We start from the raw sequence: 1153433 nt of genomic DNA on the forward strand, positions 1-1153433 counted from the left end.
GTTCATGGTATTATGGAAGAATGCTTTTAGTTTAAGAGTTCTACAAAATTCTGCTAGTTCACTTTTCAATTTAAAAGTATCCAGTCGGGGTGTAGGCACAAAGCTTAGGCCCTTGTTTAGGACTCCTATTTGGTCTTGGGTCAATTGCAACTCAGAGAGATTCACTATGAGGGATTGGTCTTGTTGGTTGATGTGGCTGCCATACTCCTGGTCTGGACGTTTCTCTGTTGATCCTGCCATCTTATGGACTTTTTTCTGCCTCTTGTTGGGTTTTGGCCCCTTGATAAAAAAGGCGTCTCTTGCTGGTGTAAGTTAGGATTCGTGGCCATTTGTTGATCACCTGGCTGTGGCATCTGGTGCATGCCTCGATTGAATGGGTCCATCCACCCCCCATATTGAGGTACAAAAGGCGGGTAGAAGGGCATATTGAAGCCCGGGTAGAATGGTCTCTGCCATCTGTTCCCCCTTCTCGGGCGTTGAGTCCTATAGTTATTACGTCCTCTTCTATTCTATTCGTAGTGTAATCATCCGTACTCGTAACAGAGTTGTTAGAGGAGTTGGTCCCTGTTGATTCGTTGTCAGAACCAGTTTTTTCACTTCAAATCTCTGGACACTGCACCCTAGACCAGAGGTGCCTCGGGTGAGGCTGGCACATTCACTTCAGAGTAGCCAATGATAACTGCCACAACTCTAATGTGGGGCGGACGAACCAGATATACCGCACCTTCCAACACAAAACATAGAGTTTTTTGAGGCTACTCTGATCTTTATCCCTTATACCAATGGTCATAAGGTGTAACTAGTGTCCGTTTCTACTTTTTGATAACTGGCAACTAACCTTGGGGAACGAAACGGAGACATCGATCCCTCATCCCTCTTTTTGATTATTTACTATTATGTTTTAGATGTGTTTTACAAAACTAATGGCAAATTTGATCTTTTGTGCCATCACATATTTGATAGGTTATAGGCCTGTTCCTAGATACTTAAAGCTTGTCACCAACCTTGGTGTGTTTTAACTGTGGAGTTTAGAATTTCAATTAGTATATTGCTTACTGACTTCTAATTTGTATTTTTAGTTTCGAATTACTCTGTATTATTTCGGTACGATCCCTAAACATGTTAAAAAAAATGTCCTAATGTCATGTTTCTAATACCTTAAGCCGTAGACTTCCACAGGTTCCTTATCTTGGCACATTCTTAGGGTGCGATTCACAAATACTTTTTTGTGCACGAATCAGAAATTGCATGAAAAACTGACAGAAAACCAGTGTTGCATGTATCAACATCACATATGAATGTGTGCACTTTTACCCACATGAATTACTTTCACTTTGAGGAGTAATGTGCATTCTGTGTGGGCTGTAAAGAATGTACAGTTAAATGAGGTAGACTTGAGTGATGCAGAAAGTGTGGGAATGGTCATTGTTTACCCATTTTCTCAGGCTTTGTGCAAGATGGGAAAGCTTTATCTGCAAAAGTGTTTCCTTGTAAAGAAAGAAATAAAAGGAGACTCTTCAGGGGCAACACACAACACACTGAGGGTTATGAAAAACAGGCATTAATTAGGAAATGTACACAAATGGCAGGCTCATCTTACATTAGCCAAAAATGAATCCGGTGTACTGTTGTAAATCGGAATAGGCCTATGTCTAAACTGCCAGATATTTAGTCTGTTTTGTAAATTGGGCCCTTACCTTCTGCTCTTCATTGAACAAGTATCACTTAACATTTACGCCATCAAAAAGGGAGTTCTGAACCCTAGTTCTTTAACATATGTTCTGTTGGAAGGCAAGTTGAAATATTTTGTGTGCTTTGGTTAACGTATTTCTGGACAAAGAAAGCTTTGTATTTCGGGAACATTGTATAGAGGTTGAGGTTTTTTGTTACTTTGTAAAAGCTGGGCTCCTTTTCACATTTTTATTTAAGGTCTTGGAAAGCACTCGTTCAGTGATACCAACAGATTTATTAGCATTGGAAATGAGCATCTGTTATGTTATGTTATGTTATTTTTACTTATACCGCGCACAGCTGCCCCAGCAAAGGGGCGTCCTGGCGCTTGAGCATCTCACCACCATCAATAGCCATAGTTAAAAGGCAAATGTTTTATTTGGTTTGAAGAGAAACCAGAGTATCAATAGCCATAGTTGATTCAAAAATCCGCCTAAAAAAAATACATGGTGCAGGTAGTTCAAAACTAAACTTTTAATTCTTTTTTTAAATTTCTGTGTAAAGGTAGTGCTTCAGTGAAAACATTCTACTTTACTGTAGAGTTAAATTCCATGCACCGTTTCTATTGGCATGTTAATTACTAAACACTGATGGGTGCAAAACAGGGCAAAGCTTGCCTGTGATTGTAGGGTATCTTGAGGATCACACGTTCCCAGGGTCACTGCATTAAAATTAGGACATTTCTCAGGTAGTTGTCTGGAATCATTAAAATTAAAAAGTATGACTTTATTATTAAAAATTGTTGTGCAGACCCACTGCTTTTTCTCCTAATTCTCGAGGAAAAAATACCTCAGGATGGAGTGGGCTATGTTGATGATGTAGGCAAAGTTAATTGAACAACAATATTTTTTAGTTTCATTTTTTACTTCATGAACTGAGATAAATATAGTTGGGGGACGCGGAACGGTATTGATATTCTGGAACAGGGGGCCCCTACTGCAGCAATATACTGACAGACACTACAGCAAAACAAGAGTGCAACTTTCCATCATTTAGGGCAAATGGTCACAATCGCAAACTTTTTCACAGAGATCTGGTCCATTGATATCACCATTAGGTTTCTCCTACAACAAAATAACAAGTCTACCGTATGTTTAATGTCTAAGGGCTACCTTGAGGGTCGAAAGTAAAAACGTGCCCTTTCTGGAAATTAAACAAATTTCCATAACCTTTGCCATCTCCTTATTCGCAGCCAAAACAAGAAATATATTTTAAATTTCCCTAAAGAAACATTAATCTAACCCAAACCCTCAAAAATTAAACCTCACCTCGCTTTTCATAGCCAATTAAGGGTCCATAGGTTTCAAAAAATGCATGTCCAGTCCACTGCAAAACAATAGCAGAATTGTGTTGTCTTCCCTGAACGTTTCTTGGCAAATGCAATCACTGTTTTGTTGAATACTTTGTAGACAAATCATTTCCAAAGTATTGTTGAGTCAGGCTTATGACACTTTTGAGCTGTCCACAATATGGGTTGTCCATAATGTAAAAGATTTTTGATGGAGTTATAGTTTCTTTGTTGTTCCTAATCTATCCGTGGCAATTGTCTGTAGGGACTCTACAAACAAGCTGTCCCATTCTTCAAGCATTTTAAGATATTTGATCTCGAGAATCTTCAATTTTGACTTAGTTCACTTTGCAGATAACAACATTCATGGTCTATCGAGTGATATATAAAAAGCTTTGCAACCCTTATAGGATCCCTGTAGGAGATCTACCAAATTATCCACATGGGACTTCCAGCAGATCATTTTTGATGCTTCAAAATATTTGCTGGAACTAGAACTAAGGCCTGAGAGTAATCAAAATAATCTTGAGAAGTTAGTGTGTTTGCTATACTGTTTGTTTGCAGGTGTGCCTTAGTTCATTTGAATATTCATTGAACAGCTTTAGCATTGAATCTATGAGACTATGGTTATCCATATGCTGAAAGGGCTCAGTTGCATAACAACAGGAGCGTTTGTACCTTTCATTTAGTTCAGTGCTGCACTGAACACCGGTTATCTAAAAGAAAGGCAAATAGGCAGGTTTCATTGCCTCTTTATCGAACGAGCATTTTAGCTGCTTGTAGCTAGTCAGATTTGAAGCAGTGTTATAATACCTAGCATAAACGTTGAATGAGTTGCTCTCTGTGACAACAAGCAAATCTGCAGCAGTCCCGAGCACTATGCAAACAATAGATTCATCCGGAAATATTTATGTACTTGAGCAGTTTTTTTTTTAAATAGTGTCTCATACAAGAAGGTATCCTTGTATAGCATTTGCTCACTTCTGGTGGAATGATTCAGAGGCTGAGCAGCCAAAAGCAACTATTGGCTTAGCATCTCCAACCTATGTAGAATATTTTGGTTCAAGGACCTCAGAGTAGCAGAGTAGTGTTATATTGTTACTAAACTGTTACATATGCTCAGCAAGGTGGATTCGTCTTCAATCAGAACAAACTTGGGAAGATTTGTATTAGGGACGTTTACCAAAAATACAAAAGCTTCTCTAACTTGTAATGTAATATAATGAAGTCCTCTCTACCGAACAGATTCATGAAAATATATTGCATCATATTGTTTTTACTCGATGAAGAATGGTTTACAGTTGTTCTCAGGGCGATCATCAGTCCGTCAATAATACTTATACAGAACAACAGATTTGGGCATACTAATTTTAAATTGTGTAAACTAAATGTTCAGTCACCTAATCAGTGAAAAAGTAATTATATCATTTTTTTCCCTCAACTTTATATTGAAAGCAGCAACTTCATTGAATTGTGTTGTTTTGGTGCTCGCCTTCATATCATAGTGAGTTGTTCCTGAACATTTCTTTTGGGTAAACTTGCTAGGTTTTTCGTAATAATAGATCAGGAGCTATGAATTTCACTTTATTGACCTAGTAGGTTCAACTAGAAGAGAATAATCTTTGGTACAGGGTTGTGAATATGGCATCGCATACCCTTGCTAAAGTGCTGCGTAGCTTTGTGCTATGAATCCCAGTACATGTATACATACATTCTTATGAACATACATAGGTTTCTGTAAGTGTCTGTTTTCTGTTTTTTAATCAACATTATCATTCAAATTAGAAACGTATTGTGACTGTTCCTTGCAGGCCCATTGTATCCTGGTAAAAAAGACCTTTCCAGTGAAAGATGTCCAACGATATCTCCAGCCCCACTCTTTATCCGTAATGGCATATGAGTGTATTCAGTAAAGCAGCTGCTTACTTGGAGTAGTTTTTTAATCATGACATTTGTAGCCAGTTTTATCCATTCCTAGAGAATACATTTAACATCCATACTCTTGTGCTCTGAATGCCAGCAGAAAAACTGCCACATGAGCACTCAAGGTTGATATTACGCAGATATCCGCAAAATAGTTTTGGTTCTTGTGGTTGGTACGCATTTGTCTCAAGTTGAGTATACACGTCAGGCTATGGTAGAAATCTTAAAGCAGAACTTAACTAACACCATCTGAGCTTTATTTGCAACAAAATATTCCTTCAATAGTATATATAAGATAGGAGTTTACTAACTAATTATTTTTTAACATTTTTGATTGTATGAAAGCGTAAACGTTTGTGTATTGGGGGTTAACACTTCCTAGAAGAAGTATGGCATTGAGAAATATATATATATATATATATGTGTATATATATATATATATATATATATATATATATATATATATATATACTTTTAAAATTGGATTTATGTGATCGTTGTTGATGATCATATTAAAGACATCTCTTTATTTTACATAATTTATTGGCTGTGTGACCAAAACAGGTAGGAGTCTGCTATGTGGATTAATACATCTGACCATGTCTCTCTACTTTACAGATACTCCAGTAAGTTTAGGCGTCCTCATTGTGGGAACAGTTCCACTGTTTTAAGGCATAACACTGAATAAATGGTGTAATCCTATTCTTAGAGAACAGGTTACAAATGCAATATATAGAGCACAATTTCACATCCTGTGATAGAGAACCCGATATTTGTATGTCCAAGTATTCTTTTTAATGAATGTTTGGACCCTCGTGCTCTGGTAAATATGACATTTTAGCAATCTACGTAACTGGCAGCAAAAATGTAGATATCTTTTGATTTTGCACTCCTTGTTAAATGTATGTCTCTTTCACGTATATAATGTTAGGCACTTATCCTTAACATCACATATTTCGATGTTTACACCTTGTTTAGTTAAATATACCCTAATTGAAAAGGTTACCATTCAAGTGCCTGTAAGTGATTAGAGCCACCTTTTAAAAAGACTAAACAGTACAAGTTTGAGATTTGGGTTGAAACTGTATTTTATACGGAGTTCATATCCAGTTGTCATTCATTTCACCTCCTGCCTCATTTTTCTAGTGGTTACCCCAATTACAATATCCTTAATTCAGCTCCGTTTTTATTTCCTTTATATGTTGAGGGACTACCTTTTCTGCAATGTACCTTTCTATGTCTGCCTATCGGGTACAGCATTCATGTCCAGATCACAATCCAAATCTGCACCTCCACTCAACACTGCCCATTCCCCCCGACCTTGTAATGAGTCGGACCTCTCCTTATTCTCCAGCTTTGTCTGTGGGGTTCAAGTTTCATACATGTTGTCACCTCTTAAGCCCAAACACGAACAATAGAGACTGTGGAAAGAAAACTGGCATTGGAGTCCAGTAAGTCTTTTTACTCTGATTTCGTAAACCCAGGTCTTAATTTTGTTTGTTATTCACTCCACTTTAAAGCAGTCAGTATATTTATTTTTCAAATTATCAAATCACTCATAATGTATTAATCAAGATTATTACTTATTTTCTTTTCTTTAACCAGATTACTTACCTATTAGCCTTGGGTTTAGCCATTTGGGTTTCACAGGTTTCATTTTTACTTTTTTTTATTCATGTCAGCCATATGGTATGCAGTTGCACTGCACCCAATCAAGCATATCATATGGTTATTGGACAGGGTGGTGAAATAAAGAATATCTGCAGAAAATATCCCGTTCCTAAAAAGATCTTTGCAAGTAAAGAAGAGTATGAAGCGCATCAGAGAAAAGTATGTGTCTGGAGTACTCAAATCATTTGAATATCCCTCATATGTAGTTGCCATTTTATCATAGGAATAATGCATGAACAAGTATGGTGCAAAAGTATCACTGTAAAATTATTCTTAACTGAAAAGCTTTTTTTCAAATATCTGAACCCATCATTTTCTAGGAATCATATAATGGTGGCGCCATCTGTTCTTAAGCGTAGTGGCATCCTCATAACATACTAACCTTGCCTACACAGTAAATGCACTGAATGTTTAGAATTCTTACCCTTTTGGTTACTTGTGGACTGGAATCCATGTCCCAATTAGTTTGAAAATCATCAATGCCTTACCACAATTTTTTGCATATTTCAAAACAATAGTATTATGTTTGGCAGTGGTATTAAGTCAAGATGAATTGTGCTTGGCAGTAATCCTCAATCTTGAAGTTCAGCAGTGTTTCTACAATCCACTTGAGTTTTCTGCTCTCTTCCTGAAGGTGGACGTATTTGTGCCCTTTAGGGGAATGCGTAAGTTGATGGTTTTACATGTAGGTTTTTGCCATTTTTAAGTAGAAATGATTTCTCTGTTCGCGGGAGGCACCTACATAATTCTCAATTAAGATAAACAGATAACATTGTTCAAAACTAAGTCTTTCACCAATGGTGTTTTTATGAATTGTTATGAGAAATCTGTATGTTTACATTGATCATGCCTAGCAATCTCCTGGTAAGTGTGGTTGTAGTGACTTTTGTATAGATGCAGAAGGCACATATACATCAGGTTACTTGAAAATGATTGCATCACGGTTTACTGACCTTTGTTTTTGTGTTAAATATTGCACTCAGCATATATGCTAGTATAGTAAAATTTCGGTGAAATATACTGTATGGTTCAATAAGGGAATTGATAATCAAAAAATGCAAAAGGTGTCTAATATTTGTATAGAAAAAAGCACTGAAGTCAAATTATGCTTTTTTATTTCTAAGAACATGTGAACTTATATACACTATTGTTTAGTCTGGTTGTGTTATGTGACTGAAGACAAATTGACCAAATAATTTTCACATCAGTGTTTTACATGGCTCATATTAAATATTTTTCATGTGATTGCCATTAGCTTCTAATGTATAATTGTGTTAGCCTGAGAAATACTATTGTATTTACCATTTCAGGGCAGATACAGCTAAACGCTGTAAATAATTGAACATTGTTTGGTTTTTATTGTGGATCTCACCTGCATATTATTGATCTGTCAAAATTTCTGTAATTTTGGAAAGTGATAAAACATATCATTTATCTATTGCCATTAAGAAATAGCATTTATCCTATTTAGTGTTTAAATACTTGGAATACTCTTATTATTGTCACAGTATATTTGTGTAATTAGTCAGCATAAGACTTTAATTGAATATTATGGAATTTTCACATGTATTAATTTATGAAAGTGGCTAATATGGTTCTGAGTGTTTAAAAGAATGGTGTTTGGAAAGGAATCCTAAATACAAAGTGTATTATTTATGATGTATAATGAGTTACTTGTAGTGAATTGTTCAAAATTGTTAACACTTGTTAAAACATTTTTACAATATAGCATTTATGCAATGGTTTACAGAATTCATGGAATTATTTTTAATATCAGCATTGAAATTAAACTAATTTTTGATCTTTATTTTGTCTCTTGGCTTTTGTGTATGTTTATATTATGAAGTGTGTAAAATGCAAACAAATGTAAAATAAAATGTGAAATTAATATACTATTCCCCATTAGCAAGCAGAACTGATATTCTAACTACCCCTCTTGTCTCCTTGTATGCGCTCATTCATTGTCCCTCTAATGTACCCCTTTCTCTTATGCTCTACCATTGTACAGCAATAACCATGCATACATGCCAATATAATTTGAATACTGTTCTTAATTTTTAGGTCGAGCTGGTGTAGCAGCGCAGCTGTGTCCAGTGAAGCATCTTTTGTTGTCCACTTCATGGGAATGTGAGACAGGGGATGGGCATGCGCAGGGGATTCTCCCATGTGAGCGCGCACGTTCACCCACATGCCGTGCACATCTCCTGTCCCACATTGCCAGGAAGCTGATATAACACACACACAAACACGTGCGCACACATGCACGCACCTCCCACCCCACTCATAGGCTCACACACAGCCCCCCCACCCTACTCACGGGCTCACGCGCACCCACTACTCACGGGCTCACGCGAGCACCCACCCCCCCCCACCTCACTCACCGGGTCTATCAGACTAACGCACGGGAGGGGAGCCCCGCTGGTTTTGTGCGCGTTGGACTTTTTACAAACGTCATGTTTTCTGCCCAGCTGAACCGTTTGCGCACTCTCAGAAGGGAGCCACCGGTCATACCGTCGCCGTAAAGGTGTGAGCCAATGAAAGGACACTTGCCGTTCAAACCTAGTTTTCGAACCCAATCCGACCTGTCACAGTTGAGCTAATGCGCTGTCATCGAGGGTAGAAACTCACATTGTGAAAATAAAAACGTATGTTGGCTTGGGTTTTAGCGGCGTTTGGTCGAAAGAGTCATGACGTCTATTGACGTAGGCGTTCCCTCATTGTTGGGCGGCCGGGGTCTGGTGGCAGCTGGCCCTGTGATTGGTGTGGCTGTTGCGTTTGAGTGGGATGCCGGAGCACATCGCCAGGGCCAGCGCAGCAGCGGTGTGTTGCGGGGCCGGAGTGCAAGCCGCAGACATGCCGCGCAAGAAGCCGTTCACTGTCGAGCAGAAGACGAAGTAGCTGCAGGACAAGCGCGAGCCCAAGAGAGGTGAGTGACCGGCCAACCGCAGGCCAGCACCCCTGGAGCACTGCCGAAGCTGACCAATGAGAGCCAAGCACCCCTATAGACTCTGCCAATGCTGAGCAATGAGCGGCGAGCACCCCCACTCCATGCCCAGCCGAGTGCTTGTCCTTTTGGTTAAAGAAAAGTACTTTTAATCCCCCAGTGGTACTAAATCCGAAGCAGTCCAAAGGAGGTGTACAGTCTAATATCTCTGGTCACGATTCCCCTTTGGGCACCTTGCCCCTCCCCATTTGTTTGAGCTCAAACTCACCGGGCGACTTTGTCGACGGTAGACACCCACAGCAGGGAGCGGACCATGAATAAGGCACAGGTGCAGACTTGCTTCCCCACAAGTTCTGATGTGCACCAGTTCTCTTTGTTTTTACCCCAGTGTTGGAGCAAATACTGAACAGAATTTAGTCTGTGTGTCATGTTCCGCCTTGGTCCTGACTGCAGATGGAAATGTTTAGTTTTGGTGTGCTTCCTGGGTTGCTCAGGGGATGCTGGGTGCAACCTCCATCTGCAGTGCACACGTCCTCTTCAGTGAGGAGCTGGGTGCTGCTCAGTGAATCTATTATTGCGCCCTGCTTCCAGACCACTGATGGATAGCAGAGTAGGTGTAGCCCAACTTGGCCGGCACAGGATTCATGCAACATGAGACTTATAGCCCATCACTGGCTGGTGCAGGTAGTTGCAGCTCAAGAAGGGCCGGTGTAGAAATGATGCAGGCTTAGGATGAGACAGGCCAGTAACCTTCCAGGACCCACAGACACAGGCTTGTAACAGAGCAGCACCCCTTTAGTCCAGCTAACCAGCTAATCACCAGACAGTAGCTCCTGGTGATGGCCGATAACAAATCAACACTGCAGCACAGATCCTCGTGTGATGATGATGCCTTTTGCGAGTTTGTAAATTTCTCCACTAGTGAGAAGTAGTGTGAGCATGTGCACACTAGTAAGAAGTGAGCAGCGCACATCGATGTGCCTGCTGTCACTGCAGCCAGGAAAAAATGGACCGCCTGTGCCAGGGCACAAAACAGAGCCTGATAGATACCCGTTTCAAGGCCTCTTTAAAACAAGCTTTTGCAATGCAATAGGTCTCACATTCACACAAGTTTAAGTTATGGCATTGTAAAAGGCAATGCCTTTTTTATTTGTGTTTTAAAAACCAAAACATAAATAAAAGGCATTGTCATTTACATAGCCAATAGCGACCTATTGCATTGCAAATGCTTGTTTTTTCTTATGGATACTTATAGCTACAGATTCCTCACCTTATGAATATTTCTCCAGGTGTCCGGCTCCGCACCAATGTCGTTCCACTCCAGAAGTGACACCTGGGGCCGCATATGAGCTCCACCAGGCGGCTGATGTCAGGTCCCTTCTTTCCCTACCTTATGACACGGATCAAGAGCTTACTCTTCTCTTTGAGTAATTTTCTCCTAAATTCTCCTTTACCAGTGTGCAAGGGACAGTATGTCATATCTCAAAATGACGGGATTTAGATCTGGTAGGGACTGTCTCAAATATCTGTGATTGATTGCCTTGAGGAATGGCTGTGGTGCCTGGGGGTCAGAGCATGACTCCCGTCCCAGAGACGACTGTGCTTTGATTAATCAATTGGCCGTGGGATGAAACCCTACGCCCTCAAACATCAAAAGACTCCACACTGTGACCAGCCAAATACGAAAGGAAAGTTCCTTTTCCAATCTCCTGAGGAAGCAATTCTGAGTTTGGTTGCAATGTAACCCAAATTACTGGGAGGCTATGCTGCGCACATTCGAATCCATCTAGTCCCCTGTGAAGCGGTGCATCTCTCGGTCTCAAGAATCCACAGAGACCTCCTGGCGGGTTTGCTCTTCAAGCTATCTGTGCTTCTTCAACCTGCAGTGGGTTCTGCACCAGCTTCAGTGCTGTGTTTGGGTCCTGCACCACTCCCTGCACCGATTCCTTTCTCATTGATGCCAGGCTTCGATTAAACTCCAACCGATCCCAGTGGGGAGCAGCCTATAACCAATCCATCAGACTCAGATACCTAACCCTTAACCATGTGGCAGAGCGCATACCATACATTAGCTCATTGGATGTGATTCTGACAAAAACAGTTGCAATGAAGGCAATGAGTTCCCTCCTCAATACAATGAGGACTATTGGTATGCCGAACTACAGGATGCCAGTTGTCTGGACACTTCCCCTGACACTAAACCGGTCTCTTCCCCTGATCCTGCAACTGAGCAGAGTGCCTCTTTTGCGATAGTCATAAGGCGGGTTGCAGAGGTCCACAGGCCTTATCTGTTTTTCATAGTAGGCGAGGAGCATTTCCAGTTTCCTCACGGGTGTTCATAAAAGTGATGGCGGAGGTCAGGATCATCAGCCTGTTGACAGCGGGCTCATCCCAGGCAGTCATAGACCATCTCCAGACAACAGCGAGCCTCCTTAAATCAATGGGGATTTGCTATCAACGTGCTGAAGTTACACTTACTTCCTTCACATACGCTCCCATTCACTGGAACTATCCTGATGTTGCGTCATCTATCCTGAATCTCAGTGAGGATGGTGTTGAGATGGCTGGGTCTCTTTGCAACCTACTTTGGTAGACCATCAAGCCAGATGGCACATACAGGCTCTTTAGTGGGATCGAATGTCCAAGAGGGCACATCACCAAGTAATGAGAAGTGTGAGTGGAGAGCGTAGAAGTAGGAAAGAGGGGGAATTCCCTTTTTGGAACTAAAACCCTCACACACCTAGCAAGCTAGGTGTCATGCTTCATCATATGGGTTCTGCTCCTCGTCAGACTGGCGCTGCAATGACTGACAGGCACCCGTGAAGGGGCTCTTTATCGGAGATCTTTCGTTCCAGCCATATGGTGCATGTGGGTAAGAGGGTCAGAGAAAAGTGTAGTTGTGAGAAAGTGGTGAGGTAAAAAAGGTGGGCCAGTCCACAATGAGCTTTATTAGCGTGGCTGACGCCCTTGATTAAAAAGGTGGGAGGGGAGATATAAGCTAAGAATGTGCAGAGCAAGATACCTACAACCCCCTGGTCAGGTCAACATGTTTCTTGCCACAATGGCAATTCGTCAGGACCTAGGTGTTCAGTACTACACAGTGAATAGAAAAAAGTGTATTTACAACCTTACTCCAAGAGGTCGTATAAGGGCAGGCTAACAGGTCCTGCCAATTTGAAGCGACCCTAAGTGAGATCCTAAGGCGCCCCGCAGTCTGCTCCAGTGGGACCTGCACGTATGGGTCAGGTACCCGATCAGCGTGCGGTCAGAGCCGCTAACACCTACCCCCACCGTCTGGTCAGGACAGAGCAACTGGTTGCTCTGTCCTGACCAGACGGTGGGGGTAGGTGTTAGCGGCTCTGACTGCACGCTGATGAGGTTTTCATGGACAACACTATTGCCATGTTGTACTGCAATAAACAGTGGAGTCTTGGGTCCTGTGTCAGGAAGCTTTGTGGTTTTGAAAGTGACTGACTTGCTAGGACATTTCCCTGGTTGTGAACCACCTGGCAGGATTTTTAAACACCAGAGTGGATGAACCCATTCGCCGATGCCTATGAAGCTCATGAATGGCAGTTACACCCGGAGGTGACTGAGGGCGTTTTCCGGCAGTAGGGAGAACCCTGGCTCAATGTGTTTGCCACTGCTAAGAATACAAAATGTTGGCATTTTTTTCTCACTAAAGCCTCTATCCTCCAATGAAAGCGCTGCTCTGGGAGGATCCACTGTCATAGGAACAAAGCAGGGTCCTCCATCAGAGCTTATGCCCTCTTCAATTCTGACATTGAGCAGCAGCTAGTCTTCTTGGTCGTCGTCTCGAAGTTGTTGATGCGATTCTGGAGGAAGGCAGCCATCTACAAAATCCGGTGTATGCTAGGACATGTTAGTGGCTTTTATCGGCACACGTCGGCTTGACCTTTTACAAGGTAAGTTGTCTGAAGTGCTGTTGTTTGTTGTCATTGGCCCAGCAAAGTTTTGTGTGGGCACTGTTAATGGGTATTTGTTGTACGACCAACACTTTGTTGGCTTCTCTAGAGCAAAGATGGGCAAGGCAGTTCAGGAACAAAACATCTCTAGGTAGATAGTCCTCTGCATAAACATCAGCTATGTACGGATTGAGGGCTAAGTCCACTCGAGCCAAGGCTTCTACTTTTCACTGTCTAGCAGAGTGCCTATCCAGGATGTCTGTCAGGTTGCTACTTCTGCATCAGTGCACATGTTCACATGGCACTATTGCCTTGATAGTCTGGTCCATCGGGATAGACATTTTGCATGCATGTGTGGTCTTGCTTCAGTTTAGTATTATCTGGTGTTGGTAGTGACATGAAATGCAGGATTAAAGTGAGAGCGATTGATTAGCTGAGTATGTTGAAGGAGAAGGGGGTGGGATTGTGTTTGTGAGTTCAGAGTCTGTGTAGTGTGATGGTGGGAGACAAATAGTTTTGAAAGACGGTTGTAAGTCGGGTAGGGGATGAATGTGCCTTATTGGTGGAGGAGAGAGTTGTCATTGGATGTGTTTGCGAATAAAAGGAAGGCTGTGTGTTCAGGTGGTATGATACAAGGTTGAAGGAAAGATTTAGAGGGGGTTCTAGGAAAGGGTAGACAACATTGAAAGTGTTTTGTTTGGAAAGTGAAAGATTTTGAGAGGTTGGATATGCGAGTGTTGTGTTTTATTGGTATGTAAGCCAAATGTGTCTTTGCTTGTGCTATAGTACAGAGTATTGGTTTCTGTAGTAGTATGTAGCTATAAGGGTATATAGACCTGGGTAGAGTTTGGTGAGTGAAAGGTTGAATAACCTTATTCGTTAGTGGAAACTGGTGTCTGTTTTGAGCGAATGTGCACAGCGGTTTGCTGCTGTGTCAAGGAGTATGCTTGTCGGGTGTGAAACAGGTGGCATCTCTATCGTTTGGCCTTAACAGGTGATGTACTTGTCTTCGACACCCCTACCTTAGAAACCCTGGAAAGGGGGTGGTTTGTAAAGGCTAGTGGTGAGGTCAGTTGACTGTCAGCCTCTTCGGCTCAACTGCAGGCTCAGCCACAACAAAAAGCGCACTTGGAGAAAAGATTTGTACAACGCTCTAATCCACAAGCTGTGCCTGGAGAGCGAACTGGAGAAGGCGGGAAAATTGATTTTCAAGCAGTAAAGTTTTGTTAATGGCAGGCGGAAATGCAAAAATAAAACACCAACTTTTACAAATCCACTTTTAGAAACAAAAACTAAAAATCACCAACTTTTATAGTGCTAGATTTAGAAACAAACAGTGACACAGTTTAGCAACACAAGTTCTAAAAAAGGAATACACTGCTAATGGGCTGAAAGGCAGTCTCGGGGAGCCAGCAGGGCCCTGTGAGTAGAGAGTAAAGGGACCAGAGAGAAAAGATGGGCAAACAAAGGAAGACAGTGGCTGCAAACAGAGAAAGCAGAGGAAACAAAGGGGGGCGGAACTCCTAAAATGGGGGGGTGGCGGGCCAGGCGTGCAGAGCGGGATCAGAGAGGAAAAAGGGGTGCAGAGCAGAGGATAAAGAAAGACAGAGGCTGCAAAAAGGAGGATTTTACAGGCTTTAATGCACAAAAGTTTTTTGTGTTATGCAGCAAGATAATGCAAAGCTAACGGGTTCAGAGTTTAACCGGACTACTGAGTGTAATATACATCACAGATTAACATGTATTTCGCTATGTTATACTGGCAAACAGTCCGATCGGGATTAAGGTCAGATTAAGAGAAGGAGAAGGGTCACCCTCTAACCTGCAGGTAGGTGTGTCTGTCTGAAGGGTTCACAAGCTCACTGAATAATCTCAAAACCTAAGAAGAGTGTATTACAATAATTCAGCAGTTGCCAAATTTTCTGGGATTTTAGAGATACAGATGAATCCCATCATTTGGCAATTGGGGTTAATATCTGCCAGATTTATACTAGCTTTTTTGAAAAGTGAGGTGGGGGGGTTTATCAGTGAGTTTTTTTTTTTTTTTTGAGAGGCAGGAACTTCTCTGGCTCTGAAAATCTTTTTTAAAAGCAGATTCGACATAGACAGCAGGTTTGGCTTTGCTGAGCCAAAGGCCTCCAAGTAGAAGTTAGAAATAAACAGTGGCACAGTGTAGCAACACAAGTTCTAAACAAGCATTTACAATGCAACGGTCTCGCCTTTGAAAAAATTAGAGCTATTGCCATGGTAAATGACAACATTTTTATTTATGTGTTGGTTTTGAACACAGATCAATAAATGGCATTGTCATTTACAACGTCAATAGCTTAATCTCTCGCAAATGCCACAAACAAACATACAGACCAGCCCCACACACACAGAGCCCCCCCCCACACACACACACCCAAACACACACACACAGAGCCCGCCACACACACACACAGCCATACACACACACACAGCCACACACACACACAGCAATTTGTGTCCAATCCCCACTGAAAAATTGCACAGAGAATATTGGAGTGAGTGATCTTTACCTCCCAAGGACAGGTTATCCTTGTTCAGCCCATAATTATAGTGGTTGACAAACGGTCAGTTGTCCACCCTGACGCAGTACAGAGTTTACGGCACCCTTCTATGGTCTCCCACACCCTTTCTCGAGCACCTTGGACGCATCGTTTCTCGCCATCCCATTCCGAATCATGTCTATAAACTTCAGGGGCCGTTCTACTTCAACCTCTCGTCCCTCCCTCCCTCACCGTGGCTTTTGTGGTGAGCAGCAACGCGTCCTGGTTGATGTTGGACACATCTGGGGAACTTTTCATGATGACACGAATGCGGGACATTGGCAGCGACATCAGCCGGTTCTCGCCACTGGTACCCTCCATCTTCTTCCTTTGACCAGTAAAGCGAGCAGGCGCAGTGCAGCGGTCGAAACATTACAGCTTAGCCAGTCAGCAGAATACCGTGAGCATTGTGAGCTCATCAACACAATAGAACAAACTCTATGGGCTACACGCTCTAGAGTGCAAACCCGCCGCGTTATAAACTAGAGCCCTAACCGTTAAAAGCGACCATCTTTGGTGTGCTGAAACGTATGAATGGCAAATGGGGTCCAGGCTGGTTACACATGCAATATGGCGTCACAAATTAGTGACTTGCGGCCTAGCTTTCTGGAAGGGCTGGTGTTTTCAACCAGTAAACGAGGAAGAGGTGGTTTGTTTTGGTCTCTACAAATCCGGAAGTAAGAAATTGTGGACAGATCTTTCAATGAAGAAAGAAGAGGAAAATAGAAACTAAAAGGGGACTCGAATGTGCAACTATTGTGTAGGTTGTGTAAATCCTTGCGGCCGCTTTTCACTGAAGGGAGCACGTTTGTTTTGAAGTGTGGCATGCTGTGCGAAAGAATGGACACGCTGCTTAGTTGACGGTAAAACAACGTTTTCGTGGACATTTAGATCGAATTCTGTACCTAGGATGTAATCACATTTTTTACGTGGATTTTTTATGCATGGATTTAAAAGTACTTTGCAAACCTACCGAAATTAACTTTTGAGCAGGTGTTCCTCTTCCTTCCTAACTGCCTCCTGTGCCACGGGCCGCGAACCGCGCAGAACAAAAGAGAAGTTCATGCAGCGCGTGCACTCATTCTCTTCCGCACGCCCACCCGGAGGAGCTAGGCTCCAGCCGCAGCTTTTGGCATGCAATCCATCACTCACAAAGCAAACTTTTCTTGCTTACATTTCGGGGGCCAGGCTCCCGATCGAACTCGCGACCCCCCCGCCCCAGCTCCATGAAAAAATGCCGGCCGCAAACATTTTGAAGAAAAAAAAAAAAAGGAAACACTCACACCTCTTCATGACGGAAAAAAGTGGCGGGATTAAAAAAGACAAAAACGCCCACGAATCTGCTCCAAGAATGATTGACCTCATTCTCTTCCAATGGCTAGCCTCCATGGAAGAGAGGCAGGTAAAGCCCCAGTACTGGAGAACAACATTTCTCGGCTGCGCGACACTGCTGCCAGTCAAGACCTAAAAAGGAATACACTGCTAATGGGCGGAAAGGCAGACTCGGGGAGCCAGCAGGGCCCTGTGAGAGCTGGTTGGATCGAAGGTGAGGCTGCTGTCAAGTGGATGTTGAAGAGGTCTTTATCGGGGCTGTGGAATTTATAGGGAAGAAGTCTCGTGATTTTTTTCGTATTTTGTCAGTGAAGAAAGTACCATTTATAATAGCTACAAAAGATCTCCAATAGACACTTTTCGGCAGCTGGAGATGGAAGAATTTCTGTGAATATTTCAAAGTTGCCCCCGATTTGAAAGTTAAAAAAATTCATATAGGGCCAAATGTATGAAGCTCAAATGGTTTCTCAAATTTCGGCGTTTACGAACTCATTTTCGCTAAATGGTATGTATGTAGCAAATTTGAGTGCAAAATAGGGAATCGCAAATTTGCAATTCCTTATTTTGCAATTGCATTTAAGGAATTGCACATTTTGCGATTCCTTAAATGCAATGTATGAAGCACCCCAGTTGTGCTATTTCTCATTAAGAAATCGCAAATTACCACCAACTTGAAGTTGGTGGTAATTTGCGATTTCTTTCACAAAAGCACTTTTTTGCACTTGTGAAGGTGCAATGTGGCGCACATACATGCCCTTAGGGCATGTATGTACGCACACATGTGAATTTCAGGGGTGCATCAGGGTGTCCTTATGACACCCTTGAAATTATTCTCAATTTGCGATTCTCAAATTGCGAATCGCAAATTGAGAATAACTTCACATTCATTCCCATGGGCCTCCTGGCCCATAGAAATAAATGGGAAATTATTCCTTAATCGCAATTAAGGAATTTTAAGAAATCGCAAAAAAAGCGATTTTCTACATACATACCAATTTGCAAATCTAAAATAGCAATTTCAAAAAAATCGATATTTGAGATTCGCAAATCTGGATGTTGATACATCTGCCCCTTACTCTTTTCTAATTAACATGCCTTAGGTAACAATGATTTGGGTAGGTCCTCTTCCCTAGGTTACCCAAATATTTTAGCTTTCTTGTCCATCACTAAGGTGTAGGGACTATTAGCAAAACGTGGAGGTTTGAACCAAATCCGATGTCTGCCTAGCTTTCAACAACAGAACGGGGCGTTAAATAGCTGTTTATCCATATCATTTTCTGATTCAGGTGATACATCACTATCCACCTTGGCTCTTTTAGAAGGAATCTCCCTGGCCCGGATCGTCGCTCTATTGGTTGCGCTGGCCCTTAAGTGTTAGAAGTATCAGGCACGGAGGTCTACAGCCTTGCTTGGAGTGACCTAAACATCAAGAAATGATTACGACAGAACTCATTTCCAACCAAAATAAACTGATATACTGAAAAATCGTGACTCATCAAATTCCTAGTCTGAAGAGATATTCATTGCCTCTGCATCTGTGTGCTATTAAGGCCAATAGTGATCCCATAAAAGCAGGAATCGTCTGGGAGGAGGGGGGCAGATATAGAATCCTGCATAATCAATGTCGATTCAGCTCCTTATTGAGACCCTAAATGTGTTTAATAACTGGGTTTTATATCACCTTAAAAAGATGAAGAATCTCACAAGGCAGGTCCAGGAGCCAAGGGTGACACCAAGTTTGATCTAGAAATCCTGGTCTCTATGCTGAATAGAGACTTTTTCAACCATTGAAACCTAACATGGGATGTTGTGATGCACAAGTTACTTACCTTCGGTAAGGATATACCTGTAAGAAACATTTGTTCGTGTTAGATTCCTTACCTTAGAATATCCCCAGGCGTCAGACTGGATCCGGAAAGTTTTTGGCAGCAGTACCCCTTCGCGCCGGTAGGTGTCGTCTGCGGCTCCGTATCCGTCGGCGTCGTGATCGCCGGGATTACGCACCTTAGAATAGATACCCCAGCAGAACCAACCCCTGTGGTGGGCCTGCGAACCAAGATCACACCAGGAAGTCCTGGAGAACAGAACGGCCGAAAAAGCCATCTCTCAAGACTTGGCTGTCCAGGCAGTAGTGCTTGGCAAACGTGTGCAGCGAGGCCCACGTAGCTGCCTGACTGATGTCCTGCAAGGGGACTCCCCGACCCAGGGCAGTAGTAGCCGCCGTGGCCAGAGTGGAATGGGCGCGCAGCCCCACAGGAGGCTCCTTTTTAGCCAAGGAATAACAGACCTTGATGCAAAAAACAACTCACAGAGAGATGGTCCGCTTGTGCACTGCCTGTCCCTTCTTAGCGCCCACATAACCAACAAAGAGCTGGTCGTCCACCTGGAACTGTTGTGTGCGGCCTAGGTAAAAGGAGAGTGCACATTTTAGGTCCAGACGGTGGAGCCTCTCTTTCTCTTTCAAAGGATGCGGAGGCGGAAAGAATGTGGGCAAGGTGATTGACTACCCAATGTGAAAGGCCGTAACTACATTGGGCTGAAAAGAAGGACGAGTCCTCAGAACAACTTTGTCCGGATGGATAGAGGAAAGGAGGCTTGGAGGAAAGAGCCTGGAGCTCACTCACTCTTCTGGCAGAGCTGATGGCAACCAGGAAAGCAGTTTTAAGAGTCAGAAGACGGAGAGGGCAATTATGTAGTGGCTCAAAGGGAGCGCACATCAGATAAGTAAGCACTAAATTCAAGTCCCACTGAGGCATCACAAAAGGAACAGCAGGGAAAATGTGTGTGATGCCTTTCAAGAATCTATTTACAACAGGAGACTTGAAAAGAGAAGGCTGATCAGGAAGCCTTAAGAAGGCAGAAATGACTGAGAGATAGCCTTTGATAGTGCCCACAGCAGAGCCCTGCTGGGCAAGAGAAAGAAGAAAGAGGCGAACCTCCGAAAGAGGGGCAGAAATAGTATCCACAGCCTTTGCTGTGCACCATGCCACAAATTTGTTCCACCTGCAGGCGTATACCGTTTTTGTGGAGGGACGCCTGGCTGCCAGAATCACATCACAGACTTCCGGAGGCAAGTCAAATGGCCTCAACTTTCACCGCTCAATCTCCACGCATGTAGGTGGAGACTGGACAGGTTCGGGTGGAGGACCGTCCCTTGTTGCTGTGACAGAAGGTCCTCCTGAAGAGGCAGATGAATCCGGGGAATTGACTGACATACTGAGTAGTTCAGGATACTAGTATCTTCGTGCCCAGTGGTATAGGCGGAAAGGCGTACAACAGACCGTAACTCCACTCGCGACAAAAAGCGTCTCCGAGCGAGTGCCGCCTTGGAAATTCCAACGCGCAGAACTGATGACATTGTGCGTTCTCTTTGGTGGCAAATAGATCCAACCAAGGCTCTCCCCACTGCAGAAAGAGACCTTGCACCACATCAGAGTTCAGACGCCATTCGTGATCCATCATGCACCGGTGGCTGAGTTCGTCCGCCCTGGCGTTCAGGGAACCTGCCTGGTTTTCACCCACCAGGGTGACGCCCTGGTGTTCTAGCCATGTCCAGAGGCGCAGAGCCTCCTGACAAAGGGTCCACGATCCCACCGCACCCTGTTTGTTGCAGTACCACATGGCGGTGGTGTTGTACGTGAACACCTGCACTACACTTTCCCAGACAGAGGGAAGGAATGCCTTCAGTGCAAGTCAGATCGCCCGCAGCTCCAGAAGGTTGATATGGAGGCGGGACTCCGTCAGAGACCAGAGCCCTCTGATCTCCGCCTCTCCCATGTGGCCCCCCAACCCAGGAGGAACGCTTGCTGTGTGCTCCAGTTGGGGTAGGGAGAGGGACCTGCTGTTGACCCAATCGCGGTTCGTTAGCCACCACTGCAATTGTCTTGCAGTGCCTTCCGAGATCAGGACGTGGTCGGACAGGTTGCCCTGATGCTGTGCCCACTGGAACTTCAGGTCCCACTGCAGAGCCCGCATCCGCCACCTGGCGGGATGCACCAGCAGGATGCAGGAGGCCATCAGCCCCAGGAGCCGCAGCGTCATCCTGACCGAGACTCTGGAAGAAGGCCAAAAGATCGGAATCAGAGCCTGAATATCCCGAACCCGCTGCTCGGGAGGATAAACCCGAAACTGCGCCGAGTCCAGAACCGCTCCGATGAAGAGGAGCTTCTGAGAGGGGCACAGGTGTGACTTTGGCACTCACTGGGGTTCTCCATCAAGATGCCTGAGATCAGCCATAGTCTGGAGGTGGGAGACAACTGTCTGGGGCAAGCCTGTCTTCAACAACCACTCGTCGAGATAGGGGAAGACTGGAACTCCTGATCTGCGCAGATGAACTGCGACCACCGCCATCCCTTTCGTGAACACCCGAGGGGCACTGGTGAGGCTGAAGGGGAGCACGGTAAACTGAAAGTGCTCGTTGCCTACCGTGAACCGCAGGTAGCGCCGGTGGGCTGGCAGGACGGGGATGTGGAAATATGCATCCTGCAAGTCCAACGCTACCATCCAGTCTCCAGGGTCTAGGGCAGCCAAGGCCTGAGCTAAAGTCAGCATCTTGAACTTCTCCTTGCGGAGCAAGCCGTTGATGCTCCGGAGTCCCAAGATAGGGCACATGCCCCCTTTGCCCTTCTTAGGAACCAGAAAGTAGGGGGAGTAGCAACCACGTCCTACTTTGGCCCAGCAACGCGCTCGATGGCTCCCTTGGCCAAGAGGGCCATAACTGCCTCCTGCAGAAGCTGCAAGTGATCCCCCAACATGCAGTGGTACTGTGATGGCATGGCTGGAGGGGTCGCCTCGAAGGGGAGGGAGTAGCCCCTTCGGACGATTTGCAGCACCCACCTGTCCGAAGTGATGGTGCGCCCGTTGAGTAGGTGATGGCGAACCCTGCCCCCCCCCGCTGGCGTTGAATGGGCCTGAAAGCTCAGACTAGGAAGGCTTTAAGGCAGATGCTTCGGGAGTGGATGTGGTCTAACTGGGCCTCTGTCCCCCTGCACCGCCACGGCGCTTACAACGTCCGTGACCGCGTTGAGATTTGTTCGGCGGCCTGTGGCTGGGCAAATGTGTGGGGGCTCCCCTTCCTTGGCCACGAAAGGGGCGAAAAGAAGAAGTCTGCTTGCGCTGGCCCGACAGGCCCAAGGACTTGGCCGTAGCCCTGGAGTCCTTGAAACGCTCAAGCGCACTGTCTGCTTTGTCGCCAAAAAGGCGATGGCCATCGAAAGGCATGTCCATGAGCATGTTCTGGACATCCCCCGAAAAATTGGCAGACCTCAGCCAGGCGTGGCGACGGATCGTTACTGTTGTGGAAATCGCTCTGCCTTTCGAGTCCGCATCGGATGGAATACCGTGCCGCATCTCGCCCCTTAGCAAGAGCCTGGGCGATTAGTGTCCGGGCCTCCTCCGGACACTGAGGCCGCACGGCCACCACCGTATCCCTCAGAGAGTGGGTGTAATGGCCCAAAAGGCATGCAGAATTAATGGACCGCAACCCCAAACTGACTGAGGAGAACAGTTTCTTCCCAAACTGATCTAGCCTTCTGGATTCCCAATCAAGGGGAGCAGACGGGCATGCGGTCTGGGACATAGAGGCCTGGATCACCAGGCTCTCTGGAGTGGGGTGCACGGACAGAAAGCAGGGGTCGCCTGGAACTGGGCGGTGGCGTCTGGCCACGTTCCGATCAACAGGGGGCACTGTGGAGGGCCTGAACAAGTGTCCATCAGAACGTCGGCAAGGGCTTCATTGAACAGCAGCATAGGCACCGAGGAGCTTACTGGCAGTTGAAGCACCTCAATGAGGAGATTAGTCCTCACGGCCGCAGCAGGGAGCTCAAGAGCCAAGGCCTTGGCTGCCCTATGCAACACCACACCATATGTAGCACCCTCCTCTGTAGCCACGGAGGGAGAAGGGATGAAACCAGTGTCAGGTGATGTGTCAAGACCATTAGCCTCCCCCAGCTCATCTGCCCAGTTCCGACTTAACTGGCACTGTTATGGCAGAGGGTCCTCAGACCCCCTCCCAGTCCCCCCCTTCATCCATGGCCTGATAAACAGGCATAAAAGGTATGGAGCCGGGTCGTAGGTGAAGGCCTCACCCATCGACACCAGAGACGGCGCAGAGCGGAGGAGTCGTGAGGTCGACTGGCGCCGACCGGGATCCAGGCCTGGATGCCGAGGGGTCCTGCGGCATCGGGACCGAAGTCCCAGACGGCGCCGAAGCCGGTGGCACGCTAGGACCCTCAGTCGGGTCCACGGGGCCTGAAGGCGCACCGGCGGGACTCTACGCGGAAAGAGAGTCCTCATGGCCACAAGGGAATCTTAAATCTCGCCCAGAGTCGCGTGAAGCCCAGGGACCGGACGGTGTGGGGCTGGACGCGACTCCTGCGGCGCCGCGCAGGTGGTGCCACCTGATCCCTCGGCCGAGTCGCACGACCGGCGAGGGAAGTCAGAAGAGCGATGTTGCTTCTTCAACTTACCGGAAGACTTAAGAGTCCGAGCATCAATGGGTGCGGCTCCGCGACCGGTCCCTCGACTTCCTCCTTGACCAGGACCTTGAACGGCGTGGAGCTGCCTGCCGGAGCTCGAGAAGCTTACGGGACTGCTCCCGCCTAGCTTTTGAGGTCAAGGCCCGGCAGTTGGGGCACGACTTGTCGTTGTGGTCGGCCCGAGACAGTAGATACACTGGCGGTGGGGGTCGGTCACCAACATCAGACGGTGACAGGTGTCGCACGGTTTAAATCCAGGCATCTCTACCGGCACCAGGAGTCGAAACGACTCAAAAAAGATAGTCAAAATAGACCAAAAAAGTTAGTGAAAAAGGGACTAAGGGTACTAGCTCTTCCTGGATCAGCGCTTGCTGGCGCGGAAAAAAGAACTGACGTCAGCACGCGCGGGTGGCGTTTAAGTACTCAGACGACGTCATCCCGGCGATCACGACGCCGAAGACTGACGCGGAGCCACCGCCGACGCCTACCGACACGCAGGGGTACTGCTGACGAAAACTTTCCGGATCCAGTCTGACGCATGGGGATATTCTAAGGTAAGGAATCTAACACCAACGTGTTTCTTTCAGATACCGTTGGTGATGAAGTACAGGACCCTGGCACTAGGACTCTGGCTTAATCACCAAAGTGAGTATGTGCGTAAAATTCCTGTAGACTAACTTTGAGGATTTAACTCAGGGAGCCTGATCAGCCCCAGATGCTGCAGGTCTGTTTGGTGCAGTTTTAAAGCAGGAGCACACACCTGCGTTGTAATTCGGACCGGGTCATGTGCAGACGTATCATCCAATACTAGAAGACTTAAAGCACTGACAATCTTTTCAATAGGTGAGACTGGAAGTTGATATCTTAATTGTGCAGCAGAATGTCCCGGAATAGGTTGGGGATCTTACCAGAACTGATAGGCACTTCAAACTCAGATGCTAGGCCTGGTAGAAAATCTGCCTTTGATGTGTGTGACGGCTTCCATCCCACAACAAATCAGAGGGACCTTCTTTGGTATGGATCTCTTCTTGGACACCAATAAGAGTCAGTTTGCCAATGACAATTAAAAAATCAAAATCAGAGGGGCTCTCATAAAACTATGGTGCTGCAGACAAAATATATCACATTTCGAGGGTAAGCTGGCAAATGCACATAAAAAAAAACACGTTACTTCTAGGGTGGGGAGAAAAAAATAAGATAAACAAATAGAAGCGTAAAAAGAGCCACAGGTGGAGGTGGTCCTGCATTCTATCCGATAAGCAGAAAAAAACAAGAACTGGGTGTGGCAGGTGTTGACGCATACATAAAAGGGTGAGGCCTAGTCTTGCAGAGGTATGATTGCTCCTGGAGGGCTCCAAACTATTTTTAAGTACCAGTATACTTTTAGAGAATCTTTTTCTGTTTGTTCCAGCAGGAAATCTCCAAGCAATGGATGGAGGTAGAGAGGGAGAACAGAATCCTCTTTATTTCAAATCCTATTTCTTCCTTTTGATTGAACTTATTCCGAATTGGGGGTCACATTTTTTATCACTTTCTTTATCAAAACTTATTTAGGCAAAGTTGGAAATGGGAGTTTGAACACTGGGCCGTGCGTAGACGAGCTATAAATATCTCTTTTGGGGTGGGCTATACGTTTGTCAGATCTACAGCAGCAATGCATGTAGGATTTACCACTACATCAACAAACTTGAAAGCATGAACTGCTAACTTAATCACATAGTTAATATACCACATTAAAATGTTCACCTACTGCTTATTACGAGTCACCAACCTCCAGATCCTAGAGGGTCCAGCAAATCTGGTTGGGACAATTTTCTTACTTACATATAATATTCTGGGAAGGTCCTCTCCTCTAGATCCAATGCAGAGATCACATCCCACATGCAGAAGACCAGGTACACTTTTCAGGGGTTGCTCTGGAGGGAAGCTGCATGCATTCTCTCCCTACAACCTTCTAAAGATATACCAGCAGAATAAGAAAGGGGGAAGGAGGATTTGTCCTCTGTAGTCAGCATCCACCTTCCATCTTACAACTGGCATTCACACAAAAGTAAATTGTTTGTCAATAGCTACGGGTAACCCTAACAAAAAGTCCCCAAGTAGTGTTTGCAAAGCATTTATCTGAGGATTTGCTCCAATGATCATAAGTTAATGCAAACTTTTTACTCATAATTTTCATGACTGTCCCAAACATTTAAAAATAATAAACATGGGGGGGCGTGGCCAACTGCCGAGCATGGCGGCAGCTTGAAGAGGGAGCTCCGCAAGGCATAACGGCCTGTGCACAAATCCGTACTACTATCCGTGACATCGCCCGCTCGAAGGAGCGACATCAGCTTCAGAACGCAAGCGGCACTCGCTGATCCGCTTCCGGAGAAAGTCCGATGCCGGGAAGTGCTCCGATCTGAGACGGACGGCTAGGGCCTCTAACTGCCCGGCAGCACCGGCCTGGCGGACCCGGGCGGAAGTGCACCCTGCCCGGCTGAAGCGCGCTGACACCAGCCGGCACCTGCAGTGATCCGCAGAAAGACGTGCTTCGCCGCTCCGTGTCACCGGAGTGAGCCCCTGAGGGAGCGACATCGACTGCTTCACCCCGGACTGGCTGCGCCTATCGCCCACACGCGGAGTGAACACCCTCGCAAGCGGGGACGTCCCTGACTACCGGCGACGCCATTTTGGGGATGAGAGGAAGTTTGGGAGTACAGCACCCACTGCGAGGTGAGCCCGAGTGAGCCGGGGACCCAGCAGCACGCCCGCAGATCCGCGCATCGGACATTTGCACAAGCCTACCGGGGGGACGGACGCTGCTCCTTGTCCCGTGGCACACAGAACCTGTCCTGAGGGGGCGTCTGTTGTACACTCCGAAATACTGGACGGAGCTGCAGCCTCTTTGGGAATCCACCCTGGCGCTGCAGCACAGAAACGCGCCGGGAGTCTGACACTACTTACGGGGTGCTCCCTGCCCGGAGAACGCCGGCAACGCAATACAGCGCTGGTGCTAGGCGTGCTACATCGACCACGAAGGAGCGGAGTGCACACGTGGAGGGCCGCACTACAAAAGCACTGAGACCAGCCTCCTAGCAAGTGCGACCCCACGGCCGTGATATACTGGGGCGCTGTGGGTGGCGGTGCAGGCTCCTGTTGACGGTAAGAACCCCGTCCGATCACACATAGCCTGACGACAGGTGAACTACGGAGGAGACCGGGCTGCATGACAGTGAGCGCGACGCCATGGCAGGCAAAGGCACGAGAAGTGCGACGACGCAAGTGAAACTTGATAAATTTGCGTATAGTCAACATGGACACGCTCAGGGTGGCGGGCGCCAATCCTCTGGTGCACCTCCGGACACAGAAGGGACAAAGAAAGTAACCCTGGAAGACATTATGAAAACCCTCACTGAGGTACAAGCAACAGTGGGCACTATTTCCTCCGAAGTTAATTTGCTGAGAGCGGACTTTAGGAAAATGTCAGAGAGAGTGTCCCAAGTAGAGGTGGTCACGAAATCACTCATTGAGGACACTTCGGACCTGCAAGTGGCGATGGAGCGAATGGAAAAGGTCACGAAGCAACTACAGGACAAGCTGGATGATCAGGAGGGACGCTCCAGAAGGAACAACGTCCGCATCCTAGGCCTTCCGGAATCGGAGGGGAAAGGCGCCATGGACCTGTACATCGAAGACCTTATTAAAAACAAGCTACAACCGAAGGGCCTGTCAAACTTTTTCTCTGTTGAAAGGGCGCACCGGGTCCCTGGGGGTGCGGCCAAACCGGGAGCCACACCGCGACCTGTCCTGGCCAGGCTGTTCAACTTCAGAGATAGAGACGCCATCTTGCAGGCGGCAAGGGTCGCACCGCCTGTAAAAATTCAGAACTCGACTTTGGCATTTTTTCCGGACTATACGGCAGAAGTGACCAGGCGCCGGAAATCCTTCACTGAAGTGAAAAATACGCTACGTGACAGGGGCCTGCCCTACTCGATGCTTTTCCCCGCCAAATTGCGGATTGTGGCCGAGGGAAAGACATGGTTTTTTGACACACCGGAGGTGGCGCGAGAATGGCTAGATGGATGGAGGCAGGTGGGCCAACCCCAGCGACCGCACAGGGACCGCCAGAACCAACGTAACGGGAGGACGACGGAGCACCAAACCACTAGCCCTACGACTGAAGAGGGAGCCGCGGGACTGGACTCTGACCTAGAGAGAGACCCTCTCGACTCAGGCCAACCTGTTAGGAGTTGATTGATTGTGCTACATATGGACCGGCACGCTTGCAGCCCTTGGGACCTCGTAGCTGATGGAGCTGAGTAGGGCGGGCATTGGCCGATGCCTGTGGGGGACTCACCAACCCCACGAGCAAGTAAGATAGATAGGGAAGGGACTAAGCACTCTGCCAAGTTGGGGATGCGGGCGGGACATCGTCCGTGGAGCAGGGGAGCAGGGAGGGGGTGGGGGGAACAGTTGTAATGTTATGGTTATCGTTATTGGTCATCACTACTTACATAAGAAACACGGTCACATTGCTGGTCATCCACACTTGGTGCTCCGGCACACGTAATTTCATGCAAGTTGCGCCACACTGCTGCACATTGGCGTCACTGGTCTTGAAAACAGATGGCACGACAAGAGCAAGCTGCACCCACTGAGGGCACCCCTGCGCTGACGATGGTACCCCCACTGAAACTGCTTACGTGGAACGTCAGGGGACTAGGGGATAAAATTAAAAGGGGTTTGGTACTGCAAACCGTCAAACGCCATGGGCCTGAGTTGGTTTTGCTTCAAGAAACACACCTGGCAGGGACTACATGCAGGGCTCTAGATAGCTGCGGGTACACCATGGCAGTTCATGCTGAATTTACTACGGGTTCCAGGGGCACTGGGATACTCCTTAAGAAAAACTCACCCTTTCTGGTTCATAGCCACAAGACGGATGATAAGGGACGCTTTGCGGCGCTTTCTGGCCAGTGGGAGGGGAGAGCCCTTAATGTGGTGTCAGTATACATCCCCCCGGCGCTGCACTCTACAGCACTACCGGCACTTGGGCAATTTCTTCTTGATCTTCCGGAGGGTGACATAATCATTGGGGGGGACTTTAATGCTATCACCGACCCCTTGCTTGACACCTTCCCCACACGAGACCGCCCAAGAGGGGCTGCGGTTCTTCCCAGCTTCCTGAACGCACTGGGCCTCACGGATGCTTGGCGTCAACTGAATCCCACGGCGAACCAGTACACGCACTACTCCTCCACACACAACAGCCTCTCGCGTATTGATTTCTTCCTCCTTTTAGGGATAGGATTGGGCTCCATAGATAAGCTGGAAATCCTACCCAGGGGCATTTCCGATCACTCCCCAGTTTTACTACACCTTACCACCAAAGAGTCGAAACGCGCCAGAATATATCCGATATATCCCAATTATCTTCAGATTCCTGGAGTCAGGAAAAAACTCAAACTGGCCACAACACATTACTTTGCTGAAAATGTAGGAACGGTCTCCTCACCCTCGGTGCTCTGGGAGGCGTACAAAACGGTCCTGCGAGGTGCAGCCATAGCGGCAATCACTGGGCATAAAAGGGACTCCAGGACGGAACTTGCAAACTTAGAATTGGCGCTTGGCGCAGCGAACACTGCCCACATGTTAGACCCCACCCCAGAAACCGCTCATACATTACACCTCCGACAGCAGCAACATCAGGCTCACCTGACAACGGTTACTAAGGGGCACTTAGCAAACACCGCACACCGAATATATAACGTGGGAGACAAGGCTGGGAAGATGCTGGCGTGGTTGGACAAGCGAGGCGGCAGTAACAGAGGTATACAGAGACTATATGATCATGAGGGCAGGATACAGACACACCCGGAACAAATAGTACGCACCCTAGCACGCCACTTTCAGGGGATATACACCCCGGTACGGTCCGTCACGGAACAGGAGGCAATGGCCTCGCTCGGACACATCGATATCCCTGTGCTGCCACACGAAGCGCAGCAAGACCTAGAAACAGACCTGACAGAGGGCGAGATCCAATTGGCGATACAGGCATTACAATCCGGCAAAGCACTGGGACCTAATGGCATACCTGTAGAATGGTATAAAGCGACAGCCTCGGTGCTGGCCAGACCCCTGTTGGATATGTACAATGATAGTATAGAGAGGGCACTGCTCCCACTCGACCAGCGCACGGCCACGATCGTGGCCATTCCCAAACCAGCTAAATCACCAACTGAATGCACCTGATACCGACCCATCTCCTTGCTAAACATTGAAGCGAAGATATTGGCGAAACTCCTAGCCAGTCGCCTGACACAACACCTACACACTTTGATACACCCCGACCAGTCGGGTTTCATGCCTTACCGGAGCACGGCGCTGAACCTGCGGAGGCTACATGGGGTACTGGCGCGGGCGCATCTCCTTACGGACCAAGCTGTGATACTATCCCTGGACGCCAGGATGGCGTTCGACCTGGTGGAATAGGAATACCTGTTCGCTGTCCTGACCCGAATGGGCTTCGGCCCAAAGTATCTTGCTTGGGTGCGGTTACTGTACACATCACCGGTCGCGCAGGTGGTTGCGAATGGTCACATCTCACCACCATTCCCACTGGGGCGAGGAACTAGACAAGGGTGCCCGCTATCGCCCCTTCTCTTTGCTTTGGTGCTGGAACCTTTGGCAATCCTGCTCAGAGCGACGCCACTGTTCCGCGGCATCACCTGGGAGGAAGGGTGGGAGGACAAATTCTCCCTGTATGCGGATGACATGCTGATCTACATGGTCAATCCCACCGAGGGGATCCCTGCCCTATTGGCACTGTGCGATGAGCATGGCAAGCCGTCGGGATATATCCTGAATTGGTCCAAATCCATCATATACGTGATCAGGGGCCCGGCCCCAACGTTACATGACGACTGTCCCCTAAAAATATCGTCCACCTCCTTTAAATATCTGGGAATTTTCATTACTACTGATGCTGCGGAATATTATACCAAGAATTTGCTGCCACCTCTGGCACGCCTACGGGCGGACGTTAAATTCTGGGCTACACTGCCGCTGACCCTCCTTGGACGGGCAGCGCTATATAAAATGATGGCTCTCCCACGGTTTCTATATGTACTTCCCCTTATATCGTGGGCCCGCGATACTTTAAACAAGTCGCTGCACTGATATCCAGCTTGCTGTGGAGCAATGGCCCAGCGCGAATAGCGCATGATAAATTGGTGAAGGGCTGGTATGAGGGAGGGATTGCACTACCCAATCTCCAGCTATATTATTGGGCATCCCAACTTAAAATAATTAATCACTGGATCCACATCCCACGGGGAGACCCCGCATACAAGGCGGACTGGTCACAGCTGGGTACAGACGGCATGCTCGCTGTGCTATACAATTACTCGCAAGTTAAGAACCTAATCGGTCCGCCGTTTCACACGGCGACACTATGGCACACAGCGCAATCGCGTCTGGGTTGGAAGGGGAAAATCACCAGGTTAACGCCGCTGTGGGACACTAAAGCGCTGGGGAACTTGAGGTCCTGTAAGGGATTCACACAATGGGACAACATAGGAATTTCAGTGGTGGGGGACCCTTGGGAGGGGGGCACGGTGCTTGCATTTTCCCAACTCCAACAACAATATGGTTTAGGCCCCACTGAGACATTCAGATATGTGCAAATCCGACACGCACTACTACAGGCAATTCCACCTGACACCACACTCCCGGACTCGTCACCAATGGAGGACAGGCTACTGACGGATTTTATGGAACAGAAGGCAACCTCACTCACATATAAAAAGCTAGTTAACAACTTACCGGACCCCACACAGAAGCTTAAAGAGAAATGTGTGGGGGAACTGGGTGAGATGGATGAGACGGAATGGAACGAGGAGCTTGCATCACCGCGAGAAGTAGGCATATCGGCCAGGTTCCGCTTAGTGCAACTCAAGATTCTACACCGCACTTACTACACTAGACCATTCTACATACAATACAGAGGGCGTCGCACCCTTACTGCCTCAGGGGCTGCGGGGAGGAGGGTACTCTGCTCCACACTTTGTGGGATTGCCCACGGATCCAAGACGTCTGGAGGCAAATTATGCGCACGGTCTCCCAGGCCATGGAAGTGTCAGTCCTGCCTGAACCCCGTAAGTGCCTGCTAAACATTTGGGACCCTAACGACCTGGACAGGTATGGGCAGCTGTGGGTTAAGTTGGCTGTGACAGTGGCCAAACGAGACATTGCGCAAAAATGGGGTGCCCCGGAACTGCCTACGGTAGCTGGGTGGATCAGGAACATGGACCTCCTAATGGTGAAAGAGAGGGCAGTGTATGTGCTACGGGCATGCCCCCGCAAATGGAATAGGGTGTGGACGCATTGGAACAAGTATAGGGGGGAACCGTGTGAACCATTGCCAGAAGGCGGGGATTCGGAGTCTGAGGAAGATGAGGACTAGATGGAGTGGGTCTAACTATTGAGTGCTGATGTATGACGGGAGGGGGCAGGGTTGCAATGTTACACTGGGAATGATACAGCGCATGTGGAATGGCCGACTGCTGACTGTGTAAGGACATAACCCATTGCCAAATGATGACCTTAGTTGGGTTTTATTGTTTTTATTTTATCTAAAAGTTGAAATGTTAGGAGCGAATACACATTCCAAGAGTGAGCTACTCATGGACTAACATGTGGAAATACTATGAAGATACGACAGGTGGTATATACCAGTTATTCACGACTGCTCCATGCACAAATCAAGGTGGCAAACGCTATATGTTGGAACATAACATGTTTTATCCATTTCTCCTGATTGCAAATAACGTTGACATGTAAATGCGGTCTACATATGTTGATGTGAATATGCTTTTTGCCATCCTGACAATAAAGATTTTTCAAAAAAAAAAAATAATAAACATGCAGCGCCCCTCTTTCTGCCCCAAGCCTCTGGAATTATTTTGCACAGGCAAGGCAGGAGGCAACCCCATTGCTCATTTAACCAGCCACGGCAAGTGTGGAGTGAGCCAAGGGGGGCTACCCCCCTCCACCCTTGAGACCACATGGTGGGATGACTAGTCAATGGTCTGCCACTCAATAGTTTCTGAGGTGCCGCCAATGTGATGTTTGTGGAATTTTTCAGGAACATTAGCCCCCTAATTGTTGCCGGAAAGCAAAGGAAAGGGGTACTTTCAGGGGCAAAGGTAAAATGACAAAACAACATTATGAAGCAGACACACCATCATACCAGCAAATCACTCACCTGTACAGTTCACGGCTTATATAGCCCTTTCTGTATTTCTAGCCTTGCTCTGTATTACGGGCAGTATAGTTGTAGTACTATATGAGATTTTTGAGGACTTTTTGTTCTTGCAATCGGGCTTTCCATTAACTCGAAGATTCTGCTCCAGTCAAGCACCATGCACAGTGAACAGGAATATCAGAGGATATACATTGTTTAGTAAACACTTTGTCAGAAGTGCAGTTTTGCAAGTTTTATTGGTGGGTTGAATCCAGATAACACCACAATAAATCACACAACCAAAGGTTATGTTTAATACAGCCATGGTATGTTTGAACAATAATTATTTAATCATTCACAATTATTGGTTCATTACAAACATTTGTAGATTATAAAACATAAATCTGTAAACGAACAGGTTGTACATCATACCTTTACCCACGTTTTTGTTTGGTCCAGAACTGATCCAAGTCCTATCTTGCATTAGCACGGACCTTACCTGTGAACTATCTTAATAACTAACCTGGACTGTGGAGGTCAATAGTGTCTTTGTTTTTAGTGCTTAGCTATGGCCTGGCACAATGCTTCAGCCCAAACATCATTTGCACACATACAACTTAAATACTCCAATTTTGGAATTACTTTTTCCCTGCTGCAAAGGTGTCACTGTTGTCACCCACACATGGTCAGTAGAAATCATCATAGATGCTAGTATCTTGCGTCTAACGGACAAATGCTGAATAAAAAACGATATGCATTGCAATAGCAGCCTTTTCTTCCCTGCTTAATTTAACAGCTAACATGGATTGCTTTGATAGATTATTAGTGGGATGTGCCATTACCTAGCCAAGCAGTGCTGATTTATTATCGTAGTGTGATTAGTTATCTTATATTAAATTAGAAACTCATCCCCATAGGCAGTAAACCGATAAGCTTTCTTTGGATACACAATCAATGTTGAATATACCCATCTTTTGAACATGCAGGATATACCTCACACAGGTTTCTTCCTAAATGTCAGCATTCAAAGTGGATTGCACTCACAGGGCATTTGTGTATGAAACCAATGCAAGCAAAATGTGAAATGCTCCCCTGTATGAGTCCGTCACTTTTCTATAAACAGTGTTCCATTGCAGTACAACGTCCTGAAGACTAGTTTCTCCAGCCAAACAAATTCATTTGAAGAATGTATCCTGATTCAAGTCACTATTTGGTTTTAAAAACCGATCCATTAGGATTCCATTTGTAAGCATCTTTCTTATACGCCTTTAATGTTTCGTCAATGTGGTATGACATCCCGAAGACCAGTATCTCCACGAAGACCCTCATTTTCTCTCAATACGTCCAGATTCGTCTGCTTTGCCTTTTCGTCACTCGCATTTTCATTGCTGGCAGCGTCTGCAAAACAGCAAGAGTCACCCATCAAGTTCGCCATCTCACAGGGTTTTTGTGTATTGTCACAGTAAAATCAATCAGTGGCTGTCTTTACCAATAGATAAAAATAAGCAGGTAAGGAGCCATAGTCCCGTGGCCAAAGTCACTCTAGCAGTCAGGGTTCCAAGGGTCATTGTGAAGGGGGTATGTTACAAACCGCTTTTCAAATAAATTGAAAAAGGATTTAGCCATGTATAATACTGAAATTTTAAAATGACAGCATTTATGGTCCCGCACATTATTTTCTTTGAAATATTTCACATTGTATCAAAACAAGTATCTAAAATACAGATGGCTTACAGAGCTAATATGATCAATGCAGAGAAAGGTAAAAAGGTCATCCCATCAGTGGTTGATCAGCATATATTTCACTGCCATTGGTTCATTGTACTGGTAGTTAATGACATTTGGAGACACAGCACCGGCATACTGCCATTTCATTGGTGTTGCACACTTGGCCCTAATTTCTCGGTCGGCCCTGCCCTAATACAGGTTAGCATGTTCCATCATTTTATTTGGATTTCTTTTGGCAAGTCCTTGTGCTCATCTTTACAGCTCGCTGCAATGAGGACTTGGATGGCATGATAGGAAGGTGGAAGTGTTTTTGATATTGACCTGCGTTGCTCGTGGTCATTGATTCAATCCTTAATGCTCCAAATTGTACGGCGAAGTGAGCCTGGTGGAGTAAACCATATACCCTGCTCGGGCAGTGGCGCACATGTGCATCAATAGATATACTTGTTTTGTTAAACCATTTTATTGGGTTTTCAATATTCAGAAATCATTACATAGGTTTACCATACATGAATACAGGCAAAACGTGAAGGGTGCATTAATGGTACTGAGACATCATTACGTGCAATAATTACAAAGCAGGCTCCAGAGGATAGCAATGAAGTACCTTGGAAGAAGGGATCTCCTCCAAAGAAAGTGTGGCCTCCTGTATTTGTACCCAAGAAGAGAGAAGTAGAGAGATAACCAGCTGTTAACTTGGGGTACAAAACCAGGGTGAGAAACGGGAGGGGGGTTTGGGCAGATGTGTGTTGATGAATCCTGAGTATGTGCATCAATATGTAAAAAAAAAATGTAAATCCAGTATTTGTAAAGCACCCAGCTACCCGGAGGCATCACGGCGCAGGGGGGCATTGGGAAGATTACGCGAGCTATTGCCCAGAGTCACATGGTGCTGGGCTGACCTGCCGCCTGTGCTGGGAATCAAACTGTGAGCACCAGCGGCCGGTGTCAGTCGCCCTGGTCGCAGTGCCACATCTCATACATAGTGCTGTAGCTGCTGACTTTATCAACTAATCATTATTTTGGTGTGCCCAGCATCAATTTTCAACCACTAACAGAGGAGCAGTATACAATTAGACAGACTGGGTGTACCACTTTCTAAGCTCTTTGCGGTGGTGATGATGCGCAATGAGATGGCTCAGGAGGTTGAGTCCCTGCTAGAGTGGCTCCGATGTGTACCCCACAGTACTTTAATCACTCCCGCGCTCATGACGAGCTGAGCTCGTCATGAGCCACGGTTCTTGTCTGCTCATGAGGAAATGAGCTTGTCATGACCGTTAGAACGCTCGCACGCTGGCCAAATACCCCTGCTGTGCGAACGTTCTAATGAAACGGTGTACTGCATTTGCCATGTTTACACGTGCTAAATTACATGTTGACCTCGATTCCATGCAATGCTCTGATCTTCCATTTTGTTGCATAGCACTTCCATTTTGTGCTGCCTTGCCCTGGAGTTACACTTCAGCAGTAACATAAACATGTTTTTCACGTAAACCAGTACAAGCTGGTGCGAGGCATCTCGTGAGGTTATGTTGTACGTTCAGCGTGTTTTTCGTGCATTCTATGCTTATCTCTAGGACATAGGGAGGAGGGCCGTGCAAAGCTCCAAGGCCGGAGACAGGGAAAGGAATGTCTTTTGCCTCGGCACAGCCCAAACAGAATCTGGCCAGGTCTGTCTGGGTGGGTGGGGCTGATGCAGATATGGGGCCAGCACCTGTGAATAGATGGGCGAGAGCGCCTGCTATAGCTTCTCGAACATGTTGATTTAAAATATAAAAAGCGGTGTCTGTGGGGTGGAGCTCAGGTACTCCGTCTTGGAGTGGACGCACTCGCGGGACAACTTTTGTGCCCGAAGAGATTACTCCCTGAGTCCCGGTCTACGGGTTCCCGACTTGGTGTTCAGTGCTTGGCCAGGGATGTTGAAGTCTCCGGTGCTGCAAATGTATCTGATGAGGTGCTTTGGACATTTACTGTTTATATACCTGTATTCACATTTTCATATTTATGTATATAGTGTGGTGTATTCATTGGTTATTGCCTTTCACTCGGTGCCTAAGAATTTATTAGTTTCAGTGACTTAATGCCTTTGCCTACAATATTAATAAAGCTCATTTTTACCTCCAGTGAAGGGTTGGAGTTTCTATGTGAGTAAGTGGTGTGCGTAAGTTTAGATTACGCAAGTGGACAAAGCAATACAAACAGGTGTGGTCATGACGAGCTCAGCTCGTCATGAGCACACGACCACCGTGGCTCATGATGAGCTTAGCTCGTCATGAGCACTGAGGCGCTGTGTGCGCCCCCCCTCCACGGCAGGGGAATGACCCCAGCAGCCAAGGGGTTAATAGAGAAAACGTGTACTTGATGTGACTGTAAATAATGCTGCAAATGGATACTGGTGCACAGTACATGTGTGCCTCCAGCTCTGACCTCTATCTCTAACCCCTCCCCTGCATCCTATTCGTCCCCCTATATGTATCAAAGAGTAAGAGGATGAAACAACCCTGGTTCTCAATGATCAGCCTGGTTCAATGCGACATGAAAGTGCTATCACTATCCCATCTCCAATGATCATACCATTAAGACACCAATATTAGTGTTTAAGCAAGGGCACACCTCAGTTCAGTGACAGCCGATTGCATCCAGATTCCTGGGCTCCTCCACCTCATATACACTGCTCTGTACACATACACTGTGCTGCTCTCACCCTAGACCCTGCTTCTGTACCCCCGAACTTCAGCTCCACATTGCTGCTACTTGCTAACCGGACCATGGACTGCTTTTCTACTCTGCGTGACCAAATTCTGCTCTACCCTTCAGAAACATTACTGCACGCCCTCTTGCTTTCTATGCTGCCCTTCCTTGAACCACGGGCATCGCTCTCATGAGCCACGTAGCTCCTTCCAGAGCTTTTTCCTTTGTGTTTCTCCAAGTGGAATTTTTTTTTTTGCAAAGTTTGTGGATGCTCGTTTTGTTTACCCACCTTGGACAGGTTATTTGAGCCCTTTTCTGAAGTAATTTGACCGTTTCTAACGAAGGAAGAGTGGGAGAGGAGTTTGTGAATGGGTGACCTGACAAGTGTAAGGCGTTCACAAACTTTCAAGAAAAAAAAACACACTTTAAACCTCCCATTCCCCACCCGTTTCATGGGATATCCTACTGCATAGTTGTCTGAAGTGTGGCATACAGTTTTGCAGTAGTAAAACAACTTACGCCTGAGAGGTATTCTTTTATGAACAGCTGTCTGCTGTAAATGGATCCCTTATGTTCACAAACATTGGTCTTCAGCCAGCCGTAAATGGCTTTGTCTATTGAACCCCTTGGAGTTAAACAGACATTGGAATTTTCTAAAAGAAAGACAAGAATGCCGCATTACGTATATCTTAATGCTACAAAAAAAGAAGCATGGTTTGCCTCCAGCCCTCTCCTGAATTCTGAATTCTGATTGGGCAGAAGTTTGAGCATATGAGTGCCCAGTGAGGGCACTGAGATTCTCAATGTGAAGAGGTAAGAACGCACAATGAAGGAAGATGCTGTGTACATTTTGATGAATGCTGGGCCTTGTGATATTGCATAGTGTTTTACTTTCTATATTACATACAGCTGCTTACCAAGTTTTTAGGGAAACTGTGTTGAAAAACCTAATATTTTGCCACTGTTTTTTCACAATTGCCTTTGGGACGGTGAGCTGCAAGAACTGCCTGGCACATGACAAAAGCGCTGGAATTTCAATCTGCATCTGGCAGATGCCCCATTTGGCTTTGTTTTTTCAAACTATTTTTTGTGGGAGACAACCCTGTCAATCCTCTTCTATAGAGGCGGCCTTGCTCACTCGTTTCTACTCCAGGTACACATTTACGCCCCACCTCTTTCATAGTTTACCAGTTACTGCTGGTTCTATAGTTTCAGATGAGCAATATGGTCTTATTCCAGCTAGGACTATGAGCGAGCATAAAAATACTGCTCTGGTGCGCTAGATACTGCCTCCTCAACTGTAATCAGTCCTCTTGACATAGTGTCGGTTTCTGGTAGGCTCAATCAATCTTCTGTCTAGGATTTACCGTCTCTTTCATTGCTAAATGCCTGAGCTTGGAAGAGACGCTTGTTAAAGACTCCCATCTCCATGATTTATTGCACTCTATATTGAATCTACATATTCTCACTTAGTTCCTTTGCCTTTTCCACCACATTCCATGTTATATAAATTGTAAAATATTCAAACAAGTCGAGTATATTATCACTAGCTTCATATGGCAGTCTATGTGTACCACTTGCTATGACAGATTTCTTGATTGTCTCTCCCCAAGCTCACACAGTAACACTAGCCCTTGTCGGCATTCAACCCTGTAACCACCCCATTGATATGCTCATTTGTAATAATGGCAACTACTTCAAAAGTTTGGCTCTTTTTTTCCTACCGCCAAGATGAATTCACTGAGGTGTTTTAAGGTTTGCAAATGACTTAAAGGAACTTTTTTCTTTGTTGTGCATTTCCTACTGAGGGTCCTAGAAATACTAGACTCCAAAATATGCGAGGCTGAAGCTACAGCACTGCTAACATATCTATATATTGACACTGATCTGAATTAGTCTTGGAGATGGCCCCTCCCTCTTTGCATTCGGTCTACCACTTTCTGGAGTTGTAATATATGATTTTGGTAATAAAGTTAGGGCTCCTACGAATTCAGAGTCCTTAGTGTTGTTCTTCTTTTGCTTGCTCAGTACCAAATGTTCCCTAGTTGTTGGTTTATTCAGTATTGAGGATCTCCACATGAGACTGCAGAGAGACCAACAGGAGAGACAAGAGTCCTGCAACTGGTGGTCCCTCAACCTTTACTTTGATCCTTCCTGGGCTCGGTCGATTGCGCTTTACGGAAGTGATGAGTCACTGGCCGGAAGTGACTGATATTCTGAGGAGTCTCTTGAATGTGATTACACTTTGACGTGAAATTCTTCCTGATCCTCAGATATTTTCAACCATAGTGCACACTCCTGAACACTGAGGCTGTCAAGGAGGCACAGGATTCAGAAAGTATGGGGATCTTTGTTAAGAAAAAGAATCGCCATAGGAGATGTAATTCACCACCAGAAAAGTCATCAAGTCTTCTCTAGTGAAAACATTCACAAACAGCAAAACTTACTAAAATGATTTTGAGAGAGCTTACAACAAAAGATTTGTACAATTAAAAAAGAGACTCAAAAGTAGTACGAGTGTCCTTAGTTCGCATAATTTGCTTTGATAAATTATGCAAAACATAATTAAGTCAAATGCAAACCGGTCATTTATCACTATATGTCAGTGTGAAATGGGACCTCACGCCAATTGACACTGGTGTATTGCACACTAAAAAAAGCCCTACAATTGCAGAGAACAGCTGCTTGTGTTCTGGTGGTTTGCCTTATTCCTGTGCTATAATTTTTGTGGAATTTTGGAAATTTTGCATAACAACCAAAACACGAAATTCCCGAAATTATTTGAATTATGCCAGCGTAATTAAAGTTTTGCCTGGGCGTGAAAAAACAGCCATTAGAGGCAATACAGACTAACTGTGGGGAACTATATGAGCAAAAAGAGGCTGGGTGAGAGCAGGTAGCAGGGATGCTAGCATACGAGTTGAAGGCCCTGCCAGCACACGATTTGAAGGCCCTGCCAGCACTGGGGAAGCTATTTCTGCTGCCAAGAGTTGAGTGAGGGACTTCTTTGTCCCATCACAAAAGGCAGAATGTAAATTGCACAGTGTAGCCATCTGTGACAGGTCATAGACTTATACTGATCACACCAGCATTTGCAACCAACAGGTAAAGCGGTCTCTGTCCAGATGCTAAAAAAGGCAAAGCTCAATGTACAGGGATGTTAAATAAATAGAGTGGAAAAATGAGCTGTTAAATCAGTGTTTTCTTGGAATTCCGAACCAACCAGGGGCACTTAACTTCAAATTAATGTAAAGTTCCAGTATATCACTTTGACCACTTTTCTTCCATGTTTTCACTTTCAGAAAACAATCAGGAAACGTTATAGATGCTGCTTCTACATTGTCTACTATAATGTTTAATTATCCCTTTTTAATATAATAAAATAAAAAAGGGAATGCACCCTTGGACAGGCATGTGTATTTAAAGTGTTCTGAGATTACGCACATAGGCAGAACTATTTGAGTGCACAAATATAACTGCAGTGTCAATGACGGGGAAGCTTTATATCTGGTATGCTACCACTCTAAAATAACCCCACTCCCTCTTTCTAGGGGAGCTACTGCAACACAAATCTTTTGTCGATCACGTATGTCTCCTTCTGGGTTATTCCTCCCACTATTTACACAAACTGGATCTCTTGTTGCTAGTATCACTGTGATAATCAGACGTTGAACAACTTTCTTGCCTGCACTGGTAGCATCATGAACTAAAGGTCAATTTGGGAAGTTCATACAGCGGAGGAGGGTTTGAAGCTTTAACTCCAGATCCTTTGACAAGCATGCTTACCATTTCACAAGAAGACCTACTTCTTCACTATCTAGTTAACTCAATTTAGGACACTGAAGAAAACAGAGAAGGCTTTTCTCTGGAACACTTTTTTGTGACCAATCAAGGCCAAACTGTAAAGCTGAGCGTTTTCCCATTAATACCACAAACCTCTCTACTCAAAGGGCAGTTTATGATGCTTTGCGCTTACTTCCACAATACTTTGTGTTCTGGCTGGGGACATATGTGTAAAGAGAATGACAACCTAAAGTTTATCCTTTAAAAGGAAAGCATTCAAAAGAAAGCAAACAGAGTTTAGCAAAATAGTTAGGCTGTTGACTGCCATAATATCTTCAGTTATGACACCCTGGTCATAACTAATCGAATTTCAAATTGCAGCCACTACAAATAAGAACAATGGCCCACTGATAAAACAAGAATTGGAATGAACAATGTATACTACCATACATTTTGATGTATCCATTTACGTTGCAGTCTTCTACTTTACTGAAAGCAATATATACTATGCAATCCGTAAAAAAACATATATAATACTCACCTGATTTGTTTCCATATGAAATGCCATTCTGTGCTAAAAGTTCTCTCAGCCTTTGTACTTCCTTAGTTAGCTCCTCATATTTCTAAAATGTAACACAAACAGGTGAAATGACACTTTCTGATTTATCAGATTTGTACACACGAACATACAGTTCCCACATAAAATCTACACACTCGCCTCTTGATGCTAAAGATTAATTCTACATCTACCTATACAAAAATGAACAGTTTAGATTGACCATTTAATATTTCTCATGGCGTTTGCTGGTAAGGTTTATTGTGTAAAGCTCTTGTGGGTGTGGTTAGTTTTCTCAAGGGGTTTGTACACAGGTAACAGACTGATTGGTGTTCTGAACTACATGAATACCATTGCAAGTGTATTTTGTGGTCTACCTAGCAAGAGTGGAAAAGTACAATTGTGTACAATGCTGTACTGTTGTGTGTGACACAGAATGCATGATGATGGCAGGATTGGCTGAGCAATACACAGCAGAACTTTAGATGCATGCGCTTAAATGCAAGCAAGTGAATAAACAAAGAAAAGGGTTACCGAACCAGCTTTCATCATGTGTGCAACTGTCCGGGAGCTTCATTTACCTGTGATAATTTGGAATTGAAATGTGGGAAGTGAAGGAAGGAAAAGGGTAACTCATCTGTAATGGAAGGTTTGCAGCTTGGTATGTTGTAGATACATTTGCTCGGCTCTCTCCTGGCATCTAAAGCTGGCATCTGAATATCAGAACTTATTTTGATTTTGTAGGCCATTTTGCACTCCGTTTCAGGTGTGCTTTGAATTTCTTGTGCTCATGCTCACTGAAACCCATAAGACACAGGCAAAAAGTCACCTGATCAGATAAGATTTTTTTTGCCACCTGGTTCAGACACGACCCAAACAGTTTCTTAGAAGGACTTGAAGCCTCAGGAGATGGAAAAGGAACCTCCGTCCCACAAGCCCATCACCACCCGGCGTTGGAGAAGTGCCATGCCAGCCCTCAAATCCACCTTTTGCAAGCTGCTCTTAATATGGGAGAGCCCAGTGAGGAGGGTTTAGTTGGTGGGAAGGAAAGGTCTCCTACTATCAAAGAAGACAGACGACAGCAACAGGTTTCTAGAACAGAAGCTGCTGAATGGATCACTGCATGTGCCAAGGTGTGGCAGAACATGAACGGTAGCTATAGAGATAGGAAGGTCACACTAAGCTTGAGTGCTCCAATTACTTGATGGCAGCTCCAAGAGGCAAGTTAATGTCAGGGGATACACAGCAGTTATCCCTGTCAACGAGTCCAAGAGCTGCTATGCCACTCATTAGCATTCATCTCATGAGCACAAGGTCCTAGGGGATGCGGTTGAGCCATGTCAGCCTTTGTAGGCACAGGGTGCACAGCATGACAGAAATGCGCGGATTAAATACTGTCCTCGTACACCTAAACATGAGATGTTAGACTAAGGACAAGGCCTGTAATAGTGAAGGACTCTGTACAAACACAACAGTGGGGGAACAGAGCACACAAGCATAAAACAAAGCCAGGAAGGTGTCCTTGTGCCCAAAGGAAGGATAGGCTTCACCCTTAGGCTCAGTTACCTAAAGGAGATTATTACAAAGCCTGTATCCATCGAAACACAGAAAGCAAACTGTAGTGCTGGTAATCCAGCAGTATAGCATCATCCGCACTTGAATGATTACACGGACGGTGCAAAGAAGACCGTGTCCAGTGGCTCTGGATGCATGGCTTAACCTTTGGTCAAACTGGAGCTCAGTTATACCCATAACAGAATATATAGAGAGAACCCCGACCGCACACCCAATACTGCTCAAATACGCAACTGTCTACAAGCGCTACCAATACACATGCTTCCACTAACCACCCAGCACATCAGCTGGGCAATGGTTATGTGTATCGAGTGAGAAAACATGCAAACGACCTTGTACAGCCATATGGGGGACCTCATCCGACAAACCCAGATCACAACATGGATGACACAGTCTGACACTGGCACACTGATTCGCTCTATCTAATGGCACATATACACAGGCTGAATCGAACTCTGCAATGGACACTTAGGGACAGTCTGGAAATGCTGCTATGGTAGAATATGTACTTAAATAAATGATAAATAACAATGCCAACAATGGGTTCAGGAGCATATTTTTGCTGTGGCCTATTGACACACCCTTCCTACTGATTTGGCAGTGTCCTGCAGTTTTTGCATTAATTTAAGCAATATTAATTGAAATACATCATAAATGTGTTTATTTCAGGACAATTTTGGTAGAACATCTTTACTACCTTTTTGCATGTTTCCAGTGTTTCAAAATGAACAACTTTGTTCTGTGTTTGTTTCTCAGATTGTTTTCCAACTGCCGTCTTTATATAGCCGGCTTCTTCAAAAATTGCTTTCAGTTTTTTCTTGTATCCCTAGAAGCAAAAATACAAGACCACATTACAATTGTTATCTAGTAGCAAGAAATAATTTGTAAGCGCCACATAAAAAGTGGTAAATAATATTTTGCTACTCATTAAAACAATAAATGCTGCATTATGCATCATGGTCTGGCACAAAGATAAACCAATCTTTATCTTTCCCTAGATGACTAGCGTGATTTCCATTTGGTGGCCAGCTCCCCCATAGGCAGGTGTAAAAAAACAAAAAGGGGCATTAAAAGCCAACTACACTATAGCTTTTAATCCACGCGTTTATCAATCAACAAAACATAATTGTGACATTCTATTATCATTCGACAGTTATTTATTTTTTAATTTATCTTTAAATCTCTAATTTTGTATTATTTCGAAAGTGTAACTTTGTTCTGGCTTTACACGCCTGCAGTAAAAGAGATTTTTAAGTTAGGTGTTTGAGAAAGTATGAAATGGCACCTGTAAAGTAATAAGCTCGTCATAGACAGACTGTTCCGCGTCATCCCATTTCCGTCGCAGGGTTTCTTTTAGTGTGGGGTACACTGAAATGTAAAAGAGCTGGCATCAAATGTGTGTGCATACAAATAAAAGTACCACTGAAATAAATGAGGGACTATGTCCTTCACCGAGTAAAATATCTTCCCATCATATTTCATTCAACCTCAGGGGTGGGTGGGGTGAGGATTTTATAAGTCATTCAGCTCAGCAACCATGGTGGCATGCCCTCCTTGTCATACCTAGCAGAGAATGAGGGTGGCAGACCAGAGGCGTCTCGAAGGTCAGAGAGTACACACAGGTACTTGGCTCGGACACTTGCACCAACTTGTGGCTTTTTCCGCAAACAAGGAGAACCTGAAGACGGGTAGAAAATAAGAGACATGTAATTAAAGCGGTAAGAACATAACGGAGGCCACAAAAAATAGTGATTCGATTGTAGTCTGTAACAAAATCAATCATATGCAGCGCTATGATCATGTCACAGGCTACAATCAAATCACATTTGTGCAACAAATAAAGGATTTCTTTTATAGCTTCACATTAATAGACTCTGACGTCATCTGTGCCACTTATGAGTGTGCCGCGTTCTGTTCTTAGCTGCTTAGGAAAATAGCGGCCTGTTCCGGGTCGAAGAGTGAGGGGGGGGGGGGGGTTCTGGTCATGGTGGTAAATGCTCTGTTTTGCATGTGCACCTACACCCAATTTCTCTGCAGTCTGTATTCTTTGTGGTAAAGAACGTGTGTTAATATGCAATTCATTTAGCTGTGTTCAGTCAACGTCTGCCAAAGATTGGTGAAAACCGGATTTTGGTGAGGCTAACAAACTGTCACATGAAGCTTGGTGGCCAATGCAAAACTGAAACATTTATTTTAACTGACTAGAGGGAGATGTGTGGCGCAGCGGGCAGAGTGTCTGACTGGAGCGCAGGGCTCACGGGTCCATCCCTGGTGTGGCGTAGCGGCCAGAGCAGCTGACTCCAGAGCGTGGGGCTCACGCTTCCATCACCGGTGCGGCGTAGCAGCCAAAGAGTATGACTTCAGAGCGCCGGGCTCATGGTTCAGTCGGCGGCAGCTCTGCGTCATGTGACTCTGGCCAATAGCTCACTTGATCTCACCGTCTGCCCCCAGCGCCTGGATACCCTTAGGGGTGATTTGAATTTGAATTTAAAAACACTTATAAAGCGCGCTTTTACCTAGCGGTTTCTTGGCGCTGAGGACTTTAGAACCCGGGTGGCAGCTGTGAGAAGGCTAGGCTGGAAATGCTTGCAGAAAGAGATGGGTTTTTAAGGCCTTACGAAAATTAGGGTAAAGTGGGATGGATCGGATATTGAGAGGGAGGGAGTTCCAGAAAGTGGGGCAGAGGACCGCAAACTTCACCCCCCCATCCTCCTCTTCCTGAAACGATGGACGGAAAGAAGGGACTGGGAGGAGGAGCGAAGCTCTCTGACTGGTGTATAGCTGGAGATTGCCGAGGTTATGAAGGCTGGGGCAGTTCCAGCTCGGGCCTGGAACGCAGTACAGCCCAGTTTGAAAAGGGCCCTCTCCCTAATGGGCAACCAATGCAGGTTCTTCAATACAGAGGTAGCATGATGGGATTTAGGGAGACCATAAATGAGGCGGGCCGCTTGGTTCTGAACCAGCTGTAGGCGTCGGAGAGCATAAGCCGGAACGCCGTTGTACAGGATGTTACCGTAGTCCAGCCGTGATAAAACCATTGCCATCATGATGAGTTTGAGGGCGGGAAGGGAGAAGAATCTAGAGATTTTCCTGATAGTGCGAAGAGTGAAGAAGCAGGAAGACACCACCATACTGATCTGAGAGTGCAAAGTAAGGTTTTGGTTTAACGTGATCCCGAGTGTTTTGACAGAATGAGAAAGTGAAGGGGGGGGGGACCAAGTGAAGGGGGCCAAAACATAGAGGTCCAGGGACTGGATGCACCACCGGTCAAAACCAGCTCAGTTTTGTCTGGGTTGAGTTTGAGGTGGTTAAAATTCATCCAGTCCCTGATAAAGATCATGATTGATTGGAAATTAGAGATAGATTCAGAAGAGTGTGAGAGGTTGAAGATCAACTGGAGGTCATCTGCATAATTAAAGACAGTGACCTCCAGTTGTTGTAGAGCAGAAATAAGGGGAAAAATATAACGATTAAATAGGAGAGGAGAGAGGGAAGAACCTTGGGGGGCACCGCACTGCACCTTACGTGGGGAAGAGGAGAACCCTTCTAGATGGACAGCCTGGGTACGGTCCTTCAGGAAGGAGGTGAGCCAAGCCAGGGGAGGCCCCCTGATACGCGCTGCCCTGACACGGGTGAGAAGGATGGAATGATCAACCGTGTCAAAGGCAGCGGACAAATCTAGGAGGACCAAAGCCTGAGGACGGCCCCCATCCATTCCCTCCCTGAGGCTGTCCAGGACCGAGACCACGACCTTCTCGGCAGAGTGGCGGGGGAGAAATCCAGCCTGACAGGAGGCCAGGTAGCCACTGTCCTCCACAAAGGAACTGAGGACAGAGGCGATGTGGCATTCCAGAATTTTTCCCAAGTAAGGGAGAAGGGAAATAGGAATATAGTCAGGGAAGCAGGGTCAGCACGGGTTTTTTCAGAAGGGGGATGATTATGGCTGATTTGTGAAGCTTTGGGACTGTACCATTCCCGAGAGAATCGTTCAGGAATGCCAAGGGAGGAGAAGGGCAAGCCAGAAAGATTTCTCTCAGGATGGGCGCTGGGCAAACATCTGAAGGGGAGCCTGATTTGACTCTCAACGCAAGAGAAGATAACATCTCTCTAGTCAGTTGGGGGATGTGGTCTAGATGAAACCTATTGGGCGAAGGTTCAGGGGCCGGGGGGAGTGGGGGTGGGGGGGTATGTTGGCCTTAATGGCTTCGATTTTCTCCAAAAAATAGTTGTTTAGGGAGTCGCAGAGGGCTTGGGAAGGGGAAGGTTTTAGGGAGGTTCTGTCTGACAGGGCCAGCTCATGAACGGTAGAGAAAATTTCTCTAGACTGGTTTCCCGATGAGAGTATTTTATCGGAGAAGTAATCAGTCTTGGCTGAAAGAATTGCCCTTTTATGTGCGTTAAGCAAAAGCGAGTAGTGAGCTTTTAAAGTTGGGCAGTAGGAGCGCCTCCTTGCGCGTTCAGCCTGGCGGGCAGCTAGCTTCTTTCCCTTAAGTTCATCGGTGAACCATTTGTTGACATTGTGAGCACGTTTCACAGCAACACGTTTCAAAGGAGCTACCTGATTGCAGGACCTGGATAGCCAGTCATTGATGGCAGTGGCCTGGGAAGACGGAGAGAGTTCCTCCAGGGCTGGGTAGGAATTTTGAAGAGAGAGACAGAGGACAGGAATATCAGCCTTGTTCCAGTTGCGGGCCCAGATGTTCCTGGGGAGGGCTGGGCGTTTGGGCCGGTGAAGGTCTAAGGTGAACGAGATCAGGAAGTGGTCGGACCACAAACATGGTGTAATAGTAGGGAGGGAGACCGAAATATTCAGTGACCAAATTTGATCTAGGACGTGACCCTTTGTAAGAGTAGGAGCGGACACGTGGGAGATAAAATTTAGGCTAAGGAGGGAGTCTGTGAAATTCCTAGATGCTGCGTCTTCCGCAGGATCAGACGGCCAAAAGTTAAAGTCGCCAAGGACTAAAACAGAAGAATTGTTGACTGTTAATGAGGCCAGTAGTTCCTCGAACTCAGTTAAAAAGTGGGGGGCAGGGTTAGGGGGACGGTAAACGAGGACACAAGTGATGGGGGTTTGAAAAGAGGCGGATCGCATCACCAAGCACTCAGTTCCCTTGATGACCGGACAGGAGAGAATTTGGAAGTGGAAGTCCGACCGGACAATCAGAGCAACGCCTCCACCTGCCCTGCCCGGCAGTCGATCAGCCCATAAGGCATAGTAAGTGGAGGGTAGTGATGCAAGGATGTTATGAAGGGAATCTGGACAGAACCAGGTTTCTGTCAAAAATAAAAGATCCGGTTTGTGGCAATCCAAAAAGTCAAAGTGATACGTTACGAATTTCAAAGCTGGAATTATTATTAGTTTTTATTATTACTACAAAGACGAGATCTGTCCCCATAAGATGACATATTTCACCATAGTATGAACTCAAGCTTTAGAAAATGTTACAGACTGGAAGTTGATTTCTATTTCCAGGGCTGAACGTGTGGACTGCCCAAGTGTCTCTACTGTAGGCACTGGATAACACTCAAATGGCCTTTAAAAAATAACTGCTGTCAAGAGAACAGCCAGAGAATTATGACCTACTGATGAGCTTTATTCTATGGAGATTTCTTACTTACTGTACTCGTCTGTTCCACACAAATGGAGAAGTGCAAGGAAGCAGCTGTTCTGCACTGCTGAGCAGCGCATCTTCTAATTCACCAAACCCTGAATCAAGGCTCTGAAGGGGGTATCATTGGTGGCACACAGTTATAAAGCTATATAGAGCACAGAGGCATGGTGAAGGAAATGCACAGTGCAGGCATGTGCAGAAGCAACTACAAGCTACAAACGCAGAGTAGAACTGCAGAGAGAATAAACAAGTGCGGTGGAGATGGGAGGCCAGGTGCAGGAGTTAAGCTGGTGGTGCTGCAGGAAAAAGAGGGCATACAGTGGCGGGCAGATTCTACTCTGCAGCTTCCCTACTGTTTAGTCATGATGGGTTGTATGATGGAACAACTCATGGAAATACTTTGCATGCCTTTACAGCGCATTTGTTTTTGGAACAGCTATTCTTTTACCATGCACGCCAATACCAGGCATATTTATAAAAATGTGTGGGGAGACCTACCAACTTATCTTAAATGCGTGCTAAAAGCATGCATTGTAAAGACACAATGTGGTAAAAACCACACGGTAAAGGCTATTTCCCGTCTCACCCAGGAAGAGTGTGCAGGGGGAGAGGTGGTTAAGGCATGGGCCTGTTCTCGATAATGAACCATAATCAGCCTAGCATTACGCAGTCACTCCCTCTCTCAACTCTTCCCTTACCTTAGTATCAGGGGGCAATCACCAGGAGGCATGGAAAAGGGTCAGAAGGCAGGGTGTCACGGAATGGAGAGAGGGTTAGTGGCCACTCAGGGAGGACTAGATTGTGAGACTGGGGAAGCACACAGAACAGATATCTGATGAGGGCATTCCTTGCGGAGCCGCAGCTCTGGTTGAGTTTTGCCTGCACCTGGTCTAGTCTTTGACACTTCGTGAATCACACTCCCCGAAATACCCAAGATACAGAGTAGCAGGCCTGGCTACGTTCACCACTCAGTGGCTGGAATGATGTCTGGAGGGACTCAATCAAGCTGCACAGTATCAGGACAGTCAACAATCGAACTGGATTTCTGCCGGATAGGTATGCATACCTATGTTCAACTCTCCATACCCTCTGGCCTGGGTTGTTAAAGTTCCCGCCAGTCAAGCTGTCTGATCTTTCCTAATGCTATATTTTCCAAATGCATGGTTAACATCTTAGATCATTTTTCTGCAAAGATCTTCTTGATTCTGCAAAGAACTTCTTGAAATCAATCAACATAAATATACAACAAAAATGGTAGTAACTGAAAGACAAATCTGATGGAGGATAAGCAGAGTGGAGATAGCAGACCCGCACTGGCCACCTTGACTGCTCACCAAGAGGGGAACGTGCACTTCCCCCCGAAGAAGATATGAAGGAGCCCTTGGTGTGAAGCGCTGTTCTCCAGGGAGATGCTGAAGCGGGGCAAAAAAAGGCATGAAGAGGAGCCCATAGAATGAACCAGGATTCATTGGAGAGATGTCAAAGTGAAGTAAGAAGCACACATTGAGACGCACGAGAACCCTCCAACCTGCCCCTCAAATGGTGAAGCCGTCTCTTCCCTGAGAGAGGAGCAAGACGAGGACAGCCCTCTATAGAACAAACACAGATTCCAAGAGAGGTCAGAGAAACTACCCCAGCCCACTCAAGAGCTACACAGTGGACTGAGGGCATGGAGCCTGAGCAGGAACAGCCTTACGAGAGAGGATCAGAATGGCTGCATGCTCCCAAGAGCAAAAGCCTATCCCTGTAGACACCCATTACAAAATAATGGGGTGACCAATACTAGTCCATGGACCGCGGTAATGCTTGGAATAGAAAACAATGGTCCTAGACTAATTTCCTTAAGAAGGTATTCAATAAGTCAAACTCTATGAACATGGTACACATAGAACTCTAGTTACATCATACGTGTACCCCAGTTGTTTCTCAATTAAGTATATCCTCAAAATGACAAGCACCATAGATAGCTTCAATAGTGACTGTTTAATCTCACAGTTATCACAGATCACTGTAGAGAACGTTTCAAAACAGAAAAGAGGGTTGTTCCAGGGGGAGTGTGGAAAAAAGGATTGTGCTTTTGAGAATAGAACAGATGTATGGGGAGGGAAATGAGAGAGTAGATAAAACAATTAATTACACAATCATGTCCTTAGTAAACTTTATTTTGAATGTAGTAAAAAAAAAAAACAAGACATACTCTGTTTCACAACCATGCCTAATATCTTTTATACTTGTGTAGGCCTCAGAAACAAAAATCCTGCACATTGTAAAAAAATAGCATACCTTGGTTTGTCTGTTCTTGTTCCCACAAGAATCACCTTCTCTCATCCACATACCAGCGAACGTGTTGTTTTCGATTTCCCACTCATGCCAGATTCTGGAACACAGCACACCAAAGTAACTTGTTAGATTCAATCAAACATGAAATATTACACAAAACATTATGCAACACACCAAATTCATTAAACCAAAAGTGTTTTCAACAGTACAATGCCAAATGCACTATTATCACATTTATAAATCTAAAACACTTTTTCTTGATCATTATCCCCTTTAGCTTTTAATTTCTAGTCTCCCTGTCCTCAAGCTGAATTTCACTACCGAATGAAATATTTAATTGTAATTTTTTATTTCATTTTTTTCTTATCCATGCTGGTAAAATTCTCACAGCTCTCTGGAGTCAGTTAAGCTTTATTAAACATTCAAAATAATAATACAAAATAATCAAGCACTGATAAAACCAACAGGTGTTGACTTCATAATGTGAGTGCCAAGCTATTGGCCTTGCAAATGCTTGTTCGTAAAACACTATTAAAAGTGTAAGTACAAAATAAATGTCCACGATATTGTAGGAAAAACAAAGACACATCTTAAGATATCCCACAACTGAACATTTAATTTTTTTTCTTCTAAAAACGATGTCCAAGATATTGGAGGAAAAGCAAAGACAAATCTTAAGGTATCCCAAAACTGAACATTTACATTTCTTAGGTCTCGCTAACCGATGCAGCGCATGCGCTGCTCGCGTAGTGAGACTTATTGTCGCCATGTAACTCGTGAAGTGAAGACAGGAGAGTTGCACAAGCTTACCAAAGCCATTGCAGTCAATGGCTGTGACCGCGCGCTTTAGGGGACACGCGCTGTGAACGCTCACCCTTTAGGAGACACGCGCTGTGAACGCACTCGCCTCTTCTCGCGCTCTCCCACACTTTCACTTTCACAGCGCGTCTCCTAAAGCACACGGTCACAGCCATTGTCTGCAATGGCTTTCGTAAGCTCGTCGGCAATGCGTCCCTGAACGAAGATAACACCCCCTGACCCGGATGGAAGCTGCAGGCAAGTCTTTATTTGTTCTTCGTCATTAGTGGGACAGTTTGCACAAGTGGCTTTTGATAGCTCGGCTCGAGATTTGATTTTTGGGGCCAAGCCACACCTCTGGCTCGGCTGCCTTCTCACTTTAGTGGATTGACTTCACGCAGCCCCGGGGTACAGGCAGGATTGGGACCGAAGAATCAGAGGGCGTCATTGAGTGATAAAGGGAGTCCCTAATGGATGCAGGGGGCTAGAGACGTAACGCAGGCCCCGCAACCTTGGCGGCGCAGGAGCCCCCAGTTAACCCAAGGCCAATGAACATTTGCGAGTTATGGGAGGCTGTGTGGCCCTCACCACATTCTGCAAGGTGGGGGGGGAGGCATTAGTCTGCGCTACCCCACTGCAGAGATATCTACCGGCCAAAGAAGGGTTCAGTTAGTGGTAATGGGGCCCACTGATGACACACTCTGTATAAGTGGGTCTTTTTAAAACTTGCACATTTAAGATCTAGTTAATTAATCTTGATCTTAACATATGCGTCTACTTCTCCCTTTGTGTTGTATTTCATTCCTATAGTGCTTCATGCCACATTAGCACGAAGGAAGCTGCCGTATGGCGTGGGGGTGCTTGGATGAAATGTTGCATCAGTCTGGCTATTTGGAGAGAGTGCTGGTGTCCTGTTTGCGTCACCAGAGTGGTGGCCTCCCCTGTTTGGGTTCTACGCCTGGTGTGAGATGGCGAGACAGGTGACAACTGAATACATGCATCTTAAAGTGGTTTATTGTTGTGACTCATTGAACGGGTCTCTATAGACCCCCACCGATGAACGATGAAAGAACAGACCGAGGCAGGCCCTGAATAGAGGGGGTGCCGCAAGCCAGGGTGTGCAGTGGGGCACATTCTACAACCACTGTGCAAAGCTAGCTCCTAGTCAGGAGCAGACTGCTTCGCTAAGACAGCCTCGCGCCTACTCTTTAGAAATGCCGGACAGAGAATGTATGTGAAGGTAAGAAATGATAAAGTGAAGCTCCCAGACCATTTTAGTCAAATTAAAAAGTATTTTATGACTACATTAGCCCAAAACTGGAATTGAATCAGTCATTCGAAACTTATGGCTTATTAAAGCGTCATTCCATTTCACATGGTTTCTCCTTTCTGCATGGGTAGTCCGTGAAGGTTCCTGTGCAGTCCTCTCCAGAGGCCACTTGAGGCTTCTTCTCCCTCCAATCACCCAGCACGACCTCAAGCCCCGGGAAGGAGGCCTTTAGCCTCTAGGCAGGCTGGAGAGGCTGGGTGAGAGTCCGTCATCTTGCGCAGGTAGGCACACTTCACAGCTCCCACACGTCAGAGTTCCTGTAGGGGTATTTCTGGCTCCATCGCCACAGCAGACAGTCTGCCTCTTCAAGTCTGCTTGAGCCAGTAGATAGTGTCCCCTTCATCTCCTCCTCAGCACCCAGTCCTTACTGTGGACTCCGGGTAGCAGCCAAGGTTAGTGCCCTTGCATTTCTGGTGCTTGCTTACAGCATTTTTAATATCTCTGAGTTTCTTGGTGCTCAAATAGGTGTAATTTCTATATGTAAATAAACAAAGGAAGAGTGTCCGTCAGTATGGCGTTAATAAAGTGAAAATAGCACGTAAAATATGAGGCCAGCTGTATGTGGTCAAAGGACTGGACCAACTTTCAAGAAAAAATACATGATTTTTTCAGGAAACCCTCACTCACCCTAGTGGTGACATGCTTCATCATCGGGTCCACTAGGGAGATCGAGTACCTCCCCAGTGTGCTGCGACGCCAGGAGACTGCGGAGCAGGTTTGTGAGAGTGAAGAGTGAAAAAGTTAAGTGTGGTTAAAAATGTCAGAGGTTGTACCAAAAAATCATTTATTAGCTGGTCAACTTGACATATTAAAATTAAATAGACTATGTGCAGGGAAACTAACCAAAAGGAATACTGGTGTTTCCCTGTTAGGGGAAGGTCAACATGTTTCTGCCCTTTAAGTGTATGAATTTACAGGGCTTTCATCAGGACCAGTATGCGAGTGTCGCCTCAACAGGTATGGGCGCGCTAAGGCCCACCCTGCCGAAGGCTGTGAAAGTTAAAAATAGCACTATGCGTAAAAATTGGTGCGTTAAAAGTACAAACCAAAAGGCTGGGGGATTTACCTCTGTTGCGAGGAGCCCAGAAGTCTGTAGACAAATGATAGACAGACAGACAAACAGCACACAAAACAAATAAACAAGAACAAACAACCATTATTGATCATGTTTTATGGCCGTTACACTAATAGTGTGGCGTGATACGTGCTAACAAACCTATCAATGGCCGTGGCCGAGATGGATGACATTGCAGAATAGAAGTTGTGCCCAAGAACCAGGGTGATGGGCCTCAACTAGAACCAGAGTCGAGTAATCTGGCACAAGGCGTTGCACAATTGGTGAGGCAATTTAAATGGAGGCTTGCAGTGCTAAGTCCATCCGTGTGGGAAGCCAGGCGGCTGCCCGTAATTATAACACTACCTGTAGTATGGCGGCGGAGAAATAATCCCCGAGGTGTAGCGTAAAAAACAGTGCTACGTTGTGGTTACTCGTAGCCCTGCTGGCCGTGGAATTAGAGAACTAATTTAGGCACGCAAAGTAATGAAACATATAAGTGAAACAATCCTCACTTGTACTCAATGTGAACCACGCCCCATAGATTCAGGGGGGGGTGGGAGCGACAATGGCACACCCTGTTAAGGTAACGGGAAAAAACAAACACACAACGGAGAGTTTAAGGAATCTGGCAGGATCTCACACACAAACACTTAACTTCAGAGGATGTCCAAAGAGTTGATCTTACGCCCGCAACTTTCAGCACCCACTCGGCACCTAGCTGTCCCCCGCTGGATCTCGTGGATCCCGAGCGAGGGGCAAGCCCGGCGCTAATAGGGGGAGGCGTCGAGGCGTCCGCCAATGGGAGACGCTGATTTGACAGCGAGGCTTGGGAAGCAAGCCCTGTGCTCCCGCGAGCAATGTACTCGAGGCGGCGAGTTCAAAACAAGGCTTGGAATACAAGCTCCGTGCGCATGCGCGCGTAAGACTAGAGGCAAGGATTATTTGGAAACGAGGCTTGGCAAGCAAGCCTCAGAGAATCAAGTGATTGGGCTTTGAAACGGAGGTCCGTTTTAGATTTGCAATGCGGACTTTATTGGCAATAGAAGTTCATGGCTGCAGAATATTTTCTGAAGAATAACTTATGAAAAATTGATTTCAGCAAGTCAAAAAGTAAATGACTAGTTAGGATTACAATGAGTGATGCACCAGGAGTATTATTAGTAGAAATGTGGTACATTGTTTTTACATAGTTAGAGCTGCAGTCTTGGTTGATACCCTCATGTAGAAAAAATCTTATTTTGATCATTGTTACTGTTTCAGAACGCTGGCCCAAGGTATTTGATCATTTAGTCCCTGGATATGTGTATTGAGTCTATAGACCCAGCGCTGCTCTTTTTCAAACAGGATGTTCTCTCTGTTCCTGGGGTTATTGACCTGTTCGATCACTGTCCAGGTCATATCATTGGGGGTATGATTTGCCTGCAGAAAGTGTTCGCTGAGTTTGGTGGTTACTTTCTTACAGCGCACATTACTGCGATGTTCGCCAATGCGTGTCTTGACTTTCCGGGTTGTCATGCCCACATATCTCTTGGCACACGGGCAAGTAATCAGATATATAACATTGGTGGAGTTACAGTTAGTATGAGATTTTTGGGTCCATACTTTGCCCGGTTCCAGATTTAGCTGTTTGGTGTGGGTGGTTAAATGACAGACACTGCAGTCAGTACATGGAAAATGCCCAGTAATGGGGGGTAGGTGCCATGGTTCAGTGACAGATCTGGTAAGTGGTGACGGACATGTTAAAGGTCTTGTATGAACCAGGGCATCCTTAAGACTCCTGCCCTTTTTAAAGGAAAAAAGTGGTTTTTCCCAATCGCCCATGCTACTGGTGATAATTCTCCAGTTCTTATTTATAGACTTTTTAACATTGTCTGAGAGCGTGCTATAAGTAGTCACACATGTTAGTGGTACATCAGTGTCATTTTTCACATTTTCTTCAAGGAGTGCATCCCGAGGTTGATTCCGGGCCCTGGTCTGGCCTTTGTTGAGGATTCCTTGAGGGTAGCCTCTTTGCCTCAGTTTAACAGTTAGGTCCTTTGCCTGTGTTTTATAGTCTGTAGTGCTGCTGCAGTTTCTTCTCAAGCGGAGGTATTGCCCGTAGGGCAGGTTTTCACGCAGTGGCCTTGGATGGAAGCTGCTGAATTGCAGAAGATTGTTCCTTGCCGTAGGTTTGTGATGGGTCACAGTAGTGAGAGATGTTCCCTCGATCCTTATCACTACATCCAAGAAAACTATTGATTCTTTGCTGTGATTGTGAGTGAATCTTAGATAAGGGTCAAGGGTATTGACCCAGCTCAGGAACTCAATGAGACTGTTTTCAGTACCAGTCCATAGTATGAGAATGTCATCAATGTACCTCCTCCATAATCCTATGGAGGAGGCAAAGGGGTTGGATGTAGGCAGGATATGCTTGGTCTCGAAATCGTATACGTACAACCCCGCTACGCTAGGAGCGAAGGTGCTGCCCATTGAGGTCCCTGTGCATTGGAGGTACAGTTGTCCCTTGTATTCAAAGTAATTTTCTTTAAGTGCCATCCTTGCACATTGTAGGATGAACGCCTTTGGCGTGGTGTATTCCCAGTTCACTGTGTCAAGTGCTTGTGCAAGTACCCGTAGTGTTTCTTCCTGGGGGATACTGGTGTACAGACTCTCTATGTCCATAGTGACCAGGATGACAGAGTCTGGTTCAAAAGAGATGTCATTCAGTAGCCTGAGAAGGCTTTTTGTGTCCTTCAGGTAGGTGCTGGAATTTTGCACTATCGGTTTTAGATAGTGGTCGCAGAAAGTGGATAGGGGTTCCAGCACTGAGCCAATGCCAGATACGATGGGGCGACCTGGTGGCGGTAATACATTTTTGTGTGGTTTTGGCAATGTATAAAAATATGGGATCGTTGGACCCCCTGCCATAAGGTATGCCGCCTCGTGAGGTGAGATATGCTCGTTCAGCTCTGCCTCTCGTACAAATGTGGATATTCGTGCTTTCATTTCAGCAGTTGGGTCTGTGGTAAGAGGGGTGTAGTTGGTTCTGTCATTTAGAAGAGTCAAGCATACTGTATCGTAATCCGCAGTATCCTGGATGACAATCCCACCGCCTTTGTCGGCTGGTTTTATGACAATGTCTTTGTCATTTTTCAAGTTCTCAAGGGCTTTGTGTTCTGCCGCTGAGAAATTGTTGAACCGTTTGGGATTTTCAAAGGTTTCCAGATCTTTAGTGACAGCCTGTTCGAAAGTAGTGATTGCTGCGGGTATGGTATGTGGTGGTGGCATGAAAGTCGATTTAGGTCTGAATTTAGTGTCAAACTCTTGTTCATTAGTTTCAGACTGTTCTTTTGACTCAAAAAACGCCTTGAGTTTGAGTTTTCTAAAAAATTGTGCGAGCTCACAATGGAGTCGAAATTTGTCCGGACGTGAAGTAGGGACAAAACCTAAACCCTTCTCTAGGACTTTCGTCTCTTCCGGCGTTAGAATTTTCTTTGAAAGGTTTGTCACAAGACTTAAACCGCACTCGTGCTGGCTGTTGCTGTTCGACGTTCGACGTTTTGAACTCGCCGCCTCGAGTACATTGCTCGCGGGAGCACAGGGCTTGCTTCCCAAGCCTCGCTGTCAAATCAGCGTCTCCCATTGGCGGACGCCTCGACGCCTCCCCCTCTTAGCGCCGGGCTTGCCCCTCGCTCGGGATCCACGAGATCCAGCGGGGACAGCTAGGTGCCGAGTGGGTGCTGAGCGTTGCGGGCGTAAGATCAACTCTTTGGACATCCTCTGAAGTTAAGTGTTTGTGTGTGAGATCCTGCCAGATTCCTTAAACTCTCCGTTGTGTGTTTGTTTTTTCCCGTTACCTTAACAGGGTGTGCCATTGTCGCTCCCACCCCCCCCTGAATCTATGGGGCGTGGTTCACATTGAGTACAAGTGAGGATTGTTTCACTTATATGTTTCATTACTTTGCGTGCCTAAATTAGCTCTCTAATTCCACGGCCAGCAGGGCTACGAGTAACCACAACGTAGCACTGTTTTTTACGCTACACCTCGGGGATTATTTCTCCGCCGCCATACTACAGGTAGTGTTATAATTACGGGCAGCCGCCTGGCTTCCCACACGGATGGACTTAGCACTGCAAGCCTCCATTTAAATTGCCTCACCAATTGTGCAACGCCTTGTGCCAGATTACTCGACTCTGGTTCTAGTTGAGGCCCATCACCCTGGTTCTTGGGCACAACTTCTATTCTGCAATGTCATCCATCTCGGCCACGGCCATTGATAGGTTTGTTAGCACGTATCACGCCACACTATTAGTGTAACGGCCATAAAACATGATCAATAATGATTGTTTGTTCTTGTTTATTTGTTTTGGGTGTTGTTTGTCTGTCTGTCTATCATTTGTCTACAGACTTCTGGGCTCCTCGCAACAGAGGTAAATCCCCCAGCCTTTTGGTTTGTACTTTTAACGCACCAATTTTTACACATAGTGCTATTTTTAACTTTCACAGCCTTCGGCAGGGTGGGCCTTAGCGCGCCCATACCTGTTGAGGCGACACTCGCATACTGGTCCTGATGAAAGCCCTGTAAATTCATACACTTAAAGGGCAGAAACATGTTGACCTTCCCCTAACAGGGAAACACCAGTATTCCTTTTGGTTAGTTTCCCTGCACATAGTCTATTTAATTTTAATATGTCAAGTTGACCAGCTAATAAATGATTTTTTGGTACAACCTCTGACATTTTTAACCACACTTAACTTTTTCACTCTTCACTCTCACAAACCTGCTCCGCAGTCTCCTGGCGTCGCAGCACACTGGGGAGGTACTCGATCTCCCTAGTGGACCCGATGATGAAGCATGTCACCACTAGGGTGAGTGAGGGTTTCCTGAAAAAATCATGTATTTTTTCTTGAAAGTTGGTCCAGTCCTTTGACCACATACAGCTGGCCTCATATTTTACGTGCTATTTTCACTTTATTAACGCCATACTGACGGACACTCTTCCTTTGTTTATTTACATATAGAAATTACACCTATTTGAGCACCAAGAAACTCAGAGATATTAAAAATGCTGTAAGCAAGCACCAGAAATGCAAGGGCACTAACCTTGGCTGCTGCCCGGAGTCCACAGTAAGGACTGGGTGCTGAGGAGGAGATGAAGGGGACACTATCTACTGGCTCAAGCAGACTTGAAGAGGCAGACTGTCTGCTGTGGCGATGGAGCCAGAAACACCCCTACAGGAACTCTGACGTGTGGGAGCTGTGAAGTGTGCCTACCTGCGCAAGATGACGGACTCTCACCCAGCCTCTCCAGCCTGCCTAGAGGCTAAAGGCCTCCTTCCCGGGGCTTGAGGTCGTGCTGGGTGATTGGAGGGAGAAGAAGCCTCAAGTGGCCTCTGGAGAGGACTGCACAGGAACCTTCACGGACTACCCATGCAGAAAGGAGAAACCATGTGAAATGGAATGACGCTTTAATAAGCCATAAGTTTCGAATGACTGATTCAATTCCAGTTTTGGGCTAATGTAGTCATAAAATACTTTTTAATTTGACTAAAATGGTCTGGGAGCTTCACTTTATCATTTCTTACCTTCACATACATTCTCTGTCCGGCATTTCTAAAGAGTAGGCGCGAGGCTGTCTTAGCGAAGCAGTCTGCTCCTGACTAGGAGCTAGCTTTGCACAGTGGTTGTAGAATGTGCCCCACTGCACACCCTGGCTTGCGGCACCCCCTCTATTCAGGGCCTGCCTCGGTCTGCTCTTTCATCGTTCATCGGTGGGGGTCTATAGAGACCCGTTCAATGAGTCACAACAATAAACCACTTTAAGATGCATGTATTCAGTTGTCACCTGTCTCGCCATCTCACACCAGGCGTAGAACCCAAGCAGGGGAGGCCACCACTCTGGTGACGCAAACAGGACACCAGCACTCTCTCCAAATAGCCAGACTGATGCAACATTTCATCCAAGCACCCCCACGCCATACGGCAGCTTCCTACGTGCTAATGTGGCGTGAAGCACTATAGGAATGAAATACAACCCAAAGGGAGAAGTAGACGCATATGTTAAGATCAAGATTAATTAACTAGATCTTAAATGTGCAAGTTTTAAAAAGACCCACTTATACAGAGTGTGTCATCAGTGGGCCCCATTACCACCAACTGAACTCTTCTTTGGCCGGTAGATATCTCTGCAGTGGGGTAGCGCAGACTAATGCCTCCCCCCCCACCTTGCAGAATGTGGTGAGGGCCACACAGCCTCCCATAACTCGCAAATGTTCATTGGCCTTGGGTTAACTGGGGGCTCCTGCGCCGCCAAGGTTGCGGGGCCTGCGTTACGTCTCTAGCCCCCTGCATCCATTAGGGACCCCCTTTATCACTCAATGACGCCCTCTGATTCTTCGGTCCCAATCCTGCCTGTACCCCGGGGCTGCGTGAAGTCAATCCACTAAAGTGAGAAGGCAGCCGAGCCAGAGGTGTGGCTTGGCCCCAAAAATCAAATCTCGAGCCGAGCTATCAAAAGCCACTCGTGCAAACTGTCCCACTAATGACGAAGAACAAATAAAGACTTGCCTGCAGCTTCCATCCGGGTCAGGGGGTGTTATCTTCGTTCAGGGACGCATTGCCGACGAGCTTACGAAAGCCATTGCAGACAATGGCTGTGACCGTGTGCTTTAGGAGACGCGCTGTGAAAGTGAAAGTGTGGGAGAGCGCGAGAAGAGGCGAGTGCGTTCACAGCGCGTGTCTCCTAAAGGGTGAGCGTTCACAGCGCGTGTTCCCTAAAGCGCGCGGTCACAGCCATTGACTGCAATGGCTTTGGTAAGCTTGTGCAACTCTCCTGTCTTCACTTCACGAGTTACATGGCGACAATAAGTCTCGCGCTATTTTCACTTTATTAACGCCATACTGACGGACACTCTTCCTTTGTTTATTTATCTATTGGCTGGGGACTAAGAGTGCCCTTGAACCCTGTCTCTCCCTTTGTTGACGGGTAATTTCTATATGTTTCTGTTGTCTATATTGCTTGGTTTTGCTCGTAGGATAGTGTCACTCAATCTTTCATGCATGCCCATTTAAAGTTGGTGCTATATAAAAATGCACACATTCTACTTGCCACAGCTTAAGGGGCAGTGGTTGTGTACAACGGGACAGTGTACTTCAGCTTTGTCCACACTTATAAATTACAGGACATTTAAAGGAGCACTTGGCTAGTGACCTACCTAATCCAGTGAGGTAGTTCACTGAGCAGTTCAAAGCCGCAGCAGACATCACAAAATACTTCTACTATGTCTGTTGTTCGTACTTGTTAGAGGTTGCGGACTGGGGAAGCAGGGATGTGGGTTTTTCTCCGCACTGGAAGCCCCTTTATATCTAGTGCTTCACAGGCTGTGCATATATGTGTGCATTAATTGCTTATCCTATAAAATACTATTTATATATGGACGACATTTTCAAAATGGAAATTTTTGCATTACATTTGTTTAAGGGGTTGAAGATGTTTCTAATACAACATATGTTTTTAAGTTTGAAAAGCAGAAGCATGAATTGCTGTTCAGAGAGAGTATTTTTGGTATTTAAATGCCAATGTGTTTTATTTAGGTTTCTTTTTTTAAAACAGATAAAATCCATTGTCATTTACAATGCCAAAGTTTAAGCTATTGGCATTGTAAATGACAATGCCATTTATTTATCTGTTTTCAAAACCAACACATGGATGAAGAGTTTGTCATTTACAATGCCAATGGCTCAATCCTTTGCAAATGCGGGACCTATTGTATTGCAAATGCTTGTTTTTATAAAAGGCATGTTTTATTTTTCAAACGTTCTTCAGGCAGGAAACTGAATAGAATTAAAAAGGCATGATCCATGTGATCAAACATAAAAAATTCGGAAGACTAGCTGTAGGTATTTAAAATACACAACTTTCTGAGGCAAAACACTAGTTTCTGAATGTATCGGAAAAGGCTTGCCCAAGGCCACTTGTAACATGAACACATAGTCCACCCACATGATGATCTGCAGCAGCTCAGGCGCTTAATGTGCCTCCTAACTCAAAAATCAGTTGAGTTAGTGAAGTAGCTAGCAGTGCAGTAATGCTGCCTTCATATAGCATGCAGAACATTTAGTTACCGCAGTACATGTACCCAGGTACAGAGCAATCTGATTGGCTGGCCGCAATTATCAACAAACATTTGCAATGCAATCGGTCTCGCCTTCTGGACCTTATATGTATTTACCTATGCAGCTCATTACCCTGAGTGCTGAAACATCTACTGTTCTTTAACATGGAAGGAAAGTAAGCATCAAACTGCTTGACATGCCAGGTATGGGAAAACATGGAGAGAAATATGGCCTTTCAGCGGGAAATGGTATTGTCCAAAGCTCTATTTTTAATATAAAAGCTGGGTCTTCGGTAGTCATATTACTGAAAATACAAGATTTGAAAAAAATATTATTGTCTACGGGTGCTCATGGAAGACTAGTTCTATGGACTGGAATATAGAGAATGCTATAGTGATTCTGGTATTTTACTGACCTCTGCTGGTCGTTTTCTATCAAGACTGTTAAATAGAGGCAATTGAACAGAAAATAAAGTCGGTAACCGGAAGCAGACAAGTCGTAGGGCTGGTCCCCAGAGCCCACAAAGTACATACACATATAAGTATATACTAAAGTATATACAAGAGGTCTCGAATGCTCGACCTAACAAAATGTTGCTGCCACCATTATAGGAGTAGGTCCCTGTGTACTGCAAACATGTTTTTGAAAAACAGCATAAGGGTTTCAATTAGGGAATAATCTGACCCCGACCCCCTAGGCATTTGCAGGTAGGAACCATAGGGACCACCCCTTCCACAGATCATACAAGTAATAAAAAAGGAACAAGAAAACAGACACAAAAAAAATAAATCAATCGGACAGCAGATACAGCAGTACTAATGATGGGATCACTGTACAAGCTTCCATCACAGGGTACCGCAGTACCATGGTGGTGGAAGTTTGCGTTATGGGTACCACAGGAGTACCATGTTAACAGAAATAAGAGAAAAGAAAAAAAGAAGAGAATGCGGGTTTGGTGTGAATGGCCATAGGACATGCGCATGTGGGTTGGACACTGGAGGTAGTTGGGTGCAGGGCCTGGCTTAAGTCCCAGCCCTGTGGCTAACTCCGGCTGCGCACAGCTGAAGGACTGTATGCAGGGGGTTGGGACCTTGCCGATGGCCACTGATGTAATTTAACAAGTCATGAGTGATGTAATCCACAAGGTTATAAGTAGTGCATAGCAGGGGTACAAGTTGCATTTAGCTCAGTAAACTAAGTTCTGAACTTCAGTGGTTCTTTAATGCTAGTTCTTATCTCATTTTAATATCTTTATATAAAAGGTACTTTAACCTTTGTTTTCAGAGATTTTTGTTGTTGTTAACATATACTAAGCTCTTATTACCGTACCTAACTATAATGTCACTTTTTTTTTTATAATGTCACTTTAACCTATTTTTTTCAGTGACAGAGAATTGACAAAGAATCCCATCCTGACGAAGGTGGTTGAAACGTGTTAGTTGATGGAAGGAGGAAAGGTGTAAGTGGAGGAAGAGAGAGGGGACAGGAAAATAAACAGCATGCCTCAATGCAAGCAAACTAAAACAAATACACATTACAAGATTTACAAAACTGTAAAAATCACCATCTTGTCCCACAACCGACTGGCCATCTAGCATGGGCATACACTCAAATCCCTGAGTCAGCCACTTAACCACCTCCAAAGCTAACATAGCAAATCAACAACTAGTCACAACCACTTGCAAAAACACATGCAACTGCTTATACACCACCCTGGGACTCACTGTATCAGTGTGCTGCTTAAAGGTCCTATCAGATGAACTCCTTCGTAAGGTGTTACAGATCAAACCTCCACAGAAGTATTTCTCTGCTCAACTATTAGAGAACATGTCAACCCCGCTCCCTCTATACACAACAAACTTTAAACAATCTGTAGCCTTGATGACAGCATCCCTTTGTTCAGCAGACCCTATGCAATGAATGAACGCCTATGTGGAGGTATCTCCTGGGTCCCAGGTAGGAATCCGATACTCTGGATGCTCTGATAACGTGCCCAATTTTTACCCAGACGGATCATCATAAAGTAAAGATTTATTAACCAAGTTGGCAACACTTTCCACTTCCTGACTTGCAAGATTTCCCAGTATCTGCTGGTTGGCCATGTGGACAAGGTTTTCCACCTTTGCCTCCAACTGCAGGACAGAGTAAGCGGTGTAATTCTGTAACTCTGAAAAATCCTGACACGCTTTCTGGTGCGTGTAATCTGCGGACTCAACCTCCCCCAGTGTCTTGGAAGCGCCCGCCAACGCAGTGGCACAGTCTCAAGTTTGTTGTTTATCTTTTCTAATATTCCCTCAATAAAGGTTACTTTCTCGTCTGTGCTGAGCAATGTGGGTTGACGTAACTTCACTGTGGCCATCAAAAGGACTCATCCTTATAGAGATCCCATATCTACTCCCACTCTCACAGGAGAGTTTCTGACCATTTGAAGGGTGCAAGTTGTAAAATAAAAATGAAAAAGCACTCCTTTATCATGTTAACCTTCTTAGGCAGCATCAAGAAACAGTATCAAACACACTGGCCCTGAAAGCAGCAGTTTGATTGAGAGGGCTAATTCAGGTCTCCTTCATCAGTCTAAATTCCCAGCATGCTTAAGGCCCACTGCCATTAAATTTCAAAGCAGCAAGTATGTCCTCCGATGGATAGCTGCCTCCATGCAAGGTTGCTGGTCAACATGAAGTCTCAACACTGGGTGTTTTTGCCACAGTGGATGGGCAAATGATGAAATGTGCAAAGGCGCTGTGCAAGTGGATGTGTACATGTGAAGAATAAGTACTGCCTTGAAGAAGGAAAACCGTAGCAAAGGGTCTATTATAATAAATAAATAGTGGTTGAGAACAGAGGTGGCTCAGTAAAAAGAAAGAAGTGCCATACTTACGAAGATTCACAGGATGTTCTATCATTTAGCGATATGCCTGGTAAATGCACGGTTAATCGCTCATCAATTAGTTGAAAAATATCTTAAAACAGTGGGTGAACATGTATAATCAAATGTTCTCCATTAAGAAAGACTCATAACAAAATGGAATTATGGGTTATCTGTGATTTAAAAAAAGGTACAGCACTGCGGCCATGAGTGTCGGCGTCAATTTTCTAAATTAACGCCTCGGGGCAGGAACACACAGAAGTGTTTAAAATGGCTGCTGCAGGTCAGGAAAAAACAGAGGTAATAATCTGTAAAGTAAATAAAACAGTATATGCAGAAATTTAGATTAAAGCAAAGTATAGCGTGACTGGCAATATTTTAGAGTGAAGAAATGTGTGTACTAATTAAAAATTAATTTAGAATAGGATTGGGTTGGGTACACTAGTCTACATCGAAATATGTCAATAAAACCACAAAGACGGATGGGTCATATGTCAAAACAACAAATGAAGATTAGACATGCGTGCATTGTCAGTAGTAAAAAATTACAAGTGATCTAGATTTTGACATAGACAAAGAGTTCCAAAAGATGGGACCAGTGCTGAGGATGTACACACTCCTAGATAACTTATAAAAACTAGTCAGTAACTAGTGATATCACTTCATATGAAAACTGAATCATGTTAGTATTTACAGTATCAAGAGAGACTTGAAATATATGTGTAGACTGGAATAAGTTGTGATGCAAAGAATCGTCTATATTTTGATTTAGACTAGAACATACAGTATAGATCAGTATAAACGGTTGACAATGCCAAACAAGCATTGGGAAAGCCAACAACTCTCAACTTACTGATATATTGGCCTTGATAATGCTTTTTGCCTTTGCATCAGCACAAAAAAATAAATTATAAAAAAAGGCACAATGAAGAGTCTGAAACTGCTAGACCATTCCTTCGGCACACATATTGTCACACTTGCACTCGCCTAAGGAATGACATGGCCACCTCATTGTGCCTTTCATTTTTATTTACCTCTCCAAGATGGCAGAAGCTCCTTGGATTAATACATTAAAAATGTGATTTTCAGTGGTATGAAAGCACTTTTTGAACTGTGGACCAGCCCAGCAGCAAATAGCAGTTTTCGGGCATACAAAATTAATTAAGAAAAAAAGTATATATATATATATATGTATATATATATATATATATATATATATATATATATATATATATATATATATATATATATATATATATTTATTTATATATATAGAAGACCGCCTGGTCAAAACGCTTCAATAAAACATCTTTCATACACGGACCCTGGAGTGCGAGTCTTTTGTGTTATCTCAGCAACATCTAACTGCTCCACAGAGGAGTGGATGTGGGAGACAATGGGTAGTGGGCAAGCAACTGGGAGTGGGGCAGGAGGGGTGAAGAAGCAAACTAGGGTAGAACAACTAAAAGTGTGGGTTAAGCACCAAAGATGCAGCACGGGGGAGCACAAAAGAGAAATGCAGCACAGTGCGGGGAGAAGCACACGAGGAAAGAGCTGGAAAACACATCCACTCTCATGGAGTTCTTTACCACAATGAAAAAGTAGTTCCTAAAAGTGAGCAGCGGAAGGGCACAAGTTGGCTATTCAAGAGGAAAGGGAAGAGACTAACTAGATTAACAAGGAAAGCGGTCAAATAAGAAGCAAAGAAATCAGAGTGACAATACACCCAACAAATGAAAGCTGTGGGCAGGCTCTAAACCCACTCTAATTTCTTATCAAATACACAATAGGCCTTTTGCTACCAGACAGCTTGTGCCGTCTGGTGGTGTGACCTTAAAATGGGTCCTACGCGGGATACAGGTTCTAAATATAGAGGATGTGAAATGAATCTATGTGAATATACCATTGTTCCACTCTTCCAGTGTATAAAGGCCCTCCTCTGTTGTATCGCCGCTTCGCAAGTACCACACTGCAGACCTTTAAATCATTTCTCTAGCTATCCACTATTGGTGTTTCTCAGCAGATATTTATTATTTATAATAGATTCATTGCAACTTTGCTCCTTGTTAAAGTAACGCCCTCTTCCTCACTTCCACAGCACTGTTGTACATTAAAATATTGCACTCCCTTAATTATTTGAGTAACTGTGCCATACAGCAATCTACAATCAATACATTTAACATTTCATCCATGCAGATGCTGCTTTTGCTTAGAATCTGCCTGTGCTAATGAGGACCCAAAACTATTTAGGGTTGAAACAGTTGACACAAAAAGCAATAAGATCATATCAACACCGTCTAAACAGACATGATAGATGCATACAATTTATGTTGTACTAACACCCTTACTTATTTGATGTTTTTGCCTTGTTTCATATTATGTACATACACATGCTAGATTATATGCTTCCCTTCACTGTAACAGCATGAAAACCAAGCATTTTAGCACAATAAGTGAAAACGAATGTTAATGGAAATATATACCAATTGTCCTTGGTCATAGACTTGTCTGCATGGCTCTTGTTTCCTAATGAGTCACTGATTTCCTAGGTGCAACTAAAGTGTAAACGAATTGAAAATAATATGATTTATTGAAGTATACCACTGCTGTTTATATACATCTACGCACATCCAGGGCATCTTGAGTAAGGCATTGGGGAGGCAACGTCTCCAGCATGCGGTGGAGGGCGGCGAAAGCTCCAAATGAGCCCTCAAGTGTGATACACAAGTGTAGCTCATTACCCTCCAGTGATCTCACTCTGCAACCCTCCACACTAGAGTCCCGCAGGTGCCCTTCGTCCCAACACAGGAGCTTGTGCCAGAGCCAAGAAGAAATTGGGAGGCTCCTCAGAGTGGCAAGTGCTGCCCTGGAGGATCACTTTATCATGAGTTTGTAAATAACACGTTTGCGCTTTACTATGAATTGCCATGTAAGCAACAAAGTACGTAGATGGACAGACTACAAACTGACCCTCATAATGAAATCAGCAACATGCCACCCCAGATATAATGAAAGGAACACCCTTTCCTCTGCCATCCAGTGGCCCATGTAGAGGTACTCAACTGTCACAGAAACTTTTACTCACTGAAATGCCCTACCCCTCGCAGCCTCCTACTGGTGCCAAACTCTGGGTATGACCCATGGCCACTAGCTCAATCTCTCCTGATCGCTACAGAGTTACCAGTAGAGACTGTGCTACAATGTCTACCCCAGTAGCTTGTGTAGTCACCTAGCAGGTCATCCCCTTCCTGGTGTCAGATATACTTCCTTGACACTGGAAGCCATGGGTACCTACTGATTAGGTCAAATATGAAATACATAGTTTAAAGTTTAAAAAATACTATCCTTAATCAAGCAAGCATTTGTTTATGGGTTGACAATTTAAGGTGGAGTAAAGCCCCTAAAGCTATATTATTTAGACAGCCTTCCTTCTTAGACCAGGCAAGACCCTGAAGCACTTTTACAGACAATAAACCAATGAAGAGGGTCAAGCATCATCTTGCACTGTTCTCCGATCATAGAGTAAAATACATAAAGTCTTACCCTAAAATCCCACTGTAGGCATTCCATCGAAAAGACTGTTCATGCTGTGTAACATTGTGGAAAGGACAAAATTCATATTTATATCTGAAAAACATGGAAGAAAAGAGCTTCTAGAGTGCAGTACTGTGTTACCTCATCAATCCCCCAAATCAATTGTATTAATTAATGTTTAGATTTAAAAAATCTGTCAAAGACAAAACGCTGGTATGTGTTACTTACGTGGATTCCACAAAATTAAAACATTTTCCAGCCAGGCGGAAAAGATGCGGGGGACCTAAGAGTCAGATAAAACTATTTGATTATTATACTCAGGATGAGCAAGTCTCAAGTTTAATTTCATGTTCTTTCACCCACAAACTCCCATCCTGCAGACATGCTGGTTAAGCTTGTACTGCTAGATACATTTTATATGATGAATGAGAAATGTTTAAATCACCATCACTTGCCATCCTGTGGAAATTAACTTTGAAGGTAAAGAGCACCTCGCTTCCTCCAATGTAAGCCTATCTGCTGGCTATAATGGAAAAACATTCAATAATATCAAACTCTTCAGTTGAAAAACTATCCTCGTTTCTCAGAGTGAGTAAAAATGTTAGCTCACTATTTCTTCTTCCTCTGGAGCCCTTTGGACTGGATTGAGGTGCATCAGTTATGACACTGCTACCCACGTTACTGCTCACTTTATTTTGCCCTGTCAGTTGGTGCTTTCTAGAATCTGTTATCGTTTTGAGGCATCCTATTCAACAACCCCAGACTCCCTTAGTACTCTTTTGTTAACCAAGCCACTGTCAGCATCTCCCCAGCTTGTCCAAGATTTCTTATTGTTTCTATTTTTGAGGGCCCTGCCCCTGGGAGAATTTGTCAGCTGAGAGTGGTTTGTACTTGATCCAGTTGCTGGCAAATTCGTTTTCGGTCGTCTACTATACTGTTATGGGGCGAATCCTAGTGTACCTCAGACCTAGTTAATGCAGTTTTTAGGTTTCTGTTGGTATTTTTATTGAACCAGTTGACTAGTCCTTGTTGGTATGAGTAGACTTACACAGATAAATGTATAAAGTCCAATAAGCCAGCCAGAATTGTTTGTAACTTGTAAGCTGAAATGTACCCCCCACCTGCTTGAAAACTACAAAGGTCACATGTACGGCCACTTCATTTTGTGAATTCCTAATTGCGACCTTTTGCGACCCGCAATTAGGAAGACACAAAATACGATGTACTTATGTGTCTCAGTCACATTTAGCAATTCCTAATGGTTCACAATTGACTCACCTCATCAATATTCATGAGGTTGGTCGCAATGTGAGACCCATTGGGAAACGTTAAAAATACAGGGATGGTGGCCTGCTGGGGACAGCAGACTACAATGTCTGCATTTGCTTCTAAATAAAGCTACTTAAAAAAAATTAAAATGCTACTGATTCATTTAAAAAAGGAAAAATGTAATGTTTCAATTTCATCTAAAAAACACGGTTTCGTATCCATTCACAAAGGGGAAAGGGTTCCCTGGGGACCCCTTCCCGTTTGTGAGTGGCTTACCACCTACTTGAAGTAGGCAGTAAACTGCGAATGTTTTCCGACCGTATTCCGGTCGCAAAACATTTATGCATCCTCCTGCGACTCGCTATTGGTAAGGGATGCCCGTGACATGCTCTTTCCTAATACGGACTCACAAATCCTATTTTGCAAGTCCGTAACAGGTTACTGACTCTCAAAATAGGGTTAGTACATGTTAAAAAGCTATTTAGTGGTCACAAACGGCCCATTTCTTCATTTTTAACTGCTAAAACCTTTTTTATACTTGTGGCCCCCAATGACAGGAAATGTTTTGCCCTTATTATGATGTTTCTTAAGTTATTTCTTTCATGGCACCAGCAGAGCTCAGTAACGTCATTTGTCGAGGGAGCCTATTGGTAGTGTCAAAGAATTCCTTCTATTAAAACACTTTAATAAAACTTATTAAAAAAACATATATAAATTAGCAATCTGAATTCTACAATATGTGACTGCTCTGTATACGTTTCACTAATGACCTAACACCTGATGTTTAGGCGAAAGAAAAAGAAGGTACTCCTTGAAAATAATGACATTTCCTTAGAACATACATATGTTAAAAACATTCAATAAAATCCAAGACACAGCTGGATACCTGACATTGAAGAAGGTTCAACCTTTCGTTGCAGTTTACTGGACTGTGGTAAAAATGGATTATTTAACCTAGACCATAGGAAACAAAAAAAATGACAATTTTGAAAAAGGTATACTGCCACACAGCATATATATTTTGGGATCATCAAGTACATGTGTTTATACCACCTTTAATAAAAATGAAATACACGGTTTGCATGTGATGGGGGAACATTTTATGAATGGAAAGGACATAAGTAGTGGGGCTCTATTAGAAAGCCAAACAATATTTTCATGTATGTTGAGGAGATCTCCATTTCTCTCTTATACAATCACACATTACAACACTGAGTACGTTCATGACATACAACGGGTATTTAGAAAGCTTGATTCTAGCTACAAAGCAGCTCAGCACTGTGCAAACAATGGGATACAAGGAAAGTAAAGTACGAGGGATGGAGATGGTAATAACTGTGGGGTGCCGCAAGTACTGGGAGGGGCAGGGTATTGTTGATTCCATGGTTTACCAACAGACCCACAATCTGGCCCTACTCTTTGTCAAAAAATCCACAACAGGTCAAGACAGAAATTTAAATGTTGTGCAGGGTGGAGACACATACTCCTTTCTCTTCTTTTTTTTTTATTGATCAGCTTGTAGCAAGAGGATACATAGCCCCTGAAGGCGGGACCAATCATGTAAGTTGGAACAATAGCGCAATACAAGCATTTTACATTTGAAACAGTACCCAAAAGAAGAGACCCTCCACCATCCCCACCCCCAATACCCGGCACTGAATGTGTTATTCTTGAACCCAGTGCAGTAGATAATCTATACACACAACAATCTTCAACGGCGGTCGCAATCCCACCACACCGAACAGCCAGAGATCATCATTACATTGGTCTACTGTAAATCAGGATTTTCCCTGCAATACAGCAAGTCACTGACCCACTTTTTCACTGTCTGGATAGCTTTAGCACCCCAGCATTGAGCAACCGCCCGCTTGGCAAGCAAAGTAGAGACAGCTACCAATCTCCGATTGCACGATTTGAGGCTATTTACCCAACCCAGTAGGCAGACAGGTACGCACACCACAGTTTCCAGCACAACCTAAGAAAGCACTCATGACATGAATCCAGAATGCATGTATACTAGCACAGTTCCATGCAAGATGCATAAAATGCGCATCATCCTGCCCACACCGCATACACTCTCCAGCAGACCAAATATCCGCAATTGAAGAGGTGGGTAATATAACTGATGCAGGTATTTGAAATGTAGAATGCGGAGGTTAAAAATTCTCCGTCATCTTACAACAAAACTTCCAAGCATCCAGCGACAATGAGGCCCCTAGTACTGTATTCCATTTATTGTAGGAGGGATTGTCAATAAGATCCCTTTCCCTCAGGGAAGCATTATACAATTTAGTTATCAGACCCCTATGTTCTTCGCCTGCAGTGCCAGCAGCGTTCTTGGTTCTGCTGGATAATCAGGATATATAGCTTGCACGGCCTGCCTCACACGTACATATGTGAACCTCAAACTCATATCGTGATCCCGCCCTTTCTGTATATCGGATAACGGCCGGAACTTGCCATGCTTATAGAGGTCACCCAGCCGTACAATCTCCGCAGTTCCCAGTGTGTTCATGGCGGCCTGCTTGTGTCGCGGAAATATGGGGATGTGCAGCAAGCGGTAGCTCTGGGGCATAGAGGTAGTCCAGTTGCACCCTTTTAGCAAGAGTTTTCCATGCCCACACAGTGCATTTAACAGCGTTGATTTCGGCCTGCGGCTCGCCACCTCCACCCAACAAAGTAGCCGCCACCAGTGGCGTAGGGAGCACCAAATCTGCCTCAACTGCAATGTGCGGATGGAACCGCTGCGGAAAGTACCAGAAATGCGCGAACTCCGCCTGAGCGCACAAGTAGTAGAGCTGCATGTCAGGTGCTTCAAACCCACCTCGCTCAAACGATTTCACCAGCACATCCCAGCTACATCTAGGCTTCTTGCCTCCCCATACGAAAGTCAGCAGGGGCTGACTGAAGCATATTTAACAACGGGATATTCAGTCGGATCTGGATGTTGACGAACAAATAGAGAAGTTTGGGCAAAATCGTAATTTTAGTGACTGCTATTCGATCAGCTAGTGAAAGCGGTAACTTAGGCCATTGTGCCGATTGGTCGGTAATCTTAGTAAAGACACAGCCATAATTCGTAGAGATCACCACATCTGGATCTCTATGCAACCATATGCCTAAATACTGCACCGGATCAGTTGACCACATCAGTGAAAAGTCCAATTCCACTTCACGGGTACCGGGCGTCAGCGGAAACACCGTCGACTTTGGCCAATTTATGCCTAGACCTGAATATCTTTCGAACTTCACGTATTTGCGGAGTAATTCCGGTAAATACGTAGCCGGCTTGCGAACATACAGCAAGATATCGTCAGCGTACAACAAGACCACTAGTGGCCGTTGTCGAAATCGCAATGCCGCTGGAGCATGCAGCTGACGCAATTTACAAGCTAAATGCTACAATGCGAGTGCAAAAAGCATTGGCGACAGGGGGCATCCCTGTCATGTACCTCTTTTTATAGGGAAAGCTTCAGACACCCAGCCATTCATGCGTATCCGCGTCATTGCCGCAGCATACAGTAGGTGGATCCATTTAAGGAAGAAAGGTGGCAGACCCATTCACAGCAGCACAGTGAACATATACTCCCACAGCAGAGAGTTGAACGCCTTTGTGGCGTCAAGCAGCACAGGTACCACTTGAAAATCCAAAGCAAAGTAATGCAAAGTGGCAAAGACAGTACTCAAAATGTGTCATCGATCTGGTAGGTACAAATCCAGACTGGTCCGGGAGTACAAGGTTAGGAACTAGGGTCTGGAGTCTACTGGCTATCATTTTTGCCAACATTTTGGCGTTAATGTTAATAATGGAAAGGGGCCTGTAGGAGTCGCATAAATTTGCTGCTTTGTCCGGTTTCAAGAGCATGACAAGGAGTGCCTCTTTAGGTGTGGGAGGAAGGGTTCCAGTTTCATACTTTCTCTTCTCCTTTAAATACATGCAAGTAGCCATTCAGATAAGAGAGCTTCAATTACCTGGAAGTTGCAGGCCTTTAATATTGTTGACTGCTCTATGCTTAGGGTACGGCCATATGTGGGCTCCCTGGTATATAGTGGTCCAGTACTTGAAGGAGGTTACTGCTAGTGCAGCGAGCCCCTTCGTCTAGGCTGCACATCTGTTATATGGACAGTAGCAGTGATACAACTAATTCTTTGATGCAGGTGATTTAACTTAGATTTAGGGTTGAGGCTAACCAGAGTCTGACAAGAGCGTAAGAAGTCTTCTAGATACTTTCCTTATTGAAACACTGCATGTGTCTTAATGAGCAAGATCGGCTAATTTTGTTTTTTAAAATGTATTTACAGTAACTTCTGGATCACTTTCCTTGAAGCTTGGATAGCTGCAAGAGGATGGCCTTTGTAGACAAAAATACTGCATACAAAATTCCAACACAAGGTGCGCTGTGGCCCAGGAGGAAAGATTATGCAATGAACTTAGAACAAAATACTTTAAGTTGATAATTCCTCTCTATGAAACATTGCCTTAATCAGAAAAAGTATTCTTAAATTGGGAAAGAACGCATTTTATTTATTGGCAGGCTACAGGTGTGAGATGGGGTGGCGCCACATAAACCGTTCTCAAGAGCCCTTATAGTTGTTTATTCGGCAAGAAAGGGTTATGAGAAAAAGACTTAAAGTGTCACTTACCCAAAAGTGTTTGGCTCCTCAACAATTTTCATCTTTGCAGACAATACAAGTTGTGCTGTAATACAATATGAAACAGCGGGCATTGGTACTTACGTTTTTTAAGAAACAGGAGCACAATCCTATTGCCTGCTCCATCAAACAAGTGACCCTGTGCTGTGGCGCCAGTTGATCCCACTGCGATACGGTGCTAAAGCATTTATAGTTTGTTTGAATGTTACCTTTAGTGCAGCGTTTCCCAAACTGTGGGTCGTGACCCACTGCTTGGCCGCCAGCCCAATTCTGGTGGGTCGTCAAAGAACAATTAATAAAAATGCTTTACATTTTGTATTTATCTTGTCACGTTTACTGTACTTCAAATACAGAGGTCAAATGTCAGGCTATGTCTTCTGACAAATTGCTTCTTACTCTTAACCTAGGGATTGGTGTTTACTCTTCTTTCTCTGACTGGAAAGTCAGAGGAGTTTTTAAAGTGAACTGTGTGACAATCTTACTAGGGTACATGTAGCGTGAACGCAACAAAATTTAAATACGTGTAAATGAACTGCACACATTTCTGAGAAAGCAGTTAGGAAAGCAAAAATGGAACACAAATTCTAAAGTGTATGGAGAGAGAAAGATTCTAATAGGATCAAAATAAATCAGAACATTTTACTTGGTGATGTGCAAACTATAAATATTCACTGAATCCAATTTCCACACATTATTACTTGTGCGCTATATCGTTTTATCAGTTACAAAACTGCATGTGGCAATGTAGTGGCCATTTCAATGGACAATGTGGTGTCTGTAAATGACAGTGTGCTACTTGCACAATGCTTTAGAATTAGATGTGTGCCAGTGTGCTCCAAATGCAAGCTACTGATTTAATCCCTACCATTCTCCTGCTAAATACATTACCTACACTTTGTGTGAAACTAGGAATTTTTTACACAATCCCTATGACTTCGGTGTTGTAAAATTGGTATGAACACCTCCACTCTGAAAATTGTTCCAGCATCACTGGTGCAAAGGTGCTAAACAAGGCCCCTAAATCCAGTTTTAAAACAAACCCTTGTAAGTGATGAAGCAGATACACTTCTTAACCCTTTAACTGGGATATAATACCGATGACACATTTGAGAGAAAAGATGACAAATGTGCAGCATTTGTGCTAACTGTACATTACAAAAAACATAAGAAAATCTTAAAGACTTGGGGGCTCATTACGATGGCGGAGGGACCGCCACCGTGGGGCCGGCGGTGGCAGTCCTCCGCCATCTGGCTCCCATTTCCCCCAACACATTAGGATGGCGGGGGAATTGTTTCACAAGCGTGGCGGGCGCAAAGAGTGCCTGCCACGCTTCTGCCACAGGCAATCGTTGCGATTGCCTGGAGGAGCGGTACAGACCGGGGATATGGTGGCGGTGCTAGCAGGCACCGCCCGCCGATCTTGATGTTGGCATCAGCCAGCCTTTCCATGGCGGTGGAACTGCCATGGAAAGGCTGGCTTCGGGGGGGCAGTTACAGGCCCCATATGTGGTGGGGGAGCCAGTTGTGCACTGGGAGTGTACCCATGGTACCCCCCCTACATTTCCTTGCACAAGGTGGCAGGCACCGCGTGTTGCCTGCCACGTTGTGCATGGAAATGCACATCATGGTATTTTAACTTTGCGAACGGTGCTGCAGCCACCTGCACGGTCCGCAGTGTTAAAAGGCCAGGATGCGCCCGACATACTGGCGGGCGCATCCTAATTGGGCTGGTGGGCCTGCCGCACGTCAAGCGGGCGGTCCCAGCACCATTATGATGGCGGGCGGACTAATGTCCGCCCTCCATCATAATGAGCCCCTTAGCTACTGCATCGTAAAGAGTAAATTAGATGAGAATTAGTAATTTTGAACAACATAGGTTGTACTCTATTAAATAGTATTAGTGAATCTTTTCAAAACATAATAGAGATAATGTTAAGTGGTAAATTAATATTGTATGAACACTTATGAAGCACTAATGAAACTGATGTAATCTAGAGGATATTATGTGTGTCATTCAGGGCTCAATCTAGACTCCATATCTGCATATGTGACATTGTGCACCAAGTGAGTAAGGAGAGAAAGGTGCTGTACGTCTATATTAAAACCAAATGTTCTGAAACTTTTAGGGAATAATCTTCATACATGTACTAATGTGAATTACTAGAAATTATATTAATAATTTATGTTTTGAAATTATTTTACATGTTTGTACTTTGGCAATGCAGTAATAGGCCATAGTTAAAAGTGTTAATAACAATGAAACCAAAATGCTTTACGAGTGCAAATAAGTTGAAAGAAATGTATAGAATCCCAAGGTTATGAATAAAATGTATATTTTAATTTATTTCATATTCTGCGTCTTAGGAGTCAAATTTAATTTAGTCCTGCATTTTCCTTACTTGCTTGATTCTGTTCTCATGGAAAGGCTCTGTAAACTTACAATGGTAAGGGAAACTATAATACGAGGACTGGTTGCAACAATTTCGCTACTTTGGGTACATCTGCCATGAGAAACTGTCCTCTTGCACTCACTCATGTGCTTTTGCAAAAGGACTATTGTTTGGAAGTTAAACAGACTTGATGGACTTACAGCTTACATGATGATCATTACCTTTTTGCTATAATATGTTTATTTTTAAGCTACTTGACAATCACACTATACAAACTGACCAATGGACTGAGTGGTCTGACCAGATGAGGAAACCCAGTCGGTGTCACCCTGGAACTTGAAGAATATAAAATACATTGATGCGACGGAAAGGAGACACAATTATTTGCGTTTTCTTACTTTACTTTTTGGAACTTCCCTGCGGACTTTATTAGCTTTTCTTGTGGCTGACACATACGCTGTGTGTGCTATTCCCAGACTCCTTTCCATGAAAGAGTACCTTTGAGCTGTTATGGTTCATGTCCCTTCCTGAACTTTTCAAGAGCTTTGGTAATTAATGGCAATCAAAGAAATTGATTTGATTAGCCTGCACTCTTAAATCTTAGATGATTGAGATTGATGTATTCACTCCTTTAAGAATTTTGAAAAACGTAACTTTAACTAAATCCTGTTTCCGTCTCTCCGTGATTGGTCTCCAATAATTAATTGTGCATTCCAATTGAGGTAATAATGAAGGATGGGAATTCTCATAGAGAGATCTCTGGAGACCAGATGCTAATATTATTCTGCAAAACTTTAACTGAATCATCGGTTTGCATGATCATAGTTCAATTGAATATCTTCAGGAGATTTGTACTAGTTGTGATAATACTGTATTTGTATAGCTTAGTTTTGAGAGTTCTAGATATATGAATCAAATTACGAGTTTGTAGGTCAGTTACCCAATTACTGGTCCTAATTGGATAACTGGATTAGATCCCCTATGTCCGACCCCTCTTACTATTTAGATAACACTTACTTGCTTTATAAAGTACTTAATGTGTTTCAAACACTGCCATGAATGCTATCACAACGTTAACTCGTTTTAGCTATACCACAGTGCAACACTTAATAATAGCCAGCTAATATATCTACTTTAGACAACGGTCACCAGCAGTATACTTTCATTTGGCTGACTTACGGATTTCCTCTGTTATGTTTCATATGTCTTGTGTTTTTATTATTGTGTTCAGTACAATGGAGTACAATGGAGTGTAATATTATTCGACATGTGGTTATGATGGCTTTTGGTCTGGGAACTTAATGGTTTCTGGCCACTGCATGGATCACCTTCGTGGTGGACACTTTGACTAAAAGAGATGGGATCTCAAAATGTAACCGTTGCAATATATGTAACCTTTGATTTGGAACTCTTTGGTTTCAGATTAGCCATATTGCCCTTGAAGAAGGACTAGACATCCCAAATGCATCAGGCACTTTAAAAAAATATATATATATCATATAAATGGCCATATCATTGGATGATGTTGATTGAGGACTTATGGAATGAATTAGATTTTGGAACATTTATTCACAAAGGAGAGAGAAAAGTGTGTTTGGAATGCAAATTAAAGCACAACTGAATTTGCTAATTCTGTAGAGTCGGATTTAATGTTCTGAAAAGCCTTGGCCTTGGCCAATGACATCCTGTGCGACTGGGGTGAATACTGTCTACTACAAACAAAGACTAAATATTGTTTGAGTGCCATTGGACAGAAGCGTCCCTGGTCTGTACTAAAGAGTGCTGAACCTCTGCTGCCACTCCAGAAAGAAGAATCATCAACAATTCCTTAAATACCAGAATATTTCCCGAAGAACTAAAAAAAAAAAGCATTTACAATGCAACGGTCTCGCCTTTGCAAAAGTTAGAGCTATTGGCATTGTAAATGACAACATTTTTATTTATGTGTTGCTTTTGAAAACAGATAAATAAATGGCATTTTCATTTACAATGCCAATAGCTTAATCGCTCGCAAATGCCACACACAAACACACAGACCCACACACACACAGCCCCACACACAGACACAAAAGCCCCACACAGAAGGGCGGGGTTAACCTCGCTACTCAAAGTCATTAAATCTTGCAAGCTCAAGTGCGCATCCGACACCACGCGAGACCTAAAATCATAAAATGGAAACAAGAGGCTCATCCCATCAGTAAGGTCAAACAGAGGTGAAGTTACATCTCAAGCCAAAAGAAAACCTACCTTCCTTTTGACATCGGCGTATTTATGAACTTACAGCAACACTGAATAATCACTTTACATATTGCGTCAAATCCCTGGAAGTTACACCTCAAAAACTCCTCCTCCGGGCCGCGAAACTCCAATGGTCTAATTAATGGTGTTGTTCTTTGATCAAGTTCAACCAGAAGAACCTATAACAACAACCTGCAACCAGACTACCTTTGCATGGGAGAACACAAGATGCTCAAAGTTTAGCTCCACCCACTTCCTGTTCTGCATGGAATCAAAAGACCGCTGCAGTAATGTTTCTTGACTTAGGTAAATCATTGCGATTTAACTAAAAAGTTGATTAACACCTGCCTTTGTCCATATCTCCTGCCTTTGTCCATATCTCAACTCACGAAAAAGAAATCCCAGCTAAATACACAATACCATAACTAGACATTATTATTTAATTTCTCTTTATCCCTCGGAGCAGGACACGTATAGGTAATAACAAATGCCTTTGACAGTGGTTCCTGTTCTGGATCACTGCTCCCCAGCAGCAGGGCCTTCCTGGGCTTCAGAATTAGAGTGTGCCTAAACAGGGCAGACCATTAGAACATATCAATATTTCCTCAAAAGCTGACCTTTTCAGTTGAGGCACAGCACACCCCAATTAAACAGATGGTCATCTAGGTTACAGCTACTGCATTACAAGAACAGCCAGGCTTTTTGGTAGCATTGGTGGTAATCCTACGACAGGGGTGTGCTATGCAAACACAACTTCACTACCTCGACACTGCGTCAAAAGTTAACCCGCAGTTTCCTCCGAGGCAGACTAGTACAAGTTGTACAATAAAATGCACCTAATTGCCAAATAGATTCTGCAGGAGGCCATTGAATAACCAAGTCATTCACATTATTGGACTGTTCAGCGAGTCGACCGTGTATCATCACCTTACAAAATAACTTCACTCACAACCTACTCATAGTGCTAAATCCTATTTTAAGCTATGGATTACAGACGCCTATAACGTGTATCGGTGCACATTGTGTTCAGTTAATACATTTAGCCCGGAGACTATCACCTTGTTCCAAAGAGCATTTAGCAGTCAAACACCAACACAACAGCGCCTCTTGGGACCTCGCAGATCTTGCCACACCTTTGTTTTATTACCACAACGCACACGAGATGACACACCGAAATCAATGATGCAAAGGCAGACCGTAGAAACGCAGGAAAACAAGTCAACACATTTAAACTGACCGAAGGCTCTCCAAGAACACAATGTTCAAGTCAAAACGTAAAATCAGCTGATCTGGGCCTATTTTGCAGAGCGTCTTTCATATAAAGCTACAAACGGCGCTGAATTCTTCTAACCTGCGAGAATTGCGGGGCAGCTGTGATTTACAGCATACAGGTTTTCAAGGACCACACTGAAACGCGTTCCATCCGTAAATGGGTCAGCAATAGGGGTGGGGGTAGCCTCGGAATCTCGCATGCTGTAACGCTCACATTCCGGGCTTCCATCGGGTAGTCACCCTGTAAAATGATCGTTGAATGAGCGAATCTCCTCCCCCGTCCCCCCCCCCAATTCCTCCCCCCCCCCATTGCTCGAATCATGAATTCAATGAATGACTTCTGTTCGCTGGCTGTTCATTCAGAAGACCACAAGAGCAAACGCAATGCCGACCTGTTATTAAAAACGGAATAAAAAGACGAAATGTAAGAGTAAGAGCACCTACCACTGCCTCGCAATCTTAACGTTCTCATACAGCCAACAAAGGAGCTTCTACTCCCACACAGCTGTACTGAGCATGCCCGCAGGTTCTCCGCCAGCTCAGCCCCGAGCATCCTGGGATTGGTAGTTTGCCTGCGTGAGTTGTGTGCGTGTAACCTGCTCTAGAAGACTACAGCTCCCAGGCTGGTAAATCATTTTTGAAACGATGCTTGCATTAGTCACCAGTAAATAAAATACAAGGAAGAGCATCCCCGATCCAAGGACAGCTGTGGTGGCAGAAGAATATTATAAAATTGGTTGATATGATGCCCCCGCTTTCCTACCGTCTTCTGTACACACTCTCTAATTCATTTAAATCTAATTTTAAAGCCAACAAGCACTCACCCGAGGCGGCGGTCGAAGAGCTGGGGGGCGTGTTTTTCGCGCTCTCCCCTTCCCATTGGCTGGAAGGTAAAATTCCAGCCAATGGGAAGTGGAGAGGGCGGCACTTAAAAAAAGACCCAGAAACGCCCCCGATTCGCGTTCCGACGGGGAAAGAGTGACTAACAGCCAATCTCTTCCAATGCCTAGCCTCCATTTATGGAGCTAGCCAATGGAAGACAGAGGCGGGACTAAGCCCCACACTGTAGGAACATAAGATTTCGCCTGGGCGGAGCACTAGTGCTCCGGCCGAGGCGAAACCTAAAATAAAAAAGATCACACATACGCTCATTACTGAAGAAAATAAACTTGGACCCGTTGAACCGTGACAACTACAGACCCATTACAAATGTACCTTTCCTGGGCAAACTGATAGAAAGAGCAGTGTTCGCCCAGATGTCATAATTCATTGAAGAGAATGACATACTCTCAGACTTCCAAACAGGATTCCGTCCAGGAAGAGGCACTAAATCTGCCCTCCTTGCCTTTTGGGATGACCTGAAGACTACAGTTGACCAGAACGGGGTTGCTGTGCTACTCCTCTTGTACCTTTCGGCTGCCTTTGACACGGTTGACGATGACACTGAAACAAAGACTCTATGAAACTGGTATAGAGGGAACTGCTCTAGATTGGATTATGGCCTACCTTCAGAACTAATGTCATCCATACCCCACCTTTCTCGTCCAAACCATACTCCACAAAAGCGGGGATCCCTCAAGGTTCTATCATCTTGCCCATGCTTTTCAACATCTACATGAAGTCATTACCCGTACTGATCAATCAATTTCGCCTCACGTGCTATAACTATGCAGCTGACATGCAAAAACTCCTTCAACTGGAATGCTCCAAAGACATTGGAAAATCTCCAATTTTCAGTTGTCTCAGAGCTATAGATCAGTGGATGATTTGGAGCCATCTCAAACTGAATGCTTCAAAAACGGAAATACTCACGTGTGGCGATTGGAAATACTACGACTCGATTGCTGCCAGGCCTGATGAACTGGGATCACTTGAGTATTAAAAGAAGTAAGAAACCTCGGAATGACCATGGATTCCAAGCTGTTGATGAATGCCCAAGAGGACAAACTAGCAAGATCAAGCTTTGTCACTATAAAAACACAGTGACGAATGTTCTCTCATTTGGAATTTCCACACAAGGTCCAAGCTACCATCTCTCCTGTCCAAACTCCATTACGCCAATAGCCTCTACCACGGATCACCTTTAACGACCATAAAAAGACTACAACGGATTCAGAACTCGGCTGCCAGACAACTCTTGCATATCAAACCGTGAAACCACATCTCACCTGCCTTGAAAGCCCTACATTGGTTACCGGTTGCCAGAAGATCCATGTTCAAGCTACTTTGTATCACCCAGAAAGCAATACATGAAATGGGACCACTCTTCATCAGGAATAAAATTACCAAACATATCCAACAAAGGAACCTCTTCGCTCTAAAGGGGCATCTTGTCTCAAAATCCCAAGATACAAGAAAAAAAACATGGGTGGCACATTCTTCTCCGTCCAAGCAGCCAAACTATGGAACTCTTTACCCCCCCAACATAAGATCCACCGACAACCACCTTATCTTCAGAAAATTACTCAAGAATTGGCTCTTCCCCACATAAGCACCATATGTCAACAGAAATTTACAGCATATCCCTTTGTATATAAGCATTTATTTTCACTAAATATATGTACCTATCTTTGTGTATTGCTTTGTATAAACATGTAGAATAATTATGTTGTTGAAAATAAATACATTTTTTTAAAATCATCTCTGGTCTACATGTACTTACTTCCATTGTGCATCTATGTACCTTTCATGTACTTGGATCTGTGTGTCTGTTACTTTTCTCCTGCACAGCATATCCAATGCACTACCCTATTTCTCATCCTGTACCTCTATCAATATCTTTAATCTACATATACTTACCTCCTTTGAGCATCTATATACTTTCAATGTACTTATGGATCTATATATTGATCACTTTCTTCTAATTTAGCATTTCAAATGCACTACCCTATTTCTCAGCCTATACTTCTCTCAATATATCTTCTTGCCCAACCTTCTGACTCATCTCAAACTTCTTTCTACTACTCTTTCCAATGCACTATCATATCTCTCACCCTATACATCTATCATTATATCATCTACATCCACTCTCTCACTTATCCCAAACCCCATACCACTACTATGATCCCCAAAATAACCCTTTCTAGACTCTCTCCTACACTACCCATCCTTGCATCATCTGTCACCTCTTTTACTATACCGATCCCCCAAAACAAACCTTTTTAAACTCTTCCCTCGGACTCTTCCCCTCAAAAAAACCTTTTTAGTCATCCAAAAGCCTTCTTCTGCTATGACCTCAAAAACAAAACAAAAATTGTTCACTCTTCTATCCCTCCACTATCCTTTTCAATCTAAATAACAGACCAACATGTTCACTTCTAAAATTCCATATTCCACTATACTAATTCACCACTAATCCTTCATGGGTTCCAGAGTAGCATGCTACTCGCCAATAAAACTTTTCAATACCCCATCAGGGTTAGCAGTGCTATATGAATGCAAATCTTTTTCCCTTTTCTACCCCTACCCAACCCTTCTCAATCCAAATAACTGACTATCCACCACTCAAATTACTTTCAAGTTTCACCATACTAATTCAACACTAATCCCTATGGGTTCCAGAGTAGCGTGCTACTTGCCAACAAAGCACTTCAAAACACCATCAAGAGGTAGCAAGCGTTATATAAATACAAACCTCTTTCGCTCTTCTATCCTGCAACCTACCCTTCTTTAGCCAAATAACTGAATAACATAGCCACCACTCAAATGACTTCAGATTTCACTATACTAATTTTCAATACTAATCCTTTAGGGGTTCCGGAGTAGCATCCTACTCGCCAGAAAAGCACTTCAACACCCATCGGGGGTAACCGGTGCTACATGAATGCAAATCTTTCTTCCCCTTTTATCCCTCCGCTATCCTTCTCACTCCAAATAACTGACTAATATCCACCACTCAAATTACTTTCTTATTTCACCATACTAATTAAGCTGTAATCCGTTATGGGTTTCCGGAGTAGCGTGCTTCAACAACCCATCAGGGGTGACAAGCGCTATATAAATACAAACCTTTTTGTTTCCTCTTCTATCCTTCTGCTATCCTTCCGAATCCAAATAACTGACTAACCTATCCAACACTTAAAATTTACTTGCATGTTTCACTATAATAATTCAACACTAATCCTCTATGGTCCCGGAGTAGCGTGCTACTCGCTGAAAAAGCGCGTTGGCGCCTCGTATGGGGTAGTAAGCGCTATATAAATGCAATTATGTAGTTAAAAGGACAACCAGATCTTCTGATAAATTACTGCTTTCTTTAACATGGAGATTGGGAGTTACATGCTCCTCTTACTTTGCAGTCAGAGAAAGAAAAGTAAGGTGAATTATGTGACAATTTCTGTAACAAACAAAATGTAAACAACAACACATTCAGCAGCTAGGAATGTTAAAATTAGGCACTTTTTGTTAATCTGTAGTGTGAAGAAAACAAAGATGTTAAATAGGATCTAAACAAATCAAGACACTTTACGTGGTGATGCACAAATACCTAATATTCACTGAAACTCAATTTCCACACATCATTTGCGTGTAATATAGTTTCATCAGTAAAAACAGTATGTCTGTGCAAAAGTATTTGTCATTTCAATGGAAAATGTGCTGTCCGTAAATGAGTGAGTAGAAAGTTAGGGATGCATTGATATATAGGATATCAGTCCTTCGCATCGCTACTTCTAAAATCACTTCGGTTTGCATAATAATAGGCAAACGTGTTTATTGTGTATGTTTAGGTATAGCAACGCTCTCAAGTTTCACAGGTCCATGCGTGCATAGTTCATCCAGTGTAAGTTTGTATTTGCACTCTGTGAAATGCAGTTCTGCCCATAACACAATCTCGAGTACTACTCCCAAAATGCGAAGGATAAAAAAATATCTGAACTGGATAACCTTCTTGCGCATGGAACTGGAAAATAAGAGAACCTGTGTACATAAAAATAGTTAAGTAGTTTAGAATAAAGCATTAAATACAAAATAGTATTAAACCAATGTTAGCCTAGGTATGAAGAAATGATTTCTAGGAAAAAAGGCAAAAGCATTTTTATATAAATGATGAGCTGCAAGTTTAAATACGAATCCATTCACAATTAAATAGGATGTAAAGTATGTTTGACAGGGTTCCACTTTGTGTGTCTCGGCAGATGTTGCAACTAGAGAAAATAATACATATGCAAATTCTAATGTGAATATAATGTGCATAGAAATACATGTTTAAATGTGTATAAAGTAAATCACTGTGATTGCCGAGATACAAAATTCGAGGCCATGAAGTGTTTACCCCGAAAACACAGTGATTAACCTAAAGTTGACCTAAATTTAACATGGTAATCCGAACGTGGAACACGTACTATACTGCTCTGTGACATTTGTGGTGCCAGCAAGCTATGTAGGGCGTGTGATTGACAAGGTGGTGTTTTTTTGTCTTATTCTGCGTAATGCGCACCGAGGTGGGGTTTATCATGTTATGGTATGCAGCTGTGATGACAGCTTGTTTGAGTGTGTACTAGTGAACATTCTCCTACCATAGAAGGTCCAGAGCAGCAGTGACACTGGGCTCAGAAACGTTGTTCTTCTCTGCCCCATCCTGAACTCCGCACTGGCTCGGTGGCTATCCAGAACAGGAGCGATAGGCTGTCACATACCGACCTGCTTCCAAATCCAGGTCACGGTAATCGTCTACTGACCACTTCATTGAAGAGCCTGAGACTAGTTGTCCGTTGTTACTGTTTACAGATGTCGTTTAGTCCCGTGACGATCACTGGAGGGGAAGTCTGATGTCGCGTCATAGATTGACGCACCTCTTATCATAGGATTGGTTATTGGGAATATCCTCTCACATGAAAATGCATCCTCATGTACGATTGGCTGAGAGAGCTTTTTGTCAGTTGCCTATTGGCTGTGAGGCTCATTAAACCGACTCCTTGCAATGTAGTTCAGTGCACTACATATCCCGTCAGTGGGCGGTGTTGGGGGACATGCGTGTATAGGATACGTTTTTTTCCTGCGTGCTGCCCTGTTAGTATTGAAAGGCAGCCTGGGCCCAACGAGCATGCCCTTCTGAGGGATTCTGCACTCAGGCCAGCAGGTACTCTGAGACTGATGGTAGTTAGGCTCGTCAGTAATGCCAAATCAGTATGTCTCTACTCTGATTTAGGCCCTCAGTGGCCTCTTGAGCACTGACAGTCGTATGAGTCATCCGCTCCGTACTTCGAATGCAGTGTGTTGCGTTCAGTTGTTTCGTTCCCTTCCTCTGCCCTGTGCGATAACTTGTGACAGGAAAAAGGGCTTATCTGCAATTCTAACCGTTATGCTATAAGAATGTTCATAGAATGCATGCTTTAGTACTAGCTAGGGGGTGTTTACCCATCGGCATTCATGGTTTGTGGAAGGTACATTCGTGCATGTCATGCAGAAGTGCCGAGCGCCCCAATCCTATAATTACTATAGCGGCCAAGTTTTCAGATTGATTATGTGTGTCATTTCAGATGGCGTATGAGTGACATTCTGCTTTCAAATGTGTGACTCTTGGAGTGACGCTTTTTCACGACCAAATCAAAACTACGACCTGTTTCTGAGTGCCTTCCTGTAAGTTGTGTTATTGTATTTAAACCTACCACAGAACAGTGAACATGTGTTTAACACAGGCTACTCCTGTTGGCGTTGTGAATGAGCTAAGGCAGTTATAATGGCCTCTATTAAAGTCTGGCATTAACCAAGACCCTTTGTTTTTATTAAAATTCTATCTCTCTCTGTCTAATGGCTGGCTTCATTGTGAGTGAACATTCTGCTCTTTCACAAGGAGAATATCAGCACCCAAAGTAGTTTTGTTCAGTGCCAGGAGCTACTGTGGCAATGTGCGGTTTTTGAGACCAAAAATATATATATTTTTGCCAATGTTTGTAATGATGAGGGCTCGGCAGCTCCCACAACAATAACGTTTTACAAAAGCCTTTTACGAGATTCGCATTGACACAACTAAACAAGCATTGGCATAGCCAATAGGTCTCGCCTTTGGGGCATAGCCATGCAGCACATTATCCTGGTTGTTCCAAAATCTACTGTTCTTTAACATAGACGTTTTGACACTAATAGGCAAATTAGCAAATTATAGCACTGCATTTAGAAGTATTTATTTAACCCCTTATTTGCTGCCGCCGGCCATTGGCCGACGGCAGCACTACCTCCCCAGTGCTGCCGTCGGCCAATGGCTGACGGGGCCCCACCCCCGCACGAAAACGCCCGCACCGCGGCGAAATTACCGCCGCGGTTAACAGGTTAAAGTGCTATTTCTGTACAAATGATAGTCTGAACTTGTGATTGAATGATGCTTGTGATTTTTGTAACATTATTGGAACACCAGGGCTCAAAAAAATCCCCAAAAAGGTACTAGTCCTGCAGGACTAGTACCTTAAACAAGCATTGGAAATGCAATAGGTCTCGCATTAGGAAAGTTTGAGCTATTGGTCTTATAAATGATTTTTTTTTAATTTGTGTTTTTTTTTTAAATAGCTAAATTAATAGCTTTGTCATTTACAATGCCAATAGTTATAACTTTCGCAAATGTGACACCTATACCATTTGTAATGCAACATGTTTTGTATTTACGTGACTTATATGTATTGATATTACAAATAACAATGGTTTTTGATTTTTTAAAAATAATTAATACTTTTAATTTATTTAATTTGTAATGGCAATAGCTTAAACTTTTGTAAATAACTTTTGTGAAGATTATGTTAAGTGTTTTTTATTGTGATGAAAATTCAAGAACAGAAGTGAAATATTAACATCTTTTTGTGATTTGTAATAAAGCTTGAAACATTGAAAGAACATATTTGAACCAGTGATGCTGTGGTTGCGCTGAGTGATGCTGTGGTTGCGCTGAGTGATGCTGTGGTTGCGCCGAGTGATGCTGTGGTTGCGCCGAGTGATGCTGTGGTTGCGCCGAGTGATGCTGTGGTTGCGCCGAGTGATGCTGTGGTTGCGCCGAGTGATGCTGTGGTTGCGCCGAGTGATGCTGTGGTTGCGCCGAGTGATGCTGTGGTTGCGCCGAGTGATGCTGTGGTTGCGCCGAGTGATGCTGGGGTGATGCTGAGTGATGCTGGTGAGTGGTGCTGAGTGATGCTGGTGGATGCTGGTGAGTGGTGATGAGTGATGATGGTGAGTGATGCTGTGGTGTTGCTGTGGTGGAGCTGAGTGATGATGGTGAGTGGTGCTGAGTGATGCTGTGGTGCTGCTGTGGTGGCGCTGAGTGGGAGATGGGGAGATGGGGAAAAAGGAGAGCAGGGAGAGGGTTAAGAGGAGAGAGGGGGGGAGATGGAGAGAGAGGAGAGGGAAGAGAGGGAAAGGGAGAGAGGGAGAGGAAGCGAGGGAAAGGGAGAGAGGGTAGAGGGAGGGTAAGAAGAGAGGGGGAGGACGAGAGCGAAGGACTGAGGGGAGAGAGAGGGGAGGGAGAGAGAGGAGAGCAGGCAGAGGAGGAGATGGGGAGAGGGAGAAAAAGGAGAGCAGGGGGAAGGTAAAAAGAGGGAGAGAGGAGAAAGGGGGAGAGAGGAGAGAGGTTAGGGAGAGGGTGAGAGGAGAGAGCGAGGGAGAGGGTGAGAGGGAAGTGAGGGAAAGGGAGAGAGGTAGACAGAGTGAGGGGAGGGAGAGAAAGGGAGGATGAGAGGGAAGGAGGGAGTGGAGTGAGAGAGGGAGTGAAGTGAGAAAGGGAGGGAAGGAGGGAGAGGAGAGGGAGTGGAGTGAGAGAGGGAGGGAGAGAGAGAGGAGAGCAGAGAGAGGGATAGAGGAGGAGAGAGTGAGAACCATGTTATCGTATTCAAGCACCATGAAATACCAGGAAGGCACGTTTGGTTTAGGAGCTTGATGCATAATAAAAAAAAAAACAAGCAAATAAATGGAAGCACTCCTCATGGAAACAGGGAACCTTACAGGCTAGATTTTAATTGGGGTCAGGAACTGTGAATTAAGGGGATTCCGCCACGCAACATTACAGTGTAGAAGTTGTGAATACAACGTAACTGGGTGTAGGCAGAAAAATTAGGTCAAACAAATGATATTCCGGAATACACTTCAGTCTTTAATCCAAAAAATTACCATGCAGGTAGTACACTGTAAATAAACATTTAGGATAATGCTAAGTTTGGCAGGCACATTTTTGCTGAGCAGCCGAGTGCTTTGCAGTGGCATGCTCAGTTTGAGGCAGTACAATTTACACAGCGACTACAACAAGCATTGGGGTGTATTAGTCAAACAAAGACGCAAGCACAGTGTGAGGGTGAGGGGGCAGCGCAGGGGGGAGGATTACAAACGCCACGGAAGAGGGGAGCAATTGGAGTGCGGCGGAAGCATCAAAGGGCTGGGAATGTGTGGGGGAAAGGGGCGCAACACGTTGAAATGGAGCAAGCTGGCCACGCGCACATGCACGCAAGCTTGCAGCCAGGGAAAACAGGGGTAGCAATTTGAAAATCCCCCGTACAAAATGTCGAGCAAGCTCGACCTAAAAAGACCATTATGCTGGTTATATGGAGGGCCCTGGCTATCCAATCCGAGCATGCTGACTCCACCCGCATTTGTATCGGAATGAATGATTCTTACAGCCCTTTAAAACCTATCGTTTAGAAGTTTGTTTAAAGGGACCTTTACCAATCAAGTTTGAAATAATGCAGTACGCGTGGTACTTTCAAGCTGACAAATCATATGGCCAGGCCTTTTGTACAATATGGTTTAATGCATATACAGTCGAAAAAGTATTGTAGACACTGTATTCAAGTTAAAATTACCTTTGTTTAAATGCACGCGCGGCACTGCATCCCCAGATGTTGATCGGAAATGATTTTTCGGCATGGCGTATGTTCAGCCCTCAGTTCCCTGCACAAGAGTAGCGGAAGAAAGGAATGCTGCACTGAACTTTCCATGATAGCTAGCCCTGCAGTGTGTTTAAGACATTAACAGGGTGTTTATGTAACATATGATGCTCTGCTAAATTTTACATTGCGGCTGGCATTGCATCGTATGTGTGACGTTAACGTGACATGTAATACTGGTGAGCAATAGAAGGGAGCTGGTAAATGAATTATCAGTAATATGCTCCTAGATTCACTAATGGGCAACGATACTGGATGCGTGAAGTCGTGGTGCGGTAATGAAATACCCATTCCCGACACTGATACAGCGTATGTGTAGCTGTAATATATAGTTATCACGGAGGTGATGGTGCAATCGGGAAAATGGCTGCGAGGAAGACGGCCTCATGCTTTAATGTAGCGCTTTTATAGAAGCGTCCGTGAAGCAGGGGGCGGGGAGCCAACCCTTTGATGTAGCTCACGGCCTGGCGGCCGTGAAAACAAGAAGCCATCAACACACGCGGTTATCGTGACTGTGCACAAATTCGGCCCAGCCAAGTAAACAGAGTCAGACAAGTCATTGGGCGACATTGCTCGTTTAGCTATAGAAAGTATTTCAAACATGCACCGTCTGCCTGTGTTAATGTTGCAGACAATCAAACCCTAAACTCGGCATGAAGGTGGCTTTCATAAACGCACAAACTTAAAATTTCGCTCACAGACACTGCTTGGAGCTGAATTCAACTGGCTCGGTGAAAGTCATTCTTTGAAGCTGAAACTCTTACCTCCGAAGTTAGCTTAAAAGTTGCAGTTAGCCATAATCAATTACAAAATGTAATCAAAATTGAAGAACGTGGGTGAAAGTACGGCCGGCCGGCCGCTCGATGTTGTTTGGGAGGAGGGAGGGGTGAAAGTGAAAGTACGGCCAGCCGGCCCGCCGTGGCAGTGAATAATTAGAGGAGGAGAGTGAACTGCATGAAATCGCCAGTTTGGTTAAACTCTGGATAAGCCCCTATATCGCTCGCCAGCAATGCGCAAGCGCATTAGCAGGCGAGACCTAAAAATGTCCTCGACCTAACTGCAACCTACTTGACCTCCATCTCTGAAAGCGGAACAAATGTGACAAGATAACGAGATTTAAAGGCATCTTTATTGCTCATTAACTTTGTGAGCAATACAAATGCCTTCAAATCTTGTTATCTTGTCACATTTGTTCTGTCTGTGAAAACGAGATCAAAAGTTGGTTTGTTTTCCTACTCGCCAGAAAGGGCGAGTAGGACCTAAAAATAGATCGACCTTGTTAAATTTAGCTTGACTATGCGAGCGGTCGAGTGGAATTTTCGAGCCCTGACCACCTTCCTTAATGTTTATTAATTGATCCAGTGAACCCACAGGTTAAAGCATTCAACTTGAAGCCAGACAGTTACTGGCGGGGGAGGAGGGCTGGTGTTCTACTTTTGATAATGCATGATGCATAATTCTTAGAGAAGAAAGCCGCTATCTAGTCCGGATAAATAAAAATGAAAACCTGGCAGTGACAGGATATACATTAAAAACAATAATTCATTGAGAACCTCTGATGTCTATAACATTCTCCTACAACACAATGCAGAATACTCAATTTGTTCATAAAATAAGATACGTCTGCAGCTACTGTAGAAATCTATCTTAAGAAAGAGAAACGTTTCACTCTGTGCTGGGTTACAGAACGGGTGTTTTTTCAGCCTCGTTTAAATGATGGTACATCTTGCTGCATTGTTTTCTCAGCAATTTCTCAAGAAGCTTTTTGTGTATCCCTAGTAAGTGATAGAGTTTGCGACTGGCCATCAAACTGCATAAGTATTCGGCCTTACACAATGACCTGTATGTGAAACCCAATTGTAAGGTGTTAAAATGGCTTCTAAGGGTAGTATATAAATACAATAATAAAAGGCCAAGTGGCACAGGCTATGCTTTATGTGTACATGCAAAAGTACAGGAAGCTAGCTCATGGTGTGAAAGACTGAAGCTGCTCCCTTCCCTTTTCTTTTTTGCAATTTTATATACAGCTAGTTCAATCCAAAGGTATTTAAGCGCTTTACCTGAGCTCCAAGGTCAGATTCCTTTTTAGGCACACAAGGTTAAGTGATTTGCCCAGAATCACAGGATGTTGTGCCTAAGCCAAGCCTCAAACCCGGTTTCAAAGTATGTAGCTCTGATTATGCACCTGCTCCAAAGTTGCACCGGAGATATTGCATATTGTTACAGATAGAAGAAACATGGTGTATAAACATTGTGTATAATCTAAAATATGTAAGTATTTCTTATGTAAAACCACCCATTAAAAAAGTAGTCCCTGGTCTGTGTCCCCAAACTGGTGATTGAACAGAGAGAGAGAGACTTTGGCAGAACAATGGATGAAGAGGGCTCACTAAAAGGCGTAGTAAGTAAGCATGCATAGTGCATATATATTTATTTAAAACAAAAGGTGTTGAATTATGCCAAACAAAAAAATGGGTGATCTCAGAAAGAAGCTGTTTACCAAAGAAAGAGAGGAACCAGACAATGTTTTCTAGCAGTGAACCACAATGCAGCACAGGCCAATCACTGGGAAGTGCCCTGAATATGATTTGGTTGCAAGCACGTCTGCATCCACTCAATTAGGTAATGAGAGTGCTGTGCTTATGCTGTAATGGTTCGTGCTGCGCGTGTGGCTGTAACCGGTTCGCACTAATGGCCCATGGTGCTCTGTGCACTGGCAGGCGGCGCCTCTTGGGGTGGGGGCCGGGGGGGGTCAGACTGGTTTTATTAGATTGTTGTTAAGACAGGCTCGGATCAACTTAAAAGTTAAAGATTTAACTAAGGTGCAGTATGTTTAACGCCGAAAAGTTCAACGAGAAGTGTTTTGACTAGGAAGACGGAAATACTTTCACCCCAAATCGATTGCAGACAAAGTTTGTTTTCCCTAAACCAAAGGAAAAAAATACATAAATTATCGACAAGCCTGTGCCTCACATTCTTGCACCCCCGAGGGGGCGTTGGACATTATTATGCTACAGTGCGGTTGCGCGAGGTGTGTACAGTCACATCCTGCTCCAGAAAAAAAAGAAAATACCATATGAATGAAATGAAAAGTTATGGGGCTGTAGAACTTCTAAACTAAGGAAATTGGTGGCCGGGAGAACAGGCTATTTCACTGTGCACTGCCTACGTATGTATAGCCCCGAACGGCTAATAGGGTCACATACCTTCTCAGTGACAACTAGCCACCATGACTGTGCCTTGCTCATCAAAGTGCACGCTGTGGATGTGTGAACACTCACTGACCACTGTTGCCAATCCTACTCTGAAAGCAGACGCTAGAGTCCGAGCCAAACGGTAAAATTTCAGAGTAACGAGTCCGACCATGTAGAGGAGGCACAATGGGAAAGAAGGTGAATTGTGTGTATTAAGGGCGGCAAGTACAGAATGTGTGCGTGCATAGGAAGGACAAAGAACCGTTAGTCTTTAATACTTTTCGCAAGTAATTCCCTATTTGTACACCATGTTACTTAGTAGAGAACACTTTTGCTTATCGGGATTATAATGAACAAGTCCCCTGTAACTCATGCATTTTGTACTACAGAGCCTGCAGGGTTTTCAGTGTATTTGTTTTGATCCAAAGTCTGCTTTCCCTGCGCCCGTAGCAGCAGCAACAAACCGAGGCATCTTTGCCGCCGTAGGAATGTGAGCCAAGGAAACAAAAGTGTGCGGCGTGCAGTCGGGGACTGCATCAAAGGCGAGCATCAAATGACTGAAAGTGCGGAAGGTTCCGCCATGCCTGTCCTTAAGTTTCATGCTGTGTGCTGTGTCAGTGTTCTAACCAACAGAACACCAGCAGGATTAGCGAACTTCCAATGGCAATTAAATCTATCTTGAAGCAGAGTTATCAAAAAAAAATTGCAAGGCGTCCATGTTGGTTTTTAATGAAACAAGCAGGGTCTGGCGCTAAGGGGAATCCAAATGCACTGCGTAAGCACTTATGGCAGGGAAATGCACACACAGCATTTTGTATTCCTGGACGAGAATGCTTTTACATGTGTTAATCAGGAAGTACGAGGTGGGCGGGTGCGGCCTGTGACACCTACATATAGAATGCATGTCGGACAACAATCGCAATAAAAAACAAGATGCGCTCTGTGGCGGGGGGGGGAGCAGTAGGTGAGCCTGCGAGTGGTGCGCGTGGCAAAGGAAAGCCATAAAAGAAAGCCAGGGCGCTGAAAGCTGGCGGCTGTGCACGTAAGCCATAGGCTGCGTGGCAGCACTTTTAAAAGCCCTAACTAAATGTCTCGCAGAACAGCACATGCGCCGACTCAGATGAGACCTAACAACTGTCCACCAATGTCATAACTATTGGCTTTGCCAATGCTAGTTTATTTTCAGGTTTCCTATAATTTTGTTAGCAACTGGTTACACTGATTTTCCATTATGAATACTTTTGGAAATACTAGGCTGCATCTACACATTTTACTAAATGATGCTTCAAAGAAATTACACCTAAAATTTCACAGTAGTTAAGCAAAAGATTTTTTTCCTAGTTGCATTTTTTAATGAACATTTTATTTTGAAAGCAAAGAATCGTCAATCTTGCTTTCAAGCGTTTGCATATATTTGCATCTAATCAGAGCGTCCTGGAAGCATTATACAAAGCCACATATTGTTAAACTTTGCAAACGTGTGTATACATTTTTATACTGAAACCACTGTTGGTAGTGCTGCACATTTCCTTCGAGTGCTCACCCTAATAATAAAGGCTTTGTGTTCATGAACCATAAATATAGGTTCAAACAATATTTACATATAGATGCAAATATTATCTTAAATGCAGATAGTGCCCTTCCTTGATCCATAAACATATTTCCCATTAACAGGGCCATAAACATTATCACTCGCATGCATTTCTACTGATAAAACTATATAGCACATAAACAATGTATGGAAATATGGTTTCCCATTGACAGGGCCATAAACGTTCTCACTCGCATGCAGTTCTACTGATAAAACTATATAGCACATAAACAATGTATGGAAATAGGGCATCAGCAAACATATTTATCATTTGCACATCACCAAGTAAAGTGTTCTGATTTGATTTCATCAGATAACATTTTTTTTCCACCACAAGTAATTGCAAAAATGTGCTTTCATAACTGCTGAAATTCATATTGAAATGTTTGTGCAGTTCACTTATCAGCTATTTAAACGTTGCGTTTGAAAAAAAAGCCTGGCATCTCACAGCCTTTAATTTCACATGCTTTTACAGCACGATTGTCAGACAGTTCACTTTACAAAATCCTTTAACTTCAATGCCAGAGAAAGAAAAGTAAATATAAGACCCACTGACTTTTGACCTCTGTCTCTTAATGCAGAGCAATTGTGACAAGATAAAAGCAAGATTTAGAGGCATATTTAGTGCTCATTCACTTTGTGAGTGAACAGAACAACTGCTAATTGTCAGTTCACCAGAATGGCCAGTAGGCACTAAAACTAGCTGGCCCTGATAAAATCTAATTTGCCACAGCGAGGGGCGTAGTCGATTTCTCGAGGTCTGTCTCACATCAAAAAGACCCAGGCTATATTGAACTCAAAGTGGAATCAAATGTCACCCCTAAGTCAGTCATATTACCAATAATTTAATTAACAGTCTCACAAGTCATCGTTAATTTTATTATTTAGTATTGTCCTTTTAGATTGACCACGTAATTCTTTTGCCATAGAGTGCTCCTTCTTTTTGTACCATTTTGTGATGAATAGGTGAGATGCAACAAGTAGAGCGATAGCTTGGATTTTGGTCCATGTTGACTGAAAGAACCTGGGCCCAATCCTTACTCCCCAGTGTTAAACTCTTTCTGACATTTGGGGCAGTTCACGCTTCAGATTTCATAATTTTTCTCTCCATTAAATGATATCCATGCCAGGTTAATCCAAAATCTCTAGAATATACTGCCAGTGGCAGAAGTCTGATCGTTCTGCATTCCCGCACTTCTCTTAGTAGAGCTTAAAGCTAGATGGTTAGTAAAGGGCATATAGATAGACAGATGCTTTGTCTTGTGAGTACAACTTCTCTACTGACTGATTGAAGTTTAACTCTTATGTGTGAAAAATGATGGATAATGCTCCCCCATAACAACCACACCATGTGGGAGCTGAAAGGCTAATGTTTAAGGTGGTTGGGAGAGGAGTCCTGTCCTGGGAGGGATGCTGCCTGTTCTTAAGTGGGTTCGTAAAAGTGTCATATAAATATTTGTAATCCTAACTCCAAATTTCAGAAAATGGGCAAGCATAACATCTTAGTCGATGCTCATTTCTCTCCATGAAGGCTAGGATGGTTGTCCACTAAAATATTGAGGGTAAAAGTTTCTCGTCAGGCATTTTATATCCCTAAGTACAGGGTAAAAAGCATTGTCTTTTACAGGTATTTAATTACTCAGAAAATAAGGTATGTGAGCAAGTGGCAGCTGACTCCAACAAAATATCATTAGGAAATAATTGCACCTTATTCACCATACTTGAGGGCTCAAATCGTTGTAGCCCTGTCAGAGAAAAGCAATAGTTCTATGCCAGCACATCACGTCACATCAGATTGACAATTCAGAAAAACGACATTTTGTTCTCATATACCAGCCTTCGGGCCTGATTATGAGTTCCAAAGAGGGGCACATGAAATTCATAGTAACTGGTTAAATCTGATACCCCTGAGTTTTAAATTTATAGGGTTCAATACATTTTGCTTATCATGCGCTTTGTCTTGAAAATGGGGCACAGTAGGCAGATTCAGATGCTATCTGCACGTCTTGGTACGTAACAGGCCTTTTTCTGCTGGTAAATTTGAACAAGAACAGTCAATCCATTGCCATGAAGACCAGCCTCCCATTTCCATGTAATTTGTTATAGAAATAACATAAACACATATTCTTGATTTCTGATCGGCCTTTCATTCCACCAGGGGAGGGATAGGAATTGTTAACCCCCATTTGTCCCTCCCAAAGAGGAGATGTACAGTTTCAAAGAGACAGAGGTTTACCCTTTACTCCACATGGATTCAACCTACCTTCTCTGCAATGTAATAAGACAAGCCATTTACCATGGGAGGTGCACAGAGTTGTGGGGATTACTCTCCTGTGTACACCTCAGAGCAGGAATTCATTTGTGAGAAGTACCTTCTGGTAGGCGAGAGTCTGACCTTTCTAACAGTTCATCTCCCGATGTATTGTTTTTTTGGTAAAACATTTTTATTATTTTGCAGTAAAGAAACACACATAACGGGCATGTCATTGTCAAGCAATATCCCCGCGCCCCCCACCCCTTCTCCTCCCCACATCCCTCAAGGCATCGCACTCCAGTGTCATAGATCACACGCTTAGCCATAGCTGTCCCCCAGGTCTCCTGAGCACAAACTCCCGACATCAAACCCCATTCCCCTGTGTGGCAAGTAGAAGTGCGTGCAGTGAAGCACGTCTGGCTGCATTTTTGTGTATGGGGAAGTTTCTAGGCCATCGCAGCCTCAATCTTTGGGCAGCGGTATTCCTTCTGAACAGGTTTTATTCAGAGACACCGCCTGGAGAAAGACAGCTGCGCAGCGGGTAAGAACAGCCTCAGTGAGGCACATTTTGGGGACATTCCCAGGTGGCAAGTACCCTTCTAAACTTGGGTGAAAGTCCCAGTTTGCCCTGCTATCCTCGAATACCTGCTCCCAGTGGGACACAGTATGTATAACTGGTCTTACCCTGCCTATAATTGCTCACTAGCAGCAGGAATCCCCATACATGGAGGGATTTGAGGGCAGAGAGGAATTTATGGAGGAAGAGGTCACGTACCTCCCCAGAGTTGATCATTTCTGTCAGGTGATGGATGCTTCCATCTTTAGGGCTGTATCACAAGTAGTAGCCCCCTGGAGAGGTAAATTACACAACTGCTGGCGCACTGCCTGAAACTCTCGAACTGAAGGAAGATACCTCTGGGCCCAGAGCCCCCATACCTCCAGCGAAGACTGCTACGCTTGCAGTGACAAACGCAAGCTCACAACAACCCAGGAGTCGATCTCGACCCCTTTGCGTATCCTAAAATGGAATATATGGATTCCTAGCCTCCTCAGAATGCACCCCAAGTACCTAGCACCTCAGGGGATACCCTCTTCCTCCCCCTATTGACAGAGGAGATTGTGACAATACCCCAATATTTCGGATGGGGACCCTTTTCGGCCATGGCGCCTGTCCACCAATCCATTCCCAGACAATGATCCTATATTAGTTACAACAAACCCCCTTGTGGTGGACTTGTTGGCCCCAGATGATCTTTTGCGTCAGCAGAATGGTGCCCAGCACCTTAGGTGGCAGCCTACATGCGGACAGGTTAAGGAAGACCCATGATAAGAAGGTAACGAGCTGCCTACGGGCAGAGTGCCCTAGACCATCTCTAGAGGGTAAAATTGCCCTCACACCTGAAATAGACATCAAAATGACTACTTTCCCTGCCAAATTTGTCCGAGATCCCAAGAAGGCCATAGACCGGTCATGGCACAGGATAAACTCCTGAATGTGGACATGGTCGAGGATGCTAAAGCATCTGGCTCTCTAATATCACCCGAGGCTCTATCCAGTTGGGCTCAACAGGCCATCATCTTCCTTTGGGATGCAAGTTGTGCGATTTCCACAGAGCTCGCTTTTGATACAAATTGACCCCAAGTTGGGGGAGCTTTCCACCCTGGAATCATGCATGGTGGCTTAGAGTAATTTCTTTGAGGATCCATTCATTCGAGATCTGGGTAAGTTCGTCAATATGTTCAACTCCCTAGACAAGGCCCAAACATCTATAAAACGTATTTTCATTCCCCTTGTTTTTGTCGGAGTTGGTCGGGGTAGGGGGCACCGGCTGTGCTTTCCAACAAGCCTCCAGGTTCGGAAACCTCTATCCGACGATACAGTATCCCGCTGCTGATGTGCCAGCCCAAAACCGGTCCCAGGATGCTTGTTTCCAGTCCAGCGAAGACCTGGCTTGGCAGTTCAGACTGGGCTGTTCCCATGAGGCACAGGGTCAGGACTGATTTGCTTATAGTTGTGTCTGAACTGGGGTGGCTAAGTGAGCGAAAGAACAATGATGATTCAACCCAGATCCGTGACTTAGGGTGAGTGTCTGAAAAATGTCAGTGCTCCGTCCATCATCTCCTTGTGTTTGCTTTGTTCGCCGTAAGTTGGCAGGGTATGCCCAGACATGGGTCCCTTGCTCACTTTGCCACTGGATTCAAGCTAGCCTGGCTGATGAGGGTTGTTAGCCCGAAACGGGTCCCAGGATGCTTGTTTCCGGTCCTGGGAAGCCATGGCTTGGCAGTTCAGGCTGGACTGTTATCATGAGGCACAGAGTCCAGACTGATTTGAAGATAGTTGTGTCTGAACTGGGGTGGCGAAGTGAGCTAAAGAACGATGATGGGGTTAACCCAGATCTGTGACTGGGGGTGAGTGTCTGAAAAGATTCAGTGCTCTGTCCTTCATCTCCTTGTGTTTGCAACTGCAATTACAACAACTGACAAGGTGAGAGTGCAAAAACTCCCAAGTGGTGCAAATAGGGGGAATGTTAGTGCGGTTTTTCAGCAATTGGGAAGCTCTTTTCCCAGATGTGTGGGTTCTCTAAAAAGTGAAAGGATTTCAAATAGAATTTTATGGTGTTCCAGTCCAACCTCACAAACCCAGATCCCTACTTTTCTCCCAGGACCAACCCAGGCTAATGGAGCTAGGGATTGCACCGCATCTGGCAAAGTAAGCTATTGTCCAAACCACTTGGCACACCAACGATTTTCTGAGACACCTTTTCCTAGTGGCCAAGAGGGAGGGCAGACAGCGTCCTGTCATCAGCTTAAGGGAGGTCAACGAGTGGCTGGTTTATTGCCACTTCAAGATGGAGGACATCCGTCTCCTCCGGGACATCCTGCAGGTGGCCGACTGGATGGTTCTTCTTGGACCTGAAAGGCGCCTGTTTGACAATAGCAATCTTTCCACCTCACAGGCAATTCTCACAGTTTCTGATGGAACTCGGGTATTTAAATTCACCTCCCTCACTTTCACTCTGTCCTCCGCCCCATGGTGTTTCACCAAACTAATGAGGCCGGTGGTCAAACACTTACAAACTTAGGGAGTGAGAATGATTGTCTACCTCGACTATATCCTAATCATGAACCAATGCCTGGTGCGTCTTTTCTCGCACCTACAGATGACCATCTATCTCCAGGAATCTCTGGGTTCACTTGTTCAATCTCTATAAATTCTGTGATTCTTCATAGACCAGGTCAAAGCCACCCTCCGTTTTCCCTGCTCACAAGCTGACAAAGATCAAACATGAACTCAGAAGAAAGCTAGCCAAGTCCCAGGTATGGACATACAAGTCTCGAGCACACGCTATCTCGAGTATACAAGTTAGATTAACAGTCAAGTAATGCACATTGGACAAAATTGTTGCCCTTTGTTGTGGTAGCATCTTGTTTCTTCATTCTTTTCCTCACATTTAGATTATTTTCTAGTTTTTGTAGCCAACACATGTTTCGGACTAGAAGATTTCTTCAGAGCTACAAAACAATAACGGTTTGTTCTATTCAACACAAGGCTATACAATTAGAATATCTAGATGCTCGTTGTCTAATTACATGTATTTTATAATACAGTGGATAGTTACATGAATTGGTGGTCATGCAATATCACTATCCACAAGTGGTGGAAACCCATGTAGAAACAGTCTCGGGAATAATTAATACTATTTCCAAACTATAGATGCCGATCCAGTGAGACCATGGGTAACCTGGCATACCTTGTGTATATGTGAAATATCCAAAAACATTACCAGAAAACTGGTATTCAGTGTGCCAAAACCGTGAGAAGCTTTTTTGTAAGAAACTATTCAACAGTACCAAATACCTGCAATCCTGTTATCCTTGCCAATTTTGAATCCTGTTTAGGAACCAGAGGGCTCTCCATTAGTTATGTTAATCGACTTAATAGGACTCCAAAATAGTCAGTACTTGATTTCTCATAAGATCATCCAACCTGTATACTGGTTTTATATCCACAAACGGTGTAATTAAGTGGCAGGTATCACCATGGCAACTAGCACGTATAGTGGAACTCCTCTCCTCCTCCATTCAGGCCATCTTCCCAAGTCCTCTTCTCTATCATGCACTTCAGCTCCTGAAAATCTCACCTCGAATGGGGTCTTACTTCTTCCCAATTTGTTCTGCTCTCTGCAGAGGCAAGGGAGGAGATTTAATGGTGGTTCTCCCATATTGATGCCTGAAATGGTCGGGCGATTTTCTGTTCCCAACGTGATCTGGTGAAAGTCCGATGCCAGTGGCTCAGTCTGAGGAGCTTGTGGAGAATTCACCACAGGAGGAAAATTATACTGCACCGAACAATCACTGCAGGGGGTGCCTTTTAACATTGCTCGTCTTTTTATTTCGTTTTAATTGTATTTCAAAGATGGTATCATACTCATTATAACCAAATGTACCTAAATTGTGTGTAGTTCGAGCACTCAAAACGTATGAAGCCTTAAAAGAGGACCTACGCCCCATGGTGAAAGACAAACTGTTGATTGCTCTCACTAAACCTCATAAGGCTGTTTCTTCCCCTACGATGGCCAGATGGGTGACTCAAGAGGCAGGTATACATGTTTCCCGCTTTGCGGCATACTTAGTGCCATGGAATCTAAAGCTTTTTCAGTGGGAGCTAAACTTGAGGATATCATCAACAAAGCTGATTGGCCTTCAGATTCAACTTTCAAAAGGTTTTTATTTTAAACCAGTTACCAGCCTGGCAACCCTAGTGTTGGGAAAGCTTTAAACTAGACTAATACTCACCTCAGAGTCCTGACATAGAATGAATAATTTCCTAGCTTTCGTAATGGAAAGTTTCAATTCTGTTAAAGACACGGAGGCTAGGATCACCCCACCAAATATTTACGGGGTACTTATTTGACCCACCCGGTAAATTATGGAGAGTTCAATCTGATCGGAGTATGAAATACATGTAAATGTACATCTAATCTTTTGTTTAGCGTTCTGTACAAATTATCTGTTGGAGTCTTCTCTGCTGTTGGCACATAGAGTTTGATGTGGATGACAGACACTTTGTCTTATACTTCCTTTCAGGAGCAGATATCACTAAACAAGAATTAAGTCTGGAGAAACAGGTTGTGTCGCAAGATGAAAGAGGAGGGTAGAGTCTGCAGTGACCCTTATATGTAGCTCCATTCCTCCGATTGGATGAACAGTTTTTTTGTTTTCCCAAAGATTCTTGGGAAATGTAGTTTATATTTAAAAACAAAAAGTGGTAAATGTAAAACGCTGCTTGTTGATTAAAGTGAGGAAAGTAAAGCCTAATCTTCGCCTCCGTGACCTTAATAGAATTAAAACTTTATTACCATAGCTAGGAAATCTTTCATTCTTGCAAACTACTGTATTTCAACTTGGCAGTCCCTGTAATATGTACCCATACCCAAAATGTTCTGAAACCACCTAATGGTGGTTACAAAAGCTTCTTACTCTGAATAAAGAAAACTATAAAGCTATGGAAAAGTTGACACTATCTATCACAACTGGACGAAGTGGTAATACTGCTGTCTTATTCTCTGTTAGGCATTAGTCATCTGGTCCAGAAAGAAGGCAGACACAATCACTGTTGTCGTCATCCTCGGCATCCCTGACCAAGAGACCAACAGAACCTATCGACAGTGACCACTATCTGCAGCATCTTTGCCAATTGATGGTGATATCAAACTCCAGATCTACCCATCCTGATAAAGGTAAGAATCAACCACATTGCAGCAGTTTTTTTGTGGTAGGTACAGCAGGCCAGCTGGAGCTGTGATTTGCGAGCTGCAGTATGTGCTCTGTTGTGCAACTGACCTGATCCATGTTTTGCACTGGCGGAACATTATTTGTAGTCCGTTCTTCTCACACGTTTTAGAAGCTACAGTAAACGTATTACACTTTTGGGATGTGTACTTGTGCGAAAGGGTATATTCTTTGCTAGCCAGAGTCATTACTGTCATTGCAACTTTAGCTCTTTTTAGGTCTCGGCTTAGAGACGCACGAAGCTCGATCTCGCCAGAGAACTATAGCAATCGTTTAAGCCACAAACCTGACAAGAGCTGGCCATGCGCCCAGCATTGTGAATGGGAGAGGGAGCGACAAGAGCTGGCCACGCGCCACGCTCACGGCGACGGCGTCTCCGCCGCGCGTCGATGTCTGCTCTCTTCCTCAGCAGCCTTTGCCTGGCTACATCTCCCGCACCTGATGTGCCGCACCGCCCTTTGTGCCTCCTGAAGTGTGCGCTGTGCGAGTCTCGCCCCCATCACGACTCGCACAGCCTCTCTGCCTCGCCTGCTCCTTGGGTCACTGAGCGTACGCCAGGCGGCGCGGGCACTGTAAGCGCACTGCCCTACGAGTCGCACCTGCCTAGTACGACTCGTACACTCACTCCGAATCGTACCATCTCCCAAGTACGCTCCTGAGTGCTCGTCTCATGCGGGATACGTGAGACTCGGAAGGTTCGTCCCCCGATCGGCGTATGAGGCGCACAGAGGTGTTCAGGCCTCACGGACAGCGCGTCCCCGCCTTAGGTCTTGAGTGCAAGCTAGGGAGGGCGTGCTTGGAGCCTCTTGTTACCCCCTAAAAGAAGAAACAGTGTCTGAGGCCCAGTAAAGTGGTTTGAGGGGCATTTAACACTGTTTGAAGATTGAACATTGCTAGTAAGAACTGTGACATCCCAAAAAGTAACTGGAATCGTTTTAAAGTGACTGAAACGGGTGGCGTGCACAACCACGCGCTCCGATTCCGGCAGGCTAGTCACACACACACACATACACACATACACACACACACATACACACACACACACACACACACACACAAACCCCCACACCCCCACATACACCCACACACACACACACACACAGACACACACACACCCCCACATACACCCACATACACCCATACACACACACACACAGGCACACAGGCACACACGCAGAGACATACACGCACACAAACACACACTAGCGCACGCATACACACGAGCGCACACATACTGAAACACACACCACCACCCCCCCCGCCGCACACACACTCACCAGCGCACACAGAAGCCCCCTCCCCCGCCGCCCACCCCCCCCACTACAATTAAGCCCCACTCACCTCATCGGCGAAACTCTGGACTTCAGCCACCACCGCGGGGCTCTCCCTCGGGCATGGGAGCCCCGCGTCACCACTGCTCCTCTCCTGACTGCTCCTCTCCTGGCCAGCCACTCCGTGGGCGCGAGCTTCCAGCAGGAAACGGAAGTCCCGCCCCACGGTATTTTTCGTCACGCGCACCACAGCACCAGCAGTAAGCGGGCTTCGGGGGGCTTTATATATATTTTTTTTTAGGTGTATTTTCTTTGCTCTAGTTTAGTAGCCTTTTAACCACTTAAAGCAGGGGTCTCCAAACCGGTCCTGGAGGGCCGGATCCATGCCAGATTTTTAAAATAACTACATGTATCTCAATGGGGATATCCAAAAAATCTGGCATGGATCCGGCCCTCCAGGACCGGTTTGGAGACCCCTGACTTAAAGGGACATTTTTGAGACAGTGAAACGAAGTAAACATGCAGCTGAGGCAGCAAAGTCTTTACATTGAGAAACTTTGCTGCATTTATCCAGCCAGGTTGCCCCCAGTAAAAAGAAGTAAGCACTGTAACAGCTGTGAGCCCGTGCCTAACGTGCATCATCAGAGCTGTGTGAATAATAACAGCTGTGAGCCCGTGCCTAAGGTGCATCATCAGAGCTGTGTGAATAATAACTGCGTCAGCCAGCGTGCGTGAGGTGCATCATCAGAGCTGTGTGAATAATAACAGCTGTGAGCCCGTGCCTAAGGTGCATCATCAGAGCTGTGTAAATAATAACAGCTGTGAGCCCGTGCCTAAGGTGCATCATCAGAGCTGTGTGAATAATAACTGCGTCAGCCAGCGTGCGTGAGGTGCATCATCAGAGATGTGTGAATAATAACAGCTGTGAGCCCGTGCCTAAGGTGCATCATCAGAGCTGTGTGAATAATAACAGCTGTGAGCCCGTGCCTAAGGTGCATCATCAGAGCTGTGTAAATAATAACAGCTGTGAGCCCGTGCCTAAGGTGCATCATCAGAGCTGTGTGAATAATAACTGTCAGCCCCGTGCGTGAGGTGCATCATCAGAGCTGTGTGAATAATATCAGCTGTGAGCCCGTGCCTGAGGTGCATCATCAGAGCTGTGTAAATAATAACTGCGTCAGCCCCGTGCGTGAGGTGCATCATCAGAGCTGTGTGAATAACAACTGTGAGCCAGTGCGTGAGGTGTATCATCAGAGCTGTGTGAATAATAACAGCTGTGAGCCCGTGCCTAAGGTGCACCATCAGAGCTGTGCGAATAACTGCATCAGCCCCGTCCGTGAGGTGCATCATCCACATTGCTCAGGTCACCCAAATTCCTGCACTCTCGACCACACTGCTTTCAAAAACCGCATACTCTTGCACACACTCTCACTGCTCACCAATTCAAAGCTTGCTAAAAATGTTATGCAACGCATTGTCATACACAATGCCAATAACTCAAACTTTAATGCCGCGAGACCTATTGCATTGTAAATGCTTGTTTCCTCCTCTGGTCCCCCCTGAAGATTTGAGGAAAGCCTGTATTTCTTGGCACACAGTTACCTTAGTAGCATGGGCCTGTGCGGCTGAGATCTGCATCGCCTCTCTGGTTTAGGCCTCATCAGGAATATCTCCGTCTTAATCGTTTTGATAATTTTAGAATGCGAACAGTTCAGTAAGGAAATGATAATGGGACAAACAGTGTAAAAGAACAATAGGAATAGACAAAGTCTATTCTGTATGCTGGTTATATATGGTCCAGGCAAATCAGTGTTTTCACTTCAAAACGGCTGTTACCTTTAAGCCGTCTCTTCAGCTAGATTCTTCAGTAATCATATGGTTCTTGAGAGAAACAACAGAGACTAGCGGCTACAGTATGACCATGACCAGGGTGTGTGATTTCTGAGAAGATGGTAGCATTACTACTCCAGATCTAGAACTATTTCATGGGATATTTTTTAAGACCTGTTCTATTGTTCTTATGCATTTTTCATGAACAACAGACACTTCTTATACACATTAATAATTCTTTTTCTTCAGCGCTCAGCCTAGTTTACACCTGACAATTTTAAAAGCCAGCAAAAGAAAAGGACGTAATGCTCAGAAGTCAATCTATATAAGTAACAATAAAAGTGCTATTTATATCTTTTCAATCTTGTCATGATGAGCCCAGATGAGATCCAGTAGTTTACCCCCTAGTCCCCTTAATGCCCAGAAGTCAATCTATATAAGTAACAATAAAAGTGCTATTTATATCTTTTCAATCTTGTCATGATGAGCCCAGATGAGATCCAGTAGTTTACTCCCTAGTCCCCTTAATGCCCAGAAGTCAATCTATATAAGTAACAATAAAAGTGCTATTTATATCTTTTCAATCTTGTCATGATGAGCCCAGATGAGATCCAGTAGTTTACTCCCTAGTCCCCTTAATGCTCAGAAGTCAATCTATATAAGTAACAATAAAAGTGCTATTTATATCTTTTCAATCTTGTCATGATGAGCCCAGATGAGATCCAGTAGTTTACTCCCTAGTCCCCTTAATGCCCAGAAGTCAATCTATATAAGTAACAATAAAAGTGCTATTTATATCTTTTCAATCTTGTCATGATGAGCCCAGATGAGATCCAGTAGTTTACTCCCTAGTCCCCTTAATGCTCAGAAGTCAATCTATATAAGTAACAATAAAAGTGCTATTTATATCTTTTCAATCTTGTCATGATGAGCCCAGATGAGATCCAGTAGTTTACTCCCTAGTCCCCTTAATGCTCAGAAGTCAATCTATATAAGTAACAATAAAAGTGCTATTTATATCTTTTCAATCTTGTCATGATGAGCCCAGATGAGATCCAGTAGTTTACTCCCTAGTCCCCTTAATGCTCAGAAGTCAATCTATATAAGTAACAATAAAAGTGCTATTTATATCTTTTCAATCTTGTCATGATGAGCCCAGATGAGATCCAGTAGTTTACTCCCTAGTCCCCTTAATGCCCAGAAGTCAATCTATATAAGTAACAATAAAAGTGCTATTTATATCTTTTCAATCTTGTCATGATGAGCCCAGATGAGATCCAGTAGTTTACTCCCTAGTACCCTTTACCTTCTCAAATTGTGTGTGGCAGCCTCTTCTGTTAAATACCCGCTCATGTCCTCCACCATTCCATACTAGTGCACCACTCCTCTATCGAGCGTGCATGAGAGCTGCCGCATTTATGTTCAATGTCCATTGGCACATTCAGAGTGCGCAGAACTGCTGTTATTGCCCTAGTTAGAAGTTTGTGTCGAGGGTGATTACACACGAGGAGGGTAGAGAGATTGGGAAGAAAAAAAGTGCCAAATGACAAGGAAGCATCTTGTCAGCCAATTCAGAGCTGGTATGTACAGCACAACCGATCATTTGTCAAAGCATAATAATTTAGATGATATTTGTTTGGCAATTATAAACACAAGACAAGGACTTAAAAGTAAAATTGACTCTCAAATTATACTTCGTAAGAGGTGACCAGGAAACAAAAACTCTTGAGAGAATGACTGCCACAGAAGATGTGAAACCACATCTACAGCCTGGGTAAATCACAACTACTAGTAGAGCTCACAGTTTAATTTCTTGAATAGCAGGCAGAAAATTCAGAAGGCAGTAAAGTAGCATAATATATGCACAGTTGACTTACTGTAGGAAATTGAGGGACCATGCATTAACCGTTGCATGAGATTGGAATTTTGTACATTTTGTACTTGAGGGACAGTGTAATTCATAATCTACTTGTGCTGTTAAATAACCCACTTGTCCCTTTTTCACTCCATGCAGTGAAGTGGCAGTGCTCATTATGTCAGAGTTCTTATAATAGCCTCTGTGATTATGCCGGAGCTCATTTTATATCTGGGTTTGGATCCTAGCAAAGCTCTGCCAATTTAGCGAGAGGATGTGATCTAATGGCTAGGGCGGTCAATCACAAATCTGGGGAACCCTGTTCGAGTCTCGGCAATGAAGCCCAACATCCTGTGATTCTGGACAAATCGTGTAATCTCCAGGTGCCTAACCAAATGAATGTGTCCTTGTATAACACAAATGGTGCTCATATAAAGCGCTCAAGATACATTCGGGTCAAGTTTGCGCTATATATAAAACTCACAAAAATACAGATCTACATACAGTAGATGAAAGTAGTCTGGAAACGTTGGTTCCAGAGCTGGAATGCCCTGTGAGTATGTGCACACAAACATATGTTTTTTTAGAAATTAAACTTTATTGCATTTTGCACAATTAAAAACAACTACTACAGACTCCTCAGCATCAAAATATTGATACCGGACACCCGCCTCTCCCAGTTCGCTAGAATTAATGCACAGCTTCAAGCATCATGTTTGAATTACATTTATGAATTACATTTATGTCTGTACACATTACATAGTTCAAAATTCCTCCACTACAGTAGATTCTGCTATTTAATTGAGTTAGAAGGCCAATCCGCAAGATCTTCTGCTAGTTTATCATCCCTCTAGTAGCTTTCAAATTTTGCTCCTCAGCCACTGCTCAGTTAAGTAAATCATTCTTCCAGGTTGAACATGGAGACCTCTAATGAATTACTGTACGGCACTTGGCCAACACTGTGCCTAATTCTACCATTTGTACCCTCCTTTTTAAGCCCCGGGTGGTAGGAAATATGCCTTGCGAGCACAGCTTCAAAAACTTCTCCGGTAGACCATTTTGATTGTTGTAGACATGCTGCCACTGCCTCCCAAAATTCTGCTACTCTCTAGTAACCCCGTACTAAATGTAAAAATCAGCTCCTTGCATGCTAAATCTAGGGCATGCTGAGGTTCTGCCTGGATAAATCCAGGTTAACTTTTGAGTTGTAAGATAGGCCATGTGGAGGTAATGAAATTGCATTAACTAGAAACGTGCTTTTGGGGAGATGGTTTTATATCTTGATCACATGCTTTTCCCTTAGTCTGCATCTGATAACTGCTCTGGTTCCCCAAGTTACCACCTCTCTTGCGCATCTCTTACCCATGTCAAATACCTGAGCCACGTAAAGGGTCTCAAGCAATCTCCTGCAACTGGCCTGGGATAGAAGCACAGCCATCTCTGTTGAAGGGGCTCCTCAGGAAAAGCAGTCCAAATTCCCCTGGGGTCTGAGCAATGATGCAAGAACTGAACTAACTATTATCTGTACAGATTTCACCAACTGCTCTCCAATCTCTTTCCAGGCTGTAGAAGATTGAAATTTACTCCCGACCAAGGCAAAAGTAAGACTTTTTCCGGGTTGGGGAAAAAAGTGTGGGTTGAACGTATACGCAGAAGTATTATTTAATGTTGCAAAATAGTATAGCAAGTTGTGTATTCTAAGTTATCTTTTTTTTATACACATCTCATTTTTAAAGCAAACAATCAAAAATCTTGCTGTTATGCTTCTGTGTGTATTTGCATATAATCAGGGAGCATATATGTAATACTTTCAATAAAAAAACGAAGGTTTAAGATTAGTTATAGTTAGGAGAACTTCTTATATTATTTCTATACAAACCCAACATAAACTACACAAACGTTAGAAATGCAAAAATTATACTTATAACTTAAAGTTAAAATTTGCGCCCTACCGAGTCATTACTGTAACTTGTGCACCTCATACACTGTGTTATAAACTCGCTGGCCACAATACATTAACTATAACTTGCACCTTCTCCATAGTTTCCAAATGGCCAATGATCTCACTCTTTATATATTTGTTTGTCTGCCTGTGTCTTCCTTATTCTTAGGTCTGTGTACGTGCAAGATGGTTAGGGTTTGGTTTGTGTGCTGGCCACAGTTTCAGTTTGTGGGCCAGACAACATGCTAAGAAAGTAGGGGTTGAAATGGATTAGGTTTGAAAGCAGTTGAACTAACATGGACTGGTGAGAGGTTTGAAATGGCACCCGTAAGTCCCTTTACTTTCCTCTGTTAGTAAATGTAACCATCCCCGTTTTATGGTTATCCACTGTGGTGGCAATGTTGTGGCAATGTTATAGCACCTACTGGAGTTGGATTGGAAATTGAGATGGAGACATTTTCAATCTTGACATATATGTGTATATATATATATATATATATATATATATATATATATATATATATATATATATATATTACATTTTGCAAATGTGTACATTTCCTTAGAGGGCTCACCCTTGTAGTATATGTTTTGCATAATGAATCTTGTATACAATTTCAAACAATTTGTACATATGGATACAAATCTTCCCTTGGTGGCACAGTTCTCTTTCCTACAACACTACTGGCAGTCAAAAGGTTTGTGTTGCACAGGGTTGGCCCTGGCCTACTTATCCGTTGGACAAAAACATTTAAATCCTTGATCCCAAACAATATGACCTGAATTCAGCACTGCAGCTGTTATTTGAGCAGTGGCTGGGATCGGCAGGGGTGCCAGGGAGATCCTAATGGACCACCTGTTTCATACTCCCTGTAGTTCCACTGCATTGACATGGAAACAAGTAAAATCTATTAAGTCTTTAAGAAAATCCAGTGGCATAGATATCCAAATACAAATGTCCCATTGTATGGGTTTTGCTAAAAAAAAACCACACACACAGGATTCTTTGGCTTCCCAAAGCTTAAAAGTCTTTGTTACGTTTTGTGTTGGGAGTGTCACATTTGTGGCTGTGTGCTAAATTCAATCAATACCCATTCTGGTACAGATTGCAGGAGAATGCTGTAGATACCATAGCCTTGAACTCTGTTTTTTATGGATAAGAGTCTCAAGGTAAGAGGGGGCCCTTCCCATTTCAGCACACAATCCATTATTGGAAATGTGGATTCATTGCTCTTAATTTACAGTAGAAGGTAGTGTTTCAGATGTCTCATACCTATGTCAGTTAATTACAGACATTCCACAGCTAGCTGGATCAGTTTTAGTTAGGAACTTGAGTTGGGTGTACCACTAGTGAGTAGGTATTTTACAACACCAGTTTTAGTCTGATATTAATACACCAGTATATGTTAGCTTTGTGAGGTTTTGAGCTCTGTTGGCCTTGTCAGCAAAGACTGGGTGCTTCCGTAGACTTGATGGTGAAAAGTCTGGATATTTAATGTATTGCTATTCTCAAGTTTAGGATTGTGTTTGCTGACTGTAATTAGTAAGAATGCGTGTATTGTTTTCAGTAAGTTACATGCTAGATATATTTGTTTTTATTAGACAGTCTTAGTGTGTTTTCCAAATTGTGCAATTTTATAGTAACACAAATGTTTTATTAACAAATCTACGTTTGTGATATGTGAGCAATTTCCAATGTGTGTGTTTTTTCTGTGGAATATCTCTTTCATATTTATAAAACAAATTGTAATTTGAAACTTTATTGCATCATCAGTGTAAACCTTATGCACGTCATTAGCTGCAATATAACTTCTACCTTTTTATGAGGAACTTTCCCAGTTGTGAAAAGTGCACAGCAACTACATGGATATTAGTTAATCTCCTTTCATGGTCAGTGTCAAAACCTGCTAATGGCCCAATACCCTAGTAGTCTAACCTCTCTGCACAACAAATCAGCTTGGTTATGTTTGTTTTCGGGTACCCTTAGTTTACTGCCCTACTGGCAGAGACTAGCTTGTGATTCTATTTATCGCTCATGAATGTAAAAGAAGATTCACTGATGCAGAAGGATATGTTACTTGTAATGGTACTCCTTCATCGGGTATATCTTCTTGGGATTCCTAAACAGTCCTCCTTCTCATTATTGAACCTAGAACATAGCCGATACTGAACTAAATAAGAAACTAAACTGCTATTACTGACACTGGTCTAGAAACTGGTACAGTGGGACTTCTTGAAGCTTATAAGTCTCAGTGTCATATTCTTTCCAGTGAGTAGCTTCTGTCTAAACCATTTTATTCTCAATGTTTCCATCTGCGCCTTAAAATGAATTTTTCCACAGGCTAAGGATTTTTTAATAGCAGTTTTTGATTCTGATTTGGTTTATAATATGTTTTTTAAAAGAACCACAAGCTGTCTGGATAGGTGTGTTTTCTGTATAAATGTGTCAAAAATGCAGAACCTTTTCGATTTGCAAGATCTGAAATCCCATGTATAGTAGACCTGTTTTATTGTTTATGAATTGAAAGAAGCTGCCCATGATGGAGAATCAAATCCCATTCAAGGTAACTTTTTCTGAGGGGTTCAGCGAGGTACATTGCTTGAACTGAGTAACTAGTTACGGCATTTACCTCAGATGCGGAATTAGATTGCTGTCAGGTTAGTGTGTAGTTGGCAAATCTGAACTCCTGACCACAGCAATAAGTCGGAGTTTAATTTATTTTTTGAAGTCTCACTGAACTACATGCTTGACAGATAGTGAAGATAGTTACTGCTGAACACTAAAACAAGTGTTTGCTTTCTTTTTAAACTTAGGTTGCCGAAGCAGAGGTGACAAATGTTTTCTGTGCTGGTCAACATCACATCTCCTACTGGACTGTGGTTTCAAGCTTGCCAAAGCCTCTTGAGTGGACTCCTCAATTGTAATGACTACTTGTAGCATCACTAAAAAGTTCTGCATCTTTGTCAGTCAAGCGAGCGTGCGGAGAACACTAAGAATACTTGCCTGTTTCTAGTGATTCATTTAACAAAAGAAGTGTTCATATGCTCAAACTACTTTAGTTTCACTTCTGGTACGACCTTTTTGTGATGTATCAAAGACTGCTTCTGAAATTCCTGGTTAGTACATAGTAGAACTGGTTCGAAGTCTGAGAATCTTCCTTTACACAGTAGTGACCGCAAATATGTGAGTGATGGCCAGCACCATTTTGAGTTTTTGAGAAATCAAAGAAAATTTCTTTGCACTCGCCACAGAATACAGGTCTTTCATCACTGATAACTAAGGCGTTTCTGGGCTCCTTTTCATACAGAAATCTTTGTGAAAACATACTACTTTGTTTTTTTGTTGAAACAAATTGCATAATTTAAACGTTATCTTTTGCACACTGAGTGGCAGACTTTGCTCTCTTTCTTAGAGGATCTGTATTGTATTTCTAAGCATTGCCTATTCTACCTGTTTGCGTCGTTCCCCAGGTTTGCTTTTATAAAGAACACAAACACACCTACTTAAAGGAACATTTTCTAAACCTAGTCAGCTAAAAACAGCACTCTTAGAATCTGCAAGCTCTAAAGCTCTGGAACACCCCCTTTCAAAACGGAAAAGTGATCAGATGGAAAGCACAGGTTTATTTAAAGAATAATAATAAAGTACCATATTTGTAAACTAGCCAAACTAGTCCCTCTCCCAGAGTGCAGTGACTGTTAAAAGACCGTTGGTTCCCTTTCTTGGTCTGTGGAGTGGGCTCTCTAAACTAAACTTAAAAATACACAATTAAAAAAGTGAATGTTGAATACACAGGTTTTTTTAAATTTAAAGTCAGAAAGCCACATTCAACTGTTTCAGAGCATTATTTGTATTAAACATCTTCTGCACTGCCTTCACCTCCTTGTTTTCGCACACTTTAATTGATCTCCTCTTAGGTCAGTAAAAGAAAACTGGGGCACAAGAAGTAGAATGTTGCACAATAGATCCAGTTTGAAGGCAACCAGCGCATTTCCCCCAGACTACTCATTGCCAGCATCTTCATCATTGTCCTCGAAAATGAGCCGCCCAACATTGAGACACTCAGCATTGAGGCAAATGCTGTCACGGAGTTCACCATCCAATAGAGTTCTGCTATTAATGGCAAGAGCTAGGCTGTCAAAGACCTGGACATCAAGAAGGTCCTCGCAGTCTTCTGAAAATAGCTACCAGAACAAACATTTGTACTCTGTGCCTCCCAAAAAATCTGTACTTAAGAAATATATTTCAAGGAGTACACCACTAAAAAGTCCTCCAAAACGGAAACTAGGATACACCATCAACACTTTAATACATGCAGCGAGGAAAGTGACAATGAAACGTCTGATAAAAAAATATAAGCCTCTCTCATATCTACAACCACATGCAGTTATTGATTCAACTGTGAGAAAAAGCTACCTAGCTTCTACAAGCACTGTGTATCACCCCAAAAATGACAGCAGGAAGATCTATGAATTCGGTCGAGAAATATGTCACACATCATGTTTGAGCATGAGAGCTGCAAATACCATTGCCGACCTGGGAAGATATCAAAGATCTTTGTGGGAAACTGTGCAGAAATTTATTGATTATCTTCCTATGGAAAAACGGGAAGACTTCCAGAAGATCATTAAAGAAGGTCTTCTTGTATCAAACCATATCATCAGTGCTGCAGGAGATACCTTTGACCTCTCGGCTTTTGGCTATTGCGATGGAAAATCCGTGCAGCGCTTTTCACGGCTCAGCTTAAAACACAAAGACACGCGCTCAGCAGAAGCCTATAGCCCTTCCTTTCAGAGAGCAGAAGCCTATAGCCCTTCCTTTCAGTAGTAACACAGTCTTTGTATCCAAATTGGGTAATGAGATTCAGCACATAAAGGCGTAAGCTGATTCCTCGAAGGTAGTTGATCAGAATAAAAATGCCCACCTGACCCTCCTGAAGAAATCCCTAGCGACACATATCAAGAGAGGTGTACATCAATGGGAAAAGAGCGCCCGCAAGCAACTATCACAACAAGGAATCAGAAAAGTAGTACATTTCAGTCTTGGACCTAAATAAGTGAAGCGAGTGTAGAAAAAAAGGCAAATTCATGCTCGTACCATTTTAAGAGATTATTCTGCAGCAGTTATAGGGGATGGAAATTGCACTGTGTAGCTTTGATTTGGCCTAAAAACTGAAGATAGCGGTATTGCCATTGCACTGCAGAAAGAAAATGTATTTTATTTTACCCAGATCTATTTTGACAAGCTGCTTATTTTTTAGGACAGAGATCAGGGTCAGAGTAAAGATGATCCTTTGAAAAAGAGAATATGTTCTATTATGAAGGCCTCGGCTTGACATATTTTCTTTCCTCAACTTTATGGCCACTTGCATATTGATTTTCCCCGACACACAAGTGCATATGACTTACACCCCCCATCTCATGCCCCACATATTTGTTCCCCCGCACACAACTGCATATGACCTATACCCCCCACCTCATGCCCCACACATTTCTGTTACCGTAGTCCTCTCCACACACTAAAATATGTCTTCAGATTTTGTTCCAGCATTGTAGATAATTTCACTCCCTGCAGGTGGTCAGTTTAGTGGTGGGTTTGGCTGCTGCCCAAGGTGGAATTCCCCTTGGAACTTGAAGAAGCTATTATCACTACAGACTTTGTCAGGTGTTGATCTTGGTTATCCCATAATGGTGGTTTTTCCAGATCACAATGATGAGGTCAAAGTAGGAACGATGATGTGTTAGTTGTATTATTGCAAAGATCAAAATTATTTTTTGTTATGAACCTACAATATTTGGCAAGTTTCAGTGTATCTTCTGCACATTTGTTATTGAAAGTCTGCTTGTGACAGACTGCGTTGTTTTCTTCCACTGTTACCAAATTTCAACCATTATAAGTTTTCTGCTTCACAACCTTCTTTCTGTAGGAAGGATGGCTAAGGTCACATTCTGTACATTAGACTGTTCAGGCTAGATTGCACACTGTGTTAGCTGTCTTAGACTTGTGAATGGGATCTGGGAATGACATGAAAGATGTACTTCTCTTTAACGGGGAAACTGTGAGGACACATGTCTCCCATTTTCAGTGAGGTTTTCAATAATACAGCTTTACACTCCTGTTTTATTGTGCTCCATTGAAAGCCAATAATTACACTTATAATAGAACACCTTCTTGATAATAAATATATGGTAGTATTTCTAATAATGGGCATTTTCCTCCCAATCAGTATGCCTTTCTTAACTTAGGTTAAATAGCAACTTTTCAAGTATTTGCCACAATCATTAGATTAAATTAGAAAATGCCAAATATCTTCTACTTAATTTCTAGATAAAAGTGAACTGTTGGTATTTAATTTGTAGTTCATTACGGAAAATTGAAACATTTGACCATGTCATTTTTCCTTGATCCTAAATGTGTGTATTAGTTTTGTGGTTGAAAATAGTTTTTGTTGCTTTTGCGTACAACACCAACCAAAAATAGCTGGATGGTATATTTAAAAAATGGAGTGGGTCGCTAAAAGATGGCTTGAACATTATAGTAGTTCTACACAGAAAATGAGTAGAATGACAAATCCATTATAAGCGGTACCCATGGTGGCGGCCTTTTGAAACATGTTTTACAGATAAAGGGATATAAACCCAGAGATGTCCAGAAATGTTTTGTTTTCAATTATATGTATATAAGCATGCACATTACAAAAAGTTGTGTAAAATCTATATGGAAATCTGTTATTTACATTTTTGTTTATTAATATTGAATAAAATTGCATTGTCGGAAGCTGCATAGCTGCTTTAATAATCCATTTAAAATCCCCCACTCCCCTTCTTAAAAGAGTCTTGCCTTGTTTCTATGGAGCACGTAAGGGCATGTAACACATTTACAAATTGTGTCTGCGTTGTTTGTGCTTTTCTGGAGTGACTTTAACACCATGCGCGCTAGCGGAATTCCGCTCGCACGCTGGGATTTGCGAAAACGCACTTTACGTGACGAGCTGGGCGAGCAATGTGCGAGGAGGCTACGCCATGACGAGCCCAGCTCGTCATCAGCGTGGAAGGGGTTAACCCAGAAATGTTTTGCTTTCAATTAAAATGATCATACTATACAAGCCCTGGTGGTCTTTCTTTATTTTATTTTTTAAATACACATTAAACTTGGGTTGATGTTCTCAGAGTAGTGGCATTATAACATGCAGTATAAGGTGCAATAATTCATGATTGTTAGTTGTAGTTCACAGTCTAGAATTGGCAACCTGGCTTTTTGGCACTCCCGGGGTATCTCACATCAGGAGCCTATGAGTATCACCGGAATTCGTCTCTCTCTTAATTATACCTCTGACTTTCTTCAATGGACTCCATATTGAACACATTTTTGGGTACATTTTCATGCTATGTAAACTTCCTTCTCTGCCTGCATGCACCAGGTTCATGTTACAGGACCACTCTTATTGTAGGAAGTGTTTTGCATCCCCTTATATGGACTATTTCCCTTTTACCCACCATTAATGCTGTGCTGCAGAACAGTAGCGTGTATCTTGACATGGTTTGCTCACCCCACATTCCCAAGGCTACCACTTGTGGGTTAGGGTCAATGTTTTCCTTCTTGACATCCCTGAGTCTTTGTTTTATACCGTCATAGATAGCATTGATGTGTGGACATAGCCATATGGTGGTAAGTTGGGCACCAGTGATGTTGCACCCCCTGAAGCATATCTCAGTTACCATCATACCCATCTTCAGTAATCTTGTTCTGGTATAGTATGTCCAGTGAAACATTTTAGGCTTATATTGTATCAGGTAGAACCCAGGTCTAACAGCCACCTTTCTCGGTATCTGCATGCCTCTTCCCAGTGGGCATTCTCCAGATCGCCAATTCATGGTCCCATCTGTCTCTAAGGTGTGTCTAGGGATGTCTACTATCGCTTAGGAACAGTGTGTATATCTGAGACGTTGCGTGGCGACATAGAGCTGCCATTAGGATCCTGAACTCAAGAGGAAGTTTGTCTGCAGTGCGTGTTTTAGTTGTAGGCATTTAAAGTTTTGTGTACCCGCCAATTCATAGTCTTGTAATTCTGAGAAGGACAGCAAACCTCTCAGACCCCTACCCATTGCCCGCCTAAAGAAGCCATGTAGTTCTGACTTTAGTTTGTTTGTTTTACTTGTAGCTAACACATTGCCTCATAACATTTTGGAGCTAGGAAAATTCTAATGCCAGCCAAAGGATATATGTGGGAGATCGCGTGAGTGTCACTGTCTTTAAGCAAAGTCATTAATTATGCTCTGTAACATAGGAGTTTGGCACTTACAATTGCCATAAATGGGAGGTATAGACCCAGGACATGTGAAATCCCAGCATTTCCCACACAGCATACTGCGTGCATAGTTGAAACTACTCTAGCCAAGCCTGTAAGGACTGAAGCTCTGAGGCGTATAGGGATACACAGTGTTACGTTGAGACTAAATGCATCTTTTGTAGCGCTATTTGATTGTAGATCCCTGGTTGAGGATGGAACCAGTGATGCACCAAGTGTGCATGGGTGTAAAAAATATTTGGGACCGTAAAACCTCCCCTGTGAATATGGCAGCATCATGATATGTTAAATGTTAAATGTCGTATACTTGTAAAGCGCACAGCTGCCCCAGCAAAGGGGCGTCCCGGCGCTGTATATCGCTGGGGAACCCATCCTGGCTTTCCCTGTGAGATGGTCCGTCCTGGGCATCTTCAAGGTGAAGACCAGCATCCCCGGCGCTGATGGGGCCGTTAGTAGAGATTAAGCAAGCTATTGCCCAGAGTTGCTGAGTGGGACCCATGGTTGGAGTAGGCACCGAGGCGAGAATTATCGAGTCCGCTGACCATGGCCCAAGACCCTGCTGCGTCGGGAATCGAACGGCTCGACGTCTGCTTCCGGGTCTGCTACCTCTAACCAGTGAGCCACACCACTCTACCCAAGCACTCTGGATTTCCTACTTGCCCAGGCTAGCCGAATGAGTTTAGTACTCAGCAGTAGTCTGCATTTTAAAGAAACTTTTATTGAGCGTAGTAATTGTATTTATAGCATGTACTACCCCGGACTAGGTGTTGAAGTGCTTTTCGGAGAGTAGCACGCTAATCTGGAACTAAGAAGTGTTAGTGGTGGATTAGTATAAGGAACTATAAGTTGTTAATTTGAGCGGTGGACGTATGAGTCTGTTAGTTTGATTGTATAGGTTAGAGGAGGGAAGAGTCTAGATCACTGATACTCCAAGTACGGCCCAAGGGCTGCATGCGGCCCTCCTGACCTTTACATGCGGCCCCCTGGGCAGCAGCAGTACTGACCTGCTCTTTAATCAACTCCGCACTAACATTAGGTAAATTGTAGTTAGGGAAAGGAAGTAACTAGGCCCTAAATTTTAGGAACACCTTCATTTTTAAAGACAGCAAACGTGTAAAAATACAAAGTGTATTTCATTACCTGTAGAACCATTTAACCATAGTAAATCAAATTATAGTAGTGCATTCAGAAGTATTTTTTTTTTTAAAGTGATTGTTTTTAAACATGAATTTAGAAACGTTCATACTTCACCTGCCCTGACAAAAATGCCATTAGTGATTATTTCCATGCACAGGAGATGATTTTGTACAGCACGTATCCTGAAGGCATGCATTTCGAGTTCCTCTTATATGTGATAATAAAGAAAAAAGAGAGAAATTGAAATAAATCAATTGCCTAGAGTCACAAAATTAGGTCAAGTGGAGAAGCCGGGATACATCCCAGGTTTTCTGGTTTCACAGTGCACTATCGAGTTAAGCCCCTAGATATACTTGATTCTCTTCCCTTACACCCACTTTATACCCCCCCCGCTTGCACCAGTGCAGCCCTGGGCCACACCAAAGACCAAAAATTGCGGCCCCCAGCAAAATGTTTGTGAGTACCCTTGGTGTTATTTTGGAGATCATATTAGATGAGATGTGGGATGAGTCAAAGGAGGGATAGGCAAGGGACGGATCTAGAAAGGGTTATTTTGGAGATCATTATAAAATGTGGTATGGGGTGAGAGATATATTTTTATAGTACATATCATGTTTGGGAATACTATTCTGATTATTATTCGGAGTGGTTTTTAATACCCACCTCCAGTTCTTTTGGTTTGTACTGCTTACTAATTGGGCTCAAACATGCAAATCTATGAAAGATTCAATAATAGTAAGTAAGTACATTTTTATTTGCATAGTTAATTAACCTCATAGCTGCGTCGGACGTTCAGCACCCAGTGCTGGATGTTTGAATAACGAGCGCTGGCCCGTTGGCCAATGGTCGTGCGCAGCACTGGCAAGGTTGTGCTTGCGACGACCGTTGGCCGACTGCAGCGCTTAAGGGGTTAAAACCATTGCAATACAAACATTAAGACTTAAAAGCAGCAGATCTGCATGCATTAACAAAACCAATATTTCATAAATCACAATTTTTTCATTTCTATTAAAATCATAAAATGTACACTATTGGGGAACTGTGGGTGGAAAGCAGTACAGTCTTGACTTTTAATACTATCTTATAAGCAATTAGGATTCAGGTCTTTGCATTTTCCTTTCCACCACCTTCATAAACTTCACAAGACTACAGTTCAGTTGTGGATCATGGGGTGCAAAGCAGGCAAGAACTGCTTGACTTTGTGAACGTATTCATCGCTGATTAAAATGGCATTTTAGCAGATGCTTTCATTCCTCCAATAGTTCATCGCAGGAGCATAACAAATGCAGCATATCCTCTGGCTCTGAGCCGCATAATCGACTGGAGGAGCCCGCATTGTCCTTTAGCCAGTAAGGAAAATGCCGGATACAGGGTAACTGGCCCAACCGGTACTTTAAAAACTTAATTTTAACAGTTTTAGCATAGCCCAATTCTAAGTAATTCTGTGGTGCTGGTGTGGAATACGAGCTCAGTCACCCAGCCGTGTGACCTTTTCGTGAGGGATGCCTTTTCTTCAACCCACGAAAGCTGTTTGATTGTTTTTCTGACCAGCTTTTTAAGCGTAAAGTGATTTCTGTAGTAGGGGATCTCTGTGTATAGTCATAATCTAGTGAATAGTCCCGCCCATGTGTGTGGACCCCGGAGCAATCAAAAATAATCTCTAAAGTGTCGAAAAAATGCAGAACTGCACAGACACTTAAGAGAGAATTTAAAGACATATAATGCAGCCTATAAAAGGCTACACTGTCCAGTACTTCAGCTAGAAATTCCACAAAAACAGCAAAGCCTGTCCAGATTTCCTTTGTCTTCAGTACAAACCCCTCTGGAAGATAGAGAGGAAGGCATGGACAGACAAGCCCCATAGGCTGCCATTATGTGGCTCAGAATAGGATACTGTGCCTTTAAGAGAACTTTCCAGAACTTCACAGTATCCCAGAATGCCTTGCAGGTCTCTCTTACTTTCAGTTCTTTTTTCCGGCTCCTGCAAGCTGGACCCTGGAGCATTGAGCTCTCCCTTTTCAAGGGTTTTGTTGGTGTTTTTTCACTAAATTCGATTTTGTGTACTTTTAAAGTACTCTGGTGACTTTCTTCTTGGTTTTGTGCACCCTTTTGTTGTCCATAATGCCTGCATTATTTGTCAAATGCCCGGAGTGCTCCAGGAAGAAGGCCAAGACAGACCCCCATGAGGTCTGTATCCTCTGCCTTCCCTCTTCCCACATCCCTGAGGAGTGTGAGATCTGCCAAGGTTTCTCTGGCAGGACCCTGAAGGACAGACTGAAGATCAGGCTTCAGGGACTAGAAGAAAGAGGACCGAAGACGCAAGGTGGGTCTGGAGGGGCTTCATCTGCCCATGCTGAGGCCCCTGGGGGGCTCCCCGGGGGCAGGAAGCCCAGCACACGTCCCCATTCTCCGTCTGGGTCGGTGGCACCCACCAAGACGTCGAGGGGGAAGTCCAAGGCCGGCTCCCCATCTCCCCAGGGCTCTGGGTCAAGAAAACGTCGCCTGTCGACGTTGAGGGACCTGCATAGGCCGCCGTCGAACACAGAGACTTTTGTCATCGTCGCTGTCTTCGGCGTCGACGTCGAGCTCTCGGCGTCGACAGGATCGGCGTTGACGCTCGCCGCCGAGGCGATACCGTCGATCGCCGTCAAGACACAAGGCTTCATCGTCGTCGAGGGGATCCTCGTCGTCGAGCCCGCCGTCGATGCAGAAGCACTCGCCGGCGAGACGGAGGCGTTCGCCGTCGAGGCGTAGGAGGTCAAGGTCGACGTGGAGACGCTCCAAGGCTACGTCGAGGCGGTCGCCGTCGAGGCGCAAGAGATCGCCGTCAAGACGCAGAGGGTCGTCGTCGAGATGGTCTGGGTCGACGTCGAGACGCGGCACCCGTTCGACGCCGAAGAGGAGGAGACGGTCGACGCCGAAGGGTCGCTCGACGTCGAGGGGCCGATGGTCGACACCTGAGCGCCGGTCTGTGGCGTCGAAGGATCGTACTACGCGGCCTAGGGCTGAGGGGGGCTCTCCTCAGCCCGGGAAGGATGGTGGGTCACCGGGATCGGTGTACTCGGAGGTGTATACTCCAAAGAAGTCTGTTCCTCCTCCTCCTCCGCTACCAAGAGGCCCGCGTCCGAGGACTCCTACCCCTCCTCCTTTGCCTCCTCTGCCTGAAAAGCCGCCACCGGTTCCGCCGAGGTCGGTCTCGTTGCCCGATCTCCCGACCCCTCTTAAGAAGACTCCTAAGTCTAAGGAACCACGTAAGCCCAAGTCGGCCACCCCGGAGAAGCCGGTGGACCGGCCGAGGCCCAGGAGATCGAAGTCTCGCTCCAGATGGAGGGAACTATCGAGGAGTAGGCACAGGTCCTCCACCCGTTCCAGACGGCACCGTAGGAGACATAGATCCAGGACCGATACGTCCTCTAGGACCCGTTCCTATTCCCCTACTTTGTCCGATTCACCGGAGACTAGGGTGTCTCCTATCGATGACATCGGTACGTTCCAGGAGGTTCTCCTGAGGGGGGCCGCGAAGTTGGGTATCACGGTGACGGCTCCTACACCTACGACGTCTGTGATATTCGAGACTTTGCACAAGAAGCACCTGTCTCGCCCTCTGTTGCCCTTGGTTCCGGGACTGGTTGAACCGGCACAAGAACTCTTTCTTACTCCGGCGGTGGTGAAGGCCGCCCCGTCTAGACTTTTGAAGAAGTACAGGGCACCGGACTCAGACCCTGCCTTCCTGAGGATGGACCCGGTCCCCGACTCAGTAATAGTTACGGCGGCCAGAAAGCAGCATTCTACCTCCCCGTCCTCCACCGTGCCTCCAGACAAGGAGAGCCGCTGGATTGATTCGGCGGGAAGGAAGGCATGTGGGACTTCTTCCACCACGATGAAGGCTTCCAGCGACTCAGCATTGCTGGGACGATATGACCGTGCGCTTTGGGATTCCATGGAGCAGTTCGCGGACCTTGTGCCGCGTGACAGGAGGGAGGACTTCATGGAAATTGTCAAGGAGGGGATGCTGGTCTCGAACCAGGCCATCAGTGCTGCGGCGGATATCTCCTTGTTAGCTGCACATGGCTACTGCCACGGTATCAACCAGCGCCGCCATGCATGGCTCAGACTTACGTCTCTCAAGCCTGAGGCGCAACAGCGAGTGCCAACCTGCCGTTTTCCGGGGACACGCTCTTCGGTAAACACGCACATGACGAGATGGCCCGGAAGAAGGCCGAGGCAGAAACCCTGACGGCGGTGGGCTTGGAGAAGCCCAAGGACAAGAAACCCTACCGCCAGTTCCAGCGGCGGTTCGGATCGCAAGGGAAAGGAAGAGGACAGTCTTCGGGACAACAGCAGCAGCAACAACAGCAGCAGTTCCGAAGACCTTTCCAAAAACGTCAGAGGGGTAGAGGTGGACAGCAGCCCTCTACCGCGAACAAGGGCCCGGCCGGGTCTCGACCCTGAGCGGTTACTTCCCCGTCATCCGTTACCCTCTCCGGTGGGGGGAAGCGTTCAATCTTTTCTGGCAGAGTGGAGAAAAATTACTCAGGACAAGTGGGTGCTGAATATTGTTTGCAATGGATACAGTCTTCGGTTCATCAGCCCTCCTCCAGCGATCCCTCCGGTCAGCTCGCAGTATCAACTACGCGAGCTCCAGGCGGAGGCCGATATTCTGTTAAGGAAAAGGGCGATAGAAGACGTACCTCTGTCTCAAAGAGGAAGAGGTCTGTACTCCCGGTTCTTTCTGGTTCGCAAAAAGAACAAGAACGAGTTCAGGCCCATTCTGGACTTGCGGCAGGCAAACAAGTGGATTCGCAGAGAAGTTTCGCATGCTGTCGTTGCATCAGATTTATCCTCAGTTGCAACAGGGGGACTGGCTTTGTGCCATAGACCTACAAGATGCGTACTTCCACGTGCCCATCGCGCACAAGCACAGGAAGTTTCTGCGGTTTCAAGTCGGCACCAATCATTACCAATACACGGTGCTGCCTTTCGGACTGAAACCTGCACCCAGGACATTCTCGAAGTGCATGGCAGGGGTAGCGGCACACCTGAGGAAAGGCAAGGTGTTTGTCTACCCGTACCTGGACGATTGGTTGATCAAGGCCTCCTCCTTCTCAGAAGCCCAAGCGGACTTCCGGAAGACGTGCGTTCTCTTGAACAAGTTGGGGTTGCACATCAACATGTCCAAGTCTGTCCCGATCCCGGTCCAATGTATTCAATACTTGGGGGCCACCATCAATACGCTGTCAGCAAGCGTGTCTCCTTCGGAGGAGCGACGGAGATCGATCCTTCGGAAGGCTCAGGCTCTTATGACCGCTCCATCTACAACAGTGAGGACGGTGTCTTCTCTACTGGGGTCGATGGCCTCTTGTATCTTCCTCACTCCTCATGCACGACTACACATGAGACCTCTGCATGAGTGCTTGGAGGACCAATGGGACCAGAGGAGAGGATCTTGGGACGACAAGATACGACTGTCTCGGCATGCTCTTCAGTCGCTGACGTGGTGGTGTTCAGCGGAGAATCTCCTCAGAGGAGTTCCCTTCCACAAGGACATTCCTACTCAGACGATCGTGACGGATGCTTCTCTCCAGGGCTGGGGAGCGCATTCGGGGGACTTACAGATCCAAGGCACGTGGTCTCAGACGGAGTCCACGTATCACATCAATTTCCTGGAACTCAGAGCTGTTCACTTGGCGCTGAAGGCCTTTCATCCGTCCTTCCGGACCAACTCTCTGCTTGTACAGACGGACAATACGACCACGATGTATTACCTCAACAAGCAGGGGGGGTCGAGATCGCGCACCCTGTCTCGGGAGGCGCAGACGATCTAGCACTGGCTTCTGGCAAGAGGATTGACGTTAACGGCTACACATCTGCCGGGTGTGCAGAATGTTCAGGCAGACGCACTGAGCAGACTGATTCTGGAAAACCACGAGTGGGTCATAAACGACGACGTACTAGGAGTCTTCGCAAGGTGGGGGACTCCAGACGTAGATCTGTTCGCCACTGCCGAAAACAGCAAATGCCGAGACTTCGCCTCCAGGTACTACCAGCAAGGGACGCTGGGGAAGGCACCCTGGATCAACTGGTCGAACAGCTTTGTTTACGCTTTTCCCTCTGATTCCGGCGGTGCACATCAAGCTGTCCCGGTCCAGGGCACGAATGATCCTTATTGCCCCGGAATGGCCCAGACAGTGGTGGTTCACGGACCTTCTACACCTGTCCCTCCTTCCACACATACGGTTGCCGTGCAGGCCGGACCTTCTCACGAAGTTCGGGGGGCAGATGGTGCACCCCAACCTCTCATCCTTGAGTTTGGCGGCATGGCTCCTGAGGTAGTGCAATATGGCCATTTGAATCTACCAGAAGATTGCATGGACATACTGAAGGAGTCTAAGAGGCCCTCCACTCGGACGTCCTACGCTTACAAGTGGAAGAGGTTTTGTATCTGGTGTGTGTCCAGGAACTCTGATCCTACGACGTGCAAGGAAGATGTCATCCTTCCCTACTTTCTACATTTGGCGCAATCTGGCCTTAATGTTCACTCTATTAGTGTTCATCTCGCTGCATTGACTGCCTACAGGAAAAGCCCTTCACAGACTTCCTTCTTTCAGATCCCTGTGATCAAAGACTTTTTGGAAGACTTGAAGAAAGTGTTCCCTCCTGTCAGGCTTCCTTCGCCTTCATGGGAATTGAATGTGGTGCTGTCCAGTTTGATGAAGGAGCCTTTTGAACCCATTCATAAGGCTTCGTTGCAGCACCTGTCCTGGAAGGCGGCGTTCCTCGTGGCCATTACATCGGCCCGCAGGGTGAGTGAAATTCAGGCGTTGTGTTGTAATGAACCTTATACTGTATTTCATGCTGCTAAGGTTGTTATGCGTACTCACCCTAAATTTCTTCCCAAGGTTATTTCTGACTTTCATGTCAACCAAACTATAACTTTGCCTACGTTTTTTCAGAACCCTTCATCTCCAGCGGAAAGGCCCTTACATTCCCTGGATGTTCGGAGGGTGTTGAAACTTTATCTGGATAAGACTAAAGATATTCGTAGGTCAGACCAATTGTTTATCAATTACGGATCAGTCAGGACGGGTCTTGCGACCTCTAAGCAGTCCATTTCTAGGTGGATTGTGTCCTGCATACAACTATGTTACCAGAAAGCTAATAAGACCTTAGGGGGTAAGCCTAAGGCTCATTCCACCAGGGGCAAAGCTGCCACGACAGCCTTGCTCCGTAATGTACCGATTGCAGAAATTTGCAAGGCCGCCACTTGGAAGTCGGTTCATACCTTTGCTAAGCATTACTGTCTGGACGCTGATGCCAGAGCAGATGCTCAGGTTGGACAGGCTTCACTGCGGAATTTGTTCGCACAATAGTGGTTGGTTTCTTTTCTCCACCGCGCTTTGGTGTGGGGATGGGCTTGCCATTCTATTCACTAGATTATGACTATACACAGAGATCCCCTACTACAGAAGGAGTAGTTTCTTTTCTGTAACTCCATTCTGTAGTAGGGGTATCTCTGTTATAGTCATAAGCGCCCGCCCTCCTCCCCGGTGGAGAGATGTTCATGTAAAGAATGCTACAGGTCGGGCGTGTTACGCCTTCAAAAAGAACTGAAAGTAAGAGAGACCTGTAAGGCATTCTGGGATACTGTGAAGTTCTGGAAAGTTCTCTTAAAGGCACAGTATCCTATTCTAAGCCACATAATGGCAGCCTATGGGGCTTGTCTGTCCATGCCTTCCTCTCTATCTTCCAGAGGGGTTTGTACTGAAGACAAAGGAAATCTGGACAGGCTTTGCTGTTTTTGTGGATTTTTGGTGGAATTTCTAGCTGAAGTACTGGACAGTGTAGCCTTTTATAGGCTGCATTATATGTCTTTAAATTCTCTCTTAAGTGTCTGTGCAGTTCTGCATTTTTTCGACACTTTAGAGATTATTTTTGATTGCTCCGGGGTCCACGCACATGGGCGGGACTATTCACTAGATTATGACTATAACAGAGATACCCCTACTACAGAACTGGAGTTACAGAAAAGAAACTACTCCTTGTGGGGGATGCCAAAGCTGGTTTAAGCCACTATTCGCCAAGCTGCTTTTGAGGTACTTGGCTGCTGGTGAGGCTGAGTGTTGCTCGAACTCCTTCCATTCAATAATGGAGAAAACACGTTACATGTACAATTTGGCTCTCCCGCATAGACACCCCTCATAGTCACATGCAACCTTCCCTACTCCCCATGGGGGCTCACTACTTCGAATACTTCTTTCATTCTTTTTAGTACACTCACGCTTGAAATCTGAGGTGTGTTGGCCCTGCAGACTGAAGAGGGTTTCATGGGCTGTGCTCAGATTTGCGCATTTTTGGTTCTTATAAAACAATATGAATTGATAACCATTGTCACTTGATCTGGCCATTGTTTTCAATGCTTCATTACACACTACTTATAATTGCATTGATGAAGTATTAGAGAAATTTCGGTTGGACAACCATCTCAATAAGGCTGATGCAGCCAGCCATTGAAAGTAGCAGTTTAATCCATCTAGCTATAAGGTGTTCCAGTTTGCAGATGGCCTGACTGTAATTGAGCGAAATTCTTTCTTCAGAGTTGGTGCTGACTCAGATCTCCAGGTATTTTATAGGGGATATACAATATCCAATAACACCATTCGAACAGGTATTCTTTCACAAATTTGTGACATTGGAAAGATCGCAGATTTACTCCAATATATAGTAATAGTAGATATTTCCCGAACTTTGAGGAATTCCTGAAGTATTTGATTAAGTCCCTCCCACTTTTTCTTCAAAAGAAAAAAAATTATACTCCAATTTTATTGGGTTTTTAACTAACAAAAATTAGAAACAACAGTTCATGTTAATCGGGCACCCTTGCTTGACACGGACAATTCTGAATATCTCGTGCCACCTGCCCTTACAATACTGATAGATGCACATTTACAGTCAAACAGAGAGTCAAGATTTGTTACTACTCATATCCCTGCCTTGCCTAATAGTTCCAGCAGCCCCAACCATTTGCCCCACACTCGTTTGTACTTAGCTGAACATCCATTTCGAGCTCTATATTCTAGTTGTTCCTGCGCAGTGCACCAATCTAAGCCTTTCCTCCATTGGGTGATTGTGAGGGCGAGGGGGCTCTTCCGTCTAGTCGCTATGTCCCTTTTTGACACCACAATGGCCGTACCCAGGAAATGCTTTATCTGCCCTGGAGCCTCCTATACCCTCCAGGATGCCCAGGACTCCACTCACTTCACCAACCACCTACACCCAGTATTTCAATATGGGGCACAGAACCAGGTCATATGGTAAAAGTCAGCAGGCTCCTCCGTACATCGTGGGCATCCTGGAGTTAGTAGAACATCCCGCTCGGTATAACCTGGCAGGGGTGAGATACGTGCAATAGAGATAGTAGAGTTTGATCAGTGTCAGTCTAGCTGAGGTGATAACCCCCCTGGGGGGTGGGCATAAGGGTGTGCCTCTAGTCTTCATCCTCCATAAGTCCCAGCCATCATCCTATCGGGTCTGCAAGTGATCAAATGTGGTGGGGGAATTATTAATGATGGATTTATATATTTGGCTGACTCCTCCCTTTCCCAGTTCCCCCATAAGGATTTTAGCTTTTAACAACTCTGGAAGTGTGGTGCCCCTTGGTATCTGTGTCATAAGCACGTGTTAAAGCGGCAGGTATTTGTAAAATTGCTTAGTGTTAAGGGAGTATGTGTGTTGCAGGTCCTGATATGTTCGGAGTTGGCCTCCCTTCCAGACATCTCCGATATGGGTGATACCCGTAAGGTCTCATTTCTGAAATCCCTCCAACCGTGCCACTTCTCCCACCCACTTACCCTGCAACAAGGGTGTATGCAATGTAATTCTAGCCTCCCAGCGGTTATATCGGAGCAGGGAGCACCAAGCTAGGATGACTGATCTGGTGACAGCAGGATATGGTGGGGGATTGGTGAGCCATAAAGAATTGCTTGGATCTGCGAGAAACCCAGCTACTAAAGCTTTAGTTGGTATGCCGGGTCTGCCCATCCTCCAGAAAACCAATCATTGATCACTAATAGACTTGTGGCTATATAATAGAGGAAGAGGTTGGTAATGCCCATTCTCCCATCATATGGAGCTTTTTGGGAGTGGGTCAGTGCGAATTGTGATCTTGAGTTCCCCCCAGAGGAACGAGATTGATGTTCTGTCCAGGGCGCGTAATCCATACCGCAGCAGATGGAGAGGTATATTCTGCAGTATGTATAGGAATCGGGGGGAGTATCATCACCTTATACAGTGCAATTTTCCCCATCGGATTAAAGGGAGAGTTTGCCCCTTCTGCAGGTCTTCCTTGGACCTTTTAAGCAGTAGGGCAAGGCTAAGGGACCAGGTTAGTTCTGGGTGGATTGTTACCCAGGTAGTGAAAGCTGAGACGTTTGATTGGAAGGTTATTTTGCCACTTAGCGCATTCCCAGGAAATGTGTAGCGGGACCAGGGTGGATTTGGCTGAAGTTTCCCAAAAGAGTTCAGGATTTGCATGCATCAGGGGCCCATACGAGCGTGATCTGCCAGGAATAGTAGTATGTCATCCACATGCAGGACAATACGTTCTTCGTGGGATGAGCTCCATTGCCATCCCTGGATTTGAGCGTCACATCTGATGAGTCTGGCCAAAGGTTCTATAGCTAGTGTAAAAAGTAAGGGGGAGAGGGGAACAACCCAGCCTCATTCCGCAGCTTATGCAGCGTTCTTCTGACAAAACGCCATTGGCCAGGAACCCGGGCCGAAGGATTGGAGTAGAACACCTTCAAAAGTCTTCTGAAGTACAGGCCGAAGCCAGCACTGATCAGTATGGCTTCCAGGTGGTTGCGCCAGTCCACCGTGTCAAAGGCCTTCTCTCGAAGTCTATCAACAATATGGCCAAGTACGGTGGAAGGCGATGATGGGGTGCCAAGGCCACATGCAAACATCTCCGGCAATATCCCGTACTACGGCGGGGCATGAACCGGCATTGATCAGGGTGTATTAGGGTCGAGGTTACCCTCTTAAGGCGGGTCACGAGAATTGTGGCATGAGGTTTTACTTTGGGATTGATACGTGAAATCGGGCGGTAGGCCGTGCACGAAGTAGAGGGAGGGGCTGTGTTGGAAATAACCATGATGGTCGCCACATCAATGTCTCACTGAAAGCTTCCCTTCTCCGCTGCCTCCGTATATAATGCCTGTAGGTGTGTCAGAAACTCTCTGAATGCTAAATAATACTCTGCTGGCTAGCCATTGCGGCCTGGAGCTTTACCCGTAGCCAGCATCTTGATGGCCTGGCTAATCTCCTGCGCGAGGGGCTGATCCAGCAACTGACTGACTATCTGTCTCGGACAGTCTCGGGAGTCCCAGTATTTCTATTGTATAGTGTGATGTCTGTACATATAGAGAGAGAGGTATTTTAATAAATCACACGGCATGTTGCAAATAGTGCTGCCGGAGTTAGAGAGCTCAAAGCACTATTGCATAGAATATTGGGGATAAGGGACATTCCTCTCTAGTTCCGTAAGCTCTGGATATGGGCTCAGATATTCTACCATTCAGGACGAGATTGCATCTGGCAATGTATAAAGGAGTTTGACTAAGGCCATAAATGGTTTGGGCATGCCCATTCGACCCATCACCTCCATGAGATGGTGCCATTCGATTGAGTTAAAGGTTTTTAGGTGTCTAAATAGGCCACCATTGCACTTTCCTCCTGGTCTGTTTGGTGCAGTATAGCAAATGGTGTGCGTAGGTTGGGGGTGGTGGATCTGCCCGGAACAAATCCTGCTTTGTTTAGCAGTAGCAATTCTGGTAGCATTCGGTTTGCAATGACCTTAGCCGGGATTTTTTACAGTGTAGTTCAAATTAATAACGGGTCTGTATGATTCACAGCTAGCTGCCGGTTTGGAAGGTTTTAGTAGTTATCAGGATTGCTTCACGCATGAGATGGCCAGTGTCTAAGGCCTCTGCAAATCCCTCCAGCAGATGTGGCGTCAGTAGTACGGCATATGTCTTATACACTCCTATGGAAGCCCATCAGACCCAGGGGCCCTACTAATAGGGTGTTTATTAATTGTTTAATCGATTTCACGCTCAATAATGGGGCAGGTCTGCATACTTGCATTAAATGAAGATGGTATAAAGTGTGAGTCAAATAGGCAATTGTCTAGTCAGGTCAGTTCAAATAACTTTATTCGATTCTTCAGAATCATAAAAGTTTACATGTATACATAATAAAAACACTTACGGAGTTTGCACATGTTCCCTTCCATAAATCTAAGTATACCAATAGAAATGAATCAACTTTAAAATCATCATACCCTTCCCCAGCAAAATTGATACATTTGACTATTTCTTAGTAGTGCCTAGAATAAATATAAAATTTCGATTCCTTTCACAATTCATAGCGTTTTCTGATTGAAAATGCATTTCTTTTTTTTTTTTTAAACAAATTTGATTTGTCCAAACACACATATAATGCATAGCTCCGACATCCGGAGTCTTCTGCATACATTAATGGAACAACAATAGCCTCTCAGACTTTTTCAGAAAAAAAAACGAAAACACCCACCCCTCCCGCCCCCACACCCCGTTTGCGCTATTGTCACTACTGAGTTACAATAGAATATCTGAGAAAGACATGCCAAGCCCACCGAAACACCCCATAGTCATTGCCGAGGACCCATCAGTCAAGTCGGCTGGAGGGCGGCCCTCTTCGGCAGAGGATCCAAGTCCAGCCCACGGTAGTCGGCCACAGCTTCCAGATTTTAAAGTGCTTACGGGGGCACCCCCGGGCTAGGAGTATAGGCTGCTCAAGACCCATGCAGAAGTCTATGCTGTTCCTCCAAGCGGCCAACCGTGGGGCCTGGGGCGCCTTCCAAGCTTTGACAATGTCTCGTTTGGCCAACGTGAGACCTAACAGTAACAAAGCTTGTACCGGTTGCCCCCAATCCCCTCCATAACATCCAACAAGGTCAACTTCGGGACACAGGGAATCTCCCAGGCCAACACCTCAGATAGACACCTGAAAACCTAGTTCCTGAATCTATGCAGCACCGAGCACCCCAAATAGTGTGCAGAAGTGTACCCTATTCGGTGCCGCACCGGAGACAGTGGGGGGAGCTAATCATACCTGCTCTCCATAAGCGCTCTCGGGTGAAGTAGGTGCGGTGAAAGTATTTAAATTGTAACAGTCGCAGGCGCGTGGAGATTGCTGCCTCTCTTGGGCTCGCCAGCCTTCTACCCAGTCCTCTTCCTCTAAGTCCCCCACATCCCCCTCCCACGCGGTCTTAAGTCTATGCAAGTCGGAGGAGCAGTGGTGTACCAATGTCTGATAAATACGTGAGATATTCTTGTCTGGCAGTTCCCCCATGAACAGTTTAGCCTCTAACGGACTAAACTCGGGAAGTTGCTCTAGGTCTATCCGGTATGGCGTCAGTGCGTGTCTAAATTGAAGGTATTTAAAAAACTGGGAGCGGGGCATCCCAAATTCGTCTTGTAAGTTCTGAAAGGACTTCAGGGCGCAGCCCAGCATCACATCGCCTAGGGAGGAGATGCCAATCGCATCCCACCCCCTGAAGCCCAATATTGCGTCTCTGTGAGGCAAACTACCATTGCGCCAGAGAGGAGTTTCCTGAGTAAGCACGTTCCACCATCCCATTCTGCGCAACGCCTGCCTCCAAACGTGGAATATTACCTGCGTGGCAGAGGGAAGGCTCCTCCGAAGCGGTGCAGAGTACAGCAGTGTATGCATGGACGCCGAGCCCATAAAGTGCCGCTCGACTGCGTGGACTGGGTCTCCCCTATCTCCATACCACCATTCGTTTAAGACAAACAGGTGCTCTGCTTGATAATTGATTGAAAATGCATTTCTAATCAAACTAAGCACTACACTTGAAATTGCAGCCGTAGATCATGCCCTTGGGTAGTCAAAGCTCTCCTGATAGGAACAGGGCCAAATAGCTTTCAGTATAGGCTTAATAAAGCGTGCTCTAGGGTCTGTATAAAGTGAACAAAACAGCATGAAGTGCATTGTACTCTGGCCAGATTATTACAGGTTCAGGGGGCTAGTCTCTCACACCAGCCAACTTGTTTAGGATCGGCCACTAAAAAGTGCAATTTGCCCAACCGAAATCTAGTCATCAAAAAACTCGATTGTACATGCAAAGCAAAAGACAGATAAAATTGCTGGTGGCTTAACGCCCCACCATCTAACATTCCCCGGTCCTGGTTAGACATACTTAATTCAATACAGTATGTATTTTCATGTTAGATTGGATGGTGTCTGGATTATTGTAATATTTATCTAGGCCAATTTTATAAAAGGTATCCTTAACATAACGTAGCCAAGGGAGTGACATTGCGTTATCCAAATTCATACAATCTTTAAAGATACTCCTAGAGAAAGTCAAATCTTCTGAGGATTAGATTTTCCCCCCATAAAATAAGTGGTGCAATATTGATCCTGTCTTTCACATATTCAAGGCCCACCTCAGAATGACAAAATACTGTTGAAGAGCTATTAGGGATCATTAATAATCTTTTTTAAATTGTGTTCTCTAAAACCTGAATCTGATAACTGTTATGGTAACCCCATACTCCGGACCCATAGGTAGCTACCGATAAGCATTTTGACTTGTATAGAGTTATCATTTCTGCTACCGGCTTGTGTCCTAATTTACGAGCGAAACAAAACAGCCCCTCTGTTAATCTACTGGTCTGTTGTGACCTTATCATGACAAGCTCATCCCAATTCAATTTATTATTAAAAACATTGCCTTGATAAGTAAAATTGGGCACCTTCTCAATAGTTTTTCCCTTCACAATAAATTTCCTAGTTTTTCTTTTTTTTTTTCGGACCGCCGACCATAATAAAGGATTTACTGAAGTTTATTTTAAGGTCCAATTCTATAGCAGCCTGCATCGGAGGAAGGGGAAGTAAACAGAATAAGGATAAAACGGGGGGTTACATTGAAGATAATATGAATTAATTTGAGTGGTGGACATGTGAGTCTGTTAGTTCGATTGAAAAGGATAATAGAGGTAAATAAGAGGGAAGAGTCTATAAAGTGTTTTTGGGAGAACATAGTAGTAGAAGGAGGCTTGGACTGAGTAAAAGAGAGATGAAAAAAAAGAGTGCTGGTGAAATAAAATATTTTTTAAAGATCACACAATTAAAGCTAGGAAGCTGGGATTTATCAAGGCTTTCTGGTCTCACTTTGTACAAATCAGCCAGTTAATGGGGTATCTGTCTCTTATCTTATGATAGGGCTTTGTTTTTACCTCCTAGTGTATTTTTTCTGCAGTTTTATAAAGTGCAAACTTAACTGTAAGGCGGAGCGCTTTACATTAGCGCCAGTTTAATTACATAAGGTCACATGCATTGTTTATAGGCATTAGGAGATTAAGTGATTTGCCCAGAATCACAGGATGTTAAGCCGATGCCGAGGCAGGAACCTGGTTCACCAGTTCTAGTTTCAGCATCTCTAGATTTAACGCCACATCCTTGGTAGAGGGAGAAGGAGGCAGCCAGAACCCACATGAAAGCTCTGGGCACCAGGTTCCAACAGGCCTTCGAGCTGAGCCATAGCCAGACTCCAGTCTCGAGCCTGGCTTGAGATTTCAGTGGCTCGCCCACATTTACTGGAAATTATCCTGCTGTGAGGAGTGCGACTGCACAAAGGCTGTCTTCAGAACAGCCTGGAAAGGCACCAAAAAGAAAAAGTAAACGGCCCTGTGTATCTAAAATATGATCATGCTTACCTGTGCACATAATGTTTGAAACATTAATTCAGTTTCTAAATTGAGGTTTGCAAGAGCACATGCTATCTCAAGTTTGAAATCATGTTTATATGTGCATACACTGCCATAAATTTAAATTAATGTTCATGGCTACTTTTGCCATCTGTATCTTCCTCCTGCTCAGCAGTGGCGTCTCCTTCGCTAAGACTGAAGAGCGTTACTGCTTTTCAGGAGTGTAAAAAGGAAAAATAAAAATAATAACACAGTGCCATTATCATTTTATTTTTCCCTGCTGATGGAGTTTTGCAGGGCTGCGCTACTCTGCGTACAGAGCAGGGGGAAGAGCGGTGGGCACTCTTGGGCTGACCAAACAGTCATGCGCACTTAGCATGTTCTCCACCAGGCTGTACCTTGGTGGAGAACCTACACAGGCTTATAGTCCCTGTCTGAGCACCGAACCATGGCACTCGGACCAATTGGCTTAGGGAAACCTGAGTGCTTCCTTCTTCCATCCCGGCCGGACTCGGCTGGAAGAGGCGCGGAGGAGAGACGTGGTGATGAGGTAGGTTTTTTTTTTCTACACCACCCAGCCCTGTCACCCGCGATCCGTGCCAGCCACAACTGCTGCTCCGTGCTACTTTCTAACCAGTTAAGTAATGTATGCAGCACATTAAAAAAAACACAATCGCTTAGTGGCGCTACATCACATGAGCTGACTGTCCAGGCATTTTTTATAATTACAGTCGTTTTGGAGAGGAGCCTGAAGAATAGGTTTTTATTAAGGGCATATCCTTGGATGTTTGTTCGTAAGTTCAGTATTGTACCTTCACACCAGAAATAGTTTATTTAAAATCCGAAATGAAAAGTATGTATGAACTTTTGAGAGCTGGTTAATTGGACGTCTATAAAAGCAATAATTTTAAAATGCTACTCAGTGTGTAAAAGTGTGCGTGCGGAGAATGCATGACCCCAGTTAATCCACCCATCTCCTTAACTCCTCTTTGCGGTGGGCACAGATGGGCAAGTACCCTCTTTACCTACCAAACTTGGTTTCTTCTGCCAGTCACCCTTTGAAGTCTGCTGACATATGCATATTGTGGGACTTGTTGACCAATGGCATCCTACGTGAATATAATGTTTGCTCTTAATTCGGGCTCTCTGTGTGGTACAAACTTTTAAATACTTGTCTAAATTCACTTTTTTCCTAACCTTCAGGAACTACCATCAGTAATGGGTCGGAAAAAGCCTCTGCATAAACCTGAGCGCCCCTCTGCTAAGGGCAAAGATGCTAGACATAAGCGTACGCCAAGATGCCTGGAAACTTTTACTGAAGAAGTTCACGATGCCTTACTGGGTAAGAAGTGCTCAATGCAGAAATCGCTTTGCCTATCGGAAATAAATGGTTTAATAACAATATCTGAAATGCTCTTGGTCAGTAAGAAGTGTTGGTAGTTCCTGTTCCTAAAGGTTTTTGATACCATGCAGTGTGTGACATCTACCGCTAATCCTGACTCTTCAACCACAGATTGCATTATGGGATCTTTCAACTCAAACCTACAGGGGTAAAGTCCATCTACAAGCCCCACAATGTGTCTAGTGCTTTTGGCTAAAAAGTGATACAAGCTGACATCTAAACACAGCACAGGGATCTTTGACGGTCCTTTTCATACAAAGTTATCTCTGCAAAATCAAAAACAGATCAACTTGAGAAAACCGAAACAAATAGAAACATATATAGCTTAGAGTCTTTAAATTTACAGTAATTATACTAAAATAATGCTGTTTTTTCTTATTTGTAGTCCTTAGCATTTTCGCTTGTAAGATACAAAAGCGTTCCTCGCTCTGAAAATTCTTAATGGCCATAACCGATGAGGTGATGGAGAAATGGATTTGTGGAACTGAATCAGACATCTTTTTAAAATGACCAAGTCTGTGACTTTCATAATGCCATTTAAATATGACCTACAGACAAAGGACGTTTTTCAATATAGAGATTAACTGTACCTTTAGCCTGAACACAAATTGAACTATAATTGCCTGCTATACTAATGTATGACAAACAAAAAACACAATATGATCTATAAATTTATGGGAAACAAAAATCACAGCATATATTTTGCTCAGTTACAGACCAAGCATATGCTTTGGACCTGTATTTAACTTAGTGTAAAAATCATTATATCTTAGAGTAGGCAAAAATGTCTAAATAACAAACTATTTCATACTTTTAGATTGAAGCCTACTGAAGTACAAAAGTAGCTGTAATATCTTGTTGAAATCAGTTTTGAATGATTTCAGATTTCTGTTTCATGACTGCTGTTGGGTGAGCGACAGGGTATCAGTTTTTGTCTGAATTGACTTAAGTTTTCTTTCCTCCTGATTACATCTTGTCGGAGTTGGCAAGGCGGGTGTAAAAATGTTAATGCTGGTTTTGTGCTGTATTTGACAGCCGTCGTTAACAGAGATGGAACAGATGAAGCAGATTCCCCACCATTTAAGTTTCCTTGTCCTCTGGCCATGTGGGAGCTCGGTCACTGTGACCCAAAGAGGTGCACAGGAAGAAAGCTGGCGCGCAAAGGCCTTGTGAGGAATCTTCGAATTAGCCAACGTTTTAATGGGCTCATTCTGAGTCCCATGGGTTCCCAGTATGTTTCTCCTGCTGACAGGTATGTATGCCTTTTTAAGGTTCCTTCTATGAACGAATGCCTTTTCTTAGACTGTATTGATGGCTGAAATCCCATAATTTATTTGATTACCTTATATATCACAAAGTTGACTCCTCTTAGATTTGTTTTGTGTTTTCCTTTATGTATGTTACTGTGGTTAGACTCTTCCTTGACCTCAGCACTGGTCTCCAGGAGGAATTAAAGCAAACTTTTTACACTTCACACTTTTGAGCATTGTTTCTCGTAAGCCTAGATAGGATTCGACCTCTGACATAGAGGGATTTAGGTATATTGTTGTGCCTTATTTAAAAGCATTAATACGATTCATGTTTCCTCGGTGTGCAATGCTTTCTTCTGTTAACTAGAATTTACTCTTGGTTCTATACTTTACTGTCTTTTTTTACTGTTTTTGCAAGGGCTCTCGGGTGCAAACTGCTTACGGACTGCCCCCTTACCACACTTGGATGTGCATTCAAAGCAGCCCTTCTCTAAAAAAAAACAGTTCTTCTTAAAGCAAAAGAAAAATCGTTCAAAGATGGCCGCAACACATGCACATGTATGTGTGGTGACTATCTCTAAATGATTTTGTTTGGTGATTAAGAAAAATCCTTTCAAGATGGCAGCTGCACCTGCATGCATACCTGCATTGTCCCTCTAAAGGAATACATGAAAACATTGGTGGAACCAGTAGATTTCACTGGGCGTGACCTATTGCCTTTCTCGACAATTGTTTTCCACTGTGCCCTTTGTTAAATAAATTCATGTCACATTACCAATTTAAACACGGCATGCACTGCTCCTAGGTTCACCCACTTTGAAGATTGAGAGATAAGTGAACAAATAGACGCAAGGTTTCGAATGGGAAAAGCTAAGATTTCCAACTCCTATTAAGCTTCCAAGTAGTCCTATTTATAATAAAAGTCACTTGTACTGTAAAATAAATGTAAAAGGTAATTTTTAAAAACAAAAAGATCATGTAGGAGAAATAGTGTTTCAGAACTGGTATTCTGTAAAACACGTTTTTTAATAAAATCAGATTCAACCTCTCGAGCGGCACTATATCCAAGCCCCTTTTGTGTCTCTAAGTTTATTTGGTAATAGCTTCGAACAGGGACTCAAGATTTAAAAAGTCATCCCACAGCTGTCAGAACCTCTTGCAGAGGACCACGGGGCAAGCAGGAGCTACTGGGCCCAACTGTGGGGGTTGTGGCCATTTACTCCTTTTTGCCAAAGGCCTGGTCTTCTGTGGGCTCTGAGTAACTAGGCCAAGTACTATCCCCTTCAGCACTTGACTCAACGCGGATCAAGTATTCTAAGGCTCTTCTGTCGAAAGTAGGTGCAAGATATGCGAGGACTCGTAAGGCGGAATACCTTCAATGACCCCAACAGAGTGATTGTCCAGTCCAATGCTCATTTTTTCTTTTTAAAGCACTATGCATTACATATGGTAAACACCGCACACTAAGTAATCCACACAATAGTCTCACAAGACTAGCGATCAAGCACTTGTCAAGGCAAAACTCCCCCTAAACTGTGTATCCTCTCGCTTCCAACCTCATCCTCAGGAAATATTCTGCATCATTGGTGGATTGTAGGAGCTGACCCCACACTAGCGATGTGTACCAGTCTGGCTTTTTAAAGTTTTTTTTAGCTGTGCGGACAGTCAATCGTTGAGCTCCAACAAGTCCCATATGTGCCTTTGGCCCTGCTTCCACCTTACCCCAACCATGGCTTTCAGAAGATTCCAGCTGCTTGGGTACTTCCCTGCCCAGCACATCACACTGAGCAGCTCGCACTGCACCCTTCCCGTGGTCGGCGGATCAGCATGCTGGTAAATCGATGAAGAAGCAGTGTTCCTGCAGGCAACATTTGGGTTTGTTCCTGAGCCCTTCTGCTGTTCACAGAGGCACTTCCGACATGGCGACGAGCCCATTGGTCTTAATGTCCCCTTCTGGCTTATGAGTGTCACAGATATGGGTGAAGTCACGATCAGGTCGGATCCTCTGGGCGACTGGCCTAACAGTTTATTTGGTAATAGCTTCGAACAGGGACTCAAGATTTAAAAAGTCATCCCACAGCTGTCAGAACCTCTTGCAGAGGACCACGGTGCAAGCAGGAGCTACTGGGCCCAACTGTGGGGGTTGTGGCCATTTACTCCTTTTTGCCAAAGGCCTGGCCTTCTGTGGGCTCTGAGTAACTAGGCCAAGTACTATCCCCTTCAGCACTTGACTCAACGCGGATCAAGTATTCTAAGGCTCTTCTGTCGAAGGTAGGTGCAAGATATGCGAGGACTCGTAAGGCGGAATACCTTCAATGACCCCAACAGAGTGATTGTCCAGTCCAATGCTCATTTTTTCTTTTTAAAGCACTATGCATTACATATGGTAAACACCGCACACTAAGTAATCCACACAATAGTCTCACAAGACTAGCGATCAAGCACTTGTCAAGGCAAAACTCCCCCCAAACTGTGTATCCTCTCGCTTCCAACCTCATCCTCAGGAAATATTCTGCATCATTGGTGGATTGTAGGAGCTGACCCCACACTAGCGATGTGTACCAGTCTGGCTTTTGCCTTTTTAAAGTTTTTTTTAGCTGTGCGGACAGTCAATCGTTGAGCTCCAACAAGTCCCATATGGGCCTTTGGCCCTGCTTCCACCTTACCCCAACCATGGCTTTCAGAAGATTCCAGCTGCTTGGGTACTTCCCTGCCCAGCGCATCACACTGAGCAGCTCTCACTGCACCCTTCCCGTGGTCGGCGGATCAGCATGCTGGTAAATCGATGAAGAAGCAGTGTTCCTGCAGGCAACATTTGGGTTTGTTCCTGATCCCTTCTGCTGTTCACAGAGGCACTTCCGACATGGCGACGAGCCCATTGGTCTTAATGTCCCCTTCTGGCTTATGAGTGTCACAGATATGGGTGAAGTCACGATCAGGTCGGATCCTCTGGGCGACTGGCCTAACAGTTTATTTGGTAATAGCTTCGAACAGGGACTCAAGATTTAAAAAGTCATCCCACAGCTGTCAGAACCTCTTGCAGAGGACCACGGGGCAAGCAGGAGCTACTGGGCCCAACTGTGGGGGTTGTGGCCATTTACTCCTTTTTGCCAAAGGCCTGGCCTTCTGTGGGCTCTGAGTAACTAGGCCAAGTACTATCCCCTTCAGCACTTGACTCAACGCGGATCAAGTATTCTAAGGCTCTTCTGTCGAAGGTAGGTGCAAGATATGCGAGGACTCGTAAGGCGGAATACCTTCAATGACCCCAACAGAGTGATTGTCCAGTCCAATGCTCATTTTTTCTTTTTAAAGCACTATGCATTACATATGGTAAACACCGCACACTAAGTAATCCACACAATAGTCTCACAAGACTAGCGATCAAGCACTTGTCAAGGCAAAACTCCCCCCAAACTGTGTATCCTCTCGCTTCCAACCTCATCCTCAGGAAATATTCTGCATCATTGGTGGATTGTAGGAGCTGACCCCACACTAGCGATGTGTACCAGTCTGGCTTTTGCCTTTTTAAAGTTTTTTTTAGCTGTGCGGACAGTCAATCGTTGAGCTCCAACAAGTCCCATATGGGCCTTTGGCCCTGCTTCCACCTTACCCCAACCATGGCTTTCAGAAGATTCCAGCTGCTTGGGTACTTCCCTGCCCAGCGCATCACACTGAGCAGCTCTCACTGCACCCTTCCCGTGGTCGGCGGATCAGCATGCTGGTAAATCGATGAAGAAGCAGTGTTCCTGCAGGCAACATTTGGGTTTGTTCCTGATCCCTTCTGCTGTTCACAGAGGCACTTCCGACATGGCGACGAGCCCATTGGTCTTAATGTCCCCTTCTGGCTTATGAGTGTCACAGATATGGGTGAAGTCACGATCAGGTCGGATCCTCTGGGCGACTGGCCTAACAGTCGCGGTGGCCCCCTATTAGAAAACAGGGTGCCACAGACTCTGATGATGGCCCCTTTCCCAGATGGGAGACTGGCAGACCTTGGTCCCAAGTCCTGGTTCCAACACCATGAAGTCTTGGTGTTCATCCGTTTCCTGATGATGCGGTGCTGTTCAACAAAGTTTGGAGCACATGTTCCCATCTCTATAGTCCAAAAACATGTGAATCTGAAAGAAACACGTTAGTGTTAGATTCCTTACCTTAGAATATCCCCAGGCGTCAGTCTGGATCCGGAAACTTTTGCGTAGCAGTACCCCTGCGCGTCGGTAGACGTCGTCTGCAGGCGTCCCCTGCGGCTCCGCGTCCGTCGTCGGCGTCGTGCGCCGTGATGACGTCGCTGGAGTATATAGACGCCGCCTCCGCGCGCTGACGTCAGTTCTTCTTTTTTCCGCGCCAGTGGACGCAGATCTGAAGAGCAGTACTCCGGTCTTTGACCAAGTTTTTCGATTGTTTTTTCTCTTATTGTGCCTGATAGGATGCCTGGGTTCAAGAATTGCGATGACTGTGAGCGCACGATGTCGGTCACGGACCATCACCACCTCTGTCTCCGGTGTCTGGGCCCCGACCACGACGTGGACTCCTGTGTCGACTGCCGGGCCCTCACCAACAAGGCTAGGCGGGAGCGGTCCCGCAAGCTACTGGAGCTCCGGGTGTCGGCCCCACGTCGGGACCGGGAGCGGTCCCGGTCCGGCCGGAGGTCGAGAGAGCGTTCGAGGGAGCGGTCGCGGAGCCGCGCCGAGCGTTCCGGAAGTCAACACCACTCGTCAGGCTCGTCAGGTAGGAAGCACAAGAAGTCGGGGGGTCGTCATCGTACCCCCGACTCCCCCCGACGCTCGCGCGATGCGGCCGGGGGCTCGGGTGACCCCAACCCCGCGGCTCCGCGAGAGTCGCCGGCGCGGCCTGCCTCATACCCTCCGGTCCCTGGGCATGGCGCGACGCCTGAGGAGATCGAGGCGTTCCTCATGGCCATGAGGGCGCTCGCTTCTCCGACGGGGCCTACGGCGCCTTCGGGCCCAGTGCTACCGTCTGGGGGCCCTGGCGGTTCGGGTGTCCCTGCCTCGGCTCCGTCGGGTGCTCCGGCCCCGGCGCCGCCGACGGCTCCGACCCCGGCGCCGCAAGGGCCTTCGGGATCGGCGCCGGCTGGTCTTCCGGCCTCCCCGGCGCCGTTGCCATCGGGGTTACCCCCGACGCCGCCCCCGCGCGGCGCCGGTTCTCCAGTGCCGGCTCCGGCCGGCGGTGGGGTTCCGGCGCCGGCTCCGGGCGGCGCCGTCCCCTTACCTTCTCCGACGCCGGACGCAGCGCCGGACGGGCGTCGCTCGACGCCGGTCCCGGCGCCGATGGGGCCCATGAACCCCGAGGAGCCGGTCTTCATCGTTGACTCCGAATACGGAGAGGATGAGGAGTACGGTGAAGGTTGGGAGGGGTCCGAGGACCCTCTGTCACGCGAGTGCCAGTATGACCCGGACTGGACAGGTGACTTGGGGGATGCCAGTGGTTTGGACGACTCTCCTAACCCTGGTTTGATCTCTCCTCCTTCCGTGGCATCGGTGGAGGGAGCTGCCTATTCTGTGGTGCTGATGAGGGCTGCCAAGGCCTTACACCTTGAGCTCCCCGTCGCGGCCGTGAGGCCTAACATCCTCACCGAGGTCTTCAAACCGCAGTCATGCCCACAGGAGCCACTACTGCCGTTTAATGAAGCCTTGTCAGACGTTCTGTTGGGCACGTGGTCCAGGCCCGCTTCAGGTGCGCCTGTTGATCGGAACGTGGCCAGGCGCCACCGTCCTTGTCCGGACGACCCCAAGTACCTGTCTACCCACCCCACTCCTGAGAGTCTGGTGATCCAGGCCTCGACCTCCCAGTCCGCATTCCCGTCGGCCCTGCCCGACCGGGAATCCAAGAGGTATGACCAGTTTGGCAAAAAGGTCTTCTCGTCCATTAGTTTGGGCCTGCGGTCTTGCAACACCGCTTGCCTCTTGGGCCGCTACACCCACTCTGTGTGGGATACGGTCGCGGAACTGCTGCCAGAATGCCCCATGGAGGTGCGGGCAAAACTCGGTCAAGCTGTGGCTGAGGGCCGGATGCAGCGAAATATTCAATACGGTGTGGTCTTGATACGACCGACTCGCTGGGCAGAGCTATGTCGACGACGGTGGCGATTCGTCGCCACGCCTGGCTGAGATCCGCCAATTTTTCGGCTGATGTCCAGAATACATTGATGGACATGCCGTTTGATGGCTGTCACCTGTTCGGTGACAAGGCGGACCACGCGCTGGAACGCTTCAAGGACTCCAGGGTCACGGCCAAGTCCTTGGGTCTCTCGACCCAGCGTCAGCAAACGGGTTCGTTTCGTCCCTTTCATGGCCAAGGAAGGGGCGCCCCCACACGTGCTGCCAGCCACGCGCCGCAACAATCCTTCCAACGCGGTGGCGGCCGTGGTAACCGCCGTGGTGGCGGTCGGGGACAACGGCGGGGTCAGACCACACCTTCCCCCGCAGCATCTACCCCAAAATCCTCCTAGTCCGTGCTTTCGGCCCCATGTGACGCCAGTGGGTGGCAGGGTTCGCCATCACCACGCTCACTGGCGCGCGATCACTTCGGACAGGTGGGTGCTGCAAATCGTCCGAAGGGGCTACTCCCTCCCCTTCGAGACCTCTTCTCCAGCCATGCCACCGCAGAACCACCGTGTGTCGGGGGATCACATGACACTTCTGCAGGAGGAAGTTACGGCCCTCTTGGCCAAGGGGGCCATCGAGCGCGTTCCTGGGCCAGAAGTAGGGCATGGTTGCTATTCCCACTACTTTCTGGTGCCCAAGAAGGACAAGGGGGGCCTACGTCCTATCTTGGATCTAAGGAACGTCAACGGCTTCCTCAGGAAGGAGAAGTTCAAGATGTTGACGTTAGCTCAGGTCTTGGCTGCTCTAGACCCACAAGACTGGATGGTAGCGTTGGACTTGCAGGACGCCTATTTTCACATCCCCGTCCTGCCGGCCCACCGGCGTTACCTGCGGTTCACGGTAGGCCTGGAGCACTTTCAGTTTATCGTGCTCCCCTTCGGCCTTACCAGCGCCCCACGGGTGTTCACAAAGGTGATGGCGGTGGTCGCAGCCCATCTGCGCAGGTTGGGGGTTTCAGTCTTCCCCTACCTAGACGATTGGTTGTTGAAGGCGGGCTCGCCCCAAACAGTCGTCCACCACCTTCAGATGACGGCAGACCTCTTGCACGACCTGGGGTTCTCCATCAACGTGCCGAAATCACACCTGTGTCCCTCTCAAAAGCTCCTTTTCATCGGAGCGGTTCTGGACTCGGCGCAGTTTCGGGTTTATCCTCCGGAACGGCGGGTTCGGGATATTCAGGCTTTGATTCCCATCTTTCAGCCGCTATCCCGAGTCTCGGTCAGGTTGACGCTGCGGCTGCTGGGACTGATGGCTTCCTGCATCCTTCTGGTGCATCACGCCAGGTGGCGGATGCGGGCTCTGCAGTGGGACCTGAAGTTTCAGTGGGCCCAGCATCAGGGCAACTTGTCCGACCACGTCTTGATCTCGGAGGGCACTGCGAGACAACTGCAGTGGTGGCTTACGGACCGCGATTGGGTCAGGGGCAGGTCCCTCTCCCTTCCCCAACCGGAGCACGTTGTCGTGACGGACGCGTCCCTCCAGGGCTGGGGTGGCCACTTGGGAGAGGCAGAGATCAGAGGCATCTGGTCTCCGGCGGAGTCCCGGCTCCATATCAACCTGTTGGAGCTGCGGGCGATTCGTCTGGCACTGAAGGCATTCCTCCCCTTTGTCAACGGGAGTGTAGTGCAGGTGTTCACCGACAACACCACCGCCATGTGGTACTGCAACAAACAGGGCGGAGTGGGGTCGTGGACCCTTTGCCAGGAGGCTCTGCGCCTCTGGCAATGGCTGGAACGTCAGGGCGTGACTCTGACGGTTCAACACCTGGCAGGTTCTCTGAACTCCAGGGCGGACGAACTCAGCCGTCGGTGCTCGATGGATCACGAATGGCGTCTGAACTCGGACGTGGCGCAAGGCATCTTTCTGCAATGGGGAGAGCCTTGGTTAGATCTATTCGCCACAGAAGAGAACGCGCAATGTCATCAGTTCTGCGCGTTGGAGTTTCCAAGACGGCACTCGCACGGCGACGCCTTTCGGCGCGAGTGGAGTTGCGGTCTGTTATACGCCTTTCCGCCTATACCACTTCAGCACTCTGGGCAGAAGAAGATCAGGCGCGACCGGGCCCAAGTTATCCTTGTGGCTCCGGACTGGGCTCGAAGGTACTGGTATCCCGAGCTACTCAGCATGTCAGTCGGTCCCCCGATCCGCCTGCCTCTTCAGGAGGACCTTCTGTCGCAGCAGCAGGGGACGGTCCTCCACCCGAACCTGTCCAGTCTCCACCTCCATGCTTGGAGATTGAGCGGCGGCAGTTGAGGCCATTTGACTTGCCTCCTGAAGTCTGTGATGTTATTCTGGCAGCCAGGCGTCCCTCCACTAAGTCGGTATACGCCTGTCGGTGGAACAGATTTGTGGCATGGTGCACAGCAAAGGCTGTGGATCCTCTCTCTGCCCCTCTTTCGGAGGTTCTTCTGTTTCTTCTTTCTCTTGCCCAGCAGGGCTCTGCTCTGGGCACTATCAAGGGCTACCTTTCTGCCCTTTCAGCCTTTTTGAGGCTTCCTGATCAGCCTTCTTTGTTCAAATCCCCGATTGTAACTCGGTTCTTAAAAGGCATCACTCACATGTTTCCACCTGTTCCGTTTGTGATGCCTCAGTGGGATTTGAACCTGGTTCTGACCTTCCTGATGTGTGCTCCCTTTGAGCCCCTTCATTCTTGTCCTCTCCGTCTACTGACTTTAAAGACGGCTTTCCTGGTTGCCATCACCTCTGCCAGGAGAGTGAGTGAGCTCCAGGCTCTTTCTGTCCAACCTCATTTCCTGTCCATTCATCCTGATAAGGTGGTTCTGAGGACTAGACCTTCTTTCCTGCCCAAGGTTGTTTCGGCCTTTCACATCAGGCAGTCCATCACCCTCCCTTCCTTCTTCCCGCCTCCGCATCCTTCAAAGGATGAAGAGCGGCTCCACCGTCTGGACCCAAAACGTGCGCTTTCATTCTACATGGATCGCACACGCCAGTTCCGGGTGGATGACCAACTGTTTGTTGGCTACGTGGGTGCGAAGAAGGGACGGGCGGTTTGTAAGCGAACCATCTCTCGATGGGTCGTCCTCTGCATCAAAGCGTGCTACTCTTTGGCTCGGAAAGAGCCTCCTGTTGGGCTGAGGGCCCATTCCACTCGGGCCACGGCGGCTACTACTGCCCTGGGCCGGGGAGTCCCCTTGCAGGACATTTGCCAAGCGGCTACGTGGGCCTCGCTGCACACCTTTGCGAGGCACTACTGCCTGGACAGTCAAGTCCGGAGGGATGGCTTCTTTGGCCGTTCTGTCCTCCAGGACTTTCTGGTGTAGTTTTGTATTGGTTCGCAGACCCACCACCGGGGTTGGTATTGCTGGGGTATGTATTCTAAGGTAAGGAATCTAACACTAACGTGTTTCTTTCAGATGAACAAGTTACTTACCTTCGGTAACGATATATCTGTAAGAAACATTAGTTAGTGTTAGATTCCTTACCGAACCCACCCATCCTCCCCGTTCTGCGAGCTGATACCTAGGGTTAAGGTCATCCCTTTCAGGGCCCTAGTTTTTACATGGCACCAGTGTTGGTTCTCTCATGGCTCTGCGTCTCCTGGCGCGGAAAAGCTGTGTGCAAAGAACTGACGTCAGCGCGCGGAGGCGGCGTCTATATACTCCAGCGACGTCATCACGGCGCACGACGCCGACGACGGACGCGGAGCCGGAGGGGACGCCTGCAGACGACGCCTACCGACGCGCAGGGGTACTGCTACGCAAAAGTTTCCGGATCCAGACTGACGCCTGGGGATATTCTAAGGGAAGGAATCTAACACTAACTAATGTTTCTTACAGATATATCGTTACCGAAGGTAAATAACTTGTTCTTTAGTGTCTCACCTTTGAAATTCGTGTTGGGGTGTCAGCTCCTTAAAGTGCTGTGTCCCCTATACTGCCATACAGCTTCATCAAAAGATCTCTGAAAAAGAGACCCTTCGGGGGACCCGTAGGGCATTGCAGCGCCGGCCCGACGAGGAGCAAAAGCCCAATGATGAAGTATGACATCCTTCGGGGTGAGTGAGGGCATCAAGATGAGGACACACTGCCCCCCACAATTAGAGTAGCACACAACGAGAGTACCTCTGACATTCCTTCTTTCTCTCTCTACTTAGGAACAGTGACTTCCTTTTGGTATGAGGACAGATGTGTGACTTTGCCCAATTTACTTTAAACCCAGAGATCACTGCAAAATGAAAAAGACGTGCAAGAAGTGTCAGATCCACATTTGCATCTCAGACGTATAACAGTATATCGTCAGCATAGGAGACACCACATGAATTTAACCTCTAACGAGTATACCCCAGTGTACGCCGAGGAGCTGAAGACAAGCCGCCAGTGGCTTCATTGCCATGGCAAATAGCAGCAGGGAAAGAGGACATCCCTGACGGGTGCCTCTGCCCATGGGCAAGGAGGTGGAGATGCATTTTCCTATTTTTTTTACCCGGTCAGAAGGACTGGAGTACAGTTTCTGGATCCACCTATGCCAGTGTGGGCCTGATCCGAAAAGCCGTAGCACTTTGTACATTTAGTCCCAATGAATGTAATTAAAAGCATTCTCTAGGTCCAGTGCAATATATGCAGGTGTTGGGTAGACATTTACTTCCTTAACGTGCCACAATCTATTAAGATTAAGGGAAGCATTGTGTCCCATGGCAAAACCTGCCTGACCCTCATGGATTAGATCAGGGAGTTCTGTCAAAAAGCTTCCAGCTAAAATCTTGGCAAGAATTTTATAGTCAATGTTCAGAATTGGCAGAGTGCGATAATAGGCCATATCAGAAGGATCTTTATGTGGTTTCAGCAATGTGGCTATGAGCGCTTCAGTAAGGGTAGGCAGGAGGGTGCCTGCAGTGAATATCGCTTTGTAGAGGGCTTCCAGCCTAGGCACCAGGGACTGTTCTATAAAGGTAAAAAATCACCCGATAGGCCGTCGGTACCAGGAATGTTCCCTCACGGAAGATCCTTTAGCATAGACTTGATCTCTTGCGAACTACTAAGGGTATCTAACAAGCGTTGAGCCTCTGGAGAAACACGATTAAGGTGGATAGGGGCTGCAATCTCTTCTAAAAGTGCAGCTGGTGCACCTTTATAACAAGCTATACTAATCATAGTAGGCTCTGGTAATGGGTGCTTGCATGCAAGCTGTAGCCCCGATATTTGGGGAATATAGAGAGGGGTGGTCTAGGCGACTAGGTTTATCCCCTTAATTGTGAATTTCAGCTGAGAGTTTGTAGACAATCAAAGTATTTGGATAAAGCTGTGCTTAAATCATTGGTTCTAACAGGAGCGGATAAAACAGTGCATTCCAGCTCAAGTAGAGAAGCCTCCATAGCTGCTACTTCCCTGGCAAGGGTCCGCCTAATGCCCACTGTGGTTTTTATGCAGAAAACTCCTCATGACTATTTTAAAGGTTTCCCACTCCATCATGAAGGATGAGGCGGTCCCTTCATTTTCTTGGGAAAAAAGTGGTGATATGGTCAGTGATCATATGACGGAATAATACATTCTCCATTATAGGGGTCTGCAATTGCCAAGTGGGGATTGGAGCAAGCAAAGGCCCTAGTTAATTGCTAATTTTAAGTGGTTATGATCGGATAGGTCCCTGGAATAATAGGACACTGAGATGGCCAGGCTGTGCAGTGATTATGAACAGACAACGTAATCAAGGCAGCGTGTGTTTGGGGAGTAGAAAGAAACTTTGCAATGGGTTGGACAATGGATATGAATTGTCTTCTAGGATCCACTGCACTAGCGACTTCTGAATGTGTGTCACAGTAAGCCGCGCAGTGGTGTAGTAGTAGAGGAGTGGATCTCTCGAAATCTGTGTCTAGGATCCTATTAAAGTCACCGCCCAAGATCCAGGGAGTAACTGGCCTATTTGCAAGTAATGTAGAGAGGTGAGCCCAAAAGTGAAGCTGATCAGTGTGTGAAGCATATATCACCCCTAGGTCATGCGTATTAAGATTGTCTCTGCAATATGGCTTATCCTGAAACCATTGTCTGCTACTTGGATAGTGCCTACCACCCCAACATATGGACATCATTCTCTTCGCCGTTAACAAAACTATTACACAAAACTTACGTTTAGTGGATCGCAACCCTGTTACTAGTCCTAGCAAACGTATTCGAGGTGTGCATTTTATTCCCGTTCTCAGCATATCACTCAACATCTGTTATATCTTCCCAGTATAGCGAAATGTTAGGGCACGTCCACGCCAAAAGCATCAAGTCGGCATTGTCTGTATTACATCTTTGGCATCGAGCGTCGGGTCGAAGCCCACATTTATTCAGTTTTAATGGAGTGTGGTAGGTTTGATGTAGATATTTATAATGTGTAATGCCTAGGTTTCCATTTGGAGTGAGCATATCGGTTAGCACGCAGCATGTAGTCCATTCTTTTTCCTGAAAGTTGTGGGTCTAGTATTTTGTTCCATCTATCTAGTGCTTTAGTGTTTGCGCTGTTTATATCTGCTTGTAGGAGAAGATGTCCTTTAGTGGCAAGATGTATATTATGGGGATTCGTAATAATCATTTGCAATGCCTGTACCACAGGTGGTTCAGCAGGAAAAAAAGTGAATCATAGTTAAATGGGTAATTTTGTAACTGCTGGAAATAACGTGCTTAAGGAAAGACTAGTGGAACTCCTATTAAGTCTCATTTTAGGAGAAGGGATCCCATTAAAGCATTTGTTTATTGTGGTGCACAGAGTTCTTCTGGAGAAAAGCACAGTTGTTCATGAATTCAGTGAAAATTCACAGGATTAGAAACTAGCATTAAAAGTAACCTAACACTATGCTACTGCTTGTTAAGTGTGAAATATAAATGCCTGTGCAAAGTGAAATTTAAAGAAACTTCTTTGGAAGCAACACAATGAATTCCTATTATGCTGGGCTGGCTTGATTCAACCAAAAACTATATATGTTAAATGTTTAAATAAGATTGTGCCTACTATTACCTTATGATGTCTCATCTTCCCAGAATTCATAGAGCCCAGGAAAATATCTTTCAAACTTCACTTCAAACCAGAAAACCATTTAGTATTACGTAATTCAAACATCTTTTTTAATCGCAGAGATTTTTTGAAGTGCTTCACAACTGTAACGCATGATGAATATTTGTACGGTTTTAAATGAAAACCTTTTAACAAATAAAGGTTTATTGAAATGTTTTAAAAATAATGAAAAATATCTATCAGTCTGTTATTTAATGAAGACAACATGTTCCAGTTATGAGGTGTAACAAACTTTTTTTGATTGTGCAAAATCGACCCGTTGACAGCAAATAGAGCTAGAATTGCAGCTGCATTCTGATGCTCAGGGTGCAAATCCATGCCCAGGAGTTTTAGGAAAATCAGTGGAGAGAGAAACATGTTTTGCTGGGAACTCTGGAAGATGGAAAAGCTTTCCTGGTCTAGAATATATTGCAAATGTAGTCCTATTGTGCAAAGCGAAATCTTTTTTGATGTCATGCCTAGTTCCTAGAGTACGATTTGACAATGAAGAAACAACACCCTTCCCTTTCTTTCAGACAGATTGTTGCTGACAGCGGGGTAGCGGTTATTGACTGTTCATGGGCTAAACTCGCGGAGACTCCATTTGCTAAAATGAGAGGCAGTCACCTGCGACTGCTGCCTTACCTAGTCGCTGCTAACCCTATAAACTATGGACGTCCGAGCAAGCTGTCTTGTGTGGAAGCCTATGCTGCTACTTTCTGCATTGTTGGTAAGCACACCTTGGAATGGTATCTGTCTGCTCTTGCCTGAGTCCCATTTTTCACCTGGCCATTGGTAATCTGTACATCTCTGAAACAGGCAGGTTTTATGCTCAATTTGAACTTGCCTGGTCTGCTTTTTCACATTTTGTTGACCGACTGACTTTCCAAGTGTTTGAAAGACAAGAGGCTATACTTTCTTATATTTACCATCTGGCAGAAACAGAAACAATTTTGGTTTTCTAATTTTATGATAAAAAGATAACTCCCCAGATGGTTTCGGCTCTTAATTGTGAAAAATAATTGCCCTGTTGAAAAGATTATTTGTAACACAACATTTTCTTTATTGTCCCATCACAGTGATGCTACTCCAGGTAGCTGTAATGGTGGATAGTTGCTGCTATTGATGGTTCTGTATTAAACTTCCTAATACTTATTTTGTTGTTTGTTCTAACTATCACTAGGTTTTACAAGGTTTGATGTAAAAGTGCAGCTTATTGCATATTTTTCGTGAAATTGTTTGCTTTTTATAGACATAGATACAGACATTTCGGACCTCTGGTTATGGAGAAGCTGTTAAAGCACTTTCACAGCACATGATTTTCCTTGTGATACTTGGTAACCATTTTGTGTAATTTAAATGCCATGTTTGAATTTTGGTAAAATACACAGAAACCTTGCAGTGATGAAAAAAACATTTACATTTTTAAGATTTATTTCACATAAAACATTCTTAAAATCTAGCTGAAAAACATCAGATAGTAATCCTATATTCGTTACAGAGACAATAAAAAGGGTACAATTCTTATACATCGCACTAGTCGTAAGTCAGACCATCTCTTTCTCATATCCCAGGCATATCAAACCTATTTGAGTAGGGTGTTTCACATGTTTGATAGCATAATCTTGAGAGATTGTTTCATCCAATCCATTTATAGCTCTCAGCCGTTTGCATCTTATAGCAGCATAACAGACTAAAACATTACTTTTGTTCTTAACCACAATGACAAATGGGTGCTGGCACAGTTCCTCATTTATAAACAAAAGTAATATTAACCCCTCCCCTGCTGGTGACGGAGGAACCACTCCGTCATCTGCCGTGGTCGCGCTGTGCTGATGACGGAGCGGTTCTGTCACGGCCCGCTCGGCACGCCTGCGCGGATTCCGCGCCTGTGCTGAGCGTTCTATTGAGCGGGCGGGGCCGTGACGGAACCGCTCCGTCATGATCACAGCGCAACCGCGGCTGGTGACGGAGCGGTTCCGTCACCAGCATGCGCCCGCCGCCCCGCCCCCTTAGCGTTGCGGCGGAATAGCCGCCACAGTGAAGGGGTTAAATAAACTAAAAGCACGCAGGTCAGTTCACTCATAAGACTTCTGTCTGCCTACACAAGTTTTATGTTTCAAATAATCTTACCCCAGTATAAACTGAAACAATAAAACAAAATCTGTCACTTCCTTTTTGTCTCCGGAAGATCCCTAACAAGAACTCCAGATCGCCTAGCTATTATAGCAGATCTGACCATACCCCCAAGTGACCTAATTCAACATTATTCCTAAAATAGTTTATCCGCTTGATTTTTAAATGATCGTCCATAAAAAGATGCTCTTTCATCCCTTCCTAGGATACCACCAAATTTTGCAAAGAAACTATTCTTTAATTAAATGGCCTTTTAAAGTGCTTCGTGAAAGCAAGAACCAGCTGCATAATATAGATTTAAAGGATGTTTCTGTCTATCTGCATGTGTCTAAGGAAACAAGAGCTGAAAGCAACGAATGTAGGCAGAATAGTTGAAACTCCCACCTCTTGATTGTTTGCCTGGAAGCTACAAGTGCCATTCTTGTATCATTTTACTTGTTCAGGTAAATTAAATTCATTAGCAAATAAAGATTTTTATTGCCAATTTTGGTAACTTGCAGGCTTCCAGAACATGTTCTTTAAATGATGCTGCTCTTTGGCTTTCAACAACACACTAGTAAACACTTTTTTCCACACCTCGCCAAGTCGAGGATGAGGTATGAAAATTGTCAGTGTCTCAGAAGAGCAGTCAGCCTCTGATTATCCAGCTCCATGTGTGGTGAGCTGTTATTCGGGATAAAAAGTAACACATGAAAGGACTGGAGTACAGATAACTGACAGGTTATCTTTGCTTTATAGTGGGGGAGGGCAATCTATCAAATCCCATCCCTTTCAAAGAGTTGTCCTTTTGTGTTGGCATTAAGATTTGAATTTGGACCAAATCCTGGGACTCCCGTGGCAGCCACAGGATCCAGAGACATGCAGGCTCCTGTGAACTTAGGCGAGAGGGCAGAAAGAAAAGTTTTACTTTGATCAGGAGTCCTACTAGGTTTGAGTTAGAATGCAGAAAGAGCGAATCTGTGACAAAGCTGTATGTTGCTTTTCTGAAGAAGTGGAAATTGTGATAGATATTGTCACAAGGTAACACTAAGTAATTAAATATTTATTGAGCCACAGTTTTTGTAGTTATGAGTGTTAATGAGGTTGTAGATGTATTCCTCTCATAACCATCAAGGCTCATCTTTCCAGAGCTGTGGACATACTGTAAATATTTTTAAAAGACCTCACTCTTGTAGTGTACACAGTGAAAAGGCTGATTTGGAACAAAGACAGGTCCTGAGATGAGAAATCTGTTCTCTCGCATTGTAAGAAAATGGTCCTCATTAGAATGAAGTGAGAAAGTCAGCTTTGCATTGAACATTTGAACTAAATTCCAACTAAATTATTCATGCTAACGCCCTATAAGGTTTCAAAGGCAAACTACTCTTCTGCATTCTGCACAGTCATCAGTAGTCTTTTGAAGGAGCGGAGTATCAAAAAGTAGTATTTGGACTTGAGCAATGTTTGAGATATAAATACCAAATCATTTGCTGGTATTGTCCCATGTAGTTTCTGACTAATTTCTGGCAAGTCCCAGAAGTTATTATCATCTTCAAGAGAATGTAAGTTATAGCCAGATTTCCCATCACCATCTAAGACAGCCTCTTCACTGAATGGGCAACCCTTACCAAAGGCGACACAACGACAATCATGTGGTCCATCCACTCGGGGGGGGGGGGGACCTCCAACAGATCCATGCCGCCCCAACAGCTCCATGCCACCCCCCCCCTACACATCTACCGCCTGGGAACATCACCAATAAGCACCACATCATCAACACCTCCATAACGTCCACATCCTGCTCGGATGACTGGAAAACATGCTGAAGCCAACGCCCCCCTCAAGAAACCATCAGCTGAACCGAACCAACTGAGCAACTTCAGACCTATCTCTCTGCTCCCATACTCCGCTAAAGTGATTGCTAAGGTCCCCCAAGGATACTCCCTCAGCCCTACCCTGTTCAATGTCGACATGATACCGCTCACAAACATCATTCAATATCAAGGCATCAACCGCATCTTCTAGCTAACGACACCCAACTTATCGCCTCCCTGATGGACAAGACAACCGCCACCAAACCAAACTTCACCAACAGCATGACCATGGTTTAGTGTTGTGTGAGTTGGCGTTAGAGGGTAGCAAAATGAATGCAGGTTTAAAACTTTGAGGTTGCGGTTACACTCAGAAGAATAGAGACATGTTCTACTAATTTCCATGTCTGGGGTAGTCAGTGATGAGTACCCATGCTTGAGAGGACGTTACAACTGAGGATGAGCTAGGGGATAAGTAACCACGTGCTGTTGGGCCAATTCGTAAAAAATCAGTCCAGTCCTTTCGCCTGCTTCACACAGGAGCAGCAACTGCAGGCTGTCCCACCCCACACACATCAGGGGCAGTGCCTTCCAGGCAGGTTCCCTTTGAGATCCAACAAGGATCATCTTTCAATGAAGTCTTCGATGTCCCTGAGACTTCCAGCTGGAGACAGCGCACACAAGCCCTTGGAGATTTTCTTCACAAGCAGGATACTACAGCAGTTCAAAAAGAGTCAGTCCACCACAACAAACAGGAGCACAACTGCAGGCCAACCCACCCTCACACAGAAAAGGCAACGATCCTCACACAGTCTTTCCGCTCCTCTTCTTGGCAGGGTCTTCTTTTTTGTTCTTGAAGTAATCTAAAAACCTGGGGTTTTAGGTCTTATACTTATCCCCCATTTTGTTATTGTTCTCTTTGTGGCAAGTTTGTCTGTACCCAGTCCAAACCAGCCTTGTTCTCCCTGGTGCAGCATGACCACAGGGGGTGGAGACGGCATTCTGCAAAGAAGACACTGCGTGTTCAGGTGCAAGTGAAACTCCTCCGACCACTCTAGGTGCAGACCAGGTCTATTCACCCCAGCGATGAGCCACCCAGGCAACCCCCCCCCCCCCGAGACTGTCTTGAGTGAATGCAGATCCCCAGCTCCTGTCACTCTAAAACCAGATGCTGAATACACAAAGGGTCAGAGGCACACAGAATGGGAGAGCAAGAAAATGCCCACTTTTTAAAAGTTATTGTAGAAAGGGATTGGCACTTAGGAATTAGCTGGGGTGGACCACTATAAAATCAAAAAGCTTGCAATGTTCCCTTGCTGGAATTATTCAATCAACACTTTTCCATAAGTTCAAGTAATTTAATTTTCTTAATCTTTTTATGATTTTTCTTTCACACTTTGTTTTTCAAATAAATTTCAAAAAAAGCTAGGTAATATTGAAGATTTACACTTTCTAAAAATGGCATTTTTAAGCACACAATTTAGAAACCACATTTACTAAAAGATGTGTTGGTAAATTCTGAGCTCAGAGAGCCTAAACTCCATTTTCCCATCTTGTCCCAATTGAAAGTTACACATCTAAAATGTTACAGTAGAGCGCCAATGGGACAGACAGCCTTTCAACAGTGAGAAACAAAATAAACAGTATTTCTCGATCAAGACAGGTCACACACACCAGTACATGTCCTACCTTTGACATACACAGCACCCTGCCAATAGGGCTACCTAGGGCCTCCCTTAGGGGCAAGAAAATGGAAGGGTAGGGCCTGGCAAGTAGGCGCTTTTACCAGGTCAACATAGCAGTTAACAACTGTACACACAGACACAACAGTGGTAGGTCTGAGACACATTTCCAGGGATACTCATGTGGGTGGCACAACCAGTGCTGCTGCAATCCCACTAGTAGCATTTGATTTACAGGCACTGGCACACTCAGTGCAATTTACTTGGGACTTACCAGTAAATAAATCAAATATGCCAATAGTGGATAACCAGTCAAATCTACAATTTACACAGAGAGCATATGCAATTTAGCACTGATCAGCAGTGGTGTGACCAGCAAAGGACACATGGTGACTGTCCAACGTCCTGGGAAGTCCATTAAACGAGATTCCTCACATTTTCGACATGTGGCTCATCCCTTGTCAGAAACGGATGTCAATATAGAGATTGGGTCTGAAAGGACCAATTAAAATCCCCTGACTGCTGTTGTTCCTACAATGCCAATGAAGGTCATGGACACTACTATTGACTGTTAACAGTTTCCGAAGACACGGTCAAGACGTGTGATCATAGTGCTACAAAGACTAATTGAAGAACTATGATTATGTATATATTTGTAAACATTTTTTATTTTTTATTTAACAGAGGGTGAGATGTAGTGATGTATGAGTTAGCAATGATGGAAACCTTGTGGCTCTTAATGGACCCCGTAGAACTGTTATGTAAGCGTTAGAGTGTAGCAAAGGTTAAGAATGTCGAGTTTGTGGTTGCACGCAAAAGAACAAAGGCGTGTTATACTAAGCTTGTATGTGGCATAGTCATTGGCGAGTACCCAGGCTTTGTAAGTGAGCTCTCTATCCCAGCTTTGTAAACTTGTGTTTACAGGTGGACGCCTCTCTCTGTCTCTTTTGATGGTTAGCAGAGATCACCTGAATTTCACATCCAGCTCTGATGAGAAATATGTTTACTGTACCTAGAAGCTATTAAATGCCACTACATGTGTCATTTAAAAAAATCATGGGGGTCACATTATGCGGGAATCGTGCTTCTGTTGACTATCTGCATACTTAAATGTAAATGTAATGATGTGCTTTATTGTATGACGCTCTGTTTTCCAGTGTTGCTAAGGCTTACTTCTTGCTGTCACCTTACTCCTAATGAAATCTTCTCAGTGAAACAAGAAGCAATTGGTTGAATGTCTAGTTTTTCTCGCCCATTGGAAATTATTGTGGGTGTGTCCCAGTCCATCATTTTTGATCACTGTGCCACTGCATCATATGCAAATCAGCCTTGCTCCTGCTCCAGTAAAAACAGCCCATCCCAATCTGCCTCCTCCCCCTGAAGGACCACACCGTCAACCCCTGACTAGTCTCATCCACTACAAATGGAGCATGGGTTTACTTATGGATATTCCACATGGTGTTAGACTCCTTGAACCTCTTATATACCAAAGGTATTCGCAGAAGACACTCCACCCACAATTTTATAGTTGCATGCTTCATTATGGGTGCCTCCTCCTTATCCGGGTAAGATAATACCACACAGATGGACTCAACCATTAATAACTACTTGTATCTGGATAAAACAGGGTACTTGTTAAAAAAGAAAAAAAACTGTTCTTTTTCCTGAAAGATAATGTTTCATGCATCATTTTTTCCGCTGGCATGTTTCAGCGATTTAACTCGCCCATATGGGTCACTGGCTCCCTTCAGTGCTCGGACTAGTCTCTGCCTTGTTGGTCCTCATCAGAGAGGTGCAGCTTAATTCATATAGCTCAGTTAGTCACTGGACCCATGTTTGGGCATACTGTTACCATTATGGGTGTCACATTGAGCCAATCATTGGACTTTGTAAATTATTATAAGCTGCTATCAATTACTGTGAGCCACATTCTACCCCCAGCCCCATCACTTTTGTTAATGACATATCCTGGTGCCTGCATTTGTTTTCCTGAAATGGAGATCAGACTGGTCTTGGTGGCAGCCTCAACAGAACAGAGCAGATTAAGTGTTGTGTTGTGAAACACTGAAAAGATTTAGAACCTAAGAACTGTGAGGGTTTTAAAATCTCTTATAACAAACAACCGGTCATTGCTCCAACTTTGCTGCTAAGATTGAGATCAAAAGATTTTATGTGCAGTGTAACGTCACTTTTAATGCAGTTGTGTTGCCGCAAAGTGTCGTCAAGTGATGCAGCATTTCTGTGCTCCGCGGAGAGTGAGTGAAGTCCTCGTAATCACAAGATTTGCTGAAGAGCATATTGTCACTAGAGTAGATGTGGCCTCTCTAAAAGTAAAAGGCAATATCTAACAGAATAAGTGAGACTTGCAGAATCTTCCATGATTGACTCTCAACAGAAGGGCAGCAGAAAGGCCGGGAAGTAAACACAGAGAATGCCTTCAAGCATAGAACAGAAACCAAATGAACAGAGCCTGATCCAAAAGAGCCTTAAAAAGATAAAGCGCCTTAATTACTGCTTAAATTGCTTCTCTGGTGCTGTTGGAAGCAAGTGAAGCAGAAGAAAGGCATTGGCAACATCGTCAAATTTTGTGGATGTTTTGGACTACCTTAACCACCATAGTCTAAAAATGCTGCAACCTCTGGATCAGCCGGATGGAGACCTTCGGTAGCATATGTTGCCTTAATAAATTCTTGATTAAGTCCCACCTGTGGGGCATGCAAATGATGGGGTTAATAGGTAAAACCATGAAGGGTATGCTCTTTCTGAGCAGTTTTATTTCTTGGAAGCAGGAGGGGACCTCAGTTCACATGTTCCCCTCAGATAAGTGTTTGTCAAAATGAAAGGCAAGATTCTTGCCCTTGGAGACGACTGGAAAGTTTGGATTTCATCTTGCTTGGCCAAGTGTTGTTGCCCCACAATTATGTCCAAGCCCAGGATTAACACTTTGTGATTCAGCTGTTTATTACTTATCAGGAATGTATGATGGGTAAACTGGACTCTGAACTGTGTTGAAGTTCATATGGAGACTGATTTAAGTTCAGGATAAGCTGGGTGTCATGTGCATTGGATGCTGAGCCCATGTAATAGCAGTGTACAGTGTCCCTCAGCAGATCTTGAATAAGATGTAGGATAAGCAAGATCCGGGCAAGTAGCAGGGAGGCCGGGAAGCTAAGGACACTGTAGTGCAGGAGGTGGATGACTCGGAGGATGTTGACATCGACCTCTGTGATCAAGGTCATGAACCGCTCTGGGAGTTTGCACCCCTCACTGTGGAGGAATTTAGTTGTTTGGCACAGGTCATCTCCTCTGGATCACCTTTAGATCCTTTACCTCCTAGGATCTGGAAGGAATACAAGGATGAACTATTTCCCTCGCTGCGGCTGATCTGCAGCCAGTCTCTAATCAATGGTGTAGTTCCCCCCACAATGGAAGCAAGCTCTAGTCTCTCCCTTGCTGAATAAGCCCTCGCTTGATCCTGATTGCTCTAAAAACTATAGGCCTATCTCCTTTCTGCCGTTCCCTTCTAAAATCGTTGAACGAGCTGTTAGCAGGACTCTCTCTTCCTACTTGGAACAACACATTCTACTGGAAGAGGTCCAGTTTGGCTTTCGACCGGCTCACGGGACCGAGACGGCACTGCTGACCGTCATGGATGAGCTTCAAAGGCGTGCAGACAGAGGACAGGCAGCTGCACTGATTCTGCTTGACCTGTCTGCCGCCTTTGATACGGTCAACCATGAGATTCTGTTGAGAAGATTGAGCGAGGCAGGGGTAAAGGGTTCTGCCTTGCGGTGGTTTAGATCTTTTCTGCAGGACAGACAGCAGGCGGTCCCCCCCCCCCTCTTCCAGTCCACCTTCTCTAATGTGTCGTATGGTGTTCTTCAGGGTTCAGCTATCAGCCCTATCCTATTTAACGTTTACCTGAAACCTCTGATTGCTATCTTTAAGGCCTATAATATTGATATTGTAAACTACGCAGACGACACTCAAATGATTCTCTCCTTTGAGGGGGAGGACTAGACCACAGTAGAGGCTTTTCACAACTGTCGGCGAGACACGGCCTGCTGGCTACAGGCTGATTCGCTACAATTTAATGCAGGAAAGACGGAGGCTTCTGCTCGGCAAACCGGATCTCTCCTCTTCTTCCTGGCAATTTTTGGCCTTCGGGCATGGTGTCTGCCGTCCTGACCGGTAACTTCTGTCCGCAACTTAGGCATCATATTCGAAGAGAAGCTTACCTTAGAAACTCAGGTCACAAGAACAGCTGCCTCTTGTTCTGCGATCAACAGATCCCTTAGGAAAATGTTCCCTCTACTTCCTCCTCAGGCACGAGCACAGGTAGCCAGATGCACAATTCTCAGTAGGCTTGACTATTGTAATGCTCTCCTGTTGGAATCCCCTCACTACCTGTTGGACAGATTACAAAGAATCCAGTCGGCAGCGGCCAAACTAGTCTTAGGGTGGCCTAGAAGCTCCTCCGCTTCTGCAGCCTTATAAGAACTTCACTGGCTCCCCCTGAGACAGAGTGCAATTTAAATCTCTTTGCCTTGTTTTTAAGGCCCTTCATGGAATTGGCCCCTTGCGCTTGCGCAAAAAATTTGAATGGTATGTCCCGACAAGAGTGTTGCGCTCTTCATCAGCAAGATTAGTGGGGGTTTCCAGGTTTCGAAAGGTTAGTTCAGGAGGCAGGTCATTTGGGGCGGCAGCAGCTAAATTGTGGAACAGTCTTCTCTGGGAAATCAGGCAAATCAGTGAGATCCTTCCTTTCTGGAAAAGTGTGAAAACCTGGCTGTTTCCTAAATCTTAGTGGCCGGTTTCCTGCTTTTCCTCTCTCTCTCCCCCTAGAGCAACTTTTTTCAGCGCCAGGATGCCTGCTAGGTGATAGTGCGCTTTACAAATTAAATAAATACATAAATCTGATTTCAGCTATATGGGAATAGGGCCAGAGACTTGATCTGACAAGGGAGGAATCAAAACCAAAACCGAACACGTGCTTGCAGGCCTAGCACCACCAGGTGTTCGATCATGATGACATTATCCGCTGCATCAAATCCACTGGGAGGATCTAACAAAAGGTGATCCGCTGAGTGGCATGCACCGAGGCACAGCCTCGTGTAGTCTAAAACAGTTACAAGTGCAGTTTAGATCCTCCTGACTGGACAGAAGGCCATCTCTGAGAACTCCAAGATATTTATGGTTTGTAACAGTTCGAGAGCCAATATGCCAGATATTTCTAAATAATATTATTAATTGTTAATAACGAGGAGATATGTTGTGATTTGCACTCAACACTCATCCAGACTCTGCTTCATAAGGGGCTTAATTAGCTCCACCATCCAGAAGTTCTGTGGTACCCTAGAAGGAAAGGAAGTGTATAGCATGGAAGGAAGTGTGGCACAAAGGTTTGAGGAAGATCCTTTAGGACATCAAAAGCAGCTATTGACCCACAGGTAAAGATAATAAAAAGCGAAAAAACCTCGCTCTCTGCAGTGGTGGGGAGTCTCCTATCCAGTGTCCACTGATACTTTAGGCAAGTTGGGAGCTGGAGGTCTGACATGTCCTGGCCTATTTATTGCTCCTGTAGATGGGTTGTGTCTTCTCAATGAAGAAATTAGCCTGTCGCATAGTTGTTGTTGCAGGCAAGGTGCCTGCACAAGACTTTCCTAGTCCCTGTCCATTGAAAGCACTCCTCTTCTGTCATCTAGACTTGTACCCAATCTCTTCTTATTTAATTTCATTAATCTTCTGCTCTTGCTCCCATGTGCTTCCATGTCAGAGACAGAACTCATTTCAAATTGTATTTTTCATTTCTGAACTTCCCCCAGGCCTAGTTGTACTTTACACATCTACTGAATGGTCAGCAGTTTTTAACTTGCTTGTAGAGCACCATGTTGTAAAGCACATTAAAAACATTATACTAGATGTCTTTCAGAAGAAACACCCTAATCTGTTTTCTTATCTTTCATTTCAGGTTTTACAGATTTGGCTGTCATACTTTTAAGGAAATTTAAATGGGGAAAAGTTTTCCTTGAACTGAATAAACATCTGCTGGATAAATATGCTGCTTGTCAGACTGTGGAGGAAGTGAAGCAGGTTGAGAAGGAGTTTCTAGCTGCTGATCTTGAAGAGGAGACTGACGTAATAGGTGCTCATATTTTTCACGATTACTTACATTACAATCAATGTCATGATGAGGACACAATTTTTGGGAGAGGTTTATTATTGCTTTATAAAAACAGTGGGATTTTGAGAGCTCAATGGAAGACAATGAAGTGGTTCACAGCGATTAATAAGTGGTGCAGGTCTGATCCAGCATTTCAATGTTTCTCTTTCAGTTTCTCTCCTTTTAATTTAGAACTTTCTACCCACAGTGAGTGGAATGGTCTAATAGCCTTGTAGCCTTTTTGCCCCGGGTTCAAGGCCTTTAACAACCATTTTACTCTTCTTCAGTGGCTATAATGCTTTATAATAGAATACAAACTCTGCTTTTTAGGTCTTCTCTAAACCGCGCATGTGCTGTCTTGAAGAGACGCGTTGTGTTTAATTTGTGGGCTTCAGCCAACCAATAGGCTTACCAAGTGCTCGCTCCATTGTCTGTCTTATATCCTTTGTCCATGGCATGCATCCGTCATGTTTCTCCTTCTGTTTAGCCCTTGCCCAGTACATGGACCAAAGTACTTGTGTCCATCCACTGCTCCCATTTTCGGAGCTACTTTATTCTTTGTGTTTGAAAACTCCACACAAGTGCTTGGGTTTTTACAAGCTCAGTCTCTTCCCATCTGGGTTTCATTTCAAATTGCTCGCGTATTTCTTCTTCTTTGTGTTCTTTCCTAAACAATGGTTGGATTTCTCTAAATCCAACCAAAGTAAAAGGATCATCGCTATTTTAACTATATTGGTCCTTGTTTTGCAAAATAACACACAAAAAATGCAATACTTGATTGAAGTGGCATTATGCATTTCAATTTGAGCTTTGTTTTACAGTGTGGTGGGTCCCTCTAGTGTCTGAAAATGGAATATCCCACACTGTATCCCACCACTTTCTATTTGTTTTACAGTGCAGGCTGGATCATAGGGCTTTTTTTCAGTCATGCTTAACAGCAGCTGTGCTGCTATTCCGTATGGCTAAAAGACGATGACAACGCCAATAGCTCTCGAATTGCCGAAACCTATTGACTTGGCTAATGCTTGTTTTCTTTGGACCCACTCTTGTCCAGAAGAGTGGGCAAGTAACCTTTTGCATTCCTTTTTGTACTCCGAGAGACAAGAGAAATTAGGCTGTTGTTCATTTTCTTTTTCCTGTGCAACAGGAACTTGTTAAGATATGTGTAGACCTCTACAAAAGTTGATGGAAAATATGCATCTAAACACACCCATAGGAATGAGCAGGGGTTGGTAACTTGAAATATTAGAATAATATATGAGGTTTTTTAATGACTTCATGAATATGGGGTCCCTCTGTCCATATGTGCCATTTCAGAATATGTATAATATAAAATCATTCTTTCAAACTTATGACAGGCAATTAAAACATTAAACTATCGTGGTAGAGTTGGCAGCCATTAAAGTTCATGATGCTTTTTTAATACCTAAACATGGAAGGTAGTGTTTAGGTAGACAGTACAACCTTACAGTCAAACTTCACTCTGGCATTAAATGGCTGGACCTATGTCCCAAAAGCACTATGGTAGGTGACTTGTAGTTCATTTATATGCTATGTGCAGTTTGAATCCCTGAAACCCGGGCACTGCCTTTTTTTTTAACTTGTCTATCTAATTTGATAATTTTCAACACCATTTGACTTGGTGTTCTCTTTCTGTTGTAGCAATATTTTTGTGAGTGAACTTGTTAAAAATTGGGTTCTTGGTTGGCAAAGATATACACCCTACCTAAGCAGAAGCCACAATCCTAGTCCGGGTAAGTAAGATGCACGCTAAACTTTTACCTGTGCTCACCCTCTGGTAGCTTGGCACAGAGCAGTCTGGCTAAACTAAATAGGCAATGTGTAAAGTATTTGTGCAACACACACACACACACACACACACACACACACACACACACACACACACACACACACTAACGCTATGAACACACCACAATAGGACTCCACATAGATTTAGCAAAATAGATTATATTCTGAACAAAACAAGACTAAAACAACAAAAATCCAATGTACAGAATTTGAGAGATTGAATTTTAAAAGAATAAATGCAGTTAATAGCTTAGAAGCAAGTATTGCTAAAGAGGTTACTTTAGGTTGCGCTGTACCAGGGGAAAGTCAAAGTTCGGGCCAACCTGGTGGAAGCGCAGGCTGGCTACAGGACCCAATCCGCGCCTGGTGAAGAAAGCACCTTTCCTGGTCGCAAGCAACGAGATGCATCGATCCTCTCCATGCACCAGGCGTCCGTTCTGAAGACGGGTGCCAGACTCGAGAAGCATAAAATGATGCACTGGATTCGACCACGCAGTCCAGGGGATGCGTGGTTCTCCCCAAGCTGCATTGGTGGTGATATGCAGTCCGATGTATTAGTCTCTGGAGGCAAAATGCAGGTTCTGATGTAAAGCCCCAATGTTACTCTAGCAACTGGGTCGATGCTCCGGTTCTGTTACACCCAGACAGGAGATGTGTTCAAATCCATGTTGCAAGTATCTGGGCCACATCCAGTGAGCCAGGCACAGAGGAAGGGGTAGAGACTCTGATTTCCCTGAGCCTCAAGCAACAAGAGGCACGCCGACAAACACTTGGAAATCACTTGGAGTGAAGGCAGAGTCCAGCTCTCCTCAACAGAATCAGAGAGCAGAAGGCAGCAGGGCAACAATCAGAAAAGCAGGCCTTCCAGATCAGCAGTCCAGTTGAGTCCTTTAAGCGGCAGAGCTTCAGTTACAAGTACAGTATCTGATTTTATGGGGTCAGAGAACCAATAATTCTACCCAAAAGTGCCTTTGATGTGGCTGGGGTGATTTCAAAGCAGCTCTCTGGTGTGCACAGGTTCCCCTTTCAGCCTAGTCCTCTCTGCCAGGCTGTCTATGGGGGGTAAATACGCCCTTTCTGTGGGGACACACACTACCTAATCAAGTGAAGTATTAGCCCCTCTCTTCCATCCTGCCAAGGCAAGGCTATCAGAAAACAGATGTATGTAGATGGGTACTCAGATACACCTTCCTGTGCTAGGACTGTCTAGAGTGAATGCACAAAGTATAGTTGTCACCCACTGTAGACGTGTATTGGGGACAGGCTGTTAGGCACACAGAGTAGTAAATGCAGATAAATGTCCACTTTCTAAAAGTGGCTTTTCTAAAATAGTAATGTTAAATCCAACTTCACCAGTAAGTAGGATTTATCAACACCATTCCAAACATATGAAAGATGAAAAAGCGAAATCTCTCTGACCAGGAATTACAGACTAAAGATATTTTAAGGAATTACCAATGCTAATTTTTGAAAGGATTAGGCCTCACAGTAGTGAGAAACGAAATAGGCTGTTCGGCACTACCAGGGCATGCATAAAATACAAGTACATGGCCTACCTTTTACTTACGTAGCACCCTGCCCATAGGGCTACCTATGGCCTACCTTAGGGGTGACTTATATGTAGTAGAAGGGGAATTCAAGGCTTGGCAAGTAGTTTTAAATGCCAAGTCGAAGTGGGGGTAACCTGCACACACAGGCAATGCAGTGGCAGGCCTGAGACCGGTTTGAAAGTCTACTTCTGTGGGTGGCACAATCAGTGCTATAGGTCCACTAGCAGCACTTAATTTACAGGCTCTGGGTATATGGTATACCCCTTTACACTGTACTTAGAAGTACATTGAATATGTCAATCGGGTATACACCATTTACAGACCCATGGGCCTATCTTGTGTTTCCTAGTTGTGGTAGAGGGAAGTTGTCCCCTGCTGGTCTTTAAACCTCCTCAGGCCTTTTTTTGTTTGTTTATGCACCAAAAACACACAAGTTTAGGGAAGAAGCACTTAAGCACTAATTCACAAGTCCGAAGGCCAACAAAAAGATTCTACAAAATGTAGAGGCAAAAAGATTGGTGGAAGACGACCCTAAGGCTGACAGGTCTAACTGAACTTTACCAACCAATTCACCAGAATCCCTTCATGCCTTTACTGTTTGTAAACTGCCCTTCAAATGGGAGAAAGAAGTGCAAAAAAGACCTTTATGATCTGTGTTTCTTGTGCTTTCCTCACACCCACATGGTTCAGGTGTGTCAGGAACTATACAGTGCTCACTGACGGACCATAAGATTATTTCCCTAATTGGTAAGAAACGTTCCAAAAACGCATTGTTGGGATAGGAATGTCTCCTGCAAGATAAACAGGTGTGTACTCCCACCCTGAGTGCCCAATTGCATGTGAAACTGGTGTCCTGACATTTTTTTGTCTGGCCTGGGCACACACTGATCTGTTGTGTATGGTGAGCCCCTGGCCTGTCTCTGGTAATGCGAGGTTCGGAACCTGTTTTGTGACCTGGAGGGACACACCGAGCATGCTCTGACAGTGGGAATAGAACTAATGTCCATGCATCCGCTGAATAACATAAAACGGTAGTGGCAGAGTACCTTGTTTAATAATCTGTGCTGTGGCAAGAAGTTTTTCTCTGTCGGAGACAGTGCAGTCTAATGCCCCTCTCGTTTAAAGTTCTGCTATCATGTATCTCCCCAGAACCTATCACTGACACCCAAAGTGCAGATCGAGTGCTTGGGCGTATGGTGAATGTGTATCATATGTAAAGTTTTAGGACTCCGTGTGGGATGTGCCTAAGTACCAGGTCCAGTGAAATCAATTTGGGATGCCCCTAGTTGAGCATGGCACAAGATGGAAGATAAGGGCAGCTTTGGAAGTGTTTTCCCTGGATTCTGTTGCCGGAGGGAGGACACTGAGGTGCACTTGTCTGCATGCAGCCAGAAGCCTACAGCTGTCAAAGATGAGTGCTTCTCCGCAGTGCTGTCACTCTTACTCCGTCCAGTGGTCCCTGTTACAACCCAAACCCACCATTGTGGCCCAACAGGCATGAAGCTACCTTTAACCGCCCCCCATTGTAAACCTAGGACTGCAATGTATTCTAGCATGTGAAAGTAGGCTAAGCCTGAGACCGGACCGAGAGACTACAATGCGCAGAAGAATCTGTCTCATGGACTTAATGATTTTCCCCCAAGTGAACGGAAGGGATTAAAGATGTTGAACTGACATCACATCTGATCAGTAGGGTAACTTTAATTAATCTGCAGCGATGGATAGTTAATTCCTGTGTGTGCATATAGTCCATCGGGGATTATAGCCATTATTAGTCATCTGAAGTGGGGAGAAAGTACTTCAAGAGGGTTGTAGCTCCTTCCTGAAGATTGTGCTGTGAGATTAAAGTCATTTATTTAAAAAAAAATTTAATGAGCACTGGGCTGGACAGTATGGTTTTTTCTGTTTGTGCACTGTTGAGATCTGAGCTCTTGTCCCCATTCTACTTCCCTGAGAAGCCATTCCTGCTTGCCCCTGCTATCTTGAAAGTCCAGTGTGAAAGGGGTGTAATCTCCCAATTTGCAGAGCCAAAATAGAATGTTCTGAGGGCACCAGCGCCATATGACCTCAACCACCACGGTTGAGGCTCACTGCTACGTGTCTTCTCTGTGGCCCACAAACCGGGTCTGACACTCATCAGGCAACCATCAGAAGAGCACAGTGAATCTTTAGTGACCGCTCTATAAAGCAATATTCAAAGCATGACAGGAGATCTAATAGCACATCAGGAAAAACATTTCCACATTTCTGCTCAGATTGATGTCAGAAAGCTCTGGCAAGATGTTCAACGTTGAAGAAAAGGAGCCATCCCACTCAAGGTCAAAGCGCTCTACCTCAAGGGGCTTACCATCAAGAAGACATATGATGGGCCGCTGGTCCATGTCGAGTTGGTCGTTGATTCTTTTCAGGATCTCAAACAGAAGAGGTACCTACACCTGATGCCTCACAGCAGAATGTTGGGGAACAGGACTTTTTTTAAAACCATTTGGAGAAGAACCCATAAAAGGGGTAATTCAAAATGGTTATTCCTATGGAAGGATCCAGTATTATGCCTCCTGCGAGAGACATACAGAGAGAATCCTGACCAAACGCCGCATGACAAAACTCCTGGTGAGTATACATTTTGTTGCTTATTCTCCAAGAATATCAATGGCTCTCAACAGAGATAATGTGTCAGAATTGAGATAGAGGTCATATTCTCCTGCATCTCATAATAAAGTAACACCTTGGAAACCTTCAGTCAATGATGTTCTAGCTCTTCTAGTGTTTCTGTTGTGAGGAGAACCACAAACCTGAACCTTGTGTTAAAATTCCGTAAACCAGATTATCCATTGTATTCAGGTTTCTTCTAAGACCACTGATGTCGCCAGTTCCAGGTATGATCGAAGGAACCATGGAAATCTTTTAAAGGGTGGCTACTTCGTTGGCTGCAACCTTATACTTATTCATGTGTAGGCCTCCGGAGGAGGACCCTTCATACCCTGTATCAAAACAGAGCTTGATTGAGTCATTGTCTCAGCAATGGGAATGTAATACATCCTCAGGAACGACCTTAGCACTTCCAAAGAAGGAAAGCTGAAGAATGGATACTGAAGGCAGTTAAGTTATTGATACAACCGCTGCAGCCATTAAGGCAGAACGTTCCCCTGTTCTTTAAATACGACATGCTTGAGATGGTCTAGAAGTTTTCGGTGGAGCTCCACATGGACAGGTTATGTTTTGGAACTGGTGAACAGAAATACGCTCATTTCGAAACGCACCAGAAGTTCTAAGAAGACATGGCAGATCTGCTGGCTTATATTTATTGCCACAACATTTTCTTCCAGTACATGTCGTGATTTCACATTCTTATAGCCCTTGAAAGTAATGTGAAGCAGAAATTAAGGAATGTTGACTTTTGCTGGTAAACCACTGTTTGATGCACATGTTGAGACGATGCAAAATCTGAACCCTTAAGAGCCGCAGGGCTTGAAAAGAAAAAAGAATTGAGCAAAGCTCACTGCAGCACATTGGAACAATGCTGTAGCTAATTGTGTGATCATCAGCCTTATTAGCACCAATCCTCTCAGCAAAAGTAACACAGATTCATTAAAGTGCTCCCTGTAGGACACATCTTCCTATCAAAGGGGAGAGATAGGAAGGCCTTTGCTTCTCTGAAGCACCTACTATTTTACCCAATGTTGTGGAGGGGTTTCTTCATTTACGTTTAAGTATGCCAAAAAGAACCAAGAAAATTGTATATTTTGAATAGTGTCTAACTATGTTAAGAGGTTTAAATCTTCACCTTCAAACAGTAAACTGAACTCACACAAATCGACTTTGTTTTAGCGTAAGGAGGAGTCTGATTTAAATATTTGCAGCTAATTGGTTAAATTAGTCTAGTTTCATAACCTGGTCTCGTACCCTAAAGCCAACCGCATTATCCCCGAGGTCTGGGATGCGACCTGTGTTTATCACTTCACTTCGCAAACTTTCACCCAAGCATTTGCGAGCTATTACGCAAACCCTGTTGCGGCCTGACCTCCAGAGACCACCCTGGCCTTTTTGCTGTCGGAATCAGGGACCCAATTACCCCTCCTCCCTCAGGCGTTCTCAGAGACTTTGGATCTCCCCCTCACCCCAGAAGAGATACACGGGGCCATTTCGCTCCTGCACTACGGTAAGATGCCAGGCCCGGACGGCTACGCCCAAGAATACTACGCGGCCTATAGTGACCTGTTGGTCCCACAATTATTGGACTTGTTTAAACATGTGGTGGACACGGGGTCTTTTCCCCCAGAGACGGATGTGACCACCATTGTGGTCCTCCCAAAGACACAGCCACCCTCCATTGCCTGTGCGGATTACCGCCCCGTTTCCCTCATCGACACCGAGATGAAAATCTCTGCCACCGTCGTGGCTCAACGGTTCCTCCCCTATTTGCACTACAAGGTCCACCCAGACCAAGCGGGTAAATGCCTGCCCGGGGTACCTGGCATTGCATACGCCGCCTCCATCTCGAACTTGCACTTCCATTCTCTCACCCCGTACCTGGCCTTGCTTTTCATTGACTTTGAAAAAGCATTTGACACAGTGAATTACAGCTATCTGGAGGAAGTGCTAGAGGTGTTGGGGTTTGGCCTTCCGTTTCGGCGTCTTATCCGTGTCCTGTACTCCAGTCCTAAGGCGAGGGTCTTAATTAATGGGGTGTTCTCGGAGACGTTCCCCATTCAGAGGGGCACCCGCCAGGGGTGTCCGCTCGCGCCGCTCTTATTTGCGGTAGTGATGGAGCCTCTGGCATCGCTCATACGTCAGGACCCCCACATCCGAGGCTGGGCTTGGGACCCTTTTTGGGTGGACAAGGTCGCCCTCTACGCTGACGACGTCCTCCTCTTCCTAGCAGACCCTGAGAACTCTGGCCCACGGTGCCTGGACGCTCTCTGTGCCTTTGAACGGGTATCGGGCCTCCGGCTCAACCTGGCGAAGTCCACCCTGATTCCCCTACATCCATCCCATGCCTGCTTCGACTGGCAAATGACCATTCCCTTGCGTAGAAAGTCCTTCAAATATCTGGGGGGTTGGGTTGCCTTGCTTCCGGAGCTTGAGTGGGCCCTGAATATCACACCCCTGGTTACCAAGGCCATGGCGGACCTCAAGAGGTGGCAATCCCTTCCACTTAACCCCCTTGGCAGAAGTGCCTTTTTAAAGTGATGGTTCTCCCTCGTTTTTAATATATTCTACAGAATATTCCCTTCCATCTCTCGGGGAGCTAGTTTCGTGAGTTTGACAGTATCCTTACTCGAATTTTTGGGGAGGTGGAGGGAGGGGGGTGTGGTGGAAGATCGCGAATGTCCTTGGCGCACAGCCGCATTCCTCCCTATGTCGGGGGCATGGGGGTAACCAACCTTCACCTTTACTATCTTGCCACGAGACTCCTCGTAATTCATGACTAATTTGCGGGAGGCTGGTCCGACCCGGTGTACCAGGTGGAGCTCCGATTACTGGACTTCCCGCAGCACCGAGCCTACTTGTATGGGACTCCCATACCGCGGCTTCCCCCCCCCCCCCACTATCACCCTGGTGGTCTTATTGGCCTGGCGCACAGCCCTCCACCACACGCAATGGGATGGGAAACCTACCAGGCAGATGCCCCTGTGGTGTGGGGTTTGGCTATGGGAAGCTTCGTCTCTCCGGGACTTCCGTCGGTGGGACCACATTGGGATCTCGCTTCTTTGGAACCTCTGGGTTGGGGACCACATCAGAACCTTTGCGGATTTACAGCAGCGCTTTTCCGTCCATTCTTCCCAATTGTATAAATATCTACAGCTGAGGCATGCCCTTCGAGTGCATATTTCTTCTCCCACCTCCTTCCCTGAATTCAGTTTCCTCGAGGCCCAAGTGATGATGGGGAACCTGGGTAAAGGGGGTGGTGTTGCAGATCTATCGCTCCCTGATGAACAATGGCCCGCTACTCTAGAGTCACTACGTGGCCGCTTGGAGGGTTGGCTGGGCCCCCTAGAAGAAGCGGATTGGAGAGACGCTCTCATGGCCTCCAAGACCTTGACAACCTCCTCCAATCTGCGTCTAATACAACTCTACTGCCTACACATAGCATACCTCACTCCCGCACGCCTCTACAGCGCCCGTCTGCGGCCCTCTCTGACCCGTTCGCGATACCCCCACGCCCCTGCGGACTTCTATCACATAATTTGGCAATGCCCCGTCCTTGCATCATTCTGAGCGAAAGTAGAACTGGAACTTACACAGACCCTGGTGTGGACGGTTCTCCATGACCCTCTGCGCTGGATCCTGGGTGTGTTTGGTGGCCTCGATGGCTCTCTGGCAGATGAGCGCTTCCTTGGAACAGCAGTGGCGGTGGCGAAGCGTGATAAAGCAACACTTTGGTCTCAGGCCAAGCATCCTGCTATACGGAAATGGAGACTCAGTGGATAGGTGGGACTCAAGAGGAGCCCCTGATTGAGGCCCGGGGCTGCCCAGAGCTTTTTGGCAAGATTTGGGGTAAATGGTTCAATCTTGTGCCCTAAGGGGTGTGCATGTTTTCTGTAAGAACTCCAGGTCCCTATCGTCCCTCTTACAGCTGTATCCTATCCACATAATGTGCTGGTTTTTGCTACCAATGTATTTTGTGATTTGTTCTTTTAAAATCAAAAAACTTGATTATCAACAAAAAAATGTGAGTCTAGTATGAATAAATCAAGGGTGGATGAGATCGGAAGAAGAGCAGGGTCTCTGTACGCGGCACTCCTCTAAAGGCGACAATGCAGATCCTTTTTCGACAATACAAATTCAATGGGATGGTGTCGAAATAGTTCAGAATTTTGGTGAAATCAATCCGGCTTGCAGAATAATGTATACAGTATTTAGGGATTCCGACGGTCTTGCTAATTCCCTTTTTCTATAATGTAGTATACACTAGCTAGAATCATTTCACATGGGTTGAGTTATAATTGTCAGCACAGTCTGAATCAGATAGGTACTGGGAACTTATACCATTAAGTGTGTTCGTCCCTCTATGATCTTTAAGTGCGTTTGCTTACTAGTTAGTCAACTGATCAGTGCTAACCTAACGCTGACACCTAAGACTGCCCTTACTGCCTTACCAGCATTGCTCATGGCTTTTTGGCCTAGAGAAGATCATGCATTGTTTCTTGGCACTTTGGCAGCCAGGAGAGTGATGGCAAGAGAATAGAAGGATACAAATCCCCCAGGTGCAGGAGAGTGGAATATTGTAGTTAGGACTATTAAGAGGCGGGAAAGATGCTACTATGGTAGAATAGGCTTAAGTGGGTAAACGGATACCATCTGGGACTTCATTCCTTTCCGATATAGCTGAGGATTGAAAAAGAACATAAGCCGAGTACTGACCACTTTGTTGTATCATGAAGACTGTTGGTCATCACATGATACCAGAAGTCCGGTTACAAATACTGCATGCATATGCTTCGTAAAAATCCATGAATGCCTATAAGCAATTTAAAATGTGGGTATGTAATTGCCAAAGAGACACTGAATGCAGTTCTGAAGATTACCTAACAGCAGAGATCACTGTTGTAAGGAAACTGGTCTTTAGTTGTGTGGCCTTCACACGTAATAGGTCCACATTCACCTCTTCACTAGGAACCAAACACCTTATTGTAGCACTTGAGTCTGTTATGGTAGCAAAGCAGAGAAGTCCGAGGCCTACTCGCTGACACTCGCGCAATAATAACACTCAATAAATGATTGCCTATTCTGTGCTTCTTCTTTAGAAAAGGAAAAGTACATTACATGCACACTTCTTAGTACTATGTAGTAATTTACAAACATACATAAGGCTGGTGGAAATGCCAATGGCAACATTACATTTGACCCCTAACTCCTTCGGTGCTCATGAGTCACAGTGGAGCTGTGCTCATGACGAGCTGGGCTCGTCATAAAGGCTACCCTCCGCCCAAGCGCGATAGGGCGAATTAATCAGTGGGTGGAGTCCTGATGAGCCCAGCTCGTCATGAGCACACCTCTACTGTGACTCATGACGAGCTGGGCTTGTCACGAGCACTGCGGCGCCATGCTCACCCCACCCCCGCACCGTGCGGGAATTACACCCGCAGCGAAGGTGTTGGAGTCATGACCAATACAGCACATAACCATATGGGGTTTTCACTTTTTATCAGGTCAATGTTAACACCAAAATCGCATGTCGGAATAGATAATTTCATCACTGACTATAGTAAGCATAATCCATCTGTGTTCATTATAAATTATAAAGCATTGCAACCATGTGCACACATTCTAATTAACAAAGCATTGCAGCCTTTTAGGAATAAACATTACTGTAACAACAACACCTTTAAAAGAGCATTGTCAATAATACTTTTAAATAAAGCCTTGGACAAACATGAACCATGGCTCTTGTCTTTTTTAAACAACCGTAGGCCACATAACCTGCAGCCATAGAACCAGTCCTAGAGGATGCTCCACTGCTTGCTCTAAAGCTCCATCCTTGGAAGTACTTGAAAATTACAAGTAATGCCTAGGGTCGTCATAATTTCTTTGACCCTCTTAATCTAGGGCCAGTACATTCTTCTCCATTTGTTGGGGGCAGGTGGAGAGCCCTCCCCCTGCTACCACTTTTGAGCGGCATTTCTTGCGCTGCTGTGGCGGTCGCAGGCAGAGGAGCTCTTCTCCTCTGCCTGCGGGCAGGGACTAACCATGTGTTGGCTGCTTTACTCCCCTACGACACGGTCACGGAGAGTGGGGGACAGGCGCTCCCCCTTCTCCAACTTGTGTCAGAGCTCAGAGATGGGGCCCAGGGTCCCTCCTTCTCCACTGGGGGAGGGGGCACAATAGTACTCCCCCAGTTGCCAGTTGCCACGGTGACCCGTGGCAACTGGCAACTCTGGCCCCTGTACTTACTGGACAAGTGGGGATGGGGGGGGGGGGGGGGGGGCGTTCGCGCAACGGCGCTCCTATGGTTTTCATATGGTGGTGGTGGGGGGCACAGGGATGGACTCCTGGCCCCCAGCATATAAAGCCCGGCCCAGGGGATGGGATTCCTGAGACTTCCGTGCTCGGATAAGGGGCCCCTCGCACACCCCCTCCCAGGATTCTTAATTTAAAAGGTTTCTTGTGTCGGCCCAAGCCCTTGAAAGATGAATCATAAGATGTACAGATATCTTCTATCTACTTGAAGATTTGGTTTGCCACACATTTCTCTCTATTTTGATATGTTGATGCACTTTGTAGACCAAAGGGAAGCCTCACTGCGTTCTAAGGCAGATTTTCACCTGTGTGTATAATAAACTGTCAGCGGAGACAAGACGGTAAACCACACTGACTTTCCCTATGAGTGTCTAAAGCCAACCCAGATCAGAATCTAACCTTTCAGAGTCCCCTCTACGCCAAGTTACATGTCCGCAGTTACCGGTGCACGCACAACGGTAGTCTCACACGTGCTGCCCTCCCACTTGTGCACACACGTGTGCACACATATTCACGTGTTACCATCCAAGTGCCTGCATCACAACGGCCTTATCTTAAAAGGTAGAAACTGACGGTAAACACCCTCCCATCTGTTTACCGTCAGTGAGTCACCACTCACAGTAAAAAGGACAAGAAACAGTTGATTAAAAAGCAAAAACTCCAGGTGGATCACATGGGCTGAGCCCATTTCTTTACAACTGTGTAAGTGAATCCAGATACAAGTACTTAATTAAATTATATATGTTTTATTTTTGGCATTGTATTTTTTTATTTTTACATTTTGAATAGAAGTTTTTCTCCATTATACCATTTCAGTCCTTACCTTGTAGAGTAGGCTTCTGCACTTCTATACTTTAATGTTCATGTTCATATGTTTCCATAAGTATTTGTTTACTTGTTAATTGGTAACTACGTTGGTATGACAATTTAATATTTATTCATTTTTGGGGTATAATTGTCAATGTATTTGTATGTTACTTGTGAATTGGTAACTACGTTGGTATGACAATGTAATATTTATTTATTTTTGGGGTACAATTGTCAATGTATTTGTATGTCCTGCACTCAATGACTTAATAAGAAAACAATCAAATTTGGAAAACTGAAAAAACTCCTTCAAGCAGACTCCCACAAGGTCCAGGGAATACCATCTAGACTCTAGAGATTCACGGCTACGGAGAGTTCATTTGTTACAGTAGTTGCAGGCAATTGAGTTTGTATGAAAATATCCGAAGAATAAAAACATTTATTTCAGGATACTTCCTGGGATGAAAACAAGGGTTGTCAGATGTTTATAGCCTCATCTCAGACCTAGGAACAGCATATATGTGGGTAAAGAAAAAATTGTTGAGAATGCCTATACTGGATCTGATTTTCTCATAACTTCAACAGTAAGATATTACTGTGTGTCCCACAGCTACATGGTTTATATTTCAACATCCCTGATGCACAGAGCCACAGGGAACGTCTAAAACTTATGGTGCACAAAAAGCGCTTCCCAATTCAAAATCCTACCTTTCAGCCTCACACCAAGCTCTACTACTCTCTTGCAAGTGCCTGTCCGCAGGGGCATCCCGCCATAAGCAAAACACATTTTTATCTACCTTTTTATGGAAGACTAGTTTCTCGAGGCCAAGTATATGACCAATGGTTTGGGTGTTCCGAGATAGGGGTCAAAGCTATGAAACATTCTTGGCTGATGCATCATCACTATTCATATTCAAAAGCAGAAGTTTCACATGCAACCAGGAAAACCAACAATGGTGTATCATTCAGGTGTATCATTCAAAAGGGCTGTGATTCTTCATTTGGAAGAAGTGTCATTCATCAAGCCTTATTCAAAATGTCTGTTATGAGTTCTTGGCCTTTTGTGTCTTCATAGTTTTGAATCTGAAACTCTGCATAACAGGGCAGGGAAAATCAGAAGCAGAAAAACAAATTGACTCTCCTGATGACTGCTTTGCTATCTTTCCTTGGAGGGGAGTTATATTCACTTACAATTCAATATTTATGTTGGTAACTTCTAAATATTGGTGGTATGAGTTTAAAAGGAGGCTGCTTGTTACATATACATGCTTAGGCTAATGGCTAAATGGCTAGAATAGTTATTTTTGGTCAGTAGAAACGGACAACTCTGTCCTGATGCCAACAAAGCGGTACAAAAGGAGGTGGCGAACGGCCAACAAAGAGCAAAGTACCACTGCGCTGTGTGAACAAACTGAAAAGCATGAGGTCAGGCACTCTTGAGTGCACAGTAAGATGGTGGTAGCTCATCACCAAGATGTAGTACCTCATAGCTTACCACCTTCCAGGACTACAGAATTAGCACAATTACATTCTAAGCAGAATCATCACAAAATCGCAAATGGTCCATTCTGCTCTGACATTCTTAGTTGAGTCTTTCATCAGTGGAGAGAACCTCAGATAGATCTTATAGTAACTGCAACAAGAAAGCAAAATGTCACGATTTTGCATTTAGGTACCACTATGCAGACACCAAAGGGTAATGCTCTTTTGATGAGCTTGAAAAAAACATTACTTTGCACTTTTTCACATATCTCACCCAAACTCAAATGTGATCATTAAGCTGGAAGTTAGAGCTGAAAGAGTTCAAGATGAGAAAGATGTAGCTTGCCTCAGGGTGGCCTTGGAAATGGTGGTTTACAGAACTGCTTCCTTTATTGACATAAAGAAAAAGAAGATTACTATGTAGACACTATTTATTACCCAAGGTAGAGGACGGAATTCTGCACCACAACTGAGTTTCTGATTTTAGCCTGCTAGCCCTTCAATAGCTTCAGTACAGTCTAGTAAACCTGACAGAAGCCTTTTTAAATAGTTAAAAGAAGCCTACAAGACTTCTGTCAAGTCTTCATATGTATTCAAGTGAAAGAGATTTTGGAACTGGGACATGGAGATGTGCATCGGCCTAATGACATCTCCTCCGCCTCTCTGCTCTCTTGCATTGGGGTTTACTGCAAGATGGGATGGACACTATTAATGAGTATCATTTAAAAGTGAAAAAAAGTTACTAATAATCCTAGTTCTCCCTCAACAGTTTTCACTCCATCAATGTACAATCTGCATGCCTACCCGGGATATTAGGGTTGGACTTGGGTAGGCATGTAAGATCTAATGCCTTATTCAAGCATGAAATGCCACTCATCTCGTAAAGCAGTGCCCTCTGCAGTTGCAGAATCAATCCTGAGCAGGAAAGGAACTGTGTAGGTTTTTCTCTCTCAAAGGCTGTAGTTCCTATCTGTCCATTTTCCTTCCTTCCTTCTATTTTAGAGCTAAACATTAGGCCAGGGTTCAGATTACTGCCTCTTTGTTTTGTAATCAAATATTTAATTGCTATCATTTAAAGAGTAATATGCCTTTGATTCAACATATAAGGTGATTTTCTCTTTTTAAAATTTTCTGGAATCCTGCACGTTGGTAGAGCTATCAAAGTTTTAGGAGTTTACGAATGTTTCAGTAATCGAGACCTAGGGTTAAGAGTAAGTAATTGTTCTTCCTTCTCTGGTGGTATTTGATGATTCTTGAGAAGAAGTTGGAGTAACCCTTGCTATGAATGAATTTGCAAGCAAAAATATTGTCCTAAAATTGATGCTACAAGCTATTTGTACCCTATGAAGATATTTCAAAACAGGAGTAATGTGCTCTTGGAGACTTATGTTAAGGAGGAGTATAGCGTCTTTGTTTGGATTGCAAAGCAGACTTCAAGGTACTACACCAAATTAACTGGGCCTTGGGTGTTAACCCAAGATTGTCACAAGTATGTTGAAGGCACAGGATTGGGAAGGAGGGCTTCTGAAGGAAGGAAATGTTATTTTTCACCGTTTGTTACAAAGTTGCTCTACTTCACCCAATTAGGGATCATTTTGGAGACTGGTGATAACACAAATGTATTTTCTTGCACATATAACTATTAAATGTGCCATTCTTCAAATCTTTGAAATTCAAAATTGAACGTCCTGGTGCTCTCAGCCGTTGTGGCCAAGTAGGTTAGGAGAAACAAGGTGTTAGAGTGGAGCACTTTTGACTTCCTTGTTAGTTATGGGGGGAAATGTGCCTATCTAACCTATCGGCACCAATAGAAAATAGAGCACAGATGCTAGCTGTGAAAAATAGAGCCTGCCACTGTACACCAGTCTTCCAGTCGTATCTGTGTGTAAGGAGAATCTGGTTGCCCACTTTGTTGAACAGTGCTGGTAAATAAAGTAGAATAAGAGTGTCCAGCTGTTAGAAATTGAGTTGTTGGTTGACTCGGATGTGAGCCCTGTTCAAGCAGCAAGCACAATCCTCGTCAGGGTGAGGCACAAGCCAACCCTAAACTAACCTATGCTCCACTCTCTGGTAGCTTGGCACAGAGCAGTCCTGCTTATCTTAGAGACAATGTGTAACATATTTGCAGAACACTTCAAAGAGTACTAAAGTGTTACAATACCACTCAAAAAGGATCCCACACCAAGTTATAAAAATAGAACTTCCTCTAATAAATAAAACAAGACCAAAAAGACAAATATGCAATCAGTAGAACCTGAGATATGCAGTTTTAAAGATTGTAACGAGAATAGCACCAAAAAGCACAAAGCACCAACTGTAGATATCTAGATGCATTGGACCAGGACAAAGTCACAAGTTCAGGCTGACTAAGATGGAGCGTGGGCTGGCTACATAGACCCACTTAGGTCAGCTGAACAGAACACCTTAAATCCTGGTTTGTGGAGCGTTGGGAAGATCCGCGCTGAAGAAGCATCGTGCAGCAGAAGTGATGCGTCGGTTCCAAAAGATGCCAGATGCTGTCAAGAATCTTGTTGACGAGGCTTGCAATGTAAAGTCCGGCATTGGCCAATGTGCCAGTTTCAAAGAGCTGCAGGGCTCTGATGAGGAGCTCAGCATTGTAGTCGAGGCTGCCGTCAAAATGCAAGGGCCTAAGCTGAGGGTGTGTCGTACAGCAGTGGTTCCGATGGGCTGCAATGCGATATGAGTCTTTGCGATGAGTGCAGTCCATGCAGCATTCTGTTCTGCTTGGGTTTGCGCTGCACAGTAGAGGAAATTCATCGGTTTCGCAGGACCCACAGAGGCTGGCAAAGCACCTTAAGCCAACTTCCAGGACTGGGATGGCACCACTTGGCAGGGTAAGCTCATAGATGACAGAGACAGGTGCCAAGTTGTTGAAAGCCACATGTCCCTGAGGCTTCAGATCAAGAGGCCAGCCAACTAGCCCCTGGAATCACTCTGGGTTCAAGAGATGCAGGTCCAGTTTTTCCCATCCCGGCAAAAGGGCAGTAGCTCAGCACAGCAGAGCAGCAGTCCTTCAGAGCAGCAATCCAGCACAGTGGCAGTCCTTCAGCAGCACAGCAGTCCTCCTTACCAGAAGTGTATCTACAGGTCCAGAAGTGTCCTGAGGAGTTGATGTCTGAGGTCTAGTCATTATTCACTGTTGTGCCTTTGAAGTGGAGAGAAGCATCTAGAGGCATGCCTTTGATGTTCACAGATGCCCTGCCTTCTTTGCCCTGGCTCCAGACTAACTACAGGGGGTATGCAGACCTTTTATATGGAGAGAGGACCCAGTTTATTCAAGTGTAAATGGGACTGGGTCCAGCTCCTCCGTCCCATCCTCCAGGGATGGCCCACCCAGTCAGACCTAAGCTCCCCGTTGTGTGTGGCTGTATATGAAGGAATACACAAAGCCTAATTATCAATTACACCCAGTCAGGCACCAAATGGCTAAGGCAGGAAAATGCCAACTTTCTAAAAATGGCCATCACCATAAATTAGGATTTTTAGTTACAAACCCAGAGACACCAAACATGAACTGGTTACCTATTCTCATTTGGAAATTACACTTATAAAATATAATAAGGCAACTCCAATATTATCCTGTGGGCAAGATAGGCTTTGCATTCGTGAAAAAACGAATTTAAGAGTTTTTCTCTACCAGGACATGCAAAACTTAAACATGCCTGTCCTACTTTTTAAAATATATTGCTCTTGTTAAATACATTGCACTCTGCCCTTTGACCCTAGGAGTGACTTATATGTATTAAAAAGGCAGGTTTGGGCCTGGCAAAAGGTTTACTTTGCCGGGTCAAAATGGCAGTTTAAAACTGCACACACACGCTTCAATGGCCGGCCTAAGACTTGTTTGAAGTGCTAATTAAGTGGATGGCACAATTAGTGTTGCTGGCCCACTAGTTGCATTTAATTTACAGGCCCTGGATACATGTAGAGCCACTTTACTAGAGACTTAGAATTAAATTAAATATCCCAATTGGGTTTAAGCCACTCTAACACGTTTTAAGGAGGGAGCACAAGCCCTCTGAACACTTTACCACTGTTAACCAGTGCTAGAGTCCTGTGGCCAGCAAAACGAAGTCCGCCAAAACAGGAAGTCTGAAGGCAAAACGGGGAAAACCATGCCAAGGATGCCAGGTCTAACACCGGCTAACTGGCATCAAACGTCTTCAATTCTGTGCATGAGTCGGAACCCTAGTTGAATAGATGATCTCAAACTAACGTTGGAGTTCCCAACTCGCAGCTCCTACATAGGTTTGCTGATGCAAAGAAGCTCACGGAATAGACACAAGCTTTCTGGGTTCTCGGTGCACATAGATTGTTTTGTAAGTAGTAGTGGGATGACTGAATTGGAAATAGGGGGCCTCAAGACAGAGAATCCAGTGGAAGGAGGTATCTGGCCACCAGTTTGCTTCTTAAAGGTTTTGGATCCTTCTGATTTTATCATTCAATGGTGTTTCAGATCCGCAGAGTAGACTGCTGCTGTGCCATGAAGTAGGCTTCTGAAAAGGCTCGCTGACCTCCGCATGGGAAATATGGGCTCTGATCAGAGGTCTTGGTCATAATTGAGATACCATTGATGAAAGATGGTTATCAGGGCACCGTAAAATATCACTTCCTTCCAAAAATCTAAGAATGCGTGATTCAACCTGGTTGCAGTTGAAACTGAAAGAGAGGTCACAAATGTTGGTGCACAATTTGTGACCACTATTTGCTGCCTGGTTTTTAGGACATTGGCCCTTCTATATCGTGTATTGTCTGATTGAAAAGATTGAATATCTAGCATGCTTTCTTAATCAAATTAAAAAAGCATAAATCTAAATCATATATTTATAATAAAAAAATTCTTATTCTATAAGAGAATATAAAACAAGAGGGTTGGTCAAAAAAAGGTAAATACCTGATTAGTGAGTTTGAAAAACAAAATGCCAACGGATATGGCTGTAGAGGTGAATAGACAACATTAACAAGAGAATCTGGTGTGGAAACCTTCAACGTTTTTGCTTCAAATGTATTTAAATTGCTTCAATGATGAAATACAGATTTTTCGAGTGAAGCCAACCCACTTCAGTCATGTATCCAGACATTGTTATGTAGCCTGAATGTAGATTTTCAGAACCTTGCAGTTCCTTTTTCTTGAAATAAGAAGTGATCTAGAAAGGGAGTATTATTGGAATTTTAATGTTTACAAGCCAAGGTCATATGTGGAAAACAGCCTTTTTCCATTATTGCTGACTAAGAATTTTCTTTAAAAAACCCCAGTAATGCATCTTCACCGGTTTTATAGTTCCACAATATTAGCTTACATTCAGATCAGCATAGCCCCACATCCATTGTGCAATTATGTTGTAGTCCTTGAGCTCATACTATTTCTCTGTGGATCTGATTTGTAAATCAGTGAATGTTTTCTTTTTTTGTTATAGATCCATTTGATGTTGATTCAGGAAAAGAATTTTCAAATCCCAACAGGTCAGTAGATTTTAGAGGATAAGTGACTTTTCACTCTGTGACTCTCCCCAAACTATGCTGTTGGGGTACAAACCTGGAATTCTTTATTTCTCAATGTATTGGATTTATTTTGAGTTAAACCTAAATTTCTCAATTTCTTCTCCAGAATGATGCCAGTGACAGGGAATGATACTGATGAAAGTGAGGACACCGATGATGATGATGATGAGGACGATGATGATGAGGAGGAGGAGGAGGAGGTGGAAGATGGTGGTGAGGAGGATGTTAATGAAAAAGAAAAAGACAAGGAAGAAGAAAATGACACTGTTGGTGAAAAGCAAGCACTTTCTAAAAACCCTGCAAAAAAGAGTGAGGGCAGCTCCGATGAGGACAGTGAGAGTTTGGGTGCCGCAGCCCCAACCAAAGAGCCGGATATCTGGAGAGGGATCAAAAAGAGATTGAGAGACTGAAGATCTGTCTGCTGCCATGTCCGACGGGCCAATATTTGAACCTAAGGACCTGATTTTAATTATGGAGGCTGGCCTACTGCCCATCAGCAGAGGTAATTAGGTTTACCATCCTGGTTGGACTCCTCCCATCACCATAATGTTAGATCTCCGCTGGTCCTGTGCCTTCTTCTGAAGCCACTGAAGGTTTGCGGAGCAATTTCTATGTTTCAAGCAGCCGCACAGTAAATTCTCCTATTTTTCAAAAACAACCTCCCAACCCAATAACTTGTTTTTGAAAAACAAATACTAATGACCCTGACATGGAGTTTTCTCCCAGGGCGTGAGTGCCAATTTTTTTTTCTGTTTGGTGGCTGTCCCAAACTAGAAAAATAGGGTGGACGGTCTCGCATACCTACACTGACAACCTCAAGTCTGTCAGATCATCCGTGTAGGGGTGCTGCCAGTAGAGTCAGCGTTGGTACCACTATTGGAAACATGACTGTCCAAGTGACTCAAAATAGTGCACAGACTGCAGGTTTGGCAGAGAGGATACTCCTCCCCGTTAGTGGCGGAGTACCCTGTCCGCCAAAAGCTAAGTCTGGCCCTATGTTATGCAATGAAACCTCTATAGGGCTGTAAATGACTTTGTAAACATTTAAATAAAAAAATCTTGTTTTCATAAAATAGTATGCTTACATTTCTTATAATCAAATTTGCTGTAGGTGGGCAGAATCTTCAGTGAAGACAAGTCAGAAAATGCTTTGGTAGGAGGTAAGTTTCTATTCTCTGACAGGCACTTAGTTACAACCACAACATGCTAGCTTCTATCGGGGTTTCTATCTTCCATTCATCATCCCCATCCTCACAGCATCCACACTCAACATTCTACTGCATGTCCACTCAGCCCATGTATACACAGGCATATCCTGTTACTACACAAAGATTCTGTTACAGATCTTGGAATTGTAGTTGTTTGTCAATTTACAAATGAGCCATTCTACTTTACAGGAATTCCTTTACCTGTTTTGTATCATGAATAACAAAACATCTACTTTTCCGTAATATTTTGCTTGTGCTTTGACAATCCAGGTTGTGTTAGTAAGCTGCTGCTGAGCCCCAATTAAGGACATGAAATCACACTGAATTGCTGATTATCTTCCAGTACAAATAACAAACGCAAGTCAAGCAATCTATTCTGCATTCACTGCAGTTAATGCTTGAGAAGGAATGCAGCACTTGAGGATAATTGTCCTGCATTTTTAGCCTATAATGGGCACATAATGAGATGAATACGAGCAGAAAATTAGCTATGTGAATTCCATTACGGTGCCAAACCTTAAAAATAGTACATTTGTTTAATAGTTTGACACTACTTAGCCGATGCATTCATAGTTCAGTAGCAGGTAATGAGGTTGAGATGAAGTATCATCTTTTTAGGTCTCGCCTACAGACAGCTTTAGCCAACTGGTGAGACCTTATGTGACTGCATGTAACAAGCACGCACAGAGACACAGACTAACATACATGGATGCAAACATACTGAGGGTTTTACAGGGCTGTCAGTCATTGACTACTGTGGATCATTTGGAATTACCCATTGGCTAACCGGGTTATGCATCTGTCTTCCTATCACCCCATGTCATAACACGTATGTGAACTTCTGAAAAAAGTAGTTCATGTCCTCAGTATGCCACGTTCACACCCGCTCCAGAAATATGAGATCCACCCCGCCTGACTCTCTCCAGTGCTGCCCGACCCTTCTCCGTCTCACTCAATTTGAATTTTTTTTTTACTTGCTACTGTAGCTGCAAAATGGTACCTGGTTGCTCCATCTATATTTACAAAGTCCTGTTTTTATTTAACTTTTTTTTACTTTTTTGTAACTTTAAAGTAAAATGGACGCCATCGCTTAATGAAGCACGAGTGTGTATACATGATGCTGTGTATGCTGTAACACTTGTGTACACGTGCACATATGGCAGCTGTTTAGGAATGGTCAGCAAGAGGGTCGCCATATTTGCATATTGTTGCATATGCATCTCGAAGAATGCGCCAGCGTGGACTTTCACATGGGATTAAATTAACTGACATTGGCAAAGCTAATAGATTGGCACTTGCCTTTAGAGGTGAGACCTATTGACATTGCCAATGCTTGTTTTCCGAATGTATTGGTTGGCAATTATTTATTACATTGTTTTATAAATTTCCAATATATTGCTTTTTATTCATATTGGTGCACTGTGCAATATATTGAGATTTATTGGTTGTATTGACCTTTGGAAATTTGGCGCAACTCTCGAGTGTTAGTATAGTCGGAGTGTGCCTGCTTGCTGGCTCTGCTCCATGCATTATGGGGCCTTTTCACAAAAGCATTTTCAACATTAAATATAAGTTTATGGTTGAGAATACCTCCTTTAAGCCTGCTAGGATTGACAAGTGATTGGATGTAAAAGCCTTATCTGATAGAAACTTCTAGCGGCAGATTCCTTACCTTAGAATTATCCCCAGGCATCAGACTGGATAGGAAATATTTCGGGAGCAGTACCCAGGCACGCCAGTAGGTGTAATCACTGGTCTCCATGTGGCATTGTTGGCGCCGTCCACGCCGGAAGTCACGTACGCAGTGCCTATATAGGTGCCACCCAGGGGTGCTGATGTCAGTTATTTTCTTTATGCGCCAGCCAGCGCAGATCCAGGAAGGGCTACCTTTAGTAATTTTTGGCTTTATATTTTTTTGTTTAAATTTTGTCAATGTCTTTTTTGCGGTTTAACTCCTGGTGTGGCAGCAATGTCAATCTAGAAGGCCAGCTTCAAGCCCTGTGGCACCTGTCACTGACAACTGTCAGTGACAGACCCACACCTTGTATGCCTCTGGTGCCTCGAGCAGGATCACGCCTGAAGGTGTGCCCAAACTGCGCCCAAACTTCAGCCAACCTGCGGCGTCATGCACCTCTAGGCCTTGAGGGAGTGATTCCTCAAGCTTATGGTTGCTCGATGTGCGACACGACGACCATCGAGGACCCTGTCGAGAGGAAGAACCTGGAAGCAGTTTCGGTGCCCGAGGTTACTGCCACACTTGAAGTTGTCTAGCCACTCACGTAAAGTTCAAGTCCCAGAAGAAAAAAATGAAGTTGAAGTGTGCTTCGAATTCAGCCTGCCTGTTGACGAAAACGAGGGAGCAGTACTAGTCGAGGCCTTGCTTTGTGATTGAGCCAGCGCTTGGGTCTGCTCCGCACCTCCTCTAGTTTCTGCGACCCCCACCCGATTGAGAGTTTTATCAGGCCATGCACCAAATCTGTGGGCCATTGGTTCCCTTTGATGCACCATTGGGCCCTGTGGGTTTGGGATGGGCCCATACTGTTTCCACACCACTTGCTCCGGCTTCAGTAGGGCCTAAAGGATTCACAGATGGATCCAGATCGTCAGCAGTTGTGCCACCGCAACCTTTCATGGCACCGATCCCAAGGCCAGTGCCACGCCGCCATCCCCATACTCTTCCCCAACACTGAGCCATAGTGGTGTCGTCCGACTCTGACATCGACTGAAGCCATGCCTTCCAGGACTGAGCCAGAGCCCTATTCCTTTTGGCTAGGACTCAGGGAGGGGTCACTCAACCCTGAGAAATACTAGCGTTTTGAGGAACAAATGGTCTGGTGTGAGGATCTGGGTGAATTGGATGCTTTACCAGATACTGGTATGCTTTCTCACCCCCTACCGTGGCTACCGAGGAGGGAGCTCCCTTCGCAATGGTGGTGTGGAAGGCAGCTGAGGTCTTGGACCTTAGCTTGTCATTGGTGGCAGTCAAGACTGCAGTCTTTACGGAAGTGCTTCAGCCGGGAGTGTATCCATACAAACTGCTTCTCCCTTTCAATGAGGCACTTACTGACATCCTGCTTGGTATTTGGTCCAAGCCCAACAGAGGGGCTCCTATGAACAGGGTGAGGTGATTGTCCACCGCACCCCTTCAGGGGATTCAAATTTCCTCACCCAACACCCTACCCCAGAGAGCTTGGTGGTCCATGCCTCCACGTCTTATGTAAATCCCTGCGCATTCCCTACTACACCCCCCGGACTGGAAATCTAAAAGGCTGGACAATCGTAGGAAAATTGTTTTCTTCTGCCAGCTTGGCACTGCAGTCTGTGAACACCATGTTCCTTTTGGTCCACTATTCCCCTCTCTGTGGGATACAGTTGTCCCGGAGGAAGTCCAGGCCATGCTCTCCCAGGCTGTTGCTGATGGGAGGGATGCTGCGAAGTTCACCATCCGCTGTGGACTAGACACCACTGACTCACAAGGCAGAGCGGTTTCGTCAACGGTGGCCCTCATGCCCCACCTGGTTGAGTATGACTGGCTTTTCTGGAGATGTTCTGTCCTCCCACATTGACATGCCCTTTGTTGACTCCCATCTCTTTGGAGATGTGGCGTTTTCAGTGCTGAAGTGTTTTAAAGACAACAGGGCTATGGGCAGGTCCATGGGCCTTTCTATGGTCCCTTGTGACCCTCCATCCACCTTTCACTCGTTTTGTTGGCTCAGAAGGGGCGGCAGCCACGTCTTTACCCACCCAGCCACCGCAGCGTGCAAACTTTCCAGCCTCAATGTGGTCATGGATGTGTTCCTACTGGCCCTGTGGGTCGAGTGGCCAGCGGTCAGCTCAGTCCACCAACACCCCAGCAGGCTCAAAACCCTCCTAGTCTGCACACTTACCATCATGGGCACCCATTGGACATCGGGATTAGCCTTCACCTGCCCCAATGGCAGTCCATAGCATCAGGCTGGGGGGTTTTGCAGATTGTCCAAAAGGCTACTCCCTCCCCTTCAAGACTGCCCCTCCCTCCATGTCACCTACTTACGGCATGCTTACGGAGGACCACTTATCTCTTCCCCACCAGAAGTGATGGCTCTTTTGCACAAAGGAGCCATAGAGAGAGTGCCAGTGCTAGAAGTAAGTTGTAGTGGTTGTTCCTGCTACTTTCTGGTGCCCAAGGAGGACGGATGCCTTTGTCCTATCCTCGACCCGCACTTTCTCAATTTCTTCCTCAAGAAGGAGAAATTCAAGATAGTCACTCTTGTTCTTGTCCTGCCTGCCCAGGATCCTGTAGATTGGACGGTGGCGTTGAACTTGCAGGACGTGTAATTCCACATTCCCGTCCTGCCTGCCCACAGATATTAATTGCAGTTCACAATGGGCCACAAGCATTTTTTGTTCGCTGTACTCCCTTTTGACCTCACCAGCACCCCTTGAGTGTTGACCATGGTGATGGTGGTGGTTGCAGCTCATCTGTGGATATCAGGGTTGCCATTCTTCCCCAATTTTGATGACTGGCTGTTGAAGGCGGGCTCGCCCCAGGCTGTCCTCTCCCACCTCCAGACTATGTCGGACCTCCTGCATTCGCTGGGGTTCACTATCAACGTGCCAAAGTCACACCTGATATTCTCTCAGGCGCTCCTTTTCATGGTAGCTGTTTTGGACACAATGCAGTTTCGGGCCTATCCTCCCAATCGATGAGTCCAGGATATTCAGGCTATGATACCGATGTTTCAGCCTCGATCCTGGATTTCAGTGATTCAGAGGCTGTTGGGCCTCATGGCCTCCTACACCCTGCCTGTGACACATGCCCATTAGCAAATGCGGGCTTCGCAGTGCGAACAGAAGTTCCAGTGGGCGTAGCATCAGGGGAATCTCTCTGTCATGGTCCAGATCTTGGAGGGAACTGCAAAGGACCTGCAGTGGTGACTTAAACCTGCAATTTGGTGGGCAGCAGATCCCTCTCCCTTCCACAACCAGGTCTGACAGTGTGACTGATGCATCACTCCTCTGCAGTGGCAGCTCGCATAAGAAACGCTGTGGGGTGGTGAGGGGGGGCGGGGTGGGGTCGGGTGGGGCGTAGTCGAGTTTGACATACGATGGGAAAGTGAAGAGTAAAGAAATAAATAAATCCACTTACCTTGTGCTCGCCGCATCGCTGACTGGGCGATGCGGCGAACGCAAGGTAAGTTTATTTATTTGTTTCTTTTCTCTCCACTTTCCCATCATATGTTGAACTTCACTACCCCCCCCCCCCCCACCCGGCCCTGCTCCCGCCCCGCTTCACAGCATTAACTGTGCAAGCCGCCACTGCTCCTGGGATAGGACGGATATCTTGGAAAGGTGAAGATCAGAGGACTTTGATTGCCGGCAGAATCCGGACTCCACATCAACCTGTTGTAGCTCCGAGCGATCTGATTGGCATTGAAAGCTTTTCTGCCCTCAATCCAGGGAAGACTAGCGCAGGTGTCCACAGATCCCACCATTGCCATGTGGTACTGCAACAAACAGGGCGGGATGGGGTCGTGGACCCTTTGTCAAGAGGCCCTGAGGGTCTAGAATTGGCTCAAACAGCAGGGCATATCCCTAGTCGTTCAACATCTGTCTAGTTCTCTGAACACCAGAGCGGACAAATTCCGCTGAAGAGGTAGTGCAGGTTCTCTTTCAGTAGTGGAGAGAGTCTTGGTTCGATCTGTTCGCCACTGCTGAGAACATGCAATGTCAACAGTTCTGTGTGCTTGAGTTTCCAAGGCTGCTCTTGCTCGGAGGCGGTTTTCGTCTCCAGTGGAGCTCAGCCGTCCTGTACGCCTTTCCGCCCTTACCACTCCTGCACAGAGTTCTCAAGGAAGATCAGGAATGGCCAAATCATTCTTGTGGCTCTGGACTGAGCACAGAGTCTGGTTTGCCGAGCTGTTGAGCATGGTCATCAGTCCTCCGATTAGGCTGCACCTTCGGGAGGATCTTCTGTCCCAGCAACAGGGCAGGGTTCTCACCTGAATCTGTCAACACTCTGCCTTCTTGCGTGGGGATTGAGCGGGAATAGTTAACAGCTTTCAACCTTCCACTCAAAGTGTGTAATGGTATCTTTGCAGCCAGGCATCCCTCTACCAAAATAGTTTACGCCTGCCATTGTACTAAATTTGTGGCATGGTGTACAGAAAAACACTTTGATCCCCTCTGTCCCCATTTTTTCATGTTTTCCTGTTCATTCTTTCCCTTGCCCATCAGGGCTCTGCTCTGTGCATTGTTGAGGGATACCTTTCTGCAATCTCTTATTTTCTTTGGTTGCCTACCTGCCTTCCCTTTTCCAATCCCCTAATGTGCATAGGTTTAGAAAGGTTTGCAACATACGTTTCTTCCCACTCTTTTCGTTATGCCTCAGTGGGACCTCAATCTCATCCTCACTTTCCTTATGTGCGCTTCGTTTGAGCCTCTGCACAACTGTCCACTCAAGCTCCTTACCATCAAGATGGCCTTACTCGTGGCAATGAGTCAGTCAGTGAGCTTCAGGTCCTGTCATCCAAGCCTCCTTGTCCCAATATTTACCCAGACAGTGATGCTTCGTACGTGAGCTTCCTTTCTTCTGAAAGTGGTTGCTCCATTTCTCATAGGCCAAACCATCAACTTGTCTACATTTTACGCTCTGCCTTAACCCTTCAAGGAAAAGAGGTGACTTCACCTTCTGGACCCAAGAAGAGCATGGTCATTCTACCTTGACCCTACACAAGAGTTCCGAGTGGAGGACCAACTCTTTGTGGGATATGTCGGAGCAAAGAAGGCAAGGCTGTGCAGAAGTGGACCATCTTCAGATGGATCGAGCTCTGTCATAAAATCTGCTACGTATTGGGTAAGTAGCAACCATCTATGGGTTTGCATGCTCATTCCACCAAAGCTAAAGGTGCAACTACTGCGTAAAAAAGTGGAGTTCCGGTCCTGAACATCTGCCTGGCAGCCAAGTGGGCTTCCTTGCACATGCTTACCAAACACTGCTGTCTGGACAGTCAGGTCAGAATGGATGGGCACTTTGGCCATTTGGTCCTCCAGGACTTCCTCATGTGAACTTGGTCTGCAGACCCACCTCCGGGGAGATATTGCTTGGGTATGTATTCTAAGGTAAGGAATCTTTATTTAGAAGTCTCTATCTGATGAAAGTTACTTGCTTTCGGTAGCGCCTTATCTGGTAGAGACTCTATCTAGCCGCAGATTCCTTACTGACCCACCCATCCTCCCCACTCTCCAAACTAATTTCTTGGGACCAGGCTTTTCCCTTTCAGGGCCCTAGTTTTTCACACCAGTGGTCAATGTACCTCGTAGCTCCGCATCCTGGGGGTAATTCTAAGTAAGGAATCTGTGGCTAGATAGTCTCTAAAACCAATGGCACAGCCCAATGTTGCTTCTATTTCTTTTGATTACTTTACTCCTCTTTACTCCTCATATGTTTCATCACACTTTTCACTGTAAAACCAATTTGTTCCACACACAAGGTGATGCAATTTTCAGTGGATTCTCATAGTCCAGATGTGCCCATCCGGACGTTTCTTCAAGAATACTTACTGACGCATTTGTTCATCCAGGACAGTTTTCATTAAGACCCAATGCATTTTGGGGTTCTGGGGCCCTTCGTCAGGGGTAACTGTCAACAAAACCGTCCGTCCGGATGGGCACATTTGAATATGAGGAACCATTGAAAATTGCATCACCTTGTGTGTGGAACAAATTGGTTTTACAGTGAAAAGTGTGATGAAACATATGAGTACATGGAGTAAAAAGGAGTAAAGTAATCAAAAGAAATAGAAGAAGCAACATTGGGCTGCGCCATTGCTTTTAGGGCGGAGGATCGCCCCAAGAATGAAGTAATTTAAATCTCACGTGCCACCAGGGCAAGGCACTGTAACATTGAGCACGCAACGTAGGATGAACAAGTATGAAAACATTGAAGGAACCGTATTTCAAGAGGGTGTGCATTCCTATGATGTATAGATTGTCTCTACCAGGTAAGGTGCTACCGAAGGTAACTAACTTATTCACTAGTGCATACTTCTCGGTCACAAGTGGACAAATCCACAGAAGAAAATCCCCCTCATCGATTGGGATGTGGTTGTTCCAAGATGTGGTTTGTCGTGGAATTTTGGCAACACCTGCAACCGTACATTTGTGGGCATATCTTTCTTTTCAGGATGGGAAGGAGAATGGCTCCACCTAGTTTTCGCTTGGGTTTAGGTGAAGAGATTTCTGCACTGCAAAAAACGTTTTCCCTGTGGAGTCAAAAGTAACCTTGCATTTGCAGAGGATATTCAGTTGTGCTGATATCTCCACACCCCATGTGCGGATTACCACGCTATCTAAATTTCCATACCGTCCTAATAAGAGCCTGCAACACAGTGCTTAATTTGATCCGGTGATTTCCGGTGCTCGGCACCAGCACTTAATTCTCAACACCGCAACTTATGACAGTGTGCCTCATGATGGCGGTGTTTGACTAAATTAAAGACCTGCACAACAACTGTCGTTTGTTAAGGTTATTCATTGTGTTGGTACTGATATTGGCTGTGCTGGTAGTGGCAAAGAATGGTGCAAGCTGCAGTGGCCTCTTGACAGTCACTGCAACAATTATTTTTTTCTCAAATTAAGCACTTCTGCTACATTAGTCATATGACATATTCATATGTCATATGGCTACGCAGGGCCAGCTCTAGTCAGTGCCACCGCACCAGGTGATTACTTAAGGGGACGCCTGTTTGCAAGTTTATTTTGGTTTTAAAAGCACCTGCTGCTGCGTTCCCCCGCCTCCAGCAATTTCCAGGCAACAATAAAAATGTCAAGAAAACTCTGGTGATTCATGTTCTTCCTGGAGAGAGATCGGAGTGATGTCTAGTTCAGGTTTTGACTGATCATAAAATAGCACAGATGATTAATTTGCTTGCTGCAAAGAACGTGCAGCATGCAGATCACAAAGTGCATATAATTTAAATAGGTTAGTGGGTTACTGCTTTTGTAAGAGATCCTTTTGTTACTTGCAGTTTATAAATTAAAATCCTAATATAGAACAAGAAATTGACTGTCATCAAAGAACTGCATGCACACTGCAAAGTATAGATTAGAGCATATATTAATGTTACACAAAGGGTTAATTTGGGTAGAAATCGATTCTTATTAAAAAGAACCCCAACAAAGGAGTTCTGTTTTCAATTCTGAGTTTGTACTTCTCTAGACCAAGCCCTCTTAAACTATACTGCCTACCAGTATGTATGACATGTCACTCCTACACCATGTAGTCCTCTGGCTTATGTAACAATACGTACACATTGATTTATAGACGTATGATTGACTGTAATGTGTAATGTGTGTGTGATGCAAAGTGCGCTGACACCCTACTCTGGTATGAGAGTATCTATACTAATTCACCAGTAATCTTTTATGGGTTCCGGAGTAGCGTGCTACTCGCCGAAAAAAAAATGCTTCAACACCCCATCAGGCGTAACAAGTGCTATATAAATGCAAACCTTTTTTCCCTCTTCTATCCCTCCGCTATCCTTCTGAATCCAAATAACTGACTAACCTACCCACCACTCAAATTACTTTCATATTTCACTAGACTAAATCAACACTAATCCTTTATGGGTTCCGGAGTAGCGTGCTACTCGCCGAAAGAGTGCTTTGACGCCTCTTTAGGGGTGGTAAGCGCTATATAAATGCAATTACAATACAATACAATGAGTGCCGCTTTATAACTAATTAAATGCATCTGAAAGAGAGTGGTTATAGAGCCTTGAGAGGCGATGTTAAAAGGTGGTGGGTGGTGGGAGAATCCGTGGTGGAGGTGGTCACCAGGGTGCAAGGGTGCCTTTGTTGGCTGTAGGCAGCCAATTGTGCGCCTGCGCAGAGGAAAGCACAGGGGTGTTACGTATTGCTGTAAATATGACGCATTTCTGTACTTTTCTAATGACGCAGATCAAGGCACCAAGATAGCTTGCAGCGCTACGCTGGGTCATTTTCTAGTAAATATGCCCCCAACCTGTCCCATACTTATACATTTTTATTGCTGAACTCGGCCTGGTGCGCTTATGCTGGTTGTCGACAACTTTTCATTTTTTGTGGGAATGACAATAAAGTTGGTATGATTTTCACAAATACCCCAAAATAGACTTTCATGCATAATCTAACATTTTAAGTGCAATGCGGACTTTCGGTGCTGTCTGTTGAGAGCCTGAATATTTACAAGCACAACCGGTTTTTTTTTACTCCAGTTTCGGTAAAAACCAGTACTTGCGGTCTTAAATGTATCTGCTGACCTCGACTGTTGCAGAATGTCTCGGTCACTGGTGTTATTGTCTATATTATATGTACGTCATTGGAAAGTGCAGGTAACGGCCTCCTGTGTGTGGGAGGTGTTTTATCCTCTAAAGCGCCTGACCTTCTGGAAGTCATAAGGCGCACCACAGGCTAAGCCCAGAAGTGAGTTGTGGCTCATACAGCTTAGATGAAAATCATTTCTGGTTTAATATCTGCACAGCTTTTGACTTGAATGCTGAATAATTACACGTTGTGTCTTTGACCTTTTTCCTTATCATTAAGGCAAAATACAGAGAAAAGGATGAGTGCTGGTAATTAAAGTTAATACCCATCTGAAATTGCTCTTCGGCATAAAACACGCAGTTTTAAGCAGTTATTTTTGCTGCCCCTCTCTTCAGACAAAGGTTAATGGGCCGAGTGCGCTTATTACACTGTTCTTAATTCGAAAAGGAAGGAATAGAGCTATGTGCTGCATTTAAATTCCGGTCCTTTGGTAGAACGTTGACAGCTCCCTTCAATGGAGATTCTTAATTTTACTAATGTGATAATGTTTTTTATGGGGGGAGCTTGCCGACCGGAAGTGTCGTCAGAGCGTTTTTGCGGGCGTGCGAGTTGACGCCACACAGTGATTGTTCTTTAAATTGTTATCTGTATCTTTGCAGACCTGACACTGCTTAGCGTGAGAAACTCTGTATTAATAATGGAAACTGAGCTTTGCCCCTTTCATGGGAGTTGGCAACCTTGACACAGAAATATTACAAAACTTGGGATGCTGGTCCTTAGTTCAATATTGACGTCACACTCAAATATTGATGGCTTCCATTTCTTGTTAGAGGTATTGTTAGATCCTGCAATAATGCCTTTATGTTTTCCTTCTTCAGTCTCATCTTGTCTTTCTGTGTTGCCATCTATTTGTGGGGATGCTTTTAGTTCCCTTTTTCTTATTATTCTGATCACCTTTTGCCCGCTTGCAAGAGTGTGTTTGCTTTGAAAGCATGATCTTTTTGTATAGGTGTGCAGGGATCTTCTCCTCCTGTGAACTTCTTTCACTTGTAAGTTACCCGCCTGTGAGGTAGTTCCCTATTTTCTTGAGTCTTTGCTAACCAGCTGTAAACCCACCTGTGCGTGACTTTTGCATTTTGAGTTTACAAGTCTAAGATCTGGCTCTCTCATAATTTTTTTATGCTGGTAGACTACTTTACTGTCATCTCTGTAACCTTCTTTCATCTTTATCCTAATAAAAACATTTCAGCTAAGCTCCCCAAAGCAATCGTTATCAGGTCAAGTTTCTAAAGGCGCGTCATGTTTTCTCCCTTCCCTTAATATTGACTTAGGCTTGTCATTTCTAGCACTTTTCCGTTTCTACATGCCCTGTCTCGCCTCTTTCTGGTGCTCTTTCCTTTCTCACCACCGTTTCTTGCATCTAGATAGGCGTCCTCCCTGCTCTGACATCTTGGACTACTCCCATTCTTCGCCTACCGATGTCGACTGACATCGGGGCTGCCAACTGCGCTGATCAGGGTTAGCCAGGATCACTGCTCCTTTCTTTAGTGGCCTCATGAGTTTATCTCGTGTGAGTTATCTCCCCCTGTGTCAGCCTCCTCCCTGCAATCCTTTCGAGTGCTTTCAGGTTTAATTGCCCAGGTTCCGCTGGTCATCCCAGAGCTTAATGTTTGTATCCACCATGTTTATGGGCTTGGTCAAGCCCTCTCTGTACTCTTTCTTAGCAGTTTTCCTGAATGTCACATCATCTTTTGTCCATAAGGAATCCCTCTTTGTCCTCTTGCCTGGATCTGGTTCATCTAGCTTAGCTAGCTGTTGGCCACTTACCAACCTTTATGCTTCTTATATGGTGTAGTAAACCACAAAGATTATTGGATAGCCAGTTCTTCCGTTTGTGTGCAATCTACCTTGGTATTTGGGATTTGATATTGGCCATTTGAGCCCCTTGCTGTTTGGGGAGATATTTATTTATTATTTATTTATTTATTTATAGTATTTATAGAGCGCTCTGCAACCCTAAGGGCATCCTGGCGCTGTGTTCACGTACTTGAAAAAACGCCGTGTATCATGGGTAGAGAGGATATCATTTGATTCTGGATAATTAGATTTTAGGGAAAAGCCATGTTTTCACCTTTTTTTCGGAAAGCCATCAGTTCATCTGTTTTCCTGATGTCAATAGGTAGTCTGTTCCACAGATGAGATATTTCTGGTCAGCTTTATGTGGTCTCATCTGTTGAGTTGTAGGCACAGTCGTGCACCCTGGCTCTGAAACCTTGCTTGAAGACTGTTGCAGTACTTTAATTTGGTGTTGTGAAGGAGGTGATTAGTTCTACTCTAAGATTGGAATCTCTCTGGACTGTTCATCAAAGCAGTGAATAGTCAGCAAATATTGTGCTCCCTTGATAACAGTGCTGAATAGGGGTACATATGATAGGACTGAAAAGCCATGTCCACTTTACTTTAACTTTATCATTCAGTGCTTCTCCTAGCAATGAGGGCCTGGAATTTAGCTTTGTACTTAAAAAGTTTCTTTACAGTAAGTAACATCTCCATGGTATCATTGTTAAGGCAGGAAAAGCTTTCTCGTGTTGTACCTGGATATGGCCAAGGCAATGTGTTAGTGTGTTGCTGTGTTCTCTCAGATGTTTTTTTGCAGGTTATCGTCGTACATCTGGAATTGGAAGTTCTCCATAGTTTAAACTTTTCTAGATTGAAATGCTTATTTGTCATATTACCAGAAGTTAAACTGATAATACTCAGTAAAACCGCTTCAAACTATATGTAATTTTGCCTGAATGCTGATTTGGGTTCATTTTACTATGATCCATAGAGCTTCTTTTCACCTTCGTGCCTTTGTTCTTCAGGTTCTGTAACTCTACCCAATACTCCTCCTGTAGTTAGATTCTTCACCTCATTTTAGTGTGAGCACATCCTTCTCATTGCTTATGTTCTAGGCGACTCTCTTGCAACATTTTATCTGCAGTGGCAGCCTTTTTCTTGTTTATGATCAGAGGTTGAATGCTTCAACGAAGTGCAAGATTTGGACTGAGACTGAACTTCTTTAGCAGTGTGCAAAGAGGTGCAATTTAAGACAATCACTGTCATCTTTATATTTTTATTTCCTTGCAGATTTTGAGGGTTAAAAGTAATATTGTGGCATTTTGGACCTTTAGCGGGCAATTATCTCCTATAAAAAAGTCTAAAATGGTGATAAGTGGCCTTTATTTCGAATCTGTTGTGATGGAGACAAAGCTCCTGCTACTTAGTCTCTAATTCCACACTACAAAAATTCAGCAAGAGTGAAATTGTTGAATTTCCACTCATGCACCTATTCAGAGCTAAATACATGAACGAGTGCTGCAGCAATAAACCTCTGAGCTGTAAAGGGTGTTACTATTACTCAGCTCGGTCAAGCTATCCTCCTTTAAACAGGCGCACCGGGCGCAAACATGAACAGTTCGCCTGATTACAACGAATGCCCTGCCCTCAGGGCAGCCACAACGCAGGGCTGCCCTGGGGAGCAGCACATTCAAGTCAAGTCAAGTCAAAGGATTTATATAGCGCACTACATACCCAGAGGGTCTCAAGGCGCTTAAGGAGGGGTGGGGAATTACTTGTCAAATATCCACGTTTTAAGTTGCTTTCTGAATGCTAGGTGGTTCTGGGTAAGGCGAAGGTAAGTGGGAAGTGAGTTCCAGGTTTTAGCTGCCAGGTAGGAGAAGGATCTACCTCCCATGGTGGTCTTGTTGATGCGAGGTACAGTGGCAAGGGCTTGGTTGTAAGAACGAAGCTGGCGGGAGGGGGTGTAGAAGGACAGTCGTGTGTTGAGGCATTCTGGTCCGATTTCGTCGAGTGCTTTGTGTGCGTGGGTTAGGAGCCGGAAAGTGATCCTCTTATTGACGGGAAGCCAGTGGAGGTTTTTCAGGTGATCAGAGATATGTTCTTTACGCGGGATGTCTAATATGAGCCTGGCCGAGGCGTTTTGGATTCGTTGGAGTTTTTTCTGGAGTTTAGCGGTAGTCCCGGCGTAGAGGGTGTTTCCATAGTCCAGTCGGCTCGTGACCAGAGCGTGGGTGACCGTTTTCCTAGTTTCGGTGGGGATCCAACGAAATGTTTTTTTGAGCATGCGAAGAATGTTGAAGCAGGATGAGGAGACGGCGTTGACTTGTCTGTTCATTGAAAGTGAGGAATCCAGGATGACGCCCAGGTTCCGTGCGTGGTCTGTCGGGATGGGTGCTTTTCCAAGGGCTTCTGGCCACCAAGAGTCGTCCCATGCGGAGGGGGAGGTACCTAAGATGAGGACTTCTGTTTTATCAGAGTTCAGTTTCAGACGGCTGTGTTTCATCCATTCGGCTACTTCTTTCATTCCTTCGTGTAGGTTAGTTTTGGCGGTGCTGGGGTCATTGGTGAGTGATAGGATCAGTTGAGTGTCATCCGCGTAGGAGATGATGTTGAGGTTGTGTTGGCGGGCGATGGCCGCGAGGGGGCTCATGTATACGTTGAAAAGGGTGGGGCTGAGTGAAGATCCTTGTGGTACGCCGCAGATGACTTCAGTGGCCTCTGATTTGAATGTGGGAGGCGGACTTTCTGGGTTCTTCCGGTGAGGAACGAGGTGATCCATTCCAGTGCTTTTCCTTGGATTCCGATGTTTCTGAGGCGCTGTAGAAGGGTGCTATGGCAGACTGTGTCAAAGGCTGCGGAGAGGTAGAGGAGGATGAGGGCGACTGTGTCTCCATTGTCCAGTAGAGTTCGAATGTCGTCTGTTGCTGCGATGAGGGCGGTCTCAGTGCTGTGTTTTGCTCGGAAGCCGGACTGTGAGGAGTCGAGGGATTTGTTGGCTTCGAGGAAGGCGGCGAGCTGGTTGTTGACCGCTTTCTCGATGACTTTGGCCGGGAATGGAAGGAGCGAGATGGGGCGGTAATTTTTGAGTTCGGTGGGGTCCGCTGTGGGTTTCTTCAGAAGGGCGCTGAGTTCGGCGTGTTTCCAGCTTTCCGGGAAGGTGGCGGATTTGAAGGAGCAGTTGATGACGTCTCGGAGGTGCGGTGCTATGATGGAGTCTGCTTTGTTGAAGATGTGGTGAGGGCATGGGTCTGTGGGGATCCTGAGTGGATGGAGTTCATCAGGCGGATGGTGTCCTCAGTGGAGATTGTGTTCCAGTCAGTAAGGATGTTTGAGGGGGGTGAAGGTCCAGCAGATGGTTGGGTGGGTTGGTCTCCGGGTTGTTTGTCGAAGCTGTTGTGGATGTCTGCAATTTTGTTGTGGAAGAATGAGGCTAGGGAGTCGCAGAGGGCTTGAGAGGGGGTGATGTCGTTGGAGTTGGCTGAGGGGTTGAAAAATTCCTTGACGATGTTGAAAAGTTCCTTGCTGTTGTGGGCGTTGTTATCTAGTCGTTCCTTGAAGGCGGTTTTCTTGGCCTTTCGGATCAGTTGATGGTGTATGCGGGTGGCGTTTTTGAAGGCGTCCTTGGTGCTGGTGGTTGGGTCTTTTTTCCAGGCTTTCTCAAGGGAGCGGCAGAGTTTCTTGGATTTCCTAAGATCATCGTTGAACCATGAGGCCTTCTTGCTGCCAAGTTTGCTTTGTCGTTTTTTCAGTGGTGCTAGGATGTCGGCGCTGTTGGATAGCCATAGGGTGAGGTTGGTGGCGGCTTGGTCGGGGTTTGAGGAGTGGGCTGGGGGGTTTAGAAGAAGCGATGAGGAGATCTGGTCGATGGTGATTTTGTTCCAGTTTCTTTGCAGAGTTGGTTGGGGGTGGTTGTTGGGTTTGGGCTTGTTGTAGGTAAAGTGAACGCAGCTGTGGTCAGTCCAAAGGAGATTCGTGGTGTGGCTGAAGGAGACATGATTGCTGGAGGTGAAGATAGGGTCGAGAGTGTGACCTGCGATGTGGGTGGGGGAAGCGACCAGTTGTTGAAGTCCGAGGTTGGCGAGGTTGTCCAGCAGGGTGGTGGAGTTGCGGTCGTTGTTCTTTTCAAGGTGAAAGTTGAGTGAAATACAGAGTAGCTGCTTTAACCCCTTCGCTGCGGCGGCTATTCCGCCGCAGCGCTAAGGGTGTGGGGCGGCCGCGCGGCGGTTCCGTGCTTGTGACGGAACCGCTCCGTCACGGCTCGCGGGTGAGCTGTGCTTGTGACGGAACGGTTCCGTCACGAACCCGCCCGCCCTTTAAATCGTCAGCGCAGGCGCGGAATTCGCGCGTGCAGGCCGTGACGGAACCGTTCCGTCACAAGCACAGCTCACCCGAGGCTTGTGACGGAACGGTTCCATCACAAGCATGCAAGGGGTTAATCAGCCAAGCTGCAGTTCACTGTGCAGGGAGCACTGGCATGTACTCAGACGGGACAGAGATCCCGTGCAGGCAGGTGCAGTGAGTGACTGCACCCGCCGGCAGAGGGATGTTAAGGGGGGTTCAATGGGAACCCCTTCGTCCTCTCCGGAGGACTGCCCTCAGTGGCTGCAGAAGACAGTGTACCTCTTTTTTGTGTCAGTAAACCTCCAGACGGCTACCTTGCTGTTGCACGCCCGCCCATAATACGTCACAAACGCAGAGGCAACGAGATTTCCTCATTTGCATGAGGCCACACCCCCTTGTAAGTGACCGAATAAGCACACAAAATGGTGCTGGCACTGCATGTGCGCCTGCGCCGTCAGTATTACAGAAGGGGCCGTACAAGTGTCTGTGGCTCCTTCTGTAATGCCAAAGTGCCCTGGGGGGTGCACAAAGCAGGCAAACACACAGGGCCATATTATGCATACAGTGCAATTTCTCTATCCTTTCAAAGGGTGCGCCAGATATAAACCGGGGCAGTGCACTGTATTAAAAAGAATGCCCTGCCACCAGGGCAGTTGCAGACTTGCGCTGTCACCAGGGCAGTGCATTCAGGTAAAATGCGGTGCAGGTGCTTCAAAGCCGCTCCCTATTTCACTGTGCAGGCTGCGTACCACCTGCACTTTTAAGAGGGTAGAGCAATCCTTTTGCAGGCGGGTGCAGCAAGTGACTGCACCAGCCTGCAGGGGGATGTCTGGGGGGGTCCAGATGGCCCCCTTTCTCTCCTCCAGAGGTCTACCTTTATGACTCACACTGAACGTTCACCTCCTTTTTGTGGCACACTTTCAATGCGCCGCCTAAGGACATGTTTGCCTTTGCACCCATAATATGGCATGGGCACAGAGGCAAAGTAATTCCCTCATATGCATGGGGCTTGCTCCCATGCAAATGAGGGAATGCCCTCTCATGATAGCACTGATTCTACCTGTGCACCAGCGCTATCAGTGTTACAGCAGTGGACCCACAACTGTTTGTGGTCCCTTCTGTAATACCATTGTGCCCCGGAGGCTCACAAAGCAGGCGCACACGCCGTTGCACTCCCAGGACACAATGTATATTACAGCCAATGTTGGGCCTCCAGGGCACTTGTGTAATACAGCCCCAAAACAGTAGATGAACTAGAAGGTAATTGATATGAAGAATACAGTTTCCTAAAGGTCAGATTTTTTCACCTTAAATATAACTCCAAATTCTGTTAGAGTAAACCTTTCTTCTGAACTCTTCAAGTAGATCAGCCTACAGCTGTTTCTTCTGAAGCTAATTAAAACTGCCAAATGCCGTGGCACTGAAAAGATTACTCTGATGGCTCTTAAATAACCAAGCCAGAATTTTTTCTCTGACCCATTGACCAAGAGCTGAATCCTGCAAAGTAAACTTCCTTTAAATTCCTAAAATAAAATATGTATGCTTATCAGTTTCTTAACTTAAAGGTGTGGTGCCTTAAGCTCTAATATAGAGCTATATGATCCTGTTGAACTGAAAAATAGGAGGTTGCAGGAAGTCAGGAAACACTACCTATGCACATTAGCACTCATCTTTACTTTTTGACAAGGACCATTAGTAAATAAGAATACCGCTTTCTCCTGAGACCTGCTAATTCAATTTATGGCCTATTAACAGTTTAGACTGGGTAGTCAGTCTGATAGTTCATAAGGTTGTTTGGCCGCCACTGGCCCCTTTACCAGGGTCAAACTCTTAATTGCTCAATGAAAGTGATATAAACATTTTATCCACCATTTTATTGCTATTGCAAACTTAAGAGAAATATGTTGGCAAACATGACTTACCATGGTCAAAAAAGAGAGCTATTCTTTTTTACAAGTTACATCTCATCAAGCCATCTAAAGCTCGATCAATAGAATTGGCAATTTTCACAAACTGCATTTTGTAGTAAATTTAATACTACTACAATAGCACTACTAAAGTACTACACCCGCAAGTGTAATTCTCCATCTCGCCTATGCTTTATATGGGAGATCCTCACACATGGAAGTTTACTACTTAGGGGCCGATTCCGATGTAATTCGGAAACTTTTCAGAACGAATCATTTTCTGAATTATTTCTGAATGAATCTGGTCCTGTTAGTCCCAGAGACCGATTAAGATGCTTCCCAACATCATCTGGTCACACTTCCATTGATTTCAATGGGAGCCTGTGTTCTGGACGAGAACACAGGCTGCCATTGAAAAAAGGGGTGGTTGGGGGAAACTTTGCACCCTGTTGCAGGCTCCCCATTGTGCCTGCCGCACTGTGCATGGTTGTGAAGAGGGGTCCCATGGGTACCCCCACGGGACGGACTCTGAAGGCCCCGGCTGAAGGAGGGGCCTGATATGGGCCCACAAAGACAGATTCCGACAGCTGTTTCAAGTCGGCAGACTTAATCAGAACGGCTGTCCAAATCGGTCATCGTAATCGCTCGTTCGGAAACCGTGTCCATAGAGCTGTCCGATTCGGCTCCAAAAGACTCAGGCTGTCTGAATGCCTTTCAGAACCGATTTGAACTGCCCAAACCATTTCCGGGGATCGGCATCGGTCACTGGGAAATGTGCACGATTCGTTCGCACAAGGGTTCCGAATCGGATTCTGCAATACCGAATCCGATCACGAGCATTTCCGAACGACTGAATCGGCTCCTAAGTAGTAAATGTAAAAAGAAGCGGGAGAGTAGATGTTAAATGGGGCATACTTTCTATTAACTGGGAGGGGGTTAGAAAAGACCAATGAAGGGTTTAAGGAGGGACATTTATCAACACACAAAACAGTAGTCCCATTGCAATTCACAAACAACATTTCTAAAGTTACTGCAGCCAAAAAAGGCCAAATGCAGTTGCTAGCTATTATCAACCTCATTATTAAGCCAATCAGATCTGCCAACCTATGGGCCAAGTGATTTTATTCCTCTTTCAAGAAGGCCTCTGCCAACTTGCACAGGGCTTTGAAGGAGAACCACAGAGACAGTCAGAAGATTCAAGTGCTTAGAGTTTAATACAAAGGGAACCTGCGTAGGAGGCACAAGGAGATTAAAATGGAACATTGGGAGATTCTGGTTTAGTCTTGTAGAACGAAGGACGCCAAGACTTTCTGGAAGGTGGTTAAGGACATTGGTTTCTTGGGATCAAGTAATGACACAGTCATCACCACTATTAGCTCAGAGGCATGGGAGGCCCATTTTCGTGCCTCATATTGCTCTGACTGGTCAAGAAGGCCCTGAAGCAGAGAAGTTGGCAATCAACCTGAAATTTACCTTGGAGGAAGTCTGGGACGCTAAAAAGGTCCCAGGACCTGATTGGGTGCCTATGGACATATAATCAGTCCCGGAATCGTGGGCCCCATTATTATGAAACTGTGTCCATGCTTTTACTAGCGCTGACCTCCCCAGATCATGGCACACTGCCATTGTGCCTATTTTTAAAATGGACAACTCGCAGTTTCCAATGTAATAACCCAATTTCCCTGCTGGATTCTGCTGTATATATTGTAGGGAAGGTTGTGCTGGAGTGCTTGTTGTCCTGGGTCAGGGATACAAACCCGCTTTCATAGATGTAGTAAGATTTAAAGGAGGGACTGGATACTGTGGAGCAACGCTTAAACTTTCACTTGCTCATTAGCAAATATACCACCGCAAAGCAGGGCTCCATCTTCTAGCCTTCATGGATTTGTTGAGCGCCTTCAACAGTGTGGTAGGATCTAAGCTGTGGGCATTGCTGGAGGGTATAGGGGTGGACTTGATGCTTGTTACGTTTTATTCCAACCTTCCACTTCAATCTCTCAGCGTCCATTAGGTATGGCCCAGCGGGCGAGCGTACCAATAGCTTCTGCTGGAAAAGAGTGTAGTACGCCAAGGGTGCGTTTTGGCCCCTGTACTATTTTTACTGTACATTAACGGTCTCGAGGAAGCACTCTCTGTTTGTGCTGCAGATGTACCATATGTCGGTAAGAAAAAAGTACTGGCGTTACTCTACACAGATGACAATGTTTTATTTGGAAGAACACATTAGAGCCTATACATTTTTTTCCAGGAATTTGCCAACTTTATGGAGTCCTTAATTCATGAACCACTCTAAACCTTTCACTATGTTCTGTGGCCCCAAATCTCTTAAGATGAAAAGTGTGTTTCTACAAGGTCACCGTGTTGCACCCACCCATGGGTATTTATTTTTGATGCTAAGGAAAACTGGAGTCCTTGTAGATATATATAAAACCTCTCAAAGGTTTGCTAAGGCTGCTGGCTTTATTTACAGCATAACCTTACCTATTGGAAAAAAGCCTGTGCCCCCCCCCCCACACCGGTGGAGGTATTTTAGTAGTAAATGTCTCCTTATTCTTATGTATGGGGATGGTATCCAAGGATACTCCAACACCACTGCTCTCCATACAGAAGAGAAATGGTACTGCAACAACACCTAGATGTACCCCTGGTTTGCGCCACCTATATTGTCCACCAGGAGCTGGCGGTTGAGTATGTTGATGGCCTGATCACACTGGCCCCTTTGGTGCTATGGTGTGCTGGTTGTGGAAACCCAAACCCTGGTTTTAACCGCATCCGTGCGGCGCGAATTCCCCGCCCATGCTGACTCCGCCTTGCGCGGGCGGAGTCATGAAGGAACGGTTCCGTCATCAGCACAGCTCAACCGACGCTGAAGACGGAACCGTTCCGTCATCAGCATCGAAGGGGTTAATAGGAAGGTTACCGCTTGTTGCCTAGCTTGTGGTGGAGGACTGGCCATATCTTGGTTGCAATATGTTAAGCATTAATCGTCTATTTTGGGGAGACCGAAGCACTTCTCATCCTACCAGAGCTTCCATTTGAGCCAGTTTGACTCCACTGATATTAAAATATGTCCCTGTGACAAGTCCTCGCCTCGGAGTTTGCTCCCGTTCACCTTTTTCTCCAAATTTTACTTGACATACTCTAAAAGGTCTTTATTCCCTTTAATCAGAGCTTGCAGCATCAGAAGACTCGCCAAGGGTTAAATCTACCTGCACTCTGTAGTTGCATTTGTTCTTTTCTAAAATGTGCTATAGGTATGAGAAAACAAAGGCCGTTTTAACAGTCTGGTGCCATTTAGATTTGTTTAAGCAATGATAATGGGGCATTGAGTCTCATGGCAGGATGCCCATATTATGTTGTTCTAATGTGTTATTTTGCTGTTTTTAATATACGAATATTTATCTGTTGCTTTTAGATTTGTATTTTGATGAGGTCATGAGATATGTTTTTAATGATTTTTAATGTTTGAATTGTGCTTTTTTGGGTTTGTTTTACTGCCACGATTAAGTATTATCTGATCTGTACCACAAAAGTTGTAAATGTACTTCATTACAAATGTTGTACAGCACACCACATGGCCAAACACTTTTTACTGCAATACTCTGCAATATAAAGTTATGGAGGTAGGGACTTAAAATAGATCCCATAGGAAATAATGTTAAACTATATTATTAAAACGAAATAAAAATATAAAAACATTATTTTAATGTATAAAAATTAACTACATATAAAACATTTACAATTGTATTTTAAAATATTTAATAACCTTTTTTGAATTAAAAAATCTATGTAACACATTTTATTAAAATATAATTAAACTACCTTTGGCTCACTATACATATTACGTTTAATAATTATTGATAGGAAATAAAATATGTCTTATTTTCTCTCCGTGAATTTCATTTTTAATTTACACAAATACTTGTAACCTAATTTATTCAAAATAGTTCATTTTTAAATTTAAATTAAGGGCCTGATTTATACTTCAGATTATAGTAAAGCACTCCATCGCCCTGACAAAGTAACCACTCTCCGAATTTACAGATGTCCAGTGGACATTTCTTATAATTAGGAGGGACTGCGGTCATGGCAGCTTTTGTTAATGTATGAATAGTTTGACAGATGGTTCCATCAAAATGATGGTACCATCTGTCAAACTTTAAACATGTTTTTGTTTTTTCAAAAACAAAATTCCAAAGTAGGAACTAGTGACTCCAAAATCACGGTAGTTGTCTCCCATGGCGTGGCTATCATTTAAAGGTGTTTACTGCTTGGCCACCACTTTTTTCACAGCTGTAAGGAAGAATAAAAACTGCCCATTCTAAATTGGAAGGTTGGTGAAAGGGTCAAAACTCTGGCGTACCCAACTCTGTATGGCCATAAAAAGAGGTAGTCTGATATGGAGCTGGAGTAGTCGCCAATTCTGACATACTTATCGTCTGCCCGTCTATAAATCAGGCAGGCAGACCTTCAGCTTGGTGGAGACGGTACTCCGTCGTGTTGAGCTGTGACCCCTAATTCCAGTTTCACATGCTTGTTTTTGCCTACAGTTGTTTAAATCATTGACATTCAATGAAAAGCCTTCAACATTTCTTTTAATTTAAGCTCATAAAAGTGACAAGCTGTGCACAACACCAATAGCTTAGGCAATACACTATACTCTGCTGACCAATAGCCCCATTCTAAAAGTTATAGTGCCTCCAGTGATATACATTATAATAGAGAAATCCTGCCTCAAAAGTACATTGTGTATGCACAAGCAAAAATAATTGCCTGTAAAGCGCTGCGAAACCAAGAATTAACTAAAAATGCATATCACCTATGGCACCATCTCTAGTCCAAAGTATGCTTTGCCGTCACTCTTATCTAAACGCACAAACTTGTGCACCCCATCAAGACCACACATCAAATTTCTGATTTCATCCTTTACCCCCCTTTTCAACTGCAGCCCCTTCATCCAAGAATACCCACCCTTATTTTTTTTAATAAAGTTTTATGTAGCGCGAACAAGATCCTGAAGGATATCCGAGCGCTTTACAAAAGGGTGGACCTGAGCGCTCGAGCGGGGCCTTCGCCCGACCTCCTGTTCCTGCTCCTCCCACTCTTTAATTGGCTATTGCATCTTGAGACCATAAAAAAGTTCCTGTACTTCTGCACCCCCCTCCTATCTCTTTCTCCCCCTCTCCCAAATTGGTTTGTTAAATTTACATTTTTCCCACGGACCTCAGGAAACTGGCAACATCTTTAACCTAGTGGAACATTTGAAATCTCTCTTTATACAACACATTTTTAAAACAATATGAGAAAAACGGTATTGGTGAAAGGATAAGCACACAGAAATCAATGTATATATTAGTAATTGTCCACCAATTCACAAAGTCTGTACGCTCAACCACAAGGGATCTACCGTTAGGACCCCAATCAAACCAGAAAGTCACTATTACAGCTGAAGGAGCGTTGTGTTATTCAAACATTTTCGCAGGTTCAAAATTGTTGATTCCCAAAGTTCTTTATTGAAGTCAAGTTTATCAAATAATGGCGACAGCGTTTCATCAAAATCAAAGGTTCCAAATTAATCCAAAAGCATAAGGTATACAGATCACAATACAGCCAACGTGTTTCGTCTGGCTACGGACATCATCAGGGCTCCAAGAACAATAACTGTATAAGAGTAGAATCAATGCCGATCTGTATCACTGTACTGTATAGCAGCTGCCTCCTGCCTCCCAAATTAAAGTGTGAACATCTCAAAAAAGAAACACTTGACCCAGTGAAAAGGGGGCCAGTTTTATGTTCAACAGTTCAATAAATTCTTCATTTCAATAATGGAAACCCTTATCAGGCCTGGATACACAATTAAGTTCTATCTTTTCAATGTAGAATCTCAAAAAAGCCAATATTCTTCTGTGCCTTATTCCAAACGGGTATTCTCCCAAGCGTGATCCAGACCGGCGACACTGGGCATTTCCAAATCCAATGCTGTACAGTACAGTGATACAGATCGGCATTGATTCTACTCTTATACAGTTATTGTTCTTGGAGCCCTGATGATGTCCGTTGCCGGACGAAACGCGTTGGCTGTATTGTGATCTGTATACTTTATGCTTTTGGATTAATTTGGAACCTTTGATTTTGATGAAACGCTGTTGCCATTATTTGAGGAACTTGACTTCAATAAAGAACTTTGGGAATCAACAATTTTGAACCTGCGAACATTTTTGAATAACACAACACATTTTTAATGTAGACAGTTGAGCAATAGATGCCTGTACTCCCTTAGCTCGAAATTATGGTATTAAGTTTTGGTTGCTCAATCAAAAGGGCCTCCGGCATCAATAGGATTAGGAGGAAAGCTAGGAGCATAACATTTGTGATATTCCAACCTCATAAGACTGCTACAAAAACTTCTATTAACAGGAGTGGTAAAGATAATCAACTAGAGGAACCAATCAATAAATCATTCATCACTTGATAAAGCGCACAGCTGCTTCAAACAAACCTATTGGCATAAAAAAGAGCAGCCCTGATCTGGGGGCTCAGCATGTTCTAGGAGGGCAGCGATTATTAGAGGTATATTCGCCATGGGGAGAGCCATCAGACACCACAGGGAGAATGGAAATTGGCCAACACGCACTGGGCCAATTTTTCGATATGCTAGAGGAAGTGCTGATGGAAGTTTAAATAATTAAAACAACCTAGCTAGAGATAATGAACAGTTGGGTAGCATGAATTAACAGATGGTTGAGCTGCTGGCCGGAATGAGGCGATGGAATAGTGAGTGTCAGAATGCAAGGATAAAATCCACACTACTTTGGCGTTAACTGGCCAACTTGAAAGGAAGCTATTATCACTTGGAGAGAAGCAAGAAAAACTGTAGAATCACTCCACACACTCCAACCTATGTCTGACCGGGGTACGAGAACACAAAGAGGATGTCATGGGCTCTAGATTACACATTGAGAGTTTGTTAAAATCATATGTTCTGCAAGAATACATATCATGCGAGCTCATAGATTCTCTGCTCAAGCCCCCACCCAAGCTAAGTACCCCAGAACTATCTTGGTGAACTTCTCAGATTATAGGCTGAAGGAAGCCATTCTTGACCAGTTATTCAAGGAGATATAATTTTCAGCTCATAATGAAGTTCCTTTTCATATTTTTTCTGACATGACAGTGGAGACAGCTCGTAGACAGAAAGAATTTAGGAAATTAATACCTCAAATTTCCAGTTTGAATTCACAGAGTACTGACGTAAATTGGATTTATTGCTTGCAAATTTCCACAAGTAAAGCTGAACCACTGGTGGTTTTCTGGATGTCCCAGCATGAGATAACGTGGGAGTGTTAGTGTATGCCAATGCACACATACAATTTTTGTGGACATAGTGAGGGAATAACCGTGAAACTGGTGTGGATGTAGCGAGAGATGTTTTGACATACCTGTTGCTTTTCAATAACTATGGATTACTCCCATATATAATAGTCTTATTTGTTAGTTTGCAGATCTTTTTATTGTTTTTTCCTGATGAGTCCTCTACTTAGTTTGGATTAAAACGCCATTTGATATGTTACATGTGTACTAGGAATGAAAATGTAGAACCTTCATACACTTGTTTTCAGTCTATTGAGATGGCAATGAATGGTGCCTCACTTCACGTACCATGTGTGTATAATCTCCACTTTCTCTATTTTTCCATGTCCTTGATCATCATGTTTGAACACATCTGCATATTTGTTTCTTTATCTACTTCTACATTTTTCTGTTAGAAAATAAAAGTCCTTCAATTTGCCATTTACGGTTTTCTGTTATTTTGGCTGTTGTGAATAATTGATGACCATGTATTTTTTAAGTCACTCATTGTTTCTTTGGATAAGTGGTTGGTAGTCTGAATATTGAATTACTATTTGAATCTATTAATCTAAAATATACTTTTTTCCTTCATTTCAGACATTGCCCAATTTAAATTTGGCGTATTTTGGGGGACCCTTTTTAGCCTTATGTTGAATTAATCGCCATCGTCACACTGGTGTTCCTTGGTGTGGTTAACATACCAATATCAAAAACACATATTCATTCATTTGTTTAGACCTGTCTGTTGCTATTATGTGGATAGCCCCAAATCCTACATTTGTGACTTTTTTTTCATGTGCAGAGGGCAAATTTAGGGGCGTCTGATTCGACACTAGATGTGTAAAAAATTGTCGTGAAACAAGTCCTCATGTGCCGCAAGGTCTAGGAGATTCAGGCTGTATTTTGGAAAATACAGTACAATTATAAAACGACGGAAAGTCACACAGACCAAATGTCAGTTTCACATTTTATTAAATGTAAAATACAAATATAAAACATTGTAGTCAAACATGTTAAACATACCTTACACTCGCCTTACTCGGTTTCTTAAGTAAATGACTGTATTCATACATCTGCTACATTGTGAAGAAATCATGACTGTTATAAAAATATAACTGGGAATGTGAAATGGTTACATTCCATTTAGAAGGAACAAAACAAATCTAACTTTATTCAGGTACTAGCCAGCTAGCCGACAAGTTCATAGTAATAATGGGCACACACTAGCGCCGTGCTCTGAAGATGGCATTACCACAGATCAGTCGAAGGGTGTGTTCCAAAAATGTTTGATACTGCTAGGATCTTCACTTTGGGTGTTAAATATATGTTGGTTTTGAGGCACGTCATGTCATGCTTCAGCATATGTCCTCTTCAAGCTCCTTCGAGTGGAATACGAAACTCTACATCTAAAGGTAAACAAGAATGGTAGTACTGTACACACAGGTCACGGGTAGGTTCTAGTGCAAGGCTTACAAAACCACTTAATGGATGGAATTGAAAGGCCTTCCAAGGCAAACGATACACTGATATACCACAATAATGTTATCGATAAAACAGGACCTATTAAAAGCCTTAGTTCCTTGTAAGCTGACCTTGACCCAACAGAACAATAGATAACGTACACCTAAATATATCAAATGAAAACAATTTTAACTATAATATTTATTTTTGTTTTTTGTTTTATTTTTTTCTTAACAAATGTCATACATTCTGTAAAATATAATTTATTCTTCTTCTCCCATGTACTTCTCCATTTCTTTCAGCTTTTTCACAAAGTCCTGTGCTTCCTTGTCCAGCCGTCCCTCTAGCATTTTCAGTATTGACTTCACTAGAATGCAGATCAGAGAAAACAATTATATAGGGCAAAAGGAAAAGAGCATGTTGCACTAAAGTCTGACGTTATCTCTCTTTATACCCTTTTCTATGAATTTTGACATCTATGCATTGCAATGTATTAGACAACAGTTTATCGCCCACTAAAACAATGATTGTTTGTCATTGTCTGCTTTTGAGTTCTCCAGTGTCACTGTGTTGTAGCACATCCAAACCAAGCATGTCGCTCTGACTCCCATTGGATCAACAAAATAGTTGAAGAAGTAGAACACAAGACTATCAAGTCCCTTTTCATTGCTTTAGTTCCTCGCTCTGTGTTTCCCTGTTATCTTTGGAGTAGTGATTGTTTTTTTCTCTTCTATTTATCTCCTCTTTGCCTGCTCTGCTGTCCTCCTCGTCCCCTTGACACATTCTTCCATGAAGTTGATCTTCTTCTTTACAATCTGCTCATTGATACCTCCACCTCATTGGAAGTTATCTTAACCTTTTTAAAGACTACCTTTCCCACAATTTCATCTCAACTTGATCCTCTCTAACCACAGCTTGATCAGCAATCACAGTCAGACCGTCTTCATGTAGGACAATCTACATGACCCCATCTTCCTATGACGGCAACGCCTTTTGCATTGTTAATCTCCAATCCTTTCCTCGATTTACTCTCTCCTCAAAATAGCCATCTCACTAAATATATCTGTTTACCAACAGTATTTCCTATCCCCAATGTCAGGAGGGTACCTGAGACCACCCTGACATACGCTATCGTCCAGACACTTATTATATTGTACTGCTACATTTGTAAGCAATACAGAGGGTGTTGTCTTTGTTTTTTTATTCTATGTTGTGTTTTTTACCATATGTAGAAAATGTTTCCATGTTGTTCATAATGACCAGCAAGGTGCAGAGATCAGGTTATGGGACACAGCACTTAGCAGTATGTTGGATGAAGAGGTGTGAGAGATAGCCGATCAATATGGTTTTCAGTAAGCTGGTAGATTGAGCAGCTCTACAGGTTCCTTTGTGGCATTTCTTCTGAGCATAGTCCACTTAGCTAGGGACTACACTGAGTTGTCCAACTTGATAGTTTGTGTCATCTTTGACATCTTTAACAATACCCTTTATGCACCCTTCAGTGCTTCCTACACAGTCACCCTTACTTCACCATGAACCACGTTCCATCTCTGGAACAATGCCGTCATTTATCATCAGAATACCTAAACGCAGAAATACATGGGAAAATGGCAAAATATTATCCCCAGTATCCAAAAAGGTAGGATTATGCTGTTCCTCTATAAAACGGAACAACAGAGTCAATCAAGACCGGAACCAACTCAGCCCCAAGTGGGGTTTACAGTTGGGAATCTATTTGTTGGATTGTAATGCCCTCACACACCCTTTCAGGTGTCATGCTTCATTTTCTGGGCTGCTGCTCGTCTGGTTGGCGGTGCAATACCCAACGGGCTCCCTTTAATAGGGGCACTTTGTCGGAGATCTTTTATCCAACGGCCTTATGGTGAAGTGCGGGTGTTGGGCCAGGACTGTGTAGATGTAAGGAAGTGAGTTAAAATAGGTTTGGGAGTACCTAGAGGGAAATATTTTTTTATTCTGGGGGTCTCCTACCCTAATTAAAAATATATCAAACAAGGCACAGGTAATGTCTCGCGTTGGAGTGACCTTTGTTAGGAAGTGTAGGTCGACATGTTTCTCGCTTGCAGTAATTTGTACTAACGATTCTTCAGGACCGGGAATATGAATTGAATTATCTACACTTGGAGTTATTGGTATTAGAATTACTCACAGTAAAAAGTGTCTACTGGTAAATGTACCTGTTGTGACCTGGATCTACATGTTTTGAGAAACAAAAAATGTGTTTAGATATCATACAGGTGCACATAGTACACAGTAAACATCAAGGCGATCTTGGTGGTGACTCTGAATTCTGTTCTTTGTTCATGTAAAGTGAACGCCATTGTGTTTGAGGACATCTGGAGTTAAAAACAAGTGGTGAGTCCCCACAGTGAGCTATTGTGACTAATTGCCCCTGTGGAAATTCAGTGGTTTAGCAGAAATACATAGTTCTGGACTCACCCAATTCAGTAAATTACCCAGGCATCAACAGTACCCGGCGGTTCACGCATACGGCTTTGCTCCTGTGTGTGCAAGACTGAACAGTGGGGGATAAAAACAGACAATTTGACAGTAAAAGGCCTGCATAACCCCTCCCCCTTCACCCACAATAGTGGGATGGTACCCAACGAGGTGCTAACCTACTAGCAGGCAGTCCTAAAAGATGTTAAAGCCATGACTGAATTGAGACAATTCAACAATATCTCTAAAAAAGAGATACTGGCGATGGAATCATTACCCAACGACCCCACAATCACATTAAAACAGGCTGATCAAGGCAGGGCAACAGCCATAATGGCAACTCCCGATTATGATACAGAATGTCTAAGACAACTGAGGAATAGGAAATAATACAAACCTATTCCTAAGAGTTCCATTGAAAGCCTGTCAAAATACATCACGGGAATGGCCGACTCGGCTGAGGTTCAAGGATGGCTGAGTGAGAAGGAGGATTTCTTCCTTATCAAAAAAGAACCCAAGACCCCCTACTTCTATATATTACCAAAGATTCACAAGGGGGCCAGCCCTGTCCCGGGTCGACCAATTGTATCGGGATTTGATTCAATTCTAGAACCGTTGTCACAATTCTGTGATCATTTCCTACAGCCGTTGGTAAAACTTATACCATTATACATACAAGACACCACAGATGTACTACGTTTACTGGACCAATTCCAAGAAACGACCGAAATTGACTTCCTCATCACTTTAGACGTAGAAGCCCTGTACACCAACATCCCACAGAGGGCTACCCTAGAGGTGATTGAGGAAGATCTGAAAGCAACCTCTTGGGGGTCATCTACCTCACCCAGCTTCATCGTGGAATGCAACACACTGTCCCTGACTGAAAATTTCTTTGAGTTCAGGGGTCAGCTATACCACCAGACGCAATGTACTTCCATGGGGAGGTCCTTCGCTCCCAGTGTGGTGTGCCTCTACATGGCGGCCTTTTGAGGGGAAACACATCTTCCACATCTTCCATGACTCAAACCCATACTGTGACAACATCCGGTTATGGAAGCGTTTCATTGACGATGCCCTGATTTTTTGGAAAGGGAATTTGGAAACCTATGGGGATTTCTTCAGCTGGATTAACAACTTGAACCCATACCTGAATTTCACCATCACTGCATCTCCTTCCCAGATAGCATTTTTGGACTTCACTATTAAAATCGAAGGGGGTCAGCGGTCAACTACAATGTACAGAGAAAGCACTGACCGCAATAGTCTCCTACTCTTCAGTAGCTACCATCCGAAATCACTCAGAGAACCTGCCGCTCAGGCAGTTTCTTAGAGTGAGGAGAAATTGTAGCACAGTGGAGGAATACAAAACAGAATCAGAAATCCTCACAAAAAACCTTACTGCAAGGGATTATCCTCCAAGGAGTATTGCACTATCTAGAAAGAGAGGCCTCCTAGAACAAAAGGAAAAAACTGAGACAGAGACCCTGTGTAACAACATTTACACCGGCGTCCAACCAACTGACTAAGGTGATAAAAAAACATTGGAACATACTGAACACAGGGATCATGAATGTAGAGCAACCACGTTTTGCATTCAAACGCTCAAAAAAGACATGCTCATCCACACTAGGCCAAAGACAAAGGCCACAAACCAACAGGGAACCCTTTGGCAACTGCCAGTGGTCACAGTGTGGCATGGGCAGCTCATGTGCTTTCACTTCTGTGCATAAAACCATAACATTGAACAACACCTTCCTATGCGAGATGAGATCGCACACAAATTCCAATACTGTAATTTGTATAAATTTGCTGACATGTCCCTGTAATCTCTATTATGTGGGGAGACGACCCGCTCCATCAAACTGCGGATCACAGAGCACAGAAGCAACTTCCGTTGCCACAAGAAAAACACCAAGATGTTTGCCCATTATCTTGAAAAAAAACATTCCCCAGACTCCCTGAAGTGGGTGATCTTAAAAGCAACTCCCAAGATATCCAAATCGAGCCTGTTCTCAAAGTAGCAAAGATGGATACATCGCCTAGCCACACATGATAGGGGCCTCAACGAGGATATACCGTGGAGTTCTATCCAAATTTAAGTAAACAAGGTCTTTCCCCTTCTCAAGCCTAAGTAACCTTCCACACCTTATATAGTCCAATACAACCAAGACAGTGGGTGAATGCAGATTATGAATCCTGGCACCCATTATGTAATTCTGCTTGTAGCTATTATACCACCTGCTAAAGGGTGATACATGAACACAGATAGAACTGCCAGATACTTGCGCAAAAAACAGACTAGATACCCCTTTCTGACTTCCGTGACCCACAATAAACACAACCACGATGGTGGGACAATGCCTGGGTCTGTCTATATGATAGTCAACACACGCCGCCAGATGCAGCGATTAAACCACTGTACAATGGCTGACAAGTGTGGCTACCTTAGCACATTCCACAACCATGTGTCACGCAATCTTCACATTTATTGGTGAACCTTAATTTGGATAATTCCAATATGAGTAAAAAGTTAGAGCGATACACTAGAATCTAACAAAGACATGGTCTGACTGAATTACTAAGTGTATCACAGTACATTGTAACGCTCCGAACACCACTCTAAGATGGCCACCAATATAGATCCTCCAGCATGGAGAGGCTTCAGGCGCCACCTTATGTCATGTGATCCACAACAGGGTTAAAATGATGGCAGCCATGCACCCCGTCACCTCCCGGACCCGGTGGATAGGGCAGGTCGTGGGTGTGACATAAAGCTAATAACCGTGAGTAACTACAGTCACTATGTAATAATCGGCTGAGGAGAGCAGGGCGCCGTCACGATGACTAGTTAGATAAGCGCCTTCGGTCAGATGACTGTACCAACAGTCTCAACAGCGATACCTCAACAGGCTCTAGAAGCAGCAACGCTTTAAAAATAAGAAACGCGGTATCTGACTCAACAACTTCAACCGCAGAAATAGGAAGCACGCTAACGGACAAATCATCCCCATGACCTATAGTACATACGTAACAAGAGGGTTAGTACCGCTACCAACTGCCAGACAGTAGCCAGTACATTTACAACCGTCTCGAACGCTACGAACGGGGTGTCGATTTAATTAGTCATAAACCGAGCGACAAACAATACACTGTTTTGACAAGCAAAACTGGCGTACTTTAAAACAAAGACATGATAATTGTGAATGTATAGTACGCTGTATGCCACAATAACTTTACACAGCGTACTTACAACCAGCTCAAACTCAGCAAGCGGGGTGTCACCGTAACTAAACCGAGTAGCAATCAATAACACTGGTTGACAAACGATTTTGGCTTAGGCTTTGTCACACGCCCTTTAATATCAACACATGAGAATCGATAGTACGCTGTATGCCAAACCATAATTAAGGACACTAATGAGACAGATGTATATGGATGGGCTGGTTAGCATCTAGTATGAGAAATTGCGATGCCCCAGAGCGAAAACACGAACGCCGAATGAAGCAGCAGAGCAGTATTATCAGACACACCGTCCTATGCATGAAGTTTAATTATAAGACAAGATAACACACAAAGCACCCAAGAGATAGAAATCAGCACCTTGAGTAGATTAAAAAACACTCTTATTTGCCAATGACTTTTAATGCTTAGCACGCCTTGAGGATGACAAAGAGACACTTGCCTAAACACATCATGCCAGCCACCCGGTAACTGCTGTGGCCCTCAATAAGGTTAAGGGGTTGCAGGCAATGATTATGCTACCATTCAGGCCCACAACACACAGCCCTGGTTGACTGAGCTACCATTTCTTTAACAGGTTATGTAGACACCGCAGTGAAATGTTATATAACAATAGAACGATGTGGACATTGGTTTACATCGCCCGAGGGTTTTTACCGTTGTAAGATAATGTATAATGATGGCGCAACTCGCCCTTTTACTGTCAAATTGTCTGATTTTATCCCCCACTGTTCAGTCTTGCACACATAAGAGCAAAGCCTTATGTGTGATCCGCTGGGTACTGTTGATGCCTGGGTTCATTACTGAATTGGGTGAGTCCAGAACTATGTATTTCTGCTACATCACTGAATTTCCACAGGGGCAATTAGTCACAATAGCTTACTGTGGGGACTCGCCACTTGTTTTTAACTCCAGATGTCCACAAACGCAATGGCGTTCACTTCACATGAATAGAGAACAGAATTAAGAGTCACCACCAAGATCGCGTCCATGATGAAGCTGGGTAAGGTAGATGACCCCCAAGAGGTTGCGTTCAGATCTTCCTCAATCACCTCTAGGGTAGCCCTCTGTGGGATGTTGGTGTACTGGGCTTCTACGTCTAGAGTGATGAGGAAGCCAATTTCGGTCATTTCTTGGAATTGGTCCAGTAAACGTAGTACATCAGTGGTGTCTTGTATGTATGATGGTGTAAGTTTCACCAACAGCTGTAGGAAATGATCACAGAATTGTGACAACGGTTCTAGAATTGAATCAATTCCCGATACAATTGGTCAGCCCGGGACAGGGCTGACCCCATTGTGAATCTTTGGTAGTATATAGAAATAGGGGGTCTTGGGTTCTTTTTTGATGAGGAAGGAAGCCTCCTTCTTACTCAGACATCCTTGAACCTCAGCCGAGTCGACCATTCCCGTGATGGTTTTTGTCCGGTGTTCAATGGGACTCTTAGGAATAGGTGTGTAATATTTCCTATTGCTCAGTTGTCTTAGACATTCTGTGTCCTAATCAGAAGTTGCCATTATGACTGTTTCCCCGCCTTTATCAGCCTGTTTTACAGTGATTGTGGGGTCGTTGGGTAATGATTCCATCGCCAGTATCTCTTTTTTAGAGATATTGTTAAAGTGTCTCAATTCAGTCATGGCTGTACCATCTTTTAGGACTGCCTGCTCGCAGGTTAGCACCTTGTTAGGTACCATCCCACTATTGTGGGTGAAGGGGGAGGGGTTATGCAGGCCTTTTACTGTCAAATTGTCTGTTTTTATCCCCCACTGTTCAGTCTTGCACACACAGGAGCAAAGCCTTATGCGTGATCCGCCGGGTACTGTTGATGCCTGGGTAATTTTATTTACTGAATTGGGTGAGTCCAGACCTATGTATTTCTGGTACGCCACTGAATTTCCACAGGGGCAATTAGTCACAAAAGCTCACTGTGGGGACTCCCTACTTGTTTTTAACTCCAGATGTCCTCAAACGCAATAGCGTTCACTTCACATGTTTAAAGAACAGAATTTAGAGTCACCACCAAGATCGCGTCGATATTTACTGTATATTGTGTGCACCTGTATGATATCTATACACATTTTTTGTTTCCCAAAACAGGTAGATCCAGGTCACAACAGGTACATTTACTAGTAGGCACTTTTTACTGTGAGTAATTCTAATATCAATAACTCCAAGTGTAGATAGTTCGATTTATATTCCCGGTCCTGAAGAATCGTTAGTACAAATTACTGCAAGCGAGAAACACGTCGGCCTACACTTCCTAACAAAGGTCACTCCAACGTGAGACATTACACTCGGGTGAGTGCCTTATTTGATATATTTTTTATTAGGGTAGGAGACCCCCAGAATAAAAAATAATCCCTTTTATGTACTCCCAACCATATTTTAACTCACTTCCTTACATCTACACAGTCCTGGCCCCACACCCGCACTTCACCATACGGCCGTTGAATAAAAGATCTCCGACAAAGTGCCCCTATTAAAGGGAGCCCGTTGGGTATTGCACCAAGGACCCGACGAGGAGCAGCCCAGATGATGAAGCATGACACCTGAAAGGGTGTGTGAGGGCATTACAATCCGACAAATGGATTCCCAACTGTAAACCCCACTTGGGGCTGAGTTGGTTCCGGTCTTGATTTACTCTGTTGTTCTGTTTTATAGAGGAACAGCACAATCCTACCTTTTTGGATACTGTTATTGGGGCCCCTTTTATGCTGGACCTCCCACATCTTTGAGATTGGAAAAAGCCCCACTGTCCCCCAGTTTTGTACACAAAATATTATCCATGACCGAATAAATCAAAGTTTGAATGACCTTCCATAAAATCCGTCTACCCCACTGCTGTAATGTCCTCACTCCAAACTCAGTTCTGCAAATCCCCAGACCTGACGGTCATCTTCTACCTTTTTCACCAGGCAACAACAAATGAGTTTTCTTTTACAACCCACTTCTTAAACTTCTTTTGTAGTCACTGTTGGATCTAACCCCTTTGTGACAGATTTTGATAGAGCAATAAAGTGGCAGGTTTAATTTTGAAAACATAAAAAACAATCATATTATATAAGAGATATATTCTTTATTTGGGAAGAAGAGGTACTGCGCAAGAATTATGAGAATTGATTTAACATGTGCAATGTGAAATTAAAGTTCACTGTCACGATTATAAGAATAAAATATGAATTTCTGTTGAAGATCATCACACAAGAATATCTTCTTACATTTTCCTAGAAGTCAGAGATATGAACTGCTGTTGGTCAGTTTCTCCATTTGTAGAGAAACTGCTATGTTCGCAGATTATTTACATCATGCCTTGACAGACAGGTTATAGTAGAGGGGATATTCAAGGAAAATCTCAGTTTGTGCAACATATTAGTACATCTACACATGGGACCTTACAGGAGCTTTCCACAGTGCAAGGAGATTATAAGTGTGTCAGGTGTAGTGTATGTAAGTAAACAAAGGAAGAGTGTCCGTCAGACAAGCGTTCAAAAATGATTATGGCACGTGAGAAGGAGGCCAGTTGTAAGTGGTTGTATGGCAAGACCAATTTCAAGAAAAAATACAGTATTTTTTCAGAAAACCCTCACTCACCCTAGTGGTGACATGCTTCATCATTGGGTCCACCGGGAGGGATCGAATATCTCCCTGGTGTGCTGCGACGCCAGGCGACTGCGGAGCTGGTTTTTTGTGAGGGTAGGGGGTGAAAAAAGTGGTGAATTAAAATGTCAAAGGTTATACCAAAAAAATCATTTAATGGCTGGTCAACCTGCCAAAGGTGTAGTGAAAGTTAAAATTGCACTATGTGTAAAAAAGGTGCATTAAAAAATACAAACTTGTCAGTCTGGGGTTTTGCCTCTATTACGAGGAACCGAGAAGTTTGTAAACAAAATGAACCACGCCCCATAGAACTCAGGAGGGGGGTAGGAGCGAAAATGGCACACCGCCCGCAACGCTCTGCACCCTCTCGGTACCTAGCTGTTCCCTCACTGGATCTCTCATTTTGTTTACAAACTTCTCGGTTCCTCGTAATAGAGGCAAAACCCCAGACTGACAAGTTTGTATTTGTATTTTTGTATTTTTTAATGCACCTTTTTTACACATAGTGCAATTTTAACTTTCACTACCTTTTGCAGGGTGGGCCTTAGCGCGCCCAGACCTGTCAAGGTAACACTCGCTAACTGGTCCTGAAGAAAGCCCTGTAAATTCACACATACCACGGGCAGAAACATGTTGACCTTCCTTTAAAAAGGGAAACACCAGTATACTTTATTTGGTTAGTTTTCCCTACACATAGTTTTTATCTTGTCAGGTTGACCAGCCAATAAATGATTTTTTTGGTATAACCTTTGACATTTTTAATTCACCACTTTTTTCACCCCCTACCCTCACAAAAAACCAGCTCCGCAGTCGCCTGGCGTCGCAGCACACCGGGGAGATATTCGATCCCTCCCGGTGGACCCAATGATGAAGCATGTCACCACTAGGGTGAGTGAGGGTTTTCTGAAAAAATACTGTATTGTTTCTTGAAATTGGTCTTGCCATACGACCACTTACAACTAGCCTCCTTCTCACGTGCCATAATCATTTTTGAACGCTTGTCTGACGGACACTCTTCCTTATTTGCTATTGACTGGGGACCGAGAGTGCCCGAATCCCTTTCTCTCTTTTTGTTGATTGGTAGTGTATGTAAATTCACAATGGTAACACTATCATTTAAGCACATTGGCCCAAGGTATAGCAGCATTAGACATACAAACTGTTGAATGAGAAATTAAGTTTGATTAGATGTCCATGTTATCGAGACTGTTGGAGAGATTAAACAAAGAGCCAAGAGTAAGGCACACACCTCATATGTCTACCATTTAGACATAGAATTAATGCTCCTTTGATAGAATATTGCTATTTTGAATCATGGCCCAGATGACCTGTAATAGAGTGTTATAGAAACAATAGAAACCAAGCCCAGAAGGAGAGCTATGTGTAGCAAAAGACTGTTGTGAAAGCAATTTAGCATTTTTACCCTTAAGATTGCCAATGAGGGTCTGATTTCGAAATCAGGATTATGTACAGTATTACACATCTGTAGGTAAGCCTGTTGTAGGAGAGGATTTCTGGAAATAATTCACAGAGATAGTTAGCACTCACTTTATTTAGTAAGAGCATTCAATTACAGTGATTATCAATTGTGTAGCTATGTATACATATGCATTGGTCAGAGTGTAGCAGAAACATAGGGTCCCCCAGTTGTTGCATTGGGGAGCAATTTAAATATGAAGAATTGACTAACATATAATATCTAATGGCATGATATGAATAAATACCATACACATATGATAAACTGAAACTGGCTCATTGACAAATGTGTGCACAATATCTAAATGATCTCCATTAAACACCGATGCTCTGGGCCTCCTAAACATTTATAAATGCAGATTTTTGTATTCTTTCCATGTTTTGGAGCTGAGCCGTGGGGGTCGATAACCTCCTATCAAATCTAAATTCAACAGGCCATCAAGTCTTTCTTCTTGATGTGCTCGCGCCGCACAGTATTCTTCCTGCCAAAGAGATTCATCTTTCATATGATTCCGTAAAATCGTATCTTTATTTAAAATTTAAATTCATTGAAAAATATCCATACACCAAGCAGCTCAAAAACAAATGGTTACAAAATGCCTTTCGATAGCTGACACGTGTTTCAAGCTTTGTGTAGTCTTTCCTCAAGGTCTAACAGGGCGACAAGCAAATGTCTAAGGAGTGAGAGTTCAGAACATCAGTTGTGTACAACGTCACAAATCATGAGTTTTCAGTATATGGAAAAAAGGCTTAACTCAAATGAAGCTAAAAATTGATTTATTTTGATTTACCAAGAAAAGAAAATTAAAGAAACCTTTTGCTTGTCAATAGAAATCGTAAATTAAGAGACACCTGGACAGTAACCTGAAAATATTGCCCAGGAACGTTTCACAAAAACTGTTTGTAAATATAAGTGTTCTTTTATCTATTGAAAACAATTTAGAATGCTTAGAAAATGAGGTTGCGGAGGATGTAAAATGTTACATGGATTTAACACCTTATATGTATGCCAACATTAGCGTTAAATTTGTTTAAACTTTGGGAGATTTTAAACTTTTTGTGTTCGAATGGGAAAGAAAGTTATATTTCAAGAAGAATAAATACTCTCGAAAGAAAAATTGTAAGTGATCAAGGCTTAATTTCCATTGTTTGTGCTGAGAAGTCAATAGTTGGGAAAAAACGCAGACCAGTGGGCAGGCCAATTTGGTTATTTTAAATGTGGGTGATTATTCAAAAGAGGTTTGAAAACAATTTGAATAGTCCTGAAGTATAGCTGAAGCTTGGTAAAGGTCCTACCTTCACATTTTTTCAATTAAGTTATGTACTTGTCCCAATCCTGCCATGACAAAATGATCCATTCACCACGGGAGCTTCTTGACTTTGGGAACTCTAGGTCTGCTGGAATATCTCACTCGCTGCCTAAAAGTATCTGAGTTTGATTCGGGACTCTCCATTATCAGCTTCGGTTTGTAACCATCTAAAAGACTTGCAATTTCTATTAAAAAGTATGCAGAATTGAAAGCCTTATTCCTTTTACACTGAGACATTTACTACTCAGTGCCCGTCTAATTAAGAAACAAACTCATTTCATGACACCACGCTCGTACCCTGCGCTTATCTTCCACAAAGTTAGTAGGAGTTCCGTTCCCACCACAAGAAAATCCGGACTCGGTGGGTGTTCATTCTCTTACCCTGCCTCCAAACTATGGACCACCTTACCCATCGGAGTCAAAACCACCACTGACACCATTGTGTTTCAAAGAAACGTGCAAAAGACATATTTTAATCCGTAAACATTTCTAAACCCATTTGATTAGTCGATACAACTTTATTCACTCGTAAAATGATGTTAGTAAATAAGAAAAGACATTTTGTGGTTTCAGACCCTGTGACTTTTGAGAATAGCTAGGTTACCGTTCCACAAAATTCCTTTGTGCATATGGTCTGTTGTCATATGGGGTGGTATATGCCTTTCAGATTTTTTTAACATAATTATTGTTGAATGCATTGCAAAATCTACACGTTTGTGAGCCATGACGTTTTATTGTAGATGAGTTGTATTTAGTTTATGTATGTTACTAACTCCCAAATATATTTTTGTAGTTGTATTGCCTCAAGTGTAGGCTTCGCCCAGACATAAATAGAAAAAGTAAAAGTCATGCTGGGGGTTGTTTAAATACTAGGGTTATAGCTGAAATGTAGTGTCGGCAGACCACATTAGAGAGAACCTACTTTAAATGAATTTTAAAAGGAGGGTGGATGAAAAGTCGATCTAGATTGATTAAATATTTAAGGAAGGATGGGGAAGATGTTATTGGTGTTTATAGATTAGCGACATATGAATGATTACTTTTTTTGTTGTGAAAAATAAAGGTTGTGTCTCATATATCTAAGGGGCAGTGCGGTCCCTTCATTTGCACGGCGAGATGAAGTATTGAGCTGGGTATATATATATATATATATATATATATATATATATATATATATATATATGTGTGTATGTATATGTGTGTGTATTTGTACCGGGTGTAATATGCTTTTCGTTAAAATTGTTTAGCGAGGGGCATGCCCTTGACGTATGGGAGGTGGAGTTTTGTATCAGTAATGATGTCCCTCCACTTCGTTAACAACAGTAATCAATTGTATACTACACTTAATAGAACTGCATGCAAGGTTTGTGCCATGTTTTCCATATTTAAAGCAGAACACAAGGGTAAGTATGTGGAGTGGTAAAGAATCTCGTTAACTGGCCTTGTAAGTCTATTATTTCTACAAGATAGTAATTGTAAAGGAATCTGTGAGACAGGAAATGGAAATGTCTCCAGTGTGGCTACCCTCTGTTATTAACGTTCAGTTCGACCTAAATGTGTGAATATAGGTTTATTAGTTGGTGCACTGAGTACAGGGGGTGTTAGTAGTTTGTCGATTGAGATTCAGAACCTATTGAAATAAAGGAGAAATGATAGGAACAGTGCAAAGCTTAAGAAAAGTAAGCCAACAGTGCATAGTCATGCTTTATGATGACCAGTGTACGATCTATTTGTTATGCCTAGTATCAAAACAAGCATGATATATAAGATGCTTATGGGAAAATTACTACTGGCACACAAAATCACAGAAAAACAAGCATTGGTAAAGACCCATGCTTGCACCTTTTTGAACAATTAGCTTTGTTAATACTTTTTAACAATACTGTGCAGCATCAGCAAAATAGAAAAAAGAATGATGGTGTGTCTAAGTGTCCAGATGCTGCTGGCGGACAAGTCATTTCCTATGCGCACACATGTGAGATTGTGTATACATTGTGTATACATGTGCTTGTGATACCAGTTTTGTGGAAGCTTAAGGAATGATGCAGATGCCATTGTATTTTTATTTACCATTCCAACATGGTGGATGCTACTCTGAGCAATAAATAAAAAAAAATTGGATTTGTCTGAATGGACTTTTTATTTTTGTAAACAGAGAATCTTGGCAAATGTGGCAGTTGCTGGCCCCCTAAAAAAATGTACACCCATCACAGAAAAGGAAGGAAATATGGAGCAGAGGAGGAGAAATCAACACCCGAGAAGGGTTGGAGCTAAAGAAAGTGCACATGGGAGCAAGAGAGGAGCTTTAGCTGTGGGTTGGGGAGAGGAAAATAAAAGCTGAGTTGTTGAAACGATGGACAAGCTGGGGCTGTGGGGAGGAGGGAGCAACACTGAGTATGCGGAGAGTGGGTTGGGATTTGAGGGGTGAAAAGTAGCATTAGGGCCCTTATTGTTCTGGGGCGGACTCTGAATAGGAAATATGTCTTTTACGGGTGAGGTGTTAGGGTGTAGTTAATGTTGAGTATGAGATGATGCTCAGAGTATGAGTGTATGCTGAGGAATAAAGAAGTATTTGACTGCAGCTCCTGTGTGGTGTATTTCATTTGCATGCTCCAGGGTCAGGTGAAGATGCTGCACTATGCATGTGTGCGACGGAAGGTTACAGTCCGAAGAGTGGCAAGGAATCTATGGCCCGGGGAATGGACAAACCCAAGAAGAGAAATGAAAGCCATTGAGTTAAAAGCAAAGAATGGGCTGGCTCTAAGCCCACTGTAAGTTTTTGGTATGGTCAGCAAAAGGTCTTTCTTAGACGAGACTTAGAAAGCGCAGTCTTTGGTGCGAGCACTCTCAAGTCCTCTGCGGCCGAGACCCTAAATAAAGCACTCTGCCACTTAGAAGGAATATGCCCGCCTCTGTAGCAGTGTAGACTGGTGGCTGCCTTGGCCTTTAAGGGCAGATTGATGTTGATAATGCAGCAGATTTTCCAAAGCAACAAAGAGCATAAAAATGCAGTCATGGTTGGTTTTTATTAGGGGTGGGCGGAATTTGGGAAATTGACTTTCGCAAACTATCGCAAAATTGCGCAAAATCTCAGTGAAGCTTTCGGAACTTTCGTGAAGATGCGGAGATTTCTCTTACCGCCCGTTCGCGATGTGTTTTTGCGTGCTCGCAGGAAAATGTACCTCTAACTTGCCCATGCGGTCGCTAATGGGCGTGGCCATCTTGCTCGCAATGCTTATTTCTTCTTCCAGGTCGAATGACATGTTCACGATAGCGCGACCGGTTACTAACAATCCAACATCTCGTGGCGCACGCGAACGGATAGGAAAACTCGCCGGCGAATGCAGGGACCCGATAACGCATTTTTAAAGCGCGAACAAGAAAAAACGTCTGTTTCGCAGAAGATTGCAAAAGGAATGCAAAAATGTCAAATATCGCAAATACCGCGAGCGTAATGAAATTTACCGCCCAGGCCTAGTTTTTATGTCCTTACAACGTCAAAGTAAAAACTGACGGGCTGCTGTGAGGTCAGGTCGTCATTCCCTTGAGCTTGTAAATATGTAATTCACCCCATTTAAGGCATAGAGCAGTTTCAGGGCCTTTTCAAAACGTTGTGAAACCGTATTGTTTTTCGCCATTTGTTCTCGGTTTTAATATCAGAGGTGGTTTCCCTGGCACGTTTCTATTCTCTTATTTTTGACTACAGGAAAATACAATTAGAACATCTTTTTACGTTACCTTTAGCACTTTCACCACTAGATGGCAGACACAAGCCTATGATTTATATTTAAACCATGAATATAGCTTTGAGAGTTTGGTGCGTTGTGAGAACCGTGGCAAATCCGTGAATACAAACGTATACTGTAGAGACATACAGGGAACTCTTACCATTGGCTTTCGGTCTAGTCAGCTTCAGTACCGTTGGGGGGACATTTTTCACGCCGCCCGACACCTGCGGCTTGTTAAGTCCGGAGACGACGTTCATCGGCAAGATGGCCTCCCCAGCGAAGTCATTGGTGGAGAGCCAGTCGTGGTCCATGACTGTGAAGAGGATGCAGGCAGACTTCTTCCGGCATTGTTCTAACGTGGCTGAGCTGCAGGCAAAGTGACAATTTTAGAAAATGGAGCATCTTTAGTCTTATCTGGAGTACAGAGATGCCCTTTCCCCCAGCAATTAAACATCAGGATTGATAAATTATGAGGAGAACGGCCTAGCCAGAGTGCACCATAATTGCCAATTAATTACAAAGCTGGGACTCCATTGGGGACATAACAGAGGATTACATGGTTTAGTTCTGTTTTTGAGGTTATGACTTTGAGCTTTGGAAGGTTTTTCAAATAATCTGCCTCTAGAGAACCTTCCGGTTTTCAGTAAGAGCTTGTAATACATTGAAAAGTGAAGTGCCATTTAGCCTTTATACAGAAGTGTGTGCACGGGGCCCAATTCATATTATTATTTTCCACCCCTAATATAAGTTATTTTGCAGATACCAGTTCCTAACTCACACATTCGTACCTTTAGGCACACGGTTGTGAACCCGGTCATGGGTGACCGGGAAGGGGAAATTGGGGGGTCACCACAGTGCCACAAAGTTGTAACTTTATGGATTTACACAAACATTCCCAGTTGGTTTGGTAATTGACAGCAGAAATGGAGGCAGGTTGGACTTTGGTGTGTGCATGTAAATGAGCCATTTTCATAGATTCCCATGTTCACAGCGCTTGTAAATGTAAATGTACATGTATTTATATAGCGCAAATCACCGACCCGGTATCTAAGCGCTTGCTTAGGGAACCCGTCCTGGTATTCCCCTGTGAGATAGCCCCGGCAGGGTATCCACAAGGTGAAAGCCAGGCATCCCACCGCGAGGGGCCGTTGTGGAGATTAAGCAAGCTATTGCCCAGAGTCGCAGAATGTGAACCCATGAGTTGAGTAGGCACCGGAGCGAGAATTGTCGAGTCCGTGGAATTTTGAGCCCAAAACCCGCCGAGGCGGGAATTGAACCCTGGTTCAGGGCCGATCTCCGCTTCCGGGTCTGCCACCTCTAACCCCTGAGCCACACTTCTCCACTTGGATGAATCCCAGCCACTGTTCTTTATTCTGGCTGCAGCCTGCTATGCTACAGGACTCATGCTACACCTCACCAGCCCAACAAGAATGAAAGCGGTCTGGGGTTTGCATCTGTTCCCATTCAGACACTGTGTGGCGGTCTAGTTTGGGCTAGGCCATCCCTTTCGGAGAGGAAAATCTGAATTGCTTATGGTTGGAGCCTCTGCAATGGGGCACTTTATGTGAATTGTATCTTCTTACACACTCTTGTCTTCCTCTTCTCCTTTTTCATCATTTTCTGATTTTTTCCAGTGTACTTGCTTACTTTACTTTTCTCTGCAGCTATTCATAAATTCTCCTTTGTGGACTCCAACCTTTCATAAACTCCTTTTCATGGCCGCGGCATGCTTACTTTTGCATTCCACTAAACCATCATAGAAAAAAACGTTTTTCTGGCTTTAATACATTTATGCATTTAGGGCCATATTTATCTAGATGTAACGCAGCACAGAAAGTCACCTTGCTGAGCTGCCTTGGCGGTAAAGGGCAGGAATGTGCCGTATTTATCACAATACGTGCAATCCTGCCTTTTCCCAGCCTTGGTGCACAATGGGCTGACTAGTACCAACGCAGGCTTCCTTGCACCATGGTGCAGGGGTGTTGCCTTGCATGTAGGATGTTTTTTGTGCAGGAATGGGCATCTTGCACCTTCTTGCACAAAAACAATAGAAAGAGGAAGTAACAAGCCTCCCCTGGGAAGGTATAGGATTTTGTTGCATTCCCAGGCCTACCAGAAATGACAAATCTGGTAATGTGTCAAAATTAATTGGAGTTGCACAGGAACACCCATGCAACGCCTCCATTGGGCAGAGTAACACAACGCAGGGATTTGTGCTGTGTTACTCCTGATTCAGCAAGCCACTCAGGACCACACAAACTGGCTTAAAAGACACATTTTGAGCTTGTGTTGCACGTGCATCATGTTGCGTGGTGCAAAAGTGGCACAACCCCTTTATAAATAGGGCCCTCGGGTGCATATTTACAAGCCCCTATTGCCACAGGAACATCATTATTAGTGACGTTCCTCTGGCGATATGTGCTTCGCCTTATTTAAAAGGCAGCATTCAGCCACTTGCTTTGTCTTAACGCAGCCTTGTAAATAAGGCACCCTTTCACGCGGTGCTTAGCAATGAGGGCAATGGGTGTTGCATGGGGCGTTCCACCGCAACACCCATTGATTTTGACGCTGCCCCCCTATTTACAAGGGAGGCATATATAGCAGGTAGGTCCAAAATTAAGACCAGAGAAAACCTGGTCTTAAACAGGCAAAACGAGAAGAAATGCTTTATTTTCCTTGTTTTGCTGTTTCCACGTGTGCTGCGTTATGTAGCACACATAGAAACAGCAAAAGCCCATTTATTGTTTATGTGCAGGAAGGCGACCTTTCCTGCACAGAAACAATCTTTGAAAAAATATGAAATGTTGTAACTTCTATGTGTCCTGCATTAAGCAGCCCACATAGAAGTGCCAAAAATCCATTTAAAGATTGTTTATGTGTCGGAAGGGACAATGTCCTGCTCATAAACAATCTTCCTCTCAATGCAGACACCCTTGCATTATGGTGCAAGGGTGCCTGTGTTGGCGCTAGTCTGCTAAATTTAGTGCCAGTGCAGAGGGAAACACAGAGCTTCACCATATTGTTGTAATTATGATGCAGCCCTGCGTTTCTGAAGTGGCAGCGCATGGTGTTACTCCAAGGAGACTAACCCCATGCTCCGCCGCTTCGTTGTGAATATGCCCCATAGTGTCAACTATGAAAGGCCACAATTGTACTTTGAAGTGAAGAGCTTTGCATGTGGAGGTTTTGTATTTATATTTTTGTTGAGTGCATAGAGTTTATTATATGCACATGTTGACTTTGCATAGGATTTTCAAGTCTGTATCCACCACTGTTAAGAACTCCGCAATCTTTCACCTACATTTCATCTCATGTATGTGATCTGCAGTCGTGTACTCTTTATCAGCAATATGTGGTGCGACTTATCTCCCTAGCCAGTTTTGTAGTACGCAAATAATACATGGTACATTCATTTTATTTTAAGAACAACATTCTCCGGTAAATAACGATCTGTATGGAATAGTTATACTCCAAATAAATGCTTGGAATGTGTTAAATAGCATTGTGTGTTCTCAGCTGAGTGGTGGTCTGTAGCAGCTAGGGACGATGGCTCTGTGTCTGCTTGCTATGGGTGGTATTAGAGAGAAAAGTGATAATAGCCTGATTCATCACTTGCTGTTGATGTTAATATAGTCTTATAGCCTGCGTAGCCGGCTAGACCAGCCATTAAAGACCCGTTCCAGGGTTCAGCTGGGTCTTTAAGGAGGGGGCTAATTTTATTGGCCGGTATAGCCCTACTACTATTAGAACATTCCGCTACTAGAGAGAAGAATGTTCTAACAAATAAAACAGGCCTCGGGGAGCCCGAGTGGATTTAAAGTCCCTTGACCTCCCTGAGGCTTTTGTTCACATCTACACTGTGAACGGCAAACATTGGTATGTTGGAACTTCGGTCTGTTATCGGCCATTAGAAGCCCAGAGCACTCCTTTGTCTGAAATGGAGCTGCCAACATTCCAATGTTCTAATTACTGTTAATTTCCCTTTCTTCTCATCACGCACCCTGCTCTTCCGCTCGTGCCCTTAATTGTAGTGCTGACAAACAGCAAGCAAGCGCGCGAGGGCAATAAAACTTTACTGTGTTAAAAAATGATGTCTAGGTGAACTGTACTTTGTTTAATGTTCTTTTCAAGAAAGCAAATAAAGTAAATCTATGATAGGTTAAGCGCTACAAACATTCATACAAGTTGATTTAAGTTATTATAGCCATAAGGAGTGTAACTGCAGCATCATGTTTGTGAATGTTTGGCAGAAATTAAACCCTTTTAAGCCCAGATGCAATGTATGTCCCTCCCTCAGAATACAGGCTAGTTATACCTTCAAAAGAGGTTTCTTTTTTGCGAAACAATCCATCAGGTTTTCCACCAATATCTCCATTCTACTGTTCACCACCTTCTATGTGAATGCATTGTGGACCCTTTCTTTTATGATTTACAATGAGTGACCGACACACCACCGTAGGCAGATACAGATACTTACAAATAAAAGAGTTCATCGTAGACCGGGTGCAGTGTTTTAGCTTTCACCTGCGTCCGCTGGCCTTTGGCAAATGGGAAAACATGATGAGGACAGAGCTCGATGATAACAAAGGGATCGCTGAGGCCTGGAAGAAAGGTTGGGATAGTTAGCAAAGGCGGGCATTACAGGGGCAGCTAGTACATGTTTTTTGTACTGATCTCATGTCTACGCCTACTGGCTTTAAGCCCAGCATACCCTTATGGGTTAAAGCATACCCTTATGGGTTATGGATTGTACTCTGTGAACCCCATTTGTTATTATAGAATCAGCATATCTGAAATGTTAACAAAGAAAAAAAGTCATTCCCAGAGCAGGCAAACTGAAAGTGTTTTACAGCAGTCTATTTAGCTCATAGCAAGTCTACAGATGAAGACTTTAACTGTGTGAAGAAACAAACACATTTATGTTCAGTATCTGAAGAATCCTCCCAGAGGGGGTTATATAGGATTTATTGAATTTAAGCAACCTGCTGAAATGAAAGTATTCATAGGTTTCTGTTCATGTAAAATACATTTAGGCCATTGAGGGTTGTTAGAAATGGCCCTTTTTTCAGGGTTATTCCCACATTTTTTGCTTTTTCCTCCTATTTTCTCCTGACCCGTTTGTGTTGGTTTTAGGACTCTGGGCACTTTACCACTGCTAATCAGTGCTAAAGTGCATATGCTCTCTGTGTAAACTGTGTTATGGATTGGTATTTTCATGATTGGCTTATATGATTTATGTGCCAGTCCCTAGCAAAGTGCACTGCGAGTGCCAGGGCCTATAAATCAAATGCTGTTTGTGGGCTGCAGCACTGGATTGTGCCACCCACGCAAACAGCCCCTAAAGTGTAACTCTGACCTGCCATTGCAGAGCCTGTGTGGATCCTGGGGCTGCCATGTCGAATTGGCATGTGCACACACTTGGCAGTCCCTAAACCTTCCCTTTTCTACATGTGAGTCACCTCTAAGGTAGGCCCAAGGTACCCCCATGGGCAGGGTGGATTGTATGCGATAGGTAGGACATGCCCTGGTGTGTGTGGCATGTCCTGATAGTGAATTACAGCTTACTTTGTTTTTCACTATTGCAAGGCTACCTGTTCCCCATAGGCCAGAGTGGGCAATTTGATTATAACATCCTATAATCCTAACTGACCCAGGGAACAAGGTAGAAATTCGAGTTTAATATGCCTGAACTCAGAATGATAAACTACATCTTTTAGTGAAGTTGGTTTTAACATTCTGCGTTTGAAAATACCACTTTTAGAAAGTAGGTATTTTCTGACCTAACCATCCAGCCTGCCTCTGCTAGCTTGTGTATTATCTGTCTGGTTTGTGAGTGACAGGGGCTGGGGGAGACTCCAGGAGACAGGGTGAGTCAGCACAGGGCTGAATAGACCTATCTGCACATAGATGGATGGGAGGAGTAGCACCTGTGTCTGAATAGGGCTGGGCCTGCCTTCCACAATGCTGGCTCCACCTCCTGTGGTGCGTCCGATGACCCTGGCCCACACTGACAAAGGAAGAAGGTGCACACTGGCAAATGCACCCACAACTGGTTTGAACTAGGTACAGGCCCCTCTTTCTTCAGAGGACAAAGGATTTGCTAGTATAAATATTGGGGCCCAAACCCCAAGATTTTAGAACTCTTTTGGGATCAAGAAGACTGCCAAGAAGACGAGCCGGAGAAGCTGTGAGAAGGAACTACCACTTTGCTGTGTGGGCCTGCAGTGGCTGCTTCTGTCTTGGGCAGTGAAAGGACTGGACTGAACTTTCTGCAATCTACTTTTGTGAGTTCCTCCAAGGGCTTCAGGTAGAGCTTGCCCCCTGTTCAAGAAGTCTCAGGAACAGCAAAGACTTCAAGCTCTTCTGCCCTCAGCACCAGGAACTGTGTGTTTTGTGGTGCAACAGAAGAAAAGCAACACAACGACAACGACGCTGCTGACTCCGTGTCCTGACAGTACCGCAGAGGGCAATGGCGCAATGATGCACCGCAACCCTGGTCAAACCAACGATGCCTGCTGATTCCGCCACCGAGCTGCTGCTCGCACCGTGACCTGTGGGCACCTCAGTCCGCACAGCCTTGCTTCACAACGACACTGTGGTACCCCCAACAACGACGCTCCACGCCGGACTCGATGCCGCTGCTTGCACCGGGGATCGAGGGCACCGTTCGTAACGTTACACAACGCACTGCCCTCATCCCGCACCGCAGCCTTGGCCTACCAATGCCGTTGCCATCGGTTCCAGTTCATCAGCCAACGACAGCGCTTCAGCAACGACGAAGCCGTTGCTTGCACCGCAACCTGCCAGCACCGTGACGAGCACTGCCTTCATCTCACACCGCGACCCTGGTCTCACTGATGATGTCATCTGATGGCGCCACTGAGCCGCTGAGCCGCTGCTCGCACCACGACCTGAGGGCACCACACGCTGCACTTCGCACCGCAGCACCCGACACCAGCGTCCCTGACTTCACCAGAGGGGGGTTCGATCTGCAACGTGAGTGACTTCGAGGGCTCGACGACTCGTGCGCCGACATCCGGAACCGACGGCTGCGGACGCTGTGCTTTCGGGAGCTCAACGAGAGGTTGCCGTAGCCCTGCATTTTTAAAAGATACTGTTTGCGGGTCTTCCGGACACTGTAGCTGGCCCGCGACGCCGGGGTCAGCCAGAACTGTTTGGATTTGTTTGCTCACGACGCCTTGATAGCCCCAAACAGAGCTATTGACATCAAGGAACTGTGTTTCAAGGTTATTTTGATAACTGAAGATCTTTAAGTACTGTATTGTGGATTTTTATGTTTTGGTCTTGTTTTAAGTATATAAAAATATTGTATATTTTTCTAAACTGGTGTGGTGTCCTTTTGTAGTGCTTACACTGTATTACTGTTGGTTATGTGCAAATACTTTACACACTGCCTCTAAGATAAACCTGACTTCTCGTGCCAAGCTACCAAGGGGGTGAGCAGGGGTTATTTTAGGAGTTTAACTCCCTTATCCTGACTAGGAAGAAGGGTCCCTATTTGGACAAAGGTGCAAACCCTTGCCAACTAGAGACCCCCATTTCTAACAAGGGGGAAGTGGATTGATACAGAGGGTTTGATGCAGTGGATGCAAATAAATAGATCATTATGAAAAGCGACGTTCCGGAAATACCAGAGATAAACCCATTAGTTTGACACTCCAAATATTTATTGTATAATCTACGCTGTGATTTGGACCACAGGAAAGCAAGGAAAAATTATCTCAGGGGCACGAATCCTCACCCACCACGTCAGCATGCTTCATAATAGGATTCTGTACCACACTAGGCGGGTGGTGAAATGCCTAGTGGGCCCTTTCAACATGGGCTTTTTAGTCATTATCTGTTCACTGTCCATGTTAAGTGCTCATGTGTCAGTGATAATAGTGGGTGTAGTGTCAGATGGAGTAGATCATTCAAATTGTCTACAGCTCCCCATAGGACCTTAGACCTTTATTTAGGTATGTATGAATGGCAAGACTAAAAATACAGATGACAAGTTGAACCTGGTGTTCAGTGGTCCCTCTCCTATGGTCGACATGTTTCACACTCCATTGCCTTTAATGGTCAAGTGGCATTTCTTTGGGACCTTTTGGTTGTACTGGTAGGCACATCATATTGCAAAAGGTTAACTCGTGCCCATGGATGCGTCATCCGTAGCCCAAAGAGGCAGGTTGGTCTCAAAGAAGGGGGTTACCTCTTTGAGCACGAGTCACTAAAAGGAGGAAGACCTCATCTGGTATAACACATATAGTACTGTGTGCATCAGAATATTCACATCACTGTAGGTTTAGCCACTGATCGTATTTAGTAGGGTGCAACCAAAAGGTCCTGAAGAAACGCCATTTTACCAGATGAGCATGAAACATGTCGACCAAAAGAGAGGAACGTCAACAAATGTTTGGAACTCACTACTACTCTGACACTATACAAATCTATTAGTGTATTTATACAATGTACAGTGAATAGTCAGTAGGCAGATAAAAAAAAGTTTATTCAGTTTATATATTTTTATATTGTGTTTCAGTATTTATCAGTGTGATAAGTGGATAAATATATGTATACATGTGTTTTATTAATATTAAGATTTCTTGTTATGTCATATTTTTTCACATTTGTGTTCCTGTATTTTGCACAGTATGCAAATTACTGTGTATTTATTCGTGTTTTTGTTTCTGTTTTAGCAAATGGCAGAACGTTTTTGATGTATTTTCACTGTGCTTGGTTTAGAGGTGTTGCTCTTGTTCTCTTGCTTACACCCAGATTCCAGCACACTTCTTAATACTGGAACATAAATTCACATTAGGCCTCTGTGAAATTTTCATTGGGCTGAGTTTTAGGAAATTCAAATTTTTCCTATCTTGTCGATCTGAAATTTCTCATAATTTCTGTGCATGGAAAAATTGGCCATGCAGGAAATGTCTTGCAAGGACAGCAAAACCCCAGTTGACAGACATTTTGTGTTCAACACAATCTGACACTGGTATTGCATGCGATTTTTAGGCATGTCATATGCTCTTATGTACATTTTTTCTTTTGCCAAGTACTGGCTAACTTCTGAAATTTATTTTTGTAATGTTTTTATTTGTAATCCGTACAGAATCATTGTGCAAAGATGCAACCTATCTGAAATGCTATAGAATTTTTGGGAATATTGCGTGCATCATAAAACAAGCATTGGTAAATGCATTAGGTTGCACTTTTGAAATTAATAAGTTAATAGGTGTAGGAGCAATGTATGAATGCAGGGAGAATAGTGTGAGTGCTCTCTGTGCAGGGTGAGTAGTGCATGAATGAGGGTTGATAAGTCTCTGAGTGCACGATGAAAGTGCCTCAATGCATGGTTATTGATGTGTGTTTAGTGCAGAATGAGAATTGGGTGAGTGTACAGGGTGAGAGATGTTACCCTGTACAAGGTAAGAGGTGTGCAAATAAAGGGTGAGCGGGTGATCAAAATATTTTGACCGCAAGACCAAATGAAATTACCAGTTTTTGTGAAACCGTTGACCAAGGAGTGGGAAGATTGGCTTTTTGGCAGGCAGCTTATGTAGGCTTGTGACCTGCACCCCAGGTCAGACCTGGAAACCGATAATGCTTTCAAAAAGTGCCAGGCCTTGTATTGTTTGGTCGTGGCTGCATTAAATAATTGCTTAGCGGGGAAAGGGATGCGTGGGGCGCATTCACAATGTTCTTTGTTAGATCACGTTTTGCAACTTGTGTTGAGTGCAAGCTGTATTCAGAGTTTGTTCTATGGAGCGAGAGTTGTAATTTCTGGAGGGTGAAAGCTCTCCTCAGACTCTATTACACAAGAACGCCACTTATGCATCTGAATACCTTCAATGGCTTCAGGCGTTTTGTAGTTCCGCGTGCATCATGTCATTATTATATTCCCAAACGCGTTTCACCGAATAAATATTGGACTTTTTCAAGGCTTGAATTTGAGATCCTGCTTAGGTAATTCGCAAAACTCCAAAGTGATCTGTCTCTGGTAAACAGGGCCTTTTTGGAGTGAGTAAGGATCATAGTTAGTACTAACCTAAATTTTGGGAGCCTTGATTATAGGCGGAGACAGCTGTCTGGGCACCGCGCATCTCACCCAGCTCCTGCCGAGGCATGGCTTGTGCGTTGGACCACATGTGGCATCTGAGCAGTGACTGTCTGGCGGAGCTGAACACATCTGGGCTGGTGCAAAAACTGACGGCGCATGCGCACACAAGATGCACGGCCCATGGCATAGGTACCAAAGGACTGTGCATGCACACATGGAAGACACTACTTGCTACAACTCAACAGCCAATGTAGAAAGGCTTCAAACACCATGCAGTCAAGCACAGCCAATAATCACTCACGCAGTGCAGTCTCCTGATTCATATTAGCACGACTGCTGCTTGGCTCTAAGATGGCGGCAGTCTTACAAGGGGGGATGAGAAATGGTTGACATTAACGCGGTGCATTGGAGGGAGAAAAAGGGGTGGGGAAGCAACATGAGGGACGGAGAGGAACTATAGAGAGCCATGCACTCAGTGGAAAGGAAAAAACGAACAACACAGCGGGTGGGTGGGTGCTGGGTTAACACTAATGCATGTCAAAGTCAGAGCTGCAGACCTTGGAATTGGGAATCTGGGTTTGAGTCTCAGCATTGGCTGAATATCCTGTGATTCTGAGCAAATCACTTAATCCCCTCATGTGTTACAGGAAAAAAAATCAAAAGTGTTCATGTGAAATGGAGCTGGTGCTCATGCAAAGCACTAGAATCTGTTTGGGTTGGCTTCAATGTTCCCTCTAATTTTTTTCCTCTGTGTGCGGCACTGGAGGGTCTCTGTGCGCTGCAACCATGGCTATGTGCGCCAAGAACCAAACCGCGCGTGTCTGCGGCACCAAATGGCACTCAAAACGTTTACTTTAAAAAGTGAAAAGATGATGCATTTTCACACATACAGAGCCACAATAAGGGTCTTAAGAGCAGTTTGCAAATTTATTGTATTGCCTGTATTTTCATTGTGCCTCTGACTGCTGTTGTCTGTCTTCCCCGCTGCCTGTACGTGGTCCATGCCCCGTTTTCTTCCCTCTGTTCCCCTCGCTATCCCAATGCTCTCTCTGCACTCCTCGCTGCCCAGTTTTCCCTTCTGTTTCCCTCGCTGCACCCGGGCCTCTCTGCCCGCTCTGCCTTCTGTTCTTAGCTGCCCCTATATTTCTGTATTATGCCTCTATGCCATTAGTTTTTTTTGCCCGTCTGCCCTCTGTGCCACTCGTTTTTGTGCCCTTCTGCCCTCTGTTCCACTCGTTTTTCTGGGCCTTTCTGCCCTCTGTCCCACTCGTTTTTGTGCTTTTATGCTCTGTCCCACTCGTTTTTTGTGCCTTTATGCCCTCTGTCCCAGTCTTTCTGCCCTCTGTCCCAATCGTTTTTTGTGCCTTTATGCTCTTGGTCCCACTCGTTTTTTGTGCCTTTCTGCCCTCTGTGCCACTCTTTCTGCCCTCTGTCCCAATGGTTTTTTGTGCATTTATGTCCTCTGTCCCACTCGTTTTTTGTGACTTTCTGCCCTCTGTCCCACTCGTTATTTTGTGCCTTTCTGTCCTCTGTCTGTGTCCCACTCGTTTGTGCCTTTCTGTCCTCTGTCTGTGTCCCACTCGTTTTTGTGTGCCTTTCTGTCCTCTGTCAGTGTCCCACTTGTTTTTTGTGCCTTTCTGTCCTCTGCAGCCCTGCCAAGTATCACGCATCATGCGTTAGATTACCGCATTCCAGTGTGGTGATCTGCATCACCGCACTGAAATGCATTGTCACGCATATCTGATGTATCAACTGTCATTAGTGTGCTGGAAGTAAATAGGTGTGTGGCAGCTACCAGCACCCTACCTGTGACTGCCTCCGCTCTTCCCTCAGGCTTGGGGCACTCCCGTCGACTAACGCTGTGCTACAATGTATCTTAAATTTTGTGGCGCAGCGCCGCTCTTAGCGAGACAGCCTGACGTCACGGGCACCCCTGGTAGTGCCCAATAGCAACTACCGAGACAGCCTGCAGGGCCCGGACTGTTTTATAATTTGTCCATGGTGCCGCGGGGAATTTGTGAGTAAGGCAGGCGTGGCGTCTCACACAGCGCTGCTTTTGTGGGTATTTTAATAGGGCCCATGCAGTGTCAAATTAATTATTGCCGAGCGGCGGGATGAGGGATAATTACGTGCAGTGTAGGTCGCCGGAGTGATGGCTGACCGAACATCAAACTGACATTGACCGTACACTCCAGTTGCAGCTGCCTCCAGGACAGTCGCAGGACTCGCAGCAACAGGCAAAGCCTGGACAGCGGCATTGCAAGCTACCCAAAACGATTGACGCAGGGGTGGTTTGGGCATGAACCTGGAGCCGGTTTCAGGAGAGTGACAGTCGCCACAGTCACGCACCTAACCGATTTGTATTGATGTTCTTGCTTTTCTGCATTCAGCAAAATGGGCTTGGTAAGTTTTCCGTGTTTGTAACCCACCGGTGAACCCCCGCGGTGGCTGCTAGAGTGGTTCAGCAGCCCAGGGCACACCAGTCCACAATCAGATGCTAGACGGCCCGTACAAATAGCTGCTTGCCTCAAACCAATTAAGTGAGTGCTGGGGTGTACTCTCACCCTACTTGAGCTAATAACTTTAAATTAATAGCGCTAGCAAGCGGTGACATTAAAGAGTCACACACTGGGATCTGAAACCTTGGCAGCTATGCCTCTGCCTGTGTCCCACTCGTGCCTTTATGCCCTCTTGCCTCCTGTTCCGCTCGTTCCCCAGCGCCTGTGGCCTTTTGTTTAAATATTGCTGTTAATCGGAGCCCCTTCACGGGCTCCGATTAACAGCAATACTTAAACTAAATGCCACAGTCTGCCCCGCGCTTTACTAACAAAAGCGAAGATTCTTTCCAAACACAGCGCGAGCACACGCTGTGTTTGGAAAGTGTCTACGCTTTTGTTAGTAAAGCGCGGGGCAGACTGTGGCATTTAGTTTAAGTATTGCTGTTAATCGGAGCCCGTGAAGGGGCTCCGATTAACAGCAATATTTAAACAAAAGGCCACAGTCTGCCCCGCTCCCACACAGCCGCAAGCTCTCTAATCAACATCAGCCCCCCGCCTCCTTACCTGCATTCCTCACGCCAGCTCCACCGCAACCACTGAAAAAGTGCTCATGTTTGCGCCGCTCGCGTTTTAAAAGCAGCGAGCGGCGCAACCCTCTAGCGACGGCCTGTGTGCGCGCTCCACGCTAGGTGGTGCGCGCTGACTTGGGGGGAAGTGCGCGCGCGGCCTAGAGGGAACGGTGGTTGGCTTCCCCCTACATAAAACTGTAAAAAGAAATTATCAAAGGACCTAATTTGAGGTAAAAAAAAAGTACACGAGGGAGGAGGGGGAGCACGATGGAGGGTGCGGAGGTGGATAGGAAAGTATAAATGCCTAATTAGATTGCGGCTAGGTTTGACTTATTAGACTCTGCTTGATGCACATGCCGAATCCAGTGCGGAAATTCCTTAAAGGGAACAGATGTGGACAAAGCCCTGAAGCTCGGCTGTCCCCAGCTGAACTGAACATGGCCATCTTTGCAACGACCGAGGACAAGCGCTGATGAGCTGCAATCACGGAAGAAACAGACTTTTACCCTTTGGTACAGCTTGGCTCTTAACCTCCAACACAGAACTGTTTCCAATCAGACATGCTTAATTCAAGTGCAGTGCACCCTTTGAACTGGTGGAGGACACCAGGTAGGAGGGTGTAGGGCGCCAGAGGTGGCTGAAACGGGGTGGGTAAAACAATACAGAGTGGGAGGTTTAACTTAAAAGCATTGGTTAAAAGCATTACATCATCCATGCATTGGTAAAACATAAATAAAACAAGTAACTATGTGTAAAGAATGCGAGGGAGGAGGGGAGATGTCCTAAAACATGTGCATTCTTGTGGAGTCCTAAAAGTAAATAAAAAAAGTCCCTTGAGAAGCATGCATACAGTGGAAGGACACTGGCCACTAGCCAGAAACAGTACTTGGTCCAAGCTCCAGGGATCAGCCGAAGAACAAGGAAATGAAACCTGATTATATGATCCTGATGCTGCTGCCCAGTAAGAAGTAAGGACATGAGAGGGACCAGGAAGCCTATGAATGGTAGGTAATGGGAGGGCTTTAATTACAAGAGATTTCGCAAGCACTGTGCAGGCAAAACCAAAATAGGTGAGCAACCATACAAAAAGAGGTATTTCCTTACATCTTTTATTTGCTATATTTTTAGAGCTACGCTGCTCATGAGTAGTCCATTTTAAGCAATATTGATAATGAATAATATAAATCTTGCCAGCTTCAGAGCGTTCTCAGAATCACTGCGTAGAAGGGGGACTACAGAGCAAAAAGGTTCTAAAATGAATTCCTGTTGAGTATGTTTAAGAGCATCATCATCGGCCCTCAAAATAATCTTTCCTGAAGTGAGGACATGAATGTGAGCAAGAAATGAGGTAAGGAGGAGTATTGAGCAGGGGGACGATGGAGGAGTAAGGCTGAGAAGTGAGATGCTTTGAATCCACAGTGTGGAAAAGGACCAGTATTCAGAGGTAAGTTTAAACATTGCTTCGATGGGCAATAGCATCACATGTTTTCGGTGGCGTGGAAACTTGAGAATACCGCAAGACTTTGACTTGACAGGCTATAAGCACAGTTTCAACAGACTCCTCTGCCTCCCTCAGCCTGTAAAAAGCTAATAGAAATCTGGTAACCAAAGCACTTTCCAGAAACAACCGCTGTAAAGACATATTTATTGATACTAGTGAATTAAAAAAGCAATGCTTAACCTGCAGCCGTGTGCCTGCGGTTCTAGACTGGTGCAGTTAAGGCCTGCAGAACAATAAAAAGCTGTCTAAGAACATGCTCAATCCAATTCAAGATAGATTTGAGGGGCTATGGCCCTTGGAATAGCTGAGTAAACTCCCTGTGAATTCCTTTTGGTTGAATACCCTAGTTGACCACAGAAACTCAAACTTTAGACAACCATGGTTAGGATTCTGAACGTTTTTCCATGTTGACTGGGATTCACCCCAGTAACTGCAGGGGCAAGTAGAGTATTTGGGGTCCTGCTCCTCGAACACCATTTGTCTTCTCTTCATCAAGTCGTGGCAATTTCTGATGACCTTTTTTGGCCACAGGGCAGTCTATGACTAGCTAATTTTAGCGTGCAAAATACGTCCTTTTCTGTAGCGTAATAGGCATGTACTCTAGGAAGTGGTAGTGGGTATCTGTTAAACAGGGGACATGTGCCTTGGATTTTGGTGCTGCACAAAGGCTACTCTTTTGTTTGGAGAGGTCTGGATTGCATTGGTGGCTGAAAAGGCGACATTCAGTTCTGCAGGTGCGTTTCTTCGTAACTTCTTCCCAGGTCTTTGCTTAAAAAAGTGAGTATAAATTTCATGCATCTGCTTAACTCAGTTTATCAACAGTGTCAGACATTGTAAAGTTACATCATAACACGTAACATGAAAGGGACTAAGGGCCATATGTATCATCATCACCATTTGCGATTTCTAAATAGCGATTTTTAAGGAATCGCTATTTAGAAATCGCAAAATGGTATGTATGTAGACAATCGCTATTTTTTTGCGATTTCCAATCATTCCTTATTTGCGAAATCGCAATTTGTGAATTTGCAAATAAGGAATAATTTCCCATTCATTTCTATGGGCCAGGAGGCCCATAGAAATGATTGTGAAATAATTCTCAATTTGAGATTTCGCAATATGCTAATTGCAATTTGAGAATTATTCCAAGCGTGCAGGGGTGTCTCAAGGACACCCTGCTGCACCCCTGAAAATTACATGTGTGTGCATATGGGGCACATACATGCCCAATGGGCATGTATGTGCGTTATATGCCACCCTCACAAATGCACAGTTGTGCATATTTACAAGAAATCGCAAATTACCACCAACTACAAGTTGGTGGTAATTTGCGATTTCTAAACCTGAATTCACAATTTTGAAATGCTTCATACATAGCATTTAAGGAATCGCAAAATTGCGATTCCTTAAATACTTGAGCCAAATAAGGAATCGCAATTTTTTGCGATTCCTTATTTTGCTATTTCTTCAAACATTTCAAAATTGCAAAAAAGGCCGTTTGCGATTCGCTTTAACGAATCGCAAAAAGCTTGATACATATGGCCCTTAGAAGCTGTGGCAGCATCAATAGTGTTTATCACTTTCTAATCAACTGCTGGTGTATATTTACATCGCAAGCTACTGTGCTTGGAAAGCAAGCTTTACTTTCCAGTTAGGGCCCTCTTCCTACCTGAGCTAAGTGGTCAACTCAATTTCTCTATTCCATTACATGTTCTAATACAGATAAAATGCCTCAGTGAAAAAGGGTTAGACTTGTATTCCATTAATAGTTCCTGTGCAACTCCTGATGTGTCACTCTAATCCGGGAAGGCCAAAATGAATATTTTCATCCTTTCGAGGGAGATAAATTTAGGAATAACAAAAATGTTGTTTTGTGAAAATCATAAATGTGTTTGGAAAATAACGCAAAATGCTCAAGGTGAATAAAAAAACACTGGGACCTCCCAACACTATTGCGCCCCCGGAATGTCACTTTTTTGATGTTCCGGTGGCGCGTGCCACTGGCATATTTATGAGGCCACATAAAGCCGCGTTACATGGCTTTTCATGGTTTCATAAATATGTGCTACTTTCATGCAGAAACACGTGGGGTGTTCTCAGCAACATCCATGGCTTTTGACATTGCTCCAGATTTACGAGAAATCATTAGTCTGAGGCCGCGCTAAAAAAGTATGCCTCCCCAGGGGCGGCGTAAGGTAGGCACAGCAAGGAGAAATACCTTTATCTTTAGCATTGTGCAGCACACAAAAAGAGAGGAAAAAGCCTCTTGTGATTGTTTTTGTGCAGGAAGGTTTCCTTTCCTGCACAATATTAATCATCCCTGCAACGCATGCATCCTTGTACCATGGTACAAAAGTGCCTGCGTTGGCACACGGCATCCCATTGTTCGGTGGCACAGGGGAAAAGGACAGGAATGCGCTGTATCTAGTTGATACTTCACATTACTGACCTTTTCTTTTGCCGTAGGGCAGCACAGCAGCAAGGCCTCCTGTGCTGCCCTACGGCAAAGAAACCATAAATGAGTTCTACAGTCTGTAGGACATTTTCAGTACTTCCTAGTAAGCCGTTTAAATGTTGGTTTATTTGCATTTTTTAAGGTTTAGATACAATTCGCAGAGCATTACATAGATTGCAGAGATGCAACTAAACCCTCATACAAGCAAACAAATTGTGGAGTCAACATGACACTTCAATGTCCAGAAAATTAGCATCTTTCAACTTAACTCCTTCGCTGCGGCGGCTATTCTGCCGCTTCTCTAAGGGGGCGGGGGGCCCGCGCGGCGTTCACATGCTGGTGACGGAACCGCTCCATCACCAGCCTCGGGTGAGCTGTGCTGATGACGGAGCGGTTCCGTCATGGCCCCACCCGCTCAATAGAACGCGCCGCGCAGGTGCAAAATCAGCGCCGCGCAGGTGCGTCGGGCCGGCCATGACGGAACCGCTCCGTTATCAGCACAGCGCCACCGCGGCTGATGATGGAGCGGTTCCGTCATCAGCATCGATGTGGTTAACTTAGATTATAATGATTGTTTTTAATTGGACTCACAGTGATACTGTAGGTAAAAGAAAAAAAAAACAGTAATTAGAAGGTCAGACAAATCTTTTTTTAATTTGAACCCATATTGCTTATCTGTAAAGAAGATTTTACAGTCTTCATGAATTAAAAGAAAATCTACAACTTAATAGAACAAGTTGCGGGACCTGGGTAGAGGCCGTGGGATGAGGGAACAGGGAACTGGGCTCGAGTCTCATCGTCGGCGCAACATCACAAAGTTTAAATCAAAGACATCGGAAAAAACATGCAGACGTGAAGCACGCTGTAAGTGCGCGTAGCCAGGGAAATGCACAATTAAATAACAAAAGTGCAGTAGCCTTGCGTGCTACCAGGGAAAGATTTCTTCCTTCAAATACATCTGCGAAAGCACAATTTCAATGCATGAAGTTAGGGAAAGTAAAGAAAACGCGTGATTACATTTAAAAAGTGTATGCAAGCGGGCAGGAAAATAAATCTTCAAATGCATCGGAGTAAGTAAACAAAGATTAGTTCAAAGGAGTCGGATCCCAGCCATAACCTAATAAAAAAAGTTCCAGCCATGAAAACGGATGAGAATGGGTAATTGGGCCAAGGGATATTGATAAGAAAAACACACCCAAAAGAAAAGGAAATAGAATGGTACAACCAATAGAAACGAAGGAAGACTAAAGTGACAAGCAAATGGACAAATAAGAAGTGATATATTGAATACAGTAGATTTCACAACCACAGCGCAAGTACTGTGCAGGTGAAACCTAGAAACTGATGCTTTGTCCACCCTTAATACATGCATATTGTGTGTCAAGCTATGAATGCCTTGGGACCATTAACAAAAAAAGGCAGACGTCTATTGTTTATGCATTTGTTTGGGTGACAAAATCACTTTTCAGAATGTTTCTCACTCTTGTGTTTGTCTGTTGGTTGCAACATACTGTGCTTTCTTTTTTTCTGATTTAAAGGGAGCATTGCATAATCCCTTTATTTGAGGCACTTTTGATAAGCCCAGGTGAATGCTTACTGTAATGTAAGTAAAACTCTAAAGTTGAGGGACTGAGCGGGGAAAAGAATAAAGCTGTAATAGCTCTACGAGGATGAGATGGGTGGGAGTGACCTTCAGTCTGCCTGCTCTGGCCCAGTTTAGGCACGGAAGCTCATGTGAAGTTTGCTGAAGCCCTTTTACGCCAGTGGGTGTTGCGCACATGCTGACGGAGCCGTTCCGTCTTGAGCACAAAGGGACATGGGAGATTTGTAAGGCTTTCCGCTGAACCTTCATAAACTGTTACTTTTTAGGTCTCGGGACCTATAAGCTGCGAAGCAGCTTCCGGTCCGGAGATTTAATGTTAGTTAGTAGGGCAGTTTAGACCCGCCTCTCAGCTCCGTTCGCTTCCATTGGCTGGCTTCCTAAACAGAGGCCAACCATTGGAAGAGAAGTGAGTCACTCCAAACAAGCCCCGTCTTTTTCGGATTTGGGGGTGTAAGTTTTGCTGTTCTTTAGACAGTGACGTCGTCCGTCACTTAGGACAGCAAAACACACGCTACCGAATGCGAAAATTACCATGCTTTCTCTGAGGCATTTCTGCTTTGCCTCGGAGAAAGACGTGGTGGTTTTCAGAGCTGCTCTGCTCATCCCCCTCCCTCTGCCCGCAGCTCTCCTCTGTCCCGCTCCCCCCCTCCCTCCGCAGCTCTCCTCTGTCCCATCCCCCCCTCCGCCCGCTGCTCTCCTCTGTCCCGCTCCCCCCTCCCTCCGCCCGCAGCTCTCCTCCGTCCCGAAACGTGAATAACATTTGTGCAACCCTCAGATAAACAATGAGCCTGAGCAACAGAGGCGTGAGTCAAGATGTACAAGGGCGATACGAGTGGCAGGTTCTCCGGTCAATGGGGCAATTGCAAGCACCAGACCAGGAAATGCGTCTCTCGTGCGAAAAACAAGCTTTAGCAGAAATTGTTATGCAACTTCTTGGATGGAATGCACGTTCCAGGCATTACATGATTTTCTCCTCGCACAAACACACGGTGAGTCACAGGTGTAGTACAGGTTTGCAGACAGGCTCTGAGTGGCGGGTTGTTGTGGTCTGACTGCGTGTTTGTATGTTTCCAGTGAGACTCTGCGTGAGGCCAGGCTCAGGGAAGCATATCCTATTGTTACGAGGCCGGACGCCCGTTAGCCTTAGCCAGGGGAAGTCACTGCTCTCCGTGGCTTGCCACGCGATACGGATGCTACCACCCCTACTGTTGCTGATCTCAGGGGTCAGGACCGGAGGCATCGGGTAGAGAAAGCCGGCATGGCCCTTAGAAACGTGTTTATTTCCTGTGGTATCCACTGCTCCTCATCTGCTAGCACCTGAACAGTGACTAGGAGGCTGCTAGTGGATGAGGTCAAGGGTCAACTCTGTAGTGACATAGTAAAGTCACTTTGCATGACCCCTCGCTCGTTACATCTTGGATTTTTCCGAATCAACGTATTTATGAAAGGGAAGAGAGGGCTTTAATGCACGGAAGTATAATCCACCAAGCACTACTTCTGGTCGCAATTATTGAAGGTGAGCTCACAACTAAACCAAAGAGCTAGAATTTGACCTTCGTGTTTGTGCAAACTGCAAACCACTACTTCTCCGACCTCAAAAAAGATAAGAATTAAACAACTCAATAGCATTTGTTTAATGACCATTTGAAGGGTGAAAGGCTGAAATGCATCAGGGTTAATAGCTGTGACGTGCAGATTGAGATGTAGTCAGTGTATATCCAAATCACTGAGTTATTTTATTGTCCTCGTCTGGGTATCTGAAGGTGGAACACACACCACGTCTTGAAGATACTCTCTCAATGACATGTAGAACGTCCCCCCTTCCCCCTCCCTCCGCCTGCAGCTCTCCTCTGTCCCGCTCCCCCCCTCCGTCCGCTGCTCTCCTCTGTCCCGCTCCCCCCTCCCTCCGCCTGCAGCTCTCCTCCGTTCCGGAACGTGAATAACATTTGTGCAACCCTCATATAAACAATGAGCCCGAGCAACAGAGGCGTGAGTCAAGATGTACAAGGGCGATACGAGTGGTAGGTTCTCCGGTCAATGGGGCAATTGCAAGCACCAGACCAGGAAATGCGCCTCTCGTGCGAAAAACAAGCTTTAGCAGAAATCTTCATGCAACTTCTTGGATGGAATGCACGTTCCAGGCATTACATGATTTTCTCCTCGCACAAACACACGGTGAGTCACAGGTGTAGTACAGGTTTGCAGACAGGCTCTGAGTGGCGGGTTGTTGTGGTCTGACTGCGTGTTTGTATGTTTCCAGTGAGACTGTGCCGCAGGCCAGGCTCAGGGAAGCATATCCTATTGTTACGAGGCTGGACGCCCGTTAGGCTTAGCCAGGGGAAGTCACTGTTCTCCGTGGCTTGCCACGCAATACGGACGCTACCACCTCTACTGTTGCTGATCTCAGGGGTCAGGACCGGAGGCATCGGGTAGAGAAAGCCGGCAGGGCCCTTAGAAATGTGTTTATTTCCTGTGGTATCCACTGCTCCTCATCTGCTAGCACCTGAGCAGTGACTAGGAGGCTGCTAGTGGATGAGGTCACGGGTCAACTCTGTAGTGACATAGTAAAGTCCCTTTGCATGACCCCTCGCTCGGTACATCTTGGATTTTTCCGAATCAATGTATTTATGAAAGGGAAGAGAGGGCTTTAATGCACAGAAGTATAATCCACCAAGCACTACTCCTGGTCGCAATTATTGAAGGTGAGCTCACAACTAAACCAAAGAGCTAGAATTTGACCTTCGTGTTTGTGCAAAATGCAAACCACTACTTCTCCGACCTCAAAAAAGATAAGAATTAAACAACTCAATAGCATTTGTTTAATGACCATTTGAAGGGTGAAAGGCTGAAACGCATCGGGGTTAATAGCTGTGACGTGCAGATTGAGATATAGTCAGTGTATATCCAAATCACTGAGTTATTTTATTGTCCTCGTCTGGGTATCTGAAGGTGGAACACACACCACGTCTTGAAGATACTCTCTCAATGACATGTAGAAACAGAAAAAAAGTGATGGGTGGAATTCTTCAGTTAACCCCAACCACTGGTAAGTACTGATTTTTTGTGCCTACTATACCACTCCAGCCATAGACCATCGCATGCAAGCCAGCCTTGGTCATGAGCCAGTAGAAACAAGAAGCACTGAACTGCCACCCTTGACCTCATCCAGATGGGACCACATTGGTGTCAGACGATTTAGGCCTAATCTGTGAGATGCAACTTGGGCCAAAGGCACAGTGAGCACAGGCCCACAGATGGGGGTGCCTGTTGCACTTAGGATGTCTCACCTAGACAAACAGAAAGGTGGATGGTGGAATGCTTAAATTATTTGCATCTGCTGGTAATTAATTAAAGTCACACTACAGGCCACTGCTTTTTAGGTCGAGGGACTTATAAGCTGCGAAGCAGCTTCCGGTCCGGAGATCTTATGTTTTGGAGTAGGGCACTTTAGACCCGCCTCTCAGCTCCGTTCGCTTCCATTGGCTGGCTTCCTAAACGGAGACCAGCCATTGGAAGAGAAGGGAGTCACTCCAAACAAGCCCCGTGTTTTTCGGATTTGGGGGCGTAAGTTTTGCTGTTCTTTAGACAGTGACATCGTCCGTCACTCAGGACAGCAAAACACGCCCCCAAATCCGAAAAATGTCGGAAGCTTGAGGCTGCCATTTTGCTGCTGGTAAGGTTGAGGTAGGCTGCTCTCGCTTTCCTCGTTTCTTTTCCCCACTGTTCCATTGATTTTCCTTTGTCTCCTTCTTGCTATTTCCCTGTAGACTCCCACCTCCCTACTCCCTTTCGCTCTCACCCGTCCTCCCAGTCCGTAGGTCCCTGCTCCGGCAGGCTCCCTCTTGGCGCATCTCGTCCTGCGCGCTCCTCGTCCTGCGCGCTCCTCTCCCCTGTAACCTCCCACCTCCCTACACTCTCACTCCCAGCTCGCCTCCATCCAGTCTCCCTCCTCCCTCTACCCTCCCATCCCCAGCAGTCTCTCGAGCGCTTCTGGAAACGAGTGATTACTGCTGCTAAGGAAGTGCTTCTTGCTATAAGTGATATCGAGCTGAAATATGCGGGGTCTCCAGACACAAACCACCTTTCCAGCTGTGTTTTCAAGTCTGCTGGTTTTGTGCTTCGTGTTTTCCCAGTGCCTTCTAGGGGTTGTTGTGCTGGCTTTGCCTTTCCCATTCTGCAGCTTGCTGCTTATCTCGGGAGGGCGGTGCCAGGGATGATAGGTCGGTTTCTGGTTGGTTTGCCGTTCGCTGCAGCTGGTGCTGCTGGCACTGTCTGGGAAGGGAATTTCCAGCCCTGTGTATTCCCCGTCCAGGGGCGGTGCTCAGGGCTGCAGGTTTTAGAACAGATACGGTGTGGGTGTAACCTGCTCTACCTGCTATTAAAAAAAGTAATTTCTGTGCACGCGCTCATCCGTACTTCATGCTGCAACCATGTGCCACGGTGCTCAGTGGTGCAATCCTAGAGGTGTGGGTGCTCACGGCCCCAGGGTAATAACTCTCTCCTACTCACTATCAACTACTCACTCTACTACTCTACTACTTACTCTGTGTGTGGGTGCTAATGCAATAGGTCTTGCATCTGCAAGCAATTAAGCTATTGGCAATATAAATGACAATGCCATTTATTTATGATTAAAAAAAAAAAAAGAAATGTCATGAGCAATGCCAATAGCTCTACCTTTAATAATGCCGAGACCATTGCATTGTAAATGCTTGTTAAATACTGACTTTGTGTTTCTCCCAGCAATGCACTCTTAACATATGGGGCCTGATTCACAGAACAAACTTTAGACAAAATCCTAAATTTACTACCATTTTGGTATTCACAGAAGGCACTTACTCGTTTTGGTATTCACAGAAGGCACTTACTCATTTCGGGATTCACAGAAGTTAGGAGTCCTAACTTTACTGCTCCTAAACTGAGAAAAATCCTACCTTTAAGACTTTCGGTATTCACAGAAGGAATTTAGGGGTCCCAAAGTTAGGACTCCTAACTTCTGTGAATACCGAAATGAGTAAGTGCCTTCTGTGAATACCAAAATGAGTAAGTGCCTTCTGTGAATACCAAAATGGTAGTAAGTTTAGGATTTTGTCTTAAGTTTGTTCTGTGAAACTGGCCCATAATCCCTAACATTAAAGAGGATGTGTGACTCCTACACCTTGAAACCTCCATTGTCTTATATAACATCCTGTCAATTGATTTACAAACCTGTATGGTTTATTGTGTGCATGTAACGTAAAGTGATCTGACACCCTACAATAGGATAAGTAGCGCTACAAAAGAATTAAATAAAAAATGAGTAAGGTCTATCTGTGTAAATACTCGTATAGACTGATACATCTGACAAATGTAAATGTACAGGGATTTATATAGCGCAAATCACCAACAACTGGATCTCCACCTGCACAGTCACTCTGAGCCCCCTCACAAGCATAGCAAAACTGAAAGATCCAAACCTTAAGTCAATTGGTATGGGGAGGAACTCCAGATGCCAAAACACCAGAGCACAGATGTAAATGTAAATGTACAGGAATTTATATAGCGCAAATCACCAAGCGGTTTCTAAGCGCTTGCTTAGGGAACCCGTCCTGGTATTCCCCTGTGAGATAACCCCAGCAGGGTATCCGCAAGGTAAAAGCCAGGCATCCCACCGCAAGGGGCCGTTGTGGACATTAAGCAAGCTATTGCCCAGAGTCGCAGAGTGTGAACCCGTGAATCGAGTAGGCACAGGAGTGAGAATTGTCGATTCCATGGACATTTTAGGACTCAAGACCCCGCCAGGCCGGGAATTGAACCCTGATCCCGGGCTGACCTCGGCTTCCAGGTCTGCCTCCTCTAACCAGTGAGCCACACTTCTCCACAATCATGAAATGCATGCATATCTTTAATATACTGGAATCGAACAAAGTCAAGAGCTTGCCCCTAAGTCGTAGTTTCTCTTAAGTACTTGTGAAGTGATAAGCTGTGTGCCTTTGATTCCCCCCAATGGCAGCGGCATCTAGGTATTAGGTCCAGATAGCTCCCAGGCAGGATGATACTGGAACAAAACATGGGCTAAGGGCCCTCTAAATTCAGCCCAGCTGGAAGTGAAAATAAGACAACCTTCTCGCCACCCTTGATGCTCCTAACAGCAAACAGACAACATGCAGGTGCTGCAGACACCTTGACAATGGGACAAGTTCCGCTTATTTTACTGGGGCCAGATGTACCCCGATTGAGCTCAATACTAGGTGCTGTGTGGAGGATCCAGGGGACCCCCCTTCATACTTGCACTGCTTTACACATGTGCACACGCATAAAGGTATCATAAAATGGGCCAAGACCATCAATTCCAATCTTGTTTACAACCACAAACTGAAATCTTTTTGGTCCATTGTGCATACCAGGTTATTCCCTATCTCCACTTTAGCAAAACCCTGATTTACACCCAAATGAACCTTGTGTACCTTATGCAAAGTAATCAGAAAAGCGACAGTCAATGAATCAATCCGCTGTTTGCAAGACGAGTGTCGGAAGCTGATACATGTGTGAGAATTTTTTTTGTAATCATAACAATGCATTGTGTCTGCATAATGTACAGCACTTATGCAGAAAGATAGCAAAAGTAGCAAAAGACCCTAGTCTATGGGATAAACATAAACTATGCATGCAATATATCTCTCCCATTCACTGTGGGTTGGCCTTACTAGTTCTCACGCAGACTATCCTTCATCCAAGCCTCCACAAAATACTTGTGTAATCCTGAAGCTAAACCTAAAACTCTTATTGTATTCTGCAGTTAGAGGTAGCCACCAACATTGTTTACAGTGGATGTAGAACATAGTGCTCTGAGGCAGCCGTATAGCTGTAGGGTTGACACTAAAAAGCACATATATATACCCAGCGGCGGCCCGTGCAGGTAAAAGCGGTAGCACGGTGGGGCCAAGTTGGGGGGGTGATTCAACAGACGACCATGAGGGAAAATTAAATAAATAATTATTTTTCCCTTGTGCTCGTCTGTCGAAATCCCGCCCCCCTGCTCTTACCTGCTCGGGCCGCTGCTGGAAATACCATGATAAAGCACATTTTGTGAATTAGTCTCTCTGACGTGCACATAAATGGGCAGAAAGGTCATATGTTATGTGTAAGTGCACACCTAAATTGTACTTTGCGCAACTTACTCGTCTTCTGCGGACCCATGTGAAACCCCCTGTCGTTCTTTGTGAGTTGTGTGTAGTTGAAAGTTTCTGGGAAGGCTGTGTTGTACAACATTCTCTCTTCAAGGGTCATGATCTTGCATAAACTTCATTTGACAATCGAAGTGGCATCTACAAACAGGTTTAAATCACTCTAATCTCCCTCCATTCCATCCTGTTCATCCTCTGATTTTACGACAAATTAAGAAAATACGGCCTAGATGTATCATCGTTCCTATTTGCGATTTCTTAATAGCGATTTTTAGCGAATCGCTATTAAGAAATCGCAAAATGGGATGTATGTTTAAAATTGCTTTTTTTTTGCGATTCCTTATTATTCCTAATTTGCGAATTCGCAAGTTGCGAATTCGCAAATAAGGAATAATTTCCCATTCATTCCTATGGGCCAGGAGGCCCATAGGAAGGATTGTGAAATAATTCTCAAATTGCAAATTCGCAATTTGCTAATCGCAATTTGAGAATTATTGCAAGGGTGCAGGGGTTTCTCATGGACACCCTGCTGCACCCCTGAAACTTACATGTGTGTGCATATGGCGCACATACATGCCCTATGGGCATGTATGTGTGTCACATGCCACCTTCAAAATTGCTTAGTTGTGAATTTTGAAAGGAATTCGCAAATTAACACCAACCTCAAATTGGTGTTAATTTGCGATTTCTTAACCTGAATTCGCTGATTGAAATTGCTTCATAATTGCGATTCCTTAAATGCTTAATCAAAATAAGGAATCGCAATTTTTTGCGATTCCTTATTTGGCTAATTTCTCATACATCCCAAAAGATGCAAAATGTCCGTTTGCGATTCGTTAAGGCCGAAATTCTGCGAATTTCGGCCTTAACAAATCGTAAAAGGCTTGATACATCTAGGCCCAAGTTGCCTTGTCTACGTTCTGTGAAGTAGTTTGAAGCTTATAATGTGGGTTTACTTTTGAAATGTAAGTTAAGTTTACAAACAAAGGCATTATTGTGATCTGAGGACCCTATGACCGTGGCTCTGACGTCCCATTTCCTTTGAAACAAGAATGGGTTCTGCGGAGCAGCCATCCGCAGCGACAAGTCAATCACGCTGCGTGCATGAGCGCTCAGGCAGTTTTGTTTTGCCTCGTCGAGCTCACTGGGCACTGGGATAGAAAATGTGTGGCAGCCTAGTTATGCCCATTTCCGGATGAAAGGAGGCAATCTTTTAGTTTGTGCAGCAGTTTTTTTTCTGCAATGCCCTTGGTAGTTTTCTTATTTTGATTTTCACACAAGTGGGTGCCAGAGTCGGAGACACTTAATGACAGCGCCAGAGAGAAAATAACAGAACAGCACTGTGCAGGGGTGGAACCATTAGCAACAAAATAGAAGGGCAGAATAGATGGGTTGGAGCTAGCAAAGGAAACACTGGGAACAGGAATAGCTCCGACTTGCATTTGCAGGTACAAGCCAAACCTACAGTGTTATAACATAACCTAGCATATATATGAAAACTGGCATTAGCTATACTTAACCCCTTCGACGCTGATGACGGAACCGCTCCGTCATCAGCTGAGGGCGCGATGTGCTGAAGACGGAGCGGTTCCGTCATGGCCCGCTCGGAACGCCTGCGCGGCGCGGATTCCGCGCCTGCGCTGAACGTTCTATTAAGCGGGGCGGGCCATGACGGAACGCTCTGTCATGAGCACAGCTCAACCGAGGCTGGTGACGGAGCGGTTCCGTCACCAGCATGCGGCCGCCGCGCGGCTGCCCCGCCCCCTTAGCACTGCGGCGGAATAGCCGCCGCAGTGAAGGGGTTAAGAAACTGGAGAGTGCACGAGAGACACACAGGCAGCCATAGATGGAGCCAGCTTGAAAAAAGTAGATGGGGACACATACTTAGTAACAAAAAGACATACAGAGGCGTAAATACAGAAAATAAGGGACTCATAAAAATCAACAGCGAATGGTAAATAGGCAGCCAGGGAGATATTGACAGACAGAAGAGTGACAGACACTCAAATGATGAGAAGGGAGAGGCAAACACTGCCACACAAAAGAAACCTCTCCCACCCATCAAGTACACATCTGGGGCCTCATTTACAAGTCTGGCAGCGCCGCAAGTCCTTTGGCTGAGCTACCCTACGCCAATCCGAAAGGGCCGGATTGCACCGGATTTACAAGATACAATGCATTTCTGTCCTTTCAGCCAGCACACAATTTGCAGCCGAGGGCCAGCGCAGGCACCCTTGCACCAAAGGGTGTCTGTGTAGTTGGTATGATTGTTTCTGTGCAGGGAGGGGTAGCTTCCTGCACAAAAACAATCATGAGTGGCATTTTCCTCGTTCTATGTGAGCTGTGGAATGCAACACATGTGGAAAGAGGAAAAAACGAGGAGAAATGTAGACATTTCACATTTCTCATGGTTATGCCTGCTCTGCAGAGGCGTAGGTTTGCGGCGCTGCCCCAGGTTTACCTGATATTGTAAATCTGGGGCAATGTCAAAATCCATCGGGTTTGAGTGGGAACACCCAAAGCAAAGTCCATGGAACGTCTCATGATGGAGAGTAAGGCAACGCAGCGCATGGGCGGCCTTGCCTTACTCCATATCGATGAGGCCATGCAAAGCCTGGAAGGGTGGGTTTGCGTCCCCTCTTAGATATGATTGAGAGGCTTGCGCCACCGGATCATCATAAAAAGTGACTCTTCGGCAGCGCAGGCTTCTTGTAAATGAGGGCGCAGATGCGTGAAAAACAAGCGAAAATTAAGAAATCCAAATGCCTACAAAAAAATGGAGAGACAGAGACACACGCCACCGCACATGGAGAGTCAGAGAAACAACAGACATAACAAAAGATATAGGAAGAGACAGAAAGCATCTTCCTTGGTAATTTCAATCTGCACTGGAACGATTACAACAAGTTGGTCATGTGTCTTTTTTTTATCAACAGTCATCTCCTACAACACTACCAAAATGTCATGAACTGTAAAGGAGTCCTTTTTGACAAGATCATATCAAAGGCTGTCCTACTGCCTGCCTAGGACCCACCCCAGTGTATTGGCTGTTCGTGCTGACCTCTGTCCGCCCGGAAACCTTAAGTCAACTGAAAAAAATACAATGTGGTTTTACAACACCAAGGGGCTTATCTGCAAGCCCCTTGTGCCGCCGGTACGTCACTTTTTCCCATATAAAGTTGATGCACTGGCGGCGCAAGGGGCTTGTAAATAAGCACCCAGGAGCATAGACATTACTGCTCTTCCCAACAGAGCTCAATTAAACCTTCTGTTCTTTTTTCTCAGTAAGACATTGAATCTACTATCAATGAAATGACAAGAGCTTGAAGGAATGTATTGAATACATGTATTGGGCCCGATTCACAGAATGAACTTAAGACTCAATTCTGAACTTACTACTATTTTGGTATTCACAGAATGCACTTACTACTTTTGGCATTCAGAGAAGCTTGGATTTTGTCTTAAGTTTGTCTTAAGTCTGTCTTAGGTCCATCTTATGCTTGTCTTAAGACAAATTTAAGACAAAATCCTAACTTCTGTGAATACCAAAAGTAGTAAGTTCATTCTGTGAATACCAAAATAGTAGTAAGTTTAGGATTGAGTCTTAAATTCATTCTGTGAATCGGGCCCATTGTGTGATTACTTAAGAGAATCCATTTATCAAAAATTGTAAAAAAAATCAATCTACCTACTTATCTGAAGGCCTTACATGACAGTGTATATTTGTGCATCCAGCATACCACTATGGTTCTAAGTGCACGGTGCAGTGTCTGGCAACTAGTGCAACCCTCCTGCTTCTCCTGTTTCTTTACAGGTTGAGCTCAGCCTGATACATATCAAACTCTTAAAATCTATTACTTATTGTTCGTAGAGGTCGTGGCCAGAAACCTGTGTGTATGATACGCAACCTCCTAAGAATTTAGGGGCTTATTTACAAGCCTCTTGCGCAGCCGTGGTTGGTAGTAGGTGTTCCTGCAGGGCGGTGAGTGGGGAGGGGCAGGGTGGGGGGTAGTAATGTATGGATTACGGAGCTTTACAGGTAAGTAAACATATAAATAAATAAAACGAATTTCGTTGCGAGCACTGCATCGCCACCCTGGCCCTCCCCACGTCACCGCCCTGCAGGAACACCTACTACCGACCGCGACTGCTCTTGCGCCACCTTTGCGTCATTTTTAACATAGGAAAAGTGATGTACGGGTGGAGCAAGGGGCTTGTAAAAAAAATCCTTAGAGGTACTACATCGGAGCCTCGGTGTGCAGTTCAAGTCTTTCATTTAACAAGGTCCACACCGGTGATACATTTGCCAGACTTTGCGCGGTGCGGTGTTCTTTCCAGGGAATATTTTTTATTTTTTTTATTTATGCGTTTTTATATAGCGCGGACTTTACCCGAAGGCGTCAGAGCGCTTCACAATAGGGACAGAAAATTACAAATGAACAAATTACAAAAGCAGACGATAAGTTACATGAGGTAAAAGTGACAATATAAGAGGTGTTGTGGCGCTACCTTGGTAAGTGCCCATGACGTAAGAAGATGGGCTTCAAAAACCAACGTCGAGTGTCCTAAACAGCTCGTCAACAGCCTATCAAGTGTATCAATGACTCTTTTTTTGTAATCACACATTCTGCATCGTACAATACGAGCCAGGGATGTCCAGGCTGTATTCAACTCTTGTATTGAAAGTGATGCTAACCTGTCCCATTGTGCTTGTTTTAAGCATTGCTTCCCAAACACTTGGTGCAGATAAGCTTGTGTGCTGCGCTTGATATAAGATGCTATTAATAGAGAGTAAATGCTTTTTGCAGACAAAGCCTTATGTCGGTTTCTCTTGATAGTTGGAACAGTTGCTTTTTTATTGATGCTTTAATTGCAGTGTAAGTGATTGATTCTTCCGACCAATTTTCTATAGCCAGAATTAACGTTTCCGCTGCTATGTTTAGGTAGCCATGCCACGGATTGTTCCCAGTAATGAAGATTGGTGTTAAATCCTCTTTCATTGAGTGATGGGGTGCTGAAATTATACCCCAGAAATATTTAGCATGTGCGGCCATGCATTCAAGTTTTTGTGCTACAAGGTCCACCTACAGGCGAATTAATGTGTGGCCCATATACGGAGGTAGTTGAAAGAGTCGTTTGTACCCCAAACATTATAATTTGTCTAATTCTGACCCGAGTATACAGGAAAGGCTCGGTGGGCATAGCTGACTGTAGGTATGAGCTTTGCTTTTATCCCCCTCGGGATGGCCTCGGTCGTAGGACAGATTAGGCTAGTGTTTAAGTTGCACAGGGTGTATACAACCGCCTTTCCTTTTATTTTCATATTGTGCTGGTGTGTGGTGGGCTTTACAGTGTCGCTAAACCATGCGCTAGGGTAGGTATAGTTCAGACACACTCTATTTTCTGAGACGCAAGCCTCCATTTCTGGGTCCTTTTTTTAATGGATATGAATAGCGCCTGAAAATCACCACTTTTGCATCACTTGCATTGAACACCAGGGGCCATATGTAAGTAATTTTTGTTTCGCGATTTTTTGGGAATCGCAATTAGAGAATCGCAAAACGAAATGAAGGTAGGATTAGCAATTATTTTTGCGAATCCCAATTATTCCTTATTTGCGAATCGCAAATTGAGATTCGCAAATAAGGAATACCTTCTCATTCATTCCTATGGGCTAGAAGCCCCATAGGAATGAATTGGAAGACATTCTCAATTTGCGATTCTCTATTAGAGAATCGCAAATTGAGAATGCAATTTCAGGATTGCAAGGGTGTCAATAGGACACCCTGTTGCACCCCTGAAATTAACATGTGTGCACATGTGGCCCACATACATGCCCTAAGCGCACGTATGTGACCCACATGGCACTTTGAAAAATGCCAAAAAGTGCATTTTTCAAAGAAATCGCAATTTACCACCAACCTCAAGCCACTATTCGCACAACTTGGGTGCTTCCTACATTGCATTTAAAGAATCGCAATTTGCAATTCCTCAAATGCAATCGCAAAATAAGGAATTGCAAATTTTGCGAATCCTTATTTTGCGTGAGGATTTTTGTGTGCTACATAGCACACTGCCCTAATTGCGATCTGCGAATTTCAGCATTTGCGAGCGCAATTAGGCTTCCTACATATGGTCCAGGTCACTCCTTTAGTTGTATTTGTTCAAAGCGTCCAGTGCTTTCTGAAGTCCTATTTCCGCTGGGTCTAAAAGGATAAACTCTTGGCTGATCGCTCGACTGCCCTTCCTGGCTAAAATCCTCGAAAAGGCAATGAACAAGGATCTTATTGTATTTAGGAAACTAATGAAACCCTGAACCAGGATCAACATGGTTTTAGAGCCCAGTATTACTCCTTACTGGAGGCCTATGAAGAAATTCGCAGAGTTGTGGATGTGGGGGGAAGAGCAGCGCTAATCCTTCTCGATCTCTCAGCCGCACTTGATACTTTTAATCATGAGGTCTTTATCAAGCGGCTTGAGAGAATCAGGATTGATGGGGCAGCCCTGGCCCTCCTTAACTCATTTCTAACTAACAGGTTACAGAGAGTGGAATTGAATGGCTTCAAATCTAAGCTTTTCTCCCTGTTGTGTGGAGCCCCGCAGGGATCATCTTTATCCCCGACGCTGTTCAATATTTATATCACCCCTCTGTTAGAGCTCATACAATCCTGTGAGTTGTCGGCTGTTTCTTACGCCGACGACCCATAAATTATTGTCGCCATTCCTAAAGATGATGGTCCCGCTGCCTCAAACCTTAAATATTGTCTGACTCAAGTATCTATCTGGATGTGAAGAAACTTCTTAAAACTAAATATTGAGAACATTGAGGTGATTTTCTTTGGGAAGAACCCCAACTTTTGGAACTCAACTGGTGGCCAACAGATTTCGGCCCATTACCCACACCTGTCCCAAAAGTTAGAAATCTTGGCATGATCTTTGATGACCAGCTCAGTTTTGCAGAGCACACCAACAATACCACCTCCACATGTTATTTTATCATTAGATAACTGAACAAAGTGACCCTTTCATCCCACAGGATATCCAAAGAAAATGCTGTGGTCGTGCTTATCCTTTCCAGGATAGGTTAATGCAATGCCTTGTATCGAGGCATCACGAAAGCCGTACTTACAAAGGTACAATCACTGAAAAACGTGGCAGCCCGGCTCCTCCTGAAAGTGAAAAGGGGGGGCCCTCGGCCCCCCCGCCCGCATGGCGGTGCGGCGATCCCCTCTCCCCTTGGCTCCCGGGGGTGGGGGGCGTGATCTCCCGGCGTCCAATGGTTACGCGGGAGGTGTGCGCCACACCACCGGTTGGCCGGCGCCCGATCCCTGACCCGGAAGGCGTGGTACAGACTTCTGGGTCAGAGGGGCAGGCGGCGAGGGGCGGGGGGAGGGGGCGGCCCGCCCTCTCCCCGCGTCCCTGGGAATAAAGGAGGGGGGAGCGCTCAGGTGGCCCTTCTTGTCGCCTGACGCTCCCCCACACTGGAAAGTGCTTGCACTACCATCTGATAATTTTTCTTCGATACTGCCCACAATGGGCCCTACGGTCTACAACAGCTCATTTATAAATGTCCCCAAGACAAAGAGAACTAGATGGGGGCAGGAGTTTACAATACCTTGGAGGTCAATTCTGGAATTCTCTTCCGTTGACCTTGAGCTCTCAGCCCAGTCTGCCTTGTTTTAGGAAACAGCTCAAAACAAGGCTCTTTGTATCACATACAAGGTAAGCTGTACCTACTGACCATTGACCGGATTCTTCCTTGAGATTTTCTGCTGATAGCGCTGAGACACCTTGATATTTGTGTGCTTCAACAAAATCTTACTCACTTTACTTACTATATGATCATCAGCGTATTGCATAAGAAAGACCTTGTTGTGTCCAATCCTTGGAGTCACCACGTTAGCTCTCGATTGCGGGGCCCAAGTCGGCTGTTTTCTGTTGTTTATTGTTTTGTCTATTCCTTTCAGATATGTATTGCTTTTTGTCTTTATTCCTATGTTCCGTATTTGAAAATTCTATAAAATAAATTAATTTTAAAAAAAAGTCTGCTGTATATAAGTTAAATAAAATAGGGGCAAGAACACACCCTTGCTAGAGCCCACAATATGTTGGAATTTTTTATTTTTTATGTTGCAGTATCACTAGAAAGCTTTATGCGTACCCATGTCTTGGTGTAGAGTGACATAATGTCTTTCAACAGTTTGTTTGGTATATTCCAATCTTGCATTCTGCCATAATTTATTGCGCACTACTCCGTCAAAAACAGCGGAGCAGTTGATGAAGCAGGAAAAACAGGAATGCTGATAGGAGTGGCTGCTTGTTGCATTTTATAGGTGAGGGCCACAATGTTAGCTATTGTCGATTCTCCCTTGCGGACCTCGGTTTGATAAAATGGAAGCACGCCCTCTTCTGTGATCCATTAGCTAACTGTTCTAGTAGATGCTTGCGTATGCCTTCCCATTGGTGTCCGATAAGGCAATGAGCCTGTAGGTCTTGGGGTCTGTATTATCCCCCTTCTTGTACATCGGTTGAAGTAGGGAACCACGCCATGAGTCTAGAATATCCTTTTCTATTTTGTACTCTAGGTACAGCGGAGTGAGGACTGTTTGTTACCTGAATAGAGACCCGGGGAGACCATTAGATCCCAGTGCTCTCTTTGTATCTTCTTTAAGATTTTGGTTATGATCTGTAGTGTACACCCAGCAATATATGTTCTGTCTTTGCACGATGTGTGGACACTTTAGCGTCCTTTGCCATGCACAGGGTGCATAAAGTTTCACTACTCTGCATTAGGTTATTTGGAGTCTAAGTGTATTGGGCTGCAACATGAGTTATCTATTTGTCAGTTAAACCTGAGATATGCCTTTCACTCTTGCTATAACATAAGGTGTTAATGTGATACCAAAATTACTGCTGTTTATTTTGTGATAGTAGGTCAAAACATGTTTAACCAGTCTGCCTCCTGATGTTTTCTCTTTTGGAACCACCCAAGAGGTTTGTGTATCTTTTTAATTGTTCCTTAACCTTAATTTTCAGGTGCTTTTTTAACCTCCAGCATGTGGCCAAGAGTGTGGTAGTTTATATTACTTTATTTGGGCCAGCAGTTTTGGTTTTCGGTCCTTAGGTGAGTGGACCCCAGGTAGGAGACCTGGTTGGACCAGCCTTTGATCATACTTTTTCAACATGTGCGGATATTTTTCCTCTTCTTCAGCATGAACTAGGATTCCCCAGCTCGCAAACTTTTCTTTTTCAGATACCACTCTTTTTGACATGCCCGCATTTTTCCAATTTTTTTTAGGTTTCTCTTGAGTTGCCTTGACCTATTAAGTCAAATTGAACGCTTAATGTGTCTTCACTTTTAGTGGAAGCTTTTGCGGGTATGTGTTGTAAAAGTTGAAGTATGTTGGATCGATTGATTACATCTAGTTTGCACCAAGATTCATATTGTGTGGTAAACATTGTTTTTTTGTAGTCCTACCTCATCTTCTGGGATACAGCTTGCCATGTCTTTAGCTGGGAGCCTAGTGTCACATAGTGAGCGGGGAAGGATTTTTGTGAGTTGGGGGCTGTGCGCCGGGGTATCATATGTGGGCCGCCTAATGGCATCCAATGTCTCTGTACTTATGATTGGAATGTTTGATCCCAGTATGAGGGCATTATTGGTTCCCTTGAAGGACTGAATTGAGGAATTTGGTACACTAAAAGCAAGAAGAACCCTCAACCCCTTCCACAAGGCTCTTGAAATATCTATAAAAAGAAAGAAAAGGCCTAGTAAAGCTTGAGAAAACCCAGAGACCTTTCCCTTTCCTTCTAATGTGACTCACTTTAGGGCCACAGGAAGAAGCTACGAATCTCACACTATCAGACCTAAGTCCTTTCACATCAAACTGCTCTAGCTGCCTCAAAGAATTGTCCAAAACATCTCTTCGAAGTGACTAAACAAACAAAAAACTGAGAGGCTTGGTCCACTCCACACCCCAGAAGAGAAGTATGAAAACCTTTTGAATTTTTCCGAAGAAATAGTAAAGTCTATTGAGCTTTTTTCTCTTCCAAAATGACCACAAGTTAATCTGTAAGGTGCAGACTATCTGGTCTTTGTTTGATGAAATCTCACAACAGAGCTACTTAATTACACCCACGTTTAAAACTTTGAAGCACTTGAATGGAGTTGTGGTTGGATCCATCAATAAAGACCTTGCCAAACATTTACTACTATATGGGTCACTTTAGTGAACTTGTAATTTATGCAAAGTAATCTCCAGTCAAGTATTTCTCTATCTTCTGGCTCCACCCCCAACTCATGTATGCAAGGGGCAGAATATGCTAAGTTAAGAAAGATAGATAGATAGATAGATAGATAGATAGATAGACAGATAGACAGATAGATAGATAGATAGATAGATAGATAGATAGATAGATAGATGTAGTGCCACATGAATAAATTAGTCGGCACAAAACTTGGCAATCACTTAGCCTAGTGAGCTAGCATCTAGCATACCTATTGTTGTTCATTTCCATGCAGGGGGGGGAAAAGTTAAGGGCAGTAAAAAAAGATGTGTGTTCCCCTTTTAGGTACCATAGGAAATTGTGCTTACCCTTGCAGCAAAAATTGCTAATGGATTTACCTTAAACGTTGCCTGAAAGTTCAACTTTAGTCAGAAAGCATGCTTTTTTGGTTTGATGATATACATTGTCCAGTTTTTGAGGAATGTGTTTAAAAAAGATACTGCATGGTTTGAAAACACTTTTACATATCTCGAACGTTTTAGTCTGTCGTAGTATAAGGACCTGACCCTTGGACTATTTAAAAAAAAATAATGCCCTCCCATTGGTTGAGGGAGCTCTGTGCTCTCGTTGACCATTTCGTATCCAGGCACTTAATTTAGGGCTGTGTATTCGACTACACTGAAAATATGTTTTAAAAAAAGTCATTTGACCAGTTTTGAAGGTCATGGATTTGTCACATCTGCAATGGTACTGGCAGACAGCGGACTCAACAACTAGACCGCAGACTCAATACACCTAACATGGCGCCTGAGGCCTTAACAACTCGACAGCAGATTATAGCCGTCATCACAGTCTAGTTGGTAAGGCAGACTGCCAGCGCCATATTGGCTATGCCACTCCTGTGGCTTGAAACACTAATCCTCAGACTACTAACACATTTGGGGGCATTTAAAATATAAAAAAGTAAACAGTAGCAACATTAAAAGAGCTCCCTCAGTCCGCATAAAAAATTAGAGGGTCTTCTTGCCTTACTCGACTTTTTTTCAGGGCACCGATTATGCTGCCCTTGTGAGACCGTGGACCTGGTGCGCCTAGGAATGAGGGATGTACTTCCTGTGATATCGACAGACTATTTTACATTTTAAAGGCTATTCTAGGATGCTGACTGGCTGCCAGGTCAGGTAACCTTGCACAAGAATAAAAAGTGCTACTTCCTTTTCAACAACTGGCAGAAATACATTTACTATGAAGCAAGAGACAATGTAGTCTGTTTCAACAATACAATGCTGGATTTTCAGATATGATGTCTCAGTCAGGAAAGGAAGGCCTGCTAGGAAAATCAACAGCACTAGAACATGGGGGGTGGGGGGAGGAGGGAGATGTGCTGTGCCTGAGGATGGAAGAGAAAACTACTCTAATCTGTTAAATCTTTTGTAGGCACTCAGAGGAGAAAAGAAAATGTGTGCAGATTTACATGTAATCTCTGCAATGTCAAGAGGCCACTAATCATTTGGAATAACCACCATGCAGAGACACTTAGGGGGTCATTGGGATGGCGGGCGGACTTAGTCTGCCTGCCATCCTATCGGTCTTTGGGACCGCCCGCCATAAGGGCGGGGGTCCCATGGGGGGGCATTAGGATGCGCCCGCCACTGTGGCGGGCGCATCCTGCATGTTTAGCATTGTGGCGGGCGGGACTCTCAGCACCGCCCGCCACAATGCTAAACATGCACAAATGCATTTGCATTAACAAAGCGGCAGGCACCGCGTGTTGCCTGCCGCTTTGTTAATGCAAATGCAGGGGGTTACCACAGGTACCCCCCCTGTGCACCCCCACCTCTCCTTCCCTCCAGGGGCCCGCAGGGGGCCCTGAAGTGAAGACCGCATGCCTTTCCGTGGCGGCATCGCCGCCACGGAAAGGCATCTATCCTGGGCCATCCTAATATGGCTGGCGGTGTCAAATAGACACCACCACCATGTTAGACCTTTTCCGCCCCGGTCGTAAGGCGACCGGGGCGGAAAAGCGGCGGACGGTCTTTCCATCCGCCGCGGTCACCCCCGCCATATTAATATGGCGGGGGGCATTTAGCTGAGGATGGCGGGCGGATTGCCCCCGCCAGGCCGGCGGTGGCTACTGCCAGCCTGGCGGGGGCAATCCGCCCGCCATCCTAATGACCCCCTTAAAATCCAAGCATGAGTAAGAGTTCACCAGGTGGCGGAGGGGAGGTTGCTAGACCAGGACACAACATTACCTAGCATGCCAGAAGAAATTCTCCAAAAACAGCAGGAGGAGATCAACCTGATCCTCAGTGTTCACACTCTGCTGTATGAAGCGCAAGGTGCATACCTGGCGTGGGGAACAGAACAAGAAGCTTGGGGATAAGATGGTGGTGGAACACCATCAGAAGTTCCACCGGTAATGAAGAAATGTAAACACTTGTAGAAGAAAAGTGAAAAAACACGAAAAATCTCTGACCTACAAACAACAAAATAAGATCTTGTCTCCAAGAACTTGCATCAGGTTGGGAGATGGCATGGGTGCATGGCACAGGCAATGGCCCTGTGGCCATGCCTGGCTTTCTTACAACCCAGAAAATAAAACATCAGCTAGAAAAGGATCAGCAGCTGTCATTGCAGCAGCTGTCATTGCTGTTAGTGCATACTCGGGGATTGTTAGTCAAAAGAACCTTCTCACTGCAAAGCTGCAGCGATATATTGGGTACTGGAAAATCCTACTCATCCTTACAAAGATGGCTCCCACAATAATCCAAAGAGCAGTGGCTATGCTCATTTACACTCATTAAATGGTACCTCCATATGCAGAGCAAATCTCACTAGGCAAATTTGCATCCTCCAACTTGAAACCTGGAATACAAGATATATTATTTGAATACATTAAACAACAGCAAAGTTCCCAAGATATAATTTCAACTTGTATCTCGGGCCATTTTGATCTGTGTTAGAAACAAAGCAAGGGTTTTTGTTAGATACGTTGATGGCCACTGAGTATTGATAGTTTTAACCGCCATTCTCCAATCATCTTCAAGTTAAGAAACAATTGTACAGACCAAGAAGATGTATCATGGCATTTTGTTTGATTGCCCGGGCAAACCTTGAGATGGGGGTTGGTGGGGGGCGAGTGTCACAAATTTAATTTTGAGGTAATTGATGTGAATGGTTTGAGTTGTTTTGTATCTATGAGCTAGAGTTGGTTGTGATAAGTTGGACGGCTAAGGGTTACAATATTATTAATTATTTTTGTGGGGGGGACTTAAGACAGACTGGTATTTAGGATTTTTAAATGGGGCATTTTTTGTTCTTAAAGGGTTGGGTATTTTTGTAAATGTATGGACATAGTTGGTCATCCCATTAATTTATCTCCATTTAAATACTTATTTCTATTGCCTTTTAGGTCCAATTTCAATGCAACTTTGTTCTGATTGAGTCACTTCATTTGCCATTAATGACTTAATTGCATTTATTTAATTCACTGGAAAAAATTACTATTTAGTAGTATCCTAGAATGTGCTTGATGAGTCTCAAACTGAATGCAGAACAAGATAAGTATATTTAATTGGTAAAATACGTAATAACATAATAAATCGTACTGCAAATTTATTGTCATATAGGAGAGTATCTATGATGTTTCAATCAAAAGTGTAGAGTGAAACAATTGATTAAGCAAAATAGTACAATAGCATATAGGTTCCTTCTAGTTACAATATCATCAAAGTAAGTTTTGCCAAATAAGTCATCTGCATTTACCATTAGTATCCAGTGCAATGAGATCCGCTGCATGCATGACCTCAACGTAAAGCCTCTGTTCGTTAGCTTCATAATAACACTTAATACTTATTCTTCCATATTTACTCTGTTCTGCTGACCTCTGCAGAAGCAAAAAAAAAAAATTCAATAAAGCAGTGCTTCTTAATCTTTTGACTTCTGTGGACCCAACATAATCATTACTGGAATCTGGGCACCCCCTCTGAATCATTGTTAGAATCCGGGGATCCTCACTGAGTCAGTACTTGAAGACGGGAAGCCCAGCTTAATCAATTTTAATTATTTGAACCTCAAAAAAATACACAAAATTAAAGAAACACATTTTAGTTTGTCCCTCCCGTTACCCAAACCTTGTTTACTTTATTCATCCACAAGCTCGCAATCTGTAAACACACCTTTAAATTGTGCTCCTATCTTGTCACATTTCCTATGCATTCAAAGACAGAGGTCAAGTGTCAGGATGTGTCTTTCATAGAGCTTGGTGTTTATTTTTCTTTCTCTGACTTCAAAGGGAGAGGATTTATGTGACAATCATGCTGGGTACTGGGGTCGGGGTCTGCTTGAGGAAGACTGTCCTATGTTATTTTTTTTCTAGCACACAACAAATGTAAATGTCTGTAAATAAACTGTGCTGACGATAAAATCAATACAGTGGGTGAAGACGTCCAAACATTATAATTTGTGCGCTGTATACTTTTATCAGTAAAACTGTATATGATTGCAAATGTAATGATAATTTCAATTGAAGATGTGTTGCCTGTGATGGCAATACGCTACCATACCATGCATACTCCACGTTACCCCACTCCACTCTACTCTGCACCTCTCCAAGCCACTTCACTCTACTCTGCACCACTTCCTACTACGCCACTCCACTCCATACTGCGTCACTGCACTGTTCTCTGCACCACTCGCACCACTCCACTCTACACCAAGTTACTCTATACCACTACACTCTACTCTGTTGCAATGCACTCTACTGCATACTACTCTACTATGCACCGCAGCATTGTTGGCCACAGCACTCTATGACACCCTACTCTGCAACACTGCACACTATGCCACATCACTCTACGCCAGTGCACTCTATGCCAATCTCTATGCCAATCCCATTCATGCCACTCTCATCTACTCTGTACCACTGCACTCAACTCTGAAACATTCTACTGTAGGCCACTGCACTCAGCATCACTACACTCTACTCTGCACCTCTCTATGCCACTGTACTACATGCCACTGCATTCTACACCACTTTACTCAAAACCAATGCACTCTATGCCAATCTACACTGCACCACCGCACTCTGAGCCACTGCACTCTATGCCACTGCACTCAACCCCATTGTACTGTCACTACTCTATGCCACTTAATTCTACTCTGCACCACTGAACTCTATGCCACTGCTCTATATGCCACTGCTTTCTATACACTCTACTCTGTGCCACTGCACTCTACACCACTCTACTCTGCGCCACTGCACTGTACGTCAATGCAATCCATGCCACTCTTTTATACACCACTGTTCTCTACGACAATATACTCTGCAGCACTGCACTCTATGCCACTGTACTTTATGCCACTCTAGGCCACTTAACCCTACACCACTAAAGTCTGAGCCACTCTACTCTGCAACCACTTTAATCTACTCTGCACCACTACACTCTACGACACTCTACTCTATACCACTGCACTGTACACCACTTCCCTCTACTCTGAAACAATCTACTGTATGCCACTGCACTCTGTCACTCTATTCTACTCTACACCATGCCCCTACACACACGCCACTCTAAGACACTGCATTCTGTGCCACTGCACTCTATGCCAAACTACTCTGCTCCCCTCCACTGTATGCCACTATACTCTGTGGCACAGCACTCTACACCACTATAGTTCATTGCACTCTGACACTGCACTCTGCAGCACTGCACTCTCTGCCACTGAACTCTGCGCCACTTTACTCTACACCACTTTACTCTGTGCCACTCTACTTTGCACCACTCTACTCTAAGCCACTTTACTCTACTCTGCACCACTCTACACCAATGCACTCTATGGCACGCTGCACTTTACGACACTCTACTCTGTAGCACAGCACTCTCTGCCACTGGACTCTATGCCACACTACCATTTTTCTTTACGCCACTGCTCAATACTAACAAACACAGTGTCCAGATAGACCGTTTCTACTACTTTACTCTGCTCTGCACCACTCTTTACCACTAATGCCCTCCATGCCAATGCACTTTCCGCCATTCTGATCTACTATGCACCAATGTACTCTAACACTGCACTCTATGCCACTTCACTCTACGCCTCTCTACTCTACTCTGCACCACTCTTGTCTATGCCAGTGCACTTTACACCACTCTACTATGCACCACTGCTCTCTACATCACTCCAGTCTATGCCACTCCACTCTGCACCACTCCACTCTTCGCCAATGCACTCTACACCACTAGTCCATACCACTCCACTCTACCCTGCACCACTCCACTCTATGCCACTTCACTCTACTCTGAAACAATCTGCTCTAATCCCATGCACTCTATTCCACTGCACTTTATGCCACTCTATTCAACTCTGCGCCACTCCACTCTATGTCACTGCAATCAATGCTAGCCACTCTACTCTATGATACTGCACACTATGTCACTACTGTATGCCACTGCACTCTACCCTGCATCACTATACTCTACCATGCACCACTCCACTTCATCTACTCTGAAACAATCTACTCTACGCCACTGCACTCCATGCCACTCTACTCCACTCTGCGCCATTGCAATCAATGCTGTGCCACTCTGCTCTACACCACTCTATGCCACTGCGCTCTACCCTGTACCACTATACTCTACCCTGCACCACTCCATTCCACTCTACTCTAAAACTTTCTAATCTACGCCATTGCACTCTATGCCACTGCACTTTACGCCACTCTACTCCACTCTTCACCACTGCACTCTATGCTGCACCACTCTATGCCTCTTCAGTCTACGCTATGCCATTGCACTCTAAACTAATGCACTCTATACCACTACGACACTTCACCTGTGCCACCTACTTTGCACCACTGCACTTTATGCCACTATCCTCTACAACATTCTACTCTATGCCACTGCACTCTATGCCACTGCACACTACGTCACTCTACACCACTGCACTCTAGGCCACTCTATTCTACTCTGCACCACTGTATTCTATGTCATTACTCTCTGCACCGCACTGCAACCCCGCCACACTCTAGGCCAATGCACTCTATGTCCCTGCATTCTGACACTCTAGTCTGCATGACTGTACTCTAGGCCAATGCACTCTATGCCACTGCAATCTACTCTGCACCACTCTACTCTATGCCACTGTACTCTATGCTACTGTATGTCACTGCACTCTACGCCAATGCACTCTACATTTCTTCATTCAAAACCAATGCACTCTGTGCCACTGCACTCTACGCCAATATACTCTGCACCACTGTACTTTGTGCCAATTCACTCTAGGCCCCTCTACTCCACTCCAGGACACTTCATTCCATGACACTCCATGGTACTCCACTCTACCCCACTCCACTGAACAGCACTCTACAACACTACTCCACTCTCCGATGCTCTACACAACTCCCTCTATGTCCCTCCATGCCACTTTCCTCCACTCTATTCTATGACACACTAGTCAACTCTACTCCACTGTATGCTACTACACTCTGACAATCTACTCCACTTGCTCTAGACTACTCTACTCTACATCACTCTACACCACTCAGCACACTCTACACCACTTCCCTCTGCTATGCATCACTCCACAACACTCTATTCCACTCCACTCTACTCAATTCTGATACTGTACTCCACTCTACACCACTCAACCCTACGCCTTTCCACTCTACATCACTCTATTCCCCCCACGACACTCCAAAACACTGTACGCTTCTCCATGACACTTCACTCCTCCCCATGCCACTCAACTCAGCTCTACTGTACGCCACTCTATAACACGAAATTCTACTCCACTTTACAACACTGCACTACACACCACTCTCCTTTACCCCACGAACCTTTAGCCTCGCTGAACAGCAACCACTATGGTGTACAACATTGCTAAAACATATTGACAAAACCAATAGCTCTTGCATAGGCGACACCTATTCGCTTTGCCAATGCTTGTTAAAGTTGTTGAGCAAGGGAGGCTGTTAGCAGCGCTAATGCATTCCTCTCCCAGAGAAAGGCCCTGGACTCCTGAGGGGTGATGTCAGATTTTGTTGGGACAATGGTTAGTGTAAAGGGCTCGACCCCTTCAGGAAAAAAGTGGGCACCCTTGTTGCATCAAATAAATAGGTAAAAAGACGGCTCTTTGTTCCATCTCGAAAGGGTAGTGACTAAGCTGAACCCCCCAGTGCTGGTCCGAACAGGTCCCCAGTGCTCATGTTGTGCCCAGGATCACAAATCACAGGAGAGGGAAGTCATGATTTGCTTCCATGATTTCTGAATTTAATAATTCGATCTTGCATGGCCAGCACTCCAGAGAGTTGGCTCCTTACAGGTGCTACACAGATACTCACTCATCACCCACATCTTGATACTGCCTGCTGTCACACCACACTCACTGGCACCAGCAGAAAACTGCTGAGTTCAGCCCATGGTTAGGGCAGGGAGGACATCCAGACTGGAGGAAAGCCGCATCCCTGAGTTGACTGCTGTGGCACAGGCCCATGCCACCATGCAAAGCCAATTAAAAAAACAAAAGAGAGGCAGTCTTTGATGTACAATAATTTGGGACAATTCACATGAGAATGCCATAAGAGGATGTTTGGCCTCCCGTTTTTTGATCAGGACCTCAATAATCAGAATGCAATTTCATGCCTAATTATAGACAATAATCATACGTTAAGTAATAGTGTATATGGAGAAAAGTCCGCCCATGGAGCCGGGTACCCTTGGCAGAGCAGTGACCTTTTCACAGTACCTGTTCTTTCAGCTTGTCCAAGTAGTATTGTTCAATGAGTTCGCTGGTAGAGCATTTATTTAACCGAAGTTCCTCTTCCAGAATCTGAAAATATAAGATGTACAAAAGTCCATTATTAATGAGCCTGCGTGGTAAAATAAAGCTCATTTTGCTTTTCATTTTTCTCTTTTTTATCTTCATTGTTGCTTTTGATTCTTTGCTTTTTGTCTCCGCTTACACACCAGGAGTGATTGCATTTTATTTAAAAATAAAAGTTTTAACTCATTGTTTGGGAACCCTCCCGAAATCGAACAATCTATGATATTCTGGGGGCCATGAGATGTGGAAGGCAAATTGGAGGCAGAGAGGAGTGAAGCGTGCTCTGTAACCTAAATTAAAGGAGAGTTACCCGTCACATTTTAAACTGATGCAATATAAAAGGAAAGTCATTTCAAAGCACATACACTAAGTATGTGTAATCCCAATTAGGCCTGGGCGGTAAATTCCGTTTAGCTCACGGAATTTGGGTAATTTTGCGTCCCGCGGAGAAAGCGGAACTTCCTAAAATTCCGCAATCCGTGGTCCGCGGAATATTTTGCTTGTTCGTGCTTTCAAAATGCATGTTCGCGAGATATTTCTCCCCAAGCATGCATACAGCGTTCAGGAACAGGAAAAAAGCATTGCAAACGGGGGGAACAAATAATTCCGCGTGTTTGCGGAACTGTGCGTGCTCGTGGAGATTTTTTACCATTTTGGGGAGTGCAACTACGCAAATTCCGCCCTTCCCTAATCTCTATATAACGTACCAAAAAGTTTAGATTGGAAATAAGTGGTGTGGAAGACCCTATATACTCTTCCATTCAGAATATCTTATAATAATGCCCCCCCTCCTCATACTGACTCATGCTCGGCCTCCCTGACTCAAAGGGTGCAGGTTGACCTAGCAGACAGTAGGATGGAATAATTATTTGCTGATGGTTTTCCTCACCAGGGAGACATTTTCTAACACTTTGCTCTGGATTCAGGCCTCAAAAGTTAGCAAATTTAGAGGAGGAGCTACGCAGCAACCAAGATGACCGCATAGGCTCCCGGCTCCGCCGACCCCCGCCTGTTGCTTATGATCCTGCCAGATATCCTGATTTTACGCCCAACCCCCGTGTGGATGAACTGTTGCTGAATCTGACGGTGCGGTCCCGAGAATTTTATCGCCCAGATTGACGGAGTTGTGTCGTGTTTAAGATCTTGGCCTAATCCAGCTTCTGAGCCGGGGCCTCGAGTACTTGCCCAGCCGGGTTGCAGTTGAATAACATCGGACGTGGGACTCAGATAGGGTCCGGTCTCTTACAGTGGAGGTTATCCTGTCCTGTTTTTGGTGCCGAGTGTCTGGTCTGTTTTATACTGACGGAGTGGTGATAGGCTTCGTCTGTCGCTGTGGGGGGGGAGTCCCCATCCCCGGCGACCCGGTCGCCACGTCCCTGGTGTGCTGGTCCGGGACCCTCGCTCACGGTGGTTTACTGCTGACCGATAATGCACCCTCCGTTGCCGTACGCTCCGCTCTTGCCTCTTCCCCCGGAGAGACCCGGCTCTCTGAGGAACCCGCCCATGCTTGGAACCGAGCGAGTGGAGGTGGATCGGACGATCTGTGAGCCGTCCTTGAAGTCCCTAATGGCCGCCATTGGAGCACTTCAATTGCATCTGGAGACTATTGTCCATAAAATGATCGCTGGTGACATCGAAACTGGGCGAGCGAGTCTAGGCTCTGTTCTATTGCATGACTCTCAACTAACTGATTCTCCCACGATGCCCGTAGTAAAGGAGGATGGAGACCCTGTGTGCGATAAAGTTTTGACGCCATTGACCTGTTTGCAGAATACTTGTGGAATTGTTTCTCTGGGGGTATCGTTGCATTCACCATCGCAGCCGATTATTGTGGAGCTACCTGGTTCTTCACTCCTTGAGACTACGACTAGCAAAAACCGAAAGTCACTACTGTCCCTTCCCGCCCTTGTGGTTATTTTACATCTACGGACGAAAGGATATCTGGACTGCATGTCGGTGAGGGAGATCTTACCGGTGGCGGATGCTTGCAGAGACTCAATGTGTTCGATTGGTCTCATATTAATCTTAATTGAACTTCCTACGAACTTTGACTCTCCTAGGGCGGTGATGGTGTTACCGGACAGAGTCCACATTAAAGATCGGAGGGGTCAAGGATGAGACTGTTGGTCTGGGTTTGATTTCGGGGCTTTAGAGGACTAGGGATTCGCTAACGTAATGCTTGCGGGAGGTTGGGCGGTGTTCAACGTCTCACCTGTCTGGCTCTGTCTATAATATTTTTGAGTACTTGGTGGTCTTCGGACAGGGGTTGTTAGTTTCAGGCGGGGGGAAAGGTGTCCGGGAGTTTGTATGACATTCTCTTTCTCCATTCTCCTTCTTTTACTTTTTGTAGTTTAGTTAGTCGGGGCGACAGGCACGCTGCTAGTTGGGGTTAGGCGAAAGCCACATGCAGGGGTGCAGGGTGGGGGGATGGGTCTATAGTTTTGTTAGTTAGTTTAGTCTTTATGGTTTCTTTATCTCACGCTTTCCTTTCGCTCTCCTTTCATAACGTTGTGGTACTATCCTGATCTCGTATGTATTCCAGTATCTGGTGACCGTACTTCTATATCTATCCTGGCGTCAATGGGTGGGCGGGGTCTGGGTGCGGGCGACTGCTTTGGGTTATAGATTGCTTTGTCGTACATCCTGTTTTGTGCTTGCTAGCGCAGGCGTCTCCGTCGTTCCCTTTAAATTGATCTGTGATTATTCTATTTTTGTACCTGCTCACTTTATCATAGTGTTTGAATGTATGGCACCAGATATGTCTGTTTCTTTCCTCGCTTTTTGTGAGTTCAATACAATGTTTATCCTGATTCGGTGCCGGACCTCAGGGTTGTCGGCAGAAGAGCTGTGTCATTTGATAATATAGTGGGTCTTATTCTTGTGTTGCGGCCGGCCCCTGCGGTTGTTGGCCCGTGCGTGTAATTTTATTGAACTGTACAATAAAGGTTTTTAAAAAATAAAAAAAGTTAGCAAATTTCAACCCTAGCTTCTACTTGCATGATTTGTGGCAGAAAACTGCTGCAAATCCTATTGTCCAACAACATACCTTTTCATTTGCACTTTTCAAAACAGGGGGACATACAGGCATTGATCACACTGTCCACGATTTCGAGGTCCAAAACTCATAATGATGCACAAATTGGACAGCTAGTAAATACCCTACTCTGCGAAATTGGAAGCATATTTGCAAGGGCGATATCACTGCTTTAGCAGGACTTTTTACCGCTAAAGCGGCGATATTTTTATCGCCCTATTAGCAAGCTGTCGCTAACAGCAGTTAGCGACAGCTTTTAGGCGATAGCTACAGGTTTGGGGCCCGCTTTGCATGTCAGCGATATTTATCGCTAATGACATGCAAAGTGGGCGTACCCAAACTGTTAGCGACTGAAAACAGCCGCTAACACAGCTATCGCCTATTAGCAAGGCAGGCGAAGCGATAAAAAAAATCGCGCTAAGCGTGATTAGCGCTAGATTATAACGCCTGCTAAAAAGTTGACTTACCTGTATAGTCAATGGGGGGTGGATTATCACATTAAGCCCCTATTGGCGTTAATGCGAGAATATCGCTTGATTTCCATCGATATTCTCGCATTTCGCCACTATCACTGGATATTTTAGCACAATGGGGAAAAACTTTGCTAATAGCAGGTTTTCTCCGCTAAAATATCCAGCGATAGGCAGCGATAAAAAAAAAGCGCTAGGAGTATTTAGCGATATATATTGCTACTCCTTGCTAATATGCCCCTTGGTATTTAACAGGTGAGTAGTTTACGACTTAAGTTTGACGGCTTAGACTAAAGGCCGTAGATTAGAGCCTCTGAGCTGCATAACTCGCCAAATAGGAGCATATCTCATCTTAGATCTGTTGTCTAGAAGCCGGTATAGAATGTATTCTCTCACAAGCGGGAGAAAGCCTCATTCTTAGAATTTCTCTAATAGAAATTGTTACAATTCCAGGCTGAGCCTCAGCATCACAACATTAGTTCCTTGGTAGTATGTAATACAACATTTACAGAGCCACATCAAATAATAAATGAATAAACATGAAGCCTTACCTTATAATCTCCATTGCGGAGGGAATCAAGCGGAAGCCCCTGCCCTTCTGCGTGGAAGAACTCAACAAGAGCCTGAACAAAGGACCAAAAAATGAGTTAGAAACAGATCTGATCCTAATTAAGAACAAGAGCAGTTTTTTGTTGTTTTTCATTTTTTACTTTAAGGCTCTTCCCCTCTTATCTTTTATCAAAGACTTGTTGGCAGCCCACTTTTGTGTAAAGCATTGCGAAGGCAAAGACAATGTTAGCTAGTTTGGTAGCAGTGCTAATATTTTTTATAAATATCCCTAATATCGCTTGTTTAATGTAATTTTTGGAGGTATGCGTATTTATGTTTAGAGCAGAGTTACAATGTTGAACGAATATGAGTAAGTAGGGTGGGAATTCCGAATCTCCATTGGTCCTTCCTGTGCATCTGCTGATAGTCCACTCGGGAAAAGGTATTACCCCTGCATGCCCAAGATCGCCCAGGGTCCCTTGGACAGGGGGTGCACATTTATACTTGGTTCCCTTCGAGGCGTGGAGCATTCAGTAATCCCAACTTTCCATTCCGAGCACTTGATGCAAGAAGACAACTTCAAGCATCCCTGGATTCTTCATCTCTTCTCTCGTTATTTTGTTTGCACCCTAATTTGATGGCAAATCCATTATACCAAGAGGGTTTTCAAGAGCTCTGGTTGTGTAGGAGCACATTTACTAATATGCCTTTGCTAATAAACCAATTATCATTCATGTTTTAGTCACTTTTCAGAGGCAATCAAGAGGAATTTATTTTTTTCAAACTTGTATGAATTGAGCTTTTCCACTGGAAAGACCCATACAATGGATAAATGGAGAATTTGAAGTTTATTCAGTAAACAAATAGATCTCTAAGGACACTTTAGGCATCATTAGGATGGCAGGCGGACTTTGCTGCCCGCCATCCTCACCGTAAAAGGGACCGCCCGCCATGTGTGCGGGGGTCCCGTGAGTGACATTAGGATGCGCCCGCCACACTGGCGGGCCCATCCTGCCTTTTTAACATTGCGGCGGGCGGTGCTTTCACCACCGTCCGCCGCAATGCCAAAAATGCATGTTGTGAAATTATTAATTTTTCCTCACTTTTTGCTTTTTCCACATAGAAATGGAAATTGACCTTTAAAGATTGTTTATGTGTAGGAAGGTGTCTCTTCAACAATCGCCCCAGCAGTGCAGCCACCCTTGCAACATGGTGAAAGGGTGCCTGAGCTGGTGCTAGGCAGCTTTCTTAGCGCCAGCACTAGGAGAAGCACAGGCATGCGCCATATTTTTGTAAATACAGCACATCCTTAAAAATGTCAGAGCACGCGGTTACCAATTTTGCCGTAACACCGCACTCCGACATTTTGTTATAAATATCCCCCTAGGTCTGTTTAATTTGTGCTAGTCTTTAGTGACTTCATTGTGAATTTACTTTTCAGGAAATCAGACCGCAGGCCATGGGGTCCATCGTGCACAATGCAACAAACCTTGAAATTACTCTCTGATGTAGTGAGAGCCAATACAGGGAAAAGCTGCATCGATCCAACTTTATTTAACATCTTGGTCAGAAGACGAGCAGCTGCGTTCTGAATCTGGTTCTGTCTCCTTATTTCACTCTGATCCAGAAATCATATATTTAAGTAAATGTTTGTTGTCAGGTTGACTACTTGATAGTTGTTTTCAGACATTTGCACGGATTTGTTTGCATGCATCTATGTTCAGATTTTTGTAGAGCGACTGCACAATATTGCATATTCCCAATAGTAATATCAGATGCACTTGAATACCTCAAGAGTGTAATAGAACCGTCCATAGAATTCCACAGACACACCACGATTTGTATCCACTGCATCAATGATGAATTTCATCAGTAACCACCAGAGAGCTTCAAGTACCCTAAAAAGAAAGCAACAGTTAATTTTAATGAAACTGAATGTCACAGTATGCATATCATTTTAATCTCTACAGATAGTGCCAAGCTATTTTGCATTTGGGCTTGCATTGTTCTTTTATATGAGATATGAATTTCTGTTTGCTAGAACATAAAACCTCTAGGTCTTAATAATGTCCTGCACACTCGCATCAGCACCCAACACTACAAATTATCACAGTCCTGAATTTCTGTGGCATTGCAGGTATGCCCACAAACTAAGATTTGCAAGATCAGGGAATCTCAGGGCGCTTCCATTTCACACAGCTTCTAGGAGCTTTATTCCATGTTGAAAGCAAGCACAAGAGTCATCATCCCATATTTCCTTTTACATTGTTTTGCCAATTATTTTTCTCTTTCATCCATTGATCTGAGGTCTCTTTTAATGTATCTACTGTTTTACCTTAATTCTGTGTACAGCTTTCCTTTTTATCACCCGCTTCTGCCCTGATTGGATATTGACTGCAACATGGCTTGTATCTTGCCCCATCACGCTTCCATTTTGTCTTGAAATAGATTCCCCGTTATTTTCCTGCTTGCTCTTTCATTCACTCGCTAACTCTGGGCCCGATTCACAGAATGAACTTAAGACTCAATCCTAAACTTACTACTATTTTGGTATTCACAGAATGCACTTACTACTTTTGGCATTCACAGAATGAACTTGCTACTTTTGGTATTCACAGAAGTTAGGATTTTGTCTTAAGTTTGTCTTAAGACAGACTTAAGTTAGGATTTTGTCTTAAGTCTGTCTTAAGACAGACTTAAGACAAAATCCTACATTCTGTGAATACCAAAAGTAGTAAGTGCATTCTGTGAATACCAAAATAGTAGTAAGTTTAGGATTGAGTCTTAAGTTCATTCTGTGATTCGGGCCCTCTGTTCTTCTCAATTCTCAATTACTCTCCTTTTTCCACCTGAAAGCTTTCTGCTGCTCCTAAAGGATTCTCACACTACCTAGTGGCATCTCCATACCTTCATACCCTCCCAGGCTCATCAGATGAAATGCATGTGGAAGTGCTATTACCTGGTCTCTGCTGGCTGGTCCTCAGCAATTCTATTGTGGAGTGTATTGGGGAGGAGAGAGGATGGAGGGGAGTAGATGGGACATCTACAGCATCATTGTTTGACCTAGTACATCATTGTTTATTAAAAGGGCCATCTGGTGTTTTCATTTTTTTCAGCTTTTGTTAGGACTTAAAGACCAAACCTGCAATTTAATTTTCTCTGTAATTGAGGTTGCTAGCTGTTCAGAATGAATAATTCCTCTTAAACCTTTGTTTACCTAGACCTTATGCTCCTTTCATTTTCCATTTGCTTTGCATTGATCTGCCCTGACAGGAAGGAACCCCTGGCTACCTCAAACAGCTTGGATTCAGTGTGAGCAGAAGGGCTTCCCCGAGGAAGGTGCTGCTTTGTTTAACAGTCTGAAGTGAAATTCGTTGTAATTACAAAAACATATGATAAGATGTGTGCAGTCTCCCTGGCAGCTCATGTGTTTATCTTCATGTTATTGGTTTCTATGTATGCGCTGCTTGATTTATACAGTGAAACAGAAAGCTGCTGGTGGAAGGTTTTGTTTTTCTAAACACTTTGAAAGCATATCTGACATTTACTCTTCATTCTTCCAGCATATCTTTTTTTTTTTTTTTTAATTTATTTTTTTATAGACAGAAATACTTCAGTGAAATTATCTTTGGTTATTGGAGACCTCTCTATTATGTTTGCTTTTTTTAATGCTTCCAAAGGTATCCTTGTTCAGCACATGCACATAGGCCCTTAACATGACATGAAGATAAACACATAGCTGTCAGGGGGACAGCACACGTCATAACACGTTTTTGTGTTTACAGTAAGCAATTATCTCACTATGGCCTGATAAGCCACGCCCTGGAGAAGTTCTCCCGCCATGCTGTGTGACGTAGCCAAGAGTTCCTGTCAGGGCGGCTCAATGCAAAGTGACTGGAAAAAAAAAAGCATAAACTTCATGTAAATTAAGATTCTCCCAGAACAGCAAGTAACCCTCATTGCACAAGAATTGAAATGGCAGGTTTGTCCTTTAACTTAATTACCCCCTTCCTATTAACACATGCTGGCAAACATGAAAACACACAGGACATTTGGGAATGCATCATGATGGGCTCCGCTGGGGCTGCGCAACGCTGGGCCTCATTTATGAGGCTGTGCGTCACTTTTACGACGCCGGTGCGTCACTTTTTGTGACGCACCAGCAGCGTAAAAAATGTGCCTTGTTGCACCATATTTACAAAGTGGCGCATCTGGGTAGATGCGTCACTTTGTAAACCCCTGCGCTACATTATACCTGCGCCAGGTATAATGTATGCGGGGGGGCGTTCTGACGCAGGAAAAGGTCATAGAATTCACGCAGTGAAATCTATAAGATTTCACTGCGCCACTTCTAGGACGCAAATGCGTCAATTTCTTATGCCTGCCTCACAGCAGGAGGACACATTGCTGGATTTGCGTCACTTTTGAGACACACTCCAGCAATGTGTCACTTTTGCGGCATACAGATACGTCAGAAATACTGACGTATCTATAACTCCTTGCGCAATGATGCGTCATACTGTAAATATGATGCATCATTGGTGTTGCAAGGAGGGCGCAATGAAAAGTGACGCATCGCTCTTTTCACACAGCGATGCGTCGCTTTTCATAAATGAGGCCCAGCTGAGCGCCTGCTTTTACGCGTGCGTAAATTAAATTAATTTGACCTGATTTAGTGCATTATTGTAGACAGCACAGCTCAGTCACAGAAAGAGACAAAGCCTGATCACTGTTTTTCACCTGTACTGCATGGAAATGAAGCCCTGACTCGGAGAAGTATCCGGTAAAATGAATTCAGGCTGCACACTGCAGGTGCATAAAAACAGGCGCTTGGCTCTGAGCCAGCCCACCCATCACAACGGGGGCCTTGCAGATTCACAAAAATAAATTGAGCAAGCTAAGGAATAATAATTACTGATGGCAGAATACCAACCCAGATATCCAGATATCCAGTGTTTAGCACTCAGACACCGATGTCAGCAGCAGATAATTACATTCTATTTTCATATTGTTTTAATCTCAGGTTTTGACAGGGTATAGCTACTTCCTAAAGTGTTTTGCAAATGAGGCATTACCGTCAGGTCCCTCCAGTCCTCGTCCCATTCATGACGTATGGAGATGACCATCGCCCAGACATAACAAGCATTGGCATAGCCAATAGGTCTCGCCTTTGGGACCTTATAAGTGTTTAGCCTTGCAACACTTGATGTTGTTGCACCAAGAATATTGTGCTGGATAACTAAACACTTATAATGTCCCAAAGGCGAGACCTTTGGCTATGCCAATGCTTGTTCTAATTTGCTAACAAAAATTAAAGCATTGGAATGTTGAGAGCTCCATTAAAGATAAAGAAGTGGCTGAGGCCTAGTAACGGCTAGCACAGACCTTCTGCTCCAACATGCCAATGTTTCTTTCTGTTTCTCTTTTTAATTTTCTTTTTAATTTAGAACATTCCACCCTTAGTAGGTGGAATGCTCTAATGGCCTTATAGACCTTCTGCCTCAGACTTTATCAGTTGTTAAAAGCCCTCTCCCTGGTTAGGTTTTGGGCCTTTAACAAACGGTATATCCCTTGGCAGCAGGCTATAAGTCTAGTGTAAAATCAGCCATTTTGTGTTTCATTATGCATAACACATTTAGCTATTCAGAGAAAGTTTTTCCAAAACTCTAAATAAGTTTATAAATGGATATCAAATCGATATTTGGTAGGGGTGTGTCCCCTTCAAATTAAACATATATATCAATATTTGAGACCGTAATTTCATCGATTGGGGTGAGAAGCACAACACCACAGAGAGGCAGCACTGTAACCAGCCCAAATTAGAGGAATTTCTTTGACTTTTGGTACTCGTCCTTTCCATTTGCATACAGACGTAAAGCGGCTAGATAATTACAATTCTTTACACTAGAAAACAAAATGCTTTCCTGTGGGATGATCCAAAACGTGAATAGCAGTGGCAACAAAGCCAATGGCTGAAGTGGGTGACCTGTCCTTTGCCTGTTCTATGTATTCTAAATGTGGGCGTAACCACAATGGGAATGACACTTCAGGTAAGCAATGGCTGAAAGGGGCTGACCCTCTCTATTTATTCATATTTTAGCACTGTGTCATTTATGATCACACATCTGGCAAGACAGCTATAGTTTCCTTTTAAATCAGACCTGAAAAAGAATGACCATGTGAAAGACAAGGGTGTGGAAAAAAGATGATTTTTAACAGAGCAGGCCAGGCTTCGAGACATGATAACCTGCAAGTACAAAGTGAGGAGTTAACCACACAAAGGAAAACCAATGTTGGAGGCCAGTTTAGAAGTATCAAGGTTCTTCTGTGAAAAAAGTACGCTAAAAGGCAATAGAAGATCGACTGCCTTTTATTCCCACTACCAGCATAAAATGTGTGCGCACAGAAAACGTGCTTTCACAAAGCTGCACCAGACACGTGTACAGCACAAAAACATTGTAAACTCAGGTAATCTCCTCCTGTTTGGTCAAACAACACGGTTATTACTACGACATCTATGTTTATACTGCAACTTTTTTGCTTGAGAAAACCCAAAATAAATATCCTTTTTAAATGACACGCAGCACCTTTCTCTCTTACATATTTAGAAATAGGATGAATGCAACAAGGGAAGCTCCCCGTTCCAGGTGCCTCTCCCCCTACAAAGTATTTGTTTATCCAGCGCCACTCTGAGCCCCTTTCTGTGTAAGGACTTCCTCTCGGCAGCTGGGGTGATTACCCACACGGCTGGTCACTTTATTTCTTCATAATGGCTGTTTATTTAGTTTACTGCAGCGGCAACATGCACAAAGGAAGCGCACTCATCATACTCCTTGCAAAGGTGGTCTGGAATGTGGGGTTTATAACCTTCCTTCTCGGGCACCTCTATGAAGTTGGCCGCGCGCGAGGAACAGAGCCCGGGAGTTGTGTGTGCGCATCAAGGCTTAGGGGGGGAGAGGGTAGTGAGAGCAGAGAGAGAGAGAGAGAGGGGGGGGTGGAGGAGCATTGTAAGGCTTATTGAGCCATTACAAAAGTCAGATGGCTGCTTTGCATGCATGCACGTTCACGCACGCGTAATGAAAGCTGATGGCCAGCAACAGGCTTTGGAAGCACTTCCAAAAGCCACTGACTAAATGTCTCGCAGACCAGTGCATGCGCACTGACTCAGCGAGACCTAAAAAAGAACACAGTAATGCTGAGACCCCTACTCCATCCTCTACCACTGGGAGTACTTAACCAGTACATACCCAGCATTCTTCCTGTTCTTTTTTCTGTCTGCCAACAGAATGGGAAGTGGTGTGCTGGTAGCTGCTCCTGCCGGGCGGGAGTGGTGTCTTTTCTGGTGTGCCCGTTGGCCTGCTGGGCTTTCCTTGATGGTGATTTGATGTGCCTACCGACATGCCGGGCTTGCTGGAAGGCACGGATGTTGACTGATGGCCCTTTGCAGCTGGTGCGTCGGACCATCTGTGCCGTTCCGGTTTTCACCAGCGCATCTTCCTGGTGGCTGGGCTGGTTGGAAGACACATTGTAGTGGCATGTTTCTGGGTGCTAGTGAGGTACGTGCTGAGTCCCTGGTGTGCTGGCAGGTGGTGAACACCTGGGCTGAAGGGGCATTTTCATGAGCCTCAATCATGGCCTGCCTCTCCCTGATGCGGCAATGGCTGGGGGCCACTGGTGCCTGTGCGCCCGCACCATTCCCGAGTGGCAATCGCAGGTGGTGGCTGCCTTGGCACATCAGAGCTAGATTGGGGGTGCTTCAGAGGTGCTTGGCTTCTGGATTTCTCTGGGGCACTAATGGGCTTTGTCCAGGCACGCAGGTCACAAAGGGCGTGCCTCAGCGGTCCTGGGGACATACTTTTTTTAATGAAGAGTTTTTATGCCCCTTCTCTTTTTTACATATGCTGTGTGCTTGGATATGTGTATTATGGAGGCTATCCTACGACGTGCTTTAGTTGGTTTATGGGGAAGCATGCCAGTTGGATGGGTTTCACTGTGGGTTTCCGTGGCACCCAATGACCAGTGCAGCAAGTGTCTGGCTCCTAGGGACTCGTACAGCAAGTGTGATAATCTGCTGTTTGTGGTTTTGGTGCCTGCCAGCCCTCGGGTAAGTACTGCATAGTGTTTTTCTGGCTCTCCCATGGGAGGGCTCCAATTTGCTTTTTTTCCGGGAATGCTGTTGCCCACTTTCTGGTTCTGGTTTCTGGTGTTGGGCATTTTCCCTGCCCTGGCTGGCATTCCAGCGGGGCGGTGGTGTCGACTGATGGGGTGCAGGTCATCCTGTCTCTTGTGGGATTGTGACATGGATGGTGGCAGCTGTATGGGGGTGCAGGTCAGGTTGGGTGCTTAGGGCTCTTCCTGCTTCGCTGCCTTTTTCCCCAAAAGTTGTTGTGTCAGTGTGGGTGCAGTTTGGGGGCTGTGCCTCTTCCAGCTACTGTTCACTTAGAGGGTTGTGCAGTGGTGTGTCGTGCAGCCTTGTTCTTCCTTGGGAGGGATTCCAGTCTGGTTCATGGGACTTTGGCTTCTGCCTCATTTTTCTGTGGCCTCGTTGGTTCTGGTTGGGCTGAGCCATTTGTGTTGGCTGTACTTTCTCTGTGCCTGTCGCCTGGTTGTGGGTGATTCCTGGTTGCAGCGGGGCTTCCCTCCGGGGGCAAGTCCTGTCCTGGTCTTTGGGTGCCTTGGTACCTTGGAGGTCACCTTCTGAGTGTTTGCCATTGGGCCGTTTCTCTTCTTGAAGTCCTGCGGCTTCAGCCCTGGCTTCCTAGATGCCTTTTGCAGTGTGTTGCCTCTGTGGCCTTGGTTGAGGCTTTGACAGTTAGCATTCTGTCTGCCTTAGGGGGTTGGAGTGTTTCTGGGGAGTGGTTGTTTGGTGTCCCTGTGTCACTTTTCCTGGGTCTATGGGAGTGCCATGTTGGGGGGCATCCGTGCTCCAGTTCTGGGGGTGGTTGTGCCAGTCTTTTGATGGTGGCTGATCTGCTTCTGGCCTTTTGGGCTATGCCAGGGCTGTCTCTGTCGGCTCCTTAGTTTCCCGGGACAGTTGTTTGTGGCCCTGCTGCTGGGTTCAGTGTTGCCTGCTGTGCTCCTTTAGTGAGTCTCTGATTTTCCCTTTCTCTGGCCTCAGGATGCTGGCCTGGGTGTGACGTGCTGTTGCTTGTTCTCCTGGGCAGCTTCAGCCTTTCTATTGTGGTGCATGGCTTTCTGGTGGCTGGCAGCAGGGTTGCTCCTCATGTCTCTCTTGGCTTCGATGTGGTTCAGTCGGCTGGCTTGTCGGGTGCCTTTGCGTCCATCGGCAGTTTTGGGCCACCCAGCTTGTCTGGTGTGCTTTCTGGCTCCCTTGTCCTTTTGGTTGGGGCATGGTACTTTGTTCATGCCTCTGATTGGCTTGGGGCTCTGGGGCCTGTGGCTGTCTGTGTCTACAATTAATCTGGGGCCGTCGTAGGGCTTGGTGTTGGCCCTTTTGCGGCTTGTGTTGGGTCTCATTTGGGGTGGTTCCTTTGTGTTGTCCTTTGCCCTCCGGGTCAGTTGGTCGGCTTGTTGTTCGGTTGAGGGTTTCCTCCTTCTTGGTTTGGTTTGGAGGGCCCCGCATCCCATTTACCCTTGTCCTGACGGTTGGGTCATGGGAGTGCTGTGGATGGTCGTGGTGGTCTTCGTTGGTGTTCCTGTTTGGTCTTGGGGTTCCTTTGGTCTTGTGGCCTTGGGAGTTTGCCTCGCTCCGCCCTTGGTCCCTCTGGTGTTTGGGTTCGGACCCCATTCATTCCGGTCAGGAGCCTTGTGATGTCTGTTCCTTGGGGGTGTCTTTTCTTGGCTCGTTGGGGCCCTGTTGTTGTTCAGGCTCCACACTTTTTCCTCATATTTAAAACATGTCAACACCAGGGCTCTTCAATCTGCCTAAACGATGCATAATCCTAGAGTGGAAGCTGCGGAAAAAGTGTGGGGCATATTATCAAGAACAGCGTTAACATTTTCGCTGCTGGGCTTCTATGGGAATTCACTAGAGCATATTATCAAGCTTATTATCGCCACTTTAGCGTCAGTTTCCTGTGGCTAAAGCAGCGATAATTATAACGCCGTTCTTGAGAATACGCCCCTTCGTTTTTTATGTTTTATTATCACACTTTTTTCTCCAAACTCCTCTTCATGCTTTGAGGAAGCATTCAGAGAATGGCGGTGGACGTCATAGTACCACTAGGTCCGTCGTAGTTGCCCGTTTCCTGTTTGCGGGTATATTTGGTGACACCCATTAAAGCCTGCTACACAAAAGGAGGTCTGAACGGAGTCGGATCAGCCGTTTAAAAATTAAAAAGCAGAAACTCTAAATGGCGTGTATCTTGCCAAAATGACTGAGATTTCAAGGATTCTTATAATAATCTGGGCACGAGAAATGTTTTTTGCTTTATGATCATTGTATTCCTCACAGGAAAACAAGATAATTTTTGATTTTCAGAATTAAGCATTTATACTATATGTATGTAACATTTATGACTTAAATTGGTGCTGGAACCGCTGTAAATTAAATATAAAAAGTAAAGCTAATGCATGCGCACCTGTATAATTCCAAGGCAGCGCAAAGTGCAGAAAATACCCTTATAAAAGCGCTAGAAACCCGCATCATTCTCTAAACCTGGTGCACAGTTGCAGTCAGCCCCTAGTACATCAGTAACTCAGTTGGCATACCTGTAGAGGTTCTCCTTCACCAGTGAGTCACTCAGAATGATCAGTCTGTCGTCAAGATATTTCATCAGAGGAGACACCGCCTAAAGCACAAGATACAGTTCACATGTTAATGATTCCTGCGCCAGTAAATACCAGTGATAACCAATAACCTACAATCAGAATGCTGCAAATTTACACAAAGCGGTACAAAGTCATGATAAAGTATTTACTTTCCAGAATAGCATTTTTTGGCACTGGAAAGTTGCCCTCTGAGTAGCTCAAGAAGCTCTTTGCTCCCCCTTTTCATCAGGAAGGTGTTCCCTCGGTGGCCGATATATGACGTTACAACGCATGCTTTTACCACGCATGCCTTTACAACGCGATTTTTACATCGCAATCCATTACAACGCATAGCGCTTAGAGGTTCTGGATAGTGAGAAGTTTAATTTTCTATTCCAACTCCAGTCCCCGTGGACACTAGGGAAGGTGTTGGATAGAAAATTAAACTTATTCCCTATCCTAGAGCGCCCCCCAGCGCAATGCGTTGTAATGGTTTGCGTTGTAATACCTGCGTTGTAATGGTAGTGCGTTGTAAAAGTTTCGTTCTAAAGGTTGTTCACCCTCGGTGGCACATCCACTGTTGCATAATGAACAGAACCCTCGCTGGAGCACTATTAATGTTGAATAAAATGTAACATATGGATTGCACTGCATTTCTTTAATGAAAATACTTTTAAAGAAAATGTATGTCCCAAACATGACGCAAACCAGGCAAAGTGTTGCTTTAGGATTTACCTTCCAGCACAAATCCTGGTTTTCTTTGCAAAATAGCCCTAAAGTAATGGAAAGTAGCGCTTTATTCTAGTTTGCACTACTTTGCATCAAGGGAGCATTTTTTGGGTTGTACATGGGTGTTCTCATGCAACCGCCCATGGAATTTGATGCACAGTCCAATCTACTATCAAAGGTAGATAGGGCTTGGCACACAAAAAATGAACCCCTCCTTGGGACAGGAGTAAAGTTTGCCAAAAAACCTATTTTCTCAAAACCTATCCATCTTTTGATATGTGCTGCACTGTACAGCACAAATACAAAGTGGGAGAAGTGTTGCACTACATGTAAGCGTAGTCTTTTGCACTGAAGGGCTTTCTTGCAGTACAAAAACTATGCTTAACATCTCACACACACACATACACACACCTTGCACTATGGTGCAAAGGTTTGCGCGATTGGTGTAAGGAAGACTAAATTGTGCAAATTTAGAGAGAGTGAGAAACAGCATTCTATCTTAGGACATATGGCTGTGTCCTGCTCTCTCCCTTCCATGCAATACAGTTCGAAAACATTTGCTGTAGCACTCAGCTGCACGACAGATTAGTAGGTAGGTTAAAGTTTATTGCTTAATTTATATTAAAAACCAATACAGTACCTTGAATAAAACAACAACATAAAGATTCTAAAAGTATATATAAAAATTATCAATCATCAACTACCAGTTAAAATTCACAACATTATGATTAAGTCTCCCGGTTTTCCGTTTTTACAGGTTTTCACCGATAATTACAGACAGAAAACAAAGTGTTTCCTGTCTGTATTTTTTTTAAAAGTGGAAAAATGCAGAAAAGGGTGCTTCTTGTGGGTGACTCTCCATGCTGTTTTTCGTGATTTCTAGGACAACAGCTGAGCAGATAGGCGGCTTGGGAAGTTAAAATAGGTTAAGATTTCCTTAAATGATGGTATATGGTAACATATATTTGTATTATAATGCTCATATTTACCTGAAGGTGTAGAGTTTTGCTATATTTGGCTGCTTAACTTGCTTAAATGAAACACGCAGCAAAGTATGAGTGCATGTTTATCAGTTAAACAAATGTGGAACTATACCATTTCGTGACTTCATATATTCGCAAAACACAAAATAAATATGGATTAAATACAGTAAGATGGGCAAAAAATAAATATGGATACATACAAACGGAAAAGTGAAAAAAAAAATACCATAAAACAAGGAGCCCTAATTATGATCAAGGCACCTAAAGTAGATTTTTTAAACCGGGCTTTCAACCGCAGCTCAACTGGTGGCAAAAAATTAATTAGCCCCTTCGCCGCTGGGGTAATTCCTCCTCGGTGCGGGTGGGAGGGGCTGCGTTCGGCGACGCGGTGCTCATGACGAGCCCAGCTCATCATGAGGCACAGTGGAGCTGTGCTCATGACGAGCTGGGCTCGTCTTCACTCCGCCCACTCCCGTAGAACGTCCGCACAGGCGTGGAATTCGCCGCACGGGGGAGTGGCGCAGCCGTTATGACGAGCCCAGCTCGTCATGAGCACAGCTCCACTGTGCCTTATGACGAGCTGTGCACGTCATAGGCACGCAAGGGGTTAAGCACCAAAGGGATTTGTTAGAGTTCCCGGCACTCTTTGCGTGTTCTTGTACCCACTTGTTGGAAGAGTGTGTAGTAGTCTGTCTCGCATGGACCTTCTGGTTGGCATGGCGATTACATTGAGGTTTGAACCCAGAATGTCAGCTGGGTTCCTTCCTTGGAGTGGAAATGTGAGCTCCTGTCAATGGGGTGATTACCTGTATTTCTACATGAAATAAACCGATATAAGAAACCTCTCCAGCCTTTTTGTGGATTATTACAGAGTGGCTTCAGAAATGTTTTCTGAAGTCCTGTACAGAAGGTCATAGACGAAGAATGTGCTCTACAGTTTCAGGAAATCGATTACACACGCGGCATTTGTCTGTTATTACCCCTGTTCTTATTCCAGGACCCCTCAAACTGCAACAGTTGGATATGAGCCTAAAACGTAAAAAGTCCTTTTTTTGCCCACATATTTAAGTTGGAGTCTAAATAAGGAGGCCTCATCTTTATAAAAGTTCCATATGTGTAATGAAAATACTTTAACCTTGTTACAGCAACTAAATCATTTTCATAAGATATCATTTTCATCTTCTTTTTGATTATCAGTATACTGGTCATCTCAGGGATTGCCGCTAAGGTTTTTACTAAGGAAAAATTGTAGTAATTCAGCTCCACCACGCCATCTGTACGATTTTTTATTGTTTTTAATAACGCCTGGACAGTATTGAAAACCACAGTCAATTTTTCCCACAAGTCGACTGCATGGCCATGAAATAATAGTTGCTGTGGATGACCGCCCCTCCCCCAGCCAAGATGCGGGCACTCATCGTATTGTGCCTATCTTGTTGTCATTGTTTCGAGGGTGATGGGTTGAATATAAAATGGTTATCGATGTCAGAAGCAGAATTCATTACTCTGTGAAAATGCTAAAGTTCTTAGAAATGACTGAATATAAAGGCAAGGATGTTGTAAATAGCATGGTGTACAGGATCAATGCACTGTTAATTTTCATTCTGATTTGAAATACCTCTTAACTTTAGACTTCTACCAACTAAGTATGCCTGTGGACGTTGCCATGTGATATTTTAGAGTGTTTTTTTAACAATACTTTTGTTTGGTTGACAAAAAAAATCGATGTCCTTTAGAAACATATTTTAATTGAGGCGGAGTCTGTGGAACTCCAAGGTGGGTGGGAGTGCCACCTTCTGGAATTGTAAGGGAACTGTGGTTCTGCCACCTATTTGCTTCAAAAAAGCATGAGGTCCTATAATCAATCCTATCCCTCTTTTAAGATGAGACCCACAATTAATGACATTTTTTTTACTTATATTCAAACCAAAAGAAAAACTCATGTGTTCTATTTCCAAGATATGATTTTATAGTAAATGAATATAAGTTGTGTAAACAATTTAAAAACATATATATACACACACAGATAGACTCTATACAATTACAATAAAGTTTGTGACGTGAAGTGAACATTCAACCTTCCTCTGAGGCTCCTCAAATGGGCAGTTCTTCTTTTGTGGATGTTAATGCGGTCGTGTCCGGTCGCGAGGAAGCCCGCTGCTAATCCTGGGCAGATTCAGCGCTTTGAAGTGTTGAGCGCTGTGAGGTGAAAGGTTGCGTTGCAGGATTGGAAAAGTAAAGCAGCACAGTTACAACCGAGGTCATCTTCACCTACATAGGTTTTATGATGGATTACTACAGTGTCAGATGGCAGCACCCACTGGGGTTTAACGAAGCGGAACTACAGGCTCCAGCATGCTGAGCAGCACTCATCAAGGAGGCGGAGTCACGTGTATTTATCAGGGCGTTCCAATTCAACATTTGCCAATTGCACTACCTTAGCCCGTGAGCAAGAACCTTCCAGTTCGAAACAGCGTTGGGTTTTAATTTTTGATGAGAGACTTTGTTTGCTGTACTGCGCTAGTAATACCCTGCATTAAAGACATTCAACCTTACTCTGAGGCTCCTCAAATGGGCAGTTCTTCTTTTGTGGATATATATATATATACATTACCTACTGGCGGTCGCCAGTAGGTATATATAGTTAGGACCTAGTTTCCAAAGAAATCCGCAACATTCTATTGGGAATAACTTTAGCGCCGGTTGATGAATCTTCGCTCCTTCCCTGAAAGTTTTGGGGGGATTCGTCAAGTGGGGGCTGAGAAAAAAGGAGGGTCCCAAAATGTGTTTTCCCCATGTTATTTTCCATAGTACGATTAGACACGGCTACAGCCCGAACCGCTGAACGGAATTACACTAAACTTGGCAAAATAGTAGGGACTGGTACGCAGTACGGCCTTTTGTTCAAATGATGTAAATCCCTCCAGTAGTTGTTGAGAAAATTGAATTTGAAAACATTTATATATCTATAAGCGCGCACCCCTGCGTGCACCTGTGCGCGCACCGTGCGAGCACCTTGCGATTTTTCGGAAAACATTTTTTGGGGGGGGCTTGGGGGTCCTTGTGGGACCCCCTGAGCAGGCCTAGAGGGTCAGGGTGCTTCTACCCTGCCTACTTTTTGAGTTCTACACATTTGTTTTTCTGCTTTCCAGTGCCTCAGTCTACTGTGGCTCAAGATGGCTGCCAACAATTTCTGTTTTGGAGTGTTGACAGACAGTGGCAGCCACTCAGCATGCCTTCCCGAGAAAGCTTCATGCTCACTGGCTGTCAACACTTCAAACCAGGAAGTGTTGGCATCCATCTTGTGCTCTGTAGGCACAAGAAAGCAGAAAAACAAACGTGTAGACCACAAAAAGGGGGCAGGGTAGACCCCCAAGGCCCAAAATTTATTTTAAAAAAACCTGGTCTGTTTTTTTTTCAAATTACCCCCCGGGGGGACTAAATTGTGCGGGCATAGTGATAAAGAAGTGTGGGGTGTCCCCAATCCCCCCCACACTGCCCCAGGGACCGCCGCCCCCCAGGGCAAACAAACGCAGCCCCCTGGCGCATACTGGAGGTTCCTGACTCCCTAAGCCTGCTCAGGGGTCCCACAGGGACACCCAAGGCAAAACAAAATATTTAAAAAAAAAATACAAATTTGGGGGGGCCTTGGGGGTCCTTGTGGGACCCCCTGAGAAGGCCTAAGGGGTCAGGGTGCTTCTACCCTGCCCCCTTTTTGAGTTCTAAAACGTTCCGAGCAGGAGATGCATGCTCATTGCCTTTCAACCATTCAAACCAGGAAGTGTGGCATCCATCTTGTGCTCGATAGACCGAGGCACAAGAAAGCAGAAAAACAAACGTGAAGAACACAAAAAGGAGGCAGGGTAGATACACCTGCCCAGGTGGTCCCACAAGGACAAAAAAGGCACAAATGTCTTTTTTTTAAAACCTGGTCTGTTTCATAAAAAATTACCCCCCGGGGGGACCAAATCGCGAGGGCATAGTGATAAAGAAATGTGGGGGGTCCACAATCCCCCCCACACTGCCCCGGGCACCGCCGCCCCAGGGCAAAGCAACGCAGCGCCTTGGCGCATACTGGAGGCTCCTGGTGGGCTAGTTGGTCCTCAGGGACCCCCAGTATGCAAGGGGAATTAGTTCCTACTCTGCAAACACGCTAGGGGTTGCACTGCAGAGAGGTGTAAAAAAGGGTGTGGCTTCATTACACCTCTCTGCAATGCAACCCCCTGGCGCATACTGCAGGTTCCAGATGGGGTAGTTGACCCCCAGGGACCCCGAGTATGCAAGGGGAATTAGTTCCCCCTCTGCAAACACGCCCGGGGGCTGCACTGCAGAGAGGTGTAAAAAAGGGTGTGGCCTCATTACATTGATGTCACTGACCATGTCATGAATAATCTAATATGTGACATCATCAGCAGTGGATTGCGGGTGCGCGAAATATAGTTAGTACAACTAACTATATAGGAGCAATTTCAATGGTTTTGTATGAGTGAAATGTCCAGCTAACTATAACACCCCTAAAACATATAGTTTTTTGAGTGAATTTCAAAGGTTTTTAAAAGCTAATTATTAACTATATAAGATCTGAAACCTATGGTTTTTTCAGTGAATATATATATATATATACATAAACATATATACAAAGAATTTGGGGATCAGGGGTTGCTTTTATTCATTCCAGGTTGACTTGGATGGTATTTTACCATCCAAAGCTGTAATACTGTGCAAGGAGTGGTAAAAAGGCTTTTGTCATTTTCAGCTCGGTGTGGATAGCACTGTGCTAATCCTATGCTTAAAGACTTTTCTGTAGAAATGTCAAAAGACTTTGTCCCTTTCTAGCGCGGCATGGATGGCACTGTGCTAATCCTATGCTTAAATATTTTGCTAGAAAAACAGATATTTGAGGTGAGCAGATTCAGAGTGTCGCTGGTGTTGTATAATAATTAGAGTACTCCTCATCGATGAATTTGCTCAAACATGACTGCACTAAACATGCTATGTACCTGCCACTTTTTTTAGGATTCATAAAATTAAGACTTGAAAGTCTACCTGACACTGTTTGGTAACTTAAGTATCTCTTTAACTATTGAGCGGATTACACCAAAACGAAACGTATCCCGAGTAAAGTACTAGTTTCACACCAGTTGCATTTCATTTTTCTTTTTACAAAAGTTACAATGGAAAATCTGTTCTTTTTCACCCCCCTGCCCCATGTAACCTTTTCCCTTGGCTCTGTAGACAATTTGATGTAGCAAAACTTAGACCGATGCGATAATTGTCTGAACTGTACCGAAGTCATTAGCAACATAAAAAAGCTAAAAAAGGCCTTTTGAATAGAAGGCGAGTCTTAACCATATTACAGAGGCTGCATAATAGCTAACCCTCTAACCCTCTTCTGGTGACATCATAACGACTAGTTTGTAAATATCACCAAGTTCATGGGTTTTGATTATGTTTCTTGAACAGAATGTCGATGAAAGAAAGGGTCAATGCTTACGTTGTGCTGGGTGGTGTAGGTCTGTCATTAAGATGATGGAAACCATATCTTACAGGGACCTGTGGCACATTCCTCATATTTCACAAGCCCCTGTGAAGTAGAGATTTTTATACCACTGCATTTTGTGCAATAAAATCAACAGAATATATATACATAATAATGTTCCGTGTTTCCAGCACAAAAAAGTAGTTTTAACCCTTTATCTTCAGGGGTGTGATATTATTTCACTGATATCATAAATCCTGTAACATATGGATTCCATCCAATTGGAGATCTAGTTTCATTTATCTTCTTCCTTAAGGGTAATTAGTTTCTAAATAAGATTGCAGTTGGATAATCATATCTTCATGAAAGTAAACAAAGATTGAAGATTCTAATTGCAATAGGCTGCCATTGGGACCCATTTTTTGATATACATTTCCTGGTTAGAAACAAAGCAACTTTTTCACGCTAACTGTATCAATATAAACATGCAATATAAATATAAATAATATTTATCATGTGTTATTGTCACATATTGCCATTTGGCTGCTCTGGCGACATTAAAAAAAACCCTTGTCTTTAGGCCATTTGTTTTATAATTCCATAAACATTTCTCAAAGGCACAGGTAGCAGCTGTTGTCTCCTCTGTCCAGAAGTGTTGGGGTGCAGGGGGCTGGCTCAGAGTCTGACCCAATAGGGTTGCACTCTTTGGCCCAGAGCATGCTGGGTCCCAGACAGCAGTGCCTGGCAGGCTCAGGCCTTGGGATACTAGGAAAGAAAGAAGCCAGAATCCACACCCTGGACCGAGCCTGCTGGAGTTGGTGAAAGAGCTTGCTGGGTAAGAATGACTTTTATCCAGGACCATTGGCCCTGCTGAAGGATGCACCCTGTGAGAGCTGGCATTAGTGTACCTAGACACAAGGCACGATCAAAAGCAAGCTGCCCTTCCAGAGTCCACGGGGGAACAGCCAAATGCCATGCTCCATGGACCCTGGCACGCGGATGGAACCACTGGCACTGACATGTCCCTCAAAATCCGCTTCTATACTTAGCAACACAAGCATATTGCCCTCACCCCTCAATGAACTGTTCATGACGTCACAAAGGCCATCGCTGATGACGTCAAGCACACCACTATCGTAGCAACAGTTTTTGATTTACATTGAAATGAATGGCGCGTCAGTTTCAGCCACAAGAAATGCATATGTTGATAGACAAAGTCAATTGTAAAATTGTAGTATTTCCTTAGCATTCAGATTTCTTTGCAATAAGTAAATAGATATTAAAGGACTGCTGTTACAATCACATGCAATACATATTGCCGGACACATTGAATGAATTCATGAGGGCGCTGCTGAGCACCTGTCAGTTCACACAAATGAACAAGCATTTACAATGCAATGGTTTTGCCTTTGTTAAAGTTAGAGCGATTGGCATTGCTCTTGACATTATTTTTTATTTATGTTTTTTTTTAACATAAATAAATGGCATTGTCATTTACAATGCCACTAGCTTTATCTCTTGCAAATGACACACACCAACACCCACAGAGAGCCCCCCCAACACACACAAACCCCCCCCCACACACACACCCACACAGAGCCCCCCCACACACAGCCACACAAAGCCCCCCACACACACCCACACAGAGCCCCCCCACACACACACCCACACAGAGCCCCCCACACACTGCGAGCCCCACCCCACACACTGTGGGCTCGCTGCGAGCCCCCCCGCAGGCAACAGAGGCACGAAAACAGGGTCACAAGCAAACAACAGGGTCACAAGCAAGCAACAGGGTCCCAAGCAAGCAACAGGGTCACAAGCAGGCAACAGAGGCACTAAAACAGGGTCCCAAGCAGGCAACAGAGGCACGAAAACAGGGTCCCAAGCAGGCAACAGTGGCACGAAAAGAGGGTCCCAAGCAGGCAACAGAGGCATTTACAATGCCACTAGCTTTATCTCTTGCAAATGACACACACCAACACCCACAGAGAGCCCCCCCAACACACACAAACCCCCCCCCACACACACACCCACACAGAGCCCCCCCACACACAGCCACACAAAGCCCCCCACACACACCCACACAGAGCCCCCCCACACACACACCCACACAGAGCCCCCCACACACTGCGAGCCCCACCCCACACACTGTGGGCTCGCTGCGAGCCCCCCCGCAGGCAACAGAGGCACGAAAACAGGGTCACAAGCAAGCAACAGGGTCACAAGCAAGCAACAGGGTCCCAAGCAAGCAACAGGGTCACAAGCAGGCAACAGAGGCACTAAAACAGGGTCCCAAGCAGGCAACAGAGGCACGAAAACAGGGTCCCAAGCAGGCAACAGTGGCACGAAAAGAGGGTCCCAAGCAGGCAACAGAGGCACGAAAACAGGGTCACAAGCAAGCAACAGGGTCACAAGCAAGCAACAGGGTCCCAAGCAAGCAACAGGGGCACGTAAAGAGGGCCACAAGCAGGCAACAGAGGCACGAAAACAGGGTCCCAAGCAGGCAACAGCGGCACGAAAACAGGGTCCCAAGCAGGCAACAGCGGCACAAAAACAGGGTCCCAAGCAGGCAACAGAGGCACGAAAACAGGGTCCCAAGCAGGCAACAGAGGCACGTAAAGAGGGCCACAAGCAGGCAACAGAGGCACGTAAACAGGGCCACAAGCAGGCAACAGAGGCACGTAAACAGGGTCACAAGCAGGCAACAGAGGCACGAAAACAGGGTCACAAGCAGGCAACAGAGGCACAAAAACAGGGTCACAAGCAGGCAACAGAGGCACAAAAACAGGGTCACAAGCAGGCAACAGAGGCACGAAAACAGGGTCACAAGCAAGCACTGCTCTCCCACTGCACCACAGTCTTAACTTGCACCCCAACCCCCAGCTGTTCCAGTGCCCGGCCCATGCACTGCTCTCTCACTGCACCACAGTCTTAACTTGCACCCCCACCCCAACCCCCAGCTGTTCCAGTGCCCCGGTCTATGCGCTGCTCTCCCACTGAACCACAGTCTTAACTTGCACCCCCCCCCCAACCCCCAGCTGTTCCAGTGCCCCGGCCCATGCACTGCTCTCTCGCTGCACCACAGTCTTAACTTGCACCCCCCCCCCCAACCCCCACCTGTTCCAGCTGTTCCAGCTCTGAGGCCCACACAAAGCTCTGCCAACCAAACCCTGCTCTGCCAGTGCGCCTCACTTCTGACGCACATCTCCCCTGCTGTTCCAACACTGAGTCCCAGGCGCTCAGTGACGCATCACACAATGACGGCCCCTCACGCGCACTGGGACGAGGGGCTGCAGTGTCTCACAGACGTGCATTGGGGACCGTTTGAAGTATTGGGGGCCCCATGAAGAGTCCCCCCTGCTGCGCAGGTATCTGCGTCACGCCCCCATCTTTCACCCATGCCGCACTGCTGTGGTTGCGGAAATGCCCCCACCCCCACGGCGCTCGGTCAGCGCACCTCACGCCTTACCTGGGACCCCCCTGTTGTCCCGGAATGGAAGCGGCCGCTGGTCTGAGCGGCGCGAGCGGCTCTTCCGGCGCTAGGCCGAGGGCGCCAGAAAGAAGAGTGCGGGAAAGGGGACCGGAAGCGTTGGCACTGCACCCCAAACCTCTCCTGCAGCACTCTTGCATGCCTGGACTGGGGCCCACACACAGCTCTGCCCAACCCCGACCCTCTGCGTCACTCAAGAGATGGCCCTCTGACAGCAAATGGGGCAGAGGGCTTCCCCGCGGGGTGGTCTCTCTCTGGCATTGTGGGGTCTCTGTCTGTGGCAGCTAGTAAAGTCTACCTGTGACTGTCTCTTGCTCGCGGGGAGTCTCTCGGGCAGGGTGGGGGGCAGACGGTCACCTGCGAGGCCTAGAGGGAGCAGAGAGCGGTGTCAGCCCAGACTCACAGCCCCCACCCCTCCCCCCCAGGGACACACATCAGAACTCAGATCCCTGAGGACCGCCACTGTTAGCCCTGGCTGGCATGCCCCCACATAGATTGGGCTCATGCAGGCTCTCTAAACCCACAGCTTTAACCACCCCTGAACTGGTGAGCACGTAATCCCGGGTAAAACTTACAGCCCGGTCGGCTACCGAATCCAGCCGGCGGAACGTAAATTTCTGGTACCCACAGACTCGTGGGTGAAACTTGGTTCGTTGCCCACGGTGCGCACCTTGGCGCCCTTAATGTTTAACGGACAGCGGGAGGGGGCGGGCAGGCTCACGGACAGCGGGAGGGAGGCGGGCGGGCACACGGGCAGTGGGAGGGGGGAGGGAACGGCAAGAAAGCCACTCACCTAGACGCCAACTTCTTCCCCCGGGCTGCGGGGGGCGGGCACTTCCGGCCGGCCGCGCTAGGATTGGCCGGCCGGCCAGTCACGGGGCGGGAAACGGGAAGAAGAGACGCAGTAGTGCCGGCAATGCCGGACCAGACACGGGGGCGTTCCCGGCGTCCCGTGACGTCGGCAAAAGCCAAAGAATGTCGGGAACGCCCCCGTGTCTGGTCCGGCATTGACGGACAGGCCCCTCGTCCAATGGCAAGGCTCCGTTTACGGAGCCAGCCAATCAAGGACGAGGGCCGAACCAAGCCACACTACAGTTAACATCAGGTTTTCGCCTGCGCCGAAAAGATGCGCAGAGCGCATCTTCGGCGAGGCAAAACCTAAAAAGGGCCTGCTGCAACTCATAACCTACAGACCCCTTAATGGGAAAAAATACAGCCGTGAAGCTGCAGTAACACTGCCCACAGGCAGGTGTCCCCCCAGAGTCGATCCATACGGAGAATAAAGATCGCAGTGGTGGCACTCACAAACAATGGATACCTCTGATCACATTCCATGCAGCTGTAATCAGGTACCACTGTCAACATCTGCGGATGAGCTAGTCACATCTCAGAAGAAAATCTGACAGTTAACAAAAGTTTATTTTTCAGTGAATAATATAATATTTCACTATTCTGCCATAAAGTAATCTAACTTGCCACATTTCATTTTCCTTTTCTGTCAATCACTCAGAGTGATGATCTCATTTCATCTGCATTTTACAACCTGTAGTAAAGATTGGTGACAGAATGCATTTATTTTAAAGATCTTGGGGCATATTACCAAGGGCCTTATCACCGCTTTAGGAATAATTTTATCACCCTATTACCTAGCTGTCGCTAACACCAGTTAGCGACAGCTAGTAGGAGATAGCGACCATCTTGGGGCCCGATTTGCATGCCAGCGATAATTATCGCTAATGACATGCAAAGTGGGCGTGTCAAGATGTTAGCGACTGGAAACAGTCGCTAATATCGTTTTCTCCAGCTACCAACAAAGGCTTACTTTTGGAAATATTCGCGCTAAGCGCGAATATCTCCAAAAACTAATGCCTGCCCAGAGCATTTCTTAGCCATGTTATCCAATGGAAGGTGGATAACATGGCTAAGAGCATTGTCATGATAATGCATGAATATCGCTGAATTTTCAGCGATATACATGCATTTCGCATGATTTTTACCGCTTTTGAGATAAACCTTGATAATAGCAAGGTATCTCAGCGGTAACAATCATCGAAGCGTGGCGATAGAATTATTGCCGCTAACCCTGCTTAGCGATAATTATCGCTATTGCTTGGTAATATGCCCCCTAGTTCTGATATTGCCATTAGGACTGGCTTAGGATCCTACATTACCTTTCCCATAAAGTTGCATATGTTATTCTGAGCTTGGATATAACAACTACAGCATGACCAGAGCACTCAGTACTCTGGTGCATTTATGTTAACTTCTTCATTGCAATGCAAAAATGTATAAGGAACAAAAATATGCCCATGAGTAGAAAAGGCAACTTAGTAAAAAACACTTACATCATCATTTTGCAGAGAATCGGGTGACAGGCTTATGTGCTGTATGTATTTCTTTATATCCCCAATCATCTGTAAAAAAAAAAAAAAAAATACAAGTAAGCGGCAACTCAATACCGTGGACAGCAGTTTTCACACGTTTTCAGTAAATCCTTTGAATCCAGGCCAGGAAGAAGACTGCACGGTGTGGTACTTAAATGAAAATCAAACATTTCCCAAACATCAGACGTATTTTGGTATTTAAACAACAACTTGTCAGGATTGATCGCAGAAGGTCTGCTAGATCGCTGACACCTCCATTTTGGCTCTATTCCGCTGTCAGATCTGATTTCTTGAGTGTACGTCAGAGGAGCGCGCGCGCGCGCGCGGCAGCCCCGCGTGTACCTTTTCTGTCAGGTGCGCGATCATGTTCCTGGCCTCCCTCTGCATGTCCATGTCGATGTTCTGCAGCTGGGTGCTCAGCGCCCTCTGCACCTGCTGCTTCCCTTCCGGCCCGTGCGGCACCTCCGCTGCCGTCTCCAGGGTTTTCCAGTCGGGATCCTTAAGCAGGTTGGACAGGAATTTCCGCACGTGCTCGATGTTGTTCAGGATGACGCACAGCTGAAAGCGCAAATTTGAAGTGTTAAGGTCTTTTCTAGTCTTCAGGCACAATAGACATTAGAGGTGACAAGCGAACACGGGCATATTAACAAGGTAGTGGCGAGAGTGGGTTAGCTCCAAAATTGCTAACACTGTGCTCCGTCACTTTAGAAACGCAGGAATGCGCTGTATTTAAAATATTATGTACACACCTCTGCGTGTTTCCCTGCGCTGGCGCTGAATTCAGCTGCCTAGCGTCAACGCAGGCTCCCTTGCACCAGAGTGCAGGGGGGCCTGCGTTGAGGGAATAATTGTTCGTGTGCAGGAAGGTGTCCCTTCCTGCTCATAGACAAGCCAGAATGGCGATTTGCAACTCCTATGTGTTCTACATTGTGCAGCACACATAGGAGTTGCAAATCGTCATTTTTTAATGATTGTTTTTGTGCAGGAAGGGACACCTTTGTGCACATAAACCATAATTTATGGTAATTTACTGTTTCTATGTGTGCTGCACAATGTAGTACACATGAAAACAGACAAAAACGAGGAGAAATAAAGCATTTCTCCTTGTTTCGCCATTTTAAGACAAGGCTTTCTCTGGTCTTAATTTTGGCGCTGCCTCCTATTAACGCCACCCTTGTAAGCAGCGGGACACCCAACGCAACATCCATTGCCCACCATTTCACGCTATGTCTAGCGTGAAAGGGGGCCTTAATTACGTAAGTGGCTCAACATCGCCTTGTAAATAAGGTGAAGCCCCGATTGCTACAGGAACATCGCAAAAAGTGGTGCAATGCAAAATGATTCCCCCACCCAATCCTTAGCAGAAGTTGTCCTGGAGTTTCTCATGTTACAGATATTCATTGGTGATGGGTTGAATGGGGCCCTCCGGCAGGACTTTGCTGGACATGGGCTAGTGTTCCAGAAATGTACTGTGTTACCAGCCACTCCCTAAGGGCTGGCTTCCACACTCACCCCACACCCATCCTTCACAGACATCACCGGTCAGGTGAACCTCCCAATAAAAGGGGCCAGGTGCACGTGCCCTGGGACAGTTACCACTGCAACTGCAGTCACAGACCATTGATACATGTCATTGTGATTTGCAATTATGAATCAAACACCCTTTTCATACCTCTTCGTAAATGGGATGTGGAGTTGTAGTGTCCCTTTTGTGAGTCAGAAAGATTTTTTTGACTTACAAAAGGCATTTTGTTCAACCCAAAATATCCTTTTATGGTCACAAACCCTGAGTTTTGTGGTTCTCATTGTTTAGGGCTGCAAAAGTGTAGCATCCATCACATCCTACGTGCGCTCTGATTGGCACTCTGATGACCAATCTTGTAGCCTTTTCAGCCTTTTTTGAGGTTGGTGGTGAACTTCTTTGGAGTTGTCCGGTACTACATATAACAATTAAGCATAAGCTAAGTTTTGCATAAGCGCTCGTTGACCTGTATTGCTGGTCCAGGAAAGATGTCACCTTCTTCACAGGCCATTGGTCTCTACACAAATACCCTAGATCTTTGACATCAGATGTGGTTACATTTCTTCAAGGTATATACAGATATGACATATACCTATGTGATATAATGAACAGGAAAAGATATCATGCACATCATTAAGAATAGATGATGCAGGACTTAGATCATCGCGTTTACCTTCTCGGTTCCTGTATCTTGTCCAACAGCCTGGTGATTTTTGTCAACTTTCCTCTTGATTGCTTCGGAGTATTGGATCGCTGCATTACATATATCCTAAAAAGAATTGTAAGAAAGAGCAACACTTACTACAGCGTCATGCACAGATAATGAACAATTCAATTTTGATTTCCAGTAGGTTCAAGAGTGTGCCTAGTAAGAGAGACACATATCTGCAAATTATAAAAGGAGCACCACCCATAACATAGAGTAATTCAATCATCACACTACCATGTCACTTTAAAGTGAGATGGTACCTTAAAGTAGGCACACAGCTACACCACTGGACTTGGTTATCTTTCACCCCAGCATGCAGTCACACCTGTGGTGTCAACATAGTTTTTTGTTGACATTTTATTATTTATCATACAAACACACAACACTTTAGGATGAGGCAGCAATTAAGAGATGCACTTACATGTAGTTAAGTTCCAAACCTACATATGTATGAAGGAGCATTAGTTCCATCATGATATCACACTTTGAATAGCGAATTCCTAATTGTGATTTTTTGTGAATCACAATTAGGAAATCGCTGTTCCTAATAAATTAAACTCCTTGAGTTTAATCTAGCCATTCGGAGTAGGTCACAAATCGAGCTACCCATGAATATTAAAGATGTAGGTCGCAATTTGTGAGCTATTACGGTTCAATTCCATCACCGGGATGGTGGCCTTCTGGGGTCAGCAGACCATCATGTCTGTGAGGCTTTTAAATAAAGCAATATATATGTATATATTTTTTATGCAACCAGATTTCCTTAAAGGAAAACCGGATGCGTTTAAAAAGGAAAATAATAAACGTTTGAGTTTCATTTTTTAAGAGTAGGCATTGGTTCCTAGAACCACTGTCTGCTCTTAAAAAATATTTTTTCAACTATTCTAAAAGGGTAAGGGGTATCTTGGGACCCCTTCCCATTTGCGAATGGGTTACCACCAACTTTGAGTTGGCGGAAAAGTGTGAATGCTTTGCAACCGAATTTCGGGCGCAAAACATTTGTACATACCAATGCGAATCGGTATTTGGAAGGGACGCCCTAAACAAGCCCCGTTCAAATAACGATTCGTAAACCCAAATTGTGATTCAGTTACACGTACTGAATCGCAGTTTGTGGTTTGTACATTTGGAAATGCCTTTTTGCATTTGCAAACGGCCCAATGCTATGAATTGGTCTGTTTGCGATGTCAAGAAGTCTTCGTACATCTAGCACCTTGTGTTTAATCATGTGTGTAACTTGTTCTGAATCAGGGATCAGATGAGCAGTATGAAAAATGGGTTTTGCAATGGCACAGTTTGAATATGTCAACCCTTCTAGAGGGGTCGTTTCTCCCTTCCCTTTAAATGGTGACAGGCTCAAGAACATACCATCCTGCTATATAAGGCCCATCTGAGTTCTACCTAGCTTTCCTAGGGATCGTCCTGCCACCTTTGAACAGGCGAGCTAATTTCGGATCATTACTGATTGGAATCAAAGGTGAGAACAACTTGTTTTTCCCCAATAGTCCTTCCCATTTGAACCAAGCTAAATGTGTGGATGTGACAGAATCTATGCCTTGTCGCCTGAGAGCTACTGATTGTGAAACTCGTCTACAACGTACTGCTGTCTATTCCGTCTCTGCAGGGCTGGACTGGCCATAGTGGGCACCGGGCAATCCCCCGGTGCGCCGCACGGATTGGGACAAAATCGGCCCTGTACCAAAATTGTCCGAAAACCGGCCCTGGCAAAGAGCTCGCCCCCCCCAACTAAGGGGGAGGGAGGGGGGGCGGCCGAGCACTTTGCCTGGGCCGGTTGTGGTTCCCAGTCCGGCCCTGCGTCTTTGTGAGTGCCTGTGTGAGAAAGTCCGGGACAGGATGATACCTATGAGCCTCAAAGCGGTTCTCTTCCCACATAGAAATATTGTTCTTGGTCTGGGACAGTGAATCCAAACATTATATGAGAGTGTTAGTATCTACAAGCAGATCCTAGGCTGCTACCAAACCCGACTCACCGGGACACTTGAACTATCAACAGTCAAAGAGCCACAAAAATACCTATTTACTTATTTAGTGGTTTGAATATGTTGATGAATGATGTATGTTGGAGTTCAGCTCCACAGGTATCCCTTTGTATAGGCCCAGAATGGATCACAGGGCATAAGAAAATAATTGTAATAGGTGTGAATTTTTAGACAAGCTTTTGGTTGCAAGAGAGAGCACAGGCAGTACACTTGCAACTCACTCTAAAACCACCAAATTATGTCGGCAATCAATTACACCCAACATGCAGTACTGAATGAAAACAATATACCATAATATAGTTCAACCCTCTTGTAACTGTCTCTGTAGGAGAGTAGGGTCTGCTTCCTATGGTTACCCCCACTTTTTGCAGTGTTTCACTGGTTTTTCGACTTTAGTCTGGCTGTGGTCTTGCTAATCAGCACCACAGCCTAGCTGTTCTCTCCCTAAATTGATTGCATGTACTTTAGGTACATACCAGATTGGTTACTGAGTTACCTTATGAGCCCCTAGTATATGGTACCTTAGGTACCAAGGGCATAGGTACCCCAGAGGCCTACCAGGGGTTGAAGCATGTATTATGCCACCCCTGGGAAGCCTTCCAAAATGGCACTTGCAAGCCTGGGTAAGGTGGTGTAAGCACCCCTTACTTAGATATAGTATACCTATATCTACCTATATATATAGACACATATTAACCTATAAGTTACTCCTATGGCAGGCCCTGACAATCCTGAAGGCAGAGTGCTTAGTTTTGTGTGAGAGGGTGCCCTAACATGAGCTGAGCCCCTCTGCAGCTTTCATAATCCTTCCTTAAAGCTGTTCCATGATATAGCCATACCATATACTCTTAAGTGCATTATAATCCTTGTGGTTAATGCTAACTTTGGTTTGGCTTTATCTAAACATGTCGTGTTTGGTGTCAAACGCTTTGGAATCCTAACCCCCGCCAGTTCTGGTAGCGGGGGTAGAATTCCACCCTTCTAGAGGGAGAAGACATGTACACACTGGTACACCCGGTAAATGTTTAAAAGACCCTCAGCGTCACAAAATGGATGCTGCCGCCACAGACACAAGTCTAACGTCCTGCTGCTGGATGAAACTCTGGCAGGGGAGGCCTGGACAGTAGGTTTCCTGTCCAGGGAGGTGCCAGCACCTCCCCAGGCAGGCTTTAGTGTATTGGGGCAGGGTGTGTTGCATTCAGTGAATGCTTTTCAGACACTGCCTGGGGCACACAAGGTGCTCCATGCATTTCTCAGTTCAAACCAGTTGCTGGGGGACTCAACCCCAGCTCTGGCGCGAAACTGGACAAAGGGAAAGGGGTGTAACCACCCCCTCCCCAGGTCCTCCCATAGGTGGGACCCTAAAGTTAGTCCAACCCCTAAACTTAGTATAAGTATAGGAACCCAGTCCCCAGGACTTTATATTACCCTGGATGAAACTCTGAAGAGAAAATCTTGGACCTTCGACATTCCATATCGACTGGAAGATGGAAAAAATCTCCTTGGGGTCAAGGAGTGACCGCCCTGTTCAAACAGGCACCAAAGAAGCATCTTGCCAGTCTGCATTTTCGAGACTCCTGCCGGATCCACAAGAATCTGCAACACAGGACATAGACTTCCAGACATCTCTGAGGCTGATACTAGTCCCCAGCGAAGCTGAGACCTGTAGCTATCACGAGAGATGTGGGACCGTAACTCCTGGACATCCTGCAAGTTTGCAAGTGCACCTACTTCCCGAAGTTTCACGAAGTTGTGCATTGGGCTATTTGTTGCCCTTGCCCCAAGCACCTTTTGCACCAAAGCTGAGAGTCCTACACTCCACGAGTGTTCCGTGGGCCTGTTTTCTTCACCGCAGCTTGAGCTTCCTTTGTGATCCCTAGTCCATTGGCTAGTGGGTCCCCACAAAAGACAATCCTTTATTTCCTGAGCTTTCCTGGTTGCTCTAGATGTGCTCTGACTCCCCTCCAAAGGGTGAGTCCCTCAGATCTTGCTGGTCTGCATTGAAGCCAATCTCTGCTTTCTGCGTGGGTTGCTGTTGCCAAGGCTTGTTAGGACCAATCCGGAAACCGACACTGCAGCACTCGACATCCTTTGTGGGACAGCTCGAATCCAGCTCCAGGTTGTCGTAGATGCCTCCTGGTCCTCGTGGCTGAAGAGTCAAGCTTCACCCACTTCACCTTAAAGCACCCGACATGGGCTGGCATCTTCCTGTCGCCAACCTGGTCACTGGCTAGTTACCCAGCCTCTGTCCCCTCTGCTTTCAGGGTCTTCAGATATTTGATCCGCCCTTGGATCCATCAAACACTTTGCTCTTGGTCGCCTGCAACACTTCTTTGCAGCTCTCCATAGGAATCGACGACGAAACCCGCCCCGAAAAGACACCTATGCACTCGGCTTCCCTGGGTGAGGTAACACGAGTACTTCAAGTCAAGTCAAGTCAAGTCAAAGGATTTATATAGCGCACTACATACCCATAGGGTTTCAAGGCGCTTAGGAAGGGGCGGAGAATTACTTGTCAAAAATCCACGTTTTAAGTTGCTTTCTGAATGCTAGGTGGTTCTGGGTAAGGCGAAGGTAAGCGGGGAGAGAGTTCCAAGTTTTAGCAGCCAGGTATGAAAAGGATCTGCCTCCCATGGTGGTCTTGTTGATGCGAGGTACAGTGGCGAGGGCTTGGCTGGAGGAACGTAGTTGGCGGGAGGGGGTGTAGAAGGACAGTCGTGAGTTGAGGCATTCTGGGCCGATGTCGTAGAGTGATTTGTGTGCGTGGGTAAGCAGTCGGAAAGTGATCCTCTTATTGACGGGTAGCCAGTGGAGGTCTTTAAGGTGACCAGAGATGTGATCGTTGCGTGGGATGTCTAATATGAGTCTGGCTGAGGCGTTTTGGATTCGTTGGAGTTTCTTCTGGAGTTTTGCGGTAGTACCTGCGTAGAGGGTGTTTCCGTAGTCCAGTCGGCTCGTGACCAGAGCGTGGGTGACTATTTTCCTTGTTTCGGAGGGGATCCAGCGAAATGTTTTTCTGAGCATGCGAAGAATGTTGAAGCAGGAAGAGGATACGGCGCTGACTTGTTTGTTCATTGAGAGTGAAGAATCCAGGATGACGCCTAGGTTCCGTGCGTGGTCTGTCGGGATGGGTGCTTTTCCGAGGGCTTCCGGCCACCAGGAGTCGTCCCATGCAGAGGGGGATGTACCTAAGATGAGGACTTCTGTTTTGTCTGAGTTCAGTTTCAGACGGCTTTGTTTCATCCATTCGGCAACTTCTTTCATTCCTTCGTGTAGGTTGGTTTTGGCGGTGCTGGGGTCATTGGTGAGGGAAAGGATCAGTTGAGTGTCATCCGCGTACGAGATGATGTTGAGGTTGTGATGGCGGGCGATGGCCGCGAGGGGACTCATGTATACGTTGAAGAGGGTGGGACTGAGTGAGGATCCTAGTGGTACGCCGCAGATGACTTCAGAGGCCTTGGATTTGAATGGTGGAAGGCGGACTCTCTGGGTTCTTCCGGTGAGGAACGAGGTGATCCATTCAAGTGCTTTTCCTTGGATTCCGATGTTTCTGAGGCGCTGTAGAAGGGTGCTGTGGCAGACTGTGTCGAAGGCTGCGGAGAGGTCGAGGAGGATGAGGGCGACTGTGTCTCCATTGTCCAGTAGAGTTCGAATGTCGTCTGTTGCTGCGATGAGGGCGGTCTCAGTGCTGTGTTTTGCTCGGAAGCCAGATTGTGAGGGGTCGAGGGATTTGTTGGTTTCGAGGAAGGCGGCGAGCTGGTTGTTGACAGCTTTCTCGATGACTTTGGCCGGGAATGGGAGAAGCGAGATGGGGCGGTAATTTTTGAGTTCGGTGGGGTCCGCTGTGGGTTTTTTCAGAAGGGCGGTGAGTTCAGCGTGTTTCCAGTCTTCTGGGAAGGTGGCGGAGTTGAAGGAGCAGTTGATGACGTCTCGGAGGTGTGGTGCTATGACGGAGTCAGCTTTGTTGAAGATGTGGTGAGGACATGGGTCTGTGGGGGATCCTGAGTGGATGGAATTCATCAGGCGGATGGTGTCCTCAGTGGAGATTGGGTTCCAGTCGTTAAGGGTGTTCACGGGGGGAAGATGATCAGCAAGTGGTAGGGTGGGTTGGTTTCCGGGTTGGTTGTCAAAGCTGTTGTGGATGTCTGCAATCTTGTTGTGGAAAAATGAGGCTAGGGAGTCGCAGAGGGTTTGAGAGGGGGTGATGTCGTTGGAGTTGGCCGAGGGATTGGAAAATTCCTTGACGATGTTGAAAAGTTCCTTGCTGTTGTGGGCGTTGTTGTTAAGTCGATCCTTGAATGCTGTTTTCTTGGCTTTTCGGATTAGTTGGTGGTGAGTGCGGGTGGCGTTTTTGAAGGCGTCCTTGGTGCTGGTGGTTGGGTCTTTTTTCCAGGCCTTTTCAAGGGAGCGGCAGAGTTTCTTGGACTTCTTGAGATCATCGTTGAACCATGAGGCCTTCTTGCTGCCAGGTTTGTTTTGACGTTTTTTCAGTGGTGCTAAGGTGTCAGCGGTGTTGGATAACCAAAGGGTGAGGTTGGCGGCGGCTTCGTTAGCGTTAGAAGGGAGGGCTGGGGTGTTTTGAAGGAGCGATGCGGAGATCTGGTCGGTGGTGATCTTGTTCCAGTTTCTTTGCAGAGTTGGTTGGAGGTGGTTGGTGGGTTTTGGTTTGTTGTAGGTGAAGTGAACGCAGCTGTGGTCAGTCCAGAGGAGACTCTCAAAGTGTCTAGTACGGAAGGGGTTCCCTCACATTCCACTCCTAAGTGTCCTAAATCTTTAACTTTGTAACTTAAACTTTCCTCATAGAAGTGATTTGTGGTTGTGTTTAGACACTACATGCGTCCCCCGTGGGTCTCCTGCGTCCCTACTTTGGGTGGTTCCTAGTTGCCCCAGCGGTTCTACAGGCCCTAGGCCTCACTTCTATCCCTCACATGGTTCTTATACCACTTTTCTAGTATATGTTTTGTTAGGACCCTAGGGCAAAACGTATACTGTGCTAGTTTACTGTGTGCTATTTAAGTTCTTGTATTGTACTTTTGCCTCTAGCCTCATAAAGAGACTAGAGGGGTTGTGTTTAGAATAAATACATATATTTTATATATATATATATATATATACCTTGTGTGGTGTACTTTCATTTGATCATTCAAGAGATTATAGACTGGTAAAATAAGCTGATTTACATTCCTTCTAGACTTAGCCTGAAGGCTGTTCTCCACAGCTACCTCTAGGATAGCTTTCTATAAAGGTTGTCTTAAGCTTACCATCAATAAGGGTTGTTTGGACTGGTGCACGGTGCTCACTAGAATAGTGGACATCATTTGCCAGGCCAACTTCTCACAGTCTCTAAAAGAGTCTATTCATGCGCCTTTCACAACTCTATTAAGATTCCGGCCCGACACCTCCTCCCAAGCCACCTTGACAGCACTTAATAACATGACACCCTCTTGTGTCATCTCCACTTCCCAAACAAGCATTATAATTTTATGTCTTGTTCCTCTTTTCAAAGGCTGCTTTCCAGGCTAAAGAACCCATGTTTTAAACCTGCATACAGTGTTTCAGTTGACAGTGTAGTAAATTTAAAAGAAGACTTACAAATGAGAGGCTTTAAAACTTGCAGCAAGTATATTTGTAAGTTGAAACTTACATCAGTTAGTTGAGTTAAGAAGACGAATGCTTCCGCAGAGTCTGGCCAGGCTAGTTGTATCCAGAACTCTCTTATTTGCGAGAAACAGGTTGTGATGTCAACCGCAGAGCTGCTGTGTTTGGAGACCGCGTCCACACACTCCAGCTGTTGGGAAAATCATAAAGAATGAATAATAACCACGTCCAATCAGCTCTCAGGTCTTTGCGCTCAATATTTGTCAATACATCTCAATCCATGGAGTTTGAACACTTGAACTCATCATTCAGTGACAACCACCCCTGGACATTTCAGTGATCCTTCCAGCCATACCCACCTGCACATCACAGGGGCATGTGGAAGATCCCAGAGTCACATATTTATACTGTTTAATTGACTGTACATGCTTTCCACTTGTTGAATGATAGTGACACCATGTCATCCTAAATGCAACTATTTAAAACAAAATAAATAAATAAATAATGCATATATACAATAAATAAATCCCTCTTTTAGGGTCATAATTTTGTATTATAATTTGATTCATTATATGCCCCATTGCGTATCAATGATGGTAACAGGAACACATTTGCAAAATTGGATCTCACAATGCAAAGAATGTATGTGTTAAAAATAGTATAGATACAGTGCGTGACGCATCAATACTTTTGGAAGGGAAACTGTCATGCTTAAATGCTCTGATCTTGGTGCAGCAGGGCGTGTGTAAGAGAAAAAAACCTGACAATTAGGGCAGAGGTTTGACTTTAGCCTTCCCTCTTCTATCTCTGGTACATTATGCAGATGTGCCATAAACTGTCTTTGAGAGGCCCTCCATTGATATCTCCATTGTGCATGCACAATGACAATAGAATGGGCTATTGTGCAGTTAACAATGGGAGGGTGTGGGAGTATCTCACAGGCACATGGTGGTACATTGGTCCCAAACTGTAATGAGTAAATGGATATATGGCCATGTGCCTGCATTCGGCATAGCTCAGCAGCTAGCGGTTCAGAAAGAATGGTGACCTAAGGGATAATTGGCTCAGTTAATAAAAAGTGCACTTGAACAAGGTCTATAGTAATGCAGTGTGGTTGGATGTTGGCAGCGGGTTCCTCAGTCGAAAGGCATTAATATCAACTTGTCTACCAAAGTTTTAGTACTTTTACAAAAATAAATATAGACTGTGCATCAGAAGCATTGAACTATGGGCTAGATGTATGATATAATTTTGGCGTTGCAAACCTTGCGACTTGTCTGTTTGCAACTGAAAACTGGTTTTACCTATGTACTAAACCCATTTACCAAATTACAAAAGTATTTGGGATTCAGTAAATCAGTTTAGAAATTATTTACAAATAGCTGCTTAAGAAGGGTGTGTTGTGACTGTTCCTTACAAATAGAAATTCAGTAGCATACTTATTAATAGTACGCTATCATAATCCAAGTCGTAAACTACTTTAAAGCTACAGACTTCTCAAAGGAAGTGGTAACCAATTCACAAAAGGGAAGGGGTCCCAATGGGAACTATGGCCAACTTTTGAAAAAACTAAAAAAAAAAAAGAAAGCTTTTTTTCAAAGCAGCCCTGTTTCCTGCTGATTAAAAAAAAACAGAAAGGGTACTTTATTTAAAGTCACTCACAGGAATGGTTGTCAACTGCCCTAGAAGTCCACTGCCCCTGTGCTTTTCCCCAGTCAAAATGAAATTGCAATTTGGGAGCTACCTCATAAATATTAATGAGGTAAGTCAGATGGCGATCCGCTATGAGTGCATTTTTTGGGAACTGAGATATTCATGAATAAGTTGGTACATAAAAAAATTGTAGTTGCAAAAAAAAAAAAGGTTGCAAAGTGCGACAAGTATTTGTGACCAAGTGGGACATAGTCTGGTCCTAAGCTCTTTAGATTTTAATTTAAACTATAGATTTATGCTTTTTTTTAAAGTGTACACAGACAAATAAACCTCGGTGGCTCCTCTGTTAGATAAGTGTGGTTTTGTGTGTATGCAAATATGGTATGTTCTTTGTATCACCTCTTTTCACCTTAGTGGTCCACTCCTGGGAATGTTGTAAAGGAATCGTAGAACGTTGGTTTGGAGGTGGGAGGCGGTTGGAAGAGCAATGGCTGAAGTTTCTCTATCCATGAATAAACTTTCATAATTTCTTATACGTTTTAGATTTGAGTCGGAATCTACTTTCATCCCCACAGTAAGGAGGTTCTTTTAATGCAGTAGGGAGAAACATGTTACAAGGTTTTTTTTTGCTTCAACTTACATTTGTGACAAAACAATATTGTGCGCCTATATGCCATTTTGAATCTAACCAGTATTAATATATTACAAGTATTTTCAATGATATATATATATATATATATATATATATATATATATATATATACATATATATATATATATATATATATATATATAGTGGTGGCCATGATGTGTATGTTAGTAAGGTAAATGGATATTGATACAAAATATCTAAATGTGTTCTGATGTTTTTGACATCTCTTTCCAAAATGATATTTGTAAAGAAGCTACAAATGTTACTTAGACAAGCATTTCTCTGAATGGAGCTGGGGTCTTTAACCTGTGGTAATGGTTCAATGAGCTGCTTAAGATAGGTGGGGACTTTGTTCTATGGGGATCAGCGATAGACCGCAGACAACTTCAAGTACAATAGGAGGTCCCAAGCCCTTATTAATGACAGCTGAGACCGATTTTCCTATAAAAATGGCAGGAGAAGCGAGACACTACAAAACATGGAACCAGCAGGAATGTTGGAAATAACATGAAGTGTTATAGCTAAACTGTAGCATCTCCAAATGTAATACATTGCTCGATAAGCAAGGCAAAGTGACTTAAAGTCAATCCTTTTGAGCACTGGTAGCTAGTGCAAGGTTGCCAGGGCTGAGATTGCTGATTGATAGTATAGGGAGTTCCCATAGTCAAGTCATGAGATAACTAAGCCTTACAACACCACTCTACACGAGGGTCCATGCAGCCATCTCAATAGATTTCTCAGAGTCCTGAGAAGGCCGGAACATGTTGTTACCAATTTTTTAGCTTGGGTTTCCATTGGAAGCTTACTGTTGAGTCAAAAGCCTAAACCCTTGACCCCCATTTTCGGGGTGGGTTGACTGCCAAGAAAGTCTGACCAATTCATATCCATCCACCTGGTGGTGTTATTTCCCACCACCATCACCACCGTCTTCTCCCCATTTAATGTAAGACTGCTTGCAGCCATCCTGTTTACTACATGCTTAAGGCAGTTATTGAGATAGATGGATGTCCGTTCAGTTTGATGAGAGAGGGAGATGATTATTTGAATATCGTCAGCATAGGGTATCGAGGAGAATCCATATGCCTTTATGATCTCTGCCAATGGAAGGATGTACAGGGTGAACAAAGTGGGGCTTAGTCAGGAACTCTGAGGTACCCCAAATTTTAGGGAATGAATTTCTGACTGTGTGGCTTCTTCAGACACTTGGGAGGTTCTATTTTGGAGGAAGGGAGTAAGCCACTTTAATGCTATTCCTGCAATGCTTGCTTCTTCCAGCCATTTGACCAGTACAGGGTGGGAGAAAGTGTCAAAGGACGCACTCAGAATCTAGTAGGTTCAGAGCAGCGAACCCACCCTGATCCAAAATAGCCCTTAGTTCTTCCATATGTGCAAGCAAGGCAGTTTCTGTGCTGCTTCCTGGTCTAAATCCAGAATTTTGCCGGATCCTGGAAGGAGTGAAACCGGGTGGTAGTTTTCATATTGTAGGGTGCCGGCAGATGGCTTTTTTAGTAACGCCATCACAATGGCATGTTTCCATGCTGTTGGGACAGTCCCAGACTTTAATGAATAGTTAAATATGTCTGCCAGAATGAATGACACTGCTTTCCCACCTTTTAGCATAATATCTGGGGGGGGGATGTTGACACGCTGGCTGAATCAGGAGCACGCTACTTGACACATCGCTATGTGGCAAGGGCTTACGGAGAAGCGGGGCGACCTGGTAGGAAGCTCGTTGCCACGTTACGCTTTAGGTCTGATCATCACCACATTACTAAGACAGTGGATGCTCAGAGAGTCAGCCACTACAAGCCACAAGAAATAGAAGAGCAGTTTAGAGGCTTCTATAGAGATTTATACACTACATGAGGGGAGGCGATGCAGACGCCCTAAATGATTTTCTTGCCGATGTTGCTTGTGTGTGGCTATCAGACGGGCATCAAGTATATTTAAGTCAGCCTATAGATGAATCTGATGTTAAAGAGGTGATTCTGTCTTTGCCCAATAACAAGGCCTGGGACCTGACAGGTTTACCGCTGAATCTTATAAACAATATGCAGACCTTCTTACCCCTTACTTGCTAGAGGTGTATGCAGAGGCTCACGACTCTGGTATTCTACCTCCATCCCTCAGACAAGCTCTCATTATCACTCTTCTTAAAAAGGACAAGGCACCTACGCTATGTGAATCATATTGCCCTGATCAATTTAGACGGAAAAATATTAGCGAAAATTATAGCTACTAAATTGCAACCCCTACTACCCACTATGGTCTTGCCCGATCAGTCCGGCTTCAGATTCATCGCTCCTCAGTACTTCGTGAATACATCAGAGTTGGCCTTTTTTCTGGACTCACGGTTAAGTGGGAAAAATCAGTGGTAATTCCTCTGAAAATGTGCATGCCCCCTTCCCTGATGGAATACCATCTAATTTGGACAACGGACCCTGTCAAATATTTAGGGATTTGGGTACATCAAGATCCAGAACAGTCATCAGGGAAAATTACAGAGCAGCGTACAACACTTTAGTGAACCAAGTGGATAGATGGGCCCGCCTCCCACTGTCCCTTGCAGACCGCATTGCAGTAATCAAGATGGTCATTCTCCCTCGTTTTTTGTATCTCTTTTGTAATATACCAATTAGCCTAACCAAGCACTTTTTCTCTACAATTAAAACACAGCTCTTGAATCTGGTGTGGGGAGGCAAACAGGCTAGGATCAGTTAGGCTATGCTGACACTTTCATATGCTTGAGGAAGATTTGGGGCACCGGATCTTTATAAAGATTATTTATCTGCGCAGGCCCAATATGCTTGTTATTAAATTTAAGTTTTTAAGGAAACAAGGGGGACCCAATTGGTAGCTATGGACCATGGGTATCAGTTATTTAAAGAAACAAAGGTCCTAAGCTAAAAAGAAAATACAAACTAGTACTATATAGACCACAATAGGCTACAATATATTTTTCCTTGCCCAGCCGGACAGGGAATTTATTATAGATTAATTCAAGTGTTTAAGAGTTTAAATACATTTATTGCAGTAAGGCACAGTCCTGCAGAGTGGCGGGGGGGGGGGGGGGTTGGAGGACAAACAAAGGAGACAAATAAATATAACTTACCGACCGCTTCTCAGCATCTCTGCTCTTTTGCTCAGTCGACACTAGCACAGGTTCCCAGAATCCCCTACCAAACCTGTTGCTGCTATCATGATGCTTAAAAAGCGGCAGGATTGTCCTGAGCTCTAAGTATTTGCACTTCCAGTCATACCTGGAGCCTGTGCTTGCTCTTTCAAACCCTGCATTGTCAGCATTCCGTCCATCATTTGTTTGCTGTAACACTTTTCGTCTAGGAGGAAAGCACAAAGCCCAACTGCAAGCTACACCCAGTAATTTGACCCAGAGACAGGTTACAGGCACTAAAAGGCTAAGGCAGGAAAAGGCCAACTTTCTAAAAGTGCTATTTATATAGCCCTTATTGCTTTTAAGTTCTATTTTTATATTTAATCTTTAAAAATTCATATGTTGACTTCTAATTATTGGACTTTTGTCATTTTGTTCACGTTTTATTTATAAAATCATAATCTAGTTTTCTGAACTGATGTGGAGTCTTTTTGTGGTTTTTGTACAGTGCCTTACAGTAATTTGATATACACTTCTATTTACATCTAAGACCATTTCAAGGTTTTCTCCTTTATGTCCCAATAGGTAATGTTTCTAAATTTTACTACTGCTTCACCTTCAACACACTTGGGACTCTTTCTTTTGGTTGTTGCACCTGTGAGAGTTTGTCATAATGGAAATTATTCTCAACTGCCTGTCATCTTACAATATGAGGGAGCTGAGAAGGTTTGGCAAGTAGAGGGGCTGCCCCTGAAGAAAGGGACCACTAGACCTAAGGCTTGCCCTACATGCCTTTGAGTTCAAATGCTGGGCTGGAGCAACAACAGAAGACTCTAGGAAGGATTCTGAGGAGGAGAATCCCTTTGGAATTCTAAAGAATGCAAAGCCTTAGTACTACCTGGAGGATCCCAAACCAGAACCTCAAGAGTGCAGTGGTCCTGAGAAGGATGAAGAGGAGAAGGAACATTACTTGGAAGATACTCCAGAGGAGAGAGGGGAGCCCAAAGAGAGGGATTCCCCAGCTGGATCCACTGTAGGAAGCAGTCGCTCCTCACACACCCTGTCTCCTGAGGAGTTAAAGGACAGCCAGTCTGACTGAGCTGGTCCAACTGACTGCAGAGGAGAGAAGTACTGAGTCTGACAAAGCCCTGGTGGAGTAGAGGAGGAGTGTGGCTCAGAGAGCCTTAGCCAAGGGAAAAGCTTTCCATGGAGGCAGCTAAGGCTGAGAGAGCCATTGAAGAAAGAAAGATCTTGCTGGCACATGGATTGAGCTTCAAGGATCTGGACTTGAAAGTTAAGCAGCTAGTAGAGTCTAGCAGAAATGGTGGCAGCAATACTACAGTTTTCAGTGGTAAACAAAGAATCCACATGCCCAAGGACTTGGTGTCTGACTTCAAGGAAGGGGGTGACATAGAGGTGTGGTTTGGGGCATATGAGGTCCCTCTAGAGGTGCACACGACCCCTGAGGAGTATTGAGGAGCTGACATATGGAGGCATTCAGAAAGAGTCTCACCAGTCCTGGGAGGATTTCGTGGGGTACTTCTGCAAGGCACTGGATGGGTTGGTGAAGGGTAGTGAGGTATGAGGGACTGACAATTTGATGGCTAGTGAGCATATGTTCAGTCACTATTTTTCTGAGCTATGCCAGCACCTGGTTGATTGTGAGTTCTCTGACCCCAGGGAACTTACAAAGGAGTCAGACCTCAGGGTAAGTACCAGTGTGTGTCAGGAGGCATTATGGAGTGATCCTAAGGAGGGTGTCTCATATTTTCCCATCACAATGAAGGGGAGGTACACAGGGACCCAGACAGGTCCCAGTGTAGTAAGGGGGGGGGGAGGGTACCATGTCTCTTCTAAAACTAGGATGAGTGGTGGGGTGGGCAGAAGCCCAGGGTACCCTATTCCCAGCCCCAGAGCTTGGAATGTTTCCAGAGGGAGCACAAGCAGGGGAGTCTGGTCTGTACCAGGAGACCATACAATTATGGGATTGCCACAGTGTTAGGAGAGCTGGGGAGGGCAGCCGCCAAAGGTACCATACATGTTTTAGTTTCTGGGGGTACCACTCCACAGCAGAGGAATCATAGGTCCAGATGGAGGGGCAGGAGGTGAAAACAGTCCACAGTGGGAGGACATGTAGGTCAGGGGTTGCCAACTCTGAGATCATAGCACCCCAATACTGACCTGGTGAGACCACTTGCAGCTGGGGGGCATGCACTCTCACAGGTACAGAGTGCTGGGGACCTGAACCAGGCAGACTCTTGCACAACACATGCAGAATGTGTTCCCCTTGTGGAAGGGGGTAGTTGCACTCCCCTGGAAGTCTTGGCTTGCCAGGCACAAGTTTTGGCTGAGATTACAGATCCTGGGTTGAACAACCAGTTTCAGGATACCACACCTGAACTGGTTGGAGTAAGAGTGGAAAAAGGGGGCAAGTCACCTGGGGCTTGTGACCCTCACACTGAAAACTTTCAGATGTCATAGATCCTTGGATGATCTGTGGCCTGGTTCCTGATACAGACAGTTATCATTTACCACTGTTGGTTATTGTCCTTGTGGACAGATGTCTCTTGGGTGGGGACAGAAGTCAGATGGGAAGCAGAACTAACACATCGTCGCTGTTACAGGAGCAGATTCGGTGTATTGCACTCGAACCAGCACATAGCCTTAAACAACTGATGCATTTGACCTGCAGCATCACCACAGCTGCAGTGAGGGAAGATCAACACAACCCTTAACAACGTGGAGAAACCTGGCGCATCATCTACGGAACCAACGCCTCTCGGCTCAGCGCACTGCTTTCGGAATTAGTACATCACCCTGACTGCAGGATTGGCCCCGACGCATCGCTCGGCTGTACCTCGCATCTTGATGTTGCGACCAGGATCAAGGTACTTTGTTCAGTGGCCCTTGCATGACTCCTGTGTCCGGCCCTTGCTCTATCGCATTCACCTGAACTCTTGACTCTGCCCTGCTCCAGCACAACCAGATAACCCCCAAAGGTGCTTATTGCTTCTAAACGCTATTTTATTTTTTACATTTAATCTTTAAAAACTCATATATTGACTTCTACTTATTGGATTTTTGTCATTTTGATCTTGCTCTGTTGATACAATTCCCATGTATTTGTATTTGTATAAACTAGTGGGGAGTCTTTCTGGTGTGTTTTCTCTGTTTTACTGTTTGAAATGTTGCACAAATACTTTACACATGGCCTCTTAAGTTAAGCTTGCTGCTCTGTGCCAAGCTACCAGAGGGTGAGCACAGGTTAATTTAAAGTGTGTATCTGACTTACCCTGACTAGGATTGTGGTTCCTGCTTAGACAGGCTGCATAGCTCTGCAAACAAAACCCCAATTTCTAATAGTACCTAAGGTGCCTAGTTACTGAATTCTAACGCTATTCAGAGGAGCACCTCAAAATGTTACACTGCATTGCATTACAAGGAAAGCAGGACAGCACCTAATCAGCAGAGAAAAGGCATTATCCTCTTCTCTCCTTAGGGTTGGTGCACAATCAGGCTTCCAAGTGCACACACACACCTTTGCACCATAGTGCAAAGCTGTTTGCGTCAATCTACTGTAGGTTTTGTATGTGTGCTGTACAGTGCAGCACACATGCAAAGTTGGAAAAGAAAAGAGAAATAAAAGGATTTTTCCTTGATAGCCCCTATTTCAAAAGAGCATTCTTTTTTTATACCAATCCCTCCCTACTTTCTTTTAGCAGACAGGGTTTTGCATCAAAAACCCTGGGCAGTTGCATTGGAACGCTCATGCACCACTAATGGAACGCCCCTTGACACTAAGTAAAGCAAAACAGCGCTAGTTGCTGCTTTGTGCTAGTTTCAAGCGAATATCCAGTGCCCTGTAAATGTGCAGGGCTAGATGCTTCATACAAAAAAAGAGGACACACTAAATATTAAAGAAAACATGTCCACTACTAAGGTTTAAAACTGAAAATTGAGCAGCCATTATAAGCCCTTTTGAAATATTATGTATTCACCCTTTAGAAGGTTTTAATGTCAATAAGGCAAGGTGCGTGGTATTTAACAGTAAGACATGTAAATGTTCAATGTAAAACATATCCCCACATTTACACAGCCCAAAAGCTATTTTCATTGGACCAGGGTTAGCTGTTCCATAGGAAAGCATTGGGCTAAAATATATTTAAAAATTTTTTTATCACCGGTTAAGGAACAGCCACAATGTACATTTTTGGATTTTTAGAACTATTTACTGCAAGCCCAATTCACCACAGAGAAAGTGCTGCTCATTTCCCTGGTCACAGATCTGGGGTGGGCACAGGATTTCTGAACAGAGGAAGAACGGTTCTGCCATATTGGATTCAGGCAGATAGAGGCACTGTGGGATTATTTGTGGTAGGACACACAGAAACAGCTGCAAATGTGGGTAGGTTTACCTCTGGGACATTTTTCTCTTTTGGTTAGAAAAGAGCCAGGAGTCACTCGCACCCACAGACTAGCTCCAGGCATAAATGTGGCACCCCTGGGCACCCGTCTCAGAATGCTACAGGACCTGTGGAGGACAGAAGAAGGACTGCACCTGCTGGTGAGACCTATGAAAGGCTGGCACTGCTTCTCCTTGCGCCCAGGACAATGTAGAAGACATCAATGCTCAGATGCTTACCTCCTGTTAAGCTACAGGGACACAATAAGCTACTAGAAGCCCTTTTTCCTCAAGAGTCCAGCTGACCAGTTCAAACTGTACCTGGTCGGGAGCCTGCTGGTGGCTTCTATTAGTGTGAGCTTAGACCCCCAAGTGCTGTTCCGTAGGTCAAAGTGTACTCCTTCTAACATCCTGAAGAACCTGGGACTTAGAAACATTTGGCTTCAAAGACCTTCAGTGGACTAGAACAAACCTGTCAATCAAGTCAATCCGATGAAGGTTTGTTGCCTCTGGGTCAAAGAATCAGGTTGCTCACCCTCAGATCTTTTCCAGAGCAGCAAATCTGTTGCAGAGAAGGTATTTGTCCTCATGGAGTCCTGTTCAGTTACAACTTTCGCCGTTGCCCCACTGAATGACTCTGAGCTCCAAAAAAGTGACAACATCTGAAATTAGACGTCTTCGCCAGGCAAAGGTGCCAAACGTATCCTGCCAGTGAAGGCCCTTCCTTGGTCATGAATTTTTAATTTCTCCCACTCTGAACTTTTCCAGCAAAAACATCAATGATTTCACTGGGACATTGTCTGATGGCTATCTGGCCTCGTACAGCCCTTCTCGGCCACAGCCTTTTGTCTTGTCCCTGCTGAGGATTTTTGACTTCTATTTCAGAGGCTCAGCCAGAAAGTAAAATTTCCGACCAGGGCAAACTCAGTTTCTGTATCCATCCCACCCTCCATAATGGTTGACCTTAACTCGTGCTTAGGTGCCAGTCATGCACAACCGTATGAGAGCGTATGAGATTGTTGCTGTATTGGTATCATTTTGTTCATTAAATCATCCCCTCTATTGTTAAAAAAGAACATAGCATGTTACAACGCATGTGAATACATTGCATGCTATTACAACACGGTCATTACAACAACCACATTGTTAGTATGTAAACCTTTAAATCGCAAGTCATTATAACGACTTGCTGTAGGGGGCACGCTGGACTTAGGAAGAGTATTATTTACTATTCCTATTCTAGTTTCCGCAACAGCAGGGAAGGTCTTGGATTTTATATCCAATACCTTTGAGCCCCCAACAGCAAGTCGTTGTAATGACTTGCGATGTAAAGGTATTGCGTACTAACAACATGGTTGTTGTAACAACCATGTTGTAATAGCACTGCGTTGTGGAAACAGCGTTGTAAACGCTGTTTCCCTTTAGAAATGGAGTGGGCATTTTATTGTGTTGCACTTCAATCCTTTATACTGTTTTGGTACTTTTCAATGCTTTACACATTTTCTTAAGTTAAGTCTGACTGGTCTGTGCCATAGCTACCAGGGGTTGAGTTCAAGTTTAAATTATTGAAACTCACAAGAATAGCAAAATTATTATTTGTAGTGGACTACAGTCAACCCAACTAATAATAATCCCCTTTCTCACATAGTATACCGCTCTGTCTAACCTTCGACCATGCATTGTTGAGTGCACGTGGAGGTAGGTTCTGCTAAAGAATTTTACGTTTAATTATGATCCAGAAATAATGATAACCTCAGGTAGAGGTTCATGGTCAAACTTGAAAATTGAAATAAAACCGTTCTGGCTGGAACAAACCTGAAAAAAAATTCCTATGTGGGCTCAAGGGGCCAGGGACCAGTTTGCTGGCGCTCTTGTTCAACTGGCAATATCCAATGTATAGACGTCTGGCCATCCTGATTCAAAACTCAAGTTAAGGTTTGTTTCTGGGATTCTTTTAGTCTGGACTTAGACATTTCAAGTTTGGCATACATATTGGGAATACTGTGTTGACCTTTCTAAAAGTTGACCAGATTGCCAGAAAAGATCTCTGGGGACCCTAAAAATGTATACTAAACATGTTGCAGAAGAATGCCGGTCCACATAAGTAAATGTAAATTTAAATGTACAGGAATTTATAAAGCGCAAATCACCACCGGTTTCTAAGCGCTTGCTTAGGGAACCCCTCCTGGTATTCCCCTGTGAGATAACCCCGGCAGGGTAGCCGCAAGGTGAAAGTCAGGCATCCCGCCACAAGTCCAGTCCATAATCCACAACTGATTTCAGTCCTCTCCCATATATTAGCTCTCCAATACAATTGAGTTCCAGCACATGTTAGCAGTACTGAATACTTCATGTGGGACAGCTTGCATGGACCCAAATTCCTGTAGCAGTTAAACACATATTCCCTGAAGACAAACACTTGATGTGCGTACTCAAGAGGCAAACAGTGTGAAATCCTGGAGCAAGTCTATCTTTGGCAGCAGATGAATGCAGGAGCCTTAGCATCTCCTAAATATTTTTTTGCTTGAGGGAAAAGGTAGCCCAGAGCAGCTGTTGCAATAAAACTCGAGCATTGTAAAAATGGTGTGCAGATTTATTTTTAGCACAATTCCTATGTCATTGAATCATGGAAACAAGCCAATGTAAAATTAATTCCCACAAAAATACAGCTTCTCTACATTGTGAAATTGGTAAAATGCTGAAAGATGTGCTTCTCAGCTCTGCAAATTCGACACAAAATTCTGCATCAAATTATGTGTATCAAAGAGTTTCTTAGGATAGAAAATGTCCCACAGAAAAAAAGTACTGAGATCCCTCAGGAACAATAGATGCATTCTGCAAGAGTCTATCCCACAGCAGGGCACCTTACCTGTGCTTTCTTGGCTCCCTGTCATGGAATTATTTCTATCAAGAAGTCGCTCATCCATTTTGGTGACCTTGGTATCTTATACTAGAGAGCATTTTGATTAATCATTGCTAGCAGATTTGCTACTATCCAGCGGTGGCTGGCACAGGTAAATGCGGTGAGACGGGGCGCGTGGGAGGGGACAGTCGACGGAATAAGAATAATTAAATAAATAAATAATACCTATTCTGTCATCTGTCGGCTTCCGCCCTGCTGCGACCTGCCCCGCCTACCACGCTTACCTGTGCCAGCCGCTGCTGCTACTATGGCACATTATCATAAACAAACTCATCTCCTACCAAGTTCCTGCAAGTAGTGAGTCGATTCAATTCATCCTAACGAGCAAAAACAGTGATCATGAAATAAGTCATACACTACAAAACCATATATCAAAATTCAAATCCGTTTGAAAAAAGTATGTTATGTTATATGACTTTCATATAGCGCAAATCACCTTCAGGTCTCTAAGCGCTTCTAGAGAAGAGTGAGCAAGTCACTGGGGCAGAAATATAATGGCAGCGTTTGTGGCAGAAATTACGCAGTTGTTAACGCCTCTGTAAATAGGAAAGTTTTTAAAAGCTTCCTAAAGGTGAGCAGAGCCAGTTCCCTACGCATGTACTCCGGCAGATCATTCCAGATCTGCGGGAGGAAAACAGAGAACGCTCTACCCCCTTTGTATTTAGAGATGTACCTGGGGGGGAGCTAACCTACAGGCCTCAGATGATCACAGAGTCCGGCCAGGAACATATTTCTCCAAGCATCTTTTATATACTTGGGTGCCTGACCATAGATTGCCTTGTGGGCAATACATAGACTCTTGAACTGTGCTCTCTGTTTGATGGGGAGCCAATGTAGTTTATGTAACAGAGGAGTAACGCGTGTCTTTCTAGGAAGTCTAAAAATAAGCCTAGCCGCATCGTTCTTCACCACCTGCAAGCTCCGAATAAGCTTCTGGGTGAGGCCAATGTAAAGGGCATTCCCGTAATCCAGCCTGGAGATGACAGTGGCGGAGACAATTGACTGTAGTGAAGATGTGGACAAGAGAGGAGCGAGTTTCCGTAGCTGCCTAAGTAAGCCAGTACAGGTTCCCACCACCGTGGTAACCTGGCAAGACATAGATAGTTCAGAGTCAATTTTCGCCCCAGGCTTTTTACAACCAGGACTGGTATCGGAACTACACCAAGTTCCGGAGGTCAGAAGAGATAACACCATGGGCTAATTCTTGTTGTAATGATGAGCAATTCATTCTTATCCGGATTTATTTTCAATGAATTGGCTGTCATCCAGTTCACAGTGAACCTGAGCAGCTTTTTGTCCGACTCCTGGGCCTGGCGGGAGTTGTTAAGCCGGATAAGAAGTTTAGTATCATCGGCGTAATTCAAGACCTGACAGTCCATGTGACTCAAGAGTCTCCACAAGGGGTTGCAGATAGATATTAAAAAAGAGTGGAGATAGTGCAGAGCCCTGGGGTACCCACAGGCCAGGGAGCCCGGATCCGATATCCGTTCATCCAGCTGATCTCTCTGAGTACGGTCAGACAGAAATGACTTTAGCCTTTCGTATGCTTGCCCGCTAATACCCAGATTGGTGAGACGGCTCAGCAGTATGTTATGGCTGACCGTATCGAATGCCGCTGACCGATCTAATAAAATCAGGGCACTCGGCTGTTTATTGTCAGCCATAACTCTGAGCTCGTCCAGAACAGACGGCATCAATAGCTCTGTGCCATGATGAGCTCTAAAGTCCGCCTCGCTTGCTTGGAGTAGCTGGTGGTCCTCCAGATACTTCGGAAGTATCTTTAATACGTGCTGTGTCAGGAAATATTGCATTTGTGATCTCAATATCAAAACCTTAGGTGTCCCCAGAAGAAAGGTGGAGTGTCAGGTTTGAATTCATGGAGCTACAAACCCCACTGCCATGAACTAACAGCTTAACTTTGATGTTTAATAAATCACACAGGTATCACACAAAGCCAGGGGATAATATATCCCAGTCACCACCCTCATAACTGTCCATAAGTGACTTGCCAAACTATATGAACTATTTTTGATGGTTTTTTTATTATGTTAATACACTGATTTTTATGAACAATAACATTAAATAATGTTACACCAGCATGTCACAAGTTAGTAGAAATCTAAAGTTGATTGTTAAAAACAATATCAATATGAAGAGGAAAGGAGTACGAGTAATCTGCAGATCGTGTGAAAAGAATGCAGGTAGTCCAATTAAATAATATTATGACATCTATCAGAGAATAAGTCGCCCCACAATCCAATAAATGTGCATTTCCAACCTCGAGATCTATATAACTGGACCATGTATTTAATCCACCAAGACATATCACATTTCCAGTGATAAAAAAATATTCTTTGGCCAATCATTAAGGCATTCGTTATCTGAATTTCCTTGTTAAATCATACATTTTGAAGTATTCCATTAAAAATTATAATTCCTGCTTCTACTTTCCAGGCTTATTATTTCAAAAATGTTTTCCTAGAATTGTTTCATCTTCAGAAATAGAGGCAAAGAATTGGCTATTATAGGAATAGAATATTTCGGGTATTCTAGATTTTAAAACATGTCATGAGTGGAAAATAAGAACGCCTAATAATCCTTTTAGTTTGACTAGCCAATCAGATTGGCAGTTACAGTCCATGATTTGAGTTATTGAATATATTCATCATTCAGTGCCAGCCTAGAGTTTTTGATATTTTGTCGGATGGGCTGCCCTCCATGTTCTTTTAACACAGAGCACCAATGCCTGAGTCTGGGGAGTAGGCGTGGTTCACAACAGATGCCCAACATCCTGGATGTAGCCTAAAACCCGGTCATGTTTTAGCAGAACAGACGGAATTTACTGTCATTTTTAATAAGATTCATGACTTGGATTCTAGGCTCTGAGTTTATTTACACATGATCCCTAACAGCTGTCTCTTGCCTCTCCACTTTTTCTCTCTCAGAAAAAGCAAAGATTTAAAAGACTGCTGGCATTTGCAGCTTCCGCGTTGGCATTTAGGTCTCTCTTCCTGCTGCAGTGAGATTGTATCATCTGATAATGGACGGCAGAGCTGCTCACTTCTATCTTATAGCTTCATTTCAGCCCTTACAGATTTAGTAAATACCAGGCAAATATTTATAACACTCAGAGGCGTATTTACAAGGAAGTGGAGGAGCGCGGCGTTAGCCTCCTTGGCTTAACACCGTGCTCCACCTCTTCTGAAAGGCAGGGCTGCACCATATTTACAACAATATGGTGCAGCCCTGCATTTCCCCCCGCGCTGGCGCAAAATTTAGCTGCCTAGCACCAACCCAGGCACCCTTGCACCGTAGCGCAAGTGTGTCTGCATCGCAGGGGAAGATTGTTTATGTGCAGGAAGGTGTCGCTTCCTGCACAGAAACAATCTTTAACTGGTGTTTTGTGATTTCTATGTGTGCTGCTTAATGCAGCAAACATAGAAGTTGCAACACGGTACTGTTTTTTATGATTGTTTATGTGCAGGAAGGGACACCTCACTGCCCATAAACAATCAATGGGCTTTTGCTGTTTCCATGAGTGCTGCACAACACAGCACACATAGAAACGGCAAGAACGAGGAATAATTAAACATTTCTCCTAGTTGTGCCAGGGCAAGACCAGGTTTTCCCTGGTCTTAATTTTGGCACTGCCCCATATTTATGCTACCCCTGTAAGTATAGGGCAGTGTCAAAATCAATGGGTGTTGCGTTGGAACGCCCACCGCAACACCCATTGCCCTCCTCTTTCACGCTGCCTTGTAAATAAGGTACCCTTTCACGCTAAGTATAGTGTGAAAGGGTGCCTTATTTACAAGGCAGCATTAAGTGGCTTAACGCTGCCTTGTAAATAAGGCGAAGGCCCTATTGGCACCACAACATCTTGAAAAGTGACGTTTTAGTGGCAATAGAGGCTTGTAAATATGCCCCTATATGTTCTCTAAATAACACAATACTCACATTGTTATATCATGTGCATATATGTGGAATAAAGGGCTGAACATGTGTGAGTCTGAAGATATTTAAGAACAACAAGGATGCTATTCGGCAAGAAGAGAAGTTAGTGTTTTCGTAGCCTTCATGCTGAAAAACAAAATTATGCCTCCTGCACTTGTGTTTGCTGTAAAGCAAAGTATTGTCTAAAAAAGAATAGACACTGCTTTTCTAAATACCAAGTGATGCTCAAGTTAGAAATATTACTCAGGCATAGAATGCCACTACTTGTTGCAAGGTTATAGAGTGTACCAGACCCCAGCCTAGACACCCAGGGGAAGAAGCTGATTGCATCAGTTGTCAATTGCTGCAGTGGGAGGCTGAAAAATAAACTATGTGCAAACTAGAGGATTTTTGGAACATCTTTTGTCTGTTCCCAAACCATAAAGTCCAATAATCAGGTGCCTACAGACACAAAGGTGAACAGTGACTTCTTTACAGTCACTAAGGCTCAGAAACAAGTCAGGCACAAGCGTGCGCTTCAAAGTAGGTGGTATCAATTGAAAAAGCCAATTAGCATAACATAACATGTGTATTATTTGTACAGTGCACATTCACCCTCTTGTGTCTTTGTGCTGAAATAACAGGGATTTATTGCTACTCAACTCAATAGTGCTCATTTTATTGATCTTGGAGGAATGAAAGGTTGACTGGAACTACTGGGATTTGAGCCCATGACTATAGGGTCAAACATAGATTCCTGGATCGGATGCAGAACAATACAGAAGTAAAATGATACAACACCTGGGGCCAGATGTAGGTAGGACTCAGTTACCGATTCTTAATTACCGAATTTTACCGATTCGGTAATTAAGAATCGGTAAATAAGAAGGGGGGTATGTAGGAAAATCCAGATGTTCCTTTTACCGAATCGGTAAAAATCGTTATTTACCGATTCGGTAAATACCTACCGGTAATGCTCCATTCATTCCTATGGGCTTTGAAGCCCATAGGAATGAATGGGGCATTACCGGTCGGTATTTACCGAATCGGTAAATACCGATTTTGACAGGGTGCAGGGGGTGTCACTTTGACACCCTCTAGCACCCCCAAAAAAGGTTCGGGGGCCATGTGGCAGGCATACCTGCCCTAAGGGCAGGTCTGCCTGTCATATGGCACAGGTGTGCATGCACACATGTGCATGCACACCGGAATCGGTATTTTACCATCAAATATATTTGATGGTAAAATACCGATTCGGTAAGGGTTGTGGGACTCAGAAGAGTCCCACCTACATATCAAATTTACCGAATCGGTAAAAATACCGATTCGGTATTTTACCGAATCGGTATTTTACCGATTGGGTAAATTTACCCAATCAGTAAAATACAGGGCCCTACATCTCAGATTGCATTTACCGGTCGGTAACGGCCGAATTCGGCCGTTACCGACCGGTAAATGCCTACCTACATCTGGCCCCAAATGAATTCTTTCTTGAATATTCAGAGTGCATTGGATATGGTACTGAGAGGCAAAAATAAACAAACCAGACTTGTAATAAACAAAATGCTATTAGAACAAAATGAGTGAAATAAAAACATTTAGAAATGTGGGAAGTGATGGAGATAACCATGATGTCACGCTGGCTCAACCAATAGCTATCATTTAGTATTGTAGATTTAACTTGCTGCACTTAGTCCATGTAATACTCAGTCTAGGGAGAAAGATGGATCAAGCTGAGCTGTCTGTAACCGGTCCTAGGATGCTTGATTTCCCTCCAGGGAGGACATGGCCTGGCAGTTCGGTCTGGATTGTTTCCATAAGGCACAGGGTCAAGACTGATTTGCATATGGCCATGTCTGAACTGGGGTGGCGTGGTGAGCAAAATAACGATGGATTAAACCCAGATCTGTGACTAGGGTGAATGTTTGACAATTTTCAACATTCCGTCCATCAAAATTTTTTGTGTTGCATTTTCACCCTAAGTGGGAAGGGTGTGCTCAGACGTGGGTCCCGTGCTTCCAACTCCACTGGAGTCTAGCTGTCCTGGCTGATGCGGGCTGAAAGCCTGAAACCGGTCCTAGGATGCTTGATTCCTGTCCAGGGAAGATATGGCCTGGCAGTTTGGTCTGGACTGTTCCCATGAGGCACAGGGTCAAGAATGATTTGCATATGGCTATGTCTGAACTGGGGTGGCGTGGTGAGCAAAATAACGATGGATTAAACCCAGATCTGTGACTGGAGGTGAATGTTTGACAATGTTCTACATTCCGTCCATCAACTTTTTGTGTTGCATTTTCACCCAAAGTGGGAAGGGTATGCCCAGACGTGGGTCCTGTGCTCACTACGCCACGGATAGTCAAGCTATCCTGGCTGATTAGGGCTGAAACCCCAAAATCGGTCCTCGGATGCTTGATTCCTGTCCTGGGAAGACATGACATGGCAGTTCGGTCTGGACTGTTCCCATGAGGCACCGGGTCAAGACTGATTTGCATATTGCTATGTTTAGACTGAGGTGGCGTGGTGAGCAAAATAACGATGGTTTAAACTCAGATCTGTGACTGGAGGTGAATGTTTGACATTGTTCAACATTCTGTCCATCAACTTTTTGTGTTGCATTTGAACCTTAAGTGGGAAGGGTACGCCCAGACATGGGTCCTGTGCTCACTACGCCACTGAAGTCAGGCTATCCTGGCTGATGAGGGCTGAAAGCCCGAAACTGGTCCTAGGATGCTTGATTCCTGTCCAGGGAAGACATGGCCTGGAAGTTCGGTCTGGACTGTGCCCATGAGGCACAGGGTCAAGACTGATTTGCATATGGCTATGTCTGAACTGGGGTGGCGTGGTGAGCACAATAACGATGGATTAAACCCAGATCTGTGACTGGGGGTAAATGTTTGACAATGTTCAACATTCCGTCCATCAATTTTTTATGTTGCATTTTCTCCCTAAGTGGGAAAGGGTATGCCCAGACGTGGATCCCGTGCTCTCTACATCACTGGAGTCAAGCTATCCTGGCTGACAAGGGCTGAAAGCTGGAAACCAGTCCTAGGATGCTTGATTCCTGTCCAGGGAAGACATGGCCTGGCATTTCGGTCTGGACTGTTTCCATGAGGCACAGGGTCAAGACTGATTTGCATATGGCTATGTCTGAACTGGGGTGGCCTGGTGAGCAAAATAACGATGGATTAAACCCAGATCTGTGACTGGAGGCGAATGTTTGACATTGTTCAACATTCCGTCCATCAACTTTTTGTGTTGCATTTGAACCTTAAGTGGGAAGGGTACGCCCAGACATGGGTCCTGTGCTCACTATGCCACTGAAGTCAAGCTATCCTGGCTGATGAGGGCTGAAAGCCCGAAACTGGTCCTAGGATGCTTGATTCCTGTCCAGGGAAGACATGGCCTGGAAGTTCGGTCTGGACTGTGCCCATGAGGCACAGGGTCAAGACTGATTTGCATATGGCTATGTCTGAACTGGGGTGGCTTGGTGAGCAAAATAATGAAGGATAAAACCCAAATCTGTGACTGGGGTTGAATGTTTGACAATGTTCAACATTCCGTCCATCAACTTTTTGTGTTGCACTGTCTATCTTCATAACAGAGCCCCCCTCCCATGCTGCAAAATATAAAGCCATGCAGAAAAATATTCTCCCTCTAAACAGCCTATGTTTGTTTAGACCACCATTTTGAACTCTGAGATTTGAAGATCTTGGATAGGGGATGTTAAAGACCTTTTATAAGTAAGCAAGTATATTTGTGATGCATCCTGCTTCTGTACAATACACTCCCAAGTGTTCAGAAGGACTTCTCAGTGATCGCAATGAGGTCGCTCATCACAGCCAACAGGATGCTCGTCATCTCAATGCTGTAAGTTGAAACCACACTAAAGTTTGTGACATATTGATGTATTGTGATTGGATATATGATGTTACAACGCGTCCTTTTACAACGCATACCATGACCACGGATCCATTACAACGCAGGTCATGTTACAACGGATCCCATTACAACGCAATTCACAACAACGCAGGTACTATTACAACGCAATACCATTACATCGTAAGTATAATTACAGGTAAGTAAATAAAATTAATATTTAAAGTAAATAATTATTAATGTATTATTAATTTAAATTATTTATTATTAAAAAAAAACACATATATTAATACAATTAGTTTTAATTTTTTTAATTGTAAATATACATTAAAAATAACCCTGTTCCCCAAAACCAAACCCCAGCCCTAAAACCTAAAAATACTCCTGTACCCCAAAACCCAAACCCAGCCCTAAAACCTAAAAATACCCCTGTACCCCAAAACCCAAACCCAGCCCTAAAACCTAAAAATACCCCTGTACCCCAAAACCCAAACCCAGCCCTAAAACCTAAAAATACCCCTGTACCCCAAAACCCAAACCCAGCCCTAAAACCTAGAAATACCCCTGTACCCCAAAACCCAAACCCAGCCCTGAAACCTAAAAATACCCCTGTACCCCAAAACCCAAACCCATCCCTTAAACCTAAAAATACCCCTGTACCCCAAAACCCAAACCCAGCCCTAAAACATAAAAATACCCCTGTACCCCAAAACCCAAACCCAGCCCTAAAACCTAAAAATACCCCTGTACCCCAAAACCCAATCCCAGCCCTAAAACCTAAAAATACGCCTGTACCCCAAAACCCAAACCCAGCCCTAAAACCTAAAAATACCCCTGTACCCCAAAACACAAACCCAGCCCTAAAACCTAAAAATACCCCTGTACCCCAAAACCCAAACTCAGCCCTTAAACCTAAAAATACCCCTGTACCCCAAAACACAAACCTAGCCCTAAAACCTAAAAATACCCCTGTACCCCAAAACGCAAACCCAGCCCTAAAACCTAAAAATACCCCTGTACCCCAAAACCCAAACCCATCCCTTAAACCTAAAAATACCCCTGTACCCAAAAACCCCAAAAAAGATAAACTTACCTTTAATTATACTTACGATGTAATGGTATTGCGTTGTAATAGTACCTGCGTTGTTGTGAATAGCGTTGTAAAAGGATCCGTTGTAACATGACCTGCGTTGTAAAAAATCCGTGGTCATGGAATCCGTTGTAAAAAATCCGTGGTAACAGTTGTACACCATTGTGATTGGATTATCAGAGATAGGAGATTTTAAGATACTACTGTTCATGAAGCTTTCAGTAAACTCTGTCCTGGCCATGACTAGGAATGTCCATTGGATTTTTCTTCTTGGGATATGAGTCATCTTTATATGGCCATCATTGTTTGGTATGGCGATGACTTGAGTATCTAATGCAGAAACTGGTGCAGAGCCACACAAGATTCTATCCACAGAAGCTTGCATTTTGATCCCATAGGTCTCTGTTTTGTTTTGATTTAGTCTATTTTACACATGCTGTTAAACATGAGATTACAAAATCCAAACGACCAATGCACTAAGGGAGCGCTGCAGTTGTGTCTTGAAAATCTCAACACATGAAAACTAATAGAAATAATTTGCTTGGATAGATTATATTACAGGTAAAACCATAATGAAAAAAATACAATTACTAACTCAGACATTAGTGCTCTAGTCTCAGGATTCAGATAGAACTCTTTAAGGTTTTACAATTTTTATTATTTTCTGCTGGCCAAGAAGGAACCAAATGCAATACCACTGAGTAACATATAGAGATCTATTGTGGAAAGCTCCACACCCAAGTTCCTCCACTTTGCCCTCCTCATGATTAGAGACTAAGCCCCTCCTGGCTGCTGGATCTTGATGGTATATAAGTGCTGTGTGGCATTTCACACCCCTCTTTTCCTACTGTTGTCTGCTTGAGTCGTGTTGAGAATCTTCAGGAATAATTCGCAATATGCACAGATTAAACTCTTTAAAAGTAAGAATTATAGTCACTGTAGGTTTCATTCTATGATTTGGAGGGATTTATGAGTTCACAGAAATGCCCATGAGAAAACATGGCAATGCATGTATCATCCAAGTAGTTTTGTAAATTTGGTAACCTGCGCAAATACTCATTACCCATCAGTCCACCTGTCCCTACATTATATAGTGACTCCTAAGGATTCCGGCCTAAAAAGTTTGGAAAAGGAAATTTGTTGTTTTGAATGTATGTAAATCATACATTTCTTTACATTTTCCGATTGCTATATACTTCTTTTCTTGGGTTACACAGCGTGCAAACCACAGATCATGTATAGCACATATCATTTTTTTCTTCTAATGTTTTATTTTTAAACCACCAGAAAAAACATTTTTCCAAGTGGAGAAATCTCAACCCTTACAATACCAGAAACTAAAGGAGTGGTGTTGTCTGTTTATACGGAATGTGCATACAAACGCTAGTTTGTAGGCAGAGACCAGATTCAACCCTGGCATAAAAATCTTCAAACCAACCCCACACTGCAGTAGGTCATGACCAGAGTTGGATTTGGACATGATTGGGTAATAACATTTCATTCTATTCTGAAACCAGTCCCCTAGCCTGCAGCCGACTTGGAAATGCCAGTGTGGTATAATAGTCAGTCCAGCCCTACCCATAGGTGCAGAAATTAGGTGTGTTAATCTTAGGGAAGATTTGTGAATCCCCATAAAGTTTTGGCCTTGTGGGAGTGCTCTACCTTCCAAATGGCCACCCTTACCTTTCTCATGTTTACACCCATGTTTTTACCCCTACATGTACAGCTGCAGAAAGTCTACCCTGCTTGTGGAATTTTCACAACCACCTGGTCCATCTGTGTGTAAATATCCACTGATTTTTCCTTCTGGGAGCCAGGCTCTGCTTTAGGAGCTTTGTGCGGCTAATCTGAATTTAACCTCTTAAGTGCTGCGTCGGGGCGTTGGCCGACGGCAGCACTACCTCCCCAGTGCTGCGCACGACCATTGGACGTCCATTCAGCACTAGTTCCAATGGACAGCGCAGCACTGGGGAGGGATATTTGTGCCGCATCTAAGGTGCTAAGTAAGGAAAAAGAGTGGTAAATCAAAGTGTATTGCATAGTGTGGCACAACACAACAGAAAGCACAGCAATGGAAGAGTAACAGTCAAGTGATTCTTGGTTTTGATGAGTTTGATGCATCCGATTACATTCTGCAACGATTGTCCTGTTATTGAGATCTAATCATTAATACTCTTGATGAAGCAAATGTAAATACGTTGTTATTTTACCGTTTATGCAAGGTGCAAGTAAAATAGAGAGAAAGCAACTGTGCTGACAATGGCTTGCATTTAAGCGATTTCAAATCAACAAGTGGAGTTAGAAGGGCATCATTTTGCTCCACTTCCAAACTGCCATCTATTTAAGTATCAAACGAGGGAAGGGAGAATCTGTACCGTATGCTATGTTTTCTCCCTTGATCAAAGTAGGGGTTCCCTAAGTTTTCGTAAAAGAACCTTCACCCACTGGTTTCATTAGTGACATGCTTCATCACAGAGGGATTCACAGAACTAATTTAAGACGAAATCCTAAACTTACTTCTTTTGGTATTCACAGAAGTTAGGATTTTGTCTTAAGTTTGTCTTAAGACAGACTTAAGACAGACTTAAGACAAAATCCTAACTTAAGTCTGTCTTAAGACAAACTTAAGACAAAATCCTAACTTCTGTGAATACCAAGAGTAGTAAGTTTAGGATTTTGTCTTAAATTAGTTCTGTGAATCGGGCCCAGGGTTCCCAGCCAGTATAACTCTTGTATCCGGGTGTGCTTCGACACCCGAGCTACAGCGGAGCGAGTATTTTTTCAGGGATCCAATGAATTCAAAACTACCTACAGGTGTCCCTTACTAGATAGGTTAGTTTTTTATGGTGCCCTGTGGTAAGGTTAAAAATCAGCAAGGTTTGATGTGAGAAGCTCTGCATTTTACATTTCAGACAGACATGGACAGATGCTGAACAACAACAAACAGGCGATAGCGAGAAAACACAAGCAAGTAAACATGTAGGAACAATACGATTGAGGGTAGAGTGTAAATATACGAACATATGCTCGCAGTGGTGGTTGTTTATACAGGCGTTCCCACTTCCCCAACGGTCTGCTTCACATAGCTTTTGGAAAAGCCTTGGTTTTTGTACTTTATATTGCTTTCGTTGAGTGTGTGTTCAGTATGTCTTGATTGGTAGATGGTATTATCAAACAGATTTAATAGATTTTTCCAAAAATCTAACAAATTAGAAATAACAGATAGGAATAATTTTGACTTTGACCAAAGTTAACTTTTAATTAGTGCAACCATTCTGTTGCTAGCGACACTGAAGATAACATTTCTCCCTCGAAAAAAGTCTGGGAAGAAAAATCCTGAACTAAAACAGCGAATTATTGCAAAGTCTGGATATTTTAAAATATTTTTTTAAATTCGAGACTTACCTTGTCCATGTCAACAGACTTCTGTATCCTTTCACAGGTCTTTTCATATACTGTTCTCAGCCAAGTATGGATTGATAATTTAAACCATTCATGGAATCCAGACAACGCTAGAGATTTATTGTCTCTGCAGAAAAAAAAAGGATTATTCAAAAAAATAAAGCAAATGATGTCATTCGTTCATTAATGGGCGTTTTAGGCTGTGGTGGATGCTCAGAAAGGATGCCCCCAAACATGCTAAAAATTGGTTCTGTGATGCCAGCACAGGCTTTTTTTTATTCTATGTTACATTCTGAATGGGCCATAAATTAAGGCCAAGAAAAACAACTGAGTGGACAAATTTCAACGGATAAAATCTGTAGGTCAGCGGCCAAGACGGGATGGCGAGCAAATGCCCAATATCCAGTCCAAATGCTGTGAACCGTGGGTTAGTCTGAAAGCATCAACAGCTTGACAATAATAGATTCAAAAAATAAATACTTCTCCACATCCCCTTGCGAATCTGCAAATCCCCACTTATTCCGATCGACAGAGCCAACTTCAGTAGATCTTTACTGGCCCCATTCACAAGTAGTTCTCTCAGTGGGAGTTTGGCCTGCACTAGCAAGAGGCAGACTCTGCTCGAGGAACTGACAGGGATACAGAAAAACATTTATAGGGGCAGATTTATAAGCCCCTTGCGCCGCTTTTACGCCGTTGTTGCGTCACTTTTGTGATGCAGCGGCGGCGCAAAAGATGCGCCACGGGTATTGACAACGTGACGCATCTCCCAGATGCGTCACGTTGTGAAGCCCTGTGCAAAGAAGCGGCGTACCATCGCAGGGGGGGGCGTTCCGGCGCAGGAACGCCTCCCAAAAGTGGCTGAGTGAAATCTACAAGATTTCACTCAGTCACTTTTGGGCCCATGCTGCCTCAAACCCCTGCGCCTGCTTGAAGCCGGCGTAAGGATTCACGCAGCATTGTGCACATAGGGCACCCCTGATCATTGCTGGAGCTGCGTCGCGCTTGCGACGCAACTGCAGCAATGCACCCCTTTTACGGCACAGATGTGTGACGCATCTGTGCAGTTTTTGCCCCATGGTGCGCCGCATTGTAAATGCGGCGCATCCGGGGTGGCGGAGCTGCGGCGCACAATTCCTGGCGCATCCCTGCCGATATGCAGGGATGGGCCAGTATTGTAAATCTGCCCCATAGTTTTTCATGCAGAACTGTATTCGAGTGGATTTATTGAAACTACACGCGCACACTACCAAGCATATATGGCTAATTGCAGTGTATGCAGATCATGGCATCATTGAGCATTTTGGCTAGTCTTTCATAGCCTGAGCAAGCAAGGGTGTTAAAAATACTTTTAATGAGGAATGTCTTTTTTTAAGTTTGGAAACTCTAAAGCTCTAAGTAAGAACTGTTGCCATGGATTTGGTCTTGTAAAACTATAACCTTCAGCAAGGTTTAAAAAGCAGTGCTTTGGAACCGTGGAACACAGGAGGAAATTGTGTGCCGCTGTTTTCTGAATTAAGACTGTTTTAGAAGGTCCTCTTTTCTGTGTCATGTCACCCTATATGTGGTTTCACCATTCAGAATAACATTCATAGTGATAATATTAAATGCAGCTCATTAAACAGACAATAAAATAAATTTAAATGATTCATTGATGATATTGTCAGAGACTGAGTCTTCACAATTTTTTGGGCTTGGCTGCAGACAGCTGCTTTTACTGAGTACCAGAGGGCCTGTGATGAACACGACAATATATCCAGGAAGAGGCTTTGGGTCAGGCCCTTTAACCACTGCTTGAAGAAGTGTAATTCTTGTTTTAGAGTATTTTAGTCTAAAAGTTAGCTGTTATCCCATAGGACAACCGTAATTCCCGATGGTGCTGGTGACCTAGGGGGTCATTAGGATGGCGTAAGGACCGCCACCTCCGTCCCGGCGGTCCTTCCGCCATCACTAAGCATTTTACCCACCGCCCAATTAGGATGACTGTGGGTACCGCGGCGGACGCAAAGTCCATCTGCCACTTCACCGCCAAAGGCAATTGTCCAGATTGCCTGGCGGTGGGTGCAGGATGCCTAAAATGGTGACGTGCCTAGCAGGCACCGGAAAGTCTAACGGGGATTCGGTTTCGGGCCCCCCCTTGTTGAGGGCGGTGTTGCGGCATTGGAGGTACTCATGGTACCCCCTGCATTTCCTTGCAGTGTGTGGTAGGCACCGCATGGCGCCTGCCATGCAATGCTGGGAAATGCAGTGCATGCCGTTTTCACATTGAGAACGGTGCTGAAGCCTGCAGTACCAACCGCGATGTTGAAGGCCCTGGATGCGCCCGCCACTATGGCAGGATGATCCAAATATGTGTGGTGGGACCGCCACACATCTGGCGGGTGGTCCCAGCACCGCAACAATGGCGGGCGGACCGATGTCCGCCCACCATTGCAATGAACCCCCTAGTTTTGAAATTAATATGACATTCTCATGCTCAAATTTGTTGAAATATGTGTGCAAATGTTCAGGGAATAGGTGGGATGCTGATGGAATCAGGGAATTAGACCTGTAAAACCTGATTCCCCCTGTAATTCCTGATTGATTATGGGATTCTCAGCGCTGAACTTGGAGTATCTGTTAATTCCGCACCTCAGCAGTTCAGTGCTGCATGAAATGATTACATCTGTCAGTCAGCCAGGCCTCAAAATTAATGGGGAGAAACTTTAGTATTGCAATTTTCTCCAGCAGCACAGGGAGGTACATTTTGGACTTTCCATTGTAGCTGATAGAGGACTTGGTTTGATATCTGGGTATTAGAGTACACAGCATTGCTTTGATGGAAATAAGGTGCAGAGATGGGGAGACACTGAACAAGTTAGCTGAACAAGTTAACCACTGAATAGGCAGGGCACATTGCAACCACAAAAAAGCTAATCAACTTTAACCTTTCAGATTTCTTGAGCATACCAATTGCCTAACTAGTGCCTGTTTTTGAAACATTTATATCTTTTATGAATATATTGGTGAGGGCGAGAAAAAGAAATGGGCCAACTTGCCCATATGAGGCCGGTGGACTATTGGTTCCAGAGCTTGAACTTTTTTTAGTATTCGCCCCAGTTGGGAATCGCTTACTTATGGTTCTAGCAGCTCCACAGGTGCCTGCATCTCCCTGCTGAAATGAAGGCAGCAGTGCCGTGCCCCCTGAAGAACCCTAGTCAGCTCCCTGTGTGGCAATGGCGGGGTTTGGATTAACCCTGTGGCATGCGTTGTCAGTGCCTGAAGACAAACAGTAACCAAACTAAGGCAGGAATGGCTCTACTCCCTATAAACCCCATTAGAACAGAATCCTTGGATCCCTTTAATGTCTGAACCGAAGGCAAAACTGCACTTAGATAAATTGGGATAGTCACCATTTGGGGCATGTTCACAAATGGCCAGTTCAAAAACCTGGAACAGTTTCCAGGAGATTTAAACACTTTGGATCCAGTCAACATCTTCCTATTTTATAGGATACGCCACTCCCTGCGAGTCCCTCTCTAGAGTTTTCCAGAGGCGCCCCTACCCCTCCCTATGCTCTCCACAGTAATCAGTAATCCTAGTGCACAACATTTGGTCTCCTGTATATACATGTGGACAATCCTGGGGCGGAACCCAGCTCCTCAGGGGCCTGGGCTGGCTGGGAAGCGGTTCTGGGATTTATTCTGACAAATGAACAGTGGAAATTCTCATGTATGAATGCGAGAGGCATCACACTTCATGGCAAACGTGCATCACTGCACGTCAAATTTGACCCAATGCTCTTATCTTTCGCTGGCCAGACTAAAAAAAACCAAATGGGGCTAGTAGCCGAGAGCACATGCATTAGATGATCATAAGTGGACGTTGACTTCTTCCAAAAAGCTTGGAAATGCCCTGGGGTTGCAGCTCACTGGGCGAGATAAATTGGGAATTGAGAAAGTGGACACAACACAAATTTGACATCTGTCCCTTAGTAGACTTGCTGGGATAATTTAAAAAGGTCCCACCAATGGAAAGAAAGTTCACCCCTGTGGCCCTCCTCTTAACCAAGAGGAAGGTGGTGATGCACTGGGGATGGATCCAACTACCACAATTTCAGGCTGGATCAAGGATCTGAAATTTGCCAACAATGCATCTGATATTTATGTGATGCTACTACTCCTGGCTTCTTCTAGATCTAAGAATGTATGGGCTCCCCTAAGAAAAGACTTACAATGCCAGTCCAGAAACTCTGGAAACCCAATATAGACGCCAGTGCTGGTGTGAGGACATTCAACGGGGCATTGGCTTGATTTCACGTGTTACTGCTCAGTACTAAGGGCCAATAACAGATGGTGGTATACGTTATGGCATGGAATTGTTCGCTCGAAAAACTACAGGCCATGTCACAAAAACGTGTAGCTTGCAGACTGTGTTTAAACTGAGAGAAGTATGAATGAAATGTTAAAAGAGGAAAATCTCCAATAAAATAATTGAATACAAAAACATAATGCTTGTTGCATGGGAAAAATTCCTGTAGAAACTATTTTGTTACAAAATAGCAGAATTTAAGAAGGCATGTTAAAGGCACAATGGATCTTAGGTAGTCGAAAGGAAGGAAAGTATGGACCACAAAATAGTAGCACTGTTGTGGGTGTTTAATATAGCCTTATAGCCCGCCGTAGAGGGCTATACCGGCAATTAAAGGCCCTCTCCAGCGTTAAAGGCCCCGAGCCGAAGGCTCAATAGGGAAAAGTGAACTGACAAATGGTTACAGGAGTATATTATTACAATATTTGACTTTTACCTATTTTGTCCAGCTCATATTACACTCCTAAAACATACTTAAATCATTACACAAACACACCAATTTGTCTAAAATGTACTGCTTTTGTCTGGTTTCTCTTAAAGAAGAAAGTATGGCGATTCTGCAAAAAATATTTGCCTAAGTGACTCAGTTTGCAGATGTATGGTATTGTTGTTTTCAAAAAGCAGAACACTTTCTTAGACATGCATCTGACAATAATTGTTTTCAGTAACCTCCATGGACACCGTGAAATTGCAGCTCTGTAGTCCATTGTACTAGAAGATTAAAAGGATATTGTCTTACTCACTTTAAAGGTAAGAAGTCTTTAAGCCGCTTCAGCTCATTCAGTGTGATGTATAGTTCAAACAAAGTCTCTCCCTTGGAGTGCGTCATTCTGGACCCTTCCTGCTCGGATCCTGCCCTCAGTTCTTCCATGGCAGCACTGACATCCTCAGCCACCTGTGAATGCACACAAACACGTTGAAGTAAGAAGGAACCCATGCACACAGGAGTTAGGGCACCAGATATCAAACTAAAAACTGGTTGCAAACGTCAGAGTCTCAGAATCTGCCCCTTTGCGACCGGTATTTTTGCATTTGGCATGCATCATCCCAAATGCAAAACTCACAAATTGCGTTTCCTTAAATACAATGCTAGAAGCAATTTAAAATAGCGATTTCGCTATTAGGGGTCGCAAATTACCCGGAAAAAAAACTGGTCAGTAATTTGCAAAAACTTTGAAAAATGCACTAAAGTGCATTTTTCAAAGTTACATGTTAGACACACACAGGCCCTTGGGGCATGTGTGTGCGCAACATGGGTGCACAATATAATTTCAGGGGTGCAACAGGGTGTCCCCTCATATAACATTGAACATCTAGGGTATTGCGATTGGACGCGTATCAAGTTGGTACATAAAACGTAATACAAAACATAGAAGTGTTGGGCGGTTGTTTAGAGACTGACCGCCGGACTCTTGTGGGGTTGCGTTTAGTTGGTTTGGCGTATTTTGTTGTTTATGGGGGTTTGCATGGATCTAGGAATTTGTCTAGTGTTGACCACATCCCTCTGTTGGGGTTCCTCCATTGTGCGTGTCTGAGTGCAGTGTTGTCTGACCCTCTGAGAAATGTCACCCAGTTAACCCCTTCACAGCTGGGCAAATTCCCCTGCTGTGCTGGTGGGTGGGGGGCGCGCACAGCGCCCCGTGTTCATGACAAGCTCAGCTTGTCATGAGCCACGGTGGTCGTGTGCCACCCGTTTTTTTAGAACGCTCGCACAGCAGGGGAATTTGCCCAGCATGCAAGCGTTCTAACGGTCATGACGAGCTGAGCTCATCATGAGCACACAAGCACTGTGGCTTATGACGAGCTGAGCTCGTCATGAGACTCGAAGGTGCTAAGCCACCCCTTGAATGTGGCTTTGGTGGTGCCCTTCCATTTGGCTAGCATTTTTTTGACTGCTGTCGTCAAGAGTAAGTCCAGGAGGTATCTGTCCTGTTGTGTGGTTATGTCTGCTATGATGTGAGCTGTGGTCATTGAGGCAAATGATTGTTCTAGAGTACAGCCTAGGGCTTTGTTGGTGAAGCTGAACACCTTCCCTCAGAATTTGCTGACCTTACTACAGTGAAAGATGAGGTGTGTGAGGTCTCCCTTTTCTGTGCCGCAGTTCCAGCAGCAGTCGTTGTCTCCCAGGCCTATCGATGCTAGACGAGCTGGTGTCCAGTATGTTTGGTGTAATAACCAGAATTTCGTCTGTGCTAGCACCGGGATGTCATATTTTTTGATGGGGCCACCCAAAAGGTTTGTAGTTCTTGTTCAGTGAGTCTGGAGCCTATTTGCGTTTCCCAGTAGCTAGTGTTCTTGGTGTTGAGTTTGGAGGAGACAGGGCGGAGGAGTTTGTACAAGTGTGAGACCTGGTGGTGACCTGTCTTGTTTATGTTTTCGATGTACTGGAAGATTGAGGGTTCGTGCTTGGTTAATTTTGATTTTGTTAAGGCTGTTTTGAATGCTAGCAAATTGTATAGTTCTATGTCTGGGAGGGCGAGATGTTTTTTCAGGCTGTTGAAGGTGTAGGGCAACCCTCCCTCTTCCAACTGAGCTGGATACGAGAATCCTAGCTTTCTCCATAGTTCTATGTTGAGGGGCTTCCCCTTGTATTTGATCTTGGGGTTTGCCCAGAGTGTTTCCCAGTGCGAGTTTTTGATGCTATACTCAAGCTTCTAGTCTACTTTGAGTAGGGCGTGCCTAGTGATCTTAAAAATCGGGTTTTTTTTTGTGTCTGCTTGTTGGCAGTGAGGAGAGTTAGAGGATCTGTGTCATTCAGGATGGCTTTCTCCAAAGATAGCCAGGTAGGTGTGTATTGCTGTTTCGGAAGTACCCAGTGCATACCTTGTCTGGATATGAAGGCCGTCTGGAAAGTTCTAAGGTCGGCCACGCTGAGGCCTCCTAGCTTTTTCTCTAGTCTTAGTTTTGGGAGGCCTAGTCTAGGTTTCTTGTCTCGCCATATGAATTTGTTTAACATTTTGTCTACCTTTCTTTGGAAATCGTCCGTGAGAGCCAGGGGAAGCATTCCTGCTAGGTAGTCTATACTACTATTATAAAGAGAGAACTTGCACCTTTTGGCCAGGTAAACTCGGGAACCACAGTACTAATCACAACACCGAATACAGCATTGGAAAGGGCAGTTGCAGCAGAAGGACATAGGCTATACATTTGTACAACATATACATTTCGAAGGGCAAACAACATTCCGGAGAAAGTAGTTCCTTGTGGGCGTTGTTCTCAATGTGGGAGGTAACATTGGCAGAGGGGCATGTCCCATTCGCTCGGTTTCAAGCACTCAAGCACACACAAAGCAACAGATTCTGCAACCACACACAAGCACACACACAACACAGCTACTTCTGCATGCACGTCCACTTCAGGAGCGATAAACACCGTTTTATGCACATAGCCTTGAGAGCATAAACATCGTTTTCCTTCAGGAGCATAAACTTAGTTTTCCACAAATGTGCACTAAAAGAGGTCGGCAAATTCGGTAATCACTGCCTCCGTAAGGGTTCCGAGCCAAGATAAACAAAGGGGCGCGGCTTCGACCAGAAAAGGAACAGTAACATCCAATCGCGTAACACTCTTGCCCGCCCCTTCCACCAAACAACCATCCAATCGCAGCACAAAACCTTCCCACACCGTTTTATACATGTAGCCTTCTGGAGCATAAACATCGTTTTGCTTGATGAGCATAAACATCGTTTTTTTCAATATGTGCACAATCATGGCAGTTGGCACTAGGCCAACTGAGAGGTAGAGGCTGGCTGCAGAGCTCACTGGTTTGCGGGCGGCAGGTGCACCGGAATCATGGTGCTCGGCTGGCTGGCAGCACTACAGATCGCACCTTCAGTCTGTTGCAGTGGGGCTAAAATATCTCCCCTGCCAGTAAATAATTATTTCCGACCCGGGGCCGGTCGAGGGATCGTGCTGGAGCCTGTGTCTGACGGAAGGTACAGGCAGAGCGAGGCTGCTGCTCATTGCAGCTGTACAGGTCTCTGCAGTACTAATGGGCCCCTTTTCTGTCTTGGTATACAGACTCGAGCCTTTAAAAAAATGGAGTATAAGTGTCGAGACAACACCCTCAGAGAATCAAAGAGCAGGACCACTAATGTCAGTCATGCGCAACAATTAAAAGTGCGCAGTAAGTCGTGACCAGTGAAAAACAGACCGGAGCAGGTGCCTCTGTGGAAGGAAGGTAGGCCCAAGAGAAGCGGGTAGTACAGAGCGTTGTTGGGATTTTTGGAACAGCAACTTACACTGCGTAAGCTAAGGCTGAGTGAGTGCAGGTGCGTAGCTGTTTGCCAAAAATGTTTTCATTTTTCATGACGGATATTTAAAGGCAAGGTGACATTTTTCACAACTGTGTGAAAATGGTGCTTCATCTGTATTTGCAAGGCGGCCTCTATCGAGTAAAATGACTCAAAATTAACGTTTTCCGATCAAAGCAAACAGTGCAACCTGGTGAGAGAGGAGGAGAGGGATAATGACAAAGAGGAGCGGGCTAGAGAGTGAGCGCATGAGAGAGGAGAGGGATAAAAAGAGACAGACAGGAGAGGGATAAAAGGATAGGAGAGGGATGAAAGAATAGAGAGGAGAGGGATAGAGAGAGAGAGAACATGCAAGGGGGAGGGGAATAAACACAGGAGAGGTCTAGAGAGTGAGCGCGTGAGAGAGGAGAGGGATAAAAAGAGACAGACAGTGTGTGAGAGAGGGGAGAGGGATAAAAAGAGAGGAGCAGAATAAAGATAGAGGAGAGGAATAAAGAAAGCAATAAAGAGAGGGAGAGAGCGAGGGGGAGGGATAAAGGCAGGAGAGGGATAGAGAGCGTGTGAGAGAGGAGAGGGATAAAAAGAGCGAGAGCGTCGTGGTCACACACAGAGGAAAGCTTGCATTGTGAGATATAGTTGCCGTAGTAGTTTATTCAAAAGACTGACGTGTTTCGATTGGAACACTCTTTGTGGTGTTATTTCTGATATTTACATGTGTTGATCGTCTTCATTGCTTAATTTTGTCCGCAAGAAAGTGTCACTCATACTCGTTGAAATGTCACTAATAATTACACTGAAATTATGAAAATGTCACACATGGCAATCTGAAACCTTGGCAGCTATGCTTTCACATTCTACAACGAGGCATCATCTACGCTCATTAAAAGCCATTACCGGACTCGCGCACTGTTGTTGGAAGGTGCTTCACAGGGGGCGGCCAGGGAAATATTCAGGAAAAGAACAAGTCTCATTGCACGTTAATTCACAGCGCTTTACTACCGTCTAACGTTCTTGCAAGGGGGAAGCTAAAAAAACGTGCTCAGAACACTCCCCGTAAACATTGCTGGCAGGGCCACGAACGCGATAATAAATAAATCAGCACTACTTTCACACAAAAAAAACTCAGAGGCCAGGGGAACATCCAAACGCTCAATTCCACAAGCCTCTTTTACATTCCACAACAAGGCCGTATAAAGCTGTTGCAAGGGCCTGCACAGGGGGCAGCCAGGAAAAAAAAAGCACATTGAACAGGGGGCAACCAACCAACAGTTACATTTGCAAGGGCCTGCACAGGGGGCAGACAGGGAAAATAAATAGGCACATTCAACAGGGGACATCCAGGGAAAATACAAAGGCACATACAACAAGGCACATTTACATTTGCAAGGGCCTGCACAGGGGGCAGACAGGGAAAATAAATAGGCACATTCAACAGGGGGCAGTACCGAGAAATATTAAAAGCTTCATAATATTTTTTCACACATTACTTTTCTCACCCGGACAACGTCGGGACGGGCTGCTAGTTTACTATAAGGGTGATCATCATCTTTACTGTATCTATTCTGCGCCACCTGGAGATGAACTTGGGCAACCAGGTTTCCAGTAGCCCTTTGATCTTTTCTAGGGTAGTTTTCTCATTTTGGTCTCGAGTGATTCTTAGGTTTTTCCCGACTTGGATACCTAGATATTTGACAACCCCAGGTTGCCATGCCAGGCCTGAGTCTCCTCTTACCTCTCTGGTTGTGTGTATGTTGAGTGGCATGCATTCCGATTTGTCTCTGTTGAGTTTGTATCCTGAGTGTATAGCATACGTTTCAATGGTGTGCATGAGAGCTGGTAAGGAGTTAGCGGGTCCTCCATTATTATGAGTAAGTCATCCGCGTAGGCTGCGAGTTTGACTGTGATGTTGTTAATGGTTATACCCGCTATATTTCTGTTTGCTAGGATGTCCCTAATCAGGGTTTCAAGTGCTAGTAAGAACAGCAGCGGGGATAGTGGGCAGCCTTGTCTCGTCCCTCTCTGGAGGTTAAATTGGGCAGATGTTGCTCCGTTGATAGCTATCTGTGCTTTAGGGCTTTTATACAGTGCCATGACTTTCTTTGTGAAACTATCTCCCAGGCTGTATGCTTGCATGCTCTTCTCTAGGAATTGCCAGGATACCCTGTTAAAGGTCTGAAATGCATTCTCCCTGACTGCTCTTGCATATTAGATTTAATAGTTGAATTTCATGTGGAAGTTGGATTTGTTCTTTTCTCACGTTGCTGGTGGAGAAACCTGTCTTTGTTAGTTAGTATAACACTTTTGTTTTAGGAGTTAGGCTCAGGGAGGAGAGGATACATTTGTACATGAAGGGCTGATAAAGTGAGACGTATTCTTTGTCACTGGAGAAGGTCTTGGAATCAAGGTCAATTTGCCAGGAGCTGGAAGTATCACAACTGAGTGGAAAATCACCTATGAGGGGTGTCCGGAAGGATGAGGTGATCAGAGGTTGAGCAGAGAGAGTGTTCTGAGACTTTGGTGTTGGAGTTAGGGACAGTGCCCCGGTCGTTGAGTCAGGAGAAGAGAGGAGATCGATGGTGAGGAAAGGAGCATCTTAGAACGAGTTCTGTAGCCTTTGACTACTTGACCCATACACCGTGAGTGTACTTCCTAGGAAGTCTTTAAGTGCTGACACCTTTTCCTGACTTGCCTGGGAAATGCTAAGTAGGGATGTCACTTTAGTAGTAGAGTAGGGGTAGACTAATGCTTTTCACTTACGAACCCCCAATGAAGTCTGATCTTGATGCGGAGGCACTTGTCCATTGACCGAGAGTTCCAGAGCAAATTGGAATCAGGGAACTCGCCCCATCACCTATATAACACCACTCTCAGACAATCACCAGATCGCATGACATCAACATCATCTCCTACACCAACAATGCCCAGCTGGTCCTCTCACTCTCAGCGGATCCCACCTCGATGAAGACCAACTTCCACAACTGTATGAAGATCGCCTCCACATGGATGAAGGACAACTGCTTGAAGCTCAACATGGACATAACTGAAGCTCTGATCGTCGGCAGACACACCGTGCTCTGGAATGACTCCTGGTGGGCGGCAGAGCTGTGACCCACCCCACGCTGAAAGACCACGCCTGCAACCTTGGCATCATCTTGGACAGCAAACTTTCCTTGAAACATCAGGTCAATGCCATTTCTTCAGCCTGCTTCCACATGCTCTGCAAAATCTTCAGGTGGCTCCCAATCAGCAGCAGGAAAGTTATGATGCAGGCCCTCATCACCAGCCGACTAGACTACGGCAACGCACTCTATGCAGGCACAATCCCCGAACTCATGTAAAGACTCCAGATGATCCAGAACGCAGCTGCCACACTGATCCTCAACCTGTTCAAGAGGACACACATCACCCAGCACCTGACAGACCTCTAATGGCTCCTCGTCAAGAAGAGATGCCAGTTCTTCTGACCCACACCTACAAAGCCTTCCATGACCAGGGACCAGCATACATGAGCCACCGCCTGCATTTCCACCAACTGACCGGGAATCTCCTCTCTACATACTTTGCCCTTGCACATATACCACATGTCCGCCACTGCCACTCCGAGGACTATCCTTCTCCCATCTGGATGCCAAATCCTGGAACACCTTCACCCGTGCAACGCACCCTTGCTAACTCACTTCAGGAAGGGACTCAAGACCTGGCTCCTCAACTTATACCTGCAGCACAGGGCCTGGATACCCTATAGGGTAATACTCAAGTACTACTTGATTGATTAATTGATTTACTCATATTGTATGTGCCTGTACAGTCTAACTGCTAATTAGAAATGTTTAAAGATAGTTTAGATAGGGAGTAAGATTCTCACATGTTGTGGTGCAATGACACAGGCTCCGAAAATGGGAGGGTTTGATGTTAACAGGCGCATTAGTCAGATTCCCAGAAATGGCAGTGGAGAATATAAAATCCAATTTGGACCTCGTGCTACAGAAACTCACTGTGAACAACTCCGTTACATTTAATTGTTTCCATGGTTGGTTTTTAGGCTTATGACTAACCCTGGGCGGAGCACTACGCTACGCTCGCGGAGTTTGCGAAGTTCGCGCAACTTCGCACTATGCGAGCTGCACGTAGCACAGTGCGAACACGCGTAGTGCAGCGTAGCGTAGTGCAGCGCTCATTTTTTGCTTGTTTGCGGTCCTGAACGTCATGTTCGCGACCGCGAGCAAGCAAAATGACATCCCGGCGAGATTCTCAACGCGGGGAGGTAAGGTTTCTCATTGAGAGTGGTTGCGCATGCTCGCGACTGGTCTCAATGATAAACTACCAGTTCGCGTTGAGAAAGCTGCAGCTCGAGTAATAATCTACTCGAGCAGCAGAAAACTACAGCTCGCACTGTGCAAGATGCAGTTTTCAATGATTGCACAGTGCCGGATGCTTGTCCGCACTGTGCAATCATTGAAAACACATCTTGCACAGTGCGAACATGCTACTACGCTGCTCGCGTAGTGCTACGTGAAGGTCGGGTAGTGCGAAGTGCACTTCGCGTAGCTTCGCGTGGCGCTACTTCGCGAACTACGCCCACCCTTACTTATGACAATGTTTTACATTGCAGTTCTTGCCTTTCGAACATTTATATCGTTTTATTAACCATATAAGAAAGGTAAAAATCGATGTCAACATCTTGTTTGTGTGATTAGATGCGTTTCTGTAATTTATTGTCATTATTAGCGGTGTTTTACAAGTTTTAAAAATATATATAGTTGGTGTAATTGTTGGCTATATGTATTAATCAATGCAGCAGCTTTATTGAATTTGCTTGCTTCTAACTTTGTAACTTTAAGTTGGAAAGTGTTTCGGCACCCTAGTCAAGTCAGTCGCCTCTTTAATTTGCATATTGCTTTGTTAGTCAGCTTTCTAGACTCACTGTTCTAATACATTGTTGCTGCACTTTTGTGTAACATGTGTGGTAGATTATAGTACTCTTGGGTATGCCCTTCTCTCATCTTGGATTGTTTTGTGCCCTCCCTACTCCAGCATATCTTGGTCGCTCCTTTATATTACATGTTAACCCCTTAAGCGCTGCACCCGTCCAGCGGCCGACGGCACCACTACCTCGGGAGTGCTGCCGTCGGCCGTTGGACGTTCCAACTGCACCTGCGCAATGGAACGTTCAGCACTGGAGCTGGACATTCCAAAGCAGCTAAGGTGTTAAGACTTTTTCACTTGGCAAAACAACAATGCTTTTTCAAGCAGTATGAATCCTAGACTATCTTGTCTGGCTGTCTGTAGTAAAAACAACAAAAAAGAATAGTTAACTATGTCGTTCATGAGGGTGAGGTTGTAGTACATATTTATTTCATGAATTAAGAAGCATATTTGTCTGTTGAAGAAGAGATTTTTGTATATTTTTTGGCTGTGTACAGCTAACAATGGGCTCTAACTGCAACCGAATATTCGTTGTTTCCCTTTCAGGGATGCAATAGCGTTGAGCACAATGTCAGTGATGCAGCTGATCAGTGTGTTTTGATGCTTTCATTGTCAAATATATGTACTTAACTAAGAGACTATTTAGTAAGTGAGTTAGATATGGGACTGAAACAAGGTCTCTCATTGGCTAACATTATTAATATAGCTGTATTCATAATTTATGGCAATTACACCATTTCTCCGCGACGACTCCTCGACTGTGCGGGAGGAGCATTGCACCACCTGCCAGCAACCCAAAAAATGAAAAATAAAATTAATATGAACACTTGTTTATTATCGTTTTATTTTCGATCTTAGAGCCAACGCTTGAGGGCGGGGCTACGGGGATGACAGGCTGGTGGAGAAGTGGTTGCAGTGCGGTTCAGCGCGCATGCCGGTCTGGCCAGCTGTCTCAGTGCCACCAAACCATCATGCGCACTGAAACTCTCTCCAACCTTAGCTGAGTTGCCGCGTTGGGGAGAGCAGGCACAGGCTTCCAGTCTAACTGTGAGTGCAAATCATCGGTGCTCAGGCCAATCCTGACGCTTCTTTCAGCAGCATGAAAGCAGCGTCAGGATTGGCTGAATTGGAGAGGAGCGTAATGTGGCAGGTAAGTGTTTTTGTTTTTCAATTTGTCTCCTCACCCGTCCTCCCTCCATGCCCCCCTCCCCTTCCACCACTCCATGGACACACTGGCTGCCACTGCAATTCCTGTGAATTATGGGAAATCATTCTGAAAGATGATGTCATCACGATAAAATGTGGGCACTGAATGTTCTGCTTTTTGTACAATAAAGGAAGCCAAGGAAGTAACATGCTCATGCATTTGCATTCTGAAAATATATACAAATCTGAGTAAAAAGCGCATGATTTACCAGATTTTCTAGTTGGTGGTATGCAATGCTGAACAGGTCCACCTTCACGATGCTGAAAATGAGATACAAGTGAGAGTTAATCTATGAATGTCTGAGGATATTCTTGGGCATAAACCTTTGAAGTATTCAGGCATTGGCATTTTTCCAAGCATCTCTTCACCCCTTTTGATACAGTTTGGGTCAAAATATTCTCAGACTGTGCTAAGGCAAGATATGCCGCCTTTAATATCCAGCTGCCAGGACCCCAGAGGCACTTCTTTGATGCTCTTGCTGCTGACATTTTATATCAAAAGACACTTTATAGTGTATCTTTTACCTGGGAACAGGTGTAAAACAGAATGATTCGCCAGAGGGTGATAATTGTATAAAAACAGATATTATCGGATAGCATTTTAAAATATATACATACATTCAGGAGGAACAGATTTTCAAAATAAAAGTATATGACAAACTTAAAGTCATTTTCTAAGCATGCTGTTTGAAAAAAATTGTAAAAAACTCAAGCCAGGGGAGTTGTTCTTTCAATAAATATATACTGGTATGAAAAATACCAGAGACAATTACATAACATACAATGATTGAGCATAAGATCCAGTTATATAGAGCCAATTATTTATTAAACACATTTTAAAAGGGCTAATGAATAACCTTTATCAGTGCTTTCGTAAATCATTTCAATACTGACAGATCATAAACAGTTCATGTGATTCAAACCCATTTCCCAGGTCCATTACATTTTAATCAGTGCTCGACTACATGACCTCAGCAATTAACCAGCCAATTATTCTCAGGATATGAATACATAAAAGGCACTATATCCATAGCCTTTTTCAGAATCACATCCAAGGAAACTAGCCCAGATCAACGACCCTGTCACACAACACAGAGCAGCACCCAAAGTGACAGGTAGAGAAGAGGAAAGCACCATATTTACAGAGATATGACACTCTCCTCCTCTCTCCCAAGCACCAGCGAACAACAGGGTGCCAAGTGACACATGCACATCTTTGCTCCATAGTGCAAGGGTGTCTGATTAAGTCTAGGTTAGGTTTGTACTTGAAGGGTAACCTTCAAGAGCAAATACTATACCTAGACAAACTGTAAAACAATACAGTGTGACACACATGCAAAGTTATTAAAAGAAAGGGGAAATAAAAAGTATTTCTTCTTTTAACGCCTGCTTCAAAGTGGCGTTATGTTTGGCAGCTAAATCCTGTCTACCATAGTTTTTCGATAGGGTTTGTGTCCAAAAGCAGGGGTGGTAGCACAGAAGCGCCCATGTACCACCCATGCAATGCCCCTCTGACACAGAGTAATCCAAAACTGCACTTTGAGCTGATGTGTGTTGCTTTTAAGCACTTTACGCCTGCAATACAAGTTTGGCGCTTGAAAGAAAATTCAACAAAAAACCTTTTGCACAGGTTTGTACCAATTTTTTTATGCAAAACCCAGTGTAAAAGGTTTGTAAATCTGGCCCTTCATTTCTTTGCAACTGTGATTGGCATAACACTACTCAAAATTAATCTCAACAGTGCAAACTCCTTTAATATTCCAAACATATCCCACCCTTTATGCCTGCAAGAGGGCCCAAGTATTCCAGTTCTCCATTGTGCATACTTACAGTTTATCCTCCCTGGGTATGTATGGGCCTAGTAGGACACTGAGTTGCTCAAGGGCTCTGTTACCTTCTTGCCTTAGAGCATTTAGAGTACACCACGGAGCATTGCTCTACCTACTCTCCAAGGCAGCTATTGGTTATTAGATGCATACATAAAGGGTACTGGCATTCACTAGAGATGTTCCAGGTCCTTCAGGTACAAATGAACTCCAAGTAGATAACTGAGATCTTTCGCTCACCTAGGATACCTAGGTCGAAGAGTCAATTATTTCTCTAGGAGAAAGGAGTAGGATTGAACTATAGTTTGACACAGAAACCTCTTTGTTTACATATAGATGATGCAGTGCAGTTGGTATAACGAGCAATGGAAAAAACAAAATATACCCCTCCCTTTGTGGACTGAAGTACAACCCTAAATATTTAGTTGACCTTAACCCCTTCCATGCTGGTGACGAACCCCAGCCGTCATGCACTACGGTGCTCGTGTGCTGATGACGGCTGGGGTTTGTCACGGCCCGCCCGTGTTCGTCCGGCGGCCGCACACGGGGAAAATCGCGGCCGCACGGAAGGGGTTAAATGCCATGCAACTGCATTCAGAATAACACAGGAGTTACCTTTTGACCTGGTGATCTCAAGCTCTTGGTAACTTCCTGAAAGCTCAGGGAAGCTCAAGCCTCTACCTTTCACTAGGGAAAATTGTTTCCAATGCTTACAAATGCAATAAATGTGCTATGATCTCTCAGTCCTTAGCATCTACCCAAGTTGGTTTGATCCCAGTTGGATAAGAACTTGCCAGGAATTTTGCAGAAATAAAAGAAATCAACAAAGTAAAATGGAATACCTACCCTATAAAACTGAGAATTCTGATTGCCAGAAGAAATTAGTCAAAGTTCCGGCATCCGTTTAAGGAGTAAGGTTGATCGGTTGGTAAGTGAATAGGTTGTACAACACTGTTCAAGTTTGTTGGACCTGGCCCTTTCTGGAGGGTCACCCCAAACATTTTGCCTTTGTCCCTGCCCTTTTTGCTGAATTCATATTGTTGGCATAGGACTCTGTGCATTTTACCACTGCTAACCATTGCTTAAGTGCTTTTTTGTACTCACTCCCCTAAACATGGTAAATTGGTTTACACCTGACTGGCATATTTAATTTACATATATGTCCCTTTTAGAGGGGTATACCATATACCTAAGGGTTTGCAAATTAAATGCTACTAGTGGACCTGCAGCAGTAACTGTGCCACACACATACATAGTCCCCTAAAATATGTCCCAGGCCAGCCTGGGACATATTTTAGCCTGAATGCAGTTTTAAACTGCCAATGTAACTTGGTAATATAACCCCCTTACAAAGCCTTAAACACCCCTTTTATTGCATATGTCACCTCTAAGGCAAGCCTTAGGTGGCCAAAGAGGCAGGGTCATTGTAAATTAAAGTTTGGATATGTACGTTTAAGTTTTACATGTCCTGATAGTGAAAAACACCTAAATATGTTTTTCACAATTGTGAGGCCTACCCGTCCCATACAATAAAATTGGGTTGCCTTCTTATATTTAATAAGTGCTAACTTTTCATTAGGACCAGTTAAGCATTTCCTATTTAGTATCTATGAAATTATAATTAAAAATCCTCTTTAAAATTAAAGTATTTTTAGCTTTTAGTAAGTTCGGATTTTCCTCCTGTTATCCATTTGGTGCCTGCATTCTCTCTCCCCTGGGCCTCATGACTGGGTTTAACTGATAGGCTCTATGAATCCCTCCAAGTCACACAATAGAGGGCTTAGGTGTGCCAAAATGCGCCATCTGCTGGCAGGATGGGGCGGAGTTGGGCACAGCCCCATTTGCAACTGAATAGCTGTGCTCTGCCTTCACACACAGGGCATGTCATCTCCACATTCTCTTTGCAGTCAGCTTGGGTTCAATTTGGTATTATAACCCCCTTAACAAGCTTTAAACTCCCATTTTATTGCATATGTCACCTTGAAGGAAAGCTTTAGGTAGCCCATAGGGCAGGGTGCATTGTAACTAAAAGTTTGGACATGTATGTTTAAGTTTTACATGCCAACACAATTGTGAGGCCTACCAGCCCCTTAGGATAACATTGGGCTGCCTTATTTCATTTAATAAGTGCTAACGTTTGATTAGGACCAGTTAAGCATTTCCTATTTAGTATCCATGAAATTATAATTAAAAATCCTCTTTAAAGTCAAAGTCTTTTTTAGCTTTTAGTAAATTGGAATTTTCCTCCTGTTGGCCATTTGGTACCTGCATTCTCTCTCCCCTGTGCCTCATGACTGGGTATAACTGACAGGCTTTGTGAATTCCTCCCAGTCACACAATAGAGGGCTTAGTTGTGCCAAAATGGGCCATCTCCTGGCAGGAAGGGGGCGGAGTTGGGCACAGCCCCACTTGCAACTGAATAGCTGTGCTCTGCCTTCACACAAAGGGCTTCGTCATTTCCACATTCTCTTTGCAGTCAGCTTGGGGCTAGGGCAGGGAAGTCAGGGAATTCCATGCACTTCAAAGAGAAACCTCTAGAAACTTCTTCCAACCTCAAAGGAGGCACCAGATATAAATGTTGTGCCCTCAGACCCACTTGTCAGTTCACTTTCGGGACCTGAGGAATGAATCTTAGAGGACTGCCTGCTGTTGTGACCTGCTGTGTACTCCACAAGACTGATTTGCTTCACCTGGTAGGATTACTTTGTGCTTGGGGATGTATGATAGAACAATGCATGCCTTTACCAAGCATCATTTACCACGCAATGTGTTTACAACGCAATGCCTTTACCATGCATGAATTTACCATGCATTTACCTTTACTATGCATACCTTTACAATGCAAGGTAAGTATATGGTAAGATAGGTGAAACCAACACACATATATATCTCAATTTACATTGTTTTCTTTGTTGGAGCAGACCCCACAACCACCTCCTTTTTAAAAATGACCTCCCCTTTTTTGTAACCTTACCACTCTATATCCTTACCCATCCCAAAACTCTAAAAATGCACTTATCACCCTATACTACTACCCACCTCTACACCTAAAATCTCCTTTACCACCCTCTACCAACTCTTAAACCCTGAAAAATACCCTTATGACCCTACAGCCCTACCCACACCGAATCATGAAAAACACCCTTACCAACATATACCCCTACCACCCCTAGATCCAACAAATGCCCATATTACCCTATTCACTTACCTTCCCCAATCCCTAAAAACACCCTTACCACCTACCCACCCTAAACCTTAAAAACACACTTGCCACCCTATACCCCTACACCCTAAAAAATACCCTTATCACCCTATACCCCTACTGACCCCTAGCCCTAAATCATACACACACACACACACACACACACGCGCGAACACGCACACACACACACAACAACACACATACACACACACTTTTAACGACATTCAAGACTGACAAGACTATCAAACCAAAAATGATTTGACCACCTGTTTGCTGTTTCGTCTATTTCAAGATGTCAATAAAAAAACATTGGCATGAGGTTTTACGAAAATATACTTTGCATTCCAAATTGAACAAAAGATGAATCTTTATGAATTGGCAGGGGAACATCTGTTCATCAACTTTATGCTTCAAGGTAAATGCTTCTGTGTTTGAAATGCACAATCACAAAGCACTGAGGTAGGTATAATTCAGACACATTTTTTTAAATTCCACGCTCACAGCATACAGATGTAGATCGGAGCATTCACAACGCACAGGCGTGGATGGACTCATGCAGAGTTCCTGTGTTTTTTACATATGCTCCCTTAGAACACAATTGTGAAAGCTAGGCATATCTTTTCTCCCCTCACTGTCCCTAAACCTATTCATAATGCAGCCTCTCTCAATGTTATTGCTTCAGATGATTGGTCCAAGGCTCTTCTAATTATCAGTGCACAAACTCAGTGCCTTTAAATGAGGTAGTACAAAGATCCGGTTGCATATAGCGCTGAAAAATTGCATACTGTGGCGGGAAGAGCTAGGAAAAAGTAAGCTATGATCAACTGATCTGTTTAGAGCAAGTAAAATATTTTACATTCCCTTTCCCTCCAAAGCCTATTAAGTGAAATTCTTTAAGACAGCAGCGTGGCTGATGGAGATGTAAAAAGCGCATGCAAATGTGGCAGCACTTGAGAGGGAGGAGGGTCTTTTAAAGGCAGGAAAAGTACTGGATCTATTGAAAATAGTTTTATACAGAGGTAGAACTATGTAAAAGTAAAACTAAGGGGCTGATTATGATTGCGGGTTTTCCGCATCCTCGGGGCCGGCGGAAGCCACCGCCGGCCCCGAGGATGCGGAAAAACCGCAGCGGACTGACCAAGGACCCACCGCCACATTAGGATGGCTGGTGGGTCCTGGTTTCCGTCCGCAGCTTTTCCGCCGCGGTCGGCTTACAACCGCGGCGGAAAAGCTCTGATATGGTGACGGTGTCTCTCAGACACCGTCCGCCATATCAGGATGGGCTTTTAAAAGTGCTTTTCCGCGGCGGGTTTTCCGCCGTGGAAAAGCATACGGATCTTCACCTAGGGGGCCCGTTGCGGGCCCCCCTAGGTGAAGGGGGGGTGGTAGGTGCACATGGGGGTACCTATGGTACCCCCCTGCATTTGCATGCAGAAAGCGGCAGGCACCGCGCGGTGCCTGCCTCTTTCTGCATGCAAATGCCATGCGTGCATTTTTAACATTGCCGCGGGTGCAGCTTGAAGCTGCACCCGCTGCAATGTTAAAAATAGAGGATGTGACCGCCAGGGTGGCGGTCACATCCTAATCACACAGGAGGGGACTCCGCAGCCCATGCGGACGTCCCCTCCTCCTCGATGATCGCGGATGGACGCAAGTCCGTCCGCGATCATAATCGGCCCCTAAGTGTTCCAATTACTTGCTTTACATCCCCTGGGGCCAGCGGCAGATGGTGGGCCGATAAGAAATTGGGTATCCGCCAGTATAGAAAGCACAGTGGGATACTGGCTGGAACAAATCTAGTCTTCTAATAAAGGTGTGGCACACAAGGCAGCTCTAAAAGCACACTGTCGTCACAAAAGAGCTGTGAACAACTGTAAAGTAAAATATTTGACATCCATTACTCCTGAAGTCATTTAATAGCTTTAAAAACTATTCCCCAAACTTCTAAAAAATTACAGGGTTGTATTATAAATCAGAGCAGAAAGAAAGCATGCAATGAAAAGAGAAAATGAATCACTGAAACTAGAAACCACTTCAAAGGATCACTCAACAGGCTGTTGAACCAGTATGAAGCCAAAGCATCGAGCGAAAGTGAAAGAGTGCATTATCGCTCCTTACCGCACAATTTTTGAAATTACATTTTATTTTCTAGTGTTCGAGTAAGCTACTTAAATTGTTTATAAACCTCCCAGTGGCAGAAGCGTATGCTCGGACCAGCCATGGGATCTAGGGCCCGGTCACGACACACAGAATAACAAACAAAAGAACAAGGATGGGTAGGGGGTGGGGTGAAGGGAACAGCACACAGAGAAATGGAGAGGAGAAGGGGAAACCAGTAAAATATGCAAAACAAGTCAATTAAAGTAATGTGCTGGTTAAACAAGAGCTACACATGCTCATCAAAGAAAAACTATGTGTTTGCTGGTGCGTGGGTAAGCAATTTTTTACATTTATAAGTTTCTCATCTATGTGGAATGTTGCCAAAGTCTCTGTAGGTTCGGAAATCTGTGCCGTTCTGCTGCTGCTCCTGGGCCCCAGCTGTGGCCATAGCAGGCCTTCGTGGTAGGCGCTCGATTCTCTCAAAGGGTTAATCCTTAGCAACAATGACAAGGGGTTAACCTGCGGGAGTGCTTTCCTTCTGGGAAGAGGATTCAATTTTATATAATCACCCTATCCTATCTTATCCACCAGGCAAAAAGCCAGCAGACAACAGTTCTCTAAGCATGTTTAGTGGTCTACTCAACTGCATTCGATCTGGTGGACATAGGTATTCAATGGAGAAAACTCCAGGTGTGGGGTATTCCTAGTGGTCTTCTTAACGCCATTATATCATTATATACATCAATTTGGGTGAGGGTCAAGCTGTCAGATACTGCGCTAACTAGCAAGATTAACACCAATCAAGTGCTAAAGCAAGGGTGTGGCCTCATTCCAATGTTGTTTAATTTATATACAGTGGACATGTTTCGGGCACATAAGAACCCAACTTAATCCCCCCAAAATTAGGCAATATTAAGATCACAATATTGCAATACGCTGATGACATTGTCCTGCTTGATAATTCAAAAATAGGACTCCAGAAAGTACTAAATACACTCCATTCATACAATAGTGCAAACAAGATGATAGTAAATGATTCCAAAACAAAGGTGTTATCCTTTGGAAGGACGCTAAAACAAACAAGTTGTCACTGGTCTCTGGGTCCCCTAAAAATCTCAGCAGCTAAATCTTACAATTATTTTGGTACTTGGTTCTCTGCGAATGGCGCACCAACAATACACAAGTGCCACTTAAATCATAAGGCAGCATTAATAATTATTAGACAGCCCTTGAAAGCTCCTCCTCAGCCCCAATTAGAAAAGTGCTTAGGGCCGTACTACCCTCGGCATTTACCTATGGCAGCGAGGCCTTTCTGGCTCAACTCACTAAAACTATTGAAAACTACACCTAAAAACTTATAAAAGAGTGTTCAAACTGCCCCAGTACATCAGGGGACCCTTGGTTAAACTTGAATTTGGCCTGGTGGGCATTGCATGGTCTAGCATGGGGTATTTTTCAAAGTACTTCTATAGATACATAATGACATTGCCAGCTACCTTGAAATTTATTCTGCAAGATATATTCAAATATAAAAACAACCAGTGGCCCACGTATCTAACCGCGGCAGTAGCAACCCTAGAAATTGACCTGACCTTTCTAAATACTTCTTCAATTACGCACACCACAGTAAAAAGTATAGTGAAAAAACAAACCAAACTACTCTCAAAGATCACAGACTTGCAAAACATTAAGTCTGCACCGCCATTACAAGCCCTGGCTCTATCATATAATAATGACAGCCAAGTTTGTCTTCAGGCACAACCTTACCTCAATAGTGCAATAGGGAGAGTTTGCCTGACCCAAATCTAGGCGGCAAGGATGCTGGCATTACACATTAAAGACTTTAACCCTAACTGGCCACTGCTTTCCAAGATAGTTATGTATAGACTTTGCGGCTACAAATCAGAAACTTTTTTACATTTACTTTGTAGCTACCTGACGTTGCTTGACTCCTGGCGATCTTTATTAAAGCCACTCTTTTTAACTAATGGTATAAGGACATGTAATCAGGCAATGTACTGGATTTTTAGCACCATGTTGCCCTTCCGATTGGCAAGAATAGGCAAATTCTTTAAAGTTGTGCAGGACTCCCTTACAAACTCACAACAAAGCATTGAGATGAGCGTGAATCGATAACTCTTGGCTTTTGTATCATGGGCGTTAGGTATTTTAGAGTTTGGTCATTTTAGAATTTAGTTTTTTTTGTTTTTGTAAGGTATTTTTAATTTCTTTAAAAAAAAAACTAAAATTGGATCAATTATAATAGACTGCAAATAGTTAAATTATCCAAAATTTAACTAAAACCGCTTGTATATTCAGAGTTTTTGATTCTTTGGGCATTATGCGCTAGTCATCTTATAGGGTCTTGCAAGGAATCCCCATTCTCTTTTGTCACTTTGTATATTATGTATTTTTTAAATGTTTTATATTGTCATGGTTTTAAGTAATCTATACAATAAATATTGCAATGAAAAAGAGGATTCAATGTTCTGCTAATGCCTCCAGAAAGCACCCACCCCCTCCCTAGAGCCATAAATGTACACAACAGAATGGGGTGCAGGGCAGGGGCTGGCATAATTTAGAGAAAGCATTTGCAGCTAAATTTCCACATAAATTAACCTGCACGAAGTTAACATCAAACTGTGCATGGGGTGTGGACAACGGCGCCTGACCTCCAAATGGCTGTTTTCACTCACGCTCGAAATGGCTAGGCAGCGGGAGAAGCTGTACATGTGGAGACAAGTGTGCCAGTGTGCAAACAAAAGAAAACAAGCAGAACCAAATAATGTGTCATAACTAACACAAATAGACACTAGGGGTATGTGTAGGAGGGACAGCCACCATGGGAGGGAACAATACAACCAATGCTCACATTAAAAACCCACGTTTCAGAATGGCATACAAAGTAACTAATGAAATCAAAAGGCGTACCACAAGCCCACAGAGGAGCTACAGCATGTTGAGGGACAGAGCATTCACTGCCTATGCTTGACCTAAACATAAATAAATGTTTTGAAACAGTATAGAAATAACTTCTTATTTCTAAGGCAGGTTTAAATTAGGGGTGGGCAGAACTCATGGAGTTTCATCGTGTGGAATTCAGCAGACTTACGGTAAAACTCTGCAAGATTCTGCGGGATTCCACCAACGGGCTAAAAATATGCAGCTTGCACTGCAATTTAGCGTCTGTAACATGAGCAGCACTGAAAATCAACGTTAACGGCACCATGCGTAGTTCAAGAGAGCACTGCAATTTGAGTTCATTTTGCTGCCTCTGAGGAAGAAAATCTACTTGAGCGACCGTACATCTATTCAAATAGCTGCCCTCTACTTGTGATCGCTCATGAATGCTGGGTACCACTCGCGTTTGAAAATCGAGCTGGGGATACCAAACTCACATATTCTGGAGACTTGCAGGAGAACAATTTCACCATATGGCAACTGGCGGAATTCGTCCAGAACTCCACCGATTAATCGGGCAGAACGAAACATTCCGCCCAGCCCTAGATTTAATGGAAAACATCCCTCTTGCATCTTTTGTATAATACAAAAGAGGGAATGGTTAGTAAAATTTAAAGGTTTATATTTATTATATGAACAGAAATACTGAACACAGGACTCACTGAAGTTGTGTAAATTATTATTTGAGTACTTGGAGTGGAAGGGTACCTTGTTGAAAATACAATTGAATACAACCTAACCCCTCAGTCTCTGCAACTGAGTTAGAAGTAAAGGACCTGGTACAACAAATAAAATGTTTGGAAGGCATATCAAGTGGGCCCTCAGAATCAGTCTTACAGGAGGTATCTAGCAACATCCCTATATATGGAATGACCAAATTGAAAATGTATGCTTAGTCCGAAAAGACAGGTGAGTAAACCATTACCTTCTCAACCAAAAACCTTCACCAACATTCTAATATTGCCTACACAAACAGAAACATTTAGCCAAGAACCTTTCCTTCTACATGACAATCCCAGCCTTCCGAAAAAAAAACTTAATGTAAATAAAAAAATCAGTTAAATACAAAAGTAATGTACCCAACATTTATGAAAATCATCTGCATCAATATTTATATTTCTTTAAAGTGAAACATGATTTTAGGCCATTCCTATTCAAAATGTTATAGATTGTGAAGTGTCAACCAACAAGAGATAAGAGTAGACACCTTTTGCAAAGGTGGTGTATTGGATGAAATATCAACAATAAACATCCAAAAGGTTGAAATGAAGGAATCAAGCCCCCACGTTTTCCTTTAAAGAGATGAGCGTGCTATGGAAAGTAAAGAAGCATTCATGACCAGGAAGTATCCTAAGATCAAGAATTTACATATAGAGCTCAACAGAGGTATGAGAGATAGAAGCAATTAATGGTAGGAAGGTGTATTTAAAAAGTTGTAATCGACAGGAATTGATGTTATGTTTCCGACAACAAAATGTGAAGAAACTCTCATTAATACCAACTGACAGAAAAACACTTAACAGCAGTATGTGATAAAGAAACAAGTAATGGGGGATGTGTTTGCCTGTCTAGCATTGTTGGTAGTGTTTGCTACAAGTCATACAAAACCAGAGAGGAACATTTGTGAAACAATGCATAGTAACCATTTATGAGAGACTTGAGGGGTTATTATGTATGCCATTGTATCATTAATTTAAAAAGGATGTATGTTTCATACAATAGTTGTTGTTAATGTGCAGCATTTACTTAATCATGTAAATTATGTTAATGGGCACAATAACATTGTTTTGACTATGAAATTAGGGATTATACAATTGGGTTTTCCTGAATTTGAATAGAGTGGTTAACTCATCTTTAAATAACTTTTGGTTTACATAATGAAGGATGAGGAGATGATGTAGGATTTTTTGCAGTGCAAACTTAACATATATTCGACCTATGACTAGCTGCTCATCCTTCTAACTCACTAAGGGGCTGATTACAAGTTTGGCCATCCATGGGACCGCCAAACCTGTGGTGGAAGTACGGTGGTGGTCGGGGACCACCACACCGATGGTCTGCCTCCACATTAGGACTACAGCGGTCGGACAATTGTGAGACCACCACATCCCCTGTTGATGGCACATGAGTCAGGGGCTCACAATATGCTGGCGGTGTCGCTACTGTCTTGAAATTGTCGGCTGGATGGTGGGTGCCAGTATTTTGGCAGTGGAAGGCTTCTATTACATTAGCAAGGTTAAAATAAAGGCCCCATTTCATTTGTAGAGCATTATCCAACTCTATTTGTATAACATGTCGAATCCACACTGCTTGGATAAATTTGAAGGCTTCAAGAATGTGGTTTATCTTTCAAAATACAATTTTCTCGTTTTAATATCCTTTATAGCTCCAACCCTCTTCTGTTCAATCACTCTCCAACTTCACCACCTTAATATTGGATCATATGTTTGAATGGTTATATCAAATCGTATGTTGGGAAATCTCAGGCTCTTTCCCCTCATTCTCAATGACCAATAAGTGATTCTGACTGTAGTAATAGCTAGCCAATCTCATCATTGCCAAAGTAAACTATGCAAATTCTTTGTTTTGCTTGCCTTTCCTTTAAGTCTTTCCTTCTTTCTTTTCAGCATATTAATCATGAACTTTGTGAGCAGTGTAATTTCCCATGCAGGTTGATTACCTGGCATAATGTTCCAGTGACCCCAACATTTAAAGAAGTACACAAGGAGGAAAACATGTCTACACACCTGACAAATAATTTATTGTAGATATTTAGGTTCTTCTGTAAATCTTCATGCACTGCATCCGCCAGTTTCACTAGGCACATCAGCTGCTCCAGTTCATTCTAAGTGAAATAATATTTTATTATAAGCATGGAGGTTTTGAAAAAAACTAATATTACTTTTATTTCATGGTGTGGATAGCAACATATTTTATTACATTTATATGAAATCTTCTTTAGAATTACATTGAAGCGAAAAAATGCAAAATGCCTTATTCTGGCATAAGTAGCACTGTTAATCGGCCATGGTGGTCCATTCCTGATCTCAACCATATTAATTAAAAATCCATTATAATGCATTAAAATGGCAAGGCAACTCAATGACTGGTTTAATATACTGCATCATATCATTCTATGCCATCATTTGCATCAACAACATGGTGCAAAAATGTAATCTGGAACAACATGAGAGGGCAAAAAATATATTTTGAACCAGTCATTTTGTACAAATGTTGACTTTTGCACAGATTGGTGTAAATAATAATGCATAAATGCCTGACACCGACAATCTATGAAATTCTGCCCTAAAAAAGATCTGTTGAGTTGCAACATTTACAAAGTGTCAGCCAATATTACATGATAGTAATTTGTCTTCTTCAATAATTGTCCTCTCCCTTACATGGAGAAATTAATGAGAAAAAATTATATTTGAATTTTATACATTCACAGGTCTTTATGCACTTACTCTTTCACCTACTCACTTGGGGCCAGATGTACGACCACTCTAAATTTCGACTCGTAATTTGCGCTTGATGGCGAGTCGCAAATTGCGAGTCACAATTTAGAATGTACAACCATGTCAGAGACACTGTTAGCGATTCCAAATGGGGTTGCAAAATGCGAGGCTCATGAAATTAATGAGCCACTCGCAATTTGCAACCCCATCGGGAATGGATGGCCCTCCCAGGGAGGGTGGCCTGCTGGGCTCAGAAGACCTCCATGTCTGGGACTGCTTTTCAATAAAGCAGGGATTTGTTTTAACCCCTTGCATGTGTCTGATGGCCCCCGGCCACCCGACGTCACGGTGGGTGTGTACGTCGGACGGCCGGGAGCCGTCAGATCTGTGCACGTGTGGAATTTTCCCGCACCGCAGGGAAATCCTGCACACGCCCAAGGGGTTAATGCAGCCCGTTTCCTTTAAGGATAACGGGATGCATTAAAACAAAAAATGTTCCTTTCATTTTGAAGGGCAGGTAATGGTCCCAAATATATTTTTGGAGCCAGTCACAAAGGGGAAGGGGTCCCCTGGGCACCCCTTCCCATTTTCGCCACATTGTGACCACAAATGCGGTTGCAAAACATTGGTACATGGCTTTGCGATCGTTATTAGGAAGGGAACGTCCCTTCCTAATAGCGAGTTGCTAAACACTATTTTGTAAGTCTCAATTTATTTGAGACTTGCAAAATAGTGTTTGTACATGCGCAAATGGGTCGCAAACCCGTTTGCGCATGTTAAATACCATAGTACATCTGGCCCTAAATCCCTCCTTTTAATTTACTCACTGACAAACTGACAAACTCATACACTTCACTCATGCATCTGCTTATCACTTTCATGGTCTCCAAATGATTTTTGATCTTGCATACTGTTATCTGCAAACATTTGTGCAATTCTTCCTTGTGCAATACATACCTTTTCTTCAGATTTGAGGCAGGCACGTTTTTTCTCATACCATTCTAATGTTCCTTTCTGAAAGATAAAAATATCAAACTTTACTTATTTTTTTAATGATGCCAATGTCACTAAATGCAACTCCAGACGTTAAATATAAGTATAACCTACCCTAAATGCCTATGATTTCCCCTTCAATTTATCATTCCAGCATATACATTTTATACTAATCATTATAACTTGGGTGCATATTTACAATGCCTCTGAGTTCCTTTTACGCTGCCGGAGCGACACTTTTGTGACACTCCGGAGGCGCACTTTTCCGACGCATATTTACAAGGTCACACAAAGCCACCCTATGTTGCTTTTCATGGCGTTGTAAATATGGAGTAAGGTAATGTCTTGCTCTGCATGGAACGGGCGTTTCATGGGTGTTGCTGTTGGTGTTCCCGCGCAACACCCAGATATACAGCATAGGTAGATCTGGTGCTACTCCAAAACTAACGCCTTGCCATAGCAGGTGTGATAAGGAGAAACATTTACATTTCTCATTTTATTTCTCTTTTCACATGTGCTGCATTCTGCAGCACATATAGAACAAGGAAAACACATTCTTTGATTTGGTTTTTGTGCATGAAAGTATCCATTCCTGCACAAAAACAATCATGATAACAGCACAGACACCCTTGCACCATGGGCCAAAGGTGCCTACGTTGGCGCTCGGCTGCAGTTTGTGTGTCGGCACTCGCAGAAAGGACAGGAATGACTTTTTTTAATGAAAGGCAGTGCAGCAAGAAAGCTTGTGGCACTGCCCTACACCAACATATTGTAAATATGCCCCTTGGTGTAGATACCAGTGTATCTGGACTTCAAGCACTGTGCATACAGAGAAACATCTTCAGGGCCTTGCTTACAAATTGTGAGCCAGTAGTCTGTCAGTATCTTAATATATGTGGAACAGATATTTTAATAAACTAATTTATACTGCATCAGCATTTTGCCCACAGACCATCATTGGACAAATTTTGTAATGTTGTCGGTGCGTATTAGCTATGGCTATTCAGAATGTGCGCTTTCCACATAGCATATGTAATATGTACATTCACTGAAGAATAAAATAATCGAATCCCATTTATGTTTGTTAGACCTTCCAATAGAACATTGGTACAATAATTATTAATTAATACACTAGCCATTGAACTTTGTGTACATAGATGTGTATATGGGCTTCAGCTATATTAGTAATACAACCAATCAGTACAGCCAATATTAGTATATTAATTAGTACATTAGTATAGTTAGTAGTAATTAATTAGCAATCTGTATATATAACTTTGGATTTGGTATAGATACCTCTGTATCTGGGCTCTGCCCATGATGAGAAACATCTTCTGGGCTTTACTTTTAATTCACAAACTGTGAGGTTTGTAGTCTGACAGTGTTTTACATTAAGTGGGACAAATATAATGACATAATTTATACCACTTGAAAAAGAGCACTGCAGTTTTGCCCACAGACCATCACTAGAAAAATTAAGTAATGATGCACAGTGCATGTTGTCTATGACTATTCAGAAAGTGCCCTTTCCCTACAGCTCAAGTCGGATGTAAATTCACTTGAAAATGAACATGGATGTATTCAAGTGGATGAAACTTGAAATTATGACGTGGACAACCAGGAATAGTCTTGTGAAAGATATATGTGAAAATTGTCTTCAGAGGAGCCACAGAATGGTGGCCATTAGCACCTTCGAGTCTGATGACGAGCTCAGCTCGTCATGAGCCACGGTGCTCGTGTGCTCATGACGAGCTGAGCTCGTCATGACCGTTAGAACGCTCGCATGCTGGGCAAATTCCCCTGCTGTGCGAGCGTTCTAAAGAAATGGGTGTGGTCATGACGAGCTCAGCTCGTCATGAGCACACGACCACTGTGGCTCATGATGAGCTGAGTTCGTCATGAGCACGGGGTGGTGTGCCAGCCTCTCCCCCGCCCCCAACACAGCAGGGGAATTTGCCCAGCTGTGAAGGGGTTAAGAAAACTAAAGAAAGACTATGAGTGAAACGGGCCAAACAAAGATCATGAATTTTGAATTTTCCAGCGATTTCCTTCATTGACTATCACAGGGAGTCATGTGCAGGTAGTCTGAGTGGATAAGATTAATATGAGAGGTGTGGCCTTGAAGTAAACGAAAGATTTCAATAGCTGTTGGGGGAGTGGATTTAAAGCAACAATAGCAGGAGAGGTAAAGTTTCTTGGCCAGGAAGACAGAAGACAACTGCACACTTGTAGCATAGTAATATACATGCGCTAATGGTTTTCACACAGTTTTACACAAGGTATAGAGACTATAGGCTGGAAAGCACCACAGAGGTTAGTGAGACTCTAGCACATGATGCCAAACACAATGCGGTAAATGTACTGCGTTACGTAATTTACAGCAGTTGATCTTGCGAGTCAGGAAAATCTTTTTAAATGAATATTTATTTGAGATATTGTTTTATGGTATGTAAAGTAATGGGATGTAATGTAACGTATGTAAACCCTAGTTAGGTGTTCGTGTAAGTTATATAATATTTCAATTATAGAAATAAAATCTTGGGAGTGCAAATCATGAAAAGTAGCAATGAATTTAAAATGCATCGATCATTAAATGTTAAATATCGATCTCTTCAATACCAGAGAGATAAAGACTCTTATGCATTTTAAGAGGTTGTTCATTGTGTAATAAAACTGGGTGAAAAAATAGTTAAACTAGTCACAACAATTCTTTAAAGGAATATTGTAGAATGAGATATCAAATTATTATGTGGATAGACCTGTGATTCCTGGAGGAGATGAGGTAAAGGTTCTTTAAGCAGTTGGCAAATAGTTCCTGTGATGGTTTAGCTAGGGTTCAAGTCAGCATGTCAAGCATCTTGGAAATGTGATAATAAAAATAAAAAAAGAATAAAAATGTGTTTTGAGTGCATAGGAGAGGATTGCAACCGAAGAAACCCTGATATCTAGATCCTCTCCAGTCTTCAACCACCATTCCACCTTTACTTGGACACAAATTAACACCTTCTATGCTCATGACGAGCTTAGCTCGTCATGAGGTACGGTGCTTGTGTGCTCATGACGAGCTGAGCTCGTCATGAGCCGTGGAACGCTCACACGCGGGGATAAATCCCCTGCTGTGCAGAACGTTCCACGGAAACGGGTGTGGTCAGCACACGAGCACTGTGCCTCATGACGAGCGCTCGTCATGAGCACGAGGGTGCTGTGCGTGCCCCCCGCCCCCAGCACAGCGGGGGAATTTCCCCCGCTGCAAAGGGCTTATAGACAGGACTTTGTCATGGTAAACTATAGAGTTTTCCATCTTGTGGTCAGAGTAACTGCATATATAAGAAAAAGCCTGCTGAATTCCCAAAGAAAATCAGCAAATAACTACCAAGGTAACTATTAAATGCATTGTCTTTACATTTTACTAAGTAGCTTTGGTCATTATGCTCATTAACCTTTAGCTGTAGAGTACTTTGTGCTCCTGTACCCCTGCACCATCAAAGACTTCCTTCAAGAGTGAAACTTCAACCTTGGCCCATGGAACCAAACGTCAGAAATCTTTGGTTAGTCTCACTGGGGTCCATCTGCCATTGTTGTTGGGTGGGCTTGACCTTAACCATAAGCATCGTTGATTACCCTCCCACCTCAACTGGACGGGCAGATTTCTACCTCCTATTCCAAGTTTAACATGCTTTATGTTGTGCTATGTATGTAGAGCAAAAACATAGCAAGGACAAAAAAGGTCATGGGAGGAATGCTTGCAAATAGAGTATTCACCAACAAACGCCAGCCGCGGCCGGCAGTGGGAGTAAATGCAGGGCGGTGACGTGGGGAGGGGCAGGGTGGGGGGTAGTAATGCATGGATTACTGAGTTTTACAGATAAGTAAACATTTAAATAAATAAAACGAATTTCGTTGAGTACACTGCATCCCAAAATGCGATGCAGTGCGCGCAACGAAATTCGTTTTATTTATTTAAATGTTTACTTACCTGTAAAACTCTGTAACCCATACATTACCACACCCCACCCTGCTCCTCCCCCTCCCCACCCCATGTCACCGCCCTGCATTTACTCCCACTGCCGGCCGCGGCTGACAAACGCTCTGGTTTTATTTCAACCTACCATTTCTTTCGCCCGTTATGCCACCTCAGATTAGACCCAGCAATAGCAATTCAGCCTTGGCCTTACTCCAAAAGGAACAGCCAAGCCAGGTCTTTCGTGGGCCTCATCAGTGAATTTCAGCTTGAGTCCTAGGCACAGTGAACCCTGGACCCCATTCCTGGGCATACCCATCATCCCTACGGCATTTCACTGAGAAAGATGTGAGGAATGGAATGCTTGGAATAATCTCAGTCACTTTGGGTGCATTCCAGTCCATCATGTCTTTGCTCACCGCATCCGCAATAAGCGCATCTGCCATGGTCGTGCTCCAATACGAACGAGTGAGCTACAGACACTAGGTCATGTCTGTTCTGGACAAGAGAAAAAAGGATTCCAGAAAGGTTTTCTTGATTGAGGCATAGCTTGAGCCAAGCAGTTCTGGTTTGATCAGACCTTTGGGACAGGGTCAACACTGATTCACATATGGTTAATTTGTCTGTAATGCCACAGACAATGACAAAATAATGGAATGTATTGCAACCTTGAGTAATTACCTGTGGCTGACTTTAATTCAGGTATTCCAACCACCAATATTTGTGTCATTGATTGTTAAATCTTCAGTCCCCAAGACGCTACTAATTCCTAACAGCAGTAGAGTTGTTCCCTAAACACTGCTGTTGATTCCCATTGCGAGTGCTCGACCCATCCATTGGTTTTTACCCGCACCGTACATTCCGAAAGCATGTGCTATGAGAAGGGTAATTCACCGCCTATTCGTCTGTGGGCCATACCGATGAAGTGTTCACTCGCTAAAGCTAATCACCAATCCTCTGCGTAAATTGGCAAGGTGACAGTCCCTGAATGATCTATGAAGCTAAATATATATATATATAATAATAGCTGCACATGCTTGTTTCTCCATGTAAAATTAAACCTTTTGCAAGGAGTGTGGTATGACCAGCCAGTTGTAATGCACCCAAAAATTAAACTAGGATCTGCAGTGACCCATGTTGACCACAGTTAGCATTATGAACACAATTACAAGATGCTTATCTCATAAATGCAAGAGATCCCCATCATTGTATGGTATTCAGAGGTTGGACGAGGGCATTCAAGCATCAATGGAGAAATTAAAACAGTAACAGAGATATGTGGATGTTTGCACCACTGTTGTTTTGACAAAGTATCTCAGGTCTGCAGCGAAAATCCACGATTAAGCTGAGCTCCCTTGTATTTCCTTTGACACAGACACATTTTTCGCATAATACAATTTGTCAACACAGCACCTTGCCTGCCTGACAACCAAGTGAAGCAATATCATATAGGAAATACAGGAAGCCGACACTCGTCAGATTAAAAGGGTGACATATGACAGATTTAATCTCATGTTGCTAGAGACTGTGTAAAATTCCACAAATGTGTTCAATATTTTTACCAAGAAAGGAGAACCCTCTGCCTCGTCTGACAGCCCTTTTTAATAAAAAGTGCCATTTGTAAGGCGCGGAGCCACAATAAACGCTCTTGACAGCTGCTGCTGTGCTCAGACCACTCAATAACCTGACATGCTGGGCAGATGGGGGGAGACGAGCACAGGTCGAACTTTAAGTGGGAGCACTTTTTATTAATGGCCTTTTATCCCTCTGAGTGCACCAGACAACATCTCTTAGTGGTCCACCTGTTACCTCGGTGGACTCAATATAGCCCTGTGATGTTTAGACTGGCACGCGCCAAGCACACCATAAAAGCCTCCTTGTCCATTGTAGCTGCTCTCAGTTCTTTTACATCTTCTGTCTCTTTGGTGTGGTTTGTCTGTGAGTGCACTTGAATATCTGATACAGCTCATCCCTTTAATATTCTCGTTTAACCCACTCTCGGTTTCTTTATAATAGGATGGAAATTGTGTCCAACTATTCACTTAACTAATTCACATTTTCCTTCACCAGGTTTAAAAATGCTGGCAAGATTGCTCAGCGTGTTGATGTTCGCCGCTGGCATTGACAGTGAACTGAGGAACTCTAGGTCAAGGATTATGGTGTCAGCTACTAAATGATATGGCCAAAGTTAATGGAAAGGGGAGACCACTCGGTCCCCCCGAACGTATGGATGGGTGCCCCGGTACCCCCGGGAAAACGTTATGGGTGGGGGGGCGTGTTCCGGCTGGTATGCCCGAAGCGGCGTAGCCGGAGGACGCCCCTACCGCCCAGAAGAGGTTGGCCTAGACACCCGCCCGGAAGTCCGTGCACAGATGGGCGTACCTGAGTCGGGCCCCGACCTCCCGCAGATGGATAAATAGCGCAGGAATCCAACTAAGCTTCCTCTTGTTCCTGTGCTCTGAAGGCTGCACCACTCGTCGCTCGTGAGCCCTCAAGGGAACAAGCTGCACTTTTTTGACCCACCCACCAGCCCCCTGTTGCAAATTGTGTGTAATAAAGTAATTTTCTCGATGATTATTTTGATGTAATAAAAAGGCACTGTCATGTTTTGCATCATGAATGTATGCATATAATGGAATACTTGCTTGTAGGCCTTTTTTTCCTTTGTAGAAACGTAAAGGAATGGATTCACTAAAAATTGTGTTTTTTGCTTTAGGACTTTTTTCCCTTTGTAGCAATGTCAAAGTCGGTGAATTGTCAAACTGTTACAGATTTAGGCATAATTTTCTTTCCTTAGTAGGTAAAACAACTGTCGTATTTAATTTTTGGTCGGGCAGTAAGGTCATGATCGGTGAGCAGTGATTTCAAGGTCCCTAGGGGGGGGCGCCACCCATTATGGATGGGAGCGCCCAGGGGTAGGCGGCCATTGGCCCCTCCCACGGGGGGGGGGCGGCACCCACTACGGATGGGTCGCCCAGGGGGAGACGGCCATAGGCCCCTCCCAGGGGGAGACGGCTATATGCCCCTCCACAGAAATTTCCCAGGGGCCGGATATCCGCTCTGGAGGAAGAGAGTGTGGGGAATGGGGGGAGTCCACGCTGTCCTTCTTACGGATACCTCGCACGGGAACTCGGACGACCTTAAGATGGCGTCGAGTGAAAGGGGGCCCCCACGACAAGGGAAGTTACAGTTGGCTGCAAGGGTAAAGTCCTCTGCGCATGCGCCACTCACACCGTGAGGGCGGGAAGTTGGTGATAGGGATCTGACACCGGTTAAGACCTTGCCGTTGGCCCTTAATGCTAGGTTGTACAAATTCTAAAATGTAATGCATTTTCAGGATGCTAGACTCGGCTAGGAAACCTTTGTATTAGAGATTTGTTAAGGTTAGCCTAAAAAACCTGTCTTCATCAAAATGTAATTGAAGTTGAATTTGTACATGATTCATGAAACGTTTTAATTTAAAGTTTTAAATTGTGTTTCATATTTTAATAAATATGGCCGGGGGGGTCGTGAGGCCCCCCCGCCTTCCAAAAGTTTAAACCTGTGTCTGTCTCCTCCCATGGGGAATTGGTGTTGGGAGGGGTGGCGGGCATCCCGGCCCATAAGAGGGAGATGTCACTGAGTAGGCTATTTGTCAAGGCAGATATGGGTGAGGAAGGTGGATGCGGGAGCGATGGGCTATAAAATGTGGAGATTTTGTGAGAAGAAAGATGTGATCTAGTCAAGTGCTGATATGAGGGCTTAAAGGAAGAATGTGTAGGTTATTAGGTGTTAAGGGGTGAGGGTCTTTAAATACAGGTAAATGTTCCTGCGGATAATAATGACACAGATGTTGGTGGATAATAATGAATAGTGGTCTTGAGGAATTCAGGAGAAAGCTCAAGACATGACTCTACTACCAAGGACATCAGAACCTAATGCCTGGAGACCCCCCAGGATAAACACTTGCGCTCTATAAGAACCTCCTGATTGTTGTTTTGAGTTGATGATGCAGTGGATTAGAAGGCACTGTAAATACCGAAGGGCTACACTGAATCATATTAAAAAGCCAGGAAAGAGTAGGCCCAGGAGATGCTTTTGGTTGAGTTCAGAATGGATTTGTTTGAGGTTGTCCTCTAAAGAGTACTTGCTTCTTTAATCCTGAAGTCAGTTCTGTAGGAGGACGCAGGTCTACTATATGTGTGCAGGTTCAGTCATTCCTTTAGTCATTAGCAGACCACACTCATCGCTTATTGATCATGTACGTACATAGAATGCACTAGAGTTCCCCATGTAGGGATGATATTGAACCATCTATAGATGTATAAGTCTGTGAATGTCTCATAACATCAATATTTGGAGTGCTATCATATCTTTTTGGAGTATTAGAGCCATTTTCAGATCTTTTTGTGAAAAAAAAGTTTTTGTTGAGGGTTGAGGAATTGAAGAGAACTCAAGCATTTTCAACAGGTTTAATTACAACTATACATATCTGTTTACTTCCCTCGTAAATCCATGTTTGGGTTTTCACAAGTCAAAGACATGATCTGGTTTAGATCTGTTGTCTTTGTTCAAAGACTCTGATTTAAACACAGGACCCATGTGTGCCATTGTGTGAAAATAGCCGTGAACTAAATCATAACTCTAACATGTGCCTACTTGTGACAAAACAGACTGAACAAAACAGATATCTAAAATACATATTTTCAGATACAATTTTAGCCTGTACCAAAGTGAACTTCAAACAGTTGCCTTGAAGGACAACACTGCGACTTGAATTATGAGTGTAAACTATTGAATTCCAGCAATTAGGGGAAACAGGCGTTTGCTGAACTTAGAAGGGGTTTACAGTGTATTTATCACAATAAACCCTCCTTTGTACAGATTTGTGGGGTAATGAAATACTATCCAATAAGCTTTTCCAAAAGCAAAGCAATGTGTAACAGTGCTATCTACTCTGTGTCACTAGGGCTGAATTCATACCAGGGGTTAGGACATATACACAAGACATATTTAAATAAAAGGAGTTGAAATCCCAATTGTTTACATAGCCAACAATTATCCTGAAAAACCGTATTGATTGTGGTTTTTGAGGAGCAGTCTTCCAAATCTTTTTTGTCTCTTCAAAATCTCTCCTCTAAACTTTCAAAATTTTCATCTCCTAAACCTGCATATTCAATAGTATGTAAAGCTATACCAGAATCACATTTGAAGTATACGTGAATATACGGAGGTGTGTGTACAAGGTGATGCTTCATTCAAGTGCATTCTGTTAACTCTACCACTATCCGTAGACTTAAGAGCTAAAGACATGCAATACTTCAAAGAAAAAACAGACCTCTCTTTGTAATTTCTAAAGCATATCATATCTCAGAGTCTGAAAGTATCATGCATTATGCTTTCTAAGCAGAACAATGAAAAAAGAGACATCCAAAAGTATAAAATACCTTTACAACAGTGGTAATTTCTAGGTGAAGCTCATTATGAAAGGGGCAAACCATTTTAAAAGCCTGCATGCCATGGATTTGACTGAGACACCTAGCAGAGGCAAAAAAACAGAAAAAAGCGCAGCTAATGAAAACTCAGATCCAAACAAGACAGGTTAGAAGTGCAAAATAAGAGTTGTAACTATATGAGTCACCATTTTCACTTTCAATTGCCATTATATTACGTTACCTGAGTACGAATTCCAAGCGTGTGACTACTAGAGGGTTGGGGACAGGAAAGGCGTCTCGCACATTCCGCAAAAGTGTGAAGCAGTGTTCGATGAAAAGGCTAAGGCTTTCAGCTAAACTTTGCTCCTGGATTATCGAGAAAAAAAATACTTAGAGCAAAAATATATTCTGATGAAATGCTGTAAAGTTAGAATAATGGCTCTATAAGCCGTAAGTGTTTCTCTTGGCAATTCTAACATAATAAAGTATATATATATATATAAAGATGAATTTTGTAAATAAAAGATGCCGTTTTTTAAGCGTGAATGTATATCTTCTGCTGAAGAGAAAAATTAAAAAACAAATGAACATAAGCTCTGCGAGTGCCTATCTCTTGTTGTTGGACGGAGAGTGAGTGAAAAAAAAAAAATATATATATATATATATAATATATATATATATATATATATAATTTACACTTTACACTTTTACACTTTACACTTCTGCTGTGTTACAGACAGTTTAATTAGTTAATAGCAGCCGCGGCCGGCAGTGGCGGTGACGTGGGGAGGGGGAGGGACAGGGTGGGGGTAGTAATGTATGGATTACTGATTTTTACAGGTAAGTAAACATATAAATAAATAAAACGAATTTTGTTGAGTAAACTGCATCCCAAAATGCGATGCAGTGCGCTCAATGAAATTCGTTTTATTTATTTAAATGTTTACTTACCTGGAAAACTCCGTAATCCATACATTACTACCCCCCACCCTGCCCCTCCCCCTTCCCACGTCGCCGCCCTGCATTTAATCCCACTGCCGGCCGCTGCTGTTTGAGATGTAGGAAGCAGGTTTAAGGATTCGGTAATTACCGATTCCTTAAGGAATCAGTAAAATACTGATTCTTTATTTTAAGGAATTGGTAATTACAGAATCCAAAAAGCTATATAGGAGGCACTCAAGTGAGTGCCTTCTTGCATTCAGGATTCGTTATTTACCACCAACTACAAGTTGGTGGTAAATATCGAAAACCTTTAAAAAAACAATTTTTTGTTTTTTTTAAAGTGCCATGTGGCAGACATACATGCCCTTAGGGCATGTATGTGTGCCACATGTGCACCCATGCACGATTCAGGGGTGCAACAGGGTGTCAATATGACACCCTGCCACCCTTGAATATATGCCCCCTATTACAGATTCAGTATTTACCGAATCCGTAATAGTGAATGGCTTCCCATTCATTCCTATGGGCCTCAAGACCCATAGGAATGAATGGGAATTACCGAATCGGTAAATACCGATTCTTAAATACCAAATCGTACCGATTCGGTAATATTTACCGAATTGTTTCCTACATACCATTTACAGATTCTGAAATACAGAATCAGTAAAATTCTGTATTTTATAATCGGTATTTCTGCATTATTGTTACATGCAAAAACGATGTGTGGCATTGAATGAAAATACCATTCTTTGGTTCATTTTATATTTCAAAGCAGCAAAAAAGTGTATAATTAAACTTTCCCAGTGCAATGTGTTCTAACATTTTTTCTGTGCTGAATAGTAAAGTGATCAATATAAGTTGAATAAATATTTCTTTAAAAGTTAAAATACTTCTTCATTTTAAAATTTTCTTATACTGAAAATCACAACTATAACACATTAGATAGACTCTGATTTTTAGGAAGTAAGATGTGTTTTTATTCATGGAAAAATAGAATGATGAATGTGTTACATTAGATCCTAGTGTGATAGACATAGGTAGATATGCTAGCCATTTAATAAGACAAATAAAGCATAAAAGGCCATATGAATCAAGCAAATTCGCATTCGCAAAGGCCTGTGCGAATGCAAATTTGCTAAATGGTATGTATAAAGCAAAATCTGATGCAAAACAAGGAATCACAAAATGTGTGATTCCTTATTTTGCAATTGCAATTAAGGAATCGCAAATTTTGCGATTCCTTAAATGCAATGTATGAAGCAAAAAAAATGTGCAAAATGTCCTTAAGGAATCGCAAATTACCACCAACTTCTAGTTGCCCTTAGGGCATGTATGTGCTCCACATGTGCATCCATGCATATTTCAGGGGAGAACACGGTGTCCTTTGGACACCCCTGCCCTCTTGAAATTATTCTCAATTTGCGATTATCGCAAATAGGTATGTATGTACAAAATTGCATTTTGTTTTGCGATTTCTTAAAATTCCTTAATTGCAATTAGCAAATTGCAAATCGCAAATTGAGAATAACTTCCCATTCATTCCTATGGGCCTCCTGGCCCATAGAAATGAATGGTAAAGTATTCCTTAATTGCGATTCGAAATTTGCTAATCGCAATTAAGGAATTTTAAGAAATCGCAAAACGAAATGCAATTTTGTACATACATACCTATTTGCGATTCTCAAATAGCGATTTCTTAAAAATCGCTATTTGAGAATCGCAAATCAGGTTGATGATACATATGACCCAAAGCCCACTATCTGAAAGTGCACCCTTTAAGTTTTATCATATCGTATTACATAGCAGAGATTCGACTTACTACACAGTAAAACTGTTATATGTATTAAAACTGTTTGTGAACATCACTGAACCCATCAGTTAATTTCCTGATCAGACAAAAATATATCACCCTATTGAATACAAACAGAAAATGCTTTCAATGTAACATTCACCATGTTTCTGCACTGAATTTATAGGAATATTGTATGCAATATTAGTATAGGATTTATTAGTCAGATTTCAGAATCAACGTAAAGCTCTTACGTTTTATCACAGTTGAAGTCGATTTTAAGCAACTCATCCAGCCAAGGTTGCCATATACAGATAAGTAAAACAAAGTTTACCTGGTGTTTCTCTCCAAGGTACTCATTCTGTCTGAAATAACTGTATAACAGCAGTTCTTACTTGCTCTTTCTGGCACATCTGAGGGTCCCATTGTTCTTCAATCTGCTGCAGGAGTCCGAGAAGGTAGCTGTAGTCCATACAATTCACCTGATTGTGCTTGCTGCAGGCCTGCCATTTTCTATGTATGGAATAAAGTAAATATATTCACATACAAACACAACACATAAATATAGGCAGTAAAGTGAAAAATACAAATGCTCTTGGTGATGATGCATTTAAGAGTAAAGTGAAGCAATACATAAAGAAAAATATTTGGAAGTGTTGGTTCTTTGACATTATATAGTATTTAGTATTGCTCTGTAAGCCTCTCCATGTCTATTGTATTGGAGACAATAGGGAGCCTATTCACGAAGGTAAATGGACAAAATAATGAGTTTCTAATATTTTTTTAATAATTTTAACGTGTTTTCTTTTATATATTAATATGTTGTGTTATTATTGTTTGTATGAATGTTATAGATTTTTTAAATATACTTTGTAATTTTAGGTCATTTAGATTTTTTAAATGTCATTGCTAATAGTAATTTATAGTGTTGTAGCCAGTTGTTGGGTTTGTAGGGGGATAGGGTGGGAAGTTAATTAAGTAATAATTAATAATTTTTAAGTGATTGATATTAATTATGTACAGTTTTGAATACTTATTTTGCTTCTGATTTATTTTAGCTGCAGGTTGCTCAGAATGTAAGGGTATAGGGTGGGAAGTTAATTAAGTAGTAACTAATTGTAATTAGTTATTCATTTTGATTAATATTTTCATTGATTAATAATTATGTATAGTGTGGAATAATTCTATATTTTAGTTACACCAATAATATTCACATTCATCCAATGAATAGCACATGGGTAACTGCAGGTTATGAAGGTCCCTTAGAGCAAGCATCTTCTGATGTACCATAACTAAACCACTGCTTATTATGGACCAGTGAAACCCAATTAACTGCCACTGCATGAGAATCAATGAGCATGACAGTTGCCGATAAAACAGCTTGGATGGATGTTATCTCCAATTACTTAACACTGTAGTAAATAAATCAATCCCTCATGACATTTGTCTTTCACTGAGACGTGGTGAAGCTTAATAAAAAGCTGCTGCAGTTCATCAGTAGTTCATCTCTGTCCCTGGGGATGAGGCATCAAGGACTAAAATGGTCTTCACTGCAGCTTCTTCATCATTTAATAACCTACCCTTAATATTCTGTGCACAGATGTAAACCCAAGCTATCACTTACAGCTGACATTCGTAATATAACCATTTTCATGTTTATTAAGAAATACACATGCATATCATATATACAATATATTTACATGTATATGTGTGTAAATAAATAAATACATAAATATATATATATATATATATATATATATATATATATATATATATATATATATATATATATATATATATATATATATATACATGTCCAAGAAAAGCTGCTTTCAAAAGCAAAAACACGCACTCGGAAAGGTGCAGCTAGAAAGGGTTTATTCACGAGGTAACGCTACGCGTTTCAGCACAAGGGTGCCTTGATCACACATCACATCAGCAGAGTTGTTTTTTATTGAACAACAGAAAGCAGCTACGCGTTTCTGGCAAGATATGCCCTTGTTCACGCTGCAACAAGTACATCGAACTCAATGCTTTTATAAATGCTAATTACACATTGTGACCATCCCCTCACAGTGACATAGTGAGTCATGTGACTTCATAGAAATAAACAACATACTTCCACAGTTAAATGTCAGTATACCTAATGGTAATTTACCAAAAGGACGGAAAAACATCACTGGTTAAATCCAGATATTGGTATACATAAACCATAAATTCTCACCGGTTAAATCCACCTATGACACTCATGTATCAAACACAGCCTGTCCAGTAATTATTAGAGATAATATCCCATACTTAAAGAGCAGTTATGCATCTACTCCACAATAGTAAATGACAGGAAAGTTCTCATATCTACAATTCAGGCCTAAGAGTGTTTCCGTCTATGTACCAGTGGTCGTATGATAAAGTGCTAAGTGAATAAGGTAAAGTGCAAAATTTGTAAAAAGTGCATGAGAAGAGAAAGCTAAACCAGCAAAAGTGCAATACCAGTCATTATATCTACACTACACCTATGTTTGTTAACAAGACCACAAGTCGATCGAAATGCGTCATGCAGGGTTTTTGACGGAATAAATCCCCTTTCGGGAGAGGTGGCCATTGGCCCCTCAACGGGGAGGCGGTCCCTTCTAAGGATGGGTCGCCGAAAGAAAAGGAAAGGCGGTCAAGGCCCCTTCCTGTGTAGGAGGGGTTACAGCCCCCTCCTGGGGAATTTCCCGGGGCCAGTGACGTCTGCGACGGCAGATGTGGTAAGTTGTGCGGGGTTTAGGGGGGGGTCTACGCTACCTTCTAGATACCTCACACGAGTCCTCGAACGACCTTTAAGTGGCGTCGAGTTTTATTGGTGCCCCCGTCAAGTCAAAGGGAAATTGGTAGTTGTACTTGAGGTACGCCTCAGTGCTGTCGCCCCTCACAAGTGGGGGGGGTATTTCTGGTTAGGGATCTTGACACCGGTTACGACCTTGCCGTTGGCCCTTAAACGTTAGGATGTACAATTTCATAATTTCAAGTAAATGTTTGTAGGATGTTAGTTCGGCTAGGAGAACCTCTGTATTAGAGAATCTGTTAAGGTTAGCCAAACATCGCAATGTGGTAATGAAATTGTACATTAATATGAAACTGTTGATTTAATGTTTTAATTTTGTTTTAATAAATACGGCCGGGAGGGTCACTCCCTCCCTCTTCCAAAAACTTCAAGAACTGTTTCCTGTTTCCCTCCTTTGGGGATTGTGTTGAGAGGGGGTGGCGGGTATCTCAGCCATATCCCCTTTTGCCCTTTCACTACTGTGTTTAGCGATCTGAGCCTTGTTTATCCTGATATTTCATGAAGACACTTTGTTAGTTCTCCATATAAAATGTTTTTGGTCTGCCTTACTGTTTCATTAAACCAGTTCTTGGAACTAGAAAAAATTAAGTTTTTAAAATGTAGATTAGTCTTTTGGATAAATAGACTAATACTCAAAACGGTAACAATATTTTCCCATACATTTCCAGCAAGATTCTAGAGGCTGATTCAATGAAAGATTCATTTCCTCAGAAGTGACATAGTATGGCAGCTTGCCGGCATTGCAGTGTCGGAGTGTCACAGAAAAATAAACCTGCAAGCTAATAGGGAAAGAAAAGGTGTGGAAGGAGGGTGGTGTTACTCTAGGCTGGCATTTCAGGGGTATCCCCCTTTCTTGTGAGTTTATGGTGCACAGATAATGCTTTAAATGAGACCCCACATATCTTCATCAATGCAATGCCATTTAATTTTCTCTGACGGCAAAGTCAACTGCGGCGTGTCTCTGGTGTCACCACTGTCACCTATGCTATTCAATACTTTTAAGAAAGCACTCATAGTCCTAGACAATGGGATTTGAATTTCCATTCATATACAATTGACATACAGATTTATCTGCATCTCAATGGTCCTCAGGAAAACATTTCCCCTTTTGGAGAAGGATTGAACCAGGTGGTCTCCTGGAGGATCCTTAAGCTTAAGGGAGCCAAGAGAGAGGTCCTGTTGCTGGAATGTTATCTATGGATACCATCCCTTGGCCTTCACTTCTGTTTAATGGCAACAGTGCGCTTGCCAGCACAACTACAAATCGGGGAGAAAGTCCTGGACAACAAACAGATGGCATATTTCCCCAAAAATGCTGGAGTGTTGTGCTACACCAAATTTGGCAACCTTACCCTCTGACATTTTCTAAAAGCTGGGATGCACCAAATTCACAAGAATAGGGGGACCCCTGTGTTTCCCCTAGCATTTGTGAAAAAAAGCTGCTTAGTGCAAGAGCAGACACCCTGTCGCCATGTTGCAAGGGTGCCTGCGCTGCAGGGTCGATTGTTTATGTGCAGGAAGGACTACCTTCCTGAGTTTATGTGCAAGAAGGACTACCTTCCTGCACATTAACAATCAATAATGGCAATTTGATCATTCTATGTGTGCTGCAAAATGCAACAAACCTAGAAAGAGAAAAAAACGATTTGAAATTTATAATTGCTCGATTTATTGCCCTTCTTAGACTAGGTATTCCCTGGTGTTAGTTTTTGGCGCGGCCTCAGCCTTCTAAATCTGGGCAGCATCAAAAAGCAGTCGGTCTTGCGGTGTAACAGAGGGAGGGGCAGACAGCTAAACAAGAAAAGAAGCCTTCTGGCCTAGGTACCTGCTTGCTGAAACAATCTAAATTTTGTCAATTGATTAATCTGCAAACGAAGCTTTATGACGATAAAGGTCTGTTAGTTTTGAGAGGAACTGTAAGGTGAACAGCTGGGCCTAAAATAGTGACTTGAACATTCATAGTGCTTTCTCTCACGGACTGGGAACTCAGTCATTACCCCAATCAGAACTCAATTCTGTGGGTCCATGGCTGTCACACACAGATGTGCAGTGCAGATGGGCAGTTAACACATACATCAATAGAGCCTTTTATAGAAGTGCGTCTCTTGATGATTAGTTTAACTTGCATTTATTTTTCTTTCCGGGTATGCATTATTTTATGGGCAAATACCTGAAAGTGGAAGACCACCAAAATAGTTTCAGAATATTTTGTTCTTTTTAGCCGCGCCTTTGATCCCGCTCTCACTGCACTCAGAATCACTGTTCCCATACTTTTTTAACATACTTCGACCGCTGCTCCAAATCAATTTTTTTAAAAATATGTAATTTAATTTTCCTAAATATGACATTAAAAATATCACCAAAAGCCAATTTTTAACATTTGCAAAACAAGTATTTATGTCTGTTCACATTTATAGTGTTGAATTCAGAAAGTCAGAAAATCGTGGCACAGGTTTACCTCTGAATCTTTGAAAAAAAATATTTATATCAATACTTAAAGCAGTTACAAAATACTCACACAACTGCCAGCTGTAGAGATGAAAGGTCATTCTGCATTCCATGGTGAGAAAGAATAGTTAATGCCAGTTTACTCAGATCTCCATTCCAGCTATAGGGGTCGCCCTGCAAAGGATACATTTGCAAGTCAGTGCTCTCACGTTAATTTGCAAAACAAAGCACAAGATATATCCAAGACGACTCTAATACGCCTTTAAATTGCATAATATAGCATACTATAACACCACCGCATAAAACAGAAGACACAAGATGTATCCAAGACGACTCAAATTGCGTAATATAGCATACTATAACAATACCACATAAAACAGAAGATATTATAAGAATGGGTAAAATAGCATAGGAAATAGATACAATATCATAGGATAGGGAAAGATAGCATAACATAAGAAATACCATACGAACTAGCATACAAAACAGATACAATGGTATAGGATAGGGTAAGATAGCGTAACATAACCTAATAGCATACATAATTGCATGCAAAATAGATGCAATAGCATCAGAGGGGTAAGATAGCGTAGCATAACGTAATAAAGTGTAACATACACAAAAGCCTACACAATAGATACAATGGCATAGGAGGGCGTAAGATAGCGTAGCATAACATAATAGTGTACAAAATAGCATAAAATAGATACAATAGCATAGGATGGGGTAAAATAGTGTAACAAACTAATAGCAGGCACAATAGCATAGGATAGGGAAAGATAGTGCAACATAACATAATAGCATAGAAAACAGTAAACACGATAGACACAATGGCTTAGATAGGCTAAAATAGCATAACATAATATAATAGTGTACAGAATAGCATACACAATAGATACAATAGCATAGGAGGGGGTAAGATAGTGTGGCATAAACTATTAGCATACACAGTAGATACAATAGCATAGATAGAGTAACATGATTTGATTTGATTTGATTTTAGGTTTTCTACAGCGCGCAGCTACCCTGGGGCATCCCGGCGCTAAAAAAGACCACAGTACTGAGGTAAGGAAGGGTCAGGAAGACAAGCTCAGGGGAAAAGTAGGGTTTTTAGGCGTTTCCTAAACCTGAGGTGGTTATGTTCTTGCCTCAGGGAGAGAGGAAGGGCATTCCAAAGTCTGGGAGCATTATAGGAGAACAGGCGACCGCCTGTTCTGGCCTTCCTAATTCTAGGGACATTGGCGAGGGAAAGAGAGTTGGATCTTAATTGTCGACTTGAATGCTGTTGAGTCACGAGTGTCCTAAGAATGGGAGGGCCTTCGTTGTGCATAATTCTATGAGTAATGCACAGGGTCTTAAAATTGACCCTCTCTTTTACTGGCAACCAGTGCAGGCTTCTGAGAGCTGGTTTGGCCGAATTCCTCGCTGAGGTTCTTAATAGCATACATATTTGCATGCAAAATAGATATATTAGCATAGGAGGGGGTAAGATAGTGTAGCATAACATAATAGCATGCAAAATAGCATTCACAATAGATACAATAGCAGAGGAGGGGCAAGATAGCATAACATAACATAAGACGGCGATCCCACATATCAAATACAATGCGGCCGCCAACACGGCGGCCGCAAAAGCCATTTTTCCCTTGCAGCAGGTGCTGCTGGCTGCAGCACCCGCCGCAATTGAAAAAATGCAGGTTTTGCTTTTTCCTGTACTACGTGGCAGGCATCATGGTGCAGGGAAATGTAGGGGGCACCCAAGTGCACAAACTAACTACCCCTGCACAAGAGGGGGCCCACAACGAGCCCCCAAATGCCCTCCCTGCCAGCCTTTCTATGGCAGGTGCACCGCTATGGAAAAGCTGGTGGGGCTCCAGCATCCTAATCTGGCGGGTTATGCCTGCTAGGCACCGCCACCATTCTAAGGATGTGGGCAGTCCGACAGGCAATCGGAACAATTGCCACTGTCGGACCTGTGGCGGTCGGGCTTTCCGTCCGCCAGCACACCGCCCGCCATCACAATCTGGCGGGTGGAAAATGGCCACAAGATCGTGGTGAACCTACCACCAGCAGCCTGCTGGTGGTGATTCACCACGATCGTAATCAGCCCCTCATTTCACGAAAAAGTTTGGATACATTTTATAGCAAATCACAAAAAGCACGCTTTATGAGTACAGAGATACCTTTTTGCCAAATTTGGTGTCATTTTATTTGTCTGTTTTTTTCTGTATCGGAGAGCAAAGTTTCTTATGGGGATGATAATGGAAAGCCAGCCACACTTGTTGTACCCTCCCCTTTCTTTGCCCCTCGGTAACAGAAATGCGCGAATCTTTAAATAAAGGAGCCAAAGAAAATAAAAAATGTTAACGAAAGTTTTGTACAGATTCGAAATGGCACCAAAGTTATTAAGGAAACAAACAATGGAAATGCTGACATAACTTTAAAAGATAAGATTGAATTTTATTCCGACTTGTTATCTCTAGTAAATACCAACAATAAACACCATAAAAATGCATCACAATAAAAATAAACACATTTTAGAAGCTGTATTGAACCTTTTGACAGCATTATTAACACAATAGGAAAAAAGTATCAAGAAAAAGTATTGATCAAGAAAAAAAATTAGATTTTCAAGATTGTGCTCGGTTTCCTAAATGAATACTAGTGTGTTGCAGTTAAACTAAAGTGAATCATAAATATACATAACATTGTTTCATAGCACATTGTGTGCTGCATTTACTTTATTGCTTTTTATCGCAGTTAAATATAAGCTATATTAAAGTATTGTTAGAGCCACGAATTAATTTGTATTCAGAAAACCGTACATTGGAGAGTTAAATAAATATTTTAAGTTACCTCTGTTTGACTGTGTTCATACAGCAAGAACTGGCTTAGGAGCATTTCATGAATTGCTAAACCCGATTCCTTTTTGCTTAATGCTGTATCCCTCTGTAAAATAATGCATACTTTATTATTAAATGCTGGCAAGTTACCAGAAACTTTCAATAATTACAGACACAATAATTCTGGCTCTAAATTGGAAAAACTTATGAAAAAAAACTATTAATTCCCAGTGGCGTAGGTAGACCTTTAGCCGCCTGTAGCGGTCCCTGCGTGGCCACCCGTAGCGGTCCCTGCCTTTGTCGCCCAGGGCAGCCTGTCCCCCACCTGCCTTACCACTGTTAACTCCTATAGTTAACAGGCCAAATCTTATCATTTACATTAGTGCCGGACAATTTTACATTGGTACTGGGTAATATTACACTGGTGTCAGGCTATGTTTTTGTGCCAATCTTAAAATAACCTTTTCCATGTGCCGTCCGACGTCACGGTGGGCATGTGCGTTGGACGGCCGGGGGCCGTCCGAACTGCGCACACGTCATTTTTTTACGCACCGCGAGTTCCCATGCTTATTGGACAACTCTGTCTCTGTCTCCTAGACACAAAATTAAAAGTGAATGGGAGGAAGACTAGGTGGCGGGGGGAGGAGTGGTAGATACATTTAATGGCTCACAAACCAATGACGCCTTGGTATATGATCAATGCCCCATCCGACACCCCCTGGGAACTCCCCCAGCCCTCCCAATGCTGTCAGGAATGACTGAAAAGTTTTGCACGCGTTGTAGAACCTATGCATCCGTGACTGACATCTTTGCATGAAAACTGCAAGCATCCAACATTGAGAATCAGGATTCTGTGCACAATTTATACTTTTTTCGACCAGAAACCTGAAGTGTGGCTTTGTGAATCAGGCCCTGCATGTCTGCAAGTGAGTGCACCTCTGACGTAGAGCTCGATTCCAGTGGTTTAGCATTACCAATGCTATTTACATTAAAATAAAAATCCAACCTTTATAATGTTGACATAATATTCACATTGGAACAGTTTACAACAGCATACAAAAGCCCACTTGGAGACAGCCTGCTACAAGACAATGACCTTGGGTGCAAAGCAGCACATGAACAGCTCAGGTACATGAAGTCCCAGTTGCCCTTCTCGATGACCCTCTTTGCCATCTGTGTTTTTCCACGCAGAAAAGATGGGTCCTAAAGCAAAACACACACTCCCTCTCGATGCAAAACAGCTCTCCTCGATTCTAATAATCCTTAAAACACATTCCTCCAAGCTGTGAAAACAAACTGCTAATAGCATTACTGCACGATGACTAAATACACTCTGAATGTGCATGGTACCCCGAGGCATCTATTCAACATCCGCTTCCAGGCTTGCAGCCTCATTTTAGCAAAAACACGTTGGTGCCAAACAACGAAAATAAGCAGATAACATTTTGCATTTTCATCAAGCTAGATGCAAAATATTAAGTGCCCAATCATGCCTCTCACTGTAAGCGTAGGGCAGTAATACAGCTCTCGGTATTACTAATAGCAAGGTTTTTCTGTGATTGCGGATGGCAATGTTACTGAGGATGTGCAAACTAATCTCCTATGGGCCCATGAGGATTATTGGGAAATTATATTTGGAAATCAGTGCTAATTCCAGATGTAAAACTGCGGGGCATATTATCAAGGGGGTTTATCTCTTAAAGTTTATCTTTAAAAGCCAAGAAAGCGGAGATAAAATTATCTCCCTATTACCTTGCTGTCGCTAACACCAGTTAGAGACAGCTAGTAGGAGATCGCGACCATCTTGGACCCCGCTTTGCATGTCAGTGATATTTATCACTAATGACATGCAAAGTGGGCGTGCCAAGATGTTAGCGACTGGAAACAGTCTCTAACATCGCTATCTCCTATTACCAACTTTTGGAGATATTTGCGCTAAGCGCGAATATCTCCAAAAGCTAACACCTTGCCTGAGCAGTTCTTAGCCATGTTATCCAATGGGAGGTGGATAACATGGCTAAGAGCATTAGCTCGCTAATGCATGAATATCGCTGACATTTCAGCGATATTCATGCATTGCGGACAATTTTTATCGCATTTGCGATAAACCTTGGTAATACCAAGGTTTATCTGCGATAAAAATCGCCGCAGCTCGGCGATAATTTTTTCACGCTAACCAAGCAATTGCGAAAATTATCGCTATTGCTTGGTAATATGCCCCTGCATTTCTGGTCCATTTTCCTGAGACCAATTCAAGCAGGTTTGACCTGGAGGATTTGTGCTGGTAACCAGTGACTTATTATCACATGCGGTAATATTGGTAATATCGCAGGATGGCCATACATGTCTGGGCCGCCCTCCTGCTTCGGCCCAAATGTGTATTAAGGGCGGCTACTCCTAATAAGAAGCTAAAGAAGGTCTTGTTATTACATGAGAGAAGATAAGGAGAAGGCTGGTTAAAACCAACCATGCACACCCACTGACACAATGTGAATGTACATCTGTATGTATGTCCTTAAATAAAGGAATTCACGCCACCTATTCCTTGTTTAAAATAAAAATCAAGACACCTTGAAAAGCTTCCAACTCACACAGCCATGCAAACCATAACTCACACACCAGATGCAATGCTGTTCTTGGCCTCACTGCTGACTTGACAGGTGCAATTACAAATGCCGTAAATAATGAAATTGCTTATCAGACTTTGGCTGCTGAATGTAGTCAAAATATCTAGTTGATAATATGGAGAAAGATGATAAATCACTGGAAGAATTAGATCGTGAATTGCAATTTTTCCTTTTAATTTCTCATACAGAGGGGGGGTTGTATATTCGGAATATTGGGAACCAAAAGATTGGCAAGGTACATGTATGTGGAGTTAGGAACTGAAAATCTATGATATATATATATATATATATATATATATATATATATATATATATATATATATATATATATATATATATATATATATATACTTACTTCACAAAATTCTGACAGTGAATATTTTGCCCCCAATATTTTAGCATGTTGATGTTAAAATCAGGTAGAAACCCCTCAGGGGAGCCCCATTATTCTTGCTGCTCCTGTTCAGGTATTGATAAAACGGGGGGACTGCATTTAATAGGAAACAGCCCTGAGAGGTTCAAATGTGAGGGCTGGGGGCCTGGCTATCTACTCATATCCTAGTTTTACACTATATTCAGTCAGAAGATGTGTGCAGCTTTCATTTTAATACGTTTGGTAAACATAAAATGATTAAGGCATCTGATTTACCCTAAAACTAGAACAACATTTTTCAGTATGTTAAATGGTCATTTCTGATTCTAAGCATCCCTCAGTGCACCTATTATATTGATTGACAAGCAGGGGCAAAGCCAAAAGGTGTTTGAATAGTGAATGCCAAATTAATGCTGCAAGTGATGAAACCCAGGGGCACGCAAATACATACATGTGCCAGCATATACAGACATAAAGAGATAACAAGTACGTACGCATTGCACACATCTACTAACAGTCTCAGACAAATCTGTCGAAAAACACACACATATACACACACTTAAAAAAGCACGTTCTCATAGGCACATCCACAGTGTGTTCAACCTGTTAGCCTTAGAGTGGTCTTCCCCCAAGATTTGTGCCTTCCTCCTCCATTGTTCTGAGCCTGCTTTTGCTGGCCTTAGGACTCTGCACACTTTACCACTAATAATGAGTGCTAAAGTGAATATGCTCACCTCTTAAAACATGGTAACATTGGCTTATCTCTAACTGGCATATTTAATTTACTTATAAGTCCCTAGTAAAATGGTACTTCATGTGACCTAGGCCTGTATATGGTCTGCATCACTGGTTGTGCCACCCACTTAATTAGCCCTTTAAACATGTCTCAGACCTGCCATTACAGCCAGTGGGTTAGCAATTTCAACCTGCCATTTCGACCTGGAAAAATAAACCTTTTGCCAGGTCCAACGCCTTTTTAATAAATACAAGAACCCCAGGGGAGGCACTCGATAGCACAGAGGGCAAGGTGCAATATATTTTAGAAGTATAACATGTACTTTTGAGTTTTACATGTCCTAATAGTGAAAAACTCTTACATGCGTTTTTCACTACAGCAAAGTTCATCTCTTCCATAGGATAACATTGGCAGTGCCTTATTACATTTTAACAGTGTTTTTTTTCCAAATTGAAAGTGATAACCAGTTCATGTTTGGTGACTCCAGAATAAAAATGTAAAACCTAATTCATGATGAAGTCGGATTTTAAATTGCAGTTCTAAAAATGACACTTAAAAAAGTTTGCATTTTCCCGCCTTAGCCATTTAGGGCCCTTAGCCTGTCTCTGACTGGGTGTAGCTGCTGACAGTTGGGATTTGTGTATTCCTCATAGACAGCCACACACAATAGGGAGCTTCGGTCTGCCTGAATGGGTCATCACTGGCAGGATGGGAGGGAGGAGCTGGGAACAGCCCCACTTACACCTGAATAGACTGGGTGCTGTTGCCACACAAAGAGCTGCATACCCCCTGTAGTTAGTCTGGTGCCAGGACAGGGAAGGCAGGATACCTGGGGACTTAAAAGGGAAACCTACAGAAGCTTCTCTCCCACTTTAAAGGAATAAATGAGTATAAAAACTGGACCTCAGACACCACCACTTAAGTACACTCCTGGACCTGTTGATACCCTGCCAGGAAGAAGGACTGCTGTGGTGCTGAAGGACTGCCACTCTGCTGAACTGCACTGTGCTGGACTATTTGTTACCGTGCTGCTGCTTTGTTGCCTGGGTTCGAAAGACAGGACCTGCCTCTCTTGAAACCAAAACCCAGAGTGACTCCAAGGGCCAGTTGGCTGGCCTCCCGACCTGAAGCCTCAGGAACATTACAGGCTTCCAACAACATTGCTTCTGCACCTGGACTCTGCCATTTGTGAGTCTACCATGCCAAATAGTGCCACCCCATTCCTAGACCCTTGGATGTTGGCTGAAGGTGCTCTGCTAGCCTCTGAGGATCCAGCGGAACTGACACGTCTCCTCTGCAGAGGGGCGCAAACCCGTGCTGAATCAACGTATCTCCGCTGTTGCATTGATTGGACCTGATTCAAAGACCTGCATCTCAGTTCTTTGGAGCTGCCGAATCTTCCCAACGGTGTGACACATCCTCAGCACAGGCCCTCACATCCCTCATTGACGGCAGCCTCAACGACGATGATGGACTTCTCATCACAGCTTCGCAGCTCTTTGGAACCAACACATAGCCTTGCCTGCACACCCCATCCTTGATGGCGGACTTCACATCACAAGCCCTGTTGACAGGATTCTTGATGATGATGCAGGCCATCACAAGTCAACGCTGTCTCTCTGTATCTTGGAACCAATTTATTGCTTTGGGTGTGTGACGCATCTTTGACGCTGATGCACACGTTGCTCTGCAAACCAGGATTTAAGGTACTTTGATCAGCTGGCCTAATTGGGTTCCTGTAGGCGGCCAGTGGTCCATCTCGGTCGGCCTGAACTTGTGACTTTGTCAGGATCTGGTACGACCAGATACCACAGTTGGCACTTTGTGCTTTTTGGTGCCATTTTAACTTATCTTTCCAGCATAATATCTCCGGTTCTACGGATTGGACTGTTGTCGTTTTGGTCTTGTTTTATTTATTAAAGAAAGTTCTATTTTTCTAACTTGGTGTGGGATCCTTTTGTGGTGTTTCCTCTGTTTTACTGTTTGACGTGTTGCACAAATACTTTATACATTGCCTCTAAGTTAAGCCTGACTGCTCTGTCCCAAGCTACAAGGGGGTTGGGCACAAGTTACTTTGGGGTTACTTGTGCCTTACCCTGACTGAGATTGTGGTTGCTGCTCACAACCCAGTCAACCAACAACTCAATTTCTCACACAGAGCAATAGTACAATTACCTCTAAGACACATACAGCAAACACAGCATCAATACAAGGTGTATACTATTTAAATATAGCACATACAAGACAGCAGCACTGCCAGCTTCCCTCTTACAGAGAACATTTAAGTGAAATGTCAGATCATGCAGGTACAATCCCTTGATTCAATGAAAATGTTAGAAACCACATTTTCGTGGATGGGTTGTTATTTCAGACAAGCACCTGATCATCCTTAGATGTGATCTTTGGAACTGGGAGGTGGGGATTCCCCCCCCCCCAAGGACTCTATGGTAGCAGGGCTCTGGATGGAATAGATATATATGGTGCCCAGACTGTTTCATATATGTTGCTTCTGTTCCACAGTTTTGTGTAATGTTCTCCATTGCTAGTCAATTCCACAACTTATTAAGCCAGCCTTCTTTTTTAGTAGTGTGGGCTGTATTGCTGCAGTTAGTGGCATGGATAACCATTACCTAGTACACTCTAGAGTGATCCAGGCCACTTTATTTCTCAAAGTTTTATATAGCCCGAATTAGACCCAACTTTAAAGACCTCACAGCACCAAAATACCCATCTGGAAGATCATATATAGTTTGAGCATTAGCATGATAGACTCTAGTCTATGGTTCAATGTCCAATTCTATTATGCCTATGTATTGATAGTGCCTAACCATGCTGAATTAGCAGTATGAATCTTTCAATTTTGAGCCTGATTAACCATGGACTTCTTCAAATATATGTGCAACAACTTTCTGACTTGATCTTCTATAAGCAAATAGTATCTCGAGCTGAATATAATTTCATCCAAGATTTTCTTTAAAGACTTCTCCAAACAGTTGAACACTCTCTGCACAGAACCATTGTTCCCTACCTCTGTACATGAAACAAGGTTACTCCTGATGCTGTGAACATAGAGGCAACTCTAACAGACAACTACGGGTCCGACGTAACAGTGAGGTCCGGTAGTAGTGGGTGCAAGAAAGAGTGCAGAGTAGACTGTTTTTATCGACTAGAGGCATAAAGAAGGGTTGCTTACTCCCTCCTTTGTTTTTCTCACTGTACGTGAACCAGCTGTACAAGAAGGTTGCTTAGCAAGACTTTTCAGTCATTGAGGACTTCTAGATCCCAGTATTGTTATACTCTGATAATACAGTTCTGATTGTGCAAACTTTGAAAGGGCTACAAGCTAATCATGAAGAGCTACTGTGAGCTAAATGGTTAAAGATTAAATTTAGGAAATGAAACAGTGATGTCAGGCAAAGGGTTTTTATCAAGGGAGTTCCGAGCTGGAGGAGGTTTCCTTCTCATACTTGGGTACAACATTATCAACCAATATGTGTTGGAAGGAGCACATCAGCCACACAATTCATTAATGTTCAGTTGTGTTTGATGCCTGCAAACTGGGAAATAGATTTTTCCTGCATATTGACAAAGTGGTGCACGGTAAAGTGGGGAAACCAGAGAGTGTATGGGGCTGAGCTCTGGACTTGGGTAAAAGTGCAGACACCTCTGGTCCCCATGAGAGAAAGTTCCAGAAAACACTACTCTACTTGCCAAGAGAATTTCCACTGTTGTGTTGAAGCTTGATGTCAGTTATGGATCCTGCCACAATAGATATAGATTTGGTGCCTAAAAAAATACAATAAACAGCACAGGATCATCTACCAAGTGACTGGTTGACAAGGCTTGGAATGGAAATTACTCACATGCATGGAGAAGAAATACGTCTCCTGGTCTTGAGTTTGGTGATGTGGGGCAGATATCAAAACCACTAACATCAGCAGTAAGATCTGGGATTGTAAGGGTTCTTTGTGTGGAAGAGAAAGCTAGCTTCATTAAAGGCTCTTACAAATGTGGCCAAATGTGGCCCCTTCTACCCTGAGGAGCCGATCATATTTTATAGTAAGCAAAAGGATCTTATCTTGGTGCGTTGCCAAGGATGACGCTGAAGTAAATCGTAAGGTCTTATTCTGTCTACTTTAGGTCAACTTTCATGATATCAAAAACACATGGCACAAGACTTTGCAAAGAGCTGGCCAATAGAAGCAAAATATACCAGAGGGCAGTTGGGGGACACACAGTAAGTGCCTCCTAAAGGACATCGACAGAAAAAATGACTTGTGCTGCAGCACTTTAGTTCCATTTGAATTATTTTTGTGATCACTGATTATGTTTTAAATGCATATACTTTTCTTTGTCTCCAGTTGTTTTGGGCCTGATTCACAGAACTAACTTAAGACAAAATCCTAAACTTACTACCATTTTGGTATTCACAGAAGGCACTTACTCATTTTGGTATTCACAGAAGGCACTTACTCATTTCGGTATTCACAGAAGTTAGGACTCCTAACTTTAGGACTCCTAAATGCCTTCTGTGAATACCCAAAGTCTTAAAATTAGTATTTTTCTCAATTTAGTAGTAGTAAAGTTAGGACTCCTAACTTTAAAACTCCTAAATGTCTTCTGTGAATACCAAAAGTCTTAAAATTAGGAATTTTCTCAGTTTAGTAGTAGTAAAGTTAGGACTCCTAACTTTAAAACTCCTAAAGGCCTTCTGTGAATACCAAAAGTCTTAAAATTAGTATTTTTCTCAATTTAGTAGTAGTAAAGTTAGGACTCCTAACTTTCAGACTCCTAAATGCCTTCTTTGAATACCGAAAGTCTTAAAATTTGGATTTTTCTCAACTTTACTACTAATAAACAGAAAAATCCTAATTTTAAGACTTTCGGTATTCACAGAATGCATTTAGGAGTCCTAACTTTACTACTACTAAATTGAGAAAAATCCTAATTTTAAGACTTTCGGTATTCATAGAAGGCACTTAGGAGTCCTAAAGTTAGTAGTCCTAACTTTACTACTCCTAACCTGAGAAAAATCCTAACTTTAGGACTTTCGGTATTCACAGAAGGCATTTAGGAGTCCTAAAGTTAGGACTCCTAACTTCTGTGAATACCGAAAAGAGTAAGTGTCTTCTGTGAATAACGAAAAGAGTAAGTGTCTTCTGTGAATACTAAAATGAGTAAGTGCCTTCTGTGAATACGAAAATGGTAGTAAGTTAAGGATTTTGTCTTAAGTTAGTTCTGTGAATCGGGCCCTTTAATTGTAAGTGTGTGTGTCGGAATGTTACACGAAAAAAAAAATTAAGGATGCCTCACTGGGGAAAAGCGAGTGACTTAGTGGCAATGTGAAGTTGCTGACCCTCACCAAAATAATAATGAAAAAAGGTTTTAAAAAGTGGGGTGGGGTGTTCATGGTGCATGCAGTGGAGTGGTGTGGCTCACTGGTTAGAGGTGGAAGACCCGTAAGCAGAGAACGGTCCGGGACCAGGGTTCAATTCCCGACGCGGCAGGGTCGTGGACCAGGGTCAAAAACGGACTTGATAATTCTCGCCTCGGTGCCTACTCTAACCAGGGAACACACTCCGCAACTCAGGGCATTAAGCTTGCCTCATCTCTACAACGGCCCCCCACAGACGCCGGGGATGCCTGGTTTCACCTTGAAAATACCCAGAAAGGGACCATCTCACAGGGAAAACCCCGACGGGTTCCCCAGCGGTCTTCAGCGCCAGGATACTCCATGGAGTCGCAGTGCGCTTTACAAGTACACCCACATTTACATTTACATGCAGTGCGGCAAGTTGTTTGCGTAAGGTCTGATGGGGAGGAAAAAGTTGAGGACATGGCAAGACTGGGAGGAAGCTGACTTTTCAGGAGGGGTGGGGGGGAGTTGACAGTGCAAGCCTATTGTGGAAATGCGTAAAGCAAGAGGCGCTGTACATGTGTGCAACTGCTGGACCCGCAGTAAAAATAAGTTCATGAAAGAAAGAAAAAAGCCGGGGACTGGGGAGAGTGCAAGTAAAGTCATGCATTCCTATGGAGTGCAAAGAGGGAAACAAATTATCTGAAACCAAGCTGTTGAAGGATAAAAGTGAGCCAATCACCATGATGGCAAAGAAGATATGTCCCAGGTGCAAAAATAAAACAGAATAGGAAAGAAAACCATTGAATAAGGGGCAGGGAACTTGAATACATATAAAAGCCTTCTAATCAGGACCAATGAGCTGACCCAAAGCCCAGTCCATGTAGCAATTGAAAAGGGAGCACAGAACTGAGATAGACACAAAAGCCATCCAATCTTGAGCACGAGACTGACCTAAAGCCCGCTCTGTATATATGTGATGCATTGGAAACAATAGGTCTGTAAGTAGAGACCTAAAATGCTTGTAAAATGTTAGAAATCGAAAGGGTTGCTGCATGCTAAAAACGGCACATAATGCTATCACATTTTGTTAAAGTGCATTTTGCTTTTCACTAGTAACAACTTTCTTCAGAGTCTCAGAACTTTCAGAACGTTCAAGAGACTGCTGTCCAAAACATCTTGTCTGTGCCTGGTGTCCTTACAAAAAATGGTGCTTTGAACTGACCGTCACTTGTTATTTATAAATGTCAAAAGTTCAAATCAAACAGACTAATTACTTTCTCCATTCTTTTAACCTAGCTTGTTGCTGTGGAAATACATACAATTTGCAGCCGAGGCATCTTGAATTCCTGTAGTTCATAAAAGCTAGGTAGAGCACTCGAAAGACAATTAGTGGATGGACATTTTCTTTTATTTCAAGACTGCAGATAGCAGCGTCTTTCAAAGAGCATCAGGTGCTCCAATGCCCCCGGGCAATAACTACTGGATGGTCACTCGGACTAGGGGCCAGATATAGGTCGCCCAATAACGGTCGGTAACGGCCGGAATTACTGAATTTCGGCCGTTACCGACCGGTATTGGGCTTTCCAGATGTAGGTGCCATTTTTTTAAGGATTCTGGGCCCGATGTAGGTGGCAAATTCCGGTCGGAAACGGCCGAAATCGGCCGTTTCCGACCGGTATTTGGCACTTTGAGATGTAGGGGGCCAGTATTTACCTATTCGGTATATTTACCGAATCGGTAAATTTACAGAATCTGTAAAATACCGAATCGGTATTTTTACCGATTCGGTATCTTCCAGATGTAGGTGGGACTCTTCTGAGTCCCACAGGCCTTTCAGATTCGGTATTTTAACACCCAATCTAATTGGGTGTTAAAATACCGAATACAGGTGTGCATGCACATGTGTGCATGCACACCTATGCCATGTGACAGACAGACATGCCCTTAGGGCATGTCTGTGTGCCACATGGCACACAAGCCAGTATTGGGGGTGCTAGAGGGTGTCAAAGTGACACCCCCTGCACCCTTGCTGGAATCGGTATTTACCGATTCGGTAAATACCGAATCGGTAATGCCCATTGATTCCTATGGGCTTCAAGGCCCATAGGAATCAATGGGGGATACCGATTCGGTATTTACAGACTCGGTAAATACCGAATCTTACAGATTCGGTATTTACCGAATCTGAAATACCTACATCTCCCCCCCTCTAATTTACCACTTCATAAATACCGAATCGGTATGATTCGGTATTTATGAAGTGGTAAATATAGATTTACCTACATCGGGCCCTCTGTATTTTACCGAATCGGTAATTTAAGGATTCAGTAAAATACCGAATTCTTAACATACCGATTCGGTAAAATATCGAATCCAGGATGTAGGAAGCACTCAAGTTAGTGCATTCCTCAGTTAAGGATTCGTTATTTACCACCAACTAGAAGTTTGTGGTAAATAATGAAAACCCTTGAAAAAGCATTTTTTTTTGCTTTTCCAACAGTGCCATGTTGCAGACATACATGCCCTTAGGGCATGCATGTCTGCAACATGTGCACCCATACACAATTGAGGGGTGAAACAGGGTATCAAAGTGACACCCTGCCACCCTTCAATGTTTCCCCCAATTACCGAATCGGCATTTACCGATTCGGTAATTGACATTCATTCCTATGGGCCTCCAGGCCCATAGTAATGAATGGCAATTACTGAATCGGTAAATACCGATTCGGTAATTACCGAAACTTACCGATTCTGTATTTTTTTCGGAAAAATTACCTACATCCCATTTGCCCGTTCTTAAATACCGAATCGGAATGATTCGGTATTTAAGAATCGGTAATCTGGGATTACCTACATCTGGTCCTAAGGGTCTTATTTTGAGTTTGATCCATGGGTTACTTCTTCAAAGCGTGACAGATATTTAGTCCATCCTTTACAAGTGCCATAGGTCATAATGCAATGGATCAACGCCTGTAATGCTTGTGACAGAGTATCCTTTCCGCCCAACTCTATATAAGTCCTTGCATTTTGTTTTGCACAAACACAACTCAGCCCATTTGATGTGTCATTGGAAGCATGCCTAGACCCCTACCGACGCTGGTGCATCCCTGCATACGTAAGTCGAGCGCTATTAATCACCACGAGTGTTAAGTGGCCAATGGGCATGGTGGTGTACACTGGATGACCGACATAATAATAAATGGATGTTTTTTTTTTTTTTTGTCCTCATTAATGACTATTGATTCCAGATGTGGCCACCTACAAGAACACAACAGTCCGTCTCAGGTTAAAAACCAGGCAGGGTATAGATAGTAACAACACAAGGTTGAACACTACCCTCAGAAAGATATGCCTTCAGGGGCCACATAATGAGGAATCAAGATAGGAAGGGGTAAGTGCCACCACCACCATGCCCGGCTGATGGGGCTAATATAAACCAAGGACACCAAACAAGAGAGTCCGGGTATTCAGGTTCGGAAGCCCCAACAGTGAATAATCATTGGACCGGGGAAAAAAAAAAAAAAAAAAAAAAAAACCCCGGGCTTCAGTTTACCCATACCAAACGGTGCCAAAAGGCTCTCTTAGCCTGGTTACCAGATCTTTCTAGATCTATTCTTGAAACATGTAAAACCGAGATCTGCCAATCTAAAAATGCAGGTGGTGTAACCTCTTTCCACTTTTTGCAGATCTCTCTCCGGGCAAGCAAAGCAGCATAGAACAAAATAATTTTTGCCTGTCCTTGGACCTCAGGCGAGAGCCCAAAGATAACCATAGCCAAATCAAAGGTAATTATAGTTCCAAGAGCATCTGAGAGAAAACGGCCAATATCTTCCCAAAAAGGTTTTAGAGAGGGGCATTCGAAGAACATATGGGCATCTGACGCCAACGGTGATCCACATTTTGGGCACATTACAGGGTTTCCGGGATTGAATTTCGAGAGCCTGAGTGGGGAGTAGTAGGCCCTATGCAACGTATATAGGTGGTTCCTACGTAACCAAGCTGGTTTTACAAACTCCCACAATGTTTTAAATGAAATGGACCACAACTCAGTCACCTTATGACCCGGTAGCGTAGAACCCCAAAGATGTTCTGGTAACAAAAAGTCGCCATCAAGTTCATCCAGCATCAAGTTGTACCACAAGGAAACTTCTTTCTTAGACGGTGGAGTGTCGACTAGCTGTGAGACCAGATAACTATAGCCTCCAATAGGAAACCTATTCAATAAAGATGGCCGCGCTAAGAAGGCTTGCGTCCAACCTGATATCTGAAGATATTTAAATCTTGAGAAGTTAGGACCCACTTTCTCTCTCAAGCACTCCCATGGGAGCAGGATGCCCTCAGAGAACAAGTCCCCCCAAACTAGCAACCTGAAGGACTGGGTTCTTTTGGACCCAGCGGTGCCAGGGCACAACACCTGAAACCTTCGTGGGTAACCTGCTCCGGCGTACAAGTCACAGAGACACGGGACACTTCCTTCGGCGTCAAAGAGTCAAGGTTTATTTACTGCAGGGAACACAGAAGTCACAGGAAGTACATCGAGTGTAGTTCGGGGAGACTGCTTCAAATTGGTTCTGTGGATCGCTCCTTTTATACAGTTTTTACCCATAGGCTAACATTGAACACAATAGTTTACAACCCAGTTCCCACATCTAGCTCCCAGAGGGGTCGTTTTGGTCACTTTGAAACACATAAGGTCCGGAACATAAGTGCGGAAACATTTGGCGGTTCCCAACTGTAAAAACCCATCTTCCCACCATTTAGCAAATTCCAATCAGCAGTAAAGTAGATCGAAATAGGAACGAAGACAGGTGCAGAGGAAGACGGAGACAGTAGGGAGATCGGAAAGGGTGTAAAAGGGGAGGTGTCGGGAAGCACGAGATACAGGCATCAAAGGGACGTGCCTAATGAGATGCACGGCTGAGACAATAAGCCCGTGCGGCAAGATGAGCCTCGAGCGGCGCCACCTGCCTTACAGTAGCAACCCCCTCGTCATAAAGACACTTTCAAAGAACATGTGTCTTCCGCAGATATCTTGGGAGTCCCAGGGTCGCGAAGCGGACAGCGTCCGTTCGCTGGCTACTTGAGGGCAAGAGACAAAATGGATGCCGTATCTAAGATGGAACCCGTGGGTACAGATGAGAAACCCACATAACAAACGAACGGTTTAAGTTAGCACAGCGAAACTGCGCACACTTACTAAACTCGTCATTTGCGGTTCATAGATACTAGACTCGACCATATTCGTGCGAGTCGAAAACACCACTTACAATTGTCACGGAACCTCAGACGCTCCTTTTGCCCTCATGTAGGCAAGCACTAGTCGGAATCATATTCGATATTCATCAGACCATCAAGATGTCGTTGTAGCATAGCTCTGTCCAACCGAGTCCCCTTGGTAACAGATGGTTGTCTCATACACGTTGTAGCACAGAGGCCACATAAGGCAGGACCACACTGCACGCAAAGGCAACACGTGAACAGGAACACTACCACAACCCCGATGATCATCAGAATCTTCCAACCCCAAGTCGATACCAGGCCCCAAAACCAACCAAGTAGCGTCCAATCCCCTACATCCACGTGTATGGATTCGGAGATCTTATGCAACTTCGAGATGGCTTGATAGACAGTAGGAGCATTATCAGGAATGAAAATGCAACAGCTCGAATGGATCACTTTACATACCCCACCGCGATCTGCCAAGACGACATCTAAAACCATACGGTTTTGTAACGTCATAAGTCTCTCCGCCTGAAGTTCTGTGGTGATATTACCAAGGGCACTGGCAGTAACATTAGCTGTCGATTCCACCACTCGAGTCAAATGTCTCAGGTTCCTACTATTAACCATAGGTCCCCAAAACGGGAGGAAACCCTTGAAAAAGTCTCCTGCCTCTTGACCGGCAGTATCCTCTTCGCTAATTACGCCTCGTACAACTCTAGTCTTATGATAATCGGCATCTACAGTGAACGTCGGAGGCAACAGATTTGCGACGAAACATGAGCCCATGAAGTCTGCGGGCAACCATGTGTATGCACGATCATGACAGATAAAGTACGTACCCTTGGCAGCCAGAAACACAGGGGACGGGGACATTGGCAGAACGTAACTTTCAGTGCAAGCACTTGCTCCAAGTGAGGCTTGCGAACCACGACCCACAAGACAAAGATTACCAGTGTGGGGTACGACCCATATTGGAGACGAGCTTTTAAGCTGCTTTTCATTAGTGAACATACTATATTCCCCTCTACTTAGGACCCTATAGGCTTGTACCTCTTCTTTAGGGATGAGAAAAGCATCAAGGATCTCATCTTCCATATCCTCTATTGCCATCGATAGCACCCACTGATACGAGGTAGGACCAGAGTTGGGGGAACGTTGTTCTGGAGTGGGGTGGAAACCTAGTGCGCTTCGTATCGGCAAGATTCATTACCGTAGCATCTACGAGCTGCGACAATTCCTTATAATACCCTGCAGGATTTTTGCGAGGATCGGGCAAAGTTTGTTTCACCTGAAGCACTTCCGATCGTTTCCATGGGAGGTGTATCCACACTCTCTGGAAATGCGCCGCCACTGGAGCATTAGCATTAGTATTATCAGCGGGTACCCAAACCGGCGGAACTTCACGCATAGGATATTGGCCAGACTCGGCTTGTTGGCGTTCAAGATCCTCAACAAACAGTGCGTGGGGAATGGGAGCGGGACGTAGGGATAGTAACTGCTCAATAGCACGTCGGACATTAGTATCTACTATCAGTCCAGTGGCGAACTGAAGCCGAAGATTAGACAGGGCGGTCAGCACCTCGTCAGGCGCAACGGCCGCTATCTGATCATGTAAGAGTTTACACATTTCGTCAAACACATATCTCTGAGTCGGTATGTTGAATTGACTAAATGTTTCAAGAACAACTCGGGGTGGATTTCTAAGTGGGTTGTCCATCCAACCCATCGCCATATTGTATAGCGCAACACGTTCTCTATTACCAGGAAGCTGACTACGTCTCTGCGGTGCATCGAAACCAGCAGACCCAAAAACAGGCCCGAGCGACTGAAAGAAGTTTGTCGCAATGGGAGAATTACGGTTACGAGTAGAGGGACAAGAATAAGACACAGGACTAACAAGAGAAGGAGTAGAGACATTAGCAACAACAGGGGTTAACAACACAGGAGCAGTAGCGTGAGCAGTAGCGGGAACAGGAGTATGTGGAAGCGGAGGAGCAGTAGGAATAGAAACAGGCAAAGGAGCAGGAATAGTCGGAAGAGCGGGTGCAGGTTGAGGAACTGGTGGAGGAATAACAGGTGGAAGAACAGGTACGGCAGGGACCACAGGAGCTGCGGTACCCTGTACGTACGGAGGTGGCGACTTCATAAGATAGGACATTAAAGGATCCTCAACTGCCTCTTCCTTCTTATCCGACTCCGTAGGCAAAGCAGGATAGCATTTATCTATGGACATACGCTGTAGCCTCTCAAACACTTCCTTATCCTTATCCTCCTTATCACGCTGAAACTGCTCAGCTTTCTTCACTATGGTAGCAACATTATCTCGCTCACTACGTTTATTCTGTCTGATCTCTTTCTGTCGGGCTTCTTTGCGCCACAACCGAAAGGCATCAAACATGGCCGGCCTAGATTTACGTTCGAACAACTTTAGTTCCAAATTATCTAAGATCGACGCTTCGAAGCTACCGTGAGGTGGCCAACGAAGATCGCCGTCTTTCTTTGTATATTTTATCCAATAATCGTTAAAAGCAATCGGGCCTAGCCCATGTTTGCTATATAAGTCATAAGTAGGAGTTCCAACCGGAGGTATCGGACACGAGTCCTCCAGCAGGGAATCCGCACCACAAGGTCTAAAGCAACTGAACAAAGTACTGCGACCAGGCATCTTGCACACTAGCCGAGTTTCACAAACTTCAAGGGTTACGGGATTTACCAAGTCCCAGCAAGAACAAAACCCTCGGTCTTTGGCGGCTGCAGTCGTCAAACAAATACAACAACAACAAAGTACGCTAGCAAAGTGTCACCGACAAAAACACTCACACAGCGTATACAACAAAAACACTAGTGTTTACAACAAAGACACTCGCTAAAGTGTCTACAACAAAAACACTCGCTAAAGTGTTTACAACCAAGAACTCTGGGAGCGACCCACAAATACTTAACTCAAAGATCAATGGCGTCCTCAGGAAGGCCCGTCTATCGTCTCGCTATACCAAGGTCTACGCCAGGCGCCAAAACAGGTCTACAGTCAGGGCAGCAGTCCGTCGCAGCCGTTAGGAGGCGGGAATCTTCGCGGGAAAAGTCTTCGGGCCACTTATTTCGACAACAGGATCGATGAAGCGGGGTGCACCTTCCCTCGGAGATTTCACACGAAGTTCCTCACGATCGTCGGGCTTGGACCGGTACCACTGATGCAGCCCCACGTTGGGCGCCAACTGAAGGACTGGGTTCTTTTGGACCCAGCGGTGCCAGGGCACAACACCTGAAACCTTCGTGGGTAACCTGCTCCGGCGTACAAGTCACAGAGACACGGGACACTTCCTTCGGCGTCAAAGAGTCAAGGTTTATTTACTGCAGGGAACACAGAAGTCACAGGAAGTACATCGAGTGTAGTTCGGGGAGACTGCTTCAAATTGGTTCTGTGGATCGCTCCTTTTATACAGTTTTTACCCATAGGCTAACATTGAACACAATAGTTTACAACCCAGTTCCCACATCTAGCTCCCAGAGGGGTCGTTTTGGTCACTTTGAAACACATAAGGTCCGGAACATAAGTGCGGAAACATTTGGCGGTTCCCAACTGTAAAAACCCATCTTCCCACCATTTAGCAAATTCCAATCAGCAGTAAAGTAGATCGAAATAGGAACGAAGACAGGTGCAGAGGAAGACGGAGACAGTAGGGAGATCGGAAAGGGTGTAAAAGGGGAGGTGTCGGGAAGCACGAGATACAGGCATCAAAGGGACGTGCCTAATGAGATGCACGGCTGAGACAATAAGCCCGTGCGGCAAGATGAGCCTCGAGCGGCGCCACCTGCCTTACAGTAGCAACCCCCTCGTCATAAAGACACTTTCAAAGAACATGTGTCTTCCGCAGATATCTTGGGAGTCCCAGGGTCGCGAAGCGGACAGCGTCCGTTCGCTGGCTACTTGAGGGCAAGAGACAAAATGGATGCCGTATCTAAGATGGAACCCGTGGGTACAGATGAGAAACCCACATAACAAACGAACGGTTTAAGTTAGCACAGCGAAACTGCGCACACTTACTAAACTCGTCATTTGCGGTTCATAGATACTAGACTCGACCATATTCGTGCGAGTCGAAAACACCACTTACAATTGTCACGGAACCTCAAACCCTGCATCTTTAATCGGAATCGCCAAGCTATCGCCCAGCCACTCCGGACTTTCCGGCAATCCCCATAAGGGAGTCTTATCGCAGTAATAACCTATTTTTAATGTGCCCATCAATTTGGCCCATGTTTTGGATACACCCTGTAGGATTTTTAACTTAATTTTCTTAAAAAAGCGTTGATTTCCAAATTTAAATAATAAACCTGAATTACCTAAACCCTCCCCATCAATCAAGGCAGACAACAAGGCACCCACCCCCGAATCTAATGGCATCTTTAAAAGCATTCTAACATGCGATAATTGAAAAGCCCAGGCGTAGAGCTGGAGGTCCGGAGCCACCAACCCCCCTTTCTCTCTACGCCTCCTAAGTTTTTTCCAGGAGATCCGCGATTGTTTCCTGTTCCAGATAAAAGATGTAATGTCGGACTGTAACTTCGCAATCATGGCAGGTTCAAAGTATAATGGTATTTTATTAAATAAAAAAGATATTTTAGGTAGGATGGTCATTTTAACTAAATTAACCCTTCCTAAAAGAGTTAATGGAAGCATTTCCCAAGAACGCATTAACTGGCGGCAATGCTTTGCTACAGCAGAAAAATTAGATGTAACTAGATTGTTTATATCCTTTGGGATATTTAAGCCCAAGTATCGCATTGAAGACCCTGGCAAGATGTTAGTATCGCCGATGTCATCATTCCAAACCAGGACTTCCGTTTTTGCAGCGTTCACCTCATAGCCCGCTATATCCCCAAACTCCTGAGCTATTAAAAGAGCTTCTGGGAGTGCGGATTGTGCATTAGATGTCAAAATAAGCACATTGTCCGCATAGAGTGCAACTTTACGCTCCCAGCCATGATATACAAAAGGCTTAATATTTAGGGCATCCCTCAAGCGTTGTGCTAGGGGCTCGATGTATAAATCAAAAAGTAAAGGGGAAAGGGGACAGCCCTGCCTTGTCCCTCTAGAGATATTAAACGGATCCGAAAGTACCCCATTAACCAAGACTCGAGCAAAGGGCCTTTTGTACAAAAGTTCAATAGTGCGCCGAAAACCCTCCCCGATGTTAAATTTCACCAAGGCCTCCGCAAGGTAGATCCAATAAATGGATGTTGAAGCTATTTATGTGCCAACCATGGATGTAACAAATTAAATTAAATACTTCTTGAATGGGTGGAGGTTCTGAACCCTGGAGAAGGCTGCAGACTTTATTTACTAATGTGATAGACATGGCACCGGATAACATTTCATGTAATTTTGGTCATTCGATTGCTAATGAGTTTTATGCATCAAAAGCATTTATGCATGTGATAAGTTTTACTTTTAATTTTGGAAAAGGTGATGGACAGAGTTTCTGAATGATGCAGAATACTCCTACCCAGTCAAGAGATCAGGGCTTGACCCATCACCGTTTTTTAGCTCACTGCACCATCCCAGCTCAGAAACTGGCTACATGCAAATTAGTCTGTTCCTGTCCCAGTGCATGTTGGGAACAGGGCAGACCAAACTACCAAGCCAATTCTTCACCAGAAAGGAGACAAGCTACCGGGGACCGGTTTCTGGCATTTCAGCCGTCATCGGCCCGGCTTGCTTGAATCCTGATGGTGCAATGAGCTAGGGACTCACGTCTGAGTATACCCTCCCACACTTAGTGTGGATAAAATCAATTTTGGAAAAGGTGATGGACAGAGTTTCTGAATGATGCAGAATACTCCTACCCAGTCAAGAGATCAGGGCTTGATCCATCACCGTTTTTTACTACAGCAGTCTCTTTTACGCACTCTTACGTGCCTCTGTGTACTGTCCCACAAAAACTCCAACTCCCAATTAGTAAAAGTGCAAAGAGGGCACAGTCCTTAGGAGTATTACTTTACATTCTCCAAATAGTCCCTCTCTTTACAAACAGACGGAGAGAGAGGCACCCCAAGGAAGAGAAATATATATGTTTGCCCAACTTGCAAAGGCAATAAGGTAGCATACACATAATGTTTACATCTAGCCCTGGTTCACTACACTATCAGTCTTCGCCCACCACATGACCTACAATGACCATTGCCTCCTATAGGACGTTGTTGGTAAGTCACTCTGTAAGCACTGCTAAAACGGGAGGTGAACATACTATGAAACGTTCTTACAATAAAGCTTAATTTGAACCGGTGGTTTCTGGTGCTCAGCACCGGCACTTAATTATCAGCACCCGGAACTTTTGACAGTCTACCACATGGTGGAGCTGTACATCTCATTTAGAGATCAGGGCAAAAACTGTTGTTTAGCCATTTTTATAGCATTGGGGGCATTGAATAGTCTTAATTGTCACACCTGTAGCAGTGTGATGGTTAGCAGTTATGTTGGTACTGTCATTGACCGCGCTGGCAGGACAGTAGATGTCGCAAGCTACAGTTGTCTCCTGTCGAGGGCCCTGACGCTTATATATTTTTTTTTTACAAATTAAGCACTGTCTTACACTAAGCAGCCTTCTGCATCAAAAGGCAAGAGGCAATTAAAAATGTTTTCCTTATCATTTGAGGCACAGCAGTGCCACGAGTGTTAAGGGATGCCTTGAAAGCCGGTTGCATGATTGTCAGGATCAAAGCAGACAATTATAATTATGAAAAGGGGGAGTTTGTTAAGCCTAGCGTATCCCCTGGCTAGCATCTTTGACGCTGACACAGATCAACGTCTCAATCAAATTAAAATGTTTGGGAATCTGCATGGAAAATGGGTCCCACAGCAAGGCAGGACATGTGTAATTCTGATGCACACTTTGGGACAATGGGGTGCATACATGACGCGCGCAGGGGAAAGTGACTGAGGCACAGTGTAAACATACAGGCAACGAACATGACTCTAAAATGTAGCACTAATACATTGCATGCAACAGATTCAGGATTCCCAGAGCAAACCAGTTAGGACCCGGGCAGAGAGTGCGAAAGGTGTCAATACTATTGTGGGATGCTTCACACTTAAGAAGCCATGGACATCAATGGAATGTAGGCTGACTTACAGGAATCTAATAGAACAAATATATCCAAAGAAATCACTGCTCTGCTAGAGAGAGCTAGGACAAGAGACAGTGGAGTCCTAGCAGGTTTAAAGCAGAGTTAAGCGACTGGATCCAGTTACTAGCAAGATGCTTAAGGTTTTTACGAATAGGGCGAGTATTCCCAAATCAAGGAACGGGGTGAATGTTATAGGTTCCTGTAAAAGAAATATAATGAAGAGAGGTTTGGAGACCATTCTCAACTATAGTACTACCAAATGTGGATGCTAAAGTCTTCTCTAAGATGTTGGCCAATAGAGCTGTTGGGGTGAATGGCTGAACTGCATCCTCATCCCAGCATGGCTGCATCTGAAGGAGAAACACTGTGATTGGCCAACATACCACTAGGATGCACGTGGCAGGCAGGCCTAGAACTGAAACAGAGAAAAATGTGTTCACAATTTATCTATTGGATGCTGCTGGGAAACATCCTGGGAACCAGCCACTTCAATGCAGTGCCTTTACAACACGGTCAATACAATGCTGGTCTATTACAATGCATGCCATTACAACGCATATCCCTCATTGACCAGCACCTTCCCCGAGGTAAGCACCCAACGGTGCTAGAATAGTAATTTTCATTGCAATAGAATATGCGTTGTAATGGCTTGTGTTGTAATGGCATGCATTGTAATGGAAGCTGCGTTGTATTGACCGCGTTGTAAAGGTACGCGTTGTAATAGTTTTGGTTGTAATGTCATACATTCCTGCTGAGGAGCTTGAGTCTATACCATGCAGATTTCAGTAGAGTTTCGTGGAACAGACTGGGGAGCGAAACCACTTTAATGGTAATTAATAAAATGTTCACACTTCCCTACTTCTATGACAATATGATTTACTGCCTCCTCTGTGGAGCTGCTTTGTGGCACTAAATATTTCTCCCTTAGCCAGCAGTTTACCTAGACCTTACACAGAGCAGAGGTCACAACACATCTGTCTTTGCTAGTTTCTGAAAGGGGATTGATGTCCCAGATACTGTTCACAGTGGTTACCAGATATGAAGCAGTGGGGTTGTCCAGCAAGAAAACAATATACACCATTCAAATGCTCTGCGGCTTAGTCCACACTTGTCATACTCCTTATCTGATAACTAAAAGAAGCATACATGTTACCTGGAATCTGAACTCACCAATGGTCTTTTCAGATGAGAATATTCATGGGATGGGACATTAGTTCTGATCTTATTTACTATAAAATAAAGTTGCAAATAAATCACAACATAGTATTCGTCCAGTGGAGCAACGGCGGACCTCTAGTTCCACACCTCACGCCAGCTCCAATTAGTGAATTTGCTGCACAGCCAAACCCCAACGACAGCTGCTGTGTGACGTTACTGTACTCCAGATCAAGAGTTACTTTTTATGAAATGGGGGGTGTGCAGATCATAAAGTCCAATAGCCAAGTAGTGATGTATAAAATCAATTTCTATTCAAGAGACACTGAACTCCAATTTTCTATTAACTCACAATTGGCAGATACACTTGTAACATGTTACAAGGCAGCTCCAATACTAACCTATGGGAGAGATAGGCCTTGCTGTGGTGAAAAACAAAATTAGCAATATTTCATTACCAGGACTCGTAAAACACAACAGTACATGTCCTGTCTTCCAAAAATACACTGTATCTTGCCCATGGGGATACCTATGGCCTACCTTAGAGGTGCATTACATGTTGTAAAGGGGAAGGTTTGGGCCTGGCAAGTGGGTGCACTTATTAGGTTGAAATGACAGTTTAATACTGCACACACAGACACTGCAGTGGCAGGTCTGAGACATGTTTGTAGTTTGCAGGGTTGCTCATCTGGGTGGCACAATCAGTGTTGCAGACCCACTAGTAGCATTTGATTTGCAGGCCCTTGGCACACATGGTGCACTGTACTAGGGACTTACTAGTAAATCAAATATGCCAATCATGGAGAAATCAAACACCATTACACAGGAAACCATGCCTAAGGATGCCAGGTCTAACAAGTTCAAAGAGTATCAATAATTTCAAGGTAAAGAACACAAAAAATATACTTTTAACCAACCAATTAAAAAAATAGAGAAACATTTTTATGAGCAGAAAAACACAAGTGCAATAAAAAAGGATATGTGAAACTAGAGCTATAAATGTTTAAAGATTTAAAGCAAATGTAACCTAGAAAAAGGACAGTGTCATTTAAAAACAATAGTTTGGAGTTAATTGGGACGTAAGCACAGTTTCATGCCAAGAAAGATGGAGTCAAGGTCGCATACACCGGGCGGATTGTCAAAGATTATACTATCTGACTTAGTCTCGGGAATGGAAGTCCAAATTTCCAGAGTGGCAAGGTGCAATACTGTGGCTGACAAAGGTCACTCAAAAATGGATATGTTGCTGTTTCTGCTAAAGGCATTTATTTTGGTGCCAAACCCCTAAAAGCAAGACAAAGCTACATTTAGTGGCCACCAAGGGTGCTTTGTTGGTTGTGTAAAATTGCTGCCTCACCGCAGTCTAAGGTTTTTACCTTCGGACGTAGTAGCTTTTTGGAAGTCAGTATCCTTAAGATTGACAAAGCTGGAGTGGTAACCAAACAGTGCATCATGAGTCTGGATACCATAACTGCAGGGTGCCACAGAACCTGATTTTAGCATGGAAAACAGGTTAAAATGGGATTAACCTGTTTTTCTTGTCCTTCTTTGATGCAACCTTTCTTGGCAAGCCTCGGCACCGTTATCCAGTCCTCAGAGGTGAAAAAATAACCAAGTCTTACTTTTCTCTAGCAACTGGGAAAGTTTCTCCTGTTTGCTCCTGCAGTCCCTAATGCCTCACAGCAGGTATCTAGGCACCAGGTTTCTCTCGAGTCATTTTGTTTGCAGGGTCCAGTCCTCCTGCTTTTTTGTGTCCCTGAATCAGGCAAGCCGAAATCTAAACATATGAACCTTGGAGAGCAGCTCCAGTCCTGTGTACTAGGAGGTGTTGGTAGTCCTTGAGTTCTTGAATGAGTTTTCTTCTTCCAGTAGGAGTCAGGAGTCTTCCCATGTCCTGGAATGCTCTGAGGAGGGGGTGGTTGAGGTAATATATTTATCCCGTGCACTAGCCATTGACTGGAGAAATTCAACTTCTAACTATTTTCATGTAGTCCCCCACCTTCTTTCGCAACACTTCCTCCGTCCTCGTTGCTTTAATTTTAAATTATCGAAGAGCCTTAGTTTCAATATGGCAGAACATTTCTGTCTCCAGGAAGGCCTGTCTTAAGCTCCTTAGCCACTTCTCTATTGAGATGACCTCTTTTCCTATCTATAGGGTCAAAACTGGTTCTCTCCCCCTCTGTGTCTAGAGCCGGCCTGGATAAGAAAGGTCCTGGGAATGATTATGAGAAGTCGTCCTCAAGTCAAAAGAGGTAGTGCTAAGGCTGTCATTTATTCTGCCAACTGTTCCTGTCCACACCTAGATAGCTAATTCCTACAAAGTGGTCAGCAGTGAACTCCATTCTGTCTTTTGTTGTCTATGGGGCAGGCCATTGTATTCTGAGCTATAGTTTACTCTCCTAGGCATGAATGTGTATTCCATCTCTAAATGCGATGAGTGGTAGAACTGTATTTAAGCCAGCTGTGCATTTAATCTGGTCCTGGCTATCCTAAAATACATTTTTCTAATGTTACTTTCCCACTCAAATTATCAAAAATTTGATTTAATTATTATATCAAAGTTTGAAAATTAAACTGGAAACACATTTGATTGACTTTACTAGTATTTTCCCAGGTGGAGATACACATTAAACCTAGACCTGTCTTACGGAAAATGTAGCTTAACCTACACAGTAAAATTGCATTTAGGTCTTCAGTCACAGTGAGGGTACACTTTTTAAATACAGCACGTCACCATTTTATATATATGAGGCACCATGCCTTGAGGGCTTCCAAGATACTTTTTAAGGTTGACAAAGTAATATAATAAAATTGGTTGTTCTACTTGGTGATGGCAGTTTCCTTACCAATTGATACTGCAGTGCCTTTAAACAGCAGCACAGACAGAGCACAGTGGTGTTATTGGCATACATATATTTTTTTATCTTAGGCATGGGGTAATTACACATTGCAGCTCACATGTGACATTTACTCTTGCATATCATAGGTCCATTTTAGGCATCTCTAAAATGGATTTATAGGGGAGTTAAACGGATCAAACAGGAAGATTCAATGCAAAGCACATGTTTTAGGGGGCAAGCACAAGTGCTTTAATACTGTTAACCAGACATTAAAAAACTGGGGACCTCACAAAAATGAAGTAATTCTTTAAAAGCTTATAGAATTTATCTGTGGAGTTTAACAGTTAATACGAGATGAATAATCATTTGTATCTCTTTTACTTGTACCTCTCAATAAGGCAGCCAGGTCAGATAGGAGAAGCACACTAATGGGACAATGCAAATGAGAACATGACAACCTAGCAAAGGGCACGAGAAATGTGCAAGTACACACAAATAGATCCATTCAAACTAAAGCATACTTAAAAAAAGGGATCTGTTTCAAGTAAATCTTTCCCAGATCCAATCATGAGTTTGCAGTTTTAAATATTCTGAGAAATAAGTTATTAGACAATTATTGTTCAGTCAATAAGTACCTTTTGTTCAGATTTTACCTGTGAGGTGATAAGTTTGATGATTAGATGACAGTCTCCTTGAACCCGGGATGAACTTGACCGGGGTTCCAGCTTGAACGCTTTATCTAACCCCCCAACAGGAATTTCCTAAGAAACAAAACATTTGAGAGTTTTAATGAGAGCCTTTGCAAACCATTTGCAAATGTCCTGGTGAAAAGAAATCTGTATTATTTGATTTCTCAAAGGTGATGCAGCCATACACCAAAATCATATCAGGTCTGCTCAACTATGTGAAAGTACAAATGAAACTAAATGAAAAATGCAAATCGTGAGCATATCAAAGAATGATAATATTGTATTGCATTTTATAAAGACTACAACTGCTGGGTGCAAATCAAGTTCATGCTGGGTAGATTTGAGTTTTGCACTTGACTTAAATATTACAGGTCATAATGTGCACACTTTTTGCACTTGGCATGCGCATTTCTGCAGTCCATTGTACCACCTGCACCAAAATCAAGGTGTAAGCAATTAGCAGTCCATGCTTAATGGTAGCATTGACAAAATAAGTGAAAAAAACATTCCATTAGCACTTATTTTTCGCACTGCACCAATTTCTACTTGCGGAAATAAATGTGGAAAGGTAACACCACACTACATTGTTAACACAAAACACTCAATAAACAAACAGTACTTTTGTATGTTGAAATTTAAAAATGCTGATCACCATAGGAAAAGGGTTTAGATGTATCGGTTGAGTGATCCCTAGATTTTGACATTTGAAGTCGCATTTTATTTTTACCTATAATATTGTAACAAAAATATCAGTAGATTGACCAACAGTATGCAGTGTGTCAGGGACACTTTACAGCAAGTATGCGTGGGAATCAGGACAAGAGAACATGTCAGAATAAATTAACGGTCTAATTAAGAACTTGGGAGATGCATTACATCAACCAAAAATGGTGCCTGTCCTATCCGCCTTAGAGTCGCAAAGCACTGTGCGGGTTGTCCATTGCTTTTTGCCGGATGTCCTCATTAAGCACACTGTAAATATGGCCCTAGGTTTTGCTTGCCACATATTTTCCCATTTACCGCATAGTTTGTAAGTTCATAAAAAAAATCTTTGCTCAAACTAATCAAATAGTACTACTAAAATACTTATCACGGCTACAGTGCAGGGGCTTGAACTTTACAACAGCAAATTTCAGCTTTCGGGTACTGAGGGCCCGATTCACAGAACTAACTTATGACAAAATACTAACTTACTACTTTTGGTATTCACAGAAGTTAGGATTTTGTCTTAAGTTTGTCTTAAGACAGACTTAAGACAGACTTAAGACAACATCCTAACTTAAGTCTGTCTTAAGTCTGTCTTAAGAGAGACTTAAGACAAAATCCTAACTTCTGTGAATACCAAAAGTAGTAAGTTTAGGATTTTGTCTTAAGTTAGTTCTGTGAATAGGGCCCTACCTGTCTTATTCATGAATAAAGCATGTACTAATCAGATGAACATATTTACCAAACTGTATTAATGTCTCAAACTGATAGATTAAGGCATGGCTTCTTTCTTCACTATGAAGAAAATCCTCACACCCTTACATGTGATTCATCCAGGGTAAAAAGAATAATTCCTTTGATGGAATGAAACTGTTTTTCCTCACTAGGGCAAGGTCATGTTACACCACAGACACTGTTCTATAGAATGCCATTATTTCAAGGGACAGTCAGAGTGCAGAAGCATTTCAAGTACTTTACATGACGCTTTCAGGCTTGATGTCTTCTGAAATCTTAGAGTGCCTTTTAGCGAAAGGCTTACATCATAAGATATGATTGACAATTGTTTTGCAGGGAAGTTTCTTATCAGGAGGTGCTTCCTGACCCAAAGCTGAGGAGTAGTTTTAAAATTTAACTGGGATTTGCCGAATAAAAGACACATCTTTGAGTACAAGAAGGACATGCATGTCAACTTCTTTTCAGCTGAGTGCAACATTGCATGTTTCACCCAAATCCTTTTACTCTTGGACTTAGAAGGCACTTTTAAGATAACAGCATTTCTGTGCTAAAACGCTAAACAATATCACTACTCGTTGGTAAACAGCATTTTTGTCAAGATCTAGTTAAGAAACCTTTGGACTTTCTTAACAAACTTTTGAATTGTGTGTTTAGCGTTGCCAGTCATTTTGTATCAGTGTGCATTTAAAAGTCAAAGGGGCATATTACCAACAACTAGCGATAATTATCGCTATGTTGGCTTAGCAGCAATATTTTTACCGCCGAGCTGCGGCGATTTTTATCGCTTAGAAACCTTGCTATTATCAAGGTATATCTCCTAAGCCAGTGGTTCCCAAACTTTTTTGACCAGTGGCTCCCTTGACTGGGTTGGCGGTTGGTTGTGGCTCCCCACCATTTTTTTGCCGGTGGGTCAGGCAGAGCACTGCGCCGCGGCACCCCTGGCTTCTCATCACGGCGCACCGGGGTGCCGCGGCACACACTTTGGGAACCACTGTAGATAGTCCACGTCAGCTATTGGCTCATTTCACTGTGAGTGACAGCATTCTGTTCTTTCACAAGGAACACACACGCACACAAAGTAGTCTTTCAGAGTCAGGGTGTCAAGGTCTCCTATTTGAGGCCAGAAACTCTTTCTCTGCTGGCTGCTGAGATAGTCGTAACAAACTAATCAATCCACTGATAATCTGAAATGTCATTACAAATGTTACCTTGCAGAAACAAAAATAAATGGTGGAAATTCTTACTGTTATCCTAAATTGGCCAGAGCATGAAAAGGAATTGTATTGTAATTGCCTTTGTATAGCGCTTACTACCTCTCACAAGGCGCTATTCCGAGACCCATAGAGGATTAGTGATGAATAAGTATAGTGAAACATGCAAGTGAATGTGAAGTGGTGGAATAGTGTGCTAATGAAATAATGGCAGTCTTTATTAGTTGCCATGCCTCCAGCAAACAAACGTGATTTTTTCAGATAAGACATTCCGTGACTTTTTTTTTCCTCCAGGCCTCCAAGATTCACCCAGTCATAAAAAATAAATGCCCATGGCACATGGGGAGCAAACTCAAAAGCTGAGAGGGAGGAAGGAGTACAGTGAACGGCAAAATTGCGAGTTCCAAGAAACTTCTTAATTGTTTTTCATTTTATTTTGGTAAATTGTTGGATTGTCTGAATCTGAAGTGCTCGCTAGGCACCCCTGGCTGGCATTCTCACATGCCATCCAGGCCCCAAGAACGCTGTGCGCCCTTCACTGGGATTGTGTTCTTCCATTTCCCAGGGCTAATGATGATCACCCCCACTCCCACACATGTGGAGGGCTGCAAAGGAAATCTCAGGCCTGGATTATGGCTGTTGCCTGACACCTCGAGTTCCTGCATTCAGTACTCCTTAACGTAAATGCATCTTGCCCCTCCCTCCCGCCGGCCACCCTGACAGGATCGACGTTCAATTTCCAGGGTGTTTTACAGACGGGTTTTGTCATAACTGCTTCTCCGGACCCGGAAGCCCCTTTCCCCACTACCACAGAATATATTTCGGTGCATTTCTTTCAAGTCCCCCACATCCTGCTTGGCGCCGCGGCGCCCCTGGCTTCTCATCACGGCGCACCGGGGCGCCGCGGCGCACACTTTGGGAACCACTGTCCTAAGCGATAAAAATCGGCCGAAATGCATGAATATCGCTGTAAAGTCAGCGATATTCATGCATTACCGAGCGAATGCTCTTAGCCATGTTATCCACCTTCCATTGGATAACTTGGCTAAGAACTGCTCAGGGCAGGTGTTAGCTTTTGGAGATATCCGCGCTTAGCGCGAATATCTCCAAAAGTTGGTATTAGGTATTAGGAGATACCGATGTTAGCAACTGTTTCCAGTTGCTAACATCTTGGCACGCCCACTTTGCATGTCGTTAGTGATAAATTTCACTGACATGCAAAGCGGGGCCCAAGATGGTCGCTATCTCCTACTAGCTGTCGCTAACTGGTGTTAGAGACAGCTAGGTAATAGGGAGATAATTTTATCTCCGCTATCTTGGCTTTTAAAGCGGAGATAAACCCCCTTGATAATATGCCCCAAAATAACGAGAACATATTTCTACAAATGTGCCGCACAACGATGCATAAGGTTTATTGTACGTTTAATAAACAGACATATAGATTAAGCATTCAGCATGCAAACTTAAAACGTCCCATGAGAACAAGCACGCCTGAGTTTGACACAAAAAGATTAATCTGAGCCATTGTTAAAACGGAAGAACAGGATTTACAGCGGATTTGAATGCTAGAAGGTAGTATTCAAAATTGCAGGAGCAACATAGACAATACCTAGGCCGTTTAAGGCACAAAAAAATTAAGCTACATCGTTGTTACAATGAAGAACAGCATTTGCAGCATAAATGATTGCTAAAAGTCACTGTAAAAGCTTGCAAAAGCAGCAGAGACAATACCAAGTTCATTTAGGCACACGGCGCCTTGTGCAACGGAATTTTGAAATGTAACGTGTATCAAGACAATTTAGCAAGCAGAGACCAGCCCGATGTAAAACAAGCAGAATCTGGTTGCACGGGTGTTGAAATTTATAAAGAAAAAAATAAAATGTGCAAGACAAATAGGAGGGGTGCTTAAACTGCCACACTTGATATCATGATGGGAAGTATTGCCCGACTGTAATCCACAAGCATAAGTACAATAACTAACATTATCTAAGATAAATCGAATGACCGTGCAGGCACATGCACTAGTCTGTTGTACTGTGTGGGAAATCTACTATTCCACTCTGTCTGCATGGTGTGCACGGCATAGCTTATCCCTATGTCGAATGGCTGTGCTTTCCTTGAATGGATGGTTGAAGCCCTCCTGTGGTGTGCTTCTCAGCCCAAATGTGGTGTGTGGGCACCTCGTCTTTTGTCGGAAGTTGGGAATGGGAGGTGGGGATCACCCCAAGGACTCTATGGTAGCGGGCAGGGGCGGCTCTAAGCTCATGGTGGCCCTGGTGATGTAAATAATTAATTTACTCTCTTAATTTCTATGCAGGTAAGTACTTAATCAATAATAACTCAATCAGAAGGAAAGAAAACAGAGTCCGTGGTGTTAGAGTTTCTAAGGGTTTTATTCCTCATAAAGGAATCAGGATATCATGTTCTGACCACCACAGGGGTGTCAGAAGGGATAGATGAGCGCGCTCTCGTTTATTGATATTACATAGCTTATATACTTGATTTACATCATAAGTTTCAATGTGAGAGGCGTAACAGCTGAGAGAAGACAAGATAACAGTATACACGTGGTACCAATACATCATCAAGAGGCGTAAACTAGGCGTGAACTAGAGGTGTGTGCTAGAAACGTCACTGACAGGTGACGCAAGTGGGTGGCACCAAGGGGTGGTGCTAACAGAATGTTGCAATGTCAGCAGAAATCGGAAGCTTGGATGCGCGCGCAGCTGTATGACGTGTGACTGACGGGGTGCAGGGGTCTTGACATTTACACTGACGGGAAGAGACAGAAGTCTGGCATGTCAGATCAACTTGTACTTCTACCATATCTGATATCTGATGTTTAGGAACTATACTATCTGGGCGGAAAGGTCTCTAGGGTAGAAGCTATTCTATGCTAACTGTGGATGCGTGTATAAGCGCCTGAGTGTCTACATGTGAAGCGTGGGGGCACGGGGCCTTCCATGGAAGCATGGCAACGGAGGCTATGAATTACTTGTATTAAGACAGATCGGCCTTTTGGCTCTGCAGCTGGAGAGGATGTTTACAGGATCTAGTAGGCAGGAATGTATTCTCGGGGAGCGGAACAGATAACTCGAAGGTTATAGTCAGTCTTGGCAGAAAGCAGGCTTGAGCTGAGCGCGAGGGGCCGCGCTGAATATAGGACATAGTTCATGAGTACAGAGGTAGCCTGGGCAGAGCCAGGAGCCACAAAAGAGGTTCAGATGGCAGGAATTCAGGGCCCACTCTGGCTAGAGCAGGAAAAAGTGAAAAGTGTACTACAAAAAGACGTTGGCATAGCATACTTAGGAACGGACTATATAATCCATTCATGGTGCGTCTGAAAGAGGACAAGTTGACGGTGGACGCAAATGTATTTGCGTCTTCGTAACTGGCACAGGAGGGAAGTTACATGCACTTTAAGCTGGTACATGGAGTCGGTGGGGTACGCGCTAGGGAACACAACATGGCCAAAATTTAATTTTCCTCATTCCCTCCTTGTTCCCTACGGACCCTTCATGAAATATCGATCCTCATGAATCGATCAGTCTGTTCTTGTAACATCATTTGTTCTTCTTTCTTTCGGTTACGTTTTGAGTGAAAACTGGAATGTCCAATGCAAGAAGTGGCACACAGTCCACAGATCGCTGGCCCACACTGTAGGCACAGACAGCAACTGAATACTAGGACTAGGCCAATGCCTAGGAAGGATAGTATTTTCCATCCCCAAGCTGTTAACGTTGTCCAGAACCAACCGGACCAAGTCCAGGTGCCTGGATTCTGATGTATCTGATTTGCAATTTTATGAAGACGGGTGATAGCTTGATATACAGATGGTGCATTCTGTGGAATGAAAACACAGCAGCTTGACCCGATGACCTTACAGGCTCCACCTCTATCTGCCAAGATGACGTCAATTACAAGACGATTCTGAAGGACAACAACCCGCATAGCGGACTGCTCCTCTGTTAAGTTTCCTAAGGCGGAGGTAGTTTCATTTACTACAGCTTCAAGTGTTCTAGTTAATCTGCGTATTAATTTACTATTCTGGACAGGACCTAAGAAGAAAAAGAACCCTTTATTAAAATCAGTGTACTGTTCCCATGCTGTTTCTGTGTAGTCGACAAGGGGGGCATCTCTTCTGGGTCTATTCTTTATTAGATTGCTATTTCTGTGGTAATCAGAAGGAGCTAGAAAAACGGGTGGCAAAAGGAATGCAATGTAACAGGTACCATCCCAATCTGGAGGTAGACGAATGTATGCGGTATGACCACACACAAAGTAGGAATGACTGATAGCTTTGAAGGATGACTTTCCATCATCACTGAATTCGACCACAGTAGTACATTTACTATGACCTAAGGGTACTGAACCTTTCTTCTTGATACATAATTCACCAGTGACTGGCAGTACTGACATAATAGGTAGAACTGGTGCGGCTTCGGATTCGACGGTAAGAATCATAAGGCTAATTGTGTAATTACCTAATCCATATACTTCATTTTCTAGATCAGTTCCTATTCTAATGGGGAGTCCCTCCTTATCCGGGTAACAGACGTCTAGTAGGACCAAGTTCAAGTTTCCCCAAACCCAACCCCCATCGAAAACAGCAATGTCTGGATCTAAAGAATTAATTATCTTAAACCATGCCCCGCAGGAGCCATTGTGAGTGAACGAATACGGAAAGAGAGGCAGTGCTCCCTTGTAATTCTGGTAGGGAGGGAGTCGGCCACATATCCAGCAATTTGTAGCATTGTTAGTTTGATGAGAATGATGTAACATACTAATGAATGTATTGTTGCGCAGCGCCAGTCTGTAGGAAAGCTCATGAGGAGGTAGCTCACTAAAAGTGTGTTCAGCAGAGACATTGTAAGCAGATTGTTCACGCTTGAAGATAGGATAGTATATAGATAACAAGATACTAGCAATGATTATTAATATACTGAGAAAAAACATAATTATTAGTGTCACTATGCAGTGACTACGAAGTGATTTGCAATATGTTCTTTTCTTTTCCTCTCTCTCTCTAACTCGATCTAGGGGATACATGTCAGAAACTATTTAACCGATTCACCTAGGGGAGGACTTAAACAATTAAACTGTCTGACTTGCTAGATCGTAACTTCATACGATATTGTTCTTGAGGAGTTTTTCCTCGTTTGCATTCGGAAAAGTCTTTTTTATCAGAGTCTTTGGTGGGGGTGGGTGTGTCTTGTTCCGGTTTCAGTCCTGGGAATGTTTTGATATGGCTTAGGTGGACCCACCCCTTTCTTCCTTCCAATTTGACTGCGGTCTTTGTTGTTAGAAGAACGGTCTTCGGAGACTTCCAGCGGGGCTCCAACGGACTTTTCCTGTCGAAGTTTCGGACTAAAACAACGTCACCGGGGCGGACATCATGCTCCTTCACATCGGTGTTGTCGGGGAAGGCAGCGGCAACCTGTGAACGACATGATTGGAGTGCAGACATCAAGGAGGCAAGGTAATCTGTCAACATATTAGAATCAACATCGGTTATCTTTTTAGGAATGGGCGTCCCCCACATATTCGGTGGTCTTCCAAAGACCACTTCGTACGGAGATAGCCCTGATCTCGAATGGGCGACCATTCTCATATAGAATAGTGCCACCGGCAGGGCGACTATCCAGTCGACCCCTTTGTCCTGACATATTTTGGCAAGGCGAATCTTTAATGTCTGATTATGCCTTTCTACAAGGCCTGCTGCTTCTGGATGTCGGACACAATGGAACTTCCACTGGTATCCCAATAACAAGGAAACTTCTTTCATTAGGGCAGACGAGAATGGCTGACCGTTATCTGAGTACACGACACGAGGCAAGCCGTACCGTGGGAAAAATTCACGAACCAACTGTTTGGCAGTGGTCGGAGCAGTGTAATCTGGGACTGGATATGCTTCGGTCCAGCGGGACAGAGCACAGACAACTACGAGAACATATTTAAATCCTCGACAACGGTCCATCTGGATATAATCCATCTGGAGGACTTCAAAAGGGTGATCGGGAGGATGAAATCCACCTTGCTCTACAGGGACGCTTTTACCTGGATTGAACTGACAACAGATCATGCAAGTACGCACTTTCTGTTTTGCGGCTGCTCGTAAGTGTTTATTATTCCAGATATTTTGTAAACTGTCTAGCATGGCTTTCTCTCCCAGGTGGGCAGGACTATGTGCTGTATTTATCATGACTTGAACCATAGAGTCAGGGAGAAACCATGTAGATTTTCCCTTCGTCATCCAACCCTGATCTGTCTGGATCCCTCCTAGTTCGATCCATTTCTTTATTTCGTCTGCAGTAGCGTGTGTCTGAATGTCAATAACATCTAGGGTGGGATCTCGGACTGTCATGCAGTTTGTCGGATCTGTTGTCTTGGTCGTGTCAGCTGTCTGAGTGTGAGTCAGTGCTGTATGTTTTGCTGTCTGATCTGCCAGGTCGTTACCCTGGGAGACAGAATCTGTGGCTTTAGTATGGGCTTTACACTTCATGACTGATATGGCTGAAGGCAGATGTATTGCTTCTAACAGTGCTTGAATGAGAGGACCGTGCTGTATCTTGGTACCATGAGAGGTCAGGAAACCACGTTCCTGCCAGAGCATACCAAAGTCGTGTACGACTCCGAACGCATAACGGGAATCTGTGTATATGTTAACATTTCTGTTCTTCGCTAGAATACAGGCTCGGGTCAGAGCGATGAGCTCTGCTGCTTGAGCAGACAGTGTATCAATACGATGTGTTTCTTTAACTTCAGTTTCAGTGGTCACGGCATAGGCGGCCACTAATTCTCCTGTACTTGTTCTCATGCATGAACCATCCACATAAAGTGTCAGGTCTGGATTTGTCAGTGGAACATCTGTTAAATCTCGTCTGGGCTTTGTTACTGCATTAATAATCTCTATACAATCATGTGGAGCTGGATCTGTCATAACTGTAGGTAACAATGTTGCTGGGTTCAAGATACTGCAGCGTCTGATTTCTATGTGTGGCTGGAATAATGTCAATTCGTAACCTGTCAATCGTGCTATAGTCAAGTGTTGAGTCTGGGTTCTGTTTAACAGAACCTCTACAGAATGTGGAACTTGTACTGTTAATTGATGACCTAAAACAATTGAATCGCTTTGTCTGATTGCTAACGCTGTTGCTGCTACTGACTTTAAGCATGCAGGGAGTGCCTGTGCTACTGAATCCAATGTACTTGAAAAATAAGCGCAAGGCTTATGTGAACCTGCTTGATCTTGAGTGAGGACAGACAATGCTGTACCATCACGTTCTGTAACAAAAAGTGTAAACGGTTTGCTGTAACATGGTGTCGCTAAAACTGGTGCTTGGCATAAAGCTTTCTTTAATTCCTCAAAGGCTTGTGTGTGTTCCTGGGTCCAAGGAAGGACAGTCGAAGTCGCTGCCTCCTGTGTCGTTAACTGGATGAGTGGTTTAGCTAGAAATGCATATTGAGGAATCCATTGTCTGCAGTACGAGGTGAGGCCTATGAAGGCCCGCACTTCTTTTTGTGACTGGGGTCGGGGCATGTTTACTATTAACTGAATGCGATCGGGAGTGAGCTGTCTCCCCACTTTGGACAGCAAGTGACCCAAGTACACAACTTGCTGAACACAGAATTGTAGCTTCGAAGGAGACACCTTGTGTCCCTTGTCGGCCAGAAAATGCAAAACTATCAGAGATGCTTGTTCACATTCGGGCTCACTTCGTGCGGTGATCAGCAGATCATCGACGTACTGTAGTAAGGCTGTATTAACTGGCATTTGAATACAATCTAGTTGTCTTTTCAGTGCTTGACTATAGATGCTGGGGCTTTCTGTAAATCCTTGAGGTGCGCGGGAAAATTTGAAACTTCGTCCATTTAAACTGAATCCGAAGAGATATTGGCTCTCCGGGTCAATGGGTACACTGAAGAAGGCGTTCTTGAGATCGATTACAGTAAAGAACGTTGCTTCTGAATCAATAGCAGTTAACAGGGTGGAGATATCGGGGACCACAGGATACTGTGGTACAATGCATTTGTTCAGTTCTCGAAGATCAATCACCAGCCGGTATACTGGCGGTGCATTGCGGTCTGTACGTTTAAGAATTGGAATGATGGGGGAATTACAGATATTGGAGTCGGTCTCTACGACCACTCCTTGGGCAATAAGCTCTTCAATGATTTTCAGTAAGGCCACTACAGCATCGGGTGGTAACTTGTATTGTCTGATTCTGGGTAGAACAACACCTGTCTTGAGTGTAACACGGTATGGTGTGATATGCATACAACCTACATCAGCTGGGCCTTTTGCCCATAAGTGATCTGGTACATTTTTCAATCTGACATCAAAGTCACGTAGAACATAATGACCCTTGAAATCTCGTAGAAAGAGTCTGACTCCCTCCGGAGAACAGCAAATTATAGCTCCTAAAGCCTTTAGTGTTTTAATTCCTAACAGATTTTCGGGACATGATTTCGTAAGTAACAAATCTGTAACTCGAGATAATGGACCCACAGTTAGTGGTACTGGTTCTGATACTTCATTTACAATAGGCTGTCCTGAAAAACCAAGGGAAACATTCTGTGAGCCTGAGAGGGGTGCCCCTGGAACCTCATTATGACTTATAGTAGTGCGACTTGCCCCTGTGTCAATTAAAAACTTTCTGTCTTTTCCTAATACGTGACTATGTACATATGGACCTTCTTGATCTACAGGAATTTCAATAAGAGGCAAATCACTTTCCCTCCCTAGGCTGTTTCATGTATAACGCTGATAATCTGGATATGCCGACTGGGCATACTGGTACATTTGTTGTGAGACTTCTCTAGTTGCAGCAGCGGGCTGTGTCTGAGCATGCTGTGGCTGTGGTACTGCTACTGTCTGTACTGTATGGGACTGATCATGCATAGGCTGTGTATTCTGCATTGGCTGTTCGTTCTGTGAGGTCTGTTGATGACCCTGTTCATGTCTAGGCGGACGCGGTCTTTCTTTAGTTTTACCTGTCTCGATGTTATGTTTCAGGACTGGACATTCATGTACGTAGTGACCTGGCTGCTTGCAATAATTACATGTCCCTTTAACGGGAGCGGCAGAATGATTTGTCTGAGCCCCACCTTTTCTATGACCCTCGGCTGGAATTGTCTGAGCTACTAACATTTTCATTTTCGTGTCTTTCATGCGTTTCTGTTCCTGCTCTTGTTCTTCCCTAATTCTATTCTGGTGATATTGTAACATTTGTAACATCTGTGATGGCGTATTTGCCTGCCAAGTACTTTCAACCTTGTACACTCTATTTTTAACCAGTGGTAGGGCGTTCTCTACTAATTTCGTTACAAAAAGGTGTGGATATGACTCACTACTTGTTTTTAGGCCACTATTGATAATGAAACATTTCTCGAATCTCGAATAAAAGTCACTAGTATCTTCATCTTGTTTCTGTTTGCAGGACGAGATTGCGTCCCAATCTTCCTTTCTAGTTGTCAATAATCTTGGCAGAACCTGTACTATTAAACCTGGTAATGCTTTAGTCAGATCCCCAAGGCCTAACCCTGGGACTCGTTTCTTTTCTTCGTCTTCTATCTCTGCCCATGCTATCTTTGACTCTCCCACTTCCCAATCCTTCTCCTTTAATTTCTCGTAAATGCCCGTGGGCAACAGTACTTTTAACATTTTCATAATATCATCATACGTGTAATCTCCCATCAATAACATGTCTTTAAGCTCTCTGTGAAAACCTGCAGGGTCTTTATCATGGCACGGAACTAATTTCTTCATTTCTAGTAGTTCTAACTTAGTCAGTGGTGTGTGAACATACACACGTTTCAGGTTATTATCGGCACCCATAACTGGATGTACTTCTCGTAAGGGATTCTGGCTTTCAATGCCGCCACCGCATTGCATGTGGTACATTTTTCTTTCTGGAGGCGGGGCGGGAACATATTCAGAGCTCAGGAAAGTGTTATACTTACGTCGTTGTTCTAGAATTATTTGTATTAATTTGGTACTAAAACCTCTCCATCTATCCATGATTAGTGCTTCTAATGTTTCATGTAAGGGACCTGGATCAGAATGATGGTTTCTGAACTTGATAAGGAGGTGCTGAATCATGTATACACCTGCTATTTTCTGCTCTTCCGGGGAAAGGTTCAAGAATGTCTGCACTAACGTGTCATCATTATATATGTCTGCGTTTTCGGCCCACAACACGGCCGACCGGGCTAGTTCCTGTTCATCCATAGAATTTAGTATATGATACCCTACTCGATCTCGAAGCCTTTTATCAGTTTCCTGGAACTGATGTTCAGAAGAATTCGGATTTGTTAAAGCGGAGAAAAGAACTCTCTTGCTCTCCGGACGGACACCTTTCCTAAGGTAGTTTCCCCTACCTACATACGCTATGATATCTGTAGACTTTTCTGATGTTTCATCTTCATCTTCCTCCCCGGAGGAAGTTTTATCAGTTTCTTCCTGATGTGCAGTTAACACTGCCTTTCTAATTTTCTGGGACATAGTGGCTATGCTAGTCCCCTTGTCATGTTTTGCTTCTGCTATATTTTGGCCCCACTTGTTCAATGCATCTAATTCACTCTGATCTGTCCCGGGCCTGTCTCGTTCTCTTATCACACAATTAATGAAGAATCGTAATATCTGTTTTTGAACGTCAACTTTCTGTTTATACATGGCAGCTTTAACACTGTCGGGGTCTTTCCCCGTCTGTATGAATTTGTATAGTCTGTCGAGAGCTTCCTGCATTCCTACACAGCATAGCAAGTTATCGGTGGCAGATCTTAAGCGCAGTGATGCTAATACCATCAGATCGTCTGTTCCGGGTACTGGATCATATCTGCAGAATGACATCCTATCTTTGAATGCGTCAAGCCGGGCTGAATAGGGAGACTGGAAAGGATTCTGTGTGTCCTTTAAATGCAATCTGTGTGTCGGTGGCGGGGTCTGTAGACCCGCTGTCGCACCTCCTGAGGCGGATGCTTGGGCATTATCTCTCCGCGGAGTCTGTATCTGGACTTGAATCTGTCTTTTAGTAAGATCAGGTAGTACTGGTTTCGGTAGGTCTGTCTTAAGAACGGGGGGTGGCGGAGCTGGCGGAGCGGGAGAGGTCTGTTGCGGTACCGGTGGAGCTGGATCTGGGGGCGCAGTGCCACCCCCATCCCTGTCAGTAGGCAGGGCACGAACAGGCAGATTGGTGTAAGCTGGTGCTACATCCTCTAGATATGAATTCAGGAATATGTCTTTAGTAGTTTTATGCATCACTTTAGTTGGAACTAACGGTGTCGGTAAGTTTGTTGGTATCTCTGATTCAGTTTCGGATGGGCCATCTGCTACGAGATACATACCGTTTACAAGATTATTTCGGGCACGGTCTATTTGTTCTGTTTTTACTCGGATCCCTTCAGTAACTAATTCGTTTTCTCGCTCTTTATCTGAATCTTTAAGTCTGTCTTCTCTACGGAGTGCTTTGTCCGCACGCTTACGTGATTCCTTACGCCAAAATTCTATGGCGTCCTTCTGAGATTGCCTAGCTTTCTTTTTCCATAATGCTTCTTCTACCCTCATGATGCACTCGGCATCCCACGTTCCGGTAACAGGCCATCTGTGTCTCTCGTCTAGGTGTTTGGTGTAATCGGCCCATAAATCTAGATATAATATGGCATCTATGCCGTGCTTTTGATACATAAAATTGCCTGGAGTGTCCCTAGGGGGGATAGGAATTTCTTCCTCTAGTAACCCTTTCCTAGTTCCGATCTGTTTTAACTTACTGAGAAACGGCATCCTGCTTACTTATTTACTGAACGCTAGATCTTTATTCCTTAATACTTTTTAACAGCTATATTGTATGGGAAAAAAACACAATAATACACGTTTAAACAGTCACAGTCATACCACGACATTAATTACATGAAAACATTGAAGACATAGCTAACTACCCCCTACACTGAATGTACCGCTCAACGGTACGGATACACTGCTGTAACAGTGCAGAAATTCGGAATCCTAGATATACTGCTAAACAGTACAGATACACTGCCTAAAAACAGTGCAGACCGGACTTGCGTACCCAAACCCGTCTAGATACGACCCAGCAATGGTACTCACCGGGAAGCACGGAAACAGAAGGCCTCGGAAAACTCGACTGGACTCGACTCGGAACTTCGGAAAACTTCGGAAAACTTCGGAAAACTTCGGAAAACTGGTGGGCCTCTTCACACCTCGGACCTTGCTTCTTTCGGCTGGGCTCTGGTCGGGATCCTCCGCACTCCTCACCGCCTCGTCTGGGCACTGATCGCAGTCTTCGTCACCTCCGTGTGTCAGAGGGGGATGCAGGAAATCCTGCCAGTACACGTGTTGTCCGTCTAACTGATGGCAGGGGACACGGATTGCAACGCACCTTCCGGCGCGTGAGGTGGGGGAGGGGTCCCTGTTCGGGCGCCAAAATGATGTAAATAATTAATTTACTCTCTTAATTTCTATGCAGGTAAGTACTTAATCAATAATAACTCAATCAGAAGGAAAGAAAACAGAGTCCGTGGTGTTAGAGTTTCTAAGGGTTTTATTCCTCATAAAGGAATCAGGATATCATGTTCTGACCACCACAGGGGTGTCAGAAGGGATAGATGAGCGCGCTCTCGTTTATTGATATTACATAGCTTATATACTTGATTTACATCATAAGTTTCAATGTGAGAGGCGTAACAGCTGAGAGAAGACAAGATAACAGTATACACGTGGTACCAATACATCATCAAGAGGCGTAAACTAGGCGTGAACTAGAGGTGTGTGCTAGAAACGTCACTGACAGGTGACGCAAGTGGGTGGCACCAAGGGGTGGTGCTAACAGAATGTTGCAATGTCAGCAGAAATCGGAAGCTTGGATGCGCGCGCAGCTGTATGACGTGTGACTGACGGGGTGCAGGGGTCTTGACATTTACACTGACGGGAAGAGACAGAAGTCTGGCATGTCAGATCAACTTGTACTTCTACCATATCTGATATCTGATGTTTAGGAACTATACTATCTGGGCGGAAAGGTCTCTAGGGTAGAAGCTATTCTATGCTAACTGTGGATGCGTGTATAAGCGCCTGAGTGTCTACATGTGAAGCGTGGGGGCACGGGGCCTTCCATGGAAGCATGGCAACGGAGGCTATGAATTACTTGTATTAAGACAGATCGGCCTTTTGGCTCTGCAGCTGGAGAGGATGTTTACAGGATCTAGTAGGCAGGAATGTATTCTCGGGGAGCGGAACAGATAACTCGAAGGTTATAGTCAGTCTTGGCAGAAAGCAGGCTTGAGCTGAGCGCGAGGGGCCGCGCTGAATATAGGACATAGTTCATGAGTACAGAGGTAGCCTGGGCAGAGCCAGGAGCCACAAAAGAGGTTCAGATGGCAGGAATTCAGGGCCCACTCTGGCTAGAGCAGGAAAAAGTGAAAAGTGTACTACAAAAAGACGTTGGCATAGCATACTTAGGAACGGACTATATAATCCATTCATGGTGCGTCTGAAAGAGGACAAGTTGACGGTGGACGCAAATGTATTTGCGTCTTCGTAACTGGCACAGGAGGGAAGTTACATGCACTTTAAGCTGGTACATGGAGTCGGTGGGGTACGCGCTAGGGAACACAACATGGCCAAAATTTAATTTTCCTCACTGGGCAGGGTGCATAGGTAGGGGGCCCTGGAAGAGGGGGTCCAGGTGGGGCGGGGCCCCCCGGAGCTCAGGAAGGGGGTCAGGGTGTTTGGAAGTGGAACAGAGCCGGAGGCCGCCAAATCCCTGCCATTGGGGCCGCCACGCAAATATGTATCCATCCTCAGAGGATTATTATATTAAGGATATATATTGGTGTGGGGGCCCCTGGGGTTTGGCGGCCCTGTGCAGGTGCACAGCTTGCACATGCCTAAGGCCGGCCCTGTAGCAGGGCTGTTGTCGTTCACTGTGTTCTCTGGATGGAATAGATATATATGGTGCCCAGACTGTTTCATATCGTTTGCTTCTGTTCCACAGTGTTGTGTTCTCCATTGCTAGTCAATGCCACAACCTATTAAGCCAGCCTTCCTTTTTAGTAGTGTGGGCTGTATTGCTGCAGTTATGGCAATCATAAGTTGTTTTCCTCTCATGCCAAGGACACCAGTGGTACACTGATATACAGTACTATGTGCCTTCCTCTGCTTTGCAAATGTGCCAGGCAACTGATGTGTTATAGTTCTGCACTAAATCAACAGCTGCAACACACAAATTTGCACAAAACTACCATGTTAGTATGGCACCTAAAAATACTTATACTTTTCAGGGCAGTGGCTGCTGTCCTCCAATGGCCGAAGCTCTAAAACTGCTTTCTCAGTTATAGGCACATAGACAGCAGCTCTCCGTAGGCTGAAAAGCAACATTAAAGCATAGGGCAGAGGTGGAACGCCCTAGCTGCTCAACACCACCCTTCTGTTTGTGCTCTAGGTGGGGGCGGTGCAAAATGGAAATAACTGGCAAGAGGCCAGAGTTGTATGATGTTACAACGCAGGCATTTACCACGCAAGCCTTTACATATATACAGTCACTGGGGAAAAAAGGTTACAGGGACTTCCTAGTTAGGCTGACATTTCACTCATACAAAACCACATAAATTCAGCAGTTATAGTTATCTTTGCTAACTATAACTTACAACCCCTCAATGCACTGCTTATGACCTCACAAATTAGATCACTCATGACATGGTCAGTGACATCACAGGTGACATCACTGTTGACAAATCTAATGACATCCAAAACACAAAATCGGTGTGACACCCTCTAATTGTGCTTGAAACAATTATTCAGCACACCTTTCACTACTGTCTATCTTTCCACCTACTGCTACACTTCCTTCAGAAAAAAGACGGGGCAATTCCTAGAATTTGACGAGGTAGGCTCTCTCACGTAATGTGACATGCTTCATCATTTGCCACCTCGTCCCACCCTGGTAAGGGGGTACTACCAGGCCAGACTCGACCTCAGGGTGGGGCTGGCCTGAGGGAGTTCTTAGAAATTACTTACCATGGCATGAGTGATGTAATATGTGAAGCATGGACTCTTCTCTAACCAGGAGACGACAAGAAAGAAACTACTCATTAGTCACTACACATCAACTTGTGCTCCAATAGATCAACAATCAATTCACCCCCATTGAGCATTACACCTCCTCCAGCAGGAGGCTAGAAAATCAGCATATCAAAGCCAGAGGCGTTAAAGCTTCTTCCGCCTTTGATATGCAACCCCGCTTCCTCTCGACCTGGGAGATGCACGCTCTGCCCTGAGGCCGATCCGGCACCAGGACAGGCAGGAAATTAGTTATGCGAAGATGGGTGGAGCACACTCAGGTCAGACACACCCCTAGGGTGAGCTGCCTGATGTGCCCCACTCTAAGATTATTCTGCCATCTTGGTGATGGTAAAATTAGGACCACTGGGACAAGGTTATGTCCACTTCCCGCAGGAAGTGGTCATATAGGGGGCGTAGTGACCCCATGGTTAGTAGCCCATTGGCTACTACTTTACACTCCTCTAGCACTCCTAAATTGAGAATTGTAGGTGGCCGCCTGACACCAGAATGTCAGACTCACCTGACTACAGAAGAAGAGGACACTGAAGAGACGATCAATGCAAGAACTGAAGACTATTGTGGGCTTTTGGCACCAAATCCTGCCTGCGCGGTCCAGACTTGACAATTGCAAAGACCCGACTCATCCTGCAGCTGTGCACCTTCCAAAAGCCTCAGAGCATTGCCAGTACTTTGAAAACCAACCCGCATCTCCCTTGGAGTGGAGGAGCCACCCTGCAGGTATCGACTGCGATGTCTGGTTCCAAGAAGCTGATGATCAGCTGGTCCACCAAAGCAGTAGCCACGCAGGAGGAGGTCAGCATACTCAAAGAGGTGGGATCCATTTCCTTCTCAAGTTTGGAAATGCCAGGACCCCTACTAGCCTTCTTGCACCAATACTTGGGGTACCGAACCTCTAGCTGCGACCAACACTTGTTTAAAGGCCAATCTGACTCCAACGATCTGAAAACTGACCAGCCGATGAGGGACAACAGCTCTGCAAAGGCTAGCATCGAAAGTGTTCCAGCTGTCCTGATTTGCTGCCCCTTTCTGATCCAGACCGAGAACCGTGACCGCCTATGACGCACAAGGGCCAGTTGACCAAAACCCGCTGCACCCAAGCCCCCAGGCCCAGATCCATGAACACCGACTGCTCCCCCTCTCTCCCAGGTCTCTCATAAATTGAGCCCCCTCATTGTGAGAACCCAGATCTCTTCCCAAGTCCATATTTGCAGCCTATTTCTAGGTGGCTCACCTCTTTGCCAACGGTGTAGTGCATAAGACTGCCAACCAGTCCAGCACCTCTGTACCCAGACACACCAGGGCAGGTAAAACTGAACTGCTCGTGGCACTCGGGACCTTGGCTTCCTAACACCTCACCTCCTAAAGGGGATCCTCGAAATCTTATTGCAAATACCTCTATGAAATAAATGTTCTTTGCTCCATAAGAAAAGCATTCCTGCGTAAATACTCACTGTTTGCTAACATTGCTAAAAACTGTAAAGTAATACCTTGAAAATTAGTTACCAAATCACAAAGTTCTTGTTGTTGAAATATATATAAAATCTGTTATTTTTCTAAATTGGTCTTGATTTTCTTCTTTCGTGTATGTCTTATTTATTGACTCTGTGTGTGTTCAACAAATGCATTAACACTACCCTCTGATAAGCCTCAACTGCTCAGCCTTACCACCACAAAATGGAGCATTCAGGATTATTAATTTAAACCCTGTAAGCCAATAAGGTCATCTCGACTTTCTACATAGTGCACCTCTTTTTGGTACACTACATAAACAAGCATTTGCAATGCAATAGGTCTCGCATTTACACTAGTTTGAGCTATTGGCATTGTAAATGACAATACCTTTTTAAGTTTTGGTTTTTAAAACATACATAAAAGGCATTGTCATTTATAATGGCAATAGCTTAACGACACCTATTGCATTGCAAATGCTTGTTGAATCCTGCCGCCCCCAACATTGTTGTCTGTTCAACGGTTTGCAACTGCATTCACAAACCATTGATTCATTTGATTGTTTCTCGCAATTAGGAGGGGAGCCCCTTTCACGCTCCTTCCTATCTGTAATTCAAAATGAGTCACAAAACCAGTCTTGTATATCTGACTCGCAATAGGACGTTTATAAATCACAATATGCTCTTTTGCTGTCTCTGTAGTGTTTGTACATCAGTTCCTTAATTTCTCATAATCAGTCCTATGCCAAGATTAATATTGTAAATAGATGTTTTATACAACGGGAAGAAGCATGTCTTTGCTCGTAGGTGATACAGAGTGCCACCACTATGGGCTTCATATAAAACTACAAACCGAACGTGGATAATAAAAGGTGCTGCTCACCAGCTAAGACTCATCAAAACAATCGAACGTCTCCCACTACAAGATGGCAACTGTTTGTACAGGCATTGGTAAACCCGATACCGGAAAATGTTATCACCAGCCTGGCTTCGTGCAACTACAAGACTCAAAAGAGGCGCGAGGAACTTCCCAGGTCAACCTCAATGATGGGAAGCCGGGTTCCAGTCTCGGCAGGGACGCTTAACATCCTGTGGGGTGCAGCCGCTAAAGTTAAAGCATGCCGTGTTTGAAAGTGAAAGCGGGCAGAAACCCATTTAAAAAAAGTTAAAGCATGCCGTGTTTGAAAGTGAAAGCGGCCAGAAACCCATGGAAGAAAAGTTAAAGCATGCCGTGTTTGAAAGTGAAAGTGGCCAGAAACCAATTAAAGAAAAGTTAGAGCATGCTGTGTTTAAAAGTGAAAGCGGACTTAGAAACTAAAACAAGCTGTTGTCATCACCCTTTCACTTTAATGGGAAAAAAAGGATCTACACCGAGTAATGAAGGAGACCGCGTCTCGCTGCAAGCAAACGATCCAGTCCGGATGGGTCGTCGCAGAAGGAGACAGGGCCGTAACAAAAAAGCCTCACTTTCAATCGGAGGCAAGCGTTTAACATAAACTATGACACTAGCCAATAAGAAAGATGGGCGGGGCTTCAAGTCCACTTCTAAAATCTCCTCTACCACAATATGTCTTGCAGAGCGAGGAGCGCATGCGCGCTCCAATGCTATGTCTGCGAGACCTAAAAACCAGCTTCCTTCACAGATATATTTACTTTAAATAGACTTACCATGCGCGGTAATGGTATGTGTGATAAAATACCCCAAAAATGCATGCGTGGTAAATGCATGTGTGCTAAAAGCTACGTGGTAAAGGCTCTGCGTGGTAACTGCCGTCTTTTAAAGGCTGTTTCCCCCCAGGGAACAGGCACACAGTTGTTCTCAATACTGTGTCCTCGCTGCACTATGCAGATAGGAACAACAATATTAAAAATGTGTGCTTCTAAAACCCCTGCAGTGCAGACAGAGCTCTTTGTCTGTTCTGCCCCTCCTCCCTTCCCCAACTCAAGCCCAACAGCAGAATATGAACTTTGAAATTTATTAAGTTCTTTAAAAAGCCAAGGTACATTTTTACTGGGAAGTAAAACCGTACAACAATTTAGTCTCGCACATTGAATTGGCTCATGCAAATTACTGTATCATTAACTAGGTCTAATCTGTGACCATTAGGTCTAACAATTCTTTGTACCTACTGTGTTTCGATGTCTTCTAATATTATTTCCATAATTACGAATGCAACACCGTTAAGTATTTTGCTTGGGGTGATCACAGCTGCTAATGGAATGTTGGAGGTGTAAGGAGAATTTAACAATCGCTGTATTTCTGCAATAATATTTTTTGCAAGAAACTCATTACCAATGCGGATTGAGCTCCGCGGGCCAGCAGCATAACATTTTGTACATTTGCAAACGGCTTTTCCTACTATTTGTACAAATGTCTCGCGATTAGTGAACTGAAATTAATTTTAAATTGTCATCTCAATTTTTTTTAAATATTTCTGATCAAAAGACACATTTGAGGGTATGAATATTGATGTCTTGTCCTCAACGTTGTGATTATTCATTACCTAAATGTGTGCACATGATTGCATGTTTACTATGGTAATGGAAATCTTGAGCTATTATTTAATTGACCTAACCTTCAAACAGTTCTGAAAAGGGCAAGCTAGTTATCTCACTGCTGATATGTTATGAACCACTTAGCTTGTCATTTTGAGAGTGTGGGCCGACTGCTTAGTATTAACATTGTATCCCTGTCTCCTGTGCCATGAGTATAATGAAAACACTAACAAAGGGGGAGGAATGTCACTAACAGAATGCACTGTAGACTGTGGGAGAAGGTCAGTTGTGCTAGTCCTTCGTAATTTCATGTTTTTCGCAGGTGTTTTCAGTCTAATCTCTCCCGCTTTGTTTTGTACTCAACCCTATCCAAATTTCTGAGGATGCCCACTTCTTGTAATATATTTAGGTCTGACGTTAGCCGAGACCATTTGGTTTTACTAGTATTATATGGGTAACATACTTGCTGATCAGGGTTTGAGCCAGCCTGCTTTATCCATTGGTCTGTTGGTGTGCCATACATATTTTGTTTCTGCTCACTGGATCATGGAACAATAGGTCAGCCCTCTTCAGTGATTGGGTAACTTTACTGATAGAGACTGCATTCTTCCATTTCACAAGGAACACATCCACACACAAAGTAGTTCTCTTCAGTGCCAGGAACTACTGTGGCAATGTGTGCTTTTTAAGGCCAAAGAATATTTCTACTTTTACCCAATTCATTTGTTTAGATTGACAAGTGTACAGTACCTTCTCTAACAATGAAGGGTTGCCAAAAGATAAAGAAAGAAGTATTAACAAAGAAGCCAAAGGGATGTTAGCCAGCAACAAACGTGTTGATGTTGCCAGTGCTTGTTTTCTGTGACTTGTTGCAGTAAAGCTAGTGTGTGTAAGGGCTTACTTTGTTCAGATGGTTGCAGGTGCTGGGAAAAGGCTTGCGTTTATTAGGGCTAGAACGGATTTTTCACCAGAACAAGAGAAGAAGTCATGGTTCTGTGATGCTAAAAACAAGTCTTTGGGTATTCTTCTCCCCTCTAATTCCATAACAGATGAGTACAACAAATGCATGGGTAACCTAGTTAAAGATTATGATCTAATGAAGTGCAAGCGTAAATAGCCTAAGCCTTCTCTACGCTGTTTCTCGAAAGGATCTGGTCACCAAAATAAATCATCCAAGGCATCTTGAGAACATTTAAAGACAACCATCCTTCAATCGCGCATTACCCGCACTCAGCGCCTTCGCTTTTTGGCGCGTTACTGTCAGGTGTAGGCTTTCAAACGTAATTGACCTTAGCATATAAAGGACAAGATGTGTTCACAACGCTCGAACACATCGTCTTTGCGGGTGTTTCAGCGGGACGAGGGCTGTGGATGGGCGCCGGCGGCTTTATTACGAACGGTAAGGGTGACGGCAAAATCTGAAACAACTGTGGGATCCATGTTCTTTCCCCTCAACTCTGTTAGGACTCCCTGTAATAGCGGTCCCCAACCAATTGCCTTTTCTGCACTAATCTGTTATTAGGCTATTTTTCTCTCCTAGACCAAGGGAACTCCTGCTAAACACAATGTTTCCACCAAGGGAACTCCTGCTATATACAATGTTTCCACCAGTTGGAATCTTCTTTAAATTGCTAACTACTTCAATTATTACATTATATAAACCTCATCACCATTGTTTTTAACTCCTTCGACGCTCATGACGAGCTCAGCTCGTCATGGTGTACACCTCCATACACTCATGACGAGCTGAGCTCGTCATGAACAATGGGAATTTTAAAGGATCAGCGCAGGAGGAAAATAACACTAGCATCGATGGTGTTAATACTGTTTACATATATGTACAAACGCTATGGGGCAGATTACATATTCATTGCTCCACATTCCTAAAAATAGATAGTGGGACCCTCCTTGAGCTATTGTCTCTAAAGATGTACACCTAGGTTACATATATTTTTGGAAACTGAACGTATAAATGCTGTTCCATGATCCTAATAAGTTGTGCCACACTAATAGACAGCACCTTATCCATTTGCTCTCCATTTGGCAGGCCTACTGGAACACAGTGCCCACACCCTCCTCCCTGGGACAGATAGGACTACCTGTCCTCTGCAATTCCTACAAATTACTCAGATAAACACCATGTTGAATACGTTATTCTTCTCTCCCTTAGTTTAAAATGTGTAAAATACCCCACCCTCCAATTACAAAGCCCTCACATAGGGGATGATTCTGCTTTCCTTCTATATGTTTTACAGAACACGAATTGAGTCATACACAAATTGAGGTTGCAAGAACGTTCTCACTTACTGTTCAGGAACCCTGCGAAGCACTGTCCTCACCGTTCGAAAATATTTTTACAGTAAGTAGATTGATGCAATGGATATTTAGACTTAATTCTAGGGTACCCCCCCCCCCCGCTATCTGTATTATTCCTCCGCTAAGTCAAAAAAGCACTGCTAACCTTGCCGCCAAACAAAACAACGATAAAATTTAAGTCTGTTATTTTCATTTTCCTGTATTCGTGAAGGTTCAACCCTGACTGTTCGACATTGGAAGGAAAATATATATTCCGGCTCGCACATTAGGACCACAGTGTCTGGGAAGGCGCCCCTTGGACCCCCGTTTCTTTTACACTCGCTTAAAAAGCGACGTATCAAAACTTTAAAAGGTAACTTAATGTTTGGTTTCGTGCTACAAAGGTTTTCTAAGTTAGTGGCCTCCTTACCCAGGGGCTTAGTTGGACCCTAAGTGCCCCACCCTCCTTCTCTCAACAAATGGCCAAGTCTGATTCAGTTGCCAGAAATAATAATAAACCTTTAATATACCATTAGCCCATTCTCTATCCGGATCTTTCTCCTAATGTGCTTTCTCCTCTCTTCTCTGTTCTTCTTTTCCCGGTCTTTGGTTTGCCATGTAAATCCTCTGTACAAACACAGGCTTAGCAAATAACTTATGCCTTATGTACATGCTTGCCAACTGCTCAATGGAATCGTTTGCTCCAAATGTAAATAGCCCAAGGAATTACTCCTTGCAACTGTAAATAATGTATATATATTTGTACATATCCCTGCGTATACATATAGGCCCCTGCCTATAGATCTCTTGTGGGCTGATACTTTTAACTATGTATGCACAAGCTCCATGTCTATTTTGTATTGTTTTTAAACCGTTTGTTATTTTATACACTGTTTGAATGGGTGTTGATTTTTGTACATAAAAAACTGATGGAATATATATGTTTTTACCGACAGCCCTGAAGAAGTCCCAGCTTGGGACGAAACGCGTCGGCTGTATGTTTTACTGAAAACTGAAAATAAAGATTATCAGAAGATTAACAACATCTCTTTGAGAAATAATTCCTCCTTGTGCTTAATACCATTTGCACTTATTGTCTTTTCCTTTGTGGTGCACCTTTGCGGTTGTTTTATTTTCGCTGTGATTCCCTAGGGAATAGGCATAGTAATGATGGGTGCCATCCAGTGTGCACACAATTCCCTTCATTAACTTAAGGGCCACAGAATATTACGGGGAGAAAGGTAGTCAGGTGCTGACATTAGGAAGGGTCCATCGTTGTATTTTTGTTACTTACAGAATTCTGAGGATGCCCACTTCTTGTAATATATTTAGGTCTGACGTTAGCCAAGACCATTTGGTTTTACTAGTATTATATGGGTAACATACTTGCTGATCAGGGTTTGAGCCAGCCTGCTTTATCCATTTGTCTGTTGGGGTGCCAAACATATTTTGTTTCTGCTCACTGGATCATGGAACAATAGGTCAGCCCTCTTCAGTGATTGGGTAACTTTACTGATAGAGACTGCATTCTTCCATTTCACAAGGAACACATCCACACACAAAGTAGTTCTCTTCAGTGCCAGGAACTACTGTGGCAATGTGTGCTTTTTGAGGCCAAAGAATATTTCTACTTTTACCCAATTCATTTGTTTAGATTGACAAGTGTACAGTACCTTCTCTAACAATGAAGGGTTGCCAAAAGATAAAGAAAGAAGTATTAACAAAGAAGCCAAAGGGATGTTAGCCAGCAACAAACGTGTTAATGTTGCCAGTGCTTGTTTTCTGTGACTTGTTGCAGTATAGCTAGTGTGTGTAAGGGCTTACTTTGTTCAGATGGTTGCAGGTGCTGGGAAAAGGCTTGCGTTTATTAGGGCTAGAACGGATTTTTCATCAGAACAAGAGAAGAAGTCATGGTTCTGTGATGCTAAAAACAAGTCTTTGGGTATTCTTCTCCCCTCTAATTCCATAACAGATGAGTACAACAAATGCATGGGTAACCTAGTTAAAGATTATGATCTACTGAAGTGCAAGCGTAAATAGCCTAAGCCTTCCCTACGCTGTTTCTCGAAAGGATCTGGTCACCAAAATAAATCATCCAAGGCATCTTGAGAACATTTAAAGACAACCATCCTCGCTTTCAAATCTTATTATTCTCTGGGTCAATAAATAAATGGTTGATCCTGCTAATAATCACCCAAAGCTATTTTTTAATATCATTAAACAAAGAAACTCCTACTCCTCCACCAGCAAAGTCTCCACACCAGCATTAAAACGTGAAGAAATTGCAGTCTCCTCTGGAAAGAAAGTAAAGTCTAATGAGCAATCACTTTTGCCAAAATCCCTTATCCAAGATGATTGCACGCTAACCCACAAAGCCCAGTGGACCTGGTTGTATTTTGGCATAATCTCTGAGTCAGATTTACTTCAAACTATAAACAAGGTCAAACCTACCAATCACTTCTCTTACACATTGCCTTGCTCACTGATCAAGGAATTGGCCAGGATGCTGCTACCTTACTCAACCTCCCTTGTTAACTCCTCACCGGGATCAAGCTGGTCTGTTGGGCAATAAAGCAGTGTACGAAGGGCTGGTCTGACAGGTCAGTGTGTGGGCCTGTTTCGTGGGTGTTTGTGGGTCTATTTGTGATCTGCGGGGTTTTGCTCTTGATTTCACTGATAATAAAACAAACATTGTCTGCAGCAGGTTCAAATTCATGTAGTCTTCCAAACATTGCACAATGTATCTTTACAAGTCAAAACTGCCCCAATTTGCAAACATGGGCATCTTTTTTTTAACTTTCTAATTCACTCTTGGGAACCTAATTTATTTTAGTGCATCAACCTATTTGCTGTCTCAGAACCACCCAATTTCTCACCAAAGCAAAGTGTCATCCCTAACAGTCTTAAAATTGGCCAGTTCTTACCCATCCTGAATGATCCCATTTGTGACACCAATGGCGTGAATACCTTTTGCCCGATTTCAACACTTCCCTTCGCTCCACATCAAGGCTAAAAACAACTTTTCCAATCTGGTTTTAAGCAGGGTTGTAGAACAGAAAAAAATCCTTCTCTAAACTAAATAACTTCCTCCACCTCCTCGACTCAGGTAACTCTTGACTTTGTGTGCTCCTGGATCTTTCAGCTGCCTTCGACACAGTCAACTTCCACACTCTGACTAACATCCTGAAGGAACAATTGGCATCAATGAGACAGTCCTTAAGTGGTCTGACTCCTGTTTATTCAACCGTTCACACATAGTGAAAATAGGGAGCAGGCAAAATCCGTATAAAGCAAAGGGTTCCACCGGGCTCTGTCCTCTCAACAACCCTGTTTAATGTATATCATATAAACCTCTTGGAGATATTTGGAGAAAATCTGGAATTTTTTCGGTATCAGTATGCAGATGATACTACCCGACAATAGAATCCTTTGAAAACATATGTTTTCTCTCCACCACCCTCGAGAGGGTTAAACTATGGATGACCAATCACGACTTAATACTCAATCCAACTAAAAACGAATTTTTACAAATCTCACTGAAAAATCCACCCTCCCAATCCAAGAGTGCCTGGAATCATTCTCTTCCCTAACTCCAACCCAGTCAATGTTGAGAAGCCAAATAATTGGATTTTATACTCTATCAGTGTCTAGACCTCCAGAAGCAAATCTTAGTGATGACCAAAAACGCACACCACCAGCTAAGACCACTTTGGGGCTTCCGGCTATTATTTCCGGAGCATGACATGAAAGTTGTGGTTCAGACACTGATTATGGTAACTTACTTCTCAGGTCTCTCTAAAGTTCTTCTAGCTTTTCTGAGAGCAGTGCTCCATCCTACTGCCTGCTTTGTGACAGGTCAAAGGAAATTTGAATATATCTTGTCTATTCTTCACATCCTGCAGTGGCTCCCCATTGATGAAAGAGTCCAATTTAAGACTGCATGCATTGGTCATAAAATCAATCGCATCTCTACTCCCTCGGGAAACGTCGTTTACAACGCGGTCGTTCATCGCGATGCCATTACATTGCAGTTTTTAGAACGCAAGTCGTTACAATGACTTGCGCTGGATGGCGCTCTAGGACCAAGAATAGTTTAATTTGCTATCCAACACCTTCCCTACTGTATGTAGACTGGAGTTGGAATAGTAAATTATACTACTCCTAAGTCCAGTGCCCTCCAACGCAAGTCGTTGTAATGACTTGCGATGTAAAAACCGCAATGTAATGGCATGCGATGTATTAGCATGCCTTATAATGTCATACAACCACTCCCTCCTACTTACCTGTTTCAAAAACTGAAAGTCTCTGGAACTCAACGAGGATCGAACAAATCTGAGTAACTCCTGCTCGAATCTCTGACTTTCCTGCAAGAACACTCCATGAGACAAGCCTTCTCTGGTAGTGCAACAATGCTTTGGAACCTTCATCAGCCCTTCACACAAACTCCTATCCACATTGAAAAGGAAACTCACAATTCTCTTATATGAGACACACTTTGAATAAAGTGGGGATTTTAATTTACATCTCCTATGTTGGATTGATCTGTCTTTTGTGTTATGAAATGTTTGTTCTCTCTGTTCTCTTGGCTATTTTCTGCTCATTTTCTATGATGGTTAGCTAACTATTTCTTATCCTGTATCATCCCAGCTGGTATGAACACTTTATTCTCTAGTTTCCTTGTGTTAGAAGGTTTTTATGATGTTTGTTAACCAGGACTTACTTCCTGCTGTAAAGCTCTCTAATGCCTCTCGGCCAAGACTGTGCTATATAAAAAAACACATAATAAAAAGATCTCCAAGTCTAAAATTTACAGCTAGAATCAGAGATTCATAGAAATAATTTACCCTCAAGAACATTGATGAGTCAAGGCTTCACCAAATCAAGTGCTTAATTTGTAAAATAAATAAGTGCCAGGGCTCTCGTCAGGGGGCAACTGCTTCTTGCACCACACGTTGCCCCTGCCATGCTGCCAATGATAACAATAACACAACTACAAACCATCACCCTCTTACAAGTGTGACAATTTAGACTATTTCAGGCTCAACGCTATGAGAATGGCTTGGGCAGCATGAAATAGCATTTTTTTATGTATATTGAATTAATAATTGGCTATTGTTGTGGTCATCTCTAAAGCAGCCAGATGGTGCCATCTTGTGGCAGACTACTCAAGCGTAGGTGTTGACAATTAAGTGCAGGTGCTGAGCACCGGAATCCACGGCTCAAATTAAGCACTGAACAAATCTTATGACCAGTCTCTTTGTATTTTGCTGGATTGGTTCAGAACTGCCATACGACTCGGCCAATGATTCACGCAACCTTTCTTTCTTCATGGTCTCTGCTGAAACCTGGAGGCTATGACTGAATACTCCGGAACAATAAGAGCGTGCACGTGTAGGCAGTGATGAATATAAATACTGTCCATGCATCACTCAGTGGTTACAGGTGTTCGAGAGGATGGACCAGACTGATGAACCATTCAAGGCATTTGCATTTGCTTACATTAACGGAGATGTTAAGGCAACCCAGAAAATCATCCGCGTTGTCCTCGGCCGCGCCCGCCGTGCCATTAGCCCTGGCTGACTTCACAATCTGCTTGAAATACCTGTCATAGGGAAAATAAATACATCATTAAATACATAAACAAATAAACAGGCAAACAAATTGTAAGTCAAATTTGAGTTGTATTTTTTTTTGTTTTTACTCGTATTCCCACATTTCAGCAATGGTGTGTGATCAGCTTGTGTTGATGTGTGCTCTTTTGCAGAGGAGGTCTCACAATATTTTTGTCAGGTATAGTCTGATTCATTCTAAACATGTTAGTTATCTACCAAAAACACAAAGCATTAGACACGTTGCTCAGAATAAAATACCGTGGTGTGAATATTGGTTAATTAGAGATATGGCACCTTATTTTTTGTGCACTTTGAGTTGCTAATTAACAGTGTCCCATCGTTTCTGCACCTATTCCCACATATAAAGTAGATACTTGCACGTTGTTTTTTGGCGGGAACAGAGGATTCGTCCTCGGTAACACATTGAGGTTTAACACACCAAGAAATACTGAATGTGGTAATTTAGAATTACTTGTGATACCCACAGGGAACCCGAAGCCATTCATAGTGACGTTCTTACTGAGTAAGGCAGGTACCGGTGCTGTCACTCAAGAGGCCTTTTCAGTATGTCATGCTGCATAAATGAATAGCGATTACCTTTAACATATAAAAAAACAACAGCCATAACATGAAATAACAGCCCAGGGTGTTACTTAATCGAACGTGGCAAACACATATTGCATTTGTCATGGTGTCTCCTTAACTGTACGTTCGTCAAATGCGTCGCTGTTACCCATAGCAACGTTTTACAACATTTTCATGTATTAAGAATAGCACACTCCTCCACAATGCGCAGACTTGCCAACAGACGCGGTGCCACCGTGTGTCACACGGTACCGGCCTCCTTCACACAGTCTGGAGTCGATGTTACACAATGGCTTGAAAGATGGGCTGGAAGAACCCCAGCATAGGTGGGAAACCGTCCAGGACACTGGCGGCATCCTCAGAAGCTTTTTTTTAATGAGGGTTAGGATGAGGTAGAAGTGCGTCACAAACAGTTCTTGGCACAAAGCTCCGCCCCTCCGACGACCCGCCCCCTCCACTCACACAGTGAAAATGTCGAGGTATAGGTCTGAATAAGCTAAATGTGTCTCTCGCGAGGCTGATTTGAGTATTTGCAGAGCCATGGACGCCATCATAGAAACTGCCAAGAGGCTGCTAATTTGCACTGGAGTGACCCCATAGTACGCACCGTGAAGGGCTGCTATTTCGCTTCATTTATTTTTCATGGCTGTCAGCGCCAGTCGGCCGCAGCAGAAATCATGCTCTTCGTAGATAAAAATACAAATATAGATTTTTCCTGCTGATGAACGGCAACGGTTTGAAAAAGAAGTGGATCGAAACAGCATCTCCCTGAAAAATGCAATATAGTGCTAAATGCCATACATTGGCTAAGAAAGGGTTTTACGAAAGGGGCTCACTGCTAAGAATTAGCACAAAGCCATCAGTTGACTTGCTGTTAGATATGAGGTGCAGCACAAGGGGGCTGAGGAGAAGGCCCTAAACCCCTCCAAGGAGTGTCAACCCAGGTTGGCATCGTGTACAAAGAAACTAGCATACCCCGCGCACCCTAGAAAATATACAGTCATATTAGTGCTGACTCTAGAAAGCGTGAAAAAAGCCTATTGATTGAACAGTAATAATTAAATGTATTTTCAAGTTTCTCGTAGGTGGGTGCTGTCTTTAATGTTCATACAAGAAAACCAGCCGACTCGAATATACAGTCATATTAGTGCTGACTCTAGAAAGCGTGAAAAAAGCCTATTGATTGAACAGTAATAATTAAATGTCTTTTCAAGTTTCTCGTAGGTGGGTGCTGTCTTTAATGTTCATACAAGAAAACCAGCCGACACGTGTTTCGTCACGTGTGGGACAATCTTCCTGCGACTCTTCAGGGCTGTTGACGCTGTTGGCACGTAGTGGAAGTCGCTCTGTCGGTGATAATTCCGACCCGACAGGGCCCTTGACTTGTAGGTAGAGTCGTATTGTCTGAATCTTATTACTGGGGCTATGGTCCCGATATGATCTGGGAGTGAAATGTAGGACACTCTCGGATGTGCACGGGGCTATGCTAGTTTCATAGTGCTAAATGCCTTCGCTGTGCAAATAGGCACCACTCAGGCATATCTTCGCAGTGACCATGCAGCGGCAACGATTAAAGATACAATTCTATGACATTTGAACTCCTAAACGCATTCACTTGTTTTATGGCACAGGCTGCCTATGCAAGAGGGGAAGGTTCCATCTGGAAGGATTTTATTAGGAATCTGATGTAAACATAAACACTATTTTTAAATGGTTCTTAGTGATCTGTACTTTGATAATGGAGAAATGTTGGTGTTGTTATTAGTCTTTTTTTCACAGACATGTTGTTATCAAAACATTACATATACTTGGAGTGGTCTTTGGATCAGCCCCTTCCTCATGATGAAATGGCTTTCTGGTCTGTCTCTGGTCTCTGCTCTTGATTTGATGGCTTTCCTCCCTGTTCTTGTGTTGTCCCACCTAGGATCTTTTCAGTTTCACAGTTCTGGTACATTGAGATGCATCCCCCCATTGCTAATTTTAGGGAGCTCTTTTTCCTTTCTAGTTTAGCACTGTGTGAGAGAGTAACATAACAGGTGTATTTGTAAAGCGCACAATTACCTGTGGGTGTCTTGGTGCTGAATAACAGATGTTTATTGTTACCCAACTCAATGGTACTAATTTTATCGACCTCAGATGGATGAAAGGCTGAGTGGACCCGCCAGGATTTGAACCTGTGACCATGAGGTCGAACACAGGCCCCTGCAATGGACGCATTAGTCCACTGAGCCACCAGACCCGGTAGTTGTACTCTTGATCCTCCTGACGTCTCTTCCCAACCCCTCTCTTTCTCTCTTCTCTGTCCACCTCCTACTGTTAAACTTCCTCCCTAGTCTAGTAGTCACACGGCCACTACCCATGAGCTCTTTATTTTGTACCCCCCACAGTTCTCTCATACAGTTTCCTCCATTGCTCTCTGTTCTTTTTTTCATGCACTCAACCACTTGCACGCTCTCTACTATTACCCCCCTCTGCTCATCCTTTCATCCCCTGTGCTATTTTTATTTTTGTACGAGGACCTGAATTCTGTAAAGTCCTACCGGGTCATTTGCTAATAATGCAACTTCTAAAGTTACTTGAGCTAAAAAGGACCTAGAACAGTCATAAATGTTCAGCGCCACAGATGGCCAACCACCAGTACCAGCACCATCCCCACAGAAAATAATAAATGCAGGGCCTTGAGATAGAACCCCATAGAAAATAAGGTTATCCGTAATAAACTTATTTTGATGTTTTAAAAAAGTAAATATAGATCTGTGTATTTTTTTTTTTATACTGTTCTTAAATGACCATCATACTTATTGGAATGTGTGAGCTTCCATTACAATGCATAATCACAGATTGTTGCCCATCTTAGAGTTTCTTCATGTACAAATATCCATACACATAGGAGCTATCTTGCATTGTCTTTTCTTTAACATGAAACCAATCTCAAGATGGCCACACATATGTCCACATGCATGCGAATGCTTCATGACATGCTGGTGGCTATGTAGACATTAACAGATTCCAATCCAAACAAGCAGTGGCAAAGCCAATAGCACAACCTTTTACAGTCTAAACCAATTGGCTTCACCAGTGCTTGTTATAAATGAAAAACAGACAGAATTATAAACAAGGCTAAGGGAATGTACCATAAATAATGTTCACAAGGCAGTGATACAAGACAATGCCGGCACTATGGGTATTTTACGCAGGAGTCACAACATTACGAGGAACACCTAATTGAGGCCTTAGCGATCTTAAGGGTCGCAACAGTCATATTGAGTTTCAATTTCAGCAAACCTAACTCAGCATTCCACCCTTCCAATGTTGGTAAGCCGATTACATTAAACCAGTTGAAAGATAACACCTATTGTTTAAAGTGCTTAGAAACAGTAGAAGTGTGGTATAAAGCACTATATAAGAGGCAAGATTTTCTTACTATACCTTGAAACTGTAAATAGTATTTACTTGATGACCAAAAGATGACACTGGCATTTTTTTACATTGTTTTAATAGGGATAGAACCCATTCCAATGAAGCACTTTTGACATATATAAAGAAAACAAATTCTCCTCATCAGAAAAGCTTTTAATTAACCTTTGATTGTTTAACTCTCCTGCAAGGATAGGTTTCATAGAGAGAACATATAACAATGCCAGAATGGGAGCTAAGAGCAGACCAGGAATCATTTTTACACCACAATCATATGGCACAGAGTGAGCAAGCTTGTCCCTCTCTTGGGTTGTACCCCTACCCCCCAAAAAAGGCAGCAGGAGTAAGCGAATTTCGGAATATAAAGATTAGAAGGCATAGACATTTCTAAAGAATATCTTGTAACTTATTCTACTATTTTCAGGTGTGTGAATGTACACAGTGTCATTTTCTCTCCAAATCTTCTCTCTACCTGAAGGAAAATTGTGCTCTCTTTTTTCGGTATGTTTTTAAGGGTGGATGAGCAGCGCATACCATATGTCATTCTGTTCCATACATGTAAATTGTAAATGTAAATTGTTACTTGTATAGCGCACTACTCACCCGCAAGGGTCTCAAGGCGCTTGTACGAATACCGCTGTGGAACCCATCCTGGCTTTCCCTGTGAGGCACCCCCAAGGTGGAGGCCAGGCATCCTTAGCGTTGTGGGGGCCGTTGTGGAGATTAAGAAAGCTATTGCCCAGAGTTGCAGAGTGGGACTCCATGATTGGAATAGGCACGAGGCGAGAATTACCAGGTCCGTGGAATTTCGAGCCCAAGACCCGCCGAGGTGGGGAATTGAACCCTGGTCCCGGGCTAGACCTCGGCATCAGGGTCTGCCGCTCTAACCATTGAGCCACACTTCTCCAGACTGAACACCGGGCCACCAAAGCTTCTCCTAGTATCACATATGAATAGTTAAGCTCTGTACATAATGCAAGTATGGATCCATAGAAACCACAGAGAGACTAAAGATCTATATTTACTTTTTTTTTAAAGTCAAAATAAATTAGGTCTTTTTTTTGGATCTAGTAACTTTAGAAGTGCAGTTTGTGAATACTCTTTTGTGGGTGGAATCCTGTCCCTCCCTAAAAGCTTTCACATCACTCCATAAACCCCTCCTTTTGTCTCCCTAAGTACCATTTATATTAAGAATTCTCCATTTTTCAGCCACTCCACTACTAAATAGTAACCCTAAATGTATGAGGAAATTCCTGTAGAAAAGGTAAGAGAGCAGGAGGTTGAAATTTCTACTTGTGGGTTTTTAGTAAGTTACGGGAACTACAGTAGTACTACTTTACATACTACAAAATGCAGTTTGTGAATTGGGCCCTACGTTTAGGGCTCAAGTTTAAATGTGGAATTTTTGTTCATCTTGAGTTAATCATTAACTTGCACGTATTACATAAATATAGTAAGTTTGTTACCATTGTATGTAATTTGCCCATAAGAGGGAATCTACTAAACATACTATGAAATTAATCTACTTGTGATCAGATAACACTGATCATAAAGATGGCCCACTGTAGTGAGCAATATGGGCACATGTAAGAAATTCATATTATAAATGATGGTATACCAAACGCATGGACTGCATGTGCAAACATGAGCATGCATTGGGTAAAAAAACCTTTAAATGTGAAGTTACTAGGGAAGGAATTTGTGATCACACTAAATATTGTATGCTGATACACTGACCAGTGGAAGAAGTGCAAGTCGCAAGTGCATTGAGAGTACTGAAACTGAACTATATAGAGGAAGTGCAAGTGCATTATAATTTTGGAAACCCCAGAAGGACTATTGAACTACAGTGAAAAAGCCCCTGGCTGGTTGAAACATGTCGGCTTGATTTCATGATCCACCATTATCAAATAGAAGAACAGTTAGTGAACTCAAGTTCCAAAGTATCGCTATATTCTTTATTGAAGAAACAATTTTGAGCGATTTCAATAATTGTTCCCAACAAAGTAGAAAACAACATGTGGTGATGCATCCTGTATAGATAAAACCATTTTGGAGTAAGAGCTGATAAGACTCCTTTGTGACCTGTTGACTTTACCAGCTGGTCCATACATGCCCAAAAACACGATGGCAAAACTTCCCTAATATCCCTGTAGGATACTATTTCCGTGGGGGTGCATGTTTGTAAACTCACTGTGCATCGAAAAGTGTGGTGCTGATTGATGGTCACTCCTGGTTTCAGAATTAATTCAGCAACTGTAACTATAGTTTACCTGTGATTGTGGGATGCATTATATTGGTCTCACAACAAGAAATGTGAAAATCAGGATCCCGGAGCACATCAGTACATTTAAGATGGGCAAACTAACTGCTCGCCTGGTAGACACTTTCATGAGGTTGAGCAGGAACCCTTGAGCTTTAGATGAACTGTATTTGAAAAAGTGAAGAGGGGGAGAGATACTATACAGGGAGTAAGCCTGCTGGATTTTTTCAGAGAAAACTGATCAGGATGGCCTAAATAATTTGGTTGAGTGGCATAAAATCATAAGATAGATGTATCTTATTTGCCCCCATAATGATAAGATCTGCATTAGTACACTTACCACCCTCTGCTAGTAGGGGGCTTTCCCCTTAAGTGATATAGCTGAGGGATGAGAGTGTAACCTCTTGTTTGAACAGCTGTGGATGACGCTTTGGTGTTCCCTATGGTGTATGACAGGAGCAATACTCTGATTGAGGGGATGATAGGCCAGATGAATATGGTTACACCATATGTATTATCGGAATGATGGTGCACTATTTGACAGTGTTGGATGTGTTGGTACACTTTTTGTTGTCTTAATTTTAACAAATAACTGGCAATTAGTATGATGAGCTGTGTCATAATAAATGATTGTTGTGATATTACTGAATGTGGCAGTCAATGCACGCTCTCCATTTAAAGAAAGAAGACGTGTCTGCCTGGCGATGTTACGTTGCCGATTATGGTCCCTCCCCATTACACGCCCACCTGCACGCCGTATGAAGCCATGCCATATGCCCCGTCCTCCACAGGCATCGGCTCCTTACGCCCCTTCCTCTCGGACTACCCCCCCTCCAATATACCCCATCTCACCTCTCCCTACCAACTCACCCCCACAGCTAATCCACATGTCACCACATCCACATCCCCCTCTATCACCCTCCTGCCCCCTCATCCCTGTCCTTCACAGGCATCGGCTCCAAACCCCCCTTTCTCCCGGACTACCCCCCTCCAACACACCCCATCCCACCTCTCCCTACCAACTCACATCTGTCCCACTTAGCACTACTGAGACAACACACACCTCTTCCACCCCACTTACCCTTCCCACCAACACCCCCATCTCATGCTAATGAACCCCCACACGTTTTCTCCACTTAGCATGACTGAGACTACACCAGCACCCCCAACAGGATTTGAACCCCCTCCTAGCACGAGCAGAGCTCTCCCCTACCACCACCTCCTCCCCCTTAATCCTCTCTTCCACCACACCACCCATACCTCACAACGCCCGCCCTAACATAGAACCCACACATCCCAGCCAACCCCTTACACCTCATTCGCCAACACATACGAATACACCCCACCACCACCATATAGTTCAACCGCTGGCACATAGGACGGCTCCTGTCCACTCCCATCCCAAAAACGCTCCCCCCCAGCCAACACTCCATTCCCATCTACACCCACCAGTCCCACTCACCAGCAATCCACTCTAACACTTCAGTTACCCTCATTAACATATCCCCCATCCACATCCACATCACCATTACAACTCTACATCTGCCCGCACCAGATTGTACATCCATCCAGGCTGTGGCACAACCACCTACACTCATATTTCAGCCACCCTCCCCACTCACATCCGCTCATGATACCACACTGGATGAGTTATCACATCCACCCACCCACCCCACTCATAATAGCACCAGATACCAGTCTGGATATGATTATGTCCACACTCGACCAAATCAAAGAGGAACTCCACACTGTCAAAGAGATGATATCTAGACAACCAATACACATTAGATCTGCAAATACGTCTAGATCAATCAAGCCCCTAACTTGCCTTTCACTCACCCCCAATCATACTCTACCCATCTGGAATTCCATTTCATCCCCCAATCTCCCTTCCCGCCCAATCTGATGCACCAACCCATTTTCGGAGAGTAATATAAGCTCCCTTCTCCATTCCTACAAACCCACTCCCATCAGCCCCCCACCTGTCCCGCACACACGCCAATTTCGACTATTAGCCCCAACCCACACAGGTGCTCCACACACAACCATAGAGGAATCATCAATAATAACCTTAGAAGAATCACACTCACGCTCGATCCCACCCCTTCCCTCGTCACACCCCATCTTAGATGCACCTTTCTGAACTGTAGATCGACCTCTAGATACGCAGTAGACATTGCCGACCTCATCATCTCACAAGAGCTTGATCTTATTGTGTTAACAGAACCCTGGTGGCTAACTGAATCCTTCTTGGCTCTCTTGGACATTCTTGTACCACCAAACTACAACATCATCAGACTGGATAGAAGTGATGAGACTAGGGGAGGAATCGCATGCATACATTGGAGCAGCATCTCAGTAAACAGAGCCTTATCCCCCACACTCTCTAATTGTGAATACAATTGCATTGACATCAACAGCAATGGCACTTCAATATGCTCACTACACATCATCTATCATCCACCTGGCGTCAACCTCACCTTCACTGAACTCTTCATGGACATGGTCACAACGAACACCGGATGTCAAAACACTCAAATATTCCAAGGCGACTTCAATCTCCATTGGAACGACTTCAATGATTCAATGGTTAACATTCTCAAAAACTTCATTGGCGCGCTCGACCTCACCCAAATTTGCAACAGCCCCACACACAACAGAGGCGCAACCCTGGATCTAATAATCTCAAAAAATAACTCCATTCAGCTTGATTCAATCCTACCCTGTGATTGGTCAGACTACCATATCATCACCTTCTTTATCAGGGAAACAGTGAAACTCAACTCAGCCTAATCCACTAAACCGAAGATATGGAAAAGAGACTTGAAAAAACTCACTCCCAACACTTTACCCGCCTACAGCCATAAACTACTCCAGCCTCGGGCTGGCCTCTCCAACATACATGACCTCACCAACCACTACCTTAACTCGATGACCTCGGTTATCAATGAGGTTGCTCCTCTTCAACTAAAGAGAGTTTCATTGAAAGACTCTAAACCTTGGTACAATAACCTGCTGAACGATGATAGATGCTCGCTTAGAACTTCCGAATGCAATTGGAGATCAGTCCCATCTGCCAAGCATCTCAAAATTCTAAGGATTAGAGAAATGCTTACTATAGAAAGATCAAGCGCACTAAAGCAGACTTTTTCACCCACCAAGTAGACCAAGCAAGAAACCGTCCGAAAAACTTTTTGAATTAATCAAATCTTAATCTAAGGATGAACCTCAACGACTACAAGACATCGCTCGTACTCAACCCTCGTGTGAAGAATTCTCTACCTTCTTTAATCTAAAGACTGAAAATATCAAGATCTCTTTAATGACCTTACAGTCCTACAGTCAAACGCTCACACCGAAACACCTCCTATTCTTTCAATGTCGCCACAACAAGCCACTCCAAAACTTGAACTAAAAAACAACCCAGTCTGGTCTTCCTTTCATACCTACACTGAAAAAGCAATAGATAAGATTCTTAGCATCCTCAAGCCGGCCAATCACAACACCGATCCTCTGCCCGCTAACGCAGTTAAAGATCTAACCCCTTTTATTCTGCCGCTCTGGACCAAGATCATCAATAGCTCACTTCATCAAGGCTGCATCCCTGACATCCGCAAAGTAGGACAGGTTTCACCCATCCTCAAGAAGCCCACAGCTGACCCCATGGACCTTAACAAATATAGGGTTATTTCCAAAACCCTACCCTAGCCAAACTCTTGGAAAAATGTGTACTCCACCAACTGACAAAACATATTGACTGACTGACTGACTGAAGTATTTGTAGAGCGCACGAATGCCGCGGCGTCTTGGCGCTAACAGATCCAGAAAAGAGAGAGGCAGAGGAGCAGGTTGATCTAGACAAAGAGCCAGGTTTTTAGATCTTTTCTGAAGCGCATTTTAGATTTTTGGGCACGAAGAGCTGGGGGTAATTGACCACTTCGATCTTCTTGACAAACACCAATCTGGCTTCAGAGCAGGGCGCATTACCGAATCAGCTATGACACACATTATTGACGATGCTTTACAAATACTTGATCAGAATGGATCATGCCTACCCATCCTATTAGACCTCTCCTCAGCCTTTGATACGGTCAAACACGAGAACCTGATAGATCTGCTTAATCTCAGAATGGGCCTATCAGGGTCAGTGCTTAATTGGTTTACCTCCTTTCTTCCAAACCGAACTAAAAAATTCAAGGTCAACAACTCCCTGTCCAAATCCGTGCCAGTAGCTTTGGGAGTCCCACAAGGGTACGCATTATCATCAACACAGTTTAATTTATTTATGGAACCACTTACTGTCCTGTTGCAAGCATCCATGATCCAACGTCCAATTTCACATGTACGCAGACAATACACAACTTTACCTTAAGATACACACACCAGAAGACATCAAACTGCTCAACAAAATGCTTTTGAACAGCCAGTCATGGTTAGCTGAGAACCATCTCAAGCTAAACGCACTAAACACTGAATTCCTCCTAATAGCCCCACCCGGCAAAATACCCCTCTTGCATGATTGGTTCAAACACCTTACGGCATTCAACGTTCAACCAACCACCATTGACTCAGCAATATCATTGGGTATAACCGTTGACTGCAACCTCAACATGCATAAACATATTAGCAACGCAACTAAGGGAGCACAATTCCAGATTAATATACTAAGGAAGCTGAAACCCTTCTTACCAATCAATGATTTCAAGACGGCAGTTCAAGCTCTAGTTATCCCCAGGGTGGACTATGGAAGTGTCTCTCTTTGTGGCCCCCCCAAAGCGACAACAGCACCACTAAGAGCCTCCATCAATGCTGCAGCCAGACTCATCACAGGCTCGAAAAGAAGGTCACACATCTCCCCTGACTTAAAAGCCTTGAATTGGCTACTATTGGAAGCCAGAATTCACCTAAAAATCGCCTGCATGACTCACAAAGCCATTCACCATAAGGCACCCATCTATCCCACTCAGAAGCTGACTATCTCTGGGGGTAATAGATCCACAAGAAGTGAGATAAACCTACTACTGAAGCCACACAGATTCAACAAAATGAAAACTTATAAACAGTCCTTCTCAGGGATGGCTCCTAGGATTTGGAACGCACTACCCCCATAAACCAGACTTATCACATCTACTGCATTTTTCAAAAAGGAAGTAAAAGTAATTCTCATGGAAAAATTCACATGATCATTACCTAAGGAAACCCTGACCTCACTAGTACCTCTACTGGTAGTTCTTTTATCACACGGGTACAAACAGAAAATCTAGGCTCCACAGTTGCTTTCTTGTTCTGCACCTTTTTGCTTGATTTACTTTGCACAACATGTTACTTATATTTGATCTACCTCTTTTGTTTCGATTTACTTTTCACATTATGTCATGTATACTTGATCGACCTGTTTCTATTTTGTTGTATAATTTTTCATCTCGGATTGTAAAGAACTCTGATATCCGCAAGGGTTTGGTTAGCGCTCTATAAAAATGTCAAAATAAATAAATAAAAAACAGTATGGCGAACTATGGAATCGTGGGAAGTTGATCTATGGAACACTGACACCGGCGGTAGGTGTGTTGTTTTTGTGAACGACGATGAAGGGAACCTTAATGATGATTGTATGTCAAGAAACAAGGGTTCTTGTGGGAGCGATAGTGTACTGTATTGGTGCTTACAATGCGCAATTGCCATTGCGCATTGTAAGTACCAATATAGTACACTATTGCTCCCACAAGAACCCTTGTTTCTTGACACACAGTATTTACTGGTGAAGTTCTTGCAGGCATTTGAGAAACATATAAAAACAATATGAACAATTAATGCTTTGAATTTTTTAACATTGTAACATTTTTAGCGACAAATTTGTAAATTTTTTATTTGTGTGTGACATTCATCAAATTGTTATGGTTTTAATTAACTAAACAATAAAGTTAAAATTTCAAAAGAAAATTCACAGTATTTACCCTGGTTCTTTGGGAGTATGGTTTCCCTTGTGTTTTTCTGATACTTAACGGTGATTGAGAGCATTGAATGATGTGCAGTGTATGTGGTTGGCAGCCCGAGTTCATCTAGAGGTCAATGGTTGACAGACAATATAAAATACTAACAGGGTCATGGTGTGATATTTCTATTCACCTGCTGATGGCAACAAGAGATTTGTATATCAGGGTGTATATAGTTAATTTATGTAGAGATATAAGGCATGAGCTACACCTTATTACACACTTTTTCCCTCAATATTTTCGGTGCACAGGTGATTGAGACCTTGAGCCCAGGGCTGGTGGGAGTGACATTAGCCAAGTTGGACGCTGTGATTCACACACATTTAGTTTTATGTTTTTAGGCGAACAGACTTTGAGCTGTGAAAAGTGTCTCTGGACAATAACCTTTGGTCTCTCCCAGTGGCTTGCTAGTAGACATTCACCCGGCAGCTATTTGGAAATTATTCCCAAAAACTGAATTGTGGGGCAGAAGTAACAGTGTACCATACTATGAAGTGCATTTGGTTTTACGCTGGTTGTTCTGCTTTTTTTCATGTATTCCTTTGCCTTATACTGGTCCGGTGCACATATAGTTGAAATGAGGTCCCCCTGCCTTGAAGAAACTGCCAACAAGTAGGAAAGGCAATGGAACAAGTCAGCCATTCAATTTAAAATGGTCTAATACATGGTCTGTTTTTTTAAATCATGAGGACTGGCATTATTGAAGACTAATTGCCAGAGGCCCTATCCAACTCATTTTTAAACTTTTTTCTTGTGAGGAAGAAGATTCTCCTCCATATAAGGGAACTTTAGGGGGGTTGATAGAGATGTGTTGTACACAAAATATATTAGATAAACAATACACACCCATACACACCATTCCTCTTGAACATGTTCAGGTGTTGGTTCCTTCCGGTGCAGAGGAGAGGTGCCGATGATGATATGTGAGAATATTGGAGAGAATATGCCAACTACTCCTTGGTGTTTGCTTACATGAGGTGCTCCCTTTGCTTTTTTGCCTGGGTGTTCTGTGGGTCCATTTTGGGCTATTCTTTTGGCAATTACCTTGTTTCTTGGTATTATACATTGACACATACATGGGGATGTTCCTGCAGCTTTGCACTAGCGCTTTCCCATATCTTAGTAGCAAAATGAGGGACCCCATAGAAGTGCTGAATATGATTAGGTATGTGTGATATTCCTAGGGCTTTTTGTTGTTGAAAGTAAACCTTTTGCCAGGTCCAAACCTTGCTTTTTAATATATATGTCACACTAGGGTAGGCCCTGGACAGCCCTGGGCAGGGTGCAATGTATTTAAAAAGTAGGACATGCGCTTTTAAATTTTACATGCCCTGGTAGTGAAACACTTTTACATTTGTTTTTTACTACTGCAAGGCCTACCTCTCCCATAGGATAACATTGGAATTACCTTATTTCATTTTAAAAGTGTAATTTTCAAAAGGAAATAGGCAAACAGTTCAAGTTTGATGACTCTGGATTCCTAATTTCAAATCCTAACTCGTGGTAAAGGTGGATTTGAAATTACAATCCTTAAAATGGCACTTTTAAAAAGTTGGCATTTTCTTGCCTTAGCTACTTAGTGCCTGTAGCCTGTCTCTGGTCACATGGCTGAATGTAGCGGACAGTTGAGTGTATTCCTCTTTGAAAGCCACAGACAATAGGGAGCTTAGGTGTGCCTGGATGGACCATCACTTGCAGGATTGGAGGAAAAGATGGGAACAGTCCCTCCTGAATAGGCACACAAAGGGCCGCAAGCAGTTAATCTGGAGCCAAGACAGGGAAAGCAGGGAAGGCAGGATGCCTCAGAACCTTAGAGGGAAACCTCTAGAAGCTTTTTTCCCAATTCAAAGGCCCATTTGAATATAAATACTGACCTTCAGAAACCACCACTTCAGTACACTTCTGGACCTGTGGATACTCTGCCAGGAAGAGGAACTGCTGATCTACTGAAGGTTTGGCAATCTGCTGCTACCTTGCTGTGCCTCCACCTTGTTGTGCTGACCTGCTTCCTGCTTGAGTGAGAAGGACTTGACCAGTATCTCTTGAACCCACAACCCCGGAATGACTTCAATGGCTAATTGTCTGGCTGCCTGACTTGAGCCTCAGGGTCAGAAGGCTCCAACAACCTCGCTCCTGCACCTAGAATCTGCCATCTGTGACTGTAGACTGCCAAGTGGTGCAACCACAGTCTTGGACCCTTGGAAGTGGGCCTTAGGTGCTCTGCCAGCCTTGTGGATCCAGAAGGAAGCGATGCATCTCCTCTGTTGCGCAGTGAGACCCCAAGCAAAACTACTGCATTGCTGCTGCTCCCCAGATTGGAACTGCTGTAAAGACCATTATCGCATCATAGCTGTCACTGCATGGAAACCGCCAGTGCAACTCATCCTCGGTGCAGACCCTAACATCTCTCATCAACGGCAGCCTCGATGACTCTGCATCACAGCCTCACAACTCCTCGGAACCGACACATCGCCCTGACTGTGCGACGCATCCCTGACTTCGGAACACAAGCCCTCATCAATGGGATCTTTGACAACGAGGCATTAGTACCTTGCACCGCAGCCCTGCCTCGTCTCGGAAACGATGCATTGCTTGGCTTCACAGCACATCTTTGACGCAGAGTCACGCAAAGTTCTGCAAAGCAGGATTTAAGGAACTTCGTTCAGCCGGCCTAACTAGGACCTACCTAGGTCCCGTTAGCCTGCCATTGGGGTCAGCCTGAACTTGTGACTTTGTCCCAGTCGGAGCCACTAGATAGCCACAATTGGTGCTTGATGCCTTCTGGCACCATTTTTACTAAAATCTTTTCAATGTAATACCTCCGGTTCTACTGATTGGAGTTTTGTCATTTTGGTCTTGTTTTGTTAATTAAAAATCACTCTATTTGCCTAGCTCTTTTTGTGGTTTATTGTCATTGTGTTACTGTTTGAAGTGTTGCACAAATACTTTACAGATTGCCCCTGAGTTAAGCATGATTGCTTTTTGCCAAGCTACATGAGGGTTCAGCACAGGTTAATTTAGGGTTTGCTTGTGACTTCACCCTGAGCAAAACTGTGGTTGCTGCTTGAGAAGGGTTCCACCCCCCTCGACCAGCAACCCATTTTCTTACAAATGGAAAGTTGGGGAAGATAGACAGAGCATTTGAAGCAGCAGCGGCCAAACTTTGGAATGCTCTTCCATTTTATATGAATGTTGTTTTCTGCAGTTTAGAAGGAATTTGAAAACTCATCTTTATTAATGGCTAGACCTAGCTGATTATACTGTCTATTGACTCATTAGTGCCGAGAACTTTGGCACTCACAAGCTGAAAAAAGTGATTTATGGCTGAAAAGGATAGCCTGACGAGAGATGGAAAAAGTATTTTGAAAGGGGAGTGGATGCACAAGGTAATAAAGTAAGGGTAGTCAGGGGAAGCAGCTGGTATCACTGGTGAAATGTAAATTGTAAATTGATACTTGTATAGCACACTACTCACCCGCAAGGGTCTCAAGGCGCTCGTACGAATACCGCTGTGGAACCCATCCTGGCTTTCCCTGTGAGGCGTCCACTCCTGGGCACCCCCAAGGTGGAGGCCAGGCATCCTTAGGGTTGTGGGGGCCGTTGTGGAGATTAAGCAAGCTATTGCCCAGAGTTGCAGAGTGGGACTCCATGATTGGAATAGGCACCAAGGTGAGAATTATCAGGTCCGTGGAATTTTGAGCCCACGACCCGCCGAGGCTGGGAATTGAACCCTGGTCCCGGGCTAGACCTCTGCATCAGAGTATGCCGCTCTAATCATTGAGCCACACTTCTCCACTGGTGTAGCTTTTGCTACCCTTGGCCCTCTCATCACTATCCCTGACCCCAGAGATCCGGAAGGAATAGAAAGTACAGGTGGGTCTAATATCTCTCTTTAGTTTTTGTACTTGTCCTCCCTCAGTCTCCTCAGGAGCAGAGATGTTTTAATTGGGTTATTGCACAGGGCCCCCACCTTCCAAGAGGCCCCTTGGGAAATTAAACTCTCTCTCTATTTGATTGCTGTCTATTTTATTTCTTTAGGTGAAACTTTACCCTTCTTTGCCTCCTGCTACCACTGTCTCGGTCTTTCTACCCTGTGCCAACTTAAGGATTATTGGGACATATTTCAACTGTTTTTGTATGACCATGTTAAAATTTAACATATCATTTAGTATTGTATGGCATCATATGGGCTTGAATTACCCGAAAATGGGTACTGAAATTCAAATTTGTTCTTTATAGTGGCCCCAAAACATGTCTTACCCTAGGCCCCCAAAATCCATAAGATCACACTCCTCAGGACCAAACGAGGATCATCTGGTTGCTGATTGGAGAATGTGCCAACACTGTGATGTCACACAGAGTCAAGGGTGGGTATCATCACTTCCACTATCCCTGACTTTGTGTTAAATAAACGTCGATGTTATTCAGAATCGTATGGCTACCTGTTTTCTTCCCTATGCTCTTCCATCACAGGGAACATTTTGGGTTCCAAAGCTCTGAGGGATTCATTGAACCTTGATAATTACTGTATTTTACTACCCCAGCAGCAGCCAAAGGGGCCATTTTCCTTGCCTGCACCAGGGCCCATGGCATCCTGACCCCTTAGCATCTGTCACTATTTTCAGCACAGTATTAGACGTGAATTAAGCATAATAACTTGGAGAAGATTATTCTGACGTGATTGAATCTGACAGTGTGTTAAGAACACAGCCCTCCCCTCTTAGCAGTTCTAGATGCATTCTTGCCTCTGATGCTTAATGTAGTTTCTCAGCAAAAGCAAATTAATTCACATTTCATATATTCCCTGGTGGCATGAGAATTCAGTATGCGTTTCCATGTTTAAAGTGCCTTTAAGTATCTGTTTCGTTCAGTAATGTAACAATGTTACCCGAGGGGAGCCAAAATAAACATTGATGGAGAAGTGTGCCAACGCACACCTCAAATATGCTTTCATTTCCCGTAAACTCTCTACATGAGAATACAGATGGTTAATTAGTAATAAAATGCATTATGATTTATGTTGATATAAGAAGGCGAACAGACGTTTTTAATATGAACATATTTATTTTGTACGAATATTTATGAGTTACTTTGGCTACCCTGCATGCTGAATTAGCGTTTTAGTTTTTATCAACCAGTAACTGAATGAAGTTGTCTCATGGGATGTTCTCCAGTCGATAGAAGATGGGTGGCTATGGTGGTCTGTTGGCCAATGGGAGATCGCATGGCGCCTGGTGGACCACCAGGTTTGACCAAAGATGCTCAGAGGCAAGCATCTGAGAACGAGGCAGATTAGATGGAATGCGTCAACTGGATAATCGGGAGCCATGTTGTCCAACAAAATATGGAGCACTCTGATGGCGTTAATGGTCTCTACTATGGGCATTATTGTTGAGTTATTGACCCTTTACCCTGGTTAGGACTATTAGCGAAGGTGGCAAACAATCATCCTCAAATACATATTACAGGATAGATAGATATCACTTCTACATTGGAAATGAGTATTCCATTACCCATATTATTAGCCGATATGCAACAGATTTTTCAGTGTCTGGGGAGGAAGTTCAACATCTCACCTTTCTGAAGATATGACGAAGCAATGCTAAGTGTAGGACTATTGACCAGTGGTTAATTTGTAAATAAATAAGTGCCGGTGCTCTCATCAGGAGGCAACTTCCACCAGCCCATTTCTCCTGGTAGCACTGCATAAATAAGAACCAGGATGTGGCGTAATGGCCAGGGCTGCGGACTTTGGAACTGGGGAACCAGGTTTGAGACTTAGCGTCAGCTCAACATCCTGTGATTCTCGGCGAATCACTTCATCTCCCTGTGCCTACCATAAATGAATGTGTCGTTAACTGGTGCTCAAGCACCGGTGTTGATGATTAGGTGCCGGTGCTGAGCACCGGAAACCACCGGTTCAAATTAAGCACTGCTATTGACTATGTGTACAGCAAGCTCCTGGGAACCAAGGCTTTCTTCTTTGGTTGGAATGCAGCTGTACTATATACTCTGCCATTCCTTACAGGCCTCCTTACTACCTTGAACTAAACATGCTTCTGCATAGAGTGTCAAAGACCGTTGGAGCAGTGCGACATTGAGTAGATGGCGGTTGCATATCAGAATATTGACTGCAGAAATATTCTCGTAGATGAATATCATAGTAGAAATTGACAAACAAAATATGTTGGAGGTAAGCATATTGGTAAGAAGAGAATTACTATTCTTAACTCCACATCTACATACCGTGAAGATATATCTACTATCAAGCTACATGTATGTGCAATTAGGTATTCTAAACCTCTCCTCGCTACAGTATACTTACCTTGACGATATTTTTATTGTCAACATGTTTGCGGCAATATTTTTGGAGCACAACATTTAAAACTCCATGTTTTACTGCAGTGCCATAGTTGAGTCAGCTAACACAGCATACTTTCAGTACAGCTGGATATAGACCATTCACCGGCCTTACAATGAACTCTGGATAGACAATTTTTCTAAAATCAATAACTGTTAATCCTAAATCGTAGGTACCATTCCCAGGGTTAGGCACATAACGGTATATGTTCAACCCACTAATCTTTCTTGAGTTATGGAATCATGCTCTGCCATCATCCATGAGCTGCTATTTGAAATTGACAAGCTATATTTTATGCAAACTCGATATGTATGTATGTATGTATGTATGTATTTATTGCTTATTAAGCGCAACTGTCACCCCCAAGGGTATCCTGGCGCTGAGACCGACCGTGCATCTATTAAAACAGCTACATTACTCTGGGAAACAGGTAAGTTTTGAGGCTCTTTTTGAAAGTGAGCAGATCAGGGCAGCTCCTTAATGTCAGGGGGAGAGTGTTCCACAGCGTGGCAGCCGCAAAACTGAAAGCGCGACCACCCATTCTCGTTCTATTAATTTTAGGGACTTTTACCAAGAACGCCGAAGATGATCTTAGAGGTCTGGCTGCCTGATACCAGAGGAAGAGAGTCTGAAGAGGTATTGGTCCCAGTCCATGCAGGGCCCTAAAGACAAGGCAGAGAGCCTTAAACGCAATTCTCTGCTGGACTGGAAGCCAATGTAGATCGGCCAAAGCTGCCGATGAAGAGGCGGACCGTGGTCGAGACAAGGCCAGTTTAGCGGCCATATTCTGTATCCTTTGGAGCTTTAGGATCAGAATCTTCGGGGCACCCAAAAGTAGTGCGTTACAGTAGTCAATCCTACTGAGAATGGAACTACGCACTACCTCAGCTCTGGAGCCCCGTGGAAGAAGTGGCAGGATTTTCCGTAGAGCACGGAGCAAACCCATGCATGTTGCTGCCGTTTTGTTTACGGAGGCATCGAGCTGCAAATTGGGTTCGAATAGAACTCCCAGGTTTCGAGCTGACTCTGCCGCCTCCACCGATCCCGGGATGGACACTGGCCAGAAATCTGCCGGTAGTGTACGGGGAGTTCGGTCCAAGGAGCAGTGGAGTACCTCCGTTTTTGATCCGTTGAATTGCAACGCATTGGCTCGCAGCCATGCTGCTGTGGCTGCCATACAACGGTGAAAGACATCCCTTGAAATAGTCTCTGAACCCTCAAATGAAAAAATCAACTGAGTGTCATCGGCATAGTTGACAACAGATATGCCGAATGACTTTATCAGTGCTATCAAGGGACGGAGATATATGTTAAATAGGATCGGGCTAATTGCCGATCCTTGAGGAACTCCCTGTTTCACCCGCCTAGTGGCTGATCGAAAAGGTGGTAATGCCACGGCTTGTTGTCGGTTGTCCAAATAGGACGTGAGCCAGTCTAGGGCCAGGCCGCACACTCCCGCACTCCGAAGACGGCCAAGTAGAACTTCATGGTCCACCGTGTCGAACGCGGCCGACATGTCAAGTAGCACCAAGAATGCAGACTTGCCCTTGTCGACTCGCGTTCGCAGATCGTCCAACACGGTGACCAAGGCCGTCTCGGTGCCGTGCGCTGGCCTAAAGCCGTATTGTACAGCATCCAGACACAGATTTGTTTCTAGGAAGTTGGATAAGGCTCTTGTGACCCATCTTTCAAGGACTTTAATCGCAAATGGTAATAGCGAGATTGGCCTATAATTGGCCGCACAGAGAGGGTCCAGAGAAGCCTTTTTCAACAGAGGTGTTACAATGGCCAACTTCCAGCTGACAAGCACTATCAACAGGCAGGTGTTTGGCCAATTTAATATTGGGGGCCATTACCTGTGACCTGCACCAGTTTCTCCAAATCATCATTTTATATTTGTTCTGTAACTATTTGTCCTTTTTCCGAACAACATCTTCCTAATTACGAAGTGTATAGCGTTTGCACATATATCTATTCTTGATTTATATACTGTACATGTTGTTTCACTATCTTTTTATTTACGTGTATGCCATGTTTGCCTCATATTATCTTCTCATGTAAAGCGCTTTGATGCCTCCTGGGTCTAGCCAGCTCCATAAAAAACTTTTAAAATAAAAAATAAAAATAATAATAAAATAAAGGTGTTGCGAGATTAAATTCTATACACTTCATGGACCCTTCTAAAATGACCTAGGTATGTTTCAGCTTTTATGTTTATAATTCAGTTTAGTTCTTGTCAAACATGTTTTCCGGGTTAAGGGCTCAAAACAGAGTTTATCTATAGAAATCAAACAATTAGAAGCTATGTGTACCTTTCCAACCATCCTCTTGACATGTCAGGGTTGAATTTCGTCCAGATTCCTGTAGTGATCTCAGTGAGTTAGACTGACCTTTCAGAGAGATAACTTGCACATCTAACTACTAGTGTTAAGGTTGATGCTCGATGAATCATACATTGCAGCCTATGTCATACTCTCTCGGGTCCTAAAGAGGTCAATTCATCGTGATTCGATGGAACGCAGGATTGCAAACCATGGAGAAGTCTTAGCCCCTCAATATGATCTCCCCGGTGATGTGTTCAAGTGTGGATAGCACGTTGTGTTATTCTGAAATGCCTGGTGTTCTCACGTTCAGGATTACAGAGTGCAATGTCAGTACACTCATCATTCTTGGGTGGGGCATACCAGGTCCTGTGTTACCAGGGCGGATACGTACCAGGTTAAAACCACATGCAGTTGTTGTGGGTATCTCCCCAGCCTGGCCCCACCCTTCATGGCGGCAGGCAACAAGCTCCCCACTGGGTATACAACCTTTAGCACACATTTTTTACAACGCACTACCATTACCACGCATCTTTTACAACGCATGCCATTACAACGCATAGCGCTTTGGGGCGATCTGACATAGGGAATGGATAGTGAATAGGTTAATTTACTATCCAATAACCTTCCCTAGTGTCCACGGGGACTGGTGTTGGAATAGTAAATTAAACTATTCACTATCCAGCACCCCAAAGCGCTATGCGTTGTAAAGGTATTGCGTTGTAAAAAATGCGTGGTAATGGTATGTGTGGTAAAAGTGTGCGTGCTAACGTCATACATCCTCTCCACTGATACCCCTCCCCACCCCCTTTCACATAATTACTACTAGATCTCCTCCTATTCCATTCACCACCTTCTCTCAACCCCGTTTACCTCCTACTTGAAGCAAGTGATAAATGGGATCAGTAAAAGAAGTTGTATACAGTAAGGAATGGAGATCCGCTTGGGTGGTGTGACCCATACCCTGATGAATGACTTGGAATAGCTGCCTTCAGGGGTGGGGCTTTTGTCCTGAATCTGAAATCCCACCAACCAGCCATTTCTGTTCCTAAATAAGGTGAACTAGTAACGAGGAAATAGCCCTTGTGATAATGGGCATGGAAGGCAGGTGACACATGACCACCCTTGTAAGGTGGAGGAAGAGGATGAGGAGGATGAGGAGGATGAGGATGAGGAGGATGAGGATGAGGATGAGGATGAGGATGAGGAGGATGAGGGTGTGGATGAGGAGGAGGAGATGAGGAGGAGGAGGATGAGGATGAGGATGAGGAGGTAGAGGGTGTGGATGAGGAGGAGGAGGATGAGGAGGAGGAGGATGAGGAGGATGAGGATGAGGAGGATGAGGGTGTGGATGAGGAGGAGGAGGATGAGGAGGATGAGGATGAGGAGGATGAGGGTGTGGATGAGGAGGAGGAGGATGAGGAGGAGGAGGAGGAGGAGGAGGAGGCTGGTTTTTTACTCTGACAATATCTGAACTCAAACAGATATCTGCAGGCCTCACACAAAGAATAGTAGTTGGAAGGGGATAACCTTATTATGGACCTGTGTGGCTGTCCCCCTTGTAATTCCAGGCTTACCGCTAGCTTGCCTTGATTATGAGCAAACTGACAATTTCCTATTGCGCTTGTTAAGAACGGCCATTAAAAACAAATAATAATAATAGCATAAGCATTTTATTTTAGGTATAAACATCTCTCTGTTTTAAAGAATGCTTACAGTACTGTATGTTTACTTTACCTGCCCATTCCTTTGAAGCCACTGACTTCATTCAGTTTTTTACAGGCCTCTGCTACCGAGACATCATCATCATGGTCCCTGGAAAAGAAGAAGAAACAACACATTTTCATTGTTCAATATTTACTTCGGGGCATACCCTATGGATGAGTGTTTGGATGTAGTTGCCTTGATTCTTAGTTGGAGGTCTGTCTGTCCACTCCAGGGTACAGTTGTCCCTCCTTGTGTTGAACTGGTCCTACCACGCCTTCCTCCTGTAGAGCCCAAAATCTGGAAGACCCCGGCTGCACAGCGAGGACTCTTTGCCTGACACTTTCTGCCATACAGTTTGAATTGGGATAGTGTCATCAATTTACAGATAATGGATGCAGGACACACCAATGAGAGTCCTTCTGAGTGACCGGAGGTGTACATGTCTGTCACAACGCTTCCTCCCTCACGGTGGTAGGAAGGAATTCTAACGGTCATGGCAAGATGATTGAATGCATATGATCATCTGGTTTCTAAGATGTGATTCCCTCATTCATATACTCTGCTCTCATACCCTCCTGCAGAGGTTTTCAAATTGTAAGACACGCCCCCACACCCCCACCGAGGGGGTCATGGATGCATTCCCAGAGAAGGAGATGCCCCTGGAAGGTCGGACTTGTTTCTTTGGCACATTTCCAGGCTGTCTTCTTTTACATGCAGAGGTTGAAGTGACTAAAAAACTGTAGAAACTGTAATCCAGAGTGCCCTGGTGCAGGAGTCAGTGAGAGGTGTTGGGGCCAGGGGGTGGGGGGTGGGGGGACGGAGAAAGGAATTCACAGATGTCTTTAAACAGAACTAAATATTCTGTAACTTTTGCGTTATTTTTTTCACCTCCAGGTAACTGAAAAGAATAAAACCAGCTGTAAGAAGGGCCAACTAAACCCAGATTATGGCTGTTTTATTATCATTCCTTGCTTGCATTACTGCCCAGTGCGCGGCTTCTGCGCCAGGGTTGGCTCGGGGCTCCTAGCAGTGGCCCAGGGGAGGGGACAACTGAAGCAGAGCAGACACCTTAGTATGGGTGATGGAGACATAGCAGGAACAGAAAAGGGACAACATGGGAGCTTAGATTTTTAACCAAGGGCAAAGGGGACTGCCCGCTTCTCTAGGCAGGAGCTATCACTAGCGAAGTAGATGCAGAAGCCGGGGGTCCAGGGATCTGAGGGGCTCAATGCATCACAATTATGCCTGTCTTTCTTCAAAAATAGGGGGGTTGAGAGTTATTTTCCTTGTTAGTTTCATGACTGAGGGCACCTTGGCGGGAAAAGTGTTAGCTAATTTTTTTCTGAAAGGGACAGAGAGCCTGGTCCAAGATTGGCGTGTTGATCAGGCTTGGTGGGGAAGAGGTGAAAGAGGCAAAGAACATAGCCTGCTAATCTGGGCCGCAGATGTCATTGGTGCCGGAGAACCAGTTGCTTTGGAGCCCAGGAGTGCAATTTTTTTTTGGTCAGTTTCTGTTTTTGTTGAATTAATTTGCTCTTTCAAAAGTCTCACATTTATGATGGATTATGAGCTACATAAAAGGTATCCCTGCACTCATACCTGCCACTCCTGCTCCCACAATCCTTGCCATAATGCAAAAACATTTGAAGACCTCTGCCCTACTGGTTCTGGTTCATGCTTCACTAAACCCCTGAAATACAGAGTCATTTTCAAGGCAATTTTCCAAGGTGCCCAATTGACTATGTTTGCAGTTCTCCAATTGTCAAGTATTTCACAATTATGTTGATGGTGTCCTGGTCCATTCAAAACCTTACTTTGAAATCGTTTCCACACTAGGATCTGGGGCCTACGGTAATCTTTTTGTACACAAATATAGGTGCTTTGATACCTTGTGGTACATGAACACCTTGAAAACAATTTTGAAAGATGCAAATATATTTTACAAAAGTTTGCAAGCACAAGGATAATGCTTCCTTCTGCTTTGTGTTATTTTAGACATCACAATTTCTACCATGATATCAGTGAGTGAAGGGTAAAATCATAAACCGGAATATGACAACACAATGATGACAATTTCCATCCCCGGGCACACTGAGTACAGTTTAACAAGTTATCTAATGGAGTGTAATATATTCTTTATTAAACAAACATACCAAATATCCAAGTGAAGCTGATCACTGTGAATGTCATCTATTTCACTGTGGAGACAAAGGCATTTGCATTAGAAAGAGAAAATGCTGGGGTTAGTTCGAAAATAATGCACACTTATTTGTTCAAATTCATTTAAATGTTTGCGACAAAATGGGTTTCTTTATAGATCACAAACAATATCAAGCAACTGTTCAACAAAAAGTATAATCTGCTGCAAAATAAAAGAAGACTGAAAAGCTGTACAATATGTAGAACCAATTTAGTTTATAATAAGCATAATGAAAACTGCTCAACTAAAAATATTCCAAATTAATTCACTTTAAATGATGCCTCAAGCTTCAAAAGTGCAGGTGCATGTCTTATTTTTGGTAGATGGAACGTTCTAAAAACCATTAAGAAAGTTTACAGAAGTATTTCTTTCCTGCAAGAGCAGCAGAGGGTTTTCTTAGCCTTCAATTCCTAACAATTTATGGAAAGAAAGGTCAGCACCTCCATTTGAGATTAGCATGGCACCCAGCCGCACAGCCACAGCAGGTCTCTCTATGGGGACGCATGCGCTGTGAGGAAAGTTATTCCTCATTTCCGGTGAAGAATCAAGGGGTGGTATTGTGAGTGGAGTGATGTCAACTCCTTGTAATTGGGGTTCTGTCCCTTTTGGGTTTGCCAAGACGTCTAGGTGGTATACACCCGTTACAACGCATCTGTTACTCCGCACTACCATTACAACGCGACTTTTACAACGCATACCATTACAAAGCATTGCGCTGGGGGGCGCTCTAGGATAGGGAATAAGTATAATTTACTATCCAACACCTTCCCTAGGGTCCACGGGGACTGGAGTTAGAATAGTAAATTATACTTACCACTATCCAGCACCTCAAAGCGCTATGCGTTGTAATGGTATGCGTTGTAATGGTCGCGTTGTAATAGTAGGTAGTTGTAACGGTATGCGTTGTAACATGGTACATCCCGTCTAGGTATCTCTTGAATATGCCAAACCTGTGTTCCAGTGCTTAGCAGCTACTTCTCTTAAACTTTGTTCCATGACTGAGAAATATATGTATGGACTAGCGTGCTTGAGTTAAAAAGTGCAAACGTACCTAGAAATAAATAAGCACTGCACAATGCAAGAGTTTTAATGTAGGTAGTGTAGAAAATAAATGGACACTAGCAGTGACTTGGAGAGTGGAGAGGGCAGGGGTGCTGGGCATGACTTAACGTGAGGATAAGGATAGTGGAAGAAGCAGTGCTGGGGGTGCTGCGACGCCCCCAAAATAACTCTGCTGGAGTTCCGAAGGTGAATGAGCATTACAAAGGATTTTACATTTTGCTTCTATCTTGTCACATTTGCTGTGTGTTCAAAGACAGAGGTCCAATGCCAGGCTAGTCTTCTAACAAATTGCTGCTTATTCTTTTAACTAGAAGATTGGTGTTTACTTTGCTTTCTATGACGGCGAAGTTAAAGCGTTTTGTAAGGTAAACTATCTGACAATCTTGCTGGTGTGAAAGGCAAGGCAGTAGGATGGTGTTTTTTTCTAATACACAACAACATTTAATTTCCACGTATTATCGTTTTGGGCGCTGCATAGTTTTATCAGTAAAACCGCATGCCTGTGCAAAGTCATTCACTGGAAAATGTGTTGTCTGTAAGTGACTGTACACTACCACACCATGTTTTAGTAATATATGTGTGACAGTGTGCCCCACAATATAGCACCAGCTACATACTACACCCTTAGCATTCTCTTGCGGAACGGGTGTGGCTTATTTTCGATAATTTTTCTTTGTGTGACGTATGGACTTTTCAGAATCCCCAGAATAACATTAATGGCATCACCCCCACCCTGACAATTGTTCCAGTACTATTGAGTGAGGTCAGTGAAAGGGCTGTGGGAGGTGGAATGAGAATGGCTGGGAATGGGAGCTACTGGGGGAGAGGATTTGGCACCTGGATAGTTACCTTGTGAGGGAGTGTAACTAGGAGAGATGGGTTTTCAGTTCCACATGGAGTATGGATGGCAGATATGGTATTGGATGGAGAATGGCTGACCCCTCATTTTCTCCCCACCTATTGCATTTTCTGTTTCCAGGATGGTGATGCTGTTGCTTGTCAAGCATTCTGTCCACAGACTTTAATCTTAGTCACCAGAGCTGACTGCACTGTAGAATAACTGGTCTGGAATGTGAGGTGGGAGAGCTGTGGGCGGCAATAGAGGTCTTTGTGTGTCAGTGTGATGATGTCATATCTATGAAGACCTTTGCCGAGGTGTGCTTCTGTAAGGAGGATGCTCATCAGTAGAGTTAGGTGCATATTAGGACGGGCAGACTGAATACAGAAGAAGCTCACAGCAGATGCTGAGCAACTATAGTGCAAAAATGTACCTGCCATATTTAGGTAAAGTTATATAGAAAAGCAGGGAGTCCCAATTATCAACTAGACTTTTGTTCTCAGTTAAGCTTAAGACTAGTACCTATGAGGGCCTCTACAGTTTGTTCTACAAGGAGCATATATTGACTAATTGTTCCTTAGAAAAGTTGCACTAGTATCTAGTTGACTCTAAACTGCCTAGTCCCAGGGAACTGGGTGAGGCAGCAGACGAGTGGGTTTGCACCAGGGTGATCAAGAAGAGCCAGGGGGTGATCAGAAGAAAGGATAACAGATCCATTCCCAGGGAAAAGCCCTGGGTAACTCAGTTCAAAAAACAAAAAGAGTCCTCTAAAGGTCCCCTAACACATGCACAAAGAGGGCGTCCCTGGGCTATTCAAGGGGAAGTGGTATCAAGGGAAGTTCTTTGACCCAGCAAAGGCAGGAAAGTGTTTGATGGCTTTCAGCCAGAAAACAAAAGGGGAGATGCAGTCTGCTCAAAGAAGCCCCCACTGGTGGCCAGTCCCAGGGGATTGCAAGTGTAGGTGTGGGAGTGAAAGTTGGCCCAGAGATGGGAAATGGGTATAATGAGATTACCTTAGTTTCTGTGGGTGGGGTGGTAGTTGCAGCCCTGGCAACCTTACCTCCAAGCATGGATAAGTACAGGCAGAGGTCTAAAATCAAAGGGATTGAGGTTGTGGCTCTAAGCGATACAGAAGCCATTGTTACCATGGACAAACTGGTTTCACCTGAGTTACCTATGTACACAAATATAGGTGAGTTACCTATGTAGACAGCAGAGCCATGCTCCATCCCAGGACAATGGTGAGATTAGAAATGGGGAGGTTTGACTGGCCCTTAGAAGGTAGTTGTATCTCCTGTCCTCCCAGTAGAGTGTCTACTGGAAAATGGTCTTGATGCTTCTGAATGGTCAGGGTTGGAAAGGAAGGTTTATGCACAGATACTGTGACTCTGAGTGGGTACTGTGACTCTGAGTGGGTATGTGTTGTTACTAGGTCACAAACTGCACATCAGGGGAGTGCTGAACATGTGGACCCAGGAACAATTTGCCAGGCCTCCAGAAACCAGAGAGAGGGCACAGAGACTGGTGAGCCAGCCCAAAAAGCTCAAGAGGACTAGGAGGAATCCAACCCTGACTTGACAGAATTGCAAAGAACTAGTGGACCCACCAGAGAAGAGCTGTGCAAGGGGCACACAATTTGCTCCACTCTGGAGGGCCCGAGCCAGACTGCCTGCAGGCAAGAGAAGGGTGATGTCAGTGGATTCCACAGGTTGTACTGTGAGAATGGAGTCCTCTGTACCAAGGCCAGGGACCTCAAACCAGGGGCAACCAGGAAAGTGGTGGTCCCCAAGAGCTATAGAGAATTCTTCCTAACTTCGAGCCATGAAATCCCCTTGACAGGACATTTTGGTCAGACCAAGGCCTTGAATAAGCTCGTCAGCCATTTCTATTGGCCCAACATGTCTGCCAAAGTGAAGGAATTCTGCATCCCCTGTCTCATATGTCAGGCCAGTAGCAAGACGGGGGCACGCCAAAGGCTCCCTTTAAACCACTGCCAGTGTTTGGTACTCCCATTGAGTGGGTGTAGATTGATGTTGTTGGTCCACTAGACCCATCAACTGCCCAGGGAATAGATATATCTTGGTGGTAGTTGACCATGCAATCCAGATATCCAGAGGTAATACCACTCACAACAGTCACATCTCCCACACTGGCCAGAGCCCAACTTGCTGTCTTCACCAGAGTGGGCTTTCCAAAGGAGATGGTCTCAGGCAGGAGGACTAACTTTATATCCGCCTATCTGAAGGTGATGTGGGATGAATATGGTCCTACTTATAAGTTCACCATGCCATATCATCCCCAGACCAACGGTCTGGTGAATCGTTTCTATAAGACTCTGAAGGGCATTAATATGGGCTTATGTGACAAGCTCAGGAGGAGATGCATGCAAGCCCATGCAGCTGTATGCTTACGGAGAGGTGCCACAGAAAAAGTATTTTTTTAGTTCCTTTGAGTTTCTGTTTGGCCACCTTATAAGAAGGCCATTGTGTTTGGAGAGAGAAGCTTGACAGAAGCCTCGCAAGTAACCTAAACAAAATGTGCTGGACTATTATCTAGGTCTGCTGTCCAGCATGGCAGAGTATAAGAGTAAAGCAAGCAGCCAGCGAATAGCTCATAAAACTCTGGCATGATCAGAAGGCTACTATGCCTAAGTACCATCCAGGACTGTTGGTGTGAGTGTTGAAGCCTATGGCTCCCAGGGTGATGGACTGGGGCCTACCTAATTCTAGGAAAAAAGAGTGAAGTCACCTATGCGGTGGACCTTGGCACCCCAGGAGTCCCACATGGTACTCCATGTTAAAAAACTGAAACCGACAAGGCAGACATGACCATGCTGATGGCCACAGTTGGAGGAGGAGAGGAGGACAGTGAGCCTCTGCCAGACCTCCTCTTCACCAATGAGAAAGATGGGTAAATGGAGGAATGGAGGGAGTGATACTCCCTCCAACATTGACAGACCATCAGCAAAGCGACTTCAGACTGCAGTGTTAAAGCAGTTTGCTGGTCTGTTCTCCCTGACCCCTGGGATCACAACTCGATGTGTCCATGATGTAGACAATGGTGACAGCCTACCAGTCAAAAACAAGCTGTACAGGTTGTCTGACCAAGTGAGAGCCGCATTAAAGCTGAGGTAGCCAAAATGCTGGAGTTGGGAGTAATTGAGCCCTCTGACGGTGCATGGGCCAGTCCATCAATTATGCCGATGCCGATGACACGCAACTTATCTTCTCATTTGAGGGTAGGGATGCTGTGTCGCAGGAGACTTTCCATCGCTGCATGACAGCTACCACGGACTGGCTGAGTCTAAATTCCCTGCAATTTAACAGCTCAAAAACTGAGGTACTGTACTGTTCAATGGATCGCATTCCCCGGCCTCCGCCACAGGATTTTTGGCCTTCTTCTTCCCAAGGCACTGGGTTAGCGGCAGACTCAACTCGGAATCTAGGCGTGATGTTCGAATCTAACCTACAGCTAGACACGTTTGTCAACAAAACTGTGGCCACGTGTATGATGCTGCTCCGAACATTGCGGAAGATTCTCTCTTTGCTCCCGGTTCATGCCCGCCCAGAGGTAGTGCGTAGTATCATCTTAAGCAGGCTTGACTACTGCAACGCGCTACTTCTGGGTGCGCCAGCTACCCTAGTGGGTAAATTGCAGCGAGTGCAGAATATGGCTGCTAAGCTGGCTCTTTCTAGACGGCGTCTTGATTCTTCCTCCTTGGCGCATATGGACCTTCACTGGCTGCCAGTCGCCCAGCGTATTGATTTTAAAGTATTATGTCTAGTTTTCAGGGCCCTCCATGGTCAGGAGCCATCTTCGCTGCAGGCGATGTTTTCCTGGTATACTCCTACCAGACCCCTTCGTTCTTCATCAGCCTGTTTGGTGGTGATCCCTAAAATTGTGAGGACTCGGATGGGCGGTCGCTCCTTCAGATTTGCCGCAGCTAAATTGTGGAATGCCTTACCCTTGCCCTTGAGAAGTAAGGAGGATCTCTCCTCCTTTAAAAAAGGATTAAAAACATACCTCTTCCCTAGGACAGCGTAAAGATCGAGGCAGTATAACATCGCGTATGGCTGGTCAAAGTCAAAGCGCCAGGATACCCTTTGGGTGACAGTTTTGCGCTATATAAATATGCCATACAATACAATACAATACAAAGGGATTGGTGCCTAAAGCGAATTCCCTAAGGAGGGAAGAAATAATTGATGCTTTGTATGGACTACATAGGTTTAGATGCAGTCAACAAGACTGATGCTCACCCCATACCTAGATAGGTTGGGGGCTGCAAAGTTCCTGAGTACATTTGCTCTGACCTCAGGTTACTAGCAGATTGCTCTAAGTCCAGGAGAAAAGGAAAGGTCAGCCTTTCCACTCCAAGGAGAGATTTCCTCCAATTTGATTATTGTTGAGATGTACATTCTGGGACAAAAATATGCCACACTTCCCAGGAAGTTATCTTGACAAACGGTAGCAACTTGAACCCCATTGGTTGGGGTGCCCCTCTTCCTGCCAGCAAAGAATTGGGAATAAATATGGGAGAGCTGCAAGAAAACCTCAGTTACCTACCTGTAACATCTGTAGAAGAAGGACTGTCATGCTGGACCCTTGGACTGCACCACAGAAGACTTGCACTCAGAAGGACTACACCTGCTGCATGCTCAAGCCTCCACACAAGAAAGGACTGTGCCTCTCTTAAAGGATAAGGCGTCAACTCCCTGAGCAGCAAAAGCTAGAAAAGTGCTGGAAGAAATCAGCTACAACAGCTCAAAGAGAGGACTACTCCAGCTGACAAGCTACAGCTAGAATCCTGGACTACACCGGTGCATTGTGGGAGACTGAGTCCTTGTCTCCCAAGTGGCAATCCAGAGCTTCTACACCCTTGGCCTATGCTAGAAGACTCTAGTCTCCCTAAAGGAACCAAGAACCAACTGGACAACAGCTCCTGGATCCATCTGATATGAGTTCCTGACCCCCTCCCAAGAGGCGCATCTCAGAGCCCTGGGCCTTTGGATGAATCTGAAATCATGCTTTTGGGCTGTTCATGAACATGAATGGGCCTGTTATCTCTGGAACAGTGTCGGTCACACAAAGACTCCGTGTGAGCGGGAGCAAGTTTTTCTCTTCAGACAGCAAGTATCGCCGCACACTACCACCAGGCTCCAGCACATCCACCCGCTACACCGGTGGCTCTTCACGCCCCGTGGACCACTGCAAGCGACGATCTGCTTGCTGCCGCAACAGTTCTGCCCCACGAATGGGACACTTGCCACAATTCTGAGAAGGTAAAACTTCAGTGGGACCTTACTGGGACTGTATCCGACCTGCACTCCATTGCTGTCGGCTTGAGATTTCAGATTTTGACTCAATCTAGCTCTACCAGATGTCCCTGCTTGGTGCTTTATGCTTTTAGACTATACATAACAGTGTATTCTTTAAAAATTCATATCTCCGTTCTCTTCATTGGATTTTTGCCACTTTGGTGTCATTTTCAAGAAAAATATATTCTCTATTTTATAGGTTAGTATTGTTTTGTGTTTTGTTTTACTTATTTACTGTTTTGGTGATTTATATGCTTTAAAAAACCTGTCTTCTAAGTTAAGCCTGACTGCTCATCAGCCAAGCAAGGATTAATTAATTGAGACTTGACTGGACCTTATTTGTGATTGTGGTGTTATTACTAGCTGTAGGTATTTACCTGCACCTACTAATAAACCACCTTCCAACAGTAGTGACTGCAGACATAGGCATTCCTGAATATTAAGTCCCCGGCGCTGGGCAACCCTCAACAATAAGATAACAAAACGGTAAAGGACACAATACCCTCATGCTGCACTGGAGGCTGTTGAACAAGAGTCAAGGTCTCCACACTCCGTACTGAGTGTACCTGATGCATCAACATCGTATGATGAGTTTGGTGGTCCATAGTTTGGGAGTTTCCCACCGGAGTATGATATGTGATTGTGCTTTTTTCAGATGCAAGGTGTGTTAATAAATTAGCGTCCTGCCATGTTGAGGGGGTAGCTTAGAGTATCAAGTATTATATCTTAGAACTCATCTGTAGTAGCGAAGATGGTTGCTTGTTACGTAGGGGTTATCTACGCTTCTGGGATTGAGGCAGATGCCACGCTATTATCTGTGGATTTCCATAATACTCTGTTGAATGAGCACTGTGACTCTGATGGAAGATCCACCATTACTATTCCTAACACCCCTGCTGCTCTCTAAACCTGTGTATAGTGTGATCTATTGCCCATCTCAAAATGCGATGCTAAAGGGATGGTGCCATCTTTATCATACCTTAGTTTTCCGGAGGTGGTCTATTACTGATAGACATTGCTGACTGGACAAAAGTGACTGGAGCAATGTCCTGAAAGATTGAGAAGGCATGCTTGTCGTATAATAGGGTATCTTTGGCTCTGGCTGCTCTGTCTGCTCTACGGATGGACTCTTTGCATTGGTGGTTGTGAAATTTCATCAGATTGTCTTGGGCCCTGTATGTACCCTCAGTACGTCTTGGTCCTACCAGATGTATCCGATCTAGTTTGATTTTTGAGGGTTCAAGACCAGCAATGGAGGCAAGCAAAAATGTGATGTAATTATCAAGATCCATACCTTCTGCACCCTCAGTAAGGCCACTAACTAGCAGATATTCTCTTCTTGATCTATTTTCAAGATCTTCAATTTTTCTTGCCATGCTATAATTTTGTGCATGAAAGTTCACATATTTGTCTATCGAGGTCAGGCTTTGTGACTGAAAACTCACTGTTGTCCCACCTCCATAGCACTAGAGCCAGCTGAGACAATGTTGGGTCGAAGTGTTGTTACCCTTTCTTCCATTTGGATCGGAGGAGCGAGAGCTTCCTAGATAAATCAGCTCTGATGACCTCTCACAGTTCAGACTTAAAGGTTTCAAAGCTAGCCAGCAGGCCAGCTTTCATTAGAGACATGTCTGTAGTCATTCCAACCTCTTTCATCCATTGTGTACTTACTGATGCTATTCTCCTTAGAGGATGGTGCGATTTTGAAGAGTCCTGTGACTTTCTCTGAGACTATCTTTTGGACATCATGAGCCGAATGGGAGAGGCACCTTAGTCCCACAATGCCCTGGTTTCCCATGTTTCAGAAGTCCTTTTCCCCCTTGCTCACCAAAACACCCTCCTTGTTATAGCTTTGTGTTTCACTGAGCCTGGATGTGGGTCAATAGTGGTGCTTCCAACGCTTCTATGAGAGATCTCTACATTCCTGGAGAGCTTGATGGTATGGTCCCAGTCATCTTCCTACTTGTTCACTAAGCGATTATTCTTTTAAAGAGTATATATATTTTTTGCACTTGTGTGACCTAAACTCTCATATGTGGAAAAGCGAAGTGTTAAAGAGCACCAATCCATTGGTAAGTCTCCCAGCTGTTTTATGTGCTGCACAGTTTACTTCTTCATTCAACGTACCTGGTTATGAGGTTGTGGTACCTCCATTGATGATGGCAGCACCAAGACAATGGCGCCCAGGCATTAAGTTCATGGGTGTGAGTCTTTGGCAGGGATAAGGCGGGGTGTCTCATGGCCGACTGGTATGCATTGCAATGAGGCACATGCATCTATCATGCCTAATCTATCAGCTCTCTAGGATGCAAAGTGATTTCAGGGTCGCCCTTGTCGGACATGTCTGGCTGCAGTCCCCTTCTTGATCGCTGGGGGAGTGAGTGCTGCACAAACTTCTCTGTGGGTCTCCTTGCCATCCACAGTCATTAAGGCCATTCTCTCCAAGTGTGACAGCTGCCTAAGTCTCCCCCGCTCCGCTGCTTGTGGTGCTCCAGACAAAGGCATCAGGCATCATGCCCCCAGATCTATCGGGTAAAACGGTCTCAGGCCACTGTTGCTTCCAGGGGTGCCGCCATTATAAGGATTGCACCTCCCCGAGTGTGAGCACCCTGTCAATCTCCCCCGAGCTGCAAAATCCTCAGAAATCAATAACTGTGCTGCTACCAAGCTGTGCTGGCAGCAGGCCTATCCTCAGCTCTGAAAACATCCTCAGTGGAAATTGTATCCGTTACTGGCGGAACTCCACGACAGAGCTTCACTAGTGTATGGCCATCTTGGTCCATCCCCAACAAACTGTTTTAATAAGTGTTCTGATGTTTAATTGTCCAGCCTTTATGTTTTCTTTGCACCTGTAAACTTTGAGAATGAAGGATTCTTGCACTACACTCAGACACACCTTCTTTTTTTTTGCTTGGGCTGTGTTTAAGGTAAATTTATTTTCCCGGTATGTCGTAAGAGTGTGTCTGGCCACACTCCTTTTCCAGTAAGTTTGTTGTTTACCTACTTTCTGTTCACAAAATGGTTTCTTGGCATCTTTTGTTATCTGACCTGATTTCCAGAATGGGTATGGGTGGAACCGTGGGCCTATTCCTTGCTCCTCATTCCATATTGGATGGCCTCATTCCTAGAGTCAATTTAAATAGAGGCTGCACGGGGCAAGTGGAATGGATGTGCCCAAGGTGTGTGCTGCTGACGTGCCAAAAACAAGCCTATAGTTTCCCTGCCTTTTAATATTTGCTTATAACTGACTATTCAAATTTACAGGAGGAGAAAAACAAAGACAACAATCACTCACTGAAATAAACAAGTAGGAAAATATTGTACTGTCCTGTCAACCTTCAGAGTGTGAAATCTAGCTTATAGGAAGATGCTTGCTAACCTCTTATTAAAAGAAAAGGGTTGAATGCTGCTTTTTTGAATGTGAGATCCACTGTTAAGAATAAAGAGTTGATTAATGCACTAATTTGGAATGATGACCTAAATATGTTGGTTTTAATGCAGACATGGCTGACAGATGACTTGAGTTCCTTGTTTCATGCTATAGTTCCAAATAGATTTTCATTTGAGCTTTCGACAGAAAAGAAAAAAAAGGTGGGGGAATAGTACTTGTTCACGACGAATCTCCCAAGATCATGAACAAACCTTCTGCACACTTTGATGGATCAAAAACTTTGGTCCTAGAAAATTGGAAGTAAAAAAATAAATAAGCAACCAGGATACATCTTACTTTACTGTCCACCATCCACCATCCAGAGGTTTTAGTGATCTGAACCATAATGTGTAGACAACACATGAAAACCATATTTAGGGAACTTTAATATGGGGGTGAAATGGTAGAAAATGTTTAGACATTATTTTGAATTCCATGTGTTCAAAAACCTTACTCAGTATGTTGTTGGACCAACAAATGTGGTGGGTCATATGCTAGATTGAATTTGTAGTACCTCTGATTACAGATAGTTTAAGTACTCACTAGTACTATCTCAAGATGTATACCCAGCATGGCTTCAGAAAACCACCAACATTCAGTAGCCCCTTTAAAACTGCTGTTCATCAATGAGTCTTTGAACTTGGCAGAGGCGCCACTTGAATTCAAATCTGCCATCATTTGTCCCACTTTAAAAACCCTTGTTGAATGCAGGTCTAGCGAACAATAGATCTATCTGCTCACTGCCACATGGGACTATATTTGAGAAGGTTGTAACATTGCAATTGCATAATTTTGCTGAAACAAATAGTCTGCTGGATGATACCCAAAGGGGGTTTAGATCAGGACTAAGTATTGAACTTATAGTTACTTCAGTGATTGTTGTTCTGCATGCGGTTGTCGATAGTGGCGGAGCAGGGGCAGTTATTTGATTAAATCTGTCCGCTGCCTTCGACACCATCGGCCACCACACACTAATTCTTCCTTTTTCAATTATGCCATAGGTGGCACAGCTCTAAGATGTACTGCATCCTTTTTAGCAAGTAGAAAGTAAACTTTTCTGATGGGTACCTTTTCATCAGCACCTGAGCACAGGTGTTGGAGGTTCCTCAGGGGTCATCGCTTCCTCCTCTTGTCTTTAACTTGTATTTGAGACTACTGTTTCGCTATAAAGTCATCACACATATGTATGCATAAGACATTCAGTTCATCTTCAGTCTGCAACAACATCTAAATATGTAAATCGACCTAACAGTATAGTTGTAAGCAACTCATGCGTGGTTTGAAGAACACATTTTAAAGTTGAACCCTGCTAAGTCAGCGATTGTACTTACTTGCAATCAAGTAAATCCATAGCAAATGTTGCTGTTGCCAGTTCTAGGTGAATGTGTCCAACACTAGTTGCCCTGGTGAGAAATCTAGATGTATTGGTGGATGCAGATATAAACATTGAAAATGAACTCCTAATGGTGACCACAATCCATCAATTAGTCATCCTGGGGCCTATCACACCCTTTTGGCTTTTCCACAGTCACTGTAGCCAGTGACTTTATCCAATCTCAAATTAAGATTTGTAAATCTACTTGATTGCAGAAAAAATTAGAATGCCATACTAGAACTCTTTTCCATCCCAGAAGATCTACACATCTTAGGATATACCCATTAATTTTATTGGCTGACAGCTTAAACTATGCTCAGGCTTTCCTTTGGAAGAGACCCTAGATTTCTGAATTTGCAACACCTAATCCCCAAGATCTAGTACTTAAGATCTATTTTATATCCCCAAATAAAAATTCAAAAGTTGAGGAGGAAAAGATTTTTGAGTCCCGGTGCAAAGACCTGAAATCAACTACCCGAGGAAATCCAAGGGGAATCAGATCTGTTAAAATTTAGGAAGACTCTTCTAACCTGTTTTTTTTTAATAGAAGAGTAGGTGATAGGAACAGCTAGCAATGTTTCTGTTTTAGTTGCCAAAGAAAGGTCTCTACAGCACCAAGAGATTCTTTGTAAGTGAAACTCTGTTATTCTGAACCAACAATTATTCTGAAATGTAATGCTGTGTAAACAGTTTTGTGCATCACATAACTGTACTAAGGTTTCCAAAAAGATAAGTGTAAGAGAGCCTTGGATGCCAAAATTATTATTTTATTTTGTAAGAGGAAATATGAACTAACAGTAAAGACATAATTACCGTTCAAAACAGGGGGCCTGTATTGAGCATTACTTCGCAGAAATGAGGGGTAATTGGTCCATTTCTAAGTTGACTCTTTTCTTTTTCTACACGTGTCACTTGCAATGCATGTTGGCAGCAGTGAAAGGGAATGTGTCACTGTAGATATGATGTTACAATATGGCAAACCTGAGAATTGTTTGTTATTGTTCCGATTACACCAATAAATTAAGAATAACTTGCTATTACCACTGATAACAGTGATTGTCTTTAATAACTGCCAGTCAACATTTTGTGAGACCTAGAGTCAATTTTTTTTTAATATACTATATGTTATTTGGAAAAATAAAAAAGCAACTGGTAACATGTGATGTTTTAGAGCATAGAGGAATATGGATAAAGGACATATATGAGCATGCACATTGTGTAAATAAAACATGTAAGCTTTTTTTCCCTCTAACCTGAACATTAATAGGTCTACGGCAAGCACAATATATCCCTTCATGCATTAAGGCAACTTAGCAAATAGAGCTGAGTGTTTTGGTGAGGGAGAAAGCTCTTTATTATTGTGGTGCATACACGCTAAATACTTTTAAACTGAGTCAAGCAAAACCACATGAAAAAGCCTGCTGTTGGATTATCCTTAGTAATAGTAAACCACCAAGTATAAGTGTGGATTTCTATAAAGATGAATCATTATTCGGTATCGACTTGTCATTTGTAAAAATACAATCTTTTATTGAGGTTGGTGCCAAATCTAAATGAAATCTCCAGTTACTGCATCTGCAAAAGTGGTTACATGCTTAATACCGAAATATAAGAGAAAATTGAAGTGATTTTTATAGACCCTATTCTTAATGCAGCCAGAGAGGTAAGTTGTTTGTATACTTTGTAAAGGTTAAGAACCAGATGTACGTAGGTAATAGTTTGTGATTACCAACTATAACATTTTTGCGATTCGCTATTTGGTCTCCGCAAACACCAATGTACAAATGTGTTTTTGACACATTTTGTGATACCCAATGGGTCGCAAATAGACTTACCTCATTACTATTCATGAGGTGGATCTTGCGATCCCTTGGGAATTTCAAAAGTCACAGGGATGGTGGCCTGCTGGGGTCAACATACCACCATGTCTGTGACTGCTTTTCAACAAAGCAATATATTTTTTTTAATGCAGACCATTTTCCTCAAAGAAAAAAAGAGGCGTTTCAAAAAGTTTTCTTTCATTTTTTAAGAGCAGGCCGTGGTCTGTGTGACCACTGCCTGCTCTTAAAAAATGTTTTACAAACATTCACAAAGGGGAAGAGGTCCCTTGAGGACCACTTCCCATTTGCGAATGGGTTACCACCTACTTGAAATAGGTGGTAAAATGCCAATGTTATGCGACTGCATTTCAGTTGCAAAACATTCACACATAAAACTGTGATTTGGTATTAGGAAGGGACGCCCTGAACACAGCCCTTCCTAATACCGAATCGCAAACCCAGTTTGTGATTTGGTAATAGGTTACCGATTTGCAAATTGGGTCTTTGTACATTGATAAAGGCCTTTTTTTCTTTCGCAAATGGCTCGATTCTGGTACTCAGGCCGTTTGCGAATGAAAAAAAGCTCTGCACATCTGGCCCTATGCCTAATATTTCAAAGGTGAGAAAAGATCAAAATCGCTCAATGTGCAATTGATTCTGTATTAAGTCAGAGATGGAATAGTGTGCGTTGCTTTATACCCGAAAAGATCCCAGAGGCATGGTCTAGTAGACAGCTAGTCATTGTTGTCTGATATCAAAGATTTGTTGCAGACATTTAAAGATAAACATTTGTCTGGGACATTGACTTATAAACATCTGGTATCCATAGTAGAAGCTAGGAGGTGTTTCATCAACAACCCCCAAATCATCTTTTTTTCACACCCCTAGCAGGCCCTCGAAGTAATGCCAAGAGGGGTGGTCTCCTCTGTTTTGAAGACACATTTCTGAGAGAGAAAGGATCACTTTTTCTCTACAGTATACCTTGAGAGAGAGTTAATGCTCTTTTACCTGTCTGAATTAGCATCTTTAGAATCTTAGGAATCTTCTGTTCAGATCTTTGAATTTGGTGACTTTTGTGATTTTTATCTTCTTTCACAATGTGTTTTTGCAATTGCAAGTCTTCTCCTGTCCTTCCAGCTTTAAAACGTTTTCATTTACTTGGATTCTGGTCATCCTGAGACTGGACAAAGAGTGCCTAATTCCTCCACAACCATCATAGGAAACATGACAGAAAAAGGGACGCCTATGCGGCTCTTTGAGTTCTTTCAAGGGGTCTAAATCTTCTAAGACTGGAGCATTAAGACTTTCATTTTCACATGTACAGAAGCGGTAATATGATACAAAAGGTTACCCTGTAAATGTGGTGTATTTTAATAGGATTTTCTTTCAATGCTGCAGTCAAGGAGCTAAAGAGTTAGTTTTCTGAATCTTGTCACTAATAAGGGTTGCATACTACAATAGATTAAATTGTGATCATTTTATTTGAATAATTTTACAGCCCTTGTAAGAAGGAAGTGCTCCTCGTTGTATTCTATTTTGGAAATCCTAACTAGAGTGGTCTTCTAATTAGAAGTACTTTGGATTGCACTTTCCAGAAATACATATTTTAAAATTAGCTCATTTCTCTAACCTACCCAAAATAGAGAGACATACTCCGTACAAATTCCTTACAGTAGCACATGTACCTGCAACTAACATTTCCTATTTAAAATCTGTACCTGAACAAAGTTAACATAACAAATAATATGCACATAGCGTATACACTTAGATATTGGTTGTTAATCAAGTAAGGCCATGAGGGTGGAAGTTGGACAAAGCATGGAATGGTGTTATACTGGGAAGATTCAAAGACAAGGGTGGATGTGACTCACAACATTTCTGAATGATACAGATGCTTGGGGAGAAAGAATATGAGGTTTGTATAAAGCCGGGTAGCTGCTGTCAACGTTGGATGACTTTGAGATCTAAAAATTACTTTAAAAAGTGATGTTTTGCCAACCCTATAAGAGAAGGCTCCTGTCAATGTGAAAATATTGTCAGTTTGAAATGTTAGTTCTAAAGCATGTGTGGGTAAATGCAGCCTAGTAGAAATGCAACTGGTTTGTAAAGCAACTCAATGCCTTGCAGTATATAGAAATGTACATTCTCAGGCAGAGTAAAGCTTTGAAAATGTGTTAATTATTTTCAATATGACTTCAAATTATTAGGTGGGATTTGCTTATAACCAAGCAGAGTAGCTCAGCCATCACGTTAATTAGAAGGTTGACTTAAAAACCATTTCAGTTAAATTTATTGGTAAGTGGTTAATTTTCCTGAAATGCTACTCAATATCAATATAGTGTATATCTGAGTCTCATTTGCAATTCTCTCATTTGGAATCCAAGAGATAGAGACAAACTGGAAGAGAATAACTCCTACATAAAATTCAATAAATAAATTCATGAATATCTCAAACACAGTTTTAATTTCTATCTTTACACATTGTTTTATTATTTCTTTGCTTTTATTTCTCCTATTTCTCCTCTCTGCTTTTCAATGTAATTTTTGTTTCCTTCTTTGGTTTCCCATTTCCTGTGGAAGTTGGGAGCAACACCCAACATTTCTCACAATTCAATTATCTAATGCTGGCAACCAATTTCCAAAACTTTTTGAATCGTTGAAATAGTTGAAGCCAGTTGCCTGGAGAACATATGAAGATAGGCTGGCCATGCTGCATGCTGCAATTTATCACATTCTTTGAAAGTTGAATAAAATACTTTTAGATTTGATTAATTTCACTATAACATTTGTATTTTTTAAAAATGTCTTATAACAATCATTTTGAGTGTTTAGTTTAAGCAAACATTAGCTTTGAATGCAAAGAGGGCAGTGGGAATCAAAATATTTTGAAGTTATTCCAGTATTAGGCTGGACAAAAATGTGACCAAAGCAGCTTGTTTTCTAGCAGATGGCTCAGATGATTGACAAGCACCAAAAATTCAACCCAAGACTCGTCATGCAATAGAGTAATACATACACAACAGCTATTCTGCAATACAAACACTCTGAGCTGGACCCAGAAGTCTGGCAGGAATCCTGTTAAAGGCTTATAGCTTGAATTTCTACAAATCTGAACATAGAATGCTGCACTGCCAATAAAATATAAAAGAGACTGATCTAGAGTTGCATGCACTGAAATATTCTCAGATTTCTATGGGAAGTGATAAAGCCTGAGAAGAATTCCCCTATTGATTTTCCTTCACCATAGAGGTAGGATGGTGAAGGAAACCCACCTGTTCCCTAATTATTACAAATAAGACGTTATAACCAATAGGACACTTGACACTGAATAAGTCTTACAACAACAGAAGGTGTTTCTTATACTATAACCCTTACTCCTTCTCTCTCCCCAGTCTTTATGTAGCAATCATGCTTTATGCTTTCGCCAAAAATATTCTCTTTCATGAAACTATGCTATCATTGGACAGTTCTCTATATTCCTTGTGTTCAATATATGGACTTTTAGAATCTCGTTGCAACGGGATGAAAGATTTTTTCATCAAATCCTGGTTCCTTTCTGAGGGATGTGTCCAAGTCATTAGTAAGAAATGCAATGAGGTAGAATAGGATTTTATGTAACGACCGGTAAATAATATATAGATTTCTGTCCTTGAAGCAGAAACATTTAAACCAGCACATGTAGTATGTAAAAGTCTCTAATATGTTTGAATACTTACAAATTAAAGTTTTCCTTCCAGACTGGATTTAGAGTGTTGCTCTTGACCTCGGTAACCTGGATGTACTTAGCAGGCAACACTTCTCTGATACTGGACCTCTTCTCTACCTTTTCCTTCTTCTTTCTGAAGCTAAATTTTCTTTCTTTCTTTTCTTCTGTCTCTTTTGAATTTTGCATGATCATTATTCCAAGCATGCAGTATGGATCACTGAAACCTAGTCAAACAGAAAATCAAACATTAATATATTTCATTGTGCTTCCTTTTTGTTACTGGATTGCAGTGTACACTTTTTTCAATCACATACACAGAAACTATGAAATGTGGAGCTTGTCTTGTTGGAATTTATTTGAAACGTTTGCACTTTACATGAATGAATAGTTTGCAGTTTTGTCAGTACACAGATTCGGGTTTTGAGAATTTCCATTTAACGGTTAAATCAAAACAAAATTGTCTTAACTGTTCCACAAACTATAATAATTCAAAAAAATAGTCATATCTCAATGTTTATTTGGTTCAAAATAAGAGACAAACTAAGGGGCACACTAGGATGGTGGGCGGATCCAGATGCAAAAATGGACCGCTCGCCATAAGGGCGGGGGTCCCGTGAGGGACATTTGGATGCCATGATTAGCATTGCGGCGGGCGGTGCTGAAAGCACCGCCCGCCGCAATGCTAAAAATGCCCATCATGCAGTTCAATGCACAACGTGACAGGCACATTGTATATTGAAATGCAGGTGGGTACCATAGGTACCCCCCATGTGCACCTCCCACCCCCCAGAATCCCTGGGGGCCTGCAACGGGACCCGCAAGTGATTTCCGCCTGCCATTCCGTGGTGGCATGGCCCGCCATCATGCTAATATGGATGGCAGTGTCTCCCAGACAGCCCCACCTTGTTAGCAGCTTTTCCACCCGGTCAACTCTTCGACCAGGCGGAAAACCGGTGGACGGAAGATGGCATGGCCCGCCATCATGCTAATATGGATGGCAGTATCTCCCAGACAGCCTCACCTTGTTAGCATCTTTTCCACCCGGTCAACTCTTCGACCAGGCGGAAAACCGGCGGACGGTCTTCCGTCCGCCGGGCTCCCCCCGCCATGGTAATGTGGTGGGGGGGAATTCAGTCCAGGCGGAAGTTTTCTGTGGGCAGATCGCCACCGCCATACGGGCGGTGGCGATCCGCCCGCAATCATAATGGACCCCTAAGTATTGTAGATTGTAAGCTGTTGGATACAGGAAGCTTTAGCTGTCTGTTGACATGGTCTACTCATAAAAAAATAGCAGATTGTCAAAGCTGGCCTTCTAGGTGATGCTTGGAGTGTCTTCTCGGTTTATTGAAATGCAGGGGGGTACCATAGGTACCCCCCATGTGCACCCCCCACCCCCCAGAATCCCTGGGGCCTGCAACGGGACCTGCAAGTGATTTCCGCCTGCCTTTTCGTGGTGGCATGGCCCCACCATCATGCTAATATGGATGGCAGTATCTCCCGGACCCCCCCACCTTGTTAGCAGCTTTTCCGCCTGGTCAACTCTTCGACCAGGCGGAAAACCGTGGACGGTCAAAGCTGGCCTTCTAGGTGATGCTTGGAGTGTCTTCTTGGTTTTCGGATGCAGACTTCTATCTCAGAGACTGACTCTGGAGATAGACGGCTGCATCTACAAACCAGATGCCAGATTGTAACTAGAAGTATAGCAATGCTCCAGAAAATAATTCCAGCAGGAAAGGAAAAATTCTGAAGATCAGAGAAAACCTTCCAGATGACCAGGCCATACAGCAAGGCTAAAAGAAGGAGAACAAAAAGGAACAAGAGACAGCAGAGATTCCATGGAGTCCAGAGAGCGAACAGTGATACAGAAACAATTCAAACACTAAAGGACTCAAGATTGACCCCTCTTTAATAGTGCCAAACAAGGTGTCTCACCCTTCGGGAGGTGGTGTGGCCATTTTGGGTTGGGAAGGCAACATAAATACCCAAAAAATTATATAAAAGGGCACAAAACTAAATATATTAGAGGCTATATTTCCTAATATACATATTTTTGAAATGTTCAATGGAAAGTTTTTTGTTCCTGCAGGATGAGTCACCACTAAGCGGGCATGGATTAGGAACCACCTCTTAATGCTGTGCATGCAGCTGAGTGGGCCGAAGTGCATCTGAGGGGAAAATATGGCAGCCGAGAACACATTGGTGTGCTGGTAGAAAGAAGGCCAAGGAGCGAGATGGAGCATGAAGGAAGGAGCTAAAGTTGCCGGAACTGTGCTCAGCTGCAATGAAAGGGTAACAAAAGAAGCCTTAGACATATACTTAGGGCTTTGTGCCAGCCTCTTGTTCATGAATAAATGGCTTAGTTATCTAAATGAGCTGTCTGTTTTTGAATTGATGGCTTTCCTCCCTTTTCTTGTGTTTGTCCCACCCAGCAGTTTTTCAGTCTCTCAGTCTACTGATTTGATATGTCATATCTTTCCACTGCTGACCTGATGGGGCTGTTTTTTAAAGTTTCCATTTAGCATCTATCGGAGCGCATATGTGTTACCTGCCACTCTCCCCCAATTTTTATGTGCCTCCCTGAGTGCATTATAGCTACTCTCCTCCTTTGATCCCTGACACTCCCTGTCCATTTGATATTTTTTGTATTTAAAAAAAAAAAACTGTAAGGGCCCAGCCACTGCTAAGTGCTGCTGGGATGTTGCTGTCTTTATTAGTGCTTAGGTGCATTTTTTCTTTCTAACTTACTAGTACAACATGGCTATCTGCCATGTTAAATAAAAAATGGCCCCCATGCATCACTACAACCACCAACACACATGGCATTAGGGGAAGCAAGACCGCAGCAATTTGACGCTTTACCATTAGTCAGTCGGGTAAGTGTTTGACCAATTTACTTACAAGAGTCTATGTTCACCTCTCCACTTTCTAACAACAGCATAATTCTTATAAGTGTATGTTGTCAGACCTTTTAAATGGAAGATGGCACATGTCTCATGTACATCTATTTGAATTGCTACCATTTCTGTCAACTATCACTGTTCTCTGTTTCATACTCATATGAATCAAATTTCACCTTAATCTTATCTATTCCTGCTGGGCCAGAGAACACATTACTGTCACTTTCTTCAAGAAGCCTCTTTCAGCAGCTGAGTCGATTGGTCTAATGACTAGACAAGCATGTGTGGTAGTGGAAGGCGAGATCTGTTGCAACAAATAATAATACCTTGTGTGGCTCTTTTTATGGCTCAACCATTATCAGATATATTTCATCAAGCTGTAATATGACAAAATTAAAGTCTGACTACTTTTAGAAATCCAGTATGAGACAGGTTTCATGAATTATATATCACAAATTGTATTGCTTGACATCTACCTTTTTTCACCCGGTTGAAAGATGCTGAGGACAGAGGCTTAAGAAAACGTAGGCAAAGAACACATTTCAAGTCTCCGTTTGATAGCTTTGCATACATAATTGCACAGTAATGCTACAGTTACCCTGCCTCTATTACAGTGATGAGCCAATGACAAATGCAATGAACCTAATTGGTTCATTGGGAAAAGTTATTTCATATGCCATAGGTCGGATCTATCTCTTATGAATGGTTCTGCCAAAGGCTGTAGGCCTGATTTATTTATTATGAAACACACGTGTTAAAGCCTGTAGGCCATTAAGGGTGGCTTTTTATTGCACCCTGTTAAAGCCTGCTAAGTAATTTGTTACTTGAAAACTCACAGATTCTTTTTTTAAGCAAGACTTTGTGTTATTACCCTTTGGACAAACCTTAGAGGTACACAATTTGCACTGCAATAATTCTTCCTAGAATGCCTTCAGAAAGTTTAACAGGATTAGTTGTCTGCCAGGATATTGTAATAATAAAACATATATACCACTATTATATATACCAGTGGCATATATACCACTTCAGTCATTGACTCTCTTGCCCTGTGAATGACATTTGTCTGACCACATGTGCACAGCCATCTGAAAATGAGTGCATTTCAGTGCCAAGTCCTTTAGTTGCCCATGTTCTAGTTACATGGTCTTTTAATTTCTTTCCCTCTTATCTTTATTTTCATGATCAAAGCTGCCTGCCTGCCGGTCAGTGTAGTGTACCGCAACATGTGCAGACACTGCATATAAACCACCTGACCACCATGGAAGCATATTGTGCATAGGGTTTCATTGCTTTTAACATTGCAAAATGGTCAACATGTTAGTTCTAAACGTGGCAATGTGATGCAACTATAAAACAATACCCTATGTACAGTACCATTGCAAGACGACCGCCTGCTGCTTTGTTTAATTTTGTTACTGCAAGTATATGTCTGTAATGTTTAGGTGATATTACGTTTACTTTTTTGTTTTTATTCTTTAAAGTGCAAGGATGAATAACAGAATGCATGTATGGTAAATTATTCTGTACCTAAACTCATTAATGATTAAGGAAGCACTTTATATATAAGCCAGACCTATTGACATTGCCAGTGCTTTCCAACCTTCCAGTGGTAGCTGGTTGACTTTCCTAGTTGCAAATCTCATCACTCGGTTGCGCACACAACCTAGAAATGTGTGCACACAATTATTCTGTTGCTGCCCATGAGGAAGAATAATTAGAGGGAACATTGGTGCAGTTATTAAACCAGGCCTACCGGCTTTGTCAGGGTGTTACTGCATTAATAAAAGCTGAAATATGTCCCAATAAACCAATGCACCACCATTCAAATCTTATAATGACATTAATTAGGGCATGTGATGCCTCATTGTTAACTTTGTGATTGTCAAGAAAGCATTTCAATGAACATCATTAACACACATAACAAATCCATGTAAACTTGGCATTCTCAATAAAGGATTTCCAAGACTTTCATTAATATGTATGTGTATATATATATACATATATATATACATATATATATATATATATATATATATATATATATATATATATATATATATATATATATATATATATATATATATATATATATATATATATATATATATATATATATATATATATATATACCATAGGTTTCAGGCCTTATATTGTTAGGAATTAGCATTTAAAAAACCATTGAAATTGCTGCTATATAGTTAGTTGTACTAACAATATTTCGCGCACCCGCAATCCACTGCTGATTATGTCACATATTACATCATTCATGACATGGTCAGTGACATCACTGATGACATCACTGATGACATCACTGATGACATCTCATTTGACATCACTGATGACATCATCCAGTGACTGTGTGTTTCTGTAAAGTTTAAATATGTTTTACATATTGAAGAATGAGTGGATGTATAAGTGTCTGGATGAAGGATTAGTAGGTGCGTGACTGACTGTATGAGTGAGTGATTAAATGTGTCTTACTAAATGCATGGGTTAGTGACTAAACTGTCTGAATGTGTGCATCAGTATGTCTGTTGTTGTGTAAGCTGCTGCATGTGTTGATCAGTAGCTATATGAGTGGCTATATGGGTTATTGATTGGTTGCCCAAGTATTTGAATGGGAGACTGAGTGTGTGTGTGGGTGGCTGGGAGGTGTGTGACTCTGTGCATAGATGTGTGAGCAGTTGATTCACTAGGTGTATGAGTTCAAGAGTGCATGTGGAAACAGCTATATGGGCAGTTGACTGTGTGCATGGGTGTGTTGGTGAGTGAATGGATATCTCAGTGCTACATGTCCAAGTAAGTACAAATGTAAAACACAGTGCAGGTGAGAGTTGGCATATATGTAAATGTAAATGTAAATGTACCGGCATTTATAGAGCGCACAGCTACTTCCCTGAGGTAGTGTCCCGACGCTGTACGTATACCGCTTAGGAACCCTTCCTGGTTTTCCCTGTGAGTGGCTGTATGGATCATTGTGTACTTGTATCAGTGATTGTGTAAGAGAGTAAGTATGTGTTAGTATATGTTTGAATAAATAAGGTGTTGTGTGTATAACTGTATAGTTGAGGAAATGGAAGTGTGATTGATTCTTTGCATGACTGACTAGGTGTGTGAGTAACTCCATGGATGAGTGGCAGTGTGTGAGTGTCTGTATAGGTGTATGAGTGCATATGATAGTGTTGTATTGATGAGTGACTGTATGTATGAGTGATTCGATGGGTGAATGACTGAATGTGTGTGTAGACCTAGGAATCAGTGAGTGCGTATGTAGTAACTGGTATTGGTGTGTCAATGGTTTCAAGAATGGTAGTCTGTATTTAACACTGGGTGTATCAAAGGTTATATTAGAGTGTGAGGAGGTGCATCGTATTATCACATGAATGATATCATCAGTGATGTGATCAGTGATGTCATCAGTGATGTCATTTAAGATGTCATCAGTGATGTCATCAGTGATGTCACTGACCATGTCATGAATGATGTAATATGTGACATCATCAGCAGTGGATTGCGGGTGCGCGAAATATAGTTAGTACAACTAACTATATAGGAGCAATTTCAATGGTTTTTTAAATGCTAATTCCTAACTATATAAGGCCTGAAACCTATGGTTTTTTAAGTGAATTTGCAAGGTTTTTTAAATGCTAATTCCTAACTATATAAGGCCTGAAACCTATGGTTTTTTAACCCTACCCTGCCCCCTTTTCATGTTTTCCACTCTTGTTTTGAGCTCTCTTGTGCCTCAGTTCTTCTGAAAAACAAGATGGTGGCCAACACTTCCTGGTTTGGGCAGTTTGGAATGTTGACAGTCGACTGCCAGTCAATCAGAAACTCGCTTGCGCACGTAAGGGTACGCGCACGTACGGTACGCGTACCGTACGCGTACGGTGCGCGTATGGTGAGCGCATATAGATATATAATTTGCTCAAATTCAATTTTCTCAACAACTACTTGAGGGATTTTCACCAAATATAGAAAAGGCACTACTGCATACCTGTCCCTACCATTTTGCCAAGTTTGGTGTAATTCCGTTCAGCCGTTCGGGCTGTAGCCGTGTCTAAAGGTCCCATAGAAAATACCATTTGAAAAATTTCAAATTCAATTTTCTCAAGAACTACTGGAGGGATTTTCACCAAACATAGCAAAGGCACATCTGCATACCAGGCCCTACCATTTTGCCAAGTTTGATGTAATTCCATTCAGCCGTTCGGGCTGTAGCCGTGTCTAAAGGTCCCTATGGAAATTAACATGGGGAAAACACGTTTTGGGACCCCCCTTTTTTCTCGGCCCCTGCTTGACGAATCCCCCCAAAACTTTCAGGGAAGGAGCGTAGCGAAGCTATTTTAAGGAAAATTACACGCAGATTCCTCAATCGGTGCCAAAGTTATTCCCAATAGAATGTTGAGGATTTCCTATGGTAACTAGGTCCTAACTATATATATCTACTGGCGACCGTCAGTAGGTAATATGTATGTATATATATATATATATATATATATATATATATATATTGTAAACAGCAGCTCCGGTATGAGGAACGATGCCTGGCTGTCTCACGGGCGGTCTGAGTTGGGGCCACCGGTAGCCCAAAATATTCTCACCACAATGTTGTTTTCCAATAAACGTACTCGGACACCACAGGATTGCTCGTGCAAAAGTGATTTAATGGCAGGAAACAGCTCGTTTCACTTATCGGCTTAATCAAGCCGATAGGTGAAACGCGTTGTTTCCTGCCATTAAATCACTTTTATGAGCAATCGTGTGGTGTCCGAGTGCGTTTGTTGGAAAACGACATTTTGGTGAGAATATATATAGATATATTACTTCCATGGCCTCTTCAAAGGCATTGTGTGTTAGCTGAAGTTAGGATGCTGATATCACCCACAGGCCCATTCCTCAAAAGTCCTCCGGGGTCCCCCAGTAAGTCCAACCCTCAACTGTCATTCAGATGGTGTAAGAAGGCCAGCACCACTGGGCCTGGAGAGGTGAATCCATGGAGTCCCATTCAGTGTAGGTCCCGGGTGCTCCTGCACCCCAGACACAGGTTCAGTATTCTTCTGGATCCTGCAAATCCATCTTCTATCTCCCTTTCTCTCACTTGTGTAGGTTTATTTATTTCTGAAGGTAGGAATCTGTCCAATCTTGGGATTATACATCATCATTCTATCCCCCAACAACCCTCCTGCACAGCATATTGGGATCTTTCAAGATGGCGTCTTGAAGTGGTCTGTTGAAAGTCATTCTCTGACAGCCTAAGCCCTGTCCATAACTGCTACAGCTGTCTAATGGAGCATCTCTTGTGACTTGCTCCTTTGGTCTGACTGTTCTCCTTTCTCTCAGGAACAGGAAGCACTGGCAATTCGCCCTATTGTGTGGAAAAAAAATAGCTAAATGGGGTGTCCTTAATAAAAGTCACTTGGAGCCAGGAGCAAAAAGACACACATTGGACAGTGGAAGAGAAATCAATGTAAATAACAGTAAATCAACATGACATAAATTATAAATTAATGAAGAAGCAACAAACAAACTTTGCAAGTTACAAACATTTGCTGCTTCAAAAGTGCTTGGTGGTCATGTAATCACACAGTGGAAGGATTATAAAATGAAACAGTGTGTATGTTACAATTTTTCACTGAAACAATAGTTATTTGTTAAATAATTCAACTGCTTATACATAGTTTATAAGACAGTGAAGGTAGAAATCATGTACAGTTCCAATGGAAATTTTTGTCTATGGTGTTAATATTTGTAGGTCATCATCGGGACTTTAAATATTGTAGAAGCAGGGAACCATGTCTTAGTCAAGAATGTATGACGTTACAACGCATAAATGTACAACGCATGCCTTTACAACACAGTTTTTCCATCACAGCATCCTTTACAACGCATTCTTTTACATCGCATTTTTAGAAACTACCTTTACAACGCATTCCATTACATCGCATCATACCATTACAAAGCATACCATTAGATCGCATTTAAGGTAAGTGTTGCAAAGGGTAGGAGTAATAAATACTATTCTAACTCCAGTGAGTGCACGAGTAGGGTAAGTGTTGGATAGTGTAGGGGAAAACACTACTAATCTAACTCCAATGAGTGCAACAGTAGGGTACGTGTTGGATAGTGAAAGGGTACAATGCCTTGGTATGCGTTGTAATGACCTGCGATGTAATGCCTGCGTTGTAGCGACATGTGTTGTAATGACATGCATTGTAGTGACATGCGATGTAATGACTGCGTTGTAATGACATGCGATGTAAAGGATGTTGCGATGTAATGACTGCGTTGTAAAGGTAGTGCAATGTAATGATTGCGTTCTAAAGGTTGTATGCCCTTAGTCAATATGAGAAGAATGAATTTCCAGAAGAAATTCTCAACCCAAAAATGGATGAAAGATGTGTTCTGTCAAATGGAGAGCCACACAAAGGCAAAAAAAATTGACTACTGCAGCTTGCTCCATGATAACAGAACACTTGATACCCAAAACCATTTGTGGTCTGAAGACGTGCATGGGACACCTGTTTTATGCCTTCTAGTGGCTCTCCTTCGGCCGCAAACAGAGTGGTTGTTACAGGGCCTGCTGCAAGGCAGGTCCAGTCGCTGACCAACCACATGTGCGCAATAGCCTCTGCACAAGCTCTTCCGAACAAGGGGCACAGTGGAAGTGCTCCCAACCTGCTCTGGGTGCACATTCTCACAATGTTCACATCCCTGTTTCTCTCTGCCTTATACACAGTGTTTCTTTGATTCATCATTTGTGAATTTTCATAAATGACAGTTGAATCCACTGCCTAAAATGGCTGCTAGGACGATTATCACGATATCACAAGCTCCTTTCAACTTTGTAAGTCACAGGTTTTTTTTTCTTTCAATATACTCAGGGGCATATTTACAAGCCCTTATCACCACAGGAACGTTACTGTTTTAGACAGTCCTTTGGCAATAGGGGCTTTGCCTTATTCACAAGGCGGCAATAAGCCACTTGAGGTGGCTCAATGCCGCCTTGTGAATAAGGCACCCTTTCAAGCTTTACTTAGCGTGAAAGGGGTGGGCAATGGGTGATGCGATGGGCGTTCCGCAGCAAAACACATTGATTTTGACGCTGCCCCACATTTACAAGGGTGGGGTAAAGCTGGGGCAGTGCCAACATTAAGACCTAACCTTAAACAGGCGAAACCAGGAGAAATGCTTTATTTCTCCTTGTTTTTTGCTATTTGTATGTGTCCTGCATTGTGCAGCACACATAGAAACAGCAAAACGCCATGCATGATTGTTTATATGCAGGAAGGTGTCTCTTCCTGCACATAAACAATAATTTTCAAATTGACAAATTGCAGCTTCTATGTGTGCTGCAGAATTTACAAAATGCCATTTCAGATTGTTTATGTGCAGGAAGGGACATCTTCCTGGACATCAACAATCATTTCCACAACACAGGCACCTTTGCACTATAGTGTACGGGGGCCTGCGTTGGTGCTAGGTGGCAAAATATAGCACCAGAGCAGGGAGAAACATTGGGGCTGCACCGTATTGTTGTAAATACGGTCCAGCCCTGTGTTTCTAAAGTGACGGAGCGCGGCTTTAGCCTTTTGGCTAAAAGCAGCTTAGTTGTAAATATGCCTCTTAATTTTTTAACACCTCTGGACCCCAAGGGCTCTCCAAGGAAGTGACTTGTGTTGTGTGTATTGCACTCCTTAATCAATGAATTAGGATAGTTTTGTGCATTTTAAGAAGAACCACAGCTCAGCGTTTAACAGTGCTTATCAGTGAGTGTGAGAGTGCGTGTGTGTGTGCGTGTGTGCGTGTGTGTATGTGCAATGTGGAAATAAAGCATTGGGTCATCCAAGGAGATCATCTCTAACTCTACACAGGTAATATTGATGGAGTTAATTGATGAATGTGGCATCCTTTTGTTCTCTTTGTGCACATCTTTCACACACTATTTTTAGAACAACTTTCTTAATTTTTTGAAAATCCCATATTTAGAAACTTGTTTTGGAGATAAAAGGAACGGGCAAAGCAAAAATACATCCACAGGCAATTCATCTTGTATTTGAGTGTCAGATGCCGTGGCCAGGGCATCCAATACTTCCCGTGCCGCCTCCCTGCACAGCCATTTTCCAGCAGCCCCGGAGCTGTCATTTCCAATACTTACCCGGGCAGCCTTCCAATCATGCGTTCGGTTTGCGGCCTTTCAGGACACGCTTCCTTTGTTTTCAGTCTGTGCCAAAATGTTTAGCAGCAGGTGATAGGATGCGCTCCCGGCTGGCACCTCGCGAGCATCTCAACAAAAGCTGTGACAAATTGTACGTGTTTCCCCCACATAGCGGGTTCTTACAGGACTTGCGGATTTATGCAGCTGGAAACTCTTGTACATGCACTTGTCACATAGAAGTTCATCTTATATTTGTCTGCAGATCAAAAAGTGACAATACCCACATTGCGCAGAATTAATTAATCTAAGAACGACAGTATGTGATAATTAAATGCACGTTCATTGTACCTAATCAGAATCTAAGCTTCCACCGAGGATTTTACGAGGTGTATTTCCACACTTGGTAGAATCTCTGGGGCATATTTACAATGAAATGTCGCAGCGCGGAGCTGCGCCAAATTTGATGCTCTCCAACATTTAAATAACACAGGGATGCGCCGTATTTACAACAATACGGTGCACCCCTGTGTCTTTCCTAGCGCTGGCTCTAAAATTAGCTTCCAAGCACCAATGCAGACACCTTTCATGCAAAGTGATGCGTGTAAAGGGGTTATATTTACAAGGTGGTTTAAGTGTCAAATAGTGGCTTAACGCTGGTTTGTAAATATGGAGAAAGGTATTGCGTTACAAAATGTAGCTAAATGTGACTTTCTGGTGGCTCTACCCCATAATTTATCCCTTGGGGTAAGAGGCTCTGGGCAGGCACAGCTTGGCATACTCCTGACTCCCTCCAATACCACCCAGAAGAAGCTGTGCTTCCCCCAACCAGACCACCATCTACCAGGTGGTAAAGGTAAAAGGACTCGGTATTACCTGGTCCGCAGTTATTGTCCGTTCCTGTAACCAAAACTCATAATTGCATAGTGCAGTTACTAGTTGGTAATTTCGACATACTTGAACAGTGCAACTCCTAATCAGAACCAAAAAGGGGAAGGCATGACTTGATGTGCAACTTAAAACCCAGTGCCCTTCCCATACCACTTATCTCACCCTCTTTCAAAGTTCCCACGGAAATTGCGCCACCCTACGTGACACTTCAGAACTCAAAAGGGGAGTAATCTTTCTATTAAATGCCTAGAAAGTGTTTGGTGGGCTGGTGTGGTGTTCTGAAACTAGCAGGGTCGGATATGCCTTTTCTTACACTGGTATTTCCTTGGCGGGCTGGAGGCCTGTATAGAAAGTCCTAAGGTTAATTTCAGCTGACACCAAGAGACTTCAATAGAGAGAGGAAGAGAGGGAAGGAGAGGTATGATAGAGATAAAGCAATCAGAGAGTTGGAAGGAGAGAGAGAATGCAAAGAGAGATTGTGTAATGACATAAAGGGAGTGGGTTGTTTTCAGCATTTTTGCAAGGCTGCTTTTGGTTCCCCAGTTGTTCCCTGGACACTAGACACCAAACCTCCTCTGTTGGTCCCAAAGGTAGGCTTCCATGGTATCTTTTCCTTTTCCATTGCTAGTTCATGTCATGTCTGCTGGAGTCTTCTCTTCCTATGTAACCTTCGCTTTTCTAGGCTCAGCACATACCTATGTAGGATTTCCAGAGGGGTTCCTTGTTTAGTGAACTGGTTAGCATTCGTGTGTTTCCTTCTCTTTGCATCAACCCACTGTTCGGACAGCTCATTAGCCTTCTCCATACCTGTCACAGATACTCCTATGTTGACCCAGCAAGTCCTGCTGTCTTGTACTTCATGTTGCCTTGCTTTGTGGAGCCATGAACATTATTTAGGGATAGCAAAAGGTCGCAGTAGCATGCTAGTGCCACTCAGTCTCCTTGAGGGGCACATTTGGTGCCTTTCTTGCATAGTTCAGTTAAAACCAGCTCAGGGAATCGTTGGCTCTCGCTCTGGCAGGAAACTGGGCAAAGTACATGGGAGTATCCTCCCCACTGTCCGACCCCCTTCCTGTGGGGGAACCCAGAATCATCCCAACCCTTTCCTTAGGGTACTTAAGGGCTTACCTGTAGATGGGTCCCTAGATTCATCGTGGGACAAGATTCATTTCAAGACACCACTTCTTCTTCGACCATCTGGGCACTCTGGACATCGCTCTGGGCCTCAAGACTGCAACTAGGAAGACTCCTGCTGCTACTGGTCGCGTTGCCCTGCTCGTCTGCTGGAACATTTGTGCCTGTGCCCTATACAGGAACCTTCCAAGGCCTTTGAACATCCACAAGCTGCCCCAATAGCGAGGTGCACTCACATTTGGCGTCCATCGGGTTAGGGAAAGTCGCAAGCGTGCCCATGCCTGCAGCGACCTGACATGTTTCGGGATCGGCCTTTCCTTAGAGGTTTATGCTGCCGCTCAGAAATGCCAACACGTGACTTTCCAACATATATCCTTTAATCAACCATCAAACTCAGGTGAGTATATACGCAATGAATCATAGTATTGGAAGTCCATATAACACCCCAGTGGGCTGGTCAGCATTTCAAGAGCACATAAAGTTCATCAATCGCAGGCACACTGCTGACACCTTCCCTCACTCAGCCTCTCGCCTTTTTGTTCTGCCGTGTCATCCCAAGACCAGCCGCAGAGCCGCTTGCTGTGCGGCGGTGCACATCCGGCCGGGCCGGCTGTCATATACAAAAGTCCACAAGTTGTCCCAAGAGCGAGGTGCCCTCACATTTGGCGTCCATCGGGTCAGGGAAAGTTGCACGCATGCCCATGCCTGCAGCGACCTGACATGTTTCGGGCTCCGGCCTTCCTCAGAGGTTTATGCTGCCGCTCAGAATTGCCAACACGTGACTTTCCAACATATATCCTTTAATCAACCAACAAACTCAGGTGAGCATATACGCAATGAATCATGGTATTCGAAGTCCACATAACACCCCAGTGGGCTGGTCAGCATTTCAAGAGCAAATAAAGTTCATCAATCGCAGGCACACTGCTGACACCTTCCCTCATTCAGCCTCTCACATTTTTGTTCTGCTGTGTCATCCCAAGTACAGCTGCGGAGCCGCTTGCGTGCGGCGGTGCATCCCGGCCGGTCCGGCCGTCATATACATAAGTCCACAAGTTGCCCCAAGAGCGAGATGCACTCACATTTGGCGTCCATCGGGTCAGGGAAAGTCGCAAGCGTGCCCATGCCTGCAGCGACCTGACATGTTTCGGGCTCCGCTCTTCCTCAGAGGTTTATGCTGCCGCTCTGAAATGCCAACACGTGACTTTCCAACATATATCCTTTAATCAACGATCAAACTCAGGTGAGTATATACGCAATGAATCATAGTATTGGAAGTCCATATAACACCCCAGTGGGCTGGTCAGCATTTCAAGAGCACATAAAGTTCATCAATCGCAGGCACACTGCTGACACCTTCCCTCACTCAGCCTCTCGCCTTTTTGTTCTGCCGTGTCATCCCAAGACCAGCCGCAGAGCCGCTTGCTGTGCGGCGGTGCACATCCGGCCGGGCCGGCTGTCATATACAAAAGTCCACAAGTTGTCCCAAGAGCGAGGTGCCCTCACATTTGGCGTCCATCGGGTCAGGGAAAGTTGCACGCATGCCCATGCCTGCAGCGACCTGACATGTTTCGGGCTCCGGCCTTCCTCAGAGGTTTATGCTGCCGCTCAGAATTGCCAACACGTGACTTTCCAACATATATCCTTTAATCAACCAACAAACTCAGGTGAGCATATACGCAATGAATCATGGTATTCGAAGTCCACATAACACCCCAGTGGGCTGGTCAGCATTTCAAGAGCAAATAAAGTTCATCAATCGCAGGCACACTGCTGACACCTTCCCTCATTCAGCCTCTCACATTTTTGTTCTGCTGTGTCATCCCAAGTACAGCTGCGGAGCCGCTTGCGTGCGGCGGTGCATCCCGGCCGGTCCGGCCGTCATATACATAAGTCCACAAGTTGCCCCAAGAGCGAGATGCACTCACATTTGGCGTCCATCGGGTCAGGGAAAGTCGCAAGCGTGCCCATGCCTGCAGCGACCTGACATGTTTCGGGCTCCGCTCTTCCTCAGAGGTTTATGCTGCCGCTCTGAAATGCCAACACGTGACTTTCCAACATATATCCTTTAATCAACGATCAAACTCAGGTGAGTATATACGCAATGAATTATGGTATTGGAAGTCCATATAACATCCCAGTGGGCTGGTCAGCATTTCAAGAGCAAATAAAGTTCATCAATCGCAGGCACACTGCTGACACCTTCCCTCATTCAGCCTCTCGCCTTTTTGTTCCGCCGTGTCATCCCAAGAACAGCCGCGGATCCGCTTGCTGTGGGGCGGTGCACCCCCGGCCGGGCCGGCCATCATAAACAAAAGTCCACAAGTTGCCCCAAGAGCGAGGTGCACTCACATTTGGTGTCCATCGGGTCAGGGAAAGTCGCAAGCGTGCCCATGCCTGAAGCGAACTGACATGCTTCGGGCTCCGCCCTTCCTCAGAGGTTTATGCTGCCGCTCAGAAATGCCAACACGTGACTTTCCAACATATATCCTTTAATCAACCATCAAACTCAGGTGAGTATATACGCAATGAATCATGGTATTGGAAGTCCACATAACACCCCAGTGGGCTGGTCAGCATTTCAAGAGCAAATAAAGTTCATCAATCGCAGGCACACTGCTGACACCTTCCCTCATTCAGCCTCTCGCCTTTTTGTTCCGCCGTGTCATCCCAAGAACAGCCGCGGAGCCGCTTGCTGTGCGGTGGTGCATCCCCGGCCGGGCCGGCCGTCATATACAAAAGTCCACAAGTTGCCCCAAGAGCGAGGTGCACTCACATTTGGCGTTAATCGGGTCAGGGAAAGTCGCAAGCGTGCCCATGCCTGCAGCCACCTGACATGTTTAGGGCTCCGCCCTTCCTCAGAGGTTTATGCTGCCGCTCAGAAATGCCAACAAATGACTTTCAAAAATATATCATTAAAACAACCATCAAACTCAGGTGAAAATATACACAATGAATCATGGTATTGGAAGTCCATATAACACCCCAGTGGGCTGGTCAGCATTTCAAGAGCAAATAAAGTTAATCAATCGCAGGCACACTGCTGACACCTTCCCTCATTCAGCCTCTCGCCTTTTTGTTCTGCCGTGTCATCCCAAGTACAGCCGCGGAGCCGCTTGCTGTGCGGCGGTGCACCCCCGGCCGGGCCGGCTGTCATATACAAAAGTCCACAAGTTGCCCCAAGAGCGAGGTGCACTCACATTTGGCGTCGATCGGGTCAGGGAAAGTCGCAAGCGTGCCCATGCCTGCAGCGACCTGACATGTTTCGGGCTCCGCACTTCCTCAGAGGTTTATGCTGCCGCTCAGAAATGCCAACACGTGACTTTCCAACATATATCCTTTAGTCAACCACCAAACTCAGGTGAGTATATACGCAATGAATCATGGTATTGGAAGTCCATATAACACCCCAGTGGGCTGGTCAGCATTTCAAGAGCATGTGCCAGCACTACAACGGGTGGTTCAAACATCAAGGGGGAGGAGCGGAGCCAAGACGTCATCATAAGGCAGCAGGAGGCACTGACCGGGACTGTTGGTCGGGTGTAGGGCGCTGAGGAAAGCGGAATGCGCTGAAATGCATTCGCCGCCACCGGACCTTGAACTCCACCATTAAAGCCTCTCCAAAAATTTCTCCTTTGTGGTTGCTGCCTTCTTCCGTGTGGGGAGGGCTTTTTCAGATATATATATATATATACGCAAATCTTTTCGTCGGCTGGTGGGAGGAGCAGGTGGCTGGGCCCCCAGACTGGCCACTTGGAACACCAAGGTGGTCACCTGGAGCAGATACATAGACGATCTGTTCCTGGTGTGGAATGGTACGGTTGAGGAAGCTAATCAATATATCCAACTGCTTAATGAAAATGAATACCATCTGAGATTTACCAGTGAAATCAGCAGGGACAGGGTCAACTATCTAGACCTAGAAGTTAGTGTGAGTGAGGGACGTATCTGCACGCAACTTTACCGCAAGCCCACGGCCGGCAATAGCGTTTTACACGCTTCAGCGTCCATCCTCGTAAATTGATTAATAATATCCCATACGGGGAGTTTTTGCGGTTAAAGCGTAATTGCAGCCATAACACTCACTTCGAGAAAGCAGCTGGTGAATGCATGGAACGATTCCTAACAAGAGGTTACAGCTTTTCCCTTTTGCAAGACACCCTAAATAGGGTTAGAAAAATACCACGTGCTAGTCTCTTTGCCAAGAAACAAGGCCCCGATACTGAAGGCAAATTTCGCATTATAACACCATATGCTGCCGACTCATTTAAATTGCGATCAATTCTGTCCAAACACTGGTACATCTTAAAATCGGATCAGATCGTAGGGCCTGATATTCCCAACACCCCACTGATCACATTCAGAAAGGCCAGATCCCTTAGAGATCAAATGGTTCATAGCTACTTACCACCTATGAAAAAATCACTAGGAACCCTGAAAGAAGCCAAAGGCTTTTTTCCTTGTGGAAAATGCAAAGCCTGTGCTTCAAGCAGAAGGACTTTAACATACCAAGTCCCGGGTAAAAAGGATGGTAGGAGAATAACAAAGTTCATGTCATGTCAGTCTGACTTTGTTGTCTATTGCTTAATGTGTCCCTGTCAGTCACGGTACGTTGGGAGTACTATCAATCCTGTTAAGTTGAGAATATTGGAACACATGCGGGCCATTGTGAATAAGGACTTTACTTATCCAGTGGCCCGACATTTCTCCTTAAAACACAACAGTGATAGAAACCTTCTCAGGTATTTTTGCCTGGACCAAGTCGAAGAAAATCCTAGAGGAGGCAATAGATTGCTTGCACTCAGGAGACTTGAGTCCCGGTACATCATCGACCTAGAGACTAAAGCACCTGGAGGCTTAAATATGGGAGAAGAACTGGCCTCACATTTGGGTTAAAAACATGTGTAGTATTGTGCAATGATTTCCCGTCAAGTTAAGTACTGAGTTTCCAACATCGACTTGACAATCTGTTGATTCGTGCTAAGATTTTCTGGAATTGTTCTAAGTGTTTTTTGTTTTTGTTCTTTGTTTCTGTTGTGTGATGGATGCTTTTATCACCACTGAGATTGTACTGTAGGATTTGCTTGAATAGTTAACCACATTGTATATTCTGCAGTCCACTCAGGGGCAGGGCTGCAGTTGCCGATCCACGGCAAGATTTATCCGACCTGATCACATTGTAAACACTGTGTTCATGTCGTAGGTTGGTTAGTTTCCAACATTTTGTTATTGTCTTAGCCATGTGACATACTATATGTTAATAGTATTAGGGTTTTTCTTTATGACAATAAGGTAGCCGATACACGGCATTATTTTGTTTGTGGTTTACTCATCAGCAATACAGTATAATAGATGTCTAATCAGTACATTCTAAGATGGCGCCCCTTGCTGCGAAAAAGTATCAGTCCTTTGTTTGTTTTCATATGATTTTGTAAACATTCATAATGGCGCTGCGCCCGTCTTGTAAGATGAAACCATTGAGAAAGGGAGGGCTCTCCCGAAACGCGTCTGTCTTTAATAAATCTGCCCTGTGAAACGAGCTGTGCCGTGCTTGCGAGTGCTTTTCTTTCCTGTAACCCGGCTGGGCATTCTCAGGATCCTTGGAGCTTTGATATATATATATATATAGCACCACAGAGTTAGATCTCAGCACAGCAGATGATAACAGTTCCCCAAGACTAATCACCACATATAGTAGACAGGAGCGCAAAATACGGAACATCATGAAAAAGAATTGGCCCATTGTTCTTACAGACCCTATTCTTAAAGCCACGCTATTAGAACATCCTAGCGTGACGTTTAGGAAGTCTAGAAACTTAGGGAATCTCCTATCTAAAGAGATTTCCACTGGATCTACCAGCATAAAAACATGGATGCCCTCCAGTAATGGATTTCGTAAATGTGCTACATGTAGGGCATGTAACTTTGGAGCCAACACTGCCACTTATAACACCCCATTTAAAAATAAAGCACAAACCATCAGAGGGAAATACGACTGCCGCACTGAGTACGCTATTTATGTCCTTACATGTACCTGCGGCTTGCGTTATGTTGGCAGCACAAAAAATCCCGTACATATGCGCATCCTACAACACATTCGTGCCATCATCCATAGTGACCCGGCATATCCGGTAGCCCGGCATTTCAAAGTGAGTCATAACAAAGACGTCAATTGTCTTACTTACTTTGTAATTGATCAGGCACCGGTACCCAAGCGTGGTGGGGACAGAGATAAAGCTTTAAGGCAGTTGGAGACGAGATATATTCTTAATCTCGATTCCAAGCATCCTAATGGCCTTAATGACAGGGAGGACATGCATACCTTCCTGCTATAATAATTATTTTTCCTGTACCCGGTCCACCAATTCATTTGGTCTTGTCACTTTTGGTCTCTTTAAATCTCCAGGTGTCTATATAACTATAACACAAGATGTAAATAAATGTACTAAGATCTTTGAGCGACTTTTACTGAACCTATGATTGTATATCTCTCCCGAGTATCACTTTGTTTTTAAACCTTTTATACTATCTTGGTTGCACTTATCTCACTCAGCACTTTATATAATGGGAAGTCGACTTTGCACATATCTGGTTATCTATGGTTTTAGAAAACCAGTGGCTTGAGGGTAGAGATGCTACCCTAATCATAATAGGTCAGCACTAGCACTTTATAAATAGTACTCTTTTCTTATCAGCAACGGGACCCTTAGGCGTGCCACTCTTAGGAGCCAATGTATGTACTTGACCACTCAACAGCTACGTTATATCCAGTTATTAGATTAATTGCCATTTTTTGCACAATCATTTTAACATAATATTTATTTATGTAAATTACCATTTGACCATTTTTTATCGGAGGTATATTTTTCTACTATTTTAACATATTTATATGTTATTTATTGATTGCAATAGGCTTCATTAACTGGATTACTATTTACAAATACGACAGTTGTATTTAGTGGTTTTAAGGATTATGTCAAGGGCTTGATATGGGTACACGCCAATACGCATTTAAGCGGTCATATTTTCGGTTGCATCCAGAACTGCATTTGAAAGAATTTCTATTTTCTGTGCAATATGTATCATGCTGCTATACTTATATTTATATGGGCAAAGTTATAATTCCTTGTGCACATTTAAGACACTTTAACACGCTGAAAAAGTCTGTTTTCTATGTTGACTCATCACTAGAACACGTGGTGTGATTACAGAAAGAAAAAAATGAGTGTGTGCGCTATTTAAGGTGATACAATCTGCATTTCCGTTATGTGATCAAGGGCAGTTCCTGCCCGAAACGCGTCATGCCTACCTGAACTGCTGTCAAAATGGATAATAAAAGTTCGCTGTGACACTCTGCCAAATCGTGTGGTGGTCCGTTACTTCTGTGGTCAGAACTGGGAACAGAATCTTGCTCCATATATATATATATATATATATATATATATATATATATATATATATATATATATATATATATATATATATATATATATATATATATATATATATATATATATATATATATATATATTCCGACAGAACTCCCAACGCGCCACTTCCAACCCTCAGATCGGCGAAGCGCACAAACAGGAGACGGACCACGGAATGGATGACAGGTATTTAATCCAGTTTAAGAAGTTTCAAGCAGGAAATGCATAACGCGTTTCGGGCTGCAAGCCCTTGTTCACATGCATAAATAAGTCTGTCACTTTTTTGCTTTTTAAAATGCCTGGTGAAAAAATGATAAGTGCATGCCCCTCCCACACATCATGTGGTCAAAACCATGGTAAACACACTATATATTTATATATATTTATATATTGTTTTTATAAACACCAGATCCAATTCCACAATAGAAATCAGAAACCAACACAGGGGCTAAACTTCAAATTTTCTTTTAGTGTTTTATTATTCCACTGTAATGCGTTTCGGCATCCTTGCCTTGATCACACCATATATATATGTAAAAGTGATGACAATAGGGGATTTCATAAACATTTCAGAATGAACAACTGATAGGGTTAAGAGTAGGTGGTTGTTAAATAGTAGACATCTCATTCCCAATCTCAATAAAGGAACTGCCCTGCCAGACATCTGTTGATCTTGTCTGTACCATTACAAGTCAAACGTATGTATTATGTTACAACGCATACATTTACAATGCATGCCTTTACAACACAGTATTTACATCGCAACATCCTTTACAACACATTCTTTTACATAGCATGCCATAACATTGCATTTTCAGAAACTACCTTTACAATGCATTCCATTACAATTCATAACATTACATTGCATTTAAGGTAAGTGTTGGACAGTATGGGGGTAATAATTACTATTCTAACTCCAGTGAGCGCAACAGTAGGGTAAGTGTTGGATAGTGTAAGGGTACTATGAGTTGTAATGGTATGCGTTGTAATGACTTGCAATGTAATGCCTGCATTGTAATGACATGCCTTGTAGTGACATGAAATGTAATGGCTGAGTTGTATTGACATGCGATATAAAGAATGTTGCGATGTAATGACTGCTATGTAAAGGTAGTGCGATGTAATGACTGCATTGTAATGGTAGTGCGTTGTAATGACTGCGTTGTAAAGGTTGTTTCCCGTTTGGAACATCTAGTTGAGATTCACTATTTTCTCATCCACCCTGAGCAGACCAGCTTGAACTTTTCGGCTACATATCTTCTGTAGACGATACAAGCAACCTTAGGGACTACCTCATATATTGCTCTGCAGTGCAAGCATTCCTCCCACTGGGGTCAACTGGGGCAAGAACCTACGTGCTGACCTCTCTGACGCTCCACTCTCACATGCTGAAGGGCGTCCACCATTAAGTGAGCCAACCCAGGCAAAAAACAGGTGATCCCCACCCTCAAGCAACTCCTCTGCTTCCTTCCAAAATCTATCAAGTTCCCATCACCACATCATCCACAATGTCATCCTAACCAACAAATCAGGCAACCTAGCTGAAAGACTGCTCTGGTTGGGCCTGCATCTCCCAAAGACTGATGAAATTGGAGATCCCAAAGTGCAGCAGAGGACGGAAGAGAGCAGGCAATTTCCATTTTGCTCCCATGCTCTCAACCCCGAGATCTCCTTCATTGAGACTCACCAGCACCATCAGACGGCAGAGACAGATGGGGCAATTTTTCTCAGGTCCATTCCTTGAAGAGGTCTATGGCATGCTATGGTTAAGGCCGGTGGCAAGTGCAGCATGTTTTTCACTGCAGATCACTGTAATTTTAGTCTGTGCTATGAAACTGGACGGGCCCACATTGGTAAGCCACCATCTCAGCCTACTGGGTGAGGGGAAAAAGACAAGTAGGCCTTAAAACTGAATGCTGTGCAACCACACACAAAGATAAGTCGGCTCACTACCAGTGCCAACAGGGCAGTGGTTGTAAGTGGCGATGAACTGCTCAAGTGTCGCTGACTGCCACATTATTTATAGCTGAGGTACATACTTTTAAATCGAAACTGTATTTTGAGTGATTGTTTCACTCTAGCACTTTAGATTACATGCACTGAGTGAACCGTACTACAATTAAGGAACCACGCCTCTTCTGTCAAGCCATTTTTTTAATGAATTCAGAGTCAAGTCACTTCCCTTCTTTCTCCTATATAGGCCTTTACTGTTAAAGATGGAGCATTAAACCATAAGCATGAGAGATTTTTGAACAGTGCGCATCCTACACAGAATTATTTCAAGGTTCTCTCAAATGTTATTATCATAGAGAGAGACCTAGTGAAAAGTAATTACCCAGGGTCACACAGTTTGTAAAAACCAGGATATCAAACATCTGAAACCATGTTTTCTGGGTCATGCACCTGGGTTTTGCCCCATGTCCCACACAATCTTCTGACTGGAGTGAGTCTAGCCTCTACACTCTTGGTCTTCAGTGAATAACTATATTTTTTCCTTCATCTACCCTTAATACTCCTCTTCGTTACATATCACATCCATGATCTTTGTGTACGTACCTCTTTTTCTATGGACTTTGGAAAAGTATGTGGCTCAGCATATAATCATTGACCTATGTAAAATTCTCTGCTACTTTGTGTGGCTGAGCACATGTATTAGAACTTTGTCAATATAACCAAAAAATGAAATTGAGTTTGATCACTTAAAATCAAGACAGGCCTTACTAGAGAAGAATTTGCCCTGAGAATTAAATGAAGTTTCAGCACAGTTCCTGGAATCCTTGCCCTGATGAGCCAGATGGTCTATTAAGTGAAGCTTAGTAAAGCCTTAATAGTAAATCTTCCAATTCCCATATCCCCAGAAATGTTTTTTCTAAGTGTATGCTGGGTAATGACATTTTGGTTTGAATGCAGGGTTTCATCCAGAATTGTAGAATGAATGTGTTTCAGAAGAGCATTGGAGTGTTTCTTTAATTATTGGGAAGTTACCAGTGGAGGTTGCCAAAACTATTTTAGAACTATCACTTGAGAATTTAAACATATGAGCTAGGGTGACCAACTGGTATGGGTGCAAATTCAGGACGGTGAGGGTAAACATTCAGGACGGGAGTTCAAAATTCAGGACAAAACTTAGGGACAAAAGGTAAGTTTTACAGAGGCATCAGAGGAGGCCGCGCAATAGTATATGAGTAAGTAAATAGACAACCACTTAACTACAAGTCAAAATAAGTTTATATTAGGTTGAGAAAATTGTACACTTCACAGTTTTTTGGTGTGCACGCAGCTTAGAGCAACTGTGCAGGGCTTTTTGTGGTATTTCATATGATAAAAATCTATGTATATGGTTACTGCTCTTGGTTGTCCAGTCTGATATTTTGTTTACAATTCATGGTCCTGAGCAGGCATGTTTGGTGAGAGAAATTGTCAGTAAGGTCTGCTTGGATAGACATTGTGTGATGTTAAGCAACACACTTAAGATGCAGCTAATTGGGACCTGCAGTGCTGGACTATAGTTCAGTCCTCCAAGTGACCAGCTTTATGTGTCAGATCGCTTCAAGCACTCCATTTCTGTTTAGCTGGTGATGACTGGTACAGGGGCTGCTATAGTATTGAGTGATGGATAAGACCCATAGCGGAGAGTTCTTGTATAAGGGTAAGAGCATTAAGCAGGAAAAGGGAGTTATTAACCAGACTGCATGAGCTATAATTGGCTGCACACTGCTGAGTGTAGTGGTATTATTGTGCGTCAGAGCGGTTAGATAGGTATCAGGCGCGCAACACCCATTGAACTCACCGGGCTTCAGCCCCCCCCGTCGTGTGTGTCAGCCCGGGATGAGACAGATCCCGGGCACACACAGAGCCACACCCGAACGTTTAACAGGTCTTTAAAAGACCATTTGAATGTTAATTAGGCCTTGCTGTTGTTTCACCCCTTGTTGGAGGCCCTGCAGCTCCACTCTGCCTACTGATCAAAGTTTCAGCCCCCCCCCGAAATTTTTTCTTAGCCCCCCCCCCCAAATTTGGCTCTAGTTGCGCCTCTGATAGGTGTTGACATTGCAATAATATGCCCTGGCTAGCCATTTATCAGCCCTCCTTATTTTAGTTGTGTATTGGAAATAGTATACTGATAAGGCCATTTCATTTCTGTGAGCTTTAAACTGCGGATTCTCATTGATGCACAGAAGTGTGCTACAGACTAGAAACTGTATACGCTGTTGAGGCATTATTGTAGGCCAGAAGGAGGCACGGTCTTTTATATACAGAACATTTTCTATTGAAATGGAAGCAAAATGCCATCATTCACTTTTACTGTTAAATCTATATAGCGCACAAATACTAATGTGTGGAAATGTGGTTTCAGAAAATATGTATCATTTGAACATCACCAAGTAAAGTCTCTTGATTGTTTTGATCCTATTAAAACTCTGTTTCCAGCACACTTCTGAATTACAAACAAGTGGTCCATTTGTCGTTTCCTAACTGCTGATATGTTTTGAAACATTCGCACAGTTTATTTACAGATATTTTAAAGTTGTTGTTATTTTCGCATCCCCAAGAAAATTTGGGGAACCATGGTTCATTCTACAACATATTTGTCATTACATACCAATTGTATTAGCTTCTAAAGCATAGTAAATAATGGATTTACTGTGCACCATGACATGACAATCTTTGAGGCCTCTTTTATTGTTGCCTGAAAACTGCTGGATATACAAGGTGCCCGCCCCCCCGTAACAAAACTGCCCCCCCACCCCACCTTTCCGGCCTCCCAGGGAAACACCTGATACCGGTCCAGCCAGTCCAGCTTTGCTACCACCCTCCAATGGTGCCCCTCATCGTCACATAGACCCTCTCTCATGTATATTTAATTTATTTTATAGTGCTACTCATCCTAATTATGTGGAGCAGGCTGTCGGAGTGCGTTACATTACACACATTTATTTACAGACAATGACACATATAAATGTGAAAGTCAATGTATAGGAAATGTTGTTTAAGATAATGGGGGGTACAATGTGTAATCATTCTTTCATACATCGTTCAGTCTTTCACCATCCATTCTGTCCTTCCATATGTGTGTCCATCTATGTCCATTTTCAACCATTTACAAACCTATCCATCATGTATCCTTCCATCCATCATTTCAATCATCCATCCCTCAATCTACCCTTTCACTCATCCATCCATTATCCATTCATCCACCCTTTCACCCTACCCATCCATGCACTCATCCACCCAGCCATTTATCCATCCAGCCATCCTTTCACTTACTCATTCATCTACCCACCCAGTCACTCATCCTTCCACCCATTCACCTGTTCAATCATCCATCCACCCATCCTCCCTTTCTCTCTCCATCCCCCTTTCACTTAGCCATCAACCCTTCCATCCACCCATCCATCTACTTATCCACTCATGAATCCATTCAGTGATACTATCACTCAACCATCCTTTCACTTATCTACCCCTCCTTTTGTCCATCTACCCGCCCTTTTCATTCACTCATCCAGCCTTACATCCCCCTTTCACTCAGCCGTCCATCCATTCACCCTTTCACTTATTGATTCATCAATCCATCCATAATTTCACTCATCCATCCACCCATTCACTCACCCATCATCCACCCATTCACTCATCCATCTATCCTTTCACTCATCCATCCATCCATTTACCCAGCCATCTACCCTTTCACCCAAACATCTATATTTATCTTTTCTCTCATCCATCCTTCACTAACTCATCCATCCATCCTTTCTCTCATGATCCATCCATCCTTTCATTCACCCATTCATCCTTTTACTAATCCATCCATCCACCCATCCCTTCACTTACTTACTCACTCACCTTTTCACATTAATTATGAGCTAAACCTTTGTCTGCAGAGTTGCAGACAGAAGAAGAGACCCATCAAGAATTCCGTCCCCGCTGTAGTTCCTAAAGCAAGGGGTGGGTTGGGTGGAGTGGGGTGGGGTGGGCTTCACTATGCCCCTGCACATAGGTAATCTAAAAAAGTGCAAGACATGAGTCATGCATGATGCACAGTGTCAGGCGACTGTGACACAGTGTTGTTTCCAGAGCTTTACTTTGGATGAAAAAACTAGGGGGGTCTCTCCAAAGGGGGTGTTCGATGTAATTAATGGTGTGGCTTAAAACACCTAAGCTAAAAATCTGTGCTTAGTATAATGTGCTGCCCGACTGGTATTTTTGTAGGTTCTGTCATTGCATCCAAAAATATAATAATACAAGCATGTTACACCTAGAACAAGTAACGTTACACCAACAACAAGCCAGAACTATTGGCTTTGTCAATGGTTGTTAGTTGATTAAAATAAAAAAGCAGCAACCATGGCTTCCTTGAATATAACATTGAATATGTGTCATTTCTACAATGAAGAGGCTCTGAAAGACCTCTACACCTTTCCTTTTAACTTCTTTCACCACCTTCCTTTGATGAACTGGATTCTCACATAGCAGCAGCAGGGCGTTTTTGCACTTCCATGTGACAGAATTCCCTGCCACCACATGCTGTAACAGCCCAGACTGACCCATTTTCATTCTGTATATGACAATCAGCCAGCATACAGAATGACAATGGGTGGACTGGGGCTGCTCTTGTGATCAAAGGAGTACGAGGCGGCCCCATCAGGGAGCAGAGGCTTCTCGCAGGGGAACAGCTCTGCTCCCTAAAAGGCCCAAAATTACGAACAATAGGCATCCATAAAAGGGATCTTCACAGACAACGGACTCGAGGTCCAAATTATGGACGGTCCGTGAAATTTACGGACGGTTGATCACCCTAATAACAGTATGAAGGTGACTTTGCTACAGAAATTTGCTTAGTCATTTGAACAGTATTAAAACCACTGCAGGCAGCCAATAAAGAGCCATCAACACAAATATCTGGATTGCCGCTGTGTGGAAACATCTGATCTGGTGGGTTAATGGGTGAAAGGGGAACTCATTTCATGGTATGGTTTGTTTTCTTGCAAAACAATTTTACTAGGCATCGCCTCTTCAGATTCCTACCAGCAGCTGATTGAACTCAAACATAAGCTTTTAAGACCGTTCAGAAATATTGGAATGCTCCAAGACCCCATATTGACTAACGGGGAGAATTTAGAGATTGGTGGTGATCCCTGAAAAGACTGTGCCTCCAACTGTGACCTCACAAAAACTAAAAACCAATGAAAAGTTTCCTGTTGCTCACCATGAGATGCTAATGATGCTGTTACCGCAAAGGTGGCTGCTAGAAAGGGATGTTCGGTCAGGATGAGATATGCTAAGAGGGTGCACTAAGCGCAAAAGTAACACAATTTCCCTGCCCTCACAAATGATTGTTTTTCATCTGATCCAGGAAGAGAACAAATCTGATCTCTCCTTTTGAATGCAGCCCTTCAGTGTGTAACACATTGGACACTTTAACTTTGGAGTCAACGGGGCTGATGTGCAGTTCGATGGATGGGTTACTCAATCACAAACAAGTGCATTATATCCAATGGCACTTGTAATATGACAGACGGGATATCCTCCAAACTCTAAATCAGGCTCAAAGCTGCTGGATGTGCTTACCCAAAGTAAGATTCTATTGCAAAAGAACTGAATCATGGCCTTGTAGCTGCTTAAAGCGTTGGTCATGATTGTACCATGAGTTTAGTAGTCCTTTCTTGTCAACATGCACATCCTATCTCATTCACTGGAACAAATGTGATTTCCACACTAACAAAGAGGAGAGTGTGGTCTGAATATTTAATCTGTTTTGTAGCTTGATATCCCGCAGTAACACGTATGTTGCTAAAGCCCGTGTGTAGCATTAGCTATAGGCTTTTCATATGCCCTGAGCAAAATATGTATGACTCTAAACTCTGTACTCCTGGACTCTGTCTTTACAAATCTTAGGTACAGTGCTCAGAGCCATGGGAAGGGGTGTTGAGTGACCGTAAGAGCATCTCCCACTTTCAGCGGTGGCACTACTTCATTTTTCTAGCCTATCAAGCAAATATAACCCATAGGAACTTTCATTGTCAATCAAATGCCTCTTCAGATTTGAATTACACAGTGGATCCTGACATATGAATTGAGGACACAGAGAAATCCTCACCTGGATAGAACACCACACAACATTCTAAATGACCCAATACAGGAGGTAAGTGTGGTGCACTACTTGGCACGAACTACTGGTAGGTCAAGGGTACAGAAAAATCACACATCCCCCTCTTTAATGCCACTATATAAGTAATATATATATAAACATTAGCAAAAACAAGACTGATTTGCATATGGCTGGTCTGAACTCGGGTGAGCTAAAGAACGATGATGCATTCAACCCAAAACTGTGACTGGGGCGAGTGTCTGAAAAGTTTCAGCTCTCCGCCCATCATCTCCTTGTGTTTTCTATATATACAATAGCAACAGCAAATAAGTACATACATAAATAAAATAAATAGACAGATTAATAAATAATTATACATCTTTAATAATAGCTTGCCTCCAACTAATATTACATCAACCTACATATGAATATGCAATCAAAATGTCATAGTTTTCGTACAGTGTAATAACAATTCATAAGTCAATTGAATATATGGTGTATTATCTGATAGGCATTTAAGAATGTAGGCCAGTGATAGATCTACCCACAGATATAGTCATCTAATTTAGAACTTTTATGGAGTATTCTATCAAACCGTCCCACTTTTCCTTGTAGCAGAATGCTCTGGTTTACATCTGACATACTTGGTGGACTTTGTAGCTCCCCACTTTGGTCATCCCAGTCTTGGTCAACTCCTATTTCCTTGGTAATTGGATCCAACCTCTCTCCAATGTCATCCTCCATCATCCAGTTAAATTTCCTATATGCTTGTAGAGATTAATTCAAAGGCCTTATAGGTTCTCCTTTATTACATTTGGTACATTTGACCAATGACCCAAGATGTCTCACTTTCACATCAGTTAAAAAAACAGAATTACAAAATATTTTAGCTACTTTGAGTGGATTTGAAAATCTGCTTTGCCCTCTCCTCACAACTCCAGACCATTTTACCTTCTCCATGTCACCCACTTCCAAATCAACATTTTTACAACCATGTTTCTTATCATGGTATTCTTGTGCATCCAATTAATGTTAGCTCTTGACAATGGTGTTCTTCCTCTCATACATTCAAATGGACTATGGTAAGTAGCTGTATAGTGGGCAACCCTAAATGCCCAAATTGTACGGAATAATTCAATTTTCCAATCTAAATTGCTGTTTTTCGCCAACTGAATTTTCCCCTTGATGACACTGTTAAGGGAAACATCCATTACAATGATGGTATTACAACGTACTGCCCTTACAACGCAGCTAGTACCACGACTGCAACGTTACCACGAGATTCCATTACAATGCAAGTCATTACAACGAATTGCTTTCAGGATTGCGGTGTTTGATTGGTGTTGGATTTTAAGTCAAACACCTTCCCTACTGATACACCAACTGGAGTTTGAATAGTAGTTTAAACTATCCCAAAGTCCAGCACTTTCCTAAAGCACGTCATTGTAATGACTTGCGTTGTAATGGAATTTGTTGTAATGACATAGTCATGGTATTGAATGCATTGTTAAGCCACACGCTGCTTTGGCATGTGTGGTAACAAATGCTATTCCACAGTTAAACCTATCCATGGCCCCATTTCCTGCTGAGTGGTAAACCGAAGTTGTTGTGTGCTGAATACCATTTCACTTCAGGAACTTTCCAAATGTATCAGACACAAACTATGGCTGTTATCCATAATTACACATTTGGGCAACCCTTCCTTAAAAAATATTCTATCTAAAAATTGTACTGTGGACCTAGACTCAGCATGTTCCCCAATTTCAACTTCGCGCCATTTTGAGAAAGTATCAATTGCCACAAACAAGTATTTCTGCACCTAACCATTCGAAATTGGACCTGTCACACCTAGACTGAACCTTTTCTATGGCATACTGGGGGTACTGATTTGACATAATGGTGGTCTGAAAGTCACCTGCCTCTTTTCTGAGTTTTCAAACATCGCACAATCCCTGATTTGCTTTTCTTGAGCAGCATCCATTCCTGGCCACCAATGTAACTTCTTCATTCTATGTTTAGTCTTACAGATTCCTAAGTGTCCATCATGGCATAACTTTATTGGTTTGATGCCCAACCCTTCCGGTGGAATCATCCTACCAATCCTCCAAATTGTACCCTCCTCTGTTATATTCTCAAGTTGGGACCATGTAGCGAATCAGCTTATTTCTTACATTGTCCTAACAATAACATTTTAGCTGTGACCTTTTGCACATATTTGCGTGCAGGACAATGTTGGATTTGTGTCCCTGTAACTAAACTTGTTTATACATCTAGTTTCGCACAGCATTCTCACAATGCCCTGAACATCATGTACAAGGTCTCTTTTCGCACTATGTGCAAATGTCATTGCTACCTTCATCCAAAGGGGCAACAGGGCTAGCTACAATTCTGCAACATCATTAATCTATAGGCACATTGCAAGACTGTTTTCTTTTATAAAACATGAGCATCCCAATAGATTAGTAGAGGAGGCACTTCCGCTTCAGACTTCCCCATGCAGAGATCTGACATCTTGTAAGAGGTCTCTGGTTTGTTACAAAGATGAGGCCCTTCATTCTATTCCATCAGGTAATGGGGTTGGATAATAACTTGGGGGTTTCTTAGCTTTACACCTACACACACTTTAGATACACTTAGAGTAGGGCCCGCATTGTAGGAGTATGCTTGATTACTTCCTTTTGTATATGCCTGTGTATATACACTGTGTTAGCACCATGTTAGCAATATATCTACTATTTATGCTTTTGGTGCTTGTAATCACGTTTATCTGCTTCTGTCTATTAATCATTCCAGTAAATGTATTTCATACAAGAATAACATTGGTTCAATAAAATGTATTGAAAATGTCCCACTGTGAATTCTTTGTATACTTCTCTGAGAAAAAGTGAGCACAAGTGACTGAGTGAAAGGATCTGTACTGTTTCCAAGATCCCTGAGGGGTCAGGGTTGTTTTTAATACCTGGGACAGATTGCACCTCATACTTATAGTACAATAGTTTCACAGATATCCTTGCCAGGAGTGGTTAAGCATTGTACAATCCTTTGGTGGATACAACTTTAGTAAGTGGTTGGTGATCACTTCTTAGTATTACTTGAGAATACCAAATTAAATTAAATTAAATGATGAAATGAACTGTCTATAACGTTCTATCCCCCACAGCCTAATGTTCAATAACTGAATACTTCTCTTCAGTAGGAGTTAATAAACGTGAAGCAAATGCCATACTCCTTACCACTCTCACTTCGTCAACTCAAAACTGCACCTATGCTTTTCCCACTTGCATCTGTTGTGACAATAGATTTTAAACTGGGATCAAATCCTTGCAATGCAATGATTCCCAAATATAATTTTTGACCCTTTCAAAATCCTGTTGACATGTAGGGGACCACTCAAACGTATTTTTAATTTTCAAAAGTTGCTAGATGTTGTAAGTTGTGCTAAATGTGTTTTTCACAAACTCAAAATAAATATGTTAAGCCTCCAAAGGCCCTCACCTCTTCTTTGTTTCTTGGGCATGGGAAATTCCTAATAGCCTCTGGTAGATCTTTTTTAGGTTTAATCCCCTCCATTAATACCTCATGTCTTAAATACTTTACACTTATTTGGCACACTTACACTTCGTAAAATCTGCAGTCAGTCCACTCCTTTTCAGAATTTTCATTACCTTGTTAACTATGTAGTCATGTTCGTTTCTTGATTTTTCCCATAATCAGGATATCATCCTGAAAACAATTCCCATTCTTTAAATCCTTCAACTGTTCATACATGCCACCCCTGAGACTAAGCCAAATGGTACTCTTACAGACCAGAAACACCTGTTGTGTGCCATTTTAGATACCGTATATAAGTTTCCCAATTTACTCTCTTATATAGGCACAATTCTCATTGCCCAAATTTAGGCATATAAATCCAACCCTTATTTAGGCATTATCCATGCTAACCAAATACAGGCATGGCCACCTACATCCGCCCATCGATGTCACAACGAGTTCTTGGAAAACAAGACTCTTAAGCCTTTAGGACTTCCCCTTGCTTGGATTATTGATTTCTCCAAGAACTCATTTATTATTCATGAACATCTATTCCTTAGGGATTCATTCATGACCTTCCTCTGCCCGACTTTTACATCAAAACTGTCATTCCTAAACACCTTCAAGGTATAAATATACCTTCACTTGCAATTGCAAGGCACGGCTAACTACTGACTGCATGAGTGCATACTTGCATGGCTCAGCTGCGGTTTGCCACAGCAAGTTCGGAAGGAATTCAAGGCCCCACTTGACGCACTGACCAGACATTGTCATCCCCCTTGCAGAGAATTCAGCTCCGGTGTTTCTGACTCCCCTTGCGGGGTGTTAGAGATCGAGACCCTGAAAGAGATTCCAACCTCTCTCATTCTAAGGTATGGAGCAGACTAGAACCTAGAGGGACTCTTGGCAACTCTGGCTAAACTATAGCTAGCTATACTTTAAAAAACAACACCTACCTCTTACCTCGTACTACACTTAGGTTAGGTACACTGGGGTAGAACTTACTAGAAGCACAGATGAGTATTCACATTTTAGCCCATGTTATTTATGTATGTATTTTTATGAATATATGTCATATTTACAAACCATGCTATTGCAGTATTATCTAATCTTACTGCTAACACTGTACGTATTTTACTTCACATTCTGCCTTACGATTGTAGCAGTTTATATCTCTTGCACGAGAAATAAGACTGTTCAATAAACTCTTTTTATTGAAACGCCCATCTACCTTTTTCTGTGTAAACTCTGTAGAAACTAAGCATGCCCGATTGACTGAGTGAAACTGGTATCTATTGTTTCCACGATTCTGAGACTGTTCCGATTCTAAGGGAAACAAAGTTGCCATGTTTATGCGGTTGTCTGAAAATAATTCATTCTTGTTTATTCGAGAAGTTTCTAGTGACCTCTGAGTTAGCTGGCACACACAAGTAATCGAGTTTAATGTACTCGATAGAGACATACTGACCTCAGTCCTATGCCAAATCTATAGTGTATATTATTCCAATGAGTAGAGCCTCTCAGGGATATAGGAACTACACTACACACCCAAAAGGAGTAATAAAGGTGGTCAAACTCCAACTCTCTGGGTGTGGTGGTACTTGATGGTATGCTGCTATAAGATCTATTGTGGTGAACCATTCAACTCCCTTAGGGGCAAACAGCAGATCATTTATTTTTGGCAGGGGAAACTGGTGCACCGCAATGTTCTTATTAAGGTCTCTCAAATTCACGCACAGTCTAAATTTACCATTATCTTTTTTTGCAATCGCCATAGGTGACACTCATTCTGACGACTCTACACACTTTTTAATTCCTGCCATAGATAGCTTCTCTCACTCACTGGGCACTTCCTCCCTCAGGGTCAATGGTACATTCCTTGCTTTGTGTAAACACGGTCCTGCACAAGATTTTAAGACAATTTTGCACTGGAAACCTTTAAGTTGGCCTATAGTTCCCGAAAATACTTCTGGGTAAGACTTTAATATGCACTGCTCATAGGCATCACTTTGGTGCAGGGATACACAGGCTCTGGATTACTCCGGTCCAAGATAATGCCTAACTCTACTTACTCACTCCCCCCTAAAACTGAGGGTCCCATGACTGAGACATATAATTTGCACTTTGCTTCTCTATTCTTAAACTTGAAGAGCAAACTCCTAACTCCCACCATATCAATGCTTTCACCTGTAAATGCTTTAGGCTTAATATCGGTAGGATTCAACACATCACCAATAATAGTTTGGATTTTTTCCTTCCATATCTCCTAATTGACAATCGTGTATGGTGACCCTTAGCCTGCTACAATGGAAATATCCACATCTCACATTGACATTTCACAAACAGGTTTTTTGTCTTTAATTCCCAATACTAAGCACTTTTTCCTCAATACTGAGTAAACAAATATTCACATCTTCTCCTTTCCCTCCATTCAATTCTGTGCCAGAGATTGGATTAAGTAATTTCACTGACTCCTCCGCTTTTTTCTACAGATTTTGTAAATATATACTAATAACCCACACCCTGAGCATTTCTGAGAGCGTGCCAGACATTTCTCGTCATTGGCTAAATTACCCTTATTGCCACATTTGTTACATCTTGCAATTAAAGTAATTTGGTTTGAACCATTCTTGTGTTTCACCATAGTGGTCTGGGGTTCTTTTTTTACACACATCTCTATGGCTAGTAGATAATAGTTTATATGTACAATAGAATGAGCCCCATACCTCTGTTTTTGTTCTCCTCTATTTCTTCTTCATCCTCTACTATTACGGCTTTGGCACTCTGCCCTGCCAGCTGAGCCCTTTTTACAATATCAACTACTTCTTGCAGCATTGTTCCCCTTTTGCCCATAAATTTTCCCTCAATGTTTGGAATGGATTAGCTGCATTCATCATCACCTGGACACGAATTAACTCACCATGGAGATCTCCAAATGTACATGTTAAAAGCTATGTTTAGGTCGAGAACCGTAGGCTGCGCTTGCGCAGTTCGGTCCGAAGATTTAATGTTTCTTAGAATGGAGCTTGAACCCGCCACTCTTCTCCAATGGCTGGCTTCCTAAACGGAGGCCAGCAATTGGAGGAGAGGGGCATCACTCAGTTCAAGCCCTGTCTTTTCCAGATTTGGGGCGTGTTTTTTCTCTTCTTTCTTGTTTTTGTTCTCTCCTCTTCCCACTGGCTGGAATTTTACCTTCCAGCCAATGGGAAGAGGAGAGAACGAAAACCACGCCCCCGAATCCCAAAATTAGGCTGCGTTTCTCTGAGGCATTTCTGCCTCGCCTCGGAGAAACGTGGTCGTGTGTCACCCCCCTCCTCCGCTTCTGCCTCATCCCGTTGCCCCTACCCGCCCTCTCTCTCACCCCTGCTACCCTTTATTCACGCCACCCTTTCTCCTCTTCCCGTCTATCTGTCTCACCCCATTCCGTCTGTTTTTAGGACTGGTGCCCTGGAGCTATATAAATGTTACACAATGCCACATGATTGTCCACTTAAGTTCCCGTCAAGAGAGTAAGTAGCTTTGTGAATCGACCCAACGTGCGCAAGCCGAGCGTAGCCCTGGCTGGTTAAAAGCGGTGCAGTGAACTGGGCTTGTTTACTCTTAAACCCCTCGCATGACGCAGGCGGCAGTTTCTTTGCCGGGCAGTTTCCTTTTTCGGGAAGCTCACTGTGAGGACTCAGGAAACCAGGGACGAGATGAGTCCAGTACTGCCCGTGCGTGCACTTGGGGTCCTCGAAGGGTACCCTGCGCTCATCGCAGTAAGCAAGCAGCCAGTGGGAGCAGGGTTTGGGGGTCCGTGGCAGCTCGCGGCTCAGCATCTGCACCAGGCTGCCCCCGAGAGGCCGAGCGAGAAACACCCTTCTGGCCCGAGCCCTGGCATGGCTGGACTCCTAGCTGGGATGCGGGCAGCGTGGCGGGCCCCAACAATGTCTTTCATGCACATTGTGAGTGCATATGAGCCTGCTTCTACAATGGAATCTGTGCCCCGACCCTGCTTCTACTCTAATCTTTGCCCCGACCCGTGGGATAAAAGCTCCAGTGTGCACGGGGTCTGCCACCCACCAGTGCCGAAAGCCCGTGCGAGTCCTTCATGGATCCACCATCGTGGTGGGCGGCCTATGCTCCTCCCCTAAACCCCTTTCCACACACTGTCTGTCAGTCTATCACTTCCTAGTGCTGCGGGTTGCGTTTCAACTGCACATGCGCTTGGTTCTCAAGCTGTGTCCGGTCTTGGTTCCTCAGTTTGGAACCTCTGCCCGGTCCGTGTTGCTCGGGTAGCTGGGTAGCTTCAATTGCTTCATCGGTGCTAGTTTCAGGCTCTCCCGCCCTGGTGAAAAGCGGAGTCTGGCAGTCCTTGCACCCGTCCCCCGCTCTGGTGAAAAGCGGAGTCTGGCAGTCCTTGCACCCGTCCCCCGCCCTGGTGAAAAGCAGAGTCTGGCAGTCCTTGCACCCGTCCCCTGCCCTGGTGAAAAGCGGAGTCTGGCAGTCCTTGCACCCGTCCCCCGCCATGGTGAAAAGCGGATTCTGGCAGTCCTTGCACCCGTCTCCCGCCCTGGTGAAAAGCGGAGACTGGCAGTCTGTGCACCCGTCCCCCGCCCTGGTGAAAAGCAGAGTCTGGCAGTCCTTGCACCCGTCCCCCGCCCTGGTGAAAAGAGGAGCTTGCAGTCCTTGCATCCGTCCCCCGTCCTGGTGAAAAGAGGAGCTGGAAGTCCTTGCACCCGCCCCCTGCCCTGGTGAAAAGAGGAGCTGGCAGTCTTTGCACCCGTACCCTGCCCTGGTGAGATGCGGAGTCGGCGTCAGAGGTTCCAGAGAGCAGCTTTCATTTAAGAGCATGGCTGAAGGTCGGGAACCAATGAGCACACATGCCAACGTTTCAGAAGAGGTAAGGAGGAGATTTTAAAAAAAACTGAATCTGGAAAATGCACCCATCCTCCTGAATTCTGTTAAAGCAGAGGCAATTGCATGTAGGAGACAGACACAATTAGCCTTTTTTTGCTTAGAAAATCTGAAGTTTCCCGCTTGAATGAGGTCTGTTGACAAATATGGACAGTGAAACTTTTGTTTTTGACCAGTGTTTTAAGTGGGCTGGGTCCTGCTGGTACTCAGCAACGGCAGATCCAAAAAGCAGCTGATAATACGAGTTTCTATCAGACTCTCCATTTTTGCCCTCACCCTCAGGGTGGAAAAAAACCACTGCAGCCCCCCTTCACTGCCTGTGATGTAACGTCAAAGAGACGCGTTGTGGTTCTTTTAGTCTCGTCATGTCAGAACTGAAGCATTTTAATGTTCTATAGTACGAAGCCAAAGTTGTTTCTTATTTATCTTACACAACTTGCAACCAATGACAAAGCCAATAGTCCTGGCTTGTAGGTCTAATGTTACTGATTGTATTATATATCTGGAGGCAATGATAGAAGCAGCAAAATACCAGCCGGTGGCCCACTATACGTGCAAATTTTTAAGCCACGCCCCTAATTACATCGCCACGCACCTTTGAGAGGCACACTGGTTGTTTCATTCCTGTGTTGCTTGAGCCTCCAGATGTGCGTCTAATGCAGATATTTCCGCCGAAGTACAATGCTCTTCTCATTCAGAAAGCTCTGTAGTGTCACATGCAAGAGAATGACGGGGTTTGGGGGGAATCTAAAATAGTAGGGACTGTTTTCGTTAGTAACTGTATAGGAATGCTATGTTTGTATCCCTTTTGCGGTAGTCAGAATAAAACAAACACTGATGGGCCTCTCTTTCAAGGTGTAGTTCTGATTAAGTGTTTTCTGCTGGTGTGAAATGCTGTTTTCAGTCCCTCCTACTCTGACACTACTTCCTGCCGGAGTCTCGTATTGGGCAATTTTGTTCTATAACATTCTGCTCTTCTCTTAGATGCGAACACTCAGGAAGTTTGGAATCTCGCAGACAAAAACATGAATGTGTGTGTGTGTGTGTGTGCGTGCCTGGGCGTGTGTGCCCGCATCTATAAATGTGTGCATGACTGTGTGTGTTTGCCTGTGTATGTCAATGCATGTGTGTGTGTGTGTGTGTGCGTGCGTGCATGAGTGTGTGCGGGCATCTGTGTTTGTGTGCCTGCCTATGTGTGTGTGGCTCTGTGTCCCCGAATACTCTCTACTACTCTCAAATGCTCACCTATTGCCATTGTAAATGACAATACCATATATTTATGTTTTTTTTTTTTAAATGGAAAAAATGTCATGAGCAATTCCAATAGCTCTACCTTTAATAATGCCGAGACCATTGCATTGTAAATGCTTGTTTTAAGAGCTGCAATGTAGTCTTCTATATTTTTTCTCTTCCCTGTTTCCTATGGAAAATATGAAAACAGTCAACTGCTACACATCCTGTTGGATTATAACATGCATCGAAGTCTTCTAACGCATTTTTATACACATCCCCTTGTTCTGGAAGTCTGGATTTCTTTTGTATGTGGTTATAAACCTTCAATCCCCCAGGACCCAAACAATGCAATAAAATGTTCTTCTTTTTTTCTGCTGTAAGGTGCTCATCATCTTTATAAGTGGATATATTGTTTAAAAAGTACTTTTCTCCATTAATTCCACTTCAATAACGGTTCTTCCGTTGCTTGTAAAAATGCTTGTGGTGGGGTGAGATTCCATATGTTCCCTAATGCCATTTCACTGACTTACTATGTCACAGTAATAATACTTGAATAACTCCAATGAAGTAATGCATTACGACTGCTAAAATTCACATCTAGCACTAAAGGAATCTCACCGCAATACCAGACAGAATGATTGGTGCTCCTCGCGTGGTAATACAACTTCTCATTTGATGAGGATTACTGCAGTAGTATTTGTTCCCCAGCAGAGGTTAATCGATTGACTAGAATAATTATGGTGCAGAGGACATGGCTTCAGCATAAACAAATCAATGTAACGTGTTAGCCCAATTAGTTGCTTCCGCTGTACCTTGTTCATCGAATTAGGTGCCGCCACTCGAATACGTTCGTCCAATTATGCGTCTCCAGTGTGCCGCGCTCCTCCAATCTGCATTTAGAACAACTGGCACTTGCCTTGAGGTGTGTCCACGCGCATTGTAATACGTGTTGCAAGGCCGTGAGGTGAGTTGAGCGGTGCACGCGGAGCCAGCATTCGAGTTCCAGCTGTAAGTTTGTTTTACGAAACTCTGTACTAGCACAACGTACGTAATGGGGAACATCCTTTACGACGCGGATTTTACCCCGCAGAACAGTTACAACGCGTATTTTAGAACGCAAGTCGTAACCACGACTTGCGCTGGATGGCGCTGTTGTGTCGGAGGGGCCAGTGACAGCTGGGGACCAGCTCTAGGGGGCCTACTCTCAGGGGGCACCTGTGACACAGACTATGGCCTTCACTTGGCCACTTGATAAATAACACACGGACACTGGGGTATCTGTATGGCTCTACGCGCCGTCGCCAAGTGCCGACGTACGTGCGGGGCCCACTTTATTAAAGCCCGGTCACGTGCCACCCACGCTGCACGCCTGTTATGTCACAGGCGTGCATACACTGGAACACAACATTCCTCCTAAAATATGAAAGAAAAAAAAACAGGCAAACATCTGAAACATCAGTGCAGTCTCTGGATGTACTATACTGTTCTATGGGGTTTGCGGCACTGTTCAGGTTCATGATCAGCATAGAGGATAAGTTAATATAAAACACATGTATAACATACTGAAACGGTCTTACATGAGGTAGTCCCGAAGGCGGTAGGAAGGTGCTGGGTTGCTTCTCAATTTATAGGTGGCAGTCCCACTGGTTCTGGGGACATCACCTCCGGCCGGGGGAGCGGGGCTGCGGCTGACAGGATCATCTTCCGGAACCTCCGGTGCTACACTGGAGCTCTCGGTCTCATCTGGGTTTTCGCTTGCCGTGGCAGGAGAGATGGTTCTCGAGGGATCATTGCTAGGTTCTTGGAGGTTCTCAGCCGCTGGACTCGCAGTCACTCGCGGTGCCAGGCACTCTGCATTGGTGGTCGTCTCCGCCTCCTGATGGAATGGTTTGAAATGGGACACATTCCTGGTTACTACTTCTCGGCTTCGGGTGGCAATGATGCGAGTGCCTTTCACGCTGATGACTTTCTACGGTCTCTTTTCATATGTTAGTCTAAACTTCCCACTGGTTACTCTGTTCTTCAGTAGTACAAGATCACCTCGTTCGATTCGATTATGAACAGCTCTCCTCCGCCGGCTGGCCTGGGCATATGACTTTTGTCGCTTCGCCTCAATCCTGCTTTCATTGGCCATCGCGGGTGTCCACTGGGGATGATGGGGAATGGAATCTGCCACTACCCGTCCCATGAGAACATGTGCCGGAGCTACCCCCGTGGTGGCGTGGGGTGTTTAGTGATAGCTTCGTAGGAAGTGAATATCGCCATCTCCAACGATTGTCCCTTGTCATGTGCGATTCGGATAACTTTATTGAGAGTTCGCATGAACCGCTCAGCTTCACCGTTGGCTTGTGGCCAGCGAGGAGTGATGCGGCGGTGTCGGGTTCCTAGGGCGTGCAAGTAGTTGGCTAGTTCCTGGCCTTGAAAGGGAGGGCCATTGTCCGTTCTGAGTTCTCGCATTATCCCATGAGCCGCTATGATCTTCTCCAGTTTGGGTATTACTTCGGTGGCACTGGTGGTGGTTATTAGTTCAACCTCTGGATACTTGGAGTGATCATCTATCACGACCATAGTGTGTCGTCCGTCGGGAAGACTTCCAAAGTCCATGCTGACACATTCCCAAGGTTTCTGAGGTCGAGGCTCGACTATGACGGTGCTTCCCGCGGGGCATCTCCCGTGACTTGGCAGGCCGCACAGGATCTTACGGTCTCCTCCACCAGATCATCCATGAGCGGAAACCACACCTTGGTCCTCAATCTTGCTTTCGTTTTCACCATTCCTTGGTGACCGATGTGGGCCAGTTGCACCACCTGATCAGTCAGGGCAGAGGGTATCACCAGCCGGTGACCCCTTAGCAGGCATCCTGAGTTGTCTTCGTTCAGTTCTCCTCTCACATGGTATAGGCTTTCCATGACGCGTTGAGCACGTGGTGTCAGTAGTTTCCAATCGTCCTTAGCCCGACGCCAATTCCCACTTTCAAGGGCTCTCCTCACTCTCTGTAGACCGTCATCCTTCAGGGTAGCCTCCGCGATGTTGCTGATGGATAGGGGCCGCGGGCAGGATCGCGCGATAACACACCTGACGTAGGCTTCAGTATCCTCGGCCTCTTCCATTTCCGCCGGGGTGGCTGCTCTTGGGTGTCGTGAGAGGTAGTTCGCCGGATTTCGGGACCCTGGCTGGTATTCTATCTGGCAGTTGTAGTCCTGTAGCTGTAGCATCCATTTTTCTATGCGAGGTGGGGGCTTTGTTGAGGTCCCTGAGAACAGGGCAACCAGTGGTTTGAGATCCGTGACTACTGTGAATGGTTTCCCGTACAGGTATAGGTGGAAGTGTCTGCACCCCCAGTGTATGGCAATGGCTTCTTTTTCGATTTGGGAGTACCGTTGTTCAGTGTCCGTAAGTGAACGGCTGGCAAATGCGACGGGGGTCCAGTCCATCTCATCTCGTTGTTTTTGCATGAGTACCGCCCCTAATCCTGCGGGACCAGCGTCCACCGCCACCAGGGTCTGTTTCCGGGGGTCGAAGAATGCCAAAGTGGTGTTATCTGAAAGAGCTGCTTTGATGTCCTTGAAAGCCTTCTCTTGCTCCGGTCCCCATGTCCAGGGCATGGACTCTTTCGTGAGTTCTCTCAGTGGTAGTGTCAAATTGGCCAGATCCCGAATGAATCACCCGCATTAGTTGACCATCTCTAGGAAACTGCGGACTTCGGTGACTGAGGTGGGGGGAGCAGCTTCTTTAACATCTTTCACCTTTTCCGGGTCAGGGTTGACTCTATCAGCTGAGAACGTGTACCCAAAGAATCCTATTCTCTGCCTCAGGAATTCGCATTTCTCCCTGTGTAAGGTGAGACCAGCTTCCCTCAATTTTTGGAACACTTGGGCAAGCCTCTGGTTGTGTTCGGGTATGGTGCGGGCGTGTACCATGATGTCGTCACCGACGTTGATTACACCTGGTATGTCAGCAATCAGTTCTTGGATCACATTTTGGAACACTTCTGCTGCGCTGGACACGCCAAAACTAAGTCGGGTGTACCTCCGGAGTCCCACGTGTGTCGAGAATGTTGTTATATTCCGCGACTCTTCATCGAGAACCAGTTGGTGGTATCCTGAACGGAGATCCAGCTTCGAGAACCAGCATGCCCCCGCCATTTCCCCTATGAGGTCATCGATAGTGGGCGTGATGTGGCGCTCCCTCTTGATGGCAACATTGGGAAGACGCATGTCTACGCATATCCGGACAGCGCCTGGTTGTTTCGGTTTTCGGGTGACCACGATGGGCGATACCCAGGGGGTGGGGCCTGTCACTTTTTCTATGATGCCCGCTGCCTCCAGCTTCTTGAGTTCTTCTTCCACCAGTGGTCGGAGATGGAACGCGATGCGGCGATGCCTGAGTGCCACTGGTTGAACAGCCTGGTCAACATGTAGGTGTATTTGGCGACCTGTGAATTTCCCGATTCCTTTGAAAATGTCTGCGAAATCAGCTATAAGCTGCTGTACTGATTCTTGGTGAACTCCGAATGCAAACGTGACTACTCCCAGGTCCTCCGCGGCTCGGCATCCGAGTAGCATGCCTTGTCCATCCTCTGACACGAATATGTTAGTGGTGACGGTCCTGTCACCATGATTGATTGCCGTCCTGAACTTTCCTCTGATTCGTAACGGAGTGTCCTGACCATAGGCAAATACGGTGATGGGTGATGGACTCAGTGTTGGTGGACAATCCATTGTCCGGTATAGGGCTGCACTCATGAGGTTGATGGTTGCTCCTGTGTCGATCACCACCATAACCTCTTGGTCTGCGACTCTGATGCAGCACTGGGGAAGCTTCCTGGCTCGTCAAGTGGCCGTGCCAAACATATGCACTTTGTGCACTGTCCTTTCCTCTTCCTCATCATCACCCATATCACTCTGGCTGCGGTCACCTTCTGGTATGGCGTTCACCACTTGTCGTGGCTTGCGGAACTTCTTTGATCGACACACCTTTTCAGAGTGATTGAACCAACCACACCCTGAGCACCTCTTCCCTCGAGCTGGGCATTCCGATGCCTGATGGGGTGATCCTCCGCAATATCCACATGACTTCCCGGCTGCTCCCGCCGAGTTTCCAGGGAGCTTCTTATTCCATTTTGCCGGTGACTTTACTTGGATCTTGTTGACCGGTTCAGCTTTTACCGGCGCTTGGAGGGCCGCCTCCATGTGAGGGGCTCGAGCTTTAGACAGTTCTTTTGTGCGGCCCAAGGTCAGGATGTCGGCTAAGGGCTTCCCGGACTCCTCCAAGATTCTTTCCCTGAGCTTGGCCGAGGCGCAGCCCTGAATTATTTGACCCCTTATTTCTTCAGTGACGCCCACGAACCCACATGACATTGCCAATCGTTTCAGCCTCGCGTGATACGTGTCTAGTGACTCCTCCGGCAGTTGTTTGGCTTGCCTAAAGATGAATCTCTCATAGTCCTGATTGGCCATTGGCTCAAAGTACGCATTCAGGGCATTGATGAGTGAACTATGAGTCTTTGGCGTGGCCTCCACCAAGGTTTTGGCTATATTGTGGACGTCCTTGCCTCCTAAGTGGAGCACCATGGCCCTCTTCTGTTCCTTGTGGACCTTTGTGGCCTCGAAGAATATGAGTAGGCGGTCCACCCAGTCTTTCCATTTGGGGGCCAGCGAGGATGGTGAGTAAGCATGGGCGGAAAATCCGTTTCGCTCGCGGATTTTGCGGATTTTCGGTAAATTCGCAATCCGCGAGATTCGCGAATCTCCCGCAAAATCCGCAAATCCGCGAGCAGCGGATTTTATGGCTTGCTCGCACTGTTCGGGTGAGTTCGCGGCTTCCCAGTACAACTTCGCGCCCCGCGAATAAGCGCTAAATTGCAGAAATACGATCTTAGCAAAACTGAAACTACTTACCAGGTTCAAAAGTTCAGGCTCATCATTAGTAGCCATTTCCTGTAGTGCTTCCTGAGGGGCCCCTCCAGAGTTCAGTTGCCTACTTGCAACTATTATGTGACCCTGCTCTGAACCTCAGAATAGTTACACATATGCCACAAAGGTCCTGAATTACAGCTAAGGGAGACAAGCAGGAGCCAGGCTGGAAGTTAAAATCCATTAATCAGCCCCTAATTCATTATTGTCAGTTGGGGCAGGGCAGGTGTTGTAACTAATTTTGCAACAATGAAAGCACTTAGCAAGTGCAAAAGATCACTAATCAGGAAGCACTAAGGAAGCAGGTGCCAGCTAAAAAAATATTCTGTGACACATTAATCAGCCCCAAATTAATTCAGGTCACTTGAGGCAGGGAAGGTGTGCTTTGCTTTGCCACAATAATGTACACTGACTGGACAACCAGATGGTGCTGTGATGAAACAGAGGGTGGCATGGGTGGGCCAGAGGGTGGCATGAGTAGTCAGAGAGTGGCAGTGGTGACAGAGAGTGGCAGTGAGGAAGAAGAGTGTCCCAAACAGGCTGGACACGTAGAAACAACAAGTTAGCAAAACTTGCGACCCGACAGGTAAGTTCGCGTTTGCGAAATTGTACAAAACCCTCGCGAACTGGCAGAAACCCGCGCGAACACAAAAAATCTGCAAATTCGCGAGAATTCGCGGATTTTGCGGATTGCGAGTTCGCAAATCCGCAAAATTCGCGAACGCGAGATTCGCAAAATTCGCCCATGCTTAATGGTGAGCCTTCGACCACAAATGGCTCGATGGGGGGTATTGTGACCATGATTCTTGTGTGGTATCACTGTATCCGGAGTGCCACTTGATGAGTCGTGGACTCTATAGGATGTGCCCTTTTGACGAGGTGATGAGGGGCGCGGCAACTCATGCTTGGTTGGTGCTGGTGATTGATTGCACCAAGTGCGTGTGCTTTCTTGGGGCCGGCCTGAGCTGTGTCCTCTCACCAGCGCTCACAGGCATGCACTTCCTTCTTCTCGCCTCCCCAGGAGCGCAATAGCCCCACTGTATCTCTCGGAGTGAGGATGGCCGGGAGATCCGCCACGTGCAGGCACGCCCGCGAGATGCGTGAGGTAAAGCGGGCTGCGCCCAGTCCACGCGGCAGCGAGGGGCGGGCCAGGCCGGTGCACACCGCGGCTCCGCTTCACCCGGGCAGCGCGATTCACGCACCAGCGATCCGCTCGGGTGCGGCGCTGCACGGGACTTGGGGGCGGGCGCAGGGACGTTGTGGCACCGGGCAGGTGCAGCGACACCCGTCGCCAGCAGGCAGGGTCGGGCGGCGCCGTGCGCGGGAGCGGGGCACAAGGTCAGGCAGCAGCTCACCTGCGGCACGGCGGGAGCCGAGAGCTACACTCCTCCAAGCACAGCATGTGCGGCAATCAGGGCACGAGCACTGCAAGTGGGGATCGGTGTCTTGCAGCCACCCCACACCAGGATGCACACATGGCGCGCACAGCGAGGGCACGACCACCCTCATCGCCAGTTGTTGTGTCGGAGGGGCCAGTGACAGCTGGGGACCAGCTCTAGGGGGCCTACTCTCAGGGGGCACCTGTGACACAGACTATGGCCTTCACTTGGCCACTTGATAAATAACACACGGACACTGGAGTATCTGTATGGCTCTGCGCGCCGTCGCCAAGTGCCGACGTACGTGCGGGCCCACTTTATTAAAGCCCGGTCACGTGTCACCCACGCTGCACGCCTGTTACGTCACAGGCGTGCATACACTGGAACACAACAGGCCCTAAAGGACAAGGAATAGTAGATTTGCTATTCCAACACCTTCCGTACTGTACGTAGGCGGGTGTTGGAATAGTAAATTAAACTATTCCTAAGTCCACACCCCTACAGCGCAAGTCGTGGTAACGACTTGCGTTGTAAAATACACGTTGTAACGGTACGCGTGGTAATACCACGCGTCGTAACAACTGTAATTTTCAATGCGTTTTAAAAGTTAAGTCTGACAGAAACATATGTACTCACGAGCAAAACACTCTAAACCCAAATGTCACTCTCCTTTTACGTCTTCATCATTGTTATATAGATCATGTATGCTTCTTCTTCCATTCGCAGCACACACATAAGTGCCAGGTTGTCGCTAAATCTGTAAAGAAGGGTCTGCATACCATTTTTTCTTTACTTTTATTCATAGTAATCCTGGTACTTACTATGGTATGAGGAGTGGTGGAACAATCAACTCCCTTTGTTCAACTCCCCATATGGAACACCGCACAACATTCTAAATGACCAAATACAGGAGGTAAGTATGGTGCCCTACTTGGCACAAACTACTTGGTGTGCCAAGCATATAGAAACACCACACATGACATAACTAGGTGTAGGGCATTACAAACCCTACACAAAATAGGAGATTTTAGACGATGGACTATAAAAACACACAGAACCACTAAATGAATGTTTGTAGCTTAGCAAAATATTCAGTGGGTGCTGTCTTTTAGAGTAGGAAAGTTTCAGATGGAAGTGTAACACGTCACACTCCTAATGTACCATCATGTTAATGCCAGGTCTGTCATTAGAGAACCTGAGGCTAAGGAATAACTCTATTTTTTTTTTTTTGCTCACTGCACCAGGCCGAACTGCCTTGGGAGCAGAGGGTGGGCCTTTTGTTACAGGCGCCCGATATTGCAGCACCGCTCCAACCCACCCCCCCAGTGACAAAACCAGCCCCCACTGGCACAAAACCGGCTCCCACCCCTCCGGCCCACTGGGGAAATGCCCGGAGCCCACTACGGCCGGTCCGGCCCTGCACTGCACATCTACTGGCATCAGAAAACTAACCTCCTTGTGAGATAAAACACAAGCAGCGGATTTAACGAGAATCCCTTGGTCAAGTTATTTCTAATATCAGTGAAAAGATATCATGTTTTCTTCCTACCTTGCCTTTTCCCTTTCTGGCCTGACACAGCACATGTAATGCGGGATGTCACATAGTTTTCATGCTGCTCTGATGTGACACACAGAAGGGAAACCTCAAGTGACAGCTGCAAGAAAGGATGACATAATGCCTGACAATAAAGCACCAGGCAGCGGCCCTGGAAGCAGGGTAAGCGAGAACCACAACAGAATAATTGGGAGTTTGTGAGGCGGTGTCACCGTTGCGCGGGGATTCACAGATTGCTGTCAGGGCTGGCTCTGCGCTCCCTTTAACCCCTCGCGGACCGGGAAAAGAGACAGCAAAACCTTTCGGGGCAGCTGTGTTTCGTAACCCAGAGCGGAGGCTGGAATCCTGTGCGTTAATGGGGCCCTCCAGTGCAAAGGAGACAGCCAGGGTGCATTCATGAAAACAAGGGTTCAAGCTCTGAGACAGAAGAGGACACAGGTGCGCGCACAGCTGCTTCTGTGCACAGGCACGCTCTTTACACCAGAATAAAGTTAAGGGATGTTTTCTCACCCGCATGATTTGTGGCTCTGAGGATGTGTTGTGTAATCCAGGAATGAAACACGTGTACTGCTCTACCTGGGAGACTTTTGTAACGGGGCCCATTTTAAATAAAAAATAAAAAAATCCCCTGCACTGTCCACTAGGGGGTGCTACTCTTAATTGCAGAGAGGGCGTTTCCTGGTTCCGCATGGGGTGTGTGTGTGTGTGTGGGGGGGGGGGGGGGGGGGTGTTCGTCTGCAGAGGCACTGAGAGAGAGTGCCTGAATCCAGCATTATTGTCCCATCAGGGCTCCTTTCAGGAAGACTCTTGTTTTTTTACCTCATGAGCTGGGAGTGAATGCTGGTGCTGAAAGGGTGCATTTTTTTGGTGAATGGGAGGACTATGACAGCTCACAGCATTTGCTCTCAAGAAGGATGCGGACAGGTGCAAACTGGGGCGGGTACCAGCTTCGAGCTGGGACCACGGGTCTCTTTACCGCATCCTGCATCACCATCAGACCCCTGCATGAGGGTTCCAGATTTTTATGGATGGCTTCTCACACCTACTGTAACATTATTTATTGGAGAGATTTCTCTACGTTGCAATAAATGCAATGAAATAAATAGTTTTTACTTGTGTCTGGAGCTCTACATTGTATGTGTTCCAGGACTGAAGGAAGAAAGTCACACGTTGCATGTTGTTCAATAAACTATGATTTACAGTTTAGGGTGATATTTTGCCATTATCTTTTCCTCTGACAAAAGGATGGGTGCACTCAGAACCATCAGCTGTAAACAAAAATTCATCAGATTTAGGGATTCAATATTCATGCCTTATCATCCTTTTTCCTGAGGGTCCCATTGACTTTTGGTCATTGTAGTCATTTTATTTTTTACACTTTACTTTTCTAATTAGGTTTGAATCATCAGTCTCTACAGTGTCATACAGACCCAACTCTCCAGCCATAATTCGCTTTGATTAGAGTTCTTGAGAGGAGCACATCGACTGTTGTACGCAGACCTGATTGCAGTTCTCCACATTGAATCACAAGTATGTAGCCGAAGAGAAGTGTTGTACGTGGTCTAAGACAAGGATACAGCCAACAACTGATTGGAGTGGTACCTTCATCCTGAGAATAGCAGGGGCAGTCACTGTGTCATGGTGTAGTGTTCTTTAACCCCTTAGCTGCGGCGGTTATTCCGCCGCAGTGCTAAGGGGGAGGGGGGGTGCGCGGCGCTCCCGTGCTTGTGACGGAACCGCTCCGTCAGGAGCCTCGGGTGGGCTGTGCTTGTGACGGAACGGTTCCGTCCTGGCCCCGCCCACCTAATAGAACGCTCAGCGCAGGCGTGGAATTCGCGCCGCGCAGGCGCGGCGAGTGGGCCGTGACGGAACCGTTCTGTCACCAGCACAGCCCACCCGAGGCTCGTGACGGAACGGTTCCGTCACGAGCACGCAAGGGATTAAAGAGATTTAGGAGCTTGTTATTACATTGGAGCCGGGCTGGGGCAGTCCTGATGGATATGGGGATGTCCTTTTTCATGCCTTCATCTACCCTTTGATGGTGTCCAGGGAGCAGGTGTGCCGAGAACCACTAGAGATGGTGAGATGGTCAGGCGGCTAGGATGGAGAGGCGAGCCCTGGCACCTGCAATGATGGCTTGTAGAGGATGCTTCTGATATTCTAGATGGTACTGGCTGCAAGGGAAGCTAGTCTAGTTCCATCAGGTTGGGTTATATGGTCATGTTTCTTCCGGACCTTGCGGAGGCATGCTGCAGCTTGTAGAATGGCGCTATGGTTGACAGCGTGGAGTCTAGTACGCCAGAGGACAAGGAGTGGCTCCCTTTCAGACATGTGCATTCAAGGGCTTGAAACCCAGTCTGAAGCTTTCTGGGAGGGTAGGTTTCAGTTTCTTTAGCTGAGATCTGGCACCAGCCTGTCTTGCTTCTCCTCACAATGTGTTCCTTGAATGTGAGGTTGATGTCCAGGGTGAATCGAGTGACCCGGCATTGGGTGAAAGATAATGTTGTACTCTATCCATCTTCATGGGTGAATTCATGCATGTTTAGCAGCCGCAGGGTTACAGAACATAAACAAGGTGGAATTCTGCATTCAATTTTCCGGAAAGGACATCTCCCTCAATGCATTTCTGTCTGGACCATTCTCTACATTTCGTACTGCCCAGAATTCAAATGTCAAAGTAAAGTATTTGCAGCTCAAACTCACCAGCAAAATATAACATATTTTCTGGATCTGAAACTCAAACAGCATACTTTAGCAGCCCCATTACACATTTAAATTCAGTTTTTCATCCCTGGCAACCAAACATGCTGTTGCAAAATGATACAAAAAAATCCACTGTAGTCAGGGCCGGGCAGGCATTTTATTCCACCGGGCATTCTCCAATCCCCGAGCCCTTAGAGGCCTTTCAAAAAGTCCAGGGTTTCTCCAGGTGCCTCTCCTACTTCCGCCTGTAGCCCGAGGTTAACAGCCTATGGCACCGCCAGGCTTCAAGAAGGGTATCAGAGTGGGGGAAGTGAGAGGAGAGAAGTAGAGAAAGGATGGTCGGCAGTGGCAGCTGGTATTAGGGCAGAGTGGCAGGGCAGAGTGGCAGGGCGGGTGGGCGGGCTGGGGGGAGACAGACGACAACAATACAAAAATAAAAAAAAATAACTTACCTGCTCTGCTCAGTCGCATTGTCGCTCTTCTGCTCCTAACTGCAGCACAGGCTCCATTCTCACCTGTGGCCAATCCTGGTGCTGTTCTCATGCATGAGAGCAGTGTCAGGATTGGCCTGAGCGCCCTTGATTTGCGCTCCCAGTGAGACTGGAAGCCTGTGCTTTGCTGTCTCCAACCAGGCAACGCAGCTGTGTTGGAGACAGCTCAGTGTGCATGATAGTTTGGCTATCCCGAGACAGCCGGCAAAACCCTCATGTGCACTGCTACAGTGCACCTACCACTCCTCCTGGTGACTACCCCAGCGATGGCCCTGCCCCCAAGACTCGGCCCGGCCCAGAACTTGAATAATAAAATGATAATAAACCTGTTTTATTATAGTTCGTTTTTTCACGTCTTGGAGGTTGTTAGCGGGGGGGGGCAACGTTCCTCCGCCATATCAGATCCCCGCCACTGATGGATGGAAAGAAAAATATTGCACGAGGAGACAAAGAGAGCGGGGCTGGTTTGAGCATTTTCTTCCATGGCTGTGTATGGTTCCCTAGTCCTGCCCTAATTAGGCTGATATGTTTATTTTGACCGTCTTTTGGGTTGAAAACTCACAGCAAATTAATGTAATGGCAGGTCCACAACTTCCCTGTGTCAATAATACAGAAATAGATAGTGTTGCATTTTGGTGATTTATTATTTTCAGAGGGGTGTTTTTGCACCCGGCTTCTTGAGTGTCGCTGACATGTCTTCGGGTCTCCTGCTCTCCACTGGAGTGAGCTCGCACACATTGGAGGAATGGAGCACGGGTACATTCTAGGACACCTTAACGCGGCTTTATGATCTTACCTTTTGTGCAAAGAAGCAGAGATAATGAATGCAAACATTTTCACCTCTCCAATTAAAAGCATTTATAAAGTCTACTGGTGCCCAATTATCGCTTGCTGTTCTGTTGAAATCTTTGAACTGAGGAAAGGTGAATCAATAAGTAATTGGAAAACATCTCAGACAAGGAGCCTGTGATGAACAGATGCTCTACCTCGGTTGCAGAGGCGAGTGCCTGTGTACAGTGTCTGAAATACAGACAAATAGCTCAGATTTTCTGCAAGTTAACACATGAGGTGCAGTCAGCAAAGCTTGGAACCACAGGGAATCAATGGCTGCTCACTGTTTCCGCCTTCAGTGTGAGAGGCCATAGTATCGAAGCCCAGTTTTAAGGGAACGCCGATAAAGGATGGCTTTCGGTGGATGTGAATTGTGTTGGAAGGAACAACAAAGATTTCTTTCCCTAGTTCAGTGTGATCAGTCTGTCGGCCAAGCTAAAAATAGCAGCAAAAAGGCCTTTTTCAGCCTTGTGTAGTATTTTGGTGCCATCACTAAAGGTTCGATAAAGCTACTGCCTTACGTCACTTTAACCCCTTGCATGCTGCCGCGATTCTGCACCTGTGCGGCAAAATCGCGAGTGGGCGGGTTTATGACGGCCCCCAGCCGTCATCAGCACACGAGCGCCGTGGTGCATGACGGATGGGGGCCATCATCAGCATGCAAGGGGTTAAGAAACAAAATTTAGCTTGTAAATAAAAATAATTGTAACCTCCACAACCATGAGCCAAGTGGTTATTCCACATCTGATTTAGGCACTTCAGTCCTCACAGAGCTCACTAGCATCAGTACTAGTGATTTCATCCGTAGCTTCATCGTGCAATGACCAACCGACACAAGTCCAAAGAGACTGTTCCTTCTTCTGATTAACAAATAACTGGCCACAGTTTAGTAAATGTTAAAAAGTTCTGTTAGCACCGGTGAGCAAGAATGTAAGCAATTAATGAAGTAAAAGAAGGTTACATGTCATTTATTTTAAATCATGGTTGTCCAACGCTTTTCCAGGAAGGCCAGATCCAAGCACGTTTTTCAGATAATCATTTTGGATAATAAGCCTAACAAGAAATGCCAGCAATTATATACTAGGGGTGAGCGGAATTTGCGTAATCATGTTACGCAAATCTCCGCGAAATGGTGAAAAATCTCTGCGAACATGCAGAAATTCCGCAAACATGCGGAATTGCTTGTTCACAATGCTTTTTTCCTGTTCGCAATTGCTGTTTGCGTGCTCGGGGGGAAATATCTTGCGAACACGCATTTTGAGTACGCGAACAAGCAAACAATTTCGCGAAGTCGCGTAACGCAGAATTTTGGGCAATTTCGCGGTCTCCATGGAAAGCGAAATTACACAAATTCCGAGAGTGGAATGGAATTTACCGCCCAGGCCTATTATATACGCCAGATTCCGCTACTGTACGCAAACTTTCGCCTGGTCCTAATGCTTACGCAAGACCCTGGACTCATTTGAAGGCTCAAATGCAAGTACCAACTGCTTCCTGAAATATTTTTACTGTGGCAACTCCAAATCACGTTTGATGGCACTGCTGCAACAATACTAATCCCCAGTGACCACCGCCACAGGTAAACAGACTTATGTTGCTGCTTAGTGTGGGAGGGAGCCAATTGTGTCCATTGTATATGTGCTATTAGCGATCTCTACCTGGTTCGACTAGTAACACAGAACAGTGTTATTTCTGCTCAACTCTTCATAAGTTTAGGTGCCAGAATGGGAGCAAATAAAATTTGTTCCACCAACACCTGGGATTAGACAGACCCTGTTATTGGCAAGGTTGGCAAGGTTGATAACATTCATCTTTGTGCAGTGATGTACAAAGGTGTTGTGTGTTTCTGCATGCTCATGTGTGCCTGCACACACACACACACACACACACACACGCACACACACACACACACACAAATACACAGTCAAACCCACTTATGGTTCTAAAAAAAATATGAATACTATGTCATACAAAATTATTTTTTTATCTGATATGTTTTTTATGCATTTTCACATATTCGAATGAGCACCAATTGATTGTAAAGTGAGATATTCACAGATGCCTCAAGACACTAAAAGAATAAGTAATCAATATTAGTAATATTGCAAACTTGACCAGAAACACTGATAACATTTGCTATTGGAAAAAACTCACCATTTGCATCTTTTGCCAAAAGGTTCTTTGCTTGTACAACAGTGACTTTTAAAGAGTACACAGGAGCCTGGGGAGACAAAATAAGTGTGTGCGTTAAGAAGAGGTTACATGTCATCTTGCGCCTGGACTATGCTTGTCCTTACTCCCTTTCTCACTTTGCTGATCCAGGTAGTTCCACACAGTTCAATTCAATATCTGTAGATCTGGCTTGCCAGGCCGTGTGTCTGCTAGACATATTGTTATCAATTCGTTACAATCTACACAGAGTGGGATTTGGGTTACCCAGAGGAGTATTAATCTCACATCTCATGATTCTAGGTATTTAATTCTTAATCTCTTATATGTATTCTATACAGATAGCAATTATTTTTTTGCTACCTTTTTATCAGCATTGGCAAAGCTGATGGTGAAGCCTTTAATCTAATAAATGCATACAAACACCATTTGTGACTTCCTGTGTTTATCTGTTGGCACATTAAAACTAAATCTATTGGCTTTGTTAATATTTATTACACATGGTCCTATGGCACACATGCCTTTGATCCTTACATAGGAATGACATTTTTACACATTGTTCACATGGATGTGAGGTTATCTCTATGGTGAAAACAGTGATATAGTGATGCAGTTTATCAAGAGGTCTCTTGTTTCATGGAAACGTAGTTTGCCCTGCAAGTTGATTTATTTCACTGAGGATAAGACAAAGCTTTTGGACATCATTTTATGTGTAGCAATAGTAACATTGATTTTGACCTTTTTCCATTCTAAGAGAATTATTTTAGAACTAGCATGTTGGAGATTGGTGAAATAAACAACATATAGTCAAATTAAGACATTCTATATGTATAAAAAGTTAGAAATACAGTGATTTATCAGTTTCAAATCCTCCGTCTTTACAAACATTTCATAACAATTTTCCTATACTGTTCAAATAATTATATTCTTTGAAAGAAATCTTTGTTGAAGCAACCTTTGGGTTTCCACATAAGCTCACAAAAGTCTAGAAATTGGCTTCGTCAGAATCCAAGCCACCCGGGAAACATCTATTACAACGCAGTCATTACATCGCACTACTCTTACAACGCAACTTTTACAACACAACTGCCTTTACATCGCATGCTATTACAACGCATGCTATTACAGTGCATGTCACCATGCATGTCACCATGCATGTCACTACAATGCATGCCATTACAACGCATTATAATGTAAGTAATGGAGTACTTTAATTTTTAGGTTGGGTATGGGGTTTGGGGTAGTTGGGAATAGTAATTGTAACCCCTACGCTATGTAACACTTTCCCTACTGTTGAACTCACTGGAGTGGGAATAGTAATTTTAACCCCTACGTTATCGCACACTTTCCTTACTGTTGCATACTCTGGAGTTGGAATAGTAATTTTAACCCCTACGCTATTCAACACTTTCCCTACTGTTGCACCCTCTGGAGTTGGAATAGTAATTTTAATCCCTACACTATCCAACACTTTACCTACTGTTGCACCCTCTGGAGTTGGAATAGTAATTTTAATCCCTGCGCTATCCAACACTTTCCCTACTTTTGCCCTCTCTGGAGTTGGAACAGTAATTTTTACCCCTACGCTATCCAATATTTCCTGCTTTAGATACTGTAGTTTATAAATTATTTTTTTATAATTTGTTATATATAGTTTTGATATTTTTATTTATATTATTGTTGTATATGTATGTATGTATTTATAATTTATATAATGTTTTTTAACACTTTATAAGGTATTAGATTAATTAATTCTAAATATTATTAAGTAAGTATATATATTATATTTTATATGTATATGCTTATTTTTTTACATTATATGTATTACTTATAACTTTAAACATATTTAATTTTATATTATTTTTAAACATTAAAAAAACAATATTTTTTACAACGATATTTTTTTCTGATATTTTTGTACTTACCTTAATGTAGATAGAACTTCGATATTCTTAACGTCGATATTCCGCCTCCGATATTTTTGACGTCGATATTTTCGACTTCGATATTATGTCAGATATTCGGGGAGGGTAGGGTTCAGGAAAATATACAACGAGTTCCACCTGAGTTAACCCAAGTGTTGTGTTGAGCTTTTAAGTTTATATTCCTAATACTATATTTGGCACCTTTTCTCCATACTTACTGGTACTTCTTGGTTTGTACCAGTTTTTCTTTGTCTGCAGCTAGGCGCGGCCCTCTACCTCACCTAAGGGGCGTTTCTCTCTTGACTATTGGGTAAGTTTACCCTTTCTTTAACTATATTTCCACGAATGTATGAGGATAGCAATTGATATTATAAACACATGATTAATCATAGCCAGTTTTATTACAGCATTTTTGTAGTAAATCATCATTGTTAGCGCTAAGTCAGTCTCTAAGGGGATGTTTACAATTGTTTAGCATTTTTATTGTTTGGGGCAATAATTCCCCTCAATTTGTTTGCACTGCACCGACTGGGCAGCACAATGTTCTCTTGGTTACCTTAAACTCTTTTAAATCACCACCCTGTATCACTTGCATTTATCATACAGATTGTAGATCAGGAGTTTTCTGCCAAAGAGCCCCCATTGAGGGTCCCGTCAGGCATTGAAACTCTGGCCTGACGAGGCGGCTAAATAATGAAGCATGACACCCTACCAGGTGTGTGAGGGTACTGTGATCTGATCATTCGGATCCCCCATGATCCGGCTGGTTGAACCCCTTATTTAATCTTTTAGAGCCTGTACTGTCCCTTGTTTGAGGAACTGCCCCTTCTGTGTTTATACATTGGCTTTGGAGGAGTATGGGTGCATGACGCCGCTAAATATTACTCATCATCCCTCCTTTGATTATTTGTCTTATGTGGTACATGTGAAGAGGGCAACAATTGTGTCAAAAATATGTACATTAGTTTAGAGAAATTAATACTGTTGATTGTACAGTTACCCGTGTCATGTGGCAAGGGTGTTCAACATTGGTCCAACAGCTTCAGAACAATGTCAATATTTCAGGATTACCACTTATTCTGTAAATTATCCCCATTTATATTGCATTTATATCACATGGAGATTTGAACATCTGTCTGAGCTCTGTCATTCATGACCAACCTTGAGCTGCATTGTCACACACACCACAACTAGTAACTCCATCCATGATGTTATTGGCAACCGTGGAGATGCTGCCATAGAGATGTTATGGATGATATAAATTTTGATGTTATATATATAATCTTCTCTTTCACACCAAGAGAGAATGACATAAATGTATCGGCTTTCACACTGTCTCCCAGTCACAACCAATTCACAACACAAAAATGCAATGGCCCGAAGTTCAATAAGTCCTCTATTTAAGGATTAACATAACAACCTACAGGAATATCTTTACGCATAAGAGGAGACATGTCATCAGTCACTTGATGGCAAGGTTCATCATAGTGCCTTTTCTTACTCAGGTATATAAATACCACCCGAATGGGCTCAATGAAAAGAAAAGCTGTGAGCTTTTGATAAGAAGTTCCTCTGAACAAGTGCAGAAGTTTCACTTAAAAAATGACTATGAGTAAACCTAAGATTTATCTTCATTTAACTGGTACCAAAGCAATATTTAAAACTAAGCCTGGATGTTTCATGAAAGACAATAGTTTCTGCATCCAAAGGTTATGTTGCCTACATGTTTCAGCTGAAAACAATCTGCCCATCTGGTCACTGGGCTTTCTTCCGGGTTAAAGACTCTCCGCCTATCCATCCCTTGTCCTAAAGAGTGTATCCAATATGGAGGCATTATCTGTCGCGACAGCTTTCGGAACAGGTAGAAAAATGGAAATTAGGAGAATATTCTTATGAATAAATTAAACCCTTCTTAATGAAGAAGGCAATCCTGGTTCTATGAATCACCCATCCCAGTAGTCATTGCAATAAACACTGTCTCAAATGCTATTGATAAACTGCATAATCCGAATACAAAGTGTGCATGAACATTCGTGGCATATCTCCATTAAAGGCACTCAGCACTCTACTCATTGATATAGACGCTTGCCTATGTAAGGTGATGAAAGGTGCAACATTGCAATTCCACAATTTCCCAACGTACCCTATTTGGTTCCTGATTTAATCTCATTGGCTAAGAGTGAGTGGGCATATGCCTGTAGTCACACTCTTCAAAAATAAAGGATGATAAGTCACCCGTTGTGTGTCTGTCTGCATCTAATACTTTCTGCCATGACTAGAAAGGTACTACACTGTTACTGGGCAGAAGGTCCATAATGTGCATACGTCTCTGGACATGCGACATACAACATATAACATATTATGCCCATATCGGCATGCGATCCTCTTATCCACCATATCCTCAGTGCATGTGGTATATATAATTTGATTAATCTGGGTGCAGTGTGTGCTTCCGCCAGTAATCAATTACATGATACGCAGCATGCAACATACATCTGGATTACATAAAAGTTTGTCGTTTGTTGCCGGTAGAGGCCCATTGCACACCTCATTCATCCTGTCGGGTCTGGGCAACTTATTTGAGCCCTCCTTCTCAATATTTAAATATATTGGAAAGGTACTCTGGTTGTAATCTCTCACACACTTCATTCATGTTAATTAACAAATGTGTTCTACATATGACTGTAATCAAATGACTCAATTCTGCCAGGCTTGAATGTATTTGCCCAGGCGTACATAAAGGGATAATGCTGTAGGTTTGTTTTGCTAATGTGTCCTCTAGGCTTAGTCTGAAATTAAATGCTACTAATAACCATCCGGACCCTCAAATTGAGTCCGCTATTTACTATGTCAAGGGTACATTGCCTCCTCTCCACACCTATGTCATACATGGCAACATTTTAGAACAGGCAAGTGGGAGATTTAAAATTATATTTCTCCACTGACTTATATTGGAGAATCAGCTCTATTGGTTTGTATGGTAACTGACAATCAGCATTTCATTAGTGGCAGTTTAATAACATAGCGCAAACAAAAACACTAATGCACTGTGTAAAACTGCCAGAAAGTGGCCTGTCACACTCTGTAATGTCCCACTCCAAGAATTACAAAGCATTACTTTTGATGTTATAGGTAATTCTTGGAGGGTGAGATGGGAGAGTGTGTCACAGGAATCAAAGATTCACCATTGCCTTGTTTCCAGCAGATCATGATTCAGCCATTCGAATCTGGTTTCTGCCTACAGGAATCAGGAGGCGGGGGGACAAGCCTTGAAATCGGTAGTCTCCCATCTAAACCGGGAGGGTTGGCATGTATGCTACGTAAGCTTTCACTTGCCGCTCTGGATACCGAGCGATTGCAGCATGTCTCAACTTTATCTCCCCACTGCAGGTGTTGGCGTATCATTCTGTGCGCGCCAGTCATTCAGAGTCCTTGGAATTCTGGGGGATGTAGTCTGCCACTACCTCCCAACGTAGATGCCAAGGTGTTCTCCCCTCTACGTGTCAGTCATATCTCTCCAGGGATCTTTGGGAATGTATTTCATTATGTGAGCCAGTTCCCCTAAATACTGGTTTGCTGGTATTACGATTGCTGAGGCGTTGAACTTGAAAATCAATGTATTTTATCTTAATGTTTTCCTCTTGTATTGGAGGTACAGTCAGAAACGAATTGTCATAATCACTGATAGCGATTTAACGCTTCCTTGATGGCAGATGTATGCTGGATGGATTGGTGATCATGACATAATTTAGAGGGCTATTAAGATGAAAATACTTGTGCAATACGCATTATGACACAATCAATTGAAGTCATTGCTGGTCACATTTCTGTACCCTTGGGGAAATAGTCGCTCGCTGTTACCCCTTCATCATATGTGACAGATAGGATGCAAGTCCCCGTAGGGGGAAACGTCGTTTACAACGCAGTGTTTACACCGCACAACCTTTACCACGCTGCCATTACAACGCAAGTCGTTACTACGACTTGCGTTGGATGGCGCTGTTGGTTAAGGAATATTGTAATTTTCTAATCCAACACCTTCCCTACTGTTACGTGGACTGGTGTTAGAATAGAAAATTATAATAATCCTCAATCCGCGCCCTACAACGCAAGTTGTTGTAACGACTTGCGTTGTAAAATCCGCGATGTAAAGTACCGCGATCAAAAAGATCGCGTTGTATAATCATACATCCCCCGTAGGATAAATGCCATGCAGTTTTGAATGATGTGCACATGCTTGTGAATGCTCAATTCTCTTTTGTTGTTCTCCCTTCACCTACAACTGATCCTCCCTCAGAGTGTGTCCTAACTTACAGCGGTCCCCAAATTATACCATCATTGAGTTCATGTCTATCTGTCCCCGGATGGTTTATCCATCTTTGTTTATAATTAAGCAGAAGCCACACTAAAATGGCAGATTTACCACTAATCTGGTCTAACACTACCCATTTTATGTCATTTTCAGTGTCCTGTTTCTAGGTAGTGACTGGTGAGTTTGATGTTATTTGTTTTTAGGTTTTGCCTGCACAGTGCTTGCACTCTGCTTGCGAAATCTATTGTTTTAATATAAACTTAAAAGGGGTTTACATCCCACCCCTCTCTTTCCTGGCTTTTCATTGGTTCCTGTGCTTGCCGCTTACTTTTCCTCCATTTCTATTGGCTGTAGCATATTAGACTGCATTTTCCAACGATTGTTCCCCATCTGCTTCTCTTATTAGTTTCCCGGAGCTGAAATATTGTTTACATCCGCTTTGGTGGAACTATTTTTTCACAAAGTTTTGCCTCTTTCTGCTTTTCATCTTGGAGGAGATTTATATAGCGCAACTTATCACCTGGAAAGATGAAGTTATTTAACCAGCTCTCGAGTCAGCAGTTTTGGCCTCTGTGCCACATCCTCTCCACTCCTGTGAAACTTGTATCCTTCGTCTAGGACGGTGATTGATAAAAACTCCTTATTATTCATCACATAGACGAAACAGAAGCATTACCAATGCTTGTTGGGCTTGATGGTGCTCCTGTGCTTACTGGTCCTTACTTTCACCTTTCTTGTGGTCATGCCCACTGTAATATGAGTCCCGCTAGCCGGGAATTCCTACATGGATTCCAGTAGTTCTCTCCTCTGAGCAGCGGTTGGCGGTCTAGCGGAAGAGTGCCACTCTCCGATGACGTCAGACGCCAAAGGTAAAGGCGAGGTAAACGCGGGATCAGGGAGAGCAGGAAGAGCGCGGATCATAGGGAAAGGAGACCAGGACGAGGACACAGCGACGGGAGGGACCGGGCGCAGGACCATTGAGGAGCGCGTCAGCTTAGCGGGAGAAGACTGCAGCGAAGGCTCGCTTCTAGAGCACACAAAGGCAGAAGTATCCGCACGTCCCAGAGGAGGAGAGGATGCCCCGATACCCATGCTGCGGTCCAGGAGGACCGTGGCTCCAGGCAAGTGCACTGGTACAAATATTAAGAAGATTGAAGGGGCGGGGAGGAGTAAAGAAGGAGCCTAAATAAAGAAGGGGGGCCACCACTATCGATCGTTCCCTCACACCTTTTCCCTCACCCTGGTGACATCACTCAGGCTGGTGATGGTAGCACTCATGAAGACCGCCGAATCCCATAAACTGACCTTAGTTTTGTTATGTTCTTTGTTTCCTCATCTTCCCTGGGACGGTGGACTACCCCTACAACCAAGAGAGCCTGGAGGAAGCGGAACCTGAGGCGAAGGCTTTCCACTGGAACCAGGAATACTAGAGACTCTCTCCCACCCCTAGCAAGACCTCTTCCCAGAAATACTTTGGACCTTGTTACTTTGTCCTTTGACCTTGGACTTGGCTAATAAAACTCCTTTAGGCGTGAACTGCCTTGTCTCTTATTCACAAGTTGCCTAGCTTTCTTTTCTGGAAATTTCTGTGTGACACCCAAAAAAACCTTTCCAGCCCAGAGTTTACAACACCCACATAGCTCAGATTGCATGGTCATGTGCAGCTGTAGACAACATTCTCAGAGTTACAGTTTATTCTCTAGGTGAGCTATTTTGCCTTCAAGAGGGCAAAGCATATCTTTCGTATCTCAGAGATATGTGGGCCCCTCCTTAACCTAAGGGTTAGGAAGGAATCTGTGAACTTTAATAGGGGCTCCAAAACCGACCAAACGCCTGAGATAGTTAGTCTGTCTAGTAATTTCAGGTATAATTTCTGCAGCAATTTCTAATTTTTTCCATAACTTTTTCTCAGTCATTGCTCTTGCTTTCAGCATCCAAAATCTGAGTGTGAAAGTAAACAAATTGTAATTCTGGTGGTGCTGGGGTCTGTTGTCACCAAATCCATCGGAATTATGAGGACACTTATAATGATGGCCTTAGCAGGGTGCAGTATTCAGTGGATTTGGTAAATGCCTCCTACTGCTAATTTGCCTCTGCTCAAAAATGTTTATTAATACATGCTGAAGTAGTATTTTCTGAATCGAGTTTTACAAATTATCACTGCGTGTTTTTTCCTCAACAAATTTTAGCATAGCAACTCTCAGCAGGTCAAATACTGACAGCATTAAGTTGCCGAATTTATTGAGGGAAAATGCAGGGGAGGCAGTGATTACCACAACTCTTGGAAATTACCCTCACCAAACTGTACTTGCACAAAATGTGTCCAAATTTTCAGGCATTGATTCACCTGGGGCGGAAACTTTAAAAATCCATTAGCAAGAAAGACGTTTAGGGCATATTTACGTAAAAATGTAAGAGCGTGGAGCTGCGCCAAATTTGGCAGCGCTGCGCTCCGATATTTTCAAAACGCAAGGATGCGCCGTATTCTTCTGAATACAGTGCACCCCTATGTTTTCCCCAGTGCTGGCGCTTAATTTAGCTGCTTAGCACCAATGCAGGCACCCCTGCACCATAGTGCAATTGTGCCTTCATTGCAGGGAATGATTGTGTGTCACCCTCACGTAGGCAAACAAAGAATGGTCACAGGGTGTGCCAGTAAGCCATCTTTCCAGCACGCTCTATACATCCCATTGGCTTCCCCACTCAATTTTGCCTCTGCCTGCTGCACATGGGTTCTAGAGGTTCACCATTTCCAGATGAACTATAATATTCCTGGTTCTCTTCTTGCGTCACTTACATTCACATTACAAATATGATATACTGGTGCCTCGTTCTCCCTCACCTGTAATTGTTCCCTACACTTGCCTTGTAAATCTGGAATCTCTGATGTCCTCATATCATCTGAAAAATGTTTGCTTGGCTTTCCATCTGACCTTCTCTTTCTTGGTGAGCTTCCAGCTCAATGTTCTTGAGAGTGACCCCCAGAACTTCTCTGAATGTCAGCTTGTGACTAGGTCATAGGCAGCACCACATCAGAATAAGAAAGTGTATTTGCTAAATCACATTCAGTGCCCAACACAGGACACCCACTAGCCTCCCAGAGAGCTTACCTCTTTCCACTCTGGGGTGACCCAAAACAAAGGGCCATTTCTAAAGGCCCTCTTATGCACTATGGTAATTAGTAATTGGGCAAGATCGGTTCTGGCTTGTGAACCATCTAAAATGTACCTGCTATCCCCAGTGCACTACAATAATGGCCCCTGTTTAGAGTCCATACTTTCTGGTATTCAAAGTTATATTTGGTTCCCACTTAGCATCAGTCTCTACCCCTCTGAGGGGAACCGTGCACCTTCATCCTTTCATCTATGTTTAAACCCAATCTTGTAACACAAAAAAGGAACATACCATGGATACAGGTTAAAGAAAGGGGCCTACAACCCAAGGTTACAGCTAATTACAGAGCTAGGCGAAATTTGGACAGCTACATGTACGGAAATTTGTGTCACAGCAAATATAAATATGAGATGAGCACCTGGGAGATGCTCTAATGAAAAGGGCATTTCATTGTTTTCAGTAGAGGTTGATTAATGCTCAGAAGAGATGGTTAATGGAGGCTTAACACTGGATCTGGCTCACAACATGGAGAAAGGGTCATTTCAAGGTTCCTTAGAGACCCTGAGTGCAGCTAAGGCTACTGGCATACTGCCTAAAAAGGATAACCATTATTTCCTTTTACAATGTCACTAAGCAACTTTCTCCTTCCTAAGCACTCTCTTTATCTCTTGTTGGAAGGGGTTCAACAAGAGATAAAGGTTAATCAGAACAGATTCATTTGCTTTTAAATATAGATGCTGCTAATGTTAGTTAGAATACGCAAAGAAACACCTGGGCAGGTGTGGTGCCTGAATGTCCATTACAAAATATCCATGGATCATAATATTGTGGGAAAAATATTGTCACAACAAAAATTTCGAGTGATATATTAGTGAGGTTAAGTATTTCGTTTTTTTTTTTGCAATAGTACCAATTTCTAAAATATATTTTACCAAAATATTGTGGTAGATAATAAAGTTATTTTTGATGTTATAATTTTGCTGATTAGTAATTACAAACTTTGGGCCAGATGTACAAAGCATTTTTTCGGTTGCGAACGGCCCAATTCGCAGAATCGCTCCATTCGCAACCTGAAAAATGCCTTTTAAAATGTAAAAAACGCAAAATGTGATTCGGTAACCTATTACCAAATCGCATTTGTAATGTTGTATTGGGCAGGGGCGTATTTAGGGCGTCTGTTCCAAATATCGAATCGGTATGGTATGCATTACTGTTTTGCGACCAAATTCCAGTCGCAAAAGTGATACTTTACCACCAGTATTTGTTAAGAGTAGGCAGTGGTGCAATGGACCACTGCCTACTCTTAAAAATGAAACAAAGTTTCATTTTTTTCTTTTTAAACACATCCCATTTCCCGTTCGGTAAAATGTGCTGCATTGAAAAAAAAGAGATTGCTTTATTAAAAAGTAGTCACAGACAAGATGGTTTGCTGACCTCAGCAGCCCACTATCCAGCCGCGGCCGGTAGTGGGAGTACCGGCCGGGTAGTGACGTGGGGAGGGGGAGGGGCAGGGTGGGGGTAGTAATGTATGGTTTACGGAGTTTTACAGGTAAGTAAACATTTAAATAAATAAAACGAATTTCGTTGCGCGCACTGCATCGCATTTGGGGATGCAGTGCACACAACAAAATTTGTTTTATTTATTTAAATGTTTACTTACCTGTTAAAGTCCGTAATCCATACATTACTACCCCCCACCCTGCCCCTCCTCCTCCCCACGTCACCTCCGGCCGGTACTCCCACTCCCGGCCGCGGCTGCCACCATCCCTGGGTTAGCTGTGATTCCTAATGTGTCATAAACTGCGACCTACCTCATTAATATTTATGAGGTGTGTCGATTTACGACCCACAAAGAATCCCTTAATAAAACTTAATGCGTTCCATACATTAGGAATTTTGATTTGCTAATTGAGATTCGGAGAGGGTCGCAATTATAAAATCGGTATTCAAATGTTTGTACACCTGGCCCCAAGTCGACTAAAAAAGACTGGTTGCAAAATGTGGTAACAAATGGCACACCAATTTTTACAGTCGGATTTTGTGACACCAGCTAGCTAGTATTATTTTGCATCACAAAATAGTCTGACCAACCTGCCTTATGAATACTAATTAGGTAGGTCATTATTTTTAAACCCTCTGTGATTGGCTACAAACACAGGACTCATAGTGAGCAAGGAACAGGAAACCACCATCTCTGTGTCTAGATTCCTAATCGGGATTTTAAAAAAAAACAAATCCATGTTCCTTAAAGGAGAATAGATTGATAAATAAATAAAAAGAAAACTAATTAAAATGAAATTAACCTAAAAAACGCCTGCATGAAAGTCCACAAAAGTTTCCTGGCTCCAGCAGTGCTTACAAAAAAAAAAAAACTGTTTATCTTCTAATATATTTATTGTGTGTTGCACACTAAAGTACTCACGAGGGATCAGGATGCTAATTGGCATTGGTCTCCCTTTTAAGAATGATAAAAAAAAGCGGATTACTTGTTTTTTGACATGGTGACACACACACTGCTGCTTCTGTGTAGAGAATAACAGATAAACCTTTTTAATTGAACAAAAAACGCAATCTTCATGAAGGGAATTAAAAAAAAATAGTTTTTAGTGACATGAGAGAGAGAGGGGTCGAAGTAAACATTTGTACAATGTATTCAACTCATTAAGTTAAATCGTTGAACATTTTTATTGAAAAAAGTCCTTACAATACCTCAGGCTTTCCCTCCATCAGATGAGGATTCGGAACAAGCCAATCTCAAAAAGGTTGCTATAAGCATTGGGCAATGGTTGCCATAGACACGGTTCATTGGGCTGCCTTGCTCTCTCACTGGTAGGAATGGTGCTTGGTACAGGTCTTGGTTTCTAAGTCACTTTACTCTCCTCTTTTAAAGATGAAACTCATTGGTTCATTGGCATGATTGACAGATGGTTCTGAGAGCTCTTGAACCAATGGTGGCAAACAGAGTACAGGGACACAGATTATGATGGTTTTAACAGACAGTGGGAGGGTTATGAGATTCAGCAAATGGAAACCACTGGTGGCAGGATGGGCGTGGCTTAAAGGCAGAGTGGTGTGTCTTAAGCTACCTGAACTGAAAGAAGTGGAGACTAAGGGACCTATTCCGATGTTGGACGGACCTGAGTCCGTCCGACATAGGCCAGGAGCTGTAACCGACCGACCTGCTGTCGTCGGTTACAGACATTTGTATACTTTACAATGCAAGCATGCATTCCGAGTGGAATGCATGCCTGCATTGTAGAAAGCAGGGGTGCACTTCATCCCTTCACCCAGTGGCGGGCACCCCAAGGTGCCTGCCACCGGGTGCAGGGATCAACGGAGGGGCACCATAGGTGCCCCCAGGCCGCCATCTGACGGCCTCACACCCTTGGGGGCCCTGCTGGGGGCCCCAAGAGACAGCTTCCGACTGCCTTTTTGTGCCGGACAGACCGGCACGAAAAGGCAGTGAAAAGCTGCCATCGTACTCCCTCGGTCGTAAAGAGGTAACTGAGGGAGTACTATTGGATTTCCGGACTGCAGACAGGCTGTCGTCCGCAATCCGGAAATCTGAGTCCGTTTCCTTTCCGACCGAGCTCATCGGAATTGCTTGGTAGGAAAGGAATCCGTCCGGCAGTGACCGATTCGGTCGGAAGGGCTCTGAACATGGTTCGGAGCCCTTCGGGCCGAAATCGGAATCGGCCCCTGTAAAGTAAAAAACGTCAAATCTCTGATGACCCTCCACAGATGTATGGAAACATGGGAACCGAGAAGGACACAGTGAAGGAGGAAATGTGATTGCAACACTGTGCCCTTATGTGCATGGTATAGGCTTTGTAAAGACGGTGCACAGCTATAAAAGCAGTTTCTAGTCCCACCACTGATGGGATTAGTGGTCACACTAATGAGATGGAGCCAGGATACAAGAGAACAGGAATTTAATCTTCTAAACAGGCAGTTTCCAATTCACATAATTTCATTCATAATCCAGAAAGCTGCATGGGAAAGGTGGGGAAACTCTCCTTGTGCAAACTAATTTGAGAGTTTGCACTAACGTTGTAAATTATTTCTCTTCAAAACGCACACAGACATTTGGACCTAAAGAGAGAGGACTCTAGCATTTTATATTATTGGAGAAAGAGGCCTTCGTATTTTAACGGGGGACCAAAAGATCAGACATTAACAGTAAAGCAAAACGTTATTGCGTGTGTGCTTATCTATATATTAAACAATTATATGCATCGCATCCCTATACAAAAAGAACATATTAAAAAAATAACCTGGGTCATTTAGACCACGGTGGTGGTGCAAAAATAGCTCTGAATATTAATTTTTTGTGCTAATGCCGATTTGGACCTCAAACATGTTGACTCTTTGTGTAAATCGGGTCCCAAAACACACAAGGTTCAGTCACACAACTGTTCAAAGTTCTCCCAAATGTAACCACATTGAAATAAGGTAGATTTCTGCTGGTGCATACATTTTTTCATAAATGCAAATTTTCGAACTTCTCCTATCCAAGACTGCATTGTAGGCTTGTTGTTGATATCAAAAACCTCAGAATTCTCTCTTTTCAGCAAAAAACAATGCTCTATAAACAAAAGCTTGAAGGATGGTTATTTTATGAAATATCAATGAAAACTCAAAAGGTTAAGCCTTGAATGGGCTTCATTCAATGACTGTGCCCAACCCCTTTAGTCAATACTAAAACACTGAAACAAAAACATCTCACAGCAATCTCACCTGACCTGGCACTTAACAACGATTTATCTTTCCAAATTTATTACCTTTGCTTCCTTTACTCCTTGAAGAATGACCTCGTGTTCCGCATCACTCACGTCAAAAACCTGCAATTGCAAAGCACAAAACATTAAAACCAGCTTGTTTCTAACTGGTTAATTGTATGGAACTTCGAGACATACCTCTATCAAATAGCTATAATCTTGTCAAAGAGTTTCTAAATATATAATGTTTATGATCAGGAATCCAAGAAGAGAGAACTTCAAAATGCAGGAAACCAAACTGTTGCCCATCAAGGTTAAAACAACAGGAACTCTATGAACTGCATTGCCTGAGGTTATCTCAATGATGGGTAGAATGCTTGTATGATTCATAACTATTTGAAAATTACTCTAGATAGCATTCCATTCCATGAGTTTGTTTGGTTACAATGCCATTGCAGCTAGAACCAACCGTATATAAATCAGTTTTGAACCCATTGACAAAGGGAGACAACTAAATAATGACATCTAAGCATATATATTTCCAAATATCAAACCCGCTCTTACACGTATAGCTCCTGAAGGCAGACCCTGGAAACGTTGCACCAAAACATGTCTTTCAGCTGATATCATATGCGGCAGATATACCTTTTCCGTTAAGTTAGTACATGTGGCACTCTCTAAGACATGGAAATACAGATATGAGCAACATATGTGTAATAACCTTGCTCCTCTGCACGCGGCCCATCATGTTGTCACTGTAAACAGAAAATGTGACCATATAATCCCAATTTACTTATGCTTCAATCGCCCCCATTTTTAAGACTTGTGAATTACACACAAGATTATTCACACAACCTCTCTTTGACACCTGATCAACAACCTGGTCCTGTTAGGTGTCAATGCTCTCTTCATGGCGTGGAGACGCGTCTCCCTCCTGGAACCTCTTACATCCAGGAAATAATGTACAATAGCCCAATTTTTCCCAAAAACTGATAATCCCTTCCGCCTGCCTTTGAACCCCACTTCATTTTTGGCAATAGTCAACAAAGATCTCAAGATCTTGCTGTTCCTCATATAATCTCACTCAGGATTTATGTAAATGTTCCTCCTAGCTGGTGGACACTCCTAATACTTGCTCCTTGGTGCTGTTTATTTTGTTGCTTACCAGTCTTTCCCCTGATAACTCGCCTGTATGCTTTCTCCTTTCTGCTGTTTGTCCCTGCTTCTCTGTGCCATTGATTCAGCCCTTTAGTCAATCTTCGTGTTCCTTGCATTATTCTTTCCTCTCTGCTTTTTGCTCCTTTGTTAACCTTTGTTTAAAGCATGCTGCTATTTACCATGTTATGTGCATGTGTTGCTATTTCTGTCAAGTATTGTAAAGCACTCTAATGCCTTACACCATGTTCAGGGTGTGGGAAACTATATAAATGAATACATAAATAAATAAACAACAAAACTCCACAGATTAAGTTTCTAACAGCATCAACAAACCTTCACCTCACATGCACAAGATGGGAAACACCCCGCATTTCTACCTACCTGCTTTTTGCTCCTTCCTAATACAGGTTTTATAATTACTGTGTGTCTTAATATGTTTTAAATTGTTTATACTGTAAATGCACTTTTATGGTTTGAATCAAAACCGAATAAAGCCTTTTTGACTTGACTAATACAACCCACATATGCTGTGAGATAAACAAGAGAGAGTCTCCAGTTCTTACACATGGCGGTAGGAGACTTAAATGAATGCTGCTATAACCCACGACAAACGCCTGTGGTGTACATATAAACATACTTTAAGTTAATTTCTCATTAGTTCGTTCCCCTCACCCAGTAACTTCAATGTGGGGTGTGAATGTAGTCTTCTTTTAAAAGAAAAATATCACATACCACATATTGGATAAAAGCATTCTATAACTTTATCTAAATATAACTTTCAATAAATGATAACACATCTGTACATCCACAGAGGTACCAGCCTCCTATATTACTTTTCATTTATGAGTATATATCTGCATGGCAGAGGTTTCAGCTCTAGTCCATTGTTCCTTTAACATTCCTTTTGACCCTGTAAGTGGTTCATCACTTGAGGGGATAATAGAGTTAGAAGTATAAAGTGAGTTATATTCTCCTGACACTCTGTTTGCTTTTCTGTTTCAGGTAGAAGTTGCACATTTTGGTCCTGAAATTAGCTTGTACATCTGAGTTCTCAGAGTACCCAATCTGTCTGGTACCTCTGGCATGCCTTGTGCATGGCCGTGTCCTGTTACACCAGAGCCTTTTTAAACAACAACTGCTTTATACATGTCCATGTTACACATGTTTACCATTAATAAATGTATTTCATATTTTAATGTATCTACTCAGTACTGGTCGTGCAGGGGTTTTCCCTTCAGGGAATAATCATGAGCCCAGTGGCGGCTCCTCTACTAAGGCGGAGGAGGCGTCACCTCAATGCTCTAAGAGCAATGCAAAGAAAAAATAAATTGGTAACCAAACTTTATTATTATTTTATTTTTAGTCTGGCTGCAAGCTCAATCTTAACACCTTAGCAGCTATGGAACGTCCACCTCCAGTGCTGAACGTTCCATTGCGCAGGTGCAGTTGGAACGTCCAACGGCCGACGGCACCACTCCCGAGGTAGTGGTGCCGTCGGCCGTTGGACTGGCGCAGCACTTATGAGGTTAAGGCAGGGTGAGGCTCGGGGTAGGGCAATGCGGGGGGGAGGGATTACAATGGACGATGATGAGGGAAAATTAATTATTTATTTAATTTTCTCTCTGCATTGTTCCTCGAAAACCCCCTCACCCAGCCCCACCGCCCCATGGCTGTTACCTGCATGGACCATGGCCGTATGAAGGTTTGGCCGGCGGTCTTAGGCTGGCCAAACCATCATGTGCACTTTGCATGTTCTCCACTGGCTGTATTGCACAGCCTGGATGGGGAACATGCACAGCCTCCCACTCCCTGACTGAGGGCCGAACCACTGTGCTCAGATCAATCTCAATGCTGCAGTAAGGCAGTGTTGTGATTGGCTAGGGGAGTCTGGGAGCCTGTATGCTTCCGGGAGGCAGGATGCAGTGAGGACGATGGAGAGATGGCGGCTGGCGACCCACAGGTAAGTTCTTCTTTTAATATTTTTTATTTTTTCTACGTACCTGGCCCTCCCACCCCCACTACCGTCCCCTACCAGCCGCCATGGATGAACCTCAACCCAATGCCCGGAGAAACCTGTTTACCAAACAGAAAACTTCTGCATTACCAGAGGTGTTACATGAAGATTGTTTGTATCTGTCCTCCCTCTCCTACCACTGGTAGAAGGTACAGAAGAACTAATTCCAGACCCAAGTGATTCTTCGGTAGGCACTGAGGAAAACAGGACTGAGACAAGGCAAAGTAGAACACAGTGGAATGAAGATTACTCATAAGTAATCAGTGCATTACCTTGCTGCCACTTCCTGATCATAATCCTTGTTTCATGATGACACAGAAATTAGGACATACAAACCTATGCATTAAACACAGAGTGCACCAGTTCTAGAGGGGGGGTTGATCACTGTGAATCTGCCAAAAAAACAGTGGACCCTCCAACTGGGCGTCAGTCACTTTAGCCCCTCAATTAACAGTCAGTGGCAGACATGGTCATGGAATCAAGCAGGGTGCTACCTTTCACAAGGATTGCGTGACTTTACAACCCCCCCCCCCCCACGGTGCAAGGTCTGACATAGTACCATATAAGACTGACTTGAAAATGGCAGCAGATTTAAATAAAGGCATCTAACATGGTGGGAAACCACTACTAACATGTTAGGGCAGGGGTCTCCAAACCGGTCCTGGAGGGCCGGATCCATGCCAGATTTTTTAGATATCCCCATTGAGATTCATGTAGTTATTTTAAAAATCTGGCATGGATCCGGCCCTCCAGGACCGGTTTGGAGACCCCTGTGTTAGGGACACAATGTATGTAGGCACAGATACAGTTCCATCAATCTGGTAGATTTTCAGCTTTTATCCATTTTAACCGTAAATGTTTTAGTCTCGGGCAAAAAAACTTTCACACCTTCCAAACTGAAGCATAGAGATCACCATTCATGCATAATCTCTAGCATCACTCCCCTAATAACTCAATGATTATTGGGAATCTGTCCACCAAAGACTTAGAAAATTAACTCTGTAAGAGTTAGATTCATGGACTAGTGTCCTTTCGACATTGAAGGATAAAGAGGATACCAGATTGCCGTAGATGCTCTGACACTGGAAAAGAAGAATATTGTGGTATAGTGACATGGAGCAGTCACAGCTGAGAGAACCAGAAGAAGTGTCTCATGTGTAGTGGTGGTTTCTATCAGTGTTCACATGCTACATCAGGGGGCTGTGTTGGGATGGAAGATATATTTAACCATAGTCATTCAGTTTGAAAATTGGAGTAGAAATGTACACTATATGATGTCACGTTATAGGCACTACCATCTCAATGTGAAGATATATTTCTTGACAGTATCTTGGGCATATGATTTTCTGTCAGAGAAAATGTTTTATACACTGAGAGCATAACAGATGCCCACCAAATTGAGAACCACTTACCTGCAATGCCAGCCCACTCATTGCATCCATTTGCTTTGCATTACTTCAACGAGACAACTAATGTCTCTAAATTTTTAAGGAAAAGAACATAAGAGACTGCAAGGTGAGGAAGATCAAATCCTTATTAGCAGAAAACCTGTTTGTTCCCTGCTGCAGTTAGGGTCTTTCTCGGTGAAAACCAAATATCTTTCTATCATTTTATTTTATTTGAAATTAGTTCTTTTTCTTCATCACATAGCTTTATAGACGAGATGATGCTTGGTGTCACACAGGAATCAGATACAAAACTAAAAGAGGCATACTCACTAGTAGGAAATAAATATGCAACAAGGCAACAGTAAGAAGAAATATAATCAAAGAGATTATGTACAGTCAAGCAGTGGAGAATATCAAGGCACCAGGATGTAAATGAGACCAGATAGGACTCGAGTTATAAAATGGCTACAGAGTAATATCTGTCAAGGAGAAATTCTTTCAATTTTCTTTTGAATGTGGGCTGAGAGGGAATGATGTGTAAGAATAGTGGAACAGCATACTGAAGTCTGGGAGCACATCCAAAGAAAGACTGCTTCTAAGTAATTAATAATTGTAGACAGTGGTTTCCAGCAAAAAGAAGTCTGAGCTGTTGAGCCGGCCAAGGCTCCCCAAGACCCTTACCTGCATTGCCAGTTAGTGCAAGTGATCACAATGAACAAGTTTGCACACCACTCCAGTAAGATTACTTCTTGATCTTCCATTAAAAGGTAGACAACATAGGGAGTGCAGTGCAGAGGTGTTGTGATCATAGAAGTCGATTCCAGAGAGCGGACATGCAGCAGCATGCAAGGAGGCTTTCAGAGGAGCAAGATGATGTGAGAAGTTAGCCTGGCATATGATGTCCACTCGTTCTAATGGGCACCGTGCACCAGTCTAATCGACCCTTATTGATGGTGGTTGTAAAGTCAACCTTATAGAAAGCTATCCTAGTGGTAGCATGAACCAGCAGTCTTTAGGCTAAGACTTCAGTAGGCGAGTTAAGCTAGTTGTTTTACCAATTATAATCCCTTGAGTACCAAATGAAAGGACACCGCACAAGGTATATATCAAATATATATGTATTTAATCTAAACACAACCCCTCTGCACTCTTTATGAGGTCAGAGGTCAAAATACAATACAAGTCACACAATTAATATACAATAAGTTGCACAGTATACGTTATACCCTAGGGGCTTCACAAACCATATACTAAGAAAGTGGTATAAGTAACACAAGAGAATTAGAAAGCAGGCCTGGGGCCTGTGGAATCGCTGTGACTACACTAATCAACTAAAGGTTAGGAAGTAGGAGACCCACGGGAGACGCGTGCAGTGCCTAAACACAGGCGCGAGTTACCTTTGACTTTCTATGGAGTTCGTAAAAGTTACAAATATGCAATTTAAGGACACTTCCAGATGGACTAGGATGGAACCCTTTTAAACTAGGACACTTCGAGAGTCAAGACCCACTGGAGCAACGGAGTACTCATGTTACCTTACCCAGGGAAGCCGGGTGCATGGGTGTTTTTTCGTGTCGGGTTTCGTCATCATTTTCTATGGAGAGCTGCAAAAAAAGTGCTGCAGGCGACCAGAGGAAAAATGTCCAGGTGGATCCAAGGTTGGATCGAAGATCTGAAGAACCTGGAAGCAGAGGGGACAGAGTCTGGGTCACTCGCCAGTGACCAGGAAGGTACCAGGTGATGTCGGGTGTTTGAAGGTGAAGAAGGTGAGTTTGTCTCTTCAGCCACGAGGTCTAGGAGGCATCGACGATGACCAGGCACTGGATTCAAGCTGTCCCATGATGGATCTAGATGACTGCGGTGTCAGTATCCGGATTGGACCCAACAAGCATTGGCAACCGCACCCCACGCAGGATGTTAAGATTGGCTTTGTTGCAGACCAGCAAGGTCTGTGGCATTTCTCCTTTTCAGGGAAGCTGGAGCAAGCCTGGAGCAACCAGGAAAGTGAGTTAGTTTCAAAATGGAGTCTTCAGGGGGCTCACTAGCCAATGGGCAAGGAACCGGGAAGAAGCATTAGGCTGAAAAGCAAAGGTTGGGCCCACGGGACACTCGCGGAGTGTGAGGGTCTGGTCTTCGGTGCAAATGATACTCGGCGCTGGGGCATCTTGTACCCCAATACACAACTTACTGAGGCTTCAGGAAAGGAGTACAAGTAGCAAAATGCAGGATGTCCAAGTTGTCCGGTCCTAGGTCTCTCGTGTCCGCCACGGGTCTCAGCTTTGCTGTGGATGTGGATTCGGGTCAAAGAAGTCTGGAAATCTAGTTATTGTGTCGCAGAGTCTTCGGGTTCCAACGGGAGCCTTGAAAATTTAGACCAGCAAAGTTGCTGTTGGTGCCTGTTTGCACAGGGTGGTCACTCCTTGACCATAAGGGAGATATCTTCCGTCTTCCAGTCAGAATGGAACGTCGAAGGTACAGGATATGTCTTTCAAATATTCGTCCAGGGTAATCTAAAGACCTAGGGACACAGCTCCTATACTTATACTAAGGATCGGGCTGGACTACCTAGCTTGTTACCTCCTATGGGTGGACCTGGGCAGGGGGTGGTTACACCCCCTTCCCTTTGTCCAGTTTTGCGCCAGAGCTGGGGCTGAGTGCCCCAGCAATTGGTTTGAACCAGGCTATGCATGGAGCACCTTGTGTGCCCCAGGCAGTGCCTGGAAAAGCATCTGCTGATGCAGCCCTCCCTGCCCCAATACACAAAACCCTGTCTGGGGAGGTGCTAGCACCTCCCTGGATAGGAAACCTATTGTCCAGGCCTCCCCTGCCTGAGTTTCGTCCAGGGTGGAATGCTACCCCCGCCGCCAGGTCTGGCGGGGGGGGGGGGGGGGGGGGGGTAGTATTCCAAAAGTGTTTGAAACCTTACACAACATGTTTTGATAAAGCCAAACCAAAGTTAGCATTAACCACAAGGATTATAATGCACTTAAGAGTATATGGTATGGCTATATCATAGAACAGCTATAAGTGTTGCGTGCTTATCTAGGTTCCTGATCGATACTGTGACCTTATGCCCCTATTCGGCTATAAATCCATTTATTCCCTATATTGGCATAACCGTTCAAGTGCGATTTTCTGAAAAGTCATCTCTGGCCTCACACGAACAGAGCCACATTCCAGCATGACTCTCTGCTACTTCCTTTGCGACCAATTAGTGCAATGACAGAGCAGCAGTCACTATCTGATATTCCTAGATAACACTCCGAGTTCTTCAACAAGATAAAAACTTAGCAAACCTGGAAATCCCCGCTTGCTATGTTTTGATTAGTAATGGAACTCTAATGAGCAACTGATAACTGTCACTTCCTAGTGACATCTTTAATTGACGTCTTATGTCCAGCAAACTTGCGTCAAACCCGGCACCTGTCAGGTATAAATATTACCAACGTTGCCTTAAGCAATGTGAGTTTGTTGCCTGTTGCTGATGCCAGCTGCCTGCATGACCCTGTGTTGGTAAAAACTAGCACTCTGTCGCTGCAGCCTGCTATCCTGTGGTGGTGAAGCTGCTGATTACCATTATCGCCGCTACAGCGCGAACTATGGTGCAGTACGCTTAAGGAGCTGAAACAGCCGTCCTCTGCGAAGACATCCAGCAGATTCCAGCTGCCCGCGGACGCTGTCACCCCTCCTTCCTCGACGCGCTGAAGAGAGCCGCTGCCTTTCTCGTGCAGAGAAATCCAGTCCCGGCGCTTCCGGTTTACCCTCGCGGGTGACTGGGATATCGAGAGAGACCCCTGAAGGAGATACCAATCCTCCATCATTCTATTCAGAGGTATGGTGTTGACTAAACCCTTAGACGAGAATTCTTGAAACAAACCTTGGCAAAACCAACTTAACTTAAAGCTACTTACTTACTCCCCTTTCACGTGTTAGGCTTAGGTCAGGCACACTGGGGTAGGCTTAGTTAGAAGCACCAGTTGAGTATGTTAGCCTAATGTATATATGACTGTATATATGTTTTATTACTTTTAAACCATTGTATGGCTAAGAAACCATATCAATGCTTTTACAGTTCTATTTCGCAATACTTATCTTACTGTACGTACTTTTTATAATAACAATTATTGCAATTGTGGCAATACATTTCTCTTGTACGAGAAGAAAGACTGTTCAATAAATGTTAACCCTTTATTGACAAACGCCCGTCTCTCTATTCTCTACATCTGTGAAAGTAAACTGCACTAGACTGACTGAGTGAAATCTATGTCTATTGTTTCACACGACCCTAGAGATTGACTCTTGATCTGAGGAGCAAAGTTGTCATGTTGCACGGTTGTTGGAAAACTGAATCCCTTCTTGTCTGTGCCAAGGAAGCTGATCACTTCCTATGCAGAGAAGAAAGTTTCCAGTGACCTCTGAGCTAGTTGGTAACACAACCCAATTAAGTTTAGCATAGTCAGTGGAGGCCTGGAATATAAGCAGTTCCACGTCGATACTACTGTTTATGTTATTCCAATGCGCAGGGCCTAGTGGGAAACTAGGAACTACACTACATGGCGCCCTAACGTTTGGTAAGGCGATAAACTAACGCAAGACTTATAGAGTAACTCAGTCGTGCATATTTCACACCCTTTCTCCCGTAAATACTCCAATAGACGTCTGGAGTGGGTGAAAGGTTAAAATCCGCCCGACCTTAGTAGGAAGAGATTCCTATGTAAAGCTCTGGTTTATTCAACGTTGAAGGATACAGTGTTCCAAAATATTGTGCACCTAATCTTTGTCTCCTTGGAGACCTACTCTGCAAAGCCTGCATTTTTAAAATGACAGACAGTGAAGAAGAAAGGGAAGCAGTTAGACTGGCAGCCCAACTAATAGAGGAAGACACGAGTCTCCTAGACACAGACCCGGGTGCTATTATCATCCCGGTCCAGTTAAGAAAATCTATAACATTAAAACTTATAGAAAACGGACTGACACCTCAAGGTGGTACAGTAATTTTCGTGATAGAGGCTCACGAATATCGGCAGACAGAGGTATTCTATTCATGGATAAACTTTCCAGCGGTAAACGCTATAACGAAAGAGTTTCACTATTACAAAATAGAGAAACCTCCGGAAGAGTACGCTCCCTTCGAGGAGATTGAAATTCCACTTAAATTTCAAGAGCACCTGCTCTGGTTTAATGGCGCCCTAAAACACAATGATCAAATAACTAGGCTCGGTCCACTAGGTAGACCAGGAGCCACGTGGCCGGTTCTAGCCAGCTACACACCACATCCTGACATTGCAAAAATGTCTAGGGAAGAGCTGTTAGTACAGCTAAACACATTAATAAAAATACATAGGCAATTAGTCCAATATGTAATGCGGACTGCAACAGTCCAGCCAGCTGTTAATTCACACCAGCTGACCCCTCATCAGGGGAACACAAATAAAATTACACCACAGAACATACAGTCATGTCTTGGTAAAACACCCGTAAAACGGGAACAAATTCCTTTCTGGTTAGCACAGAAAATCACTCAAATAGAGGCAGTATTTCCTGATACTACCCCTATTGAGAAACACAGAATCTTGACCATCTGCCTTCCTGTGGGAATCGCACCACACGTGGAGGACTGTGACACTTGGGGTACAGTCTGTGCTTCCATATACACAAAAACACACGGTGTTCCGTCTATGGCGGTAATACCAGAAGTGCTAAAATAGATTCAAAATGAATTCGGTCCAGAGCCCGCTTTAAATCTAGGTATGAAATTACTGAAAGACTTCAAGCAGGTCACGGCTATATTATTAGCCAACATAAAGGGAGAAGCAGCATCTGTGGCGATCCGCCAGAAGTTGAGGGAAACAGATATAAAAGATCCTGTTGAGCTAGCAAAAATCATAGAAAAATGCTATGAAGAATTAGGTAGAGACAGCTTGGGTGGAAAACCGGTAAAGCACCAACTGCTCGAAAATGCTGAAAAATTATTTATTAAAAATAATTTAAACACTCCTAAAAAGAGCTGGGATGGAAATAAACAATCCACTCCCAAGGAAAAAGTTTTCCAGTCCAGAGGAAGGTCTCCTCGACGGAGGGAAAGAACTCCTACTCGAGAACGCCGGTCTCCCCAGAGGGAGCCCTCTGAGAAAAGATATAACCTTAGAAATAGGGATAATATAAAAAAACCTGATAGATATCAAAGTATTGATACACGTCCCTCTCGATCTCTTCCACAGAATTCGGAAAGAAGAGGACGGTCAGACCCAGGAGAGCACACCAAGTCCAAAGACAAGGAACCTGCTCAGAGTAAAAAATCTCAATTTCAGAAAAAGAAGGTAGCCAGTATTAGAGTAATCAACCATGCCGAGAATACTGAGGACACAGTTGAAAAACGGGGAGTGGGCATTGACAATGTTGGACAGTGCAGCAGAGATCAGTATAGCGCGCAATATCTTGATGAGTCATCTGGAGACAGTGGACACGAATGAATACATTCAGGTTAAAACTGCCGACGCCAGACTTAGCGAGCCCCATAAAATATACGAAATAACATTGCGTATGGAGGGTGATAAGACTAGGAAAATTAAGGGTCTATTTTGGGATAAGCTCTCAAAAGGCTATGATATTCTGTTAGCTGAAAAAGATTGGCCCCCAGAGTTTGTCAGGGAGTGCCCTCGTGGCGAAGAAGTGATTATACCTGCCTTCTCGAATCACATTCCGATTCATAAAAAATACACATATGCAAGGAAATGGGCAGTAGCCCAGGCACCTGCATTGTATAAAAATCATGTAGGATGGGATGAGGATTCACCTCCTCACAAAATCCAATTAAAAAGTGAACCAACTGCCCAACGGCAGTATCCCATAAAGCAAGAAGCTAAAAAACAAGTCAGGGAGATCTTAGATCAACTTGAGTACCAGGGGGTGATTGAAACATGCACCTCTCAAATGAACAATCCTTTGTTTCCTGTCTCCAAGCCAGACAATTCATATCGTCTAGTTTTGGACTACAGACATCTTAATACATGTTGTAAAACTTTTGCAGTACAAAACTCGCATAGTGCAGCCCTAATGAATAATATAGTTAGGAAAAAATATAAAACGACATTAGACATTTCTAATGGTTTCTTTTGTCAAAACATTGCACCGGAAAGCAGATATTTGACCGCTTTCTCAGCATTTGGGTCACAGAAAAAATTTGGTCGACTCCCACAGGGGTTCAAGAACAGCCCAGGACTATTCTCAGCTAGGGTAACAGAGTTACTACAAATGTATGATGATGAAGCATTATCTTACGTAGATGATATTTATCTCACAGACGACGACTTGGATACTCACTTGAAAAGAGTGAACACCATTATACTTGGGTTCGCAGCAGAGGGTTACAAATTCAACTTTAAAAAGTCCCGAATTGCCCATCTGACAGTACTATTTTTAGGGTACGAATTATCAAGTGAAGGGAAAAGCCTAGCGGACAACTTCTTAGAGAAGTGCGCTGTACTCCAAGCTCCAAAAACGCTGAAGAATTTACAATCAATACTAGGTTTTATGAATTTCGGAAGAACTTACATCCTAAATTACGCAGAGAGGGTTAAACCTCTCTACGAACTAATAAAACCTGATTTAAAACAAATCAATTGGACTCAAAAACACACAGAAATTTTGAGATCACTGCAAACAGACATGTTAGCAAAAACAAAATTAGATACACGTGACAACACGATCGATCTTGTAATCCGAGTCATCCCAGGAAGATGCGGATTCACGTACCTAACCTCTAATGAGGGAGAGAAGGTACCAATTTCAATTAAATCTCACTTGTACACACAAGCAGAAAAAACATTCAGTCACACAGAAAGAACTGTGAACGCAGTGCAAATCGCATTAGCAAATGAAAGAGAACTAGCACACGGCAAACGGATTAATATCCTTACAGCGGAATCCGCCTTCGAAGCGCTATTCAGCCCGGTAAACCTGCCTACAGTGTCGCTGGATCCGAAATGGATACAGTGCATAGATTCTCTAGGAGCGGAAGACGTGAAATACTATTTTGCTCCGCAATTTGAAGAACTGAATGATTTAGAATATGAAGAAGAATATCCTCTGCCAATCGAAATCCTGCCTCTCCCACAATACGCCTGTATAATCTATACAGATAGCTTTGTACAGCATTTCAACGTAGAGAGAAAATCCTACGATGCAGCATGTGCGATCATTAAAGGTCGTTGGCTGTGCGGTAAATTCAGACCGAAAATAACAAAAACCGAATCAGTAAAGTACTGTTCGGCTCAAAGAACTGAAATCAGATCTTTAAAGATGGCGCTCGAAAATGCAGAACGCGAATTCCCCACACTTATAGTGTGCGATTCTCATTTTTGCGTCAACTCTTACAACAATAAACTGCAGAGTTGGATCGAAAACAACTACAAAGATGACACAGGTGCGACAATAAAGCATAAAAAGCTCTGGAACGAGGTAGCTCTTTTACACAAAGAACTACAAAAGACTCACGTGATTCACGCACAGAGTCTTCAACGTGATGGCGTTCACGTTGCAGGGAATTCATTGGCTAATACAGCCAAAGCGGAAGCAACTAACCCGGCTTCCGTAGCCACAAAAAAACGTACAGATAAGTACATAGACGGGGAAACCATGCTGGCAGTAAAAACGACCGTAAAAGGCGACTGTGCAGCACTACCCGTAAACTATCCACTCAATTATGCATACATAATCGATGCAAACTCCGTTCCTTTTGCTCGAATCCCTGGAGTGGGGGATAGAGTAATTCCAAACATGAACAGGAGAATATTTTTAATAGCTGACGCACACATGGGTTTGGGTCTACGGCACAGAGAGATCAAGGAATCACTGACTGAATTACAATCAGTATTCTGGTGGCCGGGTATGAGTGTAGAACACCAAATATATGCAAACAACTGTGAAAACTGTAATAGGGATCGCAGTAGCGAACCTTGCTACAGGCTACCAGTCAGAAAGAGCGTAACGCTGCCTACACCCCATCCTGCGTCCTATTAATAGTTAAGACGAAAAGCACTTAAAAAATGTGGCCCCAGCGCTCGGCTGACGCTAGAACGGTTATAAAAGATTTGCGAGTCTTTATCGGCACATACGCAATTACCACGTTCCATTCTGACCAGGGTCCTGCTTTCAGCTCTCGAGCCTATAGGGAGGCCATGGCCAGCATGGGAATTGGGTTGCGGTATTCTTGTCCGTCGCACCCCGAAGGGAATAGTGTGGTAGAAAGAAAAAACCGGGACATAAAGCAATCTATAACAGCGAAGGTATTAGGTTCAGGCGCTGGGTGGGTCAAACATTTAATAAGTGTCCAGACTAGTCTTAACAACATGCCAAGAAATTCTCTAAAAGGTTTCAGCCCATACGAACTATTGTTCGGAATTAGAATGAGCGTTCAGGACCTCGATAGTCAGATGTCAGTGGTACAAGAAGAAACAACGCAGTTTGATGTAAAAGACCGTTTGGCTGTTTTACAGGAACTGAATGAAACAAGAAAATCATTAAGCAACATAAAGTTAAAGAAACAGCCAAGTACCACTGACGAGGCACCACCCGCAACAGCCCCAGCAAGGCCTGTCTGGATTCCAAAGATTGGGGATCTAGTCAGGGAAAAGATCGCGGTTAAGAAGGAATTTGGGCCTTCTTACAGAAAAACAGTACCTGTCTTAGCAGTCAACGGAACAAGATCAGTTGTGCTACCGCCCCTTGCTGGTAAAAAGGAGAACAGAGTCGTGTCCATAGATCTGGTAAAACCACAAGCATGTGGCCTATAATCAACAGTAGGCCCAGTGGACTCCCAAGAAACAACAGAATACCCAAACTTGCAACAATCCAAGAGGTTCAAACTGAAAGACTAATCACATTCGATCAGCCTGCAGTGCACAATGAAGGACTATGCAATAATGCCATGGAACTCGTGCCTCTTGAAACACAGATTGAAACAGTTCGTCAAGAAACAACACCAGTCTACAATGATGTGACATCAGAAAGTGCTACCGAGAGACAGATTGAAAGAACAATCCCAACAATTGACAGAACTGCCTCTGGTTATTTCATCAACTTCGACAACTTCTCTGAAGATTTAAACAACCCCGAAGTGATGCCAGAAACAAAAAAGTCTTTTAAAGAAAAAGCAACAGAACTCTTTCATCAACTGAAGGAAATCTACCTAATTTCCCCTTGGCTAGAGTTCTGGTTCGGTCTAGGTGTATTTTTCCTCCTGCTTTGGCTCATCATGGTACTTTGTTTGGGAAAATTCATTGAAGGAAAATATATTACAATGGACACAGCAAGTCAGAACATCAACCTAGTCCTGAAACCACACAGATCATCCCACGTGAAGAAAAGAGAACTGTCAACAGTAAATGTCACAGCAATTCCAATACCTGGTGGGGTAGTATGGGAGAAAACAGACTATGAGATCTATGGTCCGGTCGAAATCCTGAAGTATCCTCATCAACTAAAGGTTTCCTTAAGTGACTTTGTGACACCAAGTACATTCTCTGATGATTGGGACTTTAATAGTATTAATGACATGATGTCTGATTTAGTAATGTCAGCTAGATTCACAGATCATGATTATTTACAAGGTTCATCTAGTTATGAGCAGTTATTCTGTTATACCCACTATGGGGATCATTACTTACATAAATCTGCACAGCCTAGAAATGTTTTTATGTATAATCAATGGGAACATTGTGCTACACCACCTAAAAGCAGTTCTAAAGCATTTTTTGAGAAATTCAAATACTTCTCAGGGTTTAACACCAGTAATGCAGAAACGTTTTATTACAAACTGTTAGATAAAACAGGCATGAAAACAATGCTGACAAATTCTAAATTGATATATTCAGAAGCATTTTATGACAAAATGATGACATTTGGTTTTGATTATTGGAAAAATAATATTGAAACGAAAACAATTTGGGGTACAAAAGATTCGCAGGTGCAAGGCATGAAGCACTGTTTAGAACCTGCATGATACCTGAACAAATGTTATTTTTAAATGACACAATACACCAAACATCTTGTCTTGGCCTAGCTAAGATCAAAGACCTTAAAACACCGTCTATACCAAAGCCAATACCTGAGAATACAACCACAGATATTGAGTTAGACGTGTCACACATTTTAAATTTCAACAGAACAAATCCTGATTGGAAAAAGTGGTTAATCTGGCCTACAGACACAAATAGCTGTCAAGATAGGTTCCTGAATAAAACACAGGGGTTAAAAATGACCAGATTAGACCCTAGATATTCCCAGAGACAACATCCAGGGATTATAACAACATACAGTGTAGGGACACTCTGCCTAGAATGGCTAACTACATCCACACTGGCTGAAATTAAGCAACACTTGTCTTTATTAAAAGATGGTGCTGATTTGCGCGATTTCATTCTTGGACCACGCAAACAGCGTCAAAAGCGTTTCATAGCGACCAGTATCTATGCTGCTTACAACGAGGCTTGGAAAGTAAAGCAAATTGAAACTGCTGAAAAAATACGAGAAATTGATCGTATTAATTTGGAGAAATCACTTTCTGTGGTAGACAATGGGTTAACGACTCTGTCTTCCAGAATATATTCTTTGGACAATATTGTATCCTCTGCCTTTGATGTGATAGACAGAGATTTGCTAATGTTACAACATGGCCAGTCTCAATTACGCTCTATTATAGAATTAGGCTGGACGCTGCAAAATCTTCGTTCAGGCTATGTGCCTTGGCGTTTAATCAACACAACGTCATTATTTTCCAGTTTTAACCTTACTGATAAACAGATCAGTTTGGCACAGAAAGGAGCAGACTATACAATCCTGAGCATCGAAAAACTCGAGAGATTACCATTGACAATGTCAGAAAGTCCTGTCATTGAATGGATAATACACGGAATTATCACAATTCCGATTACAACTTTCCGATTTAAAAAGTGCCTTGAGTACATACCTGCTGGCCAGTATGAACAATTGGGTAAAGGATATGTTAAATCCGAATGGAAATTACCATACACTCATTCTTGCTATAGTGACAGTGACAAAAATGTATTTCTTAGTGGTAACAACTGTAAACATTCACTAAGCGGTATACTTTTGTGTCAGGGTATTAATTTACACGGAGCATGTGATGGAAATTCAAACAACCTTTCATGCCACCAGCTAGTCACACCTGCAACTCAGATAGAGCCCTTCTTTATGCAACTCGCGAACGGGAGTTACATTCTTAGAACGGATCACAGGTGTTGTGGCCTCGCGCCAGGGAAAAGTTATCTAGTACAAGTAACGTCCATGGTCAAATGTTGTATGCAAGCATTGTTTCCAAGCGGGCCTCCAGACATAGTGACTCCCCTCTGGCCTCGTCTGAATCTCTATTCTATACGAATTGATACATTAAGCAAAATGAAATCTGTACTTTTACAGACAACAGTGCCTATAACGTCATCTAAAGAGACGTATGATCTTCTAGTCGCAAGGACGGCTACTGAAGTTCATGACCTTTTATCAACAAATTGCCCCGTGCATTTCGTAGAAATGTTCAGCCAACTCCTTAACATGTCTAGTGCAACAAGCATCCCAGGCATATTTAAGACAGTCTTTACGGGACTGCTAACACCCTTCCAGGCAATTTTGGGAATCTTTCCTAATTTTGTTCACTCCATTTTTGGCGGCATACCACTATTTTTAGGACTCGTTGCAGGGATTCTATTTTTGACCCTCCTGCTACGTTATGGCAAGCCTCGGCTCAGACATAGCTCCCATGGGAATGGAAGAGACAATCCTAGCAATGCGCTACAGGGACAGGATAACTAACGTCCTCGGATTGGCCAGGCTGAGAGATCTAAACATGACCTGGTTCCTTTCATTCAGACCGATATGGCAAAATTGCATTTTACCTGTGCTACGGTGTATGCTTTGCGGCGATGAATGCGTGTTGGACATCTGTCTTTCACTTCCATCAGCAGTACCAATGGACATCGATACTTTGCTCAGTCCAATAACGGCTCACGCATTGTGTTGTCCCCAGCGGCTACCAATCCTGATGACGGCATTTGTGGAGACTCCTGTACTACAGCCAAGTGGTAACAGTGGAGCGAGTGACAAAAGCAACATCATCCAGGTACAATGTTCTGTGAGCATTGCTGGTCCTGCCTTCGATGACAGCAATCATTCTCACACCTGCCAAGTTACAGCGCTATCTAATTTGGTTGAACTATCACCTGAATTTGTAGACCAATTCTTTGAGAGCCTGTCTGATACGATGTTCTCACCCACAGAGAAACAATAACTTTTGAAAAGCTTTCCGACACACAGCGTTCCCATGAACTCTGAATTCGGCCTTCAGTTTTGATCAACAAAAACTGCCAAGTGCTTTGGAAATCTATTTTTCTTTGAATTGGACAATTTTTTTAAATATTGACCCTCTCTTTTTGGCACGAACAATTCTTTGCTTAACGTAGAAACTATTCTTAGAGAACAGAAGCTTCACACTTCTATTTCTAAACACATCTAGAGACATAACAACATAACACCAGCCTCTAGCACACATGTTATTACAATGCATTTTTATGTGATGATTTATTTCGCCTTTCTTCTGTCAGAGATACTTCATGTGTAATTCCTTTTGCATAATCGTTCATTGATTTCATATGCAATAATTTTTTGAATGATTACTATGCTTTAAAAAAACGTACAGTACCTAAATTCCATGTATTACAAGTACGCCTATTTCGAATGCATTTATGTATTTTGGGGTGGGCAATGTTACACATGCATCTTATTGCTTAGTTCTAGTAATTTTGATGGACATGAAAACGTGGAGTGGGTGTTGCGTGCTTATCTAGGTTCCTGATCGATACTGTGACCTTATGCCCCTATTCGGCTATAAAACCATTTATTCCCTATATTGGCATAACCGTTCAAGTGAGATTTTCTGAAAAGTCATCTCTGGCCTCACACGAACAGAGCCACATTCCAGCATGACTCTCTGCTACTTCCTTTGCGACCAATTAGTGCAATGACAGAGCAGCAGTCACTATCTGATATTCCTAGATAACACTCCGAGTTCTTCAACAAGATAAAAACTTAGCAAACCTGGAAACCCCGCTTGCTATGTTTTGATTAGTAATGGAACTCTAATGAGCAACTGATAACTGTCACTTCCTAGTGACATCTTTATTTGACGTCTTATGTCCAGCAAACTTGCGTCAAACCCGGCACCTGTCAGGTATAAATATTACCAACGTTGCCTTAAGCAATGTGAGTTTGTTGCCTGTTGCTGATGCCAGCTGCCTGCATGACCCTGTGTTGGTAAAAACTAGCACTCTGTCGCTGCAGCCTGCTATCCTGTGGTGGTGAAGCTGCTGATTACCATTATCGCCGCTACAGCGCGAACTATGGTGCAGTACGCTTAAGGAGCTGAAACAGCCGTCCTCTGCGAAGACATCCAGCAGATTCCAGCTGCCCGCGGACGCTGTCACCCCTCCTTCCTCGACGCGCTGAAGAGAGCCGCTGCCTTTCTCGTGCAGAGAAATCCAGTCCCGGCGCTTCCGGTTTACCCTCGCGGGTGACTGGGATATCGAGAGAGACCCCTGAAGGAGATACCAATCCTCCATCATTCTATTCAGAGGTATGGTGTTGACTAAACCCTTAGACGAGAATTCTTGAAACAAACCTTGGCAAAACCAACTTAACTTAAAGCTACTTACTTACTCCCCTTTCACGTGTTAGGCTTAGGTCAGGCACACTGGGGTAGGCTTAGTTAGAAGCACCAGTTGAGTATGTTAGCCTAATGTATATATGACTGTATATATGTTTTATTACTTTTAAACCATTGTATGGCTAAGAAACCATATCAATGCTTTTACAGTTCTATTTCGCAATACTTATCTTACTGTACGTACTTTTTATAATAACAATTATTGCAATTGTGGCAATACATTTCTCTTGTACGAGAAGAAAGACTGTTCAATAAATGTTAACCCTTTATTGACAAACGCCCGTCTCTCTATTCTCTACATCTGTGAAAGTAAACTGCACTAGACTGACTGAGTGAAATCTATGTCTATTGTTTCACACGACCCTAGAGATTGACTCTTGATCTGAGGAGCAAAGTTGTCATGTTGCACGGTTGTTGGAAAACTGAATCCCTTCTTGTCTGTGCCAAGGAAGCTGATCACTTCCTATGCAGAGAAGAAAGTTTCCAGTGACCTCTGAGCTAGTTGGTAACACAACCCAATTAAGTTTAGCATAGTCAGTGGAGGCCTGGAATATAAGCAGTTCCACGTCGATACTACTGTTTATGTTATTCCAATGCGCAGGGCCTAGTGGGAAACTAGGAACTACACTACATAAGAAGATGGTTCCGAAAGCTGCAGAGGGGCTCAGCTCATGCTAGGGCACCCTCTCACATTAAACCAAGCACTCTGCTTCCAGGATTGTCAAGGCCTACCATAGGAGTGGCTTATAGGTGTATATTTGTCTATATTTAAAGGGAGATATAGGGATACTATATCTAAGTAAGGGGTGATTACACCACCTTACCCAGGCTGTGTGAACAGTCAGCTTGGAAGGCAAACCAGGGGGGGGCACAATACATGCTGCAGCCCCTGGTAGGCCTAAGGTGCACCAATGCCCTGGGTACCTATGGTACACTATACAGGGGCTCACAAGGGTGACCCAGTAACCAATCTGGTATGTACCTAAAGTACATGGTATCACTTTAGAGAGAGAACAGCTGGGCTGTGGGTCTGATTAGCAGGCCCACAGCCACACTAAAGTCGAAAAACCAGAGAATCACAGCAAAAAGTGGGGCTGACCATAGGAAGCAGAACCTACTCTCCTACAGATGAGATTTTGGATAGCCAATGAAAATAATTTCCTGCAGTTGAGTCTGGGAAGGAGCAGTGCATAGTTCTCTACTTTAAGATCATGTTCCAGAAGGAAAGGTTTGATTCAACGAACCAGTTAGAGCTGATTGGCTCTAGCAGCTATGGCACTAATGTGCTTGTGGAAGTTCTGAAATAAAACCAAATGATTTCCCATTGTCAATAATAGTGTGTATCCGAGGGTGTTAATAGAGTTATGGTAATATAAGGAATTGGGTTATTAGTTATTCAGACCTGCGCAAGTAATATGTCCACAGTTTCCTCTTACTGTGACCAAGCACTCCATGGTAGCACTGGAATCTCTTAGGGAAGTGAAGCATCATATGGCCTACTCAGGAGAGGTGGTGTTGACTAGTACAATCAACACACCAAGACTCATCACCGGACCCAGACAAGGTGATAGTCAGTTTTACACTCGACACCCATCAACCCAGGAGAGCCCCCACATAGGGTCCAGCACGACGACCCTGAAACAACCTAACAGAGGCAGAATAGATGATGTCCCTACGCAGGAACCCACAGGCATCCTGGCACACAATATTGTGAACTTCAAAAAGTGGATCACCAGTTGCTCCGCCATTCTGGCCACCATAAAATGAAGCAAGAATACAGAACAAAACAAGAACACATGCCAGCTGGTGCACAGAAGCCTCAAAATGACTAAGCTTCACTGCAAGCAACTGGAATGAAAATGGAGAACCAGCAAAGGGAAAGTAGAAAAATACGCTTTCAAATATGCCTAAAGAAGATACTACCAGCTCACCGAGAAACCAAGAGGTAGGCACTTGCCGAACAAATAAACACCAGCTCCAACAGCAGCAAAGAAATCTTTGTAATTGTGAAAGACTTCACAATATATATATATCTGTCATCGGAAACATCAACCCATCACAAAATCTGTGCAATCACCTCTCAATCTACTTCTCCAGCAAAATTGCAACCATATACTGCACTTTCAACCCCATAACTGGACTTGCTGGCCATCTCCAGGAGTCACAAAATAACGTCCCCTTTGGACCAATTCTAAGCAGACAGAGAACCTTGCATCTATATCACACACTACTCAATTCAGACTTTCATTCTAGGCAGCAAACATGATGATGTAAGAATAGTCAGAAAATTATAAAAAGTATACAATTTATTATGCCATTAAAAAATTCACAATAAAAAAGGATAAACAGTATATCCTAACATAATACATGCAGAAAATAATCACAAGGTGGGAACAAAAAAACAGCACATTGGTTAAAAAATACAAAGGGATACTGTGGTCTGACTTATGTAAATCATGCTCCAATTTTGTAGAAATATCTTTGAATTGGAGACGTTGTCTTAGTCCAATCATTTAGTGTATCCCACCTTGTGATTATTTTCTGCATGTATTATGTTAGGATATACTGTTTGTTTATCCTTTTTTATTGTGAATTTTTTCATGGCATAATAAATTGTATACTTTTTATAATTTTCTGACTATTCTTACATCATCATGTTTGCTGCCTAGAATGAAAGTCTGAATTGAGTAGTGTGTGATATAGATGCAAGGTTCTCTGTCTGCTTAGAATTGGTCCAAAGGGGACGTTATTTTGTGACATACTGTCTTTTGGAACCCTACCCCTTTGGTATTCAGGGTCCCTCTCTTTAATTAGAGACATCTCCAGGAGTCTCCTAGTAACAAAGGAAGTCAAAACAAGCACCACATGCAGCACCATGATCACAGAGGAAACCACACCAATAATGAAGATCATTCACTCCAGAGCCCCGGCAGACCCCTGACCCCGCCACGCCTTTGACAAAGGAGCAATCTCTGTCAGTGAGGTCCTCACGACTATCCTCAACACCTTCATCAGCACAGGAACCTTCCTGTAACCATGGAAACACACAACCGTCAAGGCCCGTCAAGGCCCTCCAAAAGAAACCCTTGGTCACCAAAACTCGTCAATTCCCGATCGATATCCCTCCTTCCCTACCCAGCCGAAGTCCTGAAAAAAGCAATCAACAAGCGTCTATCTGACCATTTCATCAAACCAAAATGAAGGGTGTTATGGGGCATTATTGTTTCTGTGTGCTTGCACTGCGCATCTCTCCTTTTTGATCTATTTGAAGCGGGAAGCGCGTTCACACCTTGGTCACCCCCACGGTAGGTTTTGCTTTGGGGGCCGCAGGGGGAGCCCCGCCACCCCGCCGACATCCTGCGTACAGCTCCATGCTGGGTGGGAGTCACCAACATCTTTTGCTCTGCTCCTGCCATGCAGGAGCACTTCCCTGGTGCTCCTGCGGCAGAGAGCTGATGATGAGGTCCTGGGACCCGTTACTTGTCTTCTGGGCCTAGGGATGGGGTCTCGGTCCCCTTTAAAGGTTATGCTGGCCCAGGTGATGGGGTCCCCAGCCTGAGAGAGAGTCTGGGGGAGGGGGGCTCAACACCCAATCCCTCCCTAGAGAAATAATTACCCAGGTACTGGCCCTCCCAAGGGGTAGAATTCAGGAAGGCTGCAGAGCCCCATGCACTCTGTTCTCTCACAAGGGTCAACGGTCAGATTCTTTTAACATGAATATTGCCAGCACCGTTGGGCTGATTTTGATGATCTTGGGCTCACTGGCTCATTTTGATCCTGGTGGCGAGCTGTAGCCACCAGGAGTATTTTCAGCAGGCCTCTTTGCCTCTAAAGCGGCAAACCAGCTGGTCTCACTGGCTCCAGCACCAGCCTTCTCCTTTGATGTGCCCTCCACAGACTCCATGGCCTCCTGGCCATCATTCAGGGCATTTAGAGGATGCACAGGAGTCGAAATCTTCCCCCAACCAGTCCTCAGAAGATTTAAGGGGGCCAGCAGCACTGGCCTTTGGAGAGGCCCACCGCTCTGGGGTCATTGCAGACAGAGTCCTCAGCGCACAGCCTGCCTCTAATTCGCATTTCCAAGTGGGAGAGCCATCACCAGCCAGGCAGCAGGAAACTCCCAGAAACTTCAGACAGAAAAATGCTAACTTTCTGAAAAGTGGCATTTGTAAAATAATTTAAATGCGACCTCACCATTAAAGAGGACAATTCAAAAGAGGATAAGAAGTACTTTTCTAGATATTAGCGATCCAAATTTAGCATTTAATAAATGTCACAAGGTAGCCCAATGATTCCCTAAGTCAGCAAGCAGCCAGCCTTGCTACAGTGAAAGTCATTTTGCTGGATATTCAATTATAAGGACATCTCCAACATTAGTTTCTATGTTAAATATCTGTACCCTGCCTTTATGGGCAATAAGGTGTACATATGGGTAGGTAACCTTTTAATATTTAAAATGAAGGTTTAGGCCTGTCAAAAGATATATTTTGACAGGTCAAATTAGCAGTTTAAACATGCCACTGGCAGCTATCAGGCTGCACACAACTGTAGTCTCTAACATGCAGCCTGTACCCGGGTGCACACATGTTCACGTGTAACCAGCCTAGTGCCCCTTTCCCAGGCAGCGTCACAGCGGCCTTATCTTAAATGACCGACACTGGCAGTAAAGACGTGCAGTCTAATTTACCATGAAATGACTGGGAGGGAGACTCAGATAATGATACTCACCCACCATAAATTTACAAAAATGGGTGATCAAAAAGCAAAACATCTGAGTGTACTAAATGGGCAGAACCCATTTGCAAAACATTGGTATTGTATTTAAGATGACGAACAGTCAACCAAACTTGGGTGTTATCAAGGGTAAAGGCTGCCTGTGAAAAATCCTTGGGTGAGGTTACCCTCAGGTAAATTTGAGTGCTGTCTGCATACGGGTGTTAAGAAAGTTACTTCCACTCCTAGCCCCTTTTTGCTAATCTTTTCTCACTGCAGCCATAGGCAATTGTTTGCCATGTGTCTACAAAGAGGTTCAAAATACGTAATGAAAGAAGCAAAGTAGATTTCAGATTGCTGTGAGAAAAATAACCTTCTCACAGTACACAACTTAATAATAAGTACAGAAAACGTATGCACACACAGTGAGGCATGAGTCAATCCTTTCACCTTACATAAAGGAATACTGAAGTAGATAAAACAATAGCTCACAAGAAGAGACTTAGTTTGCTACACAGAGGGTAAACCAACATGTGACTCTAAAAGTCGGGAAGAGACAAAAACAATTTAAAAGTATAAAATAAATATACATTTCAAGTAAGGGGACAGATATCTCATGAGATGTCCGTCAAACACAATGGAAAACGTTGTGACTTAAGGGATACAATGACACAAGACGAGAAGCTAGCTATGTTTGTCACAGAAACTATGTTAGAGATACCAATGGAACCTGCTGAAAGGGAACACATTGAGACCAAACACACTTCTAGTTGAAGTATCGACACAACTTGTCAGTTGGTCAACATATAAAAATGACCAAAATCTAAGGGTGTCATTTATAAGGCCCTACCGGCACTTTTGCACCACCGGAACGCCACTTTTTTGACGTTCAGGTGGCGCAATGTGCCACTGGCATATTTATAATGTAATGCAATGTAATGTAATGTAATGTAAGGGACATTTCTAACGCGCAACTTTCACTCCAAGGAGTATCTTGGCGCTCACACAACTCAGATGGAGGAGATGCCAAGTAAAGCCAGCTAACTTGGCTTTTCATGGCCTCATAAATATGTGCCCCTTTCAAGCGAAAAACTGCTTGAAAGTGGCGTTCCATCGGTGTTGCTGGGGGCGTTCCAAGCAACATCCATGGCTTTGTGACACTGCCCCAGATTTACGAGAAATCGTTCTGTCTCATTCTGAGACAGCGTCCGAAACGTACGCCTCTCCAGGGTAGTTGTTAGGGAGGCACAACAAGGAGATCTCCTTGTTTTTCCTCTTTCTATGTGGGGTGCATTCTGCAACACACATAGAAAGAGAAAAAAGCCTCTTGTGATTGTTTTTGTGCACGAAGGCACCCTTGCACCATGGTGCAAAGGTGCCTGCATTGGCGCACGGCAGCCCATTGAGCGCCAGCGCAGGGGAAAAGGAAAGGATTGTGCCGTATCAAATAGATACAGCGTATTCCTGCCCTTTTCTTTTGCGCTGCCCTATGGCAAAAACACACAAAGCTGATCCAAGGAGGGTGAAATCTAGGGACGTACTCACAAAAACATTAATGAATATGTGAAGTGTTCCTCTAGTACTACTTCACATGCTCATCGAAGCTTTTGTGTGCTGAGCCCAATACATTTTGGGAAAATTCATGCACAATTATTACAAATAGAAAAGGCTGTGCCCTCCATGTACTTTAATAATAGGGAGTTGGTCATTTTAGGGCCTATTCACAAAGACATGCATGAGTACGTCAAGTAGTTCTCCTGTGGTCATCTATCATTTCTTTTTGTTTTTGTGAGTGCACTAGATGGTCATATAAACACCTTATCCAAAGGCCAGAGACAGCATGAGTGGTTTCCACATTGCTGTGTGCATGTGCCCGGAGCCCCAGATGTGGTTGGACGAATAGAGCAATAAAAACAATCACCCACTGACCACTCAGGATGATGTTCTGCGGTTCAGTGGAGTAGCCGGGGTGTCATGAGCTCTATTGCAAACAAGAAAAATGCCCCTGGCTCGGTATAATATACAGATATGTATAAAGTGCTGGGGTCCATTATACCCTGGGCTCCAGTGTCACTGCACCTGCTGCTCTAATGATGGTTGTGCTCATTCTCATGGCTCTCCATGTTTTCGTTCTTCCTTTGTTTCTGTTCTCCCCATCTCCACCTCTCGTCCCTCATCTCTTTCCTTCCTTCGATGTTCTGCTTCCTATCCCCAATCTGTGTCTCTCCTTCACTTTTCTGCCTGCTCTACCTGACATCCTTCTGTCTAGCATCCTTTACCACGTGGATTTTACTACGCGTGGCCTTTACAACGCGTCCATTACAACGCAAGTCGTTACCACGACTTGCGCTGGAGGGCGCTAAAGGATTAAAAATAGTAAATTTACTATCCCAACACCTTCCCTAGGGTCCACGGGGACTGGTGTTAGAATAGTAAATTATACTATTCGAAATCCGCGCCCCCAACGCAAGTCGTGGTAACGACTTGCGTTGTAAGGGATGCAGTGTAAAGGGATGCGTTGTGACGGTACGCGTTGTACCGTCATACCGCGCGTCCTTACCTCCTGCCCCCATTATCTACTTAGCATCCTTTTTTCTGGTGCCTTTCTCTACATCTTTCCTTTCCCCTTTTGCTCATCCTTATTACCTTTCTCTTCCTCTCTCATCCTTATCCCCGACTCTCATTCTTTTACTTTTTCTCTCTTCTTTTACTTTCTTTCACTCTCGCCTTTTCTGTCAGTCCTTTCTACTCTCTTCTCCATTTCTCCACTCCTCTCCTCTGTCTGTATCCTGTTCTCTCTCTCACCCTCCCAGAAGAGTGAACATAGTGTCAGGCCTCAGGTATGCTTAGAGGTTAAAACATTCTGAAGGGCAGCCTCTAACATGCCTGCAGCTGGTACCTGCCAGACTTGGCATCTCCCAGCATCTGGACTCCGGTGCCACTGCACAAGCTGCACCATTGTAGCTACGCCCATGCTTTGGTTCTACGTTTAAACTACTATGGGATATGGATTTCATTTGTGAGGTTGGATGGTGACCATGAAACCAATCCTAGCTGTTCACAGAAAGGCCACACCAGGTGACCCTGCACTATGCAGTAGCCATGAATATAACAAAGTGATGCCTCATCCATGGGCTCATGTACTTGAATCTAGGACTCAGTTGAATAGCACTTAATAACATGCAACGAGTTTGACTAAATATTCTGCATTTTTGGCGTACATTCAGTATTTTATCTGAGTACAATTCCTTGACATTTTCTAAAATGACTCACCTTTTTCAGATAATTGAAGAGCACTTCCTCATTTACTATCTGTTCTGATGAAGCCACCCCTGCCTTGTAAACCAGCGAATAAAGAACCTCTTCATGTAACATTTCCAGCTTGAAAGGAAACCAACAAAACAGATTGTTATTAACATACAATCCTGAGTTTATGGCAATATATAAAAAAAGAATGGTATGGCAAAACAGTGGTTTAAAAGATGACTCCATGCACTATAGGTTGGCATACCAGTGTCATCTCGTCAAGGGCCCATTTAAAGTTTAACTGTCTGATAATTACCCATAATATACTTACATAAACAAGAGAGTATTAGATCATTTTTAGCTTTTGTTTGAATTTAGTAGAAGTAAAAAGTGGACTTTTCTCATTGAGCAGTGAATACGTTTCTGTTCAATGATCCTCTAGTTTCCTTAAGAGCTGTAGGTAGGCGAATGTGATGATAGAAGTAGCCCTGTGTTGTTTGGGCGTGGGAGTGATGTGCTACAATTTTTTAAAACGTTTTTTGTTTAAATGTTTGATGGCATTTAAATTTGCCAAGGTGAAGAAACGCTTTGCATTGCCTTATTTGTATGTGTGATATTAGGACCTGTACTATGGCCCATAAGTTGCAGGCTTACATAAAAGGGTTGATTTGGTATCAAAGATGGATCTAGAACCAGAAGTACAAGTTACTTACCTTAGGAAACACTTTTTCTGTTAGAGACTCCATCTAACTGCAGATTCCTCACCTTAGAATATTCCCAGGCATCAGACTGGAACAAGAAAATCTTGAGCAGTTCCGCTAGGTGCCGGTGGGCGGCATCGATCGGCTGTGAAATGGCATCGTCCACATCGGAAAAGACGTCCCAGTGCCCATATAAGCGCCACCACAATTAACTTATATCAGTTACTTTTGTGTTCACTTCCACAAACAAAATGCAGAGTCACAAAAAGCCAACATGTAGACAGGTGTGTGGTCTCTAATAGGTTCTTTAGGGTGAAGAACCCAGTTTGCAGAGAGGGGAGGATGGAAGGGTGGTGATGAATCTGCCATTAGATAAAGTCTCTAGTTAAAAATGCATTACGAAAGGTAATTAACCTCTCATAAAGACTTCTACCCACAGATTCCCCACCTTAATATAGATACACAAGCAATCCCTCGCTGGAGGTGGGTCTGCAAACATGCTGAAACCCGAAAGGACCAAATAGGTAAAATTCCTGTCTTGGAGGACCTGTAATCCAAACAGCAGTGCTTCATGAATGTGTGGAGTGACATCCATGTTGCGGCTTGGCAGATGTCTAGGACATGTTAGCCACAGACCTCAGGAGTAAGATCGGAATGTCTTAACGGCTGCGTTCAATCTCCTTGCCTGAAGGCAGAGCGTGCCCAGCTTCAGATGCTGAAGCCAGCAATACTGCTGCAACAGGAGCTAGATCCTCCTGATGGTCAGTGTGAGAAATTGAGCTTTTGGTTGACGGGCGTGTGTGAATCCTTCTCAAGAAAAAAACACATAGGGTGAACCACTAAAGTCACTAAATTAACCTATGCTTAACCCTCAGGTAGCTTGGCACAAAAGCAGCCAGGCTTAACTTAGATATAATGTGTTAAGTATTTGTGCAGCACTCAAACAGTACTAAAGTGAAAACACATCACAAGAAAAATCCCACACCTAATTAGAAAAATTGAGTAAGTTTTAATAATTTATTTGACACCAAAACTACACAAATCTAATCAATAGAACCAGTTATGATTTTTAAAGTTTTTTTGTAAAAACTAACACCTAAAAGATCAAATAGCCAACCTTGGACATCTTGCTGAGTGAGACCTGGGCAAAGTCACGATGGAGCGCAGTTTGGATAAACTAGGTGGGTTGAGGCCCATCTCGGCTTACTTTTGAAATTAGAAGAAATTTTGAAGAAATATGTCTGAGAATGTGAAGTTTATCAGGGCAAGGCTGCTGGTGGTGAGTGAGGAGGTGTCGTCGTACTATGGGAGCCTCTGGATGAATTTGCGGTGAAGATTTCTATGTTTGGACTTAGAGCCTGATTTAGAAGTCAGCAGAAAGAATACTCCGTAGCATAAATGACGGATATCACATCTGCCATAGTACGATCTCCAAAGTTTCGAATGTGATCATAATACAGTATACGGGATATCCATCACATTTATGACTGAGTGTTCCCCTCTGTTGACTTCTAAATTAGGCCCTTACTCGTTTTTTGGAAGTCAAAATTCTCCAGTGGGATGAAGCTGCAGGCTGTAACTGATGAGGGCTCCAAGACGCTGAAGAGGAGCTCCTGGACAAGATTTGTTCCAGTCTCCTGTTGGTCCTTGGTGCACTATTTAGGAGAAATACCCACGTTTTTGATATTTGGGCTACCTGTTCTGCTTTAGCAGCTCTTCCAAGGGCCCAGGACCGGGTGGGCACCATTTTGAGAGTATAAATCACTTGAGGCAGGGTGAAAGTGCAAATTAAAAGTTGTTGGAGCTTTTTTTTGTCCCTTTCGCTATGGAAGAGGTATTCCTCACAGTAGTGAAAAAGGAATTTAGGAGTTTGTTTACTACCTAGATATATAAGACTTAAGAGTATATGTTCAACTTTTTAAATTCATTACACCCTGCCCCATTAGGCTTTTTAGGTCCTACCCATGGTTAACATATATGTTTTAAAAAGGAATGCTTATGCCTGGCAAAAGGTAAACCCTGCAGAGAGGGTCAAGCTCAACAGGCAGCTAAATCAGAGGACCAATGCTCACACTCAGGAGTTTGTGATACAATTCTCTCTGTGCCCAATCTACAGCCACTTGGATGATTAGGGCCCATTCAGTCCTGATCTTCTAAATGGAATGCATCACCGAGTGAGAGCCACTTTGGAAATTTCATTGGGAGGAGTCAAGATGGCGGGCTGACACCGCCGAGTGAAGGCTGCTGCATGGAGCTGCTCTGCCGAAGACCTGCTTAAACTTGAAAAACTCACATATCACACCCAAAAACCTGCTGATTTTGAAAGCCGTTACGGAAAAAGAAGAAAAGGCGAGAACACAGAGGGTGCGCCGACGCACACTGAGAACGATAGCAGAAATCAGACATCGGAGGATAAAGTACAAACCTTACCGTTTGCAGACCTGGTTTCAGTTTTGTTCCGCTACCCTGCTCACTCCGCTCCCAGATTCAATAGAGTCAATGCTACGGGTCCTGCTTTACTATAGTGAGGGTTTGCTCCGCTCCTGGAGATACACGGGGATTTACCTCGTTCGCACGCCAACGGGGCTGGTTAGTGGGACGTGTTCTGGACTCTGCCTGTCTCCCTTGCAGCTGGGTGCTCACCTGACGCTACGCCCAATTACACGGACGCCGAGGTGTTGGAGACGGGAGGAGCCGGAGCCGGAGGCGCCGAAGGAGCTGATGTCATCGAGGCAGACGAGGTCTACAAGGAGCCGGAAGATTTGTCAGACGGGGAGACAAGGAAACACAGGTATGATGGCGGCAGCAGTGGTAGCGGTAGCGATAGCATCAGGCGCCAATAACGAGGTACAACTGGAACATGCAACAAAACCGAATCTAGACACTAGCAATATTAATATCAATAGTGGGAAAAATAAAACTACTAAACCAAAATCCAATGACACAAATTAAGCAATTCTGGGCTCCGACACGAAACGTGCTCAGATCAACAAGGGAGGAACATGTTTAGAATCCGAGCCTGAGCCTGAACTAATAACAGCGTCAAAACTAAAAGAAAAAAAAATAATAAAGAAGTAGACTCTAATGTGAACGAAGCTCTGCTAGTTACTAATGTATTTCCCGTTGAGAATGCTGTGGAAAAAGCTGTGGGGAAAGCTGAGATGAAGAGTGGAAGCAAGGGCTCGGATAAGCTTCTTAGAGCCAATTTAGATACAGATTCATTCGTTTTAGAAAACCAGACGGAGACTAGGGATACCACACTGAGAGAAAATAAAAGGGATTTGGAGAAAACTGCTGAAGCAGGAAAAATACAAGGTATAGAGCTAAAACAAAAGGCAGACATTGTGGAACTAAACACAAACACCAAACTACATACTAACAAAAGCAGAATGAAAGGGAAAAAAGTTGGAGATGGCCCAACTCAAGAATCTACGGAAATATCAGATGAAGATTCTAATTTAGAATATGAGGAACTAACTGAAGAAGAGGAAATAGACGAAACACCCAAAACCTTGTCTAATAAATCAACTGGATCAAGGAAAACTAAAATGCAGGCTAAAACCAAGCAAAAAAATCTGACTCTCAAAGCAGTTAGTAAAGAATTGCCCGGAAACAGGAAAAGTCGCCTAATTGATGATAGCCCTCTGAGAAGATGGATTGAAGCCAAGGGTGGCGTCAAGAACATGGCTTTAAGACTTTCCGGTGCCAGCCCTGAAGATGTGCACAACATTCAGGGGGGTAATAAAACTAGTCTTACAGACCCCATAATAGACTCTATCAAGAATACATCACCTATAAATCAAGAAATAACAATTCTCTCAGCCGCAACCAGCACTGAGTTTAATAGTGGGCTCAGAGAAGGGGTTTCCTTAACAATTACTCCTACTCCTACTGACAACGTCGAGGGTAATGATTTTGTAGACCTTGATTCTGAAATAATAGCCCATAACCCCAATTGGCTAAGTGAAGACACGGATTGTATAATATCAAGTCTAAGAAAAACACAAACATTGCCAGCGGGGAACTCTGTGGATAACTCAGGAGACCAACTCGAACTATTAGATATGGCGACTGAAAAATCAAACATGAATACTTGCTCATTGGAAATTAGGAATGAGTTGGCAAATAAAACAAATGCGGACGCCCCCTCTTCAATATCATCGGTAGGTCACACATCCTCACAAGAACATCAGCCATCAACACCACAGGATTCCTTAAACTCCTCAAATTCAACATCAACAAATATATCAATGGAATCAATTATGCAGACTCTTTTAGATCAAAGAGCGGAGATTCAACAGCAATACTTGCAGCTAAGAGAAGATAACACCAAGCTACAAGAAAGCATGAGAGATATCTGCCAAGGCCTGGGTGGAGTGACAAAGGATATAGAGGACATAAAACAACGAATTGTAGAAGTGGAAGAAGATGTCAATAAGACTAATTCAACAGTTAAACAAAATACATCAAGGGTTTCCCAATTAGAAGCTAAAGCCGAGGATTTGGAAAATCGGGCTCGGAGGCAAAACCTCAGAATATTTGGAATACCAGAAGGAATGGAGGGGGCTGACCCGAGAGCGTTCATGGTGAAACTATTTCAAAGAGCCTTCACCGACCTCTCCGACTGGGACTGGGATTCCCAGCTACAGAGAGTACATAGACTGCCTTTGATTCAAAAAAACAAAAACAGCAAATTTCCTAGACCATTCTTGATATATTTTGGGAACTTCCTTTTGAGACAAGCCGTCTCATTCAAGGCCAGGCCTAATAATCCTGTAACTGTTGACAACTTACTTTTTTGTGAAATCTGACCTAAGTAAAAGCACAATGGACAGACGTTGGGAACTTTGAAAGACGATAGACGCTTTCAAAAACCTAGGATGTTTGGCCTACCTCCAAGAGCCTGCTCGTCTTAAGGTTATACGTAATGGACAAGTGGTTTTCTTTACTGATCTTTCAGCAGCAGAACAAGCTCTTGAGAAAATTTCTCTAGAAAATGAAAAAGAAAAACAAAAAGAAAAAGAAGATAACTGAGCTAAAAAACTGGAACTTAAAAAAAACTCGAACTTAAACAATAATGACACTATTCAGCTCTTCTCCTTTGAGTCCACTATTGCTGACTTAAAACCTAAATAAGCTATGGTTTATACATTTTTTTACGTTAATATCTTATTTTACTACCACTAATTCCTCTTAAATGTGGGCTCACTTACTTTTCTTACTCTAGGTGTGATCAACTATAGATATATATATAAGTTGTGGCAGGGACAGTCTCTCATGTAGGCACCTTCACTAGGCTGCTCAGACAGCGGCAGCAGAAGATAGAGGGGTGCTCCCCCCTAAGGGACGTGAGGGTGCGAGGGGGGGGGGGTTCATGCAAGGGAGGGGGTGGCAAAAGGTGGTGGGGTGAAAAAATGTGGAAAAATTTGATTGCAAGATTCGACTATGTGTTAAAGACCATTAGAAAATTCGTAGCTAATAGAAAGAAGGTAATGACAGAGGGGAATCATATACATAGGAGGAACACTGCGTTATCAAAATGCTAAAATTAAGATTATTATGTTGGAATGTAGATGGCCTAAATAGTAAAAGTAAAAGGAACTTAGTACAAGAAGAGATTAAAATGTATAATCCTAATATCGTATTGGTTTCAGAAACTCATATTAAATATCAGGATCGAAAGCTAATTTCGCAATTGGGATATCAATTGGTAATATGCTCTACTTTAAATGAGACTATTAGTGGGGTAGCTATTTTAAAACAAAGAGGAGCTCGATTTGATACAATTAAAACTGCCTCGGATGCTCGGGGCAGGTGGGCAATAGCACAGATGCAAGGTGACAACAAAAAATGTGTACTATGCGTAATATATGGACCGAATATTGATGATCCCAAAGTCTTTGAAGAGCTGAGTTTAGAACTACTTGAATGGGAGGGAGAAAGTATTATTGCTGGGGATTTTAATTGTGTCATTGATTATAAAATAGACTCTACTGGGCAAAGTAACTATAAAAGAATGCATAAAGTTAGAGCAGCAATTCTAGAATTAGCAAGATTAAACAATGTGAGAGATGTATGGCGTACAAAACATCCTTTGATAGCAGGCTTTACCCACTACTCTGCGCCACATAGATCTTGCTCTAGAATAGATATGATATGGGCCTCGGATCAAACAATAGATAATTGCGAAATTGAAATTTGCCCAAAAATCACTTCAGACCATAATCCTCTGATATTTGAACTTGTAATAAAAGACCAAAAAAAGAACCATGAAATTTCACATTCGTAAGACACACACTGGTTGATACAAGATTCATAACACTACTAAATAAACATATACAAGAGTTTATCTCAATAAACATCAACTCTGCTAGTATTAACATCGTATGGGATACATGCAAATGTAGCATTAGGGGGTTTGCTCAACAATATATACTCAGGCTAAACGCAGAGAGTCGTAAAGACAACAAAAGACTGACCTCTATTATATTAGATACAGAACTACAACTTGCCGTTGCAACACGACACTCAAAATGCAACATCGATAAGATCAGATTAATACTAGTTGAACTACAAGCAGGACTAAAGAAAATCCTGAGAGAAAGATATAGTGCAAAAATACACAAGTACAAACTTGATCAATATGAAGGCGGTGACCGTATTGGCAAAATACTAGCTTTTAAAACTGCGGATAAAAAAGCCAAAACTAAAATTAAGGAAATAATAGGTGCAGATTTACACACTTATGAACAGGCTGATCAAATATTGAATCAATTTGTTAAATTTTACCAAAAACTTTATACACCGGAAACTACACCATCTAAAATAGCAATAACACAATATCTTAATAAATACTCAACATCACATAGGGCGCCAAACACAGAAGTTCTCCAACAATTAAACTTAAAAATAACTTCAGCCGAAATAAAACGTGCAATCGATAATCTACCTTTAGGGAAGGCGGTTGGAGAAGATTGTCTGCCTATGGAAATATATAAACATTGCGCCCAAGAACTACTACCGTTATTAGAAAACGTGGTAAACTCAATTCTTTTATCCAAACAAGCACCAACATCTTGGAAAATTGCTAAAATAATTTTTTTTCTGAAAAAGGGAAAACCTGAAAAAGAGTGCGGATCATACCGCCCAATCTCTTTGCTCAATTCAGATGTAAAAATCTTCTCTAAAATTCTTGCCAATCGCTTAGCCCCCCATCATGCCAGATATGGTTAATTTACAACAGCATGGCTTTGTAATTGGTAGAGACACCACTGCACATGAAAATACGTCAATCACAGCTTTCGATGTAGCAGAAACTACCCACATCCCGCTCGGTATGATTATGTTAGATGCGGAAAAGGCATTTGACCGAGTGGGGTGGGATTATTTGTGGGAAGTACTAAAGAAAATGGGAATATCTGGGCCATACTTAGATTAGGTAAGATCACTATACGATGAACCACTGGCCAAGATAAGCTACGGAGGTAAAGATTCAGCCAACTTTAAGATAGGAATAGGAACAAGACAAGGTTGTCCTCTTTCCCCATTACTTTTTGCTCTTTCTTTAGAACCCTTTTTAAATGCATTAAATGATCAAGCTAATATTATCCCAGTCAACCATGGGGGCAAAGTCCTCAAACTAACTGCTTTTGCTGATGATATTGCAATATATACAACAGACATCAATAAAGCTATGCCAGAGATCATCAACGAAGCCCAAAATTATGGTAAAATATCTGGGTATAAACTCAATGTGAGTAAAACTCAAATTATCGTCAACTATACACCTGATGCACATATCTATGACACTTGCCAAAATGCTGTATATTTAGGAATTAAATTAGCTGCCAAATTGGGAAAAAATTTGGAATTGAATTACGAAGCATTTCTAAAGGAAACTACCATAAGTCTCAAAAAATGGCATAAAATCCCTCTTAGTCTACTAGGACGACTTAATTTGATAAAAATGAAAATACTACCTAAACTACTCTACTTGTTTAGGGCTATACCACTTCAACCGAATAAACTTTTTAAAAAAATGTTAGATGGTATTTGTAGCAGCTTTATTTGAGGGTATAAAAAAGCACGAAGGGCCATACATTTTTTGAATCTGCCATTACCTAAAGGGGGACTTGCTTTTCCGGACTTTAATTTCTATTTCTTAGCCACCTTTTTTTGTCGAATAAGGAGTTTATTAAAAAATGAGACACCTCTATTTTTTCACCAATATATGTTAGGTTCTGACTGTAATCAATTCTTGCTTCGCGTACACGATCCGAACTATTTTAAGCGGGTCAAATTCAAGACTGCAAAACACATTATAAAAATTTGGGACAAAATTCTGCATATTAGCAAAAGCTCATTCTATAATGCCGAACTTAGACTATGGAACAACCCAGGTGTCCCGGATATTTTCTCGGATGGGACAGGAAATCGCTGGGTCAGACACGGAATAAATACACAAGGAGACCTGTATGGATCAAATGGGCTGCTAGACTTTGAAAACCTGAAAATAACAAACGGTATAACGAATGATATGCACTTTAAATATAGACAAATGAGAGACTTCTTTCATAACAAAATGAAAATAACGGAAGTCACTCAGTCGGATATCTTAGAGTGTATTTACTCTGATAAAACAAAATCATTAATAAAAATGGGTTATCAACACTTAATCAAGGATAAATGTGAGAATACGACCAAAATTGCATCAAACTGGTCTCGAAGACTACATTTGGATATAAATTCAACACAGATTGCAAATGCATTAATACACTTAAATGATATAGTACATTCCTCTAATCTTAGATTGCAATCATATAGGACAATTACAGAGCTTTACTATACACCACAAAGAATATCCTCATGGACGCAGGGGGAATTCTACATCAGATAAAACTAAATGTACAAAATGTAATCTATATGCTGCTGGAATCGAACATATGCTATTCTCCTGTCCTGCACTTTCTATTTATTGGAATGGAATAACTGAAATCTTAAAAACCAATCAGATAATAATTCCGGCACTTTCTGCACACTTTGTCTTACTAGATATTCAAGAAACTAATTGTCTCAATAAAGATCTTATTACTATCCTGTTTGCATGTGCAAGATTAGTTATAGCCAGGACATGGATATCTAAGGATCCTCCAAATGTAGCAGAATGGCGTGCTTTGGTTAGCGAAGTAAGAATTATGGAACTCACACTAGCTAAACATAGAGGTCCAAAAGCCTTTAACAAAAAAGAAAGGATTTGAAAACAATTTTTTGAAGTATAAAGAGTGGGGATCTCTAGTTAAAGAAGACTATTTGCCTTCTTTAAGCATTTTCTTTCTTAGCCACTTAATAAGTAATAAACTGTCTTTATACTCTTTCTTTTATCCTTTCTGTTACCCTTTTTGATTACTTTAAAATGTAAAACAAAGTTAATATTATGTCAATTTATTGTTATAGGATGTATATATTTGATTCATTATGCTGTATGTCTTATCTTGCAATATTAAAAAAGTTTAAAAAAAAAAAAAAGGAAATTTCATTGATGAGAAGTATTTGCAGTGTGCATTCTTGGTGGTGGCAAACAGATAGAGCCAAGGTTCTCATTGAAATCCAGGAGTGAGGCTGAAACATCAGGATCATAGTGCAAATATCCTGGACTCTCTGCTGCAAAGGACAGGTGTGGAACTGCCCTGTATCAAGAATGGTTCAGATGAAAGGGAGTGTCTGAAGAGTCAGGTGTGACTTTGGCATGTTGATAGTGAATCCCAGAGAGTATAAAACGTGTGCCGTACTCTGGAGGTGGGTGGCGACTGCCTGTGGCAAGCCCTGCCCTTCAACAGCCAGTCACCGTTGTGGGGGAGGACTGGAATCCCAGACCTCTGGAGCTGGGCTGCAACCATTGCCATCACTTTCGTGAACATTTGAGGGGTGCTGGTGAAGCTGAAGGGAGCACAGGGAACTGAAAATGCCCATGGACCACAGTGAACCACATGTAACACCTGTGGGCTTGCAGGACAGGGATGGAAAAATTAGCGCCCTGCAAGGCCAACGCTACTATCCAGTCTCCAGGAGGCCAGATGAGACAAAACCTGGGCCAGGATGAGTATTTTAAATTTCTCTTTCAGCAGAAAGAAATTGAGAGGGCGCAGAGCTAGGATGTGCTGAAGTCCTCCATCCTTTTTTGGCACCAGAATGTAGTGGAAATAGTAACGAAGACCTACTTCTGGAAGAGGCACCCTCTTGATATCTACTTTGGCCTAAAGAGCCCGCACCTTTTGATGGAGCAAGGAGGGGTGGTCCTCCACCAGCCATTCTTTGCTTAGTGGCAAAGGTTGATGAGTTTCAACAAATGGGATAGCGTACCCCTTCTGCAGAACCTGGAGCACCCAGTTGTCAGAGGTAGTGTTAGACCGTTGAGGCAGGTAGTACCTGGTCCTGCCACCAATGTGATGGCTGTGTTGGATGGAGATTGCACTAAGGTGATTCAAAGTTGCAGCTGCTGGAGAGTTGGCGTGGCTGGATAGCTTGCTGATACTGGTTCTTGAGTCCTTTATGGGATCAGCGGACCCGTCCACAAAAGGGCTGGGCAGGTTGCAGTACTATAGGATAGGGCTGGTAGACCGGATGTCCAAAGGTGCCTCAACCAAGTCCACAGTAGAGTGAAAGGACTGCTGCTGAGACCAGGCAGATAGAGAAAGCCAAAGAGATCTGGCAGTGACCAAGCTCTCCCAAAAGCGTTGACAGCTGTGTCAGTCTTATCACCAAATAGGCAGAAGCCGTTGAAGGGCATGTTGATCAATGAAGCCTGGACATTCCTCGAAAACCCATTGGACTGCAAGGCATAATGATGCAATACCACTATGGAGACTATGGCTCTGCCTAGGGAGTCTGTTGTGTCCCGCCCGCATCTGATGGCGAACTTTGCTGCATCCCGACCATCCACAAGGCTTAGATGAGGATAGTACGGCCTTCCTTGGGAAGCATAGGAATCCGCTTTTCAAACAAATCCCTTAAAACATTGGCATACTGGCCCAAGAGGCATGTGTTCTTCACAGACCGCAAAGCTAGGCTGGTGGTGGTAAAGATGTACTTCCCAAAGGTGTCCACCCTCTTGTATTCCCTGTCCAGTGGAGTGGATGGGTACGCAATGGTTGGTCTTAAAGGTTCTCAGGTGAGACTCGAGGTGCTGGGGAGGAAGACTGGGTCTCTGGGGGCGGGATGGAATCAGGCAATCATGCAGTGCACAGGGGTCCCTGTGGAAGGTTTGGCCCAGGCCCCTAGGAGAACTTCGGGGAGGGTTCTTTGAATGGAAGAAAGGGCTCAGCCGAGCCAGCTCTTGGGTGAAGCACCTCAGTCAGGATGGTCGTCTTGAACTTGACTGAAAGAAGTCACAGGTGAACAACCTGTACTGCCCTGTACATCACCGTGGCAAATAATGCAAGGGGAAAGCATGTCAGAGTATAGGGAAGTGTCCAACCCACTGGTGTCATCTATCTCCCCCGTGAAAGCTCTCAGCTGGATCAGAGTCCTCCTCATCTCCCCCTGCAGGGTGGAATTGATATATCAAGCCGCAGGAAGTTCAGTGGTTGATAGGGCCTGGGCGATTCCAGAAACAACGTTGAGTGGAGTTGGGGCAGCACCAGGTCGAAACTGGGTATAAGGAAGGGCTCAAAACCATCGAGCATCATTGGGGAGCCATGGTGGAAGAAGGGACCTGTGTTGGCATAGGTCTGGATCCAGGATGGATCTTGAGGACCCAGCTGCTGTCAGGAGGGGGACCCTCCAGTGGTCACCCAGCCAGGATACCTCTTACCTCTGTGGGGTGCAAAGGCATGCCACAGGGAGTCGATGGCTTTAAGATGGCATGCATGGCATCATAGAATTCTATTAATTCAGCTGAATCACTCCAGTGAACCCAGGGTAGTGCAGAATGGGCCCTGATGCTGCGTCAAAGGTGGAGTGAATAAGTGAAGCCTAGAAGCATGGCATATGTAGGGCAAAGCCGTAAATGCTTTCACTTCTTTTTTGAGTACTTCTTTGGCTTACCTAACTTGGCGGAAGAAGCCTTTGACCACAAAGAAAACATTCCACGGAAACGGCTCTAAGACTGGCCCGAGAGCGGCCGGCTCCATGAAAGGGACTGGGGCAGAGAGCAGCGGAGTCTATTTCTGCTCCGCTGCCAGTAGCTTCATTGTCCACTCGTGAATTGCCCTGGAGAGCATCGATTTGCTCTCTCCGCATGCTTTAGAGTCATGGCTCAACTCCAGGCACCAGAGATAGACCAAATAAGGATCAGACACAGACATCTGTCTGTGACATTCCCCCCAGGTTTAAACCCAGTAGATTTAGTGGGGGACATGTCACTAGCACACTGGGACTAATTTACTCAAAAAAGGTTAGTCAAAAAATCTCAAAAAGTTGATCAAAATTGACTGAGGTTTCTCTCTGGATCCAAGCGGTTCCGCAGAAAGAAAGGACCTAAGGACAGTGCTAGGGTGGCACTTAGATGGGCACTTTGTTGTCCCTTCTGGCAAGGACAGCTCCGAAATGGAGATGATATTCACAACTTTTCGGCATGCAGCTGAACTCATTATGATTTTCCAGATCCAGTCTGATGCCTGGGCAATATTCTAGGTGAGGAATTTGCGGTTAGAAGTCTCTATCACAATGACTGCCATTCTCTGGACATGATTTGTGAAATATAGCATGGTGTCTACTTAGAAAACTATGGGCCTGATACAAAAGCAGAGCCATGATGTGAAGCTCTCAAGATTCATGTTGCACTGCTAGTGTATACCAGTAATATACGTGTGGTGCGGATTATCAGGACCACTGTTGTCTTGGTTGAATGGAGCTTAAGGTAGTGGTTCCAAATCAAGCTTTGAAGACTGTTCAGGCATGACCTGAGTTTATAAAGAAAGTTAGCTGCCAATATTGTGAGTTTTCTTTCATTTGCATGTTGAAGAATTAAGATATTATATTTCTACAGGCTCTCTAAGAAGGGTAAATAGCATGGGTCAGGTGTTGAACCATGGGAAAGACCACAGGCTGCACACTTACATGAGGATTTGGAAAAGTTCCTTTGGATACATTTATGTGTATCTTACAGAAAGGACGCGCGGCAGTTTGGAAATGTTTTAGTTAAGCTAATGTGGGAGTAAAGGTTTCTGACAGAAGCTGGAAGCTGACAGGGTTGAAAGACACTCATACGTCAAGGCAAAGTAGCAGGCAGGGATTGTTGTTATTGATATTACTCAATGCATTGACAACTGCCTAGATAGTTGCAGTTTCAGTGCTACCTTGAAAGCACAACTATGACTGATAGGATAGGCTTGTCTAGAGGGAGGACTGAAAGATTCCTCTGAGGTACTGATGTAGTTGATGAGATATGCAGTATCAGTACAAGGTCTTTTGCTAAATGAAGCATACAGGATTTGGTAATTATAAGCCGTTGTTATTAGTGCACTTATGAAACTAATCAGAGCTTGGAAGGTCAAAGGCTGGAAAGACTGTCATGCTCAAGAGCTACAATGATTTATGTGTGATTCATCACTGTTGGTATTATTGTTGTCTGCATGCTCTACAGTCATGTTTGGTTACTGGGTGAAAAGTTCAATCAATCAGGGTTTCAAGGCACTGAGGGGGCAGATGAGGGGGCTTCTGATCCATCCGGGCACTGGGGTTCAGTCAAAGAGCCCGGTCTAAAGATCCTTCCTGAATTCGGTCAGCAACAGGTCTTGCCTGAGGTGGAGAGGCATGGTGTTCCAGGTCTTTGCAGCAAGGTAGGAGAAGGATCTTCCTCCAGTTCTGGTCTTGCAGATCCATTGAACATGGCCAGGGCTAGTTGGGCAGAGTGGAAGTGTCTGGTGGGTAAGTGGAATGAGAGACGGTGGTTCAGATACGCTAGTCCTGTGTTGTGGAGAGTTTTGTAGGCAGGTGTGAAGAACTTGAACGAGACTCTTGTTGATTGGGAGCCAGTGGAGTTCTCACAGGTGTTCGGTGATGTGGCTGCAGCGGGGGATGTTGAGGACCTGTCTTGCTCCGGCGTTTTGAATGTTCTGTAATTTCCTTAGGTGTTTCTGGGTGACGCCGGCGTACAGTGCGTTGCCGTATTCGAATCTGCAGCTGATGAGTGTGTGGGTGACCGTCTTTCTGGATTTAGTGGGGATCCATCTGCAGGTCTTGCGAAGCAGGCTGAGTGTGTGGAAGCATGATGAGGAAACTGATTTGGTCTGGTGGTTCATTGTGAGTGACTAATCCAGTATGATGCTGAGGTTTCACGCAAGGTCCGTGGGTGTGGGTGGTGTTCCTAGCACAGTGGGCCACCAGGAGCTGTTCTAAGCTGAGGGAGTGGGACCCAGAATGAGTACTTTGGTCTTGTCCGAGTTGAGTTTGAGGCAACTGTTTCTCATCCAGGTGGCGACGGGCTTCATCTCGTTGTGGAAGTTGACTCTGGTGGCAGTGGGTTATTTGGTGAGGAAGAAGGATCCGCTGGGTGTCGTCGGCGTAGGAGACTGTGGTTCTTGAGGATGGCTGCAAGTGGGGCCATGTAGACGTTGAAGAGGGTGGGTCTCAGGGAGAAGTCCTGGGGCACTACGCATCTAAGGAAGGAGGGGATCCACTCAAGTGCTTTGTTGGGTATGCCGGCGTCCTGGAGTCTCGTGATTAGGGTGCAGTGGGAGACGGTGTCAAATGTGGCTGAGTGGTCCTGTAGGGTGAGGGCTGCTGTTTCACCCTAGTCAAGGAGGGAGCAGTTGTCTGTGGCAGTGAGGGGGGGCGGCCTCCGTGCTGTGGTTCGTTCTGGAGCCGGAAGTCGAGCATGTGTCCTGCTCATTGGTGAGAGGTGACTAGCTGCTTGAGTCCTACGCTGGCAAGATTCTCAAGGAGGGATGCAGCGTTCAGGTTGTTAGGGTAGTTCAGGTAAAAAGTGAGGTCGCCGACTAGAATGTAGTTGGTGGATGTGAGAGCCTGGGGTGCGATGAAGTCAAAGATGGCGCCGATGAAGGGTAGGAGGGTCAGGAGTTCTGTAGATGAGGGCGCCATGGAGGGTGGAGTTGTGTTTGGTCTGGACCTGGAAGTGGTGGTGGAGGAGTTTTGTGCTTGTCGTTGGGTCGTCTGAGTGGGTGGTCAGGCAGAGGGTAGTTTTGTAGACTATGGCGATGCCTCCTCCTGCATTGATGGTGCGACCCTTGGGGATGTCCTTGTATCCGTTGGGGATGGTGGTGGTGATGTCCAGGGCTGAGCTGGGGTTCATTCAGGTTTCCGTGAGGAAGGCGATGGGACCAGATTTCTGTGGCGTGTATATGGAGGGTTCAAGTGTTGAGGAGGATGCAGCTGAGACAGCCGGGTATGCTGTGGGTCGATCCTTTGGTGGGAGGAGCTGTAGTGACGAGCTGGATACGGCTGCAGTGGTGGCAAGAGACAGGGCTATGGGGGTCGCGAGGCGATGTGAGGTGGCAAGTGATGTTGCATCTGGATTGCGGGCCTGGGGGGTGCAGGCATCGTAATGGTCTGAGAATCAGGGGCCTTGAGAGTGGTCCAGACAAGGATGGGCGCAGACAGTCTTGGCTTTGGCATGCCTTTGTCGCACCAGCAGCATGTCAGCACAGCGGCCGCCATTAAGAAGTATGCGGGGCTGAACAGCTGGAAGGGGGAAAAAAGAGGGGAGTGCAAAAGTACCCCTGGAGGAGGGCGGAGCCGCGGGGATCGCAGAAACAGGGGCAAAGTCACAAAGCAGTGCGAAAAAGAAAAAGAAAAAGAAAAAAGTCGAAAAAAATGTGAAGAGGTGAAAGGATTTATAGAAAGGCAGAAGAGAGCGATAGAGGGTAGCCCAGCAGCAGAGCAGAGACACTCTACCACTAGACAACCAGGGATGAGATGTAGGCGAGAACCTGGCGATGAAGGAGTGTCTTGAACCACTGACTAGAGGGCCAGATGGTCAGCAGCAGGGAGCTCGGGCAGCAGCTACCAGGCGGAGCTGTGCAGGGAAGGGAGCAGTCCACTGATAATGTCAGTTGAGCTATATCTGTGGATGTTTGTTTTATCTGTAAGCAATTGAGGATTATGTGGATAAATGTGATATTTAGTAGCCATTTAGAGTCCTTTGCTTTTGTTTGTTGGCAGTAAGTTGGCTGTAGTGATGTTCTTTTTGCAAGTTTTGTCTGCTGTTCGGAGTGCAGTAGATTTTATAGAGTGATGAAGGACTGTGCAAGATCTTTGTGAATTTGTGGATGAGTCTTTCATTTCTATGGAGCTATTGTTTGTCTGGAAAAAGTGGATATTTTACCTCTGCTTTTATTTGTGCTTGGGCCATGGGTAGCAACTAGCACCTGGAATGTGATGTTGGTGTCAAATGTAGAAGGAGGAGAGAAATGTGTGCTTGGTGGAGAGTATTGGCTGTGTAGTTCTTTAATAGGTGTCTTCTAGTTTTAGTTAGCTTGAGTTGTGCTTTGTGTGGGGCTACCTTGCTTGGATGTAGAATGGGATGGGTTGATGCTCAGATCAGGTTAGAAGAAACAGCTATAATTAGCTCAAGGAGATGACAGTTGTGATGACAATTGATTTAATGTAAGTGATTGTGGTGAACTGAGATATTAAGAAAGTAGTTGAGTGTCCAAAAAGGGCTCAAACTTCCTGAGGAGATTGATCTGTTCCAATATTGGCGAGTTCATCAGGGCTCAGTTGTGACTGAGCTACAGTGTAGAATTTTGCAATCAGTGTGAGCTGCAGGGTATACTTGTGTATGGTGACAATGCTATTGCAAGACTTGTGAGTTTATGCTTGATGTGTGAATGTTAAAGGGGTAAGTTGACCGAAGTTGAGTGTGTCATGTGCAATATAATATGGTTATAATATGTTCTAGAGCAACCTTTTGGATCGATTGGATTTATTGTTGGGCGTGGAAATGAGAAGTTATTCGTTTTTATGTTCACAATAAAAAATATAATGTCACAGGTTTCCAGAAATTATTGAAGTATACAAGATCAACGTATAGGACAAGCAAATGAGCAGTTATCCCTGTAACATAATCATGTTGCTACTGCTTGTCAAAATAATATACAGCAGCTGGCTTTGGGAAACACTGGCCTAAATGCAAATGATACTATGCTGCAAATGATGGGGGAAATGGAGAGAACTTGTGGACCATTAGAAATGTTAGGCTTATCTGTACAAGAATTTGGTACCTAGCCTTTGGTAGTAGATATCTAAAACAATTTGTTTTGGTCTGGACCCTTGAGTGAAGAAAGACATTGCTTGCAAATCATGCTCATGGCATTTCTCAACAAATAATTCAAAAGCTACGGTGACGACCGCGTGGGGAGGGTACATATATTACAACTTTTTTTAACTTTTTGCTTAGAGCTAGGATTTAACTCCCAAAATATAAAATCTATGCGTGCTGTAAGGCTGGTGCTATAAAATGTGCATTCATATTTTATATGCGTTTATTTACCTCTCTCTTCGTTAGTTTCAGCTTCTCTGCTGCTTTTTTCTGGTCTGCAGGCTCGGAAGGCGGAGGTGCTGTGTTGTTTGTACACTGAAATAGAAGCAAAACATTTTAGATCTGAAAAATTCAAGTAAGAGTATGTCCATCCTATAAATGTTTATCTATCAGAGTAGGGACATAATGTTGGGTGTGACTATGGATCATTGGTTACTCAAAAGGAACCGATTTCCAGGAAACGTTTACCAATATTTCTGTTCTGGTGAATTTGTCATCTTAGAAATGATGGTCAACACAGTTCTAAGTGACTCAGGCTGGCAATGAAAAGGTGAAAATGGTCCTACAAAAGAAATATTTGTGGAATCTGATCTTTGATGAACTGAGAGTCAACCAAATTATTTTAATTTCCAGCTTAGTATAACCCTTTTCATAGTGAGCAATGCTTACCGTCTCAAATTAACTTTGTTAGAATGAACTTTGTCTAAGAAGATTGTCTTGCAATTAGTTAGAAAACAATTACAGGCTCCTCAACAACTGTGAAACACCTGTGTCACAGGATACACAGTGGTGGGGGTTGGATTTACTAACAAGAATGTATTTCTACCCAAACAAACCCTTATTTAGCAACATTAGGATCATGGCTTGAAATAGAAAAATTGAAGTGCAGATATTCTGTACCAGAGTACTAGCTTGTTTCTGAGAAGTGCTGGTACTCTCCAATTAAAAGTAGTACATTTCTCTTCAGAAGTGTCAGTACTCTCCCTCTCAAAATTACCAGACAGTACCGGCCCATTTAAAGCACTGATTAGGATAATAAAAGATTGGGAAAATAAAACAACGTTCTAACCTATACCATGCAGATTGCATGTAGCTCTATAGTGACAGTTCATAGCTCACTGTGCTATATTAAGATTGTAATTTATGAAATACAAGTAACAAAACGATCTCAGTGACAAAAGCAGTAACCCACTGAGCTATTCACATTAAATACAATTCTGTGCGCTGAATGCTCTTTAACCCCCTGCCCTACTTAATGATGAGTCAAAACTGCCACTAGACAAAACTCCAGTGTCTGTCCAGCAGGAGCACTGATCACCAGTTTATTGTTGCCTGAAAACTGCAGGACACAAGGAACTCTGCAGCCTGTGCTTTTAAACCCAGGAATTATTCCTAACACAGCACCCCCTAACTCAGCACCAGGTGTGGCTGCACTGTTGCACTGCCCTAAAGCCGGCCCTGAACATGCTCTGACCGCTCAAACCTCGATCAAAGAAGCCATAAGTCATAACTTTGCATTCAGCATCACATATGCAATCCGGCTAATTGATTGAATTTGCATAAATCTCCATAACTAAAGGCTGTTGCTTGCCTAACCACGGATCTTAGAAGCAAAGGCCATATCCCAATTAAAATATCAGTTGTAGTTCTCATAGTTGCTGCTTTAAAACCAGAGAATAAGTGGCTTACTTTCAATGCCATCACAATCAGCATTCAACAAGAATGTAACTTGGTACATGTGATTTGTAATGTTGCTTCAGTTCCACGCCATTTCATCTCAGTACATTTCAACTAAATGCTATTTCAGAGAAACAATTTGGTGAAAACGTTACAAAACGTAAATCAAATTCTGCAGTGCTTCGCATTGTAATGGACATTTCGATACATTCTAGGGTGTTGGAAATCTGTTAATTCCAAAAAGGGTACTGGCTTTATTTGAAGCACTTAATTTTTGTAGATATTTTATTTGCATATTTTTCTGAAATGTTTATTTTCAAATGCCGTTTTTAATAGAATAAGTCTTGATGTGTTCGATTACTAAGAATCATTATAAATATCATTGTAAAAAAAAAAAAATAACCTTGTTGAATTAAATTAAATTGACTCATACTTTGGCACTGTATGAATCAAACAGATCAATTCCATGCCTCCTGGATTAGAATCAGAATCATAATAACTTGATTCGGGCGCAGAATGCAACCATAATAGTACACATTCCGAGATAAAAACATGGAATATATAAAATACTCATTTAACTACAATTTAAAATAACATAACATAAAATCTCATTGAAAAGTAGGATACAGTAAGACAGAAATACATATAGAAAAACATATCAAGAAGAAGAATTTATGGCCCACATGCATCAATATGGGCTTTTGCGATTTCTAATTTGCGAAAAATAGCGATTCGCAAATTAGAAATCGCAAAAGCCTATGCATGAATATTTTTGCATTTCTTATGCAATTCGGTAAAAATCGCTATTTTGACCGAATCGCATAAAAAATGCGATTTTCAAATTGCGAATTCGCAATTCCCATTCATTCCTATGGGCTGAAATGCCCATAGGAATGAATGGGAATTGCGAATTCGCAATTTGAAATCGCAATTCAGCAATGCATCTGTCAAGGCTCAAGCGCAAGTGAACTGCAACAGTGGGCTCTAGCATTTCCACATTGTCTAATAGATTTCGCTTGATTGAAATGTAACATTTTCACATACTTTTGATTTAGACTACCACGGGAGCCTGGCTCCAGAAAAGCGTGAGACAACCTGATCTCTATGAAGGTTTCCTGCACATATTGAATCCCTGGTATAATAAGGCCTTTATTGCATGCAATACAGTCTCTGATATTATCTCTTGTAAGGGCCGCCTCCTCAGTTCTCTAAATAGATAACCATGGAAGTAAGTGGAGAGCTCTAAAACATTTGCCCATATAAGGGAAACCCATCTCTTCATAACAAATGAGAGGGGAGGAGGATAAAGGGACAGAAAGGGCTTTTCTGCAAAAGCAATTTCCCTCCACCTGAATGGCTTTGCAATTTGCAATACCATATCTCAGCCCCATATGTTGAAATGCTGGCGCACTGAGTCGCATTAATCTGTAAAATGGTAGAAATTACCCCCCCCCCCCCCCAGGGGACTGAGGTAAATTAAAGAGGGAGCCACCTACCCAGGGTAGCTTTAGTCTGCGATGTGTAATATTGGGTGACCATGAGCCAGCTGAATCAAACATGACCTAGTGCCAGTGCTTTCTAAAAGGGTTGGCCCAACATCAAAGGTAGAAATCTAGATACGCTTAGCCGCAAGTCATAATAAGGCGCAGAGCTTTTGGTGTCCATCAGTACTGCGCCATTTGCATTTAACACCGCAGGGAGTAAAACTCCATTCGCCTTTGCGACGTCAAGGGTAATGGTGGATAAACAAGAGCTGAGCTCATTGATATATAATATAAACAACATGGGTCGTTTATATTATATATACAGGAGATTTTTATTTTAATAGAAACTTCACCATTGGAGCTGAAATCCTATTCTGGCGTTCATGTTTTCATGCAAATAGGCTAGAAAGTGTACAAGTGCTTCATCCTTTCCCTTAGAAAGGATAAGTTGCTACAGCTTTGACCGATTCATGCAGTCAAGCTCTAATGCTGAAGTCAAATCCATAAATGCAAGATACAATTGTGTTTGTTTGGCTATTGGGTGCTTGCCTATAAATAGATTTAAGTTCAGGCATTGCTTATTGTACCTACACGGTTTGTAAATCCATACTGACAGTTATGTAAGATTGCCTTTCTGTTACCCACTTCTTGATCCTATTATATAAAACTATGCCTAGTAATTTGACAGATGTGTCAATAAGTGAAATGGGACAATAGCAACGAGGCTGTAAACGGTTACCCTTTTTAGGTCTCGCCTAGCAACGCAGAGCATGCGCGGCTCTGAGATCTATTGTTGTCGATTTAGCTTCCAAAGGGGGACAGGAGATGTGCACGCGCCCGGACAGGCGATGTGCATGTGTACGGCTTGCGTTGTTTGAGCACAACGCGCACATGGCGCACTTTCACTTTCCTAGTTAGTTTCAGTGTTGTGCTTTACTTTGTACCCACCCCCCTCGGTTGTTCGTGCACCACGTGCTCATGGCGCGTTTTTTCTCTCCTAGTTGCTGCTTGGAAACTACTGTGTCCTTGGTCCCCCAGGTGCACAAGTCATCATTCGCCCTATCGAATGACCGACGTGATTCTCCTGAGCTTTCTGTCACTCACTGAATATTGACTGTCTTTGCAAAGGTATTTCAAACCCTCTAAAAGAAGTTTATTTCCAACTTTATTTCCAACTTTTTCCACCTTTTAAAGTGATGAAGTTTGTATGCTATGCACTTTCATAAATGATCCACAGTGAGGATTGATATAAGTATATTGTGTACACAAGGTCAATGCTTCTTAAATGTTAAGCGCCATAGAAAGTGAAACGGACTTCTGCGCATGCGCGAGATACTCAGGATCATCTGCTGTAATTTAGCCGCATGTCTCACAATTTTCAGGCAGTATGCTGCTCAGTTACAAATGTGTGTCTAAATATTAGTTGCTTAAAATACTGAAAAGGGAATTTCTAATAATATTTCATGTATGCCTGTCCATGATTCTGACACGTGGTCTTTTTGACACCCTGATAAGCGCACAGCTGTGTGCCAGTTCTTTCGTCCATACCTGCAAGGGATGTCGTGTGCCTGATTAGTTGGTGCAGAGAGCCCTTGTGTGCCGAGCACATGTTAAGAGCACTAACATAACAACAGTTATCACCCTGCCTGCTGACGCAGCTCCCCAAACATGCTTAGTTCATGTGACATTCGTGTTTTTCATTGTGCAAGCCGGTTTTCAGCTAAAGTCACTGCTTACCAGTGTTCTCTAGTCAATGGTGGTGAAACTGGCCATAAACCAGGTGTCAGGACGCCTGCAGGGCCTGTGCACACAATCAAGAGTACATCAAGGTGTGTCAATATTATACATACCACCAAATGACATTGTTTTCTAGATGCGCATCCATGTTAGAATTAAGAAGGGTTCACTTTTATTATGTTATGCGGGTTTCCCTACTATTGAATTTCAGGTATCACTGCATTTTTCTTCACCTGCTAGGTTGTAGCAAATCGGTTTGCACTTCTGGTGAATGACGTTTGGAAATGAAGCCCCTTTGACCCTTGTCACCAGCTGCCGCAGCTTCTGCTCACTCAGGAGAGGCCTCCCGCCTCTGGGGCTGCCCCAGCTGGTAGCTAGCATAGGACCCAGGCTTTTGCAATGCAAAAGTTCTCGCATTTAGGTACTTTTTAGCTATTGGCATTGTAAATGACAATGACTTTTATTTATGTTTTTGGTTTTCAAATGTAAGTGACTGGAAAAATGTCCCCATCTAATCATGGCTGCTTTCTTGCACTATGCCGACCTCCTTTTGTAGCGTCCTTGTCACTTTACTGTAAAATTACCCAGGAACCCCTCTTTTAAAATGGATGAATGCCTCGGCCACTAGGCAGGCCTCTCTCTAGCACCCTACTCCCTCCCACCTATATTTATATGAGCTCTCCTTCTACCTGACTCGGTAAAAAAAAATCTGCAACTGAAAAGAACACATGTTAAGCCTGACCATTTTCCCTCCATTGTCCTGCACCTGGAAGGTTAAACCTTGATAGGTGGCCAGCAGCTGATGCCACCCTGTTCTTCCAGTGCTCAGAGAAGGGCCGTAGATGTGTATTCCAGCTCTGGTGTGTGCGAACTTTGCATAGTTTGCTTTTGCATAGTTACATCTAATTTCAGCTAAATTATTTGTAACTATTATGTGTAATAAATGCAAAATAGTTATTTGGCGCTTTATTTTAACTTGAAATGCATCACAGTGTCCAGTTTTAAGGCAAGGATGCATATCACACTATAAAAAGTGCAAAAAAACAAAAGCACTGCTTCCACCAACTGCTTGCACTTTGTCGTTCATGTTGTTACAGTGAATGGGGTATTTGTGGTACATTTTTGCTGCTGACGTCACATTATTATGCAATGTGGTGTAATAATGTAATTTGGGGAATTTCAAGTAACAAAAGTAATGTAAATTACCAAAATAACGCTAATTAGGAGGGTGTAAGGCAAATTATGCCAGCATAATGCAAATTTGACCCATCGTAGTTCTGGCTTAGGCAGCCTAAAACATATTTTTACAAAGTTATTTTTCCACTAAAGTTATCAGAAATCTGATTTCACTTTTAAAACAGATTTTGAAAATTAAGTAGAACACATTTTGTTTGTTATTTTTCTTGTATTTTCCTAGGTGAAATTAGAAAATAAATATTTTAACTGCACATAGGTCAGTGTTATGCAAACATAGGTCAACCTACACACTGGAATTCTCTTTTTAGATTTCAAATCACTGATAAGAGTACAATTTCTAAATATAGGGTGTGCCACTTTTAAAAAAAAAATATATAAAACACCCTGTCTTTGGGCTGAGTGATTAATTAATACATAAAAACAGATTTTCATGCAAGGAAAGAGCAGGTTTCTTTGCCATGTGTTACTGCGGTGTCTTTAACCTCTAGCTCAGTTAGAGTACAGTCATGCTTTTGGCAACTATATATTTTTTCATATATGTGGATGGGGATATTACACACTGCACAAATTACATTTACGGCCACATGCATCATTGCACCCGTTTGCGATTCCTAAATTGCGAAAATTAAGGAATCGCAATTTAGAAATCGCAAACGGTAATGCATGAACAAATTGCATTTATTTTTGCGATTCGGTATTTTTCCTTAATTGCGATTCACAATTTGCGAATCGCAATTAAGGAAAACCCTTCCCATTGATTCCTATGGGCCAAAAGGCCCATAGGAATGAATGGGAAGGCATTAACATTTTGCGAATTTCAAATTGCGATTCGCAAAATGTGAATGCAATTTCAAGGGTGCCGGGGGGGTCCAAAGAACCCCTCCCTGCACCCCTGAAATGTAACTTTAAATGCAATTTACACACACACATGCCCCAAGGGCATGTGTGGTGTAAATTAAAACTTTCAAAAATGCAATTTGTGCATATTTGAAAGTTTTCGGTAAATTAGCATGAAGTTCAACTTCATGCTAATTTACCACTACCAAATTGCGAACTCGCAAATAAAAAATGATCATGCATTGCATTTAAGAAATCTGAAATTGCGATTTCTTAAATGCAATCGCAATTTTAGAAATTGCAACATGGTTGCGATTCCTAAAATTGCGAAATGCATGATGCATTCCAAATTAGTCAATTGCATTCGCAAACGGCCGAAAATTGCGATTTGCACCGTTTGCGAATGCAATTGACTTTGATGCATGTGGGCCTTAGTTCCTAAGCCATTGGTGCATTTTTATGTGCCATCTCCTACTAACTTACAGAAAAGACAAATAGGCCACATTGTCGGGAGCTAATTTTATCAATGCTATTTTAGGCCCAGAGCACATTCATTGTCAGTCAGGCAGTCAAATTCACTTTATTCGGTTAATTAAAACCATGAAAGCATCCTATAAATGTACAATAAAAAATATCCAAGAAGCGTCATAAAATACAATCCAATTCATCCATATACATATTAAAAAGAAATCTCATCAAGCATCTGTCAGCAGACACGGATTATGATCCTATCCTACTTTCTTCTTTATTCTATCTGCTGTAACAGTGTCACAGTGCACAGAGCCCTAATACCAGGAAAAATAAAGTCAATAAAAGTTGATGCAGGATGACGCGACCATACAGAAAAGGCAGACTTGCTACTCTGTACTGTACAAACCTTACATTGGTTCTGAACGTTATGCTGATCCTAACAGACCCCTCGCTGTTATATCCTATGTTTTCCTTATTTCCTATGTTTTCTCTGTTATCCTCTTCATTGTATGTTCTCCATCATATGGCTGTATCCTAGTGCCTTGGTTGCTAGGTTATTCTGGAATGTTATGCCTCTGATCTTCATTTGAAGACTGATGCTTCTTGGATGAGCACTCTGACTGATCTAGTGCTGTACTTGATGTTCCTGATAAACTTAAATCCTTAAGTTTACTTCCTTCTCCTGTCATCCTTTGGATACAACACTCGCCTCAGCCTTACTCTGAGATTACCTTGACTCTGGTTCAAATGCTGTACTTCTCCTTGGCCTGACTCTAATCTTGTCTATTTATTGTGACCATATGCCAACCACATCTCTTATTGTGACCTTTTTCATACATATTTTCTTGGTATTTTCGTTGTGTGACAAAAGGCACATAGATGATTGCACAAATTGGCAGGATAATATTGACCGTATGAGCTTTAAAAAAAAATCCTGCCCCTCCCCCCTCCGAAACTCTTCTCCCTGTATCTCAAACATACACCAGGAGCCTCATTTATGAAAAGTGACGCACAGCCTCCTAAATGAGGCCCCAGGAGTACAGATCAAAGTTCGGGCACAAAAGATCGCATCTTGGCATCCAATGCCCTCAGGATCAATTGACTCAATTTGTATCCCTCTATATAGTGCCCAGTTTGACCACGTATTTGGATGCTATTGTGGGCATGCTCTTCTAGCCACATATATCAGCCTTTCCATTGCCATTGACACTCTCAAGCAAGGTCAATTATTCTCATCACACCCAAGTATCTACCTCCCTCTTCTCTGACCAGGATCACAGGGCCGAGGTGTGAGGACTGTGACTCCTGATCAAGTGCGGTGCTCAAAATCTGTGCAATTCACTCTACTTTTCTTTACCTACGATTGAATTGGTTACAGTAGCAGGAGGCAGATAGGCTGTATATACACTGCACATGAAGCACTCTGTCATCACAGTAGCAGCACTCAGGATAAATCAGCAAAGCAGGCCTGCCTCCCCCTGCCAAGAAAATCCCATCCGGAATTGTGGCAAACTCAAGAGCAACAAAAAAGAGTTGCCATGCTAGACGAGGGTGTGGAGGAGGGCAGGGAAGTGCAGTAGATCTGGCCTTTTAGCCTCCTTTATAGGCCTAATGTGGAATACACTTAGCACACAACTCTACTGACATTTGAGGAGCTCCATAACGAGGCTCACTGGGCTGTGATATGAAGACCACCAATAGCATCTGTTACCACGCATGCCAAAATCACGTGTAGCTTAACAAAGTAGTTAGTACCACGACTGTATCCTTATCACGAGTTCCATTACAACGCAGACCAAGGCCGCTGATATAAATTCATATTAGATTAATAATTTTTGTGAGCTCCTCAAACACAATAAAGCGCAGTGGGTAAAAAGAGGCGGTTCTTGGCCCGCATACCTCCATGGGTAAAATGCTCAAAAAACATAGGGCCACATTACACATAAAGCACATTTTTATTGATTGCACCAGGCACACCTTTAAAAAGGTGCGCTGGGCGCAAACAGTGAAAATGCACCCTATTATGATAAAGGCGCTGCCCCCAGGGCAGCCGCAAACCTGCACTGCCTTGGGGCATCTCATTCAGGTGAAAAACTGAGCAGCTGCTTTACAGCCGCTCAGTGTTTTCATAGTGCAGGCGGCAACCCACCTGCACTTCTGAAGGGGTTTAGAGATCCCCTTGCAGGCTGGTGCAGCCAATGGTTGCACCCGCCTGCAAGGGGATGTCTGGGGGCCATTGGTCCCACTTTCCCCCTGCCAGAGGGCTGCCATCAGGGGTGCACTGACAGTGTGCCACCTTTTAGATGGTGCACTTTCAGTGCGCCTCCTGACCGCTTCCTTGCCTCTTTGCCCACCTCGGTAATACGGTGCGGCGCAGAGGAAAAAGGGTTCCCTCGCTTGCATGGGATAACTCCCATGAAAATGAGGGAATGCCCCATTGAAGATAGCGCTAGCTCTGTATGTGCGCCAGCACTATTGGTATTACAGAAGGGGCCACACAGCGTCTGCGGACCCTTCTGTGATACAAAAGAACTCCGGGGGTGCAAAGCGGGCACAAACGCCCAATACACCCTAGGGTACTTACTGTAATATGGCCCATAGTCCTTTTGCTGAGGGCAGTACCAGCCTATCAGTGCCCAATGTATTGTTCTATATAAATATATATAAATTGTAAGGAGGGTACTTCTCAAAGACCTTACAGCGGGCAACAAGACTATATTAAAAACCAAAGGTTAACAGAACATACCTCCATTCTTGCACACCGCTGCATTTCGTCTTGTTTTTGAAGAATACATTTCATTTTTTCAAAAAAATCTCCAGCTTCCTTGGCATCCCTAATGACAAAATCAGATTTGATATTAGTACATGTTCAATGTGTGATATATGATATTCAAACAATAGAGAATGCATCGATTCACAAGAAAACAGAAATATATCAGGACTTCAACTTTGCTTAAATACACGGAACAAGAATTGGCAAAGCCAATTAGTGGGGCATCGGCTATCAGCCTTTTGGTTTTCTCAATGCTTGTTTTGTGTTGCCATGTTTTTACCTAACGTTTTTGTTGAGTAAGCCGCCATGCCATCGTCAATCTAAAGAAAATACAAACATTGGCTAAAAGCAAGCTACTTTTTTAGTCTCTAAAAGAACACATTGCCAAAGTAGTACCGTGTATTTAAGGGAACTAACTATGGGGCCTATTACGATGGAGGATTTTCCACATCTTCCGGGCCGGCGGAAGCCACCGCCGGCCTGGAGGATGCGGAAAATCCTCTTCGGACCCACCAAAGACCCACCACCACATTAGGATGGCTGGTGGGTCCTGGTTTCCGTCCGCAGCTTTTCCGCTGCGGTTGGCTTTCAACCGTGGCGGAAAAGCTCTAATATGGTGACGGTGTCTCTCAGACACTGTCAGCCAGATAAGGATGGGATGTGAAAAATGCTTTTCCGCGGCGGCTTTTCCGCGGTGGAAAAGCATGTGTAACTTCACTGCGGGGGCCCGTTGCGGGCCCCCTAGGTGAAGGGGGGGTGTACTATGGTACCCCCCTGCATTTGTATGCGGAAAGCGGCAGGTACCGCGCGGTGCCTGCCTCTTTCTGCATACAAATACAACACCTGTATTTTTAACATTGCTGCGGGTGCAGTTTGAAGCCGCACCCGTCGCAATGTTAAAAATAGAGGATGTGACCGCCAGGGTGGCGGTCACATCCTAAACGCACAGGAGGGAATGCCGCAGCCCATGCGGTCGTTCTCTCCTCCTCAGTGATCGCGGGCGGACACAAGTCCGTCCGCGATCATAATCAGCCCCTAAGTGTGGATGTACTCCTCGTGAGAGGGCATATAGATGCTGTCACTCACAATGAAGATAGCCAATAAAATAAGTGGGCTGAACCACTGACGCATACTCCCATATCGCCTATTCCCTGCAACTATGTAATTGTATTTTTGGTTACTGTATATTTGTTATTTTCAGAAACATATATGGGATGCAGGTACCCAATGTCGTTAATTAATAGTAACCCTATTCCAACACTCAACAGACACATTTCTCAGAAGATTATGGGATTATATGTTGTATCTTTTATTCCCTATTTCTGTCAGTATTGCTGTTCTTGCACATCAAGGAAAAGAGGAACCCAATCTGACAGCCACCAAGTGTTTCTCCCCTTATTAGCGCGCAGGCCTGGGGGGTTTTCAAGGCTGAAATAATGAGTTTCTTGACCTTAACTAATCCAGTAGGTCTAATTATGTGTGAAAAACGAGCGCCAAAAGTGAAATTATGAGCAAAGATGTCTGGTCAAGCAGATAATAAAAATGAGAAACTTTCGTAAGTAAGGACATTCATCAGTGCCTTCGAAGAAGAAGGAGTTCAAAAAGACAACAAGTATTTGCAATGCAATAGGTCTCGCATTTGCGAGAGTTTAAGCTATTGGCATTGTAAAAGACAATGCCTTTTATTTATCTGTTTTCAAAACCAACACATAAATAAATGGCATTCTCATTTACAATGCCAATAGCTCGAACTCTCGCAAAATGCGAGACCTATTGCATTGCAAATGCTTGTTTCCACATCCCGTGGAATGATTTCTAAAGTGCACCTTTGGTAATTATCCTGCTGCAGGTGTATAGCGCTGCTATGTCCATCCCACTCTATGTGGAATAGGACCCCACTCCCTTCAGATGAACGTTGTACATTTTGCCCCAGATAATGCACTCAGCTCAATGATGTATCCCAAAATGGCGTCCCAGCATCCGATAAACCTTTGGAGGCTCAATCTTTTCCATCCAGACAGCAATGTATTGAAAGTTGCTTTCTGTTTGCATAAGCAAATGTCCATGACAACCTGCTCTTTGAGGTCTCCCAAAACACTTGAGCTTGAAGCCCTTTTATTCGCGAAGGCACCTAATTCAATCACTGACCCTACAAACGATCAGTTTGTTGATTAGATGAGTGTGGATCTGAAAATATCACCAAGGCGCACACTGAGCTCATGAATGCACACCAGACAAAATGGTGCATGATGTGGTCCCTCACATTTGAATATGTGTTTCTTGGTTGCTGTGGCATGATTGGAGCACATCTCTGGTTCTCGGGCAAATGACCTACACACACACACACACACATACAGCCCACCTCCCAGACCTTCAAACATGCATGACCACCTTGTGACACGCAAGTGCCAAAGTGAGTTTCTGTAATGCTCGCCTTTAGCATAGCTTCCCTGTAAGCTATGCAGCTGCAATTTACTAGTGTGCTCTTCTAATATATAGTAAAGATTAAAAAAAGAGTTTTGTAGGTCCTTGGCCCATAAACCGGCTAAAAACCGTGAAATACCACCAATCATCTGCACATTTGCATTAGACCAAGCCAACACCCTATGAAAACTGATGTAGTGCAGAATTCACTTTTTCATTTGTAGGGGTGCTTCATAATCGCGAAAAATCCACACCTGCATATATTCTTCCATTGTATTAACATTGGACAGTAAACATGAACTGAATAACGTGAATTGTGGTGAATTAGGGACAGTTCAAAATAAACGTGGAGAGATTAACGGTGAAACTGGAGGTGACCGGCTGAAAACATTAACGTGTATTTGTGTGTGCTGCTGACAATTATTCACGTATTTGATGTGCTTATGTACCGTGTTCAATTAAGAAGTGCTCAGTACAGAATGTTCATTTTATATGTAATCTCATAATGCCTGTCTGCTATTTTCTTATGTTGGCCAATTTCTGTAGACCTTAAATGCATTTTCCCCTGGAAGCTCTTGCATTAGATTTATTAGTCGAATTTCATGTGCATGTTGGATATGTTCTTTCTCATGTTTCTGTTGGAATATATGATGTTACAAAGCAAACAATTACAATGCATGCCTTTACAACGCAGTTTTTACATTGCAGCTACCATTACATCGCATGATTTCACAACGCATGCCATTACAACACATTTTTTAAAACTACCATTACAACGCATTCCATTACAATGCATACCATTACAACGAATACTATTACAACGCATAATACTTTTAGGGCAACAGTAGGGTAAGTGTTGGGTAAGTGTTGGATAGTGTAGTGCTAAAAATTACTATTTCCACTCCAATGAGTGCAGCAGTAGGGTAAGTGTTGGATAGTGTAGGGGTAAAAAATTAGATCCCCACTCCAGTGAGTGCAACAGTAGGGAAAGTGTTGGATAGTTGGATAGTGTAGGGGTACAAATTACTATTCCCATCTACCCCAAAACCCATACCCGCCCTAAAACTAAAAAATCTCTATTACTTACCTTATAATGCGTTGTAATGGTATGCGTTGTAATGGCATGCGTTGTAGTGACATGCATTGTAATGGCATGCGTTTTAATAGTATGCGATGTAAAGGCAGTTGCATTGTAACAGTTGCGTTGTAAAAGCAGTGTGATGTAATGACTGTTTTATAATGGATGTTTCCCTTCTGTTGCAGGTGGAAGAATTATCCTTGTTAGTTAGAATAATGTCTTTGTTTTTGGAGTTAGGTGTAGGAAGAAGAGGGTACATTGAGCGCTGATATTGATAGTGGAGAACTGTTGTACTTTTTCATCGGAACAAGCTTGGAAATCAAGGTCATCTTGCCAAGCTTGGGAGAATCGCTGTCTGGTGGAAAGTTGCCTATGAGGTTGTGTCCTGACTGGATGGCGTGATTCACAAAGTACCCTGGGATACTATCTGTGGTATTGATGTATCGTAACTAGAGAAAGTGTCCGGCGACTTCTGCCTTGCCTTGAGAGAGAGAGAGAGCATCTTAGAACGAGCTCTGTAGCTTTATGCTAAATGATCCAACTAATGTGGGGAGACTTCTTAGGAAGGCTTCACACGCTGACACCTTAACTGATCTTGCCTTGGGAAAGGCTAAGTAGTGCTCTATATTCACGAACTTCCAATGAAGGGAAATCTGGATGCGTGCTCTGTATTTTTCTTTATCCTGATTCTCAAAATAATAATTTCGTGCATGTTGCACCGCCTTAACTTCATCTGTAGATTTGACTCTTTATTGGTTCCAATGAATTTCTACACCCTCACTTTGAGGTGCCTGTATGTCCAGTTATTCTTCGCTTTGTAATAAACCAACTAAACTTAATTGGAAGTCTGTGATACTTCAGAGTCATAGTAAATTGAAACTGAAATAATTGATCTGCTAACGATTTCTAACCCCCCATAATTTCATGCTCATCTACTTTTTCAGTCATATGACATAATATGTACCCTTCTTATCCCTCTCTTCCCCTTCCTCCTTCCTTCCCTGTTCTTATTTTTCTTTCACTCTGATTGATTGTTCTTTTATGCTGATTTATTAGTCCATTATTACCTCTTCATATTTTATGTTGATCAATTGATTGGATGTTATTGCTATGTAATGCCTCTTTTTTGTAGTGTCTTTTTATGTCACTCTCTTTTGAAACTTCAATAAAATTATTCTGAACTAAAAAAGAACCATGGACTCGAGGTTCCAGAGCGGACCTAGAACGTTGAACCTGGCTCCTTCAAAATCAATGCCAAAGATGAGCTTTGATGGGCGCACTTTGTCAGTGATGTTCCTTTGAACATCTGCATTGGCTTTAACACTGCAAGACTAGTGTAGAATTGACAGCTCGCCTATGGTGGCCTTGTCTTGCTTGCCTATGGTGACCTTGTCTCGTCGCCTATTGTGACCATGTCTCGCTCGCCTATAGTGACCTTACCTATGGCCATGTTCCATGTTTGGACCATTAAAATGGTGTCTTAGAGAAACTTCTGAGGCGATGGATTTCCGTTACAGCGACAAGTACCCCTTAGTCACACATTGTGAAAATATACAGTTGATTCACCTAACCAGGCTAGCGATGCTAGCCTACCTTAAATACCTTAAAATACCACAAGCACCCTCTATACAAACATCCCTCACACCTAATACTGTTGCTGTTCAGAAAAGCACCTAGAAGCAATTCAATTACATTGTGTGCGCCTTACAAACAACATTCATGGACATACCAGGCGTTATGACCCACTAGCCAAAAATCGTGACAAGCTAGAGTTGACCTCACCCTCCCTGCCTGCAATGAATGAAGCAGTGCATGTCCACAGACCTACAAGACAGACCAAGTGGATATAGGCACAGGAAGACCGTGGTTGCTAAAAAAACACACTAAGTGCAACACGGAAGGCGTTATATACATGATAACGTGCCCCTGTTCACTTAGGTATGTTGGTCACACCACTCGGAAAATGAAAGTTCGAATCAGCGAACATAAGAGTATTATCAGGCGCCAGAAACAGTCCACATGCCTTACTAATCATTTCCTCTCTATTAAACATCAGGCAGAAGACTTGCGGTGGGTGATACTAGAGCACCCGTATATTCCACCACACATCAGTGATGTCTCGAAATTTCTATTCGTGAAAGAACAGAAGTGGATTTTCAAGCTTCAGTGTGATGTCCGGGGTCTGAATGATGCTATCCCCTGGGTCTCCTTGTAGCCTAATTATACATGTCATCACGCTACATGACATTAGTAAATGATACATGGTCTCTTGCATGTCCTGATATCTTGTCTATTATGATGACAACCATTATTAGTCAATGACACATGGCCGCATTTTGCCATCAGATTGCTTTCATGTCTCCCATTCATTTTGTTGACAACTGTGCTATCTTGATTACACTTACATACCTATGCATCTTTTATATCAATGCTGCTGTACATGTAAAGCTGTGACAGTAGCGTGTAGTAATTTTCCTAACAGTAGTGACTTTCAAGCGATCTCCATGTGCACTGTGCACATGCGCGCAACTATTATGCAAACCTGGGTTTCAGACGTTTTTAATGGCAGGGATATACAAGATTCTTACACATAAGGAGGGATTTTCCAGTGGTCCCGATCCTCTATTCTTTGTAAGAACTGTACTTTAAATTGCGAAATTGGCAGTTCAGTGTCGCGCACAGCCCGCGCGTTTCAATTCCGATTTTTCAACAAAATATTAGCTCAGTGTCGCGCATGTGCATTACAGTTGAGTTCTCTCAAAACAATCTACAGAGCGTGCGTGCTGGTAACTATGCGCGCGCGAGTCATCCCTCGCTACACAATTCATTGAACATGCGCATTGGGATCAAATAAGAGAGTAGTGCGTACCAGTTATGATTGAAGGAGCATGCGCCTTAAGCGAAACGGCAATCCTGATACTAATTGGCCGCTCTCAATAGATAATTACACCAATGAGTAACGGTATAAAAACGCAGTGGGCTGTCCGGTGGGTACCTCCACTTCCTCTTGGATGATCGAGAGAGGTACCGACGGACAGGGGAGTTTCCTCTGGGTTCATTAATTTTGCTTCTTGAGCACTCTCTAGATAGAGAATAGTTCTCTTTATCAGTCAGAGTACCTTTTGGCCCTATATTGTTTGCTTTGGCATTCCAATATCGGTTTGCCTCCCCCCCCCTCTTATATACATTACCTCTCACTTCCTGGTGAGATAACACAGGACAAGAGGGTTGTTACCTTTGCCATAACTGAATCATATCTGGCAAAGTAACTTAACAATTTGCTATCTGTTAAAGTTAAAACAAGACAAGAGAGGTGTTACTTTTTGCCATAATTATATTATTTGTGGCATAGTAACTCAACAAATTCCTATTGAGTGATAATTGTGATACTGGCCTATCTTGGGCACAGTCCGTTCATGGTCTGATGGTGTGGTGTCCATTACTTTGTGAACTAGGTTTTATGCAAAGCCAGTGAGCTGGACACATTGTATGATCTAAATTTGTGTCCTCTTTCTTTGCATGATAGAGCGGGGCCTCAATTTCCCGAGTAGGTTGCCGGGTGAGGTGAGGTCTTCTCCCACATAAAGCTGGGTGAGTATCTCAGTGGAGGTTACTACTCCACTGAGAGAAAGACACAATACTCTTCAAATGTTGCTAAGTATAATGTTCTTATGTCTGTGTGTTGTTTGTATGGATTCTTTGTGTTTTAAGTGGCTATATATATATATATATGTTGTAAGTCCTCTTTCTTTGTGTTCTGACAGGAAAGGAAATTTATGTCTCAAGGATACATTGGGGCTCCAAGGTCCAGTGAGACTCCTGTTTTGTAAAGTATTCATTTATTTATTTTTCACACTTTTCACTTCACTATGTTTAAATGCAGTAGCTATTCCATCTTTTGGTCCTGAAGAAAGCCAGATAACTGTTCCAATAGGCTGAAACATGTCGACCGTCTTGCACAGCGCCACTCTGTAGTTATTAATTTCCACTACAGGGCGTGGTTTTTAATTTTGACACTTGGACAATCTCCATTAAACATATTTTTTGTCTAAGTAGTTAATTTTAACTTCACTTTCACAAGAGCACTGCACTTCATTTTTTCCACTCTCTGAGCATTATTTTGGCTAGAGTTTCTCAACATCAACATCCGCACCGTCACTTGATGGTTTGGGCGGTAGTTGGATTGAGTACCAACTCCCATATGATGATACTCCACCAATAAGGGTGGTCGGATGGGAATTTCTCAGCCTGATATGACTCATAATGTATGGTATGTCGCCTCTTCTTTCCTGAGTCTTTCTGAGCAACAACACACATTTTTTGACCGGGCATCTCTAATTCGTCGTTTGTTGCATCTCACAAATCACCTAGAAGCAATTTAATTACTTGTGTGCACTTTCCAACAAAGTTAACTGGGATATTCCAGCCATGATGGCACTGAGTGACTAATTAATAAATGCATGCCAGGAATCTGTGCTCTACCTCATGGTGATGGTTGGAATCGCTGTGGGTCACTCAGCCTTTCATCCTTCCCAAGGTTGATAAAAGGAGTATGATTTTGTTGGGTAACAACAGACATACTTCCTGCTCTGAAGAACTGATACTGTCTGCAATGTTGAAACTCACTGGAGCAACTACACACCGGGGTCAAATAAGGGAGGGGTGGTGCTGAAGGGTATGCCGACCCTTGGCCTTCCCACAAGTCCTACTTTGATAAGCACATCTGTAAACACTTATACACATGCAGCTAATTATGTTCGTTATAGCTTCCTTAATTAGGACAACTCTGCAAGTGTAGCAGCATGCAGGGTGGAGCTAGCTTGATAGTCTTCCCCCATCATTTAGATGCACGCAGAGTGATAAAACACACAGAAACACGAAAATAATGGCCACAAAAGTTATTTTGGGACACAAGTCTTGCCAGGCATGCTTCAAACTACTGATAACCATGAGTTATGCAAATGTGAATATGCAGAAAAGTTACAATACCTCAACCCGGTTAGTGTTTACTTACGAATAAATGCACTGGGGTTAAATGCGTACATAATTTATTGGTAAAATAGAGAAAAGTGCCAGGAAAAAATAAATATGTGTTGGTGTAAACGGGTTATATTCTTTCACCACATGTATAAAAAGACGTGTGCGCTCGTATAAAAAATAGAAAAGTCACACTGTAGTTAAACATTGGAATCATTGTTAGCATGCTTTTTTACATATAAAGATAAAGTGAAATCCAATTAAGAAGATGACACAAAGTTTACCACTGGCAATCGAACTTGTTTCTTAACCTAACAAGCGCTTTCTTCTTGCTATTAAATCGCATTTGTTGTTTTTGCCCCTTCCTCTGAAGAGGTAGGAGGGGCCATACAGTATGATGGCCGAACAAAATGTTCCCTGAGTTAAATCGCCAGAAGCAGAGCTAAGCACAGACAGGAGGTACAGTTACAGAGATGCATCAATAACAACGCTGCATTTCTGATTGATGCAGGCGAAAGCCAATAGCAATCGCTGGGTGTGCCACAGTCCAAGAATAGGATACAATAGGTCTTGCAGACAGCGCAAGTGCTGTCAAAGGCTCAACCTAAAAATGGGCTGTTCCAAATTAGGGAGGAAGGAGATTTTTGAGGAGTAAAGCTCCACGTAGGTAATTGGTACACCACGGAGAATAGATACAATTTACCATGCCCGTGAAAGGAAGTTTTTCAGGTGGTGTGCGGTATTTTGAGAAGGCAGAACGGCACGAGGCGCAGCCGTCTCCTTAGACAGACGTTAAAGGTACGGTCTGGAAGCCTTATATAGCCAGAGTCAGGTTTCATAAACCTAATAGTGGATGCAAATGTGGCACTTTACACGGAAACGGGTGCACATTCTCACTCCTGTTACCGGAAATTGGAAGGCAACAGAGAATGAAGATAAGAGCGAAGAGGTTGGCCATATTAGAGTGGCCTAAATGATGAAGATACCCCGTTATTATTTCGTACATAAGAGGGGTGAGGCCCGATGTCAACTACAAGCTGATGTAATTTAGTCCCAATGATGAGTGGAATTGATAGGCTGTTCCTCGACCTCATAGAATCATTCTGCAGTGAAATGTCCCATTATTCTTGCACTAACACATACTTATTACGACTTAGCTTAGTGCATATAAAGATAAGGACGTTTCTATAATGCTTTTGAAGCATGAGCATTTCTTATTTAAGAGAGATAACCAGGAGTGAAAGGTGTAGTAGGTTTACTGCAAATTTTCTCCAGAAACTTCATTTGCTGTTACTTTTTGAGCTTTTACCTCATAAAACTGATATTTACAACATTGACATTATTAATAAAATGGACAAATAATAAAACAATTTTCTCTTTTTAAGGAGAAGATATCATCATGTAAAGATTTGCTATTATTTAAAAAGAACGTTATATAATTGTGCGGTTAAGTATTCTGGGAAAACCTAAAAAGTTTGGAGTGGAGTATGACTGAAGCTGGGATGGCCCTATCTCTATTCCCGGTTCGGAGTGGTATTGAGTGAGTAAACAGGACATAGTTTGATAGCTAGTGTTTAATTAATAGTTGTAAATTGTTGTGCCATATGAAAATGCTAATATAAATAAATAGATGAATGAATAAACAAATTCATTATCAGAGCATTTAAGTGGCAGATATCATCCCAGTCTACTTCCTCTCTTCAAGAAAATCCTGTCTAAGAGACATCTGTTAACAAAGACCATAGCCATTGGATTGTTGGTAATTGGCCATTTACAACCTTGTCAAGTGGGCCATATTCCTGTCTTCATTAGGTCTAGAGCTAGGGAGAGAAGCACAGTCTGTTTTCCCACCCTCTTATTAAGTATGATATTTACTATTATCTGTGCATTGCCGCAGGCCTGGTAGTTGCAGGTAAGCTCTATATGGTGGAGTCTGACAACACCAGAATGACTCATTACAAATGCATTAAAAAATGTCTCGGCGAACATCTTGGTATTCATTTTGATAAAAGATATCGGACTGCAGAATAACCATCTAAGTCTTTGTCCTTCTTTGGAATGACCATCATATATGAGATAAAGTACTCCCTGCCATACAGTATAAGGATATTGCAAGTCATCGAGAAGTTCTGTGACCATACTGAAGAACGTAGTTGAAGGACAAGTTCTTTTATAAGGTCCGGTAACTACGGGTTGATTTGCAATATATTTTTAAAGTATGGCAGGTGAAATTCTATTCCTATTGATACACGGTCACATCATCAATGTTCCCACAAATTGCTTAAATACTTGATATCTTGCCCACTTATGAAGAATTTAAGTAGAACCTGTAGAGTGAAATTAGACACACCAAAAATCATTTAGGGCCATATGTATCAAGCAAATTCGCATTCGCAAACGCCTAAATTCGCAGAATTTCAGGGTTTGCGAATGCAAATTTGCTAAATGGTATGTATTAAGAAAATATGGTGCAAAATAAGGAATCGTGAACTTTGAGATTCCTTATTTTGCTAATTGCATTTAAGGAATCGCACATTTTGCGATTCTTTAAATACAAGGTATGAAGCAAAAATAATTAGCAAATTGTCCTTAAGAAATCGCAAATTACCACCAACTTTAAGTTGATGGTAAATTGCGAATTCCTTGAAAAATGCACATTTTTGCATTTTTCAAAGTTCCATGTGACGCATATACATGCCCTTAGGGCATGTATGTGCGCCACATGTGCACCCATGCTTATTTCAGGGGTGCAACAGGGTGTCCTTTGGACACCCATACACTCTTGAAATTATTCTCAATTTGCGATTCTCAAATTTCGAATCGCAAATTGTGAATAACTTCCCATTCTTTCCCATGGGCCTCCTGACCCATAGAAATGAATGGGAAAGTATTCCTTAATTGCGATTCGCAGTTTTCTAATCGCAATTAAGGAATAATAAGAATTCGCAAAAAAAATGCGAATTTGTACATACATCCCAATGTGCGATTCTGAAATAGCGATTTCTAAAAAATCGCTATTTTAGAATCGCAAATCAGGTTGATGATACACATGGCCCTTGGTAACTTGTTACAACATGGACCCATCATTGAAAGTCTGTGAGCTTTAGAGCCCAGTACTTTAGTGATCTAATTTCTGTTTTCATAAAATACTTGATTGAGTCATCTTGTGGTGTGCCTGGCCTTATTTGTTTGTGTAAGATTTAGATGACCATTAATTGCTGCCAATCTGTCATTCCTTGTACCCTTTATTCAATGTCATCTCTAGATTGATCTATGTGAACAGGTACAATAGTTTCAAGTTTGTCTCCGTTATCACCAGCTTTAGTTTTACAACTGGCATATATCCCATTTACTGCCTTAAAGGACTCCCTGCTTTGTTATTTATTTGATGGGTTATTGTAACAGAAACATGTAAGCAATTAATTAAGAAAATAGCTCTAAGGTTGCAAATAAAACTACAGCATGTTAGCTGTAATTCCTGCACCCGGGGGATGATCTCCCGGTTTCCTGTATGGTATTAAACTAAAATGATCTAAAGGGAATGCATTCATCCCTTGTCTCTACGAACGATAGAGACTTTGAGTAATAATTGTCTAGCATTTAGACTTAAAAACAGATTCCAATTTGCAAAGGATTTCATTAATTCATTCAAAAAATCTTTATTCGACTCAAAGAATCATCAAAGCATTTCTTAAATATTTTAAAACACATAATACATAATTTCCTAAGATATGTACATTAAGAACTATCCTCATCAATGTATATAATGGAGTATATTTATACAGATGGAGGTTTTAAATTTGTCTTAGTTCTAAAAATTATTTATCTGTTTATGATATTTATAAAGAAGTACTTCTAAAGTGCAAGTGCATGCTCAATTGACTCTACCCGAGAATACGCAAATATTTAAAATGTATGCTAAAATAATTTGTTAAAACAGTACAATACATTTTTGGTAAAATTACTTTGCTTGAACTGGATTGAGTCAAACCACTTAATGAATATTAAAATACAATAATACAAGAATACAAAGATTAGGCCTAAGTCTAGAGTTTAACATTTTAAATTTGTTGCTCTCTCATTTTCCTTATGTAACTAATGGGCAATAAAAATCTGCTGACACCAAATACAACGAGTTGTGAGTTATCTGTTTTTAATATTCGCAACATCTCATTGTATTTTTTAACATTCAAGCTTCTGCCTAGCGGTTTTATCCATTTTCTACTCGCCATTACATGCGCTGGTCAAAAAAATAAAACGTGTGCTACATCCTCATTTACTCCCAATTGACATAAATTGCACTTGGGTTCCCCATCCTTACATTGTGGCTTAACCCATTTGGATATAAAGGCATTTATCTGAAGTATTTCATATCTAAATTTCAGATATAATGTCTTTGCTAGTTGGGGTTCAATTTCATCCAAAAATGGCTCAAAGCATTACTACACAATAGGAATTGTGTAGTAAGCCTATTTGATGTGCTATTTAACCCCTTAAGCGCTGCGCCCGTCCAGCAGCCAACGGCACCACTACCTCGGGAGTGCTGCCGTCGGCCGTTGGACGTTCCAACACCTGCGCAATGGAACGTTCAGCACTGGAGCTGGACGTTCCAAAGCAGCTAAGGTGTTAAAGTAACCCTGGGAGGTGAACTACGCTCCGCTTGCGTAGTTTGCGGAGTTGCACACACTCTGTAATACGTGGAGCTTTTGGAGTACTGAAAAACTCCGCTCTGCGTAGCGGGGCAGAGTTTTTTTCCTCACTCACGACCGTCAACATCAATTTGGCGACCGTGAGCGAGGAAAATCAACCTCCCAGCAAGATTTTTCCTCATTCACAATCGTCAACATCCAGTTGGCGATCGCGAGCATGGAAAATACACATCCCGGCGAGATTTCTTAACAGGGGTGGTCAGGTTTCTCATTGCAAGTGTTATGTACGCTCACAATGAGAAACTGCTTGTTCGTGTTGAGAAAGCTGCTGCTCGAGTAAAAATCTACTCGAGCGGCAGAAAAGGGAAAGAAGGGACCGCTAGCGCTGTGCAAGGTGCCGTTTGCGATGATTGCACAGTGCGGACAAGCATCCGCACTGCGTTTAGTTTGACGTCATACGCCGACGATACCCAGATTGTGGTGGCTGCTTATAAACATCAAACCTCTCCTTTCCAGCAGTTTCAAAACTGTATGGGTACAATAGACAGATGGATGAGTGCAAATTGCCTCAAAATTAATTCCGAAAAAACTGAGGTTTTGATTTTTGGAAACATGCAGCCAACTTGGGGCAATCTGTGGTGGCTGGCAGAGATAGGAATACCACCTCAACCAGCAGCCAAAGTCAATACCTTTATGCATTGACAATAAATTAACACTCTTTCAGCTGACCAATACTATGGTCTCTGCTTCATATTTTCTTATAAAGAAAATAAGGAAGATCCTCCCGTACATCCCGGTGGAGATCAGGAAAACAGTGGTAACATCTCTCATCCAGTCTAAAATAGACTACTGCAATAGGCTATATCTAAACATCCAGAAGCAGTGTCTGAAGAAGCTTCAGATGGTCCAAAACACAGCAGCACGTCTATTGTTCAATATTCCTAGGCACAAATCGGTATCAAAAGAAATTTGCAATTTGCACTGGCTCCCTGTACCTCAGCATATTAAATGCAAGGCACTGTGTCTTGCCTACAAGGCGTTGAATCACACAGGGCCCTCCTTTCTCCATAACGTTTTTGTATGGTACAAACCGATCACATATTTTCTGTGTGCAGGGGCCAGACTTCTTATAGTTCCTAGATTCCGTACCTCGCATTGGGGCAGCCGTAGTTTCCATTATGGCACCTCTAAGCTTTGGAATTCCCTCCAATGGAACTCAGAAATGCTAGCTCCCAAGCCAGGTTTAGGAGAAAGTTGGCTGTTTCAGGAGTAGACGTTGAGCATACCTCCGGGTATTTGTGCGCATTTACAAATTTCATTAACATTAACAGATGGAGCTAGTGGTGTGCTCCATAACTATTAATTGCCTGTCTTTTGAGTAATTAACTTTATATAAAATGTGTGCAACTTCAAATGTGTATTTGTTTTTTTTATGATTGGCAGCCAATGAGAAATTCAATTTACTTTCCCTTATTTCCTGACAAACGTTTGAAACCTTTTCCCTCACTAGAGTCTGCTCTCCAACATGGAGAAGCACAGTATGATTAATTAGAAAATCAGCAGGAACATCACTTTCAGGGAGTAATCGATAACACACTTCAAGTTAGTAAACGAGAGACTGAGTAAGAATGTGGAAACCTGCAGGTATTCAATATTCTGAGAAAGCGTATATCGATTACCTCAATGCTAGTGCAGGCATCCCAATGTATTATTTAGGCCAGGAGCGCTGTCAATACACATTCTGAAAAGTTTATTCTGGTGCACGGAAACGTCATGTTGAGCTTGGATGAGACTTATCATTTTTGCTGTGCTAGGTACATTTAGTGCTACTCTTAAATCAGAATTTCAACACACTTACATAGAATGGCCTTCTATCTTCATTAACAGGAAGCTTAGGGACACAGTGTACCAGCAGGCCCTAATGAAAGCTGTTTGTAAGAAAACTAACTTTTCTGGTAAACCTGGGTAATGGAAGCCCTGAAGAAAGAGCAGCCCCTGACCAGTCAGTTTGAGTGGAAATGGCGCAAAGTTTATGCGGAAGAGATTTTTTCAAAACCAGAAAATTCAGCGGCATGCTTACAAATTTTTTCTGCATTGCTAAGTCTAATCATCTGAGGACATGTGTCTTAGAAGATAATAATTCTTCCGGCCAATTGTGCAAGGTTGTTGAAAATTTGCCCTATCTGCAGGATCCCCCTACAATATTGTCTTCTGTAACTGAACCTGTGATTGTTGCCCATAAGACTCTGCATACTTTACTCCTACTAACCATTTGTAAAGTGCTTGTGCGCTCCCTTTTAGACATGGTAAAATTGGCATACACCTTATTGGTTCAGATAACTCACTTATAAGTCCCTAGTAGATGGTACTATGTGTGACTATCGCCTGTAAAATAAATGTTACAAGTGGGCTGCATCGCTCACTGTTACACCCACTAAAGTAGCACTGAAAAATATATCTCAATGCTTGTCCTTGCAGCCTGTGTGTGTAGTTTTAAACTGCTATTTACCCCTGGCAAAATAAACCTTTGCCAGGTTTAACCCTTCCTTTTGGCACTCATAATTTACTCCTAATCATGGCTCTAGATGATATTTAAAAAGTAGGACATGAATATTTAAAGTTTCACATCTTACAGCAGTAATGTAATGTAATGTAATGTGAAATAGCATTTGTACAGCGCTGCAGTCACTCCAGGGAGCATCAAGGCGCCAGATACTGATTCAGAGATGAAGGAAACAGGTAGGGAGTGGATGGAAACTCACCCAACTGTTACACTAGTGCTCTAACGCAGGAGTCCTGTAGCTTGAAAATCCAGGTTTTCAGTCCCTTTCTGAAGTCTTTTTCCTTGTCTAGGGCACGAAGGGCGGGGGGAAGAGTGTTCCACGCTTTTGCTCCGAGTACTGGTAGGGATTTACAACCTCTCGTGCTGAGCCTGAACCTAGGTACAGACAGGAGATTAGAGCTAGATGAACGGAGATTGCGAGAGGGATGGTATCTGGCGAATCTCTGCTGTAGGTATTTTGGTCCCAGAGCATGGGTGGCTCTAAAGGTGATAATCAGTATTTTGAATAGGACTCTCTTGTTAATTGGGAGCCAATGTAGAGTATTTAGTGCAGATGATGCAGAGGATTTCTTCGGCCATTTAAGGACTAACCTAGCTGCAGCATTCTGCACCATTTGAAGTTTATGTGTGGTGGTTTTTGTAGTACCTGCATATAGACTATTACAATAGTCTATCCGCGACGTCACCAAAGCGACTGTTACCGTCTTCCTAGCCTCTAGAGGAAGGAGGTCGAAAAACTCCCTGAGTCCTTTAATAATGGCAAAGCAGTTACCTGCCACTTTCAAGGCTTGCTGCTTGAAAGAGAGATTGCTGTCAAATGTAATCCCTAGGTTTCGTGCTGATTGAGTTGTGTTCGGTGGGATTTCTGCCTTTTCTGGCCACCAGGTTTTGGGCGTGAAGTTGTTATTTGGGCCCATTGGCCCAGTGAAACCCCCGCAAACTGTTTTTTCACTGTAGCAAGACTGGCTCTCGTATAGGGAAATAACAATTTACAATGCTTAATTTCAGTTTGGGAGCAGCTAGAAAGATGAAACAATTACTGATTTTAATAGTAATTTTAATTCTAACTTAAAGGTGAAGTCCAATTTCAAATTCATATTTTGAATATGAAACTTTTAGAAAGTAGTTATTTTCCTGATGTAGCCAAATGTACCATTCTGCCAGTGTCCAGTATCACTTGACTGTTCAATGGTTCCCCAGTGGTGAGATGTTAATTGCTCCCCTACAGTGGACAAAAGGTTTTAGGTGTTTTTCCACCTTGAGCAGAATGGCCTGTGAGGCTATGCCTGCCCCTTCCTGGGGTTCAAAGGTGACCCTGGCAGATATAACTCACATCTTGGCTTGCTTTTCTTTGTTCTCCTAGTCCACTTGGCTTCAAACCTATTGGGAGGTGGGAGCTGTCCAGAACTGGTTGTGAATGACCACAAGGGAGGATTGCCCATTATTCTAGCCACACCTCTGGGTGGGCACATATAGCTGTGCCCAGGAAAAGATGGGTTCTGCCATGTTGGATGTAGGTAGAATAAACACACAGGAAGTGCTACAAAAGTGGGTAGAGTCCCCCCTGGCACCTTTTACCCTATTGGTTAGGGAATGGCCAGGGTTTTTTCCCACCCACATGCTAGTACTGAACATAAATGTTGCAACTTTAGCACGTGTCTCAGAACACTCCTAAACCTATGGAAAATCAGTAGAAGGACTGACCTGCTGTCTGAAGAAAGACTGTACCCGATTGCTTTGAACTCAGAACACCAGAGGTGACACCAACTGTCAGTTGGCTGACCTCCTTTTTTAGGTAGAAGGAGAGAACAAGGGTGCGGAGGTCTTTTTCTGCAACTGCCCAGCTGACCAGTAGCAACTGGACCAGCCCAGGACCCACCTAATGGCCTCTGTTGAAGGGAGTCTTAACCTCCATGTGGTACCCCCCCCCCAGGTCCTGGAACCATGGGCGGTGTTAGAGTGTATTTCCTGTCCCCAACCTGCAAGATGTGGAAGTTAGAAACTCGGCCTTCTCTGGCTGGTTTGCCCCATTGTAGGAAATCTGGCATCCAGAAAAGCTTCTAAGTCCAACTGCAGAGGGTTTAATTAGGACAGCCTTTGAGGTCTTCCTGGGCACAGGCTTCTCAGAGCTTTTCCACCTTCGTCAATGACAGTACTGAAAACCCGCTCATCAGCAATCTAGGGTTTTTGAGCACCACTTACGTTCCAGCTTACAGCTTGCCCTGCAGCCGACTTGCAACAACCACTTATAAAAGTTTCTAAGTTAGAAGGTAAACTTTCCATGGGGATGAACCCGGTCCGTGTATCCAACTCACGCTCCATCATGGTCAACCTTAACGTTTGGCTTTGACCCCGGAGCCAGATAAACACAGTTGGCACGTAATGTTTTTTGTCGCTGTTTGAAACTTTTACATTTAAAAATTCAGTAGGTTGGTTCTACTTATTTGATTTTTTATGTGTTGGTGTCATTTTATGTTTCAAAATCTACCTTATTCTAATTGGTTTAGTATTTTTTTTTGTGTGTTTTCAATGTATTGCTGTTTGAGTGCTACTTAAATACTTTACACATTGCCTCTAAGTTAAGCACGAATGTTTTGGGCCAAGCATAGGTTTATTTAGTAATTTTTGTGGTTCATCCAGAAAAGAATTATGATTAATATTTGAAGTGGGTTTTCACCCCCTCAAGTAAACCTCCAAATTCTTCCAAAGGTCATCAAATCTTTGAAACAACCAGCTTACAGTCACAACTCTGATCCTTCATCGTAGTAGTTCTGTAAAAATGTAGCTCAAAAATGAGAACGTGACTGAAGGTATCAAGAACGCTCACATTTTGCTTGAACTGCTGCTGGAACCCTCTCATCCTATTACCACAAATTGGACCATCTTTCTGAACACTTTACAAAAGGATGTCAGGAAGTTTCCATCTTGTGTCATGTCAGGTTCTCCTGATGACATATGTCCTGTACATGTATGCCAATCTCTCGCTCCTGCGATTCTGCCCCAACGTATAGAGCTATTTATTCTCTCTCTAACGCTGTCTTGGAACCAGTTGCAATTAAAGCGGGAAAGTATTAATTATTAAATTGTCACGTATAGAGATCAATCTTGACAATGGAGAATTATCCAAATCACTCAGATCTCATGACCCCACTGTGCTGTTATATGCAGCTGGGACACAGCCTTTTATGCTTTTGGACTAGGTGGCGCCGGCTTCTCTATACATACAACCTCAGTGATTGTCATTTGATGATCTAAAGGTGGATAAGTGACCATTTTTTAAAAAGTTAAACAGAGCCGCTGCTGGAGGGTATAAACCAAGGCTGTCAATATGATTCCATCTAGCCCCGCCCACTTAGGGACCCTCCTAGTCTTGTTGACAAGCCTAATTCTTGTTGCGTACTGCTAGTACAGCATTTAACTTTTCAAGCATATATCAACTCCATATCATTGCTTTTATATGTTACTTCTCCATATAAAGATACTCCCTTTTCTACCCAGGTAATATCACACCAAGGTGATTGTTGCAACCTGTGTGTTCTCACATGTAGGCACCAATTGCAATTGTGTTGTCTGGGCCTCCTACAATCTGCATTGTCAAAGCTGCAACACCTTCAAAATGCTGCCGTCTGGAATGTGACGAGATTGAAGAAATTTGATCCGGTCTCACTGTCAGAAAACAGCTGCATTGTCCCTAGTTGGCCTAGAATTGTTTTAAGGTCCTCTGAATCAGGTATTTTTCTAACTTCAACAATCTGGCCTTAAAGGCAGACCCCTCAGACATATAGTGGCTTGGTCACTCCTCTCCAACGCCTGCATCTTGCTCTATGCCCATATACCTTGACTGTTATGTGCAGGGGGAAGGGGAGTGTTCAATAACCAAAACTCTTAGATCAATTTCCTACCCTAATGTGGAGTGTTGTTACCGTAATGGGGCACCCCGCTATAAAACAGATTTTGCTTTAAGCCCAAACAACTTCAATAAAAAAATTCTGTTTCTTAAAAGCTGCACAGATTGAAAACAATTCTTCTAGAAAGAGTAGCTGAAAGCACCATGGCAGATATTCACACCACTTCTTGACTCTTGTGAACATGTTGTGTGCTGGAGGTGGCAGCCATTTTTATTTATTTATTTATAAAGTATTATGTAGCGCGAACTTGATCCCGATGGATATCAGAGCGCTTTACAATTTGCGGCAAAGGTAACAAATCAGAACATTAGTCTAACATGGGGAACCTAATGGGCATTGAATCAACTAGAACAAACATAACCGCTCAATATAACCTGAGTGCACGAGTAGGAATGGGCTATGCGATGGAGCATATGCTAAGAATGGGCTAGGCAGGACCTTGAGGCCAACCTCCACTCCACAAGGTCAAAGACTGGGGTTGGCCTGTAAATCGCCAAGCCAAGGGGATGGGCTGCAGGTACTGGTTGAAATTTGGAAGCAGTATATGATAAAAAAATGTATTTTATTGAAAAACTACATAAACAGTGAAGTTAGGATTAGGATTCCTTCTAATACCTTAACATATGTTGAAGCAAACCTGTGAATTTTTTTTAGTTAATCACATTTAAAGTACATTTATAAATCAAAGCCAACACCCTCCACTGAAATGCACAAGCTATGGTTAGCTCTGCAATCCATAACTCGCACAAATGTCATGCCAACCATAACTCACACACCAAATGAAAATGTAAACGCACATTTGTATGTGTATATTTTTGACTTTAAAAATAAAGAAATTGGACAAATGGAAATAGTCGAGATTGACTAAGATATTGCACTGACTGATGGGTGAATATATAATTCGCATTACATTCCATGTAATTCAGAAATTGAAAAGACAGTTGTGTTTGCAATCGCAGCTGTGATCAGTTACAAACGGCCACATGCATCAATGTTGCCGTTTGCGAATCCTTAATTGCGAAAATTAAGGAATCGCAATTAAGAATTCGCAAACGGCAATGCATCAAAATTTCGCAAATATTTTTGCGATTTCTTATTTTTCCTTAATTGCGATTCTCAATTTGCGAATTGCAATTAAGGAATCCCATTCCCATTGATTCCTATAGGCCAAGAGGCCCATAGGAATCAATGGGAAGGCATTCACAATTTGCGATTTTCAATTTGCGAATCGCAAATCGAAAATGCAATTTCAAGGGTGCAGGGGGGGTCCAAAGAACCCCTCCCTGCACCCCTGAAATTAAACTTAAGTGCAATTTACACACACACATGTCCCAAGGACATGTTTGTGTGTAAAATGCAACTTTCAAAAATGCAATTTTGTGCATGTTAGTAAGTTTTCGGTAAATTAGCATGAAGTCGAACTTCATGCTAACTTACCTCTTCCAAATTGCGAATTCGCAATTTTGAAATGATCATGCATTGCATTTAAGAAATCTCAAATTGCGATTTCTTAAATGCAATCGCAATTTTAGAAATCGCAACATAATTGCGATTTCTAAAATTGCGAAAATAGCAAACAAGCTTAATGCATCCCAAATCAATGAATTGCATTCGCAAACGGCCGAATTTTGCAATTCGCACCGTTTGCGAATGCAATTCAGTTTGATGCATGTGGCCAAAAACGTCTTATTGAATGAACACGAACTTTGAAAGCAAAGTTTAATAATTTTAAAAGCCCCGTGAAAGGGTTAAAGTGATTGTTGTAGAGCTCTGATTATATTGCATTTATTTTGGAATGGAATGATCGATCTCCCTAGTAAATTAGGTTAACCCAGTGGAAATGACAACAGATGGGCCCTTTTTGAAATGCTCATTCTGTGGCCTGCGAAATAAATTAAAAATAGAAACGTTTGCCCGACATTTAAGATTTAATTACTGAGGCAACATTATTTGTTATTATTAATGAAAGTGATCACACTGATGCCACAGATGCAATTACTGTGAATTCCCTGTGCTCAGCAATCACCGTCATTAAGTGTGGCATCCCAAGGGCCATGGCTGAGTCTAAATGTCCCACCTGGCTCTGTACTTCAGTGTTGCTGAGCAAGTGGATTGCTATTTCTGCCAACTGCTACAACACTTCTGCAACAGTGAGCAAATGCTGGTCACAGCAGTACTACCACAAGCAGCCAAAAATCCATGAAACAACAGACTGTGACATTATATATCTCAAGCATTTTGTTGTATGTCTCTGTTTACCATTTAACTTTTGGCAACTAATACAACATGTTCTAATTCCTATCTAATGCTTTCATGAGAGTAGTTGAAAATAAGTGTACCCCTTGTTCACAAAGTGACTCAAAGTAGTAAAGTGGCTGCTGAAGACTGGTTATTCTTTTATTTAGTGGAGTGGTGTGGCTCACTGGTTTGAGGCGGCAGACCGGGAAGCAGAGGACGGCCTGGGACCAGGGTTCAATTCCCGATGCGGCAGGGTCGTGGACCAGGGTCAGCGGACTCGATAATTCTCGCCTCGGTGCCTACTCTAACCAGGGATCACACTCGGCAACTGTGGGCATTAGTTTGCCTCATCTCCACAACGGCCCCCCACAAATGCCTGGGATGCCTGGCTCCACCTTGGAGATACCCAGGAGAGAACATCTCACAGGGAAAGCCAGGACGGGTTCCCCAGCGGTCTATAGCGCCAGGACGCCTCCGGGTAGCAGTGTGCTTTACAAGACACACACATTTACATTTAAATGATGACGGTATCATCACTAGACACTGGTTCTATCTAAAATCTAATGCGAGAAAAACAAGGACCCCCTGGGTATCAATACAGACTCCTAGGGCAGGGTAATCACCTATGTGGGTAAAAAATCCTAGGACATCAGCAAAGAAAATGAGTTTTTAATGATTAAAACTTTTAGTACTTTTTATACTATTGATTTATATGAATGTATTGTTCACTGTAATATGTATGATTTATAAGATATGTATTGATTTGTAATATCTATGTTTGTCTTTTTATGAATTACACTTCTTATTCCATCATATAGTTTGGTTTCTATATGATTTTTATTCATACTTATTAAATATATGTTTACATACAGTTCATTTTTCGTTCCTTCTTCACACCACTGGTTATGTAAAAATTGGTCATTTTCTTTGCTGATGTCCTAGGATTTTTTACCCACATAGGCCTATCTAAAATCTAGGCATTATAGATGAATGCCCACAATTTGACTTTTTTGGTATTCCGAAAAACCCATAGGTGCAGGAATGGAAATATAGGCAAACTATAGGCTACGGTCTCAAAGCCTTTTTCATCCATAAAAATGTGTATTCAGTTACATTGCGTATCCACAAATAGATAACTAGCAGGCATAAAGGGATTTACTGCTGTGCAAATGTAAACCACTACCGCATACAATTACGCAGCATTTACCCCCATGCAAGGGGTGGAAGTGAGTGGATTAAGGTGTGCTTTACCTAATGTGTTTGTAAATATTCACAAACTCCCCTATGACTTTTATTCCACCATGGAAATGGTCAGTGATTTGAATCACAAAATAAACCCACTTCTCTGGTAGTAAGAGGAGTTAACCCCTCACCGTCCACCCAATGTTTTTCCTGTGGAAATAAAATGTCCTACTGCAACAGTGGGACTGCCTTTCCTCAAAGCAATTCTTTCCTGTGCCCAGCTCTACTTTGAGAACACAGCAATGCCTACTTTGCTGAAATTTGGGAAGCTGTGGCTGGTTCCGCATTCCAGACAAACTGCTGAAGTTTGTAAATAGTGGAAAACGTAGTTCTGCACACAAGAGCAGAAATATTGATAAATGTGCTGTAATATTGATCTCTTTTTAAAAACCAGGACAAAACTGGCCCTGGGTTGCCTGTGTTCTGGTTCAGGGAAGACCTGATTTGGCAGCTCGGACTGGATTGTTCCCATTGGAGAAGGGTCAAGACTGATATGCACATAGCTGGTTCCAAACTGAGGTGACATGGTGTGCAAAATAACAATGGATCAGGATGTCAATCAATCAATCAGGATTTATAAAGTGCGGTTAATCACCCCATAGGGTGTTCACGCACTTGCAGGTCCCAGAGGCTTATTCGAACAGCCAGGTCTTGAGTTATATTCGGAATTCCAGAAGTGAGGCGACGGTCCGGAGGTGCATCGCGGAAGGCTGTTCCAGGTCTTTGCGGCGATGTGGGAGAGGAAGCGTCCTCCACTTCTGCTTTGGGTGATGCAGGGAGTATCGACAAGGGAAAGGGAGGCGGAGCATAGTCTTTTTGACCATTGGTGGAGTTCAGGCGACGGTTAATGTATCAGGGTCTGGATCAAGAAGTAATGGCTTCTCTTTTCTCTATTAGAGAATTGGAGCAGGTAGTTAAAAACTTGCCACATGGTAAGGCTTGCGGCCCAGATGGATTTCCAGCCAAATTTTTTATCACCTTTTTTGGCTCTCTTTCAGAAATACTTCTTTTATTAGTAAATTCAATGCTTCAGGGGGGACCAATCCCGACATCTTTCTATGATGGTACAGTGGTTAGCTTTTTTTTTTTTTTTTTTTAAATTTTTGAAAACCTTTATTGGTGCATCCACAGAAATACAAATACGGGCCTACAACCCTGAGGCCGGCCACGAAAACTGGTTGAGCACAGGTGCAAGCAATACGAAGGCGCATTAGCACGGCAATATCAGGAAACAATTAGTCATCAGTTACACTGGAGAGTACCGGCCAGCACGCCTGAGGAGCAATGAAGGTTAATTTTAAAATTTTTAAAGTCTAGAAATCAATGAAGGATAGGTGTAAAGGAGATCCGAGTCCGTACTTTTGTCCCACATGAGTAGGCAGCAGAAATAGTAGCAGCAGTTACATGAAACACCCCTTCAGAGTGGCAGTACAGTGGAAAAACAAAGCGGACAACAGGAACCACGCTCGTGCCACTCCCAGCGCCGCCCACTCCCAACCATCCTCCATCAAGACCCAGAAAGGAAAACAGTGTGAGAAGGCGCAGAAAATAGGAAAAAGGCCCATAGAAACCAAAAAGAAAAATAAATCTACCCCCCCACCCTACACCAATGCGGAGGCTACGGCCTACCCCCCCCGACAATGTGCCTGTCGCCCCATAAAGAACCCGAAATGCAGTTCAAGGAAAAGAGGAGAAGAAAGAAAAAGAGGAGAAAGATAATAAGAGAAGCCAGAAGAGAGGAGAAGAGACAGCAAGAAATGCCGAAAGAAGGAAAGAAGAGAGAAAAGAAAAATCCAGAAATGCACGGTAGCACACAGGGAGAGAGAGAAGATTACACACCCCTACTACTCCCAGGAAAGGGGAAAAGCGGGGAGGAGCCCACCCCTCAACCGAACTCCCGGCTTCCCTCACCGATAACGCCTCCGGCGCCATACACCACACCATAACCAAGAACTGTATTCCCAGTAAGGCAGTAGCTGTAACACACAGTACCCCAGTCCAGCACAAGCTCACCCCCCCCAGCAGGTGAAATAAGCAGCAGGAGAAATCGACAGTACTGTGCAGGAGCCAATCAGAACATTAAAGACTAAGCAACCACTATCACAAAACATGGTCCAGTCCGGGTCTGCGCCAGTCGAGCCAATCATTACAACCACTGACAGTCCATCAACCCTGTCCGGAACGATAGAATTCTGCCAGGCCCGTCCATTGCTGCGAGACGTCTTGGAACAGGACAAAGAAGCAAAATGGCCGCCCACGAAGAGAGGGGACCGTGAAGCCTTCATGCGCCACAGGGTCCCAAACAGTGCAAAAGCATACCCCAGGGGCTCCACTGATAGGGACAGCGAAGGGGCCAGGCACCGGTGGATAGTTTGTAGGCAAAGTCGTCACGCCGATAGCAAGGGGTACTCCTACTACTGTAACTCCTTCGACAGTCAGACTCGATACTTCGTAGCCAGGAGAATACCCCACCGCCCTCTCTGTAGTCGGCAACATTGTATCCCCTCCAAATTGAAACAGGGGCGGCGGGGGTTCATCCAGTCGAGATCGCGCTCCGCCTGACAGTGCTTCATCGAGCCTCCGGGCCAGCGCCCGGGCAGTGCTCCGCATTTCAACCTTCAGGGCCATGAGAGCGGCCATGATGTCGCCACAGGTCGGGTCGCTCTTAGTCAGAAGCCGGTCCGCGTTGTCCCCCCATACACCCGATGCGATCACCGGCCCCGGGGCGCGTGGGTCCCCAGCCTTTGCAGACCCAGTATCAACTAGCGCTCCGGCGGTGAAAACAGGCGCCATGTCCTTGCCCGCTGCACACAATGAGTGGCGATACCAGGGAAGAGAGCGGCCGCTGGAATTGCAACAGTGTAGCCGCCGGGGAAACTCCGTAAGCAAAGCGAAGTCAGCACAGGATAGGAGTTCTCCACGTTTCCCGGGGGCTAGCAGTCGTCCACTACGGGGAGACGCTCCAAGATGGAGTCCGTCCCTGCCTCAAAGGGGTGGCAGGGGGGGAAGCTAACCGTGGGAGGGGGCTCCAGCGTCGTCTATGCCTCAAGTTGTGCGGAATAGAGTCCGACCCAGGTGGAAGGGTCCGACTCCTATCGTCCGAACAACGCTCTAAGCCCCCGTGGTCTGCAGCGTCTCACCAGCTCGTCTCCCCATCTGAGTCTCTCGGCGTCCAGCGGCGGCCATCTGCGCAGGGTACAGGGGGAAGCGCCGGAGGTCAAAACCCCTCGAGTCCAACACCGATTCCGCCGGCAAAGGTACCAAAAGGACACCAGTCAGTTCAGCGTCAGCACTCCACGGTATTATGACGGCGCCGGGCAGGATAAAGGCTCAGGATAGTCAAAGAAAGCCAGACGGCTTGCGGAGCCGGGAGTTCAAGCGTCTGTCCCGTCCGCCATCTTGGCTCCTCCTCCGTGGTTAGCTTTTTGAAAAAAGGAAAAGAAGCAAAAGACCCAAATTCCCATAGACCTATAGACCTATAGACCTATAACTTTATTAAACTCGGATTACAAAATTATTACAAAATTGCTTTCTATTCGTTTCAATAAGGTTGCGTCACAGTTAATTCATACAGATCAGAATGGATTTATAACTGGCCGCCAACTGCTCACTAACACACATTATTTAGCAGAAGCACTAGATTTTTTTGAAACTCGTAAGGTATCAGCTTTAATTCTTCTTTTAGACGCAGAAAAAGCTTTTGATTTAGTAGTTTGGGACACTTTTTTTTATTTTATTTCAATTTGGTATACCTTCTCAAGTCATCACTTTAATTAGAAATTTGTACCAGAGAGCAAAAGCCCATATTCTAATCAATAAATTGATGGTTGGGTCTATTCCTGTTCAAAGAGGAACGAGACAAGGTTGCCCTCTCTCCCCCACTCTTTTTGGTTTTTTTATCGAGCCTCTAGCATCTGCAATAGGAAAAAATAAAAATATTTCTCCACCGATAGATGGTATGGATAAGATCAAACTGTACGCAGATGATATTATGCTTCTGTTGAAATCCGATATACAGTCACAAGAACAAGCCTTTCTCATTTTTTCACAATTTGAAGCATTGGGGGGGTATCGCATTAATAAGCGGAAAACTGAGATTATTATCAGCGGGAATAACAACCCGGACCTGCATCCAGATATTCGGAGATGTATAACCAATAAACCCAAAAGATACCCAGGGGTTTATTTTTCATCTACAGTACGCGATCTATACACGCTTAATTTTGAACCCTTGATTAGGAAAGTCCGTGCTATGTTCCTAAGATGGGATACACTTCCTTTATCTATCTTGGGCCGAGTAGCATTAATTAAGATGTCAATACTCCCACTTTTCAACTTTTTGTTTTCAACCATTTCTTGTTCCCTTCCTGGCCTTTTTTTTCCAAGATTGAATCTCTTTTTTCAGCCTTCATTTGGGCAAAAAAGACTCCAAGATTAGCTATAGAAACCTTATATGTAGATAAGGAACACGGCGGATTGGGCCTACCAAATTTAAAAGACTATTACTATGCATATTTTGTGCAGTATCTTTCGAGATTTAAATATCCAGCACTTAGAGATGTATTGTTTATTAATTTCTTTTTTGACTTAATCTGCAAAGAATCCAAAATACCTTCTCCTCACGCGATTTTTAAATCACCCAAATTAGTCAGATACAAGACTCTGCGTTGGTTTCTTAAAAAGCGAGATGTTATGCTGAAAAGGTACTCACTCTCTCTCCTGTCCCTAGTAACTCCATTAAGAGAGGCTGTTTTTGTATTAGGGACCAGATTAGAAATAGACATCACACTTACCTGGGCAAGATATGGGTTCATTAACTTATCAAATTTTATTAAATTTGGAGTCTGGTTGACTCCCGATGAGATGGCAGTGTTAATAAGTGGTAATTTTCTTCTTATGGGCTCATATGTAGCGCTGTATAGGGTACTGAGCATTATTGATATAACACAATTAAGTCAGATCTCTAATTTAACGAACGATATCTTTTGGTCCCCAGTATTCAAGAGGGCGGGAACATGGAGGAAAAGTTTGGCAGAAAATAGAGAGGAGGATCTGAGTGCCAAAGCGTTAAATAAATGGCAGAAACATGAAAGCTTCAATTTAAAGGAAATAAACTGGACAACACTAAATAAATTAAACTTCACGGTCCTTAGATGGGCGAACTGGAGACGTATGCTTTTCTTTAGCAAATGGCTATTGTATTATACACCGGCAACGATGTCCAAAATGTACAGTAATGCAACGTCTAATTGTTTTAGATGCACTCAACCTGATTTGGCTAATTGGTCACATATTATTGCCTTTTGTCCCAAAATTAAGGTTTTCTGGGAAAATATGTTTTTTATATTGTCTCAATATTTACATTTAACGATCGATAACTATAATAATTTGATTATACTTGGGGTTGATCCAGAGCTTAATTTGGAAGATTCCTTGGTGAAGCTTTTGTACATCATTGTTGCAATTGCCAGATCTCTTATTATTAAATATTGGAAATCAGAAATAATTCCAACTGCAGATGAATGTTTTCAAAAAATCAAGAGAGTTAGAAATAGTGAATTGAGGTATGCAAAAAGGATTGGAGCTTTACGTAAATTTACTAAAATCTGGAAAGATTACTTTGACTGAGAAAAGCGTACAACGCTGGATATCTGGGATCTGGGACAGTATGTTTTTGTTTAAATACAATCTTTTGTTTGATCTGTACCTATCTTGGGCAATTTCAATGTATTTTCAGTTTAGTATGTTTAGATTTACATGTCGGATATTTGGTAATCATTATGTCATTGATTCTCTGCCAAGAACTTAATAAAAATATGTTAAAAAAAAAAATGTATCAGGGTCCTTGGTTGTGTAGAGCCTTGTGTGTGTCTGTGGGTCAGATGTGGACTCTATTATTACCAGCATTATTATTACTATTTTTTGTAACTGTTAATATCATTATTTAAAGGAATTACATCATTTTTGTTATCGTCTCCTCTGTTTTTCTGAGTCTTATCTTGCTGTCTTTAGAACTCTGGACTTTTAGCCACTGCAAACTAAGGTGCCTGTGGTCCCAGCATAAGGCATGCGCTGTGCAGGTGGAACTCCCTGTTTGGCCTATTTAACAGCCATATATGTCTATTGTATATAGTGCCCAATGTGCACCAATAGTACTGAAAGTTAAATGTGTGGCCTGCCGTGTATTATAAAAAATAATTGTCTGCCAGGAGTGTCACTGTATTCTGTCTGGGCTGCGGTTTGAAAGCCTATTAGTTAAAGATGACAAGGAAATGTGTCTTTGCCATGTAGGAACATCTATCCGTGAATATTAATAAGTTATCTCAAAAGTGTACTTTATAAGCCCAAAAGGTAGGGTATGTACTTTACAAAAAAGTTGCATACTTCATATTTAAAGTGTGGTTTCACTGTAATTAAAGGCATCAAAGCGATTGCATTGTGTTGGTCCCGCCACGAACAAGCAGAGGCAGGATTACAATATTTAATTTCATATTTCCACCTAGTAAACTGGCAGCAAAATCATTCAAAGTTATTTCTTAATTTTCAAAATCTGATTTAAAAGTGACATTTGGTTTTTGGTAATAACTTAAGTGAAAAGGGGACTTTAAACACATTTAATTTTGGATGCCTGAGCCAGTACTTTTTTAAAAACAGTTCAGTAATTCAGCATACCTCCAGAGCTGGAAGACATATCCTTGGTTGGGAGACTTATCAACCAGAACTCATATGGCCGGGATGCCCGCCACCCCCTCCCAACACCAATTCCCCAAGGGGAGGAGACAGACACAGGTTTGAGCTTTTGGAAGGCGGGGGGGAGTTACCCCCCCGGCCGTATTTATTAAAATATGAAACAAAATTTAAAACATTAAATAAAAACGTTTCATAAATTATGTACAATTTTACTTTCATTACATTTTTGATGAAGACATGTTCTTTGGCTAACCTTAACAGATCTCTAATACAAAGGTTTCCTAGCCGAGTCTATTATCCTGAAAATGCATACATTCTAAATTAAAATTGTACATCCTAGCATTAAGGGCCAACTGCAAGGTCTTAACCGGTGTCAGATCCCTACTACCAAACTCCCGCCCTCACGGTGTGAGTGGCGCATGCGCAGAGGACTTTACCCTCGTTGCCAACTGTAACTTCCCTTGTCGTGGGGGCCCCCTTTCACTCGACGCCATCTTAAAGGTCGTCCGAGTCCCCGTGGGAGGTATCTGTAAGAAGGACAGTGTGGACTCCCCCCCTTCCCCACATTCTCTTCCGCCGTCGCGGATATCCGCCCCCCGGGAAATTCGTAGGAGGGGCATCTAGCCGTCTCCCCCCTGGGAGGGGGCTATGGCCGTCTCCCCCTAGGCGACCCATCCGTAGTGGGTGCCACCTACCCGTGGGAGGGGCCAATGGCCGCCTCCCCCCGGGCGCTCCCATCCATTCTGGGTGGCGCCCCCCCTAGGGACCTTGAAATTACTGCTCACCGATCATGACCTTACCGCCCGACCAAAAAATAAATACGACAGTTGTTTTACCTACTAAGGGAAGAAAAATTCGCCTAATCTGAAACAGTTTGACGATTCATCAACTTTCCATTTCTACAAAGGGAAAAAAGGTCCTAAAGCACAAGACAATTTCATTATGTGATACCCTCCTTTACTTTTCTACAAAGGAAAAACGGCCTATCCACATTTAATCAATCCAAGGCATACATAAATGCTGAAAAAACGTGACTGCATCTCTTTAATACAATCGGATATCATCAACAATTACTTTATTCAAACAAACATTGCAAGAGGGGCTGGTGGGTGGGTCAAAATTGCCGCTTGTTCCGTCGAGGGCTCACGAGCAACGAGTGGTGCAGCCTTCAGAGCACTGGAACAAGAGGACGCTTCTTTGGATTCCCGCTCTATTTATCCGTCTGCGGGAGGGCGGGGACCCTCCTCAGGTACGCCCACTGGGCGCGGTCTTCCGGGCGGGTGTCTAGGACAACCCCTTCTGGGCGGGAAGGGCGTGCTCCGGCTACGCCGCTTTGGGCATACCAGCCGAACCACGCCCCCCGCCCAAAATGGTTTCCCGGGGGGATCGGGGCACCCATCCATACGTTCGGGGGGACCGAGTGGTCTTCCCTTTCCAGGACGAACTGTCTATGAGGCTGTGAAAGACAGGGGGGTGTAAACTGCTGACCGCTTAGCATGGAATAGCTGACTGGGAGTGGACATGAAAAGCGGGCAGAACAAAGTACAGTCTCGGCACAACCTCTTTTGACTTGGAGATGCCAGGGGAGACTTCTCCCACCATCCAGGCTCCGCTAACAGTGGGCTAGAGAATCAGTTTGGACCATGTTGGTTGGGAAAAAAGGTCATCAAAATGGGAAAGTATCCACAAGGCTGTTCAGGCCCGGAGGGTGGCCATTTTGAAACTGGGTCTGCTGGACAAGTTTACAGCAAGGCAAAGAGGAAGTGCTGTAAAAGGAGATGTTAGGATTGGATGGCAGAATGTCTTCATTCCCTGGTGCTCTAGTGCACAGGATCACTCTGACACCTCCACCACAAGCTCCTCAGATTGTTCCTGGACCTCGGAAGACTCTGAGACAGAAGGCCCAGCTGGAAGAAAGAGGGCACCTTACTACAGACTCCTGCTTCCAGAAGAGGGCAAACCGGCTGACACCCAGGGACTGTAGCTGCTCTGCTCTCTGAAAGTCAAATGGTTGTCATCCGGATTTCTAGCAAAGGGTCCGAAACAGTAGGGGTGGGAGGGACTTCTAGACTTTCAGTCTGAGGAATTCTGCGAAGTTACCAAAAATTCTGTGAGATCCTGCGGAGTTCCGTGAGCGGGCAGAATGTGTCACGTTGCACTGCTCTTAATAATTTTTGGCACTGCAAGCTTGTACCGTGCTGTAAAGTCAGCACAAATAGCACCATGCAGTCTGCCAAAGGGCGCTGTTTCTTTCTGCTGCACACGTACATTTTCTACTTGCGTGGCAGCTTTTTCCATGCAAATAACAGCGACCTGCAGCGTTGAGAAATCTCACTGTGAGGCTTTCTAGCACTTAAAATCATGCTAGGGTACACCCATTCTCGCTTCCGCTTGTTGGCAAGCCATGTGCGGGGAAAAACTCCTCCACATGGTGGTTGTTGGAGTTTTGCAGGAACTCTGGCTCCAAGTAGAGCACGGAGTGGGCAAAACTCTGCAACCTCTGCTGGCAGAAAATGCAGGAGACTTCTTACTCCATAAGGGCCCAGTTGGCCACAAAAGACTGTAGGCTGCATGAGCCTGACTGGAGATAGACCTGATGGCTTGCACCCTACCCTGATGAGGGAGGAGCTGCAGGACTGACCAGAAAAACCTTTCCTAGAAGTTGGTAAAAAGAGGGACTGTTAGAATCCCCAAGCCCTGGTTGGCTGAGAAAGGTACCACAGGCCAAGCAGGGACCCAAGAAAAGACAGGTCGCCTCCAGTGATAGCCCCCACTTCACCCCCTTGGTAAATTGGCACGAGCAGCCAGGCTTATATTCAAGGCTTAATGTGTAAGGTATTTGCAATTACGCTCACAGCAATCCAATGATGACACCTCAAATAGACTCCACACAAGTTTCATAGAAAACAAGTATATGTTTATAAAACGATATACGATGCGACCACACAATACTAAACCAATATATGCGTTGGGGTGTAATGTTCCCCCTGGCCTATTATTATTGAGCGAAACTAAACAATCCTACGCAATCCTAATGTCGTAATATGCAGTTCAATATGCAATTGTCAGGTACTTCACAACATCAGAATAATGCAGATCGTAATAAGGTTATCTGGCGATTTGTACTGTCACTGTAATGCAATGCTTAAAGCAACAACATGGTAAACTGTTATTACCCCATAATGCAATGCGTACCGTCCTTCTTCGGGTACTCTGGTGGGAAAAGTAATGCAACGTGTAATACAGTTATCAGGCAATTCGTTATGCGAAACTAATGCAATGTGGAACACATATATCCGGCAGTTCGGTATGCAACACTAATGCAATGTGTAATACGACAATCCGGCAGATCGTGGTGCAGGATTCAGACAGGGCGTAACATATCTTGCAGGCAGTTCGTTATGCAAACCTAGTGCAAAGCGTATCACACCTATAGGGCAGTTTGTTAGGCAAACGAATACAATGGGTAATATGACAAAACAAGCAGTCCGTTGTGTAGAAATAAAGCAATGTGTTATACAATCATCAGATACTCCGCTACGCAGAAGTTATGCAATACGTAAGTTACTCCAGCACTGTTCATGGTGTCTCCGGCAGTCCCTCCGCCACTCGTGATGGCTTGCAGCTAGTCTCCGGCCACAGTTGCCCACACATGAGTAAGATAGAACACAGTAACTGCAGCTCCCACTCAGGCCCCAATGCTGCCACTCCCTTGGCACACGGGCTTCAATCCGAGCCGAAGTAGGGGCTCGCACTGCAGAACAGAGAGAGAGGCCGAGAGCATCTCCCTCCGAGCCCAAGCTCCACCCGAGGAGTTGACACATGTTACCTGGGGGTGGGGCGAACCCACTCTTCTCTCCTCGTCCAACGACTATGGCCTCCAATGCAATCTCTGACTTTCCGGGCAATGGGAAGATCCCTTTGCCCAAAAAGTCAGAGACAATACACCCGCACTCAGAGTCACTAAGACTCACAGTAACTCCAGGTGCACATTAACCAGACAACTCCTCACGAGGGTCTCAGGCTACGCACGACACACGCACGCAGTGTCTCTGAGACACACTTGATCTTCTTGTGCCCACGATCACAAGGCACAACTTGCGCAGGTCTCAGGTAGTTGAAAGCACATGCACTCCGCGTCGCTGAGACACACTTTATCCTCCTGTGCCCCCGATCACCGAGCACCTGTTGTGCAGCTCTCAGGCAGTAATAAGGTAAACTCACACAGCGTTGCTTGAGACACACTTTATCTCCCGGTGCCCCCTATCACAGGGCACCTTCAGTGAGGATCTCAGGCTGTGAACAGCACACTCACACAGCGTCGCAAAGGAACACTTGCTCTTCTGGTGTGCACGATCATGGGCCAATCCACACAAAAGTATCAGGCTGCCCCAAGCACACGCACACAGCATCACTGTGACTTACTTGGCTCCTCGGCACACACGTTCACAGGACGATCCTCTTGAAGGACTCAGGCTAGACAGAGCACAAGCATGCCGAATCTCTGAGTCTCGGTTGGAACTCCTGGTGCCCAAGATCACAAGGCACAACTTGCGAAGGTCTCAACCTAGACAGAGCACACACACACACTGCATATCTAAGAGTCTTCTCTGGAAACGTTTGTGTTCCTGTGTGTTCCAAACAGGGAGCCAGCTCACCTCAGGTCCTTGGGAATAGTTACTTCAGGATACAACACACAGAAAAGTCCTTCAAGCAGAGGGACACAGCACACAGCAAAGTCCCTATAGCCTTTCCTTGGTTAAAACAGCAAACTGCAGGCCAGCCCCAGATCACACAGCAAGAGCAGTCCTATCCAGCAGTCTATTTAGCTGTTTCTTCCTTTGCAAAGATTCTGCTTGATCCACTAAATAGCTCCAGTCTTGTTCACATTTGATCAAGCCATTCTCCAAAGTTCAGGGGCTTCAGCTTGCATAGTTATATCCCTCAATGGCTTTGAAGTCTTTGTGTTACAGGGGGCACTGACCCCTGCTCAAACCAGTTCTGGGTGCCTCCTTACCAGTGACACTTTCTCCCTTGTATTAGTGGGGGTTTGGATTCTCAATCACTCAGCAGGACAATTGTTTTATAGCACCAGCCCAGGCCTCTTCACCTCTAGGCCTACTCCTCCTCCCTCACACCAGATATAGGTCAGCCTGTGCTGTCTCACCTCCTCCCCTGGGTCAAGACTTTCCCCAGATCCTATCACTTTCAAATCCAGCCAGTCAATCCACAACCAGGCAGAAACACATAGAAATGTTTAAAGCACAAAAACCCAGCCACTTCTAAAAGAGTGGCTTACAAACACACAATGCAAATACCATCTTCATAAAAAATATGTGTTATTGCAGTGTGAGTTCAGGCATACTAAACCTAACCTTTCCATCTTAAGCCTTTTGGGAGATAGGCTGGAAAACATATTACTCAGCTTTCCCCATTCTATTCTAATGGGCAAGATGGCCTTTCAGCAGTGAAAACGAAATTCAGATTATTTCACTGCCAGGTCAAGGCACACACTGTGGTACATGTGCCACATTTCACATGTACTGCACCCTGTCCATGGGGTACCCTAGACCTACCATAGGGGTGCCTGATGTGTATGGAAAGGGAAGGACAGGGTCTGGTAAGTGTGTGCACTTATCAGAACAACATGGTAGTTTAGGAAACTGTGCGCAGGCCCTGCAATGGCAGGCCTGAGTTCCCTTTCCAAGGCTACTTGAGTGGGTGGCACAATAAGTGCTGCAGGCCCACCAGTAGCATTTGCATTACTAGCCCTGGAACACATAGTGCACTTCACTAGGGACTTTACTAGTAAAGCAGACATACCAATAATGGACAACCAATCACCATAACACTTTACACAGGGAACACTTGCACTTTGACACTATTTAGCAGTGGCAAAGTGTCCAGAGCATATAAGTTGGCAACACATGTCAGAAAAAAGGTCTAGGTGAAAAGCAAAAAGTTTAGGGAATTTTAGCCAAATAGGGCCAAGTCTCACAGGGACTTAGTAATGTGTCCACATCTCTAGGACCTGTGCAAGGTCCTAAGACTTGCTAAGGACTGTCGCACACTAAGAGGTAGGAAGACCAGTTTGTCCCATTTGGATCTTTTTGATACACAGAAAAGAGGTTCAGCAATATCTTGTGGTAAACAATCTGACTTTGTGCAGCCCTGGATGACTACTGCAAAAACAACAGGCGATGGACAGAATGCAGAACAATGTCATACATTCACCCCAGTACAGAGATCTGGGCCTAAATCCATTGTTTTGTTGCTCACCATGCCATTCCAGTTTGAACCCAACCATATGGAAATCAATCTTGACCCTGTGCCCCATGGGAACAGTCCAGCCCGATTTGCCAAGCCAGAAACCGGTCATAGGATGCTTGATTCCGTTCCAGGGAAGACATGGCTTGGCAGTTCGGGCTGAACTGTTCCCATGAGGCACAGGGTCAAGGCTGATTTGAATATGGCCATGTCTGAACTGGGGTGGCGTGGTGAGCAAACAAATGATGGATTTAGGCTCAGATCTCTGTCCTGGGGTGAATGTATGACATTGTTCTGCATTCTGTCCATCAACTGTTGTTTTTGCATTTGTCATCCCGAGTGGCACGGGTATGCTCAGACTTGAGTCCCGTGCTCTCCACGCCACTGGAGTCAAGCTATCCTGGCTGAAGATGGCTGAGAGCCAGAAACCGGTCCTAGGATGCTTGCTTCCGGTCCAGGGAAGACATGGCTTTGCAGTTCGAGCTGGACTGTTCCCATGAGGCACAGGGTCAAGGCTGATTTGCATATGGCCATGTCTGAACTGGAGTGGTGTGGTGAGCAAACAAATGATGGATTTAGGCTCAGATCTCTGTACTGGGGTGAATGTATGACATTGTTCTGCATTCTGTCCATTAACTGTTGTTTTTGCATTTGTCACAACGAGTGGGACGGGTATGCTCAGACTTGAGTCCGGTGCTCTCCAAAACACTGGAGTCAAACTATCCTGGCTGAAGACGGCTGATAGCCAGAAACCGATCCTAGGAAGCTTGATTCTGGTCCAGGGATCCAGGGAAGACATGGCTTTGCAGTTCGAGCTGGACTGTTCCCATGAGGCACAGGGTCAAGGCTGATTTGCATATGGGCATGTCTGAACTGGAGTGGTGTGGTGAGCAAACAAATGATAGATTTAGGCCCAGATCTCTGTACTGGAGTGAATGTATGACATTGTTCTGCATTCTGTCCATTAACTGTTGTTTTTGCATTCGTCACAACGAGTGGGATGGGTATGCTCAGAAGTGAGTCCCGTGCTCTTCAAAACACTGGAGTCAAGCTATTCTGGCTGAAGACGGCTGATAGCCAGAAACCGGTCCTAGGATGCTTGATTCCGGTCCAGGGAAGACATGGCTTGGAAGTTCGGACTGGACTGTTCCCATGAGGCACAGGGTCAAGGTTGATTTGCATATGGCCATGTCTGAACTGGGGTGGTGTGGTGAGCAAAGAAAACGATGGATTTAGGCCCAGATCTCTGTACTGGGGTGAATGTATGACATTGTTCTGCATTCTGTCCATCAACTGTTGTTTTTGCATTTGCCCTGGCTGACTACAGCTTCCAGCCTGAAGTTAAAACCTTTAACTGTGTTAAGGCTGCAGATCTAACCTACCAATAAAGCACTGTTGGTTTCAAACCCAACAGCTTTAGCAGGAGTTCATTGATGACTTATCCGACTTCAAGGAACACTCACCAGCCACACCCTTGGTGGTTGCCACTGTGAACAATTTTTACTTCCATTTCAGAGACTAATGGCCTGACTGAGTTTGAAGAAGTGGCCTGCTGTCTTTGACAGTAGCAGAGGTACTTACTTTCACCAGGCATATTGTGACTATATAGTTAACTCTCAAGAAGATTAAAAACAGGAAAAAAGTCTCTGCCCCCTGGTACAGTGAGGAACTGAGAGCTTTACGACTGACATGTAAGAAGGCAGAGAGAAGATGGAGAAGGGCATATCTGGAGAAGGACAGAATAGAGCTGAAAATAGCTCAGACCAAATATAAGGAGTCAATAGTAAAGGCTAAGGCAGACTTCTACGCCAACTCTATTCTGCGTGCAGCACAAAAGCCCTCTTTAAAATCTTTAGGGACCTGTCCCAGCCAGCCTGTACCAGTAACAAGGTGGTTAACACACAGGAACTCTGTGACACCATTGCCGCACATTTTGTGGAAAAAATCGCAACAATTGTGGGCAATCTCGGGTATGGTAATACTAATAATAGGAGTGACCCATTGGAGACAGCAGAGGAAGGGTCTGGAGTCGCTTCCACTCTGGAATTTTTCCCGGCTCCATCTGAAGAGTATTTCATCAATGTAGCCGAAAGCATCACTTCGGGCTCCCCCCGGGATCCCCTCCCACCTAGAGTCTGGAAGGTTTTTGGACGGGAATCTCTATCTTGGCTGCAGACAATCTGTAACCAGTCCCTGGCAGCAGGTGTGGTACCGGAGGCCTGGAAACAGGCAGTAGTCACTCCTCTACTCAAAAAACCATCCCTGGACCCTGGAGTCCCAGCTAATTTTAGACCTATTTCTCTGCTACCGTACCCAGTTAAGATCTTGGAGAAAATAGTTAGTAGGATTCTGTCAGGCTACTTAGAGGACAAACATCTATTAGACAGGGATCAATTTGGCTTCAGTCTGGGCCATAGTACGGAAACTGCCCTGGTTACCGTTATGGACAACTTAAGGATGCGGCTGACAATGGAGACCGTTCAGTGCTGGTGTTATTAGATATGTCAGCCGCATTTGATACGGTGAACCACACCATTCTGGTAGAAAGACTGAATGGCCTGGGGGTCAAAGGACGAGCCCTGCAGTGGTTGCAATCCTACCTATCAGGGAGACAAAAGGAGGTGTCAATGCCACCGTTTGAGTCTAGTAATTCCCTAGTACATTACGGGGTGCCGCAGGGGTCCGCGATAAGACCCATTTTGTTTAACATCTACCTGCGCCCCCTGCTTACCCTGGTGAAGTCCTTTGGAATTGAATTGATGAACTACGCGGACGACATCCAATTGGTGTTTTCCCTTGAAGGGAAACAGGCGGTGTCCATGGATAGTTCCAGGAGTGCATGTGCCAGACAGTAAGCTGTCTCAAACGAAACTACCTACAATTCAATGGGGGGAAGACAGAGGTGATACTCTGCCCTAATCCCACTAGCTTACAGCTAAGATCGATACCAGAGTTTAGGCTTACCCCTGAAGAGGATCCTCTTGTCCCCGCAAAAACGGTGCGTAATGGGGGTATTAGTGGACGGGAGTCTCCAAATGGAATCTCAGGCTTATAAAACGGTCAGCGTCTGCTTCTCTCTGATGAGGATGCTGCCACAAATTCGTCCTTTTCTGCCTATAGGAACCCGCTCACTGGTAGTGAGGAGCGTAATACTCAGTAGACTGGACTACTGCAACGACCTGTACTTTGGTGCTCCACAATACATCTTACAGAGCTTGCAGAGAGCCCAGTCTATGGCAGCCAAGTTGGCGCTCAATCGGCCTCGAAGGTCCTCTACAAGTCTAGCCTTAAGGGACCTACACTGGTTGCCTATCAATGAGAGAATCTGCTTTAACGCTCTCTGCATTGTGTATAAAGCGGCTCATGAGGAGGGCCCGTTTCCACTGCAGGAGAGGTTTATATGGCATAACCCAAAAAGACAGCTTCGCTCCTCGAACACAAACCTGATCAAGGTCTCTAGGTTCAGGAAAACCAGAATGGGGGGCAGAGCCTTTGGGGTGGCTGCTGCACGACTATGGAAGGACTTGCCCAGATCATCAGACAGGCCAACTCATGGACCTGTTTCAGAAAGAATCTGAAAACCTAGGTATTTCCCAGGATGGATAACTAGCTCTCCCACTGCCTATTACAGGCTGGTAACGTGCTGACCATCACCATTTCTAAAAAGCGCCAGGATACCCGTAGGGTGCCAGTTTTTGCGCTATATAAGTGCTTTTTTACATTACATTACATTGACCACCCTGGTCAGACTTCTGACCACCACATTTTGAGGTCCCTGCAAACTCAACTTAGATCTCTGTGGTCTCAGAGGAGATGCCGCCAATGTGTTGAATTTTGCTTTCTGGTACAGGGCAGAGCCTAGCACTTTAGGCTGAACTGTTCACACTGAGACAGACCCAAGACTGACCTGCATATGGTTGGTACACATTTGCCCATCTCTTATTTGCACAGTAAGCAAGAAATGAAAAACATTGGACTCAAAATTGTCATAGAGTAACTGACTGGGACTTTGATTAATCTGAAGCATTTTACCATTTTGTTGTTCTCCCTGAGTTTCCTAAGTGATATGTATATTCCAAGTGGAAACGGGCTTTCTGTGCCATCAGAAGCAAACTATACCTCACTGAAGAGGCACCATGATGAAAAAAACATGTCTAGGGTTGCTTTTGTTTCGGTGTGAAGGGGGTGTGGCCTAGCAGTTCATACTGCACTCCCCTTTTCGGGATGAACTAAGGGGCAGATTTATGAGGCCCTTGCGCCACGTTTACGCCGCTGTTGCGTCACGCAAGGCAGCGTAAACGTGGCGCATCCCTACGAACGATTTACAACGTGACGCATCTAGGCAGATGCGTCACGTTGTAAAGCCCTGCGCCGCTTGTGGGCGTTCCGGCGCAGGGTGGGCGTTCCGGGGCAGGTGCGCCTTGCAAAAGTGGCTGAGTGAAATCTATGAGATTTCACTCAGTCACTTTTAAGCCAATGCTGCGTCAAAAGCCTGCGCCTGCTTGAAGCAGGTGTAGGTCTTGACGCAGCATTGTTAAAATGGGGCACCCCCGAGCCTTGCTGGAGCTGCGTCGCGCTTGCGACGCAACTCCAGCAATGCGCCACATTTCCGGCACAGATGCGTCACGCATCTGTACCGTTTTTGCACCATGGTGCGCCGCATTATAAATGCGGCGCACCATGGCTGGCGGAGCTGTGGCGCACTGTGGCGCATGTTAACTGGCGCATCCCTGGGGATGCGCCAGTTAACATAAATCTGCCCCTTTGAGCTTAAAGCTAGTTGCTATCTCTGGTGGGACAGTTATCTAAACACAAATTCACTGAACAGTGGCAGAGGGTAATTACCAGTGCTGGGTAAAATCATAACTAACATATCAATGGAATATTTTTTGCTATTATAAAAATGTTTTGCAAATTTACTAGAAGGGACAGACTGTAAGCCTGGCTGGGTGAGTCAGCCAGTGAAAATTGGTGAATTTTCATAAATTTGGGGTTTTAATGGCATTCACTAACAAATTGTGGATGGTTTCCCACCATTAGAACAGATGCAAACGCTCCCATCTCTAAAAGAGTTGTGGTATGTAGGTATTTTGAGGTCGCTAATGGTCTGATTCACAGATTCGGGCCGTTTGCAGCCGCTAAAAGCATTTTTTATGCACAAATGCCCAATTTGCTATTCAGTAACCAATTACTAAATTGCAAATTGGGTTTGCGATTAGTTATTATTAGTAAGGAGCATGTGTAGGGTGTTCCTTCCTAACAGCTGCTCGCAGAGATATGTGTGAATGTTTTGAGACTGAAATGTGGTCGCAAAACATTCACATTTTATGTGGTAGTAACCCATTTACAAACAGGAAGAGGGTCCAGAAGGACCCCCTTCCCCTTCATGAATGTATGTACAAAAAAACTTTTTAAGAGCAGGCAGTGGTCCCAAGGAACCATGTCTACTCTTACAAGATTAAAAGAAAACTTTTAATTTTTTTGTTGTTAAATGCATCCCATTTTCCTTTACGACAACAACATTGCTTTATTTAACCCCTTCAGTGCGGCGGCTATTCCGCCGCAGTGCTAAGGGGGCGGGCGGCCGCACGGCGGGTCCTTGCTGGTGACGGAACCGCTCCGTCACCAGCCGCTGTTGAGCTGTGCTCATGACGGAGCGGTTCCGTCACTGCCCTGCCCGCTCAATAGAACGCTCAGCGCAGGACCGGAATCCGCGCCGCGCAGGCGTGCCGAGCGTGCCGTGACGGAACCGCTCCGTCATGAGCACTGCAGGGGAGGGGTTAAACACAATCACAGACATGGTGGACTGCTGACCCCAGCAGGCCACCATCCCTGTGATTTTAGTGATTCCCAATGGGTCGCAAACTGAGACTTACCTCATGAATATGAATATTAATGAGTTAGGTCTATTTGCGACCCACTGGGAATTGATAAATTTGTGAAACACAAGGTTGTATATAGCTGTTTGTGATTACCAAATAGCGAATCACAAAAAATCACTGTTATATAATCACAAACACAAAGCTACATGCATCTAGCCCTACATTCTCTTCCATTTTCTGCATGGGAAAGGAACATCCTCAAAATGGATAAGGGAGTAAATGAAAGGAATTCCTCCCTGGGCAAATATATTTCTGCCTGAAAAAAGAGAACAGAAAGATTTAGGTACAAATGCATTTTTGCACCAACTGTCCGCTTGTACATTTGCACAGCTGTTACAGTTCTACGTGCAACATAGTTACATATACTTTTGCGTATTTTTTCTGCATGCAGAATTGTACATTTAATTCAATTCTGCTTTCAGGAAATCATGACGCTTACATAGTTATCCAGGAGTAAACCTGAATTTCATCATCAGGTCCAAACGTAAAAGGTTTATTCAAATAAAGGAGAAACAAAACAAGCTTTTGTTTTGACAAGTTTGATGAATCTGGCCTCTTACTGGTAATATGCTTAGATTGCTAATGAACTGATTTGATATTTATTACGAAGAATTCTGAAGCCAGTTGCTGATCGTTTACTTTCCTTTTCTCTATTACATGTAAAATACTTCTAAAAAGAGAATTGCTTCCACAATGTTTTAATACAAAGACTGCACTACAGTTGTATCTTGGCCATAAGCCCATTTAATGTAACTTCAGAAGACTCGATATTTGCAGCTCACAGTTATTATATGAAAATATGGGTGCATTGGATTGGTCAAACCATCTTTTGGCCAGAGAAGCCCTGTGAGTGTCTGATCATCAGCATCGCGTCATCAGCCTGTGTAAAGGTATTCCATGTAATGCAACGGTTTTTAGATGAAGCAAAGTGAGCTAGCGTTGCACTCTCCCCTTCACTCAATCTCTTCCACTATATCTCACTGTTTCCTCTCTCTCTCCTTCTTCCTACCTGCCCCCCTATCACTCGCCATGGATCACTGACATAATATCAAGGGACATAATCTCGACTACCAAAAATATCGGCGAAAAAATATCGACAGACAGAATATCGACTTTGTATCTACAAACAGGTAAGTACAAAAATATTGAGTAAAAATACTTAAAATACTTACATTACCTTATAATATTTAAATAATTAAATAAAGTTATAAAAAAAATTACAATCATATTTGTTAAAACATACATATATAGTAACATAATATAATTAAAAAATATCCAATAATATTACAGTAGGATAGCGGAAGTGTAAAATTACTATTCCCACTCCAGAGAGTGCAACATTAGATAAGGCGTTGGATAGTGTAGGGGTAAAAATTACTATTCCCACTCCAGAGAGTGCAACAGTAGGGAAAGGGTTGGATAGCGTAGGGGTAAAACTTACTATTCCCACTCCAGAGAGTGCAACAGTAGGGTAAGTGTTGGATAGCGTAGGGGTTAAAATTACTATTCCCACTCCAGAGAGTGCAACAGTAGGGAAAGCGTTGGATAGCGTAGGGGTAAAAATTACTATTCCCACTTCAGAGAGTGCAACAGTAAGGAAAGCGTTGGATAGTGTAGGGGTAAAAATTACTATTCCCACTCCAGAGAGTGCAACAGTAGGGAAAGCTTTGGATAGCGTAGGGGTAAAAATTACTATTCCCACTCTAGAGAGTGCAACAGTAGGGAAAGCGTTGGATAGCGTAAGGGTAAAACTTACTATTGAAGTAAATCAAAAGAAGACTAGCTTAAAAGGGAGGGGTTTTATTACCAAAAATGATTAATTTTTGTTCAAAGGACTCAAGTATGTTTTGTCAGGGGTTAGTGGCACCTTGTGAGTGTGCTCATGAAGCCCTCACCCACCAACCTAGTTGGTGGCATGCTTCATCATCGGGCCCACCCAGTGACACTTAGCGTGTCCCGGGTGTGCTTCGACGCCTGATTGCAGCAGAGCAGGTATGTCGCTGAGTGTGCGGTGAAGAATGTTATTATAAATGAGATTAAAACGGCTTGGCCCTGGTCCCAGTACCCGAAGGTGAATTAGACTTTAATACCTGGGCCACCGTCAGCGGTTAAAAATAAGGCTGTGGGATGTTAGAGGCGGGTTACGACCTCCTACATCCTTTGTTGGTCAACATGTTTCAGCCAGTGCCTTATGAGTATTCTGGCTTTCTTCAGGACGAATTAAAAAGATGTGTGTGTGATTAAAACTAGTGGTTGTGTATTACAGACTATGTGTTTTACACGCCCTAACGTGTTTTTCTATGTGTGAGAGGGGGATTCCCTTCTCAAAAACACGCTAGTTTAAGCAGATTTCTGCTTCAAGGTTTGTGAAGTGGCGAGGGTTGGCCAGAATTACTGGGCAGAGCCTGCATTGGACCTGTAGTGCCTCCTTCGCAGAACCGGTTCTGTGAAGGAGGCACTACAGATGAAGCATGCCACCAACTAGGTTGGTGGGTGAGGGCTTCATGAGCACACTCACAAGGTGCCACTAACCCCTGACAAAACATACTTGAGTCCTTTGAACAAAAAGTAATCATTTTTGGTAATAAAACCCCTCCCTTTTAAGCTAGTCTTCTTTTGATTTACTTCATATAAACTCGGGGATTTGGACTAGCTTTCTGGTCCTCTCTCTCCCTCTTGATACACGATAAAACTAACTATTCCCACTCCAGAGAGTGCAACAGTAGGGAAAGCGTTGGATAGCGTAGGGGTAAAAATTACTATTCCCACTCCAGAGAGTGCAACAGTAAGGAAAGCGTTGGATAGCGTAGGGGTAAAAATTACTATTCTCACTCCAGAGAATGCAGCAGTAGGGAAAGCGTTGGATAGCGTAGGGGTAAAAATTACTATTACCACTCCAGAGAGTGCAACAGTAGGGAAAGGGTTGGATAGCGTTGGGGTAAAAATTACTATTCCCACTAAAGGCTTACTAACACGTATCGCACAATTGAACATCGGCTCACCAGGATATGTAATTCACAAGGAAATTCTCAATGACAAGGTCATCGAACAGAGAGAGATCCGTGCATGGAGGCACCGCACATGGACCTATGCTCTTGGAACATCAACGGGCTATACAATAAAGTAGCGGATACTGATTTCCTACAATATGTACAATCGTTTGACATTATCCTCCTCCAGGAAACATGGCTGGAAGAGCCAATCCATCTGGAGGGTTATACCTGCCATCATTCTACAGCCACAAGGAAAAGCAAGTTTGGTCGTCTGTCAGGAGGCCTAGCAACCTATCTCAAAATATCAACGATTGGTTACGTTTGGGCACTCAGCACAACCTCCTTGGCTATAAATACAGTGGAGGTACTATTTAACTTCGGGGGTAAAAAGAAAGAGATACAGCTTACCAACACCTACATCAACCTAAAAAAAACAAGGGAAAGGAGGGTAAAATCCTAACAGACCACTTATACAACATTATGAACACCCGAATATCCCCAAATCTAATTCTGTCTGGAGACTTTAATCAGTGCATCTTGGGGACTTCAACAAACAATGATATTCAGGCACAGTCTCATTATTGGGATATCCCGAACCAATCGTTAAGCGGTCATTGCAAGGCATCAAAGGCTGCAAAGGCGCTATTGGAAGACCTTGAACACATGGGCCTGACGGTCTTAAACGGAAGATTCGCAAAGGACTCGCCATCTGTGGCCTCATTCAACTCTGGCACTACCACCTCCTTTATTGATTATACGCTAGTATCCCTCACGCTATTTCATCACGTTTTGGGCTACAACTTAGGAGACAAGGGTGAAAGCGACTATCGCCCTCAAGAAATCAGTTTAGGAGCCCTCCCAGACGATATTCTCTCAAACGCAACTGGGCCGCAGGACAGTTACACAATCAACCTTAAGCGAATTAAAACGTCAGTAGCAAATACTGCGGAGGGACTTCTGGCTGCAAAGACTCAACTGAGCACTTCAAACTATCCTTCCGGCAACACAGTCGAAGGCTGGGAAAATTTTACGACGGAGTTTGCAAACAACTACTCTACAAATGTATGCCATTTTCCACCACCAGCACATGGTGTCACAAGGAAGATCTCAGGCACACAGAAACTGGCAATGAAACCACATAAAAAAGCGATTAATAAATCTTTAAGATTGCTGAAGAAAAGCCCGGGGGATGGAATGCTGCTAGCACAGATTCGCAAGCACAGAGCGGATCTCAAAACATTGAATAGGGAAATCAAAAGAGCTAACAACGCTGACTTCTGGGCCAAACTTCATCATGCATCCAAGGGAAATAACAGTGCCCAGTTCTGGTCGATTATAAATAAATTGCTAAACCCAAAAATCAGTGGTATAACATCACATATATCGAAATCAACTTGGGAATTATTTCTTGATGATCATTTTAATCACCAGGACAGCAAAACAAGGGAGCCTCTTAATCTTCTGGATGGCCGACAACCGCAAATGTGCCCACCAAGAGAAGATGACATTCTAGCACCCTCTGTGGCTCAAATCAGGAAATTAATCTCCAAAGGTAGAAAAGACGGGGAAGCTGGACCAAATGGTATTCCCCCGGCCCTCTTCAAACTTGAACCTGATTATTGGGCCGACATATTGATCCCCCTCTATTCATCCGTCACCAACTCTGGGTGTCTTCCCGTCTCATGGAAGGGCTTGATCATTTCACCGATCTATAAGGCGGGGTAAAGACTCCTCCCAAAAAACTACCGACTGATTGCACTCCTCGACGTCGAGGCCAAATACTTTGCAGGACTCCTATTGATCCATCTGCGAGAATGGGCTGCAAACCAAAGCTTAATACCATCTAGCCAAACGGGGTTCTGCAAAGACATGGGGACAACAACCAATTTGATCGCCATTTCGCTGCTCATTGACAAGGCTAGAGCGACCAAGCAGGCTCTCTACCTCTGCTTTGTGGACTTTAAGGCGGCCTTTGACAACGTCAACCGAGAAATCCTCAGGCAAAAACTGGCCTCCTGGGGGATTACCCCATCTCTATTAATCCTCCTGATCGAGTTGCACGCAAACACGCGGGTCCAGGTAAAGCTTGGGAATGGCTCGCACCTCTCGGCGCATTCCTACCACAAAGGGCCTAAAGCAGGGGTGCGTGTTAGCTCTAAGCATGAGCGTGAAATCCGTTACGCTCGCGGATTTTGCGGATTTTCGGGAAATCCGCAATCCGCGAATTTTGCGGATTTCCCGCAAAATCCGCAAAAAAAATCCGCGAACGTAACGGGTTCAAAAGATGAACCCACACTCATTTAACTATTTTACAATGGCGCCAGCAAGCTGCCAGCGCCGTTGTAAAATAGTTACAAAGTTAGCTTGCACAGGAACCACTAGATAAAACGAAGCAGGTGCTTCCTGTGCAAGCTAACTTTGTAACTATTTTACAACGGCGCTGGCAGCTTGCTGGCGCCATTGTAAAATAGTTACAGGGCAGCACAGCCTTACAGGTCACTCAAGGGACCCCTGCGCCCTTCAGGGCGATTGCATAGTAACACACACATGGTCGCTCGAACTAGTTAATGCTCAAATTCAGTGACTCATTCATTAGCCCAAAAACAATCATGTGCCTCTTCCCAAATGTACCGCGGAAAATCAGCTGTGATGCTGGATAGAGGCCTTTGCATCCTTGACTTTCACAAGCGCAATACCCGTGCTGTTCCTGTGACCAGGAGCTTCTTTTTCTTCATCTGCTGAACCGATCTTTCTCTGACCTTTTATACATACAAGAGGCATGTGAACTCGCATGGAAGCACCCCCCCCCACCACAAAATCCGCAAATCATGGTCGCTCGAACTAGTTAATGCTCAAATTCAGTGACTCATTCATTAGCCCAAAAACAATCATGAGCGTCTTCGAGGCTGGACAGGTGTGCCTCTTCCCAAATCTACTGTGGAAAATCAGCTGTGATGCTGGGTAGAGGCCTTTGCATCCTTGACTTTCATGAGCGCAATCCCCGTGCTGTTCCTGTGACCAGGAGCTTCTTTCTCTTCGTGTTCGCACGGGTTGCTGCAAGTTCGCACGCGTTTTGTACAATTTCGCAATTTGCGAAATTGTACAAAACCCTCGCGAACTTGCAGAAACCTGTGCGAACATAAAAAAAAATCCGCAAATTTGCGAGAATTCGCGGATTTTGCGGATTGCGAGTTCGCAAATCCGCAAAATCCGCGAACGCGAGATCCACAAAATTCGCCCATGCTTAGTTAGCTCCAACTCTTTTCAATCTCTATACAGCTGACCTGCCACCCGCCTTAGACGCCTGTAATTCTCATGCTCCGCGGTTAGGAGGTAAAGGGCTGTCCAGCATCTCCTATGCGAACGACATTTTCCTGGTCAGTCACACGAAAGTTGGTTTTCAAAACCTTATTAATACCCTTCACGGTTACGCCATCAAAAACCTACTAGAAGTGAACATTAGCAAAACAAAGGTTCTTTCTATAACTAGGAGCAAAAAGACGTACACTAGGATGCTCGGCTCAGAAGCAATTTCAAACTGCTCTGAATACAAATATCTTGGGATCCAAGTCGATAATGGTGGCCGCTACCAAAACCAACTAGAGGCCATCAAGAGGAAAGGCATGCTAATAGCCGTGACATTGAAACAGTTAAAGACTAACCTGACCGGCGAGACTCTACTTCCACTATTACGAGTAGCTAAAATCAAAATAGAGTCATCAATCACGTACGGCAGTGAGGCCCTAAGAGGAATTGACGTAAAACCTCTGGACACAACCATCTCAAAGGCCTACAGATTTCTCTTTAATCTGCCACTCTATACTTCACAGACCAAGATTCGGTTGGAATTTGGGCTGACGTGCCAAACACTTGCTCGAATAGGCTCATACATAAAGTGCTGGCACAAATGAAAGAATTCACCAGAAAACACCTTGAACCGACAGCTCTGGCAAGACATGATTACCTCATCGCGGATGCCGGCGAAAAAATACTTAGAGGAGTCCCTGACTGTTGTAATTGGCCCGTCCGTGTTAGCGATTAACTGAACCTACACGTTGTCCTCCTTAACTTGGCTGTATACGATAAACGCCATTTTGAATACTGTAGCGGCCATCTTAGATCATGAGCGGCCTCGTGGCCGACGTGCCCTTTAGTCCTTTGTCCGTTCCACTGACCACTTACATCTGCCCAGCAACAGGCTATTTTTAGTACTGGTCAAGCCACACATGCGCAGTTCTCACTGACCCGTGTACCTTCAGGAATGTGCCGCTAACTGACCAGCGGGTTTGAAACCCTCCAATGAGCTGGCAGTATTCCAAAACATGACCATGTATGTCTCTAAAACTGTGTCTTAACTTGTGCCGCCTATCTTTTATTGCCCCAAAATTGTATATAAACGGGGTCACACCGGTGTTCGGTGTGATACCTCTTGCAATACCGAAGGGTGCTGTTTGAGTGTACCACCACCCCATGGGGTCTTAATAAACTTGTTCTTTGCCTTTTACAGCTTCCGTGCCAACAGTTCTTTTGTGTATGTGGGTAATCTCTGGAGCGTGTAGGCCTTGGGAACCCCGAAATACTTCAATTGGCGACCACGAAGGGACTCATCGGCGACTCGGATGCCCGAAGGAGAGGTCGTGACGAAGGCTTGGAAACTCGCCATGGACGCGCACTGCCACGAGTGACCCGAGTCTTGGCTGCCAAGGTGTTTTTTCCTTTCCTTCCGATCTGACCTTCCAGGTGGCGCCGGTCTCCGACTGAGTTTTCGAGTGTCCGCTTCACTGAGAAAGTGCCGTTTGGCTGATTTGGCTTACAAGACCTTGGCAGTTGGAATCTGGACTTTTGAGAATTGGTAAGCTTTGTGTTCGGTAAGGTAGTCTTCGGACGCTTACTGAAGTCCTGAGATTTGTGTTCGGTAAGGTAGTCTTCGGACGCTTACTGAAGTCCTGAGATTTGTGTTCGGTAAGGTAGTCTTCGGACGCTTACTGAAGTCCTGAGATTTGTGATCGGTGAGGTAGTCTTCGGACGCTCGCCGAATTTTGTGAACTTTGATCTGAGTTAGCTAACATTTTGAATTTGTGATTTTTTGAACTTATATGTGTAGTGCACTTCACATAGGCAGGCATGTAGAGATGTTTCTCTAACCTTGTTTTTCCTTTGAGCGGCACAATTGTGTGAAGAACTGTAAGTGCCATTTGGTTTGGTGTCACGCTTTCGTGATACTTTTTGAACATGCCTGTTTTCAGCAAACTCCGGGGACTGTGTTGCTTAGGAGATGATGCATCAATTAGGTTAGCGGAATCACAGCCGGCTCCCCCAGAGGGAACACCAAATAGGGACATGTATATCAAGCACGGCCTTCCACCTATTATGTACAGTAAATTATGGCATAAGTACACTAAGGCCGATCCCGAATTGCAATGGCCCCTACACGGGTCATACGATTTGAGTAAAATCCAATTTGTTGAGCAATGTATGTTTCAACGTAGGTCTAGACAAAATATGTTTGATTGTGTACGAATGTGGGAGAAAGCGGCGCGTGAACGAATGAAGCGTGAGGTTGCCTTGGCGGACAAAGAGCAGCGTAAGGCTGCTCGGGATAAGGCTTTACAGCTTGAGGAGAAGGAGGCTCAGGAGAAGAAAGAGAGGGAGGAACGGGAACGTAAATTGCAAACGACTGGTCAGTTTCCTATTCGCCGACCGCTTTATCCTGTCCTTAATAATGAAATTGATGATTTTTCTTTGTTAGATCGGTCACCGCCTCCGTACGTTTCACCGACGGCTCCGGCTGCGGACTCCGAGGATGATGGGCAGATTCAAACGAGCCAGAAAGGGGTATCGGCTCTCAGGTTTACTGCGGAGAGGTCCGCTCATTTACGCAGTTGGGCTCGTAAAGTGAATAAGCATTGTGTTACTCAGGAACAGTTGGTAGCGGAGAAACAGGGGTGGTCGGATCTTGAATTAATGTATTTCTTGTCCACTTTAGTGGATGAAGTTGTAAATGCATATCGTGAAGTTTCTGAAACGTTAGAACCTAAAGCTTTGTCGGTATATCGTGAGAATTTAGCTAAAGGTGATTTTGATCTTACAGATGTGGATGACCTGTTCAAACATTTGATCGCGCTGCGGGATGAGACGACGTATTTGCGACAGGAACTGAAACGGAGGAAAAAGGAGTCCGAGCCGGGAAACGACGGGGCGGTTAAGGAGTGTTCTCTTCGTGGTTCAGATAAGAGCTCTGCGTTGCATGTTATGCCTATGCGTGAAGCCGCGCCTTTGTATGTTCCACCAAAAGGGGAAGGTACGGATGATGATAAATTGTCAAAGGATGCGAAGGGATATTTTGTGTATAATTGGGTGTATACACCATGGAATAGAGCAGATGTCATGGCACTTAAAAATTCTTTACCTGATCTCCGAAAGAATCCAGCGGCATTCTATGAGGGGGTAGAGGGGGCTATATCGTCTTGTGTGATGACTCTTGTAGATATTGATTTGTTTTTTGGGTTGATATTACCACCTGACATGTGGCGGCAGATTCGTAAAAATAATGACGAGACAATATTGGGAGGGACATGGAAAGAAATAAATGCGGCAGATTTAGACAGGGCACCAGCATGCAAGCCTTGTCAGCTAATCCTAGAACTCCCGGCAGCTATTTTGCGTAAATTGAAAACGCTTGTTCCCGCCAAAAAGATTGATTGGACCATGTTAACGTCGTGCAAGCAGAAACATGATGAAACGGTTTCAGATTTCTTTACGCGTTTTGAGGAGGCCTTTCATGATTACAGTGGTCAATCTTTAACAGACGATACGGGTCGGCATCTGTTTGTAGATAAGTACGTAGCTAATCTCCTACCGGAGATTGCTAAGCGATTGAAATCGAGTGAGAGTTCCTGGGCCACGGCGACCCCTGCGTCCTTGTTAACTATGGCTCAGTATTATGAGCGGCAGGAAGTGGAGGCTAAAGAAAATGTAGAGAAAAAGACGAAGGAATTGAAAACGAAGGTGATGTTGGCACAGGTTCGGGGAACACAGAGTAGAGGGAATGATAGAGGTAGACGAGGTGGAGGAAATGCGTTGTATGGTCGTACGGACATTGCGGAGGATCAGTGTGCTTATTGTAAGGAGTTTGGGCATTGGGCCGATGATTGTCCGGTACTTCGTGAACAGCGTAGTCAGCGTGGTCGAGGCAGTGGAAGGTCAAGAGGAGGTTATACTGGAGCGAGAGGTGGCGGAGGCGATCGTAGGCAGGTTGAGGAGAGGGGCCGTGGCCAGGACGAACGAAATACGTTTGATAGACGGAATCAATATCAGATTTTGGAAGGAGAGAATGTGGAACATCAGGATTATGTGCATGCATAGGACTGCGTAGGATGGGGTAAGGAATCAGTCGAAGTGCCAGCAGATCAGCAAGGTCCATATGTAACAGCGGGTATTTTGGGTTCTACTGATCAGTTTCTAGTCGACACAGGAGCTACTCGTAGCGCTCTGTCGAAAAACTTGGTTCCGAGGGCTCCCCTGTCTGGCGAAATGATTACGTGTGTAGGGTTTGATGGCACACCCTCCCCCAGCCCATTGTCCAAGCCCCTTGCACTATGCATTGACAAGTACTTTAGTTTTGGCCAATTTTTGCTATCGCCCCATACCCCAGATAATATCTTGGGCATTGATTTGCTTAAATATTTTCGAGCAACAATACGCTGCGCTCCAGAAGGAGTGCGGGTTATTCTGAATGACAACTACCCTGATCCTGATGATTGCCCTGGACGTGACAGATTTTGTGTCATTTTAGATATTCCCGCTTTGGCCTCTCTGCCGCACACGTTGTGGGCGACATCAGATACGGATGTGGGAGAGATGCGTATTCCACCAATACATATCACTGTTAAGGAGGGGGCCCCTCTACCACGAGTGCCACAGTATAAGATCTCGAAGGAAGGCGAAATTGCACTAACACATATTGTTCAGGATTTGATTTCTGCAGGGGTAGTGGAGGAGGTCCCTTATAATGTCTGTAACAGCCCTATTCTACCAATTCTTAAGAGAGACTCAGATGGCAAGATCTATCGATTTATTATTGATTTGCGTGAAATAAATAAAATTGTCATTCCCCAATACCCAGTGGTGTCTGATATCACGACTTTGCTTACTTTGGTTCCACCGACAGCCACCACTTTTAGCGTTATCGATCTAAAGAATGCGTTCTTTTCTATCCCTGTTCACCCAGATAGCAGATATCTGTTTGGTTTTACGCTCAATAATAAATCGTATAGATTTTGTCGTGTTCCCCAAGGTTATACTGAGAGCCCTAGCATCTACAGCCAGGCTTTGAAACGACAACTAGATTCCTTCGAATTACAGTCTGGCGTTGCGCTCATCCAGTACGTGGATGACCTTTTGCTTGCTGCTGACTCCTATACACAATGTGAACAGAGCACGCTTGCGTTGCTGTCCTTTTTGGCACAAAACAATCATAAGGTCTCCAAGAAAAAGCTTCAATACTGTAGACCCCAGGTGACCTACCTCGGTCATCTGTTGTCTAAGGAGGGGAGGGCATTAACATCTGATCGAATTCAGGCGATTTTAGATACACCAGTCCCCCGCACGCAGAGAGATGTGCGTGCCTTTATAGGGTTGACATCTTTTTGTAGACAATGGATCATGGGTTTCTCACATATCATAAAACCCCTGCTAGCATTGTTGTCCAAAACTACACCGATGCCTCTTGAGTGGACAGACGAATGTCAGAAAGCCTTTGAACAGTTGAGACACGCCCTTTGTTCTGCACCCGTGTTAGGAACACCGGACTACACGAAACTTTTCACATTGTACGTGCACGAGAATGATGGGTGCGCGTTGTCAGTGTTAGTGCAGTTACACGGGGATAAGCAGAGACCATGTGCATACTTCTCTGCCATTTTGGATCCTGTAGCACGAGGGCTGCCTGGGTGTTTTCGAGCAGTAGCGGCAACAGCAGTAGCCATACGACAGAGTGAGGGCATAGTGTTATCACACAAATTGCTGGTGTTGGTTCCTCACGCAGTAGATGCCCTGTTAAACCAAACAAAGACCCAATACCTCACGAGTGCACGACTTACAGGATATGAGCTGACACTTTTAGCGCCACACATTACATTGAAGAGATGCGCTACTTTGAACCCCGCGACTTTATTGCCCTATCCGGCCGAGGAGGGTCGGGAAGAAAAACATCATGATTGTGTTTTCCTGACTGAGGAACAGACAAAGGGTCGTGTTGACTTACAGGATGTGCCACTTCCAGATGTGGATGGGGAACTGTGGGTTGATGGATCGTGTTTGAGGCTGCCAGATGGCACGACTTCCGCAGCATATGCGATCACGACTCTTAAGACGGTGGTAGAAACAGCTAGAATACCACAAAAATCGGCTCAGGCAGCAGAGCTGATAGCTTTAACAAGAGCCTGCGAATTGAGTGCTGGCCTATGTGTGAACATATACACAGACAGCCGGTACGCCTTTGGAGTGGCCCATGACTTCGGGCTTCTTTGGAGGGAACGCGGGTTTCTGACGTCACATGGGGAGCACATTATGCACGGAGAGTTAGTGCGTGATCTCCTAAATGCGCTGCTTGGCCCTAAAGAAGTAGCGATAGTGAAGTGCAGTGCCCATAAGAAAATTACGGATAAGGTGGGCCAAGGAAATGCCTTTGCAGACAGCATAGCAAGGCAAACGGCTATGTCTCGAACTAGCTCCCCCATGTACGTGGTACAATCGCAGGCTGAACGATGGAGTGATGCTAGAGCAGAGATACGGGATATACAAAATTCAGCTACAGAACCTGAGCTTGCGGCTTGGGCAGCAGATGGGGTACTAGATGACGAGGGGTGTTGGAGAAGCAAAGACATGGAGAAGTGGAAATTGCCTGCGGCTTATTTACAGGCGATGGTCCAGATGACACATGGACTGGCGCATGTCGGAGCTCTTGCAATCACTCGGCTTTTAACACGAGTTTGGGAACATCCCGAGATTGCGAATACTGCGAAGAGAGTAGTGCAGACCTGCCTGGTATGTTTGCAACACAATCCTGGAAAGGGGGCCTATACTCCGAAAGGAGGGTTCGTTCCACCTTCTGCACCATTTGAAGTCCTTCAAATGGATTACATCCAACTCGAGCGCTGCAATAACCTGAAGTACGTCTTAGTGGTGGTGTGTGCCTTTAGCAAATGGGTTGAGGCCTACCCCACGAAAGACAATACGGCTTTGACAACAGCTAAGGTGTTGCTTAAGGAATTCTTTCCTCGCTTTGGAGTTTGCAAATTTTTGTGGAGCGATAATGGGCCCCATTTTGTCGGAAAGATTGTGGAATATGTACTGAAGGGGTTGGGGATTCAGCAAAAGTTCCACGCTGTATTCCACCCTCAGTCAGCAGGTTTGGTCGAGCGGTACAATGCAACGTTGAAGCTTAAGCTGGCCAAAATTGTGGCGTCTACATCATTGAAGTGGCCAGATGCGTTGCCGCTAGCACTACTGTCTCTTAGATCAGTGCCCCATTCACGAACTGGCCTTACACCTTATGAGGTGGTGTTTGGCCGCCCCATGAATATCTGGGGAGTGCCCAAGCCGCGATTGATACATGATGTGCCTTGTGTTATGATGAATGATTATTTGGCACGATTAACAAATGATTTGCTCTCCATTCATCAACAGGTTCGAGAAGCGCTCCCTGACAACTCTACTGGAGAAGGCCACGATCTTCGTCCTGGGGATCATGTGATGATCCGTTCGTTTGAAAGAGCAAGCAGTCTGGAGCCCAGGTGGAAGGGCCCCGAGCAGGTCCTTCTGGCAACCCGCACCGCCGTACGAGTGACCAACAGGAAGCGGTGGGTGCATTCGACTCACTGTCGCCGAGTCTCTCCGGATCTGGTGACTCCTGCTGTGCTGACTGATTATAAAGAGATCTTGGAGAAAGAAAAGAGCCCAGCTGTGACGTTGGCCGAAGTAGAGGGAGCCTTCCCGGACCAATCTGCTGCTGGAAGAGAGCGCTACAATCTACGACCGCGATAAAGAAGATTTTTTCCTTTTTGAACTGGTTGGTAACCGCTCCAGGTTTGTGAAACGGAAACCGGGAATTCCAAGGGGGGGGGGATCAGTTCTGCCAGAGTAGCGACACCCGTCTTGGCCCGGAGAAGAAAACAACGGCTACCTCGGAGTTCAGCACCGCATTTTTCTTTTTTTTTTAGGTATACACGTACGTGTATCAGAGACTATTTGTGAGAAACTGTGAACAATTTGTGTTCTTTGAGACTTTGCACAAAACTTTCTTGAACTATGGCATCGACGGCATCGCGAGATAAGAAAATACTGGGTGCCTTTCTTTTTGTTTTTACGATTGTGGTGATAGCTGTTATAGCCTGGGTAGTCGAACTTGTGGTGCCTGTACGTGAACATTTGCTGCCGACTACCCCGGCACCGTCTGAACATTTTCACTTTACCCTGCCTTTTCAAGAAGAGCGCCACCGTCAAACGTACTTAAATAACAGCTTCATTCAGATTCTTCACCACACACATAATATGACCAATACCTCTAATTGCTGGGTGTGTGGAATGTTGCCTGGGCACCAGAAGAGAGGGGGCACCCCACTTATTCCACTCCCGTTTTCGCATAATGGGTCATGCAACGCTTGGTACACCCTCCTCTTTACCCTGAGATGGCCAACTAAAGGGGGGGGTGCTTTTTCGCCTAAATAAAGAATGTCCCCATGACAAGGATGGGTTTCCACGGGCTGAGGGTACACGTTTTGAATGGGAAGAGTATAAGCCCGACAATGTGTCTGCTCCACGAATATACAGCAATCAGAGAAATGTGAATGTATCAAGTGCTCATGTTATAAATGTCATTGCTACAAAAGCTGATTTATGTATACGAAATAAGGGCACGATTGCAGTGGGGAAAAGTGAATGTAACGTTACTCTCACGTTCGATAGCCCGAATGGCATTTCATTTGTTGCATCCAGAAATACCTACTTCATCTGTGGAACGAAGGGGTACCATCAGCTTCCAGTGGGGTGGTTGGGCACATGTTATGTATCGTTTGTGCTACCTCCTGTATTCATTGCCCCTCCGATGTATCACAACGACTATACTCTGTACCACGATTTTGTTTTGAACAGAGTTAAGCGAACTGTTGCACTAGAGGACATTGATCAAACGGACACTGCGTTGCAACAATATGTGGATTTCAATATGGGACTATTCTCCTTTGTGGGGGCCGCACTGAACAGTCGGAAGATCAGACGCCTGACACGTGTTGTTGAGGCTGTTGCAAATGACACTGCTATTGCCCTGGGGAATATTACCGAAGAACTGCAGATTTCCAGAATTGTCACCCTCCAAAACCGGATGGTGCTGGATGTTGTTTTGGCTGATCGTGGGGGGGCATGTAGGATCATCGGAAGCAGCTGTTGTGTTTACGTGCCTGATAATTCTCCATCTGTGTATGATGCGATTTCAAAGCTGCATAAAATAGCTGCCGAAATACACCCGGACAATGGAACTTGGACACTTTCTGGATGGTTCTGGTCCATGATTGCAACTTGGGGCTGGAAACTGTTGACAATTCTCTGTATACTTGTGGGAGCAATGTTTTTTATCTGCTTGTGTATCCAATGTGGTCCTGCATTATGTTCAATGTGCCTATCGGCCTGTTTGCCATCGAGACGAGCTCTTGCCCACGATAAAATGATGCTACATAAAGAGGTGACACAAATTATGTTAATTGACATCGAGGACGAACATCCAGACTATGTTCATTATGAGGTAGATTCAGCTAAACGCTAAAAGGGTCGTCTGTTGTAATTGGCCCGTCCGTGTTAGCGATTAACTGAACCTACACGTTGTCCTCCTTAACTTGGCTGTATACGATAAACACCATTTTGAATACTGTAGCGGCCATCTTAGATCATGAGCGGCCTCGTGGCCGACGTGCCCTTTAGTCCTTTGTCCGTTCCACTGACCACTTACATCTGCCCAGCAACAGGCTATTTTTAGTACTGGTCAAGCCACACATGCGCAGTTCTCACTGACCCGTGTACCTTCAGGAATGTGCCGCTAACTGACCAGCGGGTTTGAAACCCTCCAATGAGCTGGCAGTATTCCAAAACATGACCATGTATGTCTCTAAAACTGTGTCTTAACTTGTGCCGCCTATCTTTTATTGCCCCAAAATTGTATATAAACGGGGTCACACCGGTGTTCGGTATGATACCTCTTGCAATACCGAAGGGTGCTGTTTGAGTGTACCACCACCCCATGGGGTCTTAATAAACTTGTTCTTTGCCTTTTACAGCTTCCGTGCCAACAGTTCTTTTGTGTATGTGGGTAATCTCTGGAGCGTGTAGGCCTTGGGAACCCCGAAATACTTCATGACCATCACAGGACTGAAAGACCTATGGGAGACTCTCCTATCACATGCGCAATTCAAGCACATAGTTAACAAGAGTTTAAAGAGACACTCGCATGTGGAGGACAAAGCTTTGCTCTCCTACAGGCGCCATGCCTGGATGACCTTGTGCACATACAAAACACCGGGGCTCCAAGCATATTTTGGTCTGGGGTATGGCTGGAAAACAAAAGAGGCCCTTTTTCAAACACAGGCTAGGGATTCTACCCGCCATTCCTTACCTACCACCATGGTTGAGGCAGAACTATGGGACCAAATGCCGCCTCTGCGGAACGGGAATCGAAGACTTGGAACATTTATTGTGCACTTGTCCGAAGTTGAACGATGAAAGAGTAGCTCTGTTGAAAACAGCTTTCAACGAATTAGGAGTCCGCTCACGCAGACAAGCTGTCCTCGCCTGTTTTGATCCTTGTCTCCCGCCACTAAACGGGAAGCTAGTGAAATTCCTGAAACTAGCGGAACGGAAACAAATAACCCAGGCACTTGGCTAAGTGGAAACCCGGGACAGGACCAAGTGCCTTGAACAATTTTCCCCGCCGGGGTTTTACTGTTTTTTATCTTGATATTCGATCAATTACAAACTTTTGCTTTTAAGGCCTTTTAAATTTCTTATGAGATTGTTATTAATGCACTTTTTGTAACGGTTTTTATTAACCTAAACAATAAAGAATTACTTACTATTCCCACTCCAGAGAGTGCAACAGTAGGGAAAGTAGATACTTCATATATTATTTAAAAATATATATATTATTATCTATAACAAAATTCATAAAAATTATTTACCAATTTAATATAATATAATAATTAATTAATTACAAATACAAATTTAATGTAATCATTACAATTAGTTATCTATTAATACTAATTAATTACACATTTATAATTAATTAATTAGTAATTAAAAAGTTACTTAACAATTAAAATATAATAAATACCCCAAAAAATTAACATATGTAATTAGTTATAATTAAATTAGTTCCCACCCTACTCCCCTATAAACCCACAACCAGCTACAGAAATTAAATTAGTTAAATTAACATAATTATCAATTAATCAATGAAATAAAATTAATTGGCAATTAAAATGTAATTAATTACAAAATAAAAATTAATTAACAATTAATTATAAACAAATACCAATAAATAAATTTACATATTTAATTAATTATAATTAAATTACTTCCCACCCTATTCCCCTATAAACCCACAACCCGCACAGAATTAAATTACCCAAAATTTAAATAACATTAAATTCATTAATTAATTTACATTATAACATAAATAAACACTTTTAACACATGAAATACACTATAAAAAATTCGATATTATTACATTTTCGATATTTTTATTAACCTATATTATGTACTTCGATATTTTGACTATCTATATTTTAAAATTTGATATTACATTACTTACCTTCAAAGCGATATTTTTGATGTCTATATTCTGTCCAGCCTATATTTTGTACTCGATATTATGTCCATGCGATATTTTGTAGTTGATATTTTGTCTGTTTACCACTCGCCATTGCCCTCTCTCCCTGCCTCGCCTACTTCCTATGCTTTCTCCTTTAACTTCCCTTGTACGTATCTTCTTCCCTCTATTTCTTTCTCTCCTACTTTCTATAGCCTCCCCCGTCTCTTTCATCTTTTCGGTTTTGCTCGCCTCCAGCCCCTGCTCTCTCTGCTTCTTGCTATTTTTCTCTCGCCATCTCTCTTGCTTTAACTCTCTCACACGAGCAGATGAGGCTAACAAACCCGACCCTCGTAAGAATTGCTTTCACCTCTTTATCTTCCTCCATCGATCCTTTTTTTTTTTTTTTTAATTTTTTGAAAACCTTTATTGTGCAATAGCAGAAAAACAAATACGGGCCCACAACCATCCGGCCGGCCACGATACCATTTGAAGCACTTTTGCAAGCAATGCGGTGACTCAGTAACACCTCAATACTAAATGACAATCAATCAGGGTTACACTGGATTCCACCGTGTTACTGAGAAACAGGAGAAATGAAGGTTAATTTAAAAAAAATTTTTTTTTTATAAAAAGTATTTTTAAATATAGTAAACCAAGAAGAGCAGAGTCCGTACAATCCACCTACGACGTGAGTGGACAACGTTGTCAGATGAAGACCAACAAACAAATTAGAGACCCCCCCAGCCCGCATGACGGCACAAGGATGTATGCAACAGGATTATCAATCAACCATTATGTTCCATGTCGATCGCTACCCACCTCGTACCGAACCAGCCCGCGGACCCAAAGACAGAAATAAGAGGAGACAAGAGGTTAAGCGAGAAGAGAAAAATTTAGGCCCATAGAAACTGAAACGGAAAAATAAAATTCCCCACCCCCTACCCCCCCCCCTACACGCATGCAGAGGCTACGGCCTACCCCCCTCCCCCCCCCAGCAGTGTGCCTGTCGCCCAAAAAGGAACCCGAAATATAGAAACGGAAGAAAAGGAAGAAAAGAAAAAGGAATCATATAAGACCGGAGGAGGTCCAAATCTAAATACTCCCGGTCTTCCCAGCCATACATTTGAACTCCCCCCCATTTGTAAGAATCAACAACAGAAAACATCAAGTCCAGCATTGAATGGGGAGAGACATCACATATCACAGCAGTATGTGTCGTAGAAACGTTCCTAACCGAGTCCCCACCGGCCCATCAAGCACAAGTCGTAAAGAGAAATCCCCTAGCCCTGGCCCGTTCGCAGGCGTCCCCCTAAACATGGCTCCCGAAGAGGGCCCGCCCCAGACAGAACAAAGGAACAAAATGGCCACTCTCGGCAGAGAAGAGGCGCTTGGAAACAAAATGGACGTAGCCAGTCACAAATAGTTCCATAGACCCAAAAGAGGGGCGCCTCCAGGTTCGCACGATGATGTGTGTTCCATTGTAGGGAAAGCAAAGCTTGCGAGACGGAGGCAACAAAGGGGACCAGTAGCTGCAATAACGGCATTAGAAACAAAAGTAGCGATACCATGGGTGAAGGCTCAGTCCTCGGCAGAGAGGGAAACACTGTAGCGCCGCTGAAGTAGGCGGTCGACAGTCCGCAAATACTAACACAGCCGGAGGACCGCTCCTCTCTGCACTTGTGTGGCAACATAGTAGCCCATTCAGAAATCAGCGGAGGCAGATCAGCGCAGCGTCGGAAGCAGGCTAGTGGCGCACATCTCAGTGTGAGTGCGACATCATCAAGCTTTTTACCCAGCACTCGGGAGCCCTCTCGCCATTCAGATCGTAAATCGGCAAGAGCGGCAAGAACAGAACCATAAGTTAGCACAGGCTGCTGTTCCAACAACTCCACGTCACGAGATGGGACACACAATCCAGCACACAGCTCAATTCCAGGCAGGGCGACACAGTCTTGAGGAGAGATAGCACCCGCCCTCCCAGCGAAAGAGCCAGCCGCCATTGCCACCCCGTCAGGGGATTCACAATAAAGTGGGGGCGAAATCGGCACTGAAAGGCTGAAGTTCAAGCTGCTGGTGTTGTCCGGACACACTAGTAATGAGCGACCCACAGCGAAAGTCATCCCCTCCTCGGCTCAAGGCGGGGGCAAACTCGGGGGTGAACCACGATCACCAGGCAAGCGCCAGAATGGGGTCAACACAGCGCAGCTCACCTCCAGTGTTCCACAAAGGAGAAAGTATCACAATGAGCTCCCATCTCGCAGATGTGCACAGTTCGTAGAAGGGTCTATCTATTTCCCCTTGCAGCAGGCAGCGTGTCTCAAAATACCAGCTCCGCCCCGGCTCGGCTGTCCGATGTCGTTCCAGCCGCATCCGGCGGTGTACGATAACACAGGTCCCGGCTCCAGGGCTACGAAGGCCGCCAGACAATCCCATCGATATCTCCAGCTATCAGGCAGACAGGGACCTCGGAGGAACGCGAGCAGCGACTGCGCGCTTTCACCGTCGTCCCGCTGTAGCGCAGTCACAGGATGAGGGCCAGGATATTGTTGCGGGAAGCAGAGGCTTGCGGAGCCGGGAGCCTACGCGTCCGTCTCAATCGCCATCTTGGCTCCTCCCCCGGATCCTTTTTTTTTTGACGGAATTTTATATAGTGCGAACTTTACCCGAAGGTATTGGGTATCAGAGCGCTTTACACGAGCGCCAGTTGCTTTACATGTGGACTCATTTTCATTTTTGTTAGGCACGGGGAGATTAAGTGGTTTGCCCAGAATCTCAGGATATTGCGTGTCTTTGTCGAGACTCGAACCCGGTTCCCCAGATTTTAGGTCCACCGCCCTAGCTGTCAGCCGCGGTAAGTAGTGGGAGTACCTGCAGGGTGATGATGTGGAGAGGGGCAGGGTGGGGGGTAGTAATGTGTGGTTTACGGAGCTTTACAGGTAAGTAAACATATAAATAAATAAAACGAATTTCGTTGCGCGCACTGCATCGCATTTGGGAATGCAGTGCACGCAATGAAATTCGTTTTATTTATTATATGTTTACTTACCTGTAAAGCTCTGTAATCCATACATTACTACCCCGCACCCTGCCCCTCCCCCTCCCCACGTCACCGCCCTGCAGGTACTCCCACTACCGACCGCGGCTGCTAGTTGTTAGGCCAACTCCTCTCCCCTCTCATCCTTACATACTTTCATTCTTCAATCTAGTAACTCAGCCATCTGCCCACCCATTACCAGATCCATCGATCCACCCATCTATCCACCAATCCATCCATCGTTTGACCACTGCACCCATCAATATATCCAAGTATTCATCTATCCATGCTTACATCCATGCAGCAATCAACACATCCATCCACCCATCTAGCCATCCGTTCATCCATCCATCCATCCTTTCACTCTTCCCCATCTGTCAGATCTCCATCCTTTCCTTCATTCACCTTTTTACCAATCAGTCCTTTCACTCTTCCATCTGTTTTCCACCATGCCATGTATTGATTTGTTCGCACTGCCATCCATTCATTCATTTCCTCTTCCTTTCACACTTCCATCCTGCCTTTCACCTTCTCTTCATTATTTCCTTCTTCCTTCCAACGTTTCTTTCTCCTCCAGCTCTTTATTTCCTCTATCTACCCATACTTTCTCTCTTCCTCATTTTTATTACCTTATCATTCCTTTGCATGCTCATTTTTTATCTTTGACCATCTCCCAGTCTATTCACTATTTTCATCATGTCTCTTTATTTTGCTGTCAGCCTCCCAAACCTCTCTGTCATTGTATTTCCCATCGTTATTATTTGAAGCTTTGTGTCAACAGCCCTGCAACAGAAAAGGACAATGAACATCCAATTAAAACTAATATTTAATTATTGTAGTGGGATCCAGTTCCCCAGCTCTTTTGCCCCCCGCTTATGCTGCTTAAGTGTGTGTGTTGGGGGTGGCGGGGGGGGGGGGGGGGGGGGGTTACTACGCCATTGCTTTCTATATCCCTCTCTATTTCTTCTTCCCCTTTCTCGGCTTCTCCCTCTCTCTCTCTCTTCCTGTCTCTCTTTTCGCTCCATTTCTTGCTGTCACTTTGTTTTCTTTCCCGAGTATTAAACTACGCTCAAGAGGAATTATCACATGCTGAGAAATAAAAGTTGCCAAAACTAAACCTAAAGAACAAAAAGCAAGCTGCTTTTTCCAGTCACCCCATTTGTATTCATACACTTTACACATCTACTTAATAACTTTGGCATCTGTCTAGATCTATAAAAATCAAAATATACTTATTTAAGTTCTCTGTGGCTTGTACCTCTCTCATAGGCAATACTTTTCTAGGTTATGTGTGACTGATCTTACAGTATTTGACCATTTTCTAAATTGCATTTGATCAAGACTCCATCTTTATAGCAAATGTGGTCCCTGGCTGTCGAATTACATTTTTGTCATTCTGTTTCCATACACTATCAAAAGAAATAAGAAAAGGAACTATCTCCTCGTGACTTTACCGTGGTGCAGTGAAAGGGAGTGCACATGTATTATTTATAAACCATTCAAAATAACTCCCACAAAATCTTAGCTTTTCATATTCACTCTAAAGTCTCCTATATACATTTTTGCTTCTTGCAATTTTTTAAGAAGTTTTCATGAATCTAGCAAATTGAGAAACGTAGTGGGCTGGAAGGTTTAGTAAAGTAGGTATGTTTCGTATGCTTTTAGGTGTTTAATTTTTGAAAAAAGACCTAAGACAAGCCCAAAGGCTTGGTTGCAAAACGTAAGCATTTTTACAACTATTGGTATTTAATAAAACACAGAGACACAGCGCACAGTGTATTAGTGTAGTGGCTGAGCTTATTTCATTTTCACAAGGGCATAGTTCAAATATATTTATCTGGGTACATTTGAGATGTTTCTGGATGAATTAACTTATTTCTAATGCACCTAGAACTTTTCATGTGCGTAACCCTTAAAGGCCCTGCTCCATCTCCTCTGCTATAACACAGCTTCTTTTCTTCTATGTTCTATAGCACCAAATGCTGCACTTCTGCCTTTTCTTAGCACTTGTAAATAACAGTAATTGGCTCCAGACAATCCAGAACGCAGCAGCCAGACTGATCCAACCTGCCCAAGAGAACACACATCACCCAGCACCTGAAGGACCTTCACAGGCTCCCCGTCCAGAAGAGATGCCAGTTTAAGTTCCTGACCCACGCCTACAAAGCCCTCCACAACCTAGGACCACACTTAATGATCCACAGCATGACCTTCCACCGGATGTACGACGTTACAACGCGTACTTTTACAACACGTGCCGTTACTACGCAACTTTTACAACGCAAGTCGTTACAACGACTTGCGTTGGGGGGTGCTGGATAGTAAATATTTTAATTTACTATTCCAACTCCAGTCCCCGTGGATAGTAGGGAAGGAGTTGGATAGTAAATTAAACTATTTACTATCCTGGAGCGCCCCCCAGCGCAAGTCGGCGTAACGACTTGCGTTGTAAAAGTTGCGTGGTAACAGTACCGCGTTGTAAAACCTTTGTTGTAAAGGTTGTTCCCCCCTTCCACCAACCATCCAGAAACCTATGATCCGCTCACCTCGCCCTCGCACAGATGCAACGAATGCACCGCAGCCGCACTTGAGGATTCTTCTTCACTCACCTCGCTGCCAAAGCCTGGAACAACCTCCCTCGCCACCTCTGCACCTCTCCTTCGCTCAACCACTTCAGGAAGGGACTCAAGACCTGGCTCTTCGACTGAGACCTGCAGCACAGCGCCTGGATACCCCCGGGTTAATAACTTGTGCTATACAAATACTATTTGATTTGATTTGACAGTGAAACAATTATTGGTACACAATTTCTCCACCAGGGAAAAATGGAGGGTTGATTTTGCTTTGATGGGATTCGAACTTGCCTGCATTGCACCTTTCCCTGTGGATGACATACACTTGATCAATACTTCTGTAGGGAACAGGAGGTGCTCCAGGTGTAGACTCAGTGAATCTCGGATTGAGCGAGGATGCACTGAAACCTGCATAGGCCCTTCATTCAAATAGCACACAAAAAGTGCCTGAGGAAGTTTCAAGACCAGTAGGGGGTGACTCCCCTCTGCCACAACTAGAAAACACAAAATGGGCCCCTGGGTCTCAGTACAGAAAGAAGAGTGCTGGAGTGTCCCTTTTATAGGACGGGTTCCCTCACCCACCCAAAGGTGGCATGCTTCATCATAAGGTAACCTCCTTGCATTTCGAGGGAAACATCCTTTACAACGCAACTTTTACCACGCAGTGCCTTTACGACGCAACTTTTACAACGCAAACCATTACAACGCATTGCGCTGGGGGGCGCTCTAGGATAGGGAATAGGTTTAATTTACTATCCAACACCTTCCCTACTATCCACGGGGACTGGAGTTGGAATAGTAAATTAAACTATTCACTATCCAGCGCCCCAAAGCACTATGCGTTGTAAAGGCATGCGTTGTAAAAACCGTGTTGTAAAGGCATGCGTGGTAAAAGCATGCGTTGTAATGTCATACATCCGCATTTCAAACCTGATCACATGCGGGCTACAACCCCTTCTCTGAGAGGCAGGAGCTCAGGGATGTTTTAGGTGAAATGAAAGAGGTATCCATAAACCTCTAGATGAGCAGAGTGTGGTGAAGGAAACCGCCCTGTAAATGGCACACTCCTGCGCTCTATTTTCTGTACTGAGACCCAGGGGCCTGTTTTATGTTTTCTATGCCCTTCGTTCCACAACGACTGAAGGTGAGATTGATGCTCACAACCTAAAGGTGCACAAGCAACACATTTAATCCCAGCACACATTTTCTTGTTATGTTACCCAAATAACAAGTTGGTAACATTGTTGGACTACAGTATAGAGGTAAAGGTATTGTGACTGCAAAAATATTGTGGGATATAATATCAAAGGTAAGTATATCAGTTAGTTGATTATGTAAGTCAGTAAAATCAATGTTATTTATTGTGATATTTAAAGTAGTTTGTCTTAAGATTGCACTGTGTGTATTTTAATATTTTGTGTTCTGGGTTGTGGGTTAATGTAGGGGTTTGAAAGTGCGGTGTTTGAAAGGGGGCTTTGACCCTCACTGCTTGCGAAGCGACTGTAGCTCGGCACCTTCTACCACATTATCTGAGAGTGCCTCGTGATCCCAAAATACTGGTCACATATCATCGTGGGTGGATCTGTTACTCCAGACCCTAAGATAGTGCTTTTGGGACTAATTGACGAATGGGGTGGCGGATGAGCTACTAGACAGCTGGGTGGCTATGGGCTTGCTATTGGCATTCAGATAAAGCCATCTCCAATTCAGGGAATGAATGAGACATAGATTGGTATGACAGGGCGAAAGAGTACATTTATTAATCAAAGGGGTGCCCTTAGAAATACCAGAAAGTATGGGGAGCCCGGTGGAATCAGACACAGGAAAAGGGCATAAAGTAGATGGTTATGTATGTGATACATCATTTAATTCTGTTCTGCTTACGTATACTCTACGTTGTAATTTGTTTTCATTGCTCAAGAGAAATAAAATAGAATTTTCCCCAAAAAAGAAATGGCTGTGTTTTTTAATTATTATAATTATTATGTTAGTTTTTTAAAATATGAAACTAGTATGTTTTCTTGTTACTTTATTTAAAATGACTTCATTATATGCTGGTTATTGGGGTTCATATATTTAGTTTTTTAGAATTTTCTTTTATTTTTTTAAATGTTTATGGGGGATTTTGGACCACATGTATCAAGTTTTTTCTGGTCGCAAATCAGACAATCCACGAATCGACCCATTTGTGATTGCAAAAAAGCATGTTGGTACGCATCAAATCCAAAGTGCGATTCGGTAAATGTTACCAAACCACAATTTTGGTCTGTAAACAAAGGGATGCCCCTTCTAAATACTGAATCGGAATGGTATTTATTACTGTTTTGCAATCAATATCCAGTTGTAAAAAACATTTTTGTTTAAGAGAAAGCAGTGGTCCACTTAAACAAACACATTTTTTAAAAATCCACTTTTCTTTTTAAATTCATCCCATTTTCCTTTCAGGAAAATGAGTTGCTTTAAAAAAAAAAGACTACTTTATTTAAAAGCAAACACAGACATGGTGCTCTGCTGACCTAAGCAGGCAAACATGCCTGTGATGAAATTGATTTCAAAGGGGGCGCAAATTGCGATCTACCTCATTAATATTCATGAGGTAGGTTGTTTTGCAACCCATTCTGAATCGCTACATGAATTTCTATGAGTTTCATTCTTTAGGACTAGCAATTGCAATTGGCAGAACACCGCAATTAGGTATTCACTAGCCCTATTAATACAATAGCTTTGGTAGTGTTTTAGTATTAGGGTAATTGCATATTTTGGGGGGCTCATCAAATATAAATCATTATTTTTACTGGTATATATTTTTTAATTCATTTTTTGTTCAATTTGTTCTGGGTTTCATTTGTAAAAATAATTTTAAACTAAGACTAATTTTTATGTGATTGATTAAATATGAAAGTATTTGTTTTAGAATGTGTTTGTCATATGTTCCAGATTATTTCATAAAAGTATCTTTAGTTGGGAATTTGTTTATGTCCCATTAACCGGCATAGTTATGTTTTTTACTTTGAATATTTTGCTTTTAACTTGGCTTAGAAGTATTATTTTTGAACTAATACAGATCTTTAATTTCGATTTTTTCATTTTAAATATATAAATGTTTATATTGTTGGATTGTAGATGCATTCATGGTTTTGTAAACTACTGTTTTGATATTTCTGCTGACAATAATTTGGGTGTCAATATCTACTGAATTTCTATGTTTGTTATTACTGAAATGTATGTTTCTGTCATTGATATTTATGTCTTGATGATATTTTTGTTATCAATACCTTTGTCTTTTTTTTACATAGATTGTGAACTAAGCCAATATTTTTTTTGATTGCCCTTGAGGAATCAATATTTTTATTTCACAATATTTTTGTGGTTCATGTTTTCGCATAAAACCTATTTTCTTTGGGAAGTCTTGCAAGTGAAAAATGATGCCTTTCTAGGATATTCCCTAGAGCAGAATAGGAAGAAGGTTTTGTGAAGTGGGCCATTGCCTCTCAATAACAGTTTATTGTATTGTTACTGTGCTCATGTAAGAATATCATTCGAATGGACCCAAAGGTAAAATAATCTTTGAGTGCCCCTGTTGTGTCGGCTGGGAAACCATGGCAGATGATATAAAAGTATACGTCAGCATGTATTTTTCTAAAGTGTATGAATATTGGGCATGGCTTCTTGCTGCTCAGAGTTATGATGACACACAAGATAAAATGCTAACCCAGAGCAGCATCCTCACTCGCTGAAGAATGAGTCCTAGAGCAGGCGCTGCTGTTGGAGTGCACACAGTGGGGATAGGTGGGTTCCAAAACTTTTTTTCCTAATCTGCTGTAGGTGAGAGCTGGAAACAGCACCCATTCACAAAAGGAAGTTGTACATAAACTAAATTGGATGAACCCAAATGGCTTGGGAGGCATGCATTCCTTCCAGGAACAAAATCTGCACCTGGGGTCTGTGCAGACATTGATATGTGCTTGCCCCCCATTCACTGAGAGATTCACTGAAAAAGCATCTGACACATCTTCAGCAGTGCCAAGCATGCACATGGAAAGATGTAAAGGAAGCAGGGGACAGAAACGTAGAGCATTGTAAACACCATACTTCTGATGGAATGAATAGGTAGTGGCAGCCGGGGTCGGCAGTGGGAGTACCTGCCGGGCGGTGACGTAGGGAGGGGAAGGGGCAGGGTGGGGGGTAGTAATGTATGGATTACAGACGTTTACAGGTAAGTAAACATATAAATAAAAAAACGAATTTCGTTGCATACACTGCATCCCCAAATGCTTGGCTAGGCTTTTATCTTTTTATCATTGTTGTAACATGTATGTATCGCTTTTTAAGATATTTTGTATATCGAAATAAAGCCAAATTTGACTGACTGACAAATGCTATGCAGTCCGCGCAACGAAATTTGTTTTATTTATGTATATGTTTATTTACCTGTAAACCTCCGTAATCCATAGTTTACCACACCCCACCCTGCCCCTCCCCCTCCCCACATCACCACCCGGCAGGTACTTCCACTACCGACCACGGCTGGGTAGTGGAGTGCAGAACTACATTTCCATCTCCAAATTATGGATAAAAATTGAACTCTTTCCATCTACTTATACAGGTCCTTCAAGATTGGAATTAGGGATTGCCGTAATTTTTGTAATTTAGTGCAGCGTAAACATGTGAAACTACCAGAGAATTGAATAAGATTCCACTTAATTACGCGAGAAGAGTAATTCTGTGTATAGCACTATTTCTTAGCGAAAAAATGCAGAAATGGACGTTAGAATGGATTTTGCACCAAGAAATAGTGCTTAATGCAATGCAGCAGGAATAGAGGGTGCGAAGAACCGCTCATGCTTGCTAAATGTGCTCTTGGGGTAGGATTATTCCCCGACTACTCCCGGACTATTTTTCTTAGTACAAATGTCCCCTCATGTCCAAAGTGGGAGCAACAATGCTTTTTGTGTTAAGAAAGCACTAAATGTGCTGTTTGGGTACGATTTTCCCACAATTACTCTCAGCATTTAGCGCTATTTGCTTAACGCAAAATGCACCCTTGCGTCCAAAATGGGCACAAGGAGGCATTTTGCATTAAGAAATAGCGCTAAATGCATTAAAGCACAAATTGCGAGCCTGATCGCCCGCTGAATGTGCTCTTGATGTAGGAATCCCCCCCCCCAAAAAAAATTACTCATTATTATGCGAGCCTGAGTATTTGCATAATTATTCATAATTCTGTTTTTCTAAGAGCAATGCGCAACTATGGAAATTACTTTGATTACTCCAGCATAATTGAAATTACGCCTGGGCTTAATCGGTATACATCAAAGTGCTCCCATGGGAATAATGGGTCCCATGGTGAAATCCTACTGACTTCAACAGGCCCCCGTTATTTCACCCCCCTGGCTACTGGGAATCAATTCATAATATAGCAGCAGTTGCATTCTTGTTATCCTCAGAGGTCAGGTGCGAGGCTGCAGGAGCTGCATTCAGGGCCTGGCCGCTCCAAATGACCAAGACAGCTGCCCCAGTATTTTTAAAAAAAACTGAGTTTATTTACAGAAACTTCATCCACATTTGAATGAAAAAACACATAGGCACTGAAAATATAGGGCGGGGTTGGGGCTGCTGCAGCGCCCCTAAAATAACCATGTTGGAGTTAAAAGGTGTATGTGGAACAAAAATACCTTTAAATTGTGTTTTTATCACATGTGCTGTATGTTCAAAGACAGAGTTTACATGTCAGGCTATGTCTTCTGACAATTTGCTGCTTACTCTTTTAAAATGAAGGTGCTGTTTACTTTTCTTTCTCTGACTGGTAAGTGAGAGAATTTTGAAAAGTGAGCTATGCGACTTCTTAATATTATAGTCTGCTTAGCTGGTTACTGCACTTCATTGTCCAATCAGACATTTTGTATGTAGTTGTAGGCCTCGGCTGGCATGGTTGGAGGGAGAGAGAAGTGGAGAGACCTGCTGGGATGGTCCCATATCTGAGAGCCATTGTCAAATGCAAAGAAGGGGCAAAATCTAAAGAAGTGACCTTCAGTCAAGGGCTGGATTAAAGTCCTCCCATTCACCAGCAGTGTGTGACAGATCTCTTCAATTATTCCATTCCTGTTTATTTTGTGATGAGTGCTTTATTGGCTGTGCAATACTGGTGATGGACAGCTTTCATAGCAGCTATGTCTTATATGAATGTAAGAGGAGCATGTTACAGATATGTCTTATGTGAATGTAAGAGAAGAAAGGTACAGTTCACCTGGTAGACCGAAATTACCCCTGCTCCACAGTACTCCTTGAAAGCTTGAGAAACATTGAACTCAGTCAGTCTCGGAACCAACACACACTGCCCACCACCAACCAAGACAACCACCTGACCGAATGTACAACCCTCACCAGAAATAACATAGCTGAAAGCATCTGGACCATCCACTAAGGGGCCCCAACGGATCCACGCCCCACAGTTACAACCTGGAAGATCACCAATCAGCACCACCTTGGACCACATCATCAATACCTCCATCATGTCTGCCACGTTCCTGGATAAATGGAAATTGCAGGAATCAACACGCTTCTCAATAGGCCCAAAGCCAGCACATTCGCACGCGCAATACGCACAGCAGAAGGGTTATCTAAGAAGAAGGACGGCGAGGATGAGGAAGCAGAGAGGCGATGGCAAGGAGGAGGCAGCCATGGTAGGTAAGTGCCTTTTTTAATACTTTATAATTACTTTGGGAGGGCGCGGAGTGAAGTTCCACAGAGAGGCTTTCCAACGCTGTGGAACTTTGCATAGAGGCCCAACGCCTGCTATGCCCACCCTTAATAACAACCTCATCAGAAGACTTCTCAAGATTGGCCTACAAGGATCCTCTCAAAAATTGATCTGTTTCTTTCTCAAAGTGTCAGGCCACCACCCTTCACTTCAGGGACCAAGAGTCATACAGGGAACGTCCCTAAGACCCACCCTATTCAGCATAAACATGACTCCGTTCGCTGACAGCAACATCATCTGATCACAAGACATCCCCATATCTCCTACGCCGATGTCACCCAACTCATCCTCTCCCTGATGGACAAAACAACCAGCAGCTTCACCAACTGAATGACCATGGTAGCAGACTGCATGTGAACTAAATGCCTGAAGCTCATCTTCGACAAGACAGAAGTAGTGGTCTTTGACAGCAAGACCTCCCCATGGGACTCCACCTGATGGCTGTCAGAGATAGGTCCAACACCCACACCCACAGACCACTCAAAATATCTAGGGATCATTCTGGATGACAAACTTAACATTACAACTCAAGTCAATGTAGTGTCCACCTCCTTCTGAGAAAGATTTTCAAATGGTTCCCTCAAAACACCAGATGGACTGACACACAAGCACTCATCACCAGTAGGCTGGACTACAGCAGGACTCTCGACACCAGAATCTCCGAAAAACTCCAACACAGACTCTAGACCATCCAGAACACAGGCACAAGACTCATGCTTGACCTCTCACACCGCACCCACATCACACTGCACCTCAGGAGCTTCACTGGCTTCCTAGTCACAAGCGCAGCCAAATCAAACTTCCAATTCAAACATCCAAGACATGCAATAACCTTACTCAACACATCAGAGCCTCCTCCTAACTTCCTAAGTTCCACAAGAGGCTGAAGAGCTCACTCCCTGTATAAGCGCCTAGGGAGGCCACACTCATTCACGCCTTCACAAGCTCCTGGATACCCTAATGGGTATTTAGTGCGCTACACAAATCAACATAACATAACACAACATAGCAGTTGGCTTCTGACTTCTGCATTTTATAGTATTAGTGTGGGCCAAAAATGTTATGCATGGAATTACATAACTGTATAATATCCCGGTGAACGATAGACCAGCCCTCCTTAACTTACCTGCCTATCGAAAGTAGTTTGCTGGTTGTGCTGTTTCCAATCTATGGATTTTAAGCTGAAGATTGAGCTAGAGGGTGTGACTGACTTTCTAGATTACGTAGCTGGGATGTGGGGTGGTGTAATTGTCATAGAAACAGCCATGTTTTCTTGTTTTTCCAGAAAATGTATTTCTAGAAATAGCCACTTTTTCAACTGTCTTCTGAAGTGTACATGCTCCTCGATGCTTCAAATGCTGGCTGGAAGTGAGGGGCTGAGAAAGCAGTGCCTCCTAAGGATCTCTTATGGTATGGTGGTATTAGAAGTGAGATCTAGAGAAGCACTCATAATGCCGATATTAAAGCCAGGGAAGCCAGCATACGACCACACAGCAAATCGCCCTTTATCCATGTTAAACATGGACTACAAAATACTTGCTTCCCAACTGCTACCCCATATGACTAAGATAGTGCACCCAGATCAGGCCAGGTTTATCCCGGGGCGAAACACAGCGATCTACATAAGGCGGCTTCAAGCTGTTTTGGACTCTTGGGATCCGGACCTATCAGAGGCGGCGGTGTTCGCGGTGGACATTGAAAAGGCGTTTGATAGCCTGGAATGGTCCTTTTTATACGTGGTGCTGGATGCCATGGGTTTGGGCAGGGGTTTTGCGGCATGGGTACAGCTACTGTACACCAATCCTACGGCGAGAGTGCGCACGAGTGAAAGGATATCGGAAAAACAAGAGGTCCAGCGGGGAACGCCCCAGGGTTGCCCCCTCTCCCCGCTACTATTTGCATTAGCAATGGAGCCATTGGCCTCCCGGGTGAGACAGGGGCAGGCCTACAGAGGCCTCCAGGTGAGAGATGTGCAGCATCAAATAGTGCTATACATGGATGATCTGCTGATCTTTCTCAGGGATATGGAGGGAGACCTACAAGGCGCGAAGGCCATGCTGGAAGAGTTTGGTAACCTGTCGGGACTTAAAGTCAATTGGCAGAAGTTGAAGCTCTTTCCTGTGGTGTGAATGCACCCCTGCCCTTAGATAACCTCCAATGTGAGCCCCGATGCCTGTCATACCTGGAGGTAAGAATCTACCACGAAACAGCGGCTCTGCTTGAGGGCAATATAAGCTATGCGAGCAGCACTCTGAGAGCAACCATGGGCTTTTGGGGAACCTTGCTGTTGTCTATGGCAGGCAGAGTGGCCTTATTAAAGATGTGGCCCTGCCCCGGCTGCTGTACGTTTTTGGCACCCTCCCAGTATGAATACCAAGGGCAAAGTTTAAGGAGCTGGACTCCATAATAACATTGTTATTATGGGGAACAGGACACAAGCGAGTGGCTCTAACCACGCTCAAGAGATCGTCGGTGACAGGGGTCCTGGCGGTACCAGATCTAGAGCTGTATTATTTGGAAGCACAGCTCAACTGGTTGATACAGTCGTTGGCAGCGGGATGAGACTCAGAAAGGACTCAATACCTCTTTGCGCCAACAGAAGTGGAACAGGCAAAACTGGGGCTACGAGTACGAAGAGAGACACCGCATGACACTTTAAAAATTAAAGTAATCACTAAATGCTGGTTTAGGTACCTTCAGTGCGCAAATTATAAACTCCCATACTTGCACGAGCTACCACTGAAGATACGGAGGGGCCTACCGCACAGAGGGGACTGGGGTGGGATGTGGATGTCAGGGAGGAGGCTAGGGTACAGAGAGCGGGAGGTCTGTACTGTGATTCACAAATGCTACCCTTCGAGGACTTCTGGGAGGCATATGACCTGCCCCAAAGCCACTTTCTGCTACATAGGGCACTTACCATGAGCATGCGAAAACATTGGGGGACTGGAACTGTAGAGCCCCATGGCCTGGAGAGGTGCAGATATGTCTCCACATCGGCGGGGAAGATAAAAACAGTCTCTTGCCTATACAGAGCCATGAGCCAGGATATCCAATAGCCTATGGAGCGATTGCGAGTGCAGTGGGAAGAGGAATTGGGAATCTTGCTTCCAGAAGAGGCCTCGGAGGGTATAGTTGAGAGAAAGCTAAATGCAACCAGGAACGCAAGATTTAAACTAATCAACTACTATGTCCTGCAAAGGGCCTACCTCACGCCGACTCGTATCAGGAAATATTTCCGGATAGAGGAGATGGCTTGCCCTAGATGTGGGTTTAGGGAGGACAACATTCTGCACATGTTTTGGGACTGCCCCACAGTGACTCCATTCTGGAACGAGGTCCTCCATGTGTTGGGAATGGTAGTAGACAAGGAAATCCCACGCATCCTGGGGCACTGAATCCTGGGTTGGTTCCCACACATAGCCAAGACTAAAATGACAACAAAATTCCAGAACCTAGCCCTAGTACTAGCAGACAGGAGATCACCAGGAACTGGAAAGTAGCAAGGGGACCGAGAATAGGGGCATGGAGATGCGAACCAGAAAAATGGGCAAGTGCGGAAGGAAGATTATTACTGGCAGAGGCGGAGAGAGGCATAGGCATCATTGACAGAGCCAGAGCATGGGGACAGCAAGTAGATGCCCTGACGACACCTAAGCAAGAGCAGGAACAACTAACTCCAGATGGCACCCCTCCACTAAACCAAGCGGCAGATGAGATGCAGGGCAGTTAGAGAGAAGAAAGGGCCGCGCTGGGAAGGTCCTGCCCCTTTTCCCCCCATATTGGGCAAAACACAGGTGGAACACATGCTCAATAGATCCAACCTCAGGGAGATACCAGTCATTAATCATCATCAGAGGAAAGAGAGTAACTAATGGACACAACTCAAGAAAGAGAGGGTGGAGGGAGGGAAGGGGGCACCAGCTGGGGAATTTGAATTTAATGCAGCAGCAATCCACTGAGATTACTGTAAGCAATATATAGACTGAACAGTATGAACAAAAGTTACTTACCTGTAAACTGTGGTTCTCCAGTATTGGTGTCTTTCATAGATTCACATGCTTGAATATTCCCCGTCGTCGAAGTGGGAGTCCCACGGTACATAAATAGCAGTAATATATATGCATGTATACATGAGAAATATCATAAATAAAAAATACATACATATTATATAATAGAAATGTAAACTTGAAAAAGTACCATAGAACAGAATAGGCCCATTGAAAAGCCCAAGGGAGAATTCACTTTAGTAACTTATAGGAGTCATTATGTGTTGGTCCACATTCCAGCCAATCAGGCTGTAGCCTCCTCTAGAACCTTCTCCTCAGAAGCCCAAGTCCTCAGATTTTCGTAGCACAAGTAAGTATAAATGCTTGAGGAGAAGAGAGCCTCTGAGGGGAGGATGGGAGGGTCGCATGTGAATCTATGAAAGACACCAATACTGGAGAACCACAGTTTACAGGTAAGTAACTTTTGTTCTTCTCCAGTATTAGGGGTGTCTTTCATAGATTCACATGCTTGAATAAGAATAGAAAGCAGTAAACCGTACATTAGTCATAAAGGAAGATACAAATTAAGTCTAGGCAAAACATATCACTTAATAAGCAATAAAAAACCAAAACATGACAATACCTTTATGACTGGAGGCGGGTAGCAACAGAGGCTCACCTTTATCGGAAAAGATTCCGCAGCACCGCTTGACCTACTGCCGCATCCGCGGCATCTGTTGATTGCAGGCAGTAGTGCTTCGTAAAAGTATGGCTGCTTGACCAAGTAGCAGCTCTGCAGATGTGTCTTAGAGGTACCCCCGCAAAGAGGGCAGCAGAAGTCGATACAGCTCTCGTGGAATGAGCTCGAGCCGGAGCAGGAAGGGGCTTGCCAGCCCGTTGATGACAGTAGGATATGGCAGACGATATCCATCTGGTGATAGTCTGTTTAGTTACAGGTTGTCCTTTGCACACTGGGCCATATGCCACAAACAATTGATCAGTCTTTCTAAAGGCAGCTGTGCGTTGAATGTAAAATTTAAGGCAGCGTTTCACATCCAGAGTGTGCAAAGAGCGCTCCGCTGCAGATTGAGGTGCAGGGAAGAAAGTCTTAAGGACAATAGGTTCATTGAGATGGAAGTCACTGGGAACCTTAGGAATAAAACTGGGATTTGTTCTCAAGGTAACAGCCTCGTTGGAGAATTGCAGAAATGGTGGCTGTATAGTAAAGGCTTGAATGTCGCTGACGCGCCTGGAAGAGGTCAGAGCAAGCAACAGAGCCACTTTCCAAGTGAGGAATTTCAGATTGGAAGAATGGATGGGCTCGAATGGAGGCAAAAGCAGCTGAGACAAAACTAGGTTGAGTCGCCATGAAGGTGGGGGCCGACGGATTGGTGGGAACATCCGAAAAAGGCCCTTGAAGAACTGTCTTATTATCCTGGAGGAGTACAAAGATGTTACGCCATCATGGCGGAAACGAGAGATAGCAGCTAGAAAAACCTTAAGAGTGGAGTGTGATAGTACTGATTTTGCTAGCGACAAAAAGAATGGCAAGATTTGTTCTGGCTGAGCACACATGGGATTTAGTGATCTAGTGGAGCACCAAGCGCAGAAACGCTTCCACTTCAACTGGTAAGTTTTGACAGTAGATTGTGCTCGAGCATTTGCTAGCACTGTCCTACAATCTTTGTCGATATTCATGTGTGCAAATTCATTGTACTCAGGTTCCAAGCATGAAGTTGGAGGTATGCTGGATCCGGATGGCATATTTGACCTTGTTGCATTGTGAGAAGATGTGGCAGAGGATGCAACTGTATCGGGTGTCTCAGAGAGAACAGAAGAAGATCTGAGAACCAAGGACGTCTCGGCCATTTGGGTGCGATCAGGATTATCCGACATGGTTGGAATCTCATTCTGTGTAACAGACGAGGAATGAGCGGCAGTGGAGGGAATGCATAGCTGAAGGCGTTCAACCAGTCTATTGAAAAGGCATTCCCGCTCGACTCCTTGTGTGGATGCCAGCTCGCAAACCTTTGACATTTCCTGTTGAGAACAGTTGCAAAGAGATCCAACTGTGGTCGGCCCCACTGTCGGAAGATGTAATCCAACGTTGGTTGGTTGAGTTCCCATTCGTGGTTGTCCGAGAGGGCTCTGCTGAGCGAGTCCGCCAGCACATTGGCCACACCTGGGACATGGACAGCTTGAAGATGTATTTGATGTTGGAGAGCCCAATCCCATATTTCCTGTGCCAGTTGTGATAGCACGAGAGACCTTGTGCTGCCCTGTTTGTTGATGTAGTGCATGCTGGTGGTATTGTCTGTCCTCACCAGCAATGTCTGTCCCTGCACTACTCTTTGAAAGGACTTCAAGGCCAAGAAAATCGCCAGTAGTTCTAAGCGATTTATGTGCCAAGTGCACTGAGACGCCGTCCACTTTCCTCTCACGGACATCCCGTCGAGATGAGCCCCCCAACCTTCTAGGGAGGCGTCTGTCATCAATGTCAGTGTTGGTTGTTCGTCCTTGAATGAGCGACCTGTTGCTATGTTTGGAGGATGAGCCCACCACTCCAAAGCCCTTTGTATGCGGGCGTTAGATGGATTTTGTCTTCGAACGACCCTGATACCTGCTTCCACTGGCTGTCTAGTTCTTCTTGAAGGACTCTCATGTGCAGTCTGCAGTTGGGAATCAGTTGAATGCACGAGGAAGCCATGCCGAGGAATGATTTGTACATCCGGACAGAAACGTACTGCCTTGACTGCAGGAACTGAACTTTCTGTAACATTCGGCTCTGACGTTCCTGTGAAACGAACACTTGCCCTAGCCGAGAACCGAGCGAGGCTCCTAGAAAATCTCGCTGTTGAGAAGGGTGAAAGTGTGACTTTAGGCAATTGATGGAGAAGCCTAACGTTTTGAACAGGGATATGCAGACTTGTGTGTGTTCTTGCGTCAGTTGGAAAGTCCTGGCTTTTATCAGGCAGTCGTCCAGATACGGATAAAACTGGATGCTCTGTAAGCGCAGGTAGGCGGCCACTGGAGCTAGGATTTTGGTAAATACCATCGGTACCGATCGAAGGCCGAATGGTAGGACCTTGAATTGATAATGAAATTGGCCGACTGTAAAACGAAGGTATTTCCTGTGCCTGGGGTGAATAGGCACATGGAAATATGCATCTTGAAGGTCTATTGTTGAAAAGTACTCTCCTGGAATGAGGAAATTCAAGATTTGAAGCAGGGTAAGCATCTGAAAAGTCTTTGATGCGATGAACTTGTTTAGAGCCCTCAAATCTAAGATGGGGCACCACTCTCCTGATTTTTTTCTTCACTAGAAAGAAACGGGAGTAAAACCCCTTGCCGCGTTGACATTGCGGTACCAATTCTATGGCTCCTTTTCTGATCAGAAGCTTCACCTGGGCCAACAGTTCCTTGAAATGGGGAGAAGGTGGGCCCGAAGGCGGGCGAGCGGGGGGAAATTTCGTAAATTCCAGGGCGTGTCCTTTTGAAACAACGTCCAAGACCCATTGGTCGTTGGTAATGTTCGACCAATTGCAGAAGAATTTCGAGATTCGACCTCCAAGATGCACAGTCCTCTCACTGTTTTTTGCTGGTGTTCGCACCACCTCTGTAGTTGGACTTCCGTTGGTAAGGTCTGGAGGTGGATGAACGATTTTGGGACTGATAGGATCCTCTTTGTCTGTTGTCGTTGTAAGTGTATCCTCGATATTGGCCTGTGCCTCGAAAAGTAGAGGTTCCTCCTCCTCTACCTCGTGCCCCACGAAATGGCCTTTTTCTATATTGAAGAGTTGTTAAGGACTTTGCTGTATCTGTGTCCTTTTTTATAAATTCCAAAGCATCATCAACGTGCTTACCGAACAGAGACTCACCATCGTAGGGCAAATCTAACACTCTGGATTGAACTTCCGGACGGAAGGTTGTTGACTTCAGCCAGCCTTGACGGCGCAAGACTGCAGCACCCGCCAGTTGTCGGAAACCAGTAGAGGCTATATCGACGGCACAGTTGATTATTTCCGCTGAAATCTTTTCTCCCTCGAGAATGATGGCCTGCGCTTCATCCCGGATGGAGTCGGGCATTTGAGGGAGTAGACCAGCGATCTCGGACCACATTTGACGGTCGTATCGACCTAGTATGGCTAAAGCGTTGGAAGCTCTTACCGTTGTCGCTGCCATTGTGGTAAATTTCTTTCCAATTGAGTCCAATTTACAGCCATCCTGATCCGGCGGGGATGTCAGGGGTATGGCTGGATTTCGAGACCTTTTTTGTGCCGCCTGAGTGATAACTGAATCTGCCTTAGGTTGTGAAACTAAGCAGGCCGGAGAAGTAGGCGGCGCTTTATATTTTCTGTCCAGTCTAGGTAGAACGGCTGGAATGGAATTAGGACGTTCCATTAACTTTAGACCTTCTTCCCATATGTGGTCAATGATAGGAATGGTATGAGTTTGGCGTTGCGGTAAGTCTTTAAAATCATACAAAAAACATTCCGTTTGTTGTGCTTCCAACGTTAAGTGGAACCTCTTCGCTGCACGAACCATAAGGTTATGGAAACTCGCGATATCCACTGGTGGCGAAGTTCTTGGCGATGTTGGTGGAGTAGAGGGTGTCTGTGCCCTATAATTGTCCCATTCTTGCATTTCATCATCAGTGTCATTATCCCCAGTGTTATGAGGAGTTTGAGTCTCATTATCTGTCTCATGAGCAGCACCCAAAGGAGACGTAGGTGCAACAGTCGCCTGAGCTTGAAGCCTAGGTGCTGGAGATTGTGGTCGAGGCACTGGAGACGGAGGGTGTGGAGCTGGAGGCTGAGGCCGCTGCACTTGAGATGCTGGGGAAGGAGGCAGCGATGGTGGAAACCTACGATTGTAGTCATCCAGCATATGTTGCAGGTTTTTCACCATAGACAGAGGAATCTGTGTAAAGTGTTCGTAATTTGGTTGTTGTGATCTATCTATTGGAAAAAGTACATTCCCATCTTCGACGGTATTATCCGCATCCTCATCCTCGTCACTGTAGTCCTGACACTTTATGTGTAACTCTGATGGACTGGATGCTGGTTGATAAATTTGATCCACTTCAGAATCATTTCCAGATTCCTCTGCTCCAGATTGAAAAAAAATTTCTGGAGGCTGAGATCCACTCCTAATAGGACTTAACTGTATAAGTGGTACAGTCTTGAGAGACGAAGTAGAAACCACTTTGAAGGTGGCAGTAGACTGTAGGGGTTGTTGTGTCGTCAACGAGCTCGTCGACGATAGTTGTACAGCTTTAGCACCCTCTAGTTGTTTTTTCGTTGGCGCCGCTGAATCCGGCGTAGGAAATTTAGACTTGGTCGACGATGATTTTTTGGTCGTCGACGAGGTCGTCGACAATGCCGTCGACGAAGTTGCAGTCTTTGCCGTCGACGAGGTGGTCGTCGGCGGAGCAGCCGTCGACGGGGGGTTCAGTGTCGACGTAGATGTTATCGTCGACGGAATTGTCGTCGACGAGGAAGATCCGGTCGTCGAGACAGGCGTTGACGACGATGGCTTGCTCTTCGTCGACGGAGGAACCGTCGACGGTGGGTGCACCGACGATGATTTCTTCGTCGACGGTTTGATCGACGAGATCATAATAATGGACGAGATGGGTCTCACCTCTTGGCTGCTCGTCGACGAGATGATCGTCGTCGTGACAGAGCTGGTCGACATGGAAGAAGTAGTCGTCGACGTCGAAATTGCCAAAACGGACTTCGTAGACGCTGAAGACGTCGACGGACGCGTCGACGAGCCCGTCGACGAGCCAATGCCCGTTTTAGATACGGAGGGCATAGTCTTGGGTCGAGACGCCAGAGAGCCAGGTCCCGTAGGCGCGCCCTGAAGCAAGTCTTGTGAGGAGACATCCTTGAAAGATCCCAACTTTTTACTCTTCTTAAGAAAAGGAGAGGGAACTTCAGTCTCAGACCCACGCTTCTGAGAGGATTTCGAAAAACCAGATGACATACTCTCAACATCGGAAACCACATTATCAGATGATTTCAACTTCTGTAGCCACAGAAGGAGACGAGCCTCTCTGTCCCTCAATGTCTTATGAGGAAATTTGCGACAGAACCTGCAGGTAGAGGCAACGTGGTCCGGATAAAGACAGTAAATACACTTACTGTGCGGATCCTCATGAAAAAGGCGCAGTTTTCCACAGGATGGACAAGCCTTGAACAAAGTTTTCTTTGAAGAAGACATTTTTGAAGAAAAATAGGAAGAAACTGGAAAAAACTGAGCAGAGCTCAGGGAGACTCCCTTCACACGACGTGCGGTAGAAAATCTAAGGACTTGGGCTTCTGAGGAGAAGGTTCTAGAGGAGGCCACAGCCTGATTGGCTGGAATGTGGACCAACACATAATGACTCCTATAAGTTACTAAAGTGAATTCTCCCTTGGGCTTTTCAATGGGCCTATTCTGTTCTATGATACTTTTTCAAGTTTACATTTCTATTACATAATATGTATGTATTTTTTATTTATGATTTATTTATTTATTTATTTATTTATTTATTTATTTATAGAGTTTTGTATAGCGCGGACAAGACCCGTGGGTATCAGAGCGCTTAACAAGGAAAGAATAACATGTAGACATTATAGTCGCAGTAAGTAACAAAAACATAGTTATGAGGTAGAAGGTAATATACTGTATAGACATGATTAGATATATACTTCATAATGTCTGTGCAATTAGCATTAGGTGACGAACAAGGCTTAGCTTGTGTCATGGTAATAATCCAAGCTCGGAGAGGTAGGGTTATAAGGTATTTCAGTGCATATCAAGGATAATATGGATAAATAAATATGGTGAGGTAGCGGTTATATAGATTATGTCTGTGAGATAGAGTTATAAGTTCACAGGTATATGAGGTAGCAGTAACGTGTCAAGCCTCGGCTTGACCATGAAAAACAGTCAGTTGTCAGTAATCGATCTTCCAATTTTTATGAAGAGGACAACCCTCTGGTAGCGTAAATGATCATCCCAGTAATCCGTCGGATTCTCTATGTAGGGTATTTACTCATCAAGTGAGTCTTCAGTTCCCGTTTGAATGTTACTGTATTTTGAATTTTCCTGATGTTTGGAGGGAGTGAGTTCCAGATTCTGGGGGCAGCTCCGGAGAATGCTCTGTTGTAGGTCTTTATCTTGTGGAAAAAGGCTGGTCGCAATAGTAACTCTTTTGCGCTTCTAGTTGGTCTGTTACCTCCTGATAGCTTAAGTTTCTTGGCTAGGTATCTAGGCATGTTGTAGTGAACCGCTTTATGTGTAATACAGGCCATCTTCATTTGAATTCTGGCCTCGTAAGGTAGCCAGTTTAATGCTTTCAGGTGAGGAGATATGTGATCGAATTTCTTCGTTCCGGTGATGAGTCTAGCCGCAGCGTTGAGGCAGGCTTTTAGTGGAGCTGTGGAGGTTTTCGGTAGGCCAGCTAATGTGGTGCAGCCGTATTCGATCCTCGAGATAACTAGTGATTGGATAGCCAGTTTTAGATCCATCGCTGAGATAAAGGGTTTCAGTTTTCTTAAGTAATTCAAGTGGAAGCGGGCGCTCTTGGCCATTGAATTAATATGTTCTTTCATGTCGAGGTTTTCATCTAGCGTGATTCCTAGTGATTTAGCTGAGTTAACTAAGGTCGGGGTGCAATTTAGCGCCGTCACCAGTTTAGTCCATTCCTTAACTTCAGATTGGCTCCTTGTCGGTGAGATTAGCAGGAATTCTGTTTTCTGGGCGTTTAGTTTCAGATGGTTCATTGTTAACCATCGCAAGGCTCTCTTTAGTGTCTTGTTTATTCGGTCAATGTCCTCAAGGGAGGCGATCTTCATGTAAATTTGCGTGTCATCTGCATATATATGATAGGATATGTGATTTTTGAAGGATCTCTGTGAGAGGTTCTACATACAAGTTGAATAGATCAGGGGATAACGTTGAGCCTTGTGGGACCCCGATTGTATTGGGGCTCGGGGAAGAGATTGCTTGGTTAACCTGGAATCGCTGGGTCCTGTTCTTTAGAAAAGAATTGAACCATTTCAGCACGTTTCCGGACACGCCCATCCTGTCTTGTAGCCTGGTCATTAGTACTTTGTGCTTTACCGTGTCAAATGCTGATGACAGGTCTAGAAGGATCAGTAGGCATGTTTGATTTCGGTCTAGGGCTTGCAGGGCGTCATCGACAATATGCAGAATCGCAGTTTCAGTACTGTGCCCTGTTCTGAAACCTGATTGGCAATCATCTAGTAGCGAGAACTTAGCGATGTGTTGGCTTAATTGGCCCTGCACACATTTCTCAATGAGTTTGGCCAGTAGAGGGATGTTAGTCACAGGTCGATAGTTATTTGGGTCTGTTGCATCAGCTGTCGGTTTTTTGATGATGGGCACTACCTGCCCTGTTTTTAGGCAGTCAGGGAGGATCCCTTGTGCCAGTGAGGCATTTATTATCTCAGTCCAGATTGGAACTAGAGTGTGGCTGATTTCTCTTACACACTTTCCCGGTAGAGGGTCTTGATAGTGGTTGTTTGGTCTGAGTTCCACCAGCGTTTTGGCGATCTTTTCCTGGTCGTATAATTCAAATGTGTCCCAGTTTGCATTGTTTTTTGTTTGGAGACCCTCTGTTGACACATTGGCCTCATTTTTCGGTGGAGGAAGGGTCATAAGGTTAGCTGCTGCATTTGTGAGTTCAACTTCTAGCATTTTTGATTTTTCCGTGAAAAATGAGGAGAATTCCTCGCAGCTTATGGGAGTATTTGTGTTCTCTTGAACCGTTTTGGCTAGTTTATTTGACTGTTGTTTTAAGATCTGGAAGAGTTTTCGTGGTCTGTTTCTGGCATTGTCCAGTTCAGCTCTGAAAAATTCTTTTTTGGAGTTGATTATCTTTTTGTTATATTCTTTTCTTGTTTTTCTGAGGGCTTTCAGCTCAGGGGAAGAGGGATGTTGTCTCCATTTCCTTTCGGCCATTCTCAGTTTGCGCCTGTCCTTGTTCAGTGACTCATTAAACCAAGGATTTTTTGGCTTCTCTGAGACTTTTTTCAGTTTTTGGGGCATGGTGTCATTGACGATATTACCGATCGAGGTTATGTAGTGATCCGTCAGCTCATTGACATTTTGCTTATTGTTGGGTGGCTTCAGGTCTTTCTCACACCTTTCAACCAGTAGTTCAATATTAGCTTCATTTGTGTCTCAGATCAGTTTCTTGAGCTTGTGTGGTTGCACGGTCTTTCCCTTTTTCATTGTGGGTATCGCGAATGTTATGATGTGATGGTCAGACCAATCACATGGGTCTATAGCGAGGATTGATGTCTCTGTATTTCTTGAAATAATCCAGTCTAAGGTCGCTCCTTGTGTGTGAGTGGGTTGGTTGCATGCTTGTGTAAGTTTTAGCTCACTGAGGAAGTCTTTAAGCGAGTTAACCAGTTTGTCATTGCCGTCGTCCCAGTGGAGGTTAAAGTCGCCTAAGAATATGTTATTGGCATCTGAATTAGAGTTGGTCGTTATGATCTCTATCAGTTGCTCTGTGAACTTTGCGTTCTCTCCTGGTGGGTGGTAGAATGCATGCAAGTTGCAGCTTTGATTATTTGGTGTTCTCACATTAATACCAAGGTATTCACAGGATTCTAGGGGGTCAGATTGGAATTGGCAGACCTCAATCTCTGAGCGGTGAATGCAAGCTATGCCTCCTCCCACATTCCTTGGTCTGTCTAACCTGACGATGTTATATTGTGGTGGTATTAAGAGATCCATGGTAGGCGATGACGATTCATTGAGCCATGTTTCGGTGAGGATGGCCAGGTCAATTTCCTTGTTAATGATGAGGGCAGCTATGTCTGATGCATGTTTAGTTGCAGACCGACAGTTAAGTAGTAGGCACTTCAGGGGTTTCTGTGATTTAACGAGTTTTCCATTATCAGATTCGGCTGCTGTTAGCTGGATGTGTTGTAGGTTTTGGTGAATTGCTTTCCTGTCATTCTTTCTGGACGTTCTATTAGAGTCAATAGGTACTATTTTGATATTCTCCTCCCTGCCAAGGGCAGTTTGTTCATAGGATCGGAGTACGGCCAGAGCTTCTTCATTTGACAAGGGCTTGGTCCTGTTAGGTCTGTTGGGTCTGAGTACCAGATTCTGAATGTGTGAGACCTTGGTGTGCGTACTTATCGCCATCTCCCAGATTTTTCCAATTGTCCGTGATATTTTCATCGAGTTTTGTGCCAGGTTTCCTACGATTTTCTGGAGCTCCTTGACTTCTTTCTGTGCTCGGGGTGATTTCTTGTGTGAGATAGATCTGGCTGGATGGGTATTGCAATTTGCTCTACTCCGTGAAAGATCTGTTCTCATTGCCACAAATCTTTTCTTGGTATCCTTAGTTTGGTTGAGCTTTCTGGCTCTATTAGAGGTATCCCCATTACTTCCTATGTTATGGGATGTAAGGGGCGTTTTTGTGAATAGGGCTCTATGGGACTCAAGTCTCGCATTCGAGGGAGGATGGGGAAGGTCGATATCATCTACCTTGTTTATTCCGCTAACTTCATGGAGGGACTCGTTAGGAGCTGGGGTGCACTCTTCAGGCACGGTGGAGTTGTGCGTTAGCGGCAACTGCACTTTCCTTGGTGCCTGGTTGTTCTCTTCGATTCCAAGGTTATTAGATATCGCTATCCTTTCAATCTCATTATCTGGTGTTACCATCGCGTTTTCGGTTAAATCTCCAGTGTTAGATGTTTGGTTGTTCTGGCCGCCGGTTTGACTGGTGTCTCTAGTATTGGAGTCATTGTTTTCAAGAGTGACATCTAGTGGTGTCATGTTTTGTTGGGAGCTTGTTCCTTCTATGTATTTCTTTAAGTTTTGGAAAGTTGTCTCAAATTTCTCGAGTTCTCTGTTGGTTGCTTGTATCAGCACTATTCCCGTTTTATACATGGTAATGCATAATTCTGTCTTACTTCTTTTAGTTAATGAAGTCGTTATTTTTGTGCCATATGGTATGTTTTTTACAGTTTTAGTGAACAGCAGTTTTGTAAGGGCGTTGCGCCATTTAGCTGTTTTGTCTGTGTAGAATATAAGGTCGTTCATCTTGATGCCTTTAAATCTATCAAAGTATGGGTCAGAGAACAGCATGTCCGGTATTACTGCTATTTATGTACCGTGGGACTCCCACTTCGACGACGGGGAATATTCAAGCATGTGAATCTATGAAAGACACCCCTAATACTGGAGAAGTAATGTGTTAATATACTAAATGCCAAAAAAACGTGGTTTAAAAAGAAAATGCTGGTATGAGAAGTGGTGCAAACCTTCTTTGCAGTACCTTTTGTTTGTATTGCTTAAATTTAACTTGTATGAACAGCGCTCCTTTTCCTTGTGAGGCTCTGTGGACAATGCAAAGTGCCTTGAACATTGTTTTTCTAGCTATAGGTACCCAGCGGAGTGATTGCAAGACTGAAGTCATGTGTTCTCTTGGGAAAAGGTAGAAAAAATATATTCCAGCAGCCTTTTGGATGAATTATATTTTGCTTATGATGAATGTGGGTGTGCCAAGATATAGGCTGTTGGCATAGTCATACTTGGAGATTATGAGTGGCAGTGGCTTGTATTTCTGTTGGTATCCAAGGTATGGTGAGATGTGACAAAGTGTTTTCTGTGTGACGTTAACATGTGGCCTCAAGTAGTGGTAGTGGCAGGTCTGGATCCAAGGTTACTGACTTCTCTTGATATTGTTTGAAAGATCCTGTTTTCCCTAGGCCCTATGACCCTAGATGTTTTTTTTGTCATTGTCTGTAGGTCATAATCTCTGGCATAAGCTTCGGATGGTTATTCATCATCCAGGTGTTTATGGCCGGAAGCCAATCACACGTTTTACATTGTAGACGTCTTCCAGGCAATCCAGTTTTTATATTCATTTGGGTGTCATCTGCATGATTGTAACAGGTGAGTGGGAATTATTTAATCAGGTTTGGTTACAGGGTTAGGAAGATGTTGAAGACAAGAGGGGATATTATGGTCCCATGATGGATGCTACAGTGTTGTGTGAGAGGGGCTGATGTGAAAGCTGGGATCGGCACTAGTTTGCAGTCATAGCTGAAAGGGAAATAATTCAATGGGTATCAACTATACTCATTAGTCAACTTTCATATATGGTACGTCAAACAAGAATTTTCTGTGTGAAAAGATTGCACAACTGTGTCAGGATATTGAGACATGTTGATCTTAAGCCAGCTACTTACATGACCATTCCTATTCCTGATACATAAGTGAGTGTGACTAGCTGAACCCACCACCACTCAAGAGCAATGTCTTGTCAGAAAATCTCCAGATTACAATATGGCATAGTGGCTTGATAGCATTTTAGGCTGGAGCAGAATCATTATGAGTGATGTAAGTCTTAAATATGACTTACAATGCTCCAGCCTACATTGTCCTGTTGTGAAATATAGTCTGGCGAGATAGTGTATCTGATCCAGAGATCTTTATTTTGTTACAGGAGCTAGACAGTTTTTTAGGTTAATGTGCCTGATGCAGAGGGCTGCAGATACCCTGGCTAGTAGTGTGAATCTGAAATGACCCAGAATAGCCATCTGTGTCACAAAGGGCTGCTATAACAAACTATCTATCTTATAAAAATGTACTTAATATCTAGATCAGCCTGCCGGGGACAACACACTGATGATTTATGGTCCTAGGAAATGCATTGCTTTTATGAGCTTCTAGATAATTAATGTACAAAATGCATAATATTTGGTGACCATTTGGGGAACTGTTTTTATTGGCTGAATGTAGGAACACCGGGGGTCAGGCTTTAGCGATTCACAAAGATTCTGGGATTTTCCTTCACTGAAGTATGATGAAAATCTATGATTTAGCCAAGGTTTGATGTTTGAAGGGCATTCTAGGTAAGAAAAGGTATTGAGATCCATACAAGCCACACCAGCCCAGACTACCGTAGGTGCCTTGGTTTCAGAAATGTCTGTGCCTGCCAATATTTCGTTGGGTGGTGACTGAACCATGGCCTAAATACTGCAGTTTCTCACAACACCAAAATAGGTCAGTTTGCAAGGTCAAAATCTCGATGTTGCCTTTTTTTGCATTTTAGGGCCTTTCTGTTTTCAGGTGATAGCCCAGTCACACAAGTGGGGTACTGTTGTTATTGGGAGGAGTATAGGAATGCTGTATGGTAGTAATGTGTGGATTCCCACAGTTTCAATTAGCATGGTCTGCTCTCACTTTTGTTTTGAAGTGTAACATCAGTTCACACATCAGTGCGCAATAAAGCAAAACAAAAACTAATTCAATCTCAAAACTCGAGGGAATCATTTACCTCACGTCTCAACTTTGATTTAGGAAAACAAAATGTTCCTGGTGTTTTTACCTGAATTTCTTTTCTCCAGTACTGTGGAAGATATGTTGAAGTCTACCGCACTATGAAGAAAGTATGGTGGACATCAATGGGTAGTTTGCCCTAAAGCAGTTAAAACCCATCAAATCTATGCAGCCTGATACCTTGTCCAACAAGAATGGACAGCAAGCTGCTGGGATTTAATGTCCGCATTGCACACATTTCTTTGTTCTATGATTGCATTGGACTTCTCCAGTTCCAGAAGGCCCCCAGGATGGTAAGCTCCCGGGACTGGGGAAAAGCAAAACACACAGTGGTCAAAGAAGGGTGGCAGCTGCTGCTCATGGTCATACACAGTGAAGAGAAAGTTTCAACTGCTATACATGGCCTATGGAGAAGAGGGCTATAGAAAGAATAACACATTTTGAGAAGTGCTGAGACAAAAGAAGAGTAGATAGAGAGGATTTTCTAAAAATGGGGCGGAGAAGGACAGGAAGAAAGGAGAGTACATAGAAAAAAAAGAGAGAGCAGGAGAAGCAGAAAAGGGAAGATGTATGCAGAGGCAAATTGAAAGAGGTAGTGGGAAAAAGGTTGAGAGAGGCAATGGAAAAAGAAATTAGGAGATAGGGAGAGAAGAAAGAAAATAAAAGAGAGCCTAAAGGAGCAAGATGAGAGCTAGAACGCGTGGAGAAAAGATGATTGGAGATTTTAAATGGAATTTATAGCCTTTCAAGTTTTGGCTGATACACCTGGCCCAATGTGATTTCAATACACAATGTTGTACTTTATTTTCTGAAAGGAATCTTAGTGTAAGATCACAAAATCACCTTGCACAATGGTCATTAATGTTCTATGATGTTGTTACTTGAGCCACAATGCTTTTTGCAAATTGCTTAATAATGGCATGGCACCCCTTTGTTATTTGTTACTATATGCTCCTGGAGAGAAGCGCTTATGCCTTCTCATTAAATGCATATCAGCCATGTCTATGATTGCTAGAATAGTCTCTGGAAAATACAACGTCTGATGAGAGCAATCAATCAATCAATCAGAGCATTTATATAGCGCACTACTCACCCAGAGGGTCTCAAGGCGCTAGGGGAGGGGGGGTCCGCTACTGCTCGAACTGCCAGGTCTTGAGTTGCTTCCTGAAGGCGAGGTGGTCCTGGGTCAGGCGGAGGTGAGTCGGGAGGGAGTTCCATGTCTTGGCGGCGAGGTAGGAGAAGGACCGTCCCCCTGTGGTGGCTCTTCGGATGCGGGGGACGGCGGCGAGGGCGTGGCCGGTCGATCGAAGCTGGCGTTCGGGAGCGTAGAAGTTGAGGCGGCTGTTGAGGTATCCTGGGCCTTGGTTGTGTAGGGCTTTGTGTGCGTGGGAGAGGAGTCGGAAGGTGATTCTCTTGTTGACCGGGAGCCAGTGCTGGTCTCTCAGGTGTCCGGAGATGTGGCTGCGACGGGGGATGTCCAGGATGAGTCGTGCTGAGGCGTTCTGGATCCGCTGGAGTCTCTTCTGGAGTTTGGCGGTGGTTCCGGCGTAGAGGGAGTTGCCGTAGTCCAGGCGGCTGGTGACGAGGGCCTGGGTGACCGTCTTCCTGGTCTCGGTGGGGATCCACCGGAAGATCTTACGTAGCATGCGCAGGATGTTGAAGCACGACGAGGAGACGGCGTTGACTTGTCTGGTCATGGAGAGGGAGGAGTCCAGGATGAAGCCCAGGTTGCGTGCGTGGTCTGTCGGTTTGGGTGCGCTGCCCAGGGCGGGGGGCCACCAGGAGTCGTCCCAGGCGGAGGGTGAGGATCCCAGGATGAGGACTTCCGTCTTGTCCGAGTTCAGTTTCAGGTGGCTGTTCTTCATCCATTCGGCTACCGCTTTCATCCCTTCGTGAAGGTTGGCTCTGGCGGTGGCGGGGTCGTTGGTGAGGGAGAGAATCAGCTGGGTATCGTCGGCGTAGGAGATGATGTTGAGGTTGTGCTGGCGTGCGATGTCTGCGAGGGGGCTCATGTAGACGTTGAAGAGGGTTGGAATGAGCGAGGAGCCTTGAGGAACGCCGCAGATGACTTCGGTGGCATCAGATCTGAACGGGGGGAGGCGGACTCTCTGTGTCCTTCCGGCGAGGAAGGAGATGATCCACTCCAGTGCCTTCTCCTGGATTCCGACGTTGCTGAGTCACTGCACTAGTATACGGTGGCAGACAGTGTCGAAGGCCGCGGAGAGGTCTAGGAGGATGAGGGCTGCTGTTTCTCCGTTGTCAAGCAGTGCTCGGATGTCATTGGTGGCTGCGATCAGGGCGGTCTCGTTGCTGTGGTTGGCCCGGAAGCCAGACTGCGAGTCGTCGAGGGATCCGTTCATCTCGAGGAAGGCGGCCAGCTGCTTGTTGACGGTCTTCTTGATGACTTTTGCAGGAAACGGGAGCAGCGAGATGGGGCGGTAGTTCTTGAGGTCGGTGGGGTCGGCTGAAGGCTTCTTTAGTAGAGCGCTGAGTTCGGCGTGCTTCCAGCTCTCCAGGAAGGTAGCGGTGTTGAAGGAGGTGTTGATGATGTCCCGCAGGTGGGGTGCGATGACAGCGTCGGCCTTGTTGAAGATGTGGTGAGGGCAGGGGTCGGTAGGAGATCCGGAGTGGATGGAGTTCATTGTGCGGACGGTGTCTTCGGTGCTGATCGGGGTCCAGAGGCGGAGGGTGGTGGTGGGGGGCGGTGGTTCGGTTGTGGCGTGCGTCGGTTGAGTGCTGAAGCTGTTGTGTATGTCCGCGATCTTGTTGTGGAAGTAGGAGGCGAGGGAGTTGCAGAGGTCTTGCGAAGGGGTGATGTTGTTGTTTCCGGCGTTGGGGTTGGAGAGCTCCTTAACGATGTTGAAGAGTTCCTTGCTGTTGTGTTCATTGTTGTCCAGTCGTTCCTTGAATGCGGTTTTCTTGGTGGCGTGGATGAGTTGGTTTTCAAGTGCAAGTGCTATTATAAAGGTGATTAGGCTTTCTAAAGCAAATTTAAATATGGCAGTCACATAGAGCGTGACACCTTGAGGATTCTATGCAAGGACTCTACTTCATGTGAAAGAGAGGAGGATGTCCATAATTCCAGAAGTGGAGATCTCTGTAGCATCCAAATGGAAGGTACTATGCAAGCAATATCAGAGAGAGAAAGGTTGTCATAGAGCAGGCTCCTAGATGCAAACGGTGAAACCACTACTCAGAGCCTTGAAGGCAGTGCTGCTGCCTGCCCATCTGTGGCTCCTCTAATTGGGGACAGAACTAGTGCCCTCGGCCAGGCCAGAGGCCTCAAATGGCTCCATCCCAGGCTCACGCAGTCCCCTGACCTATCCTTTGCCATTCCTACCTGTCTTGCTGATCGATGTCTGATAAAGGTCTCCCTTTTGTACAACACCTTTTTCATAACCTTCCTTTAACTATGAGGGATGCATGCCAATGTCGGAGCCTGCTTCAAGTCCATGCAGTTTTGTCTGGTGGATCAAATGTAATTGAACCATTTATTTTAGTCTCAATCTTACAGGGAAATTCATTGCATGATCTTCTCAATTTCCCCTTTAAAATGTCATTTAATTTCTATTTAGCTTTCTCTTAAAAACAATTAGAACACACTGTTTGCCACTAATTTTCAAAAATTCTATTAATGGATATGCTTCAAGCTTTCTGGAAAGTTGTTTCAAATTAATGTCAATTTAAACAAAAACTTTACCCGGAAAGTTGGGCACAATTAGGAAACTGCAGACTATACATAGCAGATGAAGTTTCCTAACCTTACACGAGGTAAGGTTTATCTCTTTGGGCTTTGCAGGTGTCATATGTTTGCGATCCAGAATGTCCCAGGTAGGACATTCTCATGCAAACAAAATGTGTGTGTTGGAGGTGGGACATGCACCTCCTCAGGTAAGAGGTGTGACAGTTAGGGCTCTGAGCTGAGGCTAGCTTTTTTGCTTTTTAATAAACTTCATAAGATTTGCATTTCACAAAGTTTTACTAGTTTAGGAAATACATAAAGTTGTGAGTCAGCCAGCTCTACATTTTACACCCCATCCTTTAAAATCATATCTAATTGACAGGATTTAAAGTTGGATTGTGAAAAGTTGATTGAGTATGTTTTAATATGAACCATTACAAAAATACACATATTCGATCTCATAAAATAAAATTACATGGTGTATGCCCTAAATATAGAAACCAAAATATCTAAGACACAAAGTAGCGAGGACAAAAAGAAAGAAACAAAATATCAACAGGAAAGTACACATAGATTTACTATTCCTTACGCCACATATATGCACCTAAGATATATATATATATATATATATATATATATATATATATATATATATATATATATATATATATATATATATATATATATATATATATATATATATATATATCTTCAAAATACATAGATGTGGAGTTAGGAAGAGTAACTTTATGCACCCCTATATGCACATATTTTTGTACCACAATTTTATGGGGGTCGATATTTAGTAGTGCAGCCAATATTTGGGAAAAATGCACCTACTGTGGACAGCTTTATTCTTTGGTCATAGATAAGGGTCATGCCCCCCTAAAAAGATACTTCTGGCTACGGGCCTGGCTGTGGGTATGAACGGTGAATCAGAACTTGTGATTTGGCCCCAGTGTCTACAAAACTTGTCACAGCTAGTCTAGCGGAATCATGAGCTAAGGACATCCACACTGGTTAAAAGAACAAATATCAACATTGCCAGTAAGAATAAAAGTGGTCTCTACGTTTTCCTTGTAATAAGGATTTTAAGGAATCAAAAAATAATTGTTTTATGTGCATAATGCATATATGGCATGATGATTCAGTCTACGTACAGTAGGGAAGGTGTTGGAATAGTAAATGTTACTATTCCTTAGGTAATAGCGCCATCCAGCGCAAGGCAATGTAACGACTTGCATTGTAACGGCTGCGTTCTAAATGCATTGCGGTGTAATCACCGCGATGTAAAGGATGTTTCCCATTTTACATGTGGTAAAGCTTAATACTGCCCGGAGTGAAATTAAAGCCCATTTTATGTATATTTTAAGGAACGTTTAAAAAAACACAGGTCATGAAATTAGCGACGCTGTCAAGCTACACCTCAAAAAAACCTAATGCATTGTATTTACACTATCAAAGGAGGTTAAGCATGAATTTCTAAGAGCCACCCATCTATTTCCTTTTTTTTTATTTTACTTTTTTATTAGCGACACAGGAGACAATAATAAACAAACAAAACAAAGCAAGCAGCATGAGGAAGGAGACAATAAAAAGAAAGAGGAATAGTCTGAGCATATACAGAATTGACATTAAATCATTTGACAAGTTCTGGTTATATCCAAGCAAATTAGATACATATGATGTTGCTGGTAAACAACATAAAAAGAAAAAAAAACGAAAAAAAAACAATTAACTGAGTGATACATAATTTTCACCTAAAGTAGGAAAGACCCCCAAATCTTTTGGCTAGAGATTTAGTACCCCTGAGCCTAGCCAACGCTAGTTCCATACTATGAATTTCATTAAATAGTGACCACCATTCCATTATATGAAGGGAGTTAGGGGAGATCCAGGCGCGTGCAATTATAAGGCCACCCATCTATTTCCAATCTCATTTACACTGTAATATGTGAAAAACATACAAGTAACATAAAAAGTAAAACTGACGTAAAATATGTTCTTCTCCTCACATTTATGAGTGACTACATTAATTTATTGTAATGTGCAAAGCACACATGCAGTCAGGAGGTCACATACTTCAGAACACACATAAAGTCCGATCACAAGCCTCATGCACTGTGTCCCTTTTACAATGTATAACAAGCAACTTCACATATCAATCCTTAGTTCCAAGCCTAAATAGCAGTGGTAAAAGTACAGAGCTTCTTAATATTCCCATTCAGCAATTCTACATATATTTACAAACCAGGTAATGATCCCATATTTTATACTGTATTAGTGATTACATTTTTAAAAAATTAGGCTTTAAACCTGATTGACTAAAACATGAATTGCTCTGCGTCTACAGGCAAGTAAATGTATCTTTCATTAGGTATTAATACATAAATAAGAGATATATATACATATATATATATATATATATATATATATATATATATATATATATATATATATATATATATATATATATATATATATATATATATATATATATTGCTCCAATTCTTCTAGGATACCCAGCCGGGTCAGAAGAAAATACAGCACTCACGGGGTTATCAGCAATCAGCAAAGGATTTATTCACAGAATAAACGCGTTTCAGAAATGAATCCCTTCGTCAGTGTTCACATCTGAACGCACTGCGCGGCACCATTATCTGTATTCACTGGGGTCATTGAAACAAACCACGGACATCAGCAAACATTTACGTTTGCGCGCCATCTTTGAATGTGCATTTCATTTTGCTGTTACAGTGATTATTTCAGTAAAACTGTTTCAGCATCTAATCACGCCGTGTATCGGCTAACACAATGCATATAGTTTAGTGTTACAACAATAATGAGGACTTATAGGTATTATTTGCCTGGACATCACTTTTCTAAGGAATAGACGCTACAAAACTACAGCGTCTCCATCGATGTACGTGTATCGTAAATTGAATTATCAATTTATGTAGAATCTTGCAGTGCATCGGCAATTGCAGCCAAATGGCCGCAAAAATTCTCAGAAAGATTTTTGTGAACAGGCAAATTTTAACATGCCTCAAACATTACTAATACCCAGCGTGATTCAAAAGTAGGTGCATTTTCATTTCAAATCCCTTATATAGTTTATATACATTATGTTTCCAAGCTGTTAAACATTTTTTCTTACAGTTCATTCAAATTTCTTAACATTCATAGTTTTCGGACACTGTTATTTTGTAATTATCCCAGGTGTGATGACAATTCCTCTCCCATATTCAGACCACCCAGTGCCCTGCTCTCCAGATCAATTATGAATCGGGATTAGTCTTCTGAGTGTCTGCAATTTATTGCCTCCCCTCGGGTTCTCAACAACAAAATCTAGGCAAAAATACCTCAGAAGATCCCTGTTGCTTTTGTGTTTGATCGCAAAATGAGTGGCCACCGGATAGGTAAAATCTCTGTTCACGATGGCCCGCATGTGCTCCAACACTCTTAATTTTACAGGATTGATCGTACTGCCAATATATTTCAATTGGCAAGGGCACATTAGACAGTAAACTGCATGATCCGTGTGGCAAGACATTAATTTGTTAATTCTCTTACCTCCTTTACAGCCTTTTACATCATATGTCAAGGTTCTCTTACTAGCTATGCAAGCTTTGCATTTCCCACATGGGAAAAATCCCTTGACATCTTTCAGCGTACCCTGCTTTCTCTCTAAAGGCTTTAAATGGCTATGAACCATATGGTTACGTAGCGATCTAGCCTTTTAAAAAGTTATAAGAGGAACAGCAGGTATGTCGGATCCCACAATTTGGTCAGTTTTTAAAATATGCCAATGTTTGGTCATTATGGATCTCAACCTGAAAGAGTTGGCTGAATATGGTGTGATCATGCGAAATTTGCCATCAACAATGGGACGGGTCTTTTTTGCAAAGAGGAAACTTCGAGTAATTTTCTCACTCTACTCAGAGCGTCCTGCAAGAGGTTAAGGCTATAACCTCTATTTGAGAATCTTTCAACACTGTCGCTGGCTGCCTGTTCAAAGTCCTCATCTTGAGTACAATTGCGCTTGAGTTTTAAAAATTCCCCATAGGGGATCCTGTTTATAAGTCTACGGGGGTGACTGCTGGAGGCGTGCAATACACTATTGCCTTCCGTTGGTTTTCGATAGAGTTGGGTGCAGATCTTACCATCCCTCACACTCACTTGAAGGTCCGAATAGTTGACCCTTTCATTGCTCACCTCTCCCGTAAATCTCAAATTGCAATCATTCTCATTGAGAACTCGTATGTACTCATTTGCCTCTGCTATTGATCCATCCCAGACAAGGAATAGGTCATCAATGTACCTGCTCCATGCCACCACTTTGTTGTTCCATGTGGCATTCCTAGGGGCCAAGGCTACCTGCTCCTCCCACCAGCCAACAAATAAATTTGCATAGCTGGAGGCGAAGCAGGAGCCCATCGCCGTACCAGAGAGTTGTCTGAATATGTCATCCTGAAACAGAAAGATGTTATTATACAAACAAAATTTGATGAGTTCTAATAACATCTTGTTGTGCATTGCATATTTTAGTTGTCTTTTATTTAGGAAATATTCTATAGCAGAGAGACCTTGTTCATGCTCAATGCATGTGTAGAGACTTGTTATGTCTAAAGTGACGAGTACATACCATGTTTGCCAGTCTAGGTTTTCTACTTTCTCAATGAAGTCCAATGTATCTCTTATGTAAGACTTTAACGAGAGTACAAAATCAAACAGGTAGTGGTCCAAAAATTTCGAGAGATTCTCGGTAAGTCCCCCTATGGAGGAGATGATTGGTCTCCCTGGGGGATTGGCAGTGTTTTTATGAACCTTGGGCAGGTGGTAAACACAAGGTAAGATCGGATTCACAGTCTTGAGAACAAGATATTCATTGAGTTCCAACATCTGCTTGTCATGCCATTTCTTTAGCAGAACATGTAAGGTATCGATGCTCGTAAGATAATCCTTTTTCATTATCAGGGCATAACAGGTTGTGTCATTTAATTGACGTAAGGCTTCTGCAACATATTGTTCTCTCGACATGATAACAATGTTACCTCCTTTATCGGAGGGTTTACATATGATGGTCTTATCCTCCATCAAACCCTTTATAGCCAAGTTTTGTTCTTTTGTGACATTAAAGTTTTTTCGTTGGGGGCTCTGTTCTGTCCTCATAGCCATCAGGTCCCTGTGACTGCATCAGAAAAAATGTCAATAGCATCCACGACGGTTTGTGGGACAAATTTAGATACAGGTTTGAACCCGCTCTTGGGTGCTTCTTGATCAATGTCAACATTGGCTAATCTTTGTGTAAGGGTGTTGTTGTTAGTTACATTCGTTTCCCTGTGTCCCTCTGATCTCAAATTTTGCAGGACCTCCCATGCAGTCAAATCATTCACAGTTAGAAGGTCAGTGTCCTTTTTGTTGTTTCTCAGATGTTTCACTTCTTTAGCAGTTGGTTTGACTTTGAAAAATTTGTGTAATTTGATCTTTCGAATAAATTTGTACAGATCAATTCTCGTTTGAGTATATTCCAAATCACTGTAAAAGCAAAATGAAATGCACATTCAAAGATGGCGCGCAAACGTAAATGTTTGCTGATGTCCGTTGTTTGTTTCAATGACCCCAGCGAATACAGATAATGGTGCCGCGCAGTGCGTTCAGATGTGAACACTGACGAAGGGATTCATTCCCGAAACGCGTTTGTTCTGTGAATAAATCCTTTCTGATTGCTGATAACCCAGTGAGTGCTCTATTTTCTTCAGACCCTGCTGGGTATCCTGGAGGAATTGGAGCAATTATTTGTGACGCGGGGCACCGCCGCGCAACAGCACCCACTTGTGAGTGACTCGTGCCATCGGTGTATAAGGAGCTTGAATATATATATATATATATATATATATATATATATGTCCAAATCCTGGTTACACAGTCCTAGCAGGAAAAACCAGAGTCGAAGCCCAATTCATGTTCGAGTGCTCAAAGATTTATTTTGGCATGAAAAAAACAACCCTACGCGTTTCGAGGTACGCCTACCTCTTGCTCAACGCTATCCGTGTACCTTTTATATATATATATATATATATATATATATATATATATATATATATATATATATATATATATATATATATATATATATATATGTTACGCAATGGCCCAAGAGCTTTGAGGACGCACACACAGTTGATGAAAACTTTCAATTTATTAAAAAGGACACCAGCAGCTTCAGTCCGGTATTTGGATCCATTTAATTTTCCTTGCATCCTTGCTTTTTGCTTTGTTTTCTCGCTTTTGGTGACGCGTTTCGAGGCTTCAGCCTCTTATTCATAGCTGGCTTGGAATCTGCTCGGAAGGACTGTTTGATGCTTCAATAATTTTCATGCTTTAACCCTCAGTGGGCGTGGTCACTGTGTTGCATGTAGGGACTTGTGGTCCACTCGAGCACCATTATTTCCTTAAAGTAAGGTTTGTCTTCTTCCTTGATTTTGCAGCATGTTTGTTACCTTTCGTGGGCCCCCCCAAGGCCCACTGGGGGTATTTAAATGAGGCATGCTACAAGTGAAATAATCAGAGACATCTGCTAAGCCTATGCTAATCATCCATGACTAAGAGGCAGGAGCCTCGAAACGCGTCGGAAAAAAGAACAGTAACTGAAGGCTGATGTTTGTTTTCCTGTTAATAAACCGGAAGGTTTCCTCTGCCTGTCGTGTGCGCTCTCATTGCTTCGGGCACTTTGGTTTCACAAAATTACACGGCAGCCCTGCCGTGGAGAACTGCACCATCTTTCAACATCGAAGAGGCTGCAAAAGGAACTATGCCTGTTTTTGTTTCAGCACGACGGAGGATGGCAATTTAAATATGCCTCAGCCACAGGGCCCACTAAAGGCAATAAATATGATTAAAATGCAGCATCTACGAAGCGGAGCCCACTGAGGGTAACAAGGTACTCTGATTAGGACTACAAGTCCAAGCATGCAATGTACTAAGACTGCTTTTGCAAGGCCCACTGGGGGTATTTAAATGAGGCATGCTACAAGTGAAATAATCAGAGACATCTGCTAAGCCTATGCTAATCATCCATGACTAAGAGGCAGGAGCCTCGAAACGCGTCGGAAAAAAGAACAGTAACTGAAGGCTGATGTTTGTTTTCCTGTTAATAAACCGGAAGGTTTCCTCTGCCTGTCGTGTGCGCTCTCATTGCTTCGGGCACTTTGGTTTCATATATATATATATATATATATGAGGTACGTGGCGCTCCTTAGACAACTCACAGCATTCAGCCGATCTGAAGACACAGGAACCAGCAAGACCCGTAGTTTGGTGCAATATTTTTTATTTTAGTATTTTAGCCCGCACCAGTCCGCCATGACGCGTTTCGGCTAGAGATAGCCTTGATCACATGACAACGTCACGAGGGCTGATCACCCTTTTAAAGTGCAATGTGCCATCACATGGGTTAGAAACAGAAAAAATACTATCAATGTTTCTAAACTTTCCACAACTAATAATTACGGCATGAATGCCTATATATTATTATATATGTTGCACAATAAAAAACAGCATAATCTCGCGTTATTATTGGATACACTGTAAAACTCTGTACATAATTGGAGTACAAAAAATGCATGTCTAAATACAATTACACTCTCAGGCACAGGTAATATAAACTTTTAAAATGTAATATAAAAGTTAAAAGCTCATAAATAGTTATATACATATAAATTATAACTAAAATATTAATTCATATATCTACACATTTGATCCTTATATACATTATCATGGATCAAACCTAAAGTGCAATGATGCCCCAGTGGGCAAGTCCCATAGCCTGAGATATATACTCGGTATTGTGCAAAATTGGCTTAATGTGCAACATAGGTGATGGCATAAAAAGTGCTACCAAGTGCATGATAATCAATTAAAAATCAACATGAAAAATAATATCAGTAGGTCATGGAGGGAAAAAGGGAATAAAGTGTATCAGTGCAGAATGGAAAATCCACAGTTTCTAATAAGAATGCAATAACTGGAGATGCAGTTACTTATCTTAAACAACTCAACTAACATTATCATAGATGGCACATTTAACAGGTTTTGCATATTAAGCAACAGAATCATAGATAGGTGTGGCAATCCTCCCCTGTGTTAAGACCAGACGGTACCTTAGAATCTAAAAGGATTATATAGCGAGTCTCCAGTTTTCTTAAAAGTGACTCTCTATCACCGCCTCTCCTTTGGGGAGGAACACAGTCTATCGCAAAATATTTCAGTAAAGACGCATCCTTTCCATGGTTACTCTCGAAGTGCCTGGCTACTGGGTAAGCCTGATCTGCGTGAGTAATCGCTCGCAGATGTTGAAGTATGCGCTTATGTACTTGTGGCCTAGTACTGCCAACATATCTTAAGCCGCATGGGCACTCCAAGACATATACAACAAATTCTGACTTGCAATTTAATTGTTGTTGGATTTTTATTGGAAAGGGTGAGAGAGGAGTGGATACCTCAGTCTTACTGATGCCATGCTTACAAGCTTTGCAGCTTGAGCATCTTTTAAAGCCTTTACTCTCACTTAGCCATGTGCCAGAAACCACTTCAGGACTGCTTGATACAAGACTATCTTTCATGGAGTGGGCTTTACGATAGGTGATGCTAGGATTTCTGCTGATAAGTGGTCCTATTGTAGGATCACAGGAGACTAGAGACCAGTTGTCCTTGATTATTTTATGGATACATTTATGTTGTTTATTGTAAGCCATAATCAGTCTGGTCTCACTGTTGGTGTTGTCAATTACAGAATCAGTTTGCACCTTTCCTGATCCCAGGAGTGCAATTCTATCCATCCTATTGGCTCTAATAGTGGCTTTATCTATCGTATCTGTTTTATAGCCCCGCTCAACAAATCTGGCCTTGCATGCTAATTGTGCCTGTCGGCATTCATCCTCACTGCTACAAATTCGTCTGATACGCAGCATCTCCCCTTAAGGGATGCTACGTATCAGGTGTGCTGGGTGATGACTTCCAGCATGTAGCAATGTGTTTCCTGCCGTTGGTTTGCGGAATAGTCTAGTATGCAATTTTTTGTCACAAACATATAGTTCCACATCTAGGAAAACAATGGATTCTTTGCTCACAGTATTAGTGAATTGTATGTTCAGGTTGTTGTTATTCAATTCCTCTATAAACAAAGTTACCTCTGACTCAGATCCATCCCATATGAAGACCAGGTCATCTATGTACCTTAACCAAAGTTTAACTTTGGTGTTCATGACGGTGGCATATTGCTTCCTCAGGACCTGCTCCTCCCAGTACCCCATGTGGAGACAGGCGTAACTGGGAGAGAAGCAGGCCCCCATTGCCACTCCCCTGGTCTGGATAAACAACTGATTAGCAAAGAGAAAGATGTTATTCTCAAGACATATATTGATCATATCTAGCAACATTTTAGAGTGATCATGAAAACCCTGATTACGTTTTTCCAAGAAATGCTGCACAGCCCTCAAACCATCAATGTGAAATATGCTGGTATACAGCGAGGTTACATCCATTGATACAAGGATATAATTGGGGCTCCAAATAAAGTCTTGAATCTTACTCAACAAGTCACTGGTATCAAGAAGAAAAGACGGTAGGCCCTTCACATGTTCCTGGAGGAAGAAGTCAATATACCTGCTCATATTTTCCAGTAGACTGTTGCAAGCAGATATTATGGGCCTACCAGGGGGTTTGTGTATGCTTTTGTGCACCTTAGGGATGAAATATATCACCGGGGTCACCGGATGGTCTTTTTTCAGAAACTTGTATTCATCCATTGTGATGAGGCCCTTGCTTCTCCAAGCAGATAATTTGAGGTAAATATCGTTCCTCGAATTAGATGCCTCTTGCATGGAGATACGACGATAACACTCCTTGTCGTTGAGTTGTTTGTGGGCTTCCTCTAGGTACATTTTACGTGGCCAAAGGACCACGTTACCCCCTTTGTCTGATTGTCTAATCACCAGGTTCTTGTTGGCTTTCAATTTTTTGATTAACATATGGTATTCCTTGTCTCTGTGGTCATATCGATTGGTTTGGTTTGCAGTTCTGATTTGTAGTTCCTTGAGTTGTGAAACAACACGATCATGGAAGATATCTATATTATCCTTAAGCATCAGAGGGCAAAATTTCGATTTTAATTTGAAATTAGTTGCACAAGATATTGGCAATGGTTCGCCCCCCAGTGCCTCTTGACTCTCAGTATTGGTACCAAATTCAACTTGATGCAGTTCCAAAAGTTCTTGCGTTAATGCTGCACCCAACACGGTAGTATCAGCCTCACTACCAGTTAGATTGGTGGTAGGTACAGTTACCTCACTGATATTTGCAAGGTTCCCGCTGGAGCTAGTCCGGGATGCGAAGTGTTTTCGTAACTTCAGCTTTCGGACAAACTTAAAAACATCAATTTTTGTAGTTGCATAGTCAAAATTGGCTTTAGGACTATACGATAATCCCAACGAGAGTATAGAAATTTCCTCAGGTGAAAGGTTCACATCTGAAAGGTTGATAACCGCCTGCGAATTTACATGTGGAGGTTCAAGGGTAGCTACTATTGTTGGGCTACCGGTGGTTTGTTCCACTGCTTTTTCGCGCGCTGTTTTCGCGGTTTGCCAGTTGCATTTGCGGCGTTTGTTGCAGGCCCGCCTTTCTGCGCGTTTCCTATTTTTGCGCTGGCGCCGGCCGATTGAGTCCCAGAGCGGAGGGTAAGTTTTCGGTCTTGAGTTACCATCTCCATTTCTTCCCCTGGGGTAAATTTGCAAAACCCCGACATTTGTTGACGTCTGATTTCCGTTTCAGACTCACTCTCATACTGTGAACTCTCACCAGAAACAGAAGATACTTCATCTTGTCGTGTTGTTGAAGTTGCGTTCTTGTCAGCCTTAGTGGTGGCAGCAGTGTTGGAAAGTTCTTTACCATGGCGCTGCTTGATTTTGTCATATCGTTTGGCAAACGTGAAGATTTGGCCATTTTCGTAGTCCAGCCGGTCACGCTGGAACTTGTATGCCTTCCTCTTCTTTATAATTTCCTCCTCGCGTTTGAGCCTTACTGCCATTTCTTCTCTATACTTAGTTATCTCGGCAGATGGGGGAAATTTATCGATTTCAGCATTAATGGTGTCGATTTCTTCCAACAATTTGACCCTATCACTTTCAGCGTATTGTATCAAGATCCCCATCAAGCGTTTCGAATTTTCTAAGTTACACTGCGCCCAGTCAGTTAGCATTTGGGGGTCCGGTTTCTCATACGATGGGGCTAATTGGATTCGCAGGCCCCTTGGCACCCGTCCCACTTCTAGATAACCCGACAGTGATGTGTGCTCCCACCACTTCGACTGCTCACTTTTGCTGCATTTCTCCAGTTTTTTGAACAGTTCTTTTAGCCCGGGGCAATGCTCCGGTGCAGCACTGGAACTGGGACGCACGACGGACTCCCCAGCCGGGGGGTCCGTAAACATTCCCTTAGACGCCTCCATGCGCCCCCTTAACGTGTCCGCGGACATGGTGTTCTCGGGCAATAGAAACAACAAGCACACTCAAAAGCACGTCCTACCGGTAGTCCGTGAAAGTAGCGCTTCTGGAACTCCTCACAGGGCACTCGTATGGTCCGATTAGCAGCCGCTCCGGGTACTCACTCAGCAGGCTCAGAAAGTCCGGACCAACCGACGCTGGTTTCAAAACCTCCGAACCACTTCCGGGTTTTCCTCACGATCGCGGCAGCATTCAGATCCAGTGAACCCTGGGGCGTGGCAGCTTCTCCGTACACGGAGCTTACGAAATTTCCTGAAAGGAAGGTTGCTTCTCGCTGCAACTTCGCCCAGCACGAGGAGGGGTCTCGCAAAAAGCCAGGGAAGCTTCCCAGCTGAGATACGAGGTACGTGGCGCTCCTTAGACAACTCACAGCATTCAGCCGATCTGAAGACACAGGAACCAGCAAGACCCGTAGTTTGGTGCAATATTTTTTATTTTAGTATTTTAGCCCGCACCAGTCCGCCATGACGCGTTTCGGCTAGAGATAGCCTTGATCACATGACAACGTCACGAGGGCTGATCACCCTTTTAAAGTGCAATGTGCCATCACATGGGTTAGAAACAGAAAAAATACTATCAATGTTTCTAAACTTTCCACAACTAATAATTACGGCATGAATGCCTATATATTATTATATATGTTGCACAATAAAAAACAGCATAATCTCGCGTTATTATTGGATACACTGTAAAACTCTGTACATAATTGGAGTACAAAAAATGCATGTCTAAATACAATTACACTCTCAGGCACAGGTAATATAAACTTTTAAAATGTAATATAAAAGTTAAAAGCTCATAAATAGTTATATACATATAAATTATAACTAAAATATTAATTCATATATCTACACATTTGATCCTTATATACATTATCATGGATCAAACCTAAAGTGCAATGATGCCCCAGTGGGCAAGTCCCATAGCCTGAGATATATACTCGGTATTGTGCAAAATTGGCTTAATGTGCAACATAGGTGATGGAATATATATATATATTTGCATTTGTATACATATCAACAATAGTATCACAGCTGCCATATAGAATTGTTCCCTTCGTGATGGATAATGTAGGGGTGTAACGTAACTTCCTGTGACACCATTGCTACTTTCATATGCTAATGAGCCACCACAGTTTTTTCATGACTTGTGCTGGGTCCCTTCCTGTAGGAGCAAACTGGTCAGGCACCCCATGTGATTAGCGAGTTCTGCATGCCTTTTTAAAGTGGTCATAAAACGAACATAGTTGAAGCTGAACAGCAACTTGAGCAGACAGCAATGACGTGGAGTAATATATGTACATCTTTGCACAAATGGCAATTCTGGCCATGTGCATTTGCAAGGGGCAATTTGTTTTTGCAGATTAACTTCTTGCAAGGCTCCTTCCAATTCACTGATATGACAGACAGCAGGGGAATGTCAGAGGGGAGACCTCAAGGGCTGGGTGCCAAAGCTGGGGTAATGGCAGTATTTGATATTCATTGGTTCCCCTGAACCAAAGATGGGGAGGACCAGTGCTTGTCAACATCAGACAACGTCTCCCCTCTAGCCACATGGCTGAGTGAGAATATGTCTGAGAATAGGTTGCACAAGGAAATGTAAAAGATTCAGGCCCTTATTTTAAACACTTTTTTTTATAGGCTCAGAATGAGAAAAATGATTGGGTCAGGGGCGGCCTTAGGCATGTGCAAGCTGTGCACCTGCACAGGGCCACGAGACCCCAGGGGCCACCACGCCAATATACATCCTCTGTGGATGGATTCATATTTGCGTGGCGGCCCCTGGCCGGGATTTGGCGGCCTTTGGGTCTGTTCCACTACCAAACACCCTGACCCTCCCTCTTCACTGGCCTCCGCGCTCTACCCCGCCCGGACCCCCTCTTCCGGGGCCCCCTACCTACGCTCCCTTGCCCAGGGCCGCCATGAGCCTAGAGCCGCCCCTGATTGGGTAAAGTGCAGGGAATTATGTGCATTCAGATGAATCCCAGATTCAGCAGTTTTATTGTGCTGGATCCGGGATCCAGGCCAACCCTAGTGAAATACACTGAATTTGTCTCCGTGTCATTTGCTGAGACTTGGACCCATTCAGCTGTTCTTTGCGTTATCGGCTTTCTGCTCAGTTCAGGCAATGAGAGAGGTTACTTATTTTCATGTCCAGCTGGCCCCAACACAAGTATCTCACTTAAAAGGCCAAGAGCGCCCCTTGTGCTGGAGACTGATCCTGGCTTGGAGCTATCTAGAACTTTACACCTAGGTGCCAATGCAATGCTGGGTAAACCAAGGTACTCAACTTGTTATCACTTCATACGCGCCTAACTATTATTTGGAAGCAGGAATTTTACTTTATTCAACCGCCGTATCAAGGATATGCACACACTGTTAGAATACCAGCTGCAGCTGTTTGTCTGAGTAAGTACACTAATAATTTGCTAATTTAAAAAATAATTAATTTCTTTGATAACACTGTGTTGTAGTCTTCCTTTACCTGCTGCACTCTCCTTTCAGTAGTTCTCTGCCTACCTGCTCAGCTTGTGATGAGGTCATGTAGAATGTTGGAGTGTGTTTGTATGAGCGGAGTGTCAGTTGATCTGGACGGCTGAGCAGCTAGGAGGCTGCTCCTGGTGGGGCATTTTATGATACTTATTGACATCTAAAAGATTTACTATCTTCCTGTAACTTAAGAATTTATTTATTTATTTATTTTTAGCAATTTTTAAAGCGCAAACAAATACCCGTGAGGGTGTCTCTGCGCTAAATTCATAGAACTCACTAAGAGGTGTCGGGGGAGGTAAGGTGTAGGATAGCCATGTCTGAACGGGGAGTTAGGAGGAGGAGAATAGCCTTGTCTTGAAGCTTTTACGAAATTTTAGAAGCGTGGGAGCAGTTTTAATGTGGAGCGGTAGAGTGTTCCACAGTTTGGCCGTGGCAATGGTGAAGCGTCTATCTCCCCAGTTGGCCCTCTTTGTTCGATGGACTTTCAACAGAGAGGCTGAAGAGGACCGTAAAATCCGTAAGAATAAACGTACTTGATGTAACTACAAGACCCTGACTGCGCATCTTCCTTCATTACAATACTGGCGACGAGGTAAAAAGGACTACGTGTGACTGAAGGATTATTGGATTACCCTGCAACTAAGGACTTGTGTATTACTGCAACTAAGAACTCTACTTCAAAAGAACAAGAATACTTGAAACTGCATGGACTTGTACATAAGAAACTGAAGAAGCGCATGTAAGAGAAGCAAGCTGGCTGTCCACATGCCCCACCCGTGACCATAGATCGGTCGGCTCCAACGTGGATGTGCCAGTACTTGTTGAACTTGGGTGAGTGTTCCCCAAATGAGTGACTTGATTAATAGAGTGTGATCGGTGGCCTGAAGGAATCACATTGTGTGCTGAAAGCAGATTTTGACTGTCTTGGAAAAATTACAAATGTGAGCTGTCACGTCATGTGCCTGGAAATTTTCACAGAGTTAAACACGCAGCATTTGTGTTAAATAGCTGCGCAATGAGGTTCGATTATTTTAAGTGTACAGCGTGCAGCGCTGTGTGAACAGAGACTTTTGAGTACCACAGCTTCTATTTGACTGTGGAGGTTTGGTTCTGAGTGAACAGCGCATCCTGACTGTGGAAGAGTCTTACATTTTAAATCTTTTAGCTCTGCGCTTGCAGCGCGTCTTGGCAGTAATGAGACTTTTAATTTTAAAATCGAGCAAGAGTTTCCTCCTATGCTAGCCGACTCACCGTTGGTCAGAGTGACGGTTGGTCCGTGGAGCTCTTCCCAGTTCGCCTGCTTACCTTGGAATGATGACATCATTGGAATTCTTCGTGGTGTTGGTGAAGGTCTCCTTTGACCTTAGTGACGTTCGATTTGAGAAGGGCTACCTCTGTCATGTCAGCGTCATGTTCAGCACCTAAGCGTGCCCTATTTCCTTTAGAGAGCGGCGCTGAACGACGTTGTGGCGGCCATCTTGGCACATTGGGAAGATTCCCTTTATTGTGCTGAGAATCACGTCGTTTACCATTGTTGATTGAAGATCGTGATGCTTAAAGTTTTTCAACTCGCTCTCGAGGTCTATCGCGTCCCTTGGCATTCTGTTTTCCTTGACTCTGGACTTTGTGGATTTTCACCTTGTGGGCTAATAGGAGCCACTCCCAAAGACTTTATGATGGCTGATCTCGTGTTGGTGGTGCTGCCTGTGGCGAAATTCTGTACATTCACTGGATTTAACCTGCACCATTTGGACTTTGGTTGAAAGATACATGGATTGGACTTTCGGGTGAGGTATCGCTCATCTCTACTTGGACTGGACTTTCGGGTGAGGTATCGCTCATCTCTACTTGGACTGGACTTTCGGGTGAGGTATCGCTCATCTAACCTAGACTGCGGTGACCACGTTTATTGTTTTAGTTTGTTGTGTTATTATTACCTTGTGCTTTTTACATCTGCATTTTCACAACATTGTATTGGGGGCATGTTACAGTTGTTGGTTTGTTTTTAACCATGAGGTGTGTTTTATCGGAATGGTGTTGTTTGTATGGAAGACGTCGCGAATCTTCCCGTATTTACAACATTCCTTATTTGAGACAGCTCACCGGAGCATGAGACATTCTTATTTTTGCTGGTCATTTGTAGTTTTGTCTCTTGTTTTCTGCTGTGGTGGTTGGTAAGTCTATGTGGTGTTTCTTTTGCCTCTGGTGGAGTGTCCCTTTTTACAGTTGTACGTGAGTGTCATGGGTTAAAAGATTTCCCAAATTTTGTTTGTCGTGGGTTTAATGTATCCCATAATTGTTTTCCTTGGGTTTAGTTTTCCCAAGTTGTGTTGCCTTGGGTCTATAGGGACCCATCAATTGATTGCCATGGGTTTATGTGATTTCCATAATTTGTTTTCCTTTAGGTGTAGTATTCCCCCCATAAAAATGTGTTTTCCTTTGGGTGAAGGAGTGCCCAGGGTGTGTTGCCTTTGGGTTGGCGTGGCTCGCGGTGTGCTTGCCTTTGTTTTGAAGTGTTCATGGGTTGGTGTTTTGGATTTGCAGTTGGCATGGCATCTTTGCTTTGTGTTAGGGTGACCCATCATATGTTTGTCTTGAGTTCTAAGTACTCATAATTGGTTAGTTTTGGATTTTCAGTTACCCATAGTTTTTTTTTATGGGTGTTGGCCCTGTCATGTGGCGTTTTAGGTACACCGTGTGGTGTGTTGTTTTTGGAAACGCAGTATGTAGTTTTTGATTGTTTCTTTTTGACTTGCATTCCTTGTTTTCCTTGTTTTTATCAGAGAGTAGGGTGTATTATATGTTTCTGTAGTGCATCCTCTTGTCTGCCATATGTGTGTTTTACCATCTCTATGCATTTTTGAGTAAGGGGGTAGGATGTGTGGTATGTTTTATTTCATGGCGTTATCAAGGGGGTAGGATGAGATGTGTGGTATGTTTTATTTCATGCATTTTTCTTCACTCTTATTTGTTGTTTTTTTTTTTTTTTGTTTTTTTTTTGGTTCAGGACATTTATTGAGCATTGCCAGGAATACACAGCGTCTCGCCAACAACCCGGAGGCCGGCCGCTATCAGTGCATATATAAATACACAACAATTCAGACAAGTATGTGCGCTAAAACAGTTCCGCCAACAGTACCATCCATTTGACAAATGCAGCGTCTTCACAGCTAAATAAATGAGTCCCGAATTTTTAAGTTTTTATATAACCATTAACATGTGCAGTGCCTATACAACTCAGAAATACTAGGTGGGGCGGGGGGGGGGGGTACATGGGCATCCAGGCGGGCATATCTATTCTCAGGAGGCACATGACCGGTAGAGCGGCAGAGTCATGAGACCATAAAAGGGGGAAGGGTGAGTCACAGTACTGTAAGTAGCGGGCTGCCAGGCACTTGGACGATGCCGCGGAAGATGGGGTTCCTCACAGAGGGTCCTGATGTGGGGGGGGGGGGGGGGGGGAAAGGGGGGGGGAGGAGAGGAGGAAGCAGCAGACACAACATGTCATACACATTAGTCCAGGAACCGTAGTGTAAGTCCAACAAATTATCACCTCAGGATTTCAACTTCCCAACTTCAAGTGTCATCAATCTCTGGCGTGAATGGGGGGGGGGGGTGGAATCAGCAAACATATCATGCCATATACAGCAGCCAGGTGGTGCACTGCAAGATCAATAAACATCATCAAATGGTCTCTATTCCCCAACCTCAATTGCTGTCATCCTCGGGCGGATCAGTTATCAAATAACAATGTAACGGGGCCCATATATCAGTAGGCCTAGAAGCAAGCAGCAAGAGTTCGGAATAGGTATGCAATTGTTCCTGGCAGTACACCATGTCACTCATCCAGTCCTTACATTTGGGTGCTCGTCCCCTCCCCCATCTACAGGCCACCCTGCGTTTAGCCAGAAGCATAGCCAGTGCCACATATTTGCGGTGATCCGCTTGTAGAGGAGCAACATATCCCAGAAGGGCCACTAACGGGGATGGATCTACCGTCATGTGTATCATTTTGGAGAGGGCCTGGAATACTTGTGTCCAGTATGTAGTCACTTCAGGACAGCCCCACGCAAGATGAAGGAAATCAGCCCCTGGTGCCCCACACCTGTCACAGTTATCTGTAGGTCGAAGGTGGAATCTGTGTAGGCGCGCCGGAGTGTGATATAGCCTGTGCAGGAACTTATAGTGGATTATCCTAAAACGGCTGTTAGCTGATATGCGCTCAGTTTGCTGTAAGCAAAATTCCCACTGTGTGTCCGTGAAGGTCATGTCCAGATCATGTTCCCATTTCTGCCTAGCGGGCAGAGCGGTGTATGTGGTGTTAGCCCGTACAGATTTATAGAGTGTAGACACCAGTTTAACAGGCTGGTCCCGAAGCAGCATGGTTTGTAAAGGAGGAAGCACCTGGGGCTCGCAGGGGAACCCAGGCGTGATAGCCTCCAGTCCGTGTCTGAGCCTGACATAATAAAACAAGTCTAGAGCTGTTGGATGGATGCCCTCATATAAATGTTCCCTAGTCCGGAAGACGCCATTTAGATATAGGTCCCCCCACGTGGCGACATTAATTTTTTTTAATAACTTCTGAAAACCAGCCTCCTGGAGGAGCGGTAATTGTGGGTGATAGGCCAGCAGCAATCTCGGTGCGTATAGGAAGTGCAAGTCCAGCTTAGACACAATAGAACGCCACGCCGTCACCGTGCTTGACACAGTGGAGGGGGTCTTGTCCCTACCTTCAACCTGGGAGTAGAGCGCGCCTTCGATAGGGATCGGGTGTGCCAACCAGTGTTCAGCCGCAAGTTGAGGCATATACCTCTGCTGGCGCACCCAAAAGTATGCATAGTGGGCCTGAGCAGCTCGGTAATAGAGCTCAACGTCAGGGATATCAAATCCCCCTTGTGAGAAGGGCCGGATTAATATCTCTCATTTGAGTCTGGGCGATTTACCACCCCACACTAGTCTGATCAATTCCGAGCGTAACAGTCGAAAAAAATGAGATCCGGGGTGATAAGGAATGTTCAAGAATAGGTACAGAAGTTGAGGGAGTATGACCATCTTGACCAATGAGGCACGTCCCGCCATAGAGAGAGGGAGCGTTATCCATCTAGATATATTGTCTCTCATCTTGTCCATCACAGTGCCATAGTTCGCGCGAATCAGTTCCTCCCTATCCTTTTCCACATATATACCCAGGTACCTAAAATCCCCTGTGCTCCAGGCCAGTGGGAACTCCAGCGGGAATGGATTCGTCGAGGCAGTGAGGGGGAAGATGCATGATTTCGTCCAGTTGATCTGAACCCCCGAAAGAGCACCAAACCGAATGAATTCACGTAGTATGGGATGTAGATTATCACTTGGGTGGCGAACATAGAGGGTGATGTCATCAGCATACATAGAGACGAGTAACTGCCTCTGAAAGCAGCGCAACACCTTGTCCTGATGGTGCTGTCGTAATTTAGCCGCCAGGGGTTCGGTGGCTATGGCAAAAAGAAGGGGGGACAGAGGGCACCCCTGTCTTGTCCCCCTGGTAATCGGGAAGGCAGACGACAGTTTTCCATTGATGAGTACCCTGGCAGTTGGATGCGTATACAGTAATTTAATCCAAGAAATAAATAGAGGTGGGAAACCCATGCGCTTAAGAACCTGAAACACATAGTCCCATTCGAGCGAGTCAAACGCCTTGGTGGCGTCTAAAAAAACGGCTGCCATTGGGAGATCTTCATGGACTGAGTCGTATACCGAAAAAAAAGTACGGAGATTATGCGATGTCGCCCTACCAGGGACAAATCCGGACTGGTCCGGAAGGATAAGAGCAGGCAGGAGGAGGGCTATGCGCGTCGCAATCAGTTTCGCGAGAATTTTAATGTCGCAATTTAATAGGGACAAAGGCCTATAAGAGTCGCAGCTTGAGGCGGGTTTTCCTGGTTTAAGCAGCGAAGTAATGAGGGCAGCTCTCATGGAGGCAGGGAGATGTCCCATCTCCAAAGCGTCCTCAAAGACCTCCCGCAACACCGGAGCCATGAAGTCGATGAACGTTTTGTAGAATTCTATAGGTATGCCATCTAAACCAATGGCCTTACCCGACTTCATGCCCATGATAGCCTCCCTGACTTCATCTAACTCAAAAGGGGCGTTCAAGAAGTCTCTTTGCGCATCACTCAACCAACCCAAGGAGACATCAGCCAAATAGTCATCTAACGTGAGTTCACTATGTCTGCTGGTGGAGTATAGTGTACTATAATGCCGCACAAATTCGTTAAGGATTTGGGTGGTGTCTCTAAGTACCAGCCCCTCCGCCGTCTCAAGTTCTAATATTATCGTCGGCGATCGCATCAGTTTGACCGGCGCTGCTAGAGCCTTTCCAGGCCTCTCTCCCTCTCCATACCTCCTGGCCACCCAGTATTTGTTCCTAAACTTCACCTCACGAGCAGCCTCCTCAGAGAATTCTGACAATTTGTTGCGGATGGTAGCGAGGGTCGTATTGTCAGGATGTGTCCTAAGACGGCTTTCAGCACTGCGTAAGTCAGCTTCTATGCTGCGTAATCGAGTGAGTATGCTCTTGAGCACTCCCGAGCCCTTCGATATGCATAAGCCTCGGAGTGTGGCCTTAAAGGCATCCCATACAGTCTCTACATTTTGGACGGAGTCCTTATTGCGTTTAAAGAAATCCAGGCATTCCTCACGGAGTTCTTCCTGGAATTCCGCATCCAACAACATAGCAGGCTGCATGCGCCACGCCGTCACTGGGGGGCCAAGCTCAGAACCAACCAACGTGATTAAAACGGGGGAGTGATCGGAGTATGTCCTGGGGAGATGAGACGCATGTATCAGTGCTGTGTATAGTTGCGAGGTTAGGAGGAAATAGTCAAGTCTCGCCCACGACCTAGCTTGCGCTGTAAAGTGTGTACCCTCCTCTCTAGTCCCGCAGTGTGACCGCCAGGCGTCAATAAGATTGTTACTAGCAATAGTCGCTCTAAGGACTTCGCGCCCGTTAGTATAGTGGTGTGGGGCAGGGTGTGATCTATCCAGGGGGGGTGCAGGGTCATGTTGAAATCTCCTCCCCATATGAGGTGTTGGGGCCCTGTCTCAACTATCGCTGCCCACAGAGAGGAAAAGAATTGCGGGTCATCCGTGTTGGGCCCATAACAACAGACAAGTGTCACTGACATGTGTCCCAGCCTACCCCATAGCATACAGTACCTCCCCTGGGGGTCTACCTTGGAACCAGCTAGCCGAAAAGGTGTGGATCTCTTAACCAGTATGGCTGTACCTCGTGCATAGGAGGAGTAGTTAGAGAAGATCGAGTGAGAAGCCCACCTGCTCCCAAAGGCTTGCGATTTGTGGGGTGCAAAATGTGTTTCCTGTAGGAAAGCAATGTGGACATTGTGGCGATCCAGGTAGCTCAATATGTGTCTCCTCTTCCTATGATCCCCCAGCCCTCTCACATTCCAAGTAATCACATTTAGGCGTGTGCTACCCATGTAGACTTGTAATACCATAACTGCAGGATCAAAGCATGGAAGGCTGCCAAGCCCACCTCATCAACAAATAAAACATCACACAGTCGGACCAGTCCTATGCCCTCAATCGGGAGTTGAAATAGAAGCAGAGAGGGATCACCTCCAACCTCTCTGCCAAGGCTCCGCCATAAGTAACGCGAAGTACACCCATCTCGCCCCCAGACCCCCCGGCCATAATCACGGAGCCCTCTAAAGGGCAAGTAGGTGAGTTCAGAACACAACATGCACATGTCAAAACTTGAATCCCAACAGAAACCCCAGCAGATCCCTCCCCCCATACCACCCCCGATAACTCCAGGCAGCAGACCTAGTTGGAAAGAGGACAACCAGGCCCCAGCATGTGACCATAAGTAACTAAGCAGGCCAGCATTGCTAACGGAAGCTCTACATCGCCCAGTGCTAGTCCGGTCTACCTGATAGTTAGTCCACCACCCCCCACCCACTGAAGCCACCCCAACTCGCCAGTGTCCCAGTCCCGCCCCCCGCCCATGAACCAAAACAGTGCTAAATAGCAACCAACAAACAAGCAACCAAGTCAATGTCATTGGGGAACACCCATTAGGGGTCATCAGAGGTGCACGGTCTACCACCCCCAGCCATCCCACTCCGTGCATGTCCATTCCTGGGGGCACCCGTGGAGCAGAGAGGGATGAGGGGGGTGGGGCCTGGCATACATTACCAACTGCAGTTCAACACCCGTCCATGGCACCCCAGGGGCAGCTGCAGTCAGATGACTTCCCCCCCAGCAGCGAGGGGAGTTAGGACGGATCCACCACTCGCAGAGGAAGTAACTGCAGAGAGCCAGCCGTCACCTACTCAGGACCAGATGCATTTAAGTCTTCAGCGTCCTCAGGTCGCCTGGATCTTTTAGGCAAGGATTTAATGTAGTCTTCGACCTGTTGTGGGTTGAGAAAGAAGTGTTGCGTACCCTGGTGCGTGACTCGCAGCTTAGCCGGGTATAGGAGAGGATAGTCAATGTTCAAATCACGAAGCTTCCTCTTAACAGCAAGGAATTTCCGTCGCTGTTCTTGGACCACCGGGGTAAAGTCAGGGTATACCGAGAAGGGTACGCCATCATACGTCAGATTCTGATTCGCTCTGGCCGCCCTCAGCCCCGCATCCCGATCTCGGTAGTTTAGTAGGCGTGCAATTATGGGTCGCGGTGGGGCTCCCGGTTGGGGTTGGGGCCCAAGGGAGCGATGTGCACGTTCCACAATAAAGTGAGCCGACAGAGCTTCTGCCCCTACTGTTGCTGACAGCAGTTTCTCGACATATAATTCCATCCTCCCCGTGTTGGTCGATTCCGGAATGCCCGTGACTCGGATGTTATTTCGCCGGCTTCTGGCTTCCAATTCCTCGTTCTTGGCCGCGATTACCCTCAAGACGTTGTCCATCCTGGCAAGACGAGTGTCATGAGCTGCGGTCGTGTCGTCATGTGCCGATATCCTGCGTTCCGCCTCAGATATGCGTTCTTCATGGACGTCCATCTTCTGGGCTATGCCGTCCATCCTAGATGTGAGTCTATCTACTTTGTCGACCACCGTCGCAAAGCCCTGCCGCATTTCTTGCAGGATGGCAGCCATATCTGGGGTCAGCTGGGTCGATGTTGAGGCCTCCGTTGCAGGGCTTCGGGGTGGCACCACGTCTCCAGTGTGTCTTGTCGCCTTTTTCTGCACCGCAGTGTCAAACTGCAATTTGGGTTGGCGACTGTCCGGCTTCCCCATGGCGGCAAGATAAGTGTGAATTGTCTGCGTCTATGTGCCGTTTGCACCACTGTTGGAGGGAGGTTAACAGAAGATATAGCGATCTCGCCTTATGTAGTGCTGTGCAGCACTGTTTTTCTCGCAGCTGACGCGCCCAGCACTGGGGGAAGCTTAGCTATCGTTCGCGGGGTGGCTCCCAATGAGAAGGATCACAATGCAGGAGCAGGCAGGCCTCATAGAAGAAGCGCGGGAATGGCAGCTAAAGGATGCAGCGCCCAGAGGCCAGGAACATGAAAGCCAGGCAATCCGAGCCGTCCGCTCGCTGGGGCACCGGCAATAGGCAGTTTCCGAGGCCGTGTATCGTGTCTGTAAGGCAGGTTACCGGACGTCTCAGGCCTCTCCCTGGTACCCCTCTGCCAGTCCGTTATGGCGCCAAGAAGTCTCGCCGAATAATGCAAGTATGTAGTTTGGCCGTATGGGGAGACCAGCTGGAGCGTCCAGCCTTCACAGCCCCCGCGCCTCAGTTAGTGCTTGGCGCCTGTACCTGCAGCCCCTGCCTGCCGTCCGCTGCAGTGTCAGCCCCAGGCGCGTCACTCATGAAGTGCAGGAGGCCTACCTGCCTCGTGTTGATCCCCGGGCTCGCCTAGTCCAAGGGGCCGACAGTGGGCACCGCCGCCGCAGGGTCAGTTCAGCCAGTGGGGTTCCGCACGGCACAACTCCGGGGTTCCTGGGAGTAGAGCCGCCAAACTTTCACCGAGTGTGAATAGTGGCCAGCTGCCCCTCCGTGGGGATTTTCACGCGGGTGTGTGCAGTAGAAAAGGATAAATTTGCGGATAAAGATGCCAGGCTGCTGGAGCCTCACACAAGTGCGGCCATGCAGCAGTGCGCCCTCTAGCGCCCCCCACTCTTATTTGTTGTCCCACTACACTTCTTCCTTACATTTGTCTGTTATGGTCCTCATAGCAATCGGAGGTGATGTACCCTTTCTTTTTACTGCATCCTCCTGTGCTCTAACGTGTGTCTAACAGCTTCACACTTTCTATTTGTTTTTCATATTATAATGGGGGAGATGTGTTGTAGTCTTCCTTTACCTGCTGCACTCTCCTTTCAGTAGTTCTCTGCCTACCTGCTCAGCTTGTGATGAGGTCATGTAGAATGTTGGAGTGTGTTTGTATGAGCGGAGTGTCAGTTGATCTGGACGGCTGAGCAGCTAGGAGGCTGCTCCTGGTGGGGCATTTTATGATATTTATTGACATCTAAAGGATTTACTATCTTCCTGTAACTTAAGAATAAACATACTTGATGTAACTACAAGACCCTGACTGCGCATCTTCCTTCATTACAATACACTGCTTATCCCAATTCAGGGTATCAGAACACTTAACATCACACACACATTTTATACAGAGACAATAAATCATACACTAGTGTATATCAATTTACTGAAAATATTGTATATAACATTGAGGGTTACAAGGCGTAAGATTCACATATCGTCCATACTGATAACATTATAATTTAAGAGTACTTGACCTGAAGAAACACAAAGTCAGAAATTAAAATGCACTTAGTAGTTAGGATTGTCTGTATTAAGAAATTGTTATTACTACCGACAGGAACCCTTTTAGTAGCCTTAGAATAATGAAAGATTGAGGGAAAAAAAGGTTCTAAACCTATGCCTTGCAGTTTACATGCTGCTCCCTTGAGCGGATTAATAGTTCACTGTGTTATATTAGAAGGATTGTAACTTATGAACTGTGAGTAACTAAAGGATCTCTGTGAGAAAGCAGTAACCACTGAGCTATCTACATAAAATACAAATCTGTGATCTGCATCTTACACAATATGCACACCAACTCTCTAGGCTACTTTACAATGTGTCAAAATACAAATCTCTCCAGCAAGTGCATTAAACACCATTTATATTACCATTATTATTGTGCACAGACAATCGTTGGGTACACAAAGATCTCAGCAGCAGGAGCCTTATCTCTGTATGATATTTTAAATGTAGCCTTTTTGTGTGACCAATTAAGAATGACAGAACATATTTATTGTCACATTTGTCCTTCTTGCAAATTTCTTTGTGGCAGAGGTTTTAACAAATAAGTGTATAAGTTGACTGTCAGACTCACTTTGTAAGACTCAACCCCTTTCTGCTGCCTCACTTTGACCTGCAATTTAGGGGATTCGGAGTAAATTGTTTTCTATTCCAGCACTGCTTTGATACATTAGACAATTATTCCTGTTCGAAATTGGGTCTCTAGCTGGCGGGGGTTTGCAACCTGTCAAAGTAGGGACCACAATCCTAGTCAGGGTAATCTATATACACACTTTAAATTAACCTGTGCCCTCACTCTGGTAGCTTGGCACAGAGCAGGCGCGCTTAACTTAAGAGGTAATGTGTAAAGTACCTTTGCAATATACAACTCAGTAACACAAGTAAAATACCACAAAAAGACTCCACACAGGTTTAGAACAATAGGGAAGATGTATCTGAGTAAAACAAGACCAAAATGACAAAAATACAAGTAGACAAGATATGAAGTCGAGATATGAATTACTAAAGAATAAATGCGAAAACAGTGCTTAGACATCAATAGCGCTAAAAGATTATTTGAGGTCGCAAGGAATTAGGGTAAATCCAAAGTTCAGGCTGACCGCGAATAAGGGCAGGCCAGCTAAAAGAATTATGCAGATCCCAATGAAAAAAATACCTTGGATGGAGCAAAGCATTGACGCTGAGGCCACGATGTGTTGTTTTTCACTCGCAGTTGGATCATTACATCATCATTGAGCTGTGTTGGGATGCAGGCAATGTGTCATCAGCGAGCTGCACAGGGCTTCGTCATTGGGTTGTCAGGCTGTAGAACCACGGTTGTTGAACAGCCTCTACGTTGGTGTTGAAGGGCAATGAGTCAGTTCAGATCACCTCAAATGTGACGATGCGTCGGCCTTGTAGCAAAACAGCTGCATAACTCACTTCTGACGCCCAGGACGGGAGGGGGCACCCCAGGCAAGGGTAGGACTCACAAATGACAGAGTCCAGCAGCACCAGAAAATTGCAGGAAGCCTTTTGTCCCTGAGACTTCAGGAAACAGGAGGCAAGACAGCAATATTGGGAGTGACTCTGCGTGCAAGAGTGATGGGCGCAGTCCTTGTCCTCAGAACGGCAGAGATCAGCAGATAGCGGAGCAGCTTAGCAAGGCAGATAACCAGATCCTCAGAACAGTCAGTCTAGGCAAAGCATCACTCCTTCCAGCACAGCAGCCTATACCCTAGCAGAATACTTCCCAGGTCCAGTAGTGTGCTCATTTTGCAGGGCCAGAGCCACAGTACTTATACCCAAATCTGCCTTTGAAGTGGGGGGTGACTTCAAAGCAGCTCCTTGGAGGGCCAAGGTACCCTTTCATCCAAGCCCTATCTACCAGGCTATCTGTGTGTGGGGGGTAATTAGTCCTTTGTGTGCAGACAGAACACAGTCTATGCAGATGTAAGTGTGAGCTCCCTCTGACCCTTCCTGCCCAGGAAGGCTATCAGAATGCAGATGAGTCCTCTGTCACACCCAACATTCCTGTGTTTGTGTCTGTCTAGAGGGAATGCACAAAGTGAAGCTGTTACCCAGCCCAGACCTTTATTGGGGACAGTCTGCAGGCTCACAGAGCTAAGTTAAGAGCAGAGAAATGTCTACTTTATAAATTACAGCTTAAAAGTATTTTAAAATGATTCCCTATGCTAGCCTAGGAGTAGGCCTCACTGTAGTAAAAACTAATGTAGCTATTTGTGAACTACCAGGGCATGTAAAACGTAAAAGTACATTTTCAATCTTTTACTTACACAGCACCCTGGCCTTAGGGCTACCTAGGGCAAGGTTTGTATGCGAGGACGGGCAGAGGGAGAATGTATAGTCCTGTGTTAGGTCTGAACTTGCACAAAGAAAGAGTTTTTGAGAGACCCTAGAGCTATAGTGCTTACTTTGATTTTAAGTGTGTGATTCGCTGTAAAAATATTGGCTCAGCACAGTAATAATTAATAGTGGTTCGAATTGTTTTTTATTGAATTACTCACTAAAGAGAAATATTAGAAACATTTAAGAAGTATTGAAGCAGCTGTGGTACTTAAAACTGAAAATTATGTATCTTTCATTATAGTGTGAATTACATGGGAAAAACACGACCCCTTCACCATTATGCAGATTAAAAAACATAATGATCCAGCCTCAAGTTTAACACTCTTAATAAGCAGGTGGTGTTTTATTACAGGAAACAGCTGTTGTAAAGATCTCTGATAAATGAGTCAGGCTAAATGTTTGATGCATTGAGGCCAGGGTATTGCAAAGAAGTTTCTGATGAAAAGATAGGACTGGTGTTGTTTGAAGCACATTATGTGAAAGGTCAATGGTTTAATTGGGTTTTAGTTCATCCCAATTATTCTGTTTGATGTGTGGAGCCTTATGTATTGTGAAATATGCAGTAACTTCTTGTCCCTACTGTTTTCAGTGTCCTTAAAATGAGCCTACAAGGGAGTCTAAAGAGTAGACTCATTTTAGGAAGGTATTCCATGCAGATCTCTTGCAACTCTGAATCTGATTTCATGTTTCCTAATTCACAAAGGTAAACTTACACATTTGTGTAAGTTTATGCTTTTTCAGGATACACAAAACTGCATTTTAATAGTAAGTTTACAAGTGTGGAGACTCCACAGTTGGGGCGGAGAATTCAAGGCATAAAAAGATAGAGTGGTCCGGTCTTTTTATGCACATTGTTTTTCAGTTTTTAATGGGCCGTTCGAGTACATGGATGTTATGTGTAGAGATTGTATGAATATAGATTTAGTAACCAGGTAGAGCCAGGTCTGAAAAAAGTTAATTGAGGTACATTTTGGTATAATGAGCTCCTATTTATGGGTGCAGATAGCTGATTAGGAGGATATTTATAGTTATTTTTGTAGATCTTTTAAGTTTGGCAAGGACATCCTCCATCCAAATGTATGTTATTGGTCCATGAAAGTGATGTTTGGTGAATACTTGGACTGGAAAAATGAAAGCAGAACAAAGATCTGGAGAGTGGGGCCTAGAACATCCAAGCAAAACTTGTGCAATAAGGGCACTGGAACACACACTAAATGTATTACCAGGGATATGTTGGGTTGTCCCTTTGCTTAAGGTTATTACAACACCAAGCATCGATTCACAAAGCTGTGCTGTAAAAGGTCAGAAATAATGGCTGTACAAAGAACAGAAAGCAGTGTGGCACACATTTTCAAACAAGTGCTTCTATTCCAGTATCATGGCTTTTAATCTATCTATCTATCTATCTATCTATCTATCTATCTATCTATCTATCTATATATCTATCTATCTATCTATCTATCTATCTATCTACATTCTATTGATCAGTCTATCTATCCTTCACTCCTTTCTCGTCTCTCTCTGAACTCTCTTTCCATCTGCTTTTTCTTCCTCCCCACTATCTCTTTTTCCCTCCTCTCTCTGCTTTTGCTCCTGGTGTGAGTGCTATGTCATATAATGTTCACAGGATTTGTATAGTACACATATCACCCACAGAACAGTATCCTGGGGATGAAATAGAGACTGGAGTGTTGAGGACGAACAGGGAATCAGAAGAGCCTAGCTGTAAGATGTATCTTGAATCCTTGAATTGATTTGCTGGAACAATGGAAACAAATACATTTGTCCAACTGCTTTGCAGCCTGGTAGGAGCAGGATCTGCGTCCTAAACATGCTAGACAAATTGACAAGATGTGAGATGGAAAAAGGGAGGTATACTGAAGGGTTCTGCAGTTGTTTAGCAATGAAGCTCGCTTAATAATGTATCTGTGATCCACAATGTGGGGAAATTGGACCATGTGACATAGGAGGGCGTTGAATATATGACATAGTTAACCCCTTCAGTGCTCATGACAAGGTCAACTCGTCATGGGTTTTACCTGCCCTGTGCTTATGACGAGTTGACCTTGTCATGAACAATGGGGATCCTGCAAATCCAGCACCGGGGGGGGGGGGGGGGGGGGGGGGGATACCCCCTAGCAGCCAAGGTGTTAAAAAATAAACCTGACATTTATTCTGGCACTATTCCAGAAACAACATTCGATGCCACGTGCATGCATGAAAGGGGGAGCACCACTACCAAAAACCAAAGAACCCCTTTAGAGACCTGGGTTTTAGCACTAGCTGTTTTAAGGTAGCTACGCCCCAGGTGTTTTGTGGTGGTGGATGTTGAATCAGTGCTAATCTGTCATCACTATATTATCACAGCCAACAGCAATATTAACATCAAGCTCAGATTGAAGACTCCCATCATGCATCAGGTAAAGTAGGCTTCTCTTCAACTGGTCCTGTTCTGATGAGTGAGTGTCTCGCTTACAGAATCAAGCTTATCTGCTGTCCGGGTCTTGATCCTTTTCCATCCCATTTGAGGTTAGACTTGTCTGGCCTGTCTTCAAAGTACACATGATTCTAGACATTTCCTAATAAGGATATGTCTGGAATGTATCCCTATATGGACCCTCCATGTCATAGTGAACCCCAGATGCCAGATCATCCATAAAGAAATCCTGCTTGCATTCCATAGGTTTCCACTGATGGCTGTGCCATGCCATTCCATGTAGACCCCACACCAGCACCTTCTGCTCTCCACTGGAAGCTCCATCCTTGATGCTTTACTCCTGGTACCACCGGCCATCATCATTTTCTCTGCTCCAGACAGTGTTCTACAACCATGGTATTTAGTGCACTGTTGATTTGCATCTTAAGTTACTGTACATAAGCACCACAGTCACATCCATACATGCAATGCTTGGGTGTATTGCTTGTTGGGCTCCTTCCTTTTGTTGTGTGAAGGTGAAAACACATTCAGGGCACAGGCTAATAAATGTTGAAGTACATCTGGTTGATGGAGCTAGCTCTAGTCAGATTGGGCCACATAATAATAGATATTCACTTTACTGAGCCATCTGTGCCGCACCAGCTTTCTTTCAAAATATGCCTTTGAAAAAAATTACACTTCCAGTTGCTATGATACAGCCCTTTCACCCATAGTCCTGCTACACCATGGATGAAAAGAATACAAACATACATAATGTAATAATTTATATTGGATTTCAGACATAATGTGTCTCTAGATATATAGTTGGAGAGGCACATTTATGAATCTAAGAATAAAATATTTACTAGTTTACGTGAGAAATTGCACTTCTATTAAGCACTATAAACACATATTTTTGCCATATTGTCAAGCCGGTGGTCACAAGAAATCCTCCGCACCGGGTACCACCTGATCTTGCTACCCCACTGCCTGTGCAGAAAGGGCAGGTGAGATGCCTGACACACCATGCTGAGTCTGCTAATACTACTGTGCATGAATGTGTCCACTACTTAATTTGAGCCAGTGTTTGCTGGTGGGACCCTATGGCACTTATATTTGGAGACTAGAACCTATTTTCCATCATTAAGCTTTGACCCAGGGCAAGAGAAGAAGGAAGAAAAAGAGGGGAAGAAGTAGGGGGAGAAATACAGAAAAACAGTGACAATGGGATAAAGCTGGCATGACAAAGAAGTGGAAAGAGGTATATAAAGCGGGAGGGAGGCTATGGTGGTGGATAAAAGCAGAATGAAGTGGAATAAAGACTGGACAACTTAAGTTCTGGCAACCTTGATGCATATATCCCAACATTTTCGAAACAAGATATTCGAAATGCTAATTAGCTAACATTGAATCACAGGCAATTTTAGGTAGGAGATGGCTAAAATAAATCCATTTTTTTTAAAGGTATGTTCATTTTTTCCAATAAGTAACAAGGCACCATATATTGAGTAACGTAGCAAAACAAAAACACCAAACCCATCGGAGCATACACTGAGCTGTACATTTCCATTTATCCAATTAAACACCAATCCACACTGCTGCTGCTTCTATCCCGTTATCATGTACACAGAAAATAAAGACACATTTGACTTTACAAATCCAGAGTCTCCTTCCTTAATTGGCTGTGTTGGCATATATGCGGATGTTCGGCAGTTCTCTGACTTTCCTGTATTCTCTGTTCTTACGTAAAAAAATCTATTGAACGAAAGAATTTTGAACAATGCCAAACATTCACCCTAGAACAGCGACCTGGGCCTAAATCCATAATTTGCTCCCCATGCCATTCCAGTTCAGACCCACCCATATTAAAATCAGTCTTGACCCCGATCCCAATGGGAACAGTCCAGCCCGAACTGCCAGGCCAGGTCCTCCCTGGACCGGAACAAGCATCCTGGGACAAAGTTGCAGGGTGCCACCCTTTATCAGCCAGGCTAACTTGAATCCAGTGGCACAGTGACCCAAATCTGGGCATACCCATCCCATTCGGGGTGACAAATACAAAAATAACAATTGATAGACAGAATGTCGAACAATGTCAAACATATACTCCAGTACAGAGGTGAGTGTCTGAAAAGTTTCAGTGCTCTGCCCATCATCTCCTTGTGTTTGCTTTGTTCGTCCTAATTTGGCAGGGTGTGCTCAGACGTGGTTCCCTTGCTTACTTTGCCACTGGATTCAAGCTAGCCTGGCTGATGGGGTGTGTTACCCCAAAACCGGTCCCAGGATGTTTGTTTCCGGTCCAGGGAAGTCCTGGCTTGGCAGTTCGGGACTGTTCCCGTGAGGCATAGGGTCAAGACTGATTTGCATATGACCATGTCTGAACTGGGGTGAAGAAGGGAGCTAAAGAACGATGATGGATTCAACCCAGATCTAATAGTGACTAGGGGTGAGTGTCTGAAAAGTTTCAGAATCTGTCCATCATCTCCTTGTGTTTGCCTTTCTGTGACCTTACAGTGCTTAATTTGTAAAAGAATGAGTGCCGGTGCCCAAGCTGTGCTCTGGCGGTGGTTTTAAAGATTGGTGTGTCCAATATCAGGGCTGCATACAGTAGAATTCACCTCAGGCCTCTTTAATCTACTACCAGACATTACTGCTATTTTATATCCCTTCTTTCTCCCTTTCTGCCATTTGTATGTCTTTCTCTTCCTCCTTATTTCCATTTTTGTGTTTTCACCTCTCTTGCTTGCAGTCAATATCTGATGAGGAAAAATAAGTGCTGTTCCTCAAAAATGAGTACTGGTGGGCCCCACTGACATCGATTAAGCACTGAATATGATCCGGCGTGTCCATATTATGTAAGATCAGTTCACATTCAGCATCTCTTCTGTGACCTGAGGTCCCTAGGCCATTGACCTTTAAATCGTTGATTTGGGACAGAGCCACGTTATTTGCTCTACAGTCAAATTACCACTGCAGGTCCCAAAGCATGGCCAGCAGGAGGCAGCAGTGGAATCTTGATAATGAAGGGAAATGGAGTAGACATTTTAATGAGCTCCCTTTTCAAATTGCCTGGCCACAGAAGTGCATGGTAGAGTGAGTAACACCACAGCAGAGTGAGGGTTTTCAGAGTAAAACAGAGTTAATGAATTGGTTTTTTTCAGCACCATCAGCACCTATTTGTTTTACAAACTAAACAGAGTCCAAGGCAGTGCAGAAAGTGGCCTGCGGCAGTGGTGGAATAGGGCTGTGCCAGAAGTAGAAGTGGTCCCCGGAAGCTTGTTTCCTTCCCAGTGTAAGAATTGGCTTGGTAGTTTGGTTTGCCCTGTTCCCATCATGTACTGGGACAGGAACAGACTCATTTGCATATAGCCAGGTTCTGAACTGGGATGGTGCAGTGAGCTAAAAAACGGTGTTGGATCTAGCCCTGATCTCTTGACTGGGTGAGAGTATTCTGCTTAATTCAGAAACTCTGTCCATCACCACCCCTTGTTTTTAAATAGTAGTAGAAGTGGTGGCAGCCTCCTAAAAGATATTTGAGACTGGAACTTATTTGTTTATTTATTCATTTATTTTGACAAATTAAGCACTGCAAGAATAGAAGTTAAACAGTGTTGTGATGAGCACTGTTTACTTCCCGCAGCTCCCACTGGCATTTGCTCTTCTGCTGGTATCTGCAGATATAGCGCTGGGACGCCCCGTCGCTGGGGCAGCCATGCACTCTACAAATCCGATAACATAACATTACACTTTCTGTTTGGTAAAACAAACGCATTCATCAGTGCAGCACTCTCCAAAGCAACATGAAAGGAAACAAATGAAAAAATACATGTGTTATAAACTTGGTGCCATGCTTCATTATTGTGAAAACATGAAAAACAAGGTTTGGCAAAGCCAGTAGCACTGGCCTTGACAAGCTGGTGAGATGTTTATGTTTTTGTTATGGCACAGCTCTGCTACAAAAATACAAGGTTTAAACACAAAGGATTTACATTTTTTTTTCAAAAAGTATAAATTTTGGAAAGAAAAAGCATTGCAAAAGTAAAATATTGACCCTCAAATCCCTGAAATCCAGCAAAATCCTGACTTTCACAGCCTAAGGCAGCAAATGGATAGAGTGGGCTGAGCCATTGCTCTATGTTGTACACTGCAGTGGATGGCAGCAAAATGTTAATTACTATTGAGCAAGCCTAAGGATGAAAAGAGTTGACCCAAAGCGCCTCTATCTATGTATACATTTATGTGTTTATGATTTTGCTTCATTAAATGAGGGTGGGGAAACAGCTAAAGCTGTTTCTCAGTAATACTAAATGATGTATTTGAAAAAAACATTCAACCCTATGCTTCTGAAGTGTGATAGTTCATTAAAAGTGTTCATAAATACAATCTTGTTTATAATGATAAGGAGTAAATCAAGGCAATAATGTAGTTTATATTAAATATGCGATTCATCTGTATAAATAGTGGTGGACATGAGCACTGTTGTTTTTTCAATCTCTTTTTTTGTGACTCTTGCTAGTGAATTTTAAATATATTTTTTCTGTGAGATACACATTAAGATCAGTGACATCAATGAATTTGAACTTGAAACTCGGTGACATAAATTATTTGATTGTCATCGAGAGTAAGGTCATGCGGCATCACTTCCTGGGATTGAGATGCTGTGTGATGTCACTTCCGCTACCCCAGACATTTTCGTGAATCGACATCCATGTTGACTTCCCCTTAGGGAGAGGTGAGGTAGTGCACCACAGGGCAGTCTAGTTCTTTCTTTCAATCTGTAGGGGAATGGGTGGGAAAGTCCTGGATTGGTTTGCGTCATTCCTCACAGTACACTCAGTCTGTACAGATAAGGAAAATCCCGCTCTCCCTCCCATCCCTAGTCAGAGCATTGTGGCATGAGTTAGAGTTTCATCCTTACATAGACATTGTTCAACCTATAGATGTAGCCCCTGGCAGATGTGGCAACTGAGTTCGATGCTTTCATTTATTAGTATGCTGATGACACCTTACTCTATCTAAAAAAAGTAATCCCAGTCTGACCTCCACCTCCTGCAAAACTGGTTTTGACAAATCAAACATGGATGGCAAAGTCAAGTATAATTTTCAGCCTAAACCAGACTGAAGTTCTATTATTCACTTCTAGCTAAAATAAACTACTGCTTCAGTCCTGCCCTTCTCCTCTTGCCACAATGGCATAACGCCTTTCACTGGTTGAATCTGCCAGATCTCTAAGAACGCAGTTCGATTCCAAGTTAGTCGCGTATTCACAGAGTGCCCAAAAGTCTCAGACTTTTCATTATCGCAATCCCTTCTTTGACGTGTAAGACCTTTTCTACCTTAAATCCATATTTAGAACAGGGAGTGTAGCTTTTGGTACTATTCCATATTGATGGTTCAAATGTTGCATTGATAAAACTTCTAAACTGCACCCCCTTTATGCTCGGAGCATATTGCATTCATCCTCAAGGCTCCTTCCAAGCTGTAGAAAGTATAAGCATTACACACCCACCCTATAATCTATATATGGGCTTCCTTTAGAGGCACACATTCAATCCTAAATTGCCTATTTTAATTATTAATGCTCTTATGCTGCAACTATGTTCCAATTTGGCCACAAAGCTTCAAATCTCCAGAGGAACGTGTGCACCTGATTTAAGCTTTTCATTCGTCTGATTAAAAAGTCAACAGCCAATCAGGTTACAACATATCAGGCTTTCTCCATTTCTCCTGCTAGGTTTGGAACTCTCTTCCCTCTTCTACTGGATCTGACCTACTTTTTTTGTCTTTAGAAAATAATTAAGAGTGTGTTTTAAACACTACCTACCTTACTTTAATATGGAAGGGCCCGATTCACAGAACTAACTTAAGACAAAATCCTAAACTTACTACTTTTGGTATTCACAGAAGTTAGGATTTTGTCTTAAGTTTGTCTTAAGACAGACTTAAGACAGACTTAAGATAGACTTAAGTTAGGATTTTGTCTTAAGTCTGTCTTAAGACAAACTTAAGACAAAATCCTAACTTCTGTGAATACCAAAAGTAGTAAGTTTAGGATTTTGTCTTAAGTTAGTTCTGTGAATCAGGCCGAAGACTTTTAGCTTGTTTATGCTACCATTACCTTGATGAATTTGTACTTTTATTGGTCTGCATTTTATACTGATTCGTATTTGGTTCAGTGCTATATAAACACAATGAATACAATTAAAAATAAGTTAAATAAATACTGGTCCAGATTATGAATATTTTGGTTCCTTATCTAGGATTTGTTCATTTTCAAAGGAAAGCAAGGTGGAAGAAGCCCCACACACGCTGTAAAGGGTGCTGGTTTGCGAATTTCTGTGTCTATTTTTAAATAGACTGAGGAAGCAGGTTGAAGAAATACTTTTCATATAATTCAAATGTTTGCACTCCCTATAATTTATTAAACATTTGTATCATGAAAAATTGGTCAAACACGCTTATACTTCTTGGCCGCTTAATCATAATAATTTCAGCTCTTACATGTTCAATGAAGCCGAGTCTCTAAATCATGCATTTTATCGAGCAAGCTGATACAATATATAATAATTGCAATGCAAAATTGTATGGCCTTAGAAATTAAAATTGAAGAAAATGACAGAGCTCAATTAAAGTTAGCAGGGATCAATTTAGCAGCTGGTAGAGATAATGATTTTCAGCATTCATTTATAATGAGCCTCCTCCAAGTACAATCTTCCTTGTCATAATCACAACCTTTAACTCTACTAGGGTTTTTTTTTTAAATAGAAGCCTTCCTTCTTCGGAAGGCATCCCATTGTTTGGTAACTTAGCATCAGAACACTGCCCTGTAAACTAGAGTTCTGAGACCTGCACGTGTTATGGTTGATTGTGCTTTATAGATTTTCAATCTCAAGTCAAATTTTTTAATTCCAAGATAAAAATTCTTAAAAAATTGTTCAATCTGTTGTAACTAAATTCATTTTAAGGAAAAGAGGGTGCACTTAATATACTTTTACGCAAAACCCTAAAAAATGCCACATTTTAGACTTTGAAAAGGTTCTGATCTCCAGTGCTTAGGGAAATAATAGCTTGCAGTTAGGAAGTTGTGTTATATGGTTGAGGACAGACGCTGGGTCTAATGCAGCGGCTAAAGATGGAGACTTCTAGAGCTAGAGTTAGGCACATGCAGGGGGCGTGGCTTGATGAAAACTAGGTCATTGTGATTGCTGAGAACAATAGAAACAGCAGATACTTTTTCCTTCCTTCTGTACTTGATGAGTTCTGGAGAGTTGCAACTAATTCTATGGCTGTTTCCTGGTTGCAATTGGGTGGTAGTGGGCTTAATGGATTACTTGAGGGGGAAAGTGTTTGCTGCAAGTAAAATGATCGATCCTTATTACCATTCCTCCCTTCCGCTCAAAGCTCCCCCAACCCTCGTTTCCCTCATATTAAATTAACATTGACAAGTGACACTCGTGTAAGAAACTCCACTGCACATGACAACCGGGCAGTGCACTTAAAACCTGAGGAAGTCAGGCACTAAGGAGCTAACACACATGTGCAGCCTGTGCAGGTGAGAGCAGTGGGGAGGTGGGGACGGGTTTGGGGGGATTTGACAGACGACCATGAGGGAAAATTAATTATTTAGTTAATTTCGGCTTTCGAAATTCCCCCCACCCGGCCCCACCGCACCATCGCTCTTACCGGCACGGGTCGCTGCTGCTAACCCAAGCAAACACTGGGATGCACAAATGCTGTTTAGTACTTTAAAGCCAGACCTGTTGGTCTTGCCAGGGCTCAAACAGGAGGGAGAAAAAGGGAATGCCTTCTGTATTGAATGCACATTGTAGATAAAGAACTGACAGTGACAATGTGATGATTTACTACACCCTCCAGACGTAAAATAGTCCTATATGTGGGTACAATAGAAGGACTTGCGAGCTCCCTTAATGGTACACCAAACACACATATGCATGTTATGAGAGAGCAATACATCTCTGATTGGAACCAAAGCTCACTCTTTATATTTTACAAGTTTGGAAACAAAAAGTTTTGCAGACAGCTGCACTATCAAGTCAGATCTACTAAAAGATGCCCAACCTCATGCAAGGCACTGCTCTGCTCGTCCTCCTTTTCAAACACTGTAAGTGCCAGTTTACACTCACTTTGACATAGATGCATTACAAAATCATTACCCATGCTAAGCAGGACATGTAATACAGAGGAAAGTAAAACTAAACACAACTCCCACCATTACATGGAAATCAGGAACCCCCACAAGAATTTGAAGACACAACAGCTTCATCAACATTGGTCCTTTGTCAAGGTTCTTCATCTGACCATTAGTAGCCAATGCTACCTACTGACACAGCTTTATCCGAAACACAAATTCTGCTGCAGCAAATGCATTGATTCAAAGCCAAAGAGAACAATATATGCACTGCACCTGCCGCCTGAAATTTTGTGACCTCTACAACAGGGTGTAAGCCTCTGGGAGTGTATGGAGGAGTTTCTTAGGCCCAGAGGGGAATAAAGAGGAAGTCACAGTGGAAGCTTAGGCAGAAGTGTTAAATTTAGATGAGAAGAAACGCATGGAACATAGTGTATAGACAGGAGCGGCCCGTGCAGGTAAAAGTGGTGGCGTGGGATGGGAACGATTCGACAGATGACAATGAGGGAAAATAAATTCTTTATTTAATTTTCCATCATCGTCGTCTGTCGAGTCACCCACTCACTTCGTCCCACCGCTCTTACTTGCATGGACCACTCATGCGTATTGAGATCAGAATAAACACACATAAGAAATGGCACCACTCTGTTTTAGATTCTTCCTAGAGACACCTTTAGTTTTCCTGACCTCATGTAATCAAAGAAATTCATAAATATAATGTGCTCAAATATATATACATTGAGGCACTTTAGGGTAGCTATTTTCATCCTTTTCATCCTTTCTTCTCTTCAACTGTCTTTCACAATTCCTTCTGCCCATCTTAGCATTGGGTACCCCACTTCACCCACTGGCACCACTTCACCCATGTGCATTTTAGTGCAAGGCTAGTGTACAATATTTCATTTTGCCAATGTGTTTTTTTTACATTATATGTAATGGGTATTTCTTTTTAATTTAACATTTTTCGATGGTTACATGTTATTGTTCTTTTTATTTTTGTATGCTATGCATGAAATATAAAACAAATTACACCAGCTTGCCAAGGCCAGACCGATTGAATTTCTCAGTGCTTGTTCTAGTATTATTTTAGACTGCAACATTGAGCTAAAGCTCATTATTCTACACCAGGCCGCATGACATCCCAGATGGTCTACGCCTATGAGTTCTGCATTATAGACAGCTACAGATTAATTGTCTAAATTGTGTTTTGATAATGCAATTAAGCCAAAGTTATTAAAATGCAGATACCCAGAGTGAATACTGCTACATGACTGCATCTGTGTCTCTGCTCCAGGCACTACCTCCAACAGTCCTGGAATAAATCCTTCCAGGCAGAATTCCAGCGTAAGCTGGGACAGTTTCACAGGAAAGCAAGGATTGTTCCTTCTTCATTCCAGGCCCAGTGTGTGGTTTTAGGTAGTCAGACAGTGGACCTCTAAACCAATCCCTAGTAGTTCCTCAGATGTCCTTCTCCCTGGTTACCAGGCTAACACACTGCACAGCAATTCAATTCCTCACTTCTATGAGAAAGGAGCAGCATGCCAGGTACAGAGAGTGAAGGCAGAAAGCTCGGTGCATAGATTCACATATGACTCAACTCAGAAGATATGACATTCATATCTCTCTCAATTCTCCAGGAATCTTTCAAATCTTGGAAAGAGAAGATGGCATAATTCCTCCCATTCATCAACCTTGGGTGAATAAGTTAAGAAAAAAGAAGAATCTCTCATAGCCCCTCAGTGAAATGGGATAATTGAAAACTGACCTGATTCAAAGATTTTACCCAAAATTTGCAACGTTTCTCAATCGACGTGCATCTCAGTACTGCCTTCGGAACTGAGGGATTAGTTTCGGCTGGCATGAAATTTAATGTCAAGGTGCTGGTATTTAGCTTTCTGCTTGGATAAATATGACCATTTTGGTATTCTGCTTACAGGGTAATATTCCTAACCATATAGTTGTGCAGAAAAGAACGTAGATGACTGATAAGAAATTATCCTGTACTCTAGCAGAATTTAGAATGTACTGAATAACAATAATTTACACTTCCCATTGTCAATATGGTGACCTCTCACATTGCAAAATCAGTCACATGGGCTGTGCTGGGAGTGAAGAGAAACATACTTTTTCAGAGTATGCAGGGGCTCAGACTTGGTCAGCACACATCTCTCCACAGCAGAGGCCAAACACCAGTGGGTCCTGAACTTTGAAGAACTATCAAGGACAGGATTTTTTACACATCTGATGTTGTTACACATCTCTATTATTCAAATAGGATTTTAAAACATTAAATGAAGATAGTCAACATAGCAAAACAATCTAGGGTTGACGTCTGGAACATCGAGCAGGCAATATTGAGATATCTTTATATTGTAGCCAAAATATCAGGGATCAAAATATTTTAGGAAGTAAGTGCATTAGGTAAGTATAGATTTACTCTTCTGACCTCTACATGTACGTCCCTTGAAGGTATATATATATGTAGAGTTAGGAATGGAAAATCTTTGGTGTTAGGACAAAATATAGAGTTTTTTATATTGGGAGATAGAAATATCAGGAAAAAATATTGTGATACAAAAAATATTGTGATGCGGAAATATTATTGTCAAGAATATAGTTCATTTAGATAAGTAATGTCGCTGTTCAGAATATCGTTGTTAATCTCATTTTCAATATTATAGTTGTAAAAAATACAATTTTTTAGTATATATATACATTTTATGTGCTATTGTTTTATAATTGTATTAATGTTTTTAAATATGGTTAATTATTTTAAGTGATTTAGATTTATTTAATTTTATTGCTAACAGTAATTTACAGTGTTGCAGCAGGTTGTTGGGTTTGTAGGGGGTGCGGTGGAAAGTGAATTCAATATGTACATTATTTAATTATGCAATACTGATTTATTTTAGTTTATTTTGGGGTGCGGGTTGCTAGGTTTGTAGGTATAGGGTGGAAAGTTAATTAAGCAATATGCCATTATAGTTAGTTATCAATTGTTAATAATATTTTAATTGTTTAATAATTATGTATATTGTGTAATAAAGATATATTTTAGTTATTTTTTAGGTTTCCTCTGCTGAATTTGTAGGGGTATAGCATTCGAAGTGTATTAAGTAATAGTTAATTAACAATTAAATATTGTTAATTAATTATTTAATTGATTATTAATTATGTAAATTGTGTTATATGTATTTATTTTAGTTATATTTCAGTCGTGGGCTGCTAGGTTTGTAGTGATAGGGTGGAAAATTGATTAAGTAATAATTAAATAACTATTTTTTATTGACAATTAATTATGAAATTGTATTTTAATATGTAAATTGTTACATTGTTTTTTATGAACAGATGTATTTGAATTCATATTGTTTATATTAATAGTTTTATATTTTGCTTATATTATTGAGGTTATTCAAATATGTAACGTGTTTGAAGTGAAGTACTTTCTCTACTATTGCTCATACTGGAGTGTTAATAGTAAATTTACTTCTCTGAAGTGCACCACTTGCCTACTCTTGCACAGACTGGAGTCGGAATTGTAAATATTACCCCTCCAAAGTACAACGCAGTTACGAAAGTTGCACAGACCAGAGCGGGAATAGTTAATTTAATCCTTATGAAGTCCAAAGCTTTCCCTACTATTGCAGAGACTGGAGTGAGAATAGTAAATATTACTCCTCTGAAGTCCAACACTTCCCTTACTGTTGCACGGACTACAGTTGGTATAGTAAATCTTGTCCTTCCTAAGACTAACACTTTCCCTACTGTTGTACAGACTAGAGTAGGAATAGTAAATTTAACCCCTCTGAAGTTCAACGCTTTCCTTACTGCTGCACTGACTGAATTGGGAATAGTAAATCTTGCCCTCTCCGAAGTCCAATGGTTTACCTATTGATGCACAGACTGGAATGGGAATAGTAAATCTTGCCCCTCCAAAGTCAACGCATTTCCTAGTGTTCAATTGACTGAAATGGGAATAGTAAATTCAACCCTTCCAAATTCCATTACTTTCCCTACTGTTACGCAGACTGAAACGGGAATGGGCTAAAATAATTAATATATTTTTGTTATTCAGTTGTTTATATTTTTTATGGCTTTATTGTGTATGTATTATATATATATACATATATTTTTATTTATTTATTTATTTTTTTTTCACAAAGTTTGCCTTGTTTGAAGACACCACACGCAGCAGGGCACTCGCACCGATCACCGCAGGCAGCCACGCTGACAATAGGCATGTCAAAGGCCATACGTGTTTCGAGCTCCCATGAGCTCTTGATCACTGGCAGGAACGGAGGCAGGAAGCGGGGATATAAGAACAACCTTATTTATTAGTAATGAAGAGCCCCGCCCATGTGGATGTTGCTGAAGGCATGCTGGTCCTGGTAGTCCGTAATACTGCCCTCTCAGACTCAAAATGTTTTTTAACCAAGTGGATTCCCCCTTCTCAGTCTCCACAAACAATATTCATCCATGTAAGGTGACAAACGTGACAGCGCTGCTGGACCGTAGCCAATATCTTCCTGCGGCTGAGGCTCCCCGCTGTTCTCAGAGCACTCTTGCATTCAGCGCTCCGGAAACGCCTAACCAGCGCCGGGGTATCTTCGCGACCAGGACTGGCCGCTTTTAATTTTTTCACAAAGGTTGCCTTGTTTGAAGACACCACACGCAGCAGGGCACTCGCACCGATCACCGCAGGCAGCCACGCTGACAACAGGCTCCAGGCATGTCAAAGGCCATACGTGTTTCGAGCTCCCATGAGCTCTTGATCACTGGCAGGAATGGAGGCAGGAAGCGGGGATATAAGAACAACCTTATTTATTAGTGATGAAGAGCCCCGCCATATACATATATATGTGTGTATATATATATATTTATATATACACACACACACACACATATAAAAAAAGGCAGAGTGCTGAAACGCGTCTGTCAGTGCTGGGAGGTTCTGCACATTAAAAGCACTTTATTCAAATTCCTTTGAGTGCTCTGCTTTTTGACTGCCAACTCGGAACCATTTTGCCACTGTGGAGTTGTACGTAGCGGTTCACTACCGCTGGAGATTGCACCCGGGGCGAATGGTGCGGCGGCGGTGACTGTTTGTTGTTGGATATATATATGTTTGTGTGTTTATATATATATATACAATAAAGCCGATACACTGCTTTATTGTTGTAATGTATACCGGCTTAGGGTGGCCAACATGCCGATACACGGCTTTATTGTCATTATTGGAGGTTTGCGCTACAGTCAAAGCGCGTTCCAATATCTGGGTGTCTGTATGTCACAGTACTGTCATGGCCGCCCGATTTGCATGTAAAATTAGAGGATATGAGACGTCATCGCTTTCAATGTACAAGTCACGATGACGCACTCAAATACAGCCACCTCGCTACATGCGATGTTGAAACACTGACGAAGGACTAGGCGTCCAAAACGCGTCTGTGCACACTTTTGCTGTTACTGGAATAAATAATTTTTGACCGCTTACCACGGAGTGCTTCTGCTTTGTTGAGAGAAAGAAAACGGAGATCTGAGCCTGAATATATATATATATATATATATACACACACGTTTTATTTTCATGGTAATACGTTTTCAACATTTTGAAAATAATATAATGTTAAATAAATCATTTTATTGATTATGTCCATATATATATATATATTTATATAAACACAAACACACATATGTATGTGTTTGTGAATATATATATATAGTATTAATATTAGTAGAATGTATTTAATTTATGATCAATTACCTTTATATATTAACGTATTTTACATTTACTTTACATTGATATTTTTGTTCAGTTTTTGGATGATAATATTGTAAATTATATATTGTTTCTGATCATTTTGACTTACCGTTATAAGTATAGGGACAAAATATTTTGGTAAATGATATTTTTGACATAATATTTGTTTCTAACTATATAGTTTACCATAATGTTGTGACAGTGATCCAAAATCTACACAAGCTTCCGGTCGATAATTTGGTCTTCGATGTTTTGCCTACGCTATTAAGGTATCTGAATATTGCCAACTCCATATTCTATACCCACGTACATTAAAACTCAATCTATACGGTGTACGTTTATTTGTTTTCTGGGCTCCAACGTACATTTAACTAAAGATCATTAGTATTTTCTTATACATACTCTAAACAGCCCTTTTACTTATTGAACTGCAGTGCCTAAATAGCACTCATGAAAGCGCTGATACATATATGAGATATATTTAATAAATATGTCATATAATTCTATTCATTTGAATGACCATCCTTGAATAATATATTTTTTAGTTCTGCTCTATTTAAATGATTCACTTCTCTTTGTTTAAATGTAGAATGTCTGCAACTCAATTTGTTCACACAGACACACACACGCAGACACATAGAAACACACACCATCGTTCATTCCCAGCTTACCATCATCTACACAATATTACTAAACGTCTTTAATGGTATTGATCAGTAACTCTTTTATTAAACCAGAGCGCTAATAAAAATAGTCTGCAGCTTGTTTTGTCAACAGTACTTACAAAAAGAAATTAACACCCATACATGTTTATATATTAGAAACACACACTATAAATGTTTATTCGTATAAAGAAACAGCAAGGTTATCCAATTAAAGAATAGAAAAACAAACTGGGACTAACTGCAGTGTCAGAGAAGCCTCCAGTAACAAAATTCATTTTTCTATAAGGTAAGAATCACAAATCACAAATCAAGTAACGAAACAATAACTTGTTTACTTTCCTCTAACTAGTGATCTTCACAGAACCACTAATATAAATAATAGCTCGCCAGCAAAAACATCCACAATACCAATAAACTATCCTTCAGGAGGTATACATTTTGGCTGTAAACTTACTTTAATTCACACCAAGTACATCATTTTTCCAAATGGAATCGCACCTATGAGGGTGAGTTGTATACAGTAGCACATGAAGGCATCCTCCCATCATACCTACAATCATTTTTTATGTAGGCAGGACAGATTGAACTATAAGGGAAAGGAAAATCAACAAGCTCACGGCAGAGTATTATGGTTTGATTTTGGTGACATGGCAGCACCATTCAACCTCTAGGTGCTTGGAAAAATACATTTCCTGTTTTGTAATTTTTACATCATGTCATTGTGTGCCTAAAAGTCCCTAGAATCCCCATGTGAATCAACTCATTGCTGTCATGCTTACAGATGAATGTACTCAAGACTAAAATAAACATCAGTTATACGCAAAATTTAAGAAACCTGAAAGGATAGCAATATTTATACTTACTGCACGGTATAAATACATATATATATATATATATATATATATATATATATATATACATATATATATATATATATATATATATATATATATATATATATATATATATATATATATATATATATATATATATACTCACTTAAAAAACCATAGGTTTCAGGCCTTATATAGTTAGGAATTAGCATTTAAAAAACCATTGAAATTGCTCCTATATAGTTAGTTGTACTAACTATATTTCGCGCACCCGCAATCCACTGCTGATGATGTCACATATTACATCATTCTTGACATGGTCAGTGACATCACTGACGACATCTCAAATGACATCACTGATGACATCACTGATGACATCTCATTTGACATCACTGATGATTTCACTGATGACATCATCCAGTGACTGTGTGTTTCTGTAAAGTTTAAATATGTTTTACATATTGAAGAATGAGTGGATGTATAATTGTCTGGATGAAGGATTTAGTAGGTGCGTGACTGACTGTATGAGTGAGTGATTAAATGTGTCTTACTAAATGCATGGGTTAGTGACTAAACTGTCTGAATGTGTGCATCAGTATGTCTGTTGTTGTGTAAGCTGCTGCATGTGTTGATCAATAGCTATGTGAGTGGTTATATGGGTTATTGATTGGTTGCCCAAGTATTTGAATGGGAGACTGAGTGTGTGTGTGGGTGGCTGGGAGGTGTGTGACTCTGTGCATAGATGTGCGAGCAGTTGATTCACTAGGTGTATGAGTTCAAGAGTGCATGTGGAAACAGCTATATGGGCGGTTGACTGTGTGCATGGGTGTGTTGGTGAGTGAATGGATATCTCAGTGCTACATGTCCAAGTAAGTACATATGTACAACACAGTGCATGTGAGAGTTGGCATATATGAATGACTATACATGAGAGCCAGTGAATGTGCAAGTGGCTGTATGGATCATTGTGTACTTGTATCGTGATTGTATAAGAGAGTAAGTATGTGTTAGTATAAGTTTGAATAAGTAAGGTGTTGTGTGTATAACTGTATAGTTGAGGAAATGGAAGTGTGATTGATTCTTTGCATGACTGACTAGGTGTGTGAGTAACTCCATGGATGAGTGGCAGTGTGTGAGTGTCTGTATAGGTGTATGAGTGCATATGATAGTGTTGTATTGATGAGTGACTGTATGTATGAGTGATTCTATGGGTGAATGAGTGAATGTGTGTGTAGACCTAGGAATCAGTGAGTGCGTATGTAGTAACTGGTATTGGTGTGTCAATGGTTTCAAGAATGGTAGTCTGTATTTAACACTGGGTGTATCAAAGGTTATATTAGAGTGTGAGGAGGTGCATTGTATTATCACAAGAATGATATCATCAGTGATGTGATCAGTGATGTCAAATGAGATGTCAAATGAGATGTCATCAGTGATGTCATTTGAGATGTCATCGGTGATGTCATCAGTGATGTCACTGACCTTGTCATGAATGATGTAATATGTGACATCATCAGCAGTGGATTGCGGGTGCGCGAAATATAGTTAGTACAACTAACTATATGGGAGCAATTTCAATGGTTTTTAAAATGCTAATTCCTAACTATATAAGGCCTGAAACCTATGGTTTTTTAAGTGAATTTGCAAGGTTTTTAAATGCTAATTCCTAACTACATAAGGCCTGAAACCTATGGTTTTTTAAGTGAATTTGCAAGGTTTTTTAAATGCAAATTCCTAACTATATAAGGCTTGAAACCTATGGTTTTTTCAGTGAATTAGCAAGGTTTTTTAAATGCTAATTCCTAACTATATCAGGCGTGAAACCTATATTTTTTTTCAATAAATTTCAAAGGTTTTGTAAATGCTAATTCTATTAGCGGATAACATTTATATATGTTATTATCCTTCTGGGACCACCTGAGCAGCCATCTTGTTTCTCAGGAGAAGTGAGGCACAAGAGAGCACAAAACAAGAGTGGAAAACACGAAAAGGGGTCAGGGAGGTTTGTTTTAAATCGCGGGGTACGCGCACAGTACGTGTACCGTACGGTGCGCGTACCCCGCGATGTTTTTGAATTTTTTTTTGTTTGCCCTTGGGGGTCCTTTTGGGACCCCCTGAGAAGGGCTAGAGGGTTAGGGGGTCTCTACCCTGCCCCCTTTTCGTGTTTTCCACTCTTGTTTTGGGCTCTCTTGTGCCTCAGTTCTCCTGAAAAACAAGATGGTGGCCAACACTTCCTGGTTTGGACAGTTTGGAATGTTGACAGTTGACTGCTAGCCAATCAGAAACTCGCTTGTGCATGTAAGGGTACGCGCACGTACGCATACGGTACGCATACTTTCTCAAGAACTACTGCAGGGATTTTCACCAAACATAGCAAAAGCACATCTGCATACCAGGCCCTACCATTTTGCCAAGTTCGGGCTGTAGCCGTGTCGAAAGGTCCCTATGGAAATTTACATGGGGAAAACACCCCCCTTTCGGCCCTTGCTTGACGAATCCCTCCGAAACTTTCGGGGAAGGAGCGGAGCGCAGCGAGGCAAATTTAAGGAAAATTACAGGCAGATCCCTCAATCGGCGCCAAAGTTATTCCCAATAGAATGTTCGGAATTTCCTATGGTAACTAGGTCCTAACTATATATACCTACTGGCGACTGCCAGTAGGTAATATATATATATATATATATATATATATATATATATATATATATATATATATATATATATATATATATATGCAACGTTGTTTAATTCAATGTTCAGCAGCGTCAGCTTTCATTTCCCAACGTTACTACTGAAAACAGTCAGGTTAATTGCCAACATGCCGCGATTTTCCCATTTCAATGTTCAGTAGCGTCAGCTTTCATTTCCCAAAGTGCTGAAAATGTTGTTTATTCAGGTCACATTGAGAGTGGGAAAATCGCGGCATGTTGGCAATTAACCTGACTTTTCCAAAAAGAGATTCCATACTGTCTTCTGTGCAGGTACTGTGAAAGAATCACGCACACTGGTACCGAATCTGAGAACTTTCAGTTTAATATCTTGAAAAGACTATGCAATGCACTGTGGGAATTGAAGTTTTTACTTTCAGTCATGTGACTTTGCCTTCTTAAAGCACGCACAAGCGCACTTCTGTGTTTGTCTTTCACCCGTGAACAAGGCTATGGTGCCGAAACGTTGGGAAATGAAAGCTGACGCTGCTGAACACTGAATTAAACAACGTTGCAAGTATTGGGCCTCAGTTTGTTGTTTTACACGGTGGTGTTTGATGGGCTGCTTCGTGCCCATTGTCCTGAGGCCGCCCTGTAGGGTCGGAGGCTCCAGAACGTGAGAACTGTGTTTGGTATATATATATATATCAGTGAAAAACATACTTATTTAAAATTGCATTGTTATCATTGTATAGTTCTAAAAGTATCCTATGCATAAGTGTTGCAACATAAAGTGCAGCAAAAAGCAGACAAATCTAAACTAGAGTGTATACTATAATAAGCACTAACACATACTAAACTCACTTAAAAACCTGCATCATTTGTTCATTATTGCTGAAGAATAGACATAATCACTGAAAGATACTGTTTGACACTACTCAGTGGGTTGCATTAAAGAGTTGGAGTTTTACAAGGTGCCCTAAGATAAATGCAAACAATACATTTTTCAGCTCTGTTCCAGAGTTGTTTATTTTATGAAAATGTAGTTTAGAAAGGGCTTGAGTGTGCTCTGTAGGAGGAAAGCGGCTTTAGTGCGATCTCTCTAGGTTTTGGCATATTGCACATTGATCTGTGTGCATTGTTACACAAGATCAAAGGCTACCTGTGCGCAGGTGGCAAAGGGCACGAAGGAACGGCAGGGCCCCAGTCTTAATTGGTGCCGGAGACCGCTGCATCGATGCCCGGGCCAAATGGAGTCATCTGATCTGCTGAGTGTAAAAATAACTGCTGGGGCGCCATCATGTGTCACACCAGGAAGGATTTTCAAAAGAGAAAATGAAGTAGCAGTGCCAAAAAAATAACCCGGGGTGGTTATCCACTGGTCTCAATGTAAACACGAGGTGCATTTGCGACCACAGGCCTGATTTAAATGTTGGTGGACGGTGTTAGTACCTCACTCCTGCCATGGCAAGGGTGGTACTCCTTCCAGCACATTTAAAGATGGACAGCTGTGGCATCTACAGGAGCCGCTGTCATGTAAATGCAATGAAAGTGTGCCCTGCTGCTCCGTCAACATTATGACATCACACAGCATACTTTTATTCTCTTTTTTTATTTAACCCCTTCACTGCGGCGGCTATTCCGCCGCAGTGCTAAGGGGGAGGGGGGGGGCGGCGCTCCCGTGCTCGTGACGGAACCGCTCCGTCACGAGCCTCGGGTGGGCTGTGCTTGTGACGGAACGGTTCCGTCACGGCCCCGCCCGTCTAATAGAACGTCCAGCGCAGGTGCGGAATTCGCGCCGCGCAGGCGCTGCGAGCGGGCCGTGACGGAACCGTTCCATCACCAGCACAGCCCACCCGAGGCTCGTGACGGAACGTTTCCGTCACGAGCACACAAGGGGTTAAAAATAAATAATTCCCCAAAGTGGGATTTTGTTATTGATAATGGAAAAAGCAATGACCACCGTGGCCATGGAAGAGTTTTCACATGACATAGAGGTCATTGCAAACGTTTTTACTTTTACATGCTGCTACGTTTTAGGAGGCGGCTAGTAAAAGTAAAAACTGGTTATGTACCTAAGTGGCTGGACACATGGCTAAACCTCTGAATGCCTTGTTGGAATGTGGTTTATTAGTAGGAGTTAGTATTTGCCTACCACTAGTAATAAGGTCACAATCACAATATAAGATCCTGTCAAGGTCTTAATAAATTATTCCCTTGCTCAACCCTTTGTAGATAGCTGCACGCAGACAGGCTTAATTTAGGAGACAGGTGTGTAAAGCTTTTAAAAACACCAATACATTAAATAAGTAAGACACAACACACAATAAAAATCCAACACCAACCTATAAAAATAGGATTTTTGTTTTTATTAAAATGACACCATAATGCTAAAATTCCAGTGTAGGGAACAGGAGACATACGTTTTTAAAGAATAAACACTTTCTAGTGCATAAAAGCCAAAAACTCCACTTTCGGACATTTGGCCGCGCTTGACCGGGACAAAGTAAAAGTTTCAGGCTGACCTAATTGGAGCGCAGGTCAGATACACTTAGCGGTAGGACCTTGGCTAGTCTTTTCCTCATGACTTAGTCACTTTTTTGGAGCTTTTTCTCTTGTCGTCGAGCGAGGCTCCTCATCAGGCGGCTTTGGGTTCGACAATGGTGGCTTGGCTCAGCACTATGCCTCAGTCAACTTGTCGAAGTCTCATCGACCACGAAAAGCTCCAGAGCTTCAGCGGGCAAACCTGAATATCAGGTCGAGTCGCTGTTCAACATCGCTGGCTTCACTCTCGTCAATGGGTCAGTCACCTTATGGAGCTTTTTGACAAAAATTCTCCAAATCTTCTCAAACTTCTGGAACTTGTTCCGGAAGTAGTTCCTTTTGGTGTTCCAAAGTGTCCACAACACCAATCCAAGGTTCCAGAAACTCTAAACTGCTGTTTAGGATGTTGGGACTACGTCTCCCTCAATGCACCTGGCTAAATCCTTTAAAGTCCAGCTGTCTAGGTCTTGCTGGAGATGAAGTAGGTGGAGCTCTTTAAATGTGTTGCTTTCAGGGAGTCCACTCCTTCCCTTTTCAAAGCAAGGCAAAAATCCCTAGGGCTGTAGTTCCAAAGTATGCAGCAGGTGCAGTCATTCAGAGTCCAATCTTCAGGGTGCAGGCCAGGGTTCCCGCAGGGCAGTCCTTCTTCTTGTAGTTTTGGGAAGGGATCTGAGCTGCTGGGCAGTTCTCCCTTATTTATCCAGTGTTCTTGATTGACAAGCAGGGGGCACCCCTGACCATTGGGTACAGGGTGCCACCCAGAAGTATGACAGCTTCCTCCGAAGTGTGGCATATTCCTGTCACAGAAAGCACTGTTTTTTCAAAATCCAAAATGGAGAGCTCTCTCTTGGAGGTTAAGTTCTGGCTAAACCATCCCACTGGTGTGGCTAACTTTCCCTAACAGTCCCCTTCCAACTCCTCTGCTAATTCAATGTTTGGGGCTCCTGTCTGGCTTGGAGTGCAGAATGTGGGAGTGAGCCTATGTCCTGTCCTGTCATTCCCTCTTTGAAGACCAGTTTGGCTACTCCACCCCTATACTGCCTTTTGCTCTGCAGATCTCCTCCCACCATATGTCCTTTGTCCTTTGTCTCAATGCAGGCCACTTCCCACCTCATCAGAACAGTTTAGCGCAGCCTGTCAAAGGCTGTCCAATCTGGAGAGGCTGTTAGAAGGCTGAATTTCGGTAGTCAGAAAAGCAAGTTCTATACCTTCTTTTCCATGATAGTTATAATATATCTAACCTTGGCAAGCTGTTGGGTTTATTCTAACTATAATTTTAAGTCTTGGAATGATATTTTCTGCTCACTTCTATCAATAGTTATACTTTATGAAAGTATTTCCATGTAAGCCTTTCGAGCCACTGTGCTACAATGGTGAAAAATGAAATTGGCAGTTTTTTCCTCACCAGGGCATATAAAACATGTTTTAAAATGTCTGTGCTTATAGTTACAAGGTGCCCTACCCCTGGTGCACCTAGGGGAGACTATGAGGGTGACATATATGTAAAAATAAGGAAGTTTAAGACATTGGAAGTACTTTTAATTCCAAATATAGAATTTGCATATCGTTTAATATTAAAAGCAGCCTGCAAAGCAGGGCTACATTTCAATTGATTGTGGACAACACAGCAGGGCACACTTAAGTGCATTAAATCTGCATGGCCTCTAAACCTACATATCCTAGGGGCTTACATGTAGGTTGTCATACCAATTGTAATCACACATAATTACCATATTTCTTTTAAACAAAGCACTGGCCTTGGGTCTGGTTAGCAGAGACCAGGTACAATAAGAGTCAGTTACCACCAGTGTCAGTCAAAAAATGGAGGTGATCAGGGCAAAAAGGATGACTTTCTCACAATGCTGATACACAGTCACGAATATAGTGATGTCATTTCATGTGCATTCATGCAATAGTATTACTAAAACTTAGCTTAGCGTTTTGCAAGCACTTTATAAACACAATTATATTCTGTGTCATTGAGCAATTTACAGTGCTTTATAGTTGCATTTTTTGTGGTCTTGCTGCACAAAATGATTTCTGCATGCAGAGGTATTTTTCAAGGACTTGGCTGCATATCATTCACTGAAAACGATTCGTTTTGCCACTGTTGTTGGATGCCAACTCCCACTCCTACCCTCAAATGTCTTTGTGCTTTAGGTAATATAGTTATATATGTATGTAACAGTTGTCTGTAGTGTGTACAAGACACAACCGGTGACTGAGCGCTTGACACAATGAGAACACTGGCCAGACACAAGCCTGGCTATAGGCAAGCCAGAAACAAAGCAAACTTAGTACAGTACAAAGACAAGATAGCATCTTTATATGTTAATACACACATGGTAAATACACACTGGGATTGCAAAAATGGATCCTGTGCTGCCACTCTTATAGTCAGGTACATTCTGAAAACTTAAACATGAAAATATGAATTGAAGAGTGTCAATTTCACACTTTTTTAATGTCTCAAATGAGGTGTTTGTGTAAAGAATGGAGAATTGAGTTCTATGTTCAGATTTTAGAAGCACTGTCTGAGAACGAAGAAGCTAGAAATAATTGTTTTCCAGATAAAGAAAGTCACACAAGATGGAGGTCAGAGCACAAAAGGAACAGTGACCGCCTAAGCAGACTATCTCAAACGTACAACGGTACCAAAAGAAAAGTTTTAAAGAATGAATACCATAATAAACAACATTACATGATTAGAAACAAATTAAAAAATATATACAAATTCAATGAAAACACAAAAGGTTTCAGATTACTTATTGTTAGGAAAACTTAATGTATTATTTCTTTAAAAAAGCAACTTAAACTACTCAAACTTTAGAACACCCCCGTCCCGGATCATTTTCAGCCCTGGAGACCCATCCCCCGGGGCCGGGCCTGTAGTCTGGGTGCCTTAATCCCACCTAGGGCACCCAAACACTTTGTTGGGGGCTGCAAGGGGAGCCTGAAGGCCCCCGGAGTCCCTGCTAGGTCCCTGCATCCTGCTGGAGCCGGCATTGCTTTTAGATAGAGGGAGCTACTGAACAAGCAGCTTCCTCTGTCCAAAAGAGGAATGCTCTTGCTTGCTGAAAGCGGAGCAGCGTTTGCTATGGCTTGGGGGGGGAAGTGGTAATGTTCCCGCCAAGCCATAGCAAACTGTCCTGTGGGTGGGCACATTGAAATATTGCAGGAGCTGGGGGTTGCAGGTCCCCAGGGCCATGTATGGCTCCAGGAGGGGGACCATGTGGCCCCCCTCCTTCCTTGATTAAGGGCCTGATCCCAGGAGGTGGCAGTACCCAGGGTTGAAAATGGCTTTGGAGGGGGGCCACATAGCCCTCTCCCATTTCTTACAATACACTCTGGCCCCGGGTAGGTGGTGGTCCCCATGGGTAGAGGGTCTACAAGGCCCCCCATTACATTAGCCCCGGGGAGGTGGCGGTCCCCCGGGGCTATGAAAGAGTCCATAAGGGCCTCCCCCGCACAAATTTAGTAAATAGCCCAGGGAGATGGCAGTTCCCAGGGCTGCCTGGGGGGCCATGTGGGCCCCCGCATGTTTATTATTGTTTTCTCAGGAGGTGGCAGTCACGGTGTGGAGGTGCCGCATTGGCACCCGTGAATATTTTTTAAACCATGCCCCCGGGATTTGCCCAACCCGAGGGCTTGTTTTCAAAGATTTTGCTGTGGATCCACCTGCAAATTCATGGCAAAATTAAACAAAAATGCTTTTAACCCCCTTCACCATATCTGAGGGGGAGGCAGGGTATTCCTACTCTGCCCCCTTGTCTTTATTTTGTACTTCTTTTGTGGGACTCATCTTCAAGCCGAGTCCCAAGATTGTTGTCAACACTTCCTAGTTGAAATGTTGGCAGTCAATGAAATTTCAGGAGGATCCGCGAGTCCACTACAAGGACTCACTTCTCCATATACTTATATGTTTTAAACTTACATTTCTCTGAAACTACTGAACTGATTTGCACCAAATGACAAACATCACGCTTTCTGGACCAACATCTAGGTTTCTGCCACATTTGGTGTATTTTCGTACAGCGGATCGGGCTGTAGGAGTATTAAAAAAAAAAGAAAAATCATGATCGACCTGACATGGGAAAAATACGTTTTGTGACCCCCCCTTTATTCTCTGCCCGCAATTGACGGATCACTGTGAAAATTTCAACACCGAAGCTGACCCAAAAAGAGAACGTTTCTTGTAAAGTTTGTGAAGATTCGTCAAGTGGCGCCAAAGTAATTGGCAAAACAAAAAACTAGTTTCCTATGGAAACTTTGGTCTTAACTATAACTACCCACTGGCTATCACCAGTAGGTAATATATATGCTTCCTGAGTTGTATTTCATCATTCTTCTTTGGATATACATAATACAGTAATTATATATAATTACACAGTGGTCCACCGTGTAGTTAAAGTTAGGTCGCAGTTCCAACAAGAAGAACCTTTTTGTTTTGCTAATCACTGACCCCGTTTGACAAATGTGCAGATAACCTTACCCCCAAAAAATTTTTGCCACCTCATCTCCTTTCTAGAAAGTTTTGGGGTGATACATCAAGCAGGGACCAAGAAAAAAGAAAAAAGGGTGAGGCCCAAAACATTGATTTCCCATGTAAGTTCTAATAGAAAAATTATGTCATTGATACAGGAAAATTGGCTGTATGAAATCACACCAAATTTGGGAAAAAGTTTGATGTTTACTCCGAAAGCATGCATTTTGTGATGTGGTCTAAATTTGTTCTGCCGTTTTCAGGAAATTTGCATTTAAAGAGGTGCTAGGACGGTCATGAATAGGTTAAAAAAAAGGTAAATCTGGACGGTTGGTCCCATGGGAGTCCAGCAGTAACAAAATAGGTTACCCATGGGAGCTTTCTTTCCAGTTGGCCATATTGGTACATTCGTATAGCTACTGCGTTATCCGATTGGCCAGTAACAACTTTGAAGAAAATGTTGCGACATCCTTTACAGCACTTGGGGTTTGGTCCCCATGTCCTGAAAGCAACTTTAAAAATAGTATAAGGGGACAGAATACAGATACCCTGAACCACAGGCACTTGTGTGGGAGGACCCAGAAAAATGACCCGGGGGTAAAAAGCAATCTTGTTTTTTTCGGGCCACCCTTACAGAAATACTTTGCGAAACACAGTGCAGCCCTTTTGTGAGGCAAAGTGATGGGTTGCAACTGGTGAATTTCAATATTTTTCTGTTTTTAAATGTTTTTATCCCAATTCAGCACCTAATTTAACATAAGCTAAGATATCATTACCATACTTAACTATATATTGATATATACATTTAAATGTAATACATGTATGGGTGCTTTTATTGCACAAAAGGCAATTGTGTAAAAACCAACATTTTGGAAATGTACCATTTCTGAAGGGTCACCCAGACGTTTGTCTTCTGTTGCCGAAAACGTTTATTTTATTGGCCATAGGACTATGTGCACTTTCTGACCAGTGGTAGAGTGTATGTGATTTCCCCTCTAACATGTTAAAATTGGTATACACCGAATGAGTTATTTAATTTATCTATAACTCCTGGGTATATGGCACTACAGGATCACTGAAATAATATTGAGGGACAAAATATCGACTTGCAAAAATATCGTGGACAAAATATCGACAGTCAAAATATCGAGTTTGTATCTACAAACAGGTAAGTACAAAAATATCGAGTACAAAATATCGTTTACAATAATATAGTTATAAAAAATATCGACTTTGTTAAAAACAGTGTTTAATTAAATTAATATTAAAATTTAATTACTAAAATATACTTAAAAATACTTAAATTAAATTATAATAATTAAATAATAAATGAAATTAATAAAAATTATTTTTTACAATCATATTTGTAAAAACATATATATATAATAACATACTATAATTAAATAAGATACTATTATATTACCGTACAATACCAGAAGTGTAAAAAATACTATTCCCACTCCAAAGAGTATCGACGGTCACATTATCGATTTGCAAAAATAACGTTTAAAAACTGAAAACTGACCCTGAACCCTAAAAATACCCCTTTACCCAAAAACCCAAAACTGACCCTGAACCCTAAAAATACCCCTTTACCCAAAAACTAAAAACTGACCCTGAACCCTAAAAATACCCCTTTACCCAAAAACCCAAAACTGACCCTGAACCCTAAAAATACCCCTTTACCCTAAAACTGAAAACTGACCCTGAACCCTAAAAATGCCCCTTTACCCAGAAACTGAAAACTGACCCTGAACCCTAAAAATACCCCTTTACCCAAAAACTGAAAACTGACCCTGAACCCTAAAAATGCCCCTTTACCCAAAAACTAAAAACTGACCCTGAACCCTAAAAATACCCCTTTACCCTAAAACTGAAAACTGACCCAAAACCCTAAAAATGCCCCTTTACCCAAAAACTGAAAACTGACCCTGAACCCTAAAAATACTCCTTTACCCAAAATGTATCAATATTATTTAATTACCAATTAATTATTAATTAACAATAACAATAAAGTAAATATATTAGCATATTAGCTGTAATTATTTTAATAATTAATATTATTTTTTCCCAATTAATTACTTAACAATAACACAAAATATATATATTAAAAATATACTCTAATTAATGTAATTAACTAATTACAATTAATTAATTACCAATTAATTACTAATACAAAATATGTACAAAATTATATTAATTAATTAACTAATTAATATTAATTAATTATCAATTAATTATTAATTAAAAATATTTACAAACATATATTAATTAATTAATTAATTAATTATTATTAAATTACTTCCCACCCTATTCCCCTATAAACCCACAACCCGCTACAGAATTACATTACGCAATTATTATAAAAACAAAATTCATTTAATAAAATATTTTATAACATTAATACACACTTTTCACACATATTATTACATAAAAATACACTATAAAATATTATATATTATTAAAAATTCGATATTTTTGCTATCTATATTTTATACAGTCGATATTACTTCACTTACCTGAAAAACGATATTTTTGTAGTCGATATTATGTCCAGTCGATATTTTGTCCAGTCTATATTTAAAACTCGATATTATGTCCAGTCGATATTTTGGAGTCGATATTTTGTCTGTGCACCGGCACTACATATACTCAGGGCCTGTAAATGCTACTAGGGGGCTGCAGCACTTGTTGTGCCACCTACTAAAGTAGTACTGTAAAGCATGTCTCCAACCCTGCCCCTGTAGCCTGAGTATGCAGCTTTGAACTGCTATTTCCACCTGGAAAAATAACCTTTTGCCATGCCCATACCCTTCTTTTTATTACTTATAAATCACCAATAAGGTACGTCCTGAATGCCCATAGGACAGGGCACATGTTATGTAAAAAGTCAGACATAAATCATTAAAGTATATATGTCCTGGCAGTGAAAAACCTCCAAAATCGTTTTTCACAGTGAGAAGGTTGGCTCTCCTATAGAAAAAGACTGGGTTGCATTATAACAATGTATAATGCTTACCTTCAATTTGAGAGCAGCAATAAAGACGATTCAAGGGCTTATTTGAGTAGCAATTTAAAATCCAACTTAATGATAAAGTCGAATTTTATATTACTATTTTTAAAATTACACTTTGGAAAGTTGTCATTTCCCTACTTAGGCTAAGTGTGTCTCTCTGCCAGTCCAGTTTTACTTGAACCCTGATGGCTCCCTGAAGGACTATATGCATTGCCCTGTGGTGTTCCGCAGGGATCTGCCCTGTCCCCGACGTTGTTTATCATCTATGTGAAACCATTAGCAACACTGGTTAGGAAACATGGTTTCACATTTGTGTCGTTTCCACTCCTGCCTAAAGGATATCATGAAGTGGATGAGTTTGAGTTTTCTGAAGATAAATACAGGAAAGACTGAAGTGATTGAGTTCAGAAAAGGGACAACATCATTATGGAATAAGTCCTGGTGGCTGTTAGAGGTGGGGGAATGCCCACTTCCGGTCAGGAAGGTTAGGAATCTCTGAATTATTTTCGATGATAAACTCAATATGTCAGCACAGATCAACAGTCTAACGTCTGCCAGTTTCTTCCTGCTAAAGACTTTTCGCAAAATCTTCCCTTTCATCCCCCCCAAGCTACAGAAGACGGTAATGGTGGCCCTTTTTCTGTCCAAATTGGACTACTGCAACGTGATGTTTCTGGGTATCCACAAACACCAGATAAGCAAGCTGCAATCGTTGCAGAACGCGGCAGCCCAACTTATTTTAAAACTTCCAAAGGGTCACCCTACGTCTCATGGAATAAGAGCATTGCACTGGCTCCCCGTGCGGCAGAGTATTGAATTTAAGGCACTCTGTCTGGTGCACAAAGCACAATATGGGGGGGGGGGGGTTCAGACGATTGTCAGGAAATGTTCAGACCCTATATTCCCTCTCGAAACCTACGATCGGCCAGTCTTGGCCTGATATGTACTACCAAGTTCCAATGGGCCAGGTGGGGTGGCGGATCCCTGTCTTGCTGTGTGGCTAAACTGTGGAACAAGCTGTTGTGTTTTCACTTTTTTGCTGTTTGAATACTGCATAACTACTTTACATATTAACTGTAAATTAAGCCTGACTTCTTGTATGCTAAGGTCGCAGAGGGCTGAGCACGGGTTTAATTTGTGACTTTAGTGGTTCACTCTGAAAAGGATTATGATTATTCTTGCACATGGCTCTCACCCTCCTCAACAAATAATCCAGTTTCTTACTCCACATTCCACACGTGAAATATGTAAAGATTTCTCGATTATCTGTAAAGTAGGGTTTTATCATCATAATGACAGCCCTCAAATAACTCAGGACTACACGGATTTTGCGGCCATAGCCTACACAGCCGAAGAATAGGAATATCGATTTCTTAATTCCGATTTCCTGTGAATCACAATCAGAAAATCGCTAATCCTAATATATGAAACTCTTCTGAGTTTCACTTGTGATTCTCAAACAAGAATACCGAAGCACACACGGAAGTCCAAAAGCAGAAAGTGCATTCAAATGTAACAATCTTCTTTTGCAAAGTTGAGTTTGATTTGTATGTGATTTATTCTTCCCACAGGTATTCACATTTGTTAATCAGGACGATATCTCCATACAGACAGATAGACAATCAGGATGTTGTCTTCAGTACAGACAGGCTGCCTGGCTGTACTGGAGAGAACGTACTCATTAAAGAATAACTGAGGAGAGAGGAAAGGTGAATCGGCTCGTTTGCAACTGGAAAAAAGCTGTGTACATGTAGGCCCAAATTATTTAAATTATGTGGCAAGCCTATCCAAATTCTTTGAATAAAAGCATTCTAACTATTCAACTCAATGTTGGGCATTTTGTTTTGTCCATTTGATGTAGAACTCTAAGTGATAGGGATGGGCGTAGTTCGCGAAGTAGTGCTACGCGAAGCTACGCGAAGTGCACTTCGCACTACGCGAACTTCACGTAGCACTACGCAAGCTGCGTAGTAGCATGTTCACACTGTGCAAGATGCGTTTTCAATGATTGCACAGTGCGGACAAGCATCCGGCACTGTGCAATCATTGAAAACGGCATCTTGCACAGTGCGAGCTATAGTTTTCTGCTGCTCGAGTAGATTATTACTCGAGCTGCAGCTTTCTCAACGCGAACTGGTAGTTTCTCATTGAGAGCGGTCGCGAGCATGTGCAATCACTCACAATGAGAAACCTTACCTCCCCCCATTGAGAATCTCGCCAGGATGTCATTTTGCTTGCTCACGGTCGCGAACATGACGTTCAGGACCGCAAACAAGCAGAAAATGAGCGCTGCACTACGCTACGCTGCACTACGCGTGTTCGCACTGTGCTACATGCAGGTCGCGTAGTGCGAAGTTGCACAAACTTCGCAAACTCCGCGAGCGTAGCGTAGTGCTTCGCCCAGGGTTAGTGATAAATTATGTGGCAAATGCTGTAAATCCACAATTGCCTGGTATATGCCTCATCTACAGAATTGTATAAATCCATGAGCACTGATCATAAACCAGATAGCCTTTACTTTAAGACGCCATCAGAACATCTAGATGACGATATAGGATCATGCCACACATGGTATTTGGTATGTATTTTTATACTACATGTTTATTGTGGGGTAGTTAGATTGGAAAGACTGTTTCCTTCAAAGTGCAGTTAACAATGGCTCCTTTTTGCAATTAGAAGGTTAAGTTTTCTTTATTTTACAGGATTACATTATAGATAAAACAATGGACAATTGTGAGGGCTGTGGATTTATGCAATTCTGTGATTGCAACTTTTACTTCATAAACCTTGATTTACCGCATTTGCCACATAATATGCATATTTTACAAAAAAACAATTAGCTCAAACCGATGAACTTATATTGCCAGAGAATATGCTGCTTAATGTGTCTTTTTTTGTTGGATAATTTAGAAAAAACCTTGCCACATAATTTGGGTCTCCATGCCATATGATATAATCCTAGAAGCCCTGACAATTCTAAAAGGTTGGAGAGAGGGTTGGGACTGTTATTATCCTGATGGAATCCATATTTCAAGGTAGACCATCAAATATTTTCCATATTTCTCAGTTCCCTAGTGAAATACGGGTTTTATACGACTGCATTTTAGCACCAAAACATGCAATTTCCCCCCAGATTCATCAAAGTCATGTTTTGCGAGTCCTTAATAGCGAATTTTAAGGATTCGCTATTAAAGACTCGCAAAACGGGATGCATGTAGAAATTGCAATATTTTAAGCGATTTCTACTGCTTCCTTATTTGCGATTCGCTAATTGCAAATCGCAAATAAGGAATGGCTTTTCCATTCATTCCTAAGGGCCTAAAGGCCCATAGGAATGAAAGAGGAGCCATTCCTTATTTGCGATTAGCAATTAGCGAATCGCAAATAATGAAGCAATTTCAAGGGTGCCAGGGTGTCCAAAGGACACCCTGTTGCACCCCTGAAATGGTAATGTACATGGTGTTGCGCACACACATGTCCCAAAGACATGTGTGTGTGTGTAACACACAACTTAGAAAAATGCACTAAAGTGCATTTTTCTAAGTTTTTGCTATTTACCACGTAGTTAGACTTCGCGGTAAATAGCGGCCCCAGATTGCGAATTCGCAATTTTGAAAAGGTTCATGCATTGCATTTAAGGAATCCCAATTTGAGATTCCTTAAATGCAAAGAATCGCAATTTAGCGAATTCTTATTTACCGATTTTTGCATTTGGGATGATGCATCCTAAAAGCAAAAATCCCGGTCGCAAAGGGGCAGATTCTAGAATCTGCCCCTTTGCGAGCGGATTTAAGCTTGATGAATCTAGCTGTATGCTCCTAGGTACGCAGTACCTTCAGTCGGTACACCTCTCCCTATCACTTATGAGTAAATATTTGCCCAAGACGTTTCTCCCGGTCTCCTAATTTTCGGAGCTGAGCTCTGTACTTGCAGTGAAACCATTGCCAGCTTTTAATTGCAGTGCTGCCCTGATTACAATGCTGCTCCTTTATCTGTCACCCTCTCTCACTTCCTGTTCCCTATTCTAGTCCCATTTGCTCACAATGTTAATTCCACCTATTATCTGACGCCCCTGTTCTTTGCCATTTGCCAGGGACAGAAGCAGCATTTTTCGAATTAATGTACCATAATGTTAGCCTCCTACTTTCCATGGACTCCACCGTCGGATTATCATATGTGTCATTACCATGTGCATGCATGTGCTTTGTTGCTTCCACATAGACAAAAGAGATTAGGATAAAGAACAGGAACATGCCTTGATTTTAAAAGGCAGAATAGAACCAGTGCTCTGTCTTTCACTGACTGGCGAGCGTGCCTTAATGGAGCCCAATTATCAGCAGCCCTCAGTTACTTGCCAAGCTTTGATGGTACATAAGTGGGTGGAAAGCCCAGGGAACTCTTCCTGCTAATAATACATGTTTTTCACAAGTCTCTTTATAATGAGAAACCACGTAATGCTGTATTTAATTTGACTCAGTTGGTTGACATGTGGCCAATAGTTACTACTTTAAACCTATTTTATTTATAGCATCTGAGAAGCATTAACCATCAGCAAAACTCGCTTAGAAACCATGAGACATGAACATACATAAAATGCTAAACCGTTTGAAATGGGTATAAGCACAGGGCCTCTGACACCATATACTTAGAAACGTCTGGATTGAGGACATTCTGGCAGGAAGAACTGCTGTGCTGCTGTCAAGAGAGATTGCCACTTTGCTGTTTGCTTTGCTGTGCTGGCCTGCTGATTGCTGCTTCTGTTCTGGAAGTGAAAAGACTGGGCTTTGCTTTCTGCATCCTGCTTTCAAAGTTTCTCCAAGGGCTTGAGTTGAGCTTGCCTCCTGTCGGAAGTCTCACATTCATCAAAGACTCCACTTGCAGCACCTGGGCTTTTCTGCTGAAAGTCCTACTCTGCCAAGTGGTGCCAAATCCAGTTGCTGGCCCCTTGGAAGTGATTTTGCTGTAATAAGAAAGAAGAAACCAGCACATTGACTTCAAGTGTGACTTTGGACCCGGTGCCGCTCTTCGAAATGGCTCCTCTGCCTGCACCGGAGCCGTGGTCCCCTCTCATGGCAATGACCACGATTTGCAACGCAGGCCCCAAAGCCGCTGTAGCACCTCTGAAGAACAATGACAGAGGAAGTCCCAAGTACTGTTTCACTGAAGTCCGTGGCAGCCCACTCCGACTCCATCATTGCATCGGTGGCCCATGGCGTTACTGCTGTTCTCAGACACAATACGTCTCTTGTAATTACCGACATAAATTGTTACATATTAAATATCTTCATAGGGGTTACATTACTCCGAAACTGTTGAACGCTTGCAGGAGGTGCTCCTGAGGCGGATTTCTTGCACTTGGCTTGGTACTGCACTCCTGTAAACGCATATTTGGAGGACATTTTCAGACACCTGTCTGCCATGGTGGAATACACCGTACCCACTAAATCATTGAAGGCCCTCTTGGGATTTGTAAAGCCATTCCAAAGAAGCATTTGACGATTCTCTGCTATTGCTTTATTGATTGCCAAGCGACAGGTTTCATTACATTGGGGCAGCACACAAACTCCATCAGTACAAACATGGCTTTGTGACCTTCCTTATTTTGATACTATGAGTGACATATATGCCACACTTTTACCTGTCACTTCACGTCCATGTGATATCCTGCAACCTCTTAGAACTATTTGTAAGCCCACTTCATAGATAATAAATGATACAGGAAATCCCACTTATGGAAAATATGTACGTGTCGACGGGCCTGGGGAATAGGGGTCCTGGACTCACTCCTACATTGAATAATGAGAAAGAGCTGTAACGATTAGGATATTATGATTATAGGTCGAGTCACTGCTGTACTATGAAAATTATTAGGAACTCCTTGGTAATTTGCTCCTCTGTATTGGGTTCCCTTTTATCTTTTCCTTGTGTTTTTGTGCATGTTATGTAGAATGACATGGAATGTTGCCTATCTATCATATCAATGCTGGTGGCCCGGCAAATTGCGAGCCACGTGCTTCTCAATCACTGCTTGGTTGTAATATTTCTTGAAAAACTCAATAAAAAGTTTTTAAAAAATACAATGTATTGTTATTAATATTAATAACATGATTAGTATTGATAATATTGTTGTTGTTGGTGGTGGTGGTCATGTTGTTGTTGCATTCCTGTTGTTGGTAGTATTATTATTAGTATTTCTCGGAGGAGCTGAGCTTGAAAACACAAATGCAGAACAGAGCCTTTACAATACCTTAAGGAGGGTGGGAGAACACTGCCTCTCAACCCTGCACTCAGTTTGCCCCAATGCATCATGGTAAATGCAGTGCATAATAACTCTTACTTCAGTATTTTTCACACCTTTGTTGGTACAGCTTATGCAGTGTAACTCTAGACACATATTTCTGGATTCATTCGTTCATCAGTAGAGAGGAACAAGTCATTTTAGGGGTGCTGAAATGATGCCCAAAGACTACTCAGTACTACTGACTGGGCGCAGGTGTATCAACACAAGCTTGTCAACTCAGTAGCTCAAGGGAGCCTTTTCAACAGAAGGAGGGTGGGAGCACACTGCCTCACATCCCAGCACTCAGTCTATTCAATGCAACATGGTAAACGCAGTTCATGGTAACAATTACTTCAGCAGAGTTCTTTAATTTGCACACCCTTGTGGTTACAGCAGTATCAGATGACAGCATTGTCCTTTTTTGGAGGTGCCCTAGGGCAGATGGAGAAAGCTAAGAGCTTAACCCCTTTCATGCTCATGATGAGCTCAGCTCGTCATGCAGCACAGTGCTCGTGTGCTCATGACGAGCTGAGCTCGTCATGACCACACCCGTTTTAATTGTGGTCCAGCACAGGAGGGGAATCTTGCACGCAGCGATGTGGTTAAGGTCATAGGTGCAGGGAATATGGATGGGGTAGTCTCTGGCAAAGGTTGCTTTATCAGTTCCAAATAGCTAACTGTTAGCATTCAACACAGGGATACAAATATTATAAAAGTGATCCACATTGAGTTGCAGCTGCAGTGCTATTTGTGGGTCCCGGGGATATCGTTGAGTGCAGCATTTCAGAATTGTTGTTTACCAACAGAGCTCAATCAGGTATCACTGATATAACAGGAGAGGGTACTGCAGGTCAGGTATGACGTGCATTGGATTTAGCATATGACACCCTGTAGCAAAACCTCAGTATTGACGGTCATTGACTCTCCTTGAACAAATCATTGGTTCCCCATATAATAGCTACATTGGATCAGGTAAACCGAGTCAATTCTACTGGTGCCAGAAAGAGTTTCTGTGGTAAATAGAAGCCTGGAACTGGAAGTAAAGTCTTCTCATGACATGGAGTTACATTTGTAACTCCAGGTGCATTGTTTGAGGTTTGGACCACATTACTTAAAAAGAAGTGGTGTTGCAAGCGAGGAGTGAACCACGGGCAGTACTGCAGGAAAATATTTGGATGCATTTACAGGGCTGACCAATGGCTTTTTTTCCAGGTCCTGCAGTAGTCATTCGTTACTGGGCAGTTCTCCTGTGAGTAAATTGTTAGCAATAGCATTCCACCACCATAGGGACAATAGTGTTGCTGGTTGAGTGCCACGTTTTCCTATTTGACTTCAAATAGTGGTGGGAGTGAGCAGTCAATGTTTAGTCTAGGATGTGTTGAGGGTTTTGAACTCCCATTCTGTATAAAATAAAGACATAACACTCATATATGGTCACTGTCAATCCAGAGCAATAGCTGTGAAATAATGTAAGTCTTCCATGACAACGGCAAAATGCTGAACAGCGACAATAAATATAGACACGAAGAAACAAACGATTCTAAGAATGTCGGGTAGACATTCAACCCCAAAACAATGCTTACAAAGTAAGGTGCTATGTTTCAGAATTTCATGGGAATCTACTGAACCATGCCATTACCTTTCCTTAGAACCCACCAGGTATCTTGCTATGGCATTGTAACTATGCCCAATCAATGGGAAAAATGTGCCATAAATCATCAGAGAAATGGCTCTCCCAATGGAGAGCCATTACTCCGATAGTATGCTGTTGTATAGCGGCACCTCTGCAGCTTTAGACCCTTTGAGTGACCCATAAAAAAATGCATTTGTGATGGGCCTTCGGCCCATGCTCAGTCAATCTATCACGCACAATTGGTTTCATTTAGACTGCCTATGCAGTAGCTCGCTCTTAGGGTGGACAGGCACAGAAAAACTGTCTACAATCTCTGGCAGTTTTAAATAGCTGAATTATTTTTTTAAATTAAAACATTATGGGCCATATGAAGGTAAATGACATTTGCCGATTGGTAAATACCGAATTTTACCGATTCGGTATTTACAAATCTGTAAATGCTATGTAGGTATTTTTACCGAAATACTTACCGAATCGGTAACATTCAGTAATTACCGAATCTGTATTTACTGATTCGGTAATTGCCATTGATTCCTATGGGCCTTGAGGCCCCTAGCAACCAATGACACTTACCGAATCGGTAAAATGACCGATTTTACAAGGGGGACAGGGTGTCACTTTGACACCCTGTTGCACCCCGGATTCAGGCTTGTGTGCCATGTGACACACATACATGCCCTTAGGGCATGTATGTGTGCCACATGGCACAGGTGTACATGCATAGATGTGCATGTACACAGGACTTCGTTATTTACCATCAAATAGAATTTGATGGTAAATAACGAATTATTTAGGGCCTGTGGCACTGTTTTCAGTGCCACCTACATCCCATATTACTGAATCTGTAAATTTACCGAATCGGTAATTTACAGAATCAGTAAAATTACCGATTCAGTAAATTTACAGATTCGGAAATATTTTGGCCCCCTACATCTGAAACTCCAAATACCAGTCGGTAACGGCCGAAATCGGCGTTTACCGACCGGTATATGGCCTCCTACATATGGCCCTATATTTGGTAGAAAAGTGTTTTTATTTTTATAAACCGAAAAGCTGTGTGTAAAGAGAAATGTATTACATTTCAAAATATATGAGAAACAGTGCTGTCTCAGAAACTAACCCTGCGGTAAGGTGTTGTAGAAACTTCTAATGCCTCAATAAACTGAGCAATAGCTCTGCTTTATGTGAATGTTAAGTGTGTACCTGTGTTGTACCACTGTTAGACTTAAAAGCAGACGCATGTAGAGAAAAACATGAGCTGAAAGCAGACGTGTGCCATACAGGCCATCAGCAATGGGTTTTGGATTGCAGTCTGAACCTGCTTTTTGTGTAACACTAAATCTGGCAATTAGTAAATCAGCAGTACTTTTGCCATGTTAAAGGTAAGGCCCAGCTGCATATTATGTTCAACTCAAAACATGCAAGCTGAACATATTTGCATGTAGATAAGGGAAAAACTGGCTAACAATGCCATATGCAGAGCAAGGCTGAGGCAGTTTATACATTTCTAAACTCCTGAGATTTTAAAAAAGTATTTCTTCTTACTTTGGCTTGGAACATGATAGAAAATCCTTCTTCTGGCACATAATCAGCATACATAAAAATCATTCTCCAACATGGATTTTCATTTCATGTGCCACAAGACTGGCTTTTGAAAAGGTTGTTTTATTTATCCACTTACAGAAACTATTTGAACTTGGTGGATGCTGCTTGCTATCCTGTCTGGGCTTCCCACATCTTAGAAGTAAGTATTTTCTTTCACATCTCCCTCCAAGAAAGGGGCAATAGGGTGAGGATGGGCAGCAGAACTGAAGCTTTCTGAGACAATAGCCTTGCTGAGCTTCAGCCACCTCTGTTTCAAAGCACCCAACCAAAAACAGAATGTAACTAATCAGGGCCCTGACAAACATTGTGCAACATGTCACTGCTTTCTTTACTGGCAATCTCCTGTCCCTGGAAGCTTGATGCCTCTCAAAGGCTATGTCTCACAAAGAGCACCCTGCATTTTGTTTAGCAATTGGACACAAAGGGGAAACTGCCCCAGGCAACTTCATTACAGCTATGAGACCTTTGAACCAGGTGCCTTACTCCAGGATGGAGACAGAACATGGTTGCCTAGAAGGGCTGTGTTTTACTTTGACCCTAGAGCAGCTGAAAGAGATTAGATTTCGGTGGAGCTAGTATGTGATGAGAGAGAATCTTAGCCAAATGTACAGTATATAGGGAATAATGTGCAGAAGATATTGTGATGCAAATGCATGCAGAAAACTTGTGTACCACACTGGAAAAAAGATGATATTGTGATGCTGGTTTTTGCCATTCCTAAAAGAAACAATTATATGTACAATTCAGGAGCATGTTGACTGTATGAGGAAAAAGCATGTGGATCAGTCCAGACATGCCGTTAAGGTTGTACTGACCCCTAAGAAGCCTAGGATTAGTTTGAAAGCCCTGGGAGGATGATTAATTTGTACCGGTGAAAGCAAGAGGCGAGTCGGAGTCAGGAGGATTCTGGGTTAGTGAAAACACTCATAATATCACAAGACCCTCTTGTGTGCAAAAAGAAAATAATGTTGTGTTGCCAGCTTTTAGTGTATTAAAAAGAGGGGTGCAGATGCCTCCTGGAAGCTCATGGATGGGGTCGTGCATATCGCCGTTGTTCCCACAGCCGCTGTCCCTGTTGCACTGTTCCCAGAGAGAGAGAGAGAGAGTAAGGGCAAGAAGACGGAGCGGGCTTCCCGGTGCTAGCTGCTAAATTTAAGTTATCCAGGGTGAAAGGCAAGAATCTCCTGCTCTGTCTTTATTTACAGAATTATTATTGTGCTTTTGATTTACTGCATTGCAAATATTGCAAAAAAAAAAATATATATATATCTATATATGTATATATATATATATATATATATAAGAACTGTATCGCATGGAATAAATCATTTTCTTTGATAGAAATCCCACAGAGTCGGTGCCTGTTTCTTTGTTCACGGAAATAGGTTTGGAAAGAATATATATATATATATATATATATTTATATATATATATATTCACAGCTCCTCTGCCTGACAATGTCAAACAAACCAGCACTCGCAGTAAGTTAAACCAGTGGGTTTATTGCACAAAAGAAAAACGCGTTTCGGCACTTGCCTTCGTCAATTTCAACTGGCGGCGGCGAGGCGAGTGTAAATAATGGCAAATTAAGAAACACAAACAAAGGACCAAAGTCCTAAATCATAGGCGCCATCTTTGAATGGTCAATTAAACCAAATAATAATAATAAGTGCAAATTAAACATTCAAAATAGAATACTTTGAGTGCATAGTACTGCCTGGTACGTCAATTAAATATTGGTAACTTATATACATATCAAAGCTCCAAGGTTCCCACCTGTTGGAGACACACTCTGATATCCACTGCAGCAACCTCCATGAGGTAAAAGCCAGATTGGCAGGTGGATCCAGTTTACAGCATGCCTGTCGATTCACACCGGACACATTTCGTGCTCATTGCACTCTTCAGTGGCGCGACAGTCAATTTGGCATAGAGGCCACACCTGCCACTTAAAAATATGAGCCCTCCAATGAGCGACTCGAATGAGTCAGCGTTGGTTTGTGGGTCTTGTGGCGTGGGCTTCAGTTATCTGCCGCTGTCTGAGATGTTTCAAGCCCACCAATGGGCCTCCACCCGCACATCCGGCCTGCCAATCCTCCATGGATGCCCCCACACTGAGACACTAAGACTCTGCGATTGGAGCCCCTCGGCCCCAAATCTCCGGGTGGCACATCACCTGCGGCTAGGAGGCCGCGCACAAATCAAAGCTCCAAGGTTCCCACCTGTTGGAGATCCACTGCAGCAACTTTCATGAGGTAAAAGCCAGATTGGCGGGCGGGTCCAGTTTACAGCATGCCTGTCGATTCACGCTGGATGCGTTTCGTGCTCATTGCACTCTTCAGCGGCGCAACAGTCAATTTGGCATAGAGGCCACACCTCCCACTTAAAAATATGAGCCCTCCAAGCATGAGGAGAGATTGAGGGTTGAGAATTTAGAATGTATTTCGGAAATGAAAAGAATACACACTTCAGACAATAATAAGAAAAATGTATTGTACTGATTTAGCGGATTGTATAGAAGATCGGTGTGGTATAATGCATCAAATGCCTTACTTGCTTGTTAATAGTGAGAAATTTGCCAATTCATGGCTTTATGGACTGTCGGAAATTCGAAAAGGTGGCGCAAGGTTTTGCGCTCCTCTAATCTCCCCATAAGGTTACAATGCGGGGAGCGATACACGGCGATATTCATTTTATTGTATTTCCGATTATGTTGCACTGAGTAAACGCGGGGCAAAGACGGGAATGTGTACCCGAAATGCGGATTCTATTATGTTTTTGCATGTTTAAAGATGGCGCGATAATTAGTTGCAATGTCTTTAGTCCATCTACTATGTTTAGCCAATGTGCGATTGCATTAATACCCAGGCTAACCTGCGAAGTGTGATTAACACTGACGAAGGCTTGATGCTGAAACGCGTCTGTTGGTTCTGAAAATAAAATAATGATGGTGTGAGCATCAAACTTGGGTCTACGAGTGCGGTTCTTCTGAGGGGGATTCTTGGAAGCTGAGCGCTATATATATATATATATATATATATATATATATATATATATATATTACCTACTGGCGATAGCCAGTAGGTATATATAGTTAGGATTTTTTCTCTATGGAACTTTTGAAAATTCTATGCCTAATAACTTTGGCGTTTGTGGACGGAATTGGCTGAAATTTTCAGGAAAATGGCACATTTTGTTTCTGAGCAGCTCCTGGAAATTTGGGGGGGGTTCGTCAAGGGGGGGCTGAGAAAAAAGGGGGGTCCCAAAACACGTTTTTCCCATGTTAATTTCCATAGGGCGGTTGGCCTCACTTTTAGCCCGAACGGCTGAATGGATTTCCACGAAACTTGGCAAAATTGTAGGGACTGTTAGCCCGATGTGCCTTTGCTAGGTCTCAATATATGTGCTTCAGTGGATTTTGAGAAATTAACGTTTAAAACAAGATATATATCTGTAACAGCGCTCCGGGCAGCGCTCCGGTTCGCGAACTTTTCGCGTATCGGAACTTTGCGAAGCGAAGCTGATTGGCTCTCCGGTGTCTGTCAACATTCTAAACAGTCCGGAGCGGCCGCCATCTTGTCTCTCGGTAGGATCGAGAGACAAGAGGAGGCCAAAACAAAGGTGGAAATGAAGGAAAGGGGGCAAGGTAGACCCCTTCTGACCCCCTAGGATTGATGAGGGGGATATTATAGAGCCACGCCGGGCCCCAAAAAAAAAAAAAAAAATTCCGATTTTTTTCGCCGTAGAGACGCGTCTTGGTTCGCGAACCGGGCAGCTAACCGGGCAGCTAACCAGGAAGCTAACCGGCAGTGTAACCCAAAAAAAAAAAAAAAATCCGATTTTTTCGCCGTAGAGACGCGTCTTGGTACGCGAACCGGGCAGCTAACCGGGCAGCTAACCGGGCAGCTAACCGGCAGTGTAACCCAAAAAAAAAAAAAAAAAAAATCCGATTTTTTCGCCGTAGAGACGCGTCTTGGTACGCGAACCGGGCAGCTAACCGGGCAGCTAACCGGGAAGCTAACCGGCAGTGTAACGGGAGTCTGAGGAGTAGCTGATTGGCTGTCAATATTGTAAACAGTCCGGAGCGGCCGCCATCTTGTCTCTCGGTAGGATCGAGAGACAAGAGGAGGCCAAAACAAAGGGGGAAATGAAGGAAAGAGGGCAAGGTAGACCCCTTCTGACCCCCTAGGATTGATGAGGGGGATATTATAGAGCCACGCCGGGCCCAAAAAAAAATTCTGATTTTTTCGCCGTAGAGACGCGTCTTGGTACGCGAACCAGGCAGCTAACCGGGCAGCTAACCGGGAAGCTAACCGGCAGTGTAACCCAAAAAAAAAAAAAAAATCCGATTTTTTCGCCGTAGAGACGCGTCTTGGTACGCGAACCGGGCAGCTAACCGGGCAGCTAACCGGGAAGCTAACCGGCAGTGTAACGGGAGTCTGAGGAGTAGCTGATTGGCCGTCAATATTGTAAACAGTCCGGAGCGGCCGCCATCTTGTCTCTCGGTAGGATCGAGAGACAAGAGGAGGCCAAAACAAAGGGGGAAATGAAGGAAAGAGGGCAAGGTAGACCCCTTCTGACCCCCTAGGATTGATGAGGGGGATATTATAGAGCCACGCCGGGCCCAAAAAAAAATTCCGATTTTTTCGCCGTAGAGACGCGTCTTGGTACGCGAACCAGGCAGCTAACCGGGCAGCTAACCGGGAAGCTAACCGGCAGTGTAACCCAAAAAAAAAAAAAAATCCGATTTTTTCGCCGTAGAGACGCGTCTTTGTACGCGAACCGGGCAGCTAACCGGGCAGCTAACCGGGAAGCTAACCGGCAGTGTAACGGGAGTCTGAGGAGTAGCTGATTGGCTGTCAATATTGTAAACAGTCCGGAGCGGCCGCCATCTTGTCTCTCGGTAGGATCGAGAGACAAGAGGAGGCCAAAACAAAGGGGGAAATGAAGGAAAGAGGGCAAGGTAGACTCCTTCTGACCCCCTAGGATTGATGAGGGGGATATTATAAAGCCACGCGGGGCCAAAAAAAAAACAAAAAAAAAATCCGATTTTTTCGCCGTAGAGACGCGTCTTGGTACGCGAACTGGGCAGCTAACCGGGCAGCTAACCGGGAAGCTAACCGGCAGTGTAACGGGAGTCTGAGGAGAAGCTGATTGGCTGTTATCATTGTAAACAGTCTGGAGCGGCCGCCATCTTGTCTCTCTGTGGGATCGAGAGACAAGAGGTGGAAAAAAAAAGGTGTAAATGAATGAAAGGGGTAAGGCAGACCCCTCCTGAACCCCTAGGATTGATGAGGGGGCTATTAAAGTTCCCTGGGGGGTGAAAAAAAAAAAATTGCGATTTTTCGCGGTAAAGGTGCTTCCTGGTACGTTAACCAGGCAGCTAACCGGCAGCGTAACGGGAGTCCGACATATTGTGTTTTTTGAACGTTTGTGATATGTGCACGTGTGGATTTTGTCTAATTAAGGTTAAAAAAATATATATATATCTTTAAGCGTGTTCTGGCGCGCTTACGTTTTGGGTTTGGTTTGCGCTGCAGAGACGATACGTCACGGTTATGCGATGCATCATGAGGCGTCTCACGGGCTACGTGATACGTCACTTAATAAAGAATATATTTTACAGCTATAGATATTAGCTTTTAAAAAACCAGTGAAATTCACAGAAAAAACCATAGGTTATAGACCATATATAGTTAGGAATTTGCATTTACAAAACCTTGAAAATTCACTGAAAAAACCATAGGTTATAGACCATATATAGTTAGGGATTAGCATTTAAAAAACCTTATTTTATTTGCACAAAACCATTGAAATTCCATATATAGTTAGTTGCACTAACTATATATCGCGGACCCGCAATCCACTGCTAATGATGTCACATATTACATCATTCATGACATGGTCAGTGACATCACTGATGACATCACTGATGACATCTCAAATGACATCACTGATGACATCACTGATGACATCTCAAATGACATCACTGATGACATCACTGACATCTCATTTGACATTACTGATTACATCACTGATGATATCATTTATGTGATAATACATCTTCAGACTCTAATATAACCTTAGATACACTCAGTGTAAACAGGCATTCACAGACTGTCACACATCCATGGAGTTACTCACACACCTAGTCAGTCATGCAAAGAATCAATCACATCTCCATTTCCTTAACTATACAGTTATACACACCTTACTTATTCAAACATATACTAACACATATTTACTCTCGTATACAATCCTTGATACAAGTTCACAATGATTCATACAGCCACTCTCACATTCACTGGCTCTTATGTTCAGTTATTTATATATGTCAACTCTCACATGGAGTGTGTTTTACATATGTACTTACTTTGACATGTAGAACTGAGATATCCATTCACTCACCAATATACTCATGCACACAGTCAACTGTCCATACAGCTGTTTCTACATGCACTTTTGAACCCATACACCTAGGGAATCAACTGCTCACACATCTATGCACAGAGTTATACACCTCCCAGCCACCCACACACATACTCAGTCTCCCATACAAATACTTGGGCAACCATTCAATAACCCATATAGTTACTGATATAGCTACTGATTTAAACATGCAGCAGTTTACAGAAGAACATAAATAATGATTGCCAAATTAAGACACTTTAATCACTAACCCATGCACTCAGTGAGACACATTTAATCATTCTCTCATACAGTCAGTCATGCACCTACTAAATCCTTCATCCAGACACTTATACATCCACTCATTCTTCAATATGTAAGACATATTTTAACTTTACAGAAACATACAGTCACTGGGTGTTGTCATCAGTGATGTCATCAGTGATGTCATTTGAGATGTCATCAGTGATGTCATCAGTGATGTCACTGACCATGTCATGAATGATGTAATATGTGACATCATTAGCAGTGGATTGCGGGTCCGCGATATATAGTTAGTGCAACTAACTATATATGGAATTTCAATGGTTTTGTGCAAATAAAATAAGGTTTTTTAAATGCTAATCCCTAACTATATATGGTCTATAACCTATGGTTTTTTCAGTGAATATATATATATATATATATATACATATATATATATATATATAACATTTTCAATCCTGCTCAGACACGTAGAAGCAGGCACCGCCACCGTGGCTATTTCAACACCAAACGTTTATTTGCAAGGAAGCCCTGACGTGTTTCAGCAGATTCACCGCCTTGCTCACAACATCGGGCGCAATTGAGCAACTTAAATATATGCTGCATCACCCTCCTTGGTTGACACAGCAACCCAGGGAGTCTTATAAACATAAAAGATAAACGGTTATTGTTATAAAACCACAAAAAACTGTAAAGCAAAACATATAAATACTTGTGCATTGGTCTTGTAAATGTTGCAAAAATTATAATATTCGATCATGAATAAGCAAAAAAACTAAAGTGAAGACATACTTATAGTGGCTGTGAAACATCCGAACTATAAAGGATAAATATTCCTTGGTTTTGATCGGTATTTGCCCGTAGGCTGGGAAAATTAAGTTTAGCATCCACAGTTCAAGAAGGGGTCATATTGGAATTAACAACATGTAAAAAAGAAGAATTGCCAAACTTGGTGGTATGGCCAATGTCTAAATACATTCAGTTAATGGTCAAGAAACCCACACATAAGTCAATTAAATTCAAATAATTTAAATTAGAATAAATCAAAATAGATTAGAGTCTCTCTCTCTCTCTATCTATCTAAATATATATATATATATATATATATATATATATATATATATATATATATATATATACTACTATTATAAAGCGAGAACTGTGAACCTTTGAGGCTGGTAAACTCGGGAACCACAGCGCCAATCCAAACACCCAATACATCATTGGAATTGTCAGGGTCTGCAGAGTGACATAGGCTATATACCACAAAAAAATATACGTTCCTTAAAAAATATACGTTCCAAAAAAAAGTAGTCCCTTGGAAGTAGCGACGGCCGTGTGCGCTAACGACATGTGTGCTGACATCATCAGGACCGCTTGGAGGAGCGGCGGACAGGAGTGCGGGGAGGAGCTGTGAACTTTGGCGGACTGGAGCGGGCTGAGGTAGGTCAAGCAAGGGGAGAAGCGGTTAACTTAGAAGCGCGGGGAGGAGCGGTAAACTTTGGCGGACTGGAACGGGCTGTTTGGAGCAAGGGGAGGAGCGGTAAAGTTTGGCGGACTGCCTGCGCGAAACCTGATTGCCCCCGGACAACGTCGGGGCGGGCTGCTAGTATATATATATGTATGTATATGTAAACTAAGCATGGGCGAATTTTGCGAATCTCGCGTTCGCGAATTTTGCAGATTTGCGAACTCGCAATCCGCAAAATCCGCGAATTCTCGCAAATTTGCGGATTTTTTTTTTTTTGTGTTTGCGCGGGTTTCTGCCAGTTCGCGAGGGTTTTGTACGATTTCGCAAATTGCGAACTTACCTGTCGGGTCGCAAGTTTCGCGAACTTGTTGTTTCTACGTGTCCAGCCTGTTTGGGACACTCTTCTTCATCACTGCCACTCTCTGTCACCACTGCCACTCTCTGACTACTCATGCCACCCTCTGGCCCACCCATGCCACCCTCTGTTTCATCACAGCACCCTCTGGTTGTCCAGGCAGTGTACATTATTGTGGCAATGCAAGCACACCTTCCCTGCCTCAAGTGACCTGAATTAATTTGGGGCTGATTAATGTGTCACAGAATATTTTTTTAGCTGGCACCTGCTTCCTTAGTGCTTCCTGATTAGTGATCTTTTGCACTTGCTAAGTGCTTTCATTGTTGCAAAATTAGTTACAACACCTGCCCTGCCCCAACTGACAATAATGAATTAGGGGCTGATTAATGGATTTGAACTTCCAGCCTGGCTCCTGCTTGTCTCCCTTAGCTGTAATTCAGGACCTTTGTGGCATATGTGTAACTATTCTGAGGTTCAGAGCAGGGTCACATAATAGTTGCAACTGGCAACTGAACTCTGGAGGGGCCCCTCAGGAAGCACTACAGGAAATGGCTACTAATGATGAGCCTGAACTTTTGAACCTGGTAAGTAGTTTCAGTTTTGCTAAGATCGTATTTCTGCAATTTTGCACTTATTCGCGGGGCGCAAAGTTGTACTGGGAAGCCGCGAACTCACGCGAACAGTGCGAGCAGTGCGAGCAAAATCCGATGCTCGCGGATTTGCGGATTTTGCGGGAGATTCGCGAATCTCGCGGATTGCGAATTTACCGAAAATCCGCAAAATCCGCGAGCGAAACGGATTTTCCGCCCATGCTTAATGTAAACCATTCCTGCTATTGTTTAACCAGCATTGCCACTTTACTTAAACATTTTATTGTGTTTGTTAAACTCGTATTGTATCAGCTACGTGTGTTGCTCTTTACTGTGTGTCCTTATTGATATTGCTTGGGGTGGTTGCCAGCAACCGGTCCAGCACACAAGGTTCCCTTACGACGTCATGCTAAATTGGTGAGCAAGGGCCCAATGGATAGACAATTTGTACTGTAAGTCACTGAAAACAGGTCAAAAGTTGAGAAAGGTAGGTGTAAATTATGAGTTTCACTATGATCGATTTAAAAAATGCAGCCAGTCTCTAACCGATCAGGTATGTGAATTGTGTGCTTTTGTAATTGCTGGCCTGTGTGCACAAAACCATATGTTTGATTGTGCCTGTGTGCATGGGTGCAGACAAATGTCGTCCATTTGCTAAAATGCATGCATATGCATAAATGCCCTGTTCAAAAGCAGAGAAATATTTGGTTTTGCCGATGCTTCTTATAATATTCCAAAATGTCATTCTAAAGTGAGCCACGTTATTTCCGAAGAAACAATAGAGAGACATGGCCCTGTACTTAAAGTCAAATGGAATCGAATAAAGGCATCCCATGGGAACCTACGAATTCTTGACATGTGACTATGCTGACATCTCACGTTTTTCAGGTCGACAGACTAGCATTTCCCACCTTTAAAACCGCCTATAACATGAATGACAAAAGGAAACATAAATACAAACTTTGGTCTAAATCCCAAATGAATTCAGCAGCAGAATAAGGAACATGTTTTCTAAGAGGCAGTTTCTGACTGGGCAGGTGTCAGCAGGTTTCCTGATGACAGCCCCTCTTCCACACCTACCTGACAGCGCCTGTCACCCTGCTGGTCTCTGGAGAGGAGAGGCCGGGCTCTGCGTCTGCTTTCCTGCGCAGTGATTGCCTGTTCTGCACCTGTCTCAGCACACTGCTTTTTATCTCCAGCAGCGTCGACATGGTGATTAGCCTGTAGAAAGGGAAACAGAACGCAAAGGAATTCAGTGCATTCACCCGGCCCGGTGCCCTGTGCATGTCTTCAACGTTCTAGCCAATTAGTGCATGTTCAATAAATGAGAACCAGCAAAAGTTTAATTTACTGCTTAATGGCGACGGATCGTTGTGTTTTGCAGGGAAAGAAGAGCTCAAGGAACTTTTGTATTTGAGTTCAGCTGGGTTCCCAGGTACTTGATCACAATGATATTGCCAAGTGTGCACCTGCATGTTTACACCTTCGCATAAATGCAGCAGAGTAAGCATATTAGGACTTTACATACTTTTCTTAACCCCTTCGCTGTGGGGGTTTTTCACCTCCTGTGCGGGGGGGTGGGGAGGGGGGCCGCGCACGGTGCCGCCATGCTGTTGACGAGCTCAGCTCGTCATGAGGCACAGCGGAGCTGCACTCATGATGAGCTGAGCTCGTCACGGCCACACCCGTTTTTTTAACTTTCAGCACAGCGGGGAAATTATCCCCGCGTGCGAACGTTCCAACGGCCGTGACAAGCTCGGCTCGTCATGAGTGCAGCTCAACCGTGCCTCATGACGAGCTGAACTCGTCATTAGCACGCAACGGGTTAAAGTGCTCCGTGAAGCAGTGGCGGTCGCCACCTACACAAAGATGAGAGGTGGGGGGAGTGGGTGTGGGAGGGGGAAGGGAGCACAGGGGGGAGCGCGGGATGGGACGCGGAGGGTGACGGTGGAGTGATTACAATAATATATATATTTTTTTTAAATTTACGCTTATCTACTGCCGGCTGCCTCCCATGTCACAACTCAGTGCTGGGACTTCCTTGTCCCAGCAGACACACTGTGACTACGCCACAGACTTCCTGTCCAATCCCAGCACGGGGATTGGCCTGAGCAGGCTTAAAAGACAGGTCAGGGAGTCTGTGAGGTTTCTCTAACCCGGCTGTTCAATACATCTGGGTTAGAGAACCCTAAGTGCGCATGTGTGTTTTGGTTGGCCTGAGATGGCTGGCCAAAAACACATGAGCACTTAGGGAGTGCACCCAGCACTTCTCTTCCCCATCCCATGCCTTGGCCCCGCCCATCACTGTACACACTGGCTGAGCCAGCGGCTTAAAAATAAAACGATATATTGAAATATTGTTTTGTGTTTTTTGCTGCTGTTTCTGAGCCAGTAGGGCGATGCTACTCCCCTGCCTGGAAGTTTGTGACAGTAGGCTCGTTTCCATGAATGCCTCTGAATAAGGTCTTAGTTATGTCTATTGAAAGGCCTTTCCACATGCATCCTTGTATATTTTGTACCATCGTGTGCAGGGAAAATGTAATCGAATTTTTTAACCTAAGACCTTACTATTGAAGGGATGTTCTCTTCTCATTGCTACCATTAAATAAGACTTACGTACTCCCTTTACAAAAGTAAAATTATGTTTCCAGAGTGAAAATGGAGCAGATTTTTTTTTTTAAATATCTACAATCCCTTGAATTTGTGGGTGAAGAACGATCTTGCCCCATGACGCCCATTCCCACCATTGAAGGATGATTTACTCGTGCAGTATTTAGCGGCGCGTTGCTGTAGAGTAATTACGTTAAAATTCTGCAAAAGTAAGTACTGGTTGCAGCATCCGCCAATCTTCATCTGTCATGTCCTGACATGATGCCACTGTGATCTGCAACACTCTATGCATTGGCATAGAGTGTTGAAGAGCACAGTGGCATAGAGTGCAGTGGGGTTGAGGGCAGTGGCATTGAATTCAGTGGCATACAATGCAGTGTCTTAGAATGTAGTGGGATAGATTAGAGTGGTGCAGAGTGGAGTGGCGCAAAGTAGAGCGGTAGAGTGGCATAGAGTAGAGTGGCTCAGAGTAGAGTAGCATTGAGTGCAGTGGTGTAGAGAACAGGGGCATAGAGTTGATGATGCAGAGGGCAGTGGCACAGAGCAGACTTGAGTGGCATAGAGTGCAGTGGCATAGCGTGCCGTGGTGTAGACTGGTGCTGAGTAGAGTCACATAGAGTTGTGCAGACTAGTGTTGAGTGGCATAGAGTGCAGTAGCATAGAGTGCAGTGGCATAGAGTGTAGTAGTGCAGAATAGAGTGACATATACTTCAGTGGCAGAGAGTGCAGTGTTGCAGAGTAGAGTGTCTGAGTGCAGTGGTGTAGAGTGGAGAAGAGTGGCGTAGAGTGAAGTTGTGCATAGTAGATTAGTGTGGCCTAGACTGGTGTGGAGTAGAGTGCAGGGGCTAAGAGTACAATGAAGTACAGTGGCGAAGAGTGCATTGGCATAGAGTAGAGTGGTACAGGGTAGAGTAAAGAGGCGTAGTGTGAAGTGGCACAGAGTGCAGTGGCACAGAGTGGAGTGGTGCAGAGTAGAGGGCATTGGTGTTGACTGGTGCTGAATAGAGTGTAGGGGCTTATCATAGAGCGGAGTATGCATGGTAGGCACTCATTACAGACAGCACATTTGCAATGGAAATGACCATTTCATTTGCACAGACGTACAGTTTTACTAATAAAACTATACAGTGCATAAATTAAAATGTTTAGAAATTACATCACCTAGTGTAATGATTTGTTCGGATCATATTAAAGTATTTGATTCCAACACTCTTCAGAAATAACTTCATTTGTGTTCCTAATTTTGATATATTCTGTAGTACCTACACAGTTCATTTAAATTGTGTTGTGTGCACGCTTTTCTACCCTCAATATCCAGCAAGATTGTCACATAAATCCTCTTACTGTGCAGTCAGAGAAAGAAAAGTAAGCAAGTGCCCCTGGAAGACAGCGTCTGACATTTGACATGTGACAAGAACAAGATTTAACAGCCTGTTTACAGAAGGATGTTCATAGAAGAATACAGGTAACATGCTTCAGGCAATGGGAGGGACAAAGTGAACCTGGAGTGCATAAAGCAAATAAAGTCAGCAGATAGAAAGCCAGAAAATGTTAGTTACAAACCACAAAGCCAATGGTAATCAACAGCATTACTAGGTAAACTTTCTGAAAGTCCCCAAGATGTCTTTAGTAAACCAGATAGCTGCGCTGTCTGGTCAGCTGCGACCTCAAAACTGGCTTTAAAGGAGCTCAACCTCTCTCTGAATATCTCCAAAAGACCATAGGTGCCAATCATTCTGCCACCTAGTTTTGATAATCCTATGGTATCACAGCCCGCGAGCTGTTGAATTCATAAACTAGGCTCAGCGTTTTACCGAACCACAGTAGAGTTTCTTTAGTTAATTTATTCTTCGAGCCAATTCCTTCAAGGATTCACATATCCATCCTTATCACTCTATGAGTGCCAAGGGAAAAGGGAGATTCTTGTTTGCCCCCAAAGATGCAGTGGCCATGTATCATTCATTTGCCACTTTTTAGTCACAAATGTGAGGTCCGACTCTGTGTCTTGTAGCTGGTCCTTAATTATGATTAGGTGGCTGCTCATCTGTGTTTCTTGTCTGGTTAAAAAAGGTTAAATTAGCTAGAAGTAGACAAGTCACCCTTTCCTAGGGAAGGTTGTTAAAAATATATCGCTAGTAAAGTCATATGTGATGCAGTCTATGGTGTCACGCGTGGTTGTGAACAATACAGAGTGGTGGTGATTATGGTTTAGCTGACAAATGTATATGTTTTTCGGAATATGGGTTATATTTTTACAATACTGTAATCTAAAGTATCTGCTAAGAATGTATACATTTTGTGTGACGAACTTGGGCAAATCATAATTACGAACCTATAGGGAACATGGACCACCGACTTTGACAGTGAACATTGTCATTCGATGTGCCTAGTTTACTAGAGGCAGGACCAGTGTGTCCAAGTCAAATGTGTACAGTGTGCACACACAAGGTGCACCCAACACCCAGCAGCCATGAAACTATCAAGCCACTGTAAACAATCATAGCTTGTAATGAATATGAGGACATGAACTGTAAAAGGTCAAAGTCACATGTACTTAATAAATTGGTTTGAAGTCAACAAGTCAAAGAATAATATAGATTTGCAATGTGCTTCCTGTGTCACTAGGATGCATTGATTTCCCATGTTTATATTCTGGGGAAAAGGGCAATGTGTGGGAAGCACATTGTTAAACTACATTATAATTGCATTGTTGACATCAGTACAATACCTGAAGCCCAATTAGTAAAACAATATAACGGTACAGCCATTGAATTTCACTTGAACAGAGTTGCCACCTTCATTGACTATCAGGCGACAACTTTGCCTTGCTTTTGATTAGCTGCTGGAGTGCTTAGCCCTATAACCAACGGCGTCTCCTCCACAATGGCAGAGGACTGTTGCCCTACTGCCTGGCACAGAACAATAAATGAAAAATAAAACGATGTTCTAGCATCATTGAATTTTTCATTTGCCGGCTCTGAGCTGGTGCTGTAGGGAGGGGCGGGGCCAAGGAATGGGAGGGGAGTGCTATGTGCACTCCCGAAGTGCGCATATGCGTTTTGCCGGCCGTCCAAAACATACATGCGCACTTAGGTTTCTCCAGCCTGGCTGCATTGAACAGACGGGCTGGAGAAACCCCAAAGACTCCCTAGTCTGAGTGGAGCGTCTTTCCTGACCATTCAGGCCAATCCTTGACCTGCTCTGCAGCACAGGGATTGGATGGGACTCTGTCCCAGGGGCTGCTGGGACCTGGAAGAGGAGAGGAGGCACGATGTGGGAGGCGGTCGGGGCTTCAGGTAAGTTCTTTTTTAAAATATATTATTACTACTCGCCCTGCGATCCCTCCTGCGTTCCCTCTACCCGCCCACCACCCTTTGTTTGGGGAGGCCATCATTGCCTAGAACTAACATGTTTGACCTGCTGAAAAAGTCTCTGCACACTCCATGTCACAGCTATCAATGTGTACAAGACACACAGAAGAGGACAGGGTACGCAAAATCTAGTAACATTGTAGACTCTCTAACTAGACAAGCATTCACCTATGTGATTAATAATAAGTTGTTTTTTGTAATAAGTTGTAACTTGATGAATAATTGTGCAATATAAGTTACTGAAACTTAAAAACTGTTTGTTTACTGCATTTCCAGTTGTTTCTAACTGTGAGATTTTGTATGTGCTCTGCATCTATGAATACCTCTTTAAAATAAAGAATTGTAGAGGAGGATGAGTGAGTTAAATGAGACAGGAGAACAATTTTGGGAGATTAGCATACTCTTTCCTAAACCTACACTTGACAGCACACATTTCCTACACAATCTGTCAGTTCTCCCTGAAGCCAGAACACAGAAACGTATGAACCCAGTTGTCTGTAGAATTAAAAAAGTAAAACTATTAATTAAAGAAAACAGCAGATGTGTAAAGTTAAGTGCTCTGAAGGCAGTTTTAGATAGGACAAACTTGACCTGAAGGTAGTTGAGCTGTTTGCATGAACACCCCTTACATTACGCAAGGACACATTCATTTTAGGTTTATCTCCTTTTTTAAATCAGTGATTCATTTGTAAAATAAAAACTTCAGGAGCTCTCCTCAGGAGGCAGGGCTAACAGGAGAAATGTGCTGGTGCAAACTGCCTCCTGACTAGAACTCCGGTACTTATTATTCTGGAGAGGACTTGGCCTACTGGCTAGAGCTGCCGATTTCAGAGCTGGGGAACCAGGTTCGAGTCTTGGCGTGGCTCAACATCCTGTGATTCTGGGGAAAATCGTGCAGCTTCCAAATGAGTGTGAACTTAATTGGTGCTATAAGCGCAGGTGCTGAGGATTAGGAGCCAATGCTGAGCACCGGAAAGCACCGGCTCAAATTAAGCAATGATTTGAGTAATACTTTTAGGGAAACTGTAGGCAATTGGCGTCAGAATGAAGTTACATTTGAGAGGATAAGAAGAACCAGTACAATGAAAAAAAGAACGAAAACCGTTAGTCTCAATAATGTCTCCTTTGACACCCTTTCCATCCGGTCGGCTTTTAACTCTAGTTAAAGTACAAAGGAAAAAAAGACATCCTTGCAACATGGCTATATATTTTCTGTTATAAATGAATATTATAGCTGGTTTCACACGTTAGAAGATGTTAATATATTGTGTATGAGTTGATTCATTCAAATATTTTATTGCATTGTGCTTATATAAATGAAAAAAATACTTAAAAATAAAAAAGCTAGCAGCTTCAGTTTAACGTAACAGCGCAGGATACCACTACACAGGTTTTCTTTCTGTCGTCACAAAACTCTGAATCACAGCTGAAGTGCTGTGATGACACAACAGAGGGACCTATCATTTAAGCACTTGTCTCGGTGCTCCAGCAACATTCACTGCAAAACAAGCAAAAAGGGAGATAGCATGGGTAAATCTGAGGGGCGGCTCTTCCGCAATGGCGGAGGAGCACTGCCCCACTGGTTCAGAGCCAACAGCAAAAAAAAATAACAATATTTCATTATTGTTTTATTTTTAAGCAGCTGCTTAAATTACCTAAAAATTGCATCATTCGACCAATCTGCACAACGTAAGATATCTCGCAAAGCACTTCCAAGTAAAACACTCTTTGAAGCCGAAGCCCCTCTTACTTAATGAACCCCAAACATTCTTACATCTACACTTGCACATTTCATAACCTCCTTCACCCAACAAGCCAAAGTGGTTGATGAAGCCGCTTTATGAGGACTCTTAACGAAATAAGCAACTGTTTTTCACCAACAGCCCTCAAAGATGCTGTCCTCTTCTCATTTTCCTTCACACCACGTATCACACGCCAATTCACTCTCTCAAAAAAGAACTGATAAAAAATGGTATTAGAATTTGTCTTGGTTCTCCTAGTTAGATGGAAACACACTCCCTCAGGTGAAAAAATCCTACTAGAAACATCCAATGCCCTTACATCCAATAATCTCCAACTAGAAACCAAACACAAAAACATAGTCTACTTAAAAGACAAAATCTTCAAACTTAAACAATCATAAGTTTCCAACCCATCTAAATACTGTAAAACTAATGACACATCCCAAACTGAATTATACCTAGTTACAGGAGGTTTTGAAATCCTAATACTCCTAAGAACCCTTCTTACTAGCAAATCTTGACCGACCGAAACCCCATTAATCGCCGCATGTCCTGCTGCTATAGCAGACCTATATCCATTAATTGTTTTGTAAGACAAACCCTTTTCAAAAAGACGAGACAGTTAACAACTTCAACTACATCAACTGAAACGGGATCAAACCCCCCCTCCACGCACCGCAATACCCATTTCTGCCATTCCAATCTATACATTTTCCTTGTACCTGGTGCCCAGGGGTCCTTAATAAGACTTGTAGCCACCTGTGAAAGACCAGGCACTTCCCACACTCGCCTGAAATTTTCCATGCCACTAGTCTCATTTGACCTGATGTCACCAATTCGTGCCTGTCTCTCCCCAAGGATTTATTAAAATATCCTGAAACACAGGAAGTAGAATTGGAAAGTCTATCGACATTTCTAGTAGAACTGGATACCAAACCTGATGTTTCCAAAGAGGAGTCACCAAACCTAATGTCTCTTTCAACGTCCTCAAAACTCCTGTCACCCGAGTAATCATTGAAAACGGAGAGAAAGCATAAGGTCTGAGTCCCTTCCAATTCTGGTGAAATGCATCCAATCCCAGAGCATCTGGATCCGGATGCCAACTGAAAAACCTTGGTTACTGAGCATTTATTCTGTTCGCAAATAGATCCACATTGCAAGGGCCCTACACTGTCATCAGAGCCTGAAAGAACTGACTGTCCAACTTTCAATCACTCGAATCCCTGTAGTTCCTTGACTACCAGCCTGCCTCTACATTCTTCAGCCCTGGAATATGTTCAGCTTGAACGACATTTTCCCTTTGTAGATACTAATCCCGGAAAACCTTTGCTAGAATCGGATGATCCTTTGATTTCGGCCCTCCCAACACATATCTAACAGCTGACACATTGTAATTTTCAATAACACTGAACACTTTCCTTTGTCCTTTGTAAAACTCTCTATTGCAAAAGACCCCGCTAACAGCTTCAAACATTTTATATGAAGCTTCCTTTCCTCCTCCAACCATATTCCACCTGTTGACACTGAACCACATTTGGCTCCCCATCCTTCCAAACATGCGTCTGATTCTATTACCAACTCTGGACACTCCTCAAATATGGCTATGCCATTCCAAGTCTCCATGTTCTTTAACTACCAAGTCAACTCCTCCCTGCTCGCCTCTGAAAGAACAATTTCCTCTGAACATTTCTTTCCATTCCTCAAATGCTTCATTTAACCTCTGGAGTGCCCGATAATTTAAAGGCCCAGGAAAAATTGCCTGAATAGCAGAGGAAGGTACACCTATTATCCTTGCTAAATTTCTCAAAGAAAGCTTGTCTGCATCTAAAAATCATCGTATTTCCTTCCTTATATTCTTTTCAATTTCTCTTTTGGTAGTAACAGCTGACTAACCACAGGATCCACCATGAAGCCCAGAAACTGAGTAACCTGACCTGGTACCAAACATGATTTTTCATATTTACTACAAATTCTAGAGTCTCTAAAAGTTCCACTGCTATCTTGTGTTTTCCCCCAATTTCAATCTGTTTTGATCTATCAAAAAAATGTTGTCTAAATAAATTATCAATCTGATCCCTCTCTCTCAAAAAGGCCGCTACTGCGCGAAGCACCTTTGTAAACCACCACGGGGCAGAAGAAAGTCTGAATGGGAGGCAAGTGAACTTCCACATCTTCCCTCCCCATCTGAATCTGAAAAATTTCTGATAAGGCCCCCAAAGCAGACTAGTCAGATAAGCATCTTTCAGATCCAGATGAGTCATCCAATCCCCCATTTGTAGTATATCTCTCACCAAATCGATCCCTTCCATTTTGAAATGGTGATATTCCACCCAATCTTTTAAGCTTGTTAGATTTATAACAGGTCTCATTCCCTTGTCTTTTTTCTCCACTAAAACTATATTGCTCACAAACCCTTGAACAATCTCTTTTTCTTCCACTACAGCACGCTTTGCAACAAATTCCTGCACTTCTTTCTCTACCAACTCAGAGAATTCTTTGTTGAATCTCAACATTTCTGGGGGATGACTTTGAAAGGGTTTCTATATAAAATCTATCCAATACCCCAAAACTGTTTCCAAGACCCACGGATCTTTTGTCACCCTCTTCCACAGCCCCACTAGTTCAGAGCCAACAGCAAAAAAATAAAAACATTATTTCATTATTGTTTTATTTTTAAGCCACTGGCACAGCTAGTATGTGCATGGAGGGGCGGAGCTGAGGAATGGGGACTGAGGCATGGGAGGGAGGAAACGGAGTGCTACGTGCACTCCCCAAGTGCTCATGTGTGTTTGGCCGTCTCAGGCCGACCAAAACACACATGCGCACTTAAGTTTCTCTAGCTCGGCTGTATTGAACAGCCGGGTTAGAGAAACCCCACAGACTCCCTGACCTGAGTGGACCATCTCTCTAGCCCTCTCAGGCTAATCCCTGCACTGCTTTGCAGTTAAAGGGTTGGACAGGGAGTCTGTGATGTAGTGACAGTGTCTGCTGGGTCAAAGAAGTTCCAGCACCTAGGCGCAATGCGGGAGGTGGCCGGCAGCCGGTAAGTCTAACTTTCTTCTTTTAATTTTTTATTATTATTATTATTTTCCCTCGTCCTCCCCTCCCACGTGCCCCTCCCGCACACACCCATGTGCCTCACCACTTTTTGTATGTGGCGGCCGCCACTGGTTAAACTGAAAAGTGCCTGTGCAGTAAGAGTTCATGCACGCTGCCTCAATATCCCTCAACCAGCTTCAGTGCCCAAGGCAAGTACTACCCTACTTACAGGGTTTTGAGCCGCTATGAGATAGACCAACTTCCTAAATGCATTTAATGCAGTGCTGCAAAGGCATTATACAGTGCACTACGAACACACACTGTTTACTTGTGGAAGGAGAGTCATTGCTGCATGAATAGCTACTTAGAAAACAGCAGATGCGCAGGGAAGGAGAAAATGAATAATTATGCCAAGATTTGTCATTGGTTGAACGACCAAACAGAGTACAGCAGTGAATGTCCCCTTTAAAGCAAGGCATGGTTGATGAAGACTACGCCGCTGCCCTATTGTTGTGGTGCTCTAGCAACATTCACTGCAAAACAAGCAAATAGGGCGATAGCACAGGTAACACTGAAAAGTGCAATCGCGGTTAGATTTTATGCACCGTGCAGCAATATCTCCCAACCAGCTTCAGTGCCAGACGCAAGGCAAGTACCGCCCTACTTACATAGTTTTGAGCTGCTAGGAGCTAGACCAGCTTCCTAAATGCATTAAAGTGCAGTGCTGCAAAGGCATTATACAGCACGCTATGAAAACACATTTTTTACATGTGGAAAGGGTACCATTGCTGTGTGAAATGCTTATTTAGAATGCAGCAGAACCCTACTCTTTGTGCAAGGGTGGGGTCAGAGACCACGAGGATAAAGCGGTACACTACTACTCACGAGTACACATGTAGTGTTTGTTTCACATTCCGGCACCTCTTTCCTCCATTCTAAGGCAGGGAGACTCGTCCCAGAGTTCCTGCAAGAACAAGTTATCTTCTCACTCACCAAAAACCCAGCCACCGCCAAAACCAACCTCCACGAAGGAATGAAGGCCGTCCCCAGCTGGATGAAGACCAGCCTCCGGAAACTTGACTCGGACAAGACAGAGGTCCTCATCCTCTGACCCACTCCCAAAGCATGGGATGACTCTTGGTGGGCTGCGACCCTGGGAGCCGCACACACACCCACCCACCACGTCAGAAACCTCGAGGTCATCCTGGACTTATCGCTCCCAATGCCCACTCAAGTCAACACCGTCTTCTCCTCCTGCTTCAACACCCTCTGCATGCTCCGCAAGATCTACAGATGGATCTCTTCTGGAACCAGAAGGACGGCAATTGCAAAAACAACAAGTGATGGACCGAATGTGGATCAATGTCACACATTCCCCCAGTCAAAAGATCTGGGCCCAAATCCATCGTTTTTTTGCACTCCATACCACCCTGGGTTAGACAATGGCGATATGCAAATCAGCTCTGACCCTGTTGCTGGCCATCACCTGTTGTGTTTGCAAATTCCACCAGAAGGACGGCCACACAGGCCTTCGTCAGCAGCAGGCTGGACTAACGCAACACCCTCTATTAATAAAATTAAATACTTACCCATACTTACGTTGTAATGGCATGCGTTGTAATACCATGCGTTGAAATGGATCATGCGTTGTAAAAGTTGTATTGGGATGGTATGCGTTGTGAATGTATGTGTAACGTCATACATTCTTTGAAGGGCTACTTAAGTGGGTGGTACAATCAGTGCTGCAGGCCCACTAGTAGAATTTGATTTGCAGGCCATGGGTACACACAGTGCACTGTACTATGGATGTATTAGTAAATCAAATATGTCAATCATGAAGAAACCAAATGCCATTACATTACACAGAGCACATGCACTTTAGCACTGGCCAGCAAGTGGTAAAGTGCCCGTGGTCCTAAAACCAGCAAAAACGAAGTTCAGCACAAAGTCATAAACAGGAGACCAGAAGAAGAAAACAAAAAGGCAGTGGAAACCATGCCAAAAGATGCCAGGAATAACAAATTCTCTAAGGCATTTTGCTTGTTGTAAGTGTGAATATGAGTGAAAAGAGGGGGACACCCCCCAAATGAAGTTGATTGACAGGACATGCCATGCTGGTGGAGTTTTTTTTAACTATCTAATAGTGGGGAGCCATATTTGTAAATCCTTGTGATATCTATCAGTATGTGCAACTGACAAAAAAAATGCTTTTTGCACACCTCCAAATCCAAATAAACTGACGCTGGTTTAGAGCACTGCTGAACGGGGGAACGTGGGTGGTCGTTTGCTACCATCTTCAGGAGCTTTGAAGTACAAAGGATGAGTGATCAATGCTAGCGAGTGAACTGTAGGATTCTAAGTCTTTAAAAATGGAGTCATTAGGTAACAAAGCATGCACATTATTACAGGCACCCACCTGTGTTTTTGTCTTTAGGAGAAATAAGTGTCTGAAGTTTGTCAAAGCCTCAAATAGCTATCAGCTGCCATCTCCAAAGCAATACTTATGTTGGTTCCTGCTGGGTTATATCTCATTAAAGCCTGTGCTGGCATCACCCTGCTATATCTGTCACCAGAAAAAAAGAGCTCTACATCAGATATTTAGTTATAAAGTGGCGTAAGCCCAAGAAAACATGTGCAACCCATTTTTCTGTAACATAGCCATCATTATGAAGTCAAATGGCCTTGTTCAGGGATATTAAATAATTTAGAGCAGAAGAATGTTATCTGATCATTATGAATCCCTGTTCCTTTCAGAGAGTAATAAATGTAGTGAAATTGCATTTCAAGGCAGGTAAATCAAGATTTTTTTGAGTAGTGCATTAATTTGTTTTAGTGGTTGTAGCACCACAACTTGGGATCCTCAATGTCAAAAGCCATTTATGGATTGCCATGCACTGCTAATTATTCGTGGAGGGGGCATTTTTTCCTGTCTGCTGTTTCGCTTCCACGGAGCTTGTGCTGTGATTGACGTGGCAACACTAAACGACAACGATCTCAATCTAAGATTCACAAGTACAATCAGTGACAGATCCGTACACTATCTCGATTTAGAGGTCTTCACAGCAGGGGGCTGTATACAAACGAAACTCTACCGAAAACCTACAGCGGGCAACACCGTCCTTCATGCGGCAAGTCACCATCCCAAAAGTATTATAAGGAATATTCCTTTTGGTGAATTACTCCGCCTGAAGAGGAACTGCTCAGACCACAGCGACTTTCTCCAGGCACAAGATGCAGCTGTATCTAGATTTTTGGAAAGAGGCTATTCGAGAACATCGTTAACGGATGCCTCGAGGAGAGTAGAGCTCACAGACAGAAGGGACCTCTTAATAAATAAGAACAAAACAATGGAGTCTGAGAAAATGACGAGAATGATCACAACTTACAATATGAGATCTAATGAGTTGGTCCAAATCTTTAACAATAACTGGCATATCCTCAAAACAGATATAGTCCTAAAAAACAAGCTACCCCCCAAACCATCTATAACTTATAGACGCTGTCAGTCCCTCTGTGACCATCTAACGAGAAGTCACTGTGAGGACCCCCAAAACCATCTAAAATAAGACCGGTTCAAGGCTTCTTCCCCTGCATGCACTGCAAAGCTTGCAAGTATAGTAAGAAGCGAACCAAATACGAGGGGAGACCCAATGATCCACAATCCACCACAACCATCACTAAATTTCTGAATTGTAATTCAGAATTCGTGATATATTGCCTGGTCTGCCCATGCTCGAAGAGGTACATCGGGAGTACCATCAACCCGGCAAAGAGACGTATCTTAGAGCACATGTGTGCCATCACTAACAGAGACAAGAGCTATCCTGTGGCACGCCACTTCGAAACCCATCATAATTGCAATAGGGATCTATTGACTGTTTTCCTCATAGATCAGCTAGAGAGGAAAGAACGGGGTGGAGACAAAGTAAGATCACTGAGGGCACTGGAATCTAAATATATTATTGACCTCCAGAGCATGCAACCTATTGGGTTGAACAACGATGAGGAACTTTGGGTACACCTAGAGTAGGTCAACAATCTGAATATCTGAAACTATATCCGAATTACAGCTGTCGAAACTATATAGGGGTCTTTTAAACACCTTGCTGAATCAAGAACGTAAACTGGAAATAGAAAGACAGGCAATAGGACACCATCCCAATACATCCCACTCTCCCAATCCTGTTATAATTTAATATGCTACCACATCGACATCTAGGCCCATTCAGGGCGAGACGAGTGGAGGAGAGAATAGATCAATTATCATAATTGCCCATACAGGGCGGGAGAACAATTGCGTATACTAACATATGTAAAATAGAAAAAGGGACATAGACAAATACGGTGTGATATAATGTTTTTATATTAAAATGAAAGTATTATTGATAAAAACACCTTATACTCCAGTAGAGAAAAAATATTTGACTGTGTTGTATCATGTATGTAAAAAACAATATCCTGGAGTTACATAGGTGCAGTTTTGTTCATAACCGTAAACAATTCATTATTTGTCCCCATAAGATGATTAATGTCTGTTACGCAATATAATGTTATATACAATGAATTTCATGTGGGTGATACCACACTGTTTTTAATTGCAGGAGCACTTTGCAGACGCCAAACTCCGCGTATAAAAACCTCTTTAATGTTTTCTGCGATGTATCTATGTAAAAGTACACTGCAAGATGGCTGCCATCAACAACTTGGTACCTTAGTCCTTTCTCTATGGTGGTAGAAAGGCAGAGATATAATGGCGTCTATCCTAATGCACGAGTTGACACTGAGGAAGCCTTAACGGCGAAACGCGTCTGTCATCTTGGGGGCAGGGGGGTCTGCCAATAAATCACCATTTTACATTCAAGCTCAGAGTGCCGTCTACTTTTGTGAAGAAGAAAGCGAGTGTGTTATCAATATATATATATATGCAAAAAAGAAGAAGAGAACTCTGGGTAGTTCTCAGTTTAGGTGGAAAGCAGCTCCTGTTAGAGAACTCTCAACACCAGCGACACTCTAGATCTGCTCGTCTCAAATGTCTGCTTTTCTATCAAAGTTTTTAAGAATAGGATTAGCACAGTGCTATCCACGCCGAGATAGAAATGGACAAAGTGTTTTGCCATTCCTACAGCAAAGTTTTTAAGCATAGGACTAGCTCAGTGCTGTCCTTGCTGAGCTGTACAATGACAAAAGCCATTTATCCCTCCAGGCACAGTATTACAGCATTGTTTTGGTAAAATACCAACCAAGCCAACCTGAAATGTATAAAATCAACCCCTGACACAGTGTTTCGCTCTCATTGCAGCTCTTCAGAGAGGTATAGCTTTGTCCAGACACAACGGAGCACCCAGTATAAGTCCAAACAAAACCCTTTCAGGCATAGAGTGACGCATACATAATGCAAAAAAGAAGAAGAGAACTCTGGGTAGTTCTCAGTTTAGGTGGAAAGCAGCTCCTGTTAGAGAACGCTCAACACCAGCGACACTCTAGATCTGCTCCTCTCAAATGTCTGCTTTTCTATCAAAGTTTTTAAGCATATGATTAGCACAGTGCCATCCACGCCGAGATAGAAAAGGACAAAGTCTTTTGCCATTTCTACAGCAAAGTCTTTAAGCATAGGACTAGACAGACATTGTGCTTCCATGCTCTGTATCTTTCATTATAGATGCACGAAAAAAATGTAGAGGGATAACCTATTAAACAGAACACGTCAGACTCTGGGTCACTTCTTCAGCCCTCACTGAAGTTAAAATGCAATTTCGAGAAAAAACAAAGTTATTCTGGGATCAGAAACGCCAAATATACTCCTTCGTGGATGGCCTCTAGAAGCACAAGGGGTTAAATCCATGTAGTGAGATGCTATCTCATAATAAATATACATGCCTGCAGCCCCTTAAAGTAGGTATTCCTAAAAGAGAGTGAACGTGAGGGATCTGTTTACTGTGCATCAGTTTGTTTTCGAAATTATGTTTAATAGTAATGTTTGTTTCGCAAACGATCAAACCATATCGGTGGTGAGTATAAAATGAGAAGCAACTATGTTTATAAATACTAGAATTCAATAAAATTCAATAGTAATAGGGAATATTTGGTCGAAGCTAGGTGAATGATGAAAACGATCACCTGGTGAAACACTTCTGCACTAAAGGTTTGTCTTTGATGGAAACATCCAACAGCAGCCTTTGTTTCAGCGTTGTACTTTTAAGTAAACAGGATTATTTTAGCACAAAATGTTCAAATCGAAATTTTACATTTGTTTCATTTCACATTGTACCCTTATTAATTTGGGTTACTTTGAGGTGAAGAGATTTCCTGTGCTCTTTGTGATAATTACATTAGAGACCAGATTATTATATTGGAAATGCCAACCTACAAAGAACTTAGAAAAACCGGCAGTGTGCACCCAGTCGGTCCAGAAATGACCCTGACAAGGTCAAATGGGACAAGTCCCCTGAAATATTCATAGCGCTGTTATTGGATGAATGTAGCGAGTCTATTAATTGCTTGAGTACATTTAACAAAGGATGCATGCTTAAAGTGTGGTTCTGTGAGCACCCTTTCCAGCACAGATTTCAGCTATTCCTTAATAAAATTGCTCTTTTGGTGTTTGAAGAGATTAGCGAGCTGCCCGATTGTTAAGCCTTTCAACACTGTCCCCGAGGACCATTTCTTCCTCTCCTTCAGGAAAGGCGATAATACACCTCTGGGACTGAAGTGAAGATGCTCTCGCCACTCAGAGCACACGGCCGCCAAGTTTGTTTGCTATAATTACAATAAATGTCCCTGGAGAGGGCCTGAGCTACTTTAAAGATGCTTGGCTTAAAAGCTACACGAGCCGCGGTGGCATTCAGAGGGGCTCAGCTGTCCTTCAACCATTTACTTATCAAGATTGCTCGCAAGTGTTTTTTATGTTCGGCCGGTCTAAGAGCAAAAATATTATCTTTTGAAATCCTGTTTCAACTGAGAGTGCTCTATGGAATATGTGTAGGTTGCTTATGACTACCATGTGGTATGAATGCTGTGTTCATTGAGCTGCTGGATTCTTTGATGGATGTAGCAATATTTTCTCGATGAATAAGGGTTCCTGAGCATTTGTTGACCCGGAAGGGTCACGAGTCTCTTGTGGAATGGAAGAGGTGGGACATGGGGAGCTTCATGCAGGCTGCAGGGGGGAGGGGCATATGAGTCTTGGGAGATGGGGTGGTTAAGGCGGGACACACAGTGGGGGGTGGGTGCCGCTTGCTATAGCAGTTTGCAGTGTGTTCCTTGGCTTTTAAGATTATTGCAATGAACACTAATGTTGGACTCGACCCTCTCTGCCACAGGTTGGGCCTTTCAGGGCTAACCTAGATCTTCTGTAGGATATGGCTAATTGCTATCTTCCTCTCATATAGGGGGTACTCCTTCTTTGCTGTTATTATTTTTGTGCATGTTCTGTTCTTCTTTAGGCCTTTATTTAGTATTCTTCTGGCCTGACTAAACTCTGGGACATAACTGCCTATCCTTTGAGCTTTATGCCAGTGTGAATCGGGGACATTATCCAAGTTCCCAGTAGCGTTTCCCCACTTCTGCTATTAAGGAACTCAGGTAGGTGGCGTGTGGGATCGCGGTCCACTACGCGCTTTGGACTTTACCAGATACACGTAGCAGTTCTTTCCTTCAACTTTGTATTTGTTTAAAAAAAATTGCCTCGAAACGCTGTCTCCTTGTGGCTTGTACATACTTGAGGTCCCGGTCTTTTATAGCATTGGCATTCTGCCATCCCTGATGTAGCAGGATTATCTGGAATTCTTGTGGTACTATTCTGCTTTCCCTGATATCTGGACAACATGTGTCATCTTTCTCTCAATCAGCGACAGGACCCTAGGAAAACTTACCTGTGAGTAACCCAGTTTGTCTTTACTCTCCCCCCTAGAGTCCTCGCAGTCCACAGATAGCATATTGATTGCTGGCCCCTTATTCTTGTTACTTAATTACCCTGTCTAATCCTCTTTCTTTATGGAATGTCTTGCTCAATGTTTGACCTGATTAGGTCCTGTTTTTAACCTTGTATGTTTTTTTGCCTTACCTTTACCCCACAGACAGCTTCTTCAGCCCTGCTCCCACACTATATTCCGCATCATTGTTTTGATGGCCACCCTTTTGGCCAGACTGAAAATGAAAGCATGAAATTTACTCCCTGAAGAAGGAATTTTTATATAGTGGTACTTTCCGAAACACGCACCAGGGCTTTTCTCTGTGTGTGCTTTGTATGCTACATTATAATTTGTAGATTTTGTGACTTTATTGTTTAGTGTAGTGTCCGATGTTTTTCATTTCTGTAACTGTATGTGATTTAAATGTATTGTATATATTGGTTCAATCTGTCACTAGGTTGCTGTGTACATAGTGTGTGTCTTTATTTTTGTTCTTAGTCATCTGTGGGCTGCGTTCATGTTTTATGAATATTTGTGTAGTGTGCATATGAATATGTTTTTATGTGATATTCTGTGTACTATCATGAATGAATTTTTCTACATTTCTGTTTGATAAATTTTTTTAAATAAATGATTATAAATAAATAAAAAGTACATGAGCTGATCTTTGGGTGATTTCTAAATAATTTTGGAGCTACTGCCCTTTCATTTACATATTTGGGGACATCTTGTCATGTTATTAGTTTGTTCTCTCCGTGGTTGGATGTTTCCCTTGAACTAGCTTTCTCGGGGTCCCTATCATGTTTATTTAGTGACAACTACACTTGTGCATTCCCTCCACACAAAAAGGAAGTCTAGGTGTGACTGAGAGGCCATCTGCATCCTGGTGGGTCATCCTGGCCAGGATGGAGGAAGACGCTGACACACCTGAATGGGCAGCACCCTCTCAACACACAAAGGGTTGCAAACTCCTCTGTAGTGAGTCTGGAGCCAAGGCTAGGAAGAGAGCGCCTCTGTGCTCTTCAAAGCCCCTCTTTGAAACCAACTCCTCTTCTAAGGCACAACTGGGTATAAGTACTGAGCCTCTGACCCCACCAAATCAGACAGTTCTGGACCTGAAAAGAAACTCTGCCGGGAAGAAGGACTGCTGTGCTGCTACATCCCTACAGTCATAGGGTAACATCATCTGAAGCATGGTTCTCCAACAACCTTAAAGCTCAAAAGCAACTCTGATGCAGGCAGAAGCATAAATGGATAAAGAGTTATGAAACTAGCGAAAGAGAAATGTATAAACACACAATCAGTGAATATAAGACCCTGATTCTAGAAGAAAAATCCTCTTACTTTATCAAAAAGATTGCGACTTCTAACATTTCAACTAAAGAACTCTTTACAATAGTAGAAAAAACTTGCTAACATACCTGAAAATAAAAGAACTTTCTTTACTAAAATCTTTCTGTAATACACTGGATTTGTTCTTTCTGGCCAGAGTTGAAGATGTTTATAACATCTTCGCTGATAACTCCACTTCTATCTCACGGTCTCACAATAAGGTCCTTTCCTTCTAAGCTAGAACCATTATCTTCCTTCTCCGCACTTAACCCAGATCAGGTGCTATGACGGTGGCTTCCCCTCTGGACCCATGTCCTCTGAAAACAATACAACTGGTTCCTAAAACAATATCAAGCATCTCACTGTTATCTTTAATTGGAATGTTCAGCTCTGGCTACTCTCCTAAGGCTTTGAAAAAAGCATCTATACTGCCTTTTGCAAAAAAGACTAACTCTATCCCTTTGGACCTTAGCAACTATCGGCCCCTATCACATCTACCATTCCCAGCTAAGGTAGTTGGAAAAACCATGAATCGGGAGCTGGCTTCTTTCATAAACACAAATCACCTGCTTGCCACTACTTAGGTTGGGTATATGAGTGAGCCTAGCACTGAATCCTCCCTGGTTGTTGCATCTGTGGATGTAACTTCTATTCTAGACAAAGGAGGAAATGCTACCATGATTCTTTTAAATCTCTTGCCGGCATTCAACACGATAAATCATGACCTTTTGATTGATCATCTCTACTCCATGGGATTCAGGGGAGCGGTGCTCTCTCTCTTAAAAACCTCCTTGTCGGAACAGTAACAATTTGTCTCCTTCGACGAATTTGTATCCAATCCTTTTTTCTTCCATGTGGAGTACCATAAGCATCTTCCTTGAGCCCCGCCCTTTTTAATTTATATGCCAACCCTCTGGCCAGGCTTATAAAATCTTCAGTTTTTTCAAAAATATCGTATGCTGACACCTAAATCGAAGTCTCAGTGTCCAGTGCTCCCAGGGAAATGGATGAACAGCAGCTGCCTAGAATTAAACTCGGGAATAACTGAGGTACTCCTGTTCAACAATGACATCTACTTTTGATTCCCCAGCTGCTGGCCTCAACAAATGGGTACACTGCCAACAACGGTCAAGAAAGTGAGGAATGGGATTCTTTTTTGACAACAGGTTGACATTTGAAAGTCAAGTTAATACAGTGATGTTATCTGCTTCATATATTCTGAAGATGCTCTGAAAATACTTCAGTTTATTCCTAAAGAGCTGCAGAAGACTGCTGTCACTGCCTTTGTACTTTCCAAATTGGATTATTGCAAAGCACTCTACACTAACATTCAGCAAAGACTTCTAAACAAACTGCAGATTCAGCAAAATGCAGCAGTTTGACTTCTGCTCGGAATTCCCAAACATCAGTCAGCATCATAGGCCCTTAAAGAGCTACATTGGCTGCCCATAAAGAAGTGCATGGATTTCAAGGCCTTATGCATTGCTTTTAAAGTACTTCACAACTCTGGCCCTGACTATCTTAAGTGCAACCTTTTCTGGCTTATCTCTTCCAGGTCTTTGTGCTCTCCAAAAGCCAAGAAAGAACACAATTGTTCCTAATTGGGGAGCCAGAGCTTTGTATTCTGCACTACCAAACTTTAGAACACCCTCCCTCTTAAGATGAAGGAAATGACAGATCTTCACCAATTTAGGAAAGCACAAAAAACCTGGCTGTTTTGCCCATAGTTTTTCTGGGCTTCTTTTTTCACATCCTTATGTAATGGCAGTGTCATAAAAACTCTGGGCAATCGCCCTCTTTATAAATGTAATTTTCATTTCAAATTTCACAAAGACTGTCACTCTGCTGGACTGCTGCTGAAGAAAAACTGCTTTTCCGCTGTGCTGGCCTGCTGCCTGCTACTCTCTGCCGCTACTGAGAAAGAACTGAACTCTTGCTTGAACCCAAACTGATCTCTAAGGACATTCTGGCTAGAGTCATCTTTTCAGACTCGAGGATCTCAAAGTCTCTTCTCCTGCTCCCGTGCCTGATCCATTGCAAGTGGATCCAGTTGCTCGCTCCAGTGGAACTGACGAATTGTCTGCTGCGTGAAACAGAATTGGTGCATGGCTACTGTTGCAGGAACAGAACCAGCGTATCACACTCAGAACCAGCGCATCACCTCAAGATCCAATGCAACGGAACCGCCTCATCCTCAAGAAACAGTATGAGAAGATAGACTCATTCCCTCTACTCTGTGGAGAAACCTGGCGCAGTGGGTTTTGAACCAACGCATCTTGACGCTTCATCTTCTGAACTGGTGCATCCCCATCATTGCGGAGGGAAAATCAATGCACACCTCAACTGCAGGGATCTTCACCATCCCATCACTCGGCTGCGTCTGCATCTCGCTGTTGCAAACAGGATCAATGTACTTTGTTCAATGGGGCTTGCGCAGCTCCTGTATCCGGCCAGTGCTCCATTTCATTCAGCCTGAGCTCTTGACTTTGCCTCAGCCTAGCGTGACCAGATATCCCCCATAGATGCTAATTGCTTCTAAGCACTATTCCTACTTTTATTCATTAAAATAAATATCTTGATTTCTACTTATTGGATTTTTGTTGTTTTGGTCTTGTTTTATTTATAAACTCTTATTCCATTTTTCTAGAATGGTGTAGAATCTTTTTGTGGTGTATTCACGGTGTTACTGTTTGAATTATTATGCAAATACTTTACACATTGCCTCTAAAGCTAAGCCTTCCTGCTCTGTGCCAAGCTACCAATGGGTGAGCACAGGTTAATTTATGGTGTATATGGGACTTATAACCACAAGAAGGTGGGATGGGGTCCTAGGGAATACATTTTAGAAACCAACGAGGAGAACTTCCCCGAAACTTAACCAATATCACAATGATTTACCGGGGGGCAGCTCAGTACCACACGGGATACTGATGGACAGAGCGGGCCCCCTTTTCCCTGAACTCTAGCCAGGTAGAGGTGAGGTGTTCTATCCTACTATTGAGGATAATCCCAGTAAATCCTGACAACGTGTCACAGGATTACTGGTGTTGTATCAAATTTTCTTTACTTACACATATGATAGCAGCAGCATTTAACACCATCCTGGTCCTGAAGAAAGCCATTGATACTTAGCATAGATCACTAGGCTGAAACATGTCGACCTGATTACACGAGTAGTTTTAAATCTATACTGCTCTCTGCACTGCTTTTTAATCCTGTATGTGAGAGCTACTCAATAAATAACACCTTTGTTGCATCTTCCTAGGTAGTTTTAAATCACAACTATTTTCTTAAATTAAGGGGCCCCTTAGGATGTCGGGCGGATTACTCCCGCCAGGCTGGCGGTAGCCACCGCCAGCCTGGCAGGGGCAATCCGCCTGACAACCTCACTCATTTTCCCCCGCCATATTAGTATGGCGGGGGGACCTCGGCGGACGGAAAGACCGTCCGCCGCTTTTCCGCCCCGGTCGCCTTGCGGCCGGGGCAGAAAAGGAATAATATGGTGGCGGTGTCTATCAGACACCATCAGCCATATTATGATGGGCATTTTATAATGCAATACCGGCACGGAAAGGCATGCGGTCTTCACTTTGGGGGCCACCTGCGGGCCCCCAAAGTGAAGGAGGGGTGGGGAGTGCACACGGGGGGTACCTGTGGTACACCCCTGCATTTGCAAATACAATGCGGTAGACACTGCGCGGTGCCTGCCGCATTGTGTATGCAAATGCATACATTCATTTATTGCATTGTGGCGGGCGGTGCAGAGAGCACCGCCCGCCATAATGTTATAAATGCAGGATGCCGCCGCCACTGTGGCGGCCGCATCCTAATACCACCCACGGGACCCCCGCCCTTATGGCGGGCGGTCCTAATCCCCGACAGGATGGCTGGCGGGCAAAGTCCGCCCGCCATCCTAATGACCCCCTAAGTCTTTAGCTTATCACTTTTTTGCGCTGCACCCACACTACACTTAATTCTTCACATATGGGATTTTAGCATCCTAGTTACACTAGAGAAGATCATTAAAACATCCCTGAGCTCCTTCCTCACAGTGAGGGAGTTGTAGCCCTCAGCAGGACTAGGATGTCCAGCTGGGAGGAGGAAGCATGTCACCCTCGGGTGAGTGAGGGTTCTAGTCCTTAAGGGATAATTCCCACCTTATTGGTTATAGGTTATGCCCACATTTTTTGAGTGTTTTTGCGCGCTCGTCATACACAATCAATATGCCAACATATAGACCCGAGGTAGCATTGTGATATTGTATATGGGACTTACCCTAACTAAGGGGTCGATTAGGATTGCGGTGAATCCGCATCCTCCGGGCCGGCGGAAGCCACCGCCGGCCCGGAGGATGGGGATTCACCGCTGCGGTGATTGCAAAGACCCCCCGCCAGATTAAGATGGCAGGGGGGTCATCTGCGGACGTAAAGACCTTCCGCTGCTTTTCTGCCGCGGTCCTGTGGCGGAAAAGCTCTAATATGGTGGCGGTGTCTATCAGACACCGCCAGCCATATTAGGATTCATGCGGAAACATGCTTATCCACGGCGGGTTTTCCGCTGTGGAAAAGCATGTGGTCTTTGGTGTTTGGGGGCCCGTTGCGGGCCCCCAGGTGTCGGGGGTGGGGGTTGCACATGGGGGGTACCTACGGTACCCCCCAGCATTTACATACACAAAGCGGCAGGCCCCGCCGGTGCCTGCTGCTTTGTGCATGTAAATGTTAAACATGCATTTTTAACCTTGCGGCGGGTGCTGCTTCAAGAAGCACCCGCCGCAAGGTTAATGGAACTGGATGTGACCGCCAAGGTGGCGGTCACATCCTAATTTGCATGGAGGGACCGCCGCTGCCCATGCGGACGGTCCCTCTTCCTCAGGGGTGGCGGACGGACGCAGGTCTGCCCGTCATCCTAATGACTCCCTAAGATTGTGGCTCCAGCTTGCTTGGACAAGGTGCATACTACTGCCAACCATTAATCCAATTTCTAACAAACACTAGATGTTGTTTCCAATCCCCCTTTCTTTGGGCAACCATCTCATTGAAGCATTCACCAATTCCCTTAGCAATTTACAAAATAAATGCAAAACTAATTAGTTATACCCATTCAGACTATAATATATAATCTATTTTAGGTATTTTTGAAACATACCTAAACCACCCTAACATCAAAAGCAGACCTAGTACACTGTTACCATAAGAAACAACATTTTTCAAAAAATAAACACAAAAGCAACTTCCAAAGTACACTGTAATGCATTACACTATAAAAAGCAAACCTATTTTCTTTTGGAAAGCTCGGTTTAATTAGAGCTATATTAGGCGCACATAGATATGTGAATAATGTACAAGCTGTGCTACAGTAATAGAGTTTTTCAGAGAAAAAAGAAAGGAGACAGTAAATTCAACAGAAGACGGTTTTTGAATATGGTTTTTAAACCCCCTTTCAATGTCTATTGTGGCTGGTGCCTTTTAGTGAGTTCCTCACTGATATGCAAGCAGTAATGCACCTGTTGATGTACTTAATCAATCATTTTCTCACATTTTTTAGGTTTTTTTCTTTTACATTTTTGCTTGCTGAACTCTTTTTTATTTTTTATTTTTTTTATATACATTTTTTATTGAACATAGCAATGGATAATCAATGGTACAAAGCATCTTTTCAAACTCGAACGGTTAACCATGATTGTGATAAAGCAATATATATCCACATACCCCCTCGCCCTGCTGCAGCCCCCTGTCTCAAAAAGATCCCCATGTCCCCTGGTTGTGGGGGTGGGGGTGGGTTTGCGGCTCCTGCAGAGGCGACTCACTCTCTCTCCAGCCCAGTGAAGTGATTAACCTTTATAACGCATCAGCTCACTGGCCTGCAAGTTATACCCCAGAGATTTCCTCAGAACCAGTGCTCGTGACAATAAGAGCTGACACCCAGGCCCTCTGCCTTCTCTGTTTTTGTTAATGCTCTTTTGAAGAGAGAATCAACGTTTGTGATTACCCTTTTCTGACAGCACCACAAGGCAGCAGTTGTGAAATATGGCTCTCCCATTCCCTATAATTGTTTTTCTACCATAGTTTAAGTGCCTATCTAGTCAATAGACCTTATTTCCAAAGTGCTGTCATGGACGTCTTCCACGCTTGTGGCTGAAAGTCAAACTAATCATGCTGCCATTAAAATAACAGCAATAACATTTTAAGAGGGTGATTATCGCGGTAGTGTTTTTCCATACTCAAGCAATGCATATTAATCGTCTCCGGTGCAGATTGCATTAATATTTCTACATTCAAGCGCCTAACATCCTTCCTAGAAACTAAGCACTTCTTCAGAGTTTACACCAATTTTCGCATTTAAGAAGCGATATCGTTTAGTTCACTTTGTGGCTACGCAACCACAAGGTTCTTGATATTAGCATAGTCCTGTATATTAAACATCTTTTCGAATTGATAGCGACTATTTTAAACATTCAGCAAAAAAGGAATGAAGCAAACTCAAATCGGACCACTTTTGATACAGTTGTCTTACTGTCATTTTTTGTGGAAGTAAATCTTAATTATTTTAAGAAACAAGGCATAAGGCAAGCAAAGGGTGAAGACAGTTTGCTCCATTTACGCCCTGTGCTAAATCATAAACAATGTAACCTCCTGACTACATTCAAAAGTACAAAACCGTGCAGAAAGTTTAATGTTTGATTTCGTGTAATTTACGAGATACATGCAATGATACCTGCTGACAACAAAAAAACACACAAGCGATAATTATCGCTATGTTGGTTTAGCGGCGATATTTTTATCGCTTAGGAACCTTGCTATTATCAAGGTATATCTCCTAAGCGATAAAAATCGGCCGAAATGCATGAATATCGCTGAAAAGTCAGCGATATTCATGCATTACCGAGCTAATGCTCTTAGCCATGTTATCCACCTACCATTGGATAACATGGCTAAGAACTGCTCAGGGCAGGTGTTAGATTTTGGAGATATTCGCGCTTAGCGCGAATATCTCCAAAAGTTGGTAATAGGAGATAGCGATGTTAGCGACTGTTTCCAGTCGCTAACATCTTGGCACGCCCACTTTGCATGTCATTAGTGATAAATTTCTCTGACATGCAAAGTGGGGCCCAAGATGGTCGCTATCTCCTACTAGGTGTCGCTAACTGGTGTTAGCGACATCTAGGTAATAGGGAGATAATTTTATCTCCGCTTTCTTGGCTTGTAAAGCCAAAAAAGCAGAGATAAATCCCCTTGATAATATGCCCCACAGACCCATGTACACTTCGCAATGTGATGTACTTTCTGCAGATTCTTATTCGTCATTAGATTTACTTATAATTTACTTTTCAAGCTTCTCAATGTTTTTACTGTAATTCGCTGCAACACTTGCGCTATATCTGTATTTTGTGTTTCAGAACTATGAGATGCTGTCAAGAATTACACTGTTTAGGGTTTTTGTTTTTTCAGACCTCAAAACATAAGAACACTGTGATAGTCAGTGCTTTTGGCTTCCTGGGTATAGTTATTACTTTTTTCCTTTCGGTTTCTGTTATACCTGGCCCTCTCTGCAGGGTCATCCCCGAAAGCTTTTTTGTTCCTCCTATTTTTTTGCTTATTTTTATTTTTTGTTGACCATAGGACCATGCACTTTACCACTGCTAACCAATGCCAAAGTGCTTGTGCTCATTCCCTGACATAGTAACATTGGCTTATACCTAATTGGCATATTTAATTTTCTTGTAAGTCCCTAGTAAAGTAGCAATACATGTGGTAGGGGCCTGTAAATTAAATGCTACTTGTGGGCCTGCAGCACTGATTGTGCCATTCCCTTACGTAGCACCATAACCATCTCTCAGGCCTCCCATTGCAGAGTTTGTGTGTGCAGTTTAAACTGCCATTTAGACCTGGCAAAGTAAACCTTTCTTTTTAATAGATATGTCACTCCTAGGGTAGGCACTGGATGGCCCACAAGGGAGTGTGCAATGTATCTAAAAAGCAAGACATGTACTTTGAAGTTTTACATGTCCTAGTAGTGAAAAACTATTGCATTAATTTTTCACTACTGCAAGGCCTGTCTCTCCCATAGGATAACATTGAAGTTGCCTTATTACATTTTATAAGTGTAGACTCTAATTTGGAAGAGATAACAAGTTCATGTTTGGTGTCTCGGGAACCACAATTTAAAATCCTAACTTATGGTAAAGTCAGAATTTAAATTGAAATTCTGATAATGCAATTTTTAGAAAGTTTTCATCTTCTTGCCTTAGCCATTTGGTGCCTGCAGCCTGTTTCTGAGTCACATGACTGGGTGTAGTTGACAGTTGGGCTTTGTGTATTCCCCTAGACAGCCGCACAGAATGGGGAGCTTAGGTGTGACTGGATGCACCATCACTGACAGGATGGGTGGGAGTAGGTAGGCCCTGCCTCACTTATACCTGAATAGGCTGTGTCCTGTCTCCGCATAAAGGGCTGCATACCCTCTGTAGTTAGTCTGGAGTCCGGCCCAGTAAGGCAGGACATCAGTGCACTTTAAAGGAATGCCTCTGGAAAATGTTCCCCACTTCAAAGGCACAACTGTGTATAAAAGAAGGACCAAAGACACCAACTCTTCAGCACTCTCCTGGACTTGTGGATACTCTGCCTGGAAGGAGGACTGGTGTTCTGCTGCAAGGACTGCCACTCTACTGGACTGCTGCTCTAAAGGAACTGCTACCCTGCTGTGCAGGCCTGCTGCTCTCTTGACTGGGAAAAAAGAACTGTACCTATAACTTCATCTTGAATCCAGGACCACAGAGCATCTCAAAGGGCTATCCAGTCTGCTGGTCTCCTGATCTGAGCCTCAAGGACAAAAAAGGCTTCTCAACTACCTCCTGGACCCAGCTACTACAAGTTTCCGACCCCCATGTGGTGCCTCAGGTACTGGACCATTGGTGTTGCTCACGGGCTCTTGAAATCAAGCTTCTGGGCTCTTTATGACCCTGAGGGGCTCGTTCACAGCAGAACTGTTTTCCTTGCACTGAAAATCAGCATGAGCCACCGCCAGCCCATCTATTCATACAGAAAGCATAGATCACCCGGGGGGACCACCACCATAAAGTCCCAGCCCTCCTGTACACAACGTCCAGCCTGCTCTTTGCGCCACACCGACCACCATCATCAACGCTCTCCTTGCTCCTTGTGGCCCTCTCCAACTTGAACAGGATTCTTGCACCAAACTTGAAAAGGTAAACCTACAGCAAGACTTATCTGGTACTCTGTATAACCTGCTCTCTATTGCGACCTGCCTGAACTTTTGACTTTGACATGGTCCAGTTCAACCAGAAATCCCTGGTTGGCAGTTTATCTTTTAGGCACTATCCTTCACTTCAGTACTCCAGTTCTACTGACTGGATGTTTGTCATTTTGGTCTTGTTTTATTTATTAATTAAGATCTATTTTTCTACCCTGGTGTGGGAATCTTTTTGTGTGGTGTTTTCACTGTTGCACAAATACTTTACACATTGTGTCTAAGTTAAGCCTGACTGCTCTGTGCCAAGCTACCAGAGGGTTGAGCACAGGTTAATTTAGGGTTGGCTCGTTCCTCACCTTTACAAGGACTGTGGTTGCTGCTTGACCAGAGCTCACCCTTCAGTCAACCAACAAAATCATTTCTCACAGTTTCCTAACACAAGATATAATTTGCCTTCCTTTAAAGTCTATGCTAATATGGGCATCCTCAATGTGGTACATCTTAACTTGCACTGTTTATTTTAGTTATTGCAGTACAAATATTTACAGTGTTTAGAGTTTTAGAGATTATTTAAGGCCCTTGAACTGTATATTACTCCTCTGCTCTTGCAATATCTATGCTACATTGACTATGACAAAATTATGATAATTATAAACATTACAACATTCTCAAAATTGACAACATCCTAGAGAAAAGGACTGCCAGTAATGGTCCCTATATGTGACACACATTTACAAATGTAGTAGGTTTCATCTTGCCCAGCCCTTTCCCCAGGCATTGACAAAGATTTATCCATCCTGGAATTGGAAGTGATGAAAAGAGAGTTGTTTAACCTTGCACACTAAAGTAGAAATCACAAATGTTTGTTAGCACTAGTTCCTCTCTGAGCCTGTTTCAGCTTTAATGTATTAAGGATTATTTACCTCTGTGTCATGGCACCATCATGCTTTGACTGAATATCTTATGACAGGCATTACCTCTATTATGCCAGCATTAGCATTATATCAGCATGGATGCCACCATTTCACCATCATTGCATGCATGCCTTCACTATCTCATGAATTTCCACTGTAATGCAGGGGGCCACATCATAGAGATCTGGGTGCCATGGAAGCCCACAATATGTCAAGAACTGCCTCAGTTGGTCACTGGATGCCCAAAATATGTCGGGAATTCCCACCATCATGCCAAGGTAAGGTACATATTATGGTAGCACTGGGCCCATTGAGCAAAGAATGCCCACAATGTGCCAAGAAATATTAACATACTGCCAAGACCGCCCATTATGTGGCAAATAGGCACAACAGTGTCATCAATGTGCATGGAGTTTATAGCTTCATGCCATGTATTCCATTAGGGATCCCCCTTTGTCGGAGGGAGTGGCAGTCTGCATAGTATTCTACGTATATCTGAAGGTGATGTCCAAAACTCGCTATATTTTTAAATGAAGTGCATGAACTCCACTGACAGATACATCCCTGAAACTTATTGGCTGTGAGGTAATCTACTGATAATTTGTCGAGGGATCGAGCTCATTTTGATGCATTTTGGAAGTCCACCCTGGACCGTTTGTGGACTCCCGCACATTGTTTGCGCATTATGTCACAGAAGGCTCTAATCTGGGGCCAATTCCCATGAATGTGTCAGTGACACAATAATGCTCAAGATCCATCTTATTTTCTGCGACAGGGGCTTTTCCCTTTAAAATATTCTGAGAAAATTGTGTGGCTCTCCTCAAACCCCACTGTACTTGCTTGAAAGGAAGGCAACAGTCCATGTGTTTTGTGGACGGTGTAATGGGTGGTTGGAATAAAGGAGACTTTGGAGCAGCTATGCAATGCAGTATAATATATGAGTATAGTATATGATTTGAACTCATGTGATGCATGAAGATGTCTTGAATAGCAACATAAAATAATATTAACAATATGAATATTTTTGATTGGTATTATACCTCTCAAATACAGTCATTAATTTGAGAAAACAGATGTGTAAAGGAATACTTCTGGTCGATTTCAGTAGCTACATAAACATAGACACTCTTCAATGAAAGTGCCACGGACACCTGCTGTATTCGATGTAATAGGAGAAACAGAAATAATAAACCATTGCCACAAATATTAGAACATTGGAATGTTGGGAGCTCCATTGAAAACAATTGAGTGCTCCAGGCTTCTACTGGCCGGTAAAAACCCGGAGCTCTATCATTCCAATCTGTAATTCACAGCTGTTGCTGTGAACAAAGGCTTCACGGAGCCCGAGAGGGATTTCATTCCCCTTCTAATAGCCTTATACCCCTCCGTAGCTGGGCTATACTGGCATAAAAGTCCCACTCCCTTGTTAAAGGCCCTCGCCTTCGGCTTGAGTCTGTAATGCTGAAGCAGGCTATTAATGGCTGGTATAGCACGCTACGGCAGGCTATATTAGAATCCTAGTCAGGTATACTGCTGGTCATTTTGTCATTTTGGTCAAGAGTCCTTGCAAGCACTCAAGGTTGGTTATGAACGGGAGTGTGTCTGGTTTAAAAACACTGTCCAAGGGCAGACAGATTCAGTATAGTACACTGTGTAAAACCTACCACAGCTACAAAAAGAATGAGTAGCATAGCCATTATTGGCATATTAGTGGTGATCATAAGGTCAATTATCAACAATGAAGTGGAGTATGCCAAAACACTGTGCTTGAGAATTGTGGAAAGGGGTTTACATAGGGGTTTGACATAGGTGTGGGCCTTGGGAAGCGGTTACAGTTTGTAGAATAGCTGCTCCATCTTCAAATCTTGACAGAGAACAATCCTAGCTATATATCGCAAAATATATGACTTAGCACGAGCTGGTTCGCTTGTTCTAATAAAGAGCAAACCAGCTGTAAAACAGAGCAGTCTAGTACAGTAGAAGGGATGTGATATAAGAGGGGAATATATGATATGTCTCGGCAACGGCGCTCAACATCCTGCGATTCTGGGCAAATTATTTAATCTCCCCGTGCCTAACAGTAATGAATGTGTCCTTCTGTAACAAAACTGGTGTTCATTTAAAGCGCTCTGATACCCGAAGTCTCGGGTCTAGTTTGTGCTATAAAAACTCTAATTTAAAAAAATATATTAGAGGGAGTGTATAGTAATGAAGGTCACGCTGGCAGGATGTCGATTAAGTAGATTACAGAGTGGTCCTCCTTCATGCAGCGGCCATGTTGTAGTATCTGAAGGTACTTCCGGTATACAGGCAACTTTAGCAAAACAGTGAGCAGATTTGAATCATGAACTACATTCAATACCACTGGAATTATAAGATTCTGCAGACGTGGCGTTTACGCATAATTATTATTTGCCGCAGTTGCCTCATAATCCTTCATCTGCTGGATAATTTGAAGATATTAACGAAAAAAAACATTCTATCTCTAACAGATTAAAAGTAAGTCGAAGTCCTGCCACAGGTGCTGCCTATTCAGTGACAGGCCCTTTTCAAAGGGTAATTGGTGACCTTTGAGTTGCTGACTCCTGTATTGTTAACTGACACAAATGAGGGGAAACCTCTGGCTAGAATGTGGTAACACTTGTGCAAATCATAAAATAATGAAATAATACTGCTTCAAAATGGCCAAATTATGCTGCATAATTTGCCTTTTCTTGGCGCACAATTTAGTCTAATCTGCTGCATAATTTAGACCTCCCCTGTCTGATAATTCCAGTGACACAGACTGTGTGTGTTCTCACTTTGCTTTGTTATATTTCTTAATTCTGCTATTGGAAGCTGGTCTGCATGCAGGTTGCCATCACATTTGCATCTTTTCAGGATCATCATTTGCCAAACGAATCATTTGGACTACCAGAGCTAGCAAATACATTTCTCATGTAAAGCGTGTACGCCATAATAATGTTTAAACACTGCACTAAAAATAGAGCTGAGGTTATGAGTGCCACATTAATGTGCTACAAGAGAATTTTGCAACTACATAAACGAATCTCCGACATACTGGGTACAGATTGCTCCTCATTATGTCACTAAACTGGATTCCTAACCTCAGATAGAGGAAAAACTCTGCTGCCATTTACATGTGATAATGAAGTAAAAAAAATGGGAAAATTGAGAAAAAAGAAGTAGGGTGTCAGATGTGGATTCTCCAATTAGCCGTCAATGTTTAGCAAGGGACAGGTGTTTTTGCAATATGCTGGATGATTAGCAGAAGTGAAATGCTAGGGTCAGGACTACAGGAGGGCTAGTGGGATTAAGGGTTAAATAAAAAAGATTAGGAAATCACAGAAACATATATCTATAAATTAGCTGCGTTCTGGCATGCCATATGGTCACGAGTGCCAATGACTGCCGTGCCTTTCAAATGTATGTGCTAAAGTCGCAAAGTGCTATGTTTAACACTCCAAAAATGATGTTGTGAACCTCAGCTGAATGTAAACTAGGGATTTTATACATTCCCTTAGGATTGGCCTGGGTCACTTTTCTCCTTGTGCAAATAACACTGTCCATCTGACAGAATATCGAGAGGGACATAATATTGAAAGGTAAGTATGTATAGATTTTCTATACCTAACTCCACGACGTTAGGTATAGAACGATATATATCTTCAAGATACGTAGATGTGGAGTTAAGAATAGTAAATCTACGATGGATACAGGCCACAATATCTCTCCATTACAATCGTGAGGGACCTCGGAAACTGGGCAAAACTTCCCATTACTATGAAGGGCCGTGGTGCCCTCTTCAAAATGGTGCCCTTCCAATAGCCTATTCATAATTCAAAAGTACCCACACTCCTCAAATATTTTCCAGACACTACATCAGTCTATAATTGAGCCAGGTCGGGTGGCTCAGTGGCCTAATGCATCCACTGCAGGGGCCTGTGTTTGATCTCAAGGTGACAGGTTCAAATCCTGGCGGTCCACTCAGCCTTTCATCCGTCTAAGGTCGATAAAATGAGTACATTGAGTTGGGTAACAATAAACATCTGTTATTCAGAGCCAAGAGACCTCATTGGGGTGAACGTACGCTTTACAAATACACATGTTATGTTATTACACGCTTTCTATAGGGGGCACTCCGATTTCATTTGCTAAATGTACACAGGCCTTTATGGCGGTGGTCTCAGGATCACCAACCTCCATTTCTATTACAGGGCATTCCAACTTGTTCCACTGATGATTGGCTTTTCTGTATTGAAGAGACATGGCAGTCCCCCTGGAGTTACATATTTTGAAACATTGTGATTCATATGCCCTACTATGCAACTCACAAGTCCTGCATGTATTTCCAGAATTACAACAGAATGCAGGAAGGAGGCAGGTAAACAAACACATTGGATGGCAGGGCAAGGTGACTGCAGAAACTCCTCTTTGGCACGGCACACTCTTTCACAAGTGGTCAATCTGGAGGGGATCCAGGTGTGAGACCTCATTGACACCTCTAATATTGGGGACGTCGGGGCAACTGACCACATAAAAGCCATTGAAAAGCTGGCGGCTGACTTCAGACTCTACAGGAGCGAGATATCTAGGTACATGCAGCTACAACATGCCATAGACACTTACACTGCTGAGTTAGGAGCGGTGCTTGAGTTCCACTCATTGGAATCCAAAATGACTATGGGACAAATTGGGCGCAAAGGGATATCTTGAGTCTATAGATCACTGAGAGTTAACTCCCCGGATTTATTCCAACATCTCCAAGACCGGTGGGAAGATGACCTAGGTGCGCTGGACGATGAAAATCTCAGCTAGACTCAGGCTCGTTCAGTTCAAGTATACTCACCACTTATAATTCAACCCCCCAGGTTCTGGTGGATGGGAAGGGCCCCATCCGCAGCCTGCTGGTGCTGGAACAAATCAGAGGGCATATTCGTGCATGTCATATGGGAATGCCGGGTATTGCCTTATACTGGTCCAGAATGCACACCCACTTGGAGGGTGCACTGGGGCAAAGCATCATGCTAAAACCTACAGTGGCCCAGTTGAGCATCATGGAAGGCTGGGAGGGGGAACATGATCACTGGTTGAAATGGGATATCTGCTTGATAAACATGACATAGCGAAGAATTTGTGGATTGTCGCTCCCTCTGCTCTAGGTGAATAGAGAGGAGGCAGGAACAGGTATGCATTTGCAAAGGAGGCTTTTTTACAGAACCAGGGGCTGTCCATCAAAATACCAATGGATATGGTCTAAATGGGCACAATACAAAGAGGTCTTGTGATCCTGCCCCAGTGATAATAAGTAATAATGGGTGTTGCTCGGGGAGCACATGGCTGAGGGTTTACCCAGTATTGGCGATTGTAGGGTCGGATAGTTTGCGTGTTGATCCAATGCATATAAGTAATGTTAATGTATTATCCTCAATATTATTTAACAGTATAATACTGTATTGGAAATGCTTATAAAATGTTTCTTTAAAAAAAGAATAGCAAATCTATACTTCCTCATATGCACTTTTTATCTTATCCCATGAAATTTTGTCCACAGCATTAGTGTGCCATGACCGTCTTAATGGTGACATATCCAGTGATACAATCTTTCATCGCATGGAGCAGATATCCAGAAACATGCACTGAACACAGAAACCTTGGTTTGGATCAGAAATGAGAGTTAAAAGCTGCCACAGAAAATACAACCCCAATCAATAGTTTGACTGACTGACCAGCCCCAGAATGCACAGAGCAACTGCGGCTACAAGACCAACCCTCTCAGTGGAGTTGTCAAGCAGAGTTCATGAAAAGTTCTAATGCTTCAAAGTTGGACACAGAACTCAGGACCATTATATCTCCACAGCAGCTAATCATGAATGTGCACTTAAGAACATTGTGAACTATTCCCTCAGGGTTACTTCTGTGTCAGGATTTTTAGACAACGGCTCAACCCTTCTAGAGATGGTGGGGCCATGTGTCTCATGTGGCTAGTGTAACATCCTTTGTAGCTCAATACACTTCTCCCACCATTTGAAGTAAACTCTGAAAAGCAATGGCTGCAGTAGCTAACATTTGCCCACATATAGTGCAATATAGTGCTCATAAAAAATAGCACCATACATTTCTGAAAGATTGAATCGCAAGTCATCAAAATCCTACCCTCGGTCAGGTGGTCCTCTCCTTTCTGGGACATGGCTGATGCCATGGTCATCAATCTTGGCCTCCTATAACTATCACCGACCATCACAAAATTCAGAAATTGCTAGTGGGGATATTCCATAGTCTCTCAAGCATGCCATCATAACCCTAAAACGACAATACATCCAACTATCTTGGAAAGCTCCAGACTCATCTCCAGCCTCCTTTGCATCTCATGTCAACTTTTCTTTCACTTGGAACTGAATGGCCTCCTCAGAGACTTGCAATCAGGATTCAAGCCAAAAGGAAGCACTGAAACCACTCTGCTAAACATAAGACAGGACTTCCTATCAGCCTGTGACTGAAGCCTCCACAACATTGACCACAGGATGCTCAAGAACAGACTAGCAACCTTAGCCCTCATAGGCACTGAAGCACTGCTATTGTTCTCCTTCCAACAAAACTGTACACATTAACCCCTTCCATGCTCATGACGAACCCCAGCCGTCATGCACTACGGTGCTCGTGTGCTGATGACGGCTGGGGTTCGTCACGGCTCGCCCCTGTTCGTGCTGTTTACAGCACAGCAGGGGAATCGCGGCCGCATCGAAGGGGTTAAGTAAACCGGTGACCTTTCCTTACTGTACATTCAACATTCTTTCTGGTGCCCCTCAAGATTTGGCTTTGTCTCAGATTGTATTTGATGCCTACAGGGCACCCTTAGCAGAAATCCTGGATTCTTTGTATAATATTAATCATTATTATTAGTTAACCTGTATATATTATAACTGGCCTGGGAGAGGGGAAGAAGGGAATGTCCAATGAGCTGGTGAGTGGCAAGCTAGTTTGAGCTTACATTACTGAACTGTCCTATACGATCACCCTGTCATTTACATCTTCCATCTATGATTAGTGAACAATGGATGTAATGAGACTTTTAAACTGATGAGCATGGACTCTACACGCCCAGGTTCTGTCTGGCAATGGCTTTGCCCACAATTGCAGTATTAGGCTTAGGGCTGACGGTTGTTCCATGTCGTCAAGACACCATGCTTTCAATCCTAAATATTTAACATTCTTCAAATTTTGTTCTTTATTTGCTTTCATTGGAAATGGTTGGGACTAGTTGCCTGAAACAAGGTTTTGCAAAACATAAGGACTCAAAACATGGTACGCTGCTGTTATGGACCAATATTGGAAAGAAACCCTAGGTAAGTAGAATGAGATGGCGTTAGGTGGCATACTCCTTCTGGTTGGATGAAGCCTCAGACCCAATGCCTGTTTTGCTGAGACCTGGTCCAATATTGGATGAGAAACAGAATTTCCCCCACATTTATGGTGGGACACAACCACACAGAGATCAGCAGCATTGTTTTCCGGCTCTGCGGGGAGACTGATTTAGTAAGGATTGCATCACTGACCGACTCCGACGGTCCTATCACTCTCCTCATATCTTGTATGCTGAGAGAAAGAACTACCAGCCAGGCCAGGTAGAGACAACTGTCCTGATGAAGACCCTTTCAAAATCTTTTCCTTAGGGTAGAAACATTAACTTGATATCAACCAGTTGTTCATTCATTGGAAGGACCACCATTATTGTGGGATTACGTGTTTTTGCATTCTCGTATACATGATACATGTCCTGCTGGTTGATTAATTTCTGATCTTGTAAAATTTTTTTGCATGTTGTGCGCTGTGCATATTTATCCACATTACTTCACTTGGTCACTTTTGCACTACGCTGTCACATGTAGCTCCACGTTATTTATTTGGATAGTCACATGAGGAGTTTTAGGATATGATGAATCCAATCATTACATCTGAAATTTACTTTGCATTTCTTTATTTGTCACATTTTTTGTGAGTAGGAATTCTCTTTTCTATCAAGTGCTTATTGTTCTACAAATGATTGCCTTGGGAACACTTTTTTTGGTAACAGTTAATATTGCATGAAGCACAAATCCATGGCACAGTTTTAAGAGGTATTATCCTGCTGCAGAGCAGGCACTACTTGGCATTATGTTTACTAAGTGCACTGAACTTCTCATGACACAGTAGTTCTGCTGTTTATTAACCCCTTCACTGCGGCGGCTATTCCGCCGCAGTGCTAAGGGGGCGGGGCGGCCGCGCGGCGGCCGCATGCTGGTGACGGAACCGCTCCATCACCAGCCTCGGTTGAGCTGTGCTCATGACGGAGCGGTTCCGTCATGGCCCGCCCCGCTCCATAGAATGCCCAGCGCAGGCGCGGAATTCGCGCCGCGCAGGCGCGTCCGGCGGGCCATGACGGAACCGCTCCGTCATCAGCACAGCGCACCCGCATCTGCTGACAGAGCGGTTCCATAAACAAAAAAGGAGGGAGAAGGAGGTTAAACCAAACCAGGTCGTCCTCGAGTCTGTGTACGAAATACAGGAACCCTATGTCAAGGGTCCAGAGACCTGGTAGGTGACAGAGCGGTTCCGTCATCAGTGTGCAAGGGGTTAATGTTTCAGAAAGAGACAATAAACGCTAATCATAAATGAACTGCACATCTAGAGATAACAATTGAACATAAGGAGCATTCCTTGTAAAAGAGCAATTAAAGTTGATGAGCTGCTCTTTTGACAGTGGTCAGCAGGGGAAGTTTGGACCAACACTTGCCTAAGGTTACCTGTACTAACCTGACCTTACTGGCAATCTGTTTAAAATGCAGTCTGCCTTATGTCAGAAGACACAGGCGCACTAAGTACACCCCTTCACCAATGATAATTACCGGTGGTGACAAAACAAAAGAGCAGCTCATCAACTTTAATTGCTCTTTGACAAGGAATGCTCCTTATGTTCAATTGTTATCTCTAGATGTGCAGTTCATTTGTGATTAGTGAAGGCAGAGACTCATAAATTGTTCCAAACCAGGACTAATTAATAAACACAACCTTTGCTGCGAAAAAAAACAGAGAGCAGCAGTCAGTTTAAATAGTTATTCTGAAGACTTCTCCTGCAAGCCCTGTAGTTGTTAGTTGTGCAAAATACTCTGGTGCTAAACAGGACCCACAAACTGTGGTGTAATCCCAACACTGCAAAAATAGGGCTCTCACGAAAAGCCATTAAAACTACCCAGCCCAGATAATGTAACTCAGTCCCTCTATATTTGCTCTTTTTACACTTTCATCCATTTAAGCGTAGATTTTTCTAGAGACTCATTATTTTGCTAAAGGGGAGGTGGAGGCCTCGAATACCCCCTTCAATAATGCAAAGGTTGGGCAATTAAAATGAATTTCACTTTCAGATGAGGGCTCTTTGTTATCCCTGTCAATACAGTGCAGCTGGCCTCATAGAACACCCCCCCCCCCTGAAACCCGACCCTCTTCTTTTAATCATATTACTGCTTGTAGCAGGCACAGAGATCCACTGATGAGCAGGTGCGCCAGCTCTTACCTGCGCCCTATTGTTCAGGGGTTTCGAATTTCAAACCAGATTTTTATAGCAAACTCAAGCATGAGCAGTGTTCTCACTCGGATGCTAAATGGGTCACAATTATGTTCTGTTTAATGGTATTTTATTATAAATTTAAAAAAAATAAAATTAGACTATTGTTAGTATACAGGGTAGGAAAGCTGTAGCTCAGTATAACCTGGACAGACATTACAAATACTTTCCGCCATTTAAATATAAATATTGTTTGCAAAACTATTGTTCTAGGAGGTGTAGATTTCCTTTACTAAATCCAGTGGGCAATGTTTCTTTAAAGGGCATTTTGGACACAATCTGTAGATCAGATTATGCACTGACAATGAGATTCTGGCACCAAACCGACAAGGGCTGTCTTTTTAGGTCTAGGTTTTGGTCTACCCCTCTCAACCACTGGCTTTCCTCGACCAGCCTTTTTCAGCCATTGGCTGTAGACACTGTCAATCATTGCTTGGCAGTTAGGGCTGGACTGTTCCCATGAGGCACAGGGTCAAGACTGATTTGCATGTGGCCAGGTTTAAACTGGGGTGGCATGGTGAGCAAAGGAATAATGGATTTAACCCAGATCTTTTGACTGGTGGTGAATGTTTTGATTTGTTCTGCATTCTGTCCATCAATTGTGTGTCTTTTGCTTTTTCGACACTGTCAATCACGTCTTGGCTCAGCCTTGTAGAATAGTCTTACCACATGTTAGTGGCTGTTTGGCTGTATCTTTCAGTCTTCACTTTAGTGGTTGCATTAAACTGCATGGAGAGTCTGTTTTATATCTATAGCCTTCTGTGTCAGCTCCTGCTGGCTTCCTCTTCAGTGTCTTTCTCTAATGTGTTAATGTGTTAATGCTGCAAGTGTTAGTACATTCAACACAAGCATTTTGGCTTTGTCAATGTTTATTTACAGTTGCCAATAATCTCAAGTGTTATGCACCAACCGGAAGTTGATTATTGAGTGCCAATGAACTACTTTCTAGACTACAGTAAGAGACCGAGGGGGTTGCTCACTGACCACAAAGCCTCAAATGAGATTAAGACTGGGAAATGAGGGGATGAATGAATCAAACAGATGGGAACATCCTCTTTCTATAGGGAAATGGATTTGTAAACCTGTTCCTATTCTATAAAGACATAGAGGTTGAAAAGGGTTTCAAAGGCCCATGTTTCCTATGTAAAATGACAGCATTTACAGCTTCAATGTTGGTGTTGAATATGTCTTCACAACAAAAGGCTCCCTTGTCACCTAAAATCTAGTTTTTTCAGACCGGTAAAGAGGAAGCCTAGCAAATAATCCAAGACCAAAAGGCATAAGAATTCCTTCAAATTCGAAACTTGTCATTAAAGTTCAATTAAAAGTGAGCATAAGACAAGTAATGCAAATTTTAAAACAACTTTCTCACTCCAAAACTCGAAAAGCCATTAAACACAATAAAACTGATGTCTTGATATATATATATATATATAGTCTTTGTGAATCTTTTTTTATTCCATTATGGACATATTTAAAACAAACTAAATAAATATCAGTTGCAAATGTAAATAATCCAGTGGTTTGAAATACTTTTGCAGACAATTTGTATTTTATTCATAATCCTCTAATACATAAAGAAACCTACCACCTTTGAAAACACATTCATAATTTCACAAAGATCTGAAAAAAATGTTCACAAAGACTACACATACCCAGACATCTGTTTTATTTGTCTTAAGTTCACTTTTAATTGATCTTTAATGACAAGTTTTGAATTTGAATTCTTTCTTACACCTTTTGGTCTTGGATTATTTGCTAGGCTTTCACTTCTACTGGTCTGAAAAAAACTATATTTTATGTGAAAAGGGTGCCTGTCTCTTTTCTTTGAACTAGGGTGACTCCTTTGATTTTTTTGTGTTGAATATGTCCCTTGTGATCCTTGGAACGCTTGTCTCAGTATATATCTTTAAAAAAAAACTGATATATGGTATTTTTCCACAGCTGTCCTAGGTTCACTCACTATAGGTAATCAAGATTTCTGAATGTTTTACTGCTGTCAAAGCAATTGATTGAGTTATATTATGCTGTTCATTACTTCATACAGTTGCTCCATCATCACAGAAGGTTAATAAAAATGGTTGTACAAAAAATATCCTCTTAAACTGCTTCTTAATTAGTGTATTGGGAATTGCCTTTAGAATGGGATCTAACTTGAAGAAAGATTGAGATGTCTGAGGTGGTATGGAAACCTCTGCATATACTGGGAAGACCTTTGATGATTAAATGTACGGAAATAGTGTCAGAATCAATAGGTGCACATCAGCAATAACTGGTGAGGACCTTCAGAACAGAGCTCTCCACAGAAGGTCAAAGGGGAAGACTTTGTTTTGCAGATTGAGGGCTGCATCTTCCGAGCAATGTTTGTGTATCAAACACAGACATTTGTAATTATGAGAAGCCAGTTTCCTCTCATTTGGGCATCCTGGCAGCATTCCATAATGTAAGTGAAGTGGATGCCCCTTCTCCCAGTTGGGCCGTGAAGTAACACAGACTGATGGAGCCCCCTACAGGATGTGAAGAGGGGCCTCTGGAACTCCCATATTTCACAGATATTTGTTGGTCAGGAGCTGAATGGGGGTCCCTTCAATGGTTGAGGGGACTCCATTCAAGCTGGGGCCCCTTTCAGATGGGATGCCTCTTCTCTTTACAGCTAGCAACACTTAAAATTACTGGAAACAATCCAGGAGTGTCCTGTCATGCCATTAAAATCTCTTTCCTGCCACTGGGCGCCTTTTAGTGGGTAATATCAGTGGTTAAGCTCCATTGAAGTGAGTGAGCTCGAGAACTGAATGTGAAGGAATGTCCGGAACTTTAAGTGCAATCTGCTTGACCTAAATAGAGATGAAGTTGCCTGAATGCTGAAAGTGATTGGTCTTCCATTCAGGGCCGGACAGGGAATCCAAAGCGGCCCTGGCACATTTTGTCAGACCAGCCCCCACGCGGTCCATAGTGAGTGCAGCAAGCAAGCCTGACCACTGCAACAGGGTTTGGAGGTCTCCCCCAAGAAACTCTGGGCAGAATGGTGCATTCTACAACACGTATTTCATTATATGTTCAATTGCATTCGCTTTTAAAGCATAGTAAAGAATGACCTTACAGTGCACCAGAATTCAACAACTTTTGTTCAGGCCTTTCATTGAATCCCTCACTTTTACCCCACACCAGTGCCCCTCATCTCAATATAGACCCTCTCTCTTATGTTTTATGTTTGTTTTATAGCAACCTCTAATGCTACTGTAGGGTGTCGGAGCACTTGACATCAAACACTAATACAGAGACAATGAATCAAATGTGTGTAAATTAGTGTATAGAATATGTTGCATAAGGCAAAGAGGATTACAAGGTGTAGGATTCATGTCATTTATATTGGTAGGCATTTTTTAAGTGTGCTTGGTCTGGAGAACCACAAACTCAGGATTCAGAACTTAGCACAGTGGTTAGGGTGGCTTTACTAATAGGAATTTATTTCTACCAAAACTAACCCTTTTTAGCAACATCAGAATAATGAAAGACTCAGAAAAAAACATAACTTTCTAACCTATACCATGTAGTTTGCATGCAGCACTTTGGTGACACCTCATAGTTCACTGTGCTAGATTGTGATTGTAATTTATGAACTGTACAGTAACAAAAGGGTCTCTGTGACAAAAGCAGTAACCCATTAAACTATGCACATATAATGGTGTTCTGTGATCTGCATGGTACATGTCCTTTGCAGCAGGCATTTTAACCCTCTGGACTACCTTAGATGAGTCAAAACTGCCACTAGACAAAATTCTGATCTCTCTCCAGCAGGTACATTAATCACTAGAGTTATCATGACACTTTATTGTTGTCTGAAAACAGCTGGATATACAAGGAACTCTGCAGTGGGTGCTTTCAAAACTGTTGCATTGCTACAAAAACAGCCCCCAGTAACAAAACCAGCCTCCACCCTTCCAGCCAACCGGGGAAACGCAGTATGCCCAGTATAGCCAGTCCGGCTTTGCTTCTATTGCTCCTGTGTTTTGTTTTTAAAAAGCTTGATATAGCAGTTTACAACTCGCACACAGTATGAAAGATCACAGTAAGAGATGCAAGGATTTCTAATGTGAAGACTGTGAGCCTAATGTAGAGTTGGATAATAATGGTGGAGAAACAGGCTGCATGATATTCTAGCCTGATAATTTATATGTAATTACAAAAACTGCTGACAGGTTGGGTGTGTTGTCAATGGAGCAGCGTAATTTTGGCTCCACCCTTATATGTCACAAATATGCACTTACCAAAGGTTTTCTGTGTGGCTTAATGATATTAATATATAGTGTTCACTTAACTTCATTTTTGAAGTGCTTTCACTGTAGGATTACAGACTCATATTTATGCTGTGTGTCCTAACTCTATTAAATGATTTACCTTTTAGAGACTTGATGAAAAACATCCTCACACTGTTAAATTGTATTCAATTTAGAAACAAAATTGATATATGTAATGTGTGCACTAATGTTTCAGATTTGCCTTTAAATGTAGTTCTGAGCCATACTTACACGTGCTCAAGAATTTAACTGTATGCCACATGTAACATGAATCTAAAGTACTGAAAGTTGTATTCATTTGTGTTTGAAAGTGCACACACATAATGAATGTGCACCACTGACTTAATTCTTTAACCCCTTCGGTGCTGATGACGGCTCCCAACCGGCATGAGTTACGGTGGGCGTGTGCTGATGACTGCCGGGAGCCGTCATGACCACGCCCGTGATCGGAATGTCCAGCACCGGCGCGGAATTCCGGCCGCAACCAAGGTGTTAAGTTGTCCTGTCTAGGCCTATATTTCTTCTGCATAAAGACTATTTTCCATTGTCTGCTTCTACGTATTTTTCTTGCAGGCACATTCACATGGTTTGTTAGATTGAGAAGAGATACAACACCGTACTAGTGATAGAGAGAGAGCCTGAGAAAAAGAGCTTGACAAGGAACATGGAGAGCCAGAGCATTAACTGAAAGTGTCCATCCAGCATTGTTGCCAACCATTGCAGGTACCATTCTCATGTTCAGCCTGGGATATTTTGTGGAATTTGCAAGCTCACAACTTGAGAATGGAAAGGACAATGAAGCCCCTGATGATGCGAACAGGGTTGTTGCCTTGGAGATTCTTGGAAATAACTGTTGTTTACACTGTCTGAACTTCAGCCTTTTTCCTTTGGACTTTGGAAGGTTTAGACCTCTATGCTTTCCCATTTGATTTTTTTACTGAGTGTGGCTTAGGCTAACACGTACACCCCTGTCCCAAGGAGACTCTTGACCAAGCTTTTGAAGTTCTGACACCTTCCCGCACTTCCCTTATTCTTCCTATTTTTCTACATTTCACTGATTTCTTAGATCTCTTTTGGATTACTGAACCATCCTCTAAGTTTAAACTTTAAATGAGACGATTTTAGATTTTACTCTTGTATTGGAGAAAGAACCAGAAACTATTTTCGGAGCACCGAATTCTGTTACCGATCTCTTATATTGCTGTGACTGAACTACTTGTTTGCCTTATACTGGTGCGTCTGAACTTCTTTAGGAGGTCGGGTTTCCCGGTTGTTAGTCTGTACCTTTACAGCATGGTACTAAGATTTGTTAAGCTTAACTTGACAGCTAACTTGTAATAAACCTTCTTAACTATAGCCACTGGTTCCTGGTCCTTATTGTGTAGCCAAATGGGTTACACTGTTAATTGAAACTGATTAATTTGATGCTAACTCCCTTTACCACTCAGGCGACGAGAAAAAGCTCCACCGGTGGCCAATGGTAAGAGGGTTTGTCCCGCGCGGCGGCACCATTGATAGACCAGCACACAATAACCACTGATACATGAAAACTCCCATCTAATCTGACTTTCCTCCAGGAAATCTGAATGACATGATCCATAGAAAGAGGTGTACCAGTTGCAGTTCACAACTAGATTAAGTTTGATCATCGCGACAAATGATTACCATGCATTAAAAAAACTTCTTGATTTAATCATTAGAACAATTTTAAATGAGATTGATATTTTTTGACAACCAATACCTGTCAGGATATTATTGCTCAACACGTATATTCAAAAAGAATGAAATTTCAGATGTTGTCAGTGTTGTCCAATGGGAGGCAGCGAGGAGCCTGGCATATGACTGACTCTGGTTTAATGGCACTGGCTAACATGACATCTGCTCATCCGTTCTAGAGCCCATCATTGCATTGCACAGCATTGAGGCACATAAAATGAAATATGTTTTTTAAAGATGCCTGTACACCTATAAGTCATAGCTTCCATCTAACCATGCATTCAGAGAACGTCATATCACTGAATATAAGAGTTAAAAGTTTCCAGCGCCCAATTAACAATACCTGGGATAGTAAAATACACTTGCAATAGCAAAAGGTTGGATTTAGGGTTGAAAGTCAAAAGTAGTGAATCGCAGAATTAGGTTGTGGTATTTACCAAAGCTTAAACCTCATTGATGACTGCAGCAGGAAATAGATTTTCCCCTCACGTGAGTATAATGTCTGGAATGGGAAGGAATGTAGGGCCCGATTCACAGAACTAACTTAAGACAAAATCCTAAAGTTGCTGCTTTTGGTATTCACAGAAGTTAGGATTTTGTCTTAAGCGTGTCTTAAGTTTGTCTTAAGACAAACTTAAGAACAAATCATAACTTCTGTGAATATCAAAAGTAGTAAGTTTAGGATTTTGTCTTAAGATAGTTCTGTGAATCGGGACCGTGGCCAGTAAATAAAGGGGTGCGGGAGGGGTGGCACATTTAAAGGTGATGAACACCAATAAAACCGTTCTTTTATGGACCTTCGCAACCATTCCTCGTGGCTTTTCACACCCAAGTCACACAGTTAACTTTAGCAGCAAAAAATGCAGCAGGCAGATTGTCAATTGTCTGTGAAAGTTCGATAAATATACACATATTTTCACTTGGGAGAAGTGTGAAAAAATGGTTTCCACGTGGGTGAAAAAGCAGCATTCTAAACTGCAAGTTGCCACCTTACGTACGTCGAAAAAATAATTTTTCACATATTGTATGTGGGAATCTATGACGTGTAGATTGATTAATGTGTGTTTAAGTCGAGAGCTCAGAATAGATACAGGATGTGCTTTACGTCGTATTATCTGGCTATAGCAGGGGCTCTACAATAACAAACAGGAGAAACATGTTTACTTCACCAAATGTTTCCTATAGGTCGTTTGCATGAATAGGCTTTCTATTTTAGTGGCTCGGTGTGTCAGACTTGATTTTGAATAATGTGTTTGCTTCAGTGACTGCCGCCATTTCCCTGATGGGCATTTTTAGCCTCGTGGTTCAAGACTCCTATAAGGCCGCTGAGCCTGCTGCAGGCTTGTGCTCTATTCCCTGCGAGAATCCAGTCGCCTCAGGGATGGCCTTGGGCACCTCTTACTGGCGTTGCTGTTTGAATTTAATAACAATGGTGAACGTTTAGTCTTTAAAGTGCCAAAGTCTGACTGAATCATATGCCTGGCCCAAGATCACACACACATACCAACTCAGTATAGAGTTGATGTAGCAACATTAAATTATGTCTTATTTTTTTATTCAAGGTGAGAAGTTGACTGCGTATTTTTAATTCCGAGTTTTACATTGTTATGTATAATGGGCATCATTTATGAGGCCTTGCGTCAGTTTTGCGCTTTTTGTGACGCATCGGCAGCGTAAAACATACCTCCTATTGCGCACTATTTACAAAGTGACGCATCTAAGCAGATGCGTCACTTTGTAAACCCCTGCACTACATTATACCTGCGTCAGGTATAATGTATGCAGGGGGGGGAGTTCCCCCGCAAAAAGCCTTGTAGAAGTGACGCAGTGAAATCTATGAGATTTCACTGCGTCACTTCTAGGACGCCGTTGCGCCAAAATCTTGTGCTTGCCTCACACCAGGCGTAAGACTGACGCAGGCCCTTTCACATGGGGCTTGCCCCATGTGAAAGGACGCATTGCTGGAGTTGCGTCACTTTTGTGACACACTCCAGCAATGCGTCACTTTTGCGCCTACAGATACATCAGAAATACTGACGTATCTGTAACTCCTTGTGACATGATGCGTCATATTATAATTTTTGACACATCAATCATGTTGCAAGGAGTGCGCACTGAGAAGTGACGCATCGCTGCTTTCACGCCGCAATGCGTCATTTATCATAAATGAGGCAGAATGTATATTAGTACAATTATTTTGTGCTGATCAAATCCTCAGTAGCTATCAGTATTCCAGACATGACTTTCACTATCGAAAAAGAAGCTCCAGGAACTCTTTTCGCACCATAACTTTCTTTTTTTGGTTAGTGAACCATGGTGCATTAACCTCTGCAGTGGTGGATGACTTCTCTTCAGACACAGCCATAAGCGAACTGTATGTATGTTTTAATTTCAAATTCTTATAGCTCTCACTAAAAGGCTGCTGTTGTATGCTGTTCTCTTGTACAACTTGAAAGTACAAACATAAGGAGGCTAGCAGGATATATTTGTCTTGCTTTAAAAATAATGTGATTTTGGATGGCTTTTTTTCCTACTGAGCTTTGCTGTAGAACATATCACACACAAAATGTAATTCAACATTATATTAACCTTTGATAGGAAAGTGCTATCAACCCTACTTTAGCAGCGTTTAGGGGACGTTTCAAATACAGAACGAGGCTCTTGAATTCCTATTACTCAATATCCTCTCATCAGTGATGAGATGTGTATTATATTCTGCCACAGCTGAAGTATATACTAAAAAGGTAAATATTTCTGGCTGGCAGTGCACTCATTCACACCCTTTGGTTCCCCCTCTCTTGTGGTTTCACTTCAAGGGTTTGGCTACACAAGGACAAAGATGGAGGGAGACCCCCCCCCGTGACCTGCTAAGCTGTGACACTCAGCAGCACCATCACTCCTTTAGAAGGGACAACCGTGAGCCCCGGTGGACCAGGCACTGCAGGAGTCTAGGGATAAGCGTGTCCTTGTGCAATCAGATTTTCTTTGATGCTGGGCACTAGACCTGGAAAGCCAGGAATGGAGTTGAGAGGCAGGGAAGAGAAGTGCACAGGTGGACATTTTTTATAGTTGTTGGGGGTTGGGCTCTAGGACTCTCTTTAGGCAATGAAGAATCAGGAAAGCATATGCATATCTTTGGTGCAAAGTTCAGAGCCTGGGAATTTCGTTAGCATTTTACACTACCAGGATAATCACTTATCTTGCGCACGCCTCATCGTCGATTTGGCGATGCAGCGTGCGGAAGGTAAGTGTTTTTCTTTTTTTAAAATTGTATTTTCACTTGTCGTTGTCTGTCAACTCCCCCCTGACCCTGCCTCGCCGCTCTTACCTGCACGGTTGCTCCTGCTCACTACCAATGCCACATTGTTTCACCTTTCAAAACACCTTGCTTGACCCCCTCACATGAGATATTCTACCTGGATCTGAAGAGACAAAACCTGCTCACTGCACTGATGGGTTCTTGCTTGCTGTCTAGAAACTGCTGCAGAGAGGTGGTTTTCCAACTTTACAGGAACTTTTGCTTCAGGACACATTTTTGCCTCTGCAGATGAGTGTCTACCCTCCACACTACCCACTTAAGATGCCTTGGACTGCTCACCTTCCCTACTCAGAGTTAAGTAAGGAAAGGATGTAATTGGCCCAGTTTACAGAGCCATAGTAGGATGGACTAAAGGATGCCAGAGGCAAACAACCCCAACCACCATGATTGGAGTCCAGTAGCTCCCGTCTGCCCTGTGCCTCCACCCCCGAATGGGATCTAAATAATTCTATTACAAAGTACTTTTGCACCAGGGCAAGCTGTCACACCTCATACAAAAACACAATTTAAGGATACAGTAGGAATCGTGGTTCAATATATCTGACCTTCTGATGCCCTTGCTAGCAAACACCCTCAGGATCCATGAGCTTACCGAGCACGTGACCGTCATGCTTAGATCGTGGCGATTAAGCACACACGACACATAGGCCGAAATGCCAGCCAGTAAAAGAGAGTGCTGATCGAGGCAGGAGATGTGAGTGCAAGCACAACCGGCCCCTCCGCCGGACCCCTTCCTACTGCATGGTGGACTATTGACGTCTCTGCTTGCCTGCCACCAGCGTCTTCTTCCCTGTTAGCCCACTCAGCCCCCGACGTGCAGTGATTCCCTTCTCTAATTTACCACCTCATAAAATGTGTGGTAAATGAGAATGGAGAGTGGCCCTCAATTCAGTCTTGAGTGGGAATAACATGCATCTTTTGACCCTGTAAATCCAAGACTGCATGCTATTCTCCCATACAGGCAAAATAATTCACCGTTGTAGCAGTGCGATTACAGGACGGAATCAGTGATTCTAGATCCAGTAATTTCGCACCCCTGGTCATGCAACTTGCAATCAGGCCCTTCAAGAGTTTGGTGGAAGCCATATATGAAGCATAATTAATACATTAACGATACGTTGGTTTACATGAATTCTACATCAGGTGGGGATGCATACTGTTCTGAAAACAAAACTAGTCAATTATATAGTTTCTCATGTTAAATAATATGTAATCATTGGCTTCAGGTGTTAATTGAATACTGCTTTTTTATTTTAAAATGTGTATTTTTTCCACAATTTACATTAGTGGACGAGTCATAACATGTTTCGTCTCATACTTTGGGACTTACTCAGGGCAATCATGTCTGGATATTCATATGTATAATGTTCGTCAACCAATCTACAGTTAGACATAACGTATGAACCTATTTCTTGCAATGGAGTCAAAACTTGAAAATATTTATGGGAGATGATTTGTTACATGTGAATGATACTCAAAATGGTGTCTGAAAAGGGAAACATCGTTTACAACGCAGGGATGACATTGCGATGCTATTACATCACGGTTTTCACAACGCAAGTCGTTACAACGACTTGCGCTGGATGACGCTCTAGGACAAGGAATAGTAACATTTACTATCCAACACCTTCCCTACTGTACGTAGACTGGAGTTGGAATAGTAAATTATACTACTCCTAAATCCAGCGCCCTCCAAAGCAAGCTTTGTAACGACTTGCGTTGTAAAAACCGCGATGTAATGTACCGCGATGTAAATGTATGCGTTGTAACATCATGCATCCGTCTGAAAACGGGGCGCGAGTAAGCGTAGAATGAGAATGGAGCACGTGGACTTGATGTGTAAACATTGAAAGTCAAGGACTGCTCATTATAATATATCAGAATTTAGTTTACATAACACAGTGCGTACCCACCAGACATGTATATTATACTAGCAGCCCACCCCAGCGTTGCCTGGGGGCAATGAGGCTTCAGGGCCAACCGCCCTCCCAGGTCCCCGCTCGCCCCGACATTGTCCGTGCATGCCCATGCACGGACACGGACCAGGCCCCCCTCCCGCCCCGACTCACTCCCGCCCCCCTCCCGCCCCGACTCACTTGCGCTCCGACATTTTCCTTTACTGCTGCCTCTTCCAGCTGATAGCACTGTGAAGGTCCTTCTTGCCTCCCCCTGCATCACACAGTCTCGCACTGAACTTTCCCTTTCCTTACCTGTGCCGCCGCTCGTCACTGCACCGCCGCTCGTCACTGCACCTCCGCACCTCCTTTGTCATCATCACGCACGCCGCGTCGCGGTCATCACGCACGTCGCGTCGCGGCCAGCGCTAGGTCCCAGCCGGCGCTACTTTCAGGGGACTACTTTGTTTTCAAACTTAATTTTTTTTATTTACTTTTTTTTAAAATTTATATAGCCTATGTCCATCTACACACCCTGACATTTTCATAGATGTATCGGGTGTGTAGATTGGCGCTGTGGTTCCCGAGTTTACCTGGCCAAAAGGTGCAAGTTCTCTCTTTATAATAGTAGTATAGATAAATCTATTCAAGGCCCTTTCTTGGTAGCTGCACGTGCAAGCACAACACGGCGCCCGCCAGATTCCCACCTACAGCCTGGGGAAACATGGAAATCTCCCCCTCCTGCCACCAGCCCCTGACCTAAATGCCCATCTATTTCCAGTTCTGAATGATTCCCTGCTCCCATTTACCACCTGCTCAAGCAGGTGGAGAGCCTGGCTGCAGGGCCATGGAGGTACCCAACCATTCAGGAATTTGATAAACCAGTGGCTTTACACAATGCAATACAATTGCATTCAGCACAGAGCACTCGTGAACTTCTACCACAAAGAAATTATTTTGCCAGCAAAAACCGTTTGCTACTGTTGATTCACTAACCGGTGCCAAGCATCACTTTGTATCGCACAAGCTTGTGTGCAAATATCTAGTACACCTGGACTATAGTTGTTCATAACGTCAATTATGATTTTCAACATGACATAGTCATGTGGAGAAGTGTGGCTCAGGGGTTCAAGGCGGCAGACCCGGAAGCTGAGATCGGCCCTGGACCAGGGTTCAATTCCCCGCCTCGGCAGGTCTTGGGCTCAAAAATTCCACGGACTCGATAATTCTCGCTCCGGTGCCTTCTCGACTCACGGGTTCACACTCTGCGACTCTGGGCAATAGCTTGCTTAATCTCCACAACGGCCCCTCGCAGCGGGATGCCTGGCTTTCACCTTGTGGATACCCTGCTGGGGTTATCTCACAGGGGAATACCAGGACGGGTTCCCTAAGCAAGCGCCGGGAAACCCTTTGTGGGTAGCTGTGCGCTATATAAGCTCAAATACATTTACATTTACCTAGTATTGGAATTTGCACTTCTTGATAATCAAGCACAAAGTTAACCGAATCATGGGAAATGCATAGAAATTGCAGCTTTTATAGGTAAATGCAACATTTTCCATTAGTCACTTAAACAGCCTGCCCGAAGCGATATCACCCTGAACAAAACGGAATTACAATGCAACAATGATCCAGAGAACAGAGGAAATATTTTAATTCAAAGGCTTCAATTGATTGAGACTTTGAAGTGTTTGAAGTGGCGCTGGAGGGATGTTGTGGCTTTTAAGTTTTTGTTTTCATTGCTGCTTCACCACAATGGCCTGTCCACAACACGCGAGTCTGCTTAATTTAAAGCAATTACTGAGATGGCGCTCTGGGTTATTTTCGTGGAGTACAAGTAGTACCTCGTTAGAAGATGGGGTTATGCGGGGACATCATTTCATTATCTGCTGAGTGTAAATTTAGGATTCTGTTACTGAGGTCAAATCCTGCATCCTCTGCCCCAGAACGCCTGAATAGTCTCGAGCAAGCTGGGCTTTTCATGCAATTGCAACCTCGCCTAATGCCTGCCTGTCGTTTCTTCTCATGGGGGAATCAATGAAATGTGCTGTAGTTTAATGTAAATGTAAATGTGTTTGCATTTATATAGCACCTTCTACCAAGAAGTCTTGTAGCGCTGTATTCATACCGCTGTGGAACCCTTCCTGGCTTTCCTGTGAGGCGTCCACTCCTGGGCACCCCCAAGGTGAAGCCAGGCATCCAAGCGCTGCTGGGGCCGTTGTGTAGATTAAGCAAGCTATTGCCCAGAGTCACAGAGTGGGACCATGATTAGACTAGGCACCGAGGCGAGAATGATCAGGTCCGGGGAGATTGAGTCCAAGAGCCGCCGAGGCGGGAATTGAACCCTGGTCCCGGGCCACACCTCTGCATCAGGGTCTGCCGCTCTAAACGAGTAGAAGCAACAAGCTTGCTTCTGAAATCTACCAAAGTGATTTGCTAATTGCAGGTGTTTTTTTCATTGTAATTTGAAATCCCTCCTTTTCTGTTTCTTGTGCCACCTCGAACTGAGCCATGAAAGGGAAAATGTGGAATAAGTAGATATCATTAGGGATGTACCCAACTTCTCCATCTAATTTCAAAGGAAGAATTGTGATCCAATTTAAGTAATCCTTATGACCATGGAGTAATCTGTGACGGAAGGGGAATTACATAAATATCAATTTAAAAATATTGCGCTGCCTAAATATCATGTCAAAATTATTGTCAGGTAAAACAATATTGTCTAACAGAATGTTGCAGTCAAGAATATATTTTTTGGGCATAAAATATTTTTAATAATATTGTTGTATTTATTATGGCTTTCTTTAATATACTTGTAACAAATATCGTCTTTAATAAATGTAATATGTATTAGTTCGTTTTTTAAATGTTAGGTGATATTATTCCTAATATAATTGCTAATTCTTTTAAATATATTTTAATAATAATAATTATTAATTTTAACTTTTTTGGTAGGTGTTGCAAATATTGATAGGCGTAATTGTTTTATCTTATTTGCTTTGTTCAACTCATATTTTAATTTCAATATGCTTTCATTTATTAATTGTTTTGGTAATTGTGGGTTTTTGTGGGTTTTCGTTAGGGAAGTGAGTTTATATTAAGCAATTTAACTTTTTTATTTTGTATTTTTATTTTAAAATCTAACTTAATTTACATTTTAAAATAAACATGTTAAATATATTTCATTTATAACTTTAAACTAAATATATTTAGTTTGAACTATATATTTAGTTTAAAGTATTAAACTAAATATATATAGTTTAAGCTATATATTTAGTTTAAAGTATTAAACTAAATATACATGTCCATTTTAAAATTTGAATTAGGTTAGATTTTCTTTGGATATGTGTATATGTTTGCACATTTGTACTTATATATTAAATTAAATACATGTAATATTTTTTAATTTATGTTATTGTTTTCTCAAATAATATATGTATGTGCACGTACATATTTCTATATAAACATATGGTATATATTATCTTTATATGGCGCTCTTTTGTCTTTCAGGTGGAGTGATTCCTCCAGAAGGACAATGCCAGTTCAATTTTCCATCGGTTGCCACCAGATTGGCAACACAATGGAATCGCACTCTGGGGGTAGAAAGATTTTTCTCAATTTATTGACAACACTGCAGAAAAACACCCAACACGTTTCGGTCCCCCAGGACCGTGATCACAAGATCAAAGTGCAGGGGGACCGAAATTCAATGGGTGTTGCACTTTTCTGCAGTATCCAATGCTTTTCTGCTGTGCTGCTCTGCTCCCTGCTACCCTCTGCCCTGCTGAATAAAAACTGAACCCATCTCACTTGAACCCAGAGTGACTCCAAGGACATGATGGCTTGAGCCTGTTCTAAGTCTCAGGGACATCAATGACTTACCATCCACCTGCAGCAACACCTGGACTTCGCTTGCTGTAAGTCTTGCCTTGCCAAGTAATGTCAATCCAGTCCTCGGCCCTTGAAAGTGGGTATAAAGTGATTCAACTGCTAAAATCCACGCATCAAAGACGTTGTGCTGATTGGACCAGCGCAGCTCCTTCAACGCAATTCCGCTGCTGCGAGAAATGAGGATATTGCATCACTGACTGCGCAGCACATCGTGTCCAGTTTCTGACACATCTTCGACTTTGAGCGGCTCGGCACCAACACATTGCTTTCCTCTTTGGACGTCAACAAAGCATTGATTTACCTGCTCCCTGCATTAAGTCTCAGATGACGACGCAACCAAGGTACATTGCAGTGGGCCAAACTTGGTCCCTGTATCTGACCCGCGCTCCATCACGATCTGCATGAATGTTTGACTTTGTCCCAGTCAAGCACAATGTGATATTTCAAATAGGTGCTTATTGTTTCTAAACACTACTTTTCAGTTTGTTCTTTAAAAATTCATATCTCAAGTTCTATTTATTGGATTTTTGTCATTTTGTTCTTGGTTTTTTTAAGCAGATTTTATTGAATTTTTTAAAGTACCTTGCCAGTAAGTGTCCGACATACATGAGTTGCATACAGGATGATAGCATGTTACCAAAATTGAAATACCCATAAGGTACACATTTAAACAGAACAGACATAAAAACCAAAACTTCACGCTGACTGTACCACCCCCCCATCGGAATTGGCAAATAGTATTGACTACATCTGCACAGTGAAAATAAAAGTTGAACATGATATGAAATGGAATGGCCATTAACAGCCAATGGAAGCCGATTCCTAAGAGGTTTGTGAGGGAAGAGGGGCAGGATCTATACCCCTGAAGGTATCCCATCTTGACCAAATTTCCTGTGCATTTGTGGGCATCCTTGTGCTTGGAAGAGTGCTATTTCTGTCTCCATGCAAGTGTCAAGCGCCATTCGCCATTTCCCTATTGTTGGCGGGGAGGTTCCTTTCCAAAGCTGAGCGATATCACGTTTGGCAATTGTGAGCGTTAGGAAAAGTAAGGGGCACATTAGGATGGCGGGCGGGCTTTGCCCGCCCGCCACCCTAGCGGAACTCGGGACCGCCCGCCTAAAGGGCGGGGGTCCCGACATTGCCATTAGGATGCGCCCGCCACAGTGGCGGGCGCATTCCTCAATTTAACATTGTGGCGGGCGGTGCTCACTGCTCCGCCCGCCACAATGTTAAAAACAAAAGCACGCCTCTGCACAATCGAAGCGGCAGGCACCGCGCGGTACCTGCCTCTTCGACCATGCAAAGGCAGGGGGGTACCACAGGTACCCCCCGTGTGCCACCCCCCTTAGGCCTTCACTCTGGGGGCCCAAAGGGGGCCCCCAGAGTGAACACCGCATGTGGCATTGCCGCCACGGAAAGGCATTGAAAAAAGCCCATTGTAATGTTGCGGCCGGTGTCTGACAGACACCGCCTGCATGTTACTCATTTTCCGCCCCGGCCGCAAGGCGACCGGGGCGGAAAACAGGCGGGCGGTATTTTGCACCGCCACCTTCCCCTCCGCCATCCTAATATGGCGGGGGGGATTGGGCTTGCGATGTCGGGTGACATCGTAATGGACCCCTAAGTGTTGCTTGTACCGGTTCCCCCTTATATCTTCAGTACTATGAAGAAGGAACAGTCGAGGATCTAGTGGTAAGTCCCATGACAGCACCTCCTTAAGGCAGGTTTGAACCTTGCTCCAGAAGGGCTGTATTGCAGGGCAGCCCTACACCATGTGAAAATATGACCCCTTCCTCCCTGTTACAGCGTAGGCACAGTGGGGAAGCAATAACTCCCATCTTCCAAAGACAAAGACGTGTATAGTATACCCTATGGACAAATTTAAATTGAATAAGATGGTATCTAGAGTACACTGCAGCGCCCCTAGGACTGGCGATGGCTTCTGCCCAATCGTTGTCGGTCAGTTCAGCGATATCATCCAGCCATGCCTTCCTAGTCTTATGGAGGGTCGTGTTTGGTAAACCTGCCTTATTTTGTGAGCACCCAATCACCCATGAGGAGGCGGCCTTCTAGCGGGTGAAATTCAGGGAGGTCATCTATGTGTTGAATCGCTGTAATGAGCGTGTGACGAAATAGGAGATATTTATAGAATTGGGTTTTATGAAGTTGAAACTCTTCCTGTCGTTGCTGAAAAGTTTTTAACGTGGTGCCCCGCATGACATTTCCTAGAATGGAGATGCCAATGAGATCCCACTGACGGAACCCCCTCAAAGCTGTCATCTGGTGCAGGTAATTAACTTGCCACTGTGGCATAGTCTGGGTCAGGCGCCGCCACCATCCCATCCGCCGGACCACATATCTCCATAGCCGAATCGTCGTTCTACTGGTATGGGGTAGAGAATCAAGTTTCTGTGTACTGTATAGCAACTGTAGGAGAGGAGTCCCTGCCATTGCTGCATGTTCCAAGGCATAAGCCAGGTCTGTAAGCATATTATACCACCATTCATTTATGACCAGGAGATGGAAGGCCACGTAATAGGAGTATATATTGGCAGCAGGAATACCACCACAGTATGTAGACTGTATACATGTCTGCAGGGCCACTCTTACCACTCCCCCACCCAAGAGGAATTTATTAAGTGTTGTATTTATTTGCGCGAACCAGGACCGTGAGATATGATATGGAACATTTTGGAGCCGATAATGCACCCTGGGGAGAGAAACCATCTAGAAAATTGCTGAACGTCCATACAGCGAGAGAGGTAGGGAAGACTATATGGAGGTCTCATCACGAAGCTGAGAAAGAAGGGGATTGATATTTGTCATCTAGGACCTCCTGGGGCAGGGAGAAACATATCCCCAGATATTGGAAGGCATCTGAAGCATGTCTGGGCTGAGACGCCCGTGTACCTCTACCCTGATGCCTGCAGGCGGGGAATAACATAGATTTGGAAGGGTTGGTATGGAGGCCGGTGTTTTGACCAAAGACTCGAAGAATCTGTCAAATGTGCGGGCTTGATATCTATGGGACTGTCATGGAAAATAGAACATCATTGACATATAATGCTATACAGTCTGATTGTGAGTTGGGCCAGTCCAAACCCCAGAGCACCGGATCACAGCGAACCCATATCACCAGGGGTTCTACTACCAAGGCGAATAGGATGGGGACAGGGGGCAACCTTGATTTTGGTCTTGTTTTATTTATAAAATTGAGTTCTATTTTTCTAACCTGATGTGGAGACCTTTGCAGTGGTTTCACTTTGTTACTGTTTGAAGTTTTGCACAAATACTTTACACATTGTCTCTTAAGTCAAGCCTGACTGCTCCGTGCCAAGCTTCCAGAGGGTGAGCACAGGCTAACTTAGGGTGTGTTGTTGATTTACCCTGACCTGGGTTGTGGTTCCTGCCAACCAGAAGCTCAATTTCTAACAGAAATATATTTTAATCAATGATATCTGACCCAATATTGCAAGAATGAGTAGAGTCCATTTATTGAACATTAATCTAATGTTGTCTAAAATTACTTGTATTTAAGGAAGTAAACATCTGAGAATTTCTCATTGATGAAAATGCTCATGTATCTTTTGGATAGTGTCATGAATCCCTGGTTTAGCTGACCATTTAGCATTTTCCTACCATAGTTGAAAATGTAAGCATTCTGTTTTTAAATGGTTAACTTTATGTCCGATCATCGAAATTGTGTGTTTTCTAAATCCACTTTTAAATGAAATGCTTTGTCATATGCGTATAATTTGTATTTTAAGAAAATCCAAAGGATTTTGTAAGATTTAACTTTCCAAACAGATCTGAATAGCAAATGGTTCCATGAAGAGGGCACAGAATACGAGAGACATGGGCCAAACTTGCCTTGTACCACTGGAGATGTAGATTGCACCTGCGTCTTGAGAATGAATAATAATAGAAGCTTTAGAATATTTGTACAGATTTGCAATTGGCTTTGGAGCTGCGAAGGATACCCATACTTGTATAATGTCAGAAACAACATTCCCCAGTTCACAAGGTCAATAGCATTTACTGCCTTAAGGAATACAACTGTAGCTGAAATATCATCATTCTTGGCGATAAAACTCTATACCTTTGATTAGAAAACTAGTGTTATTGTAAAGTTTAAGTACGGGTAAACCTGTTTTGTCAGGACGCATTATTGTGGAGATGGAACAATTTAATTTGTTTGCCATGGATTTTGCTATAATCTTCTAATTGGTGTTTGATAAGGTTACAGACCTAAATGAATTCAGATCTTTCAGCTTTTTCCTTGGCTCAATAAAACTAACAATGCACCTTTGTAAAATGATGATATAGGTGATTTGCCAGCCAGCAGTTGATTTGCCATAAATGGTAATGATTTGAGAAACACATGTTGAAAAGTTTTTATAAAATTCAGATGGGATTACATCCTCCACACATGCTTTGCCATTGGGCACATTTGCTATAACATTCCTCTAATTAAAGGTTCTCCAATGTGGGTCCTGGAGGGCCGGATCCATGCCTGATTTTTAAGATAACTGCATTTATGTAAATGTGGATAAGCTAACAATCTGGCATGGACCTGGCCTCCAGGACCGACATTGGAGAACCCTGCTCTAGTTCTTTCACTTGGAAGTGCTATTGTTGTTAATGTGTCTTCCTCTGATTGTGGAAGCGGGATTTGGGATAAATGGTCCTGAATGACCTTTTTTTCTATGCCACTATTTTCATTGGAAAAACACTTAAAATGGTCCGGGCACAGTTGTTATAATTCTTCATCATCTGAGGTAACCTATTTATTTTGGGCGTTTATGTTGTGTGTAATTATGCTCTTATTTATTTTGGGTCTTGCTGACCATGCAAGCAATTTACTCATATGCTGACCTTCCTCATAAGCTTGTTGTACGAAACTTGCTAAACTTATGTATTCGACTTCATAATAGTAGTCTCTCTGTGTAGCCTTTTCCCATGTTTTCCGATCTAATTCAGCTTTGTATCTAAGGTAGGAATTTTCAGTGAAATGAACAGTGTGTTTTAAAGCTAGCAATAATTTTATTTTAATGTGGTATTTAATACTTTTAGTCAGGATCCTGCAATGCAGAGTGCACTTGAAAGCAATCCATCCACCTCCAAATTCTGATGTGTCTAAACTAATACAAAAAAATATTTATGAAGAGGTGTGTTTCAATCAGCCACTCAGACTTATTTAATAAAAATTCGTTTGGTTGCCATTCAGATTTATTTTTGGTGGTGCGATGTGCTGAGAATTCCAATATAATGACGCTGTGGTCCAAAAAGCTGTTTGCTATTGATGTGGGATGCGATGGAGGGGAATATAAACTTCTAACCCAATTAAAATTAAAAAGAACTACTCAATTCTGGTGATTGAAGAAATTATGCTAGAAACACAAATAGATTCACACAGGTTTTTTTTTTTTCTCCAAGGGTCTACCAAGTTTGACTCGATTTTCAGATCTTGAAATTTAGCAGCAACTTTTGGTTTGTTTCTCCTCCCATTAGGATTGGTGGAGTCTACTCCCGGGATTTCAATGAAATTTAATCACCCACAACTATCAATTTCTTGTCAATCAAAATACTATAACAGTCATTTCTACAGGTAAAGGCAACAATGGCAGATGGGTTTGGGTTAATTGTTTGCCAGTGTTTCAAACATGGAAATTGGTCAGTTTTTAGGGTCCGGTTAAGGATGACCCTCAATCCCTTAGTGATCTACAAATTGAAGAGAACCTGCTGAGTGCTTATATGTAGTCCCTGCGCAATCCACTGACTGAAATAAGAACCAGGCAAAGGCTTAAGAATGCCAATCTACTAAGAGAAGTGATGTTGTCCTTCTTGCTGGACTTACCAGCCATGTTTTGCTTGACAACGTCAAGCGTAATCTTTTAGCTAGAAATATAAGAGTCTTCTTCAAGTTCGTTCAAGGCTTTACACGTGAGTGGGCCACCCTAGTATCAATAATAGTTCATTGGCCCCCCCTATGCTCACCATAGCTAAAACATGTTCATGGATGTTGGAGATTGACTGTTTGCATGGATATTCCCAAGTTTATTTGCTTCTCCTCCTATTTTCCCTGACCTGTTCTTGTTGGCTTTAGGGCTCTGGGCACTTTACCACTTCTAATCAGTGCTAAGTGCCTCTGCTCTCTGAGTAAATTGTTATTATAATTGGCTATCCATGATTGACATATTTGATTTTACTGGTAAGTCCCTAGTAAAGTGCATTGAGTGTGCCAGGGCCTGTAAATCAAATACTACTAGGGGTTTTGCAGCACTGGTTGTGTGATCCACAGAAGTAGCCCTGTAAATATATCCTAGACCTGCCACTGCAGCATCTGCGTGTGCGGTTTTAAACTGCAATGTCAACCTGGCAAGTGCACCCACTTGGCAGGCCCTAACCTTCCCTTTACTTGCATGTAAGGCACCCCTCATGTAGGCCCAAGGTTCCATCAAGGGCACGGTGCAGTGTATGTAAAAGTTAAGACATGTACTGGTGTGTTTTACATGTCTTGATAGTGAATAACGGCCAAATTAGTTTTTCACTATTGAAAGGCTAACTGTCCCATAGGCTAACATGAGGGTTACTTTGTAACATCTTACAAGTATAACTTTCCCTTGGGAGAAGATAGAGGGGAGTTTAGGCTCTCTGTACTCAGAATTTAATAACACATATTTTTAGGAAGATGATTTTTAAATTGTGTGTTTGAAAATGCCACTTTTAGAAGTACTACTCAAATGATGGAGGGATTGCTGAATAAATCATACATTCACCCCCAGTCAGGAGATCTGGGTTAAGTCCATTGTTCTTTTGCTCACCATGCCTTTCCAGTTTAGATCCAGCCATATGCAAATCAGTCTTGACCCTGTGCCTCATAGGAACAGTCCAGACCGAACTGCCAAACCAGGTCCTCCCTGTATCGGAAACAAGCAACCTGGGACCGGTTTCTGGGTATTACCATTCATCAGCCAGGCTAGCTTGAATCCAGTAGGGACCCATGTATGGGCATACCCATCCTACTTAGGGTGAAAAGGCCCAGATCTCTGTACTGGGGAGAATGTATGACATTGTTCTGCATTCTGTCCATCAATTGTTATTTTTACATTTGTCAGCCCGAGTTGGACGGGTATGCCCAGACGTGGGTCCTGTGCTCTCCATGCCACTGGAGTCAAGCTATCCTGGCTGATGAGGGCTGAATGCCCGAAACCGGTCCTAGGATGCTTGTTTCAAGTCCAGGGAGGACCTGGCCTGGCAGTTCGGGCCGGACTGTTCCCATTGGGCACAGGGTCAAGACTGATTTGAATATGGCTGGGTCCAAACTGGAATAGCATGGTGAGCAAACAAACGATGGAAAAAATATTATAAATTACAAATACATCCACATACATAAAACAATAACATAAATAATAAGTACATAATTATGTTTAATAAATTAAATATACTTTCAATATTTTAAAAATTAATTATATGCTATCTTATCTAAAATAATACACAAAATGTTAAATAGCTAAATAAATAAAACGACTTCAAAGTCCAAATAAAACAACAGTAATGAAAATGTTGGATAGCGTAGGACCTAAAATTACTATTCCCACTCCAGAAAATTCAACAGTAGGGAAAGCGTTGGATAGAGTAGGGGTAAAAATTACTATTCCCACTCCAGAGAGTGCAACAGTAGGGAAAGCGTTGGCTAGTGTAGGGGTAAAAATTACTATTCCAAAATTACTACTCCAACTCCGGAGAGTGCAACAGTAGGGAAAGAGTTGGGGGAAAAAATTATATTCCAACTTCAGAGAGTGCAACAGTAGGGAAAGCGTTGCATAGCGTAGGGGTAAAAATTACTATTCCCACTCCAGAGAGTGAAACAGTAGGGAAAATGTTGGATAGCGTAGGGGTAAAAATTACTAGTCCCACTCCAGAGAGTGCAACAGTAGGGATAGCATTGGATAGCGTAGGGGTAAAATTTTCTATTCCCACTCCAGAGAGTGAAACAGTAGGGAAAGCATTGGATAACGTAGGAGACAAAATTACTATTCCCACTCCAGTGAGTGCAACAGTAGGGACAGCGTTGGATAGCGTAGGGGTAAAAATTACTATTCCCACTCCAGAGAGTGCAACAGTAGGGAAAGCGTTGGATGGCGTAGGGGTAAAAATTACTATACCTACTCCAGAGAGTGCAACAGTAGGAAAAGCGTTGGATAGCGTAGAAGTTAAATATAACACACTTATACATAATTTTTGTATTTAAAATAGTTAATATTTACATTTTGTAAATAACTACATCATTTACAAATACCAGTTAATAATTATTAAAAACATAATTACAATTGAATAATGAATTAACAATAAATTAACAATAAATACTAATAAATATAAATTAATAAATATTAGTTACTAAATAATACATATTGAACAATAAAATATGTTTCATAACAAAAACATATTAACTATTAAAACTTACTTTTGATTAACAATTAAAAAATATTAAACAATAAAATTATTTTTTTTTACTAAAAATACTTTTATAAAACATTAATTACCAATTCATAAAAAATTATTTCCAATTAATAAAAATTAATTATCAATTCAAAATATTAATTGCCAATTAATAAAATGTATTACCAATTAAAAAAAAATAATGACCAATTACAAACATTAATTACTAATTTAAAAAATTCATTACCAATTAAAATAGTTAATTGCCAATTAATAATATTTAAAAATAAAATATTTATCAATACCAATAAATAGAAATAAATCGTTACTTAATTACAATTAAAGTACTTCCCACCCAATTCCCCTATAAACCCACAACCCACTACAGAACTTAAACACAAAAATTGATTAAAATTAATTTACAATTCCTAAAAATTAATAATTAATTTAGTATAATTAAATTACTTCCCACCCTAGTCCCCTATAAACCCACAACCTGCTCCGGTACTAAAACATAAAATTAACTTAAAAATAACGTTATTAATATATAAAAATAGTACACATATAATTTAAAATAAGTAAAATACTTAACAAAAAACACATACATATTAAATACATAGTAAAATACATAACAATAATACAAATATCGACATTAGTAACATCAATATAAAAAAATTCAATATTACTTACCTTAGGATCGAAAGCGTTGGATAGCGTGGGGGTAACAATTACTATTCCCACTACAGAGAGTGCAACAGTAGGAAAAGCTTTGGATAGTGTAGAGCTAAAAATTACTATTCCCACTCCAGAGAGTGAAACATTAGGGAAAGCGTTGAATAACGTAGGGGAAAAAATTACTATTCCCACTCAAGTGAGTGCAACAGTAGGAAAAGCGTTGGATAGCGTAGAAGTTAAATATAACATACTTATAAATAATGTTTGTATTTAAAATAGTTAATAATTAAATCTTTAAATAACTACATCATTTACAAATACCCGTTAATAATTATTAAAAACATAATTACAATTGAATAATACATTAACAATACATTTAACAATAAATACTTATAAATATAAATTAATAAATATTAGTTACCAAATAATAAATATTGAACAATAAAATATGTTTCATAACAAAAACATATTTACTATTAAAAATTGACTTTTGATTAACAATTAAAAAAATATTAAACAATAAAAACAACTCTGACACTGTCAGCGATGCAGACAGTTATTCCGCAACCTGCACCGAGGCCAGGGGTGCCGCTCATGAAGTGCACGATCCACCGCCCTGCCTTCACCTCAGCTCTGATGCCCCTTAACGACTGCCAATGCCTTCAGTCAGCGCCCCGCCTGAAGCCAGTGCTGACGCCATCACCACAAGCGCCTGCATCCCGTTATTGCGGAGCCGTTAACCGATGAGGGTGACTTCACAAACTCTTCCACATCGCATCGCCCCACTGGAACTGACGCCTCACTGCCAGCACTGCCAAACTTCCACTGTCCTCGATTCAATGCCTCAGCTCCTCATTGACTCTATGCCTTGCCTCCCCCAAAGCACCAAGGAACCAGCATTGTCTCGGCACCTACGCCTCACCTCCACGACGCCGTGCATTGTCTGCTGACTTTGTTTCCAAAGAACTGCTGATTGGAGCATCCATGTGCCCAACTCCGTGCATCTCACATTCAGTGCCTTGGCATGGATTTATGCCTGTCACAACATCTTAATAGCCCCAGGTGGAGCAATTTGATTCTACAAGTGCTATTTTTGAAGTAACTGTTCAAAAAGTTATATTTTGATACATGTATGTTGGATTTTTGTTGTTTTGGTCTTTTTTAGTTAAAATAAAGATGCTTTATTTTTATAAACTTGTGTGGTTTCTATTTGTGGTGTTTTCACTGTGTTACTGTGTATTTGGGTACAAATACTTTGCACATTGCCTTTGGGATAAATCCTGTCTGCTCGTGCCAAGCTACCAAGGGGGTGAGCAGAGGTTATCTAAAGTGCGTAACTCCCTTAACCAGGCTAGAAGGAAGGGTCCCTACTTAGACAAAGGTGCATACCTCTGCCAACTAGAGACCCCTCATTTCTAACAATGGACCAGCATGACCTTGTGATCCCATACAGCATCACCTTACTGCAGACTTAAGTGAAACAGAATGCACGAGCAGCATTGTTCTCGCACATTTCCAAGAGAGTCATGATTCACAAGGGCTCCGGTCAGTGTGGGAGAAGCATCACTGACTACAGGCACTAATTGATTTCCCCCTGCCTTCATAATCCGAACTACATACATTGAGGTACTGGAGCTTGCATCTATTGTAATGCCCCTCTGCAGTGTCCATTAAAAAGGGACTTCATAGATACAGCTAATACAAGAGATTGAGCAAGCCATGGCTGTGCTTTTATCAAAATAGATTTTTCTTGGAAATCTAAATCTGAAAACTATGGGACTCGACCACAGACTGTGCCTGGCTGGTTGACAAGGAGGCTGTGAATGTAAGCAAAGCTGTCAGTGACCTACCAATGCTTAATTTCTTAAAATATAAATGCTGGCTTTAATCTGCTTATGTACGAATCTGCCCCTGACACTTCTGACAGACCAAGGATGCATCGTCTTTATTCTACCTCCTGCCTCTTTCTTCTACTATCCTCTACTTCCTTGGTCCTTATCTCATTCTTGCAGGTTCTTTTCCATTTCATATTTTACCCTTTGCCAATGTTTTGCTATCTTTCTCTTACTCCTTCTCCCCCCACCCGCCTTTCTCTCTTTTGCTCTCGGTCAAAGTGTGATGATGAAAGTCCTGATCCTCAAAAATTAGTGCCCATGCCCACCATCTAAGTGAAAAGGAACAGGATTGAAACCCATAGACCAAAATGGGACTGGGTATAGAGGATATATAGGATACAATGTCCCACTAGGTATCAGTAACAGAGACAGTTTGAAAATTGCATACAATACGTATTACCGAAAAGGAACACCATCTGTCGCACACCGGCACAAATTAGGCACCCTAGCCATCATTGTGTCCCTTCTTAAATATTCCTCTTTTCTCCTCGTGCCTAATCACACCTCTTTTCTCACCCATACTTAGCAGTAATGTGTTGCAGTACTTACCCTCCATGCCCCAGCAGGGTCACTGATTCATGTAGGTTTTCCGGCTGACCCCTCCCCCACAGTTGTAAAGACCCCTGTAACAATAGTCTCTTAGCACCAACATACAACTCGACAGCGATTCATTAGCATCACAAAAAGGATGACAAACCATGTGAATGCAGGCTATGTACCATTGGAACGGAGGCTCTGCAGAACAAAGCTCTTTAAAGCAAGAATAAAGCAAGCAGTAATTGCTTTTCAACCATGGAATCCAATTATTAAAAGATGGTGTGCATTATTAGCGTTTTTCTGTGTGGGTTAAAAGTAATTAGAATTCCAGAAACACACACCAGTCGTTTATCAATCAGTGTTTTACATATGAGTTGGGGAGAGAGTCAAATACTACCATTGCCTCCAATGCACATCACAGTGCCTCCCACTTTTAAATAGACAATGAGGAAAGCAATGTGTCTTTAATTCCAAATCCATCTGAAAATTGCCTCTCTATATGATGCAACGTGTTGCCTGGTATTATAGCGCTTCGGTGCAGAACGTCTGCTTTCCACACCATTTGATTTCAATTTTGCAAGCGAAAGGCCATAAATTCTATTTAACATCTGATCCCATCTCAATTAATCATGGTTGATCCCGGGAACAGATGCTGTCACACACAAATACTGCCTGGACCACTCTCGTTCCACCTAATCTGATTAACTCTCAGGTCTGTCCTTTTGTTGATGCGACTCCACCTGGGGCACAATTTTCCTTCTTTCTGCCAAATGACTCTGCGGGAGCCATGCCAGCCCTGCCTAATGAAGACTTCTTCCGGCTCATGTTGTGCCCGCTTGTGTCAGGTACTACATCTGTGAATCTGTGCTGTAAATTTGTAAATTCGGATTATAAATTGTATTTCTATAGCGCTTACTACCCCTGGCGAGGCGCTGCACCTCTTTTGCTGTGAGTAGCATGCTACTCCGGAACCCAAGGTTAGTGGTAAATAGGCAGTAGCTTAGTAATAATGTGAGCTTTATTCTACTCGTACGATTAGTTGTGTTAGGTTTGTGCTCTTGAGAGCTCATGCAGTTTACTCAACAGTTTTGAATAGGGATAGATTCATTGAAGAGGATTAGTAAAGGAAAGATGCGAGATGTTATTTGGGGGCACATGCATCAAGCTAATTACCGAGCCGGAAGGAGAGGAGAGGGAGATGGCCAGCAGCATCAGGTAAGTCTTTAAATATCCCTCCCCGCCATGCACTCCCCTCACACGCTCCCCTCACAACCCCCTGCACCGCCTCCATCCATCCTGCCACTCTTTATATGTGCCGGCCGCCAATGACTGGAGACATAGTGCCAATATCGGCCACACTCACCAGCCCTCCTGCTGCAACATACATGTACACAAATAAGCAGACAAGACAGCTTTTTGGTGGGGAAATTTGCTGCAGGTTTATTAGCATACAAAATATGCCAACATGGTGGGTTATCTTACAGGCGATCCAATGGCAAGCCGCCCCTCGCGGCCTACCACCTGATGGGCCAACTTGCACCATGGCCAATCGGTGCTTAGCGGTTGTGGTGAGGGGATAGCCCCTCCCACTTCCGGTGAATCATCGGTCCACCCTCTTACTCACGCCACCCCCTAGGAGGGGCGGAGCATTCAAGCGACCCCCGGTTGTAAATTTTTCCAACCGCCCATAGGACAGACGAGGCGCCGTCGCACCCCAGGGTCCACCGCACAGACTTCCTGGGGATATTAGGCCTCAGCACCCTTTGTGCTCCTGAAGAGGGTACCCCTGAGTACCTTTCCGCCTCTGGATCGCCCTGTAACTCCACCACAGCCCTGGGTGTGGCGACCGTCGCAGCCAGGGCCCTCCCACCAAGGCCGGCATTCCTCCTTACTATTTCCTACTTGCTATTTCTAGGGTCTCTCCCCTATCCAGTAAGAAACAGGTCCATGCTTATACTGGACAGATGTACTCCATCGTCCTCAAAACACGCTGTGAATTTGGAGTGTAGCACCCATGTCTAATAAAGCCAAATCTCTGCTCCATGAATTTACGCATCACGCAGATGAACCTCCTGCGAGCAGGCTCCATCACCTCCCCCGACCGAGCTCCATGCCACGGGAGTCGGGGGGAATAATAACTGGCCGAAGGCAGTCCAAAATGCAATAATCAACGCTAGCTGATTTGGAAGATGGACAAAATCCTAATTCAAAGTAATAGGATAGTAGTAGGGACAAATAGAGAGGGGGGTTAAGTAGGTAGTTATGCCTCAAGTATTTGAGGGAGAGAAGAGAGGAAAGAGGGGGGTAAAAGAATGGGAAATGATGGGGAGGGGAGAACGCCGTATGACCACAAAACAAAGCAAAGGTTCAGATGGGGGGAGGGGAATAATCATGCAGTGATAACAATTACAACTTGAAGGATGAAAAGCGATACCATAACCATTTAAATATATGAAAAATGAATTAAGCTGAAATAACAGAAAAAAAATGTTCAGAGTATAATGTTATGGTAATGACTCCTGATAAGTGCACATACAACCTCGAAATATCTGAGCTGAACTCAAATTCCGAGCTGCTATATTTATACGCTAAAATTTCCACTGAAAAAGTGAATAAGCCTAGCTAAAAGGCCAAGTTTTGATTTTATGTCTAAGTTTACTGAGGCATGAAATAGATCCCAAATTTGCAGGAAGGGTATTCCGAAATTTTGGAGAGAGTATAGAGGAACTGTGACTGCTTATCCTTATTTTTGCAAATTTGGGGATTGAAACAAGATCTACCGATGAAAAACGCAAGAGTCTGGCAGTCATACACTATTGGTAGAGGACTCTAATACTGATAATAATTAAATAAAACAACCAATAAATAAATCATAGAGCAGTGAGCTTTTATGTGTTTGTGAATAAACACTGAAGAGCATCCATATAGTCTGTGGTAGTATGCACAGTGTCTTAACGAGAGTATGTTCATCTATGGGAGCTGGCGTAAAGAATACAGTGGCGTATTAATGTGGCTGACTTTTGAAGCGCCTATCATAGGCGAGCTTCCTGGGTTAGACGTACTTGAATTATCCTTACTAAGTACAAATGGAGACCAAGGTATAAAGAGTTGCATAATCCAACCTTGAGGCTCTGAAACAGAAGAAAGGAGCAGGTAGACATCAATGCAAGATTCGGCATCAGAGATAGATTTTAAAGTCTATTTTCACACCCAGCCTCTACACCACATCTGCATGGAAGGTCCTGATCGCGACTGATAATATTAGGCTTATTAGAAATAGGCTCTGTCATTTACCACCTAAACATTAATTTCCCCTTCATGGAGCTAATTTTATCACATCCACTCTCAAATGCATTTCACACACTATTCAAAATTAATACCAGGCAGTAGGTTGCTTCCCTGGCAGAACAACTGGGTTTCATTAGTCTGCATGTAGGAGTTTGTACCCTTGGTGGCTGACTTCTAACTCTGGAAGGAAGATCCATGACAGGATTCTCACTTTTTAGCACCTCTAAATTGAAATGGGTTCCAGAAAAGTCAAATAAATGTGACCATGCAGTCTGATATCCTTATTCACCAAATTAAGGCCTTCAGACCTTTAAGTCCACCAATTGATGTGAAACCCTACTGTGGATCTCATTTATCTTTCGGTGGGCAGCCCGCCTGGTCAGCAGCGGCTCGGGCCTCTGCTCCCAAATAGAAGACTGCCAGCCACACTTATAGATTACTGTCCCCCTGGCAGGGATATCTATGCCTTCTGTGCAGCTGCCAATGTGAAGCATGCACTGTCGGCAGAGGAGAATGCTGAGCAGGCGCCATGTTTGTTTGGGCACACTCTCACTTTTTTTTAGTTTTTCTGAAAAAGCTACCAAAACAAGAGCATGCATTTATTTGCCTCCATCTGGGTCAGGGTCTTTGGTTTTCCTCTGCCTGAGATTGCTGTGGCTTGTAAGGCAAGCCTGGGCAAATCAGTGACAGATGCCTCGCCTCAATCAGGGCAAGGGGACCGCCACTGCCCCCTGGGGGACATATTTTCAATGATGAAGCCAGCTCATTTCCTACAGTCAAAATCTGTGGGTCTTTTGATTCAAAATGAAGCAGGGGAACAACAAGCTTTGCAAAGCATGAACACCACGAATTTATTGAGGTGCTTCCATTCCACCAAACGTAAATGACGTAGTAGGTTTAGAGGCAACATCAAGGAAGGGAGCATTACAGGGGATGGACGTGCAAAATGTTTATAACACCAACAAACTCGTATTTTTATTGGTATTCAGAAACATTTAGCATGCCATTCCTCACCCTGGAAATGCATTAGAAACTTCACCTAAAAAGAGTACAACTGTGTAAACGAACATTACGACTATGCATTATCATGTCGTTTTGCTGCCTTGCAGAGTATATGCTATGACTACAAATGGAAAAACAGGAACGAAAGTTAAACAACGTTTTCATGTTTGGGTGTTTCCAGAGAAGAGTGAACATTAACTGTTCATTTGTGTTTATGCCACCTCAGTGGTCTGTTATTACCAATATCAGAAGTTTGAGATTACTCAATAAGCAGTCTGAGTACCCTCGGCGTAGGGTGCCCCTAATAAATCAAATAATGGAGCAGATTAAAAGGTTATGCTATTTGTGTGGTCTTAATTTACTGCGAAATGTCTTTACTAGGACGAGAATGGCAAACCTGGGCATGGAAAATCACAGTGGGTCTCGTGCATCCCCAATAAAAACAGCATTCTTTATATTGAGGTCCAAATCCATGCCTTTAATGTTTTCACTATTTAAATCTAATTAATCGAAAGCAAAAATATGAGGACTTTCACCAGTTAAAGGTTAAGGGGCATATTTACAAGGGGATTGCGCCACTGCAACAACACTTTTTTCTACGTTCCGGTGGCGTAATGCCCTGCACCATATTTACAAAGCAGTGTTAATCCAATTGGGATGGTTTAACGCCGCTTTGTAAATATGGTACCCTTTCACGTAATTTTCTGCATGAAAGGGACATGCAATGGGTGTTACTGCGGTTGTTCCACCGCAAGACAATTGCTTTTTGACGCTGTCCCAGATTTACAAGGATGTGTAAAGCTGAGGCAGTGTCAAAAACAAACACAGTGCAAAAGCAGGCATTAGATTGGTGCAACGAGGAAAAATACTTTTATATCTCCTTGTTTTTGCTCTTTCCTTGTGTGCCGCATTCTGCAGCACACATAGAAAAAGCAAATCACCTTTGAAGATTGTTTATGTGCCGGAAGGTGTCCCTTCTTGCACATAAAAATCATTCCCTGCAACACAGACACCCTAGCGCGATAGTGCAAAGGTGCCTGTGTTAGATGGTTGATTCCCTGCATTCAGGCACTCTTGCAATGCAGGCTTCCTTGCACTATGGAGCAAGGGTGTCTGTGTCAGTGATAGGCAGCTATTTTTAGTGCCAGCACAAGGAAAAACACAGGTGTGCCCCATATTTTTGTGAGTACGGTGCATGCCTGAGCTTTTTAAATGATGTGGCGCGGTGCTGCAAAATTTGCCTCCACACTGCACTATTTTCTTGTGAATATATGCCAAAGGGCCTGATTCATAAAGGTAAACTGAGATGAAAGTCTAACTTTATGACTTTCAGTATTCACCAAGGGCATTTACGAGCAAAGCCGCCTTCGACACCTTCTGCCACCGCACCCTACGCACACACCTCCACAACGCTGGGATCCCAGACAAAGCACTGGACTGGACCACCTCCTTCCTCTCCTGCAGAATCCAGAGTGTCTGCCTCCCCCCCTTCCGCTCCGAAGCCACCGAGATCATCTGCGGCGTGCACCAAGGATCATCCCTCAGCCCAATATTGTTCAACACCTACATGGCACCATTCACTCACGTCACCCGACTGCACAACCTCAACATCATCTCCTATGCCGACGACACCCAGCTGATCCTGTTCCTCACCAAGGACCCCCACACCACCAAATCGAACCTTCACAAAGGAATGAGTGCAATCGCAGAATGGATAAACATCAGCCACCTGAAGCTGAACTCACACAAGAAGGAAGTCCTCCCTTGGCTCCACTCCCTCAGCGTGGGATGACTCATAGTGGCCAACCGCACTGGGAACAGCACCAACACCCACCGACCATGCATGCAAAACTAGGTGTCATCTTCGATTCAACACTCTCTATGACCAAGCAGGTCAATGCCGTCTCATCCTCCTGCTTCAACACCCTCCGCATGCTATGCAAGATCTACAGGTGGATCCCCACCGAAACAAGAAGAACGGTCACCCAGGCCGTTGTAAGCAGCATGCTGGACTACGGCAATGCCTTCTACGCAGGAGTCTCGGCCAAACTCCTGAAACGACTACAACACATACAGAACGCCTCCGTACACATGATCCTCGACATCCCTTGCCGCAGCCACATCACACCCCACCTTAAAGACCTGCACTGGCTTCCCGTCAACAAGAGGATCACCTTCAAACTCCTCACCCTCACACACAAAGCACTCCACAACACCAGACCAACATACCTCAATAGCCGACTCACCTTCTACACCCCGAACCGGCTGCTCCGCTCCGCCGACCTCGACCTCGCCACCGTCCCACCCCATCCTCCTACTGCAGACCCAGGACCTACTCACCTTCAGGAGGCTACTCAAGACATGGCTTTTTGAGTAGTAGCAGTACCCCTCCCCTCAGCACCTTGAGACCCTCACAGGTGAGTAGTGCGCTTTACAAATGTTATGATTGTTTGATTGATTGATTGATTAAAAGTTAGACTTTTGTCTCAGTTGAACTTAAGTTTTAATCTTGAGTTTAACTAAGATCAAAAGTCTAGTCTCAGTTAAAGTTAAGACCAAAGCTTATGTTAAACTGAGACAAAAGTCTAACTTTACTACTCTTAAATGCTCTTTGTGAATACCAAAAGTCGTAAAGTTAGATGTTCGTCTCAGTTTACCTTTGTGAATCGGGCCCTAAGTGTGCGAAGATGATGATGCCACATTTGGTAGTTAGCTGTGAATAGGCACTGAATGAGGGCAAAACCTATGATACCCCAAGGCGGGCACATTTCCTTACCTGCCGTAAGTTTGTTGGTTCGACATAGGCTCCAGGTCTGTATTTGCTCACACACTGTTTTAGTATTAAGGGCACTATTTCACGAACCCACCCATAAAAGTACAGGTGAAAATATACAACTCTGTCTAAGCGAGCTTTTAGGTTTTTTTTAAATTTACACACATTCCCAGTTAAGTACGCCAGGTAAGTAGCGGCTAGTGCAGATTTACAGCCATACTTCTGTCAATTTTACGTGACATTTCACGTGGGGTCCTAACCCTCTTGTGCGGAATTTTGCAAAGCTTAGAATTCCACATCAGGTAATGGAGCTCCCTGTGGAAATATATCAAAAACACAAGAGGGAGGTAGAGCAAAAGGGTTGGATTCCTGCTCCACAAAAATACTTAAGTAAACAACGAGAATCCAACGCGGAGAAAGGGAGGGGGAAGAGTGATCGACAAATGTTGAAGCACTCAGTGTTTTGTAAAATACCCCTCACACACCAAAAGGCCCATTAGTGTCATGCTTCATCATCGGGGTCTTCGCACCCCTCTAACGGGATGCGGCGTGCTGCGACCAACGACTACGCGGGAGCACTTATAGTAATGACTATGTGTGGTGTGAAGTGTGTGGGGTGTATTTATAAGTGAGTGGTGGGATGTGGTGAAAAATTAAAAAGTACCTGGCACATGAGTATAAGGAAAAAAACTTTTTATTCTGAACTCTGGCTGGTACTGTTAAAAGAAGTGCAGTGTGAGGTCGAATCTGTTATATTAAAGAACAGGACCTCTGGTGTGCGTCGACATGTTTCGGAGGCAAGCTCCTTCTTCAGGACGGGGGCACAACTTCCCCACCTTACTCACGGATTCTTAATAAAACTAACTGTGTATTTACAGAAAAGTGAAATTTCAAGGCTAAGTGTGCCTACAGCGGTCTGCTACAAGTACAATGACCTGTAGAAAGACAAAAAAAGAAAAATAAACTAATGGTTACCCATGTAGCGGGTAGTTCAAGCAGGTGCAGTCACCTGGAACCTCACCAATTGCTTGTAATAAGCTCTGTAGAAAGAAAAGGTACTCACAACACATACAACATATAACACAAAACTACTAGGAGTTACTGGCAATGATAGTCATACTTGTGAAGCTTGTTTGCTGGCTTCATGAGCATAAAGGAACGTCAGGGGTGTTGCTTGATTGCAATCTGTAGTGAGGAATGATGCAGGTTTTAATAATTCATTCTCACTTGCTTAGGAGGAGAGGTTCAGATGGCTGTTTTTTGGTTGTTCTGGTTTTATACTCACAAAATCAGGACACAGTGGTCACCGTCTTACCCCTCACGCTGCTCCGCTGTTATGAGGTGGTCATGGGGTTTTGTGCTATTTATACCCTGTATTGTAATTGGGCGGAAGCGTCTGTAGGCCCAAACAAGGGTATTCCGCTCTCTGTTGTTAATTACATACCCATGTATGGAGCATCCGCTCCTCAATCATACATAATACTTGTATGTCCGACACGGACTCACATGGGACCAGCGTCGATGAGCGTGTGTGTTACTCTCAGGCGCATACGCTTAGAATCCGCAATGATTGTTCGTCGCGCATGCGTGTTATACTGCAGCGCTTGATTGTGGGACACGTGTTTTTAGCACATGCGTGCTTGTTCTCTGTGCACTGCGGGGGAGGGTAGTGTCTCTTAACCTGATTCAGAGTTTTTTTTAAAAAATTACGTGGGAGATAATGTTTGCCAATGTAGTACTGGGGACCCACATTCATGGATGCTTGCAATGATAAGAACGATGCCAGTGGTTAGTTGGTTAGATCAGTATCTCCTATGTCCTCAATGATATATCTTGGTTGGTTAAATTGACACCAGGGCACCTCATCGCTAGATTGGTATATCGCATGTCCATAATGATACATCTTAGTTGGATAATTGACCCCAGGGCACCTCATCATTAAGCCCGATTATGTGGGTGCCAAGTCTGAATACCCATCTTTGTTCTTTTTGGAAGAGGCCGTCATCAGAAGGCAGCTGCTCTATGATTGTCCAATTTAGATCATTTACTCAATGCTGTGCTGTCAGGTAATGTGTGGCCATTTTCGTGGTGCTTTTTTTACATCGCACATTGCTCTTGTGCTCATTCATTCTTGTCTTCATGGCCCTCGTGGTCATACCCACATACTCGAGATTGCAGGGGCATTTAATAAGGTAGACCACGTTTTTGGAGTTACAGTTAGAGAACCTCCTTTGCTCCAATGTAGTTCCATTGCCGAAAGTAAGTTTGGTGCTCTTCTGTGTCAGATGGCAGCTGCTGCAGTTACCGCAAGGGAAATGACCTTGAATGCCTACGGATGGTTGTATGGCACTTGATGTTGGTTTAGGTCTGGTATGTACCAGCATGTCTCTGAGATTTCGTCCCCTTCGGTGAGCGAACAATGGTTTTTCCAGGTTCAGGTTGCCACATGTGAGTATCCTCCAATGTTTGTTAACGATTTTGGATACTTCGTTGGACATGGTGTTGAATGTCGTCACACATATTGGTCATTTGTTTTCATTTGATCCTTTTTGTCGCTCTTCCAATAGTGCCTCTCTGTTATTGTTCTTAGCCCTCTTCATCGCTTTGTCAATGATTTTGGTAGGGTACTCTCGTAGTTTCAGTTTTTCTTTCAGGTCTTTTGCCTGAAGTTTGAAGTTGGACATATCTGTACAATTACGCCTGAGGCGTAGAAATTGTCCATAAGGTAGGTTCTCTCGCAACGGCCAAAGGTACCGACCGAATAGAGGCGGCTGGAGACAAAAAAGACAGCAGTTCCCGAGACAAAGAGGGTGGAGAGTGTACCCACCCTAATTCCCACAATACATGGGGCCCACACCATTTCCCCCTTTCCAGTTCGGCCACCCAACGAACGTTCAGGGATACTCACAATGGAACCAGGATTTTGATGGTGGATTCTACGGCCCACAACCTTTTTTAGGCACCCGCCCTGGGACATGGGGAAAGAACCGGAAGGGCAACAATGTCACGTGGGAGGACAAAGACCAAGGGAACCCCCGACAAACCAGGAGCATGACAGGCTCCCTACCCAACCAACCATCAACCAGCACCAGAGAGGGACCTAGTGGTGAATCTCACTCTAAAACCACTGACAGAAATACAGAAAAAATTGCTAAATAAAGGCCTTGGCTTTGTGCCTACACAGAAACCAGACATTTTTAGGGTGAACATTGAGATGCAAGAATTCATACGTAAATTGAAATTACAGGCTTATTTCATGGACAAACCATCTCCAACACCTACAACTGATACTGGCCTCAGACCAAAATCTACCTTCACCCCGCCTGACTCCTTGCTCCCAGTAGAGCTACTAGCTTTTGAAAAAGCTCTCATGACTGAAGTCAACAAACTGGATGTGTCCTCCACACGAACATTCTACAACACGACTAGGGAAGAACAACAAGCTACCAAAGCTCTATCAGAAGACGCAAGCATCATTATAAAACCAGCCGACAAAGGTGGAGCCATCGTCCTACAAACTACAGAAGCATATGACAACAAATGTATGAGACTACTGTCAGATAGACGTAACTACATGATTCTCCAACAGGACCCTACTGAGAGCCTCAGGATAAAAATCGGAGGTATGATTGAAGAAGGCTTAGCAAATGATTGGCTGAGCAAGAAGGAAGGGGAATTTTTGGAGCAGAAAAAACCTCGCATCCCCTATTTCTATTGCATCCCCAAGATCCACAAGAACCTCACCAATCCACTAGGGAGACCGATAATATCCGGCATTGGCTCAATCCTGGAACCCCTGTCAAAATTTGCTGACGCTTTTCTGCGACCACTGGTACAATCAACAAACACCTACCTTAAAGACACCAAAGCTGTCTCACAACTGTTACAGGATACAACATTTGACCCTCAGACCCAACTCCTAATCAGCCTAGACGTAGAAAGTCTTTATACTAGCCTACCTCACGATGAAACACTCCTGATCATCGAGGAAGTACTTTTCTCCACACAATGGAAATATCAAACACCACGAGGGCTAGTTCTTGAATGCATCTCATTGGCACTGCAAAAAAACTTCTTCCAATACAAAACCACGATTTATCAGCAGTGCCATGGGACCAGCATGGGCAGTACTTTTGCTCCAAGTCTGGCTGGACTCTATGTACACCACCTCGAAACCACCAAGATTCTTCACAACCTGAATCCATACAGATCCAATATAAAATGCTGGAGGAGGTACATAGACGACATCCTAGTCATCTGGGAGGGTGACCGACAAACCGCTGAAAATTTCCAAGTATGGTTGAATAACCAGAACGCCTTCCTAAAATTCACGAGCTCGATCTCAGACCACATGTTGGTCTTCCTGGATCTAAATATATACGCAGAAGGAGGACGTTTGAAAACCACCACCCATTTCAAGCCAACATCTAGGAATTGCCTGCTAAGATACGATAGCTTTCACCCCAGGCACCTGCGAGAGAACCTACCTTATGGACAATTTCTATGCCTCAGGCGTAACTGTACAGATATGTCCAACTTCAAACTTCAGGCAAAAGACCTGAAAGAAAAACTGAAACTACGAGAGTACCCTACCAAAATCATTGACAAAGCGATGAAGAGGGCTAAGAACAATAACAGAGAGGCACTATTGGAAGAGCGACAAAAAGAATCAAATGAAAACAAACGACCAATATGTGTGACGACATTCAACACCATGTCCAACGAAGTATCCAAAATCGTTAACAAACATTGGAGGATACTCACATGTGGCAACCTGAACCTGGAAAAACCATTGTTCGCTCACCCAAGGGGAGGCAATCTCAGAGACATGCTGGTACATACCAGACCTAAACCAACATCAAGTGCCATACAACCACCCATAGGCATTTAAGGTCATTTCCCTTGCGGTAACTGCAGCAGCTGCCATCTGACACAGAAGAGCACCAAACTTACTTTCCGCAATGGAACTACATGGGAGCAAAGGAGGTTCTCTAACTGTAACTCCAAAAACGTGGTCTACCTTATTAAATGCCCCTGCAATCTCGAGTATGTAGGTATGACCACGAGGGCCATGAAGACAAGAATGAATGAGCACAAGAGCAATGTGCGATGTAAAAAAAAGCACCACGAAAATGGCCGCACATTACCTGACAGCACAGCATTGTGTAAATGATCTAAATTGGACAATCATAGAGCAGCTGCCTTCTGATGACGGCCTCTTCCAAAAAGAACAAAGATGGGTATTCAGACTTGGCACCCACATAATCGGGCTTAATGATGAGGTGCCCTGGGGTCAATTATCCAACTAAGATGTATCATTATGGACATGCGATATACCAATCTAACGATGAGGTGCCCTGGTGTCAATTTAACCAACCAAGATATATCATTGAGGACATAGGAGATACTGATCTAACCAACTAACCACTGGCATCGTTCTTATCATTGCAAGCATCCATGAATGTGGGTCCCTAGTACTACATTGGCAAACATTATCTCTCACGTAATTTTTAATAAAAAACCTCTGAATCAGGTTACGAGGCACTACCCTCCCCCGCAGTGCACAGAGAACAAGCATGCATGCGCTAAAAACACGTGTCCCACAATCGAGCGCTGCAGTATAACACGCATGCGTGACGAACAATCATTGCGGATTCTAAGCGCATGCACCTGAGAGTAACACACGCGCTCATCGACGCTGGTCCCATGTGAGTCCGTGTCGGACATACAAGTATTATGTATGGTTGAGGAGCGGATGCTCCATACATGGGTATGTAATTAACAACAGAGAGCGGAATACCCTTGTTTGGGCATACAGACGCTTCCGCCCAATTACAATACAGGGTATAAATAGCACAAAACCCCATGACCACCTCATAACAGCGGAGCAGCGTGAGGGGTAAGACGGTGACCACTGCGTCCTGATTTTGTGAGTATAAAACCAGAACAACCAAAAAAACAGCCATCTGAACCTCTCCTCCTAAGTAAGTGAGAATGAATTATTAAAACCTGCATCATTCCTCACTACAGATTGCAATCAAGCAACACCCCTGACGTTCCTTTATGCTCATGAAGCCAGCAAGCAAGCTTCACAAGTATGACTATCATTGCCAGTAACTCCTAGTACTTTTGTGTTATATGTTGTATGTGTTGTGAGTACCCTTTCTTTCTACAGAGCTTATTACAAGCAATTGGTGAGGTTCCAGGTGACTGCACCTGCTTGAACTACCCGCTACATGGGTAACCATTAGTTTATTTTTCTTTTTTTGTCTTTCTACAGGTCATTGTACTTGTAGCAGACCGCTGTAGGCACACTTAGCCTTGAAATTTCACTTTTCTGTAAATACACAGTTAGTTTTATTAAGAATACGTGAGTAAGGTGGGGAAGTTGTGCCCCCGTCCTGAAGAAGGAGCTTGCCTCCGAAACATGTCGACACACACCAGAGGTCCTGTTCTTTAATATAACAGATTCGACCTCACACTGCACTTCTTTTAACAGCACCAGCCAGAGTTCAAAATATAAAGTTTTTTTCCTTGTACTCATGTGCCAGGTACGTTTTAATTTTTCACCACATCCCACCACTCACTTATAAATACACCCCACACACTTCACACCACACATAGTCATTACTATAAGTGCTCCTGCGTAGTCGTTGGTCGCAGCATGCCGCATCCCGTTAGAGGGGTGCGAATACCCCGATGATGAAGCATGACACCAAGGGGCCTTTTGGTGTGTGAGGGGTATTTTACAAAACACTGAGTGCTTCAACATTTGACGGCTCCCTGTGGAAAAATATACTTTTTATTTCTTTTTCTCTATAGGGAATAGATTAATCCCCATTAAGAAAGTCCTTTCCTTACACCCCCAGAAAATGTTGGGTTAATTTGTTCGCCTCCCCTTCCTAGAAACTTTTGACCAGGTACATGTTGTGTTCATTCCCAGACTTTCAAGGCAAACCACTCCCTGGAACGTCCCTTCCCACCTTTTGACGGAGTTTAATAGCAGAATGTAAATTGTAAATGCATTTACGCATGTAGGGACACTGTTGTGAATGCTTGGCAAGGCTGAATAAGGTATTTTCAGCTGTAAACTTAAGTTTACACCCAAAAGTACTTTTATGAATACAAGTCACACTACATATGTAGACAAATATAAACATCCAAGCAAAGTGAGTGACACACACACAGACATGCATTGATACTATTAGACAGTGGCATATATAAACACAGACATCCATGCAGTGTCATGCACACACACGTGCACGCATATAAAAGCCTATGCATAGGTACACATACCAACTCACACACTTGCACAAATGACTCAGACACTACCGCTTCATCATTGTAAACCTTGGCACACTCATCTTTGGATTTTGATGCTGTCTATTCCCACACTAACAGTGCCCACCCTCACCTTTTACCTATAGATTTTAAAGACAAGTGTGCAAATTCACCAGGCTGGCAGTGGGGCCAATCTCCTGATACTGCGGTCACCACACATGCCTTTCCAGGGATGTGTCCATCCCCAATGACAACAGAGGAGCCAAAGACAGTTACAGAATTTACCAAAGCAATTATTAGATCATAACACCTACTTGATGTTCAGAACACTGAAGAGAGAATAAAAAGAATACTTTAGTTTGCCCATCCCCTGCCTCCTGTGACATAACAGAATGTATCAGTTTCACGGTCTGGCTTTGTCCTCCTGTCATGATAACACCTTATCTATGAATCTACAGAAACGCAAACAACTATTCCTACGTTTTGCATTTAGTCAGCCATCACAGGTCTCATGTAATTCCAGTTCTGGCTAAAAATGGTGTCTGCAGCAGAATCGGTATTTACAAAGGATTCATAAAAGCACTGACATTCTCCTATTATAAGTTTCCCAAATCATAAACCATGCCTCTACCATGCACAATACTAGGGACTTCACTTATGCAGTCAATGATGATGCCTCTTATTACATCATGGATGGCATCACTGGATTCAAGCACTGTACCAAGACCCTACTACATGTCCACATGGTGGAAGTATCTTTGTCTATAGGTCACTGTGCGGACCTATGGCCAATTCCAGGTCCGCGTCCCATGAAACTAGGTGCACGTGGCTTCTGATGAGCTCTTGTGCCTGGCCCTCATCCCACCAAAGCAGCTGTCCACCTTTAATCCTTTACATCAACCTCTGAGTGCAGGGCCTCCCTCCCCTGAGGGCGCACTCTAAGCCACCCACTCCCACCTAACCTTGGCGTCCCCATCCTTGGTTGTGCATAGAGAACTCAGGACATTACTTAGCCAGTCTTCGTCACATGTAGCCCAAATGGCTATGTCTGAAGACAATGCACTGCAGGCTCTTAGCAAAGGGTTTGGACTACAGACATTATGATTATGATAGAAAACTCAGAGGACAGCAACATTTGAAAATCAAAATAACCTTTGGCTGTGTGCAGTAGGCTCACGGCACAGGGCATGGCTTTTGGCCTTCGACCATCATAAGCATTCAGTGCCCATACCTGCAGATCCCACTGCTCACAGCCTTAAAAAATGTGCAACAGACCCTCAGTCCAGGACGTGATCCTACAGGCATGCTCTGTAGATAGACCTGGATTCCCAAAAGCCTGTTGTGCGAAGCTGAAGGGAGCATTTAGCCCAGAGCTGAGAGCTGCTGTGTCGCTCTGAGTACTGAGCCCACCATGCTCAGCTATTTAAATAGTGCATGTCAAAATGTAAATATTTCTTTCCTTGCTGTCAGCAGCATCTTCAGTACATTATTTTTAAAAATCTTTATAAATAAATGTTTGTGGGGTGGGCGTGGGGTACGCGCCGAAGGATCATGGTGCTGCCTGCTTGAGCTCCGCTACGAGGCGGGACTCTTCTGATATTTCGAGCCTCGTTGGACGGCTCTCGTGACCGCGGACAACAGGAATGGCTTGATGAGGGTGCGGTGCACATTCCTGCGGACTTACATATCTTGGGAACCAGTTTTGAGCCCCTTTTTGCCGCAGGGTTAAGTTTCGGTATTTCTGATCGCAGGCAATTTTGTTTTTGGCGCGAGCGCTCTCGTTTTTGTTTTCCTCACAGCGGCCCGGTCTCTTCCTCATAGGAGAACTGTTATTAGCATGCAGGGGGGCCTTTTTTATTCTTAACATGAGAATTTTGTGCTCTAAATGTGAGGATTTCAGAGCAGTTCTTTTTACAGTGCCCAGCATATTCCACTGCTAACGTTTTACTCAAACAAGAACTACTCTGAGATTTAGATCAAATAAATGCTGCACCACTATTAATCTGGCATGGATGCAGCCAATTAAATTGACCTTAATTACTTGGATACCACATCTTCAGAGAAAACAATACCACTCAGCGCTCCCGCCATTTTGTATTAGCCTTACATATTTTTCTCTCTATGCCAATTTTTGCATTATATGCTTGCAGATAATGCTCCCTCCCTTTCCTGCATATGTGAGAATGATTTGAGCAATGACTGTTCTACAAAAAGTGTCTTCATGAACGTTATTTCAATATCCTCTGAGGCAGGGAGAGAATATGCATTTCTAAATAGGATCATACTGTGATACTATTAATTTCATTCTTCGGGAACATGTTGTGATCCATGATAATATCACATCGTATTAAATGCAAGAGCAGATCCTAAACTAATTTATTTTTGTGCCACACTTATCCATCCCTTGTGTTTTTCAGTGTTTCATCATGGCAAGCGATCTTCATAATGTCAGATCTTCTTCTACTGGCACTAAAACAAAAAGGCACAAGAATGATCCTCCTTCTCCAATTCTCTCCTCACAAAATCCAGTCCTTGGCTCTATACTAGATGAAGTACGTGGCCTTCAACCTTTTATGTCCACTACCAACGAAAAGCTAAAACAAATTGAGGAGGGATGGGTTGTCATGGAGGGAAAGGTTCTGGAACTTGTGCAAAGAGTGAGTGATTTACATGATGCTTCTTCCAAAATTCCAATATTGGAACAAGAAATCCACAAGTTAAAACTGCACACAGAGGACCTTGAAAATCGTAATTGAAGGAATAACTTACGCCTGTACGGTATTCCGGAAAATATTGAAGGTTCTGATATGGTCTCCTTCCTACAGAAACTCCTACCTGAATTATTGGATCTTCAACCAACTACATCTCCCCTCAACATACAGAGACCTCATCGTCTAGGTCATCTCCATCCTACGTCCAATAAACCGCGTGGAATCATAATGCTTTTCTTGGAATTTACAGAATTTATGCATGTCTTAAGGGCTGTAAAACTTAAACATCGGCTCACCTGGTCAGGCCATAATCTCTTCATATCCCAGGATGTCTCCAACGCAACAAAAGCTCTATGTAAAGAATGCCTTGCTCTAAGCCCTCAGATGAGACAGCTTATTATTCAATATGGGATTCTTCATCCATGTCTTTGCAAAATCACTCATGAAGGATGGTCACCCTCATTTGATGATCCTGACAAACTTAGACTTTACCTACAAAATATTTCTTCTTGTGAATGGATGCCAACATATGACTTCTCGTTTAATTCATTGTTTGTTAACATGTTTCTACAAGTTACACTTTGTTAAAAATTGACAATTAGTCAGTGCTGTTTTCTCATATATGAGGCTCTGCTTCCTTATGTTTTTATTATTATCGCTGTCCATGTCCTTCGTCGTCACTATGCTCCTCCAACTTCGGTTATTTCTTGATCTACAGGTCTGGATTCTATTCCTTGATCTGTTTTCTCTCCTCGATCTGTCTACTTGTTTCTTTTTTCTATCTTTCTCCCCTTCTTCCTTTATTTTTCTTTACTATTTCTATTGGCCTTTCTCTTTGGTAAACTTATTGTGTACTACATGTTCTGTATTTTGTGTTATTCTTTTTTCATCGCATATTAATCGATGTCTACTCTTCCCTTCTTTTCCTTTCCACTCTTCTTGTTCTAACTTACTTTTTGCCTCGTTTTGTGATAACTGTTTTATATTTGACAATTGGTCTGTATCTGCGCATGTTCAACATTGTATTTCCTTTTTTTTCTTGGTGGTTTATGCAGTTGCATGCTCCTTTTCCCTCATGTACTCCCTAATCCTTTCTCATGTTTAATGTGGTCTCATGGAATGTTCGTGGTCTCGGGCATCCTGTCAAGCGTCAAAAGGTATTGTCTCATTTAGCTAAACTTAATATCCAGTTTGCTTTTTTACAGGAAACCCACTGTAATGATGTTGAATCTCTTAAATTCAAACGCCAATGGGTCAATCAAATTGTTTTTTCTCCTGCTATTGATCGTCATGGTGGTGTGGCTATATTGTTTCATAAATCTACTAATGCCCAAATTGTGTCATCAGATAGTGACCCGTTTGGTAGGTGGGTGTTAGTTGATGCTATCATTAACAAAAGACAAATTACCTTTTTCAATACTGGCCTGTTAAACCTGATCCAGAGTTCTGGCAATCTATCAAATTGAAATTATTATCTCTATCTAATTCTAACATTGTGGTTGGTGGTGATTTTAATAATTGGCTTGATTCTTTCTCAGACAGACAATCCAAATGCAAATTTAAACCAGACAAAACTCATAAATCCTTCCAATCTGCATTGCCATCTCGCCCCCTTTTTGTCTCTTGCAAAACGTGTAATCCTGATGTTGCTGAATTCACTTTTTTCTCTCCTGTGCACCATACGAGGTCTCGTATTGATTATATTCTAATTTCTAAAGCATTATTACCTTGCCTCCACTCATCAGAAATTGGCTCTATTTTCATTTCTGATCATGCTCCAATTTTTACTTCTATTGATTTACCTATCATCACATGTAGGCAAGGTCGTTGGCGTTTTAAAAACCACCTTTTATCAGATCAGTGCTTTATTTCAGAAGCGACCTCCTTTATTAATGAATTTTTTGTTCTTAATAATTTGCTAAACACCTCCCTACACAATAATTGTGATGCCTTTAAAGCAGCCTTTAGGGCCTTTACTAATGCTTATTCCTAAAAAAAAAGAAGCTAATGAATGCTAAATATAAAGAAACTCTATCACATCTCAACACTTTAGAACATAAATATTACACATCCAAATCCTCATCATCAGTACAAGAGTTAATTAAAGCTAAATCCACCGTGAATAAAATAGCTACTGTAGATGCCTGCAACATCCTACTTAAGGTTAAATCGAAATATCACGGAGGCCAAAACAAAGCAGGGAAAATGTTAGCAAATTATTTAAAAATCAAATCAGAACATAAGGTAAATGGCTCTATCCATGCAGAAGAGAATAACACACTCCTCTCTTCTGATTCAGACATCATCAGTACATTTCAATCTTATTATAATCTTTTATACACAGAAACTACTAAGCCTTCTGAAGAAGACTTTACCTCCTTTTTTCAAGGTATACCTAAACCTAAAATTCTCCCAGATATTTTTACACCACTTGAGGAGGATGTTTCTCTTCAAGAATTATCTGATGCTTTAAAATCCTTGAAAAAATTGAAAGCTCCTGGTCCTGATGGCTTTTCAGTTGAGTTATTTTCAGCGTTTTCATCAATTTTTGCTCATAAATTATTCAAACTTTTTAATTCCTTTATATCCGACTCTAAGGCCTTTGGCTCTATTTTGGAAGCCCTTAATATTGGTATTCCTAAGCCAGACAAAGACCCCTCATACTGCAAAATGTTTTGGCCTATATCATTAATCAATTATGATTGTAAAATGTTTGCAAAGATCTTAGCTTCTCGTCTCGAGAAGGTTATCCCTTCTCTTGTTAACCCGGATCAAGCTGGCTTCGTCAAAGGACGTTTAGTCTCTGACAATGCCAGAATGTTTTGCACTATTCTTTCTCTGACTAAAAAATATCCCACTCCCTTAGCCACACTATCTTTGGATGCAGAAAAAGCCTTCAACCAAATTAATTGGGATTTCATGATACGTACTTTACAATGGTTCAGTTTTGGCCCAACATTAATTTCTTATGTCAAACTAATATATAAAAATCCAAAAGCATGTGTTTTTGTTAATGGTCTTTTCTACCCATATTTCTTTCTCCAAAGAGGTACTCGTCAGGGCTGCCCCCTCTCCCCACTTCTTTTCTTACTATGTATGGAACCCTTTTTTGAACGCATTAGAAGCAAAACACTTATTACTGGTTTTTCTCTAAAGTCTCACCAAATTAGACTTTCTGCAAATGCAGATAATGTTCTTATTTATATGGCCAATCCTACCTCTTTTTTACCCCCATTCTTACACGAAATTTCATTATTTTCCACTGTCTCAGGTTATAAATTAAATTTCTCCAAGACTGAGATTTTGCCCTTAAACCCCTCATGTTATAGACATGTTTGATTCTACCAATTTCACATGGTGACCTAAAAAAATTAAATATATAGGCACATGGTTTTTCTCTAACATACGTGACACACTATTTCATAATGCTTTAAAACTCAAAATTTCTAATTTGTTAAACTGTTGGTCTCCTTTTTTTAAATCATGGTGGGGCAGACTTGATACAATTAAAGTGATGATTATACCCCATATATTATTCACGCTATCAATGTTACCCTTCAAAATTCCCAACTATTATTTCACCCAAACTCAACTCTATATGTACTAAGTTTCTTTGGAATAATAAGCATGCACGCATTGTCCTATCTAAATTGATTCATCCCAAAACTGAAGGGGGGGTCAGATTTCCTGATTTCAAATTATATCACAATGCTTTTTTGATCCGTCAATTTTATGCTATGTCTAAGGATTATCAAGATTCTCAATACCTTTTACATACACTTTTCTTTAAGAATTTTGACAAATATAAGTTTTTTCTTGCCTCATCACTATGGTATAACAAGCACATAAAATTTTGACACAAATCATTTTACTACAAAACATTGGAAAGAAAAGGGTATTTTTTAATGTCTATCAATTGATTGTAGATAATAAGATTTTGCCGTTCAATCAATTGCAAAAAACTTTTAACTTATCTGATTCATGTATTTTGCAATATAACATTTTAGCACCAATTCTCCAGAGTGTTTTACAAAAGTTCATTTCATTGTCAAGCCCAGTTTCATTTTCACCTGATACACCTTTATATCAAATCCCCTCTAATACTATTCCTAGTGCCTCTTTTATTTATAAAACCTTATCCACATGTAATGGCACACAGACCAAAAAAGCTGCTGAGCTTGATTGGGAACAGGACTTATCCGTAACATTATCTATTCTCCAATGGGATAAGTTTTGGCAAAAACTTTTCAAAACCTCCAAAGCTGCTAATATTACACAATCCTTATATTTTATTTCAATAGAGTTGTCATTACCCCCCTATGTCTACACAAATGTCTACACAATGTAACCAGCCCTTTTCATCATCTTGTTGGTCATGTTCTAATGCTGAAGGTTCTTTAACACATTTACTTTATTACTGTCCCTACACTTATGCTTTTGGAAATCTGTCTGGTCAAAGTGGTAATTGATTTTTTCTTATAAGATTCAATTTAATATACATAGTGTATTTTTAGGTACGATGTCTCCTGATTTTGATCTACTTTCCTCTAAATCAATTTCATTTCATCAAATCAAATTTATTTGGCTGGTATACAGCCATAACATTACAGAATAAAAGCAATGAAACAATGTTAAACCAGGGACCAAACATAAAACTACTCATACATATGCAGTTATAATGACTCATAACAGCCTGTGTATAACAACTGTAAAAAAAAACTACTTGAAGTGCTATGTGCTTTAGGACTTTAAAACAGTATTTTAATCTGATTTTCACCCTTATGGATTAAATAGCCCACGTTACAAAATAAAAAAAAACAGCAGTTGAATCAAAGTGCATTGAGTGTCTCAAGCATACAGCAGCCCTTAAAAATAGGTTTATATAAAAATAAGGTTTATATAAAAACATGTTTTATCATCATGTAGTTTCTGGAAAAGTAATGACTGAGTACAGTAGTCAAGTTTCTGGACATTATAAAAGGCATTAAGAACATTTTAGCATATTTCTGATAAACACCACAAAAGAAAGTAAAATGGAGCATTGACTGTTTAAAAATATTATTACATGGGCAAGAAGAAGATTCTAATTTGTACTGAAAACCTAAAGGAAAGCAAAGTAGGTATTTTATTGTGTCTGCCCGAAAGCGGAATAGTGAAGAGCATTTCCATCTTCCTCGCCCAGTACGCAAATAATTGATATGCAAATATTGTCATGGTTCACTGAGAGATAAGTTGAAATAGAGGTTTCGAATATTTCCGTGCTTGACCTTTTCTCCCAGGCAACAGTTAGAAATAAAGATCGAACTTGCTTCCTACACAGAGTAGCACAAGTGTCTACGTTAGGAAATGCTTTTTTTTTTACAAATGCTAGCCACAAAATATCAAGATTTTTATCACAGACTAAACAATCTTTTATTATGGCACTCAACAGAAATGCCTCATCGTTTTTCTAAATTGAAAGCCATTGCAAAGAAGGGCAAATTTGGACTAGGTTGCATATATTGTTTAGTCCCAACTCACTTTGGCAAATAAGGTGAGATAAGGAAAGAAGAAAAAAATCTGAGCTTTCGACAGAAGCAGTTTTCTTCCATTTGGATAACTAATGAATCACTGATAAAACCAAACTCCCACCCGACAAGTGGCTAATGGTACACATTGCGTAGAGTAGATTTGTAACATGGGGCGTAAGCTCGACCCCCTGGAGGGGACGGTAAACTCAGAAGTGAACCAATTGCCATAGAAAGCTTAGTTCTCCACTCAATTATATTAGGAATCCATGAGCCATTGGAGCTGAAATCAACTCCCAGTTAGGAAAATATGTTGATGTCAACTAAGCGGTTTGGCCCAACCAAAATACTTGAGAATGGGTTACTCCTCGGACCACAAGCCATGATGAAAGGCTGAGAGAAGTTGGTCAATAAATCCAGAGTTCCCATAAATTCTGCAAATGATTTGACCAATCATCTCAGGGCTCTTGGAGTGCGTGCCAGTAAGACTGCATCATCTGCATACAACAAAATGGGTCATGGAGTGCGAAGGATCATAGGGTCATCTGGCATGCATGATGTTAAGTGAGAACCAAGTTTGTTGATATGCAAGGTGACTAGCAAACGAGCAAACACGCACCCCTGTGGTACCCCGCTCCAGATTGGGATCTCTCTTGTAAGCTCTCCGTTGTCACCAAACCTCACTCTGTTCATTGTGTTCATGCACAATGATGCCAACAGGTGTCCTAGTGGTTCCTCCCTCCCAAATTCTAGTAATATTTGCCACAGCTATGACCAATTTATGCAGTCAAATGCCATAGTTAGGTCTATGAATGCGAAGTACATCAGAGAGCACTTTGCTACAGTGCATTTACCCAATATTAAACAAAGGTTCAGGCCCAGTTCCTGTACTTCGATATGTTTATGAAAACCATCCTGATGTGGGTTCAAAATCTTATATAACAAGATAATTGAGTGGGTGGATGATTATAAGACTCACCTAAAGATTTTAGTTGGACTGTCTATGAGAAAGATTGGATGATAACAGCTAGGTGAGGATCAGTCGCCCTTTTTAAAAACTGGTACAATAGTGGATGATGCCCATGTCAAATGGCAATGACCTGAAATCTAAAGCTGTGGAGGTGGAATCTTACCTGGAGAGCAACAGAGACTCTCAGTTTTATCTCCATTGAATTTAAGAGCCTTTACACCGTCTGGTTTTAGTGCGGTTTATAAATATTAATTCTATCCTATTGTGAGTGAGGCAGGTGGTAGAGTTATGAAAAATAATATGTGAAAGGTCTCAAGCAGAGCTGGTAAGGATTGATCAACAGAAATGATTCGCTGGGTGTTATCCTTGTAACTAATGAAGATAACTCCAAGAGTAAGGAACTTCTGAAATGAGATAAAACCCAAGTGCAGGCAGTTTTATGTCTTATACTCCAGATGACGTGCAGATGTTTCCAACTGGCTGCAGGTACTTAACACAGGCCCAGCTCAATGTTGAATTTGTGAGCTTGGCTCGACCCTTGGAACAATGCAGAGGGCCTTAGAGAAATTTCCTTACGTTGGGAGGACAAATGTTTCTCTGACACAGCACAGGCAACTTCTTTCTTTGTTCCGGTCTAAATGTAAATCTCAAATTCCATGAACAAGAAAACACTTACCACTACTTTTTACCCAGAAACAATTAACAAGAATGCTATTTATGTCACCATTGCATCTCGTTTTGGGCTGAAAACCTCAGAGGGATCCTTTTCTCACACATTCCACTGAGGGCTTTATTATGAATAATCCAGTATTTCGGCCTAGATTTATAACCCACATGAAAACCTGATTCGGCTGGGTCAGAATTCATCTAATGGGATAAAGCGCACCCAATTACAGTCCGTCCCCAATTATTGGGACCAATATGCAATGTTCTGTGCTTACCACACCAAAATCCACATGTCTCGGTTATCACCAGGCATTTCTTTCACCAATACATTTCAGTAGGATTGACCTACCAAAATTCATCCTGGGAAAACTGCAGGAGTGTGATTCTAACAGCAACACTGTCAATGGCTATGTTTTTGAGGCTTATGCATTTCTCCCACATGCTGACACAAAGGGGACTAGGTGTGGACAGGCTGGGCCTCCCTACCAGGTTGGCTGAGGAGGAGCTGTGCCATACCCCACTTGCACATCAAAGGGCTTGCCTCATGCACACACAAAGGAACCTGACACCAGTCTTTTCTCACCCCAGATTTCTTGGAGCCTTGACAGGGAAGGGAAGAACTTTCCAGAACAAGAAGTGGGTGTATTCCCCGCACAAAGGCTGACCCCACTTATAAATGTTGGATCTCCAGAGCCACCCATCATAACATACCTTGACCTGTGGACATTTCAGAAGAAAGGATGCCTGGATGCCAGAGGATTGCCCTGCTACTTGAGTATGGCCTTGCTGTCTCAGATGCAAGACTGGACCTGCTTACCTTCATCTCAGGCTAACCTGAGTTACTTCAAGGGTTGGTTGGCTGACCTCCTGAATGAGCTACAGGGACATAACAAGCTTCAGAGGCTCCCTGCAAATGCCCAGCTGACCTGCTGCACTGTACCTTCCTGAACCTGCAACTGGATCTGCCTGAGCCCTGCTGGAGGGAGTTCCTGATCCCCAAGAGGTGAAACCCCCCTCCCCCCCCCCCCCAGGCACTGGACCCTTGGCTGGCATCAGTCTGAGCTCCTCCCAAAAATAAAAGGTGAAATTCTGAAGTTTGGACCCTTTGTGACCACAAACGGGCCCCTTCACACTGAGACTCTGCTGCCGGAGATGACCACTAAGGCAAAGCACCAGTGAAGACCTGCTCTTTATACTACAGCGACCACCAGTGACGAATGTTAACACAAGATTTTCACTTTGGCTACAACAAACATAGCCTTTGTAGACCTCCAATGCAAAACTCAGCAAAGACCATCCACAAAGCCCAAATGACTCTTTACACTAATACGATAACAGACCACGGAAATCCATCCTGCTCTTCGCGCTACTGTGATGACCATCCACAACGCTCTTCCTGCCACACGTGGACTCCTCCACCGTTAACGGAAGTCTTCGCACTAAATTCAGAAGGTAAATCTTCAGAGGGACTAACTTAGTCCCTGTATCCTACCCATGCTCCATCATGGTCGACCTGAACTTGTGACTTTCCCCCGGTCTAGCGCGACCACATGACCTCGTGTAGATCTTTATGCTTTCAGGTGCTATATGCACTTAAAACTTTAAAATTGAATATCCAGTGGTTCTACTGATTGGATTTTTCGATATTCTAGGATCATTTTATTTGTTACAATTTAATCTGTTTTTCTGAACTACTTAGGGATTGTTCTTGTGTTATGTTTTCACTATATTACTGTTTACACTTTGCCTCTAAGTTAAACCTGACTGCTTTTGAGCCAAGCTGCTAGAGGACACAGGTTAATTTAGTGATTATTGTGGTTCTCCCACGACAATGACTGAGGTTTTGCATGAGTGGAGCTACACCCTCCTCAACCAATAGCCAATTTCTTACAAATGCTTAAAATGTGCTTCTTCTTATCCTAAGATGGAAGTCAATGAGTTCAGTGTCCAGCTGGTCTCTTAAGTTCTCAAGAAGCACAGGTTCCTGATCAATAAGGCAAAGTCACCTCTGGTACCAACACAGGAGGAGAACTGCATCTGCACTGACGTTGCAACACACCTCGAGAGGATCCTCATATCAATGACAGGAAATTCAGGTTACAAAGTTATTTTTTATCCTTTTTGATTGGTTATCTGTCATGGGTGGGTCTATGGCCTGCGCACCTCTAAATCCCTTAACTTCTCATCTCATGTTCCATTGATTTCCCAATTCAAGGAGATCTGGGTTGGTGGCTGCACCTGCAACACTGAATGGTGGAGTTTATCTCACTCCTCAATCCCCTCTGGTGTTATTGGTCAAGTCAATGCAAAGAAGCTGGAGAGCAGGCAGATGTAATAAATTGCTTCATGCTCACTCATGCATGGGTAGAAAGAAGCTATATTTATTAAGTTCTACACCACAAAAGATGAAGGCCAGTGTTCGGACAGAAAGTCCCATACATGGTGACTAGATGCACCCCTATCCAGAGTGGGTGCCCCAGGTGCATGGATATCTGGACTCTGGGGCTGATTTTGTGCTGTGAGTGAACACAGATCCTATATGTGTGCCACGACCTAGGACTGTCTCATGGTAATGCTGTCTTGTTAGACTAGGAGAGTAAGAGTAAGAGCTACCCTCATAGTGGTAGGGGCCACTACCCTTGACAAGAGTTAAGTGACATAAACAGAGTGGTGGTAGCATACTCATTTTGTGTTTTGTAGTAATTAGTATTGTGAACAGGCCTTTTTATGTGTGTCACAGAAGTGGTGCCCACTGAACCCACTCATGGAAAGTTCTGCAGCTGTTTACTTAACTCACTCTGAACCTACCTGATTACTATATGTAGCTCAGTAGCGCGAGGGATGCTTATGTGTATGTGCTGTGTTGCATGTGTGCCTGTGCTTGGCATATAACATGGAGGCTGTGAATTCCATTTTGGAAGCCTGGGCCTGGAAAGGCTAGTTGGATGTGAGGACTGCAACCCCAGATAGGAGATGTGGTTTGCTGAGGTTTCTGATGGCTGGGGCTGGGGCGAGGACACAAGACCACAGTCTCCTTGAAGGAATTACTGGCCAGTGGATTATGGGCTCATTATCAGGAGAGATGGTAGGTCTGATGAGCTTAGCACTGTAGGACCAGACATTAAATCACATCTGTGTATGGATGCGGACTATAAATGTGGGGCCATGAGACTTGCAAGTTGTTCATCTGTGTAGAAAGTAAATCACCAAGACTTCGAGCTGCTGCATCCAGGACTAGGGACCAAAGTCTGCTAGTTTCCCTGCTGGATGAGGAGCCATCACTAAAAAAGCTAATACGACTTGCCCTGAGCCTGACGTACTAGCCTGTGTGCCAAGACCAGCGTACTCTGTGAAGTGGAGGAAAGTTGCTTGGAGGGAGAGAGTCCCAGCAGAGATCCTGTCAAGTGGATCTCGGTGAGTGAAGTGTGAGACGCCTGAAACAGTCAGGATCATTTTGAGAATCATTTGGGGAGAGGATGTAGCCTTACGGCTAGAAGCTGGGGAACAGGGTTGGAGTCTCGGCAATGACGCTCAACATCATCTGATTCTGGGTAAATCACTTAATCTCCCCGTGCCTAACAAAAAAGAATGTGTCCTTGAGTAAAGAAACTGGTGCTCATGTAAAGCGCTCTGATACCTAATATCTTCAGGTCTTGTTCACGCTATATGAAACTCAAAAAAATAACTAAAAGAAATGTAGGCAATTTGTCCCTCTCATTGTCAAGTTGGCGACCTTCGTATGCCAAGTAGGTGCCACCCTGAAGTTAAGGCAATCACCCTTGCTGTAATGTAAGCTGCTGACCCCTGTAGGTCAGGTGAGGTATACTGTGAAGACTAGGGCCATAACCCTTGCTGTGCAGTAACATGGTGATTCGGGTATGTCAGTTGGGTGCCACCCGAAGATTAGGACCATTGCCCTGGCACAATGTGCCAGGAGGATCCCTGCTAAAGATCTAAAAGGAAGGACTTGTCCTATAGACCACTGCTCCTGGGAACGTTTTCTTAAAGGGAAAGGACACCGTGAAGAAGATGTCTGAAACTGGCATGGACAATCCAGAAATGTCATCTGGAAGAGATAGTGAGACGCCATGATCTGCCAGTGTCAAGACGCTGAAGCACAAGAAGATAGTCAGTGGTCCTCCCTTAACTCGCCAACTGTCCTTGGTCAAGTAAGAATGTTTCTAGGCTGGGAGGTCCCCAGAAACGTGCATGATCTTAGAGCTTGGTGCTGCTTAATTGACTTTTAAGGCTTTAATGGGAAGGGGGTCGGGGTTTCGGGCTCGGGGATAATGGCCAGGACAACGCTAGCCTCCCGTCCTAAATAGACTGTGCATAATATTTAGTGTGCTGCGTGTGTATAATAAATACTACTTTTATCACAAAAGCAAATATTTGAATGGACAAGCAGTTTATTATGGCTGCGCTTTGTACTTTGAGGATTGTGCCTGTGTATGCCTTAACCTCCCTCCCTCCAAAAAACACGTAAAGCAACAAGGATGCGGGGAGATTGGGCGGAAATGGTCATACGTTTCACAGCCATCTTGCTCAAAGGGAGCATGTGTGTGTGATTCAATCCAGTTATGTGCTGACCCTCATTCCACTTCCATCTACATCCTCACAAATTCCAACAATTGATGTCATCCCAACAGCAGACGCAAACAGCCACACGTTAGGGTATTGTTTTATCACATTTAAGCCTGGGGAGGAAGGGTGTTAGCACTGGACAGTTCAGAGGATCACTGCTTTCCCTGCAGGGCAAGGAAGACATCAACAGAGCACTGGAGCATTCTTTGTATCTTTAAATAACATAGACCTTGGGACCAATGGCTGGTTCCTACAGGACTATTCAGAACTCAAGAACACTCACTCCCATCCAGTTACAGCCGGAAGGAAAATACTTCCTGGTATGTGTATAGTTTATAGAAAGTAGGCAATACTCTTAATCCTTTTCCAGCACAGAGAAATTAGGGGGCATATTACCAAGCAATAGCGATAATTATCGCTATTGCTTGGTTAGCAGGAAAAAATTATCGCCGAGTTGCGGCGATTTTTATCGCAAATGCGATATAAATCGGCCGCAATGCATGAATATCGCTGAAAAGTCAGCGATATTCATGCATTAGCGAGCTAATTCTCTTAGCCATGTTATCCAACTCCCATTGGATAACATGGCTAAGAACTGCTCAGGGCAGGTGTTAGCTTTTGGAGATAATCGCGCTTAGTGCGAATATCTCCAAAAGTTGGTAATAGGAGATAGCGATGTTAGCGACTGTTTCCAGTCGCTAACATCTTGGCACGCTCACTTTGCATGTCATTAGTGATAAATATCACTGACATGCAAAGTGGGGCCCAAGATGGTCGCTATCTTCTACTAGCTGTCGCTAACTAGTGTTAGCGACAGCTAGGTAATAGGGAGATAATTGTATCTCCGCTTTCTTGGCTTTTAAAGCCAAAAAAGCGGAGATAAACCCCCTTGATAATATGCCCCTAGATTACTTACTCTATAATTTACCTGATGATGTCATTAGGATATTGATTACTTTAAAAGTCTTTTATAAAGAGATCACATGAACCAGCATAGAGGTGACCTCTTAGAGCACTGACCAGTATTTGTATGATCACATTCAATCAGAACAACCACAACATCAGATGTATTTTTCGGGGGTTTGTTAACAGCCTACACTGTCCTGGTATGGCTTAGCTGTAACACTCTCTTCTAGTATGTAACATTTGTCATCTGCAGCGATCATTTATTTAACTAAGCAGAACTGTCAACAGATGTCAACTAGGGTTAGCCACGAGTGGCGACTGATCCCGTGGACTACTGTTGGGTAATCCTGGCCCTTTCCCTACTATCCTGGCCTAAGAGAGCTGGGTGGGCAGAGGCAGGAATAGAAAATGGACAGGGACTAAGACTTATTTTCTGTAGTTCTCAGGTCGTTCTTGCCAGTTAGACCCTCAGCAGCAAGATGTGGGCTAATGAGTGACGAAGAGTAAGGTAATTAAGGTAGACTTTTCGAAGTCATCAAGGTCAAAGGTGGGAAAATGTCAACTCTATCACCCTTGATAGTTGGGTGAATTGACACCTGTGAGAGCTTTCCTAATTTCACATTACTATTTAAAATGTTCAGTGATGATCTGGTGGAGGCTTCAAGAGCATGATGTCATTTAAAAAACAAGCAACGATAAAGCCAAGCAGTCTTGCTTACATATTGGCTTTAGAAATGCATTCTGAATTTCAAGCCAACACATTCAGGACATGAGATGGAGATAGAGAGAGAGAGAGAGAGGAGAGGGCGAGAGAGAGAGAGAGAGAGAGAGAGAGAGAGAGAGAGAGAGAGAGAGAGAGAGAGAGATTTGGAAGCAGAAGAAGAAGTGACATGCATTCCCACGGGGTGCAAAAACTGAAACGACGTAGAAATACGTAATAGGTAAAATAGACATCAGTGGTGGAAGATGTACTCAGCTAATCAAAAACAGGACGATAACAAAGTTCACCAGGGGCTGGAAAAACACATGAACCAGGAACATGAAATTGAAATAGACAAGAAAGCCATCCATTCTTGAGCAACAGTTAGATTCAAAGCACACTCTAGGTATATGTTACAAAGCGGTCTGTACCCAGACAATGCAAATAACCACATTTTATTAAAGGAAGGGATGATGATACACACACTTCACAAAGGATCTATTTATTTTGAATGAATGATTGGATGAATGAATGGGGTTATTTATGGAGTGCACTACTACTCTAAGGGAGCATCCTAGTGATATTCTAAGCACATGACCATCTACCAACAACTACTGCTGACAATAAGGTCATCAGAGTGAGAAGGAAGGACAGGATAAATATCTTTAAAAAGCTGGCTAAACGACTCATTTGACAAGGAGAAAAGCCAGGTTTTAAGGTATTTTCTGAAGACTGCCTCATTTTCAGATAATCTCAAAGAGCTGGTTCCGGGCTTTCGCTCCTAGAATGTTAAAGGATCCTCCTACTCTAGCCTTCAGCCGAAAATTGGGGATTCGGATGAAATAAGTATCGGTTGATCTGAAAATCTGAACTGTAAAATATGCAACGTTCAGAAAGATATTTTGGACCTGTTCGATGAAAGGCTCTGAAGACAATAGTCAGGGAATTAAATACTATTAGTTCTGTATCGGAAACCAATAGAAAGTCCAGGACCCCCTGAGAGGGAGCTTGAGCAGAAGTCTGGCTGGTGCATTTTTTTACCACTTGTAGAGTTTATTCATTAAGTATTTTGAAATGCCTAGACAAAGTCTATTACAGAACTTCATCCTAGAGGTAATAAGAGCATGTGCTACTTGCCAAAGGAAGAGATTAAAACATTTTTTGAGTGATTTAATAGGAGAAAAACAGACTCCAGACATTGCCATGGATTGGTGGTTGGAGGGATAAGTCACTATCAAATTTGACCTCTAGATTCCTAACAACTGTCACGGGGGAAGGGGGACTCACAAGACCATCAGGTCACCAGTCCAGAGCAGAGAGCATATTACTCTTTCCAAACAGAAGAATTTCTCTTTCCTCCCTGTTGCACTTCAGGTGATTACAGTCCATCCAACTGATGACTCGGGTAAAAACAATTCTGGAAGTTTTGTTGGGAACCGAAAAAATGATGTTCCAAATACAGAATCAACTGAGTCTCATCAGCATATGAAGTGGTGGCAATCCCAAACAATTGAATAGGAGAATTCAATGGAGACATGTTAATGTCGAATAAGGTTGGGCTCAGGGATGAGCCCTGCAAAATCAAAAACGTTAGGGATTTTTCTAATGAAGTGAATTGACCAATGGTAACCACCTGTTTCCTATTTGCAACAAAGGATTGAAACCAGGACAAACCCTGACCACTAATTGCAATATTGGCAAAACGCTAGAGTACCACAGCATGGGACACAGTGTTGAATGCTGCCAACAAGTCAAAGGGCCTGATTCACAAAGGTAAACTTACATTTTTGTGTAAGTTTACGATTTTTTCCTATTCACAAAGGGATTTACGAGAAGTATCTTTACGAGTGGGGTTTCTCCGCACATAAAAAGATAGGTTTTTTAATGTGTGGAGACTCCGCACTTGTAAATGTGTGTGTCTTGTAAAGCACACTGCTACCCGGAGGCGTCCTGGCGCTGTAGACCGCTGGGGAACCCGCACTGGCTTTCCCTGTGAGATGTTCCCTCCTGGGTATGTCCAAGGTGAAACCAGGCATCCCGGCGTTTGTGGGGGGCCTTTGTGGAGATAAGGCAAGCTAATGGCCAGAGTTGCCGAGTGTGATCCCTGGTTAGAGTAGGCACCAAGGCGAGAATTATCGAGTCCGCTGACCCTGGTTCACGACCCTGCCGCCTTGGGAATTGAACCCTGGTCCCAGGCCGTCCTCTGCTTCCGGGTCTGCCGCCTCTAACCAATGAGCCACACCACTCCACTCCACTCCACTCCACTTGTAAAGATACCACTCGTAAATCCCTTTGTGGATACCAAACCATCGTTCATTTACATAAAAGTCTAAGTTTACCTGTGTGAATCAGTCCCAAGCTGAATAAGTACAGTTTTATAACCTGTATCCGGCGTGATATTTACTGATTCAGGCACTTAAACGAGGGCAGATTCAGTAGAGTATCAAGTCCTAAAACCTGACTGCAAAGAATGTAGAATCTTAAACCTTTCTAAATAGTCCCTCAATTTACTAGCTTTTTCAAACATTTGTGGAGGGAGCAAGGAAATAGGTCTGAAATAAGATAGAACATTGGTGTCTTCAGACTGTTTCATTGGCAGAAGTTCAACCATTGCTTATTTCCAAATCTTGGGCACTAAATACAATGTTAACAAGACATTTAAAATAGAATTTATAAAAGTACGTATAATTTTGATGACCATCCCATGAATTGCCGGAGAGGAGGGATCTATAGTACAGCCAGATATAGGAAGTTGAATAGCATGTTCAGATTGCTGAAGAGAAATTGATTGAAATTCATCCATTATGGGGTTTGAACTAGGAGGCGTGGCAGCAAAAGACCCTTGTAACCCCACTGACTCAGCCTTATTACTAACAATTGCTGAATGGATCACACATTCCAATGTTGTTGGCAAGATGCTCGTATCTTGGTTACGCAGCTGTCTGTACCATGGAGACCGTACAAAGGACCACATTATATAAAGGAATGGATGAGGATAAACCCACTCTTCGCAAAGGATCTCTTTATTTTCACCCCTACCCTCATCAAAATTACATTCCACTTTCAGCATCGAAGAGAATATAAGGAGGCCATGAGAATATTGGGTCAACTCAGAGAAGACTAATACTAGAACCTCCTGGACACACAAAAACAAAGACCAATAGAAAATGTTGTCATCACATTTACTATTGATGCTGAGCACAGGTTTACACTGAGGTGGGTATTTTAGTGTCTCAAAAGAAACAAACAGAAATTACAGCTCACAATACTGATTAGATTCAGTGGCTCAGTGAGTTACACTCTTACATTCGATGACCGGTGAGTAACCAACAAACTACAGGATCAGATAGAGTAGGGCACATTCAGTGCTTCATCCCTTTGAAGCCGATGACATGAGCACCACTGAGTTGGGTAAAGAGTCTCTTGTTATTTAAATGGTGAAATAAATGAAGAGAAAAAACTGTGGCAAAGCGCTATACTGAATAAATTAAGTTATAGGGGATTTGATTAATACATTGCATAACCAATTCCATCCAACTCAATTTTGGTACTTAATTTCCAAACTGATGTTTTAAGTTCTGCAAAATAGCCTCACTTAGCTTAATTCACAAAACCGTAAAGACTGATGGCATATTTTAGGTAAATGAAGAAGTATATAGCATATTCAAATGATAAAATCGTGGTATCCTACACAATAAAAGACATGCCCCACTTCCCAATAATGTATGCAAAACTTGTTTTCCATCAAAAATCACTGCTTTGTTAGCTAAAAAAAGGGGTAAAATATACTTACTTCCTGAGCACATTCTTTGAATGTTTGCACGGATGCATTCGCTTTGGAAAATCGCTTTTTATGTTTCATAATAATACGTGCATCATGGCCTTGGGGCTAATTGCATGCCAGCACCATTGGAGTGAAAAATAATGCTATCTCCTACATGCAGCTACCTTGGATAAATCTCTTATTTACATAATTTTTTGTAATTATTAATAATGATGCTGGCTTTAAAGTCTGCCCGTGTAGTACTAAATACTGTTCAGTTTCTAAGGGCTTTATTAAAGCAATTATTAATCCCCAACTTGAGAGTGCTCAGTTAATTAACTGAGAGTGAATGAAAGACCAAGATAATCCTATTGATCATGAAGAGCTTTCATTTCAATTTATGGCGGATTCCTGCCACAATAGCATACACATGCTTAGTCATTGTACTCATCCTATCTTATTTTTGCAGCATATTTTATTGAGTGTAGATACATACATCATAATGATAAAACTATATTTACTTCTAAGTGGACGCCATATTTTAATATGCCGGGTGCTCAATAAATTTTTTAGTAGAAAGTTCTACTGCTTCTGTGAGGTCCATCTAGGAATTTTATATAAGTAGGTTGAACAAAAACTACAAAAGGATAGATAGAGGGTCCCAGTATAAGTAGGTTGGCCATCTGTAAAATAGCTGGTTTCACTGCCAAAACAGTCATAAAACCCATGAAATTGGAATTTGACCATCATTAAAACCTGAAAATCATCTACACAAAAATCGCTTCATTGGAGTTAATGATGAAAAATTTACTATCATCTGCCAATATTATTGTAAACAATGTTTATGACATGATATTTATATCAGACAATATCACTGTATACAATATTCTTAAAATACAACCTTGCCACAAAATTAACAAGCATTTGTAATTCAATAGGTCTCGCATTACAGGAAGTTTGAGCTATTGGCGTTGCATTATTATTAGCAATGCCAATGGCTGAAAGTTTCAGTAAAGCAAGACCTATTGCATTGCAAATGCTTTTGAGACTGTTGCCTTGTCTTGCGGAGAGGGTGAGGGAGAGAGAGGAAGCATGAGAGGGAAGGAGAGAGAAAGAGAGGAAGCATGAGCGGGAGGGGGAGAGAGAAAAGAAGAGGGATAGAGGGCAAGAGAGAGGGAAAGGAAGAGGGGAGAGAGAGGGAGAGTGAAAGAGGGAGGGGGACAAAGAGAAGTTGGGAGGGGGAGAGTGAGAGCGGAAGAGAGAGGGGGAGAGATAGCGAGAGAGAGGAAGAGGGGAGACGAGATTTAAGAAGAACTCTTTAAAGCAAATGAGAAGGAGGTATAATTTTGAATGCTTTTTACTCACCATTGGAGGGTACATATAAGATTGAATTGATAACCAATCTTTCTTCCTTTGGAAGCACCGCCTAAATTATAATTGATTTGTGTATTTTTATCCGTGATAAGAGTTGAGCGCATACAATTCTTAGGCACTTAAAGTTTTGGCAAGTTTAGGAAACCATTCCATCTTCATGAAGCCTGCAGACCAAGTTCACCCCGTCCTTCCTTTAAAGCACCAGCCGATGTTTCTTTCTTAATACTTATGTTTTAGTGAGTACGATTTCTGAAGCAGAGCCTGCTTTCTTCCATAAAAAGTGTTCACATACATCTATACTGGTGTGTTTTATTTGTTTTGCCTGCAGGGTAGCTCAGTGAGCTGAACACCAAGCTGCTGAAACAGGCAGTGAACGCGAGTCAGGAGTTCAACTTCCAACAACGTGAAATCATTCCTCAGTCCTTTCGAGGTTAACAAAGGGAGTACCATTAAAATAGATAAAGGTAACATTTGCTGTTTACAGCTCATACAACTGCAGAAATGCGGTATACGGTGTTAACATAAACTATATTGTTTTTTTATTTAACTTTAAAGTGAAGCTCGCTGGTAAGCATGGGCGAATTTTGCGAATCTTGCGTTCGCGAATTTTGCGGATTTGCGAACTCGCAATCCGCAAAATACGCGAATTCTCGCGAATTCGCGGATTTTTTTTTTTTGTGTTTGCGCGGGTTTCTGCCAGTTCGCGAGGGTTTTGTACAATTTCGCAAATTGCGAACTTACCTGTCGGGTCGCAAATTTTGCGAACTTGTTGTTTCTACCTGTCCAGCCTGTTTGGGACACTCTTCTTCATCACTGCCACTCTCTGTCACCACTGCCACTCTCTGACTACTCATGCCACCCTCTGGCCCACCCATGCCACCCTCTGTTTCATCACAGCACCCTCTGGTTGTCCAGTCAGTGTACATTATTGTGGCAACGCAAGCACACCTTCCCTGCCTCAAGTGACCTGAATTAATTTGGGGCTGATTAATGTGTCACAGAATATTTTTTTAGCTGGCACCTGCTTCCTTAGTGCTTCCTGATTAGTGATCTTTTGCACTTGCTAAGTGCTTTCATTGTTGCAAAATTAGTTACAACACCTGCCCTGCCCCAACTGACAATAATGAATTAGGGGCTGATTAATGGATTTGAACTTCCAGCCTGGCTCCTGCTTGTCTCCCTTAGCTGTAATTCAGGACCTTTGTGGCATATGTGTAACTATTCTGAGGTTCAGAGCAGGGTCACATAATAGTTGCAACTGGCAACTGAACTCTGGAGGGGCCCCTCAGGAAGCACTACAGGAAATGGCTACTAATGATGAGCCTGAACTTTTGAACCTGGTAAGTAGTTTCAGTTTTGCTAAGATCGTATTTCTGCAATTTTGCACTTATTCGCGGGGCGCGAAGTTGTACTGGGAAGCCGCGAACTCACGCGAACAGTGCGAGCAAAATCCGCTGCTCGCGGATTTGCGGATTTTGCAGGAGATTCGCGAATCTCACGGATTGCGAATTTACCGAAAATCCGCAAAATCCGCGAGCGAAACGGATTTTCCGCCCATGCTTACTCGCTGGTGAAAGGGCTGCAGATATTTTAAAGACGACGAGCAAGGCTTATTATCTATTGCAGGCCCAGTTACAAAACAGGCTCTTTTCAACCGGTGTCAAATTGTTGTGTGATTACACAAGGTTGGATGAAGGGAGTCTGCTCAATGGTGCCCAGCAAGCGTGCAGAAATTTCACAGACAAGAGAGATTTCAAGGATTACCTCAGAGGAGTACTCAAGTTCCTTTAAATATAATTTATCTTATGTGGCTATCCGGAAGGTCTGGCATGGATTCTCCCTCTTGGATGCTCGTAGGTCACCTCCGGCTTAAAAAGAGAAAAAACATTCTGATATGGAATGAATACACTAGACATCTCTGGTTTGGGATTTCCTTAACCGAGTTTCACGGCAAATCGCTTGCGAGTCTCTTTGGGGGTAAGAAGCGCTGGCATGCCTTCTTTCTTGAACACAACCAATTCAACCTGCCAGTGTTTTAAAAGTATGTCCTTTCCGATGCGCGTGTTTGACCTTTGGTGAGAATTTTACGGTATGTTATTATAAACCCACTTCCGTTTCACTTCCTTGAATGGCATTGGTGGTCAAAATTCAACACTATCACCACAAAGGACATGTGATAGCTCACTCCCCATAGTGCAGAGAACACTTCCCTCACCCTCGGATCCTACCGAAAGCAGCCAGGCTTTAAGATACAGCTTGTTTTATCCAGCCACAAACAGTAAAGTTTAAACTCCTGGTGTTGCAGTCAAGAAAATCTTACAATACAATATTGCATTTTACAGCAATGCTGACATAGTTGAACTGTAGTTTGCGGCAAATCCATCTGCAAACGAGGACCCCGCAAATTCAAACTCATCTTTTGACTGCACAAAACCGCATAGTTGGGCTTTAAATAGCGTGATATAAAGCAGTATGTTCGACAAACCATTCAGCAACAGGAACCCTATTATCAGGGCTGATGCTACATTAAGACAACTGCAGACAGCAGCCTTCTAGTGCCACCACAAACAGCCAGGGTACATTTGTTTGCAAATGTCTAAGAAGGCTTAGTTTCTACGGGAACAGGAGTATGCAAACAGTGTAGCTATATTTTACCTGCCCTCTTAAGAAATGGCAACAGTGATTTATAACAGGATCAGAAATTGATTATTGTGCAATAGTTCATGGCGGACTTCAAAAGCATATATGCAGGTGGCAAACAAATCAGAAGTATGTAGCCTGTGTGCAAATATAACTGATGTCCCTCACCCCTCCAAGTATAAAATGACATTGGTTGGCAGGGACTGCCAGAATAAGGCACAAAGTTGATGCAGAGACAAAGCTGAGCACCATGTGACTTGAAGAAACGGTTCACAACCTCTCTTTACTTCTTTCATTTTGTTGCTTCCCTGTGAAATGGATCCAAAAAGAGAACAATCCCGTGAGTGGTGCGCGCCACAGTGAGACATGTGCTTTCAATTATCGCACCCGTGTCTGGGCACGATAATTGAACCCACATGATGGCCGGTGCTCGTAACAGGCACCAATAGGCCATGGGCAGAGCAATGCGCCCGCCTTTGGCCAATTGCTTGCTATCTTTTATAAAAAGATGCACGCAAAGGCCAGTAGCCTGGGCCAAAAGGAAAAGCATGCACGAGCGTGTGCGATTCCTAGGTCCATTTCTAAACCTCCTCCAAGAGGTCTCTCGCTGAGCGACCAGTGCTGCGCACTGCAACGGTGGCGCGAGACCTAAAAATGATATTCGTTATTTAAAAAGAGTTTTTCTCAAAATATCACTGAAGTTCCTCAAAAAAGGCCCTCATGATTATCCTCCAAGATATCATACGTCAACTTCATAAGTGTCTCTTATTTGTCCTTTGAATGTGGCATTCAATAGGAAGGAAGGGCACAACATTCTGACGTTGGTTGCAAGACTGAGATATCATGTGTGTATCAAACATAGGCATTTAAAGTTCATTGGGTCTTTTACTCCCAACCAATGTGATATCACTTGAGCCTCCATAATAGTATTGTATTGCTAGAGATTACTGTTGAGAAGAAATTAGGAGATCTTGAATATTTATAGGTTTAAGATCAGTTTTCTCCATTGACAAAATTAAAGTTGTCAGTTTAGTTCCCAGATTATGGAATCCAGGGTATATCCGGTTTTAGTTTGTCATCCACGTTTGAATTCTTGCTTTGGGTTTTATTTGCCTGTCTTCTGTATGGTTGTAGCAGAGGGTACTTTATTCTTAATTTGAACACTTGTGGCTGTAGACAACTGAAGTATTTCTGTAATGGTAATGAGTGCAGTTGTATTTATACCCTGCTGGACAAAATACGAGCGGAACATGTCCCTAAAGGAATTAATAAATTCAGTGAGGAGAAGATTATCACAATGCAATGGAGGCCTCAGGTAACAAATGCACTGTGAAGATGCCTTCATCTATAACATCATTTAAGAATCTGCCTTTCATTCTTCATAATTTGTAGATGTTAAACTCCCCCTTTCCAAAAAAGTACTTTCTTCTCCTCTTCTTCGTCCTAGTTTTTCTTCTACTCTTCTTCACTCATGTTCTCCTAATCGAAGTACCATTTGCCCCTTTCATGCTTTTAATTCTTTTAATTTTAAATATACTTTTCTAGAGAGCTTTCAAAGTAAGGAAATCCCTTACTACTGCTCAGTGAATTTTTTTATGCACAATTAAAATATTAATGTTTACTTTTCATTGAAGCTCTCGCAATTTACACCCAGTTTTGGAAATTTAAGATTTAAAGTAAAGTTTATCAATGCTTTGTTACAAATACTTAGCATGAACTCATGTGTTTGATTGTAATATTGGTTTCTTGTCTTAATGGGTTGTATTGTATTACTAACACCAATGGGCCAATAATTTTGAAAATGATATTTGACACACAAAGATAAAAGATGATTAGTCTACAATATTCTTGCACCATACCACTCAAAGCCCATCATCCCACTACAAATTCCTATATAAATTTTGAGAGGGACAAGTACAGTCTAGGAACGGATGGCGACAGTGGTGTAACGACACTTGAGGGGCCACCCTTGCAAAGTCCATGGATGGGGCTCCCTGCCAGACCCAGTCAGGAGCTCTCGGCCAGGGCCCCTCTGCCCATGCACAGTGCTGGAGCCCCCCCATTGCTCGAGGCCCCCCACGCCATGGGGGTTGGGGTGGCCAATGCTGTGCCGGTGGATAGCCAGGTCATAACAATCCTAGCTTGTTACCTTCCTTTCAGGTCAGCACTGAGTGCCTGATGAGACAGGTGTTAGAACATGGGCTGGAATCCAGACATTCTGAACCTGACACCTTATGTAATGTTGGGAAAAGTCTGATTTATTGTCTTTTTTTTATTTATTGACGTTTTCTGACTGGAGCCTTGAGTCAACCAGCAAAAGAACTGTCAGGAGCACTTTGATGGCTTCTGCCCCAGGGTCTGCTTGTTAAGGAAATTCAGTGTTCCTCCACATGTATGTTTCTTGTTAAATAAAATGTTTCTGCTTCCTGTAAAGGTTATTTTCTATATATGATATGTGGGACACAATGGATCAGAAGCCACATCATAATTATTTTTGACATTTCACATCTATCGGCTCAGATTTCTTTTTTATTAAAGGGACATTGCAAAAACCAATTAAAGTGCTTCATTCTTAAAGGGCTCACTCGGTGCACACTGCGCACTGGCTGGTAATTACCACACTTAGGAAGTACTGAATCGGCAGAAAACGATATTTACTAGGTGTGGGACTGCACACCAGTTTCTAAGAGCACAGGCTGAAAGATGGCACAGAATATCACGTCTTACTTTTTCCCCTGCCATTTTTGCTAGACATTTCCCCATATTTTACTAGGTGAACTGTGCCTGTGGAAATCTACTGGGGTACATTATTTATCACACAACTCAGTACCCTTCTTTGCACAGATCAGTAATTCCTCACTTCTCAGAATGAACACTTAAATTTCAATATTTTTTCCCTTGATGCTATAAGAATCAAACTAACAGGGAAAGTCTGGTAGAATGTGTGCTTTTTTCAGATCTTGTTAATAAGAAACAACATTTTATTTCATCCAAACTTAATAGTTATGGGATTTAGAGTTTGTGTTAGGTCAGCGTGGCCAATTTTCCATGAGGATCACTTTGCAGGACACGGCGCATGTGGAGAAACAATGCGTGTAGGGAAACATTTTGCTGGCGCAGAGACATAAGAAGACGTGGGGGAACTAGGAGTCGCAAAGCACTTTGGGGGTGTCACTGTAAATTCTACTCCTGTAAATCAGGCCATGCTCAAATATATAACTCCGCCAGGGATTGGGCTGGTCAATTTTTTTTGCTATTTATACTCTATTTTATTTCTAATAACTGTAAGGCCTCCTGGAGTAAGCCTTGATTGCTTGCAATTGCAGCTTTTGAGAAACAGGTTTAGAAACTGACCCACTCTGGTACCTCAATTGAAAGAAAATTTGCAATGCAAATGCACATATCAGTATCTACCATGCATGCTGCCCAGTAACCACCTACTTCTACAGGACCTGGTCCAGTGGGTATGTTTAAGCCATGGTACAAGGATACTTGACTTCTAATCTCAGCTTTACCACTTGACCTTAATATGATAGAAATCAACACTGTATTCTAAAGCTGGACATGGCCCACAACACAATGACAATTCCTTGGAAAGGGCACCCACTTGGACATGCCATTAGAATCACTGCCACTTCATGTGAAGTCTAGTAGGCTAGTTGTAAACATGGAACCAGAAAACCTCCAATTTGCAAAAATCGTATGCTCTCGGACAACCTGTGTTTTGAGCTCATTCATCTGCTGCCTTTTTGGAACGATTGGGAGTACTTAGAATCAAAGTAAAAGGTACCAGTAAGTGTGTGGTTAAAAACTGACTGGTTATTACTGGGGGGAATGGAGAAGTGCCCAGGCTTGTTGAATATTCTCCGAAATGCAATATGGTGGTAAATGTGTAGCCTTTGCGGTAGTGCTTAATTTGAACCTGTGGCTTCCGGTGCTCAGCCTTGCACATAATAATCAGTGCTTGAGCACCAATTAAGGACACATTTATTTTTGGTGGGCACAAGGAGATTAAGTGATTTGGCCAGAATCTCAGGATGTTGAGCCGAGGTCGAGACTCAAACCTGATTCCCCAGCTCCAAAGTTGGCAGCTCTGGCCATTAGGCCGCATCCTCTTCACCCTTGTAGGGTTTCATGGTTCTTGTTTAAGCAGGGCTAACAGAAGAAATGGGCTGATGGAAGCTGCCACTGCTTTGCGACAAGTAGCATTTTGAGCTGGTCTGTGCTCTACTACTTTAACAAAATGCTGGACCCTGGGCGACGGCACTCTTACAAAGGCTTAATGGAAGAAATAAACACCATGGGCCAGATGTATGTAATCCAAATTTACAGATTCTAAAATACCGAATTTTACCGATTCGGTATTTTAGAATCGGTAAATGCTATGCAGAAAAAAATTCGGTAAGTATTACCGAATCGGTACGATTCGGTATTTACCGAATCAGTATTTACCAATTCGGTAATTCCCATTCATTCCTATGGGCCTGGAGGCCCAAATTCAGGGATATTTACTGCAGGTGGCAGATTTGCATCTCAATAGCTGAGCGTGCTCCTATATCTGCATTGCTTATAACCTCTCCCATTCCCCAAGCTCCTCCCTCCAGGGAACAAAGATTCACCTCTTTTATACCTTAAAGATGAGAGCTGCTCGTCCAGTCAGAGGATAAAAACAGGCGGGGAGCCAATATGTCGGACAACTATCGCTTCCTCCCCAGATCACCAACTCTCCCGCAGAGAATTTACGGGGCCTTTAATTTTTTACCGTCTTTAAATATGATTGCAATCTTACTTTTGTATCCCCAGTATCCCCTATGTTCCCTACACCCCTGCCCCTCGCCATTCCTTTGTACAGTTCTGTATATTTCTGCACCTTGGACTTTGTTTGTACACCTCTGTATATCTTGTAAAGCCCTCGGATACCCTCACGGGTCAAGTTCGTACTCTATAAAACTCTAAAAATAAATACAAAAATAAAAATAAAACTGGAGACCTCCAGTGTCTCTGTTCAGGTAGCCGGACAGGAGCCACACTTGCAGGAGAAACCTGCAAAATGTGGGACAGATGGCCATCCTCAATTTGGTGAGTGTTTATATACATGATATTACCAAGCATCTCAGAAGCTTTTGGAGGCCCATAGACAAAATATTGTGCATGGTCTTTCTTACAAAGGGCTTCTTGAAAGCTAATATCTGCCTTCCTAAGTGTGACTGCAATAAAAAGCGGATTATTTGCAGCATGTGCAACAATTAATGCAGTTGTAGGGGTCGAACCTTCTTGAACCCCCCCCTTGAATTGAACTTTATAGTAATATAATAAATTATTTTATAAATAAATTCGAGGTTGTTTGACTAATCAGCGGTTTCAAAATACCCATCAAATCCCATGAAACTCGACTGAAGATTTGACTGATGCTCTTGAACTAATAAACAACAAGGAACAACCAGCCTACAACTATGTCTATCTTTTAAGCTTTGTATGTTTTCACTTTCACCCCTGGCTGTTGTCATGGGGCTGTCAGCATGCATGATGGACAAACACCACAGCAGCAGCTGTTGAGGATTCAAAAAGCGACTACCAACAAAGCCTACATCATCTAAGGACAGAGGTAATTTTCTGCATGCGCTCCTTTGCCTGAAAATTAGGGGCTGTACACAGGTGTTCTGATTAAACAGCTTTCACTACTAGGGGGGTAGCTTGGACAGTAAGATTGGAGAAATGTGAGCTTGAGATTTTCCAACAATTACACTGGCATATAATGTTAAAATACATTATAGGTCAAGCAGGGCACTTGAGAGGTGTTTAAAGGGAAAGGGAGAGAAATGTGGTTTGGGAGGAGTACTAAACGAGAGAAAACATTTTTTGTAAAATAGCCAACAATTTTGAGGACTTTCATAACGGGAGGGAGAGTTTGTCTGTGATTTCTTTTTTTGTCTGTGTGTATGTCAAAATTCCTGGTGAAATCCGATAGACACCTCACAGTACCCGAGTGGAAGCACCTGTACCACATGGTTTACCAGAAAATACATTTATTGGGGGTGGGGGTTGTAACCCCGCATCTTTGCCCCTACTCACTATCTGAGAACAAGGTTTTTACATAAACCCCCAGAAAGATTGTTACACTGGCCACACTACACTTGCAATTTTTGCTAATCGATGATCTAAGGCAAATGATAAAAAAAATTGTAAACAAGATTGCGACAGGGTGTAGCTGGCAGTCCACTTCTAAGCTTCGTGCTTTGTCCATGTCTAATTGAAGGTCTGACTCCTGAGCATCACCAAAAAATGTCCGATCAGTTGCAAATTTCCGTGGGAGATCACAGTGGGAGTTGGAACAGCCATTTTCCACTGCCAGCAGCACAGCTGAGGATGGACTAGCAGGGCAGTTCTGGCATCCCATGCCAAAATAGCAACAAGGAGGGGTCTGAGAGGAAGATATAGAAAGGTGGAAGCATCTCTCAGAAGGCTGAGAGGTTGCAGTGGAATATTTACTAGTACTCTACTTGGTTCATGGAGGGAGGACCTGGAGATGGTTAAGGACATTTAAAAGGCGAATCTGAGTGGTGAGCTAGGCAAGTCAATGGTATTGAAGACAATGTGGCCATTTTAAAGGGGTCAAAGCATCAGTTAACAGTGTAGAAGGACAAGTGCTGGAGGCTGCAATTTTTAAGTCAGGAAATATCAGATAGCCAGTATGTTTACTTTATAAAGACAATAACAAGTAATAAAAACCGAGGGAAGGATCAAAAACCAGTTGCTGGCATCTTTAGCCCTACCAGAGCCCAACAGAAACAGAGGAAATCTTCGTATGCCCACTAGGTGGATGGCGTCAACCTGCAGCAGACAGAGGTGGTGCAAATCTTGACAGCTATCGAGAAGAGCACGAGGCATGGCAAAAGTGAATAAGGCCCTTGCAGTCAGGATAGAAGCATTCAAGAACCGGATCTATGACGTTACAACGCAGGCTATTACAACGCCTGCTGTTAGAACGCGGTTTTTACATCGCATACCATTACAACGCATAGTGCTTTTAGGCGCTGGATAGTGAATTATTTAATTTACTATTCCAACTCCAGTCCCCGTGGATAGTAGGGAAGGTGTTGGATAGTAAATTAAATATATTCCCTATCCTAGAGCGCCCCCCAGCGCAATGCGTTGTAATGGTTTGCGTTGTAATGGTTGCGATGTAATGGTAGTGCGTTGTAATGCTTGCGTTGTAAGTGATGTTTCCCTTCAAGAACCTGGTCTGGCAGAATCATATTAGAGTGTTGGGGTTCCAAGTCAGGGTTGAAAGCAATGACCCAGCAATTTTCATTGCAAACTGGACCATGGAGGCTCAAACTCTGGATATAGAAAAGGATACAATAAACTTAACGAGTTTCACAATCTCAAAACAAGTAGGACATCAGTAGTTCCAAAGATCCAAGAGATGACTCGGACGCGGCACAAATATCACAGTAAACGGATGCATGGGATAAAGACAGGATTCTAGCTGGAGCAAAAGCAAAGACATACTTAAGATATGAAGACCACAAGATCATCCTATTCCCTTGGTGTTTGTCATAATGTTGTTAGCAAAAATGTCATGTGACAGAAGTATTGTGATATAAAGATTATTTCGAAAAATATTGCATTATTGAGGGGAAGATTATCTTTTCATAACTAAAGGAAGCAATATTTTTTAAAACAATATTTCTATCATTCAACATTTTTGGTGATCTTATTCTAGTACCATACCATTACCTTACCTGGCATCTGAGACAATGAAAAGGAGGATCATCCTCACGGGGAGAAGAATAAAATCGTGGCTCAAGTGATCCAGGTGGAACTGCTGCATCCGGAGAAACTGAAGGTAACCCAGGAAGAGATAGAATATATTCTTTGAGATTCAAAATGCGAGTTGAGCCTCCTGAAAATCAATAATCCAGATGGGCAGGAGCCAATGAGGGATGATTGGGACAGAACGAGCCATTTGTTTTCTGTTGCCTTGTCGGGTTTGGCGTCACTGAACTCTGATTGTTATCCGTCTGATTTTGAGAGAGTAACCTAGCCTATGTTGTGATAATGCCATGAAGGCACTGAGTTTGTCTGGCCTGCATAGCCAATCGACTGCACTTTGTTAAATTTTAGATGTTTAACTTGTTCTCTTGTTCTTGTACCTAATTGAGGGGGGCATTCAGTGAAACTCTACTATGGTACTTGTGAGTGAGTTTCTTCTTATGGATATTTTTTCATTTTATTACAATCTCTTTCGTGTAGGGACTCCCATGTTGTTGCCTGTTACTTTTTTCTGCAAAAGCAAAAAACCAAGTTGAAAAAAGACAGAGGTCTATGGTCCATCTGATGCTCCTGCCTGCAGTTTGGTGGAGAACACAGGTTCTCAATCTACGCTACTACGTTTAAGAACAAATCTTTTCTTGTGCCTGGTTTTATTCCATCCCACTTCAAGTTCAGGCTTTCAGTATGAAAGTATGCGGTATCGTGCCTTGATAATGTGGGGGATGCTTCATAAACATGGTCAAACACTCATTCCCTCACCCACCTACTCTAAGCATAACATTTTGCTATCTTAGAGGCAAAGCAAGACCAGGTTATTTGCTTTGAACAGCACAGGTTTTATGCCTGTATGAGTTAATTTCCAGTATTGCTAACATTTTAAGCCAGGAAGATCCATAATGAATAATAAAAAAATACCATGAGGCAAATAGGAGGCTACCTGTGTGAACCAAACAGTCAGCTTGTTAAGCTGTGAGTGCAATACAAATTTTGTATTTCTTTAGCTTGTGTTCATTTAAGAGGGAGATCCTCCGCAATTGCAGATAAGCATTGCCCCACTGGCTCAGAGCTAGCAGCTAAAAAATAAAACAATATTTTATTATTGTTTTTTATCCAGCAGCTGGCTGAGCCAGAGTGTGCAGGGAGGGTCTGTGCGCTGGAATGGAAAGAACAGTGTTAGGAGCTCTTTTAAGTGCCCATGCCATTTTGGCCTGCCGTCTTAGGCTGGCGCAAACTACCATGCGCACTTAGGTTTCTCCAACCCGGCTGTATTGCACAGCTGGGTTGGAGAAACAGCACAAACTCTCCATGCCTGAGCGAGTATTAATCGAGCCTGATCAGGTCAATCCCCACGCTGCTCACATGCTTCAGAGCAGCGCAGGGATTGGATGGGGAGTCTGTGATGCTAGGAACTGGAAGTAGAGGAGCTCGAGGCGGCCGTCCGGCACCAAGGAATTCTTTTATATTTTTTTTATTATTAACCCCCCTCATGCACTCCCCACTACCTGCCCTACCACTCTTTATCTGTGTCGGCTGCCACTGCATGGAGATTGTTTGATTACTAACTCAAATTTTTATATGTTGTCTTTGGAAACACCTGACAGGTTTGAGCAGTGAGTAGCAACAGCAAACTCTTCATTTGAACTGCAACTGAGTACCTACACCGCCTGGTCCAAGTAGATCGATTTTCCCATAAGAATGTCCTATGGATTAATTAGATAGTCTAGTTGAGCACAAAGGCTATTCAGAGATATACAAAATAAGTGTGGTGCAAAAACACATCAAACAGTAAAATGAGAGAAATAGAGAACAACAAAGAAAGTAAACAATATTCAATAACAATCTAAAAAGATAAAAATGATAAAAAGAAGGCAAAAACATTTATGAGGCTCGATGCAGTACATTTAGATTAGATCAACATGGGTGCATGCAGTCAAACTGAGCTTCCGTCCAGGACGGGTCAATGATTTTTTTCTACTGATTCGCACAGGCTGGAGTAGAAACTAGAAGGGAGTTTGCATCTCATGGAAATTATCTCTGCCATGCTGGGTTTCTGCCTATAAAGGGCTCTTTATAGATTTTTAGTGCAACAAGTAACTCTCCCAGAAAAGAAAATTGTATCATACTGCAGTGAAAGGGGAGTGTAGAGTATAGAAACTTTTTAGGTACTGGATTAGAAGCTCCTATCAATAACAATGTAGAAATTCACTTAAAAATGTAATACTTGGATCACTTGAACTTCAGAACAAGTTTGAGATGAAAAACATAAGAATTCTTCCCTCTCTGCCTGCTGTGCTATGAGGAACTATTCAGAGGTGCAGTTCAATAATTGACCATTAAATCTGGCTTGAACGTCTGGCCTCTAGAACCTGCTTGTCAGAATTGAAAAAGGAGTCACTTCTCTGACCAAGTCAATGGGAATGTTAGGAACTTGTTACTCTTTAATATCTATGTCAGACCCCTGGCTACCATCGTGGAGGAGGCTGGTATCTCTATTTTCATACGCTGACGGCACGCAAATCATCTTTTCTCTTTCCGCTATGGAAGACGATGACATCTCAGTCCTTAAAGAGGGACTGCATAAAGTCTCAGAATGGATGTGCAATAACTTTTTGAAGCTGAACGGGGACAAGACTGAGGTCATCATCTTGGGCAAACGCAAGGACCTATGGGGCCCACAACACTGGCCCTAAGAAATGGGTCCTCCCCCTCAACCCGTTGCCCAAGTTCATAACCTTGGTTTTCTTATTGATGGGAACCTCTCTATGCGGCAGCAGGTGGTGAGGGTGGCCGTCACATGTTTTACCATCTTGAGATGGCTTTATAAAATTCTTTGGATGCTTCCTGGCTCCACACAAAGGACGGTTGTCCAGGCCTCAGTCATCTTGCGCCTGGATTATGGCAACGTTCTTTACCTGGGGGGAGGCCATGAAGCTCTTCGAAAGCTTCAGTTTGTGCAGAATGCGGCTGTCTGACTTCTATGCCATGTCTAGCGCAGAGTCTCCATCTCCCTGTTGCTCCTGAACCTTTATTGGCTCAGGATTGCAAGCAGAGTTAAGTTTGAGGATCTTTGCTATATATTTAAGATCAAACAGGGTACTGCTCCTTCATATCTACAGGAACTCATTCATGTATATCACCCCACACGTTCTCTCAGGTCTTCCTGTAAGGGGGACTTAGTGATTCAATGATTTAAGTTGGTGAGAATGGGCGGTCGCTCGTTCTCCCACTTAGGCCCTAAGATCTGGAATTCCCTGCCTACTTCATTGAAAATCGAAACCAACTAGCTTAACTTTTGCAAAGGCCTCAAGACATGGCTTTTTCTGCAATAAGCTGCTTTTTGTTCTCTTTTCATTCTTTTAAGCTATCCCTTGGCGCCGGGAAACCCTGTGTGGGTAGCTATGCGCCTTAAAAGTTAAATAAATGAAATTGCTCTTATGGTAACAACATGCCAGCAGGGGAACTACCTCCTGAAGCCTGGATGTTTGGAAGCCGAGAAAGTCTTGGAATCAGAAAGAGGGAGCTGTTATATATATATATATATATATATATATATATATATATATATATATATATATATATATATATATATATATAACCAGTGTGTTAATTGGTATTAATCTTGAGCCTCTGCACAAGAGTTCGATTCTACATTATCCTTTTGACTCTTTAAATCAACAACAATATCCTCATCAAAATCTACTTTCAGCAATTTCTTCTAAAGTGTTTCTGTGGTCAGAATGTTGACACAACTGAGCTGGTTTTTATCAATCCTTCAAATTAGGTGCATGCGGGTTTAACACTGCCCTGACAGACAGAGCAATGTTGCCTGGCTATCTAGACCTACAGAAGTTTCAGAGGAGAGGCTTGATCGACACATAAGAACATTACGTGCAACTTCAGCCTGGGCACTCTGGCCCCAAGGTGCTGTCAACATCCAGCTTCTATGTCAGCACCCAGACAAAGCCTCCTGCCTTGACTCACCAGTACTTAGACAAAATAAAAACTTTACCACATCAGAAGATACAACTGTGCTGCCTTGGCCCCCTAAGACTTCCCTCGTTCAGTTTGCTATCTTTTTAACATTTTGTGGCTTTCCCATTGGGCTCATTGAGATCTTTTACTTCCAATCTTTACATTAGGGACTTTTTTCCCCTCAAAACCTTTCGAAGTCTTCCTCAATTTCTCCATTTTGGTTTTATTTTTATTTTTGTGTTATTTAATTGACATTCTTTTGCCTAATGTTTTTAACCCCTTCTGTGCTGATGACGAGCCCAGGCTCGTCATGCAGCACGGTGCTCGTGGGCTCATGATGAGCCTGGGCTCGTCATGAGCCGTGGAACGCTCACACGAGGGGCTAATTCCCCCGCTGTGCTGAGCGTTCCATTGCGCGGGCGGGTTCATGACGAGCCCAGGCTGCATGACGAGCCTGGGCTCGTCATCAGCACAGCGGCGCCGTGCGCGGCCCCCCTCCCCCCCGCACCGCGGGGAAATTAGCCCTGCAGTGAAAGGGTTAAGTTTGATTGTTGTTTGGTTTGTTTGTTACACTACAGGCCTAGCTTGCTGCTTGGACCAAGTTACCAAAGGGGAGCCAAGGTTATCTTTTTTGCTAAACGTGTTTGCCTCTGTTTATTCTACTATTTGAACAGTCAGGTCCGGATTGTGAACTCTTGACCCCATTGCCTGCTTGCACACATTTCTTTAGCATGTGCCTCAGATTGCAACAATTTACAGGACGAGGGATGGAAATGAAAACTTCCAATAACCTTGAAAGACTAGTCTGTTTTACAATTCGTGTGCAATCCACCGGGAAGTTTGCACACCAACAGCCCCCATTTCCTACAGGTGTCTAACAAAACGTGTTCATATTGGCTGACTTTGCTGCTCTATCTGGGCCGCATTTGAGTCTAGTTTAAATGTACAGGTAAGAGTGCTAAGTGTTTCTAGGATGTATTAATGCATTCAATATTATTTCTTCGTGGTAACTCATTTACTCTGCATTACATGTACTTGGAAACACCTCTGACCGTATCATGGACCGCTCATGTCTACATAACTTGGTGGAACTTCCCAGAGCATATTGGGGCATCCTTTGCATGATTTATGCACACATGAATAATATACCTACACAAGCGCTGTTGTGAATTGTACATAGATTAAACATGCAAAAACTACGACTTTTCTCGTGTAGTTACACGTACACAGGGAAAATGCTTTGTGAATCTGACACTTCATGCCAACTATTCTGAAGTAGGTGATTAGAAAGTGTCAAAAGTTTACACCCAACTTTAGTTTCCAAAGAGGACAGGGAATTGGTCAAAGAAATGCTTGTCTATGCGCTTCATTGCCTCAGACTTTAATTGGTAATGTTTAGACACGCCAATGAATAGAGATAAAAGGCGCATCATTCATTTGTGCATCAAAGTAGACACCAGTTTGATGTGCATTCGGTGACTTTGAATGCATTATTTGATGGCAGAAACAACATGTTTACTTACCAGAACAGATTAATGGATGAGCGCAGATTTAACCATCCATGCATTAGAGGGGAAATTAAGTTGTCCACATTGATGGGCCATGTCTTTGGGATGCCCTTCAAGAGGACGTTTAGCAGCCTCAAGCAAGCAAGCTTTAATTCGCGCAAAGCCAATATATAATAAACACACCTATAGTGTATGTTAGAAACGGGGGTCACTTGGCAGTGGTTTGCACCTTGTCCAAGTAGGGACCCTCTCTCTAGTCATGGTAGGGGGATTACACAGCTAAGATAACCCCTTGTCTCCCCCTTGGTAGATTGGCAGGAGCAGTCAGGCTTATCTCAGAGGTAATGTGTAAGGCATGTGTACATGCACACACAACAACACAGTGAAAACAATGCAAAAGGACACCATAATAGTTTTGAAAAATAGGAAATATTTATCTGAATAACAAAAGCAAAGACAAAAACAGGTGCAGGGAAGGTGAGGCACCAGAAAAGCAAAGGGATGTGTTGGTTCCTTACTCCAAGGGGAGGTAAAGCGTAATTTCTTACTGCCATGGTCGGTTCCTAACTGCAGCGCAGGGGAGGTGATGCGTCGGTTCCTCACTGTCAGAGGAGATGATGCGTCGGTTCCTTACTGTGAGGGGAGGTGATGCATCGATCTCAAGACAGCCGGCCTTGGTTTCTCACTGCTGGGCTATGTCAATGAAGGACTTCACGCCCAGGGTCGATGCTTCAGAAAAACCCACATGGGCTGTGTCGATGCGGCAGCGTTGGAGCAAAAGCTGTGGCGATTTTACTGCCATGAAGCAATTGGTGAGTTTAGTCTTCTGCCACACAGTTGGAGTTGGAGCGTGTGCCACTGACATCGGTGAAATGGCACTCGGGTTGCAGTGACCTTTCATCTGCACATCAGGCTCTGAGAGTTAATACGTGGAGTTCCTTCTAAGGTTACAAGATTCTACTTCAAGGGCCCAGGAACTCGATTTGGCACCACTGGGCAAGTCAGGACTCTCAGCAGAAGAGCCCAGCACTAGCAGGTTAAGTCTTTGATGGCCCTGAGACGTCGTAGCAGGAGGCAAGTATGTACAAGCCCTTGGAGAACTTTGGAAAGTAGAATGTAGAAAGCAAAGTCCAGTCCTTTCACTCCCAGGACAGAAGAAGCAAGCAGCAGGTCAGTACACCAAAGCAACAAGCAGAGTGTGGTTTCTTTCTATAGCATCCAGCTATTCTTCATGGCAGAATGTCCTCTTAGGCTGGAAGTGTTCCGAAGATGTGATATCACAGCTCCAGTATTTATACCAGTTTCTGGACTTCAAAGGGAAGTCTTCGTAATGCAAATGACCCTGCCTTTCCCTGACCTGGCTCCAGACACACTACAGGAGGGTGGAGACAGCTTTGCGCAAGGATAGGCACAACCCTATTTAGCTTTCAGTGATAACTCCTCTTACCACTCTAGCTCAGGAACACCCATCAGCCTGGTGATGGGCCATCAGCATATGCAGGATACGCCTCAGCTCCCTTTGTGTGACTGTCTAGAGTGAATGCACAAACATCCCAATTGTCACCCTCCCTCAGACATGGATTCCACAGGCAGGCGGAGGCACAGAATGGTAAAGCAAGAAAATGGCCACTTTCTAAAAGTGGCATTTTCAAACATGAAATTTGAAAACAATTTACTAAAAGACGTATTTTTAAATAGTGAGTTCAGGGACCTCAAACTCCAAATCTCTTTCTCTTCCCAATTGGAAGTTACACTTGTAAGAGGTTACAAGGCAGCTCCATTGATAACCTGTGGGAGAGATAATCTTTGCAATAGTGAAAAACTGCACTCTCCCCATGGGGCTACCTTGGGCCAACCTTAGGAGTGCCTTACATGTCGTAAAAGGGAACGTTTGGGCCTGGCAAGTGGCTTCACTTGCCAGGTCGACATAGCTGTTCGAAACTGCCCACACAAACAACGCAGTAGCAGGTCTTAGACATGGTTGCAGGGCAACTTATGTGTGTGGCACAATCAGTGCTGCAAGACCTCTAGAAGCATTTGATTTACAGTCCTTAGGCACACACCGTGCACTTTACTAGGGACTTACCAGTATATCAAATATGCCAATCATGGATAACTAATTTACACAGGGAGCACTTGCAATGTAGCACTCGTCAGCAGTAGTAAAGTGCCCGGAGTCCTAAAACAAGCAAAAATGAAATGCAGCACACAGTCAAAAATAGGAGGTTAGAAGCAAATAAACCAGGGGAAAAACACGCCAAAGATGGTAGGTCTAACAGTGTATAAATTATATGACTCATGTGTGTCTGGCCTGGGCATGGGTGGGTCAAAGTGAATTCACAATCTAACCTGTTGGGTCACTGGCATGAGTGACTATCTGCCCTAAAAAGGGTAGTTCTCTAGTATAATTCAATACATGGATTCATGGGACACCTGCCTCTTTTTTTCCCTGTGTGTACCGGGGGGCATGGATGTGCATGTGTGCGAGTGAGTATGTGTGTGAATGTATTGGTGGAAATTCTTCCCATTCTTTGAGGTATGCATGATGCAAGGTTTTGGGGATGAAATTGGTAGCCATTTGATTTGTTTAACTCATTATATGATACTAAAATCTGCGTTTCCAGAAACCGACAAGCTGATGTTTGGGGGCAAAAAATGGAAGAACTGCATAAAATATATTTCACTATCACTACTGATCCCTATTCTGGAAGATTAATCTGGCACATACTGCCAGAACCTGTAAGGTCTCTGCAGCCTGAGAAACAGCCCTATCATGTAAGCATGAAACATCTTTCTGTCGCTGCTGTGCTGACAGACATTTTGACATCTGTGTATTTATATCTATTTTTCCACCCTGCCTCTTCCAAAGTGAGTTTTAGTCGTAGCATATGACTGAAAATCTACTTGAAAAGGGTAGGATAGAAGAATGGAAATAACTAAAACTAAGTAGTGTTGATTGTTGCTTTGGTAAATTATAGGTAATATGATATTTTATTTTTGAAGCTCCCAATGAGGTTTATCAGACATTTTAGGCACAAAATGATTAAACGTGTTCCAGTGTGCCACCAGTTTCTCAAACTTATTTGAGGGCGGGTGGACCAACACATTTTCTTAGAGTGGTTGGGCTTGCTTGGAACAACATGAATGCAGTGGCGGCTCCTCCACTAAGGAAGAGGAGCATCACCCCACTGCTCAAAAGGAAAAATAAAATGATAATAACGTATCTTAACTTTTTATTTTTCCTATTGCAGTCAGTGGAGGGCTGGGCTGACCAGAGCATGGGGAGAAGGGGTTCGAACTCCCTAAGTGCTCTTGGGCCAGCCAAACAATCATGTGCACTTTGCATGTTCCCCACCAGGCTCCCTGTCCCTGACTGAGCACCTATCCACAGTGCTCAGACCAATGTCAACGCTGCATTACAACATTGTGATTGGCTAAGGGGAGCCTGTGTGCCCCGGTGCTTGCTGCCACCGGCCGGGACTGGAGACAGGTAGATGAAGAGGATGGAGGAGAGGCAGTGGCCAGTCGTTCCTGGTAAGTCATTTTTTTTCATCCCACCCCCCTCCCCAACACCCCCATCTGGTAGCAGACACTACTGCATGAATGTACTCGAATATTCCATGAATGCTCTATTTACAGACTGTGGTTTTTAAGGAGATAGATGTAAGTGAAATTGTACTGATAGAGGCACTAGTTAATCACAGTTTTCAAAACTGTTCTGGGAGAAGACACTGCTTGGAGAATGTGGACTTGTTTGGTTCTCCCATTCACTGCCACACCAGTCAGGTATTACACCCCCCACCCCACTTTCAAAGAAGTGATACCTCTAGCATACTTGGGTTTGCTCTGTTCACTTGCCTGTACCGTGTTTTCAACCTTCTTTTCATGCTCTTGTCATTTCTATGTGTGTTGTAGTCTCTTGTGTAGACTAGCAACACAAAATTCAAGACTCTTAGTTAAAACTTACATCATCTCTTCACACACTCTTTGGATCCTTAAGAGCGTGCTGGAGTGGTAGCGAGAACACGAAAGGCTTTGAGCAGCAGCTATTAGGCATTCCTAGTGATAGAAGTAGGTAGCCCCAATGGTAGAAGTGTTTGGAGGTCTTCCAAGAAAAAGTTTGTATCTGTACCGTTCTCTTTTACAATGTAGGCACCGAACTCACAGGTAAGTAAAAGGAACAGGATGGGAACGTGCCTTTAAAGGGTGCAATACTCCCCGGACCCACAGACTGCAAAGGGGCAATGTCGTGCACCCCTGAAAAAATCAGGAAGGATGAATCTCTTGTGTGAACTAGTAACACATCATTTAATACTCCTAGTTACTCATAGAAATATCTTTGTTTCACTCAATCAGGGTTTGCGCAGCTAATCACCTGTGTGGGTATCCAGGCGCTGGGTTCTTGCTGGGCTCAGTACAAAAGCCAGGTCTTGAGTCTTTTTCTGAATTCTGGGAGAGAGTATGATGTTCGGAGGTGCAGGAAAAGGTCGTTCAGTGAAAAATCCTCCACCTGATCCCCTTCCAATCAAGGAAACTGCTGATGCAGGGGCTGGTGAACTCCAGACTGGACTACGGCAACGTCCTGTACCTGGGGGCACCAGCATCAGTGATTTATAGACTGCAATGCGCCCAGAACGCTGCGGCAAGAATCCTAACTGGAACCAATTCGAGATGCTCTGCTAAACCAGCACTTAAAGCCTACATTGGCTACCAGTCAAAGAGAGGATTACCTTTAAGACCCTATGCATCTCGCACAATATAATGCACGGCAGAGGCCCCCGATTCTGAGACCCTTGGTTAAACCCCACCATTCCAACAAACAACTAAGATCAGACTCTCTCTCCCTCGCCAGCGTTCCAAGAATAAAAAAGGCCCGATCTGGGGGGCGTCTGTTCTCTTACAATGCCCCAAAACTGTGGAACGCCCTCCCATCTGCTATGCGGAGAGAACATAACCTCCTGGCCTTTCGGAGGCAACTAAAAACTTGGCTCTTCCCCTAAACCTCTCAACCTCTTCTACTTCTCCTCCGGAACTTAGGTCATGTCAGCGCTGGGATGCCCAAGGGTAGCTACGCGCTTTATAAATCACAACTCAACTCAACTCAACTCAACTCAAGGTAGGAGGAGCGCCCGCACGGTAGCTTTGGCGGATGCACGGAGTGCGTGCGGCACGGGAGGTGGGGCAGGCACCATTGATCCCTTGCCACACATCAATCAGCTTGCTGGAGGGTAGTGGGGCCACAAAATGTCTGGGCAGTAGTGGCCACGGCTAGGGGTGAACATGGTTGACATCAGCGGTACAAGTGGACGGCGACCTCCTAACAAAAACACCTTTAGCCTTTCACTTTTTTAGGTTTCGCTGGTGAGCGGAGCCGATTAGGCTCCGCCTCCAGAGAAATCTAATGAGTATAGTAAGCACTATGGAAGACGCCCCCCCGTCCGATTGGCTAGCTCCATAAACGGAGCCTAGCCATTGGACGAGGGGCCTGTCCGTCAATGCCGGACCAGACACGGGGGCGTTCCCGAGATTCTTTGGCTTTTGCCGACGTCATGCGACGCCGGGAACGCCCCCGTGTCTGGTCCGGCATTGCCGGCACCCGCCTTCCGTCGTCAGCGTCTCTCCTCCCCCTTTCCCGCCCCCTCCCGCTTGTTATATTTTTATTTACGGGTGCCACCCCGTTTTTATTTAATTATTGGAGGCCGGTGCCCACCCGGCATTGCTCCGTGTTGATTTCACCGCCGCTGGCCCGGAGATCGAGCAAGAGGAGCTGCGCCCGCCTCCCTGCCAAGGGCCGCGCTGCCATTGGCGGCCCTCAGCGCAGGAAGCCAGGCACGCAGTGGTGCGACGTGGGCGGGGCCTCGAGGCGGCCATTTCCGCTTCCCCTTGCCCGGGGGAAGCCTGCTGGTGGTTCGTTGCCGGTCTCCCGTGTGGAGAGGGAGACCGGAAAAGTATAAACCCCTCCCTTAATCCCCTGCCCCGCAGTTACACCCCAGACCCGAAGGACTTCCTTTGATGCCGCTTCTGCTGTTCGAGGGTTCCCTCCTCCCTCCCGACGTCCGTGTCTTTTCCCGCCCCCCTCGTCCTCTCCCGCCCCCCCCCCCCGTGTCCTCACAAACAAATATTGGTGTCCCGTCCCGCCCGCGGGTTTCTTCAGCCGGCCGGCCAATCCCAGCGCGGCCGGCCGGAAGTGCCCGCCCCCCCCCCCCCCCCCGCCGCCCAGCGCGAGAAGAGGAGCGACGGCGAGCGCTGGAAGTCTGCGCTGCTCCCGGCCGGGTGACAGCAGACTGGGAGCCCAGAGAGGAACTCCCGCAGCACCCGGGTGAAGCGAGGCGGGACTGGCCTGCAGCGCTGCCACCCCGGCCGCCTCACTTGGAAGGAGGAAGAAGCGGGCGAGGGTGGGGGGCTAACCGGACAGGAGCGGAGGGCCGGCCAGCCGAGGAAGTCCAGGTGAGTGGTTCCTTTCCTGTCCCCCCTCCGCTACTGACGCTATAATTTCCTGATTTTGAACTGAGAGGGAAAGCAGGCAGCCTGCCACCCCGCGGGCTGCGGGGGCTGCCCCGCCTCGCAGGGCCTTGTGATCGATGTCGCTTTCATAACTGTGTGAAAGTCAATGAATGCTTGTGGGAGTTGCACCTTTAAATATGCATTTTTATTTCCATCAAAACTCAAGTTGATCAGTGAAGACCGCCCATGTTTTCTTGACTCCAGAGGACATGTGGACCAGGCTCCATGCCAAGGTACTGGCTCAGAATCCCTCCGAGACCGTGGCCACTGGGGAATATCCACGGGGGAATAGGCGATAGAAGTGGAGAACCATTAAGGTCCGTTAGGGCCAGGCAGCGGTAGGGACGTAGGCACAGGTTGTGAAAGAGTTCTTGCTGCACAGCCCAAACCCCCTTTGCCCTTTTGTGAATGGAGCAGCCTTCAGAGTCTGACTCACACACGCGTGGTTCTGGGTCTTCAACAGATGGTGTCCGCTGGGGCCTGAAACTCACTCCACAGGCAGGCGATGGCTTGTAGTTCATGTCAAACTGGGCCCCATGTCCTCAAGCTTATTGAATTGGACTGCTGGCAGGATTGAACAGCACCTAAGCCTCTAAGATTCTGGCGGGCTGACTGATGGGCCTGCACCAAGGAGATGATGGGCACTTGCTCTTTCACTCTATACAGAGATTCCAAAGTGGACATGTTTCACCCATTCAACCGTTTATCTAAATATTATTTACTCATAAAGGGTGCATGGCCAGGGACTTGAATGTCACCTGATATGGGGGCGGATGCTTGCCATGTTGTTTTTGTTGTTTTATGTTTGTTTTTATTGAGCCTTTTCACACTGTCGAGTAACTTTGGTATGCATATTAATGGCGGAGAGGGTTACGATACAAGAGTGTGAGCAGTGCTGGACACGAGATGCATGAGAGCTTTGGGCCAATGTGCGCTACCGGGAATACACATTACCGTCGCATGCCATGAGAATACGCACACAGATAGTCTTACCCCACAATACAATGTGATAACATGGAATGTGAGTGGTTCGGTAACTCCTTTTAAATGATGCCAAATTTATGCCTACCTCAAGCACTGTCATGCATATTTTGCCATGTTAGAAGAAATGCGTTGAACACTTACAGAACTCCAAAAGGTCCACACCCACTGGCGGGCACAGGTCTGTAGCACATACTTATTGGCATTTGCATGAGGAGAGCTTATATGGATCATTTCTGGGGTCCCCTATGTGGTGGATAACTTCGGTGCGGGTTCCGGAGGGAGATATGTAATAACGGAGGAACAGCTAGACTTGGCCCAGCTGACTCTAGTAGGGGAATGTGCATCTAGCTCAGTGCATTTTTTTACTCTGATTTTTAATGCTTCGGTAAAAACAGCAACTTACCAAAATATATGGAAGTATGCACTATTTCTCCCTTTAGCCAAAAAAAAGCTGGCCTTGAGGCATCTACTCTAGCAAATTATCGTCCCATCTAACTGCTGCCATTGATGGCCAAAATATTTGACAAATTGGTCAACTGTAAGGTTTCCTCCTTCTTGGAGGATAACTTGCTTGACCCTTCCCAGTTTAGAGTGAATACCTGCACCGAGAATACGCTCATTGCAGTTTTGGATAATATTAGGCTAAAGGTAGATCAGGGTTCAATGGCTCATTTCTTTACAATAGACCCCAGTCCATCCAGCTGGGCCAATTTAGATCTCTTCCCCATACCTCCGAATATGGTGTATGTTGAACCACTGGCCAATCTGGTTAAAAAGTGGATCTTTGACATTTGCTCTTATGCTAACGACGATCAGCTGATCATGTTCTTGGGCGACGGTCCGTCTAATACCAAGCAAGATCTGGCAGGCTGTCTCTCGGTGGTGGCTGGCTGGATGTCAGTGCACTACCTGAAGCTCAATGCAGAAAAATGTTAAATCCTGCTGTTTGGTGGTGCTGAAAACGCATTGAATGATTCCTGGTGGCCTCCTTCGCTTGGCACCGCTCCAGTGCAGAAAAAAGTAGAAGAAAATCATGGTATCATTGTAGATCAACACCTCACCATGAAAGATCAGGTGTTGGCGACCTTCGGCAGTTGTTTTGAACTGCTTAAGCTTCTTAGAAAATTGTGTAGATGGATTCCGATGGATTGACGCTGTATGGTTGTTCAGGCTTTTATAATCAGTCGCCCAAGTATGGAAATGCATTATATATGGGAATGGCAGACTATCTGTTTACCTCCAAACGATGTTGTAGTTAATAGGCAGGCTGTGGGTCACGTGCACCATTGCAGAGGGTGTGCAATTCATGAGCAAGCTACGTAGTCCCATGATGATTGTTTTGGCTACATTGTGTTTGTGGTGTATTTGTGTGTGTATTGTGTTTGTTTTCCATGCTAGGTATAAACCGTGGGCAGGATGGGGCTGTCACATGCTTCTCACCATGGTTTGCTTTGTGAGTGTGGTAAATAAGGATGCCTACTTGTGCTTGTTGGACAGAGGGAGGGGTGTGCCCTGTATGCTGTGTATCTAGTGTCTGCTGACTGTGTCTATAGTGTCTGTGAAGTAAATGTGCAGTATATTCTACCAGTCAGCTGGAAGAGCGAAGAAGTAGTGCTGAACTGCTGTCAACGTGTTCCTGGTGGGGGTTTATTGCCAGTGGACTTACTTCGTACAACCCACTTCTTGTGCCACATCGATATGCGCAGGTATGGCTTGATACGTGCTGTGGTCAGTTCCTTTCAGCCGTCTGCATTGGACATCTTGCTCTATATGAAGACAGCTATGGACTGAATTTCTGCTTGTAACTACCCCTCTTTGTGTCGACTTCTAGTAATAAATCTCCATTTGTGATACATTTTACCCGGATATATTGCTTACTTCGTCATTACGCTCCATTCACTATTGAACAATGAAAGTAAAAGTACATGACCTAGGAGATTCCTGTACGTTTACCCCCTTTTTAGGTCTGGCTTGATAGCCCATCTGCTGCGAGACCTTCTGTGATCATCAGGGGTACTACATAGAGTTGCTCCGGCTACGCACACATGTTGGTTGTCAGAAGCACAGCATGTGATTGGACATCAGTTGTAGTAGTCCGGCTAAGATATTGTTTAATTGCACTTATGAGTCATGCACCGTTCATGATATGCTTTATAGGTACTTTATTTTCCCCACATCGCCAAGGACTCGACCATCCCTCAGCACTGACACCGCAAGCTTTAATAACCACAGAGCTAAGGTTGAAAACAGTAGTGTCCGTCTGTCTGTGTGCCTGTAGTGTCCGTCTGTCTGTGTGCCTGTAGTGTCCGTCTGTCTGTGTGCCTGCAGTGTCCCGCTGTCTGTGTGCCTGTAGTGTCCCGCTGTCTGTGCGCCTGCAGTGTCCATCTGTCTGAATGCAATGTCCGTCTATCTGTGTGCCTGCGGTGATCGGCTGTCTGCCTGCCTGCAGTGTCCGTGGTCCGTCTGTCTGTGTGTGTGCCTGCAGTGTCCGTCTGTCTGTGTGCGTGCAATGTCAGCCTGTCTGTGTGTCTGCAGTGTCCGAGGTCCGTCTGTCTGTCTGTGTGCCTCCAGTGTCCGTCTATCTGTGTGCCTGCAGTCTCTGTCTGTCTGTGTGCCTGCAGTGTCTAAGGTCCGTCTTTCTGTGTGCGTGCTGCAATGTCAGCCTGTCTGTTCGTTCCCCCAGCAAAAAAAAGTGAGCAACCACTGTCAAGGAAACCACAGTGTCATGGAGCAGCCCCTCTCCTATCTGTTCCTTCCTTCAACAAATCTCGCACAGGGTGAAACGCCGAAGATGCACCACTCCGTGCCAGCAGGAATAAGAGGACTTTGCAAACAGCAAAAAAAAAAATGGAGCACATTAAAACTTGGCTGCGCAGCCATGTAAGAGGCAGGGCATGTCTGCGCTTGTGCAAAGTAGTATATTATAACCAGCCACGTAAGAGGGCCGATCTGCGCTTGCGCAGAGTCCCCATCTCCAGACCTCACACGCGTCACCCAGCATCACAGGCACTGGTCACGCTCGAACCCGCGCCATCTTAAACCTTTGCACCTAGGATCTCTGTGCAAACCAGAGCGCTCCACAGCCCGGGGATGAAGTGCTGTGTAAATGTCACAGTGCAGTACATGGTATAGGCCAATTCTACTACAGTACCTGCTTCAGTGCACACTTGCACTGAGAACAACTGCTGTGCTGTGACAGCTGTGTGTTTGCAAAAACAACAGGTGATGGACCGAACGTGGATCAATGTCACACATTCAACCCAGTCAATTGTTTTTTGTAATTTTCTCAGTGACAGCTGTGTGGGCGGATGGCTGTGAGCTGTGTGGGCTGTGAGAGCTGTGTGGGCTGTGAGAGCTGTGAGGGCTGTGAGGGCTGTGAGAGCTGTGTGGGCTGTGAGAGCTGTGTGGGCTGTGAGAGCTGTGTGGGCTGTGAGAGCTGTGTGGGCTGTGAGAGCTGTGTGGGCTGTGAGAGCTGTGTGGGCTGTGAGAGCTGTGTGGGCTGTGAGAGCTGTGTGGGCTGTGAGAGCTGTGTGGGCTGTGAGAGCTGTGTGGGCTGTGAGAGCTGTGTGGGCTGTGAGAGCTGTGTGGGCTGTGAGAGCTGTGTGGGCTGTGAGAGCTGTGTGGGCTGTGAGAGCTGTGAGGGCTGAGAGCGCTGAGAGCGCTGAGAGCTGTGTTGGGCTGAGAGCTGTGTTGGGCTGAGAGCTGTGTTGGGCTGAGAGCTGTGTTGGGCTGAGAGCTGTGTTGGGCTGAGAGCTGTGTTGGGCTGAGAGCTGTGTTGGGCTGAGAGCTGTGTTGGGCTGAGAGCTGTGTTGGGCTGAGAGCTGTGAGGGCTGAGAGGGCTGTGTGGGCTGTGAGGGCTGAGAGCTGTGTGGGCTGAGAGAGCTGAGAGCTGTGTTGGGCTGAGAGCTGTGTGGGCTGTGTTGGGCTGAGAGCTGTGTGGGCTGTGTCGGCTGTGGGCTGTGTGGGCTGAGAGAGCTGTGTGGGCTGTGAGAGCTGTTGGCAATATAAATAACAATGCCATTTATTTATAAGTAAAAAAAAAAGAAATGTCATGAGCAATGCCAATAACTCTAACTTTTCCAAAGGCGAAACCATTGCATTGTAAATGCTTGTTTTTACACATGAAGCAGTGGCCACCTCACAGATACTCAAAGGTTTTGGATGAGAAAGCGCTCTTTCAAGGAAACACTCTTTCCTTCACGACCACTGAAGGGTCATATCTCCGCAACACGTACAAAGAATGCAAAAAATACCCAAGCCGCTAGTTACAATTTTGATGTTGCGCTCAATTTCTTCTTTCATTTACGCATTTTCCTGCTAAAATGCTTACTCCGGCTCTGGATCCCTGTTAGCAGAATAACCCATCCGTTCTGAAGTGCTTACAATCTGTTCGAAATGTTCGCAGCGCTGCTGCAGGAGCTGAAACCTCGGGGAGACATGGTCTGGAAACACAATTGCCTCCGACTTCCGAGTCACTGCCTTTTTGCTCTCCCCTCGCCTCAGTCCAACTCTATTCCCCTTCAGCCACAAAAGTATTTGCATTACTTACAGTTTCTCATAGAAGCTCTGCGACGTGTAATGTTTGCTGACAACAGCGCAGCATAATTACCACTCAACAACCCGGGAAGCGGAACATTTAACACACTGGGGTTCCAAGCATTTGTTTGTGGCAATAAAAGCCTTTATTTCTTTGATTGCCTTTAGCGTCGGCTTTTCACGAAAATTTCCTTCGGAGCTGTTTTGTGATTGTGCAATGTCGCCCTAATTAGCAATCAGTCAGGAATCCTTGCGCCAGCATTATCTCGATTACAACTTTTTTTGGTAGCTGATCGAATGGATATGATGTCTACTGTACCATAATGCTGAAGGATGAGAATTTATGCAGGAACACCCACCCTTAAGTAAAGCAAGTGTGTGATAGGCCTAGGAGGGGCATTAGAAAAGGCGCGAAGCTAAACAAATGAAATTCAAACGAGAGTCGACATTTCTTTGGCTTGCTCCGCTGCACAAATCAAACAAGAATTTGTTTTTCAACAAATTCATGTACATTTTAGGCTGCAATAGCGGTAGGTCATCAAGGACTCAGTTCTCAAGACTTAAAGATCACGGCTATGTTCAGAAGAGGACAAGGTCAAGATCCTTGTACATGGTCGTTAATAAATAGGAACAGAGCAGCTAGGACTTTACCCAGGGATCAGGAGAGGTGAATACCTGCACCTCAATTGTGATATTGACTCTGCACACTGAATACCTTTGATGCGAGATTGAAGGACTATCAGCCAGATTCATCAAGCTCAAATCGGCTCGCAAAGGGCCAGGTTCTGAGAACCTGGCCCTTTGCGAGCGCTATTTTTGCATTTGGGATTCATCATCCCAAATGCAAAAATCGCAATTCTAAAAATCGCTAAATTGCAAATAATTGCATTTAAGGAATCTCAATTTGAGATTCCTTAAATGCAATTCATGAACCATTTTACAATTGCGAATTCGCAATCTGGGGCCGCTATTTACAGCGAAGTCTAACTACGTGGTAAATAGCGAAAACTTAGAAAAATGCACTTTATTGCATTTTTCTAAGTTGTATGTTACACACACACATGTCCTTTGGACATGTGTGTGCGCAACATCAGTGTACATTACCATTTCAGGGGTGCTACAGGGTGTCCTTTGGACACCCTGGCACCCTTGAAATCGCTTCCTTATTTGCGAATCGCTATTTGCTCATCGCAAATAAGGAATGACTCCCCATTCATTCCTATGGGCCTTTAGGCACATAGGAATGAATGGGGAGTCATTCCTTATTTGCGATTAGCAATTAGCGAATCGCAAATAAGGAAGCTGTAGAAATCGCTAAAAATATTGCGATTTCTACATGAAACTCGTTTTGCGAGTCTTTAATAGCGATTCCTTAAAAATCGCTATTAAGGACTCGCCAACCAAGACAATGATGAATCTGGGTTTAATCTATATGCAGAAATGGTGCTTCCTGCAACCACTTCGCTGTGTCTCTGTATCTATTTGATATTGTCTCCTGGTAACACGTGGCAGGTTTGAGGTGCCAAAACTTACCGCAGAGAATTCCGGGAAGTGGCAATTACCTCACAAGGTCTAATTTCAATAACTATCAATACCTGTGCAAAGAGAAGTTTGTGAACAGAGTGTAATTTCACGACCCACTTGTAATCAGGGCCTAAGTGGTTCTATTCAAACACATTGCTGTTATTTTAGATCATAACATGCTGCATTTTGCACCAGCCGCAGGTAAGTTAAGGGTGGACTTAGCGAGTAAGTTAATCAGCAGTGCTACAGGAAGTTGGAGATGACACAGAGATGAACTTTAAGCTATAGGTGAAGAAAGATCTTTCTAAGAGATTGTCTTGATTTTGAATTACTCCTCCATTTCAAGACATGGTGGTAATGGCAAAGTCGTTAGTGTGCAGAGGAAGTCCTAAATCCACTTTTGGGATTTCTTCCAACATAGGAGTAGCATAAAGGAGGAAATCTACTGCTGGGGTTTCCTCCAGCTGTAGCACATCTTGCACAAGAGAAAGGATTTTCATTACTACCCCTTGAAAAAAAAGGCTAAAGCCACTGCATTGCGTGGGAGAGTTTCCAGATGTGTGTGTCCCCCCGTGCCTGAAAATATGGACGATCCCATGCAAGATGTTTTTCTCCTTGTATCTTAGTCCCGCCCTCCAATTAGCACGTCAGAACTAGTGACTGATTGTTTAATGAAGCACATTTAGCTATTATTAAAAAATATAAGTGATTGTAGCAAATTCACCCATTCTGCTTGGCCACCACAGATTTTTTGCCCTTTTGTGAAGCCTATTTTCTATGGTATTAGAACTGTGCACAGTGACACCCCTATTCAGTGCTAAAATAGTATTGGTGAAATAATTTTTACCCAATTGGTCTGTTTAACTTTCCCTTGGATCAAAGTAGATGGCACAGAAACTGCACCAATGGGCTGGGTGTTAAATATCCTATATGTGCTCCAGTGTGTATTTTACACCACCTGCATATGCAGCAAAAAGAATGGTTGCTAGGAGCTCCACTATTCACTGGTTGGGCTTTACTTTACACAACCTTAGCGAATGTTTACATGAAACTCATTTTACAAAACATTTGTTGATTCACACACTTGCCTGTGCAGAATCAATCATTATAAAAAACTTTTTGAATGACATCAATACTACTCATGAATAGAGAAACTAGTTAGAAAAAAGAGTCAGCGCAGCCAGTGTTTTAAAGAACTGCGGTTCAGCCGAACCAAGTTTATTTAGGGCAAAGAATAATAATTCGGACATATATATATATATGTGAGTATTAAACATATTTTTATTGGCATTTATAGTTTACAATAACAAAATGTGTTAGGATACATTCAGTTGAGTTGCATTTTTCGTATCTTACATCGTGGTACAGTGCTATCCATATATTATTTTGTTCGCTAGATATCTTGTCGTCATTAGGATCTGCAGCTAAGTAGTTGCCATATAGAACCGGGGCCCAAAAACTGGGGAAACTTTCATGGAATTTTTGGGTACAAACATCAGGTGAGGTGTCTTACTCATTTGAAACTTACTCATTTTATGTAGGGGGAGGGGTATTGTGATGATTTTAATTAATCAAGCAATAAACATTAAACTTGAAACTTGAAGGTGAGGTGTCAGGGCGTTCTGTGTCTCACTAATCAATACATCTGTGTGCTATTAGAGATGAAGGGGAAAATGCGGTCGGTCCAGCTCCAACATCTGGCCGTCTAGTGTGGCATGATGCTGGTGTTACTAACAATCAGCATTACGAGTGCACTGCCGGGGTCAAGGGAAGTGAGTGTAGCCCAGGTGAAAAGACAAACCAAAAGCAAGTTGAAGACACAAAAGTGGAGTGCAAGTATAAACAAGTATGGTATATTGGTAGCTTTACATCGAAAGACAGCAGTTATTTTCTTTTTAGTACAATTCGGGATACAACACAATGAATTATTGTATCACATTACAAATAAACCACCGTCTTTGTATATATTGTCGACGACGTTTCGACCCTTTGGCGAATAATTAGGGTCTCATCAGGACTGAGATGCCTGGGGTCTGGGGGAAAAGGTGAAATGGAGCAATCAATTAAAGACGGTTGGGCAATGTAGAATAGGGAACACATGATAAAAAGAATATGTACTGGCTGTGGAAGTAGAACTGCAAGGGGACCCAACTAAGGACTGGGCCCTACAGGAGCTAATGCTGTGGAGACACATGGGGGTGGTAGGACTGACCCTGAAAGGACTTTCCCAGCTGTTGAAGAAAAGTAGGAATTGATCATTTATCCCACCTGTGCTGGAGGATGAGGACAAGTTGATGAGGTTATCCAATGGGGGCTTCAACCAAGGCATGCAAAAACCAGGTTTATCCTGTTTGGAGCTTTTTCCCCCCGGCTGAAAATGTGTTCAGTGGGCCTTGCAGTACATTTATCCGGAATGATAGAGCCCTGCTTAGCTACAGCATCCACCGCTGCCCCTCTGCAGGATTGTGAGAACCAAAAAAGGATTGAGACCCTCAGTTAGAGATTGGTGGCAGGCCCAGACTAGCCGTTGCGGGCACCGGGCAATTCCCCGGTGCACCGAAAGGTTGGGGGCCGGTTTTGGGCCCCGGGGGCCAGTTTTGTTACAGGGCCATTTTTGCAGCATAGCTGCAAAATCGGCACTGTAACAAAATCGTCCGAAAACCGGCCCCAGCAAAGAGCTCGGTCGCACCCCCAAGGGGCCGGCCGAGCACTTTTCCAGGGCCGGTTTTGGTTCTCAGTCCGGCCCTGATTGGTGGGCACCGAGCCACCTGCCGAGGAAGCAGAGGTAAGGACTCCAGCTTCCTTGACAGACTTGATCCTGCCATAATGAGAGATATTTCCCTGCCTGGTGGTGCCCTCTATGTCTTCAGAGAAGCCATCACCAGGCCAGCTCCTCTCAAGGCAATGAAAGTTTGCTTAGTGGCGAGCATGCCCACCCCATCAGCTATGAAATCCAGCAAAATCCTTATCTAATTTAATTGGACTTGGTGTCTATTTTCTCATTTATCTCCATTTTTCCAAATTACTTTGGGAATTTTATTATGTTGTATTCTTGTCTTTAACATTGTTGCTACTGCTCGAACTTAACACACACTTCTCTGAAAATGACCTGCTGCTTGCACCTTCGTTATTTGAAGTCGAGCAGAGATTCTCTGAGAACGGTTTTTTTGCGCAACAGGATTGTGCTTTGTATGGATGGGCCACACACTCTGAAATGAATAACCCAATTTCGGACACAGATTTTTAGACCAGTGATACAAAATGAGGAACACAGAGGGTATGTATGGTAAGACTGTAATATGTGTCCAGTCTGACAGCTGACTGTAGTGTAGCAATTGTGAAATTGTCCAAAAACACAGTCAGTTCTTCTTTTGAAACATAGAATGGAGCATATGGTCTCTCAGACAAGACAAAAAATAGCTGAAATCAATTTCACACTCTTTGTACTGCTTTCACATGAGTGTGAAGATGCAATGCATTGCTCTCACTTTTAAAACCTAGATGTGAGTCAGTTTTAAAACAATATATCTATGCTCTGTGGAAATCTCACCTCCAGCTTTAGCTCTCTGTTGGCAGCAGACCTATTATATCCAATATAAACAGAGAGGGAACTTTAAGTACCCCACCTTCTAGGATTCAATGACTTCTTGTCCATCTCAGTTTGCTGTTTCTGATTTGATGGCTTTCCTCCCTATTCTTCAGTTTGTCACACCAAAGGAACATTTTGGTTTCACTGTGTTTTGATTGGCTGAGTTGTATCCTTCTACATCTGATGTCAGGACTTTGCACTGCTGCAGATAAGAATATAATTTGGCCTCACAAAACAATCATTAGGCTATTTTCCAACTTATAACCTGAACATTTTTATATATGAAAATGTTATCTATAAAATAATTTTCCGTAACTTTATATAGGCAAGTTAGTGTTTCTGTGAATACATTTTGCTGAGTTGATATTTCGGTGAGTTAACAGAGGTGAGGTGACAGATAAGGGAATTACCCCATTAAAAGATCATCTTCGTCCCAGTCTTACTAGTTGAGGTGGCTCTTTCCTTAGGCAGGCAGATTGCACATCATTCCCCTTTCTATTTTTAACACACCTCCTACAAAGAGGCTCTAACCCCTTCCCATCTCCTGATTGGTTTCTTGTCGGGTGTCCTGTTGATGTCCCTCATCCTTCCCATTCCACACAGCAGGCAGTTGTTCTTCACCGCCTGCTGTTGCGCTCCTCTCTCCTGAGCCGGGCTAGGGAGGGAAATAAATTGATATTTAACTTCAGGCAGCCATTCGGGAGTCACCTGGGTTTCCCGAACTCTGAGTGAAGGGGCACAATACATGTCCTGTAAGGAAGGTGCACACGGGTTTGGAGGAGGTCCTCCAAATTTCCAGATCTGACCTTCAGCAGCTCATTACAGAGGCAGTAGATACTGTTTGAAGAGAACTCCAGCTTAAAAGACTTCGGTGGATTTTGATGATGACCGGGACAGTAACCTAAAGGGTAAATATGGCCAAGGGAAACTTTATCAAGATTTATTCGATTCATATTAGTTAATCTTTGGGCTTTCTAGAAAAACCACAGGATACAGAGGGCTTTTCATACGCAATACAGTGCCTCTATCACCGATGACCCCCCCAATACTTGATGTGTTTAAGGAAATCATTGCCAAATAATGGAAGGATATTGATAAGGCCAATATACTGACCTTTTTTAACAAGAGGTACCAGATTGAGGAATTTCCTGACAAATTGCAACAGGTTCCAAAAGTCAACACAATATTATCACCCATGGTTTCTTACTCTTCCCTTTCCCTTGAAAGAGTCAACACTTTCAAATGTAGTGGATATGAAGATTGAGTTTACGCTTAAAAGTGATAGGCAGCTTCGAACTTTGTTAGGAGGGCTACCTTGTACGCTGCACATGCCACTAAGGTACTTTTGAAAGACTTTCAGATATTGTATGCCTGCATTCAAGAAAGTGGTAACCCAACCCTTATTTTGGCTGAAATGGTTCTCTAGCATCAATTTCATTTTTATCTTAAGTAATGTTTGACAACCTCAAGGGTTCTGCTTGCCTGGAGCAGCATTGCAGTACGTAGAATCCTGAGGAAGAATCCCTGGAAGCCGGGATCAAACCAAAGATCATTAATAAAGAAGCTACCTTTAAACGGCCCAAAGCTCTTGGTGATGGGCTCACAGAGTTGGTTCAAAGATCGGCTAATGAAAAGAAAATCTTAAAGCTATTTAATTTGTTCACAGGAAAAAGCCCCTCCAGAAACAAAATGTTGGGTCTCTTCAAGATGGCAAATGTCCCTTTCGTGACTGAGCCTGCGGTTGGAAGACTGCGCCTGCTAACAAATTCCGACTACTGAACCTACCAAATGCAGAGTCAACCCAGAAATGACTATATGGAGGTGGGAGCAAAATTGAGAATTTTTGTTCAAGAGTGGATAGAGCATGTTTCAGATCAGTGGGTCCTCTCAAGAATTCGGAAGGGGTATAAGATTCCATTCAGAAACCTTCCAAACTCCCTCTTCAAACCTACTTTGTTGTCAAAAGAGAATCAATGCTCAAAGGAATACAGAAGTTAGCCATGAAGAAAGCAATAATTCCGGTACCTCCACAACACAAGCGAAAATGATTCCATTCTATCCTATTTATGGTTCCAAAGGTAGATAGAGCTCTTCCTCCTGTGTTGGTTTAGAAGTCTTTGAACAAGTTTATTTTGATAGAGACCTTTCGAAAGGCATCTCTTCAGACAATCATAATGCTAATCAAGGTGACTTTTGGTCAGTTGGGATATTCGGCATGCCTATTTTCATGTTGCTATTCATCCTAAAAACCAGGAATATTGCATTTTTTCTGTGAGGAACAGACACTATCTGGTCCAAGCTCTACCTTCTGTTCTGTCAACATCCCCAAGACCCTTTACAAAGGAATTTGTTTCTGTGGTGGCAGGCGTTCAGTTAATGGGATTGTCTCTTTTTCCCTATTTCGATTACTGGTTAATCTGCGCTTCTTTCCTTAAAGCACAATAAGCGGTGGAACAAGGACCAGATACAGTTTATAAGAGCATTGTTTAATATGATGAGGGCCTATGCCCACCATGTTTCACAACACAGAATAAACTCTCTGCAATCCAATCTCAGAGCTCTTCTCTCCTGGCCTGCTGTGCCTGTCAGGTTCTTGCTTAAGGGCCATGGTCTAATATCCTATACGACAGCGGTGGTTCGTTGGTCTAGGTTCCATCTCAAGCCTGTTCTGAACCATCTTCTACTTCACTGGACTCAGGTTTCATACAATTTGGAGTCACTTTTCATTTTTCCTCCGGCATAACCCAAGTTTTGGGGTGGTGGTTGTATTAGGACATTTTAAAAACAGGGGTCTCTTTCCGATACCAATTTGCGATCTTAGTGATGTGATGCTGGTTTTGTGCTTGGGGAGCGAGTCTGACAGAGCAGGAAAACAAAGGCCCCTGAACCAGGGCTGTATTGGTTATTGGGCATTTCATTCTAAATGAACACTACGAAAACTAATGACTTTAAAGTACTCTTTAGACATGCCTTAAAACCATTTGTTTTTGCATTTTTTATTTAGAAGAGCTACAAGAAACGTGGCAGGTGTCCAGCAACAAAACCGGTGTGAACAGCAGTGAAACTGCCAGCCTGCTTAAACTTTCAGTAGCCAGTCCGGGCCTGTACTGCACTCAAAAAGAGAGAAACTATTCCTCCAACAATTTATTGGCTTGGAAATTGAGAGGCTGAATTTGGAGGCAATGGAGTGTTCCGCACAGGTAGCTTTCGATATTCAGTCATCTCGAAGACCATCAACATTACCATGATACAGGAAACTTTGGAATTCCTTTAAAAAGTGGTATTCTGAAAGGAATCTAGATCAAGTAAGAATAAATCCTTTCCCAAGTTTAGAAATCTTAAGAGAGTTTTTTTCACCCAACTTATCTCCAGTGATTTTTAAGAATCCTGTTGGCAACTTAGTAGAAGTGACAACCTTAGTCTTAAGGCCACCTAAAAGCTTTAGGGCACCTAAATCAGTTAGCCAGGTGTCATTTCCTTCATTGGACTCACCAATAGTCACGAGGGGCTTACAGCAGGATTCTTTTGAGCCTCTTCAGAGTGCAAAACTGATGTACATTTTCGCAAAAAATGGCCTTTCTTCTGGCAATGTCAGCGAGGAGGCTATGGGAGCTAGGGGCCTTGCTTATTTCTTATCCATAGGTAAAGTTTTTCCAGGACAATGTGGTGTTAATACCAGACCCAAAATGTATCCCAAGGTAAACTTCACTTTCCATTTACAATTGGAAATAATACTTCTGAAGTAATCGTCAGAAGGGTCGATGTTCCTTCTTCAATGGATGTTGAAAGGTGTTTGTCGACAGACACATAATAGTAGGTGGGCATGGTTAGTGAGCTCGGAAGTATTCAAAACAGTGGGGGAAGAACCTAAGCCTAATGTTCAAGGGTGATCTTCTAGGGGAACTTCCTGGGCAGAGGTGGAGTGTCCCTGCATGAAAAATATAGGGTGGCTACATGGGCTTCCCATCATACATTTGTGGAGCATTCTGGACTTGATGTAAAAGACTCATTCTCCAATACTTTTGGTCTAGTTGTGGTTAAAACGGCAATGAAGTAATTGCTGTTTAATTAAATTCATGAAAGCAGCAGGTGGTCTTTGCAAATTTGGTGCTGCTTGTGTTTTTTCGGAGGCTTGGGAGTTCCTTAACCACATTGCTGCTTGAGAATTTCCCCTGCTGTGCTGGACAGCAATGAAAATGGGTGTGGTCAAGACGAGCTCAGCTCGTCGTGAGCACAGGAGCACTGTGCTGCATGACGAGCTGAGCTCGTCATGAGCATGGAAGGGGTTAACTACTAAGACTGGGACGAGGAAGTTCTTTTGAGTGGATAACGACACATTACTTGCCGGTGAACTTCACTACCCTGATTAAGATCCTTCTTATCCCAGTCAAACTCTTCCCCACCTTTATATTGTTCCTACCTCCGAAACAATACTTTTCATTTTCAAAAGTTTGAAAGGGGTCGGAGCATGTTTTTAGGAGGTGTGTTAAAAATAGAAAGGGGACTAGTATGCAATGCGCCTACCTGAGGGTGGGTCCTCCTCAACTAGTGAGTCTGGGAGAGGAGGATCTTAATTGGGGTAAGGACAGATATGTGAGAAACCTGCAAAATGTTGAATGTAGGCAATGTAGGGGATGGTGAGAAAAAAGCAACATAGCATTGCACAGTATGTGAGCCGAGTCGTTAGAGCTACATTTTTCAGACAGTAGAGCTCGGAAACAGTAAACAAGGTTTTCCCCTTTCTGTTTCTGATCTCTGCTGTCTATAATAAAGCATTAACTGGGAGAAACATCGAGTTAAATGAATTGACTTTAGGCAATCTGCTCTGGGATGAGCCACCACAGCCCATCATGATAGGGCACCTGAACTTCACACCTTGGAGTATATGGGTTTGTTCTTTGCCTTACCTGCTTAAACTCCATTTACTAAGTTACTGCTTCCATTCCTCCCTGAAAATAAGTTCTTCAAATTCAAGTTTTCCCCGACACTTCTGTAGGAATTCTGATGAAAAATGAGTTCATATATTTAAGCGGCACTATGAAAAAAAGACAAAAGAAGCATACAAGTAGGCTTTCGTATCCCTGGACTGAAGACAGAATACCCATGTTTGCAGGAAAGAACTAATATGGGTTTCTTTTCCTATGGATCTCTAGTCTCTCAAACATCACCAAGGAGACAAAGGGGACAGATATCTCAAGTGGTCAAAGGATTCCAATTGTATAAATGTAACTGACCCGTGCTGTAGGAAGAGATGTGCACACGGATGAATGGAAGAAAACAACTATTTTTAACACACCCCTGTCATAAATGCCTGATGAAATCTGGTCTCAGAGAAAGAGCACTCCCAGGATATGCTTACTGTCTTGAAGGTAAAAGGAATAAGGGGTTGTTATCACCTTCCATGTTCTATCACATGTGTTTGTTTACTTTTCAGAGACTGTGTGAGCAGAACAGTTCATGGAACTTGGCATTTTGGGAAGCAAATTAGAATAAAGCTAGAGTCTCTGATTGAAAATCACTGCTGTGCTTCAAGTTTGTTTACTTATTCTGTAATCCTACAGGGACATCTGTGTCGCAAAACTTCAGGGGACTCATAGATGTGGTCACCAGCCAGTCCACTTTTAAAGCCCTTGAAGCCTGCCTCCTCCCCTGCTTTGCATACTCTAATTAAAGTTTCCGGTCATCACCTACTTCCTCCCGGAACCAACACGCCACAGTGGAGGGACTAATGACGTCCACCCGCAAATGGCAATGGGTTATTTTCCATTCTGCTCTCGTTGAACGGCTGGATGAATTGTATTGTATTGTATTGTAATTGCATTTATATAGAGCTTACTACCCCTGACGAGGCATCAAAGCGTTTTTTGGCGATAAGCACTCTACTCCCGAACACATAAAGGATTAGTGTTGAGTTAGTATAGTGAAATATGAAAGTAATTTGAGTGATGGATATGTTAGTGAGTTATTTGGATTGAGAAGGATAGCTGAGTGATAGAAGAGGTAAAAAGGTTTGCATTTATATAGCGCTTGTTACCACTGATGGGATGTATGTCGTTACATCGCATACTTTTACAATGCATACCTTTACAACGCAGTTTTTACACTGCAACATCCATTACAACGCATTCCATTACAACGCATGCCATTACAACAAATTCTTTGAAACTACCTTTACAACGCATTCCACTACAACGCATACTACATTTACAATGCATACCAGTACAACGCATACCATTACATTGCATATATGGTAAATATTGGATAGTGTAGGGGTAAAAATTACTATTCTAACTTCAGGAGGTGGAACAGTAGGGTAAGTTTTGAATAGTGTAGGGGTAAAAATTACTATTCTAACTCCAGGGGGTGCAACAGTAGGGTAAGTGTTGGATAGTGTAGGGGTAAAATTTACTATTCTAACTCCAGGGGGTGCAACAGTAGGGTAAGTTTTGGATAGTGTAGGGGTAAAAATTACTATTCTAACTCCAGGGGGTGGAACAGTTGGGTAAGTGTTGAATAATGTAGGGGTAAAAATTACTATTCTAACTTCAGGGGGTGCAACAGTAGGGTAAGTGTTGGATAGTGTAGGGGTAAAAATTACTATTCTAACTCCAGGGGGTGCAACAGTAGGGTAAGTTTTGGATAGTGTAGGGGTAAAAATTACTATTCTAACTCCAGGGGGTGCAACAGTAGGGTAAGTTTTGGATAGTGTAGGGGTAAAAATTACTATTCTAACTCCAGGGGGTGGAGCAGTTGGGTGAGTGTTGAATAGTGTAGGGGTAAAAATTACTATTCTAACTCCAGGGGGTGCAACAGTAGGGTAAGTGTTGGATAGTGTAGGGGTAAAGATTACTATTCTAACTCCAGGGGGTGCAACAGTAGGGTAAGTGTTGGGTAGTGTAGGGGTAAAAATTACTATTCTAACTCCAGGGGGTGGAACAGTTGGGTAAGTGTTGGATAGTGTAGGTATGCGTTGTAATGGTAAGCGTTGTAATGACTGTGTTGTAATGACATGCGTTGTAGTGATATGCGTTGTAGTGACATTCGTTGTAATGGTTGCGTTGCAATGGCATGCGTTGTAATGGATGTTGCGTTGTAAAAGTTTTGTTGTAAAGGTAGTGCGTTGTAAAAGTTTTGTTGTAAGTGTTGTTTCCCCCACTGATGAGGTGTTTAGATGCTCTTTTGCTGATTAGCACGCTACTCTAGAAATCATAAACGATTAGTGGTAAATTAGTATAGTGAAATATGAAAGTAATTTGCGTGATGGATATGTTAGTGAGTTATTTAGATTGAGAAGGATAGCTGAGGGAAAAAGGTTTGCATTTATATAGCTCTTGTTTCCCCTGATGGTGTGTTTAGATGCTCTTTTGGCGAGTAGCACGCTACTCCGGAAAACATAAATGATTAATGTTGAATTAGTATAGTGAAATATGAAAGTAATTTGAGGTGGGCTAGAAAGCTGCTCTCCAAGTCAGAATCTCCTGTCTTTAAGTAAAACACAGAGCCTTTACCTCGCATTATTGAGCATTTTCCTGCACAAACGGATATTTTCTTGATTGGCTCAGCCCAACACAGCACACAAGTGTTCTCCTATGTGTACATGCGAGCGCACCATGCACATTCTGTACCATGAGCTGCACAAAAAGGTTCTGCTTTTAAGAGCGAGTGTAGCTAGCAGCTGCCCACAGGACTTCTTTTTTTATTAAAACCCCCTCACACTCTCAAACCAGCACACTGACTTAAAGCTCAACCTGCCGTAGCAAGAGCCTTTGCTTATTAAGCCCCTATTAGCACAGCGACTTCTATGTGGCAGAGCAAAAGATGGAAATGTGTGTTTTTTTAAAGAAGCTCCATAGTTAAGACATTCACTTTTCCGTCCAAAGTTCTCTGCTCTGCCTAACCCTTCCCTAACCCCACCATCTTATCTCATGTAGAATTATGTATTGATCATGTCCTCTTACCCCAGAATGTGACATATAACTTAGAGACCTCAACCAGTTACTGGTCAAATTCTCAAAAGATAAGAGGCACACAGATTTTAGTTTCTTCTTGACCGTGGGTGTGGTCCATTGAATGTATGAATGTATAGTTGCAACTGTAGCAAAATACGGAGCCTTTGCTTTGCCACAACGGCTCATCCGCCCGAGACACGATAATATGCATTAGTGGTTGTGTCCTTTTTTTTAGGTGAAATTAGATTATTGCTACTTCTCTCTAATATCCCCCCTAATTGTTATGTTCTGGATCCTATGAGGCATAATCTACTACTTACCCGTTTTCTGTTCCTCTTTGGCCCCAGTATAATTTCCGGTCCTTCTGTCCACAAACTTTGAATTCATTTTAAGATATATTATTACTTACGTACTGTAAGGAATTGGAGTGTTAGTTGACTGACGTGTGAGCAACTACAATCCTTGTCAGGATGAGGAACAAGTCAACCCTGAATTAACCTGTGCTCACCCTCTGGTAGCCTTGCACAGAGCAGTCTGGCTTAATTTAGAGGCAATGTGTAAAGTTTTTTTGCAACATTAATAGAGTGAAAGCACCACCCAAAAAGGATCCCACACCAGATTAGAATTAGAGTCATTTCTGATAAATAAACAAGACTAAAACGGCAACAATCCATTCAGCAGAACTGGAGATATATAATTTTAAAGATTTTTGAGAAAATAGCTCCAAAAAGCACAAAGCACCATGTGTGGATATCTGTTGGATATGGCTCTCTCTGCAGGGTCACCTCCAAACATTTTGCTTTGGCCCACACTTTTTTTGCTGAATTTGTTTTTGTTTGGCCATCAGACTCTCTGTACTTTACCACTCCTAACCAGTGCTAAAGTGCTGGTGCTCTCTCCTCAAGTATTGTTACATTGGGTCATACCCAATCAGCATATTTAATTTACCTATAAATCCCTTGAAGAACGGTATACCATATACCCAGGGCCAGTAAATTAAATGCTACCAGTTGGTCTGCAACATCTATTGTGCCATTCACTTAAGTAGTACAATAAACATGTCCCAGGCCTGCCAGTGCAGCCTTATTGCGGTTTTAAACTGTCATGTTGACTTGGCATTAAAATCCCCTTGGCAAGCCTCAAACTTCCCTTTTATTACATATAAGTCACCCCTAAGGTAGGCCACTGGTAGCCCACAGGGCAGAGTACTGTGTATTTTAAAGGTTGAACTTGTAGTTTTAAGTTTTAAATGTCCTGGTAGTGAAAAACTCCTAACTTCGTTTTTCACTACTGTGAGGCCTTCCCCTCCCGTTGCATAACATTGGGGATTCCTTATTTATTTAGAGATGCCCACAGCAACAGTTGTTTATTGATTTGATATACATTAAAAAATAACTGATACATGCTGCTCAAGCCATTCTTATAGCTTTGGGGGCCTGGAATAATCTAATTGTCACACTTGTAGGAGTGTGATGGTTAGTAGGCATGTTTGTACTGTCATTTGCTGTGATGACTGGGGAAATAGACTGTGTAAGCTGTATTGGCATCCTAACAGGGGCCCTGGCACATATTTGTTTACAAATTAAGCATTCCATGGGCCTTAATTTAAGCATGGAATCTCTCCATGATGAGGAGGTAAAGGCAGTCATGACTGGAGTGCAGTTGTCCCCCTCACATCCCTGGATCCTCCATGCAAGATTTTAAAACCCTGGGGGAATTGTCACACTTGTAATCTAAGGGCTTCGCAATGGCCCGTCTGTGTTTTTAGGTAATCACAGTCCTCTTTTAGGAGCTTTTTGTTGTTGGAGAAAATATATTTAACCATGGGGAAAAAAGAAATAAGAGCAAATGCATTTTTCACCATGATTTAGTATTGTAAAATGTTCCAGCCCATGAAAAGTCTGGATGCATGTTGTTCAGATGTGAGTATGCCTCAGACTCTTTGTCGATTAAGAGCAATAATTCTCCTGGGATTCTTTGTGTGCCACATAATAGTAAAAAATGTAGTAGGATTAATCCACAGAGAAACTATTAGACATGTTTTTACATGTGTTTTGTAAATTTGACCCATAGAAGTTGCCAAACTCAAAATACGAAAAACACACATCAGTAGCCCTTGTCTACTATCAAGTTATGGAAAATTAGAGAAACTCGTTTTAAAGGCACACTATTCAATCAGATACTCTGTCACATATGCCCATGTTGCCAATCGTTTAATAACTAAATAAATAGCATAGGCTTGTGAGTAGGTGCCTCACAAAACACTCCATACATAAGCAATAAACATTTAGCCCAACTCACTTATATACTTTTTGTGGGGTATGTGATGGAAGATTTGAGGGTTTCGTGCTTGAATATTCATCAAAGGAGGTTCAGCTCTTCCCCTCACATAATAAGTCGCGTCACCACTCTATAGGTTGACCACAATCTTGTCTATATTTGAGAAAATTGGGGATTTGCAGGTGGCAGAGAGCACATCACTCTTCTTGGTGTTTTGAGTTTCTCTTGAACAACTCGGAACAGCAGAAAACAAACACAAACCTCTATGTGACTCTGGGTACTATTAGGAGCAGACTCCAAGTGAGTCTGGCTATTATCTGGAGCCGAGCTCAGAGTAAGTATGAAAATTAGCAAAGTATGTCTTTGCTTTGGTAGTCCAGAGCTTTGAATCTTTGAACTGGAACAGATCTATGAGTGAATGTCTCTTTCATCGATAGCAGTCAGGGTGTACCTGCATACTATTAGAAGCAGTGCTTTGAGTAAGCATCTGTGTCTTCTGTGTAAGCAGAGCTATGAAGGTATCTGGGATTGATGAAAAACAGAATATGAATGCATCTTTATGTTCTGATAGAGCAAATCTCTTTGCATTTCTGGGAATTAGCAAAAGAGCACGCGAGGAACTGTAGGTGATAATGAGAATACAGGACCTAATTGCTGAAATATTCCTTCACAAAACGCGGTTGCAAATTACGCACTAACTTGTTTGCCCATGGAATGGAAATTTGTCAACCAGTCTATGTACTCATAGGTCCGTTCACAAAATTCTGGATCATAGTGATCTGCAATTTGACCTATGTAACCAATACTCATAAGGAAGGCCAGAAAAATGCAACTTACTATGATTGAATAACATCACTGGGATGGTGGCCTGCTGGGGTCTGCTGATGACTTTGTCTGTGAAGGCATTTTAAATAAAGCAAACTTTTTTTTAATAAATGCCACACATTTTTCTTCAAGGATACAGAGCTGCCATTAAAAACAGAATGTTAGTTTGTTTGTTTAAGAGTTGGCAGTGGTCTCAGAGTCCCCAATAAACTTTTTTTTTTAGCATTCACAAAGTGGGAGGGAAGCCCAGGGGACCCATACCCATTTGTGCATGGGTTACCACCTCCCCATTGAGGGGTTGGTAAAATGTGGATTATTATTGACCATATTTTGGTTGCAAAACATTGACACATACCTTAACAAATCTCTAATTGAAAGAGTCTCTCATAATAAGACCCTTCCAAATAACGATTTGTTATAGGTTACTAAACCTGTTTTGCGATTTGGTAACATGTTACCAAATTACACAATGACTTAAGTACATAACCAAAAGCCATTGTATGATCACAAACTCTGTGATTTTGTAAACTGCAGGATTTGCAACCACACAATGGCGTGGCGTATCAGGCTGATAGCGCCAAGTATGTCTGTGTTCTCAAGATCAAACCTCTCGGGAGCCAAGTATCATCTAAGCGCTGGGATGCCTCCGGGTAGCCATGCGCTATATAAATGCTTTTACAATTGCAATTACAATTACAATTACAATTACAATCAGGAGCAGAGCTGTGAGTCGGTCTCTGTTTCATAAGAAGCAGAGCTCTGACCCACTGGGTTATCTTGAATACTTCCATTTGTGGACACCCTACTTGAACATGTTTTGCAATTTCTGCTTCAATGCACACACACACACATGCACAACCACACACACACACAACCACACACACAACCACACACACACACAACCACACCCAACCACCCAACCACACACACACACAACCACAACGACACACAACCACAAGCACACAAACACACACACACACACGCACACAATCACACGCACACAGACACATACACAGGCACACACACACAGGCACACTCTCTTTCTCTCTCTCTCGCTCTCTCTCTCTCTCTCTCTCTCTCTCTCTCTCTCTCTATGTTTGGAAGGTTTTTGCTCACCAGAGGTTTTCAAACTCCCCATCATTTTAGTGATCAGACGCAAAAGGTCAGAGCCCCACTCAAAATATTCAGGTCCCTACATTGTTATGGAAGATTTTCCGGATTTGAAAGTCCACTTTACATACTTTCAATCGGGATGTGGGATTTTATTCATAAATACCTAACAACTGTACAAAAGACTCTCTTATTCAAGCCCAAAGAGAGAGAAAAGGTTTGTTCAAGTCCCCAATGATCATAGCAGCGGACCTAGAAAAAGGAATACAATTAAACATGATGGGGATCCAGAGGGAGCTTGAGTTGAAAGAGAAATCGCATTCAAGCAGCTACGAATAAAATGTTGAATGTCCAATGCATACAACTTTGAAACTAGTAAGAATTAATTATGTTAAAGTACCTCAAAAATACAAATGCCCTATCAGAGCTTAACATCCTCCTACTGGAGACCTCTGTCAGAAACTCCCCTATCCCCCTCTTACATTTGTATTAAGTTCACCATTATTGCAGATTGACTGGATTCCTAAAATACATTTGCAAGCTCTAATATTCCCTACATTGGGCTATTGGCACAGTGTCATAAGTGCTCGATAGTCACAAAGGGAGGGCCAGAAGTCGGCTTACAGCCAGCATGATATGTGCCAAATGATGGTATTGTAGTCTAAAGGGTTTTCTGTGCATGCTGCACACATTATACATTTCTTAGCATTTTAAATCTTTAGATATATACGTCTCTTAAGTACATTTCATTTCTGAACTCAGTGTAACAGTCAACAGAAAAAATTACAATGGTAATTTGTTCTAATTAAAAATATATTTTATTTTATTATTTAACCTTTCAACATACAGACGTGGCTGTTACCAGTTCACTAAACTTTTCCGCACAATTGAATTGAAAGGGAAAACCAGTTACGAACTCCCATGAACATCGTTTGGATATTATGAGAATTGTTGAAAGACATTTTTATGAAGTTGTTTAAATTCCAGATCCCAAAGGAATACATTTTGATTCAACAATTCAGTAACACATGACTACCTAAATGAAAGACACATCAGAGTCCAACAGGATCTAAATTAGGAGTTTGTAAATGTATCGGTACGCTGAAAACTACACGCTGCACCAAAAACATTATACTATGCTTGAAATATTAAGTAAATGTGTGGCATTTCCTGACGAAGACGCAAATTGCGTCGAAACGCGCGAAGACAAAAACTTTCTCTGCCACGGTTTAAGTCTTTGTATTTTATGCGATTGATTAGGATGATTTGTTTGTTTTTATATAATTTAATACATGTATATATATGTTAATTAGACACATATTACAGTAGGATATGTGTTACGAATTGATTTTAAAAATTGTAATAAAATAGATTTTTAATTAGAACAAATTACCATTGTAATTTTTTCTGATTGACTGTTACACTGAGTTCAGAAATGAAATGTACTCAAGAGACGTATATATCTAAAGATTTACAACATTAAGAAATGTATTTTTGCCTAGGGATTTACATTACACTGTATTAGTGCCCTGCCCTAGGACTTGCTGTATCAATTCGTCAGGGGGTCCTTGTTATTTTCACTATATGCTGCACACATTCCCATACCTCCAGGAGTAAAGGGCCATATGTATCATTTGCTAACTGGTATGCATTAAGCAAAATCTGGTGCAAAACAAGGAATCGCAAAATTTGCAATTCCTTATTTTATAATTGCATTTAAGGAATCGCAAATTTTGCGATTCCTTAAATGCAATTATGAAGCAAAAAAAAAATAGCAAATTGTCCTTAAGGAATCGCAACTTACCACCGACTTCTAGTTGGTGGTAAGTTGCGAATTCCTTGAAAAATGCAAATTTTAGCATTTTTCAAAGTGACATGTGACGCGCATACATGCCCTTAGGGCATGTATGCGTGCCACACGTGCACCCATGCATATTTCAGGGGTGCAACAGGGTGTCCTTTGGACACCCCTGCACCCTTGAAATTATTCTCAATTTGCGATTAGCAAATTGCGAATCGCAAATTGAGAATAACTTCCCATTCATTCCTATGGGCCTCCTGGCCCATAGAAATGAATGGGAAAGTATTCCTTAATTGTGATTCGCAATTTGCGAATCGCAATTAAGGAATTTTAAGAAATCGCAAAAAAAATGCGATTTTCTACATACATACCTATTTGCGATTCTCAAATAGCGATTTCTTAAAAATCGCTATTTGAGAAACGCAAATCAGGTTGATGATACATATGGCCCAAAGTGCGGATGAATAGCACAGATGTAAGTCTGCTTCGGTCACATCACCATCGCTGTCATCCTGACATCATTGAAACCCATGATCACAAGTCTGAAATAATCATGGTGTCTCCTCAACAAGTTATCTTTCATTAGTGGACGAGTTTCACTGAATTGGGTAAATATATGCATCCCTTGTCCACCAGTAGAGTCAGGATTCTCCTTAGGGTTCATATGTGCACTATATTTGCCATGACACTGAATAGAACATGGACTTTCCAAGATCACAGCAATAAAATAAACACCTGATGACTAACATTGTAAGCCAATAATACATTACACCCGCTTACAGAGTCATAAAATACAGAGATCTGGGAAAGGGGAAATTGGATATTTAGTATGATGCCTCGTGGGGTCAAACAAAGAGCATATAGATGTTCAATTTGAGAACCATGGGGTTAATGTTACAATAATTTTATATGCTAATGTCTAAAGAAGCGCAGTAGAGGAAGGAAGCAGATGAATTGCCTTAATAATACCAGCTTTAAAAGCTTTGTAGAAACAAAGCCCTTTTAGTTGATACAATGCATGAAACTGGGTTACTTTATGAAAAACAGACACACCATGAACCTCTTCACGCTGTCTTTTGATAACAGACATTCTATTAGCATTAACTATTAAGGCATGAAAGCAAAAAGGAGTTTAAATTCTTCATTGTTTGCAGGCTCTACTTTCTATGCACAACCCTATAGCAATTACCCTTTTACCTCGATGGGCTGTTTTCTACTTCTTTTGCAGTTAGACCCAGTAACGCACATTCCTCGTTCCCTGAGGCTCTGTACAGGAGTGCAGAAACTTCTAGTTCGGCGAACAAATACTCTGCACCCCACTATCCAATTTAGGGAGTCCAACGTGTCCCGTTTGAAACGCAAAACCAAGTGTGAGATGTAGCATTTTTTCACAGGTCTTCAATCTGGGTCTCCATGTGATGTGCCCAATTGCTACTGTGTCTACTTGCTCCAGCTGCTACAGAGAAATTGACTCACTTTTTGGACAAATGAATAGTGTCTCAAGATGTCCCTGCTAGGCAGAAAGCAGAGGTGGTAATCTCTTTACTGAAAGAGGCACTTTCAAGTTGAATAACCCAAATGTCTACCCCCCAACCACAATGCTCCCCTCCTTGGTAAACACCTTGGAAATGATTGTTGAATGCCAACTCTACCAGTTTTTAGAGGCAGCCAATGTGTTAGAGTTACTTGGGTTTAGGTAAGGCAGGGGAGCAGAAATAGTGACTGTCATTGCAATGGACAGGTTCCTGGTTGATGAGGGGCATGTAGCTGAAATTCTCCTTCTGGATATCCCAGTTGTGTTTGACACAGTGAATGATACCATCCTGATCCAGGGAATGGAGTGCGTCAATATCAGAGGCACAATATTAAATGGTTTTTGTCATTTCCTGGGAGCTGTGCACTGTGGAGCCCCTTGGAGATTTTAAATGCCCTCCCATGCTGTTTAATATCTATGTTTTAGATCTTAACAAGTAGAGCAGGTGGTTTGGCTGCTTTTCCATCTCTCACACCGATCACACACAGCTTGTTGTCTGCATGGACAAATCAGCCCCAAACCAACTCACACCAGATTCTGCTGGAAAGACTGCAATCTATAGGACTCCAGGATACAGCACTAGACTGGATGAGGGACTTTCTTAAAGGCAGAACCCAAACGGTGAACCTCAGACCCTTCAAATCCAAGACCACCTCAGTAGCCAAAAGGGTGCCACAGGGATCCTGTCTCACCACCTCTCTATTCAATGTATACGTAGCCCCACTTGCAGAACTCCTCAGGAATATTGGGTTCACCCCTATTTCTTTTTGAAAAAAAAAGACCTTTATTGTGAGCATCGCCAACTGTCAGTATACATTGTCATTGCAGTTCGACTGTACAGTGCACAAAACTTTACATAAGCCCCAGGGGCAGATCCGCTGAACCTTATACACAGCCTGTGTGCCGGCATCCCGGAGGCCCGGCGGCGTAACATAATGGCATAAGTCAACACATCGCAATGGTATCGTGCACTGTTGGCCCCCAGCTTAGCATCAAGGCAGTCGACAGTCAATGCATGAAGACATAGTAGTGCGGTCTTTCATGAACCAGGAAAGGGCAGGAAAGGAAAAGTGGAAAAGGGAAAAACAGACCTAAACTACCCCTAAACACCCCCCGGGCCCTCCCCGTCTGCTATTGAGTACCGTGAAGGAGTCTTAGTGACGCTTCCTGTGTGTGTGCTGTCGTGTATGCACTGTGTATGTTCTGCACCCCCACCCGCTTGCCCTGTCCACTAAGTCATGACACACCCGACCTACCCTCCCCGTCAACCGCCTACACTCTCCCTGGACCCGCCACCCCCCAGAAGAACATTAAAGCCCCCCCTGCGGTAATTGCCCCAGTTCCATAGTATTCTCTAACTCCTCATCCTGATGTTCCTCGGTTACCAACATGTCACTGTCGTCCACCTCCCCCCTCTGTTGGTACTCCTTGTAGAGATCCCAAAAGGACTTCGGTCTGCTCTTGGGCGGCAGCAGCTCGCTGTACAATTCCGTCTGAGTGCAGCAGTATTGGAGATCCCTGAGCCATCTCGTCTTGGTGGGGAGTGGTCCACGCATCCAGCACGCTGCCACCACCCTTCTGGCCAACAGCAACGCTACGTCTACTAATCTACGCAACGCAGGGGCTAGCGGTTTGGAGAAGCCCAATAGCGCGAGCAATAGGGATCTCAACAGCGGCTCCCCCAAAATCTTTTCCAACTCCGCGAAGACCTCCTCCCAGAAAGCACTCACCCCCGGGCACAGCCACGCTAAATGAAAGAAATCAGCGGTACCGGTCCTGCAGCGCTCACACTCTGGGGAGCCACGTAGGCCGTAGCGGTGGAGTCGCTCCGGGGTATAGTATACTCTCTGTAGAAATTTGAAGTGCACCAAGCGGTGTCTGCCATTAAGCGAGACCCTACGGGTGTTGGCGCAGCAATAGCGCCACATAGCATCGTCTATGGAGGTGTGGAGATCCGCCTCCCACGCCGCCCTAGGGGCCGAAGTGGGTAATGTCTGATATGAAGGTCCAAGCCTGTTAACCATAGAGACCAATTTGGCCGGAGTTTTCGTTTTGATGATATGTGTCAGTTCAGGGACCTCTTCTGGCTCCTGTAGCGCGGGGCCCAGTATTTCTCTGCAGGCCGACCGTATCCTGTGATACTGGAACCTCTGCAGCAACGACGGAGCCGGGGTGATAGGGGGGAGTTGTTCCCAGGTTTTCAACGTACCGTCCAAGAACAGGTCCTCCATTGTTTGCACGCCGAGGGCTTTCAAGGCCTCTGTCACCCCCTTCTCATTGAGCGGATCTAGCCATAGGGCCCAGGCCACCGGCATCTGTGGGGAGTACAGTAAGGCACATCCCCGTTCTCTCAGCAGTGCGTGCCATGCATGGTTCATCGCTTTAAGCGAGTCCATCCGCCCAATTGCTCGGTCTGTTGGGAGACAGATTGTGGCCGGCAGGGGGAGTGGGTCGGCGAACAGCCTCTCTAGCATGAGATGTGGAATGCGGGGATCTCCATGGATCCAGGAATGTAAATGGGTCGCCTGTGCCACCCGGTAGTAGCGCTCCAAGTCCGGCGCCCCCAGTCCCCCCATTTCACACAGGAGTATCAGTGTCGCCCACTTGACACGAGGTTGCTTTCCGCCCCAGGCGAGCTTGACTAGGACTTGGTTTAAGCGCTTAAAGAACGATTTCGACAATACCACCGGAATGTTGACAAATAGGAAGAGGAACCGGGGAAGCACTATCATCTTCATAAGGGCTATTCTGCCCAACAAGGAGAGGGGGAGCTTAATCCAGGCGTCCACATCGTCCACCAGTTTGGTAAACGCAACCCCGTAGTTGTCGCGGATCAGAATCTCAGGGTCCGTGTGGAGACGGATGCCCAGGTATCGCACCGAGTCGTCCGTCCACTGTAGGGGATACTCCATCTCAAACGGCTGCGTGACTGGGGTCAGGGGGAAAGCGATGGACTTGTCCCAGTTCACTTTGAGCCCCGACAGCGCCCCAAAGCGGACCACTTCCCTGAGTATTGGCGACAGATTGGTTACTGGGTCCAGGACATACAGTAAGGTGTCGTCTGCATAAGTCGAGATGCCAATCTTATGTGTGGGGAAGCTGACACCCTCCAGGCTATGGTATTCCCGCATGGCACACGCTAGTGGCTCCGCCACCAGTGCGTATAACAGGGGGGACAAGGGGCATCCCTGTCGAGTACCTCTACCGATGTGGATCGGGTCCGAGACCCTGTCGCCGAGGCGCAGGCGGGCCGAAGGGTGATGATAAAGTGCCCCTATTCTCTGCAGAAACGGTTCTCCCATCCCCAGTTTGCGCAATACCCTAATCATGAACGGCCATTCGACAGAGTCGAACGCCTTCTCCATATCTAGGAATATCGCCAAGGCGGGATTCTCCTGCTTCACATGCTGTATTGTTCCCAGCACAGTGCGGATGTTATATGTTAGGTTCCTGCTAGGTACGAAGCCCGATTGTTCCGGCGCCACCAGGTCCGGAACCAGCAGCGCGAGTCTGTTGGCTAGAACCTTCGCATAGAGCTTCGCGTCCACGTTCAGCAAGCTGATCCACAGTGGTCTGGGGGCTTCCCCGGTTTCGGGACCGTAACCAGCAGAGCTTCCCGCATTGAAGGCGGCATTTCTCCCTCCTCGCAAACGGTGTCAAAGAGGGCAATCAGATGTGGGAGTAATAAGTCTTTGAAAGCTTTGTAAAAGCCAGCCGTGAGGCCGTCAGAGCCTGGGGCGCTCCCTGACCGCATGCCACCCAGGGCATCCAGAATTTCATCCTCGTGGAAGGGGGCCATTAGAAATTCCCTGTCTGAGTTCTTAAGGAACGGCATCGAAATGTAATCTAAATAGTCGTCAATCTCGGTTTCTGCACCCCCCGCCCTAGAACGATACAGTTCCGAGTAATATCGTCGGAACGTCTCCAGTATCTGGTCTTCCTCAACCACCCGGTTGCCCTCCGGGGTCTGCAATTCATCTACCACTAACGGTTTACGGGATCCCTTGGCCATACGGACCAGCAGGGCCCCCGGCCTCTCCCCCTCCCCATAAGCCCGAGCCGTGGCATACTTTCCCATATAGAGGACTTCTCTATCCGCAAGCGCGTGGTATTCCGCCAACAAGGGCACTAGTTCTTGTCCCGCCACTCCTTCTGGGTCCGCCAGCTGTTCCCTCTCTAGGGCCGCCATCTTGTTCTCCAGGTCAGAGAGGTCCCGTCTAATGGAGCGTAGGACGCTGGAGTGTTTGGACATGGCCATCCCCCTGATATAGACTTTGAAGGCCTCCCACACAGTGAAGAAGCTATCCACGGAGTTAGTGTTGGTAGCGAAGAATCTTTCTATATCTTCTGCCAATTCCCCTCGGAAGGCGTCGTCTAGTAGCGCATAGGGCGGGAAACGCCAAGTATAAGGCGGGATCCCCTTTCTGTCGGTGGAGAGACTGATCAGGACCGGGGAATGATCCGATAACGTGCGCGGGAGAACTGCACATGAGCTGATGCCGCCCAGTACCGAGGAGGAGGCCAGCCATTAGTCTATCCTAGTGTGTATGTTGTGATATGCTGAGTAATGCGTGTAACCGCCCTGCGTAGGGTGCTTTTCCCGCCAAACATCCACCAGGTCCAGCTTCGTCATTTCCGCTCTCATGTAGACAGCCGACGCAACTGGTCTTCGAGCAGGGCCCGCAGAACGGTCCCTGTCAGGGTCAAACACAAAGTTGAAGTCCCCCCCCCATAACATCTTGGTGTGCGTGTGTGACCTACAGGTGGCCGACAGTGCTGCATAGAACTCCGGACTATCATGGTTAGGGCCATAAACATTTACCAAAAGCAGGTCCAGCCCCCTCCCCATACACCTAGCCACTACATATCTACCCTCAGTGTCCACAGATAGCGGGGTCAGTTTCAATCTCGAGGCGGGGTTAACCCAGGTGATTACGCCACGGGCGTGGGAGGTGAAACCCGCTGCTACTATATTCCCTGCCAGCCCTCTAGCCTGCAACATCTTACTGTGGACGGGCAGGTGTGTCTCTTGCAGCAGGGCCACATCCACATGGTGTCTATTAAGAAAGCTCATGACCTTCCGCAGCTTTCGGTGGTCATTTAGCCCTCGCACGTTCCAGGTCAACAGGGACAGCGCGCGTATGGCATGCGGGTGGTCAGACATTACAGCAGCAGACATCGTAAATCACAACGCGCCATATTAACACCGTCAGGAGGTGGTGAACCCTTAAACAGTACATCATCGCTCAAGACAAGCAGACAGTCACCCCGCTCTCGCGCACTCACCATTCGCCAGATACTCATAGCAAACCACAGGCCCTTCAATTTCCGAACAGCAACAAACCCCTCAACTTTAGCCCCACCGCCCTCCCCCCTGTCCCCGCCCCACCCACAGCTGACCACCCCCAACCCGGCCAGACAGAGCCCCCCACAATTCCCCATCAACTCAGGTACCCCAAAGTAGCGGGCGATACAAGTCCCAACTCCCTGGGGAGTGTTCCAACCAAAAGCACAGGGGCAAAGCGTGCCGAAACTGCATAAAAATCACCAGCGGTGCAAAAGTTCTTTTTTCTCCAGTTCCGCATCTCCTCTTAGCCCCATCGTGTTGCAATGCCTCACACTGAATTCACCCAGTTCCCCCCCGCCCCCCAACCCAACCCCGAGCACAACCCAATGAACGCCTCACCGGCATTTGCAGTTTGGTCCGGCAACAACTAGGCAGTAGGAGCCGCTGCTACATGACTCCACCCGTCTCCCAGCCAATGACTCCAGTTGGGTCCAGGGCGCGACTCAGAATATGGAGACTCACAGTGTACCCATCGTAGCCTGTCCAACAAAGACACTTGCAAAGGAGTACAGCAAAAAAAAACCAGTAGCACTGCCTCAGTCCTGCTCCTCCAGGGTCGACGCCTCCCCCGAATCCTCTCCATGCTGCTGTCGGTGTTCCTTACGTTCTTTGGCCCAGTTTTTCAGTGACTTCTGTAGTTCCTTAGGGTCCGTGAAGAAGTACGATTTCCCGCCAGTATTAATCCTCAATTTAGCTGGGTACAGCATCGCATAGTCTAGGCCCAGCTCGCGTAGCTGTTTTTTATGCGGAATGAACTGGCGGCGCTCCTCCTGTACTTTGGCCGTGAAGTCGGGGTACAGTGATATTTTCATGCCTTCCACCTGTAGTTGTCCTTTTTCCCGAGCCAGCCGCAGGGCCGTGTCTCTATCCCTGTAGTTTAGGAGCTTGGCAATGATGGGTCGGGGCGGCAGTCCAGGTTGGGGCTGAGGGCCCAAAGTGCGATGCGCCCTCTCCACGATGAACATTGGGGAGAAGGCCTCCTCCCCAAGAAGCGTTTTCAGCAGGCCTTCCACGTAGAGCTCCATCTTGCCTGTCCGAGTCGATTCCGCCACCCCCGTAATGCGAATATTCGATCTGCGGGAGCGTGCTTCCAAGTCCTCTGCCTTGTCACGGATCACTTGGAGCAACCTGCCGAATTGTCGACGGTCTTTGTCCCACTCGGTCTGTGCCTCCTCCGCCTCCGTGAGGCGCCTTTCTGCCATGTCGAGGCGCTCCGCGTGTTTGTCTACGCGTTCCGCCATGCGGTCCATGCGGTACGATAAAGCGTCGATCTTGGAGCCCACTGCCTCTATGCTGTTCTGGATTCCTTTCTCCATCGCTGCTAGCAGATCTCGAAGATCCGTAGGGGCCGTGGACGCTGTGGCTCCTTTCGGGGAGGCCTCCGCCGCCGGGGGCTCCGACCCCTTCGTCTTCCGGCGGTCAAATGAGAGTTTGGCCTGCGTTGCATCGTTTTTCCCCATGATGAAGATCCAGCACCAGGGGGGGTTTCTGTCTCACGATAATCACCCCGTAAACGTCCAGGCAGAGCCGCAAGGGTAGTGCTCCGCTCACTCCTCGGCCCCAGAAACATTGGCACTGGCGGGCCAAAAATGGCGGCTGCGGCGCAGGTATAATCTCCGGGGTGCGCCTTGTGTCGGAGTTCGCCAACCGCCCAGAACTGTGCCGTCCCCTGCGGGCGTGCTAGCGGCAGTGTCCCTGCAGTTGTAACGTCGCTGCGTGTGGGCTCCCAAGTGAGCCGTGGCGATCACGCGGACCGTGCGCCGCCCCAGTATCAGCGTGCTGCACTCTCCGGCTCCTCTGGAAGTCGAGGCCGCACGTCAGGTGACGTCGTGCGGCCTGCTCCGCAGGGCAGGTCGCGGCTTCAGGCCTGGTCCGCGCCTCTCTCCGTCACCGACTATGTACGGGCCGTTACCCACGGTTCTCGGTCACTCCGGGCCACTCAACCGGGTCGGGGGGGGGCACCAGGGGTCACCAGGCACCGAACCCAGCTAGATTGGCATTCAGCAGGATAGTTTATCAGGATATTTTAGGGGCTTAGGCGAGGAGCCGAAAGCTCACACGTCCGCCATCGACGCCGGCTAGCTCCGCCCCCTCGGGTTCACCCCTATTTCATACGCAGATGACACTCAACTCCTTCTTTCCGTTGATAACACCCTTAATATTAAAAACTTATTTGCAGAAGGCATGAAGACTATAACATCATGGATGAGCAGCAATTTTCTGCAGCTAAACGCAGGGAACACAGAAATAATGCTCTTCAGAGAGGCAATCATCAGCTGGTCCCCTAGCTGGTGGCCAGACTAACTAGGTTCGGCACCAGCCCCTAAGTCAGTGGTTAAAAACCTGGGGGTCTTAATAGATAGTAAACTTAATCTTGATGAGCACACATCTGCAACCAAACGAGCTTGCTTCCATGCACTCAGCCTGCTCCACATGGTCTTCCACTTCCTTCCTGCTTCCACACGTAAAACCCTGGTACACGCCTTAGTTCTGAGCCGCCTGGATTTTAGTAATACCTTGCTGATCTCTGCCAAAAAATCCACTCTAAACAGCTTACAGCAGCCCGCTTGGTAACTAGTGCACCCTACCGAGCGCCCTCACTTCCCCTGCTACGCAAACTTCACTGGCTATCCATACGTAAAAGAATCCAATTCAAAATCTGCTGCATAGTGTTCACAGGCCTAAACCAGTTGGATCCTACACATCTGGCAGCCAAACTGGTTAGACACACACTGTCACGCACCCTTCGTTCTAAAGGGAAAGGCCTTCTTGTTATCCCACGCATCAAACAAACCAGATTGGGAGGCAAATCGTTCTCCTACCTAGCCCCCCAACTCTGGAACCACCTACCCCTGGACAATCGCCTTTGCACTAATTATCTGATCTTTAGAAAAAAACTCAAAACCTCATGCTTCACCTTTACACATCCACAGCGCGGAGGTACCCCATCTGGGGTGATTCATGCGCTCAACAAATGACATAAATAAAATAAAAAGACCGCAAAATTTCCCCCAAAAAATCTCTATAAGACAATGGTAGAATTTTCATATCGTTTACGTAGGGTTTTTAAGCTAAAAGATTTCTGTTTTTTTTCTGTTAAAATTAACTGAGTGCCGTGGCTTAGGATTATATATTCACTCTGCCCTATTGAAAAAATGGAACTACTCCGGCTTAGGGGTTCTGAGCCAACTAGCCATCCAGGGCAAGGTGATTACCTGACAGGAAGCTCAAGCCAGATGTATGGGCTCGAATAAAATTTCCTTTTTTTAATTTCTTCAAATTATCAACTTTTTAAAGAAGTATAATGGTATCTCTTGCATTCCTCCTGGTAAAATTGCCTCAGCATTATATGTTGCAAGATAAACTGGTGTCAGGAACTGGTATCGTTTACTAAACCAGCAGGATGAATCTCCTCTGGTACGAAAGATGCTGGAAAAAGTTGAGGGGCATACTCAATGTGTTTTTTGTATTAAGATTGGCAAAAGATTTCGTCTTTAGGTAATAAAGCCCTGAGAGCAGCTAGCTATAAAAGGATGGCTTTTTTTGCTAACTGGATGGTATGTTATACTCCAGAAGCGTTAAATAAAATCTATCCAGAAGTGCGGAATAGCTGTTTTCGCTGCGGGACTTTGGCAGCCGGAGGATGGCGACATATTTTTTTCTCTTGTCCAAGTTTCAAGTTTTTTGGGAACAAATATTTGTGTATTTTAGTACCGCAATAGGAGAAACTTATAAACCTTCTCCAGAAGCAGTTATGTTTGGCATAGGTAGCAAAGAAGTGTTACTTTCTGAATCGCAAGGGCGCTTTTGGCCATTATGATGTTAGTTGCTCGTTCAATGGCATTACAAAACTGGAGATCAATGGTAATACCTACATTTGGAAAATGGATGAATAAAATGCAACGTACAAAGTGTTTTGAAGAGGCTTATGCCATGCGGGTGGGCTCTATAAAGAAATTTGCAAGGGTCTAGGATCTTTTTTTTTCTGATTGAGTAATACATTTTTTGGGTGTTTAACTAAGACGCGATGTGCTTTCAATGTGAAAAATGTTGCTTTTGTTTGTCTTCCCAACAATGTGCTAATTCTTGTTGTTTCTTGATGGCACTGTTCAATAAAAATAAATAAATAAATAAATAAATAAATAAAATAAAATAAAATAAACTCTGACCAGCACGTAAAGACATGTTTGATGCCCGTCCAGTGATAGATGTGCCACAACGTCATCTAACTCAGCCCCAGAAAATACTAGTTCAAGATTAGGTGGATTGTTCACCTGCAATTGACAAGTCCCTCAGAACACATTGGACTGTAAAATCTTTGGGATTTCTATTTACCAGGTTCTTTTAATGAATACACAAATCGATTCGGTAGCTCGTACCTGTTTACCAATGCTGCGTCTCTGGTCTACCATTGTCCTGAGTACTAACATACTGCACTAGCACCAGCCTGTGGGCTCTCCAGATTAGACTCCTGAAGTATTGAAAACATCTCAGCATATAATATTGAGAAGCTGCAGAGAATTGAAAATGATGCAGAAAGAATCATCTATCACCTGCGTCCAGTGATGGTCACATACTACACTAGCATTCAAGTGGAGAGTGACATTGAGAACAGGGAGTGACATTGATATCCCTCTTGGAACAAATGGCTTTTAATGCCACTGCCCCACATTATATCAATTGCTTGGTGTATGATCTTCCCACATTATCTCTTCACTCTGAGAAGCAGTGGTTTTTCAGCTTTCTCATGGTAAACAGGTATGCACTGATAGGTGTGATTTTAGGTACTACAGTCCAGAGATCTGGGGTGAGCTTCCACACTCCCCTTACATCATTAAATAGTACCTAGGCTACAGAGAGGTCTTAAAAAACATTTATTTTGCTAAGATGTTTTGGCACTGGTATTGATGCTATTGTTCCTCTTGGTTCTCCTTGTCTTGTTATTATGAGTGCGGCCGGTGCCACACTTTATTGAGCTTCAAGCAGGACGCTGTGACTTGAGATCAAAGGTTCCCCAGTGATGAACCTCTACTTCTTGGGCAACTTGTACATCCTCAGTTCCTACTTGAGGGACCCCTTGCAATCTCTTTAGGAGATGCCATGTCAATAGTGAGTTCTTCATCAGATTCTGACTTGCTCTGGAGACCACCAGTAGCTACATTTAAAAATGTGCATTTGCTACTATGGTGCATTACAATCATATATGGGCTGCAAACCGCTGCACACGTATGCATGATTGAGAAAATAACAGGTTTAAAGCATGAGCAGTGGACAAAGAGGTCCCACGCTGCTTAAAGTCAGGAACTTAGGAGAGTGGCGGAGGTGGAAGCAGTTAATGACCAAAAACAGGACAAGATGATGATGGTCAGGGTGAATTCAGAAACCAGGTCACCCCCCCCCCCATGCAGTTTGGCAGAAAAATGTATGTGAAACAGCGCGTTGAAGAGGCAGGGCTCCTCTGTAGGTACAAGTTGTGTCAGCAGTCACAGAGACAGTAGTGACTGCAGAGGCAACTGCTTGTCTATCACAGATTGTAAATTGTGGAACACATCAGCCAACCCAAGGGATTTGTTTTAGCAAATCGTCTATTTCGGAGCGTTGCTTGTTAATGGAAAATCTGCTGTTGTGTCACTGAATGAATTTAGGAACATTTTGAGAATAAACACATATTTTGTCTGCTCCTCCACGCATTATTCACCACATTCATCTTCTGCCCACCACTTTGGCTCACAGTCAGCACAATTTTCATAAGAAATAACAAACCCGCGCATCCTCCTGTGAGGCTGCATGTTTTCATCATCGCCAGGAAAAAATCCTGCTCTGCGCACATGAACAGAAAAAGCCAATTGCAGAGCTTTGGAGACTTTGAGAACTTTGTCTCTCAAACTGGGGATTCGTCTGCTGTTGTGTGTGATACTCTAGTTTTCTTGAAGTTGAGATTCTGAGGTTGGCACCAAGATCCTCCTCAGTACCAAGTAGTATTTTAATGTGCATTGTCATTGGCATCACTGCGGGTGGTCCCTGTGGGATTGCTACAGCCCTAGCAGCCTTTCTTAACCCTTTAATTGCTGCCGTCGGCCAACGGTCGTCACGAGCGCTACCTCCCCAGTGCTGCGCACGACCGTTGGCCGACGGGCCAGCATTCGTTCTCCGAACGTTCAGCACTGGGCGCTGAACGTTCGACGCTGGGAACGGGTTAAGCAGCCCGATGCATGTGTGAGGATATCTGATGTGTGCTGTAAATGACCAATCCGGCTTCTGTCAGTTATCGCTATGACACCTCCCCAGAGTAGCCATATAAAAAGGATCACTCGTGATGCAGACAGGTTCTTCCTGGCCTCTTAAGAGTACTATGAGCGTCATATGTTCTCCTGATTGTGGTTGGGCTGGTGAGTCACCACCAGCACTACCTACACTTCTATCCCCTTGCTTGTCTCTTGACCTTGAGCTGGGTCTACCCCAAGAGAAGGGCATCATGTTGCCTTCATTCTGCATTGAAGATCCACACACCTTCTTCTGCATCACTTCCCACCAGCGTGATAGGCCTGGAGGAGGTTCAACTTCTCACCTCCATCTTCTCCTGTTTTTGTGTCTGGCCACAACCAGCTTTGAGCTTCTAATAGGTGGCCTGAGGCCAGCAAGGCACTTGTTGGGAGTCTGCCCGGCTGAGACCTTGACAAGGAGACCGATCACGTGTGGTGCAGTACTGAAGACTTGGCAACACGGATGGGGTTTTGCAGTACTGCATGTTATTTTTCCCTGTACTGGGCCATTCTGAGTTTTGAAGATTAAATAGCAAATATGATAAGAAATCTGTTTTCGTGTCAATTCCCTCACGTATATCCCCATTTTCAGTATAATTTTACTGACATTCCACCTGCTTTCGGAAGGTGAAATGGGCTCATGAAAAACTCTCAATCCGTGGCGATGCTGTGGGACTCTATCAGCAACTTCCATTAGCGACTGAAATCGGATTACCAGCAAATTTGTGATAATTCAGCCAAACCAGGTGAAAAGTCATGCTTCTAGTTTGTCGGATGCTTGGGCAGGTCACTGTGAGGAAGAGGCACTAGAAACGATCGAGAAGGGTGTTTAATGGTTCTTATTATATGAAAGTTCGCAAAAAGTGTGACAATGCAATATAGATGTCCAGTGAAAGGTGGCGTCCCAAGGAAGTGCAAAATGAAAGTCTCTTCCCAATGCAGCATCACTGAGATGCATCCAGTTCTAGACGACACATCTCCAAAAAAGAGAAAGATCGATTAAGGAGAATGGAGTGCCTGCCTCCATGGTGATGCAAGCTCACCATCCGAAACGAGGGTAACAGAGATGCTAATATTGAAGGACCGTCAGGAAGATTAAAAGAAACTATGCTAGCCAAAGCGAAAAGTTCAGTTTATGTTTATGGAAAAGAGGTACTGTCCCCCAACTTATGTCTACTTTCACACGCTGTAACATGATGGATCATCCCTGCAAAGGGAGCAAAGCTTCAGTTATCCAGAGCATTTTTCTCCCCTGTTACTCTCGCACAAACTAGAGAAGTCATCCTAGCCTGTAAATCTGGCTCCCCTTCCGATCCCTGTCCTCCCAAAATCCTTCACCAAATCATCGACGTGATCAACCCAGTAATTAACGACATAGTCAATTCCTCGCTTAACACAGGAATTGTCCCCCCCCCCGGTGGAAGAAAGGAATCGTCAAGCCTCTGATGAAAAAGGCCAATAAACCACCGTCTGACTTAACTAATCTTCGCCCGATTTCATTACTTCCAGCCTTAGGAAAAATCACCGAGCAATTGGTCTACAGAGAACTCAGACACTACCTGGAAGTAAATAATATACTCCACCCGCAGCAGTCTGGTTTCCGGCCCAAACATTCGACGGAAACAGCACTGATAGAACTATCAGACACGATCAAACTGCTACAAGATCAGCGACAAAATTCAATCCTCATCCTTCTTGACCTGACCGCGGCGTTCGACACCATCTCCCACTCCATCCTCATCAGTAGACTAATGAACATAGGGATCTCAGATCACGCTCTAGCCTGGTTAAAATCATTCTTGGCTGACCGTTCTCAGACCGTCGCTCTGGGCCCTTTTCACTCAAAAGAGAAAACGATTCTCTCAGGTGTCCCGCAGGGTTCGATCCTAAGCCCCCTCCTTTTCAACATCTACCTTATCCCCCTTTTGTCCCTGATTGAATCCTTTGGAATCCCTGTAACCTCCTACGCCGATGACACCCAGCTCATCGTGCCTCTGGATGGTAGTTCCACCACCGCAGAACTCAACCTTAAAAACTGCCTAACGAAAGTCTTCCACTGGATGAATGCAAATCATTTGAAGTGTAACTCAAATAAAACTGAGATTCTCCCAATCGGCAAGAATACCCCCTTCTGCCCAGCCCTCTGGTGGCCTGACGACTCTATCGCCCCCCCCCAAACTGTAACTACGGCTAGGAACTTGGGCGTCATCTTTGACTCAGATCTTTCATTCGACCACCATGCTAAGACTGTAGCCGGCAAATGCTTCGGGACAATAAGATCCCTAAGAAAGTTCTTTAATTTCCTCCCTCTCGATGCCAGAAAGAGCGTAACAGTGGCCCTTATAATCTCCCGATTGGATTACTGCAACGGCCTACTGGCTGGGACAAAAAAGAGCACTCTCGCTAAACTCCAGAGCGTGTTAAATACAGCTGCTCGACTTGTACTCAAACTGCCCCGGAGAGCTTCCACCTCCGCAGCTCTTCGCTCCTTACACTGGCTACCTCTCCACAAGAGAATTTTATTTAAGATTCTTATCATCGCCTTCAGATCCTTCAACAATTCCGGGCCAAAATACCTCCTCAAACGCTTTCCCCACTACATCCCCAAGCGATCTCTCCGTTCGGCACAGGACAACCTCATCCTGCCGGCAAAATACAATCTGAAGACGAAAGGAGGTAAAACCGTGAGCCACCTAGCCACCAAGGCATGGAACAATATGCCCAAACACCTTAGGCAAATAACACAAGAAAAACCTTTTAGAAAGGCTCTGAAGACCTGGATCTTCAGCCTTCCCGACGATCTCACTAAAGCAGCCATCTAATCCCGCTCTGTCCCCTACCGGCCATCAAGAACACTTAGCGCCAAGATGCTCCCTCCGGAGCGAATGCCGCGCTTTACAAATAACCCCACAAATACAAATACAAATATGTGTTGTTACAACTTATTAAAGTTTAAAAAAATTAAAGGTATGACATTTTACTTTTTTGTTCTATTAGGGATACTAAAAAGATGAGGGGAGTATGACAGGGGCACTTGAATATTGCAGGGGTATAAATACAGTAAAGAACATTTATAAATACGAGCACAAATGTAGATTTAACATGTTATCAGCGGGAAACAGCCTTAACCACGCAGTATGAGCTACGCAGGGCTGAACCACGCAGGCGGTAGCACGCACGTCTAAACCACGAATATGACTTAACCACGCATATTCGTAGGTAAGGCCTATGAACGGTCTAGTTGCTGCTGCTGCCAGGCGGAAGAGCAGGAAGCAGGAAGAGGAAGGATCAGGACGAGGAGGAGAGATAAGAAAGGTTTTGAGAGAGGGAGGGGTAGTTTATAGAGTTTGTGGGGTCGTTAGGGTTGCGAGGGGCCACCGTAGTTTACAGAGACGACAAGGGGTCAGGAGTTTTAGGGCTCAGGGCAGGAGATGGAGGGGGGGGTAGATTATATGGGTTGGGGTAGTTTTGAGGGTGGGGGAGTCGGGTAGTTTTCAGGGCTGGGGGTGGGAGTTTTAGAACTCAGGGCAGGGGACAGGAAAGGGCCATTTTTCAGGTGGAGGGGGCATTTGGGAGTTTTAGGGCTCAGGGGACGGAGGTGGGGGTAGATTATATGGGTTGGGGTAGTTTTGGGTGTTGGGGGATCATGGTAGTTTTCAGGGCTGGGGTCAGGAGTTTTAGAGCTCAAGGTAGGGGGCAGGAAAGGGGCAGTTTTAAGGCTGAGGGGCGGTTGTGCTGGGGCAGGAGTGGGTGGGGTTAGGTTTTAGGGGGTGTGGGCTTGTTTTAGGGCTCAAAGAGGGGGGGGTCAGAGTAGTTTTAAGGGGGCTGAGTTGTAGGGCTCAGGGTAAGGGACAGGATAGAGGCAGTTTTCAGGTCGAGGGGTGTCAGCTGGGCTGGGGTAGGCGGAAAGTAGGGATTTTAAGTTTCGTTTTTTTTAGGGTTTAGGGCAGGGGGGAAGGAGTGTGATCTTTACCACACATGCCCATTCACCAAACACGTCGTTACCACGAAATTACGTGGTAAAGATGTGGTTGGGGTTTAAAACGCCTGGTTAAGGCATGCGTTTTAAAGGCATGCATTTTTCTATCACACAACCGTTATCAGCATTAAAAATTGTCCTTCTCAATAAGGATTACCAGTATTAGGTATGTCATTTGCCATATCTATGTATACTTGGGTCATAGTAGGGTAAAACAAGAAACAGTGCCATTCATTGTTTTACAAAGTTGGATTACATTCTGTACTCCATTTCATGGTAAAATGTGCTGTACTTGAACCAATTAGATTCGTGCATTTAAAAGATTTTGGGGTAAAACTATTAAGAGTTCATGCAATGCATCAAAGTGACCAACTGTGCTGCAATGCTGCAATGGGGGAAATGGAGAGAGCAAGACAGCGCCATATCTTTTAAGGCACAGTGCTGCTGCTCTCTTCTCCAGCACTGATGCACTTAAGGCTGAATTGTGCCCCATATACACCCCTAGTGCAAAGGTGTGTACGTGAGGTCAAGCAGAAGTTTTTGTACTGAAGGATAAACTTCCAGTACAAAATACAGTACTGAGACATAGTTTAAAACTGTTCCCACTTTGCACGAGTTATGTAAATCAAATCACAGCACACATGCAAAGTTTGAAAAGGTGTGAGAAAAGAAACATTTTCTTAAAAGTTCTGGCTGCCTTGAGGAGTCATAATATTTTGGTACAAAGCTCTGTTTAACATTTTTAGTAGCTAGGGCTGTACAACAAAACCTGTGTGAGGTTGCCTGGGAACGCCCATGTACCACCCACAGTACATACAGTTGGTGCAAAGTGGGCCTGATTCACAGAACTAACTTAAGCCAAAATCCTAAACTTACTTTTTTTGGTATTCACAGAAGTTAGGATTTTGTCTTAAGTTTGTCTTAAGACAGACTTAAGTTAGGATTTTGTCTTAAGTCTGTCTTAGGTCTGTCTTAAGACAAACTTAAGACAAAATCCTAACTTCTGTGAATACCAAAAGTAGTAAATTTAGGATTTTGTCTTAAGTTGGTTCTGTGAATCGGGGCCACTGTTTGTTATTTTAGGGCTACTTTCCAGCGCAAATTAAGATTTTTACTCTACCAAGCAAGACAAGGTTTACAATGGATAGTACTGGTTCAGAAGTACTTTATTTCCCAGAAATATATTCTCATAGAAATATCACACACATTTCTCGTTTATAAAAAGAAAAAGCAAAGATAAGAACAGACAATTTTAGTAAACTTAAACAACAATTCATGGTTGTATCCTTCAACCACAACTACTTGTAGATTATACAATTTCAACTATATAAACATTAACATTTTTCCCTACCCAGACACAATATATTCCACAACCCAAGTCTCAGATTTATTTAACACCTTTTACTAAAAGTAGTAAAATTGACCAATATAAGAACAGTTCATTCAGCCCCAATAGCATTTTAAGTTGCAAGGTGCGTTCAACCAAAAGCAAACAGTACATTTCACCCCAATCAGGATTCTTATGAGCAATATGCATAGCAGCTTTTCACAACCTTCCTATTAGGGGATCCACTAATTCACTTGACATCACATTACTGAGTATAATTAGACCCATACAGACCTGGATTTAAACCTTATAGGGTGCCAGCTGGGTTTTTATGGTTTTACACAAATATTGACCAACGGCGGTAGCTGCATCTCAGATTCTAAGACTATAAATCAGCTCTAGACCCATTTCCCTAGTTTGAATCCAATATTTTTTTAAGCACACGCAGCAGTATCTTTTTTCTTGCCTCAGTGAAGAATACACAATCCAACAATAAATGGCTCACTAATATTTCCAACCTCTCTTACAGGGGCACTAGCTGCTGTTTTTAACAACCTCAATTTTTATTCCCTGAATATGCCACCCTGCTTCAATTCCCACCCTCAGGCGCAAGACTTCATTCTGGAAGTGCTTGTCTGGAATATTATATAGCCATGGGAACAAGTCTGTGCTCTCCTGTCAAATTTAGAAAGGAATGGCTAAGCTCTTAATTTTAATTTTAAGATAATACAAATCCTCTGACCAACTACTTACTATGGCACTTTGCCGGAGTGTACTCTTTATCTGGGTAATTGAAGCCGCTTCCTTCTATACACCTCTCTGGAACATTCAAGTGCCTGTGCATTATTGCCACCGGGTTCCGATTGTCTGAGAAGGTTGTCATTATCTCCAGTAAGATTTGCTCTGACAATTTGTCACATATGGGCCCAACTTTAAGAGACAAATAGAAGCTCAAGGCTCTGACAACAGCCAGCACACTCCAGGCTACAGTTCTCAACTCCCTCCTAACAGCTGGGATCATATCTTTTTTAGGGAGCTCAAGAAACAATTTTAGGAAATTACCTTCTACCCCTTCCCATACGACTCGTCTATTTAAAGCCCGCACCTCTACTCCATATAAGGTTTGTGCAATTAGCTTACCTTGAATAACTGTGCTCTGTGGCTCCAAGGTGTGGCTGCCAAATTTACGGTCAAACCTTTTCACCCCATTCACTACTGCAGACAGTGCAAGCCTCCGAGTAGCCATTTGTTTATATCACCTTAGTTCATCTGAAAAGATTAGCCCTAGATATTTATACTCTCTACCCTGCTCTATTATTACATTACAAAGGAACCACACAAATTTCCTTTTCATCTTAGCGAAAAACATTGTTTTTGTCTTATGTTTATTTTTTAAGGAAGGAAGCATTTAGGGCATTTAGTTTTAATTGCAGCCCGATGGGTGTAAGATCCATCACCACCAGATTGTCTGCGTACATGAGGCAACTAATGTGCTTACCTCCAACCTTTGGTGAAAAACTGTGGTTTGCATGCAGTGTAATGGGAAGATCTGCAATAAACAGGCTGAATAACAGGGGTGCTAAACGCACCCCTATCACAACCCGTTCTCAACTGGAATTTTCCTAGTCAGGTTCCCAAGCCTGTCAAGATCAATCTGAACACAATTATCACTATGAAGCTTCATCCCCAGGCCCAACAAGACCCCAGATATCTTGCACTGCTGTAATTTGCGCCACAACGTATCCCTATCCACCTTGTCGAAAGTAGCTTGAAAGTCAACGATGCCGCAACAGAGACCACCTACCGACTCCATTGACTTCCTTGCGACTCCCCACAATGTGAGACTGTGGTCCATTATGAATGGGCTTCATAATAGCTCCCTTCCAAGATTCTGGCAGGGAGCCCATCAGCGTTACCCATTGGAAAAACCTGCTCAAGATGGACCCTCACTTCCTTGGATCTTTTTTGACTATCACCGATGGAAGACTATCTGGGCCTCCTGCCCTAGAAGCTTTCATATTACAGATTATCTCTGACAGATATACTGCCGTCTATGTATTAGCCATCATTTTGAAATCAACTTCAGAGCTAGCCTGCATCACTAACCAATTCTTTATGTTTCCACCTCTATATAAAGAGGAGATAAACGTGTACCAGTCTTCCTCACTTATTTTACCCGCTAATGAAGATGGCAAATTGAGGGTTATGGGGTTCACTAACCACCAAAACGGTTTAATATTCTTGTCAGCTATTGTCGCTAACATTGCCTCCCAGTTTAACTTACACAACTCCTTCTTTTTATGATCACATAAGTTCTGAAAGGCAGCTTACAAGGCAATTCTTAAATTCTTATATTTTCACCATTTGGATTTGACATCAAGTGGTGGCCACTCCTATTTAACACCCTTGTACTCTCCTGACATTCTTCATCAAACCAAGAATTCCTCTTAACCCTTTAACTGTTACCTAGGCTACAGTATCAATTCAATGCATCTTGGATATCCCTGGAAATTAAATAATTTACCAAGACTTAGGACCAGGTTGCATCACTTTTGCGACAATGCACTTGTGCAAAGCCTTGATACATCTGGGACTTCATTTTTAAACAAGTAGCACATGTCTACGATATACCATTGTGTTTTATATTTTTTTTTGGTGTATCAGTTTGCTGATATTGGATCATTTAATGTCTTAAATTGCTAAAGCACTAGCAGTGGTTAATGCTTTTTAACTGTTTATAGTTTGTATGTGTAGTACAAATAAAACTATATTTAAATTGGAAACTGTGGCTAAGTTAACAATCAAACTTAAAACTTCTTCAAAATGTTATTTGATATCAGACAAATAGAAAGTACAAAAGTTCAACATGACTAATAAACTAGCGGCCTATAGAAATGCAGCACCCTATTCATTTACGCCCACTCTCACTGCTGCAATGAGCTAGACAACCTCTCCCACACTGTTGGGTCTCTGCCAGATTCTGGTAGATGTTCCTTGAACCTCCTCACAAGTATAACAAAAACAGATTTCCTGCTTGGAACTGCCCTTGTAAGAGTTTTAAAGACTCACTATGATACAATTGTTCCACTTTTTCAGAATAAGTTCTTCTGGAATGGTGAGGTCTATGTGTGTCTATTTAAAAACCTGAAGAGGGACCCTTTAATAATGGCAACTGTTCAGCAAATTTTCATTATTGGCAAATATTCTGGAGAAACCTGTGTGGTCGCAGCTCATGCTATATGGAATAATCAAATTTCCTCTCACCCAGTCCATGAAAATAGTGTTGAAAGAAGTTAAAAATGTGCCCTTTCTGGAGAGTCTCATCACATTTTTGCCTTCTGGTACTGAACCTGGTTTTGTTGTCCATGTACCTTACTCCTGCTAACCACTGTTAAAGTGTTTTAGCTCTCCCTTTCAAACATGCTACAATTGGTATATATCAGATTGGTACCTTTCATTTATTTATAAGTCCCTAGCATGTGGTTCAAAAAGTACTCAGGGCCAGCAAATTAAATGCTACTAGTGAACTTCAGCACTCATTGTGTCGCCCACTAAAGTAACACTATAAAAACATGTCCCCAGGCCTGTCATTGCAGCCTGTAGTGCAGTATTGAACTGCCATATTGACCTGGCAAAATAAACCTTTGAGCAGCCCTAAACCCTACTTATTAATAATTATAAGCCACCCCTAATGTAGGCCCTAAATATGCTATGGGCATGGCGCATGGTATTTAAAAAGTAGAGTATGCATATTAATGTGTAATGTTTTACATGTCCTGGCAGGGAAAAACCTCCAAAGTAATTTTTCACTTTGAGAAGCTGGCTCTCCCATAGGTTAACACTGGTTTGTACTACTACACTTAAGTGCTAAATTCAGTTTGGGACTAGCATGAAAATACTTCAAGGACTCCACTTATTAATAATTTAAAATCCAACTTACTTTTCCAGTCGGATTTTATATTACTATTTTGGAATGACACTTGTAGAAAGTTGTTGTTATCCTGCATAAAGTCAAAAAGCTTTCCTGTATATGTTCAACAAACTCTTGATGGCTCACCAAAGGTAAGATGCATATGTTGCTCCCAGATAGTAGACAAAAGGGCTCTGGATGTGGGGAGGTTGACTTCTCCCTTGATATGATGGCCTGGGCGCCATGCTCGGCCACTTCCTGAACTTCAACATTTGTCTACCTCTTCAGAAGAAGCTCACACCTTGGCCTGCCTCCTCTTTGTTTCTCTGGTCAGGCTGGCACCCAATACAAACGGAGGGGAGGAACAGACCAGAACTGTTTTGGGAGTGGACAGAGGATTGCCTTCCACCATGTGCTGGCATTGGGTATAAAAGACGCAGCCCCAGAACCTCTCATCAGAACACTCCTAAACCTGTGAAAAATCAGAAGAAGGACTGCCCCCTATCTGTATCCTGAAGGATGACTGGAGCTGCTTACCTTAAACCCAGGACCCCAGATTTGACTCGAAGATCAGCTGGCTGACCTCCAGGGGCATAAGAAGCTTCCAGAGGCCTCTCACCCTCTCTCTACAACTGTCTACCTGACCAGTTCCAACTGGACCAGCTCTGGACCCTGCTGCTGGCCTCCGTTGGATCAGGTCCTAGACCTCAAATGATGACTTCCAGGACCCGGATTCTTGGCTGGTGTTACAGTGTATTCCTCCTATCCCCAATACAGCAAGAATTAGGACTTTTAAGTCCGAACATGAAATGAAATGAAATGAAATTAGATTTATAAAGTGCATGGATGCCCTTGAGCGTCCCAGCGCTAACTTAACTGAAAATCAGAAAGGCCCTAGGGAGGGAAGGGGGGGACTTGGATTAATCTGCTTTAGGAAAAAGAAAAGTTTTGAGTGATTTTCTGAATTTGGGATAGGAGGATTCCATCCGGATTTCCCTAGGGAGGGCGTTCCAGTGTTTTGCTGCATTCAGGGAGAACCGGCGTCCTCCAGTCCGGGCTTTTCTTACTCTAGGGACGGAGACCAGGTTCTCCCCATCAGAGCGGAGGGTCCTTAAAGATTTATAGGGGCTAATAAGCTTTCTTAGGGCAGGAGGGCCTTTGCCTTGCAATGTCCTGTGTGTAATGCACAGAGTCTTAAATACAATTCGTTCCTGTATGGGGAGCCAGTGCAGAGACCTCAAAAGTGGTTTGGCCGAGGCCCTTCTAGGTGCCCCCATGAGCATTCTTGCTGCAGCGTTCTGCACCCGCTGCAAGGAGTTAATTGTCTTTTTGGGTGCAGCTAGGAGGAGTGCATTACCATAATCCAGTCTTGATAGTATAAGACCTTGGATTAGGAGCTTCCTAGATTGGAAGGGCAGAAGGGGGAGCACTTTCCGCACTGACCGCAACAGGCCGAAACAGCTGCCTGCAACTTTCTGAGCGTGGGTCTTGAATGTTAATTGGGGTTCAAACCAGACCCCGAGGCTTTTGATTTTCTCCTTTGCTGGTGGCAAATCACCCATGCAGGGGGGCCAAAACTCAGAAGGCAGAGATGTAAAGTGGTGGCCTAGGAGCATAATCTCCGTTTTGGCTCCATTGAGTTTCAGCTTGGAGTCTGTCATCCAGGAGAAGATTGCCGAGAGGCAGCTCGAGAGATTGTCCGAGCATCCCCCTTGTAGGGTTTTATCGAGGCTCACACAGAGCAGCATCTGTTCGACATTGAGGCCTTCCTGGGCATGGACATTGCACTTCACCTGTTTGGCTATTTCCTACCTTCGTTGACGATCACACCGATACCCACTCTTCAGCAACTCCATCACTTTTCCTGTATAAAAATTTCTAAGTCACAAGGTAAACTTTCCACAAGAATGAATCTGGTCCCTTTTATCCGACTTGTGTTCCATCACGGTCAGCCTTAACGTTTGGTCTACATGCTCAGGCCATCGCTGTTGACGCCTTGTGCTTTTGGAGCTATTTCTAATTTAAACTTTAAGACTTCATATTTCCAGTTCTACTTTACTCTATTATTTGTCACTTTGGTGTCATTTTATTTATTAAAATGTACTTTATTTTTCTAAATTGATTTGGAATACTTCTTGCAGTGTGTTTTCACTTTATTACTGTTTGAAGTGCTGCATAAATACTTTACACATTATCACTACCTAATGCCTACCTGCTTTGTGCCAAGCTACCAGAGGGTTAAGCACAGGTTTATTTAAGGACATTTGTGGTTCACCCTGACAAGGATTGTGATTATTATTTATAGTGGGTTCTTAACCCCTACAACTAATAATCAAATTTAGTACACTCAAGTCATTGTTAATGTCAGTGCGCAGGCTCTAATGTGTAGTGATATCTAGAATGTTTCACAAATGTGCTTAATATGTAGATGAAAAACTCCAAATCACTCCATAACCTTATGAATTCTAGGTAGTCTCAGGTGTGAAGACTGCAATCAAATCTTCACTAGGCAGACATTTAATGTTAAAAGATTTTAAAATGTCTACATACCTCCAAATAATGATAGATTAGATTCAGTTTAGAAATAATTAAATGTGATTTCATAAGGGTATTTGGATATCAGAACAAAATAGTGGAGATGTAACAAAAGGCTGTTATCTTTCAAATGCTGGTCAGCGGAAGAAGAGAGGGTGCTGTAAATCTCAGAGTAGAAACATTGCATTCTGCTTCACACATATCTTTAACCACATCCGTGCGGGTAAGATTTACCGCTGGTGCTGAGCCCTAATGAAAACGGGCGTGGTCATGACGGAACGGTTCCGTCATGAGCACAGCTCAACCGATGCTCATGACGGAACCGTTCCGTCATGAGCATCGAAGGGGTTAAGAAAATGCAATCAAAAGTTTGCATGCTGTCTGCTGTGTATGTCGTTGAAAATAAGAGATAATAATAATAATAAAAGAATTTATAAAGTGCCTGGTTACGCCATACCGGCGTGTCCCCGCGCTAGGGTGAGTGGATGAAGCAGAGCAGAGGAACCTCGGCCAAATCAGTAAAACGTAATTAACATGAAACATCCTTCCTAAACTTCAGCTCGGATGATACCATCCGGAGGCTCAGAGGAAGGAGCTGTGCGGGCATATAGCAGGTGAGAAGATTCCTAAAATAAGAAGGGCCCGTACCCTGGATGATGCGATGGCAAGTGCAAAGTGTCTTAAACATCCTTGCCTTGGGTCCAAGTGTTCCACCTTAACCTGCTCAAAGGATTCATATATGTCTCAGTGTCTGAGCATCTCCAAACAAAACTGAAAGTCCACCAGCCAGCCTGTGATCTTACATTGGCAACAAAACCATTTGAGCAAATCACATGTTGAGGGTTAATTGCAAGTGGTTGCTGGGGGTAGGCGGAGTGTGGGATGTTGTTTTCAGGCGGTAGGTCTTCTACCATGAACAAAAGATGTAGATTGTATTTCCACTACAAAACCTACTCCTTCCCTCTAATCCAGGTCGTTTGGAAACCATGTTTCTGCCAGTAAGTGCTTTACATGTACAGTCAGGCACTGCTCCAGTATAGCTTCAATTCTGCAGTGTTTAGGGGTGTTCATATTTCGAATAGGTAATGTTTACAGTATCCATACGGCTTGATGAGGAAAGGTCACTTTGTGATATCCTATCAGTCCCCAGATTAAGGAGCAATTGGCCCGTCTAGCGATTGATGTCACAATAACTATCAAACCCCAAGGTGATATCACACCATCAAGCAGGCATCCTAGAATGCCTGTTGTTGCTGATTGCTATAAATGCAGGACTGGACAAAGACAAATGTATTTTGTTTCTCTACACTTGATGACCCCATTAAAGTGTCCTCACTTTACAGGAATGAAGCATCAAAGACTTTAGACTAAATTTAACAGAAAGGAGTCGCTAGCAACATGATCAAGACCTTGACCCAGAAGCACCCTGGTGCTAACAAGCTGTCAGAGACCAGGACAAACAAGCACATCTTTAGCACAGGGTTCAGAACAGGGTCAGATGTGGTGACTCATCCGAGCTACTCAGCTTTGCAGATCTTCCAGAATTGTGTAGGTATTAGATGAAGGTGCAGAAGTTAGTAAAACAGAGATCACTAATTAGGCATCCATGCTTAAACAGCTCGAGTGTAACCCCTTAATAGTCTTATAAAGTAAATACAATTAATAAGAGATAACATCTGTTGGCTCTTTTGTTTGACAGTAAACCATGTTTGTTTTCATTACTAATTACCATCTGTATACTCTTTCAAACTGTTTATTCCCTAACATATAACACATTTGTTCTATGTATTTCCATTCGTTTGATTCAATATTTATTTTGATGCCACTTTGTTAAAAGTGTAATGTCGCAGAGATTAAAATAATAATTATAGGTACTTTGGAAAAATAAAAGCTTACTGGCCTAGAAATGAATAAAAAGTGGCACAAATGTGAATTAATTTGTTTTTGTTGATAGAATACATTAAGCATGAGAGGCCGGAATGCAACAACAAAGAGGCTGGGAGCTGTGTTCTTTACACGTTGCCACATCCAATCGAGTCAGATGAATATTTTCCACATTAGTACCCTGCATGAACCTCATGCACAGTAACTCTTAGGTTAAACTATTAATGATCAGGCAATCCAGTGCAAAACCTTTCAGTTCAGTTACAAAATCACAACCGCCGTTTGCAGGAATAACACAGTGCAGAAACTGCTGGTGTGTGCTAAAGGGTCTACATAATTTCCAGAAAATAGTGGCTCACATTGATCCTGTGGATGACAGAACAAACAGGTAGCCATGGGAATTCTAAGGACATGGACATGAATTCACCAAAAGGTCTTGGTTAGCAAAAGTGACTTCGCTCAGTACAACTCACCCTCAGGGAAAATGGGGGAAAATATTGGCAGATTGGCCTGGTGCACACACTGGACATATGAGAGTAGTTGAATCAATTACATCCCAATTTCGTCTGCCCATTGTGTGCCTGTGTGCCTGCCATGATATATTGTGGCAGTATAAGATGAGGGTCGCTCACTTTCCAATGCGATTTTCAGAACTGGAATTGCGCAGACCCCTTGTATAAGAGGTTGGCAACAATTACACCGAGACATATATGACTTACACTGCAGAGAACCTAGCAGTGGCGTAACACAGGCCCAGCAACCCCTGCAGTGCGTGGGGGCCTGAGCTGCAGGGGGCCCCGCAGCACAGTACTAAGCATGGGCTGAAAATTTGTTCAGCTCGCGGAATTTGCGGATTTTCTGCGGTTTTGGTTTTGTATTTATGTGACTTAGATGTATTGATATTACAAATTGCAATGGCTTTTAATTTTTTTAAATAATTAATACTTAAATAAAAGGGATTTCAATTTATAATGGCAATAGCTTAAACTTTTGTAAATAACTTTTGTGAAGATTATGTTCAGTGTATTTTATTGTTACGAAAATCCAAGAACAGAAGTGAAATATTAACATCTTTTTGTGACATTTGTAATAAAGCTTGAAACATTGAGAGAACATATTTGAACCAGTTGTTATTGAATGGTTGCGCAGATTGATGCTGGGGTGGCGCTGAGTGGTGCTGTGGTGGTGCTAAGTGGTGCTGTGGTGATGCTGAGTGGTGCTGTGGTAGTGCTGAGTGATACTGGGATGGTGCTGAGTGATGCTGGGGTGGTGCTGAGTGATGCTGGGGTGGTGCTGAGTGGTGCTGTGGTGGTGCTGAGTGATGCTGTGGAGGTGCTTAGTGATGCTGTGGTGGTGCTGAGTGGTGCTGTGGTGATGCTGAGTGATAATGTGGTGGTGCTGAGTGATGCTGTGGTGGTGCTGAGTGATGCTGTGGTGGCACTGAGTGGTGCTGTGGTGGTGCTGAGTGGTGCTGTGGTGGTGCTGAGTGATGCTGTGGTGCTGCTGAGTGATGCTGTGGTGGTGCTGAGTGGTGATGTGGTGGTGCTGAGTGATAATGTGGTGGCGCTGAGTGATGCTGTGGTGGCGCTGAGTGATGCTGTGGTGGCGCTGAGTGGTGCTGTGGTGGTGCTGAGTGGTGCTGTGGTGGTGCTGAGTGATGCTGTGGTGGTGCTGAGTGATAATGTGGTTGGGCCGAGTGATGCTGTGGTGGTGCTCTGCTCTTTACTGAAGCCTACTCTTGGGTCTCCTCTCCCCTCCATTTCACTTCAGTACCTGGCTTTTTATTCCAACTTTTGCGCCTTGACGCCTTTGGGCAAAGTAGCGCTTACACAAATCGCCATTCAATCAATCAATCATGCTGTGGTGGTGCTGAGTGGTGCTGTGGTGGTGCTGAGTGATGCTGTGGTGGTGCTGAATGGTGCTGTGGTGGTGCTGAGTGATAATGTGGTGGTGCTGAGTGATGCTGTGGTGGTGCTGAGTGGTGCTGTAGTGGTGCTGAGTGATAATGTGGTGGCGCTGAGTGATGCTGTTGTGGCGCTGAGTGATGCCGTGGTGGCGTTGAGTGGTGCTGTGGTGGTGCTGAGTGGTGCTGTGGTGGTGCTGAGTGATGCTGTGTTGGTGCTGAGTGGTGCAGTGGTGGTGCTGAGTAATGCTGTGGTGGTGCTGAGGGATGCTGTGGTGGTGCTGAGTGGTGCTGTGGTGGTGCTGAGTGATAATGTGGTGGTGCTGAGTGATAATGTGGTGGTGCTGAGTGATGCTGGGGTAGCACTGAGTGATGATATGGTGATGCAGAGGGCAGAGAGGCACAAAAAGCAGTCTAACAAAGGGCAGAAGGGCAGAAAAACAAGGGAAAAACGAGTCTAACAGAGGGCAGGTGGGCACAAAAAACCACTCTAACAGAGGACAGAAGGGCAGAAATACAAGGGAAAAACGAGTCTAACAGAGGGCAGAAGGGCACAAAAAAACGAGTCTAAAAGGGGGCAGAAAGGCACAAAAACGAGTCTAACAGAGGGCAGAAGGGCACAAAAAACAAGTCTAACAGAGGGCAGAAGGGCACAAAAACAAGGGAGAAACAGAGGGCAGAAGAGCACAAAAAACGAGTCTAACAGAGAGCAGAAGGGCAGAAAAACAAGGGAAAAATGAGTCTAACAGAGGGCAGAAGGGCACAAAAAACGAGTCTAACAGGGGGCAGAAGGGCAGAAAAACAAGGGGAAAACGAGTCTAACAAAGGGCAGAAGGGCAGAAAAACAAGGGAAAAACGAGTCTAACAGAGAGCAGAAAGGCACAAAAAACGAGTCTAACAGAGGGCAGAATGAATCCCGCCCTGCGTGTTTGTCCACGAAGATGCCACCGTTTTGTGCAACACCTATACTCAACTGGAGTACTTTCTACTGTCTAATCAGTAAGTGCTCCCTCGTTGGCTAAATGTATAGGGGCAGATTTACAATAACTGGCGCATCCCCAGGGATGCGCTAGTGATTGTGCGCCGCAGCTCCGCCACCCATGGTAAAAACGGCACGGATGCATCACGCATCTGTGCCGTAAAAGCAGCGCATTGCTGGAGCTGCGTTGCAAGCGGGACGCAGCTCCAGCAATGCCCTGGGGGGCCCTATCTCCCCAATTCTGCATCAAGCCTTGCGCCTGCTTCAAGCAGGCACAGGGTTTTTACGCAGCATTGGACTAAAAGTGACTGAGTGAAATCTTGTAGATTTCACTCAGTCACTTTTAGGAGGCGTTCCTGCGCAGGAACGCCCTCCCCTGCGCCGGAACGCCTCCTGATGGCACAGGGCTTTACAACGTGATGCATCTCTCAGATGCGTCACGTAGTTAATACCCAGCACCATGGTGCATCTTTTGTGCTGCCGCTGCATCACAAAAGTGATGCAACAGTGGCGCAAAAGAGGCGCAAGCGGCTTGTAAATCTGCCCCATAGTGCTTTTACTACACTGTAGCTGCGTAAAGGGCCTGAAGATGTGTCTCCAGTGACCATGTGTGCCTCTGCCTGTGTCACAGGCACACATGGTCACTGGAGACACATCTTCTGTCCTTTACACGGCTGCAGTGTAGTAAAAGCACTATACATTTACCCACTGAGGAAGCACTTACTGGATTAGCCAGTAGAAAGTACTCCAGGGCAAATCGCAAAAAAATCAGCAATTTTGCGGGAAAATTTGTGGATTTTTTTGCGATTTCGCGAGGAAATCAGCGAATTCGCAAATTTCGCCCATGCTTACAAAGTACCCTGGCCTGAGATCCCCTGAGTGAGTCCGGAGGGGAGCTCCTCCACATACTTTGCAGGGGGGACCCGCTCAAGTTCTGTTACGCCTCTGGAACCTAGACATAGAAGACAGACCAGACTGGTAGAGTCAAGCGACACAGAAGAAATCAGATGGCAGATGATTTAGGGGGTGTGGTGTTTATTTAATTCAAGGGCTAATATAGTAAAATATTCAGCAACGCTCTCATTACATAGTCAACAAACACAGGCAAAGCCAATAGGTGGGACTTTTTTAGGGGACGTATTAGGTAACAGCTGGGTGACTTTGTAGTGTTCCCCTAGCTGTTCTAGGAAGAAAATCCTATAAAGAAGCAACATCTTCAGCAATGGAAGTTGGGAGTTGGTCCCATTTGCAGAATTAAGCTGTACCTTTTCAGAAAAGTGTTAGAAAAATGAATTAGATGAAGAAGTGCATGTTGTAAGGGGTGGACTTAAAAGACACCCCCAAATAAATACTCCATAGTCGACACCATTGTCAAAGGGCCAATATTTGAGGTGCATGTTTAAAAAAGCCTATGTCCTTGCATGTCTTCGGTTTGTGAACAAAACAACTGTAAATCCAAAGTTACCATGACAGCAAAGTGAAACAAATTAACATTCAAAGGTGATTAGAGAATAGCATGTTGCCTTTATGACTGGCAAATGCATCCAAACAGTGGCACTAATTGAACAAAAAACGCCATAAATCAGCAATCAAAATGCCATTTCAACACAGTCATTACATAAAATATCACTAGCTATCAATTACAAGCTGCACTTCATGTCACATCTGCAGCTTCATCAAAGGACTACTTGATGCCAAATCACCAAAACCCAGTAGTTACACAAATGGAAAAAAATAAGCATCCATGAAATGCAATGGCCTTGATGGATAGTCCACCAAGGCATTTGCAAGCCATAAGAAGCATGCTAAAGCCAATGGGTTAATGGGGCTGACTCACAGATCCCTGTTTCTCCTACCTATTGTGCTTTTTTTGCAAAATCATGACATTAGGTTTTACAGACATCAAAAGTTGTTTGTAGTGGGACTATGAGCAGCTGGCATGGCTCGCAGGAAGGGAGGCGGGCGCGGGGGTTGTGCGGGGGTTATAATTAAAAAAAAATGTTTTAAAACCTACCTTTCCACTGGGTCCTGCGTCTTCACTGCCCCTGCTTTCCCGCTCTCATGCCTCCAACAGGAACAGTAAGGAGGCAGCCAGGCTCCCTCCCCTAAGCCAATCACAACTCTGCATGCAGCGTTGTGATTGGTCTGAGGTGCCGTGACACGGTGCTCAGCCAGGGGCTAGAGGGGTATGCATGTTCTCCATGCAGCCTGCATGGTGAAGGGCAAAGTGCGCATGACTGGTTTGGCGGCCAGCGAGGGCCGACCAAACAGCCTTTGTGCACCCAGGAGTGGGCAAACCACTCCTCCTCCGCTCGGAGAGCAGAGCAGCCCCACCCACCCTCACAGCAAACATAAAATGATAATAATTAAAAGTTATTTCCTTATGACCATTTTATGTATTGACTTCTCGCCCTGCGAGAAAGCAGTGGGGCGACGCTGCTCCGCCATAGCGGAGGAGCCGCCCCTGAGTGAGACCTAAAAAGTAAAAACAATGTGCATGCTCACCAAAGCCATCGCCAGCAACTGTCACATTTGAGAGGCCAAAAGGGAATTGCCATGATTCTAGAAGCCTTGCAACAAATAAACGACTTCCACGCTTCCCGAAACATGAATTCCAGAGAACCATGTGACTGTCACTGCTTTCGATCTACTACCTACTTGCTATTTTATATTTAACACAAAGATATTTGCAAGTTTCGTGCACAAAAATAATCATTTCTCTAAGTTCCAATTAAAAAAAATTACAGCCACTTTTTGTAATAATAAACATTGCTAATAATACCGTGAGGTTTCACTAGATGGAACAGGTGAACAGTGAGCTACGCCTTGAGATTAGAGGGCAAAGACCTAAAAGCTGGAGGATAACCGAAGTTTAAAAGGCTCAAAAGTCCCAGTATCTGTGGGAAAGAACATTATCTTGCCCTGCCCTGGTTTAGAAATGAACTGTATTCTCATCCGAGCATGAACGATACACAAAACGCAGGTTATAGGCGCCAAACCAGTGAAAAAATGTTAGTATAAAGTACTCGCAGAAAATAAAACAAAGAGTCTCAATAAATGTTGAAAACAGAGACCTCGAAAGCTCGTTGGATGATTTGAACTTCATATTGTGTGAATTCGAGGTGTGTGTGTGAATATAGTCGCTAGCTTTTGATAACGTTTTTCCCACATGGATTTGTTGAAGTTTAAAAAAGAGAGAGTTAGAAGTCCCACAAAAGTATATATGCTCTAGGGAAAAACCTGCCGACCCTATTTCTTTGCAGACGTCTTTCCTTACAAAAACGATTTTGCTGGGGGAAAAAAATCTAAAATTCTGCCTAAGGGAAGTTTTAAAAAAGGTGAAAAAATTGCAACTTTTGGAAGCTATGAAATTTCCCACCTTCACTAAACTTTGCAGATAAAAATATTATTTGAAAAACCCTGGAGCATCAACCAACTGCGTTTCCCTGTAGCATAGGAGTTGGTATGGACATTGAGCACTTAAAATGATATACTTCTTATAGGTGAGTAAAGGCAACAATGTGTCCTTCAATTAGGCCATTTACAATCCTGTTTCTTTTAAACATGGCAGTTAATACTGTAGCCTTAAGACTGTTTTCTCAACCCATGAACCAGAATACTTCCCCATCCATCATCATAAAAAGGAAAAAGATACATTAAGAAAATACTTAATGTAATTTATTGAACTGTGATATGTTACTAGCTTGCAATTATCAGTTATCAGTTGCACTTATCTGCAATATCAACCCATGGTGCAGTTGAAGAATTGATGGTTACAGCCTTCTGTACAAGCATTCCTATGCTCACTCATGGACCGTCCTGTGATATGTATAGGATCATGATAAAAATCAATACCAGCATGTCAGCATACTAGTAAACTTTCAATATCACGACACATTGTAGAGCAGACCTATTTCCATTGAAAAAAGATTTATTACAGAAAGGTTTGTGTTTGAATCCAGCGATTGCAAGACAATTTGGAAGGGAAATCAGAAGTCAGAAATGTGTATTAAGATGTGTACTTGAAACATCGATACCATAATATACAGCAGCTCGCTCGACCACCCTACACTAGAAGGAAGCTTCATTTGCGACGTCTCATAGACGCCCAATCTCAAAATGTTAATTATTCACTGCATTACAATAGAGTCTTTGTTATTTCTTTAGCAGTGGGTTAGTTGACTACACTATTTGCAAATTTGCACCTACAGTTGTGAGTGGTGTGGCTCACTGGTTAGAGGCGGCAGACCCGTAAGCAGAGAACGGCCCGGGACCAGGGTTCAATACCCAATGCGGCAGGGTCGTGGACCAGGGTCAAACGGACTCGATAATTCTCGCCTCGTGCCTACTCTAACCAGGGAACACACTCGGCAACTCTGGGCATTAAGCTTGCCTCATCTCCACAACGGCCCCCCACAGACGCCGGGGATGCCTGGTTTCACCTTGAAGATTCCCAGAAAGGAACCATCTCACAGGGAAAACCAGGACGGGTTCCCCAGCGGTCTTCAGTGCCAGGATACTCCTTGGAGTCACAGTGTGCTTTACAAGTACACCCACATTTACATTTACAGTTTTGAAGTGTGTGACTGAAATAGCAATCTTCCCTTGTAGGCTTTACATGCAAGTTTTAATTATCCACATTCATTGAGAATATCCTGAGACCGTAACTGGAGTTCGCTATTTGTGTATTTTAGGGATCCAGCCCTAATGTCCTTAATCAATTATCAGAACTAGTCACCCAATTCAACAAAATGCACATTGTCTCCCAATTAGATGTCCCGAAGAGACGGCAACTACAAATGTGTATTACAAAGCACTGCTTTGACTGAAAGACACTGAAACGGGGCGCTCAAAGAATGGTGGTAGACCAGGCTGGGACCAGAACAACCAGATGTTACATGGGAGATGCTTTTATGTTCAGTAAAATGGATTTGTAAAAATGCTCGATTAAAATAAACTCAATATTATTATGGATATAATGCTTATTAAGGACATATGTACCCAGGCAACTAGAGCAATTATCGCAGATGTACAGAAGCCGAGCAGACTGCTTTCATATGGTCTGGTGATGTCCAGTGAGATCCCAATCTTAAACTGGATTGTTAAATTGTGTTGCGGCTGTCTCTGATAATCCCCTTCTGCATAATCCAACCCACGGTTTATTAGACATAAAATCCATCACAAAAAAAACATATTTGTTGCTTTGTGACTATAGCCATGGCAATAGCGAAGTACTGCATAGGCATGGCAAGGACATCCTCTACCTCCCCCCACTAATTGAATGGCAGTAATATTTTGTAAAAATGGTTACATGCTGAAATGTATGCAGGAGTGCAAGGTGGCAGGTCAGGAGGGGCGAGACATCTTGAGAAACTGGAAGATAAATCAGTCAAAAGGTCTCCATGGAGATAACATTGAGGGTATGTTGAACATCTATCTGCAACATATCAGCTCCATAAGTTAGATGGCGGGTGACTCCTCACACAACTGCGTAAGGTGACAGTGAAAAAGGATACCTTTGGCAGTGAATAAAATAACTGAGAGTAAACGGTAACATGCAAAGGCCATCTATACCTACCAACAAGAAACCTACGCTCCCAAACCGCAGCAAATTTCGCTGTTCCCAGTTTTAGACTGCAAAGAACTGGCGGCAGATCGTTTTCTGTCAGAGGGCCAATTCTGTGGAACACACTCCCCCTACATATCCGGAAAGAGGAAAACTACGCTAGCTTCCGGAAATATGTAAAAACCTGGCTTTTCCAGAAACAACTGAGCTAAAATCTAACTCCGCTTATACCTTAGTCCAACCTAATGTCATAGGCGCCGGGAAACCCTTGTTGGGTAGCTGAGCGCCATACAAATGTAATAAATAAATAAATAAATAAATAAATGTCACTCAACCAAGCATTAGGACTGAATATTAGAATGCACTTGCTGCTTATTCATAGTTCAAGATGTTAAGTGACTCTTCTTCCTTTATTGTTTGAATGAATATTGTTCTGTGGCTCATATGAGCAAGATGTGAAGTTTCTGGGTGTCTTACACAAATGACTGAGGCTAACCAGACTGGTCCCTCTGCTGACCTGTAACAAAACGCAGGAAGCTCTCCCGGTCAGAAAGATACTACTGGCTGCACAGTCTTTTCCATTTCTAATATTAGATTTTGGTACCCGAACAAAAGACAATGTCCGCTCTTCCAACCCAGTATTGATTAGTACATACTCAACACTGAATCCTCCAGATTCCTATCCATTTATGTTATAGTGTCTACTACTATTGGCTACAGCAGGGATCTCCAACGTTTTCTGTAATAGAAGCTCCTTATCTTCAATGAAAATCAACCTGAGTCACTAATATTGTTAGTGTTATATGAGTGACCACATTAGCCAAGAATTTATTAGTGGCCACCTCAGCCAAGATTACCAGCAGTGAACACCTGTGTCTCAGGCACAGTTTATAGCAGTAATGTCAAAAAGGCTTTATCAATTTGGAACACCTCTATATTGCAATTTTGGTTATCCCAATTGGCATATTTAATTTACTTATAAGTCAGTAGTTAAGTTGTACTACATGTATCCATGACCTGTACATTACCTGCTGCTAGTGGGCCTACAGCACTGGTTGTGCCACCCATTTAAGTAGCCCTTAAAACATGTCTCAGGCCTGACATTACAGAGCCTGCATGAGCAGTTTTAAATTGCAATAAATCCTTTGCCAGGCCAAACTCTTCCTTTTCAATACATATACCTCACTTCTGGTGTAGGCCGTGGACAGCCCAGAGGGCAGGGTCCAATGTAGTTAAAGAGTAGGATATGTACTTTCAGTTTTACATGTCATGGTAGTGAAAAACTCTTACATTCATTTTTCACTGCCTATCTTTCCCATAGGGGTTGCCTTATTACATTTTATAAATGTACCTTCCAAATGGTAAGAGATAACTGGTTCATGTTTGGTGTCTTTGGAATCCAAGTTGGAAATTCTAACTTATGGTGAAGTCAGATGTTAAATTACAATTCTGAAAATGCCACATTTTCTTGCCTTAGCAATTTGGTGCCTGCAGCCTGTCTTTGGTCACATGAAATGAAATGAAATGATTACGCACTTGTATAGCGCACAACTACCCGTAGGCAGCTCGGCGCTTGTACGAATACCGCTGAGGAACCCTTCCTGACCTTTCCCTGTGAGGAGCCCACTCCTGGGCACCCCCAAGTTGAAGTCAGGCATCCTCAGCGTTGTTGGGGCCGTTGTAGAGATTAAGCAAGCTATTGCCCAGAGGTGCAGAGTGGGACCCATGATTAGAATAGGCACCGAGGCGAGAATTATCAGGCCCAAGGAAATTGAGCCCGAGACCCGCCGAGGCAGGAATTGAACCCTGATCCCGGCCAGACTACTGCATCAGGGTCTGCCGCTCTAACCATTGAGCCACACTTCTCTACTGGGTGTAATTGCAATGGGAGCTTAGGTGTTCTTGGATAGGCCATCACTGGCAGATGGAAGGGAGGAGCTGGGCCCAGTCTCACTTCCATCTGAATAGGCTGAGTCCTGCCTCCACACAAAGGGCTGCATACCCCCTGTAGTTAGTCTGGAACCAAAGGCTCTACAGGCATGCCTCTAGAAGTTTCTCCCCCACTTCAAAGTCACAACTGGGTATAAATACTGGACATCAGACACCAACTCTTCAGTAGTTTTGGACCTGTGGACCTGTGGATACTATGCCAGAAAAAAAGCACTGCTATGCTGCCAAAGGACTACCACACTGCTGAACTGCACTCTGCTGGACTCCTGCTTTGCTGTGCTGACCTGCTGTCTGTTGCCCTCTTACCTGGATGAGAAAGACTGGACCGCCACCTCTTGAACCCAGAGTTACTCCAAGGGCTAGTTGGCTGGCCTCTTGATCTGAAGTTTCAGGGACATAGCAGGCTTCTAACAACCTTAAATCTGCACCTGGACTCTGCCATCTGTGAGTCTCCCATTCCAAGTAGTGCCACCGCAATCATGGTCCCTTGAAAGTCCGCTTCAGGTTCCTTGCCTGCCTGCCTCTGTGGATCCAGCTGAACCAATGCATTTCCTCTGCTGCAGGGCAACCCTGAGCAGAACCAACGCATCTCCACTGCAGGATGGACTGGACCTGTTACAGCCTGCATTGCCTTCGGAACTGTCACTTCACTACATATCCTCAGCAGAGGTCAAGTCAAGTCAAGTCAAGTCAATTAATTTGTATAGCGCGCTACATACCCGGAGGGTCTCAAGGCGCTTGAGGAGGGAGGGGAATTACTTGTCGAATATCCAGGTTTTAAGTTGCTTTCTGAATGCTAGGTGGTTTTGAGTGAGGCGGAGGTGAATGGGGAGTGAATTCCAGGTTTTAGCCGCCAGGTAGGAGAAGGATCTTCCTCCCATGGTGGTTTTGTTGATGCGTGGAACAGCAGCAAGGGCTTGGTTGGAAGAGCGTAGCTGGCGTGAGGGGGTGTAGAAGGAGACTCGCGTGTTGAGGCATTCGGGTCCAAGTTCGTAAAGTGCTTTATGTGCGTGGGTGAGGAGGCGGAATGTTATCCTCTTATTGACAGGGAGCCAATGGAGGTCTTTCAGGTGATTAGAAATGTGATCTTTGCGCGGGATGTCTAGTATAAGTCTGGCTGATGCATTCTGGATGCGTTGGAGGCCCTCACATCCCTCATTGATGGCAGCCTTGATGCTGACACCAAACTCAACATCACAGCTCCTTAGAATAGTCACACTGCCCCAACTGCCCAATGCATCCCCTGACTCCGAACTTTGCATCACAAGCCTTCGTCGACAGGATCCTTAATTTTGATGCAACAGGACCTTTTGCCGCTTCGGCTGCGTGACGCATCTTCGATGCAGATCCACGCAACACGCCGCAACCAGGATTTAAAGTACTCTGTTCAACTGAGCTAACTGGGTACCTGTAGCCTGCCTGTGCTCCATTGTGGTCAGCCTAACCTTGCGACTTTGTCCCAGTCCGCTGCAACCAGATATATAAAGTTGGCATATTAGGACTTTTGGAGCTATTTCCTAGGTTAACTTTTAAATTCAATATTTTCAGTTCTGTTATTAGGATCTTTGTTGTTTTGGTCTTGTTTTATTTATTAAATTCAGCTCCCTTTGTCTAGCTTAGTTTGGGAACCTTTTTGTGTGGTGTTTGCACTGTTTTATTGTTTGAAGTATTGCACAAATACTTTACACATTGCCTCTAAGTTAATGATTGACTGCTCTGTGCCAAGCCACCAAGGGTATGAGCACAGCTTAATTTGAGGTTTGCATGTGACTTACCCTGACAAGGATTGTGGTTGCTGCTTGATGAGGCTTAACACCCCAGCCAAATAACAATCCAATGTCTTACAGCATCCAAGATAACCCTTTGTGATGGTGCATTGCTTAGATGATCTTATTCATCTTCTGTGCTTTGAGGTTTGTCAGTGCTTACAAGATGTTTAAAAAAGAACAGTTAAAAAAATCATGAATTGGAAGCTAGTAACATACACAGCAGACATGGCAAAGACATAGCCAGAGACATATTGCTTGGACAGAACAGATGCATCATGGGAAGCAGAAGAGCAGACTGTATCTCTCTGATTCACTACTCCCACATTTTTAGGGTGAGTTGTGAGGGATGAGCACATCTTCAAATGTGCATTATTTGGTGGGTAGCCGCGTTTGGAAGACTTCGATTCTGGAGTGGGAGAGTCTGGAATAAGGGGGTACCTGAGATGAGCAGCACCCCTGCCATCATCGAGCATCTGCCTGAACCTTGGAAGAGTTCCCTTCCACACTCTCGGACTACAGTTTCAACTAATTACACACACTAATTCCTTGCTCATGCTTCAGTAGGAGCAGTTACCTGGAATCAATTGAGATGTTAAAACTCTGCTCTCTTCGTCCCTATCCAACGAGTAAAGATTTTACTTATTTTCAGGTCAGCTGGAAGTCTAACTACAGGGACACGATTTTAACATATTTGTTCTGATGTAGATGGAGAACCACGAGGACGCACATGTGTTCCACAGGTGCTCTTTTCTGGGACGGTGGCTTGGCAAACAGCGGAAAAAAAATAAACAAAAGCCCCATTATATTTTTTATTCGGGGAAGTAGAGAGTGTGCAGAAATTAGTTCCCAATAGAACCTGTTTAGCAAGACAACCCTGGTATTCGTTCCAATCTGTGAGTAATTTGCATATATAATACTTATTTTCTCATTAAAAAGTTAATTCCGTCAAACATTGAAACATTCATTTTTATAAGTTTGGTGAGTGAGGGGCGCAGGTAAAGAAGCATTTTAAATACCCACAGGCCCCTAAGTCCTGCTGCTCAATTTGAGAAACAGCTGTTAGTTGCCCTTGAGAGAAAGAAGACAGCAGTGTTGGCCCTGCAGAGATTAACACCTATTAATTGTAGTGTATGCACAGACTCCTTCAGCCAACTAAGCCCCTTAGGAGTGTTACTGGGCTTGGAACTCTACAAGCTCCACTTTATATATGCAACAGGAACTGTAAGGAACCCTACCAGAAGTGCTAAGGGGATTGGAACCTGTGATCTGCAGGGTTAAACATCTCTCTCTCTCTCTCTCTGTCTCACAAACACAGACACACACACACACAGACACACACACACACAGACACACACAGACATATTAGCACATTCTGCAGCAGTAAAATGACACTCATCAGCTCGCTTACTGTGAGTAGAAGGATATCTTACTAATACTGTAAAGTGTGCATTATATGTTACACACACACATTTTGCTGCAAGTGCATTAACCTTCTACTCTATCTTACCAGGATCAGAGACTGTATTATCCAGGTTACATCATTATTTCCTTAGTAGGTGCAATAGAATACCCAGGTTATCTTGATGTTACTGGCACCTGTGGCCTGAAGGCTACACATAAGTCACTGTAGCACATGCTCCATTACTACCTCTAACCTGCATGTGACACAGTCTACTGTGGCACGTGCACAGCTCACCGATTCATGACTGACCTGAACACTTGCATGAGTTTGCAATGCTTCTTTGCACCACATTTGAGACGGTATTGTACACAAGCGCTTGTAGTGTTCATAGAAAGCATATGGCACATTTTGAGCACATTTAAACTGAGCTACTCAGAAGAAGGCCTATTACTAGAATGGTCCATGTTTATCAACAAGAGAAGCAGATTGAGCAAGTCTCTGTAGCAAATGCCTGAGCGCCATGAACTATCTTTCCAGAAGCAGGAACTTAGGTCAATTGCCATTTTGGAATGCTTTTACTCACACTGATTGTTGAGGATGCTCTGAGCAGTGGTGGCTCCTCTGCTAAGGCGGAGGAGCGTCGCCCCACTGCTCTTGGAGCTGTGTAAAAGGAACAATGAAATGATAATAACTGAAGGTATTATCATTTTATTTTTAGTATCTTGCAGTCAGGTTATGGCGGTTCGGGGATGGGCTCCCATGATGCCAGAGGGAGCAGGAGTGGTGGTTGCTGCATCTTAAATGCACATGATGGTTTGGTCTGCTTTCTTGGGCCAGCTAAACAGTCATGCGCACTTAGCATGTTTGCCACTGGGCTGTAATGCACAGCCTGGGTGGAGAACATGCTCAGGCAGTCAGTCCCCATCTCAAGACCGAACCACAGTGCTCAGACCAATCATGACGCTGCTGTCATGATAACATTAGCACCGTGATTGGCTTAGGGGAGCCTGGGTGCTGCCGGGAGCCAGGAGAGTAGCGAAGACGAAGAAGAGGCTGCAGCTGGTGACCGACGATGAGCAGGTAAGTCTTTTTTTTTCTAAACCACCCCTCCCCGCATCCCGTCCCCCACCACCATTCTCTAACAGCTGCCACTGGTTTTGAGGGTGCCCTAATTGTAATTCCACTGCACGCAACATGTAAGAACAGAGAAGCATTGTGAAGGCTCTGTGGATGTGAAAGCACTGGGCTTCTTTCACATTCTGCAGATCCGGACATAGGCGCGATGCGCGATCTCTGTGGATGCATCAGTCCTGTTATACCACAGCACAATGCAAGTTTGGAGGCATGCTGTAAGAGCCTTGTGGGTGTTTGAGATACTGTGTCTCACCTCAAAGTATCCTAAAAAAGCACAGTGAGAGCTCTGCAGATTTGCTTTTGTGCAGCACAAATGCCTTTAGTGGACCACGCTAGAAGTGATCTGTAAGAACACTTTGCACGTCAGGTGCTTGGAAATCAATGCATGGTGTAGATCATGATATGTACACAGTAGAAGCTCTCTAGATGCCTCAACAGCAGTATAATATGCACAACGAAGATCAAGATATGAATATAGTAGAAGCACTCTAGTTGCTTCAATAGCAGTGTAATAGTGTACAATGAAGATAAGAATGAGTATACAGAACAGTACACAATTAAGATAAGAATTTGTAAACAGTAAGAGCTCGCTCACTGTGCCTCAATAGCAGTAGAATGCACGATGAAGATCAGGGTATGCATAGAAAAAGACATCTCTTGCCTCAATAGCGGTGTAATAGAGCATAATGAAGATCAGGATATGTATGCAGAATTTGTAAACCTGGTGTGGGATCCTTTGTGTGTGTTTTCCCTGCTTTACTGTTTGAGGTGTTGCGCAAATACTTAATAAGTTGTCTCTAAGATAAGTCTGACAGCTCCGTGCCAAGCTACCAAAGGGTGAGCACAGGAAAATGTGGAGGTTGCTTGTCCTTTACCCTGACAAAGACTGTGGTTACTGCTTGACCAGGGCTCACACTCTAATCAAGCACTAGCTCAATTTATTACAACTGGGATATCACTGCAAATTGCAACTCAGGAAGTAGGGCATTGTAAATCCATTACCTGCATATTATTAAATGCCATTTCATGTGGTAATGCATTAAATGTCCGTCACTCTAAGTTGTGTGGGGTGGGATGTTATTAGCTTACAATTTAGTTCTTGTGCCTTTTGTTTTTTTAATATTTCATTATGCTCACAATTATTCAAGATATTACCCTATTAAATGGACCTTTTGGATAATTATAAAAACTCACGTGTATGTAATGTGTATGTTTAACAGTAATTATTGACATTATAATAAAACAAATAGCAATTAAAGAAAATAACACAAGCACCTGAAAATAGGTCAGGGTTATTGTAGATGGGCAAAATGTTCCTGTGTGAGCCATGCATTTGTGTATCTGAAAAACCATGAATGCACTTATACAACAAGCCATTAATTCAAATTTAGGGGTGGGCGGAATTTGCGTAATCGCGTTACGCAAATCTCTGCGAAATGGTAAAAAATGCCTGCGAACACGCAAAGAATTCTGCGAACACGCGGAATTGCTTGTTCGCAATGCTTTTTTAATGTTCGCAATCGCTGTTTGCATGCTCAGGGGGAAATATCTCGCGAACACGGATTTGAGAACGCGAACAAGCAAAACATTTTGCGAAATTGCGGAAAGCAGAATTTTGGGAAATTTTGCGTTCTAAGCGGAACGCGAAATTACCCAAATTCTGCAAATTCCGCGAGCGGGACGAAATCTACCGCCCAGGCCTAAATTCAATGAGAAGCCTAGAATAAGCTAAAATGATGATCCACCCATACATACTTTAAGTACCTGACAACATTCTCAGTAGGAAGGAGATAGTGTGCTCTATGGGTGACATTCCCTGAGCTGGCAGAGACAGGTGGATGCACTAACATCTCCAAACATGCCATGACTGCATTGCCACCCTTACCAAAGCATTGATGCAGACAGCAGGTTGGGGGAGGCTGGTGCCATGACACTGCTAAAAACAATAGGAAGTGTCCTGACCAAAATCAGTGTGGGCTGCGGTCACAGCCACCATGAGTAAAAGCAATGGCCCTTCATGGGTTCAAGAGTTCACTTCAAGAGTGTTCTCTGTCTGTATTTTAGAAAAATGAATCAACTGGCAGGTGTGAGTGGCTTAGATTCTGCTAGTGGTGACTAAATCTAAGGGGGGCCATTATGCTGGTTGACTTGGGGGAGGGGGTGTCAAATAGAACATTTGTGAGGCAAGTTCTTCGTGTAAGAACGTACTACAGCCTATACACAATGCAATCAGGTGAGTTGTGCCTGTGCAAAAGGGCACAGAACGTGTGGATGATTTCCAAGAGTGTGCCTTACCTCCCTGGAGCTGACAAGAGAACTGTGGCAATTTGGAAGAAACTGCTCATGCTGTTCTGGAAGTAATAGGGTAATAGTAGCCTTTCAGTTAAAGAACAAAAGTTAATTCCCACAATCGAGATTTCCCATCTGAAGTTGAATCTGCATATTACTGAAACACACAAACAAGGAGAGCTGAGCCAGAGCTGAGCCAAGGGTCGGGCTCGGATCTTATAATCCGTGCACGAACCGAGCCCTGATATGTTTACTATGATATGAGAAAGTAGCTAAAAAATCAAAAGAATTATGGGGCATATTATCAAGGACCGGTGTTAAAATTATCGCAGTTTTATCGGCAGGAAACTGCCGATAAAACGGCGATAATGGGCTTGATAATACACCCTTGTTAATTCCCATAGAAGCCCATGTTCTGATGTTAACATGGGCTTCTATGGGAATTAACAAGGGCGTATTATCAAGCCATTTACCGCCGATTTATCGGCAGGAAACTGCCGATAAAACGGTGATAATTTTAACACCGGTCCTTGATAATATGCCCCCAAATTTCTTTAACATGTGAAGCATTGACGTTAATACATCGTATTATTCGGAACTCACATATTTGAAAGTGCTTTCATATGCATTAGTGAAAAGAAATAGTTTTGGTGAAGTAAACTATATACCTAAGAACACACAATTTAAGTGGGGGAGCAGTGATTTATTCAGGTTTTACAATTTAACTTTGTGGAAATCTGCTGGGAAATGAGTATGTATTTGCCTTGCCTTATGATGACTTTTTTTCATTTTGTGCATTTTTCTACAGCCTTTATACACTGAGAACTCCACTCAAAGGTAGTGGAACACTTTACATGAGCACAACTTACAGTACACAAGGTCATATTCATTGTTTTTAGGCATGGGGATATTAAGTGGTTGCCCAGAATCACAAGAGGTTGAGCTGATGCTGAAACTCAAACCTTGTTCCTCAATTTCAAAGTCGTCAGCCCTGGCCCTAACACCACATCCTGGGTAGAGGGAGGGAGGCAAGGAGAAGCCACATGAAAGCACGACCTGTTATGGTTCAACAGGACCTTGAAGTGAGCTAAAGCAAGGCTTGAGCCTAGCTTAAGTTTCAGTGACTTGTCCACCTCTAGAATAGCTATATGTTTAAGAAATCTGTGATATTAGCATATGGTGTCTTGCATTCCATTACCTTCAATATGGACTTTTTATTTAGCTATTGTGTCTGATTAACCGGTGATCTGCATTCATTTAACACTGTGTACTATTCAATTTACAGAACTGTACAAACCACTGTCTTCTGGTTTTAAAGGATATTGATAAAAAAAATGAATCTAGTCAGTGGCTTAAGTGCACTAGATGTGAGCGGGAAGCCTGGGTTCAATTCCCAGATTGCCTGCATGACTAAATTGTGTGCTCTAAGTCCAATCAATTTACTTAATGCGTCTAATTTACTTGATAGCGACATCTGCACTTTCACGTAATTCATTATAAGATGGACACCCATCTTAGTTTAGCGCCAGTCTCTATGGTGCAAAGTGTCTGATACACCTCATGTGGAGTTGGTGCTAGGTGGCGGACATGAAATAGGTTATTTACTGAGTGTTTAAGGTGTTCGTAAGAAAGGAATTGACCCTGGTGAAGACTGTAGTCTGTCACAAGGGTTTGGAAATTTAATAGCTTGCCATCAACAAACAAATGCCCCAATTTTGAGAGGCCTGCAGCATGCAACTGATGGAGACATACTGACCACAGTGAATAAATAGTGCTATTTAGAAATTAGTAAATAAATACACTGAAGTAGTGGGGTATAGCCTCTTCTTGTGTCTGTAAAATAGACTTTTTGTCCTGAATTTTGATCCTTTGTCCTACATTTTTTACAGTCCTGTGCAGAATTTGCCTCCATGCCAAGTGGTCACCCTAGAAAGCAATGAGACGATAAGCCAGGGCCAAGAAAGGAATGAGACGATCAGGGCCGGACTGGGAACCACAACCGGCCCTGGCAAAGTGCTCGGCCGCCCCCCCCCCCCACCCCCCCCCCCTCCCCTCCCCACTGGGGGTGTTGGAGGTGCCCCGAGCTTTTTGCCAGGGCCGGTTTTCGGCCGATTTTGGTACAGGCCCTGTAACAAAAACGGCACCCAGGGGCCTAAAACTGGCCCCCACACGTGCAGCGCACCGGGGGATTGCCTAGGAAGTGCATGCTGCATCCACCTAGGTAAATGTGTCTTAACTGATCCTGTATATACTTAAAACAAGATGAGGATATTCATTTTAGGTGTAAGTCCTTTGTCAAAAAATGTGTATTCATTTGGGAGGGCAATATCTCTAGCATTTACTTGCCTTCACCAATAGTTTTTTTCCTGCAAATGCATAAAGCACTGAGAAAGTTCTGCTCAAAGATCTATTCACGCCTTTCTCACTATATGCATCCAGAAGGATATCATTTCTTTGCCACATTCTTACAAACAATAAGTGCATTTTGCAGTTGGGTCTGAACTGCATGTAATGAGCATGTTGCACTTACAAGACTAGTGCAGCTGCAGGGCTACAGACAATGAATTCTCCAAGGTCTGGGAGACCCTGGGTTTTTTGACTTAACTTCATGTTTAACCATGTATATGACATGCTATGAACACATATCCAAAGGATACTCTGGTGTGGTACAGCTTCAACTCACTGAGATTTCACATCACAATTGCAATTTCACAAGTCTGCCTGTGCCACACTTAAACTATCAAGATTGATGGTTTCCGAGGTAACTATGATGCCTTACGGGGTGCTAACCTGTTGGAACTGATTCCAGCCAAACCACAGCAGGATACATAACTGATTGTTGAGTGACAGCTGAGTGTGATATGATAGTTGACACCCTTTCTTATATGAGTGAGTTCAGAGGTATGATTCCACACCTATGGCAGGCTGCTTACCTCCACACACACTCCAAGTCCTCGGTAAATGATGGTTATATAAGACTGGGACTTTCTTTAACTACATTGGCACATACCATTCTAAGATTGCATTACCAAGATGTTCAGAACAAAGGCAGCCTGTTATTTATGGATGTTCTATATTCCCTAGAAGCATCCTACAGCAGTGCACATGCCAGTTGAAACTAAGGGTGGGCGGAGAGCTTCGCTCTGCCCGCAGAGTGTGCGGAGTTTTGCCTACTTCGTGCTCTGCGAAGTAGGTGGAGTAGGCAAAACTCCGCACACTCAATGAGGTATGATGCGAGTGCGGCAACCGGGTGAGGGGATCGCCTGACCCGTGCGATTCCGCTTTATGCGTCTGAAAGACTGGCTTCCCTATGGAAGACTAAAGGATTTGAAAATGGGATATGATTGGCATTAGCAGGGTGAGTGACCTATGGGTCAAGGGTAAAATCAAGACCTTCGGGGCACTGAAGGTAGAGTATGAGTTGAGTGATAGAGAATACTTCTGTTATGTCCAGATTACCCATGCGCTGCATTCGGTTTTTCCTGAGGGCATGGACATTCCCGAATCCTCCCCACTAGAAGATCGGGTGCTTGACGGCCACATGCCTGACAGCACCATTTCTTTGATATATAAGAAATTGATTAATAATCGAGCGGATCTGTTGGTGCGGCTTCGAGAGGTCTGGATGGTTTGGAATTGGATGACGAGAACTGGCAATCGCCGCTATCCTCGCCGAAGGAGGTCGCGATTCCGGCCTGTCTCCGACTCGTTCAACTCAAAATCCTACACCGTATATATGTTACCGGCCTGCACTTGATACACATGGGTTATTCAGTGGATGGGTTATGTAAGCGTGGTTGTGGATTGGTTGGTACCTTCCTCCATATAATTTGGGAGTGCCCAGGAGTGGTAGTGTTCTGGAATCGTGTGCATGCTGGGATGGAAAGAGTCACGGGGGTGGCATTGCTGCCCGAAGCTAGGTGTTGCCTGTTGAATGTCTGGGAACCAAATGACTATGACGTGGCACAGACTCAGTAGGCGACCCTTGGGAATATGATTGCTAAGAGGGACATTGCGCAGTTGTGGGGCTCCCAGCGGCCGCCCACGGTATTGACCTGGAAGGAGAACATGGACTGGTGTATGTTTAGAGAGAAGACGGTATATGTGGCACGAGGTAGACCCAAGAAATGGAATAAAATTTGGAGCCAGTGGAACTCCTACTGTGGGAACATATGCACGCCTCCATTCGTGGAGACCCCAGAGGCTCCCCTTTCCCCCTGATCCGACATTCCAAGTATTGTGTAACCGTTATGATCACTGCTGTTGTTTCCTCACTGCCCCCCCCTTATGTCAACAAGTCTGTGTTAGATTGTTCTGCAGTCACCTTCCTTCCTGAACACATGTTGAATGTAATGTTCTATTGCCTTGTGTGTCAGGTTTTTTTTTTTCTTAATAAAATAAAAATTATTAAATTTTTTTTTTAAAAACTCACCGGCAGAGTGGAGTTAGCCGGCACCCCCGGAGGAAGAGGGAGACCCGGGACACCGCAGCTCAGGTAAGCCGTTTTACTTTACTTTTAAATTGCTTTTAAACCTTGTAATTTCATTGTTAATAGAGCGGGAGGGAGGTGGGTGGCACGTAGTGGGGCTACGCGGAGTGTGCAGAGTGTGCAGAGTTTTTTTCCCACTTCGTGGCACTCCGCGTAGCCCCACTACACACACTACACCGTGGGCAGAGATTAGGGTGTTCTTATGCAAATATGTGGGCTGATTCCTTTGCACGATCACCAATGCAAAATGTTAAACTGCACAATATTCTTGTGTACCGATACTGAATGGGAAATACACTTCAAACACCGAGTTGATGAAGGAGCTGACCCAAACAGGCTCATGGATCAATGGGGCTGACCCAAGCATACGCAATGGGCCCAATTATGGGTTTGGCAGCGCAGCACTAGGTCCGCCCTGCCGCTGCACTTCCAAAGCTGTGGTCCGACCTTCCACAAGATTGGGAGTTTCCTCCTGTCTGGCATGCTTTTTTTTTTACATTTCCACGGCGGTGCCCAGGGCACCATAATGGGAATGCCTAGAATAGTTCCTGCATGGCATGGACTGTTAAGTCCATGCCATGCAGGAACTGGTGTGCATGCACACATGTGCCCCCTGTGTGCATCCACAAGCGGAGGAGGCACAGGGGGCCCTGCAGGGCCTCCTTTGTTTTCTCTCCGTCATGGTTTTGATGGAGGAGGAACCCCCATGACACCGCCGGTGGAGAGGTAACTCGTAATATACTTGGTGGGACCACGGCGGTCCCTCCAAGCATATTGCAGCCTCCTGACACCGCAACACTGCCAGGGAACGGCGATTTCTTGGCGGCTGCATTGGGGCTGTGTTGGTCCGACGGTCTGACTCATAATAGGGCGGTTGGAAGACCGCCACAGCCAAGCCCCCACAAGTCTGACAGTCCATGGACCACCAAACTCGTAAATGGGCTGTATGTGTGTATTGCGTAATCAAAAGTCCTTGTCTGAGCTTTATCTAAAAAGATAATTTGAGAAAATTATCACAGCTTGAGCTCCAGAATCACGCCCGGGGAGCGGCATCTCTGCCAGTAAGGTTTTCTAAATGCTGCCCCTTAAAACCTGAGGCACAGGATCACACAAACCCCCAAGCCCCTGAAATTGCATTGAATAACATTATAAGACATCAGACTGGTACCCAAGATGAAAACAATGCAGTGATAGATATACTTGCAGCGTTCAACATCACATTGTACTGCAGGAGCAAGTGTTAAAAGAAATTGTTAATTATGCCTTGACACTCTGTAATGAGTAAATGAATGCACTGAATGGCATTTTCAAAAAGCAAGAAAATATCACATATTAATATTGCACTATCCGCAGTGGGAAAACACAGAGATTGCTGTACCAGATGCATAGACACTATCGATCAGTTTTAGGCAGGGATGTGTGTTTTCTTCTGAATCACATATTCAACCTTTCAGACAAATGTGGAAAAGCCACCCTGCTGCCATCTTATACATTGGCCCCGGTTCACAAAGGCCTTCCCATTTCTATGTTGAAAAGTGATGAGAAGGCACAATATTCTCGTTTTACAAGTGTTTGCCATTGCCACCTTCCCTCTCAGAAAAGCGTGCAAGGTTTGCAAGGCTGGAGAAACAATAATCCCACACATTGATACACAGAGATGAATCAGATCATATTTCACAGAAGGGCTATCACACACACATATTGAGGTCATGGTCTCACCAGTTCTAAGGATGAAGAGCTGGTGAATGAAGTCGAATGAGCTTGTATCGACTGCAATTTTTTCAGATGCAGTTTGCTGCAAAGAACAATTCAAATGCGGTATGTCTGCAATCACCGAAGACTGTGGTACAAAAAAGATGTACTCCAGAACAGGCTTACTGTATGGTGAGTAGGGGTGGGAGAAATGTTTCATTCTGCCCTTGAATTGGTGGAAATTGGCAACTCTGAGTTACTCTTTTAATGTGGAGTTCCAGCCAAATTTGGCAATCGCATCATGGCAGAATTTCCTGCAAGGCTCCAGAAATGCGAATGTGAGATAAATTTGCGGCCAGATGTATCAAAGGGTTTTACCCATTCTGTGTCTATGGGAAAATGTGTTCATACATATGGCCCTTGGTGTCTGCCAGCCCTATATTCTAATGTGGGTAGTTGCAGGCGGTTGCGAGTTGTCGCAGTCGGAGGGCTACTTCTTGAGTAGATTTGCTGCCGCTTAAGTATATTTTCTACTCAAGTGGCCGCAAAATCAACTTGAATGGCTGCACGCTCTTGTGCAACGCATCGTGCCGTTTGTGTCGATTTTTCAGGGCTGCTCACACAACTGGCACGACATTGCAGTGCGACATGGATATTTTCTGCTCATTGGCGGAACTCTGTGGAATCTCACAGTTTTTATGTAATACGGGGAATTCTGCAGAGGGAAACTCCAATAGTTCCTCCCACCTCTAGTTGTGAGTAGTTTGCTGAAACTTAAGTTTATAAAGTATCCTCAGTAGGGCCAGGTCGTTCACAGTCATGCCTACCACTGGAACACTTACAGAGGCAGGCTAGTGCTAAACGGATAAGAATCAAGAAAAAGACTTGCAGGGATGTGTTAAGGATGAAAAACAGCAATTTATAGTTCCCACATAAATGATGATTATCTGTACACAGGCCTTTTGGGTGGAAACATAAGCATCCTAAAGGCTCGAAGGACACCACCATTCAAGGACGGACCTGCTGCCAGCACCTAGTTAGGAGTCAGCACTGATGAAGAGCACCTCTATTTGGTGGAGAATGACACAGTAGGAGTAAGCTGAAGCAGACACCATAATATATAGGTCTTCATTCTCCAGCAGTGAGGCCAGGACCTTGGTGGATAGAGATCCATGTGCTTTGGTCAGGAATAAGAAAGAATCTCCTAGTCAGACTAATATTCTCGGTTCTCAGAAACGTTGGCGTAAAGTCCATGTGCGGATTAGCTAATCCAAGTGGGTGAATAGAAGCATCAACTACCTCCCCAGGGCACAAGGGATTTGTTGAGTATCTGAGAGAAGGCCAAGGCCTGTGCTTAGGACGAGTGCTGGAAATACCACTAACAGGAGCAGTGATGCTGAATAAAAAAGTAGCATTAACATTGATGGTGAATAAGTAAGTGCCATTAGCTATGACTACCTGGGAATGGCTCTGATGGTACAAAGACAGGAATACCTATTGCTGGCACTAAAGGCATCAAAGAAGGATTTGAAAACCAGGAGGGAATACAACAGATTCCTAAAGCTACTGCTTAATTCTGGCAGGTCCTATATGTGTAAATTAGTTTCTCGTGTAAGGCGACGGCAAGTGTGATCAGAGAAATTTATTACATCTATCCAACCATTTTTTTCTCAGAGTGGAACAGCTAAGGAAAACCTGTGATGGTACCATATTTCACACGATCATGTTAAAGGTACCATTTTCAACCAAGGCTACTAACACATCGTTTGTCTTCATGTTGTACAAAAAAAATGCTATATTAAAAAAGCCAGAAACCATACGAGTATTTTTTTATATAAGTAATAGGGTGACACCTAGTAATAATACAATGAGAGAAACCATATCAGAAAATCCATAGATTAATGGAATGGTATTGCTTCTAGCATATCTGAGCCAAATTGTATAAAAACAACTTGAGTCTAGTGGGATTGTCTATTTAATATTTCAGCGAATTATTTTCTTTGATAAATACTCACATGCAGGGTCAACATTTAAGACAAAATTATCACTACTGTACAGTGATGTGAATGATGTCCAATGGTTTGAAGAAACATAGGACCTCATTACGATGTCGTTCGGAAACAAAACCAACCAACTCCTTTGGGAGACTGTGTTTCCCAACACAGTGTCCCAATAAAAAAGTGGTCATTGCGGAAAACCCTGCACCCTGTGGTGGGCACCCCATGGTGCTTGCCACATAATGCATGATTTTAAAAGGGGAGTCCCTTGGGTATCTCCACGGGCCCCAACCGGAGGCCTCAGGGTGAAGTGGGGCCTGCTTCGGAAAGGCTGCCCAAATCGAACATCTTAATCGCTCGTTCGGAAACACAGTCTGTAGAGCTGTACGAATCGGCTTCGACTGAGTTGGAGTCTCAGAATGCTGGTCGGAACCGATTCGGAATGACTGAACGGTTACCTTTCCATCGTAATCAGTCAGTCGGAAATGTTTCCGACTCGGTCGTAAGCATAGGTTTCAACAAGGTTCAGGAAATCTGAATGCTGTTCGCCGCCTTCCCGACTGGCATCGTAATGACGCCCATACTTGTAGGATTGAGCTGTTATTTGAACAATCCCACCCAACAAAGATGGATGCCTCTAAGTCGACCAAATCAAGGCAAATGTGCAGCATGGTAAAACTGTGACTGAATAGCTACATGAGAATTTCTCTTGAGATATTCTTGAAACCATCTTCAAAGTTTGAGCTATTTTTGTCACTTTGTTAAAGCAAGTGCTGCTGTGTTGCCAATGGCGGTGGCATGGCTTGTGGGTAGTTGGGCGGGCATGGGGAAGGGAGAGGTGGACACAGGGGGTTATGCGCGATGTAAAAAATAAATAAACACTTACCTTGCCGCTGGGTCCCACGTCTCTACTCCTGCTCTCCTCGTCTTGACTTGCGGAACAGGAAGCACAGCCAGGCTCTCTGATCAATCACAAAGCTGCAATGTAGTGTTGTGATTGGTCTGAGCGTCCTGGCTCGACTTTCAGCCAGGGAATGGGGACCTGGGCATGTTCTCCAAGTAGGCTGTAATGCAGCCTGAATGGAGAACAGGGAAAGTGCGCATGACTGTTTTGGGCAGCGCGAGAGGGCCAGCCAAATCGTCATGTGCACTTAGGAGCGGGCAAACCACTCCTCCCCTGCTGTGCTCCGGAAGCAGAGCAGACCCACCCACCTGACTGCCCGCAAAGCAAAACAGAAACATAAAATGATAGCTCAATGTTAGTATCCTTTTATGCTTCCTCTACGTTGCACTGCTTAAAAGCAGTGAGACGATGCTCCTCCGCCATAGCGGAAGAGCCGCCACTGTGTCTTGCTCATTCTAAGAATGTATCTAAATACATGGAAGTATGTCTAGGATCATTGCATGTTTCGTATAACCTCAATAGTACCACTGATGTGCTTCACAATGGTATTGAAAAAACCTGCATGTGGCGACCTCTGCCTCTGCTTCTTCAGTCTTTTCTATGTGGAGATCTTCACACACATAAGTCTACATTTTTGTACAAATGTGAGATGGGTGGGGGAGAGGCTGGAAAATGGTAGACAGTTACTACAAAAAGGGAAGCATTTAGGGAAGACTAAGAAGGATGTAAGCGAGGGTGAAGGAGGGGTTGGGAAATGACAAACACCCACCCACAAAGAGTAAGCCCATTGTTACTCACATACTGCACTTCTGTAGCTACCACAGTCAAAAACGCCCCAAAAGAGTCGTAAATTTCCTCCAGATCAGGGATGGAGTAAGTAGAGCACTACACAAGGCCAACTGCTGTAACTGTAACTCTCTTCCATAGAAAATAAGCCCCATTGGAAAGTTTGTTAAAATAAACCTATTTCGATTTTTTAAAAAAGTATCAATTGCATTTATTTCTAAAATTATATATAATTAAAAGCTTTATTAATAGTTTATATTTGTCGAGTAAACCTTTTAAGGTTTAAAAATAATTTTGACTTTAATTTTTTATGCATATTGTAATTCTATACATAACTTTTAGAAATGTTTAATGTGTACTAAATGAAAATAAACATTTTACTGTAAGCATAACTCTTTAAATAATTATACATTAATTAAATGTATTTAAAATAATTAATTTCTGGATACACTTTTAAAATAATACTGCTGTAAATGTTTTATTTGTTATAGGATTAAAAAATATATAAACAGAATTTACCTTAACATTTAATATTAAAACAATTTCACAAAATTATTTTAAAGTTGATAAAACTGTTTTGTTTTTCCCTATACCTTAGCACCGAGAGCTCTCTACCCCGGTGAAGGAGACTTTTGCATGCATGTGAAAGGTTACTAGAAGCAACTTAACTCTCATAAATTTGACTCCATCTCCTGATTTCAGGGTATGGGACATGTAAGTCTGCACTTTGTTGTAACTTTACACTGGAAATAGTGTAAAGCCAAAGTATAAGAGTACATTGACATAGGCGGAAAGCTGCACATGTAAATTTCAATTGGTGATAGAGCCCACAATCTTCTGCACTGGTTAGCATGACTTATGTTTGCCTTGACTCTCATTGTTTTGTATTTGTAACATTTGTCTGTAACCCTTTATAAATCATTCAGATGTTTTTCAGCAGGCTCATTATCAGTGGTCCCCATCACAGAGTATCAACAAACAGACTTTCAGGATTTTGCGATTTGCAAAAAATCACAAAATTTGAACTAAAAATCATAGGATTTTTACAAAAACTTCTGCAAAAACACAAAAAAAAATTATTTTGAAGTCTATTTCCCCCTCCTTTTTTGACCCTGCCTGCTGCGCATTGCCAATAAAAGTAAGAGAGAGAGGTGTTTTCATTCCTTCGTTCCTGCTCTGGAAACAGGGCCGGACTGGCCGTTGCGGGCACCGGGCAATCCCCCGGTGCGCTGCAAGAGTGGGGACCGGTTTTGGGCCCCTGGCGGCCGGTTTTGGGCCCCTGGGGGCTGTTTATGCAGCATAGCTGCAAAATTGGCCCTGCAACAAAATCGTCCACAAACCGGCCCGGCAAAGAGCTCAGTCGCACCCCCAACCTCTCCCCAGGGGGCCGGCTGAGCACTTTGCAGGGGCCGGTTTTGGCTCCCAGTCCGGTCCTGTCTGGAAACTGCTGCTTTGAGCTTCCAAGGGGCAAAGCCTGCCTCCAAGCTCCTCAAAATAAGCATTGCCAATCCTGCTAAAAAGAAGAGATTGCTGAAGTCAGGGCCACAGAAAGTGTGCGTCCCGGCCTCCAATGGCAGTGTTTTGCCTCGTCCCCAGCCCCGCTGCTAATTATCCTGCTGTCACCCACCTGCCCTTGGCAGTTCCCCATTTTTTCCCCCCTCCACCCAAGTAATCTTTATTTTCCGGCCCCCTCCTATGGCCTTTAATTTCCCCCTCCTCCCTTTCACCTTTCTAAATGCTGCTGCAGGCGGCTGTTGCAGTAGCCCCTCCACCCTCTCCCTCCTTATATTGAGATGGGAGGAGGGGGGGGCACATTAACAGCGCCCTCCAGCAGCTTGTGTGACTTGCTGGAAAACGATGTGTCAAGATGGTGCCAGACAGAGTGCAGTATTCTGAACTCTCTATGGTAGGGGTCTCCAAACCGGTCCTGGAGGGCCGGATCCATGCCAGATTTTTAAAATTACTACATGTATCTCAATGGGGATATCCCAAAAATCTGGAATGGATCCGGCCCTCCAGGACCGGTTTGGAGACCCCTGCTCTATGGCATCCGACATCTCATTCCCCAGCTCATGATGGTTGTGCAGTACTGGTTAGCTGGGTGGGCCAGAGAATTTTTGAGACAGGCACATAATGCTGTGTTTTGGACGCAATTACTTTAAGGTGTGCCCGCAAAATTTGCAAAACAAAGCTGCAATGTCTTGGTGGGTCTGCATAAAGTCCTAGATCCACATGTCTCTAGAGCAACCAATGCAATTAAGGAAAGCTAAGGTTTTGCAGACATTTTTCATTTACTGCTCTAACTCCAGTCCTAGAAAATCTGTGACAAGCGCCACTTTCCCCCAGATAATCAAAGAGGCATATTTTCTATCCTAAAACCAGTTCTGCAAAATACTGGGCTAACTAAAATAAAATATTCAAATATTGTTAAATTCAGTTTGAAGTGCAATCTCATTCGCTGTTTCATTGAGGGTGTTAGTAAAGCAGAAAATACCAATACACTGTTAAGTTGAATACACGTAGGCAGTAATCTTAGAAGAGCTGCTTTATTATCAGCATAACCCCAATACATGGGCGTGATGCGGACACAGCCGCCAACCAGCACTGACCGCCCGCAAGGGGCTCGAGACACAGACACAACATACACAATGTATGGTTTCCATGCTGTTTTGCTAATTTTAGGGAATTACTGATCAAAGCTATAGCCCCTTTAAAAATCAAATATGCTAATTTTACAGTGCTCGTGATTTCAATATCCACATAGACGACCACACTAATAAGTTGCCACTACAATTGAGAGAATTTTTAGAGGATTTAAAACACTCCTGATGCATATTATAGGCCACTCATTGGACCTTAGTTTTTCTAACTCGCCCAATTTGGCTTGCAATACTCGATATCCAGTAATCTGGTCTAACTTTATGCAGTTCCCTTCAATTGTCTCTTTGAAATTGGTTAAACCTGCATCCAAGCCACTTTTTGTCAAATGTCCCTGGCATCAAATCACTGGAGATAATCTATCCCACATGCTTAATAAATCAAGGTGAAAGACAAGACTTAATTTAGAGGCAATTATGGAAAACTTTAATCATCATCTTGTGGAAGCTTTGGAAGAAGTGGCTTTGACTAAACTTAGTGCCTCAAAGTGTAAAACTTCCTCAGTTTTTTGGTTTATGCAAGATTTGCATGGTGAAGAATGACGCTATAAATGCCTGGAGATAAAATGGCCATTTATAAAGCTGCTCTTAAGATCTTTGGTAAGAATACACGCTTAGCCAGATCAGCGGCCATCTCCAAATTAATTGCCAAGGCCAGAGAAAAATGCACCCAAAATCTGTTTTCTAGATTGTGAAGTCCTTTCTCTCTCCAACTTGTTCCAGTCAAAATCTAGACACTTCTCAGAGCCTATGTGACAATCTCTCAAATTTTATTCAAGAAAAGGTTATTGATATTTACTCTAGTCTGGACTCCAATAATAAGACCCTCAACTCCGACAATGTGCCACTCATTCCTGAACCAAATCAAGATGTCTTTTCAGGCAAACAAACCTACATTATCTGAATTTGAGACAATCTCTTTGGAAGATACAAAAAGCGCTCCAGTTTCAGTGAGATCGGGATCCTCTTTAGATCCGTAACCAATTAGTATTTTTAGGTGAGCATTAGGAGCACTCTGCACACACAGTGCCGTAGCAAGTGGGTGTGGGGTGGCGGTTCGCCCCGGCCGGCAAGAGTTTTGGGGGAAGCAGCCTCCCCCACCTCTTAAATTTGGCCGCCCTGGGTGTCAAATGCAGGTGCCGCCATGGGTGGCATAAGGCCCAGCTACGCCACTTCGCACACATATAAACACGCTACATAATTAATCAACAAAATTGAGCATCTTGCTTAAATTATGGAAGAAGGCTGAGATCCTTCCCCTCTTGAAAAAACGAATGCAGATCCCTCAAGCTTGTACAAATAAAAACTAATTTCCCTCCTGCCAGCTCTCTGGGCAAACTGCTTATCGGTCAGTCAACGGCCAGATTTTACACTTTATCGAAACCATGACTCCCTGCACCCCTCCCAATCGGGCGTTCATACATGATTTAGTTCGGTAGTTGCACTTCTCAAGGTGGCAGGATTTGTCAGAGTTAATCGAGACTTGGGTAAACAAGTAGTATTCATATTGCTGGATCTCTTGACTGCAATCAACACTGTCTCCCATGAAATTCTGCTTGACCGGATGAGAGATACCAACATTAACAAGGTGGCAACTAAGTGGCTCAAATCTTTTCTATCAGATAGGGAAAAGGCTGTCCATCTTCCTCCGTTCTCTTCTGATTTTAAGAACTTTTGTTGTGAGGTTCCTCAGGGTTCTGCTCTAAGCACCACTCTCTTCAATATCTACCTTGCTTATTTGGGCATGTTAGTGAAGTACAGGTTTCATTTTAGTTTCCTAAACTGATGATACACAGATTATGTTATGTTAACACAAATTGTAGAGAGCTTGTATACCCTGAGGCATCTTGACGCTGAAGCTAACATGAACACGACTGAAGGAAAATATAAATTATTAAATAGCCATGTTTTGAGCTCCTACCTAAAGCAGATCAGCAAGGGTAGAGTTCTAATGTAGGGGGGGAGATCATTCCTCAATGTAATCGTTCCAATGACAAAACCTCTTCCACCCATGTTTGTTTTACAGAATCTGGTTGTAACAATTTACTTAGACGCAGCAGAGCGCAGGAGTCTGGTGGGCTGGCACCATTTGTAGAGAATCAGGGCCAGTGTCATACAGGACATTTATAAGCGATGCAGACGGCTTTAAATTTGATACTGGAAGACAATGTAGTTTGTAGATTTCTTTGGAAACAGACTGTTATTTAGTTATTCCTAATAATAGCCTAGCTGCTACATTTTGAACCATGAGCTGTTTATTTAGGTGTTAAGCCCGAATAATCACATAGAGTCAGTTGGAATAAGCCAGCTTTAATAACACTAATGTCGTGATAACAGTCCTTTTAGTGTTAGCTGGAAGAAAAGGAAGGATTTTCTTAATCATCCTTATTGTAGAAAAAGGAGGCGGAAACCCTAGCATTAATTTGATTTCCGAAAGTCAATTTACTGTCAATCAAGACATCTACGTTCCTGGCATTAGTTACAGGGTTGTGTAGAGAGCCTAATTCTTTGGGCCACCAAGCAGAGGCCCAACCTGGGGAAAGACTCCCAAACAATACCACCTTGTTTTTTTTCCAAATTGAGCATCAGACAGTGTTTGATCACCCAGGAGCTGATAGCCTGCATGCAGTCATGGAAATTATTGCAGATAGATGGTTCATTGTTGATAGCCAACGCAATAATTTGTGTGCCATCTGCTTAGGAGGTCAAAGAGAAGCAAAAGCTTTTAATCAATGTAGCCAGCTCAGTCACATAGACATTAAATAATGTCGGACTGAGCGAGGATCCCTGTGGGACCTCCCAGGGCAGAGTGAAGGAAGCAGATTCGAATTGTTCCAGAGCCACGGATTGCACTCTCTCTGATAGGAATGAGGTAAGCAAAGCCAGGGCTTTGTCCTTAATTGTTAGGCCTCTCAACCGTTTAATCAGCATCTTATGGTCCACCATATCAAATGCTGCTGATAGGTCGAGGAGAATAAGGGCGGCCGCACTACCACTATCCAGCACAGTCCTTATCTGCTCGGTGGATTTGATCAGAGTTGTTAGTCTCTGTACTATGCTCCTGTCAGAACCCAGATTGGGTGGGGTCTAATAAGCAGTTCTCCTAAATGAACTGGGCTAGGTGATGTTCTCTTTCCAACAAATGAACAGCGAGCTAGTGGAAAGTGGGCAGAGCTGTCTCACTGCCACTGTGAAGTGGATGAAACAGAGCTATTTAAAACTAAACTCATAAATCTGAAACTCTGCTCTTTGTAGCCCGATGCTCCCCTATAGAACCATTTTTGTGGTCAGAGGACTAAGGGACTCCTCCTGTTCTCATAGAAGTGGTTAGGAACCTTGGTGTCACTTTTAACAATGAACTTTTCTTTAAGCCTCAAGTGGTAAGGATCAGAGCGGCATGCTTTTTCTGTTAAAATCTTTAAAGAAGACCTTAGTATTTTTGCCAGATCATTCTCGCAAGATGGTGATCCATGAGCTGATCGCGGCCAAACTTGATTATGCAAATTCACTGTATCTAAGATTACCCAGAGGACTGCTTAATAAACTGCGATACGTCCAAAATGCTGCTGCTTGTCCCATCTCGAAATGTTCTAAAAGACAACCATCAATGCAAAATTTGAAGACCTTACACTGGCTTCCCATCAAACAGAGGAAATTGTGTAAAGGTCTCACTATCACCTACCGGTCCCTTCATTTTTCTGGTCCGCTCTATTTACAAAGGAGATTTAAACAGTATGTTCCTACCAGAACTCTATGGTCCTCCTACCATGGATTAGTATGCACCCCTAAAATACACTAGAAGAGGCTAGGGGGAGGCTCCTTTGTGTTCTTGACAGCAAAAAAATGGAACTTGCTCTCTAAAGTATTTAGAAAATTGAACACTGAAAAAGCCTTTAAAGAGTTGTTAAAAACTCATCTTTTCAGAGAGCTTTAAGCGTCTTTTTCCACTTTACAACAATGCCTTGAGCGTCGGGACGCTTCTGGCGAAGCAGCTGTGCGCTATATAAATGATATTTCATTCATTCACAAGAGGATATGGTGAATATTCATTGCAAATAAACCAATGAATGACAAACATGAATCCTAATGGGCATTGTATTTAAAAAAATGTAAATCAGAAACAGGAGACTTCTCACAAGAATCCAGGTTTCTGCTTCAACACAACAAAAACCAGGTAAACAAGAAAATGTCTCTTAATATAAAATGCTAACAAGCAAAAAAAACATGCTATTTAACTTTCGAAGTAGACTCATAAATTGCTTTAAAGCAATTAACAACATAAAAGAAAAAAATCCCCAGAACAGAAAAATAAAGCATTGAACTAAGAGTGCTAATTTATAAAAAGGAAGAAGCTTAATAGTTCCTCACAATGTAATTATTCACTGAACAAAATAGGCTGCAAAAAGGTGTTCAAAGCTCTTAGCGCCTCAAATCTAATTTATGTAAGAGGAATACATTAGAAGCGCACAAAAAAATGTTTTTTAAATTTAATAAGTCTCATATCTTATTGAGCACCAAAGTGCATGTGTATGTGCACGTCTTTGTTTCTAGTGCTTTTGAAGAAATCCACCAATAAGAAAATGATACCCTTTTGTGACTCTTTTGTGCAATTTATGTATGAAAGCAATTAGAATTCACAAATGTATTTTGCATTCTATTTTCTGTTTTTTTAAGTCATATGCCCAAAGATTCATACATTGCCAGTATCAAAAAATCGCTCCACTGCCTTTTGTGCAGAGGGTCAAACGCAAGCCCCACGCTTGAAAGTGCTGGTGTTTTGTTTTTTCACCTTTTATTCCAATTTCGATTGGTGTTCAGTTTTGCATAGTTGTCCTCTCTGATGTAAAACTGCCTTATGAGGCCTCGCTGAAGCCTTATACGAGGGGACACAGAAAACTCCTCACCACCACATCACCAACAGTCTCTTATTCTTAAATGTTCTGCACAAGGGAAAAGCTTATTAAAACAAGCATTGGCAAAGTCAATAAGTCTTCCTTTCATAATGGGACTGTTGTTTTCCAACTGTCATCCTGTCATGACGTTCATTCTACAACTGCTGCATTCGCATACATATTGGGGAAATAATTAAACTTAATGATTGTTGTAGGAGATTGGATTATAAGTGCCGGAGAATGTGAGTCATTCATAAATAATAAGTATGCAACTTTCTCTGTACTGGGAACCAAGGGCCAGATGTATGAAGCTTAGTGTTTGTGATTATCGAATTGTGAATTTTTGCGATTCACAATTTGGTAATGAATAAATGCATGACGGAACAAACCTACAGAAGGAGTAATTGTTGTACTAAAGGACTATGATTACAAGCATGCACTTTAAGTCACTGGAGGCCCATTGAGGGCGGGACTTGTATTTAAACGAGGTAATTGATGATTTTTAACAGTGTTGCCTTTTAATCATGAAGTGGCCTGTCACCAAGGGGTGGGGAGCCCGAAACGTGTCAGGCTGAAGGAACTTTGTCCTGATGTAAACTAATCTATATTAGCCAGTATGGTGCGTGTGTCTTTGTTTGGGAACAAGTCTTTCATGTGCATTTAAATATTCCTTCATTTTCAGCCGCGGCCCGTGGAGGGAATTTCGGTGGGGCAGAATGGAGGTAAGTAAACAATTTAATATATCAAACGAATTTCGTAGCGCGCCCTGCATAGAAAAATGCGATGCAGCACGGGCTACGAAATTCGTTTTATTAATTAAATTGTTTACTTACCTCCAATTATCCATATTCCGGTTTTTAGCACCCCCCACCCTGCCCCACCCCGCCTTTCTGCCCCACCGGAACTCCCTCCACGGGCCGTGGCTGTTCATTATCACCCTCCAACAGTGTCTTTCATTTCTCATTAGACCCTCTCTCACATGTATTTAATATTTTATATAGCACCTCTCATACCAGTGTAAGGTATCGGGCACTTTACAGCACACACACACATACAGAGACAATGAATCATACATGTGTAAATCAGTGTATAGAAAATGTTACCTCAGGCAAAGGAGACTACAAGGTGTAGGATTCATGTCATCCATATTGGTAGGCATTTTTTTAAGGGTGCTTGGTCTGCAGGACCACAAACTCAGGATTCAGAACATAACACAGTGGTTATGGTTGTCTTTAAAAATAAGAATTTATTTTTACTCAAAAAAACTTTTTTGTATAGCAACATCATGATAATGAAAGACTGAGAAAAACATAATTTTCTAACTTGTACCATGCAGTTTGCAGGTAGCTCTTCAATGGCAGTTTAGAGCTCATTGTGCTAGATTACGATTGTAACTTACGAACTGCACAGTCACAAAAGAATCTGAGTGACAAAAGCAGTAACCTACTGAGCTATGTACATAAACTGCTGTTCTTTGATATGCATAGTACACATTCTTTGCAGCAGGCACATTAATCCTCTGTCCTACAGTAGATGAGTCAATACTGCCACTAAACAAAACTCTCATGTCTCTCCAGCAGGTACCTAAATCACCAGAGTTACCTTGACACTTTTATTGTTGCCCGAAAACTCCTGGATATCCAAGGAACTTTGCTGTGCTTTTAAGCTGCTGCACTAATATAAGCACTACCCCCACTAACACAACCGGACCCCCACCCGTCCAGCCCCCTGGGGAAACTCCCAAAGATCAGTACGGCCAGTCCGAACTTCTTCCTATAGCCCATTTTCAGACAACAAATGAGATCTAGGGTCTGAGTCTATGAAGTTTATGTTGGATTCTCCCTCCTTTTGAACTATCCTCTCCTCTGCCCTGCCCTTCCTTCAGAAAGCAGTCTGTCAGAGCAGGAGTGATGCTAAACTTGATAACCCCACAACACGGGGGCTATAGGAGTGACTAGAGGTTCACATCTGGATGTCAAAAGGTTAACGTGAGACAGGCCTATGTCATGACCCATATCCATGATCTGTGCTCGCCCATGAAAAACAAAAATGAGTATTAGGCATCATTGCAGTTAGGGCACTCAGGGCAGGGCTACATGTCTATCACCAAGCAAGGTCATTTTCCATCCCAACAGTGTACGTATGTGTATTTGCTGATAAATGTTTATGAATTAGTGTTTTGTGTGTGAGTGTGGGTTCCTAAAGTTGCATGAATGCTTATGTCTCTGCTGGGTTGTGTGTATTTGTGGCTTTGTTTATGTTGATCTGTGTATTTGTGACTACCTGCTGTTAACCCACCACAAATCTTGATGGGCAACCTATTCTTAATTTACTCACTGCAAGACTGTCAGGCTCAAGAGATCCATGTTGGACCAGAGATGCCTGCAGTGGACACGGATCTTGTATTTTGTTTTGTTGGTAGGCTTCATGCAGGAATGTAAATACATCTCATTTGAAATTAATGCGCGTACCGTCAAAGTGCCTCCGTTTCTTTTTCTGTTTAAATCTGGTTTTATTTCTTTAGCATAGTGAAACAGTTACAGGTTCAAGGAAGCATCATTACAATGTGAATGCCAGATACATAATGTTCCATCCTGCTTCATGTGATCTCATCTACAGCACAATTCCTACTGCCATATCAATTGTGTGTGTAAGCGCAATGTCCTGCGTGGGTGGATATGTTAAATGTGCCATGTTCAAGCACGTGCAGTGAGAGATGATGGTGGCTATACTGGGGGTGCCTCTGCGCACCGTTAGTGGCATATCCTTCCCACTTGTGAGTAACAGGAGGTGGGCGGGGAAGAAGCTGGAGTAATCAATATTAACAAGAGGAACTCGGCCCAATTGGAATGCTTCTGGTCCTCTTGCATGACAATTGTGAGTGTAATGTGTGTCTTTGAGACTGTGGTATTCGGCCTAGTTCTGAATTACAGGAGGCAAACACACAACCCCAGGTAGGGCACCTCCATGTCAACCATGTGAGGGATGGTCAAGGCTCCTCTGTACTCATCTCTGTTGGGTAGATGGTGTTTGGGGTGTCCAGCTCTAATTGCAGCTTGTTCTGAATATCATGCAGTATAGCATCCCAGTTCGCAGGTATGGGTATTTTGCAGAGGCCCAGTGTGTCTTCTGTATGCAATGACATGCTTTCCGCCTTGGCCTACACCGGTAGTGAGCATCGCCATGGTGTAGGGCTAGGGGGCTTGGGTGATTTCCACTGTTTCATGATCATCCGCTTAGCCACTAACATACCCAGATTGAGAAAACAGGAAGTTACTCTTTGCCATTTGTTTCTAGAGAACATATGTAAGATACCTGTTTCCCATGTCCATGGCACAGTGTGCCCCTTGCAGGTGGATAACACAGCAACAACTGATCACCAATATGTGCTCAGGATCGGGCAGGCCCATAATATGTGGAGTAGGTTAGCATGTGTGACGCAGCATCTTGGGCAGGATGCATCTGTGCGGTGTAAGTACATATTGATTTGGGTGGGGAGGTATGCTTTCTACATAATGTAATATTCCAGTATCTTGGCCCATTCTTTCTCAATGTTCGGGCAATGCATGTCTGCTTCCCAGCGTTGCCTCAATGGCAGTAGTGAAACCAGTGTGGGTTGTCAGAGTGAGGCGGCAACCATTTAGTGAGGTGCCTTCCCTGTCCCATGGCATGCAAGTACTGGATGGTTGAATGTGTTTGATGCTCTTTTGCCTTGTCCCCCCATTTGCCTCTCCGGGTAGCAATCAGCAAATTATACAATAAGAATTGCCCTGAGAGGGGGGGGGGTGTACTATTAGCGTGTCATAGGGTCTTAAAGCACCATCTTGATACAGATAACCCAAAGTGTGAAGTCCGGCCTCCAGCCGGGTAGCCATCTCAGTGGATGTGGTGATGAGGCGGCCTCGCGGCTTGCCCTGCAGGAGGAGTGCTGATGTGTATGGTAGCGATGAACGTGTTATGTATAAACGTCTACGATAGCACCAGTATGCGACTCCCAGAATGAGGGGTTTCGGTGGTCTACCTCTTGTGCAGGGGTGGAGCAGTTGGAGTATTGTTGCAAGCGACCAGGGTGGCGAGAGAGTGGCTGTGTCAGGCAGCTGAAGTACCGCCATCCACCTACCCACCCATTGGAGCTGTGAGGCGAGGTAATATTTCTCCATGTTCAGGACTGCCAGCCCTCCCTGGTGGGTGTGCAAGCATAGTTTGGAAAGTGCCACACGGCAGCAGGAGTTGCTCCAGATAAATTACCTCATGACAAGCTCGAACACGCACAAGAGGGGCGGCGCGATGTAGAGGGGCAAGTTAGTGAAATAGTATACAGTTTTGGCAGGGCTACCATTTTAAGGAGGACTATCAGGCCCATGACCAAGAGGAGAAGCGTATGCAAGAAGGACGTCTGAGACAGGCGAGCTGTTATTTTCCCAAGGTTAACATCTAGTAGATCCTTTTGTTGTTGATACACTCTGATCCCTAAGAAACGGAATGCGACAGCATGCCACGTAATGACAATGCTGTTCAGAGTGAAAGCAGGGTTGGGGGATCGATCACAAATCTCGGACATATAATAGAATGTCGTTGGCATATAACAAAATTATGTGTGTGCCGTCTCCCAGGAGGATGCCCCAGTTTGTGCCCTACATGCCGATGGCGGCTGCAAGGGGTTCAATGGCCAGGGAGAAATATAGCAGAGAAAGCAGGCATCACTGATGAGTGCCGCAGACAAACGTAATGCGGGTAGAGATGTAGGTGCCCATCTTCACCCTCCTTGTCGGTGCTCTATATATGAAATGGATCAGGTGAAGAAATCTGCCTCCAATGCCATATCGAGGTAAGGTGGCAAAAAGGAGTTCTCATTCCAGGGAATCAAAGGCTTTCTCGATGTCAAGCACCAGACACCCGGAGTGAGGCCATTGCAATCAGGAGTAAGTGGAAACCTGAAAGAACTGTCTCAGGTTCAGAGAGATGTGGCGAGATGGTACAAAGTGATTCTGGTCTGGGTTGACCAAAGATGGAACCAGCTGCTCCAGTCGATCAGCAAGCACATTGGCCAGAATATTATAATCTGTGCTTAATAGGGTCACAGGATGGGAAGAGCCCAGGTCAGTGGGGTCCCTGCTGGGCTTAGGTAACAAGACCAGTAAAGTCTTGCGTAATGATGTGGGGGGGATAGAAGCCTGGAGCACTGCAGTATATAAGGCGGGTAGATGTGGAACTAACATGTGAGCATAAGCCTTGCAAAACTCGGTGGGTAGGCCGTTAGGCCCAGTAGTATTGCCTGACCCCAGAGCTTTGATGGCTTAGCAGATCTCAAAGAGTGGGATAGATTTGTCCAGTTCTTCACGTTATGTGGGCATGATGGTGGGTAATTGCCTTTGGGAGAAGAAGGTTTCAAAGTGGCCTTGGTTGAGGCTGATGGTCGACTCATAGAGGGGAGTGTTATGCTGAGTCAGTTTGGTGCAGATTTCGTGCTGCCTGTAAAGAAAGGGTCCCGTTTGGTCTCGCAGGGAGTGGATAGGATATTGAAGGTACTCCTGGCATGTAAGCCATGCCAGCAAGTGTCCCGCTTGGTCCGATGCTGCGTGGGTGTGAGAGAAATGCACTGCATAGTTTAGGAATCTAAGGCACTCTAAGAGAGTGATGTGAGTGCTGCACATTTTGTCTTTGCATTCTGGTTGTATTACCTACTGAGACTCAGGCTGTAGGAGCTTGTGGTAAACTTTGCTAATGGCTTCATCCAGTTGCTTACGGATGTTCCAGCTGAGCCCCAGACTTCACCCCCTAATGGTCACCTTAAAGGCATCCCATTCATTTAGTTTATTTTTAGTTGAGCCATTGTTAAGCCCAAAGTATTCTGCTACCAGAACGATGGGTCCTCCAGTGCTGCTGGGTGAATGTGCCATATGGGATGGCAGGTGGGGCTGCCTCCCATGTGAGTTGCAGAGATTGAGGGTTGTGGTCTGAGTGTGTGTGGCCTAAGTAATTGGTCTGCTTAATTATGTGAAGGAGCACGTTTGACCCTACAATGCAATCGATTCTGACATGTAAATTATGTGGTGATGAATAATATGAGTACATCCTTGTTTCAGGGTTGTGCGTGCACCATATGTCCACAAGAGAGCAGAGATGCAGCCAGTTACTCAATACCTGGGCATTTGACGCAGCGGTGGTGAGTGGCAGAAGGCAAAATGAGCGATAAAGTGTGGTGAGGACAGCATTAAAGTCACCTCCTATTAGCCACAGGACCTCACTCAAGTTAGCTAGTATGCCAGACATTTTGTGAATGAACAAGGTCTGGTCTGTGTTGGGAGCATATACTGCCCACAGTAAGAACTGTCACCCGTTTAGTCGACCTCAGAAGTACATACCTACTATCTGCATCACACCACCACATAATCCACCACAAACGGGGTACCTGGTTTTACCCAAATTAGCACTCCCATGGTATAGGAAGAATTATCTGTGGTAAACACTTGAATACGCCACCACAGACAGATCCGGTCATCCTCAGGAAGTGCCAGGTGAATCTCCTGTAGGAGGGCTATGTAAGTGGATCTGTTTTGTAAGTAGGAATATACAGAGTAACAACATGTTTTTATCTGATCTTGACTCCCTTGCAAATAAGTGCTGGTATTAAATAAATCTCTCTGCTTATGCTGGCGCTTGGAGATCCTACATATTAACATGTTTTCAGAGTTTTGAGTTGCAGTAAGGGTTCTCAGAAATGACTACGTTTCATTTTAAACCGTTCTTAAATAGAAAGATTAAGGCTAACTCATTTATTGAGGATAAAGAGGCCTTAGCGGCAATAAAACAAGGCATCAATTTATTCTCATCAGACTTTACGAGTCCAGTCCTTTTTGACTAGTTATTTTCCAGCACATATGAGGGATACATTTCTAAAATTAAGACTTGGGAGGTCCCACACTAAGGAGGGAACACCAAATTGGATACAGCACTGGCCGACCAGTGAATGTACACTGAGTGGGTGGTCACATAAAACTTTATTGCATATTGTCTGTGCCTGCCCTAAATTGCTTAATGTACTTTGCATATTTAAAAAAACTCATTTCTTAAAGCAGGGGCGAGATCTGTTCGTCAGGCGTTCAGTCTATGTTCATTTGGTGTTTCTATTCCATTAATTTGTCAGATGATAAAGTTTCTAACAGTTGCCAAGAAAGGCTTACATCTGTAGCTTAGTCTTGTTTGCTTAGGTTCTTCTGAAGGGGGTTTTATGGGATCAGAAAATGGTAGATCACTTGTTTTAAGCACCTGGCAAATTCTCATTTGTGGTGATAAATAAAAAAATCATGAGGTAAATCACAAATGTCAGTAGATCATGCCAGCTTGTTGGTTGATTAGCGTAGGAAGCTGACTTGGTATATACTATACCAAAGGAAGGTATAATATGCACAGACTCCAGTGGATCCCCAGAGGCTTTACAGAGACTCCAGTAGATAATCATAATGCTTTTTTGTGGTAGTGTGGATGAGCAGTTAGGATTATCAGAGGGCAGTGATAAGTATTTGATGTACACCCAGGCAAGAAATGATTACACTCACTCAAAGACCTAATCCAAGACTAATGGTTTGAAAAATATTACTTTGTTACTTAATTACTAGAACCAAAGAAACGTAGTTGCAGGTAGGCACAGTTTTCAAATTGGCAATACTTTTTAATGCAGAAAATGAATACTTAATGCAAGACTTCAGTTTAGCAAGGTAGGTGCCGTTTTGAAATTGCAATACTTTGCAATGCAGAAAAATGTACACTTGGTGCAATATTTCAATTTGAGCAATGTTATCCAAAGGGGGGAAAATAAGAACGCAATTTCACAGGTAGGTACTTCACTTAAATACCCAGTCCTCGGACTTTAAGGTCAGCAGTGGGCAAGGTGCAGGTAGGTATGAACACTACACCACCAGCAGCACTGGGGCAGCCAGTTGCAGAGGTCAAACTAGATATTGGGTGCCCAATGTTAACCAAAGGAGGCTGGGGGTGCTAAAAAGGAAAGGATGCTGCTTGAACGTAAGTAAAACGAGTTCAGGGTTTGAGCTCCAGGTGTTTAGGCAAGTACAGGGTGTGCCACAAGGCAGCATCAAACCTACACCACAAGCGGCACAGTGCGGCCTTGTGCAGAGTTGCAAAACAGCGGCAGGCGCCCAATGCAGTGCAATAGAGAAACTCAGTTTTTGCAAACAGGCTTGAACCAGGAGCCTGTGCAAAGAACACCAGTGACAGAAGAGGTAAGTTAAGATGCTGGGGGACCCAGGGACACCATTGGTTAAGCTCCCCAAGGCCCAGAGGCTTCGGCTTCAGGGGTGTCCTTTGGCGTAAGGATTTACTTAACTGAGCCTGTCACCGTTGGGGGAGCCTTCATGTTCAGGCTGCAGGCATCGTCTTGGAGTCCAGGGGAGTCAGCCAATGACGTACTCTGTATGAGGACGTCTGAGGGACCTTCATAGGACCATGGGCCACCTGGACTCGGTACAAAGGCGGTGGGTGCAGAGGTCATCAGGACTCTTGGTTCTGGAGGGCTCCAAGGTACATTGTCTTGCTTTCTTGGTGGAAAGGTCTGTTGTCCTTGGAAGTTCTGGTCATTTTCAAGGCAGGCAGTCCTCCCAGCAGTTTTGGAGATCGCTGGCTGCAAGACAGGTCATCATTTCTCGCAGGATCTTTGAGGGCTAAAGACAGGCAGGGGACTGTAGTCTTACCTGCTCAGACAGCCTGGTGATGTCCTCTCTCTTCTTAGGTAAGCAGGAACTTGAGATTAAGTTTTAGGGGTGTACCTAAGTACTCAATGTGGGGGTGTTCCAGGGATTAAAAGGTAGTAGTCAATGGGCTACTTACCTTAAGGGTGACAACACCCTTTGTATGTCTGCTTCCTCCGGGGAGGGGCCATACCTCTACCCTATTGGCTAGAATCCTCCAAAACAATATGGAGGATTCTCAAAGGAGGGGGTGACCTCAGCTCAAGATATTTTAGGGGTGGTACTGGCTGAGAGAGTTCGTTATGGTGGTGTTGAGTTACCACCCAATCGCGCACTGTTCACGTGGCGCTTTGGCGCTTTATAAAATCTTATTAAATCAAACTGTATTTTAAACCACTCTTGTGTTATGTTCGATACATTTATTTTTTCTCTAACTCGTGTTGTTTTTCATATGAATAGTAGTTGCATTTTTTCAAAACATACACAATATTATTTCATTACTGACATGTATTCACAGGACTTATACATTCCATGTTCATCAGTATATACTTGGCACATATGATATACATTTAATCAACATTTTTCAAATGAGCCCAATGCATTTCGGCACTCGTGTGTGCCTTCATCAGGGGCAGTATCTATAAAAGAAAATTGAAAAAACATGGTGTAAGTGTCAATTTATGGCGGGGGGTTCTGTAGATCTATAACCGTGATGTGTGCGTACCTGATCCTTGTGGTGATGTATGACCTTAGTCCTGTCCCTCAGTATGGCCCTTGTATCTGTGTTTAAAACATAAGTACAAGCCACTATATGATGAATCCATATTCACTTGTATAAGAACTATCAACTTGCCTTAGGATGTCCTACATACCTTTAAATACGATTTCTCAATTGTCTGAAAAAATAATAATGGGCAACAAGGTCTTCAGTATTTATATCTGTTTAGTTAAACCATCTTACTACGTGACTAGTTTTCCACATACCTGATTCAAATGTGCCTCAGGGTTCTGAAATACATGAATCAGTTCCATGTTTTAGTTTCAAAAGACGGTAAAAACATTGCTGGAAAAACCGGCTCGCGGTAGCTTGCCGTGTTTACCTGTTCTCTGTTCTTTGTTGTCCCAATCTACAAAAATCGAAATATGACTGCATATGCACCTTCGTCGGTTATTCCCAAGTCTGTTACTAAGTTTTGATATAAATATTCCTGTCATACCTGCATTTAACGTAGCTTCTGCTCTGAACGATTCCCGCAATCCGCACTAACGTCTATAAACTCCGGTTCCTGTTTATCTACTGATTCCGTTTAGCTCCGCGTCAGTTTCGCGGAGTTCACGTTAGATGACGGACTATTCGCCCGTGTGTCTGGGATGGTCAATATTTGTGGTGGCCATCTTTGAACGGGTTTTCAAGTCGGTTAATAGAATAGATCGAATACCTGATAACTGTGTTTAGATGAAATTCTTGCGAGCATTAAACTCCTATATCATTCGTTTGACTAATGGGTACTCTCATTATTCTGACAGTGTCATAGTTGTATAGTTATCCTACCATATTTAACCCGTGGGTTTAACCGAACTGTTGTCATGCAAATTATGTTTTACAAGGTTGAATGTATGGTAACCCATTTAAGTGATACTGTGGCTCATTTAAGCGATACTGTGTCTGTGGTCAACTAGCTCATAATTTATATACATCAGACCTCTAGGGGCTGTTTGTAACTCTAGTGTATTCTCGCTTATGGGACGTATTGATTGTGTTGAATTGGTTCATCATTTGGAAACTGTAGAGGAACTTAGTGTTTGAGTCAATATACATCAGGTTGTACAGTTCATAAAAACATCATGCAAACCTTACATCCGGTTACTTATAAATTTCTCTACAATGATATTACTGGTTTCGTTAGACAGTTACATTTCTCAGATCAAAAAACATAATTGTTCTTTATGAATATGTGAGCTTCACCAGTGCATTGTGATAAAGTGTCTCTCTACAGGTTACGATTATGTCTACAGAAAACACGCTAAATCGTACTTGTCATTGAGACCAGTTGGTATCATGGTGTTTAGGTATCTTATCCAAAAGAGTTCACGTTGTAATAATTTCTGATGGTTGTTCACTCCTTGTTTCAATGGTACTTGTTCTAAGATTTGAAATCTTAATTGGGATATGCTGTGCTTCTCTGAAATCCAATGTTGTACCAATGGCGAAGTCAAGGTGTTATTACGAATTCGGCTTTTATGTTCCGTTATTCGTACTTTTATTTTTCTCTCAGTCTTACCAATGTACATCCTTCCACATGGACACTTGATTCCGTAAACCACGTTTTGCGTGTTGCAATCACTTGTGTGTCTCAAACGTATCTGTTTACCTGTTGTTGGGTGAATACATGTGTCCCCTATTATTGCATTGTTGCAATTAATGCAGTTATGACATCGAATTGTTCCTCTGTGGGTGAAGGTTTCCTCAGATTGATGTTTAAGTTTCAATTTCTCCTTTAAATTCATTCCTCGAGTGTACGCATGCAGTGGCAATTCCTTGAATAATCCTTTGAAATCCGGTTCCAAGGATAGTAACTCCCATCTTTTGTTGATAATGTTTTTAATTTTGTGTGATTGGGTAGTGTATTTTGTTACAAATACCATCCTGTCCTGTTGTTTTCTTGGTCGCGGTTGTAACAATGTCATTCTGTCCATTGTGGATACTTTTGCTATCTGCTCTTGTAGTATATCTTTTGGATATCCTCTTTCCTCATATCTCCGAACTTGTCTTTGCAGGGTATTCTCATATGTCTGCATGTTAGAACATATTCGCTTGATGCGGATAAATTGGGATAATGGTAAATTTTTGATCAGGCTCCTGGGATGGAAGCTCATGTAATTGAGGGCACTATTTCGATCCGTGGGTTTTGTGTACAATTCAGTGTTGAATCCATTGTCCCTTTTAGTGATTCTGACGTCAAGAAAATCTATTGTGTCATTGCTTATTTTGTGAGTGAATTGTATTCTGGTCTCCACCTGGTTAAGCGATCTTATTACTTGTTCTAGTTTTGCCTGTGTATCGTCCCAGATTAGAAAAATGTTGTCTATGAAGCGACAGTAGAACTTTACGTGTGACCATTCACTCCAACTCATCATGGTTTGTGACTCAAATTGAGCCATGAAGGTATTAGCGTATGCTGGGGCCCCAGCAAAGCCCATGGATGTTCCAGTCAATTGGGCAAAAAATGTGTCTTTCCAAACAAAGTAACTATTGTGAAGGCAAAATTTCACTAGTTGCATCAATAACATCTTTTTGTCGGTCGATATGTCATCCAGTTTTAACAATGCCCACTCAACTGCTTCAAGTCCTGCTGCATGTGGTATTGATGTGTAAAGTGCAACCACATCTATTGTGCACAGTATCCAATGTTCTTGGTAACCTTCCTCTATCCAAGTTAATTTGTTCAAGAAGTCTGTTGTATCTCTGATATATGAGCCCCATTGTTGAACAAATTTTTGTAAATGGTGATCAATGTATTGGCCTATAGGATCGAATATAGATCCGCATCCTGACACTATTGGTCTGAACGGTGGGTTAGTCGGATGTTTGTGAATCTTTGGGATCATATATATCCGTGGTCTTCTCGGGTTATTAGCTATTAGAAATGCTGCTGTGTCTTCATCCACTATTTCATTAGTTCTGGCTGTTTGCAATATGCCTTGTAGCATCCTTTGAAGAACTGGTGTTGGATCTGCAGTCAACTGTAGGTATGTGTCTTGGTCTAAGACATGTTCATTGACTTTGTACTCATAATATTGGGTGTCCATTAATACTAATGCACCCCCCTTATCAGCAGGTTGTATGGTTAATTTTGCGTCGTTGGCCAAGTTGTTGATGATATGTTGTTCTTCTTTTGTCAAGTTATTGTATCTTCTCCTCTTGTAGTCCAATGTCTTTAAATCATTTTTCACCATGATCTCAAAGGTGTCAAGCATTTTGTGCGAAATTGGTGCTTGAAATGTGCTTTTCGGCTTGAATTGTTTACCTGTGTGTTCCATCCGGACATCACTTGATTCTACTATATTCCCAAAGTAATGTTTTAGTTTCAGTGATCTCATGAACCTAAAAAAAGCCCCTTCTGTTTCCAATTCATTCGCTGGAGTGGTAGGCACAAATGTTAGACCTTTGTTTAGTGTTGTTATTTGTTGTTTAGACAACGTTGTGGATGAAATGTTTATTATTAGACTACTGTCCGTCCGCTTCGTAGAGCTTTGCCTGCCACTTCCTCTCCTTGTTTTGCGCTTGTTGTTAATAATGTGGCTTGCATCGTAGGCGGTTGACCTTGATCCTCGTCCTGTGACAAAAAAGCTGTTTGTCTGCTTGTTGTAGCATGTTGACTACTTTCTGTTGGTAATATGACTCCTTCTTGTGTCGCTCGGACTGGTCCTCTTTGTATAGATGTCTCTTTGTCAGTGACCAGACTCTCTTCAGAGGAATGTTGGGCCGGTGATGTTCTTTTTGTAGGTACAAACTTACGGCGGGCATAGATGTCTGCCCATGTATAAACCTCATTCAGTTTATAGTCTATGGTGTCGCGTTTGTACTTGCGTAGCTTCCCCTCTTGTAGTTCCTTTTCGTATGAGTCTAATTTAAGATTGATGCCGTCTAGACTTATTTTCCATGTGTCCGCCTCCATTCTGGTTTCTAATTCTGAATTTAAGGTATATATTTCATCTTCCAATTCCTGTATGGTTTTGGCCAGTTCTTCTATGATGAGTAGTATTAAGTCCAGTGAACATTTGTTTAGGATACTATACCACTTATCCATGAACTTCGTGTTGAGGTTGAATCTAAACAACATGGGTTTTATTGACAGTCGTAATCCCCTGGGTATGCGTTTTGCTTTATGATATTGGATGAGGGTTGATGCGTGCATCCTCTGATTTACTTGTCTACGTGTGATGTATTCCAGTTGTTTAAGTTGTTGGCTGATGGACCCCCCGTGAGCATCCATGTTTCTAGCTTCCTTTATGAGCGTGTAAATTTGATCTGCTTCATCATTCGTATATGCCAATGTGTTGGCCCTGTTGTCCGTGATTGCTGTGATATTTTCAAATTGCATTTTTATTCCTTGGGTGCCTCCTTACTGTGACTGTTTTGTAAAGAATAGGAGGGTTGTAGGAGCACTCCGAGTTTATCTGAGTTTTTCTGTTTTTTACACTGGTGCTGCGATTGTTAAGGGTTGTCAGTCCTGGTTCTGAAAGTTCGTTATGGTGGTGTTGAGTTACCACCCAATCACGCACTGTTCACGTGGAGCTTTAGCGCTTTATAAAATCTTATTAAATCAAACTGTATTTTAAACCACTCTTGTGTTATGTTCGATACATTTATTTTTTCTCTAACTCGTGTTGTTTTTCATATGAATAGTAGTTGCATTTTTTCAAAACATACACAATATTATTTCATTACTGACATGTATTCACAGGACTTATACATTCCATGTTCATCAGTATATACTTGGCACATATGATATACATTTAATCAACATTTTTCAAATGAGCCCAATGCATTTCGGCACTCGTGTGTGCCTTCATCAGGGGCAGTATCTATAAAAGAAAATTGAAAAAACATGGTGTAAGTGTCAATTTATGGCGGGGGGTTCTGTAGATCTATAACCGTGATGTGTGCGTACCTGATCCTTGTGGTGATGTATGACCTTAGTCCTGTCCCTCAGTATGGCCCTTGTATCTGTGTTTAAAACATAAGTACAAGCCACTATATGATGAATCCATATTCACTTGTATAAGAACTATCAACTTGCCTTAGGATGTCCTACATACCTTTAAAGACGATTTCTCAATTGTCTGAAAAAATAATAATGGGCAACAAGGTCTTCAGTATTTATATCTGTTTAGTTAAACCATCTTACTACGTGACTAGTTTTCCACATACCTGATTCAAATGTGCCTCAGGGTTCTGAAATACATGAATCAGTTCCATGTTTTAGTTTCAAAAGACGGTAAAAACATTGCTGGAAAAACCGGCTCGCGGTAGCTTGCCGTGTTTACCTGTTCTCTGTTCTTTGTTGTCCCAATCTACAAAAATCGAAATATGACTGCATATGCACCTTCGTCGGTTATTCCCAAGTCTGTTACTAAGTTTTGATATAAATATTCCTGTCATACCTGCATTTAACGTAGCTTCTGCTCTGAACGATTCCCGCAATCCGCACTAACGTCTATAAACTCCGGTTCCTGTTTATCTACTGATTCCGTTTAGCTCCGCGTCAGTTTCGCGGAGTTCACGTTAGATGACGGACTATTCGCCCGTGTGTCTGGGATGGTCAATATTTGTGGTGGCCATCTTTGAACGGGTTTTCAAGTCGGTTAATAGAATAGATCGAATACCTGATAACTGTGTTTAGATGAAATTCTTGCGAGCATTAAACTCCTATATCATTCGTTTGACTAATGGGTACTCTCATTATTCTGACAGTGTCATAGTTGTATAGTTATCCTACCATATTTAACCCGTGGGTTTAACCGAACTGTTGTCATGCAAATTATGTTTTACAAGGTTGAATGTATGGTAACCCATTTAAGTGATACTGTGGCTCATTTAAGCGATACTGTGTCTGTGGTCAACTAGCTCATAATTTATATACATCAGACCTCTAGGGGCTGTTTGTAACTCTAGTGTATTCTCGCTTATGGGACACTAGTGAAGCTCACATATTCATAAAGAACAATTATGTTTCTTGATCTGAGAAATGTAACTGTCTAACGAAACCAGTAATATCATTGTAGAGAAATTTATAAGTAACCGGATGTAAGGTTTGCATGATGTTTTTATGAACTGTACAACCTGATGTATATTGACTCAAACACTAAGTTCCTCTACAGTTTCCAAATGATGAACCAATTCAACACAATCAATACGTCCCATAAGCGAGAATACACTAGAGTTACAAACAGCCCCTAGAGGTCTGATGTATATAAATTATGAGTAGGGCTCCCGGTTTTCCGTTTTTACGGATATTTACATATAAATACAGACGGAAATCTATATTTCCTTTGTCTGTATTTATATTTAGAAACGGCAAAACACTGGCAAATGTTGCCGCGCTGCCGCTGAATGCTGTTTCCTTTGCATGCCACTGGGAATTCATTTTAATCCCTTCCAATTACTGTCTATGAGCGCCCTCATGTGGACCTATCGGTACAGGGACGGCCGTTCCCCTGTCCCAATCCTCGTCGGAATCAAGCTGTGTGTCTGGGCGTGCCAACACATCCAGCCTCGCCCTCATAACTTTTTACCTTTACTTGGGGGCTCACCTGGCTGAATTTCTTCTTTCCCTGCCCGGTTTGAAGACGCCTTCCTGCCACCATCAGCCTGTGTACCTGCACCGGCCCTTCTCTTGACGTTCAGCATCTCAGGGGCTCCTCCACTCAAGCTCTGCACCAGCCCGCCGTCGTTTCTCCTGGCAACATTAAAGGATTTCCCCTCCCCCCCCCCCCCCCCCCCCCCCGACCCCCAACCATGCCCCGGCAGCAGCAGAGGATCGTATTCTCCTTAGTCATGTGGGTGAGAGGGGGAGGTGGGGGTTGTTGTCCTTGATTTTCTTAATTGCTGTGCGCTGCTCTCACCAGCACGTACATGGAAGGGTTAAACGGTTTCCTTAAATGCACGCTACTTCCAAATTAACAAGTACCACCCCCCCACCCCTCCCCCCTCCCCCCTCCCTCAACACACACACGACAGCTCTCCGAGGCTGACAAAGTCTCTACAGATCTGAAGGCCCAAGAATGTGTCCTACTGATACTAAAGAACCCAAAGACTGGGGTGCCAAGTGAGCGCTAGCGCGGCCAGCGGACCTTCCAGACATCATACCTACGTTTTATAAATTTTTTTTAATTGTGTCAGCAAACGCCGGGACTCGGAGAGACTCTGCTCTGTGGGGGCAGGGGGTGGGGGGCTGATTGTCAGAGTGGAGACGCAGGGGCGCTAAGAGGTGAAATGTGATATTCCAACAAAGCTTAATTAACGTGTAAATGGTCTTTTAAGACCTGTGGAGTGCTCGGGTGCGACTGTGTGTGTGTGTGTGCGCGTGCTGGGGAAGCTCCCTCAGCCCGCCCCAGACCCTATGCATCAGTATCATACCAGGGTAGGGATTATTGCTCAGGTCGGGTTTCCTTTGTCACTGCTGCTCGGTCCATCTCCTCAGTATTCCAGTTGTGCATATTGTTAATATGGCCTTAGCCCTAGGCTGTGCTAGTCTTATTTGCGCCATTACATCTCATTCCAGATCTCTAAATAACACACGGTGTGGCTCATGTGCATATACATTCTTAAGCTGACGCCCTACCCATTTCAAGTATTGAACTCGTTTTTTTAATCTTACATCTCAAGAAGTGGTGTAGTTATTTTATTTTTTAGGAGTCATTAGCTAAGATATTTACAGAGTTAGGCACGAGGGAGATTTCCTGACTGGAGAGTAGCTCAAGTGTCTCATCACCTCTCTTAGGATAAATGCAGGCACTGGGTGAGGAATGGCACAGGGTGGGGACAATACACCCAAACTCCTCTGGATACCCCTCTGTTCTGCACATCTCTTCCCAACACTGGATCTTAGGAGAGTGCATTGGTTCTAGATCAGCCACACATCGCCAAAGCAAATGTGACCAGGCCACAGAAGAACCCCAATTGCCAGCTATATGTGCAAGTTACCAGAAAAAAACGGAAGGTCTCCGAAATGTTTACTTATCGAATTTTACAAGTTGCCCTCACAGGATGTTAACTGAAAGGCAGCATATGCAGCATATCCTTGATCACTTGCACAAGCTTTCACAGGCCAGTATTCATGTAAAAGGGCCACTGGTGGTCTATCATGCTTTTTTTCACACAGGGTGTTCAGTTTGTGGCAGCAGGCATCCACTGGCACACCACACCTTTAACATGGTTTTAACAAAGTATGAATGGACAAGGACAGACGCATCCTCCTGGAACAAACAATGCCCAGTACAGACAGGGAGGGAGACAGAGAGAGGGAGAGGGAAGGAGACAGACGTTAACAGAGGGACTAGAGTTTACAATCTGGGACCTCTTTAAGGAGCGTCACCCCTCGTGCAGAGCAGGGAGTAGTGTCAAACAATATCAAGGGGGCGGAATGTGCAACCTTTCGTGTGTCGCCCTAAGCTGTTCGCCTTTGAAAACTGAGTGAAATATTTTCCAGGCTTCCCCATGACATGCCTTTGCAGCATGCTTCAAGGGAATGCTTCAAGGGAATTTTTTTCTGAGTTCTCATTAATTTCCAGCGGTACATGTAGCCCTAATTATCTGCCATAAGGCTGGCACTTCACAGCCTCACCAGCATCTTGCCGGGATAGTCTTGGCCTGCAGATTTGTAGCAGGAGCTGTTTAAATGGATTAACTACACACAAGCAGTTTTGATTAAAGTGAAATTCAGCCCAGCAGCGGCCAGTATGCTCTCGTCACACCAGTGGTCGAAGTGGGGGAAAAATAGGGGAACTGTGGGCAGAGAATCAGAGGGTGGATTGGGTCAGTAGGTGGAGTCAGAAGTGTGGCAGAAAGAGCATAATATCCCAATATTTAGCATTTGTTTCCCATTTTACTAAACGGTTACAGCTTATTACATTATTTACTGTAATCTATGTATACACAAGTTTATGAGTTATTAAAATTAAAATACATTCAAGAAGTGGGATGCATTTCTAATCATAGAATGTCCTAAATATCCTTAAAAGTGGAATTGCAAGCCATTTGTCTCCCAGCCATGGAGTTTCTGTAATCAGCAATTATCCTCCCTTTTTCCACAAGAGTAGTTCAAACATGAAAGGTAAAATATCCTAGTTTGCAACAAAGGACTACAAGGTGTAGGAGTCACATGACAACCATACTAGTAGGCGGCATAGTTTAATAGTGATTGGTCTGGAGAAACAAACTCAGAATTTAAAACTTAATACCATGGTTGGGGAGTCTCGTTAATAATCAGAATTGATTTCTACCCAAATGAACCATTTTTTGCCACATTAGGATAATCAAAGACTGGAAGAAAACCCATAATGCTCTAACTTATACCTTGCAATTTGCATTCAAGAAATATGTAATGCACCCTATCCCACAAAAAGACATCAGTGCAATGACATACTGGCGTTCTCAGAAACAAGAATGACCAACACTGTGTAATCTTTCTTTGAATCTCTTCGCAATTCCAGTCTCATCAGCAAATATTGAACGGGTTTTCAGTGGTCTTCATTTCATTAACAAACCTGAAAGAGCCTCAATGTCTGCAAAGTCTCTTGAAATGCACATATGCTTGGACTACAATGGCAACGTTTTCAGGTCAATGTATTGTGTTGACCAATAACAACCAGGCGCTGGAGTGCATTGTCAATTTAAATAAATGCGGAAAAATACTAGCTGTAGCGGCATCTATTGCTTGTGGCACAAATAAATGCGGATAAATACAGAAAAAATGCCCAAAAAATAAATATGGATAAATACAGACGGAAATGGCAAAAAAATAAATACCATAAAACCGGGAGCCCTAATTATGAGCTAGTTGACCACAGACACAGTATCGCTTAAATGAGCCACAGTATCACTTAAATGGGTTACCATACATTCAACCTTGTAAAGCATAATTTGCATGACAACAGTTCGGTTAAACCCACGGGTTAAATATGGTAGGATAACTATACAACTATGACACTGTCAGAATAATGAGAGTACCCATTAGTCAAACGAATGATATAGGAGTTTAATGCTCGCAAGAATTTCATCTAAACACAGTTATCAGGTATTCGATCTATTCTATTAACCGACTTGAAAACCCGTTCAAAGACGGCCACCACAAATATTGACCATCCCAGACACACGGGCGAATAGTCCGTCATCTAACGTGAACTCCGCGAAACTGACGCGGAGCTAAACGGAATCAGTAGATAAACAGGAACCGGAGTTTATAGACGTTAGTGCGGATTGCGGGAATCGTTCAGAGCAGAAGCTACGTTAAATGCAGGTATGACAGGAATATTTATATCAAAACTTAGTAACAGACTTGGGAATAACCGACGAAGGTGCTTATGCAGTCATATTTCGATTTTTGTAGATTGGGACAACAAAGAACAGAGAACAGGTAAACACGGCAAGCTACCGCGAGCCGGTTTTTCCAGCAATGTTTTTACCGTCTTTTGAAACTAAAACATGGAACTGATTCATGTATTTCAGAACCCTGAGGCACATTTGAATCAGGTATGTGGAAAACTAGTCACGTAGTAAGATGGTTTAACTAAACAGATATAAATACTGAAGACCTTGTTGCCCATTATTATTTTTTCAGACAATTGAGAAATCGTCTTTAAAGGTATGTAGGACATCCTAAGGCAAGTTGATAGTTCTTATACAAGTGAATATGGATTCATCATATAGTGGCTTGTACTTATGTTTTAAACACAGATACAAGGGCCATACTGAGGGACAGGACTAAGGTCATACATCACCACAAGGATCAGGTACGCACACATCACGGTTATAGATCTACAGAACCCCCCGCCATAAATTGACACTTACACCATGTTTTTTCAATTTTCTTTTATAGATACTGCCCCTGATGAAGGCACACACGAGTGCCGAAATGCATTGGGCTCATTTGAAAAATGTTGATTAAATGTATATCATATGTGCCAAGTATATACTGATGAACATGGAATGTATAAGTCCTGTGAATACATGTCAGTAATGAAATAATATTGTGTATGTTTTGAAAAAATGCAACTACTATTCATATGAAAAACAACACGAGTTAGAGAAAAAATAAATGTATCGAACATAACACAAGAGTGGTTTAAAATACAGTTTGATTTAATAAGATTTTATAAAGCGCCAAAGCGCCACGTGAACAGTGCGTGATTGGGTGGTAACTCAACACCACCATAACGAACTTTCAGAACCAGGACTGACAACCCTTAACAATCGCAGCACCAGTGTAAAAAACAGAAAAACTCAGATAAACTCGGAGTGCTCCTACAACCCTCCTATTCTTTACAAAACAGTCACAGTAAGGAGGCACCCAAGGAATAAAAATGCAATTTGAAAATATCACAGCAATCACGGACAACAGGGCCAACACATTGGCATATACGAATGATGAAGCAGATCAAATTTACACGCTCATAAAGGAAGCTAGAAACATGGATGCTCACGGGGGGTCCATCAGCCAACAACTTAAACAACTGGAATACATCACACGTAGACAAGTAAATCAGAGGATGCACGCATCAACCCTCATCCAATATCATAAAGCAAAACGCATACCCAGGGGATTACGACTGTCAATAAAACCCATGTTGTTTAGATTCAACCTCAACACGAAGTTCATGGATAAGTGGTATAGTATCCTAAACAAATGTTCACTGGACTTAATACTACTCATCATAGAAGAACTGGCCAAAACCATACAGGAATTGGAAGATGAAATATATACCTTAAAATCAGAATTAGAAACCAGAATGGAGGCGGACACATGGAAAATAAGTCTAGACGGCATCAATCTTAAATTAGACTCATACGAAAAGGAACTACACGAGGGGAAGCTACGCAAGTACAAACGCGACACCATAGACTATAAACTGAATGAGGTTTATACATGGGCAGACATCTATGCCCGCCGTAAGTTTGTACCTACAAAAAGAACATCACCGGCCCAACATTCCTCTGAAGAGAGTCTGGTCACTGACAAAGAGACATCTATACAAAGAGGACCAGTCCGAGCGACACAAGAAGGAGTCATATTACCAACAGAAAGTAGTCAACATGCTACAACAAGCAGACAAACAGCTTTTTTGTCACAGGACCAGGATCAAGGTCAACCGCCTACGATGCAAGCCACATTATTAACAACAAGCGCAAAACAAGGAGAGGAAGTGGCAGGCAAAGCTCTACGAAGCGGACGGACAGTAGTCTAATAATAAACATTTCATCCACAACGTTGTCTAAACAACAAATAACAACACTAAACAAAGGTCTAACATTTGTGCCTACCACTCCAGCGAATGAATTGGAAACAGAAGGGGCTTTTTTTAGGTTCATGAGATCACTGAAACTAAAACATTACTTTGGGAATATAGTAGAATCAAGTGATGTCCGGATGGAACACACAGGTAAACAATTCAAGCCGAAAAGCACATTTCAAGCACCAATTTCGCACAAAATGCTTGACACCTTTGAGATCATGGTGAAAAATGATTTAAAGACATTGGACTACAAGAGGAGAAGATACAATAACTTGACAAAAGAAGAACAACATATCATCAACAACTTGGCCAACGACGCAAAATTAACCATACAACCTGCTGATAAGGGGGGTGCATTAGTATTAATGGACACCCAATATTATGAGTACAAAGTCAATGAACATGTCTTAGACCAAGACACATACCTACAGTTGACTGCAGATCCAACACCAGTTCTTCAAAGGATGCTACAAGGCATATTGCAAACAGCCAGAACTAATGAAATAGTGGATGAAGACACAGCAGCATTTCTAACAGCTAATAACCCGAGAAGACCACGGATATATATGATCCCAAAGATTCACAAACATCCGACTAACCCACCGTTCAGACCAATAGTGTCAGGATGCGGATCTATATTCGATCCTATAGGCCAATACATTGATCACCATTTACAAAAATTTGTTCAACAATGGGGCTCATATATCAGAGATACAACAGACTTCTTGAACAAATTAACTTGGATAGAGGAAGGTTACCAAGAACATTGGATACTGTGCACAATAGATGTGGTTGCACTTTACACATCAATACCACATGCAGCAGGACTTGAAGCAGTTGAGTGGGCATTGTTAAAACTGGATGACATATCGACCGACAAAAAGATGTTATTGATGCAACTAGTGAAATTTTGCCTTCACAATAGTTACTTTGTTTGGAAAGACACATTTTTTGCCCAATTGACTGGAACATCCATGGGCTTTGCTGGGGCCCCAGCATACGCTAATACCTTCATGGCTCAATTTGAGTCACAAACCATGATGAGTTGGAGTGAATGGTCACACGTAAAGTTCTACTGTCGCTTCATAGACGACATTTTTCTAATCTGGGACGATACACAGGCAAAACTAGAACAAGTAATAAGATCGCTTAACCAGGTGGAGACCAGAATACAATTCACTCACAAAATAAGCAATGACACAATAGATTTTCTTGACGTCAGAATCACTAAAAGGGACAATGGATTCAACACTGAATTGTACACAAAACCCACGGATCGAAATAGTGCCCTCAATTACATGAGCTTCCATCCCAGGAGCCTGATCAAAAATTTACCATTATCCCAATTTATCCGCATCAAGCGAATATGTTCTAACATGCAGACATATGAGAATACCCTGCAAAGACAAGTTCGGAGATATGAGGAAAGAGGATATCCAAAAGATATACTACAAGAGCAGATAGCAAAAGTATCCACAATGGACAGAATGACATTGTTACAACCGCGACCAAGAAAACAACAGGACAGGATGGTATTTGTAACAAAATACACTACCCAATCACACAAAATTAAAAACATTATCAACAAAAGATGGGAGTTACTATCCTTGGAACCGGATTTCAAAGGATTATTCAAGGAATTGCCACTGCATGCGTACACTCGAGGAATGAATTTAAAGGAGAAATTGAAACTTAAACATCAATCTGAGGAAACCTTCACCCACAGAGGAACAATTCGATGTCATAACTGCATTAATTGCAACAATGCAATAATAGGGGACACATGTATTCACCCAACAACAGGTAAACAGATACGTTTGAGACACACAAGTGATTGCAACACGCAAAACGTGGTTTACGGAATCAAGTGTCCATGTGGAAGGATGTACATTGGTAAGACTGAGAGAAAAATAAAAGTACGAATAACAGAACATAAAAGCCGAATTCGTAATAACACCTTGACTTCGCCATTGGTACAACATTGGATTTCAGAGAAGCACAGCATATCCCAATTAAGATTTCAAATCTTAGAACAAGTACCATTGAAACAAGGAGTGAACAACCATCAGAAATTATTACAACGTGAACTCTTTTGGATAAGATACCTAAACACCATGATACCAACTGGTCTCAATGACAAGTACGATTTAGCGTGTTTTCTGTAGACATAATCGTAACCTGTAGAGAGACACTTTATCACAATGCACTAGTGAAGCTCACATATTCATAAAGAACAATTATGTTTTTTGATCTGAGAAATGTAACTGTCTAACGAAACCAGTAATATCATTGTAGAGAAATTTATAAGTAACCGGATGTAAGGTTTGCATGATGTTTTTATGAACTGTACAACCTGATGTATATTGACTCAAACACTAAGTTCCTCTACAGTTTCCAAATGATGAACCAATTCAACACAATCAATACGTCCCATAAGCGAGAATACACTAGAGTTACAAACAGCCCCTAGAGGTCTGATGTATATAAATTATGAGCTAGTTGACCACAGACACAGTATCGCTTAAATGAGCCACAGTATCACTTAAATGGGTTACCATACATTCAACCTTGTAAAACATAATTTGCATGACAACAGTTCGGTTTAACCCACGGGTTAAATATGGTAGGATAACTATACAACTATGACACTGTCAGAATAATGAGAGTACCCATTAGTCAAACGAATGATATAGGAGTTTAATGCTCGCAAGAATTTCATCTAAACACAGTTATCAGGTATTCGATCTATTCTATTAACCGACTTGAAAACCCGTTCAAAGATGGCCACCACAAATATTGACCATCCCAGACACACGGGCGAATAGTCCGTCATCTAACGTGAACTCCGCGAAACTGACGCGGAGCTAAACGGAATCAGTAGATAAACAGGAACCGGAGTTTATAGACGTTAGTGCGGATTGCGGGAATCGTTCAGAGCAGAAGCTACGTTAAATGCAGGTATGACAGGAATATTTATATCAAAACTTAGTAACAGACTTGGGAATAACCGACGAAGGTGCTTATGCAGTCATATTTTGATTTTTGTAGATTAGGACAACAAAGAACAGAGAACAGGTAAACACGGCAAGCTACCGCGAGCCGGTTTTTCCAGCAATGTTTTTACCGTCTTTTGAAACTAAAACATGGAACTGATTCATGTATTTCAGAACCCTGAGGCACATTTGAATCAGGTATGTGGAAAACTAGTCACGTAGTAAGATGGTTTAACTAAACAGATATAAATACTGAAGACCTTGTTGCCCATTATTATTTTTTCAGACAATTGAGAAATCGTCTTTAAAGGTATGTAGGACATCCTAAGGCAAGTTGATAGTTCTTATACAAGTGAATATGGATTCATCATATAGTGGCTTGTACTTATGTTTTAAACACAGATACAAGGGCCATACTGAGGGACAGGACTAAGGTCATACATCACCACAAGGATCAGGTACGCACACATCACGGTTATAGATCTACAGAACCACCCGCCATAAATTGACACTTACACCATGTTTTTTCAATTTTCTTTTATAGATACTGCCCCTGATGAAGGCACACACGAGTGCCGAAATGCATTGGGCTCATTTGAAAAATGTTGATTAAATGTATATCATATGTGCCAAGTATATACTGATGAACATGGAATGTATAAGTCCTGTGAATACATGTCAGTAATGAAATAATATTGTGTATGTTTTGAAAAAATGCAACTACTATTCATATGAAAAACAACACGAGTTAGAGAAAAAATAAATGTATCGAACATAACACAAGAGTGGTTTAAAATACAGTTTGATTTAATAAGATTTTATAAAGCGCCAAAGCGCCACGTGAACAGTGCGCGATTGGGTGGTAACTCAACACCACCATAACGAACTTTCAGAACCAGGACTGACAACCCTTAACAATCGCAGCACCAGTGTAAAAAACAGAAAAACTCAGATAAACTCGGAGTGCTCCTACAACCCTCCTATTCTTTACTGGCTGAGAGAGGACACACCTGTCCTGTTTACTAATTTTCCCCTTCGACCTTGCCACCAAAAGTGGGGCTTGGTCAGCGGGGGCGGGCATCTCCACTAGCTGGAGAGGCCCTGGTCAACATAACAAAGGACGGGAAGCCTTTGAGGATCACTGCCTTTCAATGCTGTTCCTGTTTGGGGGTAGGTGTGAAGCATCACAACCCAGAGCAGGTTTTGCTTCTGACCCACGAGAGCAAAAGGCTCATACCTCAGGGGGTCAGAAACATGTCTAGATGTGGCAGGCTGGTGCATACCAGTCAGGCACACACTAGTGGGTTGATAGGTTTTCCGCGGGCACCTCTGAGGTGCCCTCTGATCACATTTATGAATGAATCAAACACTGGCATCAGTGTGGGCTCAATAATCTGAGATGATTGATACCAAACATCTTGGAATCCAGTGAAGACATCATGGAGCTGTGGGACTCGTAATGACAAGCTCCACGCCCATGTACTCAGTATGGCTTCACTGTGCACTTATAATTTCCAAGAATAGACTTAGACAGTATAGGAGCATATCTGCTCATGCAGTTATAGTCTCACTGAAGATATAGGGCATTCTGAATTAGGGCTGTAAGGCCTGCTGTAGGGGGGACATATCTATGCCTCTTGCAGTGCTGCAAGGCCTGAAATGCCGGAAGGTGTGCCGGGTCGACTCTTCACTTTTATCTGCACCAAGACATGCAGGCTGCAGTGGCAGCATGCTTGTGTTTGGCGAGGGGTCTCATAGGGTGGCACAAAAACATGCTGCAGTCCTTAGAGACCCTCTCTGGTCACAAGGCCCTTGGTGCCACTGGCACGTTTTACAAGGGACTTATATGTGAGCCAGAGGTGTGTCAATTGTATAAACAACTGTACAGTTTTGGGAAAGAACACAGGCCCTGGGAACCTGGTTAGCAGGAACCCAGTGCACACTCAGTCAAAGATACATCAGAATCAGGCAAAAGTGGGGGGTAACCATCCAAAAAGGGGTTCTTTCCTACAGTTAGCATTACCAATCTCTCTCTAGAAGCGAATATGTGACAGAGGGGACAATGTGGCCATCAAATGTGCTGGGGTTTTGCCGCAATTGAGCAAAGCTGGACCATGTGGTTTACTAATGATATCTGTTCTGTTGAATTAAGGTACACTACATTGAGACAATTTCTAGTTTTTAAAATCCTGCCAGTGTCAGAATCAAAGGTAAATCTACAATACTGGGATTTGCAATCCCACAAAGCACTATTAGTTAAGCAGGGCACCATGCTCTATTGTTTTCTAGAAATCATAAGGAAAATTCGCTCATAATGCATCATAATGTAAAGAATGCTAATGCACAATCCTCAATATAATAATGTTTTCAAAACATTTTATTCATTCAATAGTCTCATAATCTGATCTGGCGATAGTGCAATGTCCATTTGCCAGTTCCTTCATCGCTTCCAGGGATGGTGTCTGCTGAGCAGGGGGTTGCATCACTGCAAGTGAGCACAGCCCTCCTTCCCAAGCTAGGGATTTTTTTATGAGTGATTGCTGAATGCACTAATGTTTTATTAGCCTGACGAAAGAGCTGGGGGCAGATTTACAAGCCCTTTGCGCCTCTTTTGCGCCGACGTTTCGTCACTTTTGTGACGCAGCGGCGGTGCAAAAGATGCGCCATGGTGCGAGCTATTTACAACGTGACGCATCTGGGAGATGTGTCACGTTGTAAAGCCCTGCGCCTTAAGGAGGCGTTCTGGTGCAGGGGGGGGGGGGGGGGGGGGTTCCGGCGCAGGAACGCCTCTCCTAAAAGTGGCAGAGTGAAATCTACAAGATTTCACTCAGTCACTTTTAGGCCAATGCTACGTCAAAACCCTGCCCCTGCTTGAAGCAGGCGTAAGGCTTGAGGCAGCATTGCCCCCCAGAGCATTGCTGGAGCTGCATCGCGCATGCGACGCAACTCCAGCAATGCAATACCTTTACGACACAGATGCGTGATGCATCGGTGCCGTTTTTGCCCCATGGTGCGCCGCATTGTAAATGCGGCGCATCATGGGTGGCGGAGGCATTGCGCACAATTACTGGTGCATCCCTGCTAATTTGCAGGGATGTGCCAGTAATTGTAAATATGCCCCTTAGTCTTTACTAAACCTGAGTTGGGAATGGCATCTACTGTTCTAGATCTGTTCGCTTCTAAATTCATCCTTGAGCCAACGCTCATACGCTGGTCATCTTCTAGGAAAGATTACGATGATGCCATTCGAGCTGGAAACCCTCACATGTTCCTGGCTCCTAGGAAGGCCGTTTTCTATGCTATGGCCTGTTTGAACGAAAATTCATCCATGTCCTACCAGTGCTGAAGGAATTACATTGGCTTCCTGTCCAGGCCAGAATAAAAGTTATGATCTGTGGTCTGGTTGGTACCTGAGGCCTTGAATTGGGGCACCCCTCTTAGCTGTCAAAAATGATTGCTCGTTGCAAAAGGATTGAAGGATTTAGGGAGCAAACACACACTATTGTCGTAAATCTCAGGAATTTTAAGCATTCCTGGTTCTGAAAATATCTTTCACTTTTGTGTTCCCAATGTTTGAAACTCTCAGAGTGTAACCAGACCTCCTTATTTTTTGGTAACTGCTGATAAACACGTTTACTCTGATGTCCTCTGAATTAATGTATCTTCGCATTGTACTAAATGTCCTCTTTCTAATCCTGTCAATTTACATTTGTTCCATAAATATATCCACCTGTTAAATTAACTAATATGTTTCATTTTAACTCTCTTTGTTATATGTAAAGTATTCTAATACGTTTTAGGCACAGCAGCACTATAGAAAAATGGAAAATAAAAAATGTAAACAATAGGAATCAAAAATATATGTAGACCCAGTTGAAGTTGCCTCTTTCTGCTCATGTCTAATCCTCATCCCTTGAGTCTTCTGACACCACTGCAGGCTGTACTATCAATGAATTGCAGGGGTGGTGGCATACTGTGTATTATAGCAGGGCAGTGGTGTATGTAATGTCAGGGGGACAAATTCTGCCTTTTGATCATATCTCAGTTCCACAAGGCGAACCCAGATCAGGTGAAACCTCGTATGTCCCCTCGAATTGCCCAGACCTCACATAACCACAAGAAGGAAATCCTCCAGCAGTCAGGGGACCCATGACATCATGCTCGTCCTTAGGATTACCTTTCCTGGAGTGTGCAACAAACTCCGTCAAAAGCGGAAGTCCTAGGCAGGACCTTGCTGCTATTGCACAAACCTCCTACCAGTAAAGTGACTTTGATTTCCCATCACCATCTTTCTTCATGATCGCACTTGGTTGAACTCAACCAATAACTGGCGTCACCAGATTCTAATATGCTGCTATTGGCAGATGAGCTGGGAATACTGCCATCTTATTGGTGGAATCCCTCTCTCAGCCCACTTTGCACCTGCTGACTAGGATACAGAATCTCAGCGGTAGATCCTTCCGCGAAGGTTAAAACTGAGACGGAAGGGACTTATTTTTCTGTTGCAGTGCTACTTGTGCAGGAGCCGAGCGCTGCAACACGTGGGAGACTGGGCTGCAGGTGCATTGTAACTGCTCTATTGGTGACACCCCACACCGTCCATGTTTTAGGCGGCAGCCTCTTGCACATGCACAGTTAATAACCCAATTCGGCCCTGCAGTGTCACTTAATTTGCTGTATCGTCCTCTCGTGCACGCGCCTTATTACCTCCAGACGTCACAACCCAGCCTGACCACTTAAGCATATTTTCTACATCGCTGCTTATCAATAAATACACCTCAGTGTAATTGTATTTGATTTTGCTCCGGTGATTGCACATTTTATTGTTTGCTTGAACAACATCCATCCTCCGGGCAATCGGTAGTAGGCATCTTTCGCTGGGTGCATCCTTCCATGTGGATGTATGTGCGAGCGCATTCCACGCGGAAGAAGAAGTGTTTTCGGAACGCAGAAATGGCACATATCTCGCGGCCTCAGTGAGATGCCGCACTCTCACAGATGCTCAGAAATATAATGAAATCGAACACATTTATCTCATCATCCATTTGTATTGCTTCCCCATGTTCCACCCATAGAGTAGTTAAGGATTATGGACTTCTAAACTGGAACACAGGCCAGGAGAAATATTAAATGTCACTTCTCCACTCAACTTAAACTAATTAAACTCCTGTATGAACACATGTGGACGTCATTTAGGGGTCGCAGCTTCGGCCCCTGGCTTGCTTATATAGCTACCCTTAGCACTGCTTTTGTGACCCCTGGCCTCAGAGGTGGCAAATTCAGTGCCAGGAACACAGGGGCAGCTGGGGCCCCACTCTCTTTATTTTCTGTCAATCTTTTATTACACGAATAGTGATTAAATAAAATATATTATTCATTAATAGTGTAATAAAAATGGTGTACTAGAAGCTGGACTATGGCCTAACATGGCAGCTGAAGTAAGTAAAAATGCTTTTAAATATATGTTGTGTGCGTGCTTGAGGGTGAGAGTGTGTTTTTGTGTGAGAGAGTGTATGTGTATGAAATTTGTGTGTGTGTGTGTGTGTGTGTGTGTGTGAAAATAGAGGTAAAAGGACGTGGGATGTCATGTCTGCTACTCCTGGCATTTCGGTGAATTGACGCCCATGGCTGATTATATTGTGCAAGGTTTGAATTTCAAGTGAGTTTTGAAAAATGCGATACACAATTCATTGGCCATCATAGGAGCAGCACAGCTGACTAATAACTACTTATATTTTTTTGCAAATAAAATATTTCCTTCCCTGTTCATTCCTATTCACTATTCTGTTTACCCCTGGCCCTGCATCGCATCCCTCAAAAATATAATCGATAAAAACAATAAAACTGGTTTTAAAGGCTACAGATAATAGCGATAATAGCAAATAGACTGAAGCTATTTCACCACAATATTTGGTTTTAAAATTGTACATAGTGACAATCATGTCATTAACAAGAAATTAATATCTACAGAGTGGAGGTGTGTGGAGGGGGATGGACAAATCGAGCATGCAGTAGGAAGCTTGGCTTCGCTCCCCCTCGGCCCACAGAAGTGAAAAACCAACCCACCTTGAACCCTAAATACTTCCCAGAGCCCCTCAGCAGACCAGAAAACAGTTGCCAACATACTGGACAAAATTCCAAGACTGAGCTGCTGATCATGAGCTCCTGTTGCTACCCACAGAAGGGACGTGCGCGACCACCATCTTGAGAGTGGCACATGGTCGTAAACCACCACAGTACCCGCCTGGAGGCCATGGAATGTGCTGTGAGCAGCGAGCTGGGACGCCTTACCACACGGCAGTCCCTGGACACTAAAATCAGCAGCCCCTTTGAATCAGCTCCTGAAGGGTTGCATAAGACATTGGTCATCCAACAGAGAACTTCAATTGGTGACTTCATAGCAACATTCTTGGACCTACAGATCACCTGTCTTTAATCTAACAAGCCGCATTCCCTCAAGACTGGCTTGACTGGTGGAATCCTCACAGGAGACAACCAACTCACTGGTGGCACCCCTGCATTTGACATGAGCTGGGGGAGAGGGGGGGAAGACACAGATGATGCTGCTGAGCTCACAGTAGCTGTAAAACCAATCCCCCGTGTCAACCCCTTGATGTGTGGGAGGCTGCACTCCATCAAAAGGTGTCAGAAAATGGCTCCAACACACTCATCAGTGACATTTAGCATGAGTGAGTACAGTAGGGCCTCCGCCTGAGCTATGCCACTCACCCTCAAATCCTTCACCTGCAGCAACAATGAAAAGATCCTTGTCACTCACTAGGCCACAGGTCTTATCCATTTTCTAATTTCCTCGCTAACATGTAACCTATCACAGCAATATCACCTGCTGGCTGCAACACGCTCTGGGTAGGCCCTGATGCCAGGCTCACTCAGGGGGAGTAGCAATACAGAGACAGCCACAAATGTTTTTTGGATCCGGGGACAAGATTCTGAATTGAGGCTTGAATCGCCTTGCACTCCCCACAGCGACAAGAGCTACTGTTCCCAAACCCACCTCCTGCCAATCAAACAAGACCTTCCTGTGGAGCAGCGGCCGGGGTTGGTCAGAATGACTGGTTTCTAATGGAAACAGCGACACCACTGTTTGGGTGTCCTTGCTACCGCTACAGCAGATGAGGCCACACCTGATAGTTACTTAGGTGGTCTCTCTTCACTAGGAGACCTCCACTAACTGTTTGATAGTGGCAGGTAGGTTAGCATGCTTACCTCTTTTTTATGTAGATAGGATGTTTTATCACTAATTGGTATATGCACGGTCCTGAAAAATCACCACTGATCTTACTTTGACACTCACGAGGCGAGAAACATGTTGACCATCTTGGAGTAGAGTAGGTATTCTGTCTCATAGTTACAAGAACACATTACCCCTCCCATAGTCTTTTACTCTAGGCAGAATACCTAACTGAATAAAGCCTTCCTTAAGGAATCCTTGACCTATTTTAATATCACACTACACTCATCTACACTCAATCAATCAATCAATCAATAATCCTTTATTCAGTATTTAAAAAACACCATAAAAGTTCAAATTTACACGATTAAAAAGGCACCATAACAAATACAATTCATAAACATCACATGCCCACTGCAGAATAAAGTAAGAATACACGAAATTCAGTCAGTCAGTGTTCCTCAGCCTTAAAGCAACCTTGATAAAATTTATAACACAAATCAGCAAGAGGGGGTCATTAGCCCTTTGCAAGAATAGTAGGGCAACCTTAGCTTGTCGAAACTTGGCCTGTTTTAAAATACCTACTAAAAATCTACGCCTAGGTAATACAAAAAATGGACATAATAATACAAAATGAAGGGTGTCCTGCGGAGACCGATTGTCGCAGCCGCAGGCACCCTTCTGCTTAACAGTTAGAGTAAAACCTGGCGGGTCAGCCAGTAGGTGGTGTAAAAGGTTGAGCCTGAAACGGGTGATTAAAAATCTATCCTGTGCATTAGGCATAAGAGCGAGATAAGGTTCCATGCCCTCCCTTGTTTGGACCAGGCTATGCGTGCAGACTGTGGGTTTGCCTCCTTCCAGGACTGCCCTACGTGAGGCTACCTCCTCCAGGAATATTCGTTTAACTACTCAGGATTTGTCTTGGGGGACGATTTCCCCTGGGTTTGTGAAGAGATCCTCACAGCCAATTCTTTCAAAGGATTTTTTTACGTACATTAGCCTTGGGATTCTCATTCCCTTGTCCCTACCCAGACAGTCTCTAATAATTTGCCTACTCAGGTCAGCCTCAACATTTGTCCAGATCTTTAGCCAGGCCATTAGGGGTCTAACCATAACCAGGTCCTCAATATAGGGCTGGCCCAGTTCCTCATGGACGATCAGGGCCAAAGTACTTTTTGGGGTTTGGAGTACCTTCCTCAAATATTTGTTCTCCTTCACCTGTAGTTGCTGTGTGTTAACAAAACCCCAAACTTCAGACCCATAGGTCCCTGACCCTTACGACAAGGAACAAAAGATCTCCTGCAAAGAGCCCCTTTAAGGGTGCCCGTTGGGCATTGCAGCGCCGGCCCAACGAGGAGCAGGCTCATATGATGAAGCATGACACCTAGCTTGCTGGGTGTGTGAGGGCCCTAGTTCCGAGAGGAGGAATTCCCCTCCTCACTGTACCTATCCGACCCCTGTTCTATTTCCATCCCCCCTTTTTAAAATCTTTATAAACTTGGATCATCGTGGTGAATACTTGTTTCACCTAGGAACTGCGTACACATTTGTGTTTCACTGTGTTCAGGGCAAGTACGCTGGACCTACTATTAAAGCCCATTTAGTATTTCCCCCTCTTTTGATAATAATCAACCAAGACCCACATTCTTTACCAGCACATTTAACAGCCATATAGGCTCTCCCGGCCACAGTTCTTACCCCCTCCTCATTTGTGATTCACAACATGCTACCTCATCTGGTAGTGACCTCACTGCTCCACCCTGAGCAACCAAGACCCCTCTAAATAGCATTCAACCTTCAAAAACCAGAATGTAAGGCTGACAACCAGTCTCAAACATAAAAGGGTTTGCAGTTTTATGCTGGAATACAGCCCATCAACAGGAGATCTGAGCACCAAAAGAAAGCCTTAGTAATTAGGCTATCCATCACTACCTAGCAGAACAATCAATGACTGAGTTCCTAGTTTGAGTACACAGTGCTTGGTGAATGCTCCCCTCCCGACTTAGACAATGACCCTGCATCATTGCAATTGGACCCCATTATAACCATTTACTGCAATACAAGATAGGCGGGAGTAGCCCAAGAATGAGAGCTCAGTGGCTGACATGTGAAACCGAACTACAGCAGGGGACGGGGCACGAAAACAAGACGACTCACAATCATGGGGAACAGAGACACCATGCCAACACCGATAACTCAGGAAGGTATGAAATAATTCTTGATTGAAATTCTATCAGAAAAAGGTTAGCTTAAGACAGACTTTAAATTGTGCCTACAAGAAATTCGGAAAGACATCAGCAAATTAAGAAACTGTGTTGATGACCTCAAACCCTCAGCGGATACACAAAAAGAAGACCAAGACATGCAATGGTGGATGATACAAACATTGGACTAACAATATGTTGAACTGTAAATGAAACACTAAGATCTGGAGAACTGAAGCAAGTGCCACAACATATGCGTTTGGGGAATCCCCAAGGGTTCAGTAGGCGACAACACCATGGGCTTCATTAAAGATCTCATTCAGGTGATTAGATGTGACCCTGGGAGAACCACCACCTAGACTCAATCATGACCACACAGTGTTCTCTTGCATAAACCATCAGACAATGCTCTAGATATACTCACACGAGTGCACAACTTAAAGCTCCTTCAAACACAAGTACAACCTGCAAATGACAACAACCACATCCAACACATTTAAACTTCTCTAGCTGAATGTGTGGGGTCTGAAATCTACTTACAAGCAACATCAAGTTTGGAGATATTTTCTCTGACATGATCCTGCTATTATATTCCTTCAAGAAACAGAATCACTTAAATAAGACCACTAGCGCATGCACCACTCTAAATATCCTCACCAATACTGGGCCTTCCCTCCTAATAAAACTGCAGGGTTGTCTTCCAAAAGCCCTTGTCCTTACCAGAGATACAGGAAGTTGATTCTTAAAACGTACTCAGTAAAAAGTGAAATATCTATCCCACGATGCTTAATCTATACGCTCCTATTAGCACCCAACATTCCTATATTTGCACCTTACAGACACAGCAACTACAAAAAACCAGGGAAATCACCATTGGGGGTGATTTGAACTTGGAACAGGGGGACAGGAACAGGAATATGTGTCAGGGGACAGGAGCGATGCCTGCGTTCCTTAAAAAGGAGCTCAATAAACTATGGCTGCTCAACGCCTGGTGCTTCCTATATTCTGACCTTAAAGATTATTCTTTTTCTTTCATGTCCACTCGGGGGTGGCGTCGCTCTTGCTGTTAAATCGTGCTATTCTTGCGCCTGGAGCGTGCAGAACATCACGGGCTGCGAAAGCGCCCTGTTCAAGGTCGCGGTTACTCCGCATTTTACCTTGTCAGGATTGCTGATTTACCGTCCACCTGGTAGTTCAGTGGCATTTCGAGAGGCTCTTCCTGAGGCGGTTAGTTCACTAGCAGTAGGGTCTGCCAATTTTTCTATCATTGGTGACTTGAATCTCCATTTTGACACTCCGTGTCTTTCTTCTGTGGGAGGGATGGTGGCGGACCTTGAGGCCCTTCAATTGTTCCAGCTGGTCTCGGACCTCACTCATAGTGGTGGCCACACTCTGGACCCCTTTTTTCTAACTTAGAAGGGGTTACAGTGGCCCCCCGTCCCCCTGACCTGGTCGGACCACTCACTCGTGACCATCCGCTGTCCTCTTGACGAAGCCCCACTTAAGGTGCCACTGCGAGCCATGCCCAGACGGCGCTGGAGCAAATTAAAGGCGGAAGATCTCCACCGCCTTCTCACTGACGACCCACTGGGTGCAGTGGAGAACGTGGAGTCTGGTTATGACCATTTCTGCGGATGGGTAACCAGGGCCCTCGACTCCCTTATCCCGATGGTTTCCAGTAAGTGTGGCTCCCGCGCCCCCAGTCCCTGGTATGATGGCAATCTGAGGGCTCTGAAAAGTGTCTGCAGACGTGCAGAGAGAGACTGGAGGAAGAGGTACGACAGCAGAAAAAAAACCCTGTATATGGCTGCGGTCAAGTCTTATCACCGTGCGGTTTGTAGAACCCGGGCTGAATACTACGCTCTGGAGTTTCGCAATAGTGGGAATCCTGTTAAAACCATCTTTAAGGCCCTTAAAGACCTTGTGGCAAGGAAGCCGGCCGGTAACTCCATCAGCTCCAATATTCATTGTGAAGCGCTGGCGGCTTTCTTCCTGGAGAAGGTCCAGACCATATATAGAGCCTTCCCCTCCTCCACTGCTCAAACCAGTATGGGGCCTCCCATCCGGCTGGATCAGGTGGTGCTAGACTCTCTCCCTCTCTCTCTTTGGAGTCTTACACGGCCTTGGCTCTCCGAGTTAAGTCGGGGTCGCCGGACGACCCGCTCAAGCCACCTATGTTCAGAGACCAGGTTTTTGCTCGCCCGGTTTGCGACTTAATCAACACGTCGCTAGCATCAGGCCAGGTGCCTTTGAAATGGAAGCATGCGGTAGTAATGCCCATTTTGAAAAAACCATCTCTCGACCCTACAAAATCGGAGAACTACCGCCCGATTTCGCTTCTCCCGTGGCCAGCCAAACTCGCGGAGGCGCATGTCAACACCGCCCTCACTGGTCATCTGTCGCGTGCCAACATTCTGGACGACACCCAGAATGGTTTTCGGGCTGGCCACAGTACGGAGACAGCACTGTTATCTATGGTCGAGCACCTTCGGGTAGTTCTGGATGCAGGTCAAACGGCGGCGCTTGTTTTGTTAGACCTTAGCGCCGCCTTTGACACGGTCTCCCATGACATTCTCCTGCAACGTCTTGAGGAGATAGGGGTGATCGGCACTGCACACCAGTGGTTCCGTTCGTTTCTCAGGGATCGTTCCTTCTGTGTGGCGTCCCCGCCCTACCAGTCCAAATGTCATCCTCTGTCTCTTGGGGTCCCACAGGGCTCCTCACTGAGCCCCACGTTGTTTAACATCTACGTGAGGCCCCTGGCAGAGGTTGTGAAGCTCTGTGGTATGACCATGGTGTCGTACGCAGATGACACCCAGCTAGCGGTCACGATCAGCGGGGACTCTGGGGTGGATGCCCCAAGATTCAGAGAAGGACTCAGGGCGGTGGCTGGTTGGATGACGTCCAACTGTCTCCAACTAAACGCCAAAAAAACGGAGGTGATGATCTTTGGGAAGCGGACGGACCTATGGGGAGATACTTGGTGGCCCTCTGAGCTGGGGCCGACCCCCACTCCGGTTGCGGAGATCAAAAACCTTGGTGTTTGGCTGGACCCTTCCCTCAACTTCATTGGCCACACCAAAAGGACGGCGGCTTGCTGCATCGGCATCCTGCGCAATCTGCGCCCTGCCCTTAAATACTTCGATGCCGCAACTCGCCAATTGGTGGTGCAAGCAACGGTTTTGGCGCGGTTGGACTATGCCAGCTCCCTTTTTATAGGATTAAACCAGGCTGAGTTAACTCGACTTCAAAGAGTGCAGAACGCTGCGGCCAGAGCGATCGTAGGTCTTCCTAGGTTTTGCTCGGCCGGTCCATCTTTGCGAGCCTTGCATTGGTTACCCGTCAGGCAGCGGATCCACTTTAAAGTTTTGTGCCTTTCCTTCAAAATTCTGAAGGGCCTATCACCTCCCTTACTGCACCAACTTTTGCGCCCTTACATCCTGGGCCGCACTCTGCGCTCGCTAGACCAAGAATTAGCGGTAGCCCCTCGGTTCAAACTCAGTCGGGTGGGGGGCCGCTCTTTTAAGGTGCGGGCAGCCGCACTCTGGAACGCTCTCCCTTTGAAACTCCGGACCTTTGGTGACCTGCTCTCCTTCCGCAAGGCCGCTAAAACTCATTTATTTTCTGAGCTTTGTTAAATCCTTCACTCCCCAATTTCTTAATAATTATTTCTGTTCCCCAGTTGTGTTGTGTTCGCCACCTTGTCGGTGCGCCGGGACGCTCCTTCGCTGGAGCAGCCGTGCGCAATACAAATAGCACTAACATAACATAACATAACTCCATCTTCATCACTCATTCACTACTCTCCACATTAGACTCAGATTCACTTTCTGATATATTTATATCTGGCATGCTCACATGCTCACTTGGGGCCCGATTCACAGAACTAACTTAAGACAAAATCCTAAACTTACTGCTTTTGGTATTCACAGAAGTTAGGATTTTGTCTTAAGACAAACCTAAGACAGACTTAAGACAAAATCCTAACTTAAGTCTGTCTTAAGTTTGTCTTAAGTTTGTCTTAAGTTTGTCTTAAGACAAACTTAAGACAAAATCCTAACTTCTGTGAATACCAAAAGTAGTAAGTTTAGGATTTTGTCTTAAGTTAGTTCTGTGAATCGGGCCCTTGGAGAGGAGGACTTTGCTCCCTTCAGGGTCCCCCTCGTTGGCACCTGAACCCTCAAAAACGGAGAGATCCTGGGAACAGTACTACTATCGCGGAAATAATTAGAGACTACTTTACAGTTAATGCTTTCAATGAGGTCTCTCCCCACATACTATGGGATGCATCCAAAGCAATCATGGGGACACCATTATCACCAATGAAATTGGGCTAAGGAAGCACTCCTCTTAGAGTACAACATTCCCTCCAAGATTAGGGTGTGCAAGAGAATGGATAAACAAAACCCTACATAAGGCACCCAGTGAAAGTCAGCATTAGAAGGGGACAGCTAAAATTATATAGAACCAATCAGGCAGAGCTTTTCTACTCGCCCTAGGGCAACACTTCTATGGTAAAGAAGATAAGGTGGGAACCTTACTAGCTCTTAAACCATCAAACTACAGAGGACCCAAATATACATTCCACAAGTTAAATGTCCTCAGGCACCTGGACCCCTGAGGAGAAGGAAAAACTTCCATGAGTTCCAACAGAATCTTTACAAACAAGGGACTGAAAACCCATTGGATATACAGAATCTGTGCATATATGACTGGGCCCCCATCACCCCACACCATACCGAATTCCTTGAAGCTCCAGAGACGTCTCTGAACCTGAACTGAGACATGAACTTAAATCAATCACTACACAGAAGTTCCTAGGCCCTGATGGAAAGACTCTGCAGTTTTCTGAGACCTTCCTCTCCCCTCAATAGCACCACCTAATGTATTTGTTCAACTCCTTACCCAGCGAACCAGTCTTACTCTCACTATGCACGAAGCAGAGATGGCTCTCATCTGAAACTGGGCAGGGACCCATCTACCTGCGTACCCTTCTGCTGGATTGTTCTTTTAAATATAAATGCAAAACTCCACACCAAACTATTACTCATGCGACTAGACCCTCTTCTCATGGGACTAATTGATCTCAATCAAGTCAGCTTCATTCAAAACCGCCAGGGAGTGGATAACATCGGACACCGTACTCACTCAGGCTGAAAAAGCTCATAGATGCCGTGCTAATATGTCTCACAGAGAAAGCCTTTGACCAAGCGAGCTGGCCCTTTCTTAGACCAGTGTTAAAATCCAACTGGACTTAATTATGATGGACAGAATCATGGCGGTCTATACCGCTTCCACCACGATTAGCCGGATACATGGGTTTTGCATGTACCCCATTAAACTCACCAGGGGTAGTAGTCAGGAAAGACCTCTCTCCACATTCCTCTTTGGCCAGGTGGTAGAGCCCTTAGCAATAAGGATTAGGAAAATACAGGTGATATTGGGTTTCCGATTTGGGAGCTCTTTACAAAAAGCTATTTTATTTGCCAATGATACCCTCCTAACACTTACTAATCCCTCTGTATCCTTGTCATCTTTGATAGAGGTACTGTATGAGTTTGAACTGATGTCGAACTTCAAAATCAATAAAGTGAAAACCTTTGCCCTTAATTAACAGTGCCTCCAGGAAACCTTCCCTTCCATTGAATATTAATTCCCTTCCAATGTGCCACCATCTCCATTCGATACCTAGGCCTCAACATTATGAACCATCTCGAGGGATGGACGAAGGCTAATTGGGCTGAAAAAATATCTTTGAAGATCTTAGTAAATAGCTACTGCTATACTAATTGTGGCTGAGGAGTTCCAACGTCATTAAATTGAACGTTCTCCCTAGAATTCTTTCAATCTTCCAGGCAGTTCCAACCACCATACCCTCGGTGGACATGACCCAGCTACAGTTCAAAATGCGCTGCTTTATCTGGGATGGCAAGAAACTAGGGGTGGGTGATATATTCTGCTTCGCATTTGGAATGGGTGGAATTTTGCACGTGGCGCAAAAACGGTAAATTGGCAGGTTTAAGTGAGATTTGGCATCCAATAACAAGATTTTTGGTCACAGAAGGGCACCCAATGAGATTTCTCCAACACGGGCGGTCACGGCCATTCACGGCCAGAAAATTGCCACTAGATAATCTACTTAAGCGGCAGCAAAATCAACTCAAGAAGCTGCGCCATCTGGCACGCTGCATGGTGCAGTTTGTGTTGATTTTTCAGCACGAAACGAGCTTCTGGCGCTAAATCACAGTGTGAGCATTCGACGTGCCTATTTTCACCCTTTTGCGGAATTCTGTGGACTCTCGCTGAGTTTTTATGTAACTCCGCCAAATTGCATAGAGTGAAACTCTGTGCACTCCACCCAGGCCTACAAAAAACCTGCATATCTAACAAACTCCTCATGATCCTAAAGAGAAGGGAGAATTGGCATGGCCAAACCTTGTGGAATATACTTTGGTTGAATTTCGGAATGGATGGTGAAAGAAAGTGAGAAGAATTGGTTTCATATGGGCCAGGCAGTAACATGTCGCTCACTGAGGATCTGGCTCCCCTGACACGCTAGGCCAAAAAGCGCACACACAACCACTCCAAGTAAGACTGTCTTCGAGGTGTGTAGCTGTTAAAAAAAGGCCTTACTACCTTTCCCTCTCCAAACATACATATAGATAGAAACCATGATCTCACACCAGCTATAGATCCCATAGCATTCCCTGAATGGGCAAAGGGGGACTATACAACCTTAAAATAACTGTTCCAAAGAGGGGAGTGGGAGACCAATAAATCTTTTGACTAATGCAAACAAGAATTTCAAATCTCTAAGAAGTCCCGCCTTCAGTACCATCAGCTTGTGCATTGGTGCATTCACTCATCAACAAGACCAGCATCAAGACCACTTACGCATTTCGAAACACTGATCCGCACAGGCACAAAAGGCCTAGGGCCATATGTAGGTAGCCGGTTCTTTTTCGCTGACACTCACCGGCTCCAGGAGGGGTCGTTCTCGCCATCAGAGCACAGCGCGACTGGGTCCCTGACGTTGTGGCCGCCCCCGCCGCTGTGCAGCGCCATCGCACGGCCGCGGAGCGGAGCGGACCACAACTCCCAGCGTGCTTTGGGAAATCCACCGCCCACTTCCGGCATTAGCGCGCCAGGAGGCGCAACAAAAGGCGGCAGCACCCGGAGAGCGGGGTTCTTTTTCGCTGACACTCACCGGCTCCAGGAGGGGTCGTTCTCGCCATCAGAGCACAGCGCGACTGGGTCCCTGATGTTGTGGCCGCCCCCGCCGCTGTGCAGCGCCATCGCACGGCCGCGGAGCGGAGCGGACCACAACTCCCAGCGTGCTTTGGGAAATCCACCGCCCACTTCCGGCATTAGCGCGCCAGGAGGCGCAACAAAAGGCGGCAGCACCCGGAGAGCGGGGTTCTTTTTCGCTGACACTCACCGGCTCCAGGAGGGGTCGTTCTCGCCATCAGAGCACAGCGCGACTGGGTCCCTGACGTTGTGGCCGCCCCCGCCGCTGTGCAGCGCCATCGCACGGCCGCGGAGCGGAGCGGACCACAACTCCCAGCGTGCTTTGGGAAATCCACCGCCCACTTCCGGCATTAGCGCGCCAGGAGGCGCAACAAAAGGCGGCAGCACCCGGAGAGCGGGGTTCTTTTTCGCTGACACTCACCGGCTCCAGGAGGGGTCGTTCTCGCCATCAGAGCACAGCGCGACTGGGTCCCTGACGTTGTGGCCGCCCCCGCCGCTGTGCAGCGCCATCGCACGGCCGCGGAGCGGAGCGGACCACAACTCCCAGCGTGCTTTGGGAAATCCACCGCCCACTTCCGGCATTAGCGCGCCAGGAGGCGCAACAAAAGGCGGCAGCACCCGGAGAGCGGGGTTCTTTTTCGCTGACACTCACCGGCTCCAGGAGGGGTCGTTCTCGCCATCAGAGCACAGCGCGACTGGGTCCCTGACGTTGTGGCCGCCCCCGCCGCTGTGCAGCGCCATCGCACGGCCGCGGAGCGGAGCGGACCACAACTCCCAGCGTGCTTTGGGAAATCCACCGCCCACTTCCGGCATTAGCGCGCCAGGAGGCGCAACAAAAGGCGGCAGCACCCGGAGAGCGGGGTTCTTTTTCGCTGACACTCACCGGCTCCAGGAGGGGTCGTTCTCGCCATCAGAGCACAGCGCGACTGGGTCCCTGACGTTGTGGCCGCCCCCGCCGCTGTGCATCGCCATCGCACGGCCACGGAGCGGAGCGGACCACAACTCCCAGCGTGCTTTGGGAAATCCACCGCCCACTTCCGGCATTAGCGCGCCAGGAGGCGCAACAAAAGGCGACAGCCCCCTCCGCCTCGCGGACGCGCGCGGGCGGCACCGGGCGGAGCCCGGGCAGAGGGCGGGCCGTCTGTGGCCGTCCGTGGACGACTGTGGGCGGGCGGGCCACCCCCCTAAGATCTGCTCAAAAGTACGTACTACACTCAGGCACTAATATGGGTGATTATACTGATACTACTACTCATATTGATATATCATCCCAGGGCGCTGATACCCCTGCCTCTCTAATCACATCCTTTGAAACCTTGATTGAGACTGCTTTCAATGAGATAGTAGAGACAGAGAGGAGGTTCTCAATGGGTTCTTTCGCCACTAACAAGATATCGAGCGCTATTAACTGTGTAAACGGGAATACACATATTATCCCAGAGGTTACTGTGGTTAAGACCCTACAACCGCTTGTTGACGTGCCCATTATTGTGGAGGACGAAAATACCGTTACCTACATAGCTGCAGATTTGGCCTCTCCAACAACTGCTGTTGTTAGCCAACAGTCGGTACCTTTAATAACACCGTCGGTACCGACACAAGTAGAATCTGTCCAAATCAATACAACTGTTCCCCAGGGAGATGTTATCATTTTGGATATCACAGACTCGAGTAATAACAAATTGGGAGGGGAAAAAAGAAAAAGAGGCACTACCAAACAAAGCGCCAATAAAAGGAAACAACCTTTATTGAATTAAAGTCAGCCCACCCCGCAAAGCCTGTGGAACAAACAAAAATCCTTGGGGGCGGCTTCGGCTCCAACGGAAGACAAAGACCCAGTTGATATGGATAGTACTTCCTCTTCACCCAGCATTCAGCCCAGTGGCAATGGTAACACTATATGGACCCAAACAACATTAATGGGAGATAATTTTAATCTCTCCAAACAAAATGGGAACCTTATAGATACTATAGTTGACACTATTTTTAATCGATTGGAAAAACTTATGATCAACCAGTTTAATAATGTTTTTAAAAGACTCGACAGACTAGACAATCTGGTTAAGAACGATGTTGCCAAAAAGAAGGGGTCTATCATTCTGGATCAAATCAGAGCTGACCGTTTACTAAAAGACCTTGATTCCCTAAGCAGCACCTTGTCACTAAAAGCACAGGACACTTGCATTATATTGGATGAGGGCACGAATAAACCGGGAATAACACCATCATCTTCCAACGTACCACCTACTATCCAACCTCGATCTGTTAATACAGGGGCTAAGTGTGCAAAAACCAGCAAAGCTACTAATATCATCCCAACCCCTGCACCTAGGAAAACTACCCCCCCGGTAACCAACAATAAAAACACCACCAGTAAGGGCGATGACTCTACTCAACCGACCACAGCAGTAGCCTCAGCTGTGGAAAACAACAAAGGTACCGATCAAGCTGGGTCTAATAAGCCTCACAAACGCGAAGGGCGCGTTTTACCCTTACACCTGCCACCGGATGCTTGTCCATTCGTCCTGGTTTTGGCAGGAGTACCGGTGCTGAGGGAGGATCAGGGGGAAACATGGGTACAATTACGAAATAAGTGCATAGACTGGCTAACCAAACACAAGGGGGTTGGATATGACATATCAAGAGAAATCATATCGGTTCGCAGGGTGCCCTGGATCAGACCATTACCCAAAGATAAGGACGGAGATTGCATAGTTCTTAACTTTAAAAATCCAGGCACCGTAAGGCATTTGCTCAACATAAATGGTAACTGTTCGGCCATTTCTACGGTTGCTACTATGCTACCCTTAAGCTATTTCTACAGGCAACCCCCTATGCATTTCCAACCACCTTTTTTGCAATTCCATCCACCATCTAGGAATTTCCAGCCACTTGCTATGCAATTTCAGCCAGTAGCTTTCCCTTTTAACACCTACAATAGATTTGCACCTTTAACAGGTATGGATATGTTAGATTGACCCTCCCCAATAAAGCAAGTTGACCCAGCCGTTCCATCACCAATTCTGATGATCGGAAATCAGGAAGCTTCGCGTCCCTTGGTAGAGACTCCCGGAAGAGGCAAAACTATGAACAATAATCATGTGGATTCTGTCCTCTCCCTAGTAAGTTGGAACATAGCGGGTCTTAATTCCAAACTGAAAATCAAAGAATGGTTGGAGTGGGTCAACAACAACTGCGACATCTTGTTGCTTCAAGAGACTTGGTGTACAGCTAGCCCCACAGTGGAGGGCTTTTGCTGTTATAACTTAAAGGCCTCCGCTTCATCCATGGGACGCCCCAGTGGGGGGCTATCAATTTGGTCTAAGATAAAACCTGGGGTACAAACCAAACTGATCCCAACACCAGGCAAATGTTTTATGGCTGTGAAATACATTAACAGGATGATTTTATGTGTAATTAATTTTTATAATAACGACTTTGTTAACCATCCCAATGGAAACTTTTTGTCCTTATTTAACTTTATTGACGATATCGTGGAGGGTAGGAAATATGGGTCTTTTGACGGCATTTGTATTGGTGGTGATTTCAATGCTCATATGTTTCGCACTAGTGTCCCATGTCGCAATGGGGAAGAGCTTAAGAATTTACTAGCATCCCGTAACCTAGTTAATTCTATGGAAATTGCTGGAACTAATGCTGAAATCAAATCCGCACCAACTTACATAGGTCAAGGCTGTGCTTCCACGATAGATTATATATTAATTTGTTCTTCCCTATGTGATATTATCTTAAAAGCTGAGGTCATCTGCTCTGCATATAGTGACCATTACCCACTTAGAATTTATCTAGACAACCCTCAATCCACAAAGGCTACACTGAGAATTGAGAATGGGCCACATGATTTGGTACTGTCTACTGATAGGTTAAAACTAATATGGAAAGGAGTGGATAATAAAGCTATCCTGGCAAAGGTAATTAAAAAGCACCCTCTGATTATAGAGACCTGTTTGTCGCTTGATAGTACTGGTGAAGTATTAACTGTTGCTTTCAGTAATCTATGTGGGGCCATTAAAAGGGAATCCTCCAAACCATTCAGGCCCAATATAGACCATAGCCCCCGCTGGTTTGACTCCGCGTGCTCAAAGGCCAACAGGGAATTGAGGGTAGCTTTACAACAAAATCCTAGGGCCTGTAACCTAGTGAGAGAATTAAGATCTAAATACAAACTCGCCCTGCGGATAAGATCCGAGGCCTTAGTGGTCAACCATTGGGAGCTACTTACACGGACTGCCTCGCTAAAAGACACTGCGGGTTTTTGGAGAGAAGTTAAATCTCTCAGGTCCTTTGGGTCAAACATCCAACCTATTAATTGTAACATAAATGGTGAGGTTTGGGTGGAGCATTTCTCCAAAATCTATACTGTAGCAGCCCCTATTATAGATCCAGCATCCCTATCAAACAATGTTAAACAACTGAACTTTTTAATGTCTGAGGTGGAGGATGCAATCTTGGAGAGCGCCAGTAATAAAGCCCCTGGCCCTGATGGTCTATCTATCGACCAGATTAAATCGGAAGTTAACTTCTGGGCCCCTTTATTATGTAATCTATTCAATAACCTGTCCGACAGCTCAATCCCTGAATCCTGGTCAAGCAGTGTCATCGTACCAATCTTTAAGAAAGGTGACAGGTCTGATCCGGCCTGCTACCGTCCGATTTCACTGATCGACAACACACTAAAAGTCCTGGGTAGGGTACTTTTCAAGAGGATAAGGGGATGGGCTGAGGATAATAATGTGCTTCACTGCAGCCAATTGGGGTTTAGAAGCCATGTGGGCACGGTTGAGCAGTGTCTCAACTTAAATCTGATCATGGCCAAATATATTACTGTTAAAAAATCCCCACTTTATTTAGGTTTTATGGATTTGAGTTCTGCTTTTGATTTTGTCAACCGTTCTAGGTTATGGTCACAATTACTTGATTATGGTTTAGATGATGCATTAGTATATTTTTTGTCATATCTACATAGGGATCTTAAGGCAAGAGTACGCATTAACAATGATGGTGAACTATCTGATGATATTCTTATTAGAAGAGGTGTCCGACAGGGCTGTGTACTCGCCCCTTTGCTTTTCATGGTTTGAGCCCTGCCCTGTGTAAAAATACCAAGGACGTTCCAATCATTAATGGCTCCCCCATTACCACCCTACTTTACGCGGATGACGCTGTACTAATGGGGCGTACCCCTAATGCTTTGCGTTCATTAATTACAGGGTTTGTTGTTTTTATGTCGGATTTAGGTCTAAATACCAATTTTAAAAAATCGTTTATCATGAACTGTGGACCGAAAAGATACAACATTCTTTCAATTAAAAGTGGTGATAATGAATTAAAATGCACCAGCACTTTCCCTTACTTAGGGTTATTATTCTCCAATACAGGTTCATGGCAGCATCACACTGCTTACGCAAGAAATAAGATTGGTAAATCCATTAATTCAGTCTTGTCCCTTCGTCAACCTAGAACAGCTGATGTGATTACGCCCCTGTTAAACATCTACCGTACCCAATGTCAGCCAACTGGGACATACGGCGCAGAAGTGTGGGGCTACTGTAACAGTCTGCCATTGCAGGTGGAGGAAAATAGATTTTGCAGGAAAGTGTTGGGTGGCACCTCATGTGCGCCAACTTTCATTTGTCACCAAGAACTCATGTTGCCATATATAGCGGATTTCATTAGGTCAAGGCCCACGCTTTTTTGGATTAAATTATGGACGAATCCAGCGGCTTCCTTGACCCGCAGTATAATTACAGATTGTCTCTTACATGAACGATCTTATCTCATACCCTGGCTAAACGCAGTCAATACCAGCCTGCTGAGGGTGGGACTCGGCTCTTTGTTTAGCTCCCCAAATACCATCGTCCCTGCTCATAAGAATATTGTTAAACGGGCACTGTTTAAATCATATAAAGAGGAACGCATGAGAACTGTGCTAATGAAACCTGCTATTATTAAATATCTTCCACTAACTGAGACAGGAAACAATATTTTAAACAAACCTTGCAAACCTTGTAGATATCTGTTGAAACCAATAGGAAGATGGAACCGGAGCCTTTTATTTAGGTTCCGAGATGGTAGTATTGTAAATTTATTGAGTTTTCCACTTGGCTATAATAAGAATTTAGAACAACTTGACTGTCCATGCTCTGCCGGTGGGAAACAAAGTTTATTGCACTATTTTATTTTCTGTGGCCATTACAAATTGTATATTCATCACTATTTAATGCCGATATTTAGAAAATACACTCTGAGAGATTTTAAATTGGCATTTAAATTCCTGCAAATGTTACCAACTGATGATATTATATACACTGTAAGCTGTTTTATAAAAGCCTGTGTGAAATCGAGGGCTAGTATGGAACATGCATAATGGCCTATGCACGTATAATGCACTTTAAATTTAAATACAACCAGTATAGATGATTAATTATATGTACGGAATAAGTGACTATTGGTATTGGCTATACAGTAATTCATGAATGCATCCTTTAATTGTATGACATTTTATATTCTTTGTATCATGCACTTTATACAATATGCTGTTTATGACCATTGGGTTGTGCGTTTTTTAACTTTTTATATGTTTTTAAAGTATTTTATAATGTTTCATTCTGTATGTACTTTTATGGATTTATTATAATCCGAATAAAGATCATTTCCATTCCATTCCATATGTAGGTAGCCCAATTGCGATTGCAAATGCAGAAATTCGCAGAATTTCTGCATTTGCGATCGCAATTTGGGCAGGGTGCTATGTAGCACACAAACACCCATACGCAAACTAAGGAACCGCAAAATTTGTGATTCCTTTTTTTGCGAATGCATTTAAGGAATCCCAAATTGCAATTCCTTGAATGCAATGTAGGTAGCACCCAAGTTGTGCAAATTTATGCTTAAGGAATCGCAAATTACCACCAACTTCAGGTTGGTGGTAATTTACGATTTCTATGAAAAATGCACTTTTGTTTGCATTTTTCAAAGTGCCTTGTGGCACACATACATGCCCTTAGCGCATGTATGTGTGCCACATGTGCACACAAGTTAATTTAAGGGGTGCAAAAGCGTGTGCTATTGACACCCTTGCAACCTTGAAATTGCATTTTCAATGTGCGATTCTCTAATTGAGAATCGCAAATTGAGAATGTCTTCCCATTCATTCCTATGGGCCTTCTAGCCCATAGGAATGAATGGGAAGGTATTCCTTATTTGCGAATCTCAATTTGCGATTCGCAAATAAGGAATAGATGGGATTCGGAAAATATTTTGCGAATCCAACTTACATTGCGTTTTGCGATTCTCTAATTGCGATTTCCTAAAAAATCGCAATTTGAGAATCACAAAACATGTACTACCTACATATGGCCCTTAGTCTCCAAAACGAATATGTGATGTAACAATGACATCAAAATGATTGCGGTATGTTACATTGCAATTTTTACAATGCACGTCGTTACAACGGCTTGCGCTGTAGAGCGCTGGACTTAGGAATAGTAAGATTTACTATTCCAACACTAGTATTGCATTCCTTAGATTATAGCGCAATCCAGCACAAGTCGATGTAATGCCTTGCGTTGTAACGGCTGCAGGGTAAGCAGTTTTATTTATTTAATTTTACCTATCTGTCGTCTGTTGACTTCCCCTCCCACCGAGCTTGACCCTGCCCCACCGACTCACCGCTCTTACCTGTGCTGGCCGCCCCTGTATGGACTATATATCCAGGTTGGAATACCTATGGCTTACCACACAGAGGCTTACAGCATAGAAGCTTTCGATTGAGCTGAGCAAACTGAGACGAAGGCCCTACCCCCACCCCTTCATTTCCTCCACATTGGAACAACGGAAATGGTGTCCTTCAACCTCAGCCTCCTCAAACTGGCAAGACATCTTTGGCATTAGCCTGGTCCCAACTTACAACATAGTACTTACCTTTTTATATCCTCCTTCAAGGAGCCCACCACCCCTACCAGAGAGTGAACCCAGGAGGGGCCCGTGAAGGTAAGAGCCAATTGGGGGGACCCGACAGACAATGACAAGGAAATATTAAATATATAATTCCTTTTCCCTTTTCGTTGTCTGTTGAGTCCCCCCCCAAACCCGCCCCACCGCTCTTACCTGCACTGGCTGCTCCTGAGTGAACCCCGTCCCTTCACCCAGATGGTACCTAATACCCCCATCTTTCCCCACCCTGTCTTTCTTTTTTGTTCTTTCTTTTTGATGTTTTCTAGTTAAAAGGGTTGCTGAGATGGGGGTAGGAAGGGTGATTTAATTGAAATTTCACTTCAGAAATGATAGTACTTCTGTCCAGTTCTAATTACGTTGTACACACACATCATGATACTGTGCGACTGCATCTAACATTTGTCTAACAACGACGTCCATGACTGGCGTACTTATGTTATATTACAAAATCTAATAAAAATATCTGAAAGAACATTAATATCTACCACTAAGTAGGAGACCGTAAAAAAGTTCTATTTCATATTTAAAGATTAGTCGTTTAATTCAAAAAGCAAATATATATATAGAGAAAACTTATTTTTAAATCTTAGTGGTGCTTTGTGTTATTTCCTAGCACTGTGAAGACTTTCACAGCAAAGGGGTGCTAAATGAAAAAGATAGTGACATACAAATGTCCAATAACGTAACAAGAACAATAAAATTCTATTTAAGGAAAAGTAACCCAAAGATATTTAAAAATCTTATACCTTAAGATATTTAAAAATCTTATACCTTAGGATATTTAAAAATCGTATATCGGGTTAAATAGAGCCCGTTCTGACGATCATTCCATACAGTGAAAATGACATGCAACATTAAAAATAGCAATATGCATTTGTAAATAGGTAGGAAATATTGTGCCTCCTTAAAATGCCATGTTTGACCTGCAAGATACAGGGTGAAACCGAGCAGGGCTTCGTATCTTTTCATCCTTCCCACGTAGGTAACATTAGTTGGCCAATAGGAAACAGTGTTAAAAGGAAAACCAAAGGTTACAGTGCAGTTATAGTTACATCAAGTACAGATGACAGCACCCAAAAAAGTCTCATAACTACTGACATTTTTTAATTTGGCAAAGTCAATAGGTATGCTCTTGACATGCTGTCGTAATTATTATTATTTGTATCTTTTAGTGCATTTGTATTTTTTAGTGTAATTTATGCCACAAAAATAAAAGAATAAAATATACACGCAGCCACCAAAGTTTGGCATCCAAAGGCTTAAAATAAAAAATCTTTTTTTTAAATAAATATTTAGAAATTGCATATAATTTTAATAGAACAAAATGAATGTGTACCAGCAGAGAGACATACTTAGAAAAGGAAAGGTTTATAATTCTTATTGGCGCAAAGAAAGATGTCCTATTGCCTTGGAATTATTGTAAACTAAAAACATAGTTTGGACACTCAAATGTGACCCAAAAGAGCCTAACAATGAAAAGGAAAAACACATTGGCAAAGTGAAGTATTTGCCTGTGATCCTAGGCATTGATGTCCAGTTCTTTATAGGTGGATATGCACATGCAATCAGGCAAAATGCGGTTACTTAGAGGTCAAAAGAGCCAACTGTTGAGGTGTGCCGATCCACTGCCTCATCCTATGTGCTAAGGGACAGAGTAAAATTTTGAATGACATTTCATCAGACCAATGGAAGAAGAAGGCTTGCCCAAAGCCAATTATTTATGAATATATTTATGAATATATATATATCAGGCCAATGATGCCAAGGGATGCGGTAGGCATTTTCCATGTCCGATTAGTGAAAGAAATTAAGAGGATTAATCAAAAAAACAGACAGACATCGAGGAAATTCAAATACCAAGAGAAACAATACCACAACTTGACGAATAAGTTGCAAAAACATAATCAGGTAGTCATCAACAAATCTGACACAGGTGGCAATGTAGATCGATGGCTGAAAACAAAATATCTCAAGGAGGCACATAAATATCTTGATGACATTACATGTTACAAAAGAACTACTATGCAACAAGTGAAAGCAATCAAAATTGCACTTAAAGAAGATTTAACTAGGTGAAAACGTGAAGGCCTGATTACTAAAGAAGAATTCCAATTTTTGTAAAACAAATTTCTTGTATTACCAGTCATTTACTTCATTCCAAAAATTCACAAAGGCATCCCTCCAGTACCTGGTCGACCGATTATTTCCATGAGGAATGGCCCGTTCGAGACAATCTCTTAGTAAGTAGATTATGTACTCCAGGAATTTGTAGTTGATTTACCATTGCATATAAAGGACACTAGCTATTTTCTTAAAAGGTTAAATGGTATTCCAAGGTCAGACGAATATATACTAATGACAATGGATATAACCTCCTTTTATACCAGCATAGCACATCGGGATGGATTAGGAGTGGTTGAATATTATTTGAATAAGAGATCGATTTGTCTATACAATCACAACATAATGTTGGTGAATAAGATTGGCTGGTTTTTAAATAAAAAAAATCCTGTTTGGTAAGGAAGTGTTCCAACAACTGAGGGGTGTTGCCATGGGAGCCTGCTTCTCCCCCAGCTATGCGTGTTTACACATGGGCTGGTGGGAGGAGGGGGTTCTTAAGACTGATCACCGTACTGATTGGGAGAATCATGCGGTGAGCTGGTGGCGATATATCGATGATGTGATTATTATCTGTAAGGGAACTAAGGAAAGTGCTAGGGTGTTTGCAGAACACATCAATGCTAATACATTCAATCTGGAATTCACTGCAAGTATAGATTGATACAAAGACCATTGATTTTTTTGGACGTGCAAATATATGTTATTAACAACAAATTAGAGTCCAAATTACACTGGAAATGTACGGCCGGCAATTCCATTTTGCATGCATCCAGTTTCCATCCTAAACACTTAATAAATAGCATACCATATGGGGAGTTCCTGAGATTGCCTAAGATCTGCAGTTTGGATATTGATTTGTCCACTAGCCAAAAACGAGCTGCTACTAGAGTCCACAAACGAGGATATGATGCGAGTACTATTGAAAGGGCCATAAATAAAGCGAACAAAAGAACCAGGGAATCTATTCTATTTCAAACACCCATTATTACTGACAGAAAAGCATAAAATGTTTCCTTGGGTCATAATGAAGTCAATGTCACCAGACTCATCACTACTTTTAGCCAACAGGAAAGAAGGATTAGATCTATTTTTACTGCACAATGGCCCACAGTTTTAACAGATGTTACTTTGGGCCAATTCCTTCCTAAGAAACCTACCCTGACCTTTGGGCGAGCTACCTCCATGAGAAGTGCAGAGGTCTTAAGTAGCCCTGAAGTAGTTAGCAAGACCAACTGTCTGTCCCCCAAAACTGGCCTTTTCAAATTTAGCTCTTGTAGGGCATGTCATTTTGGGGTGAATACTACTAGCTTTATGTCAATCGTTTAGTTCTAAACCAATTGATTTAAAGGGTTACTATTATTATAGAACTGATTTTGCTGTATATGCTTTTGAATGCAATTGCGGCCTACATTATGTAGGTAGTATTAAACTGCAAGTATACGTAAGAATTTGACAACATCTAAGGACTATAGCAAATTTGGACACAAAGTACCCAATGGCATGCCATTTCAAACTTGTGCACATCAACTTAAACAACTAGAAATATTATGTTATAGGTGCAGTACCAATTTTGAGGAGAGGAGGCAATAGAGAAAAAAGTTTCAGAAAGTTGGAGTCTAGGTTCATTTTGGATCTAGAGTCTAAAATACCAAATGGGCTTAATACCAGTGAAGATCTACATAACTTTTTATAATTAGTCACAACTTTTAATAATTAGTCATAACTTCGTTTTTCTAACATCAGTTTATGACATCAATGTTACAGCCTCACTTTTTTAACATCTTGTTAGTTATTTATATGTACAAAATTGACCCATTCCTATTGACACTGTATCAATGCAGTGAGTTTGCAAAAGAAGGGCATACATCCATATATGCATAATAAATCTATTTAGATAAAGTTTAGAATTTAATCAATCAGTTGCTAACAATTCTTTCGAAATTAGCACTCTATCACACTAAGTACTTTTTTAGGCACTATACACTTTACACATTCAGCACTTTAGCAAGCATTTTCCAGATAGGTGATGACACTAGACAAAAGTGATATATCATGTTTCTTTTACTGCTATATATTTTTGTTCTATTATATATTGTTAAGAAATATATTTTTGTGAGTTAGGGTTTTTACATGCATTTATTAATAATACCTTAATAATGTTTTTAGAAATGTACTATTATTTATTTTTTGATGTGTTTTTCTCTTGCATAATAGTGTATTCATGTATTGATGTGCGGTTTTCTCTTGCATAGGAGTGTATTCTCAATAGTATTTTGAGATTAATAAGTATGATGAGTACGTATAAAAAAAACTCTGACAGTCTGTTTTTTATGTCAGGAATATATGGTAGTCTGTTGTCAGGTGCTACTGAATAAAATGATTTGCTAAATCACGTGGTAAAGGTTTAAATAAGGAAGTGATGCTGCAGCGCGGCTATGTGATCAAGGCCATCGTGTAGTGGTCGAAACGCTTCATGGACACATGTGAGCAGAAGCAACAATAAAGCATTTGCACCTTAATGTCTGGAGTCCGTGCCCGTTTCTTTTGAAGTTTTGTATTTGGAATTGCTTTAGAAGAAAATAAATAAGAACAATAGTTACTTACCTGTAATCTGTGGTTCTCCAGTATTGGTGTCTTTCATAGATTCACATGCCTGAATCATTCCCCGTCGTCGGAGTGGGAGCCCACGGTACATAAAAAAAGTAGTAAAATATACCCTTAGTACATAAGAAATAACAATATACCCAACCAGGAAGTAAAGTAGCCCCAGCTACAGTAAATAAAACTTCCACATTAGAACCTGTCCAGGTCATTATGTATGGACCAAACTGCAGCCAATCAGGCCACAGCTCCCACCAGAATGCTCTCCCCAGAGACCCAGGCTCTCAGATTTTTGTAGCACCGGAGTGTACCGGAGTAAAGTATAGAGAAACAGCCTGAGTGAGCCTCTGAGGGGAGGTGGGTGGGTGCATGTGAATCTATGAAAGACACCAATACTGGAGAACCACAGATTACAGGTAAGTAACTATTGTTCTTCTCCAGTATTAGGGGTGTCTTTCATAGATTCACATGCCTGAATCAGAGTAGTGAGCAGTAATAGCAATAACATATACATAGCTCTTGGACGCTAAGGCACATAGCAGTAATGCAAGAAAACACAATGCAAGGCAATAACACAATAGGCGTCAAAGAGCAAGAGGAGGTGGGAGAGAAATAGCAGAGGCTCACCTTATTGGAAAAGATAAGGCAGGACTGCTCTTCCCACCGAGGCATCGGTATCGCTCGAAGCTTCCAGACAGTAATGCCTCGTGAATGTGTGCCTGCTGGACCAAGTTGCAGCTCTGCAGATATGCAGGAGAGGCACACCAGCAAACAAAGCAGTCGAGGAAGCCACTGCTCTCGTTGAATGTGCTCTGGGCAAGGTCTGTAAGGGTTTACCTGCCTGTTGATGGCAGAGCCCTATCGCTGAAGAGACCCATCTAGCGATAGTTTGTTTTGTCACTGCACTGCCCTGACGTGGTTTGCCATGCGCAACAAATAATTGATCAGTCTTCCTGATGGCAGCTGTCCTGGGGAGATAGAATTTGAGACACCGCTTGATATCCAGCGAGTGTAGAGTTCGTTCCGCTGGTGACTGCGGATTTGGAAAAAACGTTTTAAGGATGACTGGCTCATTCAGGTGGAAATCCGATGGTACCTTGGGTATGTACTTCGGGTTGGTGCGCAGTATCACCGAATCATTTGTGAATTGCAAGAAAGGTGGTTTAGATGTAAACGCCTGTATGTCACTAACCCTTCTGGCAGATGTCAAAGCCAGTAGTAAAGCAACTTTCCAGGTGATGAATTTTAGATCAGCTTTATGAATTGGCTCAAAAGGATGGCGCATGAGTTGAGCTAATACAATATTCAAGTGCCAGGATGGAGGTGGCCTACGGACTGGTGGAAACATGCGGAATAAACCTTTAAAGAATTGCTGGATAATTCTTGTGGAATATAGAGAGGTTTTACCATCCTGTCGGTATCTGGATATTGCCGCCAAAAACACTTTGAGCGTAGAGTGCGCCAAGCCCGATTTGGCAAGATGTAAAAAGAAGGGCAAAATCCTGTCTGGTTCAGCATGGATAGGATGTAAACCCATAGCTTTGCACCAAGCACAAAAACGCTTCCATTTAAGCCTGTAAGTTCTATTCGTAGAAGGTGCTCTAGCATTGTTCAGGACTTCCTGACAGTCCTGAGGAATGTTCAAATGTGCGAACTCATGGTGTTGAGGAGCCAAGCTGACAATTTTAGAGAATGAGGGTCTGGATGATATATTTTGCCGTCCTGAATAGTCAGAAGATCCGGAATTTGAGGCAGCTGAACTGGTTCGCACTCTGAGAGGAGAAGAAGCTGTGTGAACCAGTATTGTCTGGGCCACCGTGGAGCAATTAGAATCAGACGACACGGTTGTCTCCTCATTTTCTTGATGACTTTGGGAATTAGAGGAATCGGAGGGAAGGCGTAGGCAAAGATTTGTTCCCAGTTCATAGAGAGAGCGTCCCCACAAGACTCCTTGTGAGGAGTCCAGCTCGCGAAATGGATGCATTTCTTGTTGTGGTAGGTCGCGAATAGATCTAGCTCGGGGCGACCCCATCTCTGAAAAATGTGATCCAGTGCTGGCTGATGCAGTTCCCACTCGTGAGTGCTGCATTTGGATCTGCTTAGGGAATCTGCTAGTACATTGGCTACTCCCGGGACATGAACTGCTGTCAGGTTGATGTGTGCCAGGGCCCAATTCCAGATTTCTTGAGCTTGCTGAGACAAACGGGCTGATCTTGTGCCCCCCTGTTTGTTCAGGTAATGCATGCTCGTCGTGTTGTCTGTTCGGATCAACACGGACGAGTTTGACAGAGTCGCTTGAAATGATTTGAGGGCGAGGAAAATGGCCATCAACTCCAATAAATTGATGTGCCATGTCTTTTGCTGTGTGTTCCATTTGCCACTGATTGTCATCCCTTGAAGGTGAGCGCCCCAACCTCCCAGCGAGGCATCCGTGGTTACGATGAAACTGGGGACTTCTGCTAGAAAGGCGCAGCCTACTTGCAGGTTGCGTGCTTGAGTCCACCACCGAATTGCGTGTTTCATTCGAGGTGTTAAGACGATGACATCTTCGAAGGAACCGGATATTTGCACCCATTGGTGGCCGAGTTCTTCTTGTAGTGGTCTCATCCTCAGACGACAGTTCGGAGATAGGAGGATGCATGATGACAACATCCCTAGGAAAGACTTGAATCTTCGAACTGAAACACACTTTTTTCTGAGGAGTGCTCTCGCCAGTTCCTGGATCTTTGCTTGCCTTTCGTTTGAAATGAAGACTTGAGCTTTTTTGGAATCCAGAGTCGCTCCCAGGAAAGACGTCCTCTGAGACGGTGTTAGGTTCGATTTTTTGAAGTTTATTGAAAAAACCAACTTTTGAAATAGGGACAGGCATGTTTGGACATGACTACTTGCGGTGGCATAGGAATTGGCCTTGATAAGGCAGTCGTCCAGATAAGGGTAAATCTGGATACCATGCAACCGTAAGTGGGCCGCCACCGGTGCCAACATCTTGGTGAATACCCTCGGGGCTGAACGTAGCCCGAAGGGAAGGACCTTGAACTGAAAGTCCCTGACAGCCACTCTGAATCTTAGGAACTTCCTGTGCCTGGGGAAGATGGGTACGTGGAAGTAAGCATCCTGAAGGTCCAGGGTTGCCATATGGTCGCCTTCCGTCAGAAACTGGAGGATCTCTTGGAGTGACAACATTCTGAAGGTCAACTGCTTGATAAATTTGTTGAGGGCATGCAAATCGAGGATGGGGCGCCACTCCCCCGATTTTTTGCGTATCAAGAAAAAACGAGAGTAAAACCCTTTTCCTCTCTGATGTTGAGGTACTTTCTCGATTGCCCCTTTCCGAATCATTGCATTGATTTGGACGAACAGCTCCTTGAGATGTGCTGGGGGTGGTCCTTTTGGGGGTGAATTTGGAGGGGTTTTTACAAATTCCAATATGTGACCTTTTGAGATTACATCCAAGACCCATCTGTCTGTTGTAAGATTGGACCATTGAGAGTAATGCAGGGATATTCTTCCTCCAATTCGTGGCTGGCGTAGGCAAAGTGGTGGCAGGACGCTTTTTTCACTTCTTGTTGGCGTTGTCTCTACCCCGATAGGTAGTTTTACCTCGGGATTGTGTAAAATTGCTCCGTCTTTGGCCATAAGGTTGTTGTTTGTAAGGCTGGTACCTTTGGTTGTTTTGGTTGTTCGAATATGGGCGTTGCTGGTAATAACCTCCTCTGCTGGAGAAGGTACCCCTTCCTCTTGCACCACGAAAGGAAGATTTACGGTACTGCAGAGTACCCAATGAACGTGCCGTTTCTGTATCCTTCTTAATGGACTGTAAGGCTTCGTCCACATGCGAGCCAAAAAGGAATTCGCCGTCATAAGCCATATTTAAAACTTTGGCCTGTACTTCTTGTCGAAAGGACGTAGATTTTAACCATCCCTCTCTTCTGAGCACTGCAGCTCCTGCCAACTGTCTAAAACCTGTGGCCGCTACGTCCACTGCTGCGTCGATAATTTCAGACGACGCACATTCGCCTTCTTGTAGGATCTTGGTGGCCTCAGAGCGGTCTGGCTCAGGCAATTTCTGGATGTATGGGGATATGTCAGACCACATTTGTCTGTCATATCTACCGAGAATTGCTAATGAATTAGCAGCTCTAACAGTGGTGGCCGCGATAGTAGATACCTTTTTACCAATGGTATCGAGGCGTCTGCCGTCTCTGTCCGTTGAAATGGAGATCTGAGTTGAGGGGTTCCTAGCCCTCTTTTGTGCTGCTTGTGCAATGACTGAGTCCGTCTTTGCTTGGCCGATGAGACAGGCAGGTGAAGAGGCTGGCGCCCTATATTTCTTGTCGACTCTCGGCAATACCGCGGGAGAAGAATTTGGCGTGGCCATTATCTTAAGCCCCTCCTTCCAGATAAAGTCTATAATGGGAATAGACCAACTTTGCTTCTGAGATAAAGTCTTAAAATCATAAAGAAAGCACTCATCTTGCTTTGCTTCCATTGAAACTAGAAATCTCTTAGTGGCCTTGTCCATAATTCTATGGAAGTTCGCTATATCCACCGGCGGTGACTCAGCCTTTGGTTGTTCCTCTGGGGATGGCGTCTCAGCCTGGTAGTCTTCATACTCCGACGAGTCCGACCTAATCAATTCCCCTTCTTCATGGGTGTCCTCATCAGAATCGTCAACATCCTGTTGGTGGGGAGATAATGGCGTGGCAGGTCGGGTAGTCTGTGCCTCTTCCGACCTACTAGATCTTGGACCTCTACTCACTTGAGGTTGTGGGGAGGTAATATGTGAATCGCCCGACTCCGAAGGCGGGAATCGGCGATAATAATCGCTCAGCATATATTGCAGACTCTCGTAAAGTTCCATTGGCATCTGCATTCCTGGCGTAGAAGTGTTCACCGATGTAGGTGCCTGAATTTGCTGTTCCTCTTCCTCTTGATCCTTAACCTGTATCAATAAGTCAGAAGGACTTTCAGCCGCTTGAAACATGTCATCCCCAGATTCTGCTTCAGAATCCAATAGCCTGTCTGGCATTTGGAGTGGCGACAATGGCGCGGTTTGAGAAGACCTCTTTTGCAATAAAGCCGCAGTTGTGGCTGGAGATGGAAGAGGTATGGTAGTGGTCTTTGCTGACCATACTTGCAGGTCTGTACAAGACGACAATTTTGGTGTAGGTGGATTGTCTGGCAAATCCGAGCTCTGTGTCGTCGCCTTGGATGTTGAAGCCGATGGTTCTCTCGATTTCAGAGGTGGTGTTACCTTCGTCGATGTGTTGGATCTCGCCGTCGACGAGGGAACCGTCGACGGAGCAGTTTTCATCGTCGACGGGGCCGTCGACGGGGCCGTCGACGAGACAATCTTCACCTTCGTCGACGACGCTCTCGTCGACGGTCTTTTTCGTCGCTGATGGGTCCGTCGACGATATCTTCGTCGACGATGGTGTCGACGACAGCAAGGTCTTCTTCGTCGACGGAGCAGCCTTTGACGACAACGAGGATTTTTTCGTCGACTGTTTCAGTGTCGTCGATGTCTGATCGTCGACGAGAGGTGTGATAACCTTCGTCGACGAGATGGGTCGAATCTGAACATGAACAAAAGTTGGAGAGGAGGCTGAGGACATCACCATGGTCGATTTTGGTGAGGAGAAAGTCAATGTAGAAGTCATGGCAGAGGCAGCCTGACTGGAAATCGGCAACGTTGTTGGTGCCTTAGTCACAGGTCTCACAGGAGACACCAAAGACTCCGTTCTTTTTGAGCTTGGAACCTTAACAGACTTCTCAGAGGATTTCTGAGCTTTTGAAGTAGAAGGCTCCTGAGTCTGTGAGGCGATCTGGTGTTTAGCCACCTTAGCTTTCGGAGTAGGCACAGCACTCTCAGCTCTCCTTTTCTTAGACCCCTTAGTAGACTCTGAGGCAAAACTTCCTACCTCAGAAAGTGGCTCATCCTTGTTCTTCATCCTCTGCAGCCACAGCAGCAGGCGACCCTCTCTGTCCCTGAGGGTTTTAGGAGAGAATTTTCGACAGATGCTACACTCCTTAACCTGATGGTCAGGGTACAAACAGTAGATGCAGCGAGTGTGTGGATCTTCCTTAAACAGTCTCGCCTTTCCACACGAGTCACAGGCCCTGAAAAGGGACTTAGAAGTAGACATTTTAGGAGAAATAAACTCGATCCAAGAGAAGAATTGAGCAGAGCTCAGAAGGACTCCCTATCACACGACGTGCGGTAAAAAATCTGAGAGCCTGGGTCTCTGGGGAGAGCATTCTGGTGGGAGCTGTGGCCTGATTGGCTGCAGTTTGGTCCATACATAATGACCTGGACAGGTTCTAATGTGGAAGTTTTATTTACTGTAGCTGGGGCTACTTTACTTCCTGGTTGGGTATATTGTTATTTCTTATGTACTAAGGGTATATTTTACTACTTTTTTTATGTACCGTGGGCTCCCACTCCGACGACGGGGAATGATTCAGGCATGTGAATCTATGAAAGACACCCCTAATACTGGAGAAATAAATATACACCATTGCACTGTACAATTGACTCAATTCCTCCAGATTTATGAGTGATGCGATTTTGTGTTGTGGTTTTCTGATGATCATTTAGCATGAGACAAGGATCCCGTGTAGTGTTACTATAGATATGGATAGGTATATAGATCAGAACTTGCAAGGTAGTAAATTGTCAGGTGGAAACTGCACTCAATGCAGGAATTCTACATGCCATTTTGCACCTGATAAAACCTACTGTAAACCAAGAAAAATATTGCAAGAAATACCAGCTTATGCTCTTTAAAGCAGCTACATTTGTATTCAATTTGAGCGTTATTCCCCATTCTGAAGTGTAAATCACCACAACCCAAAAAACAGAGTGGCATATTCAGGGCTTAGGTGACCTCTTTTTTTCAGAAGAACATCAACTGTTGCTTTCTTGCACTGCTGAGATATCCCTGTGAATTCTGCAACCATGGTAATTTTCCTTTACTTTTTAGGGCTGTCAGAGACAGCATTAGCTGGCTCACAAAATGTACTTAATTGATACAAGTGAAAGCCTTCATGTGCTGGTTTTTGTGCCCTTCACATATTGGTCAGATCACATTGCTTACCCCTTGGTTGAGTGATGATGCCTTTCATGATGATTCGAGGGCTTGCATTTCACTAATCGCGATAAGAATGCAGCTATTTCTTTGGTGTTGCAGTGAGACAGGTCCATGTTGAAGGACACATGTTCTCCCCCTTTGCATTGTGCAGCTTTATGTTGACAAGAATTTCTGTTCAATGACTGTTATTCGAGGGCAAGATCTGTCCCATAATTATGAGGAATGAAAACAAATTCTATAAGTGTTGTGGAAGCATGGTAGCTTTTGATTGGTTATGGGGTCGGTCATGGGAATGGCTAGATTTAGTTCTCATTACTTATTGGTTGCTGGATACTGTATCAACCCGTGTTATTGGCTGGTAAAAAACTTTCTAACTGTTCACTGGAGGTGATGTCCTGCTGGGTGCACGTTCAAGTCTACCATTAGTGGGTGGGCTTCCTAGTGTCAATGCCCTTCTTTGTGAGTTTGTGACTGTGTCTCGAGGCCTTGACCATTTCATGTGTAAATGGGATTGGGGTTGGTGCTGGTGAGTAGAACCCTTCCAAACCAGCCGTAGCTCGACTTCACTATTTGAAACATTACAGCAGAGAACTGCAAAGCCTTTACCTGCCTAATGGGGTGTCACTTCCTGCGGGTGCTCTGGCCCACCCTGTGGCGCGGCTGCCTGCCCCCTTTTTTGATCCGGCTTCTGGCCAATGCCTTCTCTTCGGGTGACCCCTTCTCTTTATCGCAGTCTCTGAAGCCATTCTCTCTCTAGCATATGACATTGAGAGGCACGTGTGCCTTAGCTGAAGGATAGAACAGGAGAAATGGTGCAATGGAGTGCAGGTATTCTCTAGAGCTTTCAGCCAATTTCCTTTTACATCAGTAAAACTTGAATTTAATGATCAATGGAACTCCTACACATCACTCCCTCATAGTGTGTTTTATACCAAAATTGGCAGCCAAATAATTACAAAAATGCAATTCATTCGAATATTTGCTTGGTCTGAAAAAAAAGGGTGTTTCAAGTGGCACCAGATATCAATGGGCTGTTACCATGGTGGAATCATTTCTGTTTCGCGGGAACCGTCCATGGTGCATCAGTCTGAGGAGCCCCCCTGGGATTGCTCCAAAGCCGGCTCACTCCCTGCCTTCATGCCTGCTCGCCGAGGTTTCCAGAGAGCTTGTTGACAAGACAGAAATCCATCAGCTCTTTCTCTTTCCAGCTGTCAGTGCCCTGGGTGCTGACAAGCCAGAGGTGGCGAGGAATCCGCCTCTTGTTCTGCAACAAACGCCTGCCAGTGCATCCTCGCTCTGGGTCTTGTAGCAACAGGAAAATGAGTGTTAAAGAAACACTGGTGATCCCTGTTGTGCTTTAAATATGTACCTCCTCCGTCCGAACTCCCCCCTCCAAAGTCACTGTGTGTTGATATTCTTTCCAGTGCACACAAAGTACAGACACATTCCAGTTCACCAATCCAATTTTCCAGGGGGCACAAAAGGGGATTAAATCGGGAGGGCAAATGATTTGATTTGATTTTGGAATTGATATAGCGCACGATTGCCCTGGAGCGTCTAGGCGCTTTGCGGAGAAGGAAGCCAGAAGTGGTGCATTAGTTTTAAAACAGGCATGTCTTTAATAGTTTTCTGAAACCGAACAGTGTTGGGCAGCTTTTGATATTTAGCAGGAGCAAGTTCCATAACCTCACAGTGCCCAGTACAACGCTCTTTTTTCTTTGCAGTGAGCCTCATAGTCTGGGTACCGCTGTTCATTGGTAATGCATCAAAGCAACTGTGATAAAAACGCTTCACACTCTGCCCTAGGGGGATCCCAAATACGAGTGAGTCGGCTTTAGGGGCAGAGATGCAATGTGACTGGAAACAACTTGTCCGGCCGATGTCTCCCACACCGGCTTCCAGATATTTTGAGGTTATCCACATGGACTGGTGAGTAACATCATAGACCCAGTTTTTTCTGGCCAATTTATGCATGGCGGTTTAATCCCATGTAAATGAACACTCCCTTTTACCAGATGACCTCAGCTAGTGGTAAATAGGGGCGGTGGTGCGGGGCAGGGACTGTCTTAGGAGATGAGGCAGTCTGTGGGTTGTCAGTGGGAAGATATCCATCCTTCCCCATTTCCTAGGAGGTCGTCGAACAGGGGCTGGGTTGTGCTGGCACCCATTTCTATAAAAATGTCATCATCTGGCTGGGAATGTAGGGTCCAGTGTTCAGGTAACTTTGAAATCTATGTATGAGAACACTAGGACAATTGTAATTGAGGGATGTATGACGTTACAACGCATACTTTTACCACGCATACCATTACAACGCGGTTTTTACAACGCATACCATTACAACGCATAGCGCTTTGGGGTGCTGGATAGTGAATAGTTTAATTTACTATTCCAACTCCAGTCCCCGTGGACACTAGGGAAGGTGTTGGATAGTAAATTAAACTTATTCCCTATCCTAGAGCGCCCCCCAGAGTAATGCGTTGTAATGGTTTGCATTGTAATGACTGCGTTGTAATGGTAGTGCATGGTAAAAGATTCGTTGTAAAGGTTGTATACCGTAATTGAGACTTTACACTTCCAATGAGGTGGCCGGATGAATCAAGTAAAACAAAAATAAAGAATACAATGATTCCTGAAAGCAAGTCCACCATGTGTACCCTTCCACATCCATTCAAATTATTATTATCACTTCCTTTATCGCCTCTGCTCCAACATGCACTCCCTCTCCGCCTTTCTCCTGTACCTCAAAACCTCTCTTTCCACATCCCTCATCTTTACTCCCATCTCACAAAGCTCATATTTACAGCATGTTCCATGGCCCTGAGTAGCCTGAAGATGGCATGTTGACAATATGAAGAACACTGAATATACTTAAGCAGAAGAGGACACAGACCTAGGAAGGCCAAATGCAAATGTATTTTTTAATGGAGTCTGGCTCATGCCTAAATGGATGTATGACATTACAACGCATGCTTTTACCACGCATGCTGTTACAACGCAGTTTTTACAACGCATGCTGTTACAACGCATAGCGCTTTGGGGTGCTGGATAGTGAATAGTTTAATTTACTAATCCAACTCCAGTCCCCGTGGATTGTAGGGAAGGTGTTGGATAGTAAATTAAAATTATTCCCTATCCTAGAGCGCCCCCCAGTGCAATGCGTTGTAATGGTTTTCGTTGTAAAACCTGCGTTGTAAAAGCACTGCGTTGTAAAAGTTTTGTTGTAAAGGATGTTTTCCGCCTAAACCACCCTGTAGATTTTAATGCTCCTGGATGTCCTGCTGAGTAGTAACTCATTGTACGAAATGGTCTGCCCATGGTTCCTCTATTTCGTTTAGTATCATCCTCTATTATGACATTTTCACTATCCAGTAATGGATCATTTTTAATCGTTCCCGCAGAGTGATTGCCATGTAAGGTGTGGAGTGAAATTTGGAGCAATATTTTAAATTTGGTGAGCTAGTGGTTGGCCTGCTAAATTTAAAGATGGGCGCCTTCTTTAAGCAGCTTCTAACTCCTGCTGTGGGGGAACAAACAATAACGGCAGGTCAGCCAAGGAACAATTCAAAAGGCAGAACCCCAAATAGGGGGGTCGTTATTTTGGAATACTATAATCAATGTCCTCCACATTCTGGGAGTTTTTCTGTTTGGATATACAAAAAGTGATGGATGGAATGCTTGAATGAATCTCATCCACTGTTAATTACTCGGGCCGCATCCCAATCCCACGCCATGCCACCTCAGTTTGAACCCAGCCATATGCAAATCAATCTTGACCCTGCTCCTATGGGAGAACAGTCCAGCCTGAACTGCCAAGCCAGGTCCTTCCTGGACTGTAACGTCAGCAGCCCAGGATGGGGTTCACCCTTATTATGGGCTCATCAGCTGTGTATAGCTTGATTCCAGTGACACAGAGTGCATGGAATATCCAAGCATGGGCATATCCATCCCACTTCAAGTGACACATTCAAGCATACAAAACGTGATAGATGGAATGCTTGAATTAATATCAGACAAGGACAGTTACTCGGGCCACATGACAATCCATCGGTATTTATCACACCAAGTCATCTCAGTTTGGGCACAGGTATATGTAAATCAGTCTCACCCCTGCTCCAATGGGAACACAAGCAACCCATGATCAGTTTTTGTTAGGACCATTTATGTATGACATGGTTCCAGACAAAATGGATAGAGCAAGAATGGCATCCAATAACTGCTCTGATAGAGTGGCCTCTGCAACGCCATTTTCGCTAAAGGTAGGTCCACTGCAGGGGTTTTCCCGATGGCTTTATTCTCAAGAAAACCATATGCCCCAATCCTTTTAGTAAGGCTTGATGCAAACACTATCGTGGATGGGACAAAAAAACAATTGTTAGATGTCCAGGTACCACCCTCCTCTAAATAAAGCCATTCATATTCACACGGAAACATTATACAGGAAGTTTCACCTAATACATGTACCAATGCTCATGAGCAGGGCATTATGGTAAACATAATTATCTGGAGCTTTGGTTTAAATTGATTGGAATAAACTGTTTGAAGGTAAATTTCAGCATCTTTCTGGAATTCTTCAACACCTGTATAAACAATGAGTGAGGGAACCTCTTGAAATGTTATTGAAATGTCTGTAGTAGCTGGAGTGGTTCTAGGTATAGTTGTAAAACCTCTGTGATATTGACAGTTGGAGCTCATATTGATGTTATGAATCTATTTTGTCTGAAATTTAATAGCATTGTAGTCAATGGGGTTGTTTGAAAAAAGTTTAAAGCCTGACCGTTCAGGGATGATTGCATACCTTTTAAATACTCATCACTGGTTTTGCTATGACCTGCAGATGGGAAGATTCAAATAATGCTGGGAGAATCCTAGAGTAGGCAGAAAATATAGCACTACAATAAACAAAAGAGTTGGAGAGAGGGTCCGAGGGAATATTTAATGACCTAGGCACAGTTATAATCCCCCTTTAGACTATGGAAAACACAAAGAATAACCGTGGGTCTTGAAATGTAAAACAACTATGTGTGTGGGAATGGCCATGTGTAAGCTTAGAATGTAAGCAAACTACTGGACAATTATCTATTGTAAGTGTCCATCAGTTACTCTTCCTGTACCGCCCAATTCATCATATGGTCTACTCCACAGTAGGTAGTCCAGATTAACCAACTCAAAGATGTTATTGGGAGATGGTTAATATTGATGAGGTAGTTTATGGGGTGATAGGTAGATGTTGTTTGTAACTGAAAGCAGTGCAAAACTGATTGGTGAATAGTGATGGAAAAAGGAGTGTGTATTATAGTAAAATTGGATAGTGAACGCAATATACCTTTATTCTGGAGCCGTGCACTTCCAACGATAAAAACAAATAGAGTGCAAACAAGTCAGATAGTTTTACCAAATAAGTACTGACTGGGTTATCTGGTCGACATGTTTCTGCGGACATTTAAAGGTCTATTTAGTTGCTACTGCTTATGTGATAAAAAACAATCGTGAACAAAATGGTACATGTCACCTGTTCACATCTGGATTCCCTCCTTTGATTCAAGGGGGAAGTGCTTCCGCCTCACCTGGCAAGCAGCTCAGGATACAGGAGCCCCGCTCTATCCGTCGGTACTCCTGGCAGCCTTCTGCTCACTGATCATGTCATGAATGATCTAATATGGGACATCATTAGCAGTGGATTGCGGGTGTGCAAAATATAGTTAGTACAACTAGCTATATAGGAGCAATTTCAATGGTTTTGTATGAGTAAAATGTCCAGCTAACTATAACACCCCTAAAACTTATAGTTTTTTGAGTGAATTTCAAAGGTTTTTTAAAAGCTAATTCCTAACTATATAAGGCCTGAAACCTATGTTTTTTTCAGTTAATTTCAAAGGTTTTTTAAATGCTAATTCCTAACTATGGGCCTCATTAGGATGGCGGATGGACCTGCGTCCGTCCGCCACTCCCGTGTTGGCGGGACCGTCCGCAGGGGCAGCGGCTGTCTCTCCGATGCAATTAGGATGTGACCGCCACCCTGGCGGTCACATCCTGTATCTTTAACATTGCGGCGGGTGCTGCTTGAAGCAGCACCCGCCGCAATGTAAAAAATGCATGTTTTACATTTACATGCACAGAGCGGCAGGCACCGCGCGGCGGCGGAAAAGCGGCAGACGGTTATCCGTCCGCCGATGACCCCCCTGCCATCCTAATCTGACAGGGGGTCATTGAAGGCACTGCTGCGGTGATTCCGCATCCTCCGGGCTGGCTGTGGCTTTCGCCGGCCCGGAGGATGCGGAATCACCGCAATCCTAATCGGCCCCTAAATAAGGGCTGAAACCTATGGTTTTTTCAGTGAATTTGCAAGGTTTTTTAAATGCTAATTCCTAACTATATAAGGCCGGAAACCTATGGTTTTTTGAGTGAATTTGCAAGTTTTTCTAAATGCTAATTCCTAACTATATAAGGCCTGAAACCTATGGTTTTTTCAGTGAATTTGCAAGGTTTTTAAATGCTAATTCCTAGCTACATAAGGCCTGAAACCTATGGTTTTTTAGGTGAATTTGCAAGGTTTTTTAAATGCTAATTCCTAACTATATAAGACCTGAAACCTATGGTTACTTTATTGAATTTCGAAGGTTTTTTAAAGGACAATTTTTAAATGTATTATTTGTTATTTTTATTATACTGAATTACTACACTTTTGCAGGCAGGTGTTCAGAGGGCACACCCCCTTTTTACAACACTCTGCAGCGCAACCCCTGGTGCGTTTGCAGAGGATGAAATAATTCCCCTTGCATACTGAGGGTCCCTGGGGGGCAACTAGCCCACCAGGAGCCTCCAGTATAAGCAAGGGGGCTGCATTGCAGAGAGGTGTAATGAGGCCACACCCTTTTTTACACCTCTCTGCAACGCTGCCCCCGGGCGTGTTTGCAGAGGGGGAACCAATTCCCCTTGCATACTGGGGGTCCCTGGGGGCCAACTAGCCCACCTGGAACCTGCAGTATGCGCCAGGGGGCTGCATTGCAGAGAGGTGTAATGAGGCCACACCCTTTTTTACACCTCTCTGCAGCGCAACCCCTGGCGTGTTTGCAGAGTAGGAACTAATTACCCTTACATTCTGGGGGTCCCTGGGGGCCAACTAGCCCACCAGGAGCCTCCATTATGCGCCAAGGCGCTGTGCTGCTTTGCCCTGGGGGCGGCGGTCCCCGGGGGATTGTGGACCCCCCACACTTCTTTATCACTATGCCCCCACGATTTGGCCCCCCGGGAGTAATTTTTTAAAAAACAGACCAGGTTTAAAAAAAAAAATTGGGGCCTTTTTTGTCCTTGTCGGACCGCCTGGGCAGGCCTAGGGGGTCAGGGTGTATCTACCCTGCCCCCTTTTTGTGTTCTTCACGTTTGTTTTTCTGCTTTCTTGTGCCTCGGTCTATCGAGCACAAGATGAATGCCAACACTTCCTGGTTAGAAGTGTTGACAGCCAATGAGCATGCAGCTTTCTCGGGAAGGCATGCTGATTGGCTGCCACTGCCTGTCAACACTAGCATAAGATGGATGCCAACACTTCCTGGTTAGAAGTGTTGACAGCCAATGAGCATGCAGCTTTCTCGGGAAGGCATGCTGATTGGCTGCCACTGTCTGTCAACACTCCAAACCAGGAAGTGTTGGCAGCCAGCTTGTGCCTCGGTAGAACCAAGGCACAAGAAAGCAGTGAATCAAAGGTAGTAAACACGCAAAGGGAGCAGGGTAGAAGCACCCTGAACCCCTAGGCCTGCTCAGGGGGTCCCATAAGGACCCACCCCGTGGCCCCAAAAATAATTGTTTTTTTAGAAAAAATCATGAGGTATGCGCAAGTTTTGCGTACGTACGCGCACGGTACGCGTACCCTGCAATTTTTTATTAAAAAAAATTGGGGGGGGGCCTGCAAGGGTCCTTGTGGGACCCCCTGAGCAGGCCTAGGGGGTCAGGGTGCTTCTACCCTGCCCCCTTTTTGAGTTCTACACGTTTGTTCTTCTGCTTTCCTGTGCCTCAGTCTACCGAGGCACAAGATGGCTGCCAACAATTTCTGTTTTGGAGTGTTGACAGACATTGGCAGCCAATCAGAATACAGCTCGTGCACGCGAAGGTCCGCGCACGTACGCGTACCGTGCGCGGACGGTATGCGGACGGTGCGCGCTTATAGATATATACATTTTTTCAAATTTAATTTTCTCAACAACTACTGGAGGGATTTACACCATTTAAACAAAAGGCTGTACTGCGTACCAGTCCCTACCATTTTGCCAAGTTTGGTGTAATTCCGTTCAGCGGTTTGGGCTGTAGCCGTGTCTAATCGTCCTATGGAAAATAACATGGGGAAAACACGTTTTGGGACCCCCCTTTTTTCTCAGCCCCCACTTGACGAATCCCCCCAAAACTTTCCGGGAAGGAGCGGAGCGAGCCATCTTCTTTGAGAAATTCGCGGAGATTCATCAACAGGCGCCAAAGTTATTCCCAATAGAATGTTGCAGATATCCTATGGAAACTAGGTCCTAACTATATATATATATATATATATTACCTACTGGCGGTCGCCAGTAGGTAGTTCTAGTTAGGACCTAGCTACCATAGGAAATCCGAAACATTCTATTGGGAATAACTTTGGCGCCGGTTGAGGAATTTGCGTGTAATTTTCCAAAATTTAGGCCACTTCCGCTCCGCTCCTTCCCTGAAAGTTTCGGGCGGATTCTTGAAGTGGGGGCTGAGTAAAAAGGGGGGTCTCAAAACGTGTTTTCCCCATGTTAATTTCCATAGGATGAATTAACAAGGCTACAGCCTGAACCGCTGAACGGAATTACGCCAAACTTTGCAAAATTGTAGGGACTGGAACGCAGATGTGCCTTTGCTATATTTGGTGAAATTTGCTCCAGTGGTTTTTTTGAAAATTAACTTCAAAAACACATATATATCTATAGGCATGCTCCGAGTGCTCACGGTACGCGTACCGGGGAGCGCACCCGGCGCACCAACGGAGTGCGCGAGCGGAAAGGTGATTCGCTGTCGACATTCTAAACAGTCCGGAAAATCCGTCATCTTGTGTCGCGGTAGAATCGAGACACAAGAGGTGAAAGTTAAAAGGGGGAAATGATTAAAAGGGGGCAGGGTACACACCCCCTGACCCCCTAGGTTTTCTGAGGGGGGCCTAGAAGGACCCTGAAGAGCAAAAATATATATATATTTTTTTTGCAATTTTCCCGGGGTAAGCGCTGGGTGCGTTTCCATGTACGCTCACTGGTACGCCTACCCTGAGCGCACCACACACTCCTTTACAATATATAAAGAATAGAGCTCTTTTTTGAGAATTGGAGGTAGTTCTAAAAAGAACTGTTTTTTTTCTTTTTAGTTTTCTTTTTTTTTTTACTTTTTCCGAACGTTTTTAATTTTTTTTTTTTCAGAACAAAAAAAAAACTAGGGAATGCCAAACTGCTCAACAGGAGCAAAAAAAGGGGAACAATTAGGGCTGGGGAGGGCAACGGTGTTCTTCTCTTTTTGAAACAATTAGTAGGATACTTTGCTCTCCATAACAAAGCAGTTCGTCACACTGCTGACACCTAATGGTAAGGTTAGTAAAAACAGGCTGAATGTTTGGTATCAGCTCGACTGCTCTTCCTCTCCCCGATGATGTTGCTCACCCGGTGGAAGTCCAGGCGCCATCTCTTGGTGCATTCTGTGCCAGGTCCCTGACACTCTCGCGGGCATAGTTCTGGTGGTGCCTCCATTGCACATGCTTGATCATGGTAGAGTTACCAAAGCTGTATTTTTTTCTCGGGTCACCACGAGACAGAATAGTGTAGCAGATCTTACATTCCACCTTAGGAGCATTTACCTCCTTCTCCCCTTCTGGAATGGTAAAAAACTTCCAGGTGAAGTGCTGCTTCACTTTTGCCTGAGGAGGTTGCTCCTGGAGAAACTCATCAGAGTCATCACTGCTGCTTGGTGGTCTTGCAGCCATTTTTTGCAAATAATTGAAGAGAAGAAGGGAATAGGTCTTGCTCTCTCCAAAGTGAAAGAGGTAGTGAAGGAAATGGGTGGGGTTTTCATTAGTTGTAAAATAAACTGTTAACAACCAATGAAAAATGTTATTTTAAGGTCACATGACTTGACGCGCTTACGCTACGCACTCCAGAGCGCTTCCGGGGGCGCTTACGCGCCTGAATGATGTTTTTTTAGATTTTAGGGAATGCGTTTAAAGGTGAAATACGGTTATTAAAAATGAAAATTAGTACTTTTATGAGTATGCCACTGAATGTCTTGCATTATTATTTACTTTAAATACATAATTATATATTTTTTCGCACGCGGGAATAGCGCTCTCGCTACGTGTACGGGTGCATTTACGGGTGCGCGCACCCAGAGCGCTCCGAGGTAAAATGTTAAAAAAAACAGGAAAAATACATTCAAAAATGTATTTTATAAAAAAATAAAAATAATAATTTTATAAAAAAATATTAAAATTAATAGTTATAAAAAACAACTATTAAAAAAATAATAATTCACTTAAAAAATCATAGGTTACAAACTCGTTATAGTAAGGAATTAGCTTTTAAAAAAACCTTTGAAATTCACTGAAAAAACCATAGGTTTAACACTTGTTATAGTTAGGAATTAGCATTTAAAAAACCTTTGAAATTCACTGAAAAAACCATAGGTTTAACACTCGTTATAGTTAGGAATTAGCATTTAAAAAACCTTTGAAATTCACTTAAAAAACCATAGGTTTAACACCAGTTATAGTTAGCTGGACATTTTACTCATACAAAGCCATTGAAATTCCCACGTTATAGTTAGTTGGACTCACTATAACTCGTGCTCCCGCAATCCACTGCTGATGATGTCACATATTACATCATTCATGACATGGTCAGTGACATCACTGACGACATCACTGATGACATCTCAAATGACATCACTTATGACATCACTGATGACATCTCAAATGACATCACTGATGACATCATCCAGTGAATGTGTGTTTCTGTAAAGTTAAATATATATTTTACATATTGAAGAATGAGTGTATGTATGAGTGTGTGGATGAAGGACCACACTGGGCAGGCAGGAAGGGCAGTGGCAGCACAACAGACTATGGAGGACAATGGAAAGGGGGCAGGGAAAACAGCTTAACAACACAGGACTGGCAAGAGAGGCTGTGGCAATATAATAGACCACTGTGGTCAGAAGGAAGAGGCAGTGGTAGTACAAACATACATGCCAACAGACCCGATTCAGCCAGGAAACGTCCAATGTTTTTAAGCCCAAATGGGCTTTATTTGATCTGTCTCCTGTCTACAATCTCCTCTTTTTCAATGTAAGTCAAAGGGGAAAATCAATACACCACACAGGGCATGCAGGACGGGAGTGCAGCACAACAATCCATAGAAAGCAATACGGAGGGGACAGGACTCGGTGTGAGCGGGAAATCCGTTACGCTCGCGGATTTTGCGGATTTTTGGGAAATCCGCAATCCGCGAATTTTGCGGATTTCCCGCAAAATCCGCAAAAAAAATCTGCAAACGTAACGGGTTCAAAAGTTGAACCCCCACTCATGGTACTATTTTACAATGGCGCCAGCAAGCTGCCAGCGCCGTTGTAAAATAGTTACAAAGTTAGCTTGCACAGGAACCACTAGATAAAACGAAGCAGGTGCTGCTTTATTTTATCTAAGTGCTTCCTGTGCAAGCTAACTTTGTAACTATTTTACAACGGCGCTGGCAGCTTGCTGGCGCCATTGTAAAATAGTTGCATGGCTGGGCACAGGTCTGCAGCTCACTCAAGGGACCCCTGCGCCCTTCGGGGCGATTGCATAGTAACACACACATGGTCGCTCGAACTAGTTGATGCTCAAATTCAGTGACTCATTCATTAGCCCAAAAACAATCGTGAGCGTCGTCGAGGCTGGACAGGTGTGCCTTCTTCCCAAATCTACCGTGGAAAATCAGCTGTGATGCTGGATAGGCTTTGCATCCTTGACTTTCACGAGCGCAATACCCGTGCTGTTCCTGTGACCAGGAGCTTCTTTCTCTTCATCTGCTGAACTGATCTTTCTCTGACCTTTTATTTACACAAGAGGCACATACCCTATTGGGCACATTGACTTCGCACGGGTTTCTGCAAGTTCGCACTCGTTTTGTACAATTTTGCAATTTGCGAAATTGTACAAAACCCTCGCGAACTTGCAGAAACCTGTGCGAACATAAAAAAAAACCCGCAAATTCGCGGGAATTCACGGATTTTGTGGATTGCGAGTTCGCAAATCCGCAAAATTCGCGGACGCGAGATTCGCAAAATTCGCCCTTACTTAGACAGGACCATGCACATGGACAACAGAGAACAGAGGGGAAAGAGGCAATGGTAGCTAGCTGACCATAATGGACAGACAGGAGAGAAAGCTGCAGCATAACGGACCATAAAGGGCAGGAGGGACGCATCAGGGGCATTACGATGGAACAGACAAGCTAGGAGGGAGGTAATAGGGGTCTGCACATGGAAAAAGAGGGCTGGGGGCAAGGGGGCAGGTGCAACAAGATGACCACGGAGGTCAGGCAGGATGGGGACTAGAAGCAAGACACACCATGGAGAGCAACAGTGAGACTATAATGGCATACACACATACCATGGAAGGAAGGTGGGAGGGGGTCAGTGGCGGCTAGCTGACCACACAGGGAAGGTGGGACTGGCCGTGGCAGCACAGAAGACCATGCATGGCAATTGGGAGGGTTAGTAGCAGCACAATGGCTATGATGGGCAAGAAGGAGGGTGCAGGGGCATGCACAAAGGACCATGGAGGATAGAAGGGAGGGTCAGTACCTGGGCACAGACAAGAGAGTTCAGGGGAAAGGGCCTCACAACCGACTACGCAGGGCAGGCAGGAGGAGCAGTTGCAGCACAACAGACCAGGGAGGGCAGAAGGGTGTGGCAGTAAAATGGACTTTGGGGGACAGGAGGAAGGTGATAAGGGCATGGAATGTGGACAGGCAGGGTGGAGGTGGCAGGTACAGGTTACAGTCATCTGACAATGCTAGAGAGGTGGGAGGGGAGTGGCAGCTGAACAGAACACTCAGAGTAGATAGAAGTGTCAGGTCCATGGAATATGGTGGGCAAAAAAGATGGAGCAGGGGCATGCACACAGACATCGGAGGGCAGGGGGAAGGAGAATAGGGGCAACGAGCTAAGCACAGAGGCTAAGCAGGAGGGCAATGATGGGGCATAGAATTTGGCAATGGAGGGCAGGATGAATGGACTGGTACATCATGCTAAATGGAGGGCAGTGGCAGCACATCAGAATATGCATGGCAGGAGGGAGGAGGCTAGTCCATGGATTCAGACAACAGAGGATAGAGAGGAGGTGGATGGGGCAGCAAGCTAACTGTTCAGAGAAGGCGGGAAGGCCAGTGGCAGAACATCGGCCACACAGGGCTGTAATAAGGGAGCAGGTACATGGACTTGGACAATGGATGGCTAGGAGGATAGAAGGAAGGAGCAGCAAGCTTGGGTGGGGCACCACAATGCCAGGCCCTGTTTCCAACCCCCCACATTCCATTGTGATATGCATCTTACTTAACGTTAAAAAAAAACTAGAAAGTTGCTGAAAAAAACAAAGATTACAGGGACGGTATAGTTAGACTCAGATTTCACTCATACACAATCAGTGAAATTCAGCAGTTATAGTTACCTGAGCTAACTATAACTTAAACCCCCGCAATGTACTGATAATGACCTCAGACATTACACCATTCATGACATGGTCAGTTACATCACTCATGACATCCCTCATGACATCTCAAATGAGCTGTGAATGGAATGGAACTATAATCACTAGAACTTTATTTAGGGATAGTATGTGTATATTAACACCCCTTTTTTTTCTTTTCTTTCGTGTAAGAACCATTATAATATGCAACGTGCCCAGATTAATATGGCCGATAGCCTTTCACTTTAAAGTAATGTGTAGTCCATTGTTTATGTTGATGTTTGCAATCCTAAGTATGTTTATTATGAATAAGTCACATTCGAACAAACAGGTATGGCGGTCATGGGGCAAGATATGCTGAAATGAGATTGTGTGCATATTAACCCTTGTTTTCTTATCTTTACTGTATCAATTTCTGAATTTTCACATCGTGACCAGGCCAATATGGCCACCAGCTTTTGGATTAAAATAATATGTAGTCCTTTGTTAATGTTGGCAACTTTAGGCATTTGTACATTTAAATAAGGATGCTACAATGACGTCTTGTATCATTATCCAGGTTCGGGCGAGCCGAAACATGTGGATCACGTCCTTTGCAGATTAAATACTTCCAAACTACAACCTGAGTGCTGATTCCTTCCTTGTAAGAGGGAGAGGAGATTAAATACATATATATAAAATTCACTGAAAAAAACCACAAGTTTCAGGGACGTTATAGTTAGAAATCCGCATTTAAAAACCTCCGAAATTCACTGAAAAAACCACAGGTTTCATGGATGTCATAGTTAGTTGGACATTTCACTCGTACAAAACAAGAGAAATTCAGCCATTATAGTTAGTTGTGCTAACTATAACTCACGCCACCGCAATGCTCTACTGATGACATCACATATTACATCACTCATGGCATGGTCAGTGACATCACTCATGACATCACTGATAACATCTCAAATGAAATCACTGATGACATCATCCACGTGATCATTTGATGCACCTCCTCACACCCTAAAATACAGACTACCATTCTCGAAACCATAGACACACCAATACTGGTACAGCTACAATATTCTGTGCACTATTCAAGCAGGCCCATTAGGGACTGCAGCGCCACCCACACGAGGAGCAACGCCCTATGATGATATTTGACACTCGCAAGAGTGTCTGAGGGCACTCGAGACGAAAGGAGATTTTCTCTCACTACACCATATCTCAACCATCCTTCAGAACGACAAACAAACCACTCTTTTTCTTTGGTAGACTAGGAATTTTGGGTTTACCAATCTTTAGACAAAAGGAACTTTAGCCACCTTAGTGCAGACACTATGCAAGCAGACCTCTAACCAGCTACAACCTATTGATATGCTCTTCTAAATAGCCAATTAGTACCTATGCAGTCTAGGAATCCTTCTGTCTGTCCCATGCACTTCTCCATTCACCTACCCAGCACTATCTACGTATCCTATCACTCCACCAATACCTAAGCACTTATAAATTCACTATACACTCTGTTTGTAATGCTGTAATTATTCTAGTTACTAGGCACAAACTTATGGAATTGCCTAGCTACTAACACAAGTACAGCTATAGTATTTTATGCACTATCCAAGCAGACCTCTAACTAGCTACATACTATTGATACACTCTTCTAAATACCCAGTAAGTGCTCATGCAGTGTAGGAATTGTTCAGTCTGTCCCATGCACTTATTTAATCACTTATCTACCACTATCTACTTATCCTATCACTCCACCAATACGTAAGCACTTATAAATTAAGTGTTCACTCTGTTTTCAGCACTGTTATCCTTCCAGTTACTAGTGGTATTCTTAAAAAATGACCTAGGCACCAACACAAGTACACAAAAAATATTATGTGCATAATCCCTACAAATCTCTAAGCAGATACATACTATTGGTCCACTCCATTATATACTGAAGTAGTACCCATGCAGCGTAGGATACCTCCTGTCAGTCTCATGCAATTCTTCAATCACCCATCCAGCACCATGTTCTTATTGTATCAGTCTGCCAATACCTAAGCACTTATGGGGCAGGTTTACAAGCACCTTGCGCCACCAGTATGTCACTTTTTGTAACGTAGTGATGGCGCCAGGCACTCCTTCATATTTACAAGGAGAAGAAAAGCCACCCTGCATGGTTTTTCCTCTCCTTGTAAATACGACCCCTTCATACTCAGAACTTTGCGTTGAAGGGGGGTTTCATAGTTGTTGCTGTGGATGTTCCCACGGAACACCCTTAGAACAAAGCACATCTCCAGATTTATGAGAAATCGTAAATCTGCAGATGTGTGTGAATGCAGCGCCATCCTAGAGTTGGTGTAGCAAGGCTCAACGAGGAGAATTGTTTTCATTTCTCCTCATTTTTTCCTCTTTCAATGCATGCTGCATTCCACAGCATACATTGAAAGAGGAAAATGCCTTTACTGATTGTTTTTGTGCAGGGAGGTGTCCCTTCCTTCAAGCTTTGAAGTTCACTGAAAAAAAACATTGGTTTCAGAGACGTTATAGTTAGAAATTAGCATTTAAAAAACATTAGAAATTCACAGAAAAAAACAATAGGTTTCAGGGGTGTTATAGTTAGCTGGATATTTAACTCGTCCAAAACCATAGAAATTCCTCCGTTATAGTTAGTTCTGCTAACTCGCGTACTCAGTCACCCAAACAACTGTTCCCACATGCACTCTTAAACCTATACACCTAGACAATCAACCATTCACACATCTATGCATAGAGTTACACATACCCCATCCAACCACACACAAACTCAGTGTCCCATACAAATACTCACCCAACTAATCACTAAATAATATACACACTCATGTATTTAGTGACCAACTGATGCAGCATGTTATACAACAACAGAGACAGTGATGCACACAGTCACATAGTTTAGTTACTAATCCATGTATTAAGTGAGACACTTTTAATTACTCACTTAAACAGACAGACAGCTACTAAATCCCCACCCAGACAGTTATATTTCCACTTAATCTTCAATACAGATTGGTATATTTATATATAATACATATTTAAATTTCAAACTAAACCACATTCACTGGATGATGTCATCAGATATGTCATTTGAGATGTCATCAGTGATGTCATCATTGATGTCACAGACCATGTCATGAATGATGTAATATGTGACATCATCAGCAGTGCACTGCGGGTGCGCGAGTTAAAGTTAGCAGAACTAACTATAACGGAGGAATTTCCATGCTTTTGTACGAGTGAAATGTCCAGCTAGTCTATGTTTCTTTCTGTGAATTTCTAAGGTTTTTTAAGTGCTAATTTCTAACTATAACGTCTCTAAAACCTATGGTTTTTTTAAGTGAACTTCAAAGCTTTTTTAAATGCTAATTTCTAACTATAACGTCTCTGAAACCTATGGTTTTTTCAGTGAATATATATATATTAATACAAGCACAAACCATGTACAAGGAGTAGCTGCAGTGAAACATTTTTTGGCTAACAGGACATATGAATATCACGAACATAATAAGGCTATTGTTAATCTCATTTAGTGGTGTTTAAACAACAATTTCTTTCTTTTTGGGAAGGAGCTGTACAGACAACTCAGAGGAGTTGCGATGGGTTCCTGTTTCTCCCCCAGCTATGCGTGTTTACACGTAGGCTGGTGGGAGGAACAGGTCCTAAAAATGGAACACAAAGTATGGGTCATTGAAAAGATAATATGTTATCTAAGATACATAGATGACATTGTCATCTTGTGGCAAGGAGATGAACAAGAGGCCCTAAGATTGTATCTTTAAATCTTCACTTCACATCACACATCAATAAAATGAGTACAGAATTTTTAGATGTGAAAGTTTATATAAAAAATGAAAAGATTGAAACGACTCTGTACAGGAAACCCACCACTGGGAATGCAACGCTTCATGCCACCAGTTTGCATCCCAAGCACTTAATAGCTAGCATTCCCTACGGTGAGATATTGAGATTAAAACGGATATGTAGTCTAACCGTGGATTTTGATCATTTCCTAAATGATACGATTAGAAGATTAAAAGCACGAGGGTACACTGATAAAATACTACAAATAGCTGTTGACAAGGCTAAATTACGATCTAGAGATAACCTTTTAAAATCCGAGAAATCCATTGACTCAGGTGCAGAAGTAAAGGTGGCTACAAGGGAGGAAACTATTACAAACAAAAGTCCCAGGTTAATAACTACATACAGTAGTGAAGCAAGAAAGATCAGGGCCATTGTGAAGAAAAACTGGCCCATACTACTAACAGATGTAGTACTTAACTCAAGATTGCCAAGTACTCCCACCATCACATTAGGTGCTGTCCTAGATAAAAATAGCCCTGAAGCTAGACAGAATACAATGTGGCTTCAACCAGCACATGGATTTCGCAAATGCAAATGCTCTAGTTGTAGAGCTTGTAAATTCGGAATTAATACAACTCACTACCAAACTCCATTTAGTACACAAGATGTGGCTACTACAGGAAGTTTTAATTGCAAAACAGAATTTGCTGTGTATGTCCTGACGTTCACCTGTCGCTTGAACTACATTGGTAGCACAAAACTGCAGGTGCATGTCAGGATTTTGCAGCATCTTTGTGCCATCTTGCATAGTGACCCCACTTGTCCAGTGGCAAGTCATTTTAAAAGAACCCATAACAATGACGCTGCTTGTTTGAAATATTTTGTGGTGGGGTCAGTTCCGAAATCCCGTAGGGGTGGAAATCGGGAGCGCCAGCTGAGACAACTCAAAACTAAAATGATCGTGGAATTCGACTGCAAATGGCCAAATGGGTTGAACAATACCGAAGATATGTACAACTTTCTGTAATTTCTTTAGTTCCCCATGCTAATTATATTTATCCATCCTATCAAATGAAGAAATTATCTATGTCACCCCCTTCTGTTGATGAGGCACACTAAGTGAGGTTGTATTCACGGTGCTGTCTTAATATATAGGTTCCCTAATATTAAGTACAAAATTAAATTGATCTTTTGCCTGAAACAACTTACATAACTCCAAAGCTTGCCCTACGAAAACAATACATTTAAATACCTCTTTTTGCACAATTTGTACTGATATGATGAACTTTTAAATGTTATTTATATGATTTTAACAATACTATCCAGAAATGTTTATTTTATTGTTAATACTATTTATGTATATTTATTCAATCATACAGTAGGCATTTTAATGAATATATGCACTAATTTGCACAGTTTTGCACAGTGGATTGATTGCTGCTGTGTTATTTGCACTTTAATTACTATTTATTAGTCAAAGGATTCTGTTTGAATTATGCAATTGATACATATGCATTAAATTGGTTTACATTTGTTTAGTGGCTGGGCCATATGCTTTATCCATTCTTCGAAATGACATGATAAAAAACAGGCTCAGCATGTACTAGGTGGTATCTATAGAAAGATAATATAATCTTGCTAATTTACATTGTGAAAAGATCTATCTATTACCTACCGTATTTATACAGATAAAGTAACCACAGTGAACCTGCAGTAAGAGATCCAGTCGCTACTATGTGTATATAATGAAGAAATGTATTTATACCATCATATTTTTAAACCTTTTTTTAATTGCATCCAAGAGAATTACTTTACATTAGAGATTTTACTCGATATAATGTAAATTTATTTGGATTATAATGCTCATGACACAGAATCAATAGTATTTTCTCACTTTTTATGGTCACTTGACCAAACACGTGTAGTTTGTGGGAGTGCACCTTTGAGCATTTAAAATGAGTCATGTTCGCTGTGACTGGTGTGTGAACAAGGGCTCTTTGGCTCGAAACACGTCACTGCTGTATCTTTGGTTGAATAAATATCATCTCGCCAAATCTTCATGGTACGTCTCCTTCTTCGCCAGTTTCCTGTTAGCTGGAGGTCGTTTAGAGTGATATTTTGTCGAATATATATATATATATATATACCTCCAAATGCGCTGTCTCCTGGATAGAAAACAGCACACCGTGGACACAAGCGTTTGATTAGCAGTGATTTATTCAAGTTGATTTGTATATATATATATCCAAACAGTACTCTCCCAACAATCTCTCACACTCCAGCCGGTAATGCTTCCGAGAAACGGGAAACGTTCATACCATCATATTTTTAAACCTTTTTTTAATTGCATCCAAGAGTATTACTTTACATTAGAGATTTAACGCGATATAATGTAAATTTATTTGGATTATAATGCTCATGACACAGAATCAATAGTATTTTCTCACTTTTTATGGTCACTTGACCAAACACGTGTAGTTTGTGGGAAAGCACCTTTAAGCATTTAAAATAAGTCATGTTCGCTGTGACCGGTGTGTGAACAAGGGCTCTTCGGCTCGAAATGCGTCACTGCTGTAACTTTGGTTGAATAAATACCATCTCACCAAAACTTCATGGTACGTCTCCTTCTTCGCCAGTTTCCTGTTAGCTGGAGGTCGTTTGGAGTGATATTTGGTCGAATATATATATAAATATATATATACCTCCAAATGCGCTGTCTACTGGATAGAAAACAGCACACCATGGACACAAGCATTTGATTAGCAGTGATTTATTCAAGTTGATTTGTATATATATATATATATATATCCAAACAGTACTCTCCCAGCAATCTCTCGCACTCCAGCCGGCAATGCTTCAGAGAAACGGGAAACGGACACCAATATCGTGGTTTTAGCAGGTCTTAATTTATTTAGCCATCTTTATATATACATATATATACATATATACATACACACACATATATATATATATATATATATATATATATATATATATATATATATATATATATATATATATATATATATATATATATATATATATATCCTCATATGGGTAATCCTGCACCTCCAGCTGCTTCCTGGTGAACAAGGACCACAACGAATCCCAAATTAGTGGCAAGATGTTTATTTAGACCAAAGTTACCACGGTCTGACGCATTTCGGGCAGATGCCCTTGATCACAGATATATATATATATATATATATATATATATTCAATGAAAAAACCATAGGTTATAGGCCATATATAGTTAGGAATTAGCATTTACAAAACCTTATTTTACTCGCATAAAACCATTGAAATTCCATATATAGTTAGCTAACTATAAGCGCTAACTATATATCGCGCACCCGCAATCCACTGCTGATGATGTCACATATTACATCATTCATGACATGGTCAGTGACATCACTGATGACATCACTGATCACAACATCCAGTGATTGTATGTGTCTGTAAAGTTTAAATATGTTTCACATATTGAAGAATGAGTGGATGTATAAGTGTCTGGATGAAGAATTTAGTAGGTGCATGACTGACTGTATGAGTGAGTGATTAAATGTGTCTCACTGAGTACATGGGTTAGTGACTAAACTGTCTTAATTCGTGCATCAGTATGTTTGTTGTTGTGTAAGCTGCTGCATGTGTTGATCAGTAGCTATAAGAGTGGCCATATGGGTTATTGATTGGTTGCCCAAGTATTTGAATGGGAGGCTGAGTGTGTGTGTGGGTGGCTGGGAGGTGCGTGACTCTGTGCATAGATGTGTAAGCAGTTGATTCACTAGGAGTATGAGTTCAAGAGTGCATGTGGAAACAGCTATATGGGCGGTTGACTGTGCATGGGTGTGTTGGTGAGTGAATGGATTTCTCATTGCTACATGTGCAAGTAAGTACGTATGTAAAACACAATACATGTGAGAGTTGAGATATATAAATAACTGAACATAAGAGCCAGTGAATGTGTGAGTGGCTGTATCGATCACTGTGAGCTTGTATCAGGGATTATATAAGAGAGTAAATATGTGTTATTATATGTTTGAATAAGTAAGATGTGTATAACTGTATAGTTGAGGAAATGGAGGTGTGATTGATTCTTTGCATGACTGACTAGGTGTGTGAGTAAGTCCATGGATGAGTGACAGTCTGTGAGTGTCTGTTTATACTGAGTGTATGTAAGGTTATATTAGAGTCTGAAGAGGTTCATTGTATTATCACATGAGTGATGTGATCAGTGATGACAAATGAGATGTCATCAGTGATGTCATTTGAGTTGTCATCAGTGATGTCATTTGAGATGTCATCATTGATATCATTTGAGTTGTCATCAGTGATGTCATTTGAGATGTCATCAGTGATGTCATCAGTGATGTCACTGACCATGTCATGAATGATGTAATATGTGACATCATCAGCAGTGGATTGCGGGTGCGCGATATATAGTTAGCGCTTATAGTTAGCTAACTATATATGGAATTTCAATGGTTTTATGCGAGTAAAATAAGGTTTTGTAAATGCTAATTCCTAACTATATATGGCCTATAACCTATGGTTTTTTCATTGAATTTTCAAGGTTTTGTAAATGCAAATTCCTAACTATATATCCACTATAACCTATGGTTTTTTCTGTGAATTTCATTGGTTTTTTAATAGCAAATATGAAAAGCTTTAAAATGTCAAGTACGTGATAGATAAAAACATTTTCGTATTTATGCACGCTGATGTGCTTTGAACGCTGCCCCCCCCCCCTCCCCTCTTTTGCCTTTGTTAGTACTCTCTCTTTGCAGATACAGAAGGGTAGTTAACGCAGGCCTTTACCCCCGTTGTAATCCGTCGTACCTCCTTGTCTCTCCATTTGATTGATTGTTGTCCAAGCATTTACTGTTTTAGAATTGGTTCTCTTTGGATCATTCTCTATTTACAAACAAGCACAAAGTCGCAATACTCTGTTTAGTCTTTGCAGATAGTGAAAAATCGTGTAAAAAAATAAAAGTAATCGAGCAAAATCAGTAGGCCACTAATTGGATCTCTTTTTGACCTCGCTAAAATAGAAATATTAGGAACAACCCTTCTTGAGAAATACGAAAATAGTGAGATGAACTGAGCTCCACACCATGAGGGCTGCAAGACAGCTCGGCTCCATCACCCATCCCGCACAAAATAATGACAAACCCTATGCAAATATTAAAAATATAGACAACACACCAGCAAAGAAATAGGGTAAAACATTTTATTAAAAAACTATTTACATAACGTTGGTTTATAAGATGATGTCAGTAGTGGACCGATGTGTGAATAGATCGAAAACAGCACAAGGCTCCAAGATCCGGATAGCAAGCTCCTGGATGTTGGGTGCCATAGTTTAGAGTTCTGAATTTCAGCCTTTTTCAATGCCTGTGCTTTGTTGAATCAAAATGGCGGCTTGACACAAAGCTGACTCAAGCGTTGTTACTGATGCTATGCAGACCAAAACTGGTTTTCAGTTTGTACATTTTTCTAGATTTTTCAATCCAAGTTTGATTGACTTTGTAGAACGATGGCTTCAGATTTTCAACATACGGTGTGGTGGCGCTGACTGGGAGGGGGCGCTTCGCTCCTGCCCCCTCCCCAAGTAAGATTTTCATACGTGAAAGTACGTTAATGGTTTTGGTCCCCGAGATGCTTCGATGTCACTACCATTCTCAAATAGCATAAGTTCTGGATGTTGGGTGCCATAGTTAAGAGTTCTGAGCAGCGCTTGTAACACTGTCTGAAGCTTATTTCCTCCTACTGCAGCTTCACTATTCTCAAAGTAAGTGAGTGTCGTTTGTGGACCTGACTGCATTAGAAAACAATATGATATGTTACCTTCCTAAACAGCTTGACGGAGGCCCCTGAGGGGCGCTGTGATGGCCATGGACTCGGAGAAGACGCTTGGCTCCGACACCCTCCCCAAGTCTTATAGCACTGGTGTAGCCTGAGATCGCCCCCGACATAGGCGGCCGGCTCCCGGGGTCCGGCGGTACTTTTTGCCTTTTGATGACTCTTCAATTCTGGACCTTGTCCCACAATCCGTTTGACCTGAAGACAAGCTGTAGTGAGGCGCCCCTTTATCGTTTTAGTTGCCATTCCGCCCGCTTTTGCTACACTGTGCCTCTTCCGCCATTCAGCTGTTTTCCGCCCGCTCTTGCGACTACAGCGTCTCGCTCACCATGTAGTTGAGATGCGCCCGCTCTAGCGGTGCAGCGATAGGCGGCTGCCACAGGACTCTCAAAATGGCGGCCGGCTCTTCGGTTTTGGGCCTGGTCCACTAAAATGGCCCTGGGACACCTTGGAACTCGGACGCTTGTCTGCTAGGGCTTGGATCCCATTCTCGAAAAGCGTCCCCTCAGCCGTGAAGATTCTACAAAAGTCATGGGGGCCTCCGACTCCCGCAGGCTTCTGGTGGGGAGCGGCTGCCATGATTGCTCGTGGAATGGCCACGACGGAGCTACGAGATGGTAGTGGTCTCATGCTGACGCCAGCTTTAGTCTGAAACATCCAGAAACACTGTAGACTACCAATTCGATCAGTTCCGGTAGCGCCCCAACATGACCCGGAAGAGAAGAACTTGCCCTCCCCTCTTTGACTGATGGTTCTTGTTGCCTGTCCCCTCTGTTGTCATTTAACAGAACTTTTTGGACTGCTGAAAGGGGTTGTGTTCTGAACGCTGGTTGGTGGAGACATTTAGACTATATTCTTGACCTACGTTGTCGCGTAATGCGTTTTATGACACGCCGCGTTAGCGCACCCGGAAGTGATCCGAGGCGCGGCGCGCAGCGCGTAACGTAAGCATAACAGGTCATGTGACTTGTTAATAAAACTTTTCATTGGTTCATTTTACTTTTGTTAATTTAATGATGAAAAGCTTGGTCATATGACCTAAAAATTACGCTTTTTATTATTTTCGAACAATATTTTTTTTTCAAACATATGTTATAATATTCCAGGCTAATGTACTTTCCCGGAAAATTTACAACTGTCTGGCAAGTAAAATATATTCCTTTTTCGAGAAAAAGGGCGTTTCTTCCTTCCATGACGGAGCCGTTGAGTAAAAGAGATTCGGCCTGCTGTCTTAGTCGCCGATGCGCCTGATTATCAGATTCTTATCGATCACTTTATGTTGCAGACATGAAAAACACAACTGCCCTTGACCATTTATCTTTACTGCGTTCCTACATATTATACCTTTTATCCGTCATGTAATTGGACTGCTTTATTTCACTTGCCTTTTACTGATTCGAAAACAGTCACTAAAAGTAAAAACTTTACAAATGAAAATACTACTACCGTGTTTTGTTTTAAAAACCTTTATTGTGAAAATGTCAGTATACAAATACGGGCCTATAACCACGTGGGCCGGCCACGGAGCAAACTCAAATCGTATATGATGAGGAGACATTTACACTGTAGAAGAACGTAACGAGCGGGCCATTAGGTGACAAGAACAAAGGTGTCTAACAGTTGCGGAATCGGTGGACGTACATTTTGTAATTAAAATACGACAGGGCCACTTACAATAACATTTTCTAGATATACATTTGCGGGCAAAGAGTTACGAGTCCCATTTATACCGGCGCCATTTTGGGCGAGGCCGGGCAGGTCCAAGATATAGTCAAAATGTCTCCACCAACCATCGGCCAGACCAGAACCCCTTTCGGCCCTTTATGCTACAAGATGGTGTCTTCCATTCAGAAAATATTGGTGGCAGCATTTTGAAAGGAAACAGAAACAGCCGTTCTCCTAGTGAGTTTCACATTGTTACATTTAGGAAGAATGTTGAAGAGTAGTATGTGGAAAATCTGAAGCCATTTTTCTACAAACTCTCAATCAGACTTGGATGGAAAAAAAAACCTGAAGAATGTACAAACTGAAAACCAATTTTTGTCTGTATAGCACCAACAGTAACGCTTGAGTCAGCTTTGTGTCAAGCCGCCATTTTCATTCAATCAATAGCGTCCCCCTGCACACATTCAGGGACCTGGTCGTGTCTTTAGATGAAACGCATTGTAGGAAAAGAAGCAGAAAGGAAAAGGAAAAAAGTTCCGCCGGACCTAGTGAAGCTGCAGCAGGTGCAAATAAGCTTCAGACAGTCTTACAAGCACTGCTCAGAACTCTCAACTGAGGCACTCAACATCCAGGACTTGCCATTCGGATCTTAGCGCCTTGTATTTTTGTTTTGTTCTTGATGGAGGGGAAACAACAAAAAACAGGCATTGAAAACGGCTCAACTGGAGAAAAAAAAAAATTACTTCTTGGGTGCATTAGGGCATTTATGATTTTCGAATGCCGTATTCATCAGGTTGATGCTCATGTTGCCATAGGACAGCATAGCACCACAGTGTATACAACTTAACTTCATATGTTCAGATGAGGCAGGTGGCATATTTAGCATTCACCTTCTTTGATCCAGGAGGGATGGAGAAAAACTGCCAGATGAAACTTGAAACTTGGCCATCCAGATCTCGGCACATCGGTCCGCTACTGACAGTGACCGCAACTCAGCTGGACACGCCGTCTTTCGGCGCAGCATTGTAGGATGGCCACACCAGTGCGGCAATTTGCTGGACACCACATCGGTGCCATCCGCATCTCGACGCGTTGTGCTGCCTTCGGCCTATTCGCACATCGGTCCGCTACTGACAGTGACCGCAACTCAGCTGGACACGCCGTCTTTCGGCGCAGCATTGTAGGATGGCCACACCAGTGCGGCAATTTGCTGGACACCACATCGGTGCCATCCGCATCTCGACGCGTTGTGCTGCCTTCGGCCTATTCGCACATCGGTCCGCTACTGACAGTGACCGCAACTCAGCTGGACACGCCGTCTTTCGGCGCAGCATTGTAGGATGGCCACACCAGTGCGGCAATTTGCTGGACACCACATCGGTGCCATCCGCATCTCGACGCGTTGTGCTGCCTTCGGCCTATTCGCACATCGGTCCGCTACTGACAGTGACCGCAACTCAGCTGGACACGCCGTCTTTCGGCGCAGCATTGTAGGATGGCCACACCAGTGCGGCAATTTGCTGGACACCACATCGGTGCCATCCGCATCTCGACGCGTTGTGCTGCCTTCGGCCTATTCGCACATCGGTCCGCTACTGACAGTGACCGCAACTCAGCTGGACACGCCGTCTTTCGGCGCAGCATTGTAGGATGGCCACACCAGTGCGGCAATTTGCTGGACACCACCTCGGTGCCATCCGGATCTCGACGCGTTGTGCTGCCTTCGGCCTATTCGCACATCGGTCCGCTACTGACAGTGACCGCAACTCAGCTGGACACGCCGTCTTTCGGCGCAGCATTGTAGGATGGCCACACCAGTGCGGCAATTTGCTGGACACCACCTCGGTGTCATCCGGATCTCGACGCGTTGTGCTGCCTTCGGCCTATTCGCACATCGGTCCGCTACTGACGCCGCCTCACGTGCCAACGGATTTTCTACGCTTTTTGTAGCCCTATGCCGCAGAACAGGTCATGTGACTTGTTTATAAAACTTTTCATTGGTTCATTTTACTTTTGGTTTCCTAAAGATGGAAGGCTTGGTCATATGACCTAAAAATAACACTTTTCATTGGTTTAGAACATTTTTTTTCCCAAACGATGAAAGCCCCACCTTGTTTCTGGATCATTCAGACTGAAGCTGGCGTCAGCATGAGAGCACCACCATCTCGTGGCTCCGTCGTGGTCATTCCGCGAGCAATCATGGCAGCCGCTCCCCACCGGAAGCCTGCGGGAGTCGGGGGCCCCCAAGACTTTTATACAATCTTCACGGCTGAGGGGACGCTTTTCGAGAATGGAGCCCAAGCCCTAGCAGGCAAGCGTCCGACTTCCAAGGTGTCCCAGGGCCATTTCAGTGGACCAGGCCCAAAACCGAAGAGCCGTCCGCCATTTTGACAGCCATGTGGCAGCCGCCTATCGCTGCACTGCAAGAGTGGGAGCAACTCCACAACATGGTGAGCGAGACGCAACTCAGCTAGATGGCCGCCACCTGGGGAGGCCCGTTCACGCCGCCTCCCCCCCCCCCGGGCCGCCGCACGCCAATTTTCGGAGCAGCATTGTAGGATACCAAAACCAGTGCGGCAGTTTACTGGACATCACCTGGGTGCCTGTCGTACATGTTGTGTCAGCCATGTGACACTGGACACAGACCGCTACTGACGAGGCCTCCCCCCGCACCACCCGGGACGCCCCACGCTGTTTTTCTGTGCTGCATTGTAGGATCCCTAAACCAGTGCGGCACCCAGGCGACATCACCTGGGTGCCGTCCAGAACTCTGCACGTTGTGCTGCCTTGGGACTATTCGCACAACAGACCGCTACTGACGAGGCCTCCCCCCGCCCCACCCGGGACACCCCACGCCAATTTTCGGAGCAGCATTGTAGGATCCCTAAACCAGTGCGGCACCCAGGCGACATCACCTGGGTGCCGTCCAGAACTCTGCACGTTGTGCTGCCTTGGGACTATTCGCACAAAAGACAGCTTCTAACCATTGTTGCTTTTTGTGTTAATAAATGTTTAAATGTTTTTAGTTTTTGTTCTGTTCATTATCGTTAAAAGTTAATAAAGTTTTATAACCTTACTTTGTTGGACTGTTATCTATTTTTTGAAAAACGGGTGAATGGGGCCTTGAATCGGGTTATTGTCATGTGTGGGCTTTGGAAGTGTGCTGCTGCAGGATCGGACATTTCAAACTCAAATGCACGTTCTTTTTCTTACCTTTCCGAAGCATGGAGCGCAATAGCAAGCAGAGAAAGGGTGATGCACGTGTTGAACACTACCTGACCTGGCAAGTTGCTGGCAGTGCCCCCCCGCCCGCTCCTGAAAGAGGGCACACACACACCGCCGCCCCGAGTACTTCAGAAATCTTTAAAAGACCATGCGCTTGTTCATGAGGCTTAAATGGTTTATCACCTCTTCTAGAACCCCTACATCGACCCTCTGACGTTTCATGGAAAAATTACCATGTAACACAATACCAAGCCCTATCAGCTGAAACCCCCAAGGAATCGTGGGGCATATTAGCAAGGGGGTTTATCTCCGCTTTTTTGGCTTTAAAAACCATGAAAGCGGAGATAAAATTATTTCCCTATTATCAAGCTGTCGCTAACACCAGTTAGTGACACCTAAAAGGAGATAGCGACCATCTTGGGCCCGGCTTTGCATGTCAGTGATACTTATCACTAATGACATGCAAAGTGGCGTGCCAAGATGTTAGCGACTGGAAACAGTCCCTAACATCGCTACCTTCTATTACCAACTTTTGGAGATATTCGCACTAAGCGCGAATATCTCCAAAAGCTAACACCTGCCCTGAGCAGGTCTTAGCCATGTTATCCAATGGGAGGTGGATAACATGGCTAAGAGCATTAGGTCGATAATACATGAATATCGCTGACTTTTCTGCGATAATAGCAAGGTTTATCTGCGATAAAAATCGCCGATGTGCGGCGATAATTTTTGTCTCTAAACAAGTTATAGACAAAAATTATCGCTAGTTGTTAGTAATATGCCCCCGGGTTTTTGCTTGCAGAAATCGGGAGGCGGGAGACTAGCACTGAAATCAGTACTCACACGCCTGAATCAGGAGAATTGGCATGTCTGAATTCTCTACAGCTGGGGCCATAAACTACATCCGCAGGGGTAGGTGATAGCCTGGGACCAGCCTGGCATCTAAAATGGCTGCCGTGCACGACAAAATTGTGGCATTCGAAAAAAGGCAAGATGGCGCAGCCGCTGGAAGAGATATATCAACATATATCAGCCTCCTCAGCCACCCTCAGGAAACATAGGGGATTAGGATATGTCTCCCGCACCCCCTTATACCTAGTACTTTAATTAACGAAGCACAAAATGGCGAATTCCCGTTTCGCTACCAGTTTGCGGCCCAGTTCGCGGCCCGTGAAGCGCTTCTACCGTGAAAAATCATTTTTTTTTTATTTTCCCCACGGGACCCTTTAATAACCCCAACAACATTCCTAGGGGGTCAAGAGGGGGATACCTTGCCCCCTTTCATTAAATTCCCCCTTCGTTTTCCACCTCTTCTTCTCTCTCGATCCTACCGAGAGACAAGATGGCGGCCGCTCCGGACTGTCACGCAGCAAAAAAAAAAAAAAAGCTCACGCACAGCCGCTGGAAGAGATGTATCAACATATATCAGCCTCCTCACCCACCCTCAGGAAACATAGGGGATTAGGATACGTCTCCCGCACCCACTTATAACTAGTAATTTAATTTACGAAGCACAAAATGGCGAATTCCCGTTTCGCTACCAGTTCGCGGCCGCGCTTCTACCGTGAAAAATCATTTTTTTTTATTTTCCCCACGGGACCCTTTAATAACCCCAACAACATTCCTAGGAGGTCAAGAGGGGGATACCTTGCCCCCTTTCATTAAATTCCCCCTTCGTTTTCCACCTCTTCTTCTCTCTCGATCCTACCGAGAGACAAGATGGCGTCCGCTCCGGACTGTTTAGAATGTTGACAGACACCGGAGAGCCAATCAGCTTTCTGCGCGCAAAGTTCCGATAAGCGAAAAGTAAGCGGACCGGATCGCTGCCCAGAGCGCTGTTACAGATATATATCTTGGTTTGAACGTTAATTTCTCAAAAACTACTGGAGCACATATATTGAGACCTAGCAAAGGCACATCGGGCTAACAGTCCCTACAATTTTGCCAAGTTTCGTGCAAATCCATTCAGCCGTTCGAGCTAAAAGTGAGTCCAACCGCCCTATGGAAAACTCAATGCAAAAAACGCGTTTTGGGACCCCCCTTTTTTCTCAGCCCCCCCTTGACGAAACCCCACCAAATTTTCAGGAGCTGCTCAGAAACAAAATGTGCCATTTTCCTGAAAATTTCAGCCGATTCCATCCACAAACGCCAAAGTTATTAGACATAGAATTTTCAAAAGTCCCATAGGGAATTTATCCTAACTATATATACCTACTGGCGAACGCCAGTAGGTAATATATATATATATATATATATATATATATATATATATATATATATATATATAGCATTGTATTGTAAGGAGAGCACCTCACAACAGACATTGAAAGTAAAAGGCCCCTTGAATCATGAGTGCAATAGTCTAAGAATTATTTGATGCATTTGCACTTTACATTGCTGCCAATTGCACTTTAGGATTTGGAGTGCAATAGTGATAGTCATTTATTTTTCCACACTCGCACTTTCAGCTGAATATTTATTTTGCAGTTTGTACAAAAAGAAGCATTGTATAGGGTACCAAATAGTCATATATATATATATACTAGCAGCCCGTCCCGACCTTGTCCGGGAGCAACAGGCTTCCCTGACCCCCGCCCGCCCTGACATTGTCCAGCAGCCCGGGCCCCCGCCCGGCCCGTCCCCCGCATACTCCGACCCCCGCCTGCCCCGACATGGGTCCCCTTACCTCAGCAGCCGCTCCTCCCGCCTGTCCGCTGCTCGCACCACCGCTGGCCTGTCTGCTGCTCCTCACGTCACCGCTCCTTTCCTGCGCCATGTCCGCCGCTCCCTTACCTCAGCAGCCGCTCTTCCAGCCTGTCCGCTGCTCGCACCGCCACTGGCCTGTCTGTTGCTCCACACATCACAGCTCCTCCCCCACGCCATGGCCGCCGCTCCTCGTCGCGCTCCTGGACGCCGCTCCTCCCCGCGCTCCTGACGTGAGCATGCACGTCGCGGCCGGCTCTACTTCGGAGGGACTACTTTTTTTTTACTGTAAATTTTTTAAATAACATTTATTTTTAAAATTTATATAGCCTATAACCATCTACACACCCTGACGATTCCAACGGTGTATCGGGTGTGTGGCTTGGCGCTGTGGTTCCCGAGTTTACCCACCTCAAAGGCTGAAGGTTCTTCCTTTATTATAGTAGTATAGATGTATATATATGTATATATATATACTACTCCAATCCTGCTTCACTAAAAGACAGGTCTGACACATGCTCAGGTTACCAAAAGTGATTTATTCCACCGGTGCACATTTACCAAGCTTTGCGATGTCCACAATTATCAGCCTCCGGCAGACGCGTTTCGGCGTGTGCCTCATCAGTGCCGGGTAGTTGCTGAATGTGCCAAGGTGAGTTCAACACGGAGCTGCTGTTTAAATACCTCCCGAGTATTCTCATTGGCAGGGAGTCATTCTCAAGGGAAGCAGACAGGGAAAGTTCCTCCGATGGTGATTGTCGCTATGCTCCCAACCAAGAGGCCTCGGACACAGTGCACCAAGTTCCGCAATGAGGAACTCGCAAGCAGTCAGATTAAGGTACAATGTCCCATCCTCGCACATAATAATGCTGTTGCTGCTTTGCTGGCTCCTTTAAATTTTGGGGGAAAACAAAGGTCGGCTTACATCACTGCTGAGCAATCCTTTAGGCAAACATGCTGACTGCTCCCTCTCCCCAATACCTTCGAGACACTCCAGGTTGGGGGGCGCCGCATTGTGCCTTCCAAGCACTCCAAGCCAAAGTCAAAGTTTGTCGGTTATATGCGGAGCTCCAGACCGAGGGGCGTGTCAGATCAAGCGGAGCCGACCTCCGCCTTAACATACTACTCCAATCCTGCTTCACTAAAAGACAGGTCTGACACATGCTCAGGTTACCAACAGTGATTTATTCCACCGGTGCACATTTACCAAGCTTCGCGATGTCCACAATTATCAGCCTCCGGCAGACGCGTTTCGGCGTGTGCCTCATCAGTGCCGGGTAGTTGCTGAATGTGCCAAGGTGAGTTCAACACGGAGCTGCTGTTTAAATACCTCCTGAGTATTCTCATTGGCTGGGAGTTGTTCTCAAGGGAAGCGGACAGGGAAAGTTCCTCCGATGGTGATTGTCGCTATGCTCCCAACCAAGAGGCCTCGGACACAGTGTTGCACTTTTTTCGGAAGCACTTTCTCTTTTAGGACTTCGAGTGCACTATATAAAACCCCTTTGTCAACTTTTAGATCATGAGGGAGCATTAGCACTGTATGTTGTAAGGAGAGCCCCTCACAATTTCCATATCGCTAATTCTCTGTATCATGTTGACTTTACAGAATTTTTGCTGAAAACTACCTTGATCTGCACATTGAGAATAATTATTAAGACCACCGGAGTATGACGGACCTTCCATCCAGCTCCTACGTCATCACTGGGGGTAGCACCCCCCTTTTTTTCATCACATTTGACCAAGGTTGAGTTTTAGCCATGAAGAATTTTCCCTCTAGACACAAGTGAGATTAGCAACTTGAGCACTGGTCCAGTGATTTTCTTTCATTCAAACCGACCTAAATAACGAGCATGTATTACTTTCATACTTAACAGTAATCCCTGGAGTAGACTATTTTTCTTTCCACACAGTTAATGTTAATGTTATTTTACTCTCATTATTACTGCAAAGTGGTTGAATGAATTTGCAAATTTTTTTTCAGGTTTCTATCAAAACAGCTGCGACTGTTTCTTCAACTTTTTGATCACTTTATTGAGTGTTGTCATGAGTATTTTGTTTATGTCTATGTACACATAGCTTTAAAAACATTCACTATGCAGGTGGTGGTCATGTGGCCAAGACCACGGACATGGTTGAAACGCGTTGTCCTTACCTGCTGTACCGTGAATAAACTGACCGAGTGGGCTCGTGTGATTTTTTCACCGAAAATCGCTTGCCTTTGGAATATATATTTATATATATACATATATACTATGTTAGTTCCAATTGCTGCCTATTATAATTACCAGCCTCCATTGATTTCTATGGGAGTGTGCTGTAGTATAAGTGGATGACATGCTTTGTGCTTGACTTACTGAAAGGCTGATTTGGCGTACATTTACACCTGCTTGTCACCTTTAGGACTGTACTAAATGTAGAAGTATTTTTTTAGTTTTCAATTGTCTTTTCACTTTTGAGGGTGTATGCTTTGCATTAACGTATCCTTCTCAAACCCCTGTCACTCCATTTGAAGAATTTCCAATTTTCCAGCCACTTTACCTTGTTCCATTGACATTTACTACAAAAAAACGGGTACCTACATCTGTGGAGGTCACCACACATGTGATGGAGACTTCTGCACAGGAAACATAGGAGACATCTTTGGTTGTAGGTTTGTGAACTGCATTTTGTAGTAATTCTATGAAAATACTGTACTTCTTCCTTATGTACTACAAAATGCAGTTTGTGAATCAGGCCCATTGTTATTGAAGTGTACCATGCTTAAAAAACACCTCTAGAAATCTTTGAAATGGGATGTTTGTTCTGCATTGAGAGCCCCTACAGTATATAAATATCTGAGAAGGACAATAGAGAGATGTGAAACATGGAACGCACTGTATAGACACGGTTTAACCTTCCACATCAAAGGCAACCTCCTTAGTCAAGCACACATCTTTAACGTATTGAAGTGCTTACTTTTTTTAACATGGGTTTATTTTCATTTTTTTGTAGAAAACATGGAAAATTCAGGACAATACATCAATATGGCCACTTAAACAACATACGATAGGCATGAACCTAAACACTATATCAAAACAATTGATGAAGTGTCAAACAGATACTACAGGAACCTCTCCAGGAGGTTTCGGAAGCACACAGCCTAACCTTTGAATGGCAGTACTCGTGCCTGTAACCCCCCCCCCCACACCCCCCCCCCACCCCCGGAGTGTAACCACTTGTCCAATCTATGCACAGCCTCTGGAAACACACAAGTCCGCTATGTCCCATGTGGTCTAATAGACCTTGGGCAGGAAAAATGGAAGGAGAAAACAAAAAACAAACTAAATGAAAAAGAGAAACAAACTGTCTTAGGGAGTGTGTAGCTGCCCGTAATGAGTAGCATCAGAGGAGGTGCTGCCGGTAAGAGACCAGGGGGAGGAAAGGGCTACAATGTGCATGGGCTAACTCACCACTTCTGGGGGAGGGGTTATAAGCAGTCAGGCAGACCGTGATAACTGGGGGATGTAGTACCATATGGAGACAAAAAGGCTAACTACTCCTAATGAGGACTCACTCCTTCCCCATCTCTCGGGTCCCAGTCCCTACCCCGATCGTCTGGGCAATTTTGCTCAGCAGATCCTGTCCCCTCTTCACCCTATGGATGTTCCCAGGTCTCCTACACCTCCACCCAAAATCCAGCTATCGGATAGTGCCTCACTCCCTCAGCGTCCTCCCTAAGCAACACTCCTTACACAGCTCTAGCTCAAGTGGTGACATCGCTCACCCAAGTCTCCAGGACAGGCCGCACTGCAGGACTTCCATACCATTGTAATTTGTCTCTTTGCTAGAATAAGAGCCAAGTCTAGGAACCATGTGCCAACCTTCAGAGGCCTGGAGAATCCCTCCCCACTGCTACCCAGAAGACAAGTCTCTGTCGTGCGCTGGTGCAAACGGCCTAGTGCTGTGTCCAGCCTGTGAATCCCAAAACAGCTGTAGAGTGTGGCACCCCCAGGTCATGTGGCAGAAGTCCGCATCCGGGTGATTGCATCTGGGGCACCCCCCATAAATTACCTAAATTCTGTGAGGTGTAAGGTAGGTCATGTGAGTGTAATTAAATTGGATGTTTTTTAATCTCGTGTTTCTAGAGACTTTCTTGAGATACCCCAATATATTACACCATTCAGATCCAGGATGTCACTACCCAACGCCCCCCCCCCCCCCACCCCCCCACCTCACCCTTAGTGCCTCCAAGGACATCCGCCCTATCCCATTCAGCACCCTGTAGAACCACGTGAGCAGGTGTTGTGCTGAGCCCATTGACATCAACAACTGGAGCACCGCGTGGGTTTTCAGCACCTCTCTGCTGTCGTCCCAGAAATACTCCAAAGTAAGTTCCAGTGCTTCATAGTTCAACAATTATCCCCTGGGGTAAGGTGTACTGGGTCATCAGATCCTCCAAAGGGGTGAGGGCACCCAGGTGATAGCAGTCACTGACTGTCATAAGTCTGGCCTCCATCCAATCCAACAGCTGTGGGGTCATAAAACGGGAAATAGGATCCCATGAGGCAATCCCACCAACAGCAGGGCAGGGTCAGTCAGGCCAACAGTACTCCTTGAAAGGGCACCGACCCCATGAGGTCCAGATCGTCTTGATCTCAAAGAGCCTCTTCTAGCAATTGGGAGACCTACTGGAGCTGCGCTGCAAGAAAGTACCACTCAAAGTCGGTGTACCCCATGGTCCGGTGGGCATCGCAGAATCTCGATCCCTGTCCCAGATTAGTTCTAAGAGCAGGACATTCAACTGCTGGAACCAGGAGGCCGGCACCCCAACCAGGAGATTAATGATAAAGTAGAGTAAATGAAGAAGCATCACCATCTTGGAGATGGATGTCCGGGCATGATATGCAGCTTTAGGGATCACCAGAAAGGGACACATAACTTAAGGGATCGAAGTGCCCCACTAAGATGCCTTCCCGTAGATCCTCCAGAGTATGATATACTTGGATACCCAGGTATTTAAAAGAGGAAGGGGGCCAGGTCAGCCCGGGTGGGAATTTCAGCAGTTGTTGAATCCCCTGTGTTACTGAGAACAGGCAAGTTATGGATTTCTGGACCCAAAGGCACGGAAGGGTCACAAATTCCTCCAGCCAGCGGATCGCACCGTGGCATCACCAGCACCATCTGTCACATAAAGCAGGAGGTCATCCGCATATAATGAAATTACGTGGACATGAATGTCCACAACTATGCCACTGCCCCCACCCTCCCTGCAAAAAAGCTCCACCAAAAGCTCAATGTCCGAAGCAAACAAGAGGGGGGATAATGGGTAGTGCTGCCTCGTGCCCCTGTAAATATCATATTGGGAGGAGGTCGCCATTGGGTTGGTATACAGTAATGCAACCCAGCTGATCCAGCCTTCTCCCAGCCCCATTCAATGCATAACTGCAATGAGAAAATCCCATTGTACTGAGTCAAAGGCCTTTTGAAGGCCCACCGGCATGAACATGGCACCCAGTAGGGATTGTGCCTCAGGGTGATGTAGGACATGAACACTCCACCTGAGGTTCAGGGAGGCACTGCGTGTCAGAAGAAAGCAATTCTGATCCTTGTTGACAAGTGCTGGCATGTGAGATAGTAGTCGGGAGGCCAACAGCTAACCAAGGACTTTAAAATCCATATTAAGCATGGACAGAGGCTGGAATGCCGATGTAGGTACTATCATTACCCTGGTCTTAGGGAGTGGAACCACAATCGCGCTTTTTGTGGACTCAGGCTGGGCTCCAAATCTATGCGATTCTGAGTAGAGCTGCTCTAGTCGTGGGGCCAGTTGCCCCTTAAAGTTGGAATAGTACTCTGCAGGGAGGACATCCGGGTTCCCGGTTTTACCCGTTGCCATTTCTTTGATAGCATGCCTAATCTCCTGTATTGTCACCGGACCTCCCAGGTCACAGCTGGCCTCCTGGGCCAGGGTCTGAAGCTGCAGTTGGTCCAGGAAAATGGACTGTAGCCCTGCCAGGTGTGGCCCCGGGCTGTGATAAAGCACTTCGCAGTATCCTTTAACCTCCTCATTGATAGCCCCCGGAGAATACAATCGTTTGTTGTCATCTTGCTGGAGATGAGTGATGAGTGCGCCATGAGTCTCAGGCCTTATAAGAAAATCCAGGCTCCTCCCCGACCATCCCTCCTCTTCATGAGCCCAGGCTGCATAATTTTTGTAATCATGACAGTGCAAATGCTCGAAGACCGTATTACACTGCTCCTTCGTTTTAAGGAGCCTATTGAGTGCCACACTATCTGTCCCCAAGGCATGGTCCAGTCTGGGAAGCTTATCATCCAGTGTTTATAGCTCCCCATCCAATTCCCTCCTGACACCCACTGACTGGCCCAATCAGTGCCCACGCACTACCAGTTTAATTGCCTCCCACTCCATTAGGCCATTCGACACTTAGCCCTGATCTAGATCAAAATAGCTGTAATGGCATTGTAACAGGAATCCTCTAGGCCCATCAAGTTGAGACACCACACAGGAATAACTGGACAATCATCACTCAGTCAGAACCCCAGGAGCAATGGGCTGTGGTCAGAAAGTATGCAGACCAGGTATTCAGTGTGCATCGCGTATTGACTCAACATACCCAAGCATACAAATCTGTCCAGTCATGTATGTAATATGTAATTATGGGAGCAGTAGGAGTAGTCTCGTTCCATCCGATGCTGGGTGTGTCTACATCAACTAGCTCCCAATTTTGTAACCACTTGTGAAAGCCCACAGCAAGTTGATGTGCCTGTACACCAGGGAGAAGGGGGTGGAGCAATCCAACAAGACATCTGTGACACAGTTAAAGTCCCAACCTAGAAGCATCTCATCAACCACCAGGTGCCTCAGGGGTGCTCAGAGGGACTTCGAGCGGCGTGGTCCGTGATCAGCGCTCCTCTCCCTCTGCCCCTGGTGTGTTCTCTGTGCTGTATTAGTTGTTTATTCTGTTATTCCGCCGTAGTGCCTGTTAGTATTGCTTTTGTGTCTATTGTTGTATTTTTACCGCCGTTTTGCCTGTTTTTCCCGCTTACTGCCGCCCTCCGTCTTCCCTCCCCGCTTCCCGCCACCACCGCTGACCCCGCCCCTTTTTCCCTCTGTTCCCTCCCCGCTCCCGCCTCCCAGCTGCTCCGCCCACCCGCGCACTTGGCCATATATGGCGACCGTGCGATGCAGGTGAGTGTGTCCTAGTCTTAGGACACCCCCGCGCCGCACGGCCACCAGCTGCTGCGTGTGCCTCCCATCCCTTTGTGCCTCGCTGCCCGTCTGCCGGCTCGTGACCACGCCCCCTCCTTCGAGCGGCGTGGTCCGTGATCAGCGCTCCTCTCCCTCTGCCCCTGGTGTGTTCTCTGTGCTGTATTAGTTGTTTATTCTGTTATTCCGCCGTAGTGCCTGTTAGTATTGCTTTTGTGTCTATTGTTGTATTTTTACCGCCGTTTTGCCTGTTTTTCCCGCTTACTGCCGCCCTCCGTCTTCCCTCCCCGCTCCCCGCTTCCCGCCACCACCGCTGACCCCGCCCCTTTTTTCCTTCTGTTCCCTCCCCGCTCCCGCCTCCCAGCTGCTCCGCCCACCCGCGCACTTCGCTATATATGGCGACCGTGCGAACGCGCAGCGGTCACGCGCAGCGGGCGCGCCGATTGTGCGCCGAAGGCGCGCCAAAGGTAAGCCCGTCTGCGCCCGTCCGCGACCGGACCGCGCCCAGCACCAGGACCCCTGGCCCACGAGGACCCCGACCGACCCGCCTGACCTACACCGCCGCCACCTTCAGCGCACTCAACGCCGGTCGACCCCCAGGATGCTACCAAGCCACACCACGACGCACCCAGGACCCTTCAGCTGCCACGCCTGCAAGTTCACCTGCATCCGGACCTGCCCGACACCAGGACCTGCACCCGCCAAGCCGAACACCAGCAGCAACCACCTCAAGTGCATCCTGCTCAACACCCGCTCCGTCCACAGACACGCCATCGAACTCTGGAACCTCCTAGACGCCACAGCCCCTGACGTTGCCTTCATCACGGAGACCTGGATGAACGCCTCCTCAGCGCCCGACATCGCCATCGCCATCCCAGAAGGCTACAAGATCACCCGGAGGGACCGCAACGCCAACCAGGTGGGAGGAGGCATCGCCATCATCCACAAGAACACCATCCGCATCTCGACCAGCACCGACAACACTCCACCCTCCGCCGAACACCTGCATTTCCAGATCCACACCGACCCGAAGACCACCCTCAGAGGCACCCTGATCTACCGACCTCCGGGACCACGCACTCAATTCAGCGAGGACATCGCCGACTTCGTCAGCCCGCACGCCCTCCCCTCCGCTGACTACATCCTCCTGGGGGACTTCAACTTCCACCTGGAGAACAACAACGACTACAACACCAGCACCCTGCTCGACAACCTCGCCAACCTTGGACTCAAGCAGCTGGTGCCCACCCCCACCCACCTCGCCGGACACACACTCGACGCCATCTTCTCATCCAGCAAAGACATCGCCTTCAGCCACGCCACAGAACTCGACTGGACGGACCACAGATGCATCCACTTCACCTTCAGAAGAACGACGATCCACCACCACCAGCAACAGGTTGCTCGAAGAAGCTGGACCAAGATCACAGCAGACCAGCTCGCCGCTTCCCTGAGCCAGCACCCTCCGGCCAGCTCAGCGAACCCCAGCCAGGCCGCCGACAACCTCACAAAGTGGATCAGCAACTGCGCGGACGAACTCGCCCCTCTGAGGATCCCGCCCAGCAGACCCGGCAACAAGAGAGCCCCATGGTTCACCGACGAACTCAAGAGCTCCAAGAAGAACTGCCGAGCCCTCGAGAAAGCCTGGAGAAAGGAACCCACGCCGGACAACAGGACCACCCTGAAGCTCGCCACCCGGAAACACCACCAGCTGATCCGCACCGCCAAGAAAACGGCTTTCGAGAACCGACTGGACAACAACGCACACAACTGCAAGGAACTCTTCAACATCGTGAAAGAGCTCTCCAACCCCAACGCCGGAAACAACGACATCACCCCATCACAAGACCTCTGCAACTCCCTCGCCTCCTACTTCCACAACAAGATCGCGGACATACACAACAGCTTCAGCAACCAACCAACGCACGCCACGACCGCAGCAACACCACCCACCACCACCCTCCGTGCCTGGACCCCGGTCAACACCGAAGACACCGTCCACATGATGAACTCCGTCCACTCCGGATCTCCGACCGACCCCTGCCCTCACCACGTCTTCAACAAAGCCGACGCTGTCATCGCACCCCACCTGCGGGACATCATCAACACCTCATTCGACACCGCCACCTTCCCCGAGAGCTGGAAGCACGCCGAACTCAGCGCTCTACTCAAGAAACCTACAGCAGACCCCACCGAACTCAAGAATTACCGCCCCATCTCTTTACTCCCGCTTCCAGCCAAAGTCATCGAAAAGACCGTCAACAAACAGCTGGCCGCCTTCCTCGAGACGAATGGATCCCTCGACCCATCACAGTCCGGATTCCGTGCCAACCACAGCACCGAGACAGCCCTCATCGCCGCCACTGACGACATCCGAGCCCTGATGGACAACGGAGAAACAGCGGCCCTCATCCTCCTAGACCTCTCCGCGGCTTTCGACACGGTCTGCCACCGCACCCTAGTGCAGCGCCTCAGCAACGCCGGAATCCAGGAGAAGGCACTAGAATGGATCGTCTCCTTCCTCGACGGAAGAACACAAAGAGTCCGCCTACCACCGTACAAGTCAGAGGCCACCGAAGTCATCTGCGGCGTCCCTCAAGGATCCTCGCTGAGCCCTACTCTCTTCAACGTCTACATGAGCCCCCTCGCGGCCATCGCACGCCAACACAACCTCAACATAATCTCCTACGCCGACGACACCCAGCTGATCCTCTCCCTGACCAACGACCCCGCCGCCGCCAGAGCCAACCTGCACGAAGGGATGAAAGAGGTAGCCGAGTGGAGGACGACGAGCCGCCTGAAACTGAACTCAGATAAGACGGAGGTCCTCATCCTGGGCTCCTCGCCCTCCGCCTGGGACGACTCCTGGTGGCCCCCCGCCCTGGGCACCGCACCCAAACCGACGGACCACGCACGCAACCTGGGGTTCATCCTGGACTCCTCCCTCTCCATGACCAGGCAAGTCAACGCCGTCTCCTCGTCGTGCTTCAACATCCTGCGCATGCTGCGGAAGATCTTCTGGTGGATCCCCACTGAGACCAGGAAGACCGTCACCCAAGCCCTCGTCACCAGCCGACTGGACTACGGCAACGCACTCTACGTCGGAACCACCGCCAAAATCCAGAAGAGACTCCAGCGCATCCAAAACGCCTCAGCCAGACTCATCCTCGACATCCCACGACACAGCCACATCTCCGGACACCTTAGAGACCTACACTGGCTCCCGGTCAACAAGAGAATCACCTTCCGCCTCCTTACCCACGCACACAAAGCTCTCCACGATCAAGGCCCGAGCTACCTCAACAACCGCATCAACTTCTACGCTCCCAAACGCCACCTCCGATCTGCCAGCCACGCCCTCGCCGCCGTCCCACGCATCCGCAGAGCCACCACAGGAGGAAGGTCCTTCTCCTACCTGGCCGCCAAGACCTGGAACTCCCTCCCGGCCAACCTGCGCCTGACCCAAGACCACCTCTCCTTCAGGAAGAAGCTCAAGACCTGGCTGTTCGAGCAGTAGCGGCACCCCCCCACCCCCCAGCGCCTCGAGACCCTACGGGTAGGTAGTGCGCTCTATAAATGTCTTTGATTGATTGATTGATTGAAAAAAGGCTACCTGGTCCTGGGTAGGTGCATAGATACTGCCAAGATGTGATTTCTCTACCCAATAATCTGCCCTTGACCAGGACATACACCCCTTCCCTATTAATAGAGCACCTCAAAAGGAGTCCCTGCCGTTATTGAAACCAGAGCCCCCATGAGCATAAGCAAAGTAGGAGGTGGTGTATAACTGGCAGCACCAGCAGCACGGCAGGCACTCCACTTCTATACCTCTAGGGGGGGGGGTCTCCTGCAGCATGGCAATATGTTCACCTCTGTATTTAAGGTATCTGTGGATGTTATGGCATTTAGTTGCTGACCCTATCCCTGGTTATTCCACATTAGAAATGTGAGTCCTTTCCGTTGAGCAGCCATCTAAGCAATCAGTGAACATATCTCTTGCAGTAAACCCAAGGCCAACCCTACATCCACATCACCCACCATAGCATGCCCCGCCAATCCCTGAGACAAACAACAAACACCCCATTTTCAAACTCCCCAACCCAGTCCAGCAATGGCTGGCTACCAAAACTCAAGGAACGGAAACAGTGTCATAGGCATAACTTCTCCAGTCTCCTGGCAGGGGCCAAGTGGTATGGAGCAGGCAAACGCACGTAGTCTCCTCAACTGCCACTCCAGCCCTGGCAACAATCTGCTTCTTTGATTAGACCACCTGGACCCTCCATATTCCGGGGTCCCAGTTTCAGCAATAAAGGCACCTTCCGCAGCCCCTATGGACATGCCTGTTATGGATGAACTACAGGACCACCAGGAGGCAGGTCTTAGAGGCAGAGGTCCTCATCACACATCCATCATCGGGGGGCTGATCGAAGTGCAAATCACAGCAAGCAAACAACCCAGAGCTGCATCATCTCAGATCAATTCCTCTGCAGTTTCTGGGGTCACCTCAGGGAACCCCACTCCGTCCATCGTCAAACCGTCAGACTACAATTCAGATGACGTTTGCTTTGATGGGGAGCTCATCTATGTGTTCAACACATGTGGTATAATGCTCACCGATGTTGCCTTGAGAGCAGCAGCCTGGTCCCTATACGTCTGTGACCTGGACTGTATCTTAAGGGTCCCCCTAAGGGTAGCTCCTCGAGAGCATTTCCTGGGCCTGCACCTGGTCTCGTCCCCTGAGGCCTGAGGTACTAGTGGGGTTGACCCCAACTTATAAGCGTCCAACCATTCCCATGGCGCTTTGGGGTCATCACAGAAGTGAGTGGTGCCATTTAGTACAATTTTCAGCTTGGTTGGAAACATCAATGAATATTGTAGACCTTCCTTTCGAAGCGCCCTCTTCACCCCCAGGAAGGAGGCTCTCTTGGCCTGTAAGCCAGCAGAGAAGTAAGGAAAGAGCGTCACTTTCCCATTACCAATGGCAAATGGGCCCCCGCCCTCGCCCTCTGCAGTATAACGTCTCTGTCTCTTTAGTGGAGTAGCCTAGCCAAAACAGGCCGGGCGGGTGGGCCGGCGCTGGTGGTCTTGTCGGCACCCTGTGTGCGTGCTCCAGGGTGAAGAAAGGTGACAGATGAGTCTGAGCAACCTCCATCCACAACCATTGCTCAAGGAAAGACACCATGTCACCCCCTTCTGTTCTCCCCATACCCATACATTCTTGAGGCAGTTGCGGTCTTCCGTGTCCTTAGCACAGTGCTCAAAAATGTGCACTCTGTTGCTCAGGTCTGTCATTTGCCGGGTCAGTGTCAAATGTCCTGTTTGCAATTCTTCCTCCATAGTCTCCACTTCTTTCACCCTATCTGCTAATTTATAGTGATCAGCCGGCAGCAGGACCAGCCCAACCGAAATGGCACTGATGTCCTGTTGGAGGGTAGACTTAGTATCCATGGTGGCTGTGAGTATCTTATCCAGTTGAAGCTGTATGGGGGCTGTTGCAGGTTTGGAAGATTCCTCTGCTCCCGACTTGTCATGGTTCCCCCTTGGCCTTACTTGGGCCCTCTCCATTCAGCAGTCCCTCGGCCAAAGCCATGCAGGGCCCGCAACCCATTCACATCTCGTAAACTGGTCCACCACAGGGCTCTGGCATCCAACAGAGACTTCCTTGGCAACCTGAGTCCGGCATCGCCACCTACACCAAGCTGGCACCTACTGAGTACAGTGCAAGTCACCAACAACCAGAGATTAAATCAACGATTGACAGGTCTACACTAGACCAAGGTCACCGTTCCAGCAGGTTTGTACCATCGCTCGAGCCACTGGCGCCAAATACCCTACCTGGAGGTCCTCCAGACACCACAATCGGCTATGTCACCTCAAATAAGTGCCAGGCCCTGCTCTGGAAGATGCATTTGATGGGCCATCTTGTCATTTAGTCCAGACGCCAGCAAGCGCTACCCCACTATCATGGGACACAGGTTTAGAATAGGGCTTTCGGTCCAATGGGGCACCACCACCCCACCCAGCAGTTTTCAGCACCAGCGCCAGAGCTCCAAGCAGATCACGGGTCCACATCGGGTGCTGGTAGGCACCCCGAGACCAGAGGTCCGTGCCTACTCTTCTCTCAGGCAGGGCAAGTCCACTCTCTCAGTGCCACCCCAGGGGCTGCACCCCCATTAGGCAGAAGAAATGGGACACAGGCCATCGCTTGGCAACGATATACGCCCGAGGTGCTGCGCCCTCTCCAAACATATTTTTGAGTCAGAGCCCTTTGTCGTTTTCCTCACCTCATTTTCCTGGTGCCAGAACAGCGCTTCACAGGCAGGGGGCTCAATCCCAACCCACAATCACTTAAGAAGTGGGGCCTCCACATGCCAGGTTCGTCGGGTCAGGTGGGGAGCCACCAGGTCCTACCGGGGTGCTTATGCAGGGATAAGGAAGGTAACCCTTCAACAAAAGGCAGCGTTTCCGCTCAAGTGGCCGGCACCAGGCCCCTTAAAATGCCCGGGGCATCTGGCAAAGGCTCCATGCGGCCCTCTGACCAGGCCTGCATACTCTAGTTCGCAGTGTCGCTATGGTGGCCCAGCTCTGTACTCTGGTCAAGGTGGGCCCCAGGGGAAGCCTACGACTCTGGAAGTGTCACCTCAGTCACAGCCTCAGCAGTACATGCCCGTCAATATAGCAGGTCAGACAGCCCCTCTCTAGAATCTCAGCAGTCTCCGCCGACCACAAAAATGCCTCCCAGCTTGTACAAGTCATCCCAGAGGTTGCGGCTACCAGCGCCCTCTTAGTGCATGGGCCAATGGCGCCCATGGACTGCAGATGAAGCAGGATAAATTATAGGCTGGAGCAGAGCTAAGTAATCAGGCATCCGCCATCTTTGGCTGACAAGCCACGCCCCCCTGATGTATTAAAGTGCTAATAATAACTAAACAATCTCAGTATCTTGATTTTTTGGGGAAATGGAAAAATGTGACCTGTTGTGGCTTCTGCAACATTCAGGAGAGTGCCACATGCAGCTTGGCTATACTAGAAACTACATAAATTGATATATTTGTTTTACTAGATGCATTTTACCTACTTAGTCTCTCTTGCGTGCCACATCTGACACCCCAGAGCTTCTACAAGGGGCTAAGGTGGGTGCTTGAAAGATATTCAGACAACCTAGTGTTGCTCTGTCTTGAATGCTGAAAGTTTGGGTGTGGGAGGAGCTGTCTGTCTCTTGCTTCCAGCTCCCCTTGTGGTTAATTGTGAGTGGGATGTTCAGTCTTCCTCTCTAGGGTCTCTGACACATTTCCTTACACTTCCTCCACATTTTCGCCTCCCACTATCCAGTTGGAAATTCGTCATTGTTTATAAGTGTTCCTGCGTTCTCCTCGGCGCTCTGCATGCGCCCAGGAGTGAAAATTCTGCAGTTTATCCCAAACCCCTGTAAAAGACGTAGAGTAATAATAAACGCAAGGCTATGCGCTGCAAAATCAAAGCACACTCCTCTTAACATCACCATGACAATGCGAGTGTAAATACTGCTGATCGCATCAGCGGTGCGTGCGTGGAGCAAAGGCCGGGTACAAAGGGTTACACAAAGTACATATTATCCAGGTTTGTTATGAATAAATAGACATATTCTACTTCATCTGTGATCACTGATAGTGTAGTTAAAACACGCGTTTGTTTACTTTCTATTGCTAAGTTGTGCATATATTATTCACAGCGCCCATTTGTTTAAATGCATTTTAGATTACAGTCCGTATTTTCACCTGCAGGTTGTAGAAGACTATTTTCAGGCACATAGAGAACAGCTGCCTCCCTCTATTCTGTTTGGCAAAGTTCAGATAAAAAAAAAAATGTTTTCAGAGGTTTAAAATAGCAAAATATTTTCACAGTCACGCCACAGTCAAACTGAATGGATGTACTGAGAATATGGGTAGGCTAATAATGTTTTCCAGCGTTTTCCTGATGATTTCCAGGGTGAAAACCTGAAATACATGGGAGAAAACAGAAATGAAGCAGCCTGTGGCTGAAGGAAGGCAGAATGGTCTTCTAACCATGCTTTAGGAGCCAGAAATATCCCGCGCTCGTGCCTAGGTCAGGTAGTTGTAAGTGGCAACAAGCAGGGTGTATTATTTCCCAGAAAAAAATAGCAGCTGCCCTGACCCCAGAAAGAGCATTCATATCTCTCCAGTGAAAGACTCTGAATTGTTTTAAATTGACTTCTGTGTTAGAAAGGATAATTCTCTTCTCTGGTTCGAGGCAGAATCAGCAGCTATTCAAACTCCAGCATGTGCCAGTGTGACCTTTAAGAACCGGTTCAAGCTATAGTTAATTAATATGTTCCCATGAATCTGAAGTATTTTCCCCGCATAATCAGCTGCAGTTTTCGTCTTTCAAAATTTGTGGACAAAAAGGGTGGTGTTACATCCCCAGCTGTAATGCCGATTCAGGTGAACACCCCGGTTTGAGCACAAATTAGGGTTACTTTGCCTCTCATAATCAGGGGTGTAGCTTCATGGGGGGTGTTTGGGGGTGTGACGCTCGTCAAATGCATTCTTGGTTTTGTTGTTAGGTCTGGGGAGCCATGAGTTGGATCTGCTATGTCTGTTTTTTTGTCATTCTAATTTAATTAAGAAGTTTTATTTAATTGGTTTATTGTTTAGATCTGAATCTTAAACATAGATAGTGGTTGGTTTTTAGAAAAAGTAGTCAATCTGCAACAATATAATATTCCTTGAATAGGTGCAAATTTACCATTTTTTTGGAATTCACAAACATTGGCAGAAGGAGGTTTGGAAAGCAGGGCCATTCTCAAGTTGCACGGCATACTACTGGCAATTAAACATCCAGAAGGTGGTGGGATGAATGCTTGAAAATAGGCTAACCAGTGGCAGTTGCTTAGGGTAACAATCCAACCCATCGTTTTTTGCCCACTGTGCCACTCTAGACAGAGGTCTTCCTAATGCAAATTAGTACTGACACTTTTCCAAATGGAAACAGTACAGCTCGGACCTTGATTCACCTCAAAATTCCACTCAGCAGCCCACTGTTTTTCTATTTGGGAAATTAGAGAATTTCCCTCCCCCACCCAAATCGCTATGCTATGCCCTTGCTATCAACAAGGGTCTTAGAGTTGCATTGATAGAGGAGTAAGGGTTAGTACAAACACTGACAGAGAAGGTGTGTATCATAAATGTTGATAGCTGTCAATTTCCTTCATTTTTCATCAATGCACCCTGGATCTGGAACAACATTGCCATATCCATGAAGCCCACACCAATGCCGGACCAATTTACGAAAGAGTTGATGACACACCTCTTTAAAGAACACTAGATTACAATGGTTTAACTGTCCACAACCTAACTTCCTCTTCTATTCCTGGCTGACTTTATGCTCGCTTTTTGACAATCTCCAAGACTCCCTTTAGGTTCATGAAATAGAAATAAAAATACAATTTACGCAGATACAAATACATACATAGAACAAAATACAAGAATTTACAGAAATATGCAGGAGTCAGAGTCCAGCGCAATGGGCTGATAACTGGAAAGTCACCCAGAAACTTCTTGGTTTCAGTGAGTTAGCCTTAAAATCTACAACAAACAATATGCAAGTGTAAATTATAAAGTGTATATATAAAGTGCTTACCACTCATGATGAAGCGTTGAAGTGCTTTGCAGCTAGTACCATTCCACTCCAGAACACAAGTTTAGAGTTAAAGTTAAATAGTTAGTGGTAAGTACCATTCCATTCCAGAACCCAAGTGTAGAGTTAAAGTTAAATAGTTAGTAGATTAGTAATATGTGCTTTCTTTTTTCCTTGTGAATTAGACGTGGTAGGTTTGTAAAGTTTGTGCTCTTGAGGTCTTGTGTGTTCAGTAGTGTTTTGCGTATGACTAGAATAATGAAAGTGGATTAGAAAAGAGATGTTGTGAGTTGTTATGAGGAGTAGTGGACATATACGCAGCTATTAGTTGACTGAATTGGATAAAAAGGAGGGAGAAGTTTGAAAAGGATGTTTGGAAGTTCATAGTAGTCAGAAAGGTTTGGGATGATTCAGAGAGGCAGGATGGGATAAAGGATAAATAAAAAAAGTGTAAATGTTTTAGCAAATAACTAATATTGACACATACATGTATAGAACCACACTCACATATCTAAATACATACTGATATGCATGCACACATATATATACTTGACACTTACTAACATTTTAGTACCAGGCAATAAGCCCCTCTATATATACACACTCATTTGAACAAAGAAACAGTATGTAAAAGAAATATTTACATATCTGATAAACAAATATATGTTGTGGCTAAGTATACAAAGATATTTGTTTTTTCTCTCGCTATATATATATATATATATATATATATATATATATATATATATATATATATATGACACTTAGGACTTCATTAAGATGTCGGTGGGACTGCCATTGACGTGCAGTCGGTGGCGGTCCCACTGACATACAGGCCATCGGTCCGACCACCGCATTAGGATGCATCGGGGCAGCATTCGGAATCCTATCCCTTCAATGGAGGCCATGCTTGTGAAGGCATCGCTGTAGGAAATAGGGTGTCCCTTTCTGACTGCTTTTTCATGGCGGTCCGACCCTCATGAAAAGATAGACGAAAACTGTCTTTGGGGGCCCCATACAGAGCTCATACCTCTCGTAGGCCACTGCTAAGTGGCCTGGGGGTGCAAGTAGTGCCCCCCCACATCCATGCAAGGTGTGCCAGGCACCAGGGGGTACCTGGCACACGATACATGGATGTGCACAAAGTTAGTGCTTTTTTTACTGCAGTTTATGCTACAGCCCTTTACCTGGGCTGCAGTACAAGCTGCAGTAGAAAAAAGCACTTTCTGACCCCTACCATGGAGGAAAATGTAATTTGACAGTTGGACCACCGGCTGCCTATCGGGTGGTCTTCGGCCCTTAGTAAATTATTAGCACCTGGCATAAATCCCTCTATTTATACACTCATATGTACACAGAAGCAGCAATATTTACGTATCTGATATACATATGCATGTTGTGGCTAAGTATACAAAGATGATTGTTTTTCCCTCCCTCATATTTATGTATCAGCTTGTAAATTAAAGCAAAGCGCCATTTGCTGGGACCCATGTATAAGGACAACCTCATATCCATACCTTGACACACATATGTTGTCACGTCTTAATATACATGCTTACATACTGTAAGATTGTGACTTTCTGTGCCAATGCACTTTGATGCCAAGGAATGGATTTCAGCAATATGTGCATGGGAATAGAAACCAACAGAATAAAGAAGTGGATTTCCTCAGACCAGATGGTAGCCTGCAATGAATTCTAATTGAAGAGAGGAAAGAGTATTCAAGAGGTTGATTTTCTACTTCAATGAGTCAAAAGTGAATACTGGAAGGCCCAGCATGTATTTCAGATGAACTTGAACACTACATCCAAATTGTGCTACCTTCCTTTCTAGAACATTCATTACTGCTGGTGGAGTGAAAAAAAAGAACTAGACTTCCCTTGATAAAATGTTTTCATAGGAAACACTTTAAAGCGTCCTTATCATTATCCTTTGCAAGCTTCATAAACTTAAAAACAATGAAGAAATAAAGGCGTGTCCTCACCTGCCTGAATATTTTAGGAAACACACATTGGCACTGAGGAGACAGGGTCTACTAGCAAATTAAAGAAGCAGCCTACCATTCCTTCTCAGTGGTTTCAGCCTAAAAGCAACAGTGGCAGCCGCCACCTCACCAAAAAGCCATTAAGATAAGGACTATATTGGCTAACAACTCCTCAAGAAACAACTTTCAGACGGAGCTTCCTAAGCGGCAAGTCTACACAACAGAATACTCAACACTGCTATTTCCACCAACTTCAATGCAGAGAACATGATCAGTTAACATGCTGTGAAAGTAGCAAGGCCATCTGAACTGAATCCTCCATCCCTTACCCCTCGTGCCCTAACTGCAAAAATTCACTAGGCAGCGGGCATGGGCCTTGCGAAACTGGGACTGCTACAAAGGGTTTGCAAAGTAATAGTTTAGAAGAAGGTGAGTGATAAAAAGAAGCGGGAAGGCAAAGAGCTGGGTTAGAAAGTCCCAGCATCTAGAATAAAAACCAAGAGAAAAAACATTAAATAAATGAAGGAAAACAACCCTGCAATGGAATGGCTTAAGATGGAGGCAAAATGGCGAACTAACAAACGCTATTCCAATCAAGCGAGGAGTCCGCCAGGGATGTGTGCTGGCTCCCACATTATTTTCAATGTTCGTCAATGATATCCCAACATACTTAGATGGGTGCAACAATGATGCACCGAAACTGAATGGAGAAAGGGTTCTGTCACTTTTATTTGCAGACTATATCATACTGATATCTCAAACACCTAGAGGTCTGCAATCCCTTCTAAATTCATTCCAAACATATTGCAACAGGAAAGGCCTTGAGATCAATACTAACAAGACTAAATACATGGCCATAAACCCCCACAAATCTTTTAGGGGGAATCTGTTCTTAAATGACCAGAAATTAGAATCCGTGCATAGTTTTATCTACTTGGGAGTTTCATTGGACGCAAAACTCTCATGGAAAACCCAAGTAGAAAAAAGCAAAATTATAATTACACAGAACACACTGCCTATTATGAAAAAAAGGGGCGAGCCTCAGTAAGGCTATGTCCCCGGCACTTGAAGTCTTTAAGTTTAAGGTCCAGTCCGCTGCATTATATGGGGCAGAAATATGGGGGCCATTCAGTAGAAATGTGTTTGTAAATGGCGAAAATAAATTCTATAGGACTCTCTTAAGGCTGCCAACAAGTACACCACTAATACCTCTAATACTTGATTTAAGCATGAACCGCACTGATCATTATGCTACCCTGAGACCATTGTCGCTATGGGTGAGACTCTGGTGTACACCAGAGTTAGTTGATTTTAGAAATGGACTCGAGGAAATAATGAGACTGTATTCAAACACTTCTAATATTTGGTAAAAACATGTGCGTTCTTGGTTAAATAGGATTGGGTTGGCACAGTTCTGGAAAAAGCCATTGAGCTTAACCCAAAACTCAAAAAAATTGTTGAAACGGCCTTTTGGTCATACATCGATCATGGATTGCCAAATGTCCAAGTGGGTGGAACTTTGACATGTAATTTTCTTACTTTTAAAGACAGTCCCCGCTTTGAACAGTTTTTAGATGAGGTTCAACCACCCCTGGCTAAAACAACGTAAGAGAAGATGAGTCTTAAATCCTCTTTTTTTGCCCAGCCTATGCGGCGGCCAGGAAAAGATGGATCAAGCCTCCTTGTCTTAATCTAGGAATACACTCGTATAAGGAAGCAGAAAGGATTATTAAGACTGATACCAGGCAGATGATAGTTTTTGGTGTTAGTAGATTTCTATTTGCAATAAGCTTTGTACGAGACAAGGTGGGTCTGAAGTTATAAAATGAACTGTAATATAATCTAGTTTTTTGTACTTTGTACATGTAATGATTGCTGCTATTCTGGGTTAGCCAAATATCCTATATATTCACAATTTTAAAGTTATTATCAATCGAAAAAAATGAAAACATGAATTTAATCAATGTTCTCATTGTGTTTTTTATAATGGATGCCTTTTTAACTAACTCATATGGAGATTTTACTGTACTGATTTTCAAACTGTATCCATAAATCCTCAAAATCACTAGTTCCTCTATATATATTTTACATTGTGTAATGATTGTTTTTATGTATCTTTTATGGCTCTATTGTGCCGAAATAAAGATTATAAATGAAAATGAAATGAATGGCTCATGCCTCAGACTCAAACCACAGACCTTCTACAGAACTGCATGTATTTAATTTTTCCATAAATTATTATTTCATGCACTACATACAAAATAGCCAAAAGAGCTGCAAAAACAAGCAAAACAAAAATATAATCCTCTTCAATATCTTTGGGTTGGAACAAGATAACCTTTGTTGACATGTCACACCATATATTTTTGTTGGGAAATATACATAATGTTCATCAATGCAAAAAGATCACTCTATTTTAGACTCAGTCTTGTGCAGCTGTTTGACAGATGTGTCACAACTACGCTTAATTTTGGTTCATGGCGGTCTACCTCATTTCGATCTGAGAATGATGTTGAGCATCAGACGAAAGGCTGAGCATGAATTTCTTCCATTGACATGAGCACATGATGACATTATGATTTAGATAAAAAATATTAGTATGAACAAAATGTTCCGATAACAAGCTTTTCCAGACGTGGGCAATTTAAAATAACTAGAAATGCGCTGTTTAGTGACCCTGGTTTGAAGAGTTAAGCCAATATAATGCGGTAAATATAGCACAGCAGGAAATCTCACTGCCTTGCTTTTGGTAGACAAATTACATATTGAGTATTTCATACATGGTGTGCACTATGTATTAGCAGAAAGATCTGAGCTGCAGGAGACCTTTATGAGAAAAAACCTGTGGAATCAGACTTTTAAAATGTCAAAATTGAAGAAAGAAAAGAAAAGATGGTAATTGCAGAGAGTTATGTTTTTTCTCTTTAAAATGACCCTTAACAAGATGTAATGAGTGGATATTAATAGGTTTGTGCATTTTATAACATATGCGTGCAAATGTTTAGGTGTAGTTAAGCATATGAAAAGTGTGCCCTCTAGATCCCTTTTGGAAGATCTATAATCAATGTGATATCATTGAGTATGAGCACCTCCAACCTGCCGAAGCCATAATAATCAAGTTCACGTTTATGTTTTTGCTACATCGTTTTCTTTCTCATGCTTCATTCTCATTTCCCTCTTCCCATCCATCAAATTTTTTTGGGTCTGCACAGGTGTCTGCAGGACTAAGGGTCTGATTACAAGTTTGGCAGTGCGGGAGCAGGACCGCCCCACTCCCGCACCTGCAAGCCTGTGGTTGAACCGCCCGCCAGACTACAAGTTTTCTCCTGGTCTGGCGGGCAGTTCTTTGGCATTCCCAGGGCGGTACCTATAAAATAGGCACCACAATGGGAGCGTCAAAATCAATACCTGCACAGCATGGACTGCTTCAGTCCATGCTGTGCAGTTACTGGGGTGTATGCACACAGGGGGGCACAACATGTGCCCCCTGCATACATCCCCAGGCCCAGAGGCAACAGGGGGCCCTGTAGGGCCCCCTTTGTGTCCTCTACACCATGGCTTTCATGGAAGTGGAACATCCATGAAAACTGCAGCGGAGAGGAAACTTGTAATATGCTTGGTGGGACCGCAGCAGTGCCTTCAAGTACACTGGGGCCTCAAGACAGCCGCGCCACCACCAGAGTGGCCCCTGATACCTGGTGGTTGCGGCGGGCCCAGGGTGGCCCGACTGGCTCAGTTGTAATAGGGCGGTTGGAAGACTGTCGCGCTTCCGCAAGTCTGGTGGTCCATTGACCGCCAGACTTGTAATTAGCCCCTTAATATTTAAAATATACATTGAGAAGGCCATGCTTTGCCCAGTAGAGTATTTCCATCTCACCCCATGATACTGGCTGTTTGATATAGCTTTCCATGTGTAATATAGTGCCTGCAATGCATTAGAACTATTTACCATCTCAACAGTATACTGAATAATCGTATTAAATTCTCTCTCTCATAGCTGCATCATATAGAGAAATTAATCATTCTTGGATTTATTTTCCCCCACAGTAGACATTTCTCAATCTTTTAAAGAGACCTTAAATGAAAGCCAGGCGTATTGAGTTTGCCAGTGCTAGTCTGTTTTAGCTCTATTACACCCCTTGTGCAACACTACAATTGCTATAATCACCATTAAGGACCTAGCAGCTTGCTACTGCACTATGGGCCAGATGAACAACCATTTTTAGCAGTCGCAAAGGGGCATTTGACCCGTTGGCGACCACAAAAAAAAGATGCACTATGTACAAACCCTTTTTTGCGAGTCGCTAATCTATTAGCAACTTGCAAAATAGGGTTAGCGACTCGCTATTAGGAAGAGGCCTGCCAGGGGCGTCCCTTCCTAATAGCGAGTGCAAATGCCATGTATGAGTGTTTTATGCCCGCATCTATGGTAGCAAAAAATTCACAGTTTACCACCTACTTCAAGTAGGTGGTAAACCATTCACAAACGGGAAGGGGTGCACAGGGGACCCCTTCCCCTTTGTGAATTGGTGTGCAAATATTTTTCAAGAGCAGGGAGTGGTCTCAGGGACCACTGCCACCCCTTAAAAACTGAAGCTGAAAAGTTTGTTTCCTTTTTTAAATGCATCCTGTTTTCCTTTAAGGAAAAAGGGCTGCATTTAAAAAAAAACTGCTTTATTGACAAAGCAGTCCCAGACATGGTGGTCTGCTGACCCCAGCAGACCACCATCACTGGGAGGGCTAGCCATTCTCAATGGGTTCGCAAATTGCGACAGTCTCATGAAGATTCATGAGGCATGCAATTTGCGACCCCATTGGGCATCGCAAACAGTGTCTGAGACACTATTGTACATTGAATTTTGCGACTCGCAAATTGCATGTTGGAGAATTCAATGGCAGTACATCTGGCCCTATACGCTCAAATAAAACCTACTCTTCTAAGAAGCTCATCCCCCATCTAGGAGTGTGGCAACTTTCTAAATTCGGCCTTTGAAGCTGTATGAAGTGGGAAAACATTTTTACTCAGAATAGTTTTCTCAATTTGGCCTGTTTTAAAACATCAATCAACTTTGCATATAGAAGAACTTTATCACAAAAAACATTTTTTTGAAATTTTGTTTTTTCTTTTCACAAAACTTTGCTGTGGGATAAATCGGATGAAGTGTATTGTTTTCCAGTTTTTCCACTTCTTTTTTTTGTCCTCATCTCACCATATAGCGTCTGCAAAACAAGCAAAAAGCCAACCTTATGGCCTGGGCACCCCGGGCTTCTGCTACTGCATTGGGTTTAGGGCTGACCAGGCCAGCTTCTTTGTATAAAGCTTGGTGTAATCAGTTTTTCCACTTCTAAGCTATTTAGCTGTCTGGAAAGAATATCGAGTTTTAAATATAAATATTGTATCAAAAATATGGTTACTACCAACATTTCACAAGACAGAATATCGAGGGCAAGAATGTAATTTTTTGTTATGCATTATCGTTCTCAATACTATTGGTTCTTTAATATTGGTTTCTTTCATATTGTTGTAAAATATATTGTTTTTCATTAATTTATTCCATTTTTATTTAATATATTAATTTTCAGTGTTAAGACTTAGTACACTTGCTACTAGATATGTTTAAAAACAATTCTAGTTCTAACCGTTTTAGTAGTTTATTTTTACATGTAATTACTAATTAAGCATTAGAGGGTTGTTGTGTTTTTAGAGCAATAGGGTGGAAAGTTACTTCAATTATAATTAATTTAAATTTAATGGTAATAGGATTTTTATCATAAATACATTTTTACTTTGTCATCAATTATGTAAGTTGTCTAATTGTGTATGGATTATTTTATATTTTTCAATTTAGTTTGTTGATTTTTTGTATATTTACTTGTTATTATTGTTAATAGCAATTTATAATTCAGTAGCGGGTTGTTGGGTTTAAAGGGGACTAGTGCTGGAAGTCAATTTAATTAAAATGTATTTACTTTTTATGTTAATTTATTTTTTATAATATTTAATTGATAGTAAAAAATGTAAATCATTTAAGTTATATTATGTTACGTTAGATGAATGTGTTAAGCACATGAATACCCATGGGTGTCTTAGGGCTAGCTACTGTGATTGTACATGAGATTACTGGTGCTTGAGGTGACTCGATGAGATCAAATAGCCAGGTTTTTACCATCTTTTTTAAAAGATTGAAGATTAGAGGATGATTTGGGGATTATATTGGGAGCTTGTTTGATTTAGTGCAGGCGCCCAGCATAAAGCTGCATCCTCCCCTAGATGTCAAAGTCAGTGTCGGTGAGATGCACACTTTTTTAGTATTGTTTAAATTTAGCTTTCTCAATATTTATTCATTTCAACCGGCGTTCCAGCTTGCTCCGCGCTCCGCCCAATTGTGCTACAATTGTGAAACCAAACTGAAGAGGAGCCAATTGTGACTCCGTCAAGCTGCACAGCCGTGCCTTCAAATAAGTCCAATAAATTAAACTCATGTTTTACTTCAATTAATCCATATTTAGTAATTATCTAGGAGAAAATTATACACAACCATCAAGAAAATCCAACTTTTATGATATTATACTTAAACATCAAGCCAGGTGCAGATTGTCATTCCTCAGTGCAATCTACTGCAATATTGAAACATTGCTCAATGTTCCGCTACTCATTTTTCAAACTCCAAAACTCGGTTACAACACCCACCACAATTAAACACATCCCATACCTCCCTTTTTCCATATAGAAAACTAAACCGTTAATGTTGCTTACATGTTCATAAATTGTCAATGACATCCTTTGGGGAAACTTTGAAGTACATGATGACCCCCAGTTTCCCCCTAAACCCTTCATTTTATCTCTGTTCCAACTTTGACAACCAATGATTAAACCCCGAACCCCGCTTACCTTGACAAGTGTTCATTGACTGTTTAACCCCTTCGCTGCTCATGACGAGCTCAGCTCGTCATGCAGTACACTGGTCGTGTGCTTATGACGAGCTGAGCTCGTCATGCCGCATGGGGATCTGAATATTTCAGCACCCAGCGGGAATTGCCTTAGCAGCCAAGGTGTTAAAGACATTATTATAATCCGCTTTTTGCATTTTTTCCAAAGTTTTCCCATACCATCTCACAGTTTATATATGGGGTGCCGCCGCACTCCTGTACGTTCAGTATTAACGGCTTTGCACCATTCTCAACTTTCTCTGTTTTTTATCACCCCTTCCTCCCCCAGGTGTTCTGTTTTCGTATCGTGGTGCTCTACCTAAAATGTGGACCAGAATTAAATTCTCCATCTTTATTTATTTATTTATTTATAGGCTTGAATAGCGCTGGACTCGACTCCCGAAGGAGTATCTTTGCGCTTTGTTCGCCCTACAGGTAAGGGTGAGGGGCTCACCAAATTGAAGAAAGGGATGGAATCAAAAGAGAAAGGTCTTCAGTATTTTCCTATAGGCTAAATGGTTGGTCTGAGGGTGAGGGGTAGTTTGTTCCAAAGGGTGGGACCTAGAAATGAAAGAGCTCTACCGCCCAGTCTCGCCCTTCTTATTGAGGGAACCTGAAGTAGGTATTGGTTGCTGGAGCGGAGAGTGCGTACTGGATTGTATGGGACAAATTTCTCGTACGGAGGATATGAGCCAAAAATACTCTTGTGGATTATACAACAAGTCTTAAATTGCACCCTTGCCCGAATCGGTAGCCAGTGCAATTTATCTAGAAGAGGGCGCAAGGGAGTTCTCGGAGGGGCATTGAGAACCAGCCTTGCAATGGTGTTCTGGACCACCTGAAGCCTACCTAGTGAGTTATCAGTGGCTGATATCAGTAACCCATTACAGTAGTCCAGGCGACTAAGTACTAGGGCCTGGACCAGAGTCTTTCTGAATGTATCCGGCAGCAGGGGAAACACTCGTCTAAGGAGTCCAATTACATGCAGGCAGGATCCAGCTGTTAGGTTGACATCATCCTTCAGTGATAATCCCTGATCTAGTAGAACCCCCAGGTTCTTTACAGTCTGCTTGGGGCTAGGGACGGGGCCCAGATCTAATGGCCACCAGACCGGTGACCACAGCAGAGGTGCATCTCCAAATAGCATACAATGTATTCACTGCCATTTCAGTTAGATTTCAACAAGCACACACGATGTGCGTTTTTTGTATTCTGCTCTCATCATAAGACTCCATAAACCAGAATGCTTTAAGAATTACCCAACCTAGGTTTTTGCTCCCCACCCAAGGGGCTAGCCTGTGTTGACATTCGAAACCACGTGGTTTAACATATTTTCTTGTTTTTGCTTAATGATATAGTAAACATTGGTTCTATGTGACATTATTTTTCTATTACGTATTGAAATATTTATAATAAATGATTAGGAATTGTATTCTTCCATGTAATTCCTTACACTGGAATAGTAATTGTAAATCTAACCACTCTGAAGTCCAACAATTTCCTTACTGTTGCTTAGACTTGAGAATTCAGATTTACTATTCCCTCCAAAGTCCACCACTTTCTGTATCGTTGCTTTGGCTGGCAGGTGAATAGTAAATCTTTCCCTACTGTTGCTTAGACTGGAGTGGGAATAAAAAATGTAACCCATCAAAAGTCCAATACTTTCCATACGGTTGGTGAAATGGTATTATTATGATGACCATTAATATTAATATTATTTTTATTTTTCATGTTTAGGTTAGTTTCGGTACAATTAAGTTTTGGGGCAGTAAATAATGTACTATTTAATATATTGGTCAAATTAAATGTTGCAATTTGCAATGAAAACTTTTATAATTTGTCTTTTCTTATTTTTGTGTAAAAGTTGTTGTTTCTTTAATTGTAAGCATATTCTTTATATTTGTTTTATGTATACATAAGTAGATATTTAATCATATAATTTATGTTTCATGCATATATTTCATTTAAAATTGTAAATAACAATATTATATGTCACAATTCCAGAGCTCCCAAAAAAGGAAACCCTGACCTAATGCGGTGGTGCCCATCTAGGCAGAAGCCCCATACCCTTTTCTCATCACATGTTTTGGGTCACTGAAGTTGTCTATTACAGATACTAAATCTATTTCTGTTTATTCCTGTGCATTTCTTGGCGTGTAAATGTATATATATATATATATATATATATATATATATATATATATATATATATATATATATATATATATATCTTTTTTTTCTTGTGTATGAGGATACTTAAAGCACTGGGACACAAGTTGCTTTTATGCTTATTGATTCGAAAATGAAGTCCTGTGCTTCTCTCTTATCTTGTTTCTCCCTCCCCCAGAAAGGCACGTAGGGACCAAACGCTAGCCCACTTGGGCAACATACTTCAAGGTAGAGGAGTAATTCCTTAGTTCCTCCTTTCTAACAAATTGTGCAATTAGAGTAGTCAGATTTGTGGGACTTATTTAGGGCAAATTGGACATTACATTAAAATGTAATTAATTGATTTTTTTGTTTTCCCTAAGCATTCCATTTAGGATGAATATAAGTATTTCATCTTCTATTGAAAATTATTCTGCAATATGTTATTGAGGATTAACATTATATTACCCAATGTGGGTCTTTCAATGCGGTGGATTTTCATTTATGTTTTTTATTATTGTACTTTTGAATCTAAAATGTTGCATTTGACACTCTAAATATGAAAAGTAGGCATTGTAAGATAGCTGTCATGATTCCTAATCCTCATGTGTCCTATCACTGTGTATATCACTATGACTGTTTAAGTAGGAGGGGTTATAACTATATTACTCTGAAATATGCTATTGAATGCTACTTTGAATGTAAAATGTTATATTTGATACTCTGCATATGAAGAGTAGCCATTGTAAAATAGCCTCCATGATTTTGTATGCTCATATGTCCCTTCACCTTGTCTATCTCGATGATAGTGTAAGTAGGAGGGGTTACAACTATCTACATTACTCTGCAATATGGCTTTGAGTATTAACAATATGTGATCAAATTTTAGTGCAGAGGATGAATCATTTCTGTTCTTTTATTATTGTACTTTTGATTTTACAAGGTTGTAATTGACACTCTGAATATGAAGAGTAGCCTTTGTAGGACGGCTGCCATGGTTTCGAATGCTCATATGTCCCTTCTCCATGTCTAGTGCTATGTTTGTTTAAGTAGGAGAGGTTGCAACACTTTAGGTTATGTGAACAAGTCCATCTGGCCAAAGCGTGCCATGTGATGTCTTTGCTAAATAAATTAGGAATTTATTTTTTGGATATCTGCCTTGTGTTTTGAACAGCATTATTGGCACCAGGACAGGTAGGGTACATCGATTCAAAATGAGAAGTCTAGATGATTTGGTTGTAATAAACACATATTGATTTCCGCAGTCTTGAGTGTGCATTTAGTGTACCTTACCTATCCTGGTGCTGACTGGTGGTAGTTATAGTTAGGGTCGTGTTTCCATAGGAAATGCATTTTTGTGTTCCTAACAACTTTGGCGCTGTTTGACAAATCTTCATAAAACTTTCCAACAAAGTGCTCTTTTTTACTTAGTTTGTGCATGGAAGGTTTCTGCGTGATCCGGCAAGTAGTGGAGAAGTGTGGCTCACTGGTTAGAAGAGGCAGACCCTGAAGCAGTGGTCAGACCTGGGACTAGGGTTCAATTCCCGACGCGGCAGGGTCTTGGGCTCAATGTCCACGGACTCGATTATTCTTCCCTCGGTGCGTACTCTAATCATGTGTCCCACTCTGCAACTCTGGGTAATAGCTTGCTTAATCTCCACAACGGCCCCAACATCGCTGGGATGCCTGGCTTCACCTTGGGGGTGCCCAGGAGGGGGCATCTCACAGGGAAAGCCAGGAAGGGTTCCACAGCGGTATACAGCGCCAGGATGCCCCGAGATGGGGGGCAGTGCGCTTTACAAGTATACACACACACACACTCACAAGTAGAGGCAGAGGAACAAGGGGTTGCCAAAACGCGTTTTCCCCATTCATTTTCCCATTGGAGCTTTAGACACAGTTACAGCCTAAACCACTGAACAGATTTACACCAAATTTAGTAGAAAGCTAGATCTAGGACCAGAAAGAGATCTTTTTGTGTATATCTAGGGATGTGGAGGCTCAGCAGATCAAACCGAGATCTGATTGGCTGCCAATACCTCAACCAAGAAGTAGTGGCAGCCAACATAGAACTCAGGACGGAAGGCCATGCCCAGCACATGGTTGGCTGCATGTGGTGAATTGGCTGCAAGGCTTGGCCACAGGTAACGACCTGTGTCCAACCACCGCCATGCACGACCGAAAACCCAGCACAGCATGGGATTGGCTGCATGTGGGGTGTTGGCCGTAGGCCAGGGCCTGCTGTTCACGGCGGGGGTTGGATTACCGTATGGTGATCAAATATTACTTTACTTTTAAAAAACTCCATTAATTCACCGAAAAAAACAAACTTAACATATTGTAGTTAGAGGTATGTCAAGTAACTATAACTTGTGTCCTAAGGTAACTATAAATATCACCCTCGCCATGACCTGCAAATTTCCCTCGGTATTACATGACATCTTCTTTGACATTGTTGATAATATCACTTTGCATGGCAGGGGCGCAAGTTATAGTTTCCTTAGGGCACGAGTTATAGTTACTTGAGATAACTATAACTTGTAAATATAAGTGGTTTTTAGAGTTTAAAACTAAATATTTGACCTTGTTCCTTTACCTTTGCCTTTTTAGTGACTATACATATATGTGTGTGTGTGCGTGTTTGTATATATACATAAACATTTTCAAATCCGAAAGGAAGCAGTAAAATCCGCACACCAGTGGTTGCACCCCCGTTTATTCGTGCAAAAAGCAAAGCGTTTTGGCTTAAGCAAGCCTTTGTGAAGTTCATAAAAGGTACTCAAATTCCGATAGATATGCAGCTCTTGGCGCATAAACATAGTAGACATGCTGTCAAACGAAAATGTTTTTCAATACATTAAAATACTTCACACACCATCAGCCAATACAATTTATCTCATGTGAATAACTGGAGTTATTATTCGATCAAATTACATAAAAATATCTCCTTTTTAGAAGAACATATATATAAAAGGATTAAGTAATGATTGCAATTTATAAACCTAAGGAATATATACATCCTTTTGTAAACAAACACACATATTTACTAAATAAATAGCCACATATTCACTCATCAATTATGTAACACAAGATTCTCACTTATTGAATGCATACAATATTGAAGATTCGAGTCTGGATGGTGATCGTAATTCATAAACATAGAAAGCATCCTACCGTGACAATGAACATATTCCCAAATCAAATATTCATCTATTTGATCACTGTACTTTGATATGTGCAGGATATTCTTCATTCAACATGAATGATTATCAAATATTTCGATCGTAATCTCTGTGCTTGGACATCGTTGTTCATAAATAGAAATTAATGGGCATAAAAAATATGCTGCCATGTCGACCTAATCATTCACCACCCAAAATGGCCATAGCATGGTGATAATCTATTTAAATCAGTTCCTTAATCGATTATTCAAGCAGGATGGTGTATGCCCCGTCCAAAATCATTTGTGCATGTCCTAATGCCTTTTACCTACTACGAAAGAGCTAAATGGCCAAGTTAATTTAAAGAAAATAAGGGGTGATACAGTGACTCTAAAAAAGAACATTTGCATATGGCTGGATTCAAATTGGAATGGCATGATGAGCAAAAAAACTATGGATTTACATATTTTGGTTGAATGTTGGATAATGCCCAGCATTTCGTTCGTCATCTTTTTGTGTTGCTATAGTTGCCCCAAGTGGGAAGTGTATGCCCAGACGTGGGTCCCGTGCTCTACATTCCACTGGAGTCAAGCTAGCCTGGCTGATAAGGGGTTGATACCCTGAAACTGTTCCAAGGGGATGTATGACGTTACAACGCATGCTTTTACCACACATGCCTTTACAACGCGTTTTTTACAACGCATGCCTTTACAACGCATAGTGCTTTGGGGCGCTGGATAGTGAATAGTTTAATTTACTATTCCAACTCGAGTCCCCGTGGATAGTAGGGAAGGTGTTGGATAGTAAATTAAACCTATTCCCTATCCTAGAGCGCCCCCCAGCGCAATGCGTTGTAATGGTTTGCGTTGTAAAAGTTGCGTCGTAAAGGCACTGCGTGGTAAAAGTTGTGTTGTAAAGGTTGTTTACCGTTCCAAGGATGCTTGTTTTCTAGTCCAGACTCATCCTCTAGTGGAGTAGCTTAAATTTAGTGACTCTAAAGTATGAAACAAACAATGTCAAGCATTTAAATAACATTTAAATGAAAAGCATAAGCAGGTGTTACTTACTCATATTGATAACAACTATTGACACCAAGGTGATGAGACCATCCAGAGGCGGAAGCTTCAGCTGATGCACATGACATGTAATTGCTGAATGTGGACCTTCGCTGGAGGGATTAGCTTCTCTGTGGCTCAGTCAAAGAGGAAAGTAAATAAAGAGTGTGACTTGTTGTAAATGTTATTCCTCATCTAGTACCCAGTACGCCTGGAAGGTAAACTGCAGAGGTAGAGATGTTGGCTACATTGGACTGAGAAGAGCAGCGTATTGTGAGCAAGTGTGTGAGATGTCTGGGGTAGAAGCCCCTTCACACCACTAGCAACACCACAAAAATACTACCTCTGACTCAGTAGTATAGTGGTGGAACTGAGTTAAATTATCACAGTATAAAGGTTGATATCTTGGGGTACTAAAATATTAATATACCTTATCAGCTAACCTTAATATTACTTGAGTGTAGAGTGTAATTGTTTTTCAGTGTTTTTAATGTTATAATAATGTATTATCAAGGGTCTAGTGACAGATACCAGCGTCACAATAGCTGAAACCTCAGTTCTGATAAGCTGAATTTGAATTTGAAGGAAAGGTTGCTGGGTTGTTTCAAGTTACATGTTATACACAAATTGATACTCTGCTGGGCAATGGACAAATCATGCAGTCACTGTCTATCTTCAGCTGAGGAGGAATCTAATTTGCTTGTGCAAGTGGCTGAATGTGGCCATTTGGTCAAGTGCTAAACTTGACAGGGAGATGATTTTCTGGATTGGCTTGGAACTTCCATGACATTCCAATTATCGCCTTTGGGAAAGGGCTGAATTTAAACTCCAGACTCTCAGTTCCTGGATAGCACAGAGACTCCATAGCCACGTGTTCAGGACATTCTGTTACCTTTGAGCTCCCCTGTGGGCTCAGGTGGGTGGACCAAAAGGAGGGGCAAGACATCAGAGGAGCTAAGGAAGCATTCCACCACCTTGAGAAGTCTCTGAAGGCACTTTTGAGTCTTGGATTACCTAAAATACATCTCTAGATCTGGGTAACAATCAAACTGCCCAAAAACTATAAAAGAGAAGTGTGAAAACTGACTAGGGGTTGGGTCAATATTATCCGCCAATGACTTCTTGGTACCCAGCCTCCACAACCATCTTGTCCTGCTCGGAGCTCCTTGGCACCAAGATTAAACCACCCACAGGACCTCCTTACTAATCCACCTGACCTTGTTCTGACCTTTTTGTAAATATCCCTCAGATTTTTCTCTCTGTAAATATTTTTATTACTGAAAAAACTTCAACTCCAGAAGTAAAAAATCTCACTAGGCAAAATCACTAATTCCAGGCCGATAGCTTGTACTCCCAGATTGGCGTAAACATGTCTCTAGGTCACACTCCCTAAATCTACAGCCAAATTAAATTTCTAATTGTTTCATATGTAAATGTTTTGTTTTGCTAAAACATTACCTCCCTTCATATCATTTTCTTAGTTTTTTTCATTAAAGCCTAACCCTTCATTTATTTAGATGAACAATTATTGGAGTTAATTTGTTTGCTTCACTTCAACACCTCATCAATTTATTCCGGGACTTCTTTTTGCTCAGTCCATTAAGTACTTACTGAAAGAGAGTGGGTGCAGACGCATAAACAACCATCACTCAGGCTATTAAAATTAATTTCAGACCTTCTGGTTTTTACATCTCTTCTCTGAGCGAGTCTCCATTGTGGAGTCTCACTCACACACTGTACGCGTCTGTTGAAATGGACTTCAGCTGTCAATCAATCAGGGGTTTTTAAAGCGCACTACCTACCCGTGAAGGTCTCAAGGCGCTAGGGGGGCGGGAGTGGGGGGTATCTCCAGGTCAGTCAAAGAGCCAGGTCTTGAGGTCCTTCCTGAACGTGTGCAGGTTGGGGAGCGTATGATGTTCATGGGAGCTCGTTCCCGGTCTTGGCTGCAATGTAGGAGAAGGCTCTCCTGCCTGCTCTGTTTCTGCGGATGCGGGGGACCTCTGCCTGGACAAGGTCAACAGAGCAGAGGTTCCTCTTGGATACGGGGAAGGATAATCTCTCGTTGAGGTATTTGGGTCAGATGCTGTTGAGGGATTTGTAGGCATGGGTGAGGAGTTTGAAGGTGACCCTCTTTTCGACGGGGAGCCAGTGGAGGTCTCGTAGGTGTTGGGTCATATGTTCGTGACACGGAGTCCCGAGGACGAGCCTGGCAGCGGCGTTCTGGATGGTCTGGAGCCTGAGTAGGAGAGTTCTGTTGATTCTGGCGTACAGGGCTTTGCCGTAGTCCAATCTGCTGGTTATGAGCATGTGGGTGACGGTCTTTCTGCAGTCAGGGGGTTGCATTTGAAGGTCTTGCAGAGGATGCACAGGCAGTTGAAGCTGGTGGAAGCGACGGCGTTGATCTGGTGGTTCATGGAGAGGGAGGAGTCAAGGATGATGCCAAGGTTATGTGCGTGGTCAGTAGGAGTGGGTGGATTCCCGAGGGGGAGGGCCACCAGATGTTGTCCCAGGCGGAGGTGCAGGGTCCGAGGATGAGGACCTCGGTCGTCTCTGAAATGAGCTTCAAACAACAGTCTTTCATTCCAGGCTACCACGTTCTTCATTCCTTCCTGGAAGCAGAGTCTGGTGTCTTCAGGATTATTCATGAGTGATGGGAAGAGCTGGGTGTTGTCGGCGTAGGATACAATGCTGAGCCCATGCTGTCTTACGATGGCGGCGAGGTGGCCATGTAGATGTTGAAGAGCATGGGGCTAAGCGATGATCGTTGGGGTACTCCGCGGCTGATATCAGTGGGTTTAGAGAGAAAGGGAGGGAGTCTGATCCTCTGAGTTCTACCGGAGGGAAAGGATCAGATCCAGTTGAGTGCGGCTCCTTGTAGCCCTGCGTCATGAAGTCTGGCTGCAAGAGTGCAATGAGAAACAGTGTTGAATGCTGCGGAGAGGTATAGAAGGATGAGGGCCGCAGTGTATCCCAGGTCGAGTAGCATGCGGCTGTCATCAGTGGCGACGAGGAGGGCGGTTTTGGTGCTGTGGTTGCTGCAGAATCTGGACTGAGAGGCATCTAGGATGGAGTTCTCTGTCATGGGCATTCACAAGTAAGGGACTTTGGCTGCAAAAGGGAGGAGACAGATGGGCAGGTAGTTTTTCAGGTCAGTTGGGTTGGCTGTGGGTTTATTGAGAAGGGGTTTAACCTTCACCCCCTTCCAGTCGTCTGGGAAGATGCTGGACGTGAAGGAGGAGTTGATGGTCCATCCAAGTTCGGGTGCAATGGCGGCAGTGGTCCTGTGAGATATGTGCAGTGGGCAGGGGTCCGTTGGGGCTCCTGAGTGGGTGTTTATAATGGTAGCGCTGATGTGTTTGACGGTGGTGGGATTCCAAGTCATGATGGTCGGCTTATCGGCGGCGTTGGAGGGGGTGGTGTCCGGCGTCTGTTCACTGAAATTGTCGTACTAGGCCTTGATCTTCATATGGAAATATGAGCTGAGCTTTTCGCAGAGCTCCTGGGAAGGTGTGACGTCAGTGGCTTCGCTGGGGGGTTTTGTGAACTGCTCTATGACATTGAACAGTTCCTTGGCGTTGGTCGCGTTGGTCTGGACTTTGTCTCTTATGAAGGTCCGCTTGGTGTCTCTTATGTGCAGGTGGTATTCCTTCAGGGCGCTCCTGTGGTTGTTCTGTGGTTCCGTGGTTTTCTACTTTTGGCAGGTATTCTCCAGGCATCTGCACGAGCGTATGGCTTCATGTAGTTCTGTGGTGAACTCAAGTTACAGTCAATTCTGCTCATCTGAGGTAAGTGACACTGTGCTTACTACACATGAATACTTCTGCAAAACTATTGACATGTGGCTAAGTGAAAACTGTTGTCTGATTTAGCCTAAAATCTTGTACAGATAGCCCTGTCACAGATGGCAGCCAGAATAAATTGTTTATAGCCAGGACCACTAGAATTATGCAATTTTGCAGCAGTGGCATTTCTTGCATAATTATGAATTTGCAGCATTTGCCCTGTAATCCATCATCCTTTGTATAATATGCAGATTTAACAAAAAATACAATTTTGCTAATAGCTCAAACAGATCAAAGTTACTGGAAGCACAGTGGCACATTTTAAAGAGCAGAGAAAGGCCTTTTGCAAAAGTTTACTAGACCCCTTTCTATTGCTTATTGTGTATTTGGCTGTTAAACTGGAACAAACGAGGTGAAACCTTTGCCCCTACAGAATAAACCTCTGTAAAAATGACAAACAGAGAAGTAGTACTGTCTCAAATTGTGCCACATTAGGACACATAATTTGCCTTTTCTACTGCATAATAATTCAACTCAGAAGCATAATTTTGGGATTCCCCTGCCACATAATTTCAATGGCCCTGGTTATGACCTGTATAGATATTATAATTATATTGGGAATTCAAAAAGAAATGTCAGTTTCTTTTTTAATGAAATATAAGCTTGTAGTGCTTAACTATATTTCCTGGGTGAAAACTGCTTAAGATATAATTTAGCATTAGCTTAATATAAATAAGTGATGATTAGCTGAATGGCTGCCACTCTCTAACAAGCTGTGGCATGTTCTTTCAGGGACAAAGGGAGAGCAGGCCAAAACCATGGCTCCAGTCCCACCAGAGGTTCCCTCTAAAGTATTGAAGAGAAGAAAATCAGTGGAAGGTGGGTGTATGGAGCCAGGCTCATTGAAAAAATATCAAACCCCACACAGGCAGCTACAGGCTGTGCATTGCCTCTTATTGTGACCAATCCACCCGGAGGCAGTCAAGACCCCTGCAGGTAGCCAGCCTTATGCTGTGCACAGCCTTGCAAAGCACATGGTGTAGGGCTGGCTGAACAGTCCAGCCTGCAGTAAATCACTGTATCCAAAAACCCACTGGCAGACATCCGGAGGCAGACAATCCCATGCCGTGCATGGCCTTTGCTTGTGCATGGCGTGGGGTTAGCCGCAGGACTGTGTTGCAGCCAGACACTGCTTCCAACACCCCACAGGCAGCCAACCCCACGTTGCAAACAGCCTTCAACCATGCACAGCAGGGGGGGTGATCACAGCGCTTGGCCTGCTGCTAAGCCTTGTGGCAAAACCCCCAGCAGGCTGCCAACCCCACATCATGCATAGCTTTTGCTGTGTACAGCATAGGGTTGGCATTTGGGCCACGGGGACACCATTCTTTGGGGACCAAAACATATGTTAAGGGGAGAGGGCATGCAGCCCTCTCCTCGACCCTTAATTGGCCCAGTGGACCCCATTCCCTGGGGCCAAATACAATTAAACAGGGTAGGAGGGTGTGCTCGCCCTCTCCCGAGCCTTAATAGGCCACTGGGACTACATCCTCGGGACCAAATACATTAGAAAATTAGAGAGGGTCCAACAGGCAACCTTCCTCAAGCCTTATTTGGCCCTGGGGATTCTCTGGGGCCAAATATAATAAAAAGGGGAAAGGGTACACGCAGCCCCCCTCCCTAACCTTATTAGGGCCCAGGGATACCATCCCCTAGGGCCAAACCAATAAAAAAGGAGAGGAGGGCTCATTGCCCCCTCCCTGAGCCACATTAGGCCCTGAGGACCCCACTGCCTTAATGTATTTTAAAGGGGAGGGGGCCACATGGTCCCCCTCGGTGAGCCTCATTAGGTCTTAGGGACCCCATCTTCTAGGTTATATTTTTCAAAATGGCATGAGAGCCATGTGGCCCCCTTCCCGAGATTCATTAGACCCTGGGGTTCCCCATCCCCCAGGGCCTCATGTATTTTAAAGGGCCAGTGTCCACTTAGCCCACTTCCTGATCCTCATTAGACCTGAGGACCTTTTCCTCCAGGACATATTTTTTCAATAGCAGAGGAGGGCCATGTGACCCTCTTGCCCTAGTCTCATTAGGCCCTTGGGACCCCATCCCCCAAGGCCATGTTTTTCAAAGGGGAGGGGGTCACTTGGCATCCTTCCCAGGCATAATTAGACCCTGGGGACCCCTTCCCAGAGAGCCTGAAATATTTTAAAGGAAAGGGTGCTACGTGCCCCCCCAAACCTTATTGTTCAATCATCACAGGCTGTTTTTTTAAAGAGTTGGGGGCACGTGGCCCCCCTCCCTGAGCCACATCAGGTCCTGAGGACCCCATCCTCCTGGGGTGAATCTACTTTGAGCGGGAGGGCATTCATGCAACCCCCCTTCCAGAGCCTACTATGGTCTTGGGGCCCCCACCCCGAGGCCCAATGCACTATGTAAAGGTGGGTGCTCCAGTGTCCACAGTGGGCACCCACCTATGCAGACATTGTTGGCTGCAGTGGGAGCTCCAGTGCCCCCTGCAGCCCGAGCCAACTCCCCGCATTCTGCGGGAGCCGGCATTGCTTCCGCCCACAGAGAGCAGCTATTTATGCTGTTACTGCTCCCTCCGGTGCGGGAGCAATATCTTGATGTGTTTCACAGTCAGCATCAGCGCAGGCAAGGAAACAGATCTCAAGTCTGCTACCACCTGGTCAGAGCATTTTCAAACGCTCCCGCTCGTTGGGAGCAGACTTTACATTTGCTCCCTTTGGTGGGCATTTTGAAAATGCTCCCTACAGACGGGAGCAATCAAAAGTTAACTGTGCCCCGGGGAGAGCTCCCAAGGACACAGTATGTGTGCCGGGCCCGGGGAATGGGGTCCTTGGGCAATTAATGGCTCAGGGAGGGGGGCCAGGGTGGCTTCCATCCCTTTTAAAACAATTATAGGCCCCAGGGGAGGGGGCCTTTTAAAGGCTTGGGAAGGGGGCCATGTTAATTTCTCCCACCCCATGGTAGCAAAGTAAAAACTAATTTGGCAGGGTGGAAGCAATGCAGGGGAGCCGACCGGACTGTGGGAGCCCTGGGCTTCCCCCTGCTGTCCCCAGGGCATCCCACATAAAAATGTTTTTTTAAAAGAATGTTGGCTCCTGCAAGAGCATGGAGTCGGGGTTGCTGCTGGGGCCCTTGGGCTCCCCTCATAGCCCCCAAAAAGAATACTGGTATGGGGCATCCCATATCTTTTTTTTTTAAATGTCAACTCCTGCAAGGCACCATAGGGCTGTTTGCCAGTAGCCAGCGGGCTGCAGGACCACAAGTCCAGATGTGTACTGAAGAGTTGGGTCTGAGGGTCCTTTATTTATGCCTGGTGCCCACTTTGAAGTAGAAGAAGGATCTGGAGGTTTTCACACACCCCCCTGAGGTGTCAGGGATCTCCATCTGCCTTGGCCCAAGCTTGTCTGTGTGACAAACCCTTTGTGAGTGTGTTCAGGCACAGCCTTTGTGATGTGCAAGTGTGGTAGGTGACAGCTGCTCTCCCTCGTTACATCAGAATAAACTGTCCTACCAACATCTAGCCTCCCTTTGTCTTATTCTCTGGAAGAAATACACAAAGACAAACTGTCATCCATACCTAGACATGTGACACAGGGACAGGTTGCAGGCACCAAATGGTTAGGACAAGAAAAGTTAACCTTTCTAAAAGTGGTATTTTCAGAATTTTGACTTCAAATTTGACTTTACTAATTACAATTCTGTAAACACCAAACTCAACTTGTCTACCAGCTCCCACTTGAAAGCTATCAAATCAAATCCTTTAATATTTTCAGTTGATTAAAACCATTACAGTATTACAAATTAGAACTACCATGCTATTCATTATCGTTAGCATAAAATTAATCAGTGGATATCAACAATAGCTCACTAGGTACATACATTACTTGTAACAAGATGTTGATTTAATACATTCAAGTTCCTCTTGGGCACAGTTGCTAAGCTGGGCCAACACATAAGTTGGCAAAAGAACATGTCTCGGCTCTGCTCCTAGGTATCCAATAGGAATAAAATCAGGTTACATAATACAATTTTAATAGGTTAAAAAAAACAAGGACAATTAATAAATGTAATAAGGAAACCTTGTGCTATCCTATGGGATAGGTAGGCCTTGCAGTAGTGAAAACCGAATGTCAGAGTTTTTCACTACCAGGACATGTAAAACTTAAATATCCACCTTTTTAGATGCAGTGCCCCTTGCCCTATGGGCTGGTTAGGGCCTATCCTAGGGGTACCTTAAATGTATGAAGACAGAGGGTTAAGGCCTGGCATAAGGTTGGTTTTGCCGGGTTGAAATGGCAGGTTAAAACTGCACCCACAGGCTGCAATGGCAGGCCTGAGACATCTTTAAAGAGGCTACTTAAGTGGGTGGCGCAATCAGTGCTGCATCCATCATTTGTTGCAGTTACACTTTTCTCCCTAAGTGGGATGGGTATGCCCAGACATATGCCCCTTGCTCACTGTGCCACTGGATTCAAGCTAGCCTGTCTGATGAAGGGTAACATACCCTGAAACTGGTCCCAGGATGCTTGTTTCAGGTCTAGTGTGTACCTGGCTTGGCAGTTTGGTCTGGACTGTTCCCATAAGGTACAGGGTCAAGACTGATTTGCATATGGCTGGGTGCAAACTGGGGAGGTGTAGTGGGCACAAGAACGATGGATTTAACCCAGATCTCTTGACTGGGGGAGAATTTTTTAATCATCCAGCATTCCATCCATCATTTGTTACAGTTACATTTTCTCCCTAAGTGGGATGGGTATGCCCAGACGTGGGTCCCTTGCTCACTGTGCCACTGGATTCCAGCTACTATGGCTAATGAAGGGTGACATATCCCGAAACCGGTCCCAGGATGCTTGTTTCCGGTCCAGGGAGGACATGGCTTTAGCAGTTCGGTCTGGACTGTTCCCATTGGGCACAGGGTCAAGACTGATCTGCATATGGCTGGGTGCAAACTGGGGTGGCTTAGTGGGCAAAAGAACAATGGATTTAACCCAGGTCTCTTGACTGGGTGAGAATATTTGAATAATTCACACTGAAACTGGTCCCAGGATGCTTGTTTCAGGTCCAGTGTGTACCTGGCTTGGCAGTTCGGTCGGGACTGTTCCCATAAGGCACAGGGTCAAGACTGATTTGCATATGGCTGGGTGCAAACTGGGGAGGTGTAGTGGGCACAAGAACGATGGATTTAACCCAGATCTCTTGACTGGGGGAGAATTTTTTAATCATTCAGCATTCCATCCATCATTTGTTACAGTTACATTTTCTCCCTAAGTGGGATGGGTATGCCCAGACGTAGGTCCCTTGCTCACTGTGCCACTAGATTCAAGCTAGCCTGGATGATGAAGGGTGACATACCCCAAACCGGTCCCAGAATGCTTGTTTCCGGTCCAGGGAGGACCTGGCTTTGCAGTTCGATCTGGACTGTTCCCATGAGGCACAGGAAAAAGACTTATTTGCATATGGCTGGGTCGGTTCAATGTTAAAATGTCGATAGTAAAAATATCGATGAAAAAAATATGATGTGAAAATATCGATAACAAAAATATTCATTTCCTATACATAAACAGGTAAGTACAATAATATCAACACAAAAATATAGATGTAAAAAATATAGAAGTAAAAAATATCTACTTTAAAAATGTACATAACTTAAAAAAAATTAATTAAATAATATTAATATTATTAACAAAATAAATTAAATTTAATATACATTTTAACTAATTATAACTAATAAACTTAATTTAATAAATATGAACAAAAAAAATATATACATATATTGACTTAAATAAATGTTATTAACTATTATTTTTATTTAATTTATGAAAAATAAAATACACATATATAAATATTTAAAATAAAATAAATTACTCTATACTTAATTAACACATTAAAACATACATTTAATAACACTACAGAACAGTAGTGAAAACATTGCATAGCGAAGGGGTAAAAAAAAAATTACTATTCCCACTCCAGTGAGTGCAACAGTAGGGAAAGTGTTGGATAGCGTAGGGGTAAAAATTACTATTCCCACTCCAGTGAGTGCAACAGTAGGAGAATCATTAGATAGCAGAGGGGTAACAATTACTATTCCCACTCCAGTTAGTGCAACAGTAGGGAAAGCACTGGATAGCATAGGGGTAAAAATTACAATTCCCACTCCAGTGAGCGCAACAGTAGGGAGAGTGCTGGATAGCGGAGGGGTACAAATTACTATTCCCACTCCAGTGAGTGCAACAGTAGGGAAAGCGCTGGATAGTGGAGGAGTAAAATGTATTATTCCCACTCCAGTGAGTGCAACAGTAGGGAAAGCGCTGGATCCCACAACAATAAAAAAGAAAACCATCAACATTTTTATTAAATTTAATTTCCAATATTAACATAATAAATATAGAAATTTAAATATATTATTATTAACAAAGATGATGAAAAATCATTAATTTCACATTAACACTATTACAATTAATAATTACAAATTAATTAATGGGAAATAATTTATAAATATTTATTAATTAATCAATAAAAAATTGATTACTTACTACCTTTCACGCAGTTTACACATATAAACACCACAACACACACCTAAAATTAATTACACAATTACAACTAATAATTACTAATTAGTTAAATGAAATGAACTTAAAACTATTTAATAATTATTCAATACAAAATAAATTACTTACAACCCTTACAACCCTTCACACCATTTGAACATATAAACACCACAACACAACCGAAAATTAATTAAACAATTAACATATTAAATTATTAATTGATTATTTGAAATTCATTAACAACTAATTATCAAACTATTATTTAATAATCAATTAACACATTAATTATTCAATACATTTTATAAAATTAAATTACTTCCCACCCTATTCCCCTATAAACCCTCAACCCACTACAGAACTAAAAACACAAAATGTAATTTAACATAAATTAATAACTAGTAACATTTTAAAACATATAATAAAATGACAAACAATTCTCATTAAAAACACTAAAATACATAACATTAATATTATTCAATATTTTTGTTGACTATATTTTTGTAAACAATATTTAAGATGTCGATGTTTTTGAAATCGATATTTTTGTTGTTGATATTTCTTCCCCGCGATATTTTTGCGGGGATATTTATGTCCCTCGATATTTATACATCAATATTCCTGCTCTGCACTGGCTGGGTCCAAACTGGGGTGGTGTAGTGGGCAAAAGTAGTAAAGTGCACTGAGTCCTGAAAGCCAACAGTAACCGGTGCAGAAAACAGGAGAGTAAAGGCAAAAGGTTTGAGGATGACCCTTTAGAAAGGACCAAGTCCAACAGCAAGGACTGGACAGTGCTATCTCATTACCCTGAGAATCAAGTACTGAAAAAAGGTATTTGGTTCCCCTTTTGGTAGTTCACTGCAACAGGGCTAAGGCGTCAGAAGCTATACACCAGCATTGTTAACATTTGGGCACCCTCTGCAGTGGATATTTCACAGATGGCCTCAGAATACTCTTTCCTTATTTTTTACCCTATATGTTGTGGATTAAGTTGGTGAAAATTCATTAATGTACCAAATCATAAAGAGGGGTAAAATACTATGGTTTTCCTAAATCAACTAATAATTAATCAAACTTTCGGAAGGAAGCATCCCTGACAGTTCTTTAACTTTACAGCAAGTTGGAAAGTGAAGCCCAGCTACTATTAGACTCACCAGAAAGATAGAGACTGGTTATGTACCACTAAGTCATTGTCAAGAATAATGAATCATGAACACTGAATCCAGACTATTATTTGTCTCATCAGAAAAATATAGTTCATTCCTACATCAAGTATTAATTACTCAGGTAAATTATTATCAATGCCTCAATTAATTGTGCGGCATCAGTCTTTCATTCTTACCCCTACCATTTTTCTTCAAGAAATATTATTTAAACTTTCTGAAACACCTATTGTCATCTGCAAACACACATTAGATACAACCACACTTAATGGTAACCACATCAAGGCCTGCACATTGAAAACCCTGCACAAAATCAAAATGAATCAAGCCCTTAATCCACCACCTCCACCATCTCTGATTTATTAATGTGCTTAAAAACAGATGGCAGACCATGTACGTCTGCAGAATTGCAAACCTCCTCACCTCATTTAACTTAGATTTGCTTTTCATTAGCAAGACATCACTCCCGCCTACCTCAACACTGTTGTTTGATATTTTACTACACATGACTTCTACACCTTTCTCAACAAGGACTGCCCACACAAAATGTGTTGCAGCATTACATAAAAAAAATGTAACTGTACCATGACAAGCAATCTTTCCCATCTTTAAAACTACTTTTGATCACAATCTAACGGAAGCACAATAAAAGAGAGTGCTTCCCGTTGACATACTGCATCCCTATATTGAAGGCACCTTCTTTCAATTCTTTGATGAACATTAATGAAAATCCACTATTCTATCAATATCCATTCCATTTCATAATCTTTATTTCGGCAATGCATGCCCTGAAAGATATACATACAATCATGAAAAAGAACATTTCTCATTTAAACATTTTTTTAATGAAAAGGACAAATTCATACGGGTACAAGGTCTGTGTGGTGGATAATTTAAATCAATCAATACCCTCTGCGTCATCAGCTGAAAAAGTTTTCTTTGAAAAGTGCATGTGCATTAACATATTTATACAGTGTTCAGCACACCCCTGCGTTTAAGCCATTTCGCCGCAAGGAATTTTGCAACAGAAAAAAACACTATGGATGACAAATCAGTTTTAAGAATGCAGTAGGCTTGCATGCAATGTGTAATTTGCATGTTTTTGCATAAGGTCACCAACCAGTGCCTCCTCGTTTTTCGATAAGCAGGGCAAAAAACATGATATGTATTTCACTTTCCAGGACACAACTGCAGTTGGGACAATTTTTCAGAGCGGCTGGAGACCAATTACATGTAAAAGCTCTGATTGGTAATGTGCCATACCTCCACTGCAAGTACAGCTTCCTTGTAAAAACAGGGAAAATATCGTCCATGATAATTTCAAAATGATAAAAATCCTTTTCCTTTAAAAAACGATCTGTTAGAGTGCCGCTGTGTACACTGCGCATAAAGGCAATTAGTTTACTTTCATAAAAGAGTTTGGGCAAGCTTTTTCTTGAGGTCCTAGGGCAAGCAATTTCAGGGTTGTACCACAATTGGGGAAGCCCTAGCTTGATGAATTCATTTTTAATGTATGCAAGCCACTGGATTTTCGACGCATTTGATAGCCTTAGGATTTCTAATAATTCCTGTCTATAGGGAGAGAGCTCCGGAGTGCTCCATAATCTCCACCAGAACGCTAGAGGCTTCAGGCCCACGACCTCGTCTATTGGTCAAAGTCCCATGTCCAGTCTAATAGGTGAGTACTGGAGGGCAACGTCAACAGTTGCCTGAGGAATTTATTTTCTGAACCAACAATCTCAGGCCTGCAGGCATACCCCAAAGTTCACTCCCATAGATAACAGCCCCTTTCACTAGTGTTTTATAAACCTCCACAACTGGTCGAATAGGTTTTATTGTAGAGGTGTTGGAGAGTTTTAAAACACCCCCTGTAAGCTGGGACTGCCTGAGTTGAGACTTGATTTGTTGCGGGGCACAATAAAAGATAGTGCTTCCCTTTGACATACCGCATCCCTATATTGAAGGCACCTTCTTTCAATTGATGAACATTAATGAAAATCCACTATTCTATCAATATCCTTTAAGCCACTTTACATTCCAATTACCTAGAATATCAGCACGTCACTATTATCAAAGCTAAAGAAATATGAATCTTCATGACGTTAGTCAATTGGTCTCTTCCCTATCTTTAAGATAGGGAACATCATTAAACTTCTAATTTCTACTCCCCATAATATCTCACTGATCAGCCCTTTTAGAGTCGATTGGTATGATCTTTTTGCTTTATCCTCCCACAGCTCCTAAAATATATTTAAGAAAATCGGCCAAAGCACGTACGCAACAATTTGACAGATGTCGCAAAAAGACATTCCCTTGCAGCAACAATTGGAAGACAGAGCCATTGCTCTAGCAATATGTATCCTCTACGCCATTAATCTTTCATAAACTTCCATGATGAATCCAACAGAACATCATTAACCAATCCATCATGGTTCACTAGAGTAATGGATACCAATGGGAAAACAACAATCAAGTTGGATGTTTTTGGGTCAAATCACAAAGCCATGTAAAAGTACCTAAAATGAACTACAGGTGTACTACTTTTCGTACTCCAAAATGCCTTTGTGAATATCTCGCATTAGTATCACCTGCAAGCAGAGTTTTGCAGAGGTGCCTCACACTTCAACTGTATAAAGTTCCAAGGTTGCGTTGTTGGCACATTATTGCCGCTAGAATCTTTAAAATCGTAAATGTGTACACCTGTCTATTTAAGAAAAATTCACCCTGGAAAGAATATGCAGAGAGCTTAAAATGAGCTGTATAATCCGGATTTCTATTTAATTAACTGCTTCATGTTATTTTTCTATTTTTCTTCTCTTCAAGTTTGACTGTGTTGCCCTTTTCCATCTGTCAAACAATGGTACAGTTTGCACAAATTGGCTTTCTTGTCTGTTGTTTTTTTAACCATGTTTCCTGTTTATCAACCAAAATTCTTATTTATCAGAATTCATAACATTCTTAACAAAATCATACATTTTAACACGTGACCTTTGGCTGGTATATTTATTGCATGATGTACAAACCATGCCAGTAAGAATGTCGCCACAGTGGTCACACAGAAATCTGGAATATGCATTTCAAAGAGAAAATGGTCTACATGTGAAATACAGGCTGCATATGTTGGAGTCATTTAAATTTTAAAAGCAATGCATTTTGCAACATCAGCCACATAAGTACAAAGGGGACAGACAGTTCATGGACCTATTTTTTTAAAGTCAAAAATGAATTTGTAGGCTTTCTTCCATGATTAAAGTGAATACTCCTATACAGCAATACTCATTGAAATCCGTGCAAGTTACATATTTAAATGGTACTATGTGGAAGACATTTTGGTGAAAGTGTATTAGCATATGATCGTTTTTTCCTAATTTTTTACACTAGGAAGACGTTGTAGGTCTGGCATGACAGCGTTAACTGTCTATTCAGAACTTTTGAAATCAATACATCTTAACAAGTATAACAAGTAAAAAGAAGACACAGAGCGGGCATTTGTATCAATAATCTTCCATTGCTTTGCTAGAGTGTCACTCACCGTTCGGATCAGCCATTTTGACATAGAGTGGGTTAATGGATCAGCCTCAATGGGCTATCACGTTTATGTATGTTTCATTAGCATTTTGTATAAACCTCCAGGGCAGACATTTGGTGATTAGTATACTTCATATCTAGGTCTGCATGAGGAATAGGCCTGGGGGGCGGTGAACTTTGCTCCGTTTGCGGAGTTTGCAGAGTTTTCTCCACTCCGCACTGGTGGAGTGCAGAAAACTCCGCTTAGCGATGTGCAGCCGAGGTTTTTACCCGCTTGCGATCGCTAAGGGTAAGTTCGCGAACTGTAAGTACACGATCGTGAGCTGCGGCTCGGGTGGAATTTCTACCCAAGCAGCAGAAATACCAGCACAAACTGGAGTTAGCAGTGCACTCCGCCATTCGCAGAATTTTGCAGAGTTTTTTTGTAACATCGCGATGTTCCTCATAGCAAAACTCTGCAAACCATGCCCAGGCCTAATGAGGAAGGCCCAGTAGCTACATGCAAAGTAGTTCTGTTTGGCCCAATTTACTCCCATCACAAACAGGAGTCTGTGTTAATCTTTTGGAGATAGCAGTTGCAAGTGAAACCTCGAGGTGGAAGCACTAGCATCACTGCAGAGCTGCAATACTTTATCATACATTTTAAATCAGTGGCGGCTGGTGACCTTTAACAGTGCTGGGGCATAATCCTTGGTTCAAATTCCAATGAGCCTTTGCTTGAAGAGTTCTCTCACTCTTTCTTGCATAAGTGCCCTGTTTACAAAGATTTAGTGTAGAGTAGCACTGCAAGTCTTTTTGCTGCTCTGCCCTATGCCAAATCTAAAAATAGGCAGGACTGCACCAAATCTACAAGATACAGTGCATTCCTTTCCTTTTAGCTAAAGTTGTAGCACAATTTGGTGCCTAGTGCCAACACAGGCACCTTTGTTCTGCAATGACGGCAGGATTGTTTTTGTGCAGGAAGGACACTGCCTGCACAAAAACAATCCATGGAGGTTTTGCCCTTGGTCTATGTGTGGTGCAGAATACAGCATACATGGAAAGAGGAAAAAAGTGGGAGAAATTAAAAATTTCTCTCATTATGCCTGCTCTGGGGAGGCATATTGTTTTGACGCTGGCCCAGGTTTAAGGGACTTTGAAAATCTGGTGCAGCGTCACAGAATCATGGGTTTTGCATGGGAATACCCACCTCAATGCCCATGGAAGGCCTCCTTTACACAGAGTAAGGCATGCAGTGCTTTGCACTTCCTTGTCTTACTCCATATCTATGAGGCCATGCAACGCCATGCAGAGTGGCTTTGCGTCACCTCATACATATCATTGAGAAAAAAGTGGCCTCTCGTAAATTGACTCACTCTGTCTCACTAATTCTCATAGTCCCACTCATACTAAGCTGACCCACTCTGTCTCACTCAGTTACACCCATTGTCGTTCTTCCTCACTCACTCACATACATACTCACACATACTCATCCTCACTGTGTCTTATTCTCACCCTGACTTATTCCTTCACTGACTCTTTCTCACTTTAACTTACACACATAGTCATGCAGACATGCTCACAGTGCTGGAATGGTGCAGGCACCTTAATGTATCTGTGCCGGCAATCACACAATGTCACTAGCTGCTTTCAGTTTGTGGCTGGACTGAAGCGGGTCTGCATTTTATTTTAATTGTAAAATACAATAAAAATGGACCACAAAACAAGGAGGGTGTAGTGTAGCTGTGAATCCAATAAAAGAGAGCTTCCACTGGTCCATAGACACCCATCCAACAAACCAATCCATCCTCTCACTCATCTATCCATTCACTTATCCACCCCTTTCGTCCATCCATTCATCTATCTTTTCAATCATCCATCCTTCATTTTGCTTATCCATCCACCCTTTCGCTCCATCTAGCCATCCTTTCACTTCATTCATCCTCACTTTGGCTCATCTTTCCAGGCACCCTTTCACTCAGCCATCCATCCTTACACCCATACATCCAACCTTCATCCCACCCCTCCATCAATCCATTCATCGTTCCATCCATCCATCCATCCACCCACCCACTCATACATTCCTTCATTTACCCTTTTACTCAGCCATCCATCCTTTCACTCACTCACTAACTCATCTATTTATCTATCTATTCATTCATCCATCAATTCACATTTTTGCTCATCCATCCATCCATCCTTTCATCTAGACATCCATCTACCCTGCCTTTCACTCATCCCTCCATTGTTTTACTCATTCATGCTTTTGCTCATCCATCCTTTCACTCATTCTTCCATTCACCCATACTTTCTCTAATCATCCATCCATCCTTACACTCCTCCATTCATTCACCTTTTCACCCATCCATCCATACTTTCACTCATACACCCTCTCTCCCTTTCACTCTTCCATCCATCCGTCCGTCCTTTCTTTCGCTCACTCATTCTCTGAAGTTCATTTTGAGCCTTTGTCTGCCAAGCTGCAGACTGAAGAGGCCCATCAAGAAACCCACTCCCTCTATAGCTGCTAAAGTTGGGGCGGGGTGGAAGGGTGACGATGCCCCTGATGCAGAGGCTTAACTGCACACTTACCTCTTTGTCAACTAGTGCAATTGTTGTCCACAGCTGGTTACTTACTTCTAATGGGCCTCTACGGTTGAGATATTCTGCAGCACAATTCTATTTTAAATGAAACCCTTCTCTCCCAGAACATTTGCGCATCTCTTTGCCAGTCACTTAAAAATTGGTTTCTGTTGGAAACTGGGTTACAGGTTAAAGGGGTAAAACCATACTTAATGGTTGACTACGATGTCATGTGGATGGGGCTCTGAATCGGATTCGGGTTTGCTGAATCTGCTCTGGAACCCTTGTTGGCGACTGAATCGCACACAGTTCCCAACGACGGATTACAATGCCCAGAAACCGGTGGGGCTGTCCGAATCAATTCTGAAAGGCATTCAGACAGGTTGCGTCTTTCGGAACAAATCGTGCAGCTCTATGGACTCGGTTTCCGAGCGAGTACGATGACTGATTCGGACAGCCGTTCTGATTTAGTGTCTCTGAAATAAATCAGCTGCCAGAATCTGTCTTTGGGGCCCAAGGCAGGCCCCCTTCACCCAGGGCCTTCCGAATCGAGCCCTTGGGGGTTACCAATGGACCCCCCTTTTCAACCATGCACAGTGTTGTAGGCACCATGGGATGCCCGCCACATGGTGCAAGGTTTTCCCCAGCCACCCCTTTCTTCAAAGGGAGTCTGTGTTCTCACTCAGAACACAGGCTCCCATTGAAGACAATGGGAGTCTGGCCGAATCGTATCCGGGAGCATCCAGACACATCCAAATTTCTCAGTCAGACTCCGCCGATCCGTGTCATCCGGACATCATTCCGGGACCAATTCGGTAGGAATGCTTTCCGAATTACATCGGAATTTACCCCTTAATCAACAACCACAACCTCTGTCAGGGTGAAACACAAGCAAAGCTTGGCACAAAAGCAGTCAGGCTAAACTTGGACACAATCTGTGTTTATGCAGCACTTCAAACAATAATAAGGAGAAAACACAGCCCAAGCAAATTAGAAATTACCACACCAATTTACAAAAACAGAGTGAAAATGCATGAATAATTTAAGACCAAAACAACAAAAGTCCAATCCATAAAACCAGAGATATGCAATTTTAAAGATTTAAGTTAAAATAGTGCAAAAGGCACAAACGCCAACTGCAGTTATCTGGTCGCACTGGACCAGGACAAAATTGCACATTCAGGCTGACAGCGATGAAGGGCAGGCTGGCCAGTTAGGCCTGCTGAACGAGAGTACCTTAAATCCTGGTTGCGGAGCGATGCACAGTGCTGTGTCAAGGATGTGTTGCACAGCAGTAGTTCCTATGAACTGTGAGGCTGAAATGCGAGGTTCTGCATCATTTGCGAGGATGCCATCAATGAGGAGCTTGCAATGTGAAGTCCTGTGTTTAAGATGCATCCCGCACTGGCTGATTCTGAAGGATCCTGCATCGTCATTGAGAATGCCACCAATGGGGGGCTTGCGATGAGAAGACCTGTGTCGAGGATATGCACCACAGCGGTGGTTGCTAGGAGGCAGCGGGCAGCAAATCGAAGTGCTGCACAGGGATGTGTCCCGATGCGGAGTATGGTGTGGCTACGCATTGGGCAGTGGCTCTCATGTGGAGTTTCTGGGAGGCAATGCTGGTTTCTGCTGGGATCACAGCTGGGCTAGCAGAGGACCTTAGGCCCACCTCCAAGGGCCCAGGACTGGGGTAGCAACACTTGGGAGGGCAGAGTCCAGGTACTGTGTTCAAGGTGGCTGGAGCTGTGGTTAATTAAAAGAAAATAAGTTCTGAGTCTCTTGTCAGGAGGCAGTTGCACCTACCCATTAGCACTGCCTAAAATAGAACCAACTACTGACCATAAAAATGGGGTGAGGATGTGGTGTAATGGCCAGGGGTGTCAACTTTGGAGCTGGGGAGCTAGGTTTGTGTCTCGGCATCGGCTCAACATCCTCTGATTCTGGTCAAGTCACTTAATCTTTCTATCCCTACTATAAATGAATGTGTCCGTAACTGGTGCTCATAAAAAGCACTGGTGTTGATGATTAAGTGCTGGTGCTGTGCTCCAGAAAGCACTGGCTCAAATTAAGCACTGGGTTGGAGCCTGCTGTCCCTGAGGCTCTTGTCAGGAGGCCAGTCAACTAGCCCTTGGAGTCACTCTGGTGGTCCTGGGTTCAAGATGCAGTTCCAGTCCTTCTACCTCAGGCAGGGGGCAGCAGGGTAGCACAGCAAGACAGCAGAGTGGCATGCCCTATTGCAGCAAATAAGCACAGCAGTCCTTCTGAGTCTTCCACAGGTGCACAGGTGTATTGAAGAGTTGGATTCTGAGGTCCAATATTTATACATGGAGCCAACTTTGAATTAGGAGAAGGTTCTAGAGACTTCAACCTCCCTCCCCTGACCCCAGATTGGAGTCACAGGCTAGTGTCAGACCCTTTGTGAATGTGCTCAGGCAGAGCAGTTCTGATGTGCAAGTGTGGTAGATGTGGCCGTCCTGAGGAAATGTACAAAGAACGCCGAAGAGCAATTGAAAGTAAGTGGATGAAACGCTAGTGTGAGCGCAATATACAAACTCGGACTGTTAATGGGTTACGGAACATTCATGTAGCGTGTCCTCTTCACTCTAGAATGGAAACAGAACTGATAACCAACGTGATTGGAATCAGAACACAAGCTTGTCTCTACTGAATAAAACAAAGAATCCCAGTTCACCTGACATTTGAACAAGTGTGAAGTAAGTCGCGTTCACGTTCACTTGAATACAAAGTGCCTGTTAATTCACATAAATCATGGCGATGCAAACTATCATTGTCCAACTTTCACATTTCAGAAAGAAAGATCAAAGCAATGAATGCGCTCTTTCAATTAAAGACAATGGCATCAAGATAAATGAAAAAGAACAGCTAGTACTTCAAACGAGTCTATAAAAATAATAAACTTTAGGGAAATGTTAAAATGAGTGTAGAAGGGGTTAGAAATTAATCTTAAAATATTTCCGACTTTTCAATTACAGATTGTACCCAGTCACAGCCCTGAAGAGAACCCAAAGAATTGCAACAAGGCTAGAAACTCGTCTGCATTATTCACCACCAGGGGGACATATTTACTCGATTAAGATCCACTCTTAGGGAATGGTTAAAAACGTCTATCCTGAAGAGTCTAAATAATGTTCCCAGTGGGTAGCAGCATTGAAAGAGAATGACCAACTGAGAAGTAAATCATGATTATGGTTGCTGCTTTTTTTAAATGATGACTGGTTCAAGAATGTAATACATTTCTCACCAATGTAAATGCATGTTTATTGTGGGAATAATCTGTTTTTTCCTGTGTTCTGACACAAAAGATAAATAGTAAATAACTCATATCAAAAATAGAGAATGATGAGTAATTAAATACTATAGACCAATGAAATCAGTGGATGGTGTTAGTCTGTTCAAGTAAAAAATAGCAATTGATGTGACCGTTAAATGCAATGTTTTATCTAGTTTTGATAGGCCCCATATAGATGTCTGTATCAGGACCAAAACCCTTTATTTAATAAAACTTTCTAAGAGTTCAATTTTCAGAATTTTGACTAAAAATCCAACTTTACTATAAGGGAGGGCTTTTAATTACAATTTATTAGAGCCCCAACTCAATATTGCTACCTGCTCCCAACTGAAAGTTATCAGTTAATAAATGTAATATGGTAGCTCTATGCTATCCTATGGGAAAGGTAGGCCCTGCAGTAGCAAAAAGCAAATTTGAGAATTTTTTACTACTAGGACATGGAAAACGTAAAAGTACATGTCAAACTTCTTAAATACACTGCACCCTGGCCAATGGGCTGTTTAGAGCCTACCCTAGGGCTGACTTATATGCATTAAAAAGGAAGGTGTGGGCCTGGCAAAAAGTATATTTTGCTTGCTTGAAATGGCAGTTTAAAACTACACACACAAGCTGCCATGGCAGGCCTCCGATGTTTTAAAAGAGCTACTTAAGTGGTAGGCACTAGAAGTACTGCAGGCCCACTAGTAGCATTTAATTTACAGGCCCTGGGTACATGTAGTTCCCCTTTACTAGGGACTTACAAGAAAGCTAAATAGGCCAATTGGGTGTCAAATATATGTGCATTTTTCTATGGACTGTGATGTGCACATTTAATATTGTAGTGTTAGGCACCTGATTAAATTATTGCAAAATCAGTTCAAGATGTACTGTTTATTTGATGATAGATATCAAACCAGGGATGTAGGGAAAAATTGAAATCTAGACTCCCTAAGGAATCTACTGGGGCAACCCAAAATTCTCTCACCCTCACTGCCTGCTTGGAAACTTTTGGAGGTCATTAGTATTTTGTGTTATTTTCCACTTATTGTAGTTCTTTCACGTGGTCTCATGGGTCTCCTGAGTGTGATTATAATAATGGTGTATGGTGTTTAAAAAGGTTGTATGCTAAGACATGCTAAACTAGTCACCATAGATATTTGTAGTTATGAAAATAATTCCTAATTTGTAAAGCGCAATTTATCACTCCTAAGGGTATTCAGGCACCGAGTGCCGTCGGAAAGATTAGGGGGCAGATGTATCAAGATTCCGATTTGCGAATTCTAAATAGCGATTTTTTGTGAATCGCTATTTAGAATTCGCAAAATGGAATGTATGTACAAAATCGCTATTTTTTAGCGAATTCTTAATATTCTTTATTTGCGAATACGCATTTTGCGAATTTGCAAATAAGGAATAATTTCCAATGCATTCCTATGGGCCAGGAGGCCCATAGGAATGATAGTGCAATAATTCCCAAATTGCGAAATCGTAATTTGCTAATCGCAATTTGAGAATTATTTCAAGGGTGCAGGGGTGTCTCAAAGACACCCTGCTGCACCCCTGAAATGTACATGTGTGTGCATGTGGCACACATACATGCCCTATGGGCATGTATGTGTGTCACATGCCACCCTCACAAATGCCAAATAGGGCATTTTTTAAAGAAATCGCAAATTACCACCAACTACAAGTTGGTGGTAATGTGCGATTTCTTAACACAAATAGCAATTTCTAAAAGTTACATACATATCATTTAAGGAATCGCAAAAATTACGATTCCTTAAATGCTATGGCAAAATAAGGAATCGCAATTTTTTGCGATTCCTTAAATTGCGATTTTTTGTTACATTCCAAATAATGCTAAAAGGCCGTTTGCGAGTCGCAAAGGCTGAAATTCTGCGAATTTCGGCCTTTGCGAGTCGCAAAAGCCTTGATACATCTGGCCCAAAGTGAGCTATTGCCCAGAGCCACTTGATGCTCAGCTGCCAGCGGGGATCGAACCGCGAGCCCCACAAGCCTAAATTAGTCTCTCTGGCTGCTGCGCCACACCTCTCCCTTGTTTGGCACCTAATAAAGAGTACTCATGGGATTATCGTTCAAATTACAATAAACATAAAGACACACAGATTTTGTAGATGTGTACACTTTTCTATTCACACACATCATTTCCTAGCTTCAAGTCAAAAATACAGTAAAAAAACAAATGCATATAGAGAATATTAATGCGAGTCTGGCATATCAATTCGATCGAAAACATTTTATTAGAGTAATGTCATATTCATTCCTTATCGCTCAATAAAACTGGTACTGGTACTATTGACCTTGGCATCATTGAAGGGTGAGCCATTACTGCTGAAGGTAAAACCCCTGGCTTAGGTCTATGCGCATTCCGTATCTGCTGTATTAACGAAATGAGGCATTACAGGAAGCAATCTCGGTGAACTTTACATAACACACACACAGGTTCCCACTGCAATTTCATTGATAAACCGACATATTAGAAATGGCATTTTTCTGACATGAAAGTCAATGCAACTTATTTCAATATTTCCTTTCTTAGCAGACGAATTCATATTTCGCTAACATGGTGCCCTGGAAAAATTATATAAATTCGTAACTCAAAGTATTATATTTATATAGTGTAAAATTATTTCTCAAAAAGGTACTGCCATCAGAAGGGGTCGACTGATAGACAAGTGTTACAGTAGCATTTTTATTCAGTTTCCTAAAGGTATGTTTTCAGAAATGCAATTGCTTAGTTTTCCTGTGCAGCATGCACTTTTTCAGTTTATCTTTTGCACCTACTTAACAAATATAACATTATATTGTTGCACCAGTAAGTCATTTCATATGAACACAACACGGCAGGGGTGCAGCGCAGTTTTGAACCAACAATATTTGCACAGGCTGATCAGTGAAAAAAACAACATTTGGAACGGCTTACTAATGCACCCAAAAATATTTTCTCGTTTGTCGGATAGTTCAAATAACTTTTTCGTGCAGGGGTTTTCACTAGTCCTTTGGTGCAAAAGTTGGTGCACAACAGACATGCATCAACTTAAGATGTATGTTTCTCGGTCCATGTGTGTTCATATTAATTCCAAATCGATTCAAATAGTGTAGTACTACTGCGTGAGTTTTCAAAGTGCCAAAGAATACAGGGGCAGATTTTTGTTGGTAATGCCCCACGTTTGCGTCACGCAACTGCGGCGTAAACGTGGTGCATCCCTACGACCCATTTACAAGGTGACGCATCTAGGCAGATGTGTCACGTTGTAAAGCCCTGCGCCACTTGTGGGCGTTCCGGCGCAGGGTGGGCGTTCCGGGGCAGGTGCGCCTCGCAAAAGTGGCTGAGTGAAATCTATAAGATTTCACTCAGTCACTTTCAGGCCAATGCTGCGTCAAAACCCTGCGCCTGCTTGAAGCAGGCGTAAGGGTTGACGCAGCATTGGACAGATAGGGCACCCCCGAGCCTTGCTGGAGCTGCGTCGCGCTTGCGACGCAACTCCAGCAATGCGCCACCTTTACGGCACAGATGCGTCACGCATCTGTGCCGTTTTTGCCCCATGGTGCGCCGCATTGTAAATGCGGCGCACCATGGGTGGTGGAGCAGCGGCGCAAAATAACTGGCACATCCCTGGGGATGCGCCAGTTATCATAAATCTGCCCCTAAGTAGATTGCATGTCATTTAGTGAGTTCACTTAAAGGTCTGTGTAAAATTGCCCTAAACAAGAAGTTTCGGATGTATCCTAAAATTAATTTAACTGTAAAGTTTTTATACTTGTTGTTTCTCTTTTAGCTAATTTATCTACATATTGCACTATGCACTTTCCGAAACGGATTGTGTAAGACTTGCCGTATCCCAAATCTCAAAGTATCCAAACTAATTTCACTATGAGAATAGGTGTACAATTTTAATCGGTTTTAACTTTTTATTAAGTATGACTAACAGTATGATGTAACAGCATGATGTAGCTTTATCTCTTATGTAAATGTCTGTTTTGGGTTGTACTTTTTAGGTCATAATGACCGAAATAAAGTTTCTTTGAATGAAAAAAAAATGTGTGAGAATTGAGGAAGGGGAATAGCGGAAAAGAGGTTGGGATGGAGGGCGGTAGCACAACAAGCTGGGGGATGAGAGTATAATTTGCATACAGAAACACAATTAACATAAGCGCACTAGACCCAAATGAACAAAAAAAAAATCAATCTGAAGTACAATCCAAGCACAATGAAAGCAAATGTCAGACCAATATATGTGATGTTGCCATAAACTTGAAATGGTTGCTAGTTTTAAGGCGTTGTTCCCAAACTACAAACTTCAGTTTTTAGTAAAACGAAATAAACCACTGTAAACATCTCATATTGAGAAACCCATTGCAGAAAGTGAGCGCCTCTTATATTTTGATATTTTGTAGACTACATGCACAGTTAATGTATATCTTTGGCAACTGGCAAAAAAATTCTCAATGAACTCACATGGCATGCCAGTCCATTTGCCCATGCATTGATTGGCTCCCCCATCACTAAAATCGCAAATGTATGTGACATTTATTTTAAAGTTGTTAATTCGCCAAATTTATTTGAAATGGGAATTTAATGTGTAATTTCTACTCGATGGACGTGATCTCACTTCACCCCATTAATGCAGTTCTACTGCTAGCGGACTAGGTTTATGGTGCAAGTATACCCTACATTTGCTCCATTCATTTACTAAACAGTTTCAATTTATTTTGACAACAGGGAGTCTGTCCCTTCCAATGTCCACTGACCTGCATGTTTTGCAAAAGTGCCGTAGTATGTGAACGCTTTGTCAGCAATAGAATGGTACAAGTTGACACATCATCCTGGTGCGTCTCAGGCTTTACTGTGGTTGTCAGCATATGTAGTGAAGCCCACCATGGTGTCAAGTGTGAACACACTAAGGGGCAGATGTATCAAAGCAATTTTTAGTCGCAAATTACCACCAACTTCAAGTTGGTGGTAATTTGCGATTTCTTTCACAAATGCACTTTTTGGCATTTGTGAAGGTACCATATGGTGCCCATACATGCCCTTAGGGCATGTATGGGCACCATATGCACACACATGTAAATTTCAGGGGTGCATCAGGGTGTCCTTATGACACCCTTGCACCCTTGAAATTATTCTCAATTTGCTATTCTCAAATTGCGAATCGAAAATTGAGAATAACTTCCCATTAATTCCTATGGGCCTCCTTGGCCATAGGAATGAATGGGAAATTATTCCTTAATTGGGAATTCGCAATTTGCTATTCGCAAATAAGGAATATTAGGAAATCGCTAAAAAATTGTGATTTTTAAGATACATACCATTTTGCAATTCTCAAATAGTGGTTCTCAAAAAATCGTTATTTGAGAATCACAAATAGATATTTTGATACATCTGCCCCTAAGAGATGGTACGGTCACACATGCTATTGACTTACCCAATCACTAACCAGTGCCCTGTCTATCTTGCACAGCGGATAATTTCCCAGATGTGAACGACATGAATGAAAACGTATTTTTTTCTTCATTTATTCCTATCCGTTATTAGTATAAGTGATAGTCCTCCTATGCCCTTATTGATTTCTATGTGACTGCGTCACATTACCAGTTGATGACCATATGTGTTGCTTGATGTACTCCAATGCTTGGCTGAAGTGGATTTAAGCCTGTTTTGCCAGCAGTATTACCGTAGTAGATGTTAGAGTGTATTTTGTGAATTACAATTTACCCCGCCTTTAATTTCCCTAACCTCACCGAATCATTAGTTATAGTGCCCCATTACTCTCCGTTGTCCCTTTCACATTCACTGCTAAAACCACCTCAATATGTGGTGGTCTTTGCAGTGGCTTCGGAGATCTCCATGACGAAAATATAGGTGATGTAGGCGCAGAGATCTACGGCTGGAGGATTGTAAATTGTATTTTGGAGTACATAAAAATGACTACTTTACGTGCACTAAATGGCTTTTATTAATAAGGTTTTACAGACTTCTTCAAGCAGAACTTCCTCATGAAGAGGCCTAAACTTGCTGGCTCAAATATACAGTGCAGTTGCATGCTGTTAATCAAAGTTCATATAAAGAGCACGTTTTCCTGGTCCTTATGAGGAAACAGTTCAAGCTATATTATATCAAACAATTCAATTAGATACATCTCCTACTCATTAGGGGATACAGTTCCATCATAATACTCTCATTCTATCCCAAAACTATGTAAGTTAAACATACTGGTCTTTATCTTGTCATGAACACCCTTGTCATAATCGAAATAACCAATACAATTCCTAATGGCACACCCCTAATGCTGAAGCAGCATAGTTATATTTCATTCTTAAAGACTGTATGTCGTTGGATAAAGCCAATAACATCCCCTGGTTGGTTTACATTAAAAACACCTTTTCGAAGTTGGGGAGGCCAGAACTATATTTTTCCCCGAGCTCCATCAAGAAGGGTGATGTTCTTTGGATTAAGAAAAATTTCCTAGAACGAGTGACAATAGAACGAGAGGAACTAGAGGTCCAAAAATCCGGGGGTTAGGGCTAACTATATACTCCAGACCACCGCTATTTGATCATTGTTACTCGACCATACCACCGTAATCTCCTTGTGAGATTTAGACTTAACATCATACAGTATTCCTTGGGGAATTATCCAGCATGGGGAACATCTGATGCATCTATCCCCTGCAGCTGTTATAATTTCTCTGAACAGACACTGATGCACTTTATAATGTTTTGGGGCCATTACGATGAATGTAGAAGATTGCTTTTAACACCTATTTTGAGAGAAGCAGGGTTCAGACAAGTTCGTCCCGCTCTCCGTTATTTACAACTCCTGGGTAGCATCAGAGTAATATATGGGGTTGCAAGTTTTTTGGTTGCTGCTATGCGAGTTAAGTCTAGAAACCTGAAATCAAACAGTTGCTGAAATGTGCCAAATCTTTACCACTTGCTAGTCTAACCATGAAATGCTCTATTTTTATGTAAATATATGAATTGTTTTTATAAGAAATGCTTTTAATACGTGAATTGTTGATTTTTATATGTGATGTAATTGCTTTTATGATTTTAACTAATCGAATAAAGCTTGTGTTGACTTGACTTGACTTATTTGTTATCATGTTTTTATTTAATAATCTATTGTAAAACAAGTCAAATAGTTCATGTGTTAGACCTGTCAGCCTTGAGGTGGTCTTCCCACAAATGTTTTGCCTTTGCCCTCCACTTTTTGTTGAGATTCGTTGTTGTTGTTGTCAGGACTCTGTGCTCTTTACCACTTCTAAGCAGTGCAAAAGTGCTTGTGCTCTCTTCTTTAAACATTGTAAAATTGTCTTACACCTGATTGCCATATTTAATTTAGTTATATATTTCTTGTAGAGCTAAATACAATACACTCCGGGTCTGTAACTGAAATGCTATCAACGGGCATGCAGCACTTACTGTATCACTCACTTAAGTAGTCCCTTAAAAAATATCCCAAGACTGCCTTTGCAGACTGAATGCAGTTGTACTCTGCCAATTTGCTTTGGCCATACAACCACCTTATCAAGCTTTAAACTCTCCTTTAATTGCACACACGTCACCCTGAAGGTAAGCCAGAGGTAGCCCACAGGGCAGGGTGCATTGCCATCAAAGACTGGACATGTACTTGTAAGTTTTATATGTCCTGGTAATTAAAAAGTAAGACATTCTTTTTTCACTACTGTGAGGCCAACCTCTTCCATAGGTTAACATTGGGTTGCCTTATTACATTTAATAAGTGCTACCTCTTGAGTGGAAACAGGTCAACATTTCATGTTAGGTGTCTGGGAAATTGTAATTTAAAACCCTCTTTAAAGGTAAAGTCAGGTTTAAGGTAGAATTTTGAAAATGCCTCTTTTTTTAAAGTTGTCATTATCCTGCCCTATTTGGTGCCTGCAGCCCGTTCATGGGTCACATGACTGGGTGTAGTTGGAAGTTTGACTTTGTTCATTGCTTCAAAACACCCCCACTACAGATAAAGTAGGTGTACTCCATAAGACTGCATCACTGCACCTGGAAGGGCTGTTTTGCAGCCTGAAGCCTGCCTTGAACCCCTGTGGGCCTGCCCTGCTGCTTGAACCTTGTTCCACTGCTAGAAACCAGGGCAACCAGAGTGACTCCAAGGGCTAGTGGGCTGTTCTGATGAACAGAGCCTCAGGGATGGCAAAGGCTCCAACCATCTAGAACCTGCACTTCGACCTAGCCTCAGTGAGTCCTAACCCCCAAAGTGGTGCCCCTCAGTCTTGGATCCTTGGTGGAGGTGTTAGAGGAGAGGGGAGAGGTTGTGACCTTAGGGCCATAACTGCCAACTTTGGAGTTGGGGAACCAGGTTTGAGCCTTGGCTTCTGCTCATCTTCCTGTGATTCTGGGCAAATCACTTAATCTCCCAGTGCCTACCAAGAAATTAATGTGTCCTTGTGTAACGTAACTGGTGCTCATGTAAAGCGCTCCAATACCTTCGAGTTGAGTTCTCGCTATATAAAGTCTGCCAAAAAAGGGGCCTAGATACCCGAAATAAACAACTTGTACTTAGAAAATGTTTGGCTAAAAACTGCTCTGATACCTGAGAGGCAACCGGGACCAACCTGCTCATCTATCTGCCCATGTCAGCCTGACTTTGCTGCACCTCCCACTACATTCTTCTCTGCAGCAGCAAATCCAGTTCAGCGTTCTTTCGCCAAATGGGTATTCGCCACATGGTCTCCACATGGAGCCCTTATTGGCTACAGGCTCCAGCTTCATCCCACTGGAGAATGTCAACTTCCAATAAAGAGACTGAGTCCCACGAAGAAATCTTCACCAGAACTTTGTCCAGAGGCTCCCAGACAATGAAACCTCCTCCCTGAACACTGCCTACAGCCTTGCCCTGCTGAACTTCTACCTCCTTAGAGATTTTTGGTCAAATTTTCTCCCAAGTCGAAGGTAAGTGCTGACATGGCCCAATCCACTTCTAGTATCTGTCTCACACTCCATTGTGGTTGTGCGACCAAATGTCCACAGTTGGCGCTTTGATCTGTTCGATGCTAGTTTTTACCTTAAACTTTGAAAATTCATAACTCTGATTCTACTGATTAGATTTTTGTCATTTTGGTGCCACCTAAATTATTCGAATGTACAGTATGTTTCTAAATTGGTATGGTATTTTTCTGTCGGCCATTATTACAAGTTTGGCGATCCCCCTGCAGCACCCCCACCTCTGAGCTTGCAGGACTGCCAAGCCCGTGGTGCACCCACCCACTGAATAATGAGCTTAATCCAGGTCAGGCAGGGGGTGCTGTGGCGGTCTCATGGCGGGGGCTGTTAGGCACATAGGAGAGCCTTAACAGCAGACTGCCACTGCAACAGCACCTGCAGCACGTTCCTGCACAGTGTGGCATGCACCATGTCATGCATGCCACACCGTGCAGGAACAGGGGTGCAATTACAGGGGGATAAAACATGTGCGACCCCCCGCATGCACCCCTAGGCCCAGATGTGGCAGGGGTCTCTAGCACCCTTTTCATGGTGGGCTCACCGCCATGAAATGGGCGGGGGAAAAGCAACTCGGAACATGCTTGGCAGTGCTGCGGCAGCACAACCAGCATATTCCTGACCCTTACTGCTGCTCCACCACCAGATCCTGGATTCCAGCGGTCGCAAGGGTCCTGTGACGGTCCGACCGCCACACTCGTAATACTGCGGGCAGACCCACAGTGGAAGCGGTGGTCCGACCGCCACTGTGAGTACGGCAGTCCTTGGACCGCCATACTCGTAATAAGGCCATTAATTTCAATGTAATTAATATGCATTTAATAAATATAAAATGTAAATCATATATTGAATTTAAATAATTCCCTTTAATGAAAAATGTATAATATTTGAAAATAAAAATTGCAGTTCATTTATTTTCATCACAATTTCTTTTTCATAAAATGGTTTGTGGGTTGTAGATTGTATTAGCGAATTTGATGGGTTAGCATTAGCAGCAGTAAGTGTCTATTTTCATCTACTTTTGGTACAGGACCAGCTCACTTCTAGTTTCAATGCAGCAACTTGAATCGGAGTGATAACCCCAAAAAGGCCAGGTAAGGTTTATAAATGTGTAAGCTAGATAATTTCTTCCCTTACATTATGCAATCTAGTGTTAATGTTCAAATGATGAGTGCTGAGGAGTGTGTAAGTGGTCTCAGATTATTGTACATGGCATCTTTTAATCACTGCTAAAAAGACCAAGATGGCAGAGGTCCCCAGATGCTAGCATCCTAAGCATTGCACATGAATGCAAGTGTTTAGGTGAAGAGAATTATTTATACTAGAGTTCTCCCTTAGAATTGCCAAGAGATGCCAATGCTACAGTTCTCTGGTCGTGGATGCATTAATGTTCTAATCCCTGAATTTAAAGTTTGCAATCTCCATATCATATCTATAGTATGAAGTTTGTATAACTCGTATAGTCAAAGAAACAGTTGCTGACTGTTCATCCTTTCTGTCTTTCACTGCTAAGCAGGATCACTTTATCCAGTGTCTTCTCTGATCCCTTACTCTCTAACACTGTCGCTGCTGCTTATCTCTTTAATCTTGACCAGGTGGGGAACTGTTTGGATTATAAGAACAAGTCACAGTTTTTCTGTGGGATTTCTTTTCACATGTATATTGCAAATATCCAACCTGTAAGAATTAATCAATCAATTTGAACACATACATGTACACAATAGCCTGTCTATGTAAATAAAAAAGTTTCTGTATTCTCATATCCCTATGCATCAATATGAATTAAACAATAGTGCCGACAGCACAGCACAGTGCTCAAAAATAGTGATTAATTGAATTATACAGTAAGATATATACGTTCATCCAAGATTGTCAAAGAAATAGCCAACAGAAAGGGTCCAACATGGTTTTTAAATCTCCATTCTGAGTAATCAATGAACAATTGAAAGTTATATTCTTAGTGCTTCGACCCAATAGTGTCTATCTGTGGGTCTTACCAGAACATATGCCATCTGTCTCTCAGGCTCATTTGCTAATGTGCAAGTTCATTAAGAGGGGAACAACATCTTTCTACAAAGCAGACTATTCGTCAATACTGACTTAAACCGTATGCAGTCAAAAGGAGGCTTGTTTGCATCTGTGTGAGTACAAGTCCAACCGCTCACTTTTTGCCATAGTGCTTCTGCTGGTGTTTGATGAAACAATGTATAACGTGGAAAATCCCTGCGCGCTTAGCCTATTTTTCATCTGTACATTCTTACAACCTTGGGCTTATTTTGTAAAGGGCAGTATGGCACCTAGCAGTGACACAGAAAGTGGCACCCGCTCTTACCTGCAGCCGTCGTGGCACGGCGAATCCAGGACTTGCAAGCACCAGAAACCCCCGCTTTTACCTGGTGGCAAAAGCAGTTACTGTCACGAGTAGCAAAAAGTCTAGCTACACCACTAACCTAATGGTAGCTTGCCAACGCTGTTGGCCTACTAACCATGTTGGAGGTGGTGGAAGATAGACTAAAGCCCAGAATGCGCCAGAGGGAATGCTAAATTGGTGTTCCCTCCTTAGATCTGGCTGTGTGGATGTGCAGACGAGCTATACTGACCACTGTTACTGGTCTTGCACTCACAGGCAGAGTTAACAATAATGATAAGGCTCAGCAAGCTACTTGCGTAGGCTATATTTGGCAGCATGCACTGTGCCCATCCACGGATCCTTTTAGGGCCTGGGCAGTTGGTCTGGGGCTCCTCGCCAGCCCCGACACTAAAGAAGGGCATGATGGACCTCTTCTTTTGGATGGCCCCAAAATTCTCTTGGCTAATTCTGCAGAGGTCATTATGACATTTAGGGTACGCTGCCGCCCAATGTATTGATCACCCGCCCCAATCTTGGTATTGTTTGTCACTCTATCCTTCCCAATCTGCAAAAAGGAATGACCTAACACCTACATCCACCAAAGACAATCCTTCTCTACGCATTGTTTTTTCATCTTCATTAGCTATTTTGAACAATCCCTCTCTTCAACCTTACATTAATTTTTAACACCACATCCCCACCACCCAGAAAACCACTCAACTAGTATTGCAAGCATAGGCTGTTAAAACTGAAGCACTGTAAATGAAAGGCCTCCACCTCATGTTGCGTCATGTTCTTCATGTGCACAAAATTATTTCAACGTATATGTAAATTTAATATCTGAAACTCTCGATCTAATGCAGAAGCAGATTTCATTTTTATCAAACAAGAAAACAATGCCACTAATATTTTTAAGTCAACATTGAGTCAAAAAGGTAGATTTGTTTGCTGTGTGTGCAGAGTTGCCTTAGCTGTTCACGGATGAGATCAACTACAATTTTGTAGTAAAATAAATATCTAGCTTCTATTACTGATTTACAGCAGATCTTCAAAAAAAATCACCATGGTTCTACCAAAAGAAAGGAAGGCGATTTGGCAGGCAGCAGGCAGCAGGCATGCACTTCTTCAGTAGCAACAAAGCTCCGAACATGTCAAGCTATTTTTAAATGACTCCGAGACAAGAAAAACAGCCTTACAATCCACAGAAGCTGCCATTCCCTCTAAAAAGTCAAAGAAGCCAGCCAACTGTGAAACAGTGGCAGGAAATTAGCTGCTCACATCAACTCTGCCGGATTTTTCCAAATTAACAAACCGACCAGTTGATTGCCTTCATAGTTGAAATATTAGTATGTAGTGCGTTCCTGCATTCAACATGATTGTAATAAATATGGCTTTTGATTCCATATTTAATTATCACTCTTATCAATGTTACATTTTCTCTGTGTGACAAAAAAAAAAGCTCGGCAGAATCTGTTTTTCTTTACATCGTGAAGAAAAGATGGCACTGGTACTAAAAGGAGACTTCAAATTTGCATTTCTATAAGCAGGGTTCACATAAAAGGCAATACAGAACAAGGTCTGACATTGTAACTAAAAAGCAGAATGTAGGTGGCGTTTCCTTAGAAAAGGATGAATAAATTGCCTCATTCACTGTGCTCTAATGCCTCACTGATATTATCCCTATTTGCATATGCGATACAAATTACAAGAGTCATTATTAGAGCCCTGAACAATCGTGTGAAATGTTTAGATTAATTATTATAGCTGTTCTCTATTTGCAGATCTCTTGTATTCAGTACGCAGTGTATTCCTTTCGCTTACTGAAACCTAATACCTAATCATAGACCTATATATTTGGAACCGGTGCCTGGATCTTACAGCCTGATTCATCAAAGGTAATTGCGCTCGCAAAGGGCCAGATTCTGAGAATCTGGCCCTTTGCGAGTGCGATTTTTGCATTTGGGATTCATCATCCCAAATGCAAAAATCGCTATTACCGAAATCGCATATTTGCGAGGAATTGGATTTAAGGAATCTCTAATAGAGATTCCTTAAATGCAATTCATCAACCAATTAGAAATTACGAAATCGAAATATTTGGTCGCAATTTACCACCAAGTCTGACTTGGTGGTAAATTGCGAAAAAAGAGTAAAAAGCACTTTAGTGCATTTTTTTCTTTTGCATGTTACACACACACATGTCCTTTGGACATGTGTGTGCGCAACACTTGTTCAAATGTGCATTTAAGGGGTGCTACAGGGTGTCCTTTGGACACCCCTGGCACCCTTCAAATCGCTATCTTATTTGCGATTAGCAAATTGCTAATCGCAAATAAGGAATACTCCCCATTCATTCCTATGGGCCTTTTGTCCCATAGGAATGAATGGGGAGTTTTTCCTTATTTGCGATTAGCAATTTGCTAATCGCAAATAAGGAATGTGTAGGAATCGCATTTTTGTTTGCAATTCCTACATGAATACCGTTTTGCGAGTCTGGAATAGCAATCCTTATGAATCGCTATTTCAGACTCGCAAAACGGCCCAATGATGAATCAGGCTGTTAGTCTCTATGTTTAGAATGGATTCGTAGTGTCTAACTCAAATTTTCTCTTTCCTTATTTACAATTATTATACCTTCTGTTAGAATTTTGTCATAAATAAAAAAAATATTCCTATTGTTGATACTCTGGCTATTAAAAAGGGTCCCGTAGTAGAGTCAGAAATGTACATACATAAGCTCACACCATATTCTATAGATACTCAATTGTTAGAGTTTTGCATAATGCATGTGCAACAGCGCATGTGCTGCTGTACACACACACAGACCTGCACGCACCATACACCACTACAATCACACACACACACACACCTGTGGATACCATGGTCGCTGTTACAAGCAAAACAAGCAAATGCAATGCAATAGGTCTCACATTAGTCTTGCAAATGATAATGTTTGTTAGAATTTATTCGTATCAATCAATATCTCAGCAGTACCATAAGGAATTAAAAAAATGGACACATGCTCAGTTGCAATCTTTTATGTCTCTTATATTGAAGCTGCACCACTTTCCAAATATGCACAGTCAAATCGTTTCATATTAAGTCCATGTCGAAGAGATGAATGTGATTCTTTCTTAAGTGCTTTTAGTTTTCTTTATATTTAAGCCGCAGCCGACGTGTTTCGTTCTGCGAACAGAAGTCTTCAGGGCATTCGTAGATCTTTTGAAGCAAATCAATAGTGTAGAACTATGAGGTGAGAATTTCCTCAGAATAATAAATATTGGTGTGCTTCTAAATCTTGTGATGCACTTGACCTCCTGATATAACAATCCATATGCTCCAAATAACAAATAATTATATAGTAATCAATTCCAAATATCCAGTCAGTTTTTCATGTCGGACCCAGTATCCAGCATATCGTGCCAGCAGGGCCTATACGCCTAAACCGATCTCTTCAACGACCAGATTCCCGCCCGTATATGCTCAGTTGCAATCTTTCTTTATATAATTGCATTAAGGATGCAGTACCTTATGTGGCTAGTAGAGGTCCTTTTACAACTCCACAGGGACACCTAGTAGCAGCCTGTGGTACTGCACCCTTTCTTTGCTTCATGTATTTTTTTATGTTACTGATGAGATATTTTTGGATAAAAAATCTAATAAACATTATTTTCAACGCCAATAACTCAAACTTTCAGTAAGTCGGACCTATTACAACTAAAGAACAAGGCACAACTAATAACAAGCAGGAGGGTGGGAGATAACGATCAACGGGGCAAATAAATGCACCATGGCACTATTTGTTCTTATGGTGAATATGGAGAACGGGAGGGTAGAAGGGAAAGACGCAACACGGACAAGAGGGTGGGGGAGTTGGGAGGAGGAAGTAGTAATAGAGAACAGGGAATTGGGGTAAAAAGGGAAGAAGCAACACAGACCACGGGGAGTGGAAGGGAAGAAGCGACATAGTCAATGTTGGAGGGAGTTAAATCGCTAAATGGACAAGGAACGACAGGGGAAGAAGAAAAAAGAAAAATACCTCAATCACACTGCGATTAGCGGAAGGACAGCAATCCCGCTGAAACACTCGGTACTTTGGCCATGCTGCAGCCAAAACAAGAGAAAGTGTAGGCGGCAGACAGCGGCCAATTGAAAGTTAGCAAATAAGAATGATGATGAAAACAATGAATGGTAAGCAAAGGCTGTGCTGCAAGTCCCTTGCATACAATATCCCTTGCATGTGAGAGACCATGCACCATTGTAAGTGAGACCTAAAAAGTGGTACACATTCTGGAAATAGAGGCAGTTTTGAATTTGTAATGAAACGCTGGTAAGATGTTTTAAAGGTATACGTTAATGAATGCACTGAACCACCAGACGAGAAAACAGCCCAAAAATCTGCCTACATACTGGTCTATGAGAGTAGCCCTCCTGACAGTTGCAGGCTCCCCGGTAGGCCAGACCGACTCTGTAGGCCACATGTTCAACTCCTCTCAAGGCTAATTAAGCCTTTCATCATTCCATTGATAGTCAAATTACTTTTTCAATAGTAATATTTTTTATTTATGGTATTAAAAACACACAAAATGTGGTAGGGTGCACTGTATACAAAGCATGTTAATATTAGAGCTTTAAAACAAACTCTTCCCTAGTCTTAAGCGCCCTTCCATTAGTGTGTACATTTGGGGCTTTTTCTGTGTATGTTTACCTATGAGGCTTTATCAGTGTGTTTGTGTGTATTTACCCATTTGTGTGCCTGTGTGTGTTTGGCAATATCTTATGTGTGCCTATTTGGGCCTAGCAGTGTTTAGTAGCTGAGTATCTGTGTGTGTATTAGAGTGTATGCGCCTCTTGGCATTTGTTTGTGGCTGTAGGTGCCAATCAGTATCTATGTATGTGTCTGTGCATGTTTAGCATTATAATTCTGAGTGTCTGGCAGTGTTTACATGCCTTGTAATGTGTGGCTATCAGTGTATTTGAATGTGTGCATGTGTGCATGTGGCAATGTGTATGTTTGTGTATAGCAGTGTGTATGTGTGTCTCTTATAATATGTATATGTGTGTTTAGGAGTGGCATGTATCTGTGCCGTGTGATTAGCAGTGTGTATGTCTCTGAGCTTGTGTATGTTTAGCAGTGTATATGTGTGTGTCTAGCAGTGTGTACATGCCTGTGCATGAGTGTAGTAGTGTGTATATGTATGTATAGTAGTGTATGTGTGTGTTTGTGCCTAGCAGTTTGTCTCTGCCTGTGCCCGTGTGTGTAGGAGTGTGCATGCCGGTGTGTGTGTGTGTCTAACAGTGTGAATATGGCTGTGGCTGACTTGCAGTGTTTGTGTGTAGCAAAGTGTTTTTTTAGGTGTGTGTTTACAGTGTAACTATATGTATCTAGAAATGTGTATGCGCCATGTGGCGTAGTGTATATAGCAGCGTGTCTCTCTCTGTGTGTCTAATTTTGTGACTGACCATGGCTGTGCCTGTCTTCCAGTGTTTGTGTGTACCTAAGTCTTCATAGCAGTGTGTGTGTGTTTAGCAATGTAACTATATGTGTCTAGCATCGTGTATGTGTCAGGTGCCTGAGTGTGTCTAGCAGTGTGCATGTCTGTGTGTGTGTCTAATAGTGTGACCATGGCTGTACCTGTCTTCCAGTGTTTGTGTGTGCCTAAGTCTTCGTAGCAGTGTGTGCTCGTTTAGCAATGCAACCATATGTGTCTAGCATTGTGTATGTGTCAAGTGCCTGCGTGTCTATAGCAGTGTGTATGTCTGTGTGTGTTTCACTAATGGTGTGCATATGCCTGTGCTGTTCTTACAGTGTTTGTGTGTACCTAAGTGTTTCTAGCAGTGTGTATCTGCATGAGCAGTGTGTATCTGCATGTTTAGCAGTGTAACTATGTGTGCTTAGCACAGCTTTTGTGGCAGGTGCATGAGTGTGTCTAGCAGCGTTTGTGTGTGAGTCTAAAAGTGTGAATATGGCTGTGCCTGTTTTGCAGTGTTTGTGTGAACCTAAGTGTTTTTAGCAGTGTCTGCAACTGTATGACTAGGAACATGTATGTAGCAGAGTGTGTGTGTGTCTATCTAATAGTGTTATTATGGCCGGGCCTTTCTTGCAGCATTAGTGTCTCTCAAAGTGCTTCTAGCAGTGTGTGCGTGTTTAGCGTATAAGGCATGATATTGCGCTTGTTGTACTGTGTTATGCTTGGGGTTGATGGGTAGGTCTAGTTATCGGGTTTCAGAAAAGGACCACGCTTGAGGATTAGGAGGAGTTCTTGTTAGTGTCTTTCAGAAATGCATCCTGCTAGGGACACTGCCTGTCAGACCGCACTGCATGCAGCTCTCAACCTCTCACCTGCCTGCGATCTGTGAAGAGAGATATGAAGAAATGCTCAGGGTTGTAGCTATCAACTGTGCAATGGGTGCTGTGGCATCAAGACCCAGAGGCAAGAGGGGCTAACAAAATTCTTATTTTTCTTTTTTTTTACAACCCAGGCAGGAACCAGTGGCTCGTTATCCGTATTCTGCCACAGGTTCCCTTGCGACCTCACTGGCCTTGGGTCTATACCCCACTCTAATAAATACCTTCTGTTCCTCACGCCTCTCACCTTGAAGTCTGCCAGGAGGGCGAGAAATGTCCCATTAGCGTTCCTGTACTCTAAGCTGATGCAGTCCTCGGCCACCTGCCCATCGTTCAGCAGGACCCTAGCATGTAGCTCGGCCAGCCCAGCATGGAGCTTGGTAAGGGGGAGAGCAGGAGGCACAAGACGTCCAAAGTCGAGAGGCTAGAGGTGCAGCGCAGAGATCACATCCACCCCGGGAACATCCAGAGATAGGGGCTGGTGAGAGGCCACAGAGGGGAGGGGAAGGGTTAAGTTACGAGGAGAGATGAGGCAGGGAGTGGGGGGGTTGGAAGAAAAAATGTAGGTAAGCAAACAGACAAAAGTGGAGAAACAAGACTAAATGGGCTGAGAGGAAAGATGGACAAAAGAGAGTCAAGTGTCATTCCAGGGCAGTGATAGCCTGGGGGCAGCATCTGCCGGCTTGGAAACCGCAGCGCACTGGGAGAGCTGGAGATGGCGAGCCCCGTACAGGACTCTCAAGATGGAGACCGGAGGAGGGCCACAAGGACTGGGGAGGTTAGCGCTGTCCACGCTGAAAAGTGCTGAGTGGCATGCTGCTTTGCCCCACTTGAATGCTCAGCTGTCCCTGGGAGCCCCCGGCCTGCAGAAGGGCTGACCCGGCCCAGAGAGAGGACCACTGCCCGCCACAAGCCACGGGCGTAACGAAGGTTGAGGGGGCCTCCCTGCACGGTGTGAAGAGGGCCCCCCCCTCCGGGCTCTATCAGGAGCTCTCCGTCCAGAGTTTAGTGTCGAGGGGCCCCCTAGAGCTTAGGGCCCCCCCACACCGCGGGGGCTGCAGGGGCCTGTGTTACGCCCCTGCCACAAGCCTTTTGTAACAAATCCATGATGGCAGAGCCCACGAAGGCTGGCGCTGCCAGCGCAGGGAAGAGATGATCAGCCCAATGCCTGGGCTCCGCCAAAATGCCCAGCAGTGCTGCGGACCTCGCCGGTGGGCCGATGGTCGCTGCACGACCTGGATGGGGCACTCAAGAGCGACCTGGATTGGGCACTCAAGAGGATGGCTGAAGGCACGCCGAGAGGAGGTGAGTGACTCGCTGACTTGGCCTCACTAATATGCCCAGCTGTACTTTTGTGGCCCGGAGACAGGAAGCATCTGCAAGTGGTGTGTGCGGCGGCTACTAAGCTTGCGGGTACAAGGCTACTTAGAAAATGTAAGTGCATGCAGAAAATAAAACAAGCACTGGCGAGGGTGGAAAGTAAAACTTTAAAAAAAATAGTTCTTCCTCACAACAGCTCACACAATAAAGGGTAAGGAAACTGTACTTTACCAGTGCGCTTCAGCCTGAAGGGAAGTGACATATCGGCAAAGCAAACAAATTAGGAGGCCGCAAAGAAGTACAGTGGAGTGAGCCAATGGTAAGTAGCAGGCAGGAAAAAAGTCAGATTATTGATTACAGCAGGTCTTGCAGACAGCGCATGCACATTGTAGTTTGACCTCAAAATTAGTCACCTGATCGATGGTTCGGGAGTAAAATACAGCAATATATTGGGTAAAATGGGTGCCTTAGACACATGAGCACCAGTGTCACTGCACCTCCTGCACTACTGATAGCTATGCCCAACACATATGCATACAACAAACACACTTACGCATCCCTTGTAAAGTAATACTTGAGTCCAATGAAGTTCTCTTCGGACAAATATTATGTTTATACAAATGCACCATATTTCACCGCGGGATTGATCAGAGGTAGACAGTGACAATGATTCTGTAAATACTCCAACAGGTAAATTGCTCTATTTGGTAGAAATGAAGGTGGATCAGCAAATTTATTTAGCAGTTTTATACAATGCAAACTCGACTCAAAGGTATTCGAGTGTTTTACATGAGCACCAGTTACATTACACAACGTCACTTATTGCTTTTGTATAGGCATGCAGAGGTTTAGGGATTTTCCCAGAATCTCAGGATAGAGAGCAGATGCAGAGACTCTAAGAGGATTCCCCAGTGAAAGAGTCAACCACTTTGGCTGTGACATCACATCCTCTTCCCTACCTTATCTAAAGTGACTGCTTTACTACCATGTTAGCCACGTGAAAGATCACCATGTGCGGTGGCCTTTATTATGTATCTAAGATGTCGTGCTCGCCCACTAACATGTTAGTAAGACTAGACATGCGCATAATGACAATATAACTCCACCTGGATTGAATTTTTAGTGTTTCTACTTAGCAATATGATTATTGGCAGACTTTTGTCTCAGACATTCCCATTCCGAAGTGCCTTTTCCAATTTAGAGACCTGCACTTTGCTGGGTGGAACCAATGGGAGATAAATCAAAGTGCATCAATTGGATCTCCAACTTTTTACATTAGCCCCTAAATGTGTGATAAAGTCCTTGACAGAGAATCCTCATCTCTCTTCTAAAGAAAACTTTACATCCTTGAAGGTTTACCAAAGTCACAAGCCTAATGTGCTCATAAATACACCCCGTGCCACTAGATTTGACCCAACTTCTCTTGCTAAGCTTTGACATGAACGCTCCCAAGGCTTAAAGAGTAACAGGAACCTTTCCAAATCTTCTTCCACACACTTTAGTGATGATGGATACGCCCATAGCTCCAAGCATAATTTGGTAGTATATTCTCAGTTGATATATTTTCCATGGAAATCGTTTTTTTCCAACTTTGGGTGGTAAGAGGATGCACACTACATCACATGCTGTGCTGGAGGAAAACATTCTGCACCTCAATTCGTTTTAAATAAAAACAAAAATCTCTGAGATGTGTTCCCATCCTTCTAATAACAATTCTAAACAGAAAAAAACATAAGATAAAACAAGACACAAGCATAACATAAAATAAAAACAAAACAAAACATAACAAGCAAAACATAAAATGTTCAGTTAATGAAGCCAAAAGAGAAATGCATATTTGCTGACGAAAGTGTGAGAATAATGGAATATGAAACAAAGCTTTTCAAAGTATACATCATTAATTAAATTTTTGTTTTCGTCTACTCTCCGTCCAAATTATAACCCCTCTACCACCTCCACTAGTTTAGCAGGAAATATTTAATTTAGAAGGAAATTATATAAACCAATCACTATTCATCAATGTTTGCATGCGTTCCTCTCATGTTCATTATATTTAGGGCTCTCATCTTTCCGTTTTACTGATTTGTACGGAGAAATACAGACAGAAAACAGTGTGTTTCCTGCCTGCATTTATTTAAAAAAAAGGAAAAATCCAGAAAATTGGGCTTCTTTTGAGTCACTTTACATACTGTCTTTCATTCAATTCAATTCAATTCAAAAAAGTCTTTATTGCGATTTTCATCTTAAAAGACATACATAAAATAAGGGTACATATTTCATAGAATACACCTTGAACTTTATATAAAACCATCTCATAGTAAAAATATAAATAACAAGAAAGACATATTAAGATATTCCATAAGACAGAATTAAATTTATCGCATCATAGACTTTCCCATTTAGATATTTATAATAAAAAGCATCAATAATTCATACGGATTCATACAATTCATATAATCCCATTAATGAAAAGAATTCTACCCGGCTGTGAGACTCCCTCTATTTTTCTCCCGTATAGCCCAGGACTCAGGTATTTGGCAACCCCTACAACTAAAATGTCATTAGTACCACTTTTCAGCAACCTTTTTGCAAGCAAGGCTGAACTGGTTCCCAGTGACCTACAAAGGGGTTTAAGCCATTTTATACGTGGTTCCTGGTAGGCAGGACATGCGTATAGGAAGTGCCCAATATTTTCGATGTGTTTAGGGCAAAACGGGCATTTGTCGCCTGTACCAGTTGCCCATTTGCATGTAAACCTCTTCAAGGGGAGTGACTCAACTCTTTCATCATTTCCTGGCTTACAGCTGAGCAGATGGAATGATGTGGGGTATTAAAAAGCAGGGTGAGATTTCCTTAACTAGCGACACGTCAACGTTCATCCTGTGGCATTTAATGCTATTTTCTTAGTGCAAAATTCATCCTCAGGCCTATTTTGAACACAGAAAATAGCACTAAATGCTGGATTACGCTTCTCACACAATTACGCATAATTACAAGTAATTTTCCAGTAATTATGCTAGAAAGAAAACCAGTTACGCCTATCCCAATTATAGACTGTCATGCTCTTTAATGTATATCATGAAACATTAAAGGAAGTTGTGGGCATTCTTACAAGGAATAAATGTTCAATGAAGATCATATACATGAAGGATTCCACACTACATGAAGAATGATCAATACCGTTAATTTTACTTTTTGACGGTATTTGTGATCCCCAAACTTAAACAAAACTTTACATCAGCCTATCTCATAACAATTTTTGAGCCAGCCTTCTTTGTACAACCTGCTTTGGGGCAAAGTTGTCGCCTGTTTGCCCATTAGCCCAATATCGATCTCTCCAGTTTGAGAGGGCCGACACTCATCTAAATAAAGGCAGTTGCAATTATTTATATGTATCTATTTTCCTGGAAACAGCTATAGAGACATTGAAATGTTGATAGTTATTATGAATTTCATCAAATGATGCACCTATTAAGGTGAATTGGCAAATGTTTCCATTTATGTACAAGTTATGTACTTAGTGAGCACTGCAGCACACAATACCACCCTGTATCGTTCGTGACTTATTACCACTATCGGTTCTGTAGATCGCATTCCACTAGCTGTTAATATGTGTTTTTGTCTGATTTAGTTTATAATCTGACACATGGCCTGACACTCCATAAGGTTCATGGATTCTGGAAAGTTTGATGTAAAATTATCATCTGCCTATGCTCACATACTGTGATGCCTGCAAAATTACCTGAGGAATTTGATTACACAGCTTGACCAAAATATATCCTTCAAAATGGCGTGCAAAATTTGGGACAATTAGTATGCTTGCCTAGTACCATGATGTATTTTTGTGTGTAGCTTTCAGCAGGCAAACTCTTCAGGTAGAAGTCATCAGATCTGCAGTGTTCCTGCAGATCTAATAATTCTAATGGTGTCAGTTACTCTCAATTTGTATTGTGAGCTAATTTCATCATCTCTATGGTTGTATTGCTTTAATTATTTTCTGCAGGCCACGTATTTTACAGACGATAAGTAATCAGCAAGCTGATTCAAAATGTTAGTAGAATAAAGTACTTAACGAATATGAAACTTCTTTCTCCAGGGTCTTTCTCTATTTTACTCGCTTAGTAAATATCTACAACAAAATACTGCATAGCACCTAAACTGAAAGGTTTCATTGTGTACCGTATAGCAGAAAAGAGAACGGAACTTAATTTGTTAAGAATTTAAGTTGCTTCATTATAGAATCTCATAGATGATACCAGTA

The 1153433-nt window shown here is 43.7% G+C and overlaps 3 protein-coding genes across 9 annotated transcripts; 1 reads left to right on the forward strand and 2 right to left on the reverse strand.

The window, feature by feature from the left end:
• Window positions 1-33331: 33331 nt before the first annotated feature.
• Window positions 33332-86568, reverse strand: GNPTG (N-acetylglucosamine-1-phosphate transferase subunit gamma). The gene is made up of 11 exons (XM_086940572.1): window positions 86341-86568; window positions 74916-74970; window positions 71158-71225; window positions 69231-69285; window positions 69012-69095; window positions 51325-51418; window positions 44990-45104; window positions 44712-44794; window positions 44124-44252; window positions 41837-41918; window positions 33332-34491 (listed from the first exon to the last, which is right to left on the reverse strand). The coding sequence occupies exons 1-11, from the start codon at window positions 86399-86401 to the stop codon at window positions 34373-34375; spliced, it is 945 nt and encodes a 314-aa protein (XP_086796698.1). The 5' UTR covers window positions 86402-86568; the 3' UTR covers window positions 33332-34372.
• Window positions 86569-86766: 198 nt separating this feature from the next.
• TSR3 (TSR3 ribosome maturation factor) lies at window positions 86767-184373 on the forward strand. Of its 7 annotated transcripts, XM_086940575.1 has the most exons (11): window positions 86767-86903; window positions 87304-87403; window positions 103295-103461; window positions 110032-110070; window positions 113226-113482; window positions 136831-136969; window positions 138065-138281; window positions 151934-152127; window positions 162977-163150; window positions 183216-183261; window positions 183407-184373. In XM_086940575.1, exons 6-11 carry the CDS (start codon window positions 136846-136848, stop codon window positions 183708-183710), a joined length of 1059 nt encoding a protein of 352 aa, XP_086796701.1. In that variant the 5' UTR covers window positions 86767-86903; window positions 87304-87403; window positions 103295-103461; window positions 110032-110070; window positions 113226-113482; window positions 136831-136845; the 3' UTR covers window positions 183711-184373. The 7 variants fall into 7 exon arrangements, with proteins under 7 accessions (XP_086796701.1, XP_086796703.1, XP_086796702.1 ...); XM_086940577.1 differs by lacking the exon at window positions 113226-113482; XM_086940580.1 differs by lacking the exon at window positions 87304-87403 and having other exon boundaries at window positions 86812-86903; window positions 113226-113332.
• Window positions 184374-211187: 26814 nt separating this feature from the next.
• On the reverse strand, window positions 211188-776096 carry BAIAP3 (BAI1 associated protein 3). Its single transcript, XM_086940582.1, has 33 exons — window positions 775966-776096; window positions 605429-605516; window positions 595511-595594; window positions 577388-577495; window positions 550171-550230; window positions 536024-536090; window positions 482753-482966; window positions 465147-465191; window positions 463024-463101; window positions 440234-440336; window positions 410709-410816; window positions 384628-384720; window positions 381842-381945; window positions 376892-377009; window positions 374007-374131; window positions 373778-373868; window positions 364355-364411; window positions 362687-362784; window positions 350060-350111; window positions 340209-340360; window positions 335119-335242; window positions 310119-310262; window positions 302439-302534; window positions 300586-300801; window positions 300205-300273; window positions 287137-287216; window positions 278255-278363; window positions 276468-276539; window positions 272335-272418; window positions 267355-267475; window positions 231982-232105; window positions 227665-227870; window positions 211188-212060 (listed from the first exon to the last, which is right to left on the reverse strand). The coding sequence occupies exons 1-33, from the start codon at window positions 776094-776096 to the stop codon at window positions 211957-211959; spliced, it is 3525 nt and encodes a 1174-aa protein (XP_086796708.1). The 3' UTR covers window positions 211188-211956.
• Window positions 776097-1153433: the final 377337 nt, after the last annotated feature.

This window comes from Lissotriton vulgaris, chromosome 10 (genome assembly GCF_964263255.1).
Source record: "Lissotriton vulgaris chromosome 10, aLisVul1.2, whole genome shotgun sequence".
NCBI lineage: Eukaryota > Metazoa > Chordata > Amphibia > Caudata > Salamandridae > Lissotriton > Lissotriton vulgaris.

What these genes read in the sequence shown, in the direction of transcription:
- GNPTG (XM_086940572.1), bottom strand. Translation starts at nt 86,401, where the DNA reads ATGGGGCAGAGAAGAACAACGTTTCTGAGCCCAGTGTCACTGCTGCTC. An exon ending in ACGAGCTTATTACTTTACAG is followed by an intron (nt 44,253 to 44,711) that starts GTGCCATTTCAT and finishes TTTTGCTTCTAG; the next exon opens with GGATACAAGAAAAAACTGAA. An exon ending in TTCATATGGAAACAAATCAG is followed by an intron (nt 34,492 to 41,836) that starts GTGAGTATTATA and finishes GCTGTTTTGCAG; the next exon opens with ACGCTGCCAGCAATGAAAAT.
- TSR3 (XM_086940575.1), top strand. Translation starts at nt 136,846, where the DNA reads ATGGGTCGGAAAAAGCCTCTGCATAAACCTGAGCGCCCCTCTGCTAAG. An exon ending in TGCTACTTTCTGCATTGTTG is followed by an intron (nt 152,128 to 162,976) that starts GTAAGCACACCT and finishes CTTTCATTTCAG; the next exon opens with GTTTTACAGATTTGGCTGTC. An exon ending in GAATTTTCAAATCCCAACAG is followed by an intron (nt 183,262 to 183,406) that starts GTCAGTAGATTT and finishes TTTCTTCTCCAG; the next exon opens with AATGATGCCAGTGACAGGGA.
- BAIAP3 (XM_086940582.1), bottom strand. Translation starts at nt 776,096, where the DNA reads ATGTCGACGCTGCTGGAGATAAAAAGCAGTGTGCTGAGACAGGTGCAG. An exon ending in AGGGTGACAGGCGCTGTCAG is followed by an intron (nt 605,517 to 775,965) that starts GTAGGTGTGGAA and finishes TTTTGTCATTAG; the next exon opens with GGATGCCAAGGAAGCTGGAG. An exon ending in TGGAAGGAAAACTTTAATTT is followed by an intron (nt 465,192 to 482,752) that starts GTAAGTATTCAA and finishes TTGTCTCCACAG; the next exon opens with TGAAATAGATGACATTCACA.